General features: G+C 35.8%; 5 protein-coding genes, 1 long non-coding RNA gene, 1 other non-coding gene and 3 pseudogenes across 11 annotated transcripts; 7 read left to right on the top strand and 3 right to left on the bottom strand.

Moving 5' to 3' along the window:
- The first annotated feature begins 32,903 nt into the window (after nt 1-32,903).
- Nucleotides 32,904-852,431, top strand: EPHA6 (EPH receptor A6). Of its 3 annotated transcripts, XM_088025312.1 has the most exons (21): nt 32,904-33,279; nt 100,207-100,271; nt 210,860-211,523; nt 403,947-404,102; nt 420,387-420,722; nt 540,718-540,842; nt 545,007-545,057; nt 583,424-583,471; nt 583,881-584,043; nt 613,927-614,035; nt 617,110-617,183; nt 620,303-620,428; nt 661,022-661,207; nt 707,240-707,365; nt 729,727-729,788; nt 754,901-755,110; nt 822,426-822,575; nt 837,654-837,847; nt 840,034-840,105; nt 850,935-851,084; nt 852,317-852,431. In XM_088025312.1, exons 1-21 carry the CDS (start codon nt 32,904-32,906, stop codon nt 852,429-852,431), a joined length of 3,558 nt encoding a protein of 1,185 aa, XP_087881438.1. The 3 variants fall into 3 exon arrangements, with proteins under 3 accessions (XP_087881438.1, XP_087881484.1, XP_027974983.1); XM_088025358.1 differs by lacking the exon at nt 545,007-545,057; XM_028119182.1 differs by lacking the exons at nt 545,007-545,057; nt 583,424-583,471; nt 840,034-840,105.
- Nucleotides 139,649-140,724, top strand: LOC114221062 (retinol dehydrogenase 14 pseudogene; annotated as a pseudogene).
- LOC114221126 (U2 spliceosomal RNA) lies at nt 162,673-162,861 on the top strand. Its single transcript, XR_003611687.1, has one exon. It is a non-coding gene; the product is annotated as a U2 spliceosomal RNA (small nuclear RNA).
- On the bottom strand, nt 696,949-697,208 carry LOC114221052 (signal recognition particle 9 kDa protein pseudogene; annotated as a pseudogene).
- Nucleotides 852,432-867,357: 14,926 nt separating the features above from the next.
- On the top strand, nt 867,358-908,632 carry ARL6 (ARF like GTPase 6). The gene is made up of 8 exons (XM_028119198.1): nt 867,358-867,760; nt 870,423-870,572; nt 877,872-877,933; nt 878,371-878,439; nt 882,393-882,487; nt 895,933-896,062; nt 899,908-899,963; nt 908,350-908,632. Exons 2-8 carry the CDS (start codon nt 870,450-870,452, stop codon nt 908,373-908,375), a joined length of 561 nt encoding a protein of 186 aa, XP_027974999.1. The 5' UTR covers nt 867,358-867,760; nt 870,423-870,449; the 3' UTR covers nt 908,376-908,632.
- Nucleotides 908,633-932,911: 24,279 nt separating this feature from the next.
- CRYBG3 (crystallin beta-gamma domain containing 3) lies at nt 932,912-1,039,228 on the top strand. The gene is made up of 22 exons (XM_028119149.2): nt 932,912-933,203; nt 949,793-949,859; nt 965,431-965,861; nt 974,346-980,613; nt 981,991-982,035; nt 982,603-982,718; nt 983,662-983,809; nt 988,313-988,449; nt 989,456-989,570; nt 990,707-990,742; nt 992,898-993,028; nt 996,337-996,463; nt 1,004,459-1,004,601; nt 1,004,718-1,004,844; nt 1,005,739-1,005,771; nt 1,011,214-1,011,323; nt 1,014,879-1,015,005; nt 1,027,179-1,027,318; nt 1,030,009-1,030,132; nt 1,034,577-1,034,735; nt 1,035,754-1,035,913; nt 1,037,566-1,039,228. The coding sequence occupies exons 1-22, from the start codon at nt 933,055-933,057 to the stop codon at nt 1,037,652-1,037,654; spliced, it is 8,982 nt and encodes a 2,993-aa protein (XP_027974950.2). The 5' UTR covers nt 932,912-933,054; the 3' UTR covers nt 1,037,655-1,039,228.
- On the bottom strand, nt 1,039,161-1,063,313 carry RIOX2 (ribosomal oxygenase 2). 3 transcript variants are annotated; one of them, XM_028119152.2, is made up of 10 exons: nt 1,063,273-1,063,313; nt 1,057,865-1,058,339; nt 1,053,310-1,053,429; nt 1,052,102-1,052,230; nt 1,047,089-1,047,192; nt 1,043,869-1,043,971; nt 1,043,256-1,043,424; nt 1,041,371-1,041,459; nt 1,039,985-1,040,071; nt 1,039,161-1,039,551 (listed from the first exon to the last, which is right to left on the bottom strand). In XM_028119152.2, exons 2-10 carry the CDS (start codon nt 1,058,297-1,058,299, stop codon nt 1,039,393-1,039,395), a joined length of 1,395 nt encoding a protein of 464 aa, XP_027974953.2. In that variant the 5' UTR covers nt 1,058,300-1,058,339; nt 1,063,273-1,063,313; the 3' UTR covers nt 1,039,161-1,039,392. The 3 variants fall into 3 exon arrangements, with proteins under 3 accessions (XP_027974953.2, XP_027974951.2, XP_027974952.2); XM_028119150.2 differs by having other exon boundaries at nt 1,043,256-1,043,427; XM_028119151.2 differs by lacking the exon at nt 1,063,273-1,063,313 and adding an exon at nt 1,062,307-1,063,022 and having other exon boundaries at nt 1,043,256-1,043,427.
- LOC114221048 (uncharacterized) lies at nt 1,054,490-1,065,215 on the top strand. The gene is made up of 3 exons (XR_003611675.2): nt 1,054,490-1,055,263; nt 1,062,359-1,062,510; nt 1,064,895-1,065,215. It is a non-coding gene; the product is annotated as an uncharacterized LOC114221048 (long non-coding RNA).
- A 9,742-nt stretch (nt 1,065,216-1,074,957) lies between these two features.
- Nucleotides 1,074,958-1,122,043, bottom strand: GABRR3 (gamma-aminobutyric acid type A receptor subunit rho3). The gene is made up of 9 exons (XM_028119147.2): nt 1,121,919-1,122,043; nt 1,112,583-1,112,695; nt 1,105,650-1,105,717; nt 1,101,755-1,101,978; nt 1,098,565-1,098,647; nt 1,097,170-1,097,310; nt 1,090,053-1,090,205; nt 1,079,841-1,080,037; nt 1,074,958-1,075,260 (listed from the first exon to the last, which is right to left on the bottom strand). The coding sequence occupies exons 1-9, from the start codon at nt 1,122,041-1,122,043 to the stop codon at nt 1,074,958-1,074,960; spliced, it is 1,407 nt and encodes a 468-aa protein (XP_027974948.1).
- A 23,298-nt stretch (nt 1,122,044-1,145,341) lies between these two features.
- On the top strand, nt 1,145,342-1,146,264 carry LOC114221111 (olfactory receptor 5AC1-like; annotated as a pseudogene).
- Nucleotides 1,146,265-1,153,433: the final 7,169 nt, after the last annotated feature.

Consider the following 1,153,433-nt stretch of genomic DNA (forward strand, 5'->3'; position numbering starts at 1 on the left):
ATATTCCATGTATATATAATATATAAAAGTGTATATGGTTACATGAGTCAAAAGAAGAGAAGGAAAGTTGGTTCTTAGCATGAGTTAGAGCTTGGTGAGGGGACATGATGAAATTAATGGCAGGGACATGAAATGAATGGCGGGAACAGTTGTGCTTGGAGTAGATAGAGGATGTCAGGAGATAGAAAGTTTTCAGGAAGGAAAAGCAGAGAGATGCAGAAAACAGAAACAAAAGAAAGCTAGTATCAAAACATAAAGCAGCATGTATGATATGACTCTTACTATGTCATTTGCATGCATGAAAATGAAAGACACAATTTCTTTATAGCATAAACATATGGAGGTAAATATCATGAGAGACTCTAAAGTGGAGAAGATGTGCCTCAAGGGAATGGGCCATGGTAGGGGAGGATGACCACAGAATTATGGTCATTGTTAGTTTTTTTTTGTTGTCCATTTGTTTTGTGTGAGAATGAGAGAGTTTTATTCTCCCAGAACTGAAACCTGTGTTCTGCTATGTTCTAAGAATGCAGTTTGATATGGACAGAATAGAACTTGGGGGAATAATAAGAGGACCAGATTCTTTGGGAATCAAAAAAGTCTTAGAAGAGCTTTTACCTGGGCCATGAACAAAACAGCTGTTTACATTTCAACTTCATACAAATTTACAGAGAATAATTCTCTTGTCAGGGTACTCTGAATAGTGGTCCAAGTAGAGAAGACCACCCTAAAAACTATCCAGAAATGGGGGAATGGAGAGAAAAGGGTTTGTTTGTTTGTTTGTTTGTTTATTAAGAGTTTCATTTGGACTTTACTATTAAATGTCAAATTCCTCAAATTCACAGGCAAAACAAGCAAAACTTATGAAATGTCTTGCTTTTACTTACAAAATAGCTTTTTAAAATTTTTCAAAAAGATTTTATTTATTTATTTGAGAGAGATTGCGCACAGAGGTAGAAGCAGATTTCCTTCAGAGCAGGGACTCTGATGCGGAACTCCATTGCACGACCCTGAGATTATGACCCAAGCCAAAGGCAGACACTTGACCGACTGAGCCACCCAGGCGCATAATAGCTTTTTTTTTTTTAATTGGGATATAATTGGCATAACATTATATTAGTTTCAGGTGTACAACATTATGATTTGATATTTGAACATATGTGAAATGATCACTAAAAAAGTCTAGTTAACATCCATCACCACACAGTTATAATTATTTTCTTATGATGAGAACTTTTAAAATCTACTCTATTAGAAATGTTTGTTTAGCAAGCGTTTGTTGGCAACAGTTTGTTCTTATTGTTGCTTTTTGTTGTTGTTAGCCTTTAGTGCCATTTGACAATTTAAAGTAGATACATCTATTGCACTAATAAAGTAAACTAATACAAAATAAAATTTAAAAGAAAATCAAATGCTTTTCCTGTGGGTCCTTTGTCTTGTTTTAATGTCTTTTCTCTATTTAATTGGCTACTCAAAAACATAAACCAAAGAAGTTATAGAAAAAAAATCAGGCTCACAATATTAAGAATATTTTAATTTTTCCCTTTTTAACTACACTGAAAAAGTAACATACACACACAACTTTTTATTTTTTTGGCAGAAATCATGTAGTAAGCCCAGAAACTGTGTTTACACTTCAAAACATTTTTCTAGCTAAACAAACTACACTTTTTGCATTATTTCTGTTTATTTTTTAATAATTTATGCTTTACTATTCAACTATCTCACATGCCATGCCATTTCCTTCCTTCGCAGCTTTCCTGGATCTTCCAAAACTCTTTTTTTTTTTTTTTTTGTAAACCCCTATAGAACACTGCTTACACCCATACTTAGAAATCAACATATTGTCACAGACAGCAATTTAGTCTTTATTCCTTTGCTGAATATTCTCCCTTTGTCCCTATAGATTCACCCTCTTCTACACTGAGCTCTGCCCTGAAGACTGCTTTATTAATGAGCTACATAATGGGAAGCCCTAGCAGATAAGGAGAGAAAAGTATTTTTCTTTCCCTCTGGGGTGAGGGGGGGTCATTTTTGGCTGGCTGTATTCCTTGACCTTAGATCACTGCTCATCTCCAGATTATCTCCTTCATAGTACTCTATCCTTCCTTACTTAATTCCATCTTCTCTTCCTCATTGCAGTCCTGGGTTACTCACCCTGAGGTTTTCCTATATTAGGCCCACTAATTTCTTTAAAGTAGCTTTGTGAGTTAAACATCAATTTATCTTAATTTGAGTATGTTATCTCTTCTTCCAAGGCAAAGTGCCTTCAATGTAGTAGGTGCTTAATAAAGATAATAAATATGAAATCAATTGTTTTGGATATCATCCTGAGATGAACATATTACTGAGAATTCTGTGCATTATATATAATTTTAACAACCACTGATTTAATCTTCATTTAGCCTACTGTGGAAGTATGTTAGGAGTTTATTTTGACACTACAGTGACTCTGAAGTGAAAAAATAAGGCAAAGCTCCCTAAAACACTTGAAAGAGTTCCCCTTTTAGAAATATATCATACACAATACAAACTATTGAAGGACTGTTTCTTAATGCATTATTTTTAATTACTTAAAATTGACTGTGAGATATAATAATTCTTAATACAATAAATGCCAATTATTGTGAAATGAAGTCTATAGAAGTAAGATGAATCAATGCAGGAAAGTAGTTGTTATTTTTCATAAAATGTTGAAATTCTAAATCCAGAAATCATTACCTGGAATTTACACTTTAATACATTTTCTTCTTACATTTTTTACTGATGCTTCTGAAAGACACTTCTGATAATACAAGTCCCTCTAGTGGCATCTGAAGTGAAATTTTAATATAAGTGAAAAGTCATTTTTCTTAGTACTTAGAAAATACATTCAGAAATTTAAAAAAAAATTTGATAAAATTGATGCCTAGAAGTTAGGGTGCTATCCATCATTTATTTGTTGCAATGTTGATTCATTCTTATATATGATATATGTGCATAATGTTACAAGTTTAATTAGTGACAGAACATGGGGTTCAAACATAGGTTTATCTAAGAGTTTTTACTACACATTACCCTTAAAATAAAATGGTTTAAAAATGAAGAGAAAGACTGACATGTAACCAGAAAATTTTGACAGCTAATTCTAAACTGACAAGTAGAAGGGAAATACTAAGCTGTGAGAAGGTGAATGGGTCAAAAAGAGGTTTTTAAATCTCTGGAATTCTGATGTAATTAAATTGACTCTATCTCACTCAGTCCCATATTTTTCTTTTTAACCAGATGATAATGTCTTACTGAAAAGTAAATTAAGTATCTTGTTTCATTTTTAAATGAAATTTTAAACTTGATCACTTAGCTTATTGTGTTTATAATGATTATTCCCTCTCTGATTTCTGTTGAAATTATGTGACATACTTCATAGTAAGCAATATCAGTCCACATCAAGATTGAAAATAAAATATACAAAATTCATGTAATAGGACATTTCTTACTATAATCTTGATTTTTAGTCTAAGAAGCCAATACAAAGAAGCATAGTTGCGTAGGAGATGGGGAACACCTATTTTGGAATCCCCCCCAATTTTCCCAGAGAAAACTACAAAATATCAAAATACAACAATTCTACTTTATTTCTATTTTAATTAAGGTATAATCTCTGAACTGTAATCATGGTATTAGTATTCATATTTCTAGATCTGGTTAATATTCTAATATTATGTGCTTATAAAAGCAAATTTAATATTTGCCCATTGCCGACCTCAAACTGGCACTTCTTTTAGGCAATAGAAAAATAATTCTAATATTTCCATGTTATTACCTAATTTAATTTATCCTTGTGATGCTAGCTCTTTCTCTATGCTTGGGATGAAATCTCAGAAAAGACCCAGAGTTAGCTCCTATTCACGAAAACATTCTCATTTGACTGTCAAGGAAAAAATCTGATACAGATTGTCCTGGATGGAACCGATGCTTAAAGCTGAATTTTCCCCCTGAGGGCATTTTCATGGACATAGAGAATGTAGGGCATAGAGATCCTGTGTTGCTGATGATCTTTCCCTAAAGTGTCTTTGATATGATGTGCATCTTCTCTGGCTGTTAGCAGATAATTCCCACCTTCTCTGGACTTACAGCATTACACATCAAACCTCTCTGCAGTCATCTCCCAGATCATCCAAGTGGCCATTTTGTTTCTGTGGGAAATGTTCACATTTAGCCTGCTATCCTTGGAAGTGAAGAGACTCTCAAACCTCAGCTTTAATTCAGCTGAGCCAAGCTGCTTCAGCAGACCTCTCAACCTTTAGATACCAGGCTATTGTTTTAAATGAGACCATCAATCTCTCTATTTTTGAAACCCACACCTATTTCCTTGAAAGGGAGGGAAAGCATACATTTGACAGAATACAGTGATGACAACCTCCTGTCACTTACTTTTTTCTATCTTGTATTCCCCAAATTGTATGTGTTAAAAGTCACCACTTGTATTAACCAGACACTGTATAAGCTGGAAAAATAAAGACTATCAGCCTCCAGTTTAAACAAGCCCACATTGGGGGAGAAGGAGTACTTTAACTTGAGATGAATTTCAAAGATTTTGAAAATCATTCTCATCTTATTATTCACTCATATATCTTTTGAGAAGAGTCTGTTCAAATGTTTATTCATATTTTATTATTAAATTGTCTTCTTATAACTGAATGTTTCATATATCGTGGATTCAATTCCTTTGTCATATATATGACTGTAAATATTTTTTTTCCAGTTGATGGCTTACCTTTTCAATCCTTAAGGATGGTTTTCTTTTTTTTAAAAAGATTTTATTTATTTATTTGAGAGAGAGAATGAGAGAGAGCACGAAAGGGAAGAGGGTCAGAGAGAGAAGCAGACTCCCTGCTGAGCAGGAAGCCCAATGCGGGACTCGATCCCGGGACTCCAGGATCATGACCTGAGCCGAAGGCAGTCACTTAACCAACTGAGCCACCCAGGCGCCCTTAAGGATGGTTTTCAAAGAACACAAGTTGTGGGGTTTTTTTAAAGTTTTTTAAAGATTTTATTTTTTGAAAGAGAGTAAGGGAAAAAGAGAGAGCACAAGCGGGGGTAAGGGACAGAAGGAAAAGGAGAAGCAGACTCTCCTGCTGAGCAGGGAATCTGACTTGGGGCTCGATCCCAGAGCCCTTGGATGAGCTGAAGGCAGTTGCTTAACCCCCTGAGCCACCTAGGCACCCCAGAACAAAAGATTTTTTTGATTATGTCCAAATTATCTGATTTTTTTTCTCTTTCATGTTAAGTGTTTGTTGTGTCTGCTATAAACTTCTTTATGGTTTTAAATCTTATCCCTAGATATCAAATCTTTAGGATGTCAGCTAGAAGCTTTATAGGTTTATTTTTTAATTTCATGCCTATGACCTATTAAGAATTAAGTTTGTATATAAAGTCAAGGACAAGATTTATTTATTTTCATATGAGTATTCAGTTGTTTTAGTACTAATTTTTGAAAAAAATAAAACTATCTTTCCCCATTCAGTTACCTTGGTAACTGTCAAAATTCAATTGCTCATATATATATATATATATATATATATGTCTATTTCTGGATCATTTACCTTATTTCATTAATCTCTATTTACATTTATGCCAACATCATAGTCCCTTGGCTTACAGAATGTCTTAAAGTCACTCTTTTAGAAATGGACACTGTCCCTGCCCATGACTCCAGAACTGTGGCACAAATTTTGCCCAATGAGAAAGGCAGACCATATAAATAGAATTCAAATCAATCCCCAAAGGAACTGACTTTATTTGGAACATAATGTGGGGAATTTCAAGCCTAAAGTTGCTCTCAAAAATAAATGCATATTTTGAAGGTAAGTAATTAAGAGCTTTCTTAGTAGATCTATGAGAGCAACAAGGTAAATTTTAAGTAGGCCAGCTAGTTTATCAGAAAGAACCAGAGAAAGAGACATCTAAGAAAATCCTTCCTGGTATCAGAACAAACCTCAAAGATTTACTTCTAGAACTACCCTGGCAAAGTATTTTTATATTTATATTTAATCAGATCAGACTGTAGAATAATGTATGTACCAGGACACTTTTGAAAATAATAAATCAGTCAGCAAAAATTAGTATAGCCAAACAGCTGGGTGTGATACCAACAGTGGCACACAGCTTAACAGAAAGATCAGGGAAAGGAACAAAGGGCTCTGCAAAAGCAATTGTCATCTCAGGGTGACTGGGTACATCAAAGACTGGGCCTTCTAAGGAGTGACATCAAAAGCTTCCTACTGAGGGGAAAATAAACTTCACTATAATAGTCCAGCTAGGTTACCAAAAACAAACAAACAAAGCCCCAAAGTACAAAACCAGTAGCCAGAGTTGATACAATATATCACCTAGAATGCCCAGTTGTCAACCAAAAATTTTGGGCCAAGCAAAGACACAGAAAAATACAGCCCATATACATAGGGATAAAAACAGACAACAGAAATCATCTAGGAAAGGGACATTATGTTGGAGTTAGAAGATGAAGACTTCAAAGCAGCTATTACAATTATGTTCAAAGAAACTATGTTTAAAGTAGCAAAGGAGGATATGATGACACTATCTCATCAATAGAGAATAACAATAAAAACAAAGAAATTATTTTTAATAAAGGACTCAATGAAAATTCAGGAGTTGATGAGTAAAATAATTTAAATAAAAAATTCACTAGGGGAGTGCCTGGCTGGTTCAGCTGGTGGAGATTGTAGCTCTTGGTGTCAGGGTTGTGAGTTTGAGCCCCAAGTTGGATGTAGAGATTATTTTTAAAAAATTCACTAGGAAGATCCACAATAGATGTTAACTGTTTGAAGAAGAATCATCAAACATGCAGACTGACTGATAAAGATTAAGAACAGAGAAAAAAAGAATGAAGAAAAATGAAAAAAATCCATAAAGAAATGTGGGACCTTATTAAGTGCACCACCAAAGCCCTAACAGGAATACCAGAAGAAAGTAGAGAGCAGAAAAAATGGTCAAAGAAATGACAGACACACCTCAGATCTGATGAAAATCATTAATCTATATACCCAGGAATCTCAACAAATTCCAATTAGGATAAGCACGAAGAAATCTACACTCAGACCCATCATAGTAAACATTTTAAAAGACAGAAAATCTTGAAAGCAGCAAGAGAAAAATGACTCATTACATACAAAAGAACCCCAAGAAGATTAACAGCTGACTTCTTATCACAAACCACGGAGGTCAGAGATAATGGAATGATCATTTAAAGTGCCAAACAAACTGTCCACCAAAAATCTTACATCCAGCAAAACTATCTTTCAAAATATGAAGGCAAAATACAGACATTTCCAGATAAATGAAAACATGGACTATTCATTACTAGCAAACTCTCCTTGCAAGAAATAATAAAGGAAGTTTTTTAAGCTGAAAGAGTCACCAGACAGAATTTGAATACATGAAATGTACCTTGAATTTGAATCCACACACAAAAGTACCTTGAAAGGTAATTAAATAATTCAAAAAGTAAATTAATTAGAGTAAAGAGGATGATGCCACTTTATAATTTGGACCCAAACAAGTATATGAGAATAATGATTCTTTATTTCACTGTAATTAAGTTATTATAAATCTGAAGTAGATTCTAATAAGATTGTATGTGGACCTTAGAACAACCACTAAGAAAATAGAAAATCATTAAAAGAATAAAACTATTACACTAGAAAATATTCACTTAACACAAAAGAAGAGCAACAAAGGGACAAAAAAAGACATCAGACATATAGAAAACAAAATATAAAATAGTGGATTTAAATCCAACTATATCAGTTACAACATTAAATGTGAATAGATTAAACAATCCAAACAAAACATAGAGATCGTCAAACTGGATAAAAAAGAAAGATCCAACTATATGCCATTTACCAGAGAGATCCTTTAGATTCAAAGCTACAAATAGTTGAAAGTAAAAAGATACATGTAAACAACAGCTATAACAAAGCTGGAGTGGCTATACTAATATCAGACAAAATAAACTTTAACTCAAAAAGTGTTAATATATATAAAAAGGGGTATTTTATAATTGGTGAAAGTGTCAATCCATTGGGAAGATATAACAATGAAAAATATATATACACTAGTAACAGAGTCCCAAATACATGAAGCAAAAAGCAAAACTGACAGATTTATAGGAAGAAATGGATATTTCAACAATAACAGTTAGAGACTTTAATACACCACTTTCAATATAGGCCAGAAAAATTGTGTAGAAGATCAATAATAACAACTCTATAAACCTATTAGACCCATTAGACATCTAATAACAGCAACAGCAGAGTACACACACATTCTTCTCATGTAAACATGGAATATTCCCCAGGATAGACAATATACTAGGTCATAAAACAAGCCTCAATAAATTTAAAAGAATTGAAAATATATAAAATATGTACTTTAACCACAATGACATCAAATTCAAAACAGTAACATAAAAAATTGGAGAAATTCCAAATATGTGGAAATTAGCACACTCTTAACTGCCAAATGTATTAAAGAAAATAAATCAAAATAGAAATTAGAAGATGCCTTGATATGAATGAAAATGAAGATAACATATCAAAATTTATGGGATGTGGCTAAAACAGTACTTAAAGAAAAGATTATAGCTGAAATGCCCATTTTAAAAGACTTTAAAAAGGTGTTTCACCTCAACATGATGGAAAAAGAAGAGCAAACTAAACCTAATGTAAATAGATGAAAGGAAATACTAATTTAAGATAAGAGCAGATATTAATAAGAAGATAGAAAAACAATAGATAAAAAGCACTAAACTCAAAAGTTGGTTCTTTGAAAAGATCAATAAATGACAAATTTTTAGATAGACTTACCAAGAAAAAAGGAGAGAAAACTCAAATTACTAAGAACAGGAATAAAAAGAGAGGACATTAGTATCAATTTTACAAAAACAAAAAAATTATAAAGGATAATATGATCTACTATATGACAGCAATTTAGATAACTTAGATTAAAAAGCAAATTCCTAGAAAGACTCAAATTACAGAAACTGATTCAAGAAGAAATAAATTATCTGAATCAACCTAAAATAAAGATATTGAACAACTAACTTAAAAACTTCTCACAAGACAAGCCCAGGCACAGATGGCTTCACTGAAGAATTTTGCCAAAGTTTTAAAGAAGAATTAATAACAGTCGTTCACAAACTCTTTCAGTAAATAGAAGAGGGAACACTTCCCAACTCATACTATGAGGCCACTATTTCCCCGAACCGTAAAGCAAACAAAGGCAGCACAAGGAAATAAAACTACAAGCCAATACCTCTGATGAATATAGATGCAGAATTCCTTAATAAAATATTTGTAAACCAAATCCAGCAACATATAAAAAGAATTATGCACCATGACTGTTGTGATTTATCCCAGGAATACCAGGTTGATTTAAAATCTGAAAATCAATCAATCCAATCCACTATTTTAGTAGAGAATATAAACCACATGTCATTTTAATAAACACAGAAAAAGCATTTGACAAGATGCAACATCATTTTATGATAAAAACATTCTGTATAGTATAAGGTGCCCCTTCTCTTGTGTCAGGAAGAAATACCAGTATTTCAGCCTAGGATGTCGACTGCCCAGGATTTCAGCCTCCACCTACTGTCTTGGCTGGGCACCTTTGGGCAGTGCAAAAGCTATACAAAGCTATAAAACTATCATGCCTATAGTCTGGTTAGAGACCTAAATATGTTGGAAAGATTCAACTGAAGCAACAGAGGTATGCTTTGCATGGTATACATTCCATACTATGGAATGCCTAAGGCACTGACTGAATTAAGATATCCTTATAAAATTTTCCATGTCCCAGGGTAGACCTGGAGTAGTAGAATGAGTTCCATGCATCCAGGAGTAACAAGGACATAGTTCAGAGAGCCACCATTACCTATAGGATCTTTAGGAAAACAATAAAGATTAGATTATCTAAAACCATAATGGACAAATGAGGAAAACACAAGATCAAGGGTGCCTCATCAGAAGCTGGTGTGAACTGGTAACACTGAAACTAGAATGCCTAACTCCAACACTGAGATTTGATATCTCTAACGACTACCAACAACAATAACAAAATCTTTTGACAAATAAAAGTCATAACCCTGGAGAAAGGTGTGTGGAGATCCCTTAAATAAATAATGAGATGATATTTCTGACAAAATGGAAACCTGAAATTAAAATTAATTTGAGTGATAAGAAAATGGTGTATTTCTTGAACCTGAGTTTGTGGAATTAGATGCATATTTGCTAACTTAGAATAACAGATGTCATAAATGTGTTTCATTACCCTGAAAAAAATTCTAGAGACTCTTGAAAATTACCTTGTTTGACTTACATTTCTACCACCCAACAACAAAGGAATATCTGAAATACTGAGATATAGTTGTGTATGATACATCTGAAACAGCTCTGTAAAAATTAACAAGATAACACTAGTATTGACTTGGATAAACTTTGGGGGATAAACTGAATAACTGGGTAGATCTTAACTTTAACATTATTGACAACATTTTAACCACCCAGACTTCACAATATATAGGATCATTCTGTTCAACTTTCACTTGATTACCCAGACAATGGCAAATGCTTCTCTCTATGAAAGTTAGAGAACGTTATTGCCAGTATTCACTCTCCTGACTCATTGAAAACCTTCTCCCTAATGCATCCCAGTCTGTTAATGATGCTCACCTCACCTGATCCTAATCTCATCACTCATGAATTATCATTCTTTTCATCTTTATGCCATTCAATTACCCCTTTTTCAAATGTACCATGAAGATTATATTTTCCTTCATTCTAGGGACAAATACTCTACGTTATTATCTTTATGAGTTAAGCTTGTCCTAACTTGGTAATATTAATAAAAATCACTGTGGGATCACACAACCTAAAGATTCAAAAGCAAAATATTGCATTTTATGATCCCAGTGGGTTTATTTATTTTTTTTTTTTTTACTAAACTTACCAATAACTAAGCTCCTTGCCTGAGATGCCGCACAGAGTAAAAAAAATCTGACCTTCTAAACTTCCATTCATGCTTTTTCAAGATGTCTCCAATAACCAAGGCATTAATAATATGAAGTTTTCTATGTGTAAAATCTAATATTTTGTTTACATCCAATCTTGGAGTAACCAGGGATAAGGATAAAGACAAATATACTAATTTCAGTTATTGTTAAAAGTCAATTCTGAAATATTTGGTTTAAATAACAGAATATATTCTTCTCAAGCCTGAAGAAACTTGCTGACAAGTCAGCCTGGTTATATATTCTATACAGTATCTACAAGAGGATTGTTTACTCCACTAATGAGCACAGAGAGCCAGCAGATGTCTAGAACCATTTGGCAGCTTCTAAACTTTATATCCACATTTCAAAAATCCATTAGCTGAAAATATTTTTTTAGAAACCTAAATGTCAGAATCCTGCCAATGCTACATCCATAGGAAATCTAGAATTGGAAGATCCTATTGTTGTAAAATATTTCTCCCTGAAAAGCAGCTGAATAGATTAAGCACCACCTGAAATATTCACATGGCATCCTCAAAATCATAGTTAATACCTTTAAATTTTGCCAACATTCTTTAACTTAAAATATTGAATAATTTCACCTGTGTATCATCAGCTCTTTCAGTGACTAGAGGTGGAAGTGACAAGAGGAAGGGTTGTAGTTGTTTTTTTTTTTTTAATTTTATTATGTTATGTTAATCACCATACAATACATCATTAGTTTTTGATGTAGTGATCCATGATTCCTTTTATCTTCATAGGCCTTATCATAATTAGGTTTTCTATGGAAGTTACAGGGTAGCAAGCTGTGGCCGATTGATGACATCTACTCCCAATTTTCTGCTCCCCATTCGAATTTATCTTAATCCACTATTTCTTTAAGTGCTTGGGACTGTTTTAAACTACTTTCTAGGATAATCTGCTTCACGAATTCTTCTGATCCAACCCGATAAAGATAAGGACAGCCATCCACTTGAGAGAGAATGTAAATCAGACTTCTAAACTGGTGTGAAAAGTTGTTAACTCTACCACCTGAATCTTATTTTGAACCATATTTATAGTCAACCATGTAAAATTTGGTACTCCAATTACTAGTGTTAATCATATTGGACTGACCATAAACTGGTCCTTGTCATAAACTCTCATGGAATATTCATAATGAAGAAAATACTCTTTAAGGGGTACCTTTTTCTTTGTTTTGTGCTAGGATCTTTACAATATTGTTAGGCCAACACAAAGCTACTTACCTAACTGTATTAACAGAGTTATACAGACATGGTTTTCCTAAATTATAATCTAATTATATGGCTTTGGTGTCTTTTATGTGATGAGACAAGAAATATCCATTTGAAGATTGATTCAGTACCTCTTTATTCTACAAAAACATATTGAGGGCCTATTGAATGCCCCATATGCTGTACAGTGGCTGAGAATAAGAAGTCAAACAATTCAAGGTCAGATGCCCCTAAGAAATTTCAGTTTAATTAGACAGATAGACACATAAACTGTTAAAATATATAAATACACAAGTTGGTATATGTAGGAATTGTGATATGTCTGTGGTCCTATGGGAGTACAGAGATGGGTCCCTTAATATTGTAACAGAATACAGGTTCAACTATATTCCTCAATATCCCTTGTTCATGGGAATCATGTTTATTTCTCCTAGAAGTCAATGAAGAAAAGTGAATTTATTTCCACAAAGGAATTTTATGCTTTATTTCACTGTATTATGATAACTAGATAGCCGAAAGTAATTTGCCTTTTCATTCTGACTTCAATTCATTGCAGTAAGTAACTCATACTAAGTGTCTGAAACACTTTTTAAATATCTTGTCCAAATTAGCTTTTGATGTTTACCTTATAATTGCCTTGTATTACACGTTTTGGATTGTATAATTTTAAAGCAGCAAAAGTAATCTATTTTAATCCCCTAAGGTTTCAAAGGGATTAATTTAGGCCTCTAGATTGTGAACGAAGATTACATATCTGGTTACTTGTGGAATTTAGATTAGAAATGTGGTCACCTGAATCCTGGTGCCTTGCTTTAGTTATGTCATCTTTCTAGAAGATGAAATATAAATAGATGGTGACAAATCAGAAAATGAGAAATGGATGAAGGGAGGAAGAAAAGAAACAAAGGAAGGAGGAAAAGAGAAGGTAATAAATTAGGAAGGGTTTAAAATTTAGTTTTCTCAAAATTTAGATACAAAATTTCAAAAAATGTAACAGAAAAAAAAAATTTCACCATAAAAAGAAAATAGTATTCTCTTGGCAATTTTTCTGGAATAATTAAACGTAACCCCAAATTCAAATAAAATTTATAAAATGAAGCAAAACATGTATCTTTCTTCAGGATCATTGGTATAGGATATATTTTAAGTTGTAAGCATGAAGAAGTCTATTTGTCCAAACACTTGAAAAAACAATGAGAATCAGTTACCTCCTTTGTTATGTGTTCTAAAATAGATTGGTGTTTTAAGACCTAAATGCTAACAGCTCAGGCCTCCACATTAGCAACCTAACATCTAGCTCAGTATGGGTTCTTGATTCATGAAGAGAAACAATTTATTAATTAATATAATTTTAATTCCTCCCTAAAATATTTATAAACTGAAAAACATGATTTTGTGTGTTTGTCACTCTGATTCGTAAAATCAGGAAAGCAGCATCATCTGCTTACAATTAAATAGGGGTAAACCTGTCATGTACGTCATGATTGTTTGACCAAAACACTACCTCAATTTTATATCAGTTTGTTAGTGTTTGGAGGAAAAATCACAGACCTTGGATACTAAGCAATGTGATCATTAAGAATTGTTTCCATTTTCTATTGCTGCATAACAAACTGCCAAAATATTAGTGATGTGAAACAATTTATTATTCTTTCAATTTATTGAAACAATAATTTTATGTATGGTTATTGTTTGTTATTATCTATGGTCCTATGGGTTGACTGGACTTAACTGGCAATTTTTTTCTCAGGGTCTCTCATGCAGCTGGGGCTGGAATCTTCTGACAGATTAACTGGGGCCAACTAACAAAGGAGGCCCACCTACCTGCCTGGCAGTTGATACTGTTAGCTGGGAGCTGTGCTGGAGCTGTCAATCAGCACACTACAATGGCCTCTCCATGTGACTTGGGCTTCTTATAATATGGCAGGTCATGTTCCAAGAAGCAGAATCCCAGGCATTCTAAGAGGCCCAGGAAGAAACCAGAAGGCTTCTTCTGATCTAGTCTCAGATGTTCCAGATAATATTTCAATTGTATTCTAATAGTTCAAACAAATTACTACCATCAGTCTAGATTCAAAGGGATGGGGAATTAAATTCTACCTTCTGACGTGAGGAAGAACATGCATATTCCAGGAGGAAGGAATTGATAGCAGCCATCTATATATATTATGTTCTCAAAGGGGTCTCACACAGGTGAAAATTCATCCAATGAGTGCATGGGATCGACGACAGGGGACACATCACACCAAAACATTCTTTAATCAGCAATTATAGATCTGTTCAACTGTGTAAAAAAATTGGGATTTAAATGCACATGTGTCCACAGATTTTGCTCTAAAGAACCCAATAAATATGAATTTACTCTTCTTATTTTAAAAATAAATTATTACATGCTGTTTACTTTCTCTTTAATGAACCTCAATATTGCTTTTTTAAAATAATGGAAATGAAACAGAAATCAGTTAATCATTAACTTTTTTCTTTTGTCATTATATTTTTTAACTACCTTTGCATTTTCATTATTGACCACTTATTTTCAATTACAAGAAGATTGTCAAGATAACTATTAGCAGATATAAAACTGTCACTGGAAAAAGATATATTAAGCATATAGTCTATACAATGCGGATATTAAAAACAGATTGATGAACATTCCTTTACCACATATGGTTTTTATTTACCATATCCTGCTAAGTTTATCTGAATGCTTTCTCAGGTACAAAGCTAGAAATAACATGAAGTATAATCGTATTGTACATCTCAGAGAGCTTTTGTTACATTAGTATTTTAAGAACAACCCATTATATTTTACACAGCTTCCCAGTAAACAGTAATACCTTCAGTCATAATAACACTTCCTTTGTTTAGTTATCTTGAAGATCTGCTGTCCACATTAATATTTTTATCTTCCAAATATTGATGGAAAATCACAATACCTTACGGTTCACATTATTTGAACCAAAGGTCTTATCAGTTATTGTTAAGAACATCATAAGTCTCTGTACAAGAAAATGTTTTTTGGTAAACAATTCTATTAGAATTCTCTTTCAGAATATTTTCAACATGCTTACTGTCTCACACACCTATAAATATTCTCACTTGGTCATGCAAATATCTTCCCTTTTATTAATTATCAGCAAACATATCTACCCTTAAAATGAAAATTAGCATGGCTATTACTATTAATTTATGAAACTAGTTAAATTTTATCTTATTGTTTTATTGGCATAATATTAACAGAGTTGGTGTTTTCCATTAAATTCAAAGCATTCCCACAAATGCCAAGCAACTTACCTCTGCAGTCAGGAATTTTTATTTTGCAAACCATTTGAGTGAATCCCAGAAAAGGATAACTTTTAGATAGTTTTGGATAGTCTTCTAATGCTTCTGCTGTTGTGAAATAACAATCTGAGGAATATTGTTCCTATTCTTCAACAGGATATTGTCACACATATGGACCTGCAACTCTAACAACAGTGCATAGGTCATATAACCTCGGTTGCAGTGTCAGGGACTTATCAAGGTCCATTCCATATTTCGTAGATCAACTTTAGCATAAAGTGATGTCTTAAACACATGTGAACCAGTTATCACTTGAAAGAAGTTATTATTGTCCTACCTAGGCATTACCTAATCTGGAAGGAGACGGTGAGGCAAGGATTTCACCAGAAAATCAGCAAGATCAGAACAGAAATTCCATTTCTGAAAAAGAAATTACAAGACTTTGGGCAAATTGGTTGGGAAGTCTGGTGTTGAATTATCTGTTTTAATCTGACTCTGGGTATTTTTGGTAGGGATTGACGTTTATCTGAGGATGCATGTTTTCTGGTCCTTGCTAGCAGAAAAGAATAAAAGTGTGATTTCACAGAAGTATTATTATCAGACCATTAACTGGATAGAAATACGGATGGATTTCTGGAAGAGTGATAGACCACAACAAAGTAAGCCACATGTAAGTGGTATGTTAAATATATGACTCATGTGATGCCATCTAGATAAAAATCTACTTTGTTTCTTCCTGTCTCTTTCATTTTTTTTTCCAGTGGGGAAGAAAATCTTTCCCAGAAAGAAAATTGGACATATCTCTTGAGTATTCTGTTTTAGACAGGGGTAGTCAGTTAACCTCATAATTGTAGAGTCAATTTAGAATACAGAATATCCATCAAAATACTGATTAAACACTAATTAATTCAAGAGTATGATTTCTTAAAACATTTTTCTCCTCAAGTCTGCTTTTTTAAACCCTGAAAGGCTACCTGTTTTTAGGTTGAGTAATATAGTTGATTTCTACTTTCTCGTTATATTCGAGGCTTTCCACATTAGCTGTGGTTTGATCTTTGAAGGAAAAGATTTAAAGGTAAAGGAAAAATTTTACTTGCATTTGTGACTTCTTTGTTTCTGGTTCTGGCAGGGATTTAACTTTTTTTTTTTTTCCCCTTTATCATGAGCTGCTATTGTAAATTTTTTAGATTTTCACATCTGTGGCCATCTTTCTCATGCAGTTCCTTTGAACTGAGAAGAGATATCTCTGTTTTAATTGGACCCTTATTTATTTCCCATTTTTTTAAGACTTTATTTTTTAAAGCAGTATTAGGTCATAATAAAATTGAAGGGAAGGTGCAGAGATTTTCCATGTACCTTCCCCCCACATATGTATAGACTCCCCCATGTTAGCAACATCCTCCCCCAGTTAACCTTTGTTGTAATTAAGAACCTACATTGACATATCATTCACATCCAAAGTCCATAATTTACATTGTGGTTCACTCTGGGTGTTGCACATTCTGTGAGTTTGGGCAAATGTATAATGGTATGCATCCACCGTGATAGTATCAGAAAGAGTATTTTCACTGCTCTGAAAGTTCTCTGTGCCCCATCTACTTATTCCTCCCCACGCAGGAATCCCTGGCAGCCACTGCTCTTTTCACTGCCTCCACTATTTTGCCTTTCCCAGAATGTCATATAGTTGGAATCATACAGTCTGTAGACTTTTCAGATTGGCTCTCATGTTCACGTCTTTCCATGGCTTGATAGCTCATTTCTTTTCAGTGCTGGGTAACATGCCATTGTCTGGATATACTAAAATTTATTTATTCATTCATCTACTTAAGGAGATCTTGTTTGCTTCTCAGTTTTGGCAATTATGAATAAAGCTGCTATAAACTGAGTGCAGGTTTTTGTGTGGACATAAATTTTCAACTACTTTGGGTAAATATCAAGAAGCACAATTGCTGGGTCATATCTGAAGAGAATGCTTAGTTTTATAAGAAACCACCAAAGTGTGTCTTCCAAGTGTACCATTTTGCATTGCCACCACCTGTTCCTGTTGTTCCATATCCTCACCGGCATTTGGTGTTTTCAGTTTTCTGGATTTTGGTGATTCTGACAGGTGTGTAATGGTATCTCCTTATTGTTTTAATTTGCATTTCCTTGATTACATACCTCCTGTTTTTTACTGTTGGCATTCTTAAGCGTTTTACTGTCCCTCTAAGACTGAATTCAAAATGACCTGATTGAATATTCATTCTCATTTGTCCCATTCATTCCTTGCTCAACAAATTGAGGTTCAGGCTGCTCCCATTAGAGACACCCCTATCTTATTTTCATAAACTACTTAGGCTTTCTCAGGCATGATATATTTTCCAAAATGACTACAAGATCTTCCAGCACACATGCTCTTCTTACAATGTTATATTCATATTCCTATCATCGAGAGGTGGGCCCTACATTCTCTGAGGAAACCTGAAGCATGTGGAGAGGTCAAATGTAGAAGTTTTGATCAACAGTCCCAGCTCAGGTATCAGCCAGCATCAACTGCCAGACATGTGAGGGAAGATGCCTGAGTCACCCACAGCCATTGAGTCTCCTGAGCTGAGGCTTAGACATTGTGAAGCAGAGACTAACCCTGTTCCCTGCTGTGCCCTTTTTGAAATCCTGCCCCACCGAGTCCATGAGTATAATAGAATGATTGTTTTTTGCCACTAAGATACAAGCAATGAAAAAGTAGAATACTAGGAGTGAATTATGCACCAGTCCTCGAAGTCTTCCACATGCAGCATATATATCGTGAACTTGAAGTGATGTGATGGATCTCTCTCAACTTGTACCACCATTCCATCTTTGCAATAAGACAACAGATGTTTTCACAGAGGTTTCTCTAAACCCTAACCTTTATTCTAGAAGGTGGGTCCGAGGAACATGGAGTGGGGTCATGTAAAGTTCCTTTGTAAATGCACATAATAATCTGGCTTTGCTATATCTTGGTATCTATTCACTGTCAAAATGTCAATTTTAACATTTGTTACACACAGTATAAAGCATCCATATAAGTTTGGAGCAAAGATGAGAGATGTTCTTCCTCTGAGGCTCCAGAGACAGGCTTTATACCATGCCCACAGAGTGACCAACAATAGCAATATATGTCCCAGGACAAACTCAGGGACCCACCTCTAAAGAAATAGAATCGAATATCTGGAGAGTATTAAGGTCCTAAAATGGGTTTTGTTTTCCTCAGAGTAAAGAGTTTATTACCCTGGCATGAGGTTGGATTAAAGTCTAAGCAGACTGACTGTTTCCTGACCAAAGTAAACTTTCAGTCAATGCTCCAATGCTGTAGAGAGATCTGATTTACAAAGAGAATTAATATAACAGATATCCACACTAGCAAATTTTATTAATTATTCCTTCATTTAGAAATATAAATGGAATGAGAGTAAAAATCAGACTTTTAAAAACGTTTTTATTTAAATTCCATCTAGTTAACATACAGTATAATATTAGTTTCAGGTGTACGATATAGTTATTCACCACTTCCATACAGCACCTGGTGCTTATCACAACAAGTGCACCCCTTAATCCCTATTACCTATTTAACCCATCCTGCCCACCCACTCCCCTCTGGTAACCATCAGTTTGTTCTGTTAATAGTTAAGATTCTATTTCTTGGTTTGCCTCTCTCTCCTTTCCTTCCCTTTGTTCAATGATTTTGTTTCTTAAATTCCACATATGAGTGAAATCATACGGTATACTTCTTTCTCTGACTTATTTCACTTAGCATAATAGTCTCTAGCTCCATCCCTGTCATTGCAAATGGCAAGATTTCATTCTTTTTTATGGCTAACTTTCCACTGTATGTATATACCACCTCTTTTTTATCCATTCACCAGTCGGACACTTGAGCTCTTTCCACAATTTGGCTATTGTAGATAATGCTATAAACATTGGGGTGCATGTATCCTTTTGAATTAGTATTTTCATATTGTTTGAGTATATAACAGTGCAATTGTTGGGTCATAGGGTAGTTCTATTTTTAACTTTTTGAGGAACCTCCAAACTGTTCTCCAGAGTGGCTATACCAGTTTGCATTCCCACCAGCAGTACAGGAGAGTTCCTCTTTCTCGCAACCTCGCCAACATCCTTTGTTTCTTGTGTTGTTGTTTTTAGCTATTCTGACAAATGGGAGGTGCTATTTCATTGTAACTTTTTTTAGGATTTTATTTATTTATTTGTCAGAGAGAGAAGAGAGAGTGAGCGCAAGCGGGGGGGTGGAGAGTGGGCAGGCAGAGAGGGAAGCAGGCTCCCCACTGAGCAAGGAGCCTGATGTGGCATTTGATCCCAGGACCCTGGGATCATGACCTGAGCTGAAAGCAGACACTTAACAGACTGAGCCATCCCGGCATCCCTCATTGTAATTTTGATTTGTATTTCTCTGATGATTAGTGATGATGAGCATCTTTTTATGTGTTGGACATTTGGGTATCTTCTTTGGAGAAATGTCTGTTCATGTCTTCTGCCCATTTTTTAATTGGATTATTTGTTTTTTGGGGTGTTGGGTTTGATAAGTTCTTTATATATTTTGGATACCAACCCTTTATCAGATAAGTCATTTGCAAATATTTTTTCCCATTCTGTAAGTTGTCTTTTAGTTTTGTTGATTGTTTCCTTTTCTGTGCAGAAGGTTTTTATTTTGATGGAGTCCTAATAGTTTGTTTTTGCTTTTGTTTCCCTTATCTCAGCAGACGTATCTAGAAAGAAGTTGCTACCAACCAGTCTGTTATAGAAAGTGAATCTCCGCTTCTACACTGTCCCCCCAAAAAGAGTAAGTTAATTAAGCAAACAAAGCTGCTGACCTTGGAAAATGGAGATATTTTAGATTATATAATAGTTATTCTTCTAATGAACTGTTCTTGCCTGACCAGCATCAATTTTTTCTTCTTCTTTGAGAACCACCCCCCTATTGCTTCAATTTGCATGGTTCTCATAGTGATTAACTTACTCCCTGGTATTAGGAATAGACATGTGAACCAGTTCTGAGCAGTGAGAATTCTGAATCCCTCTGGCAATGGTAATTTGTTAAAATTTGTCCATATGAACAAAGTTGAGCTAGTAAAAGCCAATGAGTGTTTTTCTCCTTTTCTGCTTAAGTCAGTTGGAAACGGGCTTCTGTCATTTGAAACCAGAAGTCTGATTCATAGATCACTCATCAATATCAAAGAAAATATTACTGTATAAACCAAAAACAATGAAACTGAACTTTTATTAAAAGAGAGTAATCAGATACTCAGCAAGAGTTTTGGGAATTAAAAATAATAATATTAAAATTTTCAACTAATATGAAGTACAGCCAGTAATTTCTCCAAAATTTGGCCAAGTATAAAAAGAATTGGAAAATATGAAAGAAAAATTAATAGATGTAAAAATCAAACCAGGAAGTCTAAAATCTATATAACAATATACTAAAGATAGAAAACAAATAAAAGTGTGTCTGAATATAAATAATGATATAATATTTCCCAAAGATAAATACAGAAGTTATTTTTAAAAATAGACTTTATTTTTTAGAGCAGTTTAAAGTTTACAGAAAAATTGTGCAGAAAGTACAGAGCATTCCCACTTATTCCCTTCCTCTGACACACAGTTTCTCCTATTATTAACATCTTGCATTAGTATAATACATTTACTACAATTGATGAGCCAATATTGATGCATTACTATTAAATAAAACTCAGTTTATATTTGTTCACTTTTTTGTTATTCTACAGTTCTAATGGGTTTTGATAAATGCCTAAGGTGCCACTATTAATTTTTTTTTATTTTGAAAGATTTCATAAAAGCTGAGCAGGAAGAACAATTAAGAATAAAAATCCAACTCTAAATAGACTATTTTGAATTTAAGCACACCAAATATAATTGGAGGATCCTTAAAGTTTTCAGAAAGAGAGAAAAATAGAGGTCAGATTCACTGAAATGAAAATAACTAACATCAAATATCTTACTAGCAATCATAGATGACAATGGAGAATGACTTCAAAATTCTGCTAAGAAATAATTTTTGACCTAGAATTATACACTCAGCCAAACTGTAAGAGAAATAAAAATTTTCTGATATGTTAGAGTATAATAATTAAAAAAACATAAATAGTCTGAGCTTATATCTCAGATGCTCTTTCTAAAGAAATAAGCTAAAATGGTGACAGACTGCAGAAAAAAATATTTTAGGCCAAATGGAAATATTATGATTAAATTTAAATATTAAAACAAAGGATTGAAATGTTTTTAGAAGTCCAACTTAATTGTTTTTCTATCCAAATGGGTCAGTGCTAGATAAATCTTACTGATGATTTAAAGAATGCAAAGAATATGAGCAAATACTCTGCTATTTATTACCTGTGTAACTCTGGATAGTTTATCTTTCCAGCTTCACATTCTCAAATGCATATCATTGGTACTGGTATTGTTGAATTGTTGACTGTTGATAAAATAGAACAGCGTGGCTCCAATTGCTTCCATTTCACATATCATAAAAAAAGATTCCTTTACATTGTTTTTTGAAAGACAAATAAAGAAAAAAATTGATTATCAGATTAGTTGTGTGTCTGAAAGGAGGGATGGTGCACAAAGGAAATATTTAAAGACAGGGTAAAAGATATGGATTCCTTTAAATTATTTTGCATTTTTGCCTAGAATTTACAATTCAGGGAATCTTCATCTTATTACTGTTATTATAGCATATTAAGACTTTCTTTAGGAAAAGCATTGTGCTTTTTTTCCCCATCAGGTAATATTACAAAATAATTTTATATATTAAAAAACCCAACTCATTTCAACACTTTGAAATTCTGCATCAATATTACATACGTTAATAATATTGAATATTTTCTGAAAATTATGCAACCTACAAAAATCCTACTTGGCTTACAATATTTGCATCATCTATCTCATGTAGCAATGCCTTTATTTCCTAGTTATTTTCAAATCCTTTTATGTAATCCACATCATAAGGCAATTTGTATATAAATAAATCCTAAATCCTTTAAAATCAAGCAACCAGCAGAGAAATTGAAATGTAACATCAATTTGAATGCATACTCTTACAAGTATGTATTTGGGAAGGGGAAGGTTAAGACACTTGAAATATACTAAAACAAGAATAGTAATTACATTAGGGTAGTACAATAAGAGTGTTATTTTTTCTTTTCAATTTCCACATATTCTATTATATTGTTATGCTACTTTTAAAATTTAAAAGGATACCTTAAAAAGATAAATATGTTCTAAATTTGCAACAAAGTGTATCAATTGACTCAAATGCCCTTTTGATTTTTGGCATAAACATGTAACCATTTTTATAAGGACAAGAGGGTAAAATACTCAGGTACCTTATCCTTGAGTTTTTCTTTTTTAAAAAATTTCTCAGTCACATATAGTACATTTGTGAAATAGTCTTTACCCTCACACAGAATATTAGCATTTAATAGAATCCTCCTATTTGTTCGTTCTGGCTGAAAATTGGGGAATATTTTCAATGAGGATTTGAGTTCCTCATTTTTGGTAGTGTTTAAAGTATACTGAATATGGATTACTCTGTCCCTGACTGGTTGATAAACACATGATAAGCTCATATCTGGCTTTAGAAATGATAATTCTTTCAGTAGGAGAGTTGATGCCTGGCTAGGATAAACACAGTAATATAGATGGTGAATATGTTTTGATGAATCATAAGACATATGACTAATTTATGTAAGTTTCAATGTTAGTTTTTCTAATTTTTATGAAAATAAATGCTGTCTTCTAATTCTTTTTTTAAAGATTTTATTTATTTCAGAGAGAGAATGAGAGATAGAAAGCACGAGAGGGAAGAGGGTCAGGGGGAGAAGCAGACTCCCCGCTGAGCAGGGAGCCCGATGCGGGACTCGATCCCGGGACTCCAGGATCACGACCTGAGCCGAAGGCAGTCGCTTAACCAACTGAGCCACCCAGGCACCCCTGTATTCTAATTCTTGAATTAACTTTATTATGCGTATAGTGTGTAGTTTCAGAACATAGAATAAATGCTGTATTTTAAATTTAAAGATTTGGAGTGACCTGATCTGATTTTTTTGGAAGAAGAATGGGGACAGAATTCTAGGTATGATTTGAGAAAAGACAAAATTACTTCTTAAGAAAATATACAGTTCAAAAGCTTCAAAGTCTTCTTCAATAGCTCAGTTTATGATGTGAATAGGCTTTTAAAAATGTAATTTTTTTCTGTCTCATTAGGCACTTCAGCCATTTCTAGTCACTAATGAGATAGCATGAACCACCATCCAAATCATTAGGAAGACCTATCCTTTCTATCTTCAAAGTATTTGGGGAATCCACCCACTTCTTCTCTGTCACCATTCTAAGGCAAACCGCTGTTATCTCACTCCAGAATTATTGCCCAAACCTATTTTTTCTCTCTGCTAATGTTCTTGCTGGCATTGCAATTACTTTAAAAGTTAATAATTATTGCTCTACCTCTTATTAGCTTGTAATCTTTATGTTTTGGCTTCATCATTTGTAAAATGGGTACAATAAAAGTACCTACCTCATAGGACTGTGAATATTAATGGACTAACAGGTATAATGTATTTAGAACAGTGTGAGACATATGATAAGCACTTAGTACATACTAACCCCAGAATGTAAGTTCTGTGTGAGCAAAATTTTTGTCCATTTGTTCATCACTTTAATACTCAGTGCCTAGAGAAAGATGCATTCATGGAATGCAAAACATAATAGTTGAATAAATATGAGTTAGTAGCATTGGGAGACAGGTGGCATTCAAGAGAAAGATTTCAAGAAAAAAGAAAAATTATCCTGCAAGAGTCACCAAGTGTAAATGTTGGGCCATGAGAAAGAAGAATGAGGTCATTTGGGAATAGTCAAAATTGGGAAGAAGATTCACTGAAAATACTCCATGAACTGAGCTTAATTTTATAGAATTAGATACATTTTACAAGATAGATACACAGATATATGGAAATAAATACGTGCATGCTTGTGTATATTTGGGTCAACATGCAAGGATACAAGAAAGGCAGCACAGCAATGAAAGTCATAGCTTTCAGAGCCAGATTGCTTGGGTTCACATCCTTGCTTTACCACTTACTGGCCAGGTGACTGTGGGCAAGTTCTGTGCTTCAGCTTTCTAACCTATAAAATAAGGATAATAAAAGCAAACCTTCAGAGTGTTGTTTTGAGGATTAATAGAATTCCTATTCATAATTCGTATTTATAATTAATATCTGAAGTTATTATTTGTACTTGGATAGTATCTGGCACATAGCAAATACTATGTAACTGCTTTCTAAGTAACAGAAAAATTAATATTTTTTATTATCTTTCAAGATTTCTTTAGGAGATGACATTTTTATTGGATTTTCTTTTCTTTCTTTTGCTTTGGTGCTTATGACAAATTAAAGTTATAGAAAGACAGCATCAAGTGACAAACAGGATATGATATACATGAAACAGTGGTAAACAGATTCTCAGGCTTTCCTAAGAATATTCATATTTAAAAAAAAACTACTAACATAAAAACGGGATCCTGCCAATATTTTTACATGCAAATCTAAAATTAAAGAGGGGAAAAATGCCAAAACACAAAGACAAACACGTTATAGAATCTAAAGGCAAAAATCTTGCTGCTTCTTTAACAAATCTCTGGGTAAGGTTATTAGTTTTGGAACCCTCACTACTGTTATTGAGTCTCTCCGGTCACTGTAATTTTGTGAAACCCTGGCCGTGTAACTGTCACAGTAGGCATACCGGGGTTGATGGCAGCTTCTGAGCCATTTTTAAAATTATAGCATCCAAGATTAGGCACAGTGGGCAAGTAATTCTATTCAGAATTGAAATAATTTTAAATACTATGGATTTCTATCAGGGTGACTATTTTTAATGTCTTCTGACCAACTCAATGTAATATAAAAAAAGCACCTCATGTCAGGCTAGCTTTGAAGACAGTATAAACACATGTACCAGCAGAGTTATTGTTCAAAGTGTGCTTCATTTTTGTTCATGATAAACGTGACTGTGTATGACAGAATTGCTGTAGGAAGAATAGGCTGTTCTTATAAAAAGGTATACTGTGCACATTCAACGTTTACATGGTTTTCAAATCCCTTTCTTATTTTACCCAATCATAAACATGGAAGTATTGAAAACAAAACTATACATAGAATAAAATTATATCTATATTCATAGATATAAACTATGTGCTATCCAGTGTGGTAGCCACTGCCACACATGGATATTTAGTTTTAAATTTATAAAAGTTAAGAAAAACTGAAAATTCATTTTCTCAGTCATGCTAGACTACATTCAAATACCGAAAAGCTCTTTGTGGATGTGGCTAGTGGCTACTGTATTGAACAACACAGATATATAATATCTCTAATATTGCACTAAGTTCTATTAGGCAGCATTAATATAGCATGTTTTGGATAAATCACATATAACCTTAATATCTTATTTGAAAATTGTACATAGTCTCAATGAACAAGAAACTTAATTTTTTTATTGGATTAAAAATAATCAAAAGTAAGCATGAATATACTTCCAATTTCTTATATATTTTAAACCATGATGCAAAATAAATCAGGGAAAAATAAATCAAGAATAGTCTTTGAGTATATATTAATAATAATCAAAATCATCCTAGTGTTTATGTTTGCTTTTCCCCAATATGTAAAATTTTATTTTTACTTTTAAAAAATAGCAAAGATATTACAGTCGAATTCCAAATACTATGAACATCAGTATACTTCTAACACTACGGACCGTGAATAAAATTTAACAGTGGGATGCTAGAGGAGTCTCACATGGACTTTATATTGGGGCTTATTTCCTGAGTAGCACAAGTCCATTTTCATAACAACTCAGAATGGGCACATCACACATGTAATATATATTATTCACACATAAGTTATAAAGTTATAATGACTCAAGTATTTAATGATCTTTAACAAACAGAAAAAGGGCAAGTAGGTACTTTTTTATAGTTGAAATATGTAAGATTTCAATTATATTTTATAAAAAGATTAATAAAGATGGAAAATTTGACTAAAAAATATAATTAGTATTTAAACACAGTTATTTTTATTTACTTATTTATTTATTTGTGGAGATGTGAAAGAAACATTCTTTGCTCTAAAAATTTCTTGAGGTTCTTGGGAAGGTTGTGTATGTGATCAAACTTAGGCAAAAATATGAAGAACCATACGTTGTCAAATGATTGGTATGAGTTACATATAATTTTTAACCATATAATAATTATAAGATGATACTGAGAAATGTTTATATTCCATGTAAACATTTTAACAGCCATAGTAAAGAAACATACTATGATTAAAATGATGCAGAACATCTGACATAAAAGGTAAATATTAGGCATGTTAAGTTTTCATTGGGTTGTTATAGGTCACTTGGAGATATAATGAGACGTCATTCAAGAATTGTTATTGTTTTTTTTTTTTAAAGATTTTATTTATTTATTTGAGAGAGAGAATGAGAGATAGAGAGCACGAGAGGGAAGAGGGTCAGAGGGAGAAGCAGACTCCCTGCCGAGCAGGGAGCCCGATGTGGGACTCGATCCCGGGACTCCAGGATTATGACCTGAGCCGAAGGCAGTCGCTTAAACTGACTGAGCCACCCAGGCGTCCAATTGTTATTGTTTTTTTATCAAGTTTAATATACACCAAAAAATACAGAATTTCAAAAGTGCAAACATGGTATCTGCCTTCAACTAAACTGAAATATTATAAGAAACATTTTTATAAAAAGAACTTTACTTACAAAATCCAGTTTGAGATGCATTAATCACTTCTTTTCATCTGACACTTTTAATCTATCTCTAATTTGTAGTAAGAAAACGTGTTTTGCGTTATTTGTATCAAGTTAATTAAAATGTTTAGCTGATAATGTTTATTAACATGGATAATATTATTAATAAATTTAACATTAACTGTTTGACATACCCAAGAATTTGTATTGCAAAACCTAGCTTTGTCTTTTCCTGCAGCAGGGCATGAAGTGTCTTAATGCATGTATAATACAAGACAAAATGGACATTTATTTTGATAGACTAATTTGAATACCTGAATAGAAATTAATAACAGTATTCCTGTGATACTGTTATTTTATTTGTTATGATGGGAATAGGTGTATTTCAACATATAAAGATTTTTTAAAGGTAGTTTTACTTCTATAATTAGTTGTTCTCTTTTTGATATTTAGAATATGCTCTTTAATGTTATTTATTATTATTCAATAAAAACAAAGTTTTTCAATCAACTGGACATGAAAGATGAATTAAAGTGTTACTAATAAAACTGAAATAAATTAAATATATAATTTAAAAGAATCTCTACACAATTTAGCGAAAATTAATTTTTGTGAATACTTGATGCCACACAGACTATTAAGTAAACCTCATTAAAAAAGGCAAGTAAGTTTAATCTGGTTGATTCATTTGGCCATTCGGCATAATCTTTAGTACTATATGTGACAGTATTAAAAGTTCTTGAGTTAGCTTTCAGAGGATGAACCAATCATTACCAAAAGTTTAAGCAAAAGTAGTAATGGTAGAGATTCATGTCTTAAAGGGTGAGGGTATGGTTCCTTTCCTCTTACTTAACTATAATAATTTGAAACTCCACTATGGGATAACAGAATGCTTTGTATTAGAAAAATTCATATGTCTGTGACTTCAATATAATATAAACTTCTGATGGTTAGGAACTAAATCCAAGTAATCTTTGTACCTTCCCCATAATGCTTAGCACAGATACACATGGAAATCTCACTTGGTAAATGTTACTGAATTAGAAAACTATTAGAGAGAAGGTTTTCATTGAATTACAAATACACACACATTTTTAATATATATTTAATATGTATATGATGTATATATTTTTGTACATATATTTTCTTTTATTATAAAGTGTCATATAACACAAAAATAAAATGCAATATCACAGCAGAATAAACCATCGTGTTTATCTAGCCTCAAGTTGATTCTTTTTTTCTGTGAAGTTTTTAAGACTGGATATTCTAACAATAAAGTAAAATACCCAGCCCTGTTTTGTATGTCGTCTTGCAGAAAAATATTAACTACCTCCTAATATCAAAGAAAAATTTCTGAAGTGTGTTTTCCTTCTGATTACATATTTTCTTAAAGCAAAGGGCCTCAAATTAACTATATTTGACTTTGTGGATTTTTTTTTTTATTTTAGTGGCCACATAGTAAAACATAAAATTTAAGTTTTTAGTGAATTTATATTTTAAAGTTGATGACATGACAGCAATAATAGTTTGCAGCATGTCTCTAAATTTTATATTAACAAAAAAGACTTAGACAATTACATCTATTCAAAGTACTAAATTAATATTTTAAGACCTGATGTTTTGACATATCTGAGAATCAACACCTTTTATTTATGTTGCTTCTACCTTGACCTTAGAAAATGCAAATTAAAGATATAAATGGATTAATTTACTCTTCTACCAGAATAAAATACCTAAGACTTCCTCAAGCCTTGAAACATGCTGAGTATTAAATATTATAATCCTTCTTTTTTTTTCTCAAAGGAATTAATTGCAGGTTGAGTCTTTTCTTTCATTTTATAAAGCAAATAGTATTTGTGAATACTATTATTTCTACTATAAATGAAAGCTTAGACTAGTTTTAGCATTATATATATTTTTTAATTGAACTCTGGTTGATATACAATATTAATTTTAAGTGTACAACAGCGTGAGTCAACATTTTATATACATTATGAAATGCTCACCACGATGAGTGTAGTTACCATCCATCATCATACAAAGTTATTACAATACTATTGACTATATTCTCTATGCTGTACTTTTCATTCCTGTGATTTATTTATTTTATAACTGGAAGTTTGTACCTCTTAATCCCCTTTACTTCATATATTCTTTATTTAATGAAAATTTAATCATTCTTACCTGAATCCAGACCAGGTATATGTACCATATATCATGAAGAACAGCAGTCTGAGAGAATACAAAAGAATTCTGAATATAGTACTGAAAAATGAGACATGAATGCTTTTCTGAATATGGCTATGATTCAAACAGACAAGTACAGATAAATCTACATGAATATAGCATCTGGTTCACTGAGTGCCTTATAATTTTGAAACTGTCACATTTCAGCAAATATATCAACACTGCTAGAAAATCAAAAAGGTAGTACATTTCTGTTAAGTGAAATTGCTTCTACCTCACAAAAGATAACCACAACTATATTTTAAATAAAAAGTTAGCTTTTAAAAAATTATTTTTACTTATACTATCAACTCCTCTCTAAGTGAGGAGAACTGAGTACATAAAAGAGCTCAACAAATATTTGAGAATGAATATCCATATACACATTGTGTGTATATGTGTATATATAAATATGCATATTTATATGTACATATAATGAATAACACAATGGTCAAATAGTTACGGTTATTCTTCTGAAATTTTAATATAGTCAAAGGTCATGATAATTACATTTTCATTCATGTTCTTTGAGATGAGTTTTTACTTAAGATAATGATCTTCTAGACATGCAATTGACAATATCTAAATATATAAAGCATATTTTAATTTTAATATTGATAAAAATCTTGTAATTTTTTTCTTAAAAACCAAAACCAGAATATGACTATCAATTACCTAACCAGGTAAGTAAAATATTATGTCATGCTTCACTATGACTTATTTAAACAAACAAAAATTGTGAATTGTAGATGAATTGTAGGTAGGGGTAAAGATAGAAATCCAGTTTAAAAATTGGGATCTAACTTTAAAAAGGTCATGGAAATATATTCTTTGACAGTAAATAAAAGATTGTTCGAACAAAATATCAGTATAATGAATCATTAACAGTTTTAAGAACATTTATTTAGACATAACTTATATTATAATGCAGCCTTTTAATTTTACAGTTTGCAAATTATAAACTGAGTCTGCAAATACCCATGTGGTCAGTCAATATCAGTAAGAGTGGTAAAATCAGTAGTAAGATCAAATTTTACTCCTTTAAGTACCAACATATAAACTCCATACTTGGTTATCTTTTCAGAAGTGATTTGCATACATTTAAATTGGCCTGGACACCTTTAAAAAGAAACAGTGTTTTGGGGTGCCTGGGTGGCTCAGTCGTTAAGCGTCTGCCTTCCTTCGGCTCAGGTCATGATCCCGGGGTCCTGAGATCGAGCCCCACATCGAGGTCCCTGTCCCGCGGGAAGCCTGCTTCTCCCTCTCCCACTCCCCCTGCTTGGTTTCCCTCTCTCGCTGTGTCTCTCTATGTCAAATAAATAAATAAAAATCTTAAAAAAAAAGAGAGAGAGAGAGAGAAGTAGTGCTTGAATTCCTAAGGAGAGTGAAAGTACAGTCACCAATCAGAAACCTTCCTTACATTCTCAAAATCACTTGCATTTCACATTTTTCTCCACGCAGCTGAATTAGACTTGGGGCATCTTTTCGCTGTCCTTCTTTCTCCGCTTCCAGTTGATTTTAAGCCAATAACTGAACTTCAACTACCATATATGACACAAACATCGCAGCGTGGAAACACATCGAATGGGAGGATCCTTTCTCTTGCAGAATTTTGTAAGCGTCGAACGCTGTCCCTTTGCTCCTTGATCTATTATTTCCCCAACACTTGCCACTGTGCCATTTCCCTCCCATTGCCCTCTGCCCACTTTGAAAATATCGTTCTACCCTTTATAATACCGCTCCTTCTCTTCTCGGTTCAGCTTTCTCCATTGCCATAAATATTTCCTCAAAATATTCTGAGTTTTGAGGTGGGCTTTTCAACCTCACTCGACTGTGACAGAAAGAACATGATGATGATGCTAATAATAAAAACAGCGAATAAACTATTACAGAACCCCCACACTAGAGAGATGGGTTGCTTGGCCCCGCCCTAAAAAAAACCCATTAAGTTTAGTCTGAGAGCATTCCTCCTTCCTTTTTCCTTCCTTGTCTGAGGAGTCGCCCCCACCCGCAAGCAGTGGAGGCATTTTTGTTGTCGACTAACCCCCTCTAGCGCCGAACTGGCAGCATCCGAGTCGCGGCTGCCAGGCGGGCCGAGCGCAAGGCTTGGCAGAGCTCAGGAGAGCTGGCGGTCCCGGCCCTGCCCTCTGCGCCCGCCTCGGCCGCGGGGCGAGGGCGTGAGGGCCACGGACGCGAGACCTCTCTCTGTTAGCACTGCGTGTTGCCCCGGCCCTGCTCTGAGAGCCGCGTGATCCCACCAAGTAGTCATTGAGTCTGCGGCTTCCCACCGACCCGAGCGCTGGGAGGGAGTAGGTGCCGCGAGGGGGCGGCTTGCGTGGGGAGAGCAGTCCGCTTGCCGCGCACTCGGCGCAGCCGTGGATGTTGCCACGCGCCGCTCAGCCCTTGGGCTGCTCGGAGCGCACGGTCCGACGCAGCCACGCCGGGGGCACGCCAGGGGCGCTCCGGACCCCCGGAATCCCAGCGCCCACGACTGCGACAATGCTCGTGACCTCCACCGCGAAGTCACCGCGGCGCGGCGACGCGAAGACCTCAGTGAGCCCCGGCACCGGGCACCCGCCCGTCTCCAGCCTGATGTGACTCTCCTCAGCTGCGTGCTCTTTCTTTTGGGTTTACTAGGACTCGAAGCAGCGGAGGCGGCCACAAAGTTGAGACGCTCGCCCTAGTGGGCAAGTTTGGGCGATTAGAGCTGAGGAGTGGTGGGGCAGGCAGCCGCCGCCAGGCTCGCCCGACCGGGAGCGCTTGCCCACAGCACTCACCCCCTCCAGCGGCGGAAATATGAAGTCAGGGGGAAGCGGTGTCAGGAGCTGACTCGCCCTAAAGCGCTCGGGCGCTGCTGCCGGGAAATGGGAAGCAAAGTGTTTGGGGGACTAAGTCCGGCCTCAGAGATGCTCAAAAAGCGGCTGCCGAGGCCCAGGCGCATCGCGCACGCGGCGGAGTTGGAAGTGTCCTCTGTGCAAGCCGCTGCCGTCGCCACCTAGGCGAGGGGCTGGGGGCGCAGCCCGTATGTAGCTCGTTCGGGCCACTCACGGCCCCGCCGAGCCTTCACGGCTGCTGTGCCTCTCCTTTTGGCTCTGCAAGTGCCCACTTCAGTCCGGAGAGGCGCTCGGGCCGCCTGAGCTGCCCGCCGCACCTGGTCGTCCCTCCTCCTATTCCCCCGTGAGGCGCCCTCCCCCGCCCCCTCGCTCCCCTCCCCCAAACCACAGCCCGAGCTCGCTCCTGCGCGCGCGCTCTCCCGGGCCCTAGTGAATAGTCCTCGCGCGAGCGGGACACGGTGGTGGATGCAATTCCGCTCGCTTACAGCCGCCAGGAGCTCCCTGGCGTCGCAGGCAGCGTCCTCCCCCGAAGCAGCTGCGCCTGCACCTGGGCAGCCTGGACCTTCGTGCCCTGCCCTCGGGGCCTCACGCGGGGGGCGCCCCGGGACACCTCCTGCAGGCCGGGAGGAGGAAGAGGAGGAGGAAGAAGACGTGGACCGGGACCCCTACCCTACGCAGAACACCTGGCCCCGCTGCTATCACTTCTCTTTAAGTGGGAGAAGAGAGCCGGGGAGAGCCATGGGGGGCTGCGAAGTCCGGGAATTTCTTTTGCAATTTGGTTTCTTCTTGCCTTTGCTGACAGCTTGGCCAGGCGACTGCAGTCACGTCTCCAACAACCAAGGTAAGGGACAGGGCGGCGAAGGGGGAGGAGGCGGGAGGAGGCGGGTGCTCTGAGGACCAGTGCATTGGTCGCCTCCTGCAGGTAACTTCGTCCCGGGGTAGGCTTCTCTGGGCTCACCACACGAGAGGTCGAGGATGTCCCCTTACCAGAGCGCCTGGACTGGCGACCTCAGGAGTTGTGGTCCTTTTTGCTCCCGAATGTCTTTAAACGGATGCATGGGCATCAGCAGCAGTTGGGTCCCACCGCTGGCGGCCGTGGGGCCGCTCCCCGCAGCGCTGTCTCCACAGGAGGTCAGGCTCCGTGGCACAGGTTTTAATGGACTTCGGGCTCTTGGCGGTTGCTCACAGCACGGTAACATGTAGGTTCTCACTTGCCTTCGTGAAAGCAGATAGCTCCCGCTGTACTCTGTGACCAGATACCGGCCTTTTGCGTGTGGTAGCTAAGCTGCCCTCGCCCAGCCGCAGCCCCCTTACCCCAATCCAGACCGAATGTAGACTTGTTCGAAATTATTCCTGGACCAGTTGCCCAGATTTGTGTGGTTTCTTTCTGGAGATGGTGGGGGTGGGGCGCGGGGAGACAAACGTTAAGTGTGAATTTCCAAGTTGTGAATATCCTATTCATAAAGTCGAGTCACTGACAGATTTCTTAGGAAGAAGACTTTGTTTCAGTAGGTAAAGTGGTAAAGTGAAACTGAATAGTATGTGAAAAGTGAAAGTCAGGTTTACCGAATGGAAAGCGCTGGGAATTCTTGAACATTTTCTTTCCTTCTATTCAGCAATCTTTATGAGACATATCTTACTGGATTTCTGCTATGAATATTTAAGGATCTATAAAAATATCACCTGCATAATCTAAATCCCTTGAACTAAGCTGCGAACAACCATAAAAGTTTTCCAGCATGTACCTGGCTGGATGCTCTCATTGGCGCTGTGGTGACCATCAATATGTCACCTGTTATGTCACACTTTTCTAAAGGCCTCAAATATAAAACTTCAGTTATAGTTACCATTTAACATATAAGGCCTCAAAATAATTTGCAGATATAAAAATGGAGGTCAGATGACATGAAAGTGCGCACTTGCTTTGCGAGGATGAGAAGGTTAAATGAGAAGGCAAGTAAAACAACACAGCCCCTTCTTTGTCATAAACATATGACTATTTCATTTTACTTGGAAAGATACTCAGAGTCAATATTCAGTTCTTATTTATACAGCTGGTACTTTTGACATGTTTTCCTAATTCTTTCTTTTTTTTTTTTACCTGCCAGATTGCGATCACAAATGTATATGTAAATTTGGAAATCATGCATAACTGTCATGCCTTTGAAAATATATTAGAAAATGCCACCTATAATGCCATACTTGCCTATGGTGGTATATACCTCCACACACACATTCCTCATTTGTTTTCAAGGGCTATTGGCATTACATATTGAAGGGGTAGTTACTTAATATATCTCTGTGAAAACAGAAGATTGTAAAAAATAACATAAAATTGTTTACTTGAACATTTTTTTGCAGGGAGAGAAAAACAATTTTTAATAATCAGAAAGTGAGACGTTTATATTGTACTATGTCTTAGTATTTAGTATGTTAATATACATCTCTTTAGTAGCCACACTAAAAAGAGAGTCGTTTACTAGAAATCTTTAACAGTTATTTCCATGCAATAATTTCCCTAAATCAAAATTTAGTTTCTCATTAAGTGTCTATGATATACCAGTTACCATTCTAGGCCCTGGGGAAACTAACATAAATAAAACACATATCAGAATCTCCGAACAACTAAAGTGCCATCCTACCAAAATGTGTCAAGTGTTAAAGTATGACCTTTCACATATTCATATTAAATTTAAGGGCATAGAGGAGTTACTTGTTATCCTTTTGCAATATTTTTTGTTTATTGTAATGACTTTCCCATAGTTTTTAAAGACAACTTACCTAAAATATTTACCAAATATATATAATTTGTGTGTGTTTTCATCAATTAGCTTAATGTTTGTGAATGAATATTACTCAGCTTACCCATCCATTAAGTAGGATCCTTAAAGATAGACTACTAAAACTCTGAATTTTCATTATTATAAAAGAAACGCAGGCTATTCATAAGATCACACTTGACTAATATAGTACCTAAAGGCTAAGTTGGGTAAAATTTAGAAGAAGTTCTTCAACACAAGATTATAGAGAAAATATGCTCAGATATTTTTATCAGACACAGATGATTGCTTATAAAATGCGTTATACAGCCTAAACTCATAATGATTAGAAATTATGCCCTATGTTATTTTGAGATAACTTTTGAATACTGAAGTCATCATACTAATGATTAATAAAGTGTCAAACTTCAGAACATTATTATTAACATTTTGGAGATATTTTTTAATTTGTAGTTTCATAAATGAATCAAAACATACCTTACCAGTTTTTAAACATTGAAAACATGGGTCATTACAGTGTATATACAATATAAAAATAATGTAAAATATAAATTAGATTTGTTATACACATGATAGTAAATATTAGTAATATGCTTACTATTTAATTTTAAGGAGATAGCATTTGTTTTCCTAGTAACTTGTCTTAAGAGTTAATGGAATTTATTTTTTAAATTTATTAGAGGGCAAAATTTCATTTTTATAAAACTTGTGTTCTGATTAAGGATATTCAAAAAGTAAATTTTTTAATGTTATTTATCTGTTTTTACCAAATTATATAAAATCCATCATGTTTGAAATGAGTAGATTCACCTTCTTTCCCTCTCCTATTTTTCCATACTTAGGCAGGGTAAAACGATGATAATGACAAAAAAGTGAACTACCTCATTTTTAACATGGTGCCTAACAAGGTATTGAGAGTAAGTTGAGTATAGGAAGCATCTCTTGTCCTTTAACTGGCTCTGAAGCTCTGCACTATAATGACAAAATAAATCAATTTGACTCTCTCTTCCTATTACCTAAACCTCCTTGAATCGATCAGAAAGTAGAGTTGCTTCCTAGATCACTTCATCTGATTAAGTAAGTGAAAACATGATTTGTGTTCAAATTTCTCTTATTCCATTAATTTTTCCTCTATTTAAAACCACAATATTTATTAGGTGTTGCCAATTTTTATTTATAAAAAACAGATTTTACCTTCTCTCTACATAAGCTTTTATTTCTGTCCTGGACATTTAGGTGAATATAAAGCATTATTTTGTTTCATATGTAAGTAACCATGTATATCAATTACAGTGGTTAGTAGCCACCAGGGGTCCATTTATTCAAAGATTACTCTGCTTTAGCAAATAGTACTGTATAGCCTAAAAGAGTTGATTTATTTCCTCAGGTCATGTTTCCAAAAATAATCAGATACTAAAATCATTCAAGCAAAATATAGTTTGCATACAAGAGTCTAGTGAACTTATTTTACTACCAACATTGTGTGAATTGATCTTTTGGTTTTTTTCCAGGGAACTCAGGACAAATTAAGTAAACAAGCAAAACAATACTCTGACTTGTTAGTTTCATTGAATTTATTAATTTGAATGAATTGAATGTAAAATCTACTGAGTTGTATGTGAATACAGGTGAGCATACCTGAGCAGAAAAATATCTGCTTAATAAAATTTATAGTCTAAATTTAGTTGAACTTCTGTAAGTATTGTTCACGAACTATAAAACTAAATATTGTTCTTATATATATAGAAAGGGACGAATTGAAAATTTTTCAGAAAGTTCGAGTAAACTTTACTGAAAATATTAAAAACTTTGTTAAATGAGAGAAACTGGATGATTTACAAAGTATATTTCTTTTTTTTTAAGATTTTTTATTTATTTATTTGAGAGAGAATGAGAGATAGAGAGCATGCGAGGGAAGAGGGTCAGAGGGAGAAGCAGACTCCCCGCCGAGCAGGGAGCCTGATGTGGGACTTGATCCCGGGACTCCGGGATCATGACCTGAGCGGAAGGCAGTCGCTTAACCAACTGAGCCACCCAGGTGCCCTTACAAAGTATATTTCTAAAAGAACTTTCACCTAGATAAAATTTTGGGGGATAAACTATTCATAGTTGTAAAGGTGCAAGAGATTGTAATCATATGCTTTCCTAATTAAGTATAAAAACAACCTACAATGTAATTTTATCATATATTTACAAATTAGAATAAGTCATTGTATAATTAGTTATTATGATTAGTACTCCAAGTAGAAAGATAAAATGTCATTGATATATATTGTTCATGTAAGTATTGCTTGCTCTGGGTTTGGTATAAAACTATATCTAAAAACCTTTTCATGTGCAAAAACTATACAGTGTTCTTTAAGAATCTCTTCTTCAGACCAGAAGTAACATGAATAAAGTGGTTTCATTTGGATTTTCTTAAGAAGAAAAATATATATCTAAGGTATAAGACAAAATTAATGTTTACATCTTTTAATTTTTTATATTTTCAAACTTTATGAATTTGCATTACTTTTCTGTTACAAAATTAAATGTTAAGAAAAATGCTAGAGTAGAAATCCTTTTGTTTCTTCACTCATCATTGCCAATATAAACTAGTACAAAAGGCATGATAGATTTCTTGTATTTCCTTCTCCCAATATTTTTTCCACATTGTAGGCACCACGTTTCAACCAGTCTCTCTCTTTCTTCACACACCTGAGTACTTCTGACTGCATACTGCCTTTGTTCAAAATGGTGAAAGAATAGATTGTATTTTATACTGTACATCAACCAGACTCTAGCCGTAATAGAATTTTCTTCCTTGTCTTTGACTCAACACTTTTTGGGGAGTGTAAATATGGTGGAGATCAATACATATAGTTAAGTAATCAAAATGGGTTGACTGCCCAAACTACAGTCAATTATAATCAAACTAAACATACATAAGGATTAAATTGTTTATAAATCTGTCATGTTCTTTTTTAAATAAAAAATAATGCATATTTAATGTGTGCAACATACTTGATATACTGGGTCTATAGCATTTTGATCAATTTGTAATTTTATTAGAGTGGGAGGTGATATTTGAGTCAAATTCTAGGGAGGAGAAAGCTAATCGTATAAACTGGAAAGAATTGCATTCTAGGTATGGAGAATTGCCCGGGCGGTGATCTTGAAGGGAAATGAGCTTGACACATTTGAAGAAATGCGTGTTCAGTGTGACAGGAACTTATTGAGCATGGAAGAGAGTAGCACAATATAAGGTTTGAAAGATGGTTAGGAACTAGATCCCACAGAGAAGAAAAGGAGTCCTGGTAAGGAGTTGTATTTTAATATTATTCTAGGTTAAATGGGAAACTGTTAAGAGATTTTAACAACTTTTCATTTTAAGAGCATTATGGCTAGTGAGCAAAGAAATAATTGGACGATGGCAAGAGTAGAATTAGGAGTCTATTGTAGTTGTTCAGGAGAGGTGTTACGGTGGCCTGGCCTAGAGTGGTGGTAGCAGAGATGGAGAAAAAAAGGTGGATTTGAGGTACATTTGGGAAGTAGAATTTATGGGACCATCTTATCTTTATAGATAAGTAAATGTAGATATTCAGCATTTATATAATTTCCCCCCCATGGGGCCCAGATTTTTCATTACTCCCCTTAAAAATTACCTTGCTATATATAAATACTGATAATTGACATGGGATATGAGGGATGGGGTGAAGTACCCATTTTCTACTGTATTTAGCTCAAACCGTGATTTGAAATACAATCTTAATAGTACAGTTTTGCTATTTCAAGTGGTTGTACATAATGTACTTCATATTGGATCAAATGCCATTTGTTAATGCATTTCTGACATAACTTTCCATATGCAGTTATTTTTTGTCAGAGAGGAAAATGGCACAGGTGAGTGGGGACATCTTCACAAAGCAGTATAGTAATCCAACAGAATCTAGTTTTCAGCTAAAAAGAGCAATATTTAGAAGTTTGGCTTATGTACCAGGTTTATTCATCTCTGTTAGGATCAGATTATTGGTATTGAAAACAAAAAATCTAAGTTATACTAGATATAAAATAGGGGTGTTTCAGATATTTTCCATTAGTCTTTTTTTCTTTGCATTTTGTTAAAATGAAGGGAAACCAATGTTCAGAAAGTTTCTAAGAGACACAGAAAATGATATTTTAGGTTATATGATATTCTTGGGGGCAGGGATGAGGGAAGAAACAGGCTTTCCACTAAATAATAGTAAATTGTATGTCATTTAAACGATTTCCCTGACTAGTTAATTATCCATTACTTTGAGTTGTCTTTTAATAGTATTATATGAGTGCCATTATTAAATATACAGAAGCATAAAAAGTCCAACTTAACAGTCATATATACTTACTGTATATTTGGAAAATTCATACTCTAGAGAGGCTCATTTAAACATTTCCAAATATTCTTAAATATACATTCAAAATAGTAAATCTTACATTTTACTTTAGTGCTTAGAATGTTCTGAAAAATGCTATTTTTTTAGTTATTTCCATTCTATAAACATTTTGACTTTTTATGGAATATACAACTTCAGTTTTCAATGGTAGATATTCTAAAACCGAATGGAAACATCCACTCTTTAAACAGCTATTTATTGAAGGCCTACTATTTGATAGGTAGTGTACTTACCATATATAAGAGTTCAAGGAGAAGTTTCCCTCCCAGAAGATATGATCCAATGACGAGTTTCCAGTCTCTTTCCAGATCTGGCAAGAAAAATTTGTTTCCTTAAAATTAGATACTAAATCAATTAGAAAAACTTTAAAAACACATTTGCCATGTGATAGTATATAGCAGTACTGATGATAAGACCTCATAATGTAGAACATTCACGTACCACTATTACAAAGTAATATCTAATATTACATTTTATTTCAAAGTTAAGTCACTCAACAATCACATATTAAGCATCTCAGGAATTATGCTAGGTTCTGAGGCTACAATGATGATTATCATACAGTCTCTGTTCTTTAGAAACTTAGTCTGCTCTGTTGATGTTGTGTATCTTTGAGTCATCTTTAATTGATTTTTATAAGATGAATAATTTTATAGTAAATGAGATTATGAGGGAGAGACTGAAGAGAGAAAAGAAATACTATCAAACTTTTAGGCATTTTACTTGTAAAATTGTTTCACAAGAATCTTCCAATGTTTTATGATGGGTATACATTTAATTATATTAAGAGAAAATGTAAATGTGCATCTTAAAAATATATTCATGATACAAAACATATTTCACATATGTGATGGCTTTACATGGACCGACTTGTGGAGTGAGCTTTTGTTCAAAGGATATTAGACTGGCATATTTTGATATGTTTATTTAAGGTGGATTAATTATTAAAAACTGTAATTTATGTTGAAGATGCAAGTTTCCAGTATGAAATAGCAGCAAGCATACCTTTTAATTGAACTTTGTAGTAAGAATTGATGTTAAAGTATGTATTTTCAGTCCATTTCCTGAAAAATACATTCAGCTACTCTCCTGGGATACTGCTGAGTCCTCTAGCCATTGGCCTGTTTGATGACCTGTACTTGGACATAAATGAGAAGTCATCGCTCTTCCTCCTATTTCATTTAATAACTTTAGGTGTAAAAGTCATACTTACTTTCTGATCATAGGAGATATGAGATAACAACTCCTTAAAAACTGGATGTTCAGGAGGTGGAAATAATTAATGTTATTTTTTTCTTATAATGTTAGGTATCTTTGTGAATATCTGGAGCTGATAAAAAGTAAGCATGTTTTTAAATGTATACATAACTTATTTATTATATTAAATTAAAAATAACAGGATAATTATATTTTCTTTCAGGTTGGCTATACTGTATTATGATACTTATATTTTGTGGTACATGAGTATTGAAATGAGAAACACATTCTTAGTACATAAAGTGTAGTATCTAGAATAAGGAAAAACATTTGCCCACAACTAAAAAAATCAATATATCGAAATTTGCCTACCTATGATGATTATTAATAGGTATATTTAAGCAAGTTAATAAAGATATTTTGTTTAAGAAATACATTTATGTATTCCAGATAGGAATTATCAAAAACTAATAAATGATTGCCCCTAAATTTGAGTTGAATTATATCTTAATATCACTTTAATTTTTACTTTAAAAGGCAGAAATTGTGTTGCTGATAGATGATACTTTAATATTGCTAAAGATAATAGAAATTAAGTGTGTAGAGAATTAAAATGTGCAGAGACCAATATGTTATTCTAAAAAGTTGATAGCTTAGATAACTGAAATTTACTTTTAAATATGATGCAGTAGCTAAGCAGCTATACAGATACCAAAATGAAAGAAAAATAGAGATAGAAGAGAGAGCTAAATTATGGTACTATTTAAAAATTGAACCTGTTTGGTAAAGGGGTCTCTCTTACATATCTTGCATAAAATTCTGACTTAGATTCGTTAATCTCTGCAAGTATGGAAATGTTCATTGATGAGAATCTTAGCTAAAACTTATACCCAAAACTGCAAATTTCCTTCCACACTCCCTGTGGATTTAAAGAATACTTAGATTATGTTTATTTTGTGAATGCAAGTGAAAATAATTAGTAGCCATTAAGTATGACAGGAAATAGCTGAGCAAACTAGTAGTTAACATTTTCCAAAATCATAAAGAGTTTTGTCAGTTTCCAAAATTAAATAAAAATCTATACATTGGTCCACTTGTTACCAATTAGTATATCTCAGCGAAAAACCAAGAGTGTAATAGGACAGTTTTAGAATACTAGAACATTCACTCTTAACTTGACTATTTTATGTGCACAGTTGAGGGAGGGAGCAGTCAGAAAGAGATCTCAAATTTTATCTGGAAAAAAACCCCAAAATTTCAGAAGTACATATTGTTTGTAAAATATATTGCTTAATGTAGCTCAAAATAAGTAAAAATTAACATACTCCAATTTTATTGTCATATTTATGACACTGTATTAGTGCAAAAAGGTACTTATGGTAGGTACAATAACTTACTGTCTTACATTGTTATGGTATAATAACTTCATTTTATAGGTTAGAAAAACTGTAGTTCACCCAGGTTATTAAAAATATCAGTTTGGTTCTTTGTTCAATAAAAATGTGTAAGAATCTTTATAATATTCACTAGTTTATGATCAGAAATCAATGGATGCATTTTTTTCAAGAGCCCTATTACCTAGTAAAGCAGAATTAAAACTTAAGAATTTGTTTTAAAGGTTAGATTTCTAAAGTTTTAATATGCTTATTAAAGCTAAATGAAGTTTCTTTTTTTCTAAAAATGTAACCAAGCCTTAAAATCAGTTAAAATTGTTAGCTTATTTCTATAATAAAGTTCTCAAATGCTTTTTCATTGCAGTATAGCCATAGTTACCTTTGGGTTTCTTATTTGTTCACTTTTATTTTTATTACTTAGGTATAAACACTTCGTTTTTTTTTTTAAGATTTTATTTATTTATTTGACAGAGATAGAGAGAGCACAAGTAGGCAGAGAGGCAGGCAGAAGCAGGCTCTCCACCGAGCAGGGAGCCCGACGCGGGACTCGATCCTGGGACTCCAGGATCATGACCTGAGCCGAAGGCAGTCGCTTAACCAACTAAGCCACCCAGGCACCCAACACTTCGTTTCTTAATCTATATGGTTTGTTTATATATTTTTTCTAGAATTCTCAAACTAGTTCAACAATAAGTGTACATTCATCTAATTTTTAAATGAAATGTATTGATACTTACTATTTTTTTCACTGTGCTGGGCACAGGAAATACAAAGGCAAGCCATTTCCATGAAGCTCTGAGAGCCTAAGGTTTAACTAATTAGCCTATTTCTGTGTCAGTGAATAATTAAAATGTTAATTTATATATCAAAGTACTATGGATTAGTTGCATAGATAAGTTCACATCTATGAACTATTGTTTACAGAGATGAAAAGATAAAAGTACTATTCTATGAATTAATATAGGGAGACACTGAGAATAAATATTCATTCGATATATCGGCCATGACTTTGTGTGACTGCTAGAAATGAGATAAGTAAGATCTGCCTCCTGACCTTTAGGACAGTGTTATGGAAATGGAAGAGATATATCTGACAGTTAAACATCAGCAATATATTATTGCAAAGATAAAATGAAGGGAAATAACAAAAAATTTTACAAACAAATAAGCTTGAGTTATACATGGAAAATGAAAACGAGCCTCACATTTATCAGGATTCATCATCATGAATATATGAAACTAATAAGAGAATTAAAATGAATAGTTCCTCCAGAGACCTCAATTTTAAAGTTACGTTGAATAGTTACTCTGCACTTAAAGATTAAAATTTATTCTGCATATAAATGCAAAGTAAAGATCCAAGTAAGTAGTGTCTTACATTGAACATAGAACTTTCAAGTAAGTGGTACAACTTGGCTTTTTCTTTAAATTTTTATCACGTTCTTTAAAAAGTATATTTAATGATGGTAGCTGCTTTTACCAAAAAAACCCCACAAAATCTAAATTTTGATGGACTGTATGTGATTTTGTCTACTGAATATTTTACCTTTAGATGAAGGTAGAATTGGCAATACTTGTATGGTTTACATCATATTTAATTTAAAGATTAAAATCTTTCTATAGATGCTTGCCATCTCCTACTATGTTAATTCCTATTTTATTATAATACTCTTTCCTAACTCTGTTAAATGTTTTTAGCAGTGTTTCATAACTTGGAAATTGCTGGTATTCCTTAATATCTGTCTTGAGAAATTAGGTAAATTGCTGTTTGATCGATCTTGTATTTTATACTTGAAAAATGTGCCTGTAGAAACACATAGAGATAGAAATTGCTGCCAGAACTTGGTATTTTTAAACAGAGAAAAATCAATAGCAAATTACCCGTGATTAGCTGTTGACATTTAGATTTGTACATTTAGAATGTCAAAAGCTCTGAAAACTATCAATTTAGTTCCTAAATTACAATAATCTTATTTTCAACTCTAACATTTTATGGTTCTCATCCTCCCTCCAATATAAAGGTGTGCTTTAAAAAAAAGCAATTGAAATAATTACAGATCTCTTTACAAACTGGATTTTAATTGATTAATTGAAAAAAATAGAGATCTGCCAATAAACCTAGTGGATTACTTATATCTTTCCATGCATCTATGTTTATTGTTATTATTGTAATATGCTGATTCAGGCATTATTTCTATCCTATGAAAATAAGTATCTTTATAAGGCATATTATAATTGCTTTTATATATTTCTTCTCCTTTAATCATTATGTGATACCTAGAATATGGTTACTGCTATGTCATAAAAATTATTTTAGTTCTATGCCAGAAATATTTTCTCCCACAAGAGATGATTAACCTAGACTGTTGGAATCTGACTTGTTGCCAGACTCTGCTAGATTGATGATATTTTTTGAGGTTTAGTATCTTAATTGTAAAAGATTATGACTTTATATATACCGCACTACACACATGTAATGCTTATAACATGAATCCTATTCTCCAAATGCACCACTAGGTTGGTAGAAAGTTCTATTCCTGATGTGGCACCAAAATTTACAAAGCTTATATGGTGCCTATAAAACTAAGGAAAAAACCCACAAATTTCCTCTTTATTATATTTGTCATTGATATATTAATTCCCCGAGTCCAAGATTATTCAGTTTAATTGCTCTCAACTTCCAATTTAAAAATTTTACTTAATTTTAAAATTTATTTAATTCTATTTCAGTGTAAAAGTAGGGACTATACCATGTGAATTGGCTATTTTTAATAGATCTCTTTTAGCTATTAAATTGGAATGATTATGATTTTTTGTTATGTCTAAGTTCTTTACATGCTGTTTACATATGTCATGTTAACTCTCAAGTATTTTCCTCAAGTTGTCTTTAAATAAATTTATTACTGTTTGGATATCAAGATTGACTTTAACCTCCCAAATTTCCCCACTCGCCATCCCTTTCATTCTAAGATTTGCTTCTGAAGATTCATGCACACATTGATCAATGTTAGATGCATAGTTGGAAAAGAGGGCAAGAGAAAAGTAGGCTCAAGTGGAGGAATGTTTATTGCACAGAGCGAGGCCAACACAAAAGCCGGTTCATGTGGCTTTACTGCAAGTATGACTTTATCTTGAATCCACACATACATATACAATCTTCTAATATTGTCTAGCTCTGAAAAACTTCTCCTTGGGTGGAAAAGCCTAGAAAACAGTTGAAAGGGGGCTAAGAATTTGAATAAGAGCTGAGGATAAATCTTTAGTTAAAAGCAGGAAAGTTTCCTTCCCCAGCTCTCATTTCTCAACAGTTAATATTTTACAGTTTTTTTGGAATTATCTCTATTGATCTTTTTCTCAGTTAATTTTCTGAGTTTTTTAATGTGTGGAGAATCTTTGCACATCCTATTTAACTGTATTTTCTAGATATGTTATGGCTTCAGGTTAGTATATGAGGATGCTATGACAACAAACATTTCTTTTGAAGATATAAAATGTTCTAGAAAGCAATTAAGCAGAATATTGAAAAATAGTCATACGCTTGGATCCATTAACTCTACTTTCATGAATTTATTTATTTATTTATTATTTATTATTTTTTAAAATATTTTATTTATTTATTTGACAGAGAGAGACACAGCGAGAGAGGGAACACAAGCAGGGGGAGTGGGAGAGGGAGAAGCAGGCTTCCCGCGGAGCAGGGAGCCCAATGCGGGGCTCGATCCCAGGACCCTGGGATCATGACCTGAGCCGAAGGCAGATGCTTGACGACTGAGCCACCCAGGTGCCCCTACTTTCATGAATTTAAATTCTAGGGAAATGCATAAAGACAGGCTAACATTTATATATGAGGATTTTTTCTCAATCTTATTATAAAACTGAAAAATTGGAATAAGAGTAAATGCCCCCAAATAGGAGAATCTTCATAGAGACATAACTTCCTTTATTTGGAAAAACTTCTTGAATGAGGACATGTGAATCAACAAGAGTCCCAAATTTCTCTGAGAGAGTGGAAAAGCTTGTTTCGCTACTAAAGAGAACATGCTAGAGATGGTAGGAGAACCAGAAAAGAAAGCTTATAAGAGAAACAGTCCGATGGAAATTCTGGAGTCAGTTTAGAGTAGTCAAGAGGACAGTTTAAAAATGATAGTGACTGCCCTTCTATCTGAAATTGTTTGCATGACTGAGATGTTAACAGATCCTCCCATCTTCACCTGCACAATTTTATCAAAATCTGTTATACTCCAGAAAAATGAGAATAGAAAATAGAAGTAAAAATTCTCTGAGGAGAGAAGAACAGTTAGGTCACTACCACCCCCCAAAATAAATTCCCGAAGTTAGAAGATTTAGCTCTTCAACTAAATGAGGTTCCTCAGGAGCTTTGCCCTATCCTTATAGGTGGTTAAGAACAGCAGCTGGGTCAGGAATTTTGTTCTCATCCAGTCCTAAACCGTGTCTCTAATCCCTTCAGAGGAGGCAGCATGGATCCATCTAACATGACAGCATTCCCACAGAAAATTCATAGAGGGCAAAGAATTTAAAAAAGAAAAGAAACAACACTTCCTGTGTTTGCTATGTGTGCTATTTCTCTTATCTGGAAATACAGATCAAATGTGTAAGAAATGGATTTTAGAGAAGTAAAAGAGAAAGTGGCAACGTTAACAGTATGGAATCTTGTTTCATATGCTTTAAACACACTAGCTTCACTTTCACTTTTATGAATACATACAATAGATTGGCCACCTGTTCTTTGCTCATGGAAATGAACCCTGAAGTTAGGGATTTGGCTATAGTTTATAGCCAAAGTGAAAATGGGGGTATATCTTAGGATAATGAAGGAACAGGGCTCTGTTTGCCTTCATCCCCTTTTTCCTGGATGATAAACACAATCATTTCTTAATGCCCCTATAGCTTCATCATGCTGAGCTTTCAAACACATTTTGCAGTGACAGCCACCAATCCTATTCTCTCCTTGCTGCCTGATATCCAGCCAAGAGCTGACTTTACATCCTCTCTGATATTTAGCAACCAGATTAATTTGATCACATATTATCACTGACAAATGACTCTCTAGCAAGGGTATATTTTGAATGGCAACATTTCCAGATTTGGAGAAAATGTAAAAAGGAAATAATAATAGTGATTCACACAAACTGGTTGGGATTACCAGGGTCAGGAAATAGATCCCTGCATCATCTCATAAGCAAAGCTTCAGGCTCAGATTATATTTTTGGCTATGTTTTGGAGATTGCAAGCTATCCCAGCCCAGCTGTATAATGGTTATAAAAGAGAGCACACTGTGGCATGCAGATCACTTTCTCTTAGGCTAATAAGTGTCATTTGTTTATCAAGAATAGTGTTGCTTAAAAGTTATAAATGTCCCTTTTTAAAAACATTTGATGGAGGGGTGGCAACACTGCTTTCAGTTTTGTCAAATTTATGAGGGAAAAAGAGTCCACATGGTACGAAAAGAAAGGAATACAATTAAATACAGTTATTTCCTTTTACTCCAGGCCATTTAATTCCTGTCAGTAATCTGTGCTCTTAAGCACTGTGTGATGCTCCCTTTCCAATAAAACCCTACGAGAAATAGCTGGATTAGAAGGAGTCTGTGTTCTTCAGAAGTACTCAAAGGAAGAGAGGTGTGGTCATTTGCTTGTTCTCCTGTTCTTGGAAACTATTGATAATTTTTAAGCATTTTGGCAATTAATGTGTATTTCTTCTTAAAACTAAGTATATGGCAATCCAAGCAGTATGAGATCTATCCTTCTAATCTCATGGGGAAGTAGAGATTATGTCAGCTTCCTGTCACCTTGTTCTTTTTAACATGGTGATTTGATGATTGAAATCCTGTTTTAAGGGGTGCCTGAGTGGCTCAGTTGGTTGAGCATCTAACTCTTGGTTTCAGCTCAAGTCATGATCTCATGGGTCATGAGATCAAGCCTCACTTGGGGCTCTGCACTTAGCAGAGAGTCTGTATGAAGATTCTTTCCCTCTGCTCCTCCCCCCATTGTTCTCTCTAAAATAAATAAGCTTAAAAATAGCTATTATTGTAGCTCTTATAACCTGTTAGCAGTTATTTCCACTCTGTCTACACACACACACACACACACACACACACACACACAGCCTGAAACACTACGCTATTTGCTCTATAAACTTTTTTTTCACTAGCGTGCAATGGTTCACATAATTCCAAGTATCTCATTTTAGTGCTATAATGAAAAGAACTATAAATTTAAAGTGCGTGTACATTTTTATCTTTTTGACTGTATTTCAGGTCATATTACATTAAGTATTCCAAATATAACCTGCTTGAGCCTGTTGTTATTAGGAAAATCAGTTCTAATTTAAGTTCAAAATAAATGGATAGCATCTTTGTGCTTAAAGAGGAGATTTTTCTGAAAAACTCAAAACATGTTTTACATTCAGCTGTCTCTCCCATTAATGCACATATAAAAATGTATCTCCAGTTGATGGAGGATTTGACATACTGGGGAAAATATAGAAAAAGACCAAATGCTTTTCAACTATGTATATTAATTTAATTCTACCACTTTATCTTTTTTATTCTACCTCTCTAAGGTGAGTAAGCAGCATAAATTACTGCACTTATTTTACTAATGGAATTTATGTGGACGTTAAGTTACTTGGCAAAGCTGATAGACCAAATTAGTAACCACAAAGGAGAATAAAAGCAGATCTTAAGCCTGTTAGATCAGTGTACTTTCTAAATGGGAAGGAGAATTTCAGTCAACATCTAGAGTATTAAAAATGCAGGTATTAAGTTTAAATGTTTCTTAATATTAATATCTTGAAAATGTTTAAATCACTGAACTTTTATCTCTTATAAAATAATGATAATCTGTTTTAAAAGAATAGAAGAATTATTTGGAAAAAAATCTTTATAAAGAATCCCTGGATGGGGTACCTGGCTGGCTCAGTTGGTAGAGCATGTACCTCTTAATTTCAGAGTCCTGAGTTTAAGCCCTATATTGGACATGGAGCCCACTTAAAAAAGAAAAATTTCCTGGATTATACAACTTTTTTTATTATTAGTTAATAGTATGATTTTAAGTGATATTTTTATTTTCATTTTCTTTTTATATTCTTGTTGCTTTTTATTATTTATTATTTGCTTCTCTGTCACCTGTTTGTTTACTAATTTGTCTTGATATGTTTAAGCCGTCTGTCGATTAATGAGCAATAGTGATGACTTAAGTACCAAATGAGAAGCTGTATAGTTTGAGTCTTCAGTTGATGCTTCTCAACATGGTCTACTTTTGTTTTTCCTTCAAATTAGACTTGGCATAGCAGCTATGGAGTCTATAAGCAATCTATAAGTATTGCTGCAGAATTTGTTCAGGTGACAGATTGCTGAGCCCACTACCAATGAATTAGATTTAGTGTTTGAGGTAGTGTTTAGAACTATTCATTTTTAATAAGCACACTATAAAATTTAGATGGAAATGGTTTGAGAAACCCCAGCTTAGAAATCCCCATCTGTATCTATTCTAGTTCTTTGTCTGCAATCAGTAGGAATTAAAGTTAGCTAAAATAAGCAGAAAAGAGTTTTAAAGATGTTGGATAATCCACAGAATCAAAGAATCCTAGAGAACCAACTTTAGAAAAAGTTGGAAACCAAGGCAGCACCTGGGATCTAGGCATCAGGAATTAATTATTAGCCTCATTGGGCTGAATTGATTTCAGACATTTTCTTCTTGTAATTTTATTATTCATCTAAAAATCTTATTTCTGCAAGAGTGAGTCTGATTGGCCTAGATTGTGTCATGAACACTAGCATCATTGAAAGAGTAGAACACTTTGACAACTTTACCATGACTGGACACTATGTGGGACGGTCAATTTCTTAAAAATGCTGTCACTAAGGTCAGGAACATGACAGGGATGTCCACCATCACCACTGTTGTTCAACATAATACTAAAAGTCCCAGCCTCAGCAATCAGACACCAAAAAGAAAGAAAAGGCATCCATATTGGCAAAGAAGAATTCAAACTCTCATTCTTCACAGATGACATGATACTTTATGTAGAAAACCCCAAAGACCACCCCAAAGTTGCTAGAACTCATACAGGAATTCAGCAAAGTGGCATGATATAAAATCAATACACAGAAATCAGTTGCATTTCTATACAGTAACATTGAGTCAGAAGAGAGAGAAATTCTTCCCATTCAGTTTTCCCTCCCTTCCCCTGTGGTCATCCGCTCTTATGTTCCACATGAGTGAAACCATATAATAACTGTCTTTCTCTGCTTGACTTATTTCACTTAGCATAATCCCCTCATTCCATCCATGTCGATGCAAATGGTGGGTATTCATCTTTTCTGATGGCTGAGTGATATTCCATTTTATATATGTACCATATCTTCTTTATCCAGTCATCTGTTGAAGGGCATCCTGGCTCCTTCCACAGTTTGGCTATTGTGGACATTGCTGCTATGAACATTGGGGTGCACGTACTACTTCTTTTTACTGTATCTGTAGCTTTGGGGTAAATACCTAGTAGTGCAATTGCTGGGTCATAAGGTAGCTTTATTTTTAACATTGTGAGGAAACTCTACACTGTTTTCCAGAGTGGCTGTACCAGCTTGCATTCCCACCAAGAGCGCAAGAGGGTTCCCCTTTCTCCATATTCTTGCCAACACTTGTTTCCTGTCTTGTTAATTTTGGCCATTCTAACTGGTGTAAGGTGGTATCTCATTGTGGTTTTGATTTGAATATTCCTGATGGCCAGTTGATGTTGAACATTTTTTCATGTGTCTGTTAGCTGTATGTCTTCTTTGGAGAAGTGTCTGTTCATGTTCATGCCCATTTCTTGACTGGATTATTTGTTTTTGGGGTGTTAAATTTGAGAAGTTCTTTATAGATCTTGGATACCAGCCCTTTATCTGTAGTGTCATTTGCAACTTCTTCTCCCATTCCGTGGATTGCCTCTTAGTTTTGTTGACTGTTTCCTTTGCTGAGCAGAAGCTCTTTATCTTGATGAAGTTCCAGAAGTTCATTTTTGCTTTTGTTTCCCTTTCCTTTTGAGACATGTCTTGAAAGAAGTTGCTGTGGCTGATGTCTAAAATGTTATTACCTCTGTTCTCCTCTAGGATTTTGATGGATTCCTGTCTCACATTGAGGTCTTTCATCCATTTTGAGTTTATCTTTGTGTATAGTGTAAGAGAATGGTCTAGTTTCATTCTTAATGTGGTTGTCCGGTTTCCCCAGCACCATTTATTGAAGAGACTGTCTTTTTCCCATTGGATGTTCTTTTCTGTTTGGTTGAAGATTAGTCGACCATAGGGAGGGGGGTGGGGGATGGGATAACTGGGTGATGGGTATTAAGGAGGGCACATGTTGTGATAAGCACTGGGTATTATGTGAAACTAATGAATAATTGAACACTACCATCAAAAACTTATGATGTACTATATGCTGGCTAACTGAACATAATAAAAAATAATAAAAAAATAAAAAAAATTAGCCCTTGCACTATAATTTATGAAGTAAATACAAGTTTGTATAATTAGAGTCTGTAGAGTTTCCATGTTTGGACCAGGGGAATTAGGCATCATTTTTGTTACTACCCTCAATAGAGTATTATTAATTTAGGGGTTATGTTTTAATAGACTCATGAAGCCAGTCTCCCAAAAGGATAGTATATATTTGCTTTTATCTAAGTACAATTTGAAACATCCCTTGTTATGAAAGCTCTCATTCTATGGTTTAGAAGACAAGGAAATGTATAGGTGGCCTGAACCAACCTTTGCTTTACAAGAAATTTAATTTTTAGTGAATGGCTTAGTGCTATGTCCAAACTTTGTGTATTAAAATATTGTACAATATTTTGGTCATTACCATTTGCCTGATTAACATGAGAAAATTTGTAACACAAAGTATTGTGCCCAATATCAATCCAACTTCCATATACAACTATTGTACTTTAAAAAGTAAACTGATTTCTAAACTACACAACAAAATTGATATGCTGCTAATAAGCCTTGTATTTTTAAAATATCCAGTAACTGGCATTTAAGGAGCTTGGATTTTAAAATTGTCAGTGTTTGATTTTCTCAGAAATAGCTGCTCAGTGGTATAGATAGTTTTTGAGTGCTCGCTTTTTGCTGGGAACCATACTAAGTACTTTAACATATTCAATTATGTAATCCTTACAACAATCCATGAAGTAAACATTATCATTATCATCCCCATTTTATAGGTGAGAAAATCAGGACAAAGAATAGGTTAAGTAAGTTGACACAGTGTTAATGGGTGTTAGTTACAGAGTGTTAAGGAATAATTTGTGTCCCCTCAAAATTCATATGTTTAAGTCTTAACCCTTAGTGCCTCAGAATATGACCTTTTTCTTTGGAAATAGGATTCTTGCTGACATAATCAGTTAAGATGAGGTTGTACTGGTATAGGGTAGGGCCCCAATCCAATGTAACTGTGTCCTAATAGAAAGAGGAAATTTGGACATAGACGTGGACACAGGGGGAAGCTATGTAAAGCTGAAGGCAGATATTGGAGTTATGCATCTACAAGGCAAGACACACCACAGATTACCAGCAAATTACCAGAAGCTAGGAAAGGGCCATGAAACACACTTTCTGGCAGCTCCCCCAAGGAACCAACCTTGCTGACATCTCCATCTCAGAATTCTAGCCCCTGAACTAACACAATACATTTATGTTATTCTGAGCTACCCAGTTTGTGATACTTTGTTATGGCAGCCCTAGGAAACTAACAGAGTAAAAGATTTAGATTTAGACATCATGGCTCCAAAGTTTATATTCTTCACCAACAAACTATATTGTCTTCCTAAAGGGTAAGATAATTGAATAAATACATCATCTCTTAGCATTCGAAAGAGATCTAGACTAGGAAAGCTAATCTAGACTAAGAGAACTGGTAACATTTCTTTGGAGTTTAAAGTGCCTCTTGGCAAGGGCATCGAATGAGAAAGGAGCCTGAAGTACTATTTTCCTTCAAAACTGAAACAAAAAAGAAACAGAATAACTTACTAAATATGGTTGGTAAAAACATGATCTGATAATTTAATTATAAATTATAAATTTATATAAAGTTTATTTAAATACATAAAAAAGTATCCCCCTTACTAAATGTCTAGGGAAAGATAGAAAATCTTCAGGAAGATGTCCGTTGTTGCTGTTTGACTGATAATTGTTTATATATGTCTCAGCTTATATAGAGTATGACTTTTGCATAAACCCAGGCCCTGATTACTAGTGAATTAAACAGGAAAAATGTAGAAGAAAAATATGATTCTAATTCTACAAACCAAAATGGAGAATATGCATGGCCTTCTGCCTATAACTTTTTCTAATTAAAACTGACAGCTGTGCAATAAAGGAAAAGTCATGTATAACCTATGTTTCTTCTGTTCAGAAATAAATGCAATGAAAGATAAAAAGCGCTAGAAGTAGGAAGTACTTAGAAGGTGTATTGATACCTCAACTCTGAAATAGTAGAAGCAATAATGAAAAGCTTGAGGTGTCAGAATATTCTGAATTGCCAAGAAAAGGTCTAGAAAACTTGATTTTTTTCCCTTCCAACTCTAAAAGATTAAAGATGAGTTAGGGGAGTTTTCTGCTTATATCCAGTAGAGGAAATGGTTATTTATAGTGCAGAGACAGCTTATTATTAAAGTGTGATCAGTAAGGTGTTTGATTTTTATCTCCTTATATTTCTTTATTTTTTACTTTGTTTAGAGCTGCATAATCAAAAAGCCTGAGACTGAATCCCTGTCCTGTGTTTCATTAAGAACTAGTTTCTTGAGGGTGCCTGGGTGGCACAGTCATTAAGTGTCTGCCTTAGGCTCAGGTCATGATCCCGGGATCCTGGGATTGAGCCCTGCATCGGGCTCTCTGCTCCATGGGAAGCCTTCTTCTCCCTCTCCCACTCCCCTTGCTTGTGTTCTCTTTCTCGCTGTGTCTCTCTCTGTCAAATGGATAAATAAAATCTTAAAAAAAAAAAAGAACTAGTTTCTTGAGGGGCACCTGGGTGGCTGTCAGTTAAGTGTCCAACTTGTGATTTCGGCTTGGGTCATTATCTCAGGGTTGTAAGATTGAGCCCTGTATTGGGCTTTGTGCTGGGCATGGAGCCTGCTTAAGAATCTCTCCCTCTCTCTTTGTGTCCCCACCCCCCAAAAATAACTCTTAAAAAAATAAGAATAAGTTTCTTGGAAACTGGCTTAATCATTTGGCCTTGCCTTAACCATTTATAAAATAGCAAAGAGAACACCTAATCAGAATTTATAGATGTGCCTGGCTACACAATCACAATTATATAATAGCTAATATTAATCAAGTTATTAGTAGGTTTTAAGGATTTTAGTGCATTATTTCATACCATCCTCTCATCTGAATTAGGAAGTAGGCCATATTGTTTATTCATATTCAACTTCTGAATAAACGAAGTCAGAGTTTGGGGAATTTGCTCAAGGTCACAAGCGAGTAGATTATCCAAAGATTTTGGAATGAAACCTAGATCACTACCTTTGAAATAACACACACGGTGTTTATTAAATATATTGCTAGTGCCCCTGTATCAAGAATACTGTGAGTAAACTTAGTTTTTTGTGAATTTACTAATAGGAAGAGGCAGCCAAATGGGTGGAGGTGACTTGCTATAGATATGGTGATGGAAATATGTGCAGGTTACCAGTTGCTTCAAAGGAAGAGATGGTCACATCAACTTTCAGGCATTAAGAAGGACTTTATATAAGCAGTGAAGCTGGAGCTGAGTGTTGAAATATTAGTTGCCATTCAAGTTATTAGTGACTTGCAAAGCATTCCAGGCAGAGGAAGGAACAAATACAAGGGCATGGAGAGCCCATATGATAGCATTTTGGGGGGGACCAGTAAACAGTTAGGAATAGATAGAGACTATGAAGAAGTGTGAGGCAGGAGACTAAGGAAGAAAAATAGATGGGAGTCTGGACATGAAGGGCCTTGAATGCTGTGCTAAGTGATTTGTACTTTATCATGAGAACTCAAAGGTTCTTAACCCTGGCTGTACATGAAAATCTCACAGTGGGGGCTTTTGAAAAAAATATCCCAAATGTAATGAATTTTTAACATCTTTCTTCCTACTCTTTTTAAGACTCATTAAGCATGTAGTAGGGTTTTAATAAATATTGGTTGATCTTAGTAGTTAGTTTTTATTAGCTATTATAGCCATTTCAGAAATATTTTTAGTTATTTGAGTGATGTGAAGGGAATTTTTCATTATTAAAAAGTTACCTTTTTATAGGGATGTTTAAGAATAAAAAAAAGAAGATATTAAGTTAATTATGACATAGAAATAGCATATATGACAAGCCCACAGCTAACGTTATACTCAGTGGTGAAAAGTTGAAAACTATTCCTTTAAGATCAGAAGCAAGACAAGGATGCCCACTCTCACCACTGTATTCATAGTAGTGAAAATCCTAGTCAGAGGAATTAGTTGAGAAAAAATAAAAGACATTCAAATCTGAAAGGAAGAAGTAAAATGATCTTTATTTGCAGATGACATGTGATTATATATAGAAAACTCTAAAGACCCTGCCAAAAATTGTTAGAACTACTAAACAAATATAGTAAAATTGCAGGACATGAAACCAATATGCAAAAATCAGATGCATTTTTACACATTGACAACAAACTATCAGAAAGAGAAACTAACAATCCCATTTACAATTGCATCAGAAAGAATTAAATACCTAGAAACAAATTTAACCAAGGAGGTGAAAGATCTATATACCGAACACTATAAGACATTGGTGAATGGAATTTAAGAAGACACAAATAAATGGAAGGATTTTCTGTGTTCGAGGATTGGAAGAATTAATATTCTTACAATATCCATACCACCCAACGTAATCTACAGGTTTAGTATATCCCTATCAAAATACCAGTGTCATTTTCATTGAAATAGAAAAACAGTCCCCCAAAACAAAAGACTGAATAGCAAAAGTAATCTTGAGAAAAAAGAACAAATCTGGAGGCATCACCTTTCCTGATTTCAGACTATATTATAAAGCCTTAGTAATCCAAACAGAATGGTATTGGCGTAAAAAGACACACAGATCAATGATACAGAATCAAGAGCCCAGAAATTAAACCATGTATATGTGGTCAATTCATGACATAGGAGCCAAGAATATACAGTGAGAAAAGAATAGTTTCTTCAATAAATGCTGGGAAAATTTGACACCACATGCAAGAGAATTTAAGTGGACCCCTGTCTTATACTCAAAAATCAACTCAAGATGGATTTAAGACTTAAATATAAAACCTGTAAGGTAAAGCTCCTAGAAGAAAACATACGGGATAACCTCCTTGACATCAATCTCGACAATGATTTTTTGGATTTGACATTGAAAGCAAAGACCATAAAAGCAACAAGTGGGATGACATCAAACTAAAAGACTTTTGCACAGCAAAGGAAACCATCAAACTGAAAAGGCAACCTATGGAATGGGAGAAAATATTTGCAAATCATATATTTGATAAAGGGTTAATATCCAAAATACATAGGAAGTCACATAACTAACAAAAACACAAACAATCCTATTAAAAATGGGCAAAGGAACTGAATAGACATTTGTCCAAAGAAGAAGTGTAAATGGCCAACAAGTATATGAAAAGATACTCTAAATCACTAATCATGGTAATGCAAATCAAAACCACAGTGAGATATCACCTCACACCTGTTATAATGGCTATCATCAAAAAGACAAATAACAAGTGTTCATTAGGATAAGGAGAAAAGGGAACCCTTGTTCACTGTTCGTGGGAACGTACATTGGTGTAGCCACTATGGAAAGAGTATAGAACTTCCTCAGAAAATTGAAAGTAGAACTACCACATGATCCAGCAGTCCCACTTCTGTAAATTTGTCCAAAGGAAAAGAAAACAAAAATATCAAAGAGATGCACTTCTTGTCCATTGCAGCAGCGTTCACAATAGTCAAGATATGAAAAAAAACAACCTAAGTGTCTGTCAACAGATGAATGGATAACAAAGATAAGGTGTATATATAAAATATAATATTACTTAGCCATGAGAAAGAATATGAGAATGAGAAAGAAGGAAATCTAGCCATTTGAGACAACGTGGATGGACCTTGAGGGCAGTATGCTAAGTGAAATAAGCCAGATAGAGAAAGACAAATACTGCATGGTATTGCTTATATAATGAGTCTTCACAAAACAAACAAACAAACAAAAAAAAAACCTTAAAGAAACAGAGTAAGAAAAGTGGTTGTCAAAGGCGGGAAGGTTGGGGAAGTTGGGGAGAGGTTGGTAAAAGTGTACAAACTGTTAGCTATAAGATGAAGTAGGCTTGAGGATCTAATGTTTAACATGGTGATTATAGTGGATAACCGTGAATTTTAAAATTGAAATTTGCTAAGAGAGTAGAACTTAGATATTCTCATAAAAATATATGAGGTGATGGATGTGTTAATTAACTAGTTGGGAGTAATTCTTTCACAATGCATATAAGATATCAAATTATCACAATGTACCACATTTTACATTTTAAAATATCTTACAATTTTATTTGTCAATTGAACCTCAACAAAGGTGAGGGAAAAAAGAAAACAAAACAAGAAAGATAAACTGAAAGTGTAATACTTGAATTATAGCAAAAATTGTGTGTTGACCTTAAACATAGTTCTAATGACAAACTGCTTTCATTCAGGTATTATGTTTCCCTTTGTATTCTCAAATATATGGTATATCTATATATTATCTCTGAGATGTGTTTTATTCTATATAACATAAAAGTACTAACTAGCAAAAAAATGTATTTTCATTATAAAAGTTTTCTCTCTGAGTCATTTTTATTCAATTAAAATTATTAATATAATAAAATTTTAACTTATTTATTTCCAAGTGATGTTTTTAAAAATTGGGCTTTTTGAGACTTTAATCATAAAAATATAGCTATAACTGATATTTTGATTTCTTAATGTAATGCTGTGCTTTCTTTTTATTATTTAAATTTGTATGTATTTATTTGGGCAATTGGGTATATAAAATAGGAATTTAGAGGTAGATGGAAAGCCAGAAATAACTAACAAAACTCTGTAACTTTGATTTGGGTGAAATGAGACTGAAAAATATTAACTGACTTGTCCATGGTCATTTAGCAGTTATCGGCAAAATGAATACTAGAACCTCTACAACACACTGAAACTTCAATAGAAGATATAAAATGGATTTTCATTGATTTTCCTAAGAAGTGTGATGGGACAGGCCCTGTCATTTCTAATTGGAGATATACAACTTTGGAGATGAAAATTATACAAAAAGTGTTGCCAAGAATTTCACAGTATTAAGGTGAAATAAGTGTTGATGATTATTTCTCATACTGCTTGTATAAAATTTATCTCATTCTATATTATGGAGGTGAATTCTATAGGAAGAAACTCAATCTAGAGACTGTGTAATTAAAATAACAAATTTTGTACTCAAACTTTGTGAGCTGTGTAGCAATTGACAAGCAGCTTTGATCTCTTTTTCCATAAACAGAATAGTTGAATATTCCTTCTCTCATTACCTAAAGTTACACTGTCATTTTTCTTAGTTATTATGATTCTGGTGTGTGAACAACTGTCAGAAAAAAAAACATTTAGGCAATTAATATTTAACCCAGATTTTGCTAATTTATTGAAATCATGGGAAAACCTATGAATAGCCTACAGAAGTAAAAACCCTTTTCCCAGGCACCACACAGACTAATTAGGTTGGGTGACTGATACTGGCCTTTTTGTGGCCATGGGCAATTATTTCCATCTCTTTGAGCCACAGTTTTCTCCTTGGTAAAGTGCTGATTAATCCTTGAATTTCATTTTATCATGTTGTTGTAATAGCATATTGTTTGTCAAAATATTTTTAAAATAGTGAAGTGTTACACAGTTGTATTATTTCATTGCTGCTTATCAGCAGTGTTGGAACACCTTTAAGCAGCGTTGGTCAAGTCATTTAATCATTCATTCCACATTTACTTGAGCAAACACTAATTGAATTCCAGAAACCATGATTCATGTTGGTGTTAAAAAAGATGAACCATCTTGCCTCCCTTTCAAGTTAAGAAGAGGACTGGTGGGAGAGGGGAGGGCAGGTGAGCCAGCTGTGTTCAGATATTATCACTGTGATTGTGCCTGGGCATACTTCAGCCTAGCCGTAGCACATGACAGTGTGCATTGGTCTGTGCTGCCAAGATAATTGGAGGGTCCTAGATTATCAAATTGATATATTTCCAAAAGGGGAAAGGAAGTCTAAGTTTCTGCATAGATTATACATACTTAATGTCCTTTCAATCCTGAGAGATAGGTACTATTACTGTGCCCTTTTTTATAAATGAGGTAACTGAGGCATAGAGAGGTTAGTAATTTATCAAAGACCACTCAGATAGGATGAAAACAGAAAAAGCAATGTGTGAAAGCATCTAGATTGGGCAATATAAGATGAGGAGGCCAAGAGGAATTCATTGACATGAAAATAAAGGGAGCAGTGACTTCATATCTGCTGTTGTACAGCAAGTGCAAGCAAGATGACCTGCATCTTCAAATTGTATTCTAGAAACAGATGGAAATACTTGCTTTAATTAAGAAGCTCAGATTTCTTGATCACAGAATGGAGAAATATTAAACTAGTAATTATAATTAAATATGGTAAATATTTTTTCATAGAAAAATGCACAGGATTTCCTGGAGGATGTAGAAGGGTGGTGTGGCTTACTCTGCATGGAGGAATCAACAAAGGTTTTTCACAGGAGATAATGCTTGTGTAGTGTGAGTGTGTGTGTGTGTGTGTGTGTGTGTGTGTGTGTGGTAAAATGCATATAAAACTATATTAACCATTTTTAAGTGTACAGTTCAGTGGTATTAAGTGCATTCATATTATTGTGCAACCATCACCACCACTTATTTCCGAAAATTTTCACCTTGCAAAACGGAAACTGTGTATCCATTGAATAGTAACTCCCATTACCCCTCCATATTACCCTTCAGCAGCTCCTGAAAACCATCATTCTACTTTCTTTCTTTCTTTTTTTAATCTCCCCTTTTCCTCCATGCCCCAGCCTTTGGTAACCACTGTTTTACTTTATTGTTACTATGTGTTCAGCTCCCCTCCCCCAACATATAAATGGGATTATAAGTTATTTGTCTTTCTCTGTCTGGCTTATTTCACTTAGCATAATGTCCTCCAAATTCATACATGTCATCGCAACTGGTGGATCTCCTATTTTAAAGCTGAATAATATTTCATTGTTTATATATACACCAACATTTTTTTTTTAACCAACATTATCCACTCACCCGTTGATGGACATTTAAACTCTTTCCATATCTTGGCCACTGTGAATGATGCTGTGATGAACAAGGGATTGCCAGTATCTTTTCAAGATAGTGATTTTATTTTCTTGGGATGTATACCCAGAAGGGCGATTACTGATCATATAGTAATTCTGTTTTTAATTTTTTAAGGAAACTCTATACTGTTTTCTATAATGGCTATACCAATTTACATTCCCACCAGCAATGTATAGAGGTTCCCTTTTCTCCACATCCTTGTCAACACTTATTTTTTTACTTTTTGATTATAGTCATCTTAACAGATATGAGGTGATCTCATTGTGGTTTTGATTTGCATTTCTTAGTGATTAGTGATGTTGAGCATCTTTTCAATACCTCCTGCCATTTGTATGTCTGTTTTAAAAAAATTCTTTTCAGGTCCTTTGCCTATTTTTTCATTTTTTTCATTTGGTTTTTCTTTGCTATTGAGTTCTAAGAGTTCCTTATATATTTTGGATATTAACTTCTCATATATGGTTTGCAGATGTTTTCTCCCATTCCATAGGTTGCCTTTCATTTTGTTGATGGTTCCCTTTGCTATGCAGAAACTTTTGTTTGATGTAGTCCCATTTTATTTTTGCTTTTGTTGCTTGTGCTTTAGGTGTTATATTAAAGCATTGCCATGACCAATTTTAAGGAGCTTTTCTTCTGTTTTCTTCTAGTTTTCAGTTTTAGGTATTACGTTTAAGACTTTAATCTTTGAGTTGATTTTTGTGTATGGTTAAGATAGGAGTCCAATTTTATTCTTTCGCATGTGGGTATCCAGTTTTCCAACACCATTTACTGAAGATACCATCGTTTCCTGTTATGTATTCTTGGCACCTTCGTTGAAAATCAGTTGACTGTATATGTGTGGGTTTTTTGTAGACTCTCTATTCTGTTCTATTGCTCTATATGTCTGTTTTTATGTGCAGAGTCTTGAATGACATTGTTTATGATGACGGAGAGTCAGCAGAGAAGGGCTTTTCCAGAAGATTGAAGAGGCCATTCCAAGACACAGAGAGAGCTAAAGAGCTTGGCATTTCTGTGAAAAAGCAACTAATTTGGTATAGTTGATTTTGGGGGGGGCAAAAGGATTGGAGATAGAGGACAAATTGAAAAGTGAGGTGATCCTGAACTTTTTTTTAGGTCAGCATGCTTCAGTAATATTCAGCTTTTGTATGCTTTACATTATGTTATGGTATCTTTAATACCTTTAAATAATAGCTCATTTAACAATTTTTGGTGTAATATGACAACTTCAGATAAAGACATTTTATTTTGATTAAGTATGGTAAAATTAACTTATAATTAAATACAAATATAAGGCAGAATTTCACTTTTAAAAGAACCAGCTGTATAGTTGACATATAATGTTCTGTTAGTTCCAAGTGTATGACATGGTGATTTGACAGTTCTATACTTTATGCTATGTTCACCACAAGTGTAGTTACCATCTGCCACATATAACATTATTACAATATTTTTAACTATATTTCATCTTGTTTGATAATTAATAAATACATACCTTAAAATTGATTATTTAAGGAATAATTATGATGTTTATATAATTCAAAAGTATATTTTAATATATCAGTTAAAATACATCTACTTGATATGGTATAAAAATCTCTTAATATTTTGATATTTTGAAATTTATCAAATTTTCACTAAAATTCTCAGTGGATCATTTTTATGATGTTCGTATTCTAGTCTACATGATGAAATAAATAAGATGTCAAATTGCAGTTTTACGTACTTATCTGCAAATAACACATTTTGTGTGTTGAAAGCCTCCAAATAAATAGTTAATTACATACAATTTTTACCACACTTTATCTTTTTTTTAAGATTTTATTTATCTATTTGACAGAGAGAGAGAGAGAGAGAGAGATCACAAGTAGGCAGACAGGCAGGCAGAGGCAGAGGGAGAAGCAGACTCCCTTCTGAGCAGGGAGCCAGATGAGGAGCTTGATCCCAGAACGCTTGTAAGCTTAAGATTTGATATCTTGGTCCTAATATCTTGGTTGGGTTGGGTTGTTGATTTTGTAGGCAATTACTAGGCAGTGGTTGGCACAGCAGTGAAATGAGTGGCAGGTGGTAAGGGGGATAAGAGTGAAATAATCCAGCTTCTTTTTTAAAAATGATTATTCTAGTCCCTGTATGAACAGTGTTTGGAGAGAGCAAGAATTGATAATGGGGACACTAGTTAGGACACTATTGCTGTTATTCAGGGAAAAATGATGGTGATTTGGACTAGAGCAGTGTCAGTGAGTGTTGAGAGTGGATATGGATGTGAGAGGATCTTACACCAGCCAGTGAGTCTTCCAGTTCAGAAGTAATGTGTCACTTAGCTCACAACTCTTTGGCCAGAGCTAATCACATTGTCGGGGCCCAGCCATAAAGGGAAAAGAAACACAAATTGTATATGTGCCTGGAAGTTGAGATCTCTCTCTCTCTATATATATATGTATATATATATTGTGAGCAGCAGTAATGATTTCCTTAGTTCATCCTTCTTGCTGCTCAATATTTGGTTACCATAATGATTTCCTTAGTTCGTCCTTCTGGTAACCAAATACCTGACTCATTCTGCCTCTTGTCAACAAAACACACTACTCACCTTGTGGTGTTAAGAAATCTGTTCTTTCTCCAATTCTAATCTGTTCAGAATTATTTCTTTCTCTTGACCTATACTGTCAAGGGGGATTCCCCAAAGGTGCTCTTATTTTCATCTTTATTAACAAGTGTGTCAGTGGTCCAAACTGCTCTTGCAGAAACTTTAAAATGCCTTTGTTATTCTAGACATTGAACCCATTGTTGTGAGGAATAGTGATAACAACAAACATTGTTTTACAGCTCTGAGTGGAAAGTGAAGATCATAGAATTGTGGTAGAGGGATGAGTAGGGACGTGAATTGCTTGCGGACTGACTGCTGCCTGTGTATGGGATGGTGGTAATGATTTCTCTCCCTAACTCAGACTTGACCCATTCTTATGGGTGAAAGTAGAATATTGAGGAGGGCAAGAAAAGTAACAATTCAAAAGAAAGAAGAACCCCCTGATCACTGGATAGTATTTGGAGGTGGGACAAATCAGAATTTTTTCAAGTTGAGTCATTAGAATGACTGTTTAGAGGAGAAACAAGGAAATGTACTCCTTTTGGCCTTCTGTGGCAATCAAATCAGCAATACTGAATTTAAAAAAAAATCAACTTTTATTCCAAGTTTCAGGGAAAACTATAAAAGTAATACAAAAATTATGATGGTAATTAATGTTATTTATACACTATTCGTGGCTGTTTTTCAGGCATGTAGTAGGATTGCATTGCCTAGACACCTTCGGGTTGGGTGAGCCCATGTGGTTAGTTCTAACGAGTTTAGATGTGTGTGTTACATTAAGTGCCAGTGTAACACTCTCTAGAGATTCATTTTCCCTCTTCCATGTCAATGATCACATTTATGGCTTCTCATTCATCTTTGGATTCTAACTACCATGAGCAGAGCCTCCCTCCAAGATAACAGTGGAGCTTATTGAACTTTTGGAGTTTTTTTCCTGTAACATAGCTTCTTTTAGCCTATTTTAAATATACCTAACAATAGTATATATTGGCATATTTTTGATCTAATATGTAAAACTTAGCATCACAGTTTTATTTGTATTTATGAGGAATATTTAATATCAGATGCTCGCAGCAGTGCCATGAGAACACAACCTGCTGCTTTTACCACCACCACTGAAATTAATTCTGCCTATGCTTCCTACCATCACTCACTCCAGGTTAAAAGTCATGGGCTGGAACATTACACTGGATGCTCTTAGGTCATGGTGCCTGTGATACGGCTGCCAAGAAGCCATATATCTTATATTTGCCCTCCTTCAGATTCTCTGGTGAGGGGCAACCTCCCATCTAGCCTGAGATTCTTCCACAAAAGTAGGATAAGGTTTGGGCAAAGGCACTACTCCAGGTCTGAGAGCATAGTCATGAAAATGTCAGCTCAGGAAATCTTAAAGCGTGAAGGAACCAGAAGTACTATCTGTCATACAGGAAAATGGGGAACATTATCCCAGGCCTCAGCATGAATTAATGTTTATACCAGCAAGAAGTAGGATTATGTCTATTAAACCAAGAATAGGTGTTAGCTGATCTTTCCTTGGTGTGTTATATTCTTGTAATCTACGTGGAAAGACAGGGATAGAGAAAAAAATTAAAAGGTGATATAGCTGGCTCTCCAGTTGATTATATCTGGAAGGTTACACTTTTCAGCCAAGTGTTGCTTCCCGCCCTAACCTCTAATTGTTTCTTTAGCACTACATTTTAACTCTAATCTGATAAACAGACTTAGATTATTATCTTATGTCTTTAAAATACATTGTAAATTTCAACTTTATGCTAACATTCTCTCAGTAATTAATCCATTGCATATGGTGATGGTATGCAGACCTTTAAGGGTTTATTGCACCTTAATTGGTTTTACTTTCCCTTTTAGAATATCTTTAATTTTATTCAAGTTGTACTTTCCTAATATATTACTGTTTTTCAATATAATTGCTGTTAATTCCCCAGAAAATAAAATCAGCAGCATCAGCCTGTTCAGGTTGGAATGTTACGGCTCCAGCATTTTTATTTATTTAAGATGTTGAGTTGAGGGTGGTTTGGTTTGCATGGGATAGCTGTTTACTCCTGATGTTTATTTTTAAATATTTACATCAGCCAGTTTTCAACTCAATTATCTTTAAAATTTCATGCAATCATAAAATGTAAAGTGGTGTTCTCTATTAAAACCCTAATTTTAAAAAATAGATAAAAGTGTTTTTATCATAGAATTCATACTTAGCTTCCACTAAATATCTCTGTCCATGTGTAGGGATTTCTTTTGTGTAAGTCAATACACATTCTCTTTCATTTTAACTTGTCAGAGTAGAGCTTTCAGAACCTAGGATTGTCACTGATCTTGTATTTTGGTTAATGAGAATATAATGTGGAGAGGTTGAATTGGACAAAATATTTTTGACCAAGCTATTACCATTATCTATTAACCTGAGGTGTTTTTTGTTGGTTTGTTAGTTTTACTCTTGCAAGAATAAGGATTCGGTGCTTAGTTTTCAGCTACAAATGAACACTTGGGGCACTTGGGTGGCTCAGTTGGTTAAGCATCTGCCTTTGTCTCAGGTCATGATCCCAGAGTCCTGGGATCGAGCCCTGCGTCATACTCCCTGATCAGTGGGGAGCCTGCTTTTCCCTCTCTTCTCCCTCAGCAGCTCCCCCGCTTGTGCTCTCTCTCTGTCAAATAAATGAATAAAATCTTAAAAAAAAAAAAAAAGAAGAACACTAATGAAAGTATTTGGGGATGGGGTAGCTGAAAGCGTATGTGAAGACATATGAATGTATGATGTATGTTGTTTGAAACACATGTTCATTTAAATAATACTCTTAAATTATAGATGGGGGATATTTATAGAGCTCTTTCTTTAATAAAGTCAGATTTAGTTATGGTTAGTTAGGAAGAGAAGGATGTTTGTCAATTTTATGAGGCAGTTCTATCAGTGAGGTGGCAGTGAGCAAGTAGAAAAGGTAGTAATGAAGTTGGGGTTTAACCTTTAGAAATCATGAACTCCTTTTTCTAGCAAGGGAAATTTGACTGTGAGTGTTCAGAATAAAGGGACTACACTGGAGTGAGGAATGAGGGATGTGTAAGAGTACAGTTATCACTTGGACTGACAGCCAGCCAAAATAGGCTGTCTTGAGTGCGTATGAATTACCACTTTGAACATACCTTGGCCGTGGCCTTCGTTTATATGACGCCTTGATAAAAACCTGTACTTTAACAATAACAATACTTAAAAATAATAAGAAATTTTCTTTTATTGTCCACTTCTCTAAATTGTACTTTTCATTATTTTATAAAGAAGAAACCAGTGTTGCACAATAGATGTGATTCATGTGAACATACTTGTATTTATATAAAATGCACGAAGTGTATTGGAATCATATTCTTTTCCACTCAATCCTTCTTTGCTTGAACCTGGACCCGTTTGAGTCCCATGTGTCAGTATACTTCCCATTCAAGCTGGAGGGTAGGTGTAATCTTGAATTAATAGAAAAGTTTCAGTAATCTTTAACACAGCAGCAAAGATTACTGTATTAGGTTAATCTTGTATATTCATACTAATCTCTCGGTTTCTCTGTTTTTCTGTAAATTCAAATTTTGGACTAGTGATGGAAGCTCTGTGCTTGACTCCTTATTTGTATCTATAAGCTTGATCTTCAGCTACTGTTTGTGGTTGCTGAATACCTATAGTTAAACTTAACCATGACTGACCCTGTGACTAAGACACAAAACTGTGTGTTATACATTATTCCTCTGACCTTCTCATTTAATTCATATTTAACTTGAGACTGGCCTCTGGATATATATTATGGTCTATAATTATGCTTTGACATTCACTCTTTTTGCCTCCTAAAGATATAGGTCTTGCTTCATCTGGTTTATCATATAGAGAACTCAAATATGGTGAAGTCTTTATGAGAAATTACAAATTGAGTTATGTAGGTATAATGAAAAATATCTAGAAGAAGGTTGGGATATTTGGAAAATAATTTTTACTTAAAGGATTAAATAAAAAAATCTGATTCTGAGTGATCCTAAAGTATCTTTATATATGAGGCCTGAGTTATTACTATACCAAAAGCCATTTTGCTATTATGGGTTTGTTTGCTTTTTAGAAATATTTATTTGTTTGTTTTAGAAGGAGAGAGAGAGCACAAGCGCGAAGAGGGGCAGAGGGAGGAGGAGAGAAATCCTCAAGCAGATCCCCACTGAGCATGGAGCCCCAGGACTCTGAGATTGGGACCTGAGCTGAAATCCAGAGTCAGACACTTAACCGACTGGGCAACCCAGGTGCCCAGTTTGTTTATTTTTTTTAAGGGGAAGTTTATTCACTCTCTGGGTTGTGATTAGCCAGTTCAGGGTTGTGGCACAATTTTTATCAAAAAATGATAAAAATTGTGATGAAATGTGTGTCAACCCATGGGGGATAAATAAAGGTTGAGTAATTTCTGTAAGCAACTGTGGGATTCATCTGATGATAATTCCTACAGGACTTGACCTGTGAAAAAGTGAGACGCAAATATAAGATAAAACATGGAGGGAAGAGAATGGAGTATGAAAGAGATCAAGACAGGTAGTAAGAAAGGAGGAATAGCAGTTAAAATAAAATCAACCAAGTTGATTCCAGCTGATCTTCAATTCATCCAGTCTATGTGAGACCAAATAATTAAATGAAATATAAAGCATAGGCTAATTAAAATAAAATAAATGAAATATACATTCAGTGAAGGTGAATTTATTTGTAATATTCTCTACTGTCTCCCTAGCACTTAGCACAGAAACTGGTAGAAAGACCAGACAAATATTTTTGAATAAATGAGTGAAATTTTTTAAATGAGGAAAGCCTGACTATAAGAAAGTAGCTTTTATGATCAAAAAAGAAAATTTATTTCCACATCTTAATGGATTTCTCCTTTTTAGATAGTATGATTAAATGGCAGCATGTAAAAAATATAAGTTATATTTATCAAAATATAATCAATCTGTAAGAATTCAAGGTGGGAGTGTAAAGGAGATTTATTCATTTGGTATGCAATTGTGTTGGGATTAATCGCATGCTGTGCCCAATTAACTTTCAGCAGTGTAGTTCATGTGCTGTAATACAAAGACTTAATATCTGGCTGAAAATGAAAATAAACTCCTATTTGTAATGTTGATGATGCCTCTCTGCCGATGTTGGTTCAGATGTTTTGGTGATTGCTCTCAGTGGATTAGTAAGATATCTTTTGTCTTATTTCCCTATTTGTTTTGCTTGCCCTAACTTTCTGACCACCATCAATGAATTCTCATAGTGAATTTCTAATCTTTACTCACAGTTAAAACTCATTATCTCATCGTTTTATAAGGTCTTACTTGATTTTAGTTAACCAGGAAAAGGAAACCTAGCACATTTCTGTATAACCTTCAGAGATCATAGGTTAAGGAATTTGTTGGTGTAAAGGGTAAGGTTCTACTGGACACACTGAATTTTGTAGCATCTGTTCTCTTCTGATTCAGAACTGGCTCTACTTTGCAGTTCCAGTTCCAACATATATTGTGAATTACAGGGATAGCTGAACTTGTTAGCTAATTCCAGGGCTAGCTAAACTTGTGCTGTTACACAAAATAGAGTATTGCTTCTCTTAAGAAGAAACATACCTTTTAGAACTGAGTGAACATGTCCTGCTTAAATGAGATTGGTATGGGAGTATGAATTATAGTCTATGAGATGATGAAACATTTAACAGAAGATTCTTAAACTCTAGGATCATAGTCTTTAAGAAAAGAAAATTAGAGGGGTGCCTGGGTGTCTCAGTCATTAAGCGTCTGCCTTCAGCTCAGGTCATGATCCCAGGGTCCTGGGATCGAGCCCTGCATTGGGCTCCCTGCTCGGCAGGAAGCCTGCTTCTCCCTTTCCGGCTCCCCCTGCTTGTGTTCCCTCTCTCGCTGTGTCTCTCTCTGTCAAATAAATAAATAAAATCTTTAAAAAAAAAAAAAAAAGAAAAGAAAATTACATGAGAACTTCTTTTTGCTAAGTAGGTTAGGTGGTAGATTATATGAAAAAATGCAATGTTTATATATTTTTAGACATCTTAGAATTGTATAGTATCATAGGAAGACAAAATATAATTTTACTCCAAAAGATATACAATAAAGTTATTGCAAACCATTTAAACTTGATTTGATTGAGTAATATAGGGGCAAGTATAGTAGAAGTAGTCATGTTAGTCATTTAGTACACATTATTGATTGCTTTTTAGATAGTCACTATATCAAATGCCAGGGTTAAGAAGATGGGAAATTTTGTTGAGATATGTTTCATAATATGGGTTTTCTTGGATGTAACAAAGGTGACTTTGGAGTACTATTAGCAATAGGAAATATATTTATTCTTTCCAAATGAGTGTGGAAATAAAAAAAAATCATCTTTTAAGTTGTTTTATGTTTATATGTAAATGGGCAAACATTCTTATGTGTACATATATTTCATTAATTTGTGTTGCAAGTCAGATTTTACTATTAGTTTTTAATATTAGTTTTTAGCTTTTCTCCCCTATTGAAATTTTACTAATGTGTATTAAAATTTGAAACAGATGATAATGATCATAGATTGTTATAAATTTTTAATATTTCTACTTTAATAAAAATTTGGTTCTGATTTTTTTCTAAGAATACCCAAGAAAATATATTAAAATAAAGATTTGTGAAAACTATTAGTGACCACATTAAATTTTATCTGAAAATTCAGTTCACACACTTTACTATGCTATATAATACTTAATGGTTTTAAAAGGTACTCAGGAATTTCTTTTTTTTTTAAAGATTTTATTTATTTGAGAGAGACACAGCGAGAGAGGGAACACAAGCAGAGGGAGTGAGAGAGGGAGAAGCAGGCCTCCCGCGGGGCGGAGAGCCTGATGTGGGGCTCAACCCCAGGACCCTGGGATCATGACCTGAGCCGAAGGCAGACGCTTAACGACTGAACCACCCAGGCACCCCAAGAAAATTTCTTGAGATGGGATAAATTGGTCATTTTTATATCCTTAAAAAATAAGATCTATTTTAAGCCAGACTAAACTGCATTTGTTATTATTCTTAGGTCCTCTGAATTGCTTTATGCTTATGTTTCTTATAAAAATTTCCATGATTTGCAATCCGATTTAGACACATTTGAAAATATTGGTGTTCATTTTATTTTATTTATTTTTTAAAGATTTATTCATTTTTTAGATAGAGAGCATGCACAGATGGGAGGAGGGGCAGAAGGAGAGGGAGAGAGAGAATCTCAAGCAGACTCTATGCTGGTCATGGAGCCCAATGAGGGGCTCAATCTCATGACCCTGATTGACCTGAGCCAAAACCAAGTGTTGGACAATTAACTGACTGAGCCGCCCAGGTGTCCTGGTGACTTTAAATGATGTAACTGTAATTTTGCTTTCTGGACTACACAATACACAGGAACTGCATTTCCTAGAACAATTTCGAAAAATGGAAATTTCCTAGGAGAAAATAGATGCTTATCAAAAGTTAGCACTGTCTTCTTGAGCAGCCTTCAAAGCTGAAGTAAATAAGACATGAAATTTAGCTTCCCAGCAGGCTTTAATTCAGAAATTGCTGACCAAATACTAATGTCCATAGCCTTCTGTCATAAGATTTGTTCATTACCTTGGTCTAGTTGCTTAGATTAGGTGTGGAGTATTATAAAAATCAAAGGTAAATGCTTTAAAAAGTGCCAGTTTAAGTATTTTATTGTTCAATAGAAATGTGAATAACTCTGGCCGAGTAGTTATTTATTTCACACTGTGAGAGATTGGGCAGTAAATAAGACTCTTTATAAAATCAATTAAATTTAAAATCAAGTTTCATGATATTTATTTCTAAAATTTTAAATAAATATAAAGATAATTATTTTGTTGGTTTTGTGTTAGAAAAGACCCATACAAAATAATGTAAACTTTTACATTTTGCTGTGTTAATTTTTTATAGCTGTCTATTAGAGTCCTTAAATCAGAAAACTAAGAGTGCAGTATCTCTCTCAAATCTGTCTTAAATATCATGTTCTCCTTTTCACTCTTCTTGCACTACAGCCTGCTCTGTTTCCCTTTCTCTTAAACTTCCTATTCTCTTGTCCTTAATGAGATCTGAGAAGCCTTAGCATAGTGGTTAGGTCCTTGCGCTTTAAAGCAAGACCAGCTGGCATTAAATTCAAATGCTTGGGCCTCTTACTAGCTTTGCTTCCTGGAGTACATTTGTTTCTTTACCTCTTCAGGACTTTGCTTTCTTAACTGGTAAAGTGGAGGTAGTAATAGGAACTTGGAAAAAAAAAAGTTTGAAATAAATAGCAAATAAGGTAATGCATGTAGAACATGCTTAGCCAAGTGTTTGACTCATAGGAATCATTGAGACGAATGTTAGTGAAAATTATTATAATATAGGATTCTAAAATGAGACTCGTAAACTCATCTGAAATTCCAAAGCCAAGAACAATATATAGGTACCAATACCGACATATGTAAGAGTGAAGTATTAAACCATTCCCTTTTCACCTCATGGCTAAAAGATTTAAGGAACCTATTTTTCCAGCATTCGAGTTGACCAGTTTCAAGTATTGTAAGTGATTAGGTTTGGGGAGATTGGAAGGAATTGCATTTGGGGGTTACAGAGGGGATGCTTTAGTGCAGGGGACATTAAAGGGGCAATCTAAAGGTTAATATATGTTCTGTATAATCTGGGGACGGGGGTATAGGATGGTAGAAGAGACTGTGACTAGGTGGCCTGAGACGGGAGAGCAGAGGCAGAAACAGGGAGGGCCTGCACCAGAAGAGAGCCACATAAACTAGTGGGTAGGGGTCAAATGTGTGGAATATTAAGAAAAGAACTGTTCTGGAACCTTTTAGAAAGGATGTTGCCTGGTGGTTTCTGCATAGGATGATGATATAAGCTAGGAGCTGAGGAGGAAGTTGAAATTATTAACTGGAAGAGACAATGTTTTCTTCAGAATTGGAATTTCCTAGGACAATGTCCATAAAATGGTCGTCAAAGGTAAAGTCACTTTTGACCATGTTCTAGTCCCAGAGAGCACCAAAGCCAGATCAAGACTGAACTGAACCAGTCATGAAAAACTGTACCCTTCTCTACTTAATCACTTGGCTTGACCCCAGTGAGTCAGAAATAGCAGCCAGTGAGTGGCAGATTATGAAGGGAATCTAAACACATATTCTTTCTATGCAGCAAGCTTCCAGGCTTTAAGCAAAATCAAATTGATGGAGAAGTGCAAAGTTGTGTGGATTTTGAATTTGATTCTTTTCTTGAACTAAATATTTAACATTTTTGAAATACAATGTATTATGACTAAAAAGGCATGGCAAAATGATGTTACTTGCCTGAGATTTCACTGTAGCATGAGGTGAAACTAGCTCACAGAAATGGTTTTGAAGGATGGGTGGCAGAAAATTAGAATCAAATAAAAATATACATAAAATAAATATAATGAATAAATACATAAACTAAGATAAAAATATAAATAAAATTCAGTTCTTTCAATGCAGTCATCTCTTAGTATAAGTATGCCCCTAATTATATGTAGTTACAGGAGATACATATCTTGCTGCCCTCTGGAAGACAAATGCTAGTTATGAGAATGTAATTTTATGGTGTAGTATGAGAAACAGTATACCTGGTGAGAGATAAAGTTTTTTTTTTTTGATGTATAGTGGCATACAATATTATATTACTTTTAGTTGTACAACATAACGGTCAGCATTTATTATACATTACAAAATGATCCCACCAATAAGTGTAGCTACCATCTGTCACCATACAAAGTTATTAAAATATTGTTTGAGTATATTCCCTATGTTGTACTTTACTTTCCTGTGACCTATTTATTTTATAACTGGAAGTTTGTACTTCTTAATCTTCCTCACTTATTGCACCCATTCTCCTCACACCCATCCCCTTTGGCAACCACCAGTTCTCTGTATTTATGAGTCTGTTTCTATTTTGTTTTATTTATTTTGTTTTTTAGGTTCCACATATAAGTGAAATCATACAATGTCTTTCTTTGACTGACTTATTTCACTTAGCTTACTACGCTCTCAAGGTCCATCCTTGTTTACACAAATGGCAAGATTTCATTCTTATGGTTGAGTAGTACTATGTGTGTATATATACCACGTCTTCTTTATCCATTTATCTATTGATGGGCACCTAGGTTGCTTCCACATATTGGCTATTGTAAATAATGCTGCAGTGAACATAAGGGTGCATATATCTTTTCAAATTAGTGTTCTTTTTCCCCTTTGGGTAAATACCCTGACATGGAATTGCTGGATATTATGACAGGTCTTTTAATTTTTTGAGGCACCTCCATACTGTTTTCCACAGTGGCTATATCAATTTACATTCCCAACATAAGTGCATGATGGTTTCCTTTTCTCTACATCCTCACTAACATTTGTTATTTCTTGTCTTTTTGATACTAGCTATTATGACAGGAAGGAAGTGATATCTCATTGGGTTTCGATTTTCATTTCCCTGACAATTAGTGATGTTGAGCATCTTTTCATGTGTTTTTTGGACATCTATCTGTATTATTTGGAAAAATATCTACTCAGCCTATTTTTTTAATTGACTTACTTGTTTTTTGGTGTTGAGTTGTATGAGTTCTTATATATTTTGGGTATTAATCTCTAGTCAGGGAATACTAACACCTTATATCATTTGCAAATATCTTCTCCCATTCAGTAGTCATGTTTTAATTTTGTTGATGATTTTCTTCACTGTGCAGAAGCTTTTAGTTTGATATTTAATTTATTGTTTATTTTTGCTTTTGTTTCCTTTGCCTGAGGAGACAGATCTAAAAAAATTTGGGGGCACCTGGGTGGCTCAGTTGAATAAGCATCTGCCTTCAGCTCGGGTCATGATCCCAGAATCTTGGGACTGAGCCCTGCGTCCAGCTCCCTGATCAGTGGGGAGTCTGCTTCTCTCTCTCTCTCTCTCTCTGCCCCTCCCCCCATTCATGCTCACTCTGTCTCTGTCTCTGTCTCAAATAAATAAATGAAATCTTTAAAACAATAAAAAATAAAAAAATAAAAAAATTTGATAAGACTGATATCTAAGAGTTTCCTGCCTTTTTTTTTTTTTGGCATTGCAGAAATATTTATTAATCAATTAATACATAGTATATTCATTATTTATAACATTTTATAACATACACTGCTATTTATTACAATAATATGCCCTCTAATGGTAGTCTATCATATTTTTATTAAAATATAAAAATGAAACGTGCGGTAAGTAAACAAGTGAATAATAGCAAGAGTACCAACAGTTCTGTCTTTTTTTAAAAGAAATGTTAGGGCTTCAGGTTTTGCATTTAGGTCTTTAAATCATTTTGAGTTTATTTTTGTGCATGGTGTAAGAAAGTGGTCCAGTTTCATTCTTTTGCTTAGAGCTGTTCAGTTTTCTCAGTGCCATTTATTGAGGGCGTCTTTTCCTCATTGTGAATTCTTGCCTTGTCATAGATTAATTAACCATGTGACTGTGGGATTTTTTTTCTAGGCTCTCTGTCCTGTTATTTTCATCTACCTGTCTTGTTTTGTGCCAGTACCATACCATTTTTATTACTATAGGTTTGTAGTATAGTTCAGAATCAGCATGATACCTCCAGCTTTGCTCTTCCTTCTCAAGATTGCTTTGGCTATTTGGGGTCTTTTGTGGCTCCGCACAAATTTTAGAATTCTTCTAGTTTTGTGAAAAACGCCCTTGGTATTTGGATAGAGACTGCATCAAATCTGCAGATTTTGGAGGGTAGTATGGACATTTTAACAGTATTAATTCTTCCAACGCATAAACATTGTATATCTTTCCACTTGTTTCTTCCGTATTTTATAGCTTTCTGAGTACAGGTCTTTAACCTCCTTGATTAAATTTATTTCAAGGTATTTTATTCTTTTTGATGCAGTTGTGATTGGGATTGTTTTCTTAATTTCTCTCTTTTTTAAAAAGATTTTATTTACTTAGAGAGAGAGAGAGTGGGAGAGAGAGCAACATCCACAAGTGGGGGCAGGGACAAAGGAACAGGGAGAAGCAGACTCCCTGATGAACAGGGAGCCGGATGTGGGGCTCCATCCCAGGACCGTGGGATCATGACCTCAGCCAAAAGGCAGATGCTTAACCAACTGAGCCACCCAGGAACCCCTTAATTTCTCTTTCTGATAGCTCGTTTCTCCTGTATAGAAATGCAGCTGATTTCTGTGTATTAATTTTATGTTCTGCAACATTACTGAATTCTTTTATTAGTTTGAATGGTTTTTATTGGGGTCTCTATGGTTTTTAAAAAAGTATTATGTCATCTGCAAATAGTGACAGTTAATTCTTCCTTACCAGTGTGGGTCCACTTCCTTCCTCCCCTTCCATCCCTTCCCTTCCTTCCTTTCCATTCTTTCGGTTCCCTCCTTTTCTCCTCCTCCTACTTTTTTTCTTTTTGTCTGATTGCTGATTCTGCCTGTTGAATAAATGTGGTGAGAATGGGCATCCTTGTTCTCTTCCTGATCTTAGAGGTAAAGATTTCAGCTTTTTATTACTGAGTATGATTGTTGTGGGTTTGTCATATATGGCCTTTATTATATTGAGGTATGTTCCCCTCTGTAGCCACTTTTTTGAGAGTTTTTATCACAAATGGATGTTAAATTTTGTCACATGTTTTTCCTGCATCTGTTGTGCATCATGTAATTTTATCCTTCATTTTGTTAATACGCTACATTATATTGATTGATTGCAGATATTGAACCATCCTTGCATCTTGGAATAAATCCCACATCATCATGGCCTATGATTCAACTGTATTGCTGAACTCAGTGTGCTAATATATTGTTGAGAATTTTTCATTTATGTTCGTCAGTGATACTGGCCTATAATTTGCTTTTTCTGTGATGTCCTTGTCTGGTTTTGGTATGAGGGGAATGCTGGCCTCATAGAATATATTTGGAAGCATTCCTTTGTGTTCAATTTTTTGGAATGGTTTGAGAAGGATAGGTGTTAACTCTTCTTTTAATGTTTTGTAGAATTGACCTGTGACGTTTGGTTTTTGGGGAGTTTTTTGAATACTGATTTAATTACATTACTAGTAATCAGTCTGTTTAGGTTTTCTATTTATTCCTGGCTTATCTTGGAAGATTGTGTGTTTATAGGAATTTATCCACTTATTCTAGAGTATCCAATTTGTTGGCTTGTAATTGTTCATAGTAGTCTCATAATATATTTGTATTTCTGTGATATCGGTTGTAACTTTGCTTTCATTTTTTATTTTATTTATTTGGGCTCTCTCTCTTTTTTTTTTTTTCCCTGAAGAATCTGGCTCAAGGTTTATCAGTTTTCTTTATCTTTTTAAAAAACCAGCTCTTAGTTTCACTGATCATTTCTATTTTCTCAGTCTCTATTTATTCCACTGTGATCTTTATGATTTTCTTCCTTCTAACTTTGGGCTTTTTTTGTTCTTCTATTTCTAATTCCTTTAAGTATACATTAGGTTGTTTATTTGACATTTAAGGTGGGCCTATATCACTATAAACTTCCTCTCTTAGAACTGCTTTTGTCATATCCCATCAATTTTAGAACATTGTATTTCTGTTTTCTTTTGCCTCAAGATATTTTTGATTTCCTTTTATTTCTTTGTTGACCTATTGGCTGTTTAGTAGCATGTTGTTTAGACTCCACAACTTTGTGTTTTTCCTTTTTAAAAATTGATTTCTAGTTTCATATTGTTGTGGTCGGAAAAGATTCTTGTGATTTCAGTCTTTTTAAATTTATTGTGAGTTGTTTTGTGGCCTAATACGTGATCTATTCTAGCAAATGTTCCATGTGCACTTGAAAAGAATATGTATTCTTCTGGTTTTGGATGGAATGTTCTGTATATATCTATTAAGTCCACATGGTCCAATGTGTTATTTAGGCCACTGTTCCCATATTGATTTTCTGTCTGGATGATCTATGATGTAAGTGGATGTTAAAGTGTTCTACTATTATTGCATTACTGTCACTTTCTCCTTTTAAGTCTGTTAATATTTGCTTGACATATTTTGGTGTCCCTATGGTTGGGTACATATTTACAAAGATGTAACTATCTTCTTGTTGGATTGACTCCTTTATGTTATGTAATGCCTTCTTCATCTCTTACTACAGTCTTTGTTTTAAAGTCTATTTTTTCTGATATAAATATTGCTACAGCAGCTTTCTTTTTGTTTTTATTTGCATGGAACATCATTCTCTATTTCTTCACTTTCAGTCTGTATGTGTCTTTAGGTTTGAAGTGAGACTCTTGTAGGCGGCCTATAGATGGGTCTTGTTTTTCATTTTTTATCCATTCAGCCAGCTGGCCTATGTCTTTTGATTGTAGTACTTAGTCCATTTACATTTAAAGTAATTATTCATAGATAGACACTTAACGGCATTTTATTGTTTTCCGGCTGTTTTGTAGTTCTTCTCTGTTCCTTTCTTCTCTTTCTCTCTTGTGATTTGATGACTTCTTTGGTGTTATATTTGGCTTCCTTTCATTATTTTTTGTGGTATATGCTATAATAGGTTTTTGCTTTGTGGTCACCATGAGTTCATATATAACACCCTATCTATATATGTATACATTTTAAGTTGATAGTCACCTAAATTTATCACCCTCTAAAAGCACAACATTTTTACACTTACACAACATTTTATGTTTTTGACATCATTTTGGACATCACTTTTTTGTATATTCCTTATGTAGTTCTTATAGATATACTTAACTGAGCCACTGAGATGCCCCTGTAGATACATTTGATTTTATTAGTTTTGTACTTCAACTTTCATACTAGCTTTGTAAGTGATTGATTCACTACTTTTACTGTATGTTTGTTTTTACCACTAAGATTTATTTTCTTTACTTTTGTTATGGCCATTTATTTATTTAATTGAAGTATAATTAATACACTATGTTATATTATTTTTGGGTGTACAATATAATGATTCAACAATTCTATACATTGCCAAGTGCTTGTCAAGGTAAGTGTACTCTGGATCCCCTTTATTTCATATATGTACACACACATATACATACATACCACATCTTCTATATCCATTCATTATTATTCATTTATCCATTTGTACATACATACCACATCTTCTATATCATTATTCATTTATTGGGTTGCTTGCATATTTTGGCTATTGTAAATAATGCTGCAATATACATAGGGGTGGATATATCTTTTCAAATGATTGCTTTCATTTTTGGGAGGTAGATACCCAGTAGTAGAATTACTAGATCATATGGTAATTCTATTTTTAATTTTTTGAGAAACCTCCATTCTATTTTCCACAGTGGCTGCACCAATTTGCATTCATTCCCACCAACAGTGTATGGGGTTTCCTTTTTCTCCACATCCTTGCCAATGCTTATTATCTCTTGTGATTTTAATTTTCACCATTCTTACAGGTGTGGGGTGATATCTTATTGTAGTTTTGATCTGCATTTCCCTGATGATGAATGATGTGGAGCATCTTTTCATGTGTCTGTTGGCCATTTGTATGTCTTCTTTGGAAAAATGTCTATTCAGGTCCTCTGCCAATTTTGTAAAGATTTTTTTGAGAGAGAAAGAGCCAGAGTGTGTGTGAATTGGAGGGGGGAGGGCAGAGGGAGAGAATCTCCAAACAGACTCCCCGCTGAGTGCAGAGCCAAGAGCTCCATCCCAGGACCCTGAGATCATGACCTGAACTGAAATCAAGAGTTGGCTGCTTAACCCACTGAGAGCCACCCAGGTGCCCCTCCTCTGCCCATTTTTTATCATATTGTTTGTGGGTTTTTTGGTGTTGAGTTGTGTAAATTCTTTATATATTTTGCATATTAACCCCTTATTGGATATATCATTTACAAATATCTTCTCCCATCCAGTAGGTTGCCTTTTCATTTTGTTCATGGTTTCCTTCACTGTGCAAAAATTTTTATTTTGGTTTAGTCCCAATAGTTTAGTTTTGCTTTTATTTCTTTTGCCTGAGGAGACATACCTAGAAAAATGTTTCTACGGCTGATGTCAAAGAGATTACTGCCTATGTTTTCTTCTATGAATTTTATGGTTCCAGGTCTCACATTTAGGTCCTTAGTCTATTTTGGGTTTATTTTTATGTATGGTGTAAGAAAGTGGTTCTGTTTCATTCTTTTGCATGTAGCTATCCAGTGTTTCCAGAACCGTTTGTTGAAGAGACTGTTTTTTTTTTTCCCACTGTATATTCTTGCCTCTTTTGTCATAGATTAATTGATCATATACACATGGGTTTATTTCCTGGCCCTCTATTCTGTTCCATTGATCTATGTATCTATTCTCCCAAGTTTGATGAACATCTTTATGACCATTGCTCTGAACTCTTTATCAGGTAGATTGCTTATTTCTATTTTCTTTAGTTATTTTTCTGAGATTTTGTCTCATTATTTGCTTTGGAACTTATTTTTCTAGTGCCTCATTTTGCCAGATTCAGTTTCTGTGTGTGAAGTGTATCAGTTTCATCTCCTGATCCTGAAAGAGTAGCTTTATGTAGAAGGTGTTCTGTGGAACCCAGAAGCACAATTCCCCCTCCAGATCACCAGAGCCAGGTGCTCCAGGGGTGACCCCTATGTTGGCTCTGTGAGTCCTCTTCTTGTGGTTAGGCTGCAGCTGCTCCACATGCACTGGTGAGTGGGACTGGTCCTCCTCATGTAGAGTCTCTTTGGGAAGGTGTTTGTCCAGCCTGAGGTGCCTACTGGGTTCATTGGGGTGCGGGTGCTGGTTCCAATCGTGGCTGTGGTCGGGGGTTTGGCAGGGTGGAGATACTTGGGTTAGCACCAGATCCAAACAAAACTGCCTACCGGGTGGGTGGTGGGTCAAGAGCCAGTGCTAGATCTGGATGAGACTGCTTACTGGGTATAGTGGGATGGGAATTGCTTTGGCGGGGAGGGTTATAGTCCTTGCTGAGGTCATCCATTGGTTATGGCAGGGTGAGAGATATTTTGGAGGGGCATCTTTTGGGTGGGTGTGTTAGGAAGGACAGGTCTGCAGGATAGCAATGGGGAGGAATGAGTGGAGCGGGCAAGGTAGATGGAGAGTGTCAGACATGGCACCTACCAGTTTTGGGCCAGCTAAGGAGAAGGAGAATAAGAAAAACAGAGCATACCTGCACTTCCATTTCTGGAGGAAGTTCATACAGATCCTTGCTTCTCTGACGCATGCCCTAAAATTGGTCAATAAATCTTTCATATATGGCCAGGACCTTTTCAAACTGCTGCCTCTGTGCTCAGTCTTGGAGTGAGTGAGTTTGTATGTCGGCCCTTTAAGAGTGGAGTTTCACTTTACTGTAGCCCTCTGCTTCTCCTGTAGTTAAGCCCTGCTGATTTTCAGAGCCAGATGTGATGGGGTCTTGTCTTCCCAGTGCAGATCCCCAGGGTGGAGTTGCCCAGTGTAAGGCTTAAACCCCTTGTTCCCCAAGGGGGGACTCCAGTTTATGATATGCCTCCCACTTTGGGGTTGCTGTGCTAGGGGTGTGGGTCCTGACTAGATTATATCTTTGCCCTTTCTACTCATCTCAGTGTGGCTTTTCCCTTATATCTTTAGTTGTAAAAAAGCTGTTCTAGTCTTTAGGTTCATTCTGAGTTTTTCTATATGCAGTTTTAGTTTTGGTGTGTCTGTGGAAAGAGCTCAGTTTCTTCCTACTCTGACATCTTGATCTTCAGCTCAGATATGGATTTTAATCTGATGGTAACACTAACTACCTAAGTGAACTTTAGTAAGTCTTCTCATATTTCTGGGTCTTATATTCCTCATCTGTGATATGAAGTTATATATAAATAATATAAACTGACATATGGTAAGTATGAAGTGAGAAGCAAAAATTAGCTAGGCATACTAAGTATATTTAGAGGGAATAGAGTTCACCGTGGCCTTGATCAGTTGGGGGAATTTTTTTATGCTAAGGCTATTATTATTTCTCATTTGGACTCTTAATGATAGCCTTCTGATATTTCATTCTACTAGATCTTAGAAAAGGTTGCTGAACAAGGTGACTCTGGTCTCTAAACTTATGAAATTTATTCTCTTCTGGGAAATAAATGATTGAATACTTAACAGTAAATAGTTACATGCTTTTTAGTTATAAAATATGCATTAGTCTAAGGAGGCCCATTAAACATGACACTTCCCTATCATTAGGTAAAAGAGGTCAGGAGAGCCTCCAACAAGAACTGCCGTGTAAACTGAGACCAAGGGTGAATAGGTAGTCACCAAGATGAGATGATATTAGTTTGTGAGAAGGCCCAAAGAATTTTAATCACCAAGGTGAGATGATATTAGTTTGTGAGAAGGCCCAAAGAATTTTAATCACCAAGGTGAGATGATATTAGTTTGTGAGAAGGCCCAAAGAATTTGAGGTTTTTGAAACCATGATATAAATTCAGTAAGGCCTGGAATGCTGGATTTGAGGGATAGAATGCTAAGAAAAAAGGCTTGAGATGAATGTCAAGATCTTGTATGACATGTTGGTCACTTGAAAGTTACTCAGAATTTTTGTTGAACTTAGGCAATACTGGAGAAAATATCATCTTAAAGAGGAATATAAGAAAGGTTTAAGTGAAGAAACACATACTTGCAAATTGTGTTTTGTTTTTTAAATTGACTAAATGTTTTAGCTTAGTCCCATTATTTATGATGGTATGGTAGGAACATTTCCTTATAATGTGTGACATTTTGGAGTGGGCCTGGAGCAACTGGAGTATTAATCTTCTAGAAAAACTAGAAATTGCAGTTCTTATCAACATGGGTCCAATACTATGTCAAGAGAATGTTCATCAAAGTTTACTCTTTTGGATAGGATGAATTCAAAATTGTTTCCTTGTCACTCAGTTTCATTAGTTTGGGTCAGTTTACAGAATATTCTCAGGCACTCTATTTTTAAGAATTTTATGTGGTACCGGGCACCTGGGTGGCTCAGTTGGTTGAGTGACTGCCTTCGGCTCGGGTCATGATCCTGGAGTCCCAGGATCGAGTCCCGCATCGGGCTCCCTGTTCAGCGGGGAGTCTGCTTTACCCTCTGACCCTCCCCACTCTCGTGCTCTCTCTTTCTCATTCTCTCTCTCAAATAAATAAAATCTTTAAAAAAAGAGAGAGAGACTGACGAGGTATCTGATACCTTATTAAAAAAAAGAATTTTATGTGGTATAATATATTACTTAGTTTTTGAAGTATTTTGTTCATCTCACAAAACATTTCCTAATGCAAAGTGGTTTATGTTCCTCTGACCTGTTCTGCTCCATTTCATATGTACTTGAGTCCCTTGCACATTTCTTGGGTTTACTAAGTACTCAATAGATGGTTGATAAAAGTGATGATGATGAGGTGAATGAGTATGTCTGGTGTTTCTCACATCAGTAGCTTACTTATCTGGGATTGGGGCCTTAAGCAAAAGTATTCATTTAATAGGTTTCTCTTACAGTTGTTTTATGGAATTCCTTTGAGTACATCATCTGTTTCTTCATAAACAAGATGACTAGTGTATTATTGCTCTTATAATAGAGGGTATAGGAGATAATTGCCACTGACCTCAGAGTCAGAGCAACCTACCCCTTCCTGATTATTGTCAGTTTGGCTCCCCTGTTTAAAAGAGAAAGGGCCCTTTCCCTAGTAATAATGTGAAATCTTGTAAGGGCTTCCATACTTCCTTATGTCCACAGTTTGGCGCCTCTAAGACACAAAGCGAATATCATCAAAATTTATAACTATATCTTAGAGCATATTAGGTATGGAGATTTATTAATATTCTTTATCATTTTATGAGGTTTCAATATATCTAATCTCTAATAAAAATAAATTTACTGGAAGTTTGAATTTACCTGAAAACCCAACCAAATATGGGGGCTGTATAAAATTGTTGTATCATTCTGGTTACTTCAAGATGAAAGTGTCAAATCACTAGGATTCTTATATTTAACTTCAAAGATGTTCTAGCAACTTCTATATAGCTTTTAAAATGCTTTCTAATTCCATCTGATGTTCCTTTCCTTAGCCATTCTTCAATTCCAGTGGCCATAATACATCAACTTTTCTGTATCAGGAGCACCAACTGATTAATTTTATTGTGGGTAGATGATTCTTCTTGTTCATAGGTATTTTTCCCTTACATTTGAGTGTATTCTTTCAGATTATTTACATATTATTAATTACAAGATTATATATATAACTGATATGAAAAGAATATGCTTGACTACTTCAAATATACTTTATTTTATATATATAAAATCTGTCCTACTTGTTTCCATTGAAATTGTTTTTGCTTAAATACTTGAGGCTTCTGAATCTCTGATTTCATTTCAGTAGTAATTTTTATCTTTTCCATAACATCAGGATTTCAGGATTATTGCTGTGACTTTGCCAGTGCTTCAGCTTTGCTCTAGTAATTTCTTTTGTAACAATCTGATAGAAAAGCACAAAATTCTTTTATTATTTATTGCTTTTGGACCATTGGATTTATAATCACAGGACCTTAGCTACTCCTTCTTCAATGTACTCCAGTGTACTTTGTAGGTACTATTTTTTGTTTGTGTACTCTGAGTTGTCCATTTTTTTTTTAAAGATTTTCTTTTTTTTTTTAAAGATTTTATTTATTTATTTGACAGAGAGAGAGACAGCGAGAGCAGGAACACAAGCAGGGGGAGTGGGAGAGGGAGAAGCAGGCTTCCTGCGGAGCAAGGAGCTCGATGTGGGACTCGATCCCAGGACCCTGAGATCATGACCTGAGCCGAAGGCAGATGCTTAATGACTGAGCCACCCAGGCGCCCTGAGTTGTCCATTTTTATCGACATTCTGAGCCATTTACTAATTGTGGCATAATATTACTAGCTAGTTATTCTAAATTTATCGTTTATTTATTCTTTTGCTAATCCATTTATTCATTTTAAAATAATCAATATTCAGGAAGATTGTGGGGGTTAAAATATATGGTTTTGGTCTTCAAGGATTTCAGATTATATGGAAGAACAGTTACACAAGGAAAAACTTACACTGTAGTAAAATAAAGTAAGATAATTACTGTTTGTGAAGTATGTGCAGATTTCAATGGCACATGAGAATAAGAGCATCTACATCTTTTGGGGATTGAGTTTAGGAAGGTTCTATAAGATACCACATTTAGGCTAAGCCTTAAGTGATGACTAGGAGAGTTTTTCCTGGACCAAAAAAGTGAGAAAATTCCAGTAAGAAAGGAATAGCTTGAAATGTAGAGAGGCGAGGGGATGAAGTGAGTTTGAGCATTACCAGCATATCAGAGTAATGTAGAGTAAGGTTGGGGTACTGCAGAAGAAGTAGGACAGACAGATAGATGAGATCAAGCCAGGAAGTGTCTTGCATGCAGTGAAAAGGATATCTTGAAAGGCAGCCGTTACTTCACTGCGTTTTCTTGAACATTTTACCATAGAATGTTAGAGTATATTCAGTGGCAAAGAGGTTCTAGCACCAAAAAAATGAAAGACTGGGTTAAAAATAACTCAGCCATGCCTTATTTCATGTCTTCTCCAATTTTCACATCATGAATCTGAAAGGAATATAGAAAATACTTCCACTCTATAATCATGAGTCTCTTTTTAGAGGTTTTCTGCGAGCCTAAAATCTAAATTAGATTCATAGCACTTCTCATAACATAATTATATATTTATTTTGTATTTTGTTTATTTTCTGTTTTTCACATTAGGTCATAATAACCCTGAAGACATGGGCTATGTTTGTTTTGAGTGACCTTTATACTCAGAATCTGGTAGAATGTTTATGTATTATGAAGAAATAATAAGTGCACATTTATAGCAAATATTTTGGGAGAATTTTCTAAGTCATAAGATGAACCACTGAGGTTGTATGCCTGGGTGGCTCAGTCCGTTAACCATGTGCCTTTGGCTCAGGTCACGATCCCAGGGTCCTGGGATCAAGTCCCACATCTGGCTCCTTGCTTGGTGGGGAGACTGCTTCTCCATCTGCCGGCCACTCCCCTGCTTGTGCACTGTCTCTCTCTTTCTGGCAAATAAATAAATAAATTAATTAATTAATTAAAAAAATGGTTGATCTTAAAAAAAAAAAAAAGATGGACCCCTGAGGAATTTTGAGCAAAGAATGGAAAAATCAGATTTGTATTTTAGGCAGATCCCTGAGGCTGCATTGTGGAAGTTAAATGAGAGGACAAGGGACCCCAGTCCAGTTGAGAGATGAAACAGGTAGCAAATAGAAAAACTGATAGATTTGAAGATGATTTAGGAAGTTTAATGTGTTAGTTCTCTATTGCTGTTGTAACAAATTACCTTCAGTTTGGTGGCTTAAAAAACAAAAATTCATTCTTATCATTTTGTAAGTTAGAAATGGGACATGAATCTCTTTAGGCTAAAATCAAGGTGTCAGGGACTGGGTGGCTCAGTCAGTTAAGCATCTGCCGTCAGCTAAGATCATGATCTCAGTGTCCTGGGATGGAGTATCGCATCAGGCTCCCTGCTCAGTAGGAAGTGTGCTTCTCCTTCTGACTGACGCTCCCCCTGCTTGTGCACTCTCTCTCTCTCTCTGACAAATAAATAAATAAAATCTTTAAAAACAAAAACTTAAAAATCAAGGTGTCAGTGAGACTGTGTTCCTTTCTGGAGGCTGTAGGAATAAATCCCATTTCCTTGCCCTTTCCAGCTTCTGGAGGCTGCCCACATTCTTTGGCTCATGGCTGCCTTCCTCCATCTTCAAGTCAGCAAGGTTGTATTTCTCTGTGCCTTTCTTCTGTAGTCACAACCTCCTCTGACTCTCTCTTCTGCTTTTAAGGACCTTATTGATTATTACATTGGGATAATTACATATTGGATAATCTAGGATAGTCTCTCTATCTTAAGGTCAGATTGTTAACAGCCTAATTCCATCTACAACCTTAATTTCCCTTGCTATGTAACATAGAATATTCACACATTTTGGGACTAGGACATGAACAACTTTGGTGGGTGGGAGGGTCATTATTCTGCTTACAATATATGGTTTGCAAAATGATAGATGAGCCGTGAGGGATGAGTCAAGGATTGGATTCAGATTCCTAATTTGTGTACTTGGGCAGATGGTGGGTGCCAGTAACTCAAATCGGGAAATCAGGAGGTGGTATCTGTTCATGGGAAAATAATCAAGTCAAATATGGCCTTACTAAGTTTGAGGAGTATTGGAGGAAGTAATCAAGAAGATATGGCTACCATCTGACCAGTGAGCTGCCCCTGGGTAATCAGAGGCTTCTCACCCTGTCCCTGTCCTTGGAATGTACAGTTTTGCCCACTGTTCTTACAGTGGGAGCTGTTCCAAAGACATAGTCTGGAGAGAGTAAGATGTTGTTGAGACCATCTGAACGGTACACAGGAGTGGACCCAGTTAAGGCTTCTACAAACTTAAGATCTGGCAGGCAGGTGTGAAGGTACACTCATCTTGTGGCTGCCTAAGACAAGGCTTTTAAGTAAGTTCCATTGTTTATTAAAACCTGCCACCTGCCAATCTGAAATGGTTTCCCTCTCTCTCTTTGGAATGTCCTTGCCTTCCATGTACAGAGGCCAGTTTGTGAACAGATAAGGGACCTCTGAACTGTGTCTGATGCATAAAAGAGACTTACGCTGGAGATACTGTTTTGAAGATTGATAACATTGAAATAATAGTTGAACCCCTCAAACTGGTAAGTTTTTTTCTGAAAAACTTGAAGACAGAGAAAACAAGAAGTAACAGATTCCCAAAGAATGTACAATTATGCATTATTCAGAATATGGCAGTTTGGGACTATAGGATCAAATAATGTCATTGAGGAGTGAACTATTGAGTTTCTCAGAAACTATCTGTATTGACAAATCAGTGGTTTTAAGTTTTTAAAACTCTTCTCATTCTTGGTTGATAAAAATAAGGGCCACACTAAAGAGTTGTCTGAAACCAAAGCAATCTGTCCAACCAATTGTGGATTCCATGCCTAAAAGTTTAGATTCTTTCCAAAATCATGCAGCATGGCCACAACTGTTATTCTCTGTCCTTATTTGAAACCATATAAAATTCAGTAATTGAGATTTGTTTTACTCACATGGAAGAACCTTTCTTGGGGGGAAAAAAACACATGCTACTTTGTAATTAATGAGAATCTATACATAAAACCAGTTTTCTTTCCAAAAAATAAAAATTAATCCTTCCAAAATTTAGCCAATAATAGGCTATAACTATGGAGACTCTAATATGCCTTGCAAATAGTGTTTGAAATGGCTTAAAAACAAAAAAAATCTCATTTTATAAGTTAGAAATGGGACATGGATCTCTTTAGGCTAATGGAATGCCAAAGTTACAATAAGTTGGGAATATATGTATTTTCTTCTTTTAGAAAAATTTTTTTCTTTCTTAGAAATAGAAAACTTCTTATTATTTCTCAGCACTATTCAAACTTAGGAGCTTTAAAATGGGTAGGTAAAATTGTGAATTCCTTACATGGAAATAGGCCTAGAGGATTGAAAAGCGCAACAAGGTTACTCCTTTCCAGTAATTTAGTACTTTCCTAGAAATCTTCGATCTATAATTTAGTCTCTTGAATGTGTTTACGTTCAAGGAAAGAGATTCCCTGGGGAGACAAATCATCAGTGAATAAATCGTCCTTATTTATAAATTAGTCTTCTGTATGTCTGATTAGCAGGAATCAGTCTCCTAAAATATGATCATTCCTCCTTGGAAGGATAAAAATTGAGCTTCTCAGTCATGGCAGCTGAGGATGGAGTTTGGATCCTGATACCTCACCAAAAGAATTTCTCAGCATTTTATATTTCTTACCATAATTCATGTCTTGGGTAATCAATAAAACAAATTGATCAGTGTATTATAAAAGCCTATATCCACTTTCTTACATTTAATTATGCTGTGTTGGATAAAATAGTCTCCATTTGCCTAAATGTTAAAATGCCATTATCATCTTTATTGCATTTATTTTATTGCACAAGATCCTGATGATAAACACTTTCACAAAAGCACTTAATGACTTGCCTTCCCTTCAGGATAATGATGATAATGCCTATTTGTTGTTGTTTTGTTTTTTTTCTTTTATTTCTGCCAACAATAAAGTGTCCATCTGTCATTCTTTTCTATATACTGAAACCATGCTGCTCTTGGCTTGGGTCACATTTGTAAATATTTCATTTATGAACCATTCCTCCTCCTTACTCGTCTGCAGTGCAGAAATATGTCACAAAAGATCAGCTGTCTTACAGTTCATGTGCCTCTAAGTCTGGCATCACATTTGCTCTGTCATTTCCTCAGTAGTTTCAGTAGGAAGTTGTCCTACATCATTCTCATGACTTTATTTATCAAATAATTATGCTAAAAGCTGTTTTATGTGTAAATGATATGACAACTAGTTGTCTTTATATTTTGTCTTCATATTTTTCCTGCCCATTTCTCTCATTATAGGCTATTTTCTTCCACAGGCAATATTACTTTACTGAAATCTCAGTATAATTCAATTTAGTGATTCAGGAGACAACACACATTTCTTAGGCAGCCAAGGATGGTGAAATTATGGTAAAAGGGTTAAAAATTACATTTTATTTAAATAATTCTTTTGCAGCATCTCTTCCGAAATATATATTATTGTATGAACAGATTATCAAGTTTTATGACATGACAATCATGTTTCATAAACAGCTGAGTGTTTAAGTGTTCATGGACAGTTTAGTTAGCTGCTGTAGAGAAGAGTCTTCAACTGGCAATTTGGCTGTATCTTTTTTAGAGACTAAAGCTAGAGTATGGATGATATTTCTGCAAGTAGTTGGAGAGAGTGGATGGGGAAATCTAAGGGGAAAAAAAGCCACTGTTCTTACTTTTCTCTTAGAAGACTCTTGGTTGTTTTGTTTTGTTTTGTTTTGTTTGAAGACACTTGGGAGTAGACTAACAAGAGAAACTCAAAGGGCAAAGAAAAGACAATCATGACCCGTGACACAATAAGCAAACTTTTGTTTGTTACTCTTGTTTTTACATACTAAGTCATGCATGCTATCCTGGAAGAATGGCTAAAAAGATCAGAGTCTGTCGAGAGCCAGGTTGGTGTGTATACTAAACATTAGAGAATTACTTGGTTAATGGCAGAGCAATTCCCAAGAATTGGTAGAATAAGAATTATGACTTGGCTAAGTTTACACAGGCACACAATATAATCTAAACGGAGGGTAATTTCTTTGGATGTTAGAAGTTGGACTTTTAGGAGTTCTTTTTCAATGCAGTCTATGAGGAATTGCTTATGTGGTGTGGTATTAGCTATGCCATGAAAGAGTCCCAAGTTCACTGTTACCCAAAGGGTGCTGTAATCAATTCAAATTTAAGTTGGATAAATAAATAACGCAGGAAGGGGTAAGGAGAAATGAGTATTCATAAACACATTTGTGTGCTATTTTAGTGAAAATGTTTTCTTGATATGATGAGTGTTTTCAGTGGTGCAGCAGATAAGAAGGGATAATTTGAACACTGTGCACTGTGAGAGATGGGGATAGATGCACGGAGTTTGGACTGAGAGCAAGCAGTCTACGGGCACTCTTTGATGAAAGGGTTAGGGCCAGGTGGAACAGAGAAAAGGACCCCAAAAGTTATAGAAAGTGTCTTCTAACAACCCATTCTGTGCTCAGAACAAATGCCTACTTTGATTTTATTTTTTTCCAAAGACCACTTTGTCCCTTAACCACCTCTTAGAGAGGTCATGAGTAGCCTTTGACCTTCTCCCTTAAAAAGTAAGCAAAATGGCCACTTAAATTTTGTCCAGTGCCTACCTTCCAACTAATCCTGCACTGCTTTTTCAGTAGTTGGTTAAGAATGTTTTTTCCCAAGACATAAGTTTGTTCCCATGCCCATTCATCTGTTCATCTGTTCATTCATTCATTCATTTATTCATGCACACATGCATGCATGCATTCATTTTATTCAAAAAATACACACACACGGCCCCTGCCCTTGAGGAGCTCATACTATATTGGCAGAACTAATTTTTAAATTAAATATTGATAATTATATCTTTCTTAAAAAAAGGTTTTATTTATTAATTTAGAGAGAGAGAAAGAATGTGACTGGGGGGAGGGGCAGAGGAGAGGGAGCCTGAGCGAGAGAATCTCCAGCCGACTCCTCGCTAAGCACAGAGCCTGATGTGGGGCTGGATCCCAGGACCCTGAGATTCTAAAACCTGAGCTGAAACCAAAAGTCGGAGCCTCAACTGACCGAGCCACCCAGGCAGCCTGATAATTATATCTTGATTTGGCCATAATTTCAATGGACAAAAGAATATTGTCCTTTCAAAGTTGCTTAATATATTTGTTTTTCAAAATTTTAACAATACAATTATGATTTTTTTACCTGATAATTTTTTATAGCTGATGACTAAAGTTTGGATTAGTAAATGTTTACTTCCAGTAATGTGTACTTCAGTTTTTTTAATTTCTTACTCTAAATAAAACACTGTTTGTTCTGACAATTTAGTAGATATTTCTTGTATTTGGGATTATTTCAAAAAGTAGTTTTCAGGTAGAAAATTATTATTTTCCTTACTGTTGACTACTGGGATATATTTCTAAAATCTATTCATCTTTGGAACTTGTATAGAAACTGAGATAAATGGTCCAGTTACTGCCAGTTTTATGGAGATGTTGATATGCTATTGGATGTTTGCCCTTTTGAAACAGCAGTTTAATTTTACACATTCTACTGAATAGCTGCAGTCTTTTCTCTTCTGTACCTTCTGAATAAGGGCATTTTAAACTTTTTTGCTATAATCTGTGTTTGAATAAACTATCGCATGTGAGTTGACACAAAAATCCTAATAGTGGTAGTGAAAAAATGACATCACATACTCCTTGAGGCTACACATAGTATCTCATAAACTTTCTATACCATGAAATAGCTAATATAGCATCTTAAATGTAACAGACTCAATAAATGTTGAAATAATGTCAACATGTCTTAAAGTAAAATCAAGTAACATTTTTGTGACTACACATGTCCTAATGAAGGAAGTTAAAAACGATTTCCATTATGTCCATGTAAGTGTAATGGAGAAAAAAAAAAAAAAACACAATATTGCAAAGGGAAAAACTCCCTTCCATTTCCAGGGGAAAAAAGAAGTCTTTACTCATATACTTTTCTCTTAGATTCTAGTAAAACTCATTATTTCTTTCTTAGTGCAAAGCCATTATTATTTCTTTTTAGAGTAACGGTTTCAATATTTTTTTTTAGACTGTTGTCCCATCATGTAGAAATGGTTTTACATTGAGATGGCCATTATATTGTAGATAAGACTAGATAAGACTTTCAAGTAAGTAGTCATAATCTGTTTTTAACAGAGCTCTAAAAACAATATTTAAATGCATTTCAAACTTTGAGTTTGAAGTGTCAATGGTTTGGGCTAATTGTGGAATATGTATGTTGTGAGTTTCTGTGCCAGATGAAAAAAATCACGACATTTATTAAATGTGTGACTAGCAAATCTAAAATCAAAGCCGAATAGTCTTTTCTCCCTATTTAATCTCTCTGTAATTGAAACAAATGGAAATAATACAGGTCCTACACAAAACTACTTAGTTTATAGATCAAAGTGCAGAGGATGCTAAAATGAAAGAATTATATTTGCTATTAAATAGGAACATGCCAAATTTCTTTTCCTTTTCTTTTAGTCTATAGAAATAACTGAACAGTTTGATGGGGAAAGCATGACTTATGAGGTGACTCATTGATAAGTCTTACTGACCTTGCTTAGGAGCCTTGGGGTGCACCTGTCATTTGGTGACTCTATCATGGACCAGATCCACATCTGGGTTCTTGGGTCTATGGGTAAGCTTGCCTGTCTTAATGGCAGGCATTAAAAATGATTTAAGATGAAGCAAATAAAGCTGTGTCAAGCAGGATAGCAATATAGAGGTTCTTTGAGGAAAATAGGATGATGTGGAAGTGAGGATCAACCCTATTAGTTATATTTTTAATCAACTATTATTGATAAGGTTTTCGGTAGTTCTTAACTCCAAGTATAACTTGCCTTCTAAATAGCAAACTAGCTTGAATTTTTTTGCTTTTTTCTCTATTTAAGGTGATAATGAAGGGAAAGAATTTCTGGTTATTATAGCTTATTTTTCCATCAGAACTGAAAAAGAGTGATCTGTTTTCCAGAAGGGACAGAGGCAGAGAGGCTTAAACCTGCTTCCTGAAAAAGATACCATTTTTTAAAAAGATTTGATTTATTTATTTGAGAGAGAGAGCACAAGCAGGGAGAGCGGCAGGCAGAGGGAGAGAGAAGCAGACTCCCCGCTAAGCAGGGAGCCTGATGCAGGGCTCCATCCCAGGACCCTGAGATCATGACCTGAGCCGAAGGCAGACGCTTAACTGACTGAGCCACCCAGGCGCCCCAAGGTGTCATTTTCTAGTAGAGTAGAAAGCTGAAGGAAGGGTTTGAATTCAAAAGTTCTAGCCTTGATTTTATTCTCTAAATTTGAGAAAGCTGTTTAATGTCACTGTGTTCATGTTACTTTATGTTTCAAATAGGATTTTCAAACTCTCACATGGGGTAGGAAAATTAATCATGAACACCACCTATATAAAAAATAGGCAAGCAACCACAGAACTAAGAAGGGCATGACAAAACCAAATGCTGTAAATACACCTAATGAACAAATACTGATCTCAGTTTCTAGATAAAAGTAGTTTCGCTATTTTTAAGAAGGAATGATTCTCTTTGGAAAATGTTGGCTTAAAATAATACCAAAACACATAGGGGCATACTAGAGGTAAACATAATAATCCCATGTTTATTTAAAGCAATCTGTGTACGATTTTTTTAGGAATTAAATATTGATTCTGACTTTGTGTGAAGGTAGATACCCATAGTTACACAGATCTGGAAATTGAAGCTGTGATTTTTGTCAATCAAAAATATGCGATTATGTCAAAACTAAATCATTTAATATAGCAATGTGAATGTCAGTTTAAAGCAGGATCTAAACAGGTTGATATTCAAATAGATGAGTGCTAAAATATGTAGAAATAAAAAATATATATACATACACATACATATATATGCATGTTTATAATTAGAAGTATTCTCTGACTATATCTGGTCATGATGTCAGAAACATTCCCTTTGTTTATTAGCTAGTTTGTTTGGAGGTATGGGTGTTAGTAGGGTGTGTTACAGTCAGTGGAACATGACTGGAATTAACTATCAAAAGCCTCTGCTACTATGTTGTTACTAAATAACTTAGCAACTTTACCTTTCTTGGATTTATTTGTGAAATAAAGGCTCTAAATTGAATGATTATAAGAAGAAATGCCTTGTTCTCTTTCACATGAAGTCTGTTGGAGAATACTGATAAATCTTTGGACTCAATCCACATGCCATTAACTCGAATTTTTACAACAAAATTATCCTAGAAGAATAACTGCTTTCTTAGTGGGTTGATTGATTTCTTTTGCTTAATTTGTCAAATGATGTACAAAAAAAATCCTGTCCTTTTTTTTTGTGCAGTTGGGGTAAAGATATACTACAGACCTTTAACCTAATTGTTTTTATTTTTTTATTTATTTTTTATTTTTTAAAGATTTTATTTATTTGACAGAGAGAGAGACACAGCGAGAGAGGGAACACAAGCAGGGGAGTGGGAGAGGGAGAAGCCGGCTTCCCGCGGAGCAGGGAGCCCGATGCGGGGCTCGATGCGGGGCTCAATCCCAGGACCCTGGGACCATGACCAAAGCCAAAGGCAGACGCTTAAGGACTGAGCCACCCAGGCGCCCCATAACCTAATTGTTTTTAAAATATCTCTTAAGCTTATTAAGAGGGATGTAGTTAAAGACTTGATAAATTATTCAAGGACAAGAAATTAGCATTGAGCTTTTTAATCTTAGGTACTCATTAGTCTCATTTAATCCAGTACTATCAATCTTGTCTTTATCATTTGATATCTTCTTTTAGAACACAATGAAATTTTCTTATAATTTCCAAAAGGATGCGTAAAGGGAGTACTAAAAAATTAAGAGACATTTTCAGAAAGAAATACAATATGCTGGAAATTTATTTCTAAAAGTAAATAGGAAAATTGTGTGTGGTTTGGCAAACATTTATGCATTATGTTGCTTATTAAACAATATAAACATTTTCAAAACTTTATTTTGATACCACCAACCTACTACTCCTTACACTTATTTTTGATTTATCCAATTTCTTATTGATAATATGAATAAATAATTATATTTTCATATGCACTCCTTACATAAATAATAGGTATTAATTGTGCTATATTTTAAAGCTTGACATTAAAGTAAAAATAAAAAAGTACTGACTTTTTACTGAAGTTTATGTTAACATAGTGGTTTTTTCCTCTTTTAAGTTTACTGTATTTTTGCACTGTGGTAGGGACTAGATAACTCTTGTTTAAAGCCAGCAGGAGGAGCTCTCACCTTGCTGGGTTCAATGCAATTAGTGTGCCTGAAAAACCTGAATTTGTGGGGGTTTTATGTATGAAACAAATAGTAAAATTTAAACATTTGTCACGTGTAGTAGTATTAAAAATCTCAAACTCCTTAGTTTTATTTTAATATCAGTTTATCAGTCACTTGTCAGGAATGCAAATTTGAAATTTTACTGTTCTTATGAATTTTTTAAAAAGTATGATTGCAGTTTAAAGAGGAAAATAAACAATTTTATAAATATTGCTTCTTGAAGCTAATAAAGACATAAGAAAATTCTAAGGATCTACACTTTTGTAGGTATATACATATTTCTCTTGTTTGTTTGTTTTGACATGAATATACTTCACAGATTATATATGCTAAATATTGAGAACCAAGCAGCCTAACAGTTTTAAGAAAAAAAAAATTGGGACAACTAATCAATTAATTAGTTTGCCAGTCTATGAAAAATGAATCTCTGTTGGTGGACTTTAATATTACAGATTTTTGAACACTCTGCTCCAGTAAACCCCTTGATTTAAATGGTGTGATTTATATGTAGTACTGGTAAATTTTCTGTAGAATCCATTGATGAGAAAATGAGGATAAAAGATTTTGGATCAGCAAAAGAAATAGTGATGTTTCTCTGTATCTACAAAAGTAAGAGTAAAGGGAGGCAAACCAAGAAACAGACTCTGGACTATAGAGAACAAACTGATGATTACTAGAGGGGATGGGGGTGGGGGATGGGGGAAATAGGTGATGGGCATGAAGATGTGCACTTGTGATGAGCACCAGGTGTTGTATGGAAGTGTTGAATCACTCTATTGTACACCTGAAGCTGATAACACACTGTGTGTAAACTAACTTGAATTTCAATAAAAACTTTTATAAAGGGTAAGAAGAAAAACACTTAAAAAATTTAAAAGTTTTAAATGTTTTACAGAGGACATTCTAGCATTAGTCTCCTTGTTTGGAATCCAAATTTGTTTCTGATCTCAAGGAAAACTACTTAACCTTTCTGAGGCTCAGTTTTCTCATCTGTTAATTGGGTATTTTAAAAAAGAAACAACTTATAGGACAATGTGGAGGCTATTTGAAGAAGAAAATAATGGAAAGTTCTTCCTACAGGGACTGTGAATTAGTATCATTATTTTGCCAGCCTGCAGGGAAATAATGATTATTTTTAAAAGTATAAATGTGCTCCATGAGTTACATTGAACTTTTGAGTACTCAGAACTGCATACTGGTCTTTAATACTTCTGAATTCTTTTCAGTAGCATATAACAAAAATAACTTTCATTTGATAATAAGATAAACATATCTTTGGTATTTATTATAATGATATCTTCAGCTTTTTTATCTAAAATGTGAGATTGTTACACTGAATGAACCCAAATGCCATCAAATATTTTTGTATAATTTGTGTGTATGAGAATGAATGTATATATGTGCGTGTGTTTGTATATATGATATATATATATATATATATATATATATATATATATATATCATCCTTATTGTATTTTATTTTATTTCCAGGCTTGTTAGCATTGTATGTTAATAGGAAATAAATGAAACTTTTAAGAAACGCTTTTAAAAAGCTCTAGCCCTTTATGTGTCTTTTTTTCTCTTTAGGTGATGTTAACAGCCATTGAAAACCATTAGCTAAATATATTAATTCATTAAGAGTAGAAAATGGGATAGCCTAATTCAGTCATTCCTTCTTCATTTATTACCTGAACTATTTCAGTAAGAGAAATGTTACTTCATTTAACTATTTCTTTATTCATAAGTAGATTATATAGAAAAAGCAAAATGTTTTGTTTTCAGATTATTTACCAGTTTTTTAAAATAATGCTTTCCTAGTATTCTGCAAAAGTTATCAGTTGGTATATTTTATCATTATGAATCATTATGAATGCATTAACCTTGGGTATATGATCAGATTATCCATTTTTGGCCAGTGGAAGCCTATGAAAGTTGGTTCCCAAGTCTTTTTAACATAATCCTAGTAGACATTGGTATGTAATTGTATAAAAAATAAATGGAACTTGAATCTGATCAAGCTACTAAATCTACCAATTTAAAGAAAATAAGGGGAATGGGAGAGCATGTTCAATGATATCTCACAATTAGAAAAACCTAGAATGTGGGATGAAATAACCTATTTTTTTAGTAAATTTGATTTCAAGTAGTGAAAAAGATAACTGTCTAGTAATTAAAGAAATATGTTAAAACAACAATAAGATACCATTACACACCTCTTAGAATGCCTTTAAAACCTGGACAATACCAAATCCTGCTGAGCATGTAAAGCAACTGGAAAACCATATTCTGCTAATGCCATTTTGGAATACAGTTGGACAGTTTCTCAAAAATAGGCATTCTTGGGATGCCTGCATGGCTCAGGTCATGATCACAAGTCCTGGGATGGAGTCCCACATCAGGCTCCTTGCTCAGTAGGGAGCCTGCTTCTCCTCTGCCTGTCACTATCCCTGCTTGTGCGTACGCTCTCTCTCTGACCAATACATAAAATCTAAATAAATAAATAGGGCGCCTGGGTGGCTCAGTCGTTAAGCGTCTGCCTTCGGCTCAGGTCATGATCCCGGGGTCCTGGGATCGAGTCCCACATCGGACTTCCTGCTCAGCGGGAAGCCTGCTTCTCCCTCTCCTGCTCCCTCTGCTTGTGTTCCTGCTCTCGCTGTCTCTCTCTCTCTCTGTCAAATGAATAAATAAAATCTTAAAAAAAAAAAAATCTAAATAAATAAATAAATAAATAAGTACTCTTCCTATAACCCAGGAATCCCTGTTTACCATGGAGAAGTAAAAGCATAGGGTCATATAAAAATCTATACATGAAAGTTTATAGTGGCTTTATTTATAACAAATGCATTATGCTACGTGAAAGAACCAGGCCCAAAAAGGCTTCATGCTATATGATTTCATTGATTTGATGTTTTGGGAGAGGCAAAAATCATAGGGACAGAAATTAGATTAGTGGTTGCTAGTGGCTGGGTTGTGGAAGGGATTCACCAAAAAGGATCATGGGGGAAATTTGGGGGGCGATGGAAACATTCCATAGCTTGATTGTAGCAGTGGTTACATGGATGTGGGGGTTTGTCACAATTCATAGAAAAGTACATTTAAAGAGGGTGATTTTTTTTATTGTAAGTAAATCATACCTCAGTAAATCTAACTTAAAAGTTAATGGGGGAAATTAGATTAAAAAAAAAAACAAAGAACAGTGTCAACTCACTGCAATGAATAGCACTTATCTTGAACTCGATTTTCCTGTTCAAGTTAAGTTGACACAATAGGGATATTTGATGACATTAAAGAATTACTACTTATAGTAATAAATTAAGATATTGTTGCTATATTAAAAGGAGTCTTTATCATAGAAATATACACTGAAATTTTTATGGATGATTATTACTGGAATTTGCCTCAAAGAAATTCTGCAGTGGGAGAGAGTAGGTAAACATATATAGATGAAGTAAGATTGACTATAAGTTGGTAATTATTGAATCTGGGTGATGAGTACATGAGGGTTCATTTGACTGTTTTCTCTATACTCTAATATATGTTTGAGAATTTTCCACAATAAAATTTAAAGAATTACAGCTCAGTTTTACAAATGTATATTTAGTAAACTGATTTTAACAGTACTGAAAGAATATTCTACAATGAGTAGAGTTCATCAGAAATTGACGTATGGTTTTGTACTTAAAAATTAATAAAACATAGTGATTCAAATAAGAAAAACCACAGAATCCTTACAATAGACACCAAATAGCATACTATCAGTGGAACTTTTTAAAACTACAAATAGAAAACCCCACTTTCTTGACTATGTGAAGATCTAAAACTCACGATGAAATACCAAAGCATTGTTTCTCAGAGTATGATCCATGGCCTACTGGCATCTAGGGGACTTGGAGTTAGTAGTTAAAAATAAAGATCTGAATCATGGGCCCTACAATTTAATTCCTGGAAACACCACAAAAATCCTCCCCATTTGATATCTATCTTTCCAACCTCATTTCTATCCTGCCAGTTCCCCAAATAATCCCCACTGCTAGTTCTGACACCAGCAACTGAAAACTGATTTAGTTATAGCTCAGTTACTTTATTCTAAAAGTAAACCATTTGTTTCTTATCACATCTAATTGAAAGTCCCTTTGTCCTAGGTCAGCTCAAATTGCATCTCCTTTATGAAATTCTCCCAGACCTCTATACTAGCCCTAATGTAACTTAATTGCTAGACTATTATATAATCTTCCATTTTAAAATTTAACAGAATATGTTCTAATCATTTGTTTTTCTGTCTGCCTTTTGATCAGATTATGAGTAACTTTTGGTCAGGAAAAAAGATGCATGGTTTTTATTTTTGCTTTTGCCTTAGCTGTCAGTATACCCACACATACAATAATAATGTAATCTATGCTTTAAAGATAGTAGATTTATTAAAAATGAGTTGTTTTCATACTATGCAAATCATATATAAGGGCATTTAACAACATTAAAAGGAGCTACAGAAGCCTGCTTTAACAGTTTTTCTTTCTTTATTGTGGTATAAAAAGACTATATATGAAAGTCGTGGGGGAAGCAAAGGTGACTATTCCATTGTTGGTCCCCAAACTGGCCCCCTATTCATGCAGGCCAAGAGAGACTGCAGAAAGAGGCAGACCACTCCAGATTGGTAGGTGGGAGGGCTAATAAGCAAGGAAACTTGTCTTGGGCAGCTGCAAGATTCCACACCCACCCACCAGAATCTTAAAGTTTGCATAGAAGCCTTAACTGGGTTCAGTCATGTATACTATCCAGGTGGTCTCAACGACATGTTACTCTCTCAAGGCTCTGTCCTTGGAACAGCTCCCAGTACCGAAACAGTAGGCAGAGCTTACATTCTGAGGTTGGGGGAGGGGAGTGAAGAGCCCCCCGTTGCCTGGGTCCAGCTCAAGGGTCAACTGTCAGTCACATCATCTTGATTACCTCCATCAACATTTATCAGTTTTAAAAGCCAGCTATTAAAAATGACTTAATTCTGTCGCTCAGTTATCTATTTTATTTAGCATTGTTAAACACAAATTACATATTTTGAAAATAAGTTATAACTACCTCATGTATTTTATCATTACTTAATGTTATTATATTAGTATTTAGTACACACAGTAATTTAATTTTATTTTTTTTTAAGTTTTTTTTTTAAAGATTTATTTATTATTTATTTTGAGAGAGTGAGAATGAGAGAGAGAGAGAGAGTACATGAGAGGGGGGAGGGTCAGAGGGAGAAGCGGACTCCCCGTCGAGCAGGGAGCCTGACGTGGGACTCGATCCCGGGACTCCAGGATCATGACCTGAGCCGAAGGCAGTCGCCTAACCAACTGAGCCACCCAGGCGCCCCACACAGTTAATTTTAAAGTAAATAATGCAGCATATTAAAACTAATGCAATGAATAATAGTAAAGGTAGTTGACATTAATGATTTAAATAACGTTTTTGCATCGATTGAAAAATTCATGTAAGGTTTTTTTTTTTTTTTTTTTTTTTAATTCCAGTTGTGTTGCTTGATACAACAACTGTGCTGGGAGAGCTGGGATGGAAAACATATCCGTTAAATGGGGTAAGTTTAAATATGTTTTCAAAATTTTCATCCTTGCTAGGTTTTTAGGGTCTCATAATAGTTAAAAGAACAGTGGATTTGGGCTCTAGGTAGTATTAATTTTAGCATATAACTAAAGTTCCAGAGAAAAGATTAAAATACAATTAGAACTTGTAACCAATGAGAATGTTGTATAAAATCTTTGCTTTCTTTTAAATTAGTCTTTCTTTAATATAGTGTTTATATATAGTAACATTGGACTGTCTCCCATATAAATGTTTTCTCATAGAAAAAATTTCTGTGTATAAGTTCAAGACAGTTTTTTATATATAGGTTTATTAAATTTGGTAACCTCAGTGAGTATTTGTCCATAAACTTTAGATTATCATAAGTGGATTTTACAGATATTAACAATTTGTTTTTTATTAGAAAATATCTGTACTAAAGTAGTATGTGTTTTTTGAACTTGACAAAAAGAAATATTATGATTAGGTTTTTGTTAGCTGAGAGTTCTTGCTTTTGAAAGTCGTGTAATTTAAGGGTGTGTAATTTACAAACTACAATTTTTCAAGTACTGATATCATTTTAGCTGTGGTTATAATTGCTTTTTAATATGGTTTAATGTATTTTGCATCATTTTGACATTGCAATGTATTTCTACTTCTTTTTTTAATTTTAAGTTAAAATGAAAGGGTGGTTTGTGAAGCTTTTTATTTAGATTTTGTCTAATTAAGCAAAATGTTCAGTAATGGAGGTACTCAGCTGTTATTCAGATATACTTGGGTTAGCTTTTCTTCCTTTTTTTAGAAATTGTATTTTTCTCATTCATCAGATTCTAAGTTGATATTTTTACATTGCTTTTTCCATTACATCTGCAAATTTAAATCCAACAGAAGTTGACTGAAAAATGTTTAATTTTTTAGAATCATTCAAATGTTGTTTGAATTTGGCCTTTTATAGCAACAGTTACTCATTTACAAATACTGTTTGAATTTGACCTTTTATAGCAACAGTTACTCATTTAACATGTGTGTTTTCAAGTATAAATTTCTATGAAGAGTTAAATCTTCCTTTTTTCAACAGGCTATTTTTTCTTTAGATTTCTTTGTTTTATAGACCGATTTTATTTTTTCTGAAATTTTCGTTTTATTCTCATAAAGCTCTCATCAAACCATTTCTGAAAATAAATCTTTGAAACTATCTTTATACATTCATGATCTTATTTTCATTAAACATCAATATTTATTGACTGTATTAAGCATGTCAAATTTATTACAGTTACTTTGAAGAACGAATGAAACATTTTTTTAAAAAATTATCTTCCGAGATATGTACCTCTTTCCTTTCTCAGTATACAAAGTAATTTATAAGAACTTATAAAGATTATAAGTGCTACTTTTCCATTGTTTAAAAAAAATGACAAAAAATATTAGTGATTATATTATCACTGGCTTCATGTAGTCATAGCCAAAGAATCGTGTGAGGAACAGAAGGAGCTATATCCCTGCTCCAGTGATTATATTTGTCTTGACCAGGCTGCATTTCAAAGCATACTGGTGAGGAGGAGACACAGGGACTTAAAGGGTTACAAATAAACTTACTGCTATTGTTCTCTTACTGATCTTGTCATAGGTGTTGTGAAAGGGAGATTTTTTTTTTTTCCCTACTCTTTCTGGCTTACTACTTAGAGAAGGGGTGGAATTATTTGAAAAGTAATGCTTACCCAAAAGTTTTCTGTTTGCAGACACTGCGCTAAGAATTTTATTTTATTTTCACAATAGCCTGATGAGGTATATCTTAGTTCTGTTTCCCAGTCGGAGAAACCTCACCTTAAAGAGAGTAAGGAACACAAAATACCGACAAGTTATAGGTTAAGTAGTGAGTGATGAGATTTAATTCGAACTTAACGATTTCTGACGAAAGCCTGCATCTTCATCATGGCACTAGTAACAGACAGGAGCTTTGGAAACTTCATGAAAGTCCAGTCATTTATGTTGATATTTGCATAATTGGTTCAGATTTCTTTTCTCCCTTTGGTAAACATAGTACTTGACTGAGATGAACATTTTGGACACCAGCCTCAGATTTGCAGGAGGAAAGGGTGAAAGAAGAAAGGAAGGAGAATACAGGAGAAAATAAGTAGGATGAATTAGGTTAAAAAGGAAGGGATGGTTAATATTTATCAAGCGTTTACCATATGGGAGGCTTCGTTTAAAGCAGTTTACTCACATGAGTCCTAGAAATCAATAATAATTTTACCCCATTGAAAGATATGGAAATCGAGACTCAGGTACATTAAATGACTTTTACAAGGTCACAGAGCTAGGAATTAGTGCAGCAAAAATTCTAAGCCAAGTAGATACTTACCTTTAACACACACGTGCTTTTTATTTCCTGTAAGATTCTACCATATAAATATAAAGACCAGTGACCAACATGTATAAACTACAGAGGGAAAAATCACACAGGGATTCAGACATTAAGACATAAATTGAATACTCAGTTACCTTGGAATGTCACTGTTGGAATGAGCTATATTACTCTTAGATTATCCCTCAAAAAATAGTGCGTACATAGCATGTGAAAGCAATAGGAATACTTGAAAATGAAAACATATGGACATAGTTTATAATAGATGAAGCTACATGAATTAGGTGAAACAAAGGTGAATCCAGGGAAACAGTAAAATGGATATATGATTTACGTAAGTTTTAAAGAAAACATATAGCTTCAATTTCTTTTTAGTGAAGTGGGTATATTACTGTTGAGAATAAAGTTTACTTAAAGCTCTTTATAGGTTAAAACAAGTAAGGAAATAATTGGTAAGGATGCAGAACTTTGCAAAAGGCTCTAAAAATGGTGAGAATTGGGCGCCTGGGTGGCTCAGTAGTTAAGCGTCTGCCTGCCTGTGGCTCAGGTCGTGATCCCAGGGTCCTGGGATCGAGTCCCACATCGGGCTCCTGGCTTGGCGGGAAGCCTGCTTCTCCCTCTCCTCCTGCTTGTGTTCCTGCTCTTGCTATTGCTCTGTCAAATAAATAAATAAAATCTTTAAAAAAATAAAAAGGTGAAAATGAAAATCATCTAGACATCAATATTAGTTAAATAATTTAAAATCTATAGAAACTGTTAATCAGTTTTAAAAGGATATTTATTGAGCACTTTCAAATCTTACTGAAACTCTGAGAATCATTATTCCCAATTTACAAGTGATGAAGCAGAGATTCAGAGTGTTTAAGTAATACAGCCAAGTAGCTATATGAATAGCTACTAAATGAAAAAATTGAGGGTTAAACTTGCTTCCACCTGTATCTAAGAAATGCGGCAATATTCACAAAATCCTTCACATATGCAAAAATAAGGCAAGGCTAACACTGTTTTGGTTTCTTCCACTTAAGCCTTATGCTTTAGAAGGTTTTTCTGTTAGAAAAAACTGGGTGTTGCTGATCACTAATATCTCAGAAATTATTCAACACTTAATGTCTGTAATATTCCTAGTAACCAAGTAAAATGGAATTTTCATGTCTTTATATTAGATCTGTACATAAACATTTATAATCCAATAAATAGCAGTATTTGGATACGTTAGAAATATTTTTTGGGGGGTGCCTGAGTGGTGCATTCAGTTAAGTGTCCAACTCTTGGTTTTGACTCGGGTCATGATCTCAGGGTTGTGAGATCGAGTCCTGCATTGGGCTCCACACTCAGCAGAGAGTCTGCTTAAGACTCTTTCTCCCTCTCCCTCTGTCCCTCTGCCCCGCTGCCCTGTTCTTTCTCTCTCTCTCCCTCTCAAATAAATAAATCTTTTTAAAAAAGAATTTTTTCATGTTTCAGTTTATAACATTTAAACTACCATTTATATCTGTATATTAAAATTGTAATTTTATCTGTTTGAAATTGTATGACTTTTTCCAGGTTGTCAGGTTTGTTGAGGCATGCTAATGTGAATGGCCATTTTGACTAAAGTTTACTTTTTTTCAGAGACACTATCTCAGTTGATTTTCATATATGCCACGGGTAAAAAAGACAACTAGATGATAAATTTCGCAACTCTATGAAATCAAGTAATTGGTATTTCTCTGAATGAAGATTTCCTAGGAATAACTTTTCAATTGATAATTTTTTTCTATAAAGAGTTGAACTAAGAGACATCTTTGAAATTATATACTATATAAAATATGTGATTTAATGACTTTAGAGATTTTTAAATTTTTTTTACTTAAAATAGCCATCCCACCAGTAGTATCATGCTACTAAATGGAGTAGACATTTACAATGTCTGTGAATAAAACCCATTACTGGTAATTTGAGTAGGAGGTAAGCACCTCTGGTTAGAGAATGTGGAACATAGATGAGTGAGTAGTTTTGAACAAATGACTTCTTAGGCTTGCAAAAATGAAAAAAATATATGTGTATGTATTTACTGAAATGCTTGCTAGTCAACTCATTTGCATCAACATTTAAAATATGTGATGTCCACAATTCAGTTTAGCAAACTTCCATTTTATGCTCTTTGTGCCAAGTACCTTGTTAGAGTACTTATAGCTCCAGAAACCTCATAGTATAGAGATCATTCTGCATAATCATAAGGTCGGAGAGTGTCTTCAGGCAGTTTTGCAGAATGGCTTGTGAAAGAATAATGAAGGGAGGGATTAATTCTGATCAGGGAATATTGGTAGGATGTGACATTAGCTCTTTCTGATAAACTGTGAAGGAATCCCAAATGGGCTGGACAAGAGGGTGGAAAGCATCTGCTAGGCAAAGAGATTAACTTGAGAAAAGGCAGAGCATTCTTAAACGTGTGCACTAAGTTTTGGGAATGTTGAAAATATTTTGTGTGGTTGGAGTGAAGGGTTTTGTGGGAAATAGGACAGTGATTGTAGGATAACGATATTGTGGAAGACTTAGAATTTCAGTGTCTTAATTGACGTAGATAGTGTATAGCTCAGTCCCCGTAAATAGAAGTAAGAGTAAAAACTTTCTGGATTCAGTTAAACAAACAAACAAAAAGTATTAAAGCTTTCTTTTGTTTTAGATAATAATGTAGACCCATGGAAATGAAAGCTGCCTTAGAAAATTGTTAGCAAAGGATGTTCAAAATATAGGTAATAGGACATTATTGATATATTGAGAATGGAGTGAAACTGAATAATTACACTTGTGTATATAATGAAGCTTGGTGTTAGAAAAGAATGAATATATCAAAGATTTTGGTAACCAGTGGTTATAATTCTTAACGCTGTGCTGTCATGGTCTAATGTGAAGAATTTTATGTCTACATAATTTAAAACTCTTAAGAGCTTTATCTTATAAGTGTCCCTTCCATCCTTGATCTGTCAATTACTACACTAACATAATAAAATTATGATGATATAGCAGACTAGGTAATAGTGCCATGATAATCAATGAAAGAATGCTGCCTGAATAAAAATTTTCACATAACACTATAGAAGTTATTAGTGAATATTGAAGAAATGTTTTCATAAATATTAAGTATAGGCATATGTCCTGGATTTTTCATTTGCTATAAATAACTGATACCTGGTTAATACTAAATCTTACTCCTTGCAAAACTGAAAGACCTATTTAATTTTGAAAATCTCCTGGGAAGAAGATAGTCTTTAAGAAGTCATGCTATTTTAATGCTAATGAGAAAAAAGAAACATGAAAGATACTGTTCATGCAGCAACTTTGTACAAAAGAAATTTAAAAAAATGTATCTCCTGAGTTTGTTCTCATAATGTGAAAAGGTGTTAAAGAAAAATTATATAAATTTTCTTGAAACACTTATGTTTACTCCTTTCCTTTAATATTTTTATTCCAATTTGGTTTTAGCCAATATATAACATTGTAGATGAAAGAGAATAATACAATAAGAAGATCTGTAGTTGAGTGTGACATCCAAAATCCTTAATATGCATTACAGATTTGGTTCCATTCAATGCCACATAGCAGTAGGGTATGTCACAGTGGGGACCCTGGCTCAATATTAATTCTGACTAATAAAAGTAACTGCTACCCACCAGAAAAATGAAAGACTTCATAATATAAAAAAAGAATTTCATGATTAAAGACTTTTACATTATTTTCTTTGAGTTTTTTAAATTATATTTGATACTACCTAAGATTCAATAGCCATATGGCTTTTTAGTTTTGATACCATAATTGAAAAGATAAATGACTTGTTTGGGTAGCCACATACTGATTATTAACGGTACTAATGCCTAACAAAATCTGGTAGTTAAAAGATAACATTTGATGATAATAATTCCATAAGGTATTATTTTACTTATACTTAGTATTACAGATACTTAATGTTGATGCAAAGAATTTGATTTTTAAGCACTCCATCAATCTCACCTGAAAGATTTTCACTATTTCTTTTTATTCATAGTAATATTTTTAGCAAGAAAATGAAAGTTTTGTTTATCCCAGATTTTTTTCCCCCCACTCTCTTGTTTTGGCTACTTGTATACATAGTAGATCAGATCTTTGTTACACAGTTGTAGTGGACATAGATATAGGCACTCCAATACTCAAAATCAAGCTTCCTTTTCAACAGTGAAGAACACTTTAACAAAAAAAATTAAGAGAAAACTGACTCCTAGTATAAAAAAAAGTGCTTTTGGATATTAAGTTGCATTTTATATTAATTATGACAATTAGAGATTAGAAAACTTTGTTTCTCAGATGTCAAATATTGATTTCAAATATCATATATGTATTTTTGCATGTTGTGATTTAGATGATCTTTAGGGTTTGTATAACGCAAGATGATACGAGATATGTGATCTTATCTGTTAAACATAGTGAATTGGTATTAGGAAATTTACCCTGAAGTAATAGGAGAATAGTGATACAGGTCATTCATGTCTAAATAAAACTATAAGTGAACATATAATTCAGTTGCTAATGATTTTTAATGAAAAAAATGATTTTTTTATCACCTCACACCAGTCAGAATGGTTAAAATTAACAAGTCAGGAAACGACAGATGTTGGCAGGGATGCGGAAAAAGGGGAACCCTCCTACACTGTTGGTGGGAATGCAAGCTGGTGCAACCACTCTGGGAAACAGTATGGAGGTTCCTCAAAAAGTTGAAAATAGAGCTACCATACGATCCAGCAATTGCACTACTGGGTATTTACCCCAAAGATACAAATGTAGGGATCTGCAGGGGTATGTGCACCCTGATGTTTATAGCAGCAATGTCCACAATAGCCAAACTGTGGAAAGAGCCAAGATGTCCATCGACAGATGAATGGATAAAGAAGATGTGGTATATATATACAATGGAATATTATGCAGCCATCAAAAGGAATGAGATCTTGCCATTTGCAATGACGTGGATGGAACTGGAGGGTGTTATGCTGAGTGAAATAAGTCAGTCAGGGAAAGACATGTGTCATATGACCTCACCATCATATGAGGAATTCTTAATCTCAGGAAACAAACTGAGGGTTGCTGGAGTGGTGGGGGGGTGGGAGGGATGGGGTGGCTGGGTGTTAGACATTGGGGAGGGTATGTGCTATGGTGAGCACTGCGAATTGTTCAAGACTGTTGAATCACAGATCTGTACCTCTGAAACAAATAATAGAATATATGTTAAAAAAAAAAGAAGAAGATAGCAGGAGGGGAAGAATGAAGTGGGGGAAACTGGAGGGGGAGATGAACCATAAGAGACTATGGACTCTGAAAAACAAACTGAGGGTTCTAGAGGGGAGGGGTATGGGTTAGCCTGGTGATGGGTATAAAAGAGGGCATGCTGTACATGGAGCACTGGGTGTTATACACAAACAATGAATCATCGAACACCACATCAAAAACTAATGATGTAATGTATTGTGATTAACATAACAATAAAAAATTTTTAAAAATGAATGATTTTTATAATAAGAGTCTTACATTACTATTAAACTGTGAAAAAATGCTCACCAGAAAAAAAAAAGACAAAAAAAAAACTGAGAAGGTACTGTATTCCATATATTAGAGCCCATCATTTCCTAATATCACCATTCCAAAGTTGAAAAACCAGTACTAACCATGTATTAGTGATAAATGGAATTAACTAATAATTAATTTCTATTTGTGTTTGTAATTTCTACATTTCATATCATAGGAACAAATTTATCATAGCTGCAGACTTCAGTATTGCATTTTGATGCATTTTATAATACACTGAAATTATCCCAAACTTATACGTATGTGTTTGAATTCTGAAATTATAAGATTTGGTTATAACATCTGTAAAAAAATGTGTTGTTTCAGTCACTGCTTTCAAAACTAATATCTAAATAGTTTTTCTTCTAAGAAAATTCTCAACATATATAGTAGTGTCTAAATATCCATTGTTTTAATTTCAGTCATATTGTTTCACATTTGAAATAAATTGCTCTTCAGTTTTGGAAGTTTCTATTGTCATATCCTCAAACTCAGAGATTCGTTTTTTTGTTTTGTTTTGTTTTGTTTTAGAGAGAGAGCCCATACAAGCAGTGGGGGAGGGGTGGAGGGAGAGAGAGAGAATGTTAAGCAGGCTCCATGCCCAGCGTGGAGTCCAATTCAGGGCTTAATTTCATGACCCTGACTGAGATCATAATCTGAGCCAAAATCAAGAGTCAGATGCTTAACCGACTGTGCCACCCAGGTACCCCAAGAGATTCTTTTCTCAGTTTCCCCCAGTCTGTTAATGAGACCTTCAGAAACATTTCTCATTTTTGTTACATGGTTCTTGACTTCTTCTGTTTCTTTTTGATTCCTTTTAGGGTTTCTATTTCTCTACTTACACTACCCATCTGTTCTTGCACATTGTCTTCTTTATCTATTAAACCCTTAGCATATTAGTCATAACTTTTAAAAAATTCCTGGTCTGATAATTCTAACATTCCTGCCATATCTGACTCTGTTTCTAATGCTTCTTCAGTCTCTTCAGCCAGTGTTTTTATTTTTGCCTTTTAGTACATCTTGTAATCTGTTATTGAAAGGTAGACATGAGGCTGGGTAAAAGAAACTGAGGTCATCGGGCCTTTGTAATAGAGTAGTTAGGTGTGGTGAGTGGGGAAGTGTTCTCTAGTTCTACAATTGGGCCTCCTTCTTTGTGTGAGCCTGTGCCCCTGGGCTCTGAACTTCACCATTAGGTGGGATAGCATGGGCAGAGAGAGCTGGAGTTGGGTATTTTCTTCTTCCTACATGGAAGGCTATAGCCTGCTGGCCCTGAGCATTTTTCTTCCTTCAAGTAGGTTAGGCTCTGATAAAATAGTTTCTCCTGAGAGCAGGCCTTGTTAAGAAGAACTGAATGCGCTGGCATATTTCGAAGTGGTTCCTTACATTTTCTTTTTTTTTTTTTTTAAGAATTTTATTTATTTGGGAGAGCGAGAGAGAGAGAGAGAGCACATGAGAGGGGGGAGGGTCAGAGGGAGACGCAGACTCCCCGCTGAGCAGGGAGCCCGATGCGGGACTCGATCCCAGGACTCCAGGATCATGACCTCAGCCGAAGGCAGTCGCTTAACCAACTGAGCCACCCAGGCGCCCTGGTTCCTTACATTTTCAACTGTCATAGATATTATATAATTGGCTGAAACATTTGCTTAAACAGTTTTGCAAATTATGATTTTACTTAATTTTCCCTACCTTCTGTTTTTATGCATTGAATGGTCTACGTTTTCCACTTCATCTTCATTGTTAGTAGTGGTTGGCTTTATTTTCAAGGTCATTTAATCTAAAAAAATAAATCAAGTTCTTATGCCTCTGTTTACCTGGCATTATTGTTATTATTCTTTACAAATCAATAAAGGAAGATTTCAGAGCTTTCCTGTGGTGTGCAGGTTGAGTAGTAGACCATGACAGTCCTCGGAGCTCTTAGAAATTTAATTCCATGTATCTTGGCTTCACAGGAAACCCAATGCAAATTTCTGTCTCAGAATGCTCAAATTATTAATGTCATAGGTTTGCAGTAAGAACTGTACTTACACATTTCATAAACTTTTTAAATTTAGTCCTAATAACATCTATTTAAAGTAAATATTATTAGTACCATTTTATACGTGAGAGAAACTAAACCTGAGAAAAGTCATATAACCTGCCTAAGTTTATGGTGATACTGACTGAAGGAACTGGCATTAAAGCCAGGGTCATCTCAATCCCAAAACCAGGATTATTAGTTATTCAGTGTACCACAACCCTGGATTGGTTTCAACATTGTGATTGATGCTGTGGAGGGTATAAAATAACCTATAAGGTTGTTCAAGTACAATGTTCATCTAGTTACAGTGCTGTTAGAATGACACAGATGTGTAAAAAGATATGTAGTTATTGAAAAGTGCTGATAAAAAGATAAATTCATCTTTGAAGACCAAAGGATATCCCAAAGCAAAGGATGATTAATTATTAAATACAGTTCTTTAGTTAGTGGCATAAGAATAGTTGGTACATGTTTAGATTGTTTTGATATTTTTTTCTCTTGGAAAAGAACTAGAGAAATATTCCTTTAGTGTACTTCTTTTGGGTTTATTCCTTTGTGTTTCATATCTTTATACATGTCTCTTATTGACTATAAGCTAGCTAATTAGGGGTAAAATATGGAGTAATTTAATCCAAAAATAAAAAACAAACCACCTTATAGAAATAAGTTTATTATAAGTGTTAGAGAAATTAGAGGGAAAAAATAAGAGAAATGTTAGAGTTTGTCATTCTCACACCATCTGCTAAGTTAATTGACCCAGAGGTTTACTGAAAGCTATCCATATGGTCCTACTCCCTCAACCATATCTTATTGGGACAGAGGTGGAAACCTCATCAAAAGGCATCCAGTTCATTGGCTAACCAGCTACCTCTCACCTCTTACATATGATTTCCTTAAATGATTAAACTAATTAGATTCCTTTTTAGGAATTTAGGAATCTCCTTATAGGAAAAGAGTCTACATCTAAATCCAGAGCAGGCACAATCTGAAACTCCTTCCATAAAGATGCACTGAAAAATACACAGAAAAGGATTAGAGCAGAGTAATAAATCAAAGTCATGTGCAAGTAGAAATTCTAAGAGAGCAGAAAATAACAGCAGTTAAAGGAGAGTTAAAGGAGCAGAAGTGGAGAACATAGCATATGCAGAGAAAAAGCCATGAGAAAAAGAGTGGTGTTGTCAACACTTCTAGAGCTGACCAGGTTGCTGCTAAATTTCCCGACCCAGTTCTTAGGTATTCTTAAAATGAATCCCCTTACTTGAGCTGTCAAATTATAAAGGCAGATTGTAAACCTGATGGTGGTGGTGGTGGTGGTGGTGGTGGCAGCAGCGGAAGTGACAGCAAAAAGAAGGCAGTGAAACACTGACACTTTTAAGACTGGCCAGGAAACATAAAATCAATGGAAGGAAGAATTTCCTTGAAAAGAACACAGCGACATTAATTATCCAGAGCTGCAGGCTCTCTTTTATCAACTCAAGCATGGATAAATGACCTCCCCTGCGTGTAGGCAATGTGAGGAAACAGGTGAATGAATATGCACAGCTTATTACAGTGCATAAATTTTAAAATATTTAATATCTGAGTAACTGATTTTTTTTCTTCCAAGTTTTTATTTAAATTCCAGTTTATTTAACATACAGTGTAATACTAGTTTCAGGTGTAGAATTTAGTGATTCATCACTTAAATACAATACCCCGTGCTCATCACAAATACCCTCTTTAATACCCATCATCCATTTAACTCATCCAACCCCCACCTCCCCTCCAGCAACCCTCAGTTTGTTCTCTATAGTTAAGAGTCTGTCTTGGTTTGCCTCTCTCTTTTTCCCCCTCCATGTTCATTTGTTTCGTTTCTTAAATTCCACATATGAGTGAAATCATACAGTATTTCTTTCTCTGACTTATTTTGCTTAGCATTATTCTCTCTAGCTCCATCCACATTATTGCAAATGGCAAGATTTCATTCTTTATTATGGCTGAGTAATAGTCCATTATATATACACATATACATATATGTATGTATGTGTGTATGTATATGTATATGTGTATGTATATGTGTATTATATATATATATGTATATACCACATTTTCCTTATCCATTTATCAGTTGGACATTTGGTTTCTTCCCATAATTTGACTATTGTTGATAATGCTGAGCAACTGTGTTTTGTGACACTTTTCTCTGTACTATCTCAGAATATTCCTTCCTGTATAGCTTCCTCTGCAAAATAAATAAAAAATTGGATTGCTTCCTTATTTTTCACCAGTTGAAAGAACATGTATTGGATAATGAAGAGATTAATTCTATGGTGAAGAAGAGAAGTAAGAGAAAAGCAGGTAACAATGATTTAGGAAATCAGATGTGAAGTATTTACTGATCTGTGACTATGTAATTAGCTTCACATTCTCTGGGCAGCTGAAAAATAAGTATGTATACAATTCATTTTTCCAGTATCTCTGCTGTTTTTTTTTTTTTCTGTATATTCTTGATGGTGTCTTCCCCAAGCATATTTGTTTTTAAAGGTATGGGTCTCTTTAAGCCAGTTACTGTTGATTTACATAATATAGTCTTTCTTTTATTTTCTTTATTTTTACATTGTTACTTATAAAGCTTTAACTTCTAGTCTCCTACTTCCAAGAGAAGTTTACAGTTGTTTTTTTAACATGAACTCCCATATTGCATAGTCTAAACTCAGTTTCTGGTTTTATCAAAAAGTTCAAATTATTTTAACCAGAATCATTCAAGATATTTATAAACCATTTCATTTATAAACAAAGAATCTACATCTAAATCCAAAGCAGGCACAATGCAAATGCTAAATTCTCTTATGAACGCTAAGAGATCTTTAGTAAAATACTTAACAATTAGATGAAATATAATAGGCCAGATATTCTTATAAATTTAATTGTTTGTATTTTAAGTAATTGACTCATCCTTAAGCCCCACAGTCTGTCACCAAATCCTGTTGATTCTACCTCTTAAAAGCTCTTTCAAATCATTCTCTATCATTACTGCATCAGTTTGGCTCCTCATCATTTCTTCTCTAAATCACCATGGATGTATTTTAAATTATCCACTTGCTCTGGGTTTTTCTCCAGCCCCTTCCACCAGCCTTTTCAACCCACCCTTCATCCTGTGGCCAGAACTGATCTGAAAACTGAAGATCTAATCTTGTCCTATTTTATCCCTACTCCCCTTATCTACCATTTACCTACAGCCCACAGATGCTTCTCCATTTTTACCTTCTGATATTCTCTTCCCTTCAGCCACTCCTGCCTCCAGCTTTTCTGCAGAGACTTTTGTAGTTTCTTCTATGTAACTTATTCTCTGTTTCTGGATATAAGACTGTGAGGTTGAGTTTATTTAGAAAGTTCTCTTGCCAACCAATCGTATTTTCTCTGACTTTTTCCTCTTGGTCTTTAAAAGCAAAGAAGATTTTCCATCTTTTCTGGAGAGACTTACACTGCAGAAAGTTAAATTAGGAAGTTCCTTTTTTGGGGATACCTAGAATTTGGTGCATATCTATATAGCATTTATTTCACAATATTTAAATATCTGTCTCCTACCAGATTGTGAACTCTCAAATGGATTGGGTGTGTCATCTGTATCTGAATTAGGCAATATAATGATTACCATATGACAGATGTTCAATAAAAGTTGGTTGGATAGCTAAATAGATATACAAGTAGCAAATTATTTTATTTTATTTATTTGACAGAGAGCGCACAAGCAGAGGGAGAGAGAGGGAGAAGCAGGCTCCCTGCTGAGCAAGGAGCCTGATGTGGGACTCGATCCCAGGACCCTGGGATCATGACCTGGGCCGAAGGCAGCCGCTTAACCGACTGAGCCACCCAGGCGTCCAGCAAATTATTTTCGATAAGATATTGGCTAAAGGCTATATTTTGCAACTCTCATTGGAACTGGAACAGTTTACTATAATCTTTGGGCCGAATCATCTCTGAAGAAAAGACCAAATGGTTGTGAAAATTGAACTGAGTTTTATTCAGCATTGGACTGAGTACAGGGAGAGAAGTTTATACATTTACTCACATTTTTGTGTTTTAGACAATCCATTTTCTCATTATCAATTTTTTCACTAAAATTAAAGTTGAAAGGTGGGTGGGAAAGTTACTTACCTATGAAATAAAGCCTATAAAAGAGCTTATAAGCTATTTATGCAACCCTAATCAAGACTTAATATACTTTCAAAGAATTAATGACTGGTTTAGAACAGTTGATGATCTGAATCACATATGGGAAGTATTAACCCCAGATGGTTATTAATCCTGCACTTTGTTATTAAAGATGAGGATAAAAAATAGAACATATGGATTTTTAATGGTTGATAGATGGACTGCAGATTTTAGAAAATTTATGTTAACCAGTCAAGCTTCAAAAAGCATAGGTCAGCATTAAATGTTAAAGAGTTTTTTGTAATCTATACTCCATGCAATTAGTATTTTGAACTAATGTACCATAGTAAGCAAAATAGGTGCTTAAAATGGTTTGACTTTGTTTTATTTTAGCAAAGCAAAATCTGTTGTGCCCATAAATGTAATACTTAACTTAGTCTTCATCTCCTCCATTATTAGGTAGCAATGTATAGCAAAATATTTCAGTGTAATTTAAAAAGTCTTTCAAATAAAAGCATGAAACTAGGATTTAGATATATATACACAGACACATGCACACACATTTTTTCCTTTGAATGTTTGCTCATTCTATAGACCACATTTGGAGATGTAAAATTAATCTGTATTGTTGATTTAGATTGCTCAATTTAATAATTTTATTCATTTAATCAAATTATGTGCTTTCTTTAAATGGAATGCTTTCTGATGTACATTAGAAGGGATTTCTTCATGGTTGCTATTGAGAAGGGCTCTAAGAAATACTCACATTAGGGGCATCTGGGTGGCTCAGTCGGTTAAGCGTCTACCTTTGGCTCAGGTCATGATCCTAGGGCCCTGGGATCAAACCGCATGTACTGGATTCAAGCCCCGAGCTCTGTGTTGGGCTCTTTGTTATTAAAGAGCTAAGTGGGGAGTCTGCTTCTCTCTCTGACTTTCCCCCCTCACTCTCAATCTCTCTCTCTCAAATAAATAAATAAAATCTTTAAAAAAAAACCATATTATGGATCTTACAATAAAGAAATAGGTACAGAAAACATAAAAAAGTTATTTTTTATTCTATTTAAAAACACTATATTAATTGCTTGGATGACCAGTCCTGGTTTGCCTGGAATGTCCTGTTTTTTTTTGTTTTTGTTGTTGTCCTAGACTATTTATTAATTGTGCCCCATTCATTTTTAAAAGTTTCCTTGTTTGGATGATAAATATATGGTTAATATTCAGGTAATGTCAACTGCATTACAAATAAACACCAAATGTATAATTTAAACACAAAAGAATATTATTCTCACTGTTGTAATTGTCTGAAGTATTTCCAGTTGTCAGGAGTTCATCCTCTCTTTTCTATGGAGAGGATAAAATCCTCCTTCTTAAAAGTTCAGAAGTGGCACATATTTCAGTGGCTACAACCCATTCACATTATTATACCCAATTACAGGGGAAGCAGAAAATGTAAATTAGCCTGAGAAGAAGAGAAAATGAATTTTAGTTGAATGGAGTAAACTGTTGGTTGTCATGTAATACCCATTTCTCCTTTTCCTCTCTCATTAACAGAACCTTTATTTTGAGGCAGCAGTACCTCCAACTAAAAAACCCTGAAGTTTCTAGTGTATTTTGCAGCAGTTGTGACCAAACATTATGTTCTAGCCAGTGAGATGTAAATATGGTGTAAATGGAGATGTTTTGTGGTATTTTTTTTAAGGTTTTATTTATTTATTAGAGAGAGAAAGCACAAGCAGCGGGAGTGGCAGGCAGAGGGAGAAGCAGGCTCCTCACTGAGCAGGGAGCCCGATGCAGGACTCGATCCCAGGACCCTAGGATCACGACCTGAGCTGAAGGCAGATGCTTAACCGACTGAGCCACCCAGGCGTCCCTGTTTTGTGGTATTTCTAGGCTGCTTAAAATGAGCTCTGTCAACTTGAGGTCAAACCTTTTTGACTGATGCATCCCGCTTTTGCTATCTAGAATGCAGATGTGATGTCTAGAGCTTCACAGCCATCTTGAACCACAAGGTGAACTTGAGGATGAGATATATCATATGTCAGGATGATGGAGTTGCATACTATACAACCATTAAAATTTATATTTATGTTATAGGCATAAATAACATTGGAATATTCTCTTATATAATACTGAGAGAAATAAAAAACAAAAACTTTCTAATCTTTATTTTAAACTGTGCTAGAACAAAAAAACTTGAAAGGAAATAAAACCACTTATTAAGAACGTTTTTCTCTAGGTCATGAGAATATGGGTCGTTTGGATTTTTTTGTTCATATTTTGTTTTTTCAAAATTCTCCACAATAGATATATATTTCTTTTATTATTAAAAATAAATTATTAAATATATATTTATTTATGTTCTAAGGTATATTTTGTTAATTTGTAATTTTAAAAGTATTCAGTGCGATTTAGTATTGATGTTTTCCTAACAATCATAAATGTTAGCAGAAAATGACTTCAAGTTACCTCTGAAATCCAGAATTATTATATAAAATTAATATATATTATATTTAAGTAGAAAAATATCTTAAAAATTTACTGTATGCTTCCTGAGATTAGAAAGAAGAAAAATAAGCAGAATCTGGTTTTGTTAGATATCTAAGAGATGTTACCCATTATTGATATAAAAAATATAAAAAATAGGAAAGATTGTTGATATAAATGATAGAAATTGTGATTCCAAAAAAATTGATTCAGAGTGAATCAATTTTTCTACTCTTTGGTAAAGGATTTACCAAAGCCAGCATTTATTTAACCAAGTCATTAATTTGTCTGTCTATCCATCCACTTAGCAACTATTTATTATAAGCTATGTTCTTGGCTATAAGACTAAAATAATAAGCAAAGATATGGTCCTTGTCCTTAAAACCAGTGGTGGGAGATAGACATTATTCAAATAACCACAAAATACGGTAGATGTAAAATTTTAAATCTGGTAAGTATAAATGTTATGAAGGAGAGATGCCACTGGAGTTTATAATAAGGGATATAATCTGGTCATGAAAATCAGAAAAGGGCTTCTGTAAGTGACAGTGGAGTAAAGACAGAAAGTAAGTATGCTGGCAGGAGAAACGAAGGAAAGAAAGCACTTCTCAGGAAGTGGGAACAGAATTTGCAAGTCACATGAGACTACATGAGTGGAGGTCTTTGTGAGTAGACATCACAGAGAGAGAGAGATACAGAGAGAGAGGGAGGGAAGGAGATAGGCTAAGCAAAAAGATAGAAGCAAAATATAAGTCAAGCAAGAAGAGACGGAAGGTGAAAGAGGCTGTATTATTTACAAACAAGGCCTTGTAGGCCTTGGCGAGGCATGTTATCATTATCCTAATTTAAATATAAATTTATTGGAGGTTAGTAACCAGACTTACATTTTGGAAAGATCACTCTTGTTGAATGTAGGCTGAGTAGTTAGAAAGCTTCAACCTAGGGACAGGGACTTAACAGGCTAGTTTTAAGGTGGTAATATTGTGCATATGGCTGAGAAGCTATCATTATCTAATGCCGTTAAATATTATCACATGTCTGCTGGGTATGATTTGTCCGTCTAGACATAGAAGAGTTTATATCATTCCAATAATGGTTTCTCCCTTACATAATATTATTATACAATGGTTTCCAATAGCTTTTTAAGATTTGAAATCTCTGGGCATCCAATCAATTATAATCCTTTACCAAAGAGTAAGAATAAAATTTGAATGGTGAAAAATACATAAAGTAAACCTTCACAAATATTATCTACCTTGTTACTAGTTGATCCTTAGTATCTAACATTTAATTTCTAGCACAGAGTAGCAGTAAATATTAGTTCAAGAGAAAAACTGAATAAACTGATATATTATTTTTGAGTATGTATTAGTATTATTATAGAAAAACATACTTCATAAATTTTCACTTGCAGAGCACTTAATATGTTATTAGCATTATGCTTTATTTTATACCGATGTATTATCTATCCTTGTGTTTAAGGCCTTGAAGACTATGTTTTTATTATTTCAGTGAAAATTTAAAAAACAGATAAAACTTTCCTTAGATGAAAACTATAAACATTACACTTCAAAGTGTGTTGTTCATAATTCCTTATTTCAGTAAAGATCCATTTTCAGCATTCTGCCTTTGTAAAAGAAATGGGGATAAAAATCAGTGAATATAATAATGGATACAAGTTCAGTATACAAAGATCAACTTTATTTCTGTATACTAATGACAAAAAATATTTTAAAGTATCATTTTTAATAACATCAAAAACTACAAATATTTAGAAATACATCAAAGAAAATATTGGTACTTTATATCGGTAACCACAAATAGTCTTTAGAGAAAATACAAACTTACAGAAATGGAAAGTATATATATTCATGGGTTGAAAGAATCACTATTATATGTTAGTTAATTCTCTCAGAATATCCTGTAGATTTAATAAATTCAATCCAAATAAATACTTCATCTAGTTTTTGTTTTTCCCCTTTAAAAAAAATGAGGTGAAATCGACAAAATTAAGCATCTTAAGTGAATTATTCAGTGCAACCATCACAATATTATGCAACCATAGTGGCTTATCACTACAGAAGGAAGCCCTATATCCATTAAGCATTTCCTCCCTATTCTTCCTTTCCCCCATTACCTGGCAATAAGCAATCTGCTTTCTGTCTCTATGGATTTACCTATTTTGGATACTTCATAGAAATGGTGGTATCATACTGGATGTGACGCTTTGTATCTAGTTTCTTTAACTAATGTTTCTGAGTTTCATTCATGAGCTTCATCTGTGTAGCATGTACCAGTACTTCATTCCTTATTATGGCTAAAACATTCTTCATTGTATGTGTATATCACAATTGTTTATTCATTCATGCATTGATGGGCATTTAGACTGTTTCTACTTTTTAGTTGTTGTTAATAGTTCTGCTGTTCATATACATATATTTGAGTATCTGTTTTCGATTCTGTGGGGTATGTCCTTAGCAATGGAATTGTTACATCATATGGTAGTTTTACGTCCAACTTTTTGTGGAATTGCCAAACTGTTTCCCACAGTGGCTGAACCATTTTACATTCTCATCCGTGATGTTTCAGGGGTTCTAGTTCCTCCACATCCTCATCAAAACTTGTTATTCTCATTTAGTTTTCTTTTTTGTGTATATGTGGAATTTGATAAGCCAATTCTAAATTTTTTTACAAAATCAAAGAATAGCCAAGAAAATCTGGATGATAAAACATTGAGACATTTATAGTGCAAAATATCAAAACTAATTATAATGTATAGTAATTAATACAGTATGATATTGGTGCAAGTATAGACAAATTGGACTAATGGACTAGAAAATCTCAAAATAGATCTACCACATATTAGATTACCTGATTTATAATCAGGTTACTTTGAAGTAGTGTGGGAAAAATATTTTTTTCAATAAATGGTTCTGGGGTCAATTGAATATATGCGAAAAAAAATGTATCTTGACCCTTCATACCATACACAGAAATGGGCTGGAGCTCTAGATGTGAAAGATAGAATTATAAAGATTTCAAAAGGAAATCTTTATGAGTTTCAAATAGGCAAAAATTTATTAAATGTGATACCAAATTTGATGAACAAACATAAAAATGTACTATATTAAGGACTTTCGTTATTGAAAGAAACCATTAAAAATGCGAAAAGTTGGGGCGCCTGGGTGGCTTAGTCAGTTAAGTGTCCAGTTCTTGATTTCAGCTTGGGTCATGATCTCAGGGTTGTGAAATCGAGCCCCGTGTTGGGCTCTGTGCTCAGCGGGGAGTCTGCATGAGATTCTCTCCTTCTCCCTCACCCTCTCAGAGCCCCCCCATGAATGCTCTCTCTCTCTCAAATAAATAAATATTTTAAAAAATGGGAAAAGGCAACTTACAGGTTGGAAGAAGGTATCTGTAATACAGCCACCTAACAAAGGATTCATCTGCAGAATATATATTTTTAAAAACTTCCTACAAACCAACGAGAAGACAGTTGACAGGAAAGAAAAATGTGCAAAAGACTTGAATGGGTATTGGAGAAAGAAGATAGCCAAATAATCAATAGGCATATGAAAAGGAGTTAAATTTCTTCAAAATGCATCAGAAAATGAAACTTGAGATGGATAGAGGGATTGATAGGTGATTTTAAATAGGTGTAGTAGAATGTTAAAGTATCAAAGTGGTGGATATATGGATGTTCATTGTAAGGGTCTTTGAAATTTTTTATATGTTCATTTCGGTAATAGAAATGTTGGAATAATAGCATACTGAATTTTTAATATACACAGAATGGGTAAAATGTTTTAAAAAGGTGGGTTTTACAAAGGATTTGACTCATATACTACTAGTATGAAAATTAATATAACTACTTTGGTGAATTGTTTGGTAATTTGTACTAAATTTTAACACCCATTTCCTACCCCGCTACCTCTAGATATAAATGGAACAAAACTGTGTAACATGTTCACCAAGAGATATGAATGAACTCAAATATCAATAGTAATTTTTTTTTTTTGTCCAAGAAGTTCTTAACTTGTTTTTTGCCTTGGCTATATAATTTTGATTGTTTAGTTTTATATTTTATTTATGACTTCTCTGTGTTCAACAGAGGTAGGTCATCAAAGCAAGGGATTATGACATCATCTTGACGAGAAATTCAAAGTAACAAAAGTTAAGTCTCTTCACTTGTTGAATAGAGGACCTTTTATATACCTGTTAGTGTTTTGTAAACTTATCATTTATCTATTAAGATTGAATAATTTTTAAGTACAAGTCATCTATTTAAAATTTTAGAACCAGCCCTTTTTTCAAAAGGCATTCAAGATTTTATTTTTTTTAAAGTGTAAACAATGTTTTTGTCCTTTGTCTTGTTAGTCATTAAAAAACTACCACAAAATTAAAATAGCTATTTCCCCCAATATTACTCATAGCATTTCAGGGGGAAAAAAGTCATATGGAAATAGTTGGTATGGTTTTACTGGAATAACAAAATAGTATGATTTTTAGAAATATATTTTATTGTCATTCCCCAAGAAGGTTTCTACAAATCCCAAAAGAAGTTTTTGTGCATACACCAATTCCATCCAATGCCAATTACCTTTATTTTATGTTTTATACTAAGATTCAGGTGAATTCTCTATCAGCATTCTTGATGCTGAGTAGTGTTTTTGCTATGTGTTTGTTAGCAGACCAAATTTCTTATTCAGCTATTGACCTAATCTAATCTAATACGCTTTCAAGCAGATCTTGGTAGGCAGGTACTAGAACCAGGTCTCACTGGATGAAGAAAGAAGATAAGCTACTCTTTGTTTCTGTTTCTTCAGGTATACCTTGGAAGCAGAGAGGATTTGTTCATCCAGAAGTGCATCTTTCTGTATTCTCAGTCCTGGACTGTCTCTTCTGTTCACAGACTCAGTCTGTTTAGAAAAGCAGTCTTCACTTAGTGTCTTCAAATATGCTCTTGTGCAGCCTTATCCTTCTATATCAAACCAAATGTATCATTTGTCCCTGACCAGATGTTAATGAACATAATCATAAATTCTAATATAGCTACATATATAAAAAGAACAGCAAAGTAAAGGGAGAGGGATGCCAATTAAAATTAAAGCATAGTTCAATGATTTCCTTTATGTAAGAATTTTTCCAGATGGGTTCCAAAGTTCACAAATTTTTTGTTAGTGTGCTGATTCACGTTGTGAATGATGTAATAGAAATCTTCACAACAAATTTTGGCATCTCAGTATATACCTTTTGGTAATGTCTCCCTTTGTCCATTGAAGGTACAGCATGGGGGAATGAACTAGTCTTCCTTGGTAAACTAGCCAATGCTTTGACTTAGTGCTAGGCAGTTCTCAAGGCAAAACATTTTTCCCTCAATCCATAATTTTTTAACCCTAAAACCTTAAGACTTCAAAACCTAAAATGAATGAAAAGGAAAACTATTAGTTTTATAAATTTTAACATTACTTGGATTTTAAGAAATCAATGTTGTTGTGGTTACTTGTTTGGAAGTAAATATTGCTAAAGAAGGAAAACATCTGTTGGAACTAATGGTATGTAATTGATATTTAACTCTTTACTAGGACAATGCCTAGAAATGAAGTGCTGCCTTTGCATATGTTAGTTTTATATTCATTATCCAAACTGTTTTTAATATTAAAGCAATGAAATGTGCCTACATAATTATTTAATATTTGTAATGGGACCTAAATATTGTTATTGGGAACCATGCTAAGGATAAGACTTAGATTTATATTGAAATGGGAAAAACATAGCTGTCAGAAGAAACCTGTCATTGCATGATAAGTAGAGAAGGATAGTTGCCTAACCTCAGGAATACCTTCCTGCCTTCATCTCCTAGCCCTGATTTACCACCTCTTACCCCCTGGGGATTCAGAGTAATCACTTGAAAGTTTCAAAGGATTCTTCTATTCCCAGGATTTCCCCATTAACAAGTTATTCAAATAAGATGTATGACCAATGAATCTGTTTTTACATGTAAGAAACATAATTTATTACACAATTTCAGTGCCCAGTTATGACAAGTTAAACATACAACCTAATCAGGAATTATTACTATATATTATAACATGCATTATATCATGTCTTAGTTTCCTAGGGTTTCCATGACAAATTTCTACCAACTGGTGCCTGAAAACAACAGGAATCTATTTTCTTTTTCTCGTGGTTCTAGAGACCAGATGTCTAAAATCAAGGTGCTGGCAACGCCACATTCTCTCTGAAGATTCTAGGAAAGAATCCTTCCTTGTGTCTTCCAAGCTTCTGGTGTTTGCCAGGTAGTCTTTGGCATCCATGGGCTTGTAGCTGCATTTCTCCACCTTCTGCCTCTGTCTTTGCATGGCTGTCTTCCTTCTGTGTGTGGCTGTGTCTTCTTACAAGGACACCAGTCATTGGATTACAAAATATTTGGATTAACTTGATTACATCTACAAAATTACCTCTCTGTTTCAAAATGAGGTCATATTTACAGGTTCTAGAGGGACATGGAGTTTGGTGGGGGGGGGAGGCACTGTTCAACCCATTACCTGTCAGCATATTAATTTTCATAGTGGTGTAAAGGGTATACTCATGATTTAAAATAGAGCAATATGACCAATACAGAGACTGATTTAACATGAAGTCAATACTGTTCAGGGTCTGTGTCTTTCTTTGAGGTTAACATCTGACATTTTGAATAAGCTCATTCTCATTGAGGAGTAGTTGGAATGCTAAAAATATTTGATAGTTATGCGCTGGTAGGATAATTGTCTTGTGTCTTCTGTCTTTTAATATTTCTTTATAATCAGAGTCCTGTTGCCATGGAGGATTCTGTCATGAGTGAAATCTGAAGAAACACTATTAACAGACAATAAAGGAACAAAGGGATTTGAGAAATTTGCAAATTTTTTTGTAATTTCAGGAAATAATCTTAATTCACAATTTAGATATAGCTTCCAACAGCCCTTATATAGTTCTTGAAAAAGTTTCTGAAATGGTAGAAATATATAATCATTTTCTGTTAACTTGTAGTGGTTTTATAGGTGTTTCCCATTGTCAGACTTTGGTCTGCTCTATACTATGAATCAATGGCAATTAAAGTAAATTATTATCCAAGCTGTTTTTCTTTTGAAAATGAAGTGAGCAGTATTAATAATTACTCTAGGACAATAGCTACAAACAGTACATACAGTCCTGCTAGCTATTTACCAACCTACCAATCTCTTTATTGGTAATTGGAATAATTGTGTCTCTCACATGCCTCAACATGGAAAAAAGTAATGATCAAACATAGCTTCTCTCAGTCATAGGTAATATTTCATAGTTCGTGAACTGAGTTCGAGGAAGAAGGTATTAATTTAGTAAGACTGTGCAAATTGGTGTTACCTGTTTTACATAACTGCAGAGAGGGGAAAAACTACATATGTAATTTGGAGGAAAATGTAAAAGCTACTGCCTATTTAATTTAAATTTCACATATTACATAATACATATTGTTCTTATATGCATGTCTTTTTTTATCCCAGGTGCTTGGATTACTGCAAATGAAATTAAATGGCATCGAATGTCATTAGATTATCATTGTAAATATTCTGAAGGAGATTGAAATTTTTTTAAAGCACCATAATCTTGGTGACACCTTTTTTGGGGGAAAAGGATCAGAATTTTCTTTTTAAGATCCTCAATTTTAAATAACTTCAAATTCAGTTATGGAAATTCATCTGTTGAGTCTCATTTATAATGTGGATATGTAGAAAGATAGAAACTTCAGGGATATGTGATTCAGTGTTCAGTTATAAGAAAAGGGAAAAAAAAGAGGTTGAAGGAAGAAGATAGTGAATACAGTGAACATAAGAATATAGGAATTGGGGAAGAGAAAGATACAGGACTTTTGAGCAGTAGACTATACGGCTGTAATAGCAAGCATGGAAAGAGATGTTTGGTTTTTGGAGTTATTATCTGCAGAACGTTACTGACTAAGAAGCTTTACATGGTGTGCTTTTGCCACAACAGTAGGCTCTGGCATGTGCCAGTGCGATTAAGCATCCTATTCATCTCTGTCAAGTCGTAGCCCTTCAAAGACTGATTTCAAAGAATTGCGTGTTATGAGAGGGAGGACATGAGGAAACATTGAAAGAACAAGTGATTAATGGCATCATTACTGAGTCCTGTAGCTATTATGCAAAACCTACAGTGTTTGTGTGAGCAAAATGGAAAAAAACTGGAATATCCTTGGATTTCCACATTCTGAATCTTTGACCCAAAATGCATTAATATAACAGGGCACAGGTTGAAGATAAACTTGACTGCTGGCTAAATAGGAAGTGGTGATCAATGTTGATCCTAACTACACATCTGACTGGGAGTAAAAAAGAACCAATGTTATTTTTGTCACAGGAATTATGACATTTGTTGGTTAGAGGCAGCATTTTAGGGGAGGCTAAACCTCATGGAGAATGAGATCTTATCAATTCATGAGACTCTTGTCAGCCAAGAGATTCTGAAGCTCTTGCCATGGACACCATAGATTAACTCAGCCATACTCATGTGGCTTGCAGCAGGCCTAAATATTTGAGTATGCAGATAAGGAGGCAGCACATACACTGGCTGTCAAAGAAGAAAATAGATATCTGCAGACTTATGAGGATAGCCATGATGTATATATGATTGAATGATAAAAGCTATTCAGGACTATGTGTAAAACACTGCCTTATTTTTAATCTTAAAACAGTGTCTACAGGGGCACCTGGGTGGCTCCTCTGACTTCAGCTCAGGTCATGATCTCATGGTCATGGGATGGTCAGGGATGATCAGGGATGGAGCTCTGTGTTGGTCTCTGTGCTTAGCAGAGAGCCAGCTCGTCCATGTCCCTCCGCCCCTCCCACCTGCTTGTACGATCTCTCTCTCTCTCAAATAAATAAATAAAATCTTTAAAAAAAACAGTACCTGCAAAAATTATTAGCATCATATATGTATGCATAATATACATACAATCATAGAAAAATATTTGGTGAGTGGTTTCCAGTTGGTTATATTATGGTAATCCCAATTATCTCCCAGATTCAGAATTGTATTGAGAGGACTCTGTCTGAAGATGACTTTTATGTTTTTACTTTATACACTTTTATTAAAAAAAGTAGAATTATACATGATATTCACATATATTTATTATTAGATTTTAATTTTTAATTTTTTATATCACATTCATTTTTTGTGCTTTTATATAAAGCAAGGAAAATGAGTTTCTAAAAAGGGACAATTATTGAGGTACCTGGATGGCTCAGTCAGTTAAATGTTCGACTCTTGATTTTGGCTCTGATCATGATCACAGGTCTTGAGATCAAGCCCCACATTGGGCTCCATGCTCAGCAGAGTCTGTTTAAGATTCTCTCCCTCTCCTTCTGCCCCTCCACCCCCAACTCTCTCTCTCTAATAAATAAATAAATAAATAAATAAATAAATAAATAAACAAAATGGGACAATTATTAAAATTTTGGTTGTCATAACAGATAAAGAATAAAATCACATGATGGGTAACTTAAACTAACATTGAGGGAACCACAACAGCCTTCCTGTGTTGCTAATGGATGAGAGTGGTGTCTTGGTCCTTAGGGGAGAAAAGTAGAGGGGGATGTGTTATAAAATTCCTGTTGCCAAAGAGAGCAAGGAGGATAGATCATGCTTCATATTTTGGCTAAGAGTCTACAAGTATAATTATGATTTTTAAGAGTTTCCAAGTAACCATTAGTTACCTTCCAACAAGTCAAGGAAATGGTATTATAAACTGTTTGTATATGCAGTCATATCCACTAATTATTCATTAGTGTGCCTATTCTGACAAACATATATTAAATACGAAGGTTAAAAAGTACCAAAAGAAAGGTTGAACATTGTCCTAGAGGGTAATTTTTAAAATTTTATTTTAATTCCATTTAGTTAACATGCAGTATAATATTAGTTTCAGATGTACGATATACTGACCCAATAATTCCATGCATCACTCAGTGCTTATCACAAATGCACTGCTTAACCCTATCACCTATTTAACCAATCCCTCCACCCACCTCCCCTCTGGTAACCATCAGTTTGTTCTCTATATTTAAGAGTCTATTTCTTGGTTTGTCTCTCACTCCTTTTTTTTTTTCCCTTTGCTCATTTGTTTCTTAAATTCCATATATGAGTGAGATTATATGCTGTTTGTCTTTCTCTGACTTATTTCACTTAGTGTAATACTCTCTAGCTCCACCTATGTTGTTGCAAATGGCAAGATTTCATTCTTTTTTATGGCTGAATAATATACCACATCTTCTTTATCCATTTATCAATTGGGCTACTTTCATATCTTAGCTATTATAGATAATGCTGCTATAAACATAGGGGTGCATGTATCCCTTTGAATTCTTGTTTTTGTATTCTTTGGGTAAACACCCAGTAGTGCAATTGCTGGATTATAGGGTAGTTCTATTTTTAGCCATTTCAGAACCTCCATGTGGTTTTCCACAGTGGCTGCACCAGTTTGCATTCCCACCAACAGTGCAAGAGGGTTCCCCTTTCTCTACATCCTCACCAAGACCTATTTTTTCTTGTGTTGTTGATTTTAGCCATTCTGACAAGTGTGACATGATATTGCATTGTAGTTTTGATTTGTATTTCTCTGATGATGATAGATGTTGAACATCTATCTTTTCATGTGTTTGTTGGCCATCTGGATGTCTTCTTTGGAGAAATCTCTGTTCATGACTTCTGCCCATTTTAAATTTAATTATTTGTTTTTTTGAGTGTTGTCTAACCCTTTATCAGATATGTCATTTGCAAATATCTTCTCCCATTCTGTAGGTTGCATTGTAATTTTGTTGTTTCCTTCACTGTGCAGGAGCTTTTTATTTGATGTAGTCCAAATAGTTTATTTTTTCTTTTGTTTCCCTTGCCTCAGAGGACCTATCTAGAAAAAAAGTTGCTACAGCTCATGCTTTCTTCTAAGATTTTTATGTTTTAAGGTCTCACATTTAGGTCTTTAATCAAATTTGAGTTTATTTTTGTGTATGGCATAATAAAGGTGGTTTAGTTTCATTCTTCTGCATGTTGCTGTCCAGTTTTCCCAATACCATTTGTTGAAAATACTGTCTTTTTCCCATTGTGTATTCTTTCCTGCTCTGTTGAAGATTAATTGACCATATAATTGTGGGTTTGTTTCTGTTTTATTTTGTTCTATTCTATTGATCTAGGTGTTTATATTTTTATTTTTTCACATTATATTTCATTTTTCTTAATTTTATTTTATTATGTTAATCACCATACATCATTAGTTTTTTCCACTTTTTTTTATTTTATTATGTTATATTAATCACCATACATTACATCATTAGTTTTTGATGTAATGTTCCATGATTCATTGTTTTCATATAACACCCAATGCTCCATTCAGTACGTGCCCTCTTTAATACCCATCACAAGGCTAACCCATCCCCCACCCCCCTCCCCTCTAGAACCCTCAGTTTGTTTCTCAGAGTGCATAGTCTCTCATGGTTCGTCTCCCCATCTGATTCCCCCCCCTTCATTTTTCCCTTTCTATGATCTTCTTCTTCTTTTTTTTTTTTAACATATAATGTATTATTTGTTTCAGAGGTACAGGTCTGTGATTCAATAGTCTTACACAATTCACAGCGCTCACCATAGCACATGCCCTCCCCAATGTCTATCGCCCAGCCACCCATCCCTCCCACCCCCGCACCACTCCAACAACCCTCAGTTTGTTTCTTGAGATTAAGAATTCCTCATATCAGTGAGATCATATGATACATGTCTTTCTCTGTTTGACTTATTTCGCTTAGCATAATATCTAGGTATTTATTTTTGTACAGTACCATACTGTTTTGATTACCACAGCTTTGTAATATAACTTGAAGCCCAGAATTGTGATGTCTCTAGCTTTGCTTTTCTGTTTCAAGATTGCTGTAGTCATTTTGTATCTTTCGTGGTTCCATACAAATTTTAAGATTGTTCTAGTTCTGTGAACAATGCTGTTGGTATTTTGATAGGGATTGCATTTAATTGCATTAAATGAGTAGATTGCCTTGGGTAGTATAGACATTTTAACTGTGTTCCCCCAATTCCTGAGTACGGAATGTCTTTCCATTTCTTTGTGTCTTCAGTTCCTCTCATCATTGTTTTATAGTTTTCAGAGTACAGATGTTTCACCTCTTTGGTTAGGTTTATTCCTAGGTATCTTATTATTTTGGTACAATTTTAAATGGGATTGTTTTGTTAATTTCTCTTTCTGCTGCTTCATTATTGGTGTATAAAACTGCAACACATTTCCATATGTTGATTTTGTATCCTGTGACTTTACTGAATTTATCAGTTCTAGCAGTTTTTTGGTGGAGTCTTTGGGTTTGCTATATGTCATCTGCAAACAGTGAAAGATTTACTTCTTCCTTGCTGATTTGGATGTCTTCTATTTCTTTTAGTTGTCTGATTGCTGTGGCTAGGACTTCCAGTACTATGTTGTATAGAAGTGATAAGAGTAGACATCCTTGTTTTGTTCCTGATCTTAAAGGATAGCTCTGTTTTTCCTCATTAAGGATGATTGATTTTAGCTGTGGGTTTTTCATATATGGCCTTTATTATGTTGAGCTATGTTCCCTCTAAACTTACTTTGTTGAAGTTTTTATCATGAATGGATGTACTTTGTCAAATGCTTTTTCTGTGTCTATTGAAATGATCATATGGTTATTATCCTTTCTGTTACTAATATGATGTATCACGTTGATTGATTTGCAAATATTAAACCACCCTTGCAACCCAGGAATAAATTCCACTTCATCTGGATGAATGATTTTTTTTCTAATGTATTATTGGATATGGTCTGTTAGTATTTTGTTGAGGATTTTTACCCCTGTGTTCATCAGAGATACTGTCCTGTAGTTCTCTTTTTCAGTGGTGTCTTTACCTGGTTATGTTATCAGGGTAATTCTGGCCTCATAGAGTGAACTTGAAAGTTTTCTATTTTTTTTTAATAGTTTGAGAAGAATAGGTATTAACGTTTCTTTAAATGTTTCATAGAATTCACCTGTGAAGCCATCTAGCCCTGCCCTTTTTGTTTGCTGCGAGTTTTTTGATTACTGATTCAATTTCTTTGCTGATTATTGGTCTGTTCAAATTTTCTATTTCTTCCTGTTTCCAGTTTGATAGGTTATATGTTTCTAGGAATTTATCCATTTCTCCTTGGTCATCCAATTCATTGGGATATATCTTTTTCATAATATTCTCTTATGATTGTATTTCTGTGGTGTTGGTTGTTATTTTTCCTCTCTCATTTGTGCTTTTATTTATGAGTCCTTTCTCTTTTTTATTGATAATTCTGGCTAGAAGTTTATGATAATGTTATTGATTTTTTTCAAAGAACTAGCCCCTGGTTTCATTGATCTGTTGTATTGTTTCTATATCATTTATTACTGCTGTAATCTTTATTATTTCCTTCCTTCTGCTGACTTTAGGTTTTGTTTGTTTTTCTTTTTCTAGTTCCTTTAGGTGTAAGGTAGGTTTCCTGGAAGATATTTTTTATTTGTTGTACTTAGAGGTAAATATGTATGAAGACTTAAAGACATCACTGTTATTTCCTACAGAGAGAGTGGGATAATTATGCCAACATCACAAAATGTATTGCTAATTTAATATGTCAGAGTATCGTATTACCAGTAAGACAAAAGATGGGAAAGGACCATGAAAAGGGCTAGGGCAGTGGAAACCTCTTGGCATTATTTAGCACCTTGTGAGATTGCTGCATTGGAAGAATGACCACATTTGCTGTTAAATTGAGCAGATATTTGACAGAAAGTTATTTTTTAAAGCAATGGGTTAGTCTTGTCTAGTAGGAACACAAAAACCTCTCTGATTAATTCCAACATAGGAATTAAAATAGAAAATTATTTACAAACATGTTAGAAGGACTGGAGGAGTAAAAGAAAAGTAAATATGCTTAAAGATCAGTTATTCCAGGAAACTACTATTACTTCCAGGACTGGAGGGGCAAAAAAATGGTGATTATCCAGAGTCCCATGATGGAATGCCGCTGTGACCGCTTCTGTTGTTGAAATGACTCTCCATTTTTCAGCAAGCCAGGAGTCACACACATCTACTTATACTGCCGGAATTTTGGTGAGCTCAATCCAGCCGAAGCTCTTGGATTCATCTATAACGTGGCTGGTGTCCACATCTCAGTTGCTGCTGCTGCATTATCTGTTGCCAGAGCCAGTGAGGCTGTGCTGCTGGGGACTGCTGGACTTCCCCTCCTCTGTTGCCAGGGCCAGAAGCACAACAGGGGAACAACAATGCCTTTTCTCTTGCTTTTAACCTCCTATCGGTGTCTCTCACTGACAGAATCCAGCTGGAAGTTAGGGAGCAACTGATTCTGGGAAATTGCTACTGCTTGTGCTAATTATATTAATTAATTCAAATAATTAATTTAACAAACATACGTCGAACATTTGCTGTGTGTCAGATATATTTTAAACACCAGAGACTCAAAAATGAACAAAACAGATGAAACACCTGCCTCTGTGGTGCTTACATTTAAATAGAGAGAGAAAGGAAATAATTGCATATCTAAGTTACTACGATGTAAAGTGGTAACTAGGGCTAAGAAGAAATAAAGTAATGAGAGAAGAGTGACAGACCAATGGTGAAATGGTGCTGGAGTTGGACAAGATCTCACTGATAATATTTGAGAAAAACTCTGAAAAAAAAAAAGGATGGTGAGCCATGTGGATATCTGGGAAGACTCTTCTTGGGAGAGGTATCATCTAATGCAACGTCTTTCAAGTTTGGATGATTCACGAGTATAAGGAAAAATCATGGGAATTGGTATAGCTAGTGTGAAGCGACAAGAGTTGCAGGAGTTGAGGACAAAGAGGTATCATTCCCCTCTCCCCTGTATTAATAACAAGTAGCTCATTTGACTCCAGTGTTCTATAGAACTCTATTTGAAAGGCTCTGTTCAGAAGGTATGACAGAAATTTGTAGATATTTGTCAGGATTCCAACCCTGGCAGTACTTCTAAATTTGATGTACAGGATGATGATATTCATGAAGTTCCTGCCAAATAGCTCTCAAAAAAATGAAAACCATAATATTTTACTTGTCAAATTAAAATTGTAAACAGATGATAACATTGACAAAAGAGCATTAAAACTAGTGTTCGTGTTCATGTTAATAGCACTGTATATATGGGAAAGCAGATTCATATCATGAACCATTAAACCAGTAATATTCTTACCTAGCATTACCATTTATGAGAATCTCAACTAGGGAATGCACGAAGTACATGTGACACGTGCTTAAAGATGTTAATTGCCTAGTTATTTAACATTTCCAAAAGAACAAAGAAAAATGGCTTTAGAATTCAAAGTACATTAATATTTATGATAGTACAAATAGTTTCACTAAATCATAGATGTTTTATAGTGAGTTAGGTCTATTAAGAACTCCAAGGTCTTAAGATCTTTCCTGTTCTGTGAGTAATTTTATAGGAATGTTTAGTTTTAAAATTCTTTGGAAATTATTTTAAGTAGGATATAGAATGTTCTTCCTGTGTTTAAATTTTTTAACTTTAATTTTAATGATCAGAATTGTTAGTCTGAGCTTAGAGGCCTGAATTCACCTAATTAAGTGTGAAAATACAGATTTTTAAAAAATCATATGGAATATTATATCTTTCTACAAAGAAAATAAATACAAAGTTAATTTAAAAGTTATTAATGTTATCTAAACTAAGTATTTTGTAGTTTTGTGAGCACTGGATTCTAGAGTGGTAAAGATACTTGAACTGAAATACCTCATGTGTTTTGTCACTTGTAGAAAAACTTGCAGCTTATAGAAAAACTTATAGCATGTAGGAAAGAAGACTATTAATTATTCTCATCAGGTTTCACTCACTATTATAGAATCACCAAGCATGGCAGTCTCTACAGATGCTAGAGAAGCAAAATTGGTTTTAACTTACCATATGGATCTTTTAAATACAGTAATTTTTTAGTCTACAAGAGTTACGACTTTTATCATAGATTGCTTACACTTTGTAGAATCTCATATTTAAAATGTTTTAATTATAATTTTGCAAATACATAGTTGAGGTATGTAAGAATGTGTGTGTGCATGCTCACATGTGTGCACATGCACACACACTTATAGGTAGTAGTGCAAAACTCAAAATTACATCTTGTAAAATCTAGGTATGATAGGTCTTATGTGTACAAATCATACTGAGAAATCATTGAGAAACCCCAGGGAATTATCCACCCCAAAAATATTATTTTTTCCTTTTTTTCCTTTTTCTTAAAAAAGCTGAATTGTCCAAATTAATTTACCAAATGATTGCTAAGCATAGCTGCAAAAGAGAGAGAGGTGGCAGGCAATACAAATTCCATTCCCGCTACTTTCTCTCTCTCTCTCTCTCTCTCTTTGTTTTTACTTTTATTTCTGCAGATCCTGCAGTCTCAGATTTCCACTCTGTTCTGACCAACACTGTATGTGAAGTGGGTCAAGTGTCAGCCATCTTTGGTAAGTTTCACTAAAGCCCAGGCTTTTGTCTTCCCTGGTTCTCAGTTTCTTTATTCCTGGACTCCTATTCCTCATGCTCTAACACCTGCTTCACAACGCATCAAGACCCTCTTGTCTCACTTGTTTACCCATTGAGCATCTTGAACATTCTGGCAACAAAGGAACTCATATCAAAGCTATTCCAGTTCATACATCCCTACATGCCATGTGTTTGTGCCCTGTCATATCTTTTTTTTTAAAGAATGTCTTTGTGTCTTTGCACCCTTGAATATAATTTCTAGTTACAGCATTTGTTCTTTGTCTCAATTTTCTATGCTGTTTCTTGAAATCTCCAAGACTACATAGCAGCGGCAAAATTCTACAGTAGTTGGCTTAGGGCAACCATTGAATTAGGAGGTAAGGAGACTTCAAGATATATTTTTCTTAAAGTTTAGACTAGAGTACAGAAAGGTAGAGCAGATTTTGGATCACTGGAAATAGAGAAACCAGGACATGGGAAAGATGGCGATAAGAGAAAGGACTCAGGGTTTCTGCAAGGATAAGATTATCAAGTCTGGGATTGTAGGACACCGAGGTGCCAGATAATGACTCCTGGATTCCTGGTAGGAGTGGTAGACCGCAAAAGAGGCAAGAATTGGACACTGAGGAAATGGGGTCCACAAAAGTAGACCCCTCAGTTGGGTTTATAAATATGACTTCTTGCCATTTGTCTTACTCTTGATGGAATATGATGGAAAGTGGTAATTATAAGATCTGTAGAAGTAAAATAAAAATAGTAATACAATTACAAATAATTTGTGTGCCTCTGATTTCTATCATGTATCATTCATTAAAATATGCTTAGCACTTTCTTGAGAATTTTACTGTAGATACCTTGAATGTAAATGTTTTAGGGTTGACCACTTGAATAATTCACCTTATCTCCTTATAATAGTAATTGTCACCTGTTGTGTTCAAGGGACTGTTACAGATGTTATTTATTATATACTCTACTGAAAAAATGTTTACTTTATTTCTTTTTATTATTGCAATTATCTGTTCATTATGAATATGGAATAGTTGCAAATAAGATATATTACCTTCTGATGTCTTGCAGCTATTTCTAGACCTCTATTTTTGATAATAAGGGAAAATATTTTGATATTTGCCTTATTTTTTTCATTTTTTGTTTGCATTGATATGGAAGCTTTTGTTTGTATTGATACTCTCAATTTTAGTATCTTTTATATTCAGTAAAAGATGTCAGGTTCAAGAGAATATACAGGGATATTTCATGTTTTCTACTTTCTGTAATTGACTATTTTATTACCAATTTTTAAGATATCCAGTACTGCCTCCCTAAAGTCATATATTTGGTATAATTTAACAAAATAATTTATAGTATATTCCAAGATATACCACCTTGAGAAAACGTCAGAATTCAGTACCATTCAAACAATAAATTTATTTTTTTTTAGCTTTCTCTTCTATTGGTCTGTATTACATGTTAATATATAATTTCATTCCAAAGGCCAGTTTAGTCTTATATACTTAATACTTTCTATTTTCCTCTACAAACATAGGAATAAAATTGAATAACCACAGAATTTTGCAAAATGTTTCAGATATTTTACCAGAAGTTTTCCATATCCGATCACCAATGATAAAGTGTGGTGATACAAAATACTGACTTGTATAGCTTTTTTATAAGACTGAATTTTCTGTTGCATGTTTTGCATACTTTCTGTACTGGGATAGCTTATTTGTAGTTCTTAGCTGAGGTCAATAGGTAGGGTAAAAATTATATTTCTTCATTATATTTTATTCAGATTTTAGGAATTTCACTTCATATTAGGAGATGACAATATCTATTATTAACTGAGTGAGTCAATGAAGTACAATGGAATCTAGGGGTAGCTGGGGAGGAGAGTTGGTTGGATATGAGAAGATTGTTGTAGAGACAGAGAAGTAAGCATTTCTGGTGTTTAATTTTACAATAAAGACAATATTTTTTCTATATTCTTCTTGTTGTAAACTGTTGATGACTTTGAAAGCAAAAGCTATATGAGTTTATTTGAAGGCACTAAAATGAAAGGATCATCTTAATCCAGTCTTAAGGGATGGCTTTGTTGACATTAATCTACTATGAGGCAGAAATAAAGTTTTCAGAGATTTGTAAAGTAATTGAAACACTGGGAAAGATGAAAAACAAGAACCAAAGGTTTCTTTTGCTTTCTATTGATTCAGTTAGTGAGCAATATAGTCTTCAAGATTTCAGCAATAGATGTAGAAAGGTGTGGACAGATAGACTTTTGATGGCAGATAGGATATTTTTCATGTTCCTTTAACTGATTTTTTTTTTAAGATTTTATTTATTTGTTGGACGGAGAGAGACACAGAGAGGGAACACAAACAGGGGGAGTGGGAGAGGGAGAAGCAGGCCTCCCGCTGAGCAGGGAGCCCAATGAAGGGCTCCATCCCAGGACCCTGGCCCTGGGATCATGACCTGAGCCAAAAGCAGAGGCTTAACGACTGAACCACCTAGGCGCCCCTTAACTGATTTTTTTTTTGTACTGTCCTTAAATTAAATAGTTTGGATAGATTTTTCCAGGCAGAATGGTCCTGAAATGGTATATTAACTTCCTAAAGAATTAGTTTTTAAACTAATATAGTTACTGTAGGTGAGAATTATTTGGGTGCATCTCTCAGGTTATTAAAAATAAAAAAACAATAATTATTTTAAAATGTCTTAGTCCTGCCCACTAGATTCAGAATCTTTGAATTCATTTTTAAAAATAAATACCAGTGATGAATAATTCTAGATAAAGAAAAATGTAATATGAATTTTCACAAATATCTTTACTTGTTTGATTAATGTTTATCATTTTCTGCTATCTTCCTCCCACTGACATTTGGGAATGGCTAATATCCACATGTACGATCTTAAACCAAATGTACAATGTGTGTATCTTTATAATAAAAATAACAATGTCTGTCATTTCATTTACTAAATTTATTTATATTTTATTTACCTCTTTCCAGGAAAGATATGAGGCAACTGATCATCACACTCTGCTTTTCATGTGAATTAATTTATAACTTTGAAAATAAATATGGAATAACTTTTTAATGTATTCTAAATACTGCATCTTAAGAAGCCTTCACAGTAACTTTTATGTTGAGGGTACTCAATATATGTTTTTTATGTAAATGAATGGAATGAAGTCAAAAGACATAATAGATCTCCAGTGTGTGTGAATTATATAACTCAACAGTTATGTAACATCTGGAATACCATGGCCTAAAATCTCAACTTACTTTAACAGGAAACTGTGGATGAGAGTTATGAATATTGATTTTGCTGCAGTTTATGCTTGATCTTGAGCAAGATCTTGTGTGTTTCTGGGCATATATTTCTTCAACCATACAATGTGGGAATTGGTCTAGACAATCTAAGCTTCCACCCTTCTATCTGGTGTCCATGAATAGCCCATTTGGGCTTATACCCTCCCATAACTAGTTAGCTCATTAATTACTGAGTATGCTTAACTCATATCTGTGTAATTCTAAATGCCAGTAAAGCTTTTCTTATACTGAGCTAAAATCTGTCTTCCTAAGTTTTGTGTTGTTAATAAGTGCTGAGGGTGCCTTCAGTATATTTATAAAAAAAAATTGTTGGGAATGGTTTGCAGGACTGGACAGGACATTACGTTATGGTTACATTTTTAAACAAAAACAATAAAAATTTGTCAATCCATTTTTTTTTTTTAAGATTTTATTTATTTGACAGAGAGGGAACACAAGCAGGGGGAGTGGGAAAGGGAGAAGCAGGCTTCCCGCCGAGCAGGGAGCCCAATGCGGGGCTCGATCCCAGGACCCTGAGATCATGACCTGAACTGAAGGCAGTTACTTAACCAACTGAGCCACCCAGGCGCCCCTGTCAATCCATTTTTAATCAGTACCTTTTGGACATGGCCAATTAGTAGTAATTAAATAATTGTCCTTGTGGTTCCACCAGCACTTTCCCATTGTGCACAGAAGGACATCACAGAAACTTGACAAACGCCTTCAAAGTCCCAATCCATTTTTTTTCCTTTTTTTTATTATGTTATGTTAATCACCATACATTACATCATTAGTTTTTGATGTAGTGTTCCATGATTCACTGTGTATAACACCCAGTGCTCCATGCAGAGCATGCCCTGTTTAATCCCCAATGTCTATCATCCAGCCACCCAATCCCTCCCACCACCCACCACTCCAGCAACCCTCAGTTTGTTTCCTGAGATTAAGAATTCCTCGTATTAGTGAGATTATATGATACATGTCTTTCTATGATTGACTTATTTCGCTCAGCATAATACCTTCCAGTTCCATCCATGTCATTGCAAATGGCAAGATTTTGGGATTTTGATGGCTGCATAATATTCCATTGGAATATACCACTTCTTCTTTATCCATTCCTCTGTTGATGGACATCTTGGCTCTTTCCACAGTTTGGCTATTGTAGACATTGCTGGGTAAATACCCAGTATTGCAATTGCTGTTTGTATGGTAGCTCTATTTTCAACTTTTTGAGGAGCCCCCATACTGTTTTCCAGAGTGGCTGCACCAGCTTGCATTCCCACCAACAGTGTAGGAGGGTTCCCCTTTCTCTGCTACCCGCCAACATCTGTCATTTCCTGACTTGTTAATTTTAGCCATTCTGACTGGTGTGAGGTGGTATCTCATTGAGGTTTTGATTTGGATTTCCTTGTTGTCGAGCAATGTTGAGCACTTTTTCATGGGTCTGTTGGCCATTTGGATGTCTTCTTTGGAAAAATGTCTGTTCGTGTCATCTGCCCATTTCTTGATTGGATCATTTGTTCTTTGGGTGTTGAGTTTGATAAGTTCTTTATAGGTTTTGGATACTAGCCTTTTATCTGATATGTCATTTGCAAATATCTTCTCCCATTCTGTCGGTTGTCTTTTGGTTTTGTTGACTGTTTCCTTTGCTGTGCAGAAGCTTTTTATCTTGATGAAGTCCCAATAGTTCATTTTTGCCCTTCCTTCCCTTGCATTTGGCGATGTTTCTAGGAAGAAGGTGCTGCGGCTGAGATCGAAGAGGTTGCTGCCTGTGTTCTTCTTTAGGATTTTGATGGACTCCTGTATCACATTTAGGTCTTTCATCCATTTTGAGTCTATTTTTGTGTGTGGTGTAAGGAAATGGTCCAGTTTCATTCTTCTGCATGCGGCTGTCCAATTTTCCCAACACCGTTTGTTGAAGAGACTGTCTTTTTTCCATTGTACATTCTTTCCTGCTTTGTCGAAGATTAGTTGACCATAGAGTTGAGGTTCCATTTCTGGGCTCTCGATTCTGTTCCATTGATCTGTGTGTCTGTTTTTGTGCCAGTACATACTGTCTTGATGATGACAGCTTTGTAATAGAGCTTGAAGTCCGGAATTGTGATGCCGCCAGCTTTGCTTTTCTTTTTCAACATTCCTCTGGCTATTTGGGGTCTTTTCTCGTTCTATTACAAATTTTAAGATTATTTGTTCCATTTCTTTGAAAAAAGTGGATGGTACTTTGATAGGGATTGCATTAAATGTGTAGATTGCTCTAGGTAGCATTGACATCTTCACAATATTTGTTCTTCCAATCCAAGAGCATGGAACGTTTTTCCATTTCTTTGTGTCTTCCTCAATTTCTTTCATGAGTATTTTATTGTTTTCTGAGTACAGATTCTTTGCCTCTTTGGTTAGATTTATTCCTAGGTATCTTACGGTTTTGGGTGCAATTATAAATGGGATAAGCTCCTTAATTTCTCTTTCTTCTGTCTTGTTGTTGGTGTATAGGAATGCCACTGATTTCTGTGCATTCATTTTATATCCTGCCACTTTACTCAACTCCTGTACGAGTTCTAGCAGTTTTGGGGTGGAGTCTTTTGGGTTTTCCACATAAAGTATCATATCATCTGCAAAGAGTGAGAGTTTGACTTCTTTTTTGCTGATTCGGATGCCTTTTATTTCTTTTTGTTGTCTGATTGCTGTGGCTAGGACTTCTAATACTATGTTGAATTGCAGTGGTGATAGTGGACATCCCTACCATGTTCCTGATCTTAGGGGGAAAGGTCCTAATCTATTTTGATGGCTGCATTTTCTAAGAAGGAAGGAAGTATGAAGGAGGGAGGGAGAGATGGAAGGCAGAAGAGAGGAAGGAAAGAATGAAGGAATTCATTTACATAGATAAGACTTGCTATTAGAAAATCCACAGGGTGGCGCAGAGGCCGGTGGGCCTTTGGCCTCGGCGGCCATGGCCATAGCTACAGTAGCAGTGCTCCTGGCCGCACTGGGTGGGGGCCCTGTGGCTGGCGGCCCGGCGGTTCGTGGGGCCCAGTGTCCTTTGGCTGCACGGAGGGGTCAACTCGGGCCTCATGCACGGGAAGACCGTGCTGATCACTGGGGCGAACAGCGGCCTGGGTCGCGCCACGGCAGCCGAAATGCTGCGCCTGGGGGTGAGGGTGATCATGGGCTGCCGCAACCGTGACCGCGCGGAGGAGGCAGCGGGTCAGCTCCGCCGCGAGGTCTGCCAGGCCGGGGGCCCCGAGCCGGGCTCTGATGCCGGCAAGGCCGGCGAGCTCGTCGTCAAGGAGTTGGACCTTGCCTCGCTGTGCTCGGTGCGCGCCTTCTGTTAGGAGATGCTCCAGGAAGAACCTAGACTGGATGTCTTAATCAACAACGCAGGGATCTTCCAAGGCCCTTATATGAAGACCAAAGATAGGTTTGCAATGCAGTTTGGAGTGAACCATCTGGGGCACTTCCTACTCACCAATCTTCTCCTTGGACTCCTCAAAAGTTCAGCTCCCAGCAGGATTGTGGTAGTTTCTTCCAAACTTTATAAATATGGAGACATCAACTTTGAAGACTTGAACAGTGAACAGAGCTATAATAAAAGCTTTTGTTATAGTCAGAGCAAACTGGCTAACATTGTTTTTACCAGAGAACTAGCCCGCCGCTTAGAAGGTACAAACGTGACTGTCAATGTATTACACCCTGGTATTGTGCGGACTAATCTTGGCAGGCACATACACATTCCACTGTTGGTCAAACCACTTTTCAATTTGGTGTCATGAGCTTTTTTCAAAACCCCAGTAGAAAGGGCCCAGACTTCAGTTTATTTAGCCTCTTCACCTGAGGTAGAAGGTGTGTCAGGAAAGTACTTTGGAGATTGTAAAGAGGTAGAACTTTTGCCCAAAGCTATGGATGAGTCTGTTGCAAGAAAACTCTGGGATATCAGTGAAGTAATGGTTGGCATATTAAAATAGGAACAAGGAGTGAAAGAGCTATTTATAACACTGGCTGCCAGTTCTATCTGTAATCAGAAATGGTGTGGCTTGCGTACTTGCTACTCGAAAACAGTTTTGGTTTTACACTAATACTGCTGAGAGGTACATACGGATATTTCGAAGTTACTCAAAAGTTATTTTTTGGAGAACATAAAATTTCAGAACAGATGTCTTAAATATATAATAAGCATAATAAATAGTAAAATGAACAGTATAATTATCATATACTTTAGAAATTATAATTGAGCAAGCATGGATTACAAATATTAAAGAATCCAGTGACTTAAACACCTTGAGAAGTTTTTCAAATATCTTTTGAGTTTCATGGCCAAAATATTAATTATTTTTATTGCAGTGCCGGTTTTTGTGTGAAAATAACATGCCTGTTGTATGCACAGTTCTTGGAATAAATTTAATGATGCACAAAAAAAAAAAAGAAAAACCATAGGGTTTATTGTTGTTGTTGTTGAAGATTTTATTTATTTATTTGTCAGAGAGAGAGAGAGAGAGAAAGCACAAGCAAGGGGAGTGGCAAGCAGAGGGAGAAGCAGGCTCCCCACTGAGCAAGGAGCCCGATGTGGGACTCAATCCCAGGACGCTGGGATCATGACCTGAGCTGAAGGCAGGTGCTTAAAGGACTGAGCCACCCAGGTGTCCCCATAGGGTTCTTAATATGCAAGAATTTTGCTTTGCAAATATGATTCCCTCTACATGTTCAGTTTATCCATGTATAAGTCATGAACCAATTGCCAATCAATAATGGAAATAACAGATATATCCTCATGAAATTTATAGGCTAGCAAGAGATAGAAAAAAGTGAATAGGAAATTCCAATATTGTGAGATAAATGTGTTGATGTGAAAAATACTGGGTCCTGTAATAGAGGAAGCACCAACCCCAGTCATAGAGGTTAAGTAAAGCATCTTAAGAAAAGTAGCGTCTTATTGAAGACCTGAATTTTGGGTGGGATTTAATCAGGCAAAAAGTGGAAAGGCAGATGTTTTTTAGAAATACTCAGATGTCCTTAAGCAAGAGAGAGCACACTGATTTAAAGAAAGGAAACATGGTTGAATATTCTACCAGCATGGTTTTTGAGAGAGGGGAAAAAGCAGTAGAAGATGGAACTAGAGAATATCTAAGAGGTTTTTTTTTTAATTTTTTATTGAAGTATAATTACCATACCATGTTATACTAGTTAGAGGTGTACAACATATCGATTGAACGATTACATATGTTAGTACACATCACGATAAGTATAGTTACCATCTATTACCATGCAACATAACAATATTATTTACTGTATTTCCTATGCTGTGCTTTTTATCTGTGTGACTTATTTATTTTATAACTGAAAGTTTGTCCCCCTTAATCTCCTTCTTCTAAATTCCACCTATCACCCCACCCATTTCCCCTCTGGCAACCAGGAGTTTGTTTTCTGTATTTAAGATTCTAGGGTTTTTATCTGTTTCTCCTTTTATTTGTTTTGTTTTTTAGATTCCACATATAAATGAAATCATACGGCATTTGTCTTTCTTTGTCTAACTTATTTCTCTTAGCATAATACCCTCTAAGTCCACCAATGTTATAACAAATAGCAAGATCCCATTCTTTTTATTGGCTGAGTAATATTCCATTGTGTGTGTGTGTGTGTGTGTGTACACACACACACACACACACACACACACACACACACATATATATATACCACATCTTCTCTGTTCATTCATCTGTCTATCTATCCGTCATGGACACTTCTGATGCTTCCATATGTTGACTGCTGTCAACAGTCAGCTGAATGAATGCTGCAGTAAACATAGGTGTGTATGTATCTTTTTGAATTAGTGTTTTTGTTTTCTTGGATAAATACCCAGTAGTGGAATTACTGGATCATATGGTATTTCATTCTGTAATTTTTTTATTCAAGTATAGTTTACATACAGTGTTATATTAGTTTCAGGTATACAATATAATATGTATTATAATATGTATTTTAATATATTTAATATATTTTTAAATTTTGAGGAACCTTCATACTGCTTCTCATAGTGGCTGCACTAATTTATATTCCCATCAGTGGTGCACAAAGGCTCCTTTTTCCCTGCATTCTCACCGACACTTACTATTTCTTCTTTTTGATTCTAGCCATTCTGATATATCATTATGGTTTTGATTTGCATTTTTGTGATGATGAGTGATGTTGAACATCTTTTCATGTGTCTCTTGGCCATCTGTGTGTCTTTGGAAAAAATGCCTGTGCCCATTTTTAATCAGATTATTTGGAGTTGTTTTGGGTTGAGTTATATAAGTTCTTTATATATTTTGACTCTTAACCCTTATGGGATGTATCATTTGCAAATATCTTCTCCCATTCAGTAGGTTGCCTTTTTGTTTTGTTGATGGTTTCCTTCACTGTGCAAAAGCTTTTTATTTTGGTGTGGTCCCAGTACTTGACTTTGTTTTTGTTTCTCTTACCCAAAGAGACATATCTAGAAAAATATTGCTATGGCTGATGTCAAAGAAATTATTGCCTGTTTTCTTTTAGGAATTTTATGGTCTCACATTTCACATTTAGTTCTTTAATCTATTTTGAGTTTTTTTTGCCTATGGTGTGAAAGTGTGGTCATGTCTCATTCTTTTGAATGCAGCTGTCCAGTTTTTCTAACAGCATTTATTGAAGACTGTCTTTTCCCCATTGTATATTCTTGCCTCCTTTTTCATAGAATAATTGAGCATGTATAAGTGTGGGGTTTATTTCTGGGCTCTCTCTTGTTCCCCTGATCTATGTGTCTGTTTTTGTGCCAGTACCGTAGTGTTTTGATTATTACAGCTTTGTAGTACATCTTGAAATCTAGGATTGTGTTTTGAAAGGCATTATATATGTTACATTAAAGAATATGGATTTCATTCTAAGGGAGTGACACAGTCCAATTTATACAATGAAGCTCCCTGTGGCTACAGACCCTGCTCTGTCTTACTGTATATTGCACACTTTAAAACTTTTTGTAGGGGAGAATTTCCTAACTTCCCAAAACTGATCATATCCCCCTTGCATATGCTCTTTAGCACTTTGCACTTCACCTGCAGAGTGCATGTTATAATTATAATAGGATAATAAATTGTGAGATTAGATATTCACTGTCATAATCTCTGGGTCATAATCTCTGAGGTAGTAGAGACCAAACTGGTTTATTGCTGTATCCTCAGCATGTCTCAGTACCTTTTATGTATGTTTTGAATGAATGATCTATAGGAATTTAAGTACCATGAATAAGAATAATTTAGTTAAAGAGAACTAAAAATCAGTGATGATTTTCATCTCTTTTCTTTCTCATTCTTATCTCCATGATAAGACAAACATTTGTTGAGGACCTTTCTGTTGCAAGTGTTGTGATAGAAACTAAGAAAGATAAGTGATGTGGTATGTGAATAATAAATATTTTTAAAATTAATGGCTACAATTAAAGCAAGGTGTATTGTAGGGTACAATCAGCAATATTAAATAAACAGCTAAAGGTATAGATTTCTTCCTCTCATTACAACTTAAAAAAAAAGTTTTTTCTTTTATAGATCGCTTATGTTCCTGAAGCTGCATGTTAACTTTCAAATGTTTTTTTATACCAAAATAGAAAGAATGCCTTAGTTGAGCTTTTAAAGTATAATTACAAACTTGCTTTTAGTGATTTGTTAAGATAAAACAGTAGTCTAAAAGATTAGGAGATATTGATGAATTGGAAATAGCTACCTTTTTGCTATTCTTAAAAATCTACTGATGTTTTTGATCAATGATAAGTGCTTGTCTATTCAGAAAGTTTTAAATTATCTAAAAATAAAATGTTTTTTAGCTGCAAAAGTGAATATGACTTGAGACACTGTTTATAATTATGTTTTTCAAAAAGCCATTCTAGTTATGAAAGCAACCACAAATGCACTGATAAAAGTACTTAAAATCAAAAGGATCTATGTAGAATTTTGGCTTCCAAAGCAAATATTAAATTGAAAAATTTCTGGCAAAGTTAATTTCAGCTCTTATAGTTATCATTTGTGATTTAAAAAGAACAGGAATTCTAGAGAACCCAACTCAGTGGAATTTATATAGTGTATAAAGAAACTACTTCATAATTTTTGGAAGAGTTGAATGGCAACATGGCAGGTTAGAAGAGAAACTCCTAGTAAAGGTTATAGGTATTAACCAGAAAGAAAAGAAAGTTGGGAGAATCTTGTTCGCTATGGAAATAAGATTTATACATATTCTGGAATAAAGTTCTCTGTTTTGATTCCCCTGCTTGCACTCTTTCTGATATTGAAATAGAAATTAAAAGTATGTTGAAGAAGACTACCTGAATTCTTTTGTAAGACTGTGAGAAAGTTGTGAAGTAAAAAAAAAAATCAAATTTCAATTGACCAAAATTACATATACAAATTAGTGAAAAACAGTGTTAAGAAACAAAAACCTTTAGATAGGTAATTCAATCAAATAATTTTTGTGTTAGTATTTAAACATTAAATATGGGTACTGTGGATTGAATCTGAAAGTTTATAAAATTATGGGCACATTAAGTCATCAGGTTTTAAAAAAACTACAGAACTGTGAAGAAATAAGATATGTCTTCTTTAAAGGAAAATAAGGGGAAAAGAAATAAAAGTAAGCCATAGTAGCTACCAATTATATTTTAATGTAAGGAAAATGTCACATATATTCAAGTACGTGTTTCTTTATATTGCTTTACAATTGAGCATTTGCAAATAATGAATCATTGAACACTACATCAAAAACTAATGATGTAATGTATGGTGATTAACATAACAATAAAAAATTAAAAAAACTAATGACTATATGTTGGCTAATTGAATCTAAAGAAAAAAATTCTATTAAGAAAACAAAAATTGGGCATTCCTTTATTTGTGTGTTTTAATTATTTACATTTTAGTGTTAATAAGAAGCTTTTTTTTTGTAAGTGGTACTTAGTAATTTAGGCAAATACAATGTATATATACCTGAAGAAAACCGTTGTTCCTTAATGAAAGCTATGGAATTACTGACAATGTATAGGAATGGGTAAATTATTATTGTTTGGCTAGAATGGGAAGTCATGAGGGGAATAAATTCCACCTACTATGTACCTAATACTTTACATTTATTTTGAAATTAATTCTCACAAAAATTCTTTCATTAATTGCTATTCTCGTTTTATAGGTAAGGAAACTAAAGCTTATAAAGTATAAGAAAAATTTTTTTTTCTAAAGATTTTATTTATTTATTAGAGATAGAGAGCGAGAGAGAGCACGAGAAGGGCGAGAGCACAAGCGGGTGTGCGGGGTGGGAGTGAGGAGAGCACAGAGCATGAGCCAGCCTGGGGATAGGCAGACTCCCTGCTGAGCAGGGAGCCCAACCCTGGGATCATGAGCTGATCCGAAGGCAGACACTTAATCGACTGAGCCACCCAGGCACCCCAGTGTAAGAAAATGTCTTACATAATACCAGCATTTTTTTTTTTCAGGGAGTCAAGATTTAAATAAAAATATGTCTCACTCTAATCCATGTTCTTCCCTTTACACTATTAATAGCCCTCCCACATGATGTTGATTATGGTAACAATTGCAGCAGCAGTAGTAATAATACTAGTAATAGCATACATTTACTGGACTTACTGTGTTCCAGACATGTCCCCAGCACATTGTATATATTAATTGCATTTAATTTGAAAAAGAAATCTATGAGGAGCGCCTGGGTGGCTCAGCCTGTTGAGCTTCCAACTCTTGATTTCAGCTCAGGTAATGATCTCAAGGTTGTGAAATCAAACCTCGTGTTGGGCTCTGCACTCAGGAGGCAGTCTGCTTGAGATTCTCTCTTTCCCTCTGCCCCTCCACCTCCATGCATACTTGTGCTCTCTCTCTCTCTAAAATAAATGAATAAATCTTTAAAAGAAAAAAGGACTCTATGAAATTTGTACTGTTTTGTCCTAGTTTTACAGGTGAGAAGAAGTAATTAGGAAATAGGAGAAACCACCGTTGTATGGATATGTGTAGGTTTATGTGATCCTAGAAATGCAGGTAGTGAAATGCAGGCCTTTAAAATTAAAATTTTATAAACTTTGTATTTCAATGTGGTTTTAAATATATGTCATCCTTTTAATAATTTATGGTTTAAAAATGCTGATAATTGAGTCCTTGAGAAGGTTATAAAGTATACAAGTCCTAAGGAAAAAGAGAAATGCAGAATAGACCTATTCATATTTGTGGCTGGGTAAAAGAATGATACGGGTATATTTGAACTTCTTAGTATCAGGGTTGCCTAAAAGACACAATTAAATTTGCTTTTTGATTTAAGAGTTTGAGAACAGAACTTTAGGGAATCAGTCTACATTGGTTGTCTGTAAACAGGTGTCTAACTGGAGATAGAAATGGTGATATTGATCTCTGTAAAGGTGAAAGAAATAAAAGCATAATTAATAATTCTCTTAATTGAAGTGCAGGGAGTAGTTGAAATCCTCTTGTAGGCTTTTCTTTGTATCATCTTTACCATATTTGGTAATAGTAGCATGGTACTATTATTGGCATTACTTAGTAGGTTAATAAATATCCTTCTGTACTGAGAGAAAAAATATATGGAGTAGTCTTCAAGGGACTACAGAAAAAAAACAATGAACTGCAGTGTGGAATGGTAGAAATTAAGTTGGGTCTAACATGGCAGAATGCATAAAAGACTGTCTTTTGATTAAAAGACTTATTACTACCTGAGGAGACAATTATTATTATCAGTCTCCAGAATCAGGGGGTCAATGAATTCAAAATATTGGGCAGTCAGAAGATGTAAGAATACCCCCTATTGCAAAGACCCAATAACTCAATAAAATTTGCAAAATGAGAAATCAGTATGTTTTATTAATTAACTTGTGTAACCTCATACTTAGTAATCTTCAAAAGTGTGGAAGATTTAGTATTTGTGAATATCTACAGTACCATTAATTCTTCAATTTTATAATTACAGCTAAAGAATTATTTCCAGTAGGACTCCTTTGATTCTCTCCTATGTGGTATCTTTCAAAGTTTTTTGCCATAGACAGTATAATTTTTACATTGCAATCCAGTATTTTAGAAAGTCATAAAAATACTTATTCTTACTACTTTCTATTTTACTTCTTCTAGTCTCTCCTCCTACCCCTCCCCTGTCTCTATCTCACGTCCATCTTTTCTTTTTTTTTTTCCCCATCTTCGTAGTCATGGCCCACTAAATTATTTTGATGACCCAGTCATGATTGAGATTTGCAGTGCATAGAGATTGGAGCACAAAAAATATTATGAGTTATAGATAATTATTACTAAATTTGCATATATGCTAGAGGTTCAAATAGGTTTAAGAGAAAAACAACAAATGTATTCTTTTCCAAATTAAATTTTGGAATTTAATTTCAAAATTAAAATTGCATTTTAAATTTAAATATTAAATATTTATAGTCTAATGTTATTAAAACATGAAAAGTATCCTTTTAGTTAATTACCTTTAAGATTTCAAAAGTTGTGCTATGATATAACACAACTATATCATATATAGTTATCTATAAAATGGATACTATATAAAGTATATATATATATATATTTAACAGATAGTTAACATATAATGATTAGTTAATATATAAAAGTATTGCCTGATGGCTAAAATTTCTATATAATAGATAGTTAATATAACTATAACAGATCGTTAATATATAAAAGCATTGCCTGATGGCTAAATTTTCTTTGCCCATTCAGTAATGGAAGGCAAAGTGCAAGACAGCAAAGAGATATGAGTAGGAAATGTATGAGTTTATACTTTGGGACCTTACTTTATAAGGCCTTTTGAAATTGTGTTTTAATAGTATTTTAAATAATTTGTATTTGGATTTAGTGTTCATTTAGTAAAAATAAATAAGCATTTCACATTACAAACATGGATTGAAGTGTGTATAAAACATAAAGGAAAATGTCACCTAATTTAAAAAAATTAGGTGTCGGATGCTTGGGGTCTATTTATGGATTCTAGAAATAAGTCAGTCAAAACACGTTCTAGGAACTCTTTTGAAAGAGATTTTGAAACAGTATTTTGTACAGATTTCCAATAAGAAGGTTAATGTTTGAACTTATAAAGCAAATGACCAGAATCCTACCATGAGATGTCTTACCAGAATGTTTATGACTGTAAAACTTTTAAATTACTTCTTATTCTATCACTGAAACTATGGTATTTTATGCAGTGTGTGGCAGGAAATGTGGAAAGCTAGTTAACTACTTTGAAACCTTAAAAAAATAATTGAATGTTTTATAGAGTTACATGTAAATTGTCTTGATATTATGAAATGGTGCTTTCAGAAAAAAATAACATTTTTAGAGATAGTTTAATTCAATCTATTATATAGTCTTTATTCAAATTATATAGAAAGTTACCTAATAATATTGCTTTTTTAAATTTTTTTATTAACATGCAATGTATTATTTGTTTCAGGAGTATAGGTCTGTAATTCATCAGTCTTATACAATTCACAGTGCTCACCATAGCACATAGCCTCCCCAATGTCCATCACCCAGCCACCCCATCCCTCCCACCCCTCTCCACTCCAGCAACCCTCAGTTTGTTTCCTGAGATTAAGAGTCTTTGTCTCCCTCTCTCGTTTCATCTTGTTTCATTTTTCCCTACCTTCAGTAATATTTCTTATTTATTTTTTTTAATGTTTAGATTCTAGCTTATATGTGAGGGTGACCAAAAGCAATTGTAGTGATTTGAAAGCATAGTATATTACATTAGATTTGTTATTTTATTTCACATTCTTATATACTTAAGTTTCTGACTAATAAATTTCTATTGGGGAAGAGAAGTTTTTTCATTTATAATACTACATAATGAATTTAAAGTGTTCTTGAATTACTTTTTTAAATAAATCAAATATACAAATAAGGAAATATTACTTTAATATCTATGTCAAATTTCTTAATATCAGCTGGGAAATTTTATAGTTGACATAAAACAAAATCTAAGTTATCCCTCTTCATTCTACTACATTATTCATAAATAAGATATGGGCAACAATAAAATATGGCCATTTTTAAATAACTATGTATTTGAAAAAATGTTTATTCTTTGCAGGGTTTAAGGATGTGTTTTAATTTTAGCATTAATATCAACAGTAAATGATTAGATAATACATTAGAATACTACTGTGCAAACCAGAGGAAATATGAAGTATGAATTTTAAAATTAGAGAATCTTTTGGGAATGACAAAAGCTCATAGGTTCAGGCTTGAGAACAAGGATTAAATTTACACATCTATACATAAAATGCATAATAAAAGAAGATATAGAAAGAATTCAATTAAAGTTTGTGGCAGGATAATAGATTCCATAGAAATTCATAAAAGTACATTAATATTATCTACAAAGGAATGTTATGTTGTCTCTTGCTTAAAAAATGATTCATTTAGGCACTTCATTTAATTTAGCTTTAGGGAATTTTTTATATTTATGTCTATTTCAATAAGAGAAACTATCTTTTTTCAGTCTACCAAGGCAGGGTTTTTAATTGACTGTAATAACTTTTAGGTATTGGATACTATTTAAAGTTTCATAGATGTAAAAGCCTATGCCTTTGGCCAAAGTAGAAATGTGTGTCCATCTCTAATAATACTTTTCTTAATATTTCTTCATTTGACAAATCACTTTGCTACAAGCTCTTTGTGTTAATAAGTATATAGTGGATTTTTTTTCCTTTATTTTCCGTTCTGTGTTGTCTTAGTATTACACTACTTTATAGAAGAAGAAAAGGAGTGCATACAAATCGTAGTATGTCTCTGAGTCTAATTCTGTAATTTGTAAAGCTCTCCTTTGGTAATTACCCACTTATTTGATTTAAATACCCATTAAAAAATAAATTTTTAACTAGTGCTATATGTAACAGCTAAAACCATAAAGCTTCTAGGAAACAAAAACAAGAGAATACATGACCTAGAAGTAGGCAAAGATTTCTTAAAGACTACTCAAAATACTTGCATTATAAATTAAGTTAAGGAGACAAGGGAAAAGGCAACAGAAGTTGATTTTATCTTTTGCTTCTCATCATAATAAATGGTTGGTGGAAGAAAATACTAAAAAAAAAATTGCCAGAATAGTGGTATGTTACATAAATTTTCTTTATCGATAAGTGACATGTTTTCCTATGACAAAAGATGTTTAAACTTAAACTTTAAATTAAAATCAAATTGGTGGACAAAGTGATTAAGTGATGGAAAAATGCACAGGATTTAAGGGTATAATTTTCATCTATCATAAATTCAAAAGATTCCCTTTCATTTTACTACAGTATAGAGAAAGTAGAAGAAAATATTAAACAAAATGAAAACGTGCTTCCATTTATTCATTCATTCAATTCACAGTATATTTAGTGAATGTTTATTTAATGCCAAAGACCTGCTCTTCAGGAGTTTTTAAGTTTCTTTTGATTAAGTTATATTTACAAAGACAAACCAGTAAACACATTTCCATTTAGATAAACTATCCTTGTGTTGATATGTAGACATTTCTTTTGTAATTTAATTATTCCAGAGACCTTTGAGGAAGACTTCCTGTATGGTTTCTTTATGATTGTGTGTGTATATGCTTTATTATATTTTAGAATGCTTATAAATTTAGTATGCATATAAATTTTAAAATATAAAAAATGCATATATTTGTGCTTTCAGGAAGACTTCCCATTTTAAAAAAATAAAAATAGTTCCATAAAATGGCTTCAACTTAAATAAAATTTCTTGTTGTCTGTTATGGAAACTTAAATAGTTAAAACTTAAATTGTAGAATAAAAATAATTTTTTCAGTTTTGAGTAGAATTTGAAAAGCTAATTTTTGTAAGCTTTAAGAGAAAGTTTTACTTAATTCAAGATTTTATGGATTATAATAAAGGAAATTAACTTTAGCCATCTTTTATCCAGAATTCTTTAAGACAATCATCTATATAAGAAAAAGAATTCTGATACAGATATCCAACAACACTGCAATTTGTTTAGATTAATTATGTTTTACTTTAAGGTTAAGGATTATCCATATAGCTTTATCTAGAAAAACAAAAATACACATAGTAAAAACTCACTGGTGACAGTGTTATATGTTGTAATTTTCTTTGTGATTAGCACTACAATGAGAATGTTACTCTGTAAAAGTGATTACAATTATGTGATATTTGAAAATCAGTAAGCACTTATTTTTCTTTCCCAGATCATACATAAATAGAATGTATTAGTTAACTACATAAATCATTTTACATGCTTACTTTTTGTATTTTATTTTTTAAGTACATATATGTTTGGTTAAATTTTTTAAACTTCAAAGGTATCGAGAAGAATTGAATGTATCATTTCTAAAACCATATATTTTTATGATTATTATTTTTCCCTTACTGTAAAATATTCATGATTTTAATGAACTGCACTGGCTATTCTCTCAATGCCTTCATAAAGCTCTCAGGATAACTAAAGAACTAAAAATTTACAGAGATGATTTTGAAATTTATTGAAAAGTCATAACTGTTAATGCACTGTGTGTATATTTGTGATAACACAGAAATCAGGTTAATGGAGTTTCTGTTGGTCAAGATTATGAAAATTTAAGCATGAAAAAGAATAATGACTGAAGTTGATTGAAACATATTAAGTATATTAAAATCCATCAGTCTACCTTGATGTGAGAGAGAAAACAAAAAGAAGTCTTATTATTTGATAACTATTTCACCAAATCCTTACTCTGAAAATATGCAACTAAAGAAAAGAGTTAAGCATTTATGCTCATTTTCTTGTAACAGCTCTATTTCTGAGTAATCAAATAGTCTCAGTTCATGAGGGACAGGTTTTCATTACAGAAAAATGCCTCCAACTAAATAAAGAAGGAAGGATAGTATTAGAAAAACCACCATTTTTAAAAACTTAATGGAATATTTAATTCAGCACATAATGTCAAAAGATATCAAAATCACTATGTGAAATATTTAGGGTAACAAATTGTTCAGATTAAAAAAACAGAGTCACAGTTAATTGCAAGATGTAGACCTGTGTTATGTCAGGAAATTTGAAAATAGACTATATTTGTAGATAACATTAAAGTATCAATGTTAGTTTTATTAAGTACAATAATGGCATGATGGTTATGTAGGAAAATATATCTTTAAAAGAGGCTGGCTAAAGTATTTATAATTTAAATGGTATGCCTGAAATTTTCAAAAAAATTGAAATGATAAAAAATGCTATCTGTAATTAAATCTAAGTGATGTACCTCATCCAACTTTATATCCTCCTGTATCTTTTGTATTTGGGGGAAAATTTTCCAAATAAAATATTTTAATAACTACTATAGAGTGTACATTAATTATCTAGCCTACCTTTTGCATTTTATTACTTTATGAAAGGTCTATAAAAAGAAAACCTTTTTCCTAGTATTTAACATATTTCACATTACTTAAACCACATGAATTAGAAATAATGAAAAAATGATGAATGTTTAATAGGATTAATCTGCTGTATTTAGAAGGAAATTAAATTGCCTTAGTATATCTTCCTTTACTAATGATATATTTAATTATTGGATCTCCAAGTTTCAAAAGTTGCAGACCTTCTTTTGTTATTCATCTATTATTAAATTTCTTTAGCTAAAGACATCAAAAACCCTCATTTAAATATTTTTATACTTTTAGAATCCACACTTTGCCACAGACAGATATCTAGATAGCAAATAGTACAGCTTCTTAGGATTCCACTAGCTCTACTTCAGTTTTTAAATTTTTTCAATTGAAATTATTTATGTTATAATATAATTTGCTTTTATTCTACAGTTTCATTAGCACCTTGCAAAAAGATGGAAAACAGGGAAGATTCAGGATCAAGACACAGATCATTATGGCAGTACAAGTGTTTTTAGGACATGGAAGTTTGGAAGAGAAGAATTTAGTGTGAAATTATAGGGATACAGAGTTTATGACTATAAATTTTAAATTGAAATTGGAGGAAAGTTAAATATGTGAAACAACTAATTGTGGATTGAGGGGTCAGACAAAGAAGGAAGTATAGATATTTGTTTCTATTTTGGGGTATCATAAATAATACTGTGATAATCATCTTGTTATACAAAAGGAAATGACCAGACGACAGTTGTCATTCTTTTTTTCTTTTTTTTTTTTAGAGAGAGACAGAGAGAGAGAGAGCAGGGAGGGGCGAGGGAGAAAGAAAATTCCAAGCAGGCTCTATGCTAGGCATAGGCGTGGAGCCTGATGCAGGGCTCTGCTTACCAAAGCTAGTAATTAAAAAAAAAAAAAATAGTGTGAAACCCTGCTATAACATTTCTTCAATAATGCAAATATGGATATTCCACATTTGAAAATGATTCCCATTTATACAGTTATCTCACCCTTGTCATTCTATAAACTTGCCAGTGATACAACCCAACATTTTACTTGGTTGGTTTTTTGGAACTTAACATATAGCATTAATATTGAGTTTTATTTTATAAGCCAATTTAATAGGCTAAAGATATTTTGGTCCACAAATTTTTGCATGCTATTTGGTCATTGGAATTGATCATTGATATTTCTTTTTTTTGTAAATTGTCTGATCATAACTTTTACTACCTTTCAGAACTTCTCCATGGTCCTTACTTTTTTAGATGTTTCCCATGTGTGTCTTTGAACTTTAGTACTTCATACAGTTTTAATGATTATTAGCTAAATATTTCATTCTATGAGCAGATTCCGTATCTTCGTCATACTCTGCCACATCAAGAAGAAAATGATTATCTACAACCAATTCTGAAAGAATAGTAACATAATGCCAACAATGATATAAAAATTTTATTTATAAAGTGTTCAGAAAGAGAAAAAAACAGAAGTTGCCTCAATAACATCACTTGGTCAATTATAATATTCGAGTTTTCAAGAAGTACTTTAAGGTTATAATTTTTAATTCAGTGCCCTACACTTTTAAGTAACTCAAACCTCTAATATTTTCTAGATTTTTTTATTGAAGTTTAACTGACATGCAGTATTATATTAATTTTAGGTGTACAATATAGTGATATATTTTTTAATATCACAGAATGATCCCCATGGTAAGTCTAATTACCATCCATCACCATACAAAGTTACTACAATATTATTGACTATATTCCCTATGCTGTATATTACTTCCTCATGACTTATTTTGTAACTGGAAGTTTGTACCTCTTCATTCTACCTACCTGTTTTGCCTACTCCCTAGCACTTCCCCACTCTGGTACCAGTAATTTGGTTCCTGTATCTATGAGTCTGTTTCTGTTTTGTTTTGTTTTTTAGATTCCACATATAAGTGAGCTCCTATGATAGTGGTCTTTCTCTGACTTATTTTGCTTAGCATTATGCTCTCTCCATCCATTAATGTTGTTGCAAATGGCAAAATTTCATTCCTATTTATGGCTGAGTAATATTCCATTGTAAATATACACCACATCTTCTTTGTCCATTCATCCATCAATGGACACTTAGGTTAACCTTTTTCTATATTTTGGCTGTTGTCAATAATCCTGCAGTAAACATAGGAGTGCATGCATCTCTTCAAATTAGTATTTTAGTTTTCTTCAGATAAATACCCAGAGGTGGAATTGCTAGATTATATGGTAGTTCTATTTTTAATTTTTTGAGTGACCTCCATATTGTTTTCCATAGTGACTGCACTAACTTACATTGCCATGCATGGTGTACAAGGGTTCCCTTTTCTCCACATTATTGCCAGCATTGTTATTTTTTGTCTTTTTGATGATGACTGATTTGACAGGGGTGAGGTGATATCTCACTGTGGATTTGATTTGCTTTTCTCTGATGATTAGTGATGTTGAGCTTCTTTTCATGTGTCTGTTGGCCATCTGCATGTCTTTGGAAAAATATGTATTCAAGTCCTCTGCGCATTTTTTAATCGGCTTATTTGTTTTTTGGTTTTTGTTTTTCTGGTGCTGAATTGTATAAGTTCTTTATATATTTTATATATTTTAACCTGTTATTGTATAAGTTCTTTATATATTTTAAACTCTTATTGGATATAAGATTTGTAGATATCTTCTCCCATTCAGTAGGTTGCTTTTTCATTTTGTTGATGGTTTCTTTTGCTGTGCAAAGCTTTTTAGTTTGATATAATCCCATTTGTTTATTTTAGCTTTTGTTATCCTTGCCTGAGGAGATAGGTCCACAAAAATATTGCTAAGGCTGATGTCAAAGAACTTCCTGCCTATGTTTTCTTCAGGGAGTTTTATGGTTTCAGATCTTACACTCAAGTCTTTAATCCATTTTGTATATTTTCCAGAATTTAATGTTCTTGTTAATTCAGTAACAAGCTACTCTTCCAACAAGTTTAATACTTTTGTAACCATTTATAAAATGATTTGTGTATTCGTTTTCAGTTTGGATTCCTAGCAAACAAATGATGCCTATAATTAAAATCTCCCAAATTCATAATTAAAAAAAAGAAACAATTGTTTTACTTTATCCTGCTTGGAGTTTGCTAAGCTTCCTGAACCTGTGGGTTTCTTTGTGATGAAACTTAAAAAAATTTTGTCATAATTTTTTCAAATATTTCTGCTTCAATCTCTCTGTCCTCTCTGTCTGGGACTCCAAAAACATATATGCAGGATGTCTTCATACTGGCTCTCAGGTTATTGAGATTGTAGTCCCTTTTCTTCTTTTCAATCTTTCTTTCCTCTGTGTACTTTAGTGTGGATTATTTATATTAACAGGCATTTCACTGATTCTTTTTCTATTTTGTCTAATATGTTTTTAATCTCAGCTAATGGATTTTTTATTTCAGATATTGCATTTGTTCAATTCCAGTATTTCTTAGTTGCTGTCTGGTTAGTGTGTTTATTTCAATTGACAGATTTTTCTCTTGATACTGGGCCTCATTCCCTTCTTTTTTCACATGTTTAATAAGTCTTCTTGCACACTGGACATTATGGATGACATATTTTAGAGCCTCTGGATATTGCAAATTTCTTCTGAAAACTTTTGAATTTTCTTCCAGCAGGCAATTTAAATGACTCACAGATCCCCTTGTATTTTTAGAGGCTTGGTTTTCGGCTTTGTTAGGGCTATTTCAGTCTTTTAATGGTTTTGCACTTAGTTGTAGAGATAGTCCTTTAGTCTGCCTACAAGGAGAGCCAGGATATTTACAGTCTGAATTTTTCGAGACAACTGTGAACTCACCTCCCTTGGGGTGGACAGCTACTAAAATCTCTACTAAGCTCTTTCAAGACTTTCTGTTGTTTTCTTCTGGGCTGCTTTTAGTCTTGCTTGGAACAAGGGCATTTAGAGTGGTGTCTATGGGCAGCTTTTGGACTCCTCCTTCTTTGACTCTCCACAGTCACACTCCCAGCCCTAATTTCCAGCTGCTCTGAAAGCCAGAAGTCCAAGTTCTGATTCTTCCATAGGGGTTCAGTACCTGCAGCTTTCTACTTGAGCTCTTTCTATCCCCTTCCAACCACTCCACCCCCTATAACAGAGATGGAGGATGCCCTCAGTATAGATGGGGTGTCTCAAATCTGATGCAGTGCCAGTGTAATACTGTTCTTTCAAGGATTTCATCTTCTTTAGTCTCTACCTCCCTTAAGTCTCTTCCACTTCTCTCCCCAAAGTTTATTTTTATTTTTATTTTATTTTATTTTATTTAAGCTAGGCTACCTGTATCAAAGGCTGAAAATACCCCCTTGTAATTTTTTCAAGTCTTTCCAACCACCTCGTATCTTGAAACCATGTACCTGTGAAATTTTATTTATCTTTTAAAATTTGTTTTGTGACCCTTACGAGGCTTATTTTTGAGGTCCCCTTCCCCCTTCTTGCCATCCTGTCATAGCTTCATGTTATTTTTACCTTCTGCCAATATTATATATAGATATTCATATATATGTGTGTGTATATATATATATATATATATGTATCTTTGATTTCTTCTTTTCTGGACAGTTTTGGGTATCTTTAATATCATCCTATACAAGCAAACAAAATTTAATCTTAGAACATTTTTTGCTTTATTTTTGGGCCAGGAAAGCAGTTCACCAGGAGTTCACTGGAGTTGCCATTCTAGGATGGTATATTTAGAGTAGAAGATTCCAGGGTCCCAGGGATACTGCTGCACCCTATCAGCAGTACCCTAATGGGGACAAAAGATGGGGATGGATTAATGACCTTTCATACCTTAGACTTAAGGACCTAATGATATGTACACCTGAAAGCATCTCAAAGCCAGCAAGTACTTCTATATTCTCTTGCCCCTACCCATTACTAAACTTAGAACCTGTCCATTGAGTTAGATTTGGAAATTTACTGAGGGACTCCCAGTATTTACAATGGCAACTCAACGGAAAACTTTGCAGTTTTTCTACCATAAGTCTCTCCCATTGCCACAAATTGTATTTTTCTCTTCAGACCAATATTATCTAAAGTGTAGACTGGAGAGAAATGTCCCATGACATGTTTCACCAAAAATGGAAGCATATAGCATACCATTCCTGGTAGGTATTCCTAAGTTAAAATAACATTTTAAAGAGTGAAATATTTTTGATTATAAAAATAATCCAACACAAGCTGCACACAACATTTAAATTTGATTCTCAGGCTTCCCAAAATTTGTTTCACCAAGGTATTGTTTTGTTATTTTGTATGAGTTTTCTCATTTGTACCTGCTGCTATGCAAAATTACTTTGTGTGTCTTTATTAAATTCAAGTTGGGGGTGCCTGGGTGGCTCAGATGGTTAAGTGTCTTCCTTTGGCTCAGGTCATGATCTCAGGGTCCTGGGATTGAGCCCCGCATCAGGCTCCCAGCTTAGTGGAGAGCCTGCTTCTCCCTCTCCCTCTGCTTCTCCTGCTTGTTCACTTTCTCTCTCTCTCTCTCTCTCTCAAATGAATAAATAAAATCTTTAAAAATATAAAATAAAAAAATTAATAAATAAATTGAGGTTGGCCTTAGTCCATGTAAACTTACCAGTTGTCTTCTATTTATTCTTTATTGCTCTGTAACCTAATTAGATACTCACAGGAAACTTAAAAACCCTTTATTTAATAACTGAATAATTGTATTAATCTTTGTTTATCCTATAATGAAGTTTGTAATTAATGGTGTTCATGAGCTTGCTACCATTGTTTTTGCTTTATCTGCTTACTCATCTTAATACTTTGAGGATCCATATACTTAGAAAATTTCACCTTTTTTCCTTTAAACTGCAGTTCATACTCTGTCTCTTATAAGGTACTGCCTTACATCTTCCAAACAATTTGATATTTAATATTTAAAATTTAGCTAATATCAACTAGTGTGTGTGTGTGTGTGTGTGTGTGTGATGTCTATCTAATTATTTGATATAATAATTTTCCAGGGAGACAAAAGGAATTTGCCATTTTTCTCCTGTTATAGCACCTGTGGCTTGTGAACCCTGTATTTCATTACTAAATTATGGAAAATGAAGTTTTAACTAGTTTCACCCCTATAATATGCCTAGTTTATTTGTTATACCTTTGAAAATGTTTCTCTTAGGCTGTTCTTTTGTTCAGCAGCAAACTTTTCCCTGGTTCCTTTTTTTTCTTTCATAGTTTGCTCTTTTCAATTTTGAATTCTGCTTGCTTATGTAAAGTGACAACCTGTTGGCAAGAAATTTGTGCAAATTAAACTGATTTTACAATTATTGTATGTTTTCACTTTGATAACTTCATATTTAAAAGATATATTTAATACTGAAAACTTTATGAACACTTGGGAACTCTGATGAACTCTTATTTTTGTAGCTATCTTGTAAGGATTTTATTTGCTTATGTTACAGCTGATCTGGAAGAAATGCACCATCTATTTTGTAGGGTTTGATTTTGTAGGGTTTGGGTCACAGCAAGCTGTCTCTGAGCACACTTTTCAGTTTCACAGGTTTTCTTATTCATAATCAGGTGTTCTGATCGTTCATGATTTTCTTGAAATTCCTGCAATATCTACTGGTGAATATTGTCATTTTTAGAAATTTCTGTCATTAAATCGTAGGTTTTTTCCCCCCACATTATACTCTTCATGAGTTTTTCTATCAAAATATGAAATGTATTTTCCAATTTTAATGAGTTTTCTTTTCCACAGGGAGAAAATAAATTTTCACATATTTAAGCCACAGAGACAGTTGTTTGTAAATAGAATACCTTTCTCTATTTTGATTTTTAACTTTTTTTTTAATGTTATGTTAGTCACCATACAGTACATCATTAGTTTTTGATGTAGTGTTCCATGATTAAATTTAAGTCGCAGAGGTCAGATTAATTTCTATCAGATTTTCCTTCCTTGAGCTTTGGATTTTATTTTTGTATTTAGAGTTTATTCTTAAAGATCATTTCTAATTTTATTTTGCCATCGTTATTAAAGAAATTATATTAACATATTTGTTTTTTATCATAATTGTAAATTATCGTTTGTTTTTTAGAATCAATTTTAACTGTTGTTTTGAAATAACCAAATACAGATTTCTAAAAAATCTGACAAAATATATCAAGCGGAAATAGACATTTCTACTGATTTTGTGTTTCATTAAGCAAATTACATGTTATGCAACTATAATTTCACTATATGTATGTGTCATAATCATATGGCAGGTGGGTATAAGAATATTTGTAAAAATTAATTTGTAGTATTTACATTATTTTACAATGCTTTCAAGTATCAGTGAGGTTTAGATAAAGTTATAAACTTAAGAGTGGGCAATTGGGAAGGCAAATGACATTGAAATAAGTGTTAACAAATTAAGGACCATAAAACAATCAGATAATTCAACTGTATTTTTCCTAAAGTACTATCTATCTTAAATATGAAAACATGGGATAGGAAAAAAAAGTCCATTAAATATGATGACTTTAAATACTATCTTTGCTCCTAGCACATAAAAGTTTCTCCACTACTTGTTTTTTTTTTTTAATATTCTAGCACCATAAAAAATGGTGGTACTGTTTATTATTTATATCCACTTTCAGTTGTACTACAGAAATTCAAATATTGGCTCTCTAATATCCATCCAAGCCTTGTAAAGTTTAATCCAGTAACATTGAGTATTTATATTAATGGTTACTGTTTTAGCAACCTCTCTTCTTTTAAATATTTATTACTACATTCATTTTCACTAAACTAGAAGATAATACATAATCAACATTTTTATGGATTTTAGAAAACAACTATAACTAAATCACCGATAGTTTTACTACATGTCAGGTAGTAAATACTGGGGAAGAATCAAATCAAAATATATTTCTCATGTTTGTAACTAATTACGCTGATCATTTCAACAAATTAAAGATTATATATATCTGCCAACATGCAGTATTGTCTTTTTCATTCAAGATTAGAAATGTAATTAGTGATATTATCATTTTTGGTAAACACAAATATATAACTATTTCATATATATGTGACATATATATCTTAAACTATTAGTACACATGGAAATAATTCTTATTTATACTTATTAAACAATGCATTTCATTTTTCTGGACTGTATAAGAGCATATAATATTTAAATATTTTTAAAAACCTAGCTTATAAAGAGAGCATATCAAAAGACATATTGTCCTAAAGCATCATATTTCATTTTGTATAAAGGATACCATCCTAAATAGTTCAGTTTTCCTTAGAAAGCGTTTTTATGTTTGTGTAGTTCTAAGTATGCTTCTGATCTGACTCACACAAGCGTATGTTCAAATATAGCCTGATTTGAATTAATGCAGTGTAATTATATTTTTTTTCAAGATTTTATTTATTTGAGATGGAGCAATAGAGAGTGAGCACAAGGGGGCAGGGGCAGAGGCAGAGGGAGAAGCTGACTCCCCGCTAGGCAGGGAGCCCGAAATGGGACTCGATCCCAGGACCCTGAGATCATGACCTGAGCTGAAGGCAGAGGCTTACCCGACTAAGCCACCCAGGCGCCCCTGTAATTATATTTTTCTTGAGGATATTGTTAATTTTACATGGGAGGACTCATTAGTGAAAATGAATACGTATGTCATACCATTTAACACCTTCACCATGCAAAGTTGCTAAAACAGTATGGAAAAAACCTCCTAAGGAAAATTTGATATAGCTTTCCTATGCTTTTCCAGACCTATTTTCAACACTGCTAAAAGGGGGGAAAATTCGAGAAGGCACTGAAGAGACCACCTCACCAGACCCTGATGTTACTTCTCCTCTGGATGTACATGCTGCAGCTCCATAGGAGCCAGGTTGGAAAAGTTTCTAGGAAAACAACATATTCCTTAATAACATATATTTTTAAGTAGAAAGATTTTTTTCTATGGCAGTTTGTCTTTTTAGGCCCCAGAATTAAGTACATGAAAAAGTCTGTACTTTTAGTTTGAACTTACCATTTATTTCTTGTTATTTAAAAAATATATCAGTGACAAACATCTGGCTTCTCAAAAATATTTTTGAAATATGGTTTTAAAGCATGCAAAATTAGCTAATTAAAAACATGGTTCTATTTTATATATACTATAAAAATATCAAGCTGTTATTAATTCATTATACTAGAGTTTGAGGTTAAATGATTATAAAAATGTATATCAAATTTTTCAAGCACTTCTATATATACTACATAAATGGCAGTAGGTAGTTTCTATATGCTCTTTTCTCTATACCTCAAGCTCTATATTTATTATTGCTCTTGATTCCAAGTGAAAGTTTAAAAGATAATTAAATATTCATATAATGTTGTTAATTCTCTATACCTGGGAGGACTATGGAGAGATAGGAGAGTGAGGTAGCAAAACGACCTTAAAAGGGCATTTTTTAAAGACTAATCTCAAAACCTAAATTTCAGATTTTGTATATTTTGAAATATAATGAGTCTCCACTCAGATTATTGAAATGCATTGCAATAAAGACGGATGATAGTAATTCCATGACTAGAGATTGCACATTGTAATTGTAACTGATGTATTTTTTTTTTAAAACATAGTCAATCGCTTCTTGGCCTTTTGGCTAAATCAAATGTAGTATCTGTTCTTATCAGCTTAATATCTTATATTCCTCTATCCGAAGATAATATGTAAATGGATTTTTGGAGCAGGGAGGTGGAATATTGGCTTGCTGCATCCACTCCCTTCCATCGACCTGGTATTGCGGTACTTCCAGGAATGGTGCACCTCTGCACCACACACACATAAGGCACAGTCAAGACTTTTAAAAGATATAGTCACTTAGAAGTAATCAAAAGATATGTAAATGAAGAATGTAAAACATAATTCAACTATGGGAACATAAATGAAGTTAATTTTTAAGTAAAAGATATAAGAAAAGCAATAGTTATACCACTGACAGTTTAATTCTGAAATGATAAGTGCACAAAAAGAGGAATTATCTTTGCATGTGTATAAGAGCTAATGTTATAATAGTGTATATCTACATGTCTGCTCAATCCAAACGTGACACTTCTAAAGTTTAAGACATCTTTCTAATTGTTTATAGTTCTCTCGCCAACTTTTTCACAGAAAAATCTATACTTGGTTTATAGTCTTTATAATATTTGCCTTGTATTACAATTATTATTTCAGGGAAGTGTGCTTTGTTGTTCTTATTCTTCTTTTCTTAGTATTCAGTTGTAAACTCCTTGGTAGAAGTGATTGTATCTCAATATATCATTGTTTCTGTCTCCTATGAGGTTTGATAAATTGATTTTAAAATATTAATTACACAGGAAGTTTGTTGATAGAACTAAATGTACAAAGTCAGACACTTAAAAAAAAAACTTGGTGGGGCACCTGGGTGGATCAATCGGTTAAGTTGTCTGACTTGATTTTGGCTCAGGTCATGATTTCAGGGGTTGTGAGATCGAGCCCCACGTTGTGCTCCACACTGGGCTGGTGAGGAACCTGCTTAAGATTCTCTCTCTCCCTCTCCTCTTTCCTCTCTTCCCTCTCTAAAACAAAAACAAACAAACAGAAAATCTTGGCAAAAAGATATGCTTTATAGATAAAATAGGCTATTGGTTCCTAACACTTTGTATTTATTAATTTCAGAAGCATTTATAAATCCATCTGCCTGGAAACTGTAAAGCAACTTTGGCGTATGAGGCTATCTTTTCTTAATGGCCTAACACATTACTAATTTGGACAGACTAGAATAGTGGTCCAAATCCTATTTTAAAAAATTCTAACTTTTTCATGTTGCATTGAGTAAAGACTCAATGAGAATGAACTGATTAGTTATCAGTCTAAATAAAATAAGCAATAATAAACATAACCCTAAAGTAAAGAATAGCATGGGGTCCTTTATTTTTTATAAATGAGAGCACTGCTGACAAATTTAGCTGCTCTAAGTTCTGTGCAGTATGGATCACCAAAACTGAAAAGAGACAGGCAACAAATGTTAAGATAAAAATGGACCAAGAACAAAATTTTCTGAGAGATTGAGATAGGGAAAAAATAACGTCATTAAATCCTGTTAATAAATAATTTTAATTGAAGTGGTAAACATATTTTTTTTCAGTCAAGAAGAAAGGGTCATAAATACATCAGATTTAGGAGTTCATAGTGACAGGTGAAGTTGAGCAATAGCTCTATAAATAACTGCTCCCAATAAATGAAGCAAATCTCTGGAGGGACTGTGAGAAAGGATTATATTCCTTTAAAAAGGATCTGGGGAGTAAGAGATAATTTAGTTCAAACCTCTCATTTTTGTCTCATCGTAGAGACTGTATATCTTTATGTGAAGTATACATATATGTGTGTCTCTATATATACGCACATATGTATGCATATATACATCATATTAAAGTTGTAGAGGAAAGATGAGCTAGCAGCCTATATTTTCCTGGGGAATAAACTATAAAAATTAACTATTAAATGAAAATAAAGGAGATAACAAAAGTGAATTTAACATTTTGGAAATTATCACTGAAATGTAAGAAAGGTGAATTATGCAATTCATGATACATGTTCTCTAATATTAATAGTATTAATCTAATGCATCATCAATTGTATTATATACATCAGCATATAAATATGCTGCCATATGTTCATCCCCCTTTAGGTACTACACGTTTCTCTAAAAAAATTTCCTTGAAAAATTATCTATATGTTGTCTTCATTACTTCTCCATGCAAGGGCTGTTTGTATTCCCCATCTTTTCTCACAAAGTCATTCCGCTTTTGTCCAACTGTTCTGCCAAAACAACCCAACTCAAGATCATATGCTCACATTGTCAAATTTAGAAGTCAATTTTCAGGCTTCATCTTATTTGAATTATCAATAGCATTAATCATATATATTAGCTACCTCTTTTTTGAAACAATTCTCTCAGTTGGTTTCCATAACAGCACTCTATTTTGGTTCTTTTCTTATCTTTTCTATTTTCTTGGTTGATTTCTCATCCAAGGATCGGTAATTTGATTCTCATATTGCCATTTACTCTCCATGTAGTTTTATTCAGCCTCAAGATTTCATATTAACTGAATCCTGAATATATGTTCTAACCTAGATTTCTCCTCTGAGCTCATACTTGTACATCCAGAAGTGTACTTGGTCACCTAACCACTCTCTAAATCAGTTTCTTTATTAGTAAGATTTGGTTAATAATAATTAATGACCTCATGGGATTGTTTTGAGAATTAAATGAGATATTTAATGAAGTGTGCATATAACATGCTAAATAGTATTATCTGTGAGTGCAGTATATGACATTAAACCTCTATAATTTATAGGGATTGCAAGAGAATGATACAGGGTTAAATAGGTAACAATTTTAATGACTTAAAAGCATAAAAGGAAGGAAAGAGGAATGAAGAGAATTTACTCCTGAAATTTTTTACTTAATGCAAATATAATTTTATTTTTTAAAATGTTTTATTTATTTATTCATGAGAGTCAGAGAGAGAGAGAGACAGAGGCAGAGGAAGAGGAAGAGGGAGAAGCAGGCTCCTCGCCTAGCAGGGAGCCTCATGCGGGACTCAGTCCCAGGACCCTGGGATCATGACCTGAGCCAAAGGCAGACGCTTAACCATCTGAGCCACCCAGGCGCCCCACAAATACAATTTTAAATTGTATTTTTTTCCTTTCTCTCCCCACTTATTTAAATATCAGTGTTTTCAGTGCTTTCTCTTCCATTTTTCCTCTACTGTTTAAACTTATTCCCCCCTGCGACATCTCATCTGTGGCTGTCATAATCATAGAAGGCTAAATATTAATCAAAATATTTTCTATAGTCCTGAACTTTTATCTGAGCCCCAGCACCATAATCCATATCGAATACTAGAAATTCAAGTCTTAATATTAAATGCTTTATGTCCACAAACTTAACAGTCTTAACACTACACTTTTTGTGTCCTTCACTTTCTAAAATAATGTCCTTTTCATTCAATGTCTTCTAACTTAATGAAGTTCTATCTAGGCCAACTTCTGTTTTAAAGCCTTCAATGACTTGCATTGTCTGAAGTTGCTCTATTTAACGGGCTCTGTAAGTTCTTGGAAACCTGGTGTGCACCTGAATTTCCAGCTTCGTATTCTTTCTTTCCAACAGCGTTATGTTCCAACGACAATTTCCATCTTAGAGCCCTGTGGGAATAATTTATAATCTGTTTCTCTCTACCTACTAGAGATTCTCTTATTTTCTAGTTCTTGGTCTGGGCTAAAACTGTTCATTCCCCAATTCACATACTGATACCATGCCTGGTCTGTGAAGCCTAGGACCTCTTAGGCAAGAGTTAATCACTGTTGACCCTAGGCTCCCATAGCATCTTGTGCAGAATGGTGGTATAACCCTTATTGCCCTTGCTGTTCTGAGGTGTACTGACTTGTGGCTCTCTCCCTTATGAACTTGAAATTCTGTGAAGTCAAGGACTGTGTCTTTTTCTCAGCTGGTAATGTACTAATTCATGAACAAATAACTTTAGTAACTGGATTTTTAAAATTGAAAAAACTGAACAATGGAAATTAAACAGAAACAACTGATCATTTGTAAGAGAATCTTTTGAAGACACATTTACTCCTTAATAACTAATTATTTGTCTACTCTCAAGCCTTCTGATTCTATGACAGATTTTTAAGTATTATTTTACTGTATATGTCCAAGTTGAACTTTATTCACTTTTCATTACTTTACTTTTTTAAAGATTTATGAGAGAGAGCACAAGCAGGGAGCTGAGGGAGAGGGAGACCAGTAGAATCCCTGCTGAGTGGGGAGCCCGACATGGGGCTTGTTCCCAGGATGCTAAGATCATAACCTAAGCTGATAAAAAGAGTCCGATGCTTAACCAACTGAGCCACCTGGGCGCCCCACTTTTCATTACTTTATATATGTATATTTCTGTACACATCACAATTGCCATCCTCCGTTGTGATATATCTTCTTTACCAATATCTATAATTTCTACCTAGTTCTTCAGCATTAAACATTGAAATATTGTCCACTAGAATTAGTGATTTAAGAGAGATGGTATTTACTAATTACAATTTTCTTATAATTTAGCCTATGTTTATTTATTTTTTCTTTTTTATTATTCTTTGGTTATAAAGTATATTTTAGTTTTGACTTCTTGGCTTTTCTTTTTATTTAGTTAAGATCTGATATTCAGTGTTGGCAGTGACATTATAATAGTGAAAAATAACTCATTTCTTATTCATTAATTGCTTCACTGTTTCAAATCCCATTTTCAAGAAAAAATAATAAATGTTCTGGTAGAAGGCACATTTTCTTTAGCATCACCAATATTTGCCTTACAACCAGATGCTGGTTCCATACCATCTACTTTTGTATCCTGCATTACTTTTTACCTATCATTTAATTTAAATTCTTGTTCTAATATACTTTATCTATTTGTGATGTAAAAAAATTGAAATATGCCTTCTTTAGTTTCATTATCTTTTAATGAAGAGGAACTTACTTGATAAAGCAATAGTATTTACAAAGTACTCATTACTAACTACTCAGTTTGTAATACCTCCTAGTAAAAAGGTAAATAATTTTTAGCTGAAAGAATTTAGGTATTTAAGAGACAATCCCTGCCTATGATGTAATAGATTATGAACTCAATAGATCAGCATCATCATTATCATAACTCTGTTTTACATTGTATCTCAAAGTTTATCAATATCTTAATTTATGGAGGTATAACATCCTCATATCAACCCTGTGAAGTCATATTTTTTTCTTTATTGTATAGATATAGAATTTGAAGATTAGATAAGATTAAGTAATTAAATTTATTCAAATCACTGTGTTAAAGTCATGGGTTAAAATCACATCTTTTGATTGAAATTTCTAAGTTATAAACTCTTTCCTTTATTTACAAACACAGAAAACTGTGTGCTGAGTACATTATAAATGCAAACTTGGTTTCATAGTCCATAGATTTATGGTAATTTAGAAAAAGAAGAGATCTCTATGACTTGGAGTAGTCATGAAAAAGTAGCATGGTCTCTGGTGAGGAAGGAAGACTGGAATTAAAGAGTTGATTTACTGTTTCTCAGCAATCTAGGTAACTGTAGTTTATGTGGTTTGAGCTCAAGGTAGAAAAGGTTGGTAGCCCTAATTCTCGCAACCACAGTTCTTGGAAAACTTAATCTTTTTTTATTACCCAAGCTGATTGAGTACTTGTCCCATTCTTCCGTGCTATACCAGGAAGAGACTCATCGCTTAGCTTCCCCTCATACCCCCATCCAGACAAGAAGGGAGCTAGTTATGGTTGGAACCTTGTGTTGAATGGCCTGATAAGCACCACTGAGCACAGTGACACACACATAATAGATACATTTTTTTAAACTTACTTTCTATTTAGTATCACGGTCAATATTTGAATTCAGGATTTTCTGTATCTTCCATAGCTTATATTTTTCACCATACCATGTAACTTAGGTTTGCCATACTTTGTTGTATGCCAACCAAATACTTAATTTTTTTAATGAGAAATTGCATTTGGAAACTCAGTTTAGTATTTATATCTTTGAAAAATAAAGTACAAGAGTTACATTTTAAATGTTTTAATCACTATCTATTGAAAAGTTGATTAGTAAATTGTTTAGTATTTATGTTATTGAAAATTACAAGTGAATTATCAGAGCTATAGTCACCTCTAATTTAAAGACTCATGTTATCATCTCTCCTTTCTTTAACTATAGAAGCAATTTTAAAATTGTTTTTTTAACGTATTTACAACTTTATTTTACAATGCAGTATTTCATAAAGTGGCTGTATTAATTTACTTTTTACCAACAATGGATAAGAGTTCCTGTTACTTCACATTTTTATACATAGCTTTATATCTTCACATCACATATAATAATAATTAATTTTAGACTAGTTAACTTTTACCAGGCCAGTGGATGTAAAAAAATAATTTCAGGGTGTTTTTAATTTGTATTTCCTGTTCATTTATGAGAGTGAGTTTGTTTTCGTATTTATTAGCCATTGTTTTTTTCTTTTTTGTTCAAGTATTTTGCTCCTCTTTTCATTTTATGTTTTCTTTTTCTTGTTGATTTTTGAGAATTCATTTTATATGTTCTGAATATGTATTCTGAACATATTTATTATTACATATGTTGTAAGTATTTAAAGTTTATAATTTGTCTTGTCACTTTGTAGTGTCTTCAAAATAGAAGCTTTATATTTTAAAGTAATCATATATATATTTTTCCACTTTTGTATTTGTATATTTTTTTAAGATTTTATTTATTTGAGAAAGAGAGTGAGAACATGAGCCGGGGGGAGGAACAGAGGGGGAGAGAGTGAGAGAGAGAGAGAGAGAGAGGGAGACTTCCCGCTGAGCAGGAAGCTTGACTGGAAGCTCCATCCTGGGACCCGGAGTTCATGACTGGAGCCAAAGGCAAATGATTAACCAACTTAGCCACCCAGGCACCCCTCTATTTGTATTTCTTACAGAAATTATACATGTTAGCAATAAAATAAATAATAGCAAAGTCCATGAAGTAAAATGTGAAGTTTTTGGCTTCTACTTGCTCTCTTAAAGGATGTTAACTACTTCCTTAGTGTTAACTCCTAATTAAAACTTGGTATTGTTGACACAAAATGAACAAATATTTCAGAATTAAAAAAAGAGAGAGAGAGAACAAAAGAGGGAGCTTTATTCCAGCCCAAGTTAGGACAGCTGCCCAGGATACCCAATTTTCACAAATAAGAGAGTGCTCCAGTAAGGGAACATTTTGTGTAAGGTTATATACATTTTTTACATAAAAAGTTATAAATTAACTTTTCAGAAGTTGAGACCTTATCTTAAGTTTCTAGTTTATGCAGGCTGTATGACTTTAATCTTATGGGAGGCAGGAAATTTCTTACTTTTTCTTATCTTTTCTGTTCAGAATGCTCCTTTTGGTTACATTCTTTAAGCAGATTTACAGTCTGCTTGGGGCAGAAATAGAGTCCATGGTTTGAGGTTTCAGGTAGTCATTTTGACCTTGCTAAATGTTACAGAATAGCTTCCCTGGAACCCAGGAGCAAGGCCCACAATTCAAAGTTGAAAATTTCCCGTATCAGTATCTATCTTTCCAGGTCTTTTTTTTTTTTGATTAAAATGGTTCTACAAATTTTTTATGCAGGTTTCTTTGATCTCACTTGATAATATATCATAAGCAACCTTCTATATTAGCATGGGCTGACCTATCTCGTACTTGCCATACCCTTTTTCTCTTATACCCCACCGCATATCCAAATCATTAGCAAGTCCTATCAGGTCAGCCTTAATATATATCTGGTATCCTTACATTCACTGCTGCTATTTTAGTCTAGACACTATCTCCTCTCACTTGAACTATTTTAATAGCATATTAACTGATGTCCCTCCCTCACTTGCCTTCTGCAGCCTATTATCCAGATAGCAACCAGAATGACCCACTTAAAATATAAGCCAGATCTCATCATTCCTCATGACAAAACCCTCCAGTCATTTGAAATCTTATTAAGAGCAAAAGTCAAAATCCTCACTGTCGCCTGCTTGAGTCTTAGTGATCTTTCTTCTCAGCCATCTCTTTGAACTCATTTCTTACCTCTGCCACCCTTACACACTGAATGAACTCTAGTCACACTGGCCCCTTGCTGTTTCTCAAATAAGTTGCACTTGCTCCCAACTCATGCCCTTTGATCTATTTCCTCTTCTTTAATGCTCTTCCCCTATATTTCTTCTTGTCTTGCCCCCTCAGTTAAGTTTCAAATATCACTTGATTATCTTCTGTAAAAGAACACCCATCTTGTTCACTCACAGCTCCCTTACCTTACTTGACTTTATTTTTCTCTATAGCACTTTTCACCGGTGTTATTTCATATGTTTCTTCTTAATTTTCTTTAAAACAATGTATCACCTAATAAGTATTCTGTGAAAGCAGAGAGTTTGTCTTACATTTCCACTGGTGTGTGTCCTCAGTAGAACACTATCTGCCACATGACACGTTCTCAATAAATATTTATTGCATTAATTATTGAATGATTTGAATGATTAATGAGCTTAACAACTCTATGTAAAGTATAGATCAACCATTATTTACCCATTGACCTATTGTAGATATTTCATTTGTCTCTAATTTTTCACTAATAGCAGTACTTTTCAATGAACATTCTTGTATTTCTATAGCATATTTCTAAAAGTAGACATGTTGTATCAAAAGGTATAAAAATTTGATGTGTGCTGACAAGGTGACCTTCAAAAAGATGGATTATATGTATCTTTACAAAACTGTTTTTATCCATGGACCTGCTGTATCTGTTACATTTATTCAGGTTTCCATGTATTTTAATGAGTTTTATTCATACATGTGAATAGACCTGGTATTTATTCATTCTGTTCATGGTTTTTCAGTGTCTATGTAGTGTACTAAATACCTTAAGTATTTAGTACTGCATATTTTCTAAGGAGGCAGAAGGAAAGCAGTTTTTTTATGTGAAGAATTTTCATTTAAGTTGTGGAAGTTAAGATTGGTTCTATTTAATACTTGTTATCACTATTCCCAGCCTTTTTTTTTTTTAACTCATTTTTGGTAAACTTCAAGATTAATGGCAAGAGGAATATGTGACCTAAGAAAAAGATATTATGATGTACATTTATAGAAGCAGGCAGAAATTTTAAGAAATAAGGATCAAGGTTGGCACTTTTTATTGAATAATCTTTATTTTAACCATCACAGACAGAATTCAATGGTTTAAAAGGATATATAATGAACAACACTCATCTTATTATCCATATTAGTAAATCTAGTGTTTACCACCTTCTTACACATTATGCTAATGACTTTTCAGTTGGATGCACTTTAATTAAAATATAGGAGTCACTCAAAAAGTGTTACAAGTAAGAGCAAATACAAACTGTGCTTGTGTGATAAGAAAAATGCTTTGAAGAAATCAGCTGAAGAATCATTTGCTGGTAGCTCTAAAGGATAAAAATGTTTAAAACACATGCTTTTCTCATAGTTATGTGAATCAGTATTCAGTAGGAAATGGGGTAAACATGTCCTCTACATTTCTGAAAAAATGTTTTAGCAGGTTAGTGTCAAAGGTTGCTAAAAGGAAAAATGAACATGAAAATAAATTTTAGAGCATTATTCAATACATATGCCTTTCTTTACAAATGTCTTCCTAAACCTTCTAAAGAAATAACAGTTCATACACACAGAAATGACTTAGAGATTGGTAATTAGAAATAAAATTTCTCTCCTCAAAGGTTATTAAGAAACTGCTAATAAGAGGTTACATAGGTGATAGTAACTAATGTTGATGAAACATATCCAGATAGCTATGACCCATTGAAATGAATAGACGGCTTCGAACCCAGCATAACTAAAATCAATACAAATAATGCACTTAGCCTTAAGCTGGAAAATAACTATCAGGTTTTTGAGGTTCTGGGAAGAAATCTGATGGACTCTGTTGCCTTTTTTTTATTCCTTCTAGCTGAGTGCTATGACTTTGGAATGAAAAGATACGTTAAGTAAACAGCAGGTTACAGAGTTTAGGATTCTATACAGAGGGGTTCTTGGCAAGCTAGACTACACATTTTGCAAAGATCTGAATGAATTAATTGGCAGGAGAATTTTCCCTGTGATCAGGAAGGCATTAAATAAAATTTAATAAAAAGGAAGAAAAAGTTGTCCAGATAATTCCAGATACCCAGTATAGGAGAGAAAATGAAAGGTGTAGAAAATTTGAATCACAGTGATGAGAAAAGTAAGAACTGAATGAAATAAAATACTTACAGACTTAACTGTCAGTATATTGAACAGAGCAGGAATACTGTGCAGAGTGAAAACAACAAGGAGTCGGGGCACCTCGCTGGCTCAGTCGTTGGGCATCTGCTTTCGGCTCAGGTCATGATCCCAGGGTCCTGGGATTGAGCCCCGCATCAGGACCTTGCTTCTCCCTCTCCCGCTCCCCCTGCTTGTGTTCCCTCTCTCGCTGTGTCTCTCTCTGTCAAATAAATAAATAAAATCTTTAAAAAAAAAAAAGAAAATAACAAGGAGTCATTAATAGGATTTTGGATAACAGCAATTCAATGGCATTGGGGAATCAAAACTTATGACCCAAAAGGGAGGGAAATCTGTGAAGTTTTAGAGTATTTGGAGATTATAAAAAGGAGAAAAATAAGTTTTGGCAATGTTGAATGGCTAAGGACATTTCCATAGTATACACAGAAGTTTTCTATTTAATTTTGAAAATTTGAACCAAATAAAGATACAAAATGGGCGTCTATTTTATGAATCTTTTCATATATGCAGAACGATGTTTTACTTAATTTTAATGAAATCTCCTATTTCACAATGTAAAGAATCTGTAACTGGGAATGCATCATAGAGTTGAGAACCTTGTAACTACAAAGAATAATAGAAGTTATTAATTTTAATCCTTTGTTAAATTCCTGTCAACATAGCTGTAAAAAGTGTTGTGAAAATGATGGAATTTTGGAAGTAAATAATAAGTTACATTGGAATTTTCACTAGTTAAATAAAACAAAGGGATTGGAAAAAAGTCACTAGTTAAATAAAACAAAGGAGTTGGAAAAAGTAACAATTTATTTCTGTTAATTTTTACTTAAAGAAAACTCTAATGATGCACATGCCTGGGCTCTCCCCCAAAACTGTGATACTGCACCACAAAAAAGTAGAGAAGATGTAATAAACCTATGCCTCATAACAACTAGTTTAAGACAGTCTGAAATCTCAGCAGTGGGGTGCTATAAGTCTGTATTCTATTGTTCTCCAATTATGTGACTTACCCCCTCACTGAATATTAGATTTCTCCATTCTCTACTATTATGTTTCCTTTAAGATTTTGATTTTTTAAGTTTGGATATTTGCTAGTTCACAGACTTTAGAATATGTGACTAGACTTCTCTAAGACTTTATTTCCTTATATGTAAAATATAGATAATAATATTATCCCCCTTGTAAGATTTTTGTGAGGACTAAAGGTGATATTGCATGTAAAATCTTAACACAATGGGTGTGCTCGTTCAATACATACAGTAGTAATATTGATCAATACTTTAATAATATTGGTAATGGTATTTATTGAATGATTTAGATTTTCTGGTACTGGCATTTTGCATAGGATTCCTACTATATGTTTGTTGGATGGAGAGATGGATGATAATAGATCATTAAAATGAAATATACAGGGTCGCCTGGGTGGCTCAGTCATTAAGCATCTGCCTTTGGCTCAGATCATGATCCCAGAGTTCTGGGATCAAGCCCCGCATCTGGCTCCCCGCAGAGCCTGCTTCTCCCTCTCCCACTCCCCCTGCTTGTGTTCCCTCTCTCACTGTGTCTCTCTCTGTCAAATAAATAAGGTCTTAAAAAAATGAAGTATACATTTTTATTTCTCTTGTGAAAATTCACAGTCTTCACATTCATATTGATGAGTTTCCCCCAATAATTGTTTTATATTTTTAAAGAGTCATTTTTCCTCCACTGTGATTACTAAATGGATCACGAAGGGGCAAAAGTAAAAGTAGGGAACTAGTTGGATGACAATTACAATAGCACCTGTAAGAAATGAGGATGATTTAAAGTAAGTTGTTGGCAACACAGATGGAGAAAAAGTGGTGTATGTTGAATATGTTTGGAAAGTAAAGCTAATGTGACTAGTTGTCAAATTGTGTGTCAGATATGAGAGGAAAAAATAAGTGAAGGACCACTGCTAAACTTTTGTCTTCATTTCCTGTAGATTGTGGTTGCATTTGCTAAGATGAGTGAGACTTGCAGAGGAGCAGAAGGGTGGAAGGGTAGAACCAAGAGTTCTGTTTCAACCATGTTTTGTGATGTCTATTAGACTGTAAGTGTGTCAATAAGGTTATTGAATATATGAGTTTGGGATTTAGTGGAGAGGTGAGAGTTCTAGATAGAAATTTGGAAATTATTGGTGTGAAGATTATATTTAAAGTCACCAGAATGACTGAGATTACCTAGTGAGAGAGTCTAGACTTAAAAAAGTAGTAGGAATAACTCATGGTTTCAGTTATTCCCAGTATCTAATTCCTTCATAAACTAGACTTCCACATTGTTCTATAGTCTTTATAATAACTCTATATCATAAACTTTCAGATTTAGTTCCAAATGCTAACTGGTCCTCCTACCCACAACCCACCCTGCATTCCATGTTTCTTAGTTCAAATTTCTAAAAAGGAATACCTGATTGACCTACATCAACATAATAGTTCATGACAAGTTAGGGGCTTACTTTCCTTCACAAAACTGGATTACTTTCCTCTAGACTAGGAACCGATATTTTCTTTTTTTTTTTTAAAGATTTTATTTACTTATTTGAGAGAGAGAGAATGAGAGATAGAGAGCACGAGAGGGAAGAGGGTCAGAGGGAGAAGCAGACGCCCTGCTGAGCAGGGAGCCCAATGCGGGACTCCATCCCGGGGCTCCAGGATCATGACCTGAGCCAAAGGCAGTCGCTTAACCAACTGAGCCACCCAGGCACCCCAAGGAACCGATACTTTCTTTTTTTGAAAAAAGATTTTATTTATTTGACAAAGAGAGGCAGTGAGAGCAGGAACACAAGCAGGGGGAGTGGGAGAGGGAGAAGCAGGCTTCCTGCTGAGCAGGGAGCCCAACGTGGGACCCGATCCCAGGACCCTGGGATCATGACCTGAGCCGAAGGCAGACACTTAATGACTGAGCCACCCAGGCGCCCCCGATATTTTCAATATATACCATGTATTATATATTATGCTATACATTGTATGTAAGTTATCTCATTAAATGATTGAAATAAGCTAATTGATAAGTACCTTTAATTTTATTACATTAAGAAATGAGAATCAAAATAAATCTCCCAGATCACAAAGCTTGTAAATTATGGAGTTGGGATTTGAAAACAAACCTAAGTTTGTTTAACATAACTCCAAAGCAAACATAACTCCAAAGTCTAAATTTAAGAAGAAAAAGTTACAAGGATTTAAGTCCTGAGTTGCTTTTAGCTATGTTTATCTGTCTGTGAACAAGCTCGTAGACAATAAGGTGGAAAAAGCCAATAAACGAACACTAGAGAATAGGACTGAAAATTCTAACAACATTTGAGTTTTGGAGTCCATTCTTCCCTCCATCCCTGCCTTTTCTGTGGTGCTATAGAAACCAGTCAATTCCACCTTTTTACTTAAGATTGTTCAACTGGACTGTGTTAAATAATATAGACATGATATACAACAGAGAAAGGAATGAATAGTATTATTAAATATATTTATCAATAAATATGTTATTTAATTAATAAAGATATAATTAACATATTGTAAAACTCATCATTTTAAGTGTACAACTCAGTGACTTTGGTATAGTCATGGAGCTGTGCAACCATCACTACAAAGCTTAGAACACATTCATCACCCCAAAGGAAACCCTCTACTCAGTAATCCCTCCTCATGTCCTTCTCAGCTCATCTCACCCCAACCTCCATCACTAGGCAAATGTTCATTTACTTTCTTTTTCTATAGATTTGTCTATTCTGGACATTTGATATAAATTGAATCATATAATATATGTGGTGTTTTGTGACTGGTTTCTTTTTCTTAGCATAATGTTTTTAAGATTCATCCATGTTATAGTGTGTTTTTTTTAATTCATTTGCATTTATTTATTCCTTTTTATTGTCAAATACTATCCAATTACACAGATATATTGCAATTTATTTATCCATTCTCCTGTTGGTAGATATTTGTTTCCTCCACTTTTGGCTAGTATGATAATCCTGCTATGAACATTCATTTGTAAGTTTTTGTGAGGAAGTATGTTTTCATTTCTCTTGGGTATGTACCTAGGAATGGAATTGTTGGGTCATATGACAACTCTATGTTTAACATTTGAAAAACTGCCAAACTGTTTTCTAAAATGTCCGTGCCACTTTGTATTCCTACCAGCAATATATGAGGCTTTCAATTTCTGCACATTTTCACAGGCATTGATTATTATCTGTCCTTTTGCTTATAGCCATCCTAGTGGGTGTGAAATGGTTTCACATTTTGGTTTTGATTTATGTTTCCCTAATGATTAATGATTTGAGAGCTTTTCATGTGCTTATTAGCCTTTGTCTATTTCCTTTTACAAATTTCTATTCAAACCCTTTGCCTATTTTTTATTTGGGTTGTCTTTTAGTTGTCTAATTAGAAGAGATTTTTTACACTGGATACAAGTCCCTTATCATTTATAGGATTTACAAATAGTGTCTTCCACTCAGCGGGTTGTTCCTTTCTTCATTTATTACTTGCAGCACACAAGTTTTTAATTTTGAAATCCAAGTTTTCTAGTTTTTCTTTTGTAGCTTGTTGCTTTGGTTTCATATCTAAGAAACAACTGATTAATCCAAAGTCACAGAGATTTACTCCTGTGTTTTCTTTTAAGATTCTTATAGCTTTAGCTCTTATATTTAGGTTGATGGATCATTTTGCATTAATTTTTGTGTACAGTGTAAGAAAGGGATCCAACTTCATTCTTTTGCATGTAGGTATACAGTTGGCCTGAATATTATGGTTTCTTTTTCAGTAATAAATATGTTGCTCATGAAACAGGGGGCAAGCTCTACTGGGGGTGATTAGAGAACCTTTGTTTAATATGTAGCATTTGTGAATTTCCTGAAGTATGAGTAGAATTTGGATGGATAGAGATGTAGTAGGGGAGAGAATGAAGGGCATAGGTGGAAAAGAGAAAGGAGCAAAAAAGTTAAAATAACTATTTCATTTTGGCAAGTTTGCAGAGATCTTAGAACCCAAACATCAACAGTCCCTGAGACAATAGTTCAAGTACAAGAAATGTCTTTGGGAGTTACCTTGGCTTTATCCATCACTGGAGCAAGTGAACTGTTGTATTTGTAAACCAATTTTCTAGAAACCTTTGGTTAAGGACTGCTTGGAGTGTGTGTTAATTCCCTAGAGCTTGTGGTACCCTCTCTGGTATCATAGATACTTTTCTCAAAGGACTTGGCCTGCTGTTTAGTTGATGGGTTTGGGGTATGAGAAACACTGTAGTGCAGAATGTGGGTCTGGGATAGTAACTTCACTGTCAGCACTGATGCTAGCTTTGATGTGTTCTGGTCTTGAACTTCTTTGGTTTTGAGGTCCAGCAGTGCTGTCATTGGTGTCTCAGCTATCTCACGTCTTGGAACATCATGATCTTTTAGCCAGTGCCACACATGTGCCTCGAGCACCGCACGGGGAGACGAGTTGAGAATCATGGCTGCGGGAAAATTTGTGAGCCTTCCCAGAAACATGCCGGTGAATCACCAGTTCCCTCTGGCCTCACCCATGGACCTTCTGTGCAGCAAGTTCCCTCCGGCTGAGCATCACACAGATGCCTGTCAAGACGTGTCTATACATGGTACCCTCCCATGGAAGAAAAAAGGCCCTCCTCCCATCAGGTCCTGTGATAACTTCTGTCACATGGGGACCCTGCCCCATTCCAAGTCCCCATGGCAGAACTCCCCTCTGACCCCAGCCATCATCCAGGAGCACCCCTGCAAGACTGGAAAGGGGAAACCTTCACCTTCAGGGATCAGTATCTTCTGGACCCAACTCTGGAATATGTGAAGTTCTCCAAGGAGAGGCACGTCAGGGACAGGACCGCTGAGCAGCAGAAGAAGGAGCTGGAGGAGGAGCTGCTGCTGAGTGGCGAGGACCTGCAAAGCCATGCCTGGTACCATGGACGCATCCCCCGCCAGTTTAAAATTGATTTACAATTGTAGACTGGGTGGCTCAGTTGTTAAATGTCTGCCTTCGGCTCAGGTCATGATCCCAAGGTCCTGGGATCGAGCCCTCTATCCTGCTTCCTGCTCAGCGGGAAGCCTGCTTCTCCCTCTCCCACTCCCCCTGCTTGTGTTCCCTCTCTCACTGTGTCTCTCTCTGTCAAATAAATAAATAAAATCTTTAAAAAAATTTTAAAAATGTGTCTGTTTCCTCTGGTTGCCATTCTAGCCTGGCTTCCCATTTTGACACTTAGGACAATTATGTCCACCTTTCGTCTTACATTCAGGTGTTGCCATCTGTCCTCTGCTATTCCAAGTAAGCAGACCTCCAACTCCACTTTCAAGTCTGGTCTATAAATCACAACCTGAGTTTCCCAAGATAGGGCTGTTCTCGTTAGCACATTCCCTTTTGCTGGAGGGAAGTGTGTGTTTAGGGCCATCCCAGGAATATAGTCAACTGGTGGATTCTTTAATGTTGTTTTAATACAGCATACAGGTGTATGCTTATCTCTCAAGTTTTGATCCCCTCATCAAAACTTGGCACAGGTATTTTTACCTTTTTTACTTTAGATTATTATCACCGCCTCCACCAATTCCTGCTTCAAAGAAGTATCCTAAGATCCTGACAGCATGTAATAACGGCTCTAGGTGTCAGTAAATTCTGGGTTATAGGTGAATGGTCCCCATATCAATCAACTCTCTTTTATCTGGCCTTATGTTCTGCCCTTCCTTGTCCAGTAGTCTTGAGATCCATTCCCAAGCATTGTTTCACAGTAGTCCTGCTTATACATATTAGCCCTTGTAGTTCTTTTGATCAATAATCCCTTCCCTCCCAATGAAGGGAGTGTACTTCTATAGTTGAGTTACACTGAGAGTTAACTGTACTTGTTGGCCTAGAAGCCTTGAAGAAGGCGAAGAGAGAGATCTTGAAGAAGACTGGCCAGATATCTGTCTGAGACAAGGCCACTGCATGTCTCCCAGGCAAAGGGAGGCTGTTGTCCTTTAGCAAAGTTGAAAGAGCCATTTCTTCAGGCCTATACATCTTAGGGAGATCTGGGGATTCAAGTTCTCAAATATTTCCATCCCTCTCCATTTCTTTTTTTTTTAAGATTTTATTTATTTATTTGAGAGAGAGAATGAGATAGAGAGAGCATGAGAGGGGGGAGGGTCTGAGGGAGAAGCAGACTCCCTGCTAAGCAGGGAGCCCAATGCAGGACTCGATCCCAGGACTCCAGGATCATGACCTGAGCTGAGGGGAGTCGCTTAACCAACTGAGCCACCCAGGCACCCCCATCCCTCTCCATTTCTGAGTCGTAGATCTTTCCATGTACTTCCTGACTTTATGCAAGAGACACAAGGCTGTGAATTCATTCTTCTCTGCATTTTGGTTTCTTGCACAGTCAGATCCTAAGCTTGGTTTGCATCCCTAACTGCTTTTCCATTGCAAGAGACTAGTGTATCTATAAATTCTATTTTTAGAAAGTCCTTTTATTTCACTCCATGCTCTGAGTTGGGTGTTGGCTGAGTTGTGCATATCATTTTTTTTCAGTGCATTGATAACATTTAATTTATTGTAATATTGTAATTACATTGGTACTGTAGTGTCACTTAAATCCTGGAGATATTACATAAACTAATGCAACCCCTTCACCTTATGATATCTCAGTTCTTACCTGTGGTAAGAATGTTAGAAATTTAGATATTCTGGAATTCCAGGGGTTATCACTGTCCTGCTTACTGCCAATAGTGGAATCCTTGTGCCATTTGGCCAGTGGGCAGTCCATTTACTGAATCATTTTTGTACAAATTAACTTAGTTGCAGTTCCTCTATAAGCTAATGCTTATATTTGGGATCAGAGTTGGGAAGGAAAAGTGATATAGAAAAAGGATGGTAGGAATAAAGCAGTAATAAACTTTATTAAGCTAGTTAATACCACGGATAACTGGAGCTTAATACCATTGGGACATTCAGGGAAATAGTATAAAACACATCTCAAAGCCTAAATTCGATGAGTTATTTGCTGAGGGCTTTTCCCCTAGGGATGTTAATTTGTCAGCACTTCTGACCTGGTGTGTACACAGACAGAGCTTCTGTAGTTTTGGGGAATAAAAAAAATCAACCCTCATGCACAGAGTTGATGTTAGGACATTCTGAAAGATCAGAGGAAATGGGCAGAACACTGACAGCTTCAGCTACAGGGAAGAAGAAAAACTAAGGTTAATTAATATCAGGGTTCAAGATGCTGGCTTAGGAAGATTCTGAACTTACTTCCTCCCACAGACACAACAAATATATAGCTACATGTGGACTAATTCCCTCTGAAAAGAACCTGAGAACTAGCTGAACACCTGCGGGACCACACCAAGATGGGTAGGAGATCAGAAACATGCTCTTACCAGAAACCCCATGCTCAGTGTGGCTTCCCACAACGTAGAGGGATCTCAAAAAAGAAAAGCAGACAAATATAAATGGAGCTTTTCCCTAAGGAGAAAAAGGTTTATGCCCCATACCAGGCACCCCAACCCTTGGGTCCTGCACCAGAGAGACGAGCCCCTGAAATGTCTCATTTTGAAAACCAATGAGGATTATGTTCAAGGAAAATGTAGTGTTGTAGGGAACAAAGATTTTGGTTTTAAAGGGCTTACATGCAGACCTGCGTACCCTGGGACATAGCACAAAAAGCAGCAGTTTGGCAAGAGCCTGGACCATAGGTGAAGGAGATTTATTTGCTAAACTTAAAGTATCTGTTAGAGGAGCACAAGTCTGTTGGAACTTTCTCTGAGGATGGAACACTGGTAGAAGCTATTTTATAGTCTCCTTCTACCTTGCTGGTACCAGCACTGGCAGGCATCATTTTTTTACCCTCCTAAGTGCCTAATAGCACTGCATGAACAGTCCGACCCTTACCCCCACCCCACTTGTGCTGCCCTGATAGACACACAGGCTTACCCCTAATCTCTCCATACCACTTGCATAGCCCCGGCAGATATAGCAGGTGAGCAGCCCTGCCTACCCCCCCACCACTCACAACCCTGCCCAAGCCAGTGGGCATGTGCAGCCACACAGGAAATGTCCTTTGAGTGCTAGGCTTGGGTTGCCAAGGAGGATTGTGATTTTGGACTCCGTGGGTCTGAAATAATTGGGGAGACAGCTCAAGAGACAATGAAGAACTAAAACAAGGTTAAATGATAAGGTGCACGCCTTACATAGAGCCACTCCTTCAAGAAGGGAGAGAGATAGCTGTTGCACATAATACACGGAAGCATAGAGAATCAAGCAAAATGAGGAAACAAATGAACATGTTGCAGATGAAAGAAGAAGAATAAAACTACACACACATACATACAGAGACACACATGTAGAATAAAAAAACCCTTAATTAAACAGAGATAAGTAATTTACCTTGTAAAGAGTTCAGAGTTACAAAGTTTACTGAAGTTGGGAGAAAAATGGATGAACACACTGAACACTTAAACGGATAGAAACAGCAGACAGATGATGCAGAACAGCAGATCAGTGACTTGGAAGAAAGGATAGTGGAAATCACTCAAATAGAAAAGAAATAAAAGAATTAAAAAAATGAGGATAGCTTAGAGATCTTGGGACTGAAACAAGTGTACTAACATTTGCATTATAAGGGTCCCAAAAGAATAAGAAGAGATAGATAAAGGGGCAGAAAACTTATTAGAAGAACTAATGGCTGAAAACTTCCCTAACCTAGGAAGGAAACAGACATCCAGTCCAGAAACCAAAGAGAGTCCTAAACAAGATGAACCCAAAGAGATCCAGCCAAGTCATATTATAATTAAAATGTCAAAATTTACCAAGCTCTTAAAAGCAGCAAAGGAAAATAACTGGTTGTATACAAGGAAAACCCCATAAGATCATGACCTGATTTTTCAGCAGAAACTTTGAAGGCCAGAAGAAAGTGGTATGATACATTCAAAGTGCTAAAAGGAAAAAAAAAAAAAATTCCAACCAGAACACTCTACCTGGGAAGATTATCATTCAGAAATGAAGGAAAGATAAAGAGTTCCTTAGACAAGTAAAAGCTAAGGGAGTTATTAAAAGGACTTCCTTAAGCTAAAAAGAAAAGGCCCTAAAGAGAAATAAAAAAATTTATGAGAGAAAAGAAATCTTACTGCAAAAGGTAAAAAACCAGTGAGGGTAGTAGACTAACCACTTATAAACCTAGTATGAAGGTTAAAAGACAAGACTAGTAAAATCAACTGTAAGTACAATAATTTGGTAAGGGATACACAAAATAAAAAGATGTAAAAGATGACATCAAAAACAAAAAACATGGGGGGAGATGGAATAAAAATGTAGTGCTTTCAGAATGTGGTTGAACTTGAGTGCTATTAAAATAGACTACTATCTATAGGTTATTATATAGGAATCTCATGGAAACCACAAACCAAAAACCTTTAATAGGTATACACAAAAACGAGAAAGGAATCTAAACATAATATCAAAGAAAGTCATTAAACCACAAAGAGACAAAAAGAAAGGAACAGAGAAAAACTAAAAATACAACGAGAAAACAATTAACAAAATGGCAATAAGTACATGCCTATTAATAATTATCTTAAATATAAATGGACTAAATGCTCTAATAAAAAGACATAGGGTGGCTGAATGGATGAAAAAACAAGACCCATCTATATGTTTCCTACAGGAGACTTATTTTAGATCTTAAAGACTACACAGACTGAAAGTAGAGAGGTGGAAAATGATATTCTATGCAAATGGAAACAAAAAAATGGGGTAGAAATAATTATATCAGACAAAATAGATTTTAAAACAAAGACTGTAACACAAAACAATAAAGAACATTACATAATGATAAAGGCATTAATTCAACAAGAGAATATAACATTTGTAAGTATTTATGCACTCAACATAGGAGCACCTAAATATATAAAACAATTATTAACAAACCTTCAGGGAGAAATTGACAGCATTATAATAATAGTAGGTGACTTTAATACCCACTGTTATCAATGGATACATCATCTAACAGAAAATCAATACGGAAATATCACCCTTAAACAACACATTCGACCAGATAGATCTAACAGGTATATACAGAACATTCTGTCCGAAAGCAGCAGAATACATATTCTTTTCAGGACATTCTCTAGGATTGATCACATGTTAGGCCACAAAATAAGTCTCAATAAATTTAAGAAGATTGAAATTATATTAAGCATCTTTTCTGGCCACAAATTTATGAAACTAGAAATCAATTACAAAGAAGAAAATTGGGGAAAAAAATCAAACACTTGGAAACTAAACAGTATGCTGCTAAATGACCAGTGGGTTAATGAAGATATCAAAGAGGAGATCAACAAATACCTTGAGAAATGTAAATGGAAACACAACATTCCAAACTCTATGCATGCAACAAAGGAAGTCCTAAGAGGAAAATCCATAGTGATACAGGACTACTTCAACAAATAAGAAAGATCTCAAATACACCATCTAACTTTACACCTAAAGGAACTAGAAAAAGAAACAAATGAAGTCCAAAGGTACTAGAAGGAAGGATATAATAAATGTCAGAATGGAAATAAATGGAATAGAGACTCAAAAAACAATAGAAAAGATCAAATAAACTCAGAGCTGGTTCTTTGAAAAGAAAAACAAAATTGACAAACCTTTAGCTAGACTCATCAAGAAAAAAAGAGAGGCCCGAATACATAAAATCAGAGATGAAAAAGAAATTAAAACTAATAAAGGAATACAAAGGATCATAAGAGACTACTGTAAACAGTTTTACATCAACAAATTGGAAAACCTAAAAAAAACATGAATAAATTCCTGGAAAGACACAGTCTTTTAAAACTGAATCATAAAGAAATAGAAAATCTGAATAGACCAAATACTAGTAATGAAATTGAATCAGTAATAAAAAAAATCTTCTAACAAATGGAAGTCCAGGACCAGATGGCTTCACAGGTGAATTCTGCCTAAAATTCAAAGATTTAATACCTATCTGTCTTAAATTGGTGTGAAAAAGTTAAAGACTCATTTTTCAGTGCCAGCATTGTGCTTTATAAAAAAGGAACTTACAGGCCAATATCCCAGATGAACATAGATGCGGAATATCCCAAGATATTTGCAAACCAAATTCAATGCTACATTCAACAATACATTTAACCCAATACCATGATCAAGTGGTATTTATTCCAGGGATATAAGAATGATTCAACATCTGCAAATTAACCCACATGATACACCACATAAACAAATGAAGGATAAAAATCATATAATTATCTAAATAGATGCAGAAAAAGCACTTGACAAAATTCAACAGCCATTTATAATAAAAACTCTCAATAAAGTGGGTATGGACAGGATGTACCACAACATAATAAAGGCCGTTTAGACAAACCCGCAGCTAATAACATCAAGCTCAAAGATGAAAGCTGAAAGTTTTTTCTCTAAGATCAGGAACAAGACAAGGATGCCTACTCTTACCACTTTTATTTTGCATAATATTGGAAATTCTATCCACAACAATTAATCAAAAGAAAGAAATAAAAGGCATCTAAACTGGGAAGGAAGAAATAAAACTCACTATTTGCAGATGATTTGATAGTATATATAGAAACCCTAAAGACTCCATCAGAAAACTTAGAACTAATAAATGAATTCAATAATATTGCAGCATATACAATTAATATACACAAATCTATCATGTTTCTATAAACTAATAATGAATTATTGGGAAGAGAAATTAAGAAAATCCCATTTACAATTACAAAAAGAATACCTTGGAATAAATTTAATCAAAGAGGTGAAAGACCTATACTTGAAAACTGTAGGACACTGATGAAAGAAAATGAAGATGACACAAAGAAGGAGAAAGATAAATGGTGCTCATGGATTGAAAGAATTAATATTGTTCAAATGTTCATACTACATAAAGCAATCTACGTATTCAATCTCGATCAAAATACCAATAGTATTTTTCACAGAGCTAAAACAAATAATCCTGAAATTTGTATGGAACCACAAAAGTCCACAGATAGTCAAAGCAGTTTGAGAAAGAGGAACAAAGCTGGAGGTGTCATGCTCACTGATTCAAACTATACTACAAAGCTATAGTAATGAAAACCTGGTACTGGAACAGAAGCAGACCTATAGATCAATGGAATGATATGGAGAGCTCAGAAATAAACCCACACGTATATGATCAATTAATCTACAACAGAGGAGGCAAGAATATATATGTAAAATAATATATAAGAAAAGACAGTCTCTTCAATAAATGGTATTGGGAAAGTGGGACAGCTTCATGCAAAAGAATGAAAATTTAAAAACTGCTATGTTATACCACACACAAAAATTAACTCGAAATGGATTAAAGATTTGAAAGTAAGACCTGAAAATTTATAAAATTTATAGAAGAAAACAAAGGCAGTAAGCTCCTTAACATGGGTCTTAGTGATATTTTCTGGACCAGACTCCCACAGGTAAGGTTCATGAAAAGCAAAGTAAACAAATGGGACTACATCAAATTGAAAAGCCTTGGCACAGTGAAGGAAACTATCAACAAAACTAAAAGGCAGCCACCTGAATGGGAGAAAATATTTGCAAATCATGTATCTGATGAGGGGCTAATATCCAAAATATATAAAGAACTCATATAATTCAATAGCAAAAAAATCTGATTAAAAAAATGGGCAGAAATTGAATAGACATTTTTCCAGGGAAGACAGATAACCAACAGGCACATGAGAAGATGCTCAACATCACTAATCATTGGGGAAATGCAAATCAAAACCACAGCCAGAACGCCCCTCATACCTGTCAGAATGGCTAATATTAAAACAAACAAACAAACAAAAAAACCCAAAAGGAAATAAGTTGAAGATGTGGGAACTCTTGTGCACTGTCAGTGGGAATGTAAATTGATGTTGGTACTATGGAAAACAGTATGGAAGTTGCTCAAAAAATTAAAAATAAAACTATCATGTGATTCAGCAATTCTACTTCCAGGTATTCATTCAAAGAAAATGAAAACACAAATTTGGAAAAGATATATGCACTCTTATGTTTATTGTAATGTTATTTACATAGCTAAGATATGGAAGCAAACTAAATGTCTTATAGATGAATAAACATGTGCACACATGTGCATGCACCAGCTCTCTCTCTCCTTATACATTGTGTGTGTGTGTGTGTGTGTGTGTGTGTGTGTAATGGAATATTAGTCATAAAAAGAACAAAATCTTGCCATTTGCTATTTGCAGCAACATGTCTGGACCTTGAAGGTATTACATTAAGTGAAATAAATCATACAGGGAAAACAAATACTGTTTGATTTCACTTATATGTAGCATCTAAAAAAGCAAATGAATAAGCAAAACAAAACAAAACCAGATTCATAGATAGAACAGATGTAGTTGCCAGAGAAGATCAGGGGTAAGGGGTGGGCAGAATGGGTGAAGGGAATCAAGAGGTATAAATTTCTAGTTATAAGACAAGTAAGTCATGGGGATGAAATATATACCATGGGGAATATGGACAATAATCCTGTTAACTCTGTATGGTGACAGATGATGACTAGACTTATGATGATCATTTTGTAATATGTATAAATGTTGAATTACTATGTTATACACCTGAAACCAACATAATAATGTATGTAAATTATACCTCAATAGAAAGAAAGTTAATTGAGGTCAGATCTAAAGGGCATCAAATGCCATTTAAGGAAGTATTGAATCTTGATTTTCTTTGGAGTGAAAAAGTTACACATACATAGATTGGGGAACAGTAATGCAATGGAAGGGGAATGTGACATGATAATATTCCTCCTATTTTCAGTTCTGATCAGGACTTTAATACCAAAGTCACATTAAGATGCCTTCACTAGATAGAATAGCATTCTGAGTGTATTTCAGCAATGATATTTCCATATAAAATGAGATTCCATTCTTAAAAAAATTGGGAACTTAGAATGCAGACAAATATTCCTAAGGTTACTTTTCTGTATTGCATTGTGAAGATTCACAGAAAATTTTACCCTAACTTTTTATTTATTTATTTTTATTTTGGTCCCTTTTATTTAAATATGTTACCCTCACTTTTAAATTTAAATATCTTATTTTAACTAAAGCAAATTGCTCTCATTCTGGTAGAATCAACTTCATGTGGAGAGAGGCAACACAGTCAATGCCTGTGTCTCCTAGTATACTGCACTTTTTGCCAAAGACAAGGGACAGAAATTATATGCATAAGAAAAAAACAAATGAAAAAGAAGAAAGCACTGAGGAACACTTTTTGAAATAATCTGAAACCCACTTAGAAACAGAAGAGTAGGGGTGCCTGGGTGGCTCAGTCTCCAAGCATCTGCCTTTGGCTCAGGTCATGGTCCCAGGGTCCTGTGATCAAACCCCACATTGGGCTCCCTTCCTGGCGGGAAGCCTGTTTCTCCCTCTCCCACTCCCCCTGCTTGTGTTCCCTCTCTCTCTGTCAAATTAATAAATAAAATCTTAGAAAAAGAACAGGAGAGTAAAAACTAAGAAAATAAAATGTTTGTATAACTTAATCACTAATCTAGTAATAGTTGCATTCATTGTCATCTCCACATAGAATACCAATAGGCAGAGTCAAAGTAGGCTAACTCAGGTCTCCACCAACTCAAACTCCTGCAAATCCTTGGCCACTTCAGCTATTTCTGGGACTTTTACTCAGAAACTCTCCCTTACAACTAAGGTTGAGGATTTTGTTACTGAGTCTACTGTAGTTTGGCTTTCTCTTCCTTTTGGAGGAATTCTCTACTGATTTTCACAGGTTATTGCAACAAATATAGTGAAAAAAGATTTCTTTAGGGTGCAGCAGATTGCCAGACATGTTTGGGTATTTCTGTGTCTACAACAGAGACAATTTAAGTTCATGTCCAGAAAACTCATCTGTCACACAACAGAGTTCTGGTGTTTCCTCCTTGTTAAAACAAAAGTGAAGAGATGTGCAGAAACATCAAGTAGTGGGAAAAAATATTATAGTTTAAGCAGTGATCTCTCCTATACATGTTTATATAAAGTGAAAAACAACATCTGTGGTAATCGGTATATATATAAACCTCTAGCTTTGGGTAAAATACTACTGTGCTATTTCCAAGATACTATAACCTTGTTGCCCAATTTGCCAATATTTGAATCATTCTTTTCATGTGGCTCTTTCCGATGTTTCTCTCCTAGATCTCCAAATTTTTAGGATGGTTTATTCATGTATAAAAAATGAGAGACTTGACTTTCGGAAACAAATTGAGGGGTTGCAGAAGAGTTGGGTGGGGGGATGGGGCAACTGGATGATGAGCATTAAAGAGGGCACGTGATGTGATGAGCACTGGGTGTTATATACAGCTAATGAATTATTGAATACTACATCTGAAACTAATGATGTACTTTTATGTTGGCTAATTGAATTTAAATAAAATTTAAAAAATTAGAAATGAGATCTAGTTAAATCTTTTTACTTTCTGGAAGAGAGGAGCCTCTTGGAAGAACCAAATTATGGTTGCCTCTTAATTCTGACTGCTTAGATAAATGACACATTATCATCATTATTCTATGTAAGTCCTCTATTTAATCCTGCTTCTTATTCCTATTCCTATTCTTTTACCATAGACAACTGTTCTGTTGTATTTGAGATGAAAACCTTTCATTTGTATATTTTCTTAGACATGTAAATTATCATGCAAATATGTTATTTTGGCTTTCATAAATGATGCTATACCATAGATCTCATTTTGATCCTATTTTTTATCAGCCCTATGTTCTTTTTTTTAAATTTTTTATTGTTATGTTAATCACCATATATTACATAATTTGTTTTGGTGTACTGTTCCATGATTCATTGTTTGTTCATAACACCCAGTGCTCCATGCAGAACGTGCCCTCCTCAATACCCATCACCAGGATAACCCATCCCCCCACCCTCCTCCCCTCCAGAAACCTCAGTTTGTTTTTCAGAGTCCATCATCTCTCCTGGTTCGTCTCCCCCTCTGACTTACTCCCCTTCATTCTTCTTCTCCTGCTATCTTCTTCTTTTTCTTTTTTCTTAACATATGTTGCGTTATTTGTTTCAGAAGTACAGATCTGTGATTCAACAGTCTTACACAATTCACAGCGCTCACCGTAGCACATATCTTCCCCAATGTCCATCACCCAGCCACCCCGTCCCTCCCACCCCCGACCACTCCAGCAACCCTCAGTTTGTTCCTGAGATTAAGAATTCCTCATATCAGTGAGGTATGTTCTTAAGATCTATTTTTGTTGCTCAGTGTACATTCACTCTTTCAATACTAACCACTGTGAATGTATTATGTCGCTGTCTGGTTCCACTACATTTTACTTATCTCTAGTGATTAACTTCCAATTACCATAAATCATACTATGATGAACATACTTATACATTTCCAGTTATGGACCTGAATATTTCAGTGCGATTTATGTTTTTGTGAATCTGTGTATGCATGTACATGTCTTGGGTATATACATACTTAAATTGTCAGAAGATTGTCCTTTGTAGTAGCCTTGAGAATCTACTTCCTCATCAACAATATATGAAGTTTCTTCCTTGCCTACCTCCTGACAATACTTGAAAAGATAGAGCTTTTTCATTTTTGTCAATCTTAATGAATATAAAATGTTATTTCAGTGCTGTTTCAGTCTCTTTAACTTTTAATGAGTTTGTGAATCTTTTCATATACTCGGCATTATTCTGTGTCCTCGGGTATTTTTTTATTGAGGTTGCTGGTTTTCTATTATTGATTTGCAAGAATTTTTTATGTAGTCTGGATATTGTAAGTATTATCACTGCAAAAAACATATCCAACTCTTTCACCTACCAATTTTGACCATGGTGTCCTTTGTTGAGTAGAAATCCTTATTTTTATATAATCAAATTCACCAGTTTTCACTTTATATTTTGTACTTTAGATTATTGTTTAAGAAGTCTTTCCCCAGCACAAAAATATTTGTTTATACTATATATTAACTTTGAAGTTTTACCTTTCATATTTAGATCAGTTGCCTTTGAGGATCAACATTTTTATGAGTGATTATATAGAAATCCAGTTTTATTTTTCTTTATCTATCGAGTGAGTTTTCTACTAAACAGCCTATCAATTGTACTGTGATTGTGTATACACACCCATTGTTTGATTCTTCCCATATGAACATGGTCTTTGAACTCTATATTGTTTCATGATCCATTTGCCTGTTGCTGTGCTAATATACAAAATTTTATGACTGTGGAATTATAGTATATTGTAATATCAATAGGGCAAGTAACCACTCTAGGACCTTTTTTTTTTAATAACTTAAGTATTCTTGAAATGTTATCCTGTCCTATACATTTTAGAATGTTAGTTTCCTAAAGATAATGAGCTAGTATTTATATTAGAATTCAATGTAATTTATAGATAAATGTGAGGAAAATGGACATCTTTACCCTATTAAAGCAGTCCATCACTATCACAGATTGTAGTGTCCCATCGAAGAGCATTAGATGCATTTTATTTATTTATTCAGAACTTCGTTTGAGACCTTCACAGGGAGCCACCTGGCAAAGCAAAAATGTGCTTCCAAGGGTCCAGCCCTAGTACCACAAAGCAAAGTACAGAAGGTTACCTCTGAAGCTGAGAGACAATAGTTAATAATGGCTCAGATAAGAATGAACTGTTCTTCAAATTGGGTTGAATTTATTTAAGTCCATTACACTAGGGATTTGAGGCATTTACATTTCTGCTCTCAAGTTTGAGCCATATTTCTGTTGTTACTGTTGCTGTTACTTTTTTTAGGAGAGTAATTTGTTGATGTTTTGTAGTAAATAAGATTGTTATATTTTTATTATCAGAAGTATATGAATTAACTAGAATTAAATAGGAAAACTTTTGGAACTAGGCTTGGAAACTATGTTTAATAATGATTTTGTGCTGGCACATGGAATGTAAATTCCATTCCATATGTAAACATAAAATTATAGAAAATTTAAAAATTCTTAAATCATGAAAAGGAAAGTAAAATTAACTGATAATTCCCTCTTTGAGAAATAACCCCTGCACTGTTACTCTAGTTTCTTAAGAGATCTTTCCTCAGCTCTGTGTGGATATCTGTACTTTCTCTGTGAATATGTGTGTGTGTGTATGTAAATATACACATTATTATTATGATGTAATATTTTATAACACATGGGTTATATAATATATAATAAATTATATATAACATATATTATGTAATATATGCATATATATTTCAAAATGGAAACTATAGTTCACTCATTTTATTTTTTTATTTTACTTTTATCAGCATGTTTGTTTTTTAAAAGTTTTTATTTTAATTCCTGTTAGTTAACATACAGTGTTATATTAGTTTCAGGTATACACTATAGTGATTGAACAATTTCATATATCACCTGCAACTACTAGTGAACTCTGTAATTACCATCAACTATTTAACCTCCTCACACCCCTCTGGTAATCAACAGTTTGTTCTCCATAATTAAGTGTTTCTTGATTTGTCTCTTTTTTTTTTCCTTTGCTCATTTGTTTTGTTTCTTAAATTCCACATGAGTGAAATCATATCTCTGACTGACTTATTTCACTTAGCATTATACTTTCTAACCTCATCAATGTCGTAGCAAATGGCAAGATTTCATTCTCTTTATGGCTGAATAATATTCCATTATATATTATTTAGTAAATGTCACATCTTCTTTATCCATTCATCTATCAATGGACACTTGGGCTGCTTCTATATTTTGGCGATTGTAAATAATGCTTCTATAAACAGGGGTGCATGTATCCCTTTGAATTACTGTTTTTGTATTCTTTGGGTAAATACCCAGTAGTGAGATTGCTGGATCATAGGATAGTTCTACTTTTAACTTTCTGAGGAATCTTATACTATTTTCCAGAGTGGCTACATCAGTTTGCATTCCCACCAACAGTGCAAGAGGGCTCCCCTTTCTCCACATCAGGGTAATGGTGGTCTCATAGAATGAATTTACAAAATTTCCTTCCTTTTCTATTTTTTGGAATAGCTTGAGAAGAATACATATTAACTCTTTTTAAATGAAGTTCAGAAGCCATCTGGTCCTGGACTTTTGTTCATTGGGAGTTTTTTGATAACTGATTCAATCTCCTTACTGGTTATTGGTCTATTCAAATTTTCTGTTTCATCCTGTTTCAGTTTTGGTAGTTTATATGCTTCTAGGAATTTATCTGTTTCTTCCAGGTTGTCCAATTTGTTGGCATATAGTGTTTCATAATATTTATAATTTTATTTTGTGGTGTTGTTTGTTACTTCACTTCTTTCTTTTTTTTTTCTTGATAAGTCATGGCTAGAGATTTATCAATTTTATGGATTTTTTTCAAAGAACCATCTTCTGGTTTCATTGATCTGTTCTATTGGGGTTTTTCTTTTTTTTAATTCCTATAGCACTTATTTTTGTTCTAATCTTTATTACTTCCTTCGTTCTGCTGATTTTAAGTTTTGATTGTTGTTCTTTTTTTTTAGTGGTGTGTTTATCTGTTTGTTGTTCTTTTTCTAGCTCCTTTAGGTTTAAGTTTAGGTTATTTATTTGAGATTTTTCTTGCTTCTTGAAGCAGACCTGTATTGCTATCAACTTCCCTCTTAACATTGCTTTTGCTGCATCCCAAAGGTTTTGGATCATTGTGTTTTCATTTTTGTTTGTTTCTATGTACTTTTTTCTTTCCTGGTTGACCCATTCATTGTTTAGTAACTTGTTATTTAACCTGCATGTATTTGTGGTCTTTCCAGATTTTTTCTTGTGGTTGACTTCTAGTTTCATAGCATTGTGGTCAGAAAAGATGCATGGTATGAATTCCATCCTGAATTGTTGGGGCTTGTTTGTGGGCTAATATGTGATCTATTCTGGAAAATGTTCCATGTATACTTAACAAGAATATGTATTCTCTTTTAGGATGGAATTTTCTAAATATATCTGTTAAATCCATCTGTGTCCTTCAAGGCATTGTTTCCTTGTTGATTTTCTGTTTAGATGATCTATTGATGTAAGTGGGTTTAAAATCTCCTATTATTGTATTATTATTGATTATTTCCTTTTTGTTTGTTACTGACCATTTTATGTATTTGGGTGCTCCCACGTTGGGTGTGTAAGTATTTATAATTATTATATATTCTTGTTGGATTGGCCCCTTATTATTATATAGTGTCCATCTTTGTCTCTTATTACAGTCTTTGTTTTAAATTCTGTTTTGAATGATATAAGTATTGCTACTTGGCTTTCTTTTGATAGCCATTTGCATGATAAATCTTTCTCCATCCCCTCACTTTCAATCTGCAGGTGTCTTTAGGTCTAAAATGACTCTCCTATAGGCAACATATAGATGGGTCATGTTTTTTTTTTACCCATTCTGTCACCCTGTGTCTTTTGATTGGAGCATTTGGTCCATTTACATTCAAAGTAATTATTGGTAAATATGTATTTATTGCCATTTTATTACTTGTTTTGTGATCATTACTGAATGTTTTCTCTGATCCTTTGTTGTCTTTCTTTCATGATTTGCTGATTTTCTTTAGTGATATATTTGGATTTCTTTCTCTTTGTTCTTTGCATATTTATTAGTGGCTTTTGATATGTGGTTACCATTAGGTTTGTATATAACCTGTTGTACATATAGCAATCTACATTAAGTTGATAGTCATTTAAGTTTGAGCACATTCTTTACTCATCACCTCCCTACATTTTAGGTATGTATATTTTACATCCTTTTATTTTGTGGAATTCCTTTGCTGACTTTTTATAGAAATATTAATTTTTACTGCTTCTGTGTTTCTTACCTTTATACTGTCACTTTTGGTCTCTCCTCTCCACTTAAAGAGTCTTTTTTAATATTTCTTGCAGGGCAGGTTTAGTGGTCATGAACTCAATTTTTGTTTGTCTGGGAGACTCTTTATTTCTCCTTCTATTCTGAATTATAGTTTTGCTGGATAGAATATTCTTGGCTGAATATTTTGCCCATTCAGCATTTTGAATATATCATACCACACCCTTCTGGCTTGGAAATTTTCTGCTGAAAAATCTGCTAGTCTCATGAGTTTTCTCTTGACAGTTATTGTCTTCTTTTGTCTTGCCGCTTTTAAAATTTTTTAACTATATTTTGCCAGTTTAATTACAGTATGTCTTGGTGTAAATATGCTTTTGTTGATTTTGATGAGAGTTCTCTGTGCCTCCTGGATCTGGATATCTGTTTCCTTTCTAAGATTAGGGAAGTTTTCCTACATTTTTTCTTCAAATAAATTTGCTGCTCCCTTTTCCTCTTTAGGGATCCCTATAAAATGAATGTTATTACATTTGATGGAGTCACTGAGTTCCCTAAGTCTGTTCTCATTTTGCGTAATTCTTTTTTCTATCTTTTGTTCAGTTTGATTCCTTTCTATTACTCTGTCTTCTAGGTCACTAATTTATTCCTCTGCTTCTTCCAGACTGTTGTTCATCGCATCAAGCATGTTTCTCATTTCATTTATTGAGCCCTTTATCTATGCTATGTTATTCCTTTCTCTCTGTTAAGGGTCTCACTGATGCATTTTACTCTTTTCTCAAGTCCAGAGAGTTCCTTATAATCATTGCTTTAAATATGCCATCAGGCATGTTGCTTATATCTGCTTCACTTAGATCTCTGGCCTTTTTCTACTTATTCATTTGGGATAAATTTCTCTGCCTTCTCATTTTTTCAAAGTCACTCCGCCTATTTCTGTGTGCTAGGAAAGTCAGCTACACCTCCTGTTCTTGAAGGTAATGGCCTTATGAAGAAGAGGTCCTGTAGTGCTCTGCTGTGTAGTTTTCCCTATTCCCCAGGGCCTGGCACTTCTGGCACTCTCCAATGTGTGCTATTTGTGCACTGCTGTTTTGTCTTAGATGCTTTATCCTTCAGGCCAGTCATCTGCAACAGTTTTTGCCTGTTGTGTGGAGTGCTGGTCCCTGGCCTAAATGTGACATGTTTTTGTTTTTAAAGATGTATTTATTTATTTATTTATTTGAGAGAGAGAGAGAGAGAGAGAGAGAGAGCGAGAGAGCACAAGTGGGACAGGCAGAGGGAGAGGGAGAGAGAATCCTAAGCAGACTCCAGCCATTGGAGTGGCTGATGATCATTAGACATAGTTCTACATGTGGGGCTCAATCTCATGGCTGTGAGATCATGACCTGAGCCAAAACCAAGAGTCAGAAACTTAACTGACTGAACCACTCAGGTGCATCTGAATGTAACATGTTTTAACTAGGTGTGCCCTACTCTGTGAAGTAAGACCCATCAGCATGGCCACTGGGAGGCTCTGCAAACCTCCCAAGTGGGGAGACAGAGTGTGAGCAGAGGTTTGGGCAGGTCTTCTGGGAGAGAGGATCTGCTATGCTGGGACTGAGGCAAGCATGACTGGGAGGGGCAGTTCTGCCAGAGTGTGTGGGGGGATGGTGCTTGGTATAAGCAAGTTAGATAGGCAGTGTCATTGCTGTGCTGGTTCCAGCAGGTAGCTCTGTGCTTATGTAGAGAAGTCGGGAGGCAAATGGCAGAAACCAGTTTCTTTGTTCCTGGACGGGTATCTCAGTGAACCCTATCCTTCTGGGATGCTGTCTGAGAAGAGTGAATAACGTCCCCACTCTGTGCACCAGGTACTCTTCAGATAGCTGCTTCCATGCTCTGTGTCCTCAGACTGTTTTTCTGTCTTCTGTGTAAGAGTGCACAATGCCCTCTGGGCTAGATCCCAGTAAACTCACTGACCTTTAAAACTCCAGGCTTTAAGATCCACTGGTTGCCAGAAGTTATGAAATTTGGTCCTTCCCATTTTGCAAGCCAGTTGTTATGGGGATTCATTTTCCTTGTGTGCTTGCTGTGTGCGAGTGTATTTCTTACCCTTCTCTGAGACTCCAGCTCCCTCCCCACTACAGCGGCTTTCTCTCCCAAACTGCCAACATACTTCCTGCTTTCTTTGATTTGGCCTCTTCTCTGCCTTTAGTTGTGGAGTTTGTTCTGCCAGAATTACAGTCAATTTCTGGTTATTTAGGAAGATTTGATATTTAACTAGTTATATTCATGCGTCAGGGTGAGTCTACAGACCTCGTACTCCACTACCATCTTCCAGCCTAGTTAGCTTGTTTTATAATTCAATTTTTCCACTTAATATATCATGGACATTTTTATAAGCCATTAAATGTTCTTTTCAAAATGAATTTTAATGACTAAATGTCATTCTTTCATTTCACTATTCCACAGTTATTTTTTAAACCTTATTATGATAAAATTCTAGAAGTGGAATTTCTAGATCCATGGCTTAAATACCTTCTTAGAATTCTTAAATATATTACCAAGTTTTTCATGATTGGTACCCACTGTGCCAGTATTTTTTCTTGGAAGTCCTTTTACTCCTAACTTTTTGGTGTTTTTTTATTAGTTTTTACTCTTACTAGCAATGTGCTGATGTGTGACAGTTACTCTTTCCTGTGGGTGTGTTGTGTTTTCATTATTGATTCTTTGTCTTGCCAAGCACTTTTATATATTTTTGTATTTAAATTTGGAAACAGAGGTGACAGAGTAGGGCTGAACGACTCTAAATAGTGAAAGAAATTAATGTCCTTGGAGAAAATTTGAAAGAGGGACTGTGGGTTGCAGTTAGATTTTGTTTATTATTAAATCCAGGAATCTTTATTTTTTAAAAGTAGATATTTAATGATTACTGCTTGATAATGATATGTATATCTTCTGTACCTTCTGTTTATATGCTGGTTTACAATTTTTTTTCTTTTCACTCCCCTCATGACTCTTTTATCTGGAATTTTTTCTATCTTCTACTTTACTATATTTCTATTTTCTCAGATGAATATGTTAATTTATTATTTTCTATCAACTTGTAAACTCTTGCATTTAGTTTAAATTATTACTCTAAATATTGACTATTTCTAGTATATGTTAGATCCTTTAAGTAAATGTTAGAGATGATGCTAGCTTTGAATGTAAGCTTTTAACTGTGGGAATCATATCTATTTAAGCATGTAGTACCTAGTTTAATTCTATGTCCTTTTGATTTTTATCTACTTAGGAAATATGCAATGTTTTGCTTACTGGGCTTATGAATTATATATTTTCATACAAAAAATGCAATATAAGCAAATGTATATATTTTTGTGTATTTCAAGAGTGTATCTATATAAAAATATTTCATAAATATTTACTGATAATACCCTCATGTTCTTCTATTTCTTAAAAATATTGGATTAATCAGAAGTATACATGATAATTAGCATCCAATCATCTTTGTCTTTTACAAAGCACCTATAGGGTCCATATAATATTTTTCAGAGCTGAAAGATTTATGTTCCCAACATGACCTTAAAATTCTGTGTGATGCATCATAAGTTTTATTACTATGCTAACAGCAATTTTCATTTATTATTCTGTAGAATATAATATGTAATATTCAGGGATAGTTTTTTCCTTGAAGTTTGCAGGATGAACGGTTGTTAAGCATTGTTATTTAGTTAGCTTCAAATATTATTTTGCTTTTTTTCTTTTTCCTAAGAAAAGATTAATGGAACTTTTTCTAAAGGTTGTTTGAAATAACAGGGTAAGTTCATTACACTGTCTGGCTTATTGCGCAGTAATGATTGTGTCAGATCCTATATAAAGGCATGCAGTTCTTTTAAATTGTTGTACAGAAAGAATATAGTACATCTAAACTATACCATAGGTTGTTAATAATTTGAGAGATTAAAAATAGGGTGTAGGGGAAAATTCTCAACTTGGCTCAGCAGTGTAAAATTTTCCTTCTAATTACTACTAACTTGTTATTCTAAAATAATTTTTTAATAACTGGAAATCAGTCCCATGGAGTTATTTGAAAAGAATAGTGCCTGTGCTTTTATACTTTTCCCACTATATATGCATTTATATGCTGTGTTTAAGAATCATTGAATACAAATATGCAAATTTAATGAGTGTAACCTATTGTAATTTTATTCAAGTCAGACATTCATATGTGGCACATGTAATTTATATCTTTATGTCAGTTAATTAATGCATACAAGTATGTTTGAAGCCATTGGAGTGGCCGATGATCATTAGACATAGTTTTACGTGTAGGATTTTGATGTCAAGTTTTGACCTACCAGGAACCATTCCCATGGAAATGTAGTCCTGGGTAGAGTTACTGTTTTAATTGAATTGTGGAGGTCTAATATAATTTGAAAAAACAAGTCAAAATTGATATTTTTGTGAAGTGTTAAACAACATATGGACCAGAACATAAACTAAGAAGATAGATACAGAATCATCTTCTTACTTTGGAATAATCTCTATAAATTTATTTTACACATTATGTGTCTATAATAAGAAAGCACTCTTCTCCAGATTTCTGCATGAAGATTGTGCTTCTGCCCACATTGGCACTGCACCAGACCTTTTCTTGTCATAGCTGCCCTAACTTCTCTGTTAACAAATCCAGTAGATATTGGACTATCTTTATTGTACTGGACATTTTGGCAGCATTTGATATGCTTAAATACTTTCTCTTTCATTAGTCATTTTCTTCCCTAATGTGTATAGAACACCACTCTCTTGGAGGTTTCTTCTCCTAACTTGCATTAACATATACAGTTTGATTATTCATTTATTTCATACTTTGTGTTTGTAAGAATTACCAATTCATAATTTAATATACTTACATATTATATCTTTTAGTTAAAGTAGAAAATTAATGAGAATCAGTGCTATCGACTTTATTAGTAATTAGAGCAATGATAGATGATTGACTGGGTCAGTGAGCCTGGGTATTATTTTAGCTGCTCAGTTCACTCTCTCTTCTGGTGTAAACACATACTCCTGATTCCATTTTCCTTTCCTTTTCCTCCCTCCCTCTTGAAATCATACATACACGTATAGAGACAGAGCACCTCTCAGTTCGAAACCTGAGTCTTCATCCTACCTTAAAATCGTGTGTATTAGCATAATGCTGGCTGACTCATCTGATGTTTACAGGCTTCAGTTAAGTCATCTGAAATTTTTATGTTCAGCTATGTCATTGTGAAAGCTCTAAAACAAGATGATTAGTTTAGGAGGTAGCTCAAAGTGTATATATCTCTCAATAATGTGTGATATTTAGAATCCTGATTTAAAAGTAAATAGGTCTCCCATTAGTGGAAGCATTCAGAATTGGTTTACAATTCAAGCCTTCTATTATTCCTGTCTACATTAAACAAATACATAAAACCTACTATAATCCTGGTGTTGTATCCCACTGGTACTAAGGATAGAGTGATGAATAAAACAAAGTGCCTGCCCTCAGAGAGAATACAAGCTACCTAAATTTATTTTAGTTCAAAGACTCCATAGGGACCAATAGGACTTTTCAGATACTTGTGGTATTGACTTTTCTGTTATCTTTGTAAACTAAAGAAGTCAACTTTAAGTCAGTGTCCTCATACATAAAACCAGGACTTGTATATGTTTTCAATATTTGCAAAGTCCTCTGGAAACTAGCAAGGTATTCTTGTATTGTTGAATATAAGGCAGAGTAATTCAGATGAATATTTACCGTATCTTTATTGTAGAAATCATATTTAAATATGACATTTACAGCATCTTCATTGTTCAAGAGAAAAATCTCAACTTTTTTATACCAATTAAGGCTTTCAGACATTCAGAAGATAGACTCTAAGAATTTTTAATCTTCATATGACAATTTTTTATGGGAAGAATCATTTCTTCATAATGGAAATTACCTTTTTTCCGATAATATTTTGATCCTGTTAATAGGACAAATGCACCAAAAATAATAAATTTATTTATAAAACTTACTTAGTCTCAGCAGTTGTCTTCTAGACATGCCATTGATTCGTTCTTTTTTTTATTAAGTATCTTTGTAGTGCTAATAAAAAAGTTTTATGTTTGCCCAAAGTGAAATAGAAATGTATCTACAGATGATACATTTTGCTTCTTGTTTTATTCTCTGAAAGTAGTTATCATTTAAATGCAGAACCTTCACTTTTCTGCTGCAAAAACAGATTTATGTTATTAACTACATGCCTAGCAGCAGAATTCAGAGCACTAATTTTCTAAGTTTATGTCAGTATATTGACTCAAAGTGAATATTTAAGTGTTTCTGAGGAAAATATCACATAGAATAAGAAAGCCCCTTTAACAAGCTTTTCTTTGATTGAGAATATTAGATGCTTATGATTTAAAAATTAAGCCACTACAATGTTACCTAAAGACATGCCTATGTGCATTCAACAGCTTTAGTTTATTTGGATTATGCAAGGTAAGAGGAAAATGTTTGGAACAAATCAAATATATGCCATTTTACCAAATGAAGGCTTGTCTTCATTCTCAGCTCTTCTGTTTTTATCATTCTTAGAATGATGCTGAAGGTTTTCTTCCCCTGTCTCCCTTTCTCATTTAAATTTAGTTCAATCTTGAGGAATACTTAGTTACAGCCACATACTACAAAACACTTGGTAACAAGGTATACATTGAAAGTAAGAATTACAGGTTTATCATTATTTTATTGTTGTTTTTGTTTTACTTTAATCTATCTTTAGATTATCTTTTACCTTTGGAAAAAGTCTGAATAATAGGCTATCTCATTGCTTTATTAATTAATCAACTGCCAATATAATGGTAGCCAACTTAAAAAGGCCTTTGCTCTTTTGGATTCTATATCTTTGAAATGATCTTTTGTTATATTCTGTTTTCTTCCTATATCTTTTCTTTCTGTATTTATCAAAATACATGTTAAAGAAATAAATCAAGAAAAATATTTTTCACCACATATTTATCTCCCTATTAGCTTATAGCTGGGATCTGTTGCAAATGGAAGCAGAAATAAAATTAAGACTTACTAATTTTAATATTAGACTGTCTCGTAGTATTGTAGTATGTGATTTTTTTAAAGGCAGAGGGAAAAGGGAAGAGAGAAAAACAATTTCACATGCATATAAAAAGTATTTATTCATTTGGAAAGCACAGGTTAAACGTGAAATCCAAAATATTTTTTTATAGCTATCTCATTCTTCAATGTTATTAAAGTGCTTACTTCCCTAGTCCCTACAATCAGCATATTTAACTTTGGTTTTTACTGATTTTTTTCTTTTTTTCAATAAAACAGACCAGCCCTGAAGCTGTTTAGGGTCCTAAGGATATGATCTTTCCCCCTCCCTTTTCTGTCTGGAGATACAGTGGTGAGCATGTTAGTATGAGGGTTATTTACTTCTTTTCCTACAAGTTTTCTGAACTATGGTTTTTGAGTAAGTAATCAGGACTTATTACTGCTATTTGAAATTATAATTAGCTTACCAACAGCCCTTTCTATGCTGAGAAACAGACTATCTACTTTTATTTTAAAATTTTAAAATTTAAAAATTTATTTTTGAAATAAGTTTATATTCCTGATGAATTCCAAAGATTTTCAGGAGGGAAGAAAGTATAAATTTGAAAGATTTACATCTGCAGTTTAGATGTTTGGGTCAATTTACCAGCAGATTGTCTGAATATTCTTGCCTAGAAAGGCTATTTGATTGCCTTATTTTGTTCTCAGAAAAGAAAGAAATCTGATTCCACAATGACTGCTAGTTGCTTTAAGAATTAATTTCTCTGTTCTAATTTTCTATGCCCAAAAGGAATCCAGCTTTTTGGCCTAGTTTATTTAGCTTGCTGTGGAAACAAAAATTCATGTTGTGTGGGTGAGATGGGGTTTTAGAGAACCTCAGGCATAAATGGATTAAGTACTGTTCATAGCTCTTTAGACTTCCTGTCACTTCTAAGAAACATTCCCTTTAAATGATACTGCCCAAGAGATCCATCAGTGGAGAAATATTCTTAGGTGCCATAAAGCACTAAGTCATATGCACAAACTTTTGATAACTTTAACCCTGTACCAAGTGTTTCCAGGGTGTAAAAGTTCCTGCACCTGTTTAAAACAATCACACACGTAACATTCTCTAGTGTAAAATATTTAGATTTACATGATCCTTGTAACTGGGGAAATCACACTATGAAATAATCAGGCCTATCATTAGTTCTGCAATTGAAATTAAGTTGGTCGATTCTGGGTGCCTGAGTGACTCAGTTGGTTAATCATTTGCCTTCGGCTCAGGTCACCATCCCTGGGGCCCTGGGATCCAGCCCCATATGAGGCTCCCTGCTCAGTGGGAGCCTGTTTCTCCCTCTTCCTCTGCCCCTTCCCACCACTCATGTTTGCATTCTCTCTTTCTCTCGGATAAATAAATAAAATCTTAAAAAAAAAAAAAACAACGAAATTAAGTTGGTCAATTCTGTCAGCTATTTGCTTTTACATAATAGGAACTGAACTCAAAATATTCTAACTCCTCTATCTTATATTGTTTAATTTTTTAATATTTTACATATAAGACTTAAAAAATAATATAAAACTACTCACTGATAAATAATGCAGAAAAGAGCTCATTAGAGCAAAACTCAAATTTTGTGTGTATTAAAAGATAAACTGAGGCATATTAAAATTTCTAAGAGTATATTTGAATAAATTTGAATCAGACAGTGTCAAAACAAAAGTGGTTAAGGGTCACTCTGCTAACAGAAGCTATGGAAAAGGCTTTTATAGAGCAGATGTGGAAGCAAAGCAAGGAGATTATTTGATTGTAGCTTAAGTGGGTGCCTTATTTGGGAAAGCCTGGTTGGCTTCACAATTGTGTTGTTCATAGGTTTTGTTTTTCTAACCTTGGGGCATTTGCAGGAAGTTAGTATAGCTTAGGTTTCAGTTTGCTTAAGTAGTCTGCAAAGGCATTAGGGCCACCTCAGTCTAATGGCATCCTTGTTTAATTACTTTAATACATACTTTTGCAGGGTAGAATATCTTGCAAAATGTATCTGCTCTTAAGGCCTGGATGAATAGAAGAGAGAGAGCTTGTCATTCAGTCATTTTATGAGTTCTTTTTTTTTTTTTTTTTAGATCAAGGAGAGGATATATGAATTAAATGTGATGAATAGAAAAAGATTTGCCACTTGTAGTGTCTTGCTCAGTGAAAGCTTTTGGTTAAGCAAGAATCAGTTGTCCTCTGAAGGGTTCTCAGGAAGACTGTCTCATGACCCATATGCTATTTGTTCTAAGAATGTTAGTGTTGGTTATGATATGGTAAAGTCCCTGAGGCCCCAGGAGGAAACCAGTACTAGACTTGGAAAAACAAATTTTGTTATATTCACAGGACTCAATAGAGGAGTAATCACATGCCACACAGGGCCACAGGTTTTGGTCAAGTGACAGAAGACGGGGTGGGGGAGAGCCTGAGTCAGAACCTTTATTGGGTTTCCTGTGGGAAAGGCAAGGTAGGGCAGAGTAGAGTTTAGGATTAGCTAGTTGGAATAGCTCCTACAGGCTTTAGACTTACAGGTGGTCTCTAGTTGCCTGGCATCTGGCTCTGGGATAATTAAGGGCAGGGAAAATATTGGTTTGGCATACTAGAGAGTTAAATAAGGAAGTAGCTGGGGCCATAGACTCAGGTTTGGTTGATTTGCATATGAAAGATATGCATTAGGCTCAGGCCTGCTATCTCTAATTGGCTAGCCCTGGGAGGGGCAGTCTCTCTCAGGCCAATAAGTATGCCAGCAAAATCATAAAATACAGAAAAGGAAATTAAAAGGTCTGGTTTCAGTCTTTGGTCCATGCGACACTGGGCAATGAGTAATTCCTAAATATTGGGTTCCTTATCAGTAATATGAAAATGAAAATATTTATCTTGCTTTATTGGATTGATGAGAAACAAGTAAGTTAACATTTGTGAAAAAGCTTTGAGAAGTATAAATTCAGTATACAAAATAGTTGCCCTCAGGAGTCAATGAATCCAAGATACCCTTGAAGTTTATAAAAGAGAGAACCCTTTGGTGTACAGCTGATTCTTACTTAACCAAAACTTCTCACTGAGCAGAATACTCCAAGTTACAAAACTTTTCCAATCATCATTTTGTAATTTATCCACTCCTTGATTCAAAGAAAGGACTTATAAAACTACCATGAGACAGAAAAAACTCTCTATTCTATTCATCTAGGCCAGAAGAATGGATATAATTTGCAAGATATGATTTGCAAGATATTCTACTGTACAGAAGTATATGTGGTTTAATTTTTGTAGTACTGAGCTCTTTTATACATTATATGTTAGTGAACTATTTTGTATGGGTATTTTAAGTCCTATATAAAAATATTTTTTAATAAGCATGAGATTAAGGAGTCAGAGTATTTTGGGTTCAGTACCTATTATGTAAAAGCAAGCAGCTGACAGAATTGACCAACTTCATAGAAGAATTAATAACAGGTTTGATACATATTTTCATCTTGTAATTTCTACAATAGCCAGGTATCTGTACATCTAAATACTTTACAGCTATAGAATAAATTATGTGTTTGTTTTACATAGGGGCAAAAACTTTTACCCATTAAACATATGTGGTGCAGGGCTACATTTGCTAAAAAGTGTGTGCATATAGATTAGTCTTGTATATTAATTGCAATTCTTCTTTTTAAAAGAAGACTTGAAGTCATCTGAGCAAGGAATTCTGGGGTCTTACCTACAGTGTGGTACAGAACAAAAGTGTGGGATCTAAGCTCTTTAGAGAACTTCATGGCTTCTTTTTTTCTTTTTTTTTTTATTATGTTATGTTAATCACCATACATTACATCATTAGTTTTTGATGTAGTGTTCCATGATTCATTGTTTGCGTATAACACCCAGTGCTCCAGTCAGTGCGTGCCCTCTTTAATACCCATCACCAGGCTAACCCATCCCCCACCCCCTCCCCTCTAGAACCCTCTGTTTCTCAGTCTATAGTCTCTCATGGTTTGTCTCCCCCTCTGGTTCCCCTCCCTTCATTTTTCCCTTCCTACTATCTTCTTTTTTTTTTTTTTTCAACATATAATGTATTATTTGTTTCAGAGGTACAGGTCTGTGATTCATCAGTCTTACACAATTCACAGTATTCACCATAGCACATACCCTCCCCGATGTCTATCACCCAGCCACCCATCCTTCCCACCCCCCACCACTCCAGCAACCCTCAGTTTGTTTCCTGAGGTTAAGAATTCCTATCAGTGACATGTATCATATGATCTCACTGGTAAGAACTTCATGGCTTCTTATTGGGCTCCATCCTCCAGTGGGTGTACTGTGCCACTGGTATGTTCAACCTAGGTTGATTAGAAGGCCAAAATTGACAGCTTTTTGTAGGAGGAGAGGGGCACAGCTTGGACATGAGGGCTGGGATGCTCATACGTGCATATGTGAAGCCTTTCATGATATGGGGTAGAGCTAGAGTCAGGGAAGGAAAGAGAAGTGGGATTGGCTAAGTAAGGTTCAGGGCTGTCTCTCTATGGGCTACACATGCTAAAATAGAACTCAAAGGACAAGTATTCAATATGATTTTTTAAATTTTACATTTAAAATTTTAAAATTTTAATTCCAGTGTAGGTAACATACAGTGTTATATTAGTTTGAGGTATTCAATATAGTGATTCCACATTTCCATACATTACTCAGTGCTCATCAAGATTAAGAATATTCTTAATCCCCTTCACTTTTTTCCCCCATCCCTCTACTCACCACCCCTCTGGTGACCATCAGTTTGTTCTCTGTAGTTCAGAGTCTGTTTTTAAGTTGGCTCTCTTCCCCTTCCCCCTGCTGTTTATTTGTTTTATTTCTTAGATTCCACATATGAGTGGAATGATAGGGTATTTGTCTTTCTCTGACTGGCTTGTTTCGTTTAGCATTATACTCTCCAGCTCCGTTCATGTTGTTGCAAATGGAAAGATTTCATTCTTTCTTATGGCTGAATAATATAGCATTGTATGTATATACCATATCTATATCCATTTAGCTATTGATAGACACTTGGGCTGCTTCTTTAATTTGACTGTTGTAAATAATGCTGCAATAAACATAGGGGTTTCGTATTCTTTGGGTAAATACCCAGTAATGACATTACTGGATCATAGAGTAGTTCTCTTTTTTAATTTTTTGAGGAACCTCCATACTGTTTTACACAGTGGCTGCACCAATTTGCATTCCTGCAAATAGTGCATGAGATTTCCCCTTTTCTCCACATCCTCACCAACACCTGTTTCTTGTATTGTTAATTTCAGCCATTCTGACAGGTATGAGGTGGTATCTCATTGTGGTTTTGATTTGTATTTCCCTGATGCTGAGTGATGTAGAGCATTTTTTCATGTTTCTGTTGGCTATTTGGATGTCTTCTTTGGAGAAATGTCTGTTCATATCTTCTGCCTATTTGGATTATTATTTTTTTGGTGTTGAGATGCATTTTTTAATACATTTTTGCTACTAACCCTTTTACATATATGTCATTTGCAAATATCTTCTCCTATTCAGTAGGTTGTCTTTTAGTTTTGTTGGTTGTTTCCTTTGTTGTGCAGAAGCTTTTTATTTTGATGTAGTCCCAAAAGTTAGTTTTTTCAAAGGCCCAGTGTTTTAAATTTGAACCTGACCTTCCATGTTTTATGAATGTATCTGCAACTTAGACAAAGAGAACATATTTAGAATTTGATCTGATTTATTTTTTTTTTAAAGATTTTATTTATTTATTTGGCAGAGAGAGACACAGCGAGAGAGGGAACACAAGCATGGGGAGTGGGAGAGGGAGAAGCAGGCTTCCCGCAGAGCAGGGAGCCGGATGCAGGGCTTGATCACAGGACTTGGGATCATGCCCTGAGCCGAAGGCAGCAGCTTAACAACTGAGCCACCCAGGTGCCCCGAATTTGATCTGATTTAAAGAATGATTTATCATTTTAACATATTTAGAAATGTGGTCTGTGAGCCCTCATATTCCCATTCTTACTGTGGACTCCACAATTTTAGAGACCTTATTTTAATACTTGAAAATTATAACAAAAAGTTTATATAACTGGGTAAACAAAGATATAACTATGTGTATGTGCAATATTTCTGAAGGCTATATAATTGTATAATTAAAATATCACACTAATTCTGCATCTGCTTATGTTAATATTTTTAGCAAACTTCATAGTCTTCTAGAAATTATACCAACATTGAATTTATATTCTTGTTTTAATTAGATTCAAATTTAAAAATTTAATTTCAGTTACTTTCAATATTTTTGGATAAGGTGAAATTTAACAGCTGATCTGTTTTAACTATTTTGGTACCCAAATCTAATTCTGACTTCCTTTATAAAAATTAAAGAGAGAAGAAACACTACTTTTTTTTCATCATTCCAAAGATTCCTTTATGCTTTTTTTTTTTGATGTAGTGTTCCATGATTCATTGTTTGTGCATAACACCCAGTGCTCCACGCAGAATGTGCCCTCTTTAATACCCATCACCAGGCTAACCCATCCCCCCACCCCCCCCGCCCCTCTAGAACCCTCAGTTTGTTTTTCAGAGTCCATCGTCTCTCATGGTTCGTCTCCCCCTCCGACTTACTCCCCTTCATTGAGAAGAAACACTATTGACCATTGAATATCACAAATTTAACCCAGAAAATGATGCACCATTTTATTAAGAATCTTTATGGAGTGTCTTTGAGAAGAACCACAGTTCTTATTCTTTGTGTGTATTTTGTCATTTCCTCATCCCTTGGTTCAGATAACTTTTGATTCAGTGAGTGTATGTTATATTGTTCTCATTCCTGACTTTTCTTTCCATCTAAACATTTTTCCCCCAAACCCACACATTTTTAAATAAAGATATGAAATGATTTCAGGATTTTTTTTTTTTTTGTCACAAGAGGCAATTTTTGACATTTTAGTTAAATCTGATATTTTGGGAGAATTGATTGTGATAAGCATGGTTAATACTTATTAATGTGAAGGGGTATAGTGTGAAGATGTTAAAATATAATTATTCAAACAGAATTTATTGAGAATATAGCTCCATACTTCTATATGGGAGAGTAGAGGATGCAGTGTAGACCATAATAATTACATGCATTTCCTGAGAAACAAAATCAGTTCTGATTAGAAAATTTTCTAAAATTGGAATAATCCTTGGTTGAGTACCTCTGATGTTCTCTAGTGGGTGAAATCCTTAGAATTTTGGATACTGATTTTGGTAGTTTACAGATTTTATTATGTGCATCTTGCTTCACTGCTTGTATTCTGAATGGTTAGTTTGCCTTTAAGATGAGCTATGATAGTGGTTTGCCTTAAGTTTAAGTGTAAGACCATGATCACTAGAATGAAAAACATTTAGATGGGTAATTGAATGTATCTTCATGAGATTATTGGATAACTCCTATGTTTATCAAGGATGTTTTGCAAAATTACATCCACAGTCCCAAAGGAACTTATTGTTTCTCCTGGAAAACATCCTATGAAGTTCAAGTTAGCAACTTATAAACAAAATTTTTAGAAGCAGATTATTTTTAAGGTTGCATGATAACATAAATTCTTTCTTCATGGAAATACGCAGTAGATACTGAAAGTGGTTAGTGTCATAACTGTCCTGTAGACTGAAGAAAGTAGCCATTCTATTAGAAACTGCTAAGTGAAATTCAACTAGTCTTGATTAAGTGATTCTACAGCTAATTAAAGTAAGAAACTGCAAACAGGATGTGTTAAATAATCTTATAAATCACTGAAATATGGTATTGAGAAATAAAATACTTAATCACTGTAGAAAATAGTTTTTTTCCAGGATACTTTAATAGAAATGAGAAACTATGATGACTGGCATGTTTTCCCAAAAAGGCTATAAGATTACCAGAATGTTTTTTTAAATCTATTGAAAATTATCACTATTACTATACAAATAAAATACAATTACATTCTCTATTTATAATTTGGAATTATCAATATTTAGATGTGTAAATACCGACAATGCCAGTTTATTTCAAGGTACTTAGAGATTATTATTAAATTTGTGAAAAAGGATAAACAAAGTTTTATATGCGTATAAATGGCAGAATGCTCAATGTCAACATGTAGAAGTGAAGATAATCCAATGATGCAGCTCAGTAAAGTTTTTAAAATGCCTTATAAAGGCTTTATTTTTGTCCTTTCTCTTTCTGTCCTGTTACCTAGTGTGCTTCCAGTGCCCATTCATACTGTTCCTAAGATATACCTGTATACTCCTGACTAAGGGTATTTGTACTTACTATTTCCTCGACAAGGTTCACTCTCTCACCTCCATGACATTGCTTAAACGTCACCATCTCAGAAAGGCGTTTTCTGGCCACCCAATTTAAAGTGGCAACCCTCTTCTCCATCTCCCTGCCTTAATTTTTCCCATTGTACTTTCTACCATATTTTTCAGTTTACTCATTTACAGTTTTTATCTTCTCTCTTCACTCGAAGTAAGCTCCATAAAAGCAGGGTTCAGCTGGTTCACTACTATATTCCAAGTGTCCAGAATAGTGCCTCATAAATATTTCTTGCATAAATCTATGACCTTATTTATTGTCTATTTTCTGTCAGATAGACATGTAAATATTTAATTGAATACTGCTAAATATATCTCAGTTTGTGGCCTATTGGATATGATGGCAGGTGGGTAACCACAGTGTGTTTGTCATCAGTCTATTTATTCTGATCATATAATGGATGCTATTTTACATTTGTATAGTGTACCAGGAACTATTTACATTGCTTTACGTATATTAAGTAAAATACCTTACAACAACCCTATGAAACATGTACTATTATTATCAGCTCCATTTTACAGTTAAGGAAACAAGAGGTTAAAGTAAGTAGCCCTTGGTCATACAACTAATAGGTAGTAAAGCAAGGTTCATACCAGGACAGTTGGTATGTCCAGAACCCACACTCTTAACCAGAGGTTCATGGTTAAAATCCTCCTGCACTGTTGCTTTGAATAGCTTTGTTTCTATCCTTTTTATTTATATTTCTTTGCTAAAACAAAATTTTGGAAGTAATCATATCTGTTTAACCACTGTGGTTTTATAATCATTTGATTTTTTTTCTTCTTGCAGTGGGATGCTATCACTGAAATGGATGAACACAATAGGCCCATTCACACGTACCAGGTATGCAATGTAATGGAACCAAACCAAAACAACTGGCTTCGTACGAACTGGATCTCCCGTGATGCAGCTCAGAAAATTTATGTGGAAATGAAGTTTACATTGAGGGATTGTAACAGCATCCCATGGGTTTTGGGGACTTGCAAAGAAACATTTAATCTGTATTATGTGGAATCAGATGAGTCCCATGGAATTAAATTCAAGCCAAGCCAATATACAAAGATTGACACAATTGCTGCTGATGAAAGTTTTACCCAGATGGATTTGGGTGATCGTATCCTGAAGCTTAACACGGAAATTCGTGAGGTGGGGCCTATAGAAAGGAAAGGATTTTATCTGGCTTTTCAAGACATTGGGGCATGCATTGCCCTGGTCTCGGTCCGTGTTTTCTACAAAAAGTGCCCCTTCACTGTTCGTAACTTAGCTATGTTTCCTGACACCATCCCAAGGGTTGATTCTTCTTCTTTGGTTGAAGTAAGGGGCTCTTGTGTGAAGAGTGCGGAAGAGCGTGATACTCCTAAACTATATTGTGGAGCTGATGGAGATTGGCTGGTTCCCCTTGGAAGGTGTATCTGCAGTACAGGATATGAAGAAATCGAAGGTTCTTGTCACGGTAAGAAACTCTCAATTTATCATGCATTTAAATGACGTTTTAAACAGGTAAATGTTTCAACATTTATTTTCAAATAATACATTCTCAAATGCTATTACTGGCAGAACTGATTGTGGAAGAAATTATTAGCTATAAGATAGTTTCTTATTATTTTTCCTCTTAGAAAGGGTACATGAAAATGTAAAAAAAGTTCTATACCATGACAAGTGTTCCTCCATATTGACTTCAATAAAGTAGTTAAGCCATATGAATGACTGTATTCACCTAATTTTTATAAAGTAAAACAACATCAATAGCAGTAACAAAAAACAAAAGGGATTCAAAATGGACATTTGCTCAATTTTCATGTTTGATGACTTATAGAGAATGTGGCATTTAAAGATAGTTTGAAAACAATTCTTTCTTTCATGTTGAATTGTAGTAATTGAATAGTACCTAGATAAGATGAAGTTGTATTTAAATAAATGAGGAATTCACATGTATGTTTCAAAACATACAGGATAATTTATGCAGGTATTATGTGTTTGGAGATTGTGTCAGAGCTTAATTTATCTTTTGCTACTATTTTTTTTAATATTTATTTGAGAGAGAGAGAGAGAGAGAGTGCATGCACACATGCACGGTGGGGAGGGGCAAAGGGAGAAGGAGAAACAGTTACGATCCTGGACGCTGAGATCACGACCTGAGCAGAAACCAAGAGTTGGATGCTTAACAGACTGTGCCACCCCAGGGCCCCTATGTTTTGCTACTAGTAAGTACAATTTCCCACCATATAACAAATTACCTTTTAGTTGTTGTAATAGTAGTATTTGTGTAAGATCTGTCAGGAAATATTAACAAAACACAATGCTAATGAAGTTTAGAACCAAACCTTTCACATTGTTATGATAATAAAATACCTATAATTTTCAAGATCAAAGATTTTTTCTTTCTATGTGAATCATTTTGTGAGGGCTTATTAATCTAATAAATTTATACATTTAAACATTTTACACAAAGATAATATACATCAATTGTGTTTGGATTTAGGACTTGTAATCAAAACACAAATATAGAAATAAAATTATGGCTTGATAAATAGTAACATAATACAGATATTTCCCTCTTAATGGTGGATGATTTATAAGTTTGTTTTCTGTAGTATATTGAATTTATTGACTTCTTTGTTGATGCTATATTCATGTTCTTTAAAATGATAAATAAGAACAAATAAGAAAAGTCAGAAAAAAACATACTTGTATACATGTAAGGGTCATAAAAAATACCTGTGAATTTTTAAAGGTTTTATCTATTTATAAAACACTTGGGTTCTTGAATGTTGAAACTCACTATGTTTGGTTGTCTAAAAATATCAATATTTGCATACAATCTGTAGTATAATTTTTATAAGGAATGAATCAGCTTTTCTCCACTATTTAATTATTAAAAGATGTTTCATTCAAGTTTATCAATATAGATTGAATTCAGGATTTTTATTCACCCATAACAAAGATTTAGAATGGAATAGTCAGAAATGATTCTTTGAGGAGGCTTTATAAAACATTTCTATACATTAGAAAATAAACTAAAGAAAAATTAATATATGTGAATAATTAGTGGAATTAAGAGGATAATAAGAGCTGAGGATAAAACATTACACATACTATGACGTAGTTTTACCACATTTGGGAAGTTAGGTAGAAGCTGGGCATTCATTGGTAAAAATATGGTAAAAAAATATGGTAAAAAATAATTTAAAATATGCAAAGAATAATTCTCAGGACTTGTGTAATTAGCTTTTACTGAATATTTGTATTTTTATGGTATTAATCACAGAATAAGAGGTAGTGACAGTTATTGATGGCTAGATGTTTTTTCTTAAAGTGTTTATTCTGTGAATTTCATTCTTATTTATATGTCTTAAAATTCTTTCATTTGTTGGGTAAGGATGATTTTAGACAAATGATAATCATTATCAGCTTGTGTAGAGCTACTGGTAGACTCATCTGTTTTTGTGGCTTGTTATCTTTATTTTAATTTATTTGATTGTAGAAACATAAGAGAGTGGGTATAGTATAAATGTTCATCATTTCCTTGTAGTAGATGGCAGAAATTGGAAGAATTAAGCTTGAATTCTAAATCCATGGCTTATTAACTTTGAAATCACAGTTTCCTTATCCATAAATAAAGTAGTGGTTCTAATCAACTCATGATAAAGTATATGGAGAACTAATAAAAACACACTCATCTGCTTGGTTCCAATTTAATACAACAAATTGCTATTTACAAACACAGAGGAAGCCAGAGTGGATGTAGACCTTATTTTTTGAAAGAGGTATCTTGCGCTACCACCAGTCTCCATTTCAGAGTACTCATTTAAGTGTCTGTTTTTGATGTTTTGCACGCTTCTTTATTTCCTTTGATGATAATTTTTATCAGACTCTATTGCCATCTGTCAACGACTTATTTCACAACCAAATCTCTGAATTACATGTAAGCTAAATGGCCAATTAAGTGGAACTTATACGAATAAAATCATAGCTCTAATAGTATATGGTCACATATTTAATGTGAGATATATACGTGTGTGGGGTGGTGGGTGGGTATTTAACTGGAGAAGAAAAAACGGTATCTTTGTATCATTTCTTCTTATCTGTTTTGTTAGAACATTTAATTTATTTGAGCTATTAACATTTTTGAGTACCTGCTTATCTGTTAATCACTTTGGTAAGTGGTAGAGATAAATAGGAATAAAACTTATGGTTTAGTTATCTATTGTTATTGAGATGAAAGAACCCAAAACCTACCAGTTTAAAACCACACTGATTTATGATTTCTCAAGGTTCAACTGGGTAGTTCTTTTCCTTTAAGCAAAGGTCACTAAGGCAGCTGAATTCAGCTGTGAGGTTGACCAGAGCTAGAATGTCTAAGATGACCTCTCCTCTTCCAGAATTCTTTGTATATGGTGTCTCATCATTTAAGAATCTGGTCTAAGATTTTTTACAGTACAGTGGCTGCCTTTAGAGGGAGGTTTTCAATGGCCAAATAAAGAGTATATGAGGGGGTACTCTACAAGGGAGTGAATACCTGAAAGCCAGTGTGACAGTATACCACAGTCCACTCTGGATTCTCATGATTAATGTCCCTCCTTCATGCACAAAACCCCACATCCTCCCAAATATTTATTCCATTATGGCATCATGTTGAAGTCCAGAAAAGCACGATTAAAAATCAGGTCCAGATGTAAATGAAGCTTCGTAGCTCAAGTTCCTCTTGACCTGGACAGCTAAGAACTAAAAGATAAGTTATTGTTACACACACAGTACACATGGGATAGGGACAGAATAATTGTAAAAGATTCTCCCATTCCTAAGGGCTGGGAATACAGCTGTCACTGGTCCACTGTGATTCTGAAATCCAGCTGAATGTTGTCAGGATCTCTTATAATAAGGGCAGAGAATATTCTTTGATCAGATCCCAGTTCTTCTCCCTGGGATTGGTTCTCTGTGGTTCTTGGCTTCCTTCTGTGGTTCTTGGGTCAGCCCTCTAAGTCATCCCCTCCCTCCCTTTCTTCCTTCCCTCCTTCCTATTTTCATCCTCATTATTTATAAGAACTATTTATATGTCTGTTTCACCAGGGCTGTCTGATAAAGGAGGAGTATTTTTAAAAAAAATGTGTGTAATTAAGGGTAAGAAATTTAGATATGAATGATCATAAGGCACTGAGAACCAAGCTCTACTTAGTACTTAAACGCAGACACTATTGGTATACCTACAGAGTGCTTTGTTTCTTCTCATTTCTGTGAAATAGGAAAGTTTTCTTTGGGAAGGTTTGCAGTAGATCTGGTTGCTTTAGATCTGGAAAGTTCTAAAAAATATCTTTATCCTGGGGCACCTGGGTGGCTCAGTCAGTTAAGCGTCTGCCTTTGGCTCAGGTCATGATCCCAGGGTCCTAGGATGGAGTCCCACCATCGGACTTCCTGCTCAGTGAGGAGCCTGCTGCCTCTCCCTCTGCCACTCCCCCTGCTTGTGCTCTCTCGTTCACTCTCTCTTTCTCTCTCAAATAAAAAAATAAAATCTTTAAAAAAATATCTTTATCCCTCATTTTATAAATCAGGATACTAAATTACTGAGAACAGAATTTTATTCCCTGCGACCACTCAGTAATTGATACTAGACTAAGAACTGAAGCCTAAATATTTTTTAGTCTGGTCCTTGTGTTTTCGTTCCATATTTCCATATTCCATATTTCCCGTTCCTCAATTTTCTCTTTCTGTTTCTCTTTCATTTCCTCATTCCAAGCATCCATAACCTTATCTTGATTATTTAACTTTTCCTGCCCATCCACCAGTGCAGAGGAGCCCTAAGTTATTGATCATTCATTAGTCCCTTTTTGTCCATGTTTATTTTTTGGAATCTGATATGAACACAATTAGAACAGTATCTAAACATCTCTTCTGAAATTCAGGCTACTGAGAATAATGGAAAAATTATGGACTTATCTGGAACTTTGATGTAAAATATGATAAATAAGAAACATTATAATGAGGTTTTAGGGATTTTGATAATTTACTTGAATGGATTTGAGAACTCTTGATTTGTTATGTGGCAAAAACACAATAAGCTGGTTTAAAATAGAATTAATCTATGATATCCATACTATCATTATGTTATGAGTAATGTGTATTTATTTGCATTTAAATAATTTATCATATTTTATCCTAAAAGTTGTCCTACTGAATGTTAGAACATGTGATTCATTTCTCTATAATATTGTTAAGGCATATCTAGATACAAATTCTAGAAGCATAAAAGGGAGAGGTTCTCTTATTCTTGCTATCAATCAGGTTTAAATAGACATAAATATTACATTAAGTGGATATGCTAAAATTTAAAACCAAACACTGGGTGTTATACGCAAACAATGAATTATGGAACACTACATCAAGAACTAATGATGCAATGTATGGTGATAAACATAACATAATTAGAAAATTAAAAAAAAAACCAACACAGTAATTTGGGTTATTCTGTTATATATAATAAGCAGTATTTTATTCTTGGCTCAAATCTCAACTTATTTTTCATAACTATTTTAATTTTATCTCATAGGTTTATAATTAAAACTATCATACTTGGGCATATTAATGTTAACAGATTTTATTTTTTTAATTTTCTTAATTTATTCCTTAAGGGTTTGAATTAAAAAATAATGTTGATTCATAAACCATTAATTTACATCAAATAGTCTTTCACTGCATATATCTAAAAATATTTTTTTTTATTTATTTTTTATTTATTTGAGAGAGAGAGTGAGAGATAGAGAGCACTAGAGGGAAGAGGGTCAGAGGGTCAGAGGGAGAAGCAGACTCCCTGCTGAGCAGGGAGTCTGATGCGGGACTCGATCCCGGGACTCCAGGATCATGACCTGAGCCGAACGCAGTCGCTTAACCAACTGAGCCACCCAGGCGCCCTATCTAAAAATATTTTAACACTATGGAAGAAATAATTGGAAACAACATGAAAAATTGAATGCAGTTTTTGTTCAGTTGTGAGTTTTGAAGTGACATGAATTTCTAATAAATTCCTTTTGGATATTAATTTAAAATAAACCTCATTAAGACAGTGGCACTTATACTTAGAGATAATAGAGTTTGGGTTTTTATACCTGCTGAGAAAAAAAATACACACACACACACACACACACACACACACACACACATATATACTGCAAGGATATATTCTTCAAGCCTTTAAGGATCACATGAATATAATTTAACAAATTAACACTTGGCTATGGAAAAATAAAAGTTCTGAAACATTGAGGATTTTTTAAAACTCTTCCTCTTTCTAGGTATATGCTTTATTTTTTTTTTCTCTAGTGCTGCTTTAAAATTCAGGAGGAAAGGATGGCGGCAGTTCTCAAACCATTGCGTTATTGTTCACAGAAGTGAATGAGATGTACAGGGCCTTTGCTGACGTAGATATTGATTTGAGCTCCTGAAGAGTGTTGTTATTAAGGCTTCATGGCTCTGTCCTTTGCTGCAGTTCAGAAACATTTATGCTCTCTGTTTATGATCTTCTGTCTAATCATGTTATCAGAGATGACTGTGGAAGCAGAGAGCATAAAGAAATTTTGAGACACCAAGATTTGCTGGCATTAAATAAGGGGGTTTGAGGATATGATGGAAAGCTAAAAGGTGAGATTGGGATCAGAATAAAAGGGCATACTTATTGGCCCAAATAGTATTTTCACTTTCTAAAGGTTCTCACAACTAAATATAAACTCTTACAATATAACCTTCAATTCCAAATAAAACTGCTTTTTCATGAAGCAATTCCTGACCTTCATCCAGCTTGAGAAGAATATGAAATCAAGAGGCTCCAAGGAGTCTAAAAATAGAACGTATCATTGCCAAGAAAGAGTAAATTTAAGTAATTATATTTTGTCCTTTGTCACAGTTTTAAAAACAGGTTAAAACATCAGCTGGCTTGAAATGATCATTTTTAGTATATTATTTTAACCAAACTTTAACTTCCATTTTAATACCTATTTTACTCTCTGCTGACTTGAATGCTAAAACTCATATTTCTATAGAGGCTATCTTTAATTTTTAAAAAAATACTTTCTTAACACAAATACTTCAAAAGAAGATAAAATTATTTAACATCTCTATTCACTTTTCAAACATAGTATGCCATGTCACCCACTGAAATTGCTATCAGTTTTGAAATTTAGTTCTACCTTTTAAAGAAACAAAATTAAGAGATTTATAAAGTCAACACTTAGATACATCAAGATATATTAAGTTTCTATGTTTGCTGTTTTTTTCTCTTATTATCTCCTGTTGCCTGGGTTCAAGATTCTATTTGCTGAAATACATTTTTAATAGATCTTTTGATCTATAAGGTACTGTAAGTATTTAAACTCTTTATTTAGTGGATATCTAAAAATATCTTTATTTTAACCTCCTTTTTCAAAGATTGTTTATTTGGCTGTTATTTTTCCTCAACATTCTGAAAATATCATTTCCCAGTCCATGAGAATCTGTTGAAACTATAGTTGCTAATGTTCTTCTAATTCTCATTACTTGGGGGATTATAGATTACATATGTTTGGTCTTCAACATTATGATGTAACTGGTGTGCCTTTATGTTTTCATGATTCACATTTTTTTAACTAAGAATGTGTGTGTGTTTGTGTTACATTTTTCTGTTCTTTCTAGAATACGTATTAGATATTTGTTAGAGATTTTCAATATTATCCTCTTTGTCTTTGATTTTTTAAAATATTTTAAATTTGGCACTAATTTCCAGGTTGTGAATTTTCACTCTGACCACACCTAGTTAAGTTTATCTCATCTATTGAGTTATTTTTATCTTTACTGGTTTTTGCTATTCATTTTTTTTCATTTCCTTCTTTTATTTTATTCTGCCTGATTTGTTTCATAATTTTTCTCTTTTACAGATGTTATTTTATTCCTTACGGATCTTAGTCACACTAGAATTATTTTTTAAAGCAGTTTGGTCTAAATTAATCTCCTGATCTTAGTGCATTGGCTATATTTTTAAGCATTAGTGTCAACTGTGTGTGTACTTTGGAATTGTTACTTGTAGTCTAGCTTGTTTTTTGTTTCTGTGTCTTTTTTTTTTTTTTATTTTGGATCTTGTGGTTGTACTAATTCTGCTCCCTGAGGCCTTATATAGAGCAAACTTAAGGGTACTAATAAATTTACCAAAGAATTCATGTTGGTATTCCTGGTTGACAGGAGTTCCACCCAAAACAGTGATTCAGGGATCCAGGCTTGAATTTAGTGGACCAACCATCTCTTAAGAGTTTTATAGTTATCTGTGTCCAGCTCAGAAATTATAAAAGGAGATTGAAGAAGGCACATGTGCTTTTTAACCAACTCAGATATGAAGAGACACATCGTTTCTTTTCATGTGTCAGCAGTGAGAACTAGTTATATGGTCACAACCAGCTGCAGATAGGGGTAAGATGTAAAATGCTGTCCCTGGCTCAGTAGTAGTCACTTTCCAACAGTGATTCTCTATCATGGAAGAGGAAGCCCCAGTTTTTGTAGATACTTGGTCATCTCTGTAATAATCTGCCATCTCACCCACAATTCGTGTATGTTCATCCTCATATATTTGGTGATACAGAATTTTCTCCATCAGGTTAAAATGTCTTCTTGTCAACTGGTAACACACAGATTGAATGAAATGCCACCTGCCCCTAACAAAATATACAATGTTTGTAATAAATAGAAAACTCCCATTAAGAAAGGGGAATAAACACAGCCATAGCAGTGATGGGCAGGCGTTGTGAAGAACCTCGGAACAGATACAGCATTCAATTCACTGAGACACTCTTACCCATTGTTCTTGATGGCCATGACTCTACTGTATGTAAACTTCCTTTATCATCCTCACAATTTCTGAAGTAGCTATTGGTGGTTGTGAATAGCTTTCATGCCTGTTTTATGAGGATCTCTTTTGAGAGCTTGAGGATCATTTTACAGCTATAGGCTCTTTTAGACCAGACTCATGATTTGTTGGCAATAAAATTTCCTAAAACTCAAAGTAGTCTTTTAATCTACTTGTCAGTTCCATGTGCCAAAACTACACATAGAAGTTCACACCCAAAGTTCTTTCTTTGACATAGTTTTCAAGCATGTCTTATTTATTAATGTATCTACTTGCCACTTTATTCAGATGCTTCTCTCAACTTAATGGCAACTAAATTGAGGTCATTATAAAATAGAGGTGGATAGATCTTAGACACAGAGCTGAATCTCTTTATTTAACTAGGATGTCTTAATCTATTTTTGGTGCTCGAGATGTTCTTTTCTTAGTTTTGTCCCCATTCGAAGGGGCAGATATCATCTTTTTACAATCCTGAAAGCGCTAAAGTTCTATACTCTTCTATTCTTTCTTTTTTTTTTTTTAATTTTCAATCCAGCTAGTATTGCTTGAGCTCATCTGTTCCTGGAAATATGTTGTTAGATGCATCAAGTTTCAGTCAACACAAAGAAATTAGCACTTGACCTGCCTTCCAAGTTATTAGAGATAAAACTTTACCAAGAAAGTTACTACTGTATAATGTAGGTTTCCATCAGTCTAGTTTCCTATTACGGTTTTACATGTCATTTGCCTTCTGACTGTTAAGCTAATGCCACATGTTTTAGGTTTTTGTTTTGGGTATATCCCAATTGAAGAAAATATATATTTTTAAGAGGATATATATGCATATTTAAAAGCTGAGAAGATAAAATTCCAAATTCTAGAGCCTTAACATGTAGTTTTTCATTTACATTAGAATCTGAGGTGTTCCTGGTTGTTGACTGCTTTCCTTCATACAGAGAATAGTAGAATTCTGCAGTTTCCTCTTGTAGTTTCATTATCACATATGACTTTATAGTCATCTGTATCCAATGAGTGGAAGAAGGAGAGCATATGGAGTGCGTACCTTTTTCTTAAAAGTTTTGGCACAGAAGTAACTTACAAGTTTTACCCACAGTTGCCACACTTGTAAAAATTATATAATCCATACAGTAAAAGGTTTTTTAGTGTGACCTTTAATATTAAGCTATGTATGTCCAGTACATATAATCAAGATTTTTTGATCAACAGATAAGCAGAAGCTATGTAACAATGTTACATCAAACCAAATAAAAACTGAGCTAATCGTGTTAAATTAAACATTAAAAGTAAAGTTACTCCGGAGCACCTGGGTGGCTCAGTTGGTTAAGTGCATCTGCCTTGGGCTCAGGTCTTCATCTCAGGTCCTGGGATCAAGCCCTGCATGAGCTCCCTCGGCAGGGAGCCCACTTCTCCCTCTCCCTCTGCCCCCCCACCCCGCTTGTGCTCCTGCATTCTCTCTCAAATAAATAAATAAAATCTTAAAAAAAAAAGAAAAGTTACTTTCATAAATCCTAACCTACATTCTTTTCATGGAAAAAAGTAGGATTCAACTATTTTGAAGAAGGGGTGATTATTTCTACATAGCATCCACAAATAGCAGCAGAGAGCATTCAGGATAAACCACTGGAATATTATATAGTACATTGAAGACATAATGACAAAATTTTACCAGAGAAGAAAAAGATCTCACTTTTCATTTTATAGAAATACAATATAATAATAAAATATTGTATTTATTAAATCTGAAAATAATTCAGATTAAATCATATTCCAATGATATCATAACTATAAATAGTAAAATTATATCATACATCTTAAAATTTGGGAATAATTTTATGTTATAAATTTTTTCATTATATATTCATAGCTGGCATTGGAACTACAGAGGTATGATTGACTGTATTTTCCATGTGAACAAAAGTATAGTAATTTGCATTTTCAGTTATTTACATATTTAAGCTCTAGGGAAGTATGTTTCAAAGGACAACATAATTCTAAGAAAAACAAGCATCAGATGAAAAACAATGCAGAAAAAGGAGTGGATGAAATAAGGTAGAAGAATAAGGTATCTGATATAAATACATTTAATATGTTTACTTTGGTTTAAGATATCTTGTGATCCTTTGTAAGAAAAACATTCTTGATTTCATTTATAATAACAGTTTCTATAATTACCTGGGATTTAGTTATAAACTCAAATACACATTGTGATGACATTGGGGGGCATCCTTAATATTTTTGATTTCTTTGAAATAATGACTTAGAATTAAATAGATCACTCATCTTCTCAATTATGTACATAGCCTTTTGAAGAAGTAATTCTTTTATTACACTTGATTTTTTTCTTTTTTTACATATACTATACAGTAGAAAATTTTAATAATAGATGTAGCTTCTTATCATGATTCTGTATGAACAATAAACTTTGATAACCAGTTACTATTTTCAGTCTGGTTTTCAGAATGAGTTCCAGTAAATAAGGAATATAGTATTTAGTCTCAGTTTTACAGGTGATAAATTCAAAGGGATTCAAATTCAAATTCAATTGCCAGTTACTATATACAAGGACTATCACCATATAAAGAAGCATGCAGTACCAAAATTGATGGGAACTCTGGGAGCATAAAAACAAGCTCTGCTTTATCTTCGACAGTGGACAAGGAGAAAGCATGATTTATTCCTATTATTTGACAGCATCAAAAGTGACTGCTATAAAAAGTCATGAAAACCTCTTGAAAGATGCAAACCCTATTTCTTTGGACAGAGATAAACAACGATTGTTTTGGATAGAAGTCTTTAAATAGAATCACTGTATTTTTTTTGTCTTTTTATTAAGACAACTGATATCCTTATTTCTTTGTTTTATTTCTATTCCTGTTTTAAAGTTAACTACAATTCAGGATGGGTTATTTTTTACCCTACCACAGTGAAAAAAGTTATAATCTTTACCTCTATGTTGACCAATTAAATATTTCTAATAAAATTAATTATAAAGATTTTAATTGGTAAAACTTTGAAATGGCAATGACTGTGGATTATGTGAGAGCTTTCCTAAATTTTTTTTATTAATTTACTAATTGCATTATGACCAAGAACATACTCTTCTTAAAGTTTAATTATATGTGGCTATATTCACAAGTAATTACAGATTGCTTAATTTGAACTAATTTGCCATGCATATGAAATACTATATTTAATTGTGTATTTTCCAAAATTATTCTGTAAATAAGATACATTAATTAAATAATATTTTTATTCATGATGGTTGCTAAATTTTTTTAAAAGTTCTTTGGCATCTATTGAGGTGACCATAAAATTTCTCTATAAACTTATTTATGAGATATAATAATATATCTCCTTAGATGACCCATCTTTGATTCAATGAAGTAATGTTATATGATCTCAATGCATTTATTACTTTAATGTTGAACTATACATTTTTCTTAAATTTTTAAAACGTTGGCAAGAGGATATTCTGTCTAATGCAATGAAGTACAAATGTGTTTTGAGTGATGTAAAGAAAACAGAATAATTCTTGGATGAGAAACTGTGTTCCTGGATGAGAAACTTAAATATTTGGAAGATATAAATGTTAATTTAGACTTATAAACAAATCATACTCAAAATTCTTATTTATCATTGTTTTAGTCACTTTGAACTCAGTAGAAATAATTATAAATTTTATATGAAATAATAAATGGAATGACTTATGGACTATTTGAAAAGTAAAGGTGAGCAAGAACCCTAGCAGATATTAAAATATATTCAAGGGAAAATATTTAAAATATGTAGTATTAACTCACAAAGTAAAATATTTGTCAATGGTACCAAGTAGAAAGGGAAAAATAGACTAAATTACATGAAATAGTTCAATCTGTGGTAAAATAGAATTCACTAATGAGGAAAATAGATGGGCTATTTAATACAGTGGTCCTTAATAGGGGTTGAGATTGGGAAGGGGAGAGCAATAATGATTTGGGTGTAAGGCCCTCACTACCACCTCTTACTAAGTCCCAAAAGGGAAGTTGAGGTAATCCATCTTTAGTGTGTATAATTAGCCTCCACTGTACCTTAGTTTAAGGAATCTATGGGAATAGTAGTCCCACAGAGAATTTCTTGCTGCATAAAATGAAACCTAAGGCAAAGTTGCAACTAAAAGATGCTGATTAGTAAGATATAAATTAGGATTTTCATGAAAATGAAAAAATTCTGATGAAACAGTAATTTTTGAAGAATTAAAAAAGGCAAAAAAGAAACATTACTAAAATATGAAAGTATGAGATTTTACAGCCAAAATTGTTTTTGTTTTTCATTTGTTTTTTAAGAAGTCATCATCTAGGTATGAAATATGAAATTTGGTCAATCAAAGGAAAATCTTAGATTATTTTTGATATTGTTAAAGAAAAAATTATCAGACACCTGTTAAAGAATTGTAAGGCAGACTTCATTTAGGGGGCTACTACAAAGGAGTTTTGCAATAGAGGAGAGGAATTGAGCTCAACTATGAATTCAACAAAGAAAAGTGGAAATTTATAGCCAAGGACTAGGGTGGGGGGTCAGTGGTTGGAAAATTACTAAGAGGAAACATCAGAGGTAAGGGATGATTCCAGCGGAACTGATCTGTAGGATTCTTGCTAATGCAGACTAGGGTTATCAGATATCAGGAGATAAGAAAGTGGCCAAATATTGAGGTTGAGGAATTCTAAACTTAAGACTTAGCAAGACTCTTGCTGAAACTAGACTGTGTGATGGGGCACCTGGGTGGCTTAGTCCTTAAGCATCTGCCTTCGGCTCAGGTCATGATCCCAGGGTCCTGGGATCAAGCCCCACATCGGGCTCCCTGCTAGGTGGGAAGCCTGCTTCTCCCTCTCCCACTCCCCCTGCTTGTGTTCCCTCTTTCGCTTTGTCTCTCTCTGTCAAATAAATAAATAAAATCTTTAAAAAAATCCTAGACCGTGTGAACAGAAACAAAGCCCATAGTTGGGTCTAGTAGAGCAGAGGTCTTAAAGGAGCCTGACTAAAAGTTTGGTCAAGGAGAGACATACCCTATAGCAGGGGTTGGCAAACTAGAGGCTGCTTGCCATCCCAGCCCGTTTTTGCAAATAAAGTGTTTTGGAGAACAACCAAGAGTGGTCATTTATATTGTCTATCACTGCTTTTAAGCTATAAGAAGGAAGTTGAGTAGTTGCTTCAGATCCCATATGGCCCATAAACTTAAAATATTTTTTTTTTACAGATATCGTTTGCAAACCTCTTTCCTGTAGGTAGATTAATGTATCCCTGAGAAATATAAATAAAATTATCAAACTTGTTCTTTTTGTTACCGAAACCCAAGTTCAGCTGCCCATCGTTTGAAAGGCCAATACTCAAGAGAAGAGTTTTGATTGGAAAGGAATATGAGTTTTATTCAGGAGGCTGGCCACCTGGGGAGAGGGCCAAAGGCCAACTACAGAGGTTTCTGCCTGGCCTAGGTTTTTTTTTTTTTTTTTTTTTTTAAGGAGTTTAGAGTAGTTAATCAATAAAGGGAGTACAGTGGTCTGTAACTTTTCTTGATTATGTACAGACTCGATTGTGCCAACTACAGATATTGTCTTAGTGCTTGGAGGTTGTGCAAGGGGGTCTGGTTCCTTAGTGCCTGGGGGTTGTGCAGAGGTGCTCTGTTCTTTCTAGGAAAGAATGCATGATCTATAGGTACATGAAAAAATGTTAATCAGTCACACAGGCTAAGGGTGCTTGCTAAAGCTTAAAAATGACAAGGTTGGCCAGATGAGCAGAGGCTGCTTCATTTTGAGCCAATTATTAGGGTATGACATTTTTTTTTAATTTTTTTATTGTTATGTTAATCACCATATATTACATCATTAGTTTTTGGTGCAGTGTTCCATGATTCATTGTTTGTTCATAACACCCAGTGCTCCAGGCAGAACGTGCAGGGTATGACATTTTTGTAATTAAACATAGAATAAAACCTCTAGTGGAACTGTTTTCCTCCAAAGTTAGCCATCTTTTTATTCATTTATTAAAGCATCTATGCCAAGGAATATAATTTCAAAAGCATTCATAGGGGATTTCATATTGATCTATTTTGGGAAACAGAGTTAGAGTTTTATTTAAAAATCCAGAAACTGATTTACTAACTTTTACTAACTGATCTTATCTCAGATCTGAGATAAGATCAGTTAGTAAAAAATGTAGGGTGTGTGTGTGTGTGTGTGTGTGTGTGTGTGTGTGTGTTTTCATTAGAGGAGTATCGGTTCAGTGTTGACTTTTTGTTTTTAAGCCTTTTCTCAAGAACTCTCTTTGATACTAGCTTGTTAATTATCACTCAGCAATATCTTGACTAGCTGCCATGCTAGACACTGAAAATGTGTTTGTTGAAAATTAGCGAGTTGATAGTTTATATTCTTTGTGTAAAATAATATGCAGGAGCAAATGATAAGTAAAATTCAGATCGTCTTTTACTTAGAAATTACAAGAAAACAGATTTTATGTGAACTATACGATTCAATTTCCAGTAAATTCCCATTTTTTCTCCCTACTTTCAGATTTTATTGAACTTTCAGCAATATTGGATATATGTTTATTAATGTAGGCCATAACCTTAACATTTATTGCATACCTATTACATCCTGGGAACTGTGAATTGCTGTGAATTACTGAGATCTCTGCTGCTCAATACATGCAGACCTTGCCATACAATACTGTTTAAATAATTGAGCTGTTGCTTTTACACATGTTTACATAAAGCCCGCAATTTTATATATTTTGCTTGTTATGTTATAAAATATATTTAGGATGAGTATTTAAAAAATTCTCCCCAATTTGATCATCCTGAAGAAGTGTCTTTTTACAAAGATAAAATGAAAATACTAATATACTAAAATATGCAATAAATATACCAGTTTAAGGTGTAATAAAAACCTTTGTTTTCAGCTAAAGTAATAGATTCAAATTATAAAGCATGTTTGTGCAATGCTTTATGTATGTATATGAGTTTTTTTGGATATATATCTTCAATAGTGCCCCCTTGCAAATTTATTATTACTTTATTTTGTCATTCATTTATTTTTATGTTTCTCTTTCTTGCTGTCTACCCCCTACCCATCTCTCTTATTTATGCCTTTGAAGAAATCAGCATAAGCTGCATAATGAATATTTTATCATTATGTTCATTTATATTTGAAATTTCTTATACTATGTACCTAATTAAACTTTTCTATAGAATTTTTATTACATTTATGTCATTCTTATTCTTGTCTTTTAATATAGCTAGATATGATATTCTAGTCAGTCATTATAATTCATCACGACTAAGGATTTGGAAAAATCATTTGGTATTTAATCTTAAAATATATTTTCAGCATTTCACAGTGAGCATTATCGTCTCCATTCTGAGGAATACCTTGGGCTAGTCACTGTTTGAGTAGAGTCTTGCTCTTCAAATAGAAGAGCTCTTCCTTTATTTCTCCATCCCTCCTCCTCCTTCTCTCCCCCCACTCTTCTCTCTCCCCCTGCCACCCTTCTTTTAATAATGTCCTGGAATAAATACACAGAAACTTGGTTGGAAGAAATGGAGAAATAATTGTTTAATACATCACTTTCTGTCAAGATTCTTTTTTTGTGTGTATACCTGGCATTCTTAAAAAAGGGACTGTGATCTTTGAACTATAGTTATTAGTGATACTTACACAATTTAATGGTCTGACTGCTAAATGGAAAACATATCATGCAATTGTTATGCCTATTAATGAAACATTGAAGAAAATCTACATTGTGTCTGAAATGTATCTCTAAGTGAACATTACTTCAAAGACATGATCAAAGTAAGAATTCCTAAAGGAGATAGCAATGCTATCATTTATATACAAATTAAATCATGCAAGCTGCTCATTATGATTTTAAACAGTACAACTTCCAACATTAAACACTTCTGATTTTAATTGAGAAAATCTAAATTTTTGATAATTCTGGTCTAAAACCATTTCTCTGAATATCAGTATTTTGAAGAGTCTGTATTTTACTCTTTACCCCTAAACTATTAAATATATTATTTTTCAGATTTTTTTGTTTTGATCAATTGAAGTGATTTTCCCCTTTTTGCCTTCCATTCATTTTAGATTCATAAAATCATACAGTTGACCCTTGAACAACATGGGTTTGAACTGTGTGGGTGCACTTACAAGCAAATATTTTATGAATACGATAGAGTACTGTAAATGTATTATATTTTCTTATGATTCTCTTAATAACATTTTCTTTTCTATAGCTTACTTCATTGTAAGAATACAGTATGTAGTACATTTAACATACAAGATTTGTTAATTGTGTTCTCAGTAAAGCTTCTGGTCAACAGCTGGCAATTAGTAGTTGAGTTTTGGAAAGTCAAAAGTTATTTGCAGATTTTTGACTGGACCAGACCCTTGTTGTTCAAAGGTCAACTATACTTGAGTTTTCAGAAATATACTCTTTGCTTTAAAGAGATTATTAATTACTTAATACAAATATCCCAATTTCAAAAAAGAAGTAAACTAGATATAAAAAGATCTAACAATGAAGAATTATTTGCATTCTAAAAGATTTTCATACTTTAAAATAAAATGTGTAAAATTCAGTTAAAAATCAAGAGATAAATATAAGACTCATGTATAACAACTTTATGAAGTATAATGACAAAAATAAGCTATATTGTAACATGTGCAGTTTGCTAGGTTTTGACATATGGATATGGCCATGAAACCATTAGCATAAATAAGATAATGGACGTATCCATCATCCCCAGATATTTCCTCCTGCACTTTTGTAATTCGTCTCCTATCCATCTTGTCTGTAGCCTGTCACTATGGCTCTGTATTTTCGTCTCTGTACTTTAGTTCATATTGTCAGAATTTTATATCACGGGCATCATACAATATGCACTCTTTTGCCTGGCTTTTTATTTTATTAGAGAGAGCATGGGGTGGGAGGGCAGGGATAGAGGGAGAGAGAGAATCTTAAGCAGGCTCCATTCCTTTCTGGAGGACAGCAAGGTTTGTAATTGCAGTCCCGCAGGACTGGAAGATGATAAGAAAGGGACAGACAGAAACTATAAAAACAACCAGAAAACAATTAACAAAATAGCAATAAATACATATCTGCCAATGATTAAATGTAAATGGACTAAATTTTCAAATTAAAAGATATAGGGTGGCTGAATGGATGAAAAAATAAGACCCACCTATATACTGAGTACAAAAGACTCACTTTGGATATAAGGACATACAAACTGAAAGTGAAGTGATGGAAAAAATGTTTCATGGAAATAGGAACCAAAAGAAAGCTGAGGTAGCTATATTTATATCAGACAAAACAGACTTTAAAACAAAGACTATAATGAAAGACAAAGATGGGCATTACATAAAAATAAAGTGGTTAACGAAACAAGAAGTTATGGCAATTGTAGTTATTTGTGTACCAACATAAGAACACATGTATATATAAAGCAAATATTAACAGACCTAAGGGAAGAAATTGACAGCAATAAAATACTAGTAAGGGATGTAATAAATATATACAGAACATTCCTTTAAAAATAGCAGAGGGCGCCTGGGTGGCTCAGTCGTTAAGTGTCTGCCTTTGGCTCGGGTCATGATCCCAGGGTCCTGGGATCGAGCCCTGCATTGGGCTCCCTGCTCCGTGGGAAGCCTGCTTCTCCCTCTCCCACTCCCCCTGCTTGTGTTCTCTCTCTCGCTGTGTCTCTGTCTGTCAAATAAATAAATAAAATCTTTAAAAATAAATAAATAAATAATAAAAAATAAATAAAAATAGCAGAAAACATCTTCTTTTCAAACGCACATGGAACATTCTCCAGGATAGATCATATGTTACACCACAAATCAAGTCTCAGTAAATTTAAGAATATTAAAATCATATTCAGCATCTGTTCCAACAATGTTATGAAGCTAGAAATCAATCACAAGAAGAAAACTGGAAAGCTCACAAATATATGGAGATTAAACAACATGCTGCTGTATAATCAATGAGTCAACAAAGAGATCAAAGCAGAAATACAAAAAATACCTTGAGCAAATGAAAATGGAAATACAGCATACCAAAATCTATGGGATGCAGCAAAAGTAGTTATAAGAGGGAAGTTTATTGAAATATAGGTTCACCTCAAGAAACAAGAACAATCTCAATCTAAACTTACACCAGGAGCCTGGGTGGCTTAGTCAGTTAAGTGTCTGCCTTTGGCTCAGGTCATGATCCTGGAGTCCCAGGATCCTGTCCACATCAGGCTCTCTGCTCAGCAGGGAGTCTGCTGCTCCCTCTGACCCTCCCTCCTCTCATGCTTTCTCTCTCTCATTCGCTCCCTCTCAAATAAATAAAGTCTTAAAATTTTTTTTAAATAAATAAACTTACACCTAAAGGAACTAGAAAAAGAACAAATGAAGCTCAAAGTTGGTAGAAGGAAGGAAATAATAAACAGTGGAAATAAATGAAATAGAGACTGAAATAAAAAGTAGGAAGGATCACTGAACCTAAGAGCCAGTTCTTTGGAAAGATAAACAGATTTGACAGACCTTTAGCCAAGAAGGAAAAGAAAGGGAGGAAGGGAGAGAGAGAGAGAGAGAGAGAGAGAGAGAGAGAGAGAGAGAGAGAAAGGAAGAGAAAGAAAGAGAAAGAAAGAAAGAGAGAAAGAAAGAAAAGAAAGAAAGAAAGAAAGAAAGAAAGAAAGAAAGAAAGAAAGAAAGAAAGAAAGAAAGAGAAAGAACCCAAATAAATAAAACCAGAGATGAAAGAAAAGTTATAACTGATATCACAGGAATACAAAGGATCATTAAGAGATTAGTATGAAAAATTATTTGCCAACAACTTCAACAACCTGAAGAGATGGATAAATTCCTAGAAACGTGCAATCTTCCAAGATTGAATCATGAAGAAATAGTAAATCTGAATAGAATAGTTACTAGTTAAGGCAATTGAATCAATAATCAAAAACATCCCAACAAATAAAAGTACAGGACAAGACAGCTTCACTGGTGAATTCTACCAAACATTCAAAGATTTAATACCTATTCTTCTCAAACTTTTCCAAAAAATTGAAGAGATGGGAACACTCCCAAACTTATTTTATGAGGCCAGGCTTTCCTTGATACTAAAACCAGACAAGGACATGACAAAGGAAGAAAATTATAGGCTAATATCCCTTGAGTTACAAAATTTCTTAATGAAATATTAGCAAAAGGAATTCAGAAATATATTAAAAGGATCATACACCATGATCAAGTGGGATTTATTCTGGAGATATAAGGATGGTTCAACATCTGCAAATCAGTCAACATGATACACCACATCAACAAAATGAGGGATAAAATCGTGATTTTCTAGTAGATTCAGAAAAAAACATTTGACAAAATTCAACAGCCATTATGATAAAAACTCTCAACAAAATAGGTATAGACAGAATGAACCTCAATATAAGAAAGGCCATATATGATAAACCCATAGCTAAGATCATACTCAACAGTGAAAAATTGAAACCTTTTCTTTTAAGATTTTTTTTTTTAAGATTAGGAACAAGAAAAGGATGCCCCTTCTTACCACGTGTATTCAACATAGTATTGGAAGTTCTAGCCAGAACAATTAAGCATAAAAAAGAAAGAAAAGGCATCTAAATTGGAAGGAAAGAAGTAAAACTCACTTTTGTGGATGACATGATTTTAAATATAGAAAACCCAAAAGACCACCCAAAAACTGTTAAAACTAATAAGTGAATTAAGTGAAGTTGCAGGACACAAAGTCAATATACAAAAATCTGTTGCATTTTTATACCCTAACAATGGACTGTCAGGAATTAGTAAAACAATTTAGTTTACAATTGCATCAAAAAAATACCTGGGAATAAATTTCTCCAAAGAGGTTGAAAGATCTGTACACTGAAAAGTGTAAGATGTAGTTGAAATTGAGGAAGACTCAAATAAATGGAAAAATATTCCATGCTCATGGAGAAGGAATAATATTGTTTAAATATCCATATTACCTAAAGCAGCCTACAGATTTAATGCATTCTATTTGATAATGCGGTATCAAAATTTTAAAGGTATTTTTTATGAAATGAGACCAAACAACCTTAAAATTTATGTGGAATTCTTTTGTGAAAGATCCCAGAGAGCCAAAGCAATTTGAGAAAGAACAAATCTGGAGACATTATACACCCTGATTTCAAACTATATTAGTAAGCTATAGTAATTGAAACAGTATGATATTGGCATAAACGCGGACACATAGATCAGTGGGGCAGAGTAGAGAGCCCAGAAATAAACCCATCCATATATGGTCAGTTAACTTTTGACAGAGGTGGTAAGAATGTATAATGGGGAAAGGATAGTATCTTCAAAAAATGGTGTTGGGAAAACTGGACAACCACATGCAAAGGAATGAAACTGGATCACTATCCTACACCATACTCAAAAATTAGCTTAACATGAATTAAAGACTTGAATGTAAGACCCGAAACCATAAAGAAAACATATGCAATAAGTTCCTTGATATTGATCTTGGATCTTCCTCCAAAAGCAATGGCAACAAAAGCAAAAATAAACAATTAGAAGTACATTAAACTAAAAAGCTTCTGCACAGTGAAGGAAACCATCAACAAAATGAAAAGGAAACCTACTAAATGGGAGGAGATATTTGCAAATCGTACATCTGGTAAAGAGTTAATATCCAATATATAAGGAACTCATACACTCAATAATACCAATCTTATTTAAAAACTGGGCAGAGGATCTGAAAATAGACATTTTTTTCAAAAAAGACATACAGATGACCAACATGCATATGAAAAGATGCTCAACATCACTAATCATTAGGGAAGTGCAAATCAGAATCACAATGAGATATTACCTCATACCTGTCAGAATGGCTTTTATCAAAAGGACAAATAACAAATGTTATGTAAATACAGGTGTGATATATGAATACAGGTGTGATATATGAATACTGGTGTGGCAAATTGAATTATTGTTCTCAATTCTTAACTCCTTTCTTGCACCTCTGCCAATACCATGAAAAGCTAGAATTTGCTGGTGTAGACTGAACCCTGACTATAATGAGGAGCCAAACCCAGCCAGATCTACAGATTGAAGCAGAGTCACCCTGCCCAATCCAGGTTAGATCAAATGATCTCAGCAAACCCCCAGAGTAAGTATTAGGAGATGAATAATACAGATATAGCCATATCTATTGGCAATAATAAGATACGAATAATGTGTACAAAAAGCTAATAGATCTGGTCATTATATCAAAATGACAGGGCAACATAGCATATAACCCTGGCCAAACTAGAAAAATGTATCATTCTAGGGCAGTCCAGTTTACAGTAACCTGAAATGGGCCTGCACAGTATCTCAGTTTGTTGTAACATGGATAAAGGGTCAAGAAAATGCAGGATGGGGACACAAAACTACCAATCAATGGTAACAAGGATAGAAACTAAATAATTAAATTACTCTGATCATCCATTGGGTTCTGAAGTGAGAAATACATATTCTATTATCTAGGCTTATGGAGTAAAAGCTCTGTGCAGTCTATAGGAGAGGTTTCACAAGGAGAGATTAACAAAGAGAGGTAACACTAATATAGTAACTTCTAGTCACATGGATAAGAAGTTACTTGCTGAAGGAGATCTGATGAAAGTATTATAAGACTTACCTTTAGGGCTTATTTTTTTATTGTGTTTATGTAATTTGAATATAATCTTTATACAAGTTTGTGGTTAAGTCGTCAACAATGTTTATTTTAATGAATTGCAAGCTATAAATAACCTTTGGCACAGATATCTAAATCTTGTGGTTCCTGTTTGACTCTTAGAATGAGTAAATTTGCAGCCAGAGTGGGCAAAACCAGGAAACTGTTTTTTTTTTTCTTATTAATTCATCAGTAAGTTTCATAGATCCTACCATCAAAATTTACCCCAAATCTCTTCCCTTCTCTTGATCACTGTAAACTTCATAGGTCAAATCTGGACTGGAATAGCCTCACAGTTCCATGTTTGAGCTTCAGCAGTCCATTCTCCTAAGGAGCAGCTGGTCTTGTCTTTTATCTTTCATTAGCTTTATGGTATCTTTAAAATTAGATTCCAATTCATGGTCTGGTCTGGTAGTCTTTCCCTGCCCCCGTGATCTAGCCCCTTGCCTGCCTCTGCAACTTCATCTCTTACATTTGCCATACTTCATGTGAGTACATTTCTACTCACATCACTTGATTTGGAGAACTCCCCCAGCTGCTTCTTTCTTTAGGGCCTTTGCATTATTTGTTTTCTCTGTCTTAAGTATCTCCCTTTCTATAGTATTCTTCTAGAGCTTCCATGATAAAATACCACAGAATAGGTGGCTTACACAACCAGAATTTATTTTCTCAGAGTTTTAGAGGCTGAAAGTCCAAGATCAGGTTGCCGAAAGAACTGGTTTCTGGTGAGACATCTTTTCCTGGCTGTTTTCTTGCTGTGTCCTCATATGGCCTTTCCTCTGTACATGTACACTCCTAATGTCTCTTCCTCTTCTTACAGGGACATCAGTATTACTTTATTAGGGGCCTGCCCTTGTGACTTTACTTCCCCTTGGTAACCTTCTTGAAGGCTCTATTTCCAAATACAGTCACACTGGGGGTCAGGGCTTTAACTTATGAATTTTGGAGGACACAATTCAGACTACAACACCTTCTTTCCTTCCCCGACCATTTAGATCATAACATGGCTGATGAATTTTTACTCGGATATTATTTCCAATATCGCTTCTTCGGAGAGTTCCTCCTTCACTATGGTTTATCCCCAGTGTAATATAACAGTACAGGAACAGGGATATATGTCTGATTCTGTTCACCCATCAGTAAGATCACTATAACTAGAATTTTGCTTGGCACATGTGAGGCATTGAAAAAACATTTGTTGAATGAATGCATTTTTCCAATGCTCTGGTTTATGGGGCAGCATAATTATTTCTGGGGGTGCTACACACTTGAGCAATACATTTATTGTCCCATTTCTCAGAGATATGCACATGAGTTTCATGATCTATACTGTTATCCAGCAAGATAGAACACAACAATGTTATTCTAAGTGTACCATTGAATAGGGTAAGTAGTTTATTGAGGCGTTACAATCTATTATTACTTAAATAACATATTGTTTTTACTTTTTTCCAGTCATTGCTCCTAGTTGTGTTGTAATGGAATTTCTCACCTTTTATCCTCACTTAGGGGCTCTTCCTTGACTCCCTTTTGGACAGATACCATAACTTTTCAGACACTTGGGTTATTAGTTTATTCTATTACTTATTCATTTTAAAATGTTAATCTCAAATTCCAATCAGAGCTTTTCTACACATACCATCTGTGCTGACAGTTCTTGTGCTTTGGGAGTACTGGGGTGTGGGTTGGCTTCCAGACACCCCTTTTCTCTCCCGATTGTAGATACCAGCTCCATCTGTGATATGTCAGGAGCAGACAAATGTGTTTTTACAGGACTCAGTGAGATTGCAATCTTCTTTTTTTTGGTTGTTGCTGCTGCTTAGGCTGATACTCAGCCTAGATATCCTCTGTGTAGCTGGTCTCTCAGGGCTAGCGCTTGTCCTGTGTGCTGTGTGCTTTCCTCTGAGAGGGATGTCATTGGTGTCCCATTTCTCTAATCACTGAAGAGGCAAATCAAGATTAAGCTTCATTTTTTTTTTAAGATTTTATTTGAGAAAGAGAGAGAGAGTGTGCGTGTGTGTGTGCAGGGGGAGGGGCAGAGAAGGAGAAGCTTGCTCCACGCTGAGTAGGGAGGCCGACTGGACTTGATCCCAGGACCCTGAGATCATGACCTGAGCTGAAGCCAGACGCTTAACCCACTGAGCCACCCAGGCGCCCCTCATTTTTTTAATCTCTTTGTTTTTCACTAAACACCCAAAAGACTATTTGTTAAGTGGAATAACTATATTGTACACCTGAAACTAATATTACACTGTATGTTAACTAACTGAAATTTAAATAAAAACTTAAGAAACAAGACTACATTTAGGGTGGCTTTTCCTTGTGGTAACTTGCTTCAGTGGGTATTAGCAGGTCTGCTTAGGTTCAGGAGACATATGTATGCGTGCCATCCAAGGAAAGCTTGTATCCTTGCTTCATCAAAGAATAGGAAGACAGGTTACACATTAGAGCTTCTTGCCTCAGCATCTCCCTCTCTCTATTTTGGTCATTCTTTTCGTGCGTGGGCAGCATTAAACTGTCTTTGGACCCAAGGGCTCACCAATGTTTTAGAAGAGGAAATAGATCTGACTTAATAGATGAGGGGAGATATTTTAAGCTTTTTAACCTGTATTTTAAGGAAATTTAACATTACATTTATGAAGGATTCTTTTGACTGCCTCACTTCACATCACCCTTAAAGACCATTCTTTTTCATCACTCATTATTGTTATGACGACTAGGGTCGTTGAAACCGGTGAATCCTGATAATCCATTTTTTGAGATAGCTGGCCCCAAATGTTAAAGTTTGTGAGTTAGAAGTATAAGTTCCTAACAGTGATGAAATTCCAGTTAGCCCTTTGTGGGAATTTCTGACTGTGGGAAAATTCCCATTTAATATTACATTACAGTAACATTTTTCGGCCTAATAGGCTTTATAGCATATATCTTACCTAAAATGAGAGTATATGAAAAAGTTCTCTACTTTTACTCACTTTCTATTTTTATTTTACTTGTAGTTATTCATACTGTCAAGTTTTGTAAGATTAAGTTATATAAAATATTTTTATACTTTTCCTATTTAATTTCTAATTTACATATTAAATATTTTCCATGTTTTAATTTATAATTTTATTTTGCCTTTACATCTATTTTTTTCAAATTTGAATATCTTTCCCATAAGGAATTCCTCACAATCAGAACCCTATTTAGATTTCAAGGACTTTATTCTTATATTAATTTTTATTTTTATAATTTGTCTTCTAAAACCCATTTTTCATGTTCTGATATTATTACCATATATTAATTTGGTGAAACATTAGATATAATATAAGCAAGCAGAATTAAAAACTACTGTCAGAGAAAATACATTTTTCAATTTTGTATTATATAACCTTTAGAAGTAAATTCTTAGGATTTTTAAGAACTTTTTTATAGTGTTTCTCTTAAAGTTATTTTCTACTTATATTCATTTAGATAAAAATCCTCAAATAGAGAAATATCTCATTTTCTCTGCTAAGGAGTTATAAAATTCAATTATTCATAAAGACAAACATCAACCTGAGTAAAGAATCATCTGTAAGACTAGCAGAATGAATCTATTGCAACATTTACACTTTATACCCTGAAATTGATTTTTTTATGCATTTTAATCTAGGCAGTATTTTGCATTTGAGTACATTACATCGGAAAGTAAAATGTCAAAGCTTATCCCTCTGAGTTCACAGTCTCCTCTCTCTCTCTCTCTCTCTCTCTCATAGAGGAATTATCTTATGAGCATATCTGGCGGTCAGTTCATTTCTCATTCTTTTAAAACAGAAATTTGCATATCAAAGTCGGGATACAATAAACATACTCATGGTCCCATCTGGTTTTCTCATTCTACTGGGACCTAGTGTAGGAAAAAGGCAGTAGATGGGAGAAGACAGCTAATTTTTCAACTGTATGACAATTTCTTTCAAATGGCAAAATATACAAATGTCCATATGTTTAAAATTTTACCTCTTTGAAACTGTTAGAGCCAAAATATTGATCAGTCATGGGTATGGGGTAGTAAGGTGTAATTAGCAGGGTCTCCAGTACAGTTTGCAATGATTTCATATAAAGAACATTATTATTTTTATTACTATAAACTGTAAACATTAGGGGCAGCTGGGTGGCTCAGTCATTGAGCGTCTGCCTGCGGCTTAGGTCATGATCCCAGGGTCCTGGGATTGAGCCCTGCACTGGGTTCCCTGCTTGGGGCAGGGAGTCTGCTTCTCCCTCCTCCTGCTCTCTTTCTCTCTCCCTCTCAAATAAATAAAAAAATCTTTAAAAAACATAAAAATAAACTGTAAACATTATAAATAAATCCATTTTTTAAGCTTTAGAATTAGCACACATATTCTGACATTTTATTTCTCATTGATCTGAAATTCTAAAATTAAACATCTTAAATTTTCAAACATGAAGAGTTTGAACAAAGCATGAAATGAACACAGGATTGTTTGTTATGTTTTTTTTTTTCCTTTGAGGATCTAAAACTAAGAATCTAAAATAGAAGAAAATCTAGTCTAAATTTTCAAAGTTCAAGTTATTGTTTACATGATTCATTTAACTCGCATCTTCTGTGAGGCAAGTGTTACATTCAGAGATACTACACCAAATAAGACACAGTGTTTGAGAGCAGAGTTAACATTTACAAAGCTGCTCACTAATTGCTTCCTATCTTTTCTTCCAATTTTAGTGTTAGATTATTTTCTCAGTGACTCGATTCTGATTTATTTTATTTGAAAAACTCTCTAAAAAACCCTAAAAACCAAAACCACACCAGTATTTAACAAGTTTTCTGATTTCTGAAATCACTTGCCAAATGGAATTTTTTTTTTTTTTTTTACCATAAGCCTTTGTAAGAAATTGGTTATGACTTAGTTGGAAATGTTGCTTCCATAGGTATAATTTTAAGGCAAGGCAGTATAGTTTAGTGATGAGGTATTTAGGCTCTGGAGTGAATGAGTTCAAAGCTCAGTTCTGCCACTCACAGAATAAAGAAGCTGTTCAACCATTACAAGCCAAGGGAGAAAGCAGTGACTGTGTCATGTGGTTTTGTGAGTATAAAAAGAGATAATGTACATACAGGATTTAGCATAGTCCCTCTGACATTATAAGTATTCACTATGTTAGCTGTTTTGGCTATGCAAATTAAAAAAGGTTTTATTAAAAAATAATTTAAAACCAGGGAAGAGGGAAAGAAAGAAAAGATTAAATGATTGAATGAGTTGGGACTAAAGAGAGAAATGATTGGGGAAAAAATGATGTTAGTGGTTTGAAACTGGGCAGAGAAACTTTATATCTACTTCTTACAAGTGAAGGTGTTGATGCTGCTTGAAGAATATTGGTCTCAATAGAATTTTAGCTATTTTTGGTCTATTAAGAATTGGCATGAATAAACATTAACAGGTTAATGAAACCTCTGTCTGAAAATAAGTGAATCCAGTTGCTTGTTTAATGTACCAAAACCCAACCTTCTAATGCTTTATAATGGTCTCGGTTCCTGTTAAAATTGTGAGGAAATAGCTTCTGTCCCAAAGGTATACTGCCTTTAAAGAAAGTCTATTTTCATTAACATCCCTTTGTGGCCATAACTACTATTATGTGTTTAGAGTAAAATATCTTGCTGATGACCCATTTCTGTTTCTAATAGTTCTTAATCAAGAATGATATGTAATATAGACACAAATTTCTTTCCTCAGTACTTACTCCTACTTCCCATATCCTGATCCTCAAAGTAGAATTAGGTGTCTAGAATTCCTGTTAAAGCTGTAAGAGACCAGATTTTCTTTGTTGCTATCTAGCATTTTAAACATGTTTAATGTCATTGCAGAATTTTGGTAAGCTTCATTTTGGTATTCCAAAAATGGAAAATAAAAAAAATTTAGGGGTACCTGGATGGCTTAGCCGGTTAAGCGTCCAACTCTTGATCTCAGCTCAGGTCTTGATCTCACTGGGTGTGGAGACTACTCAATTAAAAAAAAAAAAAAATTTAGGGGGCGCCTGGGTGGCTCAGTTGGTTAGGCGACTGCCTTCGGCTCGGGTCATGATCCTGGAGTCCTGGAATCAAGTCCCGTGTCGGGCTCTCTGCTCAGGAGGGAGTCTGCTTCTCCCTCTGACCCTCTTCCCTCTCGTGCTCTCTGTCTCTCATTCTCTCTCTCTCAAATAAATAAATAAAATCTAAAAAAAAAAGAATTTAGAGAGGATATGGAGGGTAAGATTAATGATGTTTGATTGTTCTATCCATTAAGGAATGATTGAAGGAACTGGTTTATTTTACATAGAGAAGAAAAAGCTGAAGAAGTGATTTAGTGACTAACTATATAAAGGGCAGAACTAAATTGCAGCTTTCATTCCCTGGCTGAATTTGTGGAACTTATTTAGCCACTTTAAACAACGGTTTCCTAGGTTGCAAGATGAAGATAACACTTCTCCCTTATGATTGTTGGAAGCTTGAAATGAGACAATATAGATTAAATGTGGAATATAGTATCTGGTAATAAGGGGAGCTCAGCAATATGTCTTTCTTTTTTGGCCTTTTTTTTTTTATAGGTAATGTGATCACCATGAATATCAAAATAGGAAATCATAGTTGTGATTACCCAAACCTTCAGGATTGTCTGTGCTATAATGGTTAGCTGTGGAGTATTTTCTCTCTCTCTCTCTCTCTCTCTTATTCTAAAGAAAAAAATGAAAAATTGATTTTTTTCTGGAACAATTACAATGTTCTTTACAATTCCATTACTTTTAAAACTTTTAAACTTAAAAGTAATGATGATGATTTTCCATTTTATTAAAACCATGTTGTTTATAGATGCTATTTGATATTATGTTCCCAAAAAAAGGTGCTGAACTGAAAACAATATAAGTCAAATATAATTTCTCATATAAGTGAATACAACCAATTAATAAAGTATTTGTATTCTAATAGATCATAATTAAACTTACATCATTTGATTTTTTTTTTAATTTTTGTTTAATTTTGTTTAATTCTTGAGCTGACAAAAGTTTTTTCCTGAAGTCTGAGCATTTACTTCACATCAGTGTGGCTTTTTGTTACCCTTTAATTGAGTGTTGTAGAGTCAAACATTTAAAAATAAGTAAATGAAACACTGTAGGTTTACAAAGTAAAAACAAAAATAAAGACTAGAAAGTTGATTCCCATATGTCACAATTGCAGCTCTATTATACTTCTTGAAAAGTAACAATAAAACTCCAGAATTCATGGAGCATCCTACTTCCCTTTTTGACTGAATGTAGACAGAAGAATGAGTAAATATTTACTTCCCTTAAAATATTGAATTTTCTAAATATAAATATGATAGTATAATTTTGTAGAAGTGTTTTCCAAATTTCATTCTTATGGCTTCTAACTTAGGATTTAGTTACTGTAAGAGGGAAAAGTAATAACATTTTGTTATTTTAAAAAATACTAAAATTCCATCTGATATCTTTAAATGAAAATTTAATAATGGCGTATATTGAAAAAGATTCAAAGGTAAATGACAAAAAGACTGAAAATAATTTATATAAGAGAAATACTGATACTAACTTCTCAAAAATTATGATGCTGAATGAAAGAAGTTGGGAAAGTACATACTGAATCATACATGAATTTTTAGAATGTAAACTATTCTATTCTGATAGAAGCAAACTGGTGGTTAAGTTGGGGCTGGGAAGGATGAATTGCAAGGAAGCACAGGAATCAGTAGGGGTGATGGTAAGATTTTGTAACTCTATTATGGTGGTTTTGTCAAATACCACCCTTTAATTGGCTGTAGTTCATTTTATAGAAATCATATCTCTTTAAAGTTGTTTTTTAAAAAAGAACAAGGACAGTAGTTTCACCTCACTAGTTCTGAAGTAAATAAATATAAGAAATATAAGGCACTATTTCTTTTTTTTGCCAGTGGGCTAAAACATAAAAGATAAACCAAACAACAACAATAATGGTATCATTTAAATCTAGCTAGGATGTGATGATCATGGCAATGTTAATTGGTCACACTTTTGAATAAGCAATTTGGCAATACTTTTCCAGGGTTATGAAAAATGTCCCTATCCCCTGACATATCAATTCCACTACCATGAAATTGTCAGTGGGAAAATTCAGAAAGATAAAGTGATATACAGAAATACTTTCTTTTTAGAGTAGGTTATTTAGTGGTTTTGAATCTTAGTCCAAATAATCAGCTATGTAATAAATATCTCTTCTCTTCTTTTCTTCAAGTCAATCTAATTCTATTCTTGAACCTTTTTTTAATTATGTTAATCACCATACATTACATCATTAGTTTTTGATGTAGTGTTCCATGATTCATTGTTTGTGTATAACACCCAGTGCTCCATGCAGAACGTGCCCTCTTCAATACCCATCACAGGCTAACCCATCCCCCCACCCCCCTCCCCTCTAGAACCCTCAGTTTGTTTCTCAGAGTCCATAGTCTCTCATGGTTCATCTCCCCCTCCGATTTCCCCCCCCTTCATTTTTCCTTTCTTGCTATTTTCTTCTTCTTCTTCTTTTTTTTTTTTTGAACCACCTTTCTACTGAAGAGGTAGGAATTCAACCTGAGTTGTTATTACTGACTTCTCCCAGTTGTGCGGTTGCTGAAACCTAACTTAATTCCTATGAATCAGGGACACCTCTCAAATTATCTGCCATTGTTCTGCACTGGACTATATCCTGGGCTATACCATTTCAGGGGACTGCTACTCTCCTGACACTCTCTGTGCAAGTCTGTCTTTGGAGGGAATGAGACACCCTCTGCCTAGAAGCTAGCCTCTTTGGTACCCAGATAGCCACCTCTTTGATGTCTTACCGTCATGAAGAGTTAGAGCCATGGAACAAAGCTTATATCCCCACTACTTCTGCAACTCCTTCCAGTCTTCTAACGTCTTTTCTTCCCCCTTCTTACCCCTAAAAGTTCTCCTAACTCCCCTTCCCCTTCCAGAGCTTCTAGTATAGTCTTTTCAATGAGTTTGGCTACTTCTTAGAAAGATGTGTGTAGTGCCTAATTATTGAGTATTGAGATGTATGTAGTGCCTAATTATTACCTTATAAATTACCATGACAGATTCATTTTACTGAAAAGTTTTAAGCAAATTAAATATCTAATAGTCAAGGAATGAGTTAGAAAAGTATTCCTTAGATGAAATGTTATGGTTTTTAGAATTTTAGGAATAGAAGTCAAATACAAACTTGTATAATACAATTATAAATATGATTTCATAAGAATCATGTATATTTATTATGATGAGAGTATTATGGGAATTTTCCCATCTTTTTAAATTATGAAATTGTGTGTGTGTGTGATTTATTAGGAAAAGTATATGTATATTATTTAACATAAAAAAGTATGATGTGGCCAATTTAAATCCAAAGAGCTAGAAAATACTGATGAACTGTTGTTAGTAAGTTATCCATAATATGAAAGTTGTACATAGTAGAAGGAGGGACTGAGAAACCTGAAAGAAAAGTTGAGGGGTTCTTAGGAATGTGGAAGTTCCTCCACCAAGGAATATGGAAAATCCTAAACTAGGAGTTATGTGAGGGGGCCACCAGAGACTCAGTGCATGTTTTCACTAAAGGTGCTATGAACTGGTTTTAGGAAACAACAGTTTAAGTTTCAAATTGCATATTTAATCACAGTGATTGTAGTTAAAATGTTGTAAGTGTGCACTCATGTTAATAAAATCTAAGTTGAAGAAAACTTGTAGATAATTATATGTACAAAATTGAACCTAGGAAAAATTGCAACAGTTAATTTTAATGGCCTATGTGAAAAGGTAGTCAGTGTGTCACCACAAATAAACATGTAGTAACATCTTCAGTTCATCATCACATATATCTTAGATTTTTCACTTCAATTCTAGAAGTGATGTTCAAAACAAATTATTCAAAAATCACTAGTGAGCAAACAAAAACATTCTGATTTTAACCATAAAAAGTAGTAGTTATATGATGTGCTTGGCTGAATAGAGTATGATAAGGCTGAACATATTTTTTAGAAAATTTAACATATTCTTAATTTAATAACTAAAATACAAAATGGTGAGGACTGTCAAGCCAGACCAAAACAAAACCAAACCCTTAATTTCTAAAAAAAATGGAAGACAAGTGAAAAATTCAAGTTTACTATTATGGAAATAGCATTGAGGTTCAATGAAACTGCACTAAAAAAGAGCCCCAAGTCAAAGCTGGATAGTTCTAAGAACACACAGAAAACTGCTATTATGCCTATTTACCCCCCTAAATTATAATACATATTTTTTGAAGTAAGGAGATCTTGATGATAAAAAAATATACAATTGTCTATGGTGGCTTTATAAATCTAAAACATTTTCTAAGAATTATTATGAACCAAAACAATTTTTTTAAAACTCTGACTTTGGATTTCAGGGGGTTTACTTTTGTTGTTGTCTTATATCATTTTTAAACTTCTTACTGACCACAAGTCTGTTCCTTTATATCATATGATAATATTTTATCCTAAGTCTACAGTCTAATCCTTCTACATTGGCACTTTAAAAGCAAAAAACACTTTCTAGACAAGTTTTAATTTGAGCATTCTTTTCCAAACTGACATAATCAAGTTGCTCCAGCTGTTAAAGTGAAATTATAATTCATTTCTGTATTATAATTTCATGTTTATATGAAAAAAGTCATCTGATCCTGGTGTTGAGTTTTATACTTCTTGACCCCCAATGAGATGTTAATGTAAACAAATAGAGCAAACTAAACTCTGCTTCTGTTCCTTGGGGACGGTTTTACAATCTTTGTAATGATCAGTACCATAACTGTACCTTATCACAACCTCAGTATTTTCATTTTTTATACACTAAATATATGAACATATTTCTTGTCCATAAAAACACCATTTAGTATAATGTGAATGGTTCATCTAATTTTCTAAATAGAAGTTTCTCTTTCTATTAGAATCTCTTTTAATTTCTGCATGCAGCAAATATGTTATTTTAAAGGTATCATCCCTTGCTTGAAGTCACCTTCAGAAACATTTAGAAGTCAACTGTGTCTGAGCAAATGGGTTTTCTTTTTACTGATTTCTTTAAATCTTTCTGATTTAGCTATTAATTTTAGTAGATTACTTACATCAGTTGTTTTCTAAGTGACTTAAGCAGTCTACTAAAAATAATATACACACACACACAGAGTACTGATTTCTAGTATCAAATTGAATTGTTCATGGGACTACAATATAAACAGTTACATGCAGAGTTCTCTTGTTCTTCATTTTGAACTTTTCTGGGACATCAGCCACTAAGGTTCCTCAAAATACAGTTTGGAAACTTCGTTGACCATTGTTGAATGGTATGACTGTTAAAAATCCTTTTGAAAGAAATAGAATTACAGTCATATTTTCATATGCAGTTATATTTTCAGAGTATAATGCCAGATTTCTAAGAAGAATTTAAGAGTAAATGTAAACTGCATTCTTTTTTTAACTCCCCTGTTTCTTGTTTTGCTTTCAATTAGGATTTAGAGTGTCTGCAAAGTCCCTTAGAAAGAAGTGAAATAATTATTTACGTAGTTAATTGCTATAGGTCAAAAGCACTCCAGTATTCCTCCCTGAACAGCACAAGCATTCCAACACTTTTCACTGTTATTTTGGCTTATTTCTCCCAGGTTACTTTTCCCCTACCTTCCTCCTCCCTTTTTCTGATGCTAGAGCAAGCACTTTACCTTTTCAGCAATTCAAGTCCCTCAGCGGGATGCTTTGCAGATAAAGTTTCTCTTTTGTATAGAATACACAGTGAAGAGGTAGGCTCTAGTTGTACATAATGTTTATAGCCACTAGCACTTTTTTACATAATGCCCTTTTATCATCCTCCTCTTTCTTAATAATCTCCCCAAGTGTATTTTGAAACAGTGATAATGCCTTTCCTAGTATTGTAAATATTACTTGTTCTTTAGTATTTAATATTTGATTCATGTATCTAGAAATCTTGTGATAACCGCCCTTAAGATTCCATTTTAAAAAAAAAAGGAATGCATTTATTTAAAGGAATGGATTGTGTCTTAATAAGAATCTTCTCTATTTTTAGTTCTATTGTTGGCAATTTAGCCTTCAAAATTACATGATTTTTATAGCATAATCCATATTCCAAAATAATTTTCTTTATATTTTCGGGACACCTGGGTACCTCAGTTGGTTAAGAGTCCAACTCTTGATTTCAGCTCAGGTCATGATCTCAGGGTCCTGCAAACCTCTGCATCATGGCGGGCTCCCTGCTCATCTGGGAGCCTGCTTCTCCCTCTTCCCCTCCCCCCTGCTTGTGTGCACACATTCTGTCTCTCTCTCTCAAATAAATAAATAAAATCTTTAAAAAATAATTTTCTTTATATTTTCAAATTCTTATGTATAAAGATGGGTGTTTCTTCATTTGTTGTCAGAGATTTCTACTTTTAGAATTGTATCTATTTTTCTTTTTCAGTCACTTGCTATGTGTATGAATTTTTCTTATCTTGTTATGACAAAATATATGATAGTGCTTTGATTTATTCCTTACTGTATTTCAGTAATTGAAGTGATTTTAAAAATAAAGTGTGAATTATGTCATTAAGATTTTTATCACTTTCTGAGAGATTTTTGTTCTATTTCTCTCATAAGACTTTTGTCCTAGAAATAAAATCATTTTGTCATGTACAGAATTAGATACATCAATTCATTTTTCCAGTGACATTGACTAGTCACAGAATCTAGTCACTACATAGAATCTAGTATCAGGCTGACCTGGGTGCAAGTCCAAATATGCAACTTCCTGGTTTATGACTTTGAGCAGGACAAAAATTTTATAGCTTACTTTTTCATGTATTTGGTAGGAATAGCAATAGTATCCATCTCATCACGCCAGGGAGTATTAAATATGAAAATAACTTCAAAGGTATCAGCATGATTGTAAGCATGTAGCCGACACCATATAGATGTTAGCTAGTACTACACCCATTCTTAATTTGGTGATTCTCCTAATGGTGAGCAGAACAAAATCATTACTAAAAACTGAGTCTTTAGTGTTTTTACATTTTAATCGTGTGTGTGTGTGTGTGTGTGTGTGTGTGTGTGTGATATTTCCTTACCTAATTTGAAAAGATATCATTGACAAGTAAATCATTGTTTCTGTCCTCCAGCTTGGAGGGTCTTCACTCCTATAAGGATCTCCTTTGCAATATGTGAAGCAGGATTCAATGGGTAAAGGCTTGGTTTTTAGAGTGAAAGTCCCAGATTTCATTCTGGGCTGTATCGTCTACTGGAGTTTTCTCTTGAACTAATCATTTAATCTCTTACATTTAATTTTGTCATCATAAAATAGGGATAATAATCTTGTTAGGTGAGTGTTAAAATGAAAAATGGTATGTAATGGGACTCTAAAAACTTTGTCCAAATCCCATTTACTGAGCAAGTTCAATTATCCTTTTAACTGCTGAATAGTGGCCACTAATGGCTCACAGCTGCCCCTTCTCCCAAGAATTGCCCTTGGCTGGGAGCTACGTGGCCAGGAAAGTTATATCCACTGCAAACCTCTGGAGAAGCCCATAGCAATTCATGGATTGACAAGGGGTGTCAAAAGCCCATTCCTCTCCCCTTAAAGTAAGAAAAACTCTGTGATATAATTCCCATTCTATAATTCGTTGTAGGATTCAACTAAACCAAGATGTGAGACCACATCCTTGCCTAGCTCCTTTCCCTGTCCCACCCAGATTCTTCTGCTTTCTTTGAAAACACATTCACCATACATTACCTGTGTCTAAATCTTTGTCTTAGACTTCGCGTCTGGAAATAGACTTAATCAAATATGTGTGAAATGCTTTGCCATCCTGTCATGGTAAACACTTTTTAAAGATAACACAATAGACTGCCAGGAGGTTTTTACAGAATACCTCCAATATTGAGATTTCTTAAATAGGCAAAATATTTAAATTTGTTTAAAAAAAACTAAAACTGCAGCAGAATTAAAAACTGTATTTAAACAAACTAAATGGTAGATTTCTTAACCAAATTTATTGAAGTACCTGCAATGTGCTGTTCTGTGCTAGTTACTAAGAGAAAAAAAAGAGAGAGATAAATAAGACAGACATGGTCCCTGCCTTCAAGGGCCTTGTATTTCTGTGAGGGAGTTATACACACACACAAACACACACACACACACACACACACACACACGTACGTGAAAATCACAGTAGCTCTTGAAATTTCCTATGAAATATAAAACCAAGAGAAAAACTAGGAGGTAGTGGAATATTATAGGTGTAGGTAGTTTTGTTTGATTTCAAATATTTCTCAATTTTGAGCATTTTATTTTTAGTTTCATATCCTGAAGAAATAGGATGGTTTTTAAATGGGTGTTTATGTACAGCCCACATGTAGCAGAAGTTAAGAGAAAAAGTGGCAGCTGTTTGCTACAAGTTTGCAGCTTTTGATCCTGGCTGTTTTGTTGCAGCCAGGGGACCTTTTGAAGTAAGCTGTTAGGCAGGAAGTCCTTGTAACATAATTGGATACTGAGCAAATGGCAGCCTGGGAGTGTGCCCTTGTAACCTTTATACTACTAAGTTCAATAAAACTGCAGAAGACAATGAAGAGGAAACATGACTCAGCAAAGAGAAAGAGAACAGAAGAGGCTAAAATTTGATCTATCAGTCTGTTGTTTGATACTATAGACACCAGTGGGCAGGAATAGTAGTTAAAAAGAGAACCACAGCTGTTAATGATAATAATGATGTTTTATCATAAATATATACATTTGTCAGCACTTAATTTTTTTTTGTCAGCACTTAATTCTTGACGTCCATTTGGAAAAGTGGATCTAGGCATTCTAAACTCATATTTTCTTTATTAATAATAATTTTCAGATACTATCCAATTGGGTCTCAAGTCTTAAGAATGTGGAGATACTAATTAAAATATTTATCATATAAATGAGCTAATATTATCCAATGGGAATTCTATAAGGACTTTAAAATAATATTCTAAATGTTGATCATATTTCATAACAAAACAACTTTATTTTTTCGGAGATCTTATATCAAAATAGGTTGTTAAAATAAGAAACAACCAAAAGATAATAAATCTTGATTAAGGTGTGCAAGCCATTTTCTTTCTTTCTTTATTTATTTTCATTTTCAATTTATCATGGCCTTTGCTCTTAGGGATAGAAAAGCTTATTATGAATTCTTCATGTTATGGGAACTGGAACTCCTTGGAGTGTTTTCTATATTATTATTTCAACTCTCTTTCTCTGATCAATTCTAATTGATTTTAACACAGTTATAAAGATCCAAGGATTCTTGTTCTCCTTGGAGATGATTCCTGAAATAAAATAATTTAATTCTTTGGCTATGTGAAATCCTTTGGAGATAATTTATTTTATAATCAGTAACACCAAAGAAGTGATGCAGTTGTTTACCATGGAGTGGGGGAATAATTAACCCTTTATTCTCTACATCTTACTTGTATTTTATATATGACTATGGATTCAAATTTTCATTGGTAAATATATGGTACTTATGATGTTTAGAATTTAGTGCTGACAGTTTTGGAAGGGATATAACACCAAAGGACCATTGACTCAAGAATTCAAATAATCTTTATTCAGATAACTTTCTTATTTTCTTTTCCTCCTTCTCTAATTACTTCTTGTTTCTACTTTTGTTCATAACATTGGAGATGAATTAACATACTATCTTTAGTTTCTTTCCTCTGTACCAGAAATTCTTAGGCAACAGCATCCAAATAGATGAACCCCTCACTGTTGGGCTGACTCTCTCCCTGCTCCTCTGCATTCCTACAGTATTACATTCATACCTCCTTTAGGGTATTTGTTCCATGTTTTTGTGTTGTTAATTGCTACCTGACCATTAATCCTTGAAATCAGATACCCTCCCTGTTCTTGTCAATCCTTGTCCCTCTGATTTTTAATGCTTGAGGGTTGCAAATGGAACTGAGAATTTTGAGTGGATTGAACATTACTCCTGGAAGCCCTGGATACTCCTTTGTAATGATGGATGTGTAATGGTGTGATGTGAATTATATCATTTGGGAGAACTTTGCCCTGTTAAAACCCAAATATAGACCTTCTATGAAAGGATGCCCTTTTCCATGCCCACCTCTTCCCAAACCTGAGTTCCTTTTTCTGACTTCATTTCAGTCCTGATGTTTGCCTTTTCGTCTACTGAATGAGTTGGTATGTTACATCTTAGGAAGCACAAACTTTAATGGCCCTGGACATATAGTAAGTCAGACTCACTCAGTATAATATCAAAGATTCTAGGTCCCTCTCCTGAGTTGGTCTATCTCTTCTCTCACTTTACCTGAATTCTCGATATTTTACAACACTTTGCTCCCACCATTGAAGAGGAGTATGCCCATTGCTAACGTTTGTTACACATCTCCATGTCTCTGAACTCACGGTAGGGCTAGAGAATCAATGCTAAGTGTTTGTCTTCCTGCACTTCCATCCTTGGGTCCAGCTATTAGAGAACTCCCCTGCTTTCAAGCAGCAGGACGGACTGTGAACTTTTTGAATCTCAGACTAGGCTCTGAGTAGAAAAGCATACACTTGTCTACATCCAAATACGAGCAGTAAGATCAGATATACTGCCCTGTATACAATCAGATCAAACTACAATCTTGACAACCCCTTTCCTGCTTACATTCTCTGTATCTAGGGCCTGGTGTGATGACTTGGCCTAGCAGTGTAGCTCTCTCTGCCAGCTTGATCTCAGCAGGCGAGCCCTCTGAGCAGACAGTAGGTAGCAGAAAGATAGCTGTAATAGCAGACTGGCAAAGTGAAGCAACTCCCTGCTGCAACCCCTGACTCACATGAATACTTCTTTGATCTTATATTTCATCCTTTTTTTGTCTAATCCTAAAACTTTTTTTTTTTTTTTTTTTTTGGTATAGCAGGCTGGACTTTTATTCATTGTTTTTGAAATTCCTTAATATGTGGAATTAACCCAAGGGTCACATCTTCTAGAAAATCATGGGCCAAAGGCAAGATAGCTCAGGCCTCAGTCCTAGGTTAGAATCAGAGGGAGGTTATAATATCTCAGCAGCAGTTCCACAGAGAGGGCAACTCTCCCTGGGCAGGGGCAGCTAGTCAGCTGTGTATTCCCAGATGAGAGCCGCCTGCTTTCCCTGTTAGGAACTTTGTTTAGCCATATGTCCTAGAGGGATACTCTAATCCTCTGAGCAGGAATATAATAGGCATTTGTAAAATATAAGTGAGTCATCCTGTGTCAAGAACCCAGGGATACCTTTCCAAGAATATTTTCCATGCTGGTACTCTTTAACACTGGGAGAGCCCTAACTGACCTTGTACCAAACTGCAGGAGCTACAGTGAAATGACCCTTTATAAAGCAGGCTCTTCAGCTGGATCACTTCACTTCCAGTAACAAACTCACTGGGTGAGTTTGTTACTCTGGTTATGACTCTTTCATTTGTCCTGATGTCCATTGGTTTTTTTCCTGTTTTCAGTCAAGATTAGAATCATCTAAAATTTAGCAAGTATAAAACTCCAAGTCTTTATTATAAGGTCTATATATATAGGTAGTTCTAAGCCTTTTAATATCCTGGAACATGAAAATATATCTGTATGGTACTCTGGAGTCAAGATGCCTCTGTTTGTTGCTAGAGGTGACTGATCCCAAAAGATGCCCCCATGCCCTGCCAAAAGCCTTGATGGCTGAAGGGATCATTGCCCACACTGGTTGGAAATTCCTGGTTTATATACACAATACTCACTTCCTTAACATGACATTCATGCCTTTTCACAGACTATTTCCTTACATCATCTCTTACTACTTCTCCAAATAACCCTACTCTCCAGCCACGTATAGTCTCCATACATTTGTAACAGTTTTAAGTTCCATACATTTGCAGATGTTTTAAACTCCATACATTTGCTTTCTGCACATGGAATACCTGCCCAGTCTTTCTTCATCTGACAAAAACCTACTTAACATTTAGGATTTAGCCAAATATTCATAACCTATCTTTTGCAGAAAGATTTAGCCATTCCTTCTTTGTTTCTTTAGCATTTTGCTCATACCAGCATCTTAAAATGTTTCACATTGAATATAATTATTTCTTTGTTAGTCAAACATTCTGAGCAAGAAATTGAAATTAACTTACAATTAATCAACTTTTATATGCCAAGTATGGTGCTTTGTGCTTTTATATACATGACTGAATCTAATCCTCTAAGTTATGTAAATTGTGTTGTCTCAAAACTGTTTTGTTTCAAAACAGTTATTTAGAATCATTTTACAGTTTTCCTAAGGTGAAGTGTCTGGTAAGTGATGAAGAAGGGATTTCTTTGGATGTTCGGAGACTTCACTGGCAATGCCCTCTTATCAGCACAGTTCTTTACAGCCCAACCTAACATGAAGATGCTAGTTAAAACGCTTACTGAATAAAAGAAGGAAGGAAAGAACAAAGGAAGGAAGGGAGTAAAGAATAAAGGAAAGAAGAAGAAAAGGGTCAATAAAGCAAACACATTACAAACTACCTACCAAAAACCTCTGGGTTTATGTAATACACACACTTAATCAGCTTTTGACTTTCAAATAATTGTTGGACTATACTTTAGGGATACAGTAAATATAATGAAACAGTGGCGTAAACAACAAAATGTTTGGTGGCTCCACCTTTTTTAAAATTAAAGTGTATATATTACATTGGTTTCAAGAGTAGAATTTAGTGATTCATCACTTACATATAATACCCAGTGTTCATCACAAGTGCCCTCCTTAATGCCCATCATCCATTTAGCCCATTCCCCCAACCACCTCCCCTCCAGCAACTGTCAGTTTATTTCCTATTGTTAAGAGTCACTTATAGTTTGCCTACATCTCTGTTTTTATCTTATTTTATTTTTCCTTCCCTTCCCCTATGTTCATCTGTTTAGCTTCTTAAATTCCACATATAAGTGAAAGCAACTGATATTTGTCTTTCTCTGACTGACTTATTCCAGTTAGCATAATACACTCTAGTTCCATCCACATTGTTGCAAATGGCAAGATTCCGTTCTTTTTGATGGCAGAATAATATTCCATTATATATATGGAATATATACATATGTGTATCTATATCTATATATCTACATATCACTTCTTCTTTATCCATTCGTCCGAGTCAGTGGATTCTGGGTTCTTTCCATAGTTTGGCTATTCGTGCTATAAACATTGGGGTGCATGTGTCCCTTTGAATCAGCATTTTTGTATCCTTTGGATAAATACCTAGTAGTACAATTGCTGGGTCACAGAGTACTACTATTTTTAACTTTTTGAAGAAGCTCCATAACTGTTTTCCATAGTGGCTGCACCAGTTTGCATTCCCACGAACAAAAGTGTTTCCCTTTCTCATTCTCGCCAACATCTGTTGTTTCTTGAGTTGTTAATTTTAGCCATTCTGACAGGTGTGAGGTGGTATCTCATTGTGGTTTTGATTTATATTTCCCTGATTATGATGTTGAGCACTTTTTCATGTGTCTGTTAGCCATTTGTATGTCTTTGTTCAAGAAATGTCTGTTCATGTCGTCTGCCCATTTCTTAACTGGATTATTTATTATTGGGTGTTAATTTTGATGAGTTCTTCATAGATTCTGGATACTAACCCTTTATCTGATATGCCACTTGCAAATATCTTCTCCCATTCTGTCAGTTGCCTTTTAGTTTTATTGATAGTTTCCTTTGCAGTGCAGAAGCTCTTTATCTTGATGAGGTCCCAGTATTTCCCAATATTTTTGCTTTTATTTCCCTTGCCTCTGGAGATATGTCTAGTAAGAAGTTACTGCAGCTGAGGTCAAAAATGTTGCTGCTTCTTTTCTCCTCTAAGATTTTGATGGTTTCCTTTCTTACCTTTAGGTCTGTCATCCATTTTGAATTTAGTTTTACGTATGGATTAAGAGACTGGTCCATTTTCATTCTTCTGAATGTTGCTGTCCAGTTTTCACAATACCATTTGTTGAAGAGACTATCTTTTTTCCATTGGACATTCTTTCCGCTTTGTCGAAGATTAGTTGACCATAGAGTTGAGGGTCCATTTCTGGCTCTCTATTCTGTTCCATTGATCTATGTGTCTGTTTTTGTGCCAGTACCATGCTGTCTTGATGATCACAGCTTTGTAATAGAGCTTGAAGTCTAGGATTGTGATGCCTCCTGCTCTGCTTTTCTTTTTCAACATTACTTTAGCTATTTGGGGTCTTTTCTGGTTCCACGCAAATTTTAGGATTGTTTGTTTTAGTTCTGTGAAAAATGCTACTGTTATTTTGATTGGGAGTACATTTGAGTGTGTAGATTGCTTTGGATAGTATAGACAAAGATAAAGAGAGAATTCTGAAATCAGCTAGGGACAAAAGGTCTTTAACCTACAAGGGTAGACACGTAAGGTTAGTAGCAGACCTGTCCACAGAAACTTGGCAGGCCAGATAAAGGTGACATGATATATTCAACATGCTAAATGGGAAAAATATGCAGCCAAGAATACTGTACCCAGCAAAGCTGTCATTCAGAGCAGAAGGAGAGATAGAGTTTCTAAGACAAGCAAACCTAAGGGAATTCATGAATACTAAGTCAAGAAATATTAAAGGGGACCCTTTGAATGGGAAGGAAAGATCAAAAGCAACAAAAACTAGAAAGGAACAGAGGCAATCTACATGAACAGTGACTTTACAGGCAATAAATTTATATTTATCAATAATTACTCTGAAGGTAATTATTGGACTCAATGCTCCAATCAAAAGACATAGGATATCAGAATGTATAAAAAATAAGACCCATCTATATGCTTCTTACAAGAGACTCATTTTAGAACCAAAGACATCTCTAGATTGAAAGTGACAGGGTGGAGAACCATCTATCATGCTACTGGGCATCAAAAGAAAGCTGGAGTAGCCACACTTATATCAGACAAACTAGATTTTAAACCAAAGATTATAAGTGTTGAAGAAGGGCAATGTATCATAATAAAGGGGTCTATCCAACAAGAAGTTCTAACAATTGCAAATATTTATGCCCTCAACTTGGGAGCAACCAAATAAATAAATCAATTAATAGAAAACTTAAAGAAACTCATTGATAATAATACAATAATAGTAGGGGACTTTAACACCCCACTCACAGCAATGGACAGATCATCTAACAGAAGACCAACAAGGAAACAGTGGCTTTGAATGACACACTGGACTAGATGGACTTAACAGATATATTCAGAACATTTCATTCTAGAAATTCTTTTAAAAAAGAACTTTTCTCATGTGGATAAACTTATAGATGAATCCTCTGTTTTGAAGAAATTTATCTAATTTGAATATGTTGAAGTTTAATATGTATTTATGGATATATTTCAATATCTAATATGGTATGAATTGCATATAATTTATTTCATGGCAAATTTGGATGCAAACATTTTAGTAAATTATGCTATTTTTAAGATTTAATGTGATATCTAAAGTATGTGGTGATGATTAAATTCAGTAATGCATAGTTTATGCATAGTAATGTAGATTCTCTTTCTCAAATGTGCCATTTTAAAGAAAATATCTAATACTGATATTTCATACCCTTGTAGATTTCAATCAAGATTATTTTCCTGGCAGATGGCTACATGCAAAGCTAATTACAATATGATTAAGAAGGGTCAGAATGTCACAAAGTGATAAATCACCATAAATAGGATAGAGAAAAAAATCACATTGTCAACACTTTTCTGACATAGCCTTTTTATGGAGGGTATGAAACAGTAGTTTGCTTTATTTTGTTTTTCTTTGACTTCTTTGATTTTTCTTCTTCTCAATAAAAAGAAGGGGTAGTCAAATACTCAAAATAATAATATCATAAGTAACACAGAAAAATAGAGATAAATCTATCATAAAATTCCAAGATGCCCAATTTCATTGTTTTCTGATTAAAAAGGAATACAGATGCTTTTTTAGAAATTTTATGAATGAGGAATAGTTAAAAACCAGGTTATCCATAGTCCCATTACACAAAGGCAATATGTTTTGTCCATATATTTTTTGAATGGTTGTAATGTAGAATGACCATGTGGTTTGTCAGCAGTATTTGACTTATTCTTTTTCTTGAAAGAAGATGGGTATAGATGTATATATATGTGAGTACCTGTGACGATGGAAGTTTGTGGATAGTCTCTTTTGACTGAGTTAATTTCCATAATAAAATAAGAAGTAAGGCAACTATCTGAGAGTGATAGGAGATGGAGATGTCAGAGATTTAAAAATATAGACAGTGTTCCTAGTCACACTAGTATTCCTAGTGTGAAATAGACATCTAGGAATCTGGAAATGAATGGACTAGGGGAGCACAATGTGATTTCTGGAAAGTATTAAAATCTGTAAGAAGGTACATTTCCATTTTAGGCAACTTCTTCCACTGATTAAAAAAAAGGACTCTTCCTAAAGCAAATATAACCATATTACTAAATCTACACATGAGTAGTATAAAAAAAGAGAAATCAAGCCATTTTCATATTTGAACAAAGACATCACAGTCCTAAAGAAAACTGGAGACTGATTACGACAATGTGTAAAAATTAATAAAGCATGACTTAGTTGGTTTTATCTCAGGTATTCAAGGATATTTTAACATAAAATCTTTTAACGTAATTCATTGCCTTAGCAGGGTAAAGAAGAAATATGATCATCTCAGTAGATGCAGGAAAATCCTTTGATAAGATTCAACACCTATTCCTGATAAAGACTGGTGGCATAAGAGGAACAGAATGGAATATTAACACAAAAAAGAATTTTTGAATCAAAAACATGTTTTATTGTGAAACTCTAGATGAAGTGAAAGACTTGACAAGATACCCACTGTCTTTATTTTGTCCTGTTCTTTGCTAGATCCACTCATTCTAAGGATAGAAAACATTCAAGAGTGGAAAGAAGAGATAAAGATTGCTATTATTCAGTGATACTGTTATCTGTTTAGGAAATCCAAAATAATAGAGCAATAATCTATACAAATCCATAAAAGCTCAGCAATATCACTGAACACAATCAGTTTACAAAAAAGTAGTGTTTCTACCTACCAACAAGAAACAATTAGAAATAATAACTGAAAGGAAAATTCCATTTTTAAAATCATTAAAAACTATGGGAATTCTAGGAGAAGATGAACGAAAAGTCCTGCAAAAATTTTAGAAAATAATTATAAAAACTTTATGTAAAAGGTACCTGGGTGGCTCAGTTTGTTAAGCATCCAACTCTTGGTTTTGGTTCAGGTTATGATCTCAGGGTCATGAGATCCAGCCCCACGTTGGGCTCCACAGTGAGGGCAGAATCTGCTTGAGACTTTCTTCCTCTTCCTCTACCTCCCCCCTGTGCTCACACACACGTGCATGCTCTCTCTCCCCCTCTCTCTCTAAAATAAACAAATAAATAAAACATTTAAAAAAAACTTTATTGAGATGCCTGGGTGGCTCAGTCAGTTAAGTACCTGCCTTCAGGTCAGGTCATGATCTCAGGGTCCTGGGATCGAGTCCTGTATCCGGCTTCTTGCTCAGTGGGGAGCCTGCTTCTCCCTCTGCTTGCCACTCGCCTTGCTTGTTCTCTCTCTGTCTCTCTGACAAATAAATAAATAAAATCTTCAAAAAAAAAAAAAGTAGATGAATATACTACATTCATTGATGAGAACTTTTAGTACTCAAAATATATATATATCATGAATGTTAACAAACTGATACATAATTTGAATGAGTAATTCAGTTCAAATTTTTTATTTAAAATTTAATCTTGCTCAGTCTTGTTTAAGAAATCCATACATACCCTATCATCATAGATATTTTATATATTCTTTTAAAGGGTTGACATATTTGATTTTCATATTAAGTTTCTATCAACCTGGATTTAAATTTGTGTATGGTGTGATGATAAGGAAAAAAAATTAAATGTGCAGTGCAATGTACTTGAATCTAATATTAGTAATATAGTAGGATGGGTTATTAAATAATTGGTTTGTGTCATGTCAGTTGTAAGGAAAGAAGCAGTAATCACTAGGAATATAAATTCACTAAAAACAAGGATTATCAAGCAAGGTAACTTAATTTTCCTTCTGAAGGAGTTACTGGAGAAATGCTGTAGTTGATAGCAACTTCAGCAAGATGCTTGGCAGTCATTCACAATAGCCTTGTAGACAAATGAAGAAATAATCAAGTTTTAGGACTGCTGAATTATGGATCAATGTCTACCTTAATGGAATTCTCTAATGGATGTTACTAAGCCCTACTCATAGAAATACCATGTTTTAGCTTGATCAATATAGTTGATAAAGTTATAAAACATGTTTTTGTTAAAATCAAAAAGAATAAAAATATGGAACATAGAAATAATTCAATAAAACAAACTTAATGACTACCTAAGATGAGGATTTACTTTGACACTTTAGGTAAAGAACTTACAAATTAATAGGAAAGCTAAGACAAGTAGATTTAGTGGTGCTATGGCTTAATTTGTTAAAAGGAGAAAATTATTTTTGGCTGGGAGAATAAAATACTAAGAATGTAGTAACTGATTGTAGTGCCTTAATGGAAAGGTAGGGTTTCAAAAGCAGGGACTGGAGTGAGAGCTGCTGCAGGTGGAGGAAACTGTCTGTGAGCAAAGACATAGAGGTGAGAAATTGAGGCATAGTCACAAATGGCTTGAATATGACATCTAGGGATCAAATTAAAAGAATCTTGGATACCATATTATGGAGTTGGTGCTTTATTTGTTAAACAATGGCAGTGAAGGTAATTGAACATAAAGATAATTCTTACAGCAGGATGGATTTTGGATTTATTGAGTCAGTGAGAGATATTATAGAAAAAAACCCAAAAAACAAAACACAGTAATTCCAGTAAAATATAATGTCAAATATAATGTCATTCTGAGCTGTGACATCAGTGGTAGATGGGATTAATGGAAGAAAACCTGTAGAGGTCAGTTCATTAGAATTCTCATATTGGTACATGGAGAATACATTCATTTGACAAATACTTATTTATTGACAGGTACTGAAAATAAAACAATGAACAAAATCAGGCAAAAATCTCTACTCTCAAAGAGCTTATTTCTAGTGGGACATACAGGTAATGAACAAAAAACCTAAGTGTAATGTATAGTAAGTTAGAGAATAAATGCTATAAAGAGAAACAAAGCAGTGAAGAGGGAATTGGAAGTGTGGGGAAGACAGGGGAGTGAGATATTTTATACCAGGTGATCAGAAAAGGCCTCACTGTGTGGGAGAGATTTGAGTGAAGACATGAAGAGGGTAAAGGAAGCAGCCAAAGGGATATCTTGAGGAAAATTTTTCCTGATAGAAGGAGTGGCAAAAACAGATGCCCTGAGGCAGAAGTATTTTGGAAGAACCTGGGGGCTAGGAGGATTGAATAAATGGGAGATAAAATCTGGAAGGAACTAGATTGCTGTCTCCTGTGTAAAACAAGAGGCTTTGGTTTTCACTCAATGGGAGATAGGAATCATTGGAGAGCTTTGATCAAGGAAGTGTCATGATCTGACTTGTATGTTAACAGGATTGTCCTGGCTCCTGTGTTGAAAATAGTTTGAAGCAGACAAATTGGAAGCAAGGAGACCAGATATGAGGTTACTAGAATAAGCACTGGGAGCAGTGAAACATTATTCTGCCAATTTAATTTGGAGACAGTATGGCTGTCAATGGGTGAATCCAACAAAGCAATTAAGAAGAATGCCAGATTTTTGGTAAAGATAATAATGCTGGTGTTGGGTCAGGTTAAATTTTAAGTGCAGGTAATGGTTTCAAGTGGATTTATTAATTTAGATTTAGAAGTCATCTGTGACCAGAGCTTATTAGTCAGGACAGAAATTTTTGGAAAATGTGCTTTAGTAAAAAGCCATTGAAATTTCAAAGGAATTAAAGGAGGAGCATTAAGAGTAAGGATAACTTTAAGTCATTTGAAAACTGTCAGATAGAAGTCACATCAGATATTTCCTTCTGCTACTCTCCCTCTCCTTGACAAGTGACCTAGGGCATTGGACTCAGCCTAGGTCAGGTATAAGTCACAGCATCACTGAGAGGTTGGGATGAGAACCTTCCAAATAAGTGTTAAATACAAATGACACCAGGAAGAGAGACACTTTGGATATGAAAGCAAATATTATGTCCAGGAGATTTTGATTAGTGATATTTGAAGCAAAAGGTGAGAAGCAGACATGCTGGAAGTAATTCATTTATCAATTAGTAGATAGACTCAGTGACTTTTTATCTGCTCTTGGGCTACATGGGATTTGGGCTGGGATGTGTGTCAGAATATTAAAAGGCACAGCCAGTAATAAGGCCAGAGGAGACTGTAAAAGCTGAAATAGGTGGGTTATTAGAAAATTTCATTTGCATACCAGGAAGGACACGCTTCCCCAAAATGGAGTGTGTTGCTTTGAGAATCATTAAAAATTACCATTAAGTGGGCGCCTGGGTGGCTCAGTTGGTTAAGTGACTGCCTTCGGCTCAGGTCATGATCCTGGAGTCCCGGGATCGAGTCCCACATCAGGCTTCCTGCTCAGCAGGGAGTCTGTTTCTCCCTCTGACCCTCTTCCCTCTCGTGCTTGCTATCTCTCATTCTCTCTCTCTCTCTCTCAAATAAATAAAATCTTTAAAAAAAAAAAAATTACCATTAAGCTAAAATGGGGGACCCCACATTGGAGAGGTTTTTTTAAGTGGAAATTCAGGCCAAGGTAAGGTAATAGTGGTAATGATCTCTGTATTATTCTCCAATTCTAAAAATATACGATTATGATACTGATAGTTATTATTTGGAGCAGAAAGATTTCCTGTGATAGCTGCTGCTTTTTATGCTTCTTCCTTTATTTGTCTATTTATAACTTTTCACAGCCTTAGACAGAAGAAACTAAAGGATTGTTGCTCATTTGTTGGTTACTAACCATGCGGAGAACTTTACCATGAAGGCATCAGCATTCTATATTTCAGCCTGACTTTTTAGGAATAAAGGAGACTTAAAAATGTGATCCTCAGCATAACCTTGGAATTCACTCAATAAATTTATGTACAAATATAGAACTTGAATTTACTTAGTCTCGGTATGGAGAATCCTTTTGAATGAGGCTTCTATTGATTAAAAATATGGATCTTGTCAGAAAGAATAAGTTTATCCAGGAAACATGTCCTATGATACTATTTCAGACAGGCCTGTCAGGACCCTCAGAGAATTGTGGAAATTGAGAATGGCAATACCCTACCGGAGGCAATCTGTTAAACAATTAATAAGCTATGTATCACTCATTTGTTTATCACTAAATAGCCTGAATAATTTTATTTCTGCTGACAGAATATCTTAAAAATGACCACTGGGGCATGTAGAGTGTAGAAAGTATCTCTAGAGAGCTGCCTTTTTTTTCCTCTAATAAATTGAAAAAAGAAATGCTTATTAAATCTACTCTTTAAAAGCACACATAGTATGCATGTTCATGTGTGGTCCAGGGTTTCTGGTGCGGAAGGCCTGGTCCCTGCTCTCTAGAAGTTGCTATTTTGTAGAAGAGGTAAAAATATATGTAATGATTATAACACAACATATACTATATGTTAGGTGCTGTATGAATGATGTACAATGTTATGGGAAATCCGATATGCATGTTACCTACATCAGAATAAATTACAACACTTTTTTAAAATAAAGATACCTTGGTCCTATCTAATCTAAAGCCATAAAACCAAAATTTCTGGGGTGAGATTTAGGAATGTATATTTTTTAAAGTTCATTGGATATTAGATATGGTACCCTAACGATATTCAGTAGTCCCTGCAAGAAGATCCACTTCCAGTTTTTCTCAATTCAATCAAGTTCACTAATCCGGTTGGTGGTTCTCAATCTTGGCTTCACATGGAGTGAGTTTGAAAGCCTTACTGATGCTTAGGTCTCACCAGCAGAGATTCTGGTATTATTCCATTTTGCAGCCTGGGCATTGGGATTACACAAGTCTTATCATTCCACATCATCCTGGATACAATTTTATCTCTATCCAGGGAGGCCTACCTCCATCTAACCAAAGTCAGACATGCAATGACTTGTCATAGGGGATGGAAGTAAGGAAAATGTGAGGAATGAAGGAATGGTGCTAAGCCCATATCCAAGGGCTTAAATAAGCAATAAAGTGTAAAGGGTGTTGCAATCCAGCAGTCAGGAAGGTAGGTCATGTGTTGCAAGAGAAATAGGAGTAATTCAGAACAGAAGTCAAGAATACTGTCCAGGAAAAAGGTTTACATTTAGCTGATGCTAGGTGAGTGGTAAAGAGGAGAGCCTGGAGGCTTAAGGAACCCAGATTACTAGTAACAATGAAAGAAGTGTTTTCTAGACCCGGCAGTAGTGTGCAAGATAGTCTAGAGCAAGGTTGGGGGATCTGGAGAGCTAAGAATGATTTTTCCAGTTTTAAATGGATTAAAAAAAATTGTAAAGATTTATTATTTATTTATTTATTTAGAGAGACTGGGGGGAGGGGCAGAGAGAGAGGGAAAGAAAGAATCTCAAGCAAACTCCCTGCTGAGGGCAAAGCCCAACACAGGGCTCGATCTCAAGACCCTGAGATCATGACCTGAGACGAAATCAAAGTCAGATGCTTAAACCGACTGAGCCACCCAGGCACCCCCAAAAACATTCTAAAAAGAATATTCATGACATGTGAAAATTATACAAAATTCAAATTTGAGTGAACATAAATACAGTTGTATTGGGATACAACCATGATCATTCATTTAAGTATGGCTTATGGCTTTTTTGATTGCACTACAGTGGCAGAGATGAGAGTTATAGCTGAGACGCATATGGCTCTTGAAGCATCAAACATTATCTCACCCTTTGCAGAAAAAGTGTGATGAGACTGGAAAAGTTAAAAGTGAAATCGATTAGGAGCCTTACTTAGGGTATTACAATAGCCTATGAATTAAATAATAAAGATATTTTATCCTGCAGCCTTTTAAAGTTGAATTTGTTGAAAGTAATGTCATCTCAGGGAATGAAGGGTGTGGGGCATAAGAGACTAGTTAAGAGTGGACTGTTATGATAAGGGCAGGGGTTTTGTATAGAGTAGACATGTGGATAAGTCTGCTCTGGAGAAGGACTAGGAAGCTGAATTTGAGCAGAGATGCAGGACCAGGAAGTACAGAATGCTTCGGAATGGGAACATTTTGTTAGGATGTAGGTAGAACCAATGAGTGAACCAGAATTAGGCTTAAAGGAGAGGATAGGGATTAGTTTCTTGACCACAGTAGGCATTCAGTTACTAAATTGACCAAACTAGAACTGATAGGCAGTCAAGCAATGGAGAGTAAGGCATTAAGAACCAAGAAAGGCAATGCAAAAGTGAGCACATCCCAAGGAGCCTAGATTTGGGGTCTAGTAGCAGTCAGCCTTAATACTGAGCTATTACATACTGTACAACTTGCATTTGCAAGACACTCAGTGCACTTCCACATATGTTACTTTATCTAAACCCCTTACAGCTCATCTGGTAATGTAGGTTAGATACACATTTTCCCTTCCATTTTACATTTATCGTAATGGAAAATCATGAGTATCTCTCCAGACACAGATTTTTCATGTAGCTAACAAAGCTTAAGCTTTAGGGTCCCTTATTTTCATGGGTCCCATCCCAGGCCCTAGTGCCCTTATCTTAAAGGAAATCTCCAATTATCTAATTTCAGGATTAATAAAACCTTGATCTGCCCTTGTGTTTTATCTAACCTAGGTGGAATTGATTGGGGCTGAAATTTCAAATCCAGTGTTTTTTTCTGTTACACCTTGCTGCCCACTGGCTGTCTTTTGTATCTTTCATGGCTAGGAGGTAACCAATTCCTGTGGGGCTCACACTACAGATGAAATGACAAAATTCTAAGCAATCAGCAGATGGAAAAAAGCATGTAGACAGGGAAAGCAGCAGTTTCTGACATAATATTTGACAAACAAAAACAGATGAAGAAAACTGCCTGGATCCCTAAAAATAAACATTGCACAAAGGCTTGCAAATTTAATATTCCTTTAGAATGATTTGTTACATGAATGGCTAAAACTAGGTTTCCATACGCCCTGTTATTCACAAACACATAATTATTTTGAGGCTACTGAACATAAATATTAGCATAAAGAAAAGAATGTTTAAGTTAGCTTACAAAAAATTTCTATTCCACTTCCATTTATTTTCCCTTTAAAACAATTTAATAACTGCATCATTACAGAATGGTATAAAATATAACAGAATAGTCACTGGACTGATTTAAGCAACTCTTTAAATAAGGGGAGGCATAAATGTTCACTTTACAAGTAGTTTTTCATTATGTACCAAAATGAGAGTAAAATGTTTGCATTTCATTTTGGAAAATTCTTGAATGTAACAACTATGAATGATATGAAAGAAATACATCTTCTAATTAGTACTTCAGAAAGGTATTATTCTCAGAAAAATAAAATCCTTTTCTGATTCTTACCTGATATTTATCATTTTATGACAGATTTAATTCTAGTTTCTTATTGATTTGTTCAAGAAAGATATTTCAGTCTCCATAAAGATCAATTCACATGTGTCTGTGTGTGTGTCTTCCGTCCATGTGTGTTTGTGTGTGTATTAAAAGTTTCCCAATTTCAGGCACCTGGGTGGCTCAGTCGGTTAGGCGTCTGACTCTTGATTTCAGCTCAGGTCATAATCTCAGGGTTCTGGGATTGAGCCCTGCTTTGGGTTCTGTGCCTAGCCTGGGGCCGGCGTGGGATTCTCTTTTTCCCTCGCCCTCTGTAGTCCTCCCCTCCCCCTGGGCACATGTGCACATGTGTGCTCGCTCTCTCTCTCAAAAAAAAAAAAAGGTTCCAGCTCTCAGTGTAACTGAGAAGCTATTGTGACCATTTTTCTTTTTTTCATAAATCTTTCAAGCATAATGAGACCTTTACCTCTTCTTCCTATTGCCCTGCCCACCGTTTTCCATTTGTGTTACACTTTTTCCTCCCTCTTTGGGAAATAATGAGGATGATTCTGCTTAACTGTGTTTCTGAAAAACTGAATCTAAATTGCATATATACTTACATGGTTCTAAGTAGTTGAACAGGAACTGGCTGACACATTTAATTTACTTTCCTTTTACAAAATGTTGCAGAGTAACTCTTAAAAAGCACCAAATCAGAGAGATACTTTAGGGTGACCTTCATCAGAATGATTTGGGTTGCTTGTTAAAAATGCAAGTTCCTCTATCCTAGCCAACACCTCCTAAACCTGAACATCTGAGGTTGTAGACTAGGGGTAGACATTTTTAACAGATTCTCAAGTGATTCTTATTGACATAAAAGTCTGAGAATATAGGCTTATATATAGCCTTACCTTATTTAAGTCCTAGGAGTGTTGCAAATGGATTATGATGCAGTTGCTAAGAATAAAAGGATATTCTTTATCCATAGAGGGAACTTGGGAAATCTTAGTTTTAAAACCTCTAGCTAATTAAGATTCATGAGTAGAAATGGTTTGTTTATAGAAAGACTTTTGCTTGGGTCATTAATTTTTAGAAAGGTTTATAATCTTTCAGGAATTAGATTCATCTGGAAATACACATGGGTTTGCAAACTGACACTAAAATGAACAGCTGAGTGCTTGAGTATGCTAAGAGACATTAAAGAAGCAGAATGAGTTGTGAGATAAAATGTAATGTTGGGGAAAAACTGTCCTCCAGGCATCTATTTCCTTATAAAATGCTTGAAAATGATTTTTCCTAATAACAAATCATATAATGCAGTTTTTTTCAAGACTATAATTATATTAAATGGCATTCTCATATTTTTTTCCTTTAGTGTTCCTTTGATTTCTCTATTTTTAAATAAAAATAATGTATTTCCTAAGGGATGACAATAATGAAAAGTTGTAGTACTTAAAAATATGGCAAAGGTTAAGAATAGAGCAGAAAAGTCAGTTTTGCATTTTTAAATTGGGAAAGTTTTGATATGACATAATAAAATAAAATTTATTTAATTTTCTTTGGAACATAAGGCATATTCTGTACTTACAGTATAATTTTTCTAGTATTATTGATACTTTCTTTTGCAAAAGACATTTGATATTACTGTAACCAGAATACCACTCCTCCAGCACCTCAATTATTTGAGAAAATTGAGATCAGTACTTCATACAAATATTTGGAAATGTTGTTCATCTCATGAGGACTAATATCATCGGCAGAGTAGACAATCCCAAAACTTTGGGTACTTAAAAGTACCTTAAATCCATTTTAGCTATTATGTAATCCAATATGCCTGGAACGGTCAAAATTTACACCTGTTATCCCCGCCTACTTAACAGTAGTGCCCCCTTCATTCCCAGTTAACCTGATTTAGATAACAAGTTATAGGCTGACTCTAAATTTGACATTTTTATGTCCTGGGAGATAAAAGCCCTTTCTCCCATTTAAACATTTTTCACAAATTCTTTCTTTTATCACTATCTCATGATAAGTTGCAGGAGCACTGTCACAAGAGATGAAAGGATATGGCTCTCCCGGCTTGACCTTCTCCCTCAATTTGGAGATGTTTGTGCTCACAAGTCTCATTGCTTGTTGGGTCCTAGCCTTTTGTGTTGAATAGCAATCCCAGAATTGGAAAAAAAAAAAAATCTAGAAAGAAGTGTGCTATTGCTATTTTGATAAAAGGAGAATTTCTTGGACCTGGATCCAGTATACACAGAGCCCTGTACCGACACTGCAGCTAAATATAAAAACAGTGGTTTAGCCCGTGGTTGAAAACTTAGCCTCTGGAGTTAAACAGATCTGAATATGCAACCCAGCACCCTCATTTACTTGCTCTGTGATCTTGAACAGCTCATTCAACCTCTCTAAGCTTTGGTTTCTCTGTAAATGGGGATATTAAAAGTCCTTTCTTCCTTTCCTCACAGGTCTGTCATGAGGTATGATTGAGTTAAGATATTTATCACAGTATAGTACGCATAGTACCTGTTATTTTGACTGTTACTACCACCTCTACAACTACTGTTATCAATACTCTTGCTTCCTCTAGATAAATTATACACTTCTAATAAGAAAATATGAGGAAATATTCTAAAGACAAAAGGGATATACATGATCACTATCCCTATCTGTTGCCTTGCTCAAAGATTGAAAAAATGCAGGAAGTTACTTAACCTATTCATATGTTCAATCAACAAATACTGCTATGAGATAGAAATAATAAAGAAGAAAAGAACTATGGCCTAAACATGATTTTACTTTAAAACACCCTTCTTTTCAAATAGATGTCTAGGATACTTCATCACAATTATTTTTAACTATCCACCACCTTTTTCTTTCCCCATATATATTAATATTTAAAATAGAAAACTTTGATAACTACATCTTATCTCATCCTGCCTAATGGAGGTGGTATTAGGAACAGTCCCTTGTGTCAGTTATATATTGATGGCCTCACCTGGGCTCACTCAGGTGGTTGCATAGAGCAGAGAGATCAGCTGGGGGCTGGGCTTAGCTGAAGAGGTTGAGATAGCTGGGTCTTTTTTCCTCATGTGGTCTTTCCTCCCAAGGAAGCATTATGTGGAAACAGCAATGTTCCAAGAGGACAAACCCCAATGTGAAAAGATATTTTAAGCCTCTGCTTAGGTCATGTTTGATGATGCCACATGTTTAAAGCAAATCAGATGAACAAGCCCAGAGTCATTGTGTGAGAAAAATACAAAAAGTAGAAGTATCAGAAGGGTTAATACATTGAGAGTCATTAATATAAGCACTTACCTCAACTATCACATAGTAATTTTTTGACAGAATACCCCAATATATATATATAAGAGAAAGATACTTTCAACTATTATTATAGCTGAGCTGGATATTAATTCTTCTGTCTACTTCAGGCATGAAAGGACTTCTTGTCTAATTTCTTAGAGTGGAAGGGAGAATTGAGCATTCTTGTAATGCACCCTTAAATTTAGACCCCAAGCCTTTATCATTGGTAAGCACTAATATTTCTATCTGTACAAAAAGCAAGATGAATTACCTAGCTTTATTCTGTTATCGTGCTTGTTAAATGTGGGACTCTCACTTTTTTTCCTAAATAGTATTGACTTTTCTATGGATTTCCTATTTTAATTTAAACAATATTTGAATCACATACTTTAGTTGTAAGAAAAGTAGAATAATTTGTAATATTAAAATGCATTGCAGCAGAAATATTGGTCATGGTTTTAACTGTCGTTCTAAAATTTAATAATCTGTATTTGTTCTTAAAAACAATGCCATATACCTCTGCATGTACAAAGGTATGTATGTCATTGTTTTCAATATAGGTATTCAAATGATCAAGGAATAATTTTTGACGTCCTTAATTAAATCAACAGCTTAACTTTTCTTATATAAAAGACCAAACAAGTCATATGCTGACTTTCTCCTTAATCATTTTTAGCTTGAAGCTGGACTTTTAAAAATCCTTTAAAGATCTGTGAATCAATCCTGCTGGTTTAAAGAATGAACTAATAGAGATAGCTTGAGCAAGTCTTCTTCCTGGCTTATATCAATAAGATTGTTTTTATATTTTCATATTTGAAATGATTTCTCAAAAACACAAAACCTCAGACTAATGCTGGAGAGAAAATGTCTGATCTTAACTGAAATCTAACATCAAGAACTTGGGTTTTTCATTCTATAACAGGGTGGGGGGTTGGTGGGGAGGAAGAATTATCTCTGAACAGTGGAGTCTTTAGATCAAACACAAGGAATAGGAGATAAGAAGATACACCTTAAGTAAAATATACAAAGTGAAGCAAGTGGAGAATATGAAAACTATTGTTTTCATGACTGTAGTGGCAAAGAGAAGGGACCCCAGAAGAGAGGCAAGCAAACAAATACCCTTAAGTGTCTGATTTTCAGAGTTGTTGATCCTGATATCTGAGAATCAAACTTTTCCTCTCAAAAGGCTTTTCTTTATAATAATAGCCTAAGCAAGATAAAACCAGCTGTCTCAGAGGAAAACACATTTCTTTCTTTTGCATTCCAAATACTTTCATTTAAAAGCAAACCTCAGACACCTTAGGCCAATCCTGTCTCTTGGGGAAGATAATCATTTTAGGATTTGATAAAAGTGTAACACCCATCGCAATTCCTGCAAGATGTTTCGCTAGTACAGGGTTTTATTTTTTCACTCATTAAAATGAATACATTATTTCAGGTTTATTCTCATCAAGAGTGTTATTATGTTGGAGGCACAGGAAGATCTCACTTTTTACCTATATGCACTTCTGAAAACTATAAAACAAATTAGATCATCACAAATTGGCTCATATTTTCACCTTAACAATTTGATTATTGGAAATTTTGTTCCTGATCCAGAATTTAGCACCAGATGTAACTAAAAATAATTGATAATATTTAGATTGTAATAAATATTCATAATTATTGAAATTCATTTCTCAAGTACCATAAAATAGACAAATGTGTTGAATATATCCATGGTAAAATAAGAGCTCATATTTATTGAACATTTCCTGTGTTCAAAACATTACGTACAATACTTTTATTATATCATTGAATCTTCTATTAGATGTTATCCTCTTATTATAGACGAGAAAACTGGAAGTTAAATAACCAATATGGAGTTGATAGGAATACCTGAATTAATGATCTTAAGCACCTTATTATACTCTGTGGCTTACAATTTAGGAAAACTAATGTATTACAGAGTATATATACAGAACATAAAGTACTTTCATCATTTCACCAAATAAGCATACATATTATAATAAGAACTTATATGTAATTAACCACAGTTTTGCTGGCCTTTTAGAAGGAAAAGATACCCTGGAATAGAGAAGCAGTTAATGGTGGCTTGGGTAGATTAGAGATTCCAATAGAATAAAGAGTTGTGGAAACTTGGTAATGGACATTAGAAAATTATATGAAGAAGTAACTAAAGGTTTTTGTCTAGGACCCAAACACCAAGAAATGAGGTAACAGGAATTAGATGTGGAATGTGGATTTCAGAACTGGTAGACAGGCATTGGATGTGGGGCAAGAATTGGTCAAGAATGGGAGCTATGTAAGTTCCCTTCTCAGCAATAGGACTAACATCAGAATGCAATTGAGAATGAGATTCAGAGTGGGGAAAAGGAACAGCAGTGAACTGGAGAGCCAAATGAAGGTGACACTGCCACAGTAAATGATCTTATCCAAGTATGGAAAAGACAGTGTCTGCTTTGGGCCCAGAGTCTTCTTCCTCTTGTTCTTTACCCCAAAGAAACCCCAATAAGCTCAGCAGGTTGCAAGGAACGCTCAGTCCTGTGTTTCTGGATTCTGATAGAGTTGGAAAGCATTCCCAAAGAACAACATATGATCAGTTAAAAATGGAAATAACTCTGCCACCCTGTGTTTTTGGTGAGGGGAGGTGGGGAAACCATGAGGAGATGAGAAGGTGAAAAGAAAGAAAACTGAGCTTTGGATACCCCATCTCTGGAAGTCAGTACTGCCTGGGAAGGACACAAGATTAGACAGGAAATAGGAAAGAAAAAAGTAATTCATTTAACAACTTTTTAAATGCTTCCAGTATGTAGTATGTACTCTGCTGGGTCCTGGAAATACAGACATGAAAAGGCACATTGTCTGCCTTTATAATGCCCCTGATCTAGTTGAGGAGGTAGAGAAGTATTCCAAAAATCATATGGAAGTGCTTTCAGAATCATGTAGAGATAGTCATAGGATGAATGGGTAAAGAAAAGAAGGACACTAGTTCAGCTTTAGTCCTTGGGGAGTGGAGAGGAGGAAGGAGGTGAAGACTCGCAGAGAATATATTCTGGGTTGTGTCTTGAAAGTTGGATAGGAATTACACAGGTGTATAATGAAGCACAGGTATTTCAGGAAGGCAGAATGACAAAAATCCTGTAGTTGTGATGTAGCCTTTGTATTTAGGAATTGAAAAGATGGCATTGCTGCATGTGCTAGTCAGGGTCCAATCGGGGGAGAAAAACAATAATTTGGACAGGAAATGTTTAATATGAAAAATTATTAATTATAATAGGATTTGAATAAGTAGGGATTCTCTAGTAAGAGAATAGCTGATATAGTGAGTAGCTGCCACTCCTAGAGCTGAGGGAGAGCTCCTAATAATGTTCCTCCCCTTCCCTGAACCCTGTACCCCCAGTGCTGAGATCCAGACCTTGCTAGAGAAGGCATGGCTGTGGATAAATTACTGCATGGCAGAGAAGTTGCTGGAATGCTGAGTTGGTGGAATTTGCTGAAAATTTGCCCTCTGAAACTTTACCACAAATTGATCTTCTAAAGTATCAAAGAAAGTGTTCAAAGAGGTATCTCACTAAGCTACCAAACTACCGAGGGGAACATGGGGCAAATGCTGGCTGCTGCTGGCCACTGTGTACTACAAGGGCCAAGTGCTGGAAAAGCTCTCTATGCTGTAAAAAGCTGATGCTGGACAAGGAAACTTCTGGCAAGGTAAGGGCCTAAAGCTGCAGCAGGTGCTGGGCAAGTTGCATACTTACTAGGAACAGTCCAGAACATACCAGAACCAGGAATGAAAACCCCTTCTTCCTCTAGTGCCTCTGCATCACCCTGTACTAAGATTAACTTCATCACAGCTGGTAAGGAAAACTTATTTAAATGGCCCAGCTTCATTTTCATAAAGCAAGCAATGAAGAATGAAATTTGGAGCTGAAAGGCAATAAATCGATAATGGCACAACGGATTACACAATGCTTGGAGGAATTGTGAATGGTGTTGGAGAAAGAAGCCAAGGTCAGATCATTATGGACACGTGGAAGGAGCAAGGCTTAGGGAATAGTGTAGTCCGTATTCTGTAATGTGTGAAAGAATCTTGGCTCTGCTTCCAGCACCTTATAAAAATAGGTCTCCAAATGCTAAATTTCTGCATAAATCTTGAGACTGTAGAGTGTAATCCAAAGAAGAAAACTCCTACTCGAATTTGTCATGGAATTAGTTCTATTTTTCTTTGTCAATTTATATAGAATCCTCAATTTCTTAGAACCATGTGTGGTATAATATGAATATCAGATTTTACCATGACTTGGGCCAAATAGTATAAATAAAATGAGCAATGATTAAAAGTGTGCTCTTGTTAAATTTTCAGAGAAGCTCACCCCCAGCCAACAATTCTAAACAGATTCCTGTCTAGCAAAATACTCCCCAAAAGCCAAGTCCCCTTCCTTCTTGGCATTTATCTTAATTTGTAATTATATATTAAAACACAGTATTTGATTGAACCTGTATTCCCCACTAACCTGTAAGCTTCAAGAGGAAAGAGACTATTTTTTTTCTCTGAGTAAGTTGTACGATGCTTGGCACATAGTAGGATGTCAATAATAGATGCTTCTTGAATAGGAAGTTGAACAAATTATTTTAGATTTTGCTGTGATGGTCTGGATAACCCAGAAAATTTTCTGTCTGTTCTCAGTGCAATTCAGATAAGAATATCTTTATTAATCTCATTTAAACCATTTCCTTACACCACACACAAAAATAGACTCCAAATGGTTGAAAGACCTAAATGTGAGACAGGAGTCCATCAAAATCCTAAAGGAGAACACAGGCAGCAACCTCTTCACTTCAGCCGCAGCAACTTCTTCCTAGAAACATCGCCAAAGGCAAGGGAAGCAAGGGCAAAAATGAACTATTGGGACTTCATCAAGATAAGAAGCTTTTGCACAACAAAAGAAACAGTCAACAAAACCAAAAAGACAGCGGACAGAATAGGAGAAGATATTTGCAAATGACATATCAGATAAAGAACTAGTATCCAAAATCTGGAGTGTTTCTGATGCCAAAAAGTGATGCTGGTCAAGGGTTTTACTATTTAGGTTTTTTGTTTGTTTGTTTGTTTGTTTTTAAGATTTTGTTTATTTGAGAGAGAGAGAGAAAGCACATCAGTGGGGGTGGGGGGCAGAGGGAAAGGGAGAAGCAGGCTCCCCGCTGAGCAGGGAGCCCCTGGACCACTGGATTGCACCACGGGGCTCCCTCCCAGGGCACTGAAGTCACCCAGGTGCCCCATTATTTAGGTTCTTAAAATTACCTATCAAGCATTTTTATTTCCTCCTCTTATTGTCCATGTTGCTATCATCTCTGCTCCAGCACGGCACAGCCCCCCTTCCTCCAGCCACACCAGTTCCACTGTGACTGCTGCATCAGGCTTCCTCCTTTAATGGCCGTTCTCTTCCCAGAAAGCCAAGAAATGGGAAGGAGAAAAGGCTTGATTAAGTTCCCATTTTTTTTTCATGGTTGTTTACTGCTATAACCTATTCAAAATATATACAGTCACAATTTAGGTAAAGTATATTTGAGTTTGAAAAATTTACTGCCAATTGAAAATATATATCTTATATGAAAATTAATAACTTGAACTGTGACTGTCAAAATTCTTTGAACTAATGGGCCTTTACAGGGAGTGCATTATTCAGAATAGTTTAAAATATGCAAACAATGTACAAGGAGATTCATAAAGCTATAAAATTATTCTAAGCCAGAACAAAATTTCCCTGATCTTTAAAGGGATTTAGCTATTAATTTTTAAATGCTGAACATAGTTGACATTTCAAATTGAATTGTTACTGAAATAATCACATTGAATCTCATGGTTAAATGTTCAAAGTAGAGCCCATGAAATATGCATGTTACCAAATCAAGGCAAAGGGACTTTCTTCCAAATACATGATTTTTGTTTAGATAAAATGTTAGATGCTTTTTATTTAGAAATAAAATAATCTCGTAAGAATAAGATATGCTTACTCTTTAAAAAAAAAATTCTAGTGTGTGGAACTCAAGGGGTTTATTCAGTTATTATTCTATAGTTATTCTACAGAATTATTTATAGTTAATTTATTCTATAGTTATAGTTATTCTATAGTTAATGTACTATGTATCCACTCCTGGTGAGAAACTCAGTTTTTAACTAAAAATTCTCATGGTAGGTGTCTGATAAATATTTGTTAAATGTATGGATAAATGAATGATTAATGTATCATTTTAGAATTTTATAGTTCTAATAAATAGAATCAAGGAGGAAGTGTATCTAGTGTATTTATTTTTCTAATTTAATTAGACTCTGATGGTTAATACTGGAAAATACACTGTCTGAAAGCATTGTTACATATCAGTAATATTTCCCAAGATCAAATTTCTCTAAGTGTGGTATGTGTATCTTTGTTGTCTTAACATAAGAAAGTTTATGTGGTACATAGATGAACATTTTATAATTTCATTCCATTTTTAATTTTGTATGCCTGCTTTCCACTCTATTCAGAGAATATACTAGTTGTTTATGTTTTAGTAATCATATAAAGTTTAATTTTTATATAAATATGTTTGTTAAAGCAACATTTTAAAAAATCACATATAGTAATACATATGGAACACAGATGTTCACAACCATAAAGTGATTCTCTAGGACTAATGTTTGAGAAACAACTAAAAATTCTCATGGTAAGTGTTCAATAAATATTTGTTGAATGTATGGATAAATGATTGATTAATGTGTCATTTTAGAATTTTATAGTTCTAATAAATAGAATCAAGGAGGAAGTATATTTAGTGTATTTATTTTTCTAGTTAATTCTTTATAATTTATTACTAATTAGGAATGTTTCTCCACCTACCATTGTCATAATGCCTCATTTTCTAAGAACTTCTACACAGTTCATACTGCCAGTGGGATCTCCCTTATAGAACTAAGAATTAAGAAAACATAACATTTACAAAGTAATTTCAAAAGTGAAAATTTATTTAATGAAAACTAGATGTAGGGATTGCTCAATATGTGAATTAAAGGTACTTTTAAATATATTTGAATATCAAAAAGTCACTTATATGTTGACTTCGGTTATAAAACAGACTGTATGTCCTGGGATTTCTAGGTTTTAGGAATCTTAGGAAACCAAAGGATTTTATAAAGTATTCCATGTGAATCATGCTAGTGTTCCAATTGGGATGTTTCTGTTGATAAGACACAAGAGAAGGAGATAGACTTACCTTATCAAAACAGACATCTATGGCTCCTTCTCTTTCATACATTTTGCACTAAGCTGACTCATTGGGGCCTTCTCAGCATATCCAGTCAGCTATGTAGGGACTGTAGAGATTTTAGGGTATAGATTACTTATAAGTATGTGTTTTCATTTTCATTAGTTTTAATGGAACTACTTCAAAAATCAAGTTTTTATATGTCTAAGCTCTTTGTGTTTTCTGAAGTTTACCCAAATCTGTGTGGTAGGCAGACTCATCCATGGATTAAAAGAAAAGAATCATCACCAGATAATGTAAATTAATCAGAAAAGACAGAATATGGAGCAGAGACCTAGTTTAGCAAATTAACAGGCCAAGAGGGAAAGTTTGCCTTTGTTTTTTTGCATCAGGATTATCTCAGAATGGCATTTAACACTATAGCGTTCTCTATACTGAAGAATATTTCTCCTTTATAGTACATCTTCATTTTGGAATTCTTTCCCCTTTTTTCTCACTTTCAGTAAATAATGATAAATTTCAAGTTTGCATTTAATTTATGCTGACTACCAATGTCTATCTGATTTAGCAAAATCCTAAGTAGCAAACTCTACATCACAAATTTACATCATATAATCTCTTGAATATTAAATTTGTTCAAATATTTATTCACTCTTTGCCATGCACTAGGTAATATCATGTTGCATCAGAAATACAAATATGAACAAGACATAATTCATGGTCTATGGAGCTTCAAATTCATAAGGGGAAGCTAATGTCTTCCATCTTACACATTTTAATTGCAAAATGAGAAAAAAGAAACTGTGTGCTAATAATGTATTTTCTATATATAATTTTAATAATGATATTTCTAAGGAGTGCAGCCTACTTCTGTTTCTCCAACATCCCTAGCTCTTTCAGGCCATGTTGTCTTGTTCTTGCTCTTTCTTCTTCCTGCAATGCTTTGCTATGGATGTGGCATGACTGAAAATCATCATTCTTATCTCAGACCACGGGTCAGGAAAACTTTCCTTGACTGTCTGATCTGAAAGAGTTTTCTTCTTACCCTACTACTCACTCCATTGTATCTTTTGGTTTTCTTCAGAGCTTTTATCATTAACCAAGGTTACCTTTGTCATATGTGCTTGTTTGTTTATTGTGTGTATCTCTTGACTACCATATAATTCTAGGAGGGTGGATACTGAGGGCTTGGAATATCACACTAAATAAATACCACTTAATGAATGAGAAAAAATTAAATAATGTGTATTCAGTATTTTATAATTGGCAATGTGTTTGGCTAAATGAATTCATAACATGCATAATTTTCCTAAAATGGGGCTGCTGTGTCAGAGAAGAGGACTTGGAATTGGGGGAATAGGGGATGGGAGAGGTCATGAGGGCTACCAAAGCACTTGTGTTCTCTGAAACAGGAAATCAACCTTGACCTCTTGGTACACTGGTTTGTCTACATCAGTTGTGAGGCACATTAAAATCAATGTAATGTTAATAAATGGTTGATGTTTATGAATTTTTTTTTTATAAAATATGGTAGAGCTAACAATATTATCTCTGTAGTGTCATTCACATATTCCTGTGTGGGAGAAGAATAGGTATTACAAGAATTAGTATAGCTCCAGTGGCTATTTCTCAGGATGTTAATATGATGATGATTTTGAACTACTGTAGTGTTTTTACCCTAAAGATTTTTTGACATTTCAAAAATAATTTTTATATGTTTCTGGGAATGTTTTGTGCATAGTAGGAGTATCTTGCATGTATGTCAGAATAGAAAACTGTTTGAGAGCTACTGCTCAAAGTTACCTTTGTAGGGAAACAGGTGTTCTGGGTAGGCTCAATAACTTATTAAGCTATAATTTTGCTGAGGGGAGAGATGATCAATGTGTCTTTGTGTCCACAGTGCCTTATCAATGTCTGATACACTGAATATGAGCTCAAAATCATCTGTCAAATAATAGAATTGATTAATAAAGTAGATAAGTGATATGATTTAACTGGTATAACAAGACCCTATAGGACATTTGCCAACAATTGATAGCATTAACTTTGGTAGTCTAGACTTTTTTCTTTTTAAGATTTTATTTATTTATTTGAGAGAGAGAGAGCATGAGAGTGGGTAGGGTCGGGGAGAGTCAGAGGGAGAAGCAGACTCCCTGCTGAGCAGGGCGCCTGATGCGGGACTCAATCCAGGGACTCCAGGATCATGACCTGAGCCGAAGGCTGTCACTTAACCAACTGATCCACCCAGGTGCCCTGGTAATCTAGACTTTTAAAAAGTGATTATGGTGATTATTTTCCCCAAATACCCCATCATTAATTTAGGCATCTCCCACTAGAAAAATGGGATTAGATATACTCTTTGTTAATGATTCCAACAGGGTGGGGAGACTTTCCTGAGTAGGTGTTGTGGTTTATAATAACCTAAGCCATTCTTTCCAAACTTCACATACACACCACTGTTCCTTCTTTAGCTTACACCGTTTTCACTCTCTACCATTCTCTACTTCTACAATAAAAATAAATGAAGTAAATGATGTTATTTATAGGAGTTTCTTTCCCCTCCAGCCTTTAGGGACTGTTATGGGTTGAGTTGTGTCCCACATAAAAATGGCGAAGTCCTAACACCTATTACGTGTAAATACTTCTCTTCTTTAAGCCACCCAGTTTTTGGTACTTTGCTACAGCAGCCCTAGGAAACTAACTAGTGAAGGGACAGAAATTAGTTGAGAGTTAGGTAATATAATAACTGATTGGAATAATTTAAAAAATATTTAGTCATTAGGGTTATAGATAGAAAAGTTTATCTTTATTAATGATTAAGGTAATTTGCAAATACCTTATTTTTATGTAAATTACCATAGACAATGTGGAAAAGAATGTCAGGAAATATAATTTGCCCACAAGGGGCAGCTTGTTGCCTGAATGTCAACTGTTATCAAACATTAATTAATCTAACCTTAGGTTTTCCCAATGGGAAGGGTGCCGTCTGCACTTAAATTAACCATGAATTTTTTCTTGGGTTCAGGAACCTACTGTAATGTGTGTTTTGTTCAGCATATGGGTCTTTCACTCCAGGCTTCAGGTTAACTTTGACATCAAAAGCCCTAGAACGCCTTGCAAAATAGTAAAGCAATGTGTCCTCTTCTATTATCCTATCTTCCATTATCTTTTTATGAGGAGAGACTGTTTTCTCTTTTACATAGGGCACTCCATGCCACGTGTGATGTAGGTTTACACACAAAATAAGAAACTATGTATGTCTGATATTACATCTGCTGTATGAGATTACTTTTTTTCCCTCAATCAGTACAGGCAATCATTGGCAGCTAAATTGTATATCTTTCATCAAACACATTCATTTACTCAACTCCATGCTTCTTTTTGACAAATACCATATGAACTGAAAAGAATTTCTATATTGAAAATGCTGTAACCTCTCCCTTAATTTCTCTGTAATCTGGTTTCTTTTGATTATTGCCTATTTTAATTCTGAACATTTAAAATGGCTGTCAAGCCAGAGTTTTAAAGAAAAGAATATAGGGGCACCTGGGTGGCTCAGTCGTTAGGCATCTGCTTTCAGCTCAGGTCATGATCCCAGGGTCCTGGGATCGAGCCCCGCATCGGGCCCCCTGCTCCGCGGGAAGCCTGCTTCTCCCTCTCCCACACCCCCTGTTTGTGTTCCCTCTCTCACTATGTGTCTCTCTGTCAAATAAATAAATAAAATCTTTTAAAAAATAAAGAAAAGAATATAGAATTATTTCCTGAAATCAAGGCTAACCCAAACATCTCTTATACTCAAATTGGAATTTCTCACCATTAGAATGATTCCTTCACTTAAAGGCAAATACTACTTTTAGGAGACTCATGAATGGGTGGTATCAGGAAGGAGAAAAATTAACTTATTTAGTCCTATTATTCAGTTTTCTAGTATCCCCATATATTTAGATCAGATCCAGGAATAAATATAATCTAAAGAAAGTCCTATGGACTGAATGTTGCTCACTCCTCAAAATTCATATGTTGAAGCTCTAATCCCCACTGTGATGGCATTTGGAGGTAGGGGCTTTGGGAGATCGGTAATTATGTCATGAGGTGGATCCCTTATGAACGAGATTGGTGCTCTTATAAAAAGATAGGGGAGAGAGGGTCTCATTCTCTCTACTATGTGAGAATTTAGCAAGGTGACTGCAAATCAGGAGAGAGCCCTCACCAAGAGCCTGACCATGCTAGCACCTTCATCTCATACTTTCAGCCTCCAGAACTATAAGAAATAAAAAGCCATCCAGTCTATGGTATTTTATTATAGCAGCCTGAACTAAGATAGCAAAGGAACCAAGAAAGACAGTGTCCTCTTCTTATTGCTGAAAAGAAACTTCAGAAATTCTGCTTTAGGAACATTGACACAACTGATCTTATTGTGTTAGAAAGATGGTACTTTACTTCGCACAGGGGCAGCTACATCTAATAATTTATATTAACATCATGGCAATTAGTTAAACTTTTTAGAAATAATTTTTTAAATGTTTACATAATACCCCCTCTTTATAAAACAAAACCCAAATAATTTAGAAGGGTGTATTGTAAAATAAAACATTTCTGTCTCATCTTCATATGACCCTATATCTCTCTCATAGAGATAAAAATTGCGGAGATTTTTTGAAATATCCTTTAGAAAATGCTCCATGCACACGTAAGTGTATATATGAAAGATTATTGCTATTAATAATCCATTTATGCATAAGTATACTTGCCTCCCCTTTGGTAAGTGTGTGAATTATTATTTTAAAGCAAAACATATGCCAGATTCAGAAAAGGAAAAATCAGTATCTCACTATTAGATTAATTTACATTTATTTGAATCCTAGCAAAACTGTGTTTTCAACATGTTTATTGGCCATTTATATTTTTCTTCTATGAGTGCCTGTTCATGCACTTTATTCATTTGCCTATTATTAATTTTTTATTGATATGTGAAAAATATATACTATTTTATGTGATTTGAAACAAAGTATAAATACATATATTTTAAACTTGGATCCCTTTCCATAAATGTACAATATATTCCAAGTAGCATTTTATGAGGGTGCCATCATTTCTTTTGCCAGTCTCCCTCTTGATGGGCATTTGGATTATTTCCTTTTTTCCCCCTTCCTATTGCAGATATAAAAAAAATCAACACACTTGCCTTTGTGTACTTATTTGATTACATGTTGTAGAATATTAGTGAAATTGTAACTGGTATGTCAGTGAGTACATGCATGTCAGATTTTGATAGGTATTTCCAGTTTGTTCTTCCAGAAATTGACAGCAATTTACACACCAATAGCGGTATTAGAGAGTGCTTGTTTTCCCATACTTAAGCAACCATTAGACACTATGATGTATCTTATTCTTGAATAACTTGCTAATTTAAAATGGTGGTTCAGCAATGTTTTCATTTTTAAAAGTAAGAGTATGATTAATCTTGAGATTTTTTTCTGTTATTTTAAATAAAACAAAGACTCTCTAACTCATTTGAATAATAACTCCAGTAGAGTCACAGGATTTAAATTTTATACAAAAAAAAGAAGAAAAAATCTCAAAATTTTTCTTTCTTTCTTATACCTTCAAGGAAACAGAGATAAATATGATTACTGAGATCAACAAATAATGGAAAACAATAAAGCAGAGTTGCAAACTGGTAGAAATTTTCTTTACATTACATAACTCACAGCATCATTCTCTGAATTCTATCTAAAAATGGTTCTCAGTTCAAATAAAAGTTCCAAGTCCTGTGTAATGATTGGTAACGGAACAGGGTTATGCATTTTCATACACATCTCCATAATGGACTAGAGAGAACAGTAGACACTTTGGGAATGTTTTCAATATGGACATATTTCATGATGTAGAATAGTGTCTTTTCTGCAGCTTTGGGGGAAAAAAGGAAGCTTTTTTTTCTTAATTTTCAAAAAATTAGGCAAAATACCAGAATTATTTAATTTTAGAGAGAGGGAAATGAAAACAATTATGAGAGGCTTAAATTATACATAATCAAGAAGGGCAAAGAGAATTTTAATATATGGAGTATGAAACATGATGTTTTACATCTATGATGTTCTTGTCTTCTTGAATTTTTTGCTCATTTAAAAATTAAATATAATATTGATATTTATGTTAGGAAAGCTGGGTAATTACATGTCACATGTTCCAAGTTGTTTTTTCTAATTTTTCACTTGGGCTTTGATTTTTGTGGGTCATATTTTTACTACTGCAATAATTTGAATTTTTATGGGGTTTTGTGCCACACTTTTACAGTCAATAATAATATGTCTAGCTTTTAGAAAATTTGTAGCACTTTATCTTATATTTTCCTATTCCTTAATGAATGCTAAAGATTTTCAGTTTAATATTTATTATAAAAAAAACTAACATGTATAGTGAATAGCAAACTGTATTTCTCCCCTTTTACTTTCATTACAAGGGTAAATATTTACCAGTGCATATTATCTGCCACATTTTAAAGATAATATAGTCTTCTACATATATTCATAACATTACAGTTAATGAAATAATGCGACCTTCTGAGACATGGTCATAAAATGGATTGCAAAACTCAGTGGTACTGGAAGTGATCACTTTGTAACTGAAGCTGCAACAGCTTAATTTGTATGCTTGTGGCGGGGGGTGGGTCAGGGGGAAGATCAGTGGCAGGATATGGAAGCTATTTCATATTTGGTGTTTTCTTTGTAATGAGTCATTTTTCCAAACTAAACTTACCTCAGAAAGTATTGTTTTCATTTAAAACCAAAAGTCTCTCTAAAATTGCCTCTATTACTATTTTTGCAAGAGGCATCGAGAAGAGAATATCCCAAGAAGGTATACAATAACTCTAAACTCAGGTTGTATAAAAATGTGTAATAATAGTAAGAATAGAAATTACAGGACCTATAGAAATACAGTTGATGACTTCTAGGCATCTCATAAATTGGACGACAAAAAAATCAGCTCACAATGAGAAACATTCTCCCAAACTGTCAATTTAAGAATATATAGTGCTTATGTATAAGGCATACACATATACATTTATAAGTGTAATTTGAGCATTTGTGACAAAAATTCATAGACATATGCATTATATATTTTTATAGTTATATTTACAGTACATGGTGAAAAACAGGCTTAAAAAAAATAATGACCTGCTCTTTTTTAAAAAAAACTGGGGGTGTTTTATTGTAGTTTTGTGCCACTATTTTTATTAAAAAGTAGAGGGATTTTGCTGCAGCTTTGTTTTTTTTCTCAATAAAATGCCACTATCATATATAGAAGAAAACATTTCTGTCAAACTGGCACTAAAAAGAAGGCCTAAGAAGCAGAATTCAGAATACTATTAATCTAATCACGATTTCAGCAGATATTAATGTAGAATTAATATCTCTACATTATTATTTATGATGTTAATTATTGGGTCTGCTGAAATAAAGCACAAACTTATAAAGAATTTTAAAATATCTTGTAAAAATTATAAGAAAAGTTAAAAATAAATTATAATTTTACAAATGAAGAGTTAAAGATTTTAACATGTAAAGGGCTATTCTAAAACACTACTTTCCCAGTAGTAAATCAGACACAGGACAAAAACAGGTAGTTCAAACAAGCTTAAAAAAATAAGCAGATAACATGTATAATAAAAATGCTCAAATTTACTATAATCAAATAGAAATTAATACCTATTGAAATAAGTATTTTTCCTTTTCAAGCTAATGCATATTTTCTAAGTGATTATATTTTTATTTCTTAGCAGAGTATATTGAAACTAACACACTTCTATACTTCTTTTTTTTTCTTATTTTTTTATTATGTTATGTTAATCACTGTACATTACATCATTAGTTTTTGATGTAGTGTTCCATGATTCATTGTTTGCATATAACACCCAGTGTTCCATTTGGTATGTACCCTTTTTAATACACTCCTATACTTCTAATGTGAGTAGGCATTACAACAATGATTTCAGGACAGTATAGCTCTATGCCAGGATAGCAAGAGACCTTCAATAGTTCATATACTTTAACCATATGATTTTACTTCTACTCTAAGGATATATGCACACATAGAGTTTAGAACTTATCTTTACTATAATATTATTTTAAAAGAAAAAAGAAATTATCTGGATGTCCAAAATAAGAAATTGTTTATCAAGATTATGAAATTTGCATGCATCCATTAGAATCATATTTTTAAAATAATAGTATGAGAGAATGCTGCATACATCTTGATAAAAGAAAATTTTAGGGAAGAAAATTTTTGTATCAACCTATTTAAAAAAACAAATTTTAAAATTTGCATCAAAAATTCTAAAAAAATCAACATATTAGGTGTTTACCTTTGTGTTTTGGGATGTTATATAATTTATTTCACATTTTATTTATTTATTTATTTATTTATTTATTTTTAAAGATTTTATTTATTCATTTGAGACAGAGAGAGAGAGAGTACATGAGCAGGGGGAGAGGCAGAGGGAGAGGGAGAAGCAGGCTCCCTGCCGAGTCAGGAGCCCGATATGGGACTCGATCCCAGGACCCCGGGACCACGACCTGAGCAGAAGGCAGAGGCTCAACCATTTGAGCCACCCAGGTGCTCCCTAATTTATTTCACATTTTAAACATTTATTTCCAGTTTTCAAAATGAGCACATTACTTTTAATATTTGAGAAATAGAAAAATACTATTATAAAAACTTCATGTATTAAATATGGGATTCACAGATGTAGAAAGCAGAAATAGTTTAAATTATTTATTTCATTTGATTTTTAATATCATTTATGTATAATTACATATACATAATTATAACATATAATAATTATAATTACAATCATAATCTATATAATCGTATAATACTTTTTTCATAAATATATGCTACTAAAATAATAATATTCACTAAATATAAATTACTTTTACCATTTTTAAAATATTTAGCTTTGTTTATTTTCTTTCTTTTTCAAGTTTTTGTTTAAATTCGTTAGTTTACATACAATATAATATTAGTTTCAGGTATAGAATTTAGTGATTCATCACTTACATACATCACCCAGTGCTCATCACAAGTGCCCTCCTTAATCTCCATCACGCATTTAATCCATCCCCAGCACCCCCATTCCCAGTCCACCTCTTCTCCAGTAACCCTCAGTTTTTTCTCTATAGTTAAGAGTCTGTTTTCTGGTACTTTTTACCATTTTTAAACTGTTTGCAATATCAGTTCATCAGCTATATTCAGTTTTTCCCCTGCTTTCATTTATCAGTATCATATATTATTAGGGCGTTGGCCATGCATACAGTCCTTTTAAAACTTTAATGTAGAAAACCTGTATTCAATTTCAACACAATGAATTTACAGCTTGTCACATTAGTATAAAATTCTATTTATGCTTATTGATTTTGTTCAGGTTCTGTCAGTTGTTTATAAGAATGGGTGACCATGCATATAACACCTGTAAAATAAAAACACTCATGAAAACTTACTCCAATCTTTGGTATGTGGCACAATCAGTAAGCATCTTTATTTTTTCTTTTATCTTCTGTCAGAACTGCCACTACATACTATTAAATTTATTCAGTATTGACTGACAACTTTTTTCACATTTTTTAAAAATGTAATAAGTGTTAAAGTTTATAGTCTTCTATAACTGTATGTTGAGAGCATTCTGGTAAAATTTAAAAAGCTCTCACTGCCTCACTTTTCTTCTCATGTTATAAATATTTGAATTAGAAAATGCTTTGGCTTTATGATCCAAATCCCTTTTTGCCCATTTTAATTTATTATTCCACTATGTAACTCAGATCTGGCACGTGAGAGCAAATCATTTCAAGCCCAGCTAATTCATGTCATGAGAATTAACAATTATTTTGTGCTCAACCTCCTTTAATTTATTTCAACAAGTGTCTTTTATGAAGATAGATGCTGTCTCAAATCTACTTTTCCTACCGTTACCATACTTTTTTGGTAACATGTCTCTACTTCCACTTTTCTCTCTCTGCTTGCCCATTCCTAATTTATATCTTCATCATGAGTCTTTTACTAAAACTATTCCTTAATGTGACAGTGATCCCATGGCTGATCTCAGTTAACAGCCCCCAACACACACTTCTTTTTAAGAATAAAGATATTGACTTTTAATAATTGAAGATTATTCAGTCGTTAGTTTTGGCTCTCTTTAGAATTTGCTTCCTGTCACTTTTCTTTTTCAAATCACAAGCTTATTATGTTTAGCATTTATACTTCCACAAAACTTAAGAAACATGGTATAACAAGATTTATCCTTAACTTCTTACCTTTGTGTTTCTGCCTGCTACCTTTCTCTAGAGTGCTTTAATTCGGCTATAATTATGTTCATAATTCTCAGGTCTTCTTTCTATTCCTAAATGTTTTCCTTCCACCAAAATCTATACTTATGTTCAGTACTACCCACAAATGGAATGTTTACCACCATTTTAAATCTTTCTTTCAAATATAAATTCCCAGCCTTTCCACTTTTAAATTTATTCAACAATCATGTTCATGCAAATTTGCAAATATGAATACACAAAGATATCACAGAATCAATATTTGTGATCATTAAGTGAAAAAGATCTAAGAATTTCTTGAAAGAAAAATAAGTAAATTATTGTACACACATACATTGAATTCTATTCAGCCAGTAAGGAAAAGAAAAAAACAACAATAACCAAAAAAACAAACAAACAAACAAAGAACGAGGTAAATCTAAAGTTGAAAGCTGCCCATGATACAGAGCAAAGTGAAAAAACAACTAACATAACAGCATACCTAGTATGAATCCATTTTTGTTTAAAATAGAAATTATATGTGTGTGTTATGTGTTTATAGTGGGTATAAATACATATAAAAATGTCTGACAGATGCATGTCAAACTTTAAAACGCTCCTTCAAGGGTTTAGAGAGGAATGGTGCTTTTTATTAAAGTTCTTAAAAAAATATATATGGATATATGTACACATATCCATATATATGTTTTTAACATATGTATTAACATAGACACAAGAGACCCTATTGTATTTATAATATGGAGAAAAAAATTCATTCATTATAGTAAACTCTTTTTTTTTAATCTATAGTATCCCTATGGAAGAAATTTTATCCTACTTTTCATGCACTGCAAAACATCAGTTGCTAAATTTATTTGCATCATTCACAACAAAAAATGGCAGAGCCAAATATCTGACTTTTTCAGGTTAACATTATCTGTTATAGTTCTTACACAGTATAAACATACACACGCTCTCACACACTTCTACTACCTAGAATAACACAAACTCTTCCAGCTTTCCATTATTATTCTAGAAATGCTTTTCTGTGGCGAGTTCTCTGCCTTTGCATTCTGCACAAGGTTCTTTTGTCACTGAGTCTAATGCAAATGCAGGCTGTACTTTAAATTTTTCTAGACATCCTTCATTCTTTGCAGTTACGTTCTTACTGTCTGAAATTCCTCTGTTTCTGTTTGCTAATCATTTGCTTTTCCAAACAATACTCGGTTCAATCAAAAAACTTTCCCAGCTACACCCAGTTAGTTCTAATTATGTGATTTGTGCTTTTTTGGTCCTTATTTATTTGTATTTTGAGAGTGTTCCATCTTATATTTAATCAGTTTTCCAGATGATCTTGTCTTGTTTTCTTTTTTGATTGTAAAGTCTTTCATTCTAATTTAAAATTCCATTTCTTAATCTAATGTATGCTACTATATTTATAGACGATGTTGATTATAGGATTTTTTAAAAAATATTTTATTAGTTCATAAGGTGCTCCAGAGCATAGACTTTCTGAAATAGATGACAGTAACTATGTGTCTCACATAGTTTTGTGTACTCGTGACCACAGGAGAAATATGTGATAATGATACAATAAGTGTGAGAATAATGTATATACCACATTTCCTGACTCTCATTATTTTTAAAACCCGCTTTGTCTAAATATCACAAAGATCACTTCTAAATCTAAAGGTAGTTAACAAATCTCTTAAAATCATTAGCTAAATAATATATTTCATGATTTGAGTAATTACAAAGAAATACTTTTAGCACTTCAAAGTTTTATGAATAGTACCAGTTTACCATTAAAATATTTTAAGATCACAAGACACATGATTGCTTCAAAATATTCTACTTTGAAACAACTTCCAATAACACTTTATAACTCATTCTGGCACTTAGCATAATATGACCAAAGAAATCAAAATTTTATAAAGAAATGTTTCTTTCACCAGACAACTGTCACACATTATATGTATATATGGTCAGAATATGAAAGTTTAATTCTACTTTTAAACATAATTTCACAAACTCAGTCCTCAGAAATATATGTCCTCTACTTGCCAACTCTCTTTTACTCTTAGAAAGTGATAGTTTGAGTTCCGGAGTTAAAGAACTTTGACAAACTGAGTCATAAAATTTGTATCAAACTTGAGGTAATGATGCTGTAAACGTAAAGTGACATAGCACACAGCCAGCATGTTTATGCAGAGTGATTCTTTGACAAAATGGCTGCATATGACCTTAAGCAAGTTACTTTGAGTGTAATAAAGAGTATCCAATGTTCTGTGACATATGCTTTCTATGAGTCAGATATCACAGTTGCTTGTTGATAGCCTAATATATTTCACAGATTTACGTTTCATTTATAGACCATCTGAGTGTTATCAAAACAAATGTGCTCTACAAATTCAGATAAAACAGTGATAGTATGAGTTAAATATTACGATTAGATTTGTTGTTTCTGTTACATTTATACTTTACTATTTATTGTAGACCTCAGAAACACAATTGAGCTTTGATTTGATTTTTATTTTTATTTCTTAAAATGCTTTTCATCTCTTTTTAGTTAGCCAGACTGAATATATTTCTTTCATTTCAATAAAATAAAGCAAGTCCTTTCTTTGAAATTGATGATGAAATTCCCATTTGACACCTATGTATATGATGACATTATAAACTAAAATTATTCATACATTCTTTGGAAATCATTGGATTAATGCATAATTAATATGTAGTAACTATCTTAAAATCTTGAGTTATAATATTGTCTTCATGCTGAAGCTTAATACTTCTGTGTGTAACAAAAGGTCTCATCTTTTTCAGTATTTATATTCAACTCTACTTATGTGACAAACAAGCATTCCTCAAATTATAGCTAATCCGTACTGAACTTACTATAAAAATTTTTGAAATTCATTGATTTTAAATAATACTGAATTTTATAGTAATGCAAATATTAAACTTTATATATGGTTTATCAAATTTTTAATTTAGTTGTACAATATTAAATTTATTGTCCTACTCTCCTTAGTGATACACTTAGAAAATAGAAAGGGTATTAAATTACATGGGTTTACTAGGAAATATAAATATATACACAAACACATAGACATACATACATATACACATACCTACATTGGCAGTTATTTTTTAACATTCATTGGTTATATTATTTAATATTTTGAACATCCTAAAGATTTAAATATCTATTTAAATAACAACCATTCAATATATTTATACCATAGAGAAAAATCAAAAGATTTTATACATGAGGAATTTTTTATTATGCTGATGAATACATTTTAATGAATTATTTTCATATCTAGCATATACTAATCTATAATTTATAGCTTTAAAAAGTCTCAATTTCAGCCTGTCATCAAATTGTGTATTTGTAAAATTATTTTAAAGGCAGTTAAATACTGTGGAATTATTAGTGGAGAAATAGAATTGGCTTTTGAGATCACTGCGAAGCATGTTGAGTATAGTCCAATAGAAAAACGGACTTATGTTTTGTTTTCCTGTGGGAATGTCACAAAGGTGCCTTGCCTTCTATCCAGATACTGCCCTTGCTGGAGGGCAAAAATTTAATGGCTCCTTTTAGTGATGTCTAACCTTTGGGAAGAAAAAGACCTAGATGGCTTAAAAGAGCAAGAATTGTGCTGGCCCCAGATGAGGTGGATTTTTGGAAATTGTGGACGGTGGTGCAGGAGCATCTGTGCATGGAGTCTCTGCAACAGGCCCTGGAGGAGTTTCATGGAGGTATTTCTGATGAAGGTGTATTTCTGAAGACCGAGCTTCAAGTTCAGGAGCTTGGGAATAACAGCAAAGGTTCCACTGACTAAATTTACCCTAGGAAAGTGGGCAAGATGACTAGAGACATGGAAAATAAAAATCGCAGTTGAACTGAAAACTCATCTCTTTTTCCAAGGTTTCGGGACTGTGTAAGAAACTAGAGACACTTATAACCTTAACAAAGGAGAAAGAGCTTGCCAGGTAGGCAGGTGGGGTATTCTGAGCCAGATTTAATTGAGAAAATGGAAAACTAAAAGTTTGAAGTTATTTTTCACCTGAGTACGGTGGTGCAAACTGATACCCATTACAAGGGTCTGCATATTAAAGTGGAATGTCTTGACTGTTTCATCAGAGCTTCATCAGATAATAGTAATGAGTAGTCACTCACCTATGTTAATTCCCTCCTGACAAAAATGGAGCTTTAACTAGCAAGATACCAGAGGTTCTGCTGATGAAATCTCCTTACTATTCAGTACAATCATTATTGGCATAGCTTTTATTGATTGAATGCTGACCAGTCCAAAGCAATTTAAAAATACCTATTTCCTTATTTCCCATTAAAACATTTTTCAGTCGAGGAAACATGTTCAGAGAAGTTAAATCACTTCTGAGGGCACAGAATTGTTAAGTGGAAGCCCTAGGATTTGAATTGAAGTTTATGTGGCTCTTAAGTTCATATTGGAATTTCAGTCACTATAACTTGCTGGACAATTTTTTTTATAAGATTTTATTTATTTATTTGACAGAGAGAGAGAGAGAGTGAGCCCAAGCAGGGGGAGCAGTAGAGGGAGTGGGAGAATAGACTCCCCGCTGAGCAGGAAGCCAGATGTGGGGCTCAATCCCAGGACCCTGGGATCATGACCTGAGAAGGCAGAAGCTTAACCAATGAGCCACCCAGGCACCCTCCTGCTGGACAATTGATCTTATTAGCCTTTTTTGGCAAATACTAAGCAAGGATCATGCATATGAGAAGGTCATTCAGCCTTCCTGGGATTCACTTTGTCTCTGTTCTTAGATACCTGGAGCTGTTCTGCTTGCCAGGTCTGTCAGGAGCTCTGGAGAAGCATGCCTGAATTCTAGCTGCATGTACTTTCCTGCTTCATTTCTGCCAACCTTGTTTCTCACATCTCCTCATCTGAAGGACACAGATTACCTGGAACACCCGTTGTGTTTGCTGTGTTCTCTCTGCCTTTACTTGTAGCTTCTCTGTTCCTCCTGCTCTTCTGGATTATTCCCCACCTTAGATCTCAGTGTCTGCTTGGGAGAGCACTGGGTTTTCTCCATCCATTTTTGCTTTGATTGTTAGTCCCTAACCTCTTTTCCCAGTGTCTGTATCCTTGGATTCCCCCAGATGCTAAACACCAGCTCATGCCATCGACATTGGTTTGTTCAACATTACATATGGAAATGGTCTTAGATAAAAGCAATATCTATCTGTGACATGTCAGACACTGAGAAAGTTTGGGGAATGGATTGCTGATGGTTTAGCACAGCATCTCTCCAAGGGTGCATTCAATGTTTTATAGCCAATAAGATACTGAATAGATAGATGCTGGCTTTATGAGAGTAGTAGTGTCCTTGACACCTTCTTCTACGCCAGGGTTATTTGCTGGATCTTGGAGGAGTTAGAAAAAGGGAAACCAGGATAGACACCAGTGTAGCAAAGTGGTAATTCATAAAGTTCAGATACTAGGCATTTACTAATTGATAGAGAAGTATTTCACACTTTCCCAACCTGTAATATTGTACTAGTGAGTGCTGGCTGAATATAAGCTGTGACTCTTATTCATCTGAAAAACAAACAATTTAAAAATTATTATTAAAAACAGTAAATATCAAACCTGCTAATGAGATGTTGAGTAGTGTATCATCTTTTCACAGTCCACTTTTCTAAGTATTGATGACATGATTTAATTTTTACAAATTTAAGTAGTACTTGAGTCATTGGTCTATGGACTTATTTTTCTGTAGTAACTTTTATCCAGTGATGTTTCTAATGCTGGAATGTCAATAATCTGAAACTCTTGCAAAATAGGTTTCCCTTGAGTCCCCTAGAAAATGAGGAGAATTTTAGAGTCTCAGAAATCCATCATTTTCTACTTGTGTACATTGTTTTCAAAGGGAGCTACCCACACAAATGGAGATCAGAACTATTCAGACCTATTGTATGGATCTGAATATCAGTCCTATCAGCTTTGAACCCTCTGATGTGCAAAGGGTAAGAAAATCTGTCACTATTCACAGGCTCCACAGCAGAGCCAGCTTCCCTCTTAGGAATTTCTAAAAGTAGAAAAGTGACTTTTCTAGAGCATTTGGTAAACCCATCAAACTACAACCACTTCGAAAGTTCAGTGATTCATAAGTTTTATGACCTCCTTAGCTTCAGAAACTGATATAAAACTGATGCAATGCTAGTTAAATTGAAAACACACAGGGAGATTATTTTCACCACTTCCTGAGTAAGGAACAGAGCAATATAAATTATATTGAAATTTTGTCTGTGTGTTTAATTGCTGAGTAGAGCACTGCAATTGATAGTTTAAGTACTAATTATTTTAATGTAATTATATTTAATTATTGTAATTGCTATTCATATCTTATGTCCTAATAGAGAGGCATCAAGGGCCTTTTTCACAAAATTATTATGTTCTTCTCATGCTAGGAAGCAGGATAGGGAATTTATCTTCGTTTGGTTGAAACAAGCTATTTGCCACTTCATTTATTTCAAAATGAAATAAGTTACTAATTCTTTTGCCTTTTTGGTTAGATTATTTGACGAGGACATTTTATAACAAGTGCCGGGAAACTCTTTGAAATAAAAAAAAAAGAAATAGTATGGATTCTTTGTATGCGAATCATGGCTTTGAACATTGTATACATTTACTTGTAGATCACACTATAAATTCACATCTTTTTTCTCCTGTCAGGCATTACAATATAAAGAAAGGAGTAGTTAGACATTGTGAATTTCTTTTTTACTCTCAATTTATAATGTGCAGCAATATATTCAGCTCAGTAAGTGTGTAAATTATAGCATATACAAGATTTGAAAATTCAAGAAATGGAAGGGAAAGGCAATCTACAGTAACTAAAAAACAAATTCTAATTTATTGCCTCATATGACCTGAGTTTAATTCGTTTACATTTCACAAGGGAAACACCTATTTACTATGTTCTTTTTGAAATTGTACATATAAAGCTGAAATATTGTGTTTCAGCTTAGATAATGGAGTCATTATCTCAATTTTAAACATTCTGTACCTGAAATTAGGATTCATGATGGACTCATTGGCTAAACAAAATTACCACAAGTAAAAACAATTTCTAGAATCTTAAGGACTTGAGACTTACTTTTAAAATTGCTTTCTTAGATAATATAGGGAATAGAACTTGGGGGAAATTAAAAATATTATACTTCTAGAACCAAGAAAAATACAAAATTATATGTTATAGAGAATAGAAGAGCTAGATGTTTATAACACCTGGCGATAACCACTAGTAATTATAATAATCTCTAACATTTGTAGTGTACTTAGCAGGTACAGCCATTTGCCAAAAACTTCATGTGTATTATTATATTCAATCCTCACAACAGCCCTGTGATTAAAACATTACTCTTTTTTCATTTTACTGAGATAACAGGCACAAATAACACTGTCCCAAGAAAATTGAGCTAGTTTCCTATTCTGACCAATTTTCAGACAGTAGAATTATTTGCAAAACAGATTGTCCCTTGATCTTCCCCTCAAAATGTGAAAATTGTCTTAGAAGTCTTTGTCACTTTCCACTTGACACATGGTGTCCAAAGAAAGCTACCCAGACTAATGGAAATCAACAACATTAAGATCTTTTCTACCATGGATCAGAGTATCATAACCCTAAAAATGGACAAAAATCTATGGAAAACTATGTACACTGGATCATGTTTTTCAGATGGGGACAATCAGAGCCAGTGTTGCCCTCAGAATCTAAGCAAGTTAGACCATACAGAGCAAGAGTACAACTATTTGTGTCCTATTGCATAGTGACTCTGTGGCATTGGGAAATGTATTGTCTCTCTAATCATCAGCTTTTCGTTCTGTAAGATTAAGCTAATATCTATGTTAAAGAATTATTCTTAAGATTAAAGGAAAAGAATGGCCATATTCTGCTTAGTGTGGACCCATTACACACTCATGGAATCTTAGCTACTTTTTAGTATTTCAGTATTTTAATGGTATGGGCTATATATTGTTATTTCAGGATGGCTTTCAGTCTGGTTGTCTTAGCATCACTTGTGGTACTTTTAAGAAAAACAAGAAACGCTGGTCACCTGGGTGGCTCAGTCAGTTAAGTGTCTGCGTTGGACTCAGGTCATGATCCCAGGGTAATAGAGCCAGCATTGGACTCCCTGCTCTGCGGGGAGTCTGCTTCTCCCTCTCTCTCTGCCCCTACTTCCATGCTCAAGCACACTCTTTCTCTCTCTCTCTCTCAAAGAAATAAATAAAATCTTAAAAACAAACAAACAAATGTAAACCTTTAAAAAAAAAAAAAGAACTGCCCAGGTGCTTTCACTTTAGCTTCTGAGTTAGTGCTGTGGTGTGCCGGTGGGGGGGCGGGGGGGAAGGACCAGTTCATTATGATGGGAGAACCACTATCAGAGGAAATCTGGTGTTTCAGAATACTCTGAAAACAAACAAAAAAAACTTTTATTTTTTCTTTTTATTGTATTATTTGGTTAGCAAGGTTTTGTGTGTGTTTTAATCATCACCACCACATTTAACTAAATGAATAATAAATAACACTTCTTACCCAGAAAACAGAGCTTTGATTTTACAAATCCTTACCACATTACTCTTTCTTTAATTTAACAATATGTATATAAATCCACTCTTATTCTTATGCCAAGCAGTGGGGATGTCATTGCTGGAATGGGAGTGATGACCACAGATAAGTTTATAGACAAAATATTAATATTCAAATAGAGATCAAATAGCTTCTATAAATTGTCTTGGAGGATAAGGCTTAGACCTAAGCAAAAAGAGACTTGATACTTCTCCTTAATTACAAATTTTGGGGTCTGTTTTACCAAATGAATTTTGTAGACAAAAGTATGTCTACAAAGTTGTCTGAGTCAATTTTTTCAACATATCTATTATTATGGTTGTCATTATCATCATTATTACTTTGATGAGTTACTAACATTCTCTTCTTGAGATATATAAAAACCTTGTTACTAATGTTATTGGTGCTTTGGTCTATTTGCAGTGTGACTCCTTTGTGGAAGAAAACATATTAAAATATTAAGCAGTTCATTCAGATCTGTCTGGGAACATCAGGAGGACATAGATAAGCCCCACCATCTCATAGTTCCACCCTCATTGTAGGGCCTCAAGATATTCCTCATCCAGTTAATAGACAGGATAAATGAACATGAAGAAGGCCCACTAGCTTATTAAATATCATTTTTTGGCATACACTGCTTTATTAGTTTTAGGTATACAAAATAGTGATTCAGCAGTTCCGTACATCACCCAGTGCTCATCACACCAGCTGCACTCCTTAATCCCCATCACCTGTTTAGCCCATCCTCCCACCCACCTCCCCTCTGGTAACCGTCGGTTCTCTATAACTAAGAGTCCGTTTCCTGATTTCTCTTTCTTTCTCTCTTTTTTCCCTTTGTTCATTTGTTTTGTTTCTTAAATCGCGTATATGAGTGAAATAAGATGGTATTTGTTTTTCTCTGACTTATTTTGCTTAGCATTATATTCTCTAGCTCCATCCATGTCATTGCAAATGGCACAATTTCCTAATTTTTATGCCTGAATAATATATTATATATATTATATACCACCTCTTCTTTATTTGTTCATCAACCGATAGATATTTGAACTGCCTCTATAACTGGCTATTGTAAATAATGCTGCTATAACATAGGGGTCATGCATCCCTTTGAATTACTGTTATTGTATTTTTTGGTAAATATCCAAGAGTACAATTTCTAGATTGTAGGGTAGTTCTATTTTTAAATTTTTGAGGAACTTCCATACTGTTTTCCACAGTGGTTGTACCAGTTTGAATTCCCACCAATAATAGAGTGTTCCTTTTTCTCCACATCCTCATCAACACCTGTTTTTTCTTGTGTTATTGATTTTAGCCATTCTGACAGGTGTGAGGTAATATCTCATTGTAGTTTTGATTTCCCTTATGGTAAGTGATGATGAGCATCTTTTCATCTGTCTTGGCTATCTGGTTGTCTTCTTTAGAGAAATATCTGTTCATGTCTTCTGCCCATGTTTTAATTATACTTTTTTTGGTGTTAAGTTTTATAATTTCTTTATAGATTTTGGATCCTAACTCTTTATCAGAAATGTCATTTGCAAATATCTTCTCCCATTCTTTAGGTTGCCTTTAGTTTTGTTGATTAGTTCCTTTGCTGTGCAGAAGCTTTTTTATTTTTATGTAGTCCTAATAGTTTATTTCTGCTTTTGTCTCCCTTGCCTCAGGATACCTATCTAGAAAGAAGTCGCTACGCCAATGTCAAAAAAGGTTACTGCCCGTGTTCTCTTCTAGGATTTTTATGGTTTCAGGTCTCGCACTTAGGTTTTCAATCGATTTTGAACTTATTTTTGTGTATGGTGTAAGAAAATACTGATGTGCCAGGGGCGCCTGGGTGGCTCAGATAGTTAAGCTCAGGTCATGATCCCAGGGTCCTGGGATCGAGTCCCGCATCAGGCTCCCTGCTCCTTGGGAGCCTGCTTCTCCCTCTGCCTCTCTCTCTCTCTCTCTCTCTCTTCATGAATAAATAAATTAAAAGGTTTAAAAAAAATAGTGATGTTCCATTCTTTTGCATGTAACTGCCCAGTTTTCCCAACTACATTTGATGAAGAGTCTGTTATTCTCCCAATAATATTCTCTCCTGCTTTGTCAAAGATTAATTGACCATAGAATTTTAGGTTTATTTCTGGGTTTTCTATTTTGTTCTATTGATCTATGTGTCTATTTCTGTGGCAGTAACATACTATTTTCATTACTACAGCTTTATAATATAACTTGAAGTCTGGAATTGTTATGCCTCCAGCTTTGCTTTGCTTTTCAAGATGGCTTTGGCTATTTAGGGTCTTTGTGGTTCCACACAGATTTAAGAATTGTTTGTTCTAGTTCTGTGAAAAAATGCTGTTGGTTGATAGGGATTGTATTAAATGTGTACCTTGCTTTGGTAGTATAGACATTTTAACAAAATTCATGCTTCCAGTCCATGAACATGGAACGTCTTGCTGTTACTTTTTATCTACTTTAGTTTCTTTCATCAGTGTTTTATGATTTTCAGAACAGGTCTTTCACCTCTTTGGTCAGATTTATTCCTAGGTATCTTATCATTTTTGGTGCAATTATAAATAGGATTGTTTTGTTAATATCTCTGCTGCTTCATTCTTGGTGTATAGAAATGCAAAAGATTTCTGCACATTAATTTTGTAACCTGCAACTTTACTGAATTTATTTATCAGTTCTAGCAGTTTTTTGATGGAGTCTTTTGGAGTCATTTTCTTTTTATAGTATCATGTCATGTGCAAATAGTGAATGTTTGACTTCTTCCTGCCAACTTGGATGACTTTAATTTCTTTTTGTTGTCTGATTGCTTGGCTAGGATTTCCAGTACTATGTTGAATAAAAGTCGTAAGAGTAAACATTCTTATCTTATTCCTTACTGTAGAGGAAAAGCTTTCAGGTTTTCCTGATTAAAGCTGTTAGCTTTGGGTTTCTCATATATGGCTTTTATTATGTTGAGGTATGTTCCCTCAAAACCTACTTTATTAAGGGTTTTTATGGTGACTAGGTGTTGTACTTTGTCAAATCTTTTTTCTGTGTCTATTGAAATGATCATATAGTTCTTATCTTTCCTCTTATTGATTTGATGTATCATGTTGATTGATCTGCAAATACTCACCTTGCAATCCAGGAATAAATTCCACTTGATCATGGTAAATGATTTCTAATGTATTTTTTTATTCAGTTTGCTAGTATTTTACTGAGTATTTTTGCATCTTTGTTCATCAGGGATATTGCCTGTAATTCTCTTTTTTAGTGGTGCCTTTATCTCGTTTTGGTGTCAGGGTGATGCTGGCCTCAGAGAATGAATTCGGAAGTTTTCCTTCCTTTTCTATTTTTTGGAATAGTATGAGAAGAATAGATATTAACTCTTCTTTAAATGCTTGGTAGAATTCTTCCACGAAGCCATCTGTTCCTGGACTTCTGTTTTTGGGAGTTTTTTGATAACTGATTCAATCTCTTTATTGGTTATTAGTCTGTTCAAATTTGCTGTTTAATCCTGTTTCATTTTTGGCAGTTCATAAGTTTCTAGGAATTTAACCATTTCTTTTAGGGTGCTAATTTGTTGGCATATAGTTTTTTATAATATTCTCTTATATTTCTATATCTGTGGTATTGGTTGTTATTTCTCCTCTCTCATTTGTGATTTTATTTATTTGAGTCCTTTCTCTTTTTTTCTTGACAAGTCTGGCTAGAGGTTTATGAATTTTATTGAGCTTTTCAAAGAACCAGCTCATGGTTTCATTGACTGTTCTGTTGTTTTTTTACTTTCATTATCATTTAATTCTACTCCATTTTTTGTTATTTCCTTGTATCTGCTGGTTTTGGTTTTGTTTGTTGTTCTTTTTTAGATCCTTTAGATGTAAGGTTATGTTGTTTATTTGAGATTTTTCTTGCTTCTTCAGGTAGACTGTATTGCTATAAACTTCCTTCTTAGAACCACTTTTGTTACATCCCAAAGGTTTTGGACCATTGTGTTTTCATTTTCACTTGTTTTCATTTACTTTTCTACTTTTTCTTTTATTTCCTTGTTGACCCATTCATTGTTTAGTAGCATGTTATTTAGCCTCCATGTATATGTGGTCTTTCCAGATTTTTTCTTGTGGTTGACTTTTAGTTTCATAGCATTGTCATCAGAAAAGTTGCATGGTATCACTTCAGTCTTTTTAAATTTATCAAGGCTTGTTTTGTGGGCTAATATCTGATCTATTTTGGAATATGTTCCATGTGCATTTAAAAAGAATGTCTATTCTGCTCTTTTAAGATGGAATATTCTGAATATATCTGTTAAATCCATCTGTTCCTTGGGTGCCTGGGTGGCTCAGTTGGTTAAGCAACTGCCTTTGGCTCAGGTCATGATCCTGGAGTTCCAGGATCGAGTCCCGCATCAGGCTCCCTGCTCAGCAGGGAGTCTGCTTCTCCCTCTGACCCTCCCTCCTCTCATGTGCTCTCTCTCTCTCTCATTCTCTCTCTCAAATAAATAAAATCTTTAAAAAAAAAATCTGTCTGTTCCACTGTGTCTTTCAAAGCCATTGTTTCCTTGTTGATTTTCTGTTTAGATGTTCTTTCAATTGATATAAGTGGGGTGTTAAAATCCCCTACTATTATTGTATTATTATCAATTATTTTCTTTTTGTTTGTTATAAACAGTTTTATACATTTGGTTGCTCCTATGTTGGGTGTATAAATATTTACAATTGTTACATCTTCTTGTTGGATTATCCATTTATTATTATATAGTGTCCTTTGTCTCTTGTTACAGTCTTTGTTTTAAAGTCGTTTGTTCAATGTAACTACTTCTACTCTAGCTTTCTATTAACAACCATTTGCATGATAGATCTTTCTCCATCTCCTTACTTTCAGTGTAGGTGCCTTTAGGACTAAAATGAGTTTCTCATAGGCAGTGTATAGACGAGTCTTATTTTTTTATCCATTCTGTCACCCTATGTCTTTGGCGCATTTAGTCCATTTACATTCAAAGTAATTATTGATAGATATGTATTTATTGCCATTTTATTACTTGTTTTGTGGCTATTACTGAAGATTTTCTTTGATCCTTTGTTGTCTTTCTCTCTTTCATGGCTTGCTATTTTCTTTAGTGATATATTAGATTTCTTTCTCTTTATTCTTTGTATATTTATTAGTGATTTTTGTTATATGGTTACCATTAGGTTTGTATATATAAACCTCTTCTGCATATAGCAGTCTATATTAAGTGGATGGTTGCTTAGCTTTGAACCAACATTTACTCCTCTTCTTCCCACATTTTAGATGTATGTTTTTATATTTTACATCCTGTTATTTTGTGAACTCCTTGATTGTTTTTTATAGAAATATTCATTTTTACTGCTTTTTTGTTTCCTAACTTCATACTGTCACTTTTGATCCCTCCTTTCCCCTAAATAGTCCCCTTTATTATTAAATATATTATAGTTCCCTTTAATATTAAAAGTCCCTTTTAATATTTCTTGCAGGGCTGGTTTAGTGGTCACAAACTCCTTTAGTTTTTATTTGGCTGGGAAACTCTATATCTCTCTTTGTGTTATGATGATAGCCTTGGTGGATAGAGTATTCTTGGCTGCAGATTTTTCTCACTCAGCCCTTTGATTATATCATGCCATGCCTCTGGCTTGGAAAGTTCTACTGTAAAATCTGCTGATAGGCTTACGGGGTTTCTCTTGTATGTTACTATTTTCTTTTATCTTGCTGCTTTTAAACTTTTTTTCTTTATTGCTCTATATTGCCATTTTAATTACAATATGTCTTGGTGTATATCTGCTTTTGTTGATTTTGTTGGGGGTTCTCTGGGCCTCCTGATTTTGGATGCCTATTTTCTTCTCCAGATTAGGGAAGCTTTCAGCCATTATTTCTTCCCATAAATTTTTTGCCTGCCTTTCTCTCCTCCTCCTCTTCTTCTTCTCCTCCTCCTTCTATTCCTGTAAAACAAACGTCATTACATTTGATGGAGTCACCAAGTTCCCTATGTTCTCATTTTGCACAATTATTTTTTTTCTCATTTGTTCAGCTTGATTACTTTCCATTACTACATCTTCTAGGTCATTAACTCATTCCTCTGCTTCTTCCAGCCTGCTGTTCATTCTGTCAAGTGCGTTTCTCATTTTGTTTATCGAGCTCTTTATCTCTCCTGTGTTATTCCTTATCTCTGTGATAAGGATCTCACTGATGCCTTCCATTCTTTTTTCAAGTCCAGTGAGTATCCTTATGATAATTGCTTTAAATACTCCATCAGACATGTTACTTTTATTTGTTTCACTTAGATCTCTGGCCATGGTCTTGTTCTGTTCATTCATTTGGGACAAATTTCTCTGTCTTCTCATTCTGTTAAAGTCTCTTTGCCTGCTTCTGTGTGTCAATAAAGTCAGCTACAACTCTTGTTCTTGATAGTAATGGCCTTATGAAGAAGAGATCCTGTAGTGTTCTGCCATGTAGTATCCCCTGTTCCCCAGGGCTGGGTCCTTTTTCCTCAGGACAGTCATCTGCAGAGGCTCTTTTTGCCTGTTGTAGACATGGTTTGGTCCCTGGCATGAATGTAACCCATTTTAACTAGTTGCATTCTGGTCTGCTTGTAAAATGAGACCTGTCATCACCACTGCTGGATCTGAGGTTCTGTGAAACTCCCTAGTTGGGAGATGCAGTGAGAGTAGGGGTTTGGGAAGGTCTTCTGAGGGAAGGAGCCCAGTTTGCTGGGACTGAGTCAAGGGAGACTGGGAAGGTGGTTCCACCAGAGCATAGGGGAGTGAAGCTTGGCATAAACAATTTAGGTGGTGAGTGTAGGCCCTGGCATATGCTGAGGGGTGGGGGAGGGAAATGATGCCTGCCAGTTCCTTTATTCCTGGAGGGGTCTCTCTGTGAATGCTGTGTCTCTGGGATATATTATGAAATGTGTAAATAACCTCCCCATTGTGTGCCCCAGGAGCTCTTCAGATCACTGTTTCCATGCCGTATGGCTAAGGGTTGTTTACCTACCCTTTCTCAAAAAGCACAATGTCCTCCAGTCTCTATCCCTGCCACACCTGTTGACCTTTAAAACTCCAGGCTTTAAGCCCTCCTAGTTGCCAGAAGTCATGAAATTCAGCCACTCTCACTTTCCATGTCAATTGCTATGGGCTTTCATTTTCCCCTGCGCACTCCGCTGTGCTCTAGTCTGTCTCTTGCTCTTCTCCATGACTGCAGTTCCCTCCCTACCACAGCAGCCATGGTTCATTTCTTTCCCAAACCGTATCTCTGCACTTTCTACCTTTCACTTCCTACCTACCTCTTCTCTACCTTTAGTTGTGGAGTTGTTCTGCCAGTCTTCAAGTCAATTTCTGGGGTATTTAGGATGATTTGAAAGTTATCTAGTTATATTCATGGGACAAGGTGAGCCTAGGGTCATACTCTGCCCCCATCTTCCAACCAGACCATTTATTAAATATCTTGACCTAGAAGTGACACAGTCATCCTCATTCATTGGCAAAAATCAGTCAACATACCTACCTTCATAAAAAGGGGAGCTAAGAAATAAAATCCCTAGTTGTAAAGCTACTTCCTATCTTCAATGATACACTTTGAAAAGGGGAGTACAAATTTTTGGTGCATATCCAGCCATCTTACCAAGTTAACTGTATGACTTTTAAAAAAATGAATTTCTATAATTGTGTTCCTCACACAAAAAAGAGAATAATACCCCTGATAGATCAGTAATGAAGATCAAATGAGATAAGGTACATAAAGTATTTGACATATGGTCAGGCATAATAAGAATTTTCAATGTATGGTACATGGTATAATCATTTTCATCATCATGTGTTCTGAGCTCCATACATATAAGATGATCACTTCTCCCTCTCTTTAGTACAGTGATGTAATATTTCTATCCCATTTATTATAAATAGTGAGTAGATCTCATAATTTTATAAAGTTACAACTATTTGTGTCCTTATTTTATGAGCATTCTTTCCTACAGGCTTAGTAATACCAGATGCTTTCTTTTTATGGCTAGGGGCTCTGTCAGGGAAAATCAGCTACTTTTCTGGAACTGAAAAATGGCCCTTTTGGTCAATAACTATGCAGCTTCAGACAGGACATGTGATATCCAAAGGAGTGCCCTCTGGGCTTCCATAGGTCATGGCCAGACCACTCTCAATGCTGATGACTCTTGATGCATTGGAAAACCTATGCCAGTCAGAATATAAGGACTGCTCTGTAGCATCAAATTGATTTAGCCTTTCAGTAAAGTTTCTTTTGTTCTGGGTTCTAAAATATGCTTGCTGTTAACACTGTGCTACATTGATTATGTTGGATTTATCTTCATATCTGTAAACTACATAGCATCTTTTTGTTTTCATATGGAAGGTTTAAAATGCTGGAGCAAATCACCAGATAGTTTCTGTTATTAGAACTCTGGCAGTAAATATTTCTAAAACATCAGACAAAAGAGTCAGTGACTTGAATAGAGTTGAATATTCTGATCACAATATCAAAAGTAAACAGTAACTTTTAATCCCTTTCCACTATCATTATAGTTCCTGTCGTAACAGCTATTTTCTCAGTTTTTTAATGGAAGAACAAGCAAGCAACAATTGTCCTGCTAGTCTCTTAAAGATTGCATTGTCACATTAGTTTAACTTCAAATCAAAGTTTAGAAATATTAGTGCTAGGCAGCTATTTATCTTGAGTTATTAACATTCCTCAGTTATTAAAATCCAGTTACTTCTTTTATGTTTCACTGATTGAAATATAAACAAGAAATAGAAGAAAATGTCAAGTGTATCTCATTCTGATTAGTAGTATAATTGTAAAGTTCTTTTAGTCTTGCTACGTAAACTATTATTTTAGCTTTTACATTTTAAAGGCTTCAACATTTTTATGGAAAAGATTGGCAGGAAGAAAATATTTGGGGGAACAGGGAAAGAAAGTAGAAAGCTAAGGTATTATAAACATTAAAGATAAAGAGGGTGGCCTTCAGTAAATAAATGTGATATAATTTAAAAGGTAAAGGGCTTTGGGTAAAGTAACCTGATTTCTAGGTCTGACTTTTCCTACTAGTAAAGGTATGTGAGCTCCTGAGTAAAAAAATTATAATATGGAGGTCTCGGTTTTCTTATCTTCCAAATGGGGACAAAAATGATCCCCATTCTTTATGATTAGTATTTGATTTAAAAATTGAATAAGAGAAAAGACTGCCATTAAATCAATAAATACCCAGAAAAGTAGCACTCTCTTTTTAATCAAAAACATTTTCTTGTCCTGATAAAAGTAGAATTTTTCATGGGAAAAAAACAAACCAAAACACAACTTCCTACTTTCCATAGTTGTGGTTCCCCTCTCCACCTTTCTCTTTCCTTCCTTCCTTCCTTCTTTCTTTCTTCCTTTCTTTCTTTCTTTCTTTCTTTTTCTTTCTTTCTTTCTTTCTTTCTTTCTTTCTTTCTTTCTTTCTTTCTTTCTTTCTTTCTTTCTGCCTGCCTTCCATCCTTCCTTCCTTCCTTCCTTCCTTCCTTCCTTCCTTCCTTCCTTTCTTCTTTCTTTCTTCTTTCTTTCTTTTTTTAAGATTTTATTTCTTTATTTGACACAGAGAGAGAGAGAGAGCACAAGCAGGGGGAGTGGCAGAGGGAGAGGGAGAAGTGCTGAGCAGGGAGCCTGACACTTGGCTGGGATCCTGGAATCATGACCTGAGCTGAAGGGTGATGCATAACTGACTGAGCCACCCGGGTGCCCCCTCCTTTCTTTATATAATTATGTGGCACAGGCTGATAATATTTCCCATTATTCCAACTCTCCTTAGACTAATGAAATGCCTGATTTTTAGCTGGGCTCATTGCTACTTAAAATAATAACCACATTTCCTTGCCTCCACAGCTACATGTGGCCATGTGACTAAGTTTTGGCTAACAAAATGTGAAAGTGCTGTAAATTCTTGGATACATCCTTTGAGCTTGCTTCAAACTTTAATGTGTATCATCATCACTTGAAGAGCTTGCTAAAAAAACAAACAGCTGGGGGGTGTGTGAGTGGCTCAGTCAGTTAAGCCTCCAGTTCTTGATTTTGGTTCAGGTCATGATATCAGGGTCCTGAGATTGAGCTCTATGTCAGGCTCCACACTCAGCAGGGAGTCAGCCTAAGATTTTCTCCCACTTCCTCTCCCTCTGCCTCTCCACCTGCTCACACACTCTGTCTCTTTCTCTCAAATAAATAAGTCTTTAAAAAAAAAAACAAAACATAAACAGCTGGGCACTATCTCAGAGTTACAGATTGAGTAAGTCTGGAAAGGAGCTTGAGAATTTGTATTTCTAGATGGGTGCTCCCTCCCCTCCCCAGCACAGTGATCCCTTTCTCCCCCAAAACATGTCTCTGTACTTCCTACCTTCCTCCATGTGGCCTCTTCTCTCCCTCCAGCTGTGGAGTTTGTTCTCAGTCCTCAGGTTGATTTCTTGTGTATTCAGAACGATTTGACAGTTATCTGGTTGTGTTTGAGGGATGAGACAAGCTTAGGATCCTCCTACTATGCCACCAACTAAGCTCCCCCATCGAGAATTTGCATTTCTAACAAGTTGCTAGGTCATGCTGGTGCTGCTAGTCTGAGAGCTACACTTTGGGAACTTCTGCCTTCTTGTCCTTTCTTCCACAGTAATGCTTGGAACATGAATGTGATGGCTAGTGCTGCATCTGGATTCATAAACTGAGGGTCTCATCCTAGGAATACGGTTAAGAAAGCTGGAAGCCTGCTTGCAGAAAACTGCAGAGCTACTATATCAACTATGAACTGCCTACGTGTATGTTTTTCTGTGAGAGAGAAATAAATTTCTTGTTAACTTGTATTTTTTGTTAAATTCAACCAAACCTAATTCTTAGTAATGAAATATATTAAATACAATTGGATCATCACTGTCCCCCTTTTCCTACACTTAAGTTTCTGACAGTGGTCAATGGCAGTCTTTCACCCAAACACTTGTGTACATTAGGGAATTGTAAGCCTAATACCTGTTCTAAAACTGAGGACTGAGGACCCAATATGAAATTCATTATATAGTGATTAAGACATCTTTGAGCTGGTGTAATGGGTTTTGATTGAATTCCTGTTATTTCTAACTTCGGCTCACTTAATAAAATGATTTTATATATATCTGACTTTTATATATATCTGACTATATGGAAGAAAATGTATTTGTAAAATGTGCGTTTGTGTATATATATTTACCCTAAGGAGATACAAATACATCCTTGTACTTGGGTATTGAATTTTTGTAGCAAAGCTGTATTTAGAGTAGTTTAAAAGTATGTTATTATATATATATATTTTTAAATCTATGAGCATTTCATAGCAGTACATAAACATGTTCAAGGGTAATGATTAATAATGAGATTTACTGACTTCATAAGTGTTGAGAGTGCTTGACCTTTAACCTCATGCCTTATGATTTTCTAAACCACTGAATATAACTCAAAACGAGACTATAACCTGTCATGGGTTATGCTGACCAAGGCATTTAAATTCTCAGTGAGACATGTAAGAATAGACAGCATATTCAGGTATTTTTAAATGCTAATATCACTGGTAAACTCTGGTCTTTTTTGCACAATCTTATATTTCTTAAGGTTTGAATAATCAGGAGTGGTTTTAATGATAAAAATGCCTATTTTAATTGAAAATTGAAAGCAAGAAACTGGCACTTAGTTCAATATAAGGGATATAGAGTAAGCTTCTACTTTTGTATGCAAATTTAGACCTATATTGAGAAAAAGAAACAAGTCAAATAAAACCTTTATCATCTGTTAACCAACTTTTTAAATTATAAGTAACTCAAGATTAAATTCCCACATCTTCTAGTGTTTTTCTTCAGTATAGTTCCCTGAGAAAATATGTACAGTCATAAATAATCACTTAAATGAAAATTCAAATTCCAACAGAAAAAAATCCAACTTTCAGACATTTCACTAATGTTTCTCAATAAAGCAGTTATATTTTGATATAATGAGAAGAAAGAGAAAAAAGAGAAAATATAGTTTAAGAAGCTATAAGAATTCTTTACAATATAAGTATTGAGTATTCAAAGTTATATATGTGTTTTATAAAGAATTAGGTGACTTATAAAATTGACAACATATAAATAGGGATGCCTGGGTGGCTCAGTACCTTAAGCATAGGACTCTTGATTTCAGCTTAGGTCATGATCTCAGGGCCAGGAGATCAAACCCTTTACAGGCAGGCTCCATATTCAGTGTGGGGAGTCTGCTTGAGATTTTTCTCTCCCCTTCTCCCTCTGCTCCTCCCCCAATCATGTGCATATGCTCTCTCTCAAATTAAGAAATAAATATTATAAAGGAATAACATATAAATAAATCAGTAATAAAAGAGATAAAAATATATAAAAGGAAAAATACAAGGAAAAGTATAAGCTTTTAAAAATGATATAAAGAATAATTTAAATGACTGAACCATCAAGATTGACATCATTGCTATATTTTGTTCCTTGGTAGTCAAAGCTAACAAGTCATAACCAGTTATATAATTGTCATTACTTTTTTTCTGGAGGAAGTAGATATACCAGCACTTAAAAGAAGAAGAAGAAGAAGAAGAAGAAGAAGAAGAAGAAGAAGAAGAAGAAGAAGAAGAAGAAAAGGAAAGCTCTGAATTAAAAGCATTGAATTTGAAAACCAGAAAAAAAAATTGTGGATGTTAAAATGTCACTTGTACCTGAGTGACCATTTCAATATAGACAAAATCTCATTGGTTCTTTTTTTTATTATGAAATTACCAGGTGACACTTTTGATATGTTACTTTATAAAATAGTTATTTGATTAAAATTTACATCTTTACTGCCAGACTGGGAGATCCTGAGTTCTGAAGTATGTCTCATATTTTATGACACATACGTCAAATGTCAAATGTGTGTTTACAATAGGTAGATGTTTTTTAGTAACTGATGAATTATCAAAGCTTATGCTAAGAAATATTTTAATCACATATCAGATAAATGAGAAGAATGTATACAGATAATATATCTAAAATGAAAATTCAGTGTAGGCAGTGGTTATTAAAAAAATTAAATTAGATTTGTGGATGTGAATGATATCATTAAAGAGGCAACATTTCTCTTCCGGTCAAATTAAAATTTTTCAATAACTATAAAATAAATCTTAAGTTTAAGAATTTGAATTTGGATAACTCATGTTATATGTAATATTAACAATGTATTTAGGAATTTTCCAAGTGCTTCAGATATAGAAATAGCATACTTCTTACAAAAATCTTTTGGGATGGCGTCATTACTGTCCTGGTAGATACAGTGGATATGATCACTGATGTGCAGAAATACCAAGTTTACATAGCTAGCAAGTAGTAGAGCCAGGATCGAGTCTGATTTCAGGGTGTATGTTGTAATAGGCCTTTATTCAAGACCTCTAAAGCATCTAAATAAATCACACTATTTTTTGTATTTATTTCAAATTATTTGGATGTTACTCAATTTCTAGGACTTTTGGAAGTTACAAACTGAAATTGCAGACTTAATTTTTGATTTGTAGGACTACTTAAATCTTCCTGCATTTCTTACATTACCTTTCTTATGCATTACACCTGGGTAGGCAACACAATTTATGGAAGCAACGAAACAATTCCAGCCAAAGTAGGGCAAGATAAATTAAAACAGGGATCTGAGTAGATTTTAAACATGAATCAGTTGATGTCCTATGATTATGGTGTCTTATGTGAAATATCTTTGCTTAAGTTATGATGAAAAAGTAGTTGGGCCTCTTAAGACTATTTCTAGGGTCCCTTATGATAAAGAAGTCAGTAAGGTGGGAAAAGGTAATAATTTTGCTATAGATCTACAAAAGGAGTGGGTTATCTGGAATACCTTGGAGGCTACATCATAATTTATAATAGTATAATTTACTGTATCTATCAAGAAAATAGAGATATAATTGTTACGCTGTTCTGTCCTCCATTGATAAGTGTGTTTACTGCTGTTTGATGATTGCTAACAAATTGGTGGCTTCTGCTGTCAGCATTACTATCAGAGTGCAGTTCTATTATATTCTCATTAACATAGTGGTAAAATTAACATTAAGAAAATGCTTTCAGTAAGAATTTATAAGATTATGTGCAATTAAGCATGTAACAATATGGACAAAAAACTTGCAGAAGGCTATATAATAATAAAAAATTAAAAAATATATTTGTAGAAGTAGTCAGTGACCTAAGACTTTAGACTGTTGATTGCTGGCTTGTTGATATGTTAATGTGAAGTAATTATTCCAGTGAATTGAAGCTGAAAGTCAACATGTATATTCATTAATTTAGTTTAAGCTTCCTTATTGTTAATCACCGTTGGGGAATCTATTTTCAGCAAACTGATCCACAGCTTTCCCATCATGCTTTGCCAACCATAAAATTTAAACCTTCTTTCCTGTCAACTTTAAAATTTCTAACTAGGAAATGCTTTTTTGATCATTTAAAATGTTAAACCCTTGTTTGTCTTTAAAATTAAGAACCGATTGTTGTCAGAAATCTGTTTAATATTGCATATAATTTGTGTTTTGGTATTCGCAAATATTTTCACAATTTTTTTCTGTAAGGATGTTTATTGAAGCATTAAAAATTTCTTTTTTTTATTTTTTTAAGATTTTATTTATTCATTTGAGAGAGAGAATGAGATAGAGAAAGAGAGCATGAGAGGGGGGAGGGTCAGAGGGAGAAGCAGACTCCCCACTGAGCAGGGAGTCTGATGCGGGACTCGATCCCGGGACTCCAGGATCATGACCCGAGCCGAAGGCAGTCGCTTAACCAACTGAGCCACCCAGGTGCCCAGCATTAGAAATTTCTTAATAAGTATCTTTTACCAATCAGATAGTGTATTATGTCAGAAACAATACTATGTGTTCATCTAATTCTCTTTTTTTTCCTCTTTGCCACCTATCTGGATGAAATTTTCCAGCATTCCTTATAGCTGGGTGGGGTTATGTAATTTTTCTGGCCACTAAGATGATTAAAGTAGTATATACCACTTCCAGGCCTGGCCTATTAAATGGCTTCCTGTATTATCTGCCAGGCTCTCACCCATCTTTCTTCAGACATCCTGATGACAAAAATCCAGTGGAGAACTCCATGGCACCAAGGGTATGGAGAAGCACAAGATAAAAGTAGCTTATAGATCCTTGAATGGTCATATGGAACCGAGTCCCTCTACTGACTACACTGAACTGTGAAGTGACTGAGAAATAAACCTTTGGGGTTACCAAAGAAATTGGTATAAGAAATGAGTATAGAAAATTCACCACCCTTATATCTTTAAATCTTCCAACTACCTTGCTCATTCTAGGTACTCAAATGTTGAATGAATGGATGAATGAATTAAAGCACTAGTCTCATATCACACTACTTTTCAGGGTTCTGTATATATTAATACTGTATTTTATATAAGTGAATATTGACAACTATATGACAATTTCATTGAGATGTATTTTATATATGTGTGGGTGGGGGCGGGCATGGAATCTGCCTGAAGAGCCAAGAAGTTAATAATAATGAGAAGAGCTGCTTACACAATTTCATTTGGCTTCCTCAAACTGGTTTTCTACGTGGGGTCCCTGCATCCATTCCTATTTTCTTCCATACCCAAGTGATCTTGGATGACACTATCTGTCTATGTTTGTTTTATACCACTTTCCTCATTTGATTCCTTTGTTCAAGACAATATGGTTTTTACCTATTGTCCACTGGATCAAGTCCATACTTTTCTACTTTTACCAAAAAGCCTTTCATAAATTGAGCCTATTTTCTCTCTAGCTCCCATAAGGTTATTTCTTTGTAATTGGCTGAACCTCATGTCCATTTCCTATACTAATTGTCCTAACCCTGTGTGCATGCTTTTGATCATGCCATTTTTGCTCAGAAATTCTCATCTCCAATCTTATCCAGTCTTATTTCATGTCCATATAGTCCATGAGGATTTCCTTGATTCTGACAGATTATGAAGGATAAATTTCTGTAGATAGTAAATAGAATCTATACATTATTTATCATTTAATTCATTTAATGAATGTTATCTTTTGGTGTTCCTCATTGTTTTCCTCTATTTTATTCTCTCAAGTAGATTGTAAGTTCTTCCAGCCTAGAGATCTCATTTTACTTGTTAGCAGGTCATTCCTTTTAAAGTGAATTATGTATTGTACATTTTAAACTTTTTAATTTTAAGGCTTATGTTCTCAGGTTTTCAAATAAAACTACATGATACTTTTCAAGTGGCAGAACTGTTATTGTACATAAGAGACCTAAGTTTCCCTCACTAAGTTTGGCCTCATTCAAAACATAGCAGGACACTTTTTCTCGTCTCTGAAACCTTTATAATTCTAGCTTCTACTTCCCATATCATGTGGTGCAAACCTAGGTAAATTGCATGCTAGGTAAAAGCTGCCATGGTATTACCCACAACAGGAAGTAGTAGGAAAGGAGTGTTAGTGGAAAGTCCGTGGTGAGCTCAGTAGGAAATAGAACACATGAAAACAATATGCTTGTTATTATCGATAGTTAAAACCAACTAGATAGCAAGTGTTCCCTTTTAAAATCAATCAATGAATGCCAAAATAAGCTTAGTCAGCATGAACCATTGATTTTGCTCATTTTGTTCATTCTAACTCTAGTATTGGATTGGACAGGAAATGAAGGAGCTTCAAGAAATGGTACAACTTCATTGCATTTATAGGCCTTATATGTCTATTTCTTCAAAATATGGCCATATTGCCAAGAAAGAAAAGCAGTACGTAGGAAAAGAACAATTCCTGGACCAAAATACATGTGTGATGCTACATTATATGACATTGTAGACTCATAAGATCTAAGAGTTAAAAGAAGTCTTTTTCAATAAGCTTACCCTCTCACTCGATATAACTCTGACAAAATCACTGCTTGAGAAGATACAAGCAGAGAATTTATCATCTTATAAGGTAGCCTATCCCATTTTTAAATAGTTTTCTTCCACAAGCTATCCCAAGAATAGGTGGACAAGGTAAACATTAACAAACTAGTGAATTTCTGGTACTGCTCTTACCTCATTTGGGATTTGACTTCTCCAAATAATCTTGGTTATATCTGGAAATTTCTAAGGGTTCACATGAATGTGCTCTGAGGACTCTTTCATGTTAGCAGTATTGTAGTAAACATTTTCCTTTGTTGCTCTGGCTTCCAATGTTGATGTGCAGGGCTCTGATGAATACCAAATATAGAAGCCATTCCAGTGGCAATTATAATATTCCTAGGGCTGAGCATAGGGCAACCAGGATGATAGACGACAGGACAATACTCATAACCACCTCTTTGTCCAATTGCACTTGGTACAATAATTTTAAGGAAATGTAACTATTAATTTATTGTCAAGCTTTTCCTATTAAAGCATGAGATGACTGAGATCAAGAAATATGATCTATTTGATTTAGTTCACAAATATTTGTTGAATGAATGAACAATTCTAAGCTTCTGTCCTCGGCCAAAATTAGCCAATATTCACTTTTCTTTGGGTGAGTTCTTTCTCCAGAGAAGGCTGCCTATAAATGGAGCTCTTGCAATCTAGCTTTTTGTAGACATGCATGGCTCAAACTTAGGGTGAAGGCTGTTTAGGCTTAAGGTAAAATGTAGATTTAGAAAGTTAGTTTTGGTGTAAGATAAAACCATTTCCCATGGGCCTAGTTCAGTCCAGTGGAGCTAACCAGAATAAAAGTTACTCTTGCATGAGAAGAATAGTGGTATTAGGGTCTCAAATATATAGCTTCATGACCACTTTCAAGTTAAATTTTAAGAAGACTTGGAAAAATAGTTGTCAATAATGCTATTATTGGTAGTTAAAAAAGTGAAGATGCTAGGAGCTATTACTTTTTCAGCTTTTATAAAGTACAGAGTTTTGTGTGTGTGTGTGCTCAGAGAAGGAGGCTAGGAACAAAGTCATGAGAAGCAGAGACTTTGGAGATGGGGATGTCAAGAAGATATGTAGCATTCATTTATTCATTAACTGCAGAATATTTATTGAGCAAAGGCAAGGTACTGTGACACAGGCCAAGAGGAGTAAACTGGATGGACAAATGCTCCTGACCTTATGAAGCATATGGTCTAATGGAGGACAGACAAAAAATTATAATTATTTCAAATCATTAATGACAGTTGCGATAAGTACAGACGTGATCATATGGTAACCTAACAGTTTCAAATAAAACAATCATTGGCACTGGAAGGACTGGTGTAAATGAGAGGCATCATGTCGAGAAACATATTTTAGATCAATAGAAAATGAAATTTTTGGAGACATTAAGGAATATTGAAATATTCTTCACTATATTTCTTACTTCTTGAGGAAATGAAAAGGTAAACTAACCTTATTTTAATCTTTACCTAGATGAGATAGATACTTTACATATTTATTACATTTTCAGTTGACACTATTCAGTGAAAAGGTGGAATTACCTTCATACATAGGGATTAAAGTGAATAAAATATTTGTAGGTGGGGGTGGATGTTGGGTGCAAATTACTTAGACGTGGTTAATGGTACTACCTCCATGATAGTAATTTGCCACTTACACAGTTCTCTCTTAGGAGCAATGTCAGATAACTGCCCACAGTTACACAGCTAAATGACAGCTGGAAATCAAACTCAAACTCTATTTGATTGTTGTGTCTGATTCACTTTCTTTTAAATCTTTTTTCTATGTTAAACCACATTGTTCCAGATTTCACTCATTACTGTTGTTGATTTAAATTAGAAACCCAGAAATACTAGATCACCGATGTAAGCCCTTCATTTTACAGAAGAGGAAATTGGAATTCAGAGAGATAATGTGACTTGCTCTGAATCTTCCTAAAATTAGACCAGAGTTGTCGTAATTTGTAGTAATATATGATTACTATGTATATTTATATTTAAATGGTTTGTATGATAGTAAGAAGGCAACTTTTTTCCTGGAAATTTTATTATTGGAGATCTTCAGAAAAAGGTTTGGAGAGAGCTTTACATAGAAAAATGATACCATCTAGTGTGCTTCTGCAACTGTTAGTGGAAACTCCCCAAACTCAGGCAGGGATTAAAGGCTCTGAGTTATACACCTAGAGATTTTCATCATGTACACTTAGAGGTTATGTGCAGCAGCAATGATAATCCACTTATAAATGTGGAATTTTCATGTGAGAAAATTTAATTTTTATTCATGAATTTCTTCTTTGCATGTTATAAAATATATCCTTTGAATTAAAATTGTTTTTAGGATCTATTATTGCAGTGTTCATTTGTTGTGAGCGAATTTTTTAAAAATTGTATTTGACATGTACCTAGTTAAGTACTTGTTTTCAGCTTTTAGCATAATAAGCAATATGTGCTATCATAGCTTCAATTTTCCTGCCAAGTAGAGAGTGACAGCTGTGTGGCAATATGTAATGCATATTTTCATCTACAGATAAATTGGAAGGAAGGAAAAACAGCTTCTGGGTGGGCAGGTCACCATCATTTAAATGAATCATTAAAATTATATTTTTCCCTAGAAACAAAAATGTAATTGCTTTTCTGGTTAGATGCACACTGAAAGACCTTATTTATATTATTGTAACATATTTTCTTGCAATTTACAACTTTCCCAAGATACTTTGGATTTTTTCATATTTGTTACTCTTTTTCATTCAAGCAGTATGCACTTATTTCTTAGTAAAGCTCCATGATATTTGCTTAAATTTATCCCTGAAGGACAGAATTGCTCAGTACATAGCATTGTAAGTGAGACCTTGTTCTTCCACCTTCATCTGATTGACAAGCAAGGGAATTTTAGCTCTAACTAGACTGTCACTTAAGGAAGGTTCTCATGCTCATCTTGACTGAAGAAAGGTTACAGTCCCAGATTCAGTATTTTGAATATGCTATATTTTAACTTAGTTTCAAAGTAAAATAAGAAGTATCATTTATTTATTCCTTGTTTCCATTTTGTAATTTTATATTTTATCACTAGTTGTAATATCCTTACCTGCCTCCAAGAAGGCATTAGAGTGCCATAACTATATTTCCACATCATGTTTTTAAAATTCCCTCACCAATATTTCACTTTACAATATGTGATTTGTAAAGATATGGTATTCATTTGATGATTTGCATGAATAGCAAACAATGAGAAAATTTTAATCTCTATCTTTTCCTACTCCTGTGTATAAGTGATTTTTTGTTGTTGTTATTTTCTGTGTTGGCATGTTTTTGTTTTAAAACTTTTAAAAGGTTAGCTTGGGATAATAACTTATGTAAAAGTTATTGCTTATAGAAATAGCACAACGATTCATGAGTTCTTTGATATTCTGAGTAAATTTAATTCCACTTTGGACTTGAATGATGTCATTTGCAATTAAAAGAGTATTAGAGAAATAAGTCCGTTATCTTAGGTGATCATTTCTACAATATTTAGGCCTATCAGAATAATCAGATTTGGGGACACTAATCAGATTTGGGGACTTTAGAGAGGAGAAAAACTAAGTGCTCTTTCTCCAGATTATTTAAGATTTGACAATTGTATTGGTTCAAAGTTGATAATAGTTTCTGTAGTTCCCTAAGGGCATGAAGAAGTTAACTTTGTATGTGAAGCTTAATCAATGTAGTCTCACCTTCTGGCTGAAACAATACACCATAGGGGAGTTTCTTAGAGCCTAGTCTGATTCTTTACTAAACATTTGACAACTTTCTTTGCCTAAGCAATATTTCATAGATCTTTATTCAGAAGATTCAGTTATGCATCTGTGTCCCTTTTATATGGACTTCTTAATACATGTTCCTTTCAGGTTTTTCCCCCTTCTCTTGAAGTTTGCACCATTAAAGCTATTACTGCTGTCTGCCCCAACCATCATTACAAATAACTGACAGGACAGCCTCCATATTTCCTTAATGATTCACATGAAAATCATTGTTTTTCTCTATATCAAGTCATATTTGTGAACCTCAGAGTTCAACATCCTAGCTTACTGTCCTTATACCTCTAACATCACTTGCTTTTAGTTACTCATTCCAAAACAACTACCAGTTGGAGTCTCCACTATGCGTCAAGTCCTTGTCTCACCTACTTTTGCTTCCCTTAGGCTCAGCAGTATCCTATAGATAATGATTATCCAGAATGGTCATATTTCTACCATTATAATGCTCTGAAAATTACCTGTATAAACCACTGCTTTGAATTTTAGTGATCCTGTTTGAGGTCAGATTTCCTGGAAACAGACCTAGAAGCAATATTTGCATTCAGGACATTTACTAGGGGGTCCACCAAGGAACAACACCTGTGAGGGAGTGAGGGAAGTATGACTGGGTTGATGCAGAAGTTGAATTGAGATGCATTTGCAAAAGTGGCTTCACACAGATTGCTTTAGTACTAAAATGGCCATTCAGAATTGTCCCTAACTGAGGCAAGAGGATCCCCTTGGTTCCCCTCATCAACAAGTCATTATTATGAGCAGCACACCACACCTTGTATGAGCAGCTCCTCCTTTTCTCAAGGGACATTCCCAAAGAGATACTTAGCAGCCAACACTCTTTGCAGCTGATGCAATGAAAGGCTCAGTCCACAGAGGGGGATCTGGGTGGCATACTATAGTACCTACAAAAAACATCTTCCCTGGCTTTTCTCTTTTTCCATTTGGATGTAATACCAGTCAAGGTCAGTCCCTTCCCTTCCCTTCCCTTCCCTTCCCTTCCCTTCCCTTCCCTTCCCTCCCCTCCCCTCCCCTCCCCTCTCCCTGTTTTTGTATCCCCCTCCCCAACCCTCATAGCATTTCATCTGTATTTCTGTTGTGACATATATTACATTTTATATTTGATTATACTTTTTCTAGTGTATATGAATTAAATTCATAACTATATGATGTGGGTACTTTTAAGGTAGAAGCTGTTCTAACTGTATTTCTTACTGCCATGTACATAGAGTTAAATCTTTTAAAAAATATCTAGTGGAGGGGCACCTGGGTGGTTCAGTTGGTTGAGCTTTCAGCTCAGGTCATGATCCCAGGATCCTGGGTTGAGCCAGGCATCCCACTCCTTGCTCAGCAGGGAACCTGCTTCTCCCTCTCCCTCTGCTGCTCCCCACTGCTTGTGCTCTCTCTCTCTCTCTCTGTCAAATAAATAAATAAAATCTTAAAAGAATATATGTATCTAGTGGAAAAATGTTCCATAGACTTGTTCTTCATAATTTACCTATAAAGAAAATAAAGCGGTGTATGTATATCTAGAGTCATGAGAGCTATAAGAGATTTAATCACTTTTTATTTCATTTATAGATCAAGTCTAGGCCTTCTCTACCCTAGAATTCTGCAGAAATATTATTGGTTTTGTGTGTGGTATCTTGGGACAGATGGCCAGTTCCTGATCACCATGAAGAGGTGATTACTACTTATATTATAACATCTGCTGCTATTATGCTATTCATTCAAAATATAAAAGTAAAAATTGGGTGTAGCAAAAGCAGTATTGTCACAGAGGAGCTCCTTGATGAACAAGACCCCTTACCCTCCATACCTTCAATTACATTTTATAAACCTGAACCATATTTACAAAAGCTTGTCACATCAGCCACTTTTTAATAATGATTAAGCTTAATTTACATCAAAAGGAATCTAAAAAATTTAGCTATGGATTTTCAAGTAATAGCAAATGGCTATTTTATAAATTGGTACAGAAAATTCCTTACAATTAAAGATTTTACTTTACCAGCAAATATAATTAAATCTCCCAAAGTAATTCTTTATCTTTTGAAGTACATCAATATAAAGGTCTTGTCTAAAATTGTTGGATTATTTTCAAATGTCTCTTCTCATAGTTACATCACAACAAAATCTTATATATTAAGAGCATCTGTGTAGATTGTCTGTTCTTTTATTATTTTACAATTTCAGAAATGTACTTTGATGATTCTAGGTTTAGTATAATTTTATTTTCAAATTGCCTCTTCTCAGTAAATATTAACAAATGATAATCACTAAGGTCCTATATCTTCTCATTTAAGATATATTTAATGTTCTTATAACTCTATAGCTTATAATTTTCTTCATTGATTAAGGTCATAAGAGAAAAATATCTTTTTTAATTGTGAATCCACTTACTCATTTAAAAACCATTTTGGAGCTGTTTTGTATACATATGGGATTGAAAAGTGAATAGGATTTTTTTTTTCAATGTTCTCACAAATGTGGTGGAAGATGCTTATATACAAGTGGATCTAATACAATTGGATAAAAGCTCTCTGGCACTGAGAAAAGTGCTATTGGGAGCACTGAAAATAGAATTAATTCTTGACAGATTTACTAGAAAATAAAGTGAATGAAGGAGGGTGTGTTTGCGCTGATCTTTGTCAGGTAAGCCTGATTTCTGATCTGCATAGAGTATGCCTGAAAAATATTTCCAGTATAGCTGGAAAACAGGTTGTATGATAGGTAGTAGAACATGACAGGGGCCACATTAAGGTCAGGTATTAAATGGCCTGAAAATAATTTTACCTATATTTAATGGATAACTATTTAAGGATTTGTCTTGTTTTGTGTTATGTTGTTTTTGAGAAAGGGAATGACTTAATCATACCTCTAATTCAGAAAGGAAGTTTTGATTGTATGTATAGATTATCAATGGAAGCCTAAATGAGAGGCAATTTAAATAATACAGGGTAAAATTGTTGCACTATGAATGAAGGCAAGGAAAACTACCAGATATTTATTGCAAGCCAGATGAAGAAAATGTAGGAGAGGAGAAGTAGGGAATTTACTGGAGTTTCTAGCTTGAATGACTGAGTGAGGGGTGACAGAGTAATTAATATAAGATATTCATATACTATATCCTAGGGAAAAAATATAAGGTATTCAGAAGAAGTAACTGAGAGTGGGAGGAAATATTAATTCACCTTTGAAATGGTGTTATCTTCCATGTAACTTTGGCACAACCAGATCTATTTATTCTATAGGAAGCTGCAAATTTGCATGTGTAACTCAACATCATGAGTATGTGTGCAGCAGCTGATATCATGGAAAATGGGAATGCTGAGGGGGTGGGGGTGGAGAGGAAAAAAGAGAATGAGACTAGAGAGTGAGGACTTCTATCATATTCTTTGTGGGCATGTGTCCCTTTATGTAGTTGCTGTCATTGTGTGCACTCATTTAGCATTATGCCCTAAGTATTTTCTCATTTTGTTATAGAATGAAAGGCCTTTTAGGATGCTGGAGTTAACTATATTATAGGGGAACTGCCACTATATTTTATCTAAATATATCAAATAACTACATATGAAAGGCACTTTTGAACAGAATCACCCTATTACCTAACTCCCTGAAAAAGAATCAAGTATCTAATGGTCTAGTTTCAAAAGATGATCAATTATATAAAAAGTTTTTGAGTTTTGGCCCAAAGGCAAACAGGAGGTGAGTCAGCACTGGAACTTTTCTTTTTAATTTCCTTTCATTTGTAAGATTTTCTTCCGAGGTAAGAGCATATAGAGTAAAAGGGAAAAAAACTAGGAAACCTATTATTTGCAGGTATCCAATTTAAAAATGCTAGCTAATTTTAAATATTTTATATTAGAGAATCATGCTCTTTAAATCAAGGTTGCAAGCTTGACTATGTTCATTTACAATCAACTACACGTGTATATCTCCTAAAATTTAGAAATTAATTGGTCACAAGGAGAAGCCAAGAGTTGGATGAATGGCACAGCATAATTACTTTTAAAAAGACATTAAAATATATTTCCTACATTTGTTAATCCATTCATATACAATGAACCATATATTATTTAATATTATGTTCATCTCCTTTAGTGTTTGACACAATGTTAGAACACAATGAATGTCTCTTTAAAAATTTCTATGAAAGAAGTATTATGTATTATAAACTTCATTTTGATCTCCAAATACTGTATCAAATAAGTAGGATGCTAAGAGTTCAAATTCATTAATTTGAATAAAATCATTAAAAGATTATACTGTATTAAGATTTAATTTTAAGTTAGTGGTCCAGAGCAATTTTATATACAAAAGATTATTCCAACGTCTTCTGTTTCCTTCAAACCCATTTCAGGGTACCTGTCAACTTCTGATTCAGATGCTGTGTGGACTCAGTATGCATATTACTAAGATGTGCCCTAGATTATCATTTATCTTCTTTTCTCATACTTAAGCTTTCTGCTTCAGTTTTGGAACCCTGTCAGTCATAAATATTCTAGAATCAGAGATTCTTCTAGTTAAAAATTATCTTAAAACTACCTAGTCCAAACACCTGCTAACATGTACAGACATTTCATAAATGTTCATTCAGCTTGAGCTAAATCTCCCAAAGTAATTCTTTATCTTTTGAAGTACATCAATATAAAGGTCTTGTCTAACATAAATCTTCTCTTTCCTCATCTTAACACATTAGTTCCTTTTCTGTTTTGGTGGTGCAGTGACTTCCAGTTTCCCCACCATGTTCATTTCAGTTTGAATACCCGGATCCATTTGTATGGTGTAAAACCCATATATTTTAGAATCATACACACATCGCTTAAAGTACTATTTCTAAACTTTAGTACCTGTGATCTTGGGAAAATTCAGTTCTTTAACATTCAGTTTTCTCATCTTTAAAATGGCAATAGCAACGAATATCTCGAAGAGGTTGTGAGAATTAAACATGAAAGTGTCTTAAATATTTCCATACAATACCCTCATTGTTTAATACATTTTCATTTCCTTTTGTAACTTTTTATGGTCACTGGTAGATCAATACTATCACTTCAAGTATTCTAGATATGACTCAGTAATACAAAGATTGCATTAGCTTTTGTGGGTCTCATTATGCTATTTATTCACAAGGAGCTGTCAAGGAAAATTATAAATCCTTTTTTTACAAGAGCTGCTAGCTTTCATATCACCCTCATGTATACGTTTTTTTTCTCTTTTTTACATTATAATTGGTATAATGCTTTATGGTAGAGTCTGCCTGTGGCTCCAACATGTTAAGCAGTCTTTTGGAACCTTATTCAGTTAGCCCATGTATCTATCGGCTAGGTTCCCAAATTTGTCCTCTGTGGGTTTGATGATAATTCCCCCTGAATCAGTGATGAAACACTGAAACTAGGGGGGAACATATGCAAGCCAGGCTACCAGGAAACTGTGCACTGACCCATTACTCTGCACCTTTCATTCTTGCACCTACTTCCAATTCATCTTACCTTAGCAGCATCTAGCATATTTCTTCAACTGCATATAGCATACAAAGTTACCATGAGGAAAAAATCAGCAAATGCCTTGCTGAAAAACAGAATGATTATACCTGTTCATTCCTCTGGGCAAAGGTCAGTCTGGACCATCATCTAGTGGGCTAGTGATAATAGGTGGCAGTGTCTCCAAGAAGACCAGGAGCAGGCACAATAAAAAGCTGAGTCCAGCATCACAATCTTTATGAGGTTTCAAAAATCAAAATCACAGAACCACTGTACCAACTACAAGAGCAGGGCTAAAATCCAGGGAAAAATCAGGTAGCTGCAAAGAAACCAAATGGAATGGAAGAAGATTGGGAGAGAAAAACAGGAGGATGCTGAGTGATTATTATTAATGGAGAAAAGGAAGTACTTTTGCTTTGCCTATGTAAAAGGAATTATCTGAATTTGTGAAAAGGGAAGAAGCAGAATGAACATGTATATATAATTTACTGTATTTTTGTAGTATTTTAGTTATTGATTCTACTTTGAATCAGGGGAAGTGTTTAGCTGTCAAATGGTTTTTGGTAAGACCAGGTTAGTTCTTTGTTTGCTACCCTTCCTCTGCAGAAGCTCTTAACCATTCCATTTATAGTAAGTAATTTCATTCAGGATCAACATAAAGCCAGTTGAGGGCTAAGACTCATTTGCTCACTGCCAGTGTTGAAGCCTTGTCCCCAGTCTCACTATTTCCTGGGGGTCATTGATGAAATCTTTGACTTACACACACGTCTCCATGTAACACTGTGATATAATTAATCTGTGTAAGAAAACTCCAACTAAATTAGAGTAGATAGATACCTGCTTAAAATCCCTTACCCGTTTGGATTTCAAATTCCTTTTTTGTCAGTATGTCAGATATTTCTTTTGGGTTAAAAAAAATGTTCTTTCTATATGAAGCAAAATATGAATTTAGATACTTCTTTTGCATTTCATAAAAATTAGTGCTTTGATGAGGTAGACATCCTGTTTTTAGTTCATAATTTGTATAATTTTAAAATAAATCATAGCATAGTTGTTTTCTTAGAAATAGTATTTCTTCTTAGAAACTGGGTACAGGTGAGTTTTATAAAACTTAATGTGCAAATGTTATATGTTTTTATAAAAAAGGTTTATAAAACCTTGTGTGGATATTGCTTGTACTGTTTAGTCACTCAACTTCACATAATTATGAAAGTGCAGAAGCATGAAAATTAGTAATTGCCCAAGCAATTTAGACAAACAAAAAGATAACTGACTCAAATCTGCTAGACAAAGAGCCAACATGTGGAATGGGTTTAAAAAGTGAAATATCTTGGTTAAAAACCATGGTTGTTTACTAAAAAAGTATTATTCACTGCCATGTTTATGTTAATAGACGATTTGTAGGTCATGAGTTTTGTCTCATAAATTATCTTTAAGCTGACCTAAGAACAAATGTGTTTGAAAGTATGTTATTTTCTGTATCATAACACCATGACTCTATGGTCCGGTGGAAACTAAAAAATTATTAGTTTTTACTATCACTAACAAAATAAAGTTTTTAGCATTCATGATATATTAATAAGTAAGTATAAACATACCACAATACATGGCCTCAAATTTTATAGTATAAATTAAAAAAATACTGGCTTCTAAATAATATTTAACATGTGAAAGATACAGTTATTTTAAATTGAGATGATAAATACCTCTTAAATTCTTATTAGTTTGGAATTTTATAAATGACAAAATAGATTCAGAAATATTATATCCTGCCAAGATTATGTAGCTATTGAGAGAAAAGGGAGTTAAACCAACTTCCATATTCTTTTCAGTATAATAAACGGCTACAAATAGATGTACCCTTTTCCCTTGTTACCAATTTAAAGAGTCCTGATGATATCACCCGACTTCACAATATCCTAAGAAAGTAGTTTCTAATTATTTTGAGATATAAACACCTTAGCAGGTTTGATAAAGAGCTATGTACCCTTGCTCCAGAAAATTCACAAATGCCCATTCATGAGCTGGATTTAGTAGTGGTCTGCTGAGCAGTTATCCAAGGTGCTAATCTAAGAGTAGCACTAACTTGACACCAGGAGTATGTTGAGATAGAGAAGAATGGCTTTAAGAGAATTTTTCTTAGGGATAATCCTGTATACAGCTGGAAGAATTATTTTCATAATTCTTGGGAAAGATGAGGTGATGTCAAGGATTTGGACCACCTCTAGCCTACGTGGTGCATTGGTGCATATTCCTGCCATTTTTTTTTTTTCCTAGTTGACTCCAGTGGGCTTTTGTTTATTTTTTTTTCTTTAAAGCAAATGTTTATTTGTTTATTTTTTTAAATAATTTTTTATTGTTATGTTAATCACCATACATTACATCATTAGTTTTTGATGTAGTGTTCCATGATTCATTGTTTGTGCACAAACAATATTCCTGCCTTTTAAGTGGACCCCATTGGACACGGTGGTCAGCTTCAGGAATCTAAATACAAACTCGTTTTCCACATTTACTTGTCCTCTTGGCTGGGTGTCATTGTGACCAGATCTAGAGACCTTGCCCAAGGGCAGAAGCTCAGGTAGCAACAGAAGGCTTAATAACTGCCTTCTCAAGAGGTTAGATTCAGTTAACAGCAAGATTCAATATTTACTGAAAGGATTATCCTAGGGTAGGATGGCAATCCAGGACAGAAAATAAAGGATGACTCTTGATGCCAGTGCTTCATTTCTTTACTTTCCCTGAAGCAGAGTAATCTGTTCCAGCCCCACAATAATGCTGGACAGATATATTGAGAATATATTGAAGGACGCCAAATCATTAGCCTACTCTGCTTTTCAAACTCTCTGGGATGTTTAGGTGTATTGGTCTGACCCGCACACTTATTAAATATTTTCTGTACATTTTCAGGGAGTTTACAACCAGTTCATGCTTATAGATGTTGCTATGTCTTTCTTCACTAATTATTATGTGCCAGGAATTAAACCTGTTTCCAGATATGTCTTCAATAACAAATGGGATAATTAACATATTTGATAATATTAGACAGGTTACATAGACATTATTATGAAATTCACATGAATGTCTCACTGAAAAGAAAAGAGAAAAAAGACCTGAAAAAATGAGTAGAAACTTATTTGTTCCTCTGTCATTTTGAGCTATTCTCAATTGCTTCTCTGATGTCACCAAGCTTTGTGCTTGTAGGAAGAATCAGCTTGAATTTTGTGTCTCAATACTTAACAGTATCATCTCTCTGACACATAATCATAAAATGAAATGCTTATGGCTTTCAATTGAATTTACACATTTTTTTTAAAAAAATCGGACAGTTTTAATGGATTTCAGAATTACTTGCTGTTATACATCATGTTGATTTGGTAAGCATGGAAATCTATTGATTTTATGTGTTCCAATTTTCTACTGAGTGGTTAATCCTTTTATAAAACAAAATGTATTTCAGTGGGAAGAAAGCAGTACAGATATCTTTAGGCTGACGAAATTCTCCTAGCATCAAAGAAATTGAGTGAGCTTGTATACAACATTTCATTGATGGATACCTAGCAATGATAAAAGGCTGAAAGACTGTAAGAGATTGTTTCATCTAGATAGAAGATATGTGTTTATGTCACCAGTAGCCTTAAAAGCCACTTAAGAATGGTGTTAATTGTTTAAAGTTATTTATATAAAAGCCTGTAAAAGTGGAAAGCATATAATAAAATCATGTAGTTAAATAAAAAAATATATAAAGTATATATGTTATATATTGTTAAAGCAAATCTTATCATTTGTAAACATAAAAGGTATGATGATGTTATTTGATGTTTTTGGAAAAATATTTAAAACTATCTTATTTATATTTCTTTGAATACAGACCGTTGTTCTTATGTATATATAGATTTTTCCCAGAATATTTTTCTTTTATCTGATTTAGAAATAACTATAAGCTATGCTGCTTTTAAGTTTGATATCAAAAGGAATTCTAATGTTTGTAGTTATCATTTCATCATTTATCCAAGAGCAAATGAAAATCACAAATTAGGTATAAATTCACAACATTTTTGATAATTCAAACGTAAAATAATAGCACATGTAACTAATACTACTAGTTATGTTTATACTTGGATTGCAATGGAAGATTCTTCTCTTTAAAAATTCAGTAATATATTTAAAAATTCACATATGCTGCCATAATATACTTCCATAGCTAATTATTCATGGGTACAATGTCCTAGCTTCTCATCTTCTTTTTTTCTCCTTGTATAATGGTATTCCAAGAAAGGAGTTCGGTCTTCCTTAAATAGCACTCAGGTTTTGGCTTATATTGCCCAACTTTATTGCCATCAACATCTCTCCTTTCCTTAAATTTGGCAACCCATAAGGTATAGGCTAATCCAATGAGATAACTCCTTGAAATATTGAAATTAAGAGAAATGTTATCCGATGTAGAGATGGGGCTGGGATAGCCATTTTCAGGCATGTGCATTAAGGTAAATTAGTATAGAAAACAGTCTTCAAGGAGAATCAGGATAGATCAAACATATAGAGAGAAAGGGTCAATAGACCACCGTGGCCTACAGCAACAGTGTACTGAAGTCAGCTTATTCCATTTCACAGGAACCAATTGCTAAATTTTAGGGTACTTTTTGCAGGCAGGTTGACTTCAACTGACAGTTTGAAATCTTCCATGGTGGTATATTTACACCATGGAACCAGGCAAACCCTCCAGTCAGAGCTTCCCTGTCCCTGAGAGCTGGTGGTTATATGTTTAGCCAACGCTGACAACACCACAAACACTGACAGAGACGTAGAGAACAAGCAGGAGAGTAGTTCCTACCTAACTGACAGGGTCCTAGTTCCCAGTCCTAAATCCTTGCTTTATTTCTGTGAAATGCTTTCCTAGCCTTCTAAGAAACCCTACATTTATGTTATGTTCATTTTATTTTATTTTATTTTTTTAAATATTTTATTTATTTGTCAGAAAGAGAGAGAGAGAGAGAGCCCACAAGGAGGGGGAGGGGTAGAGGGAGAAGCAGGCTCTCCGCTGAATAAGGAGCCCGGTGTGGGACTCGATCCCAGGTCCCCGGGATCATGAACTGAGTTAAATGCAGATGCTTAACTGACTGAGCCACCCAGGCATCCCTATATTATGCTCATTTTACATAGTATGTACACACACACACACACTCTTTGAACAAGATGCTTTGGAAAACGAGCATCCCAAATGATCAACTAATTGCCACAATTCTATTCAATATAAGTGGAAGATAAGGAACTTGGGGATGGTAATTTATCATATTCATGTGAAATGTCTTTTATGTACACATGTTTAAGTCTCTCTGCTTCCTTACTGACCTTTATTGATAATTTAGATTCAGCCCTAACTAATATTGAATGGCAACCCTGTTGATATCATGGTGAGACATTTCTTCATGTGTGTTTTATTGTTAATCTGATCATCACCAAGAGAAAATCTAAGGAGGGAGGAATAAAGAGGATGAATGTAGCCTAAAACATAATCAAGTATTTTATTAGGGGCTCTGTTCTTTTTAATGGAGTGCTGTAACCAGTTTCTACCGTCACAGGCATAAGGAGAAGTTGGATTTGATAGGTTGGAGAGTCAGCCTGATTTTTTTTTTTTTTAAAGGGAAAAGAATGATGCTAACTTGATTTGCTTTTCTGGATCTTTCCAGGTCTCACTTTCACACCACATCCTCTAATGTCTTTTAGATTAAGGTTAGTAAATATTTTGTCACAGATTACCTTAAAAAGACTCATATTTGGACATTATTTTGAGAAGAGTCTACCACTCCCCATTCTCCCTGTTCTATCACTGCAGCTAAGCTCTGGGTACAGATAAAATGTAAAATTCAGGGATACTGAGACAATACTATTGATTTTGGCAAGACATATGCAAACTTTTATGTGCTTGATCCTAGGAGTTACTAAAGCCCAGTAACCACGGCAGGTCCTGTCTTTATTGACCTCAGAAATTTTAAAGTAAAGGTATCAAATGTCAGCAAGGGACATTAGCAGTTCCAGATCTCTTTTGACTCACTGGAAACATCTGTACTTAAATAAAGTGACTGACCCACTTTTTAAAGGCTTTACAAATCTTAATTGGGAGCAGCTTGACCCCTCCAAGTGCCAAAGGAAGAATTTTACCTCATTAGAAGAAGTCCAACTGTATTGCTTAGAAAAATGCAGGGTGTCATAAAGGACTCTTGGAACAGGACATGCCTTTGGGCTACCAGATTAAAGTTAGAAGAAACCATTGTCTGCCTTGTTTTGTGTTTTGTTGTTTTTTTTTAAATGCCACCTGAAGAGACTATTATTTTCCACTTTGAACTTAAAGTCAAATGATGTTTTTGGGCAAGTGTTAACCTTTAGCTGAGAAAATATTTAGTTTGGATATTTATTGAAACATCCTTCTGTTGACTGTTTTTGGTAAAACACATAAAGTAAGGAACATAGAAGGATTCCTATAGAAGTTGACTTAATTCGACAAGGCTGTTTTTTTTTTCAGTTATATTAGTATGAAATTGTAATTCTCCACTACTAAATAAATGAGTAGAAATGTTTCTAGAAAATTTAAGATCATATCTGTTATTGGGTTACCTTTTTACATTAATGCAATAATATGGGCAGGTATTCATTGGAAGGCAACATGGAACCGTATAATTTGTCTTTGGGCTTGTAAGAATTTAAGGCAGGTTACTTTTTGGTATCGTAATTATTCTAAATTCAAAATAGGTATCAGGTTATTCTTTCCTTCTTCCAAGAGAAATAGAAAAATGAATATAAAGCTCTTATAGTTATGTCGATAAATAAATGATTAAAGTGAAAAAAGTATTTTCAGACAGTAGTACTTAAATATGTAAGTGGTTAAGTTTTAATTATTAGTGGAATCACAGGCTCCTGATCAATTAGCCCAGAAAATAGCCACACACACACACACACACACACACACACACACACACACACACACACACACACACCCTTCTTTCACTGAATTTCAGACCCAGTTATAAATGCTTTCAGATTGTTTTACAGTATTCACTCCAGTTGTAATAAGGACATAGTAAAGGCTATTGATGTAGTTCATCTTTGTAGAAGACTGAGAAACGGCTTCAATCAGAGTCACACTTCCCACCGCGCTTTGGTTTAGTGAATGGGTTACAAAATGAGACTTATTCAAGATCAAATAGCAAGCAGGTTTGCATCCCAAGGCTGTGATTATATGACAAAAGCCTATCCTAGTGCAGGCATGGGATTTCCTACTACTTTAGAAGACAACTTTTTTTAGCCTTCACAGAATTGCTGGTCTCTTAAACTTTTGAAAAGGCCCCGTGGTTTCTTACCTTGACCCAGGCTTGAGATTTATTGATTTAGATCTGGTGGCCAGGTTAACAAGTTATTACCCCCACCTGATTCTAATAGCCAGGGTATTGCAGTTCTGTTGTCTCTGAGTCCACCACAGAGGACTGGCAGCTTGGAGCGCAGTCCAGGAATACTAACTCCAGGTGTGAGACTTCATCTGGCATTCCCTGAGTGCTGAAGAAAACAATAGTTTTCTTAATTTTCTGAACAGCAATCTCAGTCCAAAAACGAGCAAAAAAAAAAAAAAATCCATGATTCCTTTATTTTTGGCATTTAGTACAAATGACAGTACAATTTCACAAACTACCTCCAAATAATTACATAAAGAAACAGTAAGAAATAATATATTAACACTTCGATACTAAACAACTTTCTCCTGGGAATTAAGATATTGTTAAGAAAGAGATACTGTTAATAAATATTTCTTAAGAAAGAAAAAAATACAACATTTGTTAAAGATGGTAAGACAAACTATTCTGGAAACATTATTGTTATAGAAATGCTGGGGGTTACTACAATGGGGTTTTGTAATAGGAGGGAGAAATCGGGTTCAACTCCACATAGCACAAAGAAAAATGGGAATTCATAGCCCAGGAGAGGGTTGGGAATTTAGTAGATGGGAAATTATTAAGCAGAAACATCACAGAAGGATTCTGGCTAACGTAGCCTAATGGGATTCTGATGAAGGCAGGGTCAAGGTGATCATATGTCACCTGGGGGATGTTAGAGGATGATGAACATGATCAGACATTGAAGATGACCAGATATGGAGGGTGGGGAGTTCTGGATAAATTGATTTAGCAGAATTTTGCTAAAATTGGACAGTGGAGGCCCAAAAGTCAGGGACTAGTTGAGAAGAGAATTCAGAGAAGCCTGAGTAGAGTTTGGTGACATAGAGAAACTTTGTTGATATGCCACACCAAAAGATGGTGGATTACTTCCCATGACACTCAAATCACTGCTACTAGGTTTTTATAAATGTTACATCTGTTTTTCCTTTGTTTTCTGTACTAAGGGACAGTAGAAATTCAGAGTCCTTACCTGTGTCAAAAAAGTATTTGAAGTAATACAGGATAACCAAATTAAATACATCAGAACTGAAACTAGTATATACATTCAGTTCTGATGTTTAAATGATCAGTATTAATTTACTGAAAATCAGTTCATTAAGAGCATAAAGAAGAGGATGAGCCAAGGGAGGAGGCATAAGAAAAGGCAACAAAAAGCTAAAGATGCAGTTGAGAAAAAATAAAACTAAAACAGTGACAAGCATAAAATGTCCCCATTGGAATCACCAAAATATAATTATTCAGAGATAACTTCCTGAGTGTCTATTGTGTGCAAAGGTACAGTGGTAGATTATGTGTTAACAATGTGCAGTGAAACTATAATGGAACTTCAAGGTCTGTCATTTGATCAAAATGAATATTATTTGGTGTCTGTCAAAGTGGATTTTGTTAGTGAAATTATTTCTTTTCCTTGAGTGGTAGGACATGGAAACTATCACTAAATCCTGAACGAATCTTTGTTATTTTCTTGTCAGGTTATGCCTCTGTCTGCAAGTATTCTGTTTACCCTTCCTACATTTTATTAACATGTTGAGTTTTTTCTTTTTCTTCATTTATTCTCTAGTTGCCATCTGTCAAATTGAATTTACAATTCTACATATGGATAGTTATATATAATTTGCTTTTATTGTAAATTGATTTGGCCATAATTCAGATATAATTTTTATAGTATCCTATTAACTTTTTTGTTTTGTTAACATCTATGACATATTTGATTATACAGGTATTTCTAATTGACTCAAATTTTCTGATTCTGTCTTGAATGCTATTTTTGTCATCTTTCTATTCCAGTTAAAATATACCCATTATCTTAGATAGCCTTTACAACATGAATTTCAGAATTTTCTCTCAGATATATCCTAATTTATGTTTCCTAGTGTATTCATGCATCATTTCAGCTTGACAAATTCTTTAGCTATTCTCATGACAATACGCACATTAATTAATTCTTCTGACATTAGGGGAACATTAAGGAATATAGACATGAACATTGCTATGACTACATACAGCTTCTAATACAACTATGTCTATTCTAGGTGTACATCCCAAGATCTGACTGTTAAGAGTGAAAGTATTTCAGTGTTCCTTCCTGTGATTTGTCCTGGTTATAGCCAAACTGCCTGTTTTTCTACTGAGAAGGGCTAAATTTGCTTCTGAGAGGATATATTGCTGCAGAAGTTTATTGTTACCATGATTATTTTATGACAACCATTCATATGTCATTTAATTTACACAAAGTGATCTGTAATCATTTGGTAGTTAATTCTTTCATGTTTCCATGGGGAAAAAATCAATAGTGCAGTTTATTTACACCTGTGAAACTCTGATACAGGAATGGCAGATTAAAATTACCATATCAGAGGAGAAAAAAACCTAGTATTTAGAGAAGTAGTATTAGGTAAATTAATACCCAAATGTGTGTTTTGCTTAATTTTTAGACACATATGAACTAAAATATACAGAAGACTCCATTATACAAATGTAATAATAGTATCATATATGTAGGAATTTAAAAAAATACAAATGGAAGTAGTAATATATATGTAAGTTTATATAAATATGGATGGATAGATGAGTGAGAGAAAATAGATAACTAGGTAATATATACTTGTCAACATCCCCAAAGAACTGTATCAAAATAAAAACAGATCACGCCTACTTAGAATATTCCTTAGTCATAATAATGATTAAATTGAACTACAGCAAGAAAATAACTGTAATACTAAATTTTTGGTGCCAGATTCCACAGTAAAATGATGTTAAAGATGAAATAGGAAAAATCTGAGATTTTATAATATTTATGTTTTTGCACAATATTATCACAGAAATATAGTTCTTTTCTTCCTCTGAGAGAGGACAGTCATATACACCTGACCTTATTTGCAAATGGAAAGCTAAAATGACCCAACTAGATGCCTGGTGTATTATCTAGAACACCTGCCAGGATATTGGCAGCAAACAGGTAGCGGATCAGAAAAGTTCTTATTTCAGTCAAGGCATGTGGAGTAATGAATATTCTCTTGTTATTGTACTCTTATTACTAAAAATAATAAGCAAGAGAGATGCTTTCTTATCAAGGTGTATGGCTGTCTGCTTATACATTAGTGTACAGGCTGTGTGTCAGTAAATCAGCCTCTGGAGGTAAACACCCTGTGGTGGTTTCAATTATAATGTAAATGACCTGCCATATTAAAACTGAACTGATATGTTTTCCACCAAAGATTAAAAAAAAATAGGGGCGACTGGGTGGCTCAGTCGTTAAGCGTCTGCCTTCGGCTCAGGTCATGATCCCAAGGTCCTGGGATCAAGCCCCGCATCAGGCTCCCTGCTCCGCAGGAAGCCTGCTTCTCCCTCTCCCACTCCCCCTGCCTGTGTTCCCTCTCTTTCTGTTTCTCTCTCTGTCAAATAAATAAATGAAATCTTTAAAAAAAAAGATTAAAAAAATTAGGCAAATTTAAAATGTATAAAAACTATACATTACATGGTAGTAGAACAATGTTATATTACCCATGTGTCAAAAATCTGTGAATGCCATTGTACTATTCAAAGAAGTTAGCCCTCAAAACAGTTCAATAATAGTGAAAGCAAAACTATATATAAATATATATTTAATGAGTTAAAGAGTTAACAAACTAATCAGAGCCTTTGCTTTACAGAGCTGTCATCCATTTTGTAATCAATTCATATATTTATTAATTCATAAAACAAAGAATTGATAAGCACTTGCCATATATCAGGGACTATTTCAGGATCTTGAAATACATGCATTACTTTCCAAGAGAGGTACTTTCCAAAGTATAGGAGGTGGAAAACTGTTAAATTATTCACTCAACCTATCATCTTTCTTAATTTCTTACTCTGCTCCTGTATTAAAAAGCCCTGTATTTGGTAGTTGGTTCCTTTCATGATGATATTTAAGGATATACTAACATGTTTTCTTGCTCAAAACGATCTTACACCTGCTTATTTCCCACCTTAAATGGTGTAATGAATAAATATTCTCTAAAATCATAACAAACCTTGCAGGGCTTGACACATCAATCTCATATCAATTTTATTCTACAATCCTTAAAATGTTAGTTTATCAGTTTACTTAACTCTTAGCCAATTGAGAATACAAAGCTGAGCAAAGGCACAATTACACAATATGGGGCATTACCTGGAGAGTGTGGGTCTGAGTGGAAATTTGTCATGTAGAAAAGTAGATAAATGGATACTCAAAGTAAATTTACAGAGAGTAATCAATGTATCCTTTCTCCCAGGGCTTAGCTTGCTACTGAGTTCAAAAGATACAAAATAATAAAATAGAGAAAATAGTATTTGCCCTTGGAAATATTATACCATAGCCACTCATGGCAAGTTTTCCCTTATAGCACAGTAACATTATAAAATCACACACACACACACTACACACATGCAGAGTTTTAAAGTAGAATATTAGATAATTAGCCCATAGACACTGACAGCATGGAGAAAAGATTACTGGTGTTCTTAAGCCTTCCAGTGATTGGTAAAAGTTGAGACTTGTATTAAAAGGTAGTAGACATATATTGTAGAGGCATGACATCCAGTGGGAGTGAGCAGCCAGCTTACTGTGACTAAAACAGAGAGGTGGATAAAGTAGGAAAGTAATTTGTGTTGGGCCTAGAATACTGGAATAAGTCATGTATATTTGGTCAAGTCAACTTTTGACAAAGCTGCTCAAATCTTAAGTAACAAATTGCAAAGCATTTTCAAATTGAGTAAATTGGTATAAGGTAATTATGACTAAATTTTTCACATGTTCTTATCTGCTTTGTCTTCTGTTTTTCTAGAGAAAAATAATCAGAATCCTTATTAAATATGTACAAAAAAGTACATGTAGAAACCTTATTAAATATGTAGAAAAAAAGTAAAATTGACAAAAATGTTTAGAATGACTTTGAAGACCGTGTTTACATTCAAGGGTTAGAAGATAGAGTTAAAATTATCAGGAAATATTCCTAGGTCTAATGCTAATTTGCAACCATAAAATCATAATGTAGTTTGTAAAAATCTCTGAATACACAGACTAAGTCTTGGAATGGCATAATGGTGTTCCCTGTTGAAACTTGTAGTAAAATTTTTAATATTAATAATTGAGACTTTAACAGTACAAAAGTGATGAGAATGCCATAGAAATGCCTATACCACCTAGGAGATCAAAGAGGTCAAAAGTGTCTTCTCTAATAATGAGTTTAATTTTTTTCCAAGAGGGAATTCTAAATTTCATCCTTTTAAGTGTATCAACGTAACTGAAGCTGTTAATTCTGTAGTAGATAAATGATATTGAGTATACTATGTAAAATTTTATTAGCAGCTCAGAAGGTGATTTTAGAAAAGTAACCTTATATTTGAACTAAAGAAAATTGCTTTTGCCCTGGTTTGTTTTCATGAAATTAAAACACATACACACACACACACACACACACACACACACATAAATATACACTGCAGAAAATGACTAGTCAGATATCAGTTAAAAACAAATGAAGAATGATTTCATGTAGGTTTATATTTCAAATGCATTATATTTAGTTATCCAAATGAGGTTCTCCCACTGTATAGGTGTTTTATCAACATAAGAAAATAACAACTCTTTTAGTAATACACTGTTTCTGAAGTTATATATTTAGACTGTTTCTTTGATATTTTTTCAGACAGAATTATTTTTTTGAAACTTCAAAAAGTAAGATATATCAGTGGTTTCTAAATCTATAGAAGTGTTAGAATCATACAGGGAGCCTTTAGAAAATACTGATATCTGTGTCCCACACCCAGGAGATTCTGAGGTAATTGATGATGTGAGTGTCTTGGACATTCGTATATTCACAAATCTACCCCGGTGTTTCTTGAGTGCTGACAACAGTGCGAACAACTAAGAGAAATCAAGTATTATGTATTCTGAAATACGGGTAAATATTTGCAAGAACTTAATATTGAATTTGATTTTAAAGCAATAAATGAAGTAAAATTATCTATTAGTAAAATGATTTCCCTTAATACTACTTTTATGCATATTTGTATCATTAATAAATGAAAAATCAACAAATATATCCTAAGTTAGGAAAAAAAATCACTGCGTTATAAGAAAATGTATTAATATGATAGAAAAAAGGAAAATAAAATTTCAAATACTGATTTTTTAAATATATTTAATTAAATAAACAGAAATCAAGAACTACACTACAATCAGAATAAAGGGAGAAAGAAATTTGAAATAATAGTACTGAATAAGTAATGATGACCCACTTATTTGAATTTAGAAATGTATGTTGAAAGAGTTTTCAACTTAACTGAGCACATGAATCACAATTTTAAATATTTAGATTTATTATTTTATAAAATGCCAACTTTAAATGTTTAACCAGACATTTAAGAAAAAAAAAATTGAATAACATGTTTACTGATGTTTCACAATGCTTAGTATTACATTGAGATGAAAACACATCAGTCGTTATAGCTTTGTAACTTGTTACCAAAATACAAATGACTAATTCATTTTACTCTCTTATGGATTAAGCTTAGTTTGTCCAAAAATACATTTTGGAACTGTGTAAAAACATAAAAAGAAATGGGAAAAATGAATGTAGTCTTTGTCTTTTGAATTTCATAAGAAATTGGGTATAAAATAGGTACTTCTGTTATTTAAAGTCAGGAGAGAGTGCAGTCAGAAAGGCAAAACTTGCATGACACTTAACTTGAAGACACGTATTTGTGTTTATTCAGCCCATTTCCAGCACTCGGGAGGCTATGACACGCTGACCTTAAAAGAACACCTGCATTCAAAACATGGCTTTTTCAAGTAACGAGTTCTATGAAGTTGAGAAAAATCACTTAATCTATGCAAGCCTATAAATTTCAGATCCAGTTGAAATTTCTAATCTTAGAGCCTAAAAGTTTATTGATTGTATCTCAGCACCTACCCCCTGTCATTTCTCTTTGGAACCATCTCCATCAGAAAATTTGAAAAATCATTTCAAAATTTTTGCTGACACACAAATAGCAGGTACTAAAAGTAAATACTGATTACTAAGTGAAAGTTGGAGAAAATTCACCCAAACTTCAATTTTTGTTCATTCATTTTTAACATATTTAAGATACTTAATAAGTATAAGGGTCTGTTAGAGCCATGTCCCTTGAACTTTAAAGTGCATTCAAGTTACCCAGGAATCTTGTTAAAAATGCAGATTCTGATTCAGAATGTCTTATATGAGATTCTACATTGCTAACAAATCCCCAGGCGATGTCAATGCTTTTGATTCTTTTACCTTATCTTGAGTAGCAGAATATAAAAGGACTCACACTTTGACCGTATGGAGAAGTAGGCACTCTGAGGGAAATTTTGTATAAAATTCAACTAGATCCCAGATGAACTGCAAATACACACACACACACACACACACACACACACACACACACACACACACACACACACATATTATTGAATTTCTGGATTTGCTGTAAAGTAAAAGAAACCTATACACATACATAAACTCTCAGCTACCTACCCACCCCAGCAAGCTGAAACCAAACCAGAAAGCTGTGAGTGGTAAGCATAACATGGGGTTTCCTGATGCCAAAGCTGGTATCTGTGCTGCATCACATAGGTTAAAGCCTGAGATTCCTAGCAATGTAGCGGGTCTGGACCTGAAATTTTTACACTGAAACAGGAACCCTCAAAAGGGATTAAAGTGATCTCAGTTTAGTAATATCCAGAGACTCCCTGAAGAATCATTTGTGCATTTTCTATTTAGGAAAGCATTCCCAATTATGCCTTTAGGATTCCCACAGATGACATTCCATGAAATGTGGGCTCCTAAACTAAAAGTATTCAACATTCATAGAACCAAGCTATTGAGTCAGAAAAAACAAAAATCCAGCAAACCTACATGGACAATGGTCTAGATATTATATAAAATATCTAAAGAACTTAAAGAAGTATTTTTTGAAAGCAAGGTAAAGAAACCATCAAATGAGACAATATAAAAACTTTTTAAAAATTAAAAAAAAAACAAAAAACAGGAGCTCCTGGGTGGCTCAGTTGGTTAGGTGTCTGCCTTCAGTTCAGGTCATGATCCCAGGGTCCTGGGATCAAGCCCTGCATCAGGTTTCCTGCCCAGAGGGGAGCCTACTTCTCCCTCTTCCTCTGCCTCTTCTGCTTGTGCACTCTCTCTCTCTCTCTCAAATAAATAAATAAATCTTTAAAAAAAACTTAAAAAATAAAAAAAACAAGATTAAAATAAAAGCTCAAAAAATAGGTTAAATAGAATAAGATAGAGAAGTAAATGGGAGATAGATTTGAATAAATTTCTCAGAATACAACACAGACAGATAAGTAGATGAAAAATACAGAGACATATAGAGCAGAATGAGAAGTTATACTATCTAACTATGTGGTGTCCCAGAAGTACAGACTGTAGTAATTAAAAGTACTTAAAAGCATAATGACTAATATTTTCCATAATTGATTAAAGATACAAATCAACAGAGTCAGGAAGCTCTGAATATAAAAAGCAAAGTAAGTATACACATAGACACACTGAGAAGAAATTTCACACAAAGAGAGAAGATCTTCAAAGCATCCAGAGAAGAAAAGGACTTACCACTTGCAAAAGAATGACTGTGGACAGATAGGAAACTTCTAAAAGCTTTAATGTAAGCCAGACATGCACAGAACGGTATATTCAAAGTACTAAGAGAAAATAACTATCAGCCCATTATTAATTATGCAGCAAAACTATCTTTAAGGTGGGAGGATTAAATAAAGACACTTTCATATAAAAAATAAATTATGACACCAACATTTCTTCATTTATAGAATTTGTGATGGTATTCTTCAAGAAGGTGATAAGTCATATTGGAAAGGACACCCTAAAAAAATAACATAAAATATCCAAATCTCAATCTTAGTTATGATTGTATATAATAAAATACCATTAAAGTAACATGGAAAGAATTATATGTGGAATGTAAATATTCTTTAAAAATTAGAAAAATAAAATTTAAAAAATGTAAAATATAAAAATATCAATACATAAGAGTAATTTAGAATTTTATGTGTTATATAAATCAAAATTTATGAATTCAGTATGGAGACAGGTGGCAAAGACTCACCCATTTTTCAGAGTACTTGGAGAGCTACAATTTAAAATATGCTCCTGCCTTTTGTACAATTTCAGACAGTTCCTGTATCCTGCTACCTTTTGGGTCTGAGATTCTCTATTTCTCACAGTCTCTCCACCCTATGGTTGCTTACTGTAAATTTTGTAGAGTAAGCTTTTACTTGTCAAAAATGTAAGCTAGAGTTAGAAAAATATGGATCTAACCTTTGAACTTGGACAACTTACTCTCCCTTTTTCAATTTACACATCTATAAAATGGAGATAGTAATTGAATCGACAAAATTGAAGTTGTTATGAGGATTAATTGAGGTGCAATACATGCTAGCACTCAGAACAGTCCCTGAAATACGACAAATGCTCAATATTGTTTTCTTTAAGTCATCATATGATATTTCAATGCCTTTAACATAGAAATTAATTTAGCAAAATATTTTTAAAACTTTGTTGGTATTTTATTGTGAAAAAGGAACTCAATCGTTTGCCAAGTGCCAGTAGTAGAATAGGTCTAGAAATATGCTTTACCTACTATCTACTTCTTCATCTACATCTTTATAAGAAAAACTACCTGCCTTCTTATGTTTCAGCACTTACTAATAATCAAATAGTAACTTCCTTAAAATATAAAATAGTTACAAAACAATTTAAAAACATTGTGTAAAGTAGGTTACAGATTGTAACATAACCATATTATTTTATGGTGATGTATCACAGGGAAGAGGTTTTCACTGTGTCTGTCCAATTCTGTTAGGCCCCTTGAGAAGGTACTAAGATCAGCTGCTCATAAAACTACCTCACAAGCCTGCCAAATATTAGATAGCACAGTTATTTTTTGAACAGTACAAATTCACCAATAAGTAGTATGATCCAGAAGTATTATAATCTTATAAACATGGTATCATTATTCTCCATGATTTAGTCAATGGTTTACTTTGGGTGATATCAGAGAATACTTTTCTAATGTCCCCACCAATAAGTGTTAGAGAACTTCCCATTTTTGTCAGCAGAGTGGGTATAGGTGGTCTCATGCTTACTTTACTTTAAATTTCTCTGATCAACAGTGAGTTTAAGTACCTTCTCTTTTTTGGAATTGTTTTTCTATATTTTCATTTAATACACATTACACATCTAAAATTATATGCAGAAACTTTAAAATCATATAAGTAGATAGGTTTATAGTAGAAAGAAATCAACCCCTATACACCCCTACCTCATTTCTTATCCCACTATCCAGAGGCAATCATTTTTCTCTTTTTAAGCATTTTTTCTAGTTATTTATCTGCGTATATTTAAATAAAATACATATGCCACAGTCTCCATTTTAGACATAAATTATCTATTATAGCAGATTAACACTTGCAGTTAACTTTCCTTTCCCCTCCTCAAATGTTGCTAAATTCATACTTAGTATTTCTGTTGTTATAATTCTATAAGTATTATTGTTTACTGCTGGACCATATAATTAATATACAAGGAAATGAAAATTTTTTCTTCTATGGTTTTTTTAACCTGGAATTAACAATCTCTTCATATCTTTTTTAGTGTATCTAATTTTTTTAAAACATGAAAGTAATTTACCTACATATCCTATGTTCTATATTTTAATAAAATTTTTTATAAATAGCTCATATATTATAATTCTTCTTTTCTCCCGCTATAAACATTTCTTCTTGGGTCCCATTTTGGTTTTCCTTTTGTTTTAATGTCTGCTGCACAGCTGCTGTCTTAAAACTAACTTTTGCTCATTCTTGGATTTCCTTTGCCTTGTTTCTATGCCAAATCCCGGTTTTGAAATGTACTATGTAGAGCATTTTTCTGTGTTAATGCTCTTCTATTTTAATGGCCTGTATTTTCTCAAAGCTTTTTGAGTTCCTGAGAAAGAAAGTTAGGAAACATAAATGTTTAGTCTTTGTATATGTGTTTATACATAAATTCTGCATTGAATAGGGAATAAAAAACATCCTTTTAACTTAATGTTAAGTTTATTTTTTCCTTATATTTTATTTTACTTTGGGGTCGCCTGGGTGGCTCAGTTGTTAAGCATGTGCCTTAGGCTCTGGTCATGGTCCCTGGGTCCTGGGATCAAAACCTGCATCAGCATTAGGCTCCCCTGCTCAGTGGGAAGCCTTCTTCTACCTCTGCTGCTTGCCCTGCTTGTATTCCCTCTCTGTCAAATAAAAAAATAAAATCTTTAAAAAAATTATTTTACTTTGAAAATGTATTCACTGTACATGGTAAATAAAATCAAGCAATAGACAGATATGAACGAAATGTAACTCTCCCACTCTGAATTTTTAATACATGAAGGAGCTTACTCTAATTTTTTTGCATTTGTTTTCCCAGTTTAATTATATCTTACGGGTCTTTATTAGTATGTAGGATATAACCCTCATTCTAATGCATCTACATACCATTGTCTAGAAATTGTCACTCAAAATTAAATTGGTCAGTACCTTCTGGATATCCTCTACTTTTAGATTTGATTTTCTCCCTGATCCAAATGTTTTGTTTTTTTTAAACAGGAATATTTTTAATTGAAAATGCTTATTTAGACTTTTTGTTGTCTGTTTTCCTTGCATATGAATTTTTCTTATCTATTTTTATTTCTCTTGATTTTCATAATTTTAATTTTAAGATAGCATCTTTAGCTTTGGGAAATGACAACAGTAAATAAAACATTATAATGTACTAGGCTAATGTCCTATTTTGTGGTTATATTACCACTTGTTCTCATTTTTACAAAGGGCATTTCTTTTTTAAATAAGTTGTAATTGGAAGAATTTGGCAACTTCTAATCAGTCATGGAACTCTACTGCATAGGTCTTTTATTTTTATCAAACCACATTTATTGAAGGATTTATTTTTTAACTGTGAAGATAGTTTGATTAGCTGAAATAAATCCAGCAAAGTGAATTTTTGTTTTAACAAAGCAGTATTTTGGGTGCAAACTGTAGCTTAAAAGAAAATCAACAAATGAATGGATAAAGAAGATGTGGTATATATCTACAATGGAATATTATGCAGCCATCAAAAGGAATGAAATCTTGCCATTTGCAATGACATGGATGGAAGTGGAAGGTGTTATGCTGAGTGAAATAAGCCAATCAGAGAAAGACATGTATCATATGATTTTACTGATATGAGGAATTCTTAATCTCAGGAAACAAACTGAGGGTTGCTGGAGTGGTGAGGGGGTGGGAGGGATGGGGTAGCTGGGTGGAGGGTATGTGCTGTGGTGAGTGCTGTGAATTGTGTAAGACTGTTGAATCACAGACCTGTACCTCTGAAACAAATAATGCAATATATGTTAAAAAAGAAGACGATGGCAGGAAGGAAAAATGAAGGGGGCTAATTGGAGGGGGAGATGAACCATGAGAGACTATGGACTCTGAGAAATAAACTGAGGGTTCTAGAGGGGAGGGAGGTGGGGGGATGGGTTAGACTGGTGATGGGTATTAAAGAGGGCAAGTACTGAATGGAGCACTGGGTGTTATACACAAATAATGAATCATGAAACACCAGATCAAAAACTAATGATGTAATGTATGGTGATTAACATAACATAATAAAATAAAATAAAAAAAGAAAATAGCAAAATGCAACATATAAAGAGTTGAACACTTTCCAACAATTCCAAGAATGTGTTGGTTGTAAAATTCTTGTTATCTGCTTTTTACCAAGTTGGAAGATTTCTAGTACTTTGGTGAATTTTCTAGCATTGTGATCTGTCTTTAATGGAAACTCTGGTTATTTGAAGCGTTGCTGTGGAGTACATAATAAAACATAGTGGTAAAATGGCAAAGTGTGCAAAAATTGCTAAATACTAGTTTTTCCATAATTTATTCCTCTTAAAGATTTTTGAATTGGTTCATTCTCATATATTGGCAAATTTTTTCCAAAACATTTAGCTTAATATATAATGTCCCATATATTCTTTGATTGTTCATTTAAAATTAACCAGTATAAACATCCTGTTAAAAGTTATTTTAGAATAATATATCTATATTGACTGACCTTTTTTATAGCTTTGGCACTGTTGACCTTTTTCTGCTTTTTGAATCCCTGTCCTTGAATATTGAACCACCTTCCTGGTTTCTTTGAAAAAGTTTTCTTGGTTTTACCCCGCTCTTCCTTGCCATTCTTTCTTAGTATCCATTGCTGGTTTGTCTACTTCTACCCATGCTTTAAATGTGGGTGTTTTCTGAGAGTTCCAGCAATAGCCTTCATTTCTCATTCTATATGCTATGGGAGAATATCATCTAGTTTTATTATTTTTAATACCCTCTATGTGGTAATGCCTCCCAGACTGTATTCCCAGCCTGTCTCTCTCTCCTTAGTTCCATTTCCAATAATCACCAGCCTGTTGGGCATCCCTACGTTATGTCCTCAAACTCAGGCATTTTACACCCAGTCTGTTCAAAACTGAAATATTCTCCCATCTCCCTACCCCCGAACTCTTTGGTTCTTATGTTCCTTATCTTAGACAACTCACACCAGTAAGTCACCTTATCAGCTAAGTAGAAATCCAAAAGTGGTACTTCCTGTCCTCTTATTCTCTTATTTTTTGTATTCAATTTTGTGCATGTCTGACAGATTCTACCTCTTTTATTTTTTTAAAGATTTATTTATTATTTATTTTGAGAGAGTGAGAATGAGAGAGAGAGAGAGAGCACATGAGAGGGGGGGGAGGGTCAGCTGGAGAAGCAGACTCCCCGCCGAGCCGGGAGCCCGATGCGGGACTTGATCCAGGGACTCCAGGATCATGACCTGAGCCGAAGGCAGTCACTTAACCAACTGAGCCACCCAGGCGCCAGATTCTACCTCTTTTAAAAACTCTTCATCCCTAGTTTATAATCTCATTATTTTGTCTTGATTATACTAACAATTTTCTGATAATTTCCTGCTTCTAGTTCCTTCTACCTCCAAATGCAAAGAAGTTTAAAAGGAAATGAAAAGAAAAAAAATGCAGTATGTGGAATGATGTAAGTTGCTCTTTTAATAAATTGAAAAATGCAAATCTTATTTGTTAATCTCTTACTTAAAATCAGTAGGGAAAATAATCCTCTCTTAACCTTCCATCTTCATTGCAATAAAATCCAAAAGACATCATCAAAGCATGCTAGTAGTAACATCATGGGCTCCAGCCACACTAAAATATTTGCTTCCTTACATAGAACTCTTTTTATCCACTTCTTTCCCTGGTGAAACCCAGTTCATTCTACCAAACTTATCTTGAATGTTACCTCTTATGACTGAAGAGATATTCTTTTACATCTTTTTACAATAGAGTGAAATGCAGATAATATTTATAAAGGTGATGAGATATATTTGAACACATTTGATTATTTTATAGTTATAGATATCTGCCTTTGTGAGTGTTACAGTCTCTTTGTGTCTCTGACGTTAACTCCCACTCAGTCTCCCACACTATGATAATTTTTTATTTGATTTTTCCCTTTTCTTGACTATGTCCTCCTTGAGGAAGGATACTGCCTGTTTTATTTTCATGTTCACTCTGCAGAGCATAAGTCCAGGCACAAAGTAAGCATTCATTAAATACCTGGTGATTTAATGAATTGATCTCATCCTGATTAAATTTCTTATTGCAAAGCTATTTGACTAGTAGAGAAAATTGTAATAAGTCTTTCTGGAAGTACAACTGCCTCCTTTTTATTGATGAAATAAAATATTCCTTCATTCGTTTGTTCGTTCATTTAAGTGATTAGTTATATAAAAATTATACTTCGGCAAAACCATACAAACATGCATCAAATTGACGGGATTAGAAAACAACTGTGAAAGCCCATATTGGGGACATTCTACAGAATATCTGACCAGTAACTCCCTGAGACTGTCAAGGAGAGTCTGACAAACTGTCACAGACCAGGAGTGACATGACAACCAAATACAATGGTCAACCAAGATTGGATCCTAGAAAGAAACTGAAAAACTAGTAGAATCCGGATAGAGTCTGATAGTAAATAGTAATGAACTAACTTCAGTTTCTTAGTTTTGACAGATGTACAATGGTAATATAAGGTGTTGACACAACAAACTAGGTGAGGGTATATGAAAAGTAACTCTCCATACTATATTTGCAACTTTTGTGTAAATCTAAAATTATTCCAAAATAAGTTTATTTTCAAAAATGCAGTTATAGCTTAACAAATGGCTTAATTGTTAACATAATATAGTATACAGATTTTCTAAACAATATGCGCATTCAGAGAACACGTGCAATAAAAACATATTTCAATTTTTAAAAATGCGATCTTTTTCAGAATTTTAGTGGGAAGTTAAATTGTTAAAAATAAAATTTTTCTTTTATTATAAGCTACTTCCTATAAGTTTGATTTTAAATTGAAGTGCTCTAAATGTTTTTATAATTACACAACTACAGTGTTAATGATGTTTTATATCAAAATTTGAAGACTATTTTTCACCTGTTTTTGTCAAAATTTTTGTGTAAAACGCTGACCTTGAAACCAATGGAAATTCATACTGACTTTTGTCTATCTGAATATTATGGACCATTTTCAATTTTTATATTTTTAAAATCCCTCACAGCAAAATATGTTTGAGCAATTGGTCTTTTCATCTATTACAAAAATAAAACATCCATTTCCTGATATCAGGGGACATATTTGAGGGGTGGGCAAGCATACATTTGTTTTTCCCTTTTATTGATGTTTTACTGGAGGGCAAATGTCAATGTAGCCAATTTCATTTTTTTTACCCCTCTTGCTGAAAGCTCCTGTAGGGAAATCTGCACATGGGTTTCTTTGATGGTTCTTTTCATTTTTATCTCCTGCTGTGACTTTGACAGTCAGACTGGCAGTAGGAGACAGAAATAAAAGAAGAAACCTTAAAGAAATGTTATAGCCTCATGCTGTGAATTTAGAAGATGACAGGGTATTTTGGCTTGCTTCCTCTGGCCCATGACTAAAAGAAGAACTGTCACCAGGTTGCAGTGCTCAGGGGAAGTAATGAGAACATATTTTCTCATGCAGGCTACCTAGAGGACTTTGATGCTCATGGCCCGCCCAAGTCAATATGAAACCCTGAGGCTAAAAACTGCTGAGGCTGGATCCAAAACCAAATTACTAAGAAAGAGGCTTGACAATTCCCTATATACAGCTTACACACAGTAGGCATATAGTAAGCATTCATTCAAGATAATGGCATATAAATTTACCTTTCATACCGCAACAGCAAGAGTCTATAATCGGTCAGTTTGTCTATCCCTACTATAGCTAATGTAGTCTTAAAAAGAAATGATGAAATCAGTGTGGTAGATTTGACCTTCTCATTTTTCTGTAGAAAGGCATTTCCAACTCTTTGTTAACCAGCAAGGGATTACATTTCCATTAATGAGGATCCTAAGGGCCATGCAATAGCTAATAATATTTCTAATTAGGAAATTCAAGAATTGCCTATGAAAAGATTTCAAAATGTGAAATTCTTTAAGCTTATAATAAATCTTAAGAAATAGAATTAACCTCTGATGGATATCAAATGATCAAATTTATCTTTTTAAGTAAAAGGATGTAAAGTGATCAAATTTATCATTTTAAACACATATTTTTAGGTAAAATGTGATTAATTTTTAAAGTACTTGGACCATAAGAATGATATATATTTATCTTTAATTAGAAGGATTAATATGCTTTCTTTCAACTGAAATGTAGTCAATCTTGTTAATTTTTTGGGAAAGTTTAAAAATGTATTTGTAAAACAGATTCTAGAATTTCATGAAATTACATACATATACACATTCATATATACATTTAAATGATTGTAAAAAGCAAAATGGAATGTTGTCCTTTACATATTAAAATATGCAAATCAAAATTTTGAAATTGCAAAATGTAAAATATGTTCCACAAAAAGATGAAATATTATCTCCTACATATAAATGTTTTAGAGTTGGGAGCTATGCAAAGTTAGAGAGAACATAGTCTACTCAAGACTGCCCTTATAAGTTCAGAGGTTCCCCAAACCACCATCACCTTAAAAATCACTAGAGAGATTCACAGAAATCACTGAAAGCTGCTATACTCATGGTCAGAGTTTATTACACCGAAAGGATGCAGTTTAAAATCAGACAAGAGAAAAAGTCATAATAGAGTCCAGGAAAGTTCCAAACATGGAGATTCCACTTGTCCTCTCTCCAAGGAGTCAAGACATTGTTATCTTCCCAGTGTCACTGGGTTACAGTACACACAGGGTATTGCCAATAAAGGATGCTCACCCAATTTTGATATTGAGAGTTTTAATTGGGGCTCCATCACATAGGCATGAGTGATTTTCAGTGTGACTGATCTCAGTCTTCACTTCCTCTGGATGTCAGCTAATACTAGGTCACCCTAAGCCCACCCTAAATCCCATTGTAACTGGATGGCCCAAGGCCGCGTAAAGATACTGTCAAGTAGGGCATTATAAAGACTTAAAGATAATCTCTCAGAGACTAGGTGCAAAGGCCAGATCTCATTTTGTGTAAGGCTAAATTCTTTGCCATATATATATATATATATATATATATAGAGAGAGAGAGAGAGAGAGAGAGAGAGAGAGAGAGAGAGTTTGTCAAAGGTGATAGAAACTCTCCTTAGAAAGGTTTTGAATAACCTTACCAAATTCTGTGAATTTAACTCCCATCTTCAAAGTTTAGAAATGTTCAATTCTGACTTATAATTTATTCTTATAAGAAGTCAACATTTCCCTCCTGAGTTATGATGAACTTTGGTATAGAAACAATTAAAGTAATTATCCTTTCTACTTGTCTTAAAAAAAGCAATATAACAAGAAGCAGTCTCTTTCTCTAGTTATAAATTTGATCTTGAGACTAAATAAAAGCACAGAAACCTTCATGAATATGGTGATTATTTGAATGTAATTTTCACTACCACGTCCTAACTCAGGCCTTCGCTACTGGGAGACAATTCTCAATGGGTCTCTCATAGTTTTGCACATCTTTTAAGCTGTCTTTGTTTTGGACTACCTTTTCAAGGACATTTGTATAGTTAACAGCCTTGGATCAAAAAGAGTGTGTCTCTCTGGAGCAAAGAGTAGCTTTGTTTACTTTCCAGTATAATAAAGTTCATCTAACTCTGGAACAAAATTTTGTCAGCCTTACTCCTTTATATAAAAGATTTTGTTTCCTCTCCTATAATGCAGCCCACTGAGTATGTACATGCCACCTATCTCTATGGGAATTGGGGCTTAACAAAACAACACAAATACTGGTATTGGATTACCTCTGTAGCTGTTAGCAATAAAGTCCTTTGTCTCTAATCCAGGAGTCTCTTATCTTTTGCCCATGTTCATAAAACTGGCAGACAAATATGTATGCTAGCAAGTAGAATAAATCTCAGCCCCTTCACAGTTCCTGACACATTCTCTTTCCTTAGTCATAAAAAGTGTTTCCTTTTAGTCTTAATTTGTGACCTCTTTAACTCAGTCATAATATACCACTGATTATTGTTTCTAATGTCCACTTTTGACTAAAATCTCATGGCTATCATCGCTTATTGATTAATGTATAAACTTTAGTTAATTCACCAACTCATTCATTTATCAAAAATATTAAAGCATTTATGACTCACTTTTTAGGCACCCAAGATAAATGATGGGCAAGTTAGTTATGCACCGACCCCATAAGCTTGAGGATAATTGCAATGCATTAAGTTGGAACTTTCCAGTATTGGCTTTCTTTGTCTTATTTTATGCTTTTCTCTTCAAAGTACCTATGTCCCGACAACCTGGATTGAATCCCAAAATAGATCCCCTGACTTCCAACCCTATGCTTTTGCCCATTCCTGTACCTAAAGTACTGTGTTTCTGGGACGCCTGGGTGGCTCAGTCAGTTAAGCATCTGCCTACGGCTCAGGTCATGATCCCAGGGTCCTGGAATCGAGTCCCACATCGGTCTCCTTGCTCAGCGAGGAGCCTGCTTCTCCCTCTGCCTGCCTCTGTCTCTCTCTCTCTGATAAATAAATAAAATCTTTAAAAAATAAATAAATAAATAAAGTACTGTGTTTCTGGATATGTACCTATTAAAAACCAGTCTATGCTCTACATCCCCCCCTTTTTTTAAGATTTTTTATTTATTTATTTGAAAGAGAGAGAGAGCGCGCCTTAGAGGGGGGAGGGTCAGAGGGAGAATCAGACTCCCCGCTGAGCAGAGAGCCCAATGTGGGACTCCATCCCAGGACTACAGGATCATGACCTGAGCCAAAGGCAGAGGCTTAACCAACTGAGCCACCCAGGTGCCCCAACATCTCTTTTAACAACAATTTCTTTATAAATATTATTATAAATAAGTGATCTTTGTATTTGTCTCCTTTTATATGTCACTGATTTATATTGTAATCATTAAATCCATTTCTTTATCCAGTACGATGATATCCACTTGAGGAAATATAAAATACCCTGTATATCTTTTATGCCTTACATTGCTTCCTACTTAGTAGGTGCTAAATAAAATTGGAATAAGAGACTAAATACAGATATGAGAAATACTCAAAGCCTCACAAGCCAAGCCCAAAATATTCTTTAATTACCATTATCTACCAACCAAATGCAACTTATAGATATACTTTCTTCCTTCAAACTTGGCCATTTGAGCACCAGCAACACAAAGCATAGGTCTGCTGGTCTGAGTTTAGCACTGTCTGGGCCTTATTTACATCATTTTTAAGAACTAGCTAAAGACTGTAATTAGATTTTGTGCCTTACTGAGAAGCTTCAGAGCTCCTGACAAGTAATAAATAACCTGAAACATAAATCTAGATAATCACTTCATGAGAAGTTACATGCCCAAAAGTGAAATAATTTATTTTCATTTTAATCAATATAATAAACATAACTCTGTGACATTATTAAAATTATGATAATTCATATTTAAAATATTCTATAATTAATTTATATTATGATTAATTTACATTAATCTGATAACATATAACACATAATTATATGATTATATTTAGTATGTTTATTAATAACAAATAAAACTTAGTATGCTTTATATACTCACCGTATCTTCAATAGGTAGATTCTGTTACAATTTCCATATGTAATGTGGAAAGAGAAATTAAAATCTAGAGACATTAAGTAGCTTGCCTGGGGACTCAAATAACTTTTGAAAATTAATGGCCATAAATACTGAGAAACAAGATATCAAGAATCAAGCTTTATTTAGGAAATATACTCCTTTACAAAGGCTGTGTTTCATTTAAGTATAATCCTTAACAAGAGAAGCAGAGAAGAGTTATGCTAACAGATTGTTTAGGGTTGTTTCTCCTAAGGTTTTTTAAATTAGGGAAGGAAAATAATAGTTTGTATTAACAGAGTTTGTATTGATAAAATTCACTACTGCAACAGCTCTATCTCTTCAGAATTTTTTGAAGTTTTTATTTAAATTCCAGTTAGTTAATATAGTATAATATTAGTTTCAGGTGTACTATATAGTGATTCAACAATTCCATACATTACCTAGTGCTCATCACAGCAAGTACCCTCCTTAATCCCCATCCCCTTCCTTTTTTGGTAACCATTAGTTTGTTCTCTATATTTATGAGTCTGTTTCTTGGTTCCCCCCCCCCCTTTATCCCCCCTTGGCTCATTTGTTCCTTAAATTCCATATTATCAGTGAAATCATATGATATTTGTCTTTCTCTGACTTATTTCACTTAGCACTACTCTAGCTCCATCCATGCCATGGCAAGATTTCATTCTTTTTTATGACTGAGTAATATTCCACTGTATGTATGTATGTGTATATACACACACACCACCTCTTTATCCATTCATCATTTGATGGACATTTTCCATAATTTGGCTATTGTTGGTAATGCAGCTATAAACATCAGGTGTGTGTGTCCCATTCAATTAGTATTTTTGTATCCTTTGGGTAAGTACTTAGTATTGCATATGCTGAGTTGTAGGGTAGTTCTATTTTTAACTTTCTGAGAAACCTCTATACTGTTTTTCAGCGTGGCTGTACCCATTTGCATTGCTACCACCAGTGTAAAAGGGTTCCCTTTTCTTCACATCCTTGCCAATCTGTTGTTTCCTGTTAACTTTAGCTATCCTGACAGGTATGAGGTGATATCCCATTGTAGTTTTGATTTGTATTTCTCTGATGATGAGTGATGTTGAGCATCTTTTCATGTGTCTGTTAGCTATCTGTATGTCTTCTTGGAAGAAATGTCTGTTCATGTCTTTTGCCCATTTCTTAACTGCATTATTTGTTTCTTGGGTGTAGAGTTCCATAAGTTTTTATAGATCTTGGATACTAACCCTTTATCAGATATGTCATTTGCAAATATCATTTTGCCTACTGAACATTGCCTTTTAATTTTGTTGATTGTTTCCTTTGCTGTGCAGAAACTTTTTATCTTGATTAAATCCCCATAGTTCATTTTTGCTTTTGTTTCCTTTGCCTCGAGACATGTCTAGCAAGAAGTTGCCATGGCTGATATCATAGAGCTTGCTGCCTGTGTTCTCCTCTAGGATTTTGTTGGTTTCCTCTCTTAAATTTAGGTCTTTCATCCATTTTTAATTTATTTTATGGTGTTGGTTGTTATTTCTCCTGTCTAATCTGTGAGAGCAGAAATAAATGTTATAGAAACAAAAAACCCACAATAGAACAAAACAATGAAAACAGGAGCTAGTTCTTTGAAAAAATTAATAAAATGATTAACCTCTAGCCAGACTTATCAAAAAGAAAAGAGAAAGGACCCAAACAAATAAAATCACACCCTCACAAACAATCTTTATTGGATACCCTCAAATTGGCAGTTCAAGAGACATAATCCTTATATCACATGGGATGAATGATGCCATAGCCATCTGAATTAGTTTAGACAATTGAACTAAAATATACATAATTCATTCACATTATTAGACCACATTTGAATACATAAAAATAGGTGACTAAACAAGTAAATCAACCTAGTTCTATATAAGATGTAATTGAAATAGAGATTATACTGCTTTGCACTGTTCTATATGTTTTCTCAGGAATTTTAATACTTTGAGGTTTTCATATTATGGTTAACTTTTTTAAATAGCTGAGGAAAATTAGAAGATTAATTTTTTTTCTTATCTTAAAATAAGAATAAGTAAACAAATAAAGATTCCTTTAAGGGGTCAAAAAAGGTAGTATTAAGAAAGATAATTCCAACTTCTAATGTTGCACTGCATTTACAATACTGTCAGTTTCTCTTTTTTTGCTAGAGTGAAGACCTTAAACCCAAACCTAAATGACCTGGGTAGGCTCTATCCCTTGACAATATGCCTAACAGAATCTTCCAGAAGTCATTCAGTTTTTCTGAGACCCATCTTACTCATTGAATAAGCAGCATAGTAATGCCCTTCTCAAATAACCTGGATGATTAGAAATAAACTTCATAATAAATATAAAAATTGCTCAACACAAAAATACTGTAATACTGTGTATTCATTTTCTATTGCTGCCATAAAAAATATTCACAAATTTAGAGCTTTAAACAACACAAATTTTTAATCCCATAGTCCTTTTACATCAGAAGTCCAAGTTGATTGGACTGGTTTCTTGGCTCTGTATTGCATAAAGTTGAAACCAAGGTGTTGACTGCTTGGGTCTTATTGAAAAGCTCTAGGAGGAACTGGAATACTTCCAGCTCATTCAGATTATAAGCAGAATCCAGTTCCTTGCAGTTGTAGGACTGAAGTTTCATTAACCTGCCTACAAAAGTGGGACTGCCCTTAGTTCCTGTGAGACTTGAGTGCTTGCATATAGGATCTTACATCTCAGAGCCAGCAACCATTTTCCTATGCCTTTTCCACTCTCTATCTCTTATGCTTCCAGCTAGAGAAAGTCCTCTACTTTAAAGGGCTCATGTGATTAAATTAGGTCCACTCAGATAGATGGGTAATCCAGAGCAACTACTTATTTTAAGGTCTGTGGACTTAATTATATCTGCAAAGTACCTTATAGCATGTTACCTTATAACATATTCATAGGTTCCGAGGATTAGGGCATCAACATTTTTGGGATGCTACTTTCTGTCTACCATACACTGTAATATAAATGCAAAGCTATTTTATTAGTTCTTGAATGGAAATAGGAGAATGAACTTGGAGGATTTAAACAATATTGATCAGAATCAAGGGAGTATTAATGCTAAGACTGGAGTAACTAAACACCTTTTAATCCAACATGAGTTTATAAAATATCTTAACAGAATGCTTGAAGAAAAGGGGACTTGTGGGATAAATGGTCACAGCTGAAGCAGATGCCATTTTAGAGACTAATTCTTAACATTTTTTTAAAGATTTTATTTATTTGACAGAGAGAGCGAGAGCACAAGCAGGGGGAACAGTAGAGGGAGAGAGAGAAGCAGGCCCCCCACCAAGCAGGGAGCCCGATGTGGGGCTTGATCCCAGGACTCTGGGATCATGACCTCAGCCGAAGGCAGACGCTTAACCATCTGAGCCACCCAGGCGCCCCAATTCTTAATATTTTTGACACAAATGAATATACTTAACAAAAATTTCCCCAAAAATATAATTTAATTAAACTAATGTTAATTAAGCAGATGAATATAAACTATATCATTTACTATCTGTTGTGATTTACTTTGATTAACAAAGCTCCTGATCTTAATTTAAAACAACCTTGATTAATGTGAGGTCAAAAATGTTAGAACTGAGTATCAGAGGTATAATGAAATGAAATGTTAATAAATTTATTTATTAGCAAATGTATGTCATAGCTAAAACTACATATATGCCCTTATATACAGGCAGATTTTCATATATGCAGTAAAATTTGTTTCCATATAGTTTTTAGTTACACGGGCATCAACATATTATATTTTAAGTTATGTGATAGGGAAAAGGTCATCTACACTTCTTACAATTTGAGAGCGTGATGTTTTACTGTTATCTGTATTTATTTATTTATTTATTTATTTATTTATTTATTTATTTAAAGATTTATTTATTTATTTATTAGACAGAGAGAGAGAGAGAGACAGCGAGAGAGGGATCACAAGCAGGGGGAGTGGGAGAGGGAGAAGCAGGCTTCCCGCTGAACAGGGAGCCCGATGAGGGGCTCGATCCCAGGACCCTGGAATCATGACCTGAGCCGAAGGCAGATGTTTAATGACTGAGCCACGGAGTATCTTAACATTCCTCACAACACCACTGGATCCCTAGAAATTTCACTGAGGTAGAAGGCCCCTGAACTTTTGTCAGATTTATTTTTTACCCTTTAAAATCCCTTACCAGTAAGTCTAGAATAGTTGCAACTTTTCGCTCACTAGGTCCTGTCAGCATAATATCATCAATGTAATGGCCAGTGTAATATCTTGTGAAAGAGAAAAGCTATCAAGATTCCTTCAAACGAAATTATGACTATGTACTTCTGGCCTTGCCAGATGAAAGCTAACTGCTTCTGGTGGACCTCTCGGTATAAATGTCAGTTCATAGCCAGTGTCCAGTAGTCCCCCAAATGTCTGATAATTTCCATTCCCCAATTCACAGTTATCCTGGTAAAAGGCCACAGATCCTTTTAGGAAGGTCTGGGAGAAATATTAATAATATAAATTTTTGGCAGTGCACCAGGGTCTTTCCTCTAGGGGACCTGGCCTCTCCTTCATTCAAAGGGTTCTTGGTCTGTAAAGTGGCTCAAGGGTGAGAATTGATTAAGGGACTATAAATCTTTTTTTTTTTTTTAATGATTCAGGCTAGACTTTTGTTCATTTAACCTAGAACTTTCCTGTTTATATAGATCAATAAGAATTTAGTAGACATCTTGTTTCCCTTCTAGGAACATATGATCAACTAGTCAAAAAGTCTGTGTGAGTCAGACTTTTCTAGTTGCTGCTTTGACTTTGCTGTCCAGGATAGTAACTACTCTTATTTGCCTTGGCAGTTAAGTGATGCCACTCAGCCCCTGCCACCAAAGGATCCAACTTCTTCCATGCGTTTGTTTCCCAATTCAGTGATTGTAGTTCTTACTCTAAGGTTTGACCTCTAGAGTAGAGTGATCAGAGATCATTTCAAAGGATGGTTTGGGGCTCCTCTCACAAATTTATTTCTCATAGTCATGGTGAAAGGTATGTTTTCTAGACCTTCCCATTATGGGCATGTAGGTCTTAAATGACAAATTCACTCTACAATTCCAGTCTCCTTTGCCTTTGGATTCCTTCCTATGTGTTAAATCAAGGCAGTTGATTTAACTGTGGGCCATGTGTTGGTCCATATTTCAGCCAACCAAACAGAGCCCTTTGAAACTTCCTGAGCTATAAATTCAGAATTTTTGAGTACGCTTATATCAATAAAGTTAGCCTAATACAACATTATGTTCCACAATCATCCCACATTCTTAACATTTATTCTTACAGTGTTCCCCGGATTTCTGCTTGTATAAATCAGAAAGCTCAAGTAGTTCTTTTGAAGTATAGTGCACCTTCTCATGGGTCATACTTTTACCTCACCTCTAGGGTCCTACTGAGTTTTTAGTATAGTTACAGGTCTAGAAGCAAAGAAGGCTGGTGAGGGTGGGTCCTGAGGAGACTCTGCATTGTCTTGCACAGCAACTGATTCGGGGTAAGCCATTGTAGTTTCCTCAGGCACTTCAGGGTTAATTTCTTCAGATGCAGGTGGGGAGGATACAGCCCATGAGAGTGGAGAGGCCTCTTTCACTGGCAAAGAAGACATCAGAATTTAGAGGTTCAGTGTCCCCAGCTTTGCAGGGTCTCTCTACATATCCTATTCCAACTTACAGTATCCCATGTTTTTCCCAATCAATGCCCTAACTTGAACAGAAGATACTCATTAATGCTAGAAGTTCAACCTGCATTACAATTTAGGCAGTCACAGGATAAGATTCTGCATTTAATTTTCAGTAATCTCAGCATTGCAGGTAGAGGAGTTAAGACTCTGAGGGCTCACATAGAAGCTTTCATGTCATCTATGTAGAACTAGAGCTGGGAAGTTAAATTTCTGAGCTCATCCTTTTCTCTCCCCATTCTGTCTAATGACATTAGGAGCAACTAGACATTGCATTTGTTTGCCAAAAATATCCAAAGTATCACATACACAACTCAGATCCTTGCTTCTTATAAGTGGTTGCTTAGGAGTATCCAGTGGAGATGCTTTTGCATATCTCCATGGCCAGATCATGCCATAGATAATCAATGCTCTCTTTATTAGTAGAAATAGTATTTTTTAAAATCTAATCAAATGATTTGATTAGGCTTTATGTCTGTATCTTCCCACAGAAGACCATTTTGGACATAAATTCAGGCATTAGTAAGTGGTTCAGATAACCAGTACCTCTTGTGGATCTCATTCCAGGAACTATACATTTTTTCGTCATCCAAACTTATCATCTTATTTTTTTTCTTTATAAACAGTAAGGCATACAATTTAATCCAAATTTTGAAAGTAGTATTACAGTAGATACCTATCCTATTTCTCAATTTAACATATTTCTGTTAAAATGCATTACCCATTACATATGCCTTGTTTTCATGGTAGCTCTTACCTGACGTATAACACATCAAGTAAAATGGGTTTCTTTTGACCAAACATCATTGAAATCCCCATACAGTTTTTTTATATTAATAAACTAATAAATATGCTTGCACTAGTTAAGTATTTACCATTTGATATGAATTTTGCCACTTAAAACAGTAATGAGAAGAACATCACTTTATAAACTTATTTTAAACATTGAATATGTGTCTATTAACAGTGTTTTTTCTAGCATTCTTTTGGGTCTGCGAGTATCTGAGGCCTCTTCTTACATGGTAGAGCCTACTTCTATAGAGATGTTGAAATACCAAGTTTTGGCTTCTCAAGGTTCCCTCTCAGCTGGAGCATGGCATGATGTAAGTTCTACAGATGAGATTTGCCAGGCAGCTACATCTGATTTCCAGAGAAAGCAGAAGCAGTAATTCTGTTGGGAGTATCTAGTGACCCATGTTGGTGGTACTGGTGGTTCACACTGTGACATCTCATGTCCAGATCTACTTAGAAGGTTGGAAGACATTCTGTGCCATGGTGTTGGATGGTGGCCTCTGAACCCAGTTCAGTCTCCCAAAGATTCTGTGGTCTACCCAATATTCTTTTGTTAAATTACTGTTCTGCTTGTATCAAGCACATTCTTTCACAGCACTGACTAAAGCCACTATATACACATTAATAGAAATTGTGTAAAATGACCTATATAAATATCATTGACCACTATTTTGGATGATTTTGTTACGTGTTTTGTGCAGACTGTTAGATTTCTGTAAGCTTAACTACTTGTGTTGCTTATTCTCCACTGTTACTTTTTAATGTTATTGTTTTTCTTAAAGTTACAAAGCAGTACAGGCTTGGTTTAAATACTATTTGAAATTGAGAACTGGAAACAGTATTTGGTGTTGAGGATATATTGTATTCATATGGCATATATTGCTAGTTTGGGAGACAATCTTCTCTTCCTAATGAAGTAATTAACTCTACTCTTAGTTTCTCTCCTCTCATAAACAATTAGTTGTCAGGCTCTTTCATGATTCCATTTGTGTCTCTTTATTCCTAATACCACCATCCTATTTAAGAGCCCTATTAACTCTTTCTGGAACTTTAATGACTATTTCGTCAGTCAATTCTGCCTTCAATCCACTGTGAGGCTGACTTAATCTTGCAAGAACAGAGCTCTTAGCAATAACCTTCATTTCTCACCACTGCTGGCTAACTTCAATATGAAATCCACCACTTAACAGATAAGACACTATGGCCTCAGTCCACTTTCTCAAACATATTTATTATTGTTCTCCTACATATATAAAGCTAGAGCAAAACTGGCCATTTTACTGTTAATTAAACAGTGTCTTTATTTTTGTATTTTCATCATTTTGCTTGTGCTACTATCACTGGCTGTTACTGCCTTATACCTGACGTATATAGTTTCTTCCTTAGAGATAACCATCTGTACACCAAGATCTCCTCAAATGTCTCTTGACTCTCCAACAAAATATAACCTTCCTGTTCTCTGAAATTTTGTAAGAGTTTGCCTAAGATCTACTTCAGGGATTTATAATGGATTATATTTCCAACATCAGATTGCACACATTTTTTAAAAGATTTTATTTATTTATTTATTTGAGAGAGAGAGAATGAAAGAGAGAGAGAGCACAACAAGGAGTTAGGGGTAGAGCGAGAAACAGACTCTCTACAGAGCAGGGAGCCTGATGTAGGGCTCAATCCCAGGACCCTGAGATTATGACCTGAGCCCAAGGCAGAGGCCTAATTGACTGAGCCACCTAGGTGCCCTAGATTGCACACATTTTAATAAATTGTCCCCAATATTGTATCTTCTGCATATACATACTGTGTTAAGCTTACAAGGTACTTAATAAGCATTTCTTAAATTTATTCATTGATATAAGAGTTAGGTAAGTTTCAGGTTGTGTAATAATCATGGGAAATGGAAATCAGAGCAAATAAATGTATAATGTTTGGCTCTAAGGAGGAATAGAAAATGTCTGAGGTTGGTAATGAACAGAGAAGTCAGGGCATGTGGACTGAAGTGAAAAAGGCTAGAAGTGATTGTTACTGCCTGGGATCATTATGACTCTGCCAGTTAAGTTTTCTGCAGAAGGGAATGAAGCTTTCACTAGCATCGATGAGCACCATTGGGTGGAACAAATAATCTAGAAAGTAGTAGGTAAAGAGCTTCATACTGGGAGTTGAAATGGTATTACCTTTTGATGATTAATGATTTCTTTGAAAGTGTATTTTTAAGTATTCAGTAGAAATTGCAATGTGTCTTTTGTCTATACAAAGCAAGTTTGCAGTGCAGTCTGACAAATACACTTTTGCTTTCCATTTAAAAGACGTGACTAGATTTCTTTACACCTGTGAAAATACATCTATCTCTTCCTTCCAAGATTAGTCTTGCCTTCCAAGGGACCTCTGTATTTCTGTAATACTGAATTTGGGTGATTGCTTTATTGCAGAAAGCAATTACTCTCCCAAAGGAAGTTTTAAATTTAAATGGAACAAGCATTTGGTAATACCATCTGTTGTTATGTGCAAATATGTAAGTACTGCTATGAAGGACATGAGATGTGGCTCTTAGTCCTGAATACTTACATACTCTAAGCAATTAGTTTTATGTTATGCCTTTGTAAGTAAAAAAAGAAGTGATAATAATTAGCAAAACATTTATGTTTTCACCCTTTGTAGTTAGGGTAGAAAAGCTGAAAGTATGTACTTTTTTTTTTTTTTAATCAAAGCAACAAACTTGTGGATATTGGTTTCTGCACATAAAAGAAACCCTGCCTGGGATCATATATCTTAAGTATATGGATTTTCACATTAGTTTGGAAAATTATTTTAGAATAGAAGTTGAAAGTGTTTTCTCATGTTTAAAAAAATCATATTTGTTCAGATTTGGCAGATGTTTTAGAATCATTGGTTTTAAAGAAGTTTTGAGAAAAATATTGAATTAGAATGCAGTGTGAGGGCTGCGGTGAACAGTTGTTCAGGCTACAGACTGCATAACTCTAAGGGCGGTATGTACCTTAGAACAACTATGTAATTTTGCAGTAACAAATGGCCCCTAAATCAGAGTTGTTTATCGTAACAAAGTTTTTTCTGTTGCTCATGCTATATGACCAGTGCTAATCAGCTGTTCCTCTGCTGCATGTCACTTTCATTCAGGTCCTAGGCTGAAGATATATCTTTTATTATGAATTTCTGGTCACGATGAAAGTGGCTGCAAGGGCAGGGAAGCAGGGGGGGGGCGGTGGTGCGGGGGAAGGAAGCATAGTAAAGCACACGTAGACTCTTAAAGCTTCTACCCAGAAATAATAGAGAAATTTCTGTTTATATTTTTTTGGACAAAGTAATTTGAGTGACCACAATTCACCAAGGCATAGAGGTATAATCTCACAAGATAAGGCAGGGAATTTTGGAGAACAATAATAAAATCTACCAGAGGCTTTTTCATATGAATGAATAATGAGGTTTCTATGTTTTCTGTTTCACTTAGACTCTGAACTTTTTATGCTTGAATTCTCTCTATACATTGATTTTAGTTTAATTTCTTTAAAAACCATACTATATGTTGAGGTATGGATATTCATATTTTAAATTTTTATTTAAAAATAATCTCTATCCAAATGAACTAGAGAATTGACTTAGACATGTCATTAATTTTGAAGTTCAAAATCCTGACTATGAATAACAAAGCTAGCCAGCTGATAACTCTTTTTGTTTAAGTTATAAGGTGTCATAAATGATTACTTTTGTTCTTTTTTTATGTTTTCAGACTTTAAAGAATAGTGTTCATTGGGATGCTTTTCATGAACAACAGCCTAATTTATCCAACCCATATTAGTATATAATCTGTTTGAAATAAACATCATTATTTATTAATAATTGATTCTAATGGATAATAAGTGTTGAAATATATCATATATTGAGGCCAGAAGCTCTTTAAGAAAAAGATCTCTCACAATTCTCATTACTAGTTCTGTAGCATCAATTTTAATCCTATGAAGCTTTATTTACATATTTTATTACTATATTAATTAAGATTTTAGACTTTATCTCTCTAGTTGGTTTCAGAAATAGCAATATTTAAAGAGTAGTTGTAGGTTATAATAGAATTTCATTTTGGATGAATTTATTCATGAAAATACACTCTAGATTTCATTTTTAAGGTAAATAAGATCTATTGATTCCATCTTTTTTACATCATGGCACATACCCTTAAAATAATTAATTTTGTTTATAGTGTTGCTGCAGAATTAGAAATGTGATTTGGTATAAAGTCATTAAAAATAGTTATCATATTCTTTTTACTGTACTCAAAATACTGTGTAAATTCTGACATCTCCTTTTTCAATTCATCAAAGATTCTAACACTTCTGCTCTTAATTCCAAAGCACTTTTTTGTAGTATACATGGGTTGGCATCTTACATTTGATGTCAGCTTATTGTATATACTCACATTTAAGTGCCAAATTGGACACTGCCTTATTCTCTCTAAAAATGTCCTACACAGTCAGGTTTTTCTCCAGCACTGAAACAGTTGTTACTTTGTCATTTAAGTTCCAAATGAAGTTGTTTGCTGGTGTTTAGTGGCCATTGGGGGGTGAAACATGCACATCTTCAAGGGTTCAAGTCACACTCAGTGTACAATTACATTTGCTGAGGCTATATTTATGAGAGGTATGTGTTAGCTTAGCCAAGAAGACACATGGATGCAATAGCAGGTTCTCTTCTATTTCCTTTTCAATCTAGAATACACATTGATTCAGGGCAATGGCTAGTAGAATTCTGTGTTTAAATCTGCCTTCTTTTCTTCCCCTATCCTCTCACCCCCCTACCCCTATTTTTCTTCCCATCTGGTTTAAATATCATCAGTATCTTGTCTGTTTTTGTGATTTCATTTAAAACATGTTTAGATGCTTATTATGGCCTCTCTTTGCAGATTCACTCTCTGACACATCTTCCCATTTCATTTACAGGCATATAGAATCACTGTCAAATTAATGTAAGTGCTCAGATACATATTTAGATACTAGTATTCCATAAAATGCAATCAGTTATATATTAATTCTCTGCTTATCTTTCCTCTTTCCTCATTCAACTTCATCTTAGACCTTTCATTTGAATAAAAGAATTGACTTCCCCCAACTGAAAATAAAGTTTGTAGAGATTTTAACCCTATATGTACTTACCTAAAGTAGATTTCATATGCAATTCAGAATGCAGACATGAACAAAGAGGCCAGAAAAGGAGCCAAAGTGAAAGAAAAATGCAGATGTTATTTATAAGCACCTGCTAAATACCCCCAGAGACTTCAAGAATTAAGTGAGAGAGCCCTATATGGGATGGAGTTGGGAAGAGGGACAGTTTTATAGCTGAAGATAATAAGCAAGTGAAAATTGTTACCATTAAAGCCAACTTGTTTTGAACTCACAATTGAATCAAGAAGTCCCCATTATATAGACTGAGAGGCCACTCTTAAGAAAATTCTTTTAACACCTTAGGTGTAATCTGCATGAATGAGCCCTTAATGAAGCTATAATCATGGAAAAAGTTGCAAATATAAAGCTTATGCTTAGAAGAGAGGAGGAGAAATGGGACCAGGTCTGAAAGCAGGCGAGAGAAATAAATTCCAAGGAGTGACACATAGGCACTCTGCATATTGTTGATTGGAGGATCTGAGAGCCCTTTTATTTTCTTGAGAATAATGCAAAAATGAGTGATAAGCTCACTATTAGGTTTAGAAACTAACCAGGACAGAATTCTGTCTTAGCTAGAGAAAAATATATTGGAACATGGGAGTTTAGTAACAGCTGCAGATTTATAAGAGACAGAAGGCATTGATTTTACCTGGTATGGTATGGAGACACACACACACACACACACACACACACACACACACACACACACAAAATATATATATACATATATATATGTTTAATCAGTGTTTGTTGAATGAATGAAAGAATGATGTGAAAAAATTAAATACAGTTATTCCAAAGGCATAGAAATAAATTATCTACCATCTAATGAATTAAAGGAGAGAGATGTAGATAAAGCTTGAATCATGTTTCAATCATGGAAGAAATATGTAGTAAGATTAATGTGTAAGATAAGAGTGATATCAGTGGGTAGAATCTGGGAGAGAAAAAGGTGGCCAGGAATCCAGTCAGCCGTGTTTATAAGTAAGAGATAATGGAGATAGAAAATAACAGGCATGGAAAGGAAGGGAGACATGCAACAATATTGTAAGAATAGAGCCAGGAGGTGTTTGAATTGGTTTGATGTGGTATCTGGGTGAATTTGGAGGCATAGCTAAGTTCCAAGACCCAAGTGTTAGTGATTATGAGAATGGTAGCTCTGTTACCAGAATCACAGCAAAGTAGAGGAGAAGCAGATTTAACTAGGCCGGCATATAGTTAGTGAGGAGAGGGAAAATGGTCAGTTCAGTTCAGGACCTAATGAGTTTAAATAACCACCTAGTAAGATGGCCAGAAGATAATTTGTCATAAGGTTGTATGATCTGTGAGAGACCAAAACCATGAAAATCACCAAGAATAAACTCCAGAGGGGTCCCAAGGAAACCTTGGGGAACTAGGGATTAAAATTAAGGAATAGTTGCAGAAGAACAAGAAGCCCATACCATCATACAAGTCAAAGCAGCAAATCAAGAAGGAAGCATTTCAACATCGTCCAATGCCATATTTGCCTGGAGAAAATTAAGAAAGGCAACCTGTAACTTGTTTACCCATAATGCAGGTTTTGTGAAATGGGAGGAGTCAAGTCCATGTTGTAATGGGCCGAGGAGGTGGTGGGTGCTAGCATGAACATGGTATGCATACAATGCTCTTTTGAAAGTTTGCTGTGAGACAGTGGTTCGACAGAGTATGTAGTGAGCTCCATGGGATATACTGTACAAGAAATGTGAAATATGCAGGAGTAGGAATTACATCTTAGTTATTGTATATCTCCTGTGGAGCTTTGCAGTTCTTGGCACAGAGAAGTCTCTTAATAAATAAGTGTGGAATTAATAAATAAGTGATCAAGAAGGCCAGCTGGAAAGCTAGTTGCTTTCCTATCCAGAATCCTGAAACCTTGTCCTTGCAACTATTTCAGGAATGGAGAGTTTAAGCAGAACTATCTAATTGCACTGTGATTCTTACTCATTCTAAAATCCCTGACTAGTACATACACATAGAGGAAACATGAATTTATGCTTTGATACAACTTTAAGCAAATAAAAAATCAGTCATATAGTTAAACACAATACCAAACTTTTTCTGGACTGAATTAGATTCATTTTTAAGTGTTGCTTCTGACCCATGAATATTTATCACTGTAGGTTTGTATACATCTGCTTTGATCAGAACATTACCAAAGTGCCATGTCTTAAAATAAAGGAATTGCTCTAAAATGCAGAGATGTACTTACTGTTATACTATCCATCAATAGCTTAACTAGCTTTCTGTGATTAATAGCATCATCAGTCTAATGCCCTGTTGCTCAAATGACCAATTACATAGCACAACCAAACTATTATATTTTCAAGGAATCGAGAGTATTTACATTTTTACTGAGCAAACAGTGGCCTTGGGTAACTGATGATCTGAAAAGTGATTTGTAGTCAGCAATAACAAATTATTTCATATACAGATTTCCATAGAACATGATTTGATATTTTAGTCTAACATGCTAGATTTTGTCATTTTCTATTACTTCGCATACCATATGCTATATAAATATATTGAGCATGTTTTGAAATGTCTCAGAGGTTTTGATTAGACCTAGACTTAAATTTTGAGAAGTTAAGTAAGCTACTGATAGTAACAAATTTCAATGTAAAATGCCATAAACTACTTTTTAAACATTTAAAACTTAAAATGTCAAGGGTGACATGGTAGCATATTCTAGAAATAAGATTTATATTAAATTTTTAAAACATTATTTTCAAGATATTTAAACAATTGTGAGAATATTAGTTTGGTCAGGTTGCCATAACAAAGTACCACAGACTGGGTAGTTTAAATGAGAGAAATTTATTTAATCATGGTTTTGAATGCTAGAAGTATAAGATCAAGGTGTCTGCAGGTTTGGTTTCTCCTGAGACTTCTCTATTTGGCTTGCTGATGGATGTCTTCTCCCTGTGTTCTCACTTGGCCTTGACTCTCTGTGCATCCCTGGTGTCTCTCTATATGTCTTTATCTCCTTTTCTTATAAAGACATCCATCAGATTGGATTAGGGCCCACCCTTAAGGGTTTCATTTTAACCTAATCATCTCTTTAAAAGCCCCATCCCAAATATAGTTATGTTGTGAGATACTGGGGGTTAGCGCTAAAACATATGAATTTTAAGGGAATACAATTCAGTCCATAACAATGAGCTATCGGTAAAAATTTCTGTTCATCCAAAACATTTCCCAAAGTTCACACAAATGTAGAAAAATATTATGAAAGACACATTTAGTAAAACCATTTTGGACAAGGAGGCCACTGCACTGTAGTGGTTAAAAAATTAGACTTGTAATTAGATTATTTGGATTCTAGTCCCCAAATATGCCAGGATATGAGTCAGAAGATTTTTGGAAAATTAAGTTGAATTACTATTATATCAGGAAACACAACATTGGCTAGAGTCTCGATTCCACAAGTATTCCCAGCAACTTTCCTCTTATCATTATAAAACTGTGAGTCTGCTACTTATTCAGGCAAATATAGTCCATAATTCAAACAGGAGGTGAAAATAAAAGTTCATTAATTTAAATGCATAAAATTGGAAATTATTAATTCCTGTCAGAACCACATATGATGCATTTAAATGCAAACATGCACTACGCTTTTTACTTTTCTATGTTTATGGACACTTTCTAGATTGCAACATAAACCATGCAAATACTATGCTCAGTGATTACTGTTTTTAAATTCTATTTAATAAATTTGAAGTTATCTAAGATAGTCTATTTTTAATCATTACAATATCTGGTAAAGTGATTTTGAAGTATCAGTAGTAGACACACAGTGGTTGATGACTTTTCTTAAAAAGGCAAATGGGAAAGCTAGATTTGTGGCAGGGACACCAAATCTATCTAAGCAACCTAAAGCTTTATCTCTTGAGTATCACTTCTATTCGGATGGCTCCAGGGCACAGTGGCTACTCCAGACACTGGGAGTGTGCTTATGCCTCTGACCTCTAACATAGTGATTTATCTAGGAGCAGGTGCAGCTGGGCCAATTAGAACCTCTCCTCTTTTAATTAAAACAGCCAAGAGTTTAGGAAGTCATCTTCCTGAAGTCATGCTGGTGGCCATAACTCAGAGAAAAGCCCCACTGACCTCCTTAGGAAGTACCTAGGCCACTCTCTGACCTTCTGAAGGTCGGATAGGATGTCCCAGTTGTTTTTCAAAAAACTGCACCTCGTAGGGACGCCTGGGTGGCTCAGTGGGTTGGCCTTCTGTCTTTGGCTCAGGTCATGATCCCAGGATCCTGGGATCAAGTCCTGCATTGGGCTCCTTGCTCAGCGGGGAGCTACTGCTCCCCCTGCTTGTGCTCTCTCTCCATTCTCTCTTTCTCTGATAAATAAAATCTTTTAAAAAATTGCACATTGTGTTTATTTCTTTCAGCTTGATAGTTTGGCTTATATTGTCTACAACTTAAAAAACGTTAGCATATCTTTCTAATATATTCTCATAAAGCAACAAATTTAAGATTTTCCTGAGACAAATAATTGTTTCTTACTGAAATTCCTTAAGAATACCAACTCTTTTCTCCAAATTTATCATTTAATTCCATATTACAGACATGCTTATCTAAAGGGGAACAATATTGGGGCGCCTGGGTGGCTCAGTCATTAAGCGTCTGCCTTCGGTTCAGATCATGATCCCAGGATCCCGGGATCAAGCCCCGCGTCGGGTTCCCTGCTCCGGGGGAAGCCTGCTTCTCCCTCTCCCATTCCCCCTGCTTATGTTCCCTCTCTCACTGTGTCTCTCTCTGTCAAATAAGTAAAATCTTTAAAAAAACAATTTTTTAAAATAAAAATAAAAAAATAAAGAACAATATTGAAAATAAGTTTAAGAAATACACAGAATTGTCAATTTTGCACTGACAGTTTTTATTGATTGGTTGCTATCAATTGCCTGCTCAAAGCTATAGTTTTTTTTATTGTTAGCATATTGTGGTTTCTCTCCTGGGACATATGCAGCATTTGCCATTATGGAAAATTAATGAAGTCAAGATAACTGTCTTAATCTTGTCAGAAACATAAAGAAATCAAGAAATCAGTCTAGTTTCAACCAGCCCTGATGATTTTGTGTAGAAGAAAGTAGCTCCAGGAAGTCTAATCTAGGAAAAAGTACCTTTAAGAGAGTTGGCAATTTTCTTCATTGATATTTGCAAACAATGTTACTTCCCACATGGCTTCATATCAGAAAAGACTCTAAGTTTAATTCAGTGTCTTAAATAAGAAAGCTTGAATTATGTGAGTGATGAACCTAAGGCCACAGCCTTTGTTTTGCTTCAAAATGGGACCTGAAGTGCCCGGGACCGAATAGCCAGAGGAAATAAAGGCAAAAATTTATAATAGAAATGTTCAAATATGGCAGTTTTTCCCTTTGTTTTTGTGGAGGAAGGGTACATATATTTTATTTTTTAAATTTTTTTAAGATTTTATTTATTCACTTGAGAATTTGTGCCTGCAAGTATGGGGGTGGGGAGGAGCCAAAGGAGAAGGGGAGGGACAAGCAGATTCCTGCTGCAGCTCTGAGCACAGAGCCCTCATCCTGGGCTTGACCCCAGGACCCTGAGATCAGGACCTGAGCCAAAACCAAGAGTCTGTGCTTAACTGACTGCACCACCCAGGTGCCCCTAATTTCACATATTAATGCTTTGCAGTTGAAATTCATAAAAGATTTTCATATATATCTCTAACTTTCATGTGTGATCTGAGTAGTAATCATGTTATCCCCATTTTCAAATGAGGTGTGACAAGTAGTCAATGTAATTTTCTGAATATCATCCCACTGACTTAAGTAAAACTTAAATAAAATTCCATAACCTTGGAAAAATGTTGATTATCACAAGAAATTAAAAAATCAAATTAAAACAATGCTATACAACATTAAATTATAAATTATTAAGTAATATGAAAATAGGCAGAGTAAGTGGCAGCAAAATTACTCCTTTCGTATAAAACTGTTAGAATCAGCCACACCTTTCTGCTGGCAATTTAACAATATATTGAAAAACAATGTAATTGCTTACCATTATTCAACAGTCCCATTAGGAATTTATCCTAAGAAAATAATTCTGGGGGCACCTGGGTGGCTCAGTCGTTAAGCATCTGCCTTCGGCTCAGGTCATGATCCCAGCGTCCTGGGATTGAGCCCCGCATTGGGCTCCCTGCTCCACAGGAAGCCTGCTTCTCCCTCTCCCACTCCCCCCCTGCTTGTGTTCCCTCTCTCTCTGTGTCTCTCTCTGTCAAATAAATAAAAATCTTTAATAAAAAAAAGAAAAAAAGAAAATAATTCTGAATGAGCATTAGCTATTGTCCAACAAAATTATTTATCTTTTTGTTAAAACTATAAGATAATAGAAACCACGCAAAGTGTAATAAGAGGAAATTGGCTAATTAAATTACTGTACATCATATATTTAAATTATTACCCAACTGTCAAAATGATTATGTAGAAATCAACTTAAGAACACAGAAAGATGTTCACATTTTATTAAATGAAAATAATGGCTTGTGATAGAATGTATATATATGTTCATAAATAAAATTAAGTGTTGTGTGTATATATAAAAATATTTCAAGGTTATATATAATATGTGATGTTTTTATTGATTTAATTGATGAAAAATTTTTGCTTATCTGTACTCTGCACTTTCTGCAGTGAACATGAATCTCCTTTGTTATTACTACCATAACATTTAATTATTTCACTTATGTATATAGATTTTTTTAATATCGTTTCATTTGAATGCTGTGAACGGTGATGACTTAATAACTACAGATCATTTTGAATACCTAGAATGAGAGTAAAAGTCTTAACATCAGAAATGAGTATAACTTTATTTCTAACTAGAACATTGTGATAGATGAGATAAAAATGAGATTACTCTAAATTATGCTGTTGTCCAGCTGCATTTTATGTCTTCACTATATTTTGTTAGTTGAAAGTGTCATCACCCTAATTCAAAGTCTCTCAGATACACATTTTGAGGGAAAGCAAGGGAATATTTCACACGTTATTCATATTCTTTACAAATTCATGTAAAAACAGGTATGTTATTCTAGACAGGATTTTCCTTTGTCAATATCTTTTCTCTTCTTTCATTAAAAGTGATGACCTCACTTTTTAATATTAAAAATGTTAGCCATTCTTGGCAGTGTTGGTTGGGTGTGTGTAAGTGTACATGTGTGCACACACATGGACGTGTATGTTTTTCTGAACATAACTTCAGGTAAGATGCTGTCAGCACTGTAAATTTGTTCGGACTCCAAACCTTCCTTTTTCATTAAATTAACCAATCGATGTCTGAAGCGATCAATGGATTCTGCAGCAGCTGACATGCGTTCAGCAGCCCCTCAGTAGCAGGATTAGTTCAGTTCTATGGTATAGTTTAAACTGAGTCAGCCGTTTTTCTCGAGCTAATATAATGAACTCACTATTTGAAATTTTTTTAAAAGTACCACTAAAAAATAATATGTTTTATATAGTTTTATAGAGAGAATTATAAAATATATATACCTGAAATAATTTTCTATTTTTTTGCAATAATAGAGATCTACCTTTGCCATGGTATTTTATTTTACAAACCACCCCAATACCTTTTTTTTATTTAACATCTTGAGATTGACTATCATTTTTGAAAAACAAAAAAAGGTCATCAAGGTTTATTTTAAAGCAGTGGAGGGTGCCTGGGTGGCTCAGTCGGTTAAGCGGCTGCCTTCGGCTCAGGTCATGATCCTGGAGTCCTGGGATCGTGTCCCGCATCGGTCTCCCTGCTGAGCGGGGAGTCTGCTTCTCCCTCTGACCCTCTTCCCTCTCGTGCTCTCTGTCTCTCATTCTCTCTTTCTCAAATAAATAAATGAAATCTTTAAAAAAAATAAAGCAGTGGAAATTAATAAAATGTGGTATGTTTTCAAAAGTAGGGAATTTTTCTTGCTTTTTAGGTTCTATACCCTGGGTATAACTCCCCAGTCTACTGTTACTATGGCCCATGGTTTCACTGTCTGGATTGTCTTCCCTTTCCCAAGATGTACCTTAGCCATATCTGAAAGTGAATGTTTGAAAAATAATGCCTTCCTCAGGAACTAAACTGACATCTCAGTCTGCTTCCTATCGGTAGAATTTTGGGCCCAATAATTATTTTTAAGTTTTTAACTTTTCTAATCCAGACTAGTAGCTTTTATGGCGGTACAGCTCACAACTCTTTAACAACTTGTTTATCTTTTCATCATTTAAGTCTAACCTGTTCCATGTGCTAAACTCAAAAATCTTGTTCAGATAATGCCTCTCTCTCAATTTAACTGTCAGTACCTAGACCTTGGGAGAGCCATGCCTTTAGTATCTTTTCCCTTAACCATTTTGTCCTAAAGGATTTATTGGGGGCCAAATTAATCAGTTCAGAAGTTAAGTGTGTGGTAGCCTAGTCCTAAGTCAATCAGAGAAAGACATGTATCGTATGACCTCACTGATATGAGGAATTCTTAATCTCAGGAAACAAACTGAGGGTTGCCGTAGTGGTGGGGGGTGGGAGGGATGGGGTGGCTGGGTGATAGACACTGGGGAGGGTATGTGCTATGGTGAGCGCTGTGAGTTGTGCAAGGCTGTTGAATCAGAGATCTGTACTTCTGAAACAAATAATGCAATATATGTTAAGAAAAAAAAGAAGAAGAAGAAGATAGCAGGAGGGGAAGAATGAAGGGGGGTAAATCAGAGGGGGAGATGAACCATGAGAGACTATGGGCTCTGAAAAACAAACTGAGGGTTCTGGAGGGGAGGGGGGTGGGGGAATGGGTTAGCTTGGTGATGGGTATTAAAGAGGGCATGTTCTGCATAGAGCAGTGGGTGTTATGCATAAACAATGAATCATAGAACACCATCAAAAACTAATGAAGTAATGTATGGTGATTAACATAACAATCAAAATTAAGGAAAAAATAAAATAAAAAAAACATTTCTCAATGGATAGAGATGAGAAACAGTCAATCCTTTGAACCCTACAAGACATGAATCTTCAATATCTATTCACTTCCATTGCTCTTTGCAAAACAGCCAATTTCATGTGTGTTTGTGAGCTCATCTCTTCTTGTGACATGGTCAAATATAGCCAGTAACACTTAAAACACATTAGTAACATTTAATTTCCCAGTCTTTTCATATAACACTATATGCCGTTTTGGTGTGTTATCAATTTACTAAGTGTTTCACTACCATATAATATCAGTTACCATCTTCCCAGATCAATAACTATTCTATAACCTGGCCTAGGAGATGATACCATATATTTTAGGTTTTTTTTTTAATAGAAACACTGTATTTTAAGTACAAATTCATGTAATAAGTCTTCTACATTAACTAGGTTATGTTGTGAAAACAAATGGCCCAAAATCTCAATGGTGGCTTCAATGATAATTTTACCTCTTGTTTACATTATGTTTTCTGTGGGACTTAGCCCAATGGCTCTTCATTCTGTAATACAGGTTGAGGACCAGGCTTTTTCTGAGATTTTTTGTTGGGAGGCAGAGGGAAAGGAGAAATGGTAGAATGATGTGATGGTTCTTGAAGCTTCTACTTAGAAATGACATATAAAATTTGTGTCCCTGTTATATTGGCAAGACACAGGATCAACCTAATGTCAGTGGGTAGATAGGGAATACTCTTATAGTTAGGGTAGTAAATGTTTAGAAATAATTACACAATCATTCACACCCTCCTTAGAAATCAAGAGAATGTAATTAAAATGTATAAAATACCATTTCATACATTCCTGATTGGCAAAAATCCAAAATGTTGATTATACCGTCTATGTTTGAAGATGTGGGGAAATAGGAACTCTAATTCATTGTTGTTGAAACTATAAATTGGCTTAATTACTATAGAGAAAAATTTGGTAGCATGTAGTAAAGTTGAAGAGTATGTAGTCTATGATCCAGAAATTGCATATTTTCCAGTATATTTTCCTACAGGCATACCTGATAACATGTGCAAGGAGGTTTATTACAGCATTATTTTTAAAAACAGTTTTATTTATTTATTTTTTTTTAGATTTTATTTATTTGAGAGAGAGAGTGAACATGGCAGCGGGGCGGGGCGGGGGTGGCAGAGGGAGAAGCAGACTCCCTGCTGAGCAGGGAGCCCAATGTGGGGCTCTATCCCAGGACCCCAGGATCGTGACCTGAGCCAAAGGTAGATGCTTACCTGTCTGAGCTACGCAGGCACCCCAAAAAGCAAATAGTTTTAAGTAACTTTAAGTGATCAGCAATATAGAAATAGGCAAATTATAGTATTTTCATATAATGGTATACTAGACATCATTTGCAGTGAATCAACTACATTTATATATTTTAACATGGATAACTCTTAGGGATATTATTGTGGGGAAAAAAAACAAATTTCAGTGTTGGAAATTATCTGCCACTGTGACATTATTACATTCTCTTTTGCTAAGTATACTAGAAACTCTTCTACAGGATGTCTATAAAGTCTGGACATCTGAAAATATAACACCATCAAGGACAACTTCTATCTATAAAAAATAAATAATATTATCTATGTTTTCAGACTTTATGGACACTATAGTATGAGATGCGGCAACAAATATGAGTGAGGATTATCAGTATCACAATGCTTTTTAAATACTTGCCTTAAATTGTTTAAGAAATATACCTTGGAAAACAAGCTTGCTTTCAGAATGCAGAACGATGCAGGTCCTATGAAAGTTAGGTCAGGTAAGGTTTGTTGCCTAAAAAATATTATTGTTACTTATGTAAGGACAGTGAGCAGTGAAATTTTAAAAATCCTATAATTTTTTGCTGTTATTTTCTACAAACAAAATTACAATGTTTTTTAAATGTATGGGCATTTCCATGTTATGATTTAGGCTAGAAATGGGTATAGTAGAATAGAATTCTGATTATATCTCTTTAGAAAGATGAGTGTAGCCTCAAAAATGTCCTATATCTCTACCCCCACTTTTCACCACAAAGTCCTTTTACTTTTAACATTTATATCCTTTTGACTTTAGAGATGGGAAATTATTAGGATTTGCTCCAAGAGAAGCTTACAACAATCATAGGTCCACTGTTTGCATTTCAAATTTTAGGTCACTGTATGGTCTCTACTTAGTTCAAAAATTTATCTTCTACCAAATAAACCAGCTCTACTTTTATAATACAAAAAATAACCAACATTTTCAAGATGCTTGTAGGTTTGCTGAAAAAAATCATGTGCTATTCTAGTTCAGGGTTTTATAATTTGGCAGAACTTCCTTCACTGTTGGTGACAGTGTGTAATATGTATGTGATGAATGAGGATCCAATTACACCTAAATGGAAATACCAGAATCCCTCGTAAATTGACCCAAGAACTAGCAATGGGCAGGGTCAATAGAGACTGCCTATGAGAGTTTGGGTAATTTGAATATCCACAGGGCCTAAGTGAGGACATACTACAATCCTTAAAGGAACAGTACACAACAACCAAATATATACTTATAGCAGGTACTATCATGTCTCATCCTTTCACTCTTACCACTTCAGAATTCACTGGCCCCTTGAGGCTGGATTTTACTCTGTGGGGAATTAATGTGCCCCAGGAGCAGCCTTCAGTGAATGACTGATGAGAATTGGTATATAAATATCCCAACTTCCTCACCTCTTTGGTGGGATAATTCTCAGGTGCCTGTTCTACTCTTGGCTCTCATAGTTTCCCAGCTGGATTAAACTCCATAATCGGGGCGCCTGGGTGGCTCAGTTGGTTGGGCGACTGCCTTCGGCTCAGGTCATGATCCTCGAGTCCCGGGATCGAGTCCCATATCGGGCTCCCTGCTCAGCGGGGAGTCTGCTTCTCCCTCTGACCCTCTTCCCTCTCGTGCTCTCTATCTCTCATTCTCTCTCTCTCAAATAAATAAATAAAATCTTTTAAAAAAATAAATAAAAAATAAAAAATAAACTCCATAATCATCCATACTGGTAGCTGGCTTAAAGACATCTTTTTAAGGTGCTGCCTTCCTTCCTTATCTCACTACCCACCCACCCTCCAAACCCCCAGCCCCTTTCACTTTCCAAATAAACAACTTAGACTGGATTTTTATTTCAGAGTCGTCATCTTAAGGAACTCCAATTAAGATAAGAGTGTTGCCTTCTATATCCTAATTCAGCTTCTTAAAACAGTTTTAAAGGATTTATTATGTTTCAAAGAGAAATAAGGAGACTCTTTAGTCAGAAGACATCTTTGAGGTATCTTAGGATCTGAAAACCTTGCTGGAGCTGTAAGGACCCATACTGGAGAAAAAAAAAAAATCTGTGACTGTTTAAATTCCCCTGGTGCTGTCATCTATATCTGGCATACCTTTGATTCTAGATTCAGCATAGTTGCTAGCTCTCATCTGCTTGCTGTTCCAACTTCCAGCTTCTAAATTCTAGCCCAATAACTACAGAACTCCCTACTCCTGGTTTCATGTTTGCCAAGTCCGCATAGGATATGACATAAATAGCACTCAGGATTGCTGAGCTGCTGCATAAGAAGACCTAAGGGGATAAAGTGAAACTAGTGAGTACTTTGCTTTGGCCCTTTTAATTCCTAAGATTTTCATTTGGCTGAAGGAACCAAAACCGAGTCTACATAGGGATAAAAACCAAATTTAACAGAAGGGATATTGTCTTACTATTACTTCTTTCCTTTGCCTGATGTTCTTGAAATAACAAAGCCACTTATAATGAAAAGTCGTTAAACCAAAGATTTAACATTGAAAGTGCCAGTATCTGAATACATTTTGTGTAAGAGTGAACCAAAATTAGGGAAACAAAATCATTTTCACTGGTTTGAAAGTTGATATTTATGTGTATGTAATTTCCTCCTCCAACATGGATGGCGACTGTGACACCAAAGGGTCTGGCATTTATTCAGCCCTCTCTCACTTGCTGTCTCCCCAGCTGACCAAGGAAGACTAGCACTCTTGTTTCCTAAAAGAGTTTGCTGAAATAACAGTTGAGCCGAGTTCACTGGCCAAGCAAACACCTGAGCCCTGAGGCATTAGGGTTGTTGATAAGGCGTTTATGAGACAAATGAGACAAAGAGAAAGCTGGAGGAGACTTCTCCTGCCTCCTCTTCTACCTTAGCTAGTGGCAAGCATGTTGTCTGAAAAGAGTAACATAATAATGAATTTGGTTTTTATTATTGTTAAACCATTAATGAGCCATGGCTGGAAGCTCTGGCTGTTTTTGCATAGAATGGGACATGATCTGGGGGTGAAAGCAAGGCAATTATCCGGGTATTATTTTTCCTAATTTCATTCAAAATGTAGAAATGGGTTACAGGCAACACACATGTCTTGTCATGGTACTTTTCAACCCTGGTTGCACATTAGAATAATTAGAATAACCTTGGAAACACTGGGGAATACCCTCACCTACACTTCCAAGAGATTCTGATTTAATTGGCCTGGGGCATGAGTATGCCATCAATAACTTCCAGAGTTCCTTAGGTGATTTTAATCTGCCCCTGTGGTTGAGAACCACCTGTTAGAGGACTGAATTTAGAGCAAGACAGTATGCGTTCTGATCCTGGCTTTGCCATCTTTGTCAGTCTTAACTTCCATGGAATTATATTAGTTCTTTAAACAACTAATGTTTAATTTCAGATATTGATATGTACTTTACAATGTAAAAAATATAAATATGAATCTGGTAATTGTCTCTGACCTCAAGGAATCCATTAGCTAGTGGACAAGGCTGGGGATGACCACAAGTTAACTTTAATATGGAGCTTAACTGATGCAGATAAATCATGGAGAACAGTGGCAGCAACAACTGTCTTTTAGATAGAAAAATCTCAATCTCATGAAGAAACTGTGATTTGAGGTCAACTTCGAACAAGAGTATTCTAGGTTAAAGAGCAGTATTTTCAAAGGCCCTGGAGGATGTAGAGTATGTTTGGGGAACAAAAAGTAGTTTAGGGTAGCCACATTAATTGACACAATAGGCAAGAGGTTATGAAGACTTCCCAGGACCAAATTGTGAAGGGTCATAAATACCAGGCTCTCATTCAAATACAAGACAACTAATAGAAATGTGATAGCAATGTCAAAAAATGTTGTTTTACATTTTGAGAAATATTTCCCAATTACCATCTAGGCTCCTACATGTGTCAATGCTACAGAGTGGTTTTAATTGGCAAAACCAGCAATCAGACTCAAGACTGACATCACTCCATATTGCCTCTGGGTTCTATGTATATTGCAATGAGGTAAATCCTTCCTACCTTATAAAGTGGCTGTGATTGATTGAATGAGATGGTGCATATATGGTGTTTCACTGTATACCTGATACATATTAAGTGCTCAGTAAATTATGTATTTCTGTCCTGTGATGCTTTCAATTGGCAGCCTCTGTGCTGTGTTTCCTCCAGCAATGCAAGGATGCACACTCAGCATTTTCCCTTGTGCTGCTTAGTTACACAGTGACTGACAGTCTCCATTACCTAGATTCTTAGTATGATTTCTCAGTCCTCCCATCCAATTTAATTCAATAGGTATTTACTGAAAGCTTACTAGTGCTCAGCAGACCATTTAGAAGGCCTGCTGTTGGGTATAAGAGGATATAAAGATGAATATGGCATACTCTCTGCATGCCAGGAGCCTACAGTCTAATGGTTGAAATACGTATATTCATAAACACCTAATACAAGGCCAGTGTGGACATAGCTTTGATTGCCTGCAGAAGGTAGAGACAGGGAAGTTGTGAAAACCTGAGAGCTCTGTACAGTTTATTTTTTAATTAAGCCAAAGTATAATGGCTGGTTTAAGTTGGAAACATTTGGCAAAAAGGCTAAGGTACTATGGTTCAGAAATTACACATAAATTATAATCAAATTGCATCTTAGGAAATAGGAGAAAACATGTCTAATTGCTCAGTTTGTGAATTTTATCTACTTTTCAATAACCAAGAAACAAAAGCTAATTTATCATTTAGACATTTGTACTGTATTTCAACATGAGTATGTTCAAGATATCAAGATATATTTTATGGAATTCAGTAAATGAGAATTTCATTTCTTCCAATAAATTATCAGGCAGTAACCCTTGCCACTTTCTCTAAAGTCTCTTAACACAAATCACTGAAGTAGCTTACTCATGAAATACATATATAAAAAATGACAACACAGAAAAATTTTCTTGGGGAGTCTTTCGATTAGCATTGGTTTTGCTTCTTTAATCTTAAATATTTTATAAAATATTTAAATTATTTTTCATAGTTACAGTCAGTATAGGAAAATTGAAATTTACCTGAAACATAGAATCTATTAATGACATTTACAAAAACCTGAATTCTTAATTCAGGTACTTTTATTCTCTGCACACTGCAAGTGACCTGATTCACACTAGCTTACCTCCTAGTAAAAAATAAAAATATACAACCATTGAGACATTATTTATTATTGAAGAAAAGTAAACATGTCTAAAAATATTTAATTAGGGAATATACTTGGAAAGAAAATCTGCAGAAAGCAAATATTAAGTCCTTTTCAATAATTTAACAACTTTTTTTTTCAAGTTAAAGGAACAGAATTATCTTTTTTATGTAACACTAAGATATTGTAATTAAACTGCTGGCATCTTTCATCCTGCTGCACTGCCTCAGTGTTCTCATCTGTAAGGTAGTAATGCATACTGAGTAAAGCTAATTCTGGCTTCCAAGCTTAATTAAGAAAGTGCTGTTATATGCAGCAACACATAGCCCTTACATTTCCCAATACCCAATACCCAGTGAAGACATAAATTCCTCACTGCCTGAATTAATACTGGCACACAGGCACATAAGGACCAGAATCTTCATCACTAGCTCATAATTTTTGATTGCTCATCATTGGCAAGTTACTCTAACTAGGCACTCTAATGGGTATACACATCAGCAAACATGCTGACGCTATTGCTTTTACATATGAGGGTCCCATGCAGGCAAAAGAAGAAGCCTCAAGGAGATGACAGAGTAATGGGGAAAATTGCATTTTATGAAGTAAGGAAAATTACTGAAAGGCTAGAGACATAAATGAATATTGCCCCTCAGGTAGAACTCTTATATATACTCTTCGTGTAAGAAACTCTTTTATGATACTCAAAATAGGCTCTCTTTCTGTGAACAAAGATCATGTTTATTATAGAACTAAGAGAGAACTGTTGAAATTGATCGAGAACACTCTGAAGACATCCAAGGTCCAAGCTCTGGTAGGGGCATCCTGAGGGTATGTTAGAGAAAGAATATTAAGGAGTATATCTTCTTTAGTAAATAGTGATAGCAATTTACTGATAGTTGACCTGGAAGATAGTTGACCCTATAATGACCATAAAAGTCATAATCACCCATTCAACAAATACTTACTGAGTAAACTTGTGTTGCCAAGTTCCGATCTAGGCACAGGGATAAGTCATAAACAAGAATGATGTTTCCTGCCCTCAAGAATAGCAATAAAAACTAATAAATGAATAAAATAAATTAATCTTGTAGTAATATTATGCAGAGCATAAGAACACATGATGTGATAGAGTCTAGTTAGGGGATCAATTCTAAAGCACAAATATCTGGTGTATTCCAGAAGGAGCAAGAGGAACAGTATAACTGGGACAAAATGAGGGTAGAGGAGAGGGATTGGAGAGGTAGGCAGGGGCCAAATCTTACAGAAGTGCATTTTAAGCTATATAAGCAATTTCGATTTTATCCAAGATGTAATTCTAGCAATTAGAGGGTTTAAGCAGTAAGGTGAAAATATTTTACTCTGAAGTCTCTGCCTGTAATGCTAACTTACATTTTTTAAGAAATCGCTCTGACTGTAATGTCAAAACTTTATTGTAAGGTCCTGGGTGAAAAGTAGAATCATTGGAATCATTTTGGCAAAAGATGATTGCAATGTGGACTTGGAGATAAAGGGATAGATATAGCATCCATTTGGGAGTTAGAGCCACAGGAATGATGTAGTGATTTGCTGGCTGAAGGCAAAGTTAGGAGGCCAGCATAAGAGCAAACTAGTGTCTCTACTCCAAAAATACTACAGGTGGCTCAGATTATGATACTTCAAGGAGAAGGAAAGAGATAAGAGAAAGCTAATGAAATATTTAAGGTGTAGAGATCTGAGGCATGATTGTAGTGTTGAGGAAATCTTTCCACCAGGAAATCCAGGGAGTCAGAAGGCTTGAGTTCTAAGTCCAGCCCTATTACTGTCCCAAGGTGAAATTCTGAGGAATGAGCTGTATCTTTCTAAAATTCTGCTCCTTTGTAAAACAGAGATTTTATCTTATAGTCACTAATAGCTTAAATATTTCATCATCCCTATTATATTAGTTTTTTGCTTTGAAAAATGATGGGTAAAAGGCACCTGGGTGGCTGAGTCGGTTAAGCATCTGCCTTCGGCTTAGGTCCTGATCATGGGGTTTGGGATCTACCTCAGTGGGGAGCCTGCTGCTCCCTCTCCCTCTGCCCCCCTCCCCCACCCTTCCTCCCCCACTCATGTGCTCTCTCTCTCTCACTCTGCTCTCTCTCTCAAATAAAATCTAAAAAAAAAAGAAACTTAAAAAAAAGAAAAATGATGTGTGAGAGATGTATGATAAAAGCTATATAATTGTGTGCTTTCAGTAATTTTTTTCATCAAATTATAGACTATTTTAAACCTTGGAACCAGTCTAGAACTTTGAAAAGAGTAAATTTTATTCATATGAAAGACACTACTCTTGTGTTTAAGAAAAGATGAAATTCTAAAATATTTGCCTTATGTATTGAATAACTATCCATTTTCCAAATAGCAATTCACTTATTTTTTTAAGAACTTATTTATTTATTTGAGGGAGAGAGAGTATACAAGCTGGGGGAGGGGCAGAGGGAGAGAATCTTCAAGCAGACTCCCCGCCAAACATGGAGACCAACAAGAGGAGCAATTCCACTAACCATGAGATCATGACCTGAGCCAAAATCAAGAGTCGGACTCAACCGATTGAACCACCCAGTTGCCCCAATAGCAATTCATTTCTCATATGTTAAGCTCCCAAAATAAAAAGATCCTTTACATGGTTAGATAAAATCACGTATAAGGGAATCATTACACAGGACTTACTATATGCGAGATATTCAGAAGTACTTCAGAAATATTAACTCAATTAATTATCAAGCTACCCTTATAAGATAAATGCTGTTTTTACAACTATTTCATAGATGATAAAATGAGACACAGAGAAATTAACTAACATTCCTAAGGTCACATAGTTAATAAGTGGATGGGTCAAGATTTTAATCCAGTATGGCACTAGGGTCTCTGCCTCTAAATGTTACATTATATCTAAAGTTGATAAAGGAAGGCCTGTATTCTTGAGAATTTAATGTGGAGAAAGAGTTCCTGGATTCCTATGATAAATTATTCTCCATCATCATGAGGAAAAGAACAAGACACTCAAATCTCATAAGAGGAATTGTGAAGAAATGAAAAAAAGATTTTATAATCAAAGAATTTTTATGCACTTAGCAGAATTGATTGAATAAACTAGCACACAATATATGTTTGTTGAGTGGATTCCCACTAGCATAGGTTTTAAGTGGATTCAATCACAACAGATCCAGTTTTCCCTACTAATCTTTAAGATGAGTTGATTAGAATAGTTTAGAAGATATGATCTTCCTAAAGAGTAAGAGGAAAAAGGAAAAAATGTTTGTTGGATATATTATAGAGCTATCTACCAGGCTTATATTTTTCTTAGAAGTACATGTAAAAATTGGGCAATTATATGTATATAACTCTACTGTAAATCTTAGACTTCAAACAACTAATTGGTTACCACAAAATAAAATTCACTTGTCTCAAACAAAAACTTTCATTCTGCTGAATTAGAAGATATAGAAAGACTTCCTTCTCCTGAATTACCTTTCTGCCACAAAGCAAACCTAATCCATTTTTTTTAAATTTGCTTTCATTTTATTTGATTTACTATGAGGAAATATAAAAGTTAAAAATATTGAGTATGAATATTTGGATAAAATCAAACATTGCAAAACTTAAACATAAGTTTGTTAATTCCTAAGGTGCTTTTTTGATTATGTAAGATAGAATATACTTATGAAATATAGTTATAGTAGTACACCATGTGATTAAAATTCCATTTATTGGAAAAATGGAAACTCATCTGTAATATACACGACTAGGATATTTGGTTAATGATTACAGCTATTTTCCTGACTATTTAGGGTACAGGAGAGTTTCTCTTTTGGCAGTATGAATATTTATGGACTGATTGACCTTAAAACACAGATCTAGCATTCACCATTGCTCATAATAGCTAGGCATCACCTAAATATATTACATACATTATATTGTGCCTCATCCTCACAGGAAGGTCTGTTCTCATCTCCATTTTACAGATGAGTAAATTCAGAATTGCAGGAGTTAAATAATTAACCTAAATAAACCCAAGGCAATGGACATCAACCAGTGGGATTTGCATATAAGATTTCTGTGTCAAAAGCCCAAACCCTATCCACAGTGATAGGGTTAACATCATTAAGTATACTAAATATATTTAATAGGTATTTTTAAAACTGTACTTTTTCTCTACCTTGTTTTCTGTCCACATCATTTTAAAAATGATTTTTTTTTCATAGTAGCACTTTTTCCTCTTCTCACCACCACCAGCCTTGATGTTAAATATTTCTTCTCAGGATCAATTCCTTGGTCTCCTACTCGGTCTCCTCCCTTCTTACCTCAGAATTCTTTAATAGATTTGGTATGCTGTCAACAGATTCCAGTTTAAATTAAACTTGTGTTTCTTTGTTCAAACACTTCTGTGTTCTTTAATGTAAATATGAAATTCTTTAAGCTATTTTATAAATCTCCTGATCACCATCCCCCATTAATTACTTTATATCTCCTTTTCCTCTGTCAACTCTTTATTTCATCCAAGCTGGTTTCCTCTCTGTGTTTAGGAACTTGTGATACTCATTTTCATCGTCACATTTTTTTTCTCATTCTTTATCCCATTTTACCTTTCCATAGAAAAGGACCAGTTAAAATGCCACATCTCTAGGCTGATTCTATCTACTGCACTCCTTATTAACATGTTTCTTCTTGAAACTCTAGGCATTTATTATCCCTACCATTCATGAGGTATTTAATCATATAGTGTCTAATATTTTCATATAACTTGAGGTGTGTACTCATTACCTCTTCACTGCATCTTACACAATCTCTACCCATGACTTCTCTATTATATGCTGAGTGAATAGTAACTGCAGTCAATTATGCATTTACCAAAGTTGTTCCACTTGAGAATAATCAAAGGTGATTGTACTTGAAAATGCAGTATCAGCTAAATGGTTTTTGCAATAGCACTGTTATTTTTATATTAATGTTCCTGTTTGTAAAGGTGCAAAAAAGGAAAATTACACATGCTTTCAAATTAAAATATGCAGTCAAACATGGAAGCTGAATATATTTGTCAATACAGCAATTTGAAGCAAAAGTTCTAAAATTGCAGGCTTCAAAGTAAAAGCATGTATTACAATTTGGGATTAATTTTCTAAATTGTCAATGTTGAATATAATATTTCTTTGATAACAGACATAGTAAAATTTTATGTTAATTCCTGGTATCTTTTGCAAGTGTTCCTGCCTCCTCAAAGCTGTATCAGAATATTTATAATTTAGTAATATTTGCTGCATATTTAAAAACTGGTTTTGTAAGTCAAAGAATATCAAAGACCACAAATTGTTTTGGTTATTCATTTAGCAAATATTTATTAAGCACCTAATGTATACTAACCAATGTAGTAAGAAAATGAGATTTTTAACACAAAGATAGTTTCTCCTCACAAGTGCTCACACACTGGTGTTGAGGTGGCCCTAGAATCAAAACACTGTAAAAACAAATACCTGCTTTAATGGAGACCCGTGTAATATGCACTTGCAACAGACATGAGAGACAAATTGGTTTATGTTGATAATGAATTTTTTTTGGTTGAATACCAATTACCTAGGTGTTTGGAGTATGTCCCAATTTAAGGAAATCTGATATGCAAATGTATAAAATAGATTAGTTAGAGAGTTTGGAGCTGCATAAGGGAAAGTCTGCTAAGAATTACTCTACCGTGTTTAAAATATTACTCATGTGGGGAGGAGGAAAAGATGGCAGAGGAGTGGGGACCCTATTCCAACTGGTCTCCGGAATTAAACTGGATATCTACCAGACCACTCTGAACACCCACGAAATCAGCCTGAGATGTAAGAAGATAGATCTGGATCTCTACAAACAGAATATCACAGGTGGTTGGTTTCAAGGTATGAAGCAGGGAGCCATGATTCTGCAGGCAGATATTGGAGGATAAATGGCAGGGGGAGGGTGCCAAGCCATCGGGATCCTACACTGCTGGTGAGCAATAGCCTCCCGTGCTGGGGACTGGGCACAGACTCTCAGACCAGTAGTGATGGGGAAAGGACTTCAGGGCAGCCCCCAGGACTGAAACCTGGAGCTGCGGGGCCACGCATGCGAACTGGTGGTGGCTGGTGGTTTTAGAAGCACAAAGGGCAGAGACGTGCTTCGACCTGGTGGTGAGGACTGGGAGCCCTGCTGAGGGGCACACAACCCAGGACGCTGCAGTTTATAGCAGCACAGACAGAAACGAAGATAGTGTGACCTGGAGAGCTCACTCAAGAACAGATTGTGATCTCTCTGCTCTGAGGCAGAGGGTTGGAAATTATCTCTTCTTCTCTGACTCTCAGAAGAGATGTGGAAAGCCACCAGGGAAAGCCACCAGAGAACAAAAGCCCCCCAAAACTGGTTTCCACTGAGCCCGTCCCCCACCACAAGGGGCAGGGCAGCTCTGCCCAAACAGGGTTGCCTGAGTAACAGCGCAGCAGGTCCCTCCCCACAGAAGACAGGCTGGGAAAACAAGAGGCCAATAACCCTAAGGTCCCTATAAAACACATGCATCTTGCTTGGGTTGTGGTCAATAATTTGGACTCCGTACATTCCCTCAACCACCCCTCAACAGAATGACTAGGAGGAGGAACCCCCAAAATAGGAAAGACTCAGAGACTGTGACTTCTGCCACAGACTTACAAGTGGATACAGATATAACCAAGATGTCGGAAATGGAATTCAGGGTAGCAATTGTGAAGATAATAGCTAGAATGGAGAAATCAATTAATGGCAACGTAGAGTCTCTAAGGGCAGAAATGAAAGCTGAACTGGCAGAACTTAAAAATGTTATCAGTGAGATCCAATTTAATACAGATAATCTAACAGCTAGGGTAAGCGAGGCAGAAGAATGGATTAGTGATCTAGAAGACCAATTGATAGAAAAGATTGGAAAAGTGGAGGCCAGGGGGGAAAACAACTAAAAATCCATGAAAATAGAATCAGAGAAATAAGTGACACCATGAAATGTTCCAATGTCAGAATTATTGGGATCCCTGAGGGGGTGGAGAGAGAGAGAGAGGACTAGAAGATGTATTTGAGCAAATCGTAGCTGAGAACTTCCCTAATCTGGGTAATGAAACAAACATTCATGTCCTAGAGGCAGAGAGGACCTCTCTCAAGATTAAGGAAAATAGGCCAATGCCCTTGTATGTAATAGTAAAATTCACAAATCTTAGAACCAAGGAAACCATCTTAAGGGCAGTTAGGGGGAAGAGATTCCTTACATACAGAGGGAGGAATATCAGAATAACGTCAGACTTATCCACAGAGACCTGGAAAGCCAGAAAGGGATGGCAAGACATATTCAGGGTACAAAACAAGAAGAACATGCAGCCAAGAATACTTTATCCAGCAAGGCTATCATTTAGATTGGATGGAGAGATGCAGAGCTTCCAAGAATGGCAGAAATTGAAAGAATATGTGACCACTAAGCCGGCCCTGCAAGAAATATTAAGGGGGGTACTATAAAAGGAGAAAAATCCCAAAAGTGATATAGAACAGAAATTTACAGAGGCAATCTATAGAAACAAGGTCTTCACAGGCAACATGATGACAATATATTCATATCTTTCAATAATCACTCTCAATGTGAATGGCCTAAATGCTCCCATAAAATGGCACAGGGTTGCAGATTAGATAAAAAGACAGGACCCATCCATATGCTGTCTCCAAGAGACTCATTTTGAACCTAAAGATACATCCAGACTGCAAGTGAAGGGATGGAGATCCATCTTCCATGCCAACGGAACTCAAAAGAAAGCTGAGGTAGCAATTCTTATATCAGCAAATTAGATTTTAAGCTAAAGACTGTAGTTTGAGACCCAGAAGGACACTATATTATTCTTAAAGCGTCTATCCAACAAAGAAGATCTAACAATTGTAAATATCTATGCCCCCAACATGGGAGCAGCCATCTACATAAGCCAACTGTTAACCAAAATAGTCATATTGATAATAATATATTAATTGTAGGAGACCTCCATACTCCTCTCTCAGCAATAGACACATCATCTAAGGAGAAAATCAACAAAGAAACAAGAGCTTTGAATGACACACTGGACCAGATGGACCTCATAGATGTATACAGAACATTCCACACTAAAACAACAGAATACTCATTCTTCTCGAGCACAGACAGAACTTTCTCCAGAATAGACCCACATACTGGGTCACAGATCAAGTCTCAACTGATACCAAAAGATTGAGATTATTCCCTGCATATTCTCAGACCATAATGCTTTAAAACTGGAACTCAATCACAAGAAAAAATTTGGAAGAAATTGAAACACTTGGAAGCTAAAGACCACTCTGCTCAAGAATGTTTGGGTCAACCAGGAAATCAAAAAAGAATTTAAACAATTCATGGAAACCAGGGAGAACGAAAACACATTGGTCCAAAACCTACAGGATATTGCAAAGGCAGTCCTAAGGGGGAAATATATAGCCATTCAAGCCTCACTCAAAAAAATAGAAAAATCCCGAATTCACCAACCAACTTTACACCTTAAAGAACCAGAGAAAAAGCAACAAACGATGCCTAAGGCACACATTAGAAGAGAAATAATTAAGGTTAGGGCAGAGATCAATGAATTAGAAATCAGAAATACAGCAGATCAGATTAATGAAACTGGAAGCTGGTTCTTTGAAAGAATTAATAAGATCAATAAACCACTGGCCAGACTTATCTAAAAGAAAAGAGAAAGGGCCCAAATTAAGAAAATTATGAATGAAAGGGGAGAGATCACTATTAACACCAAGGAAATAGAAACAATTATTAGAAATTATTATCAACTATATGCCAATAAATTTAGCAATCTGGAAGAAATGAATGCTTTCCTGGAAACCTATAAACTACCAAGAACGAAACAGGAAGAAATTGACAACCTGAATAAGCCAATAACCAGTAAAGAGATTGAAGCAGTGATAAAAAACCTCCCAAAAAACAAGAGTCCAGGGCCTGATGGATTCCCTGGGGAATTCTACCAAACATTCAAAGAAGAAATTTTACCTATTCTTCTGAAGCTGTTTCAAAAAATAGAAACAAAAGGAAAGCTTCCAGACTCATTCTATGAGGCCAGCATTACTTTAATCCCCAAACCAGGCAAAGACCCCATCGAAGAGGAGAATTTCAGACCAATATCCCTGATGAATATGGATTCCAAAATTCTCAACAAAATCCTAGCTAATAGGACCCAACAATACGTTAAAAGGATCATCCACCACGACCAAGTGGGATTTATCCCCGGGATGCAAGGGTGGTTCAACATTCGCAAATCAATCAATGTGGTAGAACACATTAATAAGAGGAGAGAGAAGAACCATATGGCCCTCTCAATTGATGAAGAAAAAGCATTTGACAAAATACGGCATCCTTTCCTGATTAAAACTCTTCAGAGTATAGGGATAAAGGGAACATTCCTCAAGTTCATAAAATCCATCTATGAAAAACCCACAGCAAATATCATACTCAATGGGGAGAAGATGAGAGCCTTTCCCTTAAGATCAGGTACACATTAAGGATGCCCACTCTCACTACCATTGTTCAACATGATACTAGAAGTCCTGGCAACAGCAATCAGACAACAAAAAGAAATAAAAGATATTGAAATTGGCAAAGAAGAAGTCAAACTCTCTCTCTTTGCAGATGACATGATACTTTATGTGGAAAATCCAAAAGACTCCACCCCCAAATTACTAGAACTCATACAGCAATTCAGTAATGTGGCAGGATACAAAATCAATGCACAAAAATCAGTTACTTTCTTATACAGTAACAATGCAACTGTAGAAAGAGAAATTAGAGAATTGATTCCATTTACAATAGCACCAAAAACTATAAGATACCTCGAATAAACCTAACCAAAGAGGTAAAGGGTCTATACTCTAGGAACTACAGAACACTCATGAAAGAAATTGAAGAAGACATAAAAAGATGGAAAAACTTTCCATGCTCATGGATCGGAAGTATAAACATTGTTAAAATGTCTATGCTACCCAGAGCAATCTATACATTCAGCACCATCCCGATCAAAGTTCTCATGACATTTTTCAAAGTGCTGGAACAAACAATCCTAAAATTTGTATGGAATCAGAAAAGACCCCGAATCGCCAAGGAAATGTTGAAAAAGAAAAACAAAGCTGGGGGCATCATGTTGGCCGGATTTCAAGTTGTATTACAAAGCAGTGATCACCAAGACACCATGGTACTAGCACAAAAACGGACATATAGACAAGTGGAACAGAATAGAGAGCCCAGATATGGACCCTCAACTCTATGGTCAAATAATCTTCAACAAAGCAGGAAAATATATGCAATGGGAAAAAGACAGTGTCTTCAATAAATGGTGCTGGGAAAATTGGACAGCTATATACAGAAGAATGAAACTTGACCATTCTCTAACACCATACATAAAGAAAAACTCAAAATGGATGAAAGACCTCAATGTGAGACAGGAATCCATCAAAATCCTAGAGGACAACATAGGCAGTAACCTGATATCGGCCACAGCAACTTCTTTCAAGATACATCTCCAAAGGCTAGTGAAACAAAAGCAAAAATGAACTTTTGGGACTTCATCAAGATAAAAAGCTTCTGCACAGCAAAGGAAACAGTCAATAAAACAAAGAGGCAACCCACAGAATGGGAGAAGATATTTGCAAATGACACTACAGACAAATGGCTGATTTCCAAGATCTATAAAGAACTTCTCAAACTCAACACCCAAAAAAACAAATAATCAGGTCAAAAAATGGGCAGAAGACATGAACAGTTTTCAAAAGAAGACATATAAATGGCTAATAGACACATCAAAAAATGTTCATCATCATTAGCCATTAAGGAAATTCAAATCAAAACCACATTGAGATACCACCTTACACCAGTTAGAATGGCAAAAATTGACAAGACAGGAAACAACAACTGTTGGAGAGGTTGTGGAGAAAGGGGAACCCTCTTACACTGTTGGTGGGAATGCAAGTTGGTACAGCCACTTTGAAAAACAGTGTGGAGTTTCCCCAAGATGTTAAAAATAGAGCTACCCTATGACCCAGCGATTGCACTACTGGGTATTTACCCCAAAGACACAGATGTAGTGTAAAGAAGGGCCATGTGCACCCCAATGTTCATAGCAGCAATGTCCGCAATAGCCAAACTGTGGAAAGAGCCGAGATGCCCTTCAACAGATGAATGGATAAAGAAGATGTGGTCCATATATACAATGGAATATTACTCAGCCGTCAGAAAGGATGAATATCCAACTTTTACATCAACGTGGATGGGACTGGAGGAGATTATGCTAAGTGAAGTAAGTCAAGCAGAGAAAGTCAATTATCATATGGTTTCACTTCTTTGTGGAACATAAGGAATAGCAGGGAGGACATTAGGGGAAGGAAGGGAAAATGAAGGGGAGGAAATCGGAGGGAGAGATGAACCGTGAGAGACTGTGGGCTCCAGGAAACAAATGAGGGTTTTGGGGGTGATGGGTTAGCCCAGTGATGGGTATTAAGGAGGGCACATACTGCATGGAACACTGGGTGTTATACGAAAACAATGAAGCGTGGATCACTACATCAAAAACTAATGATGTATTGTATGGTGACTAACAAAACATAATAAAATAAAATAAATTTTTTTAAAAAATAAAATACAATGAAAAAAATAAAAAATAAAAGTTCATGAAATGGTATAACTGGTTTTTCAGAAACGCTCCTGTTTGTTGTGAAAAATTGGATTATCCAAGCACCAGCTTACAGATGATCTGCCTGGGTGTAAAACAGTCATTGGGAAATTCAGGCTCAGGCCAATGGCACCAATATATGGAATGGCTCTACCTGTAGGAACTAGATATGAACCAAATTAAGAGACCATATTTTGGTCAGAAACATCACATCTGTACAACCTGCACATCATAGTCTCTGCTGATTACACAGCCATATACAGCTATTGTAAGCAATGAATCAGAGGTTCTGAATCTTGAGGGTCTGCTGTTGCTGCATGCAGCATCCTTGAATGTGCCTTTGTGATCCATGAGAATCTGTTATACCTAACCCAGGATGGATCAGTATAGGTGCTCTCCCCGTACTGGATTGATGCTGTTCCAGTTTACTTCATTGGTATTTACAGAACATTCCAGTGAAATGTAAACCAAGGTTTCAAACCTGTTTTAAAATGGTAACAGAGGGATGCCTGGGTCGGGCAGTTGGTTAAGCATCTGACTCTTGGTTTTGGCTCAGGTCGTAATCTCATGGTTATGATCTCACAGTTGTGAGATTGAGCCCTGCGTTGGGCTCTGTGCTCAGTGTGGGGTCTACTTAAGATTCTCTCTCCCCCTCTTCCTCTGCACCGTCCCACCATGCTCTCTCTCTAAAATAAATAAGTCTGGGGCGCCTGGGTGGCTCAGTTGGTTAAGCGACTGCCTTCGGCTCAGGTCATGATCCTGGAGTCCCGGGATCGAGTCCCGCATCGGGCTCCCTGCTCAGCAGGGAGTCTGCTCCTCCCTCTGACCCTCCCCCTTCTCATGTGCTCTCTCTCTTTCTCATTCTCGCTCTATCAAATGAATAAATAAAATCTTTAAAAAAAATAATAAAATAAAATAAAATAAATAAGTCTTATGGTAATAGAAATGTGATAAAGCAACTACTACTTAGTAACATCATTAGTTATTATTCAACATACAAACATTAATTGTGATACTGAATACAAAGTAAAACTCAAAGTATAAGTATGAAATTCAAGCACTAGGGGTTTACTATAGAGGGCTACTTATGGTGTAAATGCATTGCAAACACCCATTCCCATTTCAACTAATGATATGAATAATCATTTTGAGCATCTACAGAAAATAGGAACAGATATTATCTGAATATTTACAATGGAAAAGATGGATTCAATGAAAAAGCTTAAAATTTTAAATAATATTGTATTTTTTCTTTATAGTTTTTAAGAAAAGAAAATGGTGAACATTTTGAATATCTACTCTGCCAAGCATTATTCTATACTATCTCAAATAATTTTGACCAATAAGTCAAAGTCACATAGCTTCTGCTATGTCTGCAATATTGTCCCGGTACAATAGCATATATAAAAACCTTACCTTTAAGTAATTTACAATGCAGTTCTTAAATGAAATAAATAACAGGTGCCAAAATGTGGAATGCAGATGATAATTGCAATGGTAGGTTACTTAGGAAGAGAAAATATGTGTAAGTATTGCCAGGAATATCTTCATATATCTAACATATTTATATATACATATGTGTGTGTGTGTGTGCGTGTTTGTGTATATACACGTATATTCACATAATGACAAGGTATTGTCCCAAAAATTTTTAGGCAAAAGAATCAGAGACCTTGTTTGAAATCCTGGCTTGCTCATATAACCTTGAGCAACTGTTAAAGCCTTCATCTCCTTATTTGTAAAATGAAAATGTTAATACCTACATCGTTGGATTTTTGTAAGACTTAAATCATGTTTGTAAAATACCAATTTGTTGTGGACAATAAATTGTGATTATTATATCAATTATCAATATGCTTGGTAACTCCATAAAAAGAAAATGTGTGCTTTTCTTGTTAGTAAAAATTTTATAGTGTATAATTCAGTAATTTTTTACGTAGTTTTCTGCACTATTCAGCTACAGAAATGCCACAAATACATGACAGCGGGACATTCACAATTGTCAGATTGAAGAATGGATTATAAGTTTGTTGCTAAACCAGCAGAAGATATGGTTGTCAAACTTTACTGAAGTGTCAAGAGTACTTGAGACTTAGAGCAGTGATGAGTGAGTTTGCTCACAATGTTCAAATCATGCATGCATGCAAGCCATTTTATGATGCCATTCTTTAATTCTAGGTTGAAAGATAAAATGTCTTGCTTATTTTTTTCCATAAAATGAGGCTGTCACAAAAGCATTTTTTATGAAATAAAAGTTGTGAAATACATTTTTATTTCTAATGGCCTGAATAAATATATACTTGTTTTGCTTCTTAGGAAAAAGATGTGTCTAAGAAGACATAAAACCATTAGTTAGAACTGTATCTGTCAATTAAATCCTACAGAAGAGTATTTTTTATTACAACATTTATTTATAATCCAAACGCCATCACCAGTTATCCTTTAAAAGCTGTGGTTCACTCCTTCACTGCTCTGGATTACAGAATAGGTGTGTTCCAGATATAATGAGTAACCAGTATACTCTATGATGAGAACTCAGATTACAGATTAGAAAGGATTTGGGTCTTAAATTTGGCTCTCCTACCATATGACCTTAAGCAAGTCTTCCAGTTACTCGGTGTTTCATAAGAAAACACCCCCAAAATTTAATGCCTTAAAATACAACTATCATTTATTTTGCTTATAAATGTGGAATTTTGACAAAGTTCAGCAAAGACAGCTCATCTCTACCTCATGCAGCGTCAGCTGAGGTGGCAATACAGGGGCCTGGAGAATCTACCTTCCAGATAGCTCACGCACCTGGCTGACAAGAGGGTGCTGATTGTCAGCTGGGAGCTCAGCCAGCGCCTGGGCCAAGGGCCTCAGTTCTCCACCTGGGCCTCTCCATGGCTGCTTAGCCTTCCTCCTGGCAAGGTGGCTAGTTTCTAAACATAAGCATTCCAAAGGACCAGCTCTCTAACCTTTTATGACCTAGCCTAGGAAGTCATACAGATCTCTGTAGTCATAAGCACACCCAGATTCAGGAGATGGGGAACATGGACCTGAACTCCTTATGGAAAGAGTGTCCATGAGACATTGTCAGAAGGGCAGAGAGTGGGAGATATTGTTCAGGCCGTTTTTGGAAAAACACAATCTGCCATAGCACATTACTTAATATCACTTAACTTCAGTTTCCTCCTCTAAGTAATAATAGGCTAGACACCCTTCTGATCACTTTACACATAGTGATTCATTAAATTCTCACAACATTCTCTGAGTTTGATGCTATCATTTATCCCCATTTTCCAGAGAAGGAAAATAATGCATGGAAAAATAACAGATAAATGCCTGGAATGACAGAATTGGTAAAATACAGGAACAGAACTCAGAGCCAAGCAGTCTAGTTCCAAAGGCCACATTCTTTATTATCCTTTGGTTTTTAAAAGAATAACTAAAAAATTGTATATGAAGTATTTTGCACAAATATCCAGCTCATTCTGAATGCTCAATAGCTATAAAGGATTCTGTTGTAGCTATTATTACTACTATATCTTACAGTTAATCACTGGGTGTTTTCTCTTTGGGATGGTTTTTCTTATTAAAGTAAATTTAGGCTGGCTTAAGGAGTATATAAGAAAGGATTATTGAAGAGAAAGTTAGAAACTGTCATTACAGTCAGGTGTCTAGAAAAAATAGTGAAATAAGAATAAGAATCTCTGATTAGGGAAAAAAAAGTTAAATGGCATCTCATTTCAAAGTATCTGAAAATATGGTGATAGATGCAATAAATACATTTTTCAAAAGTAGTGCTAAATATGAATGAAGTAGTATTAATAATGAAGGCTTAAGTTTAAGACTAAAATATACCTGAGGGTAACAAATTAATTAAAAATCACATTAGAAGATGAATGTTAGAACACTGAAAAGATGATCTGTTATTTATAGGGGAAAAATGGTTAACTTTTAATATTGTGCCAGTATTATTACCAGATTGCTTTCAAAATGATAAGTGGTAATAAAAATAAAAATGGTGTCTAATCATAAAAACTGCTGATATAAACCTTTTGGTTTCTATACCTCCACTACCTTACTGTCACACTAGAAACATCTTTAGAATTTTAAATTTGCATGTCACAAACCTCAGACTACTAAAGTATTTCTGACTTCACTTTCCAAGTAATGCCCTTTCCTTGACAATTATCCACCTCTTGAAGGAATGTGCTTTTTTCACATCATCTTTAACATATAAATTATAAGTCTATGAATGAGATAAATGGTGGAAGAAAAAACTAAGATCTAACATATCCACTTTATGCTTGTTAATGGCAATTTATGTGGATTTCTGTATATATCTCTATTTTATAAGTTACTATGTCACATAGTGAAAAAAAAAAATAGTATTTAGTTTCTAGGTTCTTCTTTACCTAACCAAAAGCTCAAAATCTCACTATTAGTCTGATCCCAAGTAGTGGTCTTTTGGTTCAGTCCTCAAAGTCTTTGGTATGTTAAATGAATGAAATCCATGTATATGCAGTTTAGAAGTAAACCTGGGAGTTCATAAACAAGCCTATAGGATTGATTTCTCAAGCTCCTCTCTCTCCATGTTCTTGCCAGTACTCTCTGGTTCACCATGGCTCCTCTCTAAGGTCTCTTGGCTGGAATGCTGGCTGAATCTTTATTTACTCCACTCTGCTGTGCACTTCATCAACTGGGTATGCATCCAGGGCCAAGTGAGGCAAGGACAGCGAGAAGAATGCAGTTGGTGGGAACCGCAGCTTGAGTGAATGGAGGAGAAGTTTTCCCTTCTTAAGAATTCTGGCTCCTGTGTGCTTTCATTACTGGCCACTACCAGCCCCACCATTACCACATGATTCCTTGAGGGACAGGCAAGAGAGAAGGGAGAAAAGAAAGAGAAGCAAAGGAGGAAGGGATTTTCACATTCTCTCCTGAGCATTATGAGTTCTGTTTCTCACTCCCAAAATGAAGATGAGCAGGCTCGTCCTAGAGCTCTGTCTGTGATCTGGTGTCCACTTCTAGGTGTTCGGTCCATTCAGTCCAGGTTCCAAGTGTTGGGGGAGGCAGGAGGGAGGGAAGGGAGAGAAGGATGGTCAACTCATCACCAAATCAGTAGTACTGCATATTTTGATCTTCTCCAATATACCTGCTTCTGCTTACTTTTCAGAGTCCTTAAATATCTGCTGGGTGTGGTGTGCTAAGATGGTTTTTCTATTTGTTTATTCAAAAGAAAGTCCACTTTAAACATTTCTTTGGGGCGCCTGGGTGGCTCAGATGGTTAAGCGTCTGCCTTCGGCTCAGGTCATGATCCCAGGGTCCTGGGATCGAGTCCCGCATTGGGCTCCCAGCTCCTTGGGAGCCTGCTTCTCCCTCTGCTTCTCTCTCTCTATCTCTGTCTCTCTGTCTCTCATGAATAAATAAATAAAATCTTTAAAAAAAATAAAAAAATAAACATTTCTTTGATTGAAGAAATCAGGATTAGTAACAGGACAATTTTACATACATTGTCTTATCAGGACTTATAGTAGTCTCCTGCAAGGAAAGTTAGGTTGAATATTTTGAAGCACAGCATACAAGTTTAATAGACTTACATTTGATCTTGCAATTTTCCTTGGGTTGTTAGTAATAGATTATTCTGAAGAAACAAAATATTCATGGTTATTTACCCTTACATTTAGGTTTTTCTTTTCTTTTTATGTTTTAATTCCCTAATATTCCCTGCCTTCTCTGCATACATGGCAGCAAAACTTAATTTTTGTGATTGCAGAACAGCATCTGAGAAAGCAGTGATGATATTACCTATCCCAATTTCTTAAATTCATGAATTTTAATGTTTTGAGAAATGATGCAGATCACATATTTTACTGGTAAGTCATTCAGTTTTATCTAAACTTATTGACTATTGAACACCGATGAGGGAAAGCAGTCAATTTTATTAATATCAGTTTCTGTCACATAAGATGCAATTCAGTATTTCATCAAATGGTAAGAACTGCATGATATGCCAACTAGGATTCCTTGTGGTCCTTTGTCTTAGAGTTCTCTGATAATACAGATAAACCCCCAAAACATTGCTAGCAATGTATGCCTAACCATTCCATTTTTTAAAATAAAGTATGTATATAACAGGTCCTTTGTTTTAGCAGAGACATTGTGTATATGTGTGTGTGTGTGCCAAAGTACTTTCAAACCATATTTCGGTAATACCCAGAGACTTCAATTTTCTAAAGACAATGAATTTTCAAACATTTATAAAGGAAATTGCATTGGAAGGTATGTACTTCATTAACATTAGTGGTAATTCAGTAACTATACTGATACTGAATACGCTTTTTGTAAAAATTATTTTGACCTTATAATATGTATCACAATTCTTAATACTGTTATTTTATTTTTTTAAGATTTTATTTTTATTTGGGGGAGAGAGAGAGCAAGCGAGAGCTCAAGAGCAGGGGGAGAGAGAAGCAGACTCCCTGTTGACCAGGGAGCACGATGCAATGCAAGGATGGATATGGGGCTGGATGCGGGCTGGATATGGGGCTAAATGTGGGCTCAATGTGGGGTTCAATGCAGGTTTCAATGCGGGCTTGATCCCAGGACACTAGGATCATGACCTGAGCCGAAGGCAGCTGCTGAACCACACAGGTGCCCCTCTTCTTATTATTTTAAGCAAACATTTAAAGTTTCTCAAATTAGGAGCAGCAGAGCATCCAACTCTTGATCTCAAGGTCATGAGTTCAAGCTCCATGTTGGGTGTGGAGTCTACTTAAAAAAATAGAGTACAAATAAATAATAATAAAGTTGCTCAAATTATAAACATATTTTTGAAGTAGAAAACTATGTTTAACTTGGATTATTTATTATATAATTTTATGAGAATACTTATATATTTTACATTTTATAGATTACAATCATCAAATTACACTGTATTTGTAGTAGCACTCTTGCTACTTTTATCAGTAGGTACATGGAAACATGAAAACAAATATTTAATAAATAATAGCTTGATTGTAATTTGATTATTTTCAACAAAATGTATTCCAATTATATAATAAGAAATTTAATAAAATGTAAACTTTTTTGTTAAGCATAGTTTTTTGAACATATCAGCTTACTTCCATTCCCTCAGGATACTTCACCAAAATAAGTAAGGGAATAAAGAAAGTCTACACTAACAAGGACAAAGTAGGGGGTGAAAGGAGTAGAAAATACTTCAGGTGAGAAAGATCAACATGTCAACAAAATTACAAAAATTAAAATCGAATAGAAAAGTGATAGCTCATTTAGCAATGGAATTTTATGAGTGTCTGCAGGGATAGAAGCTACTTTCACTTTGTGCTATTCTGTTGGGTATATACTTAGGAGTAGAATTGTTATGTCAGAAGATATGTCTGTGTTTATCTATAGTAAATACTGCCAAACAGTTCCACAAAGTGGTAGGACCAATTAAAACTTCTCCAGCAATGTATGAGAGCTCATATTGATGTATATCCTCACCAACACTTCGTATTGTGTGTCTTTTTCACTTTAGGCATTCTGGTAGGTGGCAGTTGTATTGCCCTGTACTTTGAAGTACGTTTTTAAAGTATGTCTTTGAGAAACTAAACAGGTGAACCTAGATAGGGGAAGGATGTTATAAAACAGTGAAATGTGAAATAGGGGCATCTGGGTGGCTCAGTCGGTTAAGCATCTGCCTTTGGCTCAGGTCATGATCCCAGGGTCCTGGGATTGAGCCCCACATCGGCTCCCTGCTCATCGGGAAGCCTGCTTCTCCCTCTCCCTCTGCTGCTCCCCCTATCTTGTGCTCTCTCTCTCTCAAATAAATAAAATTAAAAAAATAACAGTGAAATATGAAGACAATTAGAAAAATAAGAATTTAAGATGATTAAAACAGTCTGATTTTTACTTGCAGCCAAGATATAGTAACATCTGTTGCCTGAAAAAAAACCTAGAAAACACATGCAAAATATATGAAAAAAAAATCATTTTAAGACAAAACATCAGATAATGAAAGACAGTGATCCCTGCTAGATGGTAAATAAAGGAGGAGAGCCCTACAACTGTTCCCACTTAGTGCCTTGAGAGAGTTTCCAGGCCATGGTGTAGGGAGGAGGGACCCTGAGAGAAGCCAGCAGACTCCTTCTGTGGATTGAGAAGATAGATCTAAGAGTCCATGTAGACCCAGACAGCCAGGTATCACAAAACAGTATGAAAGAGGAGAGGGCTTCTCTGATGGAGAACTCCAGAGAGCTGTAGAAGTTCTCCAGGAGTATTCACCTGAGACTGCTCATGAGCAAATAAATCAATAAAGGAGATTTAAATAAGATCATAAAAAGGATGCAATTATTTAAAAAAAAGGGGGCAGGAAATGGAAGAAAATGGAGCAAAGAACAGATGGGACAAATGGGAACAAAACAGCAAGATAGACTTAAAACTAACCATTTCAGTAACCACATTAAATGTAAATAGACTAAACATCCCAATTAAAAGAAAGAAGTTGTCAGATTGGATTTTTTTTTTTAAAAAGTGCAAGACCCAGGGATGTTCTACCTGCAGGAAATGTACTTTATTTTTAATTTAATTTTTTTTTAGAGAGGGACGAAGGGAAGGGCAGAGAGAGACTCTCATCAGGCTCCATGCTGAGCAAGAAGCCGAATATGGGGCTCAGTCTCATTACCCTGATGAGATCATGACCCGAGCTGAAATCAAGAGACAGATGCTCTACTGACTGAGCCACCCAGGCGCCCTGGAAATGTACTTTAAATATAAAAATTCAGGGGCACCTGGCTGACTCAGTCAGTAGAGCATCTGACTCTTGATCTCAAGGTTGTAAGTTTGAGTCCCATGTTGGGTATAGAGATTTCTTAAAAATAAAATCTTTAAGAAAAATTAAAAGTAAATATAAAAATCCAAATAGATGAAAATAAAGGGACACAAGGAAACTTTTGGGGTTGATGGATACATTCACTATCTTGATTGGGGTTAAATATTCATAGTTGTACACATATGCCAAAACTTAACCAATTGTATACTTTACGTGCAGTTTTTTCATGCCAATTACACCTCATTAAAGCTGTTAAAAAATAGTATGGTATGTGTGGAGAATGGGAAGAAGTCTAAAATTTATGCAGCAGTGGGAAGTAAGTTTCAAAAAATAGGTGTGAGCTCAATTGTGAAGCAATTTAAATGCTAAACTGAGTTTGGACTTTGTGCTACAGACCAGGTGTTAGCAAACATTTTCTGTAAAGGGCCAGACAGTATACATTTTAGGCTTTGCAGACCAAGAGTCAAAATCAATGTCACCATGTACCTGTGTAATCATTTAAAAATCCAAAGGCTATTCTTAGCTCACAAACTGTACAAAAACCAGGCGGTGGGCCAGATTTGGCCAAAGTGCAATAGTTTGCCAACTCTTACACTAGACAATAGACAGTAGCTCGCTCATCTCTACCATTTAGAAATATAACTGGCAGTGGCTATGATGTAGATTTGATCAGGGAGAAGGCAAAGGCAAGCAAATGAGATGAATGCAATAAGTACAAGAAATGGCGGATTTACATAATAAGGTTATAGTATTATGGATGGAAACTAAAAAATAGAATCATTATAGATCTTCTTTATCCATTCATCTGTTGATAAGTACTTAGGATGTTTCTGTATCTTGGCTATTGTGAATAATGCTGCAATAAACAAGAGTGCAGATATCTTTTTGATATCCTGCCTTCATTTCCTTTGGATAAATACTCAGAAGTGAGATTGCTGAGTCATATGGTAGTTCCATTAATCTTTTGAGGAACTATACTATTTTCTGTAGTGGCTTAAACAAGTTACCTTCCCATCAACAATCCAGAACAGTTTCCTTTTGTCCACATCCTTGCCAACACTTATTTTCTGTCTCTTTGATAGTAGCCATTTTAACAAATATGAGGTAATATTATGGTTTTGATGTGCATTTTTCTGAGGATTAGTGATGCTGAGCATCCTTTCATGTGTCTGTTGGCCGTTTGGATGTCTTTTTTGGAAAAATGTCTATTTAGTTCCTATACCCATTTTTTATCCAATTACTTGTTTTGTTGTTGAGTTGGATTTTTATAAATTTTGAATATTAACATCTTATCAGATAGATGGCTTGCAAATATGTTCTCCCATTCCATGGTTTTCCTTTTCATTTTGTTGATTGTTTCTTTTGCTGTGCAGAATCATTTAAGTTTAATGTAGTCCTACTTGTTGACATTTGCTTTTGTCAAAAAAGCAGTGGCTTCTGCTTTTATTGTCGTATCAAAAAAATCTTTGTCAAAACCAGTGTCAAGTAGCTTTTCCCTATGATTTCTTCTAGAAGTTTTATAGTTTCAGGTCTTATGTTTAAGTCTTTAATCTATTTCAAGTAATTTTTTGAGTGGTGCAAGATAGGGATCCAGTTTCATTCTTCTGCTTATGGCTCTCTAGTTTTCCCAGTAACATTTATGGAAAAGACTATCCTTTCCTTATTGCACATTCTTGGCTCCCTTGTCGAATATTAGTTGACCATATATGGAAGAGTTTATTTCTGGTCTCTCTGATATGTGCCATTGGTCTGTGTGTCTGTCTATTCATATGCCAGTACCCTACTGCTTTCATGACTATGGCTTTCGGTATAGTTTGAAATCAGGGAGTGTGATGCTTCCAGCTTTTTCTTTTTCAGAATTGCTTTGGCTATTCAGGTTTTTTTGTAGTTCCATGCACATTTTAGGCTTTTTTTTCCTACTTCTGTGAAAAATGTCATTGGAATCTTAATAGGGATTGCATTGAATCTACAGATGGATTTGAGTCGTATGGACATTTTAACAATTAATTTTTCTGATGCATGAGCATAAACATCGGATATTCATTTGTGTCTTCTTCAATTTCTTTCATCAAAGTTTATAATTTTCACTATACAGATCTTTCACTTCTTGGTTGAATTTATTCCTATGTATTTTATTATTCTCTATGCTATTATGAATGGGATTGTTGCCTTTATTTCTTTTTTATGCATAAAATCAATATAAAATTGATAGAAAAATATGTATAATAAAAGTGATAAATACAATTTTAATATTGCTGATAAACAGCTCTTAAAATTAATAGGAACAACAAACAAGGATATAAAAGAATGCATAAACGAGTATAACCAAATGACCAATAAAAATGTGCAATATTACTGGCAATCAGGAAGTAACAATGATATTTAACTTCATATATTTTCAAAAAATAAAATATGATTTATATTTATTAAAGGGATTAGTGGGGTGCAAGTTTAGGATGCTCTTTTACATTGTTGTGAGTTTTTAGAAATGTTTAGGAACGAAACACAGAAATATATGTTAAGAAAATAAACATACCCTAATCCAGAGTTCCCACTCTTGGGAACTGAAATATAAACATTATCACAAGGATGTTTACTGCAGGACAGTTTAGAAAGGGGTTCCCTCAACTGGGGGATTGTTGATAGAAATACTATAGGCACATTATAAAGAATTAACTCATAACCATTGACCTGTAGATATTTTCATAATATAGTAGTAATTGAGAACAAAAATCTATATTATATAGATATTATCTCAATGTTGTAAAATTAACAATAATAAATTCTTGTGATCATATATATATTACATATATCTACCCATCAATATGTTGGCATTTTAGAGAAGTTATTTTTGAAGAGGAAAAATGGAAGAAAAGGTAGATGTAATCCAAATTTCTAAATATTTTAAAATAAATGTCCATACAGAGTATACATGTTATGATCCATTTATGTATCATAAGTGTGTTTTCTTTTTAATTTTATTTATTTTATTTACTTGAGAGAATGAAAGAGAGTACAAAGAGAGAGGGAAAAGCAGACTCCCCCCTCAGCAGGGAACCTGACGCAGGGTTCGATCCCAGGACCCTGAGATCATGACCTGGGCAGAATGCAGCCACTTAACCAACTGAGCCACCAAGGCACCCCTCATAAATGTCTAAATATAGAAATAAATAGGTACTTTAAAAAAAGAATCATTGTAGAAAATGAAAGTTTCAACTGAACATCTATTTTCAAATAGCTTTTTCTAAAAGAAACAAATTAGAAATCACTGCATCAGATGATCTTTAAATTTCATATTTTGTGTGGTATTGACATACATTGGAAAATATTCTTATCTTATGTGGGGTGGTTTGTTTTTGGAAATGAAGTTTACACTCCCTATAAATAGATAAAGAAGTAATAGAGAAGAAAAATAAAACAATTTAAACATTCTCAAGATGTAGGTACTAATATCCCAATTGTAACAGAAATACAAACAAAATCTAAAATCACTAACTGAATAGATATGTAGAATGATTATTACATTTAGAGTTCTAGTAATTTCATAGTAGACACTAGTGAATTATTTAGTCATTCACTCATTAAATTTTTAAGCATATGTAAAAATGAAATATATACTTGAAATACGCTAAGCATTATGGATATATGCCCGTGTCTGACTTGTGGCAGTTCCAAGAAATTGAGGTGATAAATGTGACAAGACAGTTATAATCTCATATGACTCAAACTAATAGAGAGGTATGTGTGGTATACCATTAATGTGTGCTACATAAAGAGTATGTAACTACCTAGAACAGTGGCTTTCTAACATTTTTAACAGCATAATCCTATGTTTTGAAATGAAATATTATACTAAACCTTAATATTAAAATAGGGTATTATGTTAACAATCTAAATGTGTTTTATAAGTTTAACATTTTAAGAGTTTTAAAGGAAATTTTGATGTGTACACACACATTTCAAATCAGAGATAAGGTTGAGAGTTGCAGTACCAACATCTAATTCATATTTATATTTTTTGTGGTAGGCAAAATATTCAAATTCAAAATCATGTAGATAACTTCAACTGGAAAGGTTTTGTTTTTTTTTTCCTAGCAGCCAGCTCACCTTGAGATATTAGATTAGTTTTGAGTTGCAATTGAATCACTTTCAAAATCTTTATTCACTGTTTCCATCCCTAAGTTACAGTAATTTAGCAAGCCAAAGACAAAAACAAAACCTATAAATTTATAGTAAGATGAATTATGCTATGATCAGAATATACACTGAGTAAAAATGCATAACCTTCTGCAGGAACTTAATTAGCAGAGTACTAACACTCTGTCCAATTCAGTGAAAAAAAATATGTATTGAACACCTACTTTATGATAATCACTGTTACCAGCCTGCCCTTGAGGAACTTACAGCCATTGAACAAGTGATCGCCAAGGTGTTGCTGAAAAAGTAACACAGAACATGTGACCACCGCTGGTTAACCCTTGAACTGGACCCGGGCAGTTGGAGGCTCCTCAACCCCTTTCCTGTCCTTGGACTCTATGATCTGCCTACCATTCCCACAGTGGGAGCTGTTTTCAAGGACAGAGCCTTGAGAGAGTAAGGTGGTGTTGAGACCATCTGGAAAGTATACGTGACTCAACCCATTTAAGGCCTTTATATAAACGTTTAGGATTCTGGAGGGCAGGTGCAGAGAGCTGTTTGTCTTTCAGCTGCCCAGAACGAGCTTCATATGTCATCTCCCTTGTTTATGAAACCTGCCACCTGCCAATCTGGAGTGGCCTGCCTCTTTTTCTGTCTCCCCCTGCCTTCCATGCACAGCGCTAGTTTGCAAACCAACAGGTATTGTTGAGAAGTCAAAGGTGCTTAGAGAAACTAAACTAGTCTAGAAAGTCAGGAAGAAATGGGACCTGAAAGAGGACTAGGAGTTAGCAAGATGATTGGGTCATGGGGTGGGATGGAGAAAAGAGATTTTCAAAAGTAGAAAAGGTTCAAGCAGAAGAATGATAATGGTAGATTCATAGAAATTAAAGGAGACCTTTAGCAAGTCATTCATTCATTCACCGAATACCGAGGAAGGGCCAAATAATGCCTGGCGCTGGTCCAAGCCCTGGAGATACACCTCAGTAAACAAAAGAGACAAAAATCTCTGCCCTAACAGAGCATACATTTTAGGAGGAAATAGCCTTAAAAATTAAACATATCATGTGTCAGATGTTAGGTTCTTTGTAGACAGGAAAAAGTGTGGAGGGTAAATATAAAATACTGTGGTAGGATGTAGCAGGAGGTGCAGTTTTAAAAAGGGAATCAGGCTTCATTAATACAATAACATTGTTACAAAGACCTGATCTCAGGGAGGGAGCAAACCATACAGATAGGCGAGTAAGAGCAAGTGTTAAAGGCCCAGTAGCAGGAGCATGCTTTCATGAAAGATTCTGAGGGAGGCCAGTGTGGCTGGAGCAGAGTACGTGATGGAAAAAGAACTGATGAAAAGCAGAGTCACGGGAAATGGGTAGGGAGCAAAAGCATGGGATGCCTAGTAGACAGTTAATAGGGCAATGGCTTGACTAGGGGAAATGGAAAGCCACTGGACGCTCGAAGCCCAGTGATAATGTGATCTCATATAAGTTCTGAGGAGATCACTGCCTGCTGGGTTGAGAATAGACTGTAGAGAGGCAAAGCCTTAATCAAGGGAGTGTGTGTGAGAGGGAAGTAGCTTCCTGTGATGTGGTTGGAGCTGTAGACAGAGTCAAACCACAGGGAAACTTATAATCCAATCCGTTTTAAACTAACACAAAGATGGTGGGAAGTTTTTTCAACGGGAAGATATAATGAACAGATTTCTGTGTTCAACACTGCATGATCCAATGTGGTAGCTAATAGGCACATGAGGTGAGTAGGCACTTGAAATGTGGCTAGTTCAAATTGAGATGTGCAGTGAATGTAAAATACATATCAAATTAGTACAAAATAGTACAAAAAAACCCAAATGTAAAATATTTCAAGAGCTAGCTTTTATGTTGAAATGATAATATTTTGGATATATTGTGTTAAATAAAATATATTATTAAAATTTCACCTCTTTAGTTTTTCTAATGTGGCTCCTACAAAATTTAAAATGACATATATATAATTATATATATTATATATATATTGATTTTTAGTACTATTGGACAGAGCAGGTTTAGAAGATCCTTCTGTTTACAGAATAAAGTAGACAAGATTGGGTGCTGAGACCACTTAGCAGCCTGGTCTCTAGAAGAGTTTGATTATCACTAAGCTATTCTAAGTATTTTAAGAGCTGCTTTAAGCACTCTACAATTCTAAAAGAAGGTGACAGATTAGCTGAAAACACTTCAGATAAGAAATTATTTAAATTTTTGGTTTTTAGTTACCAGAGAAAATAAAGGTAACGGTGTTTTGCTGCACGAAATGAAGTTATTGGCAGACTACTTTATATGCTAAACAGTGTTTATGACTGAGATTTGAATGACTGGTAACAGAAAGGAAACAAGGTTTACAGCTCTTGTTTATGTGTCTTACAGGTTTTGTATCTGCACATATAATAAACTTTAGTATAGTCCTATAGTGTTCACATTTCTATTTAATTTATTTCAGAATGGTCTTATTTCAGAAGGCCCTTATAATAATACTTAAATTATATTTAAAATAATATTGGAATATGCAGAATGCAAGCTCCCCATTAAAATTTTCACATTCTCTATAAACTATGTGGTTTATTAGATTTATAAATATTGTAGTAGATGAGATAAAGATATGATTAAATTTCTAGTTGGGTTCAACACTTAAAATTACTTGCCAAAGTATCACACATGTATTCTATGGAATATATTCAGTTATTTTAAACTTCATAATTAAGTAGAAAATAATTACTGACAAAATATACATAAGCTAGATTTATTAAATATTTTATAATACATTGTCTTGTAACTACTGTATCATAAGATTAAATTTAGCGATTACATATTTTTTAAAGAATACTTTATTTGTGAAAATGTTGGGGTTGAGTATATATTATTTACATACTCTGAATTTTGACAGGCTTAAAGAACTATTTTGATGATACGGTGTCTTTATTGATTAGTCACATAGTACTAATTAATTTATCAGCAAGTTAAAGAGACTGTGATTGATATTTATGGATCACCACTAATAGTTTCATTGATAGTGAATAACCAGGTTTTTAAAAGTAATTTTACTGTACAGAATTGATCATAACTTCTCTTGAATTACTAGGTCATTTATATAAAGCATTGTTATAAAAGCAAACATAAACTATAAAAAATAATCCAGTAATTACATATGTGCACACGCGCACGTGTGTGTGTGTGTGTGCACGTGTGCATGCACGCACGCCCCCTCTTATGGTTTACACCTCCTAGAGGGTGAGTCAGTGGTGCATAGTATACTACTGGTATCAGTAAAATTGCAGTCATTTAGATCTGTAGGAACATGCATTGAAATATGTACCTAGGGAAAGACAAATGGTTATTTTATTGGGACTCATTTAGATAGGAGTTAAATTTACCTTTAAAAAAGGCATTTTTTTCTTTCTTTCTGAATATATAAGCAGAAGCCTTATCAAGAGATTATTGTCCATTATTGTTAATTATTGTGTATTTTTAAATAGAGCATTTTGTGAAAATGTATTAGATTAAAAGAAGTAGTTTGTTAAGACATTTTTTAACATAATATATGTTACTGGAAAATTATTCTTCCTTTATTTTGTATATCAGTGTTAATTTAGAAAGTGGTCAGCAGTGGTTTCTTTGAGACCAGAAACAGCTACCCCTCAACATTCAGGACATTGGATGCATACTTAGCATAGGATCCTTTTTTTCTAGATCTTCCATTTCTGTGAAAAAGTACCCTATAAATGACAATATGGTTAAACAAAAAGAAAATGTGGTCTAATAAAACATTTCGTCACATAACTTTTATTATTTACATTTCATTTTCATGATTTTTTGGTGAAAATTTGGTTATTTGCTTACAGTTTTCATGGTTCTTGCCATATGTGTATAGCATGTATATCTTATTTACTTAATATTTTGTCTACCCACTTTTGAAATTAATTCAAAAATTTTAAATGAATGTATTTAAATATAATAAACAAAAAAATTGCTTGCCATAAAAAATAAAAATAAAATGAGAAAAGTAAAGTAAACTATAGGTAGATTCTTGCTAAAGTCTCTGAACCTAAAGCCAGCTTTCATTTTGTTTAAAAAAATTTTTTTCACCAATAGGACAGGTGTTAAGAAATACCAGCCCTGGGTGCCTGGGTGGCTCAGTTGGTTAAGCGACTGGCTTCAGTTCAGGTCATGATCCTGGAGTCCCAGGATCAAGTCCCACATCAGGCTCCTTGTTCAGCAGGGAGTCTGCTTCTCCCTCTGACCCTCCCCCCTCTCATGCTCTCTATCTCATTCTCTCTCTCAAATAAATAAATAAAATCTTAAAAAAAAAAAAAAAAAAGAAATGCCAACCCCACACTGGGACTTTCTCCTTTAGTACTCAGAAGGATTGAGGGAAAAATGGAATGCAAATACATTTTACACAATGTAATTCAATGTTATTTAATGCTATCTCCTAGAACTACACAAAATCATTCCCCTTACTGCCGGTGAGCGGCATCCCCACACTCTGGTAATCAATTATTTTGTGTATGTGTATCAGGTACACTTTCCAAAATAGCAACCTGATCCTAAATATGACGTCACCATTATGTTACAGATTTTGAATAACTAATTTCATTATTAATATTAACATATATTGACTTTTCTGTATATGTGTAACACTGAACTCTTGAGATCAAAATGTGTGTCAATTAAAACATGTATGTGTACAAATAAAATAAGGCAAGCAATAATAACAATAAAAATATTTTCCTCTTTTTACAGCTTGCAGACCAGGATTCTATAAAGCATTTGCTGGGAACACAAAATGTTCTAAATGCCCTCCCCACAGTTTCACCTATATGGAAGCAACTTCTGTCTGTCAGTGTGAAAAGGGTTACTTCCGAGCTGAAAAAGACCCACCTTCCATGGCATGTACCAGTAAGTCGATACAATTTTGCATTTGGAAATCCTGTTTTCAACCCTTTGGTTTCTTTATTCTAAATTGTTTTAAAAACTAGACATACAAAATTCTGTGGCAACAGTGTATTTGTCTTTGTTAACAAGTGAAGAAAAAAAGTTTCTCTTTCTCTCAGCATAGTTACTTTTCACCTGCTTGCAAAGGAAGTGCCTATTCCTCAAAATTCACATTGATCCAGGACATGCAAATCCCAGCACTGGTGTGAGGCCCTGGAAATTTTTCCAAACCATAATCTGTCCTTAGGAAGTTAAAGCAGTTTAAGGCTACCTAAGAATTTATAAACAAAACTTGTTCTTTGCTTCACCCTTGTCCATTTTAAGGCACATCAATTTAGGAACATCAAGTTCAGTGTGTGGGGGAGCTTCCAGATGGAACTTAAAAAGTCATTGTGCTATTGTTTTGCAGTAAAGTTCTAGTTTTCCTTGACATTTGTCTTTAAAGGAAAGTGTTTTGAGTTTTTCCACATTTCACCTTTCACTTTCCAATCTTTGGGTTGGAACCAATACAATATTAAATTTAAATGTGAAGGTCATTTTAATGCATGCACTGAGAATTTTAAATTATTTGTACTCTTTTATTATAAAGTATTATGAAATATCTGTACATTTAAAAAGTAAAAGTGAATCTATTAATGCATTGCTAAGCTATGCAAAAGTAAAATGTCATCTCTTAGGTAGCTATAAAAGTCTTGTTAAATATGTAAATAAGATATTACAGTGAAAATTTGCCCTTCTGTTTGATGAATTAGTGCCGAACTATTGTTTATCTTATGTAATTCCATAAAGGCAAAAATAGATTGAGAATTATGTAATATTACATATTCCTTAGAGACAATGGTGGTGTCCCATTTCTTTTAACTTATGCAGTCTGTAGAATTATCTGCATTACTAGAGACTTTAATATAAAATATTTTTATAGAATACATTTAATTAAAAAGTAACACATTCATTAGTAGCTGTAAGTTTTGTTTTCTGATTGTAAATGCTGAGTGACCATTTTCTTCAGAAACTTGCAGCCTGGAAAATTACTACCTGACATTTTTTTTCATTGGGAACATATTTTAAGTTAATAAATAGAAAAAGGAAATTCTGAAATATAATTTCTCACCTAATTATGTACAGTTTTTAACAGGAAGACCTTGCTGTTACTATATATATGTAATCCTTCTTGCATGGTTACTGTATTGTGAACAGCATACTACAGCTTAGGTAAATGGTGGTATTTCAAATGGCTAGGAAAGTATTTCTCAAAACCTGTATCAGAAACTGAGTGGAACTTCCTAGGTAAGTGATCGAGGAGAATTTTTATTTTTATTTTCTTAGGAGGCCTTAAATAGACAATTGACAAATTGAAGGAATAAATTGGTTCTCATCAATCTAACCCTTCAGTAAGGTAGCAGGATAGGCTTGCAGTTCTTTGGAATGAGAGTCTGATTAAGGAAATAAATTTTGGATACAACAAGGTTCACAAACCTGGTAAACTAGTCAGGCATTGAATCAGATATATGTACTTATCAGCTTAATGTTTTATGTTTCTTGGATTTTTCTTTCCTCTAGAAAATTTCCTTTTTTATACTTGGTATTATAAATTATGTTTTTATGTTTTTTATCTTTTATGTTTTAATTTTGTTTTAATCAATAGATATCATTTACCAGGGAACTCTGATTGTCTGTCTGGCCTTTCACCATCTTTATTAATCTCTTGTTATGGCTGTTTTCTTTTTCTTTTATTTTATTTTACTTTATTTTATTTTAATTCCAGTGTAGTTAACATACAGTGTTATATTAGTTGCAGGTGCACAATATGGTGATTCAACAATTCCACACATCACCCCATGCTCATCACGACCACGCTAGCCTGCAGCTATACTAAATATAGAAGCAGAGAAAGATTTGATTCTGGTCATTGTTGGACAGAGTTTTAGACAGAGAACAGGATTTTGTGTTGCCATCAAATATTGAAAGATAAAACCATCCTAAAAAAAGGTGAAAACTTTAGTGAGATCTCCCTAGTCCAGCCTCAGGAGGCTCCCCTCTCAAGTCTTTTCTGTGCTACTCTCTTAAGAACTTCTGTCATGTTTTAACAAAACTTAGCGTAGTATATTGTAAGTTAACCATCTTTTAGAGTCAAATTATCGAGTATGAATCTTGGTGTTGGTGCTTAATAGCTATGTAACTTTGGGCAAATTGTTTAACCTCTCTTAGCCTCAGTTAACCCATGCATAGTGATAATAACAGTATACTTCATTCTGTAGCTACGATGATTAAATAATTTAATATTTGAAAGGTGCTAAGAACAACACCTAGCACATAGTAGGTGCTACATATATGTTTGTTTAACACAGAAAGTTATTCTCTTATAATCCATTTTGAAATAGTTTTTGATCAGCTAGTATTCAAACTGTTATACACTTTATGGTTGATACTACTATACTGGGTTCATGGTTCCCATCATCTGCATTCTTACAAACTGAAAAAAAAATAATATACTGAATTTTTTGCCTTTTCACAAAATATTTTAAGTCCTGCATTTCTGTTGCCTTTTGATCAGCTAGTATTCAAACTGTTATACACTTTATGGTTAATACTACTATACTGGGCTCATGATTCCCATCATCTGCATTCTTACAAACTGAAAAAAATAATATACTGAATTTTTTACCTTTTCACAAAACATTTTAAGTCCTGCATTTCTGTTGCCTATCTGAGATTAGTCAGGTTTTCTGAATTATACTCTAAGGTGAGAGACCTTCACGGTTATTACAACATATGCAGAAAAAGTAAGGATCCTAAACTCCAAAGTATCATTGCTCCTAAAAATTGGAAAATGAGATGGTTGGGGAAGAAAAATCAGAAAAGTGACAAGTCAGGAGGTCACTGAACAATAAGACTTAAGAAGACCAGGGTAAGTTCACTGAGATATAGAACTTCTGAGGCCAAGAATCAAACAAGCAGTCAGCCTTTTCTGTTTTTCATTAACCACAAATAAGAGCCAAATTTTAATAGATGCATGCTCTCTTAACTTCTAGATCATGTATCTATGAATTAGACATTCTTTATCACCTTTGTTCCTATAGTGCATTATCTGAAGGTCAGAATCTGGGTCAGTTAGCAGGCAGTGCAATCACTTCCTGGTGTTTTTGTCAGTCTTAGCATTTGAAACTGCTTTCAGAGAATCTTCCAGGGATTTAAAAGGAGGCAGATTTTCTCCTTAGTATCAGGGGCAGAGAGTTTTTGAATGTATGAGTTTAAAAGAAAGTGAAGGACTAAAATATTGGAAATGACAAACCAGGACTTTGGCTAGTCAATGGCCTAGTATGGAATGATTTTATATATAAGGATAACATGTGATCATATAATTGATATGATTTTAAGGACTCCAAGAAGTCTTCCCCTACTCCTTAGTGCCATCATCAAAACAATAACAACAACCCTTAAAAATGTAATTTCACCATTAAGAGCTTTATGATTTCTTTGGGTTTTCACTGTAGAGATAGGTGTCTTTTTATTTCATAATCTTGAGATACATCATATATAAGATTTATTCACATAAAAATGTTTATTAAGATTTTATTCTTTTAGTGCAGTTTGAGATTCACAAACAAAATTAAGAGAAAATATAGAAAAGTTCCATATATACCTCCCCGCTCCCAAATATGCACAGCCTCCCTCATTATTAACAGCCCCCACTTGGAGTGGTACATTTGTACAACTGATGAACCTACATTTGCATATCACAATCACCTAAAGTCCACAGTTTACATTAGGGTTCACTCGTGGTGTGCACATTGTACATTCTGTGGGTTTGTATAGGGCATGTATCCAACATTACAGTATCATACAGAGTATTTTCACTGCCCTAGAGCTCCTCTGTGCCCCACTAACCTCTGGCAACCACTCATCTTTTTACTGTCTCCATACTTTTGCCTTTTCTAGAATGTCATATAGTTGGAATCCTACAGTATGCAGACTTTCAGAATGGCTTCTTTCACTTAGTAATATGCATTTAAGATCCCTCCATGCTTTTTCATGGCTGGATAGCTCATTTCTTTTTAGTACTGAATAATACTCCATTGTCTGGTTGTACCACAGTTTACTTAGCTACTTACCTACTGAAAGACAACTTGATTGCTTCCTAGTTTTGACAGTTAGGAATAAGCTGCTATAAACATGCATGTGCAGGTTTTTGGATGGACATAAGTCTTCAGTTCTTTTAGGGTAGGTACCAAGGAGCATGACTGCTAGATAATATGGTAAAAGTATGTTTAATTTTGTTAAGAAACTACTGAACTACCATTTTGCATTCCCACCAATAAAGAATGAGAGTTCCTGTTGCTCCACATCCTTGCCATCACTTGGTGTTGCCAGTATTCTGGACTTTGGCCCTTTCTGATAGGTGTGTAGTAGAATTTTATTGTTGTTTTAATTTGTATTTCCCTAATGACATGTGATATGGAGCTTCTTTTCATATGTTTTTTGCTATCTGTCTATCTTCTTTGGAAAGGTGTCCACATAAACATTTTTAGGCTTTTCAAACGGCTACAATTAAAAAAAGAAGATGCCTCATATTCAAAGTTAATCCCTCTAATAGTGGTGGGCAAGAGATTGACCTATCTTCAGTCTTCTGCTGGGCCTGGTTTTTGTTAGTTTACTTTTCTGACATTTTGTTCCCACTAACTTCTTCCTCACAACCTATAACTATACTCAAACTTCTATCATTAAAAGAATACTCCAAGACCAATATTTTTTCTCTTCCAAAAAAAAAAAAATCTTGGGAGAGCAGTCTTTATTGGCTACAGTTCCTTCTTTATTTTATTATTATTATTATTATTATTATTATTATTTACTTTTTACTCTACTGTATTCAGATTTTTACTCTTCACGCTAGGAGAGTCATCAGATTTTTCCCCCTACTACTTCAAATAAACTACGTCAGGAATAATTCACCAACGATCTTTGCCATTTTGTGTTAGAAATAAATATATTTATGATGTCTAACTCTTTTGATCATTCCCTGTTTCTTGAAACTATCTGTTCCTTTTTATTCTAGGACATTGTAATCTCCTCTTCACCCTCTTAATTTTCTTACTATTGTATTCATTGCCATTGATGGTTTCTCTTCGTTTCTTTACCCATTAAATGTTAGTTTTCCTTACATTCCTTTTTTTGCTTTCTTGTTTTTTCATATGTTCTCATTCTCAGGGCTTGAATCACCTGTAAATAGATGGTTCCTATATTTTTATTCATATTCTGGTCTTTTCTCCTAAAGTCCAAAGTTGCCTAACCAACTGATTGTGGGATTTGGCAAACTAAGTGCCCTGTGGAAACCTGCCCAAATGTCTGAGCTTACTTCACACCATACTCTCTTTGATTATTAAACTTATCGACTTCCAAGATGCTAAGCTTGTTGTCATCCTTAGGGCCAGCAGTTTCTTCTACTTGAAATACTCTCCCTCAAGGTCTTAGGGTTATTTTCTTTTTGTCCTTCAGGCTCAGATATCAGCTCTTAGGACAGGTACTCCCTGACCAATCATTCAAAAATAGAATTCCTCCCAGTACTCTTTTTTATATCACTTTTAATTTTTTAATTTTATTTTATTATGTTAATCACCATACATTACATCATTAGTTTATTTTATTTTATTTTATTATGTTATGTTAGTCACCATACATTACATCATTAGTTTTTGATGTAGTGCTCAATGATTCATTATTTGTATATAACACTCAGTGCTCCATTTAATACATGCCCTCTTTAATACCCATCACCAGGCTAATCCATCCCCTACTCCCCTCCCTTCTAGAACCCTCAGTTTGTTTCTCAGAGTCCATAGTCTCTCATGGTTCGTCACCCCCTCCGATTCCCCCCCTTCATTTTTCCCTTCCTACTATCTTCTTCTTCTTTTTTTTTTTTTTTTTTAACATGTAATGTATTATTTGTTTCAGAGGTACAGGTCTGTGATTCATCAGTCTTACACAATTCACAATGCTTACCATAGCATATACCCTTCCCAATGTCTATCACCCAGCCACCCCATCCCTCCCACCTCCCCCCACTCCAGCAACCCTCAGTTTGTTTCCTGAGATTAAGAATTCCTCATATCAGTGAGGTCATATGATACATGTCTTTCTCTGATTGACTTTTTTCGCTCAGCATAATACCCTTTAGTTCCATACACATTATTGCAAATGGCAAGATTTCATTCCTTTTGATGGCTGCATAATATTCCATTATATATACCACTTCTTCTTTATCCACTCATCTGTCGATGGACATCTTGGCTCTTTCCATAGTTTAACTATTGTGGACATTGCTGCTATAAACATCGGGGTCCACATACCCCTTCAGATCACTACATTTGTATCTTTGGGGTAAATACCTATAAGTATAATTGCTGGGTCATATGGTAGCTCTATTTTCAACTTTTTGAGGAACCTCCATACTGTTTTCCAGAGTGGCTGCACCAGCTTGCATTCCCACCAACAGTGTAGGAGGGTTCCCCTTTCTCCGCATCCCTGCCAACATCTGTCGTTTCCTGACTTGTTAATTTTAGCCATTCTGATGGGTGTGAGGTGGTATCTCATTGAGGTTTTGATTTGGATTTCCCTGATGTCGAGCGATGTTGAGCACTTTTTCATGTATCTGTCTTTAAAATTTCTGATTCATTTGTACACTTGCTTCTTTGTTTATTATCATCTTAGTCATACTAGACTGTAAGACCCATGAGATCATGGACGTTCTTTCTCTCCTGTATCTCCAGCACAAAATTACTACTAATAATAATAGTACCTAGGTACTAGACACTAGGCCCTAAATAAATATTTGATGAATGAGTAAACTAATAATTTCAAGTTCAACCTGCAAAAACCAATTTATTGCTTTTTCTTTCAGCCTGCTTATCCACCCTAGCTTTATTTATTTATCCTGGTGAATCCTTATTTACCCTATCTAAGCCAGAAAGCTTGGAATCATAATTCCTGCCCTTGCCCTAACATGTAGTAGTCACAAGTCCTATCAGTTCTACCTCTTAACATTTCTTCTGTCCAGTCCTTCCTGTCAGTTCCTGGCCCTATCCTTTTAGTTGACATCTTTGACTCTCCCTTGGGTTAGTTTAATAATATCCTGGCAAGTCTCCTTCCTTTAGTCTTCCACAGCTCCAAAATATTCCAAACTTTTAGAAACAAGATCATATCATATTGATCATATTACCACTTCTGCCTAAGGTCTTTCAAAGCCCAACCCCTATTTGCCAGACTCATTAGAATCAATCCATCCTGCCCTGACCTATTTCTTTCCCTCTAATTTTAACTATATTAGGATCTCTCAAACAGCCCTACTAACCAGTTATATTGCAACATACTTGAGTTTAGGTCTTCTTGATTTTTAAAAATTCCTTTTGTCCTTTTTGCTTAAACTGTAAAATATATAAATGGAATTATGAATAAGATATGCAACAATGAATCATGGAACACTACATCAAAAACTAATAATGTACTGTATGGTGACTAACATAACATAATAAAATAAAATTTAAAAAAATGAAATATTGAATGTTTTCTCTAGATTTTTAATCTACTTCATAAACTCATAACTTTATTTCTCAGGTGACTAATTAATGCATATTCTGTGCTTTAAAGGGTGAGCTGTGGAGGACACTCCTTAATATCAGGTCTTGGTCAATTAGGGCTGCCTCTGAGAGCAGTTGAGAACACAGGAGACACCACTGCCTGACAAGAAATCTCTTATCAAAATAACTACCTAAGGCTTTTCCAGGCCAGAAGGGAAAAATACTCACTGAGGCTAAAGAAACAAAGGAAAATAAGAATTACTGAAAAAGTATTTATTCAGCAGGAAAGGCAGAGAGCATGAAAGGATCAAAAGAAATGAAGTGAGGGTCTAACATATGGATGCATGAGAAGTTAGACAAAATATAATTACACTGTCATAGAATTTTTACTTTGATGTTTCTCATGTGTTTAAATCAATAGGATCTTTTTAAAGCTACTGAACAGGTGCTGGAAGATTAACACGTTCAACAAACATTTGTGTTACCCACTTAGAAATCATATATATATATATATGTATATATATATATGATAAATGTGAATTTTATATATATATATTCCATTAGAATTACCCGTATATATATATATATATATATACTCATCATTAAGAATTTCTCTTTTTTTGTCATCTAAATATGAATCAAATATCTTGTGAGTAAAACCAGTTTGTTCAAACTTCATTCTTTTTTTTTAAGATTTTATTCATTTTAGAGCGAGAGAGAGCATGCAGAGAGAGAGCATGAGGGGAGGGGGAGGGGCAGAGGGAGAAGCAGGCTCCCTGCTGAGCAGGAAGCCCAATGCAGAGCTTGATCCCAGGGCTCTGGGATTATGACCTTAGCTGAAGACAGATGCTTAACCGACTGAGCCACCCAGGCACCCCTCAACATAATTCTTTTTTTTTTTTTGAGATTTTATTTATTTATTTGGCAGAGAGAGAACAAGTAGGCAGAGAGGCAGGCAGAGGGAGAGAGAGAAGCAGGCTCCCCACCGAGCAGGGAGCCCAATGCGGGGCTCGATCCCAGGACCCTGGGATTATGACCTGAGCTGAAGGCAGCCGCTTAACCGACTGAGCCACCCAGGCGCCCCGTAATTCTTAATATAAAGGCAAATATCATGTTTTTGTATCTTTGTATTTGAACTGCAGTGACCAGGACTGACATGAACATATAAAAGTTGAATTTACTTTTGCTCTAAGGCTAACATTGTAAAATGGCTTCTTTCCTGCTGGAATAACTGGCAACTTAAAAAAGCCATGATTCTCTCATTCTTATTTTGAGTATAGAATAAGTAGTGTGTTGAAATGCAGCAGGAGCGGTGTTCTTCATTTCAGCTTCCCTACTCAGGTCCCCCACTTCTAGGTGGGGACAGGATGTTCACAGCCAGGTATCACAGCTCTGCTTGTATCTCTTCTTTTTTTTCTCATATCTTTAAGTTTTTTTCTTCTCTCTTTCCTAAGCATGTTTTGCATGAAGAACCCATTCTGGTTCCATGCTTTTCCATCTCACAACTAAAATACAAAAGTGGAACTGATTTGGGTAGGTGGCTCATTGTAAACATGATGTAGGACCACGGTTTTGCAGATAGCAGAATGGGAGAAGTTGCAAAGATGGATTGTGTTACTTCTAGAAGGCTGTGTTATATCTTGTCTTATTATAGAAGATAACTTTAAATATTCACTCCGTCTATTGCAGTGGTATATTTTTAAAATTAAAATGACCTTGGGGCACCTGGGTGGCTCAGTCGTTAAGCATCTGCCTTCGGCTCAGGTCATGATCCCAGAGTCCTGGGATCAAGCCCCACATTGGGCTCCCTGCTCAGGGAGTGTTCCCTCTCTCACTGTGTCTCTCTCTGTCAAATAAATAAAAATCTTTAAAAATTAATTAATTAATTAATTAATTAAAATTAAAATGACCTTACATTATGGAATAAATGACTATATGCAATGAATCCCAGTTTCCCCAATACTGGTCACTGATGTAGGATGTCATTTGAGCTTCATGGAGTTTCCTAAATATAAATACTATCATTTTTATTTCAGCAGAGGAGGTTCTTTTATCAAATTATTTGGGAGAGTTTCCTCTATAGGACGAGATATTAAGTGGTCATACTGCTGATGCTGGAGAATTGAGTTACCACTTGCTACCAGGGCTCTATAGTTGGAATTCAGAGAGTATTGTCCCATTCAATATCATCTACTTGTACATAACAAACCAATTACTGAGAAGCATCCATAATTGGAAAGATAGCATTCATTATTATCCCAACACTGTTATGCATTTAGAGAAAGGTTATTAATTTGCTTTAATCCATTTATTGTTTTGTTTTCCCTCCCAAATTATGACTGTGCTTAGTCTCTTCATATTTCTCTTTTCTCTTTCTAACAAGCCTTCACTTAAAAATAATTGACTCAGACACAGAAAGGACTGTATGTAGGTGTGCATAATTTTTTTCATGGTATTTGGGAACTGGATGATATTTGACTCAGAAGACCCAAAGCCAGACTTCTCATTATTTCATTTGTATTTTAGTGTTCTTTTCTCATACATGTGATTTTGCCATTTAACTCTTGACCTGTACAGCTATAATACATTTCTGTAATTCATACAATTAGTTATTCTATGGGTTTATATTTTTTTTCTGAATTGATGAAGGAAGCCTATAACCATTTCTTGGAATTTTTCCAAGGTAAAATTATATCTATGTTCTATAGCATAGAAATGTGGGGCCACAAATGTTTACTTTTCAAGTTTTTAAGTGTCCACAGAACTATATTTTGAGAAGTTTTGGGGTTTTTTTGTTTGTATTTTGAAAAGTTTTAAATTCCTTCCCAATGGATAGAGAAATGGGTGACTACCCTTTTTGTTTTGGGTCTTTATTTGTTAATCTCAGTTACCATAATATAAACATTCCCTTCTGCTTCTTAAGTGACTTTCAAGTCATATGAATCTATCTGTAGCCAGTAACACCAGGCTCTTGGAAAAATTATAATCTCAAACTATCTGTCCTCCAATATATGTGAAAATTGGCACTATTTGAAAAATAATTCTTGGAGAATTCTACAAACCTATGCATTCTATTTGTTCCCTTAGTTAAAGCACATATTACCTCTGAATCAAGCTGGACCAAGATAGACTTGTATACAGTGATACAAATATTTCAGTGTAATGTGTACATTGTGTTAGTCACATCTTCTATAAAATGGTGATTAATAACTACCTTATGAGTTTATCATGATAACTCTATTAAATAAATCATGGAAAATATTAAGTACACTTCTTAGAGCAAAACTAGTACTCAAAAACGTTGGCTCTATTTTTAAAAATCATACCTATAAGGTATAAAAGTGCTCCTTTCTGCCTGAGGACCAATAGGGAAGTTTCACAAAGGGGTAACACCTAAATTGGAACATGAAGAATGAGTAGGAGTCTCCCGCAGAGCAAAAGGACATAAAGGAACACTATGCACAAAGGCATTGAGATGCATCAAAAGGAAGCAAGAGGCCTGCTTATGAAGACACATGGTGACAAGGTTCAGAGGTTTAGGGTTTTTTTTATTCTGGAAGTGAATGGTATCTGGTCTATTAGATTTTTGTTTGTTTTCTTTAACTGTGAGTTTTAGAAATAATGGAGAATCTAAAAAGAATTATCTCTCATCATTTACAGTACTATGAATACATTAATGGATAGCAAGTCTTAATTTTGGCATAGTTTAGTTACTGAAGTAGGTGTAAAAATATTGAAGAAAATGAAAATATGTGGAATGCAAAGGATTTGAAGTGTGCATAGTGTTGTATTTTGAGCAATATTTATCTTGAAGATTTTATTTTCAATTGCTCTTCTGTATATAAAATTATTTAAAAATGCTCTAAGATAACATTATTAAAAAGAATCTGTCATTGGAAAGCAATAAATTTCTCAATTTGTATGTTTTGAAAGTTTGTATTTGACAATACTCTAAGCAAGGCCCTATAAAATACTTTAAATATTTATTTACCAGACATTTTTTTTTTGTTATCCATAGGAAGACTACACATAGAGTTAAAAAATTCTAAACATAAGAAGACCTAGGTATCAGGCGCCTGGGTGGCTCAGTTGGTTAAGCGACTGCCTTCAGCTCAGGTCATGATCCTGGAGTCCCGGGATCGAGTCCCGCATCAGGCTCCCTGCTCAGCAGAGAGTCTGCTTCTCTCTCTGATCCTCTTCCCTCTCATGCTATCTCTCATTCTCCCTCTCTCAAATAAATAAATAAAATCTTTAAAAAAAAGAAAAAGAAGACCGAGGTATCATCTGACCATGAATACAGCATGTTACCTTCACGTAATTACAATACTTTCCTGGGCCTCATTTCCTTATCTGACTAAACTGGTTTATCTTCCCTCTGGTGAGGTTGAAGCTCCACTTTTGTGATTACTCATCATCCATTTCCAAATATACAAACATTTTATGAACAAAACTTAGAGCACAAAGTGGCTTAAAGAAGGAAAATACAAAACTCTGCTTGCAGTTACTCCTATTAAATATATTTTTCAAAGCTCATTTGGGATGGACATTAGATTAAAATATAACTATAGATAAAAGTTAAAGTTAATAGTGATAATTCAAAAACTGAGATGACTTTTAGAGTTTTAAATTATACCCATATGCAAATCTGACAACCTATATTTTTAGTACATCATTAAAATCTAGAGATGTACTTTTTCATTTATTCCTATATGTTTATCTTTCTTCAGCAAATTTTAAAATTTACTCATTGCAAAAACATTTACCTAAATTTCTCTAGTTGGTTCAATATATTTTTTAAATGTTCTCTTTGGCATAGATCAACATAGAACTATTTTTCTCTCATTTGTAAACTCATAAATAAGAAGAAATTTCCTTTTTATTAGGAAACTATGCTAATATATTTATCATAGTCATTAAATTAACAAACACATTTAAATTTTTGCCAAGTAGTAACTTAACTGATAAAATATAGCTTAGTAAACAGTAGCCTTCCATGACTTGATATCCTCAGTTATTTGGATCAAATTTTCATCGTTCTTAATGTTAGAAAATGCATCTGCAAACGTAATTAGCTATACAGTAGGTGGATAATCAGTCTCCAGTCAGTATGAATAAGACCCCTGTTTATTTGTAGCATATTTCTACAATTATAATCATGAAATATAAATCTGGAGCAATTGATGTAGTAACTAAAATATCCTTAAGTTTGCTCTCCTTCTGTGTCAGCCTGTAAGAGTGTTCTGCAGGATGCTAGTATTCCTATAGATACTTCTTGGAAAATAAGGTTCTATAAACAAATGTTTGGGAATTTTGGATTCAACAAAGAGAAGCAAATTGTGTTACTTTTGTTCCAGGGTCAGTCGGCCAGAGGAGTCTTAACTGGAGTACCAAGCTCATTTTTTGTATGATAGCTCATGGGACTAGAGATACGGCACAGGATATATTTTGGGAAATGCAGTTTATTTAAAAATACTTTACATAAAATGAAATAAAACAAAATAAAAATTGTAGCCCACCTGGCCTCTGTTACTCAGAGGAAGATGGGGGCTGCTGGCTCAGATGCTTTTCTGAAGAGAAAAAACAGCACTGTCCCCAGCTTCTCATAAGTTTGCTATTGCAGCACTATTCCTTTATTCTTTAAAAGTGTAAAGGGGGAATGCAAAGTGAAGCAAAAAATAAAAAGAAGATTAAAGATTTATTTTCTAAATACACTAGTAGAAATAAAATTGTAGTTTTAATGTAAGGTTTATTATATGATGGACTTGAAAAACATCTAGTTGCAAATCAGAATAATGGCCCTTCTCTTATGAAGTCAATCTGGAGGGTGAAGTGTGGAGATTGTTTTTCTTCTATGTGAATTACTTGTTTCCTTTAAAGAAAAAAAAAAATCAACGTAAGGAAATCCCTAAAAGTTTCAATACAGATGTCTCCAAAAGGGTTATTGCTGCCAAGTTTTTTTTCCCAATGTCACATAATCTTTGTATAATTTATAAATGATAACAAAGCAATCAGGCCACATTCATAAAAACCCAGTGACACATAATTTAGTTGAATCTGAGGATTAGAATTAATTGTCTCTCTTTGTTCCAAGTTCTAAATCTTAGTAAATGATTCACTGCATGTCATTACAGCTTAATATTTGCATGAAATCACAGTTTAGCTGGCATAATTTAACAGCAATTAAAAAGCTATTTAATCGTCATGCAAATTGGTATGAGGGCCCTTGAGTAAGAAGGGTGTCTGTCTTTTTTTTTTAAGTATCTCCAGGCCGACAGTTATATAGTTGCAGACACCCATAACATAATTGATAACATTCTTCCTATTCATGAAAATATAAGTGAATAATAATTCATGTTTTCCTTTATAAATAAGAGAAAAGAGCAACAATATGAATATGTCATTCTGTAGGAAGACCTTATTATGATAATGATAATGTATATCTTCATCTCCCAGACATAAGTCTGGGTTGGAGGTAAAAAGCTACACATGTCCCTGTGCTCTAACTTATAATGCCTTCCATCTTTTCCCTTCTGAAGAAAGATGCTTCTGTAACTCTCTGAAACATGAAATGGCATAAAGCAAAGTATGCAGAAACCTGTTAGAAAAGCTAACCATCCCATTTCTAGGTCAGGCTTTAGGTAATATACATACAGATGACTGAGGCCCCTACCCATCAGGTTGCTGTTACCAGGATCCAGCAAAAAGAAAAAGGAAAATAGGGGCACCTGGGTGGCTCAGTTGGTTAAGCGACTGCCTTCGGCTCAGGTCATGATCCTGGAGTCCCGGGATCGAGTCCCACATCGGGCTCCCTGCTCAGCAGGGAGTCTGCTTCTTCCTCTGACCCTCTTCCCTCTCGTGCTATCTCTCAAATAAATAAATAAAATCTTAAAAAAGAGGAAAATATAAAATAACAGTTCTTAATATATCAAACCCAATACATAGTCATGTAAATTTATGAGTAAGGTATGCTACTCTAACACTGTATAACAGATCTTACTAATGAGTCCCCTCTACTATTCCCTAAAGCCAGAATGTTCTTTTTAAAACACATTACCTCCATATATAAAATCTCTAAGCCTGTTCCTGTTGCACATAGAAAAATATCCAGAGTCATTACGATGAGCCTAGGAGTCTTGCACTTTCCCACCCCTTCCTCTTCCTTAAAACTCACTTCTTACTTTTTTCCTTTGGCATTCTAGCCACAGTGATTATCTGCCAGTTCCTTGACTATTTTAAGATCTTTCTTGACTAAAGAGCCTTCTACCCTTAATACTCTTCTCACTCCTCTGACCTCCTCTTCCTCACCACCTCCATGAGGCTTTCTCAGGGTGTTTCTCAGATGGGTCCTCCTGATAATGTTTTTTTATTTTATTTTATTTATTTATTTATTTATTTATTTATTTTATTTTTTCATTTATTTTGAGAGAGAGAGAGAAAGAGCACGTGAGTGGGGGCAGGAGCAGGGGGGAGAGGAACAAGCAGACTCCACACTGAAAGTGGAGCCCGATGTGGGGCTCAATCCCATGACCCTGAGATCATGACCTGAGCCGAAGCCAAGAGTCAGACTCAACTGACTAGCCGCCCAGGTGCCCCTGGTCCTCCTGTTAATGTTTATTTCATCTCCTTTCCTTTTGATTTTTGCACAACTACTTATTATAATTTGAATTTTATTCTTCTATTTAATGTGTTTATTTGCGTGCCATTCAACTTAAATGTATATAGCAAAGTAAGAATTTGTCTGTTACATTCACACTGTAAGTCCAAGATCTAGCAGGTTATCTGGCACACATAGTCGTCACTTAAAAAAAAATTTATTTCATGAGTGAATGACTATATCTTGAGATCTATAAAGACCCTATACCAAAACTGAATTTCTCTCTATGGAAAGAATGTTGAAAATAATTCTATCCCATCTTCTAAGCAAATTTTCTTGATAGCAGAAATTTAAAGAATTGTTTTAGAGTTATTAAAACTAATTGTTCTAAAATACGACAGGAATGTTATTTTATTTTATTTATGCAATCAATCTATCAAAAGCATAGTCTCTTACAGAAAGGATTCTGTATTATTTCAGACATAGTGTGGTGCTGACACCTAGTAGACCTTCAGTTAATGTTTATGCAAGGAATGATACAAACCTGGGGTTTGAAGTACTCACATAAGTATAAAAGATTATTGACACAATTTTAAGAAAATACTGGAGTAGTTAAAGGATATTAAGTACTCTATACAGTGTGATCCATATGGGAAAAATATTAAGAAACATATTGTGTTTTTGTATATGTATGTTAGTATTTTTTTCAAATTTTGAAAATGGTGATATAATTATTAAAATGTAATTAAAACCATCACATAATTTAAAACAATGTTTGCTTATGATATATTCCAGTAAGCAAATTTTCAAAGTATAATTACTATATCTTTTGGAGATTTTTGACTTTTGATATTAAATATTCATATTAATATACCAAAAAGTTAAGATATAGACCATCTTACCCCCCCAGACTCCTTTCTTAGTAGGCTTAATCAGATGTTTTTAACCATATTTCCTTATGGTTCCCATTAGAAGAGTTCAAACTAATAACAAAACAAATGTTTATTGATGAAGTTTTCAAGTTAGCCCCCTAATTCATTGTCCTACACATGTACATTTGTTTTTTTAATTGCTTTTCTCTAGGGCCACCTTCAGCTCCTAGGAATGTGGCTTTTAACATCAATGAAACGGCCCTTATTTTGGAATGGAGCCCACCAAGTGACACAGGAGGGAGAAAAGATCTCACATACAGTGTAATCTGTAAGAAATGTGGCTTAGACACCAGCCAGTGTGAGGACTGTGGTGGAGGACTCCGCTTCATCCCAAGACATTCTGGCCTGATCAACAATTCTGTGATAGTACTTGACTTTGTGTCTCACGTGAATTACACCTTTGAAATAGAAGCCATGAATGGAGTTTCTGAGTTGAGTTTTTCTCCCAAGCCATTCACAGCTATTACAGTGACCACGGATCAAGTTGGTAAGTTCCATTGCTGTTTTCTCTAAACAAATTCGTAACTCCCTTCAGATGCATAATATCCCTGGTGGACCTATATTCTCTGAGGTGCAGTTGTATACTCTATACACTAAAGAGGTGATCTTCTGGTTGTTTTTCTTACTATTTTCTAAGGTCCAGAAAGATATTTTTTATATTACTTCTTATTAGTAAGGTTAATTAGATATAATGCTTCTCTCCAATGTTTATGCATTGCTTTTGATATAATCCTATACAAGTACAATTTAATGAGCAAGTCCATATCACTTACCAACAAACGTCAGATATAAAAAAAAATGTTGCTAAGTGAATTGAAATTTAGTTACTCCGCTTATGCTGCCATTTATTTTCCATATCAAATAAAACAAATAGTAAGAATTCATGTTAATTATAATTCATATCTATGTTGTAAAAACACTGCAGCCGACATGCTTAACTCTGATCCACTCTGAAGAGAAATGGCAAAATATATCCAGAAATGTATCCAAATGTTGTTGTTAGGCACCATTTGTAAAAAGTTGTTGAATGGTCTTTTTAAAAAATCCAGTTGCTTTCAGTTAAATGTTCCCTTCATAACAGTATAGATTTTTACTGCAACATAGTTAGGCATGAATACCCCTGTGATTTTTATAAGTATATATTCTCTTTAACTCCCTCATAACACGATTTACTGCAGTACATGATACAGGAAAATCACCAGAGATTTTAAAAACTCCCATTGAGAAGCATTCATAAATTATGTGGACACACAAATGATTGTCTCATAGCAGAAAGTATTGTTGTATATGGGCACATATATACATATGAGACAAATTTATAAAGATAAAACTATTCTTATGCTGTAACAAATGCCACAGATTATGTGGTTTAAACAGCAGAAATTTATTTTCTCACAGTTCTAGAGGCTAGAATTCAAGAATAAGGTATCAGCAAGGTTGATTTCATTACTCAGCAATAAAAAGGAACAAATTATTGATACACACAACTTGGATGAACTTTAAGGGCTCTATGCTGAGTGAAAAAGACAATTTCAAAGGGATGCATACTGTGTGATTCACTTATATAACATTCTTGAAATGACATTATTATAGACATGAAGAATAGATAAGTGGTGGCCAGAGCTGGGGAATGGGAGAGAGGGATATGGCCATGAAGGGCAGGAGAGAGCATTGTGGTGATAATACAGTTATATATTTTGATTGTTGTGGTAGTTACATGAAGCTACGTATGTGATAACTTGCATAGAGCTACACACACATACACATCCACAGCGCAGTGGATTTTACTAATGTCTATTTTCTGGTTTTGATTTTGTACTGTAGTTATGCACATAGTTAACCCTGGGAAGGCTGAGTAAATGATGTATGGGATCTCACTATATGTATTTTGAGAATCTATAATAATTATAAAATTTTTAAAAAGTTGCTAAAACTAAAATGTGTAGATAGAAAGTTTAGTATTTTATTAAGAACATCTTAAATGAATGTGACTTATTTATATTAATACATATAAATTCACTTTGCTGATAATCTTCAGAAATACATCTGATAAAGCAAAGCCAAGTAGTACTGTACAATCATCTTGTATTTACCATGCAATTTTACCCTTAATTTAGCAAATAACTACACATCATAGAATTTGGTTAATGGCTTTTAAAAAGGAATTCCTATTTCCTCTTTTTTTCCTTCGTCCCATAGGTCAACAAAATCTGATCAAATATATCTTCAGAATAAGAGAGATTAGCATCTTCTGTTCCTCTCTACATTAGCAGATTATATCTAAGGGCTTTTGGCTGCCGTTGGGTAAAAAATACAACTCAGAACAACCATTCTTAACTATGGGGGATAAAAACAGCGTATCACTTTAAATAAAATATATATGTACATATCTTTACATAATTTCATACATATTGCATTGAGCAGCCTTTCATTCTAGGATTAAAAGAAAGTTCATTTAGTCTACTTTTCCACTTAGCAGAGAAGAGAATATAAATTGTTTCTCACTTTTAAAATGAGAAAATTCATTAAAACTGTATTGCTTTAAAGACAGGTTAGTTAGGCACAAAATAAAATATAGTATCCATATATTGAGACTATACATTCTGGAAGGATAATATTATTAAGCAGTCCTCCCCAGTAAATTTCACTTTGCTGAAGTATATTAAGAAACAATTGTTGTTAAATTAACTGTGTTTTAGATAAAAATAGTAAGAAAAATCTAAATATATTTAAATTTTATTTGAAAGGTACATAATGGGCCTAACTGAGCTAAAATATTGCCACAAAAATTAATAAAATATTATGACCAGCAGGAACTACACAAGGATGTCCACTCTTAGCACTTTTATTCAATATATTGCTGGAAAATCTAGACACAGCAATCAGACAACAAAAATAAATAAAAGGCATCTAAATCAGTAAGGAAGAAGTAAAACTATTTGCAGTTGACATGATACTCTACATAGAAAATCTTAAAGATTCCACCAAAAATCTACTAGAACTGATAAACAAATTCAGTAAAGTTGTAGGATACAAAGTCAATATACAGAAATCTGTTGCATATCTATACACCAATAATGAAGCAGCAGAAAGAGAAATCAAGGAGTCAAGCCCATTTACAGTTACACCAAAACCATAAGATAACTAAGAATAAACCTAACCAAAGAGATGAAAGACCTGTACTCTGAAAACTATAAAACACTGATGAAAGAAATTGAGGACAACACAAAGAAATGGAAAGACATTCCATGCTCATGGATTGGAAGAACAAATATTATTAAAATGTCTATACTACCCAAAGCAATCTGCACATTTAATGTAATCCCTATCAAAATCACCAGCATTTTTCACAGAACTATAATAAACAATCCTAAAATTTGTATGGCACCACAAAAGACCCCAAATAGCAAAAGTAATCTTGAAAAAGAAAAGCAAAGCTGGAGGCATCACAAATCTGGACTTCCAAGTTATATTACAAAGCTGTAGTGATCAACATGGTATGGTATTGACACAAAAACAGACACATAGATCTATAGAACAGAATAGAAAACCCAGAAATGAACCCACAACTATATAGTCAATTGATCTTCAACAAACAAGAAAGAATATCCAGTGGGAAAAAAGACAATCTCTTCAACAAATGATGTTGGGAAAACTGGAGAGCAACATGCAAAAGAAGGAAACTGGACTACTTTCTTACACTGTACACAAAAATAAACTCAATGAATTAAAGACCTAAATGTGAGACCTGAAACTATAAAAATTCTAGAAGAGAACATAGGCAGTAACCTCTTTCACATCAGCCATAGCAACTTTTTTCTAGATATGTCTCCTGAGGCAAGGGAAACAAAAACAAAAATAAACTTCTGCACAGCAAAGGAAATAATCAACAAATCTAAAAGGCATCGTAAGGAATGGGAAAAGATATTTGCAAATGATATATACAATAAAGGGTGAGGATCCAAAATATAAAAAGAACTTATAAAACTCTAACACCCCTAAAATAAAAATCCAGTTAAAATGGGCAGAAAACATGAACAGCCATTTCTCCAAAGACATCCAGATGGCCAACAGATACATGACAAGATGCTCATCATCACTTACCATCAGGGAAATGCAAATCAAAACTATGATATTACCTCACACCTATCAGAATGGCTAAAATCAACAACACAAAAACCAATTGTTTTTGGTGAGGATGTGGAGAAAAAAGAACCCTCTTGCACTGTTGGTGGGAATGCAAACTGGTGCAGCTGCTCTGGAAAACAGTATGGGGGTTCCTTAAAAAGTTAAAAATAGAGCTACCCTACAATTCAGCAATGGCACTACTGGGTATTTACCCAAAGAATACAAAACACTGATTCAAAGGGATACATGCATCCCTGTGATTATAACAGCATTATTTAATTGCCAAATTATGGAAGCAGCCCAAGTGTCCATATATGATAAATGGATAAAGACGGTGTGGTATAAATACAAGGGAATATGATTCAGCCGTAGAGAAGAATGAAACTGTGCCATTTGCAATGACATGGATGGAGCTAGACAGTATAATGCTAAGCAAAATGAGTCATCAGAAAAAGACAAATGCCATATGATTTTACTCATATGTGGAATTAAAAACAAAAAACAAATGAGCAAAGGGGAAAAAAAGAGAGAGAGAGTGAAACAAACCAAGAAACAGACTCTTAACTATAGAGAACAAACTGATGATTATCACAGGGGAGGGATATGGGGGGATGGGTTAAATAGGTGATGTTGGTTAAGGAGTGCAATTTTTGTGGTGAGCATGAGGTGATGTATGGAATTGTTGAATCACTACATTGTACACTTGAAACTAATATAACACTGTATGTTAACTAACTATAATTCAAGTAAAAACTTAAAAAAACAACAAAAATAGTTCTGTATACAGGATGGCAGTGAGCCACTGAATTTATAAAATACATTTACCTGGCCCTAACAAAAAAAGTATTATGATCAGCCTTATAAGTATGAATGACCATCCCCATGTCACAATTTTAAGAAACATGAAGAAGGCCTTGTCTCACTATGCTGAAATTCTGACATTAGAATATCATGTCTTTAAAAATGCATATACTAGGTGCCTGGGTGGCTCAGCTGGTTAAGCAACTGCCTTTGGCTCAGGTCATGATCTTGGAGTCCCGGGATCAAGTCCCGCATTGGGCTCCCTGCTCAGCGGGGAGTCTGCTTCTCCCTCTGACCCAACCCCCTCTCGTGCTCTCTCTCTCTCTCTCTCTCTCTCATTCTCTCTCTCAAATAAATAAATAAAATCTTTAAAAATAAATAAATAAATAAATAAATAAATAAATAAATAAATAAATAAAATGCATATACTGGGGTGCCTGGGTGACTCAGTGAGTTAAGCATCTGCCTTCAGCTCAGGTCATGATCCCAGGGTCCTGGGATCAAGCCCCACGTCAGGCTCCCTACTCAGCGGGAAGCCTGCTTCTCCCTCTCCCACTCTCCCTGCTTGTGTTCCCTCTCTCTCTGTGTCTCTCTCTGATAAATAAATAAAAACTTTTAAAAGAATAAAAAAAATGCATATACTTTAAGCAAGGGTAACAGTATAAAATAGCTCAATCTGTTCATGTATCAATAATGATTTTAATATCATATCCTAGTGTTGGATAAAAAAAGGAGCCTATAGTAACTGGAGTGTCCCAGAGCCAGGCTTCAGCTGTTAGAATGTGTGCCAGCCTTAATAAGGTAATAGTTTTACTGTTGCAAATTGAGAAGGCATTTCCCATCATCTCACTTGGGTATCTTTGGAAAATCTCTTTGAAGCAACTTTAAAGGCACTTTCCAAGGTTATCTGGTAGATAACACTTTGCAATTTTGTTGGACTGAGAGGGCCACAGTCAAAGATTTTTCTCATCATCTGTAGGTTATGTATCATTGTTTTTAAGCTAAAATGGAAGTGATACATGCTCTTCACAAACCTTTAATTTATTCAACGTATATACATTGCTGAGTGAGCCTTTATGAGCCTTACACTCTGGTGGGGAGGCAGATAATGAAAATAATAATAATTTGGCAAATATATAATTAGTATGTGATAAGTCCCACTAAAGAGAAGAACAAAGCGCTCTGAAAGCATGTATTCTCTAAGTTTGGGGAATAAGATCTTCCTGAGGAACTGGCATTTAAATTAAGTTTTGTTCTGAGAGATGAGTAGGCTAAATGAGACTGGGACAAGGGAAAGGATTCTGAGCAGAAGGAACCAAGCAAAGGTAAGCAATTGAGGGATTAGGTACTGATGACTAATGTACCAAAGGCATCTAAAAAGTTGACATATTGCAGAGGTACAGCAGAATTTGAGCTGAAGATTTAACTTAAAATTTGGAGAAAGGAGTGGGTGTCTATAAAATAACCAAGACAAGTTAGAGAATCCCCATTAGCAGAAGACATTGCTATATTATCAGGGCCACAAATAGGGGAAGAAATCAGCAGAGTAATAATATTGTTCATGAGGTGACACTTGTATAAGTAAGGAAATAAAATATTAGAGACCAAAAAGTATAGACAACTGTATTATGTTTTTACTACTTTTTGTGGGCACAGTATAGAACATGGAGATAAAGGGGACATTTGCTTTGAATTGCCTTTTCCTTCATGTAGTTGCCTAATATGTATGTATCTTTCCTCATATTTAAGAAACATTAAGGAAACCATATTAAATAACCCTGATTTAATTGTTTGCTATCTGTTGACAATTAAACAAATATAAAAAAATTTCCAAATCACTTACAACCACTTAGCTGTAGTTAAGAGAAACATTCCTTGATTATTCTGATTCCAGTTGGATAAATAAGATTATAGATTTAAAACTATGACTCTCATAATTAGGAATCTTTGCAATAAACCTTAATTAACTGACTTCTACAATCCCTAAGAGCTATTTTTGCAATCTTCTATTTTCATAGTTTATTTAAATGGTTTTTAAAGGTGTTTAATTTAGAAAGCAACAGCTAGAAAACATTTCATTTTAATCTTCAGTGCATGATAGGAAAACTAAGGTGTGTAGTTCAGTCAAAGGAATTATTCAGGTCATAGACATAAAGAAAAATGTTAATCATGGATAGTCAACCTGAAACAAATTGTGTTTGTAGATATCCTGACATGTGCAAAAACCTTTAGGGACCATGTTCAAAGTAAAAGAAATGCTAAATTGCAAACCAATTCTGCTGATATTTGCTAACAGGTCTTTAAAGCAATTATTGTCAGAACCAGGTTATCTAGTTCCTTGGTTTCTTAAAGTATACATTTAACACTCCTCTCTCTGCCATTGGGTGACTATTCTGTATAGTTCTTGCCTCAGGCTTACATTTTGATTAGAGATTTCATATATTTGCTCAGGCAGCAATGATTAATTGAACTAACATTGAAAACAGATTTAAATAAACAGAATTTGTATATATTTATAAACTTGAGATGTCTATTTGATTTATAGTTCACTGCATTTTGGAAATACAGTCTATTTCAAAAGGCACCCTTTTATATATTGCTGGAGTAGGTAATTAGGGACACTATAAACATTCATTTGTCTTTATATCTGTATTTTAAATTATTTTATCTCTGGATATCAGTCCTGTAAAATTCTTGACAGCAAATAATTATTTTTCCAAAATCTGCACAAGTCTATTCAAAGGAAGAAAAAAATCAGTATAAAAATTTTAAATGCTTACTAAATATACACTGATTACAAGCCAATGACATAAGTTTTTTTAAAAAGACAATAATGGTAATTTAAGAGAGATGCTGTATTATTTGTATTTTTCGTATTTCTTAAACACAAGAAAATTACATATCAAAAATTACAAACACCTTATATCAAAATAAATGTTCCTATCTCCTCAGTCAGTGTTTCTGCTCTGAAAAGTGCACTGAATATTTTTTTATGGAAGATAATTGAAATGTCGGTCTAGTTAATCATAACTAAATAACTTTATGGTCCAGCCAAATATTAAATTATAATAGAGTCTGGATGATTGCAAACTTTTTTTACTACTGAGAAACGTCAAATTACTTCCAAGTCTAGTGTCTTTTTGTGGCATGCATCTTTTGGGTAAATGAATGATATAGGAAAGTCCTTTAGACTTCAGCAGTTAATTTGCTGAGATTAGTCAGTGGCTCAGTCAACATGTGAAGAAACTGAACTGCTCCCAGTCACTTATGTTCAATAGCATACGTGTTTCTCTCTCACTGAACCGTAACCATATATTTTTTAATATTTTGCTTTTCCAACCAATATGTGAGCTTTTTGAGAGCAAAGATGATGTGTTTTTGACTAAGAATATTCTCAACCTCCATTGTCTGTAACTTCATAAATATCCATTGACTTGCATTAACAGAAATTGGAGATGGTTTGAGTTATCATTCATTCATTTATTAATTCATTCAAAAATATTCATTGAATATTTACTGTGTGCCAGAAACTCTTCTACATACTAGAAGTATAGCAAATAAAGGAGAAAAACAAATAAACAGAAACCAGTTAAGTGCCTCGGCTTTTGTGGATACTATATATTCTAATGGCAAGTAGTGATATATCCCATGAAGAAGAATTAAGCAGAGTAGGAGATTCGGAAGAAAAAGAAGCAGATATTTTCCATGGGGAAAGCCAAAACTACCTCTCTTGATAATGTAACACTTGAGCAGATCCTGAGTTGAAGAGAAAACCTGTGAATATATAAAAGACTATTCCAGGCAGTGGGAATAAAAAGGGCAAAGCCTTAAATTTAAGCAGGCATTTGCCTAGAAAGGGACAAGAAAATATTATTGCATATATTTTCTTTAGCACATACTAAATTTCATGCTCACTAAATCCTCTGGTGCTGTGCTTAAAGAATTTTCAGCAAAAGATCAACACTAACCTATCCTTTAATAGCAATCGTGGTTTTTCTTGGTGATCATAGATTGCTGGAAAAATGTGTTTAATCCTAAACTTCATTTTAAGCAGTTGGCTCTTAGAGTTATCAGCTGTTATCTGAGGAATTCTCATTTGCACATTGTGCAGGAGAGATGACTAAGTACTTTCTTAGTATAAACTAATAAGATCTTACTGCTATTATAATACCTCTACTACTACATTAATGATGTTAATGGCCTTTGTTCATACAAATTGAAAAGTAATGGTAGAAGATTGTTTAGTAAAATATTTTAAATCCTGCAAAAATAAACGTGGTTAGCAGTGAAGATAAATGTATATGATTTTATTGTGCATAATCTGTATCTGACTTAGGATGTAAGGCTCTACTTTATGGTAGGCATATGTCCAGCCAATTATTTGCTCATTTTCAATACAGTTCTTTGTTTGGAGATGGAAGCTAATTTAGTTTCATAACTAAACTCTCCCTACAAAGCAAACTGGTTGATTTAGATAGCTGATTTGTATGAGGTTTTTAAAAATATATTTTCCAAAAGCCTCCTTTGTTTTAAATATTATAAAGGATTGAAAAAGCATAATGTGTAAGATTTAAACCAAAAGATTTTCAAGGTTGACAGATTATCCTGATCATTATTGAAAATGTGAAATGTCTTCATACTTAAATACTTTAATTAATAAAGATTGAAACAAATTGCTGACCTTTTAATCAGATGGAAATTCCATATAGAATCTTTAGATTAAATAGCTTTTTCTTTTCTTCCATGTGTTCCTCAGCACTTTTCTATTTGGTTTGGATTCTAAACAATCAGTTCCAGCTACATAATTTTTGATGCCCAGTGAAAAGTGAAAACTGCAGGATCCTTTGTTCAAAAAGCAGGAAAAAAGGGTCATTAAAGGTACTAAAATATAAAGCCTTTTCCTTCTGCAATTTCTCTCTCAATTTGTCATGGTGCTTTTTAATTGCCATTTTATGTCCTTATAAGTAACAAAAAAAAAAATACAATTTCAAATACTAGCATAAACTTTACCATTCATCTTTATATTGCTCAATGCCACCTTTAAATTCAAATATAAAAACATTTAACTCATCTGCAGAATCATCAAAATCACAAAATTCTTTTCCTGTAGTCCCTCCTCTCCCATCACAGTCCCTAAAGGTTTCTCAAGTAGCCCAGAACAAACAAATGTAAGCCATACTCAGAAAGGTTGGAAGGAGGGAGAGAGGTCTCACCAGGCACTGAGCCAGCACAGTGAGTGGGCACTCCCTCGGCACAGGGATTCTTTTAGGAAGAATGAAGACACCCCCAGGTTCCCAAGGCCTTCCCAATTCACAGTGGAAGAAAGAACCTCTAAGGTCCTTAAACTGCCTTTCCAGAAAACTACCTGCATAGGGTGGTGAGTGAGAAACTTGCCCCCAGTAAGACATGGCCTCTTCAGAACACAGATGGCCAACACACACACAACACACACACACACACACACACACACACACACACACACCTTTGCACTCCCCAGGGCTAGTGGACCTAACCTAGATCCTGCCTGTGCACATGTACAGAACCCCACTGGACACAGGAGACAACCCAGAAATGTGATCCTGTCTCTTCAGTGGTCAACACAATCACCTAACCCAGGTGGAAGGTGGCAGCAATGAAGGAGTGGGGCAGGAATTGGAAGACTGCATGGTGGAGACCTGGGGAGTCTGCCCGGGAAAACACATCTTGTAGATGTGGGAAGGTGACCAGAGGCTGGACCTTGCCTAAAACCAGGGCTCCAAGCTCCCATGCTCATTGTCCTGTCATACTTCACTTACAAAACACATGATAAAATTATTAAGAATTTCAAGATGGCAGAAGCTGAGCATTAAAACCCTAAGTAGGGTGAAGGAACTGTGCAGGTGGGTAAGTCACACATTCATGAAGCAAGCCCTGAAAACATTTTACAAAATAATAATGTCATTGTTTTTCCCATTTACTTCTATGTGTTAGTCAGCAAAGAAATTACTCAGTGGCAATGCTGTGCCCAGGACTGTGCTATATGCCAGGTAGTGAAAACAAGACACACATTTGAGTGTTTGAGACATTATGCCCACTGTGGAGCAGCCAACACTCAGTCTTTCATTCCCTGATTTAGAAGTGAGAGCTTGCCTAAGTAAAAAAAGATTATATGATATCTGATTCAATATACATCTTCCAGAACTGAGTGCCTGAAATATTACTCAGTAGACAAGTCCTTAAAATAGGTATAAAGTAATAAGTGATTAAATAGTGATGAGAGAGGGAGTGAATGTTGATATTTCACTTGTCTAGTTTTATGAAAGAGAGCCTACCACACATTTGTTTTGTTAGGCACTGAGCAAAGCTTTCAGTTATGAGAGATTAAAAACAAAATTGAAAGTTCCATAATGAACCTAATGCTACTCTAATTATTTTGACACCCTATAGACCTAAGGTGAGACTCCATGACTATGATACTTTATGCTCTACTATATATTGTTATACTGAGTCATTTCCAAAGTAAACCCTAAGATAGAAAAGTTTTTTTCCTCAAAATAATTATGAAATGATTTGAATTATGTGTATTCATCTTCTTTTTATCATTATTTTTTATTATGTTGTTAATCACCATACATTACATCATTAGTTTTTGATGTAGTGTTCCATGATTCTTTTTTTGCGTATAACACCCAGTGCTCCATTCATTATGTGCCCTCTTTAATCCCCATCACCAGGCTAACCCATCCCCCCAACCCCTCCCCTCTAGAACCCTCAGTTTGTTTTTCAGAGTCCATAGTCTCTCATGGTTCATGGTTCGTCTCCCCCTCTGATTTCCCCTCCTTCATTCTTCCCCTCCTGCTATCTTCTTCTTTTTTTTTTTAAACATATAATGTATTATTTGTTTCAAAGGTACAGGTCTGTGATTCAACAGTCTTACACACTTCACAGTGCTCACCATATCACATACCCTCCCCAATGTCTATCACCCAGCTGCCCCACCCCTCCCACCCCCTACCACTCCAGCAACACTCAGTTTCTTTCCTGAGATTAAGAATTCCTCATATCAGTGAGGTCATATGATACGTGTCTTTCTCTGATTGACTTATTTCGCTCAGCATAATACCCTCCAGTTCCGTCCATGTCGTTGCAAATGGCAAGATTTCATTCCTTTTGATGGCTGCATAATATTCCATTATATATATATATATATATATTATATATATATATATATATATATATATATATATACACCACATCTTCTTTATCCATTCATCTGTCAATGGACATCTTGGCTCTTTCCACAGTTTGGCTATGGAAAGTTTGCTGCTATAAACATCGGGGTGCACGTACCCCTTCGGATCCCTAAGGAATCTTTCATTAAAGCCAGTAAATAATATGGCAAGGGTGATAAATACGTCTATATGTGGATAGAAGTGTACATTTCATTCCATTTTCTTTTGCCTTTAAAAACTTATTTAAATCCTCTGCTCTAAGATGTGTATTGCCTTTTAGTTTATAATGCTCATGTGAATTGATGACTTCTCTTTTTTACTTCCTCTTTTAAGCCTTCTTTATATAAATAGTGAATGAGTGACTATTTTCTATCTCCGAGTTTAGATTATATTTTGATAAGTTTATTTGATAGTTATGTCCTATCCCATAATTTTGTATTTTTAAGTTTTTAAATTACTTTTCATAAAGATAAGTGTGTTGGTCAGTTGTAGATATGAATTGCACATTCAGATTCCTAAAAATTGAGGATAGGTTCCTCAGTCTATTTTTACAAGAAGAAATACTTAATGTGCTGAATAGTTTTGAATATTTAAAAGCTTCAACTGCTGTTTTTACTTAGCTGTTTTACAAAATGTGAGATACTTGTATTAAGAGCAGAACAATTAAACTCTTATTTCAAATGCTATTTAATTATATATTTAAATTTAAACTATAACTGACATGCAAAATTATTTCATAAAATAAACTATTTTTCACCATCTGAATTTTATTAACCTAACTGCTGCCATCTCATATCAGTTTTACAGTTATTTTACAAGGTGACAATTTTCATGTGCCTTAAAGAATCTCAAGAGACTGTAGACTTCAACTGCAAGTCATCAGGCAGGATGCACATATAAACCTTATGTGATAAATAAATACATATTTTTAAATTTTATATTATAAATAAACATTCTTTTATCCCATTTCAAAGATCTCTAAGAAACATTTCCAATCCTCTGGTATCATCTAACTGACTCTTTTAGCATGGTTTTCCATGTATTTCATTAAAATCTTTCTTCTGCCTGTTAATCTATTTAAGAAGAAAATATAAAAAATAAATTTACTTCAGGAAATGGAAGATCACAGTTCTCTGCATTATCACTGTCTGTAGATGGGAAGACCATCTGTAGAACATTTCAGTTGGGTCATACCTACTTACTTCATTTGCAAGTTTATCATCTCCAACCCAACTGCTTCTACAGCTCTCTAATTCTATATGTCTAGTAGACTGGAGAAGTGTTGTGCGTTCATGGTCACAAATCTTAAAGGAACTACAGGAGAAGTGACAGTATATTGGATTAAAGACTCCTCAAGATGTCCTCTTAGATGCATTTTTGAGGTAATCTGAGAGCCCCACAGTCATTCTCTTAAATGACCACTAGGCAATGTTAAGCTCCAGAGAAGACTCCTCTCCAAAAGGAAAATGAGAGTCACGGAATCATCAAGAAGACTTTTCAAAATCTGAATACTTCTACCATGTCATTCTGGCACAGTAATGGTGCCTTTAAGGAACATTTGTATATGGAAAAAAAGAAAAAAACTCAAAATAGTGTGTAGTTACTATGATGAGCAGTAAGTTTAAATTCACTCTTACAGCTTAAAATCTTAACATTTTCAATTCAGAACCTTAAAACAAGGAAGTGTTTGTTTTGTAAAAATTATCCATCTTTTTAAAAAGTTTATTTTTGTAGAATCCACAATATGAAATCTCATGTTAAAATATTGCAGGGTGCTTGAATGTTCATTTATATGACTAAGCTGAAACCAACATGGCCATGCTAAAAACACATAACACATTTTGACATAGTCAAGTAATTAGAACTTTAAATGTAGTATAAATTAAAAAAGGATTAATTATTTGTTTATGCCAAATTTAAACAAAATATGGGGAAAAAGTCTTAGAGTTTCATGTTCAAATCTTGTTAAACAGTATTGTCTTAGGTTATTGATTTAATAAAACTATAAGACTAGTTTCTTGTAAATATCATGCCATATAATTTATTGATATTTTAAAGTATATATTAGATATAACTAACATGAAAAAATAATTTATTTCTGTGTTAGAAATACATTTTTAAAATAAACGGTTAATATATGATTTTTTCTAATTTTCACAATTAAAAAAAATCCATAATAATAAATAAAGGCAAAAAGTAACCAAATTGTATTCTAATAGAGCTTTTCTTATGTTATATCCTTGATATATGCTCTTTCTTCATGCATGAAGAATTAGATAAAGTTTTAATGAACTTTCAAGGTAGAAATACTCATTCTTAAACTATGATCTAGAACTAGGTATCTTTCTCTAAACAGTTTTCTACAAATGTTCCATTTTTTTCATTTCTCTTATTAGTATTTATTTTTTTACATTAATTTCATATTCTACTTCCATAAATTTTCATTTTCCTCCCTGTGGTGCCTCACAGTCTCAGAGGAGGGAATGAGATGATATACCTGCCTTCATTTGACTTTTAAACCCATTACAGTTTGTCAAGGTGTAAGAAGCATCATAAGCAGAATATGTGAAAAGTTACCCATTATTTGACATAAATTTGGCCATTAAAGACTTGATTTTGAAGGAAAAACTATAATTTTAGAGTCAAAAGATGCAGAAATTGTTGCCTACTTATTTATTAGTTAATAGACAACTAGAAGAATAAATATTTGGGTTTTATAATAACCAGACAAAAACTTAGATTCCACACTGTCTAAACTCAATGTATAAACATGGCAAACAAATGGTGTTGCTATGTAAGATTTTGCATTAAAAAAAACATTTATTTTCAAGTTCTTACTTTTCAAGAACTAGGTACTTTTCTCATGATTCTATTTCTTCACTGAAATTTTGCTTAATTTTCTGTGTAAAAGTTTTCTTAGGAAGTATGCATCACATTTCCATAATATTTTCTGAAAATTTGGGGCATTGTGTTTGAGTATTGGAAATGTCATCTGTTGCTAAGATAATGAAGATGTTACATAAATGCAGAATGTAGTGCTGCTCCATTAGGATATGGCATTTTTTTAATGGATTCTCATCCAATAATATCCCCTTAAAACATGAAAAGTATATTTAATCAAAATCAACTAATGAATAATTAGCTTACATTTCAGGAATTAATTTGTTTTCCCAAGGATAAGATAAAAACAGTTTCTGAACAAAGGAAAAGAAGAGATAGTCTTGGAAAAAAGTTCTTAATATGCAAAAAAAAGATTTAACATAGGATGAAGAATACATCTGAAATTAATGGGGGAAATATACATTATTAAATAAAATTTGTCAAAGAAGAATAATTATTTAAAACATTTCCAGTTAATCCTTAACTAAGAAAACACCCTTAAATAAATTCCAAAGGATTAAGTAGATAAGTGTTAAATACAAAATTTTAAGAAAAAGTAAACATAGGTAAATATTGACTAAGTAGTGAATGGAGAAACAGAAAAAAAAATGATTACAAAGCAAAAGATAGATGAGTTTAATAGGAATTTTATACATCAAAGTAATTATAAATAAAATGAAAATAAATGATAAGCTGGGTAAATACTCATGATGAATGGACCATGGTAAAAATGGGCAAAGGACAAGAGCTCTCAATTCTCAGAAGAAATGCAGTTGTCTAATACGCATTAAGAAAAAACCTCACTCTTGCTAAAAATCAAAGAAATGAAAATTAAAACAATGATAGGTAATTTTCTTCTAATCAGATTGGACTTGCTTTTTGTGTTTTGTGGGGTTTTCTTTGGTAAATGGTAATACTCATGTCTGTTTAGGGCATGATTTGGTCAAAACTCTGATACTTCTACAGGATTATAGGAGTAACTATAAAAGTATATGGCAGTGTGTTTCTAACACCTTAAAATTATTATACTCTTTAAATTTGCTATTATGTATCAATATCTAGGAAAGATAAGACATGTAGAAAACTTTTTGTGTAAACAGGCGTTATGCATAATAAGGAAATATGTACATATCCTAAATGACAAACAAAAAATAAGTAAAATGGATTATGTCTATAAGATAGAATGTTAAGTTTAATGAAAAAGAATAATGCTAACAATATCATAAGTGCCACAATAAAGGCTTTCTATATATTATCAACTATGTAAATAATTAATGCATGCATTAGTCATAAGAAAATGAATAGCAAAATTTTCAGATGTTGGTAGTGTTTCTTTCTGTGTGATGGAATTATGGTTGATGATTTCTCTAAAGTGACTTGTAAGGTCCTTCATGATGCTGATGCTGACCTGATTGTCCTTTTACAGGTCCTTATATTTATCCTGCCACAGTACTTATTACCATGCTCTGCATTTCAGTTGCATGTCAGTTTTTTCTATTGAGTTGTTCATAAATATTTGGATCCCCAAGGCTTGACATAGTGCCTTTCATCTAAAATCTATGCATTAAATATTTACTACATAAATTAGTGAATTAAGTGTGTGGATATGTATACATACATACATACGTGCACACACAAACACACAAAATTCTACAATACCCAGAGTGAACCTTGTAAAGCTTTAATACCATGATACTTTTGTCCCTTAGTCTTAAAGTGCTCACTAAGAACATCAACAATAAGTGTTCTATTCATAGGCTCATTGTCCTGGAATAGATATTCAGAAGACATAGTGTTCAGTTGTGTAAACCTAAGCAGGAGTGCCCTGAAAATATGTAGGAGAGATTATTGTCCATTTGGTTTTATGGATCTCTAGGACCCGAAATTTCATATCCTGTATACATAGTTTAGTCTGCTATTTGCCATCTGCATACTCATGAATGTATAGCTCATAATGTCATTATTTTTTTTCTCTTGAAATGTTCAGTAGTTTAGTCATATAGAGAGACAGGAAACAGCTGGTCAGAATCTGATCAACTCTGAGTTCTAGTCCCTATACTACTACTATCCAGCTGTGTAAATTTAAGCCAGTTATTTAATCTTTCTGGACCTCAGATTTTTCATCTGCAAAATGAGAATATTGCATTGAATAACATGTTGAACATTCTATGCACACAGTCTTTTCATGTTTAAAATCAGTTTTCTGCCTTAATCCCAAAAACTTGATATAATAAAATAAGAAAATAATATAGTTGATAAAGATGTGAAAGGTTTTTTGATACTTCCTCTAAGAAGATACTTCCTTAAAGTTTTATTGTAACTTTCCAGGCATACAGCTCCTGCTGTAAGTCTTTACACTGTAATATTTTGCAGTATTCTTGGAAGTTTGCCATGGTGTTTTCAAGTTATAGTTATTTTTAGAAGGTAAAAAAAAAAGATATCTCAGTAATAGTTCCTCCCATGTTCAAGTCCATATCACTTTACACTCAGTGAGAAGAAATAAAAGTTTTATGGTTATTGGAAAGTAAAAATATATGTCACATTAGAAACCTGAGTATGTAAATAGAAACAATTATCATGGCTTAAGCATGACAGGAAGAATGTCTCTTCTTTCTCTTCTTTCCTTTTGTTTTATTTCACATTTTGTTATCTGTCACTCTCAACCTTACTTTTTGTTTTTTGGTTTCCACTTGTTTTGATCATATGTTTATTTCCTAAGACAATACCTAAGTCACTTTCTTCAAAGTGGCTTGTGTGTGTTCTTTATTCCATCACTTAATTCTATGATGTAATAAATGCCAAATATAATTTGATCTTTCAGCAATGGAATCTCTACGAGGATGGACTTTTTCACTGTATTTTATTGGTTGGTTCACTTTATCCCTGGAGCCTCAAACAGTACATTTATAGTGTACTGAGCCATGAACAAACATTTATTTAGCCATAATATGTGATCAGTACTATAGTCCATCAGACAGTGTAAGTAAGAAAGGGAGAAGCTAGTGTGGCTTCCTCAAATGCCTTCCTTTAATTGGGGAGGCAATGTTAGTGGCTAAAAAAGGCTCACAAAGAAGAAAAGAGAGAGTATTTTTTTAAGTTAAGTGCTTAAGTGACAAGATACAGATTGTGAATGCTTTAGTTCAGAAGAGGAAAGATTAATTGAGCTGGAATACTTCCTGGAGGAGCTTTACCTTAAAGGAAGAACAGCATTTGGATTGGCCATACAAGGAGGGTTGAGCCTTTAGATGATGAAGGCATGCGGGAGGAACAAGTTTTCACAATTTGTTTCTGGCAGGGTTGTGGAAAAGCCTAATTCTTCCTACACATATCTGAGGAAGCCTTCACTGAATCAAGATTTACACCACAGTCAGTCTTTGATAAGAAAATTATAGAATCATACTCATTCAATTTAGGAAACAATTTTGTTTGTGGTATTAAGGATTAGATCTTGGTAGCAGTATATTCTGCTTCCTCAAATATGAGCAATGCCGGCTAAAAAGATTTGAATATCAAAGATGAGATTTACCAGACAGGGAAGCTTACTTTTGGGGATGGGGGTTCTTTTAAGGAAGCAGGCTTAGCAAAAAATAGTTTCCATCTGGGAGCAAATTTACGTGGCACTGTTACAAGATGCACAGTTTTGATAGTGATTTATAAACAACCATTAGAGTGGGATGCTCATTGTCTTCCTACAGCAACATCTCTGAGCACTAAGCACTTTTTGGTCAAGCTCCTAGGATTTAACTGCAGGGCGTTCAGTTATAAAACCATTTTTCATCGATCTGAGCTGTTGAGTTCTTAACTGTAGCTTATTTTCACTTTGATTTTGAAATCCATAAATGCCAGTCATAGCATTTAGGAACTAAAATCATTGGCACAGGAATTTAAATGAAGAGTGATAAATCAAGGCTGCCAGTGGCTACTGCCTCAGCCAGATGCAAACACCACAACCACAGTTTTTAATAGCTTTGCATGCCTAATTTCAAATTAAGTGTGACAAATTAAGCAGGAAGTTAATTACTATCCTGAAACAAATAGTCTGATGTTGATTGGAAAGGGCATATAAAGCTGTGTTTTACCTTAACAGAATACCCAGAGGAAATATTAGAAAATAGAGATGTACAAATAACAATTAGTTCAGGTAAAAAAAAGGGGGGGGTGATTATTATGCATCTGGTTAGATGAGTCCAGATATTTGAAAAGGGGACTTCCTCTGAGCATAGTTTTACTAGTTTAAAACAAAGTAAGTTCACAGATGCATCAGAATCTTGGTATCTACCTAGTGGATGAGGGAGGAAGAGGCTTAGGTGTGTGTATCTGTATCCGGCTGACCAGATCATTAGAAGGTCTGTCAACTCTTCTCATGGTAGAAGTGCTAAAATTAACAATGGCACAGAAAGTGAATGTGACCCTAAAAGCCTGGAGATCTTATAAATCACAAAATTCTTAACTAGTCCCTTATTTATTTTTCAGAGCCTGCACTCCATGGCTCTTATTGTATTTAAATATTTATTGGAAAACAGTTTCTTCTGTGACTTCATACTTGACTTAATGAGTTTTTAAAAATATTTTTTAAGAGAGAGTGTGCATACAAGCAGGGGTGGGGAGCTGAGAGGGGCAAAGGGAGAGAGAGAATCAGAGAATCTTAAGCAGGCTGCACATCCAGTGTGGAACCTGACATGGGGCTTCATCTCTTAACCCTGTGAGATCATGAGCTGAGCAGAAATCAAGAGTCAGAGGCTTAACCGACTGAGCCACCTAGGCTCCCCTTGACTTAATGATTTTTTAATAATGTTTGAGGGAATGTTTCAAGAAAAGAATCCGTTCTTTGGAGTTCAAATGAATTTTAAGAAAGATAAAGTTCAACGTTCGTTTATTGCAATAAAGTTACAGATAGCTTACTGTATCAGGCACTGTTTCTAGCACTTAACATTCATTCATAATATAAACCAACCCAATAAGGTATTATTCTGGGTGTTTTCCAGATGAAGAAACTGACACACACAGACTAAGTAAAAAGTCAGTATCACCCAGTTGGGCCCTGGACAAACCAGAATTTGTTACCAAACAGTCTTGGTCCAGAAGTCTGAACTCTTAACCATTAGGGCACACTGCCTTTTGGAAACCTGGGCCTGGAGAGAGCAGTGGTAGTTATAAAACTAACACATCTGTGGGATCACCAGTCTTTTTGCTTCTTTGCCTATTGCAAATGAGAAACACATGCTCATCAGAAAATCAAGATTAACAAAGAGTAAGATAGCCTTTTGTCAGACTCTGTAGAAAATGTGGTGAGCTACCACAGTAAATGTATAGACTCCAGGTGACTTTTGAGCCGGCCATGGAGTACACAGGCTTTGCTAGCCTCTCACTACAGTGACTTGCCTAATTTGAAAGAAAACATAATCAAAGGAGGATACTGAAAATAAAAATTATTCTTCTTCCTTAAAAAGAAAGTATTCATAGATCTTTCAGAATATTTTATCTTGATTCTGATACAAGTATTTTTGCTGTTTCTTAATATCCATATGCTCATAATGTAACATTTAATAAATTTTAGAGAAAAAACAAAATCAAAAGATATATTTAATAAGGATGAGTCCAAATTTAAAATATATATATTTTCTGGTATACCTGTACTTGTACATGTTATTTTGTCAATTCAAATTCCATGTAAGGCAGGACTTCTGTAATTTCTTTTGCTATATTCCCAGTGAACCTGCCTCCTGCTAGGCACCCAAGACATATTATTTGAATGGATGAATAATTGAATAAGTGAATATTTTTTAAAAGTTAGTTTTATGATGATATATTAACCACTTTCTAATTAGTCTAAATATATCTATATATTAGAATTGATAGAAAATTCTGTAGCAAAACTAGCTAATATTTATCATTTAAATATCTTTTATTTTGACATTTCTAGTCAATTATTAAAATACTCTGTATAATCAGCCTTTTTTATTTTAAAGGCAGTGTTAACTGCTAAGCAGAATCAATTTATGTTTATTAATGACCATGGCTTATAGATGTGTTTCTGGAGAACTATAAAAGATATCAAAATTATTTTAAAGAGCCAATGTTTACAGGTGTTACCACAACCAATCTAAATAATTTCTGCTTTCTAATTAGAAATAAATTGAATTCATTACTTTATCTTCAGGACCTAGTATAGTGCCCAATACCTAGAAGGTATTCATAAATATTTGGTGAATAAAAGAATAAATGAAGGAATGCACTTTTAAGTTAAATTTTTATGAAGCTTTACTAAAATGGCTTCTACTTAAAGTGGTTATATTACCTAGGGGAATAAGATTTGCAAAGCAATGGTACAACTACTTTTCTTCACTTATAATAATTTTTAAAATATGTAAAATTTGTTATACTTCAGGAATAATTTCAATAAGGAATTTAACAATTTCTTTTTTTTTCTTTTTTAAAATTGTTTTATTCTCCTTTGGGTTGTTTTTGTTTTTGTTTTGTCTTGTTTTTTATTATGTTTAGTTAGCCAGCATATAGTACACCATTAGTTTTTGATGTAGTGTTCAACAATTCATTAGTTGTGTATAACACCCAGTGCTCATCACAACACATGGCCTCCTTAATACCCATCACCCCATTACCCCATCTCTCAACCCCTCTCCCTTCTGTAACACTCAATTTGTTTCCCGGAGTCCAGAGTTTCTCATGGCTTGTCTCCCTCTCTGATTTCTTCCCGTTCAGTTTTCCCTCCCTTCCACTGTGGTCCTCCGCGCTATTCCTACGTTCCACATAACAATTTCAATTTACTCATTAATGTGTTTGTAAAGGATGTAGAATAAAATAATCTTCAAGTTACAGTTTTGCATGATTATATCAAAGCTGTTTTCTAAGTTAAACCATCTTTTGGTATAATTTTGACACACAAAATCAACAAAGTTAAAAGAAGAAAAAATATAAGACAAGGTGTGTGTTGCTAAAGAAGAAAATATAATGTGGTAGATATGAGTCTGAGGGCCCACTGTTCCTGGTTCTCATTCTGATTCTGGTCACAAATTTGAGTGAAATTGGAACATTGCTATAGTGTTCTATACCAGGGCCTTTTTCATGACATAAATGGGATAGTTTATAATAGTTATTCCAAATAAAAAAAGTGAGGATTCTATATAAGTAGATTCTAGATCTGTATATGTATTCCCCTACAATCTAACTTTTTTTTTTCTGTAAAGGGCCAGATAGGAAATATTTTTGGTTGTGCAGGTCATATATTCTCTGTCAGACTACTCAGCTCTACCCTTGTAACAGGAAAGCAGCTATAGACAATACATAAATGAAAGAGCATAACTGTGTACTAATAAAACTTAATTTATAAAAACAGGCATACATAGTTTATAAACCCATGCCCTAGATGATAAAGCTTTTATGTTCTTAAAGTAATTAGATGCTTTTGATTAATATGTTCATAACTTAAAAAAAGATGTTTAAAAAGGCAGCTGGAAAAAAAATATGCTCATAACTTAAAATCTATGGAAAGGAAAAGGAATGATTCTTTAAAAATCTGAGATGGTTTCTCATTTAGAAATAGATTTTGTGGGGGTGCCTGGGTGGCTCAGTTCAACTCTTAGTCTCAGCTCAGGTCTCAATCTTAAGGTTTTGAGTTCAAGCCCCAGCATGGAGGCTATGTAAAAAAAAAAAAAAAGACATTTGAAGTCTAAATAGCTGGTAATTTTATTTAAAAAATTAAAAGGGCGTGAAAAAGGGTATTTGTGACTTTTAGTCTTCAGAAAACAGTGTGAGGCATTGTTAATCTTAATTAATAAGAAAATGAAATTATCAATTTTTATATAATAAATGTGTACTCATAATGTAATACAATTTAAAGAAATTTTAATATTACCTAAACATAGGTTTAGCATGAGGAATAATAAAATTCTATAATTCTTTGGTTCCTCCAATTCCAGATTCCATTTAAGGATGAGCAATACAAAAGTGGGGTGCCTGGGTGGCTCAGTCATTAAGCATCCGCCTTCCGCTCAGGTTGTGGTCCCAGGATCCTGGGATCAAGCCCCGCATCAGGCTCCCTGCTCAGCCAGGAGTCTGCTTCTCCCTCTCCCATTACCCTACTTGTGTTCCCTCTCTAGCTGTCTCTGTCTCTCTGTCAAAAAAATAAAATCTTCAAACAAAACAAAAAGAAAAGGATGAACAATACAAAACTAAATTAAATTTAATGGAGAAAAGTAAAATGCTAATTTCCAAGTTAACAGAAATTATTATCACATGAATATTATTTACAGAGGTTTTACATTAAAAGCAAAACAAAACTGGACTTCTAAGAAAAATAACTATGTTCCAGCTATTTAGCTTTCACTTTATTTGATTATTGCTTACAAATTTAGTAAATCTAATTCAAGAGCTATTGGCAAAAGCCTAGGTAGACTGGTATAATATGAGGGGACTGTAACATTGAACTGATTTGTGCTAACAAGATAAGACTGACCTTTCTCCATATAACATTTTTCTTAACCTTGACAAACTGCACAAAACCTCTGGGAAACTAGTAAGAATGAGCTAAAAGTGTGGTACAAATATAATACAAAGAAGGGTAAGAATTAAAAATCTGACATTAGGATTTTATTTTTTTAAAGATGGGCCTGTACATAAATATTTCACCAGAGATTTCCATGAGATTATTTGCATATAGATAAAGTCATTTATGTATAAGGTCAGTTTATACTCCACTCTCAATTAGAAATAAATAGGAATAAAGAGGTGTTGTCATGAAATAGAACGAGGCAGAACTATTGAGATCTGTAGCTAATGTTTTGTAACCACAGTAATTTGGCATTTTAATGTTGAAATATGAGTTTAATCTGCTGTTAAGAGTAAATTCGCTGATGACATTTTTTGTTGCATTTGTTTGCTTATTCAAATTTTGAGTATGGGTTCCTATACCTGTGAACATTCTGTTGATTTAAAAAAGTAATAAATAACAAATGATCCCACAAGTCAGTTTAAACAAATCTAATATATTGGTCCTCTTTTTCTTCTTCTTACTTTTTTTCTTCCTATAGGCTCTATTGGTAGGAAATCACTTAATGTCCTTTTTTTCTGAACACAGATGAATGGTGGTCTGTGGTCTGAGACACGTTTTTGTGCCCACTGAAAGAGAGAAATATAATCCAATTTAGATCCACTTTCATAATGCTTGTCAGAGTCATGCCCCTATTAGAATAATAGTTTAAGATCAATAGAAAAGAAGGAAGGAAATAACACAAAAATATTATTCACCACATCTTTCCTGAGATACATACAGTATGTGTCATATAATAGACCTTCAAATAAATGTTGGTTGATTGACTAAATGAGTGAATGAATAAATGAGAAAAATAACGTGTTTATATTTACTATCTCTTTTCATATTTTAAATTTGAAGGTTACTTACTTTGGCTTATGAAGTTTTGTGTTTTTTTTTCCCTCTCGACCCAAATGGAAGAAGATAAAGGTATTTAAACATAAAAATCACCAAAATGATTACTGTGAAGTAAGTTTAAATGGGGGTATTCTAGGTCCAAGAAAGAGTTGTGGAAGTGTTCCTCTTCACTCTGATAACTAGGACAAATACTCATTGTTTTTGTTTTCTGAGCAATAGAGAGGTTCCCAGGAAATCATGCCTGAAAATGGAAAAAGTGAAGATGAGTAAATAATTCTACCAGTTAGGAATGCATTTGGCTAAAAATAACAGAAAAACTGAGTTTCCTAAGCAAAAAAGAGGGCATTTTTGTTTGTTTGTATTGTTTTTGTTTTCTCGTGTAACAAGAACAGAGGTAGAATCTTGGTGGAGGTGGTAAAACTATTCAGTGATAATTCATGGTTTTAGGATCTTTCTATATTCCTGCTCTATCACACAGTGTTGGCTTCTTTCCTCCTTCAACAATGCTAGCTGCACATGCAGGCAGAAAAAAGAATGTACAGCAAAATGACAATAACAGCCCTGTCTGTCCCTTTTCATTGGGAAAGAAAAAGCATTTTTAACAAACCATAACTAGCAAACTTCTGTTTAGCTTCCATTAGTCAGAATGTGGCCCTATAGCTATCTCTACCTTCAAGATAGGCTGTAAAATCAAGTTTGGTACATTTCATTTTTTTTTAAGATTTTATTTATTTATTTCACACACACACACACACACACATACACACACACACACACACACAGAGCAAGAGGCAGGGAGTGGGAGAAGCAGGCTCCCTGCTGAGCAAAGATTCCCAACATGGGGCTTGATCCCAGGACCATGGGATTATGACCTGAGCCAAAGGCAGACACTTAACTGACTGAGCCACCCAAGCACCCCAAGTTTGGTACCTTTCAATCCCTACAAAGAAAAAAGAACATCAAAGAACACACCTGAAAATGGGCATTAAGTAGGCTAACCTATAATGTGTGCCCCAATAATCTTCAGCAAGTTCATTAATTGAACTATAGATTCTGAGAAAATTAACCAATATGACTATTTAAATGAGATATAAATAACATTTAGATCATAATTTTATTTCTAGGTTTGGAAAAAAAACAGTTGGGAGGCTAAATACTAGAACCACTAGAGGTGGGTATTTTGGGAAATGGAATGATAGCTTTTTTTTTTCTTTTTGCTATTGCATTTTAAAAATACACTAAGATATTTTATTAAAAGAATAAAGAATAGATTTTCTAGGAAAATATAGAGAAGTTAGAAGTTCTTTATACCCTAATGTTGATTATACTTAATAATTCTACTTTATAAAATGTTGGAAATTTATTAAACCACTGCATGATTAATACTACATACCATCGACTAATTAGTGTAGGTAAGAAAAGAATAAGTCTACCTCAAAGATATTACTACTCTAATTGAGGAGATCTTTACATTTATTTAATCTACAATACACAGTTGAGTTAATCCATATATTATTGGGGCTGATGATAAGAAAAAGTTCTCAAATTCACAAAACACAGGAATAAATACTTGAATTTGCTTTGTTTTTAGACAGATATACTCCATCACATTAGCCAATCATACTTATTTTTCATGTACTTTATCTTGTGACTAATCATTCCCTCTTCGTAGTCATGATTTCAACTTCCTATTCATGTTTTAAAATCATGTCCTAAACTTCATGGGATTAAAAGATAAAAGCATGCTCTCTCTATATGTATATATATATGCAACATACTTAAATGTTCACATGAATCCATCAATTAATTTTGAAGAACACATAGGCAAGTTTTATCTGATCTAGAGGATGGAAAGTTTTAGGAATGCAGAACACAACAGGAAAATTTCAAAAGCTAGGATCAAATGTTACACACATACACACACAGATTTAAATTCTCAATATATCTAAAATAATATAAGTGGCTTTAAAAGGCACAATTTTTTGTAATGAGCATGAAAATGGGTGAATCTTTCCTAAGTTATAAATATAAACCAATCATTATTAGAAGCACCAAAATCATGGTTTTAATGGTCCAAACAATTAAATAATTTTTAAAAGAAGAAATTAAAGTTATATACAAGTTATTATACAATTGCTCTCATTAGTAAGAAAATAAATAAAAAGTTATAAATGGGAACTTTTACTTATGAAATTAGAAGTGATTAAAAAATACGTAATTGATACCGGTGAGGGTATTGCAAGATAAAACTCTCATATACTGTTGGTGGGAGTTAAATATGTTAAACTATTTAAAAAGCATATTAAAAATCACAAGAAAAGTAGAAAAAATAAATTAAAAACATAAATATTTAACAAAGGAAGAATGGTTTAATAAATTATGAACACTTTTGAAATAAATTATTATGTGCTATAGAGGAAGAAAAATTTTCCCTTCTTTCCCCTTCCCCTTGACTGGTGTAATAACTAAATTGACACAACAGGTTAACAGGAAAAAAACAATAATAAATTTTATCTTGTATGTATGGAAGCCCTTTAAAAATATGAGACTCAAAGAAGTGACAAAAGCAGGAAGTTTTTTATACCGTTTAGGTAAAGAAGCAATGAATTTCTGAAGAATTGGCAAGACAAAGGGGTTTGGACTTGGGATAGTAAATTGGTAAACAAGTAACAAGTTTTGTCCATATATCCTTCTAGACCCTGAACTCCCTATCTCTGGTGATAAAAATGCATTCCACACTCCTAGTACAGTGAGGGTACCTTTCACATGGGCCATTTATCTCCTGCTTTCATTTCAGCAGGGACAAAGGAGGGTCAGAATAGCCTTCTTGCACCAGCTATTTCTCAAGTACCTTTAATTCAATATAACCAATATACCAAAATGGCATATTTTGGGGTGGCACTATTCTCCCTTTAATACCAAAGTCCCAAGTTTACCAAGGGGTGGAAACATTGTATTTTGTATCATTGTCTCCTTTCCACATCCTGCTGAACAAATGAAACAAAGTATATAAGAAAGAAATGGTAGATATTTTATGCATGTTGTTCAAATAACAGAAAACTAAATAAACTAAGGATGTTAATTTGTAAATTTAGCTATCTATTTTTATAATTTTAGACTTCTTTATTTTTGTAATTATCTTTTATTAAAATTTGCTCTTAAAGTTTGTATATCATTAAATTCACCATTAATTTCACAATCCAGTATTACATGGACATGGAATATACTTTCTGAATCCATAGTTTGAATTTTGGTTGCCTAGGCATTTTCAATAGGAGTGTAATTTTCAGAAAAGTCTAAAAATAGTGATTGAATTTAAAAGCATTAATATTTAGATTGACCACAATTAGAAAAAACAAAACTACTCAAAAACAATTTGAAAAATAATGAAAATATTTAGCAAAAATCATTATTCCTATTGATTCTCCTACAAATGCTGCCAACTTTGTTTCTGTTTCTCTAGTTCTAGAAAAAAAAGGGGGGGCCAAGAATATGTTGATAAAGCCTCCTCCAGGGGATTACTTTTATCATTTTTCCCCTGCAGTTTGAGAAATCTTTTTATACTCCTGAGACCTCACTCTTTGCTTAAAGCATATTAGCAGTCTTGCCAAAAAATTAATGATACATGTAGTCTTGGCTTGCTATAGGGTATATTATTGCATTTGTAATTTTTCATGCTATAAAAGAATATACTTCCTCTTATAAAGCAAGTCTGGTTTGCCCTAGACAACACAATTCTGAGCAACCCCATTTGCCTTAATGACAGATATGCTTTCAAAGCTTCATAGCATAACTGAATTAGGTCATCTTAACTACAGCCAAAACAAAGCAGAAATGCTTCAAGACTGACTGTTTTGTTCAGTCTTCCCAACCCCTTTTTTTTCCTTCTTAAACATTTAAACTCAGTAGCAGGGTTGCCAAGTTTAGAGAGTCTTCATGATACTCTCCAGTACAGTGCCTATGGAGGTCTCCAATGCAGACTCAGAATGTTTTTTCTTCTTCTTTTAATGTCTTTACTCCTGGACAGACATGTGCAGTAAATATCATTGCACAACAGAGAGCCTATAGTCCATTCCTTAAATTCTCAGAGTCAAAAAGTAATCGATGGCTAATGGTTTAATTTGCCCAAACCCTACGGGTATCTAAGAGCAGGGGCCGTTGAGGATTCAAAAGATGTATATAGCCCTTCCAGAGCATATCTCATGTTTAGGAATCCAGGCACTCATTAATCCTCTCAACTGTGACAATTAGAAAATAATGGCCAGATGATGGGTGATCAAGGACTAAATTGACTAATATACTTTATGTCCAAACTGGGACGTTTCTAAAATGAAAAAGGAAGCTTTTTACAATCATATGCATACACCAGGCATTATCCTGAACTGTTCCAGACAAACCTAGATATAAACAGTTGGATATACTGTTGAAATGAATGAGCTTCTGGATTGACACATTTTTGAATGTGCAACCATACCAAATCTGTGGTTCCTTTCCTGAACTTATTCAAATAAATAAATAAATATTAGTATGTACTAAATATTTTACTGCCTTTTTTGTGTGCTGTCTTTAAATTCCTCTAATGGTTTTTAAAGACACAAAAAGTCCTCCAGAGTTTCTCTTAAAATGTATGCAATATTTGTTTTGATACAATTTAAATTAAACCAGTTAATGTCATAGATATATTCGTAAGTCTTTGTAAATAGCAGGAAATCAATGGCCATTTCTTAAAGGATGTTCATTAAGCATTCATTTCATTCCTTTTCTTATTTTGATTTCTCATAAATTTCTTTAAAGCAAATACAGTAAAAATTAAAATCAGAACTTAGATCCAATGGCTGCTACTTTCCTTTATCCTATTTAATATTACAAATCATTTTGTTTGAAAGAATAACACTGCTTTGAATTTAGGACTAGTAATTTTACTCTGCAATGTTAGACATAAAGATATATCCAGGATAAAGTGTACCCCTCAATTGGTACTTTAGTGTATATAGGCAGTTATTTAATTTTTACAAAAAGGATGCCTGAAAATATGTCTTAAAGTTTATAAATCGAACAGTGCCTTACAAGTGAATAAAGGGATTCCCTGAGAGCTACATATATTATAAAATATTGAACTGCTTTTCTAAAGACAAGGTTTCCATTAGTCCAGTCAAATCCAAACAGCTGAATGGAAAATCTTCACAGGTAGCAGAAAACGACAGGAGAAAATCGCCAGTGAGTCCCAAGAACTTCTCTAAAGCATTCCAGTTCAGGTACCTCTACTTTTCAGTGGCCTATCACTATGGCCAAACACATTGTTAGACAGCCCAGATCCTAATCATCAAATGGAGGGCTCTAGTACTCAGCTCATGTGGTATGGGGAAAGAATGTCTGTATTCTTTTTGCCATGAGAAGGGCCTCCACATGATTTTCTGAGTATTCCCACTTACCAGCCTATCAGCAGCTAAGAGTACTTTGTCATTTTCTACAAATCCTGAATGAGGGGGCACTGAGGTGGCTCAGTTGGTTAAGTGTTGGACTCTTGGTTTTGGCTCAGGTCATGTCAGTGTCTTGAGATCAAGCCAGCATCAGGCTCCATGATCAGCTTAAAGTCTGCTTGAGATTCTTTCCCCCTCCTTGTCCTTCCCCATCTGCTGCTCCTCCTGCTCGAGCTTACTCATGCTCTCTTTTTCTGTCTCTCAAATAAATAAAATATTTTTTAAAACGTGCTGAATGAGATGGGCAGTTGAAGAGGAAGAAAAAGAATTGGGAGAATGGTCACCCACTAGAGGTCAGGCAGTCTGACTGCCAAAGACTCCTGATGGGGGAAAATGTGGGTTGAGTCCCAGAACTGGGAAAACCAACAAAGAATCCTTAGCTTGCTTGGGGTCAAGGGTAGGGTGTTTTACTAGGCATTCTTAGAAAACCACTAATTGGTACAGTGAAGTCTAAAAGTATTCCTCTCCTCTCCCTTGGTGACCACCCAGAGTTTGGTCCTAGCAGCCATCCATAGGAATTAAGAATTAGGTATCAATCAGAGAAAGACAAATTTGATTCAACAAAGCTTTATTCCCAATGCTAATTAGATATCCTAACAAATGGAAAGTATGAGTGACTTCTGGTTAAATTTGCTTTATTCTAACCCTAGAAAAGATTACAATCACTAATTAAACAGTTTGGGTACAGAAATATTAAACACAAGTTGCTAGTTTGTTGTTCATTCTCCATGAACATCATTTTTGTTCTTTGATAGGGAAATATGAATGATTCTAAAGTGATTGAGTTTTAAAGCACTATAATAATCTAGATTACATCTACATAACTTCTCAGTGGATCTTTTTTAGACATTTTAGAATGTCTATTACATTGTTCAAGTCATAAAACGAGAACACAAAAATCACAGAGTTAGAAAAAAGAATATCCTAGTTTTGCTATTACCTTCAATATATTCTAAAAATATTTGTTTGAAAAGAGAAATATGTTATTTTTAATCTGTTGATATTATTTATGATTTATTAATAGTATTCTTATTGTGAATGTTAGAAAAAATATTTTTAAACCTCATCTTATTAGAACTCTCTTACCAAAAGTGTGTTATTTTATGAAAAGAAAATGTCACTCCAACAAGTGTGACTCAGGGGGAAAAAAATGAGCCATCATAAGCATCTTTTGAGAGCTGTCAGATTGCTCAAGTGAGGAGAATAGGAAACCTATAAAGTAAAGCAGGTCAGAGCAGGGAAAGTGCAAATTAAAATCAGGTAAGGTTTAAGCAAAATGAAAGAGCACTTTACAGGAAAGTCCAAATCTAGTTACACAACACATCACAGGCAGGAAGCCAAGCAGAGAATCAATGAAAACTGGTCATGATCAAGGTGGATTCAAGGATGGAAGAAGATAGCAGAGTAAATGTTTGACGTTGATTTTTACTGAGGACATGAATGACATTTTCACTCCCAAATTTTCTTTAAAAGAAAGGTCAGAGGTATTAGATCAAACACTATCCAATTTGTAGGTGTTGTTAATCCTATTAAAGAGTAATGAATAAATTATATGCTTCCAAGCATTTTTGAAGTAAATTTAAAGATGAAATTATGAAAGTGTTGATCTAAATTTTAGAAGAGTAGCTTAACTGCTGGATTTCCTTACCTGTAAATTAAGGATTGATAATAGTGTCCCCCTTGAAGGATTGTTGTGAAGATTAAATGCAATGACATAAGTAAAATTCTCGGAACAGTCCCTGGCATGTTGTAAGCACTTAAATAACATTATTGTTTTCATTAGTTAGCAAACCAAAAGAATATTAAATATATATATGGGATTATCAAGAAAACAAGCAGTGAAACACAAGAAACATAAGACTCACTAAATATGGATCACAACCTTTTCTCTGCCATCTGCATGACCTTTTCCCAAGGCACTTTATTTTTCTGGACTTGTATTGTTTATTTATAAAATCAAGAGATTGAACTAGAATATCTCTATGGTCCCTTCTAGCACATTTATAATTTTTAGGACCTTACACATCAATAATCTTAACATTTTTATAGAATTATATTCCTAAACTATTTTAGTATTTATATTTTGCTTATGTATTTCTTTATAAGATTGTGAATTTCATACATTGTACAAACAGGAGAGGAAGTTCCAATACCAAAATTTTCCAGGTGTCACTCTCAAAGCCAGAGTCTTGAGCTAGTTCTGTATCACCCTTTGATACATAACTTTGAGCATATTAAACATGTCCCACAAGACAAGAAATTTGAACCCATTTCCTCCTCTCAAACAACAAATCTTACAGATGATATAGTCCAGATTTATAGTCCAGTTAGTCCTTTAAATACTAGAGAAATTTTGTCTGTTATCAGTGTATTTTTAACTACATAATTCAGTCACTTGACACTTTCTGTACCATTTTAAAATTAAGCAAAACTTTTGATCAGCGTTGTTTGTAAAGAAACACAATTGACTTTGATTGACTTAAGCTACATAGGGATCTCACAGAAATTAAGAAAAAAAATAGAAATACATATCTAGGAAAGGATAAGAAGTAAAGCAGTCTAGGATCTAGGAAACTTAGGTGTTCCTCAGAGCATTATTGATGAGACAACTAAGCTCCAACCACCTTTGCTCTTCATCAGCCCTATCAGGTTCAAATAAACAAAATAAAGACACTGAAATTCCTAGAATGTGCATGGGGCACAAGCAGAGGCATTTGGAATACTACCCCAACAACTCCACACACAGTGATGGGAAAAGGTCTCCCAAGGGAAGATGAGAGCTGGACCAGAGAAGTTAGATGTCATCAGATGATTGGGGAGGGGGGGAGTGTAAAAAAGGAAGAAGAGTTTTGTTTTCAGCTTGTAAAGATAAGATCTAAATTGCAATCATTAATTCTAAAAGCGTTTGTGTGTGTATATGTGTGTGTGTTTTAAGGTCACTGCTTTATTAGAATGACCCACTTAAATACAATTAAATACAACTTCTCTTGGATCAAAGAAGCATATCTGCCAAAGAGAAGGATGGATCACATTTTAATTTGTATTTTATATTAATTTTATTTTTATCTGCATTTCTCTTTAAGTAAATGTAGATTTTCTTCATTCTGTTAAGGGAGAACAAATTTTAATCTCCTTAATCAAGTGTGCCTGTTGCAATCAATCTCTTACTCTGATTGCAATGATTTTCACCCTATACTATAGAAAATTGCATAGAATACCCAAAAGAAGCCTGAAGAGACTCAAATTGTAAGCCAAATGAAATAAACTGAGGTTGTAATAATAACATTATCAACATCATTATGATTGTGAGTTAGATTTACCCAGTGCTTTCTATGGGCCAGACACTATTCTAAAGGCTTTACCTATATTAATAAAGGGATCCTTACAACCTGCCTTAGTGTGGTAATAGTTATTATCCTAAATTCATAGCTGAACAAATTGAGGCACAAGGGAGTCTTTAGGGTCTGACAAGAACTAGATGGCATACTCAAAGGGAGTCAGCTAAAAAGAATTTAATGAAGGAACAGTTTACAAAGGGGTAGGAAAGGTTAAGAGAATGGATGGGGATGGTGAAGTCTGGGGCACTAGCACAGAAGGGAACTATTACCTTTGGGAGTCTGAAGGAGACAGAGGAAGGGACTCTGCTCCTGCAGGAGTGTAACCCTGTTGTAGAGAAATGCAGCCACCAAAAGTCACTGGAGGGTCAGGAATGGAGCAAATGGAAGCAAATATCCCAAACTGACTGTCCTCCTACTACATAGCCAGGCCTCCCATAGGTCCAACCCTGGAATTCTGAGGGTAAGGTAGCTCGGGTGTTGTAGTTCATATGGATCGGCTTTCTGGGGCATCTAACAGGGCATAGATGGATGAAGAAAGGATATGGTGAAATCAACCTAACCAGCACATCTTAATTACTTGACCTGAGTCATGAAGCTAGTGAGTGTGGATGCAGGGATTAAGTTGGTGTTCTAATAAATTGTCTGCCATGGTAGCCAGCCACACCAGGACTGTTAGGACTGTTTGCTCCAAAAAAGCATCCCTATCAACTCCCACTTGTTCCAGGATATGGCCAGCCACAGAAAACTTTCACTTTTAACATAGAACAATCCTTCCTCTTTGGAAATATCCTCAAACTTGCTTATTTATACCCTTGCAGCCAAAGACTACCAAATGTTCCTAAAGACCAAGGAACACTTAACAAAAATCTCACCTTAATAGAATGCTTGCCAGAAACTGTCTCAGGATTTTCTCTTTTTATTCTATAGCACTATTCTAACACTTATAAAGCCTTGCTGAAATACAGCAAGTAGGTTCACTTACTGGAAGTTTATGGATAAATAGCCTTTGTTAATTGTATATCCAACTTAGTTTTGCCTTTGACAATTCTTAACTATAATATTATACTACTTCTCTAGAATACTGCTGCTACAGAACTAATAATTAGAGCAAAGAATAGGATAAGGTACAGGTACTTACTGCCATATTGAAATAAACTTGAAAATCAAAATAGATCAGTAGTAGATGACCATCAATTGAATAAAATAACTGGTGAAGCTATATTGACAATAAAAGTAAACAAACAGGCAAATAAGTAAAATAAGTGAGTAAAAAAATAACAGGAATATCCTTTACAGGAGAGAGAAATTAAAAATAGACAAACTTGGATGAAATTGAAAATTTTATCAGAGGCCTGAGCAGTGTCAGATTTAGACATTTTTACATATTTAAGAAAAAGATAATACATGTTATTTATAGAGCGTAAGGAAGAAAGAAAATCTTCCAAACTACTTGAGCCAAGCCAGAATTACCCAATGCCTTACAAATGACATTAAAATATTTAGATGAATTATGCTTATGGATATCAATGCTAATATCATAAATATGTTTGCTTCATCCCAGAAATTCATAATATCACAAAATTACACAATTACACAATGTTAGATAATCTATTAATAAAAGAGAAAAAAATGACCATCTTAAAGGATGCCTCCAAATCTCCAGATAAAAATCAGTATCAACAGGCTTTAAAAAGTAGAATTAGAAACTTTTTGATAAATTATTGACAACATTTAATATGCCAGTGCCCCAAAACAGTATAATGCACAATAATGAATCAAGAAGCCAAGGAAAAGAAAAGGAAGAGAATTGACTTTTAACTTTATACACTTAAATTAGGTTTGAATTTTTTTACAATGTTTTAGACTAATTATCTTTCAAAAATAACTTAAAACATATTATGAATATAGCAGAAAAACTTAGAAAATATCTCCTGATATTTTTAGAATGTGGCACATATAATAAGAGCTCAGTATGTGGCTGAATAGGAATTTCAGGTCTGTATATGATTCTATACTGTGATAACCAAGGAATGTTTATACATGGAGAAGTTCAGAAATTGAACACATTTCCCCTTAAAATTACATTTCTTATGGTATTTACAGTATCTTCATAGGCTTGTTTCCTTATCAAGCCTTTTGGATCAGTTACATTGAAAACTGACAATTTCAGTAAATACTTAGACATTTAATGTCAGTCATTGTATAAACAAAGGATGCTATTGGAAGATTAATTTTTAATAAAAAATAAACTAAGACATACTACCACATTCACAATTCTTTGTTGAACATTTTCTGCATCATTCCCTATTACTGACTTGGAATATGAGTTTTCAAGCTAACAACAATATTAAGACAAAAATGATACTGGTTGGTGATTCTACATTATGTAAAACAATGACAAGTCAAATTAATTTTGAAAATATTTTAGCTGTATTTTATAGGTAATATTTGAAGTATAGGATATTATTTTGTGGACATTGAGACAGGAACAAATATCTCATAAATTATGAAAAATGAAAATATTCATTGAATAATGTAATCATGCCAAATATTTACTTACATTTACTTTAACTTTGATCTGTGGTCAAAGTATCAAAATAATAGGATATAGTTCTCTTAAATAGACTACTATATGTTCAGTATGGTTAAGTAATCTAAACTTAACATATTAAAAATAATAATAAAAATAACTATCAAATAATAACACTTGGGCACATTATTTGTGATAAATAAAATTTTATGTTATGAGATTACAATTAAGTTCTGAAATGGCAAAACATCAGGTTTCAATCCAAACAATCAACTAGAGACACAAACTAAGCTGAATTTAGCTGAATTTAGTTGAATCTAAGGTTATATTTCAAACCATAATCTTTACTTAGAAATGTAATAAATTCTATGATCTCATAACCCTATTCTTCTAATCTTAAAGAAGTTATTTCAAGAATTCTTTGTATGTTTCTGTTACCCATTGCTTAACTCAGTGCATAGCATTTAATAGACAATTCATATTGGAATAATAAATCCCTAAATCAGAAATGAATAACCCTATAATTTTTTTAAAGATTTTATTAATTTATTTGAGAGAGAATGAGAGAGAACACATGAGAGGGGAGAGGGTCTGAGGGAGAAGCAGACTCCCTGCTGAGCAGGGAGCCCGACGCGGGGCCCCATCCCGGGTCTCCAGGATCATGACCTGAGCTGAAAGCAGTCGCCTAACCAACTGAGACACCCAGGTGTCCCTAGCCCTATAATTTTTAAAATAAATCTATTATTTACTCTTCATGACATTGTATACCTACTTTGCATAAAAGTAGAGTGTGTGCTTCTCCCCTTATGGTTTTACTAACTTTTAAAATCTGTGTCCTTTTGTTACTTTTGAATAAAAAAATCCCTGCCAGTTTCACTTTAAAATTGATTTTCCTGCATTTTTCAGGGAGAAACAGGCTGTTAGTTTAAGAACAGTTTAAGAACTCTCATTTTTCTTGTAATCTTTAATCTTATTTTGAGAACATCTTCTCCTTTTAAATCTTTACACTTACTTTTTATTCTTTACCCATGAGTCAGTCCTATTTTGCATTTCCTCTCTCATTTCTTTTGTTTATACATTTTAATTGTATGCTCCAGTTAGTACCTCTACTCCTCTGCTGAATCAGCTTTTCTAAAAACAGCATCTTCCAAATATGTGACTGCTGATTCCATACACTAAGAAGGTACTTATTGCTGAAATGCCAGTTCAGCACTATGGAGTAGAAGTACTGAATAGCATGACATGCAAAGTAGTGGACTATCCCAGATTGCACCCTATTATTATAATAGTGATTCATGACAGTTGCTATTAAGTTGGGAGAAACAAATCCCCAAAGGCATTCACCAAAAATATGGATCTTTCAAATCCTTAATTCACATACTAGTGCAATAATTAAAGTGATAGGTATACATTAATTATATAATTAGCATCTTTTATTTTAACATTTTTATAGTTTATGTGTTTATCATTTAAACGATATTAAGTAAATAGTTTAGGAGAATTTATTTTGCCTTTTTAATTTCTTTTTTTTAATTGAAGTGTAATTAACATAGTGTTATATTACTTTCAGGTATACGCTATGATTAAGCAATTCTGTACATTACTCAGTGCTCCTCAAAATGTATATTTTTCATCACCTTTATCCATTTTATTCCTTCCCCCACCCATCTCTCCTCTGGAAACCACCAATTTATTCTCTGTATTAAAGAGTCTGTTTTTTTTGTTTATCTTTTCTTTGTTAGTTTGTTATGTTTCTTAAATTCCGCATAGGAATGGAATCATATGGGTCTTTCTCTGACTGACATTTCACTTAGCATTTTACCCTACAGATCTATCCATGTTGTTGCAAATGGCAAGATTTCATTCTTTTTTATGGCTGAGTAATAATCCATTGTATACATATACCACTTCTGTATCCATTCATCTGCGGAAGGACACTTGGGTTGCTTCCATATCTTGGCTATTGTAAATAATGCTGCAGTAAACATAGGGGTACATATATCTTTTTGAATTAGTGTTTTCATATTCTTTGAGTAAATACCCAGTCATGGAATTACTAGGTCATATGGTGATTCTATTTTTAATTTTTTTAGGAACTTCCATATTGTTTTCCACAGTGGCTGCACCAATTTGCTTTCCCATTAACAGTGCATGAGAGTTCCTTTTTCTTCATCAACACTTATTATTTCTTGTGTTTTTGATTTTAGCCATTCTGATAGGTGTGAGGTGATATCTCATTGTAGTTTTGATTTGCATTTACCTGATGATTAGTAATGTTGATCATCTTTTCATGTGTCTGTTGGTCATCTGTATGTCTTCTTTGGAAAAAATATCAATTCATGTTTCTGCCCATTTTTTAATTGGATTATTTGGAGGGTTTTGTGTTGAATTGTATAAGTTCTTTATATATTTTGGATATTAACCCTTTATTGGATATATCATTTACAAATATCAATAGTTTGCCTTTTTGTTTTATTGTTGGTTTTCTTCACTGTGCAAAAGCTTTTTATTTTTATGTTATTCCAGTAGTTTAATTTTGCTTTTTTGCCCTTACCTGAGGAGGCATATCTAGAAAAATGTTTCTATGGTCAATGTCAAAAAAATTATGGTCTATGTTTCCTTCTTGTGGTTTTATGGATTCGGAGCTCACATTTAGGTCCTTAATCCAGTTTGAGTTTATTTTTGTGTATGGTGTAAGAATGTCATCCAATTTCATTCTTTTGCATGTAGCTGTGCAGTTTTCCCAGCACCATTTGTTGAAGAGAGTCTTTTCCCAAATTTTTGACTATGTATCTGTCAAAAAATTTGTCTATGGGATATTGCCATCCAGTAAACCACTGCTGGTAGTCACTGATTTGGCCACACAGTTGAAATTTAAAACACAACCACTCTTCATCTTTTAAATATAAACCTCAGAGACATCACTGATAGGTAAATATCTCAATGTTGTCAAATATTTAATTACACAAAATATATGACTATAATTAAATGAGTGTAAGACTTTGGGTATGTAGAATGTTTTGTTTAGTATGTTCAGGTTTTTTTCTTGTTTTTGTCATTATTTATAGCAGCAAGATGAGAAATGTAACTTCATTTTATATTTGTAAAATATCTAACACACTTATAAGACCAGGTAGAGTAGAAAATTAAATATGTCTAGATTTCTACAATCAGCATACTTCAATATAATAGTTCCAAAATATTAAACCAAATACTTAGGGACAACCTTTAAGAAGAATCTAACATGTACAATAAATTAACATAGCATTAAGTCGTAAGGTAAGTTGTAATATTATTTTAAAAATAAAAATCTTGTTAATAAATTATAAAACTTAAAATTATTAGGAAAAATCTAAAAGAATATGAGATAAGCTTGTCCAAATAAAAATACCAAATTCTTTCTCATAGGTCAACAATTTACTCACCTATGTGGCCCTTCTTCATTCATCTTCTAAAATATTACCATTAAACAATACATTCCAATTGTTACACATTTTAAAAATATTCCAAAAACATATCCATATACATACATACACATATATATGGAATAAAATATATTCCAAAAATATATGCATAATAAAATTGTGATTAAAATGATTAAAAGATTCATCCTTTCTACCTAATATTTGTGATCATTCTTCAGTCAACAGCAGTATTAACAACTACTTTTTCTTTCAATTTAAGTTGATTTTTACTTTTGATATCAATTTTAAGTGAATATTTTATCTAGCTCTAGATTTGAAAATGCAAATACTATTTTTCATATTGTAACTGTATAAAATAAATGGATTTAAAAGCAACAGATCACATAACACTAATGTGAAGGCAGCAAGAAAATATAGCAAATAGCAGTAGTTTGCTTTCCATGTCCATATCTTGAGAAGGATTACTATTAGGTAGCATACTCAGCATACTGTATCTTGCCATGACAACAGCATCTTGACATATTTATATTTTAACATTTTGTATCCTTTTTAACATCTTAATAAATGACTTGCATAATTATTTTAAAACAGTTTTAAACACGAGTATATTCTCTTTTTTTTCCTTTCCCAAATCTCTTGACAGATTTTGTATCAAACATAATGCCAGATCTGCCTTCTCTAATAGTTCAGAGTTTAACCAAAGCATTTAATTTCCATTCCTGTCATTGTCTCCTGAATTTGCCCTAGTAATGAGAATTTCAAACCTAGAAATGGGTTGTGATCGTTTTATGGCTAATTTCTATAAGGAATGACAAGGTTAAGACTTCCACAAATCAATCTTAGTATGGCTATGACTGCACTTTTTTGTGAGCACAAGCGTTAGATAACAATTATCACTGTGCTGAAGGAATTGTGGCATTTTGTTTCACTCTTAGTTGCTTGTGTCTAGGATATAGGAAGATCCTAGTAAATAATTAATTACAGTGTGAAAGCTACTACCTGACTTGACAATTTCTTTTAAAAATGAACTATACTCTTGTGTGCTTCCTTAAATAGCTTTCTTATCCTTGACACACATCTAAATTGTCTGTAATGCACTAGGAATGCATGATTTAATCCCAGTTACTAAATATATAAAACTGAAACACATTTTCTGTTCATCAAGATAAAGATTATTAGTCAGTATTAGTATTAGCTAGTATTTGTTATTTACTAATAACTGTAACCACTCTTCACAAAAATCCACTCATATATTAAAATATTTTTGGATTGATTTGCTTCTAAACCATATTTTCTACCAAAGCTCAATAAATACAACTGTAACTATTAAAACTTTTTTTCTGAATGTTCAGAAAGAAAAAAAATCATGCATGTACTCCTAATAAATAGATAGAATCTGATTAGGAATTTGAAATTTAAATTCTTACTTTATTTCAGGCTTCCTGATTAACTTGGGAAAAATACTCACTGCATTTTTTTCTACTCAGTTTTCTGATTTTGAAGTGGTTATATGCATTTATTTAATATGCATTTTAAAAGACTGTCAGCTAATGATCTTATAAAATTTTTCTCAATGCTTGCAGAATAGAATATTTCTTGAAATAAAATTTTACAGATTTGGGGTTTATTATTATTAATACAGAAACTTATTGTATAATCTACCAAACTTTAGTTTCTCTTAAAATCTTTATAATTATCCTTTGACTGGATAATTTTCTATTGCTGATGTGTGTGTGTGTGTATGTGTGTGCATTTTAGATCCCATCGTTTTCCTATTCAAAGAATATCTGTCCATATGAAAACATATCCTTTTATTATTTAGGTAAACTATATCTCTTTTTTTAAAGATTTTATTTATTTATTTGACAGAGAAAGACACAGTGAGAGAGGGAACACAAACGGGGGAGTGGGAGAGGGAGAAGCAGGCTTCCCGCCTAGCAGGGAGGCCAATGCAGAGCTCGATCCTAGGACCCTGGGACCAGGACCTGAGCCCAAGGCAGATGCTTAACCAACTGAGCCATCTAGGGGCCCTTAAACTATCTCTTTCAAAACTCATGATAGAAAAACAACAATAACAAAACCTACTTAGTTTTCAGCCTGATGCCTCAGGATTGAAAAGCACATTTTGTCTAAAATTAGCACGAGAAAGAAATAAATGAGAGAGATGTTGTTTATGTTTAAGGTGGAAGGATCTTTTCATATTACAAAGCTTCATAAGAGACCTGAAGCAGCCCTTTGAGAATGGTAGATGAGTATTTTTCTTGTTATTTTTATCAGAAAAGAAGGTTTAAGAGCGCCCAGTGTCCATTGGCATTAAAGACATTATAGGGAGATCAGAGGAGACAAAGCCCATGATGTAGAATATATTTGTATGACTTCAAAAACTATGTAGAGTTGACCCTTGAACAATGAAGGGGTTAAAGGTTCTGAACGCCCACATGGTTGAAAATCCACATATAACTTTTGACTCCCCCCAAATTTAAGTATTAACAAGCTACTGCTGCCTGGAAGGTTTACCTGTAATATAAATAGTCAATTAACATATATTTTGTATGTTATATCTATTGTGTACCGTATTTTTATGATAAAATAAGCAAAGAGAGGAAAATGTTACTAAGAAAATCATAAGGAAGAGAAAATACTTTTACAATGCTGTATTGTATTTATCAAAAAAGAATCAGTGTATAAGTGAACCTGTACAGTTCAAACCCATGTTGTTCAAGGGTCAGTTGTATATGATTTTATATTTTTTCTACTTAAAAGGGAAGTTTATCTCAGGGAATTGTTTCTCTTAATAATTGCCAAATCACACATAGGCTCCTTGAAACCCAGAATAGCAATTATCATTTGACTTTTAAATTGTGCCTAGTAGAAAAGAAGTCTTTTATTCAACATATTTCATAAGGAACACGTGGCCTTTAGGGAACTGAACCTAGTAAATAATTGATTGCATAACCTTGGTCAATTTATTAGTCACCTGTTTCATTCTTACAGTATAACAGAAAAATTAGGATTCCATCACTACATATACAACATTTTGCCCTCTGAGTATTCAGAGGAATATATCAAATCAGATAAAACCTCAAGAGTTGAAATTAAGGATAACAAACATGCATAACTTTCAAGAAGATTAGATATAAATTCAATCTTTAACATTTTTCTTTGTTATTCTCTTTTATTGCAAAAATCTAAAATAAATGGAGAAAAATTACACCTAGAGTTTTTCAGATCGTGGATTGGGTTAACACCAATACAAAGAGTTACTGCAATACTTGAAGCTTTATTATATCTGCCTGGATTAAAAGCCACTGTGAATTTCAAAAATAATTATAATTTGAATAAAGACAGTTTGTGGGTATCCTGGTTAAAGGATGGTAACATTGTCAGACATTACACTTGACTTTCACATAAGACAGTGCTCACACCCTCCTCTAATTGCTCAAAGTGTACCCACCATACAGATGATCACTTTCACTCCCCCCCCAACAAAACGTGAACATACTTCCACACACACATATAGTAGGCAGCAGGTCAAACTTGGTAACTCAGGAACATGTTCAAGATATATGTCAAGCAAGTAATGGGGATGTGATAAGAGCTTTTAATACCTTATTTTGCAGTTCTGAATACCGGGAGACTTCCCGGGGTCAGAACTGTTCTACTAGGTACAATCTAGAATTTGGATGAGCTTGGGCTATTGGAGGGACAAAGTTTAGGGCAAGAAGGGCAGTATATGCCTGGAAATGGTTTTGCACTGAGAGCTACATGACAGTAGGCTTGAAGCATGACCTTTCACACTTGAGACATACCAACATGAAAAAAAGAATAGTGCCATCTCTGCAAATTTTTCATGGCATTTAGGATTTGCCTCAGTGAGATTTTTACTGAGATTACATCCTATGAGAGTCCTGAAATGATGTGTTTCCTTTTACCAAGCCCCACTGAAAACACAATGCTACTTGCAGCATGTGACCCCTAGCCATCTAGAATCAATGTGAGTTAAACCATCCTGCCCAACCCTGAGATTCTAATTTCCACCTTTTGTTGATCCAAATAGCAGTCCTAGAAACAGCCTGCAGTCTTGACAATGACCTCATGTCCATCCTCTCCTATGACTTTTAGATAATCCAATCTTGGCAGAGTATTTTAAAAAAAAGAGAATAACAAATCCTAGGTAAGAAGCATGTTTTAACTATTTTCTATTTTCCCTATTTATCCTATAATCTAGAAAGTTCTTCCCTGCTATTTCCCTGCTGCTTGTCTTCTACAACTTAGCTTAATGAATTCAGCATGATAACCAACCAGACTTAATTATTACCTCTTTGATTGTCTAATATTAATCAATTTAACAAACACAAAGCCCTCACTGTGTGTCAGTGTGCAAATTGCTTTACAAATATAAATTCATGTATTTCTTACAACAATATGAAATACTTATTATATTTTCCCATATAATAGGTAAGGGAACTGAGGCAGAAAAAGAATAAATACCTTGTCCATCATGGTCTACCTTGTCCATCATGGTCAAACAGCTCATAAGTGTTGGAGCCAGGTTTCAAACTCAGGCAATCTGGTTCCAGAGTCTCTACTAGTAGCCACTTTGATCTGTTGCTCTTATCACACTGTGTTGTGACAATATGCTCACATCTTTCTCCCTATTAATATTGACATGACCAATCAATATTTATTAAATAAATGAAAGCTTTGATATGCATATCTTTGTTTAGATGACCTCATAGTATGCTTTAAAACACTGGAAAAAAATCATCCTACAAATTGGTTAAAGTTTAACTTATAATTATACTCTGAACCTGATAATTGTCTAATAATACTTATAGATCACTCACATGAATATTTAGCAACACAGCTGCTTATTTGTCTTATATTTGAATCACATCACCTAGTAGAGAATGAACATAGAAGTTATAACAAATGCTTGTGGTAGAAATAAATAACTAGTAACTTGCATATTCACAGTATACTTTTACTACCAAAGTTTACTTCCATTTGCCAGTTAAAAAGAGAATTATTGACTATTTTCTTGCTTTCAGTTCATGTTGAATTTGGTGTGTTTGACCAACTCAACACCTGCTAGTTAATGAGCCTATTTCCTTTTCCTACAGTACTTTGGAATAAGAGTTATTGCTAATTTGGGGCCATTTTTGTCAATGACATGTACAGTTTAATTATTCTCTTTGCAAAAAGGGAATTTAGTATGATGCTACACTTTTATTTTTGAATTTTGTTTTGTTCTGCAAAACCTGTCAGGAAGTAGAAAAAAATGAACAGCTCTTGTCATAATACAATATTAGAAATTAAAAAAATTGTTTCTAAACTGCTATGTATTATTTTGTCTACAGAGATTTGCCTAAGCATTCATATTTTTACACAGAGATGTTTCCTTAAGTAATGATATTTTTAACCACAGGCAATTCTTTTTGGTCACTGTCAAAAATGACAACTACCTTTAAGTAGTGTATATTGTCTCAGCATAGGAAAACATCATATCTAATGGCTTATGACATTAATTATAGCTACCAACATTTTAAAAACAAAATGTCATAAATGACATCACATTGCTTACCTCCACAGTATTTCTGGTTGGCAAGCAGTTTGATCTCTGCCTGGAAAATTAAAAACTTAGTCAGCAAGTTCTATTGTCTTATAATTTTTTTTACAGAGAATGTGTTATCTTTCTCATTGAAGAGAAGAAAGTATTTTCTCATAATATCTTAGAACTTTCTATATGCAATGAAATAATTTTAGCCTAAGTCATATTGTGGACTCAGAAAGAGTAAGCACTCATGCAATATGTATGCCTGAATATTTTATTGGCTATATGCCCAATATTATATAGTCTGCTTTTCCAGGAAATAATTACATTAAGCAAAAATGTTATGTTTTATGTGATAAAAATAAGGATTTCCATATAAATTAATGTTGAACTGAATGGAATCTTCATTAAAATAATAAAACCAAGAGATAAGGAGGGACAGAAAAACAAAGAAAGAGGAAGAGAAAGATGAGCATTTGTTAATGAAATGACCTATAGAACATTAAAGAAGGTTTCTTTCTAATGTTAAAAGAATGAAATCTTGCCATTTGCAATGACATGGATAGAACTAGAGTACATTATGCTAAGTGAAATAAGTCAGTTAGAGAAAGGTAAATATCATATGATTTCACTAATAGGTGGAATTTAAGAAACAAAACAAATGAGCAAAGGGAAAAAAAAAGAGGTGTGTGTTTGGGGGGGGTCAAACCCAGAAACAGACTCAACTATAGAGAACAAACTGATGGTCACCAGAAGAGAAGTGTAGTGTTCAGTTGTTTGGTTAAACATCAGTCTAGATATTGCTGCAAAGTCTTATTTTAGATATAATAAACATTTAAATTGGTAGATTTTGAATACAACACATTTCCCTCCATAATGTAGATGGGTCTCATCCAATCAGCTGAGAGACTTAAGACCAGAGATTGAAGTGTCCCAAAGAAGGACTTCTCTTCCAGACTACAACATCAACTCTTTGCTGAATGTCCAGGCTACCTGAGTGCCCTACCAATTTCAGACTTGCTAGACCCAAAGTCATGTGAGATGACTCCTTAAAATAAATCTATCTTTTATTGAAGAGAGAACCAATATGTATCCTATTGGTTCTATTTTTCTGGAGAACCCTGACTAAAATAATTACATTTATATATATTAAATTATTGAAAATAGAATTAAATACTTGACAAAACTTCTTGAGGTAGATGAAATTTCTGATTCAAAAAAAAAACAGAAATAGAGGTAACTATATAAAAATTTAAGACTTCTTTATGTAAAATACTAGAGTAAAAATAGAATAAAATTATTTGGGGAATGTATATATCCTGGTAGTTTTATCATATGAGCTCAAATACAAAATAAGATAATTTCTAAATAAATACCCTTTTCTTTGTTGCTTTTACTACCATACACCGAAACTGGAAACTTAGGATTCATCTTCAACTCCTTGTACTTATTCTTGCTACCAGCAACCTGTGAATTTCCACCTCTTTATAATTTTATAAATTGTGTTCTTCAAATATGTCCCAGCCTTCTCCCTTGCTAAAGCTACTCATTACCTTAGTTCAATTCTCATTTCTATGACTATAATAAGAAACTGTAATCCCATTTTCCATTCCTGTTCCCCTCAAAACTTATCCCTTTCAAAACTGCCGATGTGAAATTCTAGCCTTCAAATGACATTTTTAAAAACCTTTCAGTAGAAACCTATCATCTATAAAAGAAAGTAAGTACTCCACAATTTATTACGTTTCTACCTCTGTAGTCAAATCTGACTACTCTTCCATCCCTTGTATTTTACAAACTAGTAAATTTGACATCACAGAAGAAATTTGACATTACTTCAAATATAATTTCATTGCTATTTCATGTATCTGTTCTTTTTCCACAGAATCCCTTTCACCATCTTATCCCTCTGTTAACTTCTTTGCATCTTTCAAAACCCAGCTCAAGCTTGACTTTTGTGTTATCTTCATTGATCCACATGGAAAAATAAATGAACACTCCTTCTATAAACTCTGGTATATTATAGACAAACTTCTGCTCCAGAACTTATTTCAGTATTTTAAAAACAATTGTTAGTTTAATGTGTAACTCACTTACTGCAATATTAATAATTTATAAATAGCCATTATTCATTATTTGAACTCTACAGCCTGGTTTATCATGTGTACTCAGTGAATGATTCTGAACTGTGAAGCACAGTAGTTTGACTACTTCAGACCCATGAATTCAGAAAGAACTTACAGTGAAACAGAAATTAACTTTGTGATTTGTTTCAAAATATGTGAGCATAAATCAGTATGCAAAATTAGGGGGTGCCTGGGAGGCTCATTTGTTTAAGCATCCCATTTGTGGTTTCAGCTCAGGTTATGATCTCATGGGTTTTGGGGTCTGGAGTCAAGCTTCAAGCTCAGCAGGGAGTCTGCTTGGGATTCTCTTTCTCTTCTTCTGCCCCTCCCCCCACTTTCATGTGATTTCTGTCTCTCAAATAATCTTTAAAAAAATCAGTATGCAAAATTATATCTGCCACTTATTTTTTTGACATTGTGCTTTTGTAATTTGGTATGGCAAAATTAAAAACAAAACTGTTTGTAATAACATACAGTCCTTGGGTAGTTGATTTGTAGGTGATTTTTATTTTATTATGTATATAATTTTTTGACATTCAGTTCAGAAATTATGGAGAAAGCTAGAAAATTGTGATTGAATATATAAAGTGTATTACAAAAATACTCTTAAAATACCTAACAAAAACAGACTACTTTATGTCATATAAAAACATAAAAATATTTAAAGATTTATTTTCATCCAACAGTATAATAATTTATTAGAAAGAGTACTGGAAAATTTAGTAAAATTCTTGTTTACTTGTCCATAAGAAGTTACCCAAAGCACTGTTAGTTTCCCAATCTGTGTGGTTGGTAGAGTATTGTACAAGAGACTTTTCAATGATTCAAATGTACTATCATTAAAATAATTTAATAACTTTAAAACTAAATACAAAATATTTAGTAATAAGCATTAAATGTTTGCATCTAAATAAGAGTGTAAAACTCTAATGTGAAAATTTCTTACTTTACTTAGAAATACTTTTATAACAGAAATCAAATATCTGTTATCTCTACACCAAAATAAGTGCTGAAGTAATTTAAGAATTGCTATTTTGTTGGAAACCTATTCAAGTACTTCTTATGTATTTAATTATCTCTTTTTATTTCTTTATTCCCAGAACTACTGTACTAATTAGATGATAAATTTTAGTATAATTTCAATAATACTCAGTGTAAGTTCTCAGAAAGAGGTAGAATCAGCAAACATATTTTGACAGAAAGAAACCCTTGGGGATAATGTTTTATAAAATTTATGATGAACAAACAAAATGCTTCTTGTAACCACCTTTGTAATTTAAAAACAATACAACAAAATAAAAAGATTAGCATTTTTAAAAAGTCATTGGTTTAACTGTTTACAGTAATCACCATAAGTCACTGAACTATCAAGTAATAACTTCACATTTTACTTTTGAAAACCCTTATTTATTCCAAAGGCCATTAATAAATTTTCAGAAAACAGAGTAGGCATGTAATTTTTCTGGTCAAAAGACTTTGGTGACTCTTTTGGAAAAGCCAAACCTCTTAAGCCCATCCTACTTTCCTCTGAGGACTCTATAAAATCTGTCCCTCCCTAACTTTTTAGTACCATATCAGAAGTGTTTTCTTGTAAATGTCAGGAAACTCAACTCCAAGTTTATTCAATAAAGAGAATACTTTCTCACAGTGGGTTTGCTAGGAGGTGGTGGGTGTCATGAAAACTTATACATCAACTTGGAAAGGATGAGCTCTCAGTCTAGGAAAAGCAAGCCACAACTAACTACCTAATCTCAAATGTGATAAAATTTATAAAAGAACCATTGAAAAGTTTGAGAAGGAGGAAGCTGAGATGAAAACTAGCTTCATGAAATGTAACCAAGTCTTGGATAACTTGAAGGCTCAATGATTTCTTCCTGTCAGAATTTGAGAACAGCATGTGCCATTTGATAATCAATGTTGCTCCAAAAATTAATACTCTATTAAAAATATAACTCTGATCACACTACCTTGGCTGTTACTGCTACTGTTGGTAAATTTGAAGTCAGTATCTCAAAGGAAAAACAGAGCATTGACATGCCCTTCAAACTTAAAGTCTTCAACAAATACTTGTCCTCAACAGATTATTTTTTATGTATTCTCTCCAGGCTAGATTACAACTTAATTTGCTGTACTCTTTTTGGCCCTACAAAGTGTCCAAGAACATAGAAAACATAGAAATCTTCCATAATTATTTATTGTTTCTCTTTGCTATAGTCAAAGTAGTGACTTTGTCAGTCTTTCTCTGAGATCCATCTGTACAGTCCCATGACCATTACAAAAATCTATATTCCATGCCTAGCTAACCTTGATATTTTTCATGTAAAGTGTCTGCTTCCTCTCTGTTATCCCCTGGAGACAGCTTGATCAACTTGATGAGCAATCTAAAAAAAAGAGCGGTGGAATCCAGTGCGATGGCACCAGCTCTTCTCCCAGCTCTGGTGAATTGGATGCTTTTGCAGGTTTGGATGCTGAAGTACCAAAACTAGAAAAATGTTTCTTCTATTCTTCTTCTCCATGCTGAAACATGGACGTGATGACAACATATGGTCTCCATTTCTTAAAGATGGGAACTCTAACAACCCAAATCACTTTTCTCTTGGATAAAGTGGTTAAAAATGGAAAATTCTAAGCAAATTTTCAAATATATTTTTAAAACGCACTCTATTTAAGTTCCTTCTCCAATTTTGTGTGTCTTCCTCAAGTTCTTGTAATTGTCTCTGGCTGCCCTAATTTCTCTGAAGACTTAATCGTTGGGTCAATGTTTTTTAAATTTTTTTGTGTTTTTCGTATAGGTATCAAGCTGCCCCTGCACCATTTAGTGAAAGAGCTTCCTTCCCTTTTCTGATTACATTGACAACTTCCATGATATTTAAAAATCCAAATGACTAAATTGTATTTGAACTGTTTCATTAGTTTGTCTTTCCTTATGCCAGTACCACACTGACTTATTGCTGTAGCTTTATTATAAGTTATGAAATCTGATGGAATGTTTCTACAGTCTTTGTTCTTTTTCAAGATTAGCTTGGCTAGTCTATGTCCTTTGAATTTTTTATATCTGTTTTAAAATAAGTTTATCAATTTCTACAAAAAATAAAAGATGCTCATTAAGGTTTTGAATGGGAATACATTGGGCCCACAAGTCAATTTGGAGAGAATAAACATCTTAATAATATTGAGTTGTATTACTCAGGTTCTTCAGAGAAACTGAAACCCATAGGATATATAGAGAGATATATGAAGAGGAGATTTGTTATACGAGTTGGCTCACCTGGTTAAGAAGTCCCACAATCTGCTGCCTGCAAGCTGGAGAACGAAGAAAGCCAGTGATATAATTCAGTCCAAGACCAAAGACCTGAGCTTAAGAAGGCCCTAGTGTAAGTCCCAGAGTCAGAAGGCTTGAGAACCAGTAGATCCAATGTCTGATGGCAGGAAAAGATGACCCCCCAGCTCAAGAAGAGAGAGAACATTTGTTCTTCCTTCCCCTTTTTGCTCTATTAAAGCTCTCAATGGATTAGATGGTGTCCACCCACAATGATGAGGACTGATCTTTACTTGGTCTACTGAATCAAATGTTAATCTCTTCCAGACACACCCTCACTGACACATGCAGAATCAATGTTTTACCCACTATGTGCACATTCTTTAGCCCAGTGAGGTTGACATGTAGAATTAACCATTATCAGAGAATTCCAGTGACTCTGGTCTCTCTCCATATTTTTTGACTTGAATTTATCTTAGCAATGTTTTGTAGATTCAATGCTGAGGCCTTATACATTTTTCATTTAATGTATTCTTATCTAATGCTTTTTTTTATTTTATTTTCCAATTCTTTTGGCCATTATATAGAAATACAAATGTTTTTTTTTATACATGGACCTTGTATCCCACAACTTTGATAAAATCACTTATAAGTTCTAAAATTTGTAAGAACCCATTCCCCCCCATATACATAATCATATCATCTGCAAATAAAGATAGGTTTACATCTTCCTTTCTAATGGTTATGTCTTTTATTTCTTTTTCATGCCATATCACATGGACTAGGACCTCAATAAAATACAGAACAGATGATGATAGTACACATCCATGTTATGGTCCTGATTTGGGGGAGGTGCAGAAACATCACTGTTGGATATGATCTTAGCTATATAATTTTTGTACTTACCCATATTAGATTAAAGAAGTTTCTTCCTATGCATAGGTTGTCTGAAAGTTTGCTTCTTTTTATAAATGGTGTGGAATTTTATCACTTTTTTTTCTGCATCTATGATATGTGAGTTTTTTTCTCCTTTATTCTGTTGCCAATTTTGACTGATTTTGAATCTTTACCTTGCATTACTGATTTTTGCTGCTAAACCAACCTTTCATTTCAGGGATAAACCCCAGTTAATTGTGATATATTATTGTTTGTGTCTATCTCTGGATATTTGCTAAAACTTTGTTGAAGATTTTTACATTTATAATCAGGCAGAATTCTGATCTCTAAATCTCTTATAACATCTTTGTCAGATTTTGATAAAATGGGGGAGTAAGTCGGAGGGGGAGATGAACCATTAGAGACAATGGACTCTGAAAAACAAACTGAGGGTTCTAGAAGGGAGGGGGGATGAGGGGATGGGTTAGCCTGGTGATGGGTATTGAAGAGGGCACATTCTGCGTGGAGCACTGGGTGTTATGCACAAACAATGAATCATGGAACACTACATCAAAAACTAATGATGTAATGTATGGTGATTAACATAACAATAATAAATAAATAAATAAATAAATAAATAAAGCAGTGATCAATGCAGTATTCAAAAAAAAAATGATGGTGCTAGCTACATAAAGCCATTTGGGAAGTGTTTCATCATTCTATTCTGAAAGTTTTCTTTTTGTTCTTGTTATTGTCATTTATATTTGGTAGAACTCTCCAGTGATGCCATATGGTCCTAGAGATTTCCTTGTGGAAATCTTTAAATGACAATTTATATAAACATGTATAGAATTAGTCAACCATTCTATATCTTCTTGTGAGAATTTCAAACGTTATGTTTTTTCAAGACATTTTTCATTTCTCCTAAATTGTCAAATTATTGGCAGAAAGTTTTTCAAAATATCTATTGTGCTCAAAGATCTATAATTCAGCAATTAGTAACGCGTGTGGGGGTGGAAATTATTGGCAGAAAGTTGTTCAAAATATCTATTGTGTTCGGAGGATCTGTAATTCAGCAATTAGTAATTTATGTGGGGGGTGGATTATCTTAATATTGCTAGAGGATTAGCTAGGGTTTCTTTTTTTTTCTTTTTATAAGTACTACAGTAGTTTGAGCTTAGTAAAAATCAATTATTTGTTTTTGATGTCATTTATATCTGTTTATATCTATAATCCTTTCTCTTTCCTTGGGCATAATAGGCTTTTATTTTTTGTTGATGGTTCTTGCATTGAAGTTTAAATCATTTCTTTTAATAGTCTCTTTTCTACTATAAATACTTAAAGTTAAATTTTATTCTAAGCACTACTTTCATTACATTTTATAAGTTTCCATTACTACTCAGTTCTAAGTATTATCAATAATCTTAAATGCACATATTAAAACTATGACTTGTTTTGTTTTAGCTTGTGTTTTCTCATTATTATGGTAAGAATCATGGTCTTTCATGACTTTTTATATCTAACTGGTAATGGGATATCTATAATGTACTTTCAAAAACATGATTTGTGTGGCTCAGAGTGGCATTGTTTCTCTTCATTTTCAAAATATTTTGTATTTTATATGACTGCTCGTTCTTGTTTTCCAAGTCATTATCTACATTATGATTTCAAATTTTTTATTTCAATATGTATAATTAACTTCTAATTTTCATTATTTAATCACTTCAGTATTCTAGACCCTTTCAGAATTTCCAAGACACTTTCATTACTTTCAAATCTGGAATCAAAAAATGTACATACTGCCTTATTTTATTTTTATTATTTTTAAGCTTTTATTTTAATTCCAGTTAGTTAACATACAGTATTATATTAGTTTCAGGTTTATGATATGGTGATTCAATAATTCCATATATCACCAGTGCTCATCACAAGTGCATTCCTTAATCCCCATCACTTATTTCCCCCATCCTTCTGTCTCCCTCCCCCCTGGTATCCATCAGTTTGTTCTTTATAATTAACAGTCTGTTTCTTGGTTTCTCTCTCTTTCTTTCTCCTCTTTGCTCATTTGTTTTGCTTCTTAAATTTTACATGAGTGAAATCATATGGTATTTGTATTTCTCTGAGTTATTTCACTCAGCATGATAATCTCTTGCTCCACCCATGTCACTGATAATGGCAAAATTTCATTCTTTTTATGGATGAATAATATTCCATTGTACATATTAAAAGTAATTATTGACAATTATGTATTTATTGACATTTTATTCCTTGTTTTGTGGTTGTTTCTGAAGATTTCCTCTGATCTTTTCTTGTCTTTCTTTCTTTCTTGGTTTGCTGGTATTTTTGAGTGGTATGCTTGGATTTCTTTCTCTTTATTCTCTACATATTTATTAGTGGTTTTTTATTTGTAGTTACCATTAAGTTTGTATGTAATGTCTTCTGCATGTAGTAGTCTATATTAAGTTTATGGCCATTTAAGTTTGAACCTATTCTTTATTCCTCTCCTTCCCACGTTTTAGGTATATGGTGTCATATTTTACATCCTTTTATTGTGTGAGTTCCTTGACTAAAATTTTATACAGAAATATTCATTTTTACTGCTTTTGTGTTTCCTAACTTCATACTGTTGCTTTTGGTCTTCCTTTTTCGCTCAAAAAGTCCCCTTTAATATTTCTTGTTGGGCTGGTTTAGTGGTCAGACTCCTTTAGTTTTTGTTTGTCTGGGAAACTTGTTATCTCTTTTTCGATTCTGAATGGTAGCCTTGCTGGATAGAGTATTCTTGGCTGCAGATTTTTCCCATTCAGCACTATGAATATATTTTGCTCCTCCCTTCTGGCTTGGAAAGTTTCTCCTGAAAAATTTACTGATAGTCTCAGGGAGTTTCCCTTGTATGTTACTGCCCTCTTTTTGGTCTTGCTGCTTTTAAAATTTTTTTCTTTATGATATTATATTTTGCCAGTTTAATTACAATATGTCTTGGTGTGGATCTGCTTTTGTTTATTTTGTTGGGGGTTATCTTTGCCTCCTGGATCTGGATATCCGTTTCCTTTCCCAGATTAAGGAAGTTTTCAGTTATTCTTTCTTCAAATAAATTCTCTTTCCCCTTTTCTCTCTTCTTCTGGGATTTTTATAATATTAATGTATTATATCTGATGGAGTCACTGAGTTCCCTAAGTCTGTTCTCATTTTGCATAATTATTTTTTTCTCTCTTTTGTTCATCTTGATTACTTTCCATTACTCTGTCTTCTAGGTCATTAATTCATTACTCTGCTTCTTCCAGTCTGTTGTTCATTCCATCAAGTGTATTTCTTATTTCATTTATTGAGCCCTTTATCTCTGCTATATTATTCCTTAGCTCTGTGTTAAGTCTCACTGATGCCTTCCACTCTTCACTCAAGTCCAGTGAGTACCTTTATGATTATTTCTTTAAATTCTGTATCAGGTATGTTAATTATATCTATTTCACGTAGGGCTCTGGCTGTGGCCTTGTCCTATTCTTTCGTTTGGGACAAATTCTTGTTCTCATTTTGTGTAAGTGTCTGTGTCTGCTTCTCTGTGTTAGGAAAGTCAGCTATTCTTGTTCTTGAGGGTAATGCCTTATGAAGAAGAGATCCTGTAGTGCCCTACTGTGTAGCACCCCCTGTTTCCTAGGGCCTGGTGCTTTAAGGAATACTCCAATGTGTGCTGCATGTACTCTGCTGTTTTGTTCTGGCCACTTTATCCTTCAGACCAGTCATCTGCAGAGGTTCTCTTTGCTTGTTGTGGGCAGTGTTTTGTCCCTGGCCCGAATGTGATGAGTTTTAGCTAGGTGTCCACGGGTCTGCTTGTGAAATGAGACCTGTTGCCAACACTGCCAGAACCAAGGCCCTGCAAAACTCTCAGGTCATGAGACATGATATTGGCAGGGGCTTGGCCCTATCTTATGGCAGAGGGAGCCCACCACACTGAGACTCAGGCAAGTGTGACTAGGGAAGGCAATTCCACCAGAACATGGCAGGGTGGGGCTTGGTATAAGCAAGTTTGGTAGGGAGTGTCAGAACTGCATTGGTTCCTCCAAATGATCCTGTGCTTATGCTAAGGGGTGGGGGGAGGGAAATGGCACTTGCTAGTTCCTTTGTTTCCAGAGGGTTCTTTCTGTGAATGCTGCCTCTCTGGAACACACTCAAGATGAGTAAATAACCTCTCCACTGTGTGCCCCAGGCACTCTTCAGATCTCTGTTTCCACACTGTATGTCCACAGACTGTTTGCCCTACCTTCTTACAAGAACAGCTCTAATGTCCTCTGGACTCCATCCCAGCCAGGCCCACTAACTTTCAAAACTCCAGGCTTTCAGCCACCCTGGTTGCAAGAACTCAAAAAATTCAGCCCCTCTTGCTTTCCAAGCCAATGGCTATGGGGATTCATCTTCCACGTGTGCTCCCCTGTGTACTAGTCCATCTCTTGCCCTTTTCCATGACCACGACTCCCTCCTGCCACAGTGGCCCTGATCTGTTTCCTTCCAAACCATGTTTCTACACTTCCTACCTTCTTCAATGTGGCCTCTTCTCTACTTTAGTTATGTAGTTCTCTCAGTCCTCAGATTGATTTCTGGGGTATTTAGGATGATTTGATAGTTATCTAGTTGTATCCATGGGATGAGACAAACCTAGGGTCCTCCTACTCCACTGCCATCTTCCAAGCCCCCTCATACTGCTTTACGTTTTTAAAACAGGAAAATATTTTATATGTAAAGGCTATAATTTAAAAAAAAATATTATTTAAAGTATTTTATAACCTGAGCTGGACTAAAGGCAAACTACACTTTATTAGGTAAAAAGTAATGAGACAATTAAAACTTTGAATCAAAATACAAAGTGTGACACCACAAGTTCTGTCATGATTTTAGGGGTTGTTTTGGTATTTGAACAAGCAGTTAATTATTTGAAAACTTTCAATAATTATGGGATATCAATCCATTTTCACAAAATTTCATTTTAAAAACTTTCTCTAAAATCAAGATTTGTTTAGTCTCCCCCCCCACACACACACACATTTACATCCTTTCCTTTCCTATTTCTTTTTCTTTATTATTATCATTTTGTTTTAAAATTGGCATTGGTTTATAATAATCTTAACCACACATTCTCAGGAAATAAAATGTTATCTAATTATAGAACAGAGAACACAGAAATATTTAGGAAACAATAAATTTCATTAGAACACTAAATCTCAGTTTAACTAAGAATGGGGCATTTTTAATGATTTCTATTCCCCATTAAATGGATGCATTTTAAACAATAAAGAAGAGTTATACTTGTAATTTTCTTCCCTTTCTCTGTCAAACTTAATAGAAGTTACAAAATAGAAGGCAAATCATGACAAAATAGAATGTAGCCTCTGAAATATACTAAATTGCTAATCTTCTGCTGGTGAATCTATTTGTTTTTTTCTGGAGTGGAGTAAAGGTTTGAATCTTTCCCTTTAGAGAAACAATGAGTGAAATTATCATGGACAGAAACATTTTATCATCCTTCCTCTTTCAAAAACTCAGAGAGGGAAACTCACCCAAAACTTGTCCAAAACCTGTATTCCTGTTCAACTGCATAGTACCTACCGCCTTCAAGTGCATATGTTTGTGGGAGGTATGGAAGAGCATCCAGCATAGTCTGTGATTTTGCTGACCCATGGCTGAGAATTAGGAAGGAGAGAGACAAATGACACTCTGTTGGACCCAAAGGATGCTTCTTTTTTTCAGAGCTTACAAACATAACATAATTCTGACCTTGAAGGGACAGCTTATTTACCACATCATTCTGTGTTCTCAGGGGAAAAAAGTATGAATTTAATTATATCCTTGTCAAGAGGTAATTCCATCTCAAAAATTAATTTTCAGTGCTTTGGAGTTATTGCACATTAAAAAATAGTGTCATACAAAAAACATGGGTGGCCTGTCACAAACATTATGAAACTATTGACCTTACATAGCTTCATCTGCACAACTATTGATTTTTTTCTGTCTTTATTCTGACATTTCATATGATTTAATCTAAGATTCATCACTGTGGAAATGTCAGGTTTAAGGGTGTGCTTTTATTGTTTGGGAAGAGCCATCTTAGAAATGGTTTACTACTTATCTATTAGAGGGAGTAGGCTGGATTCATCAGTGTTGAAATGATTCAGCATCAAGTTATCACACTTATTTTTCCAGAAGTTTCCAGGTTGCTCTTTTTTTCCCTCCTGAGAAGTGAATTGGGTTGTCACTTTGGGTATTAGATGTCAATAATTCCTAACAGGACTTTAAAACACTCCTAATTTAAGGACTTCCTGGTTTGAATGATATAGTTGTTAACACAGTTTCTGTTTGTTGGGAAGGTGATGGAGGCTCTAATATATTTCCAAATACCAGTTATTCAGGACATAGTCAGAAATCAATATTTTAATACAATTTTATGATAAAAATGTTTTGTCATGTCCAAATTTTCAAACTAGATTCTTCATGTTGTCTTTCTCCCACCCCAATGGGAGATGAATAAAGTTTTAAAGACCCTGAATGGGGTCTGTGACCAAAATGTCATCTGAAAATATGTGTCTCCCTTTTGCTTGGCTAGCTTTTTCAAACTGACATTTGCAACACATGACAAAATAAACTGAGGACTTCAAATCAACAATGAATAATTTATGTGTAAATTGACTGACTTTTATTAGTACAAAAATTGGAAGAAGAGTCAACAAATTATTTGTGTTACTATAGACTAGTTTTAAACCAGCCAACAGCATGTAAAAAATCATATTTCCAGGCAGAACCAGCTACTTAAATCACAAGGCTCAGTGCAAAATGAAAATGTAGAGCACTTTGTTCAAAATTATAAAGAATTTCAACAGCAAACATTAAACTAAGTGCAAGACCCTTCTAAGCATAAGACCTGTGTGACTGCACAGATTTTATGCCTCTGAAGCCAGCCCTGTTTCTAGGCCCTATCCATGAAAATTAACTTTTTCATTCCATTTGCTAATGAAGAAGAACTTGACCTTCTTACACTACAATTTTCCTTCTTAAAGAAAGCAACCTCAAACTGAGGTAGTCCATATACAGATTTACTAAAATACCATTAGCTAACTAAAATTTTAAAAAATAATAATGCTAAAGTATACAAAAACCATCTTGTTTGACTATGTTTTTCTTAAAGTCTCTGGATTAGAGATATGTTTTAAATTTTGTATAACTGTCTAAAGTAAAAACAAAATAAAAATAAAATAAAAGTAAATTCCACTTAATCAATCTTATGCTAATGTTTCCTTTTTATGGGAGGTAATTCCAAAAGGTTTAAGTATCTCTCCATCTGTCGTCAGATTTGCAGAGAAAAGTACTGTTAATGAAAATCACAGTATACACAAGGTGACCTTTAAAAGTTACCCCCATTCTCAAAATGACACTGCTTTCCATGGCAAATAAGAAACTATTATCTGAGTTCCATGTTCTCAACCACTTGTTATCAAAGCAGTAATAATTGACTTAAAAGGAAAGAAAGCATTACAATATGACTATAGCTCATTTATTAATGAAATGTTTTTCTGTTGGCTAGGAAAAAATTGTTACCAGGAGAAATATTATGCATAAAATACATTAGGAATTTTATTCCATATGATGATTTTTGAATCCTAAGTTTTTACAATGATTTAAAACTAAGTCACTCTACTCAAATGCAATTACATTTTTAGTGGCACATGTTTTTTTTTCTCTTTAATTGAATGGAAAAATTAAAGATTTTTTGAGTTGTTAATGTTTTAATTATGGTATTTGATTCAGTGAAGAACAATTCTCCTAATGAGAGTTGGCCTACTTAATGACATTGCTCAGTGTATTATTTAACTAATCAGATTTTTCCTTCAATCCCAGCATTTACTACTTTCTTTTACATATTCAGAGCAGACATGCTAGCATGTGTATTAATGTTAATTAAAGTTATTCAGGTGGATGACAAAGAAAATTAGATCCCTCAGGTGTCATATTCCCTTGTAATTTTAAAAAAAGCTTTCAAGAACTGCGTATATAAAATTGAACAAAATACTCAACTCCACATGCCACTTTAGATTTTCTAAGCATTTGATCATACAGCTGAGAATGTCCTGGCAAGATATAGGTCTCACAAAAAGAGATTAAATAATAAAAATGGGCTTATAAAAAGAAATTCCACATAAATTCTAAAAGGTAATTTTGGCTATAAAATTATAATGAAAACACTTTAATAAGCTCATTTTTGTTGAGAAATGGTCATGTTTATATCATGTTCTCTGATCTGTTTCTAAATCATGGGACTTAAACAAACAAAAACACTATGCCCATGAAACTTGTACGATATTTAAAAACTTTTGAAAAGATCTAGAAATCTCTCTTCCAAAGCATGTATTTAATTCTATATTCAAATCCCCACCTAAAAAATACTTTAAGAGGTTTGATAAAATTGCAAAATGGAAATGGGATCTATTGATTTTAAGCAGAATAAGGCTAGAAAGAAAATAAAGTCTTTCCCCCAGTAGTACCACAGGGAGAAAGAAACACAGTTTCAAAGCACAAGAGAAATTACAGATAGCAGTATTTTAGTGGAACTATAAAAAGCCAGAATAGAATTGAGAAACAGTAACAACTTTAAGATTACTTCTTAAAATTACTAGATTGAGAAAGATTCTGATGGAAATGTAAATCTGAAGTCACTTCTCATTTACTTAGTCTATGAACTGAAGCAGTTTTTCTCTTTATATTAAAAAAGGAAAATGCAGGTTCTGTTGGTTGAGTGATCCTCCATACCAAGCAGAAAGCTTCAGGAGTTCCCAAGAATTTTTAATCCAGTTCTACTGCCTACCTCACCCTCATTTTCCAGCATGTCTCCTCGCAGACTTCTCCCTTTTTTCTTTCCCAGCCTCTTCCCTCTGTGCACATGCAGATCCCTCTTTCTCCCATCTTCACAGACTCTAACACCACAGGTATTCTGAGGGACCATTCAGATGCCACCCTCATTTCCAAGGCTTTCCTGCATATACCAGAGTAAAGGGATACCCCTTCCTCTGAAAATTTATAGTCATTTTTCATGGTTTGGGAACATATTTCATTCTTTCTTCTAATTTGTTTCTTTATGCATGTTTTTTTTTTCCATTATCAGATTCTGTTTTTTGAAGGAAAAAGGTAGGATGTATTTACACTTATGTGTAAATATGTCATTTGCACATACACATGTAACAAATGTTTAATAGATAAATTAAAGATGAACCAATGAGTTTTAACATTCCATTAGTCTCTAAACTGAGCCACCACGTTCTGAATGGTATTAATCACAATTAGCCATGTTGCTCTAGAGGCAGACTGGCTATGTGGAATTCCAGGCTTTTGTTAGATTCATTGATGTACGATTTGCAGCAAGTCACCTGACATCTCTGTTTCAACTTCTTCACCTGTTAAGTGGGCATAGTAATACAGGGATAATTTGAGGGATAAAGAGGTTAATCCATTATATTAGTTTGCTAGTTTTGTCATTACTAAGTACGACAGACTGAGTGGCATTATGAACACATTTATTTCTCACAGTTCTGGGTACTGGTATTCCAAGAAGGTGTTGTCAGGTTTGGTTTCTTCTGTAGCCTCTCCTTGGCTTGCAGATACTGCCTTCTCCCTGTATCTTCACACAGTCTTTCCTCTGTGTGCACACACCTATCCCTAATGTCTCTGGGTGGCCAAATTTCCTTTTCTTACAAGGACGCCAGTCAGATTAGATTAGGACCCACCCTAAAAGCCTCATTTTAACTTAATTCTTTAAAGGTCCAATTTCCAAGTAGTCACATTTGAAGTCCTGGGGCTTAGGGCTTCAACATATGACCTGAGAAGGTAAGGTGCAATTCAACTTGTAATATTCGGGTAAATCACATAATACAGTACCTGCCACCATAATACTTGGTTGGGTAGCTTGGTAGTGGTGGTGTTGCTATTTCTCTCACTTCAGGCTTATTCTTTGCCTTCTGATCATTTGGGATATCTCTCTTATTCTACCAATGAATATTTTATTTTCCTTGTAATTTAAAGATAATTTCAAACCTTGATTCCTGTGGCCACCTTCCCTATGCCTTTTTACCTTAAAAGCAACTTGCTGTCTGCTAATATAATAACTATAAATATTTCATTATTCCATCATATTTAACTGAAATTTTAGACTTCCAAGAATCTCCTGTTTTCTCAATCCTGCTTATTAAAAACTTTAGTGTATGTTGTTTTAAGTTGTAAAGAAGTTTTCATTACCATAGAATAATTGAAGAGATCAGAATAACTAAAATAGAAGAGATTCAAGCAGTTTAATAGAAATGGGTATAAAATATCACATGTATTGCATGTATATTATGTTGTATGAGAAAGACAATGATCTGAGCTAATAGTGAAATATAGAAGTTTGTTTACCCAAGAGTCACTATTATTTAGAATAATTTGTCACTCTGGAGAATCCACATGGCAAAAAAATTGAAATAAGTCAATTCATAGACATATTGTAATCTAGAAATATTTACATGGAAATTCCTTCAGTTACAACTGTGTCCCATGACTGAGTTTTATATAATGTATAGACAAGGCAACTGCTGCTAGTAGCTTTTTGTAGAATTTTATACAATATTTAGAGTACTTTGGCTTTGACACCATAAGTCAGCCACTCTTTTTTCTTATTTTTGGCATATCACATTAAACAATATAAATCTTAGATTTTTATTTTGAAAAAATGGTTCTGGCTAGCTTAGTAGTGATCAAAAAGGAGGAAAAACGAATTAATCAGGAAAATAATCTGACCAAGATGTAAAAATTACCCCCTCTGCAGAGATCTAACTGCCCACAGCCCATTTCTGAGCAAAAGTGAATTAAGGATACTCCCTTAGAAACCATTTAGAACTTAAGAATCTTAAACTTTCATAACTTGAGGCAGAAATGTGTGCTCTTTACAGAAGCTTCAGTTTTTTAGTATTCAGTCAAGCAAATGGTATTGGCGGAAATTGAAAGCACACATCAGGAAACAGCAAAAACCTTTCCCACAGCAAAAGACAAAATAATTTTAAACAAACTGTTGAACTGTTGTAATCGTAGAAGAAAGCACTGGAAATCTGATGAGATTTCTAAGAAATATGATTTGCCTTATTGCAGAGCCTCTGAAATTAAATTTGAGAAATGTCTTAATTTGCATTAAAACTGCCTTACCAATCCACTGATGCTCCTTAGCACAATGTTGTGTATCAAAGTTTTATGAATTCAAACAAGAACTTATATCATTAATTTCTGTGTTATGGAGTAGCTTCTCAATGCAAGTAGAGTGTTCAGTCTTCCAAATACCGTGAATAACACTCTCACCATTGAGGCTATCAGACTTTGTTTGAGGAGGAAGTTTGAGCCTAGAACTCCTCTTACGGTCACTTTTAAATTCAGCTACACTTTGAATGAACCAGGAAAGTTCACTGCTAAAAGTAATAAGCAATAAATTAAATTATAAAATATAAAAATACTGTGTAGTGCAACCAACGCTCCTCTATTTTATATATTTACTAACTGTAAATTTGTATGTGGCTTTCTCTTTTTTTTAAGATTGTATTTATTTATCTGAGACAGAGAGAGAGAGAAGTGCGCAGGAGGATCAGAGGGAAAGGGAGAAGTAGACGCCCCACTGAGCAGGTTCAGACGCGGGGCTTGATCTCAGGACCCTAAGATCATGATCTGAGCCGAAGTCAGGCACTTAACCAACTGAGCCACCCAGGCACCCCTGTATATTGCTTTCTTAAGTGCAATTCTTCTATATCTTTCTAGAAAATAATTCAGCAGTTGTCTTCTTTGAAATGCATTTCCAGGTTCACTTTGTACATCTTCACAGAAGTAAAGATTGTTTGTAATAAAAGATATTTTCTTCTTGTTTTGTAAACATGAAGTGAAAATGAAAATGCATATGAATTACTTTACAATTTACATGCAATATTCCTTAGTATAAACAGAGAAGGAAGTAAATGATGACTAAGAGGATTTTCAAGTTTATTTTTTAATATTCACTTATTAGTCCATTTAATAATAACAGCAAACTCAGTATATGCTATCATAAATAACATCTTTATAAAAATATAATTATATTTTCCAAAACAACAAAAAAAGCATTTACTGAGAAGAGTAATCTTACATTTTTAATTGATAGTTTTATTGAAATGATTGTAGATTCACACATAGCTATAAGGATACAGAGAGATCTTTGTATACTCCTTATATACTTTGTACAATTTCCTTCTCAATGGAAACATTTTGCAAAATTATACTATAATATCACAACTAAGATACTGGCATTGGTATAACCCAATTTTATTCAGCCTTCCCCACTTTTACTTGTCATCATTTAGCAGTGTCTGTGTGTGCGTGTGTGCATGTGTGTGTTGAGTTCTATAAAATTTTATCACCTCTGTAGGCTTGTGTAACAAGATACCAAATAGTACTAACACCACAATCATCCCTGGTATTGCCTTTCTGTAATCACACCTCTTTATCCTCTTTCCTCTGGCAAATATTAATCTCTCTTCCATTTCTAAAATTTTGTCATTTAACAAATATTAGATAAGTGGAATTACACAGTATGTAAACTTTTGGGACTGGCTTTTTTCACTCAGCATAATTCCTGCTAGAGATTCATCCTAGTTGTATCAATATTATAATGTTCTTTTTTATCACTGAGTAGTATTCCGTGGTGTGTGTGTGTGTGTGTGTGTGTGTGTGTGTATCTCAGTTTGTTTAATCATTTATCTGTTGAAGAACACCTTGGCTGATTCCATTTTTTTTTGATATTACACATAAAACCGCAATGTAAATTTACACGTTTTTTTGTGAACATAAGTTTTCACTTCTCTGGGATAAATGCTCAGAGTAGAATTACTGAACCCTATGGTAATTGCATGTTTAGGGATATAAAAACTGCCAAACTGATTTCCAGAGTGTTTATGCCATTATACATTCCCACAAGCAAAATATGAGTGACCTGGTTTCTCTGCATCCTATTTTTTTTTTGCTTTGACCAGTATATTAGGTATAGCTACATCTCATTGTAGTTTTAATTTGCATAGCTAATGATGTTGAATATCATTTCATGTGCCTATTTGCCATCTGTATATCCTCTTTGGTGAAATGTCTTTTGATGTCCTTTTCCCATTTTCTAATTTGATTGGTTTTTTACTGTTGAATTTTTAGAGTTCTTTGTATATTCTAAATGCTATTATTTTGTCAGGTGTGTAGTTTGCAAATATTTTCTTCCAGTCTGTAGCTTGTCTTTTTATCCTCAGGACATGGTCTTCACAGAGCAAAAGCTTTTAATTTTGTTAAGGTATAATTTATCAGTTTTCCTTTTCTGGATCATGTTCTGGTGTCAAGTCTTAGAATTCATTGCTAAGCCCTAGATCCTAAATATTTTCCACTATGCTTTTGTCCTAAAAGTTTTATGCTTTACATTTAAGTAAATTTACATGTGCATTGTATATAATTCAGTTTGGGTTAGTATTAGAATTATGCTGTGATTCTTTTTTTTTTCTTTTGCCTGTGGATGTCTACTTGTTCTAGTATCGTTTGCTGAAAAGACTGTATACTTCTTTATTGAATTGCTTTAGAATCTTTGTCAAAAATCACTTGAGCATGTTTGTGTGGGTCTATTTCTGGATTCTCTGTTCTGCTTCATTGATTTATATGTCTATATTTCCTCTAACACCACACTGTTTTGATACTATAGCAATAGAGTAAATCTTTATTAGGTAGAATACTTCCTCCTTCTTTATTCCTCAAGACTGTTTTAGGTATTGTAGGATCTGTACCTTTCCCTTATTTCCAATAAGTTTGTCTGTGTCTTCAAAAAGGTTTGCTGAGATTTTGATTGGAATTATATTAATGCTATAAATCAGTTTGGGGAATAATTGATATCTTTACCATAGTGAGTCTTCCTGTCCATGAAAAAAAGTATATCTCTCCATTTATTTAGGTCTTCTTTGATTTCTTTGATTTCTTTTTCCAACATTCTGTAATGTTCAACATGCAGATCCTGTACATGTATTGTTAAATGTATGTGTATAGCATTCTATCTGGAGCAACTAGCAATGGCATTGAGTTTTTAATTTCAGTGTCCACATTTTCATTGGTAAAATATAGATATGCAGTTGATTTTTATGTGTTGGTCTTATATGCTGCTGTCTTGATGAACTCACTTATTAGTTATAGGAGGGTTCTGTGGGGGTTTTTTGTATGTTCCTTAAGATTTCTTTGCATAGACATCATGCTATCTGCAACCAGAGATAGTTATATTTCTTTCTCTCCTTTCCGTATGCTTTTTCTCTCTTTGTTGTGTTACTAAAGAGACTTTCAGTACTATGTTGAATAAGAGTTGTAGGAGTAGACATCCTTGCCTTGTTCCTGATAGTGAGGGGAAAGCATTCAGTTTTTACCATTAAGTATGATGTTATTTATATGTTTTTATAGATGTTTTTTATTAAATTGAGGTAATCTCCCTCCATTATGCTGAGTGCTTTCATCATGTGAATGTTGGATTTTTGTTAAATCCTTTTTCTGTGTTGATTGATCATATAATTTTAATTCTTTAGTTTGTTGATGGTAGTGTGTTACACTGATTGATTTTGAAATGTCAAATCAGTCTTACATGCAAGAATAAATCCCACTTGGTCATGGTGTATAATTCTGTATGCTGCTGAATTCATTTTGCTAAAGCTATATTGAGGACTTTGGCATGTAAGTTCATTAGAGACAGTGAGTGTTTGTTTGGTATTGTGTTTGTCTCATTGGTCTTAGGGTAGGATGGGCATTGTAAAATGAGTTGTGAAGTATTCTTTCCTCTTCTGGAAGAAGAGATATTCTGAAAGAGATTGTATAAAATTGTTAATTTTTAAACTTTTGGTAGAATTCCCCAGTGAAACCATCAGTCTTAACAGTTACTTTAGCAAGATTTTAAATTATGAAATCAACCCTTTAATGGTTACAGGGTAATGGTAAGGGCCCTCTTTCTGGCCTGCAGACGGCTGCCTCTTCACTGTATCCTCACCTGGCAAAAGAGAGAGGGGCAGAAACAGAGAGAGAGCATTCCCTGATCTCTTCTTATAAAGGTGTTAATCATATTTATCATGAAGACCTTACCCTCATGACCTTATCTAAACCTACTTTCCTAGGACCCTATTTCCAAATACCATCATGTTGAGGATTAGGCCTTCAACATATGAATATTGGAGGAACACATTTCAGCTTTTTGCAGGATACTTGAATAAAGAGTATTCTGCAGGGGCATCTGGGTGGCTCAGTCGGTTAAGCATCTGCCTTTGGCTCGGTCATGAGCCCAGAATTCTGGGAGCAAGTCCCACATCAAGCTCCTTGCTCAGTGGGAAGCCTGCTTCTCCCTCTCCTTCTGCTGCTTCCTCAGCTTGTGCGCTCTCTCTCAAATAAATAAATAAAATCTTAAAAAAAATAGAGTATTCTGCTGTTGTTAGGTGAAACGTTCTATATATGTCTCCAAGTTTGTTTTTAATCATTGACTTCTATAAAAGAAAATAGCAGAACTAATCAAGAATTCTATCTTACATTTTATCCTTTTTGGACGTTAGTGCTATATTTGACATAAGACTAATGTATGTCTGTATAAATTGTTTCATTTTAATAGATATCAGACAGGCCAGGATATTAACTCTTTTAGAGGGTTTAATTTTATTTCTCCTGTCTACTCTTCCTGAAGTGCTTACAAAGTTTGGTTTTTCATTTTTCGAGAGAAAGAGAAAGATCCAGGAATAATTCAATTGCATTTTACAACTCTTGTCAAAGAGAGTTCAGTGTCTTAGAGATCTTTTTCCATATGACCTACATGAAATAATAGCTATTTATAGACAGAGAAATTAAGACACAAAAGATAATCACATTCTTCATTGTCACATATTCAAGAGGCAGGGACATATATTTAACTCAGGTCTAGGAAATAAGTTGGTGCTTTTTTGCCCAGATTATCAAGAATGCAGCAAAGTTCAACAGTTATTGTAATAAGTCACCAGGACTATAGGATGAATGGAAGTAGTAAAAATAGACATTTAACAAGAGTTCTCATTACATGGTGTTCTCTTCACATCTCATATAATACTTTAAAAATTCCAGAATATCTCAACATTTTAAAAACTTTTATAAAACACAAAGAGAGACACCCATATTATGACGATAGCATGAGTTTTTGAATCACATATTGATGGATTTTATTGGCATTGCAGAGGATGAAATAGACAAATTATAATGCTCTACTTTTACCTGCAAGTGATGTACCTGATCTCTGACTTATTATAAAGCCAATTTGTAACTTTTTTGAAATCACTGCTCATTTCAAAGAAAAATTTTCAAATAGTAAATTACATGTTTAAAGACCTAAGTGACCTTAAAAATTCTTTTCATTAATCCCAGACACTCATTATTTTGAGGAGTGCTAAACTTTAATTGGTCTGACCCATTTTACTAAGTCACTCTATTTCTCTTCTTAATCATTTTTTTCCCTGTCTCTCCATTTTAGTAGACTAAGAATAAAAATAAAGTTAATTCTACTTTTTCCATGCTAGGGTTTATCCAGGACATATTTTCAAGAAATACAACCCAGAGGATATATGACAAAGCAACATCTATTGCCACACACACTTTATCGGTGTTTGTGCAACATTTGTGCTATAAACTTTTTCCCACCTATGGTAGAAAGTGGTGAAGCTTACTTTCAGGAATGCCAGAGTTTACTACTCCTGAACTATAACTGGGAAAATGAGTCTGTCAGCCTAGGAAGCTGTACCATTTTTACTCTAATAAGCATGAGAAACACAATGTTCAAAAAGATGTTTTATTAAAATAAAAATTGAAAGGTTTAGTTAATAAACCAGTAGGTATCCCAATAATCATGTTTATACTGTGAGAATGTATCATTTCACTCTTAGAGGAGGGTATGAATGTACTCCTCTGCTTGAGATAACTTAACCATCTAAGAACTAAGAGGACTTGATGAATTGGATGAGGGGAAGGGGGCAGATTAAAAGATGAATCAAGGATGACTCACAGATATTTGACTGGAGCAACTAGTGGATGTGGATAATGTAGACATTTTCTGAGACAAAGAAGACTGACAGGGGAATAGATTTATTTTGGCCATATTAAATTTGAGATACCTCAGATTTCCAAATGAAGATGGACATATGAATTTGGAGCTCAGTGGAGAGACCAAAACTGGAAAGTATGAGGAAAGCTCAGATAATAGTTGTTGGGTTTTTTTTTGCCCCACAAACAAGTAAAACTTATTAGCCTTTGAAAGACTATCCCCTAGGATCCTTTCCCTTCATACTGCTCCCACATTATACAATTCTACTTGTTTATCTCAGACTGGATCTCTTGCCAGTCAGACCAAACCTGTGCCATAGTCACAATATCTGATTATAGTAGGCATGCAATATTAAAACTTGATGAATGAAGACATGAACAATGTCCATTTTGTGGCAAATTTGATATCTATTATGCCTAAGATAAACTGCTTGGCACCTGTGGCATCTCTGAAATGCATCCTTACCCTAACCTCTTTGAATGTCTACCCAGGTCACATGACTACATTTTTATTTATTTTGTACTATGTACCCCATACAGCCCTTGTTTGAACACTGAACATGTTAAGTTGTGGCCTTTCCCTGAGGACATTAGACTTTTATTTCAACTCAAGTGAGTCATTCTCTCAATCTCAGAAACTAATGTTGTCAAATCCATTATAGCTGACTCCAAGTATTGCCACAACCTAGAAACTCCAGAAGCCTTACAGCACACATCATATCAAGTACCTGAGACTTTATCACTTGTCCAGTTTGCAACTTTATCATATGAGTTTGAAAACCGATTTGAGGTAAGGGTGTTACCTGTATTACTCAGCCCCTGGAGTCCACTGTAGTAAGTAGTATTTTGGTTGTAAGTGAGAGTAATGCAAAAAAGAGTGAGACTTAATGGAAGGGCACTGGGACATTTCATGTAATCAAAAGGTTTGCAACAGGAAACAAGATTTTTCTAGAGATCTCAGGGATTGGAACAGGGAACCGAATTGCCACTCTGATTGTCTCTCAATCTCTAGCTTTCTCATCTTTCTCCACCCATTCTTACTACTGTATACAGGCTCTTTCTAAGAACTTGGGAACATGATTATCCATGCTTAAATCATCTCTGCTTAGTAATCTCAGTGAAGGAGAGGGCTGACCTCTCACTGTCTTCAGTGAATAAACAATTGGTGGTTGTCCTAACTTGGTTAATATATCTACTCCTAGACCATTCACATAGTTAAGGCAATGGAGAAGTGTGATGGGCAGTCCTATCAGAATCACCAGAGTATGGAGGAAGCTAGAGGATGCCATTATAGGAGGAATGGGAACAGGTATACTGGGAAGATACAGAGAGCTCTCTAATGTCCCAGCACCCTTCATGACAGGATCCCTGCAAGGTCCAGTACTTAGATCATCAAAGACTTCATTAGCCTAATGTTGACTTTGACCCCTTCGGCCACCATCTCTTCTTCACTCCTTCTTTCACTCTTCTCTCCTTTAAAGTCCTTTGTATTTTATCCTGGAGAGAAAAGAATTACTAGTATCTGAGCATCTCCTCTATTGTGTAATATTTCACAATGGCAAAAGACCGTGAACCAAACCTTTATGCCAAGAAAAGTCACAGGCTGGGCCAGAGCCAACTGGCTTGTCACAGGGCTTGGAGTCTGTGTGAAAACAATGATAGCCTAAATGTCTTTTCCAAATGAAATTTTAAAATATATCAAGAATTTATAAGATGGATATTATAGTCTATTAAGGACAAGTGGTACCAAAGATAAGACTCTTATTCCAAATAATGTAGTATGCAGGGTTTAGGTTACACATTTAGAAGTTTTCCAGTGGTAAAAAAACTGTTTTCAAGCAATTCCTAACAGAAGGCCTTTGTGTCTTGTAGACAGTCCCTGTGGCTCCTGTACTCCCACACCGACCCATAGCTGGGAGACATCACTGTCATCACCATTGGAGCCCTGTCGGTTGGCATATGAGCAGTTAGGAATCCAACTAAGTGACAAGCTGGGTGGATGGGGAGAGGCAGGTTTGGTTTATGTAAGAGTTCAATGCAATCATCAAGGACCCAAATTCTTTTTCTCCAACTGTTATCTTCATCCTGTCAGCTTTTGCCCCCAGGCTTTTTGCTTCATGAACTCAAGATATCTACACAGCCATGTCCAAAACCTGAAAAGAGAAAGTGGATGTTTTGCTTAAGTATTAGTCCGCTTGAGCTGCCGTAACAAAGTACCATGGACTGGGTAGCTTAAACAACAGACGTTTATTTTCTCACAGTTTTGGATATCAAAGTGCTAGAAAATTTGGTTTCTAGTGAGAGCTTTCTTCCTAGATTATGAGGACACTGGCTCTATTGGATTAACACCCTACCCTATGACCTCACTTAACCTTTATAACCTCTTTAGAGGCCCTCTCTCCAAATACAGGCACATTTGGATCAAGGCTTCAAAATACAAATTTTAGGGGACACAATTCAGTCCATAACATCTTACTTCTGTTCCTTTTAAAGTGTGAGGAAATCTTTCCCAGAAGCAAAATCAACTTCTCCTCAATTAAGTCATTCACGGTAAAGGGAATAAAATTATCATGGCCGTTCACCTGACAGAGCCAGAGTGAGCCAGCCTCCCCTTAGGCACCTGAACATCCAAGGAGTGACTGAAATCTTACTTTGTTAGCAAGGCAGAAGGAGAAGATGCCAGTGTGAAGGTAACCAACAGCTTTGGACATAGTGGCTGATATATAAACGATTTGGAACTTAAGAGATTTTGTACGTTTAAACTTGAAAGAAGAGCCTGAGAGAAAAGAAAACCACTTAGAATAGCTAGCTCAACAGCTGGAGATTCTTGTCATGCTATGGTGTTGTGTTCGGACTAAAATATTAGTGTTTTCTCTCTCACTGATTGATTTTAATATACATATATACTAAATTTAATATACATTTATGTAATTTTAAATTTATAAACATATTATAAATAATTATAAAGTATGTTTCAATTGCCTTGATGTTCTTTGATGATGTGGCAATTAAAGATTAATTTTTTAAATACATACATTCTCTTTCCCAAGGTATCTTTTTGTATTCCATGCTTTTATATATTTGTATTAATTCAACAAAATCAGTTACCCCAGATACATTACTGAGAAAAAAATTCACTGAAAAAGATTTTCATTTGAGAAGAGTTTGAGACAGTGGGCAACTGTGAGGAATGTAATGCTGTAGGACAAAAATGTAGACATACCACAGAGGACACTCAAGATGTTCCAAGATCTTCTGGAAGCTAAAGCAAGGGACAGCAGGCTATAGACAGAAATAAAGAAGAGAAGAAATGACTTCAAAGATAAATGTGGCTCTTTCAAAATGTTGCCTATAATCTTAGGCAAAGAGCAGTTATTTTTTCTTCCTTCTGCTTCCTAATCCACATAGTCCTATGTTCCCAGGATCAGAACTCTGAGCAAGTGTAATTTATATGTGCTTTTTTTTTTTAATAAATCTTACCTCTGATTACCATTTTTTAAGATTGTGGCATAATTTACACAGTAAAATTCATCCCTTTTTCATTCTACAGTTTTGTGAGTCTTGACAAATGTATGTAGTTGTGCGGCAATTACCACAGTCAAGATACAGAACACTGTAGTCAACTTAGCCAAGTTCCCTCATGCCCCTTTGCCTTCAACCTCCTACCCCTAACCCTGGCCTTGGCATCCAATGTTCTAATTTTTGCATCTATGGTTTTGCCTTCTCCAGAATGTTATACAAATGGAGTCATACATTTTATAGTCTCTTATGTGTGGCTACAATGCCTTTGCAATTCCTCCATGTTGCTGCAATGTACCTGTAGTTTGTTTCTTTTTATTGCTGATCAGTATTCTATTGAATGGATTTCCAACAATTTGTTTATCTACTCAGTTCAATTGCTAATGGACATTTGGGTTTTTTCTCCCAATATTTGGTTATTTTGAACAATATTCATAATGTGAAACATAACATAAATAATAAAACACTCAAATACAGTGTTTGTACATAAGTTCTCAATTCACTTGGATAAATACCTAGAAGTGGAATTGCTGGATCGTATGGTAAGTGTGTGTTTAACTTTATAAGAAACTGTCAAATTGTTTTACAGAGTGGCTTTATCATTTTGCATTCTCATCAATTGTCTTTGAGAATTCCAGTTTCTTCATGTCATTGTCAGCACTTGGTATTGTCTGTCTTTTCTAGTAGACATGTAGTGGAATCTCCTTATGGTTTTAATTTGCATTACATATTGGCTACTGATGTTACATGGATGTAACATCAACAAGTCCTGATGTTACTTGTTTTTTTGGCTTGGAAAGAATATTATGAATTCTATAGGAGAGAGAGAGAGAGAGAGAGAGAGAGAGAGATTGAGGGGGTGGGGAAGGAAAAGGAAGAAAAGAAGGGAGGGAGAAATGAAGGGAAGGAGGAAGGGGGAGAGAGAGGGGAAAGAAAACCATTTTTGTGTTGGAGTGTGAATGAAGTAAATGTTTGAAACTTAACCAATAATATAAATTCACACTGTTTACTTCAGTGAAGTCAAATAGAAAAGGGAGGGAAAGTAAGGTAGAATGCTCAATGAAGGGGGAAAAAAAAGTTGGAACATGAATACTGTTAGTAAAATACTTCACTTGTACATAATATCAAAGATATGTCAAAATAGTGAAGTAAACAGAGGTATGCATTAAATGTAATTAGCATGAATTCTGATACTGTGGCACTGAGAAACTGGTCAAAGGAAACTGCTTAGAAATTGGCATCATGAGTACAATCAGGACCAGTCATGGAGAAATTAAAATGTAAGCTGAGTAGGAAAGCAGCAAGAGTAACTCCATGCTGATGTGAAATACTTTTCTAAGAAATCTTATTCTTGCTTTTTTTCTTCTCCTGTGCCTTGATGTAAGGCCTGACATGTATAAGGATTCTATAAATAAAAGAGAGACTGATGACAAGGCAAGTCTTCTAGTTTGGTTGAAGTGGATCTGGAAATATGAGGGCATTCCAAGGAGTTCACGGACGGTGTATTGATCTCTAATAAGCTACATGATTGGTGACTGATAAGATACTGACTACATTGCATTTCAGTGTCCAAAATTTATGGGATTTGAATACATCCAAAATTATATTTAAATATATAACATTAACAATTTTTAAAAGTATATATTGGATACCTATTTTGTGCTTAGCAATAAATCCTGAGTTCCACAAAAATATACAACGCATGGCATAGTCTTTACCCACAAAGTATTTATAACTTAATTGAGATTTGAAAAAAATGTAAGCCTTGTTAATCTTGATGGCTCCTCCTACAGTAGCTATAGCTGCTTGGAATCTTGAGTAATCAGGCAAAAAAATGAGAGTATTTTGCTTTTCAAAGTATTGGTGGATTTTATTGATGGCCCAGTACCTACTGGCATTGGAACAACAGATCGTAATCTTTCTCAAGACTATCTTAAAAAAACACTTACAAAAATTGTATTAATTAAATCCTGCCCCTTATTACATTAATACATTCTCCCAATCCTGCTCCCTCCTCTCATTATACAAATCCATCTAACCTATGGATAACTAGTGAGGCTTCTGATATTTTTCTTCTTTTTTCCTTCAGGGAAGATGACGGTCTCCTATTCCATTCTTTTACCCTGCATAATCCACTTCATCGATCAATCAATTGTAATCTCCTTAATGCCCTGTATTTTTCCCTTCAGAGCCTACAACCACATATTTAAAATGCTGAGATCTAGTTTTTATATAGCAGGCTGAGAAAAATAAAGTTCCTTTCAAGGGAGTCATTCATTAGCATTGAATAAAAACAATTAAATATAGAAAGATATCTTCTAAAACACTTAGCTAAGAAACCAAAAGAAAAAAGGAAGCCTATTACACAAAATTATTAAAAAGAAACCTAGATAATATAGTACCATTGAAATAGTTTACCCCTCCTTTGCTGGTCACTTTCACATTCTCACATCTTCCATCTCTGGGTGCAAAATGACTACTTCAGCTCCTACCATCACATGCCTATTCTATTAGTAAGAGAAAAAAGGAAGGGAAATCCATAAAACATACTCTTGTTTTATAAACATGACTCAACTTGCATACATCATTAAGTTTCTTTGGCCAAAACCTACTCAAAGGAGACTGGAAAATATAATCTTTAGCTGGGATACTAAATGTCTATCTCACATTTTTATTACTGTCGAAAAGAGGAAGAATGGTAATTGGAGAGCTAACCATGATCCTTGCACTGTACCATCCACCTACACAAACAAGACTTTTATTAAGAGTTATTTTTAACACTTCAAATTCCCTTCCTAGGAGATTCAAGCCATCACAAAATCCTGTAGGTTTTACCACCTAAACTTTACTTTTATCTCTGCATTTTAGCACCCATTTTGGTGTAATCTACCAATGATCCCTGCCTAGATGCATAAAATATCCCCATGATTTATTTCCTTATATTCACTATACTCTCTCTCTCTGTATAAGCAGTTCTCTATTTTTCAGGGGAAATTATCTTTTTTAAATTTGGATGTGTCTGTTTTTGACACTGACATTTCTTAAATAAGATAAAATGTATAAGCTCCCCTCAGGTAAGCTAGGATAGTTGTTTGTTTTGCTCATTATTACATCTCCAGTGTCTATTACAGAGTAAATGTGCAAAAAAAAAAAAAAAATACTTACTAAATGAATTTGATAAATAAAATCACTGAATGAATATTTTGATTTTTTATTTTGGATGCAGGGAGGAACAATGCATTCACACAATAGTTCTGAGAAGTGTAATACAGTATAAAAAACTGACACAAAGAAACCAATGGAAATGTATTTGAGGCTGTCTCTACTAAATTCCCACTCCAAAAGCAAATATTTGGAGGGGAAGAGAGTTGTGGTTAGAGTCAAGTTTATAGATTAAAGCAGTAATTCTTAGAGAAAGCACAGTCCTTAGACATTGCCTTTGACAAGCTTCAGTGGTGTGGCAACTTCCTGACTAAAACTTTGCATGGTTTTGTGAAGTATTTTATCAATTGAAAACTCTTTCCATAAACTTCAGTGTCTCAGGAATGAATTTCTATAGTAAATGCATTTATCACACTTAAGAACTGAATTAAAAATTGAATCTTTTTGAGAGCCATATATCAAGACAAGGTATTTTTAATTAAAGAAGCATCAAGTTACAAATGCATAGTTCATCACCCTAAGTCTTACCTAATTTTCTAAAATTTTACAGTAATAACAAAATTGCTGTCCTGTGTTAAAGGCACCAATAAACATTTTAAATTTAATTTTTGAACTGTTTTACCTTTGTATATGAGAGAAAATCATTTTATATACATTATTTTTATGCTAATATTACAGAATAAAATAGTATAAAATGACAATGTAGCATAGGATAGTATATGATTCCTTATAAAGAATGGAGTGCCACAGGCCAAATATTGTTTCTAAAATACTACATTTATCCAATCAAGAAATGGGCAGAAGACATGAACAGATATTTCTGCAAAGAAGACATCCAAATGGCCAACAGACACATGAAAAAGTGTTCAACATCACTCGGAATCAGGGGAATACAAATCAAAAACCTCAATGAGATACCACCTCACACCGGTCAGAATGGCTAAAATTAACAAGTCAGGAAACGACAGATATTGGCGAGGATGCGGAAAAAGGGGAACCCTCCTACACTGTTGGTGGGAATGCAAGCTGGTGCAGCCACTTTGGAAAATAGTATGGAGGTTCCTCAAAAAGTTGAAAATAAAGCTACCCTACCACCCAGCAATTGCACTACTGGGTATTTACCCCAAAGATACAAATGTAGTGATCTGAAGGGGCACATACACCCCGATGTTTATAGCAGCAATGTCCATAATAGCTAAACTATGGAAAGAGCTTGGATGTCCATCAACAGATGAATGGATAAAGAAGAAATGGTATATATATACACAATGGAATATTATGCAGCCATCAAAAAAATGAAATCTTGCCATTTGCCGTGATATGGATGAAACTAGAGGGTATTATGCTAAGCGAACTAAGTCAATCAGAGAAAGACAAGTGTCATATGATCTCACTGATATGAGGAATTTGAGAAACAAGACAGAGGATCATAGGGGAAAGGAGGGGAAAATGAAACAAGACAAAACCGGAGAGGGAGACAAACCATAAGAGACTCTTAATCTCAGGAAACAAACTAGGGTTGCTGGAGTGGAGAGTGGTGGGAGGGAAGGGGTGGCTGGGTGATGGACATTGGGGAGGGTAGGTACTATGGTGAGCGCTGTGAATTATGTAAGACTGATGAATCACAGACCTATACCCCTGAAACAAATACATTATATGTTAGTAAAAAAAAATTAAAATAAGTAAAATAAAATGCTACATTTATTTTTGAAAAAAAAATATAAATCTGATAATAAAGAGCACCCTGATATTGCATTGTGAGTTTAATTGGTTATTGTCAAAGAACAAAAATTCAGTTGAGTAAATTTCAATATCTAATGGGCTTTATTCAGTGATTCATAAATGAGGTAACATCCCACCTAGTAAGTAGAGAGATGCAAAGAGGAATTGTACAAAATAGAAAGTTTTTATAGGAAGAAGGGTAGGGCAAGTATTATTAGCAAAAGAAAGGATTGTTTCAAGCCAGGACATGTTCTTTTGGAGGGATGGAACCAGCAAAATTTTTATCATGCAGATTACCTCACTAGTGCTGATCAGAAAATTTCAGATTATTAAAAGATCACATTCCTGGGATAGATTGAAACTGTAAGTCTCACTGTCGTGGAAGCCCATGACTCTATTTTAGATTTATTGTTTCTTTTTTAACACTATTATATCCATATATTGACTCTGGTCTAATTATTTGATTTTATAAATTATTTTTTCTTGTCTACCTTCAAAGGTTAAGACCAAGTGAATGTGAATGAATATTAAAACTTGGCAAAAATAAATATCAGATCTTTCTAGACTTAATTTTATTTTCTTCCAAGTTATCTAAACATAGGCTTGTTTCCACATATGAAGTAGAGTGATTATTTTTTGCTTATGTAGTAACTTTTTCAGGTTATTTGAGAATAATTACTACACTTGAAAAGCTAATTTATCATTATCATACTCAAAAAAAGCATTTATTAAGCAACTAATTGTGCATCACTGGGCTAGTTACATAAGTATAATTTATGAAATTATATAAATACAGAAAAATAAGAGTTAGGTAAAATATTAAATGTATTAATATCAGGAAGGTTTTTCATCATGGTCTGATCAAAGATATATTAAGTTTATGATAAGGTGGGAAGACTTTGGAAGCATACACAATTTGGATGGGACTCAGATGAGTAGTCATAGGTATTTTTCTTTGATGGATAAAGGAGTAGTAGTACTTATAGAAGTACTGGAGTGAACCTGAAGTTCTTTTCAGGTCTAGTTACAATGGTAATATAATTTTACCAAATGGACAATTATCAGAAATAATTAAATAACAAATGAGTTTAACATTTTAGTAGCTCTTTTGGGTACTTTCCTAACAATAGTGCTTTTATACTCACTATAAAAATAATTTATATATCCTAAAATTTACTTAGTACTTATCTGAATATGGGAGCATATTTCCCATCACTGCTTCATGTAGCTTTAATGTTGATCTTGGTTTAAGTTTCCATGCATTATTAAAATCCCCCTTCAATTTATTTTATATCAAAATTCCATTTCACTCTTATAGAGGGTTTTAATAAAAGTGAGAAATATTACTTTTAGACTTATCTTTGATCAGGATTTTGAAAAGCTTCAAACATCTATTATATAAAATGAAACAAATCAAAGTTCAGGCTCATGATAAACCTTTTGGGTAAAGTTAACTTCAAATATGTGAATAATGTTTTGGCATTTATAATCACCAGATATGCTTACTTTTCTTTTCAGACTAATCTATAACCCCTCACACATGCCATTGCCAACATCATCAACCAATATTTATTGAAGAAATGTAGAGCACTATGCAAAACAATAGCAAGACAGTGATATATAATATCTTCCACAAGGTATTTACAGTTTTATATATGCATTCCCTTTGTAGTTTCAGAGTTTTATAAAAATAAGGGAATGAGTCATGGAGAGAAAGTATAAAAATTGTGGCTGTAGGAGACTGAAAAAGAATTGTCCCTCTACCCTTCTAGGTTCCTGGCTGAGATCCTCCTTACAATAAAAGACAGATTAGCAGGAGAAAAAGCAAATAGAACTTTAATAACATGTATACCTCTTGTATACATGAGAGTACCCAGGAAAACTGAATAACTCTCTAAAATGGCCCAAGTCATCACCTTGAGTCTCATCTCTATATAAAGACAAAAGATGTTGGGTTGGAAGAGCCAGTTATGGGAAGTTACCAGGCAAAGCACAGTAAACTAGGATATGGTTGTTATGTGGATTTAAGTCCAAGCTTTCTTCATTGAAGAGAGTTTATTTGATCTTCTTCCTTTCCCTGATATAGAGAGGGAGACACCCTTACAGATGGAGATTTCCCTTATAAGTGTAAATAATCTCTGACAAAGGGTAACTTGTACACTGTTTTCAGAGCTTTTTCTACGTCTGTTTTTTTTTTAAGATTTATTTATTTTAGAGAGAGAGGGAGAGAGAGTGAGCACAAGTGGAGGGGCAGAGGGAGAGGAAGAGAGAAAAAACATTTTTTTAACAAATAATACATTATATGTTAAAAAAAAAAGAAAAGAAGATAGTAGGAAGGGAAAAATGAAGGGGGGGGAAATGAAGGGGGAGAAATCAGAGGGGAGATGAACCATGAGAGACTATGGACTCTGAGAAACAAACTGAGGGTTCTACAGGTGAGGGGGGTGGGGGGATGGGTTAGCCTGGTGACAGGTATTAAAGAGGGCACATATTGAATGGAGCACTGGGTGTTATACGCAAAAAAAGAATCATGGAACACTACATCAAAAACTAATGATGTAATGTCTTAAACAGACTCTGCTGAGCATGGAGCCTGACTGGGGGCTTGATCTCAAGACCCTGAGATCATGACCTGAGCCAAAACCAAGAGTCAGACACTTAACCAACCGCGCCACCCAGGCACCCCTGTGTCTGCTGTTTCTTAAAAATAATCAGCCTAAAATAATTTTTATGCCAATAAGGCATATATTTTGGAATGAGAAACTCTCCTCCCCTTCACGGCAGACACAATTACTTGCCCATCAAAAAGCAACCTTTTTTTTTTTTTTTTTTTTTACTTACCGCCATGAATGTAATTTTGTTCAGGCAGTAGTATGCCAAGCTCCAAGGGAAGGTGTTTTTGTCTAAACTAGTGCTTTCAGTGAGACTTTGGAAGCACAAAATCTTCATTGAGCACAACTTTCTGCCACCAGCATCATGTTTACTATTCTTGGCCCCTACAATTCAAAATTACCTTTATGTCCCAGGCACAGTAATAATTAAAAAAAAAATGCTGTCAAATTTTTCCAGATACCTCTTAGAGAGTGGTACCACTCCCAATTGAGAAGCAATAGTCTAAATTAATCATGGTAATCCTGTTCTCCTTTGCAGTTTTTTATTTAAGAACCGCCATATGACCTAGTACAATCACCTTGTACTTCTCATGCTTGCTTCTGGGAAATTTTTTGCTTCATGACAACAGATGTAAGCCCTGGGGAAAGAGTTTTGCCTTGTCCCTTCCACCCTCCCAGGTCTGGATATGACTGAGAGAGGATTGGCTCTCTGGAATATTAGCAGCAATCTTCTTACACCGAAACTTTTAAAAAAGACTGACGGTAAAAAGTCTTTACACTGAGAATGGTGGAGCTAAAAGATAAAAATCCCTAGTCTTTACAGACATCATCGAACTGCTGAAACACTAGGAAGATATGTAAAGGCTTTTATTGTTTAAGGCTTAATTAGCCAAGTAATCAGTTACTGCAGAACAATTTAAAAAACCTATCCAACATATTTGTCATATAGAATCTTTTCGTACATATTTCATTTTTAAATTAGTTTACAAATATAGAGACCCCAAGAAAAGTATTTTAGAAAGGCCACAATGAAAAAGGAAATAAATTAAAACTATTTTAATGTGTTATGAAAATCATATTTTTGTGTGCAGAAAGTATGCCTTAAAGGACACCTTGGAAGACACCTCAGCACACATCTAATAATATCATCCCCATCTAATAAATAACCCCTATCATTTGCTTCATTTCTTATTACAACCACTCCTTCAAATGGTACAGCCTCAGCCTGTACACATCCATGAATATAGAACTTAACCTCCAAAGCATCCCGTTGCATTTTTGGACAGCTGTCATCATTAGAAAATGTGCCTCAGTCCATTCCAAATCAGGGTACCTATTGTTTCCCCTACATTGGTTCCATGCTTAAAACCTTATAGAAAAGAAAAATCTAATCTCTCCTTTCTTGCTAACAGGTTTTAATTAGGCAAGGTTAACAAGGAAGGCAATGATAACCTGTGGGATGAAACTGAAATACAACATGTCAGAGAATTCCAGCCTGGCATATGCAGGCCTTGCTAAATGACCTTGTACATCTCCTGCTAAGCATATTTGGTCTTCAACTCACCATCCATTCATTGCCTTTTAGTGCCATTAAACCTGCCATCCTCAAGCTCTAAAAATGAACAACACACTGCATATGTTCATAGCTATTTTAGCAGGGACCAAAAAAGTGGCAGAAGTCTATCCTTCTGTTCATGCCAAAGTGCAATTTGTCAGTTGAAAGATGTTAGTTGATACACTAAGAATGGGCTGGAAAAACTCATTTGGCATGCCAGCATAGCTTTTATACAGTGATTTCAAATTTTAAAAATAGACTGGCCAAATTTCAACTCAGAGGTGACCTGGATCAGGTTATTTAATGTTTATAAAATAATGACTAAACATATCATCAAACAAATCCTAACTCCTGAGCAATATTCATGTATTTTTTTTAACTAAAAGGGATTCGATTGTTTTTGTTATGCTTTTATTTCTTACGGTAGAAAATTATTAGCAATCCCAGAGAGATATATTGTAACTCTTGCCAATTTGGGAAAGAAGAAATTGAGGTCTTATGTTTTATCATGTTCAAATTTTTGGAAAAATGTGCATTGAGGGAAATTATTGATAAAAACAAATCTGTTAAAACAGTTTGTCCCATCCCTGAAATGACTCATAGTTTTCAATGACAAATAGAGGCAACTTACTCTGATGAATTTAAAATTAAAAATAGAGGTAGATCTTTAGCTTCAAGTAATTAAAGTAGCTATTCTGGGATTAGAAAATAATTCAAAATCATTAGAAGATTATTATTTATGATAGAAGTTGGCTTAGTTTTTCCTGAAAAGAATGTTAACCTGTAAGAAGTAGAAGGAAACTCTTTTTTGTTGTTGTTGTTCATGATGTTTGTGAGTTAGAGCTATGGGGTGTGGGAGAATGGAAAGTGGGAGTAAATATTAACCATTAATAATATAGTGTAACTATAGTATTTTATATTGGTTTATAATTACAATTAAAAACAGATCATTACATTTGAAAGAAATATTTAGTCATATACATGACTTCCAGTATTACTACAACTATGTATAGCATAGATCATGGAAACAAGATTGACAAGAAAAAAAACAAAACACATAAACCAATACAAGGGTCTAGAATTCTATGCTAGACTTAATTAAGAAAATGCTCAAGAGAAGTCTATTGGTCAGATGCTGAACAGGTCAATTTAATTGCTCTAAATTTTCTAATACACTACAAGTTTGTACATATAGTGTTTGTCTTACTCAGTATTTTACACATTTATCAGAATGGTTATTTCCCCTAAGAACATTCTGTATTTATTGGATGAAGGAAGAAATGATTGAATGAGCAAATCAATGAATGAATGAGAAAAAATACACATTAGTATTGTGCATTTTAAGTTATCAGTAAGAACTTCTCCCTTTTTGTAATAGCTGAGTAGGGTTCTGCCAGTTGGGCATCCAACTATTGATTTCAGCCCAGGTCATGATTTCAGGGTCATGAGATCAAGCCCTATGTCAGGCTCCAGCCTGGGCATGGAGCCTGCTTAAGATTCTCTCTCTGCCCCTCTCCCTCCCCTATGTATATAAAATAGCTGAGTAGCTTCTATTTGACCAATTGTTCTGCAAATAGCAACTATAAATTCTGGATAAAATATTTTTAAAAAATTTAAAATAACAACAAAAATAAAACACTACCTGAAGGTTCTGGAGATCTAAAATGAGGCAGATATTGGGGGGGAGAAGGGAGGGGACTGACCTGGAGAAAGGAAATGAACTGTGCTGGACAAGTTCCCATTTTTACAGTTTTTGCCTCAGCTGTGTCATGCTGAGCACCAAAATTGGGAGAGAAAACCCTCAGTCCTACTGGCATACAGAACTGGAACAAGCACAACTGGAAAGTGAAGGATAAGAAATAGCAGAAAAGAGAGAGCCACAGAGGGGGAACCCTGAATTCTGTGTATAAACTCCACCCTGAACTGCGTGTGTGTGGGCTAGATTCCAAGAGCCATACTAAGGCTAAAAGAAGTATACTGAGATTTCTTTTTTCTTTTTTAAGATTTTTTATTTATTTATTTGAGAGAGAGAGAGAGAGAAACAGTATGAGAGGGGAGAAGGTCAGAGGGAGAAGCAGGCTCCCCGCTGAGCTGGGAGCCCGATGTGGGACTCGATCCCAGGACTCCAGGATCATGACCTGGGCCGAAGGCAGTCGCTTAACCAACTGAACCACCCAGGTGCCCTATACTGAGATTTCACATGATACCCACCTCAAAGGAAAAATTTTGCAGTTTGAATTCAACCAAGTTATTGACTTAAAAAAAAAAAAGTATGTTCAGAGGACTGTAGCAGAATACACAGCCTTACAATCAATCATAATGTCCAAAATACAATCCAAAATAAGTTTACATGAGAATAGCTGGATGTAGCTTAAACTCAAGAGGAAATATAATTAATGGAGACTTGTCCCAGAATGACCCAGATTTTGAAATTAACACAGAAGTATTTTAAAGTTATTATTATAACTGTGATAAAGGGTGTAAAAACATCCCAATAGAAATTATAGGAGAGAAAAATAAAATATATGAATTTAAAAATTCACTGGATGGGCTTAACAGTAGATTGGAAATGACAGGAGAATTAGTGAACTTATAAACAGATTAATAGATGGTATTCAAATCTGAAGAACAAACAAACAAACAAAAAAGACTGATGCCTAAGAGCCGATGAGTCAATATCAAACATATTTGACTCTTAGGAGGATAGGAGAAAGAAAATGGGATAGCAAATAAGTGAAAAATTAAGGCAAAAATTCCCCATATTTGGTGAAAAACAAATTTATAGATTCAAGATGATCCACAAATCCCAAGCAGGATAAATACAAAGAAAGTCAAATCTTGGTACATTATTAAAAAAAAAAAAAAGGACAATCTTAGAATCATTGGAGAACATAATTTGTACACTGGGCTATAAAACAAGTGTGAACATATTTAAGTAGATTGAAATAATGTAGCAGATATTCTCTGACTAAAATGGGACTAAATTAGAAACCAATAGCAATAAGATACTCGGAAAAAAAGTTACATGAAAATTATACAATACACTTTAAATAATCCAAAAAAAATATCAAGGGAATTATAGAATATTTCGAAGTGAATAATTAAAACTCATCAACCCCAAATTTGTGAAATATAACTAAATCAGCACTTAGGGGAAAATGTGGTTTTAAATGCTTATAATATAAAAGAAAAAATGTCTAAATCAGTAACTTAAAGTTAAAAAGCTAGAAACATCATGGCAACTTCTTTGAAACCAGCAGAAGTCTTTGTTTTCTAGTCAGTCAAGAAGGAGTCTTATATAACTCAATGTGATCACAGGAGTGACATTTCATCATGTTTGCCATATTCTGTTGACTAGAGGCAAGTCACAGGCTCTGCCCACACCTAAAGTTAGGGGGATTACAAGAGGTTGTGAATCACTGGCGTCATTGTAGAGTTCTGCCTTTAAGTTTTCAAATATTGGGCATTGCAATGTTTATGATAGTAAAGGTTAATACTTTTTGGGGTGAAATATACAGTTATATTTGTGTGAGATAATTTTAGGTGATTTTTCAGACCACAGTAGGCCATTTTCAAACACTAAAACTCATTTTGTAAAAATTTCCCATATTGACTAGTTGTCTTATATTAGACTTGTCTTTCACTTTTAGAGATTTTAAGTTGGACAATTTTTAAGTGAGAAAAAAATTTCTAAAATATAAGGGCTTCACAAATTTGTATGAAATCTTTAATCAACTTTATTTACTCAAATGAAAAATTAAAGTATGGGAAATTATTATTTCCAGGAAGTAATATTATTAGAAAATATTAATACATTTTTAAATATCTTTTTTACAGATTTGATGAAAACAGACTTTGAACATTGGTTAGAAGGGATGACGTCACATGTCTTTGTTTCACATTGTGAATCTAACATTCTGATTTTTCACATTGTCTAATCTAAGATTATGACCACATCAATTTTGCCCTGCATTATTAACTCAAACTGCATTTGGTTAATGTAACTTAAGAAAATAAAATTTATTTAAAAGACAATGTATGAAAGTCTAAATGAGATCAGAGGAATCAGCGATATAGGACATAATCTCAGATAGTATAATTTATAGTGTAAGGAGAAATATAATTATGTAAGCAAACAATAACATTTAATTTGCTTGTCAATCTTTACTATCTCCCCTTATACATGCTCTAACTACTTAGCTGGTGTCTACACTAAAATGCACCTATGTATGCCCATGTTAGCCCTATTAGCTCAGTGAAGCACCCTGAGTGACATATCTCTGTAAGAGACATTATTCAGCTCCCTTCCATCAATAAGATGTGCCCTTTTGAGTTGTTTTCCCAATACTGTAATTATGATGGACCATACTGAGTCTTCCATCCAATGGGGTGCAAGGATTGCTTTGTTGTTACATATCTAGTAGGAATCTCATTGTGTGTGTGTGTGTGTGTGTACAGCACAAAAATTTCATAGGTATGCATCATTTTTGGCACAAACTAGACAACCTCCCTCATTAATGTGCACATCTAGAGTTGCTGTAACTATCAGTAAGAAACTGTGTTAAATAAATGGCTTTGTTTTTTCACCTGCTAGGCTCTAACAGCATCCCCAAAGTAATCTTGGTCTAACAGCTTGAGTCTTTTGCAAAAGCAATCAAGTGATCAATTCTTTTTAACACTGAGAGGTAAACTTCAGTGCTATGCAGAATGCCAGGTGCAGGAACAGTTGCTGTGAATAACAGTAGAAATTTAATATGAGTCATACAATTTAGTATGGGTTCCTGCTAACTGATTTTTTTAAGTCATTACACCATGTCTGAAAGAAGTGAGGCAGGGGGCCTAAAGAAAATCAGGCAGTTGATCTAAAAATATGTTTTTATTCATTCAGAAAATAATTCTTAAACATCTAAGATGTGCCAGGCTGTGCTAGGCATTGTTGATAAAGCAATAAATTAGATTGATGTAGTCACTGCTGGCATATAATGCACATTTTGGTAAAGGAGAGGGAGAGAAATATATGCAAAAATAATAATTTAATTAAAATTTAATTATCCTGTGATACAATAGGATATTTCAGTGGGTAATAAGAGCAATTAACTTAGAGATTTAGATGTATCTCATTTTCAAAGAAACTAATAGATCTGAATAACTTATGTTTGAATTTGATAAAGATTGATGTATATAATTTTGTTATTCAGTATTGCCAATCAACATATCTAATATATGCCCACATATATTTGTAAAAGAATTCTTTTAAACCATGTATTTATGACAAAACCATGATACATTATAACTCCAGTCTTTATTATAAATAAACCCATCAATGCAATATTTATAATTAAAATTCAGAAAATGAGAAAATTGAGATTTTCATAATATCTGATTATCATTTCACATTTATTATTTATTTACACATACTTAGGCAAAATAGTAATTTAAGAATATAATTCATATATCATATTTATGGGCTAATAAGATTTCATTTTTATCATTTCTGATTTTTTCATTTAATTTTATAACAGTGATATATTGTATTAATTTCATTTAAAGGAGATGTATCCGGGCATTTTTTAAATATGAGTGTACCTTGTTTCATGCTCTTTTATGAAAAATACAGCAACAAGAACCCTATGGGTTAATTGAATCCACAGTCAAGTATTCACACATTAATTAACTTGAAGGAAAGTCTACTGAAGTATGCAAACTACCAAGTCAAGGTGTCAATTTCATTTTTATTTTAATCAGATCATCCAATCTGTGAAGGTGCTTATGGTCCTAAGTTAGTAGGGGGATGTGTGGAAGTTCCTTAATATCGCTATAATGCTTCTGAAAAAAAGCACAAAACCTATGTTTAAAATGGAGGTAATTTAATTACATATTTATAGGATTCAAGAATTCACTGTGGTTATACTTTGTAGACTTTGTTTTTTGTGTGAGTGTAATTTATTTAGTATAGGAATTAATTTGGAGGTGTTGATCCTAAGGTTAAGAATTCTCCAGACAACAGCAGTCCTTAAACTGGTGCCAGGAATTTTAATAGAAGATTTCAAAAGCCAAAATAGCCCACCTTGCTCCTGTAATATATATATATATATATATATATATATATATATATATATATATATATATAAGAAAAGTCTCAGGTGATACAAAGCAAAAATAAATTATCTCTATAGGTTATCAAGCTTATTCGTTTTTCTAAAATTGTGACAAAGCCTTAAACACCAAATTAAAGTATAGGTTTGTAGGACCATTGGTCTGGGAATCAGGATACCAGGGTTTGCACATCTCACAAATTCCCTGGAATCAGGACAGCAGGGTTGCATTTCATTATAAGTTAATGGGGTAGGTAAATAATTAACTTCAAGTCTCTTTTAGTATGAAATTCTACAATCTACAGTGGGTGTACAAACTTGTCTTTTTTCCTTCTTTTGATTTTTATATATTTCAACTTTTTTAAAGCCCTGAATTACCTATAGAAAATTGGATGGCAGTTTTCAAAAAACCTAAAAATAGAATTGCCATATGATCCAGCAATTTCACTTGTAAATATATACCCAAAAGAATTGAAAGCACGGACTTGAACAGAGACTTGTACACCCGTGTTCATAGCAGCATTATTTACAATAGCCAAAAGATGAAAACAACAGAAATGTCCATCAACCGATGAATGGGAAACACAAAATGTGGTATGTACATACAAAGAATACTCAGCCTTACAAAGGAAGGGAATTCTGACATATGCTGACATGGACAAACCTTGAGAACATTATGTTAACTGAAATAAGCCAGGCACAAAAGGACAAATACTACATGGTTCCACTTATCTGAGGTACCTAGATTAGTCACATTCATAGAGACAGAAAGTAGAATGGTGGTTGCTAGGGACTGAGGGAAGGAAGAGGGAAGTTATTGCCTAATGAATATGTAGTTTCAGGCTGAGAAGATGAAAAGCTTCTGGAGATGAATGGTGGTAATGGTTGCACAGCAATGTGTACTTGATGTCACTGAACTGTACATTTAAAAAATAGTTAAAACAGTAAATTTTGGGGTGCCTGGGGGGGCTCAGTCAGTTAAGCATCTGCCTTAGGCTCAGGTCATGATCCCAGGGTCCTGGGATAGAGCCCCTATGTCAGGTTCCCTGCTCAGTGGGAAGCCTGCTTCTCCCTCTGACCCTCTTCCCTCTCGTGCTCTCTGTCTCTCATTCTCTCTCTCTCTCAAATAAATAAATAAAAATCTTTAAAAAAAAGTTAAAAAAAATAAAACAGTAAACTTTATCTTATGTCCATATTTTACCATAACAAATGAATCTGAATCCTGAATCTATGGAAAAGTTTTGTGAAAAATTATTAGGACAATTATGAAAGGATCTAATATCCAGTAATATTCTTTGGGGGAGATTGTATTTTATTTTATTTTGTTTTATTTTATTTTATTTTATTTTATTTTGTTTTTTTAAAGATTTTATTTATTTGACAGAGACAGAGACAGCGAGAGAGGGAACACAAGCAGGGGGAGTGGGAGAGGGAGAAGCAGGCTTCCTGCCGAGCAGGGAGCCCGATGCAGGGCTCGATCCCAGGACCCTGAGATCACAACCTGAGCTGAAGGCAATCGCTTAACCAGCTGAGCCACCCAGGCACCCCAGGGGGGGATTGTATTTTAATATGGTGGATAATTTTAGTGTTGCCTCAACCAGTTTTGGAAATTTTAGTCTTTTTTCTTTCACAGTTGACATAAGAGTGGTTTTCTCCCTACTCTAAGTATTTCAGGAGGTATCAAAAAGGCAGGTGAATTTGAGATGTGGGAAAGAATGGGATGGAGGACTATTTTTATGTGATAAAAGTTCCTTAGAATTATGCCACAACTAGCAAAATTTTAAAGAAAGAAACTAATCTTCATGATTAGGATTGTATTTTAAGGGAATATACAAAACAGTTACATTTTAAAAACACAATATTTCTATACTACTCTGGTGCTTTGAATTTATATGAATATTAATTTAGTAATTTACACCAGAGACTGTCATTATTTGCCCTTAGCAGAATAAAAAGGCACTGATAAAAAAAGAAGGAAGGAAGGAAGGAAGGAAGGAAGGAAGGAAGGAAGGAAGGAAGGAAGAAAGAAAGAAAGAAAGAAAGAAAGAAAGAAAGAAAGAAAGAAAGAAAGAAAGAAAGAAAGAAAGAAAGAAAAGGAAGGAAGGAAGGAAGGAAGGAAGGAAGGAAGAGAAAGAAAGAAGGAAGGAAGGAAGAGAAAGAAAGAAAGAAAGAAAGAAAGAAAGAAAAAGAAAAGGAAGGAAGGAAGGAAGGAAGGAAGGAAGGAAGAGAAAGAAAGAAGAAGGAAGGAAGGAAGAGAAAGAAAGAAAGAAAGAAAGAAACAAAGAAAGAAACAAAGAAACAAAGAAACAAAGAAACAAAGAAACAAAGAAACAAAGAAACAAAGAAAAAGAAAGAAAGAAAGAAAGAAAGAAAGAAAAAATCCCTTTCAAATAATGTATAATTTCTTTTGAAATTTGTTTGGTGTTTACTTTTGAAAGTATATGGGCCTGATTTTCCTGGAAATCACTCCAAAAGATCAATGAAGTACAAATTGAAGACTTGAATTATGTATGTCCATCTTAAACTATCATGAACTTTTACATTTCAAGAGAATATCTTTTTGCAGGTTGTTGTAGGCTTTAAACAGAAGACAAAATTAACATTTAAGTTTCAAAGCACTCTATTGAATACAAAGAAAAAAGGAAAATTTTGTGCTAACAAGACAAGATATTATCAATATCTTGAAAACTAGATCTACCTTTCTAAAACCTTGATATATCAAATGTATTGATGATACTGAGTTTACTTAGAGATATTTTAAAGACATTCCTTTCTTTGGAATAAAGATACTCTAAAGCAATTGAAGGTTAGCAGTTGATAAGCCTCAGGTTCTATCATGTTCTATTTTATTTCTTCTAAATACTACCCTAACCTTCAATACCAAAACATTTTAAATATTATGATAGAAAAAAATGAAACATTTCAAAAGACTATTTTCCACCCTAGATCTAGGAGTAGCACAGGCTTCCGCTCATGTTCCCGTGGTTTTCGTGTAAAGAATCCATGCCTGAATTTAAATAAAAGATTGTTTTAGGTTTGCTTGGTTTTGTTTCTGGTATGTTTTGGTTTGGTTGGTTTTTTCTAGTTTGTATCTGTTCTGTTTGCATTATCTTAAGGTGAGGGGTTTTATTTTGTTTTTCAACAACTACATTTTGCAAGATAAAAAAGAGTTTCACTCTGTGGGAAGTAAAATTCATTCATTAATGGAATAAAATTCTTATTTGCTACAATCTGGATTTAAAACCTACCATTGCACTATCAGCATTTCTCTTTCACAGCAGTTATGGAAAGATACTGAAAATTCAGCAGACTATCTAAATCAGTCTGAGAAAATTCAGTATGGTCTTGTTTTGGTTTATATCGAAAGGCCACATTGATTTAAGGCCTTTTTAACTCTAGAAACTCCACATTGTGACTTATCAATCCTTCTCCATCTAAATCTAGATATTCTTGCTTTCCTGGTCTTTTAGTATTGTAGGCAGTTTAAAACTTTTGTATATTAATAACAGCAGTATGTTAGGTGGAATACTTATATTAATTAGTTAATTCAGCAAATATTTATTCAGCAGCTACTACGGACCAGTCAGTATTCACAGTGCTGACATCACTGCACTGAATAAATCCAGTAAGCAACACTTTAAAATTTTCCAGTGGTAGACCCCTCTTTTAAAATTAATAATTAGATTGAATCATTTAGATAACTAAGGGAAGTGGCACTGTAGTCATATCTACATGTGTGCAAATGCTACTTGGGAGTTGGTTGATTATTAATAGCACAATCTGAGACTGGAATGAATAGCATGCCACCATCGAATGTACTATTATTTCTCATTACCCTGTGAAAGCAGAGTGAGGATAAGCAGTAACTGCACATGGTGATGAGCAAAGCCAACAAAGTGTATGTTTAGGAAAACTAAACAACAAAAAATCGACCATGATGATGTAATTATGTAGAATATAAAAAGACTTGTATCCTAAGTCAGAACTTGGATCACATGCTACTTGTCACCATTTTTTGAAAACTGTATGGCCTTAAATCCCTTGAGTTCATTGAACTTCAGTTCTGTCCCTGTGAAATGAAAATCAGAGCTGGCATTTATAAACACTTCCCACATGCTAGAAACTATTTTCAGCACTTTAAATGTATTGATTCATTGAATCCTCACAACACCCCAGGAGGAGATATTATTACTGTTCCCTTCTTTTTTTTTTTTTTAAGATTTTGTTTATTTTTTGACAGAGATACAGCAAGAGAGGGAACACAAGCAGGGGGAGAGGGAGAGGGAGAGGGAGAAGCAGGCTTCCCATGGAGCAGGGAGCCCGATGCGGGGCTAGATCCCAGGACCCTGGGACCATGACCTGAGCCGAAGGCAGACGCTTAATGACTGAGCCACCCAGACGCCCCATTACTGTTCCCTTCTCACACATGATGAAATGACGGTACATAAATTAGAAAATTGTCCAAAATCACACAGCTTATGAGTGGGGAATGAGATTTGAGTCCAGGAAGTCTCACTTCAGAGCCCATGCTCTTAACCTGTGAGTGTTTTTATGAGGCTACACGTGAGATAATAAAAATGATAGAGCTTTGCAATCTATGGTGTCAATAAAGCATAGTAATATTATTATTAAAGTGTGAATGATGAACACTTATCTGTGTGAACTCATTTTTAAAGTAAACAGAAAGTAAATTAACTTCCCAAATCAAGTAATACCAGGTCATGTGCTCAGACTTGGCCCACTAAGACACTGTATGGGAACAGCAAGGAGAGTGGGGTCTCAGTATTTATTTTCCGGCTCTCTTCCTTCTGGGTTATTTCTGCCTGGCTATGTCCCTGGATGGTGGGTCACTGCTCCTTTCCAGGCTGGCAGCTTCTCTTTCTCAGAATTCTTTCCTTGGCTTTCAGGTTAGCTGCTGGGCTCTCTTCTATAAGACCCAAAGACAATAACAGTTGTGTTTTGGTTTCAGGGTTGTTGTTTTGTTTTTGACCCCCCTTTTCTTGCTCTGCATTATTCCTATGCTTTCCCTACATCCTGCACATATCTTTGTAAACAATCCCTTTTATAAACCCTTCCTAAATTACCCCCAATTTGAACATGTGATCTGCTTCCTGTTGATAACCTAATTGATATGGTATATTTGCTCTTAGAAGATATTTGGGGCTACTGGTAAGTTAATACAACTATTAACTAAATCATCTATGTTAAAGAATAATAACAATTAAAATATTCCAGTGAAAAGTCTATCACCACCTTAGAAATATAGCCTTTTAAGATAATTAGTACATTTATTTTTTATTTTTTTAAGATTTTATTTATTTTTTGACAGAGAGAGACACAGCGAGAGAGGGAACACAAGCAGGGGAAGCCCGAGAGGGAGAAGCAGGCTTCCCGCCGAGCAGGGAGCCTGATGCAGGGCTCAATCCCAGGACAATGCTGGGATCATGACCTGAGCTGAAGGCAGACGCTTAATGACTGAGCCACCCAGGTGCCCCAAAATAATTAATATATTGAAAATACACAAAACCAAAGCCAAAAAGCAATATATCATGCCCACGCATAACCAGAGCCTGACTGTGACTTTTCTAACTTACTTTCTTGTGTAACATAGCATTACTTTCACACTTCTTAAATAATTCATACATACTTTCACAAGTTCAATGGCACTGACTTCAAAACTCAAAATTTACATATTCTTTGTTTGGAAACATTACCGTATGTTGGTAAACACTGAATCCATCTGGAATGTTTTAAGCCTTTCCCTAATAATATTGTAAAGAATCAAATGCCAGAAACTACTTATTTTTCTGAGACAAATGTCAGTTAATCTCAACCTGAAGACATGTTACTGTCTTTCTGTGGTCTTCATTACATTTTATTTGAAAAAGAAAAGTAGGCTAGTCAACTTTGACAGATTAAAATGAGAAACTATATCATTTCTGCCTCTATTAAAATATTGTGTGTGGATAATTTTGAAATGTATTTACTTCTTTATAAATATATATACATCAGTATGGCAAAAGAAGTCATCAGTACTTCATCTTGTATAAACATACTAAATTTGGAAAATATAAATGCCTACACAAAGATTAGTAGCATTTTTATTTTCATTAACCACATTGCATAACTTATGCTTTCCTTTTTTACCTTGTAAACCATATATACTGGTCGAAGCAAACAAAGTATACTTACTGGATTTATATTTGCTACATTTTTATTCATTTTATTCAACACATGATAAACAATAAAAGTATTTACTCATTGTGATCACTACTATAAGGGAAATAACCTGGTTGCTATGAAACATAGGTTAACCTATTTCAGATGCAGAGGTCAAAGAAATTCTCTTTAAGGAGCTGACATCTAAACTGATGTCTGAAGGATGAGAGTAACCCAGCCATGTGAACTGCATTCCAGAAATAAGAAAAAGCATATGACCCTGAGATGAGAAAAAATGTTCTCTATGTCTTGACAGAGGGCAACTGTAGCTGGTCTCCAGTGAATGGAGCAAAGTTCATGATATAATGATAGAATTTGGGGCTCCTTGGAGCCAGGGCATGCAGGTGAGAAGTTTGAATCATACTTTATGTTCCTTTTGGAAGATACTGAAAGTTTTTGAATAGATCTTTAAAAGATGAGTCTAGCTACAATGTAGGGAAGGGATTGGATGGGGTCAAGTGTGAAAGGAAAGCAGTCAGTTGAGAGACTATTTCATTAGTTCCATCAAAAGATGAAGGTGGCTTGGACTGGTGTGGTGGTAATGGAGATGGAAAAGTGAGTGGAGTCAAGATACATCTTGAAGGTAGAGCTTATAAGACTTGCTGACAATGGTTTGGAAATGTGAGATCAAGCAAAATGGAGGACCCATAGCTGACTCTCAAGTTTCTGGCTTTAGCAACTGAGTAAATGGGGGTTCCAGTTACTGATATGGACAAGACTAGGGGACTATCCATAAATGACCAGTCTGGCATTCGTGGCTAGCATCATCTTCTTGCCTTAAGTCTGATATGATTCTTATCTTGGCTTCTATTCCTTGCTCCTTGGACTTCCTTGTTTTATGTGATCCACAAGTCCTACCGATTGATAGAGTGATACAATTCATGGCTGTTATTTAATTTATCTGCCTTCCTTGTAACATTTATATACTAATAATCAATATGTGTCCTTCCTATATTTTGTATGTTATAAATAATTTCTAGAGTTATAGCTCCTTTTATTTGTCGTATTTGGAATATGTTACTTTTTTTCAGGCTGCTAATATATAACAATTGAACAGATGAAAAAAATAATTTTTTTTCAACCTTCTATTCTCCCAGCAAAGCAGGGACTTTATATAAAATTTGGACCCCATGCTGCCTAACAGAGTAAGAAACAAATAACTTCTTGTTGATTTGGCATTGAAAACAAAACATTGGAGTGATCCTTTCACCCTCCCTACCCCTCACTCCTCTCCACCAACTTCCCCCCCCGCCCCCCGCGGCCAACTGCACTCCCACTTTCAGCCGTTTGGCATTTGGGACTGGTATGGTAGCAAACTTGAACCAAATTGATGTTTAGAGCTTATAATTTGCTATGTGTGATAACTAACTAGTACACAAATAGAAACTTTAGTGCTTTCATTTATGAAGAAGGTGATTTGATTCTACCAAGGGATGCTTTCCATCTCACAACTTTCAGTTTTCCTGAAAATTAGCACAAGAAGAAAATTGATAATTGTTTCTTTATTCATTCATTCTATATCATTCGCTATGACATAAGAATCCTGACTATGTGACAATTCTAGGAATATAAATATGAATAAGAGAAAATTTTTGACCCCAAACAGTTTATAGTATAAAAGGGGAAAAGTATAGTACTGACATATCTGTCTGCTACTTTTTTCTCTGCCATTCTTATGAACAGCAGTTCTATATTATGGACATACCAACAAGTTAGTTGTACTTTGTAATCTGTATACCACATAAGGCCAAAGTATATACAAAAGTGAACCTCAGGGTTCTTGTTAAACAATATTGTTAAATATTAGCTAATATCATAGGATTGCTTTAAATGCTCCAGATCTAAAGGAGAGGAAGAAATACATAGTTCCTATTATATATTAAAGGGTATTTTATTTTATTTTATTTTATTTTATTTTATTTTATTTTATTGACTTTAACATGACAGTTTGCCTAGCTCCATACAGGATGATGAATGAACATTTTCTAGTAATTACTCTATGCTAAGCATTGTGTTTGTGTATTAAAAACATTATCTGATTTACATCTTTGAAGTAATAGTGTAAGACTGCAATTATAATCACCATTTTTTGAAGGAGAAGCTGAAGTTCAGAGACTGTGAATAAGTTGTGCAAGATCATATAGTTCATGAGAGATGGAACTGGGATGTAAGGCAGTCGTCTGATTTATTTCCTCTCTTAGGTACTAGAGAATTCTAATTCCTTCTATTTCTGGGATCATGAGTAAGGGTGAGAGATCAGTTTATCAGCTGTATTTTATGTAGCTAAACAGGGTTAATCCATGCAAGAAGATCCATAATTATTGGAGGAAGCCCTGGGTCCTAAAGTCTTTTCACTATAAATACCAAATTTAGCATAGATTCTTAGTTAATATTTTTTATGTTAAAGGAACAATAAATTCAAACTTTCAATTTTTAAACTCGCTTCTTAAAAGTAATCATGTAGACAAGATGTAGGGAAATGAAAACTTTTATACACTGTGAGGGAGCATATCAACTGGTACAATCACTTTGGAGAGCAAGATGACGGAAGATGTGTATATATTTCCTACTATCGAGCAGTTCTACTTGCAGTTTCAAATTGAAACAAGTTCTCATATGTGTCCAGGGACATGTGGGCAGATTTGTTCAATGTAGCATTGGTTTCAATAACAGTAATTTGAAAAGGACTTGTATTTCTATCAATAAAAGAAGAAGTAAATAACTTTTGGTATAGTCATGCCATGAAATATTATACAGTGAACAAACCAGATGTACGTGCGTTAGTATAGATAAATTTAGAAATTTTAAAAATGAACCATTGAATTAAAGGCATAATACACATAAAATAATTCATTTTAAGTAAAGATTAAGAACACTCCAAAAATATTGTATTACCCTATGTAGTATAGTAGTATACTACATTTCATACTATACTGTATATTATATAATGGATATTGGATTGTTACATCACATATATTATTCATTTTTCATTTATACATATGTCTATAGTAAACACATGAAAACCTAGATGAAAAAGCTGCATACCAACTTCAGGTTGATAGTTACTTTGGGGATAGGATTTGATTAAAGAGGTTACAAAAGAAAGTTGTTTTTGTTTTGTTTTGTTTTTGTAATTACACAAAAACAGATGGAAACCACATTCAAATGTTTCCATTTATTAAAACTAGGTAATGATATATGGATATCCACTATAGATTTATACTTTTCTGTTTGTGTGTATGAAATTTGATAATAACAGAAGGCTTACACTTGAAATGTTCTTATAAGAACATTGCATTTACATTATAAAATTTCCTTTATTTACATTAAAAAGAGATTAATCTCTCCATTTTTTATTAGTAATCCCTGTTTATGAAATATAATTTTGTAGTGAAAAGTATATTTTCAATCCCTCGTTGAAATGTATGTTTTTATATTAAATGGCTATAACAAAGTTAAGGAAAAATATTTTGGCTGACATATAGTTATTTATCCTTTTCGCAGTTTCAAAAAATGTACCCTGTCTATGATTTCACATTCCTGAAATTCAGCCTTATGATGGCAGCTTAGTCTATCACAACAGGCTGTGGAAATAAGCTGGTGACACTTCTTTTTTCCAATGAGTTAAATACTTGAAAAATTTGTAAGTTCCTAGCTACTGTGATGATATCCACTTCTTTGTTAATAAGGAAAGTAAGTCAGTTTTAAAGATCAGGTAAAATTAGAATATTATTTCACAAGTCATTTACTTTTGAAGTCAGAAAATTGATCCAAGAATGGCTTGTTATTTGAATTCATCAGCCATAAAGTCAGTAACTATTCAGCCTTTTAGGAAGTAGTACCAGTAATAAGAAATCCTGCTTTTGAGGTACTATAACATGATTTGAAAGATAGAAATGATGATTTTTAAAAGAAAATGCCATTTGATTCTGAACTTATCTTTTTTTACTTCTTGCTTTATTCACCAAGACTTCATATAATATTGTCAATTTAAAAAGCCATACAACTATCTCATCTATACCCTTAGGGCAACACAAACATTTTCTTCTCTACAAAAAATTCTTTGCCTATTTTTAAAAAATCAGTTGTGTTTGCTGTGTAAAATAATTGAAAAGTAATTTATATGAAGCATTTGCTGCACATATAATTCTTAAAACAAAATAAAAAAATTTAAGCTTTTTATTTTTAAATCCATGGCTTTTATTTTTAACTAGAGGTAAAACTTTGCAAACCTTTTTCAGAGACCAAAATATCTTCTCCAATTTTCTTTTTCTTTACTTAGGGAAATAATAGCTATTTGAATTCCTGCTTCTCTCAACATTTCCTATATTCTAGGCTCATTTTATATTTTAAAGGGCTAAAGTAAAAGTTTTAAGGTAAAGTTCCAAACCTCATATACCTCTCCACTCCTATTTACAAATTAATCCCTGCTTTCAGCTTCCTATGTTCACAGGAACTATCATAATTCTCCCAGTCACCCAGATTGAAAACTTGTACTTTCCTATGTTTTCATCTCTTTTACCTTTAACATTCTCACTCTCTTACCTACCAACCATGAATCAGTTACCAAATTAACCATCCCCTTTTGGTACCTCTTATTACCAGGCTTTCCTAGGCCCTGTGGCCTCAAGCCTGGATTACTGCAACAGTCCTCTAAATGTTCTCCTTGATGCCATTCTCTCCTCATCTTGACAACCCACTCCCCTCATACTTTTTTTCCACACTTCACTACTGGATTTAAATACACAATCTGTTCTCTAATGATATTTACAACTTCTCATTCTGTGGCTTTTGAGAATTTGCATGGTCTTGGGCAACATTTATTAGACCTAATACTGGGACAAATATTTGTTGAGCAGCTACTGTGTGTTACATGTGTTATGTGCAAGCAGTAGGTACACAACAGCAAACAAGGCAAAAATGATTCTTAATGTAGCACCCTCTTTAGTCTTTATTTTTCTTGTTTCTCCACAAAGTAAAGAGTACCTCTCATACTCCAATGAACAAAGTCTGATAATTCATGAAGTTTGGAAAATAGATAGTATCATTTCTGCATACACTGGTCATCCTGTTACATAGGTCTTTATTTTTCTCTTGCATAATAAAAGGGGGGTAATTTGGTGGGGGAGGGACTGTCTTAATCATTAATCTACCTGCCCACTTCTGTTGTTTCTAATTTAAGATTAGTGACTTTCACATCACTGAAAACATATCAGGGAATTTCATCATTATTGGTATATTGAACTATGTAGCTAAATGGTAGTTTTACTACATTCTATTCCCATCAATTCCTGGGTCAGTGTGAGTGGAGGGAAGGACTGAGATGGCAAAAGATGTTGAGTAACATGTATTAGATATACCTTTTCTTCTCTCTAATTTATTTAAGCCATAAAGTAAATTAATCAGTTTTTTCTAACTTTAAGTATAGAGACTTAAGGACATAGTATATGAAAAAAAGGATGATGATATCCTAGGTACTCTTTCTCTGCTATGTTCCTGAGAAAATTTAAGTATCATCTTAATAAAAAAATTGTCTTTAAATATGTGAACCCTTATTACAGATATAAAATTATGCTTGAAAAAGTTAATAATGGAATACTACTCAGGAGCTAAAAGGAAAAAACTACTAATACATGCACCAACATCGATGAATCCCAATTTATCATGCTGAAAGAAAGAATCCATGCAAAAAAAAAGATTGCATACTATATGATTCATTTAAATAAAATTATAGAGAATGCAAACTAATTTCTATACTGAGATAAAGCAGATCAGTAGTTGTCTGGGACAGTGGTAGAAGAGGAATGGATTGCAAATGGTGGAAGGTATCTCTTTTGCTGGTAATAGAAACATCTGGGGCACCTGGGTGGCTCAGTGGTTAAGCATCTGCCTTTGGCTCAGGTTATGATCCCAGGATCCTGGGATCGAGCCCCGCATCAGGCTCCCTGGTCAGCGGGAAGCCTGCTTCTCCCTCTCCCACTCCCCCTGCTTGTGTTCCCTCTCTCACTGTGTCTTTCTTTGTCAAATAAATAAATAAAATCTTTAAAAAAAAAAGAAACATCTGATATCTCAATTATAACGATGGTTTCTCGGGGGTATATATATGTCAAAACTCATGAAATTGTACAATTTAAATATATACGGTCATATATATATATATGGGAAACTTCAATAAAGAGGGGAAAATGTAAATATTGGAGAGAGATACCAAGATAAATATGATCCAGATTTTTTTTTCCCAAAAAGGTACTGATTTCAGTAAAACAAAGGTATAGAATTACTTTAAAAAGTTAAATTGACCTACCTGTGGAAGTATTCAAAATGAAATAAGGCTTCTGATTGAAAGATCATCTGGCTAGTAGAACTGGTTGAGCATGTGTTCCAGTTTCTCTTTAAAATATCTATAAAGTACATATAAAAAGATAAAAAAAGAATATTCACAGGCATGCAATCAATTAGGACTAACAGCATATTGGCAGAATCTGAAAGGATTCTCTAAATCCCTAAGGCAGAAAGAACTGGATTGAAGAAGCTTATCATTGGTTTATTTTTCTGGAAGTAAAAGGTTTTTAGCCTTACCCACCATCTTTGATCTACTCTGACAATCTCTGTCTCTTAATTGTTGCAGTTAGACCCTTGTAATTCATTTTTATTTTAATTTTTTATTGTTATGTTAAACACCATATATTGCATCATTTGTTTTGGTGTAGTGTTCCATGATTCATTGTTTGTTCATAACACCCAGTGCTCCATGCAGAATGTGCCCTCTTTAAGACAAAGAGAATACTGGTGTAGTTGGATTAATATTTACCATATTTGTTACTGTTTTCTACTTGTTCTTGTTCTTTGTTCTTTCTTTTGTCTTCCACTCTTTTTTTTATTAAGCATTTTATGTGATTACATTTCTCTACCTTTTTAGCATATTGATTATACTTCTTTTTTAAATATTTTTTTAATTTATTTAATGTTTTTAATTAAAGGATTGATGCAGGGCTCAGTCTCATAACCCTGATATCATGACCTGAGCTGAAATCAAGAATTGGAGGCTCAATTATCTGAGCCTCCCAGGAGCCCCATATTGAGTATACTTCTTTCTTTACTCTTTTTAGTGGTTGCTCCACAGTTTGAAATATATATTTATAGCTAATCCAAATCTACTTCCAAATAACACTATACCACTTCAAGGGTAGTGTGAGTACCTTATAATAACAAAATAATCTTAATTCTTCTCTTCTATCCCTTATGTCATTATTGTCATTCATTTTACTTATATATTACATTACACACACACACATACACATACCAGCATACATAATTGAATAGATTGTTAGCATTATTTTGGACAAATTATTATCTGTTTGATCAACTAAAAATAAGAAAAATAAAAGTTTTTATTTTACTTTTTTTTATTCCTTCTTCAGTGTTCATTTCTTTATGTGGATCTGAGTTTCTGACCTATAAAGAATTTCTTTCTAAAGAACTTCTTTTAACATTTCCTGCAAGACAAGTCTGATTTACTGGCAACAAATTCCTTCAATTTTAGTTTGCCCGACAAAGTCATTATTTCTCCTCTGCTTTTGAGGGATAATTTTACAGGATATAGATTTCTAGGTTGGTGTGTGGTGGTTTTTTTTTTTTTCTCTTTTTCTAAACACTTTAAATATTTCACTCCACTCTCTTCCTGCTTGCATGGTTTCTGAGGAGAAATCAGATCTAATTCTTAATCTTTGTTCCTCTATAGGTAAGATGATTTTGGGTTGTTTTTGGTTTGTTTTTGTTTTCACTCTGGCTTCTTTCAGGATTTTTTTCTTTATCTCTGATTTTTTATAATTTGAAAATGACATGCTGAGGTATGAGGTTTTTTGGCATTTATCCTGGTCGTGTTCTCTGAGATTTCTGGATCTGTGGTTTGTTGTCTGACATTAATTTGGGGACATTCTTAGTCATTGTTTCAAATATTGCTTTTATTCCTTTTTCTCTTCTCCTTCTGGTATTCCCATCACACCTATGTTACACTTTTTGCTGTTATCCCACAGTCCTTGGATATTCTTCCCCCCCCCCACCAGTTTTTGTTCTATTTGCATTTTGGTTTTCAAAGTTTATATTGACACATCCTCTAGCTCAGAGATACTTTCTTCAGCCATGTCCAGTGTTCTACTAAGCCCATCAAAGGCATTCTTTATTTCCATGACAGTGTTTTTTCTCTCTAGTATTTCTTTTTGGTTCATTCTTAAGATTTTCATCTCTCTACCTACATTGCCCAGCTGTTCTCACATGCTGTTTAATTTATACATTAAAGTTCTTATCATATTAATCATATTTGTCTTAAATTCCTGGTTGATAATTCTAACATCCCTGACATGTCTAATTTTGATGCTTATTCTGTCTTCACAGTTGTTTTTTTTTCTTTTTTATGTCTTTTGACAAGCCTTGTAATTTTCTTAATAGTGGACATGACGTACTAAGTCTAAGAAACTATTGTAAATAAGCTTTTAGTAATGTAGTGGTGAGGTCTGAGGGGAGAGGAAGCACTCCATAGTCCTATGATTAAATCTGAGTCTTTCAGTGAGGCTATACCCCTGGACTGTGAACTTCACAAGTGTTTCTCAGTTTTTTTTTCTCCTCCCTTAAGTGGAACAGGATTCCTACAGTGAGCTGGAGTTGGGTATTTCCCTTCCCCAGGTCAATTAGGTTTTGATATACTCCAGCCAGTTAGGCTATGGTTAACTAGTTTACTTTACCTTTAGGGCAGGTTTTATTATGAAGAAAAGAGTGCTTTGACACATTTCTAAATAGTTCCTTTTCTCCTACTCCTGCCTAAAGTGTGAGGGAATTTTCCTCCAATATTAATTTTAAGAACTGGTCAAGCGGTTGGAGGTAAAACTTACAAATTATGGTGGTTCTCTTATGACTGAGGCCCCATGGAGTTTTTAACTTTCAGACTTGTCCACAGTAATCCACTAGCAGTTTATCGGTTATAGCTCATATTTTCCTTCCCCAGCACTGGTTCCCATAGCAGTTTCCGTCCATGAGTCTCTGTTTTGGGAAGCCATGGTTCCCTGTATTTGCCTATCTGTCTCTCCAGCTTTGAGGCAGAGGTTTGCCCTATGATCTCACCTCTTTTATTTTTTTTTAAAGATTTTATTTATTTATTCATGAGAGAGAGAGAGGGAGAGGCAGAGGGAGAAGCAGGCTCCCAAGGAGCAGGGAGCCCAATGCGGGACTCGATCCCAGGACCCTAGGATCATGACCTGAGCCGAAGGCAGACACTTAAGCATCTGAGCCACCCAGGTGCCCCAGATCTCACTTCTTTTAAAGATCTAAAATGAGTTGTTGATTTTTCAGTCTGTTTAGATTTTTACTTGTTATTGAAATGGAGTGATGACTTCCAAGCTCCTTACATGCAGAACCAAGCCCACTATTTTAATTTTGATTCAGAAATGCAAGACCTGAATCAGAACATTGGAGAATCATTTCTGCACTCCTGGGTGCACTTTTTTGGGAACATCCATTGAGAGATTTGTACTCCATCAGAAAGTCAAGAAGTAAGAAGAAAAATACCATTCAGCATTTTGGGGGAATAGAAAAGTAATTAAAGCAGTGAGACAAGATCATGGGAAGATCGAGAGGAATTTTAGCACACTGATGCCCCTTAGGAAGTATCCAGAAGAACAAAGAAGAAGCTGTAGTTGAAGATAAACCTGAAAGAGTCATCCCAAAATTTAATACCTGATCAATGCAATGAGAAGAACTTCTTCATTTATATTGTCTAGATATGATCTGGAAACATGTTTTGGTCCTATATATATATTTTTTTCTTCAATATAAGGATTTAAAAATATTTGTATCTTAAGGGTTTTGTGATAGAAAAAAACGTTGTTGACATAGTCAGATCTATAATCAGAATAAATTCTATAAGTTCAGAATATAAACTTCTTTATTTTCTGCAATCACTGATTACTTTGAGAAGTTCATATGCACATGTACTTATGTGCATAAAATTGTGCTCACAGTTAAATACACTAGGTATTGAGGGGGAAATATCATGACAGACTTTTATGCCCAGACAAGTTACATTTCTTATGTGAAGGAAATGAAAAGAGTCTGAGATATTCAATGTTTACCCATATACTTTTAAAAGAAAAAAAGTACTTACTGACACATTTCAACTACGAAGTGGATCAAGTATACAAACTTGTGATTTAGTCACAGAATACTTAAAAAGTATAACCTGTCTGAGAATCCATAAAAAGGAAATAATTCCAGTTGATTTATGTAACAAAATATCCACCTTGGTAATATTGTAATAATGAAAAATTTTAAATTTCCTTTTTAAATGTACTACCTGAAATTTCCCATCATTAAAACAACAATCTACTTCATAACTTATTGTAATTTCATAGATGTGTTAGTTTTCTTTTAGCAGAGTTTTACTTTATTCATGATTATACAGGCAAGTTCCTCTTCACATAGATACTTTTTTCTCTTCAGTTTAGTCAGTTGCCCTTTCAAGATTGTGGCATTTTCTTACTGAACTTTATTATTAATTTTAGACTTTTGGTTTTACTATGACTAGGAATTCTATTAATTTTCAACACTTTCCAATCCTCCCATAATATAGATATTTTAATTAGCTAATATTTGCCAAATCAAAATAAACAAAAAAAAATTTCTAATGGAAATATACCCGAAAGCATTTGAGGTAAATAAAATACATAAGATTATTTTTCCCTCAAAATACAACTATTTAATATAAAGTTTTCTGAAAAGATTTGTTAGCATAATAAAAATAATAGCCTATTTATTTACTGTTGATGCCTATTATATCCCAAGTACTGATCTAGTTACTTTGTGCAGATTATCTTCTTAAATTTCCTACACCAACCCTATTAGATAAATGCTATTAATATTAGTTTATAGATGAGAAAATGAGGTGCCGAGAAAATAAGTGAATTGCCAAGAGTTAAGCTGCTGAGCCAGAATTCAAAGTTAAGGAAATCTAACTCCAGATTTGACTTTTAAGAATTCTACATTATTCACCCCTATTAAGTAGGCCACAGCACACTTATGGAATAGCCAAATTAAAGAGATAGACATTCTACATTCACTCAATTCCTATGTCTTCTTCATGAGAACAATCATGTGAGTACTCAAAAATAATTTCTGTTTTTCAGCAAATGAGAAGGCTATCAGGTTTAGAGGTTTTGCTGATGTATATATTATATGCAAATGCAACATTTTGCTAAGACTTGGAAATGTTACAAGTATTCTGAAACATCAAATAATCATGCCTAATTAAATTTAAAACTTTAGTAGGTTATGAACTATGGTTATTTTTTGGTTGACAAATTTAAGATCCTTTCACCATGTGGAGCCCAAGAGACTGTTTAACATTAGCTTAAACATTGGAAGCATTTGTAGAGAAATTCTGTCACTCATTGTTTTATTGTTATTTTTCTAGTAGACTCTCAGATTTATATTAAAACAAGAATAATATTTATGTACAAATACAAGAAAGCAGAATTTGATTTTACATAATATAAAGGTCTATAATGTTAATAACTATTTAGAAATGTTTGTTTTAGATAACCATTGTATGGAAAATAAGCATGTTTTAAATGGGAATCTGATAAGCATCTTAGCAAAATATTTAAATTACAGTAACTGATTTTGACATCCTCAGTAAATGCCAAGAAACATAGCTTTTACAGCAAGTTCATGGAAATGTTCAGATAAAATATTCATGAATTCTCTACTAAAAGTAAAGCCTCTTATGGGTTTTGTTTGACAGAAGATGACCTTTGCTTCAATAAGTTCCAATCTTTGCTGTAACTTAGTGTTTAGATGCCCTGCTTAGATGAATAAAACATAGCATTTTGTTCTTTGTGTTTTCTAACATATGTGATAATTAATAGAAAGGGAGACTTTGAAGTTTTAAAATGAAGTAAATGGGTTAAAAAAAAGGCATTAAGAAATCTTTGAAGATCAATTTCCCAGCAGGAAATTTGTCAAAGCAATTAGGACCCACCCTGACTTGGGCAAACACAGTAGTGCTCAATTGATGTGCTCTTTCAAATAACTAAAGCATTTTTTAACTTTAGTGATCTGTGCTAGTCATACAGTCAACCACCTGATGGTTCATACAAAGATGGAGCAACAACTGAGGTGTGTACAAAAAAAACTTTATGAGGATGAAATCAGTCAAATATACTATAGTTTTTGTTATCATGAAAATAAAACAAACAGGGAAACATGAATTGGATCATTTTCAACCAGAAGTCCTATAGATTCAATCTAGTTTCAATTTTAGTATCTGTGCTTCTAGCTTTAGTTTTTGTATTCCTTGAAGAGATAGTATTGTTTTCTACTGATATATGTATGCAGAAAGTAATAGCAGTTAAGGTAAACAAGAAGTCACCTACTCATGTCCTGAAGATTTAAAAGTTTGCTAAACAACCATCTGTTCAACCACACCCTTTTAGGAAATAAGGTATGATCTGATTCAAAGGGAAGCACCACATTAATTTTTGTGGTCATAGGACACCATTGATGCATTTATTATTTTTTTAAGATCTATTTATTTGTTTTAGAGAGAAAGGGAGAGCAAGCATGTGAGCAGGGTGGAGGGCCTGAGGGAGAGGGAGAGAAGCAGAGTCCCCAGGGAGCTGGACAGGGAACCTGAGATCATAGCCTGAGGGAAACTAAGAGTCAGTCACTTAACTGAATGAGCCACCCAGGCGTCCCACCAGTGTTTCATTTATTCAGTAATTTACTTAATGGTCAGACCCAGAGGTAGGAGTTTATTCTGTGGTATTGATTAATTAGGACCTCAATATGTAGATGGAGGGAATAAAGTGTGGATTCATCAATATTTTTATGATGATCTCTCTGTATAAATGATGTGAAAATTTGATTTTAATAGAGACATTGACATGAAATGTCTCTGGACAAGAGGTAATTGGCCTCTGTTGTGGGAATTATTTATTTATCTTACACCAAAAAACTGACATGTACTGGACACATCCAGAAACACTGGAAGAAGGATATTACCCATATTTGGTTAATATGTACTTGTAGAATTAAAACAAGTAAAATGCCAAATTCATATTATTGAAATTGTTCACTGAAAACACATGCCCTAAAAATAAGATTCCAGCATACTGTCATGATTTCTAACCTGGTGTTTTCAATTCATCAAGTACCAATGGAGGACATGAAATTTATGTATGTTCATTGATATACAATCAATATGATCCTGGAAAATCCCAAGAAGGTATATTAGTTTGAATAAATGTTTCAATTTCCTAGACTTACCTTCTAGATCACCTGTTCCCAAACATATTTCTATACAAAATTAGTCCTTGACATGCTTTTCAAAAAAGCTTTCCCTTGATTAGTTGAATTAAGGAAAGGTGCATACAACATGACCTTCACTACTTACAAAGCAGAATAACACATTAAAAGTCTGATAATATCTTTTTTTTAAAGATTTTATTTATTTATTTGACAGAGAGAGAGATAGCGAGAGCAGGAACACAAGCAGGGGGAGTGGGAGAGGGAGAAGCAGGCTTCCCGCCGAGCAGGGAGCCCGATGCGGGACTCGATCCCAGGACCCTGGGATCATGACCTGGGCTGAAGGCAGATGCTTAACGACTGAGCCACCCAGGTGCCCAGTCTGATAATAGCTTTAATAAGGAAACTTTTTTGTCTTTTTAAAAAAATCCAATGTTCTGAAAAAGGTACTTAATTACAAAATCTTTTATTAAAATCTTAAACATGAAATTTTCAGAAAAAGTAGTCCCAAGGTAGCATTTACCAAAGACATTCAAATTTAGTTAAGTATCCTTTGGAAGATGTTTGCCAAAACTCTTTCATACATGAAGAAACAAGTTGTTTCCCTCAGGGCTTTTTAGCATGTGGGATACGTAAGGTTTTCCTAGATTTGTGATATTGACTAGTACAAAATATTTTGCAGGATTTATTAAGAAATTGCTCTCTTCTTTTGTCTACAACAATAATAATAGACAATTTTAAGTTCTTGCAATGTGTCAGGAATTATTTTAAGTGTTTCAAATGAAATAACATGTAATCCTCACAACAACCCTCAGGAATGGATATTATTTCCAATTTTTAGAAGAAAAAAATGAAGAAACAGAGAGGTTAAATAAACTGATCAGTCACATGACAAGTGAGTAGCAGAACTGAGATCCAAAGCCAAGCAGCCTGGCTCCTAAGTGCATGTGTTTAATCACAGCACTGTGTTAGCACTCACAATCAGAGCCTGTCCTAAAACTCTCCTGATTCTACCTCTATCCTTATTCGTTTGTAGCTGTAGCTTTCTCAGTGAAGAGGATATCTCAGTGAAGAAGAAACCCAGTTTTGCTTCAGAAACTTAAGACACTTTACAATCTTTCCAACACATGCCAGCAAGAGGGCAATAATCAATACAAATCCTTGAGCCAAAGTCAACAGAATACATTTTTCAAAGGTTAGGCTAACTTTGTTTCCAAAAGTAGTATTGTAGCATTCTGATATTTTATGAACATGGTGCCAGTAAAAAATTTTCATTTTAGATAACATGAAATGAGAGAAATATCATATTATCTCCCGTTTTTGGATATTTACAATAACTTTATTTAATCTAGCATATTCCAAATTTATTTGATGATAAATAAAATACCTTCTTCATGGCACATCTGTTAACATCTTGAAGAACAATGTTACACCCCCCCCTAAATTTGGTAAACTGAGTTATAACCAATAATATGCTAGTGTTTAAAAACTGGCTCTCCCGGGCAAGAAGAAAAGGAAAGAAGGAAGGAAGGAAGGAAGGAAGGAAGGAAGGAAGGAAGGAAGGAAGGAAGGAAGGAAGGAAGGAAGGAAGGAAGGAAGGAATTGATTTACAGTGTTTGAATGTTGAATAGTGAAAAGATAGGCACAATAGGTTCTGGCAAGCAGATGAGAACTGGTTCCAGCATACCATATATTTCTCAGTCTTCTCAAAATCTAACATTACCTCTTACATCATCATAAAAATTGGCATCTCCTGATGTGGAGGCAGTTACACATAAGAAGCCAAGAGGGATTTTTAAAGATTATAATTAAGGGTCTTAGTTGAATGATTTTGTGTGGACTCTTGACACAGGCACGTGAAAAGTTACATTTGGACAAAGTCTCTACCAATATGCTTGTGAAGCCATAGGCTTTCTTCCAAAATTCCAACATAGATGCATATCAAGATTGTGTATATCTTAATAATTCTAGATACACCTATTTAAATATACTCCCATCACAAAAAGGTGTTATAAAAAAGTCTATAATAAGAGACATAGTATGTACCTAAGCAGGAAAACTCTAAAGGGACTAACCATAAAAAAAAAAAAAGAGGTAAGAAATTTAGGCCCAGGTTTATTTCGATGATCCACTGTCTAAAGATCTTTGCTCTCTGAACTGTGTGCCCTGTGGAGTTCCCTCTAATTCCTTACAAATTTCCCTTTATCTAAACTTCCTTGGGCGTCTGGGTGGCTCAGTTGGTTAAGTGACTGCCTTCAACTCAGGTCATGATCCTGGAGTCCCAGGATTGAGTCCTGCATTGGGCTCCCTGCTCAGAAGGGAGTCTGCTTCTCCCTCTGACCCTCCCCCCTCTCATGTGCTCTTTCTCTCTCATTCTCTCTCTCAAATAAATAAATAAAATCTTTAAAAAATAAACCTTCCTTTATACATTACCATAAGATGGTACGTTGATATGTATAAGCATTTCAGTCAGTCTCATGAAAATTTTAAGCCAAAACTACCATCCACAATTATACTACTATTTTTGAGGCCATGCCCATTGCTTTGAAACCTTCAGGAAGGAAAATATTTTTCTCCACCTCTTTTGCTTATTGTTTGGGGCCTGCACATCAAACTGACAAAAGGCAGATTACCAAGAGAAAAGACAGATTTTAGTCATGCACATACAGAGGAGTTCACAGAAACATATCTCAAGGAGGTTAGAATTTGAGGCTTATCACACATCCTGAAGGGAAGGGGAGGGAAATAAGGGTACTTATGGGAAAACAAATAATTTTTAGAAAAGATAAATGGGCTCTTAGAATACATGAGAGATGGTATAGTTTTGTAACAATGCCTTTAGGTGATTTCTTATTTTGGTGCTAACTTCTTTTCTCTGGTGATTCTGGTAGTCTTCTAAATGTGACACCTGAAACCATAAAACTCCTAGAAGAAACATAGGCAATAATTTTTTTGACATCAGCCATAGCAACATTTTCTAGATGTCTCCATAGGCAAAGGAAACAAAACCATAATTAAACTATTGGGACTACACCAAAATAAAAGCTTTTGTACAGCAAAGGAAACTATCAACAAAATAAAAAGGCAACCTATGGAATGGGAGAAGATGTTTACAAATGATATATCCTATAAGGAACTAATTTCCAAACATATAAAGAACTTATACAACTCAACACCAAAAAAAAAGCAAAAACCAAAAAACAGTCCTGTTAAAAAATGGACAAAAGACCTTAATAGACATTTTTCCAGAGAAGACATACAGATGGGCAACAGACAGATGAAAAGATGCTCAGTTATCACTAATCATCAGAGAAATGCAAATCAAAACCACAATGAGATATCACCTCACACCTGTCAGAATGGCTAAAATAAAAAACATAAGAAATAACAAGTGTTGGTGAGGATGTGGAGAAAAAGGAGCCCTTGTGCACAGTTGGTAGACTGCCTGAAAACGCAGATATTCTGTTTTTTTCCTGTGTGTACATACTTGTGATAAAGTTTAATTTCTAAATTAGGCACAGTAAAAGATTAACAGTAATAATAAAATAAAAGAGTTATAACAATATACTGTAATGAAAGGTATGTGAATGTGTGCTCTCTCTCAAAATATTGTACTATATTTACCCTTCTTGTGATGATATGAGATGATAAAATGGCTATGTGATAAGGAGAATGACGTAGGCTTGTGACACACAGCCTTAGGCTACTACTGACCTTCTAACAACACGTCAGGAGGACCGTCTGTTTCTGGACCATGGCTGACCACAGGTGACTGAAGCCACAGAAAGTGAAACCATGGATGAGGGAGGACTAGCGTATGAAGTGTTGAGAGTAGTACAACAACCTAACATGTGGGGAGATAGTGACTGAAGTAAGGAAAGTGATCCGAGCAAATTATTCTCAGGTTTTTCTGAAACACAGCTTCAGGCAAGGAAACATCATTGTGGGTGTCTGGGGAAAACTGTCCAGCAGGCAGGGGTCATTTCTTAGTGGATTTATGATATGGGCCAATTTTTACCTGAGAGGCTACTTCTCTTTGAGCAAAGATTTAGTTTCCCCACAAAGCAGGCAAAATTATGCAACTAAAGGCTATAAATAGGAAGAGAAATACACACAAATTAAAAAAAAACCTGCCCATCAATTGAAATTGATCTCTAAGTCAAAGCAGAAGACCATGATGAGAATTAAGGTGACATAATTCTAAAATTATTAAGGACAATAGTACACACATTCAGGGTGACCCTCAAAATACTTTAAAATATTGTGGCATAGGCATCAACCAGATAGAAGACTGTTGGCTGTAAACCATTGATATGGCCACCATAATGTGTGCCTGCTGAATGTCAACATTTCAACATCAGGTTTTCCTCTTTTGTTATCTATCATTTTGCCCACACTTACCTAATATAATTTTAATATTCAGAAATTACATGTTGCTGAATTTCAATACTTAGTTTTTGAAATTAATATTGCATTTTATGTATGTTTCATATATATACTGTACCATTAATTGTAAGTTAATGCTAACAAAAATACTAGTTGGTTACATAAACTCACCTTGCAAATGTATAAACCAAAAGAAATTGATTTTTATTGACATACTTCTTTCCCTATAAATAGAATTTAGAAAAAAACAAGATTATTTAACTTATCACATTACATTTCAAATGAAGTATAAAAATGTGGCAAAGATTTGCATTATTCCTTATTAATAATAATCAACTATTTTGTTTACAAAATCTTTGAAATACTATTAACTTCTGTTGGCTTGTTAAGGAAGTAATCACAAAAACCAAGGAGAAAAAGTATAATATGCATTGAATGCCTTTGAAGGTACTGTGAGAAAGAACATGATGTAGAAATTATGAGCTAGCAGCCAGTACGAGAAAACACAGGCTTTTCCTACTCATGCAGTCAGTGATTTGTAAACAACAATTACTAACTAGAGAAAATGAGAGGAAAACACAAAGCTCAGCCAGGTGTTATTTTACATCAGTGATTTACCCTGCTATTTGATCAATGATGAGAACAAAATCACCCATATCCTCAGGAAGCCATGAATGTTTCAAAGCAGCTGTGGGAGCATCTGGCTACTTGTCCTAACAAAGACTACCTCCATCAAGGAAGAATCAAGATTTATTCCTCTTGGCTTCAACCAGAAACAATGCCAATGAATCTGCTGTTGCATCACATTATTTCTTTAATGAGAGAACAAAAGCAGTTTTAACGTTCCATTTCTGGTGACTTGGCAGGAATACACTTGCATCCTCCTGAATCAGTTGTGACAGGATCATTCAACATTCCCTCAAGTGACCAGCAGTATGAGTACTTTCTCCCTTTGCATAGCTTCTGGAAATATACACACACACACACAAACACACACACCCCAAACGTGTGAATATAGCGCTCACTTTCAAAAAGTAAGACAGAAAAGAAATCCCAAACACAGCTTTTTAAATATTTTACATCTAGATTTTATAGAAAACATAGAATTTTAGGGTTTTAGCCTACAAAATCTATGGAATCTAGCAGGATTTTACTGACCAAGATGTGTTAAACTGTGGCTAGGGAAAGTGAAAGCACAGTTTGGGGTGGAGCAGGTACACGGATGAGGAAGATGCCTTTAGAATTAGTGAAAAAGCAGTTGATCTTGGGAGCACTCTCAATCAATAATCAAATAATTCAGAATATTTTGGTTTTGCTTTCATTGCTCAATCTAAATACTTTTTTTTCAAATAAGACAGTTAAATAATGGAAAATATTGAAAATTCAAAAAACTAATCCAAGATGCATTTTTACAATTGGATATTATACAATTAAATTATAGCATATCCGTTTTGATCCACACCATATGTTCAGACTCCTAGCACTTTGCATCTTTACTTATTTTCTGGTATTATTATATGGTATTATTATATGTTATATATTTTTTACATTAATGTACTCTCATAAAATAATTGTCATATGCATGGAGTATATGAATCAATTGGACAGTGCTCCTTTGGGACCATCAGGGATTTATCGAACAAAAACACAGAAGGCAGGACAATTGTCTGATAAGCCTTGAAACAAGATTTAAACAAGTTATGAATGAAAGATATTCACATAAAAGTATCTGATGTGTTTGTATGGCATTGTACTAGGTCCTATGGGAGGTTCAGATCCTGAAATCCTGAAATCACTGAGGTATAGTCCACAAGTACCAGACTTAGTCTGGAGTCTGCTCCTTACATTTTACGTAACTGTGAGTTGCTTCCTGTTTGAGCCTATGTCCTCACTTTTAAAATTTATTTATTTGAGAGAGAGAGAGGGAGAGAGACCACAAGCAGGGCGAGGGGCAGAGGGAGAGGGAGAAGCAGACTCCCCACTGAGCTGGGAGCCCGACGTGGGGCTCGATCCCAGGACCCCTGGATCATGACCTGAGCTGAAGGCAGACGCTTAACCGACTGAGCCACCCAGGCGCCCCTGTCCTCACTTTTTTATTTATTTATTTTTATTTTTTTATTTTTTTGTCCTCACTTTTAAAATAAGAATAATTGCACCTACAAAGTTACAATGTGTATTAGGAGATGTATGTGAAAAAGTATGAGAAATTGAAAAGTGAAGTATAATATATTATATATTCTATAAAGAGCAATATCAAGAACTTATGATAAAGGCAGTCAATGAGGAATAGATAGTAAATCTTTTAGGAGTTCAGACATTAAAATCAATTCCACCTGAAGTGATTAAAGAAGTCTTAAGCTAGTCCATGGTTCTACCTTAAGGGAAAAAGGTAAGTGCTGCAATTTTATCTTATATTATGAAAAATTCCTTAAATGTGAATCTTTCTTCTCAAATTCCCAAGGTTATCCATGAGTTGTTTCACAGCCCCAAAATGGGACTGAAATTTCTTGTCTGTTTATGTACCTTATGTGTCCAACAGCACAGAAAATGATTTTTTTCTCTTCTTGAGACATCCAACAAGCAAATCTATAACATTTTTAAAACTAATTTTCATAAAACTTCTTGGTTTAAAATACTTTGGAAGCCAATGTTCTTTCATCTAGCTTCCTCTGCAATTTTGTATCATCATATAAATTCAAGGATGACAAAAATACAGGGAAAGACTAAAATTTGATGACTCCTCCATAAGCTACATGTATTACTTTATGGTCATAGCTTATAAATCTATTCATATTTGGGTTTAACTTTTTGAAATTTATTAACATTTGAATTATATGTCTTTTAAAGATTTTATTTTTTGAGAGAGAATGAGAGAGAGCACGAGTAGGGGAGAGGCAGAAGGAGAGAGAGAGAGGCAGACTCCTTACTGAGCAGGGAGCCCAAAGCAGCTCGATCCCCGGATCCTGGATCCTAGGATCATGACCTGAGCCAAAGGCAGCCACTTAACTCACTGAGCCATGCAGTCGCCCCAACTTTTGAATTATATTTTTGAAAACAATTTCAGAATATCACATTAGTTATCACTAAGATTAATTAGGCTTTTTGAAATAAAATTATATTCCTTTTCAAGTAGTTTCAAAAGTTATGGATAATATAATTTGTTAATGTAATTTAGAAATCAGTAACTATTGGTCAATTGTTAGATTTGTTTCTGTTTTTCTCTTATTATATCTAGTTTTCCTAAGCTAGCATGAGAAGCCACTATTGATAGCTAGATGTGATTCCATTTAAAAATGTATATATGCATATGTATATATATTATGCATATATATGCATATATATTCATTATATTTTTAATAGCCCAAGGTTCAGTTATACTCAGAGCAAAGGGAAAAAAAAAAGCTTTTGATCTAGAAGAAACTCAGCCATAGGTTTGGAATCTGTACTCAAACTATGCATGCACTGACAACAGTATTCAGCTAATATAATTGATTTGCCACTGCATTTATCTACTGTTTGTCTAATGTTAACAGTTTTAAACAGAACAGTTTAACTAGTATTTAGAAGAGTCCTTCCAGCGTTAGTGTCAGGCACAATCTTCTGCTTCTCTTCATACTGGTGGTTCTCTTTGCCTACCGGGGCTTCCTTTTCTTCAATACAGTTGTTTTTGATATCGAAGGTCTTGCAGATCGCATTTGTTTTCCTCTTGATCATATTGGCAACAGTCACATGTCACATCAAGAAAACCTTTGATGTCTAAGTATTTTGCAGCCAGAATAAGTTCAAAAAGCCCCTTTAGTTAACTTCCAAAAATCTTAGTCCCAAACAGGGGTATCAACTATTTGCTTTTCTTTGTTCTCATCATCAGGCTCAGAATGAAGGTCATCTTTGTGGTAGGTGCACCACCTAATGACCTTTTTTTTTTTTAAATATTGCTGAACTAATGTTTGGTAGGGAAACTAGGTCATCATTTACTTCATTGTCCATTCCCAAATCTTCCAACACGGTCTTGATAGTTAAACAGTTTGGTTATACAGTAGTTACACAATTTAGTTATACAAGTTGGAGATATCTGCTATTTAGAATTATTTTTTGAATCATAGGATTTATGCTGATTTATAGCTTGTTTTTGTCACTTTAAACAGCTTTCTCTTCTGCAGACAAGTCACGTCCTGCCTCCTTCTTATGACACTTGTGATTACATGGGGCGCACCTGGATAATTCAGGATCATATTTCCATCTCAAAGTCCTTAGCTTAATCAGAACTGCAAAGTTTCTTTTACCAGAGAGGAACATTCACAGGTTCTGGGGATTCGATGTGAACATTTTCTGTGAGCCATTATTCATCCTTTGACAGCTGTCATATGACTTAGCATTCCGCAATGTTATTCCAGGTATAGGAAAAAGACAAATTAGAAAGAAAATAAAGCATCAATTCTGCCTTAAGTATGACATGCATATTTCAAGCTCATAACCACATTCCAACCACGTGGGGAAAGACGATAACAATATATATTACCATTAAGCTCTGATTGCAGGGGAAACATCAAAAGAAAAGCACATGAGGCAATTACTGTTAGGCTATATTATGTTGTATAAAGCACAATATATTTAATAAACATTTCCAAAACAAGATATACATCAAAAATAGTTTGAAGTATGCTCTCAGGTTTCAAAAATGTCAATTAATATGATAAATATCACATTTACAGAACTTCACAAGTAAAATTACGGTATTGATTATAGCATATCCCTTTCTTGATCACCTGCAGAATGAAGCACTCTTCCTGTTCTTGCTTTGCAACTATACCCATTTGTTCATTAGCAAAGAAAAAGGGAAAATCATAGTCTTAAACGTCTGTTCTGATTTGCACTTTCTGGTGTATATTATTTATTTATTATGTTACTTACATTCCATTATGTCACTGATTATATTTCCCCTAACACGCACACGCACACGCACACACACACACATCTCTCTAAAAAGAAGCACAGGGAAGAAAAGAAAGGAAAAGAATAAAAAGAGAGAGACAGTGAAAATCACTAAAAAAGGAAATGAAGAAAGAAGAGAGGAAGGAAGGAAAGGGGAAGGAAAAGGGATAGGAAGAAGAGAGAAAAGAAAGGAGAGAAGAAAGAGTATGATAGATGAGCAAAAGTGAAGATTTACTTCTATTAATGCTAAAGGTAAGAACGGGGGGCGAAGTTGAAGTTACCGGAAGAAAACAATGATTCCATGTAAGAATTTTCTAACAATTAGAGATTTTCAAAAAGAAACAGGTAGTCTTATGAAGTGGTGTACTTTTTACAGCAACAGTTGAAGCAAGAAGTGGATAATCAGCAAACAAGTATATGCTGAGGGATTTTCTGCGTTGTTGAAAAAAATGTATGAAATGACTTACAAGGGAGACAAACCATAAGAGACTCTTAATCTCAGGAAATAAACTGAAGGTTGCTGGAGTGAAGGGGGGAGGATGGATGGGGTGGCTGGGTGATGGACACTGGGGAGGGTATGTGCTATGGTGAGCACTGTGAATTGTGTAAGACTGATGAATCACAGACCTGTACCCCTAAAACAAATAATACATTATATGTTAATAAAAAAATCAAAAAAAGAAAAATCTATTATACTTTTATTTTATAGTAACAATAAATAATCCAAAAACAAAATTAAAATATAAAAAAAATGACTTACAAGGTCTATCCTAGTGCTAAGATTCTACTATTTAACATTCACTGTTAAGATTTTCATTGTCACAAACACATGTGCGTAGGAGTGTGCTCTTGTTCTCCCTCTCTCTCTCTTTTTCACCTAACCACACACACAATTAAATCGTAATTAGGTGCAAAATAACTAACTAGAATAATTTACTATTCTTTCAGGTATTTCCGTATAAGCATTAAAAAATAACACCCATCCTAATGTGGATAAAATCTCCTTTGTTCACTAACTCCACCATGTACTTTTCTTATTTTGCCATGTAATTCTTGGTAAACTATTTGAGATTCAGAAAGTGTAGTAATCAAAAAGGTTTGTATTAAAACCATTTTCAAAAATGTGGTAATCTATTCAATAATCATTTATTTTGAAGGTCAAAGCTAAGATTTTGAAGGCTTAAGAAAGGATGTATATCAGAAATACAATTCTACTGAAAACTATACTGAATATACAATTCTGTACTCAGGAAACATTGCTTGAGCCTTCAAATCTTTCAGTTAGTCTCTGATCTGACAGACTCCAGAAGATATTATTTCCCTATTTATTTCTTTCTCTGACTTTTTAGAATCAGAAGTAAAAATCAATAGTTGCCCTCTATGTTCTAAAATTAGTTTTTCTCATGTGGAGGAATAAATGTGTTTTCCCTTTTAAGTTTGTTGGTACTACAGTGTTGTCACAATAGGCCAAATTCAGATGTAACATAAACTTGGGTTATTAATAAAACAAATTTTTTAAGTATATTCGAAACAAATTCTTGAGGTTTCATGTATTGAAGCTATATTTTAAAATAAAATTCCATACGGTGCTAGCCTTCTCAGAAAATAGAAAATGCAGCATTTGGGGTATATATTGACCTATAAATTGCCACATCCTCTCCTTTAACTCATTAACTGCTTAAAATGTGTGCCTGGCGTATATTGTGCAGCTCATTTCAAAAGCAATATATTAATAAACAGTATGGCTCAGGAAATTCAAATTATGTAAAGCACTTTTCTCTGTAAAATAATTTAACAAAATCAAAAATGTGGGCATAAAGTGTGAAAATTCTAACAGGATAATATTGGAAACTTCAACATTAGAGGAATGATCTGATAAAGCATATACATGATTGAATATTTTATCCATCAAAGTAATAATTATGGAGACAATATCAAAATATGGAATAGGATTTCAAATATATGGTTAAAAAACAGAATTATCTAAAATTATGTATATTTTACAACTATGTAAAATATGGATATTTACATATGAAAGGGATGTGCAAAAGTGAAAAGATTTTAGAGTTTATATAGTTCTTTGACCCCGAAGTCCAAGTGAAGAATCTATAACTAGATTAGTTAGAGAATGGTGTAGTTAGTAGTACTTCTCAGGGTAGTTAGCGAATGGATTTTCCTTATTTCTGTTTTATGGAGGAAGACTCATAAAATCTGTACCTTTACTTTTAATTAACCAGTAGAGAATTAGAAATAGAAAAGATAGTACCTATATGTTAATCAATAGTCATTCTAATATGCTGCCATAATTGAATTTATTATCAGTTTTGCACGGATTATACTATTAGATCTTGAGTGCTAAATAATTATGTGGCAAAATGTAGTATACTGGTAATATTATTGTTTTATGACATTGAACATTAAACTGAAAATTAACCATAAGATTGTATAAATGAAAAGGACGTTTTCAAAAATTGCAATGAATTGATATATTTGAGGCAACTTCTAATTTGTATGATTGACCTTAAAAGTTACAATTTTTTCATAAACTCCATTTCATATATTATTGTACTATAATTCAAAAACATTAATGCAGTTTCCAACAGGGATAAATTTATTAATGGTAGTTTCTTAGTAGTGAATATGACTTAATTTAGTGAATCATCTAAGCATTTTTCATATTTACCATGCTACCTATTTCGTTTTAGCTTACAGAACAAACTCTTTTATCTTTTAGCAACTTCTGTAATTATCACTCATTTTTAGGAATATGTTTTAGTACAACAATAATACTTTCATTGAACAGCTAGAAAGAGTTTTAAATATAATTTCTAAAGTACGTATTTCCTTAGGAGAACCAAACTGTCATTCTCATAAATTTAAGAAATACTTTATCCCCACGATATAAAGGGAACATTTAGAAATAAAATACCAAACTTAATACCTGAGTCTTTCTTAGAAATTTAAAATTTATGTATTATAATCATAGAGAATCAGTTTTTTCAAATTCTATTCTCACCTGCAATTGGTTTATTTGAATAGATTTCTGGAAATGAGTTGGAAAGACATTATGAGTTCATAATGATAATTCTAATTTGAGTTTATCATTACAGAGTTTTTACATACCTCCATTGATTTGATATCTATATCCTCATTTCCCATAGAAAAAACAAACTGACCTAGTCCTCAGTAACACCAAAATAATTACTCATTTGCTTTAACCCTCAACATGCACATTCAGAATTACTATATTAATATAACCAACAACAGTGTCATTACTAAAAACAGTTTAATAATTTTTACAGGTTGTTTTTTTCATCCTTAAAATTATCTCATTAGGATGTATGCTAAGTTACTATGTTTTAGAGTTTTAAGTAGTTACTCTTGGAGGCTGTGCCTCAATACACAGGTTTCTTTCGTTTTTCTTTGCTTTTTTTTGATATTACTTTTTTAAGGGCTAATTTGTTTTCTAAACATTTAACTATTTACAGGGTTCCAAAGTAAATTTCAAGGGAAGGCAAATTCTGAGACTTCTATCTTCCAACTTTATAGTGTCCATCCTATTGTCTCCCACCCCTGAGGGTATCCATTGTTATCATTTTTTCTATTCTTGGGTTTATCCTTATATTGTTTTTTATACATTCTTCCCACCTTATTTTTTTCACTTAAAAATATATCCTGAAAAAACTCCATTATAGTTTTTATAGATAGCCATAATTTTCTGGTGGATGTAGTGTAGTTTTTCAACTAGTCCCTTTTTGACAAACAGTTAAATTGTTTCCAATCTTTACAAATAAATCTCAGTGAGTAGTCTTGTAAATATGTCACTTTGTGTTTGTTCAGTGTATCTTTGGGATAGATTTCAAAAAGCCCAAGTGTAAATGAACATATAATTTGCCTTAAATTGTCGAATTTCCTTTCATGAAAGTTGTACTATTTTGCATTCCTACCGACAATGTATTAAAGTGCTTTTCCCTATAGCCTAGTCAGCAGAGCCTGCTGTCAGATTTTTGGATTTTTGCCAATCTGATTGGTAAAAAATGGTATCTCAGTATATTTCATTTATATTTCTCTTTTTATGAATGAATTTTAACTTCTATGTAAAAACCTGTTGTATTTAAAAATTAGCAATACTTTAAAATGAGGGGGATTTTGTTAGAGAGAAGAATCTATGATATATACATTCTAGGGAAATTTTGGAAGTCTAATGCAAGATTGGTAGGATTAGGTTGTTAAAACAATGTTATATAGGGGAAAAAAGACATGATGCTGAAAATGAACTTCAGAAGTTAGATATTTCAATTTTATTCAAATGTCACAGAAACCATGTAAAAGAAATAATTCTCATGTTGATATGTAATAATTTATAGTTAAGAAGTTTGTGGTTTAAACTTTTATAAAGTACTAAGACTTTATAAAGTACTAAGTCTTGAGGAGAAAGAAAAGCCTATAAATGATCTTGTGTAATTGCAGAGTATTTTTCTATAGCAGACTTAGATTTGATAAAATATAAGAGCCAAGTGTATTGTACTTCATGTCATAACCTAAAACCAAAGCCAGTTTAAAGGAAAATGTCCTCCACTAACAAAGACTAAGATGATGAGTTCTGGCTCTCATTCTTGGACTATTTGAGTTTTTCCTATGTGCCCTAGTAATGTTTCTAAATATATTTTAATACTTTATTTGGATTAAATAGAGTAGATCCTAAGGCTTTCTTATTAATCTGATATCAACAATTGCTATCATCTTCAACAAGAATTATATTTTCCTTGGAAGACAAAATATTAAAGAAAGGATTCTGGAGAATGATTCCTGACAATTAATTCTTAGTTATTTTCTTTCCTTTCAGCACCTTCCCTGATAGGTGTGGTAAGGAAGGACTGGGCATCCCAAAATAGCATTGCCCTATCATGGCAAGCACCTGCTTTTTCCAATGGAGCCATTCTGGACTACGAGATCAAGTACTATGAGAAAGTAGGTCTTATTTGGAGCTTCCTAAAAAACTACATATACATATATATGTATATATGTATATATTGAGCATGTTGTTATATTATTTTACTTTAAAACCTGTTCTTTGACCTAACGTCATACCTACTATTTCTTTTAAAACTCTCTAATTTACTATTATGCTTATACTTTCTTAATTAATTTGTATTGTTTTATGTCAGATTATAAAGTAGAAGACACAAGATGTCCATTTCTGTCATGACTTACTATAAGAATTTTTCCAATATAGTAAGAGGCAGTAACTCCTTTAGTTTACAGTTTAGTTGACATAACATTGTTTCTACAACAACTCAGAAGACATGGTAAAATGGAATTGCTATAACCTAAAGAGAGAGTTTGTGTAGCCCATAGTTTTTGCCAATGAGTTTAAAGTTAACAGTTCACTATAATTTGGAAAGGATGATTTAAGGGATAAATGGAAATAGCTGGTGGTTTAAAATTTTTCTTTACATTTAGGTCAGCTGTTTTACTTTTTTAAGAAGCTAGCAAGATATATCTGGTTAATAAATCAACTTAATCTTAATTTTCATTTTTATTATTTTAAAATTGTTCTCAACTACTATATTTTTCCCAAATTATATACTTCCTTATCTTTATTGTATCCACATTCTTCTTTATGTTTTTTCCCCTTATTCCTCACTATTATGATATTGTGCCTGTAGACATTTTCACAGACCACATAACAATTCTGGTATGTCTCATTGTGCTGCTGCTGCTCTGGAATATTGATAAAGGGAACATTAAATTTAAAAAAATAAAGTAAAAATCATACACAATTTCTAGTTGTATAATACAGTAAGAAGGAACTTCTTGCATTTCTGTAACTGACTAGAAGCAAAGGAACATCACAAATAAATTTTTATTTCCTCTGAAGAAATACAACACAAGAACAGAAATGGAAGTCTATCTTTTTCTATTCTATTGCTTCTGAGCAAATATAAGTTTGAAAAAGGAGAGGTAACTCAGTAGCCTGCCTGTATCCATTTTTGACACTCTAGTAATTTCAGCATTATGTAATCAATGAAAACTGTCATTATGAACCAACAGGAATAACTTCATAGTCTAAGAAAGGGGAAATTGACTGAGTTTTAATTGGATTACAGATTCTGCACATTAGCCAGGCCAGCATGTGCCAGAAATCTTGTTGAGCTATCCTTTCAAATGTTACAACCTCTACCATGCTGTCACAAAATACACATATTTTCTGTCTACTCGTTTAGATAGATCTTTAGGTATGCAAAAATTCTCATTATTTAAAAAAGCAATGGGCACATATATAAGCAACTTTTCAGAATGAGAATACTCCTCCATGTTTTATGAAGGCTGTATTTTGTACACAAAATCATTCTCATTTTATAGTCATTTATACTTCATATGTTTGAAGATGAAGATAACTTGCAATATTTCCAATTAAGGACAAATCATACAGATTCTGTAAAAAGGGAACCATATTCATCCAATCAAAATTTTAGAAATCAATAATATCCTGAAAGATGGTAAATGACATAATTTCCATGTTTTAATGATAGAATAGGTAATGTTATGAAGGAGTCTATTTTGTAAGAAAATAGCAATTTTGCTAATGGAGTTACTACACATGTAGTAAACCTGGAGTTGGAAGCCAAGGATGCCTATTTCATGTTCTGATTGTGACTCTCATTATGCCTGTGGCCAAGAAAACTCAATTAATCTCCCTATGTTTCGCACTTCACATTTACAAAAGGGAAATGAAGGTATCAACTCTTCAAGTGGGTTGTAAAGATTAATTTTATAAACAGACGTAAAGATGAAAAGCACACTGAATCAGTATTAGAAATCATTTAATTTAAGAAAGAATTAAGGAAATATTTGGCATATAGCATGGAACCAGTATACAACAGCATGGGAATTGTATACAAATTAAATAAAAATCATTCTTTCCATACATGAATACATAACGTATAGGCAACTAATCAACGATGTTAGAATGTCAAACCTTTCAGAGCGAGCATAAAATGATTGATAGGATTAAAACTGTTTCCAACTATGGCTTCATACCGTAACTGTTCATTTTACCTATAGGCATCTATAACATGATTTCTGCTTTCAAGAAAATATTTTTATAAAATTTATAACTAACACCTTACGATAGAACTCTTAAAGTGCTAATTTCCTTCTTTATTAGGAACCTAAATACTGTTCAGTAGGAAAAGCAAGATACGAAGAAATATATGTACAAATATATGATCATAATTTCAGAATGCAAATACCCCACTCTATATGTATATGTATATATGATTATATAAATATAGAGAAATATGGAATGGAACAGAGGGTACACCATGCTGTCTCCATTGTTGCTTGTTGAGTGGGAGTGGGATGGGGGACTGAAGTACATGGATGGAGGCAAGGAAGAGAGAGGGAAGTAGCAAGCATAGATAAATATGGATGGATGGATGAATGGATGGATCCAAAATAGCTTTGCTTTTTGTCTTCTGTCTAGTTGCCCATAAGCAAACCCTCAGACAGGATTTTGTAAGCAAGTGATTAATTAAGAAAGCTCCTAGGAAAACCGATAGAGAATGGGGAAGCAAGACTTTGAAGAAAATGCCAGTCAAACTCAGAGTGACCAACGGAGCTCTGGAGTATAAATTACATCTCAGAATTCATCCTATGGAGATCAAGAAGCTGAGCTACCATACTCTGGCTCCAGGCAATCATTGGCCACAAGTCCTAATGAGGTGTACAGAAAAAAAAAAAAAATCAGCAGCACTTCTGGTTCTCTGCAGTGGCTTTAGTAACCCACGTTTAGGTCTATAAAGAAGGTGCCAGATACAAGACTTTACGGTAAAAAAAAACAAACGCTGCGGGGGGGCTGGGTAGGAGCAGGAGCAGATAAAGGTGATCCAAGGGGGTCTGGTGGTGCACCATTAACTAAGGTACTTCCGTGCTCAGGGAACTGTGAAAGAATTTTAAGCCTAGGCTCATTATAATATTCATGTTCTCTTCAGTCTTTAATATTGGTGCCTCAGTCTTCAATTTATGGCATTTTATACCTTCCATTTCCTTTTAATCAAAGTTAGTCTGTATTGCTAACTCATAATTAGTCCACAAATGATCAATATTTACACCATTCTTTCAGGAATTCATGCTGTTTTATTATGTTCTCCTTAAAGCATTATTCTGTAAATCAGGAAAGAAGTTAAGCTGCTTAGAATGTGAAGTGTCTACAAATATCTGAGGTCAAACAACATACTGTTGTTAGCAGTGACCTTTTCTCAGGGAATGTGTAGTATTAGAAAAAGGCCCTGCCCTGGGTGTTCAAAAACTCAATTTTGGCTCAGATCTTAATTTTCTTAGTCCTGTTTCTTCATCTGTAAAAAAAAAAAAAAAAAGTCTAGTAAGATAATCTCTGGTTCTAGCTGTTTTGAAATTACATCCATACAGTTTATAGATATGTTATCCCATAACTCAAACAACTATGGTTTTTCATTTATGTCTACTGAAATCAAATGCACACATACACACATATTTAAAAAACACCACAGTATTCTTCACATTATAATTATATATAAAAAATTAAGACCCTATGTTGTCTTCTGTCTGTGTGTGATGAGAAGGGTATGGAGAAGAAAACATATTGCTTATTGATTATAACTAATTAGATATTGTCTGTTCAGTTAATTATACGCCCCCAATTCTTAGTTACTTGTTTCATACTCAAAAAGTGTTTCATTTTTTTACACTCAAGTGAATAAACTTTGAACATGAAAAGGCACTTAAAATAATGAAGAAAGTTAGGTATGATACCAAAAAAATCCTCTTTCATATTTACTTACTAACAAAGTAAAGCCTACTCATGAGGGAACTGTTAAAAAAAAAAAAAAGACAAATTAGGTGATACAAACACTCTTTATTTAACACTTCAGGAAGGGGACAGTCTTAGAGAACTGCAAAATGGGGCAGAAGGCAGGAAACTTTTATAGGTTAAAGACTAAGAACAAAGAAGAGAAAAAATGAAAATATCTGATTGGCTGAGGCCACATATTTAATCTTATTTGGGGTGAGAAGGAAAGAGGAAAGAAGTATAGAGTTGGCTTGGCATTTGGAGACTGGCTAACTGGATATACTGCGTTTTTGATCAAACAGAATTTATTGGGATACAAAAATCGTATTCAGTTTACTGATGTGGCACCCCAGGTAGGAGCAACTTCATCTTGGGCCTAGAAAGTTATTTTAGCAAAATTAAAACATTATAGGGGCACCTGGGTGGCTCAGTCATTAAGCATCTGCCTTCAGCTCAGGTCATGATCCCAGGGTCCTGGAATGGAGCCCCGCATCGGGCTCCCTGCTCGGCAGGAAGCCTGCTTCTCCCTCTCCCACTCCCCCTGCTTGTGTTCCTTCTCTCGCTGTGTCTCTCTCTGTCAAATAATAAATAAAATCTTTAAAAAAAAAACTAAAACATTATCTGCTTCCCCCCTGTATCTCCAGCTATAAAATTTGCAAACCCTGTTGCAGTCACAAAATATCAAAAATTCCATTGAATATCAAACATGCCCTTTCCTTATTTCTACTCTTCCCTCTCTCTTTACTCTTTTTGTTCTCATTCTTGATTTTTCCTCTCCTTTTGTCCTCTGCCCAAGGCACTTTTCTTTCTCCTGCTTATTTGTTTTTTTATTATATTTATCAAAGTTAGTCTTTTTCTTTTAAAGATTTACTTGAGAGAGAGAACACAAGCAGGAGGGGCAGACAGCAGACTCTGTGCTGAGCCCGACACGGGGTTTGATCTTATGACCCTGAGATCAGAACCTGAGCCAAAACCAAGAGTCAGATGCTTAGCCAACTGCACCATCTAGGCACCCCTCAAAGTTAGTCTTGATTAGAGTCATTTATGTGTATATCTGACTCTCTCACTAGTTTGTGAGCCCCTGAAGAAAGGAGACCATTTCTTGTTTGTCGTTGTCACCCAATGCTCAGTCAGTGCCTAACACTGAAACACTGTTTGCTTTCAGTCATATTCTAAATAAATTAGTAAAAATCTTCTCCTTCTTCGGAACTCATTCGTAGGAAATTGAGAAAAGTCACCCAGCCACTGTGAAATTACCCCAGCAATTGAAAAAAACAAAAACAAAAAAAAACAGAGAAAGAACACCAGAACTTTGTTCATAAAAAAGACGCATACACATGTGTCAATCAGCTAAAAGGATGTTCTGTTAATAAGTAGAATGTAAGTCCAGGAGGGAAGGGATTTCCTCTCTACTTTCAGATCCGCAGCACCCAGAAAGGCACACAGTTAATAATTCACAGACAACGATAGTTGGCTAGTTACATGCTAGGTACTTTTTTTTTTTTAAGATTTTATTTATTTATTTGACAGAGAGAGACAGCGAGAGCAGGAACACAAGCAGGGGGAGTGGGAGAGGGAGAAGCAGGCTTCCCGCTGAGCAGGGAGCCCGATGTGGGGACTCGATCCCGGGACCCTGGGATCATGACCTGAGCCGAAGGCAGATGCTTAACGCCTGAGCCACCCAGGCGCCCTACATGCTAGGTACTTTTAAAAGTGTTTTTCATGGATCAAATAATTCAATCCTAATAACAACACTTTGAGATAAATACTATCCCTCTTCCCATTTTACAGATGAGGGAACTAAAGCACAACAAAGGTATGTAACTTCATCAAAATCACAGGGCCAGTAAGTGGTTGTTAATTCTGGCCTTGGTATTTGCATCACAATTGGATGTCTCAGTCAGTGCTTTCTGCTGAGGCTGATTTTCTGGGTTCCCTGAGGCCAAACATTTCATTACTCTCCAATGCCCATTTTGCATCTGTAAAATGGCAACAATAAAACATACCTATTTCATCAGGGTGCTGTACAACTCCACTAATTACCAACTGGTATCTCATTTTGCAAATATGAATCCCACATAACAGTTCCTTATTCTTATATCCAGTATTTAAAGACACTCTGACTGGTAAAGTCTTTTCCTTAAAAGTTCTCTTACTAATTTTTACCAGAGTCAGCAGTTTTTAGATTTTTGTTCAAGAGAGGTCATCATGAGAAAGGAAGCATTTCTTTTGTCTACATGGTCAATATTATCTATGTAAAATACTCAATTACTGTATTTGCCTTTGTTTCACCTAGTTTACCAATAAAGTACCTATTAGTTTTGTATAAAATTATATAATTTCACATCATGAGAACAGTGTATTGTTTAAAAAAAAAAGGTGAGGAGATTTGTAGGAAATTTTTAATTATGTGAAACATTTTCATCTCCCAGAGGTGATTTAAGGTAGCCGTTTTTGAGAGAAGGTTACATTCATGGTATCCTTTATGAAGTCGTATACTTCTCAATACCAAACTTATACAAGCCTCTTTCTTTCTCCCCTCCTCTCTTATTCTACTTTCTCAAGATAGTTTTCCCCCAGATAATAATTCAATAAATATTGTTCTTTTTTCCTAAAGATATATAATCAATAAATCTGCATCTTTATTTGATTAAAATTATATTAAGAAATTATTGAAGAAATAATCAACTGAAGAAAGAAAAAAATCTTCCTTCCTTTTTTAAAAAAATGCTCAATGTACATTCTTCATTTTCTTTTGTTGTATCTCCTTCACTTTGGTGTTTGCCCAAGGGAAGAAGAGAACTTTCTCTTCACTTCCATGAATGCTACTCTTACCTTCATCCACTCTTTAGGCACAGAAACATATCTCCTTTGTTCTTTGCACCCTCTTTCCCCTGCGGCCATCTCTAACTTGTATGTTTTTTTTAAGATTTTATTTATTTATTTGAGAGAGAGAGAGAGTGCAGAATGAGAGAGAAAAAGCACGAGCAGGGGGGAGGGGCAGAGGGAGAAGCAGACTCCCCATTGAGTGGAAAGCCGTAGGTGGGGCTTGATCCCAGAACGCTGGGATCAAGACCCGAGTGGAAGGCAGGTGCTTAACCTACTGAGCCACCCAGGTGCCTCCAACTGTACATTTTTCAATCTAAATGTAAACTTGCATGTAAACCTAAGTGTGGTTATTATACAGGAACTAAGGAAAGTGGGATTGAGGAGGGCATAAGGATCACCCGGAGCACACGAGCTTTTTGAAATGTGGACAATTATTCAGTTGACTAGAAGTGGGTTGGCAGCATGGATAAAGATTTACATCGGGAACAATTTCTCAGGCAAAGCTAGCCATGCTGTTCCTAGGACCAAGCTTTGAATTTAAGTCTTCAGAGGCCCTGATTCTCTGTTACCTCACTTTATCCAGTGTAGAGAGGGAAAATAATCACAACCTTTTAAACATACTCATGAACTTAAACACTCCACCATCTTTAACTGGCTAAGACCTCTATAGCTGTTATACAATGCATATGATATTAGAACCTAAATATTAGTTTGAAGCAAAATGCAGTAAATAAAGGACCAAGTCAGTTTCAGATATAATCGACGGCTTCTAATGAAAATCAGCAAGTTCCTGAGCTGTTAAATAAAGTTTTGTGTTTTTTTTTTCCCTTTTTCATAATCCTTATTTGCTGCGATGTCCACCACAGAGAAATTGGATATGAGCATTTGGTACTAATTAAAACAACGTTACCTGATAGAAAATGGACAACAAGGGAATTTACTGATACAAACACTCATTATGGAGATTTCATAGCCAATTTCCGTGTTGTGCAGCAAACACCACACTGCCTGGAAGCCTGTCTAGTTTAGTGAGCCCAGGGAGTCCCACGGTGCCTGGAGCAGAGATTCTCGTGATAGCAAGCCTGGGACTGGTGCCAGCACTGCATCAAAAGCAGCATCTGTATGGTTTTCACATATCAAAATAGAAAGAAATTTAAAAGATATTTACACTATTCCATCAAGCACAGAGTCTGTACGCACATGAAAATTACAAGTGTCTACTAACTATTCTAGCTTTTAATTCTCCCCATCTTCCTAAGAGTTATACTATCTTTATCTTTTGTTTGCTTTGAAAACTGGATTCATTTGAAATGATAGAAGCTAGGCTTAGTATGTGAAAGTTTTGGTACATCCAAAAAAAGGAAAAAATTAAGTGGGGAGAACTAAGTACTCTTAACTGTACTCCATTCAAAACTTTAGAATACACCTCAATATATGGACTGAAATGAAGGTTATAAACATAATGAGTCTCAAAAATGTATGTTCTGTTTCCAAGAACAGTAAAACAATACTCCCTCCATCATGCTCAAAGGGCCTGGGATTCTTTTGGCGAAATACACTCACCAGAAGTACAATCGCAGCCTGATGTTCTTTGTGCTACTAGGTAAGGCAACACGTTGATTAACCACTCTTCTGCCAACTTGCTGTGTTATATTTCAACCAGCTCTAAGTTCCACAACAATTTAATTCGATTTCACATCCTAAAGCCAGAGTCAGTTGCTTTGATATTCCTGGTCATCCTTTTCTTAAACTACTTCCTCATCACTCTCCTGAATTTCATGTCTTTCTTTTTTGATGAGGTTAGGGTAAACTAAGTTGTTTTCCAATTCTGAAATCCCATGATTACATAAGCTTATTATTTTTAGTGTGTCTTGCTTTGCTATGCAAGGTGATAGTAGATAATCAAATAAGAGTAATGAAAGAATGAGAGACTTAATGTTTCCAATGAAAACATGAAATATTTTAAAAATTACAGGAAAGTATGTAAAAACTTGAAGGATGAAAGAATCATCCAATCTCTTCAACAATATATACATCTATATATTTTACAATCAAGTTTTGAATTTCTAAGAGAAAAATATGACAATTCAAAAATGATTAATTACTCACATAAATTTCCACCTCCTCTTAAAAATTATTAAGAGGGAAGAAATAATGCAGTATAACATATGGCTTGGAGTAGATGTTATAGAACCCACCACAATATCAAATTATCAGAGGATCACAAATGTCTCTTTGAGTGGGCGGGGGAGAGGGGTAAGGTGGGGAAAGGAATGCTAGAAACAATTCTGGATAAAATATTTGGGCTGATGCCTACCAAAAATCAATGTAGTCTTAGAGCATGCAAAAATAGTATTTTTCTACTATATTTTCATTCCTTCAGAAAAGCCCTTCTGAGGAATAACAAGGACACAAATTCAAACTTCCTCTAAATTTCTGATCTAGTTTGGTGAAAATCAGACAAAAATCTCACTGACAAACACCAATTTTTCTAATGTAATGTCTCCTTGAGTTCATATTGCATTTAGCTTTCAAAGAACTAATCTTCCATTAGTGGTAAATGTAAATATAAAGTTGCTACTTTTGGAAGTTAAATATATAAGTCAGACATCTAACTTTCCATCCTACAATGATGGAAGATTAAATACTACTATATAATGCCTGTAGGTAAATCTTGCCAGATTTTCTAATATAAATTTCAAGCTAAGAGCTGCAATTATATTGTGTTATCTAACCCTTAGCAAGTTTTTCCTTGATCACTGGCCTTATTAAAATGTTGACTGAATCATATTCCCTGGAGGAATGTAAGATTTGCTTATTTTAAATGCAGTTAAAGAAATACAACCATATTTTAGCCTGTTCTTTAAACAATTACAGTGTGGGGCCAGAAGTACAAACATAATTACCAATTCATAAATTTACCCTTTCTCTTCTGATACTCTATTGCTACTCTCTTTCGTCCAGCACATAATAAGAAAATTTACACATTGAACATAGATGCATTTATTTCTTCTGAGGATTTTGAAACCTGTAATTATATGAAGGATCATGTGAAGTTATCTTGAGCTATTTCCCATAAAAGATGGGGTAGCAGTTTACAGAATGCATTGCTTGGCTCCGTTTTCCTTGAGGGATTTATTTAGGGAAGACTACTAGAGGAAATATGGACCATTCAGAGGGTAAGGCAGAATAGTAACTTTTCTTGGTAGCCAATCAGGAATTTGGGGGGCTTTCCTCTCAAAAATAGCTCACTTCAATAAATACTCTTGTGAAAGGTGTGTATGTGTTTTTAAACTGTGCATTTTTTAAAATTTCATTTTATTATGTTATGTTAATCACCATACATTACAGCATTAGTTTTCTTGTTTTTTTTAAATTTTATTATGTTAATCACTGTACATTACATCATTAGTTTTTTTTAATTTTTATTGTTATGTTAATCACCATATATTACATCATTAGTTTTTGATGTAGTGTTCCATGATTCATTGTTTGCGTGTAACACCCAGTGCTCCATTCAATCAGTATGTGCCCTTTTTAATACCCATCACCAGGCTGACCCATCCCCCACCCCCCTATAACCTGTGCATTTTTAAGCACCATTTTTATTAGGCTCTGTAGATTTCAAAATATTGTAATATTATAAAGAAAATTCAACCTTTTTATTAAAATTTTCCATAAGAAATACGTGAGTTGCTCTGTGCCTCTGCTGCCTGACTTGATTTGCAGATTTTTTACTGCCAGAGGGGAAGTCTAACATTCAAGATTTGTAGTGTATCCACAGTTAGGAAACCAGCCCTTATTTACTGCAAGACCAACTTTTGATTTCCATCGGATAAATTAGAAAAATAAAAAGGAGTTGGAAGCTAAAATGTTTGCACATTTCTGATCCTTGAAACTAATTTTGCAATCTTGACTGAAGGTGAAGAACAAAGTCTTGGAGTTAATAACTAAATTGGATTATGAAAAAAAAATACTAACATTTACTGAATATACTACCTGGACTAACTCATTTCAAGACATGTTAATTAGCTGCTAGCTAATGAGAGGCACTTACCTACTTCATGAGTACAGCTTAGATTTTAGCCTCCAACTGGCCACTTAGTAAGAAACTGTAATAAAAATATACTTAGCTATTGATAAAACATTAAAAGTGACTAAACTATTGTTTATTTCATTTTTCTTCTATTCCTTATTTAATTTTTGGTGTCTCTTTAGTCAGTTCATCCTGATACTTGTGAAATAAAATATTTGACCCATAAGAACAAAAGTGTACTATAATTTAAAATCATAAAGCAATTGAAATGAAACTGAATGGGGTAGTTCTATCAATTCTGCCTCTAACTAGTTGCAGACCTTGTACAAGCCCTTAAACTTCTCAATTTCCCTCAGCCAAATTGAAAATGGCTTTATGATATTCTTTTAAAACTCCCTTTCAGCTCCTTGACAATCAAAGGAAGTAATACTCTAATCATAGTGGATTTTGACAGACCTGTGCTAGAATTCAGGTTTTGACACTAATTAACTATATGACCATAGCAATTATTATTTCCATGAACTTGAATTTCCTCATCTGTTGGAGAGAAATGATAACAACCAAATAAGCTATTATGAAGAACAGATTAAACAATACTTTTAAATATAAATATTTATATAAATATAAACTTGGAAAGAATAGGCATTCAATACATTTACCATTCTAAAATTGGTATTAGTTAAAATATTAGTACCAGTTTGGGTTTTCAATGGTTCCAGTCCCTGCACTAAGATCCTTTAAATTTTGTTACCCAAACAGAATGACATCTTATCCAACAGCACCAAAAGGATTATTCTGTTCTATAGATGATATGGTAATAAGCCAAACAGGTATAAAGACCATAGATATTACACTATGTAGTAAACTACAGAGCAGAACCAGTTCCCTACATTTAAAAAGTATCATCCACATTAATGTTAACCAGTTGATACTATCCCATAATATTATTGTATTGTCACTGAAGAAGTTTTAGTATAAGCGTATGATAACATTTTAATTTGGAAATCACAAAATCAATTTCTTAACATGTGAATTTGCATACTTCTTGAACTCTAAAACATTTGACATTAAATAAGAAACATAAATTTTTCTCTTACAAATTAGATATAAATGTATAGTAGTATGGCCGGAAACATAGAAAAATAGTTGTATTATGATTATGCTTTCTAAATATATATTAAATATGTTGATGACAACTTAGGCTATATTTTGATACAGGGTTCTTGCTCTTCTGTTTAAGACAAGTTTTTTATATATGAGAACAATCCTTTAAACATGATATTCTACTTATTTTGACAGATCTTATTATTTCATTACTATCTAGTTGGGGTAAATCACTCCAATGTGTCCGCCTTTTCATGTCTTCCCTCATGGTTCTCATTTCTTCTTTGTCTTTCTTCTTACTCTGTAAAGACCAAAGTAGGTTATGCAGAGGATACGTGGCAACCAAACATTCTCTTTCCCTCATCTACCATCCTTGTAATAACGTCTTCTCTTTTTATTAATCATTTATGAAAATAGGTATATATCAAAAAGTAGGCAATATTATGGTAAATAAAGATTTCATTTGCAAAGGGATTTCCAAACTGAAAGCATAAAAATCCTCTTAGAATTACAGAATTTAAAAATATGAATGGTCGTTAGGGCAAATTTAATCTAACTCTGGCGTATATTAGCATGCTAGACCCAGAATAATTGTGGCTTCTGTGACATCCAAGACCACAATACAGGTATCCTGAATGCAAGGCCAGCTCTCTTCTAATATTCCATATTGTTTCAGAAAGCACCACCATTTGGAAAATGTTATTTAATAGGCTACCCTTATAGGAAAAGATACTGAACATTAACCTCATCTAAAGATCAACTGTATTAGTTTTCTGTTACTATATAACAAATTACCCAAATGCTTAGCAGCTTACAATAATGAATATGTATTATTCACAAAGTATCCAAGAATCAGAAATCCAGGAGTGGCTCAGCTGCATGGTTCTGGCTCAAGATCTTCCATGGGGTTGAAGTCAAGCTATTTTGGGCTGCAGTCAGCTGAAACAGAGGCTAGGGAAACTTTTCTCAAGCTCATTCATGTGAGAGGAAACTTCAGCTGCTCATCAGGTGGGCTTGATCACATGTAAAAAAAAGGCAATATCTTTTATAATCTAATTTTAGCAGTTACTATCTCCTCTGTCATATTCTATTGGTCATACAGACCAACCCTGGTAAAATATGGAAGGGAACTGCATAATGGTATAAACACTAGAAGAGGGGATTGTTAGGGTGAATCTTAGAAGTGGGCCACTGTATCGGTCTTCTCGGAAGGATCTGTGGTGCTTTAATTTGGCTTCAACAGAAAATTGTGAAGAAATGCAATGTAACTACTCTGAAACACCATGTCTTTGAAGGGGGGGAATCGGAGGGGGAAACAAACCATGAGAGACTGTGGACTCTGAGAAACAAACAGAGGGTTCTAGAGGGGAGAGGGGTGGGGGGATGGGTTAGCCTGGTGATGGGTATTAAAGAGGGCATGTATTGAATGGAGCACTGGGTGTTATATGCAAACAATGAATCACGGAACACTACATCAAAACCTAATGATGTAATGTATGGTGATTAACATAACATAATAAAATAAAATAAAATAAAAAGAACAACCATGAAAATTATGAAAAAGATTAACAAGGTAATTAATTAATTAATTAATTAATAAAAACATACTCTAGATAGTTCAATGATATGGCCATTTCATTTTTAAAAATTTTCTTAGAAGATTATACTATGCTGTCCAAAATTGAACATATAAAAGCCCAACTTCATACATATAACAGATCTCTTTTTTTCAAATAACTCAGTTATGTCATTTAAATATCCCACGTAGTTATTTTTCTATGTCTAAAATAAAAGTAAAACAAAAAACCTAACTACATTTCCAAGTAAATAAACCCATTCTTAATCCTCATGATGAGGCTTAAGCAGAAAAACTTATACCTTTGGCCTATCTTCAGCTATAATTAAGAATATATGGTGCTTTGACTCTTGCAAGACCTTAACAATTTCTGATAGTTCAAGTAGACCAGATCCCATGAAAGCACAATTCCCCTGGCCTTACAAAAGGATAAAGCTGCCCTTAGAAACAACAGAAGTTTTCTCTCACTATATAAATACTCCTGGATAGTAAAGATATACAGGAAAGTAGTTAATGTTGTTGTAAATAACTAAAAATTTAATTTGTGAAAGAGATCTCTAAACTTGATTTTATGAACCAACACCGTATCTTCTCAGGTCATTAAAAAAAAATTGAACTTTTTCCCAAATAAGTATTAATTAAAATATCAAAAAATACATCAAGTGCTGTGCCACATAGTTTTATAAAGAGCCATGGGAAGATTAATAGATCCACTCATAGTATGGAAAAAACTGGGCAAAAGAGCTGCATGAATATTGGTGTTTGTATGTGTGTGTGTACGTGTGTGTGTATGTGTGTTTGTGTAAATATAAAATTAAATCAAGAAAGGTCATTTCTCAAGAAATTTGTATCTAGATTTGTATTACCTGATATATTCAAATAAATATCTTAATAAAGGCAAGGCTTAAAACAGCATTTCTCTGCTTCAGCCAATCCTCTAAACTCATCTTTTCTAATTGTTAATCAGTACATCTCTTCACAAAGAAATTTTATTTGAGAAAATGCCTTACTTTCTTAATTTAGAAAGATACTTAACATCCTCAAGAAATGCATCAGACCTTTAAAATTTAGAAAAAAAATAATTACTACAAAAGTGCACAAAAACAGACACATAGATCAATGGAACAGAATTGAGAGCCCAGAAATGGACCCTCAACTCTATGGTCAACTTATTTTTGACAAAGCAGGAAAGAATGTCCAATGGCAAAAAGACAGTCTCTTCAACAAATGGTGTTGGGAAAATTGGACAGCCACATGCAGAAGAATGAAACTGGACCATTTCCTTACACCACACACAAAAATAGACTCCAAATGGTTGAAAGACCTAAACGTGAGACAGGAGTCCATCCAAATCCTAAGGGAGAACACAGGTAGCAACCTTTTTGACCTTAGCCGCAGCAACTTCTTCCTAGAAACATCGCCAAAGGCACGGGAAGCCAGGGCAAAAATGAACTATTGGGATTTCATCAAGATAAAAAGCTTCTGCACAGCAAAAGAAACAGTCCACAAAACCAAAAGACAACCGACAGAATGGGAGAAAATATTTGCAAATGACATATCAGATAAAGGGCTAGTATCCAAAATCTATAAAGAACTTATCAAACTCAACACCCAAAGAACAACTAATCCAATCAAGAAATGGGCAGAAGACATGAACAGACATTTCTCCAAAGAAGACATCCAAATGGCCAACAGGCACATGAAAAAGTGCTCAACATTGCTTGGCATCAGGGAAATCCAAATCAAAACCTCAATGAGATACCACCTCACACCCGTCAGAATGGCTAAAATTAACAAGTCACGGAACGACAGATGTTGGCGGGGATGTGGAGAAAGGGGAACCCTCCTACACTGTTGGTGGGAATGCAAGCTGGTGCAACCCCTCTGGAAAACAGTATGGAGGTTCCTCAAACAGTTGAAATTAGAGCCACCGTTCGATCCAGCAATTGCACTACTGGGTATTTACCACAAAGATACAAATGTAGGGACCCGAAGGGGTACGTGTACCCCAATGTTTATAGCAGCAATGTCCACCATAGCCAAACTGTGGAAAGAGCCAAGATGCCCATCGACAGATGAATGGATAAAGAAGATGTGGTATATATACACAATGGAATATTATGCAGCCATCAAAAGGAATGAGATCTTGCCATTTGCAACGACGTGGATGGAACTGGAGGGTGTTATGCTGAGTGAAATAAGTCAATCAGAGAAAGACATGTATCACATGACCTCACTGATATGAGGAATTCTTAATCTCAGGAAAGAAACTGAGTGTTACTGGAGTGGTTGGGGGTGGGAGGGATGGGGTGGCTGGGTGATAAATATTGGGGAGGGTATGTGCTACGGTGAGCGCTGTGAATTGTGCAAGACTGTTGAATCACAGATCTGTACTTCTGAAACAAATAACGCAACATATTTTAAGAAAAAAGAAAAAGAAGAAGATAACAGGAGAGGAAGAAAAGGGGAGTATGTCAGAGGGGGAGACGAACCATGAGAGATGATGGACTCTGAAAAACAAACTGAGGGTTCTAGAGGGGAGGGGGGTAGGGGGATGGGTTAGCCTGGTGATGGGTATTGAGGAGGGCACGTTCTGCATGGAGCACTGGGTGTTATGAACAAACAATGAATCATGGAACACTGCACCAAAAACTAATGATGTAATATATGGTGATTAACATAACAATAAAAAAAAAGTGCTCTGGGAGTTAAACTATTACAGCAAAACTCTTTTAGCTTATTCCCGCATAGTAAGCAATGTGTAGTAAGCTGCTTCATTTCCCGGCTCTGCTATTATTATCCTGATTCCTCAGGGGAAAGCTTAAGTGTCTTAGATTCTCAAATGTGAGGGAAAAAAACCTAAGTCTGTTATCTGCTTCAAATAAGTAGAAATAATTATGAGGCTTCTCTGACCAGATATAATTTTTTCCTTGGAGAATAAAGCAAGGCCCCTTGCAACAGCCATTATTAATGACACTGATATAATTACTATTTGAAAAAAGGAAATCTGCCCAGAAAAATCAATTATAAACCACCAAAAGTTCCTTGGACTTTTCAGAGAGGTTCTCTGCTTATTGTCCCTCATGACCTCTCCATTAAGAGAATGGTTGGCTCTACTCCTAATGGTTGCCTTCAATTATTTACAGGGGATTTCTAAGCTTTGGTATTTCATATTAAAATGGTCTGGAGAGCATTTCCTGATTGTCTTTCTTGCAGAACAGAAGAGTCACTCTGGGGAAAGCAGTAATCCAGGTGGCTTTGCTCTAAAAAAGGTGACTCAGAACCCTCTCCAATTAGCACTGCTTGTCGTACAAACACTGGTTCTCATAAAATGAAGTAAACAATGTATGATGATGTTACTGTCACTGAAAAGTTACTGGAAAAAATAGTTACAATAGTCATTAGGAGTAGTTATCTGTAATCTAAGGAAAACCTGTTTTTTTTTTATGTCAGTGTTTATCGACTCCTTTGTTTTTAACTAGTCACATTCTACTTCCCTCAGCATCAGCCCAGTGTCATCCAAATTTAATTAGTCTCCCGATGTGACTGGCGTGTTGTAATTGTGTCTTGTCTATTCTTTGACACCTTGAAGTCCATAAAATTTTCTAGAAGAAAATAAAGCTGAAGGCACAATTTGAAATAAAACAAACTGTATAAAATGATATAAAATATATCCCAGTCATGATACATGTTGAGATCAGGATATGACTTTGTGAAAAGGACCAAAGAAACTTGAACTCATTCCTCTGTAATGGTCACCAACTTGATCATATACATCTTTTAATTACAAAGCCTACCATGTTTTTTGACAAAGGCTATAAACAGGAACTATTTTTTATTTGTTTGTTTTATTAGATGAACTTATTAAAGATATGGTCTTTTGATTGAATAAGATCTGGGACTTGGAGGAAATGCATTTAAGGTGTTTATTTGTAGCAGACCACAAAAAGACATTTCAAAACACATTCACATACAGTCTCTGATCTCTATCCTTTGTTAAATTAGATGATCAGAAACAAAGTATCTGCAAACGCCATATATAAGCCCATATTCTGCCTTCAAAACAACATTGGTTGACATTATCGTCTACTCATTTATTCAATAGCCTTTATTTTTAAAAGCACTTGTATTTTTCTACTTGAGTAATATTTGAGGAAAAATCTAATTTTCTAACTTCAGTGTTATATAGTTTATTGTCAAAAATAAAATATATTTCTCAATTTCACTTAATTGCCAGAACTTGTGAACCCAATTTTTGGCCCAAGTATTGTAATCTGCAGAATATAGAAATCAAAAATACCCACTCCTTTTTTATTCTTACAAATGGACATTTTACCTTGTTTTAATATTTTGTTTTAACATAGGACAAAGCAAAGAAGATAGAAATGGAAAGAAGAAACTAAAATATATTTTATGCCCCTGAGCTACACATTTTTGCTACCTAACAGCAAATTCAGAATTTCTTCTTTTACACCATGCTGTACCCTGAACATTAAATCCAAGACTCTTTTGCAACCAAGGTTACATTAGAATTTAGAGTTAAGTGAATTTCTGTAATAAAAATCCTTTGTGGATACAACTTTAAAGAATTAAAGAGATAAAACATTTTCATTTTTGGCTTAGGTACCAGCCCACAATGGGAGACACTTAATATTAACAACTGTGGCAAAATGGGAAAACAAAAGCCTTCTAGACAAAGAGAACACTTTTGTGAAAACCCAAGAAAAAAAAAAGAAACCCAAGGAAGTTGTCAGGTTCAAGGAAGAGATAATGTACTGAGAGAGTACAGTAAGGGGGAAGAGGAGACAGGCTGCAACAGTGCGGAAGCACCCCCCTTCTCCTTCCTTCCCTCATTCAACAAATATCTATCGAACATTAACATGGGGCACTGTTTAGCACCACAGATTCAGGTTAAGGATGATATTAAATATTTTAAGTAGTGCTTTATTATATTTGGTTAAATATGCTTAAGATATAATTAACTGTCATTAGAAATGTCATGTCTAGGGGTGCCTGGGTGGCTCAGATGGTTGAGCGTCTGCCTTCGGCTCAGGTCATGATCCCGGGGTCCTGGGATGGAGCCCCGCATTGGGCTCCCTGCTCAAGTGGGGAGCCTGCGTCTCCCTCTCCCTCTGCTATTCTCTCCACTTGTGCTCTCTGGCTCTATCTCTCTGCCAAATAAATAAATAAAATCTTAAAAAAAAAAAAGAAATGTCATGTCTTTCACGATTATAGAATATCTTTGTCTTTATTAAACTTTCAATTATTTTTACCCAATCCATCACTCAGGAAATTAATTAATTTTATACCTCTCATCCACTTACTTGCCTTTTTAAATGTCCAAATCAAGAAAGGTGTTTATAAGTGTCTTTCTTTAAAATGTTTGCATTCAAAATAGTACATTTGATTCATAAGTTATATTTCCCAAAATATTTAGTTGGGGGTGAATCTAAGCAAAATATTGCATTGTTTCAAAGTAGAAAACATTTCAGGAGATGTAGACCTGTGATCAGATGTGTATTTTAAAAACAATTATAGTTCCCGTATATCTTTCATTGCAATTTTATTTTAAATATATGTGTCAATTGAAAAGTAAAGAAGATTTTTGCAGGGACAAGGACAAAAGGGAATTGCAAATTACTGCAGACCTTTCTGTGACCGTGCTTGTCCTCACATGCTAGATTGTGAGTCATCTTAACATCATGTGTGGTGCAGCTTTGCATCTCCAGCGTCTATTACTTGGCCAGATATAATGTAATAATTCAATAAAAATTGAGAAATAGGTGATTGTATGAATGAATGATTTGTTACTCCTAAACTCCAATTTTTCTTCTCCTATGTTTTTGGGGATTCTATTGAAAAAAAAAGCTCTATGTCACTTAGTCTTAGAAAGTGACTTACTAGATTTTTTCTAGAATGATGGCAGACTAAGGTATTCCTAAAGGCTCTTCCTTGGCAAAATAAATAGGTATATATAAAGCCTACTCTCGATGGTTATTTTGGTCTCACAAAAGCTAAAGGAAAAATTCAAGTATTTGTTTTTGCCTGTCCAAAATAACAATAATAATAGCCTGAGAGTGGAGGAGAAACACACTGTCAGTCTGGTATGATGGGCTTTCTCAGAGAGCAGATTTCTCAGTATTCTGAAAGCACCATTATAAAAATTAGAGTATTAGGCCACTAGCTAGGAGGGGGAACTCATCCTGGGTTTCCTGTGCTGAGCCAAGATGCTCAAGAAAAATTGAAGTGGCACCATTTCATCAGCAGCCCCCTGATGGGGGGCTTTTTTTTTTTTTTGATACACATCCGATCACAAACATACAAGTAAATCCTCTCTGGAGAAAATGTAGGACTCAATGACACCACAGATTATGATGAGGCAATAATATCATAATCAAGGAACACCAAGGACAAGGGAAAACAAGAAAACATGAATGAGTCATCAGAAAGTCAGCGACAGATTTAGAATCCCATGGACTAAATAGGTTAAAGAATCATACATAGAACAGTTATATATAGAATGTTTAAAAAAAAAGCAAATGCAATCAGGAAAACGAGAGAGAGATGAGAAGAATAGGCAGATTAGGAGAAAAAGGAACTTATAAAATGAAAATATGTGATTATTGTAAGAAGACACTCAACCAATGGATTAAGTATTTATTCATTTATATATAAATTATATATATATGTCTATGTATATAAGGTGTATATATATATATATACATATTTAAAATGTATATATACACATATTACAAACAATAATAAGAGGAGACATTTAGTAAACTTGAAGATATATCTGAAAATGTTGCCCAGAACTCAGCCCAAAGAGACAAGTTAAAGGAAATTTTATAAAAGAAGAATAAAGAGTTGTGAAAAATAGAATAACAAAATCAAATATACACTGAACTGGATTCTAAGAAAGAAAAAGCAAAAGGAATGGAGAGCATGCAATACTTACATGCATAATGACTATAAATTTTCTAGGACCAGTGAATCCACAAAGTATAACATATTTAAAATTGGAAAAACAACTCATGTTACAGTTAGAAACTTTTTAGTAGAAATGCAGAATATAAAGAAATGGCAAAGAGGACAATTTTTAAATTAGTGAGACTTATTTCTCATTCTGTTGACAAAGGAATGACAATTAGAATTAAAGCAGACTTCTCAGCACAACAGAAGGCAGAAGATTGAAGAAAATTACCTTCAAATTTTTGATAGAGACCATTCATCAACCCAGAATCATCTGTGAACAAGGGTAAAATAAAGACATTTAGAGATAAACAGAGTTTGTCATCAAAAGACCTACCATGTAGGAACTCCTAAAGGATGGCTTCAGTAAGAAGGAAAATTATTCCAAAAGGAGAATATAAGAAGCCAAAAATGAATAAATTAAATAGTAAATATACACATAAATCTGAACAAACATTGCATGTATAAAATAATATTTTGAGAAGGAACTCAAATATTGGGTAAAGATAGCATTCATGGGTCAAAGAAGAAATGATAAAGGAAATTAAAGTACTTCTAATGGAATGGTAATGAAAATACTACACAGCAAAAAGCATGCCATGTTGTATAAGCAGTTCAGAAATGGAAATTCATAACAAGTCTCTATATTATAAAATAATAATTTCCCAAAATTAATGAGCTAAGTATTCTACTTATGAATTTAGCAGAAGAAGAAAAAAAGGGATAAATCCAGGGAAAGTGGAAAAAAGGAAATTACAACAAGAGTAGAATTAGGAAAATACCAAAAGAAAAAGGATACAAAAGAGAAGATCAACAAAACCAAAAGTTGAAGAGATGAATCAGTTATAGAAAACTGGAGATAGACTGATCAAAGTAAAAGAAATAAACTAAAAATTAATGAGAATAGTAGTGGGGATAAAATAACAAATATTGTAGGGATTGAAACGATAATGAGTTTACCCAGATCAACTTCATACAAATAAATGTGAAAACTTGTATAAACTAAAGTTGCATAAAAATATTATTTACTAAATATAATTGAAGTCAATAACTTGAATAGTTATTTAACTATTTAATGGGTTTAATAGTTATTTAACTAATACTTTGAATCAGTGGATAAAATTGCTTTAAAATTCAGAGCTTCTGGGACACTTGGGTGGCTCATTCAGTTAAGTGGCTGCCTTCAGCTGAGGTCACGATCTCAGGGTCCTGGGATGGAGCCCCATTAGTCTCCCTGCTCAGTGGGGAGCCTGCTTCTCCCTCTCCCTCTGTTGCTCCCCCTGCTTGTGCTCTCTTGCTCTATCAAATAAATAAATAAAATATTTTTTAAAAAATTTCAGATCTTCTGGTTTAAATAGTTTTAGAAGTCATTTTACCAAACTTTCAAGGAATACATCATTCCAAACATATGTAAACACTTCCAAAGAACAGGAAAAAAGAGGGAATTCTGTGAAGCACATTGTATATGACCAGAATAACCCTAACTGAAAGAGAACCGCAAGAGAAACAATTATAGGCAAATCTCAGAAACATAATTACAAAATTCTAAACTAAATACTAGCCAACAAATCAAGCAGATTATTAAAAAAGCAAACCAAAAAAAGTGGATTTATTTCAATAATGCATGAGGGTTTTAACAGAAAATAATTTATAAATATAATTTCTGTTAGTAGATTAAAGGAGGAAATTCTCAATAGATGCAGAAAAGGCATTTGATATCTAATACTTATTCTTGAGTGTAATTCTTAGAAAACTAGGAACATAAGATAACTTCCTTAAGGTAATTAAAACCAAGAAAATATCCTTCTTAGGGAGGAAATACTAAAGTAAATCTCCTAAAAACAGGAACTATATGAAAATGCCTACTATCATTGTTTCTACTAAATATTATAGGTTCTAGTCGTTTCAATTAGATGAAAATAAATAATATAACATAATGATATGAATTGTAAAAGGAAAACTCACATTATCTCAGATATGACTTTATACAAAGAAATTTTCACCAAATTTATATACAAGTTGTTTAAATAATTAGACTGTATCAAGGTGGCTGGCTATAAAAGTTCAGTTGCATTTCTGCATACCAGCAGCAAACAGCAAACATAATTTTCAAAGAAATTACATTTGTAATAGCAACATAATCTGTGAAATATTTGGGGATAAACCTAAAACATATCTCAATATATGCAAAACAATTGTAAGACTTTACAGAAAGACATTTAAAAACACTCAAGTAAATGGAGAGTCTGCATTCATGGATCAGTGAGACTGTCATAGAAAGGTAATTTTTCCCTCAAATGATATGTAGACTCAATCGAATTCTAACAAAAACCCTCACATGTCTTTTTGTAGAAATTGACAAACTGACTCTAAAATTAATGTGGCAATGAAAATAAAAGACGGACAATGAGGGGTGCCTGGGTGGCTCAGTCGGGCATCTGACTCTTGATCTCAGCTCAGGTGTTGATCTCAGGGTCATGAGTTCAAGCCCCACATTGGGCTCCACGCTGGGCATGGAGCCTACTTAAAAAAAATACATAAAGAAATCCTATAAAACAATCAGAAAAAGTACAGCCTAATAAAAAATATCAACCTATAAAACTTGAAACTAACTAAAAAAGTAAAATGGATATTTTGAGTAAAAAAATCAAACTATATAAAAAATATGCTCAATTTCATTAATAATAAAGAAAATGTGAATTGAATTGAAACCACAATGACATAACATTTTATACACACTAGATTAGCAAAATTAAGAAATCTGATATTTTTAAGAATTGAAGATGATGTCGAACAATAGGAACTCATGCTATTAGAATGGGTGTAAATTGAAAAATCATTTGGGGTAAAAATTTTATAAATTTCTATATTTTCATATCCAGTGACTCAGCAGTTTTACTGCTATATATATACTGCAAAAAAATCTTACATGTGTGATTAAGAAAATATTCTAGAATGTTTAAGGAAACATTTTTTTTGTTAGTTGGGTTTTTTATATTTTTATTTAAATTCCAGTTAGTTAATATACAGTGTAATATTAGTTTCTGGTGTACAATATAGTGATTCAACAATTCCATACAACACCTGGTGTGTGTGTGTGTGTGTGTGTGTGTGTGTGTGTGTGTGTGTGTGTATCTCACATCTTCTTTTTCCATTCATCAGTCGATGGACACTTGGGCTGTTTCTATGATTAGACTATTATAGATGCTGCTGCTATAAAAGATGATGCTGTTGGGGTGCATGTATCCCTTTGAATTAGTATTTTTGTATTTTGGGGGTAAATAGTAGTGTAATTACTGGATGGTAGGATAGTTCTATTTTTTTTTTTTACCTTTTGAGGATTCTCCTCACTGTTTTCCAGAGTGGCTGCCCCAGTTTGCATTCCCACCAACAGTGCAAAAGGGTTCCCCTTTCTTGTTTTAGGAAACATTGTTAAAAAAATCAATTTCGGGGCGCCTGGGTGGCTCAGTCATTAGGCATCTGCCTTCAGCTCAGGTCATGATCCCAGTGTCCTGGGATCGAGCCCCGCATGGGGCTCCCTGCTCCGAGGGAAGCCTGCTTCTCCCTCTCCCACTCCCCCTGCTTGTGTTCCCTCTCTGTCTTTCTCTCTGTCAAATGAATAAATAAAATCTTTAAAAAAATCAATTTCATCAAGAAAGGGACTAAATTATAGTATAGTGGGACATGAGTAATGTATAGTAGTGAAAATGAATGGATACTATATATAAATGTGCTTGAACATAATGTACAAATGAATGGTGTGAACAGTGTAATGTCTCAGCATGCTAAACTTAGAAACATAATGCAATCTCAGAAGACTACATACACTATAACAATATTTGTAGAAATTTCAAAGACCTACAAAACTAAATAATGTGGTATTTGTGCACTCATACAGATGGGATAATACTTTTTAAGCAAGGATATGCCAGGCAGGCCTTTCTTGACAAATGCAGAACTCTTCTAACAGACAGTGTTCTCTCTGGTGCTCCCAAATGCCTGGCCAAGACTTTCAGAATTGCACTGCCTCTGAGACATTTTCTACCCAGTCCTGTTTCTTCACCTCTTTTTTCAGAGGACTCAGACATGCACTGTGCATGTGTTCGGAAAGCTCTCCTTGTCTAATTGATCTCTTTCCCATTTTACCACACTTGTATTTCTGTCCATAAATATCTTCAACTTCATTTTGAAATGATGATGGAATGATTTGTAATCTGCTCACCAGAAGACCCAAATTTACACAATCATAGAACTTTTAAAAAAATTTACCTTAATGACATATATTCCTTAGAAATACTGTTCGTGGAAAAACCTTTGGGAAATGCTATTTTAAGTCAAAATTTATTGCTGCCAAGTGTAGAAATTATAAAAACATGAATGTTTGTTTTAGTTCATTCAGAGTTTTATAGCAAGAAAATATTATTTTAAAGTGATGTATATATCCTTTTTTCCTCTTAATTTTTTTTCTTTATTTTCAGAATGAGGGCTTTGGAAAAATAATATGCATTGCCACAGTAAATCACACCCATTATCTTTATTAAATAACTGCTCTCCTGAGGTGTAGTTTTGTTTATTTCACTGAAGCATGAATTTGAATCAAGAGCTCTAAGGAAGAAAAAATAAAAGTAAATATTTTTGTTCTATTTTTATTAAATTTTAAACATTACATAGTTCTATAACTAAATAAAATTAAATAATTTAATATGAAACTCTTAATTCAAACTGCTGAAAAAAAACAATGAATTAGTTATAACTCATTGAGCATCACAAAATATTCTATGCCTCACAAATAACCTATAATCAGAAACATTTTGACAGCCTCATTTTTTTATTTCTATGGATGAAAATAGTTCCAATAAACTAATGAAACCAAACCCCTTTGACTTTTTTTTTAGCACTATAATAGAGTTAAAGTTTTCTAAAGCACTAGCTAGAAGTACATAAAGAACTGTAAAACTTTTCATACATTTTGACCCAAATATTTCCACCTGGAAAAAACTCCTTAAGATAAAATATACTAATTTTTGGAAAGGCCATTCTGTACAAAGATTATACCATCATCACAATTCTAATTGTTTTTTTAAAAATGGAAATAATTCAAAGACCTAATAAGAATATTATATTAGCTAATCAAGCTATGAATCCCATATGATGAAATTCTAGAATTCAAATGTGGGAAACTATCAGAGCATTAGAAAAATGTATGTGAAGCAATAAGTAAACTTACAGAAATAGTTTAGAAATAAAATAGCTTACAGCTATATAAAATATGACAAATTAATCATACACCTAGAGATGACCTCATGAGAGTTAAATCACAAATAATTTTTAAAAAGTGAGCAACTAAAATGTCAACAATATATAAAATATCTTAGGAAATCACTCATTCATTTATTAAAATAGGTGTATTAAACTCTCAGGTGGCAGACACCTCTAGTAGGTATTATAAATTTTTGTTGGAATAAACCTCAAATTCTGGAACTTGCAAAAAAATAATCTAAGTTAGAATTCATGTTTTCAAGTACTTATCAAGACTAGAAAATATTTGGTTTCAAAATTATGATTGTATTTTTATTTGGAGCAATTAAATAATTCTTTTGGATAGGCATATTGAAATCAAAGACTACATTCATTACTTTAATGATGTAAAGTTTAAATGAACCTCTCTTCATAAAGCATTCATACTGGATACTTTTTAAAATGCATTTGTCTTAATGCTTTTGAATGTCCTTCCTTGGTACTCTTGTAAGGGAGGCTGAGTTAACAGCCTATTATTATGTACTCCTTACTGAGCTGTTAATAGCTTTACAGTCTTTCAAAGAATACACCTGCTGCTCATAAAAACATTTATGTTGCTACAGAATTTGGCTGTGTTTTAATATCATGTATTTGCAGTGACCTTGTAGAATCCATACTAATCTGATTTTTTAGGGGAACAAACAAAAATAGAAATCTGTCCATTTACTTGGTTATCTCAGTGGAAAATTAGAAAATAATTTGATTATTGTTTAAGGGCTTTAATACCTGAAAAGTTGTTTTTCTTTAATGGTTTAACTTTGTTGGTAATTTTATATACTATTTGAGTTTGTTTAGATTTTTATTCTTGAGATTTTGTTGTCTCAATGTATGTATGTTGAAAAACACAGGTTTATATTCCTATATAGCTGTATATTTTAATTAGAAACTGGTGACTTAAATACTATTAGAAATATCAACATTTCCACAGATAAAAAAAAAGTATTATAATTAATTTAGATCCTCCTTAAACCTTTAGTAACAGAAAATCATAAGTCTGTAATGAGAAAATGTGAAGTTTTAGCTGAGGAAATATTCTGCAGTTCTTCATGGTTGAATGCAACATAAATTAATTGTTTTTGGCCAAGTTTCAGTTGGCAAAGGCAAATTGCTCCCAGAACCTGTGTTTGATCCTTCTATTTCATGCAAGGACATTTAAAGAAGACAATCAGTGCAATCAGTATTTCCATATGTCCTTTGATTCTTGTGATTTCATGGGTATGTGACAGCAGGTGGAGGGATTGAAATCTTTCTGTCCTAATTTAGTTATGCCTGAATGTGTGTAGCTATTACAACTGCTGTTATAAAAAACTCCTTGGAAATTTTCCTCCTATTTAGTGAATTATGCATCATAACAGTTTTATCTTAGCATGTTTAACAACTTTATATTTTAACAAAAAGACCATGTATAGACCTAGTTCAATGTTTGGTTAGCATAGTAATGAAGGTCTTTTATTGCTGCCCAGCAACAACATGGCTGATAAATGGAGGTAGTTGGCAGATGTATAATCCCTCTTAGCTCCTGAAACATGTCACAAGGATTATTACATTCAAATCACTATTTTAAATCTCAGATTGGTGTCATTGTATACCAGTGAAGGCAACATTAACTAGTCAACTGGTCATGTCCACAGACGCAAGTAACTGACTTGAGGACCAAGTCACTGACTCTAAGAAAGGATCTGTCATTTGAAGAAATCTGTAGACATTAGTGTTATTCTCACATAGGTCTCAACTGCACACCTAATCACCTAAGGCATCAGACACCTGGGCACTTTGCTGACTTATCCTACTAACTTTCTTGACATTGAATTAAAAAATGAAAGTTTCTGTGGTTCTGGGTGATTAATTTACTAAATAGCCAAAGCAATTTTCATCCACTAACTCAGAATATAGTTCATTATTAAAATTATATCTTGGGCGCCTGGGTGGCTCAGTCAGTTGAGCGTCTGCTTTTGGCTCAGGTCATGATCCCTGGGGACCTGGGATTGAGTGCTGCATCAGGCTCCCTGCTCAGTGGGAGTCTGCTTCTCCCTCAGCTCCTCTTCCCTGCTCGTGATCTCTCCCTCTCTCTCTCTCTCATACTCTCTCTCTCAAATAAATAAAAATCTTTAAAATGAAATAATTTCCTAGTCTAAGTGACAGATGTTTCCAGAAACTACATGGACATCTATTTAATAACATCAATAGCAACAATAATCATTCTATATTACATTTGAAAAGGATGTCCCAGTTTAGAAATCGCTTTCATATACATTCTTATTTAATCCATCACAACAAATTTGTGCAGTGGCTGGAACTGAGGTTTTTATGCTCATTTTTTTCATCTTATTATACCGTGGCTCAATAATATTATGACATGCTGAAGGTCATCTCTCCTGTGAGTCACAGAAACATGACCTTGTGTCTCTGCATTCCAATCCCATGCTTTAATCAGTAAGATCACTCAGTTTATCAGTAAATATAGAAGATCATATATATATATATGTATATATATATATATAAAAGATCCTGTTGAGACTATAACAGAATTAGAAATCCCCATTTAAAACCTAGAAAATCCTTCATCTTCTGATTTGTAGCATAGGTATCCTCCTAAACTCACTATGATGAAAAAATTGAAATAAAAGTACAAATAAAAGAAATTAGCTTGGCTAATTCTTTCTAGGTTGCCTTCATAGGTGAGCTTAGATACACAATTTAATTGTGATAGAAGAAATAACATTTTTATTCTTCCAAATGATCCTCTTGACTTATGTAAAAAGAGAGAGTGAATATGTGAGAGTAATAAATGCCATAAAACAGTAACAAAATGTAATCTAGCTCAACCTTTGCTAGACTAAGTACTTTGAATTTCAGAGGCTCATAGTACTATGGTTAGGACTGTAGATTATTTATGATATATAGAATCTAGATTAACTGTTTTCTTTACATTTATGTTTGTCAATATATTAATAAAAAGGGAATATAATATCTAGTATACTTAATGTATAAAATTCTTAGTGATGTGTGGCTTTATTGCAATATTTGATATTGGAAGCTACATAGTGTAATAATACAGAATCCAGAGCTATACAATCTGGATTCAAATCCCACCCTACCACTAACTTCCTGAGTGACCTTGGGCAACTTACAACCTACAACCTCTCTTAAGTCTTGTCATTTGTAAAACCTACTTCATAGAGTAGCTCTGAGGATTTTCTGAGTATTGGGAGTACTTATAGAGCCTGCCACATAGTAAGTACTAACAAAGTGTTAACATTAAGAAAAAAAAAATTTAACTGCATTATGTTCTGTTTATACTTTCAGTTGATTTGTTTTGACTAATTTAACCTGTCATTTCAGGCTAAAACTTTATAAATCCTTCCAAAGAATTAGATAATTGGGATGTTTAAGTTGAGTACATTTTATATGTTATGATAGAATCTTCAAAATAATAATCTGTAAATATTATATCTCATGCATCTGTGGATCTAGAATTTAAACCAAATACAACAGGGCCAGCCCATCTCTGCTGCACAGTTTCTGGAACCTCAGCTGAGAGGATAGAAAATAGGCTAGGGACTGGAACACCTGGGGACTGGCCGCGCATCATCCTCTCCTTATCATCACCTCTGCCCTCCCTCATGCTCTCTCTTCCTTTGCACTCCCTCTTTCTCTTTCCCCTCTCACCTCATGACCTCTCTCCCCAAGGGCCCTCCACATGGTTTTCTTGGGATTCCATGAAGTTCAGCAGTCTCAGCCTAATCCTACTTCCTAGACTGCAATGAGTTCCAAGACCAAGTTGAAAACAGCCTGTTTCCTTAGAGGCTGAACCAGTAACCGACAGTTTATCACTTTTACTTTACTGGTCAAATCAGTCACAGGCTAGACCAGATTCAAGGGGAGGGGGCAGAGTCCTGACTCTTCAGTGGGAGGGGTGTGAAGGAGTTTGCAACCATCCTTAATTTGCCATACTACTTGATTTTAAGACCTGCATAATATTACATTATGTGCTTTGCTTCTAATTTATACTAACTTTAAAAAAAATATTTTTCAGTAATTTTGAATGTGTATGAAATGCTGAAAATTCAAAGTCTATTTAAATAATTATATCTGAAAGTATTGCAGAGCAAAAAGAAAAAAATCATTCATAAAAGTAAAGAAAAAAGAGAAAACTTCCACAAAGAAGTTTTTCCAGTTCTTAGAATTTGGACTATATATTGTGTTGTGCCAGTGTATTCCTTACAAATAAAATAGTTATACAGATCAAATTATCCAAACTTGGAAATAAGGAGATATCTGCTGGTCCAAGGAAAAAGCATCCATTACTAACACTGCCAACCCTCCCAAGTACAAACTGCATGAATATTTAAAATGGGCAACATCTGTGGCCACAGAACAGTGACTGCTTTACTATGGTGGGATTATTTTTCCTTTTACTCTCAATTTAATTTACTGCTTCATCATACGTAGTTTTCTCTCATTCTAACTTGATTTCAAAACTAGTTTATGTATATGAGTAAATAAATAATATATATCCATTTTAATGCATCCACTGTTTGATAATGATACAAATTAAAATAATGTTACCAGGAAATGAGTTTGCTTTGCCTTCAATTCCTCTACATTTATTTAACACTGTCTGTGGTCATCGACATATTTACAAGTTCCTTTGGTTTAAAATACCCACACTGGAAATAGAACTGTGTGTGTGTGTTCTGTGGGAAACCGTCAACTACAGCAATCCGTTTATTACTATTATATTACTTATTTTCTCGCAGGGATGAAATATTAGTTTTCCCTCACAGTATCTAGATAAACTTACATTTTATTATAAATCTTGAGGCATTCATTTGATGCACATTTTAATATTACCAGTCCTCTGAGGAAATTCAAAATCAATGACTGCGTAGGATCATTAACTGAGAATATTGAGTTATTTAGAGTATAATGTGATACTTTTCAAGTCAAGATGATATCACTTCTAAAGGAAGTTTAAAATATTTTGGTGAGGTGGGACTATGTTCCTTCAAACTTAAATTACACTTTGTAGCTTTGTAGATCAATCTTAACAGATATCTTTGTTTTAATTTTGAACATTTTGTCATCAGATCACAATTAAGACCATAAACAAATATAAAAAAATAAAGTTTCATCATGGTGACAAAACATATTTAAATGGAAAAGATAAAAATGAAAAATAAATCTGCAGAAAGTGTTTCTGTCTTATTCCAAATGAGGTTAAGGAATTCTCATGCTTGTATGTTTAAGTGACTTTATGCTTTCTTTTCAATGCAAGAAGCAGTCCTTATATCACGTTTTGTGGCCAGTTTGGACAAATGTAAGACTTTACCTGATATTCACAAATGATACTGTTTCCAGTGGAGGCTTTCGTACAAAATGTTTTTTTTTTCTTATTCTACAAGCATTCTCACTCTAGTGAAATTCTACCCATCTTAACTTCCTTATTATTTGCTTCCATTCTGTTGGAAAATCTAGCAACCATGAGATAGTTTTAGAGGCCAGTCACCTGCATTTGCTCTAGTTATCTCATTTTCAAAGATTTGTCTTCTGCTATCCTTTATTTTTCTTACCTGTTAGGTATTTCAGTTAGCACTATTGTGAAAAAACTGTTTTATATTTTTGCTTTTTAAAAAACAGATTCTCTTTTCTAGCTTTATTATTTTTTAAATCCACGTTGCACAGTTAGGTAGAATTAACCAAGGCACCATGCATGAGTTGCCTTTCTAGGTTATACCACTCCATTCAGCCATATTATTCTAATAATTTAACTTTGAAAACATTCATTTTGACATTTAGAATACCATTTATATTTGAAGAAGTCAAAATGTCTGTATTAATGTTTCCAAAGGTATTTAGTGTTTTTTTCTCTCTAGGTGGCATTTATTTACTAACTTATCCCAATTTTATTTTCAAAGTTGTTTTTATCTAGCTTTTAGGTAGCTGTTTTAATACTTGATCTAAACTTCAGGCTTCAGTGGGAATTTGAAATTTTTCTAAAAATGTTTAGTTTAAACGAAGTATAATCCTTAAATATTCTTATGATTATTTTTCCTTCTCATTTCCTCCTTTTAGATAAAATAATTTTACCAACCTTCAATACTCTAATAAATATAATTTTTTAATGTTTTATTGTTACATGTATTTCCTCCTTTTTCTATCTGTATATGTGTTACTATGACAAAATTTACACTCGCTTTTAAAACTCATGCAAAATTATCAAAAACATTAAGAATTAATTACAAATTTAAAATTATCTATGATGTACTTTTAAGAAAATCATTAAGAACTTTCGAGTGGGAGGGCACCTGGGTGGCTCAGTTGGTTAAGCGACTGCCTTCGGCTCAGGTCATGATCCTGGAGTCCTGGGATCGAGTCCCGCATCAGGCTCCCTGCTCAGTGGGGAGTCCGCTTCTCCCTCTGACCCTCCCCCTTCTTGTTCTCTCTCTCTCTCATTCTGTCTCTCAAATAAAATAAATAAAATCTTTAAAAAAAAAAGAACTTTCGAGTGGGAGGCACTTTCTTCAGGGATAGCTATTCAAGCTTTAAACATTTAATTTTTGCTTGAACACCCTTATAAATATTTATAGAGTCATAGAGCACAAAAGAAAAGCCTATATCCTTTCTGTATGAAGATAGGTTACATGAAGACAGATGGGAATGTTAAAACTGAATAAATATTAAGAGATATGTATTAACAGATATTTCAACACAAATCTTAGTTTTTCATAAGCATATAGTTTTGCAAAATATATTTTGGCAAGTAGAATATTGGATGTTCTCCACAACGTTCCTAAAAAAACCAAGCCAGCTATACTGATATAGTATTACTGTATTTTGATTGTGGAAGTACTATAAGCCTGCAAAACAATTTTTCTCATCTCTCATTTGAATTGTCATTAATTTGTGCAAACTGATTTTAAATTGCTATACCAACAGACAGAATTTAAAATCTAAACTTATAGAACAATTAATTCATTAATTTCTCTCTTCAATCATTTGGCTAATATGAGAGCCTATAATATTCTAGGCATACTGCATTAAGCAATGGGAATATAAAGGTTAAAAGGGAACCAAAACACACACAATTTTTTTTAAAAAGACCTCTCATCAGCATCTGCAGAATTACATTAAGGCACAAGCCTATCATTGCCCCAGATTAAATGTACCACCTACCAATAATAGTCCTAAAATAAAGAAATTGTGCTATAGTACACATCTGCTGGAGCCTGTAAAAAAAGTTTTACACATCATTTTGCTTTATCCCTACAACAAGCTTGATCCTTTGAGGTGATATAACCTTCCCAATCTTCTATAGATGAACTGGCTACAACTAGGATCCTATTGGTCTCATCCTAGGACCAATATTTTCTAAAGATCACACTATAGTAATTTAGCTATTTCTCCTAACAATATATTTAACCACTCTTTCAAGCAGTTAATTATTACATATAAGTTATCTGTTTTTGATAATCAATTATGAATGTTTAATTCCAGATCAATATCCTATCATCAGGTGTCCATTTGTGCCATCTCCTACTATTGCTTAACATTTACTGTTCAAGGAATGCAATTAAGTTTCATTGGAGGTGAAACATGATACATACTGGAAAGAATATAAGAAAAAAATCATGAATGCATTTCAAAGTGATTTGGGGTTACCTCCTATTTTGGATCCCTGGGGCTAATCAAGAGTTGATTGTCGTAAATTATAGCCGTGGTATGTGAAATGATACGTCTCCAAAAATTCCGTCAGAAAGTAGTTGTGTATTCAGAATACCGACTTCTACATTTTTCTTACTTATGCATGATTAGTAATTTGTTATAGCGGTGGCCAGTTTTTACCTAAGAAAACATGTTAGAACACCCTACCCACTGGTGTAGAATACCCTACCAACTAGCTTGTTAACCCCTTCTTTTCCCAATTAAAACTCTGTCTTATGTATATCAATAAATGTGAGAAGAGAATAATCATTCTAGCTTGTTTATCTCTCTGGGACAATCACCTTTGTTGGGCACCAGGCCCATCTCCCCCACTGGTGGGGTTAACTTTGATCTGCTCACAGGAGAATCAGTGTGAGCTAGAAGCCATCCTTTGTTGCACTCCTACTTGGAAGCAACAGTTTCAGTATCCAGTTCCCAATAATATGTGAGCAGAACTATACCAGGTATCCCCTGTGGTGAATGATTTAGGTATTCCTCTGTGGATATCCATCACTAGACATATATTAAACCCTAACTATGTATCCAGCCCTCCTTTGCTTTTTTGTTTTTGTTTTGTTGAGGGAAATATAGACCACATGTCTGAAGAAATTGCAGTCTGCTTGGGGATATGTATTGACACACACCAAAATAACTAGAGGAAGGGACCAGATTGTATAAAATTATTCCATGATTCTTTGAATCATTCTTTGAAAATCCTGCAACAAAATAAAAAAATTTTTAAAAACCTCCCCAACTCACCCCCAAAATTTATTCATTTGAAAATTTAAAATATAATCTTAAATATCACCTATTAAAGGGTAACAAACTTAAATTATAACTTGTTTTCAAGTGACAGACGTTGAGATACGCATACATCCAAACCTGTGTAATATGATCAATGCAGGAAAAAAAAAGTGTAGAAAGTATAAGATTTTTAAAAATTAATTAAATTGAATCAATAAAAGTATCTTTGATTTTGAAAAGTCAAAACCAAGTTCTTAAAAGACTGAGTTCTTTTAAAAAAATAAAATCTTTTTTAAAAAATCAAAACCAAGTTCTTAAAACAAACAAGCTTGCCAAGAAGGTGGAAAATGTTACTTATGGAAGAGATTTTTAATGATGGGACAAAACTAGATATAAATTTACAACAATAAATCTAAAACATAAATTTAGTAGATAATTTTCTCTTACTTACCAAAATTAAACTAGAAGACAATCCGAATATAGGATAAAATAATGTTAAAAGCTGGTTAATATCTTCTCCCAAAATGGTCCATTTCAATTAAGTTTTCAAGGAATAGATAATTCCCATGTTATATAAATTATTCCAGAACATTAATGAGGAAGTTTCATAATATATTCTCTAAATACAATCTAATCCAAATGTCACAACCAGAAATTGATAATAAAAATGGGAAAATATAAAAAAAATTCTAGGCCAAGATCACCTATATACATAGATTTAAATATTCTAGTTGAAATATTATCAAATTGAATCCAAAATTGCAGTAAAAATTATAATATATTGTGAACAAGAATTAACTAGTAGAACTTATCTTAGGAATGCAAAGATAGTTCTTCATAAGTATATGCATTAAGGTGAAAAAACATATAATGAACTTGAAAAATTCAGATAAATTGTTTTATAACATTCAGAATCCATTTCACATTTTAAAAACACAATACAAATGTAATTACAGTATAAGAAAAAAGAAAAGTCTTCAACTGGTTATCCAAAAACCTAAGTCAGATGTAATTATGTTTAACAGTTGCACATTAATAACCATTCCATTAAAGAACAAAGGAAAATAAAGTTCCTGCTTTTACTTCTACTATGCAATATGCTACTAAAGGTCTTAGATTGTAATAAGAGAAGAAAAGTAAGGAATTTTCCTTTTGGTTTCTACAGTAAAATGTTATGGATTTATTCATTCAGGTTTTGCACAATTTTTTGTCATATACTCAAGTATTGTAAGGTTTCTATTGATATAGTAACTGGAATATTTTAAAGTAGAATTTTAATTGGTCATTGCTAGTATATAGGAAAGCCACTGATAGTTGTATGTTGGCTATCTGACTTCACTTATTAGTTGCGAATCTTTCCAGTTAATTCTCTAGGGATTTCTTGGTAGAAAATCATAAATGGCAGATAGAAAGTAATGGTTTATTAGTTCAATCATTTACGAGACAGTTCCCACATATTAAGAAAAAAATACTGCTTTCAAATTTCAGTAAGATAATTAAGTTATGTTTTAGGAAGAACTCTTCTCTACACCTTATGGTTTGGCTAGAGTAGAATAAGATTCTTTCTCTCTAAAGGTCTCTTAAGGGGTGCGTGGGTGGCTTAGTTGGTTAGGCGTCCCCCTTCGGCTCAGGTCACGATCTCAGGGTCCTGGGATCGAGTCCTGAGTCGGGCTCCCTGCTCAGCTCAGAGTTTACTTCTCCCTCTCTCCTTGACTGCTGTTTCCTCAGCTTGTGCTCTCAATCTCCCTCTCTGTGTCAAATAAATAAGATCTTTAAAAAAAAAATGTTTTTAAAAGATCTCTTAAAAAAGAATAGATCAACACTTCAGTGGGATGAATTAAGGCAACTAATAAAAGAATGGAAATGGATGAGTTTTTAATACTATGAGCTCTTTTATGATTATGCCTATTTTACAGGCATGCTATAACTTCAATTCCTGGGTTCACACAGCTCATTCTGATTCTCTGTTTTGCAAGTCCTGCAACTGCAGTGCATTAGGAGTTGATAATTTTCTCAGAGATTGATTCATTTCAATTAAATCAAAAAAGAAACTGAAGAAGCAATCAGAATGTCCATGCATTAATTTTATGGAAGCCTGTTCTTTCCAGGAAGAAACACATTTATGTCTACTTCTATGGCACTTGGGAATTCACATCAGCAATCAGAAGATTGCATGATCAAAGTGAAGATATGAAAAATCTTAAGAAATCTTTCATCCAGGGTATAATATATAAGTACCTGCCTCCATGTAAGGCTCATTCTTAATAGGGACACATGAAATAAAACCCACCAGATCAGTGCCTCTCTCCTTCAGGAGCAATCATTACACCCTAAGCAGATCTAGTACTCAAGCTTTTCTTTTCTTAAGGTCATGTGAAAGAACTTTCTTTTAATCAAGTAAAATATTTTCAAAATTGTTAATACAATTGTTTAGGCAACAAGATTCTTTGATAACCATTCAAACTTTGTTTTTAGGCCATGCAGTTCTTGATTTTTTTTTCAGAAAAAAAAGATATCTTTCTGCAGATAGTAAGTCATGTTCTAAATGTGGTTTTAATTTGTTTAGTTTTAAGAGTATTATTGTGGAGATGTCTCCCACAGGCTTCTATCATGTATTGTTTAATGAATGTGTGTGTGTGATAGCAGCTGGGACTGAGCGGCAGGGTGAGAAAGACAGACACAGAAATGGAGAGAGACAAGGGATTAAAAAAAATGACTTAGATGTGGATGACACCGGAGGGTATTATGCTGAGCAAAATAAGTCAATCAGAGAAAGACATGTATTATATGATCTCACTGATATGAGGAATTCTTAATCCCAGGAAACAAACTGAGAGTTGCTGGAGTGGTGGGGGATGGGAGGGATGGGGTGGCTGGGTGATAGACATTGGGGAGGGTATGTGCTATGGTGAGTGCTGTGAATTGTGCAAGACTGTTGAATCACAGACCTGTACCTCTGAAACAAATAATACATTATATGTTAAAAAAAAAAAAAGAAGAAGAAGAAGATAACAGAAGGGGAAGAATAAAGGGGGGGAATCGGAGGGGGAGACGAACCATGAGAAACTATGGACTCTGAGAAACAAACTGAGGGTTCTAGAGGGGAGGGGGGTGGGGGATGGGTTAGCCTGGTGATGGGTATTAAAGAGGGCACATTCTGCACGGAGCACTGGGTGTTATACGCAAACAATGAATCATGGAACACTACATCAAAAACTAATGATGTAATGTATGGTGATTAACATAACATAATAAAAAAGAATGACTTAGGCAACTCCTGGCAGAGCCATTAAAATCCACGGCAATACTGTTTTATTTTCTTAGGAATCTATAGCTTCAGTCTGCTAGCCAATAGAACAAGATCTTTACCTTTGACTTAATGAAAACATTGCTAAAATAATGATAGTAGTAAATAGTAATAATAATGATTGTGATAGTGCTAATTTTTTGGCCTATTTCTAATCATTTTACAGTTGGTATGACTTGAAATGATAAAAGAAAATCCAGCAGTTCTTTAATCTGTCCTCTTAGTACCATTCTATGAAAAAAGCCATTCAGGTACCTTCATACATCAAAAATTCTAGAAGGATCTCTCAAACCTTATCAAATAAATTGTATTCCCAGCCCTGAACAAGAATAGTTTATGTTCCATGCAAGATTCGATGAGTGATAAGCCCCCTGTATTTCCTGGAATCTGTCTATGTGACACACTATGAAAAAGAGAATGAAAATAAAGGCAGGATGCATGGATGTGTTAACCATATTAGAAAATAATTTTATCTTTGAAATAACTAGGTAAAACCTTTAATGTTGAGAACTGTCTCTGTCATTGAGGAGATATTCCTATAAACATATTCTGATGCCATCAAATCATTGCTATCTGGCTCACAGGTTGTCTTTAAAGTTATTTCTAGTGATTAGATGATCAAAACTGTAAATGTAAAATGTAAAGACATGACTTTGGCTCAAAGTCTAATCTATAAGCCTATTTGCCCTAGACACATCTGCCTTAAGTGGACATAGTGAAAAAGCACAACTTGAATGGAAACTAACTAGTTATGTGACTTGCTTTGGTAAGTGACTTATGCTTTCTTGACCAGTTTCATCGTATGTTGAAATACGAAATAATTACGAAATTATTCTCATATCTTTATGAGAATAAAGATATTATCAGTTCTTCTTGCTTCACAAGATTATTAAAAATATTACATAAAGAATGTATATTATGCAGCATGACATAAATCATGGTTCTCTTATGATTGCTGGTCTATCTTTAGATCTAAATGTTTTTAGAAAAAAGTCTGCAACATTTTTAATCACACATAATCCAATTAATTTAAAATTAAATAGTAAAACAAAGAGGAAACATCTCACTGAAGTCTCCCTAGACCCAAAGATCTTAAGAGAAAGCAAAGCAGCCAAATGATGACCAGTGTGTGGGTCTATTGACTCTCCTTCCACTGGTGGGAGAGTGGTCAACCAAGAGTGAGATAAGGGCTGACAAGAATGCGTCACAGTAGAAGAGAGGGGACTTGTATTGCTGACATAAACATAATTATAGACTTTAATTGCTTAGTTAGAACTTTGGTGATTATGTAACGTACATCTGTCAGAGTGCCCTAGAATCCCCCTTAAACGTAGTGGGCATTCAGTGTCTCTGGAATGAATGAATGTGCTATATGAGTAAATCAAATTCTTCAAGGTGACTTACCAAGATACATAATGTAAGTAGAACCAAGACCAAGCCCAAGACAAGAGAAGTCCAACCCAGAATTCTCTACAGGCTGCTGTCGTTGATACGGGCTATGCTAACACTGATTTTAGAAAGATGTAACCGTAGGAACTGGGCACCTTAGCCTATTTCTTTTCACTAAGTTGTGATGCTAATAAGATCCAGAATCTGGTAAGAACATCCCTTTTAATTACCATGAAGAGTTGACATCTACAGAGATAAATCTAGATTCAGTAGTTAGGGTAAATGAAAGGTTGCATGTGCCAATAAGACTAGAGTCCCCCAAAAGCTTTGATTCTCAGCAGCTGGGAAGGAGCGGTGTCTAAGCTGTAGGATCTACACATGGGAAGAGAACGGTGAGGTCAACATCTCTAGCATTCAGTTCATGCACATTCTGTTTGACCATGCCTCATGTTCACACTATTTGGTTCTGAACTATTTTAAAAATATATAGAGATACAAATATATAAAATGGAAATTGTATATATATTTATTTTTTTAAATGATATACATAACAATATAGTAAAGTACATCATTACTAATTTTTTTTCTCACAATTGGTGCTATTACTCGTGCTCATCCAAGGAGAAAGGGTGCAACAAGCTGTTTTACTTTCAGCAGCAAATATTAACGGGAAAGACTGCCTGTGTGCTCAGCAATGAGCATCCACTATCTTATCGATTGTTCAGTGCAACCAGTGGGATTATGCTTCACTTTATGCCACTTATTTACTGCCTGACAACTTTTCTTGAACTATAAAACTGTACAAGTGACAATCCTATATCTGTCTACCACAAAGAATTAAAAAATCATATAGTTTTGGAAATTAGTAAATACTTAGAACTGATTGATAATACACCATATGAAAACTTATTGTAGTACTGAAAGTGAAACTTGCAGACTTACCTTGTATATTTGAGAAAGATATACTGACAATTAATGAGCTAAGCATGAAATGCAAGAAGTTAGAAGACTGCATAATTAACACAAAGAAACTAGAAAGAAGAAAGAAAATTTATAGTAAGAGCAGATATTAAACGTAATAGAAAACAAAGATGCAATTAGATAAAGCCTAAAGTTGTTTCAAACCTCTGGAAAGCTTTATCAAGAGAAAAAAATACAAAACTAAATAAAATTAAGAATGCAAAAGGGATTTCACTATGGATTTAGTGAAGATGAAAAACGTATTTAAGAGTTTTATGAACAACGGGATGGATTACCTAGCAAATTGAACACATGCATGTCATAAAACCAGCAATTCCACTGTGGTACAAACTCCAAAAAATACTTGCACACATATCCCACTCAAACATGTCAGAATTCAGCTTGTGAGGAGGAATAAAGAGGTCTAGAATGTTCTGTGGCAAAGGATGGTCTCTCCTTGGTGACTGCTACTTAAAATTGGAGTTGATACATCAGCAGAAGCAATTAGCCAAAGTTCTGGGACTACAGTGCCCTAGTTGTAATGGATAAGTGCTAACTTGGCTTCCCAAGAGCTTGGAAACAGCAAGAAAGAGGGCTGCTATACACTGGAAGGAAGAAACCCTCAAGAGTGCTGTTTTCTGAGTCCTCCTCTTTGGCAAGCTGAGAAGTGGCAAGATGTTGAGACAAGTCATCACTGCACTGCTGTGATTTAGGCTGAGGAACCTTGTAAGCACATTTCCTACTTGAGGATTTGTATTCCAGAGATGGAGTAGCTACAGTTACACTTTTGTATATAACAGCAGAATGCTAAAAGCTGTTTGCAAAGGTGTTCTTTCCTCCCTGTAACTTTACTGAGTAAGAAATTACTATTTAGCTACATTTTGATGAAGCAACAAAGACAGTGTGTCATTGGTGTGCTGCCATTCTAAGAGCAGATTTTTGCAAACTGTATCTTCTCCCTTTAAGGATAAGATGAAGTTTATTTTTTCAGGGCTTTAAAACTTTTTTCTCAGTCATCATTTCATATTGTGAACGACCACTCTAAATACACCATAACTCTTACATTGAGAAATTCTGCAAAAGGTGGACTATTCTCTTGTATGTGAGATTGAAAATCCAAAAAGTTTTGCAAATTTCTACCAGAAACAATATCATCTCTTCTAATAGTGCACAAGCAATTTTTTTTCTCTACTCTGCAATATGGGTGTTAAGCTGCCTAATTGTAAAGTCCTTGATCTTAGCTCCTTCTTTTAGCACTTAATTGATTACTACCCTCAATGATTTTATAGATTTTCTTTGGATTTTATGCTAGGTAGGTATTTATTTTCTAAACTCAAAATTACTTAAAGATTAATATAAACTGCTGTTAGGTATTTATTTACTTCCTAAACTCAAAATTACTTAGAGATAAATATAAACTGCAGTTTGTCAGTTTTGTCTTTTTTAGTTAAAATGTTGCTATTGTTAACACATTTTTTTCTCTTCATTTTGTGTTCAATAAATAGTTCTATTTGGGGTATAGATGGCAAATTCAATTCCTCAGCTAGACTTAGAGGAACAATGTAGCATATAATGTTCTGACAAATAGGGCCATGAAATTTAAAAATGATTTTTAAGAATAGGATATTTTTTCTCAAAAGTAGCTTAAGGGAAATGATTTTCATATTTCCAAATCTTAAAGCATCCCCAGCAAATAAATGGAGTTTGACACATTCTACACGTGTAGATTTTTTTTTTAAAGATTTTCATTTACTTATTTGATAGAGAGAAACACAGCGAGAGAGGGAACACAAGCAGGGGGAGTGGGAGAGGGAGAAGCAGGCTTCCCGCGGAGCAGGGATCCCAATGTGGGACTCGATCCCAGGACCCCGGGATCATGACCTGAGCCAAAGGCAGACGCTTAACGACTGAGCCACCCAGGTGCCCCCATGTGTAGATTTTTATAACTTTGTGTGTTAACCTGGAAGATCTCCTGAACAGCAGAGATTTTCAGGGAAAGGCTAGATGAAACCTTGATGAGAATATTATAGATAGAATTTAGGCATCAAATGAGTGATTCAGTTAATGATCTTGAAAGTCACTTCCCTCCCTGAGAATTTCTATCGTTAGATTTATGAGCATAGTGGAGAATTAACTTGAGGACCTGCTGGCCTACTTTGACTTATGAATTTAGAAGACTTACTCATATGAATACAGTTTTTTTTCAGGTACCCTATTAAAATATTATTATAAAGTTAATTGAACAATAACCCTGTACAAAAACAGTATTAAATTTAATTTGCCTCCACAACCAGCATATTGTGGACAGTCTCTTTTATGTGCGGGTAAAATGAACTATCCTGTTTTGAGCTGGTGGGCAAGAGAGCCCCCTTGAAAGACCCTGACTGATCGGATCATTCAGTCAGCCATGGTAAACCCTTCCTCTTAGTGAGGAGAAGTAGTTTGGCAGTTAACTGCAGGTACCTGGGAACCTAGCCTCCATCCCTGCCTGATTCTGCAGGTGGGGTAAGTTTTTCATACCTTTCTGGGTCTTTGATGCGCCTTTGCGGGCAGACTGTTTTCAAATCTACCTCACGATGACTGTGTAACTTGTGCATCTTTAAAAAATAAACTGTGATATCTGGGGGAGAAGTCAGTTCTCCCTTAAGGGAAAATTTTCATAGTTTTATGTTTCAAGTTGGACTCAACTTGAGTTGTTAACTACTGTGGCATCACTGAGTTTTGGAACAAAGCAATTGATTCAGGATAAACTATTTCAAATTTTAAAAAACAATTAATTTATTTTTCCTTTCACCCACAGGTCTACCCACGGATAGCGCCGGCATTTTGGCACTACCTGCGGGTAGAAGTGAGTAGCGGGTACTTGATTTCTCCCACCCTTGCGCCTTGCACTCTGCTGGTGTGGTCTGATCTGATGCGCCCATTTTGCTCCCGGTGCAGCTGCCATTCTGTGTGAACGTGCTCTCACGCCACCACCATTCCTTAGAGTTGGATCAGAAATCCAAATCACCAAAACTCCAAGTGCAAGTTTATATAAGATAATCATCTTTCTTAATAAATTTCCGAATCAAGACCATATCATATGCATCATAATGATAAATAACTAAATGCTAAATTTTGGAAAACCATGCTTACACCTCTCTTTAATCAATATTTTTGATATTCAGAGCATAATTCCTCAGCTTAACTTGGGACTGTTTCTAGGAAAAAGTGGAATAACTCTGCTTCATCTCCTTTCTCCTCTTCTCTATCCCCAGGAGCATGAGCAGCTCACCTACTCCTCCACAAGGTCCAAGGCACCCAGTGTTATCATCACGGGCCTCAAGCCAGCCACCAAGTACATATTTCATATCCGAGTGAGGACTGCAACAGGATACAGTGGCTACAGTCAGAAGTTTGAATTTGAAACAGGAGATGAGAGTAAGTTTTACACAAACATATAAAATCAGTTAATTTAGTACTATTCCAATCTGACCTGATAGTTGAAAATCTAATGTCCCCAATTGTGAATAGTCTCATCAAACAGGATTCTGTTCATGTAAATACTCATATAGTCATTTTGGTTAATGTTTTGGTGCTATCATTAAATACCTCCATGAAATGCCTTACTCTACCACAATTGTAATGTGGCCCAAATATATCTCTTTATGCAGAATTCATTACTCATACTATAACATAGAGTCTCAATGGGCAGTGTTAGCCTAATTGCTTGCTAGTCTTGGCATCATAATATGATACTAATGAAAACTTGGAAGAGAATAAAGCCATGAGCAAATGATTTTAGCAGTTAGTTCAAAATTGTGCAGCTTTGGCTTGTTATCTCAGGTCAATAAAAAACAGTGGTCAGGAGAAAAACTCCACTGAAATGTACATTATAAGTTTAAATATAGACACATGGGCTTAATTAGAAACTCAAATTAGTTCCATAGCCTCGACGTGCTGAAAATCAAAATGGGAGACGAGGGGAGTGAGGTGTTCCAATGTCACGTAACATAGGTTCTGAAATGTTTTATTTAGTCTGAATCCTGCTCTACCATTGAATTTGGTTTTTTGCTTTGAGAAATCTATCTTACTGCTACTTTGTAAAGATAATATGGGTGGCTTTTGCAATGTTCCTCTATGGAAAAATGTCCAAATATCTAATTATAATAAAAATTTGTCCCCATCATTGCTAAAATACCCATATTTATATAAGAATTCAAGAATAGCAAATATATTATAAAAAATTCTTTATAAATAACAATAATAGCTACCACTTATTGAGCTTCTAATAAGTGCCAGAAATTATGTATTTTATATATATTATTCCATTTAAACCTTTCAACATCCAATAACACCAGTATGATTTTTCTAATTTTACTCAACAAACTGAGGGTTCTAGAGGGGAGGAGGGTGGGGGGATGGGTTAGCCTGGTGATGGGTATTAAAGAGGGCACATCCTGCATGGAGCACTGGGTGTTATGCACAAACAATGAATCATGGAACACCACCTCAAAAACTAATGATGTAATATATGGTGGTTAACATAACAATAAAAAAATTTTAAAAAAAGAAAAGAGAATTCTAGAGAAATAGAGCTCTTTGTCTAGATATATGCAACTAGTAAGAAGCTAAGCTAAAATTTGAAACTGAGGGCTACCTTTTTCCAAGGCCTGTGCTCTGAACTACTCCACCATCATGCCAAGTTCTTTCATTTGAATTATTAAGAAGTTCTAATGGTAAGATCATGAAACAGGCCACAATTCCTCTAGTTTGTCACTCCCTCAAAATGAAGCTGTTTGGATTTCAAATTCTGTGACGGAAGGAGTGTTGTTTTTACATTGATGAACAGTATCAATTCATAAGAATATCCTCATTGCAACTATATCTCACTAAAAAGTGGAAGAGAGCCAACATAATTAAGAATACACAGCTTAGGAAGAGAGAGTAAACTAATGAATAAAAAGAACACGTATAATCTGGATGTGTAATATCAGTGATGATCATTTATAATCGTGCTGGAGACTATTGGCTTCTCAAGCTAGAGATGAAATTATTGGTAGTAGAGTGTAATTATCAAAAAAAAAACATAGCTTCATAATTAAGAACAATATAAAAATATTCAAAGTGCCATTCCTGCTATATCCTGTTGGCTCTTTCTCCCCTGCTCCCATGTCAACACTTTGCCTTAATGCAGAGCCAGGGGATGCAATTCAAGGGAAGTTTGGTCTTGGGAAGAGTCCTGTCATTGTGTCGTTCAGGCTGTGTACCACATCCCTGCATCTCAGTTCTCTCACTTTCTTTCACAGATGAAGAAATTTATCTTTTTTAAAAGTATGACATTTTTGAGTATTACATCATTAAGTCAAAAATATATTCTCAGACAAATATATAGGGCTAAATCTAGATAAGCCATTTGTGTTTATCTGGGACTTCTAGAGAAAACAATTTAGTCTAATTAAAAAAAAAGTTCTGATCTAAATATGAAAAATTTAATTTAACTCTAAATTTCAACTCATTGTACTTTCAGGACTATAATTCTTTCAGATGTTATATAAAAGATACATACTTTGATATTACTTATCAGAAAAGGTCCCATGCTCACCAATGACCCAGTATAATATTTATTCATCCAACAAAAATGTATAGGACACTTAATATGTGCCATACCCTGTGTGAGGCTCTGGGGATTAAAAAAGTAATAATAAGACCAACAGCCTTCACATAATTTATAGTCTAGATTTGTGGGAAGAAAATGAAAATTTAAATAAAAAATACAAGGTTAGCGAACATCGTGTACTATCATACAAATATGCAAAGTGTGCCTGAGAGCATAGAGAAGAAATCCTAGTTTAGCATGAATGGGTCATGAAGGTGTCAGTTGGAAGGTGAGAAGATGGGGCTCATTCTTGAAAGAGGAGTAGTAAGAGAACAGCAAAGACACTGAGGCCTGAAATAGCATGAAAAATTTAAAGAAGAGCAAATAATTTGGTGTGGCTGCAGTGAGGAGACAAAAAGGTGAAATGGTGGGAACTGAAGGCAGAGAGTTAGACAAGGGCCAACATGAAGGTATTCTTTGGCCCTGTGAAGGATATTGAGCCTTCTGATGATACTGAGGAGCTGGGAGAGGGTTTTGATTAGGGAGTAACATGACCAGTAACAGGTGCAAGACCCTATACTGAGCAATTTACACAATTTGTCTTTTTAATTCTGACAAGATTATTTCTTCTTTTAGAAACATAAGTAGCTTTACCAAAATCTGGTAATTGGTGAGTGGAGGTACAGGATTAGAACCCTAGAATCATCTGACAATGGCTGCAGCAGACAGCAAAAAACATGTTCCGAATCACTGATTCATAAATGACATGAAAGTTCCTTCTATTAGGTCCTTGAAGAGACAGAATGTCTCAGAAGAATCTGAAAAATGCGTTTGTCTAAACCTGGAATTTGGGTAAATAGAATGGCTCCCAAGTCAATTTACAGCCTAGAGGGAAAATCATCTAAAGGATCATTTTTTATCTGGTTAGTTTTAAATTGCATTTTCAAAGCATGCTGTTTATATCCAGAAGAGAATTTCAGCTAATGATGTCATAGTAGGATATGGTCAGGTTTACTATAAATTCAAGTGTATAATGATATGAATTCCAATCTCCAGCATCAGTGTTTTTCTCTTCATACCCTCCTAGATCATCTTTTAATTTTTATACCTTTTGTTTCCTGAGTAGTGCCTGAACTAAGTTCTCTCTTGTGCCTTTTATTTAATTAACTAACTTTACAATATATGCATAGAGATGGGGGTGGGTTGAGAAAGAGAGATGAGGTTCTCTCATTTGATGGTCTGGTTCAATTTTTTTTTTTAAGTAAGCAAAGTGAAATACTCTATGATTTAATTCTCTCTAGCCATATCTGTTTTACTTGCTTCAACTTTTAGTTTGCCAACAAGACAGTAATATAAAATATGAAAAAACTCCTTTTCCAAAATCATAGTATTCTGAACCTACAAGTGTTCTATAAATATAGTGGCATCTGAATAACAATCACAGTCACTGCTCTTGCCCTTCCAGACCAGCAATTGGATTTTTTTACAGAGTCATATTATGTAGTGGAAACTGGCTAAACAAATGTATAGATCACTAATCATGATTGCTAGCACTGTGAAAAGAGCCTACTCGACCTAGACCTGTTGGTTTCTGCTCTCCCCAAGTCTACAGAATAACCTCATTACATATGTATATATGGAGAGATAAATAGATGACAAATAGATAGATGGGTAGATAAAGGTAATTAATTGATTGATAGATATATACATGAATAGGTAGATAATCACTCCTATATAGTCACAAAAGACTTTTTGTTTTAATGCTGGTATTTCACATGTCTGCTAATCTCTCTTTGACAAAGAGTGTACAACTAAATATTATGTCCACTAACAGCATTTATTGAGTACCTATTATGTACTAGTCTTTTTATCAGGTACTGTAATTGATTCTCCCACCTTTTTAGAATAGATACAACAAAATTACAATAAACTACAGAATCAGTAGTAAGAAGGTAAGAATATATAAACATTCCATGTGGATCTTCTTGAGACAGGTGAAAGATCAGTGTCAGAAGCTAATATGAGAATTTTCTCAGTATTAAAATGAAATTCATATTAGGTGCAAAACTATCAAACACACACACACACACACACACACACACACACACACATTAAGTACTGACCTTTTTGGCTTATATGAATGAAACAATAGGAAATTTTAACCACCTTATATTTATTATAATTTTGCCCTTATTTTCTGGAGAAAATGTGCTTCTTTTCAATGGAGAAAAAAATAACAATTAAAATTAAAAAGTTATCTACATAGCCAGTACTATCCATATCCTTGCAAAATTCTCAAAAAAGATGTTTGATTTAATTTTTAGCAATAATAACATTACACCTACATTTTTTTAGAAAAAGAAATAAAAATAATTTAAAGATAAGGAAGTTAAACATTTGGTTATTTAAAACACTAAGACTTTTTTTTTTAAATTTATTTATTTGAGAGAGTTAGAGAGAGAGAACTGGGAGGGTAGGGAGAGGGAGGGAGAATCCCAAGTAGACTCCCCACTGAGCACAGAGCCAGACACAGGACTCAAACTCAGGACCCTGAGATCATGACCTGAGCTAAAATCAGGAGTCAGATGCTTAACCAACTGAGCCACCCAAGTCCCCTAACACACCAAGACTTATCTAATATTCAAATGTATTTTAGAGTAGCAGAAAGTAATTTCATGTGTACATCTTTTAAAACCCAAATAAAATATATCCATCTATATTGCAGCCAACTTGAACATTTTACTTAAACACTGGAAGTGAACTTATGAAGCTATCAAAAGGGTGCAGAATCCATAGCTTAAAGCCAATTTTTGAGAGAAACCTGGAAATTTACATGTAGTAATTAGCAGTTTACCTCTCCCATTGCTTTAATTGTTATCCAAAAGACCCAGGAGAAGTATACATTGCCAACATGGAAGCAGTACATTCTTTTCCCCTGGAAGGATTAATTATACATTAAATTTTAGCAACATACAAACTTAGGTTTTTGCCTATAAGCTACATAAAGCACTTTTGTAACACAAAAGCCACATCTGTCAACATTTTAAAATGTATTATTTACCAAAAGAGTAACAATGGACTAGGTTTATATCACATAACGTAACCACACAAAAATCATGATCAACGTTAACTAACCAAATAATAAATTACTGAAACATAGTGGGTATTTCAAAATAGAATCTCATTTCATGTCTTACACATGTATACAAAAAGTATTAGTGTAGATACAAATGAATGAATTTAATCACTTAATTATTTTGAAACAACCATAAGAGTTAGCTATTTTTAGTATGGTGTCATATTTAAGTAATTTGATTAAGTTTAACAATTTATAAATGGGAAATGATCCTAGAAATTAAGGTTCAATATTGTATCTCTCGTTCCTTCTTCTCTAATTTGTTCTTTATGTCTCAATTGGACTAATTTTTCTATACTCCACCCTGTGCACTGAAAAACTCCAAATCATTGAGTATATTCTACCACATAAAATGTGAATTTCTCAACAAATATTCAAGTCTCCCTCCAATCCTAATACAGACTAACATCATTCCTGTCCCATCTCCCTCTGCTTATCACAAACTCTGAAAAAATGTATGGATACTTTATACATGAAATTTTCTGATTCTTCATAATTTCTAAGCTTCTTCTATAACTTCCAACTGGAAGATTCAGAAACCTACCACATTATAAATGGTCAGTCCAGCTCATCTGCTACCCCTCCTGAAATGTTCTGGATCAGTCCAGGGAAAAATCATCACTCTTTCCTCAGACGTTCTATATTTTATTGTGCAAGTCCTCAATTATTTGCTAAATTGTTAGCTCTTTGAGGTTAAGAACTAGAGCCAGTGTATCTTTGTGTCTCATGAAATGTCTTGCTTATAGTTTCCAGTGCATATTTAATCAAATAAATGAATAACATACAATTTTTAAAAGGCTAAAATTGGGAGAATAACATGTTGCCTGCCAGTCTAAACAGAAAGAATCAAATATTTTTATTTGCCATGGATAAACATTTTAGCTTGCTTTATTTTGGCTGTCAGTCTGTCACTGGCTTGAGTTGTATAGAAACATGATATGTGGAACTTTAATTACAAATTAATTGTTAATTCTATCATTGAGGGCATTTTAGGTAGAATGAAATGATATTTTTGTTGTTGTGCAACATATTTTCTTCCCTAAACTACCTTTTTAAAAAACATCTCTATTATGCTTAAAAAAAATTCTATTATGTTTGATCTGGTCTATTGGTTGAAGCCCAATCTGTACTGCTTCAATTACTTAGGATGAAATTAGCTACATCATTATTAACAGTAGCCAGAAATTTGGGGATGGTTATTAATGGTGAAGCATGAAGCAGAAAGAGGACCAGCTGACCCTGGTGGAGTAATAAAAAAGTTAATTAATCAAGCAAGAGGCAGATTTCATATTTATGAGTCTACCCAGAGGAGGACGAATTCCAGTATGTAAGATTTTAATTTGAAATAATCTCCAATCAATAGAACACTTTTTTTCCCAATCAATAGCACTTTCAGTTTTGGCAACCATAGCTATCTAAATGCAAACGTCAGTAGAAAAGAATTTTCTAGCCGTTAGGTTGTCCAACTATAAATTGGCCTACCTTATGAGGTAATGAATGCCCCTCATGATAAGAATTTGTACTGAAACTAGCTGGATACTTTTCCAGCATATCATAAAGGAAATCCTTGCTTTGTTTAGGAGGTTGTGATACAATTTTAATGTAACTTCTAAACTTGAGATTCCACCAGATAATATTTATTGAGTTCTAATTATTATCCAAGCACTATTCTATTCTTTGTGGCTACTAACCTTTGAAGTAGATCCTATTATCATGTCCATTTTATGGATCAGGAAACTGAAATGCAAAGAAGTTTAGTAACTTAACACATTCCCACAGCTAGTAAGTGTTGGTATGGGCATATTATATTATATGGGGATAGTATTTTTCATATTAATGCTCAAAACTAGGACTGAGTTCCCTTTATACCCAGTCAGTGTTTTTATTTTTCTTATTCAGCTTGGTCATTACCTCTGATTTTCTACATGATTCTTTTTTTATTCTTGCCTCTAATTCTTCACCCTCCCTTAACCAAATATATTCTTCCCTAAAATAACGTGTGTTTGAATACAAACACAGATTTTTCAGAAGACTATAATTATATATAAATCACAATGCATCAAGTTCAGAGAGCTATGTGTGTCTTAATACAGATTTCTAGACTAATGCACACATGGTAGACCAAGTATAACTCTAAAGGGACAAAATAACGTACTTAGTCTGATTAACTTACATGAGCAGGGACTTGATGAAGAGTAACCATTTGCATAGAGAATGGAAATCCCCTTTTAACAAGACTTGATAAAAAAAGGATATTTTGCTTCCATTTTGCCTGGATCAAATAAAGACTTTAAATGATGGGAACCAGGCTCATGTACTGTGAGACAGATTGAAGGTTCCAATGTGAAAAATATTAAAGATCATAACTTTGCTAAATGGGCTGGAAAAAAATCATTGACTCATAATATGTACTTAGAAATTATAAAATGTGCATATTAACATGCAGCATTACAATTTGTCTCAAATCAAAAAGGGAAAACAGAATATAGGCTTATTTTAAGCCAATAATCTACAGCAACATATACAAAAATATGATTTCTTTGGGATATTAGCCAGCATCCCTTGACTGGAAGTTTTGTGGGGTTTTTTTGAAATCAGGAACCATTTCTTATTCATTTTTGTGTCTCTTATATTGCTTTGCTGACACATAGAAGGCTTTCAGGGAATATCAGATAAGTTGATATCATCTAGTAAATAGTCAACTAGCATGCATCTGTTATTTCAAACAAATTACATGTATTCTATTATTTTATTATTTTATCTATGTATTTTCAGTATCTTATTTGTGTTTTTGTGCATATATATTAATAACAGTGTGCTGAATGCTGGTCAAAGGGTACAAAATGTCAGTTATGCAGGATGAATAAGTTCTCAAGATCTAATAACATAGCATGGTGACTATAGTTAATAGTACTACATTGTGTATTTGAAATTTTCTAGGAGAGTAGATCTTAAATGTTCTTACCACATACACACACTCTCTCACACACACATACACACGCACAATAACTATGTGAGGTGATGGATATACTAATTAGCTTGATTGTGGTGATCATTTCACAATGTATACTTATATCCAAACATCACATTGCATACCATAAGTATATGCAATTTTATTTGTCAGTTATACCTCAATAAAGCTAGAGGGAAGAAAAACAAATATGAATGATAAACATTCTCTATCTTCAGGAAGCTCACCATTAAGCCACAACAGAGACTCTTCTAACAGAGTTTCCTATATATGCCATTCTCAAAGTCTAATTTTAATTTGACTTGATTTGACAGGAGATGGATTTTTTTCTATCAGCTATCATATAAATTGCCTGAATTTTTCTGTCAAGTTATTTGACTTTACAACCTTGAATTCTTCTAGAGAGCAAAAAATTTCCTTAGACATTTCTAAGCAAATTGCTTAGATTTAGTGAAAAATACATTCCCTATATAATACATGAAGAATTACAGCCATTCTTCAGACTACACAAATCAGCTTTATTAATTTGTATCTTGAAGTGGTTTTTTTTTTTTTAAATGTCATATTCTAGTGGTCAGGAAAGCATTAAGGGCAAAGTAAAGAAAACCTAATCTCTTATATAACTATATATAACCTATCTGGAACTGCTGGTGAGATTCTTAATTGTGGCTGATCTCCTACTTCCATCTGTTGCACAACTATGTACTCTGCCCAAGACAGGATAAGGAGTATTGTGTTATTCAGTAGCTACTTCTGGAATGTATTCTAAAGCATGAGGGGAGTTCTAGCTAGCTGTGGAATGATGCCCAGTGGTGATACATAGCTGTGCTTCTTACAGGCAGAGGGCAGAAACACCTGATGCTAGGATGAAATTGTCCTTTAGGAAATCCCAGACTACAAGGATGACACAGCACAGGGCTTGCTTCCTTTCACAGCTTGCTTTCCTACTTCCCAGTGGAATTCTATCCATATGGTAAGAGACTACTTTTAGAGCTGAAAAACTTGAGAGTTGAATGAAAGAGTTGTCAAACTGTCCAAGTGGGTGAAAAGTATTTTATATAAAATATGTAAATACTAAATATTATCTGCCTATGTCAAAACGTAAAGACATAGTTTGAGTTTTCCTATTTGTATAGTACCAAGATGCAATAAAAAATAAGTTTAAATTATCTAATGTAACATCTTTTAAATTTGTATTCATTCAATGCAAGTCATCTGTTGTTGTTGTTTTTTTTAAGATTTTATTTATTTATTGGACAGAGAGAGACACAGCGAGAGAGGGAATACAAGCAGGGGGAGTGGGAGAGGGAGAAGCCGGCTTCCCGCTGAGCAGGGAGCCCAATGCGGGACTCGATCCCAGGACCCTGGGATCATGACCTGAGCCGAAGGCAGATGCTTAACAACTGAGCCACCCAGGCGCCCCAAGTCATCTTTTTTTTTTTTTTTGCTGTACCTCACTGTGAAGTCACAATACTGAATGGACAGATGTTTATAAAATAAACCCAGCCAGCTCTCCCAAATCTTGTTTGAAGAATTAATAAACAGCTTAAGTATTTGTATTCCACTTTACTTTTTCAAGAGAAACGGTAGTTCAGCAAATTTAAGGTAAATAACAAGAATTTCTGGCAAAATAGCTGGAGCCCTTTAAAAGATTTAGCTGTGTGAGCACAAACCGGAGCATGACATACATGAGCAGATTACCGCACTGTAAAGATAGGCAAAGTAGCAGAATATGGTAACTTTACCACCAGATATAAAATAGCTGATTCACAACAAACCGAATTTCATATTCTCTTATGCTTTTGGAAAACTGAGCATCCTTTGCTCTTGCACTATAGTTATTTTTAAAATAAATATCTTATATTTGCTGGATACAAAATGAGAAAGCAGACTAAATGGTTTTTTCAACAAGCATTTTCAGCATTTCTGTAAACAATAAACAGTGCAATATTGCTTACTGAATTTAGCATACATATTTATACATGCATACATACGTGTAATACATATATTCTGCATTCATGCACTCTTCCTATTCTCATTTTGAGATGAAGAAATGAAATTGACGGTGTCTTCAATATTGTTGCTTAAGATGCTATCCTTGGAAGTACGAGAGTTTATTTCTAAATCTGATTCAAAGTTTGTTTCTAAATTTGCCATAATGAGAGAGAAAGTAAAGGGCATGTGAAAGGAAGCAGCAAAAGCTAAAGCAAGCAGAATGTTTAATTGTTCAATTTATTCATTCACTCTTTCACTTGGTCTAAAAGTACTAACCCATGGGCCAGATATAGAAGGAGGCGCTGTGGATTCAAAGATAAAAAGAATAGATTTGTTCCCTGCTTTCACAAAAGCTTGTGAGAGGTTCAGAAAATTAAACAAGGTTTCGAGGTTGTATGTGACATTTTGGGGAGCACAAGGAGAACCCAAACAAACTTATATCAAGGAAAGCTTCCAAAAAGAAGTGCTATCTTAAAGGAAACTTTAAAGTTAAATAAAACTTGGCCATGCTAGCGAGGGGATGGAGGGTGAGGTGGGGGTAAGGTAAGAGGATCGGGGAGCTTCTGTTCTCTCATGTGTGCAGACATGCAGGTGTACAGATGAAAGTGAGTACAGAACCTTCTAGTGACTGAAAGCATTTTCATCTAGTGTGGCTGAACTGTGGTTTCCAAAGTGTGGGCCCTGCACCAAAATCAGCAGCAACTCCTGAGAAAATGTTAGAAAAGCAGATTTTCAGACTCTACCATATACCTGCTGAATCAGCCCTCCAAGTGATTCCGAGGCACGCTCTAGTTAGAGAACAAGCGGCTTCAACAGAGGTGGGGGTAAGGAGTGTTGGGGGTGATGATCTTGGTACAGAAAATACAAGACATGTGACTGGAGTCATAGATAGGCAAGGGCCATGCAATGCTGTCTCTGATCTTGGCAGGAGGCTGAAACCTTCCTGAGTTTTTATTTTTCTTCCCTTTATCTGTAGTTTGGAGACAGGCAAGCCAAAGAGAATGAGCTTCCCATAACTGACTTCTCTGGTACCATTGCTAACACATCTAATTTTCTCACTTTCATTTTATCCACACTAAAAATAAAACCTTCCAAATATCTTTTTCATTGTCACTTCTATAGCTGTCATAACTTCCAAACTCCCTAGAGACTATTTTAGCTTTAGAATTCACCTACCGAAGGTGCTGGAACCTTAGGAATTATCAATTTAAATTCTAATACATGCTTGTTCTCTGCCAGCGTGTAAGCCTGCATATTTCTCCTTGACAGTTCATATTTGGTATCTGGACTTTCAAGACACAGTGAATTATGACCTGTTCACCAGAGCCTCCGGAGAAAACTGGAGCTGAGCCATCTCATGCCAAACTTTCAACAAAAGTTGGTCAGTTGCAGATGTTCTGGAAATTAAGTTATCTGGAAAATTTCATGAATCTAGAAATCATAAAGCTGATATGTTAGCAAAGCAAAGTTAGATACCAAGACTAATATGCCACACAAGGGTGTCATGGACTTGTCTCGGGCTAGGTTACTTGGTTGGATGGTCTAATTGGTAAAGACAATGTAAGACTTGGTATCTTGGCTCATGACCATTCTCCATTCTAGACATTAGTTTCTCACCAATAAAATAAAGGGAATGTGCTAAATGAGCTACCATTGCTCTGAAAATAGAGAACTTCTGAGTGAAGTAGTTAAGGATTTGGGCCAGACCAAGCTCTGCCATCCCTAGGTATTAGGACGTAAGGAAAGCTGTTTAGTCTATGTTAGCTTTGGTTTCCTCATCAGAAAACTGGAAATTTATTTATTTGTTTGTACACCGATTTATTAAAAAATATTGGTGAAAACACACTCTGTCCTCTGTACTAAGTGCTGTCCTACATGCTGTGGATATAGCAGAAATAGACAAAGATCCTTGGTGTCCTGTCCTAGAGCCAACGTTCCAAAGAGGAGGGAGACAATAAGCAAACAATGAGTAAAATATTTAGAATGTTAAGTGATGCAGAGCTCTGGTGTGTGGCCTAGACCTCCCCTTCAGGAGCCAGGCACTTACCTAATCTCTTAGCTAGTGAGAGTGCAGCCTGCTGAAGGCTCCTGGCTGAATGCCTCTCCGGACATTGCCTCTGTCCAAAAGAAGCTGCATTCCCCAGAGTCATTTCCTCGCCCCAGAGGTGAACAGAATCCAAGTCTGGTCCTTGTGAGGCACAAAGCTGAGTCCCAATATTCATTTCAAGACAGCTGTGAAGGGTCATCTTGGCCCTTGAGATCTGCAGAGGTCGTTGAAGCTACCACATGGCAGTTCAACTGCTCCCTTTTCCCCTTTCTGCTCCCCTCACTTCCCAACCTGTCCATGCTGAGGTCAGTCCTCAATACACCTGCTACCTGCAAAGCCGCACTGCAGAATATGTGCCCCAGGAAACCTCCTCTAAGCCAGGTGACGAGAGATAGTCTAGAGAAGAGTAAAGCTGAGAAGGAGGATAAGGAGTGCCTGTCTTCTAATGTGATCACTAAATGTTAACTATCACTATAATTTGAATTATTGCTGTGAGCTAGGCAGTGGGCAAGCACTCTGTAGAGGAGGGCCTTCACCTTGGCCCTAGAGAAGAGGAAGGATATAAATAAGCAGAAAGAACAAGGAAATATTTCAGGATAGCAGCTGATTCATGCAATTCAACTTGGCAGATACTCCACAGATAAGTAGACAGCTAAAGAAAACCAGTGATTTTTAGTTAAAAGTTCAAGCTTTGGACTTAACCCTGGATTTAGATCTTGACCCTATCACTACCTTTTGTACCAGTCAGCTAACCACTCTATTGCCTCAGTTTCCACATCAGGAAAAATACGGATAAGAATTCCACCTACTTTCTAGTGTTCTTGTGAGTATGCATTGGTTCAATGCCTGTGAAGTACTTAGAATATCTAGCACTTCTGTGGTTAGGGTTCGATAAATGTTGAGTATCCATACTGACATTATTGGTATTAATTTTCAGCCCTAAAATTCCACTCTAGAAATTTCAAAATTGTCTTTAGAAAATGAAACAATATTCTTATCTTCTTGCATCTAGACACCCTACTATAGCAATCAAGTCATTCTCTGAGTCTTCCCTTTGACATTTATTTTTCATGCACATTAGCTTACCCTTGAGACAGCTGGCTAGTCTTGGTGTTATAGTTTTTGTTAAATTTTATAGGTGACATATAAGGGTGAGTGGGATTCCCCAGATGAGTTGGCCTCCCAGTGCCTAAGCACTGGAGTGGTGGACAAGGCAGCTCCACACTTGAACTTCTGAGATCAGGACTTAACCAGCACAGTTTGCAAGTCAGGGAGCCTCCATCAGTCCTATTCCAGCAACATCACCTTGTGGACCTGGAACCACTGTCCCTCCTGTTTCTGTGGTAATCAGGTTATTTACGGGTTGGGCCACTTTTCTTTTAAATACTTAAATCATAGAAGATTTCCGCACAATATAGCATAAAGGTTAGAAACTGCAACTCCGAACTAGGCTATCTGGACTTAAATTTTGGTTCAGCCCCTTCTATCTGTGTAACCATGGCAAGTTAATTAAACTTTTTGTGCCTCAGGTTCTCCATCTATAAAGTAGATCCTAAAATACATATGAAATATTTAGAACTGCAGACGGCACATGTAAGCACTCCAGAAATATTTGTTAAAATAATGACTATCCTTCTTCTGATACAGTCAATCATATATTGAGTCCATTATGATTTTTTGTATGAGCCTGTACTGTAAATCAGCTCCCACTCATTTCATAAGGAAGAAAGAAAAACTTTATTAAAAAGGAAGAAAATGTAATTCTAGAAAGAAAACTTCCTTAGGAACTTTCTGTGGAATTCTCAGTTATTAAGTAGAAATGACCCACAGTCACCTATCCCACAATAATTTTTTAATTAAATAAATAAATATCTAACTGATTTCCTTGCACAGGAATAAGCAATCCAAAGAAAATAAAATTTAGCTGTATATTGAAAATTATATTTTGGCTGAGAATAGGTATTAGTTATACTATAAGTTCTATAAGTAATAAGCACGGAATATTTTATTTGAGGAAGGATTTTACTTTTTCAAATTATGGAACAGATACAGGTTTGAGAATATTTGAACTTTTATAAAGACACATTTTTACCTTACATAATGACTGGAAAGAGGGCTCTTCCATTCTTTCCCAAATCAATCCAAGTTGCCCAGCAGACAAACAAGTGAGAACAAGAAAACTGAGTTATCTAATTGCCTTTAGCACATTCTTCTTTTTTATGTCATGTTCTGTACTGCGGCATTCAAAATGCCTTTTGAGGCCTTCTAAATCACTTCTCACTGTTTGTATTTATCTGTCGAAGAAGCTGTACCATTTTAAAATGAGCTAGCTTTTTGTCATTTTTCTCCCTCTCATCCTGCTTAAATGTCCACAGGGATGATAGATTTCAAATTGAATTAAACAAAAACATGTAAAGATACCCAGTTAATACCCATGGAGATTTTTTTTTTTAAGATTTTACTTATTTACTTGAGAGAGAGTGAGAGAGTGCACGCTGAGTTGGGGGTGGAGGAAGAAGCAGAGGGAGAGGGACAAGCAGACTCTGAGCTGAGCACAGAGCAAGCCCGACAAAGGGCTCAATGCCATGACCCTGAGATCATGACCCGAGATGAAATCAAGAGTCAGACACTCAACCGCCCTACCCCCCCATGGAGATTTTTTTTTCTAAAGTTTTGTACCTTTACAATGGCTGTTTGCTTGATTCAGCAGTATGTTTAAGCATTGTAAAAGTATATCATTTATGATCATACCCTTGAGGTAAGATAAATTTAATGAGTTTTCATTAAAATACACAAACTTCTGCACATGAGACTATGTCTCTGTCATCATTTTTGTGCAATGCTCTTACTGCTTAAGATGAAGGGAGAAATACTTCACTGGAAAGGAAGGTGAAAAGTGAGTACATAAGAGATTGATGGGGTAATTGTACCTTTACATTGATCAGTGATCTGTGCCTTTAAGGCACAAGGACTTACATACCAGAAGAGAAATGGAGCCATTCCTACTTGGTCCATGAGTGTGAAGATAGTTGAAGGAGTCTTATATGCACCCTTACCTTAAGACTTCCAGTAGCTTATACTGTGGAAATTGAGGCATCAGGACAGGTGAAAAATAGCAAAGCTCAGTTTGGAAAACAAAAACAATTAGAAAAATACCTTTTGTTAATATTCAGAAGAGAAGCAGTGTAGAAAACCTCACTTGAAGCTAGATGTATGCACCTCCATTACCCCCACCCCCACCACCACCAAAATAAGGTATGTAACACATGAATTAGTCAAGCTATTAAGTATGTGGAATTTGGAAATTCTTCTCATGTTTTAAAAGGAGATAGAAATGACCTCTATTACACTTTTTGTTAATCAATTAGAATTATTTAATCAAGAATTTTGTTTAACAGAACATGCCCAAACATACATATAGCCAATCTAAGTCATTAATACCTATTACTAGAGATGAGAGAGAATTAAAAGTATAGTCAAATTTCATGTTCTAGGAAAAAGCTAAATGCCTTAAGCAGTAAGTAGCATGATTTTTCCATATATATGCTAACTTATCTAAATCACCCATAATTGTTAACTAAACAGAGGAATGTTGACTTTTATTTGCATTTCTTTTCTCCCTAAAAATAGTTGAGGCGATCTAAAACACATATATAAAACGTTTACTAAATTAGAACTAGTAGAAATTTCGATCCATAAAAACAAGAGGGAACAGAATCTCATTTTGAGGATTTATTACTAGAGGTACATGCACCACATGTACATCATCTCTGCCTCTGAGATTTCTGGAAGCAGCCAGGAAATAGAGAAGTCCTCATGCTTTTATGATACGAAGCACAAATGTAGGAAAGACAGATGAGGAATTTGAGGTTAATGGCCTCAGGCAGAGTTTTTTCAACAAATGTTTTTTTAATGTGGTCTTTTGTGACCACAACCTTTGAGAGAAGCAGACCCAAGGTAAAGTGTCATTGATGGAAGGAGATTTCCATGCTGGGAATGAAATGAGGGAGGAAGGTTACTTAATATGATCCCATGCATACAGACTTCAAAAGAGCTAATATACCTGGGAAGTGAATGAAAAAGAATCACTCTTAAAGTTAATTTTCTAAAAATTTTTTCTTTGGTCAGAAACTAAAAATCAGAAGACCCTAAGGCCCTTTGATTGCAGGTATCAAATATACCATGAGCTAGGTTAAGCAAAAAGAGATTTAAGAAGGTCCCAGACAGGGCCACCATGGAAACATGGGGAGTAAACATGTCTAGGCTTCAAAAAGAACTGAAACAAGAAATTAGAAAGCTCTCGAAATAAAAGGTGACTAGTCTTTTTTTTGGTCCACACCAAAACAGAAACAGCCACTCGTTTCTGTTTCTCTCTCCTAGAACTAGTTTTACCTGTGTATATGTTCAGTTAGGAAAATATATCTATCTGCTTCATGGCTTGCAGATTCACATCTCCCATTCATTCCAACAAAAACCACCAAACTGACCATGAATCCTAATTCCAAATTCCTGGAAAAGCGATCGTGTTTGGGCGCAATATGAATCAGGTCTCCATCCCTAATCCAATTCATGTGAGTAGGGACCAGGGACAGAGAGAACAATTTTGCAAGACCCTGCTGTGGAGGCAAGGGCAGTTTTCAGAGACAGGGCTGAACAGATACCTCAGAGGAAACTTAGAATTTTGAGGTTAGTCTTTAAAGAGAGCTTAGAATGTGATTTCTCTATTTTCATGCTGATAGATGGTACAAATACTTTAAAAATAAAGTGAAGAAATACAGAAATCTTTCCACTGCTAAAGGCAAGACATCCAACCAATATTTTTGCCCATCCTTCCATTTGCAATGAAATGGGCTGGAAGCAAAGCAAAGATTGTCTTTACGAAGCACAGTTGAATCTGCTCCAACAATTAGGCATACTCTAGATTGAAAGCCCAGAGTTCCACACCACTGGATACTATGAAAAAAAGATGATTCTGGCCTGGAAATGTTCAAAGCAGGTGTTCTAAGTCATCAAAAAGAAACCCAAGGATTAATGTTCCCATGGAAAACATGATATTGAACTGTATAGTTTTGCAGCATGCTTTCTAGGATAAGCTGTGGAAAAAGTATGCTTGTACAAAATGGAATAGGTTGTCTTGTTTTGTAGAGTTTTGATCAATCGCTTTTTGTGTGCCAAAGAAAATGATTTTAGTTTTGATAAAATTGATGACGTGCAATCCCTTCTGGCAGCAGTTGGATGGCAGAATTATTTGTATCCAGAAATCAGTTCTAGTTGTTGGAAACTAAACCCATATCATCAGCGTATAGGAAGAGGCATATCTTTCTAACAAGATGACACATGCCCAGTTTGTCTATAATCATTACCATATTAGGAAGATATTAGTGTAAAAGATGAATAAATAAAACACAATACTGTTTTATATAACATGAAATTGTGAATGGGTATGTCAGGAAATTTTTCCTCCTTAGTTTATTTCTTCAGGGGTATTTACCCCACATTTTCAGAATCACAATACTAAGCCCCACTTTTGAGTTAACTTGATCCCTTGGGCAATGAAGCCAAAATTTAGTGAAAGTTCAAGAGGCAAAGCAAACAATCTTATTTTCTTGAAAAAAATAGCAGTAAGTTGTAGGGTAATTTTGTGCCTAAAACCCTTTCACTTCTAATACAAAACATTTAACTTGGAGACTTCACACATAGTTCAAGGGGAAGCATAACATAAATAATAGAGGGAACATTAAGAAAATTGAGGGAGCCATAGTTTTATGGGACAACAAGGTTGGCTTTCTTTGAATCTCTCCAGACTTGACTGCAGTGATCAGTTAGAGGTTGATGTAAATAGTTGGCTGTTACTCAGAACAGCTTTCAAACAGTTTCAAACAATGATCCAAAAACTTCCTTTAGATCTTATTCACTTTTAGGGGATAATCAAATGAGTTTTGGCATAGGGAATAGTAGGTCCCTATTAGATGCCAGTGATCTAAATTATTTGGAGCACTGTGCTTGGGTCCAGTAAGCTAAGAGAAATTGCCCTCCACCACCAACATTGTTGGTTTTGGTGCTTCTGTAAAGGCCTCCACTGAAGCCATGTAAGAGACAACCATAGCCTCAAATCTGTGTTATCATTAACTGTGAAGATAGGGTAAGATCTAATTCTTTGTTTAGCTCCAGATTTGGTGGCAGTGAGTTTATAATTAGTTGAGTTTAAATTGGGCAAATTCTTCCACGATCTGATTTTAACATGCTGTCTAGCTAAAGTTGCCAGAAATGTCTATTCATTTGTTTTTATTTTTGGTCTGTTTGTTTTTACATCCATGTAGTTTTTATTAAATCAATACATGAGGTCCATTAAACATAGGATAGACAGGACTAATTTCCCCCCAACCAATCAGTCAATTAAAGAAAAAGAAAATGGGGTTTTTCCAAGCAGAAGATTTGGTATTCTTTGTATAAAAAAAAGGTTGTTTTATAAAAGTAACCCCCACATACCCAATTTTGCTTTACCTTTCCAATCTCATCCATCCAGTTATTGAGGCAAATGGACTCAGAGGGCTGTGTTCAACATAGAAAAAAAATTTTTTAAATAGTAAATGGGGATTAAAAACATCTAACTCAAATAACATAATAATAAGACATTATTAGTAGCTAATTAGGAAATATAAAGACCACTTATCCTCCCTTCCCCTCATTATAGGATATGCACGTGGACAAATACAACCAAATTTTCTCCTCTTTGTTTCATTTTATTAAGTAGGACTCTCATTTTCAAGTGACAAAATCCCCACTGGTTTGATGAAAAGTGGGACTTTATTACCTTATGTAATAAAAAAGTCAAAGAGTAGTGTGAGATTCAGGCCAAATCCAAGCTCTCCAAACATGGCCTCAATACTTTCTCAATCTCAGTTCTGCTTTTTTTTTTTTTTCTCAATTGGATTTATCTTCTGGCAGTTTCTTCCCATATATTTGCAAGAGTTTATATCTCCAGTAAAAATTGCAATTTTGAGTAAACTCACATCTCTATCTACTCCACTCCTGAGAAAGACATAAGCATGCTAACTGATGTTGCTAAATTTTCATGATCCATTCTCTCCACCTTCCTATTCTTGTTCCTATTTTGCCTCAAAGTGTATGTAAAACACTCCAAGAAGATGTGCTGTTTCATGTCTCCATATCTATGTAATGTCATCTCTTCACATTAGAATGTCCCAATAGCTACTCATCACTTTGGGTTACTTGCAAATTTCTTCTGATCCTTTCAGAGTTGGCTTAAGAATCACCTCCTTTTAAAGCCTTCCTTCCCCTCTTTCTATCGAGATTATCACACTCCTACTCTTCCCTCAGGACCCTCACACATGCCTCCATTTTAGCAACAGTTTGACTATATTACACTTAAGTTTTGAGAATCGCCCTCGCTGAAGAGAAACTGCTATGAGGATAGGAAACCAGACTTTATTAAGCTTTCTTTGTCTCTCCAGTCCCTTTATCACAGTGTTTAGCACATTCTAAATGATTAATATTTTTTTTGTTTTTGATGAATGAGAATTCACCCAAGAAATTTTCTGGAACTTTTTCTAAATAATCAATGTGTGCTTTTGTTTATTTATTTATTTATTTATTTATTTTCTAAGTGTTTTTTTTTTTATTTAAATTCATTAGCCAACATATAATATATCATTAGTTTCAGATGTAGAGTTCAATAATTCATCAGTTGCATATAACATGCAGTACTCATATCACATGCCCTCCTTAATGCCCATCACCCAATCATCCCATGCCCCTACCTACCTCCCCTCCAGCAACCCTCAGATTTTTGTTTTTGTTTGTTTGTTTTTTTTTAGATTTTATTTATTTATTTGACAGAGAGAGACACAGCGAGAGAGGGAACACAAGCAGGGGGAGTGGGAGAGAGAGAAGCAGGCTTCCTGGCTAGCAGGGAGCCTGATGCGGGGCTCGATCCCAGGACCCCGAGATCATGACCTGAGCCGAAGGCAGTCGCTTAACCAACTGAGCCACCCAGGCGCCCCTGGCAACCCTCAGTTTAATCTGTGCTTTTAATCAGGATTATTTTCTTTACATATTTTTCTATGAAAACCATATTCTAGATAAACCTTTGAGTTTATAAGCCTTATAATATTCGTGATCTCTAATGACTATACATTTAATTACAAAGCTATTTACCTCAAGCCACACTGTTATATAGAGAAGCTATAACCTCAAGTGCATATATCTGCCTACCAAAGGCAAATACTCACTATTAATATCATGGTACATGTTAAATAGTCTTTTGAAATTGAACATCATTGGTTCCAGGGAATTTGTGAGATTTGTAAGGAAATTCTATTCTACACTGGATCTTAAAAAAAAAAAAAAGATGAAATATGCATGTATAAAGGCGTAAGTATTTCAGTTGCAAAATATGTTATCAAAGATCTATCTCAACTGCAAGTAACAATATGAAATATAGACAATTACAAATTAAATCCTTGACATTTAAAATGTTAACAGTACTTCCAGGTGTTTAAATGCCTCAAGCACTTTTCTTTGTTCTTTGTCACATGACGCCTGCCTGTCAAGGCATCCTGACCATTTATTAATGCACACAAGAATCTTTAAAACAAAACAAAATGTGTTTCATCATGCTGCACTACCTGCCTCTGCTTCTGCCTCTCCATCAAGATGTACCAAACTCACATTTTCCAATTACCCCTGTGTCATTCGGCATTTTTATCTGACAAGTAAATTAAGGTCATCAAGAAGAGTGAATCTTGAAATCTTCTCTGTCCCAGTGTAGCCAGTGTGATGTACTGAATTGCATTGTTTCTGGAAAACTGGCAGACCAGAGGAGGAAAGCACAGCAGTGAAATCACTTTCTGAAAAAGTATAATCCCAGCTAAGTGTCTCTACTTCAATAGATATGATCCAGGAGCCTTTTTTTCCATCCAGCTGAGAATTTAGTAACTGGTTTCCTTGAGCGAAACAGAGAACCTCTTGCTTCTGCCTCTCTCTCATCTTAGAAGTATTTTTCCTTTTGGCAAATGGCATCAAATATTGCATGAAAGTAAAAGAAAGATGCTAATATAATACCATTGCCAATACTCTTCCTCTAAATATTTACTTCATTCAAAGCTTAAGCAAGGGTATTTGAAAAAAATCTTAACTCACACTATTTTCTATTAATTTATTTCTGAACATATTAAATACCAAAATACAAATGTATAAGGGTTCGTTTGTATAACTAGAACATTTTTAGGCAGAAGCATTACCAAATACATTTTATATGAACACTCTTCCTTAGCCAGGGACATTTATTTAATCCTTATATCTAGAATGTGTTCTTTATCACTTCTTCATGAATGTTTATTAATTCCTAGATTGTGTAAGGCACTCTACTAATCCCATGGGATATAGAGAATTGAAAGATACTATATCTGCCCTCAAGAAGCATATAGTATAGTTAAAATGAGCCAAAACCCCTGAAATCCTCAGAAATTGAATCTTTTTGGACAGTTGAAGTTTTCAAACAAAAGTTTGGCCTTAAAAGTACTATTTTTATTATTTTTAAATATTTTGCAGAGACATATTTTTCTAATCATGCATCCACAGACTCTTGCCCTTTTAAATAAAATACACTGGACATAAGTCAGCCTGTTGTAATTGACCTTGTATGGTCATGTTAATGTTTTGAGTTATAATATAGTGAGTCCTTCTATGCTCCCTGAATTTTACAGGGATGTTTGATCTTAAATTCCTGACTCCTGAGTAGTGCATATTTTGGAATCTTACACCAGATTTTCAGTTTTCCCAGTTCTTCTGGTGGTCAGCCTAGCAGTGTGCTCTTCCATTCCATTCCTTCTCTTTACATATCTCACCCCGGCCGCCATTTACTTCATTTACTGTTACTCTACTGTTTTGTAAACTTGGAAATCAATAAACACATCTGGAGTAAGAGTGTGAGGCATCAAAGCTGTTGTATGGAGTAAACTATGCATTCTTTACTATGTGAATATCTATCAAATGTCTCTTCAGAGGCTCTTTTTGTCCATCTTGTTATTGTTCCACTGCATTCCACATAGATGAAGTTGCCAACTTGCTGAATTCAAAGACATGTGATGAGTATCTGAATAGCTATGGAAACAGGAGAGAATGGGGATCAATCTAAGAAATACTTAAAACGTAAGAATGACAGGCTTGATGATCAACCTGAAGGCAAAGGAGAATTGTGGGAGGGCTGAGTCCAAGGTTTTAGGCCTGGACATCTCTAAGAATGGTGTCCCCGCTGCGGTGGGATGGTTTTACCCTCTAGGCACTGGAGAAGCCTCTGAATATTTTTAAATATTATTTTGAAGAATAATTATGTGGCCACATAATGTGAGATGGACTGGGAAGAAATACTGTAGAAAGCCAATTGAATAGAAAAACCAGGAGAGATGATGGACTCTGAAAAACAAACTGAGATTTCTGGAGGGGAGGAGGGTGGGGGGATGGGTTAGCCTGGTGATGGGTATTGAGGAGGGCACGTTCTGCATGGAGCACTGAGTGTTATGAACAAACAATGAATCTTGGAACAGTACACCAAAACAAATTATGTAATATATGGTGATTAACATAACAATAAAAAAATTTAAAAAAAAGAAAAACATAAATGTAGCCTAATCATGTGAAGCTGAGGCCTGAAATGAGGCTGTGCCAGTGGTAATAAACACAAGATAATGTAAGACATGATAAAGATTTGATTCTGGACATGAAGTTACAGGGAAAGGTAGAATCAAAGATGACTGCACATTTCAAGTCCAGGTAGCCAAGAGAATAACAGCATCATCTACAAAATCACAAGATTATGTTTATCTAGGAGAAATATATCCTCAGCTTTCATTCATATGTCATACTTATATGTCTATATAACCATATAGTATTCAGGTTCAGATTAGTCTCCATTATATATTGCTAAATCTTTATATATGTACCTCATTTCATAAGGTTAAACTAATCCTGATTACAGTATATGACCTAAGAGGGGAATTTTTTTTTCCTGAAAATAAAAAAAAGAATGCTAAGGATTTCCTGCATGGTCTGTCAATAAACCTTAAGATTAATTTACTGGATACTGTCAATCCATTATATTGCTGAGATTTCTGCTGTGCTTTAAAAAATCATTTTGGTGAAATGATGAGATAATATCATTTGCAATTTTGACATTTCATCAAGAATTGGGAGTCATAAATAAAACATGTAAATATGAAACAATATATACCACCATTTATTTCCCTGGGCAGCATTTTGAGAAAACTTTACTCAAAAAAAAAAAAAAAAAAATCATGTAACTGCTGTCTTCAATAACTTTAAAAAGATTTTCATAACAGAAAAGAGTTAACTTTAAAAGCTATTCCACAGAAAATGACACAGCATACAAATAACAGATTTTACTTTGAAATGTAAATATAAACTAGAATAATCTTGATTACAGAGAGACAAAATCATGTCTCAGTAGAAGAAAATTCTTTGGTTAAAAATAGCCAAATTGCTTTTCTCTCATACTTTCCTAAAGACATGAAATTTATTTTTTTAAATCTATTTTTTAGAAGTATTTGGATTCCAAGTAAAGAACCTCACTTTTTTTTTTCTCTTTAAATAGAAACAACTAAAGTAAATCTCACTTATAATGGCAATCTGACTAATGCCAAGCATTGGCTAGGTACTAAGCTCTTGTTCAGGAACAATTTTGCATCTGTTTTTGGATAATTGCTTCCTCTTAAGGAAGTGTGCCTCTTTCCAAACCATACAATGAAATAATGATTTTAATATACTTGTATTTTTCCAAGACTACAACCTCATTCCATTAAGCAAAGGGACATTTCCAATCAACTAGTCACAAATAAATTTCATTTCTTACCTGGATGTCATTGCTTCTTTTTAAGGCCAGGTTTGCTCTCTAGGGTGTTACTTCAGTAAATGATATACATCTTCTCCTATAAAACTAATTAGAAATAATCCTTTTAGGATTGAAAAATGACTCGATGGTACTAACAGACAAGTTTTCACACATGACAGGGTAATTTGTAGCTATACTGTACTTTTCTGGAATCTATTTGGTAGATGATTTTATGGTTTCTTTGTCTAAGTGTCTACTTAAATTAATCAGGTCCTTGAGGCCTCTAGCCAAGAAACAAGTCCCCCTCTTTCTCCTCCTTTTTTTTCCTCCTCTTCTTCTTCCTCCTTCTCTTAACACATGTAGTTGATCCTTGAACAACACAGGTTTGAACTGTGCAGGTCCACTTCCACAGAGATTTGATTTGATTTTAATGTTTTTAATTTTATTTTCCCCCCGCAAAAAGTTTTATTGTTTTCACTTGGTCCAAGACTTGGGACAAGGCTCCAGAGTGGTTAAAACGCTGCATAGTTGCTGTAGGGGGAGGATCAGGCAGAAGCCCTGACATCCGGGCCCCTGGGCTCCAGAGGCTCCCAGCTGCGCATGAGCCTTTTAAAGAGATACTTGCCCAGCCCAGCCTGGAAGCCAGCCAGCTTGTGGAGGTTAGTCAGGTGGTTGCCATCTTCTTGATGAGTTTTACCTCCTCATCCAGGAAGGGGTTCTATGGGAAGTCACAGAGACGGGGGGGGGGGGGGTCTGTGAGGCAGAACCCAGGGCACGCAGATCCCAAACAGCCTGGCTCAGGTTCTTCCCGGGACCATGGCGGCTTCTATGGTGTCCCGGATTTTAACCCGTTCATCTTGGGACAGTTTCTGCACGTCCTGGAAGAGGGTGCGACCATCCCTGCTGGTTTTGCATCTTCAAGAGCCCCTCAGCACCATCCCACTTCTCCTAAAACACCTCACAGAAGCAGGGGCCCACACCCTCCAGAGCCACATTATCGAGGTGGAAATAGGAGCCCAGAGAGAGGTAGGTGCAGGAGGAGGCCTGCAGACACATGTTGACCAGGCGGTTGGCAGCAGCCTCCCCCTCAGTGGAATAATTCTGAGTTGCTCAGCAAGAAGGAAATAAGCTCAGAAACTGGTGTTGGCTGGTCCCAGAGGGAGATGATGGCTGAGATTATGATTCCAAAGGTTGTGACTGGAAAAGAGTTTGGAGGGTGGCCCAAGGCTGGAAGAAGGGATGTCCTGGGTGTGTTCTGTCCAAACATTGTTGATAATACATATAACACATACAATATGTGCTGACTCATTGCTAGTGGCTGCTTATTCTTTATCCAGAGCAACCCCTATGTATCCCTTTTGTAACAGTCTTTACACTTGTAATTATTTGTTCATTGTCTATCTTTCCCATGAACTGTAAATCCAGGAGGGCAGTAATGGTCTTTTTTGTTCATCACTGAATCTCCAGTGTTTATCTCAGTGTCTGCCATGTAATAGGTGCTCAGAAAACATTTGTTGAATGAACTAATGCATTCTTAACCTTAGATTCACATTTCTAAGCTTAATCAACTTAACTTGTAAATGTAGAAGTCTGTATTTCCTAGCAGCTCCTGCCTTCTGGGAAGTATTATCTCCAAGCATACAGAATAATTGGATTCTTCTGGTTAAAATTATGTTGGGTAGATTTACTTCACATACATATAGCTACTTTCAGGGTAAATCTTTACATATCTCAAGTGGAAGGTGAGGATATGGATTACCCTAGATTAATCTGACTTTTTTTTTAATAGAATCACCCAATGCAAACCATCATTCAGTCCATTCCCTCAAATATTTATTGAGCTACTACTCTGTATCAGGCCTTATAGGCTGAATACTGTATTAGTTTCCTAGAGCTGCTCTCATAATGACACACACAACAGAAATCTATTCTCTCACAGTTATGGGTGTCAGAAACATACCCCCTCCTAAGGCTCTAGGAGAGAATCCTTCCTTGCCTCTTCTAGGTCCCGGTGGCTCCAGGCATTCCTTGCCTTGTGGCTGCTTAACTCCACAGTCTCTGCCTCTGTCTTCACATGAACTTCTCTTCTTTGTCTTCTCTTTTGTTTCCTTGTCATTGGATTTGGGTCCACCCAGCTAACACGGGATGACTGATACCCTTAACATACTTGCACCTACAAATTCTCTCTCTCTCTCTCTTTTTCTATAGGGGCAGGGAGAGGGGCAGTGGAGATGTCATCATTCAACTTACTACAGCTACAATAGTGAATAATAAAATCCCTGCCCTCATGGAATTAGTAGTCTAATGGGAAAAAAAAAAAGATTACAAAAGAAGTGATTTCAATAAAACATGATAGAAATTTATTGGTAGAGGTAGTACAAGGGTCTGTGGGAACATGAGTCTGGGGACCTAATCAAATCTAAACAGTCAGAGAAAAGCTTCCCAAATGATGTGATGTTCATGTAGGAGGAGTGACTAGGAATTGACCATGAAAGAGAGTTTGGCACTCTCTTTCAAGCAACTGGATGAAATTCAGCATAGTTAGAGAATGATAAGGTATTAATCTGGAGATACATAATTACAGCCATTTGTAGAGAGCCTTGTGAACAAAGTTAAGGATTATAGCCTTCATCCTGAGATAGTCAGAGCTTGTGATGGGCCAACACCAGTATGATAAGAAGGCAGAAATTATCCCCATTAAGGACCAAGAACAGCCCCACAGATCATGAGTGTCCCTCTTACTTTCATATGGCAAATCTTGTTCTTCCCAAAATTTGTAGCCTTTATGGATACCGCAGTATCTATCATAATAAAATTGCTCTGAAAGGTTGTGACAAAGATATTTAATTCAACATTCTCATTTTACAAACCTGACATCAGGGTCAAGCAAAGTGTATTGAGGACCCACAAAAGCACTGGATTTAGCCATTTGTTCTGTTAGTGAAAATGGTCATGTAAAACACTGGCAACAGCATGGGCCTGGAGCCTGGCAAATCAGGGTTGGATTGCCAGATTCCCTGTGTACAAGAAGTGTGACCTTAGACAAATACTATAACCACTTAAACTAGGAATAATAGTAGTACATACCTATTAAGACCATTGTGCAGAGTAATTTGATGCTGAATTTGAAGTACTAAGCATAGTGCTCGAGGATAGTTTAGTACGAAACAAATAGTGGCTACTGTTGATGATGATGTTCCTAATATTTTCATAATCACCCCAGCCCCATAATCTATGGCATTTTACTCCCAGTATAATAGTTCATCACCTTATATGCTCTTATTTTCAAATGACTTACATATTTAAATATAGTTGAGCCTTAAACAACATGAGGGTTAGGGACACCCCCCCACTGCCCCATGTAGTCAAATATCCATGTACACCTTTTGACTCCCCAAAAACTTAACTACTAATAGCCTACTGTTGACCAGAAGCCTTACCAATAACATAAATAGTCCATTAACACATATTTTTTATTATATACTGTATTCTTAAAGTAAGCTAGAGAAAATAAAATACTCAGAAAATCATAATAGAAAATACACTTACAATACCATACTGTATTGTAAAAAAAAATGCACATATAAGTAGACCCATGAAGTTCAGAGTTGTGTTGTGGGGTCAACTATACGTTAATCTCCAAAGAAGAGTGTTTAGGATTTCTGGTTCAGAAATTTAGAAACAATTATACAAGCATATGCATTTTTCAAAGTGTCACAATTTAATATTTTGTTATTCAATTAAAATTTTAATTGAAGCAAAGTTCATTAATAATGTGATTACAAGTGTGAAAAAGAAGATATATTAGTAAAACTGGCAGTTTGCTAAGTAATTATTTAAGTTAAACAACACAGTGTTCTATAACAAAGTAATCTCATTTTCAAAAGACCCAATTACATAATCTTCTCCTCCATCTGAACTTTGAATATATGGTCCCAATAAATTATTTGCTATCTGTTTATTGTGAAAATATAGGCTCCAGTTTTAAAACTCTTGAACTATATTATATAGTTTACAAATACAGCAGTTTTGCTCAATGTTTTCTTTTTAAATGCCATCTTCTTTATCTTCAAAAAGTTAATGTTTTTTTCTGTAACATCTATTCCTTATAATTTGTTATTCAATGATTTTCAGTGTGAAAATGTCACATTTTAGAGCACACATTAACTTTCACAATATCAGTGCTATTGAAGATTAGGAAATTCATTGAGGACCTAGTAAAAAATCTTCAGCACATTATTTATTGGATAAGATGCAACTCTTTAACTTGTATCTGCACAGATTATGAGCTAAAAGAAATAGATGCCTGAATATATCTTAATTAAATCATAGTGAATGAAATCTAATTCCAAGGTTTAATAAATTTCTTACTGAAAACTGAACATAAATGATTTTTTATTTTATTTACAGTTAGATTTCTCAAAAAGCCTCTTAAATGCTGTGATTGGTTTCTTACTCAATAATACCTTTTAATGTTCAGATATTTTCTAGTAGATAGGTCATTTTTATTGAAGAAGTTTATTACTCTGCATATAAATTTGCACATAGTATACTGCATACTTGATTCCCAGAAAAAGACCTACTTCTGTGAATGTCTTAAAGCACCCAAGTTTAATAAATTGTTATGTTAGAGAATTAAATGTTTTTCAGTTATATTCTTTCTTTGGTTCAGTTTTCTGGGTATAAATAATTTGATTAATAAATTTTTATAGTAATCAAAATAAAAATCAAGCTTTATTCTAGTTAAAGGATTTTTAGGGACTGATTGGCTCCATATTTTAGAATACTGATAATTAACTGAATTATTACTTCAAGGTATAGCCTAAGGAGAAATGAAACATAAATCTGAAGATTGAATTCTGGTGATGGTGGTATGTGAAGTTGGGCAAGTTCTGTACCTTCTCTGGGCTTCAGTTTTCTTGCCTCTGTTCCTAAGCAATTGTTCATATCCCATTCAATAAAAAATATATCTGATTAAAACTTCAGTAATACACAAAATAGGAAGTGCTAATGAATTAATTGAACTAATATTTTTTAAAAGATTCCTGGGAAGTAGTGAAACATGCATCCAATACAGTTTTAGATACAGTTTTGTCAATGAGGGAAATAGTATGTTGTTACCATATGTTATCTAGTCTTATCTTCAAAAAAGGAAGATTTCAAATGTAATTTTTTAAATTACTGCTAGACGTCTAAGAACTTACTATGTACACCCTTGTGCTGTAGAATGCGAATTCTTAACTTTAGTATTTGAATTAAGCTCCATGAAATATAAAAAAGCTCATTCTTCAGCTAATTATGCAGTAGTCTTTCCACTTTGTGGAAATAGATACCAAAACAGTGGGTAAAGCCTAGTGTGTTGATTAAAGTGTTTAAGGAAAGAAGTCAGCAATTATATAAACAAAATCCTTTAAGTCCATCTGCTGATTTAAATTTGCAACAAATACTTAATCCTAAAATGTGGGATACTAAGAATCCATCTATTCTATTGGTATTTTTGTGAAAAAGAAGAAAGGGTGATGTTGCGGGTTATGACCTCAACCTTGGGCCTTTATTTTACGTTTGCATCCTGTGTGCCAAATAAAGCCAAACACAGTAGGGATTTTTGGTGTCCATTACCATATTTTCAAGCACAGACTAAGTTGTAAAATAGTTTTGGTAGTGAAATGTCACCCAGGGAAAATTTAATATTGTATTTGTGTTTCAGCTTCTGACATGGCGGCCGAGCAGGGACAGATTCTCGTGATAGCCACCGCGGCTGTTGGGGGGTTTACTCTCCTCGTCATTCTTACTTTGTTCTTCTTAATCACTGGGAGGTAACTACAGCATACCAGATTATTACCAATATTTGTGAATAACCATTCTCCGATATACTTTGTATTCATATGCTTTTCAACGTAACAAACCATATTTGAGAGAAAAAGGGATCAGGGCAGATTCTGCTCTGACTGAAATTTGTATGATAACAGAACCACCTGGCTAGTTCTCTGTATCAGTAGGCTTCTGAATCTGAAAGCAGCTAGGGACTTGATAAAAACACTTTGAAAGCTATGAATGATAAATTCTTACTCGATAAGTTACTTCTGAGTTTTTCCTTTGTTACATTCAAATTATCCCATGAAAGGGATTTTTCCTGGGGAAAAAAATAATTCAACAGAGAATTTATATAAAAGCTCTTTATAAACTTAGTGTTATAGAATGTATTATATTTATTCATTAAATAGTGAAAGGATCTATATTAGAATTATATTAATTGGTTTTATAAACCCGGTATTTCTCTACTTTAGTGTAATAAGGATGAAAATTTAGAGTAACAATAAATTTAACATAGCAAAAGACCTAGACTGGAATTCTGACTAGCTGGTCAAAGTGCTTCACCCATCTAAAACTTATATTTCTATTTTTGTACATATGGTATAACAATGAATTAAAACCATTTATTGATTTTTAGATATATTGGATTGTTACCATGAGCCAGGTACTGACAATACAGAGATGTGAGTAAAGATAATATGTATGAAATCACATAAAAGAACAAGTAGTATTTCTTATGTAAGCCTTGATATTAGGCCTCGACTCTTTGTCAGATATTGTCAATATATTAGATCATATTTTTATTCCTACAAGGGGAAAAATGATTCCTTCTAGATTATCAGTAGGGGCACAAAAGAATACCTCAAGAGTTTTCTTGATAATCTGAAAAACACACATACTGCAAAAAAAACAATGTCATGATTTAAAAGAGCAATTAAATGCCAGCCAAAAACTGTGCATCCATGATGACACCAGCCAGAGTATGCCATCTCAACTGGAAAATGTTGATATTTGATAACGAGCAGAAATAACAAAGAGCTACCTTCAGGGGCAATAGTTCAGTGAACTATAAACACCCTTTGTTTTGTTCATTTTAAAACTTGACTTACATATCAATATTTTATTAAAATTAATTTTAAAATTATAGAGGATGTGCATGCATGGAAATTTATTGTCTACAATTTTAGAGCAGGCTAAAGGTGCAGATCAATAAATTCACAAGTACTTAGAAGGCACTTGTCAAAGGTGGGTCCCTGCCTGACTGTAACTGCTACCTCTTGAAGGCGTCAGATGTAGTTGTAACAAACCCACTTTTACAGACCTTATCAAGGAACAGAGAAATACATGAATATCATAATGTGGTTGAGTTGAAATGGTGACTTCTTTATGAAATTAATTGTAAAAGGGACACATTTACCCATGTGTACTTAAAATTTTTCAGTATTAATAGACCTTGTATTGCTCTGGTAATAAATAGAGAGTATCTCAGAGTCTCCTGTGTTGGGAGGCTAATTACCTGATAGAAAAGTCATAGCTATAGTAATAAGAAAAAAGAAAAATATCTAATGCAAGAATGCAGGAAATACTGATAAATTAATCCTAATAGAAAGAACTAGTTTGGGCATGTCATGGTGCCACCACCAGATACTGTTGCCCAGCACTCCCCTATTTCTCTCTCCCTTTATACCTCATGCTAACCTCTGACAGTTCCTGCCATCATCACAGCTTTGGTACAACCATCTTTTATAGTGGGCAGGAAAACAGATTTTGGATTCTCTAAACCAACTAACCATCTGGTTGAAAACAAAATACTCAATAAAACACCCTACAAATACCAAACATGACCTACAAAATCCTTAATCACTAGCAAGGGAGAACTGGTTATAAAAAATACAACAACAACAACAACAGAAACAACCAAACAAAACCCTGTGTATCCTGGTGGACGTCTAAGCTTGTTTGCAAAACAAAAGAGAAAAATAACAGGTTAGAGTTCTTCTGATCCTATCTAGGATTGTCTTGCAAGAAGAGGGATTAAATACAGTCTTGGTGCATGGAAAGTCACAATGACAATTAGGTTAAAAAAATAAACCTCTAGCCTTTAGGCTAAATCAGCTTGCCCTAATGAACTTCAGAGATGCGCTCAAATGTTATCTTTATTTGGGATTTCTGAAGCAGAATTTGAATACCACTTAAAAAGATAATTCAATGATAAAGAAAATTTTGTACTAAATTATTTTCAGCTTTTACTTTCCATGTTTGCCAATTTATATGACATTAGAAATTAGTTTAATATTCTACATCCTGGGGAATACAATTTCAATTATACAGGATTAAAAAATAAGTTTTGAAGTATCCCTTAAGCACTTTGATAGGGGAGTATTCATTGGAAATTATTCTATAAAAACTGTAAGACATTTCTGAATAAATACTCAGTTTTCCATAGGGTTTGAGGATAAGTTCATATTGAAAGATTGGATTGTATACCACAGATGTATTCTGTTTAACCATTTGGAATTAGAAATTTGATGAACTGTCAAATCATATGGATGCTGATGAATTTATTCACGTTGAAGAAGTCATGCAAGATAAGCATTTCCTCTTTCTTAGAGCACCATCATCCCAAGAGAGAACAGAACATACCTCTACCAAATTTCTGACATTAAAAAAGAAATCATGCTCTTTAGCAATGAAACTAGAAGACAGTTGTCTAAATGCCTGAGCTTTTTGACTCAAAAACATGTTCTCATTTTGAGTTTTAATGCCTTTTACCAACTCACAGCTATTAGCAGTTATATAAGGAAGGACATGACGGTTATTTCTGATTATAGAATATTCTCTAAGATTCCTATCATTTGAATCAATCAATCCACTTGAGAGTATTTTATTCTTATCTAGGGTTAATTTTGTTGTATACAAAAAACCTTGTATGGAGTAAAATTTTCACATGTTATGTAAGGATTTTCTTAAAAAATGGTCTTTATGTTAAGAACTTTGCCTATGGGTGATAGGTATTTTAGTTGGTTTTGATTCTCATTCAGTTCTAAAAATAAGATTCTGTTTACCCTTTTAAAAGGTGCCAATGGTACATAAAGGCCAAAATGAAGTCAGAAGAGAAGAGAAGAAACCACTTACAGCAGAATGGGCATTGTAAGTACCGTGACTCTTCCATTGCTTTATATTGTTCCAGCCCTCCAGAGTTCATTTTAAACTTATATCCATTGAGTTGAAAAAACCTGAAAAAGTGTACTTCCAACCTTTCAGCATTAAGAGTTTTCATCTGGTTTCCAGGTTTGTTTGTGGAAATTGCACCTGCTTCTCATTAAATGATAGTACTTTTTCACTAATTCTACTTGCTGGAAAACACGAAGACTGAATATGCTAAAAATACAAGATGACTGCTTGTTTCTAGTTATTTACCATTCACAATGGCTCCTGAATGTGAGTTGGCTTTATTTAGTAGAGCATTAGCCATAGAAATATTAAGGAATTTTTATTCTGTCATTTAAACATATAACAAATCAATTTACAATTCATTAACACTAAAAAAGAAATCAGCTCTTTAACTTTTAGAATATGTATGAAATCCTTGAGCTGACTACAAGGTTATATTCATTTGTAGAATCTCTTCCCAAGTAAGCTATAATTACCACTATGGTTGGTTTGATAATTGCCACCCTCTCTTCCCCAACGCCCACTTCCACCTCTACCTCCACCTCCACCTCCAAATGGCACACTACTTTGTCAAGACAGTTTTTCTGTTGTGAGACTCTGAATTAACAAGAAAGGGGTGTTCTCTGATTAACCACAGTGTAGAGATAATATGTGAGGCACGTTGTATAACTCTATAAACTCATCTTTACTGGGCGCCTGGGTGGCTCAATTGGTTAAGCGACTGCCTTCGGCTCAGGTCATGATCCTGGAGTCCCAGGATCGAGTCCCGCATCGGGCTCCCTGCTCAGCAGGGAGTCTGCTTCTCCCTCTGACCCTCCCCCATCTCATGTACTCTCTCTCTCTCTCATTCTCATGCTCTCAAAATAAATAATAAATAAATCTTTAAAAAAAACTCATCTTTACTTCAAATGAGAAAAAGGAATAAGGGACTTTTCAATCTATAACATTCTCTGAAGGGGGCAGAAAGGATTGGAGTGAGGATATTATAAATTAGAGGGATGGTTTAGGGCTATTTCTAGGCTCACAAGATTCTTCAGTGTTCTACAGACTATCTGCATTAGAATGTTCCATCCTCACTCACCAAAGTTCTGACCAGAAGGTCCATGGTAGGGCCAAGACATATGCATTTTAAGCAAGGTCTCCCTAGTTGCTCCTTTTTTTAACAATACATTTGAGGCTCACTGCACTGGCAGAGAGCAGAAAGTTCAGACAGCCACTACCAGCCAGGGGATGAGCTGGAAATGCTATGAACAGTGGCAGAAAACCAGATCCAAACACCTGGACAGATGACACATGCTGAGCAACCTCAGGTTCACTGCAGGGCATTTAGTACATTTAGTAAATGCAGAGGAAAAAGATGCTCCTGAGGTATTTATTATCTGTTTTCCAACTAGCAGTTTAGCATAAACTAAACCAGATGGGCCCAGCAAGAAGCAGTGAAAATAACCTAAGGCAGCCACAGAAGTAAAAGAAAGATAACAAACCGATGTTTAAGAAGCCATGGATAAGTTAAATAAGTAACTAGACAGTTAAAATTGGAGCTAAGTTTTCTTTTTCTATACTACATATATTGTGTTTACAGAAAAAAAGTGATATTAACACCTTAAATCCCATTAGACACCACTAATCATCTAATAGTAGCCACTGGATTTGTGTTTAGATTTTTCAGTCTGAAACCACAACTCCCATTAAGTTATAAAGATATCATAAGAAATATGGACCAGAGGTAAAGATGATCTGATGATCTCTTTTCCTCCAATCTAAACTTTGGGAAGTCAAGAAAAGCACAGTATTTCAGAATCATTGTCAGGTCTATGTATGCCTACAATGCTTTACTGGCAATATTTTGGAAACTCCTAATATTCTCATGGGTGCATATCTGGTAGCAGGAGAGAGTAGGCAAAAAGTTATGAAAGAAGGCAACAGGCGTAGAACTCATGAAGCAAATTCTGCTAATAACAGGCATTTCATCATGTCCTCTAAACTCACTTGATCACTTTTTCTTTGCTTGCTTTTGAGATTTTCTTGCAAGAGCATGTTTCTAAGGAAACTTAACCAACACTTAACTCAGGGTATTGTATGGTTTTCAAAATCAAAAGCAACAAAACCAAATATCATCCATCCACTATGCCACGGATTTGTATTGATCTTTTAATCCCTACTAATTCAAATTTAATAAAGGTTTGCTGTGTGGTTATTACCTATAAAACCATACCTAAGGTATTTGGAAAGATATAAAGATGTATAAGAGATGATCTGTCCTCCAGGAGCTAGGAATCTAACCTGGAAAACAGAAACCAACCAGCAAAACCAAGGAATGTCCACAGGCAGTCTGTGACTTCTTCAGATACTGGGAGAAGTTGTGAATGAATATATAATCACACATTCAAGCTTTCTACCATCACTATTCATCATCCTAACTGCCGGTGGGCTGTGAGCCCTCCACGCCTTTCAAGGAGAGTAGCAGCTACACAGCCAGTGACCAGATTTGGGCCTTAGATTCCCACCCTTAACTTCGGCATAGACAGGGGGTCCTTTCCAGGACCATGTGCAGTCTGGCTATGAAAGCAACCACAAGAACAGGAAGGGCTGATGTCCATTGTCATTGTCCATGGATCTATTCTTTATTGCCTGAGAGTTTCTGAACTGAGGCATGAGTTTGGAAAACCCAGTGCCTAGTGCTAGTATGAAGGGTTCAGGAGGGACACCAGTAGGCTTTCTTATTTTGGGGGGAAGGCTTATGTCTTTTTCCCCCATGTCCTGAGTAGATCAGGTATGAAATATATGGGTTCTTAGTGAATAAGTGAGCTGATTAAACATTTTATAGAGATATCATAAATATGTTTTCTGGAATCTGTCAGCTCACTCTCTATTAAATCACCAGATCATTTTACATTAACAGGTAAATAAATTTTTGATTTTAAGTACTCAAAGCTTTAATGGGGGGGTGAGGAGGAGTGGGACAAAAAGAAAAGAGAATTAAATTTAAATAATTAACAAGAATGACTAAAGTAGTCAATCCTTGTTTTAAACATACACAAGATGTGTAATTACTAAAATATTTTAAACTAAATCAATCTTTTATTTTGTTGCAGTAGGTTTCCCAGGAATTAAAACTTACATAGATCCAGATACATATGAAGACCCATCCCTAGCAGTTCATGAATTTGCAAAGGAGATTGATCCCTCGAGAATTCGCATTGAGAGAGTCATTGGGGCAGGTAAACACAAAATCTGTACTTCTGAAGATAAGATTCTTTGATGGTTTTGTGACTGGTTTATCAACATTATATTTTAAATCTTAGTAGTTTTAGTCATTGAAAATTTTTAAGAAATGAGAAGTAAAATTTTCTTATATATGTCATTTTTTAAGTATTGTAGGCACATAAATTCATTTTCTAAGCAATGAGAGAATTCACAAATGTTATTTTTAAGTCCTGTACTTTTCTTTCAGTATAGAGATAACTTACAATGAAACGAGAGTGATGCAGGAATTTATTTTGAAGATGCAACTTCAGGAGTTTTTTATAAGTTATTATAGATTTACTCAGACCCCAACATTTATAGAAATATACTATAATTAGTATTCATAATGATGACCTTGAGGCTCTGCAAGATCCAGAAGTGTTCTGAAAATCATTGAGGATAAAATTAGCTTCAATATAATGTTTTACATCATTTCAGTGCTAATTAGTGATTTTTCCCTATGTAGAATGTTCAAACAGAACACTATTTTATTCAACTGTTCTGGATAAATACAAATTTATTGCGATTTAGCCCCCAACGGTTTACTCTGTACGTTACTTAGGGCAGAGGCTAAGCTGATGTAACAAAGAGACCCCAGAATATTTAGTCCTCTTTCAAATCCTTGACCTGAGGTATATAGTCCATGTTAGCAAAGGAGCTGTTATTCAGGAGGTCTTGAAAGGACCCAAGTTCCTTTTACTCTTTGCTCTGCCTTCCCTTAGTGTGTCATCCTCCTCTGAATGGTCAAAGCCTTCCAGCCTGTGGGAAGGAGAAGGAAAGAGTTCAGTCTTTTTTTTTTTTTTTTTTGGCTTCGTCTTGAAGGCAATAACATGGAAATTGCAAACATGTCTATTCACATCTCACTGGTCCAAATGCAATTACCTGGGCACCCAGAGAGAGAGTTTGATATATAATCTCTGACTGGGCAACCACGCATGCAGCTAAGAAGGGGAGGGAAAAAGTGTAAGTTGAAAAGGGAGACTGGATCCTGAACAGGGGAATTGGTCTCCCCTAGATACTGGATATCTGTGTAATCCTTTGGAGAGAACAGAACATACCAAAGCATGGCCATTCCAGCCAGGTTCATGTCTTTGCAAAGGCAAAAGAAGCAGCTGATTATCCTTTGTCTATTTCCAAAGCCCTTCTTCACCAGAGGACCAGCTGCAAAGTCTGCAGGGTCCAATGCAAATTGAAAATGTACCCATCACCCGGTGATGGGTATTAAGGAGGATGCGTGTTGGGATGAGCACTGGGTGTTATACACAACCAATGAATCATTGAACACTACAACAAAAACTTATGATGTACTGTATGCTGGCTAACTGAACATAAAAAAAAAAAAAAAAACACAACACAACAGTAAGGGTTCCAAAAAAAAAAAAAATGAAAATGTAGAGTCTCTTGTTAAAAGTTATTAAGAATTTCTGAAGCTTAGAGCTTTAAGCAAATGACAGGGTCCTTCTAAACTCAAGACTCTGAATGACTACTCCCATTAAGTGGACTCTATTCCCCAGATACACAGAAATCTAGCGCTATACAAGAATTCCAGAGACCTTTGGAGAGCGCCCTTCCTTATATCACTTTATTCCCTATGTACAGTGGATCATCTCATCTCCTGCAAGGCCAGATCTCCCTTTGAAAGCTGACACAAGGGGCCTATAGACTTAATCCTAATGCTCACAGCTGAAGAGGCTGTCATCAGAAAGATTAAGAACCTGGAATGAAACCAGATTCTCTATTCTCTTCTGTTGAACATAAAGCACATCAATGGGCATTAAAGGTATAATTGAAAGAGTGATTGCATTATATTCATTTAGTTTGGGGATTCATTTACTTAAGACAGTGGAGGAACAGAGGAGAGAGGAGGCCAAATAATTCCATTGCACCCTGCATTTGGCTTTCATCCTCTGGTCCCCAAGAAAAAGTGTTATGTCCTTTTATACTTCAGTGTTCAGTCCTCACGTAGATACAGTAGAAGCATTTTCCATTAGAGCCCTCTGTGCATAAATTAAATGCCAGTGTCTGAAATCACAATGTTGAGAAATAAAATCAAATATCTAAATGTTAACAAATAAATAAATAAGTTTTGTTTTTAGTTTGTAGGTTTTCTTCAACCAACATGTAAATTTTACCCTAAAAAAGTATAACATATTGCCAAAGCAAACAATAACTGTTAAAGAGACTCTTTTAATATCATATTCCCCCTACCCTGTCTAACCTTGAAGAAGTTATATTGGGACTCCTCTCATTTGGCAAAGACAGAATATCTAAACCTTGTAGTCAATCCTATACATCAGTATCTCCTTTTTATATTTATTCATCTTTGGTTATTTCAACTTTCAAACAATATGCTGTCTTTTTATTGCCCATCGTCAGAAAAATCATAAAATTGCTTTATGAGACAAAGTTGTAACATAACGTTCCTCTTTGCATTCCTGGCCAGTACTACTTTGTTAATTAACCCTGTTATGTCATGTTCCTAACTCTATTTGTAGGTGGCAAAAATTAGTGAATATGTGGACATTTCTCATAGCAACAGTGTGAAAAAAAGCACTGTTTGGTCAAACTAAAGAAGAACTAATAGAATTATGTTAACATCTATGATGTAGTTACACAACTGGTTACTTGCCTAACATTTTACTGTAAATATTTTCCTTAGGTTGTCTTATATCCTTTAGTTTTTTCCCACCTATTTAATTTTTTCTTCTCCAACTCCTACTGTCTCATCATCTGTGTGCATTAGGTATTCCCCTTGGAAATGTAAATTAAATGACTTAAGTGGCAGTGTAGACACTGGACAGAGGTGTGTTGGAGTGGGGGAGATGGGAGAGAGGCAAGATATCAGGTCTTAGTAATTGTCAGGGGAAAGATATTTAGGTCTGATTAAAGCACTGAGAGTAGAGAGTAGCCATAGAGAGGATACCTATGTGGAATCCACATAGAGGATATCTATGTGTAATAGGAACCCACAATTCACAATTACCGAGGAAAAATCAGTAAGACCCACATGGCTTTTGGTGAACAAATAGTTAAAAATGCTGTTCTGGGCTCTGTCCAGCGTAGTGAGATATTCCAACTTCATGCAGAGAGGAGCCTACAGTCAGGTTGTGGGCAGGCAGCAGGTAGAGTTAGTAGGCCTCTGGCTTCTGGGGTTCCTTTAGTGGGGTTAGACTATAGCTGAAAGAGAGAAAAAAAGCTGAGGGTTGATAAAGCCCGTGTTCCCTACAGGCTCATGCTTTTGATTCAGATCAGGTCTAGATAAGGGTGAGTGGTCCAATTTGAATAGTTCCCAAAGTTGACTTGAATTTAGAAATTAAGTTGAAACAGAGCTTTGGAGTCAAACAAAATAGTTGAGTAATGATACTGTGATTTAACAGTTGCATGATTTGGGCCAAATTTTGGGCTTCAGTTTCCTCATCTGTAAAATGGGCATATACTACCTACCTTCTGGAGCTGTTGTCAGGCTTAATTGACATATATATGTATAAACATCTGACATTCAGCACAAGGGATGCAACAAATCATCCTGACCTGTCGCCTCTAGTGTGTTTTATCGTCAAAGCCTTAATATAAATAGATACCTCCCTTGTGAAATTGAATTTTAACCTTTGGTAATGATAATGTTTGCCCTGGCTACTTCCCTTTGGAGATTCTTGAATTCTGATGATGATGATGATGATGATTAAAACTTTTTTATTCAGCACCTACTCAAGGCCTGTCCCTGTGTTAAGTGCTTTTCATATATTTTCTTGTAAAATTGTCATAATAATCCCATGAGGTAGATAGTATTATTCTCATTTATAGATGTAGAATGAGATGAAGAAAGAATGAGTGACTTGCTCAATATTTTAAGACTGGGTAGTAGAAGACCTGGGGTTTAAACCCAGCTGTAACTGACTCTCAAAATTATTTCTGAGGCCAAAGAAATAATGCTTCAAATAAATAAAGAGAAAGAACATTAAGCCTTTTTATGGTGGGGGTGGGGAGGCACTTTTATGTACAAGGCTGTTATTTGCTCCTGGCCAATGGGTCCTACTAGAATTCTTTTCCTTGTGTTTTGCTCTAAAGAACAAATGTCATTCTAATGCCAGTATTGTCAAATGCCATTTATTGCTTGTATTTACATTTCTAAAATGTGCCTGCTCCTTCTTAAATAAAGGTATGTCTTTCTAGAATATTAAAAGCCCTAATTTAACTAATGATAAGAGTATTCAGAATAAGTAAAGCATCTTTGAGCAATTGACTTATCAATGTAATTCAAATGAACTGTCTCAGAGAAAAATTAGCAAATCTCATGTTGATGCAATAAATAGCATCTTTTCTGGGTTTTTTTGTTTTTTGCTTTTTGTTTTTTGTTTTTTAAAGAATGCCTTCCAGGCTTCTAATTGGGAGACATGGTATATAATCATTAAATATTTCTTAAATTTGTTGTTAAAAAATGAACCCCAAAATAGCTACATTAAAGTTTTAAGACAGAAAAAAGCATGGGAAATGATATCACACTAAATCTGTAACATTTCTTAATATGTTCACTGAGTAATGTTTGTTAGATGGCTAATATCTCCTTATAAAAGGCACGGTGCTGTTTTTTTTTTTTATATTGTCACTATGCTTATCAAAAACATATGTAATCAACCTGTCTTCCACAACCTTTGTCCTGGGATTTTCAACTTTACAACTACCTGAATATTATGTGACAAATCCTTAGAAAATGTATTCAATATCTAGGCTGAATACACACACACACACACACACACACACACATACACACACACACACACACACACACACACACATATATATATATACATAAAATCCCTTATCTTTCACTGTAAATTTTACTTTTTTTTTTTAAATGAGTTGTCTAGGACAGTTTTTGTTTTTGTTTTTTTGTATATCACTATTCTATTTAATAGTGGCAGCTTATCATTGTTCATCAACACAGGCCTGAATTTCCATGAAAATACACATTTCCATTTAAATGAAGTGAGCAGCTCTGTTGCATGGGAGACTATCAAGATCATCTATCTTCTTTGACTTTTTGCATCATAAAATGAAATAATGTGGCCAGAGAACTGTAAAACAGAAATTCCCCGGCTAAAAGAACCAAGTCAGATTAGGATAGAATCATTATTTTACACATATTTTGAGAGATAATGAGAAAAGTGGTAAACTGAGTTTTAATCATGGGCTGGAAAAGGTCATCGAAAGGCTTTCCCTTTTTCAGGGCAGTACTGAACCTAAACCATTATAAGAAAAACTTGCCTTGCTGAATATCTATAATTTTGAAACATTATTCCATTGAAAAAATCATTTTTATGTCTCTAAGCCCACAGGGCACCCTCTTATATTTGACCTTCCCTCTTTCCCTGGTCTCAGTGGAAATGCATAATATCTCCGTCATTCATATTCTGTTCCTTTATCCATACAAAACTCATTCTTGCCTCTACTATATCAGCCTTCTTTTCTCTTGACTTAGTGTCACCATATTTTTTCCTCTTCCTAGAATAGTCCAGGAAGTTTTAACTGTTGATTTCTCAGCAATCATCTGCAGGTAAAAGAAAGTCAAAAGGACAACAAAAAGGATATGAAAAGTGAATGACAAACCAGTGATTTATTCAGCCTAATATTTGGTTCTGTTATCACCGTCTCTTTTGAGGTCATAGTTGTACTTGCTAATGTGCAAGGCAAAGTGCTTACTTTCTGGGCCACTCCTCATTCTCTGCTGCCATCCCCCAACTAGCCTTTCAAGAATCTATTCTTTTTTCAATTATCCTAAAGGAACTCTCTCATCCCCTGTGTGATTTTTTTCCTCTTCTTCAACTATATTGTATTTTTTGCAACATGACAAGAGGAGTGTAGGCAGTATTCCAGATGTGGTTTCACAATTCACTTTTTATAAGAAGAAACTTGAATTTATGGCCTGTTTTTTCCATATTTGATGAGATGATCTTCTCAAATGCAAAGGTCATCTTGTCCGTCGGTTGAAAAGATTTATGGTAGAGGTAAGATTAATTTTCTTTTCTATCCTTAGAAACTCCTTTGCCCAACCAATTAGACTGAAAATAAGATCAACAGTAGATTCTGGCAAGACATTTGTGCCTTTTACTCAAGAATTTCATAGCATTCTAAATCAAATGATGTAATGAAAGATGGGCTTTATCCATTCTCCCTGGACATTATAATATGAATAAAAGGAACAGACAAGAGCCATACAGACCCAGGCTTGAATCAGTTTTACTATTAATTCACTCCATAACCTTCAGCAATTTAGTAATCTCTCAGAAATTTGATCTGCTCACCTAAAAAATGGATTAATAATAATAATAATAGCTATCTTGTAGAATTAATGTAAAATTTAAAGATGACACATACTGAGGCTCTGTCATACAGTAGACACTCACTTAAAGGGCAGAAACATGACTATTGGGTTAAAAACAATTTCTATATTCAGTTGAAATGGCTAAGAAGAATGGTACTCTATACCCAACTCTTAAAATACTTTTGATATAAACATCTGCCCATACAAAATTCCATTGTCAATACCATAGTAACTGTAATGATATATATGATTTTCAGAGTCAGTTGGGAAAATTAGTAATTAGAAATGAATTTTCATTTTTATCAGTACGTTAAGAGGTATGCCCATATGAACAAATTCTTTCCCTTTTTGTTTTTCTTTTTAATTAAACTGAAAACTTAATTCGTCCTGTATCTTGTGAGGTTATATTGTGTGTGTGTGTGTGTGTGTGTGTGTGTTTATTTTTACTTTAAACTTAACAATCATATGACAAAATGACTTTAACAAAAGAAAATTTACTTCAATATCTTAATGTAAAACCATTGTAAACTAGTCTTATCAATTTATTCCTAGAATATCTAAAAATTATTAGGTTGATTTATCAAAGATAGTACTAAATATCAATTTCATTGACTTTAAGTTAATTTTATTTACTTGTATTTCAACACTCCACATCTTGTTTGGGGGGGGCCATTCAGTGTACATTTGCTATCTCACACATGCTTTTCTGACTCGTGCAAGATGCCTCATCCTAGTAGTTATTTGAGAAATGCTTGTAAATAAATAAAAAAAATGAGTAATTAAGTGAATGGCTAGAAGAATATGGAATAATTTCTTTTTTTTTAAAGATTTTCTTTATTAGAGAGAGAGAGAGAGAATGAGAGAGAGAGCATGAGAGGGGAGAGTGTCAGAGGGAGAAGCAGACTCCCTGCTGAGCAGGGAGCCCGATGCGGGACTTGATCCCGGGACTCCAGGATCATGACCTGAGCCGAAGGCAGCCGCTTAACCGACTGAGCCACCCAGGTGCCCTGAATATGGAATAATTTCTAAGTAATTCCTTTAAATGACTATGTCTATCTGATAATCAACAAAAATGCTAACATGGAAGGTAAGTTAAAGGACAACACAATAAATCTAATATAAAATCACATAATATATGTAAAGTAAAAGTAAGGGGGAAGAACAAATTTATAGAGGACAATTGTGAATTATAGTAGTTGCAATACTTTATGTTAATAATTGACTTGATAAATCAGACCAAACTAATAGAACTTATTATATGCCTTTGCATTTGCATAGTGAAATATAGAATCTTACAGAAAAGAGTCTATTGTAATTTTACTTTCTACTGAGTTTGTGTAACAGATGAGGTAATTTGAAAGAGTTTTTTATTACTTACAAAGAACTTAGTAATTTTCCAAACTTTGATAAATATTTTTATAAATATTGATAAAATATTTGGCAAAATGAAGAAAACTTTGCATCTCTTTTCAAAAAAGTACTCCAAGGAGCTAGGGGAACTCTGGGTACATCTTGTATAGAAAGAACAAAAAAATCATACATTCTCTTAAGGCTAATGGCCACAAGAAAACCTACACATCATCAACAATTTTTGTCCCTTATATTTCATTAATTATCTCTTGCTACATAACAAATCACCTGAAAACTTAAAACAAGAACATTTATTATCTTACAGTTCCTATGGGTCAGGAATTCAGGCACAGCTTAATTCCTATAGGATGGCTCACAAGGCTGCTGTGAAGGTGTCAGCTGGGGCTATTGTCTCATCTGAAGGTCTTGTCTGAAGCTCAGATGGGCAAAGATATACTTCCAAGCTCATTTATATGACTGCTGTCAGGATACAGCTCCTTGAGGTTGTTGGCACCGAAGGCCTTAATTCCTCACTGCCTGTTGGTTAGAGCACACCCTCAGATTCCTGCTATGTGGACCTCTCCAAATGGCTAGCTTATTTCATTAAAGCCAGCAAGAGAGTCTGCTGGCAAGATAGCATACTACCTTGGTGAATAATGAGATGTGAATTAAGATCATAAATCTTATTATATGATTTGCTTATTCCATACTGTAGTTCATTTAGCATGAGGTAATTAGTTCATTGTTCCCATAGTGATACTTGTATTCTCAGTCTATGTATCTAACTAAGGACTTCTGTCTGTGGCCTGTCCAAGTTATCTTTTGCTATGTGACAAACCATCCCAAAACTAAATGGTTCAAATACTAATCATTTATTTACTCATAATTCTCTGGGGCAGAATTTTGGTTTGGGCTCTGCTAGAGATGGGGGTTGTCTTCTGGTCTCACCTGGGGTCACTCTTTATGAATGATAGTTCAACTGGACAGAGGTACTATTAGGCAGTTGGGCTAGGGGGATCTGGTTCCACATGGCTTCTCCTTCACCAGCAGGCTAGGTGTAACAATCTCAAGGCAAGTGTTCTAAGCAGATAAGAAAAAGAGTTGTAAAGTCTCTTTAGGCTTTGTCCCTGAATTCCTACAACATAATGCTGACACTTTATGTTGGTCAAAGCAAGTCACAAGGCCAGTCAAGATAACAAGGTGGAAAAATAGATTCTACCTCTTGATGAGAGGAACCACAAAGTCACATTACAAAGGGCATGCATACAAGGTTGGGAAGAATTTATAGTCACATTTTACAATCTACTATAGAGATGATTACTTGGGGAAAAAAATGAATCGTCATTTGTTAAGCCTAGCATGGATTACAGGTTATGAATTTATTTGCTATTTTCTCTCTATGACCATTCTTGCTTTGCACTCCTAATGAATGATATTCATGTTTTCCTTATTTAGTGACTACTAGGTAATACGCATTGGGTTAGGTACTATGAGATTTACAAAAATACATATCAAAGGAGCTCAGGCTCAAGAAGGACATAAAGGAGGGTTGCGTGGCTGGCTCAATTGGTTAAGTGTCTGACTTGATTTTGGCTCAGGGCATGATCTTGGGGTCATGGGATTGAGCCCCACATTGGGCTCCATTCTCTCTCTCTCTCTCAAAAAAAAAAAAGGATATGAAAGAAAGTATAATACATAAGGTAGAACAGAGAAGTAGAAAGGAGGTAGAAAGAAGCATCATAAGTGAACAAAACATATTTGTAAGTCACTATTGAAATTTAAAGAATCTAGAGATCACTGCAGACTTAGCAATTAAATTGCATTAGGAAGATGGCATTTGAAAGATAAGAAATGCCAAGATGAGGGAACGGCAGGTATGGGGGGGAAAGAGCAAAGCGGTAGAAGAGGTGTAGAGATTATAAAGAGGAATTTTGGAAAGTTTCAAGAGATTTTAGAGTTAGATGTCACTGACTCTTTACTATATCTAATTTCTCTTCAAAGCCTAGGCTTTTCCTTTTTCTTGACACAAATATAACTCTAGGCCTGTTTCTTGGTTTTTAATTGTAATGGCCTTTTTAGTTTGGTGACTTCTTAGTTTTAATGACATATAGAGTTTAAAATGATTAAAGAAAAGAGGAATTTTTGCTTTTTTGGATGAATAATAAAAATAAAATATCTTTGCTTCATCATGACTGTCTTGAGAAGCAAGTTGAGATAAACTTGATTCTAACGGACCATCCAACCTTTATCAAAACAGGACCAGTGAAAGTGTTCACTGCCCCAGCAGGCAGCACATTCCCTTAGGAACAGTTCTAATAAATCAAGAATCTCTGCAAGTAAAAATGTGCTTCCTCATAACACTGTGTATAATCTTAGAACACTACCCACTGGTATTTGTTCTGCAAAATTGAATTTATACAAAGTAACTCCACTCCTTCTCCTCTACTCCATGACCCTTCAGATGTTTGAAGATAAGGTGTGAACCTCATAAATCTTTCTTTTCCAGTCTAAATTTGTCTAAACCTTTCAACTATTTCCATCTGACATGATTTTCAGACACTTCATCATTCAAATAACCTTCTCTGGAAAACTAGAGTTTTTCTCTAAGTCTTTTTAGAATTGAACCCAATATTCCAAATATTTTTCTGATGAATGCAGAAAACACAGGGCTAGTACCTTTCCTGCTGTGCCTCAATTAATGCAGCCTAAGTTTGCATTTTGCTTTTCGAATAGCTGCCATATACTGTTGGCATAGGGAGTGCTTACTGCCAGCTTATCCCTAATGGTCTTTCTCAGATGAGTTGCTCTCATGCCAGACTTGTTTCTTTACGTATCCAACTGACTTTAGGATGGTGAGTGCAAGGCTGTGTTTTATTTATACACCTATACTATATATCTATATGAATTATATATATTCTCTCTCCAAACTGACATATATTTTCCTCATATTCCCATTTACTAAACATTCCTATCAAATCTTATCATGTAGGTGGATTTTCCTAAACTCTCCAGGTCTTTTTTCATCTCAGGTCAGCCTGCATAATTAGGGTCCTTTCCCATATCATCTGAGTTTGTTCTGCTTTGCAAGTTAGCTATGTGTCTTTCTCATGACTGAGCTCAGAGCTCCCTGTGTGGCAAGCTTTTTAATACACTCTCTAATTTTCTTGTTAGGATAACTGTGTTTGCATTGTTGGAAATCTGTATTTTATGGACACCTCTTCCTCCCTTTTTATAGAATCTCTGATCATGGAATCCAACCCAAACCATGTACAGTTTTTTTAAACTGCTACCCTGAAGTTTAATGAAGTGTAATGTCTACAGTTCAGACTAGGGCTTTTTTCTTAGGCTTTTAGGTATCTTAGAATGAAAATAGTCAGTTTGGGGGCACCTGGGTGGTACAGTCAGTTAAGCATCCAACTCTTGATTTCAGCTCACGTCATGAGAACAGGATTATGAGACTGAATACCACTCAGGCTCCATGCTCAATGGGGAGTCTGCTTGAGTTTGTCTCTCTCCCTCTCCTTCTGCCCCTCCCTTAGCTCTCTCTCTCTCTCTCACTGAAATAAATAAATCTTTTTAAAAAAAGTTTAAAAGAAAATGGCCCGTTGTCCCAAGTTTCCAGCCCTTACATTTCATATGTCTTTATTCAGAAGTAGGTCCAAATCACAATTCATTGACCTTTTGAAAAATGGAAAGAGCAACAAGGCAGGTATTTATGATCTGTGTAGCCTCTCATGTATTGCTTTCATTGATGGAGTAAATACACTCACAGGAAGAGAAAGTATGTTATATAAGAATTGTTTAGAGCTTGCAGCAGCTGGATTTTCTGTGTTGGCCAGTGCAGTTCCTGGTTGAAGGGGAAACGTTTGGTACTCTGTTCCTGCCAGAATCTTTCCTGTGGTTCCCTCCCATGCTTCATCCTATCAGGAAAGGTAGTCTCCCTTTGATATTAATAGTAGGCAAGAGTTACTAAATGTTTACATGATTGAAGCAAGCTTTACATGTATTTATCATCTCTTTGAGTCCTTACACTGCTGAGAATGACAAGAGTCACATATGTCCATTTTACAGACAAGGAGACTAAGACCTTAGAGAAATTGAATTACTTGGTCACAGTGAAACAGCTTGTAAATAATAATGACAAATTCAGCTCCAGGTTAATCTGAGTTCAGAGCCCATGCTCTTATTAACTTTATTACAAAGAACCTGTTGTGTTTGTGAATCTATACTTTATCCAGAAGGATAGCATCTTCTGTCACTTGTGCAATAGCTATTCCTATAAACTACCGTTTATTACCATAATCTCCACATATCTTAGGTGAATTCGGCTGTGCTCCTTGCTTTTGTCCCAGACATCTGCCAATCCGTCTGTTAGTAGTCACTTCTCAACTCCATGATAGGAGGACTGTGTCACCATTGCTCTCTGTTTTGGTGATCTGTAACGGCAGTGTGAATTGTCACTGCCACCACTGTCTAACCTCATGTGCACTGATCCATGGAAAACCACTGCCTTACCAGGGCCAAATGTGGATACTCACTATTATCATGAGGTTATTCTTTAGGGTGACATCACAAATTTCGCTCACTGGAAGAAAGGTTCACATGTTCATATGTGCTATATCAATCCTCAGCTAACCCTGTCAGCTCTGCCTTCAAAATATATCCTAGAGCCAATCATTTTTGCCACTTCACAGCTACAGACCTGCCCCAACCCACCACAGCTACAGACCTGCCCCAACCCACCTGGCCTCCTTCCTCCCACATTTGTCCCTCTGTACTGTGTTCTCCATACATACCACAGAATGTATACAAATGTAAATCAGATTATGTCACTTTCTGCTCACCACCCTCCAATCATTGCCTGACTCATTCAGAGTAGAAGCCTGTTCACCTACTAGCTACCTCTCCAACTCCATCTCCCACAACCTCTCCCTTGCTCACTGCTCTTCGGAAACAATGAATTCCTTGCTCGTCTTCAAACATGGGTTATGCACTCCGATCTCAAGACCTTTGTACTTGATGTTTCATCTGACTCCACAGCACCAGCTCTAGAAACATCATGGCTCTTTCCTCATCCCGCCACTTCTTCCAGCTTCTGGGACAGTGTTACTTTATCAGAGAGACCTGTAAGAATGTTTATAAAGTAGCAGGCTTCCTCCCATACTCTTTCCCCCTTACCCTGCTTTTTCTCTATAGCAAGTATCACCAAGTGCCATATATTCATTTTGTTTTTTCCTATCATTTGTCTTCCTCTGTCTCTCTTATTCACTACTATTCCCTTAGCCCTTTAAACAATACTTGGCAGGTGGTAGGTGCTACATAACCTTAATGAATGGATAGAGAATTTATAATGTACCAAAATGATGAAAGTATTTATTCATCCATAAATGACTTTTATCCTCAAAAGGGTTATAGCCTCATGTAGGATAAGAGTGAGGGGAATGAGATAGTAATTTACCTTATACATTCCCAGGGTTAAGTGTTGTGATGGAGGTATGATAAGGATGCATCAGCCTCTCCGAGGAAAGGCGTACAAGCTAAATTGGGGGATCAAGGAAGGCTGACCCAAGAGATGACTTCATCCTGCAGAGACTGGAAAGCAAGTAAAGAATGTTAGAATTATGCAATCAGATTTACAATTAAAACCATCACTCAGATGTCTTGTGGAAGAAGAATTTCAATAAGCAGTGATTGGCAGGAAAGTAACCAGTAAGAATGCAGGGATTCATGAGAGCAAGGCACACAGAGCTAGTCTCAGTTTTCTGACCAGAATGACTAAGATAAAGAACACAGGAACAAACAAACAAACAAACACAGGGATATTTAGAAGATTTAGAAGATTTGACATGTTGAAACATATGTAGAAGGATCCAGTAATTTTCTAGCCAAGAATGAAAGTCTGGGCTCTTTTGATGTTGTTTTGTTTGTCTTTTTGTTTGTGAATATAATCGGAACCCTCTATTTTAGAGTTTTCAGTTCTAAGTATGTCATTGTTTTTAGATGTTATGACAATGATTTCTACAAAAAGGTGAAAGTCACTATGCTCTTACTGTAGTGGATAACATTTCTTTACCCCATTATCTATACTTCCTATGAAAATAAGAAATAACTGGGACGTTGTAAAGGGATTAATTACAGTGTAGAACCCTACCTGATGAGAAGCAACTCTTCAAAATACAATGCCCATTTTCTAAGTACTCATGACCAGGTCAGTGAGAGAAAAGTGAAAAGTGAAGTTCCACCCAAAGTAGGCAGAATGTCTTGCTTGCTAAAGTTGTAAACAAAGTCCAGAAGGTGTTGCTCAGCTCCTTGTTGGGTAATGGGCCCCGGTGTTGTAGAAGCTAATACCTGGCTAAGGATAGAAAAATGAAGAGGTAAGGGAAGAGAGTAAAATTTTATTTTTAAATATTAAATATAAAAAAGAATAAGCGTGGTTTGTCGTCTTCACATTTGATGCATTAGTCTATTAAGATTCACTTGCTGATTGATGGAACAAATGTCCATAGTACATTTAGTACATAGTACACAATAGCACCTTTTACTTTGTTCCATGAAGCTTAATAGCACTCTCCACAAAAACAGTAGTCAACAATTTTAATTTTTAAAACCCAAGTGACTTACACATATCTAAAAAATTAAAATAGAAGGGCTTGTAATGAAAAGCACAAGCATATCACCCCTTCCCTTCACCCCATCCAGCTCCACGTCCTGTGCATCCATGACAATACTTTTTAATGGATTGTTGTGGGGTTTTATAAATTCTAACTGTTATGTCCATATTTATTGTAACATTAGATGTTATCTACTGACTGCTTATTATCACAGATAAAAATTTAAGATTTAATTTCTTTATAACTTTAAATATTATTTTTGTCTTTATATATTGTTCTAACAAATGTTAAGTACTTAATTTTTATATTTAAAAGGTTTTTTTTTAACCTATAATCAAAATACAGATATAAAAACAGCTTATTTTTCAAAGTGCTATACTAATGTTGTAAATGTTTTGGCCCTTTCTGCTAAGATTTCTGCTATGGGAGCTCCTGGTAGTCAGATGTTAGTTTTTGCTAAGCTGGGAAGAGAGAAAGGTTTAACCTTTCTTAACCTGACTGCTGAATTATGCAGGTCCTTTTAAATTATGCCACCTTCTCCAAAGTTCTAGATCCTATTGTGCTGCTGGAAATTCACAGCTGAGTTTCTCTAGAGTAGAGTTTTGCAAACTATGATCCACAGGCCAAATTGCCTATTTTGCTGGAACACAGCCACACCCATTTGTTTACTCATTGTCTATAGCAGTTCTGGTGCTACCACTGCAGAATTAAGTAGTTGCAACCGAGTCAGAATTATCCACAAGCCTAAAATATTTATTATCTGACCACAAAATTGCCAGCCCCTGCTCAGATTGCTGCAGACTTGAGCATCATTCAGTATATCCACGTTCTGCCACCACATTCCTATAAAGCCTGCTTTCCTGCCTCCATTTGGACTGATGCATGAGTCTCATCCTCTGTTCTAGTGACTTAACTAAGTTGGATCCATTATTTCCTGTATCCCATGATCCTTCTCTCTCTCAATTTACTAGCTTCACTTTGTACTGACTTCCTAATTAATAGGGGAAAGTTTGCAGAGGAATTACATTTTCTGGATTGTTTTATATCTGAAAATGTCTTTCAGATAAACACAGTAAATAATTAGTCTGGGCATAGAATTGTAAGTTAAAAATATTTTCTCTCTGAATTTTAAAGGTACCGCTCTGCTGTCTTTTAGCTGACAACACGGCAGCTGACCCGTTCCATGCCTGGAGGCTTCTACCTTGGAATTACATATTAATGTGCTACACACATACAGGCTCTTTCAATCCAGAGATGCTAGCTTTTTGAAAATGTTTAGTATTATTTTTCTTTTTTTTTCTAAAATAAATTATGTTCCATCTCTCCTATTTGAGAGGGCAGGAAAATGTGAATTCCATTTAGAAATATTTCCATCAAAATTTCTTTTTTATTATTATAGTCAACACCCAATGTTACCTTAATTTCAGGTAGTACAACATAGTGATTCAGCAATTCTATGTATTATGCTATACTCATCACAAGTGTAGCTACCATCTATCAGTATATAATGCTATTACAGTACCATTGACTGTATTCCCTATGCTTTACCTTTCATCCCCATGACTTACTCATTCCATAGCTGGAAGCCTATACCTCCCACTATGCTTCATGCAGTTTTTCTCACCTGAGCTCTATTAGTCCATTAATCATTTGCTGAAGCCCTGGTTTGAATTTTTACCATCTTAAGCATTAAACTCATATATTTGGTGTTTGGGTTTTTCCTTTGTAGGTGCAGATTTGTTCTATTTTCTGGCAGACTTCTTCAACTATATCTATCTTCCAAGACTTCTATTGAGTATTTTTTTCTATCATCGAATTTCCAGATATTCCTCAAATTTTTAATTATTTCTTTCAACATCCAGATCTTTCTTGATGGATGAAATATCTTATAACACATCATCACTACTTCTTTTAGTTTCTTTGTTTCCATTTTACTATTTTTGCCTCTCTTTCATATTAGAAACTCTTCTCACATGTCCCGTGATTCCTGGCTTTCCACTCACATTCACTAATAAGGTACTTTTTGGTGACTCTGTGTGAGAATGTAAACATGTCTGCAGTAGGTGTCATTTTGGGTGGTTAGGGGATTATTGTATTGGAGATACTCAAATGCCAATATGTGTTTTGTATTTTCCTTGGGAGTATTCATCATTTTTTCTAGAAAAGAATCTTCTGGTAGTTTGCAGGAATTAGTGGTCAACTTTTCCTTATAAGAAGTCCAAGCCATGCCCTTGCCTATTTGGGATCCTATGTCTCACTCCTGCCCTGTGTCATAATGAGTGCGTCTAAGCCAGGAGTCCATCTATGTTTCCACCGTGTGGAATTCTCTCAACAGAGCAATCTCTCCCTTTCTATGACCCACTGTACCCATTAATACTCCTCAACCACTTCCTATTTTTAAATATTGGCTGAACTCTCATCCACTCGAGTCCCATGTTTTGTCCTTTGTCCTTGAGGGTTTATACCTAGTGCTTTCCTTTTCTGTTACTAGAGAGACCTCATCGAGGGGAAAGAGATAAGCATATAGTATACTACGATCTTTAACCAGAATTCAGGCCTACTAGATTTTCAATGGTCTACAAAATGAGATAAGCACTGGAAATAAGTATGTTGATTTATAATGTATTGATTTCTGACTTTCTCTTATCTTTAACCCTTCCGTGTCATTTTTCACAACATGGAGTAAGACTACTAGACTTGCTTCCTATGTGTCTTCCTAGGTAAACTTTAAACATTAAAAATCAATCAATAGTCTATATTATTCAAAATATTTTATTTAAAGAACATGTTGTGCTTACTTTTGATTAATAAAAAACAAGTGATGGATTGAGAAATAGGCTGATCTGTTTTTATTTCAAGAGAGCAGCTACTGTATGGAAATGCCAGTTTCATAATATGTCAAATAAAAGCTTCTCTATGTATGCAGACTAAAGGCAATATATTTTACTCTTTAGTTATTTTTTTCTCATTGTTGTTGTTTTCTAATCAGAAGAAACATAGCATCCATGACAAGTGACATATAGCTTTCATTTTTTCCACTAACATGAGCACTGTCACATTCATGATTTTCCAAAGCAATCGTTTGACCTTCCGTTATTTAAGAAAAGAACAAAGAAAAATAAACAACAATAAAAATATTTAGCATCTTTCTTTGTTCTGCTTGCAGTCTTATATGCCTTCACAAAATACTTTTTAGAAGTTTCTGAAAGTTCTACTATTTATTACTCTCAACTTCAGAGGGTTATATGATATGTATTTGCAGCATTAAAATGTATTTCTCTTTACTTCTATCTCCTATTGGCCTAAATTTAATGCTTTTAAAAAACAAACAAACAAACAAAAAGAAACCCTCTTGTCCAAATACTATGTGATTAAACTTAGGAAATACTTGAAACATGGTATTATTGCAGCTGTCAGTCATTTCTTAAGCTTTTAATCCAATAAATAAGACTAGATGTTGTTTATGTGGCTTTAGCAGATGCTCTTGCAGAGCTCAAGTAGTAGAGTTGAACCCATTATATTCCCTCTCCAAGGTGAGAGGCGTGATCTAATCTTGATGGCTACTGATATTCATGACTAATTTGGAGACATTGAAATATAGTCTTATATTTGGAGTTGCAGGTACCGTACCAAAAGTATAGATTTTAAATGGATTAAAAATCTAAGGATCTGCTTAAATATGTTCCAAGAATGCCAGATTGGTAAAAACTTTCAGGGTCTATATTCCATGTACTATTTCTATTCTTAAGGACAACAGCATTATCATACTGGATGAGAGCAGTAACCAACCCAGTAATGAGAGTGGTCCTCGTGGATGTAGTGGAGAAGGATGTGTTTGTCTCTCACTAAGATTCCAGACTGTGTGGATGTTTTCTTGACATCTCTGAATTAACTAATTCTATTATTATCAGTGAATCATTTAAATAAGCTTGAAGATCCTAGTATTTTTAATTTTTTTTAATTTCATAATTAGTTTAGTAATGTGTAAGTTAATTTGTGTGAAATACTTAAAATTGTGCCTAGTACCTACTTAGCTATTATTATTGTCTCATAATAGGAAGCAGTGAGTAAAAGTATATTAAAAATCAGAAGTTTTTCCTAATTTTAAAACGGCCAGACTGAAGCTGAAGTTTTACCTATTCTAACACATTGTAAGCAATATTTTCATAATTTCTAAGGTGGCATTCAGTATTAGAGATAACAATTCTGGACTTTAACTTTTTACATCTCTCAACAATGAGATGTATAAAAACATATTCCAAACGAGGAAAGCAAAACTTGACAGTAGCAATATAATCAGAAATTGAAAAAAAATCTGTCAAAGCAGTGGGAGTTTTTAATACACTTCCTTTAATAATTGCTAGATCAACAAGAAAAAAAATCAATGAGGCTAGAGGATGTGAGCAATATAATTAACAAGTTCTATCTGATGAATATAGAGAGAGAATAATAAACCTAAATTTGCCGCATCCCATTCTCTTCAAGTACACGAAATATTCATGAAAATTGACTATGTACTGGACCACAAAACAATTTGCAACAAATCAGGTTTATGAAATACATTTGTAACCAAAATACAGTTAAGTTAGAAATAAATAATAGAAAAGTAACTTTAAAAAATAAGAGAGCTTAAAGCATACTTTAAAATAACTCAGATTATTTTAATATAATTAAATAACATTTAAATACTTCATGAGTTATTTTAATATGCATTTGAAAATCTCTAGAACTAAATAATAATGATAAGGAGGTGGGTGTGGGGGTGAGGTAGCCGGGTGACGGGCCTTAAGGAGGACATGTGATGTGATGAGCACTGGGTGTTCTATGCAACTGATGAATCACAAAACACTACATCTGAAACTAATGGTGTACTATATGTTAGCTAATTGAATTTAAATTAAAAAAAGAAAAACTACATCTTAAAACATATGGGGTGCAACTAAAACACTTTTAATCCACTTCAAAGGTGGATATATGCCCTTAAAATGCTTAGTTTAGAAATGAAGAATGCTAAAAATTAATGAGCCAAATAAGCATCCATCTTAATTTAGAAAAAGAGAAATAGAATAACCACAAAGAAAATAGAAGAAGGGAAATAGTAAAGGAAAGAACAAAAACAGTAAAATAGAAAACAAAACAGCAACAAAATAAAAGTTTCCTTAAATATATTAACAAAATTATTAAGCTCTGAAAAAGTAGATTAAAAATATGAGGTATAAGTAAACAATATTACAGATAAAAAAGATTACTACTACTGATAAATATTTAGAAAGCAGTAGGAACATACAAACTTTATGACAGTAAAAGCAAAACTAGATAGACAAGTTTCTAGAAAATTGTACATTACAAAAACACAGGAAGGATAGGAACCTAAATTTTCCTATATATATATATATTACTTAAACTATCAGTCATTAACAATTTTCCCCCCCACAAAGGAAATTTCAGATCCAAACTTTGACGGTTTAGAGTGTTTTACCAAATATAAATTCAAAAAACAGATAAATCCAATTTTACACAAACTCTTTCAAAGAATATTAAAATTTTACTCCTCAGACAAAACTGAGCTGGAAAAAAGTTTGTTTGATTTGTATTTTGAGATTAATGAAATATATGCCAGGCATTTTTTTTGGTTGAATATATCATTGAACAAAAAGTATTTCTTCATTTCTTTTGACTTTGTTTCAATAAGAATACTTTTAAGTGCTGGGGCAACTGGGTGTCTTAGTCAGTTAAGCATCCAACTCTTGACTCTAGCTCAGGTCATGATCTCAGGGTCATGGGATCAAGCCCTGAGTTGGGTTCTGCCCTGGGCATGTGCTGGGCATGCAGTCGGCTTAAGATTCTCTCTCTCCCTCTCCCTCTGCCCTCCTCACCACACTCTCTCCCTAAAAAAAATTATTTTAAGTGCTTATTGTTCATTTAGTGTGATGGAGTGAAATTATAACAAATTTTAAATTGTAAAAATGTTGCTCTATAATGCTTATAATTAAAAAAATTGTTGGTAAAAGCTGATTTAAAAAGTAATAGAAGGAGGCACCTGGGTGGCTCAATTGGTTAAGCAGCTGCCTTCGGCTCAGGTCATGATCCCAGGGTGCTGGGGTTGAGTCCCGCGTCGGGTTCCCTGCTCAGCGGGGAGCCTGCTTCTCCCTCTCCCTCTGCCTGCCTCTCTGCCTACTTGTGCTCTCTATCTCTCTGGCAAATAAATAAATAAATAAATAAAATCTTAAAAAAAAAGTAATAGAAAAAATTGGAACTGAGCTCAAAGTTCTTTAAAAAGAGATTTGTTAAAATAAGTTACAGGATATGTAATAGCATGGAAACTACATGTATACTCAAGCCTTGAAAAACACAAGTTTTAACTGCACAAGTCTACTTATAAGCATATTATTTATAGTACAGTACTATAAATGTATTCTTTCTTCCTCACTATGCTCTTAATAACATTTTATATTCTCTAGCATACTTCATTGTAAATGCACAGTATATAATACATAAAACATACAAAATATGTGCTAATCGACCATTTATGTTGTTGGTAATGCTTTCAGTCAATATTAGGCTATCAGTACCTAAGCTTTGGGGAATCAGAAGTTGCATGCAGATTTTTGACTGTGTGATATCGGCACCCCTAAACCCCACATTATTCAAGGGTCAACTGTACTGTAATGGTAAGTGAATATAAGAGTCTTAAGTATATACAGAAAAATACTATATATTATGACTACAACTTTATGAAAAGAAAATTTAAACTTTATGCTTAGGAAATAGATTAGAAGGATATACACCAAAATGAGATTGTATTCCAGTTATTTGGCCTATGGATTTCTTCCCTTCTTTCAAGTTTTTGATCAAGTAAATTTTCTCCTTTTAATATCATTGAATTTGGGTTGCTTCTTACATTTGATAGCATCCATAGTTTAATTAGCAGCAGTATTTCCTTCTTAGATTGTACATATAGTACATTCTGCAGTCTAGGACTGGGTGAAAACTATCTTTTGAATAAGTAAATTAAAGAAGCATAAACTTTTTAAAACAATAAATGTGATGAATGTCTTCTGAAAGATGAAAGTGATTGAATAAAATTTTACCTAAAATAAGGTTTACAGTAGTGAAAATAGTACTTTAACATGAAAACAAACTTTCTAAATGTTCATTGTTTTATTAGAGCTGCCTATTATTATCCCTTGAGAGTAAATAAAATCACATTAAAATGTCTAGAGTTCTGAATCATGGTTTAATTTACAGAGGTGTAAGTGATTATGTATATTTTCTTTAGTTTAAAATAAAATGATCTAATATTATAATTTTATTTATAAACATTTAGTATAATAAAGCTATGTTTCCATTGCTATTAAAAACATGTTATTTTTAATAATAATTCAGGACACTTACTGGCTGTTTTAGTCAAAATAATTACCTGTGAATATTTGGAAAGATGCTTTTTCTCTCATTTGTGAAAATATTTTGACCACTACAGTTGACAATCCACTAACTTCTCTTAGTCATGCTTGTCTAAACACAAGCCCTCCACTATGAATACTGATCACTTTTATTGCCTGACTGCATTCCAAAACGTCTTATTTGTGCTAGTGCAGGAGTTCACACAAAATGGGGTAAATGATATTCTCTCATGGTTGCTCTCTCAAACAATACTGGAAAATGTTTAGTGCGTATTCTCACATAGAGAGTTAAATACTGATGAATGTGTCTATTATAAGGATGTTGATTCATGCATTCAATGACCATTAATTACCCATGGTGTTGTTCCCTAGGATAGACACTGGAGATTGAAATGAAGACAAAACCCCTGTGAGATTATGAAAGAAGTGATGTTAATAGAAGAGTGTTAAAGGGTGCATTAGTGAGTGAAAAAAAAAATTACACTTAAAAGGAGGATATTATCCAGGTTAAATGGAAGATAATATTTAAGAACTCACTCTATGACAAGCCTTGTGCTAAGAGCCATCCATATATTATCACAAATTAGGGTCTTAAAAAACACACAAGGGGAGGAGCAAGATGGCAGAGGAGTAGGAGACCTGGATTTCGTCTGGTCTCAGGAATTCAGCTAGATAGGGATCAAACCATTCTGAACACCTATGAACTCAACAGGAGATCGAAGAAAAGAATAACAACAACTCTCTGAAGAGAAAAGCAACCACTTTCTGGAAGGTAGGACCTGCGGAGAGTGAATCCGAGGCAATATTTGGGAGGGTAGACGGCGGGGAAGGGGGCCTCCGTCGCGGCTTCTGGCAAGTGATAGAGCCGCGGAGCACAAAATCGGAACTTTTAGAAGTCGGCTCCGCTGAGGGACGTCAATCCGGTGGCTAAGCGGGGGGTGGAACCCTCACGGGACAGTGTGGTCTCAGGACCCTCGGGGTCACAGAAAAAACCGGGGGTGCCTGAGTGTGGCAGAGCTCCCAGGTATCGGAGCGGGGAAGCCGGCTGCAGAGACGGAGCCGAGGGGCGGGCTCTCAGCTCGGGGTTGCCATAAACCGTGATCCGCGGCACAGTCGGGCCACTGCTCCTCCAGCAGGGACCGAACAAGCAGCAGAGCCGGGGAGACTCCCCTTCCTCCCCCAGGAGGAGCGGCGCGGGAGCGCACCGCAGGGATCTGCTGGGTTTGGAGACTCCACACCGGGTTGGGTGCCAGAGATGGAAATGCTCAATCACAGGCTGGGTGAGCATGGAGTGCGGCCGGAGACCAGGAGACGGGAATGACTGACTGCTTTTCTCTGGGGGCTCAGTCAGGAGTGGGGCCTCCGAGTTCTCGGCTCCTCCACTCTCGTCCTCCAAAGCTGTACGGAAAGCTTGCAGGGAACAAAAGCTCCCGAGAGCAAACCCGAGCAGATTGCTTAGGCCAGACCTGGCAAAGACATTTGGGAACCACGGCAACAGGCCCCTCGCCCAGAAGATCAGCACGAACAGCCAGCCAAGACCAAGTTTACTGATCAATGAGAACGGCAGAACTCCAGCGCTAGGGGAATACTGCACATAGAATTCATGGCTTTTTTACCATGATTCATTAGTCTTTCAAAGTTAATTTTTTTAACTGTTTTTTTCTTTTTGAATTTTTCTTTTTCCCTTTTTCAACCAACATCGTATCAATCCCTTTTTTTAAAAAAACATTTTTATTTTTCATTTTTAGAGTCATATTCTATCCCTTCATAGTAGTTACCCTTATTTTTGGCACATATATATATAAGTTGTTATCTCTTCAAAATTTTGAGATACAGTTTCTTCTAACATATCAAAATGTACCCTAAATCTCTAGTGTGTGGCTTTGTTCTAGTCTCCTGCCTGATCACATTCTCTCCCCCTCTTTTTTCTTTCTTTCTTTCCCTTTTTTTAATCCTATTCTTTCTTTTTTCAAATATCTTATCATTTCCTTTTTTAAAATTTCTTATAATTTTCATCTTTACAGTCATATTCCATCCCTGCATCATATCAGCCCTTATGTTGTACATATATAAGTCTTTCTTTCTTTAAAATTTTAGGAGGCACTTTCTTCTAACAGACCAAAATACACCCAAAATCTAGTGTGTGGCACTGATCTATGCACCAGCCTGATCATATTTGATCATATTCTTTTTTGTTTTGTTTTGTTCTGTTTTTGGTAGTTTTTACCTTTTTCTTTTTTTTTCCTCTCTTTCTTTTTTCTTTCTTTCCCTTTCTTTTCCCCTGGTTTCAGGTCTTTTCTGATTTGATTGGAGTATATTTTCTGGGGACGTTGTTAACCTGTTAGCATTTTGTTCTCTCATTCGTCTATTCTCCTCTGGACAAAATGACAAGATGAAAAATATCACCTCAACAAAAGAACAAGAGGTAGTAATGTCTGCCAGGGACCTACTCAATACGGACATTAGTGCGATGTCGGACATAAGGTTCAGAATCATGACTTTAAAGATACTAGCTGGGCTTGGAAAAAGCATAGAAGTTACTAGAGAAACCCTTTCTGGAGAAATAAAAGAACTAAAATCTAACCAAGTCGAAATCAAAAAGGCTATTAATGAGGTACAATAAAAAATGGGAGCACTAACTGCTAGGTTAAATGAGTCAGAAGAGAGAATCAGCGATATAGAAGACAAATGATGGAAAATAAAGCTGAGAAAAAGAGAGATAACCAACTACTGGATCACGAGGGCAGAATTTGAGAAATAAGCGATACAATAAGACGAAACAACATTAGAATAATTGGGATCCCAGAAGAAGAAGAAAGAGAAAGAGGGGCAGAAGGTATATTGGAGCAAATTATAGCAGAGAACTTCCCTAATGTGGAGAAGGAAACAGGCATCAAAATCCAGGAGGCACAGAGAACCCCTCTCAAAATCAAAAAAATAGGTCAACACCCCGACATCTAATAGTAAAACGTAACGAGTCTCAGAGACAAAGAGAAAATCTTGAAAGCAGCTCGGGAGAAGAGATATGTAACCTATAATGGTAGAAACATTAGATTGGCAACAGACCTATCCACAGAGACCTGGCAGGCCAGAAAGGACTGGCATGATATATTCAGAGCACTAAATGAGAAAAATATGCAGCCAAGAATACTATATCCAGCTAGGCTGTCATTGAAAAGAGAAGCAGAGATAAAAATCTTCCAAGACAAACAAAAACTAAAGGAATTTGCAAACACGAAACCAGCCCTACTAGAAATCTTGAAAGGGGTCCTCTAAGCAAAGAGAGAGCCTAAAAGCAGCATAGACCAGAAAGGAATACAGACAATATACAGTAACAGTCACCTTACAGGCAATACAATGGCACTAAATTCATACCTTTCAATAGTTGCCCTGAATGTAAATGGGCTAAATGCCCCAATCAAAAGACACAGGCTATCAGATTGGATTAAAAAACAAGACCCATGTATATGCTGTCTGCAAGAGATTCATTTTAGACCCAAAGACACCCCCAGATTGAAAGTGAGGGGGTGGAAAACCATTTACCATGCTAATGGACACCAGAAGAAAGCTGAGGTGGCAATCCTTATATCAGACAAACTAGATTTTAAAACAAAGACTGTAATAAGAGATGAGGAAGGACACTATATCCTACTTAAAGCGTCTATCCAACAAGAAGATCTAACAATTGTAAATATCTATGCCCCTAACATGGGAGCAGCCAATTACATAAGGCAATTAATAACAAAAGCAAAGAAACACATTGACAACAATACAATAATAGTGGGGGACTTTAACACCCCCTGACTGAAATGGACAGATCATCTAAGCAAAAGTTCAACAAGGAAATAAAGACTTTGAATGACACACTGGACCAAATGGACTTCACAGACATATTCAGAACATTCCATCCCAAAGCAACGGAATACACATTCTTCTCTAGTGCCCATGGAACATTCTCCAGAACTGATCACATCCTAGGTCACAAATCAGGTCTCAACTGGTACCAAAAGATTGGGATCATTCCCTGCATATTTTCAGACCACAATGCTTTGAAACTAGAACTCAATCACAAGAGGAAAGTCAGAAAGAACTCAAATACATGGAGGCTAAAGAGCATCCTACTGAAGAAGGAATGGGTCAACCAGGAAATTAAAGAAGAATTAAAAAAATTCTTGGAAACCAACGAAATGAAAACACAACTGTTCAAAATCTTTGGGATGCAGCAAAGGCAGTCCTGAGAGGAAAGTATATAGCAATACAAGCCTTTCTCAAAAACAAGAAAGGTCTCAAATACACAACCTAACCCTACACCTAAAGGAGCTAGAGAAAAAACAGCAAATAAAGCCTAAACCCTTCAGGAGAAGAGAAATAATAAAAATAATAAAAATAATAAAAATTAAAAGGATCAGAGCAGAAATCAATGAAATAGAAACCAAAACAGTAGAACAGATCAACGAAACTAGGAGCTGGTTCTTGGAAAGAATTAACAAGATTGATAAACCCCTGGCCAGACTGATCAAAAAGAAAAGAGAAATGACCCAAATCGACAAAATCATGAATGAAAGAGGAGAAATCACAACCAACACCAAAGAAATACAAACAATTATAAGAACATATTATGAGCAACTCTATGCCAGCAAATTAGATAACCTGGAAGAAATGGATGCATTCCTAGAGATATATCACCTACCAAAACTGAACCAGGAAGAAATAGAAAACCTGAACAGACCTATAACCACTAAGGAAATTGAAGCAGTCATCAAAAATCTCCCAACAAACAAAAGCCCAGGGCCAGATGGCTTCCCAGGGGAATTCTACCAAACATTTAAAGAAGAATTAATACCTGTTCTCCTAAAACTGTTCCAAAAAATAGAAATGGAAGAAAAACGTCCAAACTCATTTTATGAGGCCACCATTACCTTGATCCCCAAACCAGACAAAGACTCCATCAAAAAGGAGAATTACAGACCAATATCCTTGATGAACATGGATGCAAAAATTCTCACCAAAATACTAGCCAATAGGATCCAACAGTACATTAAAAGGATTATTCACCATGACCAAGTGGGATTTATCCCTGGGCAGCAAGGTTGGTTCAACATCCACAAAATCAATCAACATGATACAATATATTAACAAAAGAAAGAACAAGAATCATATGATCCTCTCAATAGATGCAGAGAAAGCATTTGACAAAGTACACCATCCTTTCTTGATCAAAACTCTTCAGAGTATAGGCATAGAGGGTACATACCTCAATATCATAAAAGCCATCTATGAAAAACCTACAGCGAATATCATTCTCAGTGAGGAAGCCTGAGAGCTTTCCCCCTAATGTCAGGAATGTGGCAGGGATGTCCACACTCACCACTGCTATTCAACATAGTATTAGAAGTCCTAGCCACAGCAATCAGACAAGAAAAAGAAATCAAAGGCATCCAAATCGGCAAGGAGGAAGTCAAACTCTCACTGTTTGCAGATGATATGATACTTTATGTGGAAAATCCAAAAGACTCCACCCCAAAACTGCTAGAACTCATACAGGAATTCAGTCAAGTGGCAGGATATAAAATCAATGCACAGAAGGCAGTGGCATTCCTATACACCAACAAGAAGACAGAAGAGAGACAAATTAAGGAGTCGATCCCATTTACAATTGCACCCAAAACCATAAGATACCTAGGAATAAATCTAACCAAAGAGGCAAAGGATCTGTACTCAGAAAACTATAAAATACTCATGAAAGAAATTGAGGAAGACACAAAGAAATGGAAAAACGTTCCATGCTCATGGATTGGAAGAACAAATATCGTGAAGATGTCAATGCTACCTAGAGCAATCTACACATTCAATGCAAGCCACATCAAAATACCATCCACTTTTTTCAAAGAAATGGAACAAATAATCCTAAAATTTGTATGGAACCAGAAGAGACCCCGAATAGCCAGAAGAACATTGAAAAAGAAAAGCAAAGCTGGTGGCATCACAATTCCGGACTTCCAGCTCTATTACAAAGCTGTCATCATCAAGACAGTATGGTACTGGCACAAAAACAGACACCTAGATCAATGGAACAGAATCGAGAGCCCAGAAATGGACCCTCAACTCTATGGTCAACTAATCTTTGACAAAGCAGGAATGAATGTCCAATGGCAAAAAGACAGTCTCTTCAACAAATGGTGTTGGGAAAATTGGACAGCCACATGCAGAAGAATGAAACTGGACCATTTCCTTACACCACACACAAAAATAGACTCCAAATGGTTGAAAGACCTAGATGTGAGACAGGAGTCCATCAAAATCCTAACAGAGAACACAGGCAGCAACCTCTTCGACCTCAGCCACAGTAACTTCTTCCTAGAAACATCGCCAAAGGCAAAGGAAGGAAGGGCAAAAATGAACTATTGGGATTTCATCAAGATAAAAAAGCTTTTGCACAGCAAAAGAAACTCAACAAAACCAAAAGACAACCGACAGAATGGGAGAAAATATTTGCAAATGACATATCAGATAAAGGGCTAGTGTTCAAAATATATAAAGAACTGATCAAACTCAACACCCAAAGTACAAATAATCCGATCAAGAAATGGGCAGAAGACATGAACAGACATTTTTCCAAAGAAGACATCCAAATGGCCAACAGACACATGAAAAAGTGCTCAACATCGTTCGGCATCAGGGAAATCCAAATCAAAACCTCAATGAGATACCACCTCACACCAGTCAGAATGGCTAACATTAACAAGTCAGGAAACGACAGATGTTGGCGGGGATGCAGAGAAAGGGGAACCTTCCTACACTGTTGGTGGGAATGCAAGCTGGTGCAACCACTCTGGAAAACAGTATGGAGGTTCCCAAAAAGTTGAAAATAGGGCTACCATATGATCCAGCAATTGCACTACTGGGTATTTACCACAAAGATACAAATGTAGGGATCCGAAGGCGTACGTGCACCCCAGTGTTTATAGGAGCAATGTCCACAATAGCCGAAGTATGGAAAGAGCCAAGATGTCCATTAACAGATGAATAGATAAAGAAGAAGTGGTATATATACACAATGGAATATTATGCAGCCATCAAAAGGAATGAGATCTTGCCATTTGCAACAATGTGGATGGAACTGGAGGGTGTTATGCTGAGTGAAATAAGTCAATCAGAGAAAGACATGCATCATACGATCTCACTGATATGAGGAATTCTTAATCTCAGGAAAGAAACTGAGTGTTGCTGGAGTGGTGAGGGGTGGGAGGGAGGGGGTGGCTGGGTGATAGACATTGGGGAGGGTATGTGCTACGGTGAGTGCTGTGAATTGTGCAATACTGTTGAATCACAGATCTGTACCTCTGAAACAAATAATACAATATATGTTAAAAAAAAAAAGAAGAAGGTAGCAGGAGGGGAAGAATGAAGGGGGGGAAATTGGAGGGGGAGACGAACCATGAGAGACGATGGACTCTGAAAAACAAACAGGGTTCTAGAGGGGAGGCGGGTGGGGGGATGGGTTAACCTGGTGATGGGTATTAAAGAGGGCATGTACTGAATGGAGCACTGGGTGTTATACGCAAACAATAAATCATGGAACACTACATCAAAAACTAATGATGTAATGCATGGTGATTAACATAACAGTAAAAAATTTAAAGTGAAAAAAAAAACACCACAAATTATTTTTCTGTCAGAAGTCCAAAATCAGTATCACTGGGTTGACGTCAGGGTGTTGACAGTACTGGTTCATTCTGGGAACCTATCTCTTTCCATGACTTCCTGCTTCTAAAGTTTACCTGTATTCCTTGGCTTGTGCGCCCTTCTCCATCTTCAAAGCCAGCAGCATAGTATCTTCAGATAGCTCTCTGACCCTCCCACCTCTGTTTTTTAATCATCTTATTCCTTCCCTGACTATCCCTCCTGCCTCCCTCTTCTGAAGACCCCTTGTGATTATGTTGACCCCACCTGGCTCACCTAGAATAATCACATCTAAGATCATTAACATAATATACCTACAAAGTCCCTTTTGCTATATAAGGTAACATGTTCACAGATTCTGTGGATTAGAGAGTAGCAAGCCATTATTCAACCAACTGTGGCTACTAAACAAATTAAGGGATAAAGATGGGAAAATGGGTTTTAATTGATGCTGTTGATTGAATCCCATCCCCCCCCCATTCATATGTTGAAGTCCTAACTCCCGATGTGACTGTATTTGAAAATAGATCTTCTGGTTTTAATTAAAGATGAATGAGGTCCTAAGGGCGGTCCTAATCTGATAGCACTGGTAGCTTTAGAGGAAGAGGGAGAGAGAGAGCTCTCCGTTTGGCCTCATCAAGGAATAGCGATGTAAAGACACAGGACAAAGATGGCTGTCTGTAAGCCAGGAAAAGAGCCACAACCAGGAACTGAATCAGATGGCACAGTGCTCCTGGACTTGCCAGTTTTCAGAACTGTGAGAAAATAAATTTCGGTTGTTTAAGCCACCCTGGTTATGGTACCTTTTTATAGCAGCCCAAGCAGACCAATACAGAGGCTGATTAGATGGCCCCTGAGAAACTTCTAGGTCCAAGAGAGAAATCTGAGCTACAAGTTTAGATTTGGAACTTCACAGCCAAGAGACAGTAATTGGTGGAAGTGAAAGACATTACCTGTGATAGTGTATATACTGAAAAGAAAATATAGGTGAGTAAAGAACCATTTGTTCCTAGTAACACCGTTATCCAGGGCAGAGGGCTCAGCAGCCTGATTGTGGGAGGAGGGACTGGCAGTTGGTTGAACTGATCATTTGTAGGGGGGGTGGGGCAGGTGGGCAAGTGGAAATGCCAGGTACCTTTACTTCTCATAACCTGCAAAACCTATAGTTAATGTTTTATAAATAAGGAAACAGACACTTGATCCCAGATAAGGAAACAATGACTTGAAGACATTGAGTAACTTTCTCTGGGTCACAGAGATTTTTTTAAATTAGATTTTATTTCTAACATCATTTTTCTTTAAGATTATTTTATTTGGGGCGCCTGGGTGGCTCAGTTGGTTAAGCGACTGCCTTCGGCTCAGGTCATGATCCTGGAGTCCCGGGATCGAGTCCCGCATCGGGCTCCCTGCTCAGCAGGGAGTCTGCTTCTCCCTCTGACCCTCTTCCCTCTCGTGCTCTCTGTCTCTCATTCTCTCTCTCTCAAATAAATAAATAAACTCTTAAAAAAAAAAGATTATTTTATTTATTCATTTGGAGATAGAGCAAGAGCGAGTGAGAGCACAAGCAAGAGGGAGGGGCAGAGGGGGAGGGACAAGCTGACTCCCTGCGGACCAGGGAGCCTGAGACAGGGCTGGATCCCAGGACCCTGGGATCATGACCTGAGCCAAAGGCAAACGCTTAACTGACTGAGCCACCTAGGTGCCCCAATGTCATTCTTATGATGCCAAAATGGAGAATCAATTTTGATAGATCATCATGCAGAGTTTTGAAATGTAAATTTTTTTAGTCTAAAGAGGAACTCTTTCAATATCCCTTCAGGCAAGAAAGGAGGTGGTGTAAGAGACCATCTGGTAGAGACTAATACACTGGATTAAAAAGGTGCTCTGGGGTAGGGCGCCTGGGTGGCACAGTTGGTTAAGTAACTGCCTTCAGCTCAGGTCATGATCCTGGAGTCCCAGGATTGAGTCCCACATCAGGCTCCCCGCTCAGTGGGGAGTCTGCTTTTCCCCCTGACCCTCTCCCCTCTCATGCTCTCTCTCACACTCTCTCTCTCTCAAATAAATAAAAAAATTTAAAAAAAAGGTGCTCTGGGGTAGAGGGATCAGTGAGTTTGAAAAGTCAAAATATTGTGAATAAGAGTATTTAGTAGGTAAGTAATGTACTGGACTTATGATGTCAGAAGTAGAGAACATTTTAATCTCCTTGAGGACAGTGTTGCATTTGGGAGCATGTTTTAACAGAAAAGAATAAAAAGTGTAAGGTACAGCCTTCCAGTTATGGAATGAGTAAGTCAGAGGAATAAAAGGTACACAGCATAGAGAATGTAGTGCATGGTATCGTAATCGCGTGGGATGGTGACAGGTGGGAGCTAACTTGTGGTGAGCACGGCATAACATATAGGCTTGTCGAATCATTGTTGTACACCTGAAACCAGTGTAACATTGTGTGCCAAGTATACCTCAATTAAAAAGAAAGAATTTGGGGCACCTGGGTGGCTCAGTCAGCTAATCCTCTGCCTTCAGCTCAGGTCACAATCCCAGGGTCCCGGGATTGAGCCCCACATCAGGCTCCCTGCTCAGCGGAGATCCTGCTTCTCCCCCTCCCTCTCCCTCTGCCTACCACTCCTTCTGTTTGTTCTCTTTCTTTCTCTCTCTGTCAAATAAATAAACAAATAAATCTTAAAAAAAAGGAAAGAAAAAATTAAATTCAATCAATAATAAATAATCTTGTGCCTGAATCATGCAGTTAAATCCTCAACCCCTCCTTGGTGATGCACACATAAACTTCGAGCATATGGCAGATTCATTCATTCAACAAATTATTGAGTACCTATTTGATGCCAGGAATCTTGCTGGGTGCTGAAGTATAAAGATCAGTAAGATATGGTCTGTGTCCTTTCATCTGTCAATGGACATCTGGGCTCTTTCCATAGTTTGGCTATTGTGGACGTTGCTGCTATAAACATTGGGGTGCAGGTGCCCCTTCGGATCACTACATTTGTATTTTTGGAGTAAAGAAGGTGTGTGTGTGTGTGTGTGTGTGTATGTGTGTGTGTATACACACACATACACACACACACAATGCAATACTACTCAACCATCAAAAAAATGAAATCTTGCCATTTGCAACGACACGGATGGAACTAGAGGGTATTATGCTAAGTGAAATAACTCAATCAGAGAAAGACAATTATCATATGATCTAACTCATGTGGAATTTAAGAAAATAGAGGATCATGGGGGAAGAGACGAAAAAAGTTAAACAAGATGAAATCAGAGAGGAAGACAAACCATAAGAGACTCTTAATCATAGGAACAAACAGGATTGCTGGAGGGGCTGAGGGGCTGGCAAATGGGGTAACTGGGTGATGGACATTAAGGAGGTCAGGTGATGTAATGAGCACTGGATATTATATAAGAGTGATGAATCACTGACCTCTACTTATGAAACTAATAATACATTATATTTTACTTAATTGAATTTAAATTAAAAAATAAAATGGGGGGAAGGGGGAAGTCTTGTAGTACTAAACAACCTGTGGGATCTGGTGCTATATTCATGTTAAGAGTGTCAGAATTGAGTTGAATTGTAGGGCACCCAGCTGGTGTAGAATTGCTTGGTGGTGGTGGGAAAATCTCCACACATTGGAATTTGGAGTAGAAGTATATCATAGTTTTGGGCGCTCCTGCCCTATTTCAGATGCATCATGATGCTACAAGAGGCATATTGTCATGTAAATATTTGTTTTTAATTGTAGTTTTTAGTGTGATATGCCTAGCAATGTTTAAACCTTTTCCCCGAACCCAATCATTGCAATTAATACTATATTAATATATCATGTAAATTTTAAAACACAAAATAAAAATTATAAAAGATGAGATATAAAAACATTAAAAAATATATATGGTCTCTGCTTTTAGGATGTTTAAAGTTAGTACGGAAAAACATAATGAGTTAATAGCTGAAACCAAGAGGTACTAGCACTAGAATCATAGTTGGTCCAGGATATGAAGAAGCATGAAGCAAAGAGCAATCAACTCAGCCTTTTGAAGGTATGTTTATCGAACAAGCAACTTCAAATTCTTATTAATGAATCAATCAGATAATATTTTCTTGTCAGGTTGTTGCCAGCCCCTTGACTCACTCCCATGTGTCCTAATAATAAAGGCAGAATTTTATTGAAAAGCATACCCTGTAACACAATGAAAGGCCCCTTTTGCCTCAAGTAAATAAACAAAGACAAATTTTTATCAAATACAGGGGCTTTGTTTGACAGCAGTAGATGTGTTTGCCAGTAGACAGCGTACATGCATGAACATCAAATATTGTTTGGAAAGTGCGTGGTGAAGCAGCACTGCAGGCATGCCTGTGATCATAGAGGCTGGCCACTCCTGACAACTGATGGGGCTGTGAAATTGGAGGCTGATTATGAACAAAAGGACTAGTCAACTAGGAAGTTAGTGTAGAGAAACACTTCAGTGCACAAACAAAGCATTAAAATACAATGTAGCTCTCTAAATGTTGGAGCGGGAGACAGAGATGAATGCACTGAAGTCATGAGTCAACTTTTCAGGCATCTGGAATGATTGCATTCTTAATGCTTCTGGTTTACTGTCTTGCATCCTCTTATTATATTCCCATCACAAAAATTTGAAGGAATTATGTCATTTAAAAAAAAAAAAAACTTGCCCAGAAATAAAAAGAGGCTGTCTCATATTTAGAATGTGGTGTGAAAAAAAGTAGATAATATGGGATAATGCGTTACTTAATTCATTCACTGAAAAACTCCTTACCCCTTGTTTGATGAGGAAATTAAAAAATTCCTTCTCAGGTCTTAAAGAAATCCTGTTTCCCGACCTAGACTTTAAGAGTCTCGCCATGAAGGATACTTAGAATAACATATTTAACATATCTTCTGTGGATCCAGCATAATTTGAAAAGATTCAGTGGTTACTTTTTAGGACTCAAAAAGCTTTGCAAGTATTTACAAATTAATCTTTATCTCTCAAAAAGTGGCTAGGTGGTAGATATTTAGACCTCTCCCCCAATGATACTAAAGCAGGAAAAACTAATGTGACTTCCTCTAATACCACAAAACAAATTAATGGTGAAGGTGGACATAGAAGCCCTAATTTCTGAGAACCTGTCCTCTCCCATGTCTTAATCAGCTCTTGCTCCTGACAAGTCTTGTTAAACATGAGAAATCTCGCATTGTCTTGAATCTTTCTGTGAAGTTGAATCAGAAGCATTCAATATCAAATATCATTTCAACTGGTGTGAAATTGTAAATTTTCTAAAAATTGTTGTTCTCTTTCACATGTAGAAGGTGTGCTATGTGTTGGGAAGAAATCCAATAGAGTAGTCATAAGTCCTTGAATACAATTGGGTAGGTGACCCTTCTGATAACATTAATAATAATGGAACTTAACTTAAGACCTCAAGAGACTAATACATCCCTCTAGACCTAAGTTAAAAATTGGCTATATGTTTTTCCCCATGCCTCTTCTTTTTTAACACTTTCTTTATATGACACTTAAAAATATTCTTCCTGTTGCCTTCACACTCAGGAAGGAAAGAGAATTGTGCACAATTAATTTAAAAAAAAAACTGAATACAGAAGATATTGAAGCATCTCTTAACTGTACACAATGAAAAGAAAGCAAAGGAGACTATGTAATTTAAAAAAAAGGTTACTGTATTGGAAAATCCCTGTCCTCTAAGATATCCCAACTTTGGGTCTAGAGTTTTTCCCCCCTCATTTATTCATTTTGTTCATTCAACAAATATTAAAGAGTTGCTTATTATGTCCTAGGTACTGTGGATATAACAAAAGATAGAAATGTCGAGGCCCATGCCTCCCTGGCTAAGATTATAAGTTGACCTGGTCAAGGGAAGATATTTGAAATGGAGCAATACGTACCAAATGTACAAGATTGTTAAAAATGAATTTCAAAGAAATTTCAAATAGTCAAAAGTGCTATACAGTAAATATGCTAATACTCTCAAGCAAAGATCCCAGGAACACACTATAGTTGAAAAAGTTGGGTTTATTGTTCATTTCAGCAAGGGAAAACACACAGCATGTGGAACTGTAGTATGTGTCAGTAAGGGAATGTTAGATGAAACCTATTATAGGATTTGGGCTTCGATTGGGTGATGTGGGCAATCTAAGGAAGCAGGAGTTTGCTCTAAGATGAGATGCTGTCAGAAAGCAGCAACAATTCTGTAAATGAGTATGTGTTTGGCTTTATATTAAGTATTTTTATTCCATTTTTATTGACACATATAGTTGACACGCAATGTTACATTAGTTTCAGTTATACAACATGGTGATTCAACAACTGTATACATTATGCTCTATTCATCACAAGTGTAACTACCACCTGTCACGATGCAACACTGTTGCTATACCATTGACTCCATTCCCTATGCTGCACCTTTTATCCCCATGACTTATTCATTCCAGAGCTGGAAGCCTGAACCTCCCACTCCCTTTACCCCTTTTTCCCATCTCGCCACCCACTCCCCTTTGGCAATCACCAGTTCTCTGTATCTAGAGGGCTGTTTCTGCTTTTTATCTTTATTTATTTTGTTTTTTAGATTCCACACATAGGTGAAATGATATGGTATTTTTCTGTCTGACTTATTTCACTTAGCATAATACCCTCTAGGTTCATCCATGTTATTGCAAATGGCAAAATCTCATTCTTTTTATTGGCTGAGTTGTGTATATATACCACATCTTCTTTATCTGTTGTATATATATATGCCACTCTTCTTTATCCATTTGTTGGATACTCAGTCGTGTATATATATACCACATCTTCTTTATCCATTTGCCTATCAATGGGCACTCAGGTTGCTTCCAAATCTTGGCTATTATGAATAATGCTGCAATGAACATGGGAGTGTAGATATCTCTTCAATATCCTTTTTTTCATTTGCGGGGGGGGGGGGGGTAAATACCCAGTAGTAGAATTACTGAATCATATGGTTTTTCTATTTTTTTTTTAATTTTTGAGGAGCCTCCATACTGATTTCCACAGTGGCTGCACTAATTTATATTCCCACCAACAGTGCTTTACCCTGTTGATGAGATAGATATTCTCACCCAAGGGCCATGGGATGCCAAACACACAACACCTTACCTTAGACAGATGAGATTGGTAGATATTTATGGTGAAAACCTGCTATGCAGGGGTAAGGAAGAATGATATCTGATCCATTTGATAAAGAGGGATGTTTGGCTAGAGGACCTTATGTATGGGAGCAGAGTGGGAGGGAGAGCCTTTGGGAAGGCTATTTGAGCCCTTCCCAATTTCCCCCAGATATTAAAGCAGCACATAATATTGGGCCTTAATTTTAGGACTTACACTACAGTATCTTAATGATTTTATCTACATGGAGGGGGAGACTAGAACAAGGAAAAGGTTGTACTTGGTAAAGAAGCAGCAATTACTCATTTTAGCCAAGAGAGGAGGGCGTATTTAGCATTTTGGCATGTGACCTTGCCTCTGTGCTTAGGCAAAATTATGCAGTGACCTTGCTCTGTCTCATTTGATCATGGTCTCAGGGTGACCTTGTCAAGTCTGGTATAGTGTGTGATAGGAGAATAACACAGCCCAGCTCTGAGAGCGAGGCCAGCTTCTGATTGTACAGCTGCTCATTTTTTTCTTTCTCATTTGGGAAGGAACTAATAGTGGTGGGGTTTTAAATTAGATGGATTGATCAGAGAAAGTTTGGTGAAGGAGGGACCTCAAATCTTGGCCTTCACTGCTAATAAGAATCAGTAGAGAGGGACCACATAGAGAGGGACTGAGAAGGATGGAGACAAGGAGGGAGGGGGACAATTTGTGGAGAGCATTCCTGTCAGAGGGAAATAGCAAATGCAAAGAATGAAATACCTCATTAGACCTGAGGGGTATGTTCTAAAAAGCCATTGGGAGTATGGCTCTTTGCTTCAGTGACTCTCAAGGGGTTGGAGGTAGGAGAGAACCAGAATCTCCCGACAAGAGGAAGAAAATTTTGGAAAGCCTCCAGGGGGTTGTGAGATGACAATCCTCCAGGATGGATGGTCCCTCACTACCTCCACCATTCCCCTACAATTTTAATTTGTTTATGTAGACTTTATATGGAAAATCCAATACTAATTGTTATTATAGCATAATAACAAATGTTAATAATAATAAACATCCTAGACAACAAAGAATAGTGGTTATAAGCATGGAACCTGGAGCCAGACTTCCTAGGTTCAAATTACAGTTTTACCACTTTCTAGCTATGTCAACATAGACAAGTTACTTAACTCATGTATCTCTTCAACTGTAAAATGGAGATAATAATGGTACCTACCTCAAAGGTTTGTTGTCAAGGTTAAAATATATATTTAGTTTTTAGACCCAACTCATGGTAAGCACTTTATAAAGGCTACGTGTGTAATAATGATGGTGACAATGATTGGTAAAGGAAAAAATCTGTAGTTAACACCATATTCCTCTAGTGACAAGTTAATCATGGACTAACCAGGATTATATAAATGTCCACACATCTTATTGAGGAATGGTTTATTTTATTTATTGTTATGTACGGGGCCTCCATTCTTACTGCAAGGACAACAGTATAATGGATCAGTCTTTAGCAATATCTTAAACTATGCATTTAATTTAAAATATTTTTTCCTCTCTGATATGTCTGATACATCCAGGTCTACTACAGATAAGGGTTTTAATACATTCTATAACTGAATTTTTTGGACTTTGCCTGAAAAATGCACTCGGAGCCTCAGATCTTTAATTGAGGCAACCATATTTAGTGTCACTGAAGTAAGTGTGATAACAGCTTGACCGTGCAAAGTTTGACATGAAGAAAACACCTGCCTGGTAATAAGAGGATACATGAATTTCAGACAATAGAAAACCAAAGAAAATTACTACTCTGCCTGTCTTGATCAAATAACAGAGTTTTCTGTTCATTTCACTATATTCAAAAGTTTATTTGGATTACTATGAAATGTTAACAGAAAATCACTTGGATTATGGGCTCGTGGCAGGTGAGGAGTTTTAAAATATTGCTAAGTTTTGATACGTATTAGGAGACTTATTAAGGCAAAGCAAAAGAAAAAAAGAAGAAAAGAAATATCTGTCTTGTCTAGATACTCATATAACAAACCACAGTGATCTGAGAAGGAATTTCAAGTATCTTAGTAGGCCTGGGTATATCAGACATTAACTTAAATTTACATACATACCTTTTCTGTCAAGGTTCAGAGCCTCAATAGAAAAATGTTGAACATCTCCATCAACTGCCATTTTTTATGTTTGAGGGAAAATCTTTTGAAAAATAAAAGAAACGTTACAAACAAAACTGAAAAATTACGGCTTCTTTTTCCTGTGAGCGTAAGAACATTTAACCCCCAACAGGTTGAGAGCATCATTAAGTAAAAAAGATTTTTCTTGTTTTGATGTCAAATTAAGCAAGATTTGTAAAACTCCACTACCGTATGCACTGAACTTAGGGACCCCATTGTAGTCTGTGTTTTCTGCTTGCTTATTGTTAGTTTAACATATTTAGAGTAAACCCTCTTGTTAGACTGCTTTCTGTTTCTAATGGACATGTTTGCACATAATTTAGGAAGCGATATTTTGGTTTGTTTCCTTCCTACGTTGTTTTTTTCTGTTTTTTTTTTCTTTTTACTTAATATCTTAGCATTTATACCAAGAAGTAGTTAATATTGATGTATAGTCAACATTAAATTGACTATAATGAGTTGGTCCAAAGAAAATACAGATAACTGAAATCTATGGTACTGCAAAAATTTAATTTGGTCCTCTACACTTAAATTTACATTGCATTGAACTATTAGCCAGACCTGCTAGCTAACAAACCAATTGAGGATAGTTTATTTTCATTTCTTTGACCCTTCCAAAGATTCATATAACTTAAGGCATATGAATAGCGCTTTACAGTTGATAAGGACTTGTACATATATCATCAATTTTGATCTTCCCAATATCCTTATGAGGAAGGGACTTTATAGAATTATGGAAGATTTTATTATTATCTTCGCTTTCCAGATTAATAAATTGGTGATCAAGCATCATACTCTTAAGTAAAAGCAGGTAATGAGCCTCAGAAAAGCTAAGTCTGGAATTTTAAGCTTTATTGAACTTACTGCCTTGCACTGAGGAAACTTCCAACCTTCTTTCCCACAATAACCCCTCTAGTTATCCTTGTGTGTATATGGCTTCCGACCTTTGAAGCTTTGTCTTTGCTTTTCTCACTCCTTGTCTGGAATGTCACTGCTTTTCTTGAATATCCAAACTGCACCCATTGCTCAAGGTCCAGCAAAAGTTTGACCTGCTCCAAAAAGTCTTCCAGATCCAACTGTTCTTACTTAAAGAATACAGCGTTTGCAGAGATTGGTTTTATGTTCTTAAGTGTTTTATTTATGTTCAGCTAAACTCTTGTACTCAACCATAAGCTCCTAAGAACAGAGACCAACTCTTATACTTCTTTGAAACTCACAGCACTCTTATCACCGGATATATATATGTAGTAAATTCATCATAAATATTTGGCTATTATTCCTTACTGCCCCCATGAAGCCATTGCTGAGCCATAGATCATCTTACTATATCTGTATTCCAGCCATGTGACTTGTAATTTAGTTTGTATAATCACCTGTTATAGTTGAGTTCAATGTAGTCATTTCAATGTGTTCATATACCAGTTGACCCATGCATTGATTTCTGATGGTAGTGAAGCTCAGGCATATGGCCTACAGAGTCAAATCCACTACACATGCCCGATGGATTCCCTGAATAGAGAGATATTTGGCCCATATATCAGTATTAAGAACAGGAACACGAAATGTTATGGAGTGATTGCTTTTCTATAGAATTACATTAGCATCACCCATTCTGCTGGTCATAATTTCTCTGCAGATCAGGGAGATCTATCAATGGTAGTTCCTGTCCTACCCCATAGGAAAATGCATTCCGTTATTCATTATAAATGATGCTGATCAAGCATATTGTCATTACAAATTTAATTTTTAAGAAAGAAATTTCCATGTGGAAATGACATCCTTGACAGTCATTATGTTAAAAAACAAAAAGATGGTAACATATGACAATTCAATTCTTCTGGAATGTAAGTATTCTGTTTAAACAAACAACTGCTTTTGTTCATATTTTAAGGAGAATTTGGAGAAGTCTGTAGTGGGCGTTTGAAGACACCAGGGAAAAGAGAGATCCCCGTTGCCATCAAAACTTTGAAAGGTGGCCACATGGATCGACAAAGAAGAGATTTTCTAAGAGAAGCTAGTATCATGGGTCAATTTGACCACCCAAATATCATTCGACTAGAAGGTGTTGTCACAAAAAGTAAGTACTGATTTTCTTCATTACTTTTTTTATATATCTCTATCTCAGTTCCTTAAAAAAACAAACAAAACTTTAATAGCAGTACCATAGCCATTAAGGGGATAACTTAGTTTGGATATCATTTTCTGATATCACCCCTCATAGTCTTGATATTAGGCTACGACATTATCAGAGTTTGCAGTGGTCACCAAACAGCTTTGAAATGGTATTTATTACCTATAAATCATTTGCTAATTTAACTTGAAGTAATGAATCAAAAGTAAAGTATTATAGATTTTTTTCTAATCTCTATAAACTATTCACTTCTTCTAAAGCTGCTAAAATTTCAGTATTAATAGAAGAAACAATTTAAATATTTTGGGTCATTAAGGTAAAATACTTCTGTTTGGAAAAATATCTCATACACAAATAGAGATGCTTTATCTGAAGTAAGACTTTTACATCTATATAATGGAACCCATCTACATAAATGCCATTAGAATTAAATTATTTTAATTTATATAAAATGGATGAAAGAATTACAACTTCGAGAAAAAAAATCCTGTTTTTACAGAAATAGTGGGATCAAAGCCATTCCTTTGAAGTTTCTTAAAAATACAAAATTAATCTCATACTCAAATAGATTGCTATATAATCACTTTTACTTGAATAATGATAGGACACAAACCTTAACTATATTTCTCCTTATTTTATTCACTAATGAGTTATATAAAACCCAACAGAGAATGGCATTGAAAAAACTCATAAAAAATAATTTAAATCTTTGAGAAGCATTTTCTCATAAAACTGAAATTTCTTTTAAAACCATTTATACGAAATTGAAATTTCATGTCATATTTGAAAGCAGGAAAATATAAAAGCCTTACAAAAACCATTAATTGACTATGTGTTCCAAAGTCCCTCTCACAAGGCATTGATCAACATGCTGCCCAAGGGGAGCGGAAGATTATTGACAGCCTCAATAGTCTGAAAGACACAAAAGAGTACTTGTGTTTTTCTTTTTATGGTTATCCATTTTTTTCAAGTTTTTATTTAAATTCCAGTTAGTTAACATATAGTGTAATATTAGTTTCAGGAGTAGAATTCAGTGATTCATCACTTACATACAACACCCAGTGCTCATCACAACAAGTGCCCTCCTTAATACCCATCCCCCATCTAGCCCATTCCCCCACCCACATCCCTCCATCAACCCCGTTTGTTCTCTGTAGTTAAAAGTCTCTTATGGTTTGCTTCCTTCTCTCTTGATGACAGCTGTTGAACTGGTCTTTTACTTCAGTGACCTTAATGGGGCCTGCCAGTATTTATGCCCTTCTATTGTTCTCTCCATTGATTCTGGGCTTGTCCACGTGACTGGCCTTGGGTAATGGGACATTAACACATGTGATGCACGTGGAAGCATCTTACATGTCTGCACTTTGGATCCTGTCGTCTTGCAACACTCCTTCCTGTAACTCAGCCTCCAGTACTGAGCAAAGCCAGTCCATATGGTGAGGCTTCAAGCAGTATTGCAGAGAGGAGGCAAACTAGAATGTCTAGTCCACAGCTCTGTCTGAGCCCCCTGAGACAGCTTGAATGCCAGGCTTGCAATAAACCATCTCAGACATTGCAACCTCTCCCCACCACCACCACCACCACCACCACCACCACCACCACCACCACCAGATGGCTGTAGCTGCCATTGACATCTTATAGAGCAAAGGAACCACCCAGCTCAATCCAGTCAACCCATAAAGATCATGGGAGAAGATAATTTTTGACTGTTGTTTTAAGCCACAGTTTTGAAAAGTTAGAAATCTACTCCTGCCACTTAAGACTTGTGTAGCTTTAGGTAAATTATTTACCATCTCTATCCTTTACTTCCACATCTATAAAAATAGGGCCAATATAATTCCTACTCCATAGGAAAATACTGTAAGGATTAAATTTGTAAATGTATAAAGCATTTAGCATAGTATGTGTCATAATAAGCCACGCTAAATGGTAGCCGTTATTGGTGCTATGTGCCAGGCACTTTACACAAATAGTTTATCATTTCATTTTCACAGCAACTACTGTGAGTATCATTATCCACTGAAGCTCAGACAGGTTAATTAACCGGCAGAAAGCCCTCTAACCCATAGTAAGTAGCATGGCAGGTATTCAGGCTGAGGTCTTTTTGACTCTAAAACCCATGGGGTGTGTGTGTGTGTGAGTGTGTGTGTTGTTTTTTTTTTCTTTTTTCTATATCTACATGAATCAACCAGTTTTATACTTTAATTATCTTTATCCAATCTGAATTAAATAACATTAAATAAATGACAATCTGAATAAAATAATAAATTACTACTTTTTAAAATAAAGAAAATATTTAGGTTGTGAAATAAATTACTTCTAAAATGTAAAATTTGGAAAGATCCAGCTGTACCACAATAGCTAGCAAAGACTATAATTTAAAAGCGAGAGAAGAAATAACATGTTAATTATTTCATTTATATTTTCTGAATTCCTTGTCATTAATTTAGCATGAACTTTTCAAGTCATTCCTTCTGTCTTATATCTCTCTGGAAGGAAAAATGTAAGTTTAAAGTTGGATTATGAATCTTCCCAAAGCATTTAAAATAACAACTTAAGTATACTGTTGAAGTCTTCTTACATGTATTTTTGCATGTAATATCTGGAAATAAGTGTTGAACAACAAATTTAGAGGTTGAAAGGTATTAGATCTTTTTTCTCCCTTTGATGAATAACATTATGTGACTTTGTCAAAAATGCCTATGTGTTTTATTCACATATCATCATATATTTTATATGCATATATATACATAAAAGTATATGAAAAGGAAAATGATTTATAGCCCTATGAAGTAGTAAGATTTATTTATCATAAATCAGCTGAATAGGTTTAATGAGATAGTCAGTGGTACTCGTCTGCCAGTTTGAAATACTCCGTTTATTTCACATAAACATGCAAACAGCTGACACAGTGATTGTTTCACATCTCTGACAATCTAGTCTCAAAAGGGGACCAGTGACCTCCACATAGCCAGATTTGTATGCTCCCTAAGTCAAGGTCCTTGTTCCATTTCAAGAAAAAGAAAGAAGTGGGGGCAGCAGGGATGGAAGGAAAAGATAAAAAAAGATCATCAAGAAAGGACAGACTCAATATGCTTTTGAGTGGCAATCATTGTTACAGTTTTAACTTGTACAAGTGAGCCCCATATAGGGTGTTGTGCCGCTGCTGAGGTGGGTGGTAGAGATGGAGGAAGGAGTAATTCACACAAAGATAAGTGGGCATATTGATACTGTTATCTTCTTGACTCCAGTGCTATGAGATTTTTAAGGCAAAGGCAATAAATAAATGAATGCCTCATTCCCATAAATACATGGTAATTGTTCCAAGATTGCCCTTAAGTATCTAAAAGATAGCTAGCAATTAATGCTCCCTAAGGACTACCATATTGCATAAAAGATAATACTGACAAAGACAAAGATGCAGGATAGGTTTATGCAGTCATGTTAGTAGAGTATCCTGGGGTTCTGAGAAATAAACACACAGACTCTCAGTTGAAAGTAATGCAAAATTATAGATCAAAATCTTCATCAGATCCTTTCATAAATTCTTAATATGCATACTTTTTATCTTATGTATATGTTTTATCTCTGAGAGATACATAGTACAAAGTTCGTGGGAACACTTTTGCTCTTTCATATTCAGGCGTATAACTACTTCTATTTTAAACTTTAAAGTTAAATGACAAAAAGCTGCATTATATAAAAAGTATGTGTGATAAAAGTTGAACCTACTTATTTGATACACATCACAATTTCATTAACCTGTTAAGATAAAACTGATATAAAAAGAGATTAATTGACCTAAACCATATGTTTAGCACATACTTTTTCTCCAAGAAGCAAATAGAAGCCATTAGTTAGAGAACAGACTTGTAGCCATTAGGAGCACGGACAGTAGCAATTTGTAACTGGTAAGGTATACACCAGTGTCATTAATTACATAACCAAAAGAGAAAGTGCCACTCTTCTATAAAGAGAAGAATTATGGTTAGATAATGAAGCAATACAGTGGTGTAACCACACTCCAGAAGACCGGGCCTGGCAGTTTGAATCATGACGATAGAAGAAACGAGAGGACTAATGAAATTCCCATCTCCCAGCTTAGTAGCTGATAATTAAATTTAGATAGAACAGCTACATCTCTAGCAAATCATAGATCTAGAAAGGAGTAGTAGAAGCCAATCAGGATAGCAAACAAACTCTCAAACAACTTCACTTCATTGTTGGACATCACTAACGACTCTGTGGGACAGTATGGAAGCCTCAACAGGAAGTGCTGGGCCTGGCAAACCCTCCTTAAATATGCCAGAATATTGTGTTCTACTTGTCAAGTAATACATTGTCCAAGATTTTAACTATTGCTGTTGCCACCAATATGATACCTGCCTCTCTACCAGGTTGTGTATCCTCCTGCCTGTTACAGAGTCTCGGGCAAGTCACTCAATGTCTTTAGGCCTCAATTTTTTTCCTCTGCACAAAAAGATTGAAAAGTGCAGACTGGACTAGAAAACACATCTATCCCTAATATTTTGTGTTCTGTTCCTTTGCCAGAGGAAGAGAGTCACAAGATGTTGGTGAGGAAAATTTCTACTGTGATAACTTATCATCCCATTTCTAACTTTTTTTTAATAACTTCAGGTTTGTTTCAGTTATCTAAAGAGAAGATAGGTTCAGGAAGAAACAAAAAGTACCTTCAATAAAGTTTTATCTTTAACAATCTGTGAAGAGAAAAGGGTAGGTAAAATTTTTCCTATAAGCAAAAATTTTCCTGTAAGGAACTATATGGAATACACATTGAAGGGGTAAATATTCTGCAAATCTGATTCTAATAAAATAAATTAGATGGTTATTAACCCCACCTCTGGAGTTCAGCTTCTCTGCTAGCTAAGATAGGTTGAGAGTTTTGTTTTGCTTTGTTTTCCAAGAAATAGTTACTGAGTACTACCAGGTGCTAGACATTGTTGCTGATTAAAACCTAGAGCTATAGAAAAGAGGCACTCAGTGCCCTTGAGAAGCCCACTTGTTGGCGTCAATCCACTGGGAGCAACAAACAAGTAAGCCAGTATTTCCCAGTATGCTGTGTGTTATTTTGGATACAGTTACTATTAATTTATTCATTCACTTGTTCAGTGAATATGTATTGGATGCCCACTCCTTTAGGCACTGGTAATACAGTATTGAAAAAGAGCTTCTATCTACTGCACGAAACCAAGAGAAATTAATGTATGGATATAATTTTAGGTAAAGAGAAAAAAACCTGAATGAAGTGAAAGATCGAGCCATGCCAAGATTTGGTAGATGAGTTTTCCAGGCTGAGGAAATAGCTTCTCAACCCTTGTGGCTAAGAAAGAAGTCAGGATATTGCAGACATCCAAAACATCTGGAGCAAAGTGATAACAGTATGGATTACATATTGAAAGAAAAAACTCTAGGCAGGCAAAACAGTAAGAAAGCTAGTGTAGTAATCCAAGTGAAAAATAATGAGAAAAGCGATTAGATAAGTAAAGATAAGAAGAAGGGAATAGAGTCAAGAGCTGTTTCCAAGGCTAAATTTGGAGACCTTAGTGACTGATTATACATGGAGAATAAAGGAATGGGGATAATTTCAGATGCCTCACAGTTTCTGGTTTAACATAAGTAAGGGGATGGAGAGCAAATTCTGGAGAAATACAGATTTGGAGAGAAAATAATGAATTCTAGTTTGGATATGTTGTGTTTCACATGCCTGGGACATTTAAAGACTTCCAGAAAGCCTCTGGAGCCTGGGTGGATGTCTGGGCTGCAGGTGCAAATTAAAGACTTGTCCCCAGATGAGCAGTGATTGACAGTTGAAACTATAGGGAGGGCAGGCTTTCCTAGAAGGTTGGGGAAAACGATCCTTAACAGACAGACTGAAGAAGAGAAGCTTACAAAAGAGAAGAAACAGCATAGAAGAAAACAGGTTTCTAAGAATGGGGGAGAGATTCATAGAATAAAATGAGCTGGGAAACCAAGTATGATAAGGATTGAGAATCATCTATTGGATGAGGCAATTAGGAGGGCACAGCCCATTATAGCATATCTGAGGATGGTCAGCTTGCAGTGGACTATGAGGTGTGTGCACACTGCAGTCAGACGATAGGTTAAAAATGCAAATTAGATTGTGTTGGTTTCTTACTTACATTCCAAATGTTTAGCCTTCTATGTTATTCATTATTCAAGTAATATCTATTATGTGCCTAACCACTCTGTGCCAGGCACTTTAATAAGCATTGGGTATTTGGCAGTGAATAAGAAAGCCAAAATACCTGTCGTCCTGGATCAGGTCCGTGCATCTCCCTTCTCTGCTTTCATTCTTTACTGGTCTACTAAATTCTAGAATACATTCATGCTAAATGGCAAAGGCATCTTAAATCTTACTCTCATTACTCCCATGTGTCTCTTTCTCTTCCAAATCCCTGAAAAGCTGGACAGAAATATACCAACCTGACCCTAAATGAGTATATAAAGAACTATGATATGAAAAGGACGTGGGTACCTAGAAGGACCAGACACCTCTGGGGTTACCAGCCTCCCTTTTTTCAATCATGTAAGAGGCAAGATCACATGCTGACGAGATGGGTAGAGGGCTTGAGGTATTGGTGGATGTTTGAAGTAGCCCCTGAGAAAAGTGTGAAAGAAAACTGATCAGGAAAAATTAGAAAGATTGTATCACTGTGGACACAAGAGAACTTGAGGCTCATGACAGAGCTGCTACCCTGAAAAGCACTGTTAATGAATGGGGGGGGAAGGTGATAAAATGAAAGTGGAAAGAGGTGCAACCCAAAGGAAAAGGAAGGATGAGAAGCAGCACAAAAAGAAGAAATCGTGAGTTTTTATATTTTCTCTCTTCTCCTAACATCCTTAATATTTACTATTTGCTGTTACTGAAAATAGTGATAGATTAGTCTTGTGAAATTTCTGGAGTCTCCATGGATTCTCAGGATACTTACTGCAAAGTATTTGCCATTCAGAATTATTATGTATACATATTGATAAACAGAAAATGAACTAAGTGTGACTATAACAAATAGGAACAAGATGACATATTCTGGTAGCCCGGTGTATCTCACTCTGTTCAAGCAGCACTGGGGCTGATTGGGATCACCAGCTTATATTTCTGCCAGAGTGTACTTCCCTATTTACAACAGAAAATATACTTTGTCTGTATTCAGGAGGAATTTATTCTTGTTCTTTCCATGTTTAAGTATCTGGATTTTCTAAAAGTCATCCTGTCTAATCCCCTTCCTAGATCTGCCTCTAACTTAATGTCTCCTTCCTGTGGCTCTCTCCTCTCCCTAACTAGCCTCCTAATTACTGGGTAGACTATAAGAAGATAGAACAGGTTAAAAATTCTAGTAACAGGTTGCTCAATGTGAAGATAACACTGTAAACTGTAAGAACTAGGAGAGAAAAAAGGAATATAAATACAAGTTTATCATGCGTGATGTTGCCTTTTAATACCTTGAAATCAAATTGAATAGAATTATCTAGACAGTGAAACCTTACTCCTTTCCAAAAATAAAAATTCCTTCCAAATCACCCATGATGCAATTTTTTTCTGGTAAGAAGTTTGATGATGCCGAATTGGAGATGGACTATGGATAAATCTATCTGATTGACGTGAATTTGCATTCATGAACTCAGGAGAGGAAGAATCATTCTGCCAGACTGGAAGTTCAGGCAATCAGTCAAGCCTCAGGAACCTTCACCAGGTTCCTGATGGTCTTATGTAGGACTGGATAAAGACCAGTAGAAGTCTTTATCACTGAAAATGATTATGGGCTCCTTGCATATGTGACTTCTAATAAAAAAAAAAAAAATCCAGGAGCGCCTGACTGGCTCAGTTGGTTAAGCGTCTGCCTTCGGCTCAGGTCATGATCCCAGGGTCCTGGGATCCAGCCCCATGTCAGGCTCCCTGCTGGGTGGGAAGCCTGCTCGTCCCTCTCCCACTCCCCCTGCTTGTGTTCCCTCTCTTGCTGTCTCTCTCTGTCAAATAAATAAACAAAATCTTTAAAAAAAACCATAAACTTAATGAATAGAAATCTAGCAAGCTTCTTATTTAATGTCACGATGAATATTTTAATGCTTATTTTGTTGTTGTTGGAATATGTTACTGTGACTTTTCTCCAATTTTCACTTAGATATGATTTCATACTTACAGAAAAAGTTGTGAAAATTATATAGTTCCCATAAAAACCTCACTCAGTTTCCCCTGATGCTAATATTTTACATAACCATAGGATTTTATCAAAGTCAAGAAATAAATATCAGTACAGAACTATTTACCAAACCACAGAATTTTATTCAGATTCTATCAGCCTTTTCACTTACTGTCCTCATCTGTTCCAGAATCCCATCCAAGCTCCCACATTGTATTTACTTATCACATCTCCTCAGGATCTTCCAATCTGTGACAGTTCTTCGGTTTTTCCTTGTGTCTCATGACCTTCACACTTTTCAAGAGCACTAGTCAGTTACTTTGTAGAATGTCCCTCAGTCTGGGTGTGTCTATTGTTTTTTCCGTAATTTGATTTGCAGTTGTGCATTTTAGGCAGGCATATCACCTAAGTTATGTACCTTTCTGAGTGCACTGTATTGGGGAAAACATGATGTCCATATGCCTTCCTGGGATGTTAACATGGATCACTTGGTTAAGGTGATGTCTTCTAGATTACCTACTATAAAGTTACTTTTCCCTTTTTGTAACTAATATATATTTGGGGGGAGATAATTTACACTATACAAATATCCTGTTTCTCCTCAAACTTTTTCCTACTATTTTATCATCCATAGTAGATCTTGTCTGCAAGATTTATTAACATTGTATTCTAATGGTGATTATTCTGTTTCTCTTTCTTCTACATTTTTTAATCAGAATAGTTCTTTCAGGAAGAGTTCTATTTCAGAATGTTCTATAAAGGGAATTATATAATATGAAGACTTTTGAGTCTGGCTTCTTTCTTGTAACAGAATGCACTTGAGATCATTCACATTTATTGTTGTTATTGTTGAGCAGTATTTCTTTGTATGGAGGTACCATACTTTGGTTATGCATTCAGTGGTTGAAGGACATCTAGTTGGCTCGCAGTTTAGGTGATTATTAATAAAACTGCTCTGGGGCGCCTGGGTGGCTCAGTCAGTTAAGCGTCTGCCTTTGGCTCAGGTCATGATCTCAGGGTCCTGGGATTGAGCCCCGCATTGGGCTCCCTGCTTAGTAGGGAGTCTGCTCCTCCCTCTCTTCTGTCCCTCCCCTGCTTGTTCTCCTTCTCTCTCTCTTTCTCACTCACTCTCAAATAAATAAAATGTTTTTTAAAATTTAATTAATTAAATCTGCTCTGAACTTCAATGCACAGGTTTTTGTGTGAACACATATTTACTTTCCCTTGGGTAAATAGTTACGTATGAAATGACTAGATGGTATGGTAAATATGTGTTCAATTTTGTAAGAAACTACCAAAATGTTTTCCAAACTGAGTGTACCATTTTACATTCCCACTAGTAGTTATAGGTTTCAGTTGTTCTGTACTATTGACAATACTTAGTATTATAACTAAAAAAAAAAATTAGCCATTCTAGTGAATCAATATTGGTATCTTATTGTCATTTTACTTGTATTCCCTAATAATGATTAATTTTGCTCATCTTTTCATATGTTCATTTGCTATCCATATATAATTCTTCTTGGTGAAGTATGTCTTCAGATTTTTACCCATTTTTCCCATTGGGTTAGTTTTTCCTTAATGTTGAGTTTTTGAAGTTTTAAAAAGTATTTTCTAGATATAGTTCTTTGTGAGAAATGTGATTTGTCTGCCTTTGGCTCAGGTCATGATTCCAGGGCTCTGGGATTGAACCCCAGCATGGGGCTCCCTGCTCAGCGGGGAGCCTGCTTCTCCCTCTCCCTCTGCAGCTCCCCTTACTTGTGCTCTCTCTCAACACACACACTCTCTCTCTCAAATGAATAAAATCTTTTTAAAAAATGTGATTTGTAGATGTTTTCTAGATTGTAGCTTGTTTTTTTTTTTTAATTCTATGAATAGCATCTTTAACAGAGTAACCTTTTTTGATTTTGGTAATATTTACTTTATGATTTTTTTACGGATTATGCTTACTGGTATGATATCTAGAAAACTACCTAGGTGCACCTCAGTGGCTCAGTCGGTTAAGTGGTTAAGTATCTACCTTCAGCTCAGGCCATGATCTCAGGGTCCTGGGATTGAGCTCCTGTTGGGCTCAGCACTCAGTCTGCTTGTCCCTCTCCCTCTGCCCCTCTCCCTGCTTGCAAGCATGCACGCACTCCCTCTCTCAAATAAATAAAATCTTTTTTAAAAAGAAAGAAAGAAAAACTTGACCTAACCCAAAGTCACAAGGATTTTCTCCTCTGTCCTCTAGAAACTTCATAGCTTTGCACTTTACATGTAAGTCTATGATACATTTTGAGTTTTATTTTTGTATGAAATGTGAAGTATGGGCCAGGGTTCTTTTTTTTTTCTTTTGCATATTGACCATTTCATCGCCACTTGTTGAGTTAGTTTTTTTTTTTTTTAAATGAAACTGTTTTTACTTTCTCTTTAGTTTCCTTCTTTGCCTAAAATCCTTCAATGGCTTTCCTTCACCCTGAGGACAAAATTAGAAATTTAGAGTATAGAAGTTCAAGGTTCTGTATGATTGGCCCCTGATCACAATATATCTTTAACCTTATCTACTCCCTTTTCTACATTTTAGTTTATATTCTGTTAACAGTGAACCATTAGTGATTTCTCCAAACAGGCCATGCTGTTTCTTATTTCACATATTTGATAATACTCGGCCCTCTTTATGGAAAATTCTCCTTCTCCCCTGCCCCCGTCACCCTTTCTTTAAGTGGCCCCTCTCTGGCTCTAGCTCAGCCCCCCTCAAACCCTCCCTATAAGGAGATGACTCAGCTTATAGGAAACATCCTTTCTTATCTCTGTAGTGGGTTAGACATCAGCATTGCACTTAACATGTTGTACTATGATCACCATTTATATGCATGGCCTGGAAGTCTGCCGTATTCTTACCCTTACACCATAATATTAGGCCCTAGAACCCTTTTCCAATGCCCCTGAGGTTTTTTCTGGGACAGTCCCACCTGTCTGTTAGCTGTTACCTATTGGGGCGCACTTTTACCTACACACTACCTGCCACAGCTCTTGTAGAGGCTTCCCCAGCCCAGCCACTGCCCATCAGTAGAACAAAACTATCCTGCCATTGATGCATTTATCTGTGGTCTTCGAACCCCCATAATTTTGCTGGACCTTGTGCTGAGCGAAGCAAGGAAATAGGCCTTCTCTATCTCCTTGGTCCCTCAGTTTTTTGTTTAGATACGAAGGCTGCACTCATGTTCTCTGAGCAGCCAGAATCTCTCTGGACCATTTCATTTGGTTTATGATGATCCTTAATTTCCTGATAATAAAAGGTTAAGCTGTGTACTGGCTACCTCTTTTTCTCCACTTAATCTTAATTTCCTATCCTAGCTCTACTCCACTCTCCCCTCGATCTCCCTCCCAAATTTCTAATATATATCCCCTCCTATATATTTTAAACTCATTTGCTTTTGAATAGAAGGGGAAATCCTTCGTGTCGGAATGGGCATTTTGGGGAGCCCATGATCTGTTAAGGACAGTCTTTATCTTATTTATTGTGGTGCCTAGCGTGGTGCTGAGCCTAAACAGTGAGTACCTGTGGGTGAAAGAAAATGGTAAGTAAAGGGAAAGGAAGGAAAAGATAGGGCAGAAGAGAAAGAAGAAAGAGGTGAAGAAGGAACCTAACTTTTCCGACATCAAGCCAAGTTCTAAATTTGAACACTCTCTGATGTCAGTCACATTTATATGAAATTGGCAGCTTTTGTCATAATCGTGCTTCTCTGTACTTTGGTAGTTTCTCCTTTCTCTGAATGGCAGTCGTATTTTTTAGCTGTTCTTGTCCTCTGAAATGTTAGCTACTTACTACATTGCATTACAATTATTTAGGTGCATGTCTTTTTCTACTATAGACCAGAATCAACTTGAAAGTGGGACCACAATTAATTCATCTTCATGTACCTCGACATTACCTCGTCTGTGTCTTCTATGCTATAGCACTCAGTCCCAACTTTGGAATGGAAGAAGAAATACACTAGTGTGTTTCCTCTGCCTGAGAAATAAAAGTAGGAATGACTTAGTCCACTCATGATTGAGATACAGCAACAGAATGATGTGAATTTATTGACATTTTTTGAGGTTACATCATTCACTGCGAGTGAATTTAGTCATTTTCCACTCATCATAAATGTCAACCAAAGGCATCAATGATTTTTTTCTCCTTTTCATTCAGATGCAGTGGCTATTTCAGGATTCTTAGCCCTGAAAGTAATGCATTGACCTTTCCCCTAAACATTAGTGGCATGGTTTTCTTGAAATAAGTTCAGTTTTCATTTTGGCATAGCCATATATTATATGAGACATGCTATTGTATTTGGCACAGCAATCCATAAATACAAAAAGCAAAAGCATCTCCCCGACTCTATTCCCATTTCATGAACCTAATCACTGAAGTATTCCATTACACTGGGATGAAAGTATACAAAAAGGCCTTCCATAAGCTACAGTTTCTGTGATTTAATGATTTCTTTAATATAGGTTATGTATCAATGCAAGAAATACCAGGATAGTCCCAGGGGGGAGACAGATCTAGAGAGGAAGTGTAAGGCTGCTGGAGAAACTCAAGCACAGAGAGGGGCCACTTAAAGAAAGGAAGAATCAAGGGTGAGCCTAGGGGGATTTACTAGTTTGTTCCAAAAAATGGAGAAAGTAGTCATTTCCCTAAAAGAGGATTTATAATTCATATAATTACTTCTTACATTTTAGTTAAATACATTTACTAAAACAAAAACAAAAAGGTTCCCTTCCGTCAATTCCAATGTTCCAAATTTGTCTGCCTAAATGAAATGATATTCCTTTATCATAGAGTTGACTGGTAACAGATTCAGAAAATATTTCATACTACTTCCAAGTAAGACGTTTGGAAGACTACACTTATCACATGATGAAAGCTTTAATTATACGACATGGAAAGTTTAAAATTACTATTTTTTTAATAAGATAGAACAAATGAAACAGTTCCTATAGTTAAAATAATGCTACCAGTCATGTGTTATATTCTCAAGGTTTTAGCTACAGGGAAATGTTCAGTTGCTAACGAGACCCACCCTTCAGTCTAACTATAGATGCCTACCCTTCTTAGTAATTAAGAAATTGAGAACTGGCCAGGAAGGTAGAAAGAAAAAAGATTGGTAGGGAAGCTAGTATGAATGGAGCAAACCTCTCTCTAAATCAAATTTGAATTCCTTCAAAAGCTTATGAGGAACCTAATTGTAAATTTAATGGTTGAAGGGTATATTTTTGCTTGTGTTAAAGATGTCTCCTTTATAACAGAAAAAAAAACTTATTTTAAAAAATAATATGTTATTCACAGACATTGTGACAAAAGCCACACTACAATTTAGAATATTGATGTCAATCATTGAAAGAAAAAGCAAACCTACATCAAACATTAACTTCAATGGGGACCATTAGAGGTGGGTATGGCTGTAAATACTAGTTTTGTAGTTTCTAAATTTTGTCCAGAAAGCACCTCCTCACTGATGCAGAAATAATAAAACACTGATTATCTAGTTATAAAGACTGTATGCTGGTACCGTAATAATGTAAATCTTTCATAAAAACAAAGTGATCTATTGCAAACTTTTGGATAGCAGGAGTATTCTTTGCTTTACACCATTTCAGCTTTCAAAAATTTTCACAGGAAGCCTCTACTTTCTATTAGTGAGGGAGACCTGTGTTCTGATTTTTTTAAAAAGCTGTAACTTCTTTGTTTTTGTAAATGTCTCATAACCTTTTTATTTGCCCAAATTGAACTTTGTCCTACAAAAACATTGCTCTCAATGGTCAAGTTAGATATAGTTATATAGTTAAATAAGTTACACATAGTTATAGTTTAACTATGTAAAACCTTAGGGAACAGGTTAATATCTACTTTGTGACTCTCTCATACTTTAAAGCAGTCTTCCCTAAACTTAATGCAATTGCCTTGTAACTACTCTTCTTGCTTTGTTGCCCTTACCACAACTTATTTTTCACACCAGAGTGACTTAAAAAAAAATGTGCAAACTGCACTTAGGAAAAAAAAAATCCAAAGTCTTTACTTTGGCCTGCAATGCCTTCAATGATCTAGACACTGTTTGCTTCTTAAATGTTGTCTTCTACTTCTATGCCCTCCTACTGCCCTGTGCGTAGACCATCCAGGCCATCTGTGTGCCTTGAACACAGCAAGCTCACTGTTGCCTCAGGCAGGGCCCCAAGTGTTCTCATTCACAGCAGTGACCTTCCCAATATCCTCACTAGACTGGCATCTGAAAACCTGCAGACCCTACCTTCCCCCAGATACTCATTACTCCATGTCTTTACTTTCTTCCCTTCTACATATAATTTTATAAAATCACGCAGGCTTCATTCTGATGGGCTCAGGATATTCTGCACCAAGGAAAGTTCTGGCATATACAGAAGTAAACACTCAACAGAGAGTGGCTTTATAAATTAATGAACCATTTTAAGCAGTGATACTATTAAAACAATATTGTACTAGCATTTCTGGAATTCCCAGTTTTACTCATGCCATTATTTTGGTACATTATCAAAAATAGATTGTTTAGACCAAATAGATTATTCAGTCTAAAACTTAAAATGTAGACTAAAGCATATTCTGTAAAATATTTTTATTATATATCAAACTGGATGTAATAGGTTTCTTACCTCTTTATAATTATTTATAAACCAGGCATATCATTAATATAAATACTCTGGAATTGGGATTATGTAGTAAATAATGGAATTATCTAATACTGCATATGTTGAGAATTATATAGAGAAGTCTTTCCAGTTTAGATGGATTAGCCTGTTTGCAATTTAGTTAATAAAAATGAACCTCAAAGAAAAGCTTAAAGCAGGACCTTTTTAAAAAGTAAATTAATTTTACAAAGCATATTTATTGGAAAGCAAGGTGAATTTTTTTAATTAAATGGTTTCCCAAAATTACAAACTTATCATTAACTTAATAGTTTTTTGGTCCAATAAAATTATTTTCTAAACCAGGTTTATTATGTGAGAGAGAACATACTGAAAATATAGTAGTGTTTATTTTTGGATTACAGCTTTAGAATAATTTTGTTTTCATCTTTGTATTTTGCATATTATCTGTGCTTTCTAAAATAAACAAATATTGTGTTAGTATTTTGTTTCTAAGCTATGATGAAAAAATCTTTATATTAAATTGAACAACCTTATGAATTTGCCACTTTTGTAGGTGAGAAATTGTTGAATGTAGGAAATTTCAAATGGCTCTACCTAAGAGTTAGGTTTCATTTCTAATAAACTCAATTTGCAAGTGAGTTGGTCAAGTTATAAATGGAATGTTACATGTGTGCATAATTTTTTTTTATAACTGAACCCTTGAAACAATTGAGAGAAACACCTCACCAAGTAAAATAGTAAATTAATCTGTGACATAAACCCAACTCATCCTAATTTAAGGAAAAACAAAAATAATTTATTGAGTCTCATACCTGAAAAGTGTAGTAATCCAAGAACAGCTAGATGCAGGAGCTCAAACAACAGTGAAATCACTGATCGATCGATTGATCAATCAGTCAATAGACAGAACAATACATAGATAGACAGATGACCTCTACTTTTCTCTGCATGCTCCCTTTGGCGTCCTTTTTAAGCAGATTCCTTCTACTTGTTGGAAAGAGGACTCCCTGAATGTCTATTGACCGTGTTGTCGATAGTTGGGCCCCATGTCCATCTTTGGTGTAATTGTGTCCAAGTGGATGGGATGCTCCGGCCATACTGTGTCACATACCTCCTCCTCTGGAAGGAGATACTGACAAGAATAGCTTGGAACCAGCAAAGGACATTTCCCAAAAGGAAAGACAACAAAGAAGTAATTGATGTTCACTTTATGGATTTTTAAAAAACATCTCTAGAAAATTAATTTGTTTCATTTTGATAGTTACAAACATAACTCTATTTTGGTATGTATAATTTATATATATAGCAATAGTATACACTATCAGATTTGCAGGGTAATTCATAAAATAACAGACTGGGAATGAAGTCACATATTTTAGGAAAAATACATTGTTAACAGCAACAATTTAGCATAACTATGATTACGTTGTTCATTAACTACAATTTTATGTTTTCTTTCAATAGCTGCTTGTAAACGGAGCTAAGAAAATCAGTGGATTTTTTGCTATTTAAATTTATACTTAAAAATCAAAAATATAAAGAGTGAAAATAAATCTTAACCTGCCATTTAAAAAATTATTGTTAAACATAAAATGTGATTATTTTTCTGCCATCCAGTTCCATCCCCTAGAGTTAATCCCTATTAATTCAGAGATAAGCTTCCTAAATTTTCTATACATGTATATGCCTACGTCTCTATCTGTACCTCTCCATGTATTGTTTTATGCACAGAACTGGAATCATGCTATACAAGTTAGTTTCAACATCTTTTAATTAGCCATTATGTTATTTAATATTAGGTTTGAAGATGAGTAAATGAACAACTCTAATCATGGTGGCTTAAATTAAGAAAGAAATTTATTTCTTCCTCACATAAAAATCTGGCTCTCCCATGGGGCCCAACTACAGACAACACAGTCAATAGACCTGCAGGGAGTCCTCTTTCCAACAATTAGAAGGAATCTGCTTAAAAAGGACGCCAAAGGGAGCATGCAGAGGAAAGTAGAGGTCATCTTTCTATCATCATCAGTACAGCGCTTTGTGACCATTCCGTGATCATTAGGGAACCAGTTTTTTTCCTCCTTTTTCCACTCTCTTTAGCACAGGACTTTAATCTCACGGTCCAAGATGCTGCCCTAGTTCTACCTGTTCTGTCTACCTCTAGCCAGCAAGAGGGAGGATGCTGCTGGCTGGTCACATTAAAAACATTCCATAAAAGTTGTGCTGAGAAGAGCTGCAAGAGAGGCTAGCAAATGCAGTCCTTCTCTTAGTGATCATGTTATCTATATTAATTATGCCTTTTTATTTTCTGTATTTTCTGATGTTTTGACATCTGAGACTTGCTAATTCTAAAGAGCCTCGCTCCAGGGTAACTAATTCCTGCAGATGGTTGAAGACTCACTTGCAGTGGGCCTTTCATATGCAAGCCAATCAGTACAAAGCCCATACCCCAACCACCTCCTTAACTGAGCTCTCCCAACCCAAATATTATGCCCCTGTCCTAATTACCCTAGCGCCAGGTGTCAGACAACTAGGGGCAGCCCCTACACCCTGAAGCCTCCAGAAATCATTTCAACTAGCCAAGTATAAACTTGCTTGGCCAGTTTATATTGCCTTGCCCATTCCTTCCTGCTAAAACCCTAGCAAAGGCTCTGGTCCACATTTTCCCCTCACTCTTGTTCCCTTCTGACCAACCCTGGTGCTTCTCATGTGGCCTGTGTGGTCAGCTGTGCCTCCTGTTTCTAGGAATCTTAGAGTCTAAAAACGTATTCCTGCGTGACTGTCATTATCAGTCTGTATCTTACCACACCTGATCAAAACAAATCCTGGGAACATTTTAAAACATTACCAGATAGTGTTGAATGTTGCACACCACTAAAATCAAAGAATTAAAACCCTTTAAAAAGGTGAATTTTATGGTATGTGACATGCATCTCAATAAAAAAAAATACATAAAAAAATAAAACAGTGAGCTTTTTTCTTTTTTTTTCAGTAGAAAAATGAAATAATAGGTATTGGGGGATGATAGCCATGCCCCAACAATATTATGTTCCAGATTAGTATGTATAAATATCCCTCTTTTTCATGTCTGCCCTAAGTTGCATGGTTATATTTTATTCAGTCTTTAATTTAACAGTAAACATATTCATGTCAGAGGATCGGTTCCCTCAGGGCAAGAAATAGTAGATTTGGCAATTAATAAGGTATTAATCAGACTTTCTTTTCCAGTGTAGTTTACCTACTGAACCGAGGGGACAGAAAAAGAGAAACAACTTGATTTATCAGAGGGTTCTGCAGCTGAGATAAGAGGCTTGTTTCCAGTTGGCCGGAGGCTTCTCAAACAGGAATGGCCAGCTTTCCTCCCAGCTTTTCCACAGGCAGCTAGCTAACTGCCGCAGAACTTCCTGTCTTCTGATAAGAGCATCCGCTCTGCTCCTGGCTCCCACAGCGTCATTCGTGGGAGTCTTCTCCTCAGGTTCTGCAGAGAGCTGAGCCTCTTACTGGGCCACTGGCTACTTTTCATTCAATCAATGAGTAAACCTCAGACATTACCTGACTCGTTCCCCCTCACGTGTTTATTTCCTGTCTCTCCCAACGCCATGGCTGTTGGTCGTTTGTCCTTTTTCCTGCTTTCCTGCGCTTTCTGCTACACTTCTGTCTTCTACATACATAAGTATATGTTGCCTGCATATACTTGTATAAGGCAATATTAATGTATCTTAGAAAAGAAAGATGGAAGTAAAACCATATTTTAAAAGGCTTTAATAAAATATATCTAAGCCTATAATCAGAAATGTTTAAAAAAATTACCCCTGAGGAGCAGGAGGATTACAAGGTCTGGTAGACTTTGTTGTTGTTAATACCATATTGAAGTATTTGTGGCTTTAACTTTATGCTTGTCATGCTTCTTAATAATAATGACACTTCTATTATGCCTTATAGTTATAAAATATTATATTACTCACCTAAAATTGTATATTAAATTAATATTAAATATATTTATTATATTACTTACAAAATATTAGATTGTATAAAAAGATATTACCGTTAAGTTTTTTTCACAGTAAAATTTAAATTGGTTGGGGTGTCAGGGTGGCTCAGTTGGTTAAGCATCTGTCTTTGGCTCAGGTCATGATCCCGGGGTCCTGGGATTGAGTCCGGCATCAGATTCCCTGCTCCACGGGAAGCCTGCTTCTCCCTCTGCCTCTGCCTCTGCCTCTCTCTCTCTCTCTCTCTCTCTCTCTCTCTGTCTCTCATGAATGAATAAATAAAATCTTTAAAAAAATTTAAACTGATTGGCAAAAATCACACCTTTTAAATGCTGGCTCTATGGTCCGATTTTTTTTTTTTTGATGGACACTTTGTTTACTGTAAGTAACCACAACAAACATTAAAAATAGCATATTCAGAAAAATGGGCCATAAAGCCAGTTCAGCTAAAATAAAGGCAAATTTTTCAAATTTTCTCAGTTCCTCCAGGCCCAGGATATTACTGCATGGTACATGGTTGACATTTAAAGAAAGAATCAATAGATGAAAGTTGCAACTCATGTTAAGTATTAAAAACCATGATACATAAGTCGTGACAAAAATTTCCATCCAACATTTTCTTTTCCCAAATGGTAAATAATTCATACATATTGGATCATGTAAAAAAAAAAAAAAGGAAGAAGAAAACGGTAACATTTTGTTGAATTTGATCAATATAGAGAATTACTAGTAAATGTGCGAAGATCTGTGAAGCTAATGTCAAATCTGAAGAAGTTGTCGGCAGCTGTTACACACTTGAAGACCAATTGCTGCATAATCAGAGGCCATAAAAGAACGGAAGCTTAGGTATGGTCCACGTAAATGCCTGGCATATGCAGCACCTAGAGGCAGGGAAAATATCATTCCTAATGTCAGAAAAGAGAGTAGAAAAAGGATAGAGGTGACTTGCATCAGCATGGATGATATCCATGATATCCAATCCATATACCAAGAGAGAAGCGGTTTACAGACAGTAATGAGGACCATTTAAAATGTGTAATTTTGCCAATCAATTTCATTTTTTTTAAAGATTTTATTTATTCATTCATGAGAGACAGAGAGAGAGAGGCAGAGGAGTCTCCTGCCAAAATTCATTTTTTTTAAAAAAGGACAATTTTGTTTCAGAAGTGCATTAAAAAATCAGTTGAATAAACATCAAAAAGAATCTGAGCCATCAAGAACAGCTCCTTGAAGTCCACTACATTCATCAGATGCCATGATTTATAAAGTTCATTAGAAGCATCCAAGGAAAATTAGCTTAAAGAAAAAATATCAAGTAATTCTGTATTTGTAGCAATATTAACAATATTATTCTTACAGATGATTATTATAACCTATAATTATAGCTTTCAAAGAGAGAGGACTATGTCTAATGGAATGTATTATTTATAAATTCTGAAGTGAAGTTTCAAATTCTGCTTTCTAAATAATTCTGACTTCAAATCAATTAAGCTCTGATGGTAACTAAATATCAGAATGTGACTTGAATGTATTAGATATATATAATAAGATATCAGAATTTATAAATTATGAATACAAATATACAGTCCCACATGTTCATTAAGATTTTTAAATTTTCAAGTTCTTGCCACTGGAAGACATCATAAAGATAGGAAGAGCCTTTATAGAATTTGTCAAGTAAATACTAGAAGACAATTTCAGTGCTAAACCTATTAGCCAAACCCCCTTCATTTCAATGAGAAACCTGAAACTTTAAGGGATGGTTCTGCTAAAAATCATATACTTAGTTATTACTAAATTTAGGATTATTTTGGACAGTGATGACTTGAAGTCAATTTTATATGTTGATTATTCAAGTTTATTTGCAAAATCAAGGCAGTTTTTTTAAGAAGTCACAGAAATCCAAGTCTTAATCCAAAGAGATTGTGTTGACTCTTATAACTAGAAATCTGGGATCATTTAGCTGCAGGAATGGCTGGATCTAGGATTAAAAACAAAAATTGCTTTCAATCTCTTGGCTATGCTTTATTCTATAATGACTTCACTCTCAAGGTGAACTCTTGTTATGTGGCAGCCCCCTGTATTTTGAAGTTAATCCTCTACCTACTTCAATTCCAATGAATGATTGCCTTTATAACCTAATCATTGTAACAAAGCCCTGGAATGAGCTTCATTGATCTGACATGCTATAGGCTCATCTCGAGCTCAACAGGGATGGAGGGGTGGATTATAACCCTACCACTACCAGATAGAAACCACATGAAATGAAAGAAAGGAAAGGTTCTTTTTAAGGAAAGTCCATGTGTTCTTCTAAGACCAAAGGAAAATGGATTGCAGGCAAGCAAAAGCAGATGTCTACTATATTCAACTGGGTTCATTTTTTATTCTTAGGATGACATCACATCTGGCACGCTTAATATTGTAGTGTTGTGGAAAGAGCATTGGGATTGAAGGCAGCCAAGATCTAATTGTATGACCTTGAGTAGGTCACCAAGCCTTTCTAAGTTTACTTTCTACATACCTAAATTGTTAAAAATACATTTATCATTGCAATTCTATGAATGATTTGATGAAGGAAAAAAAACCTGTTAAAAAATGCTTATGAGCCGAAAAATAAATTCAAGCCCACTATGTTACACAACTTCCAAGGACATTATTCACACAGAATACAATGGAAGAAATGTAGCAATGTTGTCTATCAAATGGGGCTAATAATACCTTCTTTACAGAGTGCTATGAAGATTTAATATGATAATGTGTGAAAGTGTCCAGCTTAATGCTAGTCACTGTTATGGATTGAATTGTGTCCCCCAAACAGACATGTGGATGTCCTCTCTGCCAGTACTTCAGAATGTATCTTATTTGGGAATAGAATGGTAATAGATGTAATTAGTTAAGATGAGGTCATATTGGAGTACGGTGGGCCCTTAATCTGATATGACCGGTGTCCTTATAAGAGGAGAGAAGTACATACAGGGAGGAGAATGTCATGTGAGGACACAGAGACACATAGGAAGAAGACAGCCATATGAAGATAGAAGTAGAGATTGGAGTGAGGTATTTACAAGCCAAGGAACTTGGCTTGCTGACTGACAGCTGTCCCCAGAAGCTAAGATAGAGGTATGAAAGAAATTCTCCCTCAGAGCTCTCAGGAGGAATCAGTAGTGCCAAAACCTGCTTCCAGGCTTCTAGACCCCAGCACTGTGAGAGAATAAACTTTTCTTGTCTTCAACCACCCAGCTCATGGAACTCTATGTTGTCCTGTAGGAACCTAATGCAGCCACATTGGAGTGACTCATGGTTAGTTAAACTTGAAAGTAATTTATTTTAAATGTTTTTGAAAGGTAATATTTCTTATGTATTTTAAGTCTATATTTTAAAAAATAATATTTAACAACCATTTTATTAGTGTTGGTCATCTCATTATAGCTCTGTAACACTTGCCACTTTTACCTATTCCCTCCTAGAAAGCCTGTCTTGTCCCACTTGATACCCTTTTCTCCCAGCTCTTCCCTTACTCCTCTGTTTTCTGGCTTTATCATGTCCTTCTCTTCCTCTGCCCTTCACTGTGGAGCCCAATATTTGACCCTCAACCTTCTTTTTACTGTGGTCACCACCTACCATTCAGGCATTACCAAATTCCGGTAGAACCAGCATCCCTCCTTGGAGCTTCACATATGCAATGGCTGGTTGCTCTTCTCTATCTAGATATCAAAGACACAGCTCAGAGTATGTCCAAAACAGAGTCATGACCTTTCCTTAGATATGCTTCTCCCTCATCATAAACCCAGGAGTCCTCATAGATTGTTGCTTTCCCTTAGTCTTCACATCTAATCCAGATCCACACTCCCTGGCTTCTACCTTCACTCATGTCTTTCTCTCCTTGTTCATCTCCATTTACTAACTTGGTTAAATCTCTCATCATCTCTTTTCTGAATTAAAGAGAATCACATAACTTGTATCCCTTGCCTTCATCTTTGACACTCTTAAACTCCTTCTACCCAGTGCTGCAGGAGTGATCTTTACAAAATGCAGAACAAGACGCCTAGGTGGCTCAGTCGGTTAAGTGTCTGCCTTCGGCCCAGGTCATGATTCCAGGGTCCTGGGATGGAGTCCCCCATAGGGCTCCCTGCTCAGCAGGGAGTCTGCTTCTCCCTCTGACCCTACCCCTTGCTTGTACTCTCTCTCTCTCTCTGAAATAAACATATAAAAATGCAGAACAGATAAAATTAGTCCCCTGCTTTAAAATTTTCAAGTTTCCCCACAGTTTAATGGAGAAAGTTCAAGTTCTTTAGCAGAGTATTCAAGGCCCCCATTGATCTGGCATTTGCCTCCTCTCTAGGATCATTTTGCTAATTGCTGTGCATGTTCCAGCTCTATTCAAGCACTTAAAGCTCCCAGAGAGCACCATGCTCCCTACAGCAGCTCCATCTGCTCAGAATGTTCTCTTCCTTCTTAGTATCACTTTTCCCTTTTAGGTTCAAATCAAGGCTTCCCTACTTCATATAGAATTGTGATTTCCTTTTTTTCCCCATTGTACCCTACTCAAATATCTAACATAGCATCTAAAATGCTGTGTTACCCTTATTATTTTATATACATTTATCTCTCCAAGCACCTCATGAAGCAGGGATTCTGCTTGATATAGCTCAACATATGGCATATAGTAAGTGCTCGATAAGTATCTGCTAAATTAATGAACAAAAAGGAAAAAATAAAGTAATGAACAAATGTTAGGAGTAAATATTGAAGAGCAGTCCCCCAGTGAAATATTTCACTTGAGCATAAATAAATGCTTGGTTCTGTATACATTGACAATGGTTAAAAGCACAGACTCTGTTGTCAGGTTGTTTAGATTCCCTGTTCTGTCACTTATTTAGGTGACTTTGAGCAAGTTACTTTACTTCTGCAAAAACAAAGCAAAAAAATGAAAAAAGGATGTAATAGTTCTGTCTTTATTGAATTGCTAGGAAAATTAACTGAATATTTGTATTATTAAGAATGTATTTATGAAGATTAAGTAAGAACATAGTAAATGTTATACACATTTTTAAAAATACTTTTCATGAAACGATTAGAAGAGCAAGAATTTTGTTTTAATTGGAAAGAATTCTTACTCTTGCTATCAGCATATATTGAAAACACTGAATGTTATATTACTATTAACAATATTTCTGTAGCTACTGGTACTTTCCAATATGCATATAAAACTATACCCACTTATTTAAAATAACAAAGGTCTTTCTTTCCTGCTGCATGTAGAGCAAATGTTTGCTATGTTCAGCCATTACTCCCTAATGGCTTTTCTCTGTACAGGGATACAGAATACAACACACTGGCATTGCATTACTTTTCTTTTACACAGTTGCCACCAGCAATTTTGTGGTTGAAGGCCACATAAGTAGAATAAAAAAGTAAAATATAATGAACTCATGATACACATACGACTGTGAAGGAGTCAAAGAAGTGAGTGGTCAGGAAAACTACGGAGGAAAAGGGCCAAGAATTGGGAAGTAAAAGGTGTCTGGGATTCGAACAAGCAAATAGATGGTACGGCAGGAACTCCAAATGGGAGGAACAGCATGAGCAAAGGCACAAAAACAAGAGCATTTCTGTATTTTGGAGATGGGAAGCACCTCAATATGCCTCAAGTATTAGGTTTATACGATGAGGAATTAGGATAGAAATCCAGAGGGTGTGTTAAACTATATTATGGGAGGTCTTAAATGCGAAACCATGATATTTTAACACTACCCAAAATGTAATAGAAAGATTTTAACAATAGAAAGGTTTTTTGAAGGTTAGAAAGTTTTGAAGAATAGATGACAGGTCCTCCTGAAAGGGATGGTGTACAAAATTACTATCATAAGCTAGAGGTTAAATTCCAGCCAGACTGCAAGGAAATAATATCCTTCCACAAGCAATTGTAGAGTCTAGAAGCCAGAATATGGCAGCAAAGAAGATAACAGATTCTGTTAAGAACTGAAGAAGCGTCAGCAAGAGAAAGGTCAGGCTGAAATAGGTCACAGATAGAGTCAGGGAAAAACAGTTTGAAACTGAAAGCCCAAATTCAGGGGTAGAGTCTGGGATGAACAGAAATGGCCCATGGTAGGCAGAGCCCAGGTGAGATTATGTTATCACATATAAACATATCACATGTGCACAGTAGGGAGTGGTCATCTGGGGCAACAGTCTCAGTTGTTACAAACTATTGCTGCCAGGGCAGCCCGGGAACTTAATAAACCCTAATAGGGAAAGAGTAGAAGCAGAGGTACTAATTAGCAGCCTGTTGCAATAGTCAAAATTAAGAGTAGTAAGGGCCAGATGTAATGTGGTAGAAATGGGATTATGGGGGTTGACAAAAAGAAGATTCAAGAGAAAAATACGCCTTTTCAAAAAAAGTTCTAAAGTTAAAATATTATCTTTTGAAACAATTGCTTATGCCAGGTAATTTCTCTAAAGTGTAAGTACTAATTGATAGATTCTAAAGCTGAGCTGCAAGCTAAGTTCTTGTACTTTTGGAAAAGTCACTCTCCCAGTGACCTGGCTACTGCATTATCACCTCAAATGTCATTTTTTCTTATTATTTCATTATGATATAACCTTCAAAGGACAAAAATTACCTGTAAGTCATAAATCTTATTTCCCTAAGACCAGAAGAAAGTCTGCCTTGACACTTAAAACTCTCTTCTCTATTTCACACTACACACAGACACCCATTAGACCCCAATTTTTCTATTACCCTGACTCACCATGAATTTGCTGTTAAATAGCTTTTAATTGAGATCGAACATTAAGAAGCTACAAAGAAGTGAATTCTCAGTTCACAAAAGACTAATTGCCAAGCCCTGCAGCATTTATAAGCATCAAGGTCAATGTGAAATGTAGAAGGTCAATGAAACTTGCTTGCAAAAGAGCTCAGGACTCAAAACCAACATTGCAATGTATAACACACTAGCAGCTTTCCAATATACCTCTGCTGCCACTTTCTGTTCATAAAACCATAAGGTTATTTTAATCCAGTTTTACTTTTTTCCTTTCGTCAGCATGTTATCCATATAGGCAAGCTATCCTTTTAATCTTGGCAATTTATTTGAAGTAGAAGCTTTCGTGGACCAAAAATCTATATGGTTCTGATTAATGCCTCTGTGACCTTAAACACTAATCCCTTAGTTGCTCCTTTTTCCTGTTTTGTGTTTTATGCTGATATTGTAACATGCTTCTTGGGTTATAAGGCACTCTTGGTAATAGAAGACCTTAGCCAGGTAACATAATCATCGTAAATGATACTGCACAGGGTTCTTGGCCTTCTGGTTCCCAGATTTTAAATCTGAGGACAGTTTGGATGTGTAAGATTTTTTTTTTTTAATTTTAGGAATGCTTTGTGTTGTTGTATAGCTGACTCGTGAGTGACCAATTTTCCCAATAGATTTCCTTCTCATTTGCCTGTTGATTGCCTGTTATGTGCCAGATACTACACTACGTGTCCCTCATACATAGTTTTAGAAATCCTCACAAACATGACAAAGTTAATTATTATTATTTTCCCCATTACACAAATAAAAAGATTACTTCAAGGATGTTAAGCAACTTGTACAATATCACACAGCTTGTTGGGGGCAAAGGTAGGCTGTGATCCATGTCTGTCTGACTCCAAAGCTTTTGCTCTTTAGTTATGTTAGGTCAAATCTTCAACTTTCTGCCCACATCTTCATAACAAAATCCATATAGATTATATTGCACCCCTATAGGTAGGACACTGCTGAATTAAGGATAAGGCAAGAAAATAGCCAAGTTTCTTAATAAAGAATAATTCCAGACTTACAGCTTTTTAGTAACAACTGTGTCTCTATTGAATAACTGTGCCTCCCAATGACATGGTTTCAAATTTTTGGACTATTTAAAGGGTAGAGAGTTCTTAATCTTCTTAATTGTGTACAAGGAATTCACTATGCCTGACAAGGGCCAAAACAAGCAAGAACTAAAGAATAAATATCAAACAGTGTGCTTTCAGATTATATTAAATAGAATAAGGCTTTAATGCTGGTCAACTGAAAATGCCAGTGGATTTTTGTTGGCCACAGGTTCAATAATAGATTGCAATGTGACATGACTATTACCAAAAAACTAATTACATTTTGGGTTCCATTGATGTAAGAAAAGGACTATTTTGAAGGAATGAAAGACTCCTTTAATAGTCTATATCTGGTGTACTATGATCAGTTCCAGAAGTAATATTGACAAAGTATATTTTTCTAACAGTAAAGTAACTAAGATGGTGAGATTTTAAAATATGTGTCTAATAAATCAAGGTATGTTTATCCTACAGTCAAAAATGTAGGAAGAAAATGAAAGGAAAATAATAGGTCTCCCCAGACATAATAAATGTTGTTAATACAACTGTTAAGACCAATAGGTGGAAGTTGCATGAAGGCAAATTTTGTATTGATTTTATATTAGTTCAGAAAGCCCAACAATGAAACAGACTGACACAGATTATAGTCACAGAGATGCAAATAGAACAGTAAAAGAATTTCCACAATGTGCAGGCTCTTCTCAATTCTAAGATACTTTGGCTGAATGATAGCCATGATTATTTAATTTTATTTATCAACCTATCATGTAATGTACACCAACTCACTTTCACCTTCTTTTTACTTAAACAACTTAGAAGAAAGTACTTACTTAATTGCTTTGAGAAGAATTGTGTGTTTCTCTCGGAGAAATCCAAATTGCATTATCAAATAGAGGAATGGTTTTAATAATTTATCCTAAAGGCTGAATTTATAGAGTCATTCAATCAACAAACATATATTGAGCAGTTAATAGGATTCTAATACAAATAAGGCTCAGTCTATATTCCCAAAGAGTATATAAGTCTAGCAGAAGTGACAGAGATGTGGAAGATTAATACTTAAGTGCAATAATAGGTAATGGACGAGTGAATGAGGGTCAGGCTCAGCACATTAGATCCATCTAAAGAAGAGTAAGAATAAAAAAACTTCCTTAGAGGAAGTAACACTTAAGCAGAGTCTTGAAGAATGAGTAAGAATTAACTTGGTTAGAAAGGTGAAGAAAGGATATATTATTAGTAGAAAAAGCATGTAGGAAGCTACAGAAGTATGAAACAGGTTAATAGGTTTACAAACCTATAAGCATTTTCTTATTGTGGGAGCAAAGGATTATTAGATTAAAGCAATTTTGGAAGATGTGGCCAAAGAGACTGACAAGGTGAAAAGTAACTGATAAAGACAAAACCTGCAACATTTTTGAAACAAATGATTAATATGGAAATTGGATGATGAATTTCTACAAATCATTTTTAAAAGACCCTATTATATAAGAGCAAAAATATGAATAGCCAATTTGCATAAAAACAAATATGATCAATAAAAATAAGAAAATACATTCAATCTCACTATTACCTAAAATAGGAAAATTAAAATCCAAATTAAATCATTTTTACCTAATTAGCAAAAATTAAGAAGATTGACAGTGCTAGAAAAGGGTGTAGGAAAATAAAAACGTACTTGTCATTCACTATTCATAAGAGTATAAATTGACAGAGACTTCTGGTGGACTATTTGAAAGTAGTTATCATATTTTAAGATTAACATATTGTTCAACTCAGAAACCCCACAACGGTGTAACTATTCTAGATATTCACACAGTAACCTACATACTCACCAGGAAGAAGATGATTAGATAAATTATTGCATATTTGTACTAGTGAATATTACGCAGTTAAAAAGAAGGAGGTAGATCAACGTCATGCCGGGTCTCCAAAACATGTAATCAAGTTTAAACATAAAAAAGCATATTTGTATATCTATGTATATAAACATACATAGCATACAAAAACACCTGAGAGGGCACACATCAAAATGATAGCCGTAGAAGGCTGGGATTAGATGAATGATAAAAGGGAATTCTCACTGTTCTGAATTGCTTAAATTTTAATAAGAATATCTTTGTGCATTACACCATAGTTTAAATTGTAAGCATTATTCTTAAATCTGTGCGGAGCTTTCAAAAGGTTTAAGCAGGGAAATCACATAAAAACATTTGCATTTTAGTAATATCTTCCTGCCAGCTGATATAAGGGGGTTTGGAGGGAAGCTAACCTGGAGATAGGGAAGTCAATTAAAAAGTGATTGCAATAATACAAAGTAAAAGTAATGGAGGAATTAACTAAGCTGTGTAGTAGCAGTGAAGTTGCAAGAAGGAGATGACTGAGAAAAATATTTTCTACATGAAATCCAGAGGACATGCCCCAGAGGATCAAAAGGCAAATGTGAGAAAGGTCTAAATGACCCTCAAATTTCCAACTTAGCAATTAGCTGAATGGTCAAGTCCATTCACTAAGTGAAGAGATACAGAGGGTTGTGTGTGTCAGCGGGGGGGTGTTGGGGAATGAATTATAAGAAATATTATTTTTTGATCCTTGCTTTTCTGAGGAATTGGGGAGGGGGGTTGAATAAGAAGGCTATCTCAAAAGAGAGTTTCTGTGGAATCTTTTCTTCCAAGAAAAAGTACCCACCCTCCACAGAAGGTGTCAATGGCAAATGAGTTCTATCAAAATATACTAGATTCCTATAAAGCTTCAAGAAATTTCCAGAGTCCACAACAGTTGTTCAGTAAATGTTTCCCTCAAGTGATCCAGGGAGCAGTCACATGTACATGTGATGTATAGAGAAGCATATAACTAAAGAGTTATACCCCTCCCACATGCCCTCCATTCCACTCACCAAGCAGCCTGACCAGCTAACATTCAGGGAGAGGCAAAGACTTTAGGGAATGCCTTCTCTCAAAATGGCCTGTGTATACACTGATGTATAAATCTTGACAAGCTTGGATTCTTTGGATCAGCAATATTTTTTTGCCCTCAGGTTGATCCCCAAAGTTACAGAAGTTAAGTGGAAGAAGAATTCAATTCCGGCAGACTACTTGTTTTCCTAAATTCAAAGCATACCACCTTTATTTAATCTATACACTTTGTTTTACTGTTGGAAAGATAAAAATAGAAACTCATTCATGTACAAAACTGTGACATTAAAATTAGATTAGAAGTGACCCATGGGATGCTTGCATTTATTAACCAGAATCATTCTTGTCAAAAGTAACAGGCTTATATCTAAAAATGGTAGAAAATATATGATAAGAGAGATTCATTTAGTCATTTATCAGTGTTTAAATGCTAGGGATACAGTGAAAAGATCACATGATACTGGCCTCATAGAAATTATCTAAAGGCAGAGATGTACAAGAATAGTCTAGAATAGCCAAAATGATAATTATGAAGGCTGTTTCAAAGTATGTGATAAAGTAATCATAGGATTTTAATGCAGTTAATTCAGGCACCAGGCATGTTAAGAGAGGCAAATCAAAAATCAGTTTAAGATTAGAGTCTCTTGGGAGTAACAGAAAATCCCAACCAACAGAATAAAAATTATTTCTCTCATACTTAAGCAACAGCCAGAGGTAATCAATCAATGGCTAACAGGAGGGCTTCATGATTCTCAAAGACCCAGGCTCCTTCCTGAGTGCCTCTCTCCAGCACACTGCCCAGGATGGTTGCTTAAGTCCCATGCTTTAAGGAGAAAAGGGTAAACACTCCCCCGGCATATTTCTTCCTTTTAGGTACACTTACACTTTACTTAATCAGATACAACTTAATCACATAGCCTCATCTGGATGCATAGGAAAGCTGGAAAAATATGGTCTTTATTCTGGCCAGCCATGTGCCAACTAAAAATCAGGGGTTCTTAGACTAGGAAAAAGAAGGAAACAGCTATGTACGGGCCACTGTCAGTCTTTGCCAGCATGAGGTCAGATCACGACTAAGGATGTAGGACCTTCCTCCACCATCAAGAACGAACTGAGGTTGTTCCTTTGGTGGAGTACCCAGCATATGATGTAAGGGCCTGATTTAGTTTTTTAAAGTTGTTTCATTTGGGATCTCTTCACATAGTGGAGATTATTCTTACTTTTTTTTTTCATGATACACATGTTATAAATTAAAGAAAAAATCTCAGGAAAATGAAGTATTTTTGTCTCATTGAAGACTGAATATTTGAAAAAGTCTCACATCTGTTCATTGGATCAGATTGTGCTTAAAGTTTGATAAATCAGTATTTTATAAACACACACATATGGACACAAACATACAACTTTATCTTTATGCAGCCATTTTTCTTTGATCTATATATGTCATTTACCCAAAAAATCTATCTCCTCTTCCTTGTTTATTTCTTGACAAGCCTATTCACTCTCCATTATTTATCTCTGCCAGCACTTTTTTTCTATAAATACAGTTTGGTGGAATAAACCTAAATCTATACCTAAGTACGAACTTTCTGGGACTCTTTCCAAACTAAGAGTTTGTGATTACAGTTAAGCAATGATATTGTCACTTGCTTTTTCCTTTCCTGAAAGTACTTCATCTTCTTAGGTCACTGCCATTCAGTGCTGTGAAAATGTGATTTGAAAAGCAAGTTTAAATGGAGCTTTCTAATTAGGCTGCACTCATTTATATTTTCCCAACCCTGTACGCAGGTTACCCTAAAGTTATATGCACCCAACTAAAGAACATTCTATTTGAGATCTATATGCCTTTGAATATGAATGGGTAACTCTCAATGATTGAGCTTGATCCAGCTGCTCATTCAGCTGAAGTGAATTAAGTCTTCTAGGGCACCAGGGTGCCATTTAGGATATTACCTCCGCCAGCACACTAAATTTCCCTCCCATGGGTGAGCAGCATTCTTCTGGGCGGTATTTTCATCCCCCCACTTCTGTACTGGCCCAAACTTACTGACGCGAAAGGGTGATTCATATGACACAATATTTGCCCACAGCTCAGACGATAAGCCTACACAGTGATCTGCTCCATTTCAGAGCCCACGTGCCAGTGTTTAAAGGGTAAATGAGAGCCATTTTGTTTGGATTATTTTATAAATCAAATATAAACGAAAGTATACCATTGTTCCCTAAACCCTGAAACTGTAACATTTGGTGATAAATTAACCACCATATAATAATCTGGCCCCTTAAAAGTATCAATAAACAAGCATCTTTTTCTTTATTAATATAACATGTACACAAAATGAGTCTATCTAAATAGCAATAAAATTGAATGTAATACTTTGAAGGCAGGAAGTTTTTATTTTTCACTTACAAATAAAAATGTCCTTTTAATTTTAACTCACTCCAGTACTTCTCTTAGATATTAACTCCAGACATTTATTGGTTCCTCTTTTGAAAACTAACATCCAGAGCATAAAATACTTTTTGTGGTGCCATAATTTGTTAAATAATGCTTTGAAAGTGGCTGGGTGCCCAAAGAGTCCATGCAGAAATAAAACGCACTCAAACTGCTTCCAAATGTTTTCCTCTCCAGATATATCATATCAGAAGCTGCCGTTCCTCTCACACTGTCACTATATCCAAGAAGCTATAATCATGCACCACCACTAGAATATCTTAGCAAACCACCCAAATTTATATCCAGGCCAATATTTAAAATGTAATAAAAAGCATGTATGTTAAGTGAACCAGTAATTTAATAACACAGGAGTCTGAAATTGCTTTGGAATTGGCTCTGAAAAATACATTAATGGGGGTATTTTCAACAGTGAACAATACCTGCTAGCTCTCTTTTTCTCACTTTCTCTCTTTATACAACCCATGAATCTCCTTCAGCAATTCTTATAGAACAGGATGTTCCTGGACCCCCATTTTGCACTCAGTCTAATGGCCTGCCAGGGATAGCCTAATGGTAAGCAGTAGTGAAAATGGTGGCACAGCGAGGGGCTGGCAGATTGTCAGGGGCAATATGATCTTAGGCAATCTGGCCATGCCCAGGTTGTGTGGCTGAAGAGGGATAAAATCAGGCTTCTTTGAGCTGGTTTCTTTTTTTCTCCCTTATTACCAGCAATGAACGCTACCTCAGATCAGATCGGAAGGTAATATTGTTCCCAAAGACATCATGCTTAAAAATAGGAATTGCCTCAAAAAAAAAAAAAAAAAAAAAAAGATACGTGAAACTGAGTAAGGCCTGACTCTTTTCAAGCCCATTTCACACTTAGGATCGTATTTGGAGATAGATCCCAACACAGTGTCTGCTTCAGGCCACAGTTAAATTTGCTGGCTCATATCTGGGAGAATTAGGCACACAGAGAATGAATGGTGAGTCAGTCTCTCCCTCAGAAAACAGCATCTCTAGTTCTGTGCCACACTTCTCTCTGGGGCTTAAGCAGCGAGATTGCTCTGCCCTTGAGATCGTCTGTCTCTTCGTCCCTTAAGGATATAGATGAGAGGGCACGTATGGAAAACCAAGAGAAATGAAAGAGAGGGTATGTATGGAGGCCATGTGTCTGGCTGCTTGTGTCATTAAGTGTCCAGTTGTCTGTCTGAGAATAAAGAGCGTATAAGCCAGAGAGAATGGCTTTACAGGTCATGACATTTTTATGACTAATTTTGACTAACTCATTAAACCAGTCGCATGGATTTGGCCATTCCACCCTTAGAAATCGCTGTCAAAACCATCAATAACATTGTCATGAGTCAGAGAGACATGGATATGCTTTATGCTTCCTGTGTTTAAGTTACCTTCACTATTGACCCCTCTATGCAACATACCATGCCAAGTTCTGTCAGAAAATATAAAAATGAGAGACTCTTTGTGAAACTTATTGTAAGCTATGTCATGAACAGAAAGAATTATACTATAAGGAAAAATGTAATAGTATATAACTGAAAGAGGGGAAAGAGTCAAGAAAGGTAGGTAGGGAGGACTTAACATGAGTGACTTCTTTGTGCCAGGCAATTTTTATTTTATTTTTTCTTAAAGATTTTATTTATTTATTTGAGAGAGAGAGAATGAGAGATAGAGAGCATGAGAAGGGGGAGGGTCAGAGGGAGAAGCAGACTCCCCGCTGAGCAGGGAGCCCGATGTGGGACTCGGTCCCGGGACTCCAGGATCATGACCTGAGCCGAAGGCAGTCGCTTAACCAACTGAGCCACCCAGGCGCCCTACCAGGCAATTTTTTAAAACACTCTCTTGTACAGGCACCTGGGTGGCTTCGCCAGAACTATAGATAAGTCTTGGTGTTTTAGGGGCCCTGGATGGCTTCATCAGTTAAGCATCTGACTCTTGATTTCATCTCAAATTATGATCTCAGGGTCATGGGATCGAGCCTGGTATCAGACTCTGCACTTAGGGGAATCTGCTTGAGGATTCTCTCTTTCCCTCTGCCACTCCCCCCTGCAAGTGCTCTCTCTCTCTCTCTCTCAAATAAATAAAAAATAAAACACTATCTTGTGTAATTGTCTTCATAACAGATTATTTTCCACCTATTACCAAAATGGGAACTGAGGCTCAGGGAGTTGGAGTTGCATAAGGTCATCCAGCAAGCAGGGGCACATGGAGGTCTTAAAATGGAATCCCTCTGACTCTAGCACCTATGTGCTTTCCGTGGCAGTTTTACTGCCCCCTGAGGGAACACAGATGAGGGCAAGGTTATTCCAGCCATAAAAAAAATGGAGAGCCTCTTAAAAGACCCTCTTAGGCAGGGCAGAATGGGTTAGTCCAAGATAAGGCATTCTTACTTTGTGCTGGAAGAAATGACCAAAACATTTAAATAACAATGAAAATTCTAGGGGAGCCTGGGTGGCTCAGATGGTTAAGCGTCTGCCTTCCGCTCAGGTCATGATCCCAGGGTCATGGGATCAAGCCCCACATTGGGCTCCTGGCTCAGTGAGAAGCCTGCTTCTCCCTCTGCCTCTCTCCCTGCTCATGCTTTCTCTCTGTATCTCTGTGTCTCAAATGAATAAATAAAATCTTAAAAAAAAAAAACAATGAAAATTCTAGTGTGTTTGTAGTAAAAAGTCAAGAATTTTTTAAACCATTTTTTAACAAAAACTATACGAATGTAATTAACATGTGAACATTACACTTAGGTGGTAAAATTCAGATTACAAATATAAGATAAATATCAAATACTATCATAATTTCAGTTTAACAGAAAGCATAACAGTTATGACAATCATGCTTAACACCTTGGTTAAGAGAAATGGGCACGGGTGTCATAGAAGTGTGCAAAGATTTAACTGTTCAAAAATCCTTAGCCCTTCTGAGAAAATATAAATGGGAACTATGTGGCAAATATTTCTATAATATGGTGGTTTCAGTCCATTAGTGATTATCATGCATTTAAAATAACTGCAGTTGTTTTTGAACACAGAAAACTGGATTCAAAATAAGTCTTTGCTCAAACTAACTAATGATAGTATGAATCCCTTATATTTAAAAATATAGTTTAAGTTTGGAAAGTTTAAGGTGAAGCATTTTTGTTTTTACAATTACTTTTAGATATAATGGACACTATGCTATATAAATAGGTATACTGCTATACAGTTAATTCCAGTCATTATATTTTATATTTGTTAGGCATCATCAGCACAAATTTTATGCTTGAGAAGAAATAGATCAAACAAACAAAATGGTCATATTTAATTTTCTTTTTAAGACAGATTAACCAAATTTAAAGAAGAATTGATATCTCATTTTCAAATTACTGATACAAAATCACCTATTCTAGTTATATATTTTGCCCAATATCAAATAATGTGCAAAAAGCTTCCAGGATAGATGCATTTCCTGTTCAATTTCCAAAACTAAATAAACACTTTTTAACTGAAAGCATTTACATTCCTGGCTCTCTAAAGTAAACACTAGAAAACAAAGTACAAAAAATGATCTCTCAGCTTCTAAATAGCCCACTTAGTTACATAAAGTATATTCTGTCCCAACACTTTCTCAAATTCAAAAGATATTTACTGCCTAAGCATATGACAAACAGTCTTCGTTTCAAATTGGTTGGTCTGTTTCCATGGTAACACTGTGGGAATCCCTTGGCTACCATAAGTCACATTAGTTGACTATAGAATTTCTCAATTTTCTTTGCATCTTGAGCTTGGTCTGTTCTAGACACCAAACAAATTAAATCATGTATTATTTAACATACAAACTCCCATCAGAATGAGAACCACATGTGTCTTCACAGGACTGGCAAGGTAGAGTTTCTTGGCCAAGAGACTGATTTCCTCCCACGTCTGGTACTGCAGCATCATGAGTCCACGGTGGAGTAGGAAGAGAGTCATGGCCTGGACTGAAGGCAGTGAAACCTGGTCCACTTACCTCTGCAAGCATACTTATTCCTTGGGTTTGTATTCAGCAGTAGTGAGATTGTGAATTTTTTTAAATGAGGAGTAACATGATCTGAACTGGAAGGACTTAGGGAGGTGTTCACCTAAGTGTTTACACTATGCGGGTGGGGACAGGGAAGGAAATCCCACACATGTACCTCAAGTGCAAAGTGGTTACCTGGAAAAGTGGATATGTCGTGGCCACGACCATTATCATTATGGTGCCACACCAATCATACATTTATGGTATCAGAATTGGTATAAAATCATTAGGGTCTTAATTAGTTTTGTTCTCTATTAGCTACTCTCAATTATTTTCAAACTTCTTGTGCTCTTTGATATTTTCAAGACCAAATTCTCAAAATGATAATTAGTAAACCAAATTATCCTGCCATCTAATCCATACTGTATAGATGCCAAATAAGTACCATTCTTTTTAAAAAAGTTTTTATTTAAATTACAGTTAATTAACATACAGTGTAATATTAGTTTTAGGTGTACAATATAGTGATTCAACACTTCCATATAACACCCAGATGCTCTTCACAAGTGCATTCCTTAATCCCCATCACCTATTTAACCCATCCCCCCACCCACCTCCCTTCTGGTAACCCTCTGTTTGTTCTCTCTAGTTAGAAGTCTGTTTCTTAGTTTACCTTTCTCCCAAATCAGTACCATTCTGACCTTAAAAAGCTAACAAATCTTTGATAGGAATTTAAATATATCTTAGCCTTAAATAAGACATGTTTGGTATGTTTTAACATGTTTGTTTGTAGATAAGACTCCCAAGGAGGTTATCATCAATATCTGGAAGTGAAACTAAATCCAGAATATTCTCTTTCATACTTTGTACATGAGGGACAACAACACAGCAGGGTACATGCTAGCAAACAATGGCTAGTCCTAACTGGAGGCAGCCATGGAAAATTACAAAAAGGCAGAAGCAGCCTGCCTCATGACCTCTTTATCAAGTATACTAAAGGTTCAAACTTCCCTTTAATAATGTGACAGATATACCCATAGTTCATAAGTATTAAATACATAGCACACTTTGGCTGTGAAGCTAAATAGATCTAGTTCTCATACACATTGATAAATGCTGCTTAACAGCTCCTTAGCTGACACCTTGGCACCTGAGGTGTAAAAGCATTTTTTAAAGAGCATATAGTTTTAGAGTCTGAGCCCAGAAAGAAAAGGCTGAGTAGTAATCTGCCAAGCCATGCCCAGTGTGATGACTCAGTCAGGAAGACGTGCTTTTCAATTTCAGGTCATCCCTTCACCACTTCCTAAATAAAAGAACTCAAGAATTTAAATCTTTTTTAGATTTGTAGTTGTCCCTGGTTCCTAAATATTGGCTCTTCATAAGCATTTAAAGTGGAAACTCACAAATCTCATTGAACTTTATACACGTTTTGAGGATATTTATTAGAGTATAGGTGGTTTTAAAATCTCTGACATCAAGAAGACCCAGTCTATTATATGTCCAGATAAAGTCAAACTGCCTTTGAACCGTTCATATAAATATGATTTTAATTCAACTCAATAAACATTACATTGAGTTCCTACTATGTGCAAGCTCTGGGACTGGACCTACAGAGAATAAGACATGCATGATTTGTCCCTGTCCTTAAGGGATCAAATCCTAAGAGAGGACACAAACCTGGAAGCAGGGCTGATGGCAGCCCACAGGCTGAAGTCAGCTAAGAGATAGGTTTTATTTGATTTCTACAGTGTTCTTTAAACACCTGAATTTTTTACCCTTAGGCAGAACTTTCATATTTGATTCAATGCCTTTGTCATCAATTTTTTTTGTCATCAATTTGATATACTAACTTACTGTACCTGATGGGCCCTAAAGGCATTTGAGTTTGGTATCGCAAAATTGTAAACAAATAAATACTGTATCTATAATAGCGTTCTACCTCTATTCTAGTAGCTAAGATCATATGGGGGCATGGAGGAAAGAATAATGAGTTCTCCCTGGGTATGTCAGGCATGTTTTGACAGAGACAAGAAGGACAGAAGGGCCTTCCAAGAGAAGGAGGTATCATGGAGGCATGGAGACATGAAGGGGTAGGTCAAGTTTAGGGAATTAAGGAAGATAATATTTATCCCTCATTTATTGAACACTTACTGTCAGCCACTAATAGGTACTTCCTGTATGGTCTGCAGTAAACCAATATAAGTGATACGTTTATGATTAGCTCCATTTTTCAAATGAAGAAATTTGAGTATCAGAGAAGCTAAATAACTTACCCAAGATGAATCAGCTACTGAATGGTAGAATCAAAATTCTGGTCTCAAGCCTGGGCATTGTCACTATTAAAACTAATGTACTGGCATATTGCAAATTTAGTCAGGACACTTTTTTAGTAAGTAGGATTTCAAGTCCCACCACATATAAACATAGGTAAGACCACTGGACATAATCCATACTTGGGAGAAATACAGGCTTAATTCAATAAAACAAATGAAATAAAAATTATATAAACAGACTTCTAGAACTAAAGGAAATTTAGGGAAGTTCTAGTCCAAGTTCATCATTTTACAGATGAGGAAACTCAGACATTTAAAATATTTGTTTTTAAAAGTTGGGGTGCCTAGGTGGCTCAGTTAGTTAAGCGTCTGCCTTCAGCTCAGTTCATGATCCCAGTCATGGGATCGAGCCCCACATCGGGCTCCCTGCTCAGCGGGGAGTCTGCTTCTCCCTTTGCCTCTGCCTGTCACTCCCCTTGCTTGTGCTCTCTCTCTTTCTGTCAAATAAATAAATAAAATCTTTAAAACAGTAAATAAATAAGTCAATGTCTATTTTAAATATAAATTAAAATGCATTTTTAATAAATGTCTTATTTTGATCAGCTTCAAAATATCTTAATTCTCTTTGTTAATGCCATAGTTTTATAAAATTACAGCAACCCTAATTTTATCATACATAGCCTACAAGTTTAAAAATAACTCAGAAAAAGCTGAAAATTTCTTTTTAAAAGCACTGCAGAAATAACTCATAAAAATCTAGCCATGAAACTGCCCTTTTTGCTTCAATACTCTTATTGTGACCTATTGAAGAACAACAGGATGAGAAATCTATAAAATTCATATTGCAGTGACCTGAAGGATAAAAAAAAAAAGTCAAAAACAAAACAGTAATGGTTGCACGATCTTTAATTGTATTTGGTGCTGAAGAATCTTCATGGAGATTAGCTGTGTAGTTAGTTAGCTAAACAGGAAAATACTAATGTAATTGTAGGCATATTTCCATTTATAATAATTTAGGAAATGGAAAAAATTCTGTAATTATAACTTTGGCTTAACTTAGAATCATTTCCTGGGGAGGAGGTGGGAATCATTTCCTGAAAATAATAGTATCCTATCAAAAATTGATTTCCTCTCTTTGTACTAGAAATGTGTGTTATAACGCCAAGTTAAAAAAAAATAGGTGCTTCAATAAATATTTACTGAGCAAATGACTAAGTCTATGAATGAGTTATTTATGAATGTAATGGTTCTCTTTCACATGTTAAGCCTAATTGAAAATTAGCTCTCATCTAGTCATTAGAAAGTTACTATAGGCCTAGGAAGCAGTTGAGCAATTTGAGTACTTCCTTAGATCCTAGTAAGATATTTCCCTAAGGAGCAATTTGTCCCTTCTCATCTGATCATTTTTTCAATCCACTTATTCACCTTGCCTTTATTAAAACCCTACTCCGTGCAGCTTCTGATCAAGTTAGAGCAGACTATGTTGGGGTTCCAGCCAGCCCACCTCATGCTTCATGATTAAGGCAGGAATCTTTTCTCTACTAAACTAGGCACAGCAGCTTAGTTTTTCCTAGACTATGTGTTATTAAATAAAGAGATTTCAACAAAGGTTTCTATGGCGTAAAAATACATTCTTTTAATGCCTTACATGATAATGGTTCTTCTTACTGTTGCTTGTCTTCCTTCAGTCGTGATGTAACTCCGAGTCTGAGGCTTCATCCACATCACAGAAAATTAAGAGGCATGTGTTCAAACAAACAACGGGCTTATGGCTTTCTTTCACTTCTCTCACTGGAGGAGAGAATGTGTAATCTATAGATTACTGTAGCAGAAATAGAAGAAAAGCACACAGGAGAGAAAACATGAGATACACAAGAGTAGAAGGAAACATGCTGACAAAGGACGAGTGAAATTGATTGATGATAGAGAGAGAGAGAGATGATAGATAGGGAGACACATCTATAAATAGAGAAAGAGTAGAGAATCTTTCAAGTCCTAAATGTATAGCATCTTATGTATATTCTACAAGTATGGTATGATTATTATTTGAAATCAAGTATCAAAATAATCAAATAATCAAAACATTCCTCAGGGAAAACAGCCCTTGATGTAGCATTTGGTTTAACAGACTATGTTATCATTAAACTTTGAAGTTATTCACATTATAGCTCAGAGGTACCATCATTAATCTAAACCACACAACCATGGAGTAGCTACTATGTGCCAGTTACAGATACTGGATTCTTAAGACTGAAGAAAGGATCTCTATTCTGAATGAATACATACTCAATTCTCAGCTCTCCAAAATTGTAGTCACACCCGTCAGTAACCAGGTTTGAACCCAAACTCTACTCTGAATATTAATTTACTTACATGTTATATATATTTTCTGTTTTGCTATGTTATGTTTTTATATTTACTCTAAGACACAAAATATAAAAGGAATAAAATTAAAATATGTTGAAATAATATTCATTTTATATACTAACAGTATAAGATGTATCAACTTAGGATCTGATTACAAGTTCAGCTTATTTTGATACTTGATTTCAAATAATAATCATACCACTCATGTACAATATACATAAGATGCTATCTATTTAGGACTTTTTGTGATCTCTTTTTATATCAGATTAGGTCATTCCTGCATTTCACATTACGGTTGACAACTCTTTTTACGAGTAGAAGACATAGATTTTCTATTTTCTGTGTGTTCAGTGCATTTGCTTGGACCTTTACTACCTATTTTCTAATGTATATCCAAGGTTGAGAACCACTGTGTAAGGAGCAGCATGAACTCTAGGATCACTGCCTTGGGCCAGGTGAAAAGAAGGCCCTGCCCTAATTGTTTAAGTTTTTGAAGTAACTGTTTTACTTCATGAATACTTTGGCATTTTTCTCACTGTTTTATTGTTTAAACAAGCATTCTCCAAAATTCTCTGATCACACACCTCTAACAATGAAAATGTTTGAGCATCCTCCACAGGGAGTATTATGACTATATTTTATTCATAATTTACTTGATTCACATGTGTGCATGTATTTTAAGTTTACAATTCTAAATTATCTTCAACTGAGTCTAGATATTCTTTGTCTACACATAGATCAAATTGAGTATCTGCAAAAGGAAAACCAGATGGGGACAATTTGAAGGAACCACATCTCAAAAAAATCATATTATAGGGCTATTGCTTTTATTAAACTTTTCAGGCAAAATTAAATTATTGATATGTAATCTTCAATGAAGGGATTTCTTCTGTTAGGTTTTTGTCTATGTATGTGGGGGAGGCAGGTAGTTCTGCATTAGAAAAATTTAATCAGTCTACCTCAATTTCTCGCCCAAAGAGGTTTCTTTTTTTAAAGCATTAGGACTCTTGGGGCATGTGGGTGGCTCAGTTGGTTAAGTGTCTGACTCTTGATTTCAGTTCAGGTCATGCTCTCAGGGTTGCGAGGTCGAGCCCCACGTCAGGCTCTGTCTGCACTGGGTGTGGAGCCTGCTTAAGATTCTTTCTCTCCCTCTGCCCCTCCCCTGCTCGCTCTCTCTTAAAAAAAAAAAAATAGAACCATCTAATAATATTGTCTTATATTTATGATTATTTACCTTTATTTAATCCTTACATACAGCCCCATTAGGTAGGGTGAGTTGTTATTTTCATTTTATGTATGAGGAAATTAAGGCATGAAGAGTTCAAAGTCATAGTCATCTTTTTACACAAATTCTTAATGATATCTAATTTCCAAGGTAAAGTTATTTCAAAGAAATTGCTGCAAATCAAATTGAAAATGATTTTGTTTCATTGAGTTTAAGTTTTAAATATATATATAAAAGATTTTATTTATTTATTTGACAGAGAGAGAGACAGTGAGAGAGGGAACACAAGCAGGGGGACTGGGAGAGGGAGAAGCAAGCTCCCTGCCGAGCAGAGAGCCGGACGTGGGGCTCAATCCCAGGACCCTGGGATCATGACCTGAGCTGAAGGCAGGCGCTTAATGACTGAGCCACCCAGGCACCCCTAAATATATTTTATTTTAACTCTTTGAAAACTGGCAACTCTACAGGCCAGATTACTTTCCAAATAATCTAGGTAATCAGAATCCTCCATTAACTGATCAAACCAGATGTCAGAATTCAGGCTGATCATGTCAACTTCTGCTTTTTTTACATTGTGGTCACCAGCAACCAACTGTGTTTTTTTAGGATGCTTTGTTCTCATGCAGGGTTTCTCAGTGGTGCTACTAGCATTTTGAGAGAAATTCTCCTTTGTGTAGGGAGTATACCAGTTATTACAATGCCTTTAGCATACATCCTGACCCTCACCCACTAAATAATGTCTTCCCCTAGTCATAATTTGCAGTAGTCCCTAAGGGACATCAATGACCACCGAACTACTGAAGGACAGATAAATCATCAACTCCTGCAGCCAGTGACTTACGTTAACTTACCTTATACCAGTAGTTAATAGTATCTTTTGTGAGTTTGATACTCAAAAATGTTTGAAATTATATTTGAGTAGGGTTGTCAGATTTAGCAAATAAAAACACAGGATGCCCCATCATCTGGCAACTCTATATTAGAGACAATATAATGCTAATATCCTATTATGATGTCTCTTTAAACCACTGTCACTAACAAACTGGAAACTCACTTATTTGAGATTTAGAAAAGCATGTGTGAAGTGACACATCTTATATTGCAAACTTGTAATGAAAGGGAGGAGTACTCTCATCAAATAAAAGCCTAGTTTATTCTGACAAATACTCCGGTATACTGAATGCAACTAAAAACAAAATGCTGATGGACGTTTACATTTATCCTGCTGCAGATACTAGCCGTTGTTTTTTCTTTGGCTACAATATAATTAAGTTCTACACTTGCTTATTTATTTTGTTGTTTTCTTGTTTAATTCCACTTCAGTGTAATATTAGTTTCAGGTATACAGTATAGTGATTGGACACTCCATACCACACCCGGGTGCTCATCACAGCAAGTACACTTCTTAATCCCCACCCACCTCCCTTATGATAGCCATCAGTTTGTTCTCTGTAGTTAAGAGTCTGTTTCCTGGTTTGTGCATCTCTCTCTCGTTTTTTCTTTGTTACAATTACTTATTTTTAAAAAAATAAAAACAGCAAGAGCCAGCAATTTAAGCATTATGGCAAACCAGACTAAAATTATTTCCTTTCCAATCCCAAAAGGTTCCTGAACTTAATTTATTGTAGATTAAGAGATAAGAGAATTATAATAAAGAATAAATTCAGCTTCATTATTGAATTGTGAAAACAGAGCTGTAGTGTTTTATGTAATCTCTACTGACATGACGGACCCTAAGGAGAGAAATGATAAGGCGTTGTTAGCACATAATGTGATATTTCAACTGAATGTGTATTCATGTACACCAGCTTTTCCTGTTGTTTATTTCATATATAGAAAAAAAAAATGACAGTTCCTTAAGGAAGAGATGCCACAGTAAATGAAAGACCTTTTAACCCACAGTAAAGAAACATAACAAAACCACTATGAATGATGCAGCAAGTTTAGGAAAATGAAAGCTGTTATTAAATATGACAGGCTGTCACAACCACAATAATAGTTATCAGTGTAATCATAGCAATAAAATAATATTTGTATTTCGTTTCAAGGAGTTAAAGTAATGGACATCGTGTCTAAGTTAACAGTTTCAAGGATTATGGCTAAAATAGCAAACACAAAGATAAAAATCTCTAAATGTGAAGTATATTAACATTATTTAAAGTCTGCTCTACATGCTTTTGCTTTTCTTCAAATTTCCTTTGTGATAATTTAATTATATTCCTTTTTCTTTCCTGTACATGATTATGTTATTCTTTTTCTTTTCAATCTAGGATTCTTGAACCAAGCTTCCTGTCACTTGGCTTCAATAAATCCATAATCAGCTAGAATTGGAATATTTCTGTTTGTCACAGCCTATACTACAATCTGAATTTCTTATAATTATTTTCTCTGAAGCAAAATCACCATTGCTTTTGTAACTTTAAGAATGCAGAATAAATATATAATTATCTCTACCTGGTATTCAGTGATGCTCCTGGGCTATGGGTATTTTCTCAGACAGCGTTGAAACATGGCGATGTGGGATGCGTGTACATGAGGACACATTTTTGCTCAATGGTAGATACCCCCATGTAGTAGAAATTAGAGTCACTGTTCATCACAAGTTACCCCAGAACACTTTCTGGCCTACTACTTGGCACATTAGCCACATCTCTTAATGTTTAAAGGACTCAAACTCTGCTGGACCGTCTTACTAAAGCCTCACAAAATCAACAACAAAATGAGTTTATTTACAGTATATGATTTTCTTTCTATGCTTCCTTTAATCCAATGTACAATGAACAGACCTCATCCATTAAAACATCTCTAAAGATCTAAGAAATGCTGGCTTTTCTTTAGCAACAACTTTTTCCATAGAAGCAAGTTGTATAGAGAATGGCAGGTATACCCGGTCCCTTTAATCCTGGTCCGAGTTCAATGAGGTTTTCAATTTTAAAGTATTTTAGGGGCAAAATTTGTGTCAAGGAACAGAATGAAGTCTCTTCAAAAATTCAGGACTTGCTAAAACTGAGCGTGCGAGGATTGATCCCAGGTCTCTTTATCCGGAAACTGCTGGGCCTGGTGGGGGTTTCAGAGGCCCCAAATGATATGCATTCCTTACCACTGTCAGCGTAACTTGCTTTGAGGGTGTTACTGTGATTAAACTTCGATATACCGTATCAATTACCAGTGCTGCCCAGGCACTGATAGTGCCTGGATATTAAATTTTCTTCTGAATGACTTTAGTGTCTTTCAGGTCATTGAGACACCAAATTGTAATGCTATTATTCCAAACTGCAGGGTTTCTAATTCATATTCGGAGAAGAACAATCTCCCAAATGGGAAGTGACTCATTATTTATTTTTAATCTATAGTGGAAAGATTTTTGTCCTAGGAGTCTGCCAGCTCAGCAGCAGCCCTCTGCCCCTTCCCGTGCCTCAGTTTGCTAGTCTGTAAAATGAGGATCTGGATGATCTCTGATGTCCTTTCCAGCTCTGACAGTGTTTTCTTCTACAATTCATGATACAATCTTATGGGATAAACTTCCAAGTAATTTACTTTTTGTTTTTTGGGTTTTTTTTTTTTTTCTTCATAATAGCCTTCTTGAAAATGAAAAAGCATGTGGTTCTAACTTTGCAAACTCTCACGTCTTCTCCCGAAAAATATAACAAATTAAGAATTGTATATATTGATTTCCTTGCCACTATTTCAAAAACGCACTGCTGCTGACATACCTAAAGCAAAGCACTGCTCCTTCCAGTGGGCCTTCGATGTCCCATCCTGCTGAGGTTGTCTTCCGGAACTCGTGGATGTGTGTTCTGCAAAAAGATAACCCCGATAAGATTTATATCCACTTTGCCAAATGGGGGCTTATAAATTTTATCTTAGCATTCTTTTAAACCGTGTTGGATTGTAACTAGTTAAGAGTAGCTTTCTTTTCAAAAACTAAGTTGATTTTTTTAAGGTTTGTGAATAAAAATGCGTTCTATTCCTTTTCATTTTTTTGCTTCTTTTAAGGTTTGATGTCTTTATTAATCATAGGTTTTTTTTTTTTCCTCCAGTTAAATGATCAACAACTTTTCCACAAAGAAGATTTTGATTAATGTCCATTTTTATCTCTTAAAAGGATCCTTCCCGGCCATTGGGGTGGAGGCGTTTTGCCCCAGCTTCCTGAGGGCAGGGTTTTTAAATAGCATCCAGGCCCCGCATCCAGTGCCAGGGGGAGGATCTCTGCCCCCCAGGATTCCGGCTGGTAGGTATTTCACGTGATGTTTTCTGCCACCATATACCGCAATAAGAGTGTGCTCGCAATTGAAAGATCCACAAGACAAAAATAAATATTTCTATATTATTGAAAGGAAATGCAAGTGACTTTTCTCTACTGCAGGGACCACATTTATGATATCTAATGCTTCAGAAGTAGTCAAAGGAAGTGGAAGAAGGCTCTGTAAACTGAGCACCCAATTAGCATCATGCTGTTGCTGCTTCTAGAATAATTTTTACATGAATAAGAGCTAGAGCTTTAAATCCCAAATTTTGTAACTCAAGAATAAAAATAAAGATAAATTTGAGCTACTTTGCTGCTTGGAATTGGCTAGCAAAGAGAATGAAAAACAACGTTAGTAACAGAAAGAGTAATTCCATATTTGGATGAGTTTATACAGATTTAATTAAAATTTCATTTCACTCAAGAGAAATGATTGGAAGAAATGCCAGAAAGTAGCAAATATGGAAGAACCTTTTGAAAAAGAAAATTAATACTCAGTTTCCCCTAAAAATATCAATCTGACCAAAGCAGAGAAACAAAATATAGGAAATTGAGCATTTTAAAGTGCAATTTCAAAGTTTAGTAAATCACTTTTTGGATCATCTGTGGTAGTATTTCAATCACAAATTATTTTTCCCCTCTCATTTTTTAAGATATCTAGCCGCCTTCTTCCATTGTATGAAGGATACAAGCCCACTTTATATTTTATATGTCTCTGAGCAAAACAGAATTAGGATATTGATTCTTGGAGTTTTATTTATCATAATTCTTGTGTTTTTTATCATAATTAATAATTATGCCACAAATTATAGTCATGACACCAGTGCATTCAGGAGGGTCTGGCCCAGCCAACCAATACTGGGAACGTTTGAAGACACTAGGAAATCCAATAAAAACAAAATTCCAACACGCGCGTTTCTTGCTTTTCTTGACAAAATTATCCTAACAAAGCCTAAGATTATTACACTTACATTTTTTAGTTGCTTTTCAATTACCCTTGCCTATTTAATTAGAACATACAAAATAACAAACTGTAAATATGCTTTGATGTAATTTGGTTTTCTCATTGGATAATTACTGATTGATAATGGTTGGAGGCTTTGCAGCCAACAAGGCCACTGATAGAGTAAGAACCAAAATTACGTGAATTAAAAATTAGCAATTTTAATTCTAATGAGTGCCACTTTTTTTCCTCTTTAGAAACAAAACTGGTATCCATTGCACGGAAATGTTGTCATTCTTATTGTTGGTGGTGATGGTGTTGATGCAAAAGACTAGAAATAAAAATCTATATAAGCTAAGCTCTCAGAGTTACCTGAAAATATAAAAAGGCAGTTTTCACATATAATATTAATATCTCAGTGATTGGAATTGAGGAATGGATGATTTGTAGTTAAATGGCTTAATTCTTAACTCTTAATGACAAATCTTGGTGGATTTAGGTATCTTTGGCAGAAATGACATCACAAAGTTCAGGAGTGCCTTGAATTATTCAGCATCACTGGTAAAAAATAAATAAATAAGTAACCCTTGTCACTTAAACACTGAGGTTGATAGAAGAAAGGTGATGTTTCTATAATACATACATGGAAACAACTTTCTAGAGAGAGATCTGTAAGAACACTCTAGCATTCTGTTCTCGGCTTTAAGCTAAATTTGCCTCCAGCTTTCATAGGAGAGAAAACTCAGTTCAGTTTTCATGACTTACATACAAATCAAGTATAACAAAATTGCTTCATAAAAAATGTATAGATCTAAACTTGTTCCTATTCCCTCAAACTGAAATTAACTCAACTCCCTTTTCCTGGCTTCTATCACTGTGATAAGTGATCCCTGTACACATCCTCTGGCACCTTTCAGTAATGACCGCTACAGTTTCAAAGGTAACTTTTATCCTCTCCCATTCATCTACAGCATATCTCCCAAGAATTTCCTTTATAATTTTGTGTAAAGAGGAATGAAGCCATATTTTTATTTCATATTTTTAAAAAAGTATTTCTTTGTGGTCTAATAGATGAACTCATAACCCTTCAAGTTGAGGACATCATCAAGAAAGCAGTTCCTCCCTTGACCTGTACCATGGTATTTTTAAACAGTTAGCCAAAGGTTGATGGCCACGGGGCAGCACTTAATTTGCTTTCTCCCAATTGATTATATTTCACAGTACTTCGAGGGTCTCAAAAGACATTAGCTATGTCATTCAAGGAATCACAACACCTGTTCTAATGATGGTACTAATTTAGTTCCCAGTAACTTATCTTAATCAAATTTAAATGAGATATGTGATGCTGTCTTGTGTAAAATAGTTTCTTCACATTCATGTCACACTGTGCTATCAAGGAGCAATGTTTTTATAGTAGTTATTTTTACACTGACTGCAGTAATGAGAGAGTCATTGACTCATGACACCCAGAAAGCAGATAAGCTTGAAGTTGGTATTTATGTAACCATTGTCAATTGTTTATACTGTTTATATGACCTTTCTCTTTTCCAGAAAGGTCATAATAAAGAGTTATTATTCTCAGTTCCAAATAGAGAAGAACACCAGAAGGTAATTGGCTGAAAATTGAATAGCAAGTATAGTCATATATTTAATGCAGTGCCTTTCATACAGTAGTTAACCAACGAAGTAAGAAAAGTCACAGGAGAGAAGAGAGGAGAGGGCGGAGGAGATAAGAGATGAGGGAAGCTGAAAGAGGAGAAGATAGAATGACGTAACTGCTATTATACTTTTTAAATCAAAGTCTTCCCTGCTGTATTCTTCCCTGTTAAAATCAAATTCTACCTCCCTGAAAAGAATTGATGCCCTTCTTCTAAATAATTTGCTAATAATTTGTCAATTATTAACAAAGTCTGTGAAAGAGAAAACAAAGGAAACTGGCAGCATGTGGGATTTAAAAACAGATAAATTCTGAAAGAAATCAATGTCCAAGATCTCCCTAATACTTCCTTTGTGGTTAATCTTGGAAGCTCTTTAGTTGTGGAGGGACTGTTCTTCTGAAACACCATCTCAGTTTGTCTGCCTGTGCTTTAAATACAATGCTATTTATAAAACACCTCTTTTGACATTTTTATCTGAGCTCTCTTCATTGCATTCCATGTGTTGGGGTCAAAATAAATGGCAAAGATGGAGTGAATCAATCCCGTGAGACTCCCTCTCTGCTTACACTGAATCAGATAACAAGAGAAATATTAACACATGGGCACTCAAACACCAGATTTGCAATCATTAAATATATAATTAATAATGATAAGTACTATTATTTTATTTTTTTAACATTTGAAAAAAGATTTGGATGAGCCTTATACTCAAAGAGCCAGACTTTTTCATATCTTCGTGAGTGCCCCTGACTTGCAAAGTTAGGAAATGAATTCACAATCCAGTTTTCTATAAACTGATAACGGATCCAACTAGACAATTCCTATAGCAAAGGACTTACAGAGCTGAGCCAATATTAAAATGTCTTCAAAGTCCATTAACCATGATTATCAATATTTTTCTTTCCATATTTCATGTGAAATCCTATCTGATATGGAGTCAGGGCAAATATTACATGCACTGTTATCCAGGTAAAAATTTTTCTTATTCAGAAGGCATATAGTTTAAATGGTAGAAATACGTTAGGAAGAATATGATATTATCAGACTTTGATGCATACAGAGGACTGCAGAAGAGCAGTAACACAGATAACTAAGTGGCAGACTTTGAAATATACCATAAGTTAAGGAAAATTGGCATTAACTCAGTATGCCAAGGGAAATCAACAATGGAAAAGTATATAACTTTTAAATACAATCGAACTGCAGTTCAGGAAAATCAAAGTAAACCATTTCATTTTTTATATGTTTAGGCATTCCAAAAAAGGTCAATAATTTTGCTTGAGATCCATAATTTGACATTTCATAATTAATCATTTCTGACAAAATAATTTCTATAGTTTGGCTATAGTTCTTCCGAGGATGATTATTCTTTTTATATTTTTATATAGTATATATGACAATTTGCCTTATTTTATCTTTAACAAAATATTGTTGCAATCAATGTACATAAAAGTTAAGAGAGGGTGGTTTACTTTTTAAGTAAGAGACCTCCAAGGGAAAAAAAACTCTTTAATTGAAGGGTTTATATTTTATACATTTCTCCAGTTGAGAATGTTGCCAATTACCCTGAATGAGGTGTGTGTTAATGAGTGTTTTCAAGTACCTACTTAAACCAAAAGCTAATTATAAAAGGTATAGGAAAAACTGATTTAAATGTACAAAGTAAAATCCTGAATAAATGTGAACTATGGTTAAAAAAAGGAAAAACTTTTATTTGGATTCCTAACTCCTGGTTTTTTTATTCCTTGCCATTGTGTGATTCCAAATAGGACCCAATAGGCCCTAATCAATACTCATTTGTACAGTTCTCCCTAGAGAACTCTCCTCGAAAGTTTGTGCATCTGCAGGCTTCAGAAGGAAACTCTGCAGAACTGCAACTATTTAAAAAAAAACTAGGATGGGAAATCTGGGGCAGGAGTGGGCAGAAGACCAATATTATTCTATTTCAAGACTGAGGAGTGGCATAGAAAAGAGAGAGTCACTGATAAAATGACAGAGAAACCACACCCAGCCAACAGAAGCACAAGGAAGGTGACATAAGTGATTGTATTTCTAATCATGCACCAGTAACTCCTTTAAAATATTTTCACATTGTTATTGCTACATTAGAGGGTTATTTAAAAACACCTTTTGGGATATACTGATAGTTTCCAAAACCTGTGCAAGACGGGCTGGCCAGATAATGTCAAGGTTGCGTTCAATTAGCTTCCTCTATCGCTTGAAGTCATTGGTTCCAAAGAGTGTGGTTCTTTGGCTTACCTGAGGAGAAATATGCAAAAGATTAGAAAATAATTTAAAACGTAAAGAAGACAACTTGAAGATACCACTTGGGATAAGAGAAGTCAGGATGGGAGCATACACAAAACTGAAGGTATAATTCCAACTTTCAAGTAACATTCAGTTTCTAAAAACTTTAATCTATTGCAATTTATGAGTTTAAGGACTCTTATGGAGTCCCGATGTTGTAGTACAGGTCATGGACTCAGATTCCTAATGGGTTATACTTAGTTTCTTGGCCAAAAATAATAGACTCTTCACCAAGAAAACTGACATATGATCATATATGTAAATATTTGTATACAATTTCAGGAGGCCTCTGGACACCTTGAAGTCCATAAATGAAGAATCTCAGGTTCTTAAAAACTCAATATTTTTTACATAAAGTTATGTTTAGTTGACATAAATGAGCATCATTATCTTTATGCAAGATTGACAGTGTGTTTAAAAGAAAAATTTAAAAATCAGAGCTGCATGATGCATTTGATATCAAATTCTTGAATTATTTACAAAGAGAATTTCTATTTTTTTCTTCGAGGACATGAAATGTCTTTAAATGATCACCAGATTTTTTACTAGTTCTTTTTTACTTCTTTACTAGTACTTTTTACTATTTTCAGATTCTTTAAATAGTTCTAGCTTTTTTTTTTTTAAACTTTTTTATTTATTTATTCATGAGAGACAGAGAGAGAGAGAGAGAGGCAGAGGGAGAAGCAGGCCCCCAAGGAACAGGGAGCCTGATGCGGGACTCGATCCCAGGACCCTGGGATCATGACCTGAGCCGAAGGCAGACGCTTATCCATCTGAGCCACCCAGGCGCCCAAATAGTTCTAGCTTTTGACCTTAGTTATGCATTCTTGACAGCATAAATGCTTCGTTTTCTTAATATCATTTGAAGAAGTTTGCATCTTAAAAATCTGGACCTTATTTATATGGCTATTTAAATTCTTAGGTGAGACTATATATCTATTCCCTAGAGATCCTCATGTTTTGTTATTATAAATTGTGTTATCTATTTTTGATGCTATTCAAAGAAACTGTCAACACTTTCAAAATATTCATCCCAGAATCATTTTCTTTTCACAAAGAAAAATTCTAAAAAACCTATCCAGCTTGCTAAATTAGCCAGGTCTCCATGTGAATTAGTGTTTAATCTTTGTGTTGGTGGGAATTGTTGTGTCTGTGTGTTCACCTCAATTGGGAACATGATAAGCAACTGAGCTGCTCAAATGCCTTTTCCTCTCCCACAGGGCCACATGTATGCCTTCATGGGCTGCTGGGCCACTTAAGAACATAAATAAGTGGGAATAGACCAACCCTGTTATAAAACATGTCACATCTCAGCATTCATTCTTGTGCCTTGTAGGACAAAGCACAGTAGAAATTGCCTGGTGGCACAGTGTTGGCTTTTCCTAGTTCTATTCACAGAGGTCTTAAAGAAGTGTAATTAGCAAAACTGAACTTTTTCTTTTTTTTCTTTTTTAATTAAACTCCTTGTAAAAATTGCAGAAAAGTCTCAAAAATAAGTAGTAACTTTCCTATAAGAAAAAAGGAAAGTAGTTAGTAGTTTAATTTATATCATAGATGTGCTTCATTTAGCAAATGTTTTCTCCATTATATTAAATTCTCACCATAAATTACCTATGTAACCGGTATTAATTATATCCTCTCTAGACATTTGCTTTATTTTTAAATTTTGTGTTGCTTTTCTTTTGATTAGTGAACGATACAAAAGACCAAAAAACTGAATATTGGATTAATTATGTAACCATAAGACACTTCTGAAGCCAGAAATAAGGCATAACATTTGAAACACGACTGGAAAATATGATACCTCCTCTCAAAAGATTCAAGAGTCTCTCTTAAAACATTTCTTTGTAAAAGAACCTCAGAATCATTATCATAAATTGATGTATGAGAATGGAGAAAGCAAAATCTAAAGGTTTTACCAGCAAGTTTCCTTGCATGTATTTCCTGTTTATATAGAATATTATAGTGCTTTACAAGGCTTTAAAATCGTAGAACTTCTGAAGGACAAAACATCTTTGGGAGCAACAAAGTGTCCAGTCCATAATAACTTTACAGGATGTGTTTCTAAGATGAGGCACAGACACTTAGAGTAATGCTTTATGTCTCCAAATTACTAATGGAGACCCAAGTATCATTTGGGGTATAAGAAGATGGTTAAGCATGCAGACTCTGGAGCCAGATCTCCTGGATTCAAACCTTTGCTCTGTGCTCACTGTGCATCCTTGGACAAGTTACTTAAACTCTCAGTGCATCTGTAATCTGAACTGTTAAACTGAACTAGTAATTATACCCACCACAAAGGTTGGTATGAGGATTAAATGAATTAACACATGTAAAACTCTTCTCTTAGAACAGTACCTGGCATATTGAAAAATTTCTTTTTAAAGTTAGTCATTACATATGTGCTGATTTAGATGTAGTATCTATTGTTAAATTGTCTACATAAAAGGTTTTCACAGAAAATAAAACAACAAAGGCAGGATAAAATTATTTGATGCATAGTTTAATTTTTTTAAAGCTTTATTTATTTTAGAGAGAGAAAGAGTGGAGGGAGGGGCAGAGGGAGAAGAGAATCTTCAAGCAGACTTCCCGCTGAGCATGGAGCCTGACGCAGGGCTTGATCTGATGATCCATGAGATCATAAGCTGAGTCAAAATCAAGAGTCAGATGCTTAACTGACTGAGCCACCCAGGCACCCCTGTTTTGTTTTTTTTTATAGATTTTTTTTTAAAGATTTTATTTATTTATTCATGAGAGACAGACAGAGAGAGAGAGAGAGAGAGAGAGAGGCAGAGGGAGAAGCAGGCTCCCAAGGAGCAGGGAGCCCGATGCGGGACTCGATCCCAGGACCCTGGGATCATTACCTGAGCCGAAGGCAGACGCTTAACCATCTGAGGCACCCAGGCGCCCCAGGCCTGTTTTAATTTGGTTTTTAACTTAGATATTACACAGTATTTCAAGTTATGAGAATTGTCTAATGCATTTCGTTCATTGTGACCTAATGGTAATTAAATAACTGATCATACAATAGTCAATTATATACACAATAATCAATTGAATATTGTATAATCATTTCTTTCACAATGGTTGAAAGCAAAGTCCCAAATCAGATAATTTCAAAACATACACTTTTAATTTGATCATTGTCATTATAATACTTTTGTAAATATGGATGCAGTACAAAATCAAGAAAACCATTCTTAAAAATGCATATGTTATTAAAATTTTGCAATATGGTTAGTGTCTTGTAGTGGAAACAAAGTCTAACATTAGGCATCTTTGGCAGTAACTTTCATTGTCAACAAGACACTTCTAATTAAGGAGAAGTCTTTTTGCCCATATGGTAATTTTCAGTAGAAAGGATAGTACTGAATATTACTGAAGTTAATTGATGCAGATGGTATGCCACTGCTCTCTGGAACTGGCAGGAAAATCGTTTCATTTCTTTAGCCTCACACCTTTCATTTACTCTGAAACAAATCTAGATTAAGAAATGCCACAGTTTTCAGAAATGCAATCCCTTCTCTTAATTTCTGCTCAGCTGTTTTTGTTATTGGATAAAATAATTTATTCTTCAGCATATCTCTCAGGACATTTGGATCACATCTAAATTTAAAAAACAAAATAAAGAAATTAAGACAAAGCATGGAACCAAATCAACATAGTTATCATAGAGATTCAGGAGTTTCAAATAGCTTTAAGGTTAAAATCAATTCCTGGGGCACCTGGGTGGCTCAGTCAGTTAAGTGTCTGCCTTCAGCTCAGGTCATGATCCCAGGGTCCTGGGTTGGGTTGGGCTCCCTGCTCAGTGGGGAGCCTGCTTCTCCCTCTCCCACCATCCCTGCTTGTGCACGCAGTCTCTCTCTCTCTCTCTGTCAAATAAATAAATAAAATCTTTAAAAATATATTAAAAAAATAAAATCAATTCCAAATTAACCGTGAAACATATTGTTATAGGTACAAATATGTAGAGTACAGAAGATGCAGATTAGCTTGTTAGGTAGGAATTAGAATCTATTTCCTACACTAGTTATTCCCAAGAAACTGTATGTTATAGTATGTCATTTAAAATAAGAAAATACCCATTTTGATTATGTAACTCTAGGAGAAACCATCTTGTTCTTTAAAGCAACTTCAAGCCTGTCAATTTCAGGTGTATAGGATTTTTTTTATTATGTTCAGTTAGCCAGCATATAGTACATCATTAGTTTTTGATGTAGTGTTCAACAATTCATTAGTTGTATATAATACCCAGGGCTCATCTCAACATGTGCCCTCCTTAATACCCATCACCCGGTTACTCCATCCCCCCACCCCCCGCCCCTCCACAACCCTCAGTTTCTTTCCCAGAGTCCAGAGTCTCTCATGGTTTGTCTCCCTCTCTGATTTATTCCCATTCAATTTTCCCCCCCTTCCCCTGTGGTCCTCCTCACTATTCCTTATGTTCCAAATATGAGTGAAATCAGGTACATAGGATTTAAATGGACTTTTGAGACCATCAAGGAAGCTCCTAAATATACTGACTGTAGGCATTTTCAGTTATGAATCTTTTTAACTCGGAAAGCCACTTCTTAGTTTAGGATTCAACATCTAGCCAGTAAGGTAAGATGTGATATTTGCATTTATCCATTCATTCTTTAAGCTGTTATTGGGTGATTCAGTATTTAGTATAATGTACTGTTCTCTGTGTTTTAAACATATTATTTCATTTAATCTCACATATCACACAGTGGAGGAAGTGTTATTATATAATAATATGTAATATACAAATATACAAATGCATAGGTATAAGGAGACAGGCAGTAACATAAGTGAGTTATGAAAGATCACTTGCCCAAAGTGGAAAAGTCTTGAATATCACATTATCCGACTCTAATCCCACAACTTCTAATTGCACTGTGCTGAGCACACAAAGGATAAGGTAACCAACCATCCAAATTTGCCTGAGACATGAGAATTTCAGTGCTAAAATTGGGAATTTACTGTACTAAATAAAATGTGTAACTAGTGGTCATTTTACTTTGCCATAGGATATAAAAGAATTTTCATGTCAGTACTAAACTACAATAAAATATGGAAATGATCCATTTTTATAAAACTATTTTTTGCTACATGATGGACAAATATAAGGAGGAAGCAGATAATTATGCACAAAAAGGAAGGAAAGCAAATGTACACCAACATTTTTAAGTGCCAACGATCGCCAGACACTGTGCTAACTATACATTTTCTTTTTTTTTTTTTTAAAGATTTTATTTATTTATTTGAGAGAGAGAGAATGAGAGATAGAGAGCACAAGAGGGAAGAGGGTCAGAGGGAGAAGCAGACTCCCCGCGGAGCGGGGAGCCCGATGTGGGACTCGATCCCGGGACTCCAAGATCATGACCTGAGCCGAAGGCAGTCGCTTAACCAACTGAGCCACCCAGGCGCCCCTAACTATACATTTTCTCATCTAATTCCTTGAAACCCATATGTAGTTGGTAATATTATCCTCATTTTATAAATGCAAAAACTGAGAGAGCAAAAATAATTTGCCCAAGATCATGTAGTTAATAGGCAGCAGGGCTAAAATTTGAAGTTTTCTTTGTCTTCAAATCCATATATTGTACAAGGCAAAGAATTTAGGATTTATTGATTTGCCATTCTTTTATTTCAGTAACTCTTTTCTTGGTCTAGAATTAGTCACAGAGAACATCTTTATATGTGTATTCCTTCTGGCATACCATTCAAAAAAATGAAATTTTGTACCTATTCTGTGCCTAGTTCTGTGCTCAACAGTGAATTTGCTGGGAAGAACTATGCACAATTCCTGACCTCCTGGACATTTTAGAGTGGGAGGCAGACACCTCCATAGTAAACACCAATACCATACCATAAGTGTGTCATACAATTCTTTGATTAAGATGTAAAGGGAGGAGGGCGCCTGGGTGGCTCAGTTGGTTAAGCAACTGCCTTCGGCTCAGGTCATGATCCTGGAGTCCCAGGATTGAGTCCCGCATCGGGGTCCCTGCTCGGCAGGGAGTCTGCTTCTCCCTCTGACCCTCCTCCTCTCATGCTCTCTCTCTCTCTCTCTCTCTCATTCTCTCCCTCAAATAAATAAATAAATAAAATCTTTAAAAAAAAAAAGATGTAAAGGGAGGAGAAAGCAAATAACCAGGACTTCCTAAAAGGGAAAGTGATTCATAGAATTGACAATGGAGACAGTATTTAAGCCCTACTTTTTCCTTTTTAAGGATATGATTTTACAGCGAGAAGGCAGTCTTCCAGGAAAGAGAGGGAGGTACAAGTCATACTTCCAAAATGATGAGTCCCCTAGAGAATTTGAAAAACAGGAAGTAGGGGACTAAGGGGAGGTAAAAATGACACGAGAACAAAGGTAGAGGAGAGACTGTGAAGGAATTTATTGCCAAGCAGTTTAGACTTTAATACCGCAGCAAACAAAACAATAGTAAAACAGGTTTTTAAAGGAGATGAGGCATTAGCCCTTTATAGTAATTGACTGTTTACCTATTTCCGTTCCCCTTTCCACTATACACTCCATGAAAGCAAGGATCTTGTATTGATTGAGGATTTTGGTTTTGTTTTGTTTTGTTTTGTTTTGTTTTAGAGAGAGGGAAAGAGAGAGCACACTCACACATGTGAGGGCGGGGGGATTGAGGGAGAAGGAGAGGCAGAGAATCTTAAGCAGACGCTACACTGAGCGTGGAACGGATGCAGGGTTCAATCTGATGACCCTGAGCTCATGACCTGAGCCAAAATCAAGAGTCAGACACTTAACCAACTGAGCCACCCAAACACCCCTGATTGAGGATGACTCTTTGGAAATCAGAGGAGTACTTGATATACAATAGGCATTAAAAAAATGTTTGATGCATCATTAAAAGTTTGAAATAATGGTTATATAAGCGTTAGCAACTATAACTGATAACTAATTATTGTAATAAGTGAAGCAAGAGAAAACAAAGGCAGAATAAGGGCAGCAATAATTTTATACAGAATTAGCACAACTTAATAACTTATGGACTAACAGGGGTTTGATAAAGTGAGAAGTCCAATATTACCGTAGGATTTCAAACCTGGGTAACTAGATAGATAATGATTTTTTTATTAATTTTATTTTATTATATGTGAATCACCATACATTATATCATTCATTTTGATGCAGTGTTCCATGATTCATTGTTTATGCATAACACCCAGTGCACCATGCAGTACGTGCCCTCTTTAATACCCATCACCAGGCTAACCCGTACCCCTGCTGCCCTCCCCTCTAGAACCCTCAGTTTGTTTCTCAGAGTCCATAGTCTCTCATGGTTTGTCACCCCCTCCGATTTCCCCCCTTCATTTTTCCCTTCCTACTATTTTCTTTTTTTTTAACATATGATGTATTATTTGTTTCAAAGGTACACGTCTGTGATTCATCAGTCTTACACAATTCACAGCGCTCACCATAATACATACCCTCCCCAATGTCTATCACCCAGCCACCCCACCCCGCCCACCCCCCCACCACTCAGCAACCCTCAGTTTGTTTCCTGAGATTAAAAATTCCTCATCTCAGTGAGATCATATGATACATGTCTTTCTCTGGTTGACTTATTTCAGTCAGCATAATACCCTCCAGTTCCATCCACGTCATTGCAAATGGCAAGATTTGGGGTTTTTTGATGGCTGCATAATATTCCATTATATATATATATATATATATATATATGTATGTATGTATACCACTTCTTCTATATCCATTCCTCTGTTGATGGACATCTTGGCTCTTTCCACAGTTTGGCTATTGTGGACATTGCTGCTGTAAACATCAGGGTACACATACCCCTTCGAATCCCTACATTTGTATCTTTGGGGTAAATACCCAGTAGTGCAATTGTTGGGTCATATGGTAGCTCTATTTTCAAATTTTGAGGAACCCCCATACTGTTTTCCAGAGTGGTTGCACCAGCTTGCATTCCCACCAACAGTGTAGGAGGGTTCCCCTTTCTCCACATCCTCGCCAACATCTGTCAATTCCTGAATTGTTAATTTTAGCCATTCTGACTGGTGTGAGGTGGTATTTCATTGAGGTTTTGATTTGGATTTCCCTGATGCCGAGCATTGTTGAGCACTTTTTCATGTGTCTGTTGGCCATTTGGATGTCTTCTTTGGAAAAATGTCTGTTCATGTCTTCTGCCCATTTCTTGATTGGATCATTTGTTGTTTGGTTGTTGAATTTGATAAGTTCTTTTAGATTTTGGATACTAGCCCTTTATCTGATATGTCATTTGCAAATATCTTCTCCCATTCTGTCGGTTGTCTTGGTTTTGTTGAGTGTTTCTTTTAATATGCAAAAGCTTTTTATCTTGATGAAGTCCCAATAGTTCATTTTTGCCCTTGCTTCCCTTGCCTTTGGTGATGTTTCTAGGAAGAAGTTGCTACAGCTGAGGTCGAAGAGGTTGCTGCCTGTGTTCTCCTTTAGGATCTCCTGTTTCACATTTAGGTCTTTCATCCATTTTGAGTCTATTTTTGTGTGTGGTGTAAGGAAATGGTCCAGTTTCATTCTTCTGCATGTGGCTGTCCAATTTTCCCAACACCATTTGTTGAAGAGACTTTTTTCCATTGGACATTCTTTCCTGCTTTGTCAAAGATTAGTTGACCATGGAGTTGAGGTTCCATTTCTGGGCTCTTTGTTCTGTTCCACTGATCTATGTGTCGGTTTTTGTGCCATTACCATACTGTCTTGATGATTACAGCTTTGTAATAGAGCTTGAAGTCCAGAATTGTGATGCTGCCAGCTTTGCTTTGCTTTTTCAACATTCCTCTGGCTATCCAGGGTCTTTTCTGGTTCCATACAAATTTTAGGATTCTTTGTTCCATTTCTTTGAAAAAAGTTGATGATATTTTGATAGGGATTGCATTGAATGTGTAGATTGCTCTAGGTAGCATTGACATCTTCACAATATTTGTTCTTCCAATCCATGAGCATGGAACGTTTTTCCATTTCTTTGTGTCTTCCTCAATTTCTTTCATGAGTATTCTATAGTTTTCTGAGTACAGATTCTTTGCCTCTTTGGTTAGATTGATTCCTAGGTATCTTAGGGTTTTGGGTGCATTTGTAAATAGGATTGACTCCTTAATTTCTCTTCCTTCTGTCTTCTTGTTGGTGTATAGAAATGCAACTGGTTTCTGTGCACTGATTTAATATCCTGCCACATTACTGAATTCCTGTATGAGTTCTAGCAGTTTGGGGATGGAGTCTTTGGGTTTTCCACATAAAGTATCATATCATCTGCAAAGAGTGAGAGTTTGACATCTTTGCTGATTCAGATGCCTTTTATTTCTTTTTGTTGTCTGATTGCTGTGGCTAGGACTTCCACTACTATGTTGAATAGCAGTGGTGATAGTGGACATCCCTGCCATGTTCCTGACCTTAGGGGGGAAGTTCTCAGTTTTTCCCCATTGAGAATGATATTCTCTGTGGGTTTTTCATAGATGGCTTTTATGATATTGAGGTATGTACCCTCTATCCCCACACTCTGAAGAGTTTTAATCAAGAAAGGATGCTGTACTTTGTCAAATGCTTTTTCTGCATCTATTGAGAGGATCATATGGTTCTTGTTCTTTGTTTTATTAATATATTGTGTCACATTGATTGATTTGTGGATGTTGAACCAACCTTGCAGCCCGGGGATAAATCCCACTTGGTCGTGGTGAATAATCCTTTTAATGTACTGTCGGATCCTATTGGCTAGTATTTTGGTGAGAATTTTTGCATCTATGTTCATCAGGGATATTGGTCTGTAATTCTCCTTTTTGATGGGGTCTTTGTCTGATTTTGGGATCAAGGTATGCTGGCCTCATAAAATGAGTTTGGAAATTTTCCTTCCATTTCTACTTTTTGGAACAGTTTCAGAAGAATAGGTATTAATTCTTTTTTAAATGTTTGGTAGAATTCCCCTGGAAGCCATCTGGCCCTGGGCTCTTTTTTGTTGGGAGATTTTTGATGATTGCTTCAATTTCCTTAGTGGTTATAGGTCTGTTCAGGTTTTCTATTTCTTCTTGGTTCAGTTTTGGTAGTTGATACATCTCTAGGAATGCATCCATTTCTTCCAGATTATCTAATTTGCTGGCATAGAGTTGCTCATAATATGTTCTTATAATTGTTTGTGTTTCTTTGGTGTTGGTTGTGATCTCTCCTCTTTCATTCATGATTTTATTTATTTGGGTCATTTCTCTTTTCTTTTTGATAAGTCTGGCCAGGGTTTTATCAATCTTATTAATTCTTTCAAAGGACCAGCTCCTAGTTTCGTTGATCTGTTCTACTGTTCATTTGGTTTCTATTTCATTGATTTCTGCTCTGATCTTTATTATTTCTCTTCTCCTGCTGGGTTTAGGCTTTATTTGCTGTTCTTTCTCCAGCTCCTTTAGGTGTAGGGTTAGGTTCTGTATTTGAGACCTTTCTTATTTCTTGAGAAAGGCTTGTATTGCTATATATTTTCCTCTTAGGACCACCTTTGCTGCATCCCAGAGATTTTGAACAGTTATGCTTTCCTTTTCATTTGTTTCCTTGAATTTTTTTAATTCTTTAATTTCCTGGTTGACCCATTCATTCTTTAGTAGGATGCTCTTCAGCCTCCATGTATTTGAGTTCTTTCTGACTTGACTGTTGTGATTGAGGTCTAGTTTCAAAGCACTGTGGTCTGAAAATATTCAGGGAATGATCCTAATCTTTTGGTACTGGTGAGTCCTGATTTGTGACCTATGATGTGATCTATTCTGGAGAATGTTCCATGGGCACCAGAGAAGAATATGTATTCTGTTGCTTTGGGATGGAATATTCTGAATATATCTGTGAAGTCCATTTGGTCCAGTGTGTCATTGAAAGTCTTTATTTCCTTGTTGATTTTTGCTTAGATGATCTGTCCATTTCAGTGAGGGGGCGTGTTAAAGTCCCCTACTATTATTGTATTGTTGTTGATGTGTTTCTTTGTTATTAATTGGCTACTCCCATGTTAGGGGCATAACTATTTACAATTTTTAGATCTTCTTGTTGGATAGACCCTTTAAGTATGATATAGTGTCCTTCCGCATCTCTTGTTATAGTCTTTGGTTTAAAATCTAATTTGTCTGATATAAGGATTGTCACTCCAGCTTTCTTTTGGTGTCCATTAGCATGGTAAATGGTTTTCCACCCCCTCACTTTCAATCTGGACGTATTTTTGTGTCTAAAATGAGTCTCTTGCAGACAGCATATACATGGGTCTTGTTTTTTTTTATCCAACCTGATACCCTGTGTCTTTTGATTGGGCATTTAGCCCATTTACATTCAGGGTAACTATTGAAAGATATGAATTTTGTGCCATTGTATTGCCTGTAAGGTGGTTGTTACTGTATATTGTCTCTGTTCCTTTCTGGTATATGTTACTTTTAGGCTCTCTCTTTGCTTAGAGGACCCCTTTTAAGATTTCTTGTAGGGCTGGTTTCATGTTTGCAAATTCTTCTAGATTTTGTTTGTCCTGGAAGTTTTTTAATCTCTTCTTCTATTTTCAATGACAGCCTAGCCGTATATAGTATTCTGGCTGCATATTTTTCTCATTTAGTGCTCTGAATATATCATGCCAGTCCTTTCTGACCTGCCAGGTCTCTGTGGATAGGTCTCTTGCCAATCTAATGTTTCTACCATTGTAGGTTACAGACCTCTTGTCCCAAGCTGCTTTCAGGATTTTCTCTTTGTCTCTGAGACTTGTAAGTTTTATTATTAGATGTCAGGGTGTTGACCTATTTTATTTGACTTTGAGGGGGGTTCTCTGTGCCTCCTGGATTTTGATGCCTGTTTCCTTCCCCAAATTAAGGACATTCTCTGCTATAATTTGCTCCAACATACCTTCTGCCCCTCTCTCTCTTTCTTCTGAGATCCCAATTATTCTAATATTGTTTTGTCTTATGGTATCACTTATTTCTTGAATTCTGTCCTTGTGATGCAGTAGTTGTTTATCTCTCTTTTTCTCAGCTTCTTTATTCTCCATCATTTGGTCTTCTATATCACTAATTCTTTCTTATGCCTCATTTATCCTAGCAATTAAAGCCTCCATTTTTTATTGCACTTCATTAATACCCTTTTTGATTTTGACTTGGTTAGATTTTAGTTCTTTTATTTCTCCAGAAAGGGTTTCTCTAGTATCTTCCATGCTTTTTTCAAACCCAGCTAGTATCTTTATAATTGTCATTCTGAACTCTAGTTCCGACATCTTACTAATGTCCATATTGATTAGGTCACTGGCAGTCGGTGCTGCCTCTTGTTCTTTTTTTTTGAGGTGAGTTTTTCCATCTTGTCATTTTGTCCAGAGGAGAATAGTTGAATGAGAGAACAAAATGCTAACACCATAACAACGACCCCTGAAAAATATACACTAAACAAATTAGAAGAGACTGAAACAGAGGGAAAAGAAAGGGAAAGAAAGATGAAAGAAAAAGACAAAAAAAGAAGAGAGAATATCATCAGGATGGTGACTAGGTCAGTGCCACACACTAGATTTTGGGCGTATTTTGGTCTGTTGGAAGAAACTGCCTCCCAAAATTTTAAAGAAAGAAAAACTTATATATTTACAAAAACAAGGGTAAATACGATGAAGGGATGGAATATGACTGTGAAGATGAAAATTATAAAATATTTTTTAAAAGGAATAGATAAGTAGTTGGTTGAAAAAAGAAAGAAGAGAAGTTAAAAAAAAAAAAGAGAATGTGATCAGGCAGGAGGCTAGAACAAAGCCATACACTAGAGATTTAGGGTATATTTTGGTCTGTTAGAAGAAACTGTATCCCAAAATTTTAAAGAGAGAACAACTTATATATATACCAAAAATAAGGTTAACTACTATGAAGGGATAGAATATGACTCTTCCAGAAAGTGGTCACTTTTCTGTTCAGAGAGTTGCTGCTATTCTTTTCTTCGATCTCCTGTTGAGTTTGTAGGTGTTCAGAATGGTTTGATCCCTATCTAGCCAAATTCCTGGGACCAGATGAAATTTAGGTCTCCTACTACTCTGCCATCTTGCTCCTCCTCCAGATAGGGATGTTTTAACCCCAACAGGAATATAGGAGGGAAAGAGAGTTCAGAGGAAATGTTAAAAGATTTGATTTGAATTCACTTGAGCATAAGATTCATTTGAGACACAATCTGATAATGACCAGGCAACAGTCTGAGGGAAAATCATTCCCCAATTTTAGTACCTATCTTGTGAATGAAAATATATTATAACTTTGTTCAAATATATGGCATCCATATTTTCGAATGCCTTAGAGGGATAAGAAAATTATTTATTCTCAAATCCATTTGAGATTATAACTGTAATTCACTGTCTCTACAGCAGAAATGTGGGAGGTAGAAATAGGTTAAAAATAACTGGCTCCAAATATCCAGAATTGCAATTGGGGGGAAAAAAACAGGCAACCTAACTGTCAATCCAAGTTATTACCACAAATTTTTTTTTTTTTTTAAAGATTTTATTTATTTATTTGAGAGAGAGAATGAGAGACAGCATGAGAGGGAGGAGGGTGAGAAGGAGAAGCGGACTCTCTGCTGAGCAGGGAGCCCGATGTGGGACTCGATCCCGGGACTCCAGGATCATGACCTGAGCCGAAGGCAGTCGCTTAACCAACTGAGCCACCCAGGCGCCCTACCACAAATTTTATCACATGGTAGAGAAAATATAGACATGATATAATGTTAAATAAACTAGAATTGATTTAAATCTGTAACAGAGGTTGGAGATCATTGAGATTTGTTTAGATTCTTAATATTACTGACAGCATATTAGAAATGGCCAAGCTGATACAAAATACTATATCCAGCAAAATCTCATTACTTTTATGAAAATATTAAATTTCTGTAATCCCCTTCTTTCACAGACCTTCTTGAGGCAAACAAACAAACAAAAATGCTATTTCACTCGCAAAATATTTTCCCCAAGTTTCCTTAGAACATTTGAAGAATGTTTTTCTTCTGTTTTCTTTAACAACACAAGAAAATATACTCTTACCATCATGTGGTTTCTCAACACCACCCATATCAAAATTATCTTAAGTATTGGGCAACCGCAGATTTGGAATGAAAAAAAAAAAAGCATTAGTCAATAGTCCATTGAAGTCCCAATTAACGAAAATAATTTTTCTCTCTAACAGAAAAAAGATGATCTGGGATTTTGTGATTCATTGTGTTCAGGATATAGATAAGTGATTTCTTCCAAGGTTTTGATTCCAGTGCAGTTTAAGATATACATAACCATTTCTGGGCTATTTTTGAAGGAAAATGAAAGAAATTCACTTTTTGTGTGATTTGTAGAAGTGGTTTTCAAAATCTCTTAAAGCAAACTGATGAGGCTTCTAAAAAAGGTCTAGGGATTTTGAGACTTGACTAACATTCAAGAATCTTGGAGTTTGTCCGCTGACTTCAGTACAGTGCACATACTAAGTTAATTCTGTGACATGAGGTCTTTGGGACACTGGCTAAAATTGTAAAAAAAAAAAAAGCGAGAAAAGCTGAAATATCTTGAAAATATAAAAAGAATTAATCACCTCCAAATATATTTTCCAAGAGCAATAATGTATTATATAATTTTTACATATTTGAAAATAAGACAAAGCACTGTTTACCAATAGACTTCTGTCACCTAGCCACATATTTGAATACCATCCTGTCATAATTCCCCTTATACTTATCTATTTTGTTGATTATAAAATATGATCATAGACTGTAAGGTTGCTTGTAATCTTCACAGTGTAACTAACCTCCCTATAGAAAACCACTAGGAAACAAATTACAGGTTAGATGCCAGCAGTATTCTAATAAGACAGCTCCTTAGTTTAATAATAGCAGCTCTAAATTGATGTGACTGCACAAAATACAAAAGATGCAGAGCTCAGGTGTGAAACTTCTAATTCACAAGAAACTGGGGGAGTCTTCATCTGACTCTTTATTATCCTTAATGAGAAGATGAAACTTATCACTGATGAACTTCAAGATTGCCTGAAGTATCTCCCAAGGAGTTATAGAGAGAACCTATTTCAAAGTACTTGGTATTCACACAGATTAGGATCTTGCTCAAATACTTCAGTGTTACCCTCTGAGGAATTAGGAAAATCGTTGAGAAAAATCATCTTGTTACTATGAAGCACCTACTCTGCTCAGCTTTACGGGACATGGCTTTGAGAAACCTAGTGAATGGGGATACATAGCATCTATGGGAAGTTAAGAGAGAAAAACAACCTAACATAGAACCAGGCACAACATTTCATAATGTAGACAGTAGATGTGATGGGAATGCCACTTATAGGAAATATCACCATGGAGACTTTCAAGGAAGAGGTGCAGTATATAAATTCTGAGAAGGTGTGGGATGAGATTATGGAGAGAAGAAGCAAATTGGTAGATAATCCTGGCAGGGGAATACCAAAAGGAAAAGCAGAGGATTGAACCAGTATAGATGATAATGACAGCTAATGGAACAGGAGATGGTAGGGCTAGTTAGGAGAGATGAGGTCCAGCATGGGAGGATGAACCTTACAGCTTTGATCTATAAATTATGTCAGAGAGGCACCTATGGCATAAAAGTTAAGAGCTTAAGCTCTGAGACATTCTGCCTTACCAGCTGCTTGACTCTGGGCAAGTAATTTTCTATCCTCCAATTTCCTTATCTGTGTAATAGGGCTAATAATAATTTGTATCAATACAGGGAAGTGCTTGCAAGGTTTTTTTTTATTGTATCAAGACTGACATTCTTAGGGAGAGGAATATATATATATATATATTATTAAACTAAACATGTTTCTCTGGCAGCAATGGTCAAGGTAGGTTAAAATGATGTGACTCTGGGCAGGTGAACCCAGGCAACCTCTGTAGTAACCCAGTGTTTCCCCTTAACTTCCATGATCCATTATCATTGAAACTGGAATACTGGTCTCAGAACTTTCATATTTAAGTATAAAAAAATGATTTTTTATTTTCCGTGTCTTGCTAACCAAGTGTTTGCATCAGGCTCCTATTTCCAAGCTCTCTAAAACCAATAGCCAAATAAAAGATTTCATGACAAACCGTCAGATTTAAAACCTGGATCTTCTAGATCCTTGCTACAAAAGCGTGGACAGTTCATTTGACCTCAGTATTTTCTGATAAAGTTCTGTATCTATATTTGGGTGAAATTAATGACTTTGAGGAACATTATGGAAATCCACCAAAATGGAAAATTTCTTTGGATTCTGTTACTATGCATGATAAATTGGGAGTTTTATTACTACGTTTAACCTTTAGCACATCTTTCTTTAAAATATAGATTCAAATATAAAATCTAGCATTTGCAGACATTGTACTAATTTGTTACAGTCAGCCTTTTTAACCCATAAGGCTTTGAGTTCATAAAAGGGACATGAATTACAAGATGAGATCTAATATTTCCATCATTGCTACACATAATTTCTTTCCAGATTTTTTTTGTACTCATGAGAGAAAACCTCTGTGCACAGTGCAGATTCAATTGCTAAAAATTTCAATGAGAAGCAAGAAATATAGAAGTAAAAAGTAAATGTGTCATACATGTTTATTTCAGGTAAATATCATTTTCCCTTCATCTGAAATGAGTTTATCTTTTAAATTTGAGCAATTTGGCAGAACAAATAGATTCCTTTCTCTGAAACAAATCTAAGTTATTTATGTCAAATATTCTACCTAATGGAGGTATTGGGAACTGTTAACAGTTGCAAATAGATATAATAAAGAAGAAATAAATGATGTTCAGTTTCTGACTTTAGTTTCTTACTAGAGTACAAAGTCAGAGTTACTTATTTTTCATGTACTGCCAACATTGTTATCTTGATCTAATCTATGTCCAATAAAGATATGATCAGGAACTATTGCAGAGCCCACCAACTTTGTGGAATTCATCAATCTGCTGACATTTTTCCACTTAGAAGCCCTTAAAAGCGGACTATAACTGATGGTTTATAATTTCTTAAAGAGAATTTATAAATTTCTCCTCTCTGCTTTGCCTTAGGAATATTTCAGAAATGCCCGGTCTAATGTTTCGAGAAGTTACCACAACTGCCAGAGCAGCCTCGGTAACTACATGAAGCCTCACTTTAGCTTGTCGCCGGTCTTTTAAGGAAAAGCTCAGGACAAAGAGAACATAATCTAAACAATCGATGGTAGGGCTTTAGAAAAGGAAATTCTTAATTCCCTTGTAATTCGTGTTCTTTTTATGAACTCAACAGAAATAATGCTATAAAAAATGGAGAGATGCCTATGTAGAATATTAAGGCTTTTGTAGAAGCGTGTTGGAAAATGAAGTTCCTATTAATAAAATACAAATAATTTAGCTGCCACAGCTGGAGATCTCTAACTGCAGCATATCTTTCTGTAATTGCTCTAATCCTTGTGTGTTCTCTTGCTCTTTTTGCAGGCAGACCAGTAATGATTGTGGTGGAATATATGGAAAATGGATCCCTAGACTCCTTTTTGCGGGTGAGGTGTTCTTTTCTGATGGCATTTAAATAAGCTATTCCGAGTTCTAGATTTAAATCATTTATCATAAATTAATTTTTGCATAATGTTATTCATGGATTTTTCCATGAAGAATAGCAGCATTTTCTCTAGGGTGCTTTTCTCTGAAACTGTGATACATTAGTGTGTTACTAACGGGAGGAGTATATACACATAATAATATAATTGATTTCTCCTATAAATTCACATGCCATATTTATATATATATATTTCAAATGATGTTATAAAGAGAGTAAATGAAACTCAGTTGCCTCACATAAACATTCATTTTGCTTTTATCACACTTAACTATTCAGTATGATGTTTTATGCACAATCTATACTGCTGAACCCCTTAAATTGATGTGTATTTACCAGTAATGACTTAAGTTCATATCAGAAAACTGGTTTTATCCCTCTTAAAGTCATTTACCTGACTTTCAGAAAAGAAAAGAAATATGACAAAACTGTAGCAGAGATCTGTTTCAGAACAAAAATTTTTAAAGTACTCTTTGTAAAGTGACTTATCCAAGTGCTCGCTTTGTCAGCACATATACTAAAGTGACTTGTCCTTGAGAGTATGGTGTGTACAAAAATCATTTGTGTTATAGAGTAGTAGAGAATAACAGAGCTGAGAAGGCACCATGAAGTTATATTTCAAATGTACTTATAATGTATTTAATATTTAAAAAGTTATCATATGTTACAAAAGTATTCATTGATAATAAAAACCAGAAATATAAAAAATAATCACTACAATAAATATTTTTCATTCCCAGCAGGGTTCACATATTTGAAGTCACTATATTCTTAAATATTTATCTATCTACAGAGACATGGCCATTTTTCTTACTTATTCTTGGACTTTTGCTATTTGGAACGTGTTACACTATTTTTTAATTTTTTTATTTTGTTCAGTTAGCCAGCATATAATACATCAGTGTTACACTATTTTTTATCTTCCTTTTCATGTGATAAAAATGGTCTTGAACATTCTTTCTTCACTTTATTTTTTGCTCTGTGTTACCTGATCAGGTTCTGCATTTCACCTTTCTTTTTTGATCTCATTTTCATTTATTTTTCTTGAGTTCATGCCCTCTTCTTCCAACCCCTCTCAATATTAGCAGTGATGATATACTTACCCTGCAACTGGATTTGATGTCCAAATTCAATGCCAGAAGCTGAATTCAGCAAAATCGTCCAGTTATTACAGAGCAATACTCCTTGCACAATGCAGACTCTCAACCAAGTATGCTCTTTAAGGCAAAATGAAATTCACAGGTATTTGGAGACACGAACTATTTGTTTTTTTGTTTTTTTCTGTAGCCATTCTCAATGTTATTTTATTGCTTGTATTCATTCCTCCTGTAAATGTGCTAAATTATTTTAGAATAATTTATCAGGACCACCTATGGTACTTGAAATGCATATATAGTTAGGCCCTTCCATTATGTTTATTCCAAAGCTCTTTTTTATCAGACATATACCAAAAACACTTATTCTCTAATGATGCTTGGGACATGTTTTGGGTTTTATTTTTTTATCAGCTATATCCTAAAGCTGAATATAATGGCAAATAATGTCGCACATACTCAATCTAAATTGCTGCTGAAAATTGGATTGAATGACTGCCTGCCACAACAAATTAGGAGAGAATTGTTAGCTTGAGATATACTTTTTTATCCTGATGAATCCTGAATTAATTAAAAAGCATTATAAAGAAAAGATAATATGTTATCAATAAAATATTTATTTGTAAACATCCTACTACATGTTTATAAGTGGTATACCATTACCTCTGCTATGAGAATCTTAATATATGTTAGCTCACCTTGGCTCGTCACTTATCAGCGGTGCAACCTTGTGACTTGGGCAAGTTACTAACTTGTGTGTGCCTCTGTTTACTTAACTATAAAATGGGAATATTAACAGCATCTACTGCATATAAGTGTCGAGAGGACCCATTGAGTCAATTATTGTAAAGCTTATAGAATAATACATGACGTATTATAAGTGGTAGAGTGAAGATTCGAACTCAGGTCCCCGACTCAAAGCGATGTTCTCATACACTTTTTTTTTTAAGATTTTATTTATTTATTTGAGAGAGAGAATGAGAGATAGAGAGCATGAGAGGGAAGAGGGTCAGAGGGAGAAGCAGACTCCCCGCCGAGCAGGGAGCCCGATGTGGGACTCGATCCCGGGACTCCAGGATCACGACCTGAGCCGAAGGCATTCGCTTAACCAACTGAGCCACCCAGGCGTCCCTCATACACTTTTTTTTTAATCAAACTACTTACCACTTCTTTTTAGAAGATCACTGTCATCTCCCCATGTGAACGTGTGTCCTGTCTGCATGTAGAATTTCTATTAAAATAAACATCATTGCATGAGAAAAAAAAATCCACAGGGCCCAATACTCCCTTCTTACCCTTTTTTAATATTCTTACCTTTCTTTGTAATCGTTTCTCTTTTACCCCAGAAGCTCAAAGTGCTATATAAACTTTATGTCAGTAGCAGACACTCAGCTCCCCATGGCAAGCAGAAATAAAATTTATAAAGATATATATCCTATAAATTCTCAAAAATGAAGTCATTTTTCAAACTACTGCTTTAGAATTTGATAATCGCAGCTTCTGTGAGCACAGAGGAAGTGGCTAAGTGCATTGCGTTGTAGGGAAGCAATCCGTGGCTCATTAATAGCATTCTGTGCTTACTAGAAGCAGAAAAGATTTCCCCGTGGTCTCCCACATATTTGAAAATCACTTTAGTTTACTGTCTTATATGAAAGAGTGGTAGCAAAACTAAGTACAAAATTACAATCTAGTGCCAGTGGTGGTGGCTGGCTGGCTGTGATATTGCAGTAGATTCATAAATCATCTACTGTTCAGGATCCTTATGGAGATTCCTCCAGATATATATTGGCAAGAGCTGGTGTGGTTAAGTGTCTGTGTTTGTGTGTGTGTGCGTGCACGTGTGTGTGTGTGTGCGCGCAGCGCAGGCAGAAGGGAGGTGGGTGGGTATGTAACTATATGTGTGTTTTTAATTTTAAAATAAAATGCATCCTGACTTAGCAAGCAGAGCATCAGCTCTGCTGCCTGGAATGTATGACCTCACTGATGGGCAAATATTCCTAACTTTTCCAAGTGTGGATTAAGTGTAATCTTGGCCATCATCCCTGTATGGTCTCTCTCAAACTATACATTTGGATTTCATAAACACTTTTTGTAACACGTGCCTGGCAACTGCTTGCCCTTAAATCTTTGGACTTGCATTTTTATAACAATATTAAGAAGCAATTCAAATAAAAACAGTTTTAAAATACTTAAAAACTTTGAGATACCATATGCCAACCACAAAAAGTTATTCCTTTATTTTATAATATTTGTTGAATGTGGGTTTGTTTATCAAATCACACAATTCAGCTATGTAAAAATATAATACCACTGGTTTCAGTATAAGAGGTTATATTGTGTGTGTTCAGGCTACAGCCTCTTGTTGCCACCTCAAATCCTTTGATATGAGAGAAAAGATACAGATACATTATTTGCAAAGCACAAAGAGAACGAGGGGGGATTAATAAAAACAAAATCCAACAAGATCAGATTGAGTAAGGAAACCATATTTCAAAACATAATTGGGAAAGGATGCCTAGGAGCAAGAAGAATGTGTGGAAGGTGGTGCTACAAACTGATTTGAAGATACAGAGTAGGAATAGGATGGGCTGGTCGTTGGGAGATGCTGAGTTTCATGTGGGTTGTATTCCATTTGAGATGTCTATGGAACATGCAGTGAACATGTCCAGACAGCAATTAGAAACGCAAATCTGAAGCTGAGGAGAAAAATACTGACTAAAGTCAAAGATCTGGTAGCTGGTAGCATAAGAGTGGTTATTAAAGCCAAACCATATTTGCTAGGAGAACTTTTAGAGAAAGGCAAGGAGCTGAACAAGGTTGGGACTCTGTGGCATGCCAACCTGAGGAGGCAGCAGGGTAGTGTCTCCAAAGGTGACTAAGAATAAATGGTCAAAGAGGAACAAGGAGGGAGATGAGGACATGGAATCCTGCGCACCAGGCAGGAGCAAATAAGCAACTGTATCAAGTGCAGCAGAGAAGTTCAGAGAAACAAAGACTGAAAAGCATCTATGGGATTTACCACTTACGAGATCCTCTGTGATCTCAAGAGCATGTTTAATGGGTTGGTGCCAGGCAGAAGTCAGAATGCATAGGGCAAAAGGAGAATGAAAGATGAATAGGAATTGGGGTTTTTGTGGGTTTTGTTTTTTTTTGTGGGGAGGTAAAAAGTGCGTGAGATAGCAAGTCAAGAAAAAAATCAGTTGCTAGTGGACAAAAAGAAACATGAAGGCTATTTTTTAAATAGAAAGAAATTTAGACTATTTATACACTGGGGGATAGGCAATTAAAGAAAATACATTGATAAGGCCAACTATCTCAGGATATGGGAAGGTACAAAATCAAGGACACTGGTAAAAGATTAACTTTGAATAGTAGAGGCCTCCACATCTTCCAAGGCTCATGGGACTGTGTGTTGTCAATCTAGAGAGATTTATGAGAAGCATTAAATTGAAGGAAATGATACCTGATGTTGCATTTCTATGTGAAGTAGGAGGAGAGTTTATTTGGGAGTTTGAGGACAAACCTTCATTTAAAGTAAAAGTTTAGAATAATTGCTGAAGTTAAAAAGAAAAGTAGCTGATCACTGATCAGACCAAAGGAAAAAAAAGGGGGGCGGGCATCAAGAGCAGGTTCTGGACCAGGAACAGTTTTTCCCGGGGCCCCAGCAAGGGCAACCAGTTAAAAATTGTTACCAAGGTTTTTAACGATAATGCAACCCTCAGTGTCCGGAAGTGGATCTTCTGGACTGCTAATCCAGTAATTGTCATTAGATATCTGTATTCTTCCTCCACTTCTGCCAGACATCTTTCGTCCTGGAGAAAGTAAAATAATTAACTAATGCTGACATCCAGCTGATGCTGAAGAATCTGAATGTGTTCTGGCAGTGGTGTGCATGTTTCCATGACTTTCTGCAGGAACACTCGACCCCCCCAAATGTTAAGAATGGAGATAACAGAGGCTACCGTGTGTAGAGCAGGTACAACAGAAACACATAGGCGTTAAAGGTGAATTGGGGTGGTGGAAAAAGAATCTTGCAGGTAAGCAACTGGGGAATCCAGGTTAGACAGAGAAGGAAATAAAAAGACTGATAGGCTAGAAATGAATAGAGACGTCATCGGCTGGGAGCTGTGACCATGTAAAAGAGGAAGTATATTGTATGATGAGGGTGGGAGAGCTGAAGGAAAGTAGAGTGTGCCAGAAGTACAATACGGGCAGTGGTTTGTTAGACCCAGATCATTCCAGGTTGCGAGAGATGATTATTAAATGACCAGGAATCTAGGGAGCTGGTTGTTAAACTGTTAGTAGCTTGAAATTGGCCATGATGGAAATATTTACACGATAGCAGTTGGCAAACACCACAGATCATTGCTTGTTTTTTTGTTTTTCTCCAGAGGGCCAGTTTACCAACACAGTATATTGACACTTAAGATTTCTGAAGCAAAAAAAATAAAAATAAAACAAAATGAAATAAAATATTTCTGAAGCAAGGCCGTTTTAGGGGTGACAGTTTCCAGATGTGGCCCTAAGAATCAGTGGCTAAAGCAAAAATGAAGATGAATATCTTTAATTAACTAATGTAGATAGCAATTATGTGTGCTTTCTGTGAGTCAGGCATTACCCCAATCCCATCTGTGCATTCATTAATTCACCAAGTGCTTACAGCCACATTATGAGGTGGGTGTTAATATTATCCCCATTTTAGCAATGAGGAAACTGAGGCAAAGCATAATAGGTAGCTTGCCCAATGTGAAAAGGCTGATAAATCATTCTCTTTTTTTTGTTGCACAAAAATATGTGTTCATATTTAGTTCACATAGTAGACCAGGTGCTATTCTGGAGGCTAGGATACAGAAGTGAACAAAACAGAAATAAAAAATCTAGTGGGAAGAGAAATAAAGAATTCAGCCAAATGTATGTACATCAGATGGGAAGAAAAAGTAGGAGAAGTGAAGATGAAAGTGAAAATTTCAGTATGAAATTGAATGAACAGGCAAGATCTTACTGAAAAGTGTCATATGAGTAAAGATGGAAGAAGGTGAGGGAACAAGCCAACTAGATGCCTAGGGGGAAATATTCCAAAGAGTAGGAATAGCAGGGGCCAACACCCTGAGGTTGGAGCATTTTATACCCAAAGAACTACAAATTAAGCCTTTATGCTTTATGACCAATGCCTGTTTTTTTCCTAGAACATTGCTAATTCCTGCCTATTGCCTCTTCATAATTATTAATATTGACCCTTTTATCCTGCAGTTGGGTTAATAAAATATATCATCACCCTATGGTTATGGTTAGAAGAGATTATATAAGGGGAAGCATGGTAGAAGATGAAGTCAGAGAGTTGATGGAGACAGAAAGGGACTCAAATGTTGGAGGGAAATTATTTTCAACCTTGGCTACACATTATAATCATTTAATTTAGAGAGCTTTTAACAATCCCAAGGTCCAGCCTGCATCCCACGTGAATTAAATCAGAATCTCTTGGTGGAACGCGTGCATTTATATTTGTTCGAAGTCCCCCAGCTGAGTCTAATATGCAACGAAGTTGTCAAAACACTGAATTGGGGCATTTTAGGCCATTGTAATGTGTTTGAGTTTTCTCTGGGTAAGACGTGAAGCTATTGTAGGGTTTGGGGTAGAGATACAACATAATCTGATCGTGTTTTTAAAAAATTGCTCTGGTTGCTATATTCAGAGACAATTGTGAAGTACAGATGGTTGGAGAGAAATTTGGAGGCTTTTGTAATAAAAATCTAAGTAAGGAGATGACAGTGGCTTAGATGAGGATTATAGTTGAGTTGATGGAAAATACTAGATTCTGTGGTGTAGAGCTGTTAGAATTTGCTATTAGATTGGACAAAGTGTACAGGCGAAAGGGAAGATTCAAGGGTAACTGTCATCCATAAAATAAAGTCAAGAATAGGCAATAACTACTTCCCACAGTTATTGTGAGTTTTATGTAGTATTAAATAGCTAATAGACCTAAACTCCATTTAAAGTCTCCATAATATTATCTATTATTATAATGTATATCAGAAGATGTCACCAAGAGTTTTAAAATTGTTTTTCTGTTACTTCCTGGTCTGTTTTTTTCTAATGGCTAAAAGTAGTTTTAATTTTCACCATTTAAAAAAAAATCTAGATATACGTCAAGAATATGAGTATTTAAATAATACATATCAGTGCATATCAGCCTTTCAAAAGCAATGTGAGTCATTTGAAGAGTTTCCTTGAACAAATGCAAAGCTAATATTAATTTAAAAAATTAAAGGGATCTTTTAAATATTTATGTAGTCAAATTATAAATCTAGTAAAGATGGCATTTTACCTTATGCTGGTTATATATTAATAATGAGAGCTGTATTTTATTAGCATACTTTCCTTGTAAATTGTGTTCTGTGGAATTATATTTGTGCTAGGGTATGAGAGCAAAATTAATCTACATCGCATTCATTTAATATTCAACAGTAAAAAAAAAATGAAGTCACATTTCCCTACCAATACCTTTTTTTAAACATAAAAATTAGAGTTGAATTAATCCCCTTAATTACTTTTTTCAGAAAAAATATATAAAACTTCATGTAGACAAATGTTATTATTTACCATGCCTGTGCCAGCTTAATGCCAAATAGTATTCTAAAAATAATGTGACAGTAAACATCCAAATATATGAAAGCAGGGTATACTTGGATCCAAGCATATGGCTGGCTGAACTTTTTATTTTTAAATTAGAAGTTAGAGTGTCAACTTCCAAAAGCCTGAATTTATCTCTTTTAGCATTATAATATTGTAAATGTGTTGTGGCATTTTTAGTACCTGGTACCATAAAATTGTACTCTAATTTTCCTAATTCTTCTTTTGCATACAGGTTTTTATGTTGATTTTCTAATTGGTGTGTAATTCATAATTATAGTGATGTATAGAGATATTCCATGCATTTTCCTGAACTCCCATATGGTCAATCCTATATCCCCATTTGTACCATACAGGAGATTTTGGATTTACAGAACTAAATATTAGACCTGAATCTTGCAATTCCCAACCATGCCTGCAAATCAGAATCACCATTCTAGAGAGATTTTATAAAATATAGATGCAGATTCAAGCAGCTATATTTTGCAAAAACTTCCCTGGGTAATTTTGATGAACTCTAATGATGCTTCATCAAGACCTCGGCACTCTGTGACACCCCTCCCCAGATGTCAAACAAAAAAAGTTTATATTTTCTTGGCTTTACTTAAGTGAAGCACACAGTAGCTAGTATAGATTACATTCACATAAACCTAAGCAAAAAAAGAAAGAAAAATCAAATTCAGTTGTAAACTTTGTAAACTAAAGCTATATTATATCCAGACCCGCTTTAAGCTCTTAAAATGTAATTCTGAAATCCAACTACCATGTTTCACAAATCCATATCTACTTTTCCTCCTAGATTTTTTAGATATATTAGAAATGACATTTTTGGTTTCCTTAGGATTGAAATTTCTGATTCTGTTATTGGTGGCCTCTCCCTTCTATAACTAAAAATATAACTCTACCTAGCTTAAGTGCAAATCCACAATGACTACAAAAGAAAAGCCTTGAAGGATTTAGTAAATATGCTACAGGAAATTATAATAAGATTTTCAACGGGGGAGACCACAAGAGCCAAGACTTCGGTAAAAAGGAGATATTGACTCTTCTTTGTTTGGTAATTATTTTAAAGCAAAAATTACTTAGTCTTTTCAAATCTATAAATAACCTTAGCCATTTCTTTTTCAAATTCAGGAGCATTTTTAAAAGTCACAGCATGGTCAACTTTCTGATTTAGAAACATAAAAACTGAATGTTAACTTTAAACTTAAGTTATAGAAGTAACCCTCCAAGGTCTGTTTTCTGCAAAGTCACTTTTCCAAACTCAAATGCATTTTCCCATAAATATTTCTTTTAAAGATATTGCTTAAGTCTCTAGGCAGATCCATAAAAGCCTCTTTAACTCAGACCACAGCTAAAGGATGTAACTTCCAATACGGAAGGGGGTCAGGAGTTTCCTTCAAAAGTAAAAAAGAGTGTTTTCCTCCCTTCTACATGACATGCCTTGGGCAAAATTTTTTTAAAGACCATTTTTCTGTGACATCCATCCCTCTCTTCATGTCCTCTTCGTAGGTCCTCAAATATTCAACTTTTCCTGTTTTAAATCCCATGTGGTGGCACACACTCCCCATCTCCTCTTATCCACAGGCTAGGTTTTCTTCCATTTCATAGAATCACCTATAACCTGAACCCCCCCACACACACACCATAATCTAAGCTCTCATTCTCTCATCACCACAGATCTTAGCTGGATATAAGGTGAAACTAACTCATGCTACCATCTGTGATTCACAAATATTTTTTTAATTCCTCCAGATGATTTTTGCATCTTTTACATAAACTTGTAAACCCAAATAGAATTTTTAAAATTTTTTTATCCTGGAAATAATACAACATGAGATCTATTCTCTCAGCAATTTTTTAAGCGTACAAAACAGTATTGTTAACTGTAGGTACAGTGTTGTGCAGCAGATCCAGAGAGCTTATTTATCTTGCTTACCTGAAACTCTATGCCTGTGGATTAGCAGCACCCCACATCCCCTGCCCCAGCCCCTGGCAATGCTGCAGGAGGGGGACTAGAGGCTTACAAAGTCCACTGTTTATATACCTCAATCTTTTGTAAACCACTTAGTGAGGTACATTTTTTGCATCGCCTTTTTATAGCTCAAGTCAGCATTTTAGAAGTAACCATTTTACAAGACTTCAGCTAACCCTTTTCTTTGTGTCATTCTGTTTTAAAACGCTGGTGCCATTCCTTATAACTCATGGTTAGTGAACCAAAAATGTCTTTTGACATGCATATGAATCAAAGTTTCATGACTTCAGTTTAGAACATAAATTGTCATTATCCAATAGTGTTTATTATGCCAGATTTGTGAGGAATCTTTGAAGTTGATTTATTTACTGAAGGTAACCAAGACACTGCATAGTGAATTGGATTCTCTGTAAATGTTTGCTAAATGATGATGTGCAATTTTTATTAATTCTACTCTATAATAGCAGCTTATCATCTACCAGCTGCAATATTGTTTATCACCCATATGTATTTCAGGACACTGAATCACTATAATTATTTACTGTATACAAAGGAGTATAGCACACTTTCAACAACAGAATTTTAGGACAATGATTTATTTTGTGGTCCACAGACCTTTGATAGTTTATAAGGCTATTCTGTTGATGGGATCAACATCACTATTTTCCAGTGAACTTCTACAAAGAAATATAGTAGAAACCTATATACCACATTTAGCCCCCTTTTCCTCACTCTTTAGTTAAAATATAAGATTCTGATGGTCATAATCAGAGTCAAACCAGAATCTTAACCTCAGAAGTAAAGATGGTTGCAAGTGTAGTCAATATTCTCATATACTCACGATTTTCTCAGAGAATCTCTTATAGTAAGTCTAATTTTCCATGAAAAATCCTTCAAGAAAATATCCTACTACTGACTAAAAGCCTGAAGTACTCCACTCCATTAAGATAAAAATAAATTCAGTTCAGTTCAGTTCAATCCAGTGAATATCTCTTGAATATCTGTCACGTGCCAGACATGATGCTAGGCCCTGAGATTTCAAAGATGACCAGGACTGTTGCCCTAGATGAGAGTATGTTCAAGCCAGTGAGAAAGGCTGACACACACATATGGGTTTAGCCAGTGTTGGTGTAGACGGGACGCTTTGAGAGCAATAAAGAAAGAAACTTGGTCCAACTTTATTCCTCCACTTTCCTGACCAGTTCCAAACTCCTTCCAATCTATTGTAGGCACTGTTAGCTGTGCTTTGAAAATAGATCTCAAATGTGATTCAAGCCACCAGTTTCTTTCTCCTTTGTTACTCTAATAGCTTCCAAATTAATACCCCTGCTAGCATTTTCATATGCAAGTCAGAGAATATCACTCCCCAATTAAAATTCATCTCTAACTTGTCATTACTTTTAGAATAGATTTTAGACTATTCGCCCGAGCTTACAATACTCTACCCAATTCTGCCTGTGCCTACCTCCCCAGTCTCCCTCTTACTCAACAAGTTCCAGCCTCACTGGCTTTTATTCATCAAGCATGCCAAACTCATTCTTGACTTAAGCGATTTGTACCTGCTGGGAACTACTCACAGCCTCCATCATATCATCTTCTTTCATAGTACTCCAGTTTACTTATTTTGTAGTTCTTCATTATTTAAAAGTATCTCATTTATTACTTACTTATTTATTTTCTGTCTCTGTGCCTCCAATTAAATGTTGGTGTGACTGGAACAGGCACCTTTTTTGTTTGCTTCCCACTCTGACTCCGGCAGTTAGAGCAACAACTGACCCATAGTAGATGCTCAGTGAGTATTATTTGAAAGAATGAACTTGGAGATTCAGCCAGGACCTCCTAGAAGACATAGCACTTCTCATGTAAAATTCAGGTGACCAAAGACCAGAAGGGCATTTCTGGAAGATGGAACTATATAAGCACAGCATTATCAGACATGAAATAACACGTTGTAAGAGCGAATTAAACACACACAACAAAATGAATCAGAATAAGTTACTTGAGACTGGAGATAGAAGCAAGGGTCATGCCTTTGTATTGAGTACTACACTTTATTCTTCACTGAAGTTCATTGAACAGTTTTAAGGAAAGGGGTGGTATACTGATATTTGTGTCTTCATAGAATTTGAATATATTTATTTAAAAAAATAATAATAATGTGATGACTTCAGGACAGCATAGCACTCAAATCCTACATTTGTCCTCAGCACAGGCTAAGTACATGAGCTCAACCTAAGATGATTGGACTCTGAGAGGCTTAAAGTGTTCATGCAGCGCCACCTGTGAGGCAGGGCCTTGAAAAACATCACTAGGAGTTTGCATCGCTTGCATTGTGAAGACAATGTGACATGCCAATGACTGCTCAGATCTGGTGGATGTCTTGCTCCAGCGTCTGAAAGAGAATCTGGTGGCACTCTGCAGTTCTTGGAAGTAGCGGGCATTATTATGTATAGCTTTCAGAAACCATCTTCCAATGGGGCTCACCTTCTCACCCATCAGGCTGAGAGAGCAAGGAAACAGAAGGATGAAGACGAACTGAGTTCTAGCCACTAAGCTCTGAGATGCAGTGTGTAAATATGCCACATTCACTCTCTTTCATTTGAATCTGCCTTCCTGGGAAAAAAACCAGGTGTCATAAAAAAATTCATAGTTTCTTTTTGATTAATCTCTAGTAGGAAGCCCAGAGATGTTAAATCTCAATGCTCTCACATTTTTCTCCTCCCCTCATAAACAATTCAATTCAGTTTGCATTAATATTTATTGAGTGCTGACACAAGGCATGGCAGTATAGTGGATGCTGTGATACAACTGCTACGTAAAAGAGAGAAAACCTGTGTCCTAGATGAAGAAAACAGCCTTTCTTAACACACGACAACAGGAATAATATGGCAACAAAAACCGGTGCACTACAAGATGGTATCAAAGGTTGTTTAACCCAGGCACATTTATTAACCGCCATATTCAAGATAAAGAGTATATCTTTTTTTTTTTGAACAGCTTTATTGAGATATAATTCACATATTACAAAATTCACCAATTTAAAGTTTATAATTCTCTAGTTTTTAGTATAGTCACAGAATTATACAGTCATCAGCACAGTGTAATTTCAGAGCATTTTTATTAGCATTATTATTATTTTTATTTTTATTTTTATTATTTTATTTTATTTTATTTTTATTTATTATTATTATTTTTATTATTATTATTACATTATGTTAATCACCATACATTACATCATTAGTTTTTGATGTAGTGTTCCATGATTCTTTGTTTGCGTACAACACCCAGTGCTCCATGCAGAACGTGCCCTCTTTAATACCCATCACCAGGCTGACCCATTCCCCCACCCCCCTCCCCTCTAGAACCCTCGGTTTGTTCCTCAGAGTCCACAGTCTTTCATGGTTCGTCTCCCTCTCTGATTTCCCCCCCTTCATTCTTCTCCTCCTGCTATCTTCTTTCTTTTTTTTTTTTAACATACATTGTATTATTTGTTTCAGAGGTACAGATCTTAAACCACACTCGAGGAGACTATGTTAACAAGGACTAGAAAAAGGAATTAAGATTTTGTGTGAAGGAGAGAGTCATATCATTTGTAGAGAAAGAGATTTGTGCCATACCTCATGGGGGAATAAATGGGACTCTTCCACTCAGCGACATAGATAAATAGATTCTCATTTGTTGGTTTATCTGGAGTGTTCTTGTTCATTTGTTTTTTGGTTTATTGGTCTCAGAGCTCTTTTATACCTTGCCTTATTAAGCAAAATTATGCTGCCCAAGCTAGGCCAGACTGGGTCATTATGGCAAAGTTTGGGTCAGCTCTTTTCTAGACAACTCCAATTAAAAAGAATACAGGCTCTGGAATTAGACTGCCTGGATTCAAATCCTGACTGCACCATTTAGTAGGTTATTAAATATCTTTGTCCTTCAGTTTGACCATCTATAAGACAGAACTAATAACTTCACTTATATCACAGAGTTGTTGCAAACATCGAGTATGATGATAATAAAAAGCTTGTAACTGTGACTGGTATGTAGTGTTTAAGGAATGTTAACATTTTCCGCTCCTATAATAAAGTGGCAACAATAGCCGTTAAGTTCCTAAAAGAATATAAAACTGTGCTTGGCGCTTCTCTTTGATCAAGCGCACATTTTATAAACAACTGAGAGAGAGAGATTGGGTTCACGGGTTGGGCACCCAGGGAAGCAGATTCTAAAAGGAGATTCCCATGAAGAAACTTCAGTGGGGAGAAGCACCAGGATCATCTCCCTTATTCCTATAAGTTCTAAAGTTTTGGCAGCTGATAATCCTTAGCTGAGTCCCTCTCTGGGAAATGGCCTTGGCTACAGCCCCTTTTCCTCAATTTGAATAAACTCTGAAGAGTTATCCCAGATCCAGGACATTCAATGGGGGTATATGAAGGCCTTTGTTGTGAATGCACTGCACATTAAGTTCTCCTGCTGCCCAATCCTTCTTTTTTCTATGCCCCCACAGATGTTGGTCCTAAGAGTGTGTAATCAGGGATCAACATTTAGCAAAATTAATAAATTTTACTGCTTCATCAAATACATTCTCATTCTTATACAAAACTGTCCCCTTTTTGTTTGTTTGTTTAGTTCATGTGGCAGAGAATATGAGGATAGAGGATACTAGTACAGTTTGGTTTGGTGCTACTACCTTGATCCTTAATTTGTTGTTAAGGCTCCTGTAATTTTACCCACCAGAATTTTGTACCATTGGTACAAATATCAACATAGTGAAGGAAAAAAAGGTAGATACATGTCTTAGTGCAAGTGTAAAAATAGTTTTGTCCTCACAGAACCCTGAAATGTCTTGGCCATGGGAATTAGAAATACATATTCCACATCATATAGTCACATGACAGAACATGGAGAAAGTGGTTTATCTTCATTTCAAACACCAAAATCTCATTTTTAATGAGGCCACTTACTGTTCTTGGAACTATGATTGCTATGATGCTGAATGAAAGCAATTAATTTAAGTCTCTCCAAACACTGGCAATAAGAAGAGTCAAAGTAATTTTGAAATAAGTTGCATGGAATACAAGAGGAGGGAACACTCCCAAACTCATTTTACAAGACCAGTATTACTCTGGTAACAAAGCCAGACAAAGACGCTGCAAGAAAACTACATGAGATATCACCTCACACCTGTCAGAATTCCTAAAATCAACAACACAAGATAGAACAGGTGTTGGCGAGGATGTGGAGAAAGGGGAACTCTCTTGCACTGTTGGTTGGAATGCAAACTGGTGCAGCCACTCTGGAAAATAGTATGGACATTCCTCAAAAAGTTAAAAATAGAACTACCCTATGATCCAGCAATCATGCTACTATTTGCCCAAAAAATACAAAATACTAATTCAAAGGGATACATGCACCCTAATATTTACAGTAAATTATTGTAATTTACAATAGCCAAATTATGGAAGTAACACACGTGTCCACTGATTGATGAATGGATAAAGAACCTGTGCTATGTATACATAATGGAATATTATTCAGCCATAAAAAAGAATGAAATCTTACCATTGGCAACAACATGAATAACAAAAATTAATAAAATACTGGAAATAGCATTTTTTCTGTACTTGATACAAAACTCTTCTTGCTATTAATGAATAGTAGCAAGGGAGTGGTGAGATCTGCTCTGGGTATTAGCATAATAACATTTTTTCTGAAAAGAAATTGGGCAATCAATATCAAGAATTTTAATAATGTTTATGTCTTTGAGGTATAAATTCTTCTGGAATTTATCCTCATGCAAGGATGGATATATGTGGATGTTTACTGAAGTTTTATTAACAATAAAAAATTGAAAATAAACGAAACTGGTAATACAGGAATATGGTACATTTATATATTAGAAACTATATTATCTTTATAAACAATATAGTCTTTAATAATATATGTTATTTTCATAATATATTATGAACAATATGAGATTAATTTTAATAACAGAAAAAATTAGACTACCAAATGATGGGTCTTAAATATGAATGAATTTTATCTCTTATTTATAGTTTTCTATTGTATTCCAAAATTTTCACAATGGATTCATATTACTTCCATAATCATAAAAATATGTTTTGTTGTTGTTTGTTATTTGTATTTGCTTATATTTTGTTTTGCTTTGGTTTGGTTTGGTATAACAGCACAGTTAGAAGCAAGAGCAGTTGATGTGTTCAGCAGTCAAACCCCATTTTAGGAGACTCAGTGCTTAAGCTCAGGTTAATAATTAGAATATAATATACAGATAATGGATGATCCCCCCCCCCATGGAGCTGGATCTGAGGTAATAATTTAATAAATATTTGGTGACCCCTCAGAAGTCATCCTACCTGCATTCTAAGCCCAACTCTCTCATTTACTTACCTTGGATGAATTGTATAACTTTACTGGGACTCAGTCTCTTCTCTGTTAAATTAGAATAGAGGAGATATTACCTAGATTAATGGCTCCTTGGCTTTTTTAAATCAGAGATTTATTTGAGAATTTGGTAAAAATTATGAATCTACTGCATATAAGCATGTGCCAGCTTCAAAAAGAATAAAATCATTACATTTAGTAAAAGAAAAGCAAGATTTATATACTAGAAACTACAAAATGTAGTTTGAAGTGATGCTGTACCAGTTTCTGAACCAGTATCAGGCTTAAGAAATTGGCAGCTTCAGCTTCCTATGTCTTGGAACATTTATTCTTAGAACCATGCTGTGAGGAACCATAACCTATCCCACAGAGAAGTCTACTTGAAGAAGAGCCAAGGGCTCCCAGCTACAGTCTCATTTGAGCTCCCAGTCAATGACCAGCCCAAACTTGACAGACTTGTGAATGAGCCGTCTTGGAAGATGGATCCATGCCCAGCCGAGCTACCCCAGTTGATGACTCCTGAACAGACATGAACCATCAGAGCCAACCCCTAACCAACTTGCACGTTTGTGACCCAAATAGGTGATAGTTATTGTTTTAAGTTGCTCAGGTTGGGGGTTAATTTGTTATGCAGCAAGAGATAACTGGGATACTTCATAAATATTGGATTTATTATACTGAGCTAAATAAAAGACTTACCTTAACCCCAAAAGATTTCAAGTAAAACTTTTGTATTGGCTTTAAGGCCTGTTTGTGTTTTGACAAATTTTGGACTTCCCCGAACTTGGATATGGATGTTTATCTGAAAATGGTTCTTCTTTTGGCAAACAAAAGTTTCATCTGCTGGCAAAAGTTAAATCCTTTCTGACAACTCAATAGCCTATACTGAGTCTGTGAAAAAAAAGGATCAAGAAATGAGTTTAACAAGCATTTTCTACACATTTTCTTTCATTAACAATATTAACTGTTAAACATTTCAAGAAAATATATTGTGGAAAGTGACTTTTGCTATATTTAATCAATTTTTGCTGAGGAAGTGAAAATGCTATTTCAAAACACAAATGGCTCTCTCACAGCATTTTATTTTCTCACAAGGAAAAAGCACAATTCCTGTCAAATGGAAGCATTTTTTCCTTGGCCTGCCTTTTCCCTTTGTGCTTTCTAGAATTCTAATTTGACTCCCCCATACAATAGAAATACATAGTCTAGAAATTGAGAAGTCACTGGATTACTCAGACTTGTGAAATATCTGGGATAAAATTCCATCTTTTTCCTCCTTTAAAAAAATAAGGCTCTAAATTTCATCAGTAACACTACACTCAAATAGTCACTCAGATGAGTGAATATTCAGCCTACTAGTGGTCATAAGCAAAAAAACAAACTGGTCAGAATTACCAGGAATAGCTTTAAACCAGACTAATGAGAGTCAGTCAGAATACTGATGGAAAACCTGTTTTCACTAGAGTTTGGTCATTTCCTTTTTATCCCCCTGATCTGGTAATAGCACTGAAAATCTACTATGCTGTTTACTTCTGCTGGTAACAGAAGTGGGGGGGGTAGCTAATCATACTCTTACTCTTTTTGTCTTAGCAAATTATTTTCAATAACAATGCTTTGTGTATTAATGTGTATTAATTATAATTGAAAGAGAAAACTACATGCCAATGTCATTGATGAGCATAGATGCAAAAATCTTCAACAAAATATTAGCCAGCTGAATTCAACAGTGCATTAAAAGGATCATACAGTGTAATCAGGTAGGATGCAAGAATGATTCAACAAAATGAAGGATACAAATCATATGATCATCTCAATAGATGCAGAAAAAACATTTGATAAAATTCAATACCCATTTATGATAAAAACTCTCAACAAAGTCCATATAGAGGGGAACACACCTTAACGTTATAAAGGCCATATGTGAGAAACCCACAGCAGACATCATACATAATGGTAAAAAACTAAAACCTTTTACTCTAATATCAAAAACAAGACAAAGATGTCCATTCTTGCCACTTTTACTCAATGTAGCATCCTAGCTAGAGCATTTGGTCAAGAAAAAGAAATAAAAGGCATCTAAATCAGAAAATAAGAAGTAAAACTGTCTCTATTTGCACATAACATGATATTATATATAGAAAACTCTAAAGATTCCACCAAAAACCTGTTAGAAATAAATAAGTTCAGTAAAGTTGCAGGATACAAAATCAATATACAAAAATCACTTGCATTTCTATATACTAACAAACTGTCAGAAAGAGAAATGAAGGAAACAATCCCATTTACAATTTTATTGAAGAGGAATAAAACACTTAGGAATAAATTTACCCAAAGAGGTGAAAGATCTGTACACTGAAAACTATAAAACACTGATAAAAGAAATTGAAAATGACACAAATAAAGGAAATTATTCTCTACTCATAGGTTGGAAGAAGTAAAATCATTAAAAAGTCCATGCTACCCAAAGCAATCTACAGATTCAGTGCAATCCCTAACAAAATTCCAATAGTATTTTTCACAAAATTAGAACAAATAATCCTAAAATTTGTATGGAACCATTAAAGACCCCAAATAGCCAAAGTAATCTTGAAGAAAAGAACAAAGCTGGAAGCATAACATTTCCTAATTTCAAACTATATTACAAAGTTATAGTAATCAAAACAGTGTGGTACTGGCATAAAAACAGACACATAGATCAATGGAATAGAATTGAGAGCACAGAAATAATCCCCTGGTTGTATGGTCAATTAACTTATGACAAAAAGAGCCAAGAATATACAACGGGAAATGAGAGTCTCTTCAATAAATGGTGCCAGGAAAACTGGACAGCCACATTCAAAAGAATAAAACTGAACCCCTATCTTATACCATACACAAAAGTTAACTCAAAATGGATTAAAGACTTGAACATAAGACTTGAAACCATAAAATTCCTAGAAGAAAACAGAGAGTAAACTCCTTGACTTTGGTCTTGGTGATGATTTTTTGGATTGACACCAAAAACAAAGACAACAAAAGTAAAAATAAACAAATGGGACTACATCAAACTTAAAAGCTTCTGCACAGCAAAGGAAACCATCAACAAAATGAAAAGGTAAGCTATGGAATGGGAGAAAGCATTTATCAATCATATATTCAATAAGGGGTTAATATCCGAAGTATACAGGAACTCATACAACTCAATAGTAAAAAAAAAAAATTTTTTAAATGGGCAAAGGACCTGAATAGACATTTTTCCAAAGAAGATATACAAATGGCTCAACAGGTAGATGAAAAGATGGTTAACATCACTAATCATCAAGGAAATGCAAATCAATGATTTGCCTCACACCTGTGAGGATGGGGCTATTATCAAGAAGACAAGAATAAAAACATTGGCAAGGATGTGAAGAAAGAGGAATCCTTGTACACTGTTGGCAAGAATATAAATTGGTGCAGCAAATATGAAAAACGGTATGGAGGGTCCTCAAGAAATTAGAACTAGAACTATCATATGATACAGCAATCCCACTTTTAGTATATATCCAAAGGAAATTAAACCATTATCTCAAAGAGATATCTGTACTTCCAAGTTCATTGCAGCATTATTCATAACAGCCAAGATGCGGAAATAACCTAAGCGTCTGTCAATGGATGAGTGAATTAAGAAAACCTGGAAAATATATAATGGAATATTAATCAGCCTTTAAATAAAAGGAGGTCCTGCCATTTACCACAACAAAGATAAACCTGGAGGACATTATGCTAAGCGAAATAAGTCAGACAGAGAAAGACAGATATTGCATGGTATCACTTATATGTGGAAGCCAAAAAAAAAAAAAGTGAACCCATAGAAACAGAGAGTACAAAAGTGGTTGCCAAGAGTGGGGGGAAGCAGGAGAAACAGAGGGGTTTGTAAAAGGATGCAAACATTCTGTTATAAGTTGAATAAGTGGTGACTATCATTGATAACACTGCATTGTAGAATTGATAATTGCTAAAAGAGTAGAACTTAAATGTCCTTACCTAAAAAAGGGGGTGGGGGGATATATGTAACAAAATATATATATTGCATATAGCCAAAAAGTGGAAGTAACTCTAATGTTTATCAACTGATAGATGTATAAGTAAAATGAATAAATATTATACATCAGTAAAAATAATATAAAATATTGAATGAAACTTGAAACATTATATTAAGTGAAAGAAGACAGTCACAAAAGAACATATACTTTATGGTTACATTTAAATGAAATAACCAAAATAGACAAAACTCTAGAAAGTTAATTAGTAGCTGCTGAAGGCTGGTAGGGGAAGTTGGGAGAATGGAGAATGACTGCCATTGAGTATAATGTTTATTTTGGGAATCATGAAAAAGTTTTAAAGGTGACTTATGGCTATAATGGTTATATATATGGCTATATGGTTATACCAACTCTGTGAATACACTAAGAATGATAAATTTGTTTAGTTTAAAAGTGTAAATTGTATGGTATATTAATCATACCTTAATAAACCTGTTAAAAAATAACTTGGAACAAAATATTAACAAATTCAAGCCAACATTATATAAAAGAATTACACCCTACAACCAAGTGAGATTTACCCTGGTATGCAAGAACAGTTCAACTTTCAAAAGTGAATTAATGTCATCTATCACATCAAATGACTAAAAAAGAAAAATCACATGATCATATAAAAAAGAAAAAGATATTTGACAAAATTGAACACCCATTTATGATAAAAACTTTCAGTAAACTAGAAATAGAAGGGAAGTTCTTAAACTTGATAAAGACTATATATACAAAAAGCCTGCAGCTATTATACTTAATGATGAGAAACTTAAAGGTGTCCTACCAAGATCAGGAACAAGGCAAAGATGTCCGGTTCACTACTCCTTTTCACTATCATACTGGAAGTACTGGCTAATGCAATAAGACAAGAAAGAGGGAGAAAGTATACAGATTAGGAAGGAAAAAATAAAACTGTCCTTATTCACAGATAACATGGTATCCATGTAGAAAATCTGAAAGAATTGACCAAAACAATTAGACTAATAAGCAGTTATAGCAAGGTTGCCAAATACAAGGTTAATATAGAAAAGTCAATAGCTTTCCCACATATCAGCAATGAACAAGTGGAATTTGAAATTAAAAACATAATACCATTTATATTAACATCCCCAAAAATGAAATACTTAGATATAAATCTAACAAAATATGTACAAGATCTATATGAGGAAAACCTAAACTTTAATAAACAAAATCATGAACTAAATAAAAGGAGACATATTCCATGTTCATAATTAAGGAAACTCAATATTATTAAAATGTTAGTTCTTTCCAACTTGATATATATTTTCAATGCAATCCCAATCACAATTCCAGTAAGTTATTTTGTGGATATTGACAAAATGATTCTAAAGTTTATATGTAGAGGCAAAAGACGTGTAATGGCCAACACAGTATTGAAAAAGAACAGAGTTGGAGGACTGATACTACCCGACTTCAAGACATAAACAGGAATCAAGACAGTGTGCTAAGGGTGAAAGAATAGACAAACAGGTCAGTGGAACAGAATAGAAAGTCTGTAATAAGTGTAGTCAACTAGTCTTTGACAAAAGAGCAAAGGCAATACCATAGAGGAAAAATTGTCTTTTCAGCAAATGGTGTTGGGACAACTGGATATCCACATGCAAAAATTAAAAACAAAAAACTAGACACAGAACATTACACCCTTCACAAAAATTAAGTCAAAATGGATCACAGGCCTAAATGTAAAACACAAAATTATAAACCCCTGAAGATAACATAGGAGAAAAACTTAGATGACATTGGATATGGCAAAGATTTTTTAGATACAACTACAAAGATACAATCCAAGAAAAAAAACCTGATAAGCTGGACTTCATTAAAATTTAAGACTTCTGCTCTGCAAAAGACAATGTTGAGAAAATGAGAAGACAAGCCACAGACTGGGAGAAAATGTTTGCAAAAGACACATCTGATAAAGGACTTACCTAAAATATACAAAGAACTCTTAAAATTCAACAATAAGAAAACAAGCCAATTTAAAAATGGGCCAAAGACCTTAACAGGCACTCCACAAAAAATATACAGATGGAAAATTAGTACATGAAAGGGTGCTTCATACTATATGTCATCAGGAAAATGCAAATTGAAGTAATGAGATACCACCTATTAGAATGGCCAAAATTAGTAACACTAAATGGTGGTGAGGATGTGAAGCAACAGGAACTCTCCTTCATTGCTGGTAGGAACGCGAAATGGTACAGCCACTTTGGAAGATAATTTGGGGGTTTCTTACAAAACTAAACATACCAGCTATTGCCCTCCCTGGTACTTAACAAAAGGAGTTGAAAACATATATCCACATAAAAGCCTGCAGCTATAAACATGCTGTAAACATTTATAATTGTTTATTTATAATTGCCACAACTTGGAAGCAACCAAGATGTCTTTCAGTGGGTGAATGGATAAATAAAACTGTTGTGCATGCAAAGGAATTTTATTCAGCACTAAAAGGAATGGAGCCATCAAGCCATGAAAAAACATGGAGGAAACTTAAATGCATATTATGAAGTGAAAGAAACTGAAAAGGCTACCTACGGTGGGATTCCACTATATAACATTCTGGTAAAGGCAAAACTATGAAGAAACTAAAAAGATCATTGGTAGGCAAGGTTTGGGGAGCTGGGGATGAATAGGTGAAGCACAGAGAATTTTTAAGACAGTGAAAATACTCTGTGTGGTATAAAATGGGTTTATGTCAGTATAAATTTGGCCAAACCCATAGCATATAGAATACCAAGAATATTGTTCCCTGGTGAGGGAATGATAATGGGGGAGGCTATGCATGTGTGGGGGCAGAGGATATATGGGAAATCTCTATACTTTCTTCTTAATTTTGCTATGAACCTAAAAGTGCTCTAAAAAAGTAATCTTAAAAAAGAAGAAAGAACTTGGTGCTTTGTGTCACTCTCAGATCAGATAGGAAATTAAATTTCAACCTGGAATTAAATAATGATTTCCTTTTATGATGTAGGAGTTTAAGTTGCTCAATTGATTTTTCAGGAAAGTGAGAGGAGAATTTTCTGACTCATATTAAAATTACATGAACTACATGTAATTGTAGTACAACAAGGTTTTATTAAATAATAACTATTATTAAAATAATAATTAAAATAAGTCAGGGGCTGTGCTATGTGTTTTGTATGTGATATTCACTGCAACTCTGTGTTAGATTATTCTATTCTCATTGTACAGATAAGAAAACTGAGGCATTCCTTAGTTTTCAGATGGTCCATTAACATTTCCTACCATGCAGAAATTCTGCATTGATGAGAACTGTGATACCAGGCAACTTCATTTCTAATAGGTAAAAAAGCCACCTCTTTAAATTTAGTGTAATCCTTTCTAGGCCAAAAGAATTTATGCTTTGAATTCTACTGAAAGGTTCTTAGAGTCCTAATAGAGGAGAGGTAGGTAGGGTACATGATAGAAGAGGCAGATTTCATCTCATAGTACCCTGTCTAGGAAGATGGATTGGAAACATAAAGAGCTAGTAACACCAAAGATTTTCTTTGCTAGGTTATCTTTTATACATTAATTATACAGAAGAGCCTGCTTAAATGGATACTCTTGCTCTAGAATGTTTCTTTTAAGAGAGGGTTCTTTTCCTTACTCTGCAGTTGAGTTGGGAGATATTATCAGAGAATTATCAGGGAGATAAGTTGATATAAAGACAAAGTTTATTTCATTTGTAGTAGAAGCTTATTCATTTAACTGACCAGTGAATCATCATTGTATAGGATACTGTGTCACTGTGATACAGTCAGATCACCCCTGTATTTAACCCATGCTGTAGTTTTAAATCAGCTATCCATGAAAACTGCTATAACTTTGCAAATTTTAAGATAACTCTTATTTATGCATCTACCACACTGTATAAGGTAATATAGCTCAATAGTCTTTTGCTAGATATTCATTTTAATAACATTCATAAATAAATGTTACCTAGAGTATAAAACCAACTCGAGAATCTTTCATGTTTCTCTATAACTCCTTTGGAGACAACTATCCCCAAATAACTATGTAGAGCAATATGCATTATTTTTCAAACTTGAAATATTTTTATTTTATTTTTCTCTATAATTTTTAGGTGCTGTTTGTCTGGCCTTATTGGTGCACACATCTTGCATAGATGACAACTGAATTTTTTCCTTTAAAAAATGTTATTTTTAAATCAAGTTGAGAAGAATAAGCAATCAAGGGATTGAGCTGCATACCAGTGCTGTGCCTGGCTTGTTATTCATATGATTTCACTTAATCTCTCCAACTGGAAGCTAAAATAGTCCCTGTTTTCAGTCAGTTGCCAACAACTTCCTTTCTATTTGCTCTAAATATAATGAAAGAATGGAAAAATCTAGTTATTTTCTGTTTGCATGTATTTTTTTCTCTCTTTCTTATAGCTTCCCTAAACTTGTTTCTTGTTTATGCAAACAAGTCCTCTTTTTCCTGAGTAATCGTTTTTCACCTTTCAAGTTATTACACAGCTTTTATTCAATCCTAGCTTTTGCTGTCCTTCTGCCCACCTGTACAGCTGGTGCATCAGTCACAATTATGGAAAGTGAATTCTGTTCTCTTGGTAGTCATTGCTGCTACCTAATTTGACATAGGTCCCTCTTGTTACTTAAAGTTTTTGAAATCAGTCTTTCTGGAAGTTCATTTGGTTGGTTCTCTTCTATCCTTTGTTTGTTCTCCTTCATCACTTCCACCTAGATTTTCCTTTCCTTTAAATGTCAAAAAATTCTTACATTTCACGGTCAGCAAATTTGATGCTTGTATTCATTGGATCCAGTAAAATAAATTCCAAGGTTTTCCTTAATGCTACACACACACATGTGCATGCCCACACGCACACATGCTACATTAAAATAAGTCAATGTAAACAATTGTGATTCTCTTTCAGAAACATGATGGCCATTTCACTGTCATCCAGTTGGTCGGTATGCTCCGAGGCATTGCATCTGGAATGAAGTATCTTTCTGATATGGGTTATGTTCATCGTGATCTAGCAGCTAGGAATATATTGGTCAACAGCAACTTAGTATGCAAAGTTTCTGATTTTGGTCTCTCCCGGGTGCTGGAAGATGATCCAGAAGCTGCTTATACAACAACTGTAAGTTTACATGTCCTTTTCCAATATAGATTGTTAACTTGTATTGTTTTTAATATTATAAGAATAATTCTGTTTCTGTTTTCCTAATTTTCTGCTCACACTTGTCATTTTCCAAATTTAACATCATCATTTAGTTGAGAAGTATTTGCTTTATCTGAGTGCCTGGTCAACAAAACAAAACAACAACAAAAACCTTCTTATATTTGACTGTTTTTTTTTTCTTTCTTCCATTGTACTGGGACTTTCCTATCAGGCTTGAGGTCCAAGTCTTGATTGCCCTCACAACAAATCTGCCTTTGCCTGAGGTATTCTTGATGCTTAAGAATTATCTCTTTTAAATGGAGTTCTGTATAGGCCAATGGTGAGTCAATTAAGTCAGTGCTAGTGAGAACCAATGGTTATGAAATGACTTTTTTTTTTCCTCACAGCAAATGTTATGGAATGACCTGATCATACTTGCAAATGAACAAGATAGGTTTCTCTGGGGATATATAAGGATACTCTAAACTTTTTTTCTGAATGATATTTGGGGAGAATGGGAACAGGAAAAAAAGGCTAAAACTTTAGAACCAAACTATCATCTGTAGGTTATAGATCTAAACTTAACTCATGAATAGTTGAAGCATTTCTGAATTCCCCAAAACCAGTTCATTCCATTGACCTTTTTGGTTATTGTTTCAAGGATTTCAATCTCAGAGTCTTTCTTCAGCTATCTGAAAGCTAATAATTTGTAAAACTATACAATATTCTCTTATTTTTCAAACAAAACCTTCACCATTGACTCATTTGACAGTCACCTGCAGTGAAAAGTAAATCAGTAAACTTATTCGAGGAGAGGTTTATATCCTCTCCTCTTTCTCTAACCTCGCACATTGTTGTAGAAGAGGCAAATCCATTATTTAGTTCCCTTTTATTTCATTTTCTATTAGACTGTTTTGAAACTTCACTGTCTTCAATTACTCCAAAAGAGATGCAAGTTTAATATTATGAATTAAACATATTATGCCCTTATTATATTTGCACTGTAGAAATGCTCTATATTACTTTATTGATGATATTTTCACTAATTTTTCCAACAAAGAAATATAGTGCTAAAGAAAATAAATTAATCTCTGAGAGCCTGACATATAAGGTAGCAGTATCTATTGATCTTTTAATTTGACCAAAAACCTTCATAAAAATAAAAGTCTATCACGTCTGAAAATAAATTGTTCATTTCAGGAAAAGCAGTATTTCCAACTCCACTTTCTAATTGGAAAATGTATAATTTTTTTCATTTTTTTTCAAGGCCTTCTTTTCTTTTCTTTTTTCTTTTTATAAATGTATAACTTGAAGCAACTTTTCAAGTTACAGAACAATGTAGATAAGATTTTTCTATTATGCATATTATTTCTAACCTTGGAAAGTAGTGTTTATATAAATTTTATGCAATATAATATTTATAAAAATTCCAACAAATATGATCTACTAAAAGAACAAAATATGAAATAAAGCATAAAATAGGAAATAACTACTACACTCTTTGTATGCCTAGATGATATACTTGAAATTCCTATTTAATAATATTTTAACTGCTTTTTAAAATGGGAAGCTCATAACTAAATTTAAGGAACTAATAAAACTGGCAGGGTAACCCAAATTTTGAAGAATATATAGGTTTTATTGTGTCAGATTTGAAATCCAGATTCCAGCCATGTTATTCTGTCTTATATGATTATAGAGACTGAGAGGGCTAGAACAGTGCTATTTTAATTTAAGTCTGACTACAGAATTAAACCTCAAGTTAGGTAACCAGAATATTAATGCTCCAAAAGTGCCTCTTAAAAGCTATATAGACATTATGTCCCAATTGAGAAATAAGTTTCTGAATTTGAGAGACATCAACTGAATGGTAAATAATTAAGTAATGAAGCACTTTTTAAAAATTATTTTTATTTATTTTTTATTCCACTGTAATTAATGTACAGTGTTATATTAGTTTCAGGCATACAATATAGTGATTCAACAATTCTATACATTCCTCAGTGTTCATTACGGTAAGTGTGCTCTTAATCCCCTTCACCTATTTCACCCATCCCCCACCCACCTTCCTCTGGTAACCACCAGTTTGTTCTCTATAGTTAAGAGTCTGTTTTTTTTGTCTCTTTTCCTTTGTTTGTTTTGTTTCTTAAATTCCACATGTAAGTGAAATCATATGGCACTTGTCTTTCTCATACTGACCTATTTTGCTGAGCATTTTACCTTCTAGATCTGTCATGTTGTTGCAAATGGCAAGATTTCATTATTTTTTATGGCTGAGTAATATTTCATTGTATGTTTATACCACACCTTTTTTATCCATTCATCTACCATTGGATACTTGAGTTGCTTCTTGGTTATTTTAATTAAGGCTACTATAAACACAAGGGTGCATATATCTTTTCGAATTAGTGTTTTCATATTCTTTGAGTAAATACCCAGTAGTAGAATTACTGGATCATGTGGTATTTCTATTTTTAAGTGGCTACACCAATTTGCATTCCCACCAACAGAGCACAAGGGTTTCTTTTTCTCTACATCCTCTCCAACACCTGTTGTTTCTTGTGTTTCTGATTTTAGCCATTCTGACAAGTGTGAGATGATATTTATTGTGGCTTTCATTTGCATTTATCTGATGATGAGTGATGCTAAGCATCTTTTCATGTGTCTGTTGGCCATTTGTCTTCTTTGGAAAAATGTCTGTTCATGTCTTCTGACCATTATTTGTTTTTTTGGTGTTGAGTCATATTAAGTTCTTTATGTTTTGGAAATTAACCCCTTATCAGATATGTCATTTGCAAATATCTTCTACCATTCAGTAGGTTGTCTTTTTGTTTTGCTAATTATTTGCTGTGCAAAAACTTTTTATTTTGATATAGTTCAGATAGTTTAATTTTACTTTTGTTTCCCTTGCCTTGGGAGACATATCTAGAAAAATGTTGCTATGACCAATGCCAAAGAATTATTACCTGTGCTCTCTTCTAGGATTTTTATGGTTTCAGGTCTCACATTTAAGTCTTTCATCCATTTTGAGTTTATTTTGTGTAAGGTATAAGAAAGTGATCCAGTTTCACTCTTTTGCATGTAGCTGTCCAATTTTCCCAACACCACTGTTGAAGAGACTGTAATTAAGAACTTTTTAAAAAATATATCAGAAATACTTAACTGTTCAAAGGCTCCCAGGGTACAAAACATCATACTTGACTTTATAATGAATATGACCATTTAATATTTGAAACAGCAACACTCTTGCCTTCAAAGAGCTATTCTTTTACAGGTGGATTCATGCTTTCTAGGTATTCAGCACATCAAATGTTGACATACAGGCCTGAAAAAGAAATATGGAGGTACCAAAAAGCAGAGGTCTGGAGAAGACGTTACAAAAAGTTAAAATTTGGACCAAATATTTAAAAATTTCATTAGACAGACTGTTGGGGAATTCAGATAGAGGAAACAGAAAAAGGAAAAACATATGAAAATTTGGGGAAGTGAATGGACATGTTGATGGCAATGTGGACAGTTTGGAATGGGGGAAAGGAGCAGTAGACAACCCAGGTCTCTAAGGAATAATTGCAAAGTTAGTTGGGTGGCACTTCAAGAAATTTTATGGTTTTCTATGGCAATTAAGAGAAAGACACTGATTTATTTAAATGGGGGAATGACCAAACACATGCATGTCTTAGAAGATATTATTGACAACAGTGTGAAGGAAGGAAAGATTGAAGGACAGGAGGAATGGTTATAGGAAACCAGTTAAGGCATTATTGCTATAGACCAGAAAGGCCATATGGCTTTAATTAGGACAGTGGCAATTGGAATAAAGAGGAACGTAGAGAATTGAAATATATATATATACATATATATATACAATTTACAAGACTCAGTAACTAATTAGATATGAATTATAAGAAGGAAGCAGGATTTAAAGATGACACCAATATTTTTAGATTGAACAACTAGTTGAATGAGATGCTATTAATCAATTCAGAGGATCCCTGTTAGAGATGACCTGGCTAATGGCATTAGATTACAAAGCAAAATTATAACAAAGGATCACAGGCACTCTGTTTCAAAGTCATCAAGATAATGGCAGATTGAACATTGGCATTCTGTTGCAGTTATGTGTAAAATGTTTAGGACTTTATATAAAATGTACTTAGGCTCCAAATTCTTTTTGTATTTCCTTTAAAAGAAGGAGATGCTTAGAAAACTTTACTGCCTGCGAAGGCATAATTCAATTCAAACAAACACTGTATAACAAAATACAGGAAAAGAATAGTCATTTATATGAAATTATTCTTTGTTTTATAAAACCATTTACATGAAAATAACTTTAAAGAGCAAGCTCCCTTGATACATTTTTAAAGTATAATTTTCTTTTTATTTTTTTTAAAGATTTTATTTATTTATTTGAGAGAAAGAACAAGAGAGAGAGAGAGCATGAGAGGGGAGAGGGTCAGAGGGAGAAGCAGACTGCCCGCTGAGTGGGGAGCCCGATGCGGGACTCGATCCCGGGACTCCAGGATCATGACTGAGCCGAAGGCAGTCGCTTAACCAACTGAGCCACCCAGGCGCCCTAATTTTCTTTTTAAAGTGTTATCTATATATAACTTTCTTAGATATATCTTTTAAATGATTTTGATTTTTTCTCTTACTGTGTAAATATAATTGTTACTTCCTCATTATTTATAAATGTTTTTATAATCTGCATCAGGAAGGGTTTGGAGGAAAGGGAGCCTTGTGAAGGGTTTTAAAAACAGGAAGACATCTTGGATAAAGATCTTTTTGTAGTCTTCAAGAAAATAATTCTTAGAGTAAAAGCACACTACATGGAAACTATCCCTTCCTAATCAAAATAGGAGCAGAATAAATACACATTTTCCAGTAAGATGACTTTGCCAATTTATTTATTTATTTTTAAAGATTTATTTATTTATTTGACAGAGAGAGAGAGAGTGAGAGGGAACACAAGCAGGGAGAGTGGGAGAGGGAGAAGCAGGCTTCCTGCTGAGCAGGGAGCCTGACACGGGGCTGGATCCCAGGACCCTGGGATCATGACCTGAGTTGAAGACAGATGCTTAACGACTGAGACACCCAGGCGCCCCTGACTTTGCCAATTTAGAGAGCCATATATCACAGCAAAGAGCAGTAAGAACTGGTAAAAAAAAAAAAAAAAAAAAAAAAGCCTGGAAAGCTAGAGTGACCAGTGTCACCCAGTATTGACTATAGCACTGAACTGATCAGTGCATGGCAGATGAGCAGAATGGCCATTGGAGCCAAAATGACCAGACCAGAAAGAGATGTGACAAGAGATTTTTTTGCCAACAATTAGTTAAGTCCTTTAGTGCCTTATTTGGAAGATATATACATGTAATATGTAAGAACATATTTTTTTTAAAGATTGTATTTATTCATTTGACAGAGACAGAGACAGTGAGAGAAGGAACACAAGCAGGGGGAGTGAGAGAGCGAGAAGCAGGCTCTGTGCCGAGCAGGGAGCCCAATGCGGGGCTCCATCCCAGGACCCTGGGATCATGACCTGAGCTGAAGGCAGAAGCTTAACGACTGAGCCACTCAGGCTCCCCAAGAACATATTATTTACATTATAAAATACACTAAAGTAAATAGAAGAATGAGATTTATGACAAATATAAGTAGAAATTCTAGTATGTCTTCCTACAATTTAGGAGTGTTTTACATGTTCTGTTTCAGATCTAAGACCTATTCATTCAACATGTACTCAATAGAGTTGATTATGGAGTTACCATATTTAAGGTCCATATTGGTTTCCTTGGAGAGCCAATAACCAAAAATAAAGGGATTCTTGAGAATGAATAAATGACCACACAGAGAGAGGTCCAAGAGCAACCAAATACAGTAAAACATGATAAAACCACTAGGTGTGTGGACAGCACAAGTGGGCAATGCAGCATGAAAAGCAACACTAATAGTAGCAGATTTTCCTGGTAAGCCCTGTACTAAAATACATCAAGCCTTTGCAAAGGGACCTTAAGAACTGGTAACAGCATGAAAACCAAGAAATGTGCAATGGAGGCTAAAGACAGAAGGACAAAAATGCACAAAAGTAGGATCTAGACAAGGACTGAAGTCTTGCTTTTACATGCCAATTCTACAAATAGCTTATCAGGCATTTAGTGAGGGAAGATTGGTGAATGATTATGAACTATACCTAACAATGCATACACAATTATTGATATATGGCTAACTTAATTGTACAGTATTTACTGAGTTTGAATTGTTCTCATTTGGTTACATGGTCTTCTGTCTGTTTATAATTTAGATGCTGAGAAATCTCTTCCTTTTCTGAATCTTGATGCACATTCACATGGACAACCATTTTATATCCAGTTCCAGGGGAGGGACTCTCTCTCATTTGAATATTGCTAAGCAACCAGTCTTAAACTTACCTTGAAAATGTTAAGACTCTGTTCTCAATTATGGAAATGAGGTCCTATTTACCTAAAAAGAACATTAAAAGATATATTATGGCTCACACTGATCTGTTTTAGAGATAGGTTTTATTTTAAATATAATGGCAGACACTGTATGGATTTTTTTTAATTATAATGAGTAACTCCTTTTCTTATATTTTAAAGATCAAAATAAAATGCAAGAATTATTTTATCACAGTATCTGCTAAAAACTCTAAGATTCTTTGACTCTTTCAGTTGTGTTCATTTTATGTTTGCTATCCAAGGCGAATTTTGCTTTTTTTCTTTGACAGCAACAATTCCATATAAGTACTTTCTTAGTAGAAATACGGAGACTCATAATTGACAACACATAATCTGCATAATCACAATTCTGTTAACATCTCAATTCTATTTACTTTGCATTCATAAGACCTCTTCCAAGCTCCAACTCTTAACTTCCCGTATTCTATGTAAGATATGAGAAAAGTCAAATCTCTTATTGATCTAGACGGTCATGGTCTATACCCAACGTGGAGCTAATTATAGCAAATAATGGCGCAGCATGAGGGGGACTTACTGTGTTTTCAAAGTTTGGGGAAATCTAAATAGCCTTCCTCCTTTACCTAATTCAAATGCTTACAAATTGGCTTGAGTTTCTGAAGTGAATTTTTAAATCTTAAGACATGTCTAGCTTTAAGAATAAATATTTTTGATAAAGGTGGGATAAAAATCATTTTAGATCATTCATTATTCTGCCTTTAAGTGCTTTAATATGAGTAATTAAGATTTGCCTGGAGATCATGCTTAACCTGCTAATAAAACATACTCAGAGTTTTTACTCATTTTTATATATTTTAAATAAAAGAGTTACTATAAAAAGTTATGCAGTAAAAATATTTTAAATGCTTTTACTTAAAAGCATATAATATCTGATGTGCTGACTAAAAGAAGTTGTATGGAGAATGTTTCTAATTTCTTAGATTTTGAAAAATAAAACTTTATCTTTAGAAATCCTACTACTCTGTCAAGTCATGGATAATAGAGGTGACATTGTGCTAAGATACAGCGTTTGGTAAAATGCATCTTATTTGAAGTCTACCCTAGATGAACTAGGGCCAGCCTGAAGAATGATTTTTATTTCAGTTGTTCTTCAGATTTAGCCAAGCTAAAAATGGAGGGGGTATGACTGCTTCAGGCACAAAGGGAGACCCTTAGGTAGACGATTGTGAAGCCTACTAGCCCCCCAAAAAGCGACATATAAGGACAGTCTCCTGCACAGAATTCACTGAAAAATTAAAGTAAAGGAAATGGCAGTTTCTTCTAGGCAAATGTAAATTCAGTAGCCTGAGTATAAAGGAAAAAAGTAAGAAAAATAGCAATGTTATCAGAATGCTGTAACATGAAGATTTAAATAGCTTTTTTTTCAATAAAAAGATGACGAACAAATAAACCTTGGAAGAATGAAAAACAATAAAATCCTGGTGAGAAGAACCAAATTCATCACTAGGAAAGGAATTATGCCATTTGGGAAAAACAACTAAATGACTCTTGACAAAAAAATAGTTCTCACTTGGCAGACACTATGATAGCAGTCAATCAAAATCAGTCTAATACAGAGACCCTTACAATTAGCTGAAGAGAAAGAAATCAATGTGCCAATATTACGTTTCCTAATTTCAAAGGAAAAAATGTGCCCTTGAAACAGCAAGTGTTTGTGACGGACTAACTCATGAGAAGAAAATCTTTCAGTTTTTATTTACCTGTGTCAATATAAGCTTTTTGTAAAGGAAATTCTAATGATCTAATGTGTAGAAGCTATATTCTCAGAAATGAGTGTCTCTACATTTTGAGCGCAAATGCCAGAAAGCAAATCCCCAACAGTGGGGACGAAAGGGCAACAAAGCTGTATACTAAACCAAAGAGAACATGTGTTAATACAGAGCAAGAGTCTTCTTCAATAACTGTTCAAGAGGTGAATGCCACACACACACCAGCTTGGATCACAGGCTGAGAGACCCAAAATCTGAATGATAGTTGTCTGCAGTGGTGGTATCAGAAGGACACAAACTTTTTTGAAATGTACTGCTTGGGTAAATTGACAATGGCAGATCTTGAGCATAATATGGAAATGGGAATCAACAATACCAGAGGAAATTAATATTTAAAGAATCATTTCCTGAAAAAGCCTCATCTCTGAAGCTTAGGAAACAACAGTTTGTGATCATTACAGAGCTCTTTGTAGTAAAACAAATGAAAAAGATTTGAAGATTATGGGACATAGAGGAGAAAAGTGCTGAACAAACAGATAGCTCTATCAGAAATCTGGAAGACAGAGAGGACCATCTAGCTAAGTAATGCATCCCATTAAGAAGCCAAGCCATGCTTTGGGAAAATCTCCATTTGCCATTTGTGCAAAGCACCTACAAAAACAAGTGCTCTGTTGTTCCAATATGCATTTTAAAGAAAAGACCCAGAGGATTTAGACCTGGAAAGGCATTTTTTTTTTTTTTAACCAGGAAAGGCATTATTGAAGATAAGAGACCACTGAGAAACTTTCTACTTAGCACTCAAGGGTTGGTGTGTGACTTTCAAGTAACTTGTTTTGTTTTGTTAAAGTAATGAATTCCTTTAGATTTGTGTAAAACCCTGGAGGACAGGAGAGTTATCGTTTACATTTTTCAAAGGCTTTCCAGCACCTAAAATAATATGCTATTTAATAGCTGTTTCGTTAATTGCTGATAATTAAAACAAATAAGTGAACCTAAAATAATCCTTAATGCATCAGGAAGAGATGAAAAAATTGCAGGAGAAAGCAACAAATGTAACAAACATTGAAGCACTTACAACAAAGAGTCACAGAGGGGAAAAGACTGTTTGTTTAAGTCTCTGAACACACCCGTGGAAAGCTTTGAGCACAAATGGATGCCGACAGCATAGATAAGATATGAGACAAATGGTTCATAAAATCACATAATACATAAAATTTGAATACAAACATTTGAAATATATCCAGTCCTTCTAACCTAAATGCTAATCAATGACGAATAATCAAATGCCAGTCACAATTCTCAAAGTATTCAACATTCACCTGATGATTAACCAAGAACCACAGGAAATACCAGGTGCTGTTTGTTTTTGTGTTAGCAACATCCAACACTGTTTAATTCAGAGTTAGTCTCCCTGCTCTCAGTGATTTTAGAACAAACCCAGACTAAATGGATTTACTGAGAGAGATCAATCAGCAGATGTTCAGCAAGCAGAAAGTACAGTGCTCACTGGCCCATCTTGCTTGTGCAGAGAAAAGACAAGACAGTGAACACAAAGCTGCTGACTTTAAACCTAGAGTTTCAAAGATACCACCTGAAGAAATAAAGTCATTACTAATGCTTAATTGCAAGTTTCATCTCTGACGTTGAAAGAGTGCTTTTTTGTTGTTGACAATAAAAACTAGGACATTACAAATGCCTGATAAATCACATGAAAGCTCTGTGGAAAAGCTTACTTATTCCCAGTGTAAAAAACTTCACATCAATGGCAAATAAATTGAAAAAGGTTATCAGTTATTTATACTGTTTCTAGTCGACCCTGTTAGCTGCCTACTCAACCTCTCGTCATCTCTTCCTTGCTAATAAAATCTTTAAATCGGGATGTTTGTAATGAGCTCAAGTCTAAGAAATAAATCATGATTTATATAAGCCAGTAATATTTATGCCATTTTCCTTTGACACTTAAATTTTACACTTTGGTCACTTAAAGGGACAAGAAAGTGAGAATGACAACTTCTGGAAAAATTCCCGGTTAAGGTCTACCAGAAACAATATTGAATAAAGAGCTGTGTAGTACTGGCCCTTGCTTTTCTTTATTGCCTTGAATATAGTGCTTAGAACTGTGACAGCATCTTTCAGATATGAAGCAACAAGCCTCAGGAGACAACCCCAAAGCTGAGGATGGGCAAGAAGGAAAATCAAAAGAACCTAATTCATGATGTGGGAATATCGTACAGTAGTAGAGCATTTGACCACAAAGAGCCTGGTTCTCCGATGCAATTGTTGCACTTCTGTGTCAATACAACCATTTGTGGTATACAGGTGGAAACCACTGACTCCAGTTATTTGCTTATAATTTAATTAAATGCCTTATTTGCTTGAGTTCCTGAGAATTGGGCATTCTATAACTCTATGACTTGTAATCCAAAGACATTCTGATACAGTAATCAATAGAAAACCTCCATATTAATAGAGAACGTAAATAGAAAAATGACAAAATGAACACTTAAGTAAAATATCACTTCAGTCATACAAACTGAATAGACTAAGCAGACTGTAAATATATGATTAGTTTGAAGATGCTGTTATCATAATTTATTCATTTAACATATATTTCTTAATATTATTAGATAACAGTTAGATAATGGAGCTAAAAGTGCTTAGGATCTGGGAAGAGAACAGACATTAAGTATTCGTGCTATTGAATGTATAGTTAAAATCTGAGATTTATACAGCACATGTGTACTGAGTGTCTACTATGTGCCAGATACTGTTCTGGGCATTGGAAATACTCCAATAAACAAGCTTTTCTCATGGAGTTTACAGTTTTGAGCATGGTAGAAACAAAAATAATGAAGTTATTTTTTAAAAAGGGAATCTCATTTCAGCTAGTGATAAATATTGGATATATAATATATTTTTTGTTTTTTTAAATAAAAGTGAGTGGCTTACCTGGGAAGGCATGTTCAGGAAATACCTCTTTAATGAGGTGGTATTTGAAATGAGACCTGAAAATTATAAGGGTACAAGCCAAGGGAAGATCTGAAGCCGAATGTTCTCAGATGAAAACAAATACAGATCCTAAGGTGGGGACAAGCTTGGCATATTTGAGGACTAGCAATAAGGCCAGGGTGGTTGACACATTGAGAGATAAGTAGGAAATAGGGACAGAGGGGCCAGATCCTACAGACACTCAAAAGTCATGAAAAGAAGTAGACATTTATTCTAACTACAAAGGGAACCCCCTGGAAGATTCTAAGCAGGTGATGACATAACAGAATGTGCATTTTTAAGAGCTCACTCTGGCTGTATGTTGAGAATGAATTAATTGTAGAGGGTCAAGGGGAGAGAGAGCAAGGAGACTCATTTACACACCCTAGACAGCAAATAATGGTAGCATGGTGTAAACTGGCAATAGAAAAAATGAAGAGTGGTGGGGAGACTTGGGACATGTTGTGTCAATAGCTTTGCCTAGAATCAGATTTTCATAGGACAAACGTTTGCAGCCATGGCTCATTACAGGAAAGCAAAAGAGGGCCACTGAAAAGGTGGCTGCAAAGAGTGTTCCCCAAACTCTCCCTTGGGCTTCTCTCTGCAAAGAATAGCTCTGAATGCATCCACGGTCCATCAATATTTTCAAATATTCAGATCATGACTTGTTCAAATTAACATAAACACAGAAAGTTTCACTGTACCTAGTTTTGCCTCTTTAAACTTGCAATAAGAACAGGGTGTTATTATATGAAGCATGCACATTATTCAGTTGTTTAACCATGCTCTTAATCAGTGTATAATATGTGTCACAAATAGGCAGCTGCTAGATGAATTATACATAAAGATAATGTTTTCTAGATTACTCTTGCCTGTATATGTTGCATAATTTAGGTCCCAACACATTCTGGTCCTTAATTCTCTTTTTATAGAAACTGAATCATTACCTTGTTCTTTTTAGTGATTCAAAAGTTGTTTTTTTTTTTTTTATATGTGCTATACAAGTAAAATCTTTTTAAGGGAAGGCAATTTTAATGTAAGTGTTTATAACATTTATTTCTTATAAAAGCTGAGATTTCTTCCTTTTCTTTAGAAAAGTTTTCTGACATGGTTCTTAAGTTGCAAATACATTTGCTTTTAAAGATAATTGCTACTTAAAGAAAGACACAGATTCAATAGAACTACATTGTACTTTAATATAAAGTACTAACTAACAAAGTCAAGGGGTGAGCTATGTACTCTCATCTTCATGCCACCCTCCATGGAGTTTCATAATCAAGGCATTTCAATATCCCAATGTGTATATGGAATCATTAATTATGGAGAAAACACTATAGATATAATATGGGTAGAAAAACAGTGGATTATAAACTTGGAGCTATAATTTTAATCTCAGTTTGGCAACAATTCAGTGAATAAACATAGATCATTAATTTAAAATCCTTGTGCTTCAATTTCCACATCTTGAATAGAATTAATAAAGCTGTCAACTCTCCACTTTACAGAAATGTTGTTAACAACCAACAAGGCAATAAACAAGCTAAAGTGGGGCGCCTGGGTGGCTCAGTCAGTTAAGCATCTGCCTTCCACTCAGGTCATGGTCTGGAGATCCTGGGATCAGGCTCCCTGCTCAGTAGGGAGTCTGCTTCTCCCTCTCCCTCTGCTCTTCCCCCCACCCACCCCATTCATGCTCGTTCTCTCTCCCACATAGGTAAGTAAAATCTTAAAATAAATAAATAAGTAAAAATTAAAAAAATAAATAATTAAGCTAAAGTATGGTCAAAGCCTCTTTGGGGATTAACAGCATCAAATTCACCTAAGGCACTTATTTAAAATGCAGATTCCCAGTTTCCAGCCTCAGAGATTCATTTTCATTCGGTAGTTCTGGGGGAGGAGTAGCAAGGTATGATTTGCAAATTTGGATTTTTAATAAACACCCAGATAATTGTGAAACAAGTTATTCGAAGGCCCCATCTTGAGGAAGTGCTCTAATACAATCTAGACATATATCCACTTATTTCTTCCACCAGCCTCACTGAAGTCGCAGGCAGGTAAAAGATCTGTCAGCACAGTAGGAAAAGGGATGGAGGGGGAGGCAAGAGGTGTGGGAGATGTGAAGCTAGAGTTGTTGTGGTTCCACTAGTAAGAGAACATAATGTACAACAAAAATTGATAGCTTCTCTGACATTATTCTTTTGAATATGTATCCCGTGTAGCACAAGTATTTTATTTACAGTTTCTCATAGAAGATAGCTTCCAGTGTGAAACATGCTTAATACTAAAAAGTGGAATTGTTAGCTCTGGTGTTAATTTTTCTTTCTGATATTTTAAGTTGGTTTTGATGGATTCAGTATTCTCCACTCTTTGCTACCTTGTTGCAAGTTCTTCTCTTTAAGCTATCTGTGAGGATCATTTCTCTCCAGTATTGGCTGATGTAGAAATGCATGCCCCTCTTTGGGCATTTGCTGAAGACCTGTAACATTTTGTGAACATACTTTAAAGTATGACAGATAGTAACTTGTGGCCAAAAGATGAACAATTTTTTTTCAGATAGCAAAGTAATTTGGTTGCACCAGCTGCTGAATTTTATCTCAGTCTTAAAACAATTGTGCATTTTTCAAATTATGCATTGATTGTTTAATATATCTAAAGTTGATGGGGTTTGAAGTTACTTGGAAATTGTTAGGTTTTACTTGAACTCCAGTATACCTTATGGGAAATAGAAGAAACTGCTGGAATTGCAGTTTCTAGATTTTGACCTAGAATATTTCTTCTGGTTCTAAAGTGAAATTCATTCTCCATACTCCACATTAGAAACTACAGTATTCTTGGAATCACTTTATAAAAACTACACATGGTAGGAAAAAAAAGACATAAAATATGATAAAACAAAACCTTCATGCCGGCATCATCAAATGATGCGACCACAGGGAAATGATGTGTTTGTAGCAACATGCCCCCTTGTGGTGAATGAGTGGGACACAAGACATTTGAAATGTTTTCTTGAAATCAAGAAAAAGCAACTTTGTTTTTCTTGGTTTAATATTGTCTGAGATTGAAGAATGTACATTTTAATGAGCTCTGATATACAGTGATTTTACTTATGTGTTGTTGATTAAAGCTTAATACTCTGAACCATTTACCTATAAGAATAGAGGAAGGATCAGAGAAAACTGACTGAATCCTAATATTTAATTGAGAAATTTGTCAGATTTAAGTGGAAACAAAAATGTGGATTTTAAAATGGGGTTTATCATCGTTCTCCTCTATAAAATCTAAGGCATAAGTGGAAGCATACAGTGAAAAAAATCAAATGTAAAATCAGAAAAAGTTGTTAAAGTAACTGAAAGCAATGTATATTTAAAACAAATCATGTAGAAGACAGAAAGGAGCAGAGAAAAACTTCGTGAAAAAGAAAAGAAGACATGCAAACTTTTCATTGACATTTTTAAATGTCAATGCTGTTTTCTCACATATGAGTGAAATTCATAGTTTTGAGAATATTTAAGAGATCATGTAGAGGCCATTTAATTAAGACCAAGAGTGAAATGCAATAATGGTTTTAGGAGGAGATTTAAAGCAATGAGATTCTACAGATTTGGGCTTAGTAGCTTATATCTAATTGATATATATAAAAAGAATGTAGATAAAAACCCAACAACCTGATCAAACTCTTATTAATGAAAAGAGGAAACAGTCAAGGGTTAAACTTAAAAAGGATAATAAAATATAAAATACTCCAGTGGATTTTCTATTGTATCAGGAATTAGCAGAAATAATAATAGCAATTGCAGGTACTACTTTGAAAAATGGTACTGATTTTATGGATACGTTTTCCCAAATCTATTTTGGATATGAGGATAGTAATACATGAATTAATTTTTATAAAACAATTCTAAATTATTTTCCTACATTACTTCAGATTATACTTTCGGTTATATAACCACAGAATTTAGACCACATTTATTCAGGTAAGAATTTCCCCCCATCCTACCAACACTATTACAGTTTATTCAAGTACTAGAAATAGCTCAGAAAAATATAAAGCATTTTAGCACCTAGTAAGCTCAGGGGGGAATATTTTTGTAAACCGTTATTTTTCTTATCCTGAAATGAGGTAATATAAGGAAGTCTCAAGAACAAAGCATTTTTTGTGATATTTTGAATTATGTTTTGAGCTAAATATTTCTATGTATTTTTTATTTCTACTCTTGAAAACTTATAAAACATTGACAGAAGATTATAATAATCTTAAGATATGATACCACTTATTATACTCTCTTTGATATTTTGCACTGTTCTCTGGATTTTTTTAAAAAATATCACTATATATTCATTTTTTACTAGTTTTCTAACTTTGAATTTTTAATGTGAATCCAGGTCACATTTCCAATATAGTCTCTAATAAAAGTTTTTAAAAACTCCTCATGTCCCTATACTCTCTAAATCATAGCCATCCTGCCATTCACATTGGCAGGAAACTCACCACAAGTGAATCTGAACTTTGGAATTTGAAGAGTCTTGGGACTAGATTGTGAAGGCCCTTGTCTCTCACTGTACATAGCTTGAATTTAGTTTGCCTGGAACAATGCAAGACAGAAGAGAGGGTAAGTGAAGTAGGCCATGATTTACAAGAGATAAACAAGAATGAGAAAAACAAAAATGAAATATGAGCGTGGCACAATGTGACAAAAATGTTCCCCATTAGAACAGGGTGCTGTAAGGTGTCCTGCTGCCTGATTTTGCCTGCTCTGTCCCAGAATCTTAGCTGTCACAGTCAGAGAGGGTCTGCCAGTAAAGGTATCAACAGTTGACAATATCTGGAGAGTATTCTTCAATTCTGGATTCATTGGGATGACAAAAGGATTACTTAAAATATCCTGAACCCAGGTGATGAAAATAAAACAAAAAACATTTTACCATATATCAAATTGACCATAGATCTACTCAGCATATAAGAAAATGACATCCTAATATTAAACCCCAAGTTTTTCTCAGGAAAAATATATGTAAAACAGTAGTTCTCTTTTGGTCTAATCTGAATTCTTCCAGTTTTCAATGACTCTTCTTTGTATCTTGTTGTTTCTATCAGTACATTTGCTCAGAGTTTACTTTAGGTACAGGCTCTTTCACTGCATTTCTGAGGTGAGTTACTTCCTATAATAAAGTGGAAAATACTAGCTCCCTGCTGTCTTTATAAATCCAAAAATAACATCTCTTTGTGTGGTGCCATAGCCATGCCAGTCTCTTTCTAGTCATACTATGCACTGCATTTGTCATATGAATGGAAAATATTGATAAAGAGGGTGTGTGTGTGTGTGTGTGTGTGTGTACCATTATCGGAGAAGTTCAGAAGGGAAAGAATTGTAGTTAAGACCTGGCTCCCTAATGTTGGTCAGCTGGGGCACCTCAAGCCCCTACATTCATTTTAAGGAAGATGTTAACATAGTGTAAGTGCTCCTGCACGGGCTCCAAACCCTCAAGACACTTTATAGAACACTGGAGTTTATGATGGATGGGGCACTACTACTGAGACAGTTTATAGTTCATAAAACTCCAGTATTCAAGCAGCAAATTCTACAGTTTTTAAGTAGGATAATCAGGTTCGCAGACATCCAGACTAAAATACCTATTAGAAATTTTCTCAAACTAACTCACTTAGTCATCTTGGGCCTCCATAACAAAATACCATTGACTGGGTGGCTTAAACAGCAGGAATTTATTCTTCACAGTTCTGGAGGCTGGAATTTCAACCTCCAGGTGCCAGCCTATTCATTTCCTGGGTGAGGGTGCTTTCCCTGGCTTGCAGACATTGCTCTCTCAGTGCGTCCTCTAGGCTCTCTTTTTCTTATCGGGACACTAATCCCATTATGGGAACACTAATCCCCACCCTTATGACCTCATCTAAATCTAATTACCTCTGAAAGCCCCCCCCCCAAATACCATCAAATTGGGGGTAAGGACTTCAATGTATGATTTTTGGATGGACAGAGTTCACCATACTAACCAATTCCTGAAGAGCTGAAAACTGGGAGAAGTGTAAAATTCTCCCTTACAAGGTGATCAGTTTGTGTTTTCTGTGGTGGTTGTTGGATGTTACGTGGTTAGTTTTAGGTCAAACCATTAAAAGGGAAATTCTAATACTTGAGTAAAAGGATCCCAGAATCGAAGTTGTAATGAGGTTTGCTTTCATTTCAGGGATTCTCCTTAAGCATTACTATCTCATCACATCTTCAGGATTTCTCAAATAGGCACAAGCTGGAGGGTTTCACAGTTGGATTTCCTCTCATGGATGTCCCCTGTAATCTTTGTATACATAGCACATGAGCTGCACGGACAAAATCAGCACTACTCTCAGACTGCTCCTCAGCAAATTTGTGAAAAGTACTTTGCTCTTTGGGTAGAAAAGTATACTTCTCCCCTTCATAAATGTCGAGATGTCAAAAGCATTGTTTATGTATGATGTAGGATGCCATCATATCCCACAAGCCTTCCATTTAGGTCCCGTAGACCACCCGGAGCACAAATAGAAGACAGAAATCTTTTCAGTATTTCAAAATCTGAGATTGAGGGCAGGGAGGGGAGACGAGGAAGGAGGAACAGATATCTGGCCTCTCTGCCTGGGCTTGAGCAATCAGCCTATCCCTTTTTTCAAATATCCTCTGATTCCTACTTTAAAAAAATATCTTAAAAAAATAGATATTAATTAAACAAGTGAGGAAAAAGACAGTAAAGATGAAATATTCTTTTCAAAGCATTAAACAAAATAGCCAAGGATTAAGCCAGCTATAAACTGGAAAGTTAAGAAGGGATTGGAAGCATCCTGGAGAACAGAGGATTCTTCTTTGTTGGAAGGTACTTAAGAGGCCCCGACACAAGCCCTGTCCTCACTTGCAACAAGGATCCCTTGCCTGCAGCACCCAGACCTAAGGCATCAAAACAAGCTGCTCTCTGTGAGGAGTTCTAACTCATTTCCCAGATCCCTTCATCTCTGACAATCCAGAATAAACAGTCTCCCTCCCTTCAACTGATTTTTCATACAGAATTTTATGGGAGATTTATATTACTTCTTAAATTGAAAAATAAAATAAATCTTTAGGGAATGTTTGAAGATGCCTGTGTTTTATGGTATACTCAGCATCTTCTATTAAAAACTGGGATGGGGTGGCTGGCTCAGTCAGTAGAGCATGCAACTCTTGATCTCGGGTTTGTAAGTTCGAGCCACACGTTGGGTGTAGCGATTACTTAGAAATAAAATCTTAAAAAAAAAAAATGAGTAAAGATCTGCTTGAATTAAATGGCCACCAACAAGAAAATAAATATCTATGAGATGGGGCATGTAGCTGACACTGACAGCATGCTTCTCCTGTTTCTCGTCTGCCTTTACCATATTTATATACACAGCCTTCCAGTATGCATTTACTCCACCAGTCAGCCCCCGGGGCTTTGTCAGAAGGCTGCTTCCAAGACTGTTGGCACCCACTTTGCCTGCAGGCAAAAAGAGTTGGGAAGCAATTTAGAATTAACACCCCCTCAGGGACAGCCTTGGACCAATAACTGGCAGGGGCAACTTGACTGGTATAAAGACTTGAGCCTTCTTGCCTCTGATCTGGATGACTCAAAAGGGAAATGTAAAAAAGAATGCATGTGAATGATAAACACCCAAGTTTAGAGTAGGAGGTACCAGGGGGTGGGAGTCAGGGGCAGAAATGGTAACTGGAAGAGGAAACCCTGGGACTTAAACTGTATTAGAAGTGCTGTATTTTTAAAGCTAACCAGTGTATATATGGATGATCACTGTACTGATCTCTATGTGGCTTTTATGGTTCTAAAATATTTTGTAATATTTTTTAAGATCTTTTTGGAAATCTTGACAAGGTAACAACTACTTGCTTTTCATTAGAATTCAGAAATATATTGGCATATTTAAAATGTTAAAAAAATCCAGTGTCCTCATATTTGTCCTCCAAAGAGAGTACATCTACCCAAATCCAGAGCTAAAAGAGAAGTCTTTAAAGCAAAATTCTATAACCACCTGGTCTTCCACTTCTCCCACTGACCCCACTTTTCCTGTGCTTGATGTAGCTCATCAATACACACCTTTCCTACATTGTTTTCCCTCACTTGTCTTCCCTGCTTTGATCTCATGGTCAGCCATTTCAAGACATTAATGCCTGTCCCCTTCATCTTCAACCTCATCAAAATTCAACCTTGTGTAACATACATTTTCCCTTTTACCTATTTCTAATTCCAGGCTCCTGATGTTGCTATTTAAGTGACAAAACTCTACCAATGGGATTCTCTACTTTAACAGTAGAACAACTGATTGTAGGCACTTTGAGGACACAGATTTTGTCTTCAGTGTTATTTCTACCCCTGTATTAATTAGCTAGGGCTGCCATAATAAAGTACCACAAACTAGGTGGCTTAATTTATTCTCTCAGCACTCTGATGTTTATAGCAGCCTTATCAACAATAGCCAAACTATGGAAAGAGCCCAAATATCCACAGACTGATGTATGGATAAAGAAGATGTGGCATATATTTACAATGGAAGAGTACTCAGCTGTCAAAGCTAATGAAATCTTGCTATTTGCAATGACATGGATGGAGCTAGAGCATATTATGCTAAGTGAAATAAGTCAATCAGAAAAGACAAATACCATGTGATTTCATTCATATGTGGAATTTAAGAAACAAAACAGATGAACATTCAGGAGGGGAAAAAGGAGAAAGAGGGAAACAAATCATGACAGACTCTTAACTATAGAGAACAAACTGTTGATGGAGGGAGGGAGGTGGGGGATGGGATAGATGGGTGTTGGGTATTAAGGAGGACACTTGTTATGATGAGCACTAGATGTTATATGTAAATGATGAACCACTGAACTCTACTCCAGAAGCAATATTGAACTGTATGTCAACTAACCAGAATTTAAATTAAAAAAAAAATTATTCTCTCATAGTTCTGGAGGCTAGAAGTCTGAGATCAAGGTCTATACAGGTTAGTTCCTTCTGAGGGCTGAGAGGAAGAATCTGTTCCATCTTCTCTCCTAGCTTCTGATGGTATGCTGACAGTCTTTGATGTCCTTGGCTTATAGAAGTATTATCCCTACGTCTGCCTTCATGCTCATATAGCATTCTCCTTGTGTGACTCTCTATGTCCAAATTTCCTCTTTTTATATAAGCACCGGATATATTGAATCAGGGACCCACACAATCCCAGTATGACCTCATCTTAACTATTTATGTCTCCAACAATCTTATTTCCAAGTACATTTATATTCTGAGGTATTAGGTGTTAGAACTTAAGCATAGGAATTTGGAGGAGATGCAGTTCAACACATAAAATCCCCTATCTCTGAGATTTGAAACAATGAGAGGCTGTCTTTCCTTGAACTAAGAATAGCCATCTGGAGAAGAGGCTTTAGTCTGTTACCCAAGAACTATTCCTTGAACTCAATTGAAAAGAATTGAAGACATTGTTCTATTGTTCAATTGAAGACAGCCTCTCATTGCTTCAAATCTCAGAGATAGGGAAAAAAAAAAAAGAATTGAAGACATTGTTATTCCTCTTTTCAAGTGAGACCTTTACTTCAGTGTCCTGTTGTAATATGCAAAATTCCAACAAGTTTGTCTTTTAACTATTACCTACCTCTTTCCATTAAACGAGAGAGCATTATTTTCCACCCAATGTAGCCTTGGAACACTACTATATTTGTTTCCTTAATGGGTTATTCTGACTTATAAATGTCAGGTTTATTTTGGCTTACTTATGAAGTTTGATTGCATGCATTCATAATTGAGTTTCCCTTTTGGTTTATTAATCAGAACCATCATATCATATTTCAAAATGATAATTGGCTGGCAAATTGTGGCAAACATATACAAAGTTATTTATAGGTATCTCTCACTTTCTCCCTGCATGTTAACATTATCTAATAAATCATATAACTGTAAAAGTGAGAGAATACCCAGGCTAAATCTACTTTTATTGAAAGTGTGACATTTTAGAGTAACATTCTTAAACATTCACAATGTCTATAGCTTAATTAATCTGCTGCTCCATAATTTGACTCTTTTAATGTTGAAATGACCTCATAGATATGGTTACCATTCAACATGAAAGGGTATTGGGGGGGTGCCTGAGTGGCTCAGTCATTAAGCATCTGCCTTCGGCTCAGGTCATGGTCCCAGGGTCCTGGGATCAAGCTCCACATCGGGCTCCCTGCTCCTTGGGAAGCCTGCTTTTCCCTCTCCCACTCCCCCTGCTTGTGTTCCCTCTCACGCTGTGTCTCTCTCTGTCAAATAAATAAATAAATAATCTTAAAAAACAAACCAACAAACAAAAAAAGGGTATTGGGTTACCTGTTCTGAATTTATTTCATACAATATCACGTCTGAAAAGATGTTGCTATAGATATAGATATAAAATTCCCTTTTCCTAGTTACAGTTTCACTTTTACTGTAGAAAACTAAATTATCATGTAACACATTTGAACATTTTCATATCTGAGTGCCTATAGATAAATAAATGTGAATGGTCTTAACTGATATAACTTCTTTTCTAGGCTGATATACTGAAAGCATCTGATTACTTTAAAATATTAAGCAGGGAAAATTGAGGAACATATAACTAGAACTTCCTGATTAGCTTTAATTCTTCTTTTTTTTTAACCAGCAATTACTTGGCGGGGGGTAGGGGAGGATGGATTAATTGAGACATTCAGAATAAGAAGGAAAAAAAAAGTATCTCTTTTAAAGCATCACCTAGGCAAGATCGAAAATAACACGGAGATCCTGGCCCAGTAGAGAGCACAGTGGACAAGTGATTTGCTCTCTATCATGGAGTGAATGACCCAGCAGAAGCTGTATGCCTTTGGACACCATTTCTCTTGACCCTTTCATATCTTTTCTGGACCAGAAGAGCAGGACAATGAATAGAGAAAACACAAAAACTTGGTTGCTTTATCAGTTTTTCTCACAAGAGAAAGATCACCAAGAGAAGGTTCACTAAATTTCTCTCACAATTGAGGTTTTAGTTTTTCACATTTGTGTGAGTACTGGTCTGTGCCAAATGGGTCATGGCAACTAACTCATAAAGTCTTTTTAGTAGATAACTGTACCAACCTAAACACTTGAGGTGACTGAGAATGAGCAACCACCCTCAGGAACTTCCTTCAAGTTAAAATTAGAGCAGGTCAGAACAATTCTGCCTCATGTATCAACATTTAACATACAAATATTTACTAACAAACCAGTACAAGACATCCCTACCATTTGTTCTGTAAGATCAATGAAGCTCTAACTCTCCATTCTTATAAGGGATTCCCTAAACATCTTGCCTGAAAAACTATCAATTAAGGAAGTCTAGACAACATCCCAAGGCCATCCCAAGGCCAAGATTCTGTAGCCTTGTAGGCCAGTCAATCAGATTCAGATTCACTGTCTGAACCATTTAGAGATTATTAAGGGATTAGAATCAATCCCTCAGGTGACTGGTGACTGTCAGGTGAGCTACAGGTCTGTCTGCTTTTCTATACCCCGATTATGCAACAGGAAGAAGTTAATCACTAAATTATTTTAACCAATCTACATATCTTGAGTGCCATTAACTTCACCACTTCTAACAGCCATTATGCTGGTTAAAAAGCCACCAATTTAACCAATGAAATTTCTTTTCTGATGTTCATTATACTATTTATTGAAGCTTGTGGTACAATCCAGTATAAATAGCTGCATCTGTTGTATGGGCCACCTCTGGAGCTTGGGCTTCCTTTTACAATACTAGTGAGCCCCGACTGAGCTGTGAGAAGGCAGACGCTGCTCACATCCGTGGAGTAACTTACATGAATTTTAAGTAATTCACAATAAATTCGAGATATCGTAGCATTATAGCTACAATAATCTCTAAGACACTAAGATCATTTATAATACCATTATTTAATTATCTAGCCTCTTTTTCTTTTTTCTTTTTTTCTTTTTTTCATTTTCTTTATGCCCATGCTCTCCTTTTTGCAAATAAGCATTCTCTTTTGGCCTCTTCTCTTTCTTCAGTTCATAGGTCAGTTTATCTCTGATTTCTTATCTTGTGCCATCTAGGAAATAAACTTTTTTCTGTCACTATCTGCATTGATAATTTCTCCAAGAGAAGTCTCTAGACTACCTGCTTCAGAATCATCTGGGTTAGATTGTTAAAAATGAAGATTCCTGAGGAATACCTCTGAGGTTCACTTAGAAATCTGCAATTTTAACAGACACAATCCTGCTCATTATTCTTATACACACTGAAGTTTGAAACCGTACTCTATTTTGCTTGTTCCAGTCAAGTAGTAAGATCTGTATTAAACATAAACTGTGTGCAGGTTGGTTTTATTTGGCATTTTTATTTGGCACATCTACTTTCTAGCACATTGTGGAACCTTCATAAATATTCAATTACCGGAAAGCAAACTCTCAATTATTCAGGTGTGAATTAACTAACTGATGGATTATCTCGGCTCTCAGCTTCTTCTGCCTTCTCCTTAATGCATTTTGGCTATTTCTCTGGGGAACAATCACTCATCTGTTGCAACTTGTTAGCAAGTTTGATGAAAAGCCCACTTTCTAGGCATATTGAAATGTAGTTGGGGGATTTTCTGTGCAATAAACATCCTACCTAAGAGCACCATCCCTTCTACAGATAATGAGGAGCTAGCTATAATATACACCAATCAAACAAGGGCAGAAAAGACCTTACCCATTTCCTGGAAATAAAATACTTCATAATTAGCTTTATAAATTACAATACATATTCCTAAATATCCACATAAAACAACATAAATACAGCTAGATTATACGTAATTAAATATAGGATAAAAAATGCTTCCCATAAGGGTCTGAAAATGCCATTGACTGGTATCTTTAGCAAAAATTGGGATGACATTAGACAAAAAGAGAGAAAGTAACCCTTTCTTCTTAGATAGACCCACACAAATATAGTAGAGAATAGAATATTTGGTCATCTCTAGTACCTAGTACAAAAAGACTTACCTACTTCACCACTTTTTCCATCTCTTAGGTCATCTTTCTTTCCATAGGGTTTTCTCAGGTCTCCTGAGAAGTTATTGCCAAACCCAGGCCGACCTGTTGATTATAGGCATATCATGTTTTAGGACCTTTCCTACTCAAAGGCAGTTTCTTATTTGCAAGTGTCTGGTCCTGCAGCCTACAGGGTATGGATCACTCACTTCCAAGTAATTTATGGACAACGGAATATGGGGATACATCATGTCTTTAAACAGGATGAAAAAAAAACTCTCTTTGATTTGAACAATGTCTAATATCTTAATGAATTTTTAGCATGTGGCACACTCATTTCATTCTAGTATATTCCATTTCCACAGAGATCCTTTGTAAACCATCACTGCCATAGGCGCACTTCTGTTTTTATCTTCAAAACAGGTTTTGTGAAGACATCTCTAATTTTTTTCACTAGCCTATTGCTATTCATCTTCTCTGGACTCCTAGGCCTTTCACAATGAGGGTTTCACTCATCAGATCTGGGAGCTGTGGAATGATAAAGAACTTCTAAGAACACCTAAGTTTAAATTATCCTAGAAGATCTTCTAGAAGGTCTATATTAGTTTCTTTCAGGATCCTTGGTGGCCTATATGTGGTGTCAACTCAGTTACTGACCATACATTTTTTAATATATCACCCAGAGTCTGTTTTTCCATCTGTAAAAATGTAAATGATACCACTTATGTGGCTCATTCTACACTTGGCCTGTCTGTATCACAAATGGCCTCCTCAGAACAGAAAACTGGCTGAGACCAGAAGACATGGAGTTTAACAAGTTTACAAATAGCCACTCTATTCAATCACTGCCTGCTTCTTTCTCTCAATTCTATTATCCCAGAAGGCTGGGGCAAGGTAGGGTTGAGGGAAAAATGGAATAATGACAGGTGACAAGACATATGGACTTCTATAATATGTTCGTAAAGAAGAAGCAGTTAAGATAAATTCTTATCCAGTCACTCTAATACTTTCTAAAAGAGCTGGCTTCAGTCTGTTCTTGCTTGATTGCAGAGTAGCATGTAAGAGAGAGCTATGTGTTGGATAGTATGGGTTTATGAACGCATATTCAGTTGGATTATGCAAGTGGCCTAGTCCTTGATAGAAGCCAAATATAATACGCTTAATTCACACATTGCCTTATTAGTCTTTAATATCAAGTCTCCTTGCTCTAGACTTGGTATGGTTTGCATGGAAGATAGTACTGTAAAATACCTTTTACTTCGGATAGACTCAGTCCAAAATGATTTAATGCTCCTTTTTTTTTAAGCGCCCTATGTAAGCAGGAATTATTAAACTGCTGCAGGCCATCAAAAGTAATGAAATCTTGCCATTTGCAACGACGTGGTTGGAACTGGAGGGTATTATGCTGAGCGAAATAAGTCAATCAAAGAAAGACATGTATCATATGATCTCACTGAGATGAGGAATTCTTAATCTCAGGAAACAGGGTTGCTGGAGTGGTGGGGGGGTGGGAGGGATGGGGTGGCTGGGTGATAGACATTCGGGAGGGTATGTGCTATGGTGAGCACTGTGAATTGTGTAAGACTGTTAAATCACAGACCTGTACCTCTGAAACAAATACATTATATGTTAAGAAAAAAAAAAAAGAAGATAGTAGGAAGGGAAAAATGAAGGGGGGAAAATCGGAGGGGGAGACGAACCATGAGAGACTATGGACTCTGAGAAACAAACTGAGGGTTCTAGAGGGCAGGGGGTGGGGGGATAGGTTAGCCTGGTGATGGGTATTAAAGAGAGCAGGTACTGAATGGAGCACTGGGTGTTATATGCAAACAATGAATCATGGAACACTACATCCAAAACTAATGATGTAATGTATGGTGATTAACATAACATAATAAAATTAAAAAAAAAGAAAGAAACTGCTGCAGGATTCTTAGGGCAAAAGATTGAATCCTAACATAGATTTTCAATGTAAAAAAAAAAAAAAGTAGGAATAGAAGCTATGATTCAGATCATTTTCTACCCAAAAGGTTTAACCTTCTTCCCTATGCACACAGCAAAGCTGTTTAGATTCTCATTTCAGTTGGAATACCTTTGACTGCACCACTGTGGCTGCTCAGAAGTTGATTTAGGATACAGTATGCACTATTGGATTATGCAGTCCATCACTGTTCCTGAAAGGATGAGCACTTTGCACTTTTCAGATGAAAAATGGAAAAGTTTCAAAGAATCTAGTTAAATCCCAATTAAATTTAGATCCAAAATTGTATTGTTCCTTTCCAGACCAAAGGGACTAAATTATGTAATAAGTCTTTTTCAATTCCAATTTCAAGTTCTGGTTCTTACCTATGAAATCACCCAAAGTGCTTTTACAGGTCTATCAAATAATACTCCAACTTCCAACTCTGAAGAATGCTTCTTTCTGCTGCCTTTTTAATGATAACCCCCAGTCTTCTCCCTGCATCTCCTCTCTGAACACTATTTTGCTATGACCCGTCCTTTTCCAAACTATTCTTATTCCTGCAAGTTTGGAGGTTTTGTTGGCTTTCAAGACCAGGCATTTATTTACTGTAATTATTTTTACATGTTATTGTTGGGGGATGGGAGGTAGTTGGGGCAGTTTAGGTAGAAAACAAGAGTTTCACTATCAAACACCTGTGAAGGTCACATGGAGGCAAAATAGCCAAATGCATGGTGGAGAGAGCAGATTTCCTGCTGCACTCCTGGCCTACTGTTCTTTAGTTTTTGTTTATTTGTTTTGTTTGGTTTTAAAAGATTTTATTTATTTATTTGTCAGAGAGAGAGAGAGCACAAGCAGGGAGAGTGGCAGAGAGAGAAGCAGGCTCCCCACTGAGCAAGGAGCCTGATGTGGGACTCCATCCCAGGACTCTGCGATCATGACGTGAGCCCTGAGCCAAAGACAGATGCTTAACCAACTGAGCCACCCAGGCATCCCTATAGCTCTTTAGTTTTAAAAGAAAGACCGAAAGGAGGGAAGAAGAAAGAAGGAAAGAAAATGAAAGGAAAAGAGATAAGGAAGAAGGAAAAGAGATAAGGAAGAAGGAAAAAGATAGAAGGCGAAGGAGATAAGGCGGGAGGGCCAAAAAATACCTTTGAATATGTCCAAATAACTCCTCCTTAAACTGTGTTAAGATTGATTTTATTGTTACCATTTTGCCTAAGTGACCACTCTCAGGATCATGTGAGAACAGAACCTTATTCCTTGCTCTAAAATACTAAACTATATATTTTTCCTTAAAATTGATTTTTGCTAAAATGGATTTTTCACATTGCAACCTCAGCTTTGATGCCTTTGCATTCCAAAGTGAAAATGATCTGGGTAGTGAGAAAGAAATGGAAACTTCACCAGGTAACACCTCCTCATGTCTCACAGAAGTATGCAGAACCGAGTCTCTGGAAAGCTCATACCTGTATACCTGGCCATAAGTAAAGGCCCTAGGGAGACTGGCTATTATACAGAGCCTGGTGGAGAATTCTCTTTTTAAATGAAGAAAGCTCTTTAAAGATTAATTATGTTTACACCACTTCCCTATCACTGGTTTCTGTTTCTCTAAAGTCAGAGTTGCATGTATTTAGTTTGCAAAAAAAACATTTCTGAGCTATCATTACAATAAATTCACTGTGAAAAAGCTTAAGGGAAGAAGGGAAACATAGAGACAGGAAGAGGGAGACAGAAAGAAAAAAGGAAGAAACAACTGGTGTTACCCAGGACAGGGAGTGGTGTGAATATTCCTGCCAATTCCAGACATAGGACAGGGGACGAGAGGGGTAAACTATTGCCTTGAATGGATAACATCCCTACCTACCTTTCACTGATGGAAAACAAGCTGAATTAGCAGTTTCTGGAACACTAGCTTTCCTGTGATTATCTAGCTGAGTTCTGGAATGTCTTGCCCGCAGCCTCTCGTGATCTGGTAGAACATAGGTTAGTATCAGGTTGAAGCTTTTAGTCCGACTCTAGGTCATATGCAAGGACGGGTTTACTATAATTTGAGGACCTCAATACAAGCTTTCCCAAGAAAAGGCCCCCCAGTCGGGGTGAACCTTGTTCCATGGGCATCTATAGACGAGGCCCATTGACCAAGTCCATCTTTTACAAAATCTGTTTGCTCAGGACTTGATGTACTTCTGAGTACAAAGGGAACAAAAGGTTCGTGTCCCATTGTGGCAGGTCAGGGCCATCTTAATCAACTTTCACCTGAAATATGTCTGACTCATCTAACAAAACTGCCTCTTGCTTCCCCTGCAATAATTTTTAATTATAATTCTGTCTACTATTAACAAGAATATATTTTACCCTTGATTTAAATGATATAACTTGGGGCGCCGGGTGGCTCAGTCATTAAGCGGCTGCCTTCGGTTCAGGTCATGATCCCGGGGTCCTGGGATCGAGCCCCACATCGGGCTCCCTGCTCCGCAGGAAGCCTGCTTCTCCCTCTCCCACTCCCCCTGCTTGTGCTCTCTTTCTCGCTGTGTCTCTCTCTGTCAGATAAATAAATAAAATATTTTTAAAAAATAAAAATAAATAAATGATATAACTTATGTAGGAGTAGGGTGTAAAAGCTTTTCCAGAAAATTCTTTTTAAAAACATTCCAAAGGAAAAGAAATAAATGAGACTACATCAAACTAAAAAGCTTTTGCAGAGTGACAGAAACCATCAACAAAATGAAAAGGCAACCTACTGAATGGGAGAAGATATCTGCAAATGATATAACTGATAAGGTGTTAATATCCAAAATGCATAAAGAACTCACACAACTCAACATCAAAAAAACAAACAACCCAATTAAAAATGGGCAGAAGACCAGAATAGACATTTCTCCAAAGTAGACATACAGATGGCCAAAAAACACATGAAAAGATGCTCAACATCACTAACCATGAGGGAAATGCAAACCAAAACCACAATGAATTATTCCCTCATGCCTGTCAGAATGGCCAGTATCAAAAAGACAAGAAATAACAAGTGTTGGCAAAGATGTAGAGAAAAGGGAACCCTCGTGCCCTGTTGATGGGAATGCAAACTGGCACAGCCACTGTGGAAAACGGCATGGAGTGTCCTCCAAAAATTAAAAATAGAAATACCATACAATCCAGCAATTCCACTTCTAGGTATTTATTCAAAGAAAACAAAAACACCAATTTGAAAAGATATATGCATCCCTATGTTCATTGCAACATTATTTACAAGTGCCAAGATATGGAAGCATCCATCAATACATGAAAGGATAAAGAAGATATAGTATATTTATATAATGGAATACCACTCAGCTACAACAAAGAATGAAATCTTGCCACTAGTGACAACGTGAACGGACTTAGAGGGTATTATGCTAAGTGAAATAAGTCACAGAGAAAGACAAATATGGTATGATCTCACTTATATGTGGAATCTACAAAACAAAACAAACAAGCAAAACAAAACAGAAACAGACTCATACCTACAGAGAACAATCTGGTGGTTGCCAAAGGGGTAGGGGCAGGAGATGAGTGAAATACAGAAGGTGATTAAAAGTTACAAATTTCCAGTTTTAAAATAACCAAGATACAGGAATGTAATGTACAACACAGAGAATATAATCAATAATATTTTAATGACTTTGTGTGGTGACAGATAGTAACAGATTTATCATGGTGATCACTTCACAATGTATATAAATGTCGAATTACTATATTGTGCACCTGAAACTAGTATAGCATATATATTTTTTTTCCAGTGGAAAAAGCAGCATTTTCTAAGAAAGAGCTGTACTTGAAATGATGTGCATGCACAAAAAAAAAAAAAAAAAACCAGAAAGAAACCTACAAGCTAAGCACAACACTATACCAAGAAAAATAAAAACCTAGATGATTAGGTAGTGATTCATTGCCCAGGAAATAATGTCTATGTGAATGGTAATGGGAGAATATTAACAATGCTGTGCTTCTTTCTAAGTACCAGGAACTGTATTCCAACCAAGTGCACATATTGTCTCAATTCTACAACCCACCTAAGGATTTTAATATGGCTACAATGATCCATCCTGGCTCTCTTATTAATGCTTCATAACATGCTCATGCAAGAATAGTTACAATGTATTTCTTGTCAGCAATTCAGTTTTATACATTTGAGCATGCAGTTTTTAAGAATATCTGGGGACTTCTTGCTATACAAAGTCATTTTCCTTTTTTATGCAATAAGATAATTTACCTAATCATTTTATTAATTAGTAGACCCATATTCTGCATCTTCAACCGAAAGAGGATGAAAACAAAATTTTCGTTAGACAGCACCAGCTTCTGCTGGTTTCTGCTAGTGTTGTAGCCCTTGTGACTTACAGGAATCAGGAAAATCCAATTACAGAGTTGGAATCAAGTCTGTGAAAAGTACAGTACAATGGCTTCTGCTTATTGCAACCACTTTAAGAAATGGTTATTTGAGTCTAATAACTGACTGATTCAATTAAAAGGAGACAAGGAAACCATTTGCTGAAGCAAGCCACTATGTTTGTTACTCAGTGCCATCATCAAAAACACATCTCTGAAACCACAACCTCGTAAGCCAATGGGTCTCCTTTTCCCATCCCACTCTATTTAACGGCTATGGCACAACCATTTTCTACTTACTCCATCACTTCTCAGCCAGGAGGCAGGGGTGTGCATCAGAATTTGGGGTGAAATTACATGAGCAATTAGAACTTGGCAGGATGCTAATATGTCAAGACATACAACCATATGGGGATGCATGCTCCCAACCAAAGGAAAATCACATTTCTGGGGCCTGTGCTTTGCAGGAGACAAACTAAGAAATAGCAGGACATTGTTATTCATTTAATTCACCACAAAAACAGCAGAAAGCAATCAGAGACCTGCTTCAGTTCTGATTTTATGGCTAAACAAAACCCGCAGGCCTTGGACTAGGAAGTTTAAAGAGCAACCAAAACCCAACAAAATGTGACATCCTGAAGAATGTACATAGCATAACTCCTGCTTTGGACCCTAGAAGACCAAAACCTAACTTCATCAGCATAACTTTGGAATTCCTTTTATGTCACAAAGGGTGATAACTCTATCTGAAACATTTGTTCTCTATAATTTCTGAATATGTTTTTATATACCTTACAAAAATGAAAAGTAAACTTATTCCATCCAATCTCTTTATCGAACTTCAGGAATGTGTAGATACATAGATAAATTGAATCTTACATCAAAAATAGACTATTATGATGGATGTCCGTCTATAGTCTTTTAACATAAAAGGTAAAAGTGTGACTGCCTTCTCCAAATTCTAAAACGTTTGAAGGAGTTAAAAAGAAAAACGGAGGTGACTACAAGTGAGCCAATTCTCAGTGTATTCTTAGTATAGAGCCAAGAGCATCACTGTAGCACAGATGTGAGGGAAAAATAGAGAAAGGTGGAAAGGAAAATTCCAGGGCTTTCTGGGCAACCTAAAAAGGAAGAGTGCAGAGAGGAGCAGTTACAGAAGGAAGAAAAAGTGCTTGAGGTATGTGGAATGCATCCTGTGGTACTGGTGGGCATGATAAACAAGGTTGCAGGAAACTGTTTAAAAGTAACACTAAGTATCTCACGCCTGATTAATGTACTATAATATGGCACATGCTTAATGAAAGAATCATTAACTGGAGTATAATTAGATGTTTAATTCAGTCCCTAGTCAATCATTTGCTTTTAAGTACACCTAAGAGTAAATAACCTCAGCTATTTTGGTTTTTACCTTCATCTTATCTTGAACGTGAACAGAGGAGAATCTATGGCGTGTACATCGAGGTACCAGAGCCCTTAATATGCCAAAGCATCTTTCTTTGAGAAATGCTTCCCCAGGAGCCCCAAAGAGTGTCTGTTTTTAAGTTATTTTAGTTCTCTGTTTCTCTGTTGCCAATTCATCAAGGCACATTAACTTATAAAAGGCCCTCAGAAGGCTCAACGTTAAGACATTTGTCTAACCCTTTGTGACCTGAAGTTATTTGACCATACAATCTTTTGCTTGCCTTCCACTAGCAATTTATTTTCAGTGGCACCTATTATGGGAAATGGTGCTGCATGATTTTCTACTGTGTAATGGTTAGAGGAGCTACTTTTACTTCTTCAGAGTACACTTGATTACAGAGCTCCCAGAGTACTTGTATCTTTGTATCTTGTATCTTTTGATATCTTTTAGAGTTTTAATGAAATATCTCTGTTTTAAATGAAAGACATGAAATTAAAACTACTTTCTACAAAATGAAGAAAAAATTCTTTGTATTTTTACTTTTGTAATGAAAATCTGTTAAGCATTCTTTTAAAAGATTTTATTTATTTGAGAGAGAGAGAACAAGAAAGAGCAAGAGCAGGGGGAAGGACAGACAGAGAGGGAGAAGCACAGTCCCCACTGAGCAGGGAGCCCAAAGCAGGGCTGCATCCCGGGACCTTGGGACCCTAACCAGAGCCAAAGGCAGACACTTAACCAACTGAGCCTCCCAGGCACTGTATTAAGCATTTTTTATAACTGCTGTACCACACACATGCATGGGAAAATATACAGAATCAGCATCAGGATTAACAAAAGGCAAAGGTAAGTAGGTAAAGACAAAAATGATAAGACATTTGGTTCATGGATCAAGAGAAAAAAACAAATAGCCAATAGAAATAATGGAAAAGAAAGAGCAATTCATGGAAGATGAAATACAAATGACAGTAAATATGAAAACTTGTTCAACCTCACTAGTAATCAGAAAAATGCAAACTAAAACAACAAGACTGTATCTTCAACCATAGTACTGGCAGAAATTTACAAGATTTATAATATTCAGAGCTGGCAGTGATAAATGGAAATAGGCACTTTCATACACTATTGGTGGGAGTATAAGTTGATAAATCTGTTTTGAAGAGCATTTGGCAGTATCTCAAAATTTCAATTTGCAACTCTTAGCTAACGAGGACTCTGCAAAAACACTTACACATGAGAACAAAGAATTACATATAGGGTATTGATAGCAGCATTGCTTGTGATAGAGAAAAATTGAAAGAAATTAAGTATCCTCCAATACAGGAGTTTTAAATTAATAATTATACATTCAGCACTTCCATACAACACCAGGTGCTCATCACAAGTGCCCTCCTTAATCCCCACCACCTATTTCACCCATCCCCCCACCCCACTCCCCTCTGGTAATCATCAGTTTGTTCTCTATAGTTAAGAGTCTATTTCTTGGTTTGCCTTGCTCTCTTTTTTTTTTCCCCTTTGCTCGTTTTGTTTCTTCAGTTCCACATATGAGTGAAATCATGTGGTATTAGTCTTTCCCTGACTTATTTCGCTCAGTGTAATACTCTCTAGCTCCATCCATGTTGTTGCAAGTGGCAATAATTATACATTCATACTATGAAATACTATGCAAACATTAAGAATAATGAAGCAGACTTTAATGGATTGACTTGGAAAGATCTCCAAAACATATTGTTAAAAAGAAAAACTCAAAAAAATATTGAAAATTTAAAATTTGAGCATAATACTATTTATATAAATTTGTGCATGTTTATTAAATGAATGAATCTGTGACTTGCAAAGGCTTTTTAAGCTACTCGGATATCTGATGCCCTGATGTGTTTTGAATGAAATACTACATTACAAATGAAGAAGCCAAATATGCCGAAACAGAGTTGGTGTGATACTCACCAAGCTCAACAGTTGTTACTTTTTTTTTTCCAACAGTTGTTACTGATGGGGAGAAAGATGAAGAGGAGCTAAGGTGTTTTACTCTCTACAGTTCTGTAAAATTTGAATCATTTGTACCAAAAATGTATTACACATGTCATTTTTAAAATATATTTGGCCTCTAGTAGTCATAAGATTTGTTACAGCCAACATATAAAGCTTCCTCAGCTTAATGCTTATACACCTTGCATTTGAAAGTTTATAATAGCTAATTGCACATGTGTGAGCAGCATTACAGACTGACTCTTAAGAGCAAAAACTGGCCAAAATGTTTCTTAATAATGATCAGTACATCTAATTCCATGATTGAAATTAATTGTTTCTTTCCTTCTAACATAGACTGCTTCTCAGATCACCTGGTAGGCTGTGAGTCGGGAGCCAACTCTCATACACAACTCTGATCTATCACAGGAAGGTGAATGATGTGATGAAAGCCATCATAACTTTAAACAGGTTGTAGGAGTGGAGATAATAGTGAAATGTCTCAAGTCTGATCCCTCAATAGATCCTTTTGCAGAGCACCATTGGAAGCTAAAACCAAAATGATTTAAGGAAAGTAAATAACCCCCAAGGATTAATAAGGATATCTAGAAGTGTTAGTATTTACAACCCACCTAAAGCATGCCTTTTTTTATCGACCCTTCTACTTATTGACATAAAGAACAATCGATATCTATCTCTACTGCCATACAATTTTACAATGCTGAGCAAGTAACGTCTCAATTTCCTCTGTCAACTCTGACTCCTCACTGCTTATCTTGAAAATCCTTTTGCAGAAGTAATGATCTCCCTATTAAATTGTGGTTGAATCATTTGTGCTCAGTAGAGGGTGCGTTTAGTTCAAGCAAAACATTTTCCAGCCGCATGAACACTAACGCGGAAGCCCACTGTGTACACCACACATGTCACGTGGCTATTTTTCCAGTGAAGGACACTGAAAAACTATCTAAGAGCTCATTTTGCTCTTGGTCTATCATGTGTATACTCTATGGACAGCTTGTCTGTCACTACTTAGTTGTTCAAAACAAAATGCATTCTCTCGTTTTGGACTCTTAGAACTTATAAACATGGAGATGGCCCACCTGATTACGAGTAAAAATGTAACAAATGTCAGCAACTGGCTATACCCTGACTACATCTTAATAAAAAACAGCAAACTCTTCCCTTCCATTCTGAGCGCATTCTTAAAAGATTTATATAAACTTATTATAGCATTCCCAGATAACATTTTTATTGGCTGTATCTGCATTTTTTCAGTCAGAACCCTTTAGAAAAATCTCTTTCCTCTTTAAGAAAATAAAAGGTCTTAGAATATTTTGAAATTACAATTTTTAATGAAGCTAAATTCTCCTAATATCAGAGAATTCAGCCTTTATTGACACTATGCTCCTGTGAATATGTACAACTTTCATTGCATTGAGGTGCTATTTTAGTTCCTGACCATTGTATAAAAGAAGAGACCTTTTTGGTAGTTATCTGCCTTCTATCACTACACATTCTCTGATGTATGCAGTAACATTCATTCAACAAAGATAGCTCCTGGTAATAACTGTTAATTGGGAAAAATTATAGAAAATAAACAGCATAATAACCCCCAAAACATTAGTGCAGATGTAGTAACTATAAAAAGGATAATCAAATCACCCTCTGAGGCATTCAGTTGCTTTTCATATTTGGACCAGAATTAAAATAATGAAAAATGAAACTTTACCATTTTACAGAGAGGAGAGTAGCTGGCAAAAAATAGCTTGTCACAGTTTAATTTGAAGTTTTCTAGCTTATTAAAAATTTTCTTTTTGAATTCTAAATTCCCCGAAGCATTGTCAGTCCAGGGGCAGGGTAGCTTGAGGGTTGATTAACTGGGCTGCTCACCAACCCCACAAAATGCCTTATGTACTTCTTTCCACATTACTGCTCTGCCCCCTCTGTGTTCAGCATAGTTTTTTCTGGTGGCAAGGAACTGCTGCAGTTCTAGCCAGGGGAAGAAGAATTGTTCACTAAGCATTCCCAGAAGCCCCTCAGCTGACTTCCCCTCACATCATATTGGCCAATGCCCATTCCTAAATCAATCACAGGCACAGAATAGAATTACCACCAATGGTTTTGTGAACATGATTTTGGAATAAGATGGATTACCCAACACAACTCCAGTTCAGCTCAGAAAGAAGAAGTGGTTTGGTGAATGTTTATTGGATAGACATTGAATAGTATCTGCTACTCCCTGGATTTACTGCTCGTTATAAACATGGCCACCTCTCCATGACAGTGTATGGCCCCTGGGAATGGATGCTTGTTTACATTCGTATTTGTATGTTCAATGCATGTTAGATAGTCAGTGAATATTTTTCAATTAATGAACAGATGGATGAATGAGCATAACAATAAATAAATATTTAATCCGTAAGAATAGAAAAACTTTTATGAGAAGTTAACAAAGCTTAAACTTTACAGGTTCCTTGGAAGAACCTAAGAAGAGCTAGAGAAATGTGTTCTTGTGATCATCTATCATAAAATTTGTGAAAGTAAGATATATTAACTGGTGCGACTCTGACTTACTTATCTTCCATTAACATTTCTCCCAGCGTTGGAGTGACCATGAGCATTTTGGGAATTCAGTTAACAGAAAGCTGAGTTGGGGATTCATTTGTTTTTAATTCAGTGGGATATATTCATGGGTTTCTCAGTCAGTTCCACATATGGTGATGTTATTGTTAGCCACCTGGGATAGGAATGGTTTCCAGAAATACCCTTCCACCCACCCCATACTGAATCACTGCAAGATGATAAAAGGTACAGGGCCAGAAACATTATCATGATTAAACATGCCTTACAGTACCAGCCCTGAAAGAATGTTAATAGCAAAAGAAAAACAAGGATTGAAAGGGAAGAAGCCAGAAACTAGTCTGTACAAAATTTTTTTAATCACCAGATATGTAAAATTTTAAGTATTCAGTTCTTATCAAGGTCCAATCAGAACAGAAGTTCTGTCCTGTCAAAAACATATTTGAGGTGTGCCTGACTGGCCCGGTCCATAGAGCGTGGGAGCCTTGATCTCAGGTCCATGAGCTCGAGGTCTACATCGGGAGGAAATCTTCCTTAAGTGTACATATATATTTATTTGATAATGCAGCACATACCTTTCTTTTGCTTTTAATGGGTATTTTATGAAACAGAATTTATCAGAATTCCTGTGTTTGTAGGACATAATTCTGTAGCAGTACTGCAAAGAACAAGTTTTCCAATAATAGCTAATATGTTAGTGAAGCTCATAGGTTTTCTTAAATTTAGCAGCCATCACAAAAATGTACCTGATATCACCCATAGAAAGTTATGAAGCTGAAAGAAATTTTTTCTAAACTAATAAAACCAAATTTTAACCAACCATGCTAGGGGAAATAAATTTCCTTTGTATTCTCTTTATAGAATTATAAAACTATTGCCAAGTGAAGAGGTGAACAGAGTTATGCAGCCAAAAATGCAGCTAATGGGTATGCCATTCCAATGCAGCAACAGCCTAAAATAAGAATAATAGCTAATTCCTATGGAATGCTTTCTAAAGACGTTGCATATATTTACTTCTTTAAATGTATTTATAGTAACTCACTGAAGTTCTGTATCATAGCAGGATGGGCCACGTTATACAGCAGTGACCTATAACCCTCTAAATCTCAGTGGCTTAATACAATGAAGGTTTATTTCTTGCTTACTCTTTCATATCCTGTAGGTAGAAATTGTGCTCTCTTTGGTTGTCACATAGAGACTTAGTATGATGGTGCCTCCACCAATTGGAATATATCCAGTCACTATAACAACGAGAAAGAAAATGACAAATATCACGTTGATTCTTAAAATCTTTGACTGGGAGTGACATCCATCATTACTACTTACATTTTGTCGACCGACGCAAGTCACATGGCCATGCCTACCTTCAAAGAAGTGGGCAAAAATAATCTCTCCGGTTACCTAGAAGAAGAAAAGATATTTGTAAACAGCCAATAATGATTACTGCAGGTACTATTATCACTAGTTGACATATAGGAAAACCAAACCATGGAGAAAATTAAGTAACTAGCCAAAGATTATACAAATAATAAAATACAAGGTTAAGACTCAAATACAGCCTCCAGAGTCCACAAGCTTAACCACTATGCTTCTACCTCCTTTGATGTACATGCTTTGGTAAATCCTTAAGCTCTGGAATAGCAAATGGTATTGCACCAAGATTTATATTCTTGCTAAAAAAAATTATGACAAGATAATACAAGCAAGATCCACATATTCTCTAGTTAAATGAGCAATATAGCTTATACTCTCAATCATTACATTTATTCAACAGTTCTAAAGCACATTCAGAAGTTATAAATGAATGTAGTTATTCATTTATGATGTGTCATCACATCAGTTTCATGGAGAAAGATAAGAGGAGGAAACTCCTCTAACACTGGCCAGAGGAAGAAATTATCTGGAGACTAAGGGCCATCTATTGGACATCTAATAGCTGTAATGATTCGTTGCTAATGATCAACACCCTGCCTTTCCAACCGACCTCCTTTTTTCCTTCCTTTCTTCCCCCATTTCTTCTCTTTCCATATTACTTCCATATTCTCTTTCACAAAAATGTATTGCATTCCTGGTAGATGGCAGGTATTTGGAAGTGGAGAGATAAACAGGAATAAGATCTATCCTCTGTCTCCAAGGAACTCACAATCAACAGCCATAAATGAGATGCACAAATCCAATATATGATTCAGTGAGACATACTGAAAGTCTTTTGAAATTCAAACTCTAAACATATGCCTGATTTTATAGGGGCAGGACCAGACTGTAATTTGCCAGGATATGTTTATTACAGCTCTCAGCCTGTGAATTTATTAACATCTCTCTAATGCACAAGACCTTTTGGTTTCATTCACTGTTATGTTTACAGCTGACATGCACTATCTTTCTTGGCTTTTGTACCCACATTTGTTTATACTGACACATGGTGCCTATAGCTTTATGCCTAGATAGGATTTCAACTGTTTTCCCTGAAATCACTCAGAATTATAGTAAAGAGATGCATTTATAACCATCAGGGAACACTGGATCTGGGATTCCGTGTTCTTTGGCATCTGTTAGTAAATATCTTCCTACCTTCACTGGCTTGAGGATATACATTGTTTACCTGTGGCACAGCAAAAAATACCTCCCATATTTGGTGGAGAAAATTCTGTGTCTGACTCTTATGGTTCTGAGAGTTGTTTATAGCCATCTGGCAGAAAGGCTTACTTGTACTTCACCTGCAATGATTTGTGTGTCAGGCTTTTTGTCTCTTACGGTGCATAAAGAGGACAAATGAAAGTCCTTTCCCTGCAATATCTCTGCTGCTCATAAAAATTTATTTTTCCAAACTTTAATTACTGACGTGATAGCCTGTCTCCATTCTTTAATGCCAGAGGTCTTATTTTGCTTGTTTCTTCAATTACATCGTTTTCAAGTGCTTTATATATTTTAGCCTGCCATAGATCCTTCACTATAAAGAGCAAAGATAACATTTGTGCTGTGTTACAACGGTCTTATCTCAATCTGCGTCTTCGGTTGTCTGTGTAGAAGTACCAGTTCTGTAGTTGTTAAAATATTATTGGACACAGAGGCCATAATGAAGTTTGCAAACATGCTACCGTTTTCAAGAAGTTCAAACCGGAAGCAAGGATTTTGTTTCATTTTAAGTTGTCAGAGATCATAGTATAATGCAATGTAATAAGCATATTCCCTGTTTCAGAATGAGACTCTGAGGATAGCTGAGGAAGGATCCTGTTATTTCACACTGTATTTTCCTTTCTGGGCTTAAGATACACCTTTCCACATAGTTTCTTTTATAGCAGATGCTGTATAATTATGTTGAAATTATTAACGTTTTTAGGATTCTGGAAAGCTTAGGAAAACAAAAAAGAAAGCTAGTTTCATAATGATGCTGCCTAACAAGCAATCCCCTCCCCACCCCAGTGGCTTACAACAAGCCTTTATTTCTCACTCATGAGGCTGCAGGTCAGCTGTGGGAACTCTGCTTAAAATGTTAGTTAGGTTCAGGTTTGCTCCTCGTTTCTTGTTCCGGGACCCAGGCTGCAGAAGCAGCAGCTCTCCGGGGCATGCCCCTCTCATGCTGTAGGCGGGAGCGCCAGGGTGATGGCCAAACACAGAAGCATTTTAAAGCTCTGATCAGATGTGACATATGCTGCCTCACATTGCATTGGCCAGGCAAGTCTTGGGCCAAAACCAAAGTCAGTGAAGCAAAGAACTGTGCTTTGCCTCACAGTGAACAATGGCCATGGCAGGGAGGAAAGGAAGACTTGTGACCAAATAACACAATCTACCATAAGTATCAATTATGATTCCCTGTCTTCCCCATACGGAATATGGTAATTACCAGTGGAGATGTTTTTTTAAAGATTTATTTATTTTTAGAGAGAGAGAGCGTGAGCGGGCAAATGGGCTGAACGAGACCGAGAGGGAGAGAAAATCTGGAGCAGTCTCCCCACTGAGCATGGAGCCCAATGCGGGGCTCCATTCTCAGAACCCTGAGATCATGACCTTGAGATCAAGAGTTGGATGTTTAACCGACTTAGCCACCCAGGCACCCCTGCCAGTGACTTCTAATCATGCATTTCAATGTGCTTTGAGAAAAAACACCTGTTTTTTTGGAGTTTATTTCTTCTGTTATTTGATACATGGTTTTTTTACTTCTATTTGTTTTTCATGACTTCAAGTTAGGTCAAAAAATAGTATGTGTTTCTACCATAATTTATTTAAATTGATATAAACCACCTAATAATATGGTTCTTTTCTAGGTGATATTATCACTCTTTTAAAAAAGTAACATGTACTTCTACCTACTTCTTTTCTAAGTGAGATTATAACTTTTTAAAAAACTAACTTATGCTTTGGCCTACTTCTAAATATAAGAAAGAAATCATTATTTCATTAAAAGAGTAAAGCTCTTTTTTATTGTTGTTGTCCTGAGTTTTTATTTAAATTCTAGTTAGTTGACATATAGTGTAATATTAGTTTCAGGACTAGAATGGGGTGATTCATCACTTATATACAACACCTAGTGCTCATCACAAGTGCCCTTCTTAATACCCATGCCCCACCTTCCCTGAGCAGTCCTCAGTTTGTTCTCTGTAGTTAAGAGTCTATTTTCTGGTTTGCCTCTCTCCCTCTTTTTTTTTTCTTTCCCTTATGTTCATCTGTTTTATTTCTTAAATTCCACGTATGAGAGAAATCATATGGCATTTGTCTCCTTTTATCCACAATAGAGCCCTACTTTCTATCCTAAATGAAGATGTTAAAATATTTTTTGTATATTTGAATTTGTTATTATCCTTTGAGTAAACCAAATATATAGATTACATCAAGTTTTAAATGCTATAAACAATTTTACTTTTATTTCTTCCAAGTTCTCTTTCCCTGTGAATCTTGACATGCCATATATTTGCTGTAATAGGTCATAACTTAAAATAATCAAAAGATTTTAAAACTTTCAGTTTAGTTACATGCATTAAAATCATAACAACAAATATCATTTGAAGTAAATGTAATTTGCCAAATAGTGCCTTCTGCAGATAATGTGGCCTTATGAAGTCTCATATGAAAGTTCACAGAATATAAAGTAACTTTGATGTTTATATTAGAGATTGGCCAAATGGTTTGTGTTCATTCTAACATCTGTGATGTCTGGCTTACTCGTAAGTCCCAGGAAATATGGTACAGCCAACAATTGGCCCTTCCAGTGTCATAGTAAGATGTAAGTTCAATTCCATTAAAATCAATGATGGGCTGAAAAACATGTTTGATTGTAGCTAGATATACTAAAACTCATTTTCTTCTGGAGGCTAGGATTTTTTTTTTTTGTCCTGGTTTTTGGTTTGGGTTTGTTTTTGCTTTTGTTTTTTGCCTACCAGCTTTGAAAAGCGAGACCTGTGAGGAAGGTGAGCAGGCATCTCCATAGCTGTGACTACAGGTAAAGGCGAAGCCTCCATCGTTCCTCCTGCCAATTCCACTCTGGGCTGCAAACAAGCCTCTGGAAACTCAGAACCTTGTTCCAGGAGCTGAGTGAGCCAGGCTTCATATTGCTGTGTTCTGTGTAACAACTTTAATGAGAGATAATTTACATACCACAAAGCTCACTCACTAAAATACACAAGTCAATAATTTTTCATATATTTGCAGAGTTGGGCAACTATCACCATAATCTAATTTTAGAACATTTTCATCATTCACAAGAGAAACCCCCCTAATCCATTAGCATTCACATTCACCCACAGCCCTAGGCAGCCATGAATCTACTTTCTATCCCTATATATTTGCCTGTTCTGGACATTTCTTACTAATGAAAGCATACAGTGTGTGGCCTTTTGTTCCTGGCTTCTTCACTAAGCATAATGTTTTCAAATTTAATCTATGGTATAGTATATATCAAGACTTCATTTCTTATTACTGACTAATAAGATTCCATTATATGGATATACTGCATTTGTAGCCAGTCATCATTAGTGGACATTTGAGTTGTCTCCACTTGGGGGCTGTTATGAATAATGATGCTATGAACTTTTGTGTACAAGTTTAAGAGTAGACATATGTTTTCATTTCTCTTGGATATATATTGCTGGGTCATGGTAGACTTAAACATGGTAACTCTAAGTTTAACTTTTTGAGGAGCTACCAAATTGTTTTCCAAAGTGGCTGTGCCATTTTACAATTCCACCAGCAGTGAATAAGGATTCAAATTTCAATACATCCTCAGCAGCATTGTTATTGTCTTCTTGATTATAGCCATTCTAGCGGGTGTGAAATGGCATCCCATTATGACTTTGACTTGCATTTCCCTAATTACTGATGATGTTGAACATCTTCTCATGTGCTTATTAACCATTCATGAATCTTCTTTAGAACAATGTGTACTTAGATCCTTTGCTCATATTTAAAATCAAGTTGTCTTTAAATAATTGAGTTGTAAGAGTTCTTCATATGTTCTGGATACAGTTCCCTTAGCAGATATATAATTTGCAAATATTATTTTACATTCTATTAGTGGTCTTATCACTAACCTGATGATGTTATTTGAAACACAAAAGCTTTGGGGTGTCTGGGTGGCTCAATCGGTTGAGCATCCGACTCTTGACTTTGACTGAGGTCATGATCTCAGGGTCATGAGATCAAGCCCTGTGTGGGTCTCCCCTCTCAGTGGGGAGTCTACTTGAGATTCTCTCCCTCTCTCTCTGACCCTCCCCTTGCTCGCACTTTCTTTTTCTCTCTCAAGTAAATAAATAAATAAATCTTAAAAAAAAAACACAAAAAAGTTTTAACTATTATGAAGTTAAACGTACTTATTTTTCTTTGAGCATCTATGCTTTTTGTGTTGTGTTTAAGAAATCATTGCCTAACCCAAGGTCACAAGGATTTGCTGTTGTGTTTTCTTCTAAGATTTTTGTAGTTTTGGCTCTTACATTTAGTTCTGTGATCCACTTTGCATTACTTTCTGTGTGTGGTGTAGGATAGATGTCTAACTTCATTCTTGTGAATGTGGATATTTAGTTGTCCCATACCATTTATTCCACCCTGAACACGCCTGATCTTGTCTGATCTCGGAAGCTAAGCAGGGTCGGGCCTGGTTAGTACTTGGATGGGAGACCATACCATTTATTGAAAAGCTGTTTTCCCCCATTGAATTGTCTTGACCCCTTTGTCGAAAATCAACTAACCATAAATATTTATTCATGATAATTTATTTTTGGACACTCTATTCCATTGAACTGTGTGTCATATTTTTATGATAGTGCCATACTGTCTCGATTATTGTAACTTTATAATAAGTTTTAAAATCTAATAGTGTGAGTCCACTAACTTTGTACTTTTTTAAGGTTGTTTTGGCTATTGTGGGTCCCTTGCAACTTGGTTTGATTTTTAGAGTCAAAATGGAAAGCTCTTTTAGCCCGTTTTATTTTTTGTTGGTTTGTTTTTTGCCTGAATTACACATAAAAATCCTGGTAAATGATCTCATAAAATAAATGATATGGGTGTGATCAAGGGAAGGGTTGTTGACTTTTATACATATACATATATTCACGTACTAAAATATCTCCAAGCTTTAGATATTATCATAAGATTCTTGCTTAAGGAAAAGTAGATATTTGAATTTCATACTCTAATAACCCTAACACCCAATTCATAGAGCATCTTATTTATCTTCTTGCACTAAAATATCCACTGAAGCAATAGTTGTAAATTAACATTGATGTGAACATGATTAGGTTTGGAAGGGCACAAACCACATGACATCCTGAGGAAAAATAAAAAGGAGAAAATTCACTTCTAGCCCTTTCTGATATACTTACTTTGAACTTTTAACTACACAAACTTGTTTTGTAAAAAAAGAAAGTGACCATTTCCTTAAAACCAGAGAAGAGCAGCCATAGAAATGGTTCATAGAACTGAGGAAATTATTGCTGGTTTCATGGTTTGCCCAACAATCATGATCTTTGCTTGGATCTGAGTTTATTCCTTGCATGGGAATTTCTTTTTTTATTTAGATTGTGTCCTACTGCCAAATTTGTTAAAACAAATTATTTTCATCTGTTTTTCCTCCTCTTAATAGTTTTGCAGAAGTTTTCTGGCTGAATACAATTAACTCCCTTATTCCTTGTGTAAGGCTTATTCAATGATAGATTATTAAAGAGTACTTTCCGACGTATGTAGTAAACCTTTTGCAAATGATCAGTGTTTGATCAGAATTTTTGAATAAGATGCTTGGAGGGCATCTCAAAAACACGGTTTTGGTGCTGTTTTGTTTTTTTTAGCTTTTAGTTTTTTGGTTTTTTTCTGACTCTAGCCTTTTTATGGTAGATTTGCCAGAAATGCCATAAATCTCAAAAAGGCCATTCTTGTCCTAAACCGATTGACCCTTCAGTGCTGAATCCTCAGTTAGCTCAGGCGTTCTCCTGGACCTCACTGCCATTTTCTGAATAATTTATGTGATTTACAATGCCTTGTAAAAAGCACTGAAACATCTCTGTGTGTGACTTGTTTGCTTTTGATTTACAGTGACACCTTTTCATACTAGTCCAAAGTTGCTGAAAAACTTTTCTGAAACATTATGCTTTTCCATTCATACTCAGATGACTGTAGCTCAGTTATCAGTGACCTCAATTTCCTGCCCTGTTGTTTTTCAAATTAAAAAATACATGTGGGCAGTCTCTTCATAAAATCACACATGAAAGTGCTTTTACCCAATAGATAATTATCCTCTGTGCACTCTGCCATTACCAGTGGTTACCTGACCTTTAGAAATAAGGAGAGCATTATGAGCATCTACTGAGATATTAAAAGCTGTAATATTATTAATGTTTCTTAGGGTCAGCTGGAATGTTTACATTGCAGCTATGACGATAACTCAGAGAGTGACATGCATGGTTGGTAAGTGGCCCTTGTCAAGGCTCTGTGATGGCCTGATAATAATAAAGAAGGTAAATGAGGAAAATACCGTCTGGTTCAGTGAGATAGGCATTTGTAAGGAAGATTGAGCACATATGAAGTGCTCTTCCCTACAGGGAGCATAAGGAGATACAGAGGACCTGCCAATGTGGGTGCCTTATCATTTAAATTAGACATCCTGGGAAGATGCTAAACCGCATCAACTAAACAAGGAGAGGACATAAATTGTTGGCAGGTTATTTCAGAGGTCGGGATCAGCAGCACCAGTGTATGTTTAAATAAAGCCGTTTTTCTAGAATACATAAAACAAGATCATGCCTTGGCTTCTGAGGAACAATTGTTTCTACTATTTAGAAAATATAGCTAGGATGATTTCATGAACATAATTATATAACAGCAAAAGTGATTGCATCAAGGACATATGAGCCTTGTGTTTTTCACTGTTGAACAAGGATTTTGTATGGAAGAAAAATGATGTTGATAAGATTTAAGATCATGTATGCTGATTTGAGACCATTGTTTTCTAGAATCCATGTTTCAGAGCAAGTGTTTAGATAAACTGACAAGGCAAAATAAGGTAATATTTGCAAAATGTCTATCCAAATGTTCAGTAAACACACAATAAGTGTTAGCTATTCTCACTCATCATCATCATCATCATCATCATCATCAATGTCATTGTTTTCTTCTAGTGGGGTGGTTATAGTTGTGCTTGGTCACATAGACATTGTTTTGATGAAGGTCTTCATCAAAGGTAATAGAAATAAAGAACTTTGTGCTTAGCATATTAGCCCCACACTTGTACCATATTTTAGCTATTTCAATTGCAAATGGTCCACAGTTAATTTTGATTATCTTATATCAAGCACTGAAACAGTTATCAAAAAACCCTTTCTCTAGTCTTACTCTACCACTCGCTTTCGTGTGACCTAGAGTAAGTCTTATTCTCTCTAGGTCACGGAATAGATGCTATCTATGAGTCCCTTTCATATCTAATATTCTGTAGGGTAGCTCAAGGGGCAAAATTGCAGAATAAGTATTATAATATATTGCATTCACTTTTAATCTGTCCTTGGAAGTCACTTCACTTCTGCCCCAAGCAAGCTCCACATCTTGTTTAAGAGTGTCATTTCCCTGAGTAGTACTGCAGGCTACAGAAACTTCCATTGCACAGTGTCAGTGCTGTGGATATTAAATATTTACTAGGGATAAAAACCTGCTGTAACCTACTTGGAACCAAAAATTGAACTTTTAGAAACTGTTTTATAACAGAGAGATAGATACCTGTTGTCTCCAAACTATCTTTTACTGTTTGTAGTGCCTTTGACCTTCATGTGGACTCTATAGCAAATGAAGTCAAACTTTTTTCAGCTGTTTATCCCTGGGCAGTACCATCTGATATGAATAGTATTCCATCAAAATGCACTTTTTTCCTGAGGAAGTCTCGCTGCAGTACATCATCAGAGTGACAGCCAGTGTATTATACATTACAATAAAACATCCCCAGAGCAAAGGTACATGTGATGATGAATTATGCTAATATGTTATTGTCATTATGTTATCAGCACTCAGAGAGTGATTCAGTGAGATACATCATCAGTGAGAGATTATCTGATTCCATATTACTCAAAAAATGACACCATCGTGGAAAACCACAAGGAGATTCAGTTGATTAATAGGGTTGGTGATATTCTAGTGCCAGAACTCATGTATAGTGGTATATTAAAATGTCCTTTGAAACTGAAAACAAGCTAAAGAAAGATGAGTCCATGAGGTGAGGTTATAAAAGCACTGTCAATTTAAATACTATTACAGTAGACAGAGTGGAGAGTTAAGTGTAAACCAGAAGTCATCCTTTGTCCTTTATTCAAACATGTGACAGAGATTTAGTTCTACTTAATTACTTTGAGGAACCAGAGAACTTCTTATAAGAAGCTGTCTGTTGTAAGACCACTGGTTATCCTAGATATCTACAGTCTACAAGTGACACTTCATGATATATGCATTAGGTCCCAGTCACTGAACCAGCCAAACATATCATGAAACTTGTGCTGAGTGGCCATTTATTCAGGACATAAGTGGATCACTTTTGTTATAGCATCTTCTTGTATACAGAACCGTGCAACATTAAACACTCAAAAGATACTTGCTGAGTTGAACTGGTGAGTTTCTTATAGCTTTATATATTCAAAACCACCAAATAACATCTGACACCAAATTGTTAGATTAAAAGAGCCAGACACCGTGGGTTGAAAATTAAAAAAAAAATCAAAACAAAAACCAAAAAAACTTCATTTTTCCTGGCCCTGCCTGTTCTGTCGCAGTTGCAAAAGCTAGTACTTTTTCCTCACAGTGTTTATGCTCAGGTCTCTAACCCATTCATGATCAGAGCGGGTATGGGGAAAAGAATAAGGTTAGCAATAGGGTAGATCTCACTTAATTGGTATGCTCTTGATCTCATATCACTGGTCTGAGCTTGCTGGGTAATTGAAACTGACCTTTTTTCTCTAGAAAAAAGGGTTCTTTTTCCTTTCTTTGATGGGTTCTTTGATGGGTTCTTTGGGGACCCTTCTCAATTACTATGTCTCTTTCCTGAAGATTTCCTAATAGTCTGTGCCTTTCAGAGCTTACAATTATTTCATTAGTCTCTCTTATCCAGCCATTCACCTGTCTATTATCATCTTACATTTTTGGACAAAGTCCCTTTAAAAAAAAAAAAAAAAAAAGACCAAGTTGGTCCCATTCCAGAAGATCCCATATCTGGTCCGCCGGAAATATACTCCTCTGCCTGTTGTCAATGAAAGCACAGCTGGATACTAATGTAATAATAATTACAATAATTAACCTTTGCTGAGTGCATACTATGGTCAGGCATTGCTGCATGTATTAACTTATTAAACTTTCCCAAAAATAGAAGGGTGTATTTTTATCCTCGGTTTACAGTTGAAGAGGCTGAAGCATAGGGAGATTGATTTACCTGATGCTGCAAGACCCAGAGATGAAAGCCAAGACTCAAGACTTGGTTGTCACAGCTTTACTGTGCATGCTTTTAACTACGATGTTAAATTGCAGATTTAGTATTAGCACCAAATACTAAATTCAGTTTTAGAACTGTATACAGTGTTCTCTCATTAGAACAGGCACCAACCGACCAGTGTCTCATCTTTAAGCTTTTCCAGGCATGGACTCCAAGCCTTGAATTCCCCTAAACTCCAATGGCAAATAAAAATTCTCTCAGCGTTCCTATCAAGATCCCTCACTAGATTTGACAAGAGGGTTGCCACAACACACCAACTACATCCTCCAAAGTAATTATTTCCGTACCAGCCTCTTCTACCTCAGTGATCTAGGTACTAAGCAACAAATCATAAAACTGTTGCTTTTGGTTTTTTGCTCCTAATCTTTTCAAGCCTGTAATAATGTAGGAGAGGTTTGTAACGTAGAATACTTACTATGTACTTTTTTTCTCCTCAGCCTTTCTGGGCCTCAGCTAAAATGCAAACAGAAAGAGACAGAAATTATAACATTCTTTTACAAAAATAAAGGCCATTTTTCTGTCACCTAAAAGACAAGGATAGGAGAGGGTATGGCTTCTAGGAACGAGTGGGTCTGTCTGCCCTGTCAGTAGTAAAAACCTGAAAAGATGAATGTGTTCCAGACTTCAAGAAATGTTTCAGGGTCATGAAAGGGGTTTTTACTTCGGCTGATTTATTTGTGCAATTTCAATAGAATGGCCTGTTCTAGAGTGCTTACAGGGATCCACTGGTTAGACCCTGATGAGGTTGGTATCAACCTGTCAGTGTGCAATTTGGTTTGGAGGTGTGTTATCAATTTCCAAGGTATCTAATATCCTCGCCTGAGCTGACAGGATGTGGGGCACTCTACACCCCAGCAATCATTGTGTCAGTCCCTCCCACACATGAAGGTGCTGCCCGCCCTCCTCCCCAAAGGGCTTCCTTTGAACACTTCCCATGAACACTCCCAAATCTGGTCTAACGGGTATTCTCGCCTCTTAGACACTAGGCCTGGCCTTAGTTTTGTTGGCATGTTAATTGAAGTAATTTTATTTTATTATGTTATGTTAATCACCATATATTATATCATTAGTTTTTGATGTAGTGTTCCATGATTCATTGTTTGCATATAACACCCAGTGTTCCATTCAGTACATGCCCTCTTTAATACCCATCACCAGGCTAACCCATCCCCTGACACCCTTCCCCTCTAGAACCTTCAATTTGTTTCTCAGAGTCCATAGTCTCTCATGGTTCATCTCCCTTATTAATGAATGTTTAAGATAAAAAACAAAGAATTAAAGATAGCCAGGGTATGTTTGTTTGATTTATCTATCTACTAATAAAGAGTCATTGTCTTAAGGAGAAACCAATAATGACAACAAAAATTAGTGACAAGCAGTCTAATTGTTGACATCAAGGTTTTTTGTAAAATTGTGTTTTGCCACCTAAAAACTCCTCTCCCTCATGGGAAACTTACTTGCACTTGTCTTTTGCCTCTAAAAGTTGAAAGAGGAAATTTTGGTGCCTAAAAAATGAAACAGTAAAGTGCAAGATAATAACACAATATAATTAATATGCAAAGCTCTTTACATTTATGGAATATTGTATCCATAAGACTCTATTGAATTTTGACAAAAGTAGAGCAGTATCAAATACTAGGAAAAGCACTGGTTTAAAGGCAGAGGCCTGCATCCAAGTCTCAGATCGGACACTTTCGCTGGCTGTGTTGCCCCAGACAGTTTCCGCACCTTGGCTGACCTCCCTTTTCTTTGTCTGAAGACAGTGGCAACTGTTTTTATTAGAAATAAGTAAGCTGAGTCTAGGGTCTATGCCTTACTCGTCTTTGTGGCCAGAGGTTCTAGTCCAGCGGCTGGCAATAAGTGCTTCATGGTAATAAAAAGTCTTGCAAGGGACTATCATCTTCCATCTACAGATGCATAGAGTGAGTCTCAAGAACCTTCCATGGCCTCGTGTTACACGGCCAGTAAGGGAAATGCATGGTAGGTTGTAAAACAGGATCACATTCTGGGAATTCGGATATATGTGGAGTCCAAAACAGAAACATTAGTCACTATGGAAGCAAACATCCACATGTACATAGGAAAGTCAATTTCAGGAGCATATACTTTAGGGCGTTCCACTGGGGGGCAAGTTCACCCCCCTCACCTTAGTAGATTCTTACAATCAGGAACAAACCCTACAATGCCACCCCTCTTGGTGTAGATAAGTATATAGCAGGGATACCACATTGTTTCCCATTTTGAGGTGACAGAAATTTTTTCTTATGAATATATCCTGCGATGTTTAGCACAGAGACAATATAAAAAGAAATAACACTAATAATTACTCTTATATGAGCTAAGCACTGTTGCAAGCGTTTTGGATGCATTCTCTTCTTTAATCCACAAAACGGCCCTGTAAAATACTAAGATTATCTTCTCTTTACAGGTGAGAAGATTGAGGTATGGTGAGGTAAGAAAATTTGCCAAAAGGCACAGAGCTCCTGAGGGGCCGAGGCAGGATTTGGATCTACGCAGTATGACCTAAGAGCCTGTCTTTTTAACCTCTACACTTGACTGCCCCAGATAGTAAATAGAGAAATATAGGACACACAAAAAAGATCCTGATATGCAATTCCCAAGTCCAACACAGAAGTTAAAACTTAACTCAGCAAGAACATGAGGTCTAGAAGAAAAAAAACTGCCTCACAGAAAGACCAAAAAAAAATGTCTAGAAAACATATGGAACTTAATTCCTCTTTGCCTCTATTTCTCTTATGCAAGTTTTCTATAACGTTTTCAGACAAGCATTTAACCAAATATATTTGTCTAAACTTGCATATGACTGGAATAAACACCCTGAATTTTCAAGGGTGGCAGAAATATTGATTCTGTGGCAACTGTCTTAGCCCGGGTTCCCTAGAAAACAGAGCCTCAGAAAATAATTTAGAATGATGTAGCTTTATTTGGGAGGCACGAAAGCAAGGCATCTAGACTGAGGGGAAATGGAAGTGAGGCAAGGAAGAGTGTAAAGCAGTACCACAACCTGTTATTGTACTTGTTACTTCCACAAAACAGCAGTTAAGAGATGGGTCCCCTAACCATGCAGAACTTCTCCAAATGAGCCATATGGAGAAACCATGCTTTGAAATCATTCTTGGAGGAAAGAAAGAGGCATTTCCCTAAGCAACTCTTTCCTGTCTCCTCTTTCCGAATGGCCAATGTTCGCTGAATTGTGAGTGAATACCCCTTGCTTCCACGTTGAGTGGCCTGGCACCTTCATGGCCACATGATACGGCAAGTTTCGCATTCACCAGTGTGGTATATCCAGTCCACAAGTGAGGGAAGTCACAAACTCCGAACCTATACCTAGTGGACCTGAGTGAGTGGAGGTGAACTTGGCATTCCCAAGGCAAGTACCTGGTCAGCCCTCAGGGGTGTGGCAGCAGGGTCCAAGAGGCAGACGAGGTTAATAGGAACTGACACGTTCCTTAACGTTTGTGCAACTCTTAGGAAATCAACTTCAGCCTAGATGAACAGAATTGAAAGTCAAGGCCACTAAGAAAGAGCCATCTGCTTTTTAAGGTATGGCACCATCTAGGGTCTAGGCTATCAAGGAAGAAGTACACACATACACACACACAATACACATATATACATATATTTCCTTTAGTATCACAAAATACTCAATACTGCATGTTATAACCCAACCACAACCATTGGACTTTTAGAAATATAATTCTGAAAAGATGAGCCAGCATTCTCTCAGTGGTAGACCAGGGCAGGCCTAATACAGCAGTAAGAGGAGTAGAAAAGACACTAGGAAGGAGAAGAATGTTAGGAAACCTCAGACAGGCTACACATCACAGGCCAAAGACCAGGAAGCAGGTGGGTTGTGTCAGAGGGTGAACAAGAGGGTTTCCTTGTTAGTGAGCAAAACATAGTGTCTAGTTCAGCTGGCAACAGATAGTGAATGGTAGTCCAAGAAGGCAAACAATCTGTGCTAGACATAGTTTATAGATTTTAGAATCGAAAATTCTAGTATCACTTTATTCCGATGAGACCTATAAACTAGGTAGGGGCAGGACAAATATCTACATATGCGAAGTGGACAGGGATTGAGCTCAAATAACCAAGCAGGAGCTACGGACAAGGACACCCACAAGGCTCATTCAATTTTGAGTCTTACAGTGTTAGGGGCTCCCCGTCTAGGAGTAGCAGCAGGCCCTGGGCCTAAGAAAGAGCTTAGTATGTCAGTGATGGCTGGGCATTCCTTCCTGGGGAGGTGAGAGGACTGTGGAGGGCAGGGAGTCAGATTCAATGGCCAGGCCACTTTTCTGAATCAGAGTATGGTAACAGTGAACCAGATTCTTTCAGCAAACATTTACTAAGCACTTATATCTGATATTTAATACATATTTCGGACTAGCAACAAATACAAACATTCTATAAGTTTTTGGTTTCGATACTCTGCTTTAACTTATCTCTACTTGCACATGTTTGTCGTGATCATGGAATATATCTGTATGTGTACATATGTGTATACATATATATAATTTTCATTTAATATTACTACTTGAATTTATCCAATAATGGTTACCTACCTTCTAGACTGTTGCACAGTGTCTAAGTTGTACTTATCTGGTATTCACATTCACCTGTAACCCTTCCTTCTTCCCTCCCATCCCCCATCTAGCATAATGCAATCGATTCCTTAAACCATGGGTGATAGAAATAATGTATAGAGGTACCTAGCTATTTCCCCAAATTTATAAATTGGGTGCCAAGTTGAAAATAATGTCAGGCATCTGCATTTCTAATTTAGTGTTCTCAAAGGTAGCCCTCTGACAACTGGCACAAGTATCCTGCTCTGGCAGTCTGACCCTGACACCCCAATTAAACATAAAAACAGATCTGAATCTTTTTCACCCAGTTGCACTGTCACGGCTGGTATAACTTGACTGTCACATGGAGCTCTTTAAATCAGGCTGCCAAGAAAATATGATTGTAGTGCGGATTTTAGCATTCAGAAATATTCACTCCCCTTTCACTTACACAGATTTTAAGGGTCAAAGCTATGCATTTTTATCAGATATTTTATTATCTTTCAACCTTTGTGAAGATCAATGTATTGGAATAGAGGAAGAACTTTTTCTCCTTTACTGCTGAAGTGATTTGGTACAAGGGAAATACTAAGGAGGATTTTTTTTATTACTTACCAGAAGTTCCCATTGGACAAAATGAGAAAGTTTTATAAAGAAGATGGATGCAATGTTTAAATTCCATAATACTTTTGGAAACTAAGCATCAGGTCAAAATAGATGAGCATTTAGGAAAGGGATAAAAGTGTGGATTTTTAATTTTCTTAGAAATATGATGCTTCCAAGTTGCAGCATGTTTCAGCAAAAATTTAAACCATAACAACCCTGACTTATAAATGTATGGAAAGAGAGAAACTTTTAGAAGTAGGCTTTTTGCATTTATTATAAATGCAATATAGTTCTTGTTATAGGCCTAATAATGATCAATTTTTAGCATTTTTCCCGTCATCCTAGGATGGATACAGCAAGTTAATCACTATTTCCCTTATCATTGTCATCCCACTGGTGATACTTTTAGGAGGTGGCATGCAAGTCATTCTGGCTTCAACTCCCATGGGTTGATTGAATCACATTATTTACAGGTTCCATCGTGAACTTCATCATTTAACAGAAGTGTCTAGGATTTTCTCTTCAAACAAACAAAAATCCTAGGTACAGAAATTCAAGCTTAATACAGTTAGGCTATTATCCCAATTTTATCATCAACAACACGAGCGCGCCCCGTACCCAGTATGTCTCTTTTTCCTTAAATTAGGAAAGTTCATCTTTCCTTGATAAGAGCTACAGGAGAGGGAGGGTGGGATCATTTTAGGATTCATGAAAGTGGAAGATTGACAACCCTGGCTGAAGTCAGGCAGAAAGCAGTCAGCCCTGGGGAAGCTTTGCTCACAGCCACGCTAATGTACTTCAGTGCTGACATGAAACTTCCTCCAGATTCCAGAAAAGCCATTTGGGAAGAGCTTGTCAATAACGTAAAACTGGGCCCAGTGATTCTGGTTGTGGACTGCTAGCAAGTGTCTACCCACGACTAATTGGAGATGACCAAACTCATGTTTCAAATGAAAAATATGAGCAGAGCCATCCTCAAATGAAAGGAGCTTTCTTACAAATTAGAATGTGATTTGTTAAATAGTATTACTGGGTTTAACATCTCAGGTATTTTTCTACAAGGAGATTTTTTTTTCTTCCTGAATTCTCTGGGCTCTGCCTTAAGTTCGGTTTTGTTTACCAGAAAGATATGAGAACAAGTTTAATGCTGTGAAAGATGTTTTACTTAGAGCAATAATATGACAAGCAGAACTGAATACATAGCAACTTGCACATCACATAAAGCTTTCTAGCCAACACTGGCTTTAAAATCACCAGTGAACTAAAAAACAAAACAAAATATAAATATCACACTCAAGGTATAAATGAAAAGCACCATGTCAAAACCACAATTAAATAAATTATCTTCTTTTGTGCTTAAATAATGGAGGAAGCTTATAGCAAGCAGAACTGCTGTTTTGCCTTGAATTGCTTCAACAACTTGACCTTGGGTTGAATTCTCTGGGGTATAATATTGAGTCCATATGAAGTCTTTTTCCCTGAGCAAATTTGTTTTCAGAGGGGGGTAAAAAACAACTAAAAATTGATCCTATAGAATTTCATAAATGACAACAGTGAAAAACAATCTTTCTGAGTGAATTTTCTTTCTTCTACCCACTACATATATATATGTGAGAAAGCGAGAAAGGGGGAAAAAAAAAGTTGAACACTGTCCTTCTTCCCCTTCAGGGAAACTGCTCAAACTATAAACTTAATATGGAATAAATCACACAAAATTATTATGGATTAAATGGGAGAAGATAAAGATAAATTGTTTTTTAAACATGGCATTATTAATTTTAAATATAAGAAATCTTTCTAGTCTAATAAGCAGGTCCTTAGAGGATTTGTTCTAACACATAAATGTAAAGTGTATGGAAATGATGCTTCCATAGTGTATGACAGTCCTTGAGAAGAGAATTTCCAAAATTAGTTTTTGAATATTCCTCCTTTAACTTTGTTTACATGATTGATTTGAACTCTCCATTTTAGATATGTTAAGCAGAGTAAATGTCATCCCATTCTACTCTGGAATGTGGCAAATATCTAATCAGAGGAATTGAAATAAATGCTTTTAATGTATAAAATGTGGTGCCATATGTGACTCTTAAGGAATTACTAAATAATGTTACTAACTCCCTAGACGTGGCAAGATTTTCCTGCTCAACTCTGTCCCCTAATCCCCCATCAGCACCACCATGCAGCCAAAGGGAACCAAAATAAAATAGCAAAACCCCTGATTTTATCACCCCATTGCGTGAAACCTTGGTTTTCCATTGCCATGAGAAAAGGTCCAAATTCTGTAAGTGCATTAGGAAGCCCTTCATTATCCCATCTCCTGCTTGCTTCTCTAGCCTCTGTCTCTCCCCACTCCCCCATCTTTCACTCTATTCCTCAACTGCAACTTCTGTCAATACCTCTAAATCTGTTATGTTTTCTCTTTTGTACCTGTTCTCTCTACCTAGACCAGTCTTCCCTACCCCAACCCCTGATCTCCTTTCTCACACCTCTTTTATTTGTTTAACTCCAATCTTCCATAAGGTCCAAGCCTAGACATCCTTTTTTCTTGGGAGCCTCCTTGACTCTCCCCTACCTGGGCACCTATCACATTTCATAGCATCATTTATTATGTGTCATTATCATCCATTAGAATATAAGTACTGTCATGATCTTATGCTACATCTCCAACATTCCTACAGCTAATATTGACTGAGTACCTATAATGCTCAGACTCATTTCTAAGCTCTGAGAAAACAGCAAAGAACAAAGCAAACAAAATCCCTGCCTCGGGGAACTTATATTCTACACATACAGCAAATACTTACTAGCAAGAACAGAGTAAAAGAAAACAGGGTGGTAGAGAACAAAAGGCAAAGAACAGATTGAGAAGAATGCACAGAGCAAAATAAAGAGCCAGGAGACATTCAAGGTAAAAATGGAAGGGACTTACAGAAATGCAGGTTGATCTCTCAAAAGACCCCCCCAACACACAACTAGATAGGCCCTCTGTTATTTAAAACTTTGCCATTGGCTTGTGATATTTGAAGATGATAGAGATTGTGCCTTTTTTCATTCTACCTGCAGCCAAGAACATCCAGATTCTGTCATTCAGCATTCCAGATATGTCCTCCAGAGCCATCTGCTGTCCACAATGAACAAGGCTTCAGAACCCAAGTGATATACAGAAGCCTGAGCAAAACAAGCTGGAAACTTATTTTACAAGCATTGCTTCTCCAAATTTTATTCACTGGGAAAATCTGCTATAAAGCAGTGAATATGTAATGCAAGTAAAATTAGACCTTTCAACCTGCTTGGTATGATGCATGATTGCACACACTTATTGCAAATGACTCTGCAAGAAATAAAAGTAATTTAATTTTTTTCATTAGACATTCAATATACAAGGTCAAAAGAGAGGTTTAGGATCCCTGTCATCCTCCTATACTTAAAAAATTAAAAAATTAAAAGAACTTATTTAAAAAAGAATTTTTACCATGTGATTCACATCTTTAAGCCACAACAAAATTAGTGAAAACAAAAAAAAAGGGCATATAATTTTGAATACAGAAATAGTGACAGATGCATCCCAAATTAAAAAATCCTGTGCCTTTGAACTCTGTTCTCTCTGAAGAGATGCCCTGGCCTTTTTGTCTTACTAGTCAAACTCCTATTCTCTTTTAAATTCTACCTAAAACTTACCTCCTGTTATGTCACCTTTCTGCTTCTTCCCATAGTCATCCCAAGCAGCTGATCTTTTTTTTCTTTTTTTTTTTGCTGTCCAATGAATCTAGTACAGAGTTCTGTTAGAGCCCTGACCCTTTGTGCTGCCATTATTTGTTTACATAGAAGTCTCTCCTACTGTAACATGATCTCCCTGAGGACAAGGAGGATGTCTTTGTGACTGAAGCACCTGGTATGTGAGATGTGTTAAAAAAAAAAAAAGTTTGACCAAAAAAAGAATAAGAAAATGAATGAATGAGTAAATGAAAGCCACCAGTGACCTTCAGTGCCTCTCTGGGTGAGGCTCTTTATAAACTGAAAATTCAGATTGAAAAATTGCCCTTTCATCTTTTCCTTATCATTAACCAAGTTCATAATGATGACTAAGAAGGAGCTAAGAAGTGAAATTTGAATTCCACTTATACAGTATGGTTCTGAGACTGTGCTTTTCATTTTACATCATTTGCCTGATTCATCTCATCTGGTCATCTCAGCAAATAATCATTAAATTCTATTATAATCATAGCACCATGCTAAATACCATAAAGTAGATTACAAAGAAGAATAAAAGACCCTCCAAGATTTTTATAATCTTTCTGGGAAGGCAGTACAGTTTAAAAAGCCAGATAATAGTACACAGAAGGTACATGATGCTAAGTGCCAGATGAGCGGGGCAGACCGTGGGTGTTACAGGCAGCGGTGAGAGGAGCAAGCACTCTAGTCATGAACAAAACAGAAGCTAAAGCAAACACTGACAAGACAGTATTCCATGTTGGAATAATGGAATGGACGAAGGTTTGACTGTGTAGAGCTCCTCAACTAAGATGCTGAGGACATTAAGACAACTGTCCTGCATATTGTACTCAGTTTGTCACAAATTTAAAACTTATTCAAAATACTAGCATTTTAATCATCCTTTCAGTCAAAGTCTAGTTTCTAAATGGATTCATCTGTAGAAACATTTTCTGGTATTTCCAGGTCCAGGAACTTCCAGACTTTTCTCAAGTTCTTACCCACCTTGGATGTGAGCCCCTCAGCCCCGTCCTTTTTATAGAGCAATGCTTCCTCGGGATTTCGGAAGATTGTGCCCTCTCCTCTGTTGAGTGGCTGGTCCCAAACAGACTGCCTCTAAAGATGTCAGTATGTCATCTGGTCTCCCCTCCTTGGCTTATGCTCAGAGCTAGCCTTTTTGACAATGGGTAATTTGAGGTCACAGGGCCGCTCTGAACTGATGTATCACAACACTTGATGAGACAGTGGCAAGAGAGGACCTGCTTCTCAGATATGTTCAGTCAAAACACGGCGGGTCTCTCACAAGAGTCTGATTAGTGGATAAAGTGCCTGTGGGCATAATAATGATGCAGGAATCCACGGAGCTCAGCACTAACCCTTTTTGTCTATGTTTCCTTAGACAGAAGTGGAGGTTGTCCCTTCTGTTTTACCTCACTATGGTATTCACGTATTAACAAATCATAGAATATTAAACCTTCACAGGAGCTACAAGATCACACAGTCCAGCGCCCTCAATTTACAGAGACTCTGTAACTTATCCAAGATCACACAACAAATTAGTGAAAGAAAGAGAGGGGTTAGAAGCCACACATTTGGCTCCACAGTCATTTCCTCTCCCTATATTGCACATTCTCCTTCCAAAGTAAACACCCCTGTGTTTGTGAAAATCACCACTGTGTATGCCCTGGAGCCCTATACATTTTCTCCATCCTTTTTGAATATTTGTTTTCAAACAGGGTTTGTAAGTAATACTAGCATAAAAATAGACATACCTCATTTTATGTAGTCTCTTTTCCTAAAATTCGGGATCTGAATTTTTTCCACAAATACATAGTGTCAGATTATGGAAATAGATGGCATAAGTATTAGTCACTGCTAGTTATTAGTATTATTCTTACAGGACAACTTGATAAGAAAGCAAAGGATTGGGCGCCTGGGTGGCTCAGTTGGTTAAGCGACTGCCTTCAGCTCAGGTCATGATCTTGGAGTCCCGGAATCGAGTCCCGCATCGGGCTCCCTGCTCGGCAGGGAGTCTGCTTCTCCCTCTGACTCTCTTCCCTCTCGTGCTCTCTATCTCTCATTCTCTCTCTCTCAAATAAATAAATAAAATCTTAAAAAAAAAAAAGAAAGCAAAGGATTGACTCGTTAGTGGTATACATCAATTTGAGGCCATTCAGATAAAAATGCTTGTGTTCTATACATGAAGAATTATATTATTTTACATATTATATTAGCATTTAATGTACTAAATATCTCAGTATTAATGGCCCCAAATAATCTTTTACTCCCCTTTATGATTTATGTGGTACATCTTTTAGAACTATTACTTCTGTGTTAATATCCATAGGTCTTTGCCATAAGTAGTACAGATGAGAAGCTTAAGAAAACTTTGTTAAAATACAGTGGGGAGAGAGCAGAGCAGTAGTTCGACTTCTGTACGGCTGGATTAAAAAGAAAAAAAATCAGAGAGAGGGACGGGAGAGAAAAGATACAGGGTAGAGTGCTACTGTCCAGGGAGGGAGTAATAGGATTTTTCACTCTGTTAGTATCCACTGTTCCCTTCAGACCTTACCATACAGAATGTTCACAGAACCATAATGAATGATAGGTTGTTTTGAAAAAAATTACCTCTACTGTCAGTGGTATTTACGTTATCTACACTCAGACACAATGGCAATCCTCATAATAATGTATATGTTTAATTCTAGCACATTACAGTAACATTGTGTCCTCCTTTACCTGCCTTATAGGATGGCATAGAAAATCTAATTTAACAGATGTCCCCCACAACAGTGTTACTCACTTAATGATGTAGCACCTATGTTCTCATCAAAAGAGAGTACTGAGAAATAGGTGGCAATGAATTATTTTCAGGAGCAATTTAGGAGGAAGCAGGTGAAAATGATTCTAATTCTTGAGGCTTTGAATGGCACAATAAGCACTGTTTTATTACGGGAACAAAAAAATTAGCATTCACTGAGCTGTTTATGCATTTAGAGAATGAATAAAAATGTAATGTAGTTCCAGGTAGATAATGCGAGGAGAGAATGAGAAAGTCTTCCCTTCCATAGTTAGGAATGTTTTTAGAGAGTAGAAAACAAAGCTGGCGACTTAGCCATTCATGTTTATTTGGAATCGTGTCTCATCTGGTCCTATCTTTATGAAAAACATGGTCTAAATAAATTTCAAAACTAGATCATCGTTCGTTTCATAATCAGAACAGGAGGGTTGCATTGACGTTCGAGTCAGGGAGGGGACAGCACTGCCTGCAAGAGCCAGGAGGATAATCGAAATAGGGCAAGTGTGTCTGAGGAAGATTCAGTGAAGATAGTGGAGTGGAGAGGTGAGGCTCTGGAGAGTCCACACCCTGTTTAAAGGCATTTGGAGACACTGGGGGGGGGGGGGAAACAGCCATGGAAAACCTAACTGTGGACCCATTTCAGCTCAAAGCCAAACAGTTGGTCAGCTCTGGATTCAGTAAAATGCAAGACCCCGAGACCTCAGTGAACACCCACACAAGGTCCTTGGCACAGGGAATGAAAGCCCAGAACAAGAAACAACTATTAGGAAGTCTTTGTCTTATATAAATATATAAAAATGGTTGTTTCATGTTTGTGGCCTAAAACAATGCTATTTACCATAAATTTCTCAGCGCTTATCATCCTATAAAAATTAAGAACCTGTGACTTATATTTTTAAAATACTATGCAAGAAGGGTCTTCTGCTTATAGCAAGAGTGTCTCAACCTGGCATCTATAAATCACGTGATACTGATGCAAAATTGTGTGTATGTGTGCATTTCTATGGGTGCATTAGTGAGGAGAGATGGTTTGTAACTTACCCACTGTATCAAACCCCACAAAGAGAAGAGAAACACTCAGGAAAAGGCAAGAAATCCTTTGAGAATCATTATCAGGCAGATCCAGCTGTAGGCAGGAATCTGGCTGCCAACATTTAACCACAGATAACGGTCTTTGATGACAGAATTATACCTATAAAAGGACGAGATGAATGAGCTATGTCTTCAGTCTCAGAAGGGCACTGGTGGGCATAGAACCGAACTCACTGAACAGACAGATTTCCTCAAACTGGACAAGACAAGTCTAAATTAGAAGAACTGAGTCAGAGCTTGTCTACCAATGATTGATGTGTTGCCTGGCTCCTAAAAGCTCCTAAAGCTCTTGTGTGAGATCACCCTTGAGCCTGGCACTAGGGGGTAGGCTAGTGACTGGAGATTAGAAAACCAGGATGCTGGGGTGCCTGGGTGGCTCAGATGGTTAAACCTCTGCCTTCGGCTCAGGTCATGATCTCCAGGTCCTGGGATCGAGTCCTGCATTGGGCTCCTTGTTCAGCATGGAGTCTGCTTCTCCCTCACCCTCTGCCTCTCCCCCTGCTCATGCTCTCTCTCTGTATCTCTGTATCAAATGAATAAATTAAAAAAAAATTCTTAAAAAAAAAAAGAAAACTGGGATGCTGACATGGGCTGGAGTTGCCAAGCAGGTCCAAATAAGAGACATATTAACTGCATAAATTAAAGAGAAAAATAACGTTTCCTGAGCGCCTACCCTATGTTGGCAGCTAAGAGGTGCTTCATGGATACAATCTCATTGAATCCCCTTATTAAATGTTATCTAGAAACCTATAAGAAGATCTCTTCTCTGTGATTACAGATGGATTCACTCCGTCTTAGTCCTCCATCTTTCTTCAAAGAAGGATGAATATTATCCTCATATTTCAGAAAAGGATAAAACTTCACACAGTACCAAAGTTGCCCTAGATCACTAAACTTCAATGAAGGAGAGAAGTACACATCCCTCTGAGAGGGGGTGGGGAGGTGGTTTTAAAAAGGCTTGCACAATATAATGTAGTTGTGCCCAATAATATTATGATTTGTTGATTTGGGATTACAAACTAGAAAGAGATACTCAGAGATGAACTTACCTCTCAAGATCAGTAATTCTCAAGAGAAAGAAGAATAACACCCAGTGAGGGTTGTCTGTATAACTAGCATGTGAGAGAGTGATTTGCTCTGACTTCCCAGGACACCTTACTGAATTAAGGGAGAAGACTTCAGAGTGCCAATTCCTCCACCGTTGCTCCCCAAACCACACCACCACTGCTCCAGATAATCCCACTGACAAGAAATTTTCATGTAAAATGAACTGTCAGTAAACAAACTAATGCCTCTTTCATCTGACCTCAGGAAGTGTCCATATAATGAGTTTTCCAAATAACCAGTGGTTGCTCATTAAGTGTATTTTAACCCATGAAGAGTGAAAAAGCAAAAAGGGGGAAAGGTCAATGTCCTGGTTTCATGCCTTTCTAATATGTATTTTCATGCTGTTGCCTTCTTAAACTAAAAGTGATTTATTTTAACCCTTCCTTACGACTGAGGATGATCCTTGTGACCATTAATTATTGGTCTGGGATGTGAAACAAGAGTGTGCTTATGCCCTCGTCTGTCTGTCATCCGGCCGTCTGTCTACATGAACTCAGTACCACCTCTGATGGCCTATCTACTCCATTTAATGGGAGCCAAGAAACTGTAGGCACATATTAAAACTCACTCGAGTTTATTATTTTATGATCATTAATTCAAATTCCCTCATCTGAAATATAAGACTCAGAGTTAAGGCTTGCCCAAAGTCACACAATGGATTGTAGAACAGTTTCATCCCACTTAGGATTTGCAGTTCTTAAAGAAAAATATTTAGTTAGAATCATTGTTAGAAATTTCTTAAATTAATCTCTAAGCATAGTATATATGTTTTCTGTAGTGTAATTCTTATATCCCTTGACATTTGGGTATCACAGAGATAGATTAAGGAAAAAAGAAAAAGTCTGCAGGCAGATTGTTGCCTATTCAAACCATTTGCCTTTAAGATAACCATCAAATCCAGTGAATGAGAAATGGAGAGAGATTTAAGTGTTCTTGTTTCTCAGTGGAAGTTTAACGTTTGGTTTCAGTATTAAGCCTTTGTAACCTTACTATATTTCAATTGATTGTCTCCTGCACTGAAGATTAGAGGATCCGGTTCTATTACCTCAGATGTTAAATACAACTATAATGCAACTCTCCTCAGGGGGTAGAGGGTTTACAGGTATAATACAGGGTTCCTGGTCATTTCTTCAGGACTTTCTCTGCTGTGACCCTAGTTTAGACAGCAAGCTCTGGATAGGACTTAAAAAAGAGGAAAAAAGGGTTGCTAACAATCTTTTCAGTAGCCATCCAGATCCAGTTTGCTTACTTCCTGTTCCTCCTTTGTTCCCTAAATGATTAAGCTCCCAGCATAAGGGAAGTACCGGAAGTGAGAAGTCTTTAGAGTTGCATTCAGTCATTTTGATTAGCATCACTGGTAACTTTTTTTCCCCACATAAACATATGGTAAAACAACATGTAATGTTCCAATGATTGTAATTTCAAATCCAAAGTACTATCTGTTCATTCCTGAAACCTAAAATAAACATCTGGTGGTTAATGCTTTGAGAAAAAAGTAACTTAGTGTATTACCTCTGTCTATGATTTGGGATCATAGGCAAAAATAAGTAGCTGAGATTAAGCCACAAATGTATGTTGGTCCATTCAATTAAAAAAAAAAAAGGAAAAGAACTAAGCTTCTGTGTTTCCTCTAAAATAGGAAAGGGGAAAAAAAATAAATAAGTAAATAAAATAGGAAAGGGGATAGAGACCCTGTGGTAATCTTAAGGACCTCTCCCTTTCAGCCTTATCTTACACTGAAAGGTCAACTATATTCAGTCTGTATCCACCCACTAGAAAAAAAGATTTGAAAGCTTCCTTATCTCCATCCCATATATGCTCAGAATTATTGAAGTCCGTGCATACCGTCAGGTTCATGTTACCATGCATTTTTATTAGTTAGAATTATATCTCCTACCTTAAAACTTCTGTGATGATTTTTCATCTGTAAGATTTAGTCTAGCTCACACTTCCCATTTCAAGATGGCACTTGGCATAGAATTTGAAATAAAGATGTACTGTCCATTTTGCAATGTTGCTCATCCTAGGTAAAAAAAAAAAAAAAATTGGTTTTTTCTAAGGGTGGTGTATTAGTCTGCTAGGGCTACTGTAACAAAATACCAGAGGCTGAGTGGCTCAAACAATAAAAATTTATTTTTCACAGTTCTGGAGGCTGGACATCCAAAATCTAAATGTGGGCAGGTTTGGCTTTTCCTGAGGTTTCTCTCCTTGGCTTGCAGATGGCCATCTTCTTACTGTTCCTCACAGGGCCTTTTCCCTGTGCCTACACACCTCTGGTGTCTCTTCATCTTCTTAGAAGGACAGTAGCCATATTGGAGCAGGGCCCACCCTTATGACCTCATTTAACTTTGATTACCTCTTAAAAAGCCCTACCACCAAATACAGTCACATTGGGGCTTAGGGCTTCAAAATATGAATTTTGAGGAAACACAATTCAGTCCATAACAGATAGCAATGCTATTAATCAAATATTCGGTAATATCTTCTCCTCGAGGAAAAATAAAATCTTACAAAGGAAAAGGGAAAAGTTATTATTTACATGTGATACCAACTTATATGAAATATAAATTTATATGTGAATCATTTATATGAGATATCATTTATAAATGAATGCACCTAAAATAACCCTTAACTACATTTTTTAGCCTGTCCTAATAGAACTCACAAAGATTTAGCAAAGGAACAGTTCCAGCAGATTAGCAATTCACACTTCTACGCATTGTTTGCGGGAGAGACAAAGATATGAGAGTCAGAAATGTCAAATGAGATTGCTGCTCCTGCATCTGTTCTGAAGTCAGCTCTACAAATTTGGTCTTTAGTCTCTGGAATTGTGGCTTCCATATTGGAACAAACCTGATCCTAACTTAGGTGGCTTCAAAATGCAGAGCCCCAGGACCAAGGTGCTTTAGCCACAAATAGACCATAAAACAAAGGCTGCTATAGGACTGGTGCAAGTCAGAGCGTCCTTGTCCCCTCATGAAGTATAGACCACACTAGTTTGTTTGTTTGTTTGTTTTAGAACACTAATGTTGTGTTGGATCATCTACAATATCTCCATTTCTGAATTATTTTTTTCATGTTCTATAATAGCATTGCTTGGTTTAATAAATAAAAATATAGGATGCCCAGTTAAATTTGAATTGCAGAGAAACAACGAATTTTTTTTTTTAGTGTAAATGTCTCAAGCAATATTTGGGACATACTTACACACAAAAATATATTCCTTTATGGGACATACTTAGACTAAAAAAAAGTATTTGTTATTTACCTGAAATTCTAATCTGTGTGTCCTGTATTTTATCTGGCAACTCTACTCTAGGTTTAGAAATGAATCCTTCTCTTGCAACTCCCTTCCCCCACCCATCACCCTCTTAAACTACTATCATCAACTTTGTAAATTTAATTTCCTGGCCTTAATTTTGTACTGCCACGAAGCGTGAACACCCCAGACTTCAGGCTTCTGGCTTCCTTCCATTATACTACGATGATATATGATTATAAGATGCTCAGTGTTAAAACATTCGTTTGGCCCAGCTTTTCCCCCACGATGAAGTATTTACAACTTTATATCAATACCCCATAATACTACTATGATAACATAGTAGGAGGAATCTCTAAACCCTAGATTCAGCCAGTCACCTGTAAAGTCAGGGAATTGAATTCAAGGTATTATCCCCAAGGTTCCTCGCTACAAGTCTTTAAAATGAGGATTCCATTAAAGCTCTCATTTGCCTGGTGAAACCCAATTATTCCCATTTCGGATGAATCGCTTTTCTCTTCAAGTAAATGCTTAGATTACTAAAAAAAAAAAAAAGTAGTGTTTAGATTACTCGATTCATGGCTTCACATTTCAAAGGTGTTAGACCTCACTTCCTCAAGGTCCAGAGAATGCACCCTCTATCGCCTCCCACCCCAGCTCACCGTCACACCGGACTCTGAGCGCCGTGGGCGATCAGATGATGTGATCATGGAAATGCTGATATTGATGAAACAATTCCATCGCGGAGCGTTTGGACAGTTAAAAGAGCTGTGTTGTCAGCAGAAGCCATCTCCGCGGTGCGGGAAACCGCGGTCCGGGAGGAGCCTGTTGTTCTCTTCCGCCATCTAGTGGCGACAGGGGTGCTCTCCTCCGCTCGACTTGCTGTTCAGAGCGGCAAAGATTTCAAAGATTGTAAATCAAATGGATGAATTGTTTTATTCTTGTCATTGCAGTAAAAAGGGATTTATAGAGTGTTTCGAGAGATAAAATGTAATAAATGTTGATAAAAATTAAGTATAACACAATAGCGGGCTTTAATACCTGAACAATATAGATTAAATTCATGCAATTTCATCTCTTTAATATGTTCAAATGTGGACTTGAACACTGAAGAACAAGAATATAAACTAGCCTAAAGTGTTCTAAAGAAGAATCATCCTTCTCAAGTGCTCTTGTATAATGTTAAAGGATTTTTTAATTTAAAATAAATGTAATCATAGATAAAAAGGAAAGAGGGAAAGTTCTGATAAACATTGAATTGCAGAGAACGTCTCAGTTCTGTATTTAACCATCTATCTTCAATTAAGTTAGAACTTATTCTCATTATTATTTATACATGTAATACAATGTTTAATGAATGTTGAATGATATTTAGCTTTAATGTTCTATAATCCAGAACTTTCTTCAAATGGCATGATAGCGAGTTTAACTGTGTGAATCTAAAGTGAAAATAAATTTCTCCAATGAATGAAATAAAATATTTCTGAAGTGTGACTTATTTCCCATTAAAGTTGTTTGCACTGAATAATTATTATAGGAAAAAATATTTCTGACATTTAACATGATTCTGGTTCTCTTATTTTTATTTAAAATGCCAATGCTATCATGCAGTATTTAGATCTTTCTAACAAAAGTTATTGAATTGGACTGCCACTTCATTTTTTAATACACTTGTGAGCCAGCTGAGAAATCTCCAATTTGTTTTCCAGGGTGGGAAAATTCCCATAAGGTGGACAGCCCCCGAAGCTATTGCCTACAGAAAATTCTCCTCAGCAAGTGATGCATGGAGCTACGGCATTGTCATGTGGGAGGTCATGTCCTATGGAGAGAGACCTTATTGGGAAATGTCTAACCAAGATGTAAGTGCCATCAATAGTTAAACTGCCGTTTTGTGAGTATAAACACGTTAACACTGAGGAGTAAATATGTCTTTTGCCCCCACTCATATTAGCCCTTCTCTTCCTGAGAACTGTTCAGGGTCTGTGGCAGAGTTTGAGAAGCTAAGTAACCTTCCACTCTGAGCTGTACTTGGTGTCATAGGGGCCAGTGGATGGGCTTTGTCATGTGAGTACCTGACCCACATCTTATGGAGTCCGAGACTCCAACACACATTGCTCTGGTGCAGCGTCACCGTGCTAAAGCAACAGTCTTGACCTACAAGTAACAAAAAACGAAGAAGAATATTTACCTTCCTTTTCTTCCTGAGGGCAGTGCAATACGCCACTGCAAAGAGCAAATTAAACTAGATGTTACTTAGAAGAAAAAGAGCAAGTGCTTTCAGGCAATGTGTTATCAATATGACATTTGATAATGGTTCTTTTGAGATATGTGACCCTTTATGCAATTTCTTTTGTTTCCGTTTTACCTATAAAAATTACCTTGGTGATCAATGATATTATACAACAGGGAAGTTAACACACATTTGATCTCTACGACCGCCAAAGAGATAAAAACAGTTGTCAGGAAATGTAAGTACCCTGACAATGCAAATAAGTCTACTGTCAGAACTGAAAATATATTTTAATTTCATACTTACTCATCCCAGAATTTGGACTTTGTCTGCTCACTTGCCTTCCTCAATGTTAATGGGAACTCATGTCTAATGTGCTTCTGGATGTTCACGGGTTTAAAAAAAAAAAAAAAGAAAATTTAACTATAGAAAATCCCTATACACACTCAGAGTAAAACTATTTTCACATCTCTTTTTGTTGTGTTTTTTTTCCAGTCATTTGCTTGGGCATCATCTCTATACCTCACACCTCATTCATTACTCCATCCCAACCTCAAGTTGCCCAAGTATCTAAAGGACTTACCAAGTAACAAACAAAGTTTTAACACCAGGAATAGAGAAGACTGGATTTGGGTTAGCTCACCATGGTTACTGGTTCTCCCTGCCAGACAGCGTGACTTTTGAAGCTGAGTCCTGCTCAGTCCTATGGGGGTCTGTTGACTGTGGAGAAGGCCAGGTCTAGACACGTACATGACAGCGGGTTTGAGGTCATACACACTGTTCAATCATTGCTCTCCAAAGCACATCCTCAAAACACAGAGCCCACGTGGCTAGGTCCTGCAGAGCATCTGCCCTTACGTATAGAGTGTCCCCTAACCCACAACCTCTGCTCCACTCCCAAAACTTAGAGTTTTGGATCCAGGTCATTTGCCAAGAGTCTATTCCTCAGGGAATTCTATTTGAAAGACCTCATTGCTCTTTTCTGCCACAGGGCCTTGTTTGGGGCAACTTGTGACCGTCTCTCCAGCTAAATTGAATCTCAGCAGCAGAAATTTGCCCTGTTAATCCTTAAAGGAGCTATTTTTTTTTTTAAACCCGTTATCCAAGGTAATGGAAGCCCTGCATTCAGTCACCACAGTTCCTGCTCTACTCTAAACCCAAAATAATGCTTGCCTACTTATCCTACTTTCTATGACTGAACTAGGCCACTCAGACAAATCTCCAGAATAAAAAATCCTTTTCCCAGGGAGTTACAGTCTCCACCACACAGAAGAGCCCTCACTTCAAGTGCCCTTTTTCATTAGTACCCCATCTAGCCCTTAACCAGTTCCCCCAGCAGACTTCAAATAAAAAATGCCCATTCATAGGCTCCAAACATTATAAATAATATACCCTTACCGATAAAAAGTTGTTGAGCATTCACAGCGGACATATCTATATTTGTTTGCACGTTATATACCAGTACTACCGTATAATAGATTCATTTAAAAATATTTATTGGGTACCTTCTCTGTTCTAGGAACCAGAAATAGAACAGAGTACAAATATTATACCTGGAAGGGACCAAAAGATTATCTAGTCCAGCCCAAGTCCAACTTGCTTATGAAACTGAGGCATACAAAGATGACATGTTTTCCCTAGATCATATAGTAAGTAATTTGATGGTGATCTTAGAGGACATGCTAATAAACTTCTAGAACAAGACATGGGAAAGGAAAAGAGAAGAGGAAATAACTGTTTCTTTCTTGGTGGTCTGATATACAGTCCATTAACTCCTCGCGTAGCTAGTGATGTCTTGCCCTCATGGAGCTCACATTCCAGGAGAGGGGAGACAGACTGTAAACAAAGTAAGTAAGTAGAAGAGGTAGTATTGTAACATGATAATCACTGTTTTGGGGGAAAAGAACATAAAAAAGGGATAAAAAAATGCTAGGGGGTTCATTTTGAATACACCATATATATTGCCAAATACATTCATCAAAGTCATTTCTGTATGGTCATAAAAGTCATAATTAATTATTCTTCTTAAACATTTAGAAATTATCTTATAGTAGGTTGAGATAAATAAATGTAAAGAGAAGTTCCATTATTTTTCCTGCCCCCTGGGTTATCATCTTAGCATCTAGGGTACGCTAGACTGCCAATTTAGTAACCATGGCCATCATTATGCAGACTATAATCCACTTAATTTTCAAAGTGCTTCAGCTTCATGACCAATAAATATAATAAAAGGACTGGGATATATGATTTTTAATATCTCTTTTAACAACAATAAGCCATGATTTTTATCATCTCTGGAGAAATTATCACACTTGTGTTGGCAAAGGAATGATTCAGATGGTTCTTTTCTGAAGTTTAGGACATTCCTGAATCTCTGTGGAGGTGCCAAGAAGGAGATAGGACTTCCACAGAACACAGCAGATACACGTTTAAGATACCATAGCACAAGACAGATTTTTTAGGAGAGCAGCCTCTGAGGGGAAAATGTCCAAATGTGTAATTTCCAACATAGACTACCATGTAAATCATTCTTAATTGTTGCCTAGAGAGTTCCCAACTCTGTTGTCGACCCCTCCCTTCTCGGATCTTGCCCAACAGCTTACTCAGCCATTCTGGCCATGGATATTGATGATCAGTGGCCAGGATGACCATTTAGAGAATGATTCTGTCTATTAAACCTCATTTGGCCACAGAGACTATATCTGGAACCAGAAAAGCTGCTGCAGCCAGTAATAGATTCCCAGCATTAAGGCAATTCTTGTTTGTTCAGGATTGCCAATGCCCATGGTACAGGGCTGAACCTGATCGCTCCCTCCACCCAAAGCTTGATTGTTTTTTGAGGACCAGGTAGGAATTAAGCTGGAAATCATCATCTCTGAGTGGTTACCAAACAGTATTCAAGCAAGAATCTAAAAATAGGAGAACAGAAAATTCTGGGTGAGGGAGGGATTCAAACCCTCGAGGTCCTCAGATCGACACAAGACCAGAGGAAAGTGGTAAGAGCTAAAATCTTTTATGTATCTTGTGACTATTTTTTGCTGCTGATGTAAAGAGTTGAAATTCTGTTTAGTTTAACATATTGGAAGTCAGCATATCTGTGACAGATCCTGTAACCAGACTTTCTGTTTGGAAGCAGAAATAGCTTAATCAAAACTTTCCCAGCTGCTCCTCTCCAAATACTGGTTATTCCTTATTTGTTCCGCATTTCTCATTTGTTTGGTTAAAGTATAGTCTTTTGTTTGCCAAGGTGCATTTTAAATAAAGAAAGTATCATTTTGGACAATAAAAGTCCAACTATGTTCTGTTTGAATATTTTATATTTTTACTATATTTTGGTGAGTTTAACTAAGCTCTGGGCTTAGTTAAATACAGAATGTTAACACGTTTTATGATTTTAAATGAGTTTAGGAAATTTCAGATCTTTTTTATGAAATAGTTCCTCTATTCTGTAGACCATGGCATATTTTATTACAGTGAATAATTCTCAGTTTGTAGAATCTGTTTTAGTGAATAATATAATGAGTTTCCCAAAGGTCAGCAGTATTGTACATTAGGGAAAGGAAATGAGAAAAGAGTATATAAGATTAGTCCAGAAAAGCCCTAACAAACATAACAGCAGGTGCCATCTGCTTAGCTATTCAGCAGTTACTTATTAAACATGTGCCAGTCACAGGGCCGGGTGTGCCTGTGGGGCAGGGATGGAGAACTAGAAAACCCAGTCCCTGCTCTCAAGGAGGCCACTATGTAGATGAAAAGGTGAAGTTCTGATATTCCTAAATCCTAGCCTTGCCTCTCAAGGAGAATGTGCATTCCTCAAGGGTAGTCCTCATGCCTTCTTCTTTTTCTTTTTAATAGAAACAACACTGTGAATGGAACATAGTTTTTTTTCTTAATATATGTCAGAAAAAGCATGCATACTCTATTATTCAGCATTCTTTTGATTATAAATGACAAAAACTCAACCCAAACTAACTTGAATAAGTTTTTTTTTTTTTTAATTTCATTCATGAGACTAAGAAGGTTAGTGGTGCTGAATGCCAGGGATCATGCAGGGTTTTTAGTGCTTCCCTAGGTCCGTTGACCTCATTTTCTCCTACTGCAAAAGTCCTCTTTGTTGTATTCTTTACACTCTAGGGCACAGCATTCCAGCTCAGCAACCTCAGCGGAATAAAACCTTTGCCCTCTGTGAAAATTCACAGACAAATCCCAGAGAAGACTCTAGCTGGCTCTGTCAGGGTCCTGCCCAACCCTGAACCAAAACCAGGCCAGGGAAATAGACACTGTGGTTGGACCAGCTAGCTTAATCTATCAGCATTTGCCTTCAGAGGCAGGTGGAGCACTGTGATTGGCAGTTTCCCATAAACACATGCAGTGAGGGGGGAAGTCCCCAAAAGAAAGCCGTTGTGTCGCCAGAGATATACTATTTTGTCCTTTTTGGTATAAATTGTTTTTCAAGAGCAACTTTATTTATTGCAGTATCAAAACATTAACATCGTGCATCACTGTATTCTAGTGAGGCAGCTGGTAAATTGGCAAGATCATGAGAGCTTTGGAGCAAGGTTTCTCAACCTCAGAACTATTGACGTGCTGACATATTGGGCTGAGTAATTCTTTGTTGCGGGGGTGGCAGGGCTGCCTTGTGCATAGCAGGAAGTTTTGTAGCATCCCCAGCCTTTACCCATGAGGTAGCAGTACCACCTTCCCAGATATGACAAACAAAAATGGCCCCAGACATTGCCCAGTCAGAGATATGGTGCAAAAATCATGCCAGGGAAGAGCCACTGTTTTAAGGCTAGAAAGAGCTGGGTTCAAATCCCAGCTCCACAGTTCACTGGCTGTATTATCTGAGGCAGGGAGGTTAAGCTTTCTTGAGATGCTATCCATATACTCAACTGCAGAATTCAAAAGAATTAAAGGTAATGTAGGTAAAACACCTGGTACATAGAAGGTGTTTAATTAATCAAATGGAATAATCATAGTTTGCATTTTCTGAGATTATTATGAGTCAAGTATTTTAGATTATTAAGCTCATTTTATCTTCAAAATAATTATCTAAAATAAATACTATTACTCCCGTTTCTAGATGAGAGAACTGAGGCTTTCTAGAAAGTTTAAATGACTTGCCCAAGGTTACTAGCTAGTTAATAGTAGAACTAAAGTTCAAGCCCCTTGCCTACTCCAAAGTGCATGCTTTTACCCTCTAAGCTTATACTGTAGAAGTCTAATTTTCAAAGGAATCTCTATACCACAGAGGTTCTACATGATGAAATGAAAGCATCTTTAATTATGTATGCCACTCTGTCACAAGAGAAGTGTTTTTGTTGTTTTCTATTAGCAAAAGAATGCAGATTGACTCGCTGTTGTTTGGAACTATAAATCTTTTTTGTAGTGTTTCGTGTCTTGATATTAAAAATTTATAAAATGTACCATATTTGTTACATTTCTTAAAAGTATATACAGCAGTAGCTTAAAATCAAATTTTAATAATGGACAAATTTAGCCTACTACCCCAGAAACATGTCACAGATATGTTGAAGGTGTACAGCTCCTTGCTGTTTCCTAGCTTTTTTTCCTTCTTTTTTTAAAGGTACTGCTGGGTTATGTTTTATGTTATTTTCATCCAAGTTCAAAGTAATTGTTGTTTATTATACAGTGGGAGTACAATGTAATGTAAGGAGCTATGCAAGTTCCAAAGATGACACCAAGGGCACTGCGGTTCTTCCAACACTTACACTGTATAATGTGCTTAACAGAAGAAAATGGAAGCAAAACATGAACAGCAGACAACATTAAAGAACCAAATCCCCACAGAGCTAATATGTAGGGAAAAAAACTAGCACCACATAAATGAGAGGCGACTTGGCTCGAACTAATGATCTGAACACAAGACCAGAGTCTTGGATTTTGTTTTGTTTTGTTTTTTTCCCTGACATGATGCTGTTCAAAAAAAAAAACAAAGGCGAAAACAAAAAACAAAAAAACTCCTTGAAGCAATTTGAAACCCAAATGTCTTATGCATATGGTATCATTTAGGCATATGCTACTAAGCTAGTTCATTTTCACAAAAGAGAGCCAGTATTAGGGAACATCTCATTTGAGGATTACTAGGAAACATAATGCTGCCTCAGTGTTTCTGTGGGGTTTATTCTCCTTAGTTTTCGAAAGCTTTTATAGAATAATAAGTTTTCTTTTAAATTGCTTTCTGAAGCTTACCTGAAGAAAAAAACTGGGAGTTTATCTTTAGGGTTTTCTTTTTATAGGTCATGTGGTTGAAAAGAACCTTTTGACCTTATTGGAAGTGATTTCTTTTTTCAAAATTTATAAAGGAAGAAAATAACCTTTTACCATATTTCTTGTTTGTCCTTATAATTTTATAACCTTTACAATTATAGGGCAGTATTTCAGCCAAGAATGGTGGATGGGTAGAATCCACTTACCTAGAAATGCAGTATGATTTTATGACTCAGAGTCCAGTCATTTCCAATTTTTGTCTCTGATTAGATTTTCCAAACTCTTCTTTATTATGTAATGGTCTTTGTGTAATGATCTGTGTAAGATACAGGAAATTGCTAAAGGCCCATTCCCATTATTTCAACCTTTCCATATTACTGAGGGAATTTTTGCATTTATTTGAATACGTACTATACCAAGGCAATTGTCAAAATGGCCTTCCTTTTCTCAATTTTTCAATAACTGCTACTATCGGTACATAGGCAATAGCAGCATTTTAATTAAATACATACTAATTACACTAGCCTGATGCATGTCTACTAGTGTCAAGAGCAATAGGGAATATTATGAAAGGCAATCAATCACCATTGTAAATAATTCAAATGGTAAAGTTCGAAGTAGAGGAAACCAATAACCAATATGCCACTACCACAGGGTAATTTTCAAGGGAAACTTTTTTGTACCTAAATGACCACAAAGCAAGAAACTATATACATGCCAGTAATGTTTTCATAAAAAATTAATTACACCTTCAATATATTTACATATTGAAATATATTTATAATCTTTAGCTCTTAAAATTTTTATTCCATCTTTTGCTCTCTTTGGAGCATTTACAAAGAGGACATTTTAAAATCCCCCCTTTCTTTGTACTCATCAACTATATTTGCTTAGCTTCTTAGTCTTAGTTTGCCAGGATAGTCTCTGGCTCTGTCTGGATTTTTGTCTCCCTGCATTTGGAACTCTGTGGGAAATAGTCCTTTTCCATGAAGGCCAAATCTAGAACTGGAGGCTACAGAACCTCAAACTGTAGAGATGTTTCAAAAGGCCCTGCAGATAAAGACTTCAGTTTTGACTGTAGAAACAGCTTTTTGAGCTAAACAGTACAGTTGCAAGCATTGAATCCAGTTGTCTTTTCTTCATTAATGTGGAGACAGAGGCCTGCCCAACTAATGAGTTTGTTAGTGACAATTTAGGACTTTGAAAAATATTGAATAAGAAAACCAGTATAAGATTATAAATGTTATTTCCTTATAACCATGTCTTTCCTTCCTTTTTTTTTTCTCTCCCATGTAGACACAGCCTTTATATTGCATATCAGGAAAATAGATTACCAGTGTTTTCAGCATATAGTATACAAATCAAATATCCTAATATATATAAGTAATCATTATCCAAAAAAGGAAGTGTATACTTGGACCCTTTGCTTCACCATCCCCATTCTACCTGAGACTATAGGTTTTCCACAAAGCCATGATGAATATTTAGAGGGAAGATAAGAATAGAATCATTTCACATTCCATTTATTAATGTACATTTCAGTAGACTAAAATTTTGTGAGTTTCTTTTAAAAGAAAGTATGAATAACTAAACTCAATATGCTTCTTTTTGGAGATACTTATGTGATTGCCTGCATAGCCTGAGCAGTCCTTGTTCAATGGTATTGTTCAGAGATGTCTCAGCATCTTCATGTTGACTGTCTACTTCTTGTTTGCCTTGTTTAATAAAAGGTGCACATTGCCTGCTTTGATTCAGAAACTGTCAACACAATTGGAAAACTCATCAGATTCAGCAAGAGCAGAATAGTCTGCTACGTGCCCCAACTGAGCCTTATGTTGATTCTAGGCTGCTAAAAATTGCGGTGTCAATGACAAGGAACCAGTATGGTCTATTTAGAATAACCAGCCAGATTTTAGATAATAAATTCTGACAGAATCTAATTCCTTCTACCTCTGCATGGAAATTATTACTGCAGTCATTTTCATATTTTTTCACTTTATTTTAATTTTCTTCTTGCATTTTTAAATAAGGCTTTAACCTTGTATAACTCTTCTCCAAAGGATGACAGCCTACAGCTATCATAAACCAAACTGTTACAAAATTCTCTCTAGTTAATTATCACCCCTTCATATCCTAAAACAATAAACCTCAATTAGTCTTTTAGACAAAGCACCCCATATGCTTCTGGCTCCTTTTCAGTCCTTAACTAAGGAATCAGAAAATACCTATAAAATAAAGCTGCTCACAAAAGACATGTTTATGAAGGTAAAGGTTAATATAGGTTTTCTCAAGTTGCCCATAAAATACAGCTTTCATAGATCACATATGTGACCATTGAAGCTCTATTTTTTGACTTGACAAAGCATTGTGCTAGATGCCAGGAACCTATGGGAAAAGAAACAGTTGCTGCTCTTGAGGCGTCCAGCTCACCCAGCTGAAAGATCACAAGTGTTTTGTAATGGCCAGAGCAAAGGCCTGGATGCAGCCAGAGGTGAGGACTGAGAGCCAGGCTCAAGGAGAGCCGCCACAGAATTTCAGACATGGGAGGAATGAGATCACAGCGCCACCTCAGGATTGCTTCCGCTGCACTGTGGGAGATGAGTGGAAAAGGGAAAGGAAGACAAGTAGACTAGTTAGGAGGCTGTTATCAGAATGGGAAAGAAATCATTTGGAGGGAGAATTGAAAATAGAGCAGATTTAAAATATATGAAAGGAGTAGAATCAGCATGACTTCAGTTACTGTTGAGCATCAGGGAAGAGAGAGACCCAAATACTCCTTGATCTCTGCCTTGAGTCACTGCAAGAACAGTGGTACCCTTCGCAAAGGACAGGAATCCCAAAGGAGGAATGGGGTAAGTTTTGAACAAAATAAATCTAAGGCGTCTGCATGACAACCTCATAAAGTTCTTTGTCCTGTAGGTGATAGATATAAACGTCTGCAGAGAAGGCTGAGCATGAGCTGCAGCAGGTGAGAAGGCAGCATGGGGTGTACAAGAAAGTGAGAGAGGCTCGGGATCTAATTCTGGCACAAAGGGATCTGGCTCAAGATTCAGGACAGATGTTCACTACCACTACCATGATCCAGAGGCTATCAAGATGATAATATCAGTCTGTTTTTCAGGGAATTATTAGCTATGCAATACTGACCCAATCTATTTATCAGTTTGAGCTTCGGCTTTCTTACCTATAAAATATGCATAACCATACTCGCATAATAAGGGAATTTGGGACCTAAATAAAGTGAGCTAGGCCAGAGCGTGGCACATAATAAGCTCTCAAAGTTATATATGTTACTTGAATCTGAAACCAGAAAGCTCATAGGAAATTGAACTCATCATCATTCCAGCCCCAAAATTGTTTCTTCTCCCGTGACCTCTGTCTTTTCTAGTTGACCAAGCCAAAAACCTGTCCTGCCACATCTAACCTTAACCCTATCTTGTGTTTCTGCCAAATCAGTCCTCTTCTTGTATACCACAGCCACTGCCTCCCTCCACTGAGGCCATCCTGGTATCTTGCCTGGATCATTGCAAGCCTCATTCCTGGCCTCCTTCTCCTTCCAACATGCTCTCCACACTGAAGCTAGAGTGGGCTTCCCAAAGGCAAATATAATGTCATTTACTTGCTAAAACCCTTTTCTCTTAGCAAAAAGTCATTTGTAGCATATAAAAGCATTCATGATCCTAAGAAATATAATTTTTACTTAACCTCCCAGCCTTTGAACAATAATAGAGCCTTCAAAGTCTATATTCTAGCTGCACAAATCTGCTTCCATTCCCTGATCAGGTCCCATCTCCTCCCTTCACCCTATCCAGTTGACCCTGCTAACCTTCTACATTTCCTGTGAGATCCATCTCACCTCCACTGAGAAGCCTTCCCAAGGCTGGGTTAGGCAGTTCTTCCACATACTCCCATAACTCCCTGTTCAACTTGGCATTTACCGTAGTCAAACTCCCCAGTCTTCTTCACTAGATTATATGTTTCCTAAAGACAGATACTTCTTACCCATTTGTTACCTCTTATACATAGCATACCCAATAGTACATGTTATGAGAGACTATGGACTCTGAGAAAGAAACTGAGGGTTCTCGAGGGGAGGGGGTGGGGGGATGGGTTAGCCTGGTGATGGGTGTTAAAGAGGGCACGTATTGAATGGAGCACTGGGTGTTATACGCAAACAATGAATCATGGAACACTACATCAAAAACTAATGATGTAATGTATGTTGACTAACAGCATAACAAAATATTTTTTTAAAAAAATAGTACATGTTAAATGGTTAATATATATATCTTTGGATGATTAAATTTTAAAAATCCATTAGAAAGATGTCTTTTAACCATTTTGTGGATCATATTGCTTAAATCTCTTCTTTTGGCTCCCTCGAAGCTGGAATGTTAGGAGTGCAATCTTGGGCAAGTTAAACCTCTCTCTATTTACCTTCCTTGTCTGTAAGATAGGGATAACAACAGTACCTACCTCACAGGGTTATTAGGATTAAAAGAGTTGATACATGTAAATCATTTAGAACGGATACCTGGAAATATCCAAGAGCTCTCACTAATAGCTGTTATTGTCACTGTTGTTACTGTTGTTACTATTATCCTACAAGGACCCTTCATGTATGACACCTGACATGATACAGGGCTCAACAAATTTCACAAGGTCACAAGTTAAAGAATTAAAGAAATGTAAAGGTCAGAGGTCAACAAGAAGAAAAGGTCACTATCCCCACAGAAAAGCATCCTGGGGCCAGAAACACTGTTGAACTCATTATGGGTAAAGGTTCCAGACAAGGGACCACACTCTCCTTTTACAGGACAATTATGAGAGCAATTTTGTCAAAAGAGAATATGAACAACCCACTTGGCACAAAGCAGTCTGCAATGGGTGTTAATTATTTACAGGAGCTGTCTGGGAAAGTCAACTAAGGACCATGAAGCCACTGGGAAATAGTAACCCCTCTAGACAGGAGGAAGAAGCCACCAGTCTTACAGAAAGCTGAGTTTGAGTCCAGTCCTTCTCTGCTGGAGAATAGCAAGCCCCGGTCTCACTCGTCATCGTCCAGGCAAACCAAAGTGAGATCATGAAATCATTTTGGAGAATGCTGCTTGATGCACCAATTTTTGATTAATACTTCTTTCCTTCAGAAGGGATTTCAAATGCTGCCATGCTCATAATTTGAATCCATCTTGGGTAGTTTAAAACTTCAGGTTTTCTAAGAATCTGCTGCTCTATCAAAACAAATCCAAAAATTTCTTCTAATAGCTTTGGTTTTGTTCAATAAAATTTATTAATGTGTCAGGCACCACACTAAATGATGAGAATGTAAAATCTACAGACATAATTCCTGCTTTCAAGTATGTATAGCCCTAGTGGAAAAGCAGATGAATAGTTACAATACAATGTAATAGATGAAATAATAAAAATGTGGGGCACCTAGGTGGCTCAGCTGGTTGGGCATCTGCCTTCGGCTCAGCTCGTGATCCCAGGGTCCTGGGATCGAGTCCCCCATCGGGCTCCCTGCTCCTTGGGAAGCTGCTTCTCCCTCTGCCTCTCTCTCTCTCTGTCTCTCTCATGAATAAATAAAATCTTTAAAAAAAAGAAATAATAGAAATGTGTATAAGACTCAGAAGCATTCAGAAATGACTCTGTTCAGGCTGAGATAACATTTTGCAAACTATGAAGTAAATATGTGTTTGATTTACCCAGAATATAAAATTTAAGATCCAAATAAAAACAATGAAGTCAAATTACCAGGTGCTATGACAAAAGGTAACATGGAAACCACTCCTAAAATCCTGTTAAATGATATAAAATTGGAAAGGAGGATTTATCATGAGAACTGAAAAGCATTTCTGGGGAATGGTCAGAGAAAAAGTTGGAAGCTAATGGAACTCTCTTTAAATGCTAGCTCTGCCTTCTATACTGTGTGAATTTAGGCAATTTTCCTAAACTCTCTGAGTCTAAATTTTTGTTCACTTAAGAATAAGGACAATAAGGGGCACCTTGGTGGCTCAGTCGGTTAAGCGTCCAACTCTTGATCTTAGCTTGGTCTTGATCTCAGGGTCATGAGTTCAAGTCCCAGGTTGGGCTCCACTTAAAAAAAAAGAATAGGGATAATAACAACTATCATATTGAGTTATTTTAAGCAGTCAATGAAGAAACTGATGCAAATCACCTAGCACATGATAGATAATAAAAGCAGCTAATATTTTTTTCTCAAAATATAACCTCACTTGTCATCTATTTTATTCTATGCACTTATAATTAGGTAACTGTGGTAAATCAACTAGAGTTCTCTTATAGGGTGGGATTTTAAAGTCTTTTTATAATGGAATTCTATCCTATTTCTTAGTTACTTTTCAGAACTATCCACGGTAGTTTTGATGCTATACAAGCATTTTACATATATCCTGTTTTACTAAAATGTGTTGCAAAAGGTCTTAAAATCCAAGGCTAGTTGGTAGCAAAAATAATCAGGAAACAGATAAGAAAAAGTCCTGTTCAATAACAGGATAAAATGAATACAAAAATGCTAGTATCCTGACAGGTTAAAGTGTTCTGGTCACAAAGACACCGAGGGGATTATGAGAAGTTCCCTATTACCAAAACGCTAAAGCTTAGCAGTTAAGAGGTTCTTGTAGGCATAATATTGCTCCTTTTTGCAAACTGCCTGTAGCATGAATTATGGATATTTCAGAATCCTGTCAAATAATGTCAATTAAAAAAAATTAAGATGTGTTTTTCGAATTACAGAAAGTGTGTAGCTGTTGTGACAATAAAGAGAGATCTCCGGTTAGCAATCTTAGCACTTGCATTTTTGTATTTCTATTGTTGATGGAGGACAGTGATGAGGTTGAGTTGCGCCTGTCTTTAACTATTAGTCTGTTCCTCAGCTGCCCACCTCAAAAATGGGGAATGGAGCCTTTCCTTTTTCTTTCTCCCAGAGATGATATAAGAATAAAGGGTCACATGATGGGGCACCTGGGTGGCTCAGTTGGTTAAGCATCTAACTCTTGGTGTCAGGTCGTGATCTCAAAGTCATGAGATTGAGCCCCATGTCAGGCTCCACACTCAGCGCAGAGTCTTCTTCAGATTATCTCTCTTTTTCCCTCTGCTTCTCTCCCCACTCATGCTCTCTCTTTCTCTCTATAAAATAAATAAATAAAATATTTTAAAAAAAGATAAAGGGCCACATGAATACTTTGAACACATCATAAGAAATAAGCTATATAAATTCAGAGTTGCATAATTGCATTATATTATATTGCATTATTAGGAGATTCCCAGGTGGGCCATATATGAAATAGATGACTTTCCTGCCTTATCTTATATATGATTTCCTGAGTTCAAAAAAAAAAAACCCACCTTGTTGTCATCATGTTGTTACTCTTAACTCAGCTTCTTATAAAGATTCCTTCCCCTAGAGCCTCTCTGTCCTATATAGTAGCCACCAGCCACACGTGGCTATTTAAATTTTAATGAATTAAAATAAACTAAAACACAAAATTCAGTTCCTCAGTCTTATTAGCCACATTTCAAGCACTCAACAGCCACACGTGACTACTTGCTATCATGTTGGACAGAGAGAACAAAAAGTTCTATTGGAGAACGCTGGCCCTGAGGATATGCAGGCTTGAATGATCCTGTTGCTCTGTGGTCTTAGGCCAGCCATTGATAGCATTTGAAGGATTGAATGACCATAGAAGTTCTGAGAGGACTTCATAATCACATCAGGGTCAGACTAAGGGAAAGGCAGAAGTAAGCAAAGAGAAATTAAATAGGCAATAAAGAAGGAAGAAGGAATGATAGCCAGCAAAAGAATACACACTGACATTATTACAAAAGGATAAAAAATGACTTAGGAGATCAGTGCTTCAACAGAGGTACAATTTTACTTAACACATTTGTCACACGTGGCTTGCGCAAAACGTATCAATCTTATGCTGACTTTCTGATGTCCTAATTGGGTTTGGAGACGTTCCAGCTAAATCACACAGGACTGTTTCTCGAAATTGTGATGAAACTTAACCTCCCTTCTGAATACCACATGTTTAAAAACATATTTCACTCAAAGAGGTGTCAGCAAATATTAATGTAGATACTTGCAACTTTTGTATTTATCTTTGTTTGGGCTGCTTGTACCCACAAGGTTTCATGCTTACCAATATTTTGGCTTCTATATAAAAAGGAATTATGGGGGTGCCTGGGTGGCTCAGGCGTTAAGTATCTGCCTTCGGCTCAGGTCATGATCCCAGGGTCCTGGAATCGAGCCCCAGATCGGGCTCCCTGCTCTGCGGGAAGCCTGTTTTTCCCTCTCCCACTCCCCCTGCTTGTGTTACCTCTCTCGCTGTGTCTTTCTCTGTCAAATAAATAAATAAAACCTTAAAAAAAAAAAAAAGGAATTATAACTTAGCATATGTTGTGTTATTTGTCCCGAAAAGTAAGAGACTAACCTGTGTGTGTTTGTATTTAGGTCATTCTGTCCATTGAAGAAGGTTACAGACTTCCGGCTCCCATGGGCTGTCCAGCATCTCTACACCAGCTGATGCTCCATTGTTGGCAGAAGGAGAGAAATCACAGACCAAAATTTACTGACATTGTCAGCTTCCTTGACAAACTGATCCGCAATCCCAGTGCCCTTCACACCCTGGTGGAGGACATCCTTGTGTAAGATGCAGAGTGTTGATTTTTTTCTCCTCGACAGTCATTTCTTTCAGGCTATAGACAAGACTAACAGGTAGAGAGGAGAAAGTTTACCATGATAACTGTCTAGTTGTCGACCTTTTAGAATATTTTATACAAACCATGTTTTATTTATCAGCTGTGAAAAAAATGAACATTTTTAAATGGGTTTTTTGTCTTAAGAAAACAGAGTCTCCTTTCGTTCTCTCCATATCTAATTTTTCTGTGTTACTTTCGTTACATTTTTTTTTCTTGTGGGGGTCTTTGGCATTTGTATATCCTTTCTTTTTTTCCTGATCCTGCCTTACCTCTGTAAGTAGGATTTGTGTATATCTGTAGCTTCTTTAATTTTCTTGTCCATTCTATGTTCTGTCCCTCTATCTGAAATGGCAAGCAAGACAGGGGCAATTTGTGAATCAGCCAGGAGTGAGGATGTTTCCCGCTGATATGATCATACCCAGCTGTTGTTACTTTCCATTTCTAGAACCAGAAAAAGACAGATGACAAGACAAGAAAATAAAGGCGCTCATATACCATTTTATAAAAGTCAGTAGAGTTGAGAAGATCTACTCACCTCTCTCTAAACAATTTTAAGAAGAGGAGAGTAGAAGGAAAAAAAAACCCACTATTATCTATTTCTGAAAAGATTACATTTAAAATATTATTGAATTGAGAATATATGTATTTAGGCCAAATTGGATTTAGAAATAACCAAAACATTTCCAAAGCTCACTTTCCTAACTCAGGTGACGGCCAACAGAATATACAGATGTTCAAGTTTAGGTCACAGGTTCAAGTCAGTGCAGGTTTTTTGTGATAACAAGGCCAAAGGCTCTTCAAGGACTACTTAAGCAGGCCCTCAGTTCACTGCAGAGCACATAAGAGTTCACCACCAAATCACTAATTGGCAGCCTCAGTAAAGTGAAGCCAAGCATGAAATAGCTAGAGATTAAACTATTACTCTAGCCCATCTTCCCTAAAGCAGTCTAACAGAGGAAGCAGTAAAGGGCGGGGGGCGGGGAGGGAACGTAGGATTTTATCGTAAAAGGGCACTCAATGAAGGATTTTAAGCAAGAGAATGGCAGGATCATATTTGCATTTCTAAAAGATAGCTCTAGAGCTGATTTAGACTGAGTGCAAAACAAGGAACAAGACTAGAAACAGACAGTTGTATGTTTACAGAAACCCAAGCTAGAAAAGATTAGGGCCTAACTCATGAAATGGGAATAAGTTTGGGGTCAGGAGGTAAGAGGATGGATTTATTCTCAGGCAAGGAGAACAATGTGTCTTGGTCATTGATTGAATATGGAGGGGAGAGGAGAGAAAAGAGTCAAGGATACTGTCAAGTTAGTTTCTTAGACAAGCTGGCTGATAATATTACCTACCACTAAGAGAGAAGGATAGGGCTTTGGAATAGAAATGAGACCATTTCAAGTAAGCTGAATTGAAGATAACTGTGGGGCAGGTAGGTGGAGATGTGCAATAGGCAGTTATATTTGTAGGTTGAACCTCAGGTGGAAAGATCTGGGCTGAAGATTTGAAGATCATCAACATAGAGACTATAGCTGAAGATTCATGCATAGTTGAGATGACCCATGGAGACTATAAGGTATGAAAATTAGCAGAGGGAAAGAGGGAAGGGTGTTCTCTCAAACACCAAGATTTAAGAAATGAGCTGAAGGAGATTACCCAAAGGAGACCAAGAAAGAAGAGCCAGACCAGTAATAATGGAAGTCGGGAAAGAGCAGTGTCATAGAAGCCAAAAATGGGGAGAGTTTCAAGGAGTGTAATGTCCAAGTCTTCACAAAGCTTCAGCAAGATAAAAAGTGTAGTGGGTCCATTGAATTTAGCAGCAAAGTGGTCAGGTATTTATGGGCAGCCTTAGCAAGAACATTGGAATAAAAGTGTGTAAGACAGATTGCAATGGAGCAGCAGTAAATGTGAGGTCAGAGAAAAGCAGTATAAAGTACTAAGAAGCCTGTCTTTGAAGGGAAAGAGAAGTAGTTAGAGAAAATGTTTCTTGGTTTTTGTTTTTATGTTTTATTGAAGAGATGGGCATGCACTGACATTGAAGAGAAAGAGCTAATGCAGTGAGTGTTGCATTAATGGAAAAGAACTTTGGTTATCTATAAACTGAACTCATTTAATCTGAGCCTCTCATTGTGGTATAGGGTTAACGGACCCCACAGCCAGTGCCCATCAGCAGAGCTCTCTAACTGTTCTATGGCTGTAGAAGCAGGCAGGTAAGAGCCTTCTTTTTGAAGAAAAGCAGATAAAACAATTTCTTCCCTGCTTTTTCAAGATTATGAATGTTTATCATAGTTGGAAAATACTGACGAAGACTCTAAGATGAGAAAATGCCAAAAAGTCAAAATGATCCGGAGGTAAAGTCAACATGAGGGCTTGTGTCACAGGGCCAGAGTGTGTGGTTTAATGGGATGTGCAGTCATCCTGTGGACAGGCCAGCAAATGGCAAGTTGGTGATGGCATTGCCACACACAGGCAAGAGTTGGGTACTTTATATAAAGTTGGCAGTTTGATTCGACTCTGAAGTCTAATATCTGGGAGACCAAATGGAAGTTTCTGTGACTGATTTGCTATCCTTGTTTCTGACAAAGATCTATGTGCTAGTATTTTCCGCCTTTAATATACTTTTCTTGGAGAAACAAAGGGAAACAGAGCTCTACAGTTTCCATGCCTGAACTGTTACCACCAATCTTATTTCCACAGCAGCCTGAGCGGGTTACCCTTGTCAACCCCTACACCTCCAATGCCATCCACCCACCCTGTCCCTGATCCCAGAGAACAGACTGTTTCAGGGGAAGAGACATGGTACGAAGGATAGTGATGTTACCTGAAGAATGTGTGGTTTGTTTTATGCTCATAAAACTGTGACACTGTCCATTCCCCATGTCCCAAAGCCCAGTCATCTGTCTTAGTGTGATGTTGGATTAAGGAAACATGACAGAGAGTAGAATTTCAATCTCTCCACCCATTTATCTCTCAAACAGGTAACGGAGTTTAAGTGTATAACCCACAGCAACTCTGATTAAACTCACCTGTACTCTTATTAGACTCTCGAGTATCCCCAGCCTCCCAGGATTCTCTCACACTTCTATACTGACATAACTCTCTCACCCACTAGGTCCCCATGGTTTTTATTCCACTCTAATTGCTTTTTTCTCAACAATTCACCTGAGAAGCTTTTATCTTTTTCTTGACAGAATAGTAAAAGGGGAAGAAATTAAGGCAACAAAGGAGGAATGAGGAAAGCTGTGAAACCCACAGCTCAATAATTTTATACTAGCATATTGGAAGTTTTATAAATCTTGTATCTGCAATTTCTCCTCTCAAAAGCCAGAACACCCAATAGAAAAAAAAAATGTTGGTCAGAGGAAGCTTTCACTGGAGCAGCTGTTCCGAATAATGCTGATATTCTTGTGCCTGGCACACTCCCATGGGAATATTCAGAGCTCTGTACAGTTCTTACCTTCTCTCCTACTCAAGAAAGTATGTGGATGTATAAGTGAACATAGCAATATTATAAGTATAATTTTAATCTAATTGATTTTTTAAAAATTTGCAAAAGTGCCTTATTAATATAGGCAGTCACCCTTTCATAAATGAGAATTTCAAACTACATTCTACAATGTTGCCTTATAACCTCCTCTTTAAAGTATTTGAGCTGTCACATGGTGCACAGCCCCTGGGAGAAAAGGCCCACTTTGAGGCCAGGTCTTTGTGGAGAATGGTATCAGGAGCAGGGCCTAGTCATGACCTTTGAAACACCTCTCACTCCCTTTCCCCTGACCTTCATGATAAACGCTATAGCTACTCTCAACCCCAAATCAAGCATATTCCCATGGAGTCCAGGGTTACATCTGAGGTCCAGTGGTTTAATAGCATAAAGTAGATTGATGACTATATGAGTGTTCCTTCACCCAGCCCAACCTTCCCCACCCACCCACATTATTCTACACATTTATTCTCCAACCTCTTCAACTCTCACCCCTGATTCCTCCATACACTGCAGAACTAGGTTGAAGTCAGTTGGCTAATGCCTTTTTGGACAGTGCAGCCATGTAATGGGAAAATAACACTTTTCTCCAGTCCCTGCTGTAGATCCCCAGCACTCACAAAATTTTTTTTTACAGATTATGGGCTCTTTGATGACATCAGCTAAAAAAGTGACATCCAGGGATGGGCAGCATTTGACCAGATGGGCCAGTCCATGATAGTCACTTGCTTCAGAAACTGTGCTTTGCGCAGGCCAAGACACTTAAGAATATTCTCACTACCCAAAGGGCCATAGTTAGGGATCTTAAAATATTTTAGCTTTTAGGAACTGGAACCACCACTTTCCTTAGTACACATAAATTTATTGTTGAACTTTCAAGTACTTGGCTGCCAGTAATATGTGAATCATGAAGGTAGGGAAAATTTCAAACCAGTATCATAATTAAGAACCTCTGCTTTAGACAACCACAAGTAAACTTTATAAGACTAAATGGTACTACCTCCTCCATCCAATTCAGAAAGCACCTATAATGCTGCCTTCTGAGGGCAATAACTTTCAACAATTGGATATGAATTTTTCCATTCCTTTTGAGAAGATCTTGCTCAATGCTGTCTAGGCTATACATAATCAGCACTTGCCTAGCTGTTTATACCAGGTCATAGACAACTTGTTTTAATTTCCATAACTAGAACTTCTAATAATATTTTCCATGAGAGAGAAATGAATGACTAGCCAAAATCAGTGCTGTAATCGATTGATTAGCAAAACTTTATGGAAGGAAGACAGAATATTAAATATTCTAATATAATACTGCTGTTAATACCAATACTAATACTGATAAAAATTCCAGTATATATATCATCAATAATAACTATCATTGCCATTTGTTGAAAGCCTACTGTGTTTCAGTTATTGTACTAGGCACTTTTATCTATAAGGTCATTTAATCCACACTATTATCATCCCCACCCCTCAGATAAGAAAAGAGAGACTCAAAGAGTAAAGCAAGTAATTAGTGGATCGGGCATTTTAACAAGGTCCACCCACTGGAAAGCCCTTGTTCTTTCCACCAAACAATATACAATTATGCAAAATAGAAAGATTCTTCCCAATATGGCACTGTTTCAGAAATATGATTATAGGGAAAGTACATTTTTTTTTTTTTTTACATTCCCACATAGATTTTCTCTGGACTAATCAGACTTCATAGATGGGGTACATTAAAATCCCAAGAAGAATTTGTAGTGGAGCACAGCCTGTTATTTTATGTTCTACTAAGCAAATACAAGGATGTAGAGTATATGCCCTCATTCATAGGAATAATTAGCAGACTAGTCAATATATCCCCTCAACATCCTCCTACAATGTTCAGCCACTTGAAGAACATTACTTGAAAAAAGAAAAAAAGAAGGTAGTAACTACAACAAAATAGAGAAATGAGGAAATTATGGCAGCAACACAGTTCCAGATTTACATCCTCAGACATTTTGTAGATTGAATTTTTCCAGTGTTGGCAAATATATGCTTTCCTTATTTCCTTGCTATGGCAGACATTACTAATCATCACAACGTATGGCAGACATTACTAATCATCACAACACTCTTTCCCACTGAGCCCAGATGCTGCCATAGCACCCTCTTTAAGACCATATTTTGACAACCACTGCCAATGAATTGTAGTTAGCATGTGATAAGAAATCCATTTCTGTCCCTATATTATTTTCTCACAAAAATAGTGTTTCCTTGAGGTTCAGTGATCTATCACTCTGGCTATCGGAACAATGTGCTAGGTACTCAGAATTATGGGAGATTTTTAAGCAGTATTATTCCTACTCTGTGTCTATCCCTCCAAATGTTCAAACACATCTACAATTTTAAAATTTTCATTCCTTCCTACTTTCTGCTAGTTATCATCCTTATGAGAATTAAATAATCATATCAATTAGAAAACTTGAAGACTTACTGAAAATAAAAGGCTGATGAAAAATAATTCATTCTTCCAATTTAACACTGTGAAGAGTCTGATTCTTTGGAACCCTGAAATATTGCCCCCAAGCATAAAATAATCACAAAATATAAGGCATGGTTCTATGCATTTGATATTTTATAGCATTTTGAGTAAAATTATACCTTAAAATTTTAAAAAGAATTCAAAGAATTCTTTTATTAATTTAACTCGTGTTCAAGTTTACTATCCAGCCTAACTGTAGAAAGGGCAATGTTTTCTTTTTTACCTGATTAAATAAATTCTTCCATCAAAGTTTAGGTAGATAGTTTGTATGTTATTTATGGATTAAATAAATAGTGTGACGTGTAATCCCTGAGTTATGAGATCAGAAACGCATGTAAAAGCAGTGATATCGAGTAAGTTGAATACTGCTGCTGTAGTTCTAGGTCCCTTCACCCTGGGCTACCTCACGCCACCTATAACTGCCTCTCTCTCCACTCTGAAACCTACAAAGGCAGGGATAAGCAAACTCCATCAATAGGTACTTACTTTTCAATTTAAGGGAACTAAATGAAACTAGATCTTTCATCATGAGTCCGCCATTATGTCATGGACCAAACTTTTCTATAGAGAATATTTAAGTCTAAAACATCACTTATTTAATAAATTCCTATAATACTTTCAGCATTGTGCTAAGGCCCATAGAAAATAGAAAGATATGTGAGATATGGTCCTTGCCATCAGGGAATTTTAACTTACTCTTTTAAAAAAAATTCTTCTGTCGTATGGCTTTTTCCCAAAGAAGTAATTCAACTGAAGCAAAAAGATACATGCTATAAGACTGCATAGTCATCTGTAATAAAAGAATGTTGCTAGCCACCTAGGAGCCCAGCTTCAGGAAATTAAAATTATTGAGCATCAATATGTAGAACATTATACACTCATTTGATTAATAGTTATGAAAACTGAAACATACAAAGTATTAATAAATAACTGAAATATAGGCCATGTAAAATAGAATGGACCTAATCTGTGCAGTTCTGCTAACCATATATAAATGTAAGAGCTGGCAAGGGAGAAGTTAAGTTAGAGTCGTAACAAGAGAAAAGCCTTTAAGTATGTGATGGCTTCATATTAAAACAGGATCTTACTTTGCAATGGTGTTTCTCAAAATATAAACTTTCTTGAATCATTTTAAATAAATCTATTATTATTATATTTGCATGATAAATATAAAACATGGAAAACTTTTGAGGATAAAAACCTTCTTGCTTTTTACTGGCAGTTTTGGTATCTATTACTTACCTATTTAAGAACTTTCTAAATTAAGACTAGGACTGCGGCCACTGGGTGGCTCAGTCAGTTAAGCATCCAACTCTTGGTTTCAGCTCAGGTCATGATCTCAGGGTCCTGGGATCCAGCCCCACGTGGGGCTCAGCACTCAGCAGAGAGTCTGCTGGAGCCTCTCTCTCTCTCTCTCTCTCTCTCTCTCTGCTCCTCCCCTGCAGGCATGCTCTCTCTCTAAAATAAATAAATGAATCCAAAAAAAGAAAAAGACTGGTACAATTGTGAACTCAAAGGGCTCATTAGAGTGAAAAATTATTGGCTTTATCAGTGCTACCCATTTTTACGTAATTAGCTGTATTACAAGCATATATTTATTGAAACTTACACTGTGTCGTCATTTTTCTACCTATACTCCAGCCCTCTCGACCATAATTTATACATTTAGAATTTCCTAACTTTACCCCTTCCTCATTCTTCTGAGGAAAGTAGTAGACCCTTGACCTTCTGTTCTACAATTTGTACTTTTTTCAATGTGAGCTGCAGATTTTGCGGTAAAGACATTTCTCAGGTGGGCAGCTCCCACTAATCACCAAATAGCAGAAATTTCTATGTGCTCAGCAAATAGCAGACTGAATTTATCATTGTACATGGTTGATAAGAAAGGGCATTTATTGTTTATTAGGTAATATTCCAGACAATCCATGTGAGGGTAATGATACCCAGCCCTGGAAGCCAGAAAATAGCAGCATTTTTCAACTTTGTTATAAGATAAGGTGAAAGAAAAGTTATTGCACAGCGGCTATGAACAATGAGGGGAACCTGACCTTACTAAATCAACTGCCAGTGCAGTCGTAGAAAGGCCAAAGAGTAACTAGATTACTAAAGATGTGTGGAGAGAAAGGGAATTATGGTACTGAAACATTCTGGGAGCAAATAGCGAATGCTTTTCAGCAGAGAAATAGGCCAGCTAAGTCATTTAGTATACATAGAATGTCCTTCCATGACCTTTCTATACTAAGGACACAAATTAGCAAATTACATTTCCACTCACCGATTATATGAAATTGTGAAAGCTCGAGAGTTATTCCAGAGTTATCTCAGGAGAGGAAAGTGGAAGTCATCTGACACTGTCTGCGCCTCAAGTACGGCATAGGAGTATGAAGGGAAAGTCACTTGAATACATTCTTTTAATCTTGTTGAGTCTCAACAAAATTTTTTGACAAGTAATTAAAGATATGGGAGCCACCTTTTTTTAAAATAGGACATTCAGTTTTCCAGCATGTGTGGCTTTATGTTAATAAAGCAATAAGGGTACCCTGGTCATTTTGATATTTAAACTTAGTGAATTTACTACAGCAGTATTTCTTAAACTATGTGTTTTTTAAGTTTTATTGTTATGTTAATCACCATACATCACATCATTAGTTTTTGATGTAGTGATCCATGATTCATTCTTTGCATATAACACCCAGTGCTCCATTCAATACGTGCCCTCTTTAATACCCATCACCAGGCCAACCCATCCCCCCACCCCCTCCCCTCTAGAACCCTCAGTTTGTTTCTCAGAATCCATAGTCTCTCATGGTTCGTCTCCCCCTCCGATATCCCCCCCTTCATTCTTCCTTTCCTGCTAGCTTCTTCTTCTTCTTTTTTTAAACATATAATGTATTATTTGTTTCAGAGGTACAGGTCTGTGATTCAACAGTCTTACACAATCCACAGCGCTCACCATAGCACATATCCTCCCCAATGTCTATCACCCAGCCACCCCATCCCTCCCACCCCCCACCACTCCAGCAACCCTCAGTTTGTTTCCTGAGATTAAGAATTCCTCATCTCAGTGAGATCATATGATACATGTCTTTCTCTGATTGACTTATTTCGCTTAGCATAATACCCTCTAGTTCCATCCACATCGTTGCAAATGGCAAGATTTCATCCTTTTGATGGCTGCATAATATTCCATACACACACACACACACACACACACACACACACACACACACACACACACACACATATATATATACCACCTCTTCTTTATCCATTCATCTGTTTATGGACATCTTGGCTCTTTCCATAGTTTGGCTATTGTGGGCATTGCTGCTATAAACATCGGGGTGCACGCACCCCTTCAGATACCTGCATTTGTATCTTTGGGGTAAATACCCAGTAGTGCAATTGCTGGGTCATATGGTAGCTCTATTTTCAAGTTTTTGAAAATACTGTTTTCCAGAGTGGATGCACCAACTTGCATTCCCACCAACAGGGTAGGAGTGTTCCCCTTTCTCCTCATCCCCACCAACATCTGTCATTTCCTGACTTGTTAATTTTAGCCATTCTGACTGGTGTGAGGTGGTATCTCATTGAGGTTTTGATTTGGATTTCCCCTGATGCTGAGGGATGTTGAGCACTTTTTCATGTGTCTATTGGCCATTTGGATGTCTTCTTTGGAAAAATGTCTGTTCATGTCTTCTGCCCATTTTTTGATTGGATCAGTTGTTCTTTGGGTGTTGAGTTTGATAAGTTCTTTATAGATTTTGGATACTAGCCCTTTATCTGATATGTCATTTGCAAATATCTTCTCCCATTCTGTCGGTTGTCTTTTGGTTTTGTTGACTGTTTCCTTTGCTGTGCAAAAGCTTTTTATCTTGATGATGAAGTCCCAATATTCATTTTTGCCCTTGCTTCCCTTGCCTTCGGGGATGTGTCTAGGAAAAAGTTGTTGCATCTGAGGTCGAAGAGGTTGCTGCCTGTGTTCCGCTCAAGGATTTTGATGGACTCCTGTCTCACATTTAGGTCTTTCAACCATTTGGAGTCTATTTTTGTGTGTGGTGTAAGGAAATGGTCCAGTTTCGTTCTTCTGCATGTGGCTGTCCAATTTTCCCAACACCATTTGTTGAAGAGACTGTCTTTTTTCCATTGGACATTCTTTCCTGCTTTGTTGAAGATTAGTTGACCATAGAGTTGTTTTATAGAAACTGCTCAGATAATTTAGGAAAATAATGCAGAAGCTATTGCTAATCCTCTTGTATGTTCACATTGTACATTAGAAAAGTGAAGACTTGGAGAAATGCTCTAATTAAGAATCCTATTTAACTCTGTTTGCAGTGGATACCTTTATTATTTTGTATTTTATGTGAGATTTTGCTTATTTTATAATACTTATTGACATGAACATCCCTAGGAAACAACAAATATAGCAATAATAAAGTATTTATGATAGGTTTTCAACCTTTGGACATAACTAATCTTTGTTAGGGTCAAATCATGAATCGTTCTGATGATTAATTTGAATGAATCAGCCCACAATCAAAATAGCATTGCAATTTATTGTACAAGAAAAGAGCATGTAGCTTTTATTTTATTTTTTATTTTTTTAAAGATTTATTTATTTATTTGACAGAGAGAGACAGCGGGAGAGGGAACACAAGCAGGGGCAGTGGGACAGGGAGAAGCAAGCTTCCTGTGGAGCAGGGAACCCGACGCGGGGCTCGATCCCAGGACCCTGGGATCATGACCTGAGCTGAAGGCAGACACTTAATGACTGAGCCACCCAGGTGCCCCAGAGCATGTAGCTTTTAACAGCCTCCCAAATTGGAAATATAGTAACAGAATTGGGTACTAGTAAAAAGGATTCAAGCCACTGTTAAGGATTACCAGACTCGATATGACCCACTATGTAGTCACAAGATACATGCATATAATTTATGTAAATTTGAATTATATATTAAAAGCAAAAAAACCCACTATTTTTTCCTCATTATATCTCTTCACCTTCATCCATCTTCAACTAGACCCCAATTTAGAAAAAGGGAAGTCAATGTAGCAATCAAAGAAAAACCAAAGACATGAACTCCAGGCCTTTAATGGGGACTCTGTCCTGAAAAATTCCAAGGTGTCCCTTTCAGAGTCTTCAAGAGTTGCACAGTGTACAAGTTGTATGGCCACACTGAATGTCTCTGACTTTTGTGTTTCTAAAGACCCAGGGCCTGGTTATTTAAAGGTAACTTAAAGGATTTTTATGGGTAATTTTGATTATTAGAGATTTTTGTTTTACCTTATCCACTAACCTTACAGCCTAACTCCCATTCTCATATATTTTTAACAGAACAATACCAGAGTTATATAGCATGCATACTCCATTCTGCTTCATAATGGAGGAATTTTTATTTCATGTGGTTTCATCATATGTTTTCATATACTAATGGTTTCCAGTTAAAGCTGAAATAGTTCAAATATGAATGGTAAATACTATTATGATGAAGTATTCCAAATATGAATGTTAAAACTATGGATCTAGTTAAGTCTCTATGGATTCTTCCATTCTTTAATTTTATAAAAAATTAAAAACAAAGTAAATGAAATTTGGATTAATCTTCAATATTCTAATAAAAATAATTCAATGATTCATTTCTAATGGGAATATTTTTCATTACTTAGAAAATAGATTTGACTCAAATACTGAACATAAAAAGGTTACTGCTCTACTATTTAATATAAACTCTAGACCTAATAATTTTTAAATGATGTATTTATTATCCCAGAGGGCTAATAACATGCTTATAAAAGCACTTTTACTACCAGGTATTTTGTAAAACCATATAAAATATTTTTAACAATTTTCATATATCTCTATAAGGAGAACAATATAATTTATTGCCAGAATCAGTTAAATACACAGTTCTTAGTTAATTTTACTAGAACTTCTAAGGTTACTTCCATGTTTATTCTGTCTTTAGCTTACATAAAACTATTCTGTATATGTATGTACATATACACACATACATATATTTATGTATGTATTTGTATCTGAATATGCACACACCTGCTAGCCTTTCCAAAATAATACCTTTATATTATTTTTATATTAAAAGTACAAAAATATGGTGCTCCTGGGTGGCTCAGTTGGCTAAGTGTCTGACTCTTGATTTCAGCTCAGGTCATGATCTCAGGGTTGTGAGATCGATACCACGTCATGCTCTGTGCTGGGTGTGGAACCTGCTTAGGATTCTCTCTTTCCTTCTGCCCCTCTCCCCCCGACCCCTCTCAAAAAAAAACTACAAAAAATATCCCCAACTGCAATGCCCTTTGCATTATATATTAGGAGCAAAAATACAGATGTCTGTATCACTCACTTTAAGATCCATCAATGCTGGGTTCCTTTTTCTTGTTAACCCAACCTTGCATTGATTTTGCTTTGTTTAATGCCATATTAATATCTGTGCTTCGGGCTGTCGTATTACCCTAGGCTTGGATGTATGTAAATCTTATTCATGCAACTGAGGTCTGTAACAGCAGAAATTATTTTTTAGTAAATAATAAATTCTTGTTGAATGTTTGAGAATAAATAAATAGAGGCTTGACCGATGAATTCACTGAAAAGGAGAAGGGACTATCATAGCAAATATAAAAAAGGCAAAAGGGTAAGGATTCAGGGGCAGGTTAGAAAGTCTAAGAGTAAAGAACCTGTGGCTACTTACTGTCCTTTGGGGATGAGGACTGGGCTATTCCTCAGGTTTGAAAACACAATTTTATGCAAGAGGAAAAAGTAAACAGCAGTTTGCAAGATGTGGGTTTTCTCAAGATACATCTAGTATAAAACCCAGTTAGTGGCAAAAAGCAGAAAAAGGCAAACTGATAAGTGAAACTGACCAGATAAAAACAGCTGATTTGAATATAATGGAAAAATTAGAGATTTTTTTTAATGGAGTATGAAAACATTAGAGGTAAGGATATTGAAAAAGGCAAAAAAAGGAAGTTGGGTATTTTTTGCTTTATCTAACTTTTAAATGGTCTTCATGGGTTTTTTCTTGTAGAATGCCAGAATCCCCTGGTGAAGTTCTGGAATATCCTCTGTTTGTCACAGTCGGTGACTGGCTGGATTCTATAAAAATGGGGCAATATAAGAATAACTTCATGGCAGCAGGGTTTACAACTTTTGACCTAATTTCAAGAATGAACATTGAGTAAGTGGTCCTAGGTTTATTATTGTGTTTAGCAGTCCACTCAGGAGATTACAAATTCAAATACTGGATCAAGAACACCATGATTCAACTACATTTCCTAACGCTAGTATGGCATTTCCACATCTTTCCTCACCATTTCTGATTATCATTTCAGTGGAAGTTGGACATTACACTTTTAACTATTTTCCTTTGGAAGAGTATGTTTAATTCAAATAGCTATTTTAAAAATTTGTTAATGCTTTCTGAAATGCATATTACTCTCATTCACATCCTAGACTTTACATCAGCAAAGTTTACCTAGGCAAATTTCTTATGACTCACATATACTAATCTTGCATAATCAATTCCTATTACTTTCATCAAATGTAATAATTGTAATCATACATTATCATCATGTAATTTCAAAACTCCTTCTCTATATTATTAAAGTTGGGCATTTTTCCATTGTCTCAAAAATTATTCCCTGCCTGGGTGCAGTAAATTGTTCAACATGTGCTTAAAAGGTAGATACTAAAACTAGTTGGTTGAATCATATGAAATTCCCATTATTTTGAAATAGTGATGGCAATTTCATATAGTTCAACATAATACGGCTTTTTGTTTTCAGATTATTGAATGACCATAGGTCCACATTATACCTTCTACCCTATTTATTATTTTGCTAATACTGTTGAAAAGTTATATCATTATCTAAATTGTATACCTGGGGCACCTAGGAGGCTCAGTTGGTTAAGCACCTAGCTCTTGATTTCGGCTCAGGTCACAATCTCAGCGTCGTGAGATTGAGCCCCACGGCAGGCTCTGTGCTCAGTGAGGAGACTGCTTGAGATTCTCTCCCTCTCCCTCTGCCCCTCCACTCTCTTTCTCTCTCTGTCTCTCTAAAAAAATAAGTCTTTTTTAAAATTGCATACCCTTTAGGTCTATGGAATGTCTGAACATTATGTTAGTACCTGAATTTGAAATTTTTCTTTGTATCCTTAAATTTGAGGTAGACTTGATACATTATCTGGCACCAGGGAGAAGAAAAATGTAACAAAGTCTTGATGTTCACTTATATCTCTGCTTAAACTCTCATTTTACCAGCTATACAATTTTTGTTAAATTCATAAAGCAAATCTGACATGGTACATACTTACCTTATGTAAATCTTCATTTCCTATCTCCTGTACTTACCAGATCTAAATGTCTCTCCTCCCCCCACCCTCAACTCTATCTCTTTTTCTCTCTCACAGTGATATTAGAAGAATTGGAGTCCTACTCATTGGACACCAGAGACGGATAGTCAGCAGTATACAGACTTTACGTTTACACATGATGCACATACAGGAGAAAGGATTTCATGTATGAAAGTACTACAAGCACTTGTGTTTTGTGCCTCAGCATTTCTAAAATGAAAGATATCCTCTCTACTACCCTCTCTTCTGATTCTCCAACATCACTTCACAAACTGCAGTCTCCTGTTCAGACTACGGGCACGCACCTTTTGTTTATGCTTCCAACTTGGATTTTAAAATTATGCCTCATAGCTCCTCTCTGAATAACCTGCAAATAAAACCCCGGCCCACTGCAGATTATCACTACACAATGGTAAATAACTCAGCATGGATTTGTAACTTTGTACAACAGTATTTGGGAAGTGTTTACGAACTTAACCCAAAGGAATTTGCGCACATGCGGCTTCCTTAGTGATGTATTTAGACTTCGATGGTAGATGAAAAAGAAATAGTTGACCTTTCTTTCATGTTTTGTGATCAAGTAGCTTCCAAACTGACATGAATATTTTTAGATAATTATATTCAACTCTGTGGATCATATTGTTACTTTATTTAACTGTTGATGCCTGATGTTGTTAGAATTATTTGCAGAAATAACCAATGATGTCATTTGGTGAATTCTTGTCAGGTGTGACTGCACTAAGAAGGGGGTTATCAGGGAGGGAGAGGGAGAAACATACTGTGTTTTTCAATCTTCTAAGTCTGGGTTTGTCTCTTTTTTTAAATTGACTTTATAGTGTCCTACATATTTCATAGTAGGTGGTAGTTTAGAGGCTTTTCCCTTCTAAGTTTTACTAACTATAATATATTTCTCTCCTACCTTATGAAGATCACCACAGAAAGACCAAGAGTGGGTCCAGTGTTCTAAAGGCTTTCATCGAGTGAAGCATGAAATAAAAACCATGTCTATTCCCTTGGTTCACTTTCACAAGTTTGCAAAAGCAGTTATCAAAGCACTGAGAAAATCAGTTATTTTCAGTAGAATTGCTTCAAATAAAAGATCTAAGATTATCACCTTAGATTTAATGTAAAAAGAGTAATTAATTTAATTTAAACACAAATTTATGATAGCTATATGGTGCCCAAAAAAATAAACACATCTAACTGACTGTCTGATATTGGTGCATTTTGCAAGTTTAAGAATCTTTATATTTTTTTCCTAAAAAATAAGTTACATGAACATGCTGAGCTGTTTTCCAAACCTTTCAAGAGACAAGTATGCCACTGCATGTTCCAAAGAGGATATGAACAGACCTAACACATGAGCATATATATATATATATATATATATATATATATATATATATATATATATATATAATTGTGTGTCAACCTGGGCCCATAACACAATAACATAAAAATGTGAACACAGCTAAAAAGTGTGTTGTTATAATTGTCTCAGAGGCTGCAAAAAAAGGCAAATATATTTTTCAGTGAATTAAGCTGAGTCAATTTATCAAAACAGTGCTGCTTTATGAGTAAGTTCAATTGTAAAATCAGCTGTTGTCTGTGAAAGTATAGAATGGCTCTTGTGCTGGGTTTGGAAGAGTAGGGAGGATGTGTTGAGAAAGAGAGATTTTAAAAAGAGCAGGTTGTCTAAAGATGATTATTTAATAAATCAGTTTTTCTTTGATCCAAGACATAAAGGTGCCCAACCCACATTCTCCAGTTCTTACCTAAATTTTGGTAATAGCAGCTGTCTTGCTATTAAAGGAGACTCTCTTTTATTCTTTAAGATTTGTTGATTGTCCCATTAGACTAGACCCTTCCACATACATTCTTTTGCTGATTTATCTCCTGATTTTTGTCTATCACAGCTTAATTTTTCTCGTTTCAAAAAAAATTGTATTGAGCTAGAAGGACGAGTCTTTTAAATATTCCTTAAACTATACTAAAAAAGAAAAAACTGAGAAATTTATCACTTTTTAAGTAAGTGTGTCAGAAATGCTAGCAACAATTTCTAGGCACCACATGCATGGTCATGCATCACTCATGCACTGTCTGCAGTTTGCTTGATACATTTACACAAACCTGGATACATGTAGAGGAAATACAAAATTTCCATACTTACCTGTCTTCAAATATATATTAAATAAGAACAGAATGTAAAACAGATTAAATTTATTAATCATATATTTATTTTTATAATACAACAAAAAAGTATTTAGAAAAATAAGGAATAGAATAATTATGGTCTTCCATAGGACTCTGTCAGCAACATCTGTATACTTTGATGAAATAAATTCTATAAAGTATTTAAATTTCTATGAGATGGGCATTCAGTACGTGCATATTAAAGATTAAAGTTCACTGTTAAGAATTTTTTTCTTAAAAAAGTACAGAGATCTTTTTCTATATCTGATTAATTTATTTCTTTTTTTCTTCCCTAACATCTTCCTCTAGTATTATAAAACTGCCTTTCCCCTTCATCTCTTATCCCAAATGCTCTTTAAAATTTCTTTAGAATCATATTTATATTTTTCAGAACTGTAAGCATGATAATCTTATGTGTGATTTTGAACTTCATCATGGTCAGAAATGTTGCGTTCACACATGGCTGAAATATTTGTGCACAATTAAACAGAAACATTAAAAAATTAAGGATATATATTTCTTAATCACCTACCAATCACAGATCCCTGATCCCAAGGATGTTATAAGATCCAGGAATATTAACAGTTAAATTGCCAAATTTATTTGGAAATTTCACATGAAATATTTTGAGATTTACACATATTTAGTAATTAAAACTGTTTAATATGCATAAGTATAGAACTTAATTATAGAAAGAAAATTAGTAACTTACATAAATCACAGCCTTCAGTAATGATTTTTGATAACTTCAATATGCATATACATTCATGTACCTGCTTTATTTTAAATTTTCTAATCTATACTACTGAGGAGCTTTTTGGATTTTGTAGATCAGACAGTTGAAGAAACCATTTTCATTTTATTTCCTGGGTGGCCAGTTTCCAGTCTATAATCAACTCATTATCCCATAGTATAAGGCATATTTGGGGAAAAAATGTAAAAACAATGCACAATCAAGAAGCGAGATTAGGTATGTAAATCATTAAAAAAGCAATCAGAAATTGCAAAGCTCTTGGCTTAAGAATCAAAAATTACAGCACTTTTGCACTGAGTTATCTTATAGCCATTGATAAATAAGTTACGCATGCCATAATAGAAAAAGATCTGTATACTTTAATACTCTGCATTACTCTTTAAAATCTATCCACTTTTATCACCAAATAAAACAGCCTTTTTTTTTAACAGCCTTTTAACTACAGTTCTAAGACCTATCTTAGCCCTCAAAGGGAAAACAAATCGAAATTCAATTCTTGAAAAGCAAAGTCTTTACAGAAATTCTTCTGAAGAGGTGGTGAAGAATTCATTTCAACCACATGGCTTAAAAAAATCCATTTTTTATATCTTTCCCTACCAAATTTCTACTTTATAAATTATCCCCAAATTTTCACCAACATTAGGTTTCTTTTTTCTGTTCTTTCATTAAATTTTCTAAAATTTCCTCCCTCAGCTCCCTCTGTTCTTCTCTCTTTATTCCTCCATCCCATCTCTTTTCTTTTCTCAGCTTCTACCACTCCACCCTGATCCTTAACGGCAAAAGAAAGCACAGAAAATCCAAAAAAGATCTTACTACTCTCCTTAGAAGAGGCTGAAGATGGAGGGAAGGGAATGTTGCAAAAGTCATACATTAGTATTTTGGGTCCCACCACATAAATGAGAGCATTTGCACTCACAGAGAGGGAATGAACTTTGGTTTTTATTAACTGGAAATTAAGTGCTTTGGAAAGTAATTTCAAAATGGATGATGATGATCCTTTTCTATAGCTTCAGATAAGGAAATTTATTATTAAAAATTTTGTATTTTAAGAATCAAAAACTGTTATCAATTCACAGTTGGTGTACATGTGTTTATGTAACAGAGACTAGAAGCAAATATATCACATCTTCTACTATTATCACCTTAACTTTTCCAAGCTCAGATTCCATTTAGTAGAAAAGACTCATATCACTTCATGTTCAATCCAAAAATATTTTGATGCTTTTTATATGAAGACTCCAAAAGGTAGAGGAGTACACTGAGTCAATTTGATGTTATTCTTTCATTAGGACACCAGGCACTGAAGTCACCTAACTTCGGTTTTTATGCTCAACATTTTCAGCAACTTTCAATCTTTATAATGTTCAGTAAAGAGAGTATAAACTTTATTTAGTTCAATTTAACAAATTATCTATGAAGTGTCTCCTACACACATAAGATTTTTATGGCACAGATGAGTTTGGCTGTTCTGTCCTTACCTTCAAAACAACTCTTAAGCTTAAAACTTAGAGGTTGGAGCCTATTTGCTATGCTTGCTTGCTGTGATTGCCAAGAGCTAAGGGCCAGCTCTTTCCATAGAACAAAAATATATTAAATAAATTAATAAAGCCTTGTCCAGTGTGAATTGGGTTTGCAGTCTTTATGGAGAGAAATTTATTTTGTACTTCAAATTCTCATACAACACCCCACACTTCCCCTAGGAGAGAAGAGCATGCTTGCAGGATTCTCCTAAGACAATCTCCGTAGGAATCACAGATTTTTCTTGCCCAGTGGCAAACTTTTCAGTTCATGTGTAGATTCACTACCTCAAAGGTGCCTCCAATTAGAAAACATTAGCCTTTTTTCAAAACAACTCTGAAGTCATCTCTTGCCCAAGCCAATTCACTGGTCTTAGTATACGTAATAATAATTATGAACCCGCAATAGTTGCATAAAATTCTTTCAAACATGATACATTTAACAAGGGAAAGAGATGATTACTCATGCCTAGATCTAACATATTACTAAACGAAATAAAGGAAAGGAAAAATCTTAAGTTGCAGAGACATAAATACCCCTCTTCTGTTTCCTTAAAAAACAAAATATTAGGCAGGTATTTCAAAGATTTCACAGGATAAAAATAAATTTTGTATGTTATAGGGGATGTGACATTTCCAGGGGAAAAAGGTCAACAGATCCAGAAGATACAGGTCATCAAAATATAACTTTAATCCTCTTTCTTCTAATAATTAGATTTGAATTTCAAATTAGTTATGGATTTATATAAATGTATAAAAAAGATGTTTACATCTTGAAAAACATGGGGGGCCCCTGGGTGGCTCAGTTGGTTAAGTGTCTGACTCTTGATCTTAGCTCAGGTCTTGATCTCAGGGTTGTGAGTTCAAACCCCATGCTGGGCTCCATGTTAGGCATGGAGCCTACTTAAAAAAAAAAAGACTTGGGTTCTTTGTTTTTAATTCGAAACAAAAATTGGTTGGTTGGCATTTGCTTTTTAAGGATTTTAGAAAGATTTGAAAGTCTACCTTTAGCTTATCAGTGTTGATTCAAAATTAATTTTAAAAATGAAACAAAAAATATGAAGAAAACTTCATTTACTAAGGGTAGCAAAGCACTATTAAAAGAATATAAACTTCATCTTTTAAAAAAAATTCTGGCAAATACAAAGTTTTGTGTATCTCTTAATGATACCAAGTCACTTCCATTGTATAATATTTTTGCACTTTACCATTGAAAGTAGTTTTTTTCTAAACAAAAAAAGAAAGGTTCTCACATGAGTTTCCATGCTGGTTAACTACAGTACCAGATCTCTACATCATTAAGAGAACTTTTGTCTCATTTAAAAGGAAAAATCTCAAAGACGAATTCCACTATCCTTAGACATACCTAATTATATACATACCTAATTTATCCAAAGGCATTACAGAAAAATTACCTGACAGATGAGGATGAAAGATAGCTCTTAAATGTAATATAAAGAAGTGGTTCCTACTTTCGATTAGAAAATGAAGTACAGATTAACAACACAGTTTCCTGGGAGTTGCAAATTAGAAAGGTATCAAACAGTGAAAAATCTTCTCTCAAGTAAAGCTCTTTTCATACCCATGTTCTCCATTATTTTTAACCTCTGGATATCTATTTTGTTACAATAAACTCACTTTTTGTTAAGATAATAAGTTATCAACTCAAATAATAAATCAGAAAAGCAGAGATATGGCTTTATAGAGTGTTCTACAAAATAATGAAAGAAGAACAGCCTACTTCAAGATTCCTATTTAGTTAGCCCAGTCTCTAGCTCATTAGCCCTCATTGAAAGGAAAACTGCCTTTATTCCAAAATGATATATTATCATAAAGAAAAATTCAAGGTATGAGAACCTTCATTTTTCATATATCCAAATTTTATATTTAGGCATTAACTTTGAAAATAGATGTCCTTGTTTTCATAACTTAAATATGAGCTTACATGCAAGCAATACTGATGTAAATATTTCCATGAGTTTTGCCACATTTATAGATCATTATCCTCAGAACAGTCTTCATTTGCCTGTGTTCTAGAAAGACCAAATATCATTTAACTTTTTGAAATCATGATAGATGGAGTGAATAGTGCTAAATCATAAAGATGAGTAAACAATGCACTTACAAGATTTTTACCTAATTTAAAATGTCCTCTTCTATTGCCTTCATAATAAATTAAATCTCTCTTCTACATTTAGTAATTTGTAGAATGAAATATATGCATTTAGTTAGAAATTGCTTGTTAAATTTTCATTTAAACACATCTTCACTCAGAAGCTTGAATATAATTCATTCTGTTAGCTCATTTCTCATGCAAAGCAGTAACTTTTGCTCTCTTTAGAATTATTTACCCAGTAATATCATTATTTAAGTTGTTATACAATTTTTCTTTGACTGTACATGCTTTACTTATTGCCACATATTTTTATCTTTGAAATAAATCTGCTTAAAATTGTGGTCTTTAGAAGCTCTATGACAAAATCCATGGTTACTCATTTGCTAACAAACATGACTGAATGAGCTATTTTTTCTATCCATGTGATTCATGTGAGCATTGTTAAATCTAACTTATTTGAATATTCATTGGTATTTTTATCTAGAGCTATTATTTCACTATCTTTAAAAGTACCTTTAAAACAGTACTGAATTTCATAGACAATATGACAATAAACAATGATTGGGGATTTTTAAAACTCCTGCATTGCTTGAAAAATAAGGTTTAATATGCATAAATGTTTATCATTGAAATTTTTAATTTGCTTTAGTGTGATGTTTCTTCCCATGTCATATGTGTTCAAGGAAAATTGTATTAATATATCTATACTATGCAAAAATCTCATCTTATTCTTACAAATATAGAGTTTTGACATAATTTTGGTTTTTTTTAGGCCTCCAAGAGAAAAAAAAAGTTAAAATGGGAGCATTTTTTTCTTTTTTGGTGGGGCATAATATTTCAGCAGTCCTAACAAATATGAATGTGTAACATTTGATTTTAAAGATTACTATATGTGCTTTATTTCTGATACATTATTAATCATTTTCTTAATCACATCCCATCTTAGATTGTGTCTTTGAAAATCTGAATAACTACAGGATATAAATGTCTATGAACATTTTTCATAAACTATACTTGGGTTTAATTTTATATTCAGTACAAACTTTGACAGCTTAATTTTGATTTTAATAGTTTCTTAACAACATTTCTTTAAAATGTTGGTTATATTATGCCTTCTATAATAACCTTATTTTTTAAAACTCAGAGGCGGAGCATTAATGCAGAACTTGGAAACAGACCAATTTCCATTAAAACTGAGGAAAAGACAAAAAGGTAATACAAAGAGGAGTTTTTTTGTCAAAACTATTAATTACCACATTAAAAAAAACTATTAGAAAAGAGTGATTAAAAATTCTGTCTTATTACTCTTTTGGTAATTTTGAAACTAAAATGCATTTTGAGGAGGGGAATCTAATATAAATAAGTCTATTAATATTTGTTAAAATATATAGTGATATATAAAATAAGAAATTTTGCCAAAATATTAAAAATAGAAATTTATTTTTTAATTTATTAATAAACCAAATGATCACAATTATTAACATTTCCATATTACTAGTTCTTTTGATTTCTAAGACCTATATATAATAAAAGAATTTGTCAAAAAAATACATTGAATTTTGGACTGTCAGAGCATTTTATACATGTCAGTGAATCACTCTCAAAGAGTTTTTTCTTCTGATATTATTAAATGTGAAAAATTTATATAAGATGCAGAAAAAAAACTGAGTTAAAAGGGTAGTCTTTTAAATCAATTTATGCTTTTATGCAATTATATATATTTTACATAGTTTCAAGTGTTTAAAAAATGTGGTATCTGCATATTAATTTTATGTTATATGTTATGATCTCAAAGTGCTTATATTCTTTCAAGGTGATTGCCTTCTCTTTTCAGTTGTTTTAAGTATTAAAAAAAAAGAGCTGCTTTATATCATATTTCCATTCAGTCTCATAATGCTTATAACTTTCCAGTTCTCAAAGAGTTGAAGCCAAATGCCAAAACACGGTGGCTAGAAGTTATTATTTTTGAAGTTACTCTCTTCTAATATGGGACAGATGTCTCATAAAGTCTGCTGGAGAAAGCAAACTCTTAGTTTCTCATGAATGGAAATACAAAAAGAAAATCCTACATTGGACTTTATTCAAAATAATGAACATATATTTTTATAGTTATTTTTCACTACTTACTGTTTATTCAATTTTTTAAATTTCACCAGATGGGATACCTCAAACAAAAATGAAAGGCCATCCCATTTTTGTATAAACTGCTTTCAGAGTCTCCAAAAATCCCTTGAGGAAGCAAAACATTCCCTTTTCCCAACTTATAACTTCTCTCAACCACTAAATGAAATAATTAGGCTACAGTTTAATATAAAGAAGAACAACAGCATGATTTCTCCAGTCAAAGCTCTGACACTATGGGAAACAGATATAACAAACAAAAGAAAAAAAAATTAAAGGAAATTCTATCTGTTTGCTGGTACAAAATTGTATAATTCCTAAATTTTAAAATTAGTATATACATATATATACTGATTTACATTAAATATATTTATCCATAAGTTCATTTGTTCCATTAACTAATGTTTATTGAACACTGTCATGTACATGTCCTGTTCTAAGCACTGAAAATACAGTGACCAAGATAAGCAAAAGTCCCTGCCTCATGGAATTGATCTTCAAGTGGTAAAGGTACACAATAAAGAAATGTTATGTTGATAATTAAAAGCAATAAAGTTACATAGCATGACTGTGGTTTTTATATTACATGGTAAAATAAATTTTCTCTGAGGATGTGACATTTAAACTGTTATCTTAAAAGCATGAAGGAACCAGTCAAGAGAAGATCAGAAGCAAGAACATTCCAGGCAGAAAGACAAATTTAATGTGTGGGAGTTTAGAGTGTTTGAGGGTAGAGAGAACCGTGTGCTTAGTACACAGTAGAACTGAAGAGAGGCAAAATGAGACAGGAGTGAAAGAACATTTATGAGGCAACAGCAATAGTTTAAGCAGAAAAATAAATGTTGGCTTTTGTTAAAGTGGAAGTAGTAAAGATAGAAGTGGGGGAATTTGGGCTATGTTTGAACCCAGGGCTTCCTAATGAATTGGGTACGAGGGGTGAAAAAGAAAGAAAAATCAAAGATAAATTCTATTATTTGGACAATGAAAGACAAAGCGGGGGTGGGGAGACGCAGGTTTGAAGGGAAAAATCAAGAGGTTTTAGCTACATAATGCCTGAGATGCCTGTTAGATATTCAAATGGAGAGAAGTGTATGTGAGAGTTCCAAGGAGCAATCAGTGATAGACATCAAGATTTGGAAGTCATCAGCATATAAATGGTGTTTAAAATTTTGAGATCACCCAGGAAAAGGCTGTAAGATAGAGAAGTAGGCTGCAATTGAGGTCTAAGGCATTTCCATGTGTAGAAGTTAGGCAGAGAATTGGAAGCCAACATAGGACACTAAGGGAGTATAAGGTAAGGTAGAGGAAAAAAGAAATCCAACTGGTCATCTGGATTAAATGCTTATAAGAAGCCAAGATGTGAATTAAGAAATTGCCACTGGATTTGACACATGAAAGTTATTGGTGACCTTGACAAGGACAGTTTCTATGAAGTAGTGTAGTCAAAGCCTGATTGAAGTGGATTAAGAAGAGATTGTAGGAAAGCTGGTGGAGTCAATATCTATAAACAATTCTTTCAAGAAGTTTTACTCTAAGAAATAGGACAGTAGCTGGAGGGAGATACGGGGTCAAGAGAGATTTTTGGTTGTGTGTGTGTGTGTGTGTGTGTGTGTGTGTGTGTGTGTGTGTGTGTGTGTCTAGAGAAAAGATGCTAGAGTATATTTATATACTAATGAGAATGATCTGGTAGAAAGGGGAAACTGATTATGATTATGCAAGAGAAAACATATAGAAAAGGCCTTGAGAGGTAGAAGGGTTAGGATACATAGTATAAGTAGTAGGGAGGTTAGTTTTTGATAGGAGGAGACATAGAACTGCAATGGGAGGGAAGGCAGAATTGCAGATAGGTTGGTGGATTTGTGGCGGAAAGGTAAAGATGTTACTATGTGAGTAGTTCTATTTACTATTGCCATAAAAGTCATTACGCAGGGTGGGAAGGGAGTATAGATTGGAGGAGAGAGGTATAAGTAGTTGGAAAGGGGAAAAGTGAACTATATATATATATATATATGTATATATGTATATATGTATATATGTGTATGTGTGTGTATATATATCACACACACACACACATACATAAACACATAGTCAGTGGGTATTTGTGTATATGTTGTACACCACGGGAAAAAGACATATTGTATGAAATATTTTAAAGCCATTCTTACTGAATATTTTTGAGACATCTTACTTGAAGGACCTGAAACAATTCTGTGCTTTCTGAGAACTCTAAAAACGGTGTTCTCTTTTCCATAATGTAGAGATTGAGGACTTTTCAATGCCATAGATACGTCTCATGTTTTGTTATTTATTTTTGTCTATTACAGAGTAAAAGGCAGAAATATTTTGTAGCTATTCTAATTCAAAGCCTATGAAAATTATTAAAATTAGTTTAATCTTGAAAAACATGTATTATATATTCAAGCTGGTAGTTTTCTCAAAATACTATTTTGGAGGGTTTTAAGCCCCCATCTGAATTTAAAAAAAAAAAAGGCAAGCAGGCTCTAATCATTTAGTAAAATAATACTTTTGTTTTGTTTTCATATGAAAAACATCAGTACCATCTGTCATTTAGGAGAAACACATGGGCAATATGGTTGTTTTGTTCATTGTGCCCTCCCTATCCTACTGGAAGGATGTGATCTTTTAATTGTGCTTGGATCTTTATTTCTGGATAGGATGTATGTAATTCAATGTGTTGAATTTATAGGTGCATATGGATTTGATGTAAAATTAGATTGTGAATAATGGAATAAGATTGCTCTCCATTTTTTTGCTGTTTTAGCATAGACAAAAATAGAAAGATGTATGTGTACATATGAATATGTATTTGATTAAACACTTAATATTTAAATGGCCATGTCAAATATTAAGTGGTAGATGTTGACAGTTGCAGTATATTCAAAATAAAAGTTATAAAAATCTTTGTAGCACAAATACTAAAAAGTTTAATTTAATACTTAGTAGTACATTTATATAAAATGCCTAGATAACATCTGTCTAGGTTGAGGCATTTAATCCCTCATAGAGCAATATTTGACTAATGAAAAACTGCAGCTGAATACATTTCTCTTTCCTGTAAGTATGAATATGGTTTTTAAAATGTATCTCTCTGTAACTTGTCATAAAGTTAATTATCATTAATTATGGATTTAGCAGTGTACCCATCTACTCTTACAAAAGGGGGAAAAGATCTGTGAGAATAAGGAAGTACAGCATGGTATTTTTTTTTTCTTTGTTATTACTGTTTCTCTTTGGTATCTATTTAGAGCTTCAATATATGCCTTCCGCTCAGGTTCCTTACACAGACTATGTTCTTTCTCTTTTCTGGTTGTATAACAAGATTGTAGAGAGATAAACACAGTAAAAGGGTGTTAAAAATTGAACTGCAATCCTACCTATTATCTACTTTGCTACAGCAGTGAAGTAGTCCAGACTTACTTAAAGGTGGTATTGTTTTCATCTTATAAAAATCTACTGTAATCTTATGATGTTCCATGTAAATTTTCATGTGCTGGCATGCTTACAAGTAATAGTGTTATAGGATGCTCAGCTCTCAATGAGGGATTGTTTGTGGTTAATTGCATTACATATGTCATCTATCTATTTGCTGAAAGAATATGGTGTTTAGCAAAACTACCTGCTGAGCAACATAATAAGATTTTTGTACAAAGTACAAATTACTAATTATTGTATTTTATTTTTCTATGAGTTCCTAAGAGGCATTACCAGGGTCTTACAGATGGAGTAAGCCTGTTTATTAAAATATCTTAGCAAATAAAAGTTACAGTTCTGGTGGTTAAATCTGTGACTTTTTTGTACTGTTGTCTTGATGAATATTTAATATAATTTATTTTTCAGTCTCTTCAATCTAGACGTTCTTTAGATACATAATTCTGGATGCAAAATCATAGCTGTAATTTTTCAAAATAATGTCATTACCTTCAAGGCATAAAATCACATAAATCACTATACACAGATACACATTTCTGTAGTGATTTCATATTGGCAAACTATTTTGTGAGCTTAAGTAAATTAAATTGTTCGTTGCAGAGGTAATACTGTACATAAATTGCAGATGACCAAAAGATATGCATAATGTCCAACTATTCAAATAGCTTTACACCATCAGCATTCATTCCAAAAATGTGCAATAAATTATGAATCAGGGATTTTCTATATTCTTTTAAAAGTTGCTGGTAAGAAAATACATAAAAAATTCCTCAATTAATCAGAACAGTGTTGTAGTCATCATATCTTAGACTTAACTTTTATAATTCTTCTACTACAGTTCCAGAAGCCAGTATGAAATTAAAACTGATTATAAAATACCTGAAACTTCCTTCTCTTATACGGATATCTTAAGTAGCCTTCAGAAAATCACTGCCATTTTTAAAGCTTCTCACCCTCATGATAAAATGAAGACAGACTAACTTATTAAATCAAGTGGAGTAATTTTTATGCTGAGCCTGTCAGTATTCAAAAGGAGTTTCAGTTGGCAAAGTACCAAAACACAGATTCAACCATATGAAATATTTACATTTTTAAACTTTTACATATTTTTAAAACTGGCATTTTCTGTTATTGAGTACACTTTGGGTTTCACTATTTAATCTCTAATGATAAGCCATCGCATCAACTACACTGATCTAAGATGATTTACTTAGCTATTTTGTCAAAGAATTATGTATATGCCTAAATTTACTGAAAAGTTGGATATCCAATCTCCCTGTCATATTTCCAGTTTTCACCAAATGTTTTCTGCTAAGCAAAAATAGAACTCAACCTAAGGGGAGAAAATACCAACTCCAAACAGGAAAAAATAAATCCGTGCACTAACGTTTTCTGAAACATAAGATTTCTGCTTAACTCTAAGAAAAAAAAGTCACATTCAGGCTATAAGGAAATTAGCTTCCATGTCTCATCAAAATGAATCACAAACGCCCAGACACAAAGAAAAGGAATCAACACCTCCCTGTAAATGCATTTACAGTCAGAAGTTAACAAGCCAGAATATTTAGGAATTGGGTCAAATCCTACCCATATACTAAAAATTTCAGGACAAACGAAGACAGGAACTTACTAACTGAACACCTACTATATGCCAAAAAATATTCTTTTTAAATCTACTCAATCCTCAAAACTACCAGATGAGATAAATAGGTATTTTTTGAAAGTGAGGCAGCTAAAGCATGGAGAAGGGTTAATTGGCCTAAGGCCACACAGTTAGGAAGAATATCACTTTTTTTTTCAAGGACATCTGTAAATATTTTGGAATATGTAACTATTGAGGTTTTGTTATTAGTTTTAACCTTTCAAGAGTTAAGTTTACTCTTAACTCTTTTTCATTCTAAAACAACCACATTTGCAAATTTGGAAACCTAACAACAAAAATAGCACCCTATAATCATCCACATAAACACCCCCATCATAATTTTATATAATTCTTCTAGTCTCTTTTTTCACCCTCCTAGTTCGCTTAATAGGTAAAATTAATAGGCCAAAGATCAGGAAGTGTGGTTAACATAACCCTAGCTAATGGGGGGGGGGGCGGGGGGGGTTGGGTGTTCCATACTCATGGCCAAAAAGTAAACTATAGACGAAAACTTAAGAGTAAGGGTTTCATCTGTGAAACCCCCCATGGTGTAGGGGGTGGGGTGGGAGGGGTGAGGCTAGGTAGGTTGAAACATCTGTAAAATTACTCCAACTGTAGCCTTGTCCTTTGGAAAGCGTGGTTATAAAAATGTGGAGAAATGAGTATATCTAAATGTTTTCAACTGGAGTTACCACTGTTGCTATAAAAACCCAGTGCAATTTTTTTTAAAAAAGGTGGTCAACGTTAAGCATTCAGACTATTCCTTTTCTGACCACCTACCGATTTGATTCTGGGGACAATAATCTAATCACAGATTATGGCTAGCGGAAATCTCTTCAAGAGATCAGACAGCTAAGAAGCCAGAGTACAGGCATACTTCTTCTGCCGAGTCACGCTTCCGACTTTTCACACCAGTTTTATCTCCACTCCCTACCTAAACAGTTTTACTTCAGGACTCCAGGGTTTGAGGCCTATAAGAGCCCGGAAAGCCTCCGTGGCAGGGGCAGCGGAGGAACTCTGGCGCATGCCTTGCCAGAGAGAGCACAGCTGTGTTCTTCGGTCGTTGCCACCACGCTGCGCGCGTGCCCAGTAAAGACGCAGAGGTTCCACGTCCCTCTGGGATCCACACGGAGCGCCCGCCCCGATGTGCTGGAATTGCTGATACTCTCCGGAGAGGCTGGGAGAGAACCAGGCGAAAAGAAGCGCACGCGCAAACGCTACGCCAACCATTTCCCACCAGGCTGTGCGCACGCCTACAACTCCCATCATGCTCCATCGGGGACAACACTGCTCCTCGCCCGAAGGAGGCCGTTCACCCCGCCAGCTGTCTTCACACCTTTAATACTCCTCGGTGTGCCTCTGGCATTCTCAGGAGCTCTTCAATCCCATAAACAAGAGCACCAAGGCTACTTCCTAAGACCTCCAAGGAGGCGTGGCTTCGGGACCGGAAGAACGTCCGGTTGCCAAGGGAACGCCACGCGCCTAGGCGCCTGCCCAGCCACTGATGCTCCGGCTGAGGCACAGGCAACCAGTTCACCCAACTTGTAGAAGCGGCTTTGCTCAGGAGCCGGGATTCCTACAATGGAGGCATAGAGACTAAGGCTGAGAGACGCCCGATATTTATTCCAGAGACGTATACGAGCGAGGGAGTGGTTCATTCCTGTTCCTCTTCAGCCTCTGGGCCCGCAGGACTAACTTCAAAGACCAGGTATCTCCGCCACCCCCCCCAATGTTTGTAGCCAGCGCCGCCGCCACCAACACCACTCCCGTCGCGTTTTAGAATTGCTCTTTACTCTTTCTTATGGTTTTTACTCCGTACCGTTGTTTCTAAAGTGTAAGAGGTGGAAAAGGAGAGGATTTATGCGGTGAGTACTAGGGGTCCCAGAAGACTCATGGTTTGGGCGAGTTTGTTCGGTTGGTTTTATCATCGCCCAGTTTTGTGTTTTTATTTGGTGTGTGGGAAATGTAATTAAAATTTCATCCTCAGAAACTGAAAGCCGAATAAAAATGTTTGAAGTACTAAAAGTGGGCTATAATTCACTCTAGGAACTTTTTTTTTTTTTTACTTTTACAAAGTACCATTCATGGTGTTTTTCTCTGCCCCACCACTATCTGCGGCTTACTACCTTCCAGGCTGTTTGCTGTGTATAATATCCTAATTCCTCAAGACTTTTCTGGCAACAAGTAATCCTTTAGAAAGCAGTTTCTCAGATAACAATCAAGAGAGTTTGATTGGCTGGTGCGCAGTAAAACAGTAAGATAAGAAACTGGAAATGTAGATCAGAGCCAGATTGTATCTTAAAATTAGTTACGCGTGAACGTTTGGACTTTATTCTGAAAGCCAGCAGTTCCCAATAGGAACTGTACATCAGAAACACTGAGTAGCTTTTTAAAATACTGATCCCCTAATCCCATCACCAGAAATACTAATTTAGTAGTTAATTCCAGTGTGCAGCCAAAGTTGAGCATCATGGCTTTAGGCATAGGGAGCTACAGAAAACTTTATCTCCCAGTGTGCACATAGGGCATGGTAAATAAATGAGTGGCTTAAATTGTTATCTTTCCTTCTTTCATACATGGAAAAAGTAAACTTACAGAAATGTATGATTAAGAAATAGAAACATGCATGTATAAGACTATAATCACATCTTTTAGAACAACTGACTTCTACATTGTATGTCCCAAAATATTTCATTAACAAGCATTAGTTTTACTAATCCATGAAAAAGGGTTGGAAAATCACAATCCAGGGTTCTTTGGAAAATGAATATTCAAGTATCTAGTTTTTGGACAGTCAATGCTTTATAGTGGATGCCCAGGGGATGATGAGGTGAGAAGTCGTCATATTTTTTTAAAATCTGTTCATTGTATGGAAAATGGAAAACAAGATATTGTCTTTTTTTAATTAACATATAATGTATTTTGCTTCAGGGGTAAGATACTGTCTTTTTATCGATATGTTTAGTACAATAAATAAGAAAGTGAGAATAGCTAATCTACTTTGAATTAAAATGGTCTGTGTGAATTGTTTCATGATATCAGAAGGCTAACTTAAAGTAGATTGTACAAATATTCCTTAAGCTGAGATTTAAAGGAATGGATTGAGTGAGATTTGAGTCTCCAACACAAGGAGAAAAGTGGCACAAATGGAGTACCAGAAATCAAACCCAATCCTTGGATAAGACAACTGTGGCTCTCTTATAGGCCCCATGCTCTGGTGGGGCACTGTGCTTGCTCCTTTCTGCACATCATTGAAATCTGGTTTTGAAATTTCTGTCAGTATGATCCCCCAAGGGGCCTAAGCAAAATCAATGATGCAGCCTCCTTTTGATGCAGTTGTCTTGGAAACCTCATCATTTAAGTTGCTGCATCTTCACATTCTTCAAGGTATGGCCTTGCCTAGGATAGTGTGGGATAAAAAGTACTTGAGGAGTTGGGGGATGACAGGCTCCTGGAACTTTAGATGGAGATGAGAATAAATCAATTAAATGAGATGAGTATTTAGAGAACTTTGAAAAAGATGGTTAGGAGAGTAATAGGAAATATTTGGGACTTAGGCAGACTGTAGTTACTCCTATAGCAGTCCCTGCAGCAGTTGAGGGCTGGCAACAGGGATATCTCTCTTCTCCCATGATAACGTTTTAGGGAGTTGATGGACCCAAGGGGAGTACCTTTGGGAAGTTTCATTTGGAAAGTTCATAGCAGGTTATGTGCAAGCAATATGTGTAGCAATATATTATATACTAAAGTAAATATATCTGTTAGTATTCTTTGTTCCTCTTGATAGAAAATGCAACCTAAACTGGATATAATCAAGCAAACAGACAAAAACAGTGAATTTAATAGTTATTACTTCAGATTATTGGATAATACAACAATGGGGCTGGCTTCAGAAAAAGATTTAGCCAGTGGCTCAAATAGTGTAGCCAAAAATCTCAGTTTTTCTCATTTCTGACCTGCCTTCTACTTTCTGAGCTTCAGCATTAGACTACGTGAACTCCTTTGTCCATACATTGTTCCAGATTTCTAGAAAGGCTGCAGATATTTTCAAGATCACAAGTGGCAGACTCTACACAATACTGAGTTTAACCACATTTTCTTCTTAAATATTATAATTTACCAGAAGAAATATACAGCTATTTCAAGGGCATTGTTCTTTGTGTTGCGTAGGGTTATAAGCTGCCAATCTGCCTTTCAGATAAGGCTCCTCTGTGCTAATCAGCTTACACTTTGTTTCTTAAATACAAAGCTACATTGACATGGTTTTTATGATTGTGTCTTTATTAATTTTTTTGATGCACATGCTTATATTTTCCATACCTAAGTTGCCTGTAATGAATGATATATCTTTTTTACTTTCTAACTTGCAGCTGGTTTGTAAATATTTGAATCACATTATGGGATTGCTAGACAGACTTTCAGGCTTGCTTGGCCTAAAGAAGAAGGAGGTTCATGTTTTGTGCCTTGGTCTGGATAATAGTGGCAAAACAACAATCATTAACAAACTTAAACCTTCAAATGTAAGTATCTTTGTTAGATGCTTTATGTATTTTCTACTAGAGGAAGTTAACATGCAAAATTATTTTGTTTGCCATCATTTCTTCATATAATCATGTTATGAAATCCTTTTAACTTTGTAGTATCTTAAAGTAATAAATGTCAGTCAGGCATAATTTGTAGTGTATTTTATGTAGATATATAGGTGAGTCTTGATTATTTAAGCAGGAATATTTTCCAACTGTCTTTTTTTCTTAAAAGATCCTCATAAATTTGCCAAGTTTACTTTTAGGTATCATTGCCTTCTTTTTGGCTCCCTCGTTACAAGAGAAACAAAGGGAATGGTGAATCATTTTTATGGGTTCAATGGATAATTAAGACAGTTTCCCAGGAGTGTGGTATGCATATCAGTAGTAGTAAGCAGAATGACTTTAAGTCATTTAAGTAATAGTATATGAACATATAATTTTAATAACTGGAAAATATAAAGCTAGCACATTTAACACATGGTACATAAAAGTTAGGTTTTGCAACATATGAAGAAAATCCACATAACAGTGGACTAAATAAGATAGGAGCTTCTTTTTCTGTCATCTAAATAAGTCCAGAGGAGGTATTCCAGGGCTGGTGGTGCAGCTATGTGGTCAGTCATGAGACATCCAGGCATCTTCCATCTTCCTGTTCTGCTATTCTGAGTGCCTGGTTTTCATCTTCAAGATCTCCACATGGTCACCTTGGTTAACTGTATTCTAAGTCACAGAGAGGAGAAAAGAACAAGGCAAAAGAATAGGCCCTCTTGCTAAATAAGCTCTCTTTATAAAGAACTTACCCAGAAGCATCAAATAACGATTCCTTTCTTATATCTCATTGGCTACCCCTATCTGTAAATGAAGCTGGATTTTTTTTTTTTTTTTTTGGTAGGGCATACTGCTGCTACCAAAAATAATAGGAGTCCTGTAAGTATGGAAGAAGAGGAAAATGGATATTGGATAGACAACTAACGTTTACAGTTGTAAATACACTTATTTAGGTAAAAGCCATTAGTGAATTAATGAAAACTGTAGAGTGAAAGAATAATACAGATATATGCCCTGCATAAAGATAGGGCAAAAACTAAGAAGCTGTTACTCTTAATGACTAAATGGCTAGAGAATGGGAAATATTGCTCCTAAATATGGTAGTTGCCTCCAATGTTTCAGGTTGGGCTGAATAAGCAGACTTACTACTCTGTTTTCTTTTGTAGCAGCTTCAGTTTTACTTCTGTTTAGTTTGAGATTACTTTGGAATACAAAAAAAAAACAACAAAACACATTATTTCTTTTTTTCTGGTCATTATTCCGTTCTACATAGATGAGTTTACCACATAAGAACAACTAACTGCTGGTGTATTTTCAGGTGGGAGTTAGTGTGAGGCGGCCAGGATAAAAAACTGAAGATGGATTTGGAAGGCAGTTTAGGTGTTTTAAGGAGTTTCCGAGCTGAGGTATACATTCTGAAGTCAGGCAAAGATAAAAAATATCAGCTTTATTTAATTTTGGAGGGCAAGGTTAGGTCTGTTCAGAGGAGTTGCTAACACTCTATTGTATTGAGATTGGCCTCCCAAAATTTCGGGGTTTCCTCCTCCGGGAAAGTTCCTACTCTTCTAGGTTCATTGCATGGCTAAGATCAGATGAGAGTGCATTCTTGTGATAGGCATGTGGCACTCAAATGAGAGAGAGAGTAGAGAGAGGCAGAACCAAGAATGCTCAGTTCTGTTTCACAAACTGAGCAGTCAAAGGAGTAATTCTTTAGCCATAGAGAGGAATAAATTGGAGAAGGTGAGAGAGAGAAATATGGAGTATCATTTAATGAAGATTTCTCTATATGTGAAGATAGAGAAAAAAGGTTAAAAAAAGCCCACATACATTAGAGTCTATCTCCTGACCTAGGTGATTACAAGAAGTTTCCTTATCAGTCCTTAAGAGGGAGATAAAGCATCCTACCCAGTTGGATGGGGTCCAGAATTGATCTTAGAGAATAGTGAGTATATGTTAAAAGTAGAACCATACCTAATTGTGCCTTGGCCCATAATGAGTACTGTGGATCAGCTATCAGCAGATAGGCTGGGCTAATGCTTAAGAAACTCAGTGACTGGTGACCTACACTTCTGTAGGTAAAGCTATCAGCAGTAAGGAAGATTATAAGGAAGTTTTTTTAGGTAAGGGCCTATTCTGTCAGAGGTGTTTACATTTTTCTCCACCTCAGGGAATTGCCTCAAATGTAAAAATTTTCTTTTTTTGTAAAACTAGTCTTGGGACACCTAGGTGGCTGTGGGTTAAGTGTCTTGATGCTTGATTTCAGCTCAGATCATGATTTCAGGGTCATGGGATTGAGCCCAGTGTCAGGCTCTGAGCTCAGCATGGAGTCTGCTCCAGATTCTCTCCCTCTCCCTCTGCCCCTCCTCTCTCTCTTTTTCTCCCTCTCTCAAATAAGTAAATAAAATCTTAAAAAAAGCTAGTCTCAAATAAGTACAAAATAACTGAAACCAGAGCCACTATTAATAGCCACAAAATGGGGGCGCCTTGGTGGCTCAGTCAGTTAAGCATCCAACTCTTGATTTCAGCTCAGGTCATGATCTCAGGGTCCTGAAATTGAGCTCCAAGTCAGGCTCCGTGCTGAGTGTGGAGCCTGCTTGGGATTCCCTCTCTCCCTCTCCCTCTGCCCCTCCCTTACCTCTCCTCTTAAAAAATATATATATAGCCACAAAATGGACCAGTCCACCAATGTCTGCTGTACTCAAATTGGCAAAAATAAGATTCAAAAAACAAAAAAGAATTTACAGTCTCCGTCCATCATTCCCAACAGTATAGTGATCTTCCAAGACATGGTTATTACCATAGGAATAATCTTTGATATGAATGGGAACAGTTTTCTTCCTTGAACAAGGATGTATTTTTATTTTTTAACCCACTTAGGGATTTTTTTTTCATAATTTGTTCTGTCAGTTCTAGGGATTTGGGGCAGAAAGAGGAGACATGTGCTCCATCTGTGATCTTAAAATACCCTATAACCCCCATTTCAGACTGGTCTTGTGACATATTAACCCTGTTTAATACCACATTAGTCAGGGAAAGCCCCCAGGAAAACCTGGGTACACAGCCAATAACTAAGGTTTTTTAATTAACCTTCCAGTGCTTTCCAACATCTCTGTCTCTGTTATCTCTGGTGAATTATGGAACTAGCCTAGACTTGCTATAGGGCTATTTTAAGGGGATCACCTACCTCCTGACACCACTTCCTGAGATTTAATCTTTAGGCAACTATCCTGTCTCCACAGAACAATTGATCTCTAGATCCTGAGAACACAGTAAGTTGCTTTGCTTTTTTTTTTTTTTTTTTTTAATTTGGTGCTTATAGCCAAAAGACCACTTGAAATAGAATTTCTTAAAGACCTCAAAACCTCTGTCACACAGGTATAGATAAAACACTTGTTTCCTACATGTATCTGAACCAAAGAAATCTTTTGTGAGCTTACATCCACTATTAGAAACATTATTTTTAATGAATTAAGTGAATTATAGAAATCTACAATGCAAAAAATTTGCAAATCTCATTTTATAGTTATGTCTCTTATTTTTTGTGGATAAAATCAGTTTCTAGATAACTAGATACTTCTGGACACAAACTGGCTTTAAGCTATCCTAATGCTTATGTATTGTCAATGTATTGAGGATGCTGGTGTTTTTTTAAACTGATGCATAATGGTGGGGAGGCATTTTAACCTGATCACTCAAGAATCTGGTCTTAAGTGTATTTTCTTAGAGATGCACCCTATAAGTACCTTTTTTTCCCCAATTTCCATTACCCCCCCTTTGCCAACGGAAATCCTATCATACTACCACATCATCCAGATTATGTTATTTAAAACAATCTGAAATTATCTTGGCATATTTAATTGGTAGCTTATTTATTAAATTTTTCCTCATTATAAATTTAAATTCCTTAAGAGCATAGATCTGATATTGTTCAACCCTAAATCCTAAATACTTATAATATTGCCTGGTATATAAGTGTATTTTGGGATGGACTGATGGGGACTTTTTTAATTTTCATTTTTGGGCAGGGAATGATGATTGATGGCACCAAGGATTTAATTTTTAGCAGACTTAATGAAACTAACCAAATAGGATCTTCTCTTAGAAATCCTGTTCTATTCTTGTTGATGTTAGTCTATCCTTGGGTTATCTCAGATAGGCTATTCCACTTAGGTAATAATTCCTACACTCTTTGCTTGGTGTGTACCATTCCCTAACCAATTCAGAGAATGACCAAATGTATTTGTTCCTAGATAGAGCAGAGAAGATTAATGTTGGAGATAATCTTTGGAATTCTTTAGAGGAAAATGAATCCCACTTGAAGTGGAAGCACGAGCTCACATATCTTGTTTTATCCTGATTAATTTGTGGAGTTTCTTCTTTCTAATTAGGTTCCATTAGAACTTTAGAAGTAACAGGAAGAGGGGTGCCTGGGTGGCTCAGTCGGTTAAGTGTCTGCCTCTTAATTTCGGCTCAGTCATGATCTTGGGGTTGTGAGATCAAGCCCAGTGCTTGCACTGGGCTTGGAGTTTGCTTGAGATTCTCTCTCCCTCTCCCTCTGCCCCTCCTCCCACTCCTATGTACTCTCTCTCTCTCCCTCCTTAAAAGAAAAAGAAGTGATGGGAAGAAAAGAAAGTTGATTAATTTTATCCTTAAGTAAAACAGCAAGATATAAAAGAGAAGCTTCGGAAACAAAAAGAGTTTGTGAAGAAGCTGGGTGATTGCAGAGAGGCTAGGCAAATGTTCTAATTACAGTTCAGTGAAGACAGGCCTACTATTTTGAGGTATATTTTCTGAGATTTCTTTAAACATTTAATTTCCTCACTTTTTTATTACTGGTATTTTTTCCTAATAGTAATAGCTGATGATTTTATCATGATTGTGATCAAAATAAGAAATCAAAACCATGGAATATTTTGGGACAACAAAAGTTAGGAAACTCTTTATTCCAAAGTTTGTTGTGCAATGAAGAAACCCTAAGGACTGAGGCAGGAATCTGAATGGCAGGAAATAAATTCTAACATAAACAGAAAGATATTTTTGGAAGAATATAGGCAGCTTAATAGGATGGAAAGAAAAGCTGAATAAACAAACTTTAGAAAGGCAAAACCAGGCATCTCTAAGGAGGCCTTTTCACTACTACATTACTACTATGGTGACTAAGCTCCAGTGACTTTTCAGCTTCTGTCTTTTCATTTGAATTTTAAATTTCCAGAAGTGGACTACCAAATTGAACATAATGGTATGGGGCAACAATTTACCTTCTACCCCTGTTTTCACACAAAAGCAACATGATGAACTAAAGGTTTTTTGTTTTTGTTTTTGTTTTTTTAAGTTACACTGTGGCTGTATGGAGATAATTGGAAAGAGACTGAAATCAATGAAAGTATAGTACCTCTGAAACAAATAATACATTATATGTCAAAAAAAAAAAAGATAGCAGAAAGGGAAAAATGAAGGAGGGGAAATCGGAGGGGGAGACGAACCATGAGAGACTGGACTCTGAGAAACAAACTGAGGGTTCTAGAGGGGAGGGGGGTGGGGGGATGGGTTAGCTTGGTGATGGGTATTGAAGAGGGTGCTATGGAGCACTGGGTGTTATGTGCAAACAATGACTCATGGAACACTACATCAAAAACTAACGACGTAATGTATGGTGATTAACATAACATAATAAAATTTAAAAAAAAAAAAAGAAAAAGATAAGAGAGACCGGAATCGTGGTCAGTTAAGTGGCTGTTATAAGAGAAGAATGGAAATCAATAAAAAATTTATTACAAAGAGACCAAATCACATTCTCAATACTAATAGGTGCAAAACCAAAGCAAATGACAGCACTGAGATATTTCTTCTGTGTATTGATGCTAAAACAGAAATGCCAGAGTGAATACTTGAATTTTATATAAGTGTTTAAAATTCATAAAATTTAAAACATTTAACACTAAAAAAAAAAAAAGTATACTTATGATATTTGTTGAGTAGTTGCTGAGTATTTCCTATGGACCAGGCACTGTGTTGAGTATTTTGCATTCATTAACTCATTTAATTCTCATGATAACTTTACAAGTTAAAGATAATAATAGATTTCACATTTGAGAAAACTAAGGTTTGGAGAAGTTGAGTAACTAGTCTAAGATAGCACATTAACAGTTAGGAGTAATTAGAAGGCTTTTGCACTACATCAAAGCAAGAAATGATAAGGGCCTGAACTAAGTTAGTGAGATAGGACCAGTTTGAGAATGGTTATATAAAAAATGTAAGAAAACGAGGAGTCAGGAATAACTCAGGTTATCAGAAAGTAGATGGTGTTTTTTATTCAAACGGAAGAATGGTTTTGATGGTGAAAGTGTTAGGAGGCATTTGATGACTTGTCAGCTTAGGGCATTTTAATTGCCTGTGGGACTTGCTAACAGGTCTCCTGCTGTACTCTTGCCCCCTTGTAATCTATTCACACAGAATTCCCTACCATGGCCTTCAAGGCTCTACAGCTCTTTGTTACATATAGCTCTCTGCCTTACTCAGTACATTTTAGACGTACAGGCCTTATACTTTTCCTGAGTGGCAAGGCCCTGCTTGCATTGGGGTCATTGCACTGGCTAATTCTTTTGACTGAAATGTTTTTGCCAAGATCTAGTCATAGCTTTTCTCCTTTTTGATATTCACTCTTGGGTCCGATGTTACCTCCTCAGAGAGGCTTTTTCTCAGCATCCTTTTTCCATGCCCCATACCAACCCTCTCCCTCGTTGCCTCCCACCTTCAAATCACCTTTCACTGCACTTATCACTGCCTGAAATTGTGTTCACTTGTAGTTTACTTGGTTATTGCTGTTTACTTTCTCTAGGTAGTAAGCTCCATGAAAGCAGCGACCATATATATTCACCATCTAGACATGAGAACAGTCCCCAGTAGCATATATAAACTCAGTAAGTATGTGGTGAAAGATTGTAAAGTCCTGTATGTGAACTCAGAATAACTCATCAAACCACTTTACAGCTATGGTAACTTGCAGCAAGCCACAAAATGTGAATTAAGGTATACACATTATACAGATTCATAATTAGTAAACCTTAAACTTCTGTAAAGAATTCACACACAGTGATTCCACTGCAAAAATTATAATTTTGTTTAATTCTGTCATCTCCTTAGTGACAAATTTTAGAATTGGAAATGTGGATGCTTTTTTTTTAACCTGAGGAAAAATTCATCTTTGGTAATTGCAGATTTCTCAATTTGTCTTTTCTCTTGAAGGCTCAATCACAAGATATAGTTCCAACCATAGGATTCAGCATAGAGAAATTCAAATCATCCAGGTAATTCATTTTATTATACTTGTGACTAAGAAGTTGTGGGTGAAAAGTGTTAATATCAGATCTACCTAGTCATTCCTTCTACTCTTAGAAAAATAAATTTGTTGTTTCAGAAGTCCATAGATGGTAAACTATTTGTACCACTACCTCTGGATTGTTTTTCAGAATTTAGACTTTAGACAAATTCTGATAATCTTACTGGAAGGAAAACATCTTTTTTTATGTTATTCATTACAAAATCATATTTATATTAAAAAATTTATTTTATGGGACTTGTACTTGAAAATTGGCTCAAGTTGAATATTGTATATTCAAAGGTGGTTTCTTTGAAAACAATTTAAATTTTTAAGTAAAAGTCACACCTTAAGTTAGTATCTTATAATGTAGTCATGGTTTGTTTTGTTTTGGTGTTTGGTTTTGTTTTGCTTTGTTTTCTGTAGTTTGTCTTTTACAGTGTTTGACATGTCAGGTCAAGGAAGATACAGAAATCTCTGGGAACACTATTATAAGTAAGTATGTTTATAAATGTTGGTTAACTATTATTTTATTTATAATTATATTTTAATATATTTTAATAATAATGATTAACAAATAAATCCAAAGGATTATGTGGGCTAGGTTGCAGTATTTATTTTTCATATAATTTAAGCACATTTTCTAATGAAAAAATGAAAATGTTTTCTGATGAAAAAGTGTAATCATACTTCATATTATTTCTCAAATGCTTCAGGTCCTCCATGACCTTGGATCTTTGCATATGCTTTTCTCTCTGTTTTTAATGCCCTGTTCTATTTAGTTGCAGTTTAAAGTTAATATAGTCGTGCTCTAAGGTTAACTCAAAAGTCACCTCCTCTGCCAGATTTCACCGTTCTTGCCCAGTTATTCTGCCCCCAGTGTTCACACAGTACTTTACCATACTTGTTATGTCTTAAAGTCATGCGCCATAGCTGCCTCTCTAATGAGGGTATGAACTGCTCAAGAGCGAGGATTATTTCTTATTCAGGTTATTTCTTCAAGGCCAAGTATGATGCTAGAGATATAGATCAGTAAATATTATTGAATAAATTTAGTTAAAATAATAGTACTAATTTAAACAGTTGATCCATTTGTTCTACAAGCAATTCTAAACAAGATATTTTTCAGCATATGCAAATAAAGTGCTCACTAATTACTTCAGATTAAGAACTGTCAAGTTACTAGAACCCAAATTATTATGCCGTCTCAGGATTTGCATGTGGTAGTAAAATGAATTCATTAACTGTTCATATTGCTAGGACTCCTTCCTGTAAAAGCAATGTAACTTACTTTTGGAGTCTGAAACTTATAACTAGTATCCCTTGACTAAATGCCCTTTTGTCATTATGAACTCTTGCCTTGGAATGATTATGAGATGACTGCCCAGATCAGATTTTAATTTTTATTCTTTCCTGCTAATGTGGGAACAAACATTGTGTTCCTCAGATATGAGCCAAAGGAGATTTTTTTCAGATACTCTTTTCAATGAGTGCTTTAATAGATTGAAGTCATATTTAAATCTTACAGATCCAGAGAACTGCTGAGGTACAGAGAAAAGATTTTGTTCTTTAGATTTCAGAGTCAGTTTGGTAAAGGAAAAGTGGCATGTTTGTGGTAGCTTGCATTAAATTCTCTGGGGAAATGTGAGTTGTTTTTTGGTGGTTTTTTTTTTTAGGAAACCTGAGTTTTCAGTATAGGATTTTTTCTTCCTCCAAAAAAAGAATTTTTAAAATGTATTTATTTTAGCTACTATTTTAAAAATAACATTTATTTTAATTACAGATAACAAAAATACATAGAAAATAGTTTCTATGTATTCTGTGTTCTGATTTTAATTCCTTTTTCTTCAAAATCTTTTTGGAAGAAGTTAATTAGGAACACTATAACTAAATTGTAGGTTGAATAGTGAATATGGTTACTATGAAGAAGTCTACAATAATAGTAAATTTATATCCTGCATCTATATTTTTCTAATTATGAAAGAACAAGTACATTTTAATCTATTAGACTGAAAGAGGTTAAAAAGATTAAGTCTACTATGGCAAAATAAGTCACTCTTATGTTGGGAATGTAGCATCTTTTTCAGGGAAATTTATCAATATCTTTTAAAATGAAAAGTGTTCATGCTCTCTAGCCATCATTTTTTTTCTTGAAAAGTATTCTGTGACTAACACTAGTGGACAAAGTTATACATAAAAGAATATGTGTTGAACACTGTTTATAATGACATCTCAATTATAAAAAGAAAAATACTACTCTTTTTTTTTTAAAAGATTTTTATTTATTTATTTGAGAGAGAATGAGAGATAGAGAGCACGAGAGGGAAGAGGGTCAGAGGGAGAAGCAGACTCCTTGCTGAGCAGGGAGCCCGATGCGGGACTCGATCCTGGGACTCCAGGATCATGACCTGAGCCGAAGGCAGTCGCTTAACCAACTGAGCCACCCAGGCGCCCGAAAAATACTACTCTTAACAAAAATATGTGCTTAGTATATATAGAGAAGGAAAAAAATTTAGTGGCATGTGCACCAAACCATTAATAGCATTTGTTTTTGGAACAATAAGATTATAAGGGAAGTTTACTTTGTCATTTGATTCTGTAACATTGATTATTGTATAATTATTGCATATTATCTTTATAATACGAAAGTAATAAAGTATAAAATATAAGGAGTACACACTTTTTAATATTTGGAAAATATAGAAAAGAATATAAAAATTTTTTTCTTCAAATCTCACTATTAATAAATTTACCATTGTTAATCTTTTTTGTTTTTCTTCTTTCTTGAAATATAAAATATATACTTTACATAGTTGAGAAAGGAGTCTTCTAAATTATGTACCATATATAGTTTTTTATCCTGCTTTTTCAGTTAATATTCAGTGATAAGAATAAATCAGGAAAAACATCCAAAGAATATAACTAATGACTGGCTGTTTATTTTTTTTCACATGCCTATGCCTATTTTGTAATCATTCTATTTTTGGGCATAAAAGCTATTCTCAGTTTTTGAAGATTATAAACAATCCTTCAGTTAGCACATCTTGCTGCATAAGTCTTTGTCATAAATCATGTTTCCTTAGAATAAATTCCAGAAATAAAATTACTGGCTCAAAGAGATTTAACATTTTTAAAACTGTTGGTAGATATTTCCAATCTTACCAGTTTCCATGGCTACTAGTAATGTATGACTAGTGATAACCTATGTTCATTTTTTTTAAATGATAGGAGAAAATGGTACTCAAAAGTTGTTTTATTTTTATGTTCATGTGATTGCTAATGATATTGAACTTTTTTTTAATGATATTGAACTTTTAAAATCTTAATTTATGACTGGAATAAGTGATTCACAAAAAAAGGTAAAATGTCCAATAAATATATGCGAACATATTGAACTTTACTAGCAATTAATGAAATACAGTGTAAGATACTATGCTGTTAGAATGGCAAAAATGGACAAGAATGTTAAGAGCCATGCTGGAAAGGTGGGAAAAATACTGGTAGTAGTATAAATTGATAAAGTATTTCTGGAATACAGTTTGTCAATGTTTATCTAAAACTTTAAAATTTGTATGTATTTCTAGAAATTTTATTCCTAATTACAAGTCTTAAGATATCAAGAAATTTAAAAAATGTACTCAGGAGGATGTTTATTCCAAAGTTTTTCACAATAATAAAAATTAAAAATAATCTCTAAGTCCACAGTATTACCGATGACATATCTGTGCAACGGAATACTTTATAATAATTAAAAGAAAGGTGCAGAGAGAATCAGTGATTTTTTTTTTTTTAAGTGCCACTGTGGTCTGTAAGTGAATCCTTAAGCCAGGTTAGTGGCTGGTTATCAGCTTAAAAAAATCAAATAGAATAAAATAAAAGCTATTTGTAAGTGTTATTTCTGGAAACTTATTTCAAATATAGTTACATATACTTAAGGATCTACTATATCTTAATGTAAAATGTATTTCTCACTATGGTTATGGTAAGAAATATTTGAGAAACACTGGTGTAGAGCTTAATGTTTCATATAAAAGTAGTTCAACCTATACTGCAAAAAAGATCAAGGAAATATATATATATCAGAAAGGCAGGGTATAAAACAGAAAGATTCCTTTTAAATACAAATGTAGGTACTCGTATGTGAATATACACAAAGAAAATGTTAAAATTGATTTACCCCAAAATATTAATAATGATTGCATCTGTGTAATAGGATTATGGTTTTACTTGTAATTTTTAAAAATTATGAAATGTCATTAAATTTACCATGTTATCAACCAACTGAGAAGAAATTATTTTACATGAAATAGGACTAATGGTAATATAGTAGTCACTCATATAAACTAATATGTAATGAAAAGACAATACACAGGTTAGGAAATGCAAATGAATGCTAAACATGGGAAAATGTATAATTTTATCTTTAATTTTTCTCATTCCTTATACAGAGAAGGACAAGCCATTATTTTTGTCATTGATAGTAGTGATAGATTGAGAATGGTTGTGGCCAAAGAAGAACTTGATACTCTGCTGAACCATCCAGGTATATGTGTGTGTCTGTGATATCTGTACTTTAGGGTCTGTTTACATAAGATTTTTTTTGTTCTTTGGTCTTGGCAGAAGATGTTGCTTATTCTATGTAATTATCTCTTATTTAAAGTTTTTAATTTTTTAATTGAAACAACATATAGTGTCATATTAGTTTCAGGTGTACAATATAATGATTCAATAGCTCTCTACATTAATGAATATATTACTCTCCTTTGTTTTTGAATTTTAAAATATAGTAATTATTCAGAATTCATATCTACCTATAGCACCATGTATTTTTTAAATTTCAAAGCTTTTTGCAGTGTTTTCCAGGTCTCTGACCTTTATTTCCCCCAAAATAAAAATGTTCTTCTGATTGCACAAGTAATATGTGTCAATGGCAAAAAATGAAGACAGGAAAAGAAGAAAGAAGGAAGTAAAAATCCACGTATTTCAACAGTCATTAGAATTATTTTGGTTACCATCTTTTCATACATGTATATATATGATTACACAGCATTTCTTACATATTTATTCTGAGAATTCTTCTAAAACAGATCTTTTCTGTTTTTAAACTCTTAACTGCCAGCCCTACCCTCTTTTCAAGATACCAGTATTAACAATTTGGTATTTTTTTCTCATTGTTATTTACTAAAATGAGATCATATTCTCTACACTCTTCTGCATTTACCTATCCTCAGAGAACATTAAATTATGGAAATCCTTTCAAGTCAAAATGAATATATGTAGTTATTCTTTCTAATATTTTTAATATGGCCTAATGGCCTAATATACTCATATGAGTATATAATATATACCTAATATACTCTATGAGTATACCACCATTTATTCTATTTTACCTATTAGATATTCTTTTTTTTCTCCACAATACAATTCTCCAGTAAGTATTGTGAAACTCTGCGTTTCTAGCTTTACTCATGCGAAGAGATTTAAGTAAGTGGTCTTTGTGCTATGACTTTTAGGAAGAGGTGATGGCTTAAAAGAAGTGTGGATTTGTTAGAAACAGAATGGAAAATAGTGTGGGGCTTTCTAACAGTTCTTCCTGTTTAACCACACTAACTGGTATTTTTATTGAACAACCTTAAGTTTATTCAGATATTTGGGGTAATAATTATCTAGCCTGTACATTTTATGTGACTCTTTCACTTTTAAAAACTTAACAGGCTTTTATCTGGGTTAAGAATGCATTTTTGATTATGCATTCCCTTTGTGTTAATCTTTCCATTTTCTCCTCAAAAACTGTTTTAACGTTGACCAATAAGATGAAATGATTTCTACAAAAATCAGCTTCAAATACAGTGGAAACCTTGGTTTCCTCAACTGAAGCATTGTCCAAGTAAGTTATCTTTATGTACTGATGCATTTATTTTTTGGGATAGATTCCCAAAGGATTTCTCAGCTGAGGTAAACATGAACTTTAAAAATTTTTTAATTTAATTTTACTTTTTTACTGAAGTATAGTTGACATACAATGTTACATTGTTTTCAGGTGTGTAATATAGTGATTTCACAGTTCTGTACATCATGCAGTGCTCACCACGATTGGTGTAATTACCATCTGTCACCATACAAAGTTAATACAATATTACTGACCATATTCCCTATGCTGTACTTTTTATTTTAGTGACTTATTCATTCTGTAATTGGAAGTTTATACCTCTTAATCCCCTTCACCTATTTCATCCATCCCTCTCACTCCATCCCCTCTGGCAACCACCAATTTATTCTCTGTATTTATGAGTTTTTGTTTTGTTGTGTTTTGTTCATCTGTTTTGGTTTTTAGATTCTGCATATAAGTGAATCATGCTATTTGTCTTTTTCTGTCTGACTTATTTCACTTAGCATAATACTCTCTAGATTTATCTACATTGTCACAAATGGCAAGATCTCATCCCTTATGTCTGAGTAATATTCACTTCAACACCTTCTTGTCTATTGTTCATCTAATGATGGACACTTAGATTGCTTCCATATCTTCCTATAAATAATGCTGCAATACACATAGGGGTGCCTATATCTTTTCAAAATAGTGTTTTTGTTTTCTTGGAATAAATTCCTAGTACTAGAATTATTGGCTTATACAGTATTTCTAAGAATTTTGATTTTTTGAGGAATTTCCATACTGTTTTCCATAGTGGCTGCACCAATTTACATTCCCTTTTCTTTACATTCTCACCAACACTTGATAATTCTTGTTTTTTTTGATGCTAGCCATTCTGGCAGGTATGAGGTGATATCTCACTGTTGTTTTGGTTTGCATGTTCCTGATGATTAGTGCTACAGAACATCTTTTCTGTTTGCCATCTATATGTCTTCTTCAGAGAAATATCTATTCAGGTCCTCTGCCCATTTTTAAATTGGATTATTAGTGTATTTTGGTGTTGAGTTTTATGAAATCTTTATATATTTTGGATATTAATCTCCTATCAGATATATGATCTGGAAATATCTCCTCCCATTCAGTAGGTTGCCTTTTCATTTTGTTGATGGTTTCCTTCACTGTGTAAAAGCTTTTTAGGTTAATGTAGTACCAGTAGTTTATTTTTCTCTTGTTTCCCTTGCCTGAGGAGGCATATCCAGAAAAATGTTGCTACAGCCGATGTCCAAAAGATTACTAAGTCTTCTTATTGGAGTTTTATGGATTTGGGTCTTACACTTAGGTCTTTAATCCATTTTGAGTTTATTTTTGTATATGGTATAAGAAAGTGGTTCAGTTTAATTCTTTTGCACGTAGCTGTCCAGTTTTCCCAGCAGCATTTATTGAAGAGACTCTTTTCCCATTGTATTTTCTTGCCTCCTTTGTCGTAGATGAATGAGCATATAAGCATGGATTTATTTCTGGGCTCTCTATTCTGTTTGATTGATCTATGTGTCTATTTTTGTACCAGTACAATACTATTTTGATTACTATAGCTTTGTACTGTATTTTCAGATCTGGAATTGTGATACCTTCAGCTTTGTTTTTCTCAAGATTACTTTGGCTATTTGGAGTCTCTTGTGGTTCCATACAAATTTTAGGATTATTTGTTCTGTTTCAGTGGAAAATATTGGTATTTTCATGGGAATTGCATTAAATCTGTAGGTTGCTTTGGGTAATGTAGACATTTTAACAATATTCTCCTAATCCGTGAGCATAGTATATCTTTCCATTTGTTTGTGTTGTCTTCACTTTCTTTCATCAGTGCCTTACAATTTTCAGAGTACAGGTCTTTCACCTCCTTGGTTAAGGTTATTCCTAGGCATTTTTTCTTTTTGATGCAGTTGTAAATGGGATTATTTTTTCTTTTTTTTTCTTTAAGATTTTATTTATTTGACAGAGACACAGCAAGAGAGGGAATACAAGCAGGGGGAGTGGGCGAGGGAGAAGCAGGCTTCCCACTGAGCAGGGAGCCCGATGCGAGGCTTGATCCCAGGACCCTGGGATCATGACCTGAGCCAAAGACAAATGCTTAACAACTGAGCCACCCAGGTGCCCCTATGGGATTGTTTTCTTAATTTCTCTTTCTGCTGCTTCCTTATTGGTGTATAGAAATACAACAGATTTCTGTATATTAATTTTGTATCCTGCAACTTTACCAAATTCATTTATTAGTTCCAGTAGTTTTTGGTGGAACTTTTGGGTTTTTTGTGTATACTATGTCATTTGCAAACAGTGAGTAACAGTTTTACCTTTCCCTGCCAGTTTGTATGCCTTTTATTTCTTTTTCTTGTCTAATTACCGTGGCTACAACTTACAATACTGTGCTGAATAAAAGTGGCAAGAGTAGACATCCTTGTCTTAATTTTAGAGGAAAAACATTGTTTTCCACCATTCAGTATTATATTAGCTATGGGTTTTTCATATGTAGCCTTTTTATGTTGATGTATATTCTCTCTAACCCCACTTTGTTGAGAGTTTTTTATCATAAACTGGTATTGTATTTTGTCAAATGCTTTTTTTCTGCATCTATCAAATGGTTTTTATCCTTCATTTTGTTAATAGGGTGTATCATGTTGATTGATTTGGTATTATTGAACCATCCTTGCATCCCTGGAATAAATCTAACTTGACCATGATGTGTGATCCTTTTAATGTATTGTTGAGTTCAGTTGGTGATTGTTGAGGATTTTTGCATTTATGTTCATCCAGAAATTTGACCTGTAATATTTTTTTAGAATGTTTTGTCTGGCTTTGGTATCAGAGTAATGCTGGCCTCTTAAAATGAATTTGGAAGGTTTTTTTCCTCTTCTATTTTTTGGAATAGTTTGAGAAGGATAGGTATTAAGTCTTCTTTAAATGTTTGGTAGAATTCATTGGTGAAGCCCACTGGTCCTGGACTTCTGTTTATTGGGAGTCTTTTGATTTTTGATTCAGTTTTGTTGCTAGCAATCAGTCTGTTCAGATTATCTGTTTCTTCCTGATTCAGTCTTGGAAGATTGTATGTTTCTGGGAATTTATCCAATTATTCTAGGTGGTCCAATTTGTTGGCATATAATTTTTCGTAGCAATCTATTATAATCCTTGGTATTTCTGTGGTTCTTCTTCAGTTCTTCTCCTCTTTCATTTCTGATTGTATTCATTTGGGTCCTTTCTGTCTTTTTTTCTTGATGAGGTTGGCTAAAGGTATATCAGTTTTGTTTATGTTGGTTTCATTGATCTTTTCTGTTGTTTAGTCTCTATTTCATTTATTTCCACCTGGAACTTTATTTCCTCCTCCTAGTAACTGTGGGCTTTGCTTGTTGTTCTTTTTCTATTTCTTTTAGGTAAAGGATCATAATGTTTATTTGAGATTCTTTTGTTGTTTCTTGATGTAGGCCTATATTACTATAAACTCCCTCTTAGAACTGTTTTTGTGAGGGGTGCCTGGGTGGCTCAGTTGGTTAAGTGATGGACTCTTGATTTCAGCTCAGGTCATGATCTCATGGGTCATGGGAAGTGAGCCCTGCATCTGCTTCTCTCCTTCTTCCTCTCCCTCTGCCCCTCTGCCCCTCTGCCCCTTTGCACACACACTCTCTCAAAGAAATCTTAAAAAAAACAAACCTGCTTTTGCAGGGTGCCTGGGTGGCTTAGTTGGTAAAGTGTCCAACTTGATTTCGGCTCAGGTCATGATCGCAGGGTCCTGAAGTCAAGTCCTGCTTTGGGCTCTGCACTCAGTGCAGAGTCTGCTTGAGAGTCTCTTTCTCTCCCTTTGCCTTCCCGCCCCCCTGTTCATGTTCTCTCTCTCTCTCTCAAATAAAAATAAATAAATAAAATCTTTATAAAAAAAGAACTGCTTTTTGCTGTTTCCCTACAATTTTGAAGAATTGTATTTTCATTTTTATTTGTCTCTAAGTATTTTTTTATTTCCTTTTTGATTTATTCATTGACCCATTGGTTGTTTAGTCTCCATGTGTTTGTGTTTTTTCTGTTCATTTTCTTGTAATTGATTTCTCGTTTCATACTGTTATGGTCAGAAAAGATACTTGATATGATTTGAGTCTCCTTAAATTTATTGAGACTTGTTTTCTGTCTCATCATCTGTCTTGGAGAATATTCCATGTGTACTTGAAAAGAATGTATTCTGCTGTTTGTGGATGGAATATTCTGCATATATCTGTTCAGTCCACCTGGTTTAATATGTTCATTCAAAGCCACTGAACAAAGTTCCTCATTGATTTTCTGTCTAAATGATGTATCCACTGATGTAAATGGGGTCTTAAAGCCCCCTACTATTCTTGTATTACTGTCAATTTCTCCCTTTATGTCCATTAATACACACTTTATTATCCACACCAATGCACTTTATATATTTAGATGTTTCTGTGTTGGATGCATTGGTATTTACAATTGTTATATCCTCTTGTTGGATTGATTTATCATTATGCAATGCTTTTCTTTGTCTGTTACAATCTTTGTTTTAAAATATATTTTATCTGACATGAGTACTGCTACCCCAGCTTTCTTTTGCTTCTATTTCCATGGAATATCTTTTTCCATGCTTTAATTTTCAGTTTGTCTGTGTCTTTAGGTTCTGAAGTAGTCTCTTGTAGGCAATATGTAGATGAGTCTTGTTTTTTCAGTCCATTCGGTCACCCTATATATTAACTCTTTAAAATTGAAGTATAAGCTGTTTACAGTCAAATGCTCAGATCTTAAGGACATAGTTCAATAATTTTGACAAATGCGTACACTCATATAACTACACTGCCTGTCAAGAAACAACATTTTCATTACCCCAGAAAATTCTTTAACACCCCTTCCCAATCAACACTTAACACCTCATACCAGAGAACTAATCTGATTTCTATCACAGATTAATTTTGCCTATTCTACAGTTTAATATAAATGGGGGTCAAGGCACATACATTTTTGTGCATAAGTTTTTTTATTTGGCATAATGTTTAGGGGAGTCATCTATGTTGTTTTATGTATCACTTGATTATTCCTTTTTATTCTATGTAACATTCTATTATGTATGTATATCACAGTTTGTTTATCTGGTATCCTGTTGAGTGACATCTAGACTGTTTCTAGTTTAGGGCTAGTATGAATAAACCTGATATGAACATTCTTGTAAAAGGCTTTTTATAGACATACTTTCATTTTTCTTCAAAAAATTCCTAGGAATGATACTGCTGGGTCATAGGATAGATGTATGGGTGATATTTAAAGAATCTCAAAGTGGTCATACTATTTTACATTGTCAGTAACATAAATGAGAGTTCCAGTTTCTGCACATCCTCTCCAAGATTTATGTTGTTTTTTTTCATTTTAGCCTTTCTACTGAGTATATAATAGGATCTCATTGTGCTTTTAATTTGTATTTTACTGATGATTATTAATGTTGAGCACTTTTGCATATTCTATTCACCAATCTTGTACATTCTCTTATAAAATGTCTTTTTAAATCTTTTGCCCATTCATTAATTTGGTTGTTTGTCTTCTTATTATTGAAAATTTAACATTTCTTTATAAGGTCTAGATAGGAGACCTTTGTTAATATATGTGTTTTGAAGATTTCTCATCATTCTGTGGCTTGCCTGTTTATTTTCTTCACAGTATCTTTTAATGAACAAATGTATCTAATTTTGATGAAGTATAATTTATCAATTTTTTTTTAAATACAAGCTTTCTATGTACTCCCTAAAAAAATCTGTGCCTACCCTAAGATTACTAACATATTCTTCTATGTTTTCTTCTAGAAGCTTCATAGTTCTGGCTTTTATGTTTAGGCCTGGGATCTATCCTGAATTAATTTTTGCACTTCTTCTTACAGATATCCAATTATCCCAAAATGTATTTGTTGGAAAAAAATTTTTTTTCACTGAATCACTTGTCAAAAGCATTTGACTTTCACACTTATTGAATTTAATTTGACTGTATATATGTGCACCTATTTCTGAACTCTGTGTTCTATTCCATTGATCTCTTTTATGTCCTTTCACATTTGGCTTGTTACCATGGATTTATAATAAATCTTGAAGTCAGATAGGAAAAATCTTCCAATCCTGGTCTACTTTTTCAAGATGGTTTTGGTAGTTCTAGGTGTTCCATATTTCAAATAAGTTTTTATATCAGCTTACTAATTTTTTTTAAAAACGTGCTGAGATTTTATTTTGATTATATTTGGGGATAGTTGACATCTTAACATTGGACTTAACACTGAATGTTCGAACTCATGAGCATGGTATGTCACTTAATATGTTTATCCTTTTCTCAATTTCCCTGTCTTTTATGGTTTTCTGTAGAGGTCTTATACATCATTCATTCAGCTTACCCGTAAGTTTTTTTATATTTTTGAAGCTATTATAAGTAGTATATTTTATTTCATATTCTAATGGTTCACTGCTAGTATGTGAAAATAATTGACTTTGTATTCTGGAAGGTTGTTAAATATATTTATTCTAATAGTTTTTCTGTACATTTCTTAGAATTTTCTCTGTCTAAAGTCAACAACAAAAATTCTACTGCTTCCTTTTTAGCCTTTATGTCTTTTAATCTTTCTCCTGTCTTATTGCACTGGCTAGGGCCTTCAGTACAATATTGAATAAAAATGGTAAGTTTTGTCTTATTCCTACTTTTCTTCCTGCCCTAAATCCTGGTCTTGCTTCTCTTCCTTACTAATAAATGTCCTTTGTGGCATTTTTTTTTTTCCAGAATAAGGCACTTTTTCCTGCCTTAAAAACCTGTTCAGGTGATACCATTTTTCCCCCAGGGATTTTCTTAATGACCTATGGAAATTCTTTCTGCTACCTCTTGGTTGGCAGAAGCTGCTTCTCCTGTTATCTTGACATTTTTTAAGGCAAACCTCTTTCTAAAATTACCACATCATCTTTTGTTAGCATTAAATTCTCCACCTTCCTATTGCTTTATGTTCATATAATAACTTCACTTTTTCTTGAATCATGTTAGAATCTATAGGTATGCCTTTCTTACAGCAATTCTGCACCCACATAAAAGCTACATTTTCAATACAAGGTAAAAAGGTATTTCATGAAAAGTGCAAGATTTTCACGCCTGCTCGTGTAACTACAACAATGGCTTCATGAATTTCCTTTTCTTTTTTCACAATGGCCCTTATACTGGCTTCATTTATCTTGAAATGGTGGGCACCCAGAGCTGCAGACCTCAATCTATGGTACATATCAAACAATTCAACTTTTTCTTGTAATGTCATGATTTTTCTCTGGTTCTTGGGAGCATTTCCAACATAACTGGTGGCACTTTGTATGGGTCCCATGGTGTAATTCAGGATTTACAGTATACACAAAATAAGATGAAAAAGTATGTGAGAACTGTGACAGCTTTTTGTGATACACAATTTACTAGAAAAAGGAACTGCTCACATAGAGATGATTAGTATCACATAGCATTTTAAGCAGATACTTCCACACTTGAGGTCACTGCAATAGCTACAGGAGGTGGCAATGAAATTATTACAGTGGTACAGTATTACTACAGTTAATTTTATGCAGTTATGATTTAATACTGCATCTTTACACTTGTTTGCATTTCTCTCAACTGTGAATGCTGCCATATTTGGTCTGTATGTGCATAAGAATTAATAAATTTTAACTTTTTATAATAGATTTGTATATCTTTTATGGTACTAAGTGATAAAATCATCTCATTTCTATATATATTTTATGCACTCATGAGATACCTTTTTCTTAATTTTCCTTCAGTGTTTCTAAGCTTCATGATTTGTTTATAGGATTTTTCAAATTGTTGCAAATCTCTAAAATATTCTTCAATATACTTATTGAAAAAAAGGCACATATAAGTGGACCTGCACAATTCAAGTCCATGTTATTCACTATCATTATCATTCATCACTGATACTTAGGTTGTTTCTGTATCTTTTTCCATTCTTTACATTTACTATTTTACCACTAATTATGATGCTTACTAGGGTTTGCTTATATCTTTATTGGGTCAAGGAAATTTTCTGTTATTCCTAGTTTTTCAAGAAGTTCCATTATAACCTAGTGTTAAAATTTACCAAATGCTTTTTCTACATCTATTACAATGATAATATTATACTGTATTCACATATATTAAAGCAAGCTTACATTCCTGGGTTAGATCTCATTTGGCCATTGAATATTAACCTTTTGATATATCATTGAGTTGGACTTGCTAACATTTCATTAAAAATTTTTGTTTTTTTGCTCATAAGGTTTTTGGTTTGTAACTCTCAAAATGCTTTAGTCATCAGGGTGATAGAGGCCTTATAAAATGAGTTGGAAAATATTTACTTTTTCTCTTTTTATTTTTTGGATTAGATAGAATTGGTATTATTTCATCCTTAAATGTTAGATAGAATATATGAATGAAGCCATCGGGGTTGGGATTTTGTATGTGTGTGGGAGTATGGGGGAGTAAGAGGGACTGTGAATCAGGAATTAGATTTCATTAAATGATATAAGGCTATTAAAGTTTTGTATTTTTCCTTGGGTCACTTTTGGTAATTTTTGACCAGATTTTAAAATTTATGTTGTCAAGTTTACTGACATAAAACTGTTTATAATATCCTCTCACTATCCTTTTAATGTCTATAAGATCTGTGTATCTTCCTTCATTTCTGATATTGATAATTTATGTTTCCTCCATTTTTTCTTGCTCAATTTTTTAAAGAATTTGTTGGTTTTATTAACTTTTTAAGAACCATGGCTTTGTTAATTTCTTCTGTTGGTTTGTTTTTTAAAAATTTTTGTTAATTTCTGTTCTTTGGTTTATTATGCATTTTCTATACTTACATTGTATTTCATTGTCTATTGCCTTTTTCAGATGGAAGTGGAAATCATTGATTTTACACCTTTTCTAATATCATTTAAAGCAATACATATTCTCTAAGGATTTAGTTACATGTCACAAATTTTGATATGTTTGTTTCCTTTATTATTTAGTTTGGAGTATTTTCTGACTTACCTGTGAGTTCTTTTTTGATCCTTAGATTATTTAGTAGTTGTATTATTTAATTCCCCAAATATATGGGAATTTTCTAGGTTTCTTTTTGTTATTGATTTCTAAATTCCATTTGATGGAATAACATATTCTGGATGATTTCATCCTTAGAAATATTGGGTCATCATATATGGTCTGACTTGGTGAATGTTCCATCTGCCATTAAGTAAAATACGTATTTTGCTCTTGTTGGTGAAGGGTCTATAAATGTCAGGTGATAGTGTTCATTTATTAGATGCATATACAGTTAAAATTGTTTTGTCTTCTTGAGTGAGTGACACTTTCATAATTTTTAAATGTCTGTCTTTTTCAAAGAGGGAGAGAGGCAAACCAAGAAACAGACTCTTAACTATAAAAACAAACTGATGGTTACCAGAGGGGAGATGGGTGAGGGATGGCTAAATAGGTGATGGGATTGAGGAGGGCACTTGTGATGAGCATGGGGTGTTGTATGAGCATACAGTGTTGTATGAAAGTGTGGAATCACTATATTGTACACCTGAAACTAATAACACTATGTTAACTAACTGGAATTTAAATAAAAACTTCAAAAAAGCACTGACATATAATAAACTTCACAGAGCACAACAACAAATGCCTGTCTTTTTCCCTTCATCTTGAACACTACTTTGTCTGATAATAGTGTAGCCTAGCATGCTTTCTTACATTTAAATATATGCATGTTTTTCCATCCTTTTCCTCTCAGCTTGTTTGTGTCCTTATGTTCTGTGTGTTTCTTGTAAACATCATATGGTTATGTGTAGCTTTTTTATCCATTCTGACATTCTCTGTTGCAGGGTAAATTCTAGCTGGACTAATTTAAATGTAAAAATCACACCAATGCAGCAGTAGAAGAAACTATGGGAGAAATTTAAAATAATTCTGGGGCAAGAAGAGGTCTTTCCAACTATAACACAGAACCCAGAATCCTAAAAGAAAAGATTGATGAATTTGACTATATAAAAAGTTTTTAATTACAAAACAAACCATGAGCAGTCAAAGGCAAATGACAAGCAAGGGGAAGTATTTGCAGTTTATATCACAGCTACAGGACTTTTTTCCATACTCCTTATGGTGTTCCTGCAAATCAATAAAACAGAAAATAAAAACTTAGAGGCGCCTGGTGGCTCTGTGGGTTAAGCGTCTGCCTTCGGCTCAGGTCATGATCCCAGGGTCCTGGGATGGAGCCCTGAGTTGGGCTCCCTGCTCAGAGGGGAGTCTGCTTCTCCCTCTTCCTCTGCCCCTCAACCCCTATTTGTGCTTTCCCTCTTTCTCTCTCAAAAAATTAAATAAAATCTTTTAAAAAATGGGGAAAGGATAGGATAAAATAGTTCGTAAAAAAAAAAGAAATAGAAGCATCTTTTGAATATATAGAAAAATTATTGACCCTTCTTAAAACAAAGTAAACATATTCTGATAGTACTTTTTTTACCTATCCACTATCATAAAAAGATCAACAGGTTTGATAATACTTTCGGCAAGGGCATTGGAAACGTTCATTCTTACATATTGTTATTGAAGTGTAAATTGATATAATTTTTAAAGGAAGGCCTTTCAGTAATCACTATCAAAATAGCAATTTACATCCTTTAACCAGCAACTTTACTTCCCAAATTTCTCCTACAAACATACTGCCCATGTACAAAATTTGCTATGTACACTTTTATTCATTTCAGCATTGTTTGTAGTTTTAAATATTGGCAACAATACAAATATATCTCACTGGGTACTGATTAAACAATTATGGTACATCGGGCGCCTGGGTGGCTCAGTCATTAAGCGTCTGCCTTCAGCTCAGGTCATGATCCCAGGGTCCTGGGATCGAGCCCCGTATCAGGCTCTCTGCTCGGCGGGAAGCTTGCTTCTCTCTCCCACTCCCCCTGTTTGTGTTCCCTCTCTCGCTGTGTCTCTGTCAAATAAATAAATAAAGTCTTTAAAAAAAATAAACAATTATGGTACATAGTACTAAAAGGCAGAATATTCTACAACTGTTAAAATAGTGAAGAAACTGCTCTTTATGTACTGGTATGGGACAGGCTCCAAGATATGAAATTAAGTGAAAAGCAAAAGATATAAAACTGATAGTCTATTATTTGTATAAAGAATAATATATAATAAGTTTTTGCAAATACTTCTAAAAAGATGCCAAGCAATAGGTGATATAGGTTAACTCTTCTAGAGAGGACAAGTGGATTGCCTGGGACAGGTGGGAGGGAGATTCTTTTACTGTATACTATTTTGTGTCCTCTGAATTTTGAACTATTTAAATGTATTATCTATTCAAAACAGTGAAAAATACTTCCAAAGTTGTAACAAGGTAAAATATCTTGTTAATGTATCTAGTTTGTTACTTCTAACCTGTTACTAAAATCTAAAATCAAGATCTTGTTTGTCTCCCTTCTACTTTCATTTGAAGTTTGATTCCTTTCTATTGACAGTAAAAACAAAACAAAATATTTGACCCCTGTATAGCTACTGCTCAGTAACTGCTTACTGAGCCCCAACTCCCACCTCACTCATCTTTGTTTTAAAGCTCCAACCAGAGGGCGGATGTCTTCTTTTTCTTTTTTTTTTAAGATTTTATTTATTTATTTGTCAGAGAGAGAGAGAAACAAGCAGGGGGAGTGGCAGGCAGAGGAAGAAGCAGGCTCCCTGCTAGGCATGGAGCCCGATGTGGGACTCCATCCCAGGACCCTGGGATCATGACCTGAGCCGAAGGCAAACGCTTAATGGACTGAGCCATCCAGGCATCCCAGAGAGTGCCGAAGGCAAACACTTAATGGACTGAGCCATCCAAGCATCCCAGAAGGTAGATAGTCTTAAGAAGAAGTATTTTGTTAATTCTCATATCATTCAGATACATTCTTCACAGTGTATGTGTTTAAATGTTGGCGTATATGTGATATAGAAAGAAGTGGTTGGAAAACAGTTTTAGTGCATTTCAATTTTAAATATTTGGGGAAATGACCAAAAAGCTAGAAGTGTGATGATAGTCTTATTTTGTCTTTTAGATATTAAGCACCGCCGAATACCAATCTTATTCTTTGCAAACAAAATGGATCTTAGAGATGCAGTGACATCTGTAAAAGTGTCTCAGCTGCTGTGTTTAGAGAACATCAAAGATAAACCATGGCATATCTGGTAATGTTTTATATTTACTCTTCATTTTAGCATTCTGAAAAAAATCTCTGAGCTTCAGTTCTTCCCTCTTAAGCTCGTTGTGTAAGTCATCTAACATGATAGGATGTAAGCTAAGGATTTAGTTGTATAGAATTGTAGCAGTGCAGGTATTCATGAGTATATTATTATTAAAACTTTTTCCAATCTTGGGGCGCCTGGCTGGCTCAGTCAGAGCATGCAGCTCTTGACCTCAGAGTTGTGAGTTTCAGCCCCACATTGGGTATAGAGATTACTTCAATAAATAAATCTTTAAAAAAAAAAACAAAAACTTTTCAAATCTTTCTGAGGATACAAAAATATAAACAACTCTTTAAAAGAATAATTTAGCCCATTTACCGAGTTTCAAACACACTGATTTTTTTCTGCACATTGAATCAGCCAACCACAATCCCATCTCAGGACTTTTTTGTACTTGTTAGTCCCTTTGTCTGAATCTGTCTCCAAAATGATTTTCCTGGCTTGCTATTGTACTTCCTTCAGGAGAGAGACCTCTCCTGACAGCCCTTCAAAATATCATTTTATCTTACTCCAACTCTTGCTTTTTTTTATACACTTTGCTCTATATTTCTCTTGCCTTGTCCTCTTTGAGTTTTGCTTGTTTTATAGTCTCTCTACCTGTACTAGTGCATTAGCACCATGAGAGCTGGGATTTTATCAGTTTCATTCACTCTGTAACCCCTAGAATAATAATAGTACTAGGTACTTAGTATGTACACAACAAATACTGGTTTATATGAGTATATAGAAATGTAAATATTAATTTTATTTGGATATACTAATACAATTGAACTCTTCAGTATTTAGTATCTGAAATTATTATACATTGTTTATTTGGAAAGCAGTTTCTTATGGTTATATTTAACTCTGGTGTGCCTTTCTGCCAAAATATTCCAATAAGGATAACCAGAAGTTATATATTAGTATTTTAGTGCCTACCTTATATTAATTTGAGCTTCTATCCACCCACCTAGTTCCCTCTGCTGCAAGATGTCCTTCTCTTGCCAGTTTTCCCTTTTTTAAAAGAAGGTATCTATGGAGAAAGGCCTAACAAAGAAGCAGAGAAATACACTGCCTCTAGAAAGAGATACAGAATATGGAACAAGGAGATAGTAGAGCTCAGTAAAGAACTTTTAGAGCTAACCTTGGTGCTGAAAAAGGAATCTCATAGAAGAGAGCTTGAGAAAGCCCTTGAAATGCCTCAGTACTCAGGGCCACCAGCACCTCTACCCAGGAATGAAACACTACATATCTTGAGTAAAACCCTCCTTACTTTGGAATCAGAAGAAGAGTCAATTTTTACAAAATGTCTCTTGATTTGGAATTTGTGGTTCTTGTGATATTTGATTGGTAAAGAAAGGAGGGATTTTAGGTAGAGAAGTATCTTAAGGTAGAACCTTTGTATTTCTCTAAATCATACTTAAATTAGTAATACCAAAAGTAGAATAGTTTTTAATTTTTGCTTTGTATTAAGCATTGTGAGTTTTCACATTAAGAACTACAAGTCTAATTTATACTAAAAGATGTAGTCCTTTTAATTTTGAAACAAATTAATTTTGCAAGTGGTAAAAAATCTCTTCTACTTAAAATTTAACATCAGCAATTGAATTTTAACAGATTTCTTTATTCATTTGTGACATCTAAATACTTCTCAGTGAAAGAAAAGGTAATGTCCTGTTGCTATAAGGATGTGCAGTATTATATTGCCAGGTTCTATATTTTCTGTATAACTTATAGAAGAATGCCAAGTATTTCTTTGAAAGTTGTCTATAATTTTGACTCTATTCAAACAGTATCTCACTAAGTTCTAGTGTTTCATTTGTTAAGCTTGTTTTTTATTTTTTGCTATGTTCATTAAAGCATGTATAAAATTGAAAATACACTTATTTTTCTTTTCCAGTTTTAGAAATAAAGGTAACACTCAGTGATACAAAGATAAAACAGTCTATCTCTCTTGCCTTCGGTCCAGGTAAATTTACTGGACAATAAAGAAAAGATTATACAGAAATGCAGCCTGGATATTTTTGCGGTTTATTTTTAATCATTGTACTAAATATATAGCCAACTCTGATTCTCAGGGTCTGATTTTGTTAATGTTCTTTTAAAAAAGTTCTTTGATGGGCGCCTGGGTGGCTCAGTTGGTTAAGCGACTGCCTTCAGCTCAGGTCATGATCCTGGAGTCCCAGGATCGAGTCCCACATCGGGCTCCCTCCTCAGCAGGGAGTCTGCTTCTCCCTCTGACCCTCTTCCCTCTCGTGCTCTCTGTCTCTCATTCTCTCTCTCTCTCTCAAATAAATAAATAAAATCTTAAAAAAAAAAAAAAAGTTCTTTGACAAAGTCCCCGGCACAATAAGTATATGTGTATTTGCTTATTTACTCTCTTGTGAGGGCAACAGATAACAAATCAGGTAAATAGATATGTAAAATACCTGGAAGGATGAAGAAAAATAAAGTAGGATAATAAGAGAAAGAATGAGAGGTGCTCCCTCTGTGAAATCTAACTGAAGTCAGGGAGAAATTCATGCAAAAGTTTGGAGGAATAGCTTTCCAGACAGAGAGGCCAGCCAAGTGAAAAGGCTCTTAGATGAGAATGTGCCTCGTGTGTTCCAGGAATAGCAAGAAGTCCCGGCTGGCTTGAGCAGAGAGATCTAGGGGGAAATTGTAGGAGATGAGGCCATTGAGAAATAGCCACAGACCTTATCACAAAGGTCCTAGTAGGACACGGTAAAGACTTTGGCTTTTATTCTAGTTACAGATCTGATGATGTATTTGAAAGGAAAGGTAGAATTCAAACATTTGGGAATTATAGGAAAAGATGCAGGGTTTTTAGTATGGCACTAACGCCTACAGTAAAGGAGACAAGTTTTTCCATTTTACTACTTGTTCGGTTGAGACCTTAGTCTTGTTTGGGACTGTAAATGTGTGATAAAAATCAATACATTGATCTTTATAAGCATTTCAGTTACTGATGTTTTGCTGTTGATATGGATAATCTGTAATTTACTTTGAATAATTATGTATCACATGCTGTTGGTTTCTGTCTATTTTAAAATAATTCTATAATAAGTTGTATTCATAATCTAATAAGTAATTCCTTGGAAGTAATTTCTGTTTTGATTAGAATCAAATTAATTATTTTAGGTAATTAGGTACATTTTTAAATCATGCTTTAGCACACTTAAAAGGAACCCTAATCATTCAGAAAATCTATTTATACTAATTGTTGTCAGTCTATGTCTTTGAAAAAGATTATCTGATACTATAAAAATCCTCTGCATTTCATTATTTTAGTTTATTTAGCATCATTTTATAGATGCTAAGAATAAAGAGAGTTAAATAACCTGTCCAGTGCCTGAAGCTACTAGATAGAAGAGTATGATTGAAATCTGAGATTTTTTTTTATTCTACCAGTTTACCAAAGTTATAATTACAGATTTATACCTTATAGATATCAAATTCCATTTCAAATAAAGTCACTCCATTGTGTGGCTAAATTACAACCTAGGTCAACCATTTCTAATAATTAAATGTTACTGAGCCACTGGGGCTGGGCAAAGCAGAATAATAACTATTTTAGTGATAACACTTTTCCAAATGTCTGTCATAAATCGTGAATAAATTTCTCATGTCTTCTTCCTGAGCACCCAGACTTTTATTTCTTATGTATATTCAGTTTCAGTGCTTACCAGTTTTGCTCAAATATATGTTACTAGACTATATTAATTTGCCATATAGCAAAATTGTAATTATTTATTCTATGGTTCTATGAAGTAATGAAATGGATATGTTTCTTACGGATTTTATTTCAGTGCTAGTGATGCCATAAAAGGAGAAGGATTGCAAGAAGGTGTAGACTGGCTTCAAGGTACATCGCAAAATACTGTGCATATTCAGCCTTTATTCCTATTCTATTCACATTTTTCTTTCCCTTTTTACATTTCATTTTTATTATATCATTGCCTTTCTCGTTTCCATTTATTTCTGCTGTCAGAAAAAACAATCCAGTAAGTATGCATTACCTTGCTACATTTACTTCTTTGTTTTGTTTTGCTCTGCTTTTTGTTGTTTTTTTTGTTTTTCTCGGTGGTGGTTTGGGTTGTGCGTGCGCCCACGTGCATGCTTGCAGAAAGGTGGTTTTATTAAAGCACAGGGACAGGACCCCTGGGCAGAAAGACCTGCACCAGGGTTGTGAGGAGCAACTGATGCTATACCACGGGGCTGGGGGACTGAGGGAAAAGGGAAGTTTTCGAAAGAACTTTCATATGCTAAAGAGGACCTACAAGATACCAGAGGCCTTGCCCTTTTCAAGTTAAGGTTGTTTTTCCCCCTTTGCAAGGCATTAACATTCAGATAGTTGGGAGCTTCCTGGAAGAATGTCACATAGGTCCCACCCAGGAGTGGGGTTGCGGGGGGATTGCAGGGTGTCAGCTTCTGCTTTGTCTTCAGCCAGCCTTCTGCTCCCTCATCATTTCCCCCCTGAACAATTTTGACCCTTAAATCTTTAAGGTTGTTGAAGGTAGGAGGTCCCATCTTCTGTAACTTATTCCTGCTGAATAGGGGCATAGAGATGTCCCTACCTATGGGTCAGTATTGTCAGTTGGGGACCATATGGGGGAGTTACAAAAGTTGGAGGCAGCTAAATCCAATGTGGTCAACATATATGAACCTCCATGAGTAGAAAAGATCATCTGTCAGCTGGAAGTTATGGCAGTGAAGGAGTCTTGACACTAGGCAGGGAGACACCAGAAATAACAAAATAAGGTTAATATTGTAATGAGAAAGAGAAATCTGAATGAAAGAACTTTGATAGTTGACCTTTGATAATTTTCCTCCAGGCCAGGAGTTTAAAGCAATCACTAAAGGAAAGAGAGATCATTTAAAGTGCCAATTTGAGTCTTCATTCATTTAGAAACCCAGATATATTTTTGTGGTAATCTGGAATGTATATGCAGCATTTTGTTTTTATGTTAGCACACGTTTCACCCTGAGTAGCAGTTTAAAACATCTAATGCCACTCTATTTTGTAAAACTGCTTCATACATTTGTATTACTTTAGTATTTAATAGAGAAGTGCCATTTTGAGTGTCATTTAGGGCTTTGACCGTGTACTAATTAAGAGCTTCCATGTGCCACACATCCTGTAGTCTCAAAGAGGGAACAAAGATGGATGCTAGGTGGTCATACCAATGTAACACAAAACGTGTCCATCATTGTTTTAAATTTGGAAGGTTGGCTGGATTGGTAATGGTTTTAATAATGCATCTATGCATTCAGGCGAAACCCAAAGTACAGTGGCCTACCCAGCCTGGGGGAAGCTATGGACACAAGTTAGAGCTAAATAGTCAGTCGGTCCATTAGGAGCTAGACATATAATGTTGGGCATCCTTTAACTGGAGTTAAGATATCAAGGGCTATTCAGTTTTAGAGGGCCACTTTTTGAATTTGTTGGTGACAGCCATGTCATGCTTAAAGGTGGTCACTGTGTGCTTGGCTAAAGTCTTGACTTGTAATTTTACATTAATAGAGGTAGTTCCTGGGACAAATATGACTAAGGAATAAAACCATCAAGAAGCTGTCTTTGTTTGAGGTCCAGCCTTAACAATATCGTAATTAAAAGGAATCACTGTTAAGTGAGAGACTTGTCTCAAGCGATAAGGGCATCCCCAAGTGCATCATCCAATCTAATCACAGAGAAAGTGGGGTTGTCCATTATCTCCACAAGTCCATAGTTAACCTCATGGAGCAGGGTACGTTCCAGCTTTTAAGGAAAATTTTCATCATCCTATTCACACAGAATTGGTCAAGGTGATAGTTGAGTTATAGAGTTATTGGGGGATTAATCCCATTTTCCAGTTGTTTAAATAATCATATGCCCATGGGATCCTGTAATTATCCCCACAGAATAACAAGCAATAAGATTATCTATCTATGAGCTATTATGTAGAAATAGAAAAGCTATTTCTCTGAAGTTACCTCAAGTTGTCTAACTTAAGCAAACATTTAAGGACAATCAAAACTAGGATTTAACATCCACAAAGGTGGGTTATTTAAACATAATTTTTCTCTCTAAAATAACCCTCATTTCCAGAGAGAGCCAAATCAAGACTAATTTGTTTACAAAACAAGTCCAATTTTAATAAACTTGGCCTAATTATTTACATAAACTCAGCAAGAATAATGGTCATATAGATCTTTTAGAATCTGCTTTGCTGGAACTTTTATAAGGAATCTCTAGGTTGAACTTTTAGTAGCCTCTCCAGGTCAGAAGCCAAGCCAAGTACTTGCCATCAGACATGCCTGCCATACCTGTAGATTTGGGCGGATTCCTCTTCATGAGGTCTGCAGTATATCCTGAGGTTCCTGCACTTGCCAGGAAGTGATTCTTTACTCACCTGGTGAGGCTGCTGAGAACTCTAAGCAAGGTATCAGGCCAACATTTCCAAGGGGCTTTATGGCTCCCTGTTTTGTAAAGTCAGCCTTAGTTCCTCAAAGCTGTTTGGTCATATCTGAGTCTATGCATGTCTCTCTCAAATATGACATTCCAGTCAAAGCCTTGATAAAATAACTAATGTTTCCAATGGTGTCCTGTTACAAGGAGAACAGAAATAATAATAAAAATTTTAAAGTATTTAACTTTTTTTCTACCTGAACCCTCCAAAATTCAAAAGGTCTCAGTAAGTATTCTTTCTTCCATGACAATCATAGTCATTTATATAAGTTTAATAAGAATCTGTTCTCCTTGTAACAGGCTACATTTACTTCTATTACATTTTTCTGAAGGGTTTATTTAAATAAAGAATTTGCATCTTTACAATCAATATACTTGACAACTCTAGAAAATAATTTTAATTTATGGCAACAAATTTCTGTCAGATCTAGTGATAGAAGCACATTTGAAGTTTGGGACAAATTTCAGGCCTTACTGTCAATAATTAAAAATAAGCTTGAATAGAATATATCTTCTAAGAATCATGCTGAACTCTACGTATAGCTCCACTTATACATGTTTACACAAATTTTAACACTCATTTAGTATTGTAAATACCGGTATTCTATTGATGTTTTGTATATTGCAGTTTTGTTATTCATCAAAATAGCTATCATTGATTGGTACAGTCTTACCATATCAAGGAATAAATTAAGATATATCATTTCTTCTAAGATTACATTGTTTACTAATCACAGGAATGGATTGAAGCAGTGACCCACACAGAGCAATAGATGTGGATGAAACCAAGTTCTGTAGGTCCTTTTATTACAGGGCCCTGAGTCAGGCTGAAAAATGTCCATTTGTGAGCGAACTTGAGGGGAGTCAGTCCTATCAGGAATCTCCCAGCCCTGAACAAGGGTGAATAACAAAATATTATTAATTCTAGTTATAGTCTTGTGGCTGTAAATTTAATTTCTTTTACACTAACCTTTTAATGCCAATTATATATGTAATTTTGTTTTCTCTTATGCATATCCTGGTGAATCTAAGAATAGCCTGCTTGACCATACATAAAGAGACATAATATCTCTTTGGTTCAGAGTATTAAATGTACATCTGATAAATATTTTTATGTGTTATTAGTAAAATATAGTATTTTAATAAACTGCATAGACTATTGTATTTCTTTTTTTGTTTTTATGTAGATATCATGACATTTACTATTAAACTACAAAGAATGTTATAGTCATACTTTACAATTAAGTAAAATATAACTGAGAACCTCTAATGGTGATAAAGAACTGGTTTACACTTCTGATGATTTGATGGGACTTATTCCCATATAAAATAGTTTAAGGAGCAGTGTTCTACAGAAGACACCAGAAGCATATATTCAGCCTTGATTTCTTATTTTCCCGGTGCTTACTGCTCACAGTGAAGATATAGCATGGATAAAATCCTACTGTTGCTCATGAAAACATAGTACCTACTGAAAATAGGTTGAGAAATTGTAGTTCTCGCTTCCTTTTTTCATTTTTTGGTATATTTTGTCTGTAATAATGAGGCCACTAGGTGTCAGTAACGATCCAACATCACAGTGCCACTTGCCAACTCTGGTTTTATTACCCAATTTTTGTGTCTGATTTCTCTGATTCATTATCTTTGTATCTTACTTCCCTTTTTGTAAGGAGGATATACTGTTGGAAATATTTTTGTGCCTTTGTGTTACCAAATTATTTTATGTAACTTTTAGAGCGGTTTTCTGTGAACAGTTTCCCTATTTTATGTAGGGAACATAGGGTAGTAATAAAAAGCATTTGAGCTTTTGAGTTTAGCAGATTTATTCTACTACTTATCAACTAATTATTAACAATTTTCTGTTATTTTCTTTTGAAGATAATTTTCATCACCTATACAATTAAAAATAAAATGTCAAAAATTGTATGGATTAAATGAAACACTGTGTTAAAGTGCCTAGCCTAAGAAAAAAACCCAATAAATGTTAAATTTACCCTTTTACCTAACTACTCTCTATTTAGGAGAGGAGGAAACTTAGTACACAGATTGAAGTGTTATCAGCTTGGTTTTGAATAGGAGATCCTTTGTTCATCTTTCCTATGTAATAGTAAATAGTTTACATTTTGATTCTCCAGACTCTTTCTCTGGACTTAAAAAGAGGTAAAAACCTAATCTGCAAATTAGGTAGCAGTAGATACAGGAGACTAGTCCATGCCTGTAGCCAAAGGTTTTTATGTAAATTTAACTGTGAAGATATTCTGAATTTATATTTCTTCATTTTGCTTCCAGAATTCTGAAATTTCCTAGCATGATAAACAAGAAAGCCTCTGGTTGATTTTGCACCAATTTAATCTTATTATTTTAAGGTTAAAAAATGTTGAGTAAAATATTAAATGACATATTTTGTGCCATGATTCCATTCTCTTTCGGAAGGATTTTCAATAATTACATACATATTATAACCCAAAGACAAGAACCCCTGAGTAGACTATGAAGTATTTTTTAAAACCACCAAAGAATGTACAGAAACGATTGCAGAAGTGTAAGTTGTATTCTAGCTCTGAAACTTTCAAATGAGATATTTCTAAAAAAATCTAAAAGACTAATCTCATTTTATCACTTTATCTGTATGGGAAAAGCTAATGCTTCCAAGGTCTTAAAATAAGACTTTTATAAACTTATGCATGTGGGTATTCCAATGAAAGATAGAGGACTGAGCACATACTTAGTTTCATCCCCTTCTCAAATCTTACTAACAGTAAGGGGGCTTTTGTTTAAAGACATTATCCTACAAGGGCAAAAAAAAAAAAAAAATGGAAGTGACAAAAATGGCAACCAAATTTCAGAAGCTGGATGTCTGATGAATGTTGAATGACTTAACAGACCTGAGAATGGTGAATTCTAAACTAGCACTGAGGAAAGCTGGAAAGCATCCCACTTTACGATGCAGATACCCTCAAAGGCTCAGATATTGATGGGAAGTGGAAAGGATGAGGTGGGGCTGAAAAGAGAGATAGTTATACTTTCTTGCCCCCCAAAAAGATTGAAGGTTCATTCTTTCAGAGAGTCAAACAGAGTATCTCTGGACTAGGGTATACCAAACACCAACTGTGTGTGGCAGTGCTGATCTGAAAATGAGGAATAACTGAAAGTTTTATACCAAATAGTATAATCCTCTTCTGCCTTCTCCTACTTCTCCAAGAAGACACTGGCAGTAGGTAGGATATAGAAAGTCATCTTTAAGGAATCAGACCAGTGAGAGAAAAGACCTAAAAGTATTAACACCAAAGATTCCCAAGAAAATGGTGTAGCTGGCTACACTAGAATAAAGACCACATTTGACAAGCCTCACACACATACTGAAATTTCAGTCAGCTTTATAGTGTTCATTCATACTTATGAGAAGATGGCAAAGGATCACCAGGCATTTGAGGACCAAAACATTATAAATTATGGAACACCAACAAACCAAAAAAGCCCGTTAGAGGAAGTAGAATTTTTTAGGGAGAACATTTCAAGAAACTATCATAGAGATAAGAAAAGGTATTACTTTCATGAAAATGACCAGGGATACTACTTGAAAAGGACCAAAGGGGAAAAAAAATAAGTTCTTGAAAATTATAGAACAGAAGAAATGGAAAACTCAATAAAAAGAAGATAAAATAGAGGCATTCTCTCAGAAAGTACAGCAAAAAGATTGGAAAGAAAAGAAAGTAGGAGGCCCAATATCCAAATAACAGGAATTTTAGAATGAGCAAAGAGAGAAAATAGAGGGGAAAAAATTTATCAAATAAATCACCAAATGGTATTTTCCAGAACTGATGAGTTTTTAGTTGAAAGGCCTCTTGAGAGCCCAGTGCAGCAAATGAAAATATTACCACACCAAGGCTCACTATTACTTAATTTCAACACTGAAGACAATGGAAGATTCTACAAGCTTCCTGGGAAGAAAGTAAGTTTCATGTAAAGGATAAGGAAGCAGAAATAGCATCAGACTTCTAAACATCAACATTGGGAAGCTGTTAATTGGGCAATGCCTGGAAAAGTCCAAGGAGAAAATAATGAAATTATATGCTCAGGCAGTATCAGTGTATTGTGACTGTAGAATTAAGACATCTTCAGCCATTCACAGTCTCAAGAATGTACTTTCTATACCTTTTACTAAAGTAGCCATTGAAGGTATACTCTTCAAAGACAAGGGAATAAACCAAGAGGAGAAAATAAGAGACCACAAAACAGGAAAACCAGTATAAGAGCGTGTGGGAAAGATCCTCAGGATGATAATGAGAGATACTGAAATCCTAGAATGATAATGAAAGATCTCTTATGAAGATAGCTGGGCAAGCATAGAGAACAGCTGGTCCAGATTAGAGAGTTTTGGAAGACTCTTAAGGGAGAATTCTTCAAGAAAGTGAAATTCATAGGCTATGTAATGTGTTTCATAATAATAAAGGTTTAAACAGTGTGGGAGTAATGGCAATGAATTAGTGTTAAGTACCTTAAAAAACTAAGCAGACAGGCAGGATTGGAGAATGAGGCACACTTATTAAAACAGGGAAAATGAAATGTAGAAGAAAGGAATGGTGGGGGAGGGGGATACAACCTGTCTCAGGTGTGAATAGCATGTACGTAGTCATCACATTGATGACTAGATTACTATGGTAGAAGAAGGGGAGTGCTGGAAGCATAATGAGGCTTGCAGGGCAGCAGCGTAGAGTGTGTGAGAACTGAAGCCTCGTATTACATTGAAGGAACTGATATTTCAAAAAGTAATGATAAAAGTATATTATTTAGAGGTACAGAGGTAAATCTCCTAAGGGATTAGAAGTGGTTGCCTATGAAAGGAGAAAGAGGACCTGAGCCAAGGGACATTTTTCATACAAACTTTTGGAGAACCTCTCCAAAGTTTGTATGAAAAATGTCCCTTTGGAGAAGAAACTTTGGAGAAGTTGTTTGGAGAAGTTCTCCAAAAGTTTGTGTGAAAAATGTCCCTTTGGAGAACTTTGGAGAAGTTCTTTGGAGAAGAAACTTTGGAGAAGTTCTTTGGAGAAGTTCTCCAAAGTTTGTATGAAAAATGTCCCCAGAGTTCTCCAAAAGTTTGTATAAAAAATGTCCCTTTGGAGAACTTTGGAGAAGTTCTCCAAAAGTTTGTATGAAAAATGTCCCTTGTTTGTATGAAAAATGTCCCTTGGCTCAGGTCCTCTTTCTCCTTTCATAGGCAACCACTTCTAATCCCTTAGGAGATTACCTCTGTACCTCTAAATAATATACTTTTATCATTACTTTTTGAAATATCAGTTCCTTCAATGTAATACGAGGCTTCAGTTCTCACACACTCTACGCTGCTGCCCTGCAAGCCTCATTATGCTTCCAGCACTCCCATTCTTCTACCATAGTAATCTAGTCATCAATATGATGACTACGTACATGCTATTCACACCTGAGACAGGTTGTATCCCCCTCCCCACTAACAAACAAACATAGGTGTGTGGGGTGCCTAGGTGGCTCAGTTGGTTAAGCGACTGCCTTCGGCTCAGGTCATGATCCTGGAGTCCTGGGATCGAGTCCCGCATCGGGCTCCCTGCTCAGCAGGGAGTCTGCTTCTCCCTCTGACCCAACCCCCTCTCATGCTCTCTCTCTCTCTCTCTCATTCTCTCAAATAAATAAATAAAATCTTAAAAAAAAAAAACATAGGTGTGTGCATAGGCTTCTACAGTGTTTTAATAGATTTTTCTTGGATTACTTTAGAAAATGGATTTTGCCTGTGGAGACTGATAATTTTTTGTTTGGTTTTTGTTACCAGATCAGATCCAGGCTGTGAAGACATGAAAAGATAGTATTTGGAAACCTCAACAATTTTCAATTCAAGGAATGTATCTTAAGGCAAACTGAATACTTCAAATTTTTTAAAAGATGTTTGTGCATCTAAGAATACTAAGACTTTATAATCTTCTGCTTGCATTTATGGATTCTGAATGAAATTTTTAAGAACATAGGACTTCAGGTATGCTAATATGACCATTAATTATATTAAAACTAAATCTTTCCTCAGAAGGGCTCCTTCCCCAGAATTATCAACTTCTTGGTAAAAGTCTACATTTGATTGTAATTAGAATGTTTAAAGTCAGATTTATAAGCCATCTCACTATCTCATCATGATTTATAATATCTTTAATGCATTTTATTTTTTAAATTGTCTTCTGAGATTTAGTTTATGATATAACTTTGCGGTATGATTGTGCTTGGAAAAAGAACTTTAAATATTTATAAGGGACCATGGGTAATTAATATATACATAAAATTTTTACTATATGTCACTGTCAATAAAACACAATATGCAATGTACCAACTAGTGTACTTTGTTTATGCTGAAAAGAATAATGCTGTGTTGTCATAATATTTAATGTTTTACTGTCAAGCATTTGTAAATTATCTGAGACAGAATTAAGCTGAATTTATCCAGTGAATGTGTATTGAACCTCTCTGTACCTACACTAGTCTGGCATTGTCCTAGGCAATGGTGATACAAGGTAAATAAATCAGATATATTCTTTATCCTTAGAGAACTTAAAAATTAATGAGGGTGATTTTGAGAACCTTTTCATACATAGTATCAATTTTATTTCATTGGCTGAATGAATATCTTGAATTTTAAGATTAAGAGGTATAAAAGTAAACTAATATGATTCTTCAATAATTATTTAACTGACTTCTTGTTTCTTTAAAATGTGTCTTTGTTAAAATAGATTGTGGCTCATCAAACTATGTCTTTCCTGAGCATAAACTGCTACAAAAATGTTCTTTAGAATCTTAGACACATCTCAGTATCTACTCTATGCAAATTGTGTTCTCAAAACTTAGAGACCAGTTGTAATTGTGAACTCTGAATAGAAGCTTTCATTTTAAATTAACCACTAGAAAACAGTATATAGAGCAGTGGTGTCAATCCTGAAAAACACTGGATATAAAGAACAACTGTAATATACAATGTGTAAAACATCTTAAATGTCCTTCGCTGTGAAAATGATAAAAACAGGAGGCAAGGGGTGCCTGCGTGGCTCATTGGTTGAGCATCTGCCTTTGGCTTGGTCATAATCCCAGGGTCCTGGCATGGAACCCCCTGTCCTCCTCCCTCTCCTCCCCACTTGTGCTCTCTCTTGCTATCTCTCTCTCTCTCTCTCAAATAAATAAAATCTTAAAAAATAAAATAAAATAAAATAAAATAAAATAAAACAGGAGGCAAAAGGTAAGTGAGTAATACTAGGTGTGTTATCGTAACTGTGGTACTGGTGTATGTGTCATAGAGATGTGAATAAAATCATTTTAGGGGCGCCTGGATGGCTCAGTCGTTAAGCATCTGCCTTCAGCTCAGGTCATGATCCCAGGGTCCTGGGATCGAGCCCCGCATCGGGCTCCCTGCTCAGCAGAAGCCGGCTTCTCCCTCCCCCACTCCCCCTGCTTGTGTTCCCTCTCTCGCTGTGTCTCTCTCTGTCAAATAAATAAAATCTTTAAAAAAAAATAAAAAATAAATGAAATCATTTTTAAACTATAATAAAGTTCTGTAATTCAGTTTCTCTTAGTCCAAAAATCCCAGTGGTTTAGAATTTAGCAAATTAAAAGTTATCCAGTAGTCCAGCATTTTAGCTAGCTTGCAGGCCTCTCATAAATTGTTTTGATGAGGATACAAAGTGATATTCTCATTAATTTAGAGTTGCCTTAAATATAAAAAGGACATGAAAACACTGTAATTCAACAAAATACTTAAATGCTGTAGTTTAGGAGGATAGGAGAATAGTTTAGGAGGCTGGAGAAAGGGTGTATTAGAATTCAAATCCTCATCCACCAGAACTATTATAATAACAATAACAACAATAATAATAGCTATCACTATATGAACACTGTATTTTGGGGCTAGATATTATTACACATACTGGATTTTGCATTGTCACAATAACCTTGTGTGGTAGGTAGGTTTTATTATTTGTTTTATAGACAAGGAAACAGAGACCTAAAGAAGTTATTTGCTAAATGTCACTAGTAAATGCTGGTGCTGGGATTTAGAACCAAACCATCTGTTTAAGATAGATGAATTCAAGAGACAAGAGTATTACAGATAGTGGAAATACAGAGCTATCTGCCACAAGGATAGCTAAAAGGATTGAAAAGGCTCTCATTGAGGTGGGAGACCAGGATGAGGTGGGAAAGTCAGAAAAGTGACTACTATTTTGTTTTTAATTTTTTCTTGTTTTAAGTCTCTAAACACTTCAGATTTTCAGCTCGGGGTATATATGACTAATAAAAATACTTCTTAAAACTTTGCTGATACTAAGTTAATTGGTATTCCACAAACTACAGTAACTCACACCTATGCAAATATTTAGAAGAAAAGTACTGACTTTTTCCTTAGTTTCCATTATCTCCAAATCTATAAACATCTATTCTACTCTACATTTTCGTGTGAAGATTATGTAGAAGCACATTGGACTACAGGATGCCATAAAACTGTGGATAAGCTGAGGTTATTGCATTTGTATTTAACATAGTATACAATTAAAGTTTATTGCATTAAAACTCAAGTGTTTTTTCATGTTTATACATCACTGTTACAAAGTTTAATTCATTAAGCTCCATATTTCAATATAAACACTTCATAAAATGTTCAAAACTTATCTTATTGTATGTATTGCATTTAAATATTTATATGTGGCCCTATTCAGCCTGTGCCTTGTAAATCACAAAAGAGCTGAGTTTTATATATTTGTTTTTCATTTATAGGTTGTCTGCTAAAAATTGTCAATTATTTCTTGATTGCTTAAGTTATTTTTTTCTTTGGAATTCTTAGCATAACACATTGTGATTTCCATAAATATATGCAATTACTCTTGAGAATACTTAAGGCAGATACATCCTATGTGTAACTTTGGTACATTAAAATGCTGTAGCATTTTAACTATGCATATTTTCTGCTTTCTGATTATTCTCTTCTTAGTTTAAAAAATAAAACAGATTAAATGTTCACTTAAATAGATTTAAAATAGGTTTGTCCATTTCTTTGGCTGGGGAGAAATACTGTAATAGAAAATTGGTTATTGTGTTTAATTGAATGTTTCAAGTAACTTAGTTATTATATCTTCATACTGAATCTTTCTCATTAAGGATGCTCCTGCTGGGATTTGCAAGGGACTGTTTCAGGACCATCACTGACTCTTCCTTCTGGTCACTCAATTTTAATGCCACACTTGGAGTTTCATCAGTGTACAATGCTAAACTTTTTCTATAAACCAAGAGGGACAAATTAAATCCTTCTCCAAATTTGAAGTCACCAAGTAATGCTACATACAAGTCACAGAGGAATAGTAGGTATTTTTTTTTTAAGATTTTTTTTTATTTGAGAGAGAAAGCACAGAGGGAGAGTATGAGGGAGAAGCAGGCTCCCTATCGAGCAGAGAGCCCAATGCGGGACTCAATCCCAGGACCCGGGATCATGACCTGAGCCGAAGGCAGATGCCCAACCGACTGAGCCACCCAGGCGCCCCAATAATAAACATTTTTATAGCCTTTACTATGTGCCAGGAACTTTCCAAGCACTTTACATGTATTAATTCATTTAATCCTCTTGACAACCCTATGAAATACATGTTATTATCTCTGTTATATAGATCAGGTGTCAGCAAACTACCAATCTGGTTCTGTATGGCCTTTGAGCTAATAATTTTATATTTTTAAAGGATTAATTAAGAAAAAAAGGAGCAACAGATACTGTAATGTGATCCACAATGCATAAAATTATTTATACTCTGGGGCTTTACATAAAAATGGTCAACCCCTGTTACAGTGCAATAGGGGACCCTGAATTTTGAGCCTAGACAATCTGGCTCCAGAATCTATGTACTTAACCTCTATGAGGTTTGTCAAAAAGCTGAAGATTTTCTAAAATGGAATAGAACAATTTGAAATTACTTCTTTCTTAAATAATTATGTTAAGTATGAAAAATTAGATTCAAATGCCTAAAAAGTAATGCTCTTTGAAATCTTTTTTTCTCCCCTGGTAAGATTGATGTCCTGGCCTTCTGAAGTCTTTCCTTCCTTTTCTTTAAATGAGTAGCAACACATTGGGCAGATTCTGAAACATCAGACATGTTAATATTTTAAAGATTTATTTATTTATTAGAGCAAGTGCACACATAGTGGGGCAGGGATAAAAAGGGAAAGGGAGAGAGAGTCCTAAGTGGACTCCATGCTGAGCACAGAGGCTGATGTGGGGCTCAATCTCGCCATCCTGAGATCACTACCTGAGCCAAAACCAAGAGTCATACACTTAACCACTTAACTCACTGAGCCAGCCAGGCACCCCTGGACATGTTAATATTTTAAAGTATAACCACACACACAAGTTATCCCCAAGCATGTGGCTTGACCTTCCAGATTTCCCAATGACTTTTATCAGCATTTTGACGTCAATGATAACTACTGTTGAGAATCGAAATATATATGGTAAAATGTGGAAACATTTATTATTCAATTTGTGGATATGCATTTTTTTTAAGATTTATTTATTTTTAGAGAGAGCACAAGTCAGGGGAGGGGCAGAGGGAGGGAGAATCTCAAGCCGACTCCCCACCAAGCGTGGAGCCCTGTGTGGGGCTCGATCGCATGACCCATGAAATCATGACCTGAGCTGAAGTCAAGGGTAGGACACTTAACTGACCGAGCCACCCAGGCACCCCGTGGATATGCATTTTAAGTTAAGTGACCACAAGTAACAACTATAGCTAAAAATATTTTCTTAATTACAAACTTCATGGTTATGCCTGCATCTTCTAAATTTTTCCCATGTGCTAGTAAGTACAGCATATATCCATCCATAAAGGATGAGATCTCAAATTAGTCTCTCTCTCTCTCTCTCTCTCTCTCTCTCTCTTTCTCATTCTCCTTTGGAAAAGTTTATAAATTATTCCAAATATTCTATGAAATACCTTAATGGAGTAAACTATTACTGAAATAGGTTTATGCTTCTTCCAATTAAATGTAATCATTAATGTTGGCAGTTAAAGCCAATTTCACATTCAAGCTCTGTCTTAGCCTTAGTGTACTCTGTGTGTGTGTGTGTGTGTGTGTGTGTGTGTGTGAGAGAGAGAGAGAGAGAGAGAGAGAGCATGCGCACACATGTTCACACTTCACTCACCCCAGTGACCATTAACTTTTCTCCTTCAGCTTTCTCAGGCAGATTCATAGATCTATCTTGAAAATATGTTATTCTTACCATGTTTTAGGCTTTTTTTTTAATTTTGTTATTTGTTTTTATAACTTTTAAATGTGACATATCAACTCTTGTCATTTCTGGAAACCTTATTGTTTATTTGATAGAGATTTAATGTATTTTTAGATGGTGGATTATTAATGTCTTAAATACTATCTGCTAATTCAGTAAGTTTAATTTATACATTCACAAAATATAACTTACCCTTTTTTACATTATTAAACCCCTATACTATGAATAATTTTATTTCATTTATGCATAGCAGGACAAGATTTTTAAAGAATAAAAAAATTTTCAAAACCCTATGTCAACATGGGATCTTGTTAATGTTAAAAATTAGTTTTTCTATTATGAAATACCAAATCTAAAACAGGACTAGTTCTTAAATGTCAATGGTATGTTTTCTTTTTAAAGGGGTATGTTGGTCTCTATAAAAGCAAGAGGCAATGTTTTTCTGCTAATTAGATCTTCAGGTATAACAAGCAGAGATATTCAGTACTCAACACAGAACTTTTCTATATGGGAAATGAATATAAACTTAAGAAATAGACTATAGTTCTTTCTTAAAAGAGATTAGAACAGGCCTGAGGCTTCCACTCAATAGTAAGTAGGCATTTTCTTAGCCTTTCTATGAATAGGACCCTACATAAAATAGCATTCAAACAGCAACTATGGTTAGGAACCCTGCAATTGTATGTCCTTTTAATGTATCAGCAGAATTACTAGCACTGCAAAGACCTTATTTAGGTTGAAAGGTTATACAGTACCCTGTGTTTAACTTAATTACATCCTTATTTTTATTAGATTTATTTCAATATCAGTCTTATGTATTCTACCTTCCAGAAACAAACTGAAAAAGAGTAGCTACATCCTAAGGTCACTTTACAACAAAATGAAAAATTGTAACAAGAGTGTCTTATTCTAAGGAAACCTTGAGATTATTCAGTTAATTTATTTTTTTCATCTTTTTTCTTTAGCCCTACTTCAAATTGTTTTTCAAAAGACCTAAATTAATATCAGTATATATACATTTACTGAGATAATCCTGTAATCAACTGCAAGCAGAAAAATGTAATAGTGTAACTACAAGTGTAAATTCTAATTATAAAGAAAGAACCCAAATCCTTTTCTGCCTTCTTACAGAGAATAGTATGGGAGGGGGCAGTGGTGCCCTGGATAAAAGTCTGATCTGGGCCAACTTTCAGAAAAGTGATTTCAGATTGCTTCCAAATCTGTGTAGACATCAATGAATAGATGGCTCATAGTACAGTTACTTGTTCTAGTAAGCCTAGGGCACAGCCTGGAAGCCAGATAGTGAACACATTAAGGATTGATGGGGTCTGCATAATAATGTAAGCTTTACAGCCTATATTATATTTAGAAAAATGATTTTGTTTTCCGCAAAACAAAATCATTTGACTTTGGCTCTATTTATTTTAGGGAAGTGTGCATGAGCTTCGTTTGGAAGGGCAACAATTGTGTTTTGAATGTTTGAATCTCTTACTATAATCCTTCATTGAGGAAGCTGATACATTTCTTTTTTGTACATCTTGGTCACTCCTGTTTTGAATATCCATTTACCATCCAAGATCCTGTTCTCTGCTGATTTCTATCTTAAATGTTTTCTAAACAGATATATCAGTTCCTAGGGTTCCCTATGGAAAGTCTTAACATATTCTATTAAATTGAACCATAGGGGCGCCTGGGTGGCTCAGCCGTTGGGCGTCTGCCTTCAGCTCAGGTCATGATCCCAGGGTCCTGGGATCGAGCCCCACATCAGGCTCCTTGCTCAGCGGGAAGCCTGCTTCTCCCTCTCCCACTCCCTGCTTGTGTTCCTGCTCTCGCTAACTCTCTGTCAAATAAATAAATAAAATCTTTTTAAAAAATTAAATAAATTGAACCATATGACATTGCCATTTTGTAGGCCCAAAGTAGCTGAATGATAGCACTTTCATGTGGTTCAGTTGAGATCACCTGGAAACTTCCAAATGGCTAATTTCTTCAATAAGGGCCAAAGAAATTCACTGGGAATAACTAGGTAACCAGAGCCTAGCCTCACCCAAAAAGAACGCATGGTGAAAAATATGACCAATTCTTGTAGTTTCATACCTAAAACTAACAAGTGATCTGACAGTTTTTTTTTTTTTTTAAGAATTTTATTTATTTGAGAGTGAGCGAGAGAGAACACGAGTAGGGGAGAGGGGCAGGGGGAGAGAGAGAAACAGACTCCTTGCTGAGCGGGGAGCCCGACTCGGGGCTCTATCCCAGGACTCTGGGATCATGACCTGAGCTGAAGGCAGATGCTTAACTAACTGAGCCACCCAGGTACTGCAATCTGACAGATTTCTTTACTTTTTTAAGGTATTGTTTTAGATGAGTTTTATAAAGCCATTTCAGATTCTCTCAGGCTCACTCTTGTTTCTGCCACTGCTTGTAGGTTCCAGTCATCATATGTAGGTAAAACTTGACAATGCCCTACATCCCTCATTTCCTGTTTTAGAGCTTCCTATTTTTGCTTCCATGCCCTCACCACTACCGTTCCAAAACATACCTAACACAGCAGGGAAACCATTGGCCAGTGGGAGAAAGGAGCCAGTGAATAAACTCTTCCATCTTTCTCTATTTGCCATTCATCACAGACAATCTTGGAACACTATACATAGCTTCTGGGATGATTCCTCTGAATCTAACTATTAGTCACACTTAGTGGTCAGCTCAGTAACACCTCAGATTGTCTCTCTTATCCCGCTTCATTCTTCTTTTTCCATAACTTTACTTCCTAACAAAGTAATAGCCGTGTTTCTCTGCCTCAACAATGCTTTCTGAGGAACCCAAGCTATATCCAATACTGTTCTCAAGTTTTGATCAGAGTCACCTTTGGTAAAATACATGCACTGAAGTTTGAGAAGCACTGCCCCGTGATTTTTTTTTCACAGCAAACTGAGTAGAAAAATCAGATTTCTCAAATACTCCTACTCCCACCTCCACAGAGTCTCCTCCACTATCCACATCCCAAAGTCCTAGGATTTTGAAGAACATAAAAGCCACCCACAAGTAAGCGTAGTGATAGTTGATCAAAAGTGACCTTGGAAGGGAACACCTGGGTGGCCCAGTCAGTTGAGCATCCAACTCTTGATTTCAGCTGAGGTTGTGAGATCGAACCCTGCATGGGGCTCCATGCTCAGCGGGGAGTCTGCTTGAGATTCTCTCTCATTCTCCCTCTGCCCCTAACCCTGCTCACGAGGGCTAACTCTCTCCCTCTCTAAAATAAATAAATACATCTTTTAAAAAAATCTACCTTGGAAGTTCTAGTTCTGGGTAAATTGGAGCAGGCACACTCCACCCTATCCCCCCTCTGAATGCAGTGGTAAAATCTGCATAGACTTGACCAACTGTTTGAATGCACGGGCAACTACTTGAGGACTGAGAAATAGTAGCGGGAAGATTGAAGAAGACCAGAATTTAATGTGCCTTAATCAGGCAGCAGTGACTATGCCCATTTTTTTTTTCTTACGGTGTCCCCATTACCTGGGCTTAAAGCTGCTTAAAACCCAGAATTGAGCATCTGTGCAGAGCCCCAGGAGAAATTCCAGCTCAAAGAGTGGGAAAGGAGTTTGTTAATGATCAGCAAAAGTTAAGGAAATACTGAGTTCTTTTCTACCCTTTGTTGTTAATGAACCCCCAATCTCAAGTACTCAACAGCAACAGTAGCAACAGTGGCAGTGGGAAACTCACAGCTAAAATTCTGAAGAGGAGAAACTGCCCTCTACAGTCAGAGTCCTTATGGTCCTAAGAAGTTGTGGCAAATGCTCATTCCTTTTGTTCTGTTTTCCCACCACTTGGCCCCAGACAAGGGCACGTTCAAAGGAAGAGCATGGCAGAGTAAGGCACATAAAGCACCAGCTTTCTAGCTGGCAGATCAAAAAAGGGAGCCCCAGAGAACTGGAACCAGTTCTTGGTTTCATTGATCTGTTCTATTGTTTTTTTAGTTTCTATATTATTTATTTCTGCTCTAATCTCTATTATTCCCTTATTTCTGCTCATTTTAGGTTTTGTTTGTTCTTTGTCTAGCTTTTTTTTTTTTTTAAAGATTTTATTTATTTGAGAGAAAGAGCACATGAGAGGGGAGAAGATCAGAGGGAGAAGCAGACTCCCTGCCGAGCAGGGAGCCCGATGCGGGACTCGATCCCGGGACTCCAGGATCATGACCTGAGCCGAAGGCAGTAGCTTAACCAACTGAGCCACCCAGGCGCCCTGTCTAGCTCCTTTAGGAGCAAGGTTAGGTTGTTGATTTCACATTTTTCTAGTTTCTTGAGCTAGGCCTTATTGCTATAAACTTCCCTCTTAGAACTGCTTTTGCGGAATGCCTGAGTGGCGCAGTCAGTTAAGTGTCCCATTCTTGATTTCGGCTCAGGTCATGATCTTGGTAATGAGATCAAGCCCTGCGTCAGGCTCTGTGCCCGGTGTGGAACATGCTTAAGATTCTCTCTCTCTCTCTCTCCCTCTGTCCCCCCACCCAACCTGCTCACCCTCTCGCTAAAAACAACAACAACAACAACAAAAACTGGTTTTGCTGCATCCCAGAAGTTTGGACCATTGTGTTTTCATTTCATTTGTTTCCATGTACTTTTTTATTTCTTCTTTTATTTCCTGGTTGACCCATTCATTGTTAGTAACATGTTATTTAACCTCCATGTATTTGTAGTCTTTCCAGATTTTTCCTGGGGGTTAACTTCTAGTTTTATAGCGTGTGGTCAGAAAAGATGCATGGTAGGACTTTGATCTTCTTGAATTTATTGAGGCTGGTTTTGTGGGCTAATATGTGATCTATTCGGGGGAATTTCCTTGTGCACTTGAAAAGAATGCATATTTTGCTGTTTTAGGCTGGAATGTTCTGAATATATCTTAAATTCATCTGTTCCTGTGTGTCATTCAAAGCCATTGTTTCCTTGTTGATTTTCTATTTAGATGATCTGTCCACTGATGTAAGTGGGGTATTAAAGGTAAAGAAGGAAGTAAATGTAAGGAAGAAGAAAAACTTTTACTATTTGCAGATGACATGATACTATATATAGAAAACCCAAAAGATTCCACCAAAAATCTCCTGGAACTGGTAACCAAATTCAGTAAAGTTGCAGGATACAAAATCAATGTACAGAAATCTGTTGCATTTCTATACACCAGTAATGAAGTAGCAGAAAAAGAAATTAACAAAATAATCCCATTTACAATTGTACCAAAAATAATAAGATACCTAGGAATAAACCTAACCAAAGAGGTAAAAGACCTGTACTCTGAAAACTTAAAACACCGATGAAAGAAATGGAAAATGACACAAAGAAATGGAAAGGCAGCCCATGCTCATGGATTGAAAGAACAAATATTGTTCTGTACTATCCAAAGCAATCTACACATTTAATGCAAGCCCTATGAAAATACCAACAGCATTTTTCACAGAACTAGAACAAACAATTCTAAAATTTGTATAGAACCAGAAAAGACCCTGAATAGCCAAAGCCATCTTGAAAAAAGAAAAGCAAAGCTGGAAGCATCACAATTCTGGACTTCAAGTTATATTACAAAACTGTAGTAATCAGAATAATATAGTACTGGCATAAAAATAGACACATAGATCAATGGAACAGAATAGAAAAATCAGAAATAAACCTACAACTGTATGGTCAATTAGTCTTCAACATAGCAGGAAAGAATACACAATGGGAAAAAGTCTCTTCAAAAAATGGTGGGGAAACTAGATAGCAACAAGCAAAAGAAAGAAACTGGACCACTTTCTTAAACCATACACAAAAATACATTCAAAATGGATTAAACACCTAAAAGTGAGACCTGAAACCATTAAAATCCTAGGTAACTTCTTTGACATTAGCCATAGCAACTTTTTTCTAGATATGTCTCCAGAGGCAAGGGAAACAAAAGCAAAAAAAAAAAAAAAAAAAACTGTTGGGACTAAATCAAAATGAAAAGCTTCTGCACAGTGAAGGAAACCATCAACAAAACTAAAAGGCAACCTATGAAATGGGAGAAAATATTTGCAAATGACATAAACAATAAAGCATTAGTATCCAAAATAAAGAACTTAACAACCTAAAACAAATAATCCAGTTAAAATATGGGCAGAAGACATGAACGGATATTTCTCCAAAGAAGACATGCACATGACCAACAGACACATGAGAAGATGCTCATCATCACTTACCATCAGGGAAATGCAAATAAAAATTACAATGAGAAATCACCTCACACCTGTCAGAATAGCTAAAATCAATAACACAAACAGTTGGTGTTGGTGAGGATGTGGAGAAAAAGGATCCCTCTTACACTGTTGGTAGGGAATGCAAACTGGTGCAGCCACTTGGAAAACGGTATGGAGTTTCCTCAAAAAGTTAAAAATAGAACTACCCTACAATCCAGTAATTGCCATACAATTTCACCCATATGTGGAATTTAAGAAACAAAACAAATAAGCAAAGGGAAATACACACAAAAAAAGACTTTTATTTATAGAGAACAAACTGATGGTTACCAGAGGGGAGGGGTGTAGGGGGTTGGGTTAAATAAGTGATAGGGATTAAGGAGCGCACTTATGATGAGCACTGGGTGATATATAAAACTGTTGAATCACTAAATTATTGTACACCTGAAACTAATACAGTACTGTATGTTAACTAATTGGAATTAAAATTTAAAAAAATGAATGAAAATGACAGAGGAAAGTCTCCATGAATGTGAAGGTAGATTAATAGAAATCATCCAGTTTGAATAAAAAGGAAAAAAAAAGATTGAATTAAAAAACTGAACAGAGCCTTATGGAACTGTAGGGCAACATCAAAAAGTTCACTGTCTTGTAAGTAGTATCCCCAGAAGTAGGAAAGAGTAAAGAGCATAAGAAGTATTTTAAGTAATAATAGCTAAAAACTTACCAAATTTGATGAAGGGCATAGCATACAGATTTCAGAAGTTCAGTTTGAAGGCATCCAGAGAAAATGACACATAATTTATAGGGAAACATCATTCAAATGACTGCTGATTTCTCATCAGAAATCATTGAGGCCATTTTTAAAATGCTTTTTTAAAAAAGTATCAACATTGGAATAATAATATTTCAGCAAAAATATCCTTCGAGAATAAAGACGAAATATACTCTCAGAATTATGGAAAGCAAAAGCATTTATTGCCACCAAACCTGCTCTAAAAGAATTGCTAAAGGAAATTCTTTAAACAGAAGGGAAATGATACCAGAAGGAAATTTAACATCCTGTGTTCTTTAAAACATATTTGACAGTAAAAAATGTCTTATGGGGGTTTCAATTTATATAGATGTAATATACAACTACAAAACAAAGGGGGAGAATACAGGGTCATATATGTTTCTTTCTACATAATTCTTGAAATGAAAAAAGTGTTTTTTCTAAGTGGACCGTGAAAAGTATGGTGGTTGTAATTGCTTTTAAAGATTTTTTTTTTATTATGTTCATCACCATACATTACATCATTAGTTTTTGATACAGTGTTCCATGATTCATTGTTTGCATATAACACCCAGTGCTCCACACAGCATGTGCCCTTTTTAATACCCATCACCAGGCTAACCCATCCCCTCATCCCCCCTTAAAGATTTTTTTTTAAAGTCATCTCCACACCCAATGCGGGGCTCAAACTCACAATCCCAAGATCAAGAGCCACACATTTTATCAACTGAGCCAGTCAGGTGTCCCTGATTGTTGTAATATCTAAAGAAGGCACTAAAAATTCATATAAAGAATATAGTCAAAAATATGTTAAAATGAAATACTGAAATATGTTAAAATGATCCAAAAGAAAGCACAGAAGAGGAAGCATAATTCAGTCTCAACTTATTTTTAAAACAATGAAAAAGTCCTATATTACTAGCCCAGTCCTCATGGTTAGAAGCTTAAGAATAGTTAAAAATAGTTAATCACTGAATAATATTTTGTTTAAATTAACACAGTATTAACCTTCACTAACATTCCAATTTTATTTCCTTATTATGCCCATTGTGGAGCTTGAACTCACAACCCTGAGATCAAGAGTCACATGTTCTACCAACTGAACCAGCCAAGTGCCTCCCTATTTTGAGGCTTTTAGTCTGAGAACAGGCCACAGTCATAACTAAAACTCTGGGTGCTAAGCCCCTGACAGAAAACTTGCCATATTTTTGCCCTGAAGAAAAGAGGACAGAGCATGGGACAACCAAACCCACTGCAAAGTGAAGGGAAGAACATTCAGTAAAGGATAGATCCAGAAAATGGGAGTCTAAAATTCTAGGTATAAACATTCCCAAGTGTCTGGCTGAGTCCAAAACCAGGCACAAGCAAGGCAGACTCAAAGCAGGTTATAGCTAGGGTTAAAATAATGAACTGAGATTTGATACGCTGTCCACAATCAGCAAGGCCATGTTTGCAGTGTGAGTTTAAACAGCTTAATGTCTCTATAAAATAAAAATGGAAATATACAGAATTCGGAATTCTATAATAGAATCCACAGTCTCTACAGCATGACATTCAAAATATCTAGGAGACAAAATACCTGACAATCCAAATTTACTTGACATATGAAGAACCAGAAAACTATGACCAGAAAACCATTTTCAAAGGAAAAGATAAGAGGTCAACACTGGGATGACTCAAATGGAATGATCAGATGAGGACTTTAAGGCAGCTGTAGTAACTTATCTTAGTGAGGTAAAGGGAAAAATGCTTATAAATAGAAATTTTCAGCAGTAAAATAGAAAATATTAAAGAAAGCTAAATGAAATTCTAGAACTGAAAAATATAATGTCTGACATTTAAAAATCACTGCATAGACTAACTGTAGAATAAAAATGACAGAGGAAATAATTAGCAAACGTGAAGATATAGATCAATAGAAATTTTCCCATCTGGAGAAGAGAGAGAGAAATATGAAAAAAAATGAACAGAGTCTCAGGATCCTGTGGGATAATATCAAAAGTATTTTTGCATATATGTAGTTGGGAGTCCCACAGGGAAAGGAAAGACAATGGAGCAGAATAAATTTTTAAAGAAATAATGGCTGAAAATTTCCCAAACTGAATGAAAGACATAATTTATAGATTAAAAAAGCTCAGCAAACCCCCAACAGAGTTAATACAAAACAGAACAGACAACCCCCCTAGGTACATCATAGCAAATTGCTGGAAACCAAAGAAAATTTCAGAAATATCTGGGGTCAGATGGAGGGAATCTACCTTATATACTAAGTGATATAAACTATTGGATTTCTTATCAGAAATGAATTTTGCCAGAAGACTGGTACGATATCTTTAAAGTGTTGAAAGGAAAGAAAAAAAAATTTTCCAGAATAATAAGATAGAACACCAAGAAAAAATTTTACCAGCAGCTCTGCACTACCATAAAGTTCTTCAGGCTGAAAGGAAATGATACTAAAGGGAAATTAATTTTCAAGAAACAATAAAAAACAATGAAATGGCAAATATTTGGGTCAATATAAAAGGTTTTTGTTTTTTGCTTTAATGTCCTTAAAGTACATGTGGATATCTAGAGCAAAAAGAGAGCATATTCTTACAGGGTTTATAATAGGTATATAATGACATACGGCAACTTCAGTGTAACTGATAGGGCGGATCACAAAGGATCTAAACAGTTGTAAAACTACATTGTACATGAAGTGATAGAATATCAATTCTAGTAGGCAGTGTAAATTAAAAATATATCATAATCCCTATAGCAACTATTTTTAAAATGTAAAGAGGTATGTTAAAATGCTAATAAATTAACATGGAATTCATCAACTGAGCCAAGTAAACCTCATCCATAATAGGACAAATGAAAATCATGTACCACCAGTAAGAACATAACGTTACTTTTGTGGTATTTTTGCAAAAAAACATAGCCTTAATTTAACCATAAGGAAACACCAGACAAGGATTTCACTGTAAGGAGACACCAGATATAGAGATGCCTCCATTACCCCTAACCAACAAAACCAACCAAACAAAAAACTGGCCCTTAACATTTAAAAGTGTCACAACCATGAAAGTCAAGAAGAGACTGAGGAAATTTTCCAGAATGAAAGAGACTACGGAGACATGACAAATGTGATATGTGATTCTGGATTGGATTACTTTGCCATGAAAGACATTAATCAGACAATTGGCAAAACATGAATGGGGTCTGAGGAGAAGATGGTAGTACTTATTACTTTCTTGATTTTGAGGGTTATTTTTGGTTATTTAGGATTTTAGGACAATGGTCATGTTTATTAAGTAATCAAATTATTTAGGGGTGATAGGACATTAGTTTGACAACATACTTTCAAATCGTTCATTAAATGAAAGAGGTTCTTCGTAATATTGTAATTTTTCAATAAGTATGAAATAATTTCAAAATAAAAATTACCTGTAGATAAAAATAATTTTATATGAAATAGCAATATAAAGCAAATGGCATTCTCCATGAGAATAACCAGAACAGAATGCAGATGAGTAATTTATTTTCATAAAAGAAAGTCTGAAATTGCTTCACTCATATAAAAATCGACTATCTGAATATGTTGATAATTGCAACCATTATGGGAATATGAATATACTTATGAATTACAGAATTCTTGAAATTTACATATATAATATTAGAAAATACAGTACTGCTGCCAATTTTTAGGGGTGGGAAAACTTTAACCATAATCATAAAGACGGGCCAAGTGACTTTCTGGATTTCACAATAGTAATAACATCGATCTGACAACTTTTAGAGTGAATCCAAGGTAATAGCTATAAGAAAGACAATTTAAATAAGAATGTCAAACGTGTCAAACTAGTTTTTGCATATACTTGATTTTGGTCCTATATTAGGTATTTGGTTATTAGTAAGACTTCTGCCTGAACTACTGGTCTGACCTGTCTTGGTCAATAATTGGCAGCTGTAAACTCACATTATGTAGGTCATGTTAGAATCAGTGTAACAGTTTCTCTACCTGCATATTTCTCATACCTTATCTTTGTCATGTACTTTTAATTATGCAATTATTTTGAAGAATGTGGCAGAGTTCACTTAAAGGTAGTCTCATCATACCAAAGTCCTTGAATATTCTTATGTTACACATAGTATATGATGATTCACAATGTAGTATCACCCATTTATTGCAATATTTTCTCATGAAATCAGAGAGTATATATTAATTATATGTCTATTGTTGGCCCAGTATTTTGTGCACTCCTATTGGGCTTTGATATTGCTTTTTTATCTAATATAGATTTTATCTAATTATAAATTTGATTGATTATAAATTTATTAATTTTATCTAATATAGATTTCTAATATGAATGTGTCAATAGGTGTTTTAACTGGTTGTAGTTGCAGGAATTTATGATCTACACTTCTGGACCTGTGATTTGTGAAATCTATCCTGGACCCTAAGTATAACCTGCCCAAGTGATACAGTTAGGCACTTTCTTCTCCCTTTGCCCCTGTACATGTTTCCATGATCACACAGTCTTATAATTTGTAATTTTTGCTTAGTTCTGCTTCCTTTTCTGAGACTGAGCTTCTTGATGGTACATCAGTGTTAAATTCCAATTACCAAATACAGGACCTGAAAGTATTCAATAAGAGGTATTGAGTGGGCAGAAGACTATAACTTTTTGTAAATGAGATAATTATTTTTCTTTCTTTTTTAAATATATATGTCTCCCACCAAATCTCCTAATCAAGTTTGAAGCACGTAACACTAGAGTAATGAGTATTAGGTCAATGATCTTTAGATTTTATTTACAAATTTCAGAATTTTCCATTTTCTTGGTTTTTTGTTTTGTCTTTCCAAAATGTAGACTGATTAATAGTTTCAATAAATATGTAAATTTGTTTAAGTTCTCTAATACCTTCCTGACCAACTAAGGAGGAGTTTTGCCAACAAGTAGCTACTTGTTAAATTTTATTTAAAGATATATTTTTTTCTAAGCTAGATTGTGTTTTATTTAAGCTATGCAGACCAAATATACCTACAGAATGTACTTAAGTGGTAGGAAGAACTGGAATGAAAATGGCAGAATTTAAAATGAGTAAGTTAATTTCCGTTCCCCTCAGTCTGCATGTGGTTGATAGTTTTATAGAGACAAATTCTATACGTGGTGTGGTTAGCTACTTCATTTGATGATATACGTGATTGATCATTTGAAGTGGAGTTCCTGTTGAACCAGATAGAAATGGAATCATTTTTTTTTTTTAGTTACTTAAATTAATACCAACTGTGAGGTTCAGAAAACCATTTGTTCATTTAATTATTTGTCTTCCAGACTTGGTAATTCAAAGAAGTATGTCAGTAAGTATGTCAATACACTTACCTGTATGAGAGGTAAACCAAATGATTTATTAGGAAACTACCTCGAAGTGCTTATTTGAGAAGCTGAAGGAACAATAAAATAGAAGATAGAATATAGGCATGATTGATATTTAAGAATGGTTATTAATATGAGATCAATTTATGAGAATTATCTTTTTACTTCCATAATCGAGTAAAAATATTCCTATTGTAACTTCTTGACTTCTGTTTTACCTTTGTCATAGGTTACTCCTTTTTCTCTTTACCAGTGAAAAGTTGACTGGAAGAGGTGAAGAAGGAATTCAGTTGCAAGGATAGACTGATGGAAATATTTGATATAGGATGCTTTTGTTCATTATTTGCAAAACCAGTTATAGTTTGATGAATTTATACAGATCTTTCAAAATGGAGTTATTGAGAAATGTACTTGCTACATTTCTAAAAAAATCAGAATTATATCCACTACAATAACACTTGGTTTTATAAACTCTATACAGAGTTTTTTGTTACTACATTGAGCAGTATTTTTAAATGGAATTTTTTTGAAAGTTTGTCAATATTATTTCATAATGGATCATGTAAGATTTCCATCGATAAGTATGTCAAATTTATATTCAGCACTATATTCAGTATGTCATCACCCCAGATTATAAGCAAAGTGAATAGATTTATATTCCATTCTATACAAAGAAAACTTATGTAAGTGAAATAATGCTAATCTCAATTTTAAGTTAGGTAAAGGCCCTGTGTGGAAAGTGTAGTTCATCTTATATGACAGCATGTATCATTTCCAGCTGCTTTCTCTCTCTAATCAAAACATTTGCTCACAATAACAGCTGCCTCTATGTCTTGTTTTTAAACCATTTGCAACAAATTAAACTGGGAACAACGTGTCCATAGTAAGAGAATTCAGGATTCTGGGACATGTATATTCCTAATAAGAAAAAAAGAAACCCAATTCACCAGCCAATTATCATTTTACTTTAAAGCTTTGTCTCATGAAGCCCTAATAAAATTTGTATTCAACACTAATAGTGTTAAGAAATTTATAATTATTCTTCACAGAATAGCTCCATTTAAAATTGTATATCAAATATGCACAATATAGCACATAGCTTATGTATTCAGAAGAAATATTTAGGGAAAACAACATAGGAATTGAGTTTCTCATACAATAGTAAATTCTTATTCTGAGCCATTATGTGTGTCATGCTTATGAAGCTACATTAATAAAAGTTAATATTCTACATATGACTTTATATTTTAGCATTTGACTCAAGACACGTTAAAGTGAATTGGTATGAGTTACTATTTTAGAATACATCTCATAATCTGCGTTTGCCAAAGAAATCCTTCTTCTATTTATATACTTTTTAGAATATAATGATTTAGTATTACCAACTTTTTCACTGTTTGAGAAATAAATATTGAATTGTTAGTTATATTTTTGTAAAGGATTCATTTCTTTTTGCAATTATATCAAGAGAAGAAAAGAGTAAATGTGATTTAGGTCAGACTAACACATCTTAATGTAAACATTGAAAGATGTGTGTTTGAAAGATCTCAATCTCCACATGTTCTAGAAATAAAAGCCAGACACAATACAATAAAACTTCATGCATCCCATAGAAGTCTGAATAACCAATTACTTAAAAATTTCACCATCTGCTCTCATTGAAGCAGCAAGACTGAGGCATTTTCCCATGTTACAAACCATGATAATCAGAATATAACAGAATGAAAAATGCTAACATCATTCCCCCCCTTTCTTATTTGCTGTTGTGGTTCTTAATGAAAACTTGAGCTATGAAAACAAAGGAAAGGGGAGGATATTCCCCCGCCCCATCTCCTAATTGAGCGTTTACATCCAGTAATAGCTTTTTGCTGCCCTAGGCAGCATGACATTGTCTCATTTGGCCACGCACAGCTATTATTCTAGGAGGCAGCTAGTGAAGTACCCCAATCCATCTGCTTGCTTTTCATGGGCTGGTGCTTTCCTTGATGTTGACAGCTGTCTTAATATTCCTGGGCCACCTGCCACACAGTAAATACTGTTCTCTAAGATATATACAGAAGCTTATCCCTCTGTGGACTTTTCAGAACAAGCAGCTTAGCATTTCTAAGCTACACTTGCATCCTTGTTTAAATGCTTCAGGGATCAGCACTTTTAGTCTGTTCTCATACTTTTGAGGAGTTTAGTGCTTATGCTTTGGGAATCACAGTATGATGAACTTCAGGTTTTCTCATGTATCAAATAAGCTATTGAATTGCAGTCTTTTTGTGGAAGTCATGGTGGCCACAGGAGATAGAGAAGAAGAGAGCATACTGACATTTATTTCCTCTGAACCTTCCTGGAACCTTCTAGATTATGATGGGAGTCCACCTATATAGAAAGCTTTCCCCTGTTATACCCTCTTTGCTCATCTGTTTGCCCCATCAAACTTGCTCCTTGAGGGAAAGTAACTAACTCATTCATTGTATCTCTAAGAATGAGCATGTGTCTCACATATAGTTGGCACTCAGGGACAGATCCAGGTTCGGAGGTATCTGAAGATTTTTATAACTTGAGGGGTCCTTTTTTAAAGAAAAATGATTTAAAAATGTTAGATAAATGAGTGCAAAAAGAAATCATGCAAATTACTAATTTTAAAAAAAGTTGACTAACAAAACAAACATCACAAAATCTAGAAAACCAACGTATTTTCCATTAACCCCTTGGCATACCTCTATAATACTTTTTTAATTTTTATAGTATACTCTTTGATGGACTTTCATATGACAATGATTTTTAAAAAAAATTCTTTTAAAGTAATCTCTATACCCAACATGGAGCTCAAACTTATGACCCAGAGATCAAGAATCATATGCTTTACCAACTAAGCCATCTAGGCGCCCTGATGATGATTTTCTAATATCATTTTCTATACATTTGGTTGAGTATATTATTGATGGAAGGGCTATGTAAACGTGTAACACTCACACATATACTCACTGTACTGCTGCTACGGGTTTGTGCCCTACAATGAAGAATTCTGATAAATTCTATGTTACATGATTTTCATTTAAAAAGTTTCATGCATTTACAATTATAAAAATTGTATACATTATACATTATTTTTTTTAAGATTTTATTTATTCGAGAGAGAGAGTGAATGAGAGAGCACAGTGGTGGGGGGGAAGAGGGAGAAGCAGACTCTCCCCTGAGCAGGGATCTCGATGACCCTGTGATCATGTCCTGAGCCAAAGGCAGACATTTAACGTACTGAGGCACCCAAGCGCCCCTATACTGCATTATTGAACATATTCCTACTATGAGAGAAATTACATCAGTTAGAAGTGATTCTTTCTCTTGTATTTTGTCTTTGGATTATTGGAATAATTTTCCAGTCCCCTTTTGATACATTTCAAATCTTGTTTCACCTCTACTACCTACATATTTTCAGTGTTAGAGGTCTTAGGATATGTTTGTGTCTTAATAGGACCTCTGGTCTTGCATCTTGGATATAATGCTTGGTGAGCTGTGCAATAGACAAATTTAAGCAATAACTTAACTAAATTTTGAAGATACAACCACATAAATATACCCCACTAAATATATTTCCTACTCAAATTCCCTAGAAGATGCCAAAATGTCCCCAATAAATTCAACACCAACTGACTTTAGGAGAATTATGATCCTGGGGGCAGGGGTGTGGGAATCCAAATGGAAAGAAACTGTGGTCTTAATCAATTGCAGTTAAAACATTTACTTTTATAAATTTCACAAAAACACATGACCATGTGATCACATTCCCAAGTTCACATTGGAAGAGACCATGCCAGTCAGGGGCCTTGAGACTTCAGCTTTGTCGGCTTCACAGTAAATATGCTTCTACCATAGGCCTTCACTAAATGGCTGTGGAACAACTGAATGATTGAATGAAGACAACTTTGTTAAATTTTCATCTCTAACATCCTCACAACTCTAAAATTCAACATTTTTACAGACTTCCTAATGCAAGGAATACTAATAACTTAGTATTCAGAAGTTATGAGTCAGAATATAAGGATGTAGGCTATCTAGAAACTGATACTTTCTAGAAAAGCAAATCAATGAAAATTTGGTGTCATTGTTTTATGGTTTTAATCTTTCATAGACAAAGTTTGCCTTAATGGAGGCAGGGCACCATTTGTATTTACAATTCAAAGTGCTGCTTTGTTCTACCACAGAATGGGGATATCATTAGATATCATTTCCTTCATGAAGTAGTTGCTTTGGAGAAAAAAAAATCTATCATAGATGTGAACTGGCCCAACTGTTCACTTTAGGGGCCTTTAATAACATCTATAATATCTTATAGCTTTAACCAAGCTGTTCATCAATAGAAGAGATTCTAGCTGGATGAGCAGTACCATTATTTCCATTACTTATACTATTCTCACCAACACTGTAGAAAATTTTTATGACAGACGTTACACATTGATTCTGATGCCTTCTCACTTATGCAGAATATTGGCTATTGAAGAAATATGACAGTATTTTCCTTGAGAGCTATTTTTCAGAGAAATTATTCTTAGAAAACATTATTATTAGTTAAAACCATAATTCAGTACTAAATCTTGCTGGGTCCCACCTACTTTTATCCTCAGAAAGACTTCCCAAACAATCCACCCGCTGGGTAGGCATTAGGGTATAGGGCCCACTTTTCACAGTAGAAATGGGGGACACATCTGGTAGTCCCTTAACTTTGGGGAGATAAATTATTCTCTGGGCCTTCTAGCTGGAGGGAACAGTTTGCTTTGTTTTCTCTTTGTTCTCATGTTCTCTGGGCTTTCTAGTAAGTTGGCATTTAATGGAGACTGTCCCCTAAAATAATAAGGCAAGAATTGGGAACTTTACTTGTCCTATGTAGTATTCTAGCTTTTAACTATTTTCTCAGACTTACAGAGGAGGAAATATTTCCAAATGAGAAAGCACTGGTAAGTCTTGAATCCAAGCTGAGGGAAGCTGGGCTGATTTAGCTTTGGTGGGTTGAATTGAAGCCAGAACAAACTAGGATGAGTACCTTGGGCTCTGCTGCAGTTAATAGGGGCAGGAGTACTTCTAGGAGGCAGCTGTGGGATGGCAGGGAAGCTCAACAGTCACCAGCTGATGCTGAAATGACTGGGGCTTATAGATGTCTAATTTACTCATAAGCAACCTTCTTTTCTCCAGCACCCCAAAGTTAGAGGAGGGATGACCCCCAAGGCACCTTCCTTCCCTCCCCCCAAGCCAAAACTGCCTTGGACATTTCATTTACTTGTATATAATCTTTATACAAGTAAATGTCTGATATCTCTGTAAATATCTCTGATTTCTACCCGGTCTCAGGAGCAATTTAGTTTTATTTTTTTTTAAAGATTTTATTTATTTATTCATGAGAGAGGGAGAGGGAGGGAGAGAGAGAGAGAGAGAGAGAGAAGCAGAGGGAGAAGCAGGCTCCCAAGGAGCAGGGAGCCCGATGCGGGACTCGATCCCAGGACTCCGGGATCATGACCTGAGCCGAAGGCAGACGCTTAACCATCTGAGCCACCCAGGCGCCCAGGAGCAATTTAGTTTTAAAACAAGCAAACAAAAACAAAATACCTGGGGTGAAGGGGCCTCAATGTTTTGTTCTAGCCACCAGGGTACAAAAAAAACTAAGAAAATCCATACTACTGTATTAGTGAAATAAGTCAGGCACAGAAGAACAAATACTACATGATACCACTTATATGATCAATATAATATAGCCAAATTCATAGTAGAGTGGAATGGAGGGGGAAACAGGGAGCTTTTAGTCAAAAGTAGTTTGTTTCAGTTATGAAAAATGAGAAATTCCTAGAGTTCTACTGTACAGCATTGTGCCTATAGTTAATAATACTGTACTGTACACTTAAAAATTTACTAAAAAGACACACTATGTTAAGTGTTCTCAAATAAGAGGGCAGGAGGAAACTTTTGGAGGTTTATGGCATAGATTGTGATAACCGTTTCACGGGTGTTTATCTCCAAACTCATCAGGATGTATACATTAATTATGTAGGGCTTTCTGTATATAAAACAAAAAAAAAACTAAGTACTATGGAATTTCTAATACTGTCCTTGTTTTTAGCATTCTTAAAGACTATTTGGTTTCCAGATTTCAGTTAAGTCTGTGTAACGACTACAAAATATGTTTAAATCACTTGTTTTTTGATCAGTGTCCTTTTTGTAGGAGGTTCGCAGAGAAGTAGATAATATGGAGTGTGAGAAATTTAAAGAGCTTCTGGGTTAGGGAAAGTTACTCCACACATAGGGGAGCTGAACAAGAAACGGGATGACAGGCCTGCAGGACACCTATGCCCCCACCTTCACTTCTGGGACTCCGCCCCGGGGGTACGTACCCTCTTTTGCAGCCCTGGTGGAGTCTTTGGAGTAGCTGTTAGCTGAAAGACAGCCCAAGGCACTCTGATACCGCACTTTACCAGGTGTTTTCACACACTCTAGTTCATCAACTTCTTGTCCGAGTACTGTTTTCGCTCACTGGCTGGCGAATAGAAAACAAATCAGTAATACAGAGTAAAAACTGAGCGCAAAGCCAAATGGGTTGCATGCAGCCTGAACTCGTTTGGGCGGGAAACCCGCAGACTACCGCTGGGCCCGAGCTCCGGGCGGGGCCGCGGCCTCTGGCTCCTCCCGGGGGCGGGCTAGCCGGGGGCGGTAGGAGGAGCCGGCGCGCCGCGAGACCAGCAGCCGCACCGGGAGTGCGTCGCACCCGCGACTCTCCCGCGGGGAAGGGACTGAGCCGCGCTGGCGGCCAGCGCCGAGTCCGTCCTGCCTTCGCCGGGTCGCGCCACGCCGGGCTCCGGGCGCAGGACAGCGCCTCACCCGTTCCCCGCGGACGGCCCCCAACCGGCAGCCGCACCGGGGAGATGTCTGGCGGCCGGAGGAGGAGCGGCGCCCCCTGGCACACCTTCTCCCGGTTCTTCGCTCCCCGAAGCCCTTCCCGGGACAAGGAAGAGGAAGAGGAGGAGAGGCCGGGGACAAGCCAGCCGCCCGCTCCAGGCCAGGGCGCTGTCAGGTGGGAGCCGCGGGGGACTTCGGGGGGCCCTGCGCGGACTCGCCTGATGGGGGCCCCTAGCCCGACCGCCTGCAGCCAGCGGTTCTGGGGCCAGGCTCCGCTCCGCTCGCCACTTTCTGTTCTCCTTTGCTAAAGTTTCCTCCTCCTCGCCCAGTTCCCGTGCCGCTTCACTCCCTTTTCCTTGGTTAGTTAAATCCGGGTGAAGTTCGTGACCCGCGGCGGGGTGCGTTCCCACCGGGCCCAGCCCGCGCGGCGTTCTTCCTTCCCACCTCCCCCTCCCGGTACGTGATTCCGTTCCCGTTCCACACTGGCGTCTGAGCTCCCAAGTTCTGTGGCAGAAGCGAGTCCCCCGGCGTCCTGCCGGCCGTAATGGGAAACAGTTGTGAGCGAGCCGAGCCACCAACACTCGGGAGGGAAAGGTAAAACACTGGAGCGCCACCACCTCAGCTGGTGTTTTGCCATCTTATTTAAATTTACTCAAAATGATTTTTTTTTAAAGAATTGTGATAATGAGTTCCCAAGACTTAGTCAAAATACAAAAACCTTGCTAGTTTTATTTACCATTGCCTGGACATTTAAATGATGCCCTCCTTCCCCCTGTTTCTTTGGAGATACCTCCCTCAAGTTCCCCAACAGATTCCAAAAACTAGGACTCCTCTGTCTTGGTGTCAGCATGGAAAACGTTCCCCTTCTCTATAACAGTCTTTGCTTCTTCCTCCACCTGCTGTAAAATCGAGTGTGTGTGTGTGTGTGTGTGTGTGTGTGTGTGTGTGTGTGTGTGTGTGTGTGTGTGTGTGTGTGTGTGTAGACGGCTCTCGTTAAAGTGTGTGTGTGTGTGTGTGTGTAGACGGCTCTCGTTAAAATGCCGGTTCCTGACTCTTTTCATCCATTTGGAGGGAGGAAGAGGGGTCAAATGAAATACATCTTACTGTTTTAAACTTTTGATGAGAAGACAGGCTTATACTCTGCCCTGTCCCAAATTGCACCGGAATTGTGTAATCCGTTTTGATTGGAAGGACGCTCTCTAGAAAGCTGTGTTTTAAAGACTAAGCGGACAGGAGAAAAATGGATAGGAAGCAGAACTGTGTGACTGTGCTGGTGTCATTAGTATTCAGGCCTTGTGATTTGATTCTAGGAGTTTGTGTTCCTCAGTTTCCCTAGTTGTGAAACATTTCCATTATGAATGACTTGTTAATACCATATCTTTCCAAGAAAGCACCTGTAATTGGTAAACTTTTCCTGCGAAGCTTCACCTATAGTTGCCCTGTTAAGGGAGAATTTAAAATTCAAAGTTACACGGTAGTTAAAAATAGTTTTGAAGTCTGACAGGGTTCAACCAGAATGTCAGATCTCCTGGTGTGGGCAGACAGCCTGAGGTGCCTGCCATCACTGCAACAACACTAATCATCTTGGATAACATGGAAGCAGTGTTTAAAAGGAATCCCAAGTCGACTCAGCAAAAGTTGGCAACTTGAATCACTGTTAGAAAGGAATAGGCTGGCCAATTTCAGGTTCATAACAGAATTGTGCTGAAACTCTGCCTGCTTTCCTGCCCTAATTTGGCTCTTTAAGACACTGCTCAAATCTAATCTCCTCTCTCTCTCTGGATAACCTCTCTAGCAACTAGCCTCTTGTCTACTTAGCACTTCTCCATTCTCATCTCCAGATAGGGACAGGCTGTGGCGTTTTGACACTGAGAATTTTAACTGTGTTTATATGAACGTTAATTTTGTCCTCATCTTTTTAGAACTTGCCAGCTTAGGGGATAGGAGTAATCCTTTCTGTGGGTGTTTTACCTTTTAAATGAGCTTGAATCTTTCTTTTCAAGAATATAAACACACAAAGCCTTTATTGAAAGTTTAATGAAACAAATGGAAACTCTTAGCAGTACCCAGTGTCCTAGTAACACAACACCCTGGTGTTAACAAGATTGGAAACAGAATTGCGATCTGTCAACTGTGCTCTTATTTAAATGAAGGGGTATTTTGGCTGTTTCTCTTAAAGGCAGTGAAAACTTGTAGCTGTAATGGGAGCCCAGTTTACCTTTTATACTGGTGACCCCAACAGCAGACATGCAGTGTGGTAGGGATGTAAAAATGACTAAAAAAAAGGGTCCTTTCTCTCAAGGAACTATAAGAAGCTGAAAAAACCCCTTGAAAACAGCAATACTAGTACATTTCATGCATGTATCTAGCACTTAATTTACAAAAGTAGATTTATGGATATTAGACTTGAGGTTGGGCAAACCTTTTGTGATCAGTGTCCTCATTTTACTGTAAAAAACAGTTAAACTTGCCCAAAGTCACATAGCTACTTTTCAGTCAGTGAACAAGTATTAAGTCGGATGCTGTGCCTACAACTCTGAGGCCCCTTAAGATGTGTTAAGGATTAATATCCACTTTCTGATTTTTTTCGGTGTACTTGAAATGCATTCTCTCAAACTTTAAACTTGTACAGTCTCCTTTTCAACACTGGGAGTGTTGGCTTATATGAATTTTATTATATAATTTATGCATGTACAAATACAAAATGGGACTTCACAGAATTCCTTAAGAACAGAGTGAAAATTAAACATAACCATAAGACCAATAAAAGTCAGTTTTTAAGCATTATCCTGAAAACTCTTTTTTGGCTACCCACAAAATACAAATGTTACCAACTGGGACAAACACAGGGTCTTTGGTGTTGCCATGACTCTACAACTCTGTACTCTGCCATGATTCAGGTTTTCCAATATTTCCTTATTTGAACCATAGGAAAACCTTTGCTTTTATGGTGTGCTCTAAGTTACTTGGGCTTCATTTGGTGTGAACATATCATTTATGCATTGAGTTTGCTGCTATTCTATTCTCATTAACCTTTGGCCGTTAAAAGTCTGTTTACATCAACACTGCAAATTTAAGTGTGGACACTTGAATTGCTTGTTAGTACTCTTCTAGGGTGACTGACCAGATTCAGGAGGTGCTTGTATTTATTTTAGATCATATGGAAATGAAAAATGTAACTGAAGCTTTCATAGGAAACTTGGGAACTCTGCATTCTCTGGATCCCAATTTGAGAATCACTGCTATAATGTTTAACCCATTTTATGAGCACACAAGGAAAGGACTCATTAGAAGTGGTAGGGGACAGCAGGGAGGGCTTCACGGTTGAGGAAGTTTTACCTGGTTCTTCAAGATGTCGGTAGTATTTTGAGAGAACTTAGCCAGGAAGACAAATAGGGAACAGGTATTCTACGCTGAGCAAAGGCCTATAGGAGGTTATGATCTATTGGGGACTATATACATTAGTGGGACAGAGTGAAAGAGGCAGTAAGAAAGATTGGAGCTAGGTCACAAAGGTCTCTAGACAGCATTTGGCTCTCGATTTAAAGTTTAGAGTACTTTTGTGAAAACCTGTTAAATAGACACTGCTAGAATGTGAAATTTGGAGGATACCTGCCTATTAATGTTATCCACTTTGAGAAAATGCTCATTTTTGTTTCTTTGCTCTATCACACATGATGGACCTGTTTAAAAGGAGCTCTGTATGACATTTTAACTCAAGACGGGATAGTAAGGTGAGATCAGCATTTATCAAGAGCTAATTGTGCATGTATTGCTGGGCTGGGTACTTTTACTTGCAGCATTTCATTTAAACCTCACCCTTAGACTTGAAGGTTGGTATGCTGATCACTATTCTGACAATTGAAACTGAGGGTGGAGAGTTCCTAATGGTGAACGCTGTTGGCATCTTGGGTGGAACAATTCTTGGTTGAACTGGACTCTGCTGTCCTTTGCAGGACATTTCACATCCATGACCCCACCCACTAATTGCCAGTAGCGTCCTCCAGTAATTGGAATAATCCAAACACCTCCACCCAGGTGGATGGGAGGTAGGATACCACTCCCAGTAGAGAATGATTTACCCCAAATCATGAGAGTAATAAGTTTCAGGGGTGAGATTCGAACCTCGGTTTCTCTGACTCTAAAGGTCTGGTTTTTTTTTTCCACACCATTTTGCCCATCCACCCTTCTGAACTATGCTCATTCAAAATACATATGAATATGTAAGCCAACCGGAATTTTTCGTACTTTGTTGCAGAAATGTGGCCCATTTCAGATATACTTTTTTTTTTTAACTGTTCCTTTCAGTGTTCTAATATATTGCTATTGATAGAAATGAGGTAAGACAATCACTAGACCAAGGACAGGGGCTGTGTCTTATTCCTCTTGGTGTTCCCTTTACCTAGCTCAGGTGAGGAGTGTATCACTGTTGATAGAGCATTAAAGCACTTATTAGGGTTTTCAGCTACCAGTAGTAGCTATCTGTCAACCACTGTTGATAGAGCATTGAAGCACTTATTAGGGTTTTCAGCTACCTTGAATCGGGCATTTAGAGATGTGAGGGATCTTAAAAGGTTTCTACAGTGTTTGGCTCTCTGTTTAAAGTTCAGAGAATTTTTGCTTGTCACCATGGCTGAGGGTGTTAAATGGGTGGAGCCAGATGCTACTGTCTTGCTGTGCAGGAGATATTCTCATAAAAAGTGTCAGCAGTGCCCCTGATGCATGAGAGCTGCTGGCCTTCAGGTTAAAGGACCAGTGTTGACCACAGCATCAGGTGTGTGAAGAAAGGGAGCTTTGTTCTCTGAATTTTCATGATGATTGTATTTTCATTGATTTGAAAGCACTATAGAAAATAATTGGTAACTAGTTTATTAGCATAGGAGATACCTGTGTGGTCTTGAAAGACCATATCAGCAGTTCATACCCATTGTAATAAAGATGACTGGAAAATTCCAGAAGTCTTCAGCAGTATGTATTTTCCGAGAATCTTGAACTCCCAGGACTGAAAGCATAGAAGCTACTTTTGGAAGTAAAGTAGAAATATAGTTTCAATACCCCAAAACAGTCTAGATCTTTCAAGTGAGATTTCTATCTTTGGGGTTTAACAGGGTGTCTGCCAGATGGCTAATTTGGGGATTCTGTTTCTTGGTGATGGCATTCCTTGTAAGCTAACTCAGTTGTACATTCTAAATGTTAAAGTTGCAAGTACCTCACGTTGTCCCACAATAAACTTATGTCATTGGAACTTCTAACTGTATTGAAACAATGATAGCATTTTTTTCCCTCTCAGAGGAAACTATGTAAAGGGATATTAACAAATTTTGTAAGGAGGAAAATAATGTTCCCTTCAAGATAAAATATTTCATTTCCTAACCAGAGTTCTGATGAAACACACTGCAGCCTAGCTATGCCAGAAATGCTGATACAGCTGTGGTAGTGAGAAAACAGGTTGGTGTAAATTTAAACCCAGAAAAATGATCTGGGCTATCTCCTGAAAAGAAAAGATCAGCATGAAATAAAAGCTTAAAACATCATGTATTTGGAGTCTGTTCATTCCATAAATTTGAATGGCTGCCATGTCAAATATGGTATCACGCAGTGGGAATAAAGATGAATGACCAAAAGTGCTATCGAATAGTTCATAAATTAACGGAGGAGATGAACATGTACATCTCTGTTCTCAAGATGAGCTCGTTATAAGCCCAAAATGTTTGTGGCGTATGTGACTTGTTTGGTTCAGAACATACTTTTTCATGACTATCAAATATTTTATGAGAGCTTTATTTGGGCTTTCAAAATATCTTCCCACATTAACTTTTCTCTGAGCATGGTTTGATTAACATCCTTTGCCAACCCTAATATGGGGAGATGGTACAGTAACTGGACCAGCAGGGTGAGTGGCAAGTGCTTTTCTTCTATTCCTCTTGCTCTTCCTAGACTCCGCAGGTTTGGTAAGTTCTAGATGGAGGCAGAAAAGCACATCCTCTTGGGAATTAACATTTCATGTGAGTGGAGATCCTTATACAAAATAGCTTAATGTTGATAGAGAAACAAGTTGAAGCTTTGCGACCAGAAACAACTCATTCTTAATGTTTGGTTGGCAGTTGTGAATGGCCAGTGGTACAGCTCCAACAGGACTATCCCTCTATGTGTAATCCCTGGGGGTATTTAATTGCAGGTATCCCAAAGCAGTGAAACAACTGTTTGCTTAATTAAGTGGGGTTTTTTTTGTTTGTTTGTTTGTTTTGCCTGACAGATTGGTGATGACAAAACTAAATCTTCCTTTATTAAGGCCCGAATCAGACCCAACCCTTGTGCTTGGGACTTTAAATGTATACATACACTTAATCCTTAGCAACCTTTGAGAGAGGTATCTTTACACTGTTTTACAGATTATAATTTAAGGCTTGGAGAGGTTGAGTAGTTAATCAGAAGTCTCACAGCCTCTGTGGTAGAGTGAGAGTCAGATTCTCTTCCTGAACTCAGAGTCTACAGCATTATGTGATTGCTTCCTCTGCTTAACTTAGGAAGACCCTTAAAAGAAAGCTCGTCCTAGAAATGGTTTTGAATGGAAATAAAAAACAATGGCATGCAGCTGGACGTCTGCCCAGATGGTTTGGGTCAGTGCTCTGTACAATAAAGAGTTTTGTGGTCCTGACAGCCGAGAAAAGGAAAACAAATGTATGTATCTATCAAAGGACAGATCTATATTTAACCACATGAAAAGGGTCAATCTCCTTCAAAAGACCGGCAAACAAAGTATAGCAAGATATCATACTCTACCTAATTGATAAGCAAAACGAGTTAGAGGTGGGTAAACTGGAAGTAGTGACTGGTGGGAGAGTAAACTGGTGTCCAAGATATCATACTCTACCTAACTGATAAGCAAAACGAGTTAGAGGTGGGTAAACTGGAAGTAGTGACTGGTGGGAGAGTAAACTGGTGTCCAACCTTGGACAGGTTCTCTCAGGATTACATACTCTGATTCAGCACTTCCCCTGTAGGAATTCCATCAGATGTAAACAGTTTGCAGACAGGCCCGACGTTTCCTCTGCAAGGCTAGCCATTGCAGTGTTGCTTTAATAGCAAAAGAGGGAATACATTTGTGTCCCATCAAGTGGACTAAGTGATAAATCATGGTCCAGTCATAGAATATTACACAGCTGCCAAAAAGAATGACAAAGCTTTTTATGTACTGATAAGGAAATATCTCCAGGATTCATTAAGAAAAAAAAACAAGCTGGAAATCATTGTGTGTAGTATGCTCCCGTTTCTATGTAAACGGGGGTGTGTGAAATAAGTCTGTTATTCTGTGCTGTGTTAACAAGGGGGGATGGGAGTGGCTCAAGAAATGAGGAACAGGAGGGAGACTTTTCATTTTATACTTTTTTATACATAAAAAAATGTGGATTACCTACTTCAGGGGAAGAAAGACTAGTTTAAGACCTGGTGAATATCTGTGCATAAATGAGCGAAAATCGCGAGAATTGAGGATCCTGACTTGGCAGAGATCTTCCAAAGAATGAACTACATTAACTTGTTCAAATGAGAAAAGTTACAATTAAGGCTGTAAATAAAGTATTTATAATGCAGAGAAATTTGATATTTTGACATTTTCTGTAAGTATGAGTGAGGCTTCTATATTAATCTGTAATGTGAAACTGGGTGGAGTTAAATATCAACTCATTTTTGTGAGCTCACCCATCAGACTCTTTGAATAACGGCATGACCCTGGCATGTCATTAACACTTTCAATCTTTTTGTCAAAAATCGAGGCAGGTGGCTCATCTCTCTAAAGTCTCTTCCAGATTTAACATACCAGCCAAAACCCCATGGAATAATAGGTGTGTACAAAATCAGTATGCCTGTATATTAGGAAGACTTTTTTTTTTACTGGAAAAGTCATGTATGAAAACTTCATGTTTACCAAGAATTCATTTAGTACCCCTTGTACTAGTGCTAGGCTCAGTGAATCCAACAGTGAACACGCTGCAACATGGTCTTTGGCTCAAAGCATACATGCAGTTTTCTGGAGAAGGCAGACATAGCACAAATCTTCCTTCCCTTAAAATAAGTACTCAGGTGACACTCGGCTGTAGGAGCATTTAACAGGTGTGGGCCCATTCTTGACACAATTGTTAGAGGAAACTTTAAGATTTAAGAGAGAGAGCATGCCCGCACACATGCGCGTGCACACACACACATACACACACACGTGCAGGGGCAGAGAGGGAGAGGAACACAAGCAGACTTCCCGCTGAGCCCAGAACCCACTCTGGGGTTTCCCCTTACCACCCTGAGATCATGACCTGAGCCTAAACAAAAGTCAGTCACTGACCTAACCTCCTGAGCCACTCCGGGCTCCCCTAGTGGAAACTTTTATTTTGCTTAATCTGTTCCTTCTGGTATTTTTGTACATGTGCCTAAACAATGCCTTACTGTTCTTTCTTGATTTATAAGCTTTAGATAACTTATACTGACTTCTCGTTATGGTAGGTGAGGACTTAGCTATTTTATACCTCTTCCCACTTACCTTTACTCATCCAGCCAATATAATTGTTATAAGTTTGGAATTAAAAGCCAATCTTTAGATTCTTATGAAATACAATTTTGGTTTCATTAACACAACACACTAGCTTCTCTGTCTTATGACAAGTAGCACAGATGGCAATGCGAGAAATGATATGGAAATGGCGTTCGAGTGCCCTCACAAATAGTAGTTTCATGTAATTTCTAAAGACATATGTTAGAAATTTGTGCTTTATTCTTTGTATTAAATTTATACAAAGCATGGATACCACCTTAGTGGCAGATGATTTTTTATAATTGCCATGCTTCTTATGACAAAATGAAATAATGAGTTTTCTATTTTATTAACTGGGACAGGTTAGGTGAGATGTAAATTCTCAGCCTTTTATTGTCTTGTCATCACCGAGGAGTATACCCTGGCTGGAGGGGTGGCATTGTGCTCTATTAGTCTAAACTGGAAATGTGTACTGTAATTTTTATGATTTCATTGTTCTGGGAAGGCAAATAAGGATCTCATTCAGCAGTATTGTATATATTATGATACAAAGGAATTACCATTATGTAATTGTAGTATTAGTATTTTGTAATTTGTCTTTTCTAAATTCATTTCCACTAACTTGCGTTTGTTTGCTTTTTGAAATCAACTACAATACTTTGTATTTTTTGTCCTTTTAATAGAAATATAGGCTTTTGTAAAACAGGTCTGAAATTATAAAATCAAAAAGAAAAAAAGTACAACTCATAACCCTACCCACTCAGACAAATACTATTCTTTCAGACCATTTCCTATGTGCGTTTCCATATATATACACATATTTTTTACAAAAAGTGAAAGTTCTCTTCAAGATTTTGAACCTTTTTTTCACTCAACAAGGATGCTTTAACATTTTCTACAATAGTATATATATTTATACAAATTATAAAAATTCTAAATTTAGTCTTTTAAAAAAAGTCATCAATTTTCAGAATTCAGTTTGAATATCTAAATGTGCCTCTGCTTGTATAGGGTTTGCATTCGAATGGGAGAGAGTAGAAAATTAACAAATTCTATAATATATAATGTGCCCTTAAGTACAATAAAGCATGGTGAGGGAATGGGACATGATAGAGATAATGAGTGTGGAGTAAGGTGTAGATAGAATGGTCATGAAAGGCCCCCCCTTTCTTTTTGCATAACATTTGAACAAAGACCTGGATGATACTTGGGAGTGGGACAGAAATCTGAGAAAAGAACTTTCCAGACAGAAGGAACAGCCAGTTCCAGGGCCCTGGGGCAGGCTCATGTTGGCACAGATGCCAGAGTGAGCAGAGACAACAGAATGGAAGGGAGAGCGGCTGTCAATGACATGAGGAAGGGAGTCGGGGACCAGAGGAGGTAGGCCAAGGTAGGGAGTTGAGATGTTTACTTTTTGAAAATATCATTTGGGTGCAAGTTTGTGTGTGTGTGTGTGTTTATATATTCTCACAAAGATTGTTGGTTTATTGATGTCTGGAAGAATTTGCAGTGAGAAGGAATTTGAGTTGGAGGTTGGAAGTGAGGTCAGCCTTGGTCGGGCTCTGGGAAGGCACAGTCTTGTCTGTCCTTGGATCTCCAGTGCCCCTTCCTTAGGACAATTTGATGAATACTGCATGAATGGGTGCCCATTTTAGAGGGCAGCCAGAACACTGTTTTGAGTTCATGTCACAGCAAAAGATTGAGGATGTTGATTCGTGTGAGGTAGGTCATAAATGTTCAGAATCTGAAGGGTATGGGGTAGAGGACTTTGGGAGAGGAGAGCAGTTACTGGTGTCACCTGTCAACAGCTCAGGTACACATCAAACATAGCAACGTTCTCTCTAGCCTGTGATTGAACTGCAATTATGGGTCTTGTTTTGGGGGCATGGGATGGAGGACAGGAAGTAAATCAGCTTCCAAGTGGATACATAAATTACAGGAGAAGACTGACATGATGGGGGAAGGACTGCAGAAGAGTCTAAAATCGTAAAGCAACAGAGCTTCATAATCCTGTCTATTATCTTTCCTCCCTTCTCCCAGTTTTTCTCCAAAGAGTTCTGAAATTCAAATGCCAGATGTTTGAGCTAAAATACATGCTGTTCGACTGCCTTAAAATTGCAGCTCTTAGTTGCCTTTTAATTTAAAGCCCAGAAATAGTGCCATAACCACCTGTTTTATATTCTGTTAATGGTCACTTAAAAAATACAAGTACTAGTCTACTGCTGGCAGTCACTGTTTATGAATGGACCGTTTTCCAGATGGCTGTTTATAAATTGTCAGTGTGGAACTCTGTCCCCATAGAAGCAGGGTTGGAAGCAGGCCACTCTAGGCCCATGCACAGAAGTCAGTTTAATCCATAACATGCCTGCAGAATAATATTGAACAAAGAGAGCCTCTAGGCTTGTCGTGTGAAGCTGTGTTTGTAAGAAAAAATTCCAAGGTAGTGTAGATGCCCCCAAAGCAGCAGCAGACCCTTTGAAAGTTTGTGGGGATAAAAGCGCATACTGTATTTAAGGACCCAAGTGCGGGCTGAGAGGGTGGAGTCTCAGGGAATATAGGACAGGCCCGGAGGTGGCCTCAGTAGGTTGGAAATAAGGACTACAAGTTTCTGTCTCTTTCTCAGAATGTCCTGGTATTGATGTTGATACTGAGTTGGTTTCTTGGTCAGAGTCTCTCTGTTCCTTCACCGTATAAATAACTTCAAGGTTAGTCTACCTGTTTCCTTTTCCATTCTCCCTACCACTGGAGGATCATATGGGATTTTAGATCTGGCAGAGAGCTGGTCTGATGCTTTCATTTTTCATATTTGAAAAATTGGATCCAGAAAGGTGCATTTTGAGTGAAGTGACCTTTGTCCCTAAGGTAGGGACAATTTATTAATTTATTGTTTATTAATCTATTTCTGTCCCTGAAATAGACAAAAGTCCATTTTGCAAAGCACTTCGCTGCTAATGACAACAAGAAAGGCTGTGGATAGGTAAAAAACCCCTTCTTGTTCTATATTATTCATTTAGTTCTCCATGGTAAAGCCACACCTGGAGGACTGAGTATGATTTGATCACATTTCAGAGGAAGGCCAGATTCTGGCTGCTTCTAGAGTTTCATCAAAGGAATGGTGTCAAGTAGGCTCTGAGGTGAGGAACAACATGCCAGGCAGGAGGCCTGATGGCGTCTGGTGGAGAGGGTGATGCTGTTTAGCAGACCAGAAGAGTTTTAGGTTAGTGGTGGAAGAGAAAACGATGGATATGCCTTGACTCTCTTTCCCTGTCCTCAGTGCTGCTGGTTCCTCTATTGTAGACCATACTTCATACAATGGAAGTGAAAATCAGAGTGGGAAGATGATTTCAGGCCACACCAGGCTGAGTGGGATGAAGAGGATGGAGAGAAGGGAAATTCTTCATTTCCCTAGGGACAGTGGCAGGTCCCCGTGGACAGTGAATCTGGGGGACCGGTCAGATGTATACGGTGTTCCCAAATTGGGGACTATGTTTTATTAAGTGGCTTTGTGTTTAGAGATGGTCAGAATTACTGCCAGTGATGTCTCTAGCACCAAACATTGCCTCCTTTCTAAAAATGGCAAGAAATAATAGACTTCTGCATCTGTAGAGAGTGGGCAAGCCTCCAGAAGACAGTTATGAAAGCTGTATTCAGTTCTTTAACATTTCCAGATTTTTCTGATCCAGCCCCAGGAATGATGTGTGAGAGAAAAGGCAGAGTAAGAGACAATGCCCAGCAGCTGTGCTCCAGGAGGGGGAGGAGTGGACAGCCTTACTCTCCCTCACTGTGTCTCCACCCTGTCCTCCTAGTCTGTGTGCTGTCCCTGCATGTCTATCTTTTGACCATCTAGGAAGTTGCATTCTTACCATGTGAGGAACTGAATCTGGGAGAGGGCCAGCAGCATCCCTTGTGCTTCAGTCTGTGGTATACACCGAAAGAGGGTTTTTTTTTTTTTTTCCTTGTTGGTCCCACTGTGGACTTGCGATGCTCAGCATACTCATTAGGGCAACAGCTTTTTGCTGGGGCCAGGAGCTCTGCAGGGCCTGGGTGTTGGAAAACTGGTAATGTTTTACATGACTGAGTTTTCTACATAATGGATACCTACCCTTTATCAACACTTAACAAATTTAAATAATATTAAGTGGAGATCTCTCAGACTAGATCATTCTCTTCCTTATACAACTCTCAGTTGTTGGCTTCTGCTGAACAGAAGGCTCTCAGACCATTGTTTATCAAGAGTATAGTTAGAGAAAAAAAAGTGTGCGGTCAGAGGGCCACCTGCTTCAGAACAACCCTGGGAAGGGGGAGTCGGTTATTGAAATGCATATTCCTAAGACCCAACTGGAATACTTGACAATTAGGCACATACATTTGCTTTATAAATATGCTTTATAATATGATTGCCCAGCTGATTGTGGTGCGTCTATGTAGGGATTCTGAAGGAGAGAGGGCAAGGATTTCATGTGGTGTGTTGACTGCACCCTAGCACCAAGAACAGTGCCTGGCACTTAAAGGGGACTTAAAAACAGAGGGGGCAGTACTTATCTGGTGAGTGAGTGAGTTCTTGTGCCTAGTTTTCTTCTTATTTGCTATGGGTTGGAGAACCTTGTTATTATTTAATAAAAAGTAAGAGTATAAGATACATTGACAGGATAGGGGCTTTCCTCTTTGTAAATTATTTGAACTCTAAAATGTTAATGTGCTCCGTTTTTTTCTTGGCCCAGAGGTTTTAGTTTGTCTGGAAAGTAAACGGTTAGTAGCTACACACTGGATTCCTGGTTTTCAGGTAGGGTCTAAATAAGTTGCTTCAAAAATGAGGAACTTCAGTGTCACTTTGACCTTGATATTTATCTGGGCTGTTTTGAAGGATTAATTTCCAGAGTTCTGGTAGCTAACTAAGATGAGACTATTTAGAAATGCAAGGTATTCGTACTTGCCTATGTGTGGTTATGATTCCTGTCCCTCACCCCCAGCCATGAGCAAAATGTGTGCTTTCTAAAAATACTGCTATTGAACTATTCCCAAGTCTCAAAGGGGGTTAAATTGTGAAAGAACAATAACAGATTGTCAACTTTCATAAGGTTTGAGATCATCTGAATTTGAACATGTTTCTCTTTCCCTCATATATTAAAGAGTCTGAGAATACTATTTCAAGCCTTTTGAGTCTTTTCTGTTATTTTTTTAACTAAGCAGACATCTAAGTCCAGTGTTTTCAGTATTTTCATCTACTCTGTTTTTGTGTGTGTTTTGCATTGCATTGTTCCCAAAGGAACACCTTTTTGATTAAGCAGGCACAAATGGAGAACCTGATATATATATATTTTTTAATTTAACAAATATTTGAGCACCAGGCACAGTGCTCAGCTCTGGGATACAGACATGAATGATACCATTTCTGAAAACAAATTCTAGTTAGATAGCTTGATGTTATGGTAAAGAGCAGAAATGTATGAGTGGTATCACTGGGTTCAATAAGAACCCCCCCAAAAAACAAAGATTAAGCTAGGACTAAATTGTAAAGGATTAAGAGTTGGGCAAGATGTCGAAGGATGTTGCAGGCAGGCAAAAGAAAGTGGTTTGTTGGCATATTCTGAGAATGTGAAGTGGTTCTATGTGGCAGGTGTATCTGGGGTCACGTGAATAACTTTCTATATCCTAAGGACTCTTCATTTTATTCATAAACTGATAGAGATTTACTGAAGGGATTTTTAAACTGGAAAGTGGGATCAGATTAACAATCATTTTGACGGGAAGAAAGGGTTGAAACAGAGCAATTCTGAAGATGCCAGAGATCAATTAAGAAGGACTCTTTGGTAAACTAGAAAAGAGGTGGGGAAAGCTTTAATTGAAACTAGATTTTTATAGCTAAGCCAGAATTTTTAAAATGTGTTGTTTACTTTAGAACTCAATACATTTTCAAATTTTGGTTTAGCAGTAAGATTCATGAGACTTAAATATAGGCTGTAAGTTTTAGAAAGTTTTATGAAGTGTCAAATATTCTTTTGTTTTCAGCTTTAAATTCTTCAGTTGTTTGCTCAATATGGAATTCTTGTGTACCGACGTACAACTATATTTTTCTGGCATATTTGTGTGTGTTTGTAGAGTGAATATAATTATAGCTAATTGAAAATACTGATATCTTTGTTAATCCCATGAACCTGGAGCTACATTTTCTAAGAGGTTTTGTATTGGAAAGGAAACTTTTACCATTTTCATTTCCATTCTCACTAAGGCAGTAAGTTTACAGAAAGCGCTGTAAACACTCTTAAGTAGAATTTCAGGAATCTTGAACAAGAACTAGGAGACAAAATATTTGTATGTTTAGTTTTTAGGTGGGCCATTCAAAATAGGTTGTAGTTAGAGAATATACTTATAAAATCATTAAGATCAGTATTATCCTTGAATATACTCCAAATCCTTATAATGTGCTCTTTTTTACATGTATTTTGCCAGTCTCCCTCTTTTTTTTTTTGTTTTTGAATTGAGCTTAAATAGACCAGTCTTGACATTTAATTAAAAAACGAATTGTAAACAAATGTGACAAAAAAATCTAAAATAGAAAATAGAAAATGAAGAAAAGAACCCACTCACTTTTAAAGTAGCAGTGTTAGAGACATTCTTATTTTATAGATATATAGATGTATTTGGTTACAATTCTGAATTGTACAGTATTTTCCATTTCTGTCCCTGATCCTTCGCATGGAATTTTCATGTGTTAAGCACACACAGCTCATGTGTTCAACTTCTTTACTTGGTTGCTTTTCCTATTGACATTTAAAAGGCTTATGAGTATGACTGTGTCTTCTGGGTCTGTGTATTTCTGCATAGAGTCTGAGACTTAATGAAATCTTAATTTCGTTGTCTTTTCCACATGTTTATGATCTTTCTTTCTGTGTTTTTACCATTACCATTTGTTCCCTGGATAGTCTACATAATTGCACTGGGCTTTATGGATAGAAAACTTAAAAATAGCCTAAATCATGTCTTCTCTTTCTATCCTGTCTAATCTGAGCTATTGAGACCACTCCTTTTCATTCACTCTGCCACCAGCCACCATGATTCTCTGCATTTTCCCACTCTCAATCATTCGCCTGCTTTATGCTTGTCCCCTGGCTAAGGGCTTCCCAGTGCTAGTAGGACAAAGATCAAGTTCTGAAACGGGTTAGGCAGGTTCTCCATAGTCTGGCATGCACTACCTCTGGTATCATTCTCACATCTAGCAAGTTGTTGTGCTCCAGTCTTAGATTAAAACAAACAAAACATGGTTTCCTGAAAATGCTGTATTCTCTGTTACCGCCTCCTTTGTACCTCCTCTGTGGGCACTTTACTGAGGAGGCAGAATTGCTATTCCTTCCTTCCTCTGTGCTCCATAGTATTTTGTTCATTTAGCAGCTGTAACTTTTCTCAAACTGTATTCTTAGTTTGTGTATCAGTCTCCCCTACTAGACTGAGTTTTACAAAGACCCTGACCTACTTGTTCTTACATCCTCAAGGCCAAGGGCGATCCCTGGAGCATGGCAGACAGTCATGATAATCTTTAGTGGGGAGCTGTTCAGTTTGTCTAGCATTACAAAAGTATGACAACAAGATAATGTATAAACATAGAAATATAAAATTTTGTCTTTGAAATGTATGTGTGCCTAATAGGAAGCATAGTTTACTATGACATCTCATAAGGCATCTGTGAAGGTATTCTATACAAGACAATTAAAGGTGACAGTCTGGAAAATCAGGTTCTTAAGGTGCCATCTGGGACACAGTTGGGGCTAGATAAGCCTACATCTACGTTTGAGTATTCCCAAAGTTCACTAGATGATCCTGTATGTTGATAAAGACTTGCTGAGGAGAAATATATTCTATTCGTATAGTACTCACTGTGGGTCTTAAAAAAAGATCAGGCTATGGAGAATCTTAATATAAATAAAATCATAGAGTGTTAGTCATTTCCAAGATTGTGATAGTTGTACACTGTTGCTTTGTTCAGGTGCATCATCGCTGTGATGCTGATTATCAGCATAAGAAAATGTAGCACATAATAGGCTCACAAAAATTTCTGAGGCCTGGGTGAGTATTTTTGAATGTGTTTTCAAGTATAGAGATTCAAATCAACATATTCTTTTATATTTTGTACATGAATCTTTTGAGAATTGCATATAAAAGACCTTGCAATTTTTACTTTAAACTCAGAAACTGATTTTAGTAATTCTTTTAATTTTAAAGAAACTGTGGTTTTTATTTTTCAGTGTTGAAAATGAGCCCGTGAGCACAAGTCAGAAAAAGGATAATGTACTTTCATCAGAAGCAGTAAAGGTATAGTTTTAAATTAATTTTTATATTAAGCAAATATTTCTCTTAATTTCTGTTCCAACTTCTTTTAGATTCTGTCATTTTACATTTCAAAAACAGTGCTACATTATTTATGTGGAAATCCAGCCCAGCTCTGTTGGATGTATAGTATTTAGGTGGGATGCGGTGAGGGGAGAGGGGCACTGGGGAGAGTTTGAGAGTGGGGTGTTCTTATCCCAGCTTTGCCACTAACGAGCTGTGGGGCCTTCAGCTGATGTATTGAATGTCTTTGTCCTTAGTTTTCTAATCTGTGAATTGGATTGCCTGACTTCCATAGTTTCTTTTCCCTAGGATGTTCTTTATGTTGTGTTTTCTCAAATGCTGCTGACATTTAATAGTGCTTTTGGAAGCTAATAACATGTTCTTACATGTTCTTAGCGTGTGATGGATATTTTTGGTCAGCTCACATATGAACTGGATTTCCTTGCTTCTACAGGACAAGCATGAAAAGTGTATAAGCTACACACCTCCCTAGGTAGTTACTGATAAGTGTGGTTAAAAATCCTTGAAAATTGGGGTGCCTGTGTAGCTCAGCTCAGCATCCATCTCTTGATTTTGGCACAGGTCATGATCTGAAGATCCTAGGATGGAGCCCTGCATCAGGCTCCCTACTCAGTGGGGGGGTCTGCTTGAGGATTCTCTTTCTCTCCCTCTGCACCTCCTCCTGCTTGCTTTCTCTCTCTCTCTCTCCCCACCTCTCCAAAATAAATAAATGTGTTGGTTTTTTTTTAAGATTTCATTTATTTATTTGACAGAGACACAGCAAGAGAGGAAATACAAGCAGAGGGAGAGGGAGAAGCAGGCTTCCCACGGAGCAGGGAGCCTGATGGAGGGCTTGATCCCAGGACCCTGGGACCATGACCTGAGCCAAAGGCAGACGCCCAATGACTGAGCCACCCAGGCACCCCTAAAATAAATAAATGTTTAAGAAAAATCCTTGAAAATCACTGAACCTTGTAACATTTCTTTTTACTCATAAGTGATTTTCTAGAACCTGAATATTTGTGTTGTTCAGTGATGTGATGCCAGGTATGTGATCGAGCTTTTGTAGCTGTCCCACAGTCATGGAGTTTGGTCTCATCAATTTTCTTTTCACATGATTTGTGACAATCCGTAAAGCAGAATGCTTGTGCTTTCCATGGATTTCAGAGTAAATTAGCTTGGTCAATGGAGGGACCATAAAGTCATCTGAATTCTTCATTACTGATAAGAGGACTTTTAAACATTATATAAGGCCCAAAGGCATTAGATATGGTGACGATAAAGCTGTTTTCATTGTTCCCCCATCATAATAAACAATATAAATATTTTTGGAGAGAAAATATCAGGATCTGATTTTTTTTTTTAACTTTATCGAAAGAAAAAAATCAGGATCACCTTGCTTTCCTTATCTGTCTTCATTCTTTTGCGAGTTTGGCTATTAAATCCTGCTTTCAGGGACACCTGGGTTGCTCACTCGTTTAAATATCTGCCTTCAGCTCAGGTCGTGATCTGAGAGTCCTGGGATCAAGCCCTGCGTCAAGTTCCCTGCTCAGCGGGGAGTCTGCTTCTCCCTCTCCCCATGTCCCCCATGCTCTCTCTCAAGTAAATAAATAAAATTTTTTAAAAAATCCTGCTTTCAGGTTTTACAACATTTCTACCAAGCCTACTGGTTTACCACTGCAAGGGCTCTGTAGCTTGCTTCTTCTCTTCCTTCAGTTTTTGCATGTCTTTGGTTGCCTTAACTTCAAGACTTCTAATGGTATATATGCAGCCTTGCTCTTGAGTTGTTTTATAGGAAATACTTTCTTTTGAGATCTCAAACTTCGAAGTGTCTTTGACTGCTAACTCCTTCACTCCATCTCCTAATCCCTCACTGCCTCCGTACCTGTCTTGACCTTCACCAAACATTTCTGCTCTCCTTGCTGCCTTCCCCTCTCTTAGAGGCTCCACTTGTTTCCCCACTTGACCTGTAATTGATACTGTACTACTTCAGCTATAATCTCACTCAAAAAAAAAAAAAAAACACAAAAAACAAAAACAAAACCTTCAGGCTTCAGACTTGGCCTTTCCTGTAGTCCTACTTTGTACCTGCAGAGGTTTGTTCCAGAAAGTCACACATTTGTAGATGCGGTGAATATGTACATTGGGCAGATACATTGGCTGGGCCTCCATGGTTAGTCTTTTCTATCCATTCTTAATACCTTGGTTTGAGTGCCCAGGATAATTTCAATTTGGGATCTGGGTCCCCAAGTAGATATGGCTCATAGTCATGAGATTGTTTCTCTTAGGATTTGAGGCCCGTTAGATTACTTATACATGGGCAGTGCAGTTAGAGAGTAATAGAGTGCACCACTGCGCTCTCCCTGTGGTGCTCTGTTGCTTTACCTTCCAGAAGCTATTAGTAAGATTTCTTCAACCTAGCCACACAGGCCCAATGGTTTAGATACCTGTTGCCAGGCATCAGAAATATATGTATTTTGATAACACCAATAGTCAGCACCATACCTCGTGGAGGAAAACAGGTTAGAACAATACTGACGATCCTGTTATTCTAAATCGTCTCAATTTAAGTATTTTCGTTAGGAATGGAATAAAATATGCATTTGTTTTCTTTCTAATGAATAGTTTTCTGAAGCAGCACTCCACTGTAATGTGACATTTGTTACCATGCTTCCATCTTGTTAATCTGAATTTTATAATGCCTTCTGTGATAAGAAAAAATATGCAGCATTTTTCCTGTTGAGTCTGAAATGTAACACATTTATGAATAATAAATGTTCTTATCCATTTCTTTTTGTGAGTATTTGACTTTGAGATGCCAAATCAAGATGTTGATGATTGTTTGGTTATAAGTTTAAGCTACAAAAATTAGATTTTTCAAACAACTAAAGACTATAGAAGCTTTATATTATCTTTGGAGGACATCATTATATTCTTAGTTATCACTTAGATGCTATACAAGTTTTGCTGTTTTGCTAACATTGGTAGCCATTTCTAATGCTAGCATTTATCATTCCACTGATAAATTTCTTTTATATGAATTAGGTTCTTATATCTAGCTGGCAAAACTTCCAGATATTTAGTTCGTATTCTACCTTTGTTTTTCTTTGGGGTCTACAATTTTGTCTTGTAGCCTTAGACACTTGGTCCTGTTGCATTCACATCTACTGTTATTTAAAAGAGTAGGAAGTCATGTTCTAATTCCCTGCTGCCATCTACCTACTTCAGAGGAATTTTCATCCCTTTTTGTCTTCCAAGGATAAACTCCCTAAAGCCCCCTGCTTTGCTTTTGATCTGGTTTTAGTCCCCCTGGTTTTGGACTCTTATTTCCTGCCTTCTCTTAGACCTTGCCTTGACTATCCATCCTTTCATCTTCACTGGCTTCTTTTTCTTTTCTGAAACACAGTTGTTTTGGGAGGCACCTGGGTGGCACATTCGGTTAAGCATCCGACTCTTGATTTTGGCTCGGGTCATGATCTCAGGGTTGTGAGATAGAGCCCCGTGTCGGACCCTGTGCTGGGTGTGGAGCCTGCTTAAGATTCCCTCTATCCCCCTTGGCCCCTCCCACCTCCCTCTCTCTCCTCCTTTAAAAAATAAACACACAAAACACACTTTTTTTTCCCCTTTGGTGGGTCTGGTTTCCTTTCAGTCTGTCATTTCACGTCACTCCCAATCATTGTTTAATTCTTAATCCTTTCTAATTTGATTCTTGTCTCTTCTCTAGTTCCCTCAGACATGGGAAATTTAGTACTGTGCCTGGTACGTGTGTCATAAGTGCTCACTAAGTAGTTAAATGAGTAAAAGTCATTCCATGAAACCAGTGATCTCTTGCTAATCACAGTCAATAGTCTTTTCTTAGTTCTTATTTTATTTAACCAGTTGAGACACTTGATTTTCCAGATCTTCTTTCCACAGATTTGCTTTTTTATCTTTTTTTCCATTAATATTGTATTTCATTGCAATTGCCTCTGGCTATTTCCTTCTGACTTTCTGGCCAAATTACTTTTCATATAGATGTTTCTCAAAGTCCTCAGTCGTCTTCAATGTCTGTCTTCCAAAGTAGTATCTTTCAGTCGTATTGCTTCATTTTTTGGTGCTCAGATCTCTACTTGACATCCCTTTTGAATTCTAAGCTTGATTGTTGGGGTTCCAGACATTTCTGAATGGATGGCCTTTGGTACTTCAAATTCAGTCTGCCCAAAAGTCTCAGTATCTTCAGAGATGGTCTCTTTACATGTATTTATTTGGGAGGTGGAGGTGGTGGGAGGTAGGGAGGATCGTTTAATTGCTTGGGATGGGAGAAGAGCCCTGGGTTCAGGTATTCCATCTGGAGGTTTTCTTTTTTCTTTTTCTTTAAGATTTTATTTATTTGACAGAGAGAGAGACACAGTGAGAGAGGGAACACAAGCAGGAAGAGTGGGAGAGGGACACACAAGCAGGGGGAGTCTCCAGGAGAGGGAGAAGTAGGCTGTCCGCTGAGCAGGGAGCCCAATACGGGGCTCTATCCCAGGACCCTGAGATCATGACCTGAGCCGAAGGCAGACACTTAACAACTGAGCCACCCAGGCGCCCCCCATCTGAAGATTTTCAACCAAACTCTTTACTTTTAATCCCACGTCTCACACTGCCCTAAGTGGTACCTAGTGTCTTCAAAACCTAAACTTTTTCAGGCTGTCTATGGAGTAGAGTGTGTCCCTCATGATCAGAGTTCCCCCTTGCAGCCACTTGGGTAGAAGCTTCCTGTGGTGAGTTACTCTGCCTCCATCCGCTTTTGCCTTCTAAAACTGTTTTGAAATCTCTTATCTGCTCATATGTACTCTCTTACTCTCTTTGTATTTATAACTGAAACCGTTCCTTTACTGTCATTTTAGAATGTTTTGTACAAGAGAAGCAGTCAGTATGTGTGGCTCATCAACAGTGTTAATCAGAATTTTTATCTCTTTTTATAGTTGAAGAAAGTCAATCTCAGAGATTGTCACTTAAGAAAACCCACACTGTTAGTGAGAGGAGACAAGAGAATTCAGATGCAGTTCTGTATAATGCTTCCCATTTGTGAATTTAATTTATAAGGTATATTCATAAACTAAATTTACCAAAAAGAAATCTTATTAAAAAAATTAAGAGCTATGCACTAAGTCTATTTTCAGAAATGATTCATGAGCTAAATAAAATGAATTAAACCTGGACCATAGGTTATAGATTCTCCAACCCAGACCTCAATAATTTGATGATTTTTAGGCTTGTTCTCAGTAGCTTGACATCTGCTTTATGTAAAATTTAACTTTTGTCCCATTTTAGAATTGTTGCTTATAACTAATCATACAACTTTAATGAAGATTCTGGAGTGGTTTTCAAGAGGCACTGGTTGATAGATGCCTTTGATGTTCTATGAATAATCAAAGAGTATCAGTCTAGTGCGTATTATTTTTATGATTTATAACACTAATTTTACAAGTAAATCATTTACAACAAAGATCCGTACATTTTTAACTATTGCCTCTGTTTACTGATAGGTAAAGATGGAAAAATTATAGCTCAAGAATATCTTACTGAAGAAAAATAGTCATTGTTTTTATATTAATTTTATATTGAATGTAGAGTGCTATTTAGTAAGATGGATATATTAAATTTATACATCTGTTCATATTTTGGTTTTTGTAACTCTTCTTTCCTTATTGTTTTTTTCAACTTCCTTTGGCCAAAAGTGAAATGATAGTCAAATTTAAATGCATTAAATGTTTTCTTGGTGGGTGCCTGGGTGGCTCAGTCCTTAAGCATCTGCCTTCGGTTCAGGTCCTGGGATGGAGCCCTGAGTCGGGCTCCCTGCTCCTCAGGGAGCCTGCTTCTCCCTTTTCCTCTGCTTCTCTCTCCCTCTGTCTCTCATGAATAAATAAATAAAATCTTTTCAAAAAAATGTTTTCTTGGTTAGGTTACAGGAAAATTGATTACTGAACTAATTTTTAAATAAATTACGGCCTTAATAAATGCTTGCTACCCTTTTTTCTCAGCGATACAGATAATAGCAGTATGACATCAAATTAATAAAAGATCTTCAAATTTTTCTTTTTCAAATACAGGAACTCTTTTTTAAAAAAATTTCAACTTAATCACATTTGGAACCCATTTATAAATAGATTAGCTTTAATTGATAGGAATGTTGATGATTGGAATGAGTGGTCTCATAGTAAGCCACTATTTCTCTGCTTCTGCCAACTATGGGCCCCCTTGGAAAAGTTTTTAAATTAACATATGCTGTGATGGAAAGAACAGTCTTTGGAATCAGACAAATCTGGGCTTAAATCCCAGCTTTCCATGTGGTAGTTTTGTAATCTTGGAAAATTTACTGAACCTCTTTGAACTTTGGTTTGCTGATCTGTATGGGTGGAGGGGAGGTATTCAACTCCTATTTCATAGAAGTGTTTTGGAATTAACTGGGATAACATGTATAGCACTACACGATGCCGGACACAACACAGCTACTCAGGGAAAGAGGTGCCTTCTTGCCATATAAAATCTGGCTAAACCTTAGAAAGAACTCTTGTTTGAGAATGGTGCTGATTTTTTCTGGGTGCATAGTATAGAAATAACTATTAGAAACATTGATTCTCTATCACATTTGAAAAGAAGGCATACATGGAGATAGACATATTGAAATGTATCTAGAAGTCAAAAATTCTCACCCCTTGATTGCTTCTCTAAAGACTGAATGCCGTCAGAGTATCTGAGGTGGAGATCCCACTGTGTCACTTGTGGTCAGATGCCCGAAAGAACTGGCAGGGCTGAAGCCTGTCTGTATACCTGGGGCTGGTCTGGGGCCTTGATATCTTAGAGTTCGTGGGTGTTGAATGCGTTATAAGGCACCTGGTTTGATTTGCAGCAGCTCATTCTATCGTAGACCTGTAATGGTCCTACTTTGTGGTATGATGGAGTACCTTATCAAAATGGAAACAGACTTATGAAAGGTAATGTACATACTCCAGATTTTTGTGAGTACATTTACCTTCATGGGTGCCAGATAGTGATTCAAGAACATTAGAGGGGGTTCTGAAAAGCTCTCCTAGAAATAAAAGCATTTATTATTCTGGCCCAGTGTTTTCATTGGAGAACTCTTTATACCACAACAGAAAGGAGTGGCTTTTCTCCTATCTTATGTCATTTTGTTCCTTTTTTTCTTCTGTCCTTACACAACCTGCCCTGGTTGATTTGATTTCTACCTACATCTAAGCCTGTGACAAAGCTCATACCTGTCCCTCTAGCCCAACGTGTTTTGCTGAGCATCAGGGTAATAGAACCAATTCTTTGATGGACCTTTCCTGCCGGTGTTGCTGGGTATAAGATTTGACACATTCAGAGTTGAACTCAGACTGTTTTATGCTAGTTGCCTTCTCTTTCTGTGTTCTCTGTCCTGCTACAAGGTGCCACCAATTACCCAATCTTGATATTTGGAAATGATTCTATCATTTTGTCTCCCATTGTGCCAGGTACCATCAACAGCCCTTTCTTCCTGTCCATTCCCATTGCTACTCTATACTTCAGACTTTTCTCTTTTAGATCAACAGTTTTTACTCCTGTGTAGTTTGTTCTGAGACATATGATGGATGAGTGTCTTGGGTCACTTATGGTTAAAGGCTCTTATTTGGTACACCATATATAACTACATCCCTTTATCAGAGATTACATGGAAATGAAAAACTGAAAGTAACACCTCATTCTAGAGCATTTTTTAAAAATTCTATTCTAGAGCATTTTTAAAAAGTGAAATTTCTAGAGCATTTTTAAAAAGTGAAATTTCAGCTTTTTAACTTTAATAATAAATTATTTGTGACATCTCAGAACTGATCACAACACTGAGTCATGACATAAAAGTTGTAGGTAATTTGTTATGTTAAACAATAACTAGCTTAGAGCAAAATAGTTGAAGGCCAACCTGCTGGCCTGTTCTAATTTTTTAGTGGAAAAATAATGCTGTGATAAAAATGTAATGTTATCTTTCAAGCAAAATTACTTTAACAGTGGGGGTATAAATTGCTCATCTTTGCACCTTACCATTAGTCATGAGATCCATTTGAAAAATTTTGTTCATGCAAATATGTATCAGTAGTTTATATGGAATTAATCAGGTATCCCATCACAAATTAAATCCATTGTGATGAAGGTAAATAGTAATTTTGATTTAAAATTTTAGCACCATTTAATCTATAGCTAGCTCAAGATATCAGTAATAATCTGATAATATTTTCCTCAAAATTGAGGAAATTTTAACTACTGGTGGTAGAATTTCAAATATTGAAAAATTTGTCAAGTAATATGTAGCAACCAGATGTCTTAGGAGAAAATTAACTAGAATTCTCAAGTAAGCAGCTGGCTTTAGTGTATGAGTGCCAGATTTTAGTACCTGTTAATTTAGGTGATAGTCATATTCAGGAAGAAATTGTTTTCACTTTGTGGTGATAGGGAAAACAGTGTGTTAGGAATGTTCACTTGAAGAACATGTACATAGGCGATTTCCATTCTGAAAAAACTTCTGTTGTAATAGAAATTTTCCAGACAAAGAGGACAAGGAGTAAGTGGTCTCAGCAGTGGGAATAGCATTATTGCAAAGACATTCTGTAGGAAGAGAGAGAGAGGAGAAGAGAGATGGGGAGAGAATGAATGAGGGTGGATATGATGACATTAGGTATTTACAAGCATTGTGAGTGGCAAGAGATGAAATTGGAGAAAGATACAGGGGGCTAGACCCACCAACACCTTGAATGCCATGCTTGAGAGGTTGGATTTTATCCTGACGGCAGGGCCATGATAGTGATTAAAGGCCTTTAGGGATGACCAGATTTGAATTATAAAAGATTGCTCTAGTTTTTGTCTGGAGAATGGACTGGGGACAGTGCAAGCAAGGAAACAGGTGATGTTTTTGTCTGACTTTTAAACAAGCAGAAATATTAAGATGTGCAGAAAATGAAAGAATGGAGACAAAGCATGAACACATTCAGTTTTGGATGTATTGAGCTTGAGGTTCCGGTGAAGTACCCAGGTATATATGTATGCCTGAATGATAGTTGAACATACTGTCTGAGCTGCAAATCAAAATCTGGGAATCATCTGATTAATCTGTGGGAAATGAAACCTCGTAAAGAAGATCATGAACATAAAGCAGGCCCAGGCTAGAAATTGGAGAAATATGTTCTGTAAGGGATGGCTAGAATAATGTGAACTTGAAGGAGATGGAGAAAGTGTTTGAGAGGAAGAAGGAAAATCTCAGAGTAATGTTATGGAAGCAAGTGGAAGATTGGTTATCAGGAAGAGATTCAGTCTCACATTCTGCAGATGCACCATGTAAGAAGTGCATTGAATTAGTAAGTGGGACAGAGTTTCTTAGAGACTATGGTCAGCACAACTAGGGAGGAAGTCAGATTGTAAGGGCTTAGAGAGTGATTGGGAGGAAAGGGGAAAGAAGATGGTGAGGGTTGGGAACCCTTTTTTGAGGAGGTTGGTAGTAAAGAGAGGAGAGGGCTATCCTTGTGCATTTACTTTTGAATGGTGGGCTTCCAGAAGGGGCAGATGAGGAACTGTGGTTCCCAAGGAGTCATCAAGGACTCTGCATTGGTGCCCTGGTGAAGGAATTCACCTTGGGAAGAGGAGTCCTTCCTTCGTGGTGAGTGTGCTAGTGAGTGAAGGAAGTGTGCCGATGCTGCAGGAGTCAGGGCTATGGGGGAATATCTGCATGAAATAGTAGTGACCTCTGCTGAGCAAGGGGGTTGGATAGTGGAGTGGGTGGGAAAGGTGAAAGAGCTGCTGTGGAAAATAAGGAAAGGTTACAGAGAGATTTCCAGCTGGGGCTGTAAATTGTGAATTGTTCGCAGCCCAAATCTGCATGGCGTGAATATCCTTGTGGTGTTTTAAAGCAAGCTCACTCAGTTAGAAAAAGATAAAACTGGAATTTTTCTCGGTGGGGATGACCAAGGAATAAAACAGAGACTTTGAGGTTACTGGTTGTATTTGATGGCCGGGTAGAAAAGATAGGAAACAATGGGAACTGAAAGGGACAGTGTAGGAGAAGACAGAAGCTGTGATGGGGCAGGAGGAGTGGTGTGGTGGGTACACCTGGGACAGTAGAGTAAGACAGCCAGAAGGAAGAGAGGGTGTGCACATGGGGAATGCCTGAGATTGAGTTTCAGAGGTGACACAGTTATGGGTGACTCACTAGGATCAGAGTTAATGGAAGAGGCAAGAAGAGTGGAGGTGGAAGTCACTGGAGTTGAGGGTGTTAAGGAACTGGGAGTCAGGGTGTTCGGAAGGATCATCCTTTCTACTACGCACAATCAAGGCAGAGTCTGAGGTAGAAAGGGTGACCAAGCCAGGTACTTGAGACTGTAAAAGAAGAGTCACCTGGCTCTTCATTATTTTCCACTCAACAGGCTCTTTGGTGACAGTCTCTATCCCGTGACCTTTTTGACTTTATTCTCTGTGCCACTTACCATGTTGGCACAGCACCTGCCACATGCTCTAGGATACTCAAGGGGGTGACAAACTGATACCAGTTGGACCTGCAAATAAATTCTCATGTCACTAGAATATGGGCTCCATGAAAGCCGGGCTATTGGTGTGTTTTGTTTTTTTTTTTGTTTTTTTCCTGTTGCATCTAAACACCTGGAAAGGTATCTTGCTCTTATTTACTGAATGAATGAATGATTTCGAGCTTGCATGGACCCTAACTGCTACTTGGTATACCCATTTCAGCCTAGTACTGCATTCCCCAGAGACACTCGTCCAAGTCTTCTCTATTTGGGGAGCCCAAGTCCCAGCTCCACCTGTGTGTCCCTCCTTTGGCTTGCCATCTCTCCTCTCACTTACTGAGGTCAGAGCCACTTGGTGGACCTTGCTCTTTGTCTTCTCCATTTACAGAATTGCTCAGGCCTTAGCCACTTCCTTACCTCTTTACCTGGAAGAGGACGTGTCCCTAATCCTCTCCAAGGCTAATACTTTCTCTTTATTAGAAGAAGTGTTAGAGACTCTACTGGTCTCTTTATCTCACTTTATGCTTTTCACTCTGGGACCTGGCATCCTTCTCTCGCATACAGCAGTTACTCTCTTTCCAGTTAGGTATAGAGCTGATCCACAAAACAAGAACAAAAAACCATTTATTCTGTCTTAGACCTTAAACTGTCATATTCTGTCTTTTTTGTTGTTGTTAAAAAAATTTCTCAAAATATTCCCTTCTGTTTACTGACTATTCCTATTCCCTTGCCTGCCTACTCACAGCTTAACACCTTGAGTTTGGGGCTGTACTCAACACATTCCTGAGCTGTTAAGACTGTTCCTCCTGCATTCGTGGGGCTTCTGTATAGTCCTCATTACTTATTTACTAATCCAACAACTATTGGAGCACCTCTGATTGTCAGACACATCTCAAGATGCTAGAGATACTGCACTGAATGAAATAGACAAAAATCCCTGCACTTGTGGCTTTTACTTTCTAGAGGAAGAAACGGATATTAAATAATGGAAGTGTATATGTGTATGTATATTTGGACACTAGCAAGTACAAAGGAGAAAAAGCAGAGAGAGGATATTGGCACTTTCAGAGTGGAGGAATTGACAATTTTGGAGTGACTGGGAAAGCTTTCAATGAAGAGGTGACTTGTGAGTAAAGGTCTGAAGGAGGTGAGGGGGAGTGAGTCATATAGCTATGTGGGGGGAAGAAAATCTAAGCAGAGAGAAGAGTCGATGTACATATAGTTCCCGAGGCATGAGTGTGCCCGTTGTTTTTGAAGAACAGTGGGGGAGGGAGGATAGTCATCTTTCTAGACCTCACAGTGGCATTTGGCATTTACTCCCCACTTGCTTTTGGAAATAGTCTTTGTCCTTTGCCTTTGGAGACCAGTATTCTGGAGGGATGACCTGGTCTGGTTTTTGCCTTCTCCATCTCTCACTGATTTCTCTCTAATTTGCACCTCCTTTTAATCTTTTTTTTCCCTAGAGCCCTTTTTATCCTGCATACACTGTGTATGTCCAAATTGTGTTCTTAAACTGAACTTCTACTTTCCAGACATCTCATCTTTACATCAGCAGGGGACCAAAAATTCAGTGTTTGACATCTAAGTAATTTGTTGCCTTACCTCCTCCCATCCCCACAAGATCCGGATCTCACCTCTCCTATTTCCTGTATCCATTTTTTACTTTACTCAAATTGTTGCCCAATTTAGAAAACTTAGTGATCTATGACTTTGTTATCCCTCAGCCTCTGCTTCTATTAGTCATCTTATCCACTTCATTCTCTATTCTGTACCCCAGTCTTCTTCAGCCACACCCCTGCCATGATAAACAGAGTTCATAATTCTGTGTCTTTGTACATATTATACTGTGTGTCTAGGATGCTCTTCTCACCCTTCAGGAGCAAGCTCAAATGTTACCTCCTCTATGCAGTGGATTCTCTTGTAAGCCCCACACAGTGAGAAGCAATGAATGTCTTGCTAGACTGTAAGCTCCTTGAAGCTGAAACTATGTCTTACTAATCAGTGTCCCTGATGCTTTCCTGTGCTTCCCTGTATTAGGCACATAGCAAAGAGAGGAGATAGATGGATGAAATTGACCTAAGGACATTGCATTATAGCAAATTGAGTGTGAAGGGAAAAAATTTCAGATTCCCCAGTTACATATGCCTTCATCAGTAGCCTTTGTTGTTATATGTGGAATGCCAGCATCTTTGAGAGCAACTGGAATTGATGTTTTGTTTGCTTGAATCCTGACTGCTTTCATTCTACTCGTTGGAACATTGGCAGGCAGTCCTGTTGGCAGGCAGCAACTTCCATTGGCCTTCGCTTGTGGCAGGCTGAATTTTATTGTTGTTTAGGCTGAGGGGAAAGAGCAGCTGTTTTAGATCAGACTTAAAATTTTAATTATATAAATAAAGAATTTATTGTGTTTACTTTGAATAGCAGTGCTCTTTTCTGCTAGTTTTTGTTCCTAGATTTAGATGCTTTTTTCTTCTTGGGAGTGTTTCACTGACACAAATTTCTCAGAAGTTTATTAGGGAAAAATTAAGAAATGGAGACATCTAAGGACAAAAAATGCTCTTTAGTAAACTGAAGATACAGGGATTCTGGAATAGCAAAGAAACTGAAAATAAAGGGAAGGAAAAAAGTGATTTTCAAAAAAAAATTTTTGTATAATTTTAAAAAGGTTAAATCTAGGGGCACTTGGATGGCTCAGTCGGTTAAGCCTCTGACTCTTGATTTCAGCTCAGGTCATGATCCTCAGGGTCGTGAGATCAAGCCCCACGTGGGGCTCCATGCTCTTGGTGGAGTCGTCTTGTCCATCTCTCTCTCTCTGTTCCTCCCCTGCTCACTCTCTCTCCTCTCTCTCTGTCTCTCTCAAATACATAAGTTTAAATCTTTTTAAAAAATAAAAGTTAAATGTAAAGGTTTTCACTTGTTTAGCAAAATGTACCTCTTTTGTTTAGAAAGCAGTTTATTGTATTTTGGAAGGAATTATCAAGTAAAAAATAGCTGAGGCAGTGAAATAAATAGTATTTTTGACAGAAGTCATCTTGAGATTTTATCGATGTCAAAAAATGTAATCTCCATGTTCTATTAATGTCCTCCCTTTTTTTAAACCATTGCCCCAATTTTATAAGACTCTTGTGAATCTCTGAAGCATTTTAAGAATACTTATGATATTGTATGCCTATGAATAGCCTATGGTTTACTTCCTTCAGATAGCTACCCAGGAAGAGCAGTCATTCATACTAGCTATAGAAAAAAGAAATTCACTGTTATGTTCATGTTACAGTCTTAGTTCATTTTAACTCAGGAAGAAATGTTGTGGCTGATAATTACAACAAATTAAATGGCATAGTTAAAGGACAAAAAATGTATATCTTCATACACATGAGCATTTTGGAAAAGTCAGCTAGCATTTCTTTTGCCAAACTGAGAGGCCCTTTATGTGAGGAGAGGACACAGCTAATTTATAGCACATTCTCCCAATAATGAGCACAAGGTTGGAGGGATGAGGTGGAGATAAGTGAGAGTGAGTTGCAGTTGAAACCAGTAAAAGGTGAGACTTTTGAGTGACTCTGGAAGGTTGGTCATATTCTAAATGTGGAGACTCACGAGTTTCTTAAGCTCCTAACACATAGAAAATTGCTATCTGAATGTTTCCTCAAAAGTACCCTCTGACTCTGAAGGTGAAGAACAGACTTTAAATATTGTGTGATATTAATTACCTGGGCTAATAGGTTCTAAACCTTTTCTCAAGCTTTCATATGCTAAATTGTATTAGTGGTTAGTGGAACACTCCATTAAAACAATTTTGAATTTGGATTAAAATATGGAACGAGGTACACAAATAACATTGAAATTATGATGCTCTTGCCTCCTTGAGAATCAGCCTCTTATAAAACTTTGTCATGTGAACTGACAGTGCCCTAAGGTGGTTTTACCTTGCTGTTCTGATCTTTTTTCTGACTCACACTGGAGCTAGTGTGCATGGACTAGTGAGCATGACATCTGACAGATACTGTCAGACAGGCATTCCTTTTACAAGTAGGTGAGTAGGCATGTTTGGAAGGCAGGCTGAGTTGGCACATGGGCCTAAGGTTAATGAAGCTTCAGGGGAGAGTGTGACAGGGAGTGCCAGTAAACTCTTTGATAGAGCAGCTCAGTCTTTGCTCACAGAGAGTACACAGGAGTGTAAGTGTGTTTTACTAGTAACTTCATCATGAGCAGGTAAAACACACCCGTGGAAGTGTTGAACATCTGCAAGAGTTCCCAGTACTGCACAGGGTTTGCATTAATGCACATCTCAGGATTTTGTGGTTTACTACTAAGGATAGTGGGCTTTTTCTCTGAACTGATAACACCATGTTGCTGTCTTTCCTCATCTTGCTGAGAAACAATTTTACACAATGTGACAGCTTCTTCATGGGTTAGGACAGTGCTGAAATGAGGTCTATTTAGGTGTTATCTAATGTACAGAGTGCTTGAAAGTACTGTCCAGTAGCTCTGAGTAATTAAGGCTAAATTTAAATATGCATAAAATTTGCCATGATCTGTCCCTTTACTTATCTCTCCCTACACATCCCTCACTCTTCTCATTTTGTACCCTAACCTCCATTCATCTTTAGCTTCCTAGAAGCTGGCACATCACTGAATAGAGTGGGGGAGGAGGAGGAGAGAGAGCTAGGGAAGGAGGGTGATGCACAAGCATCACATAGTCACGTAGTACGTGTCCTCCGAGGGCACTTCTAGGAATCCTCCTCTGCCTTACCTCCTCTGCTGTCACTGCCAACAACCCTGGACTGGTTACTCCTGTTCTGGCTTCCCACATGGGCTGTATTTCTCCCTTCATGACATTTACCATATAGCTTTAAGTTGTGCTGACCATGCCCTTCACTAGACTGTAAACGGCTGGAAGAATCAGAAGCCATCAGTCTTACTCACAGATGTATCCCTGGCGTCTGGCACAAAGTGTGTCATATAAGAAGTTATTAGTTGATTTGTGTGATTTTTTTTTTAATGATGATGTTTATTAATTCTCTATTTCTTTTTCAAAGATTCCCCAAAGTGAGGACAAAAAGAACCATGCTGAGAAGCTAGTCACTCCTCCAACGCAGGAAGATTCCAAAAAGCCTAATGACCTTTCCCGTTCCACCTCAGATACCAAAATAGGAGAAAACGATAGACAGCCAAAAGAAAGCTTTTTTCAGTTTCTTGGTAACTTATTCAATATCTCAGGAAAATCATCTCTTGGTGATGCCAAGCAATCTTCTTTCAAAGATAACCATGACAGAACTGAGAAAGATCTACAAAATGCCGGTGACCATCCTGAGGAAGGGGTGAAAAGGGAGAGGGAGATTTTTGGTGGCTCCCTGGAAACCCAGGCGCTTCCAGCAGAAGAATCCGAGTCCAACTCAGCTGAACCGTCAGATGTCTTTTCTTTGGATACAACACAGGATAGTGAACAGGAAACCAGTGATTTACTAAAGTAAGTTTACAGTTTACTTAGCCAAAAAAGTGAGGTTTTGGACCTAGCTTTTAAGCCTTAGTTCTCTTATTAATTAAGGGGATTAGAAAAAGTATTCTCTAATGTCCCTGCTACTAGGTTAAAAAAAAAATGATTCCGTGTACCATACATATGATCTAGGGCCTTTGGACCTTTTTAAGGGGCAGTGCTGATACCTTTTAGGTGCTAACTTTGTTATAGTACAAGATTTATTTCTAATTTAAGACTTCCTTGAATGAGAGTGTTTTCTGTTGTCTGAATTCTTCCTGTATTAGGACAGGCAGTGAGTCAGGATCTGCATTTTGGGAACAAAAATGATTCTAAGGTTTGTATTCACATTCTGTTAATATCTTTTCTTTGTGGAATGAAATTAAAGGGGTTAAAAAAATTAAATTCACTTCTACTTGTAAAACTGGCCTTGTTATCTGTTTCCACAGCTTTGAGAAACTGAAATCTTGCACAGATGTAATGATTTCACCATCCCTTTTTTCTTTCTTTGACTCACAAACAGGCACCAACTTGTTTTTCTTTTACTCAGATGAGCTAGGATTATTTTCTACACAGAAAATGTATATAACAATTATCCATTTTGTGTAACACAGAAGTATTCATAACTGATATTTTATTCATGTTAACTTCTACCTGTGAATTGTATTATTTGAAGAGGTCATCTATAATTATATAGTCAAATGTAGATGATAACTTAGAGCTCACTGTGTAGTTCTTTATAGTTTCAGAGTGTCTTCATGTATATATTTTGAGCTAATTCCTCATAGCAAGTTCCAGAAGTAGACGCAGACCCAACTAACACTTGTGAGAAAATGAAACCCAGACAGATTTGAGTTTGCCCATCATGATGGATGGGGTAGGGCTTGCCCTATCAGATGTCAGTGTGCTGGTAAAGCTACAGAATTTGAAACCGTGTCCTACTGATGTAATATTTACTAAACATTTAAGTGGAACAGAATGGATTGTCCAGAAGTAGACCCTTGTATATATGTGATTTGAACCCTTGAATGTGATGGCATTTTTATGTCCTTTTTTTTTTTAATGTTTTTTTCCTGTATTATATGCAGGAGGACTTTGGGAAATTGATGAACAATTTGGAGAAAAATAAAAGCTAGATACTTAACTCGTTATACTAAAACAAAATTGAGGAACAATTTTTTTTTTTTAATACAAAACTAAGAGTAGCTAAATGGGAATTATTCTGTGTTGGTAAGAAACAGTTTTCTAAGCATGATAGCAATGGAAAGTGTCAGGAAAGATCAGTAGATTGGATCACTTCTAGTTTTCAAACTCCATATGTCAAACAAAATAAACAATGATACCTTATATGGGCAAGTGAGAAAATTAGGTTCAAAAAATATAGATTGCTTTAACTGATAAACATTTTAGACACTAGCTCAACAATAGAAAAAAACAGCAACCAATATAAACAAAAGAAATATTAAGTGCTAATACGTAAGTGGAAGAAAGGCTTGTTCTCACCAGCAGTGAAGGAAATGCAAACTAAAATAGAATAACCTTTCTCCTATTAAATTGATAACAGTAACAGTAAATGATGATTTTCTGTATTACTCAGCTGATAGAGCTGATGCTCCATATACAGTGCTAGGAGTGGAAGGTATAGCTTAGAGCAACGTGTATCAAGAACCTTAAAAAGCTTGTATGTTATTTCTAATGATAGACACGAGTATTTGCTGAAACATTATTTACAGGAACATATCATTAGAAACAAACGTTCAACAGCAGAAAAATGGTTAAATTGGAGTATCTCTGTAATAAAGGATTATCTAAAGTAGTGCTATTTAAAATGTGGTATTTGGATTAGCAGCATCAGCATCACCTGGGAATCATTAGAAATACAAATTATCTGATTCAGACCCACTGAATCAGAATCTCTGGGACTAGGGCCCAGCAGTCTTCTAACACCTCTCCAGATGGCTTTTTGTACCAGAGTATTAAAGTGGTGGGGATTTTGAGGCTGTTGTATGGGAATTAGGTGAAATGGAAAGGTTGTATTCCCCCCCCCCTTTTTTTTAAATCCTCCTTTGGTTTTGATTAGTAGGTCAGGTTTATTTCTTTGGTACTAGACAGAAGAAAATGGAAGATGATACTGTGCCTCTTATTTCTTGTTGGAAAAGCCCTCCTTATTAATAGAATAATTACTTGAGGCAGTTACCAGAACCAGCTCCACACAGCTTTTGTCTTGACTGAGATACAAGCTTCCTCTGGCCCAGCTTCAGAAGTCCTACAAATTATCAGGTGTAGAATTGCAGTTAGTAACTTCCTATTGACAAATGTCAACTTGTTGAGGAATTATATAAAAGTTGAATACCATTTTGGCTAATAGTTTATTTTGACAATATGATTAAGAACTACTTATAACCAATTTTAGAAATTTAATATATCTGGAGAAGATATTTACTAATAATTTTAAGACTGTATTATAAGTATTAAAGTTGTTTTAGTTCTGTGATATGAATTTACTAAAAGCAAGGATATATTTAATTTTTTATCAAGATCCTGAGAATATTCTAAATATAAAATGTTATTTAAAATTAGGATTTGTTGAATCTCTGAAGGTAAGTGTTTTATTCAAGCCCAAGTTAGAACAGCTGGCCGGAAAACATGCACTTCACAAGGAAGAAAGTGCTCTGGGGAATGAACAGTTTTTACAGGATTATATGCTTTTTTACATCTTGTAAAGCTCAAAAGATTATAGATTAGCATATAGGCAGGAATCACAGGTTTTAACATCAAGAAATGCAAGGAGTAGGAGCATTGATCAATATCATAAGGACAAGATGGTTTTCTGTTAAGCCACTCATTTATGAAGCAGGTGTATAGTGTATGCTTGGTGAGCCATAAATCAGGCTTCTGGATTAAACAAAGTTAACATACAGTCATGCTGACTTAGAAAGGAACCTGAAATGGCCTCTCTTCTATCTCAGGCCTTTAGAGAGTGTTTTCTCTCATCAGAATTTATACTTCTGAAATTAGGAGATTTCAGTGTAATAAATTTCAGTTTTTTAATATAAGGAAGAATTTTCAGGTTTCGCATCACCTTTTTCATGTAAAAATGCCCCCCTTTTCCCTCTATAGATCTTTTATAATCAGGGTATTAAAAAGGGTTAATAATTAGCTTAATTTAGACAAGTTTATAAAATATTCCGTGCTGTATAATGCTGTCCCATTACTATAATATCAAACATACATTTGAAATCACTATTAGTTTTCAAAATTTAGGTAAGTTATGACCTATAATTTGAAGTGTTTAAAAAAAAATCCTCCTCAAAAGCCATTGTAAATGATTTCATCTTCACTTAATTAAAACTAATGAACAGCTTTGTAATTGTTTTTATGTAGAGTTTACTATGCAGAATTCATTTTTAGTATCCATAAAGCCTTTCATTAAACCTGTTTGGTAACAACTTTTAGAATATCTTCCATATATTAACTTATGCTTCCAGAGTAATTTATTAGGAACCTACTTCATTGTTGGGTTGAAATCTTTAAAAAGTTCTATGATTTTTGTTTTCAACAGATTCATATCCATAATGAAAATTTTTTCTACCAAACTTTATTGTGATTTAAAAAAAAATTGCTGGGGGCATGTGGGTGACTCAGTCGGCTAAGCGTCTGACTCTCTTTTTTGGCTCAGGTCATGATCAGGGTTGTGAGATCAAGTTCCGCATCACCTGCCCTACACCGGGCATTGGAGCCTGCTTAAGATTCTCTCGCTCTCCCCCTTCCCCGCCCCCCCAAATAATAATAAATAAAATTAAAAATTGCTGGATTTGCAACTTTTCTTTACATGGAAAAGTTAAATGTCTTCCCTATTGTAAGAGAAGATATTGTTAACTATGTAATTTGAAAGGAAATATAGCTTCATGCTGAAAAGGTAGCTTAATCATACTTTCATAAAAATGAGTTAGATACTTTGCTCTAAGGCTATATTTTTGGGTTATTTAGAATTATCTTTGAAGAATGACACATGTCTTTGGTTGACCTTTGAAATATCAAGTATATCAAATATATGCAAAAAAGAGTACAGCATAAACCTTTTCAGATTTCTAATATGTACATATGTCTGCTTAAATATTTGAAATGTATAGGTAAGTTATTTTGTTCTCCCCCCCTTTTTTTTGGTCTGGGTACAGTATTTTTTATTGATCTATGACAAGGTAGCGCTTTCTAAACCCCTCCTGTCCTTTAGGGGGCCTGGGATAGAAACATCAGTTTCAAGGTTGAGACCGTCTCTGTGTGTTGGGGATGAGTAGGGGGCAAGGACTCCCCAGTGGCTGAGGCTTCTTTCTTCCTCTTGTGCTTTTACCAGAGCTGATGATCCAGGGGGCTCTTATTCCTTGGAGGCCATGTGGATCCTAAAGTCTACGACTTGGTTTCAGTAGCTAACTTCATTGTTGTACCAGGAAATGAGCTGAACAAAATGGTATTTGAGGTCAATGCCAGTCTCATCATCAAAGATGGAAGGGTGGGGGTTACTATTAAAGTTTCAGGAGACAACCCTCTGATGCCTGCTTCACTACCTTCACTATCTTCTTAATGTCTTCGTATCTGGAGGCTTTCGCCTGACCTGACGGTCAGATCCACAACTGACATGTTGAGGGTGAGGACATGGAATGACATGCCAGGGAGCTTCCCATTCGGCTCAGGGATGACCTTGCCCACAACTTTGGTGATGCCAGTAGAAGCAGGGATGATGCTCTGGGCAGCCTCTTGGCCATAACACCACCACTTCACAGAAGGGGCATCATGGTCTTCAGCACTGATGGCATGGACTGTGGTCATGAGTCCCTCCACAATGCTAAAGTTGTCATGGTTGACCATGGCTAGAAAGGCCAAGCAGCTGGTGGTATAGGAGGTATCGCTGACAATCTTGAGGGAGTTGTTATACTTCTCATGTTTCACACTAATCACAAACATGGGAGCATGAGCAGAAGGGACAGAATGTTGACCCTCTTGGTTTTACCCTTCAAGAAAATTCCAGCCTTCTCCATGGTGGCAGAGGTGCCAGTGGACTCCACAACATATGCAGCACCAGCATCACTCCATTTGATGTTGGCAGGATCTCACTCCTGAGAGATGGAAATGGACTTTCCACTGATGACAAGTTTCCCATTCTCAGCCTTGACCATGCCATTGAATTTGACATGGGTAGAATCATACCAGAATATATAGACCATATAGTTGAGGTCAATGAAGGGGTCATTGGTGGCAACGGTATCCACTTTGCCAGAGTTAAAACCCTGGAGATCAGACACCAGTCCATTTGAGACCTGACCTTGACCATCGTGTCTCAGGAATGCAGCTGACACTGCACAAGAAGACATGGCTGTCTTTTGAGGGGGGAGGAACACATATCTGGTTGCATAGGATGAACTGTAGATCCCATACACAGTTTATATAATACCTGAAATTAATACTCCCTTTATGCAGCTTATGAAAAATCTTTTTAATTTTCCATCTTCAGTTTATTTTTAAAATTACATGTTTTTGACATTTCTACTTTATTTACTAGGGAAAATTAGCAATTAAAGGACAGTTTTATATTCTTAATACTAAATTATGGAGACTCAACTGCATCCTGGGAAAGAATGATGTAGAAAATAGACTACGTTGGCATGACTAACCTTTTAAAAAGAGGGAGTGCAGGTCATCAGTACCTGACAGAACTAATTACAGTACATGAAGCTGAGCTTGAAACTTTGATGTTCAGTGCTTTAAAACATGATAATATAGTTGTTCAGTATAAACAGTGCATATTTTAGTTACAATTATATAACACTTCCACCCAGGTGCTGCAGGAGATTATCGAGTTAGAAATTTAAACTAGTTTGTATAAATCAATTTAATCATTTTAGTTGAAACTACCCAGAAAATCCTAAAAAATGGAGGAAAATTATTCCCCTCAACCCACCCCCCAAAGGACTCCAAAACTACCAGAAGGCATTATTAGAGGGAGTTGAAATTTAATGGGTTTTCCTGTATGGTTTATCTTATTAGAATACCTTTTAGATGAAAAGGTGCATTATTGGATTGGTGCAGGATAAAATGTCTTGAGGTCTCTTTAGGAGGGAGTTGGTAGTAAGAGAACTAAGGTTACTAGAATAAAATTCTGCTTCCTATCTCATTTCCTATTTCTGTAGACATGTATATTTCTTTGTGTAGCCATTTCTTCAGAATTATTTTATCGATCTTTTGAGGAAAAAAAAATACTGCAGCCTGTTGAGAGTTGGTTTTAAGTATAAAACTTAAAGCTTTGAAAGAAAAACCAACCAAACTAAAATTTCTTGTAATTTATTCAGGCTTCTGGATCTTCATACAAGGCTCTTGTGATTTCTGAATAATTACTATATTTTGATATCAGATTTCTCCAGTAATGTTAATTTACATACATGGATTTTTCTCTTTTTGTGTGTTTTCATAGACATTTACCTTATTCACTTTTGAGTTTGTTTCATAATAGTCTTTGATCTAGCCTGACACACATACTGAGGCTAAAACCACTTTTGTAAGACAAAGCCTTTCTCTCTGCTTCTCCTTCGTGTGCTTTATGATGGACAGTAAAAACATGCATGTGACCAATACAAGATTTTACAATAGTGGTGTGATAGGATTTGAGGGGCCAGCAATTATATAGTCTGAAATACAGTATTTCAGCTAAAATTCAAGAAATACATAAGGAGCACAGTTGATGAAAATTTGACATTGTGTCAAAGGAGGTTTACTTTCTCTTTATCATGTAGACAAGTCTGGTATTCTTAATGTTGCTGCTTTAAAGTTGGGGAGAAAATGTATTAGATAGTGGAATACTGGTAAGTGGATTACTTATTCATGTGGATTCTATCATGTTTTGTTAATTATATGTTTAACCTGAAAACATTAGAACATCAAATTTTTCTACCATCCATCTTTAGAGTCAATGGAATTGGAGTTCACAATTTAAAACACTTTTATATCATCTATAATAATTAAGACAGTCTGGAATAGCACACTAAGCATTTACTATCATTGCTTTATTTAGTCATTCATTAATGCACAGAAAGTTATTACACATATACCATTTCCCAAATTTTGTGGGGGGGGGCATTTAAAAATATAAAGATGATTAAGACACCATACCTTCCTTCAAATGGCCACCAGGCGAGCATGGGGGGAAATAAATAAGTGCCTAGATCTTTATAATTTAATATGGCAAATGCTGTGCTCAGGGCTCTGTGCACCCACAGATCAAAGGCTAACTTCCCTGTTAGCAGGAAGGGGGCCTTGGGATAGGTTTGCTCTGGAGTTAACTCGTGAACTAAGTCTTAGAAGACGCTAGAGTTTCTTTCTGGGGCTGGGATTGAAGGGGAGGGTATGTGTGAAGGGCTAGTAGGCAGCATCAGATAGCATGAGAACTCCCAGAGGTAGATTCTCCAAAGGAAGGTGGATGCTGAGAGCCGAGGAACTTTGTGCAGGGTCTGAGAAGAAGTAGAGAACTTTTTCTAGAAGTCCTTTTTGATTCCTGCATTTACGCAAGCATTTTAATACTCACTACACTGACTGAATATCTGAAGACCTTAACATGAGAGGATTTTTACATACATGGAAAAATCCATGTATGTAAATTAGCATTACTGGTGAAATCTGGTATCAAAATATAGTAATTATTCAGAAATCACAAGAGCCTTTAGAATATATGAAGATCCAGAAGCCTGAATAAATTACAAGAAATTTTACTGTTTGGTTGGTTTTTCTTTCAAAGCTTTAAGTTTTATACTTAAAACCAACTCTCAACAGGCTGCAGTATTTTTTTTTCCTCAAAAGATCGATAAAATAATTCTGAAGAAATGGCTACACAAAGAAATATACATGTCTACAGAAATAGGAAATGAGATAGGAAGCAGAATTTTATTCTAGTAACCTTAGTTCTCTTACTACTATAACATGAGAGGGGGAGAAGTTCTCCCCCTATGTGCTCAAAGTTGCTCTTTAAATTCACATCTAAGAGTAAAGGAAGAGAAGCTTACTATGATGCTCTGATATGGTGGAGAATTCAGTGACATATCCAGAAACTTGCCAGTATGAGGCATAAAGGCAGTATAGTTCCTTCCAGTAGAGCACTCCTTTGAGATTATAACTAAAACCCAAGCCTCGGACTTGTCAGCCCATATTCTCTCCATTAACCACAGTGAGAGAGATGTACACAATCAGGTAAGGGGGAAAGGTTCTAAAGCTCGAACATTCATGCTGCCTTGACATTCACATGCTGCTTGTCAAATCTTTATTATTTTTTTTTAAATAAAGACAGGTTTAACTACAACATTTTAGGATTTCCTTCACCAATTAATACATATTAAAAGTAGGAATAATTTGAGAGACCTTACCATACTTTCTAGGATTACTGCTAAGTGTTACTAACTGTATTTCCTGATACTGTTGTGCTGTTGCTTTTTACAGACAACTAGATGGTAAACCAGAGAGGCCGTCAGTAACATATGCAACATATCGAGGCCCCAGGCAAATTAGGAAATATTTGAAGCACCAGACTGCATTGGAAACTGTGACTCCCTCGGACAGAGAAAATGAAAGTTCTGACTCTAGTACAAGCATCCATATTGGTCCTGGAAGTGAGACGGAGGCTAGGATGGTGTCATCATTGTCATCAGCTAGCACAGATGTATCTATGAAAAGGCATTTGCTCGAAGGCCTGTCAGAAGACTCTGATTGTAGCAAAGTAAATCTTAACACAGAAAGCCATCTGACAAACAACCCAGATTTGCCCAATACTGCTTTTTCTAAGGATGTTTTAAATAAAAATGATCCTGGGGGACCTGTGAGAAGTAGGCCATCCCCTTCTTCTGGGACTAAATCCAGCTCCACTGTTAGAGAATCTGACTCACAGCACCATTTAAATGGTGCACGAGTTTCTCAGACTGACAGGAATTTGGTATGTTCAGCGTTGTTTACAGGAAGTAACAGTAGCAAAGTTCCTTGCAGTCTAGATTTTCACGGGGTAACTACAACAGAAACTACAGTGAAGGACGTCAGTTCAGTGATGAGTGCTGGGACCTTGGTGCAAAGAGAACATGTTGAGCCTGTGAGCCCCACTATTTCTGACTTCTCTTGTAGGAAGTCTGATGGGAGTGACACTACCAAAGAGGGAAGTACAGATTTGCCAAGTTCAGATAAATCAATTAGGCGCGAAGATCCACAGTTGCCAGAGAGTAAGTGTTCTGACAAGCAAACCGCAGATAACTCAGCAAAGCAGGCTGCCAGTCGCACCAACATCCCTGCTCTTCAGAGACATGCTGTGACAGACACAGAACTTGTAAATGAAGGAAATAGACTGTCTGCCCAAGACTCACAGAAAAATTTGGCTGCTAGAAAAATCATACAAGAAACAGAAAACACCTTGGTTGGTGAACCCAGAACTTCAAGTCTCATAAAAGCTCCAAAAGGTAGAATTGAGCCATTACCCAAAGATACTGACCAGTTGTTTGTAACAGAAGCCAGAAGGCCCGATTTTAGGCCACATGGCAAAATGCCTCGTATGGTTAGAATAAATCAAAACAACCCTGCCTCTGTAAAACACATCAGTGAATCAGCCATTGTAGCACGCTTAGAAAGTAAAATAGCACCTGAACTGAATTTTGAACCTAACCGAAAGCACATTTCAGAATCTCTTCTTGATTCTGAGAGTCTTCAACAAGCCAAAGCATCACCTGGTGTCAGAACATCTTTTTCCCTTGACTGTAAAAAATCAGATTTCAGTATTTCATCTCCTACCTTTGTTTCCAGAGTTGGTATGCCAAGCAAATTAGATATTCCTGTTTTAAAGGATGAATGTTCTTCTGTGCTCACTGAAACTGGGGATGTCAACATTGTTGATATTTCCAATCATCCTAGTCAGTGTCAAGAAGAAAACGTGGCAAATCGTGCTGAGGCAGCAGATGGGAAGAGGCCTCCTGCTTGCCTTCGTCTCGGGCATGTCTCTGCAACTCTTGAATCCAAGGAAGTTCTTCCTGAAGTCAAAAAATGCCACGTTCCACTAGATCTTACAGCCATAGATGTTCATGTAACTGGAGTGGACTCGAGATTGGAGTCTGAAAGCCTCTCTGAGGACCACAGTTCCACTTCATCTCAAGACCTTACTAAAGTAGAATTGATGCTTTCAAACACTAGAGCAAGTAAGAGCACCATAGAAAAGTCTGATTCTCTTTCCTTGGAAACCAAACCTAACATTGCCAAAATTATCTCAAAAGTGGAAGTTGATGGTCAGAACAGTATTCCTGTTGAGTTGTATTCTGGAAGAGAAAACACTATAGCCCTCTCCAAGATAGCTGTTTCCCAAACAGAGCCCAGAGACATTTCTCAGGATAAAATTTCTTCTCCATTTGAAGTTACAGATATGCCAGGAAAGCTTACTTTATTGGAATTAGCTTCCCAAGAGGTTGAACGGGACAAAAGTTTTCAATCGATGGATCATAAGGAAATAAAAGAAAAATATTCAACTTCTGGCCTTGAAGAGAATTGTCAAACTGAAGTTTCTCTTCCTGCCTCTAAATATCAAGATATTCAGGAAACAGAGGCAGAAGCCTTAGTTTATCTTCCTGCTTTTCCTAAAAGTAATACATCTGAGATTTTACCTCCTCTTCATAATGAAAAAGTCACTAGGCAAATGGCACAGAATTACGAAGCCCGTGCTTGTGTGATTCATCAACCTTCAGATAGTTGTGAGACTAGAAAGATTTCTGGTTTCTCAAAAATGGCAAAACTCAGCCTAACTAGTGCTTCTCCACAACTCCAAGAAACTGACAGTACGAAAGTAAATTCACTTTTTCTGGATTCTGATAGAAGTTCGGAAAAAAATGCATTTGCATCTGGGGATTCAAACTTTCATAATGCTCCTGTGCTGATATCAGGAAAGAAAGCCTTATCTCATAGAAGGAAAGAAAATACTCATTTCCTAAGTGGTAGTATTAATAACATGTCTTCCTCCAGTAACTCTGAAGAAGTTAGCGTGGTTTTAAGTTCACATAATCCCCCAAATAATTTCAGTTCTGTAAAAGTTACCATAGATGCTACACCTGAAGGTGCCTCTTTAACTAACCTGCTGTACCCTAAGAGCTCTTATTTGGAATTGGAAACATCTGTCCCAACAGGGTCAGAAGTGACCCCATTTGAGGAACATTTTGGGAATCCTACTGGGAAGGGATCTCTTGATTTCCCAACTGCTGCCCGATTTGACAATCCTATGGAAGCAGAGACTGGAGCAGTTGCTGGGGCTCCAGCGTCAGTTAACAGCTCAAGCCAGCAGTGTTCTGAAGCATCTGCTAAGCACATAGAAGCAAGGAGGAGAGCACATGACCAACTTTTGGACCTCAAAAGTGGTTTACTGAAAAAGGCTGATACATTGATTAGTGAAATTTTTAACTCTGTCAGGGAAGAATTAAAATCCAAACACAGAGTTGCTACCTGCCAGGAGCATATAGCCATAGACGGCATAATGAATCCAGGTACTCTGAAAGAAGATATGCGTGAGAAAAACCCATCAGAAGTGACACTGACAGGGATTGAACTGACAGAGCATTTGGAAGAGCAGGGCATGGAAAACAGGTCAGCTGTCCGAGGGGAAGAAAAGGTCTGTGTTTCACCTACAGTTGGTGAGAAGAGTCTCCTTTTTGATTCTGATAGAATGAATTTATCTTGTTTGTTAGAAGATCAAGCTAGGGAGTTAGTCAATGAGATTATTTATTCAGCCCAAGAAAATTTGACAAATGATGCTTTTGAAGATACTGAGGATACCTGGGATTCTGAACTTCAGGCTAATACTTCAGAAATTCTGAACAGTGATAGTGCTAAGCCACATGATACATTAAGGGAGTTCTTGGTGTCTGAACAGGCACTAAATCAAAGCACGTGTGAAATTAATGAAAATAAAGTATTAGGTAGATTCTTCTCTGTAAGTAACTTAGTTAATGACACAGAGTCAATTAAAGGAAGAGAAATTGTTCTCTACCAAAAATCCCCATTTTCTGGAAATGGAGCTGGACAGTCTGATAGTATAAATTTGCTGAAATCAGATACTGTTTTGCTAGCCGAAGACACACCCCATAAAGGGTTAGATAATAAGGTAAAAACACATTTATTTTTCAAAGAGGACTCTAAAGAGAAAGTGGAAATAGACTGTGTGGATAATCACAAAACTGGGACAGAGAATACAAAAACTCTTGTATTTAATTTCAAATGGCCTCCATTTGCAAATGATGACCTCCATGTACCTGGGACATCCAAAAGCAGTTTGTCTGATAGTCTTGTGTGTATATCTGAAAAAAGCTCGCCGGGACACAGTAATAAAAGCACACTCCTTACAACATCAGGAGTAGGGAAAGTACACAAGAAAGATACTGAAGTAAATATGGGGGAAACAGAGCTTAGACCTTCCATGTTAGAACTGGGAGAAACAAACAAAAAGGATGCTGAATTGAATATTATGAAATATGAGGCAGTCCCTCCTATGTCAGAAATGGGAAGAGCACATAAAAAGGAAGCCAAATTGAATATCACAAAAACTGAGCCAATAGCTGACATTCTTAAAGTGGGAGAGGTATACCAAGTAGATGCTGAGAGGTATATTGAAAAAACTGAGGCATTACCTGCCATTTTAGGAATGAAAAAAGCTTATAAGAGGAGGGATGTTGAAGGAGATCTTGGCAAAACTGACATGCTGCCTGTTATTTCAGAAGTGAAAAATATTTACCAAAAAGATGCTGAGGTAATTACTGAAAAGACTGAAATGATACCTACCACATTAGAGATGGAAAATATTTACCAAAAGGATGCTGAAGGGGATATTGTAAAGACTGAGGTGATCCTTGTTGGATTAGAAATGGAAAACATTTACCAAAAGCATGCTGAAGGTGATATTGGCAAGACTGGGATCACAGCGGTTATGTCAGAAATGGAAGATGCCTACCAAAAAGACTTTGAGGGGATTACTGAAAAGACTGAAGTGATACCTGCCACATTAGAAATGGAAGATATTTACCCAGAGGATGCCGAAGGGGATATTGAAACTGAGATGATACCTGTTGGATTAGAAATGGCAGATACTTACCTAAGAGATGCTAAAGGGGATCTGGACAAAACTGAGGTTATGCCCATTATGTTAGAAGTGGTAAATATCTATGAAAAAGATGTGGAGGGCATCACTGGAAAGATTGCAGTACCTGTGGTGGAAATATCTTATCAAAAGGATGCTGGAGAGGGTATTAGGAAAACAGAAGTGGAAGAAGCTCACAAGGCGACAGTCCCTGCCTTCTTAGAAGTGGAAAAACCATGTAAGAGAGAGGCTAAAGAGACCCTTGGCATGATTGTGTCCATGCCCTCTCCAAGAGAAATGGAAAGAATATCTCCAGAAGATTCTGATGAGGCTCTCAGGAAACACAAAGTGTTATCCACAATGGTAAACATGCAGAAAACATACAGAACAGACCTGGAATTGCCTGTTACACAAGCAGAGGCCATGCCTCCCATATATGAAGCTGAAAAAACCCCGCAAAAGGCTGGTGGAGAGAGTGCTGGAGAAATGGAGAGAGATCCCCCTGAGAGAAAGGAAGGCTTGATAGCGTGTGACAACAGACTTGCCTCTTCCTATTTCAGGGGATATGAATCACCAACATTAAGTAAGGATTATGAAGGCTACCCAGCTTTAGCAATGTCAGATTTTCAACCTGAGGGTACCATAGGGAAGCTAGACAGAAGAACATCTGTTATTGCAGTAGATAACCGAATAAGGGATGATAATTATAGCGATGAAAAAGAAGAATCTAACTTGGCCTTCATTTCTCAGGATGAACAAGAAAATTCTTCCTTTACTATATTATATGAAGAACCCCTTCAAGATGAGGACAGGTGCGCTACCGCAGAAGTAAGAAGAACACACTGTCTCTCCTTTCCTGAGACATCTGCTGACAGCATGCCTGTTCTCGCGTGCGAGAGGTCTGAGAGCAGAACTGACCTCGTCCATCATTTTGAAAAGGATACTAAATTAGGTGAGACGTTTGATAGTGATAGTTCGGAATTGTTCTTATCAGTGGAGGCCAAAAGGTACAAAATTTATCCCTTAGCTTTGTCTCCCATTTATGAGGATGACAGTTCTCAGGAGGACATTCTGTCCAGTGAGGTCTCGCCTGGTCATCATGGCTCCACAAAATCAAGAGAGAGTGCAAGCCAGCCCTCTTCTGTTTTATCCCTTCTGCAGTCCGTATCAGAGCGCTTGAAGATGAATTTTGATGAAGACAGACGGGGGGTAGGGGAAGAGGAGGAGGAGCACGTGGAGGAGGAGGAGGAACCGTTACATAAAGGAAGCCTGAGAGCGAGGAGGAAGGAAGCCTTCAAGCGGCCAGACCCTTCCATCGCATTTTACCCTGATGATAGCCAGGAAAGGACTGGAATTTCTAAGAATTCATATGTAATGTCAAATGAACCTACTACCTCCAATCTGCAAGTTGGTCTGTGGCCAGAAAAGGCTTCATTTCTACAAAAATCTGACCTTACTTCCAAACTACATTCTTCTTTAAAGAGTGCTTATCATCAGTATTTGCAGACTTCCAAAACCCATTCCTCAGAGAAGGGAGCCCGATTTGGTGGGATTTTTCAGGAACCAGTGTCAAAATACTTTCGTGCTCAGGACATCTCAGGCAGATTAAGCCCGTTCACAGAGGTAAGTTACTTTGATTATTAACTAGTGAGGTAGTGCTTTGGGTCATAAAATGATCTGAAAGCTTATTAAGAAAATCAGTGTTTTGAGGTTGTGTGAGGATTGTTTTAAAAATATATCAGAGGTTACTTTATCCTTTAACTGAAGTGTGTCACAACTGCTGTATTTTAGCTGGACTGTTAAAATGAGAAAACAAAATTGCTTAGTCAGAATTTAAGAGGCATAAGGGAGAAGCAGGTTATTTCCCAGTTCTTTGCTAATATATAGTTTTCAAGCTAAATTAAATGATAGCATTTGAATTTCTGAAGATAGTATATATGGGGAATTTGTTACTGGAACCGTTGAACCTGTGTGTCTCAGTAAAATATTTCCTAATATTTTAAAACATTTTAAGTGACAACCTCACAGTATCCTCTCACTATAATTGCTCATGTTGTTCATACAAAGCAAGGCAATGAACAGCCTAATTCAAAGAAAAAGCTGAAAGCGTTATAACTGGAAAATGCCTTGAAATTCAGTTATATGTATTCTTTGCCTTAGAAATATTTAAATGTCTAACATAGAATATATCCATTTAACGTGGGACTTTCCTTTCTGGCATTCCCAAGATCATGGAACTTTCTCTAGGATTCCAAAGACCTGTATCTTCACCTTGAATAGCCATAGTATCAGATAGTTATATACTTGAATATCAACCAGTAGCTTGCAAGGCAGTCTTTAAAAAAAGAAAGGGTGGGATTTGAAGAAATCTTTCTTTAATGATTCCCCATCACCTACCAAGTCACAGGGAACATCTTCACTGCATTCCAACGCACCCAGGTCCTGTTTGTCCAGCTTTGTCTCCTCATGCTCTGGTCATGCACCCTGTGTTTCCTACCACTGTACTTTTCCTCAGTATGTTCTCTTCATGGAAGTTTTTTTTCTGCTACTCCCTGACCCCAACCTGCCACATTGCTTCACTAGTTGAAATCCTGTTTTTCAAGGTCTTCTCCATATCACTTGCTCAGACAAGCCTTTGGGCGCCTCCCTGTGCCATCATTTGACCTCCATCATGGTGCCGTTTCCCTTGATGGCCATCACTTGGCTTCTTTTTTGTGTTTTACCTGTAGTTTAACTTAGTCCTTCACTTAGAAGAGTCATGTGAGTGTGATCTATCTTTTTCCCCCTTTGTAGCTATAAGCTTCTTGAGGGCACAAACAACACATCATTTTCCCTTATATTTGCCCTTACACCCCTTGTAGTACCTAGAGGTGTGCTTTGCATTTAATGGCCCCTAAGTAAATATGTGCTAAATTAGACTTGTGACTGCTAAGAAACTGAACTATATATCTCTCTGTTGATGTTTCTTAAGGCTTCCTTCTTACACTTTTATTATTTCAGAATATTAACAAACAAATTTTGAGGTGTAACCCAAGACCTGGGAAGGTAAGCATAAGTTTCTTGTTTGTTTGGTTTTCTTTTTAAAGATTTTATTTGAGAGAGAGCGTGAGAGAGAGCATGAGGTAGAGGGAGGGAGAGAGAGAGCCAGACACCACTGAGCAAGGAGCCTGATGTGGGGCTCGATCCCAGGACCCTAACCCTAAGATCATGACCTGAGCTGAAGGCAGATGCTTGACTGAGCCACCCGGGCGCCCCAGTAAGCATAAGTTTCTTATAGACTAAGATATGAAAAGTAAAGTTATTTTAGGAGCATCTGGCTGGCTCAGTTGGGAGGGCAGGCGACTCTTGATCTTGGGGTTGTGAGTTCAGGCCCCACACTGGGTACAGGGTTGACTTAAAAAAAAAAAAGTAAGGTTACTTTCAGGTTTGGGGAGTTTAAAGTAAATACTTTTAACTGACTTTAAAAGGGATTATTTTACTCACAGATTTAGCATCTAAAGTAATAATTACTTTTATATATTTAGGATATTTTATTTTCTACATTCTAGGCATTTTGGAATTTTAAATGCATTCTTAAAATTAGTTATTGTGCCTACTTACTATATGTTGCAGATGGTTATCTATGATCTCCATGGAAGTAAATATAAGCAAGAGATCTACTGTAGTATTCCTGATGCTACATCATGGTCCTTTCCGAATGGGGTACTGATAAAAGTTGTAAGGGGCTGGTAAGAGATCTCTTAAAATTTTGTAGCATGTTTCTCCCAACTAAGTGTATTTTCTTACTGTTTATGCTTTTTATATTTTTTATTGAAGTCACATTCCTTTTCCTCGGTTTTTGACAGAATATTTTGAAACATTATTAGTGTTTTATAACTTAATTGTTCTCTTTATCTACTGTGACAGAAAATATAGGTTGTTTTTAGTGCTTAAAGCCAGCTATAAGTAGCGAGACCTAATATATATATATATACAATCAGTACCATCCTGAAACTACACTATTAGCAGGTTAGATTTGGCAAGTTGAGTTAAAGGCATGAATTGAATGAAGCATAGCTTTGAAAGTGAGTTCAAAATTTGTGGGATGCTAAGGAATGTGAAGGCCACATACTTAGAGTCATTTGTATAGCTGACATAGTCAAGAAGTGAAGGATTCTTTGTATGGTGTAAAAATGAGGGAAAACCTCATTTGTAATTGACCATTTCCCTTGGACATGCTGGAGCCAAAATTTCTTTGTCCAGTGTCTCAGTTACTCACTGATCAATATTCATGATGTAAGTGGTATGGTGTAGTGTTGTTTTCATGTAATAAAATGGGATGTATGTGCTCCCATTTTATTTAAAATGTGGAATTATTAAACTGCTGTTTTAATAGAAATGTATGGCTTTGTTTATATACCATCTAGAAAGTGCATGTGTACATGTATATAAGCATAGGCATAGATTATGTTCAGGAATATTTCCAACTTGTATGCACTTTTATTCTTATGCTACTTATCTATACTTACATTAGCATATATCATTGTTTCAAAAATAGAATTATGTGCTAATGGTGGAAAATAGCTCAGCTTTTAAAAGGTAGGTGAGATAGTCTGGATTAAGTATCATTTGTTTTATGCCTCATTTCTTAGAAAATTAATTATAACTGATCATGCTTTTATATTTTTTCAGCTGGATTTTGTATGAGAAGCCACATTTCCAGGGTCAGAAATGTGTGCTGGAAGAAGGGGAAAAGGTGTTAAATCATGACTGGATCCTTCAGAACAGGAAGCATCCACAGAGAGACTTTGTATTGGGTTCTATCAAACGTGTCTTAAAGGTAACAAAACCATGGATTTTCCCTAATTTTTGTTTTGTTTTATTTGTCTTGTAGTAAAGCTGTACTTTGGCCTCGCAGTGTTTAGAGGTGATTGCTAATATTTGTGCTAGTTTTGCTAATCTTTATCATATTGATAATCTTTTGAACTTATGCATATGAAGTATTAGAGTGAATGATAATTTAAAATGTTACCTATAATCTGGACCATAAAATGAAATGGTGCATGATGTGTGTGTGTGTGTGTGTGTATGTGAGTGATGAGTGTTAGGTGAAAAATAGAGGAGGAGTGGGGAGAGAAAGGAAAGGTGTATTGCTTTTTTATTTTCTGCTTAGAAAATATTATTTAATACTTGCATGAGGAAGGTCTCCCAATATAATAAAATATTTCACGAGAAGTGCTGTGGTGGTTTAGAGGAGAGGTGAATTAGTGATTAGGACAGATCGCAGATAAGGACAGAATTTTCCCAGTGTATTCTAAAGAGTTCCTTCTGTGGTAAAAGAGCACATGACTTATTACAGTTATGCATATGACAGTCACAGATACATATTTTTTCTTTTTTTTTTAAGATTTATTTATTTTGTCAGAGTGCGTGTGAGAGAGAACATGAGCACGAGTGAGCATGAGCAGGGGGAGGGGCAGAGGGAGAGAGAGAAGCAGGCTCCAAGCCAAGCATGGAGCCCCATGCTGAGCTCGATCCCAGGACCCTGGGATCATGACCTGAGCTGAAGACAGAAGCTTAACGACTGAGCCACCCAGGCGCCGCTATATTTTTTCAAGTTGTGGAGATTTTGTTTATATGCTTAAATATACAAATTAAGGTGGACCCTATCACAATGATTTGAGCCGATGTTATTAAGTTCTTGATAGTTGCAGATAGCATACAGAAAAAGCCATCATGAAAGGGGTATCTGCATGTATTTTATGTGAATTAATACCTCCTGGAATACTGCAAACAAGCCTGTGTCTTAACAAATTTATGTTTTGCTTTTGGGCCCAATACTGTAATAGGCACACGGAATGGAAATAAAAGTGAGATACGATCTCATACTTCAGATCGCTTAAAGTTGAAGGAGGGACAGCGGAGTCACATAACCACATGCGCTGCCATTAGGGTTGCACAAAGAAGGGGTACCTCTCCTGGAGGAGGTGGCACCTGATTGGAATCTTGAGAGAATAAACAGGGGTTAGGTGGGTGGAAAACATGAGAAAGTTCTTGGCAGAGCCCCCCGTGTTAGATGCCAAGGTGAATGTTGGTGGTACTATGAGGAGATGGATGTGGCTGCAGCTTTGAGGGGCAGTGTTCGTTTTCACTAAAAAATTTAACTGTGAGCAATTCGGCTCAGCAAGCAGCATTTGAGTGCTCATTTAATTAGCTAACTCACTAGAAACTGATTGAGATGAATAGTTTGTAGGTAGAATGTTCTAAGACTTAAGTAATTTAATGGTTTTGTGCTTTTTTTGTGAATGTCAGGCATCATGCCAAGCCCAGTGGGGAAAAAAGATAAGTTGTTGAAAACAGCAACCTTCTCACCACCCAAAAGCCCAACCACAATAATATCAAGCAAAAAACCTCAGGCTGTTGATTATAGATATATAAATGAGTATTTGCACACCTGCCATTTGCTTAGACTATATTAAAAGAAAAAGTGTTGCTTGCATTTTTTCCTTTTTCCAGTGTTTGTTCTTGGAGTCGTTTTTTAAACTGCAGTGTGAGTGCCCTCATGTCTTGAACAGGCTAGCAACTTTCAGTGAGGAAGGAAAAACTATTGAGCATCGAATGGAAAAAGCATTAGCATTGTTCTAAACATTTTACAAAGTAAGAATCGGGCATCGAACTGCTTCCTTTCTACAACCTTGTCAAAATTCTACCTACTGATAGCTTCGTTTTCATGGGGACTGTTACCATTCCAAATTCGCCTAGGCCTAAGCCTAGAACTATCTTGCTTCACCCTCTTTTATTTGCTCGAATCTGAGTAGTCAAAACTTTGGTATTCTTTAAAGATACTACTTTGGTGATGTCTTCAGTTTGCTGTGAATAGATGCAGAGGATACCATCAGTTAGCAGCAGTTGTAGATTCTGCTCAAGGGCCATCTTTGCTCCCAGAAATAATTGGGGGTGAGGTAGCATCGCAGTAATTCTTGAGTCAAGTGTTTCTTTTCTCAAATATTAGAAGTGAATATTGCAAATTACTGTTTACAGTGCATTTAATATTTTTTTTAAAGGAATGACGTTTTTCTTAATCGTCAGAAGTTACTTCAGTTTTGTCTTCATTAATTTGCCGAGAAGAGAGAGATCTGTTAGATCAGGGACTGAAGATATTTTATGTGAGGTGGAGTCCATTAGGTTTTCTTAATTGTTTTTGTTAACTGTAATCCATTCTTGACTGTTTCTCTCCTGTAGTTTTGCCTCCATTCCTACAAAGGTTTTCATAGTCTAAATTTGCAAGTTTCGTCAAGATGTTTGTAAAGTTATTATTATGACTAGAAAAGTTGGGGAGGAAGCCATACAAACTTTACTAAGAATAAACTGTTGATTGTTGCTAGGTTACTATAAAGTACCCTTCAGTTGTTAGTGTTTACTGCCTCGGTCCATCAAGAATTATGCAAGTCTTGAGAGAGACATTATTTCCGTGAGAATAGCCACCATGAAGAAGAAAAAACTTAACCGGTGAAATCTTTCTTAGTTAACTAGAGAAAAAAACTGGTCCTCTGGCTAAGGACATAAGCATTCTTCTTTTTGTTTATTTTCCATTTTTTAGCCATCATTATGCTTTTTTCCATTATGCTGTTTCCTTCTCTGTTGTGGCAGACTCAAATGCCTCTTAGCTTTTTCCCTTTTAAAGTACACCACCCATGCATTGTTTGTATAACACAATGCAGAGGAAACTTATTTGTGTGAGACATTTAGTTATGTATTCTGTTACTGTAACTTACATCCCTGGGGGAACATTAATACGGCAGCATTTTAAATAATGTTACTAGCACTCTATTATTAATAGCAAACAAAAGCCTTGAAGATTGACAGGTGACTGTTGTGGACGTTTCTGACTAAATGAAATTTTAAACAGAAATATACTTTTAAACTTTAAAGGATATTTTAGGTTATGCCTCTTTATTGCATTTTAGAACTAGCTTTCTGAAAATAAAATAAATTAATTTGCTTATACATATTAATAAGAATGATTAAGAATGATTAATAATAAAACTCAGTTTGGAAGAGGGTTAAAAAATCAGTAAATTGCAGTTCTAAATGGCAAAACTGATTAGAATAAAAAATGCAGTTGTTCAGCCTAATGTCACCTCTGATTGTTACTGCATTTACCTGTTTCATTAAAGCATAATCACTTGAATTTCACAATGTCCTAGGGGAGGATTACGCTACTGAAAGTTTGTATAATTAAACTCATGATTACGGAGTTAGTGTGTTCAGACAGAAGCACATCTGTAATTTCAGAGAAGGGAAAAATAATGGTAGCTTTGATTCCCTAACAATCAAAGGTAAGGTCTTTTTTGTGTTAGAACTTGACCATTAGAAGATTTTCATAGGTAAGAATATAGAAAATTCTCTCTTTAGTTGCAGTGGGGGAAACATTTACAAAGAGAGGCCGTATAAAAAAGGGAGTGGGGAGAGCATGGACACCAGTATGACTGAAGAGTTGCGTGGGCCTCCTGTGGGTCACTGGGTTGGCGCCATGTTGTAAAAAGGCAAACAAATGTAAATTTGATATGCTTGGGTTTTGAGCCAAGGAGTGTCATGAGGAAAGTGGTGTTCTCTAACATGCCCAGCTGCATGAATCGTGGCTAGCACTTGACGGGAGATACGGGCCCATGATCGAAGTCTTAGCGTTGGTGAAAGGCCTTGACAGTGGGAATAGAAAAGAGAGATATGTAAGTGAAATGTTAAAGGAAGGTTTGACAAGACATCGTGGCAGTGAATATGTGATGGAGGGTAGGGTCAAATTTCTTCTTTAAACCAACTTGGACTAAAATAAATAAAATCCCACAAGTAGGAAAACGGGTTTCCTTTACCCTCGCGTCTGATCCTCCTTCTTTTGTCCATGTAAATTAGATAACACACTGAGGGAGTAGTGTTTCTCTGTTGTTTATTTTTATATCCCCCATGAGATCAGCTTTTATTGAACTCCCTTCCTTCTTATGGCTTTGTTACGCTTCTGAGAAGGAAGGCTTACAGACTTTTGGCACTAACGGAGTTTGGTAACTGAACATTGATTGCTTAATAGAACAAGACTTTTAAAAACAAAGCAGAAAAAATTGAGCAATACTCTTTCAATCAGTAGTATTTATAATTTTCATGTTATCAGTGTAACTTCTTAGAAAAAAAAGTTCATTTTAAAAAACTGGTTAAGTGAAATAATATTTCCTTCATGTTGTTTTTGTGAAGAAATTCAACTGAACAATGAGAATAATCGTAATTGTGTGTCCAGGGTATTGAGAATATGGAATTGTCTCCAGATGATTTCAAAGCCAATTTTTTTTTCCAGGATTGCAGCATTCCAGAGATAGAACTTCGCCCACAGATGGACCCAGCTTGTTGTCCTATGCATATACAGCGAGCAGTCCCCAATTTGGAAGAGCTGAATATCCCCAAATCTGTGTCCTTCACTGTGAAGTCAGGAGTGTATGTATCAGTTTCTCATTATTACAGTGATTGATGGCCAGCAAATTTAACTTTTTACTTCAAATTTCAGTGGGTGACATACTTATTTGTGAAGTTTTAGTTGATTTTATTTATGCCCCTGGATACTCAAGATAGACCATTGCAGGGATTAAAACAGATTCTGTCTTCCTTTGGATCCAATTAAGTCTTTGATGTAGGACTCACAGGAGCAGATAGAGATCCGCAGACATAGTTCTTGATAGATGCATTCATCATGTTTTCATCCACCAAATTTTGGGACTGAGAAATAAAAGCATGTCCCCGGCCTAAATATCTGGTGCTTGAACTATTTCAAGAGCGTCTCGGTGCCAATAGTTACTGAGTGCCTCCACAGGGCTGGACACGTGGTGCTTTTTTTGTTTATTGTATTTCTGTGAGGTAGGTAGAGCTACGCATTTTATAAATGAGGAATTATGTGATTTGTTTCAGGCTACCAGCTTGTAAGCATGGGTCTGATAGCAGGCCTTTCTGATTGCAAAGGTATCTTTTGGACTATGGGTGTGACTGAGCTGAGTCTTAATTTAGTTCCAGATTAGCATGAATCACAAATCTGTGATACCTTTACAACATGGATTCCTTTTCTGTCTTTCACTCTTTTTTATCTGCTCTGATGATCGTTGGTATAGATATTTGGGGGGGTTCTGTTCTGCTTCCAGTTATAGTCTGCTTGAATCAAAGGTGTCACAACTCCAAAATATTAGAAAATTCTAAGAAAAGTAATACATACTGCTTGGAGTACGTATAATATACTTAGAGTGTTTGAATATAAGTACTGAGTAACGCATTAACTCTTGTTACGCTGTCTAGTGAAGTCATTTCAAATGTGTTTTACTGGTTGTAATTCTGCTTTTTTTGTTTTGGTTTTTGGGGTTTTGTTTGTTTGATAGCCCTTTTTACTTTTAACTGTTGTAAGACCAGACTGAAGTGTTCCTATTATACTTTAACAAACCATTCATTTCTTATTTAGTTGGCTTGCCTACCCGGATATTAATTTTAAGGGGCAAGCTACAGTTCTGGAGGAAGACCATGGGCTCTTTGAGATTTCTGCCACAGAAATGAAATCATTGCATCCACTTCAAATGGTAAGCAAATTTAAAAACTGGCGTTTTCCAAAATGCCCTTGAATCTAAAATAACCATGGTAGGATTGCTTATGCAATCTCTATCTGGGAAAAGAATATGTGTGCTATTGGATCAGCAATCTATACATGATTTTTCTGTGCCTCTATATCATAGAGAATATCTGTGTGAAGACATTTTAATGTTTTCTAGAAGGCAAATGCCTGAATTTACTTTGTGCTAAGTTTATTACAATGCATGCAGTTTCCTTATAAGTACTGTTCTGTGAAAATTTTGAATACAGTTCTGAATTTTTTTGATGCTTATTAGAAAACCTCTTTTTAAATTATGATTTTCCATCACAGTAATGAATAAGCTCAGCATTAATAATAAATGGACAGTTCTGTGAGTGGTTGCTTTCTTAAAGATAATAAATGCATACAGTATTTTTGTTGCAAACATTTTTTATTTGAGGGCAAACTCTTCAAATAAATGTTAGCTATGTGGCAAACCATTTTTGGTTGTTCTGTGCCTTTAAAAAATAAAAACCAGGAAAAACTAAGAAATTTTAAGAAATACCACAGTGTGGAGTGACATTAAAAACAGGAAATTCTGGAATTAGGTTGTGTGGGGAAGGGGTTACCTTTTATGCTCTACAACCTTGAGGTCACAAAGATAGTTAAGTATGATAAAAAGTGTTGTTGGAACTTGTAAGGGGACGCACTCTAATTTAGAAAGCCTGAGCAGTTGTCCGGAGGAAATGAAGGGTCAATGGTTTGGAAATCTACTCTGCCAAATGAGATGTTTTTAAATCTAGCAACTCCACTTTGTTTCTTGGGACACTCTGCAGGGGGCGATTAAATCTTTACTCACTCATGTGTGCTTGAGGACTAAAAAGCTCAGTTTCCTTCCTTGTAATGGTTTTAATCTGGAAAGTATATTTTAAAGATTTCTTGCCCCATCTACATTGATGAGCCATCCGACTTGGTTTTGACTACTGTAGGGTTCTGTAGTTCAGTTTTAAAATTTACCACAACTTAAAGTTGGCTGGTATATAACCTTTAATCTTTTTTTTTTTTTTATAACGTACATATGTCACTTAGTTACTTTCAAATATTCCGAATGTTTCTGTATCTAATATTAAAATTTCTTATCTTAAGGGTGGACTGAAAGTGGAAATGCCTATGAACTTGAAGGTGAGTCTTAAAAACGGTCTTTTATAGCAGGCTAAAAAGCTTGAGTGTTAATCTTTAAGTATTTTGAATTATTAAGGTAAAAAATTAGCAGAATGCATGCTAATAATATCTAGTTAGTGGATGTTGGAGGGAAGTGACTGCACAAAATGGCCACTGAGGACTCATGCTGTGAGGGCGAGTTGGGTCAGTATGCAAGGATGGAAGTCTTGCTGACAACCCAGTCAAACACCATAAACACCTGCAGGAGGGAAAGGTGATAGGTTTGATTTTTGATTTTGTGGGGAGGGGCAGTAGAGGTGGCACCTTGACATTCTAGTGGAGGTATCAGACATTTGGGAATAATGCTCACAAAGGAGATGAAGGATTATTGGAAGAAGGGGTAGGTACCTCCTGTCAGAGAGATGGCAATTTGTAAGTATAAGTATCTGAAGGGAACAGTAGAGGCAGTGAAAACTGGAGCGGTAGTGGCACCAGGATTAAGCACATTTTGGGAAAGAAAAGGAAATGGAATTATAAAATATGTGTGAAAAGAGATGGGAAGAAAACCAGTGCAGTGATCAAAGATGCAAACAGACCTCTGCTTGACGAGGTTACAGCACTTCCAGAGGCAGGCATGGGAAGAATCATCCGTCCTCCTGTCCTGCAGAACAAGACACAACTCCTCCAACCGTCCCATTTCTGGGGGCTTCCTAATTGATCAAATTGACCACAGTGCTCTTAATCACATAGTTGGAATCTTTTAAAACTTAGTATCTGAGTGTATGTAATACATCTTGGCTCCTTGTTGGAGTCGTATATACCCAAGTTTAAACAAAGACTTACTGCCTGTATTCCACTCGTAGAGATACTGTTTTGGTCTGGGGTATGGTCAGAAGTCTTCAAAGCTCCCCACATGATTCTGATAACACAAAGCCAAGGTTTTCGAACCAGTGACTTGAAAGATGCAGAATTAGCTCTGACACTTTCTGAGTGACTCCTGTCTCAATCTCTTCAGGTGTGACAGGCTCGGTCTTCCTTGGACTATTTGCAGTTTGACAGGCTGTAGCGGTATATGAATGAGATAGCTATCATAGATGATCAGATGAAGTTTTTAGATGTTAGTGAAGGCTTACTTGTCAAAGAATTACTGCTTCTTAGTCTGATTGGGTTCAGCATATGTAGAAAGTATTAAACTCAAATAAAACTTCACTTCAAATACAGCATCCTGTGAAAATTTAATATGTGGAAAACAGGAGCAGTACTATGTATTTTTTTCAGTTGTATAATGTTATCAGTTTTTGGAGACAGGGAAGCTATAACTTGTTCAGTGTGTTTAAGCATGGGGCCTTTGTTTGCTGGTTGTACGCCACGTATGCCATCAGCCACAAATAGGACCAGGTGATAAGAGTGTGGATAGATGAGTGCCGTTATTACCATTGTCGCTTTTGCATACTAAGGGCAGGCAGGTCGTACTTGGGAAGTAAAGAGCACCAAAATGGCGGAAGAGACATACTTGTGCCAATCCAAATTTGAAGTAAATGAAATGCTAGGAATGGATTTCCCACTATACTTACCCCCACCCATATGAATCCAGTATCCAAAAAAAAAAAAAAAAACACCATAATTTTTGCAATCACTTCTTATTAGAAAGTTTTATATTCAGATTCAGGAATTTGTGTATCTATTTCTTATCAGTGAATAGCAATTGCCATAGAAGCAGATAGTGTTATAAGAAGCAGCTGTGTTTTCTCAATCTAGTAGATAATTTATTACTGTGTCCTAGAACCTCTGTAGAGAGTTTTTATTTCTAAGAGGGGAAATTCCGGTAAATACAAGGCAGGTTTGTATTAAATTCCAAACAGAGAGCTAAACTTAGCTAATTTAAGAATCCTTTATAAGACAGTTTTTGCCCTGTGAGATGGCCCTAGAATTTGGGTAACGAGAACAATGGAATCATATTTGACTATATTATTATGAGAGAAATATGCTATTAAGATATTTTATCTTTATGATAATAACTCACATATTCCTTGTGACTATCAGCATGCTATATTGTAAATAAAAAGGACAGTGGCCCCTGGCCCCTATTCATGTCTTTAGTCTCACTTAAGTAAATGAGTTTTGTGTCTATTCCAAAAAACGAGCATGTTAAGTAATTTTCTTTCATATCTTTCAGGTTATTATTTATGAAAAACCTCACTTCCATGGACATGCCAAAGAGTTTAGTGAACACATAGATTCTGTCCCTAAGTTTTTAAAAAATGGGGATTTTCATGGAATTGGATCAATTCGTGTCATCGGTGGAGTGTGAGTGTTATATCTACAATATTTGATTTAATAGTCTATTTTTTGAAGATCACAAAAAAATGTCCCAAGCCAAGCAAAAACAATGTGTCTTAATCTAAAAATATTACATCCCTTCTGGAAGGTACTGTAAAATAAAAAATATTAGTCACTACTCACTTTTCTGTGAACTTGTTGTATTAGAGATTTTGAGGTAGGTTAAACGTAGAAAATGGTTTCTCAAAACACTTAGTATTCTAAACACAATATAGAAGATAAAAATTACAAAATAAAATTATTCATTTATTTATTTTTACAAATTTTGAACATGAATGAGAGCCCCAGTTTTTATTCTCTATTCTGTGCATCTTCTGTGTTAAGGATCTTGACAGTGAGTCCTTCATTAAAGAAGTAGCCTGGGTTGTGTGTTTCCCAAGTCAAGGATTTTTAACACTGGTTACCTTCTGGCCCTGTACTGTTTTTGAGGAGCCCCCCAACTACCTCTCAGTATAAACCCGATTGTAACCAATCATTGCTACTATCCTGGTCTCAGTCAGCAGTTTCTGGGGCAGGTACCCCAGAAAATCTGTGACTGCATTGGGATGTGCCTTTGTATTTGTATCCTGGCAGATAAAAATCACAAGAAGCTTTCTTCATAGCTTATTTGCCATTGTCAACCCAGTGCTAGAATTCCTCTAGAAACATTGTTGGTCTCTTTGCTGATATGATAGTTTATTTGGGATATTGGTTCATTTTAATTAAAGTATCGATGTCTCCTTACTTGCAGTAACATCATAAATCTTGTTCATGCTATTCTAGCAAAAGATGCAGCTAAAATATTTTATTCATAGGCATTAAATGACTGGCCTAAGATCACTCAAGAATCTACATTTAGAGATTTAGACTTTGCAGTTTCTGGCAATAAATCATAAGTGATGGCTACACTAGCCAAAATGGAAATAAAAGAGACTGTGCCATGTATTAGATATGTAGGACATATCCAAAATTGGTCTGACATATTGGTAATCATTTAATTCTTTATCTTTCAATTTAAAAAAATTATTAGGCCCTTGAAAAACAAATGTGTTTTGGATATATTTTTATTGTGTCATATTTATTTGTAGTCTGCTCTGATCTGTGAACACATACCCTTCTTGTTAACCCTGCTAAATATTTTTTCCCTTTTCTTCCTTTTGGGATCTGAATGTTTTTCCCATTAACTAGATCATGATTTGCATTGTTTTCTGAGTTTTTTGTGATTATTTTATAAAAATTGTAAGAAAATATTATGCTTGTAATACAACATACACACTTTATTATATGACAACTGTAGGAGAAAAGTATCATGTCTCCATTTAAAAGTGAACAGTTGAGGGGCACCTGGGTGGCTCAGTCGGTTAAACATCCGACTCTTGATTTTGGCTCAGGTCGTGATCTCAGGGTCGTGGGATCAAGTCCTGCATCAGGCTCCCTGCTCAGCACAGAGTCTGCTTGGCCCTCCCCCTCTGCTCCCCGTCCCCTGGCTTGCACATGCATGGGCGTGCTTTCTCTCTCTCAAATAAGTGAAATCTAAAAAAAAAAAAAAAAAAAAAGTGAACAATTAACTTTGTTTTTTCACTACTTCTACCATTTTTCATTTTTGTTAATTGTTTAACTTTATCTACAGGTAGTAGGAACTCATCTCTGTCCCATCTTGAGGAATCTAGGGAAAGTGAGGTTGACGTTTCCTCATTTTTCTCAGATAACATCTGCTTTTAAATATCCCAGATGTATATATAAATTGATTCTTAGACAAAACTTAATCTATTAAAAAGAGCTAAGCAGATTTTTGAACTGTCGTCATGTAATAATTTATTATTCTGTCTTTAATATTAAGGTCTTCTATATATTTTATTCTTCCTCCCATTCAGGTATATTAAAGGCATGTTCTGAGTAGCCACATCTATATGAATGAAAGCCACATTTAGAATTTGAAAATTTTCTTGCCCAATTCATCTTCACATAATAGTTTAAGAATAAAATAATGTTAGTCTTTTTACATATTACAAATCCACTAAAATGTATAAAATGTTTATTCCAACTCATGTGGACCCCCTCTTCCCATGTCATATACACACCTACATGGTAAAGGCAAGGAGGGATTCATGATTGCTGAGTGGCTACTGTTAATTTTGTACCCTGTGGAAACAAGTTTTGGAGCAGTTTTTTTATTTTCTCAAAACAGTAGTAGTCAGCCCTACCCAGCTTCATTTGTCAAGCCCCGGAATTCAGAAGTCCCCAACCCAGGAGCTCAAAATAGTCATCCTAGAACCTACCCCATTGGAGGGGGTCCCATTCTAACAAGACAGTGCCTCAAAAGGCAGATTGAAGCGGGTCAGCATGTGTTATGAACCATCTGTGCCCACGTTACATTCATTGCTACTGTGAATTATTCCATTAAAAATAAGTTTCATAGAGGAGCTTAATGACTAATGGTGTTTATCGGTGTTCTGTACTGATAGTTTTCGATTAGAAGTCAAGAAACCTGTGTCCCAAGGGGCTCCTGGGTGGCTCAGTTAAGTGTCCAACTCTTGATTTCAGCTCAGGTCTTGATCTCATGGTTACCTGAGTTCAAGCCCTGAATTGGGCTCTGTGCTGGGTGTGGAGTCTACTTTAAAAAAGAAAAAAAAAGAACGCCTGTGTCCCTGGAAAGTACTCTGCCACAGTGCTTCTTTTTGCCATTATCACCCCTGAGGAAATGGTGGGAGCAACACTGCCCACCTGTAAACAATTAAAGTATTCTTATGTGTAGGCCACCAGGGCTAACGCCAGCCCATTTGCACTTCTCTTTGCTAAACCCACCAGTAATGTGTTTTAGATCTGAAACCCAGTGAGAGGTTCCTTTGATTTAAAACCTAAATAAATGCTAAATATAGTAATTAGATTCTGTGATTCCAGAAGGGCTTTGTCAGTAAAATAAGAATAATTATCTTTGAATCTCAAAATGGGTTTATAATTTTCTCATTGGCTATTTGTGCTTTCCATTATTTTTTACTTGGCAGACTGTCCTTTGACCACGTTGAGGTGTGGCATCAGGTCATACCACAAACATTTAGTGAACATTGCTCTATTGCAATCCTGTAACAGTTAACCTTTTGTTGGGAAGAGCCTCCAGACTATAAAAGCTATTGATTCATGAAGCATACAACATCTGTCTGTCTTTATAAATGGTAACAAAACAAATGTGTTGCTTTTTTAAAATATGGTGGTATACAACTAGTTGCTTTATCATGATTTTCTCTTTTTTAATTAATCTTATTAATGGCTCAATTGGATGTCCTTTGTATTTCTAGGTGGGTTGCCTATGAAAAAGAACATTTTAAAGGCCAGCAATTCTTGCTTGAAGAAGGAGATTTTGAAGACAGTAATGCCTGTGGGGCATTAAGTGGCCCCATCTTGTCTTTCCGGTTCTTACAAGCTGTGAGTTAGCATTGTTATTCTTAATTTTCAAGTGGTTTTCGATGTATGAAAATCAGACATGAGTTGTGATAGGACATGAGGTTATAAAATGTTTGGAATACCTGAAAGCATTATGCTGAACTGCTTATGTGGTTTTTCTGCTTTTTTTAATGGCTAAGATGATTATAGAATACTTGGGTTAACTTTTCATCCGTCAATTCCATAAGTATTTGTTGATCCCCTGCTTCGTGAGCTGGATTGTATCCCATGTTGGTGATACAGTGGCCAGAGTCCCCATCCTTGCTTTTCAGAGCTGGCAGTCTGATAGGGAAAATAGTACTTTTATAAATGCTTGATAATGTTTGACTATGATTGGATTAGGCACAAAGTACTCACCAGAGAAAGGTCAATTGCTCCCACTTGGAAAAGAGAGGAAAAGATAATAGTTGAACAAAATTTCAGGTTCAGGGGTTAGCCAAGTGGAGAGATTCCAGGACGGACTGAAGGAGAAAGGTGTAGGTGCTGTTTTAGCAAGAGATTAACAAATGAAAAGGCAAGGATGTGAGCCAGTGGTTCTCAGCTGGAGGTGACTTTACCTCACTGCATTTCCCAGTGTCGGGAGACATTTTGGATTGTTGTGACTTGGGCGGGAGGGGGAGGGGAGTTGTGATACTGACATCTAGTGGGTAGAGGCCAGGGATACTGCCAAACCTCCACAACTCACAGGACAGACTTCTCAGAAGATGTCATTAGGTCCAGGGGCGCCTGGATAGTGCAGTCAGTTAAGCGTCCAACTCTTGGTTTCTTTCAGCTCAGGTCGTGATCTCAGGGTCATGAGATCGAGCCCCACATCGGGCTCTGCACTGAGCACAGCAGCGTTGGTTTGAGATTCTCTCTCCTCCCTCTGCTTCTCCAGCTTGTGCATGCACATGCTCTCTCTCTAAAAATAAATAAATCTTTAAAAAAAATAATGTAATCAGGTCCAAAATGTTAATAGTGCAGACGTTCAGAAACGCTCACGTAAGTGAAACTGGTGTGTTTGGGAAATGCAGTTAAGTCAGGATATTAAGCAGAACTTCGGGAAAATGAGACCAAGAGCCAGATAATGAAGGGCCTTTTATGCATATTGAGGAGTTCAGATTTTTTTTCTTGATTTGACTTGGGCCCCTGATGGATTTTAGGCCTAGTGAGCAAGATTAGATTAGAATCTTTGAAAGATCTTTTTGGTGACTCTCAGACTCGGGGTGGAGGAGGTTAAGTCTGGATATTACAGGACTCCAGGTGGAAGTTGATGAGGTCATTGAGAAGAGAAGATAAATGTTGAGAGAGTTCTGTAGGATATCACAGCTTATCAAATGTTGCTCATTTTCCTGACCACTCTAGAGACTTTTTAATGTGTTCAGAGGGACATACTTTCTTAGGACTCAGGATTTACCACTGTAGTCTCTTTCCAGAGTCTTCTGTACCCATATAAACTCTATAAACTGTCTGGAATGTGTTTCCAAAGCCCTCTTTGAAGGAATTGATAATGAAGTGAAGAGTGATTATGTGGCCCGTCCAGACTTAAAGTGAGCACAGGCTGGTTGTGTGCTCTGGCCCTTCAGGCTTTTGTCTGTTGGGGCCCTTCACCTGGTCAGGCAGGAAGGGCCAGAAAGGGAGAAGCAGCACAGGGAACAAGGGAGCATTTTTTTTCCGTGAATGAACTTTGTTAGAAAGTGAGTTGGAAATCAATTCTACTTAAAAAACATAACTTTTAAGGTATTTAGTCCACAATCCTATTATACAAGGGCCACGGGTTTTTTTCTCTACCTAGCCATTCCTTACTTGACCACTAAAAGGCAAGCAAGACAAAACAAGATAAACCCTCATCTTTTATTTTAGGTCTTCATGACTAGATGCATTCAGGGAACTATGGGTCATGATTCAAAACATCTTCCACCTATTATTGAATAATTTTTAATTTTTCCCTCATTTAAAAAAAATAGTGAATGGAAGCATTGCTGATCCTAGAAATGTTTAACAGTGAATGTGATGGCACCTTCCCAGGATGACTGTGACTAAAACAAGCAAACAAATAATAAAACCCCAGATCATTCATTGAAATCTCCCAATAGTAGAAAATGTGAAGAGATACAAATACTATAACTATATAGTTAAATAATTAGAGGGTATTTGATATAGACGGTATGATGATATACGTTGGAAAAATCAGCAGGAATTGGCATGTTGATTACTGCCACACACAAAAGTTTTGGGCATTTACAAAAATGATACCATTTTTATATAAGTAAATGAAGATACCCTTTACAGAAATCTTCTGTTCTCTTAAAATAAGATTTTTTTAACAACTAAAAGATTGATAGCTTATACAGATATTATAATCCTCATTATAATCTTGACATTTGTCAAGTACTTATTAATGGCCTTACATGCATACTTGTACTTAATCTTCACAAAGACCACGAGATACTCTTAAGATCTTCATCTTACAGGTACAGAAACTGAGTATCTGAGAGGTTAGGTACCATGCCCAAGTGTAGAGCTGTGATTTGAGGGCAAGTCTGTCTTACTCTAGAGCCCATGTCAAATTATCCATTTTTGTTGTTGTTCTTACAGAATTAGACTAAAAAAAGAACCTTCACAGCAGAAAGCTGAATCTCATTCAACCAAAGGCTTATTAGCATTTCATTTGTAGCTATAGATATATGGTCACATTGCAGACCAATATACATGTATAGTAAATATTTTCGTGGCTTTCAGACAGTTTATAATTTAAATTTATGTTCACTGAAATACTTTCAGATGAAATATTTTATATTCTTCAGACATAGCTTATAGTTGGGGAGGAGTTTTGTGGGTTTTTTTTACTTTGAGATAATATTGACATATAAAAAACTGTACATATTTAACATATACAGCTCAATGACTTTGTGGATAAGTGTGCACCTGTGAAACCATCACCACCATCGAGCCACAGACCTGTTCATCTTCTCCCAAAGTTTCCTCCTGCCCCCTTTATTACTAATTTTTTTTGATAAGACATAAGATCTACCTCTGGAAATTTTAAGTTTATGATATAATATAGTTAGACATTGGATTTAATAAGTTCTTGTGGTTGTTGGGGCACATGGGTGGCTCAGTCAGTTAAGCGTCTGCCTTCGGCTCAGGTCATGAACTTGGGATCCTGGGATCAAGCCCCGCGATGGGCTCCCTGCTCAGCGGGGAGTCTGCTTCTCCCTCTCCCTTTCCCCACCTCTGCTAGTATCTCTCTCTCAAATAAATAAATGAAATCTTTAAAAAGAAAAAAAAGCTCTTATGGTTGTCATAGCCTACTCAACAGGTAAAGTTGACATAAAACATCTTTTCCCCATATAGATTCTCCTAGTATCCCTAACCTAGGAAGGAATGAAGCACTACATGTAAGATCTAAGTTGAAATAATATAAAATAAACAAGAGGATAGATAGAAAAACTGCATAATACAACGCAATTTTCTAATGTCCTGGCTTCATTATGCAGAACACTCTGGATCTACTAAGGTCAAATTCTGGACGTGTTCCTTAGGTATAATGTAATCTGTGTCACAGAGTACTTGGAGAAGACAATGGGAAATACGTTTCTAATTCCAAATGAGTCAGGTAGATATATAATGACTTTGAGTTAACTTTTTTTTTTTTTTTAAAGGAGAGGTCCAGAAATAGGAGTATTTAGACTCCAGGGATTAAAAAAGGAATTTTTATTTCTTGGCTTCCTCGATAAAACTTTCTTGGTGTGCTTATTTTTTCTCCATTTTATACTAGCTTGACTTTTGGATCTGCTTTTATTAAGATTTTCAGTCTTGGGACCTCTTCAGATTTTTGAAACCAGGTGGTATGCAATGGGAGATCATTATTTCTTCTAAATTAATGGGTATACCAGGTCTCCATTGGTGTCTCATATTACTTTGTCCACCAGAGGCTTATAGCACAAGAGCTCCAGGGCAGATCAGATCTGCTGCAGGATTTTATGGAATTTAAAAACACCCAAATTACTAATCCTTAAAAAGACACATCTTTGGTTCTGAAGCATCTGCTCATTGGTTTTTTCTGACAATGGGAAGTTCTGTACCAGAGACTATACTAAGCTCTCTAGATTTTTCCCTTGGATATAAGAGCTTTAAAAATAGAAAGCAGAGTACAGATTTGAGATTGTTCCATCATTATTCATTCTTAAGCAACAGAGCTCCACTTAAATCTGTGTGACTTTCAAAATTATTTAATTGTACCTGATAAAGCAGGGATGCTAGTAACCTGGAAACCTCATCATGCTTACCATGGACATGACTCTAAGTGACTGTTGCAGTCATCTCCTGAACAAGGCACTTAGAAGTTCTGGTTTTTGGGTTTTGTAGTTTTTTTTAAATGTTTTATATCACACTTCATACATGTGATCCCTAGAGATTTAGCCCTGGGTGATTGGATTTGGCTTAGAGTTAGAGCCCTGCCCAGCAGGGACACCATATTGATGGTAACTAATCAACTAGATCAGACACTGTGTATTTGGTAGGTTTGAGTGAAGAATGCAGAGGGAGTGAAAACCAGGAGAATGGCTAGTAAGGTACTTAGAAAAAGATAGAGGGCAAAAGCTATAAGGCAGGAAAAGCCATGAATAAACAAAAGCAGATGTAAAGAGGAGAGTGATGCCACTTAAGAGGCTCCCTTCGCCCTCGGCCAGGTCTCTGGGAATAGCAGGCAGAGTAGAAAGGACACAAACTCAAGTCACGTGAGTAAATTTGTGAAATCGTCTGCTGCCAGCTCTTGTACTTGGCACTGGGTCCTGTGATAGCGGATCCTGCCTTCTCTGCTCACCTCGAGCCTGCAGTGTTGCCAAGCAGCCCCCAGCCTGCTTCCCAGCTCACTCTCCCACAACCCACACGGTAGGACTTGTGCAAATCATTGCTCAAGTAAAGTACATCACATCATAACACAAGTTATTTCTTAATGAAAGGGCACAGACACAGCACACATATGCGCATATCCGTATTTATCTCTGTCTTTGTCCTGTTTTACTCCAACACATCATAATGACCCTTGGCATTTCAGCTTATCCTCGCGCCCCTATTCCTGCAGCCCTCATGGGGAATAGAGAACAGTTGTAGGGGCAGAAGTAAAAACAGAGATGGAGCATTTCGAAGTCACCAGAGTAGGGGAGGGGAGAAGTCCATATAATTTTGTGAGAACTGCTGAAGACCCTCCCATTGCAGTTGGGCCTGATTGGTTAGTGGCTGTTGACAGCAGTTCCTGCCCAGGACCCAGACAGGGCCTCCTTCAGCTCATCGTCACGTTGTATCCTCACAACGACCTTGAGCTAGTTATGTACTTTCATGTGAGAAGAAACAGGCATGTTTAGGTTCTTCAGGTGATGGAAGTTTATGTTGTCAGGACCACCAGGTTTGCTGGTGTGGCACCCAGGCTGTAAACGTATTTCAGGAGGAAGGTTTGCCCTGGGGACTTTAAGGCAAATCACTTATGGGCTATTAAAGCCTTGATTGAAGTGATTTATATATTTATACTTACATATATTTATATCTGCAAAATAGATCTATGTCAAAGTAGATATAGATGTGTGAGCATACGTATTGTATGTATGTGCACATGTGTACGCATATATGTGTATATATGTAAAACCAGACTTTAAGGGAGCTCAGTAATGATAAAAAGTACAAGTGTTTTGAGAATGAAGTGTTATGTTAATAGAAGGATGGATGGTGACAATGAGGTAAAAAATTCACCCAGCCCTCATTTTTTTCTTTAAGAACCATGTGAAGGTAATGAAGGTAACACATATCCTCAGGTTCCAAAGGTTTGCTGTCAAGGAGAAATTAAAAATATAATTATGGGTTATGAATTATAATAAAGATCTCAGGTAAAAATCCTTTTTCATCTTTTATCCTAAAGTCTCAAATGAAATTTGATCCAGTTATATGAACACTCTTTAAATTGAAGCTGACAAGTAAGTAGTAAATGAGATAATTATTTTAAGTGTATTTTCCCTCTTCTTAGGGATGCTTTGGTTTTTGTTTTTGACACTGTTTTGCTTGTTCATATAAAATGAATGTTTATCCTAGAAATCTCCTTTTCTTAGATTAAATTTATTTTATATATTTATACACATATATGTATTTAAGATTTTATTAGAGCACAAGCAAGGAGAGTGGCAGAGGGAGGGGGAGAAGCAGGCTCTCCACTGAGCAGGGAGCCCGATGTGGGCAGACGCTTAACCAACTGAGCCACCCAGGTGCCCCAAATTTATGATATTTTTAAAGGGGGGAGAAAATTGGTAGTGTTGAGACTTACAGAAGTTGATAACATTTTCCATAAGTCTAAAACTTACAACAAAGTCGTAGGGACAGAGGAAGAGTTGTTTTTTTTTTTTTTTGAGATTTTATTTGAGAGAGAGATACAGCACGAGTCGGGAAGGGCAGAGGGAGAGGGAGAAATAGGCTTCCCACTTAGCAGGAAGCCCAAAACGGGGACTCCATCCCAGGACTCTGAGATCACGACCTGAGCTGAAGTCAGATGCTTAACCAACTGAGCTACCCAGGCACCCATGCTGCTTTTTAAAAAAAATAATGTATTCTGTGTTTTCCAATTAAAAAGTCTATTATAAAGAGTTGAAAAAATGTAGGTTAAAATTGTGCAACTTCCCTGGATCCAAAGATAACCACTCCTGGGTTTTTTTCTAGTAGTCTTCTTTTATGAAAAGTTGGGTTTTTTGTGGGGTTTTTTTGCATGGTTATGACCTTACCAGGTTTATAAGTTTGAGTTTTTGTCCTGTTCTTTCATCTTATCTGACAGTGATTAAGAGTTTAGGGTAGATAGATAAGTAGATAAATTTGGACTCAAATTCAATCTCTGCTCCTCAGTAGCTGTGTTAACCTCAGACAAATTACTCCCTTTCCTTAGCTGGAAAATAAGAATGATAGTAATATAATCTCATGTGGTAGTTCTTTTGGAAATAGGCACATGAAACTCCTGGCCAGTAGTATTGAATGTGCTGTTAGCTTCTTCTTAATTATATTCCATCAAGGGGTAGATAAGATGCATAAAGGTTTATGTTTATACATCATTTGAGCATTTACACTGTTTACAACTTCTCAGTATTATAAAAAATGCATCTTTGCATATAAATTGCCAATCATTTAGTTTTAGGAATTTTTTTCTACTTCTTAAAAAAAGAATTTCAACAGTATCAGTTAAACAGTATCAGTCTTTTAAAATGTATTTCTAAATTATTTTCTAAAATAGCTATCCAGTTTATATTTCAAACCAGCAGTGTTCTCAGACAAAACTGGATTTTTAGATTCTTCTTAACTTGTTTTAAAAAGTGAAATTGTATCTAATGGTTTTAATTTGAATTTATTTTTACTGGTGAAATCGGACATTTGCTTATTTGTTTGTAATGCTTATCTTTTTTGTGAATTGTGTCTTTTGCTGACTTATCAACTTGGGTCTTAAATTTTTTCTGGCATTTTTGTTTTAAGTATATTATCTAACTCTAAAAATGTTAAAATTTCCCCTCATTTTATTTTTTTAATCCTTTGTCAAGGAAGTTTCATTTTTTCTTTTACATTTAAGCTTATAAAATCCTCTTCCACAAAATGCCAATCACACATTGTATGTTAACTCTATTTCATGTTGTGGCTTTTACTCTTTAGGCACAAGTGAAACTTTTAGTTTCCTTTATAATTAGTGTAACATAAATAGCCTGTAAGTCCCAGAAATTTACCAACTCTTGATTAATTTGCACTTATATATAAAAATGTTTCCTTGATTAAAGTAAATTCAGACTTTTTTTTTTTTTCTTTAAACTACTGAAGAGTAGTAACTATTAAAATTGTTTCCAGTTCCATTTAAAATTTTCCCTGGAGTTATTTGTGTGAAATTATCCCAAGTATGTGAAAATTGTGCTAAGATACAGCAGTCTATAAAGCAAAATCCATATGTTTTCCTTACCTTCCCTCCTCTTCTTTTTTTAGAATTTTATAGAATCTTCTATCACACTGTTTGAATCTGACCTAGAAAGTGGGAAGTTTATTGACATTACAAATCAGGAAATTTCTGACTTGGAAGAAGTCGGCTTTGGCAGTGAAACAAGATCCATTCATGTTAAAAGTGGAGTGTAAGTTGTCGCCCATTCTGGGAACCTTGAGAGGTTCTTTGGTTTTAAAATGGTTGGTTGCTCGATTCTGTATCACCTCTGTTCTTTTTCCCTTTCCCGCCCCCCCCCCCCACTAGATGGGTTGCCTACCAGCAGAAGTTCTTTTGTGGAGAACAGTACATTCTAGAAAAAGGGAAATACAAATGCTTTTTTGACTGGGGAGGATCAAATAATATAATCATGTCAATACGACCTATCCATCTGGTGAGTTAAGAATTACCATAACCAATTCCAGAGCGTATAATGGCATACACTTGACTTTGTGAAACAGGCTTTTTCAAAGTGAAACTGCTGGATTATGTTATGTGAATATATAGAGAAAATGAAATAGCATGTGTATTTTCTTAGACTGTATAGGGAGCTAGTAGTAGGTGGTATGAGCGCATTAATGAGATGACTGTGATTTGATCACTTCATTCATTTAACAATATTTATTTCATGCTTCATATGTCAGACACCACTGATCACTGGAGATACACGATAAATAAGATTGCCCTGACGGGCCTTGGACTCTTAGAGGAGATTGATGTGTAGGTGATTGATTGTGGTAAGATTAGTGAGGAGGTGGAGTGTGTAGGCAGTGCTGGGGGAGCCAGTGAAGGAGCACTCAGAACCTGGGAGTTGGGCACATGCCACTCCTGCATTAAGTGATATCTTAAGGGATAAAAGCACTTTTGCCAGATAATGAAGCGGGGCAGAAAAGGCAATCCTCAAAGAGGTAATAATCTCCTCCTGTGCAAAGTCAAGCAGTTATGAAAGAGTATGGCCAGTGTGGATAATAACAAACACCCCAAGAAGGGTGCCCATGATATAGTGTGGGAAAGGTAAGGGCAGGAAGCTCAGACTCTATCTTTCTGATGGACTTTGAGGCACATATTTTTTTTTCCCAGCTACATTACTCAAAATGAATTAGTATTAAATACTAAAATTATTATAAAATAATCCCATAAGTTATTTGAGGGTCATAACCAATTCAAGAAATCTAGTAAATTAGACCTTTTTTTTTTCCATTTTTCAAATGGTATTTTCAAAACTTTCAAAAAGACAACTAAGATTATATGATTACAGTTTTTTAAAATGTTTTAATATATGTTTCAGGAACCACTTGGAATAAATGAGCCTCCACATTTGGTATGTTTCAAAACTTTCTTAACTTACTATTTACCAAGAGCGTTTATGCCCCTTGTCTCGATTCTTTCTCTTTCCATCAGATAAATTTCTTATGTCTACGAAGCAGGGCAGTTTATGCGGTACCTGGTACCTATGGGCAGAAGAGTGCCCACCTCCATTACGGGTTGTATTGGCCTGGACTCGTCTCATTTCATTTTGTTTTCTCCCCAGCTTTAACTCTAACCACTTTGGGGTCATTTTGAACCTCTGCCACTCCTTTCCTATTGCCCGTCCATTCTTCAAAGTCGCATTCTCTTTCAGCACAGCACATTCTACTGTCTTTGGAGGAGCAGACTTAACATAGAGAAATGGCTGTCTGGGCATGCTTATTATGTAAATGTACTTCTAATACCTAAATCAAATATTTCTTAAAAGCACTAGTAAAATTGCAGCCCTGCTTGTTTATTTCTAGTGTGTTAATGGTTTGAAGGATTCGGCAATACTCTGGAGCCTAATGTTTATTATCCATTGAGGGCTACAAATTGTGCTTATTTTGTGCTTCTAAAAACTCTGTGATGTCAAAATTAATCCCAGTTATTGATGAGAAAACAAAGATTTAGAATTTAAATGTCATTTCACACAGCTAGAAGTAGCAAAATAGGCCTTTTTTTAGCAGATGGCTCCACTCAACTAAACCATTTTCAGGATCAGAGAAAGACATATGATATAATCAGTACATCCATAGGAGGAAGAGGGGATGAGAGACATTGCTTCTTCTGTCTCATTTTAAATAACAGATTTGGAAAAATTTCTGTCAAAACCCAATTGAGTGATTAATTTTAAATATTTGACATTTGCTGGCTTTAGATAATGCTGAATCTTTTTCTCTGAGTGTGTTTATTTTTCATGTTCATGTCAGTGGTTCTGTATTTCAAGTCAGCTTAGTTGTAACCATGTTTCTGTTCATAGTGTTTTCAAGTTTTCTTATTTTCTAATTAGCTCAGGCCTATTGGGAACATTTCCTTTTTGAATATAATTAAATTGTTATATTTGGAGACACTTCCTGTGAGATCTTTATTTCAAATCTTTGAAAACTCCAACAGTGAATTTTTAAAGCACTTGTATGTGAATCAGCATAACATGAGCAATTAAAGGGTTAAGCAGGGATAATTCCAAACTGCACATTTCCTGAGTTTTAAATGCAGATAAAAGTCACATTCTTTTAAGTTCTGTTTTCTCCCTCCTACATTCCTGTTCTTTTTTTATGGACTTCTTGTTTGGGGCAGATTGCTTGGAGGATTTTCTTTATAGTATTTCCAGTCCAACTTGAAGAGAGAGGAAGCAGCAGAAAACACGCAGTGAAATCAGCCCCACTTCATATTTCTGGATCTGGTTCAGCCATTGCCTTGTGAAATAAGTGTTTCTGACAGGTGAATGATAGCCAGATATTTAATATGCAGACAAAGCCTCCTTCGTTGACCTAGTATCAAAGCTCTTACTATTTTCATTGGACCAAATTTTTGGAATGTTTTGCTTATTTTTACTTAGAAGGGGGAAAGAGGATCGTGACTAACTCTGGTTCCATTCAGTAACTAGAAAGTATTTTCTTCTTCACAAATAGCTGTCATAGTCTGATGGGATAGTTATTTTCCCTGAGGACTAAGGAGGAAATGACCTCTCAGAGTTCAAGTCAAAGGAGGGCTTTTTTGTTGTTGTTTTTTGTTTTTTTATTTATTTTTTTTATTTTTTAATGCTGGTGATTTTAAAGGGAACCTCAAGCAACCTAAGAAGGGAAAAGCCAGAATATGTATGTGTATGGAGATAAATATACATCATGAGCATTATTCTGATAAATACATCATTTCTGCTGTGTAACCATGTTATAATGAGATACGTCTTATTTGAGACACAGAACACCTCCTTTGAGAAGATTCTTGTTTTTCCTATGGCTGAAGACCAGTCACCGTGTCTAACTGCCAACTCAAAATATACAGCACCATTATATAGTTTCATATATAGCAGCTAGCATTTAATTTTGTTTTTATTATTTTCCCCAAAGAAAACAAAAAATGAACAGAATATAGATTATGTTCATAATGTCATCATCTCTTAGCAGATCAGATCACTCACTAGATTAAATTTTATAAAAGTGAGCTTAGTTTTCAGGGAGGTTGTAGTCAGGCACAGTGCTCTAGAAATTCTAACCAGTTACGTCCTTTGGTACAACCAAGAACCTTTTTTTTTTCTTCCTAGAATATTTTTCAAATCTGTTTGCAAATATTAGAAGTTTTGATTTCCCAGAATATTGAACCTCTCTTCCATTTTATACACGATTCTAGCTGAGAAAAAAAGCAACTGGATATTTTCTTATATTGGATAATTTGGCTACATTGAATTTAAAGTGGTCACGGGATATTTAACAGTTACCATGTATGGGGGACAGGAAAGTGACAGTTTTAGGCAAATATCAATAAGATTTAAGAGTACTAGAGTTGAAAACACCTCTTCGTGGTGCTGCAACCAGATCATTTTTATAGAATCCAAAGACCAGAAATAGGAAGAGCTACTTTCCTGAGTAAAGAAAGCCCTCTATGAGTAATCAGGGAAGTAAAATTACTCTGTAGTAAGTATTTGATCTTAGGAGTACATAACACTACAATCTGAGACACTGTGATGTAATAGAAGAATAGAAACTGATAGAAACAAGACTGTTCCTTGTTTAACAATGGGGGAGGTCCAAGGGCTGCAGGAAGTCTTGTTTAGGTACGATAGAAAGTTTCTCATAGAAATTAGCATTGGAATAAAGTTACATTGAGAAAATTTTTCTGATATTGTGAAATAAATTGAGCACAACTTATGTGTTTGGTCAGTGATTAAAATTTTGAGTTCTCAGTTTGTCCAATTAAAGACCTATTATATTTATTCGTGTATATCATAAATGAAAAGTACATAATAAAAAACATTTCTGCAAAAAGCTCATAAAATGGTGACAATTTCTGTCTGAAACAGTAGTTCAAAGAAGTAAGATAATATATGTGAAAAAGGCAGTTGGCACTGCAAAACAATGGTACTGTGTGTGTGTCTCCATACAATTCCATTTGGGAGGCTGGTAGAGATTGGAAAGGAAACCAGAATGTGCCTTATCCACCTGCCTTTTCCCAGGTCTTAATTTTATCAAGGCACTGTTACTTAATTTCACTAAGAATAGAAACCATAATTTAATTATTATAATTAAAAAGCACAGAATTGGTTTCTATACGGACCACTCTCAGAACATTATTATGAGAATTCTAAGACATTTGTAGGGTAATCAAAATGAGGCATTACTTTTCTGGGGTTGATCAAATTTTGGGTAAACCGCATGGCACTCTATCTCATTTGGGGAGTAAAAATTTAAAAAGCTCAGGTCAGCATTAAGCCTGATTTTTCAGTTTGGGCAAAGAATTAGCCCATCAAATCCAAAAGGTATTTTATGGCAAATGTGTGTGTGTTTGTGTGTCTGTGTGTATTTTAATTAACGCTCCTGGGTCTGAAGGCAGACTAAACACTAGAGTTGGTTACTATATATACCATCTGAAATATGTTTAACTTGCATTGTCAGTTGTCTGGATTTCATGGCTTCATGGTGAAATAGTGAAGTATAAACCTTAAGCTCAGCAACATAAAAACAATTAACAAACTGGGTAGATGGAGAGTGAACAAGACAGCTGTGACCTCTGTTCTCATGTGGTTTTTCCAAGTCTTAATTGTGAATTAAGATATTTGCAGGTAGAAGAAATTACGTTTTTTGGAAGTAAAATTGTGATTTACTTCTCGATCTGTTTTATAAGCCTTTAAGTTAAAAGACGTAGTTTGGAAAATGACTAACCAAAATATATGTTCTTATCAAAGAAATGAGGGGCAGTTTCCCTGGACCTATAGACTTGTTCTTCTACAAGGAGTTGTTTTAGAAGTCTGCCTCATTTTGAACTTCCTTTTTGTTGCTACCCTCTGTATCCACCAGAAGGATCATGATAGAAACTTGCTGGATCATACCTCCTTAAGGCGGGGAGTCCCTTGGTGTTGGAATGCTTCAGATGCAGACTGGTTTCACAATAGCAAGTCAGGTTGTGCCAAGCCATGGTTGGTCCAGGGGAGTTGGTTCTTCCACCTCCCTGATTTTCACCAGTCTTTGATGTCAGAGCAGAAGGAGATAGTCCACAAGCAGTTCCTCAGAACTCGGAGGCTATCAGCCTCTAAGAGGACTCTTGGGAAGATGAAGGAGGCAAACATCAGCTGCTCAAAGCAGCTTTGTTCTTGATATAGCACGAGCGAGAGACAGGACAGTGCTGCCCGGCACTCAGTATGGTGCCTTCTTAGCTACAATGCGGGCCTGTCAGTGCACGGTGAACCTAGGGGCCATGTTATTTCAAGGCTCCAGTGTGTTTTGAAATATTTATAGGGCTCATTAAATCTTTCTTCCATATTATATAGATCCAAGGCCACCAGAGTTGCAGATTATTGTGTATCTGGTCTGAAGGGAATCACAGTTGAGATTTTATGGATTTTTCAACAAAAAGGACTAAAGTAGAAATGTGGTTGTATATAACTGTAAGCTTTATATTTAGGATATTCTTAACAGTAAAAGGGAGCCCATTGGCTGACATGCATGACATGGATGTCTTTCTTTGTTCACTATAAATCTTCTGCTACTCTCATCATTACCTTCTCTGTCATCTGTTCATGAGCTTCCTCAGGCCCACTTACCTGCGTGTGCTCAGGCTCCCTCCTGCAACCTTTTATTAACTGGGTCAGAGAGACCTGTGAAGAGAAAAGGCTTACTAACCACCCCTCGCACTAACTGAAACCACCTTCATATTTAGCACTGAATTGCTTCTTTATCTTAAACATGTAGTCTCAGCCCAAGGGATCATAATTGTTTGATACAATGGGCAGGGACCACATGTTAGTGGAGGAGGGATTCTGATTGAATCTTATATGTAGAATTGTTTTCTGGCCTCTGCCCAGAATCTGATGCAAAAGATGGATGAAAATGGTAAATAAATGGTGACATTTCCAGATATGGGTAAGGAAACAAAAATGGGAGTTTAAAGAGAATATCATCCTTAACAAGGATCCATTGGTAATAGATTAAACACTCATATTTTGCTGAATTTTAATTTTTTAAAAGATTTATTTATTTTAGAGCATGAGCAGGAGGAGTAGCAGAGGGAGAGGGAGAGAAATCCTCAAGCAGAATTCTCAAGCTGAGCATGGAGCCTGATGTGGGGCTCGATCCCATGACCCTGAAATCATGACCTAAGCTGAAATCAAGAGTTAGACGCTTAACCGACTAAACCACCCGGGTGCCCCAATTTTGCTGAATTTTTTTTATAAATACAAGAAATAAAAGGTTTTCATTTACTTTTGAGATAATGTCAAACAGTTGTTTTCTGCTAAATTCTTGTATTGTTGTTCTCATAGCTCAAAGCATTCAGTATACCAGGGTTCCAAGGTGAATGTGTAGATTTTACAGAAGAAATTTCTGATTTGACTTCATTCACGCCATGTTCTTTTAAAGTTCTTCGGGGTTGGTAAGTATGCTTGCTGAGTGTTTTCTACTAATGTTTAATAACTAAATTTCCTTTAAATTTACAGAGGTTTGACTTGTTTTATTTTTTTTGATTCACAGTGAATTAAAAAAGTCTTTTAGTCATTGGTCAAGTGCTAATTAGCCTACAGTAATTTTGCCTAGCCTGTATTGTAGGCCATCTTGTAATACAGAGAAAAAAATGCTGATTAGCTAACTTTGGAAACATTGTGGCCATTTTATTTTCTCACCATTATTTTAGATTATTTCCTAAATATTTTGAATGTTTATATTGTATGTTTATTGGATAGCATAATAGAATGCTATAAAAAAGTAGTGTTTTGTCCATAATAGACCTATTACACCTAAATTAAAAAAAAATTTGTTTAAAGTATGTATCAATCTCATCTCACAGATGAGGACTCCTGATTTCAAAGTTAGGGTTTCCCATGATCATATACCAAATGTCAGACCCATGATTGTTTTAGTCATTTTTTTAAAAATTTAGTTAAATTAATTTTAATAAATTTAAATCTTATATTCTTTGAGCCACAGGGGTGGGTCTTTTTCAGATGTAAATGAACCGTATGTGATTCCCAAGGCTAATACATATTTCCTGAATTTTTTATTTGTAAAATATACATAAAATACAGTTTACCATTTTAATCATTTTAACCATTTTAACGTGTACAGTTCAGTGGTAGGTCTATTTCAAGTATCTACCTAATAACTCATCAGAATCTCTCTGTTTATCCCTCAAGATATTTTGGATTCGTCAGTTCTCCTTTTCCTCTTGAATCAGTTCTTCTACTTGAAGAACTCCAGTCTCCTGATTAGCTCCACTCCAGTATTACCTTCCTTCCATCTTATACCAGAAACCGGTCATAGCCCAATTATTGTCCCAAGATACAGTTTACTATTTTTATTACTCTGCTTTACATCCCCTAGCATCCTCTACTACTCGTCCGATGGAGGTCAGATGCCTCCTTTTCCAGGGTTTACCGTCAGTTAGTCTCATCTGTCCCACCCATTCCCCATTCTGTCCTTACACTGCCTCCCTCTCTTCCCCTCTTCCACATTTATTCCGTGGAGTACTTTCTGCCTTACCCTGTAAACCAGGGGTCGGTTGGCAGACCTTTCAGGGCCAGGTAGTAAGTATTTTTGGCTTTGTGAGCCTTGCAGGCTCTGTCCCAGCTACTCAGCACTGCCACTATGAGCAGAAAAGCAGCCATAGACAGTACATAAGTGAATGGGCACACCTGTGTTTCAGTGAAACTCTATGTATGGTCATTGGAATTTGAATTGTATAGCATGGTCACATATCACAGGCTATTTTAATTTTTTTAAATCATTGAAGCACGTGAAAAGCAGACTTAGCTTGTGATCTGTACAGAAACTGGCAGGGGACAGAAGGCCCACAGGCTGTAGCTTGCTAACCCTGCTTTCTGTGAAGGGCTCTAAGTTTCAGGGGAAGCTAGCCAGCAGATGTTGTTTGTTCGGCCTACACACTATGTTAAAAAATATCCATATTTTGGTTCAGGGTTTTTTCACCTCTTCAAAAAAAAAAATCAGAAGATTTTGGGGCACCTGGGTGGCTCAGTCATTAAGCGTCTGCCTTCAGCTCAGGTCATGATCCCTGGGTCCTAGGATCGAGTCCCGCATCAGGCTCCCTGCTCCGCGGGAAGCCTGCTTCTCCCTCTCCTGCTCCCCCTGCTTGTGTTCCCTCTCGCTGTCTCTCTCTCTCTGTCAAATAAATAAATAAAATCTTAAAAAAAAAAAAATCAGAAGATTTTAAAACTCCGAGAAGCATTCACCTTTGGCAGTAATTAGCTAGTGTGAAGTCAGTGGCATATGTGATCCAGTGTACCATAAGCTATATTCCTGCTTGTTTGTTTTTTTTTTTAACCTGGTACACTGCTCAGTACAACACTTGCCTGGCCGCCTGGAGGCATGTAAGCTTGGGGCCCCCATTTAATACCAAACCAAGTATATCTTTAAGGGGGTCAGTCCATCCCCATTCCTTCTGTCAACCTTCTTGATTAACCCTAATTCCACCAGTCTTTTCCTCCCAGATTTTCTATAGCTCTTACTAGTTTGAACTCTGTGAATGTTGTTATTTTTATACTTCCAAAAAGGACATGGTTTTTATAATATTAAAACACATAAAATAGGACACTCTAAGTTAGATTATCTGCAACTCTTTAGTGAGAGAGAAGTGTATACTGGGCACCTGAAATAATTTTGTTACTAGTCTTTGGCTCTGAGTTTCTTCTCGACTAAGATGAAAGAAATTACAAGATATATTTTCATGGAAGTACTGAAGGTTTTCTGGAGGAAGGTATTTTTTCCTGACACTGAAATCTAGGACAAATTAGTCATATGTTCACTTTATATAGGGAATATACATTTTATTTTTGTGTATTTATATATTTTTTTATATATGGTTTATTAAACTGCAGTTTAATAAAAGAATACAGGAGCCCTGACAGTTGCTTAAGTACCTGGAATACTTGGGAGACCTGGATTTAAGCCCAGTTCCACTACTTCCTAGATACATAACCTTAAATGAATTGGATTACTATCCAAAATCAGTTTTTTCATCTGTAAAGGACGGATAATAACAGTACCTACCTCAAAGGATTTTTATAAGGACCAAATAAATGATGCATTTGGAGGGCTGAAACTCCATGCCTGCCATGTTGAAAACATTTGATAAAATGCCTAATTGCATAGAAGATATGACAGTAAATTACAATGTTACAAAGCATCTCTGTGATGATCCAGAGTTAAGCTGGTTGAGCACAAGTACAGTTCTGGTGGTCTCAGAGTGTGGGGCTAGAACTTATACACACTGGATGTGAAGTAATAATAGCCCCTTCATTTCTCCCTTGGGCTCCTTCTTTTCAAAAAGGCATTTCCTAACCAAACTTCTGATGAGTAATATATTGAAGATAATCACTATCAAAGATTCTAATGGGCATATTTCTTTTTTAAAAAAATCACTAGCCAATGTACAGGTGAGATTTTTATATACTGTTGTGTGATTTTAGACAGCAAACCCATCATTAAATAAGGATACAAGTGATTGTTTTTCCTAAAAGAATTTCTAATCTCTTCAAGTACTTAATAATCACTATAATCGATCCCAGGGTTTTGTACTTGAAGGCACTAAAGGAAGCTAATATCGTTAGCCTAAAGCAGATGTCTTGTTTCAAATTTCAGCTCTGTAATTTAACAGTTGAAGAGACCTTGGGCAAATCACCTAACCTTTCTAATCCTTAGTTTTGTTGCCTATAAAAAATAAGGATGTGTTTCTACATCACAAGATTGAGGACACAGTGTAATAATACAGGTTACGTATCTAACCCATGTCTAGCACAGGGTAAGCAGTCAGTCAGTGGTAGTTGTAGCTGCTTCTTTAAACCGATGCTGAGTGTTTGCTGCTGGTCAGCACCATGACTTTTAGGGCCTACTCCTCGCCAGGTTCCCACAGCATGATGATGAGCCCGCACTGCCAGCTGATGCAATTTGACTGAATGTCTCACTGCTTGTTTTCAAGCTGGCTCCTGTATTACCAAGAGGACAATTCTAATAATCAGTGTGTGTTAGAAGAAGGCCTCTATGCTGACCTTACTTCCTGTGGCTGCCCAACATCGAGAGTTAAATCCCTCAAGCCCATTGACTATGTAAGTATGCATAATTGTAAGATTTTTTCTTGTCCAGTGTAATTACCATGAATGATGTGATATCGGAAGAAGTGATACATGGGTAAATATAAAAATATGAATAATTTATTCATGGACTGTAAAATTGGGATTCACTCACATGAAATCCAACCAAAATATAGACTGATACATATATATATATATATATATATATATATATGTATATATTTTTTTTAAGCAAGAATTCAAAACACAGGATGTAGAGACCTGGGCTTAAATCCCAGTTTGATACTTTAACCATTTTGGATGACATTTAATAAAGTTACTCAGTTTCCTCATCTGTCAAAAATAATAGTACTTTGTAAGGCCCCTGGGATATTGAATGAGATTATTATTAAATGCCCAGCACATGGTGAGCGCTCCTTGAATATTAGCTATTAATTAACTGTAAATTCTGGCTGTAATTGTAGCAGCTAATAACCCTATCATTTTATTGTTCTAGATAAGTCACACAACAACTTGCTACTCAGGTGTACAATGTTACTTTAAGGCATGGGTCTTAATATGGCCACTGATACTAATTTCAAATCTTCATTTGGGGGAACTAGGGATTTCCTGCCTGGTGTGTGCAGAGATACCTGGGTCACCTTGGAGACCCACATTTATAGAGTAAGCAGTTTCTCCTTTCTATCATATTTACTCAGAAGTTTAAATTGGAGCAAAACAAGATTACCGCTTTGCAGCATCAGTTCTGGGCTCCATGTTTATAGGATCTATGCAGAGGAAGTAATGAGGATCTGGGATATTTTCAAGATGTCTAATTATGATCATTTCTTCGGAGCATTTAGTCAAAGCTGAGGTTTACACAGAGGTGATCTGAAGCCCTGCATAATGGTAGGAGTGACAGACCTTTCAACCAGAGCTGACTCCGGAGATGATGATCATACTCAGAAACTTTGATCCCAACCTAAGCAATGTAGTCTTATTTCACAAGACATTCCTAGAGAGAGTATTCTTGGTATCAGGCTAAGAATAGAGTCTTGGGTGAGGAACAAGAATAAAAAACAGTCTGTGGTCTCTCTCAGTGGCCCTTTAGACACCAACTGGGAAAGACTAAGTGGCTATTGATACTTCCTGTCTGTTGGACAAAAACCAGTGGAGAAAAAAAGAATGTGGTCTGGTTAGTCTCTCCCAAGTATTGATAAGGCTGAAAAAGGCATGGACCAGCAGTCCACATTTACTGGGAAAGGAATTCTCTTAGCAATTTTTGTGGTCAAACCAGCAGACAGATACTTAATTTGGTATTAACTAAAAGCAAAATACATAGTTCTAAATGTGAAAGTACCATCTTGAAAGAATTTTGCAGGACTCTATCTAATTCAGCAAGCTAAACCAACTAAATTTCTAGGGAGGGCATTTTAGAAACAGAATTATTGAGTATTACTATTTTTCTTTGAAGAATTACAATTTTACATTCATGAAGTCAAAAGTGAGTAAGAATGAAAACAGAAAAAGTTTTTAAGTTTTACCATGCAGTTGCATGTCACTGTTTTGGTTCTGTGGAGCCCAAGCCCTGAAGTGAAGGTGTCGCTTGGGAAGGACCTGGGAGCTATATGTATATATATAAAACCTTTTCACTCCAAGAACTGATTAAAGAATATATTCAGATTATGTAAGGACAACACATTTGTCTTCTTAATGCCTTTACATGCAGTGTTTTAAATCTTTGAAAAGTCTTTTTTCAAGATACATTTAGGCAGTAGGTTTGGTTTTGAAATGGAGGGAATGTGAGGCACGGTGGGCCTCCCAGCAGAGACACCCGGACTGACCATGAAGAGGCCTTAACAGCGGTAACATTTTCTTGGGGAAGTCAACCATGCTTCCCCCTGGTGGCCCTGACACCCTGAGTTGATCCGCCCTAGGAGATTGATATGTGAACCAGGTTAACACAGTAATCTGTACTAGGTGGATTCTCATGGCTGGAATGCTTGAGATTTCTGTCCTGAGCGTTTTTCTCCCTCTCTAGAAGAACAGGGGAAACTGAATTAGTCCTCAGAAGGTTATTTGGTGAGCATAAGCTTTAGGTAAAATGAAGTTAGATATCTTGAGATTAGTTTACTCAGCTAATATTCCCCACAAAAGAGACTCCTGCGGGTCCCAGTTGTGTGCATTCTCCGAATTCTGTTGTCTTTCCCTAGAAAATGCTAGACACACACTACCTATCCTGCTTCTCTCATTCAGTCACCTCTCCCCTGGCCTTTTTCTCCGGATTTGTTAATGCTACTGCATAAACCACAGTCCAGTGTGATTCTGGATTAATTCTGGGAAATGTTTCTGTCCAGTTGAGTTGACTTTACATATATATATTAGTCAACCCCTTGATTTTGCTTTAATTAGTTACAACTGCAGAATTCTGAAGGTGTTGCCTGTAGTTGGCATTTCCAGACATACTGTGAATTACTGTTAAAGAGTCATAATGGCATATTGAGGTGTCTTTTTTTTTTAAGATTTTATTTATTTAGGGCGCCTGGGTGGCTCAGTTGGTTAAGCAACTGCCTTCGGCTCAGGTCATGATCCTGGAGTCCCGGGATTGAGTGCTGCATCGGGCTCCCTGCTCAGCGGGGAACCTGCTTCTCCCTCTGGCCCTCCCCCCTCTCATGTGCTCTCTCTCTCTCTCTCTCATTCTCACTCTCTCAAAATAAATAAATAAATCTTTAAAAAAAATTTTATTTATTTATTTGACAGAGAAAGAGATAGCGAGAGCAGGAACACAAGCAGGGGGGTGGGAGAGGGAGAAGCAGGCTTCCCACAGAGCAGGGAGCCCGATGTGGGGCTTGATCCCAGGACCCTGGGATCATGACCTGAGCCGAAGGCAGATGCTTAAGGACTGAGCCACCCAGATGCCCAATATTGAGGCATCTTAAAGACTTCCATCTTCATACAAAATCAGTATGTTTTGCAAATGACTGTTTGTTCCAGGCTGATTTCTATTTGTCCAGACATATGTTACATTCTAGAGGTCCATGGATAATTTGCAGTCATTTTACAGTGAAAGGACTATCAACCATAGTTGATAGTTCTGCTTCTCACTTATGGTGACATTGGGAAAATCACGTAATTTATTTGTACCTCTGTTAACTCATCTGTAAAGAAACTGTTAGAACAGGTATTTTCAAATCTTTGTCAGCTTTTAGTTCTGTTGCAAGTAAGTATCCTGGGTATATTCCTAATTGGACACGAAAAACAATGTATCCAGTGTTAGGACTCCTATGATATGAGGGAATAAACATTGTATATTAGCTTGCAGTAAGGTTATTCCATAGAACAGCCCCCAGAACAGTTGGTTAGGAGCAGGGGGTGCGTGGGGAGCCTACATAAACACTTCAGGCATTGGCCTTGTAGTGTGTAGGGTAGCATGCTTTCACTGTGTTTCCATGCAACCAGCATTCTGCTCACTGCTTCTGTAGCGTCTCCACGTTGGCCTGGCATGGACGTTGGCCTCCTTTGAAGTAATAATCCAATCCTGGCAGCTACCAACAGGCAAAGCAAAAGAAACATTGTAACAAGAGGCTGTAGAAAAATTTCAAATGAAATTATAACTGTGATGACATAAATGATATTAAGAAGTAGAATAAGAATTGGCAAGACTGTGCGAGAGTGCTGAATAAGGGCCACAGCTATAAATAGTAGACAACTATCAGTCCAGCCACAGAATGAAAGGAAGTAATGAGTTTATAAAGTGTAGAACAGTTTGGTTACTGTTAAACTTTTCCGCTAATCCATATTGGGTTAATAGTATTAACTCTTTTGTACATTTTAAAAATGAAGGCCGGCAAAACCCTGCAGAGTAAACATCACACTTCCTAGTGAGACATTCAAAGCATTTCCTTTTAAATTCAGGCAGAAGACAAAGGTCTCTACTGTCACCATGTCTGTTCAATAGTATTCTGGAGCCCCAGTCATATGACTAAGATTAAAACAAACAAACAAAAAAAAAATGCATAAAGAAGAAACAAAATTGTCAAGAGTATATACAAATAAATTAGAGTTAGTATGAAGTTTTAAAAAGTTTTTGGATATAAGGTAAATGCCAATTAAAATACAAAGTACTTAAGAATCTAACACAGTGCAAGTAAGTCCTTTATGGGGAAAATTATTTAGAAGACTTTTTTGAGGGGCCTAAAAGATGAAGAGATGTAACCTTTTATAGATTGAGAAGACTCAGTATCCTCTCCAAATTAATACAATTTCGGGCGAAATGCTTACAGAATCTTTTTTCTTTCTAGGAGAGTGTCTTTTAGGGTGGGATGGGGAAACATGAGAAGCTTATCCTAGATTTGGAAAAGACAGGGATCCAAAATAGCCAAGATAATTTTTAAGAACACCAGGCAGGATCACTTGTCCTCCCAAGTATATATTGCACTTTTAGCAATAATAATTAAGATGGTGGGTATTGGTGCAGGGAGAGACAATGGAACAGTGGAAGAGGAGAGCATTTCACATGAATATTGGAATTGGAAGGTGACCGAAATAGCATTACAATGGGGATATTAGGAGCTATTAAATAAATAGTGTTGGGACAGTTGGCTCTTTACATGGAAAAAGACAGAGTTAGAATCTTTACTCCAAAGACAAAAATAAGTTCCAGATGGATTATGGCCATCTAAATGTGAAAAACAAGCTTTAAAACTTAGAAGAAAATATGGAAACTCACCTAACGATAATGGAGTAGGATGGATTTAAAACAAAATGTGCAGGTCAGTAGGAGAGAGGTAAAAGGTAAGTATATTCATTTCCTATTGCTGCTGTAACAAATTACCACAAACTTAGTGGCTTAAAACAACAAACTGTCTTACAGTTCTAGAGGTCTAAATGGTCTTCGTGTGGTAAAATTAAGATGCTGGCAGGACTGCATTCCTTCCAGAAAATGCTAAGGGGAGAATCTGTTTTCTTACCTTTCCCATCTTCTGGAGGTCCTCAGCATTCCCTGGTTCATGGCCCTTGTCTGTCTTCAAAGTGTATCACCCCAACTTCTCTTTGTCCTCTGACCCTCCTGCCTTCCTGTTACAAGGATCCTTGTGGTTATATTAGGCCTCTTTGGATCATCCAGACTAATATCTCCACCTCAGGATTTTTAATTTTTTTTTAAAGATTTTATTTATTTATTTGACAGAGACACAGTGAGAGAGGGAACACAAGCAGGGGGAGTGGGGGAGGGAGAAGCAGGCTTCCCGCGGTGCAGGGAGCCCGATGCGGGGCTCGATCCCAGGACCCTGGGACCACGACCTGAGCCGAAGGCAGACGCTTAACGACTGAGCCACCCAGGCGCCCCAGGATTTTTAATTCTTAATCACATCTGCAAGTCCCCTTTACCACATCAGGTAACATATTTACAGGTTCCAGGGATTAGGATGTGAACACTGGGGGGGGGGGGGCTGGGAGGTGTGGAGGTGGGGGGAATATTAATTATTCAGCCTACCACAGTGAGCCACAGACTGGGAGAATGTATTTGCAGCCCTTATAAAACCTGCAAAGGTTTAGTGTACAGAATATAAAAAGAACTCTTTCAAATCAGTTGAGGAAAAAGAAAAACCTATTTCAAAACTTAGCAAGAGGACGCAAATAGGCAGTTCATAGAAGAGAGAAAAATGGCTAAGGATATGCAAAAAATGTTTAACCTCACCTAGTGATCAAGTAAATACAAAATAAAACAATAATTAGGTAACTTTACCTTCCTTGAGATACAGATATTTGAATGACAACACCAAGGTTTGGTTGAGTGGCAAAGAAATGGGATTATTCCTACACAGCTTTTGGAAGGAGGGTCAGTTACATGGGGCAGGGTGGTGGAATAAGAATGTTTGTTGCAGCATTGATGTATGAAAAGTGAGATCCATTTTTAGTAAAGGGTGTTATTGTAAAATAAGTTGCAGTGATATTTAAAAAACAAAGGATGCATAGCCATTAGTAAAGTATAAAAGTATGAGCAGGAAGGATTCACATCTTCAGCATAGTGGTTACCTTTACAGAGGAGGAGAGGTTCTAATTCAGCTCTACCTGTTATGTTTTATGTATTTATAAAATTCAATACAAATACAAAATTTTATTACTTTTGGGTGTTGGGTGCATGGTCATCTATATATTTAAAATGTATCATAACTTTTTTTTGAAGGGGAAAAAAACAATTAGAAAGGTGGATGTATAATGAAACTGAATTTCCAAGCCAAATGAAAGCAGTTCTCTGAGGACGATTATAGTTCACTGGTGAAGAGTCTGGTCTAGGAGCCTGACAGACCCTTACTTATTAGCTGAGTGGCCCTGGGCATGTTTCTGACTACCCTAGGTCTCAACTTTCTCATCTAATAAAATATGAGGTTTAAACAAGCTAGTACGTGTGCAGCCTTTAGCTCATGGTAAGCACTCAGTAATAGAACAGCTCACAGACAATATTTGTTATGCAACATCAAGACTACCATGAACTTGGTAGCTGAAGGAACTTATATGTTTTTGTTTTTAATAGGCCAAACTTAAAAGAGTCCAGATTAGAGCCTTATGAGAGGTTTATGAGCCTTCTGTTAAATTTGTATCATTTCACATAACTTTTTTGCCAGCATACTGTTTGGTATTGCTCTGGAACGGAATGGTGGTAGAGGTATGCATTATGTTTATTCTTCTTTAATTATTTCAGTTGTACTTAGTGTTTTAGCCATGGTTCATCTGGCAAAGATTGCTCTGAAGCGATGTTGTCAGGCTGTATGGATATGGCTGTTTTCAGTGGCTAATTGCTGAATATTTTGAAGAGTGTACATTATACTTAGAGTCTAACCAATTAATGTAATCCCGAGGTACTATCAACACCTTTTCCATGTAAGTGGTGATTTGAAACTCAACTATACAGTTGCCAAAGTAAAGATCTGTAGTTTTTCTCTAAAGTCAAAAATTAGATTTTAAAAATTTATCCAATCATACTAAAAATATGTTGACGTAAATGTAGTCCTTCTAGCAGAGTACTCACAGCAGGATCTCAGAACTTCAAGTTCAGGTGGCTGACACCTTTTAAGCCAAAGGGGGAGGTAAGAATAGGGGTCATATATATTCCCCAGCTGAGCAAGTTGGAGTCAAGTGCTCCGGACAAAATCACACACGCCAGTCGGAAATACTCTTCTACGTTAAAACCACAGGTATTCAGCATATGTTATAGCCATAGTGTAGGAGTGGAGCACCCAGCCTCTGGGGTCATGCTGTCTAGACTCCCAGATGCTGGTTCTCCCACTGCTGTGTGTCGCCTGTACCTTGATTCTTCATCTGTAAAGTGGGGGTAAAAATAGCACCCTCATCGGTGAGAAGGTGTATGGATCGAATAAGTGAATAAATTCACAATCTCCTGATCTGAATATATTTTGGGATTTGGGGTTTTTCCCCTTTTAAACAGTGGTATGGTTCACATACAGCCTTTAAGGAAACATTCCCAAAGCACCTCATAATTAAACTGATTCCTATTGCTGTAGCAAATATTTTTATAGCTATACATATTGGAGAGAGATTGTAAGTAGCCTTCCACTTATTCAGGTCAGGTTTTGTTGCCAGTGGAATTAAGGGGAAAAAAATGGGGGTTTTAGAGCTTTTTGGGTTTCAGAATTATGGATAAGGGGTGGGGATGGAGATTTTTACACATAATGCCTGGCACACAGGAAGGTGCTCTGTATCTTAGTTATTACTGGTACTGTCATTTAAAATGTATTTTAGTTGATGTATGGTTTTTCTGTTGTTTTTTTTTTTCTTATTTAAATTAAAGTTCTTGTATGCAGTTTGTTCAAGTATTCCTTTTCTTTTTAACTGTGTCCTCTTTTTAGAAAAGGTGTCTGATCTTTGCCTGGCTTAGACTTGACCCAGCAGGAATGTCCTGTTACTGCTGACACCTAAGAAGAGCCTTTGGCCCCAAATGGTTGGCTGTCTTCTAAGTTAACATGGACTGAGGCCAAGACATTTGTAGAGCTCAGACTGTAGTTAAATTCTGGTGTTTCCTATTGTCCTTGCAAAGTTGAGATGATTCTGTCGTTTGCAGTTTTGAAGTCTGTTAATAGTTTATATTCCTACTTCCATGTCTGGAAAATGTACCAGAAAAAAGTATGATTTTAAAATAGTTCTTCAGCATTCTTTATTTCTGACTGATTACCTGTCAGCCCCCCTCCACCATCCGGTCCACGTTAGCACTTAGGCTGACCTTCCTAGCCTTTAAGTACATTTATAAATCAAGGGCATTTATAAATTTAAGTATATGTATAAATTAAAACCATTTAAATTTAAACAATTTAAATAGAGAAAGATCAGGTTAAATATATATATTAAACCTCTAGAGGGTGGATGACTTTAAGCTTAGAAATAATAGATGTTCTCAGATGAAAAGTCTGATAGATTGGACCACATGATGATCCCATTGTTGTTAATGAAGCAGTGGGGCATTTTTACTGATTTATATAAACTCATAAAAAATACTGTCTCAGTCATTTTCTATAATTTTGTTCTCAGTCTCCTTGCATCATCATTTTTAAAACCCATCTTCTGTGATCCCCTGCATCAAATTTTACATTGTTTCCTAAAGATAAATTCCTAGACACAGAATTGCTAGATCGTCTTTAAATTGGGGAATGAATTTGATGTAGTTTGAGTGATAATGGCAGTCTTTTAAAAAATGTCTTTATGGGCATTTTGCAAAAGGAGGAAGAAAAATGTACACAGGTCCTATTTTTCTTACAGTAGTGTTTAGCATTTAAATTACATTCTCATAGTAAGTTTTTAATTTTTCCCCTCTTGGGTTTAAAACAGTTACATCATGTGAGTCTTAAATGCCTTTAATACAGGCATCTGTCACTCTACCACAGTGAACTCTTTACTAGGGAGAATGTTGCTAATGGTTGATTGTGAGCCCTGTCTGGCCTCCTTGCCTGTCTGCCCTTCCTTACTAATTAGTAGCTCAACCAGATGTGTAAAGCGGTAAGCTGAAAATCTTTTTTTTTTTTTTTTTCTTTTTTTAAGCTTAAGGTGAAGATGTTGGAAAAATCCAACATTAAAGTCAGGCGCTTATCTGTGAATTTTGATTGTCCACCTTCAGTCACTCGTTCTAGTGGGTAATTTAGAGTCTGCTGTTGGGCTACATTTCTAACCTGCTGCTCTGGATGCCTGTAAGGACATTTCCTCTATAAGCTCTTGGGATGCTTCTGATTTTTATTTTGCAGATAGCAGAAGAGGTGCCGAATCTTGCCTGTGGTCACTCAGTGACTAGAGATGAATTTCTATTCCTGACCCAGTTTATGGTGTTTACTGAAGGAAAATTGATGCTCCTGGGCAGCCCATTTATGCTTCCCTTCTTGTCTCACAGCACACAGCGATTGTTACATTCTTTTCCAGTGTCCTCTAATCCCTAAATCCTTACTGTCCATTACCAGAGCACTAGCCACATGTGGTTATTTAATATTTATTTATATTTGTAATGTTTATATTTAATATTTAGTTCAATAAAGTAAGCAACTTCAGTCCCTTGGCCACACAAGCCACATTTCACATGATCAGTAGCCACATGTGGAAGAGTGCGGATGGGCACCTTTTCTCTCACTGCAGACGGTTCTGTGGGACCGCACTTCAGACCTTCCCTCATCCGCAGGTAACCTTTGCCACATAACCTAAAGAGAGAATGACTCATACATTTACCTACTTTGAAAACCTGGAAATTTCTTTGGCATTCTTTTTCTGTCTTTCCTTGTATTTCGTCCTTGCAGAGTGCTCTTTTCCCTCATGGACTGATTCCCAGGCAGAGGCTCTGAACTGGTGGGCAGCAGTGGATTGGACCGCTCACTTCCTCCCTAGAACCATCCCTCTTACCTCGCAGTACCGGCTTCTTTCTATCCCGCCCGCCGGTCACCTTCCACCATGCCCGAAACATTGGCATGGGCCACTAGCCCATTTCCCTCCTTCTCTTCACCAAAGTTCTCTGAAAAATAGCCCGTGTACCCAGTCTACAGTTCTTACCACTTAGAGCCCACCCTCCTCTCCCGCGCGCTGCTCAGAGTTCTCTGACAGGCTTCCAGCTGCCTCCTCATCACCAGACCAAGGCAGCCTCGTCACAGCCACCCTCTTCCTCAACATGGCGCAAGTGTCTGATACTGTGGACAACTCTCCCTCATCCTTTCCTTTCCCCTCGACTTCTGTAGTGTTTTCTCTTTGGGCTCCCCTCTCCTGGTATATTTCCGACCCCACACAGTTCTGGCCCCTCCATTTCCCCCACCCTGACTGGCTCGTGTTCCTCGGATGCTGGGAGTCCCCACAGTTACCATGCCTGCGTTGGATTTGTTTCCCTGACCTCCAGATCAGACAGCCCAGTGTTTGGTGGACACACCTCTTCAGATAATCCTGTGTCTACCTCAGCATTAAAACATTCAGTCCTAAATAAAAGTTCTTAGCTTCTGGGCACATTTTGCCTCCTGATTTCCTCATATGTAATAAATTATACCACATGCCCCCAGCCACATCTTTTCACATCTTTTTCTGTATTTGCTCATTCCATGTGTTTGCCTTATCATACCTGTTTCATCACCATGATAGTTTTTCTGGCCATCTCTTACTCACCTGTCCTAACCTCCTACCACCCTCCCCCCCGCCACCCCGATACACACTTTAGGTCTGGCTCTCTTTTTCTTTGGACTAGGGTATTTTTCCTGTATACTTCCATTTATTTACATTCTTTTTTCTTCACTCATGTTGTTTGATAGATTTCCTGAAGTCCATTTAAAGAAAAACAAATGTACATGCAAAATGTGCATAATGATCGCCAACTTAAATTTCTGAATAAGTAATAGGTTTCCATGGTTCAAAATTCAAAAAGTACAAAAGGCACGTAGTCAAAAATTTGGCTCTCAACCTTTCTCTTTTATCTTCTCAGATCGTACTCTCCTGACAGGTAGTCACAGAGTAGTTTCATGGGTTTTTCTTTTTTTTCGAAAGTTGTTCATGTATATATGTGCGCATTATGTGTGTGCATGTGTGTAAGTTTTCCCTTCTTTTCTACAAGGTGGAAGCATAAGAAGTACGCTCTTCCACTTTAGCCCATTCCTAGGCCCCTATCCAAGAACCTTCAAGGACTCCCCGTTGGCGGTAAATCTGTCTCTGCCTTGTCAGTGGAAAGAGAAGCAGATAATTCAATACCCCATAGCAAACAGTGGAGGCACCTAACAGTTTTCTGTCAGACTCGATTCTAGCCAAATGGGTCTACTTGCCGTTCCCTTATCATCTTCCTCCATGCATTTCTCTCTCCCTTCCTTTGTACAGAGTGCCTTCCCTCCATTCTCCCTGGGCCTGTCCAAACCCATTGCTTCCTTGAAGACTGAGCTCACAGACCACAGCATCCACATCCATGAAGCTTCCCCATTTCCTGCTCCCTTCTGCTAAAAAGGATCTAGTCTTCTAGATTCTGAGCACTCTCACAGGGCATATCCTTTTCTACCCTGGGTTCCATTTCCATGTCTGTGCAATGCTCCTAATTTAGTTATTACTGTCCTGAACACAAGAAATGGTGCCTTGCTTTGTCCTCTCATCCCTGAGAAGTCCTCTAGCCTGGGGTCTTGCATATACCGATGAATGAAAAAGAGTAAAATTCTGTTCTTTGACACAAGGAATTGGGGAATACTAACTTCTCATGTAAAAATCACTCCTGTCCCTGGGCATTCTGGCTTTTAGTTGCTGTTAAAATAAAAATGCCTTTTTCTTCCTCCTAGGAGTGTATTTAAAAGCCTAGAGTCACCAAGCATTGCATTCTCAGTGACTGCTGCTGTGGCTTTCTGGGGAAACGAGGGTGCCAATCCATCCCATGTTCATTCTGTTGCCAGCCGAGAGCATTGGCAGGACCACAATGTCCGTATCACAGCACAGCCAGACCTTAATTGGAACCGAGTGTCCATTTTCATTCTGAGATTAAGATTGCTATTCTGGAACTTTAATTTACAAAAAAAGTAAACAAAAATTATGAGTAGAATTTAATCTCACCGGTGCAGTGTTAACTGTAACATCGTTAGAGGGTAGAGCAGTACACTATATGCATTCGAGGGTACAGTGGATCCAGAGTACCCGCTGTGCTGACCGGGAGGTCGCTGAAGTGTGGTCACCATGTACCATGATGCTTTCTTGCTTTTTTGTGCTCTTAGGTTTTTGAAGAACCCTCCATTAGCCTTTTTGCTCTGGAACACTGTGAGGGAAGAGAGTTACATCTAGAAGAGGCTGTGAACTCTGTTCTGAACAAGGACCTGCACTTCTATACCCAGTCTGTCTGGGTAAAAAGTGGACTGTAAGTATGGGACAGGGGCTTGACCTGTTTCAGTCAGTGTTTTAGGAGAGAGTTGCACAGTTGCTTTTTATTTCCCCACTGCTGCTGTTGTGTGATCTGAAGATACTATTACTCCTTTAGTCTCTCAATGTAATAATAGTAGTTTCTGTTTCAGTAAGGTAAGACCGTGGACCAAGTCCCGTATATATATAGTGGCATGCCATGGTCTGGGAGAAGAGCCCTTCGGGAGAGAAGGGCTGCCGTGTGTTCAGAGCATGCGTCTTAGAGTAGGTAGACCAGATGACCTTAACCGGTTGAGCCCACTTCTCTTTCAGGCGATAACTAATGAAATTGGTAGCTTCTTTGGTTGACACCATTGCCTGCCTAAGACAACTGGGTGTTTGTAAGGCTGATAGTGTTTTGTTGTCTTTTGATTTGGCATCTTGTTTCCTCTAGAGCTCTTTGCTCCAGGTACTTATTTTCATGCTGAGGATCCTGAGGTGGACCTGGCCCACCCACCACTGGTGCTATTCATTTAGGTTGTCGGGGCAGATCCAGGGTGTGTGGGGCCTGCACTTACACAATTTAGGAGACTGCTTTACAAAAAGATATGAACAATTATGGATACATAAATTAGGTATGAACTTGCATATTTATTTAGAACAAAAATGGTATGAGGCCTGCCAGTGAGGGGCCCTGAGGTTAAGGCTCGAAGGCTTCCTGGGAGATCTGCCCCTCAAGGCATTTCTAGAGTGTGGGCATGGAAGCCTGCCCCTCCTCCTGAACTGTTGCTGTTTGGTACCAAAAGTCAACTAAACACACATAGCTCTAGATGATTAATGTAAAGATGATTGTTTTTATTTCTTATGGCTTTTAAATTGTGATGATCAACTCTGCTGTAAATATCTGGGGTAACATAAGAAAGAGCTAAGAATATAAATTGATTTGAAAAATAAGCCAACTATTATAAGAAATGGCTTTTGAATTATTCACACGTATAGCAATTTAATTTTCCTTCTTCAAAGCAATTGACATTGGTATTTCTTAAACATAAATTGACCTACTCTGTCTAAGCATATTAATCCCCATACTATATACCAGTATATTATTTACCACTTAACTAAGTCTGTTGGAATTGAAATCTACATCCCTGTGATACAGGACTTTTCATGGCATTTTTATACTTTTCTTTGTATTCCTATGTGGAACTGATAATTACCGACCTACCTGCTGTAATTTCTTACCAGCTTATTTCAGTCTTTTGTAGAAAACTGGTACTGTTTTACCTTGACATTATTTCTTCTCTTTAGCTTACTATCCACCTACTCTTCCTGTTCTGGATTCTCTGTAAGAGAATGGGAACACAGAGTAAGGAATAGAGAAGGCTGTCCAAAGATTTTCTTAGGCTACAGATGGCACAGAATATGACTTAATGCACGGCCAGCTACCCTCAGGGACAAGTTTTGTTTTGTTTTGTTTAATCCCCATATTATCCCATATCTGTGATTTGTGATCATAATGAGGGTCAAGCTTTAATGCTTTTCCGCTGTGGAATTCATTGAGATTAATATAAAGAGAAGTGTAGTTCATTAAAGTCTTGCCTAGGTTTTATAACTGAAATTTCCCTGCCTGTCTAAAAAGTCTACACAGCTGGAGAGGTAGGGTAAGCATCTCCATGGTCATGCTGTCCTGACTCTGCACCAATCTGATGGCTTAGATTTGTGTAGGCAAGAAGGGGTGAAGGGAAGGTCATCTGTCCTGTCATCCATCCATGAAAAACCGGGCCAAGCCTGATCTTGAGTGTGGGGAGCAGGGTGCTCTGTCTGAACCAAGTAAGGTAGTCACCTTATCTTCCTCACGTATGTTCCGGAAGCACTGTTTGTGGTGACCGGAGTCCTGAGAGTTTCAGGTCCTCTTGGCAGTCCCAGTCGATTCCCCTTAGCTATTCAGCTTGATAACCACCTACGTCAGGGCTCAGCAGCCTTTCTCTGGGAAGGACCAGATGGCATTTTCAGTTTGTTGGCCATCCTGTCTCTGTCACAACCGTGGAGCACGCTGTTGGGGAGTGGATGCAGCTGGTGTCAGTCAGTGAAGGAATGGGGGCAGCTCTAAGCTCAAGACCCGCCTCAGGGCCCTCCCTGCATGCTTCTACATACTCTAGCTTGGCCCGAGTGGAAGGCCACAAGGGTGTTGAGAAGGATTTGCAAAAGAGCTCGGGCCTTGAGGCAAGACGGGATTTCTGTGGATAATTTTAAGCTATCCATGGTGGCCTTGGGGAAATGATGGAAGGAGGTGTGTCTGAGAGGCCATGGAGTCTCCTGGAGGGGCCCGGAGCACGTGGGAGGATGAGCCCAGGAGTGGGAGCGCGACCGAGAGTGTTGTGTAACGGAAGCAGTGAGAGGCTGTGGTCTGTCTGCGAAGGTTAAAGTGTTAAGAAAAAAGTATTACCAAGGAAACAGAATTTTAGACCTGGCAGGAACCTTGTTTTAGCAAGTTAGAAACCAGAATCCTAATCAGAATGCAAATCTTCTGAGCCCCCGAGCACTGGGCTTTCACCTAGTCCCTCCTGCTTTTCCATTATACTTTTTTTCCTTAAAAAAAATCTATAAACCTAAAAGTTTTAAAAAATGAACCTTGTATAAAAGATATTTTTGATAAGGTATTGCTTTTTATTTTTAAGTACTCTTTTTTTTTTCCTGGTCTTAACATAGGTGGATAGCTTATGAAGGATCCAATTTCTTAGGAAGACAAATCTTACTTGAGCCTAATGAAATTCCCAATTGGACAGCATTCAGTGGATGGAAAACAATTGGTTCCCTCCGTCCTATGAAGCAGGTAAGGAGCAGGGGAAAAAAAAAACCCATAAGATCCAAAATAGCTTCATTTTCTAGTAGAAATGTCATGAACCATAGCATCTGAAATATTGACCATTTAGTTTGACATTTATATTACAGGGCCTCCGATTAGGATGAGGAATCTTAGAGACATTAACCAATTCATTAAGTTGTATCTAAGGTCAATGTTGGATTTTAGCTTTGAGTCCAAAGTCTTACCTTACTGACTTTTCATGGAATACTGAGCAGCATAAGCTCCGTGGAAAGCAAAGAAAACAATGAACTCTTGAGTCTGCCCTAGTTCTAAGTATTTGGAGTTTTTCCTCTCCTTACATACAACTTGGGATAGATCTTGGTATTCATGACACACCTACTGCTTGTCGGTCTTCTGTTCAAAAGCTTTCTCTATCCTTTGGGATACAGTCTGATCTCATCAATGTGCCTGTGTGCTCTGGCCCCCTTGCTTCTCCAGCCTCTTCCCTCACTGGTCTGCTCCTCACTCAAATGGGGCCATGACACAGCCACCAACGTGCGAAGTGCTTTCCTACTCAGGCTCTTAATACAGGCTGTGCCCTCTGTCTACAAGTTTCTTCCCTCATGCTTTGCCTGGCTAACTCTACTCACCCCTCTAAATTTAAGTGTCCCATCTTCCAGGATGCTTCCTTCATCCTATCTGCCGGTCTAAATTAGATCTTAAAAAACCTGGTTCTTTTCCTACAAAGACACCGCATGAGATTTGTAACCTCGCAGTTGTGGTTGGACTGGGCATGTTCTCACTCTGCCGCCAGTCCCGGGAAGGCAGGGCTGTGCACATCTTACTTACAGCTCTACCCCTAGTATCTGGCACAATGTCTGGCACATTGTAAGAATTCAGGGACTGTTTGCTTAATGAAGGAACAAATGTATAAATGGATAAAGGGATGTTTGACATGAGGCTAAGAACTATGGAGGATTTAAGGGATAGACATGATCTCTGCTTTATTGGAGCTTACATGTTTATTGGGTAAAACAAGTCCAACTCAAAATGGTACCATAAAACGCAAAACAGTGTATAGCCATCAAAAATGCCTGGTTTACAGAAAGGAAGTATGAGCATGTACGGAGTGGTGGAAGTTTCACAGAAGGTGAAAAACCCAAGCCTGGCTGTCGGGTGCAGTGGTCTGTGGATATGCCATTTGAATTCTCTCTAATTAGAAACATTTCTCACTTGATTTTAACAACAGCCCTTTAAGGTAGGAGTTGTTATTCCCATTTTTCAGATGGGAAAATCGGGGTCAGAGAGGTAAGGCAAATTGGCAAAAGTCATCCAAGTGTCAGAACCAAGATTTGAACCCAGATTTATTTTCTGAAATTTGTGTTGGGCGACCACACCCTACTTTCCTCCAAAATAAGATCAGTATTTACAGAGTGGCACCATATATTCCAAGCCCTGAGCTGAAGGTAGCAGAGTGGATGTAAGTGCTGAGGCCAATGTGCAGATTGGACGTGTTAAGTGTTAAATAAATAGTAGCCAATAAAAAATTAACCTAGTTGGTCTTGGTGCCCTTTTCTCTCTCTCTCCCCCCCACACACACACACACCCACCCATCCACCCATCCACCCATCCACCCACCATGCTCATTCCTGCCACTCTTTGGTTCTGTTGGTTCAAATCCTAGCCCTGCCACTTGTAAGCAGTGTGACTCTAGGTGAGGAATCCAATTCCTCTGGTGAAACAGTGATCACATGACTTACCTCTCAGTATTGCTGTGAGGATTGAATAAGAAAAATGTATAGAAAGAGTCTGACACAACATCTGGCTTATATTACTATGGTTACACATTTATTTTGAAAGTTCATTATTCATAGTGTCCCTTGAGAGAATCAGAAACGCTCTTCTGAGGGTGCTAAGGTTTAGCAGGCTTTCCTGGCAGAGTTTGTGGTACAGGATTCCATGACCTTCACATACTGCTTATTCCTCGCTCCTGTCACATGGGATGATGGGTAATCCCACTGAAAAAGCCATGGGGAAAAGCAAGGCAGAAGTGGGAATTCGGTGTAGCTTTTACCAACTATATAATAATGCCTAATCCTATGTCGTTAGGAACTTTAGCAGCCAAGCTGGATGCTGAGACTATTTCCCTCACTTCTGAAAGGTGGTTCCTTGCTGGGGAAGGATGTCTCTGCAATTGTTCAGGGTCCTGAGATAAAGGATAGCTAGAACAATAGCTTCCAATTTTATATAAAAGTTTTTTTTTTTTACAATTAACATTGTGTTATTCATCTTCATTGTGCTTTAGAAACTATCTGATTCCTATTCTGGTTTAACATTTTAAAATAATATTTTTATAGATTATTTTGCCTTTGTTTATTTAGGCCACAGCTTTAAGACCCAGCAAAGGAATTCTGGGCTCCTAAAACAGTATTATGGGTCATTTCCTTTTTGGTAGGGCTGCTGGTACTGCTGTAGTTCATATTCTTGCTTGGAAATTCAGTAATAATTAAAATGCGATCCTCTTTGAGTTTGGGAATTAGGAAGTCACTAAGGCACTTATAATGCATACCAGTATTTTAAAGTATAATTACAGAAGAGTCAGACTACAAGTGTGTAATAAGGGTAATTAGTACTTTACTTGAGTTAATTGATTAAAACTGTGATGTTTGGTCCTAACATAATTGGAACTCTGTCCTCTGTGAAGGTCACGCCTGTTTTCTTCTACATACAAGGTAAGGAAACTAATAAAGATGTACTGAAGCCTCAAGAAATTAATAATTGCAGTGGGAGACTTACAGAATTATACAGACTATTATCAGTCACAGATATTTAAGTACATTACTGTTGCGTTATGAATGTGGAAGTAGTGCTTTGAAACATTTACAACATTTTGCCTAGTAGAGGTCTTTTTTACCTGCTTTAAATTACCAGATAAAGATGTGTCCCAGAGGGGCACCTGGGTGGCTCAGATGGTTAAGCGTCTGCCTTTGGCTCAGGTCATGATCCCGGGCTCCTGGGATCGAGTCCCGCATTGGGCTCCCTGCTCCTTGGGAGCCTGCTTCTCCCTCTGCCTCTCTCTCTCTCTCTCTCTCTCTCTCTCTCTCTCTGTCTCTCATGAATGAATAAATAAAAATCTTTTAAAAAAAAAAATATGTCCCAGAATGTTTATTTCCTTTGAAAGGCCAAACATGGCAGCAGTGTACCAAAATTCAGCTGGCTTCCTGTTGATCTGAGTTTCAAAGTAGGAGAATATGGTGGACTTAACCATGGTACATTGTTGCATTTACATAGCACTTATATTGCTCAGAGTGAAAGTGCTTCCTTAGTAAATACTCTGTTATTATTTAGCGAAGTTCTGATTGGGATGCCAACATAGTGACCCAAGGTGGGGATGTTGAATGTTCTGTATTTTATTTCATGACGGGAGGCTTAAGGCTAAAAGAATGGTTTCTGGGGAGTTTTTATCCTGTGCGGTGTCCTTTCGTTATCTGACTTAATTCACACTGCCACCTTTGGACGTGGTCTCTTATTCCCGGTGTCTGAGTGTAACTAGTATATTTCAGCAGACCTTACTTAGAGCATCCTGGCTTTAGAGGGATGGTTTTGTTGCAGGCTGACCTGGCTTCCCCATATCTGTGTTAACTCTGTAAAATTCAGGTCATAACTGGACTTTCTTAAAGGGTTCTTCTGGTTATTAACTTAGATAATACGATGGCCCAGAAAGCATTTAGCACACTGCTTGACATACACTAAGCTCTCAATAAATATTAATATTATTCCTTAGAGGCAAGTCCTAGATTTATTTTATTGGAAGACTTCAGGTATGTATTCCAGGCCCAGGGGATAAAGCTCTTTGTTACCCAATTTTTGAATACCTATGTTACGATTAAACATACAGTGGTCGCTTCCCTTGAATTAGTGTAAAGGTCCACAAACAGTCATTACCACCGCTGCTCAGGCCCTCAGCTTAACCTGGGTTTTTCAAGACCTCCCAAAGCCAGCGTTTGGCACTTAACCATAGCTCAAACAGTATGTGTGGTCACTGCAGCGCTTGCCAGGTGGTTGTGAGAGCCTTGTAGGTGGGCTCTATCTTGCCTTCCTGCTCATCCCCTCCCTCTCCCCCAGCAGTGAGGACACAGTGGTTCCCGAAAGAAACTCAGCAAGTCCGGACGCTGCACCACCCCCTGCCACATGGCATTCCAGTAGATGAAACTATTAACCTTTACCCTTCCAAAAGGGTTTACTTTTCAGAAAAGTGTAATAGAGATTATTGTACAACTTAACCTCTGTGTTCAGTGGTCTAAGGTCTGTCAACTGAAAAAGAGTAATTCACACATACTGGCTAAAGGGAGGCAGAGTGAAACTGCGTAAGCTAGATCCCCTCACCCCTTGCTTCAGCCTGCCTTCTTTAGAGCCTGATTTCCAGATTCCCAAGTCCTTCTTGTAAATGGCCGCTTCTCCCCTGTCGCAGCCTGCAGTGTACATCAGGATAAAGAACCGGGCCCAGGATGAGTATCTGACGGTCACTGGCAACGTTGCTGACACAAGGGCCACATCCGTGTGCGTCTCTCCCTACAGCGGGAAGACAACTCAGATCTGGCACTACTGCCGAGGACTCTTTAAATCCAAGGTGAGCAGCCACCCCACGGACACCGCACCCCAACTTTGGGCCTTTTTTTTTTTTTCTTTTGGAGGCCAGAATCTTGCAAAAATCAAATGGCCTTATAAAATAATGCAACTTCCTAGAAACGGTTGCATGACTGTATAAATATGCCATGTTACATTACTAAAGCTTTTAAGTGAAATGGACTCAGAATTTTTTCATCTAGAAAATTCAATTTCTACTTGAAAGTTAAAAACTAAGGTTATCACATACTTTGGCTGTGCCTAAATGATGTTTTAAAACCAGTGACAGACAACTCACTGGATCCAGCTGGATGTTGTGCTCTTGTGACACATTCCTTACTCTGTGGTCCAGATAAAATCAGCTGTCTTTGTGGTTCTAAACATCTTGAAACTTGCACAGTACCCAGTGAAGTTATTTTTTTATTTTCTAAAATAAAGTTTACATTTGTGACGCCTCCATTACATTTGATGTTCTGGGCAATAGAACACCAGTGTTACTATGTCACCAACAGATTCTCTACTTTTTTCTCATCAACAAAAATGAAAAGCACTTAAAAGTAATTATTGTTTGGCTATCTGGCACATTACCCGATGCTTTTATAAGAAAACCAGGCAGGCTCAGGGGCGCCTGGGTGGCTCAGTTAAGCATCTGAGTCTTGACTTTGGCTCAGGGTTGTGAGTTCAAGCCCCACTGGGTGTGGAGCCTACTTAAAAAAAAGAAACCATGGTCCACCTGATACATATATGCCAACAGAGACTTAACATTTAATTGTAATTCAGCAAACCTTCATTGACCGTCTGTTGTCAGATGCTGGTGTCTTTTTCACAGATGCACTTCTATTTCCGTGGGTCTGTGTCTGTACCACCTCCCTCCACTGCCCTAAAGACAACCTCAGCAGTTGGTGAAATTGTAACTATGCTGGATAGTCTTCTCTTTTAGATCAGAGTCGTGTAAAGGGAAGGGACCCAGTTCACTTGATTGGAGCTAACACAGTACTGCCAATCTGCTTGCTAACCTTTAGGCCAGTGACACGTGCCTTGATGTGATTGGAGGCCGGGACACCCCCGGGGCTAAAGTGGCTCTCTGGCCCGAACACGGACAGTTCCGGCAGAAGTGGAGGCTGAACAGAAACGGAACCATCAGCTCCTATCTCAGCGATCAACTTGTCCTAGATGTTAAAGGTGGGCCTTTGAGGAAACCCAACGTTCTGTGTCCCTGGATAGAATTTTAAATTCCAAACCTTCTCCTCCTGGGGAAAAGAAATCGTGAGGCACAAAAGAAATATTAAGTCATTTCTACTTACTCTTGAAAAAAGATACGCTATTTTTTTTAAATTTTTTATTGTTATGTTAATCACCATATATTACATCATTTGTTTTGGTGTAGTGTTCCATGATTCATTGTTTGTTCATAACACCCAGTGCTCCATGCAGAATGTGCCCTCTTTAATACCCATCACCAGGCTAACCCATCCCCCTACCCGCCTCCCCTCTAGAACCCTGTTTGTTTTTCAGAGTCCATCATCTCTCCTGGTTCGTCTCCCCCTCTGACTTACTCCCCTTCATTCTTCCTCTCCTGCTATCTTCTTCTTTTTCTTTTTACTTAAAATATGTTGCGTTATTTGTTTCAGAAGTACAGATCTGTGATTCAACAGTCTTGCACAATTCACAGCGCTCACCGTAGCACATATCTTCCCCAATGTCCATCACCCAGCCACCCCATCCCTCCCACCCCCGACCACTCCAGCAACCCTGTTTGTTCCTGAGATTAAGAATTCCTCATATCAGTGAGGTCATATGATACATGTCTTTCTCTGACTGACTTATTTCACTAAGCATAACACCCTGCAGTTCCATCCACGTCGTTGCAAATGGCAAGATCTCATTCCTTTTGATGGCTGCATAATATTCCATTGTGTATATATACCACATCTTCTTTATCCATTCATCTGTCGATGGACATCTTGGCTCTTTCCACAGTTTGGCTATTGTGGACATTGCTGCTATAAACATTGGGGTGCATGTACCCCTTCGGGTCCCTACATTTGAAAAGATACGCTATTTTAACAAACAATCAGCTACTTGGCTCAAGCAGGAAAAGCCTCAGGACAAAGTCTGAGGTTTTCATTAGGACAGTTGTAAAATTCTCATTTGCTACATGATCTTTGAGAACAGTTCTAAATTTAAAGCTTCATCAGCCATAAAATGTCCTGTTTCATAGAAAGAAACCTTTTTTGCCATGATTGCTGTAGTCTTTAAAAGCCCTCACTTAAAATTGGTGGCAGGTATCATTTAAACTTGCTTTGGAATTGAGCAAGGTCTGGGCTATTTAATTGGCTTAGTCACAAGCCACTGTCTGTGGAAACAGAAACCGTGCCCGACATCCAGCCCAAGCTCTCTCCAGAACCGCGGTGCTGGGCACATGGTTTTTGTAGTCAACTGTTCTACCTCTTAGTTTTTCAGTTTGAGTCATACTGAGGTCTGATTTGAGGTTAATCATAGTTAAGCTTATTTAAACTCAGCTTCCCACGTCAGGCTGCCTTTTTTTTTTTTTTTTTAAGATTTTTTATTTATTTATTTGACAGACAACAAGGGAGGGAACCCGAGCAGGGGGAGTGGGAGAGGGAGAAGCAGGCTTCCCACTGAGCAGGGAGCCTGATGTGGGGCTCGATCCCAGGACCCTGGGACCATGACCCGAGCCGAAGGCAGCCGCTTAACCAACTGAGTCACCCAGGCGCCCCAGGAATGAAGTCTTAATCCGGCACTCGGTGGACTGAACATTGTTAAGCACCTGGGTGAACAAATAATCCTTTCTTTTGGAATTCCTATTTTAGGAGGAAATTATTATGACAAGACTCATGTAATTGTAAATCAACCCCTGGAGGGAGAAGAAACACAGAAATGGGACATTGAAATATTGTGAGAGAATCTGCGGCATCTCTAGGGAGAGCAAAGAACGAACCTCCTGTCCCTGGGAAAGGAAGCTACTTGTCTTCACGCTCCTGCATCACTGAGCACAGTGAAGTTTGCTCCTAGCTTCCAAGACCATTGCTCTTAACCATGGCAACACTCAAGTATTCTTGCTAGTTGTTTAGCGTTCCTATGAAAAGCACATTTTGATTTCTGCGAAAGGTTCTAGTCCTGCTTGCTCTCCAGTTTTCTGGTGAGCAACTTGCCTCAAGTGTGTGCTTTCTCTCCTCTCCACCAGACACAAGTCCTACTCGTGAAAGTCACTGTAGGACCTTGGTGACTGTCAGCCTGTATTAGCTGTTAATATCCTAGGAGACGGGTGTGGGAGTGCGAAGCACAGGGAAACAAATTCCTTTAGGCCAAGTCATCCTTTTGCAAGAAGAGAATTTTTTTTTAGCAATGCCTGAAAACATTTAATATACCTTCCTATTAAGCTGCTGTATTAGATAAGCCTTAAAGGGTCTTTTCTACTGAGGCTTTTATAACTGAAGCACCGTAAGTATTCATACTTATAACTGACCCCAGGAAAGGACCTTGGCTTTGTTTAGGAAAGAGGCTCGAGTATTGGCGTATTTTCTGTGGCCAAACGAAGAAAGCACAAATAACTCGTGACCATCCTTACTCTCTCCCGGGTGACAAGACTCTATAATCGGTGGTCACCTGTCCTGGTGCTGAGACCTCACCCTAGATTTTGCCTGATCTGCCCTCAAGGAGTTTAGTCAAATTTTTCTTTGTCTGCCTGAAGGGAAATTTCAAATGTTTAAGTTAAAACCAAGTAGTAGTTGAGCCTTTTTGACTCTATACCATTTTACTTAATGAAATGGCTGAAAACTGTTTTTATTTCCATTTTTAAGCAAAATCAGGTAGGATATCAGGTAATCATTACCACCTTTAAAAATTATACAATTCTTAAGTATTTTTCCCTCCTGAGTTGGTTTTAAACTTGAGACAACTGTTCCCTTCGTCACAAACTTTTACCAGAAAGCAGAACACTGTCTGCTCTATTTTTATATAGAAGGATTAAATACTCCAGCGATATTTTTGAATATCAACCTATACGCACTTTAGAATGTAAAATAACAGTCAATTGTTTAAACACAAAGACCCAATATTTTGAGCATTTTTTATAGAGACTTGGTCTTTCCATGTAAATACTGATTTTCTTCCCTTCAATCTCAGGCTCTTTGTCATCTCTGAAGCAGCAGCTGTAAAACGCGTGTATGCCCATAGATGGGAGCGCCTCTCATTAGTGTGGCAGTATTTAATGAAACTTACGTTATCGGGGTAACTTTATTTTAACGGGGGGAGGGGGTTGTGTATACACGGAGGTATGTATATTTTCATTGTAAAAAAACAATTTAAATTTTTTTGTGTTAATTGTTTAAAAGATTTTTGTAGAGCCAATAAGGCTCTTTAAAGAAGTTGTTTCTTCCAAAGAACAAAGACAAAGCCAGGTAGCGACCTTTAAATGTCAATGATAACATTTATTGGAGTTGTGCCTTTTCTACCACACTGGATTAAATGAGTTTGTCCAAAGTACAGTTTGGTTACTTTCTGAGACCCCCTTCTTCCATGACAGGTAAGGAAGGCTGTTGTAGGGTCCTTCCCAATCGACAGAAGCAGCACATACATCATTGCTCTTCTTTGCGCGTGTGTCTCTGAGACAGTGCACCCTTGATTCTGGAAAGGCCCTAGACTACCTGGATTAGGCATTCTGTCCAGAGGGATAACACCAGGTTTTCCTTTTCCTCATCTGTAGTCAGTTTCAGGTCCTTGACAGAAATAGCTGAGTGACCCCAAATTTGCTTCAGTGCATCCATATGTGATAAAGGAAAGCGAAGTCCATGGGACTGGAAAAGGATAAACTAGTCAGATAAAAAATCTTAAAATGGTATTTTCATAACTTGTATAGTTCAGTATGTCTGATAGCCTTACAGCTAGGTAACGTATAGAATTTGCCAATTCCCATATAAAAACTTAGACTTCACGAAAGGTCTACTTTATATCCTAAGAAATTAGCCGTTTGAAATGCTTCATATTTATGATATTACACATTTCCTACAAGGCTACAAGGTCCCAGCTCGTATCTTTTTAAAGCTGGTGTATGTGTACGTGTATCACAGAACTGTCTGACTTAATCATCCCTGTGCAAGGGCTCTGTCAATTGTGTGAAATGTTAAGCCCACGCTGCAGTCATAAGAAAGCACATCACCCATAAATCAAAGGTAACACATTCTTCCCAGCCATCACCAAATCACAAAGATATTTTAGGTTGGAACAAACCTCTGTTTCGTCATTTCCCATCATGTGTGTCTCTCTCCTATTCTTTAAGGAATGATAGATGTAAACCATCTTTTCCTGAGTTTCATCCTTAAAAAAAGATAAGAATTAAGCTGTCAACACAATATTGAGGTCAATACAAGGAGGTTCTCCAATAACAAAATTTACCACCAAGAATCTTTTTGGCACAAAGTTAGGATATGTAATACACAAACTATATTCCTCAGATTACTATTTGTATATAGCAAATAGGCACTTTTTTTTTTTTTTAAGATAAAACAGTGTAGCTCATATGGCATCATCAGAAACGTGGCTTAATGAAAAAGCAACCACTTACCTATCAACTTATCAATGAAACATTCAAGTTTCGTTTAATCCAGCCAGCACCGTTTTTTTTATATCCATATATGACATTCCCAGTTATAAGCTGACAATTTATGAACACCATGGAGTGAATATTACTTCTTGAGAAATACCAGCAGTGGGATCTATAAAAACTTCCAATTACAGTAGCCTCTCAAATAGTCTACTTCCCTGTCCGTCCATCCTATACAGTGACCAGAACCTCAGTCCTTGTCACCTCTTAGATAAGGGTTACTAGGGTTTTTTTTTGTTTTTTGTTTTTTGAGAGAGGAATACAAGAGAGTGCATACTTTTGAGGTTTTCTGCATATATTATAAACCAGTCCTCCCCAGGTCTGGCCCCAATGGCTGTGACAGTCTGGTTATGGACACATCTAGCTGCCCCCAACTCACAGCCCCTCTAATCATTCATGGAGCACCTCCCAAGATAGCTGACTAGGAGGAAGAAGGTGAAACCATAGGGCATGGAATAGTTCCCAAGGTCCTTAGAATTGTACAGGGAGCTTTGGTAATAAATATAGAAGCTCTAACCCAGACCAAGTGAAGCCTGGGAATTTATAATTTCTAAAAGTTTTCCAGTTGAGTCTAGGATCGGTAAGCCAGTTTTAGGAACCATGGGGCCAGGTGGCAAGATTATATAAATTTTCTTCTCCATCTAGAAGAACATCAACAAAACCATATATAATGACCGACTGGGCAAGGTACAGGATGGGAGAGTGCATGAGGGAGGTGTGTGAGCAAGAGCAGTATGGCCTGAACCAGGAGGCAGAGACCAGGCGTCCATCACCACATGAGGGAAATTAAGGAGGGATCTGTGGGGAGGGCAAGCCTCAGATGCCCAATAGGCAGGCATCTTTGGCATAGTGCGATCTGGACACCCTTTGAGGTAAAGTCAGGGCACTAAGGAGAACAGATGGATGCCCAAAGGGTTTGGAAAGGTAGGGGCCATCTGTTAGTTTGATAACCTGAGGCCTGTGATGGAAATGTCCTGAGAGGAGAGGAAACCTCCTCCCCTCTGGATACTCACAGATTGATCCTGATCCGGCCCCACTGCGAAGATGGTGTGGTCTTTAAACTGCAGTCTCACTGTGCTGTCCAACCTTGGTAACCGTCCACCTAGAAGACCCAGAGAGAGAGCCAGCCTTCACTAGAGGAACCCCAGGCTCAGACTTGTGTGCAGTGAATCCAAATGTGGGGTGCCCTCCAACTCAAGTACTGACTTACCCCATATTTATAATGATACTGAAGTATAGTTTACATCCTTACGGAGCTCATTCTTAACAGTGTAGACGTGTAACATAACAACAGATGCTGGTAGGTACATCTGATAGATCTAAACCATGCCCCAACAGACAGCGCCACCGTGCGTCCTGCACACAACACTGCCTTCCCAGGTTCCAGCCTCCATCTGCCGCTTGCTCTACGTGTGGAGCCCAGTACGGACTACCTGAGTTCAAACCGCACCATCTCACCAACGACTAGTTGTGTAATCCTAGCAACTTACTCCATCCATGTAGGTCAAGGGTAGTGTCATGAAAGCCACCTAGCTCACAGAAAGCTCACAGAAAAAAAAAAGTCTTTTCCAAGTTGGATTTAACTTCGTAAAAAAGTAGCCACTAAAAACAGACTGGCCTTACAGGGTCATCTGGTTGAAGAAAGAGTCTTGAGGGAACGTGGCGTTACGGACTCTAATGGCTAAGACAAGAGTTCAGGTAAGATATCCTGTGCCATAAGCGGATACTCTGAAAACTGTTCCACTAAAGACTGAAATACATGCTGGTAAAAATTTGCTATTTTGAACAGGTGCAAAAACAAGTTCCAAACTTCCCCCAAAGATGATACTAAAATTATAAGCAGAATCAATGTTAAAGGCAACCTTATAGATTGTCTTATTTCAGTGGGTCTCAACCATGAGAAAGAAGGCATTTATAAACGTTAGTAAAAATAGTCCTCTCAACCCTACAGAGGAGGAGAAAGGCAGCCGGAGAGCTGGCCTGGCACCCACGGCCGTGTCTCGGTGTTCTCCTGTTGAACACAGACGATTCCACAGAACACCAACATTCAACCAGGCCACTCTGTGAGAGGGCAAGGCGAAAACAAGACCACTCCAACAGCGTGTCAGAACTCAGGCAAAAGCCAGAACACTATCCAAACCTCAAAAATGACCAAACGTCCCTATCCTGCTGATTTGAGAGTCTGCCCCTGCCTTACTAATTGCAACCTCAGCCTCATTTCACTCTTGCCTACAGGAGACCCAATCACACCCCTTATTTTCTGACAGCGTCCGTCCCAGAACAAAGCCCTGCTTTCTTAACCCTCCTGAAAAATCACACAACTCAAGCCCGAATCCTTCCAACGCTCTTTTACTGAGATGCCCCACAACTCCCAGCAGTGTGTGGTCTTCCCTGTTGCAACAAGTCCTAAATTCATCTGTCCCACTGCAGGAGTGTTGTACTGATGGTCTGCTATCACCATCTATCCAAGTGTTAGGTCATTTACAGCCTAAACCAGTCACAGAATAGTCACTTGGGACTCGGAGCAGGTTAGTGGCAACCCTGGGCATTCTTACGTTTCACCTGCTGATGGCAACATTTTAACCCATCCCTGAGTTAATCTTGTTGAATTATTTCAGTGTTCAAGTTCTTAGAACTTCCTGAAGATGGAGAATACCAGAGTGCCCATAAATATACATATTTCTCACCCACAATCACAAGGTTCTTTCTCCCCCATCAAGCTGGGACACAAGTTCTTTGCAAAAGACTTGCGAGACGCAGGATCCCTAAAGCTACAGCATGTCTCATCCAAACATAACATGCTAAAGATAGATCTAGGTCCACCTTAATTCTAAAATGCTTCTTTCTTTCCATCTGCACAAAGAGGAGCCCATCCAGGAAAGCTTCAAAATATCCCACCTGGCGTTGAAAGCTCGGCTTGGTCTCCCATATAGTAAGGAGGGAGTCTGTTCATAACAAAATCCTTCTTCATGTCAGCTGAAAGCAGCTCTTTGGTGCCCTCCAGCCGGTCGGCAAGGGTCCTCAGAAAGCCACTTAACCTTCTTGTCGCAACAGCCGTGGCGTCCACCTGCTGGAAACCCCGAAGTGAGTCCTGGCCCGAACTCCAGCAGGACTTCCCGCGCAGGTCCTGGTGTCCAGAGCAGTACGCAGAGCATAACCAGCCAGCATCTCCAGCGGGTCTCTCCTGCGTAAGCCTGTGGCGGAATCTGCGGCTCTCTGGGCCACGTGCCTCAGTGATTCAGCCACTTCCTCAGCCAGCGTTCCCACCCTGCCTTCGCTGTGCGGGAAGAGGGGCTGCCTGCGCAACAGCCTCAGCTCTTCAGGGCCCATGGACCATGCAGCACCACATTCCCCTGCAAAGCATGCAGCGCTGCACGCAGCCCAGGAGCTGGGCTTGACTCTGGCGTGAAGAAGGATCCTGGGGTGCCTAGGAGGCAGGCCACAGCTTCTGCTGGTCTGGGCTGCCACTGTCCCCGCCCCACCCCCGGACCCCCAAGCCTTTACTCCTTACCAGGAGCAGCTGCCGGGGTATGCCAGCCCGGAACTCCAGATCTTCCTTTGCAGTGTCAAATACAAGCCCCGAAATAGTGTCCAAAAGGAAATCTCCCCACGAACTGGAACATGCACCAAGAAAGAAAATCGTGAACACCCACAGAATCTACATAAACCACTGATTACTTAGTAAATCCCGAAGCTACAAACTACATTCCAACTCCCCAGGCACTGTGCGTTCCATTAATGTGACATTACTCAGCACAAAAAAAACTTGAAGGCCTTCATCAATCACACTGCTTCTCCCCTCCCCTTTCCCAAACACTCACGTGGAAAGGTAAAAGGTAGGAAGCTAGGCTTTACTCACGACTTCTCTTAAAAGATACCACACAATCCTATACAGGTGTAAAGTGGGAAGTTCAAGGGCCCAATTTATTTTTTAATGTTTTCAATTGTAACACAAGTGTCTATGAGAGGAGCTCTGTAGGAAATTTTAACAATCATAGAACCTAAAAAATAGTTTATGTTCAAAAATTCAAAAAGAAATACATTTAGGGTAACAGTAAAATCCCTGGACTGTGTAATTATCTGAACTGTAACACATTTTCCTTTTTCCCTTATAAAAGAGGGGCACTCTTCCTCAGTGAAATATCCAACATCAACAATTTCAGAACAATCGATTTGCAACTTGTTAAAACTCTAGCAGTGCTTAGAAGGGTGGAATCCAGTGGCCAAAAATAACGTCTAGGGATGCGCATCAGTGTTCAATTACCTGTACTTTGGGGCATTTACAATTGGCTCGCCCTAAATGTGTGCCACTGTAAGAAACGCTCTGTGGGGTTGCTCTCTTTAAATATTTCTAGCTGTTTAAAATTTTCCCTCAGTGTCACCAGATTTCAAATTGCTGGCTATGTGCAAAAATGGGAATTCACAGTATGACTTTTGCTCACTCAGTAAGCAAAATTAACACTTTTATGCTTCCCTTCTGAAAAAGCGTCCGAAGACAAAAGTCACATCAGCGACACTTTCCCTAACACGTCTACCATTTGGTGTCCTCACACTTTGCAACTTAATGTTACACCCAACCTCACATCTGATTGAATGAACCTTCTCCTGGAGCTCTTTTACCAGCACAAAAACAAGCTCTTCTTTTGCAGGGTCATGGGTGAAATCGTGCGGCAATAGCTCACGGAGAGATGGCACTGCAGTTAAACCGACCTCTGTGTTCTGGTTAGAGTCAGAATGGATCTTGGACCAAAATTTGAGATTAATATCTCTTGAGGGGTTCACTTTGGTAAAACAGCCAAATCAACCTGCTGCTATCCCACACCCAGATCCCAGACGTTCCCAACAACGTCCCCTTGGGAGGTGTTAGGAAAAGGCCCCAAATCCTCACCGTGCCAGTGCCTTCAGGGGTACCAGGCCCACAGCACGGGGACATCTCTGGGGAGCAATGGTTCCTGAGTTCCAATATGTCCCCTTCTAGCTCCAGCACCACAGATAAGGGCACAGGTCAGAGTCTGACCTGAGACTCCGCAATCACGGCGCCCGTCCACCTCTCCAGCTGACCAGAGAAGGCACGGGTAGGACCCAAGGGCAGCCCACCAGATCTTCACTCTTGGGATTGGGAAAGAGTTTAGCAGAAGTAGAAGCTATTAGGTCTAGTGAGATAAAGGGAGGTCAGACAAGTAACTGATGACGACTTATGGATGAGTCAATGTTATGAGTAAACAGAAGGTGAGGAAGGAAAATAAGTGCATGAAAAACCAATTACTAGAAAACCAGTTGGGGGCATTAAGTGAATGCAAAAGACAGAGAATCTCAGAAAGGGGAAATAGCTGAGTCACATTAACGGCAGGATACCAGAAGCTACATGGACACCCACAGGGCCAAACTGGCTGCCAAGGCCCAGAGCTGCTCGGCACCCACTGGGAACTTCTGGTTCCAGCCTCCCTGTGGCTATGCAAGGAATCTGCCTAGCCACCATGAGAAAAGCATTTTTCATAAAGGAAGAATACAAGCTCTGGTCTGCTTGTGGGCAAGGACTACCCTAACTGTAGGCAAGGCTCCAGCTAGTTCCTCTAAAACTGAGTTTCAGTTTTAAGGTCAGCCTCTTAAACACAGGGGCTCATTTCACCCAGAAACGCCAGAGGAGGAAGCAGAAGTCATGCTTACCAACTTGTTTTGCAAGTTATGGCTTTGAATGTAGGAGGGGCCCTGCTGTCCACTGGGGCTGGAATGCCTCTCCTACTCTGACCATCTGACCCACTCTACTTACTCACCCTTTAAGACTCACTCAGCCTGGGTGTCAAGTCATTTCTGAAGCCTTCCCTGATGCCCCAGGTTGGCTCAGTGCATTCCTCTGCGCTCCTCAGGAGTCTCCTCTACAAACCCACGATGGAAGTTATCCGACTGCTATCTCCCGATCCGTCTTCCCTCCTACCACCACCTCCAGGGTGCAAGTTCAGTCCCAGGCCCACATTCCCAGCCACTGCACAGGCTCTGGTGCCTGCAAGCTGCCGGGCATTGACAGCTGGCAGTGTGAACATGCCCGGGGCTAGCAAGGTCGCCGTTGTTAGGGATCCACAGGGAAGCCGCTGCCGCCCAGGGCCTGGGAGGCGCCACGCACCGAAATGGAACACAGTTTTAATCAGAATGGTTTTCAGCACATGTGCTTTTAGGTCTCACTGTTTCAGACTTCCTTTCCTACTCAATTTCGTGAACTTGTATGAACAGTGGAAACCTTACAAGAGATCCAGATGTTTCAATGGACACAGTTTCTGTGCGGGGTGACGAAAATGTGTTGGAAACAGTGGTGACGGTTGCACAATAGTGTGAACATAATTAATGTCACCAAATTGTACAGTTAAAAATGGTTAAGGTGGCATATTCTATGTTATAAATATTTTACTGCAATAAAAAAATGTTAAAAAGAGAGAGACTGCAGGTCCAGCCGGGCATAGGTGTGGTTCTTTCTTCCCAAACTATGGAGCCCTCACCGGGCAACTCCCATTTTCTATACAGTCTGGCTCATGACGTTCGCAGGAGGAACCCCAGATGGGCCAACAGCATGGACAGGACTCTAAAGGAATCGGAAGTTAGCAAGGGCGCCTAAACGAAACCCCTGAGGTTGCATAAGCAGGACAGCAGGCCAACTCCCTCATTCCCTTCTGCAAGCGGTTGCCATGGGACACAGCTTGAGCTTCACCGGGATGCAAGACTGGGAGGAGAGTGTTTACTTGTTCTGGTAGGTGCTGATGGTCACGTGAGTAGAGTGGGCCAGCCCTGGAGGAGTGTCCGCTTGATGAATGGTCCCTCTGGGAAAGTACAGGAAATCACCCGGCTAAAGAAAGGAAAAAAAATGGGAGAAGGGAGTTAATAAGGAGGATGTCTTCTCAGTCCTCTATGTCTTAAAGAGACAAAAATAGGCTCTGACTTTCAGTTTTCCATTCTAGAAACGTTCTACTTCATGATTCCTGAGGTGGTCTGTATGCTGGGCTCCTGGGGTCCCACTAGTCTAGCTTCACCATGCCTGTGAGCCTGTCACTGTGAACCCCAATCCTGGAGAGGGTTTTAGTACCTGAAGTCATTTTCTTTCTTCACAAGCTGAGAGCAGGTGCCCCTGAAACTGTCCCGCCCCGATCTAGGTGACACCCTGGGGAGCCTGCACCCTCCCTCTCCACCCTTCAAATGGGGCAGTGGTGAACAGTACGAGCTTTAGAGTCAAATAGACGTTGCCACTTACTGGCTAGTGACCCCAGGAAATTACTGAACCCCCCCGAAACCTCAGTTCTTTCACTGCTAAAACGGAGGCAAATGGCCCAAAATTCAGACTTACTTTCACGATTAAAGGAGATGCCATTTCCAGAGCTCTTGGAGCCGTGACAGGCACGTGGTTGTACTATAATTACTCTTCTACCTGCCCCTCCTCCCCCCCCCTTCCACCAGCAGGTTGGTGAGCTCTTCCAGGCAGGGTCAAGGTCCATCATGTACTCCCCAGGGCCTAAACTACCAAGGCATCAGGTGTACAACAGAGGCTCAATGAATGTTTGGATGAACAGATGAAAAACCATTTAACCCTTCACTTGAACCTAAAAACTAGATGTAACTGGAGATCAGTCATTCTCTTGCGCAGGTAAACCTCCTCTACCCTGTTCCAGGTCTCGCCCAAGCCAGGGGACGGAAGTATCCTTCGTAAATCATTCCTGAAGCTACATCCTCCCTAATCCCAACCAGATGAAAAACCCAAAAAACTGCAACCACGAGAAGCAGTCTGGATCACTGTTTAAGAGGGTGGGCCCTCGAGGGGCAGCTCAAGAAATAGATTAAACAAACAAAAAAAACCCAACCTTTTCTCAATGTTGAGATTTTCCTTAAAGCAAGAAACAATATACAATTAAATATATTCATAAGAACGATTCTGGTGGCTCATTCACCCTGAATGACACCAAACTGACAGGGAAATTACTACCTCAAGCAAATGCTTTATTCACAATTATAGCTATCACTTGCTGAGTGTCTCTGAGCCACCCCTCTGAATGAGACCTTCATTCATTCGTTCATACCACAAACATTTAATTAACCAGTCTCCATCCTCCTCCCATGCCAGGCACCACGCTAGGTCGGCACTGGGGATAGAGCACTGAACAAAACAAGGTCTGCCCTTTTGTAGTTCATTTGAGACAAAGAGCAAACATTTGAGAAGAAAGAAAAGACAACGGATACCATAAAAACATTCTATTGGAGCAAGGCAGATAAAATAAAGCAGTAAATAAATAAGGTCAAGTGGTGGTAAATGCAGTGAAAGCAAAAGAAGCAGAAGGAGAGGAATGATGCACATGGGGATGTGGCGGGCAGGGTATGCCTGGGGTAAGAGGTGCCATTTTTATCCAGGATGGGCACTGAAACCTCACTCCGCTACAATGACATTTCAGTTAAGACTCTAGGAAATGAGCAAGCCAGCCACGGGACTACCTGGGCAGAAAGGATTCCAGGCAGAGGGAAGAGCAGTACAGAGGTCCTGAGGTTGAAAATGTGCTTGGCACCTTTGAAAAGCATTGGTCAATGTGGCAGGAGTAGTGAGGGTGGAAATGATGGGAGATGAAGTGAGAAGGCAACAGAGGGGCCAGATTCCAGGGCCTTCTGGGCTGTTTTAAGGACTTTGGCTTTTATTTTGGATTTAAAAGAAGACCACTGGAGGTCTGGGCAAAGGATTCAATGGATCACAAAAGGATCATTATGATCATTATGTCAGAAAAGTCTGCGATAGGGATACCAAATAGGAGGCTTTTGTATAGATCCATATCCAAGGGTTTTGTCCTGAACAAACAGGAAAATGGTGAGGCATTTACAGGGAAGGAGGCTGGGGACAGGGTGGGTAATGGGACTTTGCTTTGCAGAATATTAAACTGGCAGTACCTTTTATCCTTTTAGTGGAGACATTAAATAGACAGCTGGATATAAGTCTAGAGTTTAGAGATGTGGGCTAGAGACTGAACACAGCACTGAAAGTAGGTCAGTCTAGAGGAAATTTAAAACCATGGGAGTGGGTGTGGATTGAGGAAAGAGGTCCAGGAAATAATCCCTGATCCCTAACTTTCAGAGACACAAAGACTGAGGACAAAACAGCAAAGGAGGATGAGGAAGAACAGCCAGAAGGTGGGAAAGAGAAGAGAGGGAGGCGTCCTGGAAGCCCAGAGCAGAAGGTAGGAGTGACCCACTGTGTCCAACAAGGCTGACGGGGGGCTGCTGAGACGCGGACTTGAAGGTAAGCACTGTACTTGACAACATGGATTGCCCGGTAACCTGGGGGAGAATGGTTCTGGAGGAACGGTGGGGAGGACATCCTGTGGGGAGGAGTGCCCAAGAGCAGGAGAGAAGACCAGTGACTGGGTCCCTGAAGTCGTCTACGTCCTAACCCCAGGCACCTGTAAGTATTTAGGGCACACGGACAAGGCCAATTAAGGCGCTGACAGGGAAATTATTCCGGATTATCCAGGCAGGGACAATGTAATTACAAGGATCCTTAAAAGTGGAAGAGGGTACAGCAAGAGAGAACCATAGAGATGGCAGCGGAGAAAGACTAGGCTCTACGTTGCTGGCCTGGCAGATGGAGGAAGGGCTGTGAGCCAAGGAATGCAGGAGGCCTCTGGAAGCTGGAAAAAGCATGGAAATGGATTTTCCCCTAGAGCCCCTGGAAGGAACTCAGTCTTGCCAACACCTGATTTCAGCCAAGTGAAACCAAATCCCTTTTGGACTGCTGAACTGCAGAACTATAAGTTAATAAATCTGTGTTGTTTTAAGCCACTGAATTTGTGGGAATTTGATAAGCAGCAATAAATATATTGACATAGAGCCATCTCTTCCAAGGAGTTCCATTGCAAAGGAGGCAACAAAAACATATTTTTCAATTCTTACAAACTACAAGGTAAATATTATGGTCTCCTTTGCAGTAAAGGAGAAACTGAGACTGAGATAAATAACTTGCCCAAGAATGCACAGCTCTTAAGGGACAGCAGCTCAATTCAAACCCAGGTGTGTCAGATCCCCAAACCAGAGTGGTGTTCCCACTGCAGGAGGGGTCTTCATCCCAAGACCTCGGGTTTGGTGACCCTCACTGTGGCCTTTATGCCCACCCCACCCAGAGTGACTCAGCTTTTCTGTTTCATACACTGGGCATTTACACAAGATTTCATTTGAAGAGCTTCACCAATTTAAAACCCACAAGTATACAGATGTGCAACTTGGAAGAAAACCCACGGTACACAATGCTTGTCTTTCTCCTCCCAGGAGACTCAGGGCTGCTCTTAATGAACTGAGATAGGATGGGTGTGATTAATGGGTATCATCCCATCTCCTCCCAGTCTCCCGGCACCACCTCGCAGAACCCACACCACCTACACCTGAAGACCACTAGGAAGATCAACGTTCTTGGGCATGGCAAGTAGCCAGTTGTCAGGCTAGGTAACTCAGCCCTGGCCTCAGAGACCGTGGATAGCTTAGTCTTTGGCCTAAAAATAATCAACCAAGAGACTATTAAACATGCTTCACCAAGAGTAAGGGTTGGTGAACTCTTTCCGTGAAGGGCTCCACAGTAAATAATTGTGGCTCGCGGGCCACGTGGTCTCTGTGGCAACCAGCCAACTCTGCGGGTGTGATGTGAATGCAGCCCTAGACAGCAAAAAAGGAATGGATGTGGCTGTGTTCCACTAAACCTGATTTACCAAAACAGGTAGCAGGGCATATTTTTGGCCCATGGGTCATAGTTTGCTGACCGCTGACCAAGAACTTAAAAAAAAAAAAATGAAGGGTACATTGATTGTATGTATTTAAATCCCCTGTAATATAAACACACATCGTAAAAAGGGAGATTGTTTCTCCCAGTCACAGGCAAGCAGGCAAAGTTTTTAAAATCAGGAAAGGGCCATAAAGTATTGAGTAATTATAACTAATTATTAAGTTCAAGACACAAGAAACACAAAAATAATAACTATGTGCAAGTATATCAGGTTGGTAGAATTTTTAGAATGATTTGAGCTGCTATTTCTTAATTCAACATATAAAGGTGAATTACGGACCTCTTCTTATCCCTCTACGATTTTTTTCTCAGCAATCTCACCTGCTAGGGATTGGCTGTGGTCGCATCCAGGCTAACTGCTCAAAGACAGACTCTCTATAGCAAGGGGCCAGCCAACCAGTCACCATGCTCAAGCCAGCTGGCTTCCTGGAGGAAGAGCCCTTAATTACTATATACAAAAGACGATTACTATTCTTTTGGTGACTATACACAGGGGTAAGGAAGGGGAGTGCAGAGAAAGTCTATTGTACAGTCAGGAGGAAAGTGGGTCATGCTAGAATTTTCCCAACAAAAAAACTAAGGGGTCCCTGACTGTGCTCTGCCTAGGCAAGCTACAGCCTGGTCCTGACGGTTGGCTTAGATTTGGTGAAGCTGCCCAAGGCCAAACTTTCCACTTCTGGTCTAGAGAAGTCAGTGGTCAACGGAATCACAATCCATTTCTGTTGAACTTGGATTACATTTGGAGACAGCTTGTTTGGAAGGTGAACTTAATGTCCCCTCAGCTCGGTTCGACAGTACAAACACCAAGTCTCCCTTAGAAGCTGCACGTGCTAGTGAGTGAGAGCCAGCCCGAGCGCACGCTCTTGCATTTTCACCCACGGGGACCCCCGCACACACACTAAACCCCAGACCGGACCCCGGGTCAGGAGCCGCGGCCACGACGGAAGTGCCGTACCTTCAGCGTGAACTCGAGCGCCGGCGTCCCGACCCTGTCCTCGGACTCCACGCTGCACCCCCGGGCCAGGGGCACAGTGGGGCGGTACAGACGCCAGTGTTTCTCTCCTTCCAGCTGCAGGATGAAGACCTACGGAAGCCACGGGGCCCAGGAGTGTCAGCGAGCTTCCTGACAACTCAGAGGCCCAGGGCTGCCAGAGGGTTAGCCCGGCAAAGCCTCAGGTGGATTACCAATTTCAGATAAAAAATAAAAATGAGAGATTAGTGAGGCATTTCACCCTATACTTGAAAGTTGCCACTGCTGGTTTTCACTTTTAAAAACAGGTAATCATGAACCCTGATACTGGAAGGATATTCATTCTCTTCACAGTAATAAAGCCTCACTGGGTTCTTTATATCCCCACATCTCCTGCCTTTAAATCTGCTATCAGACAGCTGAGAGCCCATAATCTCTGATGGAAAAGCCAAGTTTCAGATATTCCTCAGGGTCTAAAATCCTGAGTATTATCCTTGGCAGACAGGAAAACTTCAAGTTCTTCATTCTTCATTCAGCCAAAGATATTTTAAAGCTCTGTTTAAAATATTATAATAGCAAAAACAAAATTTTGGGAAATGTACTGGTATGAAATTGCTTTCAAAGGGGCTTTTTACTAATAACTCTGTGTTCATAATCTTGCATTAGCATAAAAAGAAAATGACAGACTACCCACACCAGAGAATTAACTTGTTTGGCAGCCACGTGAGAGTGAATCAACACTTGTTAAGGTGCCAGTGCCTAAGTGAGACCATGACCTTCATTCAAGCTGCCCCAAGATTTTCACAAATGGAAAAAATTATCTATTTTTGGCAGCTCCAAAAAAAGGACAAAATGAAAGCAGATGTAAGGATTACTTGTGACCTCACTTTACAAAACTCATACATTGTGAAATTAGAGAAAAAGCAAATCACGCTTTTCTGTAGACAAATTCAATAAATACCTGTTTCATAGGAATGTGTAGCTCTTTATATTAGTAAAGTTAGAAACCATCTCTCCCCTTTGAGAATGAGCAGGAAACCAGTTTGGCAGGATTCACCTGTCCCAACATCTAGGTGAGGTCAAGATCTCCGGGACCACACGGCAAGAAGCGCAGGGAGCTGAAGTGAACCCTGACACCTAACCCAGGCTCGCAGTGACTCCTTACCCGAGCAGAACAGTGTTCTTCCTCTTACCTCCACATCGTCATAATGGGGTGGGAGGCCCTGGGATCCTGCAGGGGTTATGTATACATTCGAGCCAACCAAGGAGCCAAAGTAGCATTCTAGCTTCTCCTGGATCCTCCAAAGCTCATCCTTAAAAAGAAAGGAAGGAAGGAAGGTGGGAGAAGAGGTGAAAAATGTCAGAAACAAGAGGAAGAACATGCTCTTATTCACTTAGCCAGTCTTTACTGCACAGCTCTTATGTTCCAGATACCTGAGAATTCAGCAGTTAAAGAGCCAACACCTCTGCCCTCAAGAATCTTCCATCCTAGTGCAGAAGAGTAGAGAAAACCGAGAAACTGGCAAGGCAGGCAATCAGGAGTCACGCAGGATTTTAAGCAGGGCCATGACACGATCTAATGTACATTTTTTACAGCTCACTCTGGTTACTGTGTGGAGAGTGGCCTGGAGAAAAGCAAGAGACATCAGTTGGGAAGCTACTAAGGCAGCAGCGCAGGCGGGAGATGAGCAGGGTGGTGGGGGAGAAGGGGAGGCAGAGATGCACCCTGGAAGCAGCACAGGCTGTGAGAGACCAAGTACAACGGGGTGCTGGAAGGGGAAGGGGATTAAAAGCCTCCTGGCTTTGGCTGGGCAATTAGTTAGTGCCTAGTTCACCCTACTAAAGTGGGAAAGACTTGTTAAAGAACAATTTTTTTTTTTTTTTTTTGCAGGGATGGGGGTGGGGGTGTGTGTGCAGGGAGAGTTCTACAGTAGTTCATGAGAGAGAAAGAGAGAGAGAGAATATGAATGCTGATTTTCCCAAGCGGATAAGGAGAGGGGAGGGAGCAATTAGGCCAGGCGGATATTAGCACTTCTTGTCCGCCAGGCCCTGTGTCTAAGTGCTTTACATATACTGGTTCTATAACCCTCCCAACACCCCTGTCTCATAAGGGGAGCAATACCATAATGTCCGGTTTCCAAGCTGAGGAAACCGAAGCATGAGAATACACGGCTAATACATGACGGAGCCAGCACTGAAATCCAGGCAGCCCGGCCTGTGCCCTTTAGCCCGGGCCCTGTACTGCCTCTTCAGGAATCATCTTAAAAAAAACACAAATCACCTATGAGGACACTAACGGATATTAAAGACATTCAGTCTCAAGTATATGAATGTACAGTGCCTGGCACACAAAAGACATTCAAATGTATTTTTAAAAATTTGGTGAGTCAACCAATAACCACAGCTTAAGAGTCAATCCTACCATTTGACTGAGAAAGGATCTACAGTATTAAAAGTATCAAGTGGGAAAGAATTAGGTCAGTATGAAAAAAGCTTTGGGAGACATCTTTAGGAAGATGACTGGGCTACTCTATTTATAGATCAAGGGTTCTACTTAACAGAGGAAGAATAATTTAATGGCTTCTGAATAGCTCCAAAGAATTAAGAGAGTTCCCAAAGCACCTAATTTATACCAGGGAAGGGCCAGCAGGACCTGGCTCTGTAATTACATCTATACTGTAACTGGAACCATTAGAAAACCAGGGCTTCTCCTTGTGATGGCCTGAGAGGCATCTCAAGACCATATGGGTGACTTTATGGTTCCCAGCTCAAGCATCTGGGTCGATCAATTGCATAATTTTTCCATTTCTCCTGGACATTTAGCTTCTGAATCTACCAAGTATAGCCCGGTAGAAAGAGATAGGAAGTCAAACCACCTCAATCCAAGTTGTAGTTACAAACTAAATGACTTTAGCGTCTTTATTTGTAAAATGAGGACTCCCCCACTAAGACTGATAAAACAACTTATCTGCAAACTTACTTAAATTGCAAGGCAGTATACAAGTGTTACTGCTTCACCAACACTGACTTAGGCACAAACAAGGCTCTTAAAACCTGTCTTCTTTAAGTCAGGATTCCCAACTATGTCTGGAGATGCCAATGAGGACCCCAGAGCAGTGAAAAGGGAAGGTGGAAGCCTCTTCCTAGGTGAGTACAACCTCCTCTCTCCACTGACCTACCCATAAGAATCAAAACTGAATGCAACTGCTTCTGGGACCATGGGTACACCTAAAGAAAGGCAAAAACAAACATGCCAAAGCCCTGCTACATTTCAATTAACATCTTTAAAAGTATGGCAGGAAAATGCCTCAGATTTAGAGTCAGAAGTCCTTACTTATAGCAGCTATGGAAAAGGTCCATAGCTCTGAACTCCAGTTTTTTTCACATGTAAAATAGAGACCACAATGAATGCCCTATTTTGAATGTCTGTTAGGAGGTTCCAAAGTGGGGTGCCTGGGTGGCTCAGTAGGTTAAGCATCTGACTTCAGCTCGGGGCATGATTTTGGGCTCCTGGGATCCGGCTCCTTGCTCAGCGGGGAGCCTGCTTCTCCCTCTTCCTCCGCCCCTCTCCCTGCTCATGCTCTCAAATAAATAAATAATAAAAAAAGAAGGTTCAAAAGTGAACACGTGTATTTGGTAAACTCACCCAGACCTTTGACATATGGATTATCCAAAGAAGGTGGGAAACAACTTAGGGTTCCCTGATTACCTCTTTATTCACTTCCCAACCAACTAGAATAAGAACTTGTGCACATTCTGAAACCCAATAAACAAGGCACTATCTACTCTGTCTCTCAACCTAGCCAGTGATGAACTGCCTCTCGACTTTTTCTATCCTGATATTAATATGCACATTCCTAAACACACATACACCACTAAACCTCCTCAGAATAAACTATTTAGAACCCAGCATCCACTGTAAGAGGGTGAACTCCTATAGGTCTCTCAAGTGGTGGAAAGAGAAAAAGCAGGGTGCATCCCAGTCTAGCCGGGGAGCTGAGTTTAGGCCAAGAAAGCTCATTCTTCCCACCTTTGTAAACCTGGCCAAAGAGCTGAGTCAACAGGGCAAAGGAAATACATTCTTGGCTACCTGGAATCAGAGAGGAGAAATGTGCAGGACTTAAGAGATGAACAGGGAAAAGCCCAGGATGATTCTAAAGTACAGAAATGACAGCTGCTAAGGACACCACACATATGCCAAATAATAACTTTCTACTGGTTTGTGACCAAATTACATATAATCAACTTCATTGACCTTTTATGTTCATAGTTATTAGGTGTCTAAAACCCACTTTTTAAAAAAGTGCTGCTTCAGGGCGCCTGGGTGGCTCAGTTGTTAAGCGTCTGCCTTTGGCTTTGGTCATGGTCCCAGGGTCCTGGGATCGAGCCCCGCATCGGGCTCCCTGCTCCGCGGGAAGCCGGCTTCTCCCTCTCCCACTCCCGCTGCTTGTGTTCCCTCTCTCGCTGTGTCTATGTCAAATAAATCAATAAAATCTTAAAAAAAAAAAAAAAAGTGCTGCTTCTAGCCAAGAAAAGAGTCAGGACTAGCTCAGAGAGAAGACCATGGTGTCCATATTTCCTGAATTCAAATCATGACTTGGTCTGGCAAGTTATTTATAATTCTTCTTGGATGTTTGAGCCAAAAGGTTGACATTCCAGGAACATTTCAACTTCTTATGACTGCATGAGATGGACTATCTGGAATCAGGACTTGTACCGAAACATCTAAGAGTACTTAACTTTATCCAGAACACAAACAGGTTCAAGATCCTTTAGACAAGAGAGGAAAAGGCATTCGCTAGATTTGGCCAATGGGCTCTACCAAAGCAACGGAGTTCAGCCATAGGAAACATTACTGATAACTGATGACAAAGTCCCAGGAGCCATCACACAGCCAGAATCCTCACCATGGAACCTCATGGACCGCTCTCCTGCTCCTCCTCCCATGCTGCCATTTTGGTTCAGCCATGGGTCATGAAAGGGGATTTCTGAACTGAGAACAGACCCTCATTTGTTCTGGGCCACTTGTCATGTAAAGATCTCAAACCTCTACAAAAGCAGATTAGCTAAGACTGCATTTATGAAGCAGAAACTGAACAGAGAGGAGGCTAATTATTTCTTGAATGTTAAGCACTGATATAGAATAAATAAAAAGTGAGCTACTCTCCCAGACTTGCAAATCAAAGTTACCTTCCACCTATGACTGCCTCCCTGGGAGTAGTTCCAGGACCCACACCCTCAAAGTTACCTGGCGGCTGTTAATAAGGGTAAAGTCTCTTTCTTAAACATGCATCTGGTACTTGATCTGGTCACAGCTTTGAAGCCTCTACTTAGCTCGATGTAAGTAGTAAAGGGAAGCAACTTCAAGAAGAAAATGATCACCCTGACGCTATCATGCCTTAAATTATAATGACAGGACAAACCAACTAGAAAGGTCTACCATACACCAAAACATAAACCACCCCACAGAATATACTCCTGGAGGTTTAATGTTAATTTATAAACTTGCAATATAGTTTCTGCAGTGTGATGATCATGTCCCCCAGAGTTGCTGGACGATCCTAACAGTTTAGCCAAAAGATAACACAGGATCTCCTAATCTGGGATGCATTTAAAGAGCCAACAGGTGGTATCTCCTCTCAAACTGGCAGGACGCTCATCATCACAGGTTCATCCCTAGGCTGACCTGTGGCCAAATGTTAGCACTTTAACCCATAAAATGATTCTGTCATGGGGAGAACCTGTTACCTTAAATCTCTGAGGTTGGTGAAACTGAATTGTTGCCCTTTTCTGGTCAAAATCTTTCCTCAGCTGAAGGAAGTGCACCTTGCCATCTTTATTTAAAACCTTCTTTTTCCCGTTGACACAGCGGCAGACATTTATGTCTCTTCCATAGTACATACCCCGGCTGCAGAGACTCTTCAGATCTGACAGCCTGAACAGGGACTGGTAATATGTGGCCACTGCAGGGTCATCTCTCTGAAGGAGAAGGGGCTGCTTCTCCCAGAATTCCCTGAAAAAAGTCTCTGTCTTGATGGGCGAGATTAAACTTTCAAAGAGATCACCAGGGCTTTCAAAATTCAAAGCGGAGGGGGGTCCACAAGTTGCCTCCATCTTCAGCTGCTTACAGGGAACAGATCCCTCTTCCTTCCCCTTCCCCGTGGGCTTTGCTTTCTTCGGCATCCTTCTGTCCTCAAGACAGAGCAGTGAGGAAGCGGACCTACTGGAGAACAAAGCACACACGTGGTTAGGTTTACCAGGATTACCAGTGTTCTGTCAGCAGATCACGTACACACAGCTTGCGAGGCCAGTATCCCTTCAGGAGAACTTGGAAGTCAACGCCATCTCCTTCAGGATGTGACCGAGCCTCCAGCCAACACCACATCTTCCAAGATAGGATTCAGCCTCAACCACCACTCAGATTACATATCCATCTAAAGGAAAGCATGTTTTTCTTGCACATAAGCACTAAGTCGTGAAATTCGTTGTTTATTAGGTGGTATAATGATCCCAAATGAATGGTTCTGCGATCATGGCAGTTCCTGGTCACAGTTTTAGCCGGTGGCCATTGACAAAGAAGTCGAAAATCCTGAATTTGGCGTCAGCACCAGGTCCCAAACCTAATTAGATGTACTCTTGAGTTACAAACACTTGCCTCAAGAACCACCAACAGGGGCCCACCACCAGTGCTCCGGGGCACAGCACTGCCCCCACGGGCTGTGCAGGAAGGCGGCCAACGTGCCCTGCGCACCTGGTGGCTGGAGCGAGAAGCTGCCTGCTCCCAAGCCTCTTCCTCACCACATGAACCTCCTCACTTTTGATTCGCAGCTTACTCCTGAAAATAGCTACTTTATCGGAAACCCTGCCGCCATTAAAAAAAAAAACCAAACCAGTTAGAGGCTGCAAAGTAAAAGCTAAAGATACTTCTATCCCATCTTTAAAAAGCTTTAACTTTTAAACTAAAATAATATACAATAAAATACCAACATCAGCAACCTCAGACACAGCGCTCCCCCCAACCTTAACATGCACACCCATCCATCACCTGGGCATCTAGATCCGAGGCAGGGCTGAGATTCTGCATTTCTAACAAGCTCCCAAGTAACAATGCTGCTGTTGGTCCCCGGCCCACATCTGAGGAGCGACAACTCCCCAGCATCGCTTAGCCTCTCTCAGAACTGCCCCCAAAGCATACTACTGCCACACTTACAGTGCAGCTGTCCTTCACCTGGGGCTCAAGAATATTTCAAATTACATGAATTTCCAGAAACTGCAAGATTCTATTTCAAAGTGTATGTATATCTATAGATGTGGGGGGTAGGCACATTGCTCTCACTCGATTCTTAAAGGAGTCCCTGGCCCCCCAAAAAAGGCTAAGAACCATTATGCTTATAAAAGCCTATTTGTCCCAGAGTCCAGTAACTAACAGATGTTATGGTTTTCTGTTTTGTAGGGCTAGCAGGACTGTAAGAACCCGGTTTTCTGCTCTTTTGTTATTGTAACTAAGGGGTATTTCAGCTACACAGTGGATTAAGTAGAATTAGTGGTCTGGCCTGGCAAGAAAGTACCCTGGAATACGTGTTACACACTGCAACAACTAATTTATAAATGACTGCAACCCAAATGTAAGTTGAACAATTTAGGAAGTGGAAACATCGCTTCTAAACTTTGTACCCATGAACAGCTCAGATCAAGTGCTTTTGGTAGGAAAACACAGGGCTGAGGTGGAAAACGAATACCAATCGACACCAAAAGCTTGCATTGGAGGAGTAAGGGCTTAAGCTTAGGAAACTAAACAAAACAAACTTCGGTGTTTTAGGATACGCCATCCATAAGTCACATTTTCTGAAAACGTTCCCTATTCCTCTTAAGTTTCCCAGACCAGTTTGATTTCTCAACTAGAGCATCAAGGCTTCAGTGAGACAAAGTACTGCCAATCCTTGGAACCCAGATGCGGTTAGAAACAAGGAGATCTGAAGAGATTCAGTCAAGAGCACAGCTAGTGAGGAGGCCTGTCCTTCAAAAGGCCCCGTGTACGGCTATTGTCTGAGAACCTAGATTTCAGGAGCACTCCCACCACCTGTAACGGATAAGAGAGACTCACTGTGCCTAAACTGTTTGCGCACTATGGTTTATAATGACCACCTGTTTTCCTTCTGGGAGTCTGGAATTTTGGTTGGGGCTTGGTGCCAGGCAGAGGATGCCTGCATGGTCAGCCCCCAATAAAAACCCTGAGTTCTGAAGTGTCTGATAAGCTTCCCTGGTTGGCAACATTTCACACGTATTGTCACAACTAGTTGCTGGGCCAATTAAGCACTAGTCTATTGCTATAATAAATCAGCTGTGAGTCCCAGCAAATCACTGAACCTAGGGATGGTCTTAAAGACCCCCAACACATTGCTCCCAATTTTTAAAAAGTGTTAAATTGGGTTTGTATCATTAAGGTACCCTATAATCAAAAAGTAATTTCATATTAAGCCATACATCTCTTATCTCTCACAACTGGTCAGTTTAAAATTTATTTAAGGGATGTGGACAGCAGGAAGATGCCAATGAAAGGCTTTTCTTTAAGCACAATTTATAAATACAGCATGAGCACATTCACCAGGAAGTGTGGTTAAACAAAGTGCACAAGGTACGTAAGCCAAAATAAAATCACTTAAAGCATTTCTCCCATCTACAATCACTAATAACATAAACCCAGCACTGCATAACAAATGCTTTTGTGAGAATATAAATTTCACTACTTATACTGCCAAAAGTTACATCATTTCTTGTTTCTCTACATTCATATTGAAATTATTTGAGGCTCAGTTAATTGGAAACTGGCTTAGAGGTTACTGGGCAAATATACTATTTCTCTGATTTTCACACTACCACACTGTAAGACAACCATTCTTTTTAACAGCTTTTGGGGGTGGAGGGGAGAAGAGATGACATACCCCACCACATTAAACATGTAAAAATCTTAAGATGCATCACAATTTCAGAAAAAGTAAAAAAGCCTATCTTAGAATCTCAAAAATATAGTAAGCAAGAAAAAAACCTTTATCTAGAAAAGTAAAGCCAATATAAGCCTGACCATAAACCTCACAGACCACCCAAACAGAAGTTGAGTAAATATTTTTATACAGCTACAGAAAAAAAAAAGTTTAAAAAAGCAATTGGGGGGCGCCTGGGTGGCTCAGTCCGTTAAGCAGCAGCCTTCAGCTCAGGTCATGATCCCAGGGTCCTGGGATCCAGTCCCACAGCGGGCTCCCTGCTCCATGGGCAGTCTGCTCCTCCTTCTCCCTCTGCTCTGCCCGACTTGTGCTCTCTCCTCTCTTGCTCACTCTCTCTCTCTCAAATAAATAAAAATCTTAAAAAAAAAAAGCAATTCAATTTACTTAATGTACACAAATAGCAAATGTTATATACCTGAAACTGTTACGTATCAATTACATTTCAATTTTTAAAATAAAAACAAATGTTTCTAATCTGAGTTGATTATAAACATTAAAGTATAAAAAGATTAAATCAAAACTCAGTTCATATTGTACTAGCCATCCATAGAAAAACTAAACTTTAAAGTATGAACTCGATAATAAAATACTGATAACCATTCCACAGCAAATAAATACAGACAGAGCCTTTATATTTTTAAGTGTCCTAACCTTCTTTCCTTAGTAATATTTACTGACAAGAAGTCAACACAGCTTCTTGAGGGCAACAGCTATCCGCACATTCCCAGAGCCTAGCACAGAATATGGCACATGGGTCCCCAAGAAACGTTCGCTGAATTTTCCTTTTTCATGTTTTGTATATAATTTTAGAGAAAAATCCTCAAACCCTTACACAAAACAGATTGGGGGGAAAGAAAGTTTATTCAGTGGGGATTATTCTGATGGCAATTGTAGCTTGGGTAGTCAACTGCACCGTCATTTGAATGGCACATCAGCCCTCAGTGGTTACTACCACCCAGGGGTGGGAGGTGTGTCTTTATAATCTTCAGGGCAGTGTTTTTAAAGGGTAGTCACCAAGAACACTTGTTCACATACACATCTGGGCCCCATATCAAGCCTACTGGTAGCTGGGACCTAGAAAACCGCATTAACCTAGTAAATTCTCCACAGGAATTTTAGATCTATTCACATAGAGAATGATAGTCAAATTCTGCTCAATTAAACGCACATCCAGGATAGAAATATTACCTGTAAGGAAGTCGCCTAGGCTGACCCAAAACATTTTTTTTTTGCCCAACAGAAATGTTTATCCAGAGGGAAAACTGGTTCTCCTGCTGACCTAAAGCTATGATTGGCAGTTATCTTCTTAGTTGTATTTTAAAGAGAAAATGGATTATACCACATTCATGTATTTTGGTGACCCACGACGTTACAAAGGATGAGACCAGAAAGGTAAAACCATCCACCCACGAGGTTGTGGCAGAGGCTGGGAAAACCCGGCTCCTCCACTTAAACGCGAGTCCAGTGACATCAATGGCCTGGCGCCGAATTTACAGCTAATTAGTGGACTAATCACATCCTGGGACTCCCAGGCCCCTGCTTCCTGAAAACACAGCGAACCACCTGGCCTTCCTAACCTGTTGGACGACCCACTGTCAGGCTGCCAGGCTAGTCACACTTGCTCAGTGCCCTGCAAGCGGGAGCTGGAATTTTCAAGTCAGGGCGGTACAAGAGGGCCGCAGCTGCCCTGCCCGCAGCTTCCCCAACCGCAAAGCCTGTCTCCTAGGCCCGACCTGACGCCAGAAGCACAGCCCACGTGGAGGCCGCGCTCCCCGGCCGGGGCCAGGGCGAGCGTCAACCCTCCCTACCGAGCCTCCAAACTTTCCGAGCGCTCGTCCCAGTCTCCAGGCCACCGGCAGCTCACGGGGGCCACTCTCGGTGCCCGGGTCACTCGTGACCCTACCCCTCCATCCGGGCAGCAACAGACCCGGCGTGTCCTCCCTGCCCCGGTCCCCGGAATCACGGAGCGCGTCAGCGCGCGTCCCCGGTCCCGAAAGCGCCAGCGCCCGCCAGCCCGGGCCCGCGAGGCTCCCCGGGGCTCGGCTCTCAGGTCTCCCCCTAGGCCCTACCCCCACCCGCGCTCTGGCGCCGGGAGGGCGCCCACGACCCCGCAAACGGCGGCGCGGGAAAGCGGGCAGACGTCGCTCCACTCACCGGGCTCGGCCTGTTGCGCGCGGCCGCGAGCGGGTGGGGCGACGACTGGGGCGGGGCGGGGCGGCGTGCGCACGCTGGCGGGGGCGGGGGGGGGCCCGCTCCGGCTTCTGCTCCCATCACCGCCTCCCCGTCCCTCTGGGCCGCGTGGGTGGTGCGCGCTTCTGGCTTCCGGGTACCGGCCCGGGTTCGGTGTTCACGCCCGCTTGTTTTTCCCTTTAGTGTTAAAGGACGTACGTGGGGGTTTTTTTGGGGGGGGGTTGAGTTGGGAGCGGGATGAGCCTCTGGCTTTGGGGCAACAGTTCTAGTACAACCGGGTTCTTTTTATGAATGGGGAAACTGAGGCCCAAAGAGGAAAGGCGAGCTGCCCAAGTTTAGGGAGCTAAAGGTCCAGGTTCTCCCATCCCTTTCTTTTGAGCTCTCTATGCTACGCTGTGCTGTTTTGTATTGTAATTTATATCGCGTTGCTCCCAGAGTCAGAATTAATCTTGGTTTAAAAGGATACTGGAAATTCTTTGAGATTGTAGCTATAGAAGAGAAGAACAAAAGCAATTCTTTAATTTCGGCCTAAGGCGCTATACTTCTGACTCATTATTGGAAACGTTTGGGTAGGGAGGCTGGACCAACTGGACACGGGGCTTCAGGGCACATCTCTGCTCTGGTCTGTGTCCTTTGCTCTGTAGACAACCAAAGAAGACCCAAAGGAAATTATTTCATTCTGTCAAGATGATTGAGACCAATGCCTACTTCTGATTATCTGGTGACGTGTGAGCAAATGCAAACAAAGTACACCCTTGTCTAACACTTGTCCATAACTAACAATAACAGCAAAACTTGAATTGAGTTCTTGCTGGGAGGGACCATGCCAAGTGTTTAGTGTACTCCTCACTTCATCCTCACCACAAGCTTGCGCTTACCTCCATTTTAGGGTTGAGGAAACAGTCTGGAGAGTTAACTTGCACAAGATCACATTTAGATCTGGAAGATCTAAGTCTTTCAGGAAAGACTTTCTCAGAAAGATCTGTCTTTCAGAAAAGACAGAAAAAAAAATCCCTCTAATCCACTTGACATTATATTGGTAATGTACTTTGCTTTGTATTTTGACTACAAAACATCTACTCAAGATAATGTAAGAACAGTATTGATGTTACAAGGATTCAGAAAATGGTAAATTCTTACCCATGTCCATTACATGGAAAAGCAGTACTTTGTGTTTGTCATAAAGAAAAGTTTCAATGTCAACACAAAAAACCATTTCCTAGATTTTGAATAGCCCCTAGGACGTCTAACTGAACAAAAAGTACATATTGAAGTCAGCTCTGCTAGGGAAAATCATACATCTTGTATAGGAGTTCTCCTGGTACAAAATTCATCTTTCAATGTGTTCTCTCTGATATTTTTATTATAATCCAGATTTATTAACATGGCAAGCAAAACAAAAGAAAACAAAACGAAAGCCATGCTCATTCCTTTAGACCTAAACACAGTGGCTGGCATGTCTAGAAGGAAAAGGAAGAGGGAGAGAAAGTGAGGAAAAGGAGGGGAGGGGAGAGAAGAGCTTCCAGCATCTACGGCATTCTTAACGGACTGTTTGAGTAATTTGTTTGTTCATCTTTTGCTTTTAGTCCATTGAGTTTAAAGTTCTTCCAGAGGACAAGAAGCAGACTACTGCGCAGTCTCCGACTTGTTTATTCCAGAGTCCTTAAGAAGTCGATTATTTTGTTTCTGTAATCCATTTCCTCATGAAAACAATGTCATAGCCGAGTCATGGATGGCTCAGTGACCCAGACCGGCCCAGAAAAGCCTGCAGAAGCCCCCAGATATCTGAATCAATAGACTAGCAATCCTCCTGTGGAGCCTGGGAGCAAGATGCTGAGATGATAGGAGAGAGCAGAGGATCCCATCCTTATCTTGTCTTAGAAACCCTGAAATAGACTTGTCTAGGATTCTTACAAAAATAAACTGCACTTCTGCAGGGGTGCTTATGTTTATGCCCTTTGTGTTCCTTCATTAAAAGACTCCTTTCAAAGCCAAGTTTGTCATCGTGTCCTGTGATCTCCTAGGTTTTTCCTCCTACTGAGCTTTAGGTTTTAGCCACCTCACTGTGGCCCCCACTGGGCCTCCCACGGGGCTGCACCAGCACCTCTTTGTCCTTCCTCCACCTCCATTCAAGATGATGCTGGGCACAAAGAATCTTAGAATCATGGTGTGTGAGTGTACTCTTAAAGGTTACTAGATCTAACTCAGAGAAGGAGATGCCCAGTATATGAACTTAGCTGTCTCTTTTTGCTGATGCTGTTTCCTCACTTATAAAGTGAGATTGAACCGGATAATTCTGTATTATCCCTACTGCCTCTCAAATTCTATAAGCCTAAGGGTCTGTGCACCAGTTTCCACAGGATATTAGGAGAAAAATCAGTCTGACTGGAATCACTCATTCAATCTATGAACATTGAGGAGCTTGTAAAATGACGAATACTTGTATTAGGAATTTTTGTTTTCAAACTTCCTTTTCTTTTTTAGGGCTATCACATTGCAGAATCCCAGGAAACACAGATATTATTTAAACAGTGGGAACAGTGCCCCCTATGTATTTGTATTCACTTTGGTCCAGAAAGGATCTAAGTAATTTCTTTCTTATATATGATTTTATTTCATATCTATGCCATTATTACTATCATCCTAACTTTTACAAACAATTTATATAATATAAGGAAACCAAAGCATAGCAAGATTAAATAACTTGCTCAAAGTTATACAACCATTGGATAGCGGATCTGGGACTTAAATCAAAATCCCATGCTGCCTATCGACTAATCCTCTTTTTGGACCTCATTTTCTGCATCTGTAAAAATGGTTAATTTTGCTTGATTTGTCCAATTCACAAAGCTGTTGTGAGTCTTGGGTGAGATCGGGTAGGCAGAAGAGTGTTAAACCGTAAAATGCTATTCACCTGAGAGGCATTATTGTTAAATCCATTACAACATTTTGAACATGATTCACAGGATGAATTAAATGCAACTAAGCCTTTTACACGTATATGTTTCACTTCATTGACCACACTCATCCAACAAGTCACCTTCCAACCAACATAGCCATATTGCCATGGAATAATCTTGGTTGGACTTATGGTAACTTCAGAAGCACCACATTTTTTTTTTTTTTAATTACCCAGGCTGAGGTATTCCAAAGTTAATCTTGTGATACATCTTGTTGAAATCAATCTAATCGACTTGAAAAAAGTATACAATTACTGTTTGGAATTATATTTTACATATTTCTATAACATGTTTTAAACTCCTTGGAGCTATAGGGCACGTGGGTGGCTTAGTCGATTGACTGTCTGACTCTTGGTTTTGGCTCAGGTCATAATCTCAGGGTCCCGAGAGCAAGCCTCACATTAGGCTCCATGCTCAGCAGGGAGTCTGATGAAGATTCTCTCTCTCCCTCTCTCTCTCTAAAAATAAATAAATAAATCTTAAATAAACAAATAAACTCTTCAGAGCCAGGAAATTGCTTTCATTTGTTCTGAAAACTAAGACAGTGCTTCACACAGTGTAGTTTACTCAACGTTTACAAAATTGAATTGGGTTAATATTCCCATTTTCTTGTCTTGCTTACAGTCTAATTTCTTTTACAGGACAAGGAAAGTCAGTGATAGGCTATTTAACTTTTCAAATTAAATAATACTCCAGACCTCCCTCCTTCAATAGCCAAGCACTTACAGATGAAAATACACTGGGTTTTGGCCAGTGACTCTTTTCCTCAGAGAGATGTTTTTCTGCTTAATATGTCACCCATAAACCCTGAAACAAACTTGTCCATGATTCTTATAAAAATAAGATATACTCCTACACAAGTGCTTTATGTTCATACTCCTTGGATTTTTTTTTTTTTTTTTAAATTAAACAGGCTCCGGGCGCCTGGGTGGCTCAGTTGGTTAAGCGACTGCCTTTGGCTCAGGTCATGATCCTGTAGTCACAGGATCGAGTCCCGCATCGGGCTCCCTGCTCAGCAGTGAGTCTGCTTCTCCCTCGGACCCTCCCCCCTCCCATGCTCTCTCTCTCTCTCTCTCTCTCTCTCTATCTCATTCTCTCTCTCAAATAAATAAATAAAATCTTAAAAAAAAGTTTAAAAAAAAATTAAACAGGCTCCTACTGAAAATGTTTCCTGGGAGACTAGCACAGCATGTCTGCATGGGTGAGAGAATCTCACATTGTGATGGCACATTCGTTAACTTATCTTCCTTCAAAATTTTTATCATAATGACCTAATAATGACCAACTAATTGATCTCTATGGTGGCAGTAGTTGGGAACTGCCAGATCTACTAATGAATCTTCTTCAACTTTCAAGGAAGAGAAAAATATACTTTACATAAACTGCTTCTGAATATAGAAAAGGAAAATAACCCTTTTTTAAAAAAAAATTATAGACTCCTGTTATTTATAAAAAGAGATGCATAAACTTTGGCATGGTTGGAAAAAGAGTACAAAATCATACAAGGTCCGTCACAGATCTCAGGGTTAACTTCAGTGAACCAGAGTGTGTTTACCTCCAAAGAACCTTCACCAGTATCCCTTGAAAGCTTCAATATTTGAACACCTGCCACCAGGGATGGCTACGTCATTGGTGGGGCTGAGTGCAAAACAAAAATATAAACGCCTTGTTCTAAAAGTAGGGGGGGGCGTGCCATTAAAGGTGCTAAAATATAGAATGATTTCTTTCCTTTGCAGATTCCCTCTACACTATAATGGTGATCTGTTTTTTATTTGCTATTCAATGTCATATTCTAGCAAACAGAGGAATACTTGAAAGGTGAGTGCACACATTCACAGGCACTGGAGGGCCCTGCAGCGGCACTCAGCACCCACAGATGCACAGACATACATGGCTCACAGGCTACTGAATACCCCCTCCTGCTCACCACTGGACTGACACTGCAGTGCCCAGGCCAGGGGCGGGGAAATCAATCTTCCTGACACACTGGTCAAGGGCCCCAACCCAAAGTAGACTGGCCAAACTCAGGAGATTGTAACCTCCCAGCCAGGGCTTATACCTTCCCTGCATAGGGGGTGGGTGAGAGGCTTGCTCCAGTCCAGGTGCTCTTCAAACACAGCATGGAACGGCCAGGCCAGGGCAGGGAAAAACTGTGGGATGTGTGGATCGGTATATAGGCCCCCACGGGGGGCAAGGGGCAGCGTGGGTCTCAGGTGGGGTTGAAAGAGGGAAGCAGGAAAGCGAGGTCTAGAAGCCATCCCACAGGGTAGGAAGCTGAACTGTGTGTGCCACACCTTGTACGTGCACCGTTGTTCTAACAGTCTTCACTTACAAAACACATTCAAAGATTACATTATTAAAAATTTCAAGATGGCAACTGCAGAGCATTAACCCCCACAGGTGAGGCCTTGTGTGAAGGTACTGGTTTCATGCCCACAAAATCAGGCCTACCTGCCACCCAGAGGGCATCAACCAACTGAAAGAACTAAAACATATAACATTTAAGTTAAAAGACTTTTGTGAGTTCTTTCCCTAATCCTCTCCATCCATTCTTTGCCCCTGAACCTGGTAGAACGGAGGAGGGTAGGAGAGAGGCAGGTACTAGAGCAGAGTTTACCTTCTTCCTAGGACAATTTCCACAGTTCAGGCTTTAAGCCTAAGGTGGAAAAAGTGAAAACACACTTAAATCAGCTTTATACCTGAAAATGAATCTCCATCATCAAAGTGAGTGTTTTATATGTATTTATGTGTCTATATGTGATTGCTGATTGGCTAATTGACCAATAACTCAAAGTATCCAAAAAGCTGTGGGATCTACCTGAGATGCCAGCAAGGGGTAGAGAAGTAATAGCCAATAAAGCATATTAAACAGTCATTGATTAAAAATAAAGTCGTTTTTCTATCTGTACCCCCAACAAGTTCAGATTATTTCATATAAAATATGATTCAGCTATATAATAAATGGTTAATCCACATGAATCAAGTAGAAATTTACTGCATAAAAGGGGTAAGAGATAATGTCATGAGAGAATCAAATGATCCTAATAACTTGAATAATTTGATTATTTCAGTCAGGATGGCATATTACATTGATTACTTGGCGACCAACATGCAATTAATTACTTTGATTGCCCAAAGATACACCATCTTTTGTACAAATGAGCAATAATCATCTGATTGCATTAAGCTAGACCAGGATATTATCCAAAATAATCAAATATTATTAATTCTACCTTCAAATCCAAATCTTCCCTTAAGATACACACTATGGAGCTCTGAGTTCATTTTAGGAATCAACCACATTTTTAGCTCCTACTGTTCTTTCTTTTGCCTTATTTTTCTCTCCTGCTTCAAGTTCACATTATCTTTATAAGTCACATTAAATTATTAGAGCTCATTTTCACAAAACCATCTCTTTCTTCACCGTGTACCTGAACTGCATATTCATTTAAAAGCTCTTCAGCAGGTCCTGAGGCTTCCTTCACAATGATTCGGCATTTAATTTAAATATAACTTCACCCAAGATACAACCTAAGTAACAAAACCTATTTTAAGTGATTCTGGGGTGGTGTGATTGCTCTAAAAATTTATTTGATGTGATGTGTGGGTTTGTGTTTGTAACACTCCTTTAAAGTGTAAAACACTTGAAACACCTGCATTAATGTTCTCTGAAGAAGAGAAGAAATGAATGTGTGCTAGCACTTTCTTTCTTAGGGGGCCTGGTTAAGTAGCTAGTCTTCTGGGAAATATTGAAACCTCTCTGTCACTTTTAAAGGACTCAGCCTTGTATATCAAACTTCAGAAAGTGTTATTGCTTCCCAATAGGTTTAAGAATTTTGCTAATAATATTATAACTTCATCTCCTTTTGATTGCCTAAGGCAAGGAGTGAGCAACCAGCAGCACAATTTTGTAGAAAGCCTTTGAAGCACTCTTGCAGAAAATAAGTTTCTATAATGAACTGTATCGATCCTGGGATCAAAAGTAATAACTCATCCATCAAGTGACCTAATTGATAATAAAATGTAGTTCAATGTTTCCTACATTGCATTAAGTATCAATATATTGAAAAGAAAACTATGGTAATTTTTCTCAGTGACTGAAATCTCTTTTCTGCACTTGGCCCTAATTATTGATCAAAAAACATTATGATTCAACAGTAGATTAGAATTAGAAAAACAAGTGACAGTGTTGACTTTATCTGAAGCCCCTGTGTTCCTGGAAAGTAGCTAGAGTCCAAAAATCTGCCCCCCCCATTTTGTCTTCTGAGAAATGACCACCTTGCTGTCCTATATCCTGAGATAGGAGCCGCCTCTCCCACCTCTACCTCCACCTCTGAAGAAGACTCCCTTGCTTTTCTGTCTTTTTGGATTTCTGAGCCCCCTTCCTTTATTTTGAGATGTTGCTCATTAATGAATATCCTCCCCCTTGCAATAAGCTGATAAAATCGTCTCAGTTAGCTAGTGCATTTTGTCTTTCACAGTTTCTTCACAAGAGAAAACAAAATGTTCAAGTTCTCTGTTAAGTTCAGGGAGGTCAAACTCAATTGGAAAGTGATAATTTTAAAATGACCAGGACATTCCAGTTAAACTGTTTCAAAGCAATGTTTACAAGGAAAGCAGAGGTGGCTCATTCCACAAATGAGGTAGACAGGATGTAACCCTGATGGTGTCACCAAAGGACCTGTCAGGAAATAGTGCCAGGCCCTGTCAGAATTGCGGTTGAAATAGCCATTTCCTTACCACCCTTTTCTCTTATTTCTTTGAGACTGTTGTTAATCTCATTGGCATTTTGACCTTAATAATGACCATAGAATTAGGTATAATTCCTTTCCTCATTCATCTCCATGTTAAAAAATTGTATGTGTGGGTGGGAGTGATTCGAACAGGCTTATGAGTAGCACAATACAAAATGATAGACATTATTCATGAAAACTAATCCACCTGCAAGGATTAAGACAATGTAACCATAAATTATAATCGTGTAGCAACTCATAGGCAAATATTTGCAATCTCAATTACTCTCCTACTTACAAAAAGGGCTTGTGATGGCAATCGAGGTCATGGAAGAAAGCAGAATTTCAATATATAGGACTGCTTTAATATAGGTATTTTATATAATGTCTAAACTTCTTTTATAAAGGGAACACCAGTGGATATATATCCATTTAAACAGACAGGTAAGTGAGTCTGACATGGCAGATTCTAGTGGCAAAAAGGAATTCTTATAGAGGAAATAGATGCTGAAATCTGGATATGGCTAAAAATTGCATTTGTTTCTAAAATAATTTTACTTCAAAATATTCTTTTTAAAAAGATTTTACTTATTTATTTCAGACAGAAAGAGAGAGAGCATGCACAGAAGGGATGGGGAGGGGCAGGCGGAGAGGGAGAAGCAGACTCCCCACTGAGCAAGGAGCCCAATGTGGGGCTGGATCCCCAGGACCCTGAGATCATGACCTGAGCCTAAGGCAGATGCTTAACCACTTAACCTGTTTAACCAAATGACTGACCACCCAGGCGCCCCTACTTCTAACTATTCTTTATGTTACTAATTGCAACCCATTATAATCACACACAATAGGAAATAAAGCAAATGTTCCACAAGAGGAGATGGGTTAAATAAACTATGGTATACTTATTCAGCGGACGGCTCTGCAGCATATAAAAATTATTTTGCAGGAAAAAATGGCATAGAAAGTTGTTTATGAAAAAAAATTTAAATAACTTAAAAGAAATGTTGCTTATGATCCAGAGAAGAAAATCTGGCTACAAACTGCATAAAGTTAGACACATTCCCAATGAGACTGTAAGTTCAATAAGTTAGGGAGTGTCCAGCTTTACTGTGTCCCCAACACAGTGTTTGGTATGATATAAGTGCTTAAATTAATAAATGCAAGTGTATACAAAATGAGTCCAATAGAAAAATATATGTTATGCATAGAAAAACTCTAAGAATATGCATTAAAATGTTAACTACTTAATTCTGAGTGGATTTTTTTTGCCAATTGGTATTTTTAATTTTTATATTGAAATTGTATTTCTTTTGTAATCAGAAAACAATAACAGTAAGTTAAAAATATATCTTTTCATAGATTTTCCAGAGTAGTCCCTATAAAATATCCTGTTTCTATACTTAGGCAGTTTACAGAGCTGGCTGGCTTTTTCTTAAATCTTGGAAAGCAGCTTATTTTCTGAAATCCTCACATTTTATCCAAGCTTATCCCTCAGTGAACAATCACACACAGTCTGTTCTGGATTGTGATCAGTAAATGAAGTGAAAATCAAAATGAGGTAACTATGATATGCTGTCACTCACACATCTCTCAGGTAACTGTGATTTCATTCTTTTTGAAATAATGGAACCAGAAGTCTTGGTGCTCCCTGGTAGAAATCAAGCTCACAGGAACAGTTCTCTCCTTACAGTCTTCACAAGCCACAAATTTGAGGAGATGAAAACTGGCCAAAATCCCAGGGGCTCATTCTGAATGCTCTAGTAATTCTCTTGAGCAGCAAACATAGTTTAGACATTACTGAAGAATGCAAAGACCATTTCTAGACATCAACAAAAGTTACGTTTGATTGGCCAACAATTGTGCATTAATGCTCCTCAGGAGGAATGTCGAGTGTATGAGTAGTATGGTGGAGACCCATTCTTCTAGCTTAGACTGTCAAATGTATTCAGATACATTTGATTTGAAACTGGGAAGCGAATATGCCCAGGGGAAGCTTTAGACATCCTGAACAGTAGAGTTCAAAGTAGAAGAAAAACAGTCATGTCTGAAGAACCAGAGAGTTAGAAGAAGAGAATGGTGTAGAGTTGCTATGTTCATTTGTAGATTTGTCTGTTGTTGTTTTTTTTTAACAGCTGTTGTATACAAAGTATGTCAGAATCAGAAATATTAACACAACTGTAGTACTCTGCTCAACTAATAGCTACAAATTCTCAAAGAACCACCTAGGATATTAACCTGTACCATATTTTGAAAATATAATCATATAAAATTACTATTCCTTTTAAACTGGGCTTAAAACTATTAAATAAATAGTTTTAAAATGTATTTATGGTCTATCTACAATTATATGGAGAAGGGTTTTAATAAATCATATGTCCAATTTTGGACGGTTTCCTAGAAAAATATAATCCTTGAAAAGTTTTGAAAGAATTGCCAAATTTGTGTTAAGAAAATAGAGTGAAGTATCCCAGATACTTAGCCTGCCTATGAGGGAAGTTATGATAGAGATGGAATTTGCCTTTAAATCTTTTGTACCAAAAAGGAAAATAAGTTTCTAGAACATTATGTCATTCACAGCAGAGAACCAAAATCAATGTTATTGGTAAATAAGCAGGAAGTTACTTGTCACTACACCTGGCACGAAGTAATTCAAATGGTTTGGGTTCACTTAATGGTGAGATAAATGGCAACACACTGAAACTAACACACCGTTTAATTATTTCCCTTAATTCAATGCCAGAAATCAAAATAGGAAGAATATTTCATACTTCCTACTGAGGGCTGATCTCCACAAGGAATCTTTTTCACAAAATACTTAACACAACAGCATGCACACTGCTAGTCTACAAAATGAATACTGATCATTGGAGGTTTTTCTACTTAACAAACATTTATTTAATACCCACTTGATCTGATTTACTTGGTTCAACCAAAGTTACTATGGGATTACTATAGGATACATAAATTTCATTCAGTTTTTCACTCAATGCCATGTCTGGAAGCATCTTTAGTTGCTTATAAATTGAGAGTCCATCCCTTCATGGATGTTCTTTTCTTTTGGTATCCCCTTTTCAGAACTCAGACAGTACAGTGGACAAACCTCTATTTTTACAGCTATTGCATTTATTATTTATGATAGCTATCAGTTCCTGATAGGCTGTGTGCTCACTGACAGCAGGAATGTCACTTTGTATTCTTTTTTTTTTTTTTTTTTACTAAATAACACCTAATAAAGTGCCTAGCACATGTAGGAGGTCCATAAACATTTGGTGAATATAGTAACTAATTAATTAAATGCCTCCCAAAAGCTATAGAAGCTATAACTCAGCTACAAAATACAAGATTCTCTTATTGAAGATTGATGTATTAATTTAACATTAGGTTAGGAGGAAAGTTTAGATTTTCTGCTCTTGGAGTCAATAGTATATGAAATGTAATAGTGAAATAAGACAAAAGACGTGGTTGGAAATGGACAGGGAGGCTCTTCATGTGCATCTCAGTTGTGTGAGTATCCATGGTAGTACCTTGATGCCGATGTTCTTCCTTACAAGGATTCAACTCTGTTAGGTAATCTGGTACTTGACTAGCACTAAGGAATAAATGTTTCTTAAATTATTGTCATAGCTTTACTCCTTAGGTAAATACAAAAAGTTTACATTTAGAAAGTAAAGAGGGTCTAGGAGAAGTAATCACAAAGTCCTTCCCTATGGGAATTGTTTTTCTGCCAAATGCATGTCTGTGACTCATGTATGGAGTTAAATGCTCCTGGGACCTTAAACTCTTTCCTAGATGTAAATCAGTCAACTTTCAAATCTTCTGTAGGCCAGGAGAGGTGACTGGCTGACTCCCAGTTTAGTCTAGTACTGTCCAACTGATAGTCAAGAGTTGTTTGTCGCTGTTATTGTTTTTAACATAATCTGATTCCAAAACAACTGTTATACATTGGGAATTCTTCCTCACACATATATACCCCAGTAAAACAAATTAAATATAATATACACAGTGGGAAAGAAAATCCTTGAATAGGTGTCAATAACATGGTTATTCTCCAGAATGATTCTACCAACATGCCCTCCTAAGGACTGCCTTCTCTTTATCTGAGATGAGTCTGTGCTGGGGCTGTCTGTGGATCTTCCTCGTATGGAGTCCTCTTCTGAGTGTAGAGAAAAGGAAGTCTGGTCCATTTCAGTCTTGCTGTCATGGTAACAACCATCGAAGGCCATGGCTTGAACTGTATCAATATTATACATTCCAGAAAGCTGACAAAAAGACTTTTGTTAGTAAGTCATGAATATGGTTCTGCATTGTAGGAATTACAGTAAAAGTCTAAACAATCAGATTTTTAAAATAGTTTCAAGAAATGCTAAGAATGTTTTGCTTATTTTAAAGAATAGAATTCTGGTTTTGCTTTTGGTATCTGACTAAAAGTCATTTTAATAATAAATGGAAAACATCATCATAGAGATTTGTTTTTAATAGGGATTTAGCAAGGTTTATTATTATCTACATAGAGATATTTGAACATTATACAAATAAATGTTTCACAATTATAATGTCAATATCTTCTAATTTAGTTCTGGCCTGATAGACTGGAACACTCAAATGCATGTTTCCCCAGAAAGGAACAGTTTCAGGTTTCCCCTTTGTTTCTGAGTAGTATGAGTTGTTTGCCATAATGTTGAGTTGAAATTGAATATGATTTATCAGAAGAGCAATATAAGCCAATTGGATTTGCTTTTCAACATATTTTCCTCTTTAGAGAAAACATAGCAATACACCCAGTCAGTGTGGGGTCCAAAACCAGAACAACATCATCTGGTGATCCATTTATGTTTAAATTTGGAGTAAGGGTAGGAAATGATTTTAGCTGCTCTTTTTAAGTGCAAATTGGCCAAGTCTTCCTATTTTTGCTGGGAAGTACCTATAAATGATACCAACATAGCCCAATTAAACAACTTGAAATTGGCTTATTTTTCAGAAGGAGAGAACTATCAATGCTTTCTGGCTCCAGTGCCTGATTGAATCCAAACTACCATTTTTCTTTAAGGTTTTACTTTGAGGGAGATAGTTCTCGCTGATACAGAACAGTGTCTATGAAGCAGCTGTTGCTAGTTTCTTTCTGAGAAAACAAAATCACTTCTTGATCTATAGTGAAGTGAAAAAAACAAACAAATATGAACAGGCTACCACGGGAGGAAATTATTTAGAATTCAAATTGGAGGCTACAGAGTAAATTCTGCCAAAACACGTATTTGGTTCATAGCAATTAAAAAACCTAATATTCTACTGAATTCAAGAGACATAGAGAATATTTTATGTCTTCAGTAAACTAACCAAAGACCCATACTCAAGTTATGTTGTCCTTTATTGTTTTAGCTGTAGAAACTTTTCATAGTAAAATGAAAATGGATCATATAAACATGAAATAGATCATGACTCAAAAACTAACCTCAGATAGCCAAAAATAACATTAATAATATATTCAACTCTGGATCTGAGGATAGAATAACTAATACAGTCTCTTCAGTGGTTTCACTATAGCCACCCAGAACAGTTGGCTTATCCTACTGGACATTATGATAATTTAGAACCATTTATATAATTGATGAAATCTTGCAGTAGACAATTTACCAGTAGGGTGCTAATTTCCACAAATGTATAAGTTGGTTTTTCTAGTAAAAACAGTTTTAGAATGGGTCTTTAATTTTTCACACTAGTCTACAAATAAGCACATCCCCAAGGCATCCTATATCTAAAGTAGAGATTTGACTGTTTTATATTAAGTTCTAAGTCCTGGAAGTAGGAATACATTTGGATGAAGGTAGAAGAAAGAAAATAACTTCCTTTCTCCTTTCTGGGCAAACATCAACACTAGGGACAATTTTTCCATGGCCCTTGATGTTCTCCCAGCTCTTGGCATCAGGGTGGGGTTGGGACAGGGGTGTGATGGTGATGGTGGTAGGTAATGAGCTTTGCTTAACTTCATAGGGAGGAACTCCATACCCTAACATTCCTGGTCTTTCTCACTATCCCTCCATTACTCCACCATAGAGATTTAGGAGAAGGAACTAGCGTGTGTGGTTCAGTTCCTTTTGAGTCCTCACTTTGTGATCTGCATTGGTATCTAAATCTGTTCTCTGAAATGAGGTAAAAGGAGACTGTCTTGTCAGGAAGAGTCCTGTATTGTCTAGCTTCACCAGTGACCAAAAGAGTATGTTTAGTACAATAATGAAGTATTAGTGAGCCCTCCTGCTCACATATCTAAGGCACTTACTCCCAACTGCTTTATCAACAACAAAGGTGACCCCACCTTATCTACCTGTCTTGTCCCCACATCTTTCTCTCTCTAAAACTCAGGTACAGAGGAAATAAGTATCACCGGTTATCCCCCGAACCTCTAGACAGGTCCTCCTACCCTGTGCCTCACCAGGGCGTCCTACCCCTTTGACCATTTCTCATCTCAAACAGCCTGTCCCACTATCCTTGTCGAAACTACTATTCTTTCAGAGCCTCTGCCCTGGGCACTAATCACAATAAGAACTTAACATTTGTGTAGCATCTTACAGCTTGCAAAAGTTTCAGACCCATTTATTACACCATTTACAATAGCCATGTCAGATAAATAGGAGAGAAATGCCAACATTCCGAAAATAACGAATGATGTTTAGGAGACAACCCAAAACGCAGAGCTAGGAAGTACTGGAGTTAGGTTTGGCATCACTTCTTCGGACCCCGAATCTTATGGTCTTTCATTTTGCCCCATAAATATAGGAATGGCAGGTAGGACATTTCTTTGAGATAATCTCACCTTTGAAGGAGGTGGTTTCCGGAGGCTGGCAAAAGGGAAAATGGGGAGCTGTGTAATGGGCACCATGTTTCAGTTTTGTAAGATGAAGAAGTTCTGGAGATTCCTTGCACAACCAGGTGAATAGTCTTAACACTATTGAACTGTACACTTACAAACAGTTAAGATGGCAAGTTTTATGTTATGTGGATTTTACCCCAATAAAAAAATGTTTAAAAAACATATGATGCTTACTAACTCAAAAGATACTCTCCTTAGTGTTACACAAGAAGAGTGTGTACAAACCCATCTAGTGAAAAAGAAAGTTCAGTAGTGTGAACACATGTGTTGTGTGGCAGGTGGGGGTGGGGAGATGTAGACAAGTTTGGAGTCAAAAGACTAGATGGAGGTGGGCCGGGATTATGACAGTACCTCTTTCTTGGGTTAACCATTTCCCACATAAAAATAAAACAGAACAAGAACCACATTATTTTCCTCATCACACATTTTTTTCTCTGTCATCTTTCACTTCACAGATTATCTAAATCATTACTATTCACAGGGTGGGTAATGGACCAACAGCATCTGGGGCTTGTTAGAAATGCAGACTCACTGATCCCACACCCCAGAACTACTGAACAAAAATCTAACAAATCCCAGGTAATGTGTACACTACCCATTACCGCATACTTGTCTAAAAGCTCCTGGTTTCCTCACACCCGCCTAGCAGTCACTGTGGATATGTATGTGGCAGGGACACTTACTCACATGTTGTCAACAAAAGAAATGGAAGCATCAGCAATAAAGCAAAATCAGCACCTATTCCAGCTTTGACTCAAAGGATATATAATAGAAGAATGAAGGAGTATTACAGGAGATCTAAATTGTAATTGCATCTCTGTTGGCTGTGAATCTTTTGGCAAATCACTTTCTTTCACTAAAACTCTGCTGCTTCATTTTAAAAATAGAGATAATAATCTCCATAAGGTCTACCTCATGGAGCTGATATGAACGTTCAATTCGAAAAGAGGATATAAAACATCTGAAAAGTAAAAAATGCTCTGACTACAAGCATAACAAATATTAAATAATGTTTGGGGCATGTATATAATTGTCCATGTAAGAGTTACTTAAACCAATGTAAATATATTAAAATTATACACACACACACATAGTCTTAAGTGTAGGCTAGCAAACAAATTGATATGATCAGTTAGGTTTCTGAAGTACAGTATCTTATGTCATTTCTCATAACAGCAACGAACTGGCGCCCCAGTCCTTTGTGAAATGAAGCAGGTAGATATCAATCTATCCATATTTATTAAACAATGGCACAAGAAACATGTGATGACATTTAGAACCCAGAAGGCACCTTTATTCCCAGTGTACTATGGAAAGAAGAACCTCTTTTCATGTTCTCTCACTCCCTCAAGTGACAAGAAGAGAAACATAAATCCTAGTTCTGGTAGAGAAATATATCATCTATGGATGGAGAGCATAACCCTGGAGTCAGGGAGAGCCAGAAACAAATCCTGATTCCTCTTAGGCTGTGTGACCTTGGCCGAGTTACTCCGTATCTGCTCCTATTTCACCTCTGTAAAATGAAGGTGATAAAGAACCGACCTCTTGGGGTTGCTCAGAATTAAATGACATACTGTATGGTAGGTGGTTAGTATAATACCAGTACATAATAAACACACATTAAAGGTTAGCTATATCTCATCACTGCCATCATCATCATCATCATCATCATCATCATCACCTACTTGAAAGGGTATAGTTTGTATATCAACCCTTCCTTTTCAAAGGATAGAGTCAGTGGAGGGGGCACACTGAGAGAAATCACAAAACAACTCCTGGCAAAGGTGAGTAAGGATGCTAAGGAAACCAGCCAGAACAGAGAGAATAGGGTTCACTATTAAATCCTGTAAACTTGCATCTGGCCAAGGCATGGAGACTTACTACAAGGGCTTATGACACCCAGGAGAGGATTGCAGGTAAGGATAGTCTTTTTCACATTCCAGAAGGGATCTGTGAGTTAAAGCCAGGCAGTACCTTCCCTGTCTTGTTGAATTGTTCTCGCTCTTCCACAGTGGTGAGGTAGTTCACAGCTGCATACTCAATGACTGACAGGAACACAAACAGGGAGCTGACCCACAGGTACACGTCCACGGCCTTGATGTAGGACACCTGGGGCATGGAAGCATTCATGCCAGAGACGATGGTGGACATGGTCAGCACTGTGGTGATTCCTGCCATTGGAGAGTAGGGACAAGCTCAGTGACATAGCCATTCCATTCTGGGATCTGGTGCTGGATTACACCAGGGGAGGTATTTGCTCACAATATCTGGTGAGCAAAGTTGGGAGTGGGAGGGGAAATCTGGCACGTTACCCTCGTACACATCGTGAGCCTAAGCAAGAAACTCTCCTTGGATTTGTCTTTCCATCTTTTTCTTGCCCTTATCCCAACTGTCCATAGCATTTCCAGCCTTCCATCGAAAGACTTCACAGACTCATACATATCTCTAAGGATACATTTCTTTGCCCTCCGTTGGGCCTCTTCAAACCATCCCAGAAAGGTAAAAAATGTGTTCAATTCTAAAAGTCCTCTGGGAAATAAATTCTAAAACCATTCCTACTACCCTTTCCCATCATTTTACACTTTTCCTGTTAAAGAAATTGTCTTCGAGTCAGTCTTTTACCTTTCATTCATCAGGGAGTGATCTTGTCATTTTCCATATTTTTCTTTCATATAGAATACTTACGAGCCATCAGTGTTGCTATTACTTTGTCCCTTGTTACTGAAACTATAGTTCAATTGAGATTTAGAATGGAAGTGTATGGTGGAGGCTCAGTTCAGTGTAAATACTTACTATGCACTTGTGAAATGCCAGTTACTCTCCCCTTCTCCCCTCCCGCCTAATCCCCTCCCCCCTCCTTGTTTCCTTCCTTTCCTTTCCTTTATTCTCTGGCATAAGCATTAGAGGTGACGAGATCAAGGTTCTGGGGGACAATGGAGAAAGACTGACTCTGAGATTTCCTTAATAAAATGCTGGCCTGGGGGAGGGCTAGTCTTTGTCTGCACTAATTTCTCAGAGGGATGATGCGAGAGTGTTGCCTGGAAAGTACAGTATTGTAAATATTTGAAATGCACACTAGCTGGCATGGCTTTATTTCCTAACTTCCCACCAGGGAGGCACAAATGGAGTCCTTAATGATTTTTATAAGTTGTGAGGACATTTTAATGTCAACAGACGGAGTCCCGAACAGCAGGAAGATCACCGTGATTTACTCCTAAATGTACAGACACAGCATGTGGACAGCTTTCACCAACACATTTCTACCCTTTGACAATAATTCTTCAAGGTTCTCCCCTGAGGGAGCCCATATCAAAGACAATGACAAATCTATAGAGCTATTCAATTTCAAATTAAGTTTTACTGTTTGTATGATCAAGACCAGACTTGGTGATTTGGCAGCCACCACAGGAGGGCCCTGGGATCTCACCTTCACACTGATTTGAACTCCAGGAGAAGTCACCTGAGTGCTATTCTAGCTCTTACCATTGAATGCAGGCCACCATCTCACTGAGTCCTGGGCTTCCCCAACAATTGAAATATCAACAGTCCGCGTATCGGTGGATGCTCTTTGCAATCCTGGCTACATAAGCATGGAGATGTGAATTTTTTATTCCCATTACAGGTGTACATGTAGCCGAAGCCAAGATTATTAAATAAAGCTTGCTTGCCTTTATTGAATGTTTACCCACCACAAATCTAGGTAAATATTATTAGCCACACGTTGCAGAAAAGAAATATGAGCTGAGAGTGGCTAAGTAACCGGCCTGAGTTTTGTCAGTAGCAGGATTGGAACCTTTCTATTTGAATGTAGAACCCATGTTTTTTACACACAAACCAGCTGCCTCTCATTCTAGACCTATAAAGAGAATCTCTTTTTATTCTTGAGATTATACACCAATCTCAGGGCATCTGGGTGGCTCAACCGTTGGTTAAGCATCCCATTCTTGATTTCCACTGGGGTCATGATCTCAGGGTTGTGGGCTCGAGCCCTGTCTCAGGCTCCGCATTCAGCACAGAGTCTGCTTGAGATTCTCTCCTTCTCCCTCTGCCCCTCTCCCCACTCGCTCTCATTCTCTATTTCTCTAAAATAAATAAATAAAACCTTTTTAAGAAAAGATTATAAACCAATCTCTATACATGAAGCATCTCTGAGAGAAGACCCTACAAAACTGAGGGTAGAGAGGCACCTGGGTGGCTTGGTCAGTTAAGTGTCTGACTCTTGCTTTTGGCTTAAATTGTGATCTCAGGGTCATGAGATTGAGCCCTGTCTTGGGCTTTGCACTCAATGTGGAGTCCGCTTGAGATTCTCTCCCTCTCCCTCTGCCCCTCCCCCACTCATGCTTGCTCTCTCTCTCTCTCTCTCCCTCTTTCTCTCAAAATAAATAAAATCTTAAAAAAATCTGAGGGTAGAATTATGTCAGGAAGCATGAAGGTATTTTGTCTTTTTCAAAAAGCTAAAAGTCTCATTCCTTTCAGGACTTCACTGGTAAAACTGAATGAATCCTACACTGACATTCATATTTAGTATCTTTCCTTATTAGTTCAAAAAATTTTAAATGCCTTTTCTTACTGGCCCTATAAGATAGAACTTGATTTTTTTCAATGGACAGTAACATAGGGCTTAATTGACAAAATAAGGATTTAGAACAAACACATGAGTATATATGCCAAGTAGGTCTTGTTATGCCTTTTAAATTGATGACTATGGGGCCAGTAAAGGAAACTGCATTATCTATTTTTTGCCAGAGAGCAATAAACTATCAGTCATTTTCCTTCAAAGGGGACTTAGTGCAGCTAATTTACTATATTTCTTTCAAACCAGCATTTTAGATTTTCCTTGTTTAAAATGAGCAATAAAAAAAATAGAGAGTGGGGAGGAGGGATTGTTTGAGTTTGCAAGGAAAGGATGGGAAAGCTGATATATAAATTCTTAATGCAAAAGAACTTGAGTCAGGAATATTACAACCACTAATTAAACATACTTATGTCTTGAGCCACCCCTTAGAAATACATTTATCTTGACAAACTGTATTCCTTCCAAATCCAATAAGTTATCCCAATAAAGTCATTTTAAACATATGAAGTGACCATTTAGTCAAAGAAAGGTTCTATGCTGGGATTAGAAAATTATTTTCTCACCTACCAATATTGCTATGCATGGTCAGGAAAGTGTTAGGACAAAAAAATTAATTTGGTGCATGGGACTCAACTCCCCTGAGCCCATGAAGTTTCACTGTATTAACTCTTAAGGACACGTCTAGGGCTCTACAAAACCCTTTAGTCTGGGGAGAGTTACTCATCTTTGTGTTTCATTGGCCATTTTTGGCTGTGTATGAAGGAGAGGCTCATTGACTGGTGTGATGGTAGCAGGGCATGTAGACATCACTTATAGAACTACTGAGTCAGATCATCCCTTCATTAGCTGTGTTGCGGGCAGCTCTTTTGAAGGGATAGGTATCTACATTTGCTTTTAAATGAGTAAAAACACTTTCCCTGTAGGCCTAAGCAGAAAGAAAATACTAAGTGATGTGAGGGAAAGGAAGGTAGGCTGGATATCCTAACACCACCACTCTATAGCCAGCAACCAACAACCATTATCCCACGAAGGTAGTGCCAGAGTCCAGGGCCTAGAAGTTCTGGTAACCTCCATGATGGTTAAATGAATTGCTCTAAGTACTTACTTGTTCAGTTCTATGTCATATTTTCTGTTAGGAGACATTTTTCTTTATCAGTGATGATATGCCTGAAAACTTTAGTTGTCTGTTTCCTGGTAAATGACCTCATGACTTAATATGTTCTACATGAATGGCACACCCCATGCAGAGGGGCCAAATGAGAAAGATGGAGGCAAAGAAAGGAAGGACATAGAAGGAAGAGATGAAAGTAAATAGTACTCATCCTTCCATAAGGGTTAGGACACCCTTGAACAGCTTTATAATAGTCTCACTTCCTCTCCATACCAAATCAAATGGAAAGATAGATTAGTATTTTTAACCCATCCCACATTCCAAGTTATGGTAGCTATTATCTCTTATGAGAATTGCCTAGTCACAAGTGATATTTCCATGCTGTTCAGCCTCCATTGTTTTTCACTTGAAACTGGACAAATATGAAAGGATCTTAACCAGCAAATGATTCATTCTTAATTAGCAAATGAATCCAAATGTGGAAAGGTCTTAGCCACCAATGAATTATCACTGTTTCCAGTTAGTAACTAAAATATAGTTATTAAAAACATGGTGGGCTAAACATTGGCAATTTAACAGCTATATATTGAGCATAAAATATGTGCAGGGTACTGTGCTAGTCACTACAGGAACAAAAAAGGTGGTCATAATGATCTTTGGCCTTAAGGAACTCACCTTCTACTAGAGGAGACAAGATAAGCTACCAAGGCACCCCATGGCTACATACAAAATAGAGGAAGTAAGGTAGAAGAAATACCTTAGAAGAGATACAAAGCACCATGTGGCTCAAATATGTGAGACACCATGTCTGCCTGGAGCCATTAGTAAAAGCTTGTGGCCATTGAGAAATGGCAAGACTTTGACAGAGAAGGATAGGTAGAGAGGGCATTCTAGGTAGAGTAAGAACAAGAACAACGGTATAGAAGTACTGTAGAGAAGATAAGCAGTTAGGCATGGGTGGCTGTTTGAGAACACTGAATATTCAAATTGGTTGAAGCTTAGGGCAACGGAACTGGGGCAAGCATATGGTTGAAGATTTAGCAAATAAAAATATGGGACACTCAGTTATATCTGAATTTCAAATAAACAACAAATAATGTTTTAGTATAAGTATATCCCATGCAATATTTAGGATATACTTATACTAAAACATTATCTGGTGCTTATCTAAAACACAAATTCAGTCAAGTGTCCTCTGTTTCATTTGGTAACCCTCAAGTAACCCTCAAGTGACACCTTGGATTCCAAGCTGAGAGTATTTATTCTAATGGCATTTAAGATAGAGTATTGTGATCACAGTTGAGTTTTGAGATATTATGCTGGTAGTAGGGTTAAATTGTGGTAAGAATAGTAGGAAGTGAAATAAGCAATTATAAGGCCTATACAAGTCCATACCACAACTTTATGCAAATTAATAAATTTTCTGGAGGATGTCACCCCAAACCCTGTCCCCTGGAGCTTGGGCTGGATTTCTGCTCCCTACTTCCCATCTGGGTCAGATTTCACAGCCTTGCAAGGTGACCCTGGGCAGGTAGGGGTCTGTTAGTGCAATCCAGGGAAAATTAACAAGGGTCCCAGGTCTGGTCAAGGCAAGAGGAGTGGAAGAGAAAAGATAAGCATATTAGAGAGAAGGCTGACTCTGAAGATTTAGATACCTTATAGCCACAGTTCTCAAAGTATGGTCAGTGGGTCCTTTGGACTCTCCAAAACATTTTCAGAGGGTCTGTGTAATGAAAATGAGTTTCACAATACTAAGACATTGTTTACCTTTCTCATTATGTTGATATTTGCAGTGATGGGAAGCATTGGAGGGAAAACTGTCGTTGCCCTAGCATGAATTAAAGCAGCAGCACCCAACTGACCTAACAGTCATTGTGTTCTTCAGCTTTTAGCATCACAATAAAAAAATCAGTAAAAATTGTTAATTTTATTAAATTATAGCCCCTATGTATATGCCTTCTTAATATTCTGGTTAATGAAATGAGCAGTATATAGAAAGCACTTCTGCATACCAAAGAGCAATGGCTATCTTGAGGAAAAGCACTCAGGCAATTGAGTTATATGCTGTATCATATGACCTCACTGATATGAGGAATTCTTAATCTCAGGAAACAAACTGAGGGCTGCTGGAGTGGTGGGGGGTGGGAGGGATGGGGTGGCTGGGTGATAGACATTGGGGAGGGTATTGCTATGGTGAGCGCTGTGAATTGTACAAGACTGTTGAATCACAGATCAGTACTTCTGAAACAAATAATGCAATATATGTTAAGAAAAAAAGAAGAAGAGCACCTGGGTGGCTCAGTTGGTTAAGCAACTGCCTTCGGCTCAGGTCATGATCCTGGAGTCCCAGGATCGAGTCCCGCATCAGGCTCCCTGCTCAGCAGGGAGTCTTCTTCTCCCTCTGACCCTCCCCCCTCTCATGTGTGCTCTCTCTCTCTCTCATTCTCACTCTCTTAAATAAATAAATAAATAAATAAAAATTTAAAAAAAATCTATTCTTAAAAAAAAGAAAAAAAGAAGAAGAAGATAGCAGGAGGGGAAGAATGAAGGGGAGTAAGTCAGAGGGGGAGATGAAACATGAGAGACTATGGACTCTGAAAAACAAACTGAGGGTTCTAGAAGGGAGGGGGGTGGGGGGATGGGTTAGCCTGGTGGTGGGTATTAAAGAGGGCACGTACTGCATGGAGCACTGGGTGTTGTACGCAAACAATGAATCATGGAACACTACATCAAAAACTAATGACGTAATGTATGGTGATTAACATAACAATAAAAAATTTTTTAAAAAAAAGAACAACTCACAAACAAACTATGGTTTTTCAGATTTGGGTATCTGGCAGACATTTCTCAAAACTGAGTAAAGTAAGCTTCTCACCTAAAGTAAAACAACTAATGATATTTGTTGTCTAATGATAAAATTTGAGCTTTCAAGTCAAAACTAGAACGATATTAAATATGTATCCGTCACTATGACCTTGACAGCTTCCCACTACTCACTTTTTAATGAGATTAATGGTGACATTAATGAATGTGCTTTTTAAAAACATTTTATTTATTTATTTATTTATTTATTTATTTATTTATTTATTTAGTGTGAGCAGGGGGACGGGCAAAGGGAGAGGGAGAGAGAGAATCTCAAGCAGACTCCGCACTGAGCACAGAGCCCAACACAGGGCTCCATCTCACAACCCTGAGATCATGACCTGAGCCAAAATCAAGAGTTGGATGCTTAACCAACTGAGCCACCCAGGTGCCTCGAATGTGATTTTTTTGACATTGTATAGTGAATTATGTGGGAGTTGAGAAGATATAGCTCAGGGCACTGGTAGTTTTCTAGATTGATGCTTGGGTAAGAAGATCTAGTCAAAATGCAAGATAGATCAATGCACTTTAATCTAATAGAATAGAAAAAATTCACTGATATGGTTTCAGATTCCACATTAAGTAAACTCTAAGAAACTGTCACTTGCTGAGTTTTGGTGCAATGTCAAGGAAGACTATGCACAGTTATCTGAAAACACTATTAAAATAAAATATGGCTCTTTTCTCCAATCATGTATCTGAGCAAGACCAGTTTTCTTTCTATATTTCAGCTAAAACTTATTTCAACAGATTGAATGAAGAAACAGAGATAAGAAATCCAGCTGCCCTCCAGAAGGCCAGATAAGAAAGGTTTGCAAAAATGTACAACAATGCCACTCTTCTAACTATTTTTTTTGTTTTAGAAAAAAATTATTTTTCATAGAATGTGTTAACTTGCAATGAGTTCACTATTGCTATTTTTAAATGGACTAATTACATATTTTTAAAAATTCTGTTTTAATATCCAACATGGCTAATAATGATAGATATAACCCACAAAAACAAAAGCTCTCTGGGGTTCCTCATAATTTTTAAGGTGTAAGTGGATCCTAAGAACCTAAGAATGACTGCTAGAGACTATGAAGGAAATTGAGGATCCAAATATGGAAGAGTCAACACATTGGGGGCCCTTAAAAGAACAAGAAAAGCCAAGAGAAAAAGTAGAGTTTGGGCAGGGATGGTGGAGAGGGGAACAGTGGTCTGTTGGGTTTTGAGCACGTGGCGTGCCCACAGTACTTGGAGATAAAGTCCAGCAGGCAGCTGGGAATACTATCTGGAACTTGAGGGAAGAATTTGAGATAAGGACTTAGATTTGGCATTTATTTTCATAGAGACAGTAGTCAGAAACAAGAGTCTTGCTCCATTTGATGAGCAAATCAAAAGTGAGCAAAACCTTAGTGGGGAGTTACCAGACTCAAGGAGTAGAAGGAAGACAAATTAGGAAGACAAATGAAAGAAAAATCTAAAAGAGGAGGAAACCTAGACTAGTGCAGAGTATTGCAAATGCATTTATTGTTTGTTTGGTTGGTTTTATCAAACACTACGGACCAGGCATCAGCCCAGGCAGTTGACATGAATGCTCCCATTTATTTCATCATTCATTTCATATGGTGACCTTGGAAGGCTGTATTAATCATCTCATTTTGCAGATGAAGAAGAGGAGGCTGGGCTTTTGACACTTGGTTCTGAATTTGGAGAGGATGCTTAATAGTGTCAAATACTTCAGAGTGTGATGAAGGGGAACCAACCAAGAAAAGGCAAATGGGATAGACAAATAGTCAGAGGGAACTTCTGGAGAATCAGATAGCCCAGTATTTGGAAATAGCCAGTCAAGCACAGTGCAAGATATCTTTTTTATTTTATTTTATTTTATATTTTATTTTATCTTATTTTATTTTATTTTATTTTATTTTATTTTATTTAAGAGAGAGAGAGAGAGCACTGGGGGGAGGGGGAAGGGAGAGAGAAAATCTTAAGCAGGCTCCAGGCCCAGCACAGAGCTTGATGTAGGGCTTGATCTCATGACCTGAGCTGAAATCAAGAATCGGATTCTTAACCAACTGAGCCACTCAGGCGCCCCCAGAGCACAAAATATCTTTGAAAAACCTTGAGGGTGTTAAGAAGCAAAAGTCTGAGAGGATAGCAGTGGTATAGGAATACTACAGTTCCCTTCAGTAAGATAAGAGGGGAGAGGGACACTTCTGATTTATATATTACTTTACATAAATCTGCGTAGCAATTTCCCAACCCCCTAGGGAATCAGATGTAGATGCAAGAAGCATAGAGTTTCAGGGGTGAATTAAAGGCATTTCAGTGTTCTCCATTCTCCCCAGCCTGCCCTGGAACCAGCTTCTATTACTTGTCATTTTAAAAGTGTAAGAGCTGAGCATTCGACTTCAGGAATCTGATTGAAAAGCATGTTCACAAACCTTTAGAGACTGAACGTCTTTGTCATTCTGTCTTGAGGGCTGGAAATGTGCCTCTCATCTCCTGTTCAGCTCTACCCTGCCCCACTGCCGTATGAGGTCAGGGTGCAACTGCTCTGATGTGAAGTCACAGCCGCAATAATTTAATTACTCATTCAGATGGTATTTTTTCCCATGAAGATAGTCAAGCCTCAAATGCTTATAGATTAAAGCTTTTAATAGGGGAAAGAGGTGAACAAATTATTAATATTAATGACAATGTGTGTCTTTCAAATGATCTTTTGAAGTATGCATATAATTTGTGAACATTAGCTTAGAAATCACCCTTTCTGGAATGAATTGTGTGATAATTACAATGATTGTGAAGCACTTATAACAATCTTCTGTCTAGGTAGAGCATTACAGGTCAAAGAACAAAATCGGCCGAAATGAGGGAGCTCTGCCCTGAAAGAGCAGAAGAGGCAAGTGGGATTGACTCTTGGGTTCTCATTAAGTAACAGGTTATCCAAGTGCTTAGCCAGGCATCTTCCGCTTTGTAAGAACTCAGTCACTGCTAAGCGGGCCTGACATCGTTCCCATAAATCAGTATGTGTGACAGCGGCATGTGGCATGCCATGCTAAACAGAGTAGATAATCATACCTGTATGATGACTTAATGAAGCCAGCAATGCCTCCCCCTTTGAACCTCTTGCCAACTAAGGAACCACAGTAACAAATTTCACTGTGGTTTGTTCTGATTTTGGTGTTTAGGCTAAGCCCCAATTTTTAATTAGCCTATCCCAAGAAGTAATGTATTAAGATACCAGTAGTACAGTGTGCATTAGTTTGAACGTTCTTTTTTCTATGATGCAAAGGTTTGTCATGCAAAGTGAAGTGGGTTGGGGCAAGAGATGGGGAGGTTTCCCTGAAAGTGAGGAGATAGGTTTGTAAAGTGAGGCTGTTTATGCTCCATAATTTCATAATTTCTCCTTATTATTCCCCTTTTGGTCATCTGGTTCAGGCTTTATACCTAATGCCTCAGTTCCCCAGGAAAGAAAGAGTCCAATCATATTTTGCCCCCGAGGCTGTCAAGATAAATATTGTAACCTGAGTGCATGTCTCTAAGTACCCCTACTAAACCATCACTGTTTTCCTCTCCACTTATCACCGCTTATTTACCTTCTTGAACTTTCTCTGATATTAACATTTCACAAAGGTACAGCAAGACTTACCCAGGGAAACTCTCGCAGGAACAGCTCTCTGGTCAATCCAAAATGAAACCCATGAGAGCATTACCATCAGCATAGCTGGGAAATACGTTTGTAGCACAAAGAAGAGAATATGCCTCCTTAGCACAAAGTTGATGAAAAGCCTATTGTACCAACCTATGAGAAAAAGCCAGAGTTTTCCTTAGAACAGGCTTCCTCATGAAAGCATCACACTAAGTGAAATGACCTGCTTCTTTAAACTCTAAGGGAACATGGAACTGAACATACTCACCCTTGTTTACCCAGCAGGAGGACAGGGCCTGGGCCTGTCACTCCATCAATATTTGTTGAACTAACTGACCTGTAGTCTATTTATTTATGTGATTCAAAGATTCCCCTTAGGTACGTGCACCCCAATGTTTATAGCAGCAATGTCCACAATAGCCAAACTACGGAAAGATCCAAGATGTCCGTCAACAGATGAATGGATAAAGAAGATGTGGGGTGTGTGTGTGTGTGTGTGTGTGTAATGGAATATTATGCAGCCATCAAAAAACCTGAAATCTTGCCATTTGCAATGATGTGGATGGAACTAGAGGGTATTATGCTAAGTGAAATAAGTCAGTCAGAGAAAGACAAGTATCATATGATCTCACTGATATGAGGAATTTGAGAAACAAGACAGAGGACCATAGGGGAAGGGAGGAAAAAATTAAACAAGATGAAACCAGAGAGGGAGACAAACCATAAGAGACTCTTAATCTCAGGAAACAAACTGAGGTTTGCTGGAGTGGGGGGTGGGAGGGATGGGGTGGCTGGGTGATGGACATTGGGGAGGGTATATGCTATGGTGAGCTCTGTGAATTGTATAAGACTGATGAATCACAGACCTGTACCACTGAAACAAATAATATATTATATGTTTTAAAAAAAAAGAAGATAGTAGAAAGGGGAAAATGAAGGGGGGAAATTGGAGGGGGAGATGAACTATGAGAGACTATGGACTCTGAGAAACAAACTGAGGGTTTTAGAGGGGAGAGGGGTGGGGGGATTGGTTAGCCCAGTGATGGATATTAAGGAGGGCACGTATTGCATGGAGCACTGGGTGTCATATGCAAACAATGAATCGTGGAACACTACATCAAAAACTAATGATGTAATGTATGATGACTAACATAACATAATATAATGAAATTAAAAATAAAAGATTCCCCTTAAATTTCATAGCTGCTGTTCAGGAATGACTGGTAATTATATTTTGTGGAATGGCCTTTAAAGACCTTTCTCAAAAATATATTGTGTTTGCATTGTTTCTGCAAGTGGGCAAGTCTTCAATACATGACAAACGACTGAATGAAATAGCCAATAAACCATTTATTAGCTTTAACAAATGAAAGGGAACATTTTATCTGAAGGAAAAGATTCACAATAGCTACTGAGTCACTGGATTCCAAGTTGGAATCCAGACAGCAAGGGATTCATAAAGGGAGTGGGTGAAAGGAATATCCATAAACTGTTTATATTTATCTATAAATTCATTTATCTATAATAAATCTGAAAAAAGTAATCAAATAATTTTTCTTTGCTTCTGGTTGGAATTATATAAACTCATGTTGGTAATATTGATTGATTCATGCTGATCAGAAGCAACAATTGCAGTCACATCTGCACAATTTTGTTCAGGTTTCCTTTTTCACATTGGTTGAAAGGAAGTTTAAAGCCAAAAAAAAACAAGGGACTATAGGCTAAAAATTATAAAACAAAATCATACGCATTGTAAAAGGGTTTAAAGAATACTTCTACTAGTGTCAGTAGTAATTTCTTAGGAAACTCAAGATGGCACACTTATTAGATGGATCAGGTCAATAGTTAGGCATTTGTCCCAAAACATAAACCTAGCGAACCCACCCTGAATTGGCAGACTCTCCTCTTAGTATTCTATTCGCAATTTTGTGCTGATGCCCTTCTTGTCCCTATCTGTTCTAAGGTTCTCTCTCATCATCAGTTGATATATGTTTCAGGAATATCAAACAATTTCATTCCCAAGGGAAATAGAAGACACATTACATAGTGCATTGTAAAGTCAGAATATACATTATTTTTTGAGCTACTCATTGTCTTGTATTACCCATGTTACAAACCCACTTCATTATTTTGTGCTGTTGAGAATTTTGATTATAGCTGTAGACTGGAATAACAGCCTCTCCGATGTTATATCTTCATAAAATCATTGTGAGATTAAAGGAGATAAGGAAAAGTTGTGGAAGAATTTCATAAAGACACTGTTAGTATATATGGTTTTAACTATGAACTAAATTTTGGTAACAGGGTCCTTTCTTTATTCATAATTTTCTGAATAATAACTTTGTTTTTGGCAACTGAGCAGGAGAAATGTTGCTCTGTTGTGTGGTTCTTCAGGGCAGGAGAGACTAGGGATCATATTGTGGTTGAAACTATAGGCCAGGAAGAGCTCTCTCCACCACCAGGAAAGGTGGTGCAGCCTTGAAAAGATGTGGAACCCTCATTTTGAATAGTGTGATAAAGAGTCTGACTCCACTTTTGATATTTGACTTCTCATATCTCCCAGGCCCTATTTTCCCTCCCCATTTTGTCCCACATCTGGGCAAACCAATAAGAAAGCTGGGTGCTCCCTCTTTTGACAGCCATGGGAAGTTCAAAGCATGCAAGGGAGGCCTCACCCTAGCCCCACCCTCTAACCACCATAAAACCCCAAGCCAGTCACCCCTCCTCATTTTCTCAAGCCATTTTCAGACCTACTTGGGAGCCTACATCACTCCCTCTAGAAAACCTCATTATGTGTGTAATAAATCTCTTTTTACCCTTCTGCTAAGTGTGTGGCATCATCAGTTTTGACATCTGAGCCACATTCTGGGTGGAAAGGCCCATCAGCCTCCATTAGGTTGCTGCACAGTAGAAAGAAGGGGAGTTTGTGAAAGAGAGAAGAGGTCTGGAGAGTTGGCAGCCAGGAAGATGCAAGAGAGGGGAAGTGATTGAGGAGTCAGTCCCAAGACAAGGTTCAAGAAGGTTTTTATACCAGGAGACTGTCAACTTCAATGGCCTGTGACATTAAAGGCCTCATTCTGTGTTGAAAGGATCCAGATGATGTTGCTGATGAAAACAGTGAGGATGATAGTTACTAGCTCATATTTCCTGAGCACTTACCATATGGAAGATGGCATTCTAAATTATTTAAATGTATTATATCATGTATCCTCACAACCCTATGAGGGAGAGAGTGTTATAAAAACAACTTAAAGATGAAGACATTGAGGCTTAGTGAGACTAACCAACTTGCCAACGTTTCTAGTAAGTGGCAAGGCCAGGATTTGAACTCACGCAGTCTGTCTCCAAAACTTGCACTTTTAGCCACTACATTATGCTGCAGTAAAGAATAATTATCAGTGCATTCTTTAGGGGCAGGAGTCATTTTCTTTTCCTTTGTAAATTTACAGTGCATGATTGTGAGGGACATTGAAAGGCACAAGAGGGCAGAAGCCCTCACCTGCTTGTTAACATTGCCAGGAAAAAGTGGGAACCTGATGGTTCAGCCACCAAATGGAAACTAAAGTTGTATAACTATAACTTCTGGCTCTGAGTCAGAAGTACAGTTTTTTTCTGTAGAGCTGGTTTGGCTATACAGAGGTTATGATAGTTGTTATAATGATAGGAATGAAGACAAAATATAAAAAAAATTATTTTTGATGAAGCTAATATGTTTAAGCAGGATACTAACCTGAGAAAAACACTTGGGTTTAGGTCTCAGGAGACCATATTTAATAATTCATAGATAATGTGAGGCAGAACTATCATATACTTGTGAGCTAAAATAAATTTGTAAATGCTGATATTTCTGAAACCTAAGAATCATTGAATAAACCCATATATGATTAATAACTTGATATTTGGAGGCACCTGGGTGGTGTAGTAGGTTAAGCGTCCGACTTTTGGTTTCAGCTCAGGTCATGATCTCAGGGTCATGAGATCAAGCCCTGCCTGGGGTTCCACACTCAGTGCAGAGTCTGCTTAAGACTCTCTCCCTCTCCCTCTGCCCTTCCCACCCCCACTCTCAATCTCTCTCTCAAATAAATAAAATCTTTAAAAAACTTGATATTTGACTACAACTTCCAAAATGCTTTACTCTTATATTTTTTATAGTCTTAAAGCCCATTTTAAACTTTTTATTAAAAATGTATACATTGTAACAATTTAAAAATACAGAAGTGTTGAAATAAAATTGAAAATATTCCCAATCTATACTCAACTCTCAGAAGTACCAATTGTTAATCTTTTTGGACATTAAAAAAATGTATATAAATCCTTTTTTTAAAAAAGATTTTATTTATTTCTTTGACAGAGAGAGTGAGAGAGCACAAGCAGGGGGAGCGGCAGAGGGAGAGGGAGAAACAGGCTCCCTACTGAGCAGGGAGCCCGATGTGGGGCTCCATCCCAGGACCCTGGGATCATGACCTGAGCTGAAGGCAGACGTTTAACTGACTGAGCCACGCAGGTGCCCCTATATAAGTAAGTCTTTTTTAAAATAACAAATATGGGATTATATAAATTCTTCTATAACATGATTTAAAATTTTTTAAATTTATCTTGGGTAATTTTCTATCATACTATACAAACCATGTATGTTTAAATTCTTTTCTTTTTTTCTTTTTCTTAGAAATCAAAATGTTTTTCCTTAAAATTGTAACCACACCGGAATGTTAAGAATTTTTAGTGGATTTTAAAACACTTAAGAGCATCTTTCTGAGCAGGAAGTTTTTCAGTGTAAGTATTTTGCGTGGCTTTAGGCAGACTCTAAAACATGACCAGAAGAAGTAAAAAAATCAACTAGTGTTGGACCTGCCTGGTAGGGCTTAAAAAACCCGACAAGGACAAATAAAAAGACAGCAAAGCCAATGGAATGGCATACTGGTGAAGTAAGAATTTGGAAATGAAATTTAACCTTTTCTTTTTAAGAGGATGGGTATATATTAATGGATACTTGTGTTTCAAAATCTGAAGAGATGTCATTGCCATTAATATACATGTAGTATATATTCTGTGCAGGAAACGATACTCTTGGATTTCTATGCTTGGTATGTATGACATTGTAATAGCTTCAAACATTGCAAAGACTCAGTCACAATCTATCATGTGTCAAAGTTATTTCATCATAACAACGGCAAAATGAAAATAGCTATAAATTATACTTTGACATGTATCATTGTTCATCGCACACATTCCTTTGTTTAAGTATTAATTAAATTTAGGACTCAGAGCATTAAAAATCCTGAGAAAAACATATACAGTTGACCCTTGAATTGCGTAGGGGTTAGGAATGCTGGCCCTGGTGTTGTTGAAAATCTGCATAGAACTTTCTAGTCCCCTCAAACCTAACTACTAATAGCCTACTGCTGTCTGGAAGCCTCACTAAACGTAACAGTTGACTAAGACTTATTTTGTATGTTATATGTCTTATATACTGTTTTCTTACAATAAAGTAAGCTAGAGAAAAGAAAATGTTCAAAAGCCAGAAGGGAGAGAAAATACATGTGCAGTGACATACTGTGTTTATCGAAAGCATTCACATGTAAATGGGCCGTGCAGTTTAAACTCATGCCGTTCAAGGGTCCACTGTATTTACGTATATAGAGAAAGAGAGGAAAGGAAACATATATAAAAATAATAACGGTTTATCTCTAGGAGGTGGGATTACAAAGGCTTTTTCTTTAAACTTCTCTGGATATTTTTTTCAAATTATCTGCCTTTTATTCATCCATTCATTCAACAATTACCTATTGAGCATCTAGTATGTGCCAGGGGTATACCAATGATCAAAACAAATAATAGGTGTGTTACTCATATAATCAGAAAAGAGAAAAGGCCATAAGCATTATTCTAGTTAATAGCATTATCCCAAGCTGAATCCCAAGCATTGTTAAAAAATAAGTGAAATAGAGCATTTGTTCTGGATCTAAATGGCTAAATAGCTGTTGGTTCTAGAAAGTCCAGGCAGGGCGGCCCTGAAAGTCAGGGGCCAGCATACATTTTCCAGCCTAGGTATGGCTTCAAAAATCTAACACGGCATTTTATACGGATTCTTCCTGAAATGACCCAAAATGCTAATAACCAGGGAAGAGAAAGCTACTTCTAACTTTAATCAACTGGGATCAAGCATAATTTAAAAAGTGCCGTGTATACATGTTGCCAAATGAAAAATATATCTGTCATAGTAAAGAGCATACAATATAGGCCTGATATTGAATGGACTTTGTTTTACTGCCTGATTCACCCAGCCATACTTATTGAGTATATGTGCTACTGAAGCAAGCACAGCAATATTTATTGAGTATCTATCATGTGCCATGCCCACTCCAGGTGCTGGGGAAGAAATGGTGAACAAGGCAGACAGATTTCTTGCACTCTTTCTGGTCAGGCCCTCACACAAGAAAGCAGTCAACTAGAGATGTATTTCAGGGAGCGTTAAGTGCTGTGAAGACAAATACAGACAGGGAATGGTGAGGAAGGAGGCCTAGTTTAGACATGATGGTTAAGAAAGCACTCTTTGAGATGGTATTTGAACAACACCCTGAATGGAAAGAGGGAGCCAGTCATGAGAAAACTGGGGGAACATCACTCCAGGCAGAGGGAAGACAAGGCCACAGCAGCTGTGTAGGTAGAATGAGACAGGTGTGTTTGAGGACAGGCAAGGCCAGTGTGGAGAGAGTGGAGGGGGAGGGTGTAGTGGGTGAGGTCAGAGGTAGATCATGTGGGCCTTGTAGGCCACTGGAGAAAGTTGAGTTTTGTTTTAAGTGTGGTGGAAACACACTGGAGGGTTTTTAGCAGGAAAGGATTGTGGTCTTTATGTTTTCAAAGATCACTCTGTAGGCTGTATGAACAGTAGACTGCAGAGGCCAGGAATGGAAGCAAGGTGTTTATTTAGAGGTGACAGCATGAGGAGGAGAAGTCACGTACTAGAAAGGTGGAGGAGGCTGCCTGTAAAGAAGGAATGAGGGTACTGGCTAAATGGGACACTTGTTTGGATTCAGGTCTCTTCACATGTTGTGGTACTTTGCAAACAGTAGGTGCTCAGTAAGTGCTAATAAACTGTCCACATAAAATAATGCACCTGTGCTGCTGTAGAAAGCGAATCCACTGGATGCACTGAACTCCTCAATGAAGAACTGAGAAAGGGAAATATGCTCATCAGTATTTAGGGACTTGTTTCCCCGTTTCCAGTACAACATTAGATCCTCTTCATTGTAGGCATCTAAAACAAGAAAATAATATTCTTGTTACTAGAATCAGTTCTTGTGCGCTCCATGAAGTCTATAGCCATGTTTTAAACAGTTCTGTATCCCCGGTGCCTGGTCCAGTGACATGTAGATATCAGATCCTGAAAAACATTTGCCAATAGACTAATAATACCCATACCTACCAAAAGAAAGAATAATCTCCAAAACTTCGACCCTAATCACCGGCATAGTGTGGAGGTCTTTCTTGTGCCCACACGTTGAGTTAAAACTCTCTGAATAGCTGCTCCCCTCCCTGTGTGCAGAGTCCTGTCAAAACACCATCTGCTCTGAGTCAGAGGCCTGACCCTAGGTCGGCAGGCCCCTTCAGTTTTGGTAGCTCTCTCGGATGAAATTCCAAAATCAGCTGAGCTCATAAAGAATTTTCTTCTGAAATCAAATAGCGTTATAGAAAGCTTCTAATGGATTTGGGGAGGAGCATCCACTGAGATTCCCAGCGTTTTGGCCAATTATGAAAACTTGCAGTCAGCTTTTAAGATATTGTATCAAAAACAACTGATGGGGGAGTGCCTGGATGGCTCAGTCGGTTAAGCGTCTGCCTTCAGCTCAGGTCATGATCCCAGGGTCCTGGGATGGAGCCCCACTTCGGGCTCCCTGCTTAGCGGGGAGCCTGCTTCTCCCTCTCCCTCTGCCTGCCACTCCTCCTGCTTGTGCTCTCTCTCTCTCTTTCTCTCCATCAAATAAATAAAAACTTTAAAAAAAACAAAAACAAAACAAAACAAAAAACCAACTGATGGGTCAGCAACAGTGATTGACAAGGAGCCGGCTCAGAGCCCTCTGACAGGGCTTTGATTAGAGGGTCTATGTCTAGAGCTGCCTTTTTCTGGGGAACCCAAGTACATTTAATGGAAGTTTGTGACTTATATGGGAACATGAATTCCAGAGCTTTCCAAATTTGGGAGGTGTGTCAGTCTATGCTAATAACATCAGCAAGAATATACCCTTTTAGGGAAATTGTTCCTTTATAACCAGGTGGAAACTACAGAATATGTACTATGAAAACATCCTTTCCCTGCATGTTCTCTTTTGAAAGACAATCTGCCATCATCTTTGGTTTAAAAAAAAAGTAATTATTTTGAACCAACATATTTAACTTATATCAAGATTTTTAAATGCTTGTTAAGAACATGCTTATATGTGTACAGGTATGTGATGATATGTTCAGATCATTCTGAACTCTTGTACTCATTCCATCAGGAAGTAAGACTTACAGCTTTCCAGTTCAAGGGAACAGTTTTGAGTGTCAAGAGGAAACCTGCTGAAATCCATAAAGCACATGGCTGAAACAGTTATCCTATAAAAGGAGAGAGAAAACAGAAACTGCAGATCATTTCACCATATGGCCAAATAAACCTGTAATACTGAAACTCCCTTACTGTGGCGCTTGCTTTGTGTGCCTTTAAAGAATAGTGCAAAACAGGCATTACCATCCTCTATCCAAATAATGTCTAAGGACGCAAACCCAGGAAGGTGTGTAGTTTGCTGAAAACACAGGATTAACACAGGAATTCCTGCCCTAAAGATTGTTCCTGATCTCACTGTTCCCTAGTCTGCGTCCTCTGTATTTTTTGGCTCCAATGTCTTCAGAAAAACATACTTCAAAGGGAGATGACTTTTAAATAGATTTAAATATTTTCTGCTTTTTTAAAGATCCAAACTCGGTTTCTAGTCATAAAGGGCTGGGATGGTGGTAATAAAAACCTATGGGTAAAGGTTTCTCTCACAAAGGAAGTTGACCTGAGAAAAGTCTCTTTCCAGGACTGAGGAGAAAGCCTGGAGCATTTTCAGTTACAGATTTATGTGATCAATGCATAATTCAGGTGCCATGAAGTCTTGCATACTGATGAGGATTGTTTTTTCAAATTTTATATCCTCCTAGATTTTTCTGGCTTTAGGCAGAGGCTGCTATACTATGATCCTGCCTCAAAGTACAAACTCTGGTATCCACAACAGCAGATCAGAGGTTTATAAAAGGCCCCTAAGCAAGTCTGCACAAAACAAAGGCAACAGCTGCTCCTACCCATGGTGCCCCAAGTTAATCAGAGAAGTAGAACCATTTTATCTTCCATGGGCTTAAATTCTACTGTCAATAATCATGCAGCAAAATGCCAACCCAGGGAAGTATCTGGATGACTTTGTGCCACAAAACACTCATTTTGGTATATTACTGCTACAGTTGACCTTTGAACAATTCAGGGGTTAGGGGCGCCAACCCCTGTGCAGTTGAAAATCATATATAACTTTTTGACTCCCCCAGAATTTAACTACTAAAAGCCTACTGTTGATCAGAAGCCTTACTGACAACATAAACAGTCAATTAACACATATTTTTATATGTATTTTATACTGTGTTCCTATAGTAAAACTGGAAAGAAGAGATGTTATTAAGAAAATCATAGGAGAAAATACATTCACAGTACTGTACTGTATTTATCAAAAAAAAATCCACATATAAGTAGATGTGTGCAGAAGGGACCTCTGAAGTCTTTGAGTCTACTCCTTCATAGTAGACATGAATAAATTAACAACCAAAGTGGTCAAGTAAGTGGTGGTAATGAGAAAACTATCCATGACACTTGTTCAAGAACGGTAAGGAAGAATTTATTTAGGAGAACTACTATAATTTGGTTTATTAACAAGGGTGAGAGGAGTGGGCTCAACTCCAAATACAACAAGGAAAAGTAGGAATTTATAGCCAAGGAGCAGGGCTGGGGGCAGTGGATGCAAACATTACTCAGAGGAAACATCACTCATAAGAGGTGGGTGGGAGGGTGGTTCTGGCTAAAATGACCTAACAGGATCCTTGCTGAAGGCAGGCCAGGGTGATCAGACATCACCTGGGGGTGGTAGAAGGTGAGGAATCTGATCAGATTTGGAGGGTGATCAGATATTGCAGATGGAAGATTCTGGCTGACTGCACTTAGCAGAGACAAACACGAAATCTCAAAAGTCAGGGACTAGGTGAGAAGAAAGTTCAGAGGAGCCTAGCAGAGTCTGGCCAAAGAGAGAAATTCTTTCATCAAAATAATTAATTTTAAGAAGTTGAAAGTTTTAAACAGTTGATTCCTTGGCCAGACGCTGCCATTCTGCTTCTGATTCCCAGTGAGGCCTGACTCGGGTATGTGTCCGAGGCCCATGTTCCTCCTGACTTAAAAGTTCTACCGAAAGTATTACTTCCCTTTCATTGCCTTTTTAAAAACATTGAGAGCAATATGGCAACAGCACCATTGTCCTAAAGTGAGCATGGTGTTTTTAGTGAACAAAAAGAACCTGTATTAATTTTCTATTGCCACTGTAACAAATTACCACAAACTTGGTGGCTTAAAACAACAGAAATTTATTCTCTCACAGTTCTGGAGGACAGAAGTCTGAAATTAGTATTACTACACCAAAATTAAGGTGTCAGAAAGACCCTGTTCCCTCCAGAGGCTCTAGGGGGCAATTCGTTCCTTACCTCTTACAGCTTCTGGCAGCAGCTGACACCCCCGCACTAGTGGCTGTGTCACTCCATCTCCATCTTAATGGTCACATTGCCTTTCTCTAACAAAGATACTTACGACTGATTGCGTTTGGGTCCCAACCAACTGAAACCGGATAATTTTCCTACCTCAAGATCCTTAAGTTAATTACATCTGCTAAGATCCCCCCCTCCTTTTTTTTTGGCCAAATAAAGTAACTTTCACAGGTTCCAAGGACTAGGGCATGTATATCCTTTGGGGAGCCTTTTTTTTTTTTTTTCGGAGTCTTACGACAGAGTCTTTCTGGGATTTCTAAGACATGAAAAACATTGAATTACTTGGATTTACTAAGCATTTTTAGAATTACCAATGATAAGCCATTCAGTAAGTACAGGATTCATTAGGCTAAAAGAACATATTGTGAATTAAAGATGGAGGGCTATTATAGCATAGTGTCAGAAAAAATGTTTTGAATTAAAAAAATGAAAAGGGAGTAAAACAAATTAGTGGTAATTTGAACAATGACTATACCTTCTTGTAAAAAATGAAGGAGATAATTAAGAAAACTGTTTAGTTAATCCAAGATTCCAAGACTGCTTGGTAATATATAGTTGGTAAAGAAGAAAAGCAATTTTGTGCACCTATAAAATTGTGGGCCAGACTTTTGGGGATTTCCATACTTTGGCCCACTCTGTCCAACCTTATTTTCTATCATTCTCCAATGATATGCTGATATCCAACGATATGTAGATAGAGTAGAAAACTAGTCTTTAAAATCTGGAAGTTAGAACAAGGAAAAATCACATTTTCTGCCTGTGTCCCAACCTTCAGCATGACTAAACAGACAGTAATACTGTGAGTTTAGTCAGAAGTGAGATCCACTAGCTTTCGTGTAGACAACCCTGGTATAGGGAAGCCAAAGAAGGTACACAGCCCTCCTTACCTGAGACTGAAGAGGACGTTTCCATCAGGGTATACGCGCAGCATCATGTTCTCCACAGTTGTATCATGAATGAAGGATCTTTTAGAATGGACAAAAAAGATGTCAGGCACCCAAATCTTTTTGATCAATCTATGATCAAAGGTCATGCTTTTGTTTGTTGTGCTAGGAAAGGAGAGCCTCTCATCTTTCCAGTAATGTCTGAGATAAAAAGTCATTGTAAAGTCCTAGGCAGAGAGAAAAAGAGACAAGTCAAAGCCAGAGGAACATGGTTCAGGATGACCAATTAATACCATTAGTCCTAGACTGATTGGCATGGGCGTTAATGACCTATAAAGTGAATGGCTTATATTGTATTTTCAGGCAGATTTAGGATGAAACCAGTGAGCTTGAGTTGCAGAGCCTCTCCTTCACTTGAAGTCTGGTGAGTGTTGAGTTTCTAGGAACCAGAGAGAATTCAAGTTGGGTAAGGGAAGCCAGGTTATAACTGGAAAACATTTCTACATAAGCGCTGGTATAAATCACCTGAAGAGATCTCAGAAGAAAAGAATTTGGAACTACATGGCCCAGTATTTTATTTTGACTTATTTTTTTCATTGTAAATATATATTCACTTTTATAATGGATTCTGTATCCATACATTTGTATTATTTTTGTTAAAGAAGCCCCCACCCCAAGTTGAATAAACTATAGTCCCACAAAAATGGATACAGCATTTATTAGAGCTGTTAATAGAAAGCATGCTGTCAGAGATCCTGACATGGAGATAACGATTTTCCTCAGCTTGAGAGAGAGAAAGAATACCAAGAAATTGTGGTTCTCAAATTCTAGTGTCCAAAAGACTTACCTGTGAATTTGTCAAAATAGCATATTCCCCAGAAGCTAGTACCCTGAGATTCTGGCCCAGTATGGCTGAGGGAACTGAATTATTAGTGTGTAACCCAATTGTAAAGAGAGAAAGATGGGGGGCAGACAGAGCTATATTAACATTATTTTAGCAGGGAAAAAAAAATGGTTAGTCAATACTTTGAGCTTTGTTTGGCTCTCAGATGCTACATTTAACATCTTGTTTGTGTGAACAAAAACTCCCCTAGCTACATCCAAGTCATTGGGTGTGGACGATGATGATGTGTTTCATCTTTCACAATTGTTTACTTCTTACTATCATTTATTTCCCAACAATACTCAAATTATTCTTGAACTAGCACATGTGACAGAACTTTGACATTTATGGTTAAGCAAAAGACAAATCTCAGTAAACTACAGATAAGTCACCAATTAATGATGAGCTAGTTTTTTTTTTTTTTTTATGGTTCAGAATAGAGGTGCATTGTATTATTGCTCTAGGTTAATCCAGGAGCATCAGACGTGTAATTTTGAATTAGGGTGAGGGCAAATAAATAGAATGATTCATTCATTCCCATAACACTACTCTACAGGGTGTTGTGTGAGTTACTGCATGGATTGCTTTAGTAAGCATATATTTAGAATTAGGTGCTCAATCTGATCTGAGCTTATGAAATCAAATAGCAGACACTGGTACATTTCAGTGATACATCAACATCGCCACTAGTGGGCACCACCATGAGAAAGCAGGCTGAACACCATGTTGAGAAGAGAGTGCGGTAAAACTTCAAGGAATTGAAAGTGAATTCAGGGTGGGAAGATGATAAAGGAGAAGCAAAAGAAGCCAACACTGGGGGTTACTGATAATTAGAAAGCATTTTCACCTTGGGCATGGAGAACCCAGTGCAGTTTTAGCTGATACTGAGTCCCGTAGTTCACCTTATTCAAGAGAGAAGGATAAGGTCTGGTTTTAGGGGCACCTGGGTGGAGACAATGAGAATTTTAGATGCAGACTGGGTCATTCAGTGATAATTTAGAGATTATGCCAGGGAAGAGGTAAAGAGTACTTGTTCCTGTAGTACAATAGATTCAAGAAAATGTCAGTAGAAGCTGGTTTTTGTCAGAGAAGAGACAAAACTTTTGAAAAAAGGCATTTTTAAGTAGTGAGTACCCTTGATGCTATTCCCTTTGGGAGTAGGGTGGTTAAAATGAAGGAAGTTTCATAGTGAAACCTGAAATAATACCAAATTCAATAATGATAAGGATTACAAGAACATTAACTGAAGATTGAAACAAATATAACAAGTCATAGAAAATTTTGTTTAGCATTCACTGGAATTTTTATATGTCCTATAATTTTTCATTCAGTTAGCATTTGGATGGCAATGACTAGTTGGAGGAATCACTATAAATAAAATATTAAGTATATATACAAAAAGATTATTTGATCTACCAATTTAATTGATTTATATTTTCTAGGTCGTTTTCCTTAAGAGATTCCCTACTTTTTTCTCTTTCTTTTTATTTTTTTCCTTTTTTTAAAATTTTTATTGTTATGTTAATCACCATACACTACATCATTAGTTTTTGATGTAGTGTTCCATGATTCATTGTTTGTGCATAACACCCAGTGCTCCATGCAGAATGTGCCCTCCTTAATACCCATCACCAGTCCAACCCATCCCCCCACCCCCCTCCCCTCTAGAACCCTCAGCTTGTTTTTCAGAGTCCATCGTCTCTCATGGTTTGTCTCCCCCTCCGATTTACTCCCCTTCATTCTTCCCCTCCTGCTATCTTCTTCTTCTTTTTTTTTTCTTAACATATATTGCATTATTTGTTTCAGAGGTACAGATCTGTGATTCAACAGTCTTGCACAATTCACAGCACTCACCCTAGCACATACCCTCCCCAGTGTCTATCACCCAGCCACCCCATCCCTCCCACACCCCCACCACTCCAGCAACCCTCAGTTTGTTTCCTAAGATTAAGAATTCCTCATATCAGTGAGGTCATATGATACATGTCTTTCTCTGATTGACTTATTTCACTCAGCATAACACTCTCCAGTTCCATCCACGTCATTGCAAATGGCAAGATCTCATTCCTTTTGGTGGCTGCACAATATTCCATTGTGTATAAATACCACATCTTCTTTATCCATTCATCTGTCGATGGACATCTTGGCTCTTTCCACAGTTTGGCTATTGTGGACATTGCTGCTATAAACATTGGGGTGCACGTACCCCTTCGGATCCCTACATTTGTATCTTTGTGGTAAATACCCAGTAGTACAACTGCTGGATCGTATGGTAGCTCTATTTTCAACTGTTTGAGGAACCTCCATACTGTTTTCCAGAGTGGTTGCACCAGCTTGCATTCCCACCAACAGTGTAGGAGGGTTCCCCTTTCTCCGCATCCCCGCCAACATCTGTCGTTTCCTGACTTGTTAATGTTAGCCATTCTGACTGGTGTGAGGTGGTATCTCATTGAGGTTTTGATTTGGATTTCCCTGATGCCGAGCAATGTTGAGCACTTTTTCATGGGTCTGTTGGCCATTTGGATGTCTTCTTTGGAAAAATGTCTGTTCATGTCGTCTGCCCATTTCTCATCTTTATCTTTTTTTTTTTAAAGATTTATTTATTTATTTGACAGAGAAAGACACAGCAAGAGAGGGAACACAAGCAGGGGGAGTGGGAGAGGGACAAGCAGGCTTCCCACTGAGCAGGGAGCCCGATGAGGGGTTCAATCCCAGGACCCTGGGATCATGACCTGAGCCTAAGGCAGATGCTTAATGACTGAGCCACCCAGGTGCCCCTTTATCTTCTTTTTTTACATTTTATCTTTAATTGTGGTATTTGCATATGATAAAAGTAACATATAAAATCTAAATTTCAAGCAGAAAGAAGTTAATCGATAGCAAAGTAACTTCAGCTCTACAAAAAAATGCATAATAGTAACATACATAATTAAATTGGTTTTTTTAAAACACCAGCGATTTTGACACTATTCTCTATCTTTTCAGGAAAAGACCAATATCTCATAAGAAACTTACCATGTTAACCTCTGAAATGCTGTCAATGCTTTCAACCCGGACATCTATACCTACTGGCACTGGAGACCCTTCAGAAAGAAGAATGAATGATATACTTAGAAATCATTAAAATTATTTTGGTAATATTCAAAGCAGAGAGAGATCAATGTTGCAAGTGAATTACTTTAAAAATTTTTTTAACAACAAATTTTTCCATTATCTATTCTTATATTATTATATAGTCAATTACAATAAAAAGGCACATGTGTAAATGTTATTTCAATAATTATTACACATTAGACATTATTATATATACATAATTATATACACATTACACATTATTACACTTAGAAACAACTCAACATTTTCCTTCATTTTCCTTCTTATAGTATACTTATGGTATAGAAGTAGTGTGTTCAATTTTTTTTGTTTTTTGTTTTTTGTTTTAGCTAGTAGCGATTTAAAAGGGAACAATGTTTCAAAAACATAGGTCTAAATATGTAGAATTATGTATTCTCTATGGTAAAGATTATATTTTATAGTCAGGGAGTGGAGTAGTCGTGGAGTTCATGACTCTGAAAAATGTGGGAGCCTTTTCTCTCTTTCCAAAAAATCAGCTTCTTCTACTTGGGCAGTGCGTGGCAGGCTGGAAGAACACAGACCAGAGTAGTCTACACAGGGCTGCCACACACTCACAACGGTCTCTTTGCGGGACATCGGTAACCACAACCTGCAGTTGGGATGAAGCAAACATCCTTAGAAATGTGTTTGATGAGAATGTATTGAAAGTCAGAATTGGAGAAAATTCAGACAAGCGCTAAGATTTGTTTGCAGTTGGGTCTCAATGAATCTGGTTCATGGGTCTGGAGAACATGGATGACAACACCATAAGAGAACCTAGACCAGACCAAGACCAAGACATTTCCTTGTTACAGCTTACAAAGGGTTTCACCAGTTCCTGTGTGAGGGTAAACTGATGTTAACAACTTCCTTACTTAGTACCATGCATGGAATTTGATGTATGTATATGTTAAAATAATTTTTATGTTTATACATGTAGTCTTCATATGCTTTCTTTTCGTAGTGACCAATTCTCAATTAAATTTTTTGTCTCTGTAGAATTCTGAGTTTAAAAAAATGCTTTCAACGATTTTTGCAGAAACAGAAATCTTGCCTAGGTGGATCCCAGGTTGTTTTAGTCAAGATTCTGCATTGAGAAGGTTTGGGCTGGAAAACTTCCTCCTTGAGGCTAATTAATGTCTGGATTTGTGACATGTGACATACATGTGCATATCACTCAACAAAGTGCCTAATTACTGTGTTTTAAATGCATAACACATGGGACGCCTGGGTGGCTCAATCCTTTAAACAACTGCCTTTGGCTCAGGTCGTGATCCCAGGCTCCTTGCTCAGCGGGGAGTCTGCTTCTCCCTCTGCCTGTCGCTCCCCCTGCTTGTGAGCCCTCACTCTATCTCTCTCTCTGTGCCAAATAAATAAATAAAATCTTTTTCTAAAAAATAAATAAATAAATGCACAACACATTATAAAACAAGATATGCCTCGCCAGTCCCTGTCCACCAACTAGGACTCCCCTCATTAATTGGCTGAAGTTACCTTCACTTTACCAAGACAGATTTCCCTTTATATTCCATAACATACCCTCATATCATTCCTTACTTACAGGAGTTCCAGCTGGATAGGCCCTGGGCTTGTCACCCAAATACATTTCCCACTCTGGGTTTCAGGAACACTTTGCTTGCATCGTAAACACCAACAACTTCCTGCAGTATTGGATCAGTTACTTTCTATACATTAATGATGACAATTCTATTTAAAAATTGTTTAACGATAATTATGGTTATGCCTTAACTTGGGAACTCTTCAGGATTACTCTATTATATACCGGGTTCAGCTCTGATGCTTTTGTTTTGTTTACTTTTTTTCTTTAGTTAGTAGAGATATCACAATAAAAATTCATGGCCTTTCAGGATCGCTTCAGGATGAGTAAATATTCCCATTAATTCCAATAGTCTAAGGGATTGAAAAGCCTGGCGCGGTCTTGGAGAGGTAGCAGAAATGTCCTAGTTAAACTTCTGCTGTTAGAGTTACAGACGGGAGTTTGAATCCTGCTCTACCACTCATCTGTGATCCATTGTAAGTAACATTTCTAAGCTTAGTTTCCTCACCTATAAAATCCTAGTAGCAGTACTCACCTTGGAGACTTATTTGAGGACTAGCAATAATACACAGTTAGTAAACTTAATTGGTGTTCAATAAATGGCACTAAATAAATGATATTGCTATTGCAATTCAGCAAAAATGCAAACTTGCTCCTAGCAATGCAAGTTACTATTCCCAGTCTTGCACTCAAACATTTAATCAACCCACTCCTGATGAGAAAATGATACAGTGCTTCTCACAGAGCACCTATTTTATGACAAAACCTGAGAACAATTTGCATGTAGAATTTTGTGACTTGTAAGCAGATCCCAGTTGTGAATGACTATTTCTGCAAGCTGGGGCAGTCATATAAAGCCACCACACAAGGAGATATTCATGCCACCACTGGAAAGAACTAGACCCTCAGGGTGGTTAGAAGACTGGTTTGGGGTAAAGAGTGGGGTAAAAACATGACTTGTCCATTAGGAATGGACTCCTGGAAACATTCTCAATTTCTTTTTTCTTCCTTTCATTTCTATTCTTGGGGGAATGAGCTCTTCCATTTTGAAGAAAAATGTTTGCCCTCAGATGCCATCTGACCTCATTTTTGGCTCCTTTGAACTCCATGCCCAAGTGTACCTTACTCTGGGGTCTAGGAATCTATACATTCTCGAGGACAGTGTGGAGGGGGAGGGCCATGTAAAGGCAAGGTGCAAAATTACATAATTTTGGAGCTGGATATAGTTCCAAATATCATTCTTTTTATAGACAAGGAGCTGAGTCTCAGAAGAGAGAAGGTAGTCATAAAGCAGATGGATTAAAAATCACGGAATTTCTAGCTACTAACCCTGAATTAAAGCCAAAACTTCCATAAATCCCTTAATTCCTCTAAGTCTCAGTTTGCTTATTTGTAAAATAGGGGAAATAAATCTGTGGTACTTACCTAATAGCCTTGCCGTGAGACTAAATGAAAGAATGCGTGTCAAGTCCTTAACCTAACCCCATTCAAACGTCTTACCGACCAACCTGTCCAGCATCTATTGGATCAGTAACATATATAACAACATGAATAATAACAATTTCACAAATACTTGCATTAATTCCATATATAAAGCGTTTGGAATATAGTAAAAATAAATAAACATTAATCGTTATCATTATGCGTTGATTTCCCAGGATCAATACCTAGGTAGTGGCACACACATCTGTTGTCGTTTTTATATACGTAAGGATAGACCATCAGTCTATTTTTATGTGTGCTGGGATAAGTATTGTTAAATAACAGTCATATATCTTATGTGTATAGTACACTTAAAATACATCATACAATATATTATCTCCTATTATCGTTACAGCTGTTTGTTAGGTAGGTGTTACCTCCATTTGACATATGACATAACTCACTCGGAGATGTTAGCCAGCTTGCCTGAAACCCAAGGCTAGTTAATGCAGGAATACAGCCAGTTCCCTCCAGCTCCCAGGCTAGTCCTCTTGCTTGACAAACATAGATTATAAAGGCGGCTTTCACAACCTTAGTTTTTGTCTTGACTCAGTAGCCAGTATCTAGATGCTAAATTGATTTCACTTTAAAGAAACAAATCATCACCTCTAAGACTGAAACAAAAAAGCCCTCAGTGATGAGAGATGTAAAGGGTAGGAAAAACATAAAGAAAATGAGCTGCAATTTATAACCCAAGTTAAACAAAAAGCTCCCCTAAATTTATGTCCTCCTGTTTCCACATAATGAGTCAATTAATCTTCTAATGCTTTATAAAAGTAAAAAACACTGCAGTAGCAGCTGGTTTTAATGTTAAAGCTAATTAGGAAAACACATTAAGGCAGGAGAAGTGCTGAAGTTACATTTAGCACAAGAGGAAAGAAGTATGTGCGTGTGTTTATGTTATGAACAAGTATAAAGAAGGAGATGATAAATTAAAGCCTGTCTTGTTTATTCTGCAGCCTGATTCCCCCAAGAACACAGCCTTGAGAGAACAGAGAAATGGGTCACTGGTAGAAGAAGCTGTTCTGACCAAGACAAGAGAAGGTTAAGGACTGTTTTTCATGGAGCTACCAGGCTGACACTTCTGCCTGAATTTATGGACTCTTCTGCCTGAGCTGACTGAACACATAAGACATTTGGACACCATTTAGCCCCAGTCCATGACTGTCAGAAAAATTTCTTCATCGTGGGATGATTTGCCACCTGCCACTAAGTAACACATTTCAATTGCATTTTTAATAACCCCACAATATAGCCTCAGGAAAAATAATTACTTTTTAAAAAACCGTTCCCACTCAAAATAAAATCTTAACATGTATCTCCAACAGATCAAAGGAAGTGGAAATTTAAGGTCAATTTTATGTTTTTCTGGGGGACCAGGATGATATAGGGGAGGGAGAATGAAGATTTAAGTGTTTTAAGGTAAGAAAAGAAGGTCCTCCCTCAGTCATCTGCAGCAGTGTTTCTCAAATTGTAAAGTGAATTCAAATCACCTGGGGATCTTATTAAAATGCAGATTTTGATTCAGAAAGCCTGAGCGTGGGGCCTGAGCTTCTGCATTTTTAACTAACTTCCAGGTGATTCTGCTGCTGGTCCTTGAATCACTTTGAGTGATAAAGCCTTTCTAGAGAGAGTGCTTGTGTCCAAATTCAAGGACAGCCATTTTTCTCTCAATCTTTCTGGCTTTCAGTGGTCTAAAATAGACCCATAGAAACCCTTTCCTCTAAGATAGGAATTCATTTAATTGAGGAACCTAAACTGACAGGAATTAGGGCAGCTTTTTGTATTGGTGTTGAAGTGCATACATCGTTTTGAGCTTCTGATTGCTGTTTCGGAAAGGCCAGGTCCAAGCCATTCCTGTGCGACTGGCTCCCTCTAGTGCCTAAAAAGGCCCATGGCAGGGCAAGTCTATCTTCGTAACATTTTCTCCAACTAAACGTTGGTAGGGGAGACTTTAGAAACTTTTTATAGAATCCTAGAGACCAACGTACAGAATAATTGCATGATAGCTATAGAGTATATTATCCAAACTGTGGGAAAACTTTGGTTGGGGAGGAAAGAAACGGTCTGTTGGGAATTGTAGTTTAGGGCTCAGGCATCTTTGGGAGAATTCCAGTAAGGAAGACACATCTGAGGAGCAGTGATGTGAAGAAAAGACAAAGAAGTAGTCTCGGAAGTAAAACACGAACACATCTTTAAACCTGATTAATTTAGAGGCTGCTAAAATCTTAAATTAACTTCAGTAAGTGTGAGAAATGCTCTGGAAAAAACAAAAAATGAAATGCCCGAGAGTTAATCTGATGCTGAGAATCTAATTCAGCAATTATCAAATGTGATTTTCAGACTAGCTGTATCAGCATCACCCAGGAGTTGATTAGAAATGCAAATTGTTTCCCTGAAACAATAATACATTATATGTTAATTAAAAAATTTAAAAAAAAAAGAGAGAAAGAAACGCAAATTGTTGGTCCCACCCAGATCTAGGGAATTGAAACCTGGGTGTGGGGTGGGGCTCAGCAATCTGCTGTTAAGAATCCCCCAGGTGACTTTGATGCTTGTTAATGTTTTAGTCACGAATCTAATAAAACCAAAGCCAGACCCTTAGAATTGCAACCCAATGGATTCCACGAAGTTAAAAAACAATAAACACCCCTCAACATCACAACTACCTGACCTACTGTTTTATTTTACCTACTAACAAATGAGTCCTCTGAGGTACCTACATGCCCGTTGTGCTTCCCTTGGTCATAACCACAATAGAGCCAGTGTCAAGTTTCCCCCACCCCACTCCGAAAACTTAAAGTATGAGTTGTTTATGAAAAAGCTGCCCCTGTTCTACAGCTGAGGGCTCCTGCCTTCTCAGCTTCACATTTGCTTCTGCTATAGCCAAACCTCTAGTAGTCTGAAAAGTTGTTAGCTCAGGAATGGTGGGAGTGGAGACTTAGGTCAATGACAGAAGCCTCAGGATGGATTTAGCAGCAAGGCGAAGAGTTCAGATTGACTGCTTGATTCCACCACATCCTGTGCATCTCTGGAAAACTTGGTTCCCTCAGGGATGCAACTAGACTCACGTTAAACAATCTGAGGGCAGGAAAGACTTTGGTCCGAGTATGTCCTTACATGGCCTCCTGCGGTCCTGCTTACCTGCCCTTGCATCTCGGTTCCACTGCCTATTGCTTTTTTCCTGGCTTTGAGCAAATCTCCTAACCTCTCTACACCCGTTTCCACACTGGAATATTAGGGATCATAATAGCGCCTACTTATAAGGCACTGGGAAGGTGGAATAAGCTAGTGTATTAACAGGCTCAGCCCAGTGCCTGGCACTCCCACCTTCTGGAAGGTGTCTGAAGTAATAAAATGAAAAACCTGAACAGAGATGTTTCATAGGGAGAGCCGTAGCATTTGGTGTGTTAGTCCTTTCACCAAAGCCAGGCACTCCAGCTTACAAACTTATTCAATAAGATTTTATGAATATCATCACAGAATCCAACTTACAGGTTTTAGTTGAAAGAATAAGTAGTTGCTGTATAGGCATGATACACCCATTCACTATTTATTGAGCACACACTCTTTGTAATTAGTAAATAGTGTGGATCTTTACTAAAGATATTTATCTTTTGATCAATTTAAAATTTATCAATTGTTCTCATTCAAGAGAATATCATTGTAAAAGTTTTTTTTTTTTTAATTGATGTTCTTCACTTGTGTTTTGGTCTTAATTGCTTCAGATTTTCGACTTCATGTTGACAGTGCAAGAGATGGTGGCCTAAGAGTTTTGTAAAGATAGTACTCACCTCCAAATCCAGGTCTCATTGCAAAGTCATGGTCCTCTATTTGGAGAAGTTGATTGTATTGCCCGAGCCATGCTTTGGTACTGTCATCTTCCCTCATTCTGGCTTCTTGTTTGCTATCCCTCCAAAGGGGAGAAAAATACTTTTGAGATATGCATGCTTTTGGGTATTTTGATTTAGGTTAGCCTTCTGTGTTCAACTTGGTATCCTTTGAAATATATACATAAAACTCATTTTCTCAGTTTATACTACACATAGCTAAAGATCTGCCAACATTTACTCTTTATTATATAAGTGTGGGCAGGTAAGGTAACCCAAAATTTGGAGCAACTTGGACGATAAACCAAAACTGGATGTGATACTCTGGCAGGCGATGTTTCTCAGAATATGGTTTTTAGACCAGGAAGACCTTGTCACTACCACCTTAGATCCATGCACCCCACCCCCAGATCACCTAAACCAGAACCTGAGGAAACTGGGCCTAGGAATCTGCATTAAACATGTTACTTAAGTGATTCTTGGCGTCACCCAAGGAAAACTACTTCTGCACTAAGACAGTAAAACAAAAACAAAAACAAAATGCAAAATGGTAAACTGATGAAAATAGTGTTTTACAAAGACAAAATGAGCAGAAATTACGGGTGCAAGTTGAGATTAGAGCAGAATGTCTGTAGTAAGTTCTAGAACCTGAAGGATGGCAATGGGAATGCAGAGGAATCCAAAGGGAAAATGGATGGATTCAACAATTGATTGGAATTGATGTCCGGTCCAATTTTGAAGTACGTGAAATCAATTTTCATCTACAGTTCTCAGGGTAAAGGCAAAGTGGAGAGTGGCCTCTCAGGTGTTCCCGGAGTCTGATCTGGGAGTTACCCTGTAACTCCCTGGATCTGTGAACTCGAGAAAGTTGCTGGATTTCCTTGACTCATTTTTTTGTCCTGTGATACGTACTTCACAGTGGTTTGCTAAGAGTGGAGGCAGGATGTCTGTGGAAGCACAGCTCCTCTGGAAGGGGAGCTATCTGCTTGTCCCGGGTGCTAGCGACTTTGCTCAGCTCCTTCCAGAGAAAGATGCCTGCCATCCTCACTGTCAACAGCAACAACTGCAACAACAACAACAGGACAGACACTGAGGGGTCTACTACGTGAATTCTAGTTACTCTGAATTCCTGATATGCTTTTGCATTAATAAATGTCTTCTCTAGAAAAGTAGGGTGAACTTCAGCATAAGACTTGTGGATGCAATTTCCTAGCTCAATAAAGTGATTTGATGATGAGAATTTCACATCCTGAAGCAGTTGGATGAAGAAATATGTCCAGGCTTATGGGCATCTATCACCATCCAGAATGGTTTTTCAATAGGGAAGTTTCTGGTCAAGATCCTCAGAGATCTATTTTTGCCATTGAGAAAAATGGGGAAGTTAGAAGATGAAATCTGTCTTGGGTAGAAGACAATGAGTTTGATTCTAAACATGTGAAGTCATATGTTCTACAAATAATTGAATACATTGAACTATTTCTTCCAAGGATCTCAAATTAATTAGAACATTTCTTTTAAGGAGCTAGAGTGAACTATTTATTAAAAAAGTAGTAACAGCTAATATGTTTATTAAATGCCTACTATGTTCAAGGCCTCATGCCAGGATGTTTGGTAAATATTAAATATTATCTTCTTTGACATGCATCTGAATCACCTGGTTTGCTGGGACCCATGCCCAGAGTTTGCATTTATAATAATTTCTTAGGAGAACCACTAGTCTGGAAAATAGTAGACATTTAATAAAAGCTAGCTAATTGTTGAAAAATCAAATGTAACTGGGTAAAAACTCATGAAAATTTGTGAACTTCTTTGGTAGTATAATACAACTAAATGGCCATCACTCATGTGTCCTTTCAGAAGCATACATTTTCAGAAGCATCGTGAGATTGGAAAGGATAAATCTTAAGGATCCCAAGAACACTGAACACAGAACCTGTTAAGGAGTGCACTCTTGGCAGTACTGAAAGTACACACACCTGTTCTTACCTCAAGGGCTTTTCTCATGCACAGTGAGATGTCCCATACTTATTTATTTTTGACTTTATTTATACCATATCTATTTTGCACAAAGGATTATGTGGCTTATATACCCTCTAAAAGAATTTTGAAAATCTATGTACTCACCCGTTTAAATAGATGTCTATAATTTTCTCATTATAAAATTTAAAATTACTTAATTATTGTTAATTTAAAAGAAAACTCATATTCCTCCTCTTAATGTAGTCAATGAATCTAAATGCTTACATTATGTATTTTAAAATACATGAAATAGGGGCACCTGGGTGGCTTGTCGATTAAGCATCTGCCTTTGGCTCGGGTGGTGATCCTAGCCCACACTGGGCTCCCTGCTCATTAGGGACTATACTTCTCCCTCTCTCTCTGCCCCCCCATGCTCACTCTCTCTCTCAAATAAATAAAATCTTTAAAAAAATACATGAAACAAATTCCCCTTTAAAAATAAGAAATTTTTATCATTCCTTGTTTTATTTGAACTTGTATTTCCATTTTATCCAATGGAAATACATTTATTTATTTATCCAATAAATCTATCCAATTTTATCACCTCATCATATTTCTTTGCAAGAATATATGTACACACTTTGAAATGAACTGTTTTAGCATCTATGACTATTACAAATGGAGCAAAACGTAACTCATATAAACGTTGATACTTATTAAAATTATGAATAAAATTTATTGGAAAGGTATTTTTTGATGAAATGATTGTACAATTTCCCCAATTACATCATGTATATAGATGTCATTCCTTGCTAGAATGAAACCAGATCTAGCAGAAATTCTATTCCTATTCTTTACTTTTATAAATGAAAATATTTAAAATCTTTTACTCATTACATGAAATTTGAAGAAATTTTGTTTCAGCATTGTTTTAGCAATGTAACTTAATTATTTAAATTCTTTCTTACTTTCCAAAATTCACATTGTGATCTATCATCAGTAATTATTTCTAGTGATGTGTAACCTGACAAATTAATTAGGTTCTTCCTTTGATCTTATTGAAAACAAAGAAAATAAATCACCTAGTTTGGAAGATGATGTGTTACTTACACTAGAGTCATCCACTACCTCAACAACAATATTTATAATGATCTCTTTGTACCTAGGAGGATTTTATACACCAGGGTAATGCATAAAGTAATATTCAGGAAGAGGGAGAGGTATGCCTTTATTTTGCCAAATGAGACAGAACCATCATGAAGGAGACTGCAGACAAGTTTTTGGGTAGATTAATTCTAAGAAAGAGGTCAGAGGAAGTCAAAGATCCAGAAATTGATTGTTTTAAAACTATCCATGCCCACATGTCCTTCTGATAGCTTGGACGTACCCTTAGAGGTATAGGTGCCCTAGCTTGAAGACCCTGGCTTATAAAATAAAGATATATATATATATATATATATATATATATATATAAAGTGAAGACCAAAATAGAACAAAGGCAAGAAAGGCAAATATGCTTAATAAGGGGATTGATATATGATGGAGCATCAGGTTTAGTTCAGAGCTTTCTGGTCTAATTCAATATATATATCATTTTAAACGACTTTGTGTCTTCTGCCCTCTTTCCCTCTTCTAGAAAAAGTAACTTCATTTTTAGTAGCTACTAAAAGAAAGCTTTTGGATAACTTCTGTCTGAGGAGAGGATCTTCTAAAAGACTGAGTCCTGATGGCATAGAGCAAAGAAATCTCAGTTCATGGAAGAGTCTTAATGAGCACTCTCAATCTTTGTTTTTGCCCACAAAGCATAACAAACACTGTTTGAGAAATAGTAAGTGTAAGTCTTGGTAATAGTTACGACTTTTGCTTTGGGTTAGAATCTTCTCTTTCCTGGATGAAACAAAGGAAACCTATTTCCATGCTCCCCCTCTTTTTGGTATCAGAAACTCTACTATAATTTTGTGACTAAGAAAGTGGGGAAGAAAAGACTGGATTTTGAGTGGTTTCAGGGAGATTAAGGGACTCTTTGAGGAGGACATATTAGGCAAAGAATTAAAAAGTACTAGAACCAGATGAGGAAAAGTAAATACATCTAAGTCATTCTGATGCTTGGGGTTAAATTAATGGAATGACAGAAACTCATTTGAGTCACTAACACTCAGCAGGTTACTTCACAAAACTGCTTTCCCAAGGGTCTATATATTTGATTAGTTTACTAGGATGAAACTAGTTGAAAACAAGTAGGCTGACATGAATAGACTATTTAGCCAAGGAAAAATATAATTAACAAGCATATTTTTAAAAAATGTTCAATCTAGGGGCATCTGGGTGACTCATTCAGTTTAGTATCCGACTTTTGATTTCAGCTCAGGTCATGACCTCAGAGTCCTGTGTCAGGCTCTGGTCTCACGCGGTAGTCTGCTTGGATTCTCTCTCTCCCTCTCTTCGTGCCCCTCCCCCTGTGCGTGCGAGCGCACCCACTCTCTCTTTATTAAATAAATAAAACTTTAAAAAATAAAAATAAAAAACATTTAATCTAGAGAGTTAGCAGCAAGATACTCATTAAGACCAATACCATCTTATACCTATTAGGTGAGCCCCGAACACAAAATCTCAGCAGCCAACCATGTTAAAAAGGTATGACAAAATGGGAACATTTATACTTTTTAGGTGACAGCACAAATATTGGCAAAACCCTTTTAGAATCAATTTCAAGAGCTATGAAGATAATTCATATGCTTTAACTCATAATTCATTTCCAGTAATATAATTTTTATTGGTACAGGGAAAATTACATGCATAAAAGTATTTACTGCTGTGATTCACAACAGTGCAAATTTGAAAATAAATGTTCAATAATAATTGGTCCTTTAATTCAAAGTAATAATATGGAGTGATTAAAATTACCAACCATGATAATACCTGTGAAACAATGTAGAAAATGATTAAGTTAAGAAAATACAAAATAGTTTCTATACTATAATTTTAAACATGAAAAATCATGGAACTATATGAGTAAGGATTAGAACTTGGAAAAGGGAGAGCATAGTTGAGATTCTTTGTATTGTTTCCATGTAAAATTCCATTATTGAATTTGTATAATAAATGCTTTATAAATTATCTAGAACAAGTTGGACTTGCCATCTTGGATCTTTTCCAAGGAAGGCTCCAGGCATGTCTCTCCACCTTATCATTCCATTCTCCTCGTCATTCTTTTTTTTTTTTTTAAGATTTTATTTATTTATTTGACAGAGAGACAGCGGAAGAGGGAACACAAGCAGGAGGAATGGGAGAGGGAGAAGCAGGCTTCCCACCGGGCAGGGAGCCCGATGCGGGGCCCGATCCCGGGACCCCGGGACCATGACCTGAGCTGAAGGCAGATGCTTAACGACTGAGCCACCCAGGCGCCCCTCTCCTTGTCATTCTAGAAGCATGTCCTGCTGCTTAACATGGACTTTTTTTCTCACTGGAGCTCTGTTATGAACCAGTACACACAGAAGCCCAGTAGTCTCAAATAATGTGTAGGCAACATTTAAAAAACTTTGTATAGATTTATTATTTTCCTTTAGAAAAATATTAAATGAAGCAAAAATGGGTTACAAAGATGCAAATCTAAGAATGCAATAAAGTAGGAAAATTAGGTGATGTGATTTTTGATCACTAAGACAACCTCCATACTTCTGGATCCAATGTTTATATCTAGGTCCCTGACGCTTTTGCTCTTTCTTAGGGAGGATGTGGTGCATTCTATAAAGCAACTCTGGGGCTTTGACTGAACTGCTCCTGAACTCCCCAGTTCTGGGAAGACATACCTGACTTTAGTCAACAGCCCATCTCTTATAAAGAAAAAAAACCCATAAAGATGAACATTTCTTGGAAGAGCCACCCAGAGGGAAGGCCCCACTTGAGACATGACAGTTCCTATGTCTTACTTGGGTCTCTATCTAATCATGAGCTCAGTGATGAGGCCTCAGTTTCCTCACCTGGGAAATAAGAAAATTGGACTAGATTAGGAGCTGGTCTGCAGGTATTTTTTTTTTGCATAGCCCATATGTTATATTAAATTGGAGAATTTCACATGAAAATCTTACTTTCCTGCGTCTTCTATAAAAATCAAAGAATCTAGCAACACCGGGCTCAAGTTTTCTTACAACAAGAAAAGGCTGGACCCGACCAGCTACAGCCTCCAGAGGAGCACCCTGTCTGTAATTGGCACAACCTCTGCCACTACCTTCTGTCTTGCTTGCAGGAGCACTTGGACTTGCCATCCCTAGGACCCTCCTGGCTTTTACGTTAGGTTCATGGATGTGCTGGTAAATGTTTAGCAAGTTGTTCTCCAGGAAAACAAAACAAAACAAAAAAAAAACAGCCCTATTTGTAGTGTTTGCTGATTTCCACGATGTAAATACTCCCACGTGGCTGATTGCAAGGTACTGACGTGACAGAGATGTGCACAGTCCGTAGTGTAGTGCTGTAAAATATAATGTAATATGACATAACATAACATAATTTAACATGATTTAATGTAATAGATGGGATTTCTACCTTACAGATAGGATAGATGTAAACAGCCTGAAGAATGAGATAATAGTAAAATATAGTAAAGGAATAAGGGAGTGGTGAGTTTTAAGTATGTATTACCTTTTTAAGAAATAATTTAATTGTATGTTTATAAATTATATGTATAATTTAATTTTTAATGATGTTTATTTTCAACAGCTAGCAAATAGATTTCCTGAAGTTGTAACACTTGGCTCTTGCAAGCCGATTTAGGCAGACTCCATACTCTACTCACTATTCTTGAGGCCAGAGACAGTGAATTGTTCCTCTAGCATTCTTAATCCCTGACCCTGGCACTTGGCATATAAAGGGCACTCAATACAACTGTTGGAAGAATGAATAAATATTCAATGAGTCTACATGCCTAATCTTCTTTGCATCACCAGGGAGCCAAACCTCTTCCCTAGGCAAAACAGGGACATTTTTCACCTGCCAAAATTTACTTTATTTGCCAATTCCCCTTCTCCTGCTGTTTTGCTTTTACGAAACAAAGGGTATCTTTAGATAAACGATTTTAACAATATTTGGATAAAAAGGGGAATCTTTTTTTTAATTTTTTTTTATCCATGTGACAGAGAGAAAGAGAGATAGAGAGAGAGGAAATATGAGCAGGGGAGAGAGGCAGAGGGAGAGGGAGAAGCAAACTCCTCGCTGAGCCAGGAGCCTGATATGGGGCTTGATTCCAGGACCCTGAGATCATGCCCTGAACTGAAGGCAGATGCTTAACAATCTGAGCCACCCAGGAGCCCCTAAAAAGAGGAATCTTGGGGTAAAGAGTAAGATTATATTCTGAAAGAAAATAATTAATAACAAAGCATTTAAGGGACTGATTGTATGAAAACCGGCTCAAAATAATGCACATGAACGCCAGGTTATGTAAATCCATCCACTTCACAATTTTTAAAGAAAGATCATGCCTTTCTTCCATGTTCATTCTATTAGTTCTCTTGCGTTATAGAAGAATGGATTATTAATTAACTAATTCATTACTTATTTAGTTAATGATAATCAGATTGGGTGTGGGGCAAAGAATCTCACAGTATTTATTCACATACTGAGTTCTGAAGAATCCTGGGCTCCTTACTCTAGAAACTACCCTAATATAGTAATTTCTGTGTTTTTGTCAAAAATGCCTTCAAATCTGCATGAGAGACTGGTACGTGACAGCTCAGAAATTGGCTGGCTGGATTATTTGGTTCACCCAGGGAAAATGACTAGCTTTCATTCTAAGTGGTACTTTTGAATCAGGGTTGATGGTTTACTCAGTCCCTAGTGCCCTAGAGGATTTTTCTTTGAAGAACAAAAGACACAAGTAGAAATTTCAATGACTCACATAGTAGCCTATTGCTGAAAGGGGTACCTCACTTAGGATATGGAGAAGGGAAAACAGACATGCTTGGCCCCATGTAGCAGACACCCTGAGGTTCCTTCTTCGTTTAAATAGGGTCTAACAACAAGACCTCCAACATAAGAAAAAAAATTTGAGAACAAATTTGTTTTCAAAAAAATTTGAAAACAAAGAACTGATGTTTTCCTCTTGCCCCTTAAATAACACCTAAAAAACACACATAGTAGATTTTTCTGCAGCAACTCTGCCACTGGTAGTGGGCCAGTGTGATGGGTTAGCTCCTATGACAATCTCCCTTTTCCTCAGTCTGATGGTGTAACCTCATGTTTCCCAAATACTGCTTGCATAACTGCCTTGAAGAAGACTCAGAAAGTGGCTAAACTGGACAAAAACTTCATATTATCTCAGATCTGGATGTGGGAACAGAAGCATGGAAAAAGAGTATAGGAGGTGGCCCTTGATTTTTAAGAGCAGAGCAGAAATTAGGAGTCTAATAAATTTTTCCTCCTGCCGCCCCCCCGCCACACCTCTTTTGTTTCTGGTCATTAAACCTGAGGCTTCACAAGGATTTATTAAAATTTTATGTTCATTTTCCTGATCTTATTGGGAGTGCCTCATAAATATTCAAGATGTGAGGGCCATCTGGCTGAAACATCTGTCACCTCTTTGATTGCCAATGTTGTCTGGGTGACATAACTCACCTTCATTCCTCGATTTCCCCTCCTGGGTAGTTTTGAAAATCTTGTGTTTGGTGAAAATGAGAGACTTTCCCCAAGACAAGAGGTCACTTGCATGGTAGGGTGACTAACCATTCCTGTTTGCCTGAGACACTTAGTGCTAAAACCCATGCAGTCCCAGGTGAAGCAGGATGAACACTCTACTAAACTTGCGTGCCTTCACTAGCACGTGTGCACATGCTTTCAATTATTCATGATAAGATAATAACAATGATGTATTGACATTCAGGATAATATTTCAAAGGTATGGAAACTCACCTTGAAAGGCCACAAATGGCTTTAATGCTTTTCATTACTATATTATCGGTATATGGAACAATCTACTCTCGAAATCCTTGACATTAGAAGTTGTTGCTTAGACCAATTTCTACCCAAAAAAATTTGGGGAAACTTTCAACATGTATCATTATCAGTAATAAAGGCATTATTCATTGAAGAAATACATTCCCCGAAAGAAGATCCCTACCCAAGCCCTTGTTTTCTCCAAAAATAAGCATAATTGCCAGAGAGAGACCCAAGATTCTGCTCTTCCTGATGCTACCCAGAGGTGATTTATTTTGATGGGTGAATGCTCTCTCTAGAGACAGTCACCCACAAATATGTGGTACCATTAGAGATTTGTTTCTCGGTTTCCCCTAGGTCTGTGGCAGCTGGTGAGGGAGGACAATGACAGCAGATACTATACTATGACTACCTTACCGCGTTCTTTTCATTGAAGAGGAGCGCCGCTGGTGGGACTTCTTAATTTCAGAAGCAGCAGAAGCATCTGGGGTCAGTGCGATCCAGATGCAGGTGAAAAAGACCAACAGGGAAGCCAGGATCATCTCTTCCAAAAGAATGCAGAAGGATGCAACCAGGACTGTGATCAGTAGTGCTTCTTCATCTTCATGCATCTCTTTAAAAGTAAATAGAGTGCCAAGTAAAGGAAAAGGAAATAGAATGCCAAGTAAAGGTATCAAGGAAAAGGGAAAGGCATTGCCTTCAATGCAGTGTCTTTTGTTTTAGTAGATTAAATAAATTCACATCACTTACAGGCAAACATCTGTCTGACTCATCAGCCGTTTAGGGAAAACAAAGCAGATTTTTTCATTTTCAGTTTCCATCCTTTAGTTCCTCTTTCCAGGGAAGGTTCGTAGTGGGATGCTTGATCCCCTACTCAATAAACTCTCAGCTGCAGTCCTCGGCAGACAAAGAAGAGAGGTTAGGCATTAAATCCCCTTAATCCAATACATATCATTTGAATATATTTAATGATCCAGCAAAATAATATGCTTAAAAAGAACAAAGATGATTAATTTAATTTTAATTATACATTTGAAGACCTTTTCTTTTTCTCTTGGCTCCTTTTTAACCAGAAATTAATCTTTTTCTCCCTAAATGCATACAGATTGCCATAGTGCATACAAAAAAATAAATTATTATTTTTGTTGGGCAAATAATCATATTTTAAGATGATGGTGTATTCCATTGAAAGCAGAAGTGGTTCGATTTAAGATTTAATATGGTAAGCAGCCTGATAAATAAAAAATAAATTAGCCTCGAGCAGTGGGTAAGGTATACACTGTCACTGTTAAATTATGACCACACACATTCCTAAAAGTTCTCTGCACCCATAGAGTAGAAATATTCCCTGGAAACATTTCCTTTATGTATGCAATATTCCAATGAATGAGCATGTCCGTGACATTAAATTTCTCCAACTGGGATATCACAAGGTGAGCAATGTAGCAACAGCTGACCTGTTTACCAGGACTTAAGAAGAATACCGTTTTCTCAGAAATAGAGTTGAAGGAAATTCTTAAATTTCCTGGAATTGATTTATCTCCTTGACACCTTGTATCCTATGTTATTGCTTTAGCACATTAATTTATTTTTACTCAGGTTACCCCTTCTCTTAGCCAATGTATCAAAGCCTTCTTGTATGCTGCTTAGCCACGTCTTTCCTCTTTAAAATATATGCTTAGGGCGCCGGGGTGGCTCAGTTGGTTAAGCGACTGCCTTCGGCTCAGGTCACGATCCTGGAGTCCCAGGATCGAGTCCTGCATCGGGCTCCCTGCTCAGCGGGGAGTCTGCTTCTCCCTCTGACCTTCTTCCCTCTCATGCTCTCTCTCTACCATTCTCTCTCTCTCTCAATAAATAAATAAAAATCTTTAAAAAAATAAAAATAAAATAAAATAAAATATATGCTTAATATAAAATATTACAAATATACAGGATGATGTAATAAATTCTTACCTCTTCCCTTATCCGCTAGTGTTTATCATCATATATAGTTAAACTATTACATGTACACATTCATAAATAACACACAAACTTTTCACATGTTTCAAAAACTTTATAAAAATAGTGTCCTATTATACTTTTACTTTTGCAACCTACTTTTTCTCTTAACATTATGCCTAGAGATTTATTATGTTAATAGATGTAGCTCTAGTTAATTCATTTTTACTTTTTTTATTTTTATTTTTAAAAGATTTTATTTACTTATTTGATAGAGAGAGAGACACAGCGAGAGAGGAAACACAAGCAGGGGAAGCAGGAGAGGGAGAAGCAGGCTTCCCGCTGAGCAAGGAGCCCAACGCTGGGCTCGATCCCAGGACCCTGGGATCATGACCTGACCCGAAGGCAGACTCTTAAGGACTGGGCCACCTAGGCGCCCCTCCAGTTAATTCATTTTTAATTGCTATATGGTTTTTCAGTGTGTGGATAACTAACATTTAACTTATTTATTCTTTTATTGGTGGACATTATTTATTTTTCTATCATAAACCATCTATTATAAACAATTCTGCAGTGAATGTTTGTAAATATTTCCTGTGTACACGTATACCAGTTTCTTTAGGGTACATACCTAGAAGTAAAACTGTGAGGCTGAACATTTTTCACACCTCCAAATTTACTGGATACTACTACATTGCTCATAAAAGTAAGTATACCAATTTACACCCCCACTCCTAAAGAATGAGAGTCCTCATTTTTAAAAATCTTTTTAAAGCTTAGTATTATCAGGTTTCTAAATATTACCTAATTCAATGACTGTTGTAGTTTTAATTTTAAAGATTTATTTATTTATTTGAGAGAGAGAGAATGAGAGACAGAGAACACGAGAGGGAAGAGGGTCAGAGGGAGAAGCAGACTCCCTGCCAAGCAGGGAGCCCGATGCGGGACTCGATTCCGGGACTCTAGGATCATGACCTGGGCCGAAGGAAGTCGCTTAACCAACTGAGCCACCCAGGCACCCCATGTAGTTTTAATTTTAATTTCCCTACTGGCTAGAGAAGTGTCAGCCTCAGAAATAAAACTGCCAGTTATTTGACTGGCAGAAACAGGTTTATTCAAGAATAGTAGAGAATTGTAATCCGGGACAAGCAATCTAAGGCAAGGCATCTGCAAGTCCACAGAACAAATGAGAGGGAACTCTCCTTTATGGAGGAAAGGGAAAATTTGGGAGGGGCTGTTATAAACAGTACATTGGAATAAACTGGGAGTTTGAAGTGTAGTGGCTTCCCATGGGCTGAGTTGTGACAGTCTCTCATTGGCTGGGCGGCAAGTAAGTCTTTCTTCCTCCTGCTGGGATATTAAAGTAAGTATCCTCTGGTCTGGTCTATCTCTTCTTCTCCGGTCTGCCATTGACAAGGAGTGGTGGGGAGTGAGAGCTCCCCCTGCTGGCCTCGGGATTCCGTTCTAAAGGGGGTTTCCTTTCACTCATTTTCACAGAAGTCTGAGCACTTTTCTCATGTATTTCTGGGCCAGTAAGCTCTCCTCTTCTGCAAAGAGCCAGCCAATAGAAGACATGTAAAAAGAGTTGTTGGTCTTAAGCTACTGTCACTTTGGCTGCTGGAGGACTTCCTTGTGGTCACGGTTTGTTTTGCACCTCAGTGCTCTCGTGAGATCCAGGGCCTGACCCCTTGAGCCTAGCACCCTATGCTGCCTAGGTCTATTTTCTTCACTTAGTACCGTTATCTACACCAACATTTCCCAGAGTAGTTCATGGCTACACTGGAGATATTTTGTGAAAAACTGTTCTGTGCTAAGTGAGTTTGGGAAATGTGTTTTACCCTTTCAGGGATTTATAGTTCACATTACATGGTACAGTGGAAGTATTCTTGTCCTGCAGCAACTTGGAGGATGTTCGTTCAGTGGTCTAGTCTCAGTCCTTATCTTGCTTGGTCTATTAGAAGTATTGATGCACAGATCTCCCTCCTATTTGCAACATTTCCTTCACTTGCCTTCTGGGATTCCATACTCTCCTGTTTTCCTCTCTGGTCATTCTTCCTTAGTCCTGTTATCTGATTCTCCTTCTTCCATCAGATTGCCTAATATTGGAGTGGCCCCGCCCTCAGTACCGAGTACTGATCTTTCCTATCAACTCACTTCTTTAGGGATCTCATCCAGTCTCAAGGCTTTAAAAACCGTACCAGCAATCCCCAATTTATATCATCGGTCTGGGCTTTCTCCCAAATTCCATCTCATATTGCTATGGTCTCTGTGTTTGTGTCCCCCAAAATTCATGTTAAAATCCTAACCCCCAAAGGTGATAATTTTAGTAGGTGGGTCCTTTGGGAGGTAATTAGATCGTGAGGATGAAGCCCTCACAATAAATGGGATCAGTGACCTTATTAAAGGGACCCCAGAGAGATCCCTCACCACTTCCACCACGTGAGGATACAATGAAAAGTCTGCAACCCAGAAGAGGGCCCTCATCTGACCAAGCTGGATTCTGATCTCAGACTTTCAGCTTCCAGAACTATGAGAAACAAATTTCTATCGTTTATAAGCCACCCTGTCGAATGGACTAAGCCCGAACGGACTAAGACACACACCCAACTACCTGCTTAATGTCTCTGCCTGGATGTCTGATAAGTGTCTTAAGTTCCACATGTCCAAAAGTAAGCTTGTTAATATTTCTCTCCTGATTCATCTACAACCTTCTCTATCTCAGCCGATAAAATACTGTCCTCTCTTGACTCCTCTCTCTCACACTCCCTGTCCAATCCACCTTAAGAATACATCAGGATCCCAGTGCTTCTTACCACCACGTCAGCCACTTCCCTGCTCTTCAGTCGCCATCTTGCTCGAATTATTGCAGTAGTGCCCTATCTTGCTTCTTCCCTTGCCCTGTTTCATTCAATTCACTGCAACCAGTGGTTCTTTAAAAATAAAGATCAAGTCAAGTCACTCCCCTCTTCAAAACCCTGCAACGGCTTCTCCTCTTTCTCAGTTTACAAAGTCTTTACAGTGGCTAGGAAAGCCCTACAAAATCTGCAACTACCTCCTCCTCTTTGCCTCTCTGACTTCTGCTACTCTTCCTTCCACTCCTACCAGCTCTTCCGTAAACACTGGCCTCTTTGTTGTTCCTTGAACATTACCAAGCATGTTTCCACCTCGGGAAACTGAGATGGAAATGGGTTGTTACCCTTGCCTGACACACTCTTTATCCAGGTATCTATATGAGTAACTCCTTGAACCAGCTTAAATCTTTGCTCAGATGTCCTTTACTCAATGGAACATACCCTGACCACTCTTTAAATAAATGTAGTATGCTCCCTTTCCTCCAACAACCTGTGCTACAATCTACCTTATATGGCCCTTAGCATGTTTTATACAGTTTACTTATTATGTTTATTGTTCATTTTCTGTCTAACCCTGCTAGAATGTAAGCCATACAAGAGAGCAATCTTTGTCTTGTTCCTTGGAGTATTCCAAACACATAACCATTTTTGGCAAATAGTCTGTGTTTAATAAATATTTGTTGAATGATTATTAACACATCAAAAGCCTTAGTAAAAAAGCTTGTTTAGTTCTGCTGAATTCTATGTTTCCCAAACTCAATTGGCCTCAGATCTCCTTTTTTAAAAAAAAATCTGCAGTGCTTACTAATATTCCTCAAAAAAAGTGCTCCTCTAAAACACCCATTGGGAAATTCTGATTTATAGGTAAATCTGTGCTTTACACATCCTCCCTATCAAAATGTTATGTCCTATCATCTTGAGACTGCGTTTGATGACTGCTAAACTTTTAAATTCACAAGGTAATAGTGGTAGCTGATAAAAAAAATAAGCAAGACATTAAAAGAGGATTTTGAAGTGATATTTTGACCTGAAGGAATGAGGCACTAAAGCAGAAATTGTCCACTTTTTCTGGAGCAGTGGAGCTATTTTGGAGCACATGTTTTTTAGACACACCTGGCAGATCACATGCCTTCCACTACCACTTAAGTCACATCAGGATGCCCCTCTCCACACTGCAGGGATGAATCAATGGTGCAAATCTTTCTGATCGATTTACTGCATAATCTTTGCTAGACCAACTACCTATATCAATAGTAACATTAAGGGAGGAATAAAAGTAGTTTATATTTTTTCAGCTATGAATTTTAAGTGGGAATGGTTTGCATAAAAATAAAAATAAGGCAATGGCCTAGGCTACAAAAAATTGGCCCGTGGAAGGTCTTAGGGTTTCAGTTCAATTACAATAAGGCATCTGTCTCTGTTGATGCTGAGTTGGCTCCTTAACCTTATCCCTGTAGTACTTTCTGTGAAAGCCCAGTAAGCTTCTTAAGAGAAAAGCAGAAAACCACATCTGTCAGAATTAGAAAGTGGCAACTACAAGGGAACAAAATGAATTACAGGGTCACTGGAGAATTGTGTAATGGTTTAAGTCCCCCTCGAATAAATTGCCTCTCGTTCACTCTTCTTCCACCCTGAGGATGTCAGCCAGTTTCTATCGCTTTGACAGGGAGCCAAAAAGAAAACAGATAGGTTGGCTGTGTCCTCAATATATGCATCATGGGTCATGTAGCTATGACTTTGCCTACAAAGAGGAATAAGGAAAGTGAAGTGAAAGTCTTATTTAGACTGGATCAAGAACATCTGACAAAACGACAATAAAGTCCAAGCCTCCAGAAATTTCCTGATGTATCTGCGCAATGTCACATAGGCAAAATATCCTGAGATGAAAATCATAGAGTTGTAGAATGTTGATATGGAAAAAACTTTGGAGATCATTTAGACTACCCCCTCCTCTTTTCAATATATGAAGAAACTAAGATTGGAGAGATTATACACAATTCATTTGCATTTGTTTTCTTATTTATTTTGCTTTGGTTCATTTGAAATATAATATAACCTGGCCATGCCAAGAGCAGCCAGTAGGGGGCACTTGCTCCCCACCCCATGTTTGTTCTCATTCAGAAATGGTATTTTCTCTTCCGTTTCCCAGAATTACCAGGCCCCAGTAAAGCTTCTCTCCTTTTCACTGCCCTTTTATTCCCCTCCCACCTCATTTCCGAGTTACAGAATGACCTGAGATAGGAGTGGGGACTGAAGAATCTTGCTCAGCTTTAGAGGAAAGTGGGTGGCACTTAAAGCAGAGCAATCTTCATCACCCTGCAATAGTATAATATGACCACCAGATGGCAGCGTAGACTACACATACCCGACCAGACCACACTATTTTAAGTGTCCTCTTCCTCAAGAAAGGAAAATCTCAATGATTTGCGCTTAAGCAGCACAGGCCAAATTAAAGGAAAGGATTAATGATATAATGCCACATGACTCAGGCAAAAAAAGTCCTTGTTATCAGAGGAAAATGCAGTTATTTACCTCGAATGTAGATTGACTAATGATGTGGTTTCTCCGAATACTGAGCATATTTTGAAGGTTTCACCTCTTACCTACATGTAAAAACAGCATTTTGTTTTATCTCTGGGAACGCTAGCAAGTGGAAGTGAACATTACGGAAACAGAAACTTTCCATCAAAATAAAGTGCGTTTAGCACAATATGTGGTCCACTGAAAATACAACAATCACCACAATTCATATTAGCTGCCCACCTTATTGCTCTCTACTAATATATAGTCTTTGCATTTCCAACATCATGATTTAGATCATGCTATCACCGTTCTCCCAGTCTCAAAAATTTGAAATCATCTTTGATCCTTCCTTTTTCAAGATTTGATTTTTTTTTAAAAATTAGTTTTTTGCTTCAAAACTTCTTTTGCAGTTCCTTTGTATTCCCTGTGGCACTAGACCTTTTTGCCTTTAATATAAATGTGTATCTAAATCAGCCTCCTCGCCTCGAGTCTTTCTAGTTTACTCTCTTCTATATGCAGTTGCCAATATTATGTTAATGAAACTTCTTTCTCTATCATCTTTTCTCTAGCAAAAATGTTTCCCCGTTGCCTGCAGGAGAAGTTCTGTCCTGTTACGTTAGTCTTATGTTATCCTTTTGCTAGTACCATGCTGTCTTTATCACTGTAGCTTCGCAGTAAATAAATCTTAAAATCCTCCAACTTTATTCTTCTTTTTCAAAGCTGTTTTAGTTTAATTCTAGTTCTTTTGTCCTTGTGCATAAGTTTTAGAGTCAGATTTTCTACCTCTACAAAAAAATTCTGCTAGGATTTTGACTGGCATTGCATTAAACCTGGATCCATGTGGTGAGCATGAACATCTGCCTATGTTGAATCATCCAATCAACAAGCATCTCTTTAGGTCTTTTATGCCTCTACTTAGGTCTTCTGTGATTGCTTTTATCAGTGTTTTAGAGTTTTCAGCATATAGATCTAGTACACATTTTGGTACGTTTGTACCTATGTATTTTATGTTTTTGGAATTATTATAAATAGCATTGATTTAAAAGTCTTGTCTTCCAGTTGTACCTTGCTAGCATACAGAAATATGATTGATTATTTCTTCGATTTTTAAATTTGTTGTAAAAGACACATAACATAAAATTTACCATGTTAACTATGTTTTGGTGTACACTTCAGAATTATTAAGTATATTGGAATTGTGCAATCATTACCACTATTCATCTCCAGATTGTTTTTTTTTAAAAATTGAGACAATTTTAACAGAAGTTTAAGGTTCACAGCAAAATTGAGAGGGAGGTACAGAGAATTCCTACATAGCCATTTCCCCTACACATGTATAACCTCCTTATTATCAACATCTTCAACCAGAAGATGGACATTTGTTACAATTGAGACACCTTAGTTACCCAAAGTCAGTAGTTTCTGTTATGCTTCACTCTTGATGCGGTGCATTCTCTGGGTTCAGATACGTGAATAATGACATGTATCCATTATTATAGTATCATATGCACTATTTTCACTGACCTAAAAATCCTTTGTGCTCTACCTATTTATCGCTTTCCCCTCAAACCCTGGCAACCTGATCTTTTTACTGTCTCAATAGTTCTGTTTTTTCCCACAATATTATATATTAGAATCATACAGTATGTAGCCTTTTCAGTTGGCTTCTTTCACTTTGTAATATGCATTTAAATTCCCTCCATGTCTTTTCATGGCTTGATAGCTCATTTCTGTTTAGCACTGAATAATAGTTTATCTATATGTACCATAGATTATTTATCCATTCACCAACAATGTAGGACCTCTTGGTTGTTTTCTAGTCTTTGCAATAATGAATAAAGCTTCTATAAACATCTGTGTGCAGGTTTTTTTGTGGACATAGGTTTCAACTTCTTCGGGTAAATGCCAACAAGTGCAACTGCTGAATCATATAGTAAGACTATATGATCATTTTGTAAGAGAACACCACACAGTCTTCAAGAATGGCTGGACCATTTTGTATACCTACCAGCAATGAATGGAAGTTCATTTTGCTCTACATCCTTGCCAGCATATGGTGTTGTCACTGTTCCAGATTTTGGCCATTCTAATAGATCTGTGGTGGGATCTCATAGTTTTTTAAATTTGTATTTCCCTGGTGAGATATGATGTGGAACATCTTTTTATATTCTTTTTTAAAAGATTTTATTTATTTATTCGAGAAAGAGAGAGAGAGATCACAAGCGGGGGGGGGGAGGGTCAGAGGGAGTGGGAGAAGCAGACTCTCTGCTGAGCAGGGAGCCCAACACGGGGCTGGGTCTCAGGTCCCTGTGATCATGACCTGAGCAAAGGCAGCTGCCTAACCAACTGGGCCACCCAGATGCCCCATCTTTTTATATTCTTATTTGCCATTTGTATATCTCTTTCGGTGAGGTGTCTGTTAAGATGTTTGGCCCATTTTTTATTGGTTTGTTTATTCTTTTATTGTTGAGACTTAAGAGCTCTTTGTAAGTTTTGGATAACTATCCTTTATCAGATGTGTCTTTTGTAAATATTTTTTCCCAGTCTGTGGCTTGTCTTCTTGTTCTCTTGACATTACCTTTTGCAGAGCAGGAATTTTTAAATTTACTGAAGTATAGCTTATCAATTTTTTTCATGGATCATGCCTTTGGTGTTGTACCTGAAAAGGCAACACCATAACTAATTTTATCTAGGTTTTCTCTTATGTTATTTTCTAGGAGATTTATAGTTTTGCATTTTACATTTATGTCTGTAATCTATTTTGAGCTAATTCTGTGAAGGGTGTAAGGTAGGTGGACAGGTTAATTTTTCTGCATGTGGATGTCCTGTTTGTCCAGCGCCATTTGTTGAAGAGACTGTCTGTGTTTCATTATATTACCGTTGTTCCTTTGCCAAAGATTGGTTGACTATACCTATGTGAGTATATTTTTGGCTCTCTGTTCTGTTCATTGATCTATTTGTCTATTCTATCTCCAATACCATATTGTCTTGATTAATGTCACTTTTATAGTAAGCAGTAAGTACAATAAGTAGTTTATTAGGTAGCATCAATTCTCCAACTTTGCTTTTCTTTAATATTGTATTGGCTATTCTGGGTCTTTGCTTCTCCATATAAAATTTAGAATCAGTTTCTAGATATCCACAAAATAACTTTCTGGGATATTGATTGGTATCACATTAAATCTAAAGATCAAATTGGGAAAAACTGACATCTCGATAATTTTGAGTTTTTCTATTCATTAGCATAAAGCATCTTTCTACTTACTTATTATTCCATTTATTTGGTTCTTTTGTGTTTTTATTCATTAGAGTTTTGTAGATTTTCTCATACATATCTTGTACATATTCTGTTAGATTTACATCTGAGTATTTCATTTTTGTGTGATAATATAAACAATATTTTGTTCTTATTTTTAAATTCTACTTGTTCATTGCTGATACATAGGAATAACATTAACTCCTGTATGTTAACCTCATATCCTGGAATTACTCCCAGTAGTTCTGGGAGTTTTCTTACAGACAAGATATAGTTGGCTCCTGTTTTTTGATCCATTCTGATAATCTCTGTCTTTTAATTGGTGCACTTAGAATACTGGCATTAAAAGTGATTATTGATATTGTTGGATTAATATCTACACTGTCAAAAATACATGGAGAAAAATGAAAATGAAAACACAATGGTTCAAGAATCTATGAAATGCAGCAAAAGCTGTTCTAAGAAGGAAGTTTATAGCAATACAGGCTTACCTTAAAAAGCAAGAAAAATCTCAAGTAACAACCTAACCTTACACCTAAAGGAGCTAGAAAAAGAACAAACAAAACTCAGAGCCAGGAGAAGGAAGGAAATAATGAAGATTAGGGCAGAAATAGACTGAATAGAAACTAAAAAAGTAATAAAACAGATCAATGAAACCAGGAGCTGGTTCTTTGAAAAAATTAACAAAATTGATAAAACTTTAACCAGACTCATCAAAAAGAGAGAAAGAGAGAGAGAGAGAGAGAGAGAGAGAACTCAAATAAACAAAATCAGAAATAAAAGAGGAGAAATAATAACCAACACTACAGAAATACAAAGGATTATAAGAGAAAATTATGAACAACTATATGCTAACAAACTGGACAACCTAGAAGAAATGGATAAATTCCTAGAAACATATAACCTCCCCAAACTGAATCAGGAAGAAATAGAAAACTTGAACAGACAAATTACCAGCAATGAAATTCAATCAGTAACCAAAACACTCCCAGCAATCAAAAGTCTAGGACCGGATGGCTTCACAGGTGGATTCTACCAAACACATAAAGAAGAGTTAAAACCTATTCTTCTCAAACTATCCCAAAAAATAGAAGAGGAAGGAAAGCATCCAAATTTATTCTGTGAGGCCAGCTTTACCCTGATACCAAAACCAGACAAAGATGTTATTAAAAGAGAGAGAGAGAGAGAGAGAGAGAGAGAGAGAGAGAACTACAAGCCAATATCTCTAATGAACATCGATGCAAATATCCTTAACAAAATATTAGCAAACTAAGTCAACAATACATTACAAAACTCATTCACCACAATCAAGTGGGATTTCTTCCTAGGATGTAAGCATAGTTCAATATTTGCAAATCAATGTGGTATATCACATCAAGAAAAAAATTTAAAAAAATCATCAATTCAATAATGAAGAGAAAGCATTTGACAAAGTACAACAACCATTCATGATAAAAACCCTCAACAAAGTAGGTTTAGAGGGAGCATTCCTCAACATAATAAAGGCCATTTATGGAAAACCCACAGCTAACATCATACTCAATGGTGAAAAAATGAGAGCTTTTCCCTAAGATCAGGAATAAGACAAGGATGTCCACTCTCACTACTTTTATTCAGAATAGTACTACAAGTCCCAGCCACAGCAATCAGACAAGAAAGAGAAATAAAAGGCATCCAAATTGGTAAAGAAGAAGTAAAACTTTCACTTTTTGCAGATGACATGATACTATATATAGAAAACTCTAAAGACTTCACCAAAAAACTACTAGAATTGATAAATGAATTCAGAAAGTTCACAGAATACAAAATCAATATACAGAAATCTGTTGTATTTCTATACACTAATAGTGAAACAGCAAAAAGAGATATTTTATTTACTTTTTTTATTATGTTATGTTAGTCACCATACAGTACATCAATAATTTTTGATGTAGTGTTCCATGATTCATTGTTTGCATATAACACCCAGTGCTCCATGCAATACATACCCTCCTTAATGCCCATCACTGGGCTAACCCATCCCCCCACTCCCTCCCCTTTAAAACCCTCAGTTTGTTTCCTGAAGTCCATAGTCTCTCATGGTTCGTCTTCCCCCTCTGATATCTCCCCCTTCATTTTTTGCTTCCTTCTCCTAATGTCCTCCATGCTGTTCCTTATGTTCCACAAATAAGTGAAACCATATGATAATTGACTTTCTCTGCCTGACTTATTTCACTTAGTGTAATCTCCTCCAGTCCCATCCATGTTGATGTAAAAGTTGGGTATTCATCCCTCCTGATGGCTAAGTAATATTCCATTGTATATATGACCACATCTTCTTTATCCATTCACCTGTTGAAGGGCATCTCAGCTCTTTCCACAGTTTGGCTATTGTGGACATTGCTGCTATGAACATTGGGGTGCATATGGCCCTTCTTTTCACTACATCTGTGTCTTTGGGGTAAATACCCAGGAGTGCAATTGCTGGGTCATAGGGTAGCTTTATTTTTAACTTTTTGAGGAACCTCCACACTGTTTTCCAAAGTGGCTGTGCCAACTTGCATTCCCACCAAGAGTGTAAGAGGGTTCCCCTTTCTCCACAGCCTCTCCAACATTTGTTGTTTCTTGCCTTGCCCATTTTTGCCATTCTAACTGGTATACGGTGGTATCTCAATGTGGTTTTGATTTGAATTTCCCTGATGGTTATTGATGATGAACATTTTTTCATGTGTCTGTTAGCCATTTGTATGTCTTCTTTTGAGAAGGGTCTGTTCATGTCTTCTGCCCATTTTTCCAATGGAACAGAATAGAGAGCCCAGATATGGACCCTCAACTTTATGGTCAACTAATCTTCAACAAAGCAGGAAAAAATATCCAATGGAAAAAAGACAGACTCTTCAACAAATGGTGCTGGGAAATTGGACAGCTATATACAGAAGAATGAAAATCAACCATTTGCTTACACCATACACAAATATAAACTCTAAATGGATGAAAGACCTCAGTGTGAGACAGGAATCCATCAAAGTCCTAGAGAAGAACACCCCTTCGACATCAACCACAAAAACTTCTTTTAAGACATGTCTCCAAAGGCAAGGAAAACAAAAGTGAAAGTGAACTTTTGGCACTTCACCAAGATAAAAAGCTTCTGCACAGCAAAGGAAACAGTCAACAAAACAAAGAGGCAACCCACGGAATGGGAGAAGATATTTGCAAATGACACTGCAGATAAAAGGCTGATATCCAAGATCTATAAAAAACATCTCAAACTCAAAACCCAAAAAAGCAAAAAAAGATATTAAGAGAACAATCTCATTTACAATCACATCAAAAATAATAAAATACCTAGAAATAAACTTAACCAAAGAGGCGAAACACCAGTATCTGAAAACTATAAAACACTGATGAAAGAAATTGAGGATGACATGAACAAATGGAAAGATATTCCATGCTCATGAGTTGGAAGAACAAATATTGTTAAAATATCCATTCTACTCAAAGCAATCAAAAGCATTTTTCACAGAACTAGAACAAATAATCCTAAAATTTCATTGGAACCACAAAAGACCCCAAATAGCCAAAGCACTCTTGAAAAAGAACAAAACTGGAGGTACAATAATTCCAGATTTCAAGATACACTACAAAGCTGTAGTAATCAAAACAGTATGGTACTGGCACAGAAATAGATAGATCAGTAGAATAGAATAGAGAGCCCAGAAATAAACCCATGATTATATGGTCAATTAATCTTAAACAAAGGAAGCAAGAATATGCAATGGGAAAAAGACAGTCTCTTCAACAAATCGTGTGGAAAAAACTGGACAGCTACATGTGAAAGAATGAAACTGGACCAGCTTCTTACACCATACACAAAAATAAACTTCAAAATGGATCAAAGACTTAAATGAGAACTAAAACTATAAAAATTCCAGAAGAGAGCACAGGCAATAATTTCTCTGACATCGGCTGTAACAACATTTTTCTGGATATCTCCTTAGGCAAGGGAAACAAAAGCAAAAATGAACCATTGGAATGCATCAAAATAAAAACTTCTGCAGAACGAAGGAAAAAATTAACAACTAAAAGACAATCTACTGAGTGGGAGAAGATATTTGTAAATGACATGTCCAATAAAGGGTTAGTATCCAAAATATATAAAGAATGTATACAACTTAACACCAAAAAAACAAATAAGCCAATTAAAAATAGGCAGAAGACATGAACAGCTATTTCTCCAAAGACATACAGATGGCTAACAGACACATGAAAAGATACTCAACATCACTCATCATCAGGGAAATGCAAACCAAAACCAAAATGAGATATGTCATATCTGTCAGAATGAATAAAAAAACAACAACAACACAAGAAACAAAATGTGCTGGTGAGGATATGGAGAAAAAGGAACACTTGTGCACTGTTGGTAGGAATGCAAACTGGTATAGCCACTGTGGAAAACTATTTTGAGGTTCTTCAAAAAATGAAAAATAGCATTACCATAAGATCCAGTAATTCCACAACTGGGAATTTACTCAAAGAATATGAAAACACTAATTTGAAAGGATATATGCACACTTATGTTTATTGCAGCATTATTTACAATAGCAAAATTATGAAAGCAACCCAAGTGTCCACTGATAGATGAATGGATAAAGAAGATGTGGTATGTATGTATGTATGTATGTATCTATCTATAGATAGATAGATAGATAGATAGATAGATAGATAGATAGATGATAGATAGAGTAGAATATTACTCAGCTATAAAAGAATGAAATCTTGCCATTTGCAGCAACATAGGTGGGTCTAGAGGGTATAATGCTAAATGAAATAAGTAAATCAGAGAAAGACAAATATCACATGGTTTCACTCATGTAGAATCTAGGAAACAAAACAAATGAACAAAGAAAAAAGAGACAAACCAAAAAACAGACTCAAGTATAGAGAACAAACAAATAGTTACCAGAAAGGAGATGGGTGGGGGATGCATGAAACAAGAGAAGGGGATCATGAGTATATTTATCACGATGAGCACTGAGAAATGTACAGAACTGTTGAATCACTATATTGTACACCAGAAAGTAATAAAACACTGTATGTTAACCATGCTGGAATTAAAATTCAAAAAAATCTACCATGTCATTAACTGTTTTCTATTTGTTGCCATTGTTCTTCCCATTTTTGTCATCCATTCTTTTTCTGGCTTTTGTGGTTTTAATTGAGCATTTTATATGATTCCAACCATTCTTCTTAGCTTATTGGTTATACTTTAAAAAAAAAAAAACTTATTAGTGGTTGCCCTAGAGTTTGCAATATACATTTACCGCTAATTGAAGTCTACTTTCAAGTAGCATTATACCACTCCATGGGTGGTGTGAGTACCTTATAATCACAAAATAATCCTTATTCCTGCCTCTCATCCCTGTATAATTGTTGTCATCCACTTCATATGCATATGAAATACATATATGATCTATACATAAGTGTACATAATCAAATACATTTTTGGTGATTTTATTTTGAATACACTATTGTCTGTTAGATCAGTTATGTATAAGAAAAACAGAAGTTTTTAATCTTCCTTCACCTATTCCTTCTTTGATCCTTTTCTTTATTTTATATAGATATGAGTTTCTGACCTATATCATTTCCCTCTCTCTAAAGAACTTCTTTAACATTTCTTATAAGGCAGGTCAACTGGGAATAAATTCCTTCAATTTTTGTTTGTCTAAGAATATCTTTATTTCTCTTTCACATTTGAAGGATATTTTGCAGGGTACAGATTGGTGGTTTTTTCTCTCAACCCTTAAAATGTTTCACTACATACTTATTCCTTACATGGTTTTTTGAGAAATTGGGTTGTTGTAATTTTGTTAAATGAACATTTGTTAAGTAGAGCCTTATGTGGTGTGTTGGATGGTGAGTCACTGGTCAAAAAGACCACAAGGGAAAGTGAGATAGAAAAGTTTATTACTCACAGTTCCTGGAGGAAGTACACAACATGCCTTGAGGGGCCACACAAGGATATCAAGGCAAGGTACAGGCAGAGTGCAAGCAAAGGGACCTGTTGCATATGCCTTTATTGAGGTCTTTGGTTAAAGTGTTTCTGGGGTCCCCAACATAAGGCTGGATTGGTCAATTCAAATAAAAAATATTGGGGTTTTGGTAAGTTCTGCAGGGGTCTTATCTAAGGAGTGCACAAGAAGTAGCTGGGACGGGGCGCCTGGGTGGCTCAGTTGTTAAGCGTCTGCCTTCGGCTCAGGTCATGATCCCAGGGTCCTGGGATCGAGTCCCGCATCGGGCTCCCTGCTCAGCGGGGAGCCTGCTTCTCCCTCTCCCACTCCCCCTGCTTGTGTTCCTGCTCTTGCTGTCTCTCTCTGTCAAATAAATAAATAAAATCTTTAAAAAAAAAAAAAAAAGAAGAAGTAGCTGGGAAGAAGGAGAGACTGTTTATCACCAGGAGTATTGGGGAAGTCAAACAGAAACTTAGGGCATGTACTTGCAGAAGGGGCTATAATCAGTTCAAAGCCAAATAAATGCCAAAACATTGATATTATGGAATAGTTAACTAAACTATACAGATGTAATTCTTCTCTTTGTTCCTCTATAGGTGAGGTGTTCTTTCCTCTGGCTTCTTCTGGAACTTTATCTTTGATTTTGTAGAGTTTGAAAATGATATGCTTAGGTATAGTTTTATAGAATTTATTCTGCTTGTTATTTTGTATGTTTCCTGGATCTGTGGGTTGGTGTCTGGCATTAATTTGGGGAAAATTCTCAGTCATTATCATTTCAATTCCTGAATTTCTTTATGACCATGTAGCAAGTCTATTACTATTTTTAGTAACCACCCGTGAGTGTGAGTTGAACATGCGTGAAGCCACAGAGCATAGGCTCTGATATATGGTAAGTGCTGAAATAAATAAGTGACTGACAGGAAAGATATGACTTTAGTTGTTTTAAATACAATGATGTAAGATTTATACATAGCATTACCATTTCACCCCATGTGAATATTCTTTTCTTGTTTTTGGAGATCCAACACAACTGTCTCTATGGTAGTGAATTGGACCTGGAGTTTGCTGTCTCAAAACAATGACATTCATGAAAAAATTACAGATGACACTAATTTCATTCAATATGTCATCAGATAATCAGTTTGGGGTGAAAGACTATGCATATACAGACAGTTCACAAAAACTTAACTGGAATTCTTTTCTAAGAAATATTTCTCTTGCCTTCTAAGAGTTTCATATTTCAGCAGATACTTTATTTATGAGGGACAGTTCTCATTTTTGTCTTCATTATAATGTAGTACAGTAATTAAATTCATTGAATATCAGTTGAGCTATTAAAAGCATACACTATTTACCTAATTTATACAGTTGGAGTGAATAGCCTCTATAACTGGTCAGTTAAGCAAAAGAGAAGCCAATGGTACAGTGATTTTCATTTGAGGTTTTCATTCTTAAACTTCAGTGTACATGAGTCCATAGGTATTAGATTCAGTAGATCATTGGTGGGCTTGAGGTTCTGCATTATTCAGAAGCATCCCATGTGATTCTGATGCAGATGGGGTTTTGGTCACATTTTGAGAGGCAAAGCACTAAAATTGCTCAAACATTCATGACCATCATTTTAGATTTTGAATTCTTCTTTTTTCTTAATAGGAAAATTTACCTTATAAACCAAACAAGAAAAAGAAATAAAAAGCACCCATACTGCGAAAGAAGCAAAACTGTTACTATTTGCAAATGAAAGGCTATTATATATAGAAAATCCTTAAGATTCCACTAAAAATATTTAGAACAAATAAATGGATTAATTAAAATTGCAGGATACAAAATTAATATACAGAAATCTATTGCATTTCTTTACAACTCATAATAAATTATCAGAAAAAGAAATTAAGAAAACAATTCCATTTAAAATTGAGTCAAAATGAATAAATACCTAGGAATAAATTTAACCAAGGAGTTGAAAAACCTGTATTCTGAAAACTAGAAGACATTGATAAAAGAAATTAAAGATGATACAAATAAATGGAAAGATAAACCATGCTCATAGATTGAAAGAATTAATATTGTTAAAATGTCCATACTACTGAAAACAATCTATAGATTCAATGCAATCCCTATCAAAATAGTAATGGCATTTTCCACAAGAGTAAATAATCCTAACATTTGTATAGAATCAAAAAACACTCCAAATAGAGCAATCTTGAGAAAGAACAAAGTTGGAGATATTACACCCCCAGATTTCAAGATATATTATATTCTTATTTTGTTGTATTTTATTTTATTTTTGAGAGAGAAGGAGAGAGGAGCAAGAGAGAGTGCACACACATGCAGGGGGGTGGGCAGAGGGAGAGAGAGAGACTTGTAAGCAGGCTCCACGCCCAGCCCAGCGTGGAGCCTGACTTGGGGCTCTATCCCAGAACTGTGAGATCATGACCTGAGCCAAAATCAAGAGTCAGAGCCACCCAGGCACCCCTCAAAATATATTATAAAACTATAGTAATCCAAACAGTATGGCACTGGCACAAAAATAGTCACATAGAACAAAGGAACACAATGGAGAACCTGGAAATAAACCCATACTTACATAGTCAATTAATCTACGAAAAGGAACCGAGAATCTATAGTGGGGAAAAGACAATCTTTTCAGTAAATGAGCTGGGAAAACTGGACAGTTACATGCAAAAGAATGGAATTGGACCACTTTCTTACACTATATACAAAAACAAACTCAAAATAGATTAAAAACTTAAACGTAAGATTTGAAACCATAAATTTCCTAAGAGAAACATGGGCAGTAATGTTTTGGACATTGGTCTTAGCAATAATTTTTTGCTTCTGCCTCTTTAGGCAAGAGCAACAAAAGCAAAAATAAGCATCTGTATCTATGTCAACCTAAAAAGCTTTTGCACAACAAAAGAAACCATCAACAAAACAAAGAAGCAATCTACTTAATAGGAGAAGATATTTTCAAATGATATATCTGATAGGAAATTAATATCCAATATATATAAAGAACTCACACAACTCAACACCAAAAACCCCCAAACAAACTGATTAAAAAATGGGCAGAGTACCTGAATAGACATTTTTCCCAAAGAAGATATAGAGATGGCCAACAGATACATGAAAATATACTCAACAATGCTAAGCCTTAGGGAAATGCAAATCAAAATCACAATGAGATATTACCTCATACCTGTCAGAATGGCTAAAATCAACAACACAAGAAATAACAAGTGTTGGTGAAGATGTGGAGAAAAGGGAACCCTCATGCACTGTTGGTGGGAATGCAAACTGGTGCAGCCACTGTGGAAAACAGTATGGAGTTTCCTCAAAAAGTTAAAAGTGGAAGTACCATACAATCCAGTAGTTCCACTTCTGAATATTTACTCAAAGAAAATGAAAACACTAATTCAAAAAGATATATACACCCTTATGTTCAGCATTATTTACAATAGCCAAGATATGAAAGCAATTTAAGTGTCCATCAATAGATGAATGGATAAAGATGTGATGTGTGTGTGTGTGTGTGTGTGTGTGTAGATATACACATGCAAATAGACACATACTACAATGGAATATTATTCAGCCACAAAAGGAATGAAATCTTGTTCTTTGTACGATATGAATGAACCCAGAGAGTATTATGCTAAGTGAAATAAGTCTAACAGAGAAAGACAAATGCTGTATGATTTTTACTTATATGTGAAATCTAAAAAACAAAACAAGCAAACAAACAAAACAAGAACAGACTCATAAATACAGAGAACAAACTGGTATTTACCAAAGGAAAAGGATTGGGGGGATAGGCAAAATCAGTAGTGATTAAGAGCTACAAATTTCCAGTTATAAAATAAATGAGTCATGGAGATATAAGGTACAGCATAGGGAATATAGTCAATGATATTGTAATAACTATATATGATTACAGATGTTAACTATACTTATATGGTGATCATTTCATAACTTATATAATGTCAAACCACTACGTTGTACACTTGAAACCAATATAATATTGTATGTCAACTATACTTAAATAAAAAATAGTTTATGAAAAATTATGTACAGCAGTGCCATAATTTTATTTTTATATGTATGCATAAAATGTTTATATATTATGTAAATATAAATATATATTAATTATATATAATCAAGTATACATAAATACAGCCACATGTATGGATAAATGATAGGAGAAATATATACTAAAAAGTTAACTATACTTATCGGTGATTAGTGAAATTATAGCAATTTGTTTTCTTTTTGCTCTTTTACAATTTTAATTTTTTCCTACTATTAACCTGTGGTGCTTTTGTTTTCAGAAGAAAGAAATAAGCTACAAAAACAATAGCTATTAAAGAATGTTATAAGTGATTTGTTGATTAGTCTATAATGCCCAGTAGATTGACTTCATTCTACAGAGAATTTTTTGGTGGTTTTGAGGGAGTTTCAATATTCTTTTCATAAACGGTTTGAAGATGGGAAGAAATAAATATCTTTCCTTCCAAACTGCATTCTTCAAGGAAAAATAACATGAGACAAATAGTTGTCTTTGACATTTTTGTTCTTGTATCTTAATTAAGAGTTCTTCATGAAAATCTATATTTTATGGCATCTCTGCATCTTCTTAGAAGAACTGGGTGAGAATGCAGTGCTTTATTTTATTACAATTATTCTTTCCATGAAAAATGATAGGAAATGTCATTTTAGTAATAAGAGTTTTTCATGAGCTATCAAAATTTGTAAAAAATATTTTCAGATGATTTACCTTTCAAATGGAGCATCCTGAATTAAATAGGTAAATAAATATTATGTTTATTTCCTCTGAAAACTTTTGGATATAAAGCTATAAATTTGTAGAATGAAGAATTGAACTCATGCAGATCAGTTATAGCACTGTGTGCTTCACCACCATGTCATGATACCTACTAAGTAGCAGAGAGGAGTCATAGTCACACAGGCTATCGTGGAAATGTACCTGAGGAAATCCAGTGCTTTAGAGGAGAACCTCAAAACAAAGGTCATAAAGCTAATAATCGTGTGGTAATTTAGAAGTAGAATTGAGATTCAAAGCCTCTGAAATTTTCTTACAATTTTAGTAACTTTTTTTTTTTTTTGGCCAGGATAATGAATTATAGAAACAATCTATTTAGTATTTTTTGTGTCTTTGAAAATTAAAATTCATTCTGGCATTTAATTTACATTGGAACACAAACAGAATGAGGAAGATTTCTGACTGTTAAGAATCAGAGAGTTATTGGGGCTTTTTAAGGGAGTCTATGACTTCCCCTTCAATATGGATTTTCTTTAAGATGATACTTATGCAAAAAAAGGAAAAGGTTCACCACAACTACTGAGTGGCACAACTCACTGTTGTAAGGGATAATCTGGGACTTGCAGTGACTTGACAGAAGCGTGCTTACTCGATGATTAATGGTAGCCTCTCAGCAACGGTTTCTTCATGTCTAATATAAGTCTCAAACAAATTTTCTCTTTTCCTATTTCAAGAGAAGATGGAGAACAGTTTTGCTCAAAATAGCTTCTCTTTTACAGCGGAAAAAAAACTCCAGGTGCATTTTTATAGAACATACTCCAGTTCTTCCATATGTATTTTATTGTTCAAACATTATTCTCATTAGAACTGAATTTTTCACAAACCCTGTATTCCCTCAATTTTCTGTTTGTTTCCTGCCTTTGAATTACCAAGCAGGCACTTTAGGGAAATGTTTCAGGTCAGCACAGATTTGGGGAATGAATTCTTCAATTCTGTACGGAATTGGTCACTAGGCTATAGAAAACGTGTTGGAATGACACCCACTTGGATGGTCTTGTCATAAAAGCCTGGGAGCTGTGAATCCAAGACTGGTAAATATTCCCTTGAACAGTTGTATACTTAATCAGCTGTTTGTAAATGGGTAGACCCTGCTTTAGATACTAAGAGAGGGATTTGAATACACAAAACATATTTTATGTTCAGACTTGTGCATAATTTGTCATTGATGAAATGCATTGTGCTGATGAAGACTGAGGTTTTTTCTCTTGGGTTTCCACAGGACCCAGCCTTCTCACTTGCTTTCCAGACTTATAAAACTCATGGATCCATTTGTTGCTTGGGGCTCTTATCTGCCTTGACTGTCTTTATGTTAGCCATTGCCTACTACTATGTTTCATCTTTTCTCATTTGATTTGCCTTTTAAACAGAATTTATAATTTTTACTATTTAAATTGAATACACATTCTCAAAACACTGGTTATTTTTCCAACCGTGGTGCCATTTGTAAAGCTTCATTCCACCCTGACTTTTATAGTCCCACTTGCCATCTCAAAAAGGGCGATAAAGAAAAAGCTTTACAATCATTTTAGAATTTGTGCCTCTGAAATATTAAAACACATTCTCAGTTAACAGGACGGTAATTGTCTTATTTGGCCTGAAAATGACAGTCCTTAGATCCTTCCCAAACCTGCAAATAAGACAGTAGAGTCTTTGTTTCTTCACTCCTCTTAAAAGAGGGGTATTTTATCATCCTGGGTGTAACACCAGATAGAGGTTCTATGAGCTAAGAATGACAGTGCTTTAACTTAGGAGGTACTACTATAAAAATTTGTTGAGTGAATGAATGATTATGTTCATGTATGAGAGTTTATTGGGGATATTTAAAAATAATTAGAAATTTAGAGTGGCTTTGCATATATACATATATACAATATATAATCAAAAGATTTGATTAGGAATTTGGGGTGATTTTGATGAATATATAATCACAAATAATAGTTATAATGGACAGTTAAAACAGTAGTAGAATATTGATTTGCTGTCTTATTACTCAACCTATTAATGTCTTAAAAGGATTAAATGATGTATATTGCTTATATCAGAGATACAGCCCATTTTTCATTTAATAGAAAAGATACACAAGATTTTCTGAGAAAGGATGATAACACTTTTGAAACTGAAGCACTGCTGCTTTTACAGATTTTCATATAAAATGTATTTTTTATTCTCAATTCTGGAAAACATTTCACTGTTAATATATTTAATTTTAAATATATAATCTTAAAGGCCTTCTTTAAAAAATTTTTCTCAAAATTATTTATTATATACTTAATACTCTTAAGTATATTTCTAAAAAAGAGAAACCCTGTACCTTCCTATTTGTTGAGAAACTGACATCTGAAATAGGGAACAGACATTGCCATCCCAAACCAGTCTTCATGACCTTTGATTGTTTTTTTCCTTTACCCATTCTCTCAGGGCAGTGATCAGCCCGAGTGCATATGAGGGAGGCAAACAAGACTCAGGTGACTGAGTTTGTTCTCACAGGACTTACAGATCGTCCAGGGCTGCAGGTCCCCCTGTTCCTGGTGTTCTTGGTCATCTACCTCACCACCCTGGTGGGCAACCTCAGACTGATTTTTCTCATCTGGAAAGACCCCCATCTTCACACCCCCATATACTTACTCCTTGGCAGTTTGGCCTTTGCAGATGCTTGTTCTTCATCCTCTGTGACTCCCAAGATGCTAATTAATTTTTTATCTGAGAATCATATGATATCCTACTTTGAGTGCATCACCCAATTTTATATTTTTGCTTCCAGTGCAAACACAGAGTGTTTCCTCCTGGTAGTGATGGCCTATGACCGCTATGTAGCCATATGCAAACCCTTGCTTTATCCAGTGGTGATGCCCAACAGGCTCTGTACTTGGTTGATAAGTTTGTCTTATGTAATTGGTTTTCTGCATCCCACAATTCATGTAGGATTATTATTTAGATTAACCTTCTGCAGGTCCAATATAATACACCATTTCTACTGTGAAATTTTGCCACTATATACAATTTCTGCACTGACCCATCTATTAATGCATTGGTGGTTTTTATTTTTGCTGCTTTTATTCAAGCTTTTACTTTTATGACCATCATAGTGTCCTATACCCATGTCCTCTTTGCCATCCTGACAAAGAAATCTGGAAAGGGCAGGAGCAAAGCCTTCTCCACATGCAGTGCCCACCTGCTCTCTGTTTCCTTGTTCTAAGGCACTCTCTTCTTCATGTATGTGCGTCCTGGGTCTGGCCCAGATCAATATCAGGATAAAATGTATTCACTGTTCTACACGATTATCATCCCCCTGCTCAACCCCTTTATTTATAGCCTAAGAAACAAGGAAGTTTTAGGTGCACTGAGAAAAATTATAAAGAAATAAATATTTCTGAGGAAACCTTTCATCATTCCTTAGATTTTACTGTTTAAATAAAGCATGTGTCCCTGGGTTTTGCACATAGTAGGGCTTTAATATGTACTTGTTAAGTGAATGAATAACAAATTTAGAGTAGATATATTTGTCTTCATCCTAAGTTCTTGTGATCATCAAAATAATTAATGAGCATGGTAAGGACGGACTCCACTTACCTTGTGTTGTTTTAAGTCCAACCTCAAGGATGAAACTGGAATGAAATCTTCAAATTACTCCGTCTTTGTAACTTGAATGAGCTTTCTATTTCCAAATACACATACCTTTTTTTAAAGATTTTATTTATTTATTTTTTATTTGAGAGAGAGAGAGAGAGAGAAAGCACAAACAGGGGAAGGTGCAGAGGAAGAGGGAAAAGGACTCTCAGCTGAGCAGGGAACCAAACGTGGGGCTTGATCCCAGGACCTTGGGATCACGACCTGAGCCGAAGGCAGACGCTCAACTGACTGAGCCACCCAGGTCACCCTCCAGATACACACACTTTAAAATTTTTTGCACTTATATTTTTTTAAGGGAAGACTCAATCTGTATAAACTCTCTTTTTAAAAAATTCTCATACCCTTTTAGATTATTGAGCAAGTAATTTTTCAAAACCTTCTCTTGAGTATTTATCATTATCCAAATAATGTGTACACCAAAGTAATATTGTTAGACTAAATATGACAGAATATAACTCATGAGGCATTCAAAATGAACATTTCTATAAGGTTTAAGAGTAATTTTGAAAATTATATTTGCATTTCAATGATTGAAAGGTATAAAAATTTAACAATTATGTATTGAAGAGAAAATAATTTTCCTGCCATGTAAAGTTCTGAGTTCTTTAAAAACTTCTACTTTTTAATTTATAAGCAATCTTACTAAGCAGCTTGTGTCTGACACACGTATACCAATTGAAATTTTTTCTCTTGGAATGGACAGCTACCTGAAAGAACAGATGTGCTTGGTCAATTTGTGATTATGCAACTTAACTGATTTTTTCTTTATAAAAACTATATGTTTTCTGTCTGGTTCTTTTGCATTTTTTGAGCTCCTGACTTTATTACATATGACCCTTTGAATATTTTAGTCAAAAATAAAGGAAAGATAGGTAATTTGACCCACATTATGTTATTGATAAAGCCAATTCTCATAACCCTTTGATGTCTCTTATAGGCCATACAAGGAAAAAGGAGCATATAAACCATGAGTAGTCACCTTGGTGCACTCTAGAAAAAAAAAAAGAAAGAAAAAGAAGAAAGTATTTCTGTATACATGGCACATTCCTCTAACACCTAGCCTATTATTTTGATTTGAGGATAGAAACAATTTGCTGAGTCATTGAATGACAAAGCCTGAGGTGGGGCCAACAGGCTTCAGCACTGTGTTTGGGGCTGTTTTCTCAGACCCTGCTCCTCTCACTGCATCTGAGCCCTGCTTCTGCTGTGTGGGCTCATTGGAAGCAGGTTGCTCCCTGTGGGTGCAGAATCTCTGTGGGAGTTCTTCCACCTCTCCACAGTCAAAGCAAGTGGCAAAACTCTTTCTTTTTCTTTATGTGTCATGCAGCCTGTTTTAGTATTGTCTGTATACAATTGCTGTCTGTCAAAATATAGATGTTCTCTGTCTTCTTTATACCTTTATTATTTCAGGCAGCATGGTGCCAGAGTCCATGCTTTTAACCACTACCCTATGCTGCTTCTTCTTTTTTTTTTTAGATTTTATTTATTTATTTGAGAGAGAGAGAGAGAATGAGAGATAGAAAGCACGAGAGGGAAGAGGGTCAGAGGGAGAAGCAGACTCCCTGCTGAGCAGGAAGCCCGATGTGGGACTCGATCCCGGGACTCCAGGATCATGACCTGAGCCGAAGGCAGTCGCTTAACCAACTGAGCCACCCAGGCGCCCCCTATGCTGCTTCTATTAGACTATAAAGTCTTATGTGAGACCCAACACTGATGGCTGAAGAGGCACTCAGGAGGAGATGGTGCTGGCCAAATCTGGATGGCTCCCTCTGCTCCACCTGTGTGCCCTGTGGCTAAGAGAATGGAAGTAAGCCTCTAGATGTGCTTCCTGGCTTCTTCTTTTCCTGTAAAGCTCAGGTCACCCTGCAAGGTTTTTTATAGGATACTGTGAGTTCTTTGTAGAAACTTTTAGTTTTCATGGTTTTATATTTTATGCGAAAGTTGGTTTGGAATCCAACTAATAGCTGCTTAATCCATGAGAATGACAGCATTTCAGGTACTTCTTAGTAAGCTTTATAGCATATTGTAAAACTGAATAATTCTTTGATACATCACACCTTGTTGATAACAAGTAGCAGAATTAGTGACTAAATGTCACCAATCAAGTCTTGCATATCTTCTTCTTCCTCACCCAGATGGTATGGACCATGGATCAGTGGTTCTCACTCTTGGTTCTCACCTCAAACCAAACAAACTAGAATCTCTAAGATGGGGTCCCAGGCTTCTGGTAGTTTTCTAAACCTCTCTGAGTGATTCTAATATGCAGCCAGTGTTGAAAGTCACTAGGGACAATCATCATGTGAAACTTGGCAAGTTTCCGATGAAGAATAGGTGATATTCAAGTATAGAAACTTTCCTGTTTGACTGTTACAATGACTGTTTTGCCAAATGGCTACTTTATCATAGTTTATGCATTTTTTGATCAAGTTTTTATCTTTATTTCCCCCCATTTTTGATGGCACAAAGGAAATAATGATATATAAATGATATGTCTGTTGCATAGTGTGCTTTTTTTGATTTGAGGCAGTGATGCTCAATCCTTGCTGGAATCACCTAAGGTCCTTAGGAATTAAAATTCTCTGACCCAATCTCAGACCAGTGAAATCAGCTGCTCTGGAGATGTGACCCAGCTATTTGTCGACCTTTACCCCTCCAGGTGATAAAAGCATAGCCCAGGTTGAAAACTACTGGTTTAAGGGGAAAGTAAAATCTTCATATGGTTCTTGATTCTTTAGTTGGTTTTGGAAGTCTGACACAATTATCTGTATGCTAGTGAATAGGGACCTGCAGTTTGCTGTCTGAAAACAAATTCATTCATAAAAAAATTGTAGATAACACTAATTTCTTTCAAATTCCTACCAGATAATCAGTTTGGGGAAACAGGCTATGCATAACCAGACAGTTCACAAAAAGTTAATTGCAAATATTTCCTAACAAATGTTTCTCCTGGATTATTAGAGTCCCATATTTCAGCAGGTATTTTATTTATATTGGGCAGTTCTCCATTCTTGTCCATTTTGTCATGTAGTATAATCAATTCACTGAACGTCAGTTGAGCTATTAAACTTTAGTGTGCATGAGCCTGTAGGTATTGGATTCAGTAGGTTGTTGGTTGGTGTGAGATTCTGTACTATTCACAAGTAGCCCGGACAACTCTGAGGCAGGTCCGGCTGGACTACATTTTGAAAGACAAAGCACTAAAATTGCTCAAACATACAGGATGATCACTTTAGATTTTGAATTTTAATTTCTTTTTTTTAAATTTTATTTTATTATGTTATGTTAGTCACCATACAGTACATCATTAGTTTTTGATGTGGTGATCCACAATTCATTGTTTTCATATAATACCTAGTGCTCTATGCAGTACGTGCCCTCCTTAATACCCAACACAGGGCTAACCCATCCCGCCAGTTCCTCCCCTCTAAAACCCTCAGTTTGTTTCTCAGAGTCCATAGTCTCTCACGGTTCATCTCTCCCTCCGATTTACCCCCTTCATTTTTCCCTTCCTTCTCCTAATGTCCTCCATGCTATTCTTTATGTTCCACAAATAAGTGAAACCATATGATAATTGACTTTCTCTGCTTGACTTATTTCACTTAGCATAATCTCCTCCAGTCCCAACCATGTTGATGTAAACGTTGGGTATTCATCCTTCCTGATGGCTGAGTAATATTCCATTGTATATATGACCACATCTTCTTTATCCATTCACCTGTTGAAGGGCATCTTGGCTCTTTCCACAGTTTGGCTATTGCAGACATTGCTGCTGTGATCATTGTGGTGCATATGGCCCTTCTTTTCACTACATCTGTGTCTTTGGGGTAAATACCCAGGAGTGCAATTGCTGGGTCATAGGATAACTCTATAGTTAATTTTTTGAGGAACCTCCACACTGGTTTTCAAAGTGACTATACCAACTTACATTCCCACCAACAGTGTAAGAGGGTTCCCCCTTCTCCACAGCTCTCCAATGTTTGTTGTTTCTTGCCCTGTCAATTTTTGCCATTCTAACTGGTGTAAGGTGGTATCTCAATGTGGTTTTGATTTGAATTTCCTTGATGGCTAATGATGATGAACATTTTTTCATGTGTCTGTTAGCCATTTGTATGTCATCTTCAGAGAAGGAAATTTCTCCAGAATAGACCACATACTGGGTCAAAAATCAGGTCTCAACCGATACCAAAATACTGAGATTATTCCCTGCATATCCTCAGACCATAATTCTTTAAAACTGGAACTCAATCACAAGAAAAAAATTGGAAGAAATTCAAACACTTGGAAACACTATGCTCAATAATTTTTGGGTCAACCAGGAAATCAAAGAAGAACTTAAACAATTCATGGAAACCAATGAGAATGAAAACACATCAGTCCAAAACCTATGGGATACTGCAAAGGTGGTCCTAAGGGGGAAATACATAGCCATTCAAGCCTCACTCAAAAAAATAGAAAAATCCCGAATTCACCAATTAACTCTACACCTTGAAGAACTAGAGAAAAAGCAACAAATGATGCCTAAGCCACGCATTAGAAGAGAAATAATTAAGATTAGAGCAGAGATCAATGAATTAGAAACCAGAAACACAGTAGATCAGATCAACAAAACTAGAAGCTTGTTCTTTGAAAGAATTATTAAGATTGATAAACCTCTGGCCAGACTTATCCAAAAGAAAAGAGAAAGGACCCAAATTAATAAAATTATGAATGAAAGAAGAGAGATCATGACTAAAACCAAGGAAATAGAAACAATTATTAGAAATTATTCTCAACAACTCTATGCCAATAAACTGAGCAACTGGATGCAATGGATGCCTTCCTGGAAACCTATAAACTGCCAAGACTGAAACAGGAAGAAATTGACAACCTGAATAGGCCAATAACCAGTAACAAGATTGAAGCAGTGATCAAAAACCTCCCAAAATGTCTGTTCACGACGGGGAGATGAACTATGAGAGACTATGGACTCTGAGAAACAAACTGAGGGTCCTAGAGGGGAGGGGCGTGAGGGGATGGGTTAGCCTGGTAATGGGTATTAAAGAGGGCAGAGTGTTATATGCAAACAATGAATCATGGAACACTACATCAAAAACTAATGATGTAATGTATGGTGATTAACATAACATAATAAATTAAAATTAAAACAAAACAAAACAAAACCTCCTCAAAAACAAGAGTCCAGGGCCTGATGGATTCCCTGGGGAATTCTGCCAAACATTCAAAGAAGAAATAATACCTATTCTCCTGAAGCTGTTTCAAAATATAGAAACAGAAGGAAATCTTCCAGAATCATTCTATGAGGCCAGCATTACCTTAATCCCCAAACCAGGCAAAGACCCCATCAAAAAGGAGAATTTCAGACTGATATCCCTGATGAATATGGATTCCAAAATCCTCAACAAAATCTTAGCTAATAGGACCCAACAATACATTAAAAAGATCATCCACCACGAGCAAGTGGGATTTATCCCTGGGATGCAAGGGTAGTTCAACATTTGCAAATCAATCAGTGTGATAGAACACATTAATAAGAGGAGAGAGAAGAACCATATGGTTCCTCTCAATTGATGCAGAAAAAGCATTTGACAAAATACAGCATCCTTTCCTGATTAAAACTCTTCAGAGTACAGGGATAGAGGGAACATTCCTCAAGTTCATAAAATCTATCTATGAAAAACCCACAGCGAATATCATCCCCAATGGGGAAAAGATGAGAGCCTTTCCCTTAAGATCAGGAACATGTCAAGGATGCCCACTCTTTCCACCATTGTTCAACACAGTACTAGAAGTCCTAGCAACAGCAATCAGACAACAAAAAGAAATAAAAGGTATTCAATTGGCAAAGAAGAAGTCAAACTCTCTCTTTTTGCAGATGACATGATACTTTATGTGGAAAACCCAAAAGACTCCACCCCCAAATTACTAGAACTCATACAGCAGTTCAGTAATGTGGCAGGATACAAAATCAATGCACAGAAATCAGTTGCTTCCTTATACACTAACAATGCAACTGTAGAAAGAGAAACTAGAGAAAAGATTCCATTTACAATAGCACCAAAAACCATAAGATACCTTGGAATAAACCTAACCAAAGAAGTAAAGGATCTATACTCTAGGAACTATAGAACACTCATGAAAGAAATTGAAGAAGACACAAAAAAATGGAAAAACATTCCATGCTCATGGATCAGAAGAATAAACATTGTCAAAATGTCTATGCTACCCAGAGCAATCTATACCTTCAATGCTATCCCAATCAAAATTCCAATGACATTTTTCAAAGTGCTGGAACAAACAATCCTAAAATTTGTATGGAATCAGAAAAGACCCCGAATTGCCAAGGAAATGTTGAAAAAGTAAAACAAAGTTGAGGGCATCACGTTGCCCGATTTCAAGCCATATTACAAAGTAGGGATCACCAAAACAGCATGGTACTGGCACAAAAAGACATATAGACCAATGGAACAGAATAGAGAGCCCAGATATGGACCCTCAACTCTATGGTCAAATAATCTTTGACAAAGCTGACTTGATTTCTTAATAGGAAAGCCTACCTGCTCTCATCTGAATATTTGTGTCCTCCACAAATTCATATTTTAAAATCCCAGTCCCCAAAGATGATGATATGAAAAGATAGGGCCTGTGGAAGTTGCTGAAGTCATGTGGGGGAGCCTCATGATGGGATCAGTGCCTTATAAAAGAGGCTCCAGACAGATACCCAACCTCTTCCTCCATGTGAGGACACAGTGAAAAGGCACTGACTGAATATGAATCAGGATGAGGACCTTTATCAAAATGTGACAATGCTGACACCTTGACCTTGGACTTCCAGCCTCCAGAACTGTGAGAAATCAATTTCTGTTGTTTATAAGCCAGCCCGTCAGTGGTATGTTTTATGGCAGC

Source organism: Eumetopias jubatus, unplaced genomic scaffold (assembly GCF_037043125.1).
Source record: "Eumetopias jubatus isolate StellerSeaLion01/CBP00866 unplaced genomic scaffold, mEumJub1_p1.0 scaffold_1, whole genome shotgun sequence".
Lineage (NCBI taxonomy): Eukaryota > Metazoa > Chordata > Mammalia > Carnivora > Otariidae > Eumetopias > Eumetopias jubatus.

Coding starts and splice junctions, on each gene's coding strand:
- EPHA6 (XM_088025312.1), top strand. CDS start 32,904: ATGCAATTCCGCTCGCTTACAGCCGCCAGGAGCTCCCTGGCGTCGCAG. Junction 583,472..583,880: donor GGCACTACCTGCGGGTAGAA/GTGAGTAGCGGG, acceptor CTCTATCCCCAG/GAGCATGAGCAGCTCACCTA. Junction 837,848..840,033: donor CTGGTGGAGGACATCCTTGT/GTAAGATGCAGA, acceptor ATTGTGGTATAG/GGTTAACGGACCCCACAGCC.
- ARL6 (XM_028119198.1), top strand. CDS start 870,450: ATGGGATTGCTAGACAGACTTTCAGGCTTGCTTGGCCTAAAGAAGAAG. Junction 877,934..878,370: donor GAGAAATTCAAATCATCCAG/GTAATTCATTTT, acceptor TGTTTTCTGTAG/TTTGTCTTTTACAGTGTTTG. Junction 882,488..895,932: donor TACTCTGCTGAACCATCCAG/GTATATGTGTGT, acceptor TTTGTCTTTTAG/ATATTAAGCACCGCCGAATA.
- CRYBG3 (XM_028119149.2), top strand. CDS start 933,055: ATGTCTGGCGGCCGGAGGAGGAGCGGCGCCCCCTGGCACACCTTCTCC. Junction 982,036..982,602: donor GTAACCCAAGACCTGGGAAG/GTAAGCATAAGT, acceptor TATATGTTGCAG/ATGGTTATCTATGATCTCCA. Junction 989,571..990,706: donor CATTGCATCCACTTCAAATG/GTAAGCAAATTT, acceptor TCTTATCTTAAG/GGTGGACTGAAAGTGGAAAT.
- RIOX2 (XM_028119150.2), bottom strand. CDS start 1,058,299: ATGCCGAAGAAAGCAAAGCCCACGGGGAAGGGGAAGGAAGAGGGATCT. Junction 1,052,231..1,053,309: donor CCCATTATGACGATGTGGAG/GTAAGAGGAAGA, acceptor TGGCTTCCGTAG/GTCTTCATCCTGCAGCTGGA. Junction 1,043,972..1,047,088: donor ATCAGCACCTACCAGAACAA/GTAAACACTCTC, acceptor TGCATGTTCCAG/TTCGTGGGGAGATTTCCTTT.
- GABRR3 (XM_028119147.2), bottom strand. CDS start 1,122,043: ATGATCCTGGCTTCCCTGTTGGTCTTTTTCACCTGCATCTGGATCGCA. Junction 1,105,718..1,112,582: donor AATGAGACCTGGATTTGGAG/GTGAGTACTATC, acceptor TTCTTTCTGAAG/GGTCTCCAGTGCCAGTAGGT. Junction 1,080,038..1,090,052: donor TCCTGCGAGAGTTTCCCTGG/GTAAGTCTTGCT, acceptor CTCCAATGGCAG/GAATCACCACAGTGCTGACC.